Raw genomic sequence first — 1,139,468 nt, 5'->3', positions numbered from 1 at the left:
AGCTCACTCGGTATCTCCAGCTATGCAAAAGAGGGCCTGATTATGTCTCCTTTAAAGATTGCTGCTGGTTGTTGCCTGAACAGAGGAGTGGGTGCCTAGTCAGAAGAGAGAGATGGTTTCTTCCAGCAAGGCTTCCCTAGAACAGTTCAAATCTTTCTAGCATATTTCTTAGCCACAAAAAGTCTGGGACTTGTTTTGACTTTGTCCTTCCACTCTCCTGTGTGTGTTGAGACAAGTCCCCTAAACCTGTGGCTTTGAGTGCAACCCCCATACTTCTGCATCTTCCCCCTTTTCAACCCACCCACCCTTTGTGGATGGCGCCAGAGAAGCACACTGACGCTTTGTTTAAGAAGTGGGAGGAACTGGCAGTGTCAACACCTCAATGTCTTGCATTCAAATGTGTTAATCCTTTTATTTGCTCTGCATCCTTAGGCAAGTTGCCTAACCTTTCTGGGCTTAGGATCAACATATCCTGGTGGAGGGAGGGAATGGTTGCTTCATTTTCCTGAGTGTCTAGAAAGAGCAAGAGCAGATTCAGTTTAAGCACCGCAAAGAGGGGTCGTTAAAGTTTAGAGAGAATGATAGCTATGTCACTAGATCCAAGATTCACAGTGTTTCCCCACATCCTGTTTCCTATCCAGCCTTCCTTGATACCTGCCTTATAAAAGAAACAGAAAGCATAACCCTTAGGCATTCTGTACAGGGAAGATAGGCTTAAAAACAAAAATGACAGCATATGTGACAAGCACTACCCTGGCCTTATGGAAAAGCACTCCAGGTGCAGGTGAGTGAGTGACTGACTCCTCCTGGAGTGGGGTAGCTGGGCCCAGATGTGATTTGCACACTAGCTGAGCACAGTGGGCTGAGGGAAGGGAAGGATATGGAGGGGACGCCATGCATTAGGGGATAGTGTGCCATTCACCAAACTGGGGCATTCAGGAGGAGAAGCATGTTTGCCTTTTTTTTTTTTTTTTTTTTTTTTTTGAGATGGAGTGTCACTCTGTCGCCCAGGCTGGAGTTCAGCAGCGCAGTCTCAGCTCACTGCAACCTCCACCTCCTGGGTTTAAGCAATTCTCCTGCCTCAGCCTCCCATGTGGCTGGGACTACAGGTACGTGCCGCCACACCTGGCTAATTAGTTTTGTATTTTTAGCAGAGATGGGGTTTTGCCATGTTGGCCAGGCTGATCTCGAACTCCTGACCTCAGGAGATCTGCCTGCCTCGGCCTCCCAAAGTGCTAGGATTACAGGCGTGAGCCACCGCACCTGGCCTCCAATGCATTCTTGAGGGAAGTATGTGCCCAAAGGACAAGCAAGAATAATAACCATAATCTTTGTAATAATGATGATGATAACTACAATAGTAACCTACATTGACTGGGAACTTACTAAGTGCCAGGCACTTTCTTGGTGTTTTGATTTGTTGTTTAATCTTCATAACAAACCCATAAGGTGGATATTGTTGCCTTCATTTTACAGACAGGAAAACTGAAGTATCAAGGGAATGTGTAACAAGCTCATTATCACACACCACTATGTGCCCAAATCCTGACATGGTGCCCTGGCGGGCCAGGTGGGCCAGACTCCGTTTACTCCCAGCTAATGACCACAGCCTTACAAGCCACCATGGGCCAAACGGTCACTATGCCTGTCCTTCCCAAATTGGCTGTGATCTTCAGCAGCTCCAGTGGTGAGAAACAAGTCATCTAGTAAGAAAGAATCAAGGTCCACAGCTGAGCAGGCCCAGGCTGCAGGCCCTCGTCCGCCTCACCTGGCCAAAGGTGTGTGAGCCGCTAACAAGCACTGAGGCTGAGGAGGCAGCCGAGGGAGCAGGAGGCGGCCTCTCCCTCATCAGAACTGGCCTGGCTCCTCCCACCCCAATTTCGCTTATTTAGATCCCTCTTCCTACTTGATAAGGGCGTTTCATGTCTAGGCCAGGATCCTGACCCACTACTGAAGGGGGATGGAGAAAGGGTGAAGAGGTGGGAACAGAGAAGAGCCTCAACATCCCCCTGCCCCCGGCTACTGCTCTTTCTCCTGTTAACTCACCGGGTTCAATAGGCAAGCCTGGGAGCCTGACATCACCTCCACTTCCACCTCCCACCCCCAGGGAGGAGTCTTGCTGTGCGTGTGTGTGCGTGCATGTGTGTGTAGGGGTTGGGGAGGTCCCCACCACACCTTACCTCTGACTTTCCCTGAGCTCTGGCCCCAGATCAGTTCACAGATACGCTGGACACAGGGCTGAAAGTTAGGCAGCAACCAGGACAGCTGGATCCGGAATCCGGGAGAGGCCAGGCTGAGGCGCTTTCTGCCTCCAGGGCCTGAGAGGCGGGGCTCAGCCAGGGCTGGGGACTGCGTAGATCCACAGCAGCCAGGGTCTTGCCCACAGCCCAGCAGCTCCTCTGAAGCACTGGAATCCCTCTCACCCGCTCCCAGCTCAGGAAGTCCCTTAGGTAACTGAATATAAAGACCATCTTCTCCCTCTGCTTTTACCTCCCAGTTCGAGCAAATAGGAAGCTGTTGCTGCTGCTATTAGAAAAGTGATTTTTGTAGCGACTCTTGTTTACACAAAACTTTTGTCAAGCGTCCTAGAACCTTAACTTCTTTCAGCCTCATCGGTAAAGTGGGACTAATAGCTTAAATGGGATAATACATGCAAAAAGTTATCTTAGTCCCCTCAGGCTGCTATAACAAAACGCCAACCTTACGAACAACAGAAATGTATTTCTCAGGGTTCTGAAACTGGGAAGTCCAAGATCAAGGCGCTGGCAGATTCGACGTCTTGTGAAGGATCCCTTCTGGTTCATCACATGGTGGAAGGGGCAAGAGATCTCTCTGGGGTAACTTTTATAAAAGCACTAATCCCATTTATGAGGGCTCTGTCCTCGTGACCTAATCACCTCCCAAAGTCCCAACTTCTTAATACAATTACACTGGTGATTAGGTTTCCCAGATGAAATTGGGAAGGTCAACCAGGCACCGAGGCTCAAGCCTGTAATCCCAGCACTTTGGGAGGCCAAGGTGGGTGGATCACCTGAGGTCAGGAGTTCAAGTCCAGCCTGGCCAACATGGCGAAACCCCGTTTCTACTAAAGCTACAAAAAAAAAAAAAAAAAAAATTAGCTAGGCATGGTGGCACGCACCTGTAGTCCCAGCTACTCAGGAGGCTGAGGCAAGAGAATCGTTTGAACCTGGGAGGCAGAGGTTACAGTGAGCCAAGATCGCACCACTGCACTCCAGCCTGGGTGAGAGAGCAAGACTCCATCTCAAAAAAAAAAAAAAAAGAAAGAAAGAAACTGGGGAGTTCACAAACATTCAGACCATAGCAAAAGCCTAGCACAGAACATAACTCCACAACTGCCGGCACTCAACAGAGGCTGGTGTTTCTCCCTTCCTCCCCCACACCCTCCTCAGCACTGGGGCTCAGCACTGGGACTAGGAGAGGAGAAGGACCAAGCCACCTCTGGCGAAACAGGCCCCTGTGGCTGTGGCTGTGGCTGGACTGAGATTCTGTGGTCAGGTCTAGGCAAGGGACACCTCAGACCAAAACGCGGTTCTAGAAGGAAGATTTTCCAAAGCCAGGATGTTACACTTGGAAAAGAGAATGCCTCAGAGTGACTGAATACTGGTCTCCAATTCAAGGAGTACCTCACTACTTCTAAGAATGGGATGGGATTCATCCTAAGGAAGCCCCAGGGGTAGATAAGGGACACATAGAGGGCGCTATAGGGAGAGACTTTGAGTCAGGAAGAAAGAACTCTTCAGAGGTGAGTCCAGAGATGGCTGGGCTGGTTTGGCAGTGGTGAGTTCCCAGTCACTGGAGATGATCAGGCAGAGGCTGGGTGAGCTCAAGAGGATTTGGGACTGGAAGAGGGACTAGAGTAAATGACTTTCACCTTCCCTAATCTGGGGCTTCTGAGTCTATCAAAATAGGTGGCTACCAAGAGGTATGATTTGAGGACCCTTCACCCCAAATCTCTCTTTTGTCCATTACCGATGCCTGACATTCCCCAGTTATAGATTCATTGCTTTGGGTTAAGACAGTGTCTCTTGCAAAATGCCAGGCTCCCTGGTTGGTGTCACCCTGGTTTATCAGAGACCTGATCTTGGACTTTCCAGCTACCAGAACTGTGAGCCAAATACACAACTTTTCTTTATTTATCACCCAGGCTCAACTATTCTGATATAGCAGCAGAAAACGGACTAAGATAGATGTCAAATTTTATGTTGTATATATTTCATGATAAAAAATTACACCCTCCAGAATTGGGAGATTCAGAGAGGATCAGTGAGGGAGGCTACAGATTCTGTTTGCACAGACACAGCCTGCTGGCCTTTTGCCATGGATACCTGTGCACTGCCCACTCCCTGCCCCAGTGCCTGCAGTTGTGGCCGGGTCCCAGGCCCTATGTTCATGGGGGAAAAGGTGCTAGTAGGGCTTAAGGGAAGGAGCTCCAAGGCTTGCTGAGTGAGAGGCTCAAATATCCAGTAGCCCCACTTAGGACTGAACACCGGGGCATGGAGCTATAGAAAGCTAGTTGGAGTGATGGCTGAGTGAAGCAGTAAAGTTGCCGGGAGCCTGAGGGCAAACCAGGGGCAACAGGAAGGGGAGGAGTAGGAAGCTCACTAGGGACAACAATCCTGAAAATATCCTCCCATTAGAAAGGGGCTTCATTGTCCAAATGGGCATCCTGTGGTCAGTGGCAGCTACAGAGTTCTCGTGGAGCAGGACCCTAGAGTAAGCACTCTTTGGGTACTTAGACAATAGGATATTTGGTGCCCCCACCACTCCTGGAAAAAGCCCAGGCTTTGCTCCGTGACACAAGGAGGAAACAAACAGCAAGCAGACTGCTTCTGAGTCGGTAGAAGGAAGAACTTTCTAACACAGCTGCAAATGGATTGGGCTTCCTTGAAAGGTGATGAGTTTCCCACCCTAAAGGTTTTCCAAGATAAGCTGTCCTCTGCAGATTCAGAGCTCCATATGGGAGAGTGGGAGGGGATGCCCTGAAGAGGAGGTATTGTGTAAAGGAGTGGCCGCTGCTTTTCAAAGAAGCCACTAGTCCTCACAGGAGACTATCTGGCCCAGGACACTAGAAAATCCCCAACTGCCATTCTGGAGTTTCCTTCCATCCTGCTTGGCATGAGGGGCCAGGCAGCATAGCCCACTCCCTGACACTGCCTGGAGAAAGTGCCAGGTGGGGGCACAGAATGGCTTTCTGTTCCTTTGCCTTAAATGCTAGGGTGAAGACTGGCAGGAAGAAGGGCACAGAGAGACATGGCATGTCACCCTCTCCCTCTCAAAGGGCTACTTCAGAACCTAAGAGCTGGTGGCCCTGGACTGGGCTGGGCAGGAGTGGGAGGACTCTGGGCTCCCAGTATGTGGCAGGTATGAGGTCAGCCCACCTCACAGGCAGGATGTGTCCTGGCCCAGGTGACCTGGGCAGTTTTTGCAGCCTCTATCCTTGGGGCAGAAGAATGGACTCTCCAGAGACAGCTTCATTTATTTTTTATTTTTTACTTTTTTGAGACACAGTCTAGCTCGCTTGTCAGGCTGGAGTGCAGTGCAGTGGCACAATCTCGGCTCACTGCAACCTCCGCCTCCCGGGTTCAAGTGATTCTCCTGCCTCAGCCTCCCAAGCAGCTGGGACTATAGGTGCGTACCACCACACCCAGCTAATTTTTGTGTGTTTAGTAGAGATGGAGTTTCACCATGTTGGCCAGGATGGTCTTGATCTCTCTTTTTTTTTTTTTTTTTTTTTTTTTGAGACAGAGTCTGACTCTGTCGCCCAGGCTGGAGTGCAGTGGCGCGATCTCGGCTCACTGCAAGCTCTGCCTCCCGGGTTCATGCCATTCTCCTGCCTCAGCCTCCTGAGTAGCTGGGACTACAAGTAGCTGGGACTACAGGCACCTGCCAACACACCCGGCTAATTTTTTTTTTTTTAATTTTTAGTAGAGACGGGGTTTCATAGTGTTAGCCAGGATGATCTCGATCTCCTGACCTCGTGATCCGCCCGCCTCGGCCTCCCAAAGTGCCGGGATTACAGGCGTGAGTCACCGCACCCCGCCAGTCTTGGTCTCTTGACCTCGTGATCCGCCCACTCAGTCTCCCAAAGTGCTGGGATTACAGGGGTGAACCACCATGCATTCGTAAGAGGTTCTGGAGAGGACAGCACTCAGCCCCAAAGACTTGAGTGATCCCTCATGCTGGGATTGAAGGTGGGATTGGCAGGTTAGATGAGGGCATCTTTGGGGGCAGAGGGGTTTTCTGGCACTTTTTCACCCCACCTCGCTCCCTGTCCCATCTGGGGACTCATTTAGTCTACAGAACAATCACCAGCACTGCCAGTCAGCACTTCCCCAGGCAGGAAGGTCTGGGTACACTTGAAGGTCCCAAACCGGCTGCACATGAGAATCACCTCCAAGGCATGTTAAAAACACAGACTCTTAACTGTGAAGCTCCCTTGCTTCAAGGAGCATCTCAGTAAAAGCACAAAATCCTATAGCAAGTGAATATATCCAGGAACAAGAGCTGAGAGGAGAGAGTGCCGTCCCTGCTGGAGCTTTTGCCTGACAGGGTTAAGGATCGGGTGGCAGTGAGAGAAAGTCGTGCGTGCCTGGCTTCATAGGCATCCCACATTGAGCACTTACGGGCATGTGCGAACTGCCCGCAGCCTTGTGAGATAGCCAGCAAACCGTCTGATGATCTCTACAGTTGTCTGGGTCCCAAAAATGGCCCATGAGTCCCCACTGCAGGGTCCCCAGAGCCTGGCAGACAACCACACAGCAGCCAAGCTCCAGAGATGGCCTCAGGGGAGAATCTGACTTTCTGGGAGCACCTCCCCAGGCTCTGCTGGAACCTTTGCCTCCCCTTGCTTCAGCCGCTCCTTGGTGTCTGCGCCCGTCTGAATGTCTGTGGCTGGGTCACCGCCCAAGCTGATGAGTGTTTAGAAAACCCAACAGGGGCTGTTTTCTCCTGGTGACAGGCAGAGACAAGGGGGAGCTCAAGTGAGCTGTCACCTCAGAGGATGCGCAGACCTGCCTCCAGTCACACGTCACCTGATCCCCAGGTCAAAGGCAGAGGTCAAAAGGGGTCCAGGGAATCATCTGACAGCTCAAACCGGGGAACAATACCGAGCACCAGCAGAACTGTGTCCTGCCTGCAGATTCCCCACCGTGGGGAATGCAGGGGGCTGGAAGGAGCAGAAAGGTCCGGTCCCTAAACCTGGGACCTTTTCCTGAGGGCAGAATTGCTTTAATCCGCGAGTAGCTAAGCAAGGATGCCCCTCCATCAGACTCTGATTGACTGTAGATTCTTAGCCATGATAATCTGATTAGCAAACAGCTCATTTCTCTGCCAGGCCTTCCACCTTCCTCCACTCATGCAGTGCTCACATAACACTACTCATACAGTAATTCAAATAACAATGATGGCTGGGCACAGTGGCTCACACCTGTAATCTCAGCACTTTGGGAGGCCAAAGTGGGAGGATTGAGACCAGCCTGGACAACATAGTGAGACTCCCATCACTACAAAAAAATTTAAAAATTAGTTGGGTGTGTTGGCACATGCCTGTGGTCCCAGCTACTTGGGAGGCTGAAGCAGGAGGATTGCTTGAGCCCAGGAGGTGAAGACTGCAGTGAGTCGTGATCGCATCACTGCATTCCAGCTTGGGGACAGAGCAAGACACTGTCTCAAAAAAAAAAAAAAGTTATCACTTGCTGAGTTCTTCATATGTCCAAACCCTGTTAGCCCTGCACATGCATTCCTGTATGTTCATCATGGCAGCCCTCGGCCTTCCTGTACTGCGTTGACTTCTTGGACAACACTCTCTTGGTTTTCCTCCTGCGTCCCCGGTCACGCGTCAGCTTGTTTTGCTGGTTGTTCCTCGTCTCTCTTCTCCCCGGCCCATAACAGTCGGAGTGCCCAGGGCTCCGGCCTTGTTCCTTTTCTTTTCTCCTTCTCCACTCTCCCTTAGTGAGATTATCCCACTCTGTGGTCTTAAACATCATCTCTATAAAATCTGCCAACAACTCGAACCTGTCCACCTCTCCCGAACTCCTACTCATAGGTCCAACTGCGCACTCAACCTCTCTATCTGGATGTTTCACAGATGCTCAGACTCAACATGTCCAACCTGAAATCCTGATTGCTCCTGTTCCTACCCCAAACATGCCTCACTCTCACCCTCAGCTCTCCCAGTTTCTGCCAATGGCAGCTCCCACCTTCTACTTGCTCAGAACTTCCTAGGGTCCCCAGTTTCCTTGAGTGTGAGGCAATTCCCTGTGATGACCTGAAGGGCCTGGCGGGACCTGCACCCTGACCCAGCATGGTTTCTGTGCCTCGCGCTTCAAGTTACGCTGGCCCCCTTGCTGTTCCTCAAGCACAGCAGGCATATCTTCGGCCTTCACTGTAGCTGTTCTCTCTTCTTGGAACACATCCCTTCCAGATATTTCCTTGGATCACCTTCTTCAAGTTCTTCTCACATCTCACTTTCTAACAGAGGCCTAAACTGACAACTCCATTTCTTGCCACCGCTTTCCCCCACCCCACCTCTCCTGGTCCCCTTACCTGACCTCACTTTTTATTATTCCTTGTTACCTTCAAACACACTACATGTTTTACTTATTGATTTTGTTTCCTTTTCATGTTTCTCTTTAGAGATGAGGACACATCTTTTTTGGGTCCATCGATGTCACTCAAGTTTCTAGAACAATGCCCGATACATCACAGGTGCTTAATAAACAATGCTGAATTGACTCACATAAGCTGCTGAATCTCCTCCAGGCCAATTTGAAGAGCTTCAGAGGCTGCATATCAAACACACTAAACTGTTACCACGCTCACATTAAGTTTCCCGCTTAACAATTTCCTGTCTATAGAATCTTGACACATTTCATTTATGATTGGCTTTGATGTCTCAATCATTAGGCATATTTGGGAAATATGAGATCCTAACTTACAATCTGATTTCAAATATTTTACAAATATTAAATATTTATTTATTTATTAGTGACAGCATTTTGCTCGGTTGCCCAGGCTGTAGTGCAGTGAAGGGATCATGGTTCATTGCACTTGAAACTCCTGGGCTCAAGCAATCCTCCCACTTCCGCCTCCCGAGTAGCTGGGACAACAGGCAAACACAACTGCGCCCAGCTAATTTTTATCTTTATTTTTTGTAGAGATGCAAGGTCTCCCTATGTTGCCCAGGCAGGTCTGAAACTCCTGGCTTCAAGCAATCCTCCGACCTTGGCCTCCCAAAGCACTGAGATTACGGGTGTAAGCCATCACATCCAGCCCAAATATTAAATTAACAAACTTTGGGCATACTAATAAAATGTGTATCAAGGGGATTTTTATAGTTCTCATTTCATATTTGAACCCATAACGTATTTTCAAGATCTGAAATATTGTCATAGGCCCTGCGACTCTGGTGCCTACAGGAAAAAGTCTGATGATGTCAGTAGTGGAGTTGAAGAGTGGACAAAACCCACCTGCTAAGAGGACAGCCTTAAAACCTGGTTCCAGAGATGTCCTCAGTCTTGAATGACCTTCTGATTTTTAAACATTCACTCTCCAGTCTCCATGAGGCATGGCTGGGCAGCTTTCCTCAGGTTCCTGGAGGCCCAGCCTTATGATCAAGACTCTTCTTGCGTTCATGTCCATATGCATGCATCCTGTGAAACTTGCTTTCTGGGAAACCATGTGACTCTGTACTCTAAGAAGTCAAAAGAACCCCACCCATCCTCTCTCCAATCTCTAGGTCCTGTTTTCTTTGTCATTTCTGCATATGTGGTTGCTAGATGGATCCTAGTCTCCTTCATTACCTTCTTACCTGGGATCTCTTCAGTCACGAGTGTCTACAGTGGGCAGAGCATACAAGAAAAAGGGCTCTTGTACATAGCTAGTATAAGCCTCTGCAGAGTCACAGTTTAAAGAATCTTTGTTCAGTCTCCTGACTGTAAATAGCTGGGCATGCAAACAACATTAGCCTGTCTCATGAAGCCAGGACATGGCCTGCCCCCACCTTCACTGTATGTTGTCACTCCCTGTCCATGCTGCCTGCACTCACACTGAGTCCCAGGAATGCTGGTGGCCCATTAGTCCCCCATCTGTGTGGTGGCTTTTGGGTTTGCACTCTGAACTTGCACCTTCACATCTTCAGTTTCAGGGTAACCTGTACTTGCTCTGCAGCTGTCTTGGCCCTCTTAGGGATCCCTCTGGTTTCTGGCTCCTGTTAAAAACAACAACAACAACAACAACAACAACAACAACAACAAAAACCCTTTATTCAACACTTCCAGATTCACCAGGCTGTGGACAGACATGTCTCAGCAACCTTGCCAGCGCAACATTCCTACACCAGGATGTTCCTTCCCTCAGACCTCTAGGGAGTCTCATCCTGCCTTCTGTCTGCTCTTTTTCCCCACCCCTAGCCCTTGACATTGGGGCTACACATGGCATGTGGCATAAAAGGAACATGAGCCTGGGAGGTGCTGGTGTTACAGATTTAGTTTCCAATTCTGAATGTGCCACTCTCTATCTCAGTGACCTCAAGTATGTCATTTAGTGCATTATTTAACCTCTGTGACCCTCAGGTTTCCATTAGTCAAATGGGTTTTATAATAATATTTATATCTCAGAAGCTCTTTAAGAATTCACGTCAAGTACCTTGGATAGCGCCCGGTGCAGGGTAAGTACTCACTTAACCTTAGGCTTCCTCTGACTTTGCCTTTCTGCCCTCTAACATCTATAAGTGCTGTTTTTGAGGGAGGGGGTCTTGGCTTCAGTCTTAATTCATGCCGTCTTCCAACTTGGGCTCACATATGTCAGCATAGCCAATGTGCTGATTCTCCGTGTCTTCTGTCTTTCGCCAGGCCTTCTTAGAGTTCTGCCTAGTTCCTTAGTGCGATAATGTGTATGAGGACACCAGGGTGGGGGTTGACCTCCGCTATACCAGGGCTCTCTGTGACCCTGTCTGTGCTTGCTTCACAATTCTTCTGAAGTGCCCCCTTTGCTCTCCCCCAACTAGACACGCATTCTGTGGTCAAGAGAAAGAGAGGTGAGAGGCTGGGTCTTTTCATATAGTTTTTGACATTAATCCTGAGTCTTTCAGAAATGGCGAATTTAAAAAGCACTCCGCCTTGATAGGAATGAACACATCACATTTTTCTATTGATGTACTGGGTCTGCATTTGTACATCATCTAGGCAGCCCCCTAGATTTCTGCAGAGCCCATCACTTTGCTGGCTCCCCACCACCCTCACTGAGGCTCAAATGCTTGCAAAGAATGTTAGTCTCCAGGAGCGTCAGCAATGGCTCTGGCCTCTGAGTTGTCGGATGTCAGATTTCTTTCTGGAGATGATTATTTGTGATGTCATTTATCCTGTGTATGTGGCTCAAATTTTACAATCTATGTTACAATATATCCCTCTGTCCTCTGTCCTGACTACCAAGGCCAACTGAAGAAGATGGGCCCATCTCTGAAGACTGGAAGCTGCTCCTCCAGCTGGCTTGGGATATAGGTGGCCTTGTCTGCAAACAGAGAGAGGGATGAAATCAGTGGGTTCTTAGGCTTTTGCAGACCTTGACCTCCTGTGACAGACAAGAGCCTCTCTGCTGCTGCTACAGTTGTCACAGTGGAAACCTCTTCCCCAAAAGGCAAGTTGTCACCAGCCTGGCTGCCCACATGGGGGCCTGGGTGATGAATGTCTTGCAATTATTCTTCAGTTGATGCCAGAAACAATAAGTATATATCCCACACTCTAGGATTTGAGACCAGCTCCCAGGACCCCTCTTAGCACGGTGAGTCTTGGGGAATGCAGGCTCTGGGCTCATCTCTTACCACATGCCCTTCCCCCACCCCACCCCTATTTCCCTGCAGATGAACCAAATTAAACTGCACAGCCTCAAAGGCAGAGGTTGCCAAAAGACAGTCTGAGGGGAAATGTGAAGAAGCAATCCCCATTCTGCTTTAGGGCTGGGGACAAAAGGGTTCCTTCTTCCTTGAATACTGTTAATCACAGGCCTTTTGGGGGCCCCGCTGGAGGAGACATCCCATGGGCTGTCCTCTAAATCACATGAGATGACTCGTCTCCACCCACATCAGCTACCCTGCTTTCCACACTGTGGAAACTTCTCTGTTCTTCTCTGACAATTGAATGCCAAAATTTTTGAGGTTCTTTCCTGCCAATAAATTCTGTTTTGTTCCAGGGGAAATAGGAGTCTACCATAAATGCTTTATTTGTATGCAGTATTTATAGTGTTCGTCCACCTAAGTATGATCAGTGTTTTCCTTTTCACATCCAGCCAGCCATCCTGGGTCTTCTTGCAGGACGGACAGTCCGGAGGCACTGAAACAGGTGCAGGAGATAGAGAGGATGTCCCCTGGCACTAAGACAGATCGCATTTGACCCCACTGTTCTCTGTCAGTCGATGGGGAAGGCACATTTTAACAAGAGCGGGGATCCCTCTCAGGTTCTTTGAGGTGCCGCCACTCCTGCTCTACCGGCAAACCTAACACCTATTCAATATCATGCCCGTAAGGTATGAACACTGGGGACTAATCGAGAAGAGCAGTGAAGGGGAAACTGAGGCAAGGGCCAAGGCCAGGCCGGTGGGTATTGCTGCTTCCAAGGCAGCTGGGGAGGAGAGATCCCATTTCCTGAGCTAAGCTTGTTCCATTTCAGTTTGAACAGATGGAAATATAGTTCAATGTTTCAACATCATTTGCCTTTCTCGTGCTAAAATATTGATAAGTGCTGCCCGGGCTGATGCCCCCGCAGTTCCGAGCAGTAACTGGAGCATGATGTGTACTGAAGTGAGACATGGCAAAGCCTTTAACGAGTGTTTAAAATTCCTGGAATAATGCTCAACACTGGCTCGGCTCGTTCGGCTCCTGAAAACTGCCCCCCCTCCGGGCCGCCCTCTAATCGGCAGGAGGAGTGCGAGCACAGCCCGGCCCCCCTGCTGGTGGCAATTAGTGCGGCAGCTGCTCGTCTTCAGGACGGGAAACAATGCAGGGGGTGCCTGCATCTGCCCAGGCGGCTGAGCCAGGCAGGGAGGCTGGCGCACCGGGGAGGCGAGGACACAGGGAGCTGGCTCCTCCACCTGCAGGGGGCTGTCACATGGAACTCAGACCCCAGGGAGAGGGAACACTGGGTGGGGCCCTCCAGAAAGGCAGATGAGGGAAGGGCAAGAAAAGAGGGAAGAACGCCGGGCATGGTGGCTCACGCCTGTAATCCCAGGACTTTAGGAGGCCGCCATGGGTGGATCACCTGAGGTCAGGAGTTCGAGACCAGCCTGGCCAACATGGTGAAACTCTGTCTCTACTAAAAAAAAAAAAAAAAAAAAAAAATTAGCTGGGCATGGTGGTGTGTGCCTGTAATCCCAGCTACTCGGGAGGTTGAAGCAGGAGAATTGCTCAAACCCAGGAGGCAGAGGTTGCAGTGAGTCAAGATCATGTCACTGCACTCCAGCCTGGGTGACAGAGTGAGACTCCATCTCAAAAAAAAAGAAAGACAGAAGAGAAAATGGAGAAAAAGGGAAAAGAGGAAGATGAAGAGGGTAGGGACTCAAGAAGGAAGGGGAGAGGAGGAAGAGAGGAAGTAGCCAGGGAAGAGCTTGCCAAGCCCCGAAAAGAGAATCCAATGTGTGGCTGTAGAAAGGGAAAAAGAACCCTCAGGAGGGCCTCAGCCACTGGCATCCCAGTCCTAAGACACCTCTTTGCAAGTTGCAGCCAAGTTGCAGCCAAGACGAAGGCCCCCAGACCCAGAGCTGAGAGGAAACCTACAGTGTGGACCTGGGATGTCACTTCAAAGGTTTAGAACAATCCAGGCTTCCCAGGCAAGGCTCTCCCAGGATCACAGTATCCCCCGTGTGGCGATCAGGTGGTCTAATTGTAGAATGTTAAATTTCTCACATACTTTAAGGTGCTGGGTTTTTGGTTCACAATTTTTGAAAACTCTTGGCTGGGTGTGGTGGCTCATGCCTGTAATTCCAGCACTTTGAGAGGCTGAAGTGGGTGGATTACTTGAGGCCAGGAGTTCAAGACCAGCCTGGCCAACATGGTGAAACCCCATCTCTACTAAAAATACAAAAATTAGCCGGGCATGGTGGCGGGCACCTGTAGCCCCAGCTACTTGGGAGGCTGAGGCAGGAGGATCACTTTAACCCAGGAAGTGGAGGTTGCAGTGAGCTGAGATCATGCCACTGCACTCCAGCCTGGGTGACAGAAAGAGAATCCAACAACAACAACAAAAAAACCTCTTTATAGATCTTTGTAAGGTTGTTCAGAATAATGTTTTCCAGGAGGCCTACTTGAATCAACAAGATGATGTCAGCTCTTTTCAACAGTGACATGGTTAAGAGAGAAAGCAAGACTGTGAGAGAAAGCAAGGCTGTGCCCCAGAAAGCTGTGGGGTATCCCCATTGGAAGGAATTCCAGGCTGGTGAGTGTATGGGACTTAAGTCAGTAGAACTCAGAGCCACTAACTGAAAGTATAAGCATTATTATTATACATGATCATAGATTGATTAATATTTACAACAGGAAAGAAAAAATAGGGCCGGGCGCGGTGGCTCACGCCTGTAATCCCAGCACTTTGGGAGACCGAGGCAGGCAGATCATGAGGTCAGGAGATCGAGACCATTCTGGCTAACATGGTGAAACCCCGTCTCTACTAAAAATACAAAAAATTAGCCGGGCGTGGTGGTACGTGCCTGTAGTCCCAGCTACTCGGAGGCTGAGGCAGGGGAATGGCGTGAACCCAGGAGGCGGAGCTTGCAGTGAGCTGAGATGGTGCCACTGCACTCCAGCCTGGGCGACAAAGCGAGACTCCGTCTCAAAAAAAAAAAAAAAGAAAAAATAAGAAATCTCCAACGGGTTGGAAAGCAAGACCCAACAAACTCATTACTTATGCTCTTACCTCTGCCTTCCACAAAATAAAACTCAATGAAGTAATGTAAATATAACAATCCTATTTTCTGAGACAAAAAAAAAAGGGGGGGACATGTGATCTGACACACAGGAGGATATTTATGGAAGCAAACAAGGTGCAGTATAAAATGGAAGGAGTCAGGCCAGGAAGGTCTAGGATGTGAATACAGAGAGGCTGGGGCAGACCATGGGCCTCCAGAGGCCCGCCTGGGGCCGCTCTGATTGGACAAATCTGCATAGAGGAGGAACTGTCTGGGGCCAGGAAGTGCTATGGGGTCTGGGCGTCTGGGGAAGCTGGCAGCAGCCTCATCTTGTCCTTCATCCGCAAGTCAGGCCAGCTGGGTGGGGAATGCCTGGCCCAGTGGCACAATGATACTTCTATCTATACACATTAGTTCCAGGCATCTTTCCTCACCCCCATGATGTTTTAGCAGCTGGCCCCTGTCCAGCCACCCTAACAAGGCCAGCCCATCACCCAAACCATTTCTACGTGGGCTGTTTCTGGAACCAGCACAGTCCCTCTGGGCTGAGGCCTTGGCAATGGGTCTGCCCTCTGGGAAGGGGGCTCTGTCTGTGATTATTCTCCAAGTTCTTCTTCAGCATCTGTCCATTGAGTGATTGGGGCATCTGGTTTCCATGACCAGAGGTGGGGGTGGGAAGGAGGGGCTGTGGTTGTGGCCAAGGCGGAGACCCCCCCAGAGGCTGGCCATCTTCTCAAGAGTTTATCTGCAAGAGTTGAAGAGCCCTACCTTCAGGCAGCCAGCCTAAGCACTGCGGCCGGAGCTGGCGGGGAGGTCAGCACCTGTGAGAAGACAGACGGGATAGGGAGTCCTGGGGTGACCAGAGTGAAAGGAGTAGTAGCCAAGGACAAGGGCCAGACACCAGGGGCAGTCCACATTTCTAAACTTGGTGAAATGTTTCCAGCCCCACATCCAATCTGGTTATCACAACCAGTGCCAACTGTTATTACCACGAATTCAGAGAGGAGCAAGACCAGAGCTCAGATTGCTGGAATAACAGGACCAAGGTTACAAGGCCTGCGTTTCCCCCCAATGCACAGTGTTACCTTGAAGAATTTCCAACCCAGAGATGCCCCTGTTCCTACAAATCACCTGGGATCTTGTTAAAATGCATTTTTCTTTTTCTTTTTCTGAGATGGAGTCATCACACAGGCTGGAGTGCAGTGGTGCAATCTTGGCTCACTGCAGCCTCTGCTTCTCAAATTCAAGCAAATCTCCTGCCTCAGCCTCCCAAGTAGCTGGGACTAGAGGCCAGCACCACCACGCCTGTTAATTTTTGTATTTTTAGTAGAGACGAGGTTTCACCATGTTGGCCAGGCTGGTCTCAAACTCTAAAATGCATTTCTAAAGAGTCCCCAAGAGATACCAGCGCTTCCAGGACCCCTCCCTCACCCTTGCACTGAAGAATAAGGCCCTCAGGCAGTATTTTCCCATCCTTCCTGTTAAGAAGAATCACCTCCAGCACCTGGGGATTCCAACGCAATAAGGACTCAGAACCGTGACCGTTTGACGAGAGCCTCAGGTGCCCCTCATGTTCAGATAAGTTTGGGAAACACTGCCCCAGACGTGCGGGAGAGATGTGGCCCCCGCGGGGAAGCTTTAGCAGGGCCCCAGGGATGGAGACCTTTTTCACGGGCATCCCGGGTCTCCCAGGGGCCCTTCGCTCCCGCAGGAGAATACCTGCCTTGGCCCTGAGGGTGCTTCAGTGTTCAGCCTTGGCAGGCTTCTTTCCCTCTCTCTGCCTCCACCTTCTCATCTGCATTATGGGAACCAACATCCAAAGGCCAGGACAGATGGAAGGGGCCACCCAGAGAAAGGGGGCATTTGGAGAAGGGGTCTGCTGGAGCTGCTAGGGACAAGGCAGTGTCCATCCTGTGAGCAGGAGGGAGATGGATAAAAAGACAAGGCAGCAGGAAGGGGGAAGGAGGGGAAGCCAGAGTCGTGCTAGATGTAGAAAAGCGAAGATACCATACATTGCCCCTACCCCTTGGCATTAGAAAAAATGCAACCAAACAACCAAGGAGGAGACTAACGGGCAGGGATGAAAGGGGGACTCCAAGGTGAAGTCTGCAGAGCCCATCACTGTGGTCTTCTGTGCCACAGAGCAGCAGAGAATCAATGTCTGGGAGGCTTGGTGTGGGACTGGCAACCAGAGAGAATGGCCAGGAATCCTGAAATGAAACGAAGGCAAGGAGAAGGGGCTCATCTACCATGTGGCCAGATAGGAGGAGCCCATGGGCAGGAGACAGACCCCTGGCTTCCCACTCCCTAGCTCCACCCCCATCCCAGCCACCATCACCCCACTCCACAGCTGCCACCACCAGGCCTGCTTCCTCTCTAGAGGCAGTTGTTGAGCATGTGTCTATGTGGAGAACATGGGAAGGTCAAGTTGATCACATCAGTTATTCCTTTTTTTTTTTTTTTTAGATGGAGTCTCACTCTGTTGCCCAAGCTATAGTGTAGTGGCCCGATCTTGGCTCACTGCAACCTCTGCCTCCCAGGTTCAAGCAATTCTCCTGCCTCAGCCTCCTAAGTAGCTGGGATTACAGGTGCCGGCCACTACACATGGCTAACGTTTTGTATTTTTATTGGAGATGGGGTTTCACCGTGCTGGCCAGGCTGGTCTCAAATTCCTGACCTCAAGTGATCCACCCACCTCAGCCTCCCAAAGTGCTGGGATTACATGCATGAGCCATCGTGCCCGGCCTGTTTTTTAATTAAATGCTAGTTCCCTCCACAAAGTTTCCACTCAGAAAAACACCTGCTGCTTCCACAGAGAAATCTTCTAGGCAACTGTCACAACTCTCTTTTCTTTCTACTCAGGGTAGGCCTGTGTTTGCAGTCAGGCAACTGACTACATCAAGTACCAAGAGAGGGCGTGAGCCACCACACTCGGCCCAGTTGTTCCTCTTTACACTGAGATAAATAGACAAGAAGACTCATGTTCAAATGCTTGATGTTTAAAATCAAAAAGAAGCAGGGAGAGATGGAAGGGTTACTCTAAAGTTTGTCAAAATATGATGAGTACAGATAGCACCAGGGAATAACTTTCAGTACTAGGGTACAAATTGACCCCAAGTGAGAATGTTCTGTCTCAATTCCAAGTGCTTCATGGTGACATCATCACCAAGGCCGCCCTCCTTCCTCTGCAGCATGCAGTGTTCCTCCAGGGCACTGCCTGTTATTCTCCTGCCCTTGCCCGAGTGGTACTCCCCCCTTGTAAGTTCCCTGACTGCTTCCCTTTCAGCTGACCCCAGAGAGTCCTCCTGTTGCTCCAGGCAACAGACAGTCTGCTCAGGTTCTCTCCCATCCCCTCCTTTTAGGTGATTTCCATGGCTCTGGGTTCTGCATGCCCCATCAGGGTCATCTGTAGATTTCTGTAGGCATATTCTATGGAAGGCTGGTAATGCCTGTTTTTGTTGTTGTTGTTGTTGTTGTTTTGTTTGTTTTCTTTTCTTTTCTTTTTGAGATGGAGTCTCACTCTGTCACCTAGGCTGGCGTGCAGTGGCATGATCTCAGCTCACTGCAACCTCCGCCTCCTGGATTCAAGTGATTCTCCTCCCTCAACTTCCCAAGTAGCTGGGACTACAGGCACATGCCACCACATCCGGCTAACTTTTTTGTATTTTTAGGAGAGACAGGGTTTCACCATATTAGCCAGGATGGTCTGCATCTCCTGACCTCGTGATCCACCCACCTCGGCCTCCCAAAGTGCTGGGATTACAGACATGAGCCACTGCGCCCAGCACTGCCTAGTTTTTAAGCCTATGGTGCTTATTCATTCACTCACCCATCCATTCAACAGAGTCTGGCTTTGTGTTAGGTGCTGTGGGCAATACAAAGCTGCATTTAACACAGTCCCATCCCCAGTCTAACAGGAGAAATAACCCATGCACCGCAATCACAGTAAAGCCAGGCAGAATGTGGTCTGGGGCTCTCTGGTGGCCAGGATAGCTCCATGAGGGCATCATTTTCTGCACTGTAACTTCCCCCACCACCTGAGGTGCATCCTTCCTCCCGCTACCTGAAAACTCCCAGCTCCCTCTGGCCCATCTGCAGGGTCCCTGTTTCCTCTACTTCTGGACAGGTCATGATGATGCTGGTATCTCTGAGTCACTCTTCCCAGCTCAGCTTACTGTCCCCACCCTGTCTCTAAGCTGTTCTCCAGTGACTCAGGAGCCCAGATGTTCCTGAGGCGTGCAGTTCCAAACTCTCATCACTGCAGGTTTTTAGTGTTACAATACTTTAAATAAACATAGAAAACAATACAGCCGACCGGGCGCGGTGGCTCATGCCTGTAATCCCAGCATTTTAGGAGGCCAAGGCAGGCAGATCACTTGAGGTCACGAGTTCAAGACCAGCCTGGCCAACATGGTGAAACCCTGTTTCTACTAAAAATACAAAAATAAGCTGGGCGTGGTGACATGCACCTGTAGTCCCAGCTATTCAGGAGGCTGAGGCAGGAGAATCGCTTGAACCCAGGAGGCGGAGGTTGCAGTGAGCTGAGATGGAGCCACTGCACTCCAGCCTGGGCGATGGAAGGAGACTCCATCTCAAAAACAACAACAACAATACAGCCAAAGTTCTCACAAAGAGACAAGGGGGGAGTGTTGACACAGAAGGAAGAGCTGAACAGCTGCAGACGGAGGTGAGCCCCACTGGGAAGGGAGCAGCCTTCCCTGGAGGGACAAGGGAATATGTCACCATTCTGTTCGTCTGTGATGGAACTTTGGGAAAGGAGCACCACAGGGTTAGCCTAGATTATCCCACAGAGCTCAGGGCCCCCAGCCACTCCCTTCCAAGGGACCCACATTCTCCTCTCCAACACACACTACCAGGGCTCCAGTTCTCCACTGTCCTGGAAGGTGGAAAAGAGGAAAGCTTGGACTAGAACTCCTTACCCTACTGCAGGGGGACTTCGGGGGAGCAGGAGGACTAGCAAGGATCCTACAACCTCACAGGCCCTCAATTCCCTCAACTATAAAAATGAGGATGGAAATACTGATCTCCCAGGATGCTGCAAGGATAAAAAAAAAAAAAAAAAAAAAAAAAAGCTGGTGTAAGAACCTAGGGCACTGCTGGATGCCTAGGAAGCATTCAATCATAAATGTTCACTTTCTTCCTCCTTCGCAGCTGTCTCTCTCATGTAAAGTTTTCACATTTTAGGCACTTATCTGTGGCTTTCTGATAGAGATGGATTTCCCCCCAGGGCTTCCAGGGGATAGAGGGAGCATCTGGCTGCCCCTACCTGACTGACCTGGAGAGGTGGAGTTAGATGTTCCCTGGGTTTGGAGAAAGGGAGAATTCTGGCATCAAGGGGAGAGTCTGACTCTGGGAGAGAATGGCCATGAAAAAATGCCTGGAGCCAGGATCTTATCTACCTTCTCCAGCTTGTGTAGAAATCTAAGGGCTGGGCACGGTGGCTCATGTCTGTAATCCCAGCACTTTGGGAGGCCAAGGTAGGAGGACTGCTTGAGCCCAGGAGTTTGAGACCAGCTTGAGCAACATAGTGAATCCCCGTCTCTAAAATAATACAAAAATCAGCTGGGCGTGGTGGTGTGCTCCTTTTGTCTCAGCTACTCAGGAGGTTGAGGTGGGAGGACTGCTTGAGCCCTGGAGGGTGAGGCTACAGTGAGCTGTGATTATACAACTGCACTACAGTCCGGGTGACAGAGTGAGGCCCTGTCTCAAAAGAAAAAAAGAAATTTAAGACCCTAGGCCCTAAGGCCCTCCGGATGCCAGCAGCTTTGCTGGGCTGGCCCTGTGACCCTGTCCCATAGCCAACTTGACCTACTCTTTCTGCAAACTACCGATCATGGTTTATCTCATTACATTGTTTAAATTCCCACTCTCTCCTGACTTCCTCTCCCACCACGAACCTCTTTATCAAAAGACAATCCAGGCTCAATCCCAAAGGACCACAATCCCTTTCCAAAAACTTTGGGAAATTCATAGTTTTGGAGATTTTAGAAAGGTAGATATAATGGTCCGTATATTCTGTATTACATGATACCACCCAAGTGGGTCCAGAGCAGTACCTGTAATCCAACACATCAGCATTTCTGCAGTGAAACATCTGATATCTATGCCAAGCAGGATAAATAAAGACTATAAATAGCTTCATACTGTTTAGGTCAGGTTTGCTGCCAAATAGTTTTGGCAGCAAATATACCAAACAAACAAAAAACCCCAAAGCTTTTAGAATGATTGCATCTGTAGAGAAGAGAGTAGGGGTTAGTATTTATGCTGCCTAAGAGAGAAGCAGGCAAGCAAAACTGTAGCTGAGAAAAGGAAAAGAGCCTGTGATGGCTCCTCTTGCCCCCTCCCCACCACCACCACCTTCCTCTTTCCAGACCACCTGGCATTGGAACCCAGCCTCCTTTAGGCACCATGGTGGACTCTATAGAGCGATCGGCCCCCTAACTAGCTGTGTACTTAAGGACAGAGACTTAGCCAGAGTCTTGGTTTCCTTGTTTATTTAAATGGGAAAAGAAGCAATTCCAAATATTCCTTTCACGGCTGCCACTTGATACTCTTATCAATACATTCGCCCAAGCTGGCTGGCTATGCTGTCCAGAGCAAAGCAATGTCTTCACCATCAGACTGTGGAGCACCCCAGAAAACAGCTGTCCCTCTCAGCACCCCATGCTCTTTTGTACCCAAGTGTCTTTGGACACACACTTCCCAGTCCCTTGACTGTCCTTCCCTCCTCACTAGCCTGGAAAACTCATGCTTATCCATCAAGATCTGTTTCAAAGGCCCTCCTCGGGCTCCCACTTTGTCCATACTTCCATATGGCAGCTTCAATGATAATCTGGGTATTGTGTTTCTCTGCTTGCACTAAACTATAATCGCAGGGGCAGGGTCTAGGCTGCCATTGGCTGTCTCCAAGGTGTGGCAGCGTCAGGCACATGGAAGGCCTTCAGCAGACGGTTGTGGAGAGGAGAGGGCGCTAGTGTGGCATGGCTTCCCACGGACAGCCTATCACGGTGGAAGACAGCCCCATACGCCCTCTGTAGGAGATCTGGAGGCATCTATCTGCAAGACAGGAAGTTAATAGTGCAGAAGAAGGGAAATATTAGCATGAGACCTGTTGCAAGTCCAGGTGGACAGCTATGGGATCAAGTAGTAAAGCAAGAGAAAGGAGCTAGAAAGGTGACCCTAAATCCCACAGGCCAGGATGGAGGGTCCTACCCACACAAAATGGTGGACTTTGGCATAAGACAGGGCGCAGTCCATCGCAGACCTCAAGAGGAAAAGGAGGCTGTCCTGGTGGAAGAAGTGTTGTGAAAATCCGAGCAGAAAAGGACAGCGCGGCAGGGCAAGGCCCCCCAAACCACCCGCGTACACTGCAAACGCCCGCGGCGCGGAGGGTTCGCATGCTACGCACCACCGCCGCGAGGTGGCAGCAAAAACCCGCCAATGAGCCCAGAGCGCGCTGCCTTCCGCCTCCAACCTGCAGTGCTTTGCGCCTGGGTGCTCACAGCCAGCGCCGAGGGGCGTCCAGCCGCGGAACCGCTGGGTCCAAGGCTGAGCACTGCGGCCAGGCTTCGGGGTTCTCGGAGGCCGAAGAGGGGACTTCCCTGGGTCTCTGGCTCTTGAAAGCTCCCCAACCGGCGTCTGGCAACTTCTTGAGGGCATCATGGAATCTAGCTACCCGACCTGCAGCCTTCCTCTGCTCTCCCATCCCCGGGGGAAGTGATCCATTCTCCTGCCTCCCCGCTGGCCCGGCATGCGGGGTCGCGTCCTGGACTCTTGCTGGCGCAGAGCCCTTGTCTGTCTCAATCCTTCCTCACATACCTCCTTCTGCTCCTACCCACCGCTCCCGCCAGCACCCGAGAACGGGTCTGGAAGCTGAGGCTTCCTTCCCTGTCCTGCTCCCGAGTACCTGCCACACACGCTCCCACACACTCGGAGACAGTTGCGGGCGTGGAATCACCCAGAGGCTACGCACACAGACACGCACTGGTGGTCGCACCTACACCCCAAGCTCGCGACGAGCGGATGTGAAAGGCGGCCCAGGGGTGCAATGTGAAATGGAAGGATCGCAGGACTAGGGACCGAGCAACTTGAGTTTGACTTTGACTCATTCCATTTCCCTGGGTCTCTAAACCCTCGCATGTCCAATAACAAGATCGCCAAGCTGCCTGGGAGCCGTCGCCTCCTCTGCGTGGAAGCGCCGCGGCAGCCCGTAAAAGCCTCCCTGAATGTCCCAATAGTGCAAATGGAACATTCCCGCTCTGGGTTGGCTTCACCCCTGGAGCCCGAGGCAAAGAGGTCGCGCGAAAACGATGTGCAGGAGGCTGCGCGCATTGAAGTTTCGCAGAGCCTGCAGCGGCGCTCGGACGAATACTCAGGGTTTCGGAGGCGCGTGCGTCCTGGGTCCCTTGCACCACCTCTGACCCTCGGTACCCTTCTCAAGGGCCACGCTCCCACTCACCCAGTACGCTGCTCTCCTCGGGTCACCCCCGTTACTCCTGGAGGACTTGCGGCCTGGGACTCAAGCTTTCACCGTCCTCCCGCACTCCAGTGCCAGCTGTTATTGTGCAGTATAACAAAGGCCGAAATGGGTGGGTATGGGAGGAGACCTGGCCCTACAGGACTCCCATTCTGGTAGGGAATGGGTTTTGGAACAAAGTGCATGGGTTTTATTGGTTCGCGGCGTCCACCGACAGACCCCTCTAAGGAGCACGTGTGAGCATGTGAATTGTGAGCGCACGTGAAGCTGGAGGTCACGATGCTTCTGGAGGAATTGAGGTCAGAGAGTGGAATCTAGGGCCAAGTCACAGATCCATGAAAAGGGGACAAACACTGAAATCAGGTCATCGGAGGGCAGCCTGTAGGTCTGCAACTGGTCATCAAGTCCACCATTTCTCCTTGGAAATGCCTTTAACACGTTCTGGTGCCTTAGCTCAGTCCTGCCTATTGGAATAGTTTCCTAAGGGCTTTCCTGTCTACAGCCTCACTGCCCCCAGCTAAAGTCCTTCAGCAGGACGCTGGATATTCCCATTCAAGCTTTCATACAGTTTTTTGTTTGTTTGTTTGTTTGTCTGTTTTGAGACGGAATCTCCCTCTGTCTCCAGGCTGGAGTGCAGTGGAGCAATCTCAGCTCACTGCAACCCCTGCCTCCTGGGTTCAAGTGCTTCTTGTGCCTCAACCTCCCAAATAGCTGAGATTACAGGCATGCGCCACCAGCCCCAGCTAATTTTTGTATTTTTAGTAGAGACAGGGTTTCACCATGTTGGCCAGGATGGGCTCGATCTCCTGACCTCGTGATCCTCCCGCCTCGGCCTCCCAAAGTCCCGGGATTACAGGCGTGAGCCTCCGCACCCAACCACTTCCATACAGTTTTGTTTGACTCCCCAGTACCCTTGGGATCAAGGCCACACAACTTGCCTGATCTTGTAATTAATCCCTACTCCCTCTTCCCTCAGAATCAATTAGCAACCTCTCAAAAACTCATAGGCCGCATACTACGGTACTCTGGGGGCGGTGGAGCCATACTGCACTGCTCCCCACTGGACCTGACACCTCCTCCATGCCTTCCCGCCTGCCATTCCTGCCTAGAATCTCCTCCACTCAATCCCATTCATCCTTCTGGGTCAGTGCCATCTGCTCAGAGGAGCCCTCTCTATCCCCACCGCCAAAGTTGTAGTAATTAATTGCGAAGTTGCCACGCCACCGGGAAACACTGTGTGCAACTCCACGGGGTTGGTTTGTTTTTAAGTGGTGACCTCAACTGTCCCTCCCACTGGCTCATGAGAAACTTGAGGACAGGGCTAAATTGTGCTTGTCCCTCTCCTCTCCATTCTTCGAGAACTTAGTTGATATTTCTGCATCACGCCCACAAGCACTGGACAAGCCCCCAGGCTCATCTGTAGGTAGACGCGTCATCCGTACAAGGTAAACATTTCTCTTGCAGTGCATGAGAATCTGCACAACAATCTCACTGCACACTCAACAACGTTCACATGTATCCACACACTTCACATCCTCGATTCCCAGCCCACTGGGAAGCACTGGTGGTTTAAGCGGAGGCCTGTCCGCTGTGGGAGGGGAGGCCCCTGAAATCCCCGCTCTTTCTCCGGGCTTGGTAGGGGCACCTGCATGTAGCTGCTTGCTGAGCGCTTCTCTTGGGTCTGGTCCTCCTAGGCAGCGCGAAGGAGGCGCGTTCCTGCAAAGTCCTAGTGCTGGTGGTGGGAGCGATGGCGCGCCCAGAAGGGCAGAGTCTAGGGCCGCCCGCTCCCCACCCTATCCCACTCCCTTCTCCCGCTTTTGCCTCATCTTGCGCGCCCAGAGGGGCATCTCAGAAAAGTATTTCCCCGGCTATCGGGAGCGCACGGCGAGGAAGACAGAGAGGGTCATCGAGTGTGCAGGTGTAGCCGGGTGGAGGTGAAGGTTGGCTGTGTGACAGTGGCCAAATTATGGCCCTCTCTGAGCTTCCGTTTCACCTCCCGATATAAGCGGAGCCGCTTCAGCTCAGACACACAGGGGAAAGGCAGCGGTGGCCGGGGCTGAGTTCCGTGCGCCCGCACATGTACACGTGTCCGTCGGTCCTCTGTCCTTCCTCCCAGTCCAGGTTGGCGGGGCGGCGCCAGTGTGTCCTGGGCGAGGTAGGGGCAGGCAGCTGCACCTGTCCGGGGCTGCAGAGGGAGAGGCGCACACGCCGGGAATCAGCAGCGCGTCCAGTCGTTAAGGGGCCTTGCTAAGAAATTCTGTTGAAAGGTCGCAAATTAATTATGATGGTAAGTATCGCAAAATCCAACAAACTAAAGCCAGTGCGGGCCTGTAAGGGCTCCAGGCCGCCCCCAGCCACAGGCCGGGCCATTGCCTGAGGCAGCCCAGCCCCAGGGGGCCGGGTTCGGAGAAACACAGCGCGGCCGGAGGACCAGGGCATCAGGCTGGGAGAGGCCGGAGCTTCGGCCACAGCGCCTCCCAGCGGCTTGAAAGAAGAAAGACGGAGTCCGAGCCCGAGAGGTGGGGACAAAGGCCCAGGGAGAGAGCGCCGCGAAGGCCGGAGGGCGGAGCGGGGACCAAGGGGCGCGCGCCCCACCGGGCCGCGTCCACAGATCCTGGACCCCTGCCCCCGGGACCGCGTCCCCACGCCCCGCCGCGCTCCCTCTCGCATCTGAACCCTGCGTCGGTCCCTCGGACCTCCTGTTTCGGTTCCTGGGCCCCGCACACTCTTCCTGCATTCACCTTCAGGGATCCGAGAAGTCCCCAGGGAACTCGCCCCTCTTGCCAAGCCTCATCTTTTCAAAAAAGAGACAGAGAGAGAGAGAGAGAGAGAGAGACAGAGAGAGAGAGACAAAGAGAGAACAGCCAGTGCTTGACTGGTCTGTAGCTCCTTCAGCCATACAGCCATTTCCATCCTCAGGCAGAGAGGGGCTCCACCCTGACTGAGCCCGCCGTGAGCAGCCTGGCGGGGCTGGAGTGTAGGCAGAGCCTGGCACATGCGTGTGTGTGTGTGACTTGCTTGTGTCCTCCTTTCTTGCCAGCACATTCTGTAAAGTCCTCGACGTCTTGACGGGTTCGACTCCTGCAGGTTAAAGTCCTTTTCTTTTCCAAAAAGAGTATGTGTAGAAACCAGTTAGAGTCGTGGGTTCATTTGTAAAATGTGGGGAGTTGTTGCTAGGAGTGGAGATGTGCTTCTGTCCCTTACTGCATCCCTGTGCAGAAGGGGGTGGTTGCCTGTGCCCACTGTAGAAGGCAGAGGTGTGTGTGCGCGCGCGCAGAGCGGTGACTATGTGTGTCTTATGAATGGAATTGTATTGGGGGCATCTCTAAGAATGTGTAGTGTGAGGGGAGAAGCTGCCGCTGAGTCCAGGGAAGGGAGGCATGGGAAGGTGAGTGCTTTCTTGAGTGGGCCTCTTCTGTGCAGAGGAAGCTGCATGACCTCCCCAGCCCACAAGGGGAATGGGTGCTCTTGAGCCCCAAGCTGCTGTGCACCCCCAGTATTCGGCTAACTTCCCAAGTCCAGCCAGCCACAAGTCAATGTGCTCCCCTAGGCACTTTCTTGGAGAAGGAATTGCTCTCCTGCTGCAGTGGCACCCTCTCCCCAACCAGCCTTGACCCTCCCTCACCTAAGCCTGGGAAGCTGTTCCCCATCTTCCCTCAGACCCTTCCGGCTCCCGCCCCTTCCCTGTTCTCTCCTCTCCCCACTTTTTGTTTCAACTCCCCTCTCCTTTCTCTCTGCTTTTCCTTTTTGCCTTTATCCCCACTCTATAATTTATCTCCCTCTTCCTCACTCTCCCTTCTTGTTCTGCAAAACAGCATATCATGGGTATTTAGGGGTGGATTGTAACACAGAGGCCTCTGTTTACCTGCTCACTCCCAACAGCAGGAATGCTTCTGTCAAGATGCTTATCTAGTTCCCTACCTATCTTTGGGGCCCTAGCCTGGTGTGTGTGTGTGTGTGTGTGTGTGTGTGTGTGTGTGTGCGCGCGCGTGCGCGCGTGCACGTGTAATAAATGGGTGGTCTCTGAGTCCCTAGAGTCAAACTCTGTGGTTTGGAGGTTGGCATGCCTCTGGGTGACATATCTCATGTCTTTGGGTTGGCTCACAGGTATGTGTGTGTGCCCGAAGCTTTCCTCTGTCTGTCCTCTGTGTGTTTGTGGTGGTGACTGTGTAGTGGCTGTGTTCTCTGACTGGATTTATTGTTATTTGCTCCCTTTCTTGTGTGTAAACTTTTGGTGAGCCCCAGCACACTGTGTATGTACAACAGGCTGTGCACTAAATGTCTATTGGTGCTAATGCCATTTTATGCAGATGCGTATTTCTATTGTGTGAATCTGGGTAGCGCTGTAGGAGGGTGTGATTGTGAGCCTGGGCATTTTGTGCGTGCATCTTGCAGATTTGGAGTGCGTGAATCCTGGAGCGTGTGCCTGCAGGAGAGGCAGATGAAGGATTCTTGTGTTTGTATCTGAGGACCGGTGTAGAATCCATAAGGGGGAAATCAGAAAGGCAGGCCTTATGTTGTGTAGGGAAGCAGGTCTGTGGGTGCTGGGAAACTGCTCTGAGGGCAGATAGGTGCCTGAAGGAAGGGGCTCGGCTGTGTTTATGATGGCACCGCTGGGGGGTGAGGTGTGATATAACATGGAAGGCATGTTTATGTAGATGAGATGAATTGCACATACGTGTGTGTGTGTCTGTGTGTGTGTGTGTGTAGCCTCTGTCAGCCTGGCTGTGCCTGCCCCCTCCCGCCGAGCCCCGCCCGGCACAGTGGAGCTCAATCAGCCGCTGCATGAATACACTCGAATGGAAAGTTGTGCTCAGCTGACCGGAGAAATCGGAGCCGGACTAGTACTGCTCCCCTCCTCCATGGCTCCCTCTCGCCTGCCCCCGCCCTCCCTTGGGCCAGACGGCCACCGGGGCCCGCACACTGGGGCCAGGGAGCTTCGGCTCAGCTGGGGCCGGAAAGGGCCGGAGCTGTGGAAGCCGTGGGCGCCTCAGCGCGCCTACCGGGAGGTCGAGCGTCCTGGCGGGCCGGGCATCTCAGCCCCAGCGCTGGGGGGACGGAGAGGACAAGGGAAGGGCCCGGGAAAGCCCGAGGCACAGCCGGTGCTCCAGGTGACGGCCACACAAAGGCTTAGGCGGAATTGACAGGGCCACAGAGGCAGAGGAAGAAGAGAGGGAGAAGAGGCTGCTCCAAGAGGCCCAGTGCATCCAGTGCGCCACAGGCCTGGGACTGGGCTTCGAGCTCCGGGGGCCCGGGTGATGCGCTGGGTCGAGAATGTACCAGGCTGTCCCATTCTCCTTGCAGAAGAACCTGAGGGCCACTCCACCATCACAGCCCCCTCGGCAAGCCCAGGCACGGGCCTTCCCACTGCCTCACTGAACCATCTCCACGCCCAAAGTCTCAGGCACCCCCCAGGCTGGCCCTCCGTCTTCAACCCCATTCCCAGCCGGGACTGGCCAGACTCATGTGCCTCCAGCCCCACTATTGATCGGCATCTCCGCCCCGCGCCGTGGCAGCTTCCGGGTCATTTCATTTTAATCAGTTGTGTGTCTCGCCGGGGATAATCAACTGCACTGGCACTGGGCAGTCGATTCCGCAGGATTCAAGGAGGGCAAGAAGAGAGGCCAGGTGGGGGCTCAGGGCCAGGGCTGGGGGCAGGGACGGAAGAGAGCTGGGTGGGGGGACAGTGAGCAAGCCAGAAGGGGTAGACGGGCCTCTTCCCTCAGGCAGGCACTTCTAGGGGTCAAGGATTTTGATACAGATTTGCCCAGTTTCACACCCCATTCTGCCTGTTCAGGTTTCCAATGCAAATCCTGGATTGTCATTATTTTTCTTTGAGAAAACAGCCAAGTTAGCTATTATTCCTCAAGCCTCTCGAAACTTAGGGTAGGTGACTCAGGTACACAGGAGGCTTAAGCACGCAGGGAGGCTCCGAGCCAGAGCACTCCGCTGGGATGCCAGGCAGAAGTGTGCTGCCTGCAGGGTAGTAGGTGAGGACTCACTGGAAGGCCAGAAGCAGAGAAGCCAGCCTACTGGCTGCTGCATGGCCCAGACATAGGGGACAGATGGTTAGCACTTAGGCCTGCATATTGGGCCTGACCCAGGCTCACAAGACCTACCAGAGAGCACACACCAATGCACACATTCTCCTGGCCGAGGCACAACCGGCGACATTCCCAGGAGGTGGGGGCTGTGCACAGTGACTGAGATGGCTTTTCTGCAGGTGGAACTTCAGCCTGGCCTTGCCCTCAAGCTCTGAGTGGCCTGTAGGGTGTTGACCGCTTTGGCCAGGGCTTTGAGGGACCCAGAAAGAGACTAGGCCAGCAGCTGGTAAAAGGCAAGATCTGGCCAGAAAGGGGCCTCTATTCTCTCACTCCAATGTTTAAAGGAGCAGAGGCCAAATCAACCATAATATCCCCAGTAAATCAAACAGAATAAAGGATGAACTGGGATAGCCAAAGAGCCCAATGCCCCTCTGCCCTCCAGCTGATGAATACCCATTGAGATCCCTTGTGTCTTAAAGGGACAGGAAGGCCTGTTACAGGTGGGCAGCCTGGCAGTCATATCTAAGGAGAGCCTAGAACAAGGGAACCCACATATGTCTACACTAGAACCAAGACCCACAAGACACATGCCCAAGTACCCTGTAGGTGTACTGGAGCCCCCCAATATGCACTCCTTGCAGAAATAAGGACAGGGAAACTGCCTAAGCCATACACCAATACCTATGTTATGCAATATACATGAAAACATACTGGACACACACCAATGCACTGTACACACATTTATACCAAACATCACACACACATATCCTTTTGTATGCAGACCTTGACTGAGTGTTGAAAGCCCAGCATCCAGAATTGCACACATATACACACCCACAACACACACACATCTTTCCTGCAGGGAACCTATATGCAAGGTCAGAAAGCACAAAGCATAGAGTATTGGTATTCGTGCAGACCTGGATGGAAACACAGGAGATGAGAGTGTGATACATGATAGCAGGATAGACAGACAACAGGCTGCTGACACGCAGTAAGGCCCAGGCCCTCCAAACTAAAGGCTGCTGTGGAGTCTGATGGACAGTTTCCTGCAATGCAGAAGGAGTGGGCACAGGATGTCCCAAATCTGCTTTCTCTGCACTGTGTGTTGAGATAGGAACTCATCTTAACTTCCATGCTTGTCTCCTGTCCCTTGGACAAAGAGGCACCTGCTCCCTGATGTCCTCTATCTAGGCAGGCCCTTCCAGGAGTCACCCTCCAGCAGTGCCACTTCTTGCCTTTCATCCGTCAGTTCTGGTCAGTTGGCTGAGCAAGGTCCATCCAGACTCTCCCCACTGAGGCAGGCACTTCTTTGGGCTTCTAGGCCCAAGCTCTGTGTGAAGTATGTGACTGATTATCTAAAAGCAAAGGTGGGTGACAGAGCTCCTCATCCCAGAACAGAGGCTCAAGTTGGGTAGAATCCAGGCAGTCCTTTTCCCAAATTCCTACCACCTGAGTCAATATTGCCTGAAATGTGGCAGGACAAGGAACATTTTCCCAAGCAGTGAACACACACAGAGATTCTGACACCATGTGCCAGGCCACAGAACTTGGGAGCTCTGAAGGTCAGCTGGATGCTCTGGTTCTAAGTAGGGGCGCGCTCAGGAACCTTCCCTGTCTGCCAAATGCACGCCCCGGACATGCAAGGTCCCACTGGAACACTCAGGGCACCTCTGGGCCAGACAGCCTCTCTGCCCAGCCTGGCCCTCCTAAACCCCCTGGCGCTGCTGGGGATGGGGACAAAAGGAAATCGGAAGTCAAAATTAGTTTGGAAATGGATGCAAAATTCCAGGCACGTTTCCCCCCTAATCCTCCATGCTTTGGAAATTGGCCTTTCAAGTAAAGGCAAGTTTTCTGAAATTACCTCTTTTGCTCCTCCTTGGGTGCAGGCCACCCTGGCCCAGAGCGCCAGAGGCACGGCCAGCCAAGCCATCCCAGGGAATTGTGGGGGCCCTGCCCAGGGCTTGGAGGCCTGGGGCCAGTGGGAACATGGTTAGTAAGAGGTGGTGATTTTTTGGTTTTCATTTTAAAATGTAAACCAACTCTGAAATGTCTTAGGGGCTCAAGAGGTTCCAGCTGAACCCCAAAGATGGAAGGAAATTTCAGGGAGACAGAGAGTTGTAAGGCAAATCACACTGTCACATAGACACACACTCAGGAGGTAAGGAGGGGAGTCCATCCTGATTCCAGGCCCTAAACTCTCAAGAGGCCTCTTCCCTCACTCCTCCTGCCTTCCCCACTCAGGCCACTGTCCCCCGCCCCCATCTCACCCCCAAAAAAGACGACAAAACCTGTCAGCTCTACTCGGGATGGATGCTGGGGTTTGGCGACCTTGTATGTTTCTTCTTTTAAAAAACAAAGCAACAACAACTGAAAGACGCCCAGCACACCCCCAAAGACCCACAGGGTCTTGGCAGGCTACAATTCCGGCTGAATGCATACTGCGGTGAAGTGAGTCTGGCATCTCACTCTGAAGAAGCTGGCGGTAGCCTCCCGCTCCCAACCCTCGAACCCTCTTTGCTTTTTTGCTCAGGATCCAGCTTTGGCTCCTTTCCGGAGGGTCTGTTCTGATCTTCCCAATGCCCTCGGGGGAAGAAAAAAAAAAAAAAAAGGCTGAGATCCAGCCTTGAAATTCTGCCCCAGCTCAGGTGAGCAGCAGTGGAAGTGAAGGCCGAGCACCCCGCGGCTACGGGCCAGGGGCGGACAAAAACACCAGTCTCTGGGAGTGATAAGAAAATGGAGAATACTGTATTTGCTTTAGAAAGTTTTTACATATAGATAAACACGCAGTTTAAGATAACAGTAAAAGCGCCCTACAGGGAGTGAGAGATACCTCTGAAGCTGCTAAGAAATACTGGAAATAGCTTTTGCATAAGAATACTACAATCTCACTCTCCGCTTTTGCTAGCGATGGGGTCCCTCTTCCTAACCCAGGCCACCATGCCTCTTCTTGACTGCCAAGACGACACCAGGAGCACTGAGTGGGAGGAGAATCCCAAAAAGAAAAGAGACAGGTGAGCAGGGAGGAAGACAGAGAGAGGGACAAGAGAGAAAGAGAAAGGGAGAGGAGAAAAAAGCAATATCATATACAGGCAATTTCTACACATATATTACAAACTGGGAAAATGACCGATCATTAAGATATACATAATTCATATAAAATTTTGAAATAAAAATAAAAATCTGTTACAGTCATAACTATTCTTTTTCCACATTTATAACCAGTACCCACACAGGCAGTGACAGAGTGGAGAGAAAAAGGTGCTTACGAAGAAAATGATTGTCTGCTGAACAAAAAACAGAAGATTGCATTTTGTTTGACCAATACTTGGACTTAAAAACAGAGAGAGGAAGAGAAAGAAAGAGAGTGAGAGAAAAAAAGAGAGAGAGAGCAACAAAAGGCAAGAAACATTTGCTATTTCCCTCTCCAGGAGTTCTTCCCCCCCCCCTCTTTTTTTTTTTTAACAAATTCGGAACGGAGATGGCGATTTTTTTTTTCTTTTTGTCTGTTTTGCTTTTGTCCTCTTGTCCTCGTGGTGGTGATTGGTTTTTGTATAGTCGACTCTTTAAATCATTTTTAACTAGAGAGAATATTTTCCCAGATACAAATAAATCGTCATGCAGGTGGGGTGCCGGGTCCATGGGAACCGAAAGGAGAAGCCGTGCTTGTCCTAGAAAGTATACAATTGTCACCTCTTTTATGTTGTCTGCCCGCAACATCAGCGTTTGACTGTCTGTTGGCGTCGGGGTCCTTTGGGGTGGCCGTAGTGGTAGATGGTGGTTGGGGGTTGTTGATAGTTTGTGGTTAATTTGTTATTTTCTTGTTTTTTAATATATTTTTGGCTGGGGTGGGAGTGTGTGTGGACTTGTATGTGTGTATGGTTGGGTATCCTGATTTCGGTTTGTTCTGGGGATGGAGGAGGAGAAGGAAGAGGAGGAAGAGGAGGAGGGCTAGGAGGAGGAGGGGAAGGAGTGGGGGAGGAGGGGAAGGAGGGGGAGGAGGGCGGCCTTGGCTATCATACATCACATTCCGAGTCGCTGGAGGTTACCGAGAGGATGGAGGTGCCGGTGTCCGCGCGCTCCGTCAGGCTGGACACGCTGGTGGTCGGGCTGGCCGCCGTGGACGGCGACTCTGCCGAGCCGTGCGTGGGGCAGCCGGGCTCGGCCAGCGAGCGCATGCCGCTCGGTCCAATGGCCTGGTGCTGGAGCCTGCGGGAGAAAGAGAGCCGCGCCCGCCCTGACACAGAGGCCCGCCACCCGGCTCCCCCGCGCCGCCGCTCCCGACTCCGCTTTCGGGAGCGTCCTAAGTCTTCTCAGATAGAGACTGGCCTCGGAGGAGAGGCAGAACCCGAGCCCGGCCGTCTGGGGAGGCCTGGGTGCAAGCGGCAAAATACTGCAAGCCCTGGAGCAGCAGAAGTCGGAGGAGAGCCAGGCGCTTCTTCCCTCCGCAGTCCCTGGGGCTCTTCACACTGAGCCGGCTACCCCGCGACCGGTCGAGTTCCCTCAGTAACCCCGTCCCTGATCCCTCAAACACACACCCGGAGCTGCGGGTTCCTCACTGGCCGGCCTGTCTCCGGGTAGAACCGCATACTTTGCTCTCTGGATCCCAGCGCAGAGCGCAGGACCGAGGGTAGAGAAAATAGGAAAGCTGGCGGTGGAAAAGTGGGGAAAGAGCAGGGAGACAGCAAAGGGGCAAAAGAGAAGGCAAGAGAGGAGCACAGAGCAGTCTCCAGCTGCCCCTTTCCTCCACCGGGAACCTTCTGCCTGGACCTGGTGTCTGCAATTCTCTCCACAAGGAGGCCTTGGCTTGACCCTGGGCGCTCCCCTCATCAGACGAAAAGTGAGCTCCACAGCAGGGGTGAGAGGGCCATGGGCTCAGGTCCCGGCCGCCTAAACTCGAACACACCTCCAGAAACTCACACCCACCCCCCACCCACAGGCAGCTGTCAGCAGCTGGGGGTCCTGCTCCCTGAGGTGCACCAGGCCCTGGGCCTTCCTGGCTGGATAGAGACACAGGCTCCACATCAGGGCTTTCACCCAAGTTCCTCTCTTCCTTCTCCCTTCTCTCCCCACTCCTTTCCCCTATCCACTTCTTTCCCTCTGGTTCTTTTTCTCCTTCCCCCAGGCCCAACTCCTGTGATGTTGGTCAAGCCCTATACAATTTTGTGACTTCGTGGCCAACTTGCCAGCAACGAGGCTGCTCCTGCCCGCTTCCCAACTTAGAGGACCAAAGGCATTCTCCGTGGCTGGGGCAGGAGGGTGAGTACATGCACACGCGCGTGCACACACACATGCACACGCACACACACTAGGCCTCTCCGCTCCCAGCCTGGCTCTGCTGCTCCCGGTTAGGCAAAGTGCAGCGTTGCGGGAAACAGGCCCGCTGTGCAGTGGCCTCCGGCCTTTTCCCCTTGTGATAGGGACCCAGGTTAACTTTTCTCTCTCTGACGCTCCTGGATTTCTCTCGGGGTTTTGCAATGCACAGAAATAAGAACCAGATGGCAAGAAGTGCTTTCCTTCCCTCCCTGTCTCCAGGCTCCAGAGGATTGCCGAGCTGGCGACAGGGCTGAGGAGGCAGGCACGGGTGCAGCGCAGGGCTAAGGCTCCCAGGGGCCGGGATCAGGGGCTGCGGGCACTCGGGTCGCAAGCACACACTCTCCGCCCTGACGAAAGCCCCTCTTGGTCAAAGCAATCAATACACCCACTGCCCGCCCGCCCCCTCTTCCGCGCGCTCAGGACAAGCGGAAACTTTCTCCAACTGGCCAGGAGTCACGGCTTCCCTGACGCTCAGCGGCCGCTCCGCTAGCCCCTTCTCAACCCCTCTCCCCTTCCCAGGCCTTTGAGGCTGTAGCCAGGCCGCGGGCCCCGCCACTAACCTGTTCTTGGCCGCCGCGGCGCGGTCGCGCTGCCGCCGGTTCTTAAACCAGTTGCCTACTTGTGTGGGAGTGAGGCCGGTGGCCTGCGCCAGTTCGCGTTTCTTGCTGGGGTTGGGGTAGGGGTCCTGCAGGTACCACTCCCGCAGCAGGCTCCGAGTCCGCTCCTTGAAGCAATGCGTCTTCTGCTCGCCGTCCCAGATGGTGCGTGGCAGCGGGAACTTCTTGCGCACGCGGTACTTGTCCACCGGGCCGAGTGGGCGGCCGCGCAGCTTCTCGGCCTCCTGGTAGTGCGCCTCGAGCCACATGGCCTGCAGCTTGCCGTGAGACTCCTTGGTGAACTTGTGGTTCTCGAGGATGTGGTAGAGGTCTCGGAAGTTGCCCGTGTGGAAGGCGACCACGGCGCGCGCGCGCAGGATCGACTCGTGTTTGTTGATGGCCTCGCACGCCCCGGGGGCCACGGGCAACGACCAGAGGAAGCGGCCCAGCCGCTCGATGTCGCCCGTCTCCTCCAGCGTCTCACAGACGCTGGCCACCTGCTCCGGCGAGAAGTTGAGGGTGGGCAGCTGGAACATGGACAACTCTTCCGGGGGGGCCCTGGAGCCGCCGCCGCCGCCGCCTGCTCCGCCAGCACCGCCGCCTCCCGCACCGTTCCCTCCGCCGCTGCCGCCTCCCGCGCCGCCGCCGCCTCCCGCACCGTTCCCGCCGCCGCTACTCGCCAGAAGTATGGAGCGGTGGTGAGAATCGGCGAAGTTTGGCAACAAGAAGTGGGAGGAATAGAGGTCTAGGGGGGAGCGGAATACCATGGACTGACCTGAGAGGAGAGGAGAAAATTCAGGGAGAGGAAGAGAGAGGGGAGGAAGAGGAGGAGAGGGGCGATGAGGACCAGGAGGAGGGAGAGGAGAGGGGGGAGGAGAAGAAGGAAAGGAGGGGGGAGAAGGAGGAGGAGGAGGGGGAGGAGGAAGGGCGTAAAGGACACCCACACCCCACACACATCCACACACACACACACCCGCGCAGCCACATAGAGAGGGAGGAAGGAGAGCGGCCCGGTGCGCGCGCGCAGAGAGAGAACCCGAGACGGAGAGAGAGAGGGAGAGAGGAGAGGGAGAGCCAACCACCGCCGAGTCAAGATTCAGCGATTCCACCGCAATCGCCCTAATGACAACAGCCTCATAATATCTCCCCTAAATCCACAGTGAGTGCAGCATTGAAACATTTTGTTTCGCTTTTCTATTGGTCTGTGGCGTGTCGTTGTGGCGTTGCCACGGCAACCACTGCCAATCACTGTCAGCCCTGCCAATCAATACCGAGAACGTAAGGACGGTTTTACCACTTAGCCAGAGGGCGGGGGGAGGGGGAGAGCAGGGAAGGAGGGAGAAGGGGGGGATAAAGAGAATTTTTTTTATCTTTGCAACTCTTAATCTCGCTACTTCCCCCTCTCTCTCTTCTCTCTTCTTCCTCTCTCTCTTCTTTTCTCTATCGCTGTCTCTGAGCCGCCTTCTTCCCTTTTCCCCAAAGAAGTTGATCCAGAAATTCGAAAAGCCCTGGGCACAGAGTTGTTGAATGGGATGTGCAATTAGAGCGGGGATTTTGTTGGGAGGCAAGAGGGTCCCCCAGGCTCCACATAGGCCAGGTCGGCGGGCAAGGAAAGACGGCTGACCAGCCCAGCGGGCGCGGTTTGCACATGGTTTGCACGTCGGGTCGCCTCTTTCTGCCTATGTGAGCACTAATAGTGGCAAGGAAGAAAGGAGAGATGAGATCATGGGGCCCACCAAGCACCGACCTTGGCCCAGCGGGCCGTGGCGCCAGCCAGGGATCCCGGATTCCGAGGGTATCTGGCGCCGGGGAGCCTAAGCCCAGTTCCCAGGGTGCTGGAGGCCGCTCTTGCCTCCCCCATCGGTGCCCATGGACCACATTCACCTCAGCTCCCTCTTCATCAGTTAGACTTCTCTTTACTCCCTCCCCAGCCAAGGAGCCTCGATTTCCCCCACCACCCATTTTAAAATAATAGTCCAAACAGTACAGTTCTTTCCATCTTAGAAGCAACTCAACTCTTTGTTTCCTCCCAGAATTCAGCAGCCTCTGTGAGGAGTGGTGGAGGAACTGCGGGAGCCGAGAAGCCCAAGAGCCCTCTGGACCCTGAAAAGTCCCACAGATGCCCACTCCTCACCACACAACAGAAGGATCTCTGGTCCTGCCTGCCAGCCCCAGAGGGCACTCAAACTTTGGAGGCCAGCCACCCGGATGAAGTGAATAAGGCCTGAAATTGCTTGTTTGCTCGTATTGTAAAATAATAATAATTACCATTATTATTTTAAAACTGCCTAATTTCTCTAGGGAAAGTAGCATTGAAAGCCTAAAACACACCCCAAAAGGCCCATAGAACACAGAGGGCCCTCTCTGTCTCTGGCCACTACAGCCCCCAGGCCAGGCATGGGTATTTATTCTTAGGTATGTTGCTTTTAAGAAGATGTAATCAGCATCTTGAGCCGGGCCTCCCTTTGTGAGGCTTCTGTAACTATGGAAGTGTGATTTACGCAGATTTGTCGGGGTCAGAGACGTCTTTCCCTGAGCGCTGTGTATATTTAGACAGGACTCGGTTTGGTGTTAAAAAGTGTATATGTTGAATAGATTCACACACAGTAGCCAACAATGACCACATTGTCGGCCCGTGTACAACGCGTATTGAAACGCAGCGCCCAGACTTCAACTAATCTGCCCTCAATAAAGCTGAAATAATTATCCTAAGCTGCCTTTCCAGAAGAAAAATCATTGAGGAATTCAAAACTTTTTTTTTTTTTTTTTTTAAAAAAAGATCTTTTCTGCATTCCGATGCAGATCTGGGGGCAAGGCGCCGGGTCCACACCACTTTGGTGATCTCAATGAGGGAAGAGAGAAAGAGAGGTTGAGAGAGAATTTAAATGGGAAACCTAACGTGACTGGGGCTGCGAGTGTCCCAGCCCCTAAACTCCGAGCTGGAGCCCTGCTTAGGCCTTGACTCCCGCAGTGCCAGGCCTCTGAGGGCCGAGGGGAAGAGCAAGCCGGCAAGTGTAAGCCTCCTTGGAGGCTTCTGGCGGCAGGGAGGCCCTGGGACCGGCGAGGGGCCAATACTGGCTCACTTAGCCAGAGGCAGCCGTGGGGTAGCAGGTCTTAAACACGACGACTGGGGAGAAAAATATTCCTCCAAAGGGAAGACCTGCCAAGCCCCATTTCAGTGCTCTCTCCACTCCTGCCAAGCCCCATTTCAGTGCTCTCTCCACTCCACATATATTTCCTCCCCTCCCGGCCATGAGTCCTTCTCCAATGCAGCTGAGAAGCTCTGGGCGGTCGTTCACTGAGGGCCCAGAAAGAGCCCAAAGGTTGGGACTCAAAAACAGACACTTCATGTTTTCTTCCCGATCCCTTTCTCTCGTAGGGGAAGGATTATAGGCTGAAGGGTGGGAGGGGGAAGGGGCAGGAGGAGGAAGCGGGGGAGGAAGGAATGAAAAAGGGGAGGGGAGTGGGTATTGTGCCGCGTGTGGGGGGAGAATTCCTACGGGTGGGTTTCCGAATATTGTGTTCAACTTTTTGAAAGCAGCTCGTGACCCCGAAACTGCATCCCCCGGAGCCAGGGACCCAGGCGCCGGGCGGGCGGGTGAACCCGGTCAGTCCCCTCCCCGTCCCCGAAACCCCCGCCTCCGGGTGGGGGCGACCTGGCCTCTCCTGCCACTGCCGGGCCAGCCCCGGAGGGAGGCTGGGCAGGTGCTGCGGGCTCTGCGAAAGCGCTGAAATAAAAAACCATCGCCACTCAGGGAGAACTGAGGCAAGTGGGGCTGAGACTCTGGCGACACCCCCACTGCCCCCCCCAGCCTCTGCCCCAGAGCCTGCCGCCCCGCCGCACCCCGCCTGCTCGGGTGGTGACCGCGGCTCCGGAGCGCCAAGCAGGGCAGAGGGCTGCAGCTAGGCGTGTAGCTTTGTGCGCCGGGACCCGGTGGGGCGGGTGGCATCCCGCGCTGTCCGCGCCTCCCAGCAGAGCCGAGCTCGGCGCCGCCCACCGAGCCCACCTCGCGGTCCAGCCGCCGCCAGCGCCTCTCGACTCTGGCCTGAAGCACTACTCTCGCCGCCTGGAGCCGGTAAGTTGAGAGTCCGCAGAGCAAGGCAGGGAGGCGGGGCGGCTGGTCCCAGAGCGGAGGGCCGTACTGGCTCCTGGCCGGGCTGTGGGCGCAGGCTCCATAGGGTCTCAGTCGAGGGGTTCTGAGTGTGTGTTTGGGTGGGAAGCTGGGCTGTGGAGCGCCAGAGCTTCCCCTCCCAAATTCCCCGGCGCTGGGCACTGGGGAGTGGAGCAGAAGCAGAGGGACCTTGGGTTCCAGGGCCCACGCCGCCTTCCTCGCTGGTCTAGGAACCAAGCAACTTCCAGGGCAGTGCGAGGACTGGGAAGGCACCCTGGGGGACTGCTAAAGAAGGTGGCGTGTGGAGGGTGCCTGCACCCTGGGTCGCTCAGAGCGGAGAGTCTCGGGTGGATAGGTCAGCTTGCAGATCCCCTACGTCTCTTCTCTGCTCTCTGGCCACTCTGCGGGATCTGGGACTTGGCGCCCGTACAGGCCGGGTCACCTGTGCAGAACAAATTTGCTGCCATCATCCCCGCTTCAATCCTGGCCTCGGGGATCGAAAAGATCCCTTCAGGTGGGGCAGGGAGAAAAGATGTCTTTGGGGTTTAGAGAGTGTTCTCCTTGTACCCGGACCTACTGGCATTTATTTACAAATGTCAGCCGCAATCCCAGCACTGGGAAAGTCTGAACCACATCTGGAAAACGCCCGAGAGACCTCCCACTCTCTCCTTGTTTTGGGTTACAGGGAAAGCCAACGGGTCTGCAGGCCTCCGGGAGAGGAGGATCCGAAGGGTTGGGGCAGCTGCACCCACTTGGCCTTGCTTGGCTCTAAACAGTCGACCCAGGAGGCCGGGGGAAGGTTTGCCCTGTGGGGGCAACGCCCCTTCCGGCTCCCAGGATGTCGGGAGGCGGGGGCTGGCCGGGTGGCCCATAGTCTGGGCCTCCCCGCAAGCTGCAAACTGAGGCGCTTGGCGCGGGCTGCCTGGGAGGGCGCAGGGGAGCGCAGCACGCAGGCGGGGAGGCCGCGAAGCCCTTCAAGGACCCCGATTACTTTCCTTTGAAAAACAACAACAACAACTGCTCCCTCCCCGCACCCCCGCCCCCCGCCTTAGCCTCCGGGGACTGGCGCTCCAAGCAATTGTCGCCCCGGACAGTAAACACAGCTCAGTTGCCTCAACTTTCTCCATGCATAAAAGTTCCTGGCGTGCGGGGAAATTTGAATATTTGATCAGCCCCTTTGAGTGACCCTCATTAGTCCGGCGCCCTGCTAAGGCCGGGCATTGCAAGAAAGCTGCTGGGCTCGGCATTTGTACGCCTTGTTAGCGCAACTTAATGAAGCCGCCCCGACGGCTCAAAGGCGGCCTCAGGGGCCGGCGGCGCGCACCTCTCCGCACCCTGCTCCGCCTAATGAGTCCCGCCGCCCTCTAAAGGCCCTTCCACCACCGCCCCCCCCCCCCACATTCTCAAACGAGGGAAGTTTGGCTCTGTCTTGAACCACGGCACCTCCCACTGCCAGGCCCAGGAAGATGGGCACAAACCCAGCCTAGATGCCTGCAGTGACCCAGCCCCAAGAGAGAGGGGCGGGAGACTTGGGAGGTGAGAGCCGTACCGGTTGGGGGAAGTGCGGGGAGGGTGGCTGGTGGCGGGAGAGGCTTTTGCTGTCTAAGGATCCAGCCCAGGGAGTGCACTGTCAACCTCTCCCAAGAGGACCAATTGCAAATCAATCACTCCAGTTCCTTAAAGGTGCATCTGGACTAATGGGGTGGCTGAGGGTCAGCCTTCCATCCTCCTATCACCTCAAGTTTCCTTGGCTTCCACTACCTAGAGGCCACACACTTCTTCCCAAGGTTCCCCTTCTGAACAGCCAGACCTGGTGTGCCAGGACTTGGATTTGAGAAAGGGTGGGCAGCTCCCCTCCCTAACCCATCATTGCCTCCACCATTCACAGAGCCCAGTCACATGTTATGACAAGGGGCAGTAGGGAAGGCAGGGGACCACAGCCTGTCCTGCACTCCCCCTCAACAGAGGTATCCCTTCTTTGGCTTCTAGTGCCAGGGAGGCCTAGCAAAAAAAGTACTATAGGCAGGACCACCCTGCAAGTCTGGCCTGGCAGCCTGGCAGAGAGGCAGAGAGCCAGAGCTCTGGAAGCAAGGGAAACCAAAGCAGTCATCTACTTCACCTTTTCTTAGTGGGGCAGCTGACATGGCTGGCCCGTAAATTTAAGACACCCTCTTAGAAACTGTGCTTCAGTGCTCAGGAAGAGTAGCCTTCCTTCCCTTCCTGTCTCTCCTCTCCTCTGATGCCCTTTTCCCGGAGCAGTTGGAGGTCAAGGTCCTTCACTCCCTCCTTGCATACACAGCTCTTGGGCCCTTAAGGGTTACTTTTGGAGGGAATTAATGCTCTGGGCTTGGGAAGCAGGCTGCTCCAGATCCACATTCAGGACTTTCTGGACCCCATCCCCCAACACACAAACACAAACATGCCCAGGATCCTTCAGACATACAGTGGGCCTGGTCAGGTTGGTAACCTCAGGACCCCATGCCAGCGTGAGCATCTCTGGAGGTCGTGGGAAGGAGCCAAAAGGCCAGGTAGGCCCTGGGATACAGAGGGCCCTCCAAGGGCATCTCTTTTGCTCCTCTTCCTTTTTCTCTCCCTAGCTCCACTAGCATGCCCTGCCCCATTTCCCATCCCATAACCCCCTTACTTAACCCTAAACTGGCAATCTTTAGGCATCACCTCTGAGCTGGGCACAGGCGGTGCCCGGGCCTTGATCGACCCAGAGGGCTAAAGTAGGGGCGGGGAAGAGAGGGGTGGGCGCTGCTGGTGAGAAAGGGGACCTGAGGCGAGGGTAGAACTCAGCCCTGTGGCCTCGAGGCCAGGCCCACCGGCTGCTCAGGGGAGGAGGCAAGGGGAGGGGGCTGGGAGTCCGCAGGCATCGGTCGGGGCAGCAGGGACCTCAGGCGTCGGCGTGGGGGGCTAGATCCGGAGGAGAGGGGAGGGGAGGCGGGGGTCGGGGGATCGCGCAGGGCGGAGGAGGGGTGCAGCTCTTTAAGAGCCACACGGCTGGCAGGAGAGGCGCGCGGCCCGGTGCTGGTAGAGCACTGACCCCGAAGGGGATTTAGCGGGAAGAGAGTGGCCGGGCTCTGGGGGTTTTGTCCGAGGGGGCCGGGAGAGGCCGAGGCACAAGAATAAGGAGCGGCCGCGGCATGAAAGGCGGCGAGGAGCAGCAGAGCTGCTGCTCTTGACTTCTGAGCAGGGCTTAGAGAGCCTGCCCCGGCTTAAGCCGAGCTGCTGGTGCTGGCCCTGAGCGCCAAGTCCGCAAGCTCTGAGTCCCGAGCCTCCCAGCCGTGGAGCAGTGGGATGAGGGGGGCGTTGGGGGACAGGGTAAAGTCGATCTTGGTTGTACAGCCACCCGATCCTAGCGCGGAGCTGAGAGCCTGACGGCCGGTGAGAAAAAGAATTTTCTTTTTCCAACTCCGGCTTTTGGTTTTGTGTGTCCACCTTGCGCAACTCCGGAGCCTGCCGACCCCACATGGATTCTCAACAGGTGGCCGGGTAAGTCCGTTTAAAGAATTCTGGTTATAAGGTCAGCCCCACCCCGACCTTCTTCCTTTTCCCCTCCCTCTTTCCCCCTCGGCTGGGCCGGGTTCCCCGTGCTCCTCCCGCAGGCGAAGGCTGGGGTGGTGGTGGGGGAAGAGGCGCCCTTCCCCTGGGGGTCTCTGGGCTCCGAGTTGCAGCCCAGGAAGCTTGGCGGGCGGCCCCCAAGGAGTTCCACCCGGTACCCCCAAGTCCCGATCACTCTTAGCTCCTTGGTCTGGGCCCTGGCGCCCTGAGGGAGGGAGAAACAACGCGCCGCAGCACCTCAAAAGCCGAAGTCCCAGGAAGGGGGACAGGGGACCCGGTGGCCGGGCAGCCTTTGTGTGGGGGTTTACGGCGGAAACAGAATTATTCATCTTGTATGAGAGGCCTGGGATGCGGCCCGGGGGAGCCCGCGCCAGCCGTACAATAGCTGGCAGAAGAGCGCCTCAGCAGCCGGGGTAGGAGTGGGGTAGGGTGGGGTAGACCGGGGTGGGGGAGGGGAGGGCGAGAGAAGGGGGAGGGGAAGCAGAGAAAGGCAAAGGCGAGAAATCCAGGGCGTCCGAGTGAAAAGTCGGAAAATGTTTCCAGAGCGCGCCAGAAACAGGCGCGCTTGCTTGCGGGCGCATAGTCTGTCTCTCTCTCGCATACACACACAAACACACTCTTACATGCTCACGCTCATTCCACACAAGGAGCCCACGCACGCGGTTCCTAGTCGTGCAGGGTCGCATGCCCGGGCACCCAGAGTGAACGCAGAATAGAGCCGCCCTCCCACCCCTACTGACGGAGAGCCCTCCCGCCCAGCCACAGGCACCCCGATTGAGGAGCTAGGAGGGCCCCCGGGGCTGGGGCACAGGGAGGATCTTACCTGCAGAAAGGTAAGGGAAGCCGGGAGCACCGAGCAGCGGCGGATAAATATTCATTAGTAAGTCTCTCCTTTTAAGCCGCGCGGTGCGCTCTCTGGCTCCCAGCTCTCTTTCCCTCCCTCCCTCTGTCCTCTTCTGAGGCTCTCTCCCCCTCTCGCTCTGTCTTCCCCCCACCCCTTCCTGCGAAATGCCGGGTGGATCCCAGTATAGCTAACCTGTTGGGAAGCCTGAGTCGCGGGCAGCGCCTCCACAGCTGTTTGCTTTCGCTCTTGGGGCGCGCATTTCCCCATCCTCTCCCCTCTCTCCTTTTGCCCAGCCCCTCTCCCCCTCCTAAATTACTACATCATTAGCTTTACTGGGGGGGGCAGCTCAGCCAAACACAACTCCCTATAGCAGGGTGAAAAGCCGCTGCTCTCCGAGGCAGCACCAACTCCACCCCTACCCTAGCCTCACCCATCTCCTTGTCCCTACCTAGTTTTGTTTATTTTTTCTCTCTTTCCATCTTCACTTCCGTCCTGTACCGACCCAACTCCCTTACCATTCCTCCCTCCCTTGGCACTGCCAATACGGATCCCAGACGGGGTCGGGGCAGGGAGATGCCAAGTGGGTAGGCCCAATATGCCAAGGTCGGGACTCCACCCTGCCATGGACGTGGGGGTAGCTCTCCAGGTCCCCCTTTCCCACGTAGGCTTTCCACCCTGACCTTAAGTGGGCACGGCGTAGCTTAGGCTTTAGGATCAGAGCACCAGGGCGCACAGCAAGGGCCTCAGCGACCTGGGGCCTGGGTCCTCTGACCAGGTCTGGGAGACTGCATGGGGGAGGGGAGGTGGCCTCACTCTGTACGTACGAATGCTCATGAGAGACACAACCACCGACCATCGGACTGACATTCTCCCTTTCCAAACAAACTGACCTGAAGTTAGCAGTAAGTCCGCATCATTCTCACGAGAAAACACATCTACAAGATTCTAGAAATGCACAAGGAACCGCTTCCAGTCGCGCGCGAACACGTGCACACACACCACACCCCTCACCCCCACACACCCGTGGCCAGCGTTCCCGCTGGCCTCTGAAACCTGTAGGCGCGCGGCCCCGAAAGGCTAATTCTAGCGGAGGAATACATGGCAAAACCGCCCCCAGGAGAGCCCTGGCCACTCTTGTTGGCCCCCATTCTTCCAGATCCAGGCCCCTAGGATGCCCCAGGGACCCTGAGGGGTGGTGAGGTTCCAGGGTGCTTGGGGGTGGTCGGGGAAGCGCACTCTGGCAGCCCGCTGAGCGCTGCGTGTTGAGGTAGGGGCTGGAGGAGGGGCCAAGGGAGGCGGGCCCAGGCCAATTCCAAGTTACAAATACAGCTGCTCCTGGGAGGCCTAGGAGAGTTTTGCCGCAAAACGTGCATATCATTCGCCTCGAGACGCCATGACCTCCCCAGACAGAGCCCCAGGGGGCACTCGACCTCGAGGTGGCTTGGGTGATGGGGGCAATCGAGAGCAAGGAGGAGACCTCGAGACCTCCGCCCGCCCATTCAGCCCAGCCCAGCCACAGTCCACCGGGAGACGTCCTAGATGATGGTCCTATCCTTCCCAAAGGGTGGCAGGGCGCAGGATCGCGGAGGGTCTCCCTCCTTGTCCTGAAAGGTTAAGAAATTGGGCGGATGAAAGTATTTAAGAGGGGCCTAGAGCGCCCTGGGACCGAAAGCCGTATCAACCTCACACTCCACCCAAAGTCCCGCATTTGCACGTGTACACCTCCTCCTCCCCATGCAAACATGGGGTCGCGCACGTTTGAGCTCAGACTCAAGCTGAGTCACCTGACTATGCCTGGAACGTACAGGCAATTGTACCCGAATACACATCGGAGAATTAAAGGAACACTAATAGAGGAATTTGAGGAATAAAGAAGTGTCCACAGGCATAATTATTTGAATGAACGGGTGCACACCCAGTTGTCCAGATGCAGACAAAAACCACAGTGCCCGTGAGGAGTGACCCCAACCACAAGGGCAGATGTACAGGAAGCCGCGAACGGGGAGAGTTCGCAGAATGAGGACGCAGGCTGCAAGGCCAAGGGGGCTTCCTGCTAGAGGGACGTTGGCTCGGAGGGAGAAACTTTGTTGAGCCGACTGGGGGAAAGGTTTCAGGTCAAGTCCTGGCCACTAGAAAGAACCAAGGCCTTATCCACCCGGAGCCAACCTTTTAGCCTTCCTCTCAGCTCTGTTGGAGATACCCAGAAAAGGACAATCCAAGAAAGATTCATTTTGACCGAGATTGTTTTTATTGTTTATTTATTATTTTTGACCTAGGGGTTTGCATTCTGAAAAAGGATTTGGGTGGAGCGCATACAAGTTCTCACTCACTGCTGGGAGATTCATAATTCTTAATAGGAACATTTAGCTCTAACCATGCCCTGAGAAGCTGAAGGACCCTTATTTTGCCCCTTTCACTCTTCTTATCCTAAACTTGATCATTCACACGGATCCACACCCTCCTGCCCCCATCTCCACCCCAGTACCCTGTATGTCAAATACATTTGCAAAAGAACACACTTAAGAGTCAACCAAATTACATAGTTCATTTTAAATTTTTTTGTGTGATATATTGGGAAGTCCTCACCCCCTGCTGTCCGATCTCTGGCTGAGCACCCGTGTCCAGGGCAGAGGTGGGGGGTTGCAGAGAGGGGTTTCCAGAGTGGATCTTGGGCAAGGCCTGAGAAACTACTCTACATAGGCTTGTTTTTACTGTGAGCTCCCTTGGCCTAACCAGTTCTAGTGGCCACCTCCGGGTTTCCTGCAGCAGAGGCAGCCTCCCTGGGAGCAGGGGTGCCCTCACTTCCACTTCACCTCCCTTCTCAACTTTCTCTCTTTTGAGCACATCTTCTGAGCCTCCCTCTCTCATCTGAAAGTGGAATGTAAGTTCGAGAAGATTCATTTAGACAAAGAAGGTGGAAGAAAAGGACTTTCTGGCCCAGCAACTCGGATGACCACCCTCCAAGGGGCAGAGGAGGGTCCACTTTGTGAAGAAGAAATGAACCACCCGGAAAACACCACAAGAGGACATGTTTCTGCAGATGTAGTTGTCCTAGAAACAGAAGAGTATGGGGGTGTGAATTTCTTCTCTTTTGGGGGCAAACACTATGTCCTTCTCTTTTTCTAGATAGTTAATTCCTGGACATTTTAGCGAGTTTGTTCCTGTGGATATTTTGAACAATAAAGAGTGAAAATCACTTTGGAGTCACTTAAATCTTCGTTGGAAGGGCAGTTTCTTCCAGGGCCATTTTCTTTCACCAGATTTGTTTTTCCTTGTTCCCAAATTCCTTGTTTTAAAAATCAAAGTCCACCTGCTAACTCACCTGGGAAAGAGACTGACAGAAGGAAGAGAAACAAATAGACATCACTCTCAAACTCAAAGTGTAACTTTCATTCCCGGCAGCTGAAATTCAGAACACAAACTCGTTTACCTTTCAGTATTTCCCCCGTGTGGGTAATTTATCTAGAGTTTTCCCAACAATCACAACATCCTGAAGTTGGAAATGTTTGCTATTATTTTCAGCCTTACAAGGTTCTTCAAACTCTGCTTCTCTGGTTTTAAAAACTGTTTGCGTCCACATAGCTATGCCTGTTGCAACATTTATCACTCAAGCAGAAAAGCAACTCGTTTTCTCATAGCCCCAAATGCCCCGTGTACAGCCACTGGAGCGAGTTTATTTTTCTCTGTCTTTCCCAAATGCCCTTGTCACTTCTGCCAGGGCCACAAGGCTTGGGGCAAAACTTCGGAGGTTTGAGACCTCTTGAGCGTGGGTCGCTATTATTGTTAGTTTTTTTTGTTGGGAGAAATCGTGCTCAGTGATTGCGTGCGGTTCTCTCTGTCTACGCCGACTAGGGTTGCCTACGCCGACTAGGGTTGCCTGCGCCTTCCTCAGCACAAACTCCTAGATGAAGCTAACCATTTCCGCTGCCCGGGGCAAAGGGCTGAACCGTGTTGTCGGGTCTAGGGTTGGGGTGGGAAAGTGAGGAGGGTATGCGGGTAGGGGTGGGGGCAGTCATCATCTTCAACAATAAATTAAAATAACCTGATACTCCTTTAATCCCTTCCATCAACAGTGTCAACGCGCTATAGAGGCCGTCTCACCTCCAAAGGTATCTTCACTCCCGGAGGGCCCGGGCTCCCAGCCACAGTCCCACACTGGGCCCGCGCGCCGGATAGGAGGTGCTCCGACGGCAAAAATCCCATACATTTTTAACTACAGTGATTACTAAATTAATAGCAGGCACTAAGACAGATGTCAAAACGTCTTGAAAATGTTTATCTGTGAATAATTGAGAAGGTGGTGGGACGCATTATCTGATTGTGTAATGAAATATGTATGAGGAACAGCTGTTTGCAAGAGTCCCCTCCCGCCGCCGCCTCAACCAAGGCCCTTCTTTAGGAAGCAGGAGTCGCGGCGAAGTTGGTCGCCCACTTCCGTCCACTTGGGAGCCCTATTGGCCCTTCCCCGGCTGCTGGCAGAGTGGTGGCTCCAGCGCGCCCCAGAGTAGCCCGGTTTCCCGACGGACAATAACATGGAGTCCTCCTCAGTCTCGCTCTGTGGGCTCCGTGGCTGGGTGAGGCTCCACCGCCGGCCGCGCTGTCCCTCGCGCCTTCGGGGCGGGCCGTGGGCTCGGCCTGTGGGGACCGAGGGGAGCACAGGCCCGGGCGGCCGCGGAGGCCTGGCGTGCGCCCACCGAGCGGTGCGGCCTGCTCGGAGGCGAGGCCCGGGAGCCCCGCGGCTCAGCGGGACGGGCCTGGGGTCACCGAGGGGTGACGAGGCTCCCGAGAGGGCTTTGTTCGCGCTTTCGCCACACTGCGCACTTCCTTCCAGCCCCCTCGGCCCCCACCTCGAGCCTCCGCGCCCCGGCCCTGTTTGTTTTTTCAGCCCCGCGCCCTCCACTCCGACACGCAAACAGCCCTCGGGGCTGCGTCAGCGGCCCGAGGCCGTGGCCCAGGGCAGGCCTGAGTCCAAATGGGGCCAGCACGGCGAGCCCTGGCCCTGCAGGAAGCGGTGTGAGGGGAGAGGGAGCTCCAGGGCCTTCCTGGCGCGAGAGGGGCAGGCGAAGGCCGGCGGGAAGGTGGTCCAATAGGGCGCACGGCCTGGGCGGGCGGCGAAGGCCCGAGGCCTGGGCTCGGAAGGGTGCGGGCGGCCTGCGCGGCTGCCCATCCGCTGCCGCTGTCCCCAGCCCCAGCCGGACAGGGGAGGCGCGGCGGAGTGGGGGTGAGGAGGACGCCCGGAAGGGCCCCATCACCCCTGGGCCTTGAAGGCAGTGTCAGCCACATGGACAAATCCGGTGCCCCGTGCGGGTGTGCGGGTCCCCTCGCCGCCTTCCCTGCGCTTCATACCGCTCGGAGACTGCGTCCCGGGCGCGGCGCTCCCGAAGCTCCCAGCCGGGCCGTGGCGTGCCCGCGCCTTCCGCCTCCACGGCCTCTCAGCCCCTCATCTTCCCCAGTTCCGGGGACCCGTCCCTAGCCCCTGACGCCCGGGAAGCCTGGCTGCAAAACCTTCGGCCGCGTTGGCCCTTCCAGCGCCGCCGTCCTGACCGCTCTGGGGCCGGGGCTGGGAGCGGGAGCGGAGGAACCGAGTCCGGCTTGGCGGCGCCATGGCGCCCTGACACCCTGCGCCTTCCCGGTTTCCCTCGGCTGACTCAGTCGAGATGCGCTCGGGCGTTATGTCTCGAGCGTCGCCCTTTACCTAATCCCTTATGCTTTTATTCTAATCCTACACATTACAGTTAATCTGTAATGATACCGCTTCGGAGGAACCTGTTGCATACGAGGCTCGGCAATTTGTAACCTTGGAAACAGTTTTAAATAAAGATTATAAGAGTGATGTCAACTGTGTTTATTCTCCACGCGGGGGGTGGGTTGGGGGCAAGGCGGTGAGGACGGAGTTTCTGGAGAAGGGGGCGAGGCGCGAGGGGCAGGGCCGAGCGGCGGCCGGGGTCGGGGAAGCGGAGGAGCAGCCAGAGCTGGCTCTAAGTGACTCCAACCCGGCGCCTGGCATCTTTTGAGTTTTTCTTTTTGGGAAATCGCGTGGTCTTAAACCGCGAGGCATAGAGAGAGGGAAAAGGATTTGCAAAACTTGAGCTCCTGTGTATCCCAAATTAACATTCAGCTGGGCCCTGCGAGCCTGGATCGCTGAAGCTGCGGAGAGAGAAAGGGCGGCTTGCAGGACCCTTAGGCTGCGAGAAGGCAGAGTCGCCTCGGTCCGGTTGCTTTGCGCTTCCAGCTTCCTACTCTACTGAACGCACTGGCAACAGCAGCAACAACCAAAAATTGCCGGCACACCAAAAGCAAAATTAAACATAATTGCTTTTATTTATCTATTGCTTTTATATCATTAAAATATTTTTAGTTACATTGTATAAAATGGCATCCACTCTGATTATTACCTGCCATATCTGTTGATCTGCTCCTTGTGTATTCAGCATAGCAATATTAACAATTAAGAAAAAAGCACATCTTATATATTGTATCTGTCAAGATATGTTACAATTTCCATTAACAAAAAAACATTATTCTTGTTGAAGAAGCTATGAAGCATATCTTTCACAAGCACTTTATTAATAATCATAGTTGTCAGAAAGAATTAGATATGCATAGATTGTAGATGCAAAGGAAATATTAGATGCACAGAATAAAATATACAGTGGGATTCAGGCATAACTATTTCTCTTTTTTAAAGTAAATTTTACGGAGGTGAAAAAAAAACCTGTGCTATTAAGCTTACTTAAAAGATGGCTTTGTTGGTTTAATTATACTGTAGTTATTTTATAAATATGTTTCAAAGGAAGCTTGCCATATTGCATGTCAATGAGGACTGTAAAGAAAAGCGCACAAAAGCTAATGCATACCAAATACTAAATTTTAGTCATTAGCATTCCTATTTATTACAAACTAAAGGAACCTATTAACAGACAAGAATTTCTATTTAGCTAGCATTACAATGTTTGGCTATTAAAATAAAAAGGGCAAAGTATATATGTATTTTTCCCCCCTTGGAACTATATGTTCTTTTTTTCCCCCTAAAAGCTTACGGAAAGATTGGGAGATGTTTCTGATTGGGGAAACTCGATTCTCTGATGGGAATGGGCCAGAGGGCCCAGAACACCTCGCTTTAGTGGTGCAGCTTAATGCTATTCATTCGGAAGCTACAACCGTTCGGCGCTGGGACTCTGCAGCCTGCGGAGTGCTGTGTAGTGCCCACAGCCTGTGAGGGGCCCTTTGTCTTTAATTTGTGTCATGAGCATATGCAAATTATTAATTGTTTTTCCTCGAAGGGAGGGAGTGGGTAGTGATGGTAATACTGCTTTTGTTTGGATATTAAAATTTCCTTAAATGCTCCCAAGGCGGGGATACTTCTCCCAATGCGGATTCCCCTAGTAGAAAATCCCACCGCTACAGTGAACAGATGGGTATTAATTCTAGAAACATGCACATAGAGATTTGTATCATTTCAAAAACTTTCTTTGAACAAAGGTGGCATTGCTGCTCTCACATCAGAAGTAAATGAATATAGAAATTTATTTTTTCTGAATGTCAATTTAAGAGGGGAAAAAACTTTTCAGCTATCCTTACTTTTAGAAACTTTATATTTTGCTTCTTAAAATGAAAGCAGATTTTCCCCCCCTAATTGGGCAGGGCAACAATTTAAGGAACTGAAATGAAATATTTGAAATAAGAAAGGGTTACTATGAATTATGTTAAGTGAGTTTTGTGTATTTTTAAGGGAAAAAATAGAGCTTGTTAAACTCTGTGCATTTGCCAAGTGACTCAAAGCACAGGTTCTTCTGGCCTGACATTTGGCTCTGACAGGATGTATTCTGCCTGCTTGGGGGACTCTTTGCATTAAAAGATTGAAACTTTTAAAGATTCTTCCCTGAAAGGCCCACATGAAAATAATTGGCATCACAAGGAAGGAAGGGAATTTCTGAATCCCTGATTTAAAAATGAAAATCTCTTCATCACAAGTCATTAACATGTGCAGATCTCATGCAAAATCTTAGATTTCAATAGCAAAATTGGCTGTGTGGGGTTGGCGAGGCTAGGTATTCTTTCCCCTGTGACTACCTGGGCAGAAACAAGAGAGGGAAGATGTAATGATTCCTACACCAAACTCTTCCCACTGGGAAATAGTATAAGTTACTTTAGTAGGAAATAAGCCTGGATGCCTCAAGGCTGGCAACTGTAGAGCAAAATGTGAATGTTCTCCATTTCTCTCCCACTATATCTGGATGCGGTGTCAACTCCCAAATCTCTAAAGCATATTTGATACAGAGGTGGGGAAAATGGCTTTGCCAGCAAAGGCTGCATCTACACAATTGTTTGGATAATTCAGCTCCTATTCCTCCAAATTAACCAGTCTGATGTTTCCTGCATGGCACCCAGATTATCCAGATGGACCCATCCACTTCCTTCCCAACCCACGTCGTTGGTACGACCTTCATTGAATACTGAATCCAGACACTATCAGTAGCCAAGGAGGAGAAGGCTGCTTCCCATGTATTCACACCAAAGTGGTTTAGATCTCAGTGTGAGTGAGAGATAACCCAGTTTTCAGTGCCTTAAATCTCATTTTAAAGAGTAGATTAGGAAAGACTATCTCAGTGATGCAGAGATAAGATAGAGACCCTTTTTTCAAGGAACTAACACTTGTTGGGGAGAAAGATGTACCCAGTTCAGGACAGCACAGAACAATGCTGTTTTATGGGTGTCCTGGTTGGGCGCACAACCATGGGAGAAATCTTAGAAGGCTTCCTGGAAGAGATGGGGTTTGAGCTGAGCATAGAGAGTGTGATTCTAGATGGCAAAGAGTATGACTTCTAAACAAACTTGCTATCCAGGTAAAATATTATGTCAGGTCTGACATAAGGTAGGCATTTAAAAGTGCCTACTTGAATGAATGAATATGTTACGTGGAAGTCTGATAATAAATTCCTCTAAACATTTCTCCTTAGGATGGCCTGCCTGCAGCGTTAACCTGAAATTTGCTTATTAATCTCCCACTTTAATATATCTTTCCACTCTTTCAAGGACAGGGGAGCTCAGTTTGAGATGGGAATGTCTAGAGCCGATTAAATGATGCCCATTGCTACCATGCAGTGGGTGAAGTTTCTTGCTCAGAGGAGACTTTTCCATGGGCAAATGTTCCCTGAACTGATGTCCTGTTTACATTCTTGCAAGAATGAGGGGATTACTGCAATTCTAAGGAGTTTTGTATTTTAACAAATCTTCCTCTTGTGGTAGCAATTTAACATTTTGTTTGAAACATCCCACAATGCAAAATGGTTAAAGGGGGCTTGTTAGGTTTTTAAATAGAGCAGAGAAGAATCCACTGTAAACAGCTTCTGGATTAAAAACAAGGAAACCTGCTACTGCCACTAATTAGTGCGTAAAGTACCTCACCCAAACCAGCTTTGCTTTTTCTCACTGAAAGACAGAGACAATATTGGCTACCCTTGTCTATACGACAAGGTTTTTGTTTTTGTTCTTTAAAGACAAAACAATAGGAAGGTAGGATTTTACATAGCTCTAGCCTCCAGCAATTACAGGATTCGTGTGATATTAATCAATTATGAACAGTTTCTTTTCACCCCAGGGAACAGATGCTTATTAGCTTGAGCTTTAAGACACAAATTTTAAAATTACAGCAACTAAGAAAATAAAGAATACTGGCACAATGAGAAATCTGTACCCATATTGTCTGTTCTTTAGAACATGTTTTTATGCTTTAATAGCTTTTTGGGTCTGGGACATGCAATCCACACTGGGACACAGCAGAGATTTGCTCTTCAGAAAGTGCCTTAACTGAGTAAAGTGTTGCCAGGCTCTATTATGGGTCCTGCCTCAAGCAGAACATTGCACATCTCATTCTCCCTGGAGGATCTCTTCCACTTTTCCCTCACCTCCACCGCTGATCCAGAGATCTGACTTTCATCTTCTTCTCCTTTTTTCTCTCCTAAACATGCCACTGTTTCTTCCTAAACTAAACTTGTTGATGTGAAAGTCAACAAGTTGAGGGTAATTCAATTTCAATAATAAGCAGATGGCTTGTGAGTTCCTGAGACCCAAGTAAAGGCCCTTCCATGGGAAGCACCTAATTCGAAAGGAGGAAACACCAAGAATTAAGAACTCTGCAAGGAGTCTGACTGAAGAGGAGCTAGCTTCCAACCCCTCCTTCCTGCACCACCCCTCCGAGTTCATCTGAGGGAAGCTCACTTTCCCAAGAGCCCATCTTTTCCTGGTTGTAAATGTGTTCATTTCCAATATACACAGGCTAAACATATGGCAGAACAGTGTGAAGAGGGAAGTGTGTCCATTAGCACATTCAGGGACACAGTCTGAGATGTACATTCAACAAAGAGCTTCTTGTATCTGAGTCCTGTACCACAGCATTGCACCAATGAAAGCTGAACTGACCTCAGTTTGTGTGGGCAGTGTGCGTGCGTGCGTGCGTGCCTGTGTGTGGTATATTTCACAAGGCCAGACAAATTCAGGCTACTCTGTTAAAGTCTCTTGGTATAACGGAGGAAAAAAGTATTGGATGACCTCGTATGTGTTAAAGAGGAGGAGGAGCTCCCAGAGATTAGAAAATGAAGAGGAGCTGGAATTTTATTTTAATTAGTCTCACATTCCCTGGAGAGCTTTTCTGAGAATATGATCTTCTTTCCCATTTACTTTTCTGCAGCAAAGTCTGGAGACTCACCAAGCTGAGGAGGAAGAGGGGAACATCTCAACCCAAGCTGAATTCTGAAGAACACTGGCCCCCACCTTCCAGAAATCCTAAATCACATAGAGGGAAAGTTTCGGCCAGGTCACCAAGAATGAACTAGAAGCTGAGTCCATTACTCCAGTTTTCACATTAACCAGGAGACACATTGAAAATTATTTTCTTGAGTGAGAGACTGAAATTTTGGCTCAAGGGTGTTTCTGTTGGGTCTTCTCTTGATATGGCACGTGAGGACTGCATCCCAGGTCACATCTGCAGCCACTCCCAGATTACACTGCAAGGGAGGGTAGATTAGGAGTAGATAGGGAGTAGAGGGGTCTGCAGACACAGCGAAAGCAGCAAGCTGGTGTAGGAAAACCCAGAAAATATGTCTCAGAGACAGCCAGTGGCTGCACATACAAAAGGAAGGCACCTACCTGAAAGAGAAGGGGTTATGAAGTTCTGCCCAGAGTCACAGCGCTGACGTCCTCAGAAGGTCTCCAGCCCTCTGTAGCAATCTATAGTATGCGTCAGTATGGTTGAAAAAGCTGCTTCTATCAAGTTTAACAACTTTCTGGTGTAACTTCTGAGAGGGCTGATTGCTTATTCATGCGGAAGCAAGACGCCCAGTTCATTTTGCCCGTTTTTGCTACTCTTTGTTGGGTTTGGGAGGCTGTTACGGTAGCTGCAAATGGCTTCTCAAGTGACATTTGCTGACATTCAGTGAAGTACATTTATCAGTATTCGCCAGCTCACCTCTCTACACATGCAATCCATTTTGTTTTGTTCTTCATAGCAAACTCCTTTCCGACACCCATGCCCTGAAAATGATAAATGGCAAGGTGGCATATTTCTCAAGCTGCACTCAAATGTCACTGTGAAAAATCTTTAATGGACTAAGTGTAGCTTTTCACGTTACAACTTGTCAGGTACTGAGAAATTCTAGAGTTTCTCTTTAATCCACAAGTCTTTGGAACCACACATCTGCAAGCAGAGACTAATTATAAGCTGCACCAGTCAGACCTGGGCAAGCAGAAACCAAGGAGAAAACATCTGATATCAGCTAATTCTTTATTATTATCATCATCATCATCATCATTCCATTTTTGCTCCTTCCTTTCCTACTCAGATTGCTCATGAGGTATGAGCAATCTGTGACCAGGCCACCATGCAGGCCTATAATCTACTCATACACCCAGCTTTCTCCGTAATGGCTTTATTCTTTTCCTCCAAGGTTCAAAATCACCATGACTTCTCCCCCGCGGGGGGCAGTGGAGGGGGGAACTGACTCTGAATCATAAATCCTGACTCCCAAATATTGGCCATAACTGGGAAGGTAAGAGGTATCTCATATGTCTGGGTGGAAGAGTCTCCTTTCTCCCTGGTGATTCATTTTCAGAACACATGGCCATCTTTCCAATGGCTTTGAGTTTCACATCACCACTGGAAAGACCTGCCAGTTTCTTCCTGTGTGCCTGTCCACTGCCATGCTACTCACAGGATGTGGCTTATGGGCACTCACTCACCCTTCAACATGACTTGTTCACTCCAGTTCTCCCTTTCCAAATGTTCTCAATCTCCTGGTCCATGCCCCAAGGGGGATTCGGTTTGCCCACCAGCTATGTTCTGAATATTTGTTTCTTCCCCAAATTAATATGTTGAAACTTAATCACAAATGTGATGGTGTAAGAAGGTGGGGACTTTGGGACTTTATTAGGTCATGGAGGGGGAACCTCATAAAAGAGGCTGCCTTGCCCCCTCCATCATGTGAAGCACCATCTGTGAACCAGGAAATGGGCTCTCACCAGACACTGATCCTGCTGGTTCCTTGATCTCAGACTTTTCGGCATCCGGAACTGTGGGATACACATTGCTGTTGTTTATGAGCCACCCAGTTTAAGGTGTTTTGTTATAGCAGCCCAAATGGACTAGGCCACCACCATAGTCAGGGAAGAGCTGGCTGATTTGTGCGTGTCTGTGCTGTGTCCCAATGAAAGCACAATAATCAATGAACATTGATTCTGCAATCGATGTTTGAAGGTCAAAGGAGTTGGGAAAGGGGGTCTCCTGAAGCCAAAGAAAAGCATTGTACTCCCCAAAACTGTGCCAGCCAGGTTTACCTTTCACAAGATGCTGCAGATTGAGATGCGTTGGTTTTACTTCTGGCTCTTTAAGCCCCACTCAAGCTCTAATTTTGATATCTCCTTCAAGACACCTTAGTTTGGGCCCCTCCCAGGCTCCCTTCTGTTTTTGTTCTTTTTTTCTAACATCATCCTTGGCTTTTCTTCTCTTTTAGGTTTGACCTCCTGTCTCTTGGGTTGAGAAACCGTCCGCTCTGACTCCTGGCCTACTGTGACCCCTCCAAAGCCCTCTGTACAGGTCTTTGGTCACACAGAGACTCAACAATCTAATAATCTAAAATTGTAAATGCCACAATTTGTGTGTGTGTTTATTGTGTCTCAGTTTTGAGTTCTTTTTGAAATCTTTTAGTTATTCCAGAAGGGATATGATAAAGAAAAGAAATCAGTTATACTCCCAGTGGTCAGGCATGGTAGGGCAGAAAGAGTGTTGACATTCGCTACCCCTGCAAGGGCAGAGGGCAGAGGACCCCAGGTTAACTACCTAGAGATGAGACGGATCCTGGATTAACTCAGGCCCTGGGATACCTGCACCAATTGTTCTCAGCAGGTCGAGACATCACGGAAGAAGAGAAGACATGTCAACTCTCTACCATAGTGTCTTAGCCCTGGAGATACTATTGGAGAGTGACAAGAGGCAGCAAACAGGGTTCTATTCATAGTGGCCATGGTTTCCCCAAGCAGAGAACATATTCAACCAAAGGGACTTCAGTGAAGCTTTTCCTAATCTGTGCTCTGAAATGGCTAAGTAAAAGAGAGCTGTCTAGAGTGTATGAGAATGTCTTTAAAGGCAACCTTGCATTAACTATTGCATGCAGACTGTAATTATGGGCTAAAAATGAAGGCTGTTTTATTTGTTGGGTGAGACCCTTGCAGAGCACCCCTGCACATGTACACACACACTTTCTCTCTCTCACACACACACCACACACACACACAAAACCAACCCTATCCCAGGGAACCGAACAGTCACAGATCTCTCATGGAGTCCAACCCCTAATCCAGGTGTTGTGATCATCACGTGAGAGACAGCAGAATCTCCACCAATTTTGGAAAGAACTGCTCAAGTGTTTTTTAAAAGAAATAATGGAAAAAATTAAACAGCCAATTGAACAGCCAGTAATAAAAATAGGACACGGCTATCTCCTATATTTTGCCATTTATATCCAAAATAACTTATGGACATGCACAAAACATTCATGAAAATAAAAACATATTTGTTATAGCAGCCCAAATGGACTAGGCCGCCACCAGAGTCAGGGAAGAGCTGGCTGATTTGTGCGTGTCTGTGCTATGACCCAATGAAAGCACAATAATCAATGAACATTGATTCTGCAATCGATGTCTGAAGGTCAAAAATCACCCTGGACCCTGTACATTCTCACCTCCCTCCCTGCCAGCTATCTGGCTCACTGAAATCTTGACCTCCTGGGCTCAAGTGATCCTCCCTCCTCGGCCTCCTGACTAGCTGGGACCACAGGCACACGCCACCACGACTGGCTAATTTTTTTTATTGTCTGTGGAGGCATGGTCTCACTCTGTTGCCCAGGTTGGTCTCAAAGTCCTAGGCTCAAGCAGTCTGCCACGTGGGCCTCCCAAAGTGCTAGGATTACAGGCGTGAGCCACCGCACCCAGCCTCCATCATAATTTTATTGACAGAGCACATGGTTGTTTAACCCAGTAACAGGCTACATACTATACTTGATTAGGCAAACTATGGCTCATGGAACAAATTCATTCTCATGCTACCTGTTTTGTAAATAAAGTCTTATTGGATCAGAGCCATGGCCATTCATTTATACACATTATCCATAGCTGCTTTCCTGCTACAACCACAAAGCCGATCGACAGAGACCGTGTGGCCCATCAAGCCTGAAATGTTTGCTATCTGGCCCTTTACAGAGTTTGCTAATCCCTGTTTGAGATTATAGGGGATGTTTGAATGGTCCAGTAGAGATGACAAACTGATGATTCTAATGCTAGAGGGGCAAGGCGGGGACGGCAGGAACGAAATCCACCAGGAGGAAGCAGGCAACAGGTTTCAGAACACAAATGAAGGAATGGGTCTTCACGAGTGAGGACACTTCATCCACTGTAACAAGCAGTAAAGCAGAAAATGAGAACAAATGCAGGCAGGAAAAGGATGGCATTTCTACCTCCTACCTCCTTTTTTTTTTTTTTTTTTTAAGACTAAGTCTCACTCTTGTCACCCAGGCTGGAGTGCAATGATACCATCTCAGCTCACTGCAACCTCTGCTTCCCAGGTTCAAGCGATTCTTCTGCCTCAGCCTCCCGAATAGCTGGGATTCAGGCATGTGCCACCATACCCAGCTAATTTTTGTATTTTTAGTAGAGATGGGGCTTCACCGTGTTGGCCAGGCTGGTCTCGAACTCCTGACCTCGGGTGATACGCCCGCCTCGGCCTCCCAAAGTGCTAGGATTACAGACGTCAGCCACTGCACCCGGTTTCCTACCCATTGTTTCTATTAGCTTTATCTTAATGAAGTGTGAAACAAGCTAAAAGTTTGGGTGGGGAGTAATGGAGATTTAAGGACCAAGGGGAAATTGTAGAGAGTGGGGAAATGAGCGAATGAGGACATTTTGTTAGGATGCTTGGGCAGTGCTGTGGTCATGAATTTAATGCGCATGCAGTGAGCAGCACCGTGGTGTGACATTCTCCATCAATGTTTGTGGGCTCTGGTGCAAGCATAGAGTGAGTCAGAGGTTGGGTTTAATCATTGCTGGGGTTTTGCCAAGCAAGTACGATAAAGGGAGAGAGAGGTAGTGGACTTAAGTGGGCAAGGGGTGACTAATGATAATGGTGAGTCATGAAATCGAAGCTGGTGAGAAGGGTAATAACGAAAGAGGAAGGTGAAGGACAGTGGGAGAATGTGGTGGGGTCAATGAATGGATTGCAGGTCTCCCTAAGAACAAAGCATTTTTGGAGAATAAGAGAGCTCGAAAGATAGGAGCTCAGACAGTGAGGTGCCTGCTGTCCACATTCCAGAGGTGGGGCAGTTTCTGGTAATGGCATGGTCTGGGGGCAGGACTATGGGAGAGGAAGGCTGAGATAAGTGAGGGAGTCAAGGGGGCTAAGACACTGGGAGGCCACCCAGATTGTGACGGTCTATACCGTGGAGAGGAAGTGATTGAGGTCTAGGTCCTCAATAGCTAAGGACTCTGAAGGAGAGAGGAGATTGGTCTGGAGGTAGTAATGGGAACAAGACAGCCCCATCTCACCTCCAGACCCACTGGTTTAGGAGATGTGGGAGATAAAATAACCTCCACCTGACAGGGTGGCAAGTCCTCAGAGCAAATGGGCTTCAGTTATATGAGAAGAGGAGAAAAGCATGCAGGGAAGTTGCTGAAGCAGTAGGAGCTGTGTTGATTTCCAGTGTGCCTAAGTGGAAGGGTTTAGAGGGTTGGAAGACATGGGTAGAACCTAAGCCAGGTTAGGATGTACATAGCTGTGTTGGGTGAGATCTGGGAAAGGGACTGGGTGGCTTGAACTCCTGGGGTTGACCAGGTTGGTAAGGACATGTAGACATAATGGGATTCAGCTGGGAAAGTCTCGGCAGAGAGCAGGCTGGAAGGACTGGGGCTCCGAGACGACCCCAGTATCTACTGCAGCTCAAGGTGGTGTGCAGTCAGCACGAATTGGGGGTTGAGAGTCTTCTCTGAGTGTCTGCCAGCATAGGCAGCATGGAGGGATGAAGGAGCAGTAGGTGGGGGTCTTTATCAGTTCCCTGGCCCTTCCGCAGAGGGTAGGAGGGTCACGGTTGGGAGTTCTCACATAGGAATATGTGCTGATCATCCCTATCAACATCCACCCCGCTTCCATAAGAACACCTGGCCAGCTGCGCTCATTCATGCCTGTAATCCCAGCACTTTGGGGTGCTGAGGCGGGCGGATCACTTGAGGTCGGGAGTTTGAGACCAGCCTGACCAACATGGTGAAACCCCGTCTCAACTAAAAATACAAAATTAGCCGGGTGTGGTGACGCATGCCCGTAATCCCAGCTACTCGGGAGGCTGAGGCAGGAGAATCACTTGAACCCGGAAGGCGGCAATTGTGGTGAGCCGAGATCGCACCATTGCACTCCAGCCTGGGCAACAAGAATGAAACTCTATCTCAAAAAAAAAAAAAAAAAAAAAAAAAAGCCCACACACAAACCAGATCACCACAACAGATTCCTCCCTTGAACTTGATGACCCCCTCCAGTTTCCAGCCCATTTACCTGCTTCCCTTCATCATAAAACAATTCCAGAGAACTAAGGACGTCGTCACAGTCTGCGGCCTGTCCCCAACCCTCCCCTAAGATTGTTCTTCTCAAGGACATGCACATCTAGCCACACAGGCCTTTGTTTCTGAACACACTAAGTCCACCTCTGACTCCAGAGCTTTACCCAGGCCCTTCTCTCAGACGGAATGCTCTTCCCTCACATTCCAGAGCTGGCTCCTTCCTGTTCAGTTAGCTCAAATGGCACCTCCTTAGAGAGGCTCTCCCTGAGGAACACATCTAACTTGGCTCCTAAAGTTACTCTACTTCAGATCACCCAGCACTTCTTGCCTTTGGAAATTATGTTCTTCACTTATTTGTTAACTTGTTTATTTTTCATTTTCTTGATCTAGAATGTAAACCCAGGGATGCAGGAACCTCATCTGTCTTTTTCACCGTTAGCATCTAGAACATTGCCTTGCCCCAGTAGGTGCCCAATAATTTTCTGTTAGTAAAGTTATCCTTTACAATAGAACTCTTTAACTCAAGAACACATAAAGTAAGAATCTGTCTGCAACTAGAAATCTCTTTATCCCTCTACTGGGAGCCCCAAAGAGCATGATAAAAATACAAAATATGCAGGGCCCAGAGAAGAAGGTGTGGGTTAGTCAATCACAAGTTAGGAATTAACAGCTAGCACTAAGGTACGAAATCATCAGCTTAAATCTTCCAAGGGGGTGGAAATCGCAGCTTTTACTGGTGTCTACCACCTGTAAGTGAATGAGTTTATCAATTTCTTTCCTAAGGATAGGTCTCACGGAAGTGTGGCAATAACTATGAAGGCATTGAGTATCCAAAGAGTTTGCTATCAGCATTGGAAAGATCACCCTGCTCTTCTGTGGGGTCTACAGGCATGTAGACAATCAAAGATAAGGGACTTGGGTAGCTGTATGGCATGAGAGCCATTTGAACTTGAGGTTCAAAGAACATAAGCTCCTTTAGTGGTTGGATCCATGTGGATTGATACTTTCAGTTGCTTAGTTAGTTCATAGAATGTAACAGGATCAGGGACCCAGGAATTTTCTCAGAAGCCTGTTACTCATGCCCTGGGAGATCTCCCTTTTTGTTCAAAAACTCTTGAACACTGTTTGCCTTCCCCTTCTTCTCATTTCAGAAAGGGTCAGCAGGCCAGGGCTGGGGGACCGAGGCAGCCAGGGTTACTTCACCCAGATCCAGGCAACATGGCTCTACACGTCTGCAAATGCAATCTTTGAGGACCGACTCTCTCTCTCTCTCTCTCTCTCTCTCTCTCTCTGTCTGTCTCTATCTCCTCTCTCCCTCTCTCTCTGTCTGTCTCTATCTCCTCTCTCCCTCTCTCTCTCCTTCCCCCCACCCCCACTTCCATGGCTTCACAGGACCTAGTAACCGAACCTGAAGACCCACCTTCCTAGGACCCTCGCCTTAGAAATTTCTTTTTCGATGAATTGGATCTCACTTGAATTCTCCCCATTCACTCTCTGAGCTGAGCTTATTGGTCAGGGAATCTAAGACCCAGGCAGGGAGCCTGATTATGCCTCACACAATGACAGGATCTATGAAAGCAGCAGACACAATTCCTAGTGGGGCATGGGCTTGGTGAAACCACTGGTGAAGGGACAGTGAACCAGACTGGTCCATGGCTCGGGAGCAAGATCGTAGGGGTAGAGCTGCCATCCTCCAACAGGACAGGCCACAGACACAATGTTTCAAGCCTCTTACAAAGCAAGAACCAAGAAACAGTTCTTCCCCCATGCCTCCATCCTTCCCTGGGGCAAGAGAAAGCTCTGGTGGAGTGAGTTAGGATTCAGAGATGTTGTTTCTAGTTCTGGCTTGTTCATTCCCTTATTCATTTATTCAGCAAAGATTTACTGAGTGCTTACCACAAGCCAGGCCCTGTGCTGAACTTGAGGGATGCACAATGAGTGAAACAGGCACAGTTCCTGCTGTGACCAGAAGCATAGACTCTTGCCAGGCCCCAGTTTCCTCATTTGTAAAATGGAATGCTTGAACTAGATCAGTGGTTCTCAAATTTCAGCCTCCAGCAGAGCCACCTGAAGAGTTTGTTAAAACGCAGGTTGCTGGGCCCTACCGCCAGAGCTTCTGATTCAGTAGGCCTGAGAATATGCATTTCTGACAAGTTCCCAGGTGTGGCCGATGCTTCTGGCCCAGGAATACACTTTGAGAACTACTGACCTAGATGATCTCTCAGGCCCCTTTCGGCTGTGACAATTTGTGATGCAGACCGATGGGCAGTTGCTGGAGTAGCCCACGCAGAAAGGGATTGTGGGGATCCAGGGCTGGACGCGTAAAAGTCCTGTGAGTTTCCCAAGCTTAGGGGCAAATGGATCAGAGATAAACCCCAACAGAGCCACTAAAGCATTTGCCTCATTATTTTTTTAAAAATGATTAAAAAGTAATTCCCCAACATGAAAGTTCAATCAGATGCTGGAGAAATTACTTCAACTTTCCATAGGGGAAAAAAAAGGCTCCACTAAAAAGCTACCAGGGTATTGATGTCTATTAAATATTTGCTTTTCTCCCTAGCCCACACTAGACTGAGTAATTTGTATTTGGCAGAAACCAGCTGCAATTACATTAGTCAATCCAAAAGCCCAACTTGCTCATACAAAATGCAAACAAATTAGTTAAAATGGCCTAATTAGTGGACTGTAAAAATACAAACTGAGGCTGGCAGCCTGATGTGTATTAGACAAGGGTACTGTCTCCCCTCACAGGGAGGCCTGGAGCCGAGCGGGCCATGGGACCCAGCTCACACCTGACTGTGGGTCTTCGGACCTTTAATAGCCAGTGATGCAGCTGAACCCAGTGGTTTTGCCTTAGGTAACACTGTCTTCTCCTGGCCAAGTCATGGCCCTAGCTTTGGCCAAGTGGGTATAATGGAAAGAACATGGGGTTTGGATCCAGAACCTGAGCTTGAATCCCAGCCCTAGTTCACCAGCTACTGCTTTATTAAAGTTGCTTAACCCTCCTGAACCCCTTGTTTCCTTGGTAGATTGAAAATAATATAACCTGTCTTGGAAGGTGGTTGTAAGGATTAGCAATTATAGATGTATGTGCCTGGTACATAGCAGTTGTTCAGTTATTAGTTTAGGTCTGGTTTTCCTGTGCCTTAAAACACCAGAGTGACCTTATAAGTCAGGATTCTGACTCTGGTTAGGGGCACCAGAGGGCAATTCTGTAGAGATTGAGGGGGTCTGGGATACTGACTCTCAGAATGTTGACCAAAGTGAGTGCATTGTGTTCACAGCATATGTGGTGTGACTCACACAACTCATCTGTGCTGCATCCCAACGGGTTACAGGCTGCAGCCTTCTAGATACGTCGGTCACAGAATCAGAGAACTGGAAAGGACCGCAGACATCCCCCAGGCTGGGGTTTTGAGCCCTCGCCATGCATCAGAATCCACTGGGGAGCTTATAAAAAATACCAGAGCCAGGGCCCCTCACCCAGAGATTCTGATTCAACCAGCCCGGAAGGGGCCCAGGCAACAGTGCATTTGAATGTCTCTCAGGTGATTGTAAATGAAGTGGAATTTAGGAATTATTCCTCTGATCCAAACGCTTTATTTTTATGGAGAAAGGGGATAAACATAAACAACAACAACAAAACAAATCAGCAAAACAACTGCAACTCAGAGACTCAGAGGGATGTGAATTATTTCAGGTCACAAAGAATTACATTTTCCTAACTTCACTCCTTTTTCAAATTGTTGGATCAGACCATTGGGTCTGACAGGAAGGAATGTTTGCAGGACGCCAGGAGAGAGCTGGGGCTTTCTGCCAGGCTCCCAAAGGAGGCTAGGCTTTGGTGACAAACAGCATGATGGTTTTTGTTTGCTTTTTGTTTTCTGTCTTTTAATTTTGTTTTGAGATAGAGTCTCTCTTTGTTGCCCAGGCTGGAGTGCAGTGGCATGATCTCGGCTCACTGCAACCTCTGCCACCTCCCGGGTTCAATTGATTCTCATGTCTCAGCCTCCCAAGTAGCAGGGACTACAGGTGCACACCACCACGCACAGCTATTTTTTTTTTAATTTTTAGTAGAGACGGGGTTTTGCATGTTGCTCAGGCTAGTCTCGAACTCCTGAACTCAGGCAATCTGCCTGCTATGGCCTATCAAAGTGCTAAGATTACAGGCATGAGCCACCGAGCCTGGCCAGCATCCTGTATTTCATAAACCTTCCCAGCAAAGCACATTTCCAGCTCAATTATAGTTACAACATCAGCCAGACTGAGACTGGGAGTCCCAGGGAGTGTTCCAATTTGTTTCAAGATCACATGGTCAATGAGTGTCAGACACAAGATTTAGGAGCCCAGGGGAGTGGGTGTTAAACAAATAGCCTCCATCAACTCTGGCCACCAGACGTTGTGAATTACGTCAGGATGATTCCCATCCACTCGTGGATTCCCTCCAAAGGCAGACAGTAAAGTCACATCCTTCTTTAGAAAGGACCAGAGATAGATAGATGTTTTCTTGAGTGTAGTGAAAAGATGTTTAGTTTCCTTACGTGCAATCCTTATCTCAAAAAGGGAATTTCACCCTTTAGGAACTGTGCCTCATTTATATTTGTACCCTGCATTCAGGGAGTGTTCTGAATCATTCTGCCTCCACTCTCATGGGCCTCTGCTGGCTCCCGCAGAGCGGGACACCTGGACTCAGAGAGGCCAGGACACAGGCAGAATCTAAGGGCCCCTCACCCTGAGGGAAGAGCAAGAGAGTTCTACTTCTGCCCTCATTTTTCAAGTTCAGGTTCTCCTTATGTCCATCCTTGCCACTCCAGCTCCCAAAACCAAAATGTTTGGGAACATGAAAATACAGTGTCATCTCTTATTGTGTGGGCTTCCATCAGTTTATCACTACTTATGCTCCAACCCCTCTAAGTACTCTCAGACATAGTTATCTCAGATTGTGGCAAGGACTCAGGCTTTGCCCACCTCCTTGAGTCAGATCCTTAGCTCATTTCTAATATGATCATTTCAGGTTAGAATTTTCCTCCTAAGAACTGCCTTGGCTGTGTCTCACAATTTTTGTTTATCTTTCAGGATTTTCTAATTTTTCTTAGTGAGATTCTGTTGAAATAAAAATTAGTTTGTCTGGAAATGCATTGAAATATACTTCTTCTAAGTACAGACTTTCAGGTTGCCAAGTGTTTTCTTTAAGCACATTGAAGGTATTTTTTCCACTATCTTCTGGCTTCCATTGTTGCTGCTGGGAAGGCAGTCACTACTCTAATTATCATTCCTTTGAAAATAATACTTTTTCTCTCTGGCTACTTTTTGTTTGAGACAGAGTCTTGCTCTGTCGCCCAGGCTGGAGTGCAGTGGTGCAATCTCGGCTCACTGCAAACTCCGCCTCCTAGGTTCAAGCAATTCTCCTGTCTCAGCCTCCCAAGTAGCTGGGATTACAGGTGTGCACCACTACGGCCAGCTAATTTTTGTATTTTTAGTAGGGATTGGGTTTCACCATGTTGGCCAGGTTGGTCTGAAACTCTTGACCTGAGGTGATCTGCCCTCCTTGGCCTCCCAAAGTGCTGGGATTAAAGGCATGAGCCACTGCACCCAGCCTTCTCTGGCTGTGTTTCAGATTTTCTCTTTGTCTTTTATGTTCTGCAATTGCACTGTGATGTGTATGGGCATGTGCATGGCCCCTGAATTGAAGACATCAGCAGTAGGTTCAAATTGGTAGAAAAACCAGACGTGTACATCACACAGATAATTCAGATGAGGTTTGCTTATCTGTATGATACAGATGGGAGTCAGCATAGTGAGAGTACACAGCAGAGAAGGACAGAGGTGTAAGCTTCTGTGATGTGGTTGGGCTCTGGGTCCCCACCCAAATCTCAGGTTGAATTGTAATGCCGTGTTGGGAGAGGGACCTGGTAGGAGGTGATTGGGTCATGTCGGCAGATTTCCCCTATGCTGTTCTTATGATAGAGAATGAGTTCTCACAAGATCTGATGGTTTAAAAGTGTGTGGCACTTCCCCTGCCCCTCCTGCCGCCATGTGAAGACACTGCTTGCTTCCCCTTTGCCTTTCCACCATGACTGTAAGTTTCCTGAGGTCTCCCAGTCATGCTTCCTGTTAAACCTGTGGGACTGTGAGTCAATTAAACCTCTTTTCTTCATAAATTATGCAGTCTCAGGTAGTTCATTATAGCAGTGAGAATGGACTAATACCTTCTGGAACCAAATTTTCACAAAAGAGTACACTGTTGTGGATGACAATTTCTAAGTGAGCAAAGGTCATATTAGACTTTCTAGAAAACCATTTTCCCCTCCTAAGACCAATTTTGTGTAAAATCTTGGTGCTATACAATATGTAATATGACCACAAAGTTCAGTACAGTATAATATAGTCTTCTTGTGCATGAACACAATTCTTATTCATCATTCCCAGCTTGGTCTTAAACGTGATGTGAGACTAGAACAAGGTCAGAACCCAAATATCTCTGTAAGTCATACTAATTTGTAGAGCCTACTCTGCCATCTAATTTCATCTTTCATTTATCCTTCTTGGCATTTTGGAGGCTTTAGAATCTGTGAAAAATTCTTATTTTTAAAGCATTACCTCTGCCCTATTCTTCCTCTCCTCTCCTCTGTAATTTTCTTGAGATGCATGTAAGATACATTCACTGTATCCTACATGCTTCTTAACATTTCTTTCACATTTTCCCTCTCTTTGTCTTTGAGTGGCATTCTGGATTCTTTTTCAGCTCTATATTCTAGTTCATTATCCTTTCAGTTACGTCCAATCTTCTGTTGAAGCCATCTATTGAATTTTTAATTTCAATGATTATATATTTTTTATTGATGAAAGCTCCGTTTGATCATTTCCCAATCTCCTTGGGAATTTCTATAGACTATTCTTACACCTATCACTATTTTTTGTTTTGTCTTTCCCCGCTCCCCCTTTTTGTGGAGAATGGGGTCTCACTATATTGCCCAGGCAGGTCTCAAACTCCTGGGCTCAAGCTATCCTCCCACCTCTGCTTCCCTAAGAGCTGGGATTATAGGCATGAGCCACTGCGCCCAGCTCAATAGACTTTTCTTAGTCATAGTTTTAATCCTTTTATTTCTTTAAATTTATTTTAAACATATTATTTTATATTTATATCTGATACTTTCAATACCTGACATTATTGTGGATCCAGTTCTGCTGTCTGCTGGCTCTTGCTCATGGTGCTTTGCTTCCTTGAGTTCTTTAGGATATTTGACTATGAGTTCATATCTTTGAAATTTTATCTGTGGGAACTCTTTGAGATTTGGATTAAAGTTCCTTCAGAGAGATAGCACCTTATCTCCTAGGTACCTGGGCCTACTATTAACTTAGAGATTCACTTTCTCAAATTCTTAATTTGAGGCCTCTTGGACCCAGGGAGTATGAATTTGAGTGCAATCCCATGGAAGGGCTGGTTTATGGTTATAAACTGTCAGAATAATTGTCTTCCTCTATTTAGGGTGAAAGTCGGAGAGGCATGATTTTCTTTATAGTCCTTGTCATGAGAGTACAGTCTGGTTTATTTCTCCTCCATCTTTACACTGATAGTGCAATAACTTTGGATGTCAGCTTTATTTTTATCATTTTATTTTATTTTATTTATTTATTTTTTTGAGACAGGGTTTTGTTTTGTTTTGTTTTTTGAGATGGAGTTTTGCTCTTGTTGCCCAGGCTGGAGTGCAATGGCATGATCTCAGCTCACTGCAACCTCCACCTCCTGGGTTCAAGCGATTCTCCTGCCTCAGCCTCCCTAGTAGCTGGGATTACAGGCGTCTGCCACCACACCCAGCTAATTTTTTGTATTTTTAGTAGAGACGGGGTTTCACTATGTTGGCCAGGCTGGTCTCAAACTCCTGACCTCAGACAATCCACCTGCCTCAGCCTCCCAAAGTGCTAGGATTACAGGCCTGAGCCACTGTACCTGGCCGACAGGGTCTTGCCTCATCCCTCAGGCTAGAGTTCAGTGACACTAACATGGCTCACTGCAGCCTCAACCTCCCAGACTCAAGTGATCCTCCCACTTCAGCCTCCCAAGTAGCTGGAACTACAGGTGCATGCCACCAAGTCTGTCTAATTTTTGTATTTTTTGTAGAGAGGGTAGTCTCCCTATATTGCCCAGGCTGGTCTCAAACTCCTGAGCTCAAGCTATGCTCCCACCTTTGCCTCCCAAAGTGCTGGGATTATAGGTATGAGCCATCATACCTGGCCAGTGTCAGCTTTATGGATAGGGAATATCAGCTATACTCCCCACCTTGGGTATGTACTAGGCTTTTTTTCCTTTCCCTCTGACCTTGTGAACTTGTGAAAACTAAAAACTAAAGTTTACCTGGTTTGGCAAATATCCTCAAGACCAAGGTGAACTTTAGTGCTCCACTTATTTCTGTGGATTTTCACTTTCATCTAGCTTCTGGATTCTGAGTATTTCTTAGTCTCTTTCCAATTTTTTAGTACATTTAAAAATGTTCTTTCACCTACTATGTTTCTGACTCTGGGCAAACAATTGATCTCTCCAAACCTCAGTCTTCTCACCTATAAAACTGTCTATTTTGGAGGGTCGTTTGAGGATCAATTGAGATGCTCCACATGAAAGTTTTTAAAAATTATTATTTATTATTATTTATTTATTTTTGAGATGGAGTCTTTCTCTGTTGCCTAGGCTGGAGTGCAGTGGCGCGATCTTGGCTAACTGCAACCTCCAACTCCCGGGTTCAAGCAATTCTCCTGCCTCAGCCTCCTGAGTAGCTGGGATTACAAGCGCCTGCCACCACGCCTGGCTAATTTTTGTATTTTTAGTAGACACGGGGTTTCACCATGTTGGTCAGGCTGGTCTTGAACTCCTGACTTCATGATCCTCCCACCTCAGCCTCCCGAAGGAAAGATCTTTTAAACTAAAAAGTATAGCAGTATACCAATATTAGAGCATTTTGTGAAACTGTGTCATGTTAAAATATATTTTCTTCTTCATTAAGATGAGTGAAAAAAGCCAGCAAAGGCGATTTATAATTCAGGTCAATATTCAGCCATTCTCTCAACAAGGATTTGCCAAGCACCTTCTATGTGGCGCTTCCCTAGCCTGGGGTTACTTGGTTCAATTGTTTCCAGAGGTGTTGAATTGAAGACAAAATTATGGTTTAAACTTAAAAAAATAAATCTTGTGCTGTTTGCTTATACAGCCTTTTTCTTTCTTCTAAAGGATTGACATAAAACTAACGTATATTTTCTTCTTTCTTTCTTTTTTTTTTTTTTTTTTGAGACGGAGTCTTGCTCTGTCGCCCAGGTTGGAGTGCAGTGGTGCGATCTCGGCTCACTGCAAGCTCTGCCTCCTGAGTTCACGGCATTCTCCTGCCTCAGCCTCCCGAGTAGCTGGGACTACAGGTGCCTGCCACCACGCCCAGCTAATTTTGTTTTGTATTTTTTAGTAGAAACAGGTTTTCACTGTGTTAGCCAGGATGGCCTCGATCTCCTGACCTTGTGATCCACCCGCCTCCGCCTCCCAAAGTGCTGGGATTACAGACGTGAGCCACCGTGCCCGGCCTCTAACGTATATTTTATAGCACATCCTCATTTCCCTTGCTGGTTAAAAAAGCCTTAGTTCCTTTAGCATTTTTAAACAGCCTAGACTGACAGGAAACCTATGTTCTAATTCCCCTCTCCACTTGGATATCTGAGCTTGGGAAAGTCACACCCCTCAGCTCCAAAGACCACACATCCTATTTCTTTTTTTTTTTTTTTTTGAGACGGAGTCTTGCTCTGTGCCCCAGGCTGGAGTGCAGTGGCGCGATCTCGGCTCACTGCAAGCTCCGCCCCTCCGGGTTCACACCATTCTCCTGCCTCAGCCTCCCAAGTAGCTGGGACTACAGGCGCCCACCACTTCGCCCGGCTAATTTTCTTGTATTTTTAGTAGAGATGGGGTTTCACCGTGTTAGCCAGGATGGTCTCGATCTCCTGACCTCGTGATCCGCCCGTCTCGGCCTCCCAAAGTGCTGGGATTACAGGCTTGAGCCACCGCGCCCGGCCCACACATCCTATTTCTATAAAGCAGGAATACTAATCACAGGAGTATTGTGAGGGTCAGGTGAGGTAATGCAGATGAGAATAATGTGGAAATTTGGAAACTTTCTATAATTTGCGGGCAGGGAATTATTATTGCCCAGTATTAGAAATGATTTATTCTTGGCCAGGCATGGTGGCTCATGCCTGTAATCCAGGCACTTTGGGAGGCCGAGGTGGGTGGCTCATCTGAGGTCAGGAGTTCGAGACCAGCCTGGCCAACATAGTGAAACCCTGTCTCTACTAAAAATAAAAAAAAAATAAAAAAATTAGCCGGGCATGGTGGTGGGCACCTGTAATCCCAGCTACTCAGGAGGCTGAGGCAGGAGAATCAGTTGAATCCAGGAGGCGGAGGTTGCAGTGAGCCGAGATCGCGCCCCTGCACTCCAGCCTAGGCAAAAGAGCGAAACTCCGTCTCAAAAAGAAAAAGAAATGATTTATTCTCAACCTCTCCCCAACTCATGATATCCCAGGCCAGAAAAAAAAAGTGCAGGGATTATTCTCTTGGAAGCCACTGTCTGAGAATGCTCAAAACTGTGTGTCATCACAGGACACATCCCTGTCTGGCGGCAGGCTCTGGCTTCAGGGAAGAATCGCATTCCTGCCGTCTCTGGCTGCAGCAGCACCTGTGTCCTTGCACCTCCTTAGCTGGGCTGCCTGCCTGGCTGGGGCTTCAGCTCCCTGGAGAGGAGAGCAGCCCTCCCACGGCGCCGAGGAGACCTGCCCCTCTGTGCTGGGTGCAAAGTGCCAGGGCTGGCTGCTCTGCAAAGGGCTGAGGCATCAGGGGTCAGTGTCAGGACGTGCTGACTGCAGAGGACACAGTGACAGGCTGAGCTGGGGCAGTAATTAGACAGTGAGAGCTTCCTCCAGCAAGCTACAATCAATAGGTCCGCTTACCGAGGAAAAAAGATTAAAGTAAAGCAGATGGCGGAAGATAATAACATCTCCCACTTAACTTGCATTTTCACTTGTCAAAGTACTTTCACCACCATTTTCTCATTTGGTCCTCAGAACCTCTTTTCTCAGATCCTCTGCTGGGTCCGATTTTACAGGCAAGAAAGCTGAGGCACAGACTGGCTGCAGGCTTCCTCGCTGTAGCAGCTGGGATACACACTTCCCTTCTCTTTTCACTGACCCTCCTGTCATCGGCATCTCAGAGAGTATGAACATACTAAATAATTTAACAAATTTTCACTGGGCATCTACTATGTACCAGTTATTTGTGGATACAGCAGTGAATGAGACAAAGCCCTAATCTTGTAGTGGTTTCCTTTTCTTTTTTTCCTTTTCTTTTCTCTTCTTTCCTTCTTTCTTTCGTTGTTGTTGTTTTGTTTGTTTGTTTGCTTGTTTGTTTTTGAGACAGGGCCTCACTCTGTCACCCAGGTTGGAGTGCAGTGCTGCAGTCTCCAGCTCAGTGCAGCCTTGACCTCCTGGGCTCAAGCAATCCTCTCACCTCAGCCTCCTGAGTAGCTGGAATTACAGGCATGCACCACCACATCCGATTAATTTTTGTATTTTTTGTAAAGACGGAATTTCACCATGTTGCCCAGGCTGGTCTCAAACTCCTGAGCTCAAGTGATCCCCCAGCCTCTGCCTCCCAAAGTGCTAGGATTATGGATGTGAGCCACTATGCCCAGCCATGAGGTTCCATTTTCTTAGGAGAAGAAAACAATACCCAAGTAAATGGACAAGATAACTTCAGACAATAGTGTGTGCTCTGGAAACAATAAAACAGAATGATTTGATAGAAAGAAACCAGGAAGGCTCATTGAACCTGCAAACAGGTGAGCAGGTGATATCTGAGCTAAGCTAAGACCTGAATATCAAGAAATTGCTTGAATGTCAAGAAGAGGCAGAAGAATGAAGGAAGAGCTAGGTGCAAATGTAAAACGACAGCAAGTTAATAGTGCTGTAGGTCTTTCTGGTCTCCGGGGATTGAAAAAAAGGAGCTAAGGAAGAAGTTGTTCTCTTGTGAAGCACGGACATATTGTCCTGAAAAGCTAGAACTTATTTCTGGAGCTCTTTTCCCAGGCTACCACCTTTTCTTTACTCCTGGTTCAGTGTTCCCATCTATGAAATTGACACAATGGTTGTCAGTCACTGTTACAGACACTTTTTTTTTTTTTTTTTTGAGATGGAGTCTTGCTCTGTTGCGCAGGCTGGAGTGCAGCAGTGCAATCTCGGCTCACTGTAACCTCCGCCTCCTGGGTTCAAGTAATTCTCCTGTCTCAGCCTTCCCAATAGCTGGGACTACAGGCACCTGCCACCATGCCTGGCTAATTTTTGTATTTTTAGTAGAGATGGGGTTTCACCATGTTGGTTAGGACGGTCTCGAACTCCTGACCTCAGGTGATCTACCCGCCTCAGTCTCCCAAAGTGCTCAGATTACAGGCGTGAACCACCTTACCCAGCCTATAGACACTTTTGACTGTGGGCCCCCTGAGGAGTTGCAAAGTGCTAGAGATATGCTATCCAACCGTATCAGCAAGGGGTTACAGATTCTTTAGGCACTTAGTGAATATTAAATATTTCCTATTTTAAATGACACTACCAAGATAGCAAAAGGGTAAGCCAATCTAATCTGTTCACCTGGATTAAACTCAATTGTTCTAGTTGCTACATCAGCTTCCTAAGGTCTCCTTTCAAGGACACCACTATCTCAACTTAATATGGCACATTCCACTGTGCTGAGTACTTTTATAGCTCTTACTAGACATTTACTAGATTGTAAGACTCTTGAAGGCAGGCACAATTTCTTACTTATGTTTATTTACATACTAAAGATACAATGAATGTTTGTGGAATTAACATGTGAAAGACAGCTTTATCTCCATCACAACCCTTCTCCTCAAACTCTACTTCCAAGTGGGCACATTCATTCCTAGCATCCTAACATGTATCAGGTGAGGAAACTGAGGCACAGAGAATTTAACAGACTTACAGTCTCTACCCAGACTCATTTGATTTAATTGGGAAAGTCTCTTGGTACCTATATCCACAGCAGCAGCATAAGCATCAATCAAGTTTTCAGAAACAGACACAAAAGTAGACATTTCTCTCTGCTTAAAAAGTCTTAGTCAGGGATTTCCAGTCTTAGGATCTAAGTGGGATTTCCTAAAGAGAATTTACAGACCCCAGACCTCACAAGTTCTGCACAGGAAGAGACTGACAAGACTTTGGCCTTGCTTTGAGAGTTACCTGGGTTTGTCAAGGTCATCCAGGTAGCCAGGTAATTATTTTTAGGGCAGCCATCACCTACCTCCCCTTACAAAAGGTCCCCTGTGGCAGGGCCTCAGGGTTTCATGTCATTTGCATTCGGATTGCCCAAGATGTCAATCAGTTTTAGCCACATGCCAAGAAAGTTAGAAGCCTAAGACTTTTTACCTTTAAGGAGGAGAAAAGGGAGCAATAAAACCAGTCTAGTTATTTTAATGAGGCCTTAAAAATGCAGTCAGTAGATTCAGTTAGAAACACAGCACATTTTTGGCCAGACACAGTGGCTCACACCTGTAATCCCAGCACTTTGGAGGCTGAGGTGGGGATCGAAGGTCAGGAGGTCCGAGACCATCCCACAAGCTAACACAGTGAAAACCGTCTCTACTAAAATTAGGAAATTAGCCAGTGGTGGCCGAACACCTGTAGTCCCAGCTACCGAGGATGAAACAAACAAAGAGAATGGCGTGAACCCAGGAGGCGGAGCTTGCAGTGAGCCGAGATCGCGCCACCGCACTCCAGTCTGGGCGACAGAGCGAGACTCCATCTCAAAAAAAAAAAAAAAAAAAAAAAAAGAAGAAGAAGAAGAAGAAAAAGAAACGCAGCACATTTTTACATCATTCATTTTACCAAAACACAGACTTCCTTTGAAGCATCCAAGATAGCTCAGGCTGTTGAACAGACACACCCAAAGGGAGCCCAACCTTAAGAGCTCCTTGAAATCCCTTCTCCAGTGCACTGGTCCTCAACCCTGGGAACACATTGGAATCACCTGGAGAAATGTATAAAGCACTCCTGCCTAGGTCCCGCCTCCACAGAGCCTGATTCAGTTGTTCCAGGATCAGTACCAGACACCAAGATGATTTAAATCTTCACAGATGATTCTAAGGTGCAGCTGAGGTTGAGAGCAATGATTTCTAAAGCACTCTTCCAGGTGAGCAAGGGAGGAAGGCGCTGATATGACATGGAGGAGACAACATCATCTCTTTTTATCTTGCCCTATCTGTGCTGGGATAGTCACCTCTCAGGTGACCCCAATCTAGTTTGTTGTCCCAGTTTTAGCATGGAAAATCCTATGCCCCAGGAAACTTATCAGTCCCAGCCAAATAAGGAAGGTTGGTCACCCTATTATTGCCCACCCACATTGGCTCAGTTCTTCTGCATAATGGAAGGAGGGATGAGCTTCCAGGCATTTCAGGAGAGAGAACAGGAAGGAGCTAAGGGAGTGAAGAGACAAAACAGTGGAGGATGGGGCCTGTCGTCCCTCCATAGACAGTGTACAATTAATGACTCCCCTAATTTCATGGAAGTCCATTAATTCAAAAAACACTTGATATGAATAACTTTTTTCCCTTGGAAAACTCAACAGGTGAGTTTCATTCCAGGGTTGAAATAGTGTGGGATACCAGCACATCTCTTGAGGCTGAAAGGCCCTTGAGATGATAAGCTCCCCAAGAATTGGCAGATATCTTGTAAGAGGGCTTTGGAGTTGGTGGACCTGGTGTGGTTTGATGCCATTATTATCTTAGACCCTGGAGCAAGGCAGCTCCAGGTGACAGCTGAGCCCTACTGAGGAAGGAGAAAAGAGTCTGGAAGCAGAGAACCTAAGGCTGATTCATGCTGACTAGATATCAGAGGCTCCCCCCTTTTCAGCACCTTCTTTTTCTGCAGGGCTGTTGCTGCTGGCAGTTGCAACCCCTCCTTTTTCTGTGCAGCAGTTGAAAAATGAAAGTACTTCTGATTGGTCCCCTCCCACAACCAATCAAACTGGTTGTGGGCCAATGGGAAACCTCTAGAGGGTATTTAAATCCCAGAAAATTCTGTAACCAAAGCTCTTGAGCGGCTTGCTCCAGCCCTCTCCCACCCTGAGGAGTGCACTTTCCTTTAAAATAAATGTTTGCTTTCACTGTCTTGCTTTGTTTTGTGCGTTTTTGTCCAGTTCTTTGTTTAAAATGCCAAGAACCTGCACAACTACCCTCAGTCGGTAACATTACTGACATCCATCACACACTCAGCCTTTTATTGGACACCTGCTATTTGTCAGACTTTGTGCTCACCCTCATTTCCTAGGGGGATGAAGACTGTGGGGGTGGTGGAGAGTACAAAGTTACTGCAGAGAAGGTACTCTTAAGCGCTTCACTGGGGTAGGGGCAGGACTGGTGGTAGCTAGGTTTGCACAGATGCGACCTCTGGAGAAAGGAAACAGGCTTAGCTAGATTCACAGAGGGCAGGACACCATTTTATATCACATTATACATCATAAATCATGCCAGCTTGAAAAGTGGCTATTGGTCAGGAAATCTGACATAATTAAATGTGCAGAAATCACTTACAAAATGAACTCAAAGGCCCCCAAGCATCCCCAAAGTTGACGAGATTTGTGGTTGGAAGCAGTTTCATTCTCATTTATTTTTTACGTAAGCCTCCATTTCCACATTGCCCTTGCCATCCCCAAGGAGCCGAATTTGAGAAGTTCCTGATTGGCCTTTGGTGCTCTGATTTTTGAGAGGGAAGGAAAACACCCATTAAAAATGTTCGTTCCGGGCGGATGGTTGCTTCCAGCAGCCTCCGGTGCCAGAGTAATGAATCTAGAATCCCCATTCCTTGCCCAAATCTCAATGGCTAGTAATTAAATTTCCACTAACGGTTTGTTTTATCACCTCAGTTAGCTTGTTGACATATAATAGGTGCTGCTGAGAGCTACATCCAGTTAATGATTTTCTTTTACATATTGATATTAGCACCTGGAGTGGGAACATCTCCTCTTCAGAATATGATTACTATTTTGAAATCTTAAGCACAGGAGGAAAATCCGTTTCTATAAATTAAACAAGAAGTTCTGAGAACTTCTATCTTCAGTTCCCATCCAGACACTAATGCATCTCATTTACTTTGTGCTGTTCCCCTGAGTTATCTGTGTCACGCAGACGACTCTTCCATGTCACGTTAACTATCTATTGAAAAAAGCTCGAAGTGTGCTTGTAGCAGTACTCTGAGCCAGGATGCAAGGTGGGGAGCAGAACATGAAAAATTCATCACTGTTACATTTCAAGTTGCTTGGATATTTTAATTCGAAGAGGAAAGAACCCATGTCAGCCAAAGATGGAGCTATAATTAAACTGATATGGCGTTCACAATTGCCTCCAAACCCGTTCCAGTTGTCATTTGTTTCTTTTCGCCATCTTTAAACGACATGAAATCAATTATCTCCACAAACCAGTGGCAAGGATTGTATGCCAACCACTTACTCCTGACGTGAATAACTTATTCAAAATTCATTATTGATGTGAATAACTCTTCAGAAGGAAAGCCCGTCCTATTATCTGGGTGTGTGGACTCAGGAAGGCACAATCCTTGGTCTCTGTCTTGGATGCCCAGGGCAAGGGTCTTTCTGTCACAAATGCCCAGGCAGGGGAGCAGGGCAGTACAAAGCAGGCTTCACCCTCAGAGTGGCCACCCCTTAATGTGTGCAGCTTTACACACAGTGACAAACAGGTTCCCAGCATACCAGTGAGTGACAGCTATAGGGTAATGGGGGACAGACATCCTAGTCTGAAAATACCTCTTGTGCATCAAAGATGCCAGCCACCTGGAGCGGTGATAGGCACTGGTGTGTACAGGACCTGAAATGGAGTTGATGCGATGTCATTTTGGCTCTCTTATAATCTGGTTATCTCTTGCCAAGACTTCACGTCTGATTAGTCTACTTGGAAGGGACAGCGGACTTTATCAGCCTCACTTCCTGACACTTCCGTCAACTTCAGAAATGTGGTGAAGAAATTTAAGATGAGGTGTCACATCTTCCTATCAGATTCCTCTGTGAGCCACCTCTGAGTCAGGAGCCTTCTTTGGAAAATGTTAATAAAGGGGGAAATTGAAGTTTTAGCTGGCTTCACTCAGGCAGTGTGTTCTGCAGTTACATCTTCCTGAGGCAACATCTACCGGTTGGCGCTGGGCAGGCCCCCGTGAGTTCTCTTTGTTAGCCAGGATAGTAGGAGGTGACCACAGGCACTGCTGCTTTGCAGGTTGCCAGAAAGGAGAGGCCTGCTGGAGATGGACGAGGCTGCTCCCAAGGATACCTGGTCTGAGGATGGGGAAATCTTCCAACGAACTGTTGACAAGTCAATCCTCCCCAGCCATTGCCTCTTTACCTAGTCTGGTAATTTTGCTGTTTCCAGCTCCAGGGTCCCTGGCAAGCCCTGGACCACACAGGGTTTTCTAGGGGCCTAATTCTGCCAAGCTTCCTGGCAAAGGAAGGAGCCAGGCTCCTGTGCCAGTTCACACTCTCAAATCCACCCCTGAGTCCTCTAGCCCAGCAGCCATAACCGTCCCTGTAGCAGATCCATGACATTCTCCATCCTGAAGAAGGAAGATGAATGACAGCAGGATTTGCCCTTAGAAAAGTTATGAAGAGCATCCAAGAAATATGGCATAGAAATTTCTCAGCAAGAGTCTTCTCAAACTCACCCCGCGCCTACTCTGTAGGCGTTGAGTGCTTCTATGACCCCACATCCCTTTTATCAAGGACAAGATCATAAACTCATTGATAGTGGCCTATTAGGAACTCGATGTATGGTCTTTGAACCTAGAAAACTGGTTTTAGAAGAAGAACCTGTAGAGACCAGTGCTTAAGCCAGAGGAATGAGCCTCCAATGGTGGAATTGGTAGACATGGAAAGTTCTGACGTTTTGGACTCCGGTGAGATATTTGTCAGGTTCCCTTGGCTCATATTCTCTGAAGAGTGGTGTCTTAATTGGTAAAATGGGGATTGTAACATCAGGCTTGTGTTTTAACTTCTATCAGAATTACAGAATATGATGACTGATTGGGGACATGCAGATGAAACGCCACACAAATGATAAAGTGTATAAAATCGTGTCCCTATTGTCTGTAAGGGGATGCCGATTTTAGTAAACAAAGTCCAGACCTTCCGTGGATGTGGTCTAGGAAGGAAAATCTGCCAGCTGGTCTCACAACACTGATTTTCTCCCACTGAATTCCTTGTAGGCACTGAGGAATGTTTCTGTCCTTTGATGCTTGCTTCAGCAGAAACATTATGTTCACCTTTACTTCCTCTATCAGGCAGAGTTGAGTTACACGAGAAATTAGACATTTTATATATTTTAAGCCGAGTATGACACAAAGCACTTGCGAAACCATGAGAAGGGCTGCAGGAGCTGGCACTACCCTGGACTCCAGGATCAATTCCCAGAACACCATCACAGAACTGACCCACCAAGCTGCTGCTGCTTCTGCACATCAGGAAGGTGGAGGATCTGGCAGCCAGCACCAGAATCAGTGTAAGAACACGTCACCAAGGTGTGATCCAGGAATCAGGGAGAACCCTCCAACCCAGCTGCCTCTCACTCTCCTGCTAGTGCCAGGAAGACAGAAGATGCCCCTGCCACTTCATCTTCTGTGTCTCACGAGAGTGCACATAACTGGCAGAAAGGAATTGACACCCAGAACCCCAAGAGCAAAGAAATCTATTGTTTTTGGTTTTCCAGCTTCTCCAGTTTGTGAAGAAAGAAACAGGAATGGATGCTGTGCAATTCACCATATATCTTCTGTTCTACGCCTTAGCATATCTGAGTCAGGGAAGCACCCTAAAGACTTTAGTAAATTTGAAGAGGACAAAATGAAAATTACCACAGAAAGTGTAAGGAATTAAAACAGCCAACATAGCTTTCTTTTCTTTCTTTCTTTCTTTTTCTTTTTTTTTGGAGACGGATTCTCGCTCTGTTGCCAGGCTGGAGTGCAGTGGCGCAATCTTGGCTCACTGCAATCTATGTCTCCCAGGTTCAAGCGACTCTCCTGCCTCAGCCTCCCTGGTAGCTGGGACTATAGGTGCATGTCACCATGCCCAGCTAATTTTTATATTTTTAGTAGAGATGGGGTTTCACCATGTTGGCCAGGATGGTCTTGATCTCTTGACCTTGTGATCCACCTGCCTCAGCCTCCCAAAGTGCTAAACAGCCAACATAGCTTTCTCGTTCACATTTCCAAGTAAGGCCCATCTCTTCATTTTTCCATAGGATAGCTATGCTTCTTCCTTAGGTGTTGCCAGCCAGAAATGACCCATCCTTCAGGTGAAACCCAGAAGTAAGTGCATTGGAAGCTGGGGTATATCAGCTAGGATGCCTTTTGGTTGCAAGTGGAAAAAATAAGCCAATAGAACTAGCTTAAAAATGACTTGGATTTATTGTCTAATATAAAGCTCAGAGCGGGTGAGCTTTAGATTTTCTTTGATTTTTTTTTTTTTTTTTTTTTTTTTTTTTTTTTTTTTTTTTTTTTTTGAGACGGAGTCTCGCTCTGTCGCCCGGGCTGGAGTGCAGTGGCCGGATCTCAGCTCACTGCAAGCTCCGCCTCCCGGGTTCACGCCATTCTCCTGCCTCAGCCTCCCGAGTAGCTGGGACTACAGGCGCCCGCCACCTCGCCCGGCTAGTTTTTTGTATTTTTTAGTAGAGATGGGGTTTCACGGTGTTCGCCAGGATGGTCTCGATCTCCTGACCTCGTGATCCGCCGATCTCGGCCTCCCAAAGTGCTGGGATTACAGGCTTGAGCCACCGCGCCCGGCCTGATTTTCTTTGATTTTTATGTTTGCTTTTTGTTTGTTTGTTTGTTTTGAGACGAAATCTCACTCTGTCACCCAGGCTGGAGTGCAGTGGTGTGATCGCGGCTCACTACAACCTCTGCCTCCCAGGTTCAGGTGATTCTCCTAGCTCAGCCTCCCAAGTAGCTGGGATTATAGGCACCTGCCACCAACTCTGGCCAATTCTTTTTGTATTTTTAGTAGAGATGGGGTTCCTCCATGTTGGCCAGGCTGGTCTCAAACTCCTCACCTCAGGTGATCCACCACCTTGACCTCCCGAAGTGCTGGGATTACAGGTGTGAGCCACTGCACCCGGCCTAGATATTCTTTGATTAAGGCTTCAAACCCATTTCTCTGCATTTCTCTGGGCTTTATCCTTCTCTTTGTGTGGGTGTGGTATATGGGCTGGCTACCCTGATGGCCATAAGGTGTCTGCAGGAACAAGGAAGGCAATATACTCTTCATTCACTCCAGGGAAAAGAAAGGGTAGCTTTTACCACGCAAAGGTTCGGAATTTCTCTCTGATTGAATTACTTCCACTTCCTAACCAACCGTTGAGGTCTGACCTAGCCCTGCTGTCCTCGGAACTCCTTGTGCTGTGGATGGAGTCAACTTCACCCAATCGGTTTGTGTGTTACCCACCGGGGAGGGGTGGAATTTGGATGTGAATGCAACAATGACTGGGTTTAATCTTGCAGGCCTGGGAACCAAGCTGCACATGAACCGCACTTTGAGCCTAACATGAACAACTACAGACCTGTGCCTGGGCGTCAGGGGCAGGACTGCCATCTACTGTTCATGGATAAGGCTGGTTTTGGGAGACAGAGTCAAAAGTTAAGTTCATGGGGTTCCTAGACAGCTTGTGTCCTGGCCACCATTTGCCAGAAACACATATGACATCAGGACACAGGAGCACAGGTTTCAATTTATGTGCAGCACCCCAGTGTTGAACTTGAGATTCCTTCCTTTTTCACCCAGGATCACCTGCAAGAAACAGCACAGAGAAGGTCTGTGTTTGTAGCAAGGTAGACTGAGGTTAAATCTTAGATCTCTTAAGTGACACAGCCACTTAAGATTTGAATCCTTATTGATGTGTCTACCCTCATAATCTAATTATGAAATAACAAGTTTCCTAAGCCTCAGTTTCCTTATCTACCAAAGGGGATCACGGTACCTAGCTCATAAGATTGCTGTGAGAAATAAGCAAATAATGGTCACAGATGACCTGGAACAGTGTCTGGCATATTGGGTGTTTCTTAACCATCTCTCCTCCTCAACTCTCCAAGGGATCAAGATGGGTGCCAACCTGTTGACATTATTTGGCTGCCTTTAATGCACCAGTTACCCTCTGTTAGAAATACAGGACACCTGCTCTCATTTGGAGGAATATGGACACTGAGCAACTGGTAAATACTGAACACTATTATATCTGTGCCTAGTACTATTTAAGGTGCTGTAGGGATGGCAGAAGAATGAGAAATCATCGATCTTTGCTTTGAAGGAACTCAGCTTGGTTGGCATAATAAGATTTATGCCAGTGAGGCTCCAGGGAATCCTGTCTTTGGGTCTCCATGGCCTCCATAATCTTCTGGGTCAATGTCAAGGTTAGAATTGTATTGTCCTTGTAACTCTGCAGAAGATAGTCATATGTGAAGTTGGTAACAGTATACCCTTTGAATACTTCCTTTACTTTGGACAGAACTGTAAAGCTGGCCAAGTTTGATGGCATGGCTTTTGTCTAAGATCCATGCCCTCAGATCTCTGCCTCCAATGGGCTTCTCTTTCATCTCTTATCCTCCAGCCTAGTTCTCAGTGTGCTGCTACCTGGGAAAATTATTTGAGCATCAAATTATTGGACTAAACTATCAGAAGTTGCCGGGCACAGCGGCTCACGCCTGTGATCCCAGCACTTTGGGAGGCCAAGACGGGCGGATCATGAGGTCAGGAGATCATGTTAACCATCCTGGCTAACATGGTGAAACCTCGTCTCTACTAAAAATAGAAAAAATTAGCTGAGTGTGGTTGTGGATGCCCGTAGTCCTAGCTACTCAGGAGACTAAGACAGGAGAATGGCGTGAACCCGGGAGGTGGAGCTTGCAGTGAGCTGAGATCTATCACTGCACTCCAGCCTGGGCGACAGAGCGAGACACCATCTCAGAAAAAAATAAAATAAAATAAACTATCAGAAGTCAAACACTTAAGATGTTCTTTGCCTGTGATATTTGGTTGAAAGACTTGAATCCTTATTGATATATCTACCCTCATAGCCTTTGAGTTGAGAGACACTCTTGTACCTGTGACCCAGATCTAGCCAATAAAATGATAATGAGAATGGTGAAAATGTTACTAAAAATAATAGCTGACATGTATTGTATATTTGCTATATACCAGGCACTGTTCTAAGACCTTTATATATATTGGCCCTTTAATTCTCATAGCAACCTTAGAGATAGACACTATTATTTTGATGATTTTATGGGTACAGAGAACTTGCCCAGGTTCACACAGATAATAAGAACCTGGATATGAGTCTGACCTCAGAACTTCTGTCCTCTCCCCTGTCTCTACAAGATGTGGAGGGAAATCTACTGGGGCTTCTGTGAAAATATTTCCTCCCTGGCAAAAGAGCAGCACAAGGAGGAAACCTTTTTGCTCCCTTCCTTCCTTTCCTTGCATGTCTTGTTTTAAGAAGCAGTGGTAGCCATCTTGTAACCATGAGGCAACAACTTGAGGAAAAAAACCAAGATATTCAAGACAATGGAATAAAGGATGCCAAAAGCCTGGTCCCTGATATCACTACTGGGTTGTTAAAACAACCCCTGGACCACGAACCTCTGGACTTATTTTAAATAAACGATAAACATTGTTATCATTAAACTACTGCTAGATCTTCTGTTACTCGAAGTTGAAAGCTTACTAATGGATATGAAGGTCTCCCATGTTACACCTTAAAAACTCTCCATATGGGCCTCCACATCCCCTGTACCTTGCCAATAAAAATACCAACTGTGTTTGGTCATTAGGTTACCAACACCAGTAAAGGTCCATTATTTTAGCAAGCTAGGCAACAATAATATTATCTTCAGGAATAAGAGAACTTTCTTGCTAATGTTTTCTCTAAGCTTCTGAGTCGTTACCCAAGAGCACAAGGCCAGAAAGAATTCTAAAGAACTTTTGGCAAACAGGCTCTTCTTTAAATTTCAAGATTCTTATCTGAAGATTCACCCTCTTTGGTTGAAAATGGGAATATCCACCTGCTTTACACCCACATAGAGGACAATCTCAAATTCAGCACAGTTCAATGAAATCCAGCCAAACCCACACAATTCAATGCAACACAACGTAATACAATACAATGGACCCAACAATAAAAACTAGAGCAGGTGAATGCATATGTGTGTGTGTGTGCACAAATAAACCTTGTCATGGCTGCATGCTCCTTATTACCTAGGTGATTTTTTTTTCTTTTTGACGAAGTTTAACTCTTATCACCCAGGCTGGAGCGCAATGGCACGATTTCAGCTCACTGCAACCTCCAACTCCCAGGTTCAAGCAATTCTCCTGCGTCAGCCACCTGAGCAGCTGGGATTAGAGGTGTCTGCCACCATGCCCGGCTAATTCTTTTTTTTTTTTTAAGTAGAGATGGGGTTTCTCCATGTTGGCAGGGCTGGCCTTGAACTCCTAACCTCAGGTGATCCACCTGCCTCGGCCTCCCAAAGTGCTAGGATTACAGTGTGAGCCACTGAGCCTGGGCCCTAGGTGATTTTTATTATCAGAAGATGACCACCTTCCCCATGGTTTTTTCCCCCAAGGTACTAGAAAGAAATTGCAGCTAACAGAAGAAGGGCAAGTTCTCTCCCAGTGGGCCCTTCCCAGGCTGGAGTCCAGGATCCTCTCAGCCTGGATGTAACTCTATCATAAGCTGATCACTCATCTTTTTATATAGACATTTTTAAAACATTTGACTTTTTATAATATAACACATCATTCAACCCCCTTTTTTCCCATTAAGACTTTATTCTGGGAACGTCTCTTTGCTATTTTTAGGACCATTGATTTCTTTTTGATTCATTCTGCCTGCGTTATTCGTGATGTCCTCAGACAATACTTTCAGTCTGACTCTTCTATCGACACCTAGCAGAGGCATCCTGCCGATCAGTCAGCAGACACGGCAGGAGGGAGGGCGCTGGGAAGGAACCTCAGCTCCCCTGGCTCCTCCTCTTCTTCCCCTGCAGAAATAATCATGATAACAATAAAGACACCACTGCCCTGTATTTATATGGAACATTGTACTTTTCAAAGAGCAAGCACCTTTCAATGAGCAACACATAATATCTTTCAAAGAATGAGAACAGAACAGTGTGCCAGAGGAATAATTTTTGACTGGGGTAAGGAGACTGGGTAGCAATATATGCATCCTGGGCTTTCTTTCTTAACAGTTCAACATCTCTCTTGAGGAAGGGAAATCTATTCTGTTGATCACCTTATTTACTTCCAGCCCTGGTCCTTTTGATTATGCCAGTACTCTGTTTTCCTTGACCTCAGTGGAGATATTCACCCACCAACCCTCAACACAGCTGAGAGCCTAAAATTTTCTTAAGGCACCATACTCTTTTTTTTTTTTTTTTTTTTTTTTGAGACGGAGTCTCGCTCTGTCGCCCAGGCTGGAGTGCAGTGGCCGGATCTCAGCTCACTGCAAGCTCCGCCTCCCGGGTTCCCGCCATTCTCCTGCCTCAGCCTCCCGAGTAGCTGGGACTACAGGCGCCGCCACCTCGCCCGGCTAATTTTTTGTGTTTTTTTTTAGTAGAGACGGGGTTTCGCCGTGTTAGCCAGGATGGTCTCGATCTCCTGACCTTGTGATCCGCCCGTCTCGGCCTCCCAAAGTGCTGGGATTACAGGCTTGAGCCACCGCGCCCGGCGGCACCATACTCTTAAAGCAAGAAATTTCTGTCCTTACTTTCTAGATAACTTGGATTGTCATCAAATGCAGTGTGTTGAAACAATACTTGTTTTAGGCACTTTGGAAGAAGGTTTTTATTGGAAGGTAGCTGTGGTATAGTAGAAAAGGAGCAGGATTTGGTGCCAGGCAACCTGGGTTCAAATCTCAACTCTGCCACTTACCAGCTGTGTGACACTGTTAAGTGTTTGTAATGAAAATTAAATGACACAAATGTCTTTTGTAATTAAAATTAAATGACACAAATGTCTAAAGAAGTGCTTGGCAAATTGGAAAGTCACATATAAATGCATCTTGAGGTAGAGAGAGCTTGGGTATTTTAGGAGGCACTTTGGGCCTGAATCCCGGAGTGACAGATTACTAAGTGATATGATTTGGCTGTGTCCCCAACCAAATCTCATCTTGAATTGTAGTTCCCATACTCTCCCCTGTTGTGGCAGGGACCCAGTGGGAGATAATTGAATCATGGGGGTGGTTACCCTCACGCTTTTCTCATGACAGTGAGTGAGTTGTCATGAGAGCTAATAGTTTTATAAGAGTTTTTAATAATAGTTTTATAATAGTTTTCCCCCTTTGCTTGATACTTCTCTCTCCTGCTGTCATGTGAAGAAGGACATGTTTGCTTCCCCTTCTGCCATGATTGTAAGCTTCCTGAGGCTTCCCCAGCCATGCAGAACTGTGAGTCAATTAAACCTCTTTCCTTCATAAATTACCCAGTCTCGGTTATGTCCTTATGGCAGCATGAGAATGGACTAATACAGTAAATTAGTACCACAGAGAGTGGGATGTAGCTATAAAGATACCCAAAAATGTGGAAGCAACTTTGGAACTGGATAGCAGGCAGAGGTTGGAATAGTTTGGAGGGGTCAGAAGAAGAGAAGATGTGGGACAGTTTGGAACTTCCTAGAGACTTGTTGAATGGCTTTGACAAAATTGCTGATGGTGATATGGACAATGAAGTCCACACTGAAGTGGTCTCACATAGAGATGAGGAACTTGTTGGGAACTGGAATAAAGGTGACACTTGCTATACTTCAGCAAAAAGATACAGCATTTTGCCCCTGCCCTAGAGATCTGTGGAACTTTGAACTTGAGAAAGATGATATAGGGTATCTGGCAGAAGAAATTTCTAAGCAGCAAAGCATTCTGCCCTCAGAAAACTGCTTAGGACAGTGACCACATGACTTGAGTGCTATTAAAGGCTTTCAGTTTTATGCATTCACAAAATAGTTTGGAATTAGAACTTATGTTTAAAAGGAAAGTGGAGCATAAAAGTTGGAAAATTTTGCAGCCTGACAATGTGATAGAAAATAAAAACCCATTTTCTGAGGAGATATTCAAGCCAGCTATAGAAATTTGCATAAGTAATGAGGAGCCAAATGTTAATCACCAAGACTATGTGGAAAATGTCTCCAGGGCATGTCATAGACCTTCACGGCAGCCCCTCCCATCACAGGCATGGAGGCCTAGTAGGAAGGCCCAGCCATGACTAAAAGGAGCAACATATATATAGCTTAGGGTCAGTGTACAGTTCAGGCCATGGTTTCAGAGGGTGCAAGCTCCAAGCATTGGTGGAGTACACATGGTGTTGGGCCTGAGGATGCACAGAAGTCAAGAATTGAGGTTGGGGAACCTCTGCCTAGATTTTCAGAGGATGTACGGAAATGCCTGCATGTCCAGGCAGAAGTTTACTGCAGGGCAGAGCCCTCGTGGAGAACTTCTGCTAGGGCAGTACAGAAGGGAAATGTGGTGTTGGAGCCCCAATACAGTGGAACTGTGAGAAGACGGCCACCATCCTCCAGACCCCAGAATGGTAGATTCATTGACAGCTTGCACTGTGTGCCTGGAAAAGCCACAGACACTCAATGCCACCCCATGAAAGTAGCTGGGGCAGGGAGGGGGCTGTACCCCACAAAGCCACAGGGGTGGAGCTGCTCAAGGCCATGGGAGACCACCCCTTGCATCAGTGTGACCTGGATGTGAGACATGGAGTCAAAGGAGATCATTTTGAAACTTTAAGGTTTAATGGCTGCCCTATTGGATTTTGGACTTGCATGGGCCCTGTAGACCCCTTTGTTTTGGCCAATTTCTCCAATTTGGAATGGGTGTATTTACCCAATGCCTGTACCTCCATTGTATCTAGGAAGTAATTAACTTGCTTTTGATTTTACAGGCTCATAGGTGGAAGGGACTTGCCTTGTCTCAGATGAGACTTTGGACTTAGACTTTTGGGTTAATTCTGGAATGAGTTAAGACTTTGGGGGACTGTTGGGAAGGCATGATTGTATTTTGAAATGTGAGGACACGAGATTTAGGAGAGGCCAGGGACAGAATTGTATGGTTTGGCTGTGTCCTCACCCAAATCTCATCTCAAATTGTAGTTCCCATAATCCTCATGTGTCATGGGAGGGACCTGCTGGGAGGTAATTGAATCATGGAGCAGTTACTCCATGCTTTTCTCATGATAGTGAGTGAGCTCTCATGAGATCTGATGCCTCCACAGCCATGTGGAACTGTGAGTCAGTTAAACCCTCTTTCCTTTATAAATTACCCAGTCTCTAGTATGTCCTTATAGCAGTGTGAGAACAGACTAACACACTACCAGTTTGGCCCTTGGCAAGTTACTTAGCCTTTCTGAGACTGAGTTTCCACATTTACGAAAATGGAGCTACAAAACTGCAGGTAAGCAATGTGAGATACTTTACACAGTGACCATGCTTAGTAAAGGATGGTGCTTCCATTACTACTGTTACTCATCTCTCAAACTCTGGTCCAAATTCCCTCTTCTCACTAACAGAAGACAAAAATGACAATGACATGTCTATAATTAATAATTAAAGATTTTTCATATCAAGTCATGTTAGGTACTACAGACCAGATAATACAGGAGCATTAGGCTGTTCATGAGGCCTCTGCCCTTGGATACTACAGACCAGATAACACAGGGGCATTAGGCTGTTCATGAGGCCTCTACCCTTGAAAAATTGCTTAGGACAGTGACCAAAATGAGTTCACTAATAATAATAATAAAACATAAAAGAGGGCCTTGCTCCAGGGGGAAGAAGGTCAACCATTGCTTTCACCTTGCTCTCCACCTGCATCAACTTAGTGAGGGTTTATTCAGCTTTGATCTCCTTTTATCCACTCAGGATTTTGTGGGTCACATTCAAAAGTTGGTTTTAGCAGGCCAGTTAAATCTCAGTGTGAAAAATGACTTTCTGCCCTGATTTTTAAATGGCGCTGAGTCTGATACAGCACAGAGACTCAGAATTCTGAATGTGACTGTGTGAGGTAGACTACACATTTCCTGAGTATATGCTGGGCACTATTATGCCTATGAAAAATTGGTTGTGGTTTCAGATATATAGAATAGAATAGAAGAAACATGTGAAGTCTTTGAGCAGAATGGCTGCTCAGGTACTAGACTGTAAAACTTGTGGAATCCAAAGGTATTTGCCTTCACCTGGGAATATAGGTATTGCTTGAATTAAGTGGCCACAAAGGCCCATTTCAGGTTGATAAAGTTAACATTGAGTGAGTATACACTTGACATAAATGAGTTCTTATGTGAACAAGAAGACATGTATCAGAATATTTATAACAACTGTATTCATAGTGGCCTCAAATTGGAAACGATCCACATGTCCATCAACAGTAGAAAGGGTACATAAAAGTGATGTATTCACACAATGGAGTATTACACAGCAATGAAAAAGAACTACTGATATATCCAATGACACGTTGTTAAGTGAAAGAAAGCAGACACGAAAAGAGTACATACTGTACAATTCTATTTATGTGAAGCTCAAGAACAGAAAAAATGAATTCTTGGTGATAGAGGTCACCTTTTGGTGGTAAGGGGCAGTATCGATTGGAAGGGTACATGAGGGAAGCTTTTGTGGGACTGAATTATAAATATGATTGCCTTTCTGAAAAGTAATTTGGAAATGGAATAAGTTTAAAGTAGCCAAACAGTCCCTCTAGTTCTGTGGTTTCATATTTAAAGAAAGATTTCACTGTAGCCACATAAGCATAGGCTGTGAGAGAAGCCCAGTATTCTTATTAACATTCATTCAATCATTAGCCTCTAAAATTCTATGACATTTATTGGCAGATAGTTGTTGAAAGAACAAATGAATGAATGAATTCTTTTTAATTATTCATATAACTTTATGGTGAGACAAATAATTTGCTGACCAGCCACTACTTTGATTGATACTTGAGTCAATCAAAAAATTAGTGGTTCAGATTCAATAGTGAGATCCAGTCACAGTCTTCTCAGAAGCTAAGGTGTCTGGGAAGACCCAGAGGCCCAGGGCTAGACCATTCAAACATTCCAGGCCTTGGTTCCTGACTCCAGCTGAACTTACTCTGCTCTTTGGACTTGAGGCCTTTGAACTAAAGCGTGCCCTTGCAAGATTTCCCAGCTTCCTTGTTTGGACTGGAGAGGAATGAGAAACACCATTCTTATGGTATTTCAGGATCTTGTCTTCCTGTCCAGTCCTAAAGGAGGAAGTTCAGAGAGGGGCAAAGGTTCAATCCAGTCTCAATATTTACAGACCATCCGGCCACTCCCTTGTGCCCCAAGCACATCTCCCCTGAGAGTTCATTCCCTCCAACCACCTGAGCCCCCTTTGTAATGTTTTTCCATGGCAGTCAAGGCCTCTATCCCCCATCTACCCACTCCAAAAAAAGCTCCCCAAAATGATTTTTCTATCCTGGCTTGAAATTTTAGTATCTTTTTGAGAACAGATCATTATTACAATAACAAAAATCTTGGACATTGAGTGAATCCTGCTATTTTCAAACTCCTTTTGATCCTATGAACAACAGGCATTATTTCCTCCATTTACTAAAGTGCAAACCAAGTGGGGCTTGGAGAGGTTCTCTCAAGGTCTCATGGTAGTACCAGGGAGGTGCTGGGGAGGGAATCTGGGCGTTCTGATTGTGAGCCCGTTTCCCTCCTTCTCCTGGGCTGTCCTCTGTCTGACAGCCAGTTGACAGCTTCTGACCCTCACCTTCCACTTTGGAGGTGAAGACTTATCCTGAGAATGAGAAGGTCCAATGTCACCAGGGAGATGGAAGCTAAGAATGGGCTTCAGGACCTGTCAAGGGTCCAAAGTGTCCGCTGGTGCCTTTCCTGTATCCCCAGGGCCCATCATGGAACATGACACCAAAGGGTCCTCAAAAAAAGGTGCTGATGTGAGCTAACCTCTGGTGCTGCAAGCTTAGTGCTCCAGAGGCCTTAGCCAAAGCATGGCTAGGAGGTCAAACCATAAAGCAGGGAGGACTGACTAGAGGCCCTCCTGCCCACCTGGCATTTTCCAATAATTACAATTATTATTATTCATTGTGAGCTTACTATGTGCCAACAACTTTAGGATTTTGATATGGATTATCTCAATAATATAATGATTTTATGAAATAGGCAATTTTCATCAGAGTTTTATAGGAGGGAAAACCAAGGCTCAGATAAGTGACTTGACCAGCATTACTCAGGCAGTATGTGGGGGTGTCAGGATTCAAACTCAGGCATCTAAGTCCAGAGCCTCTAAGCAGGTCCCTCCAGACAGAGCTGGTCCCAAGGCCAAGGAGATTCTCAGTCCACTGGAACCTTCTGGTTGCCTATTCCCTGGGCTGATATGTCACCTTCATCAACAGATTTGCCTGCCTTAGGCATTTGGTAACTTTCCATCTATTCCTTTCACCTCTTCTCCTCATTTATTTAATTTTCTCATCCTTCCTGTTTCCCATATTTTAAAACGTGATCCCTCTCTTTTTCTTCCTTTCCTTCCTCTCTATCTCTAGCTTTCTTTTCTCACTTCTACAAATTGTTCCCCATCCTCCTCCTCCTCCCCACTACCTCATTTCTTTCCCCACCATCTTGTGAGGAAAGATCTTGAGATCTTTCTCTTGCAGCAACATTGGCACAATCTTAAGTTAGAATAGAGAATCATCCTGAGGAGGGCTTAGGGTGCCCCCAGAAGCCATCAGTTCTTTCTCCCATGCTGGATGAGTGAACCAACCCAGGAGACCACCCATTCATTCAACACATATTTACTGGACACTGCTCAGTGCCAGGCACTGGTCATACAATGATGAGTAGAAGCAGACGTTAACCAAACACTCACACTACAAATGGAAAAATACCATTGGGTTAGTACAATCAAGGAGAGAGAACTCTTCCAACAGGACAATAGTGGCCCCTGGGCTAGCCTGGAAGTAATACTAGCTAGGTATATCTTAAGGAGGGCCTACCACTGTGTCTGATTATTGTAGGTGACATTAATCAATGTCTCAACGTGTTTAATATTCACAATAGTCCCATGAAGTGGTGCTATTTTTGGTCCCATTGTACAGATAAGGAAACTGCTGCACAAAGAAGTGAAATGTTTTGCTCAAGTTCAGAAAGCTAGTGAGTAACAGGGTCAAAATTCAAGCCTTGACGGTGGACCCTGAGCCTGTGCTCTCAAAACCCAGGCTATGTTGCTGAGAAGGCAGGGAAGGCTTTCCTGAGCAGGTGACCATTGAGGTGAGATTTAAGGGTAAACAGAGCTGCATTCTCAATATATTGCTGTTCCCTCATGCCCAGTTAGTGATGTCCATAGGAGAAATCACTAACTGATTATGGCACCCCTTTTCTCCGATCGGGACTCAACTTCAGATACCTGAAGAAGAGTACTCCAAGAAGTCCCTCCTGAATGATCCAAATTGGTCCAAGATTTAAAACCTACTTGCCACCCTGGGATTTGCTCATCTGAAACCAACAGGCAACCTAAAACCACTTTGATATAGCTTTGAAGTCCCTTCTCTGTGACAATGAGGCAGCAACCATTGATCAGGCACTTACTGTATGGAGCAGTGTGGCTTTCCCAACATGACAGTGACTTGTCTAGACTGGGTCTTCGTTTTCTGGAAACAGAGTGACAGAGAAGGGCAGGAGAACTGGACGTTGTGTGAACTTCGACGGGGATTGCTTGGGGAATGAAAATCAGCTGTGGACCATGCATCACGCAGACGACTCACAGCCAAATAGAAATGATGCCAAGAACGGCAGTCATGGCCAGTCCTAAACATCAGCTTCCAGGCAGAGAATTCAAAACATCTGCTCAAGTGCTGACCTCCACACTGCATTCCTCATATTCCCGCCCTGCCCAGCTGTTTGTCGGCAGGCAGAGACCAGCTCCCTGTGAAAACCCAGAACACAGGGCAACATGAGATGGGGTGACGGTTGGGGGGAAGGAGGGCACAGTCACTGAAACAAGGCTCCTAAAATCACTTACACCTTAGACTAGTTCCTCCATTTTACTTAGGTCCCACCATTGTTTCAAGCATTCACACTATGGATTGTCTTTTCAAAAAATATACATGTAATGTGGTGATACTTGTATGAATAGATCAGTGTGATATAAGTGATATTTAGTAACCGATAATTACTACATGTTAGCCATCTGCTATTCCTGAGGGTTTCACCAGACCCTTTCATAAAAGCAAAATGATACTCCGCAGCCAAATTATATAACATTAACGGAATATTTTATATGCGAAATGCTGTATTTCTTTACTTTTCATTCAACCGAAAATGTACACAGTTAGTAACAAGCCATTTCAGCTGCATATTTATCGAAAACATTTCATAGGCAAAAAAAGTCAAGTGAGAAAAATAACAGTTCAGCCACATGAGGGCTAGGAAAACACATTAGAAAAGGGATCCTCATTACAATAATAAACGAGGGTCCAATTAAGGCTGCCACATGCAGGGCGGGTCCGTACTTGGCAGGGAAAGCCACGCTGAGAAGGTTTTGCCCTTGACTTGGAGAGTGTCCCCAGCACCCTCACCAGCATTCCCAGGCTGGGGGCTGCTACAGCTGCCTCTGCCACCAAGACAACAGCCACAACTCCAGCCATTTTTCAGTCTCACATTTTGGAAAGTGCTTCTTCTGTGTGAGCAGACGTCACTTTCCAGGCATGTTTGGGCTGCCACTTTATCGTGCAATAAGCCTAACTACCCCAGAACTTGCAGCAGGCAAGTAAGCAAGGAGCAGGGCAGAGGGATGCCCAGGCGCCGAGTTCCACAACACAGCCATCAAAGACACGTCTCAATATTCATGAACTCGGGCTTGGAGGCCCCAGGACTGGAAGCTTGGGGTGGGGACTCTGACTCCCAGTTGGTCTTGCAAAATGAGTGTGATGTGCACAGTCCAGGGTCAAAGGCAAGCGAAGAGAGCTGGGACAAAGGTATAGTGTCATGCTCAGACATTTATTTACCTTCTCTAAACTTCAGTTTCCTCATCTGTAAAATGGGAGCATCATCTTTACCTTATGAATTGTCTGAGAATGAAATAACGTTATATTTGCCAAGAGCTAAGCACAGTGGACAGTTCGTAAGAGTCACTTAATAAATCTTTGCTCTTCTTATTCTTAAGCTCATGGTCTAGTTGGGTAAATAAATGAAATATAACCACATGAAAGAGGAGTGAATAATCATGGAACAACATGGCAGCAAATGCAAAACAGTGAAGTGTGGATTAAATGCAAGACATTAAAACATTCATATGCAAGGAGGTTCACAGAGAGAAAGTGGGGCTGAGCAACCAACACTGCCTGGAAGAGGCAGGTTTCACGTAAGAATTTCTTTGTTTCAGATCCTAAAGGGTGCTGGTCATTTCCAGACACTGGCAAAGGTTGGGAAGCCTCTGGGGCAGATTTATTCCCTGTGGCTCCAACAGTCATGTCAACAGTGGAGACTATTTACGGTAACTTTGGCCCAATAGAATAGGCTTTCTCCCAGGGTGGATGATTGAGAAGGGCAGGAAATTCACAGAGGCACTGAATATCCCTGTGTCAGCAGTTTACTTCTAATCAATCTTCTCAGAATTGTTCTATCTTTGCTTGCCAGAGCTTCCAATATTTACCTCCTGACTTCTTAAAGGGGCCAGGGCCTTTAAAATACATATATGAACATTTAACAACTGCCCAACTAATAGAAAATCTATGTTAAACACTGTTACATGGCCATTTCCCATCTCCCATACATAGTCACAGAGAGAGGGTGATGGAGAGGAGGGTAGAAGGGAGAGGGAGAAGAAAAGAGAAGAGAGCCTGGGAATAGAGCAAGGAGGACACCAGGGAAGACCAGGATGGGCAAAAGAGATAGGCAAGGAAAGCAGTGGGGAGCGTGTTCAGCCGGAGCCTCCCTTGTGGAGGCAATCATGCTGCTGCAATGCTTGAGCAAGTGCGGGAGCCGTACCCCAGCTGAGTAGGGCCCCATTTCTGCCCCAACTGCCTCCCACCTTTTTATCTGGAGATCCAGTTCCCCAGCGTTCAGGTCCACATCGCTACCTCTAGCAGCCCATGCTTTTGGCCAGCCTGGGTTTGATGATGACTCACTAAGTACAGTTCAGATTCAAAGACAAATCTGTTGGCCTCTGAGCTCCTAAAAGGATCCATTTTGTTTGTAAGGCAAGTGAGGTACAAGAACACCCTATTCTCTGCAGTTTCATAATGTGGCCGGAAAGTTCAGTTTACATTCAAAGTGTTCAAATCCAATCTTATCATAACTATAGGAGCTATTTAAAGGAGCTCAGCTTTTTAGAATGAATAATTCATGTTAGTTCATCTGGTTTAGGAAGCTGGCATATTAGATTTTCTTAAAGTGGAATTTCTCTTATGTTGTGTTGATTGTTAATACGGTCAATTAAAATGAGTTCTTGGCAAAAGCTTGTATCACAGATTTCATAGTAAATGATGGAGCAGGGCTAGATCCAAACAGATGGGCTTGGTATTTATTGAGCATTTACTAAGTACTTATCCTATGCAGGAAGTCGCAGGGGATACAAAAGAAAACATATTCCACCTGGACTGCCTTCAGTGTCCTCATCTACAAAATGAGGTGTTGGATGAAATCATGCCTAACAAGACTGCTAGCCCTAGTGGTCTATGATTCCATAGTTGATCTATGCCCAAGGGGGCCTCAAAATCTTGCAGGAACAAAAGCAGAACACATACCTCTCAATGAAATAACAATGTCACAGAGACCTGAGGTCAGGGAGGGAGACACCATGGCGGTTGGAGAAGGTCGAAAATGCTTTTCTCCAGTCCGTGGGACATGGTGGGGCCTTCAAAGATGGAGAAAAATATCCAGAGAGGACCAGTGGAAGGCTGAGTCAAGGTGGACATGCTCGATGAGGGTTGGGGGCATGGTGAGGACAGCAGGACAGTGAGGCCAGCAGGTATTGGGGGAGGAGTGAGACGTCACATAGAGAGGCACCAAGCCAGGCTGAGGAGTGAGACTTTTAAAGGACAGCAAGGGAACTACGTAGGTTCCTATAGAAGGGGGAGACAAGATGGGTCCCAGCCTGGCAGCAGCATGGAGACAGGGCTGCCATGAGGAGGCGGCTTCCCCTTTGACAGACGGCACCCCTAGGAGGTTCCCACAATGCTGCTAAGGTCTTCTGTGTGGGACTTTCTCATGGGCTGAGTGACCTGAAGACCTTTTCCTTGAAAATTAATTCATTAAGCAAGCTTTGCATCTTTGAGTGCAGTGTTCTGGTAAGGTGTCACCTTGAAAGTATATAATGTTATGTCTAAGTTTTCCTGTTTGTTTGTCTGAATCTCTTTTTCCTTTTTTACCCCTCACATAGGGGCTCCGTCTTTGCTGCAGTAAACTGGTTTTGAACTTGCTTGTCAATACTAGCCCCTTAGCCTTGGGCAAATTACTTAATCTTCCTAAGTCTCAGTTTTCTTATCTGTAAAATGGGATAATAACACTACCTGTCTAACAGGGTTGTTGGATGATTGAATGAGGTGAACAGTCTAGCATATGTGAAGAGTCTAGCATAGTGCCTGGGATAGACAGAGCACTTACTACACATCCCAACAGGACTGCTAGTAAGTGACTAACACATTGGATTATCTCCTGCTTAAACCTTGTGTGTGCAAGGAAAGGAGGAAGGAATCTCAGAGGGGCAGCTGGAAAGGGCTTTGGAAGTGGAAACATGAGAGCAACTGGACTGAAGGATGAGTGTCCCAGGAAGATGGAGAAGGGGGCGGGTCTGGCACCCTCATTCATCTCTATTTAGTTGTTTTTGCACAACAACCACTTGAGAGGTGCGTGTCAGCAGCAGCTTCAAGACCCTGGAGAGCTTTGCAGACAAGCTTTGGGTTAAACTGACTTCCTGGAATGCTTAGGAGGAACTTCATTTCAAAAAACACATTTTGTACCTTTCTTGTTTTATTATTATCAACTGAGGCACAAAGTTGTTTATTGAACTGTCTGTTTTCTTCATGCTGTTCCCGAGAGGTGAGTGGGTCCAGAAAACACCAAGTTTCTGAAGATGTTCCCAAAGCAAAATGCCAAGAGGCCTCTTTAAAGAGCTAGCCTAATCTTCTATGATCAGCTGTCACAGATGCTCTTTGACTACGGATAGATTCCCAACCAAGGATATTCACACTGATATCTCTCTTCTCTGAGTTTCAATTAACAGCTTTGTTAACATAGCTATCATTTATTGAGCCTTTACTATGATCAAGTACATAGAGAGATTATTAAATCATCTCATAAAATACCTCACATCGGTCCAATGAAATAGATCCCATTATTATGTCCATTTTTGCAGATAAGGAAACAGACTCAGAGAGGTTAAGTAACTTGATCAAAGTCACACAGCAGTCAAGTGGCAGAGTTAGGACTAAAATTCAGGTTTGTCTGATTCTGATTCTGATTCTCATCCTTAATAACTACATCCTCCTGCCCCCTAGATAACGAGGCAATTGGGTACTGGGAATAAAAAAGGCATATAAGTCAGATGGATAAGGAAAGAATGGAAGAGTTTTTAATGGTACCTTGGGAAAGATAAAGGAAGATAAGGGGAACAAACACAGCTGCAGCAGCACACATCCTTAGCTTGTAAGGCAAGGGCAGGGGGCACAGGTGTCAAAGGAACTGGTGCCATGTGCTTTGGCAAGACGGTACCGTGAAGAGTCCACATTTGATAGTTCTGAATATTTAGGAGCCAAGTGGAGTTAAGAAATGCTTAAACACAGGGTACACCCCCCACTCCCTGCCTTTCCTGTTTCAAGGATCTGGATCCACTGGAGTCTTGGGGGAGGGAGAGGAACTCCCGCCTCAGGGGACTCAAGGCCCCAGAGATAGGAGGCAGCTGCCAAGGACTGGAGAGTCCTCAAATAGGAAAGCTCCGGACATTTGGAAGGAGGACAGATGCAGAAAATAAAACCCCTCCTAGGTGTGCATTATCTGCAACAAAGTCAAGTAAATTTACAAGCATATTATGGAAACTGCAGGAGAGGGAACTCATAGAAAGCTTCTAGTGAACAAGGAAATTGGAAATGGAAATTGGAATCTGCCAGTACAGTGCTGATGATTATTAATTTGAACTGTGTAAAATGTTATTGATAGTGTCTTTGTCACTGTCTTCTTTCTGCTTTATCTTAGTGATGACACAAATATTCCAAAGGCTTCCAAGGGTTCATTGTCAACCTCCTTGTCCCGATCCTATTTTTCCTATAACATCTTAAATTCCCTAAACCTCAGTCCTCCTCCATTGGAAGTTCTCTTCATGCCTGGAGAGAACCTATATGTGATGTGGTCCTGGCCGGCCACAACTGTGCTTTCCATCTCTGGAATCCCTACCAGGCTAAGGCTGGTCAAATCAACACGTGCTGTGTGCTGAACACTTCTCAGTTTTCCCTGCTCTGGTTGTGTGACAATTCTGCAACTCACATTGAAAGGCGGCAGGAGAAGGCAGTTGCTCCTGCTTTCTGCCAAGATGGGGTGCCGAGCAAAAGCCTGTCCCAGTGTGTGTGGGGGGGTCTAAAGCAAGCAAAAGCCTGTACCAGTGTGTGTGTGTGTGTGGGGGGGGGCGTCTAGAGGGTGGGGGAAGAGCCTGCTAGGATTTGCCTTAAATCTCTGCATTTTCCCTGGGTGGCAAGAGTTGGAGGTGGGGGTATAGGAAGCCCAACATGTCCAGGACAATGAAAATAAAGAGCAAGCATGCATATCCTGGACCAAGATGACCCCCTGCAAGATACAAAGATGGCTCAGGGCCTGCCTGGGAACAATTCCCTTGGTGTGAACCCCAAACTTGGGAGGAAAATTGAAGAGCAGAACAATTTCCATTCATGAAGAAAATGAGGAGGCCGAGTATCTTTTCAGTGAGTCAGCTGTAGGCAAAGGGATTTATTTATAATATTATTATTTGGTAGAAAAGAACTTACTATGGCCAAATGTAAAAAGTATTTTTTTTTTTTTGTGATAAGTTAAAGAGATTAAGAAAAATCGGGCCGATTTTGACAGAGAATGGTGTGTAAACGAGAGGTGTTATCAGTGAGAATCTGGCACCAGCTCCATTTTGTTATGGTGAAAAATATCAGTATTATTTACTAAGAAGATTAGGGTTGAATTGGAAGAGAGGCTGGTTGTTGTGTGCAGATGGAGATAAGATAAGGATTTTACCTTCTCTGCAAAGCCAAATGCAGCACACACAGCGCTGTTATCTTGGGGCTGGCAAGCAGGGGGATATTAAGATGTACGTTGTAATTACCAATGGCAGGAGCAAATTTCATAGCGACTATTTTAAACCCTAATAAAATGCCGGCCTTTAATTATACAGCTTTGAAATATTTTTTTCAGTTAATTGCAACCGGGGAAAATAAAATCAACCTCATATTTGAAACTGATTCTCACAGGGAAAGCCCTCGGCCTGGCGCTCCATCTGCCTCTGAGTGCGGCGCTGCTGAGCGAGGGGCTGCCTTGGTTCTGAGTGTGCAGGTTGTTTCATTGATCCTCTCCCTCCCTGCCCACCCCTAGTCTCGAGTGGGGAGAAGGAGTTAGAAACGGTGAAGCCTTTCCGGGTAGAATTCAATTTCCCCAGGAAGCCACATGCTCATCCCACTGGGAACGAAGCCTGATTTCTAGAAGCAGGAGGCAGGTGGGATGCGGAAGGGGAGAAAGGAGGGCTTGAGACCAGGGAGGGGTTTCTACTCTGCAGAGGAGAACCCAAGGGCTCTGGCCTGGGGAACATTCAATCCCACCACACCTCCCCACAGGGCACACTGAGACTGTCCATCTCTGCCCCAGCCACCATCCTGTCCATGCATCTCCTATCTCTCAGGCTCACAGATCCTTAGTCTCATGTCATTAACCTCTGCCTGTCCCCACATTAACAAAAGTAATAATAACAATAGCGGTGGTACCGGCAATAGTAATAGCTGCAACAGGCCAGGCACTGTCCTGAGCACTCAGTGTGCTTTGTCCCATGTAAATGTCATAGCAGCCCTCTGAGGCAGGTATGTACCTGGTTCAGAGTGTAACTTGCCTGGGGTCACGCCTGGGGTAAAGTAACTTGCCCAGGATCACACTCGGGGTTGCCACTCGGGTCTATCTCTTCATTACCAAGCATAAACTCACCTCTTCTTTACCTCCACTGTACCACAGCTCTTGCTCGGCGAGGGTCTCCTCAACTCCTTCCTCTGACGTCATTTCACGCCTGGCCTCTGTGCCACCGTCATCTTCTGAGTCCTCCTTCTACTCCACTCTCGTGCTGGCAAACATCAAGACCCTCTCTGTCACCTCCATAGTCTGGCCCCAACTACCTTTCCTCACTCATCATCCACTTCTTCCTCACAGGACCCTTCCGGTCCCAGAAGGTGGACCCGTGGCTCACCACACCCACTTATCTTCTTCCCGTCTGCAACCCCAGAAGGCCTCTTTCCACTCAGCTGTTAGTCCAAGCCCAGTTCAAACTGTGCTGTCTCCTGACTCCCCCACCTCCTGCAGGCCCTGTCTGTGCCCTGTCCTGTCCACCATCTGACCCTCTTTCCACACTTGCCTGCGGTGCCTTCTTTGGATAATTTAGAACATAACTAATAATAGAACTCCTGAGGGCAGAGCAGTGGAGCTTGTTGTATCCCCAGTGACATATCATTTGTGTGAGACTCCAATAACTTACCGAGTAATAATTGGTCAGTTGTCTTTTAACATATGTGTGTTTTATTTCACCTGGGGACTGCAAACTGCCTGATGGCAGGAACGACATGTGAATTCATTTTACAATCCCAGCCCAGACTGCCTGTGACGGGAAAGGGTCCGGATATATATCTTGGTCCAAGTGGTGGGAAAACTGCTAGCCAAGAAGCTGAGAGATTGCATCACCTTAACTGGTTTGTGTCACCTTATATCCCGTAACCCTAACCTCTTATGTAAAATGAGGCCAATAACCCCAACCCTGCAAAGTGTGGGATGTAGGGATTCAATGATAACAAGGGATCAGAAAGACTTCCGACTTGATGGTAAATAACTACCTCCTCCCAGGGGCTGCTGGATTCTAAAGTCTCTTTCGTTGGCTGGCACAGAAAAGAAAATCTCTCACCCTACACCACTGGCCCCTGAGCTCTGGCCACACAGTGAGCTGCAGGCAGGCAAGAGAGCACTACCTCAGGGGACCATGGTTGGGCTCTGAATGAATTGGGAGGGTTCTTCCAGAATCTTCCCTGGGGCTGGCAGGAGGCAGGGAGAGTGGAACACTGAACGTTTTCCCCACGGAAATGAAACAACTCAATCAGAGACTCCCCTACTTGGATCACTTTTATTCGGGGCATCAGGCCTTCATTTAATCTTTACAAGACCCTCAGAGGTGAGCAGTATTATTATCCCTTTTATACTGATGAGAAAACGGGCTTCGAGCAGTTAAGTAACTGTCAGCTGACTGTCGAAACCACTCACCCTAAAGCCGCGCTCTTTACCACTACGTCTTACAGCTTCGCGTGAGGCCAGCCTGCACAAAGTGTGTATTCACAAAGGAGATATTTGACTATGCAGATGAGTGCACACTGGCATGGTATATGGGTATCTTTGCAGTAATCCCACGTGTCTGTCCCACTCTGGCCATTTCCAGCCTTCCTGACGGTTAGCAATGACCAGGGCTTTGTGAGTCTCCAGCTATGAGGGGTTGGGACCCACTCAGCTGCAGTGCCTGGCAGTAGCCTTTTAGTCAAATATCAGGAGCCAGTCAGCACATGCTCATGGTCACAGAGCTCCGAGATTGTCATGGGTGGCTGCAGCTGGCCCTGGGGTTGCAGTCTTTGTGGGTGCTGGCTGGTGTTGGGGCTCTCACTGTCCCAGAAATGATTAATACCCTGATACTATCTTGATGGCTTTAGGAGACACCTCTCAGTGGACGGAGATGCTACTGGTTGATACAAAATGATATATTTTGTCAATCTATTTCATGGTGGCAGTAATTCAGACAAGCAAATATCTTTGCCTTCTACTGGAGATTTAGGCTGCATTTTAAAAATCGCAGAAAATGATGAAGGGAATTTTTCAGAGAATTTAATACATTAGTAACTAGGAGCTCAGAAAATGAAACACTTTCTAAATTTCTGATATTGAACAAATAGCTTTCCCTCCCTCCTGAACAACAATGATTCTCTACCCCTCTTCCAAAAGCCACGTAACCCGCGGTAACTACAGAAAGATAGAACACAGTTAGAGGAAGGTTTGACAATATGACGCAGTTTTCCTGATTTTTCACCCAGGAGCAGCTATTTATTGGTTTCCTTGAGCAATTACCCATTATTTTTGCAGCCTGTTTTGAAGGGATAGAATGCATCATTTTATGCCACAGACTAAAATTAATTTATAGAATGTGTTATGTCTTTGTTCCTCCCACATTTACAATGTTCTTAAGGTGCTTTGTCCCCAGCTAAGGTATATAATGACCAAAGCGGCTCTTTAAAAGGAAAACATCTGTTACTACTGTGGGCTTGCTTTCTTCATGCCATTTTTTTGTCATCCCTTGGCTGCACACGACAAGCTGAGGTCACTGGTAATAGTCATGTTTTAAGAGATTCCTGAAGCTTCTGATTTTGCAGCAAATACAGAATTCAACAAAGTCTGAGCTACCCATTTGCCAGCGGGAGGCTGTGGTTTGATAGAAATGGCCAGCAAGTAGCTGGTAGCTAGTAGATAAATGGGTCTGGGGACTCGCAGGGATTGGTGACAGGAAAACTGCGATTGGAGAATTAAGCTTGAGCATTTACTGTAAACCTTTGCAAAACATTATTTTTATCAAAGCTAAACAGTACGTAGTTTAAAAGTTAAAAAAAAATGTGATTCTAGAAGGATTTACCCAACTCCTTTTTCACATTTTCCAGAAGCCACCATTTCACATTTTTAGCAGCTTCTTCTATTATTTACTTCCATATAGCTAACTGACATATTTGTGCTATTATTTCTAGAATTTCCAATTTTAGACACTGTCTACTAGCTTCCTACTCAGGAAGATGAGGAGTTGGCTTTCTTACATCCCTCTGCCATCCCATTCACCTCTGCTCCCTCTCTACCGACACTCTCTCTGGCCTGGTGCTTACAACATAGTTGTATCCTAATTTCTCATAGAGTCAGTATTTATCATTTATATTGCTATGATTATGAAAATATCATTTCCTGTGGAGCTGTGTGTAGTCTATGATTATATTTCCTTTCTTTGTTTCCAGTAGAGTTAATAATTTTCTGCCTTTTGCTCAGTTTTCTAATATACTTAAATTAACACTGATTCATCCCTAAATGTTGTAAATCTTCTCTCAATATGTTCAAAATATTTTATCTATTTTATTTTTTTCCTAGAGACTTGCATCTCATAGCTCTCTCTGCTCCTGCTTCAATCTGGACAGGTTATTTCCTAGGCTATTGTACAGTTATTGTCCTGGGATTGTTCCTGGGATTATTCTGGTGATTCTGTCAGCTTTTCTCTTGTATTAGATACCCTGTTTTTTGGCAAACAATGTCTTTTTTTTTCTTTATTTTTTCAGAAGCATCATGGTAAAAACATATGTAAGATAAGGGGGAAGTGAATTTTTTTCTGAGCTCTCATATGAATGAAAATGTCATTATTCTACCTATATACTTGATTGATAGTTTGGCTAGGTATAGAATTCTAGGGTAGAAATCATTTTTCTCTAGCTTTTTAAAGCATTTCTCTATTTCTCAGGATTGCATACTAATTCTAAATATATGAAACCAGTAAACTCAATATATTCATCCAGGAAACTCATATCTGTGATTATCATAGTAGTAACCTACTGATAGATTTTAAGAACTAGAGAAAAGTTGAACAGTAGAGATCACCACTTAATAGGTGTAGACTGATTAAGATAATAGGAATGGTAGCACTAACTTACAATCTTCAAACTCCCATGTTTTATGAACTTCAATATCTCCTCCACTCTCCTGCCTAGAAGATCAAGTTCAGTCTCCGCTAAAGAGCCCTCTCAGTTCCCAACCTCCTCATGCCCTCCCAGCATGCCCACTCCAGTCCAGTTCAGCTAAGCTATTCTTATTATCCCTATTTAATTTTCCTCTCTACCCACCAGGAATTCTCTTCCCTAAAAGAGTCCTTCTTAAAGCAAATCCTACACATTTCGGAGGTGTATTTCAAAGCCCATCTTCTTCATAAGACCGGGGTACACTACTGTACCATACACTCTGGAGTGGCTCACTCAGCCTTCCCTCCAGCCTCCTTGTAGTTTGAGAGATTCAAAAGCTAAAATTGATTTATGAAATTTTCCTGCAAGTAGAGTTCTGGATTTGTTTTTGTTTTGAGACAGGATCTGACTCTTTTGCCCAAGCTGGAGTGCAGTGGTACCATCATGGCTCACTGCAGCCTTCGAATTCCTGGGTTCAGGTAATCCTCCCACCTCAGCCTCCACAGTAGCTGGCACTATAGGCGCGTATCTTCACGCCTGGCTAAGTTTTTGTATTTTCTTTTTTTTTTTTTTTGTAGAGATCGTGTTTCACTATGTTGCCCAGACTAGTCTCAAATTCCTGGGCTCAAGTAATCTGCCCATCTTGGCCTCCCGAAGTGTTGGGATTATAGGAGTGAGCCATTGTGCCTGGCCCGGCTCTGGATTTGAATTAGGTTCTGCCTAACTAGATACACTCACACAAGATTTGGAAATGAATTGGACCGACTTGGAATTTGGAACTGATGTATTCACCATAGTACCTGAAGAAAAAAAAGAAAAAGTGGATAAGGTTGAAAGTAGAAGAAAAGAGTTTCCCTCCAACCCATCAGGGAATAGGCTTGTCACCCTCAAGGCTGACTACTTGGGTGAACCAGGATCTGTCTATTTCATACAGTTACTCAATATATGTTTGCTGAATGAAGAATTACTGATCCCTAGAAAGCTACTCAAGGACTGAGGTACTTATGACTCCCACCCCTAAATTAAACCAAAAAAGAGAGGGAAAAAAGAAGTAAAAAAGATAAGGAAAAGAAAATAAGTTCCAAGTAAACTAAACTTGCCCTCAGGAGTTCAGAGTAATCATCTACAGTGGTGGCCAACGTGGCAGTGGCAGAAGTTGAGGGTGGATGGTTAACTAACCTGCACATCCCATCTATAGAATTCTCTGCCCAGTTCTGCCTGGCTGCAGGCCTTTTTGTTTTGTTCACTTTGGAGGAAAGTTTCTCTCCCCCAAAATTCCCTCACTTCCTCTGGTATCCAGTTCATTTTCCACTTGCAAGTGTGACGAGACTATCACTCTATAACAACAACACTTGTGTGTTCTCCCAAATTGAGCTCTGTGAAGTCCCTCATTGTTCTCCAGAGAACTCATGCATATCTGCCATTATGTCACTTCTGACACAGAGAAGAAAGGGAGGACTCCGTTGAGAGCAATTGACAAGGCAAAAACAACATATTCCCGAGTCAGACAAGTTAATTTTACAGCTTGTTCACAAGGAGTTCTTTGGAAGATGGCATAAATCTACATACCACCTCAATTCTATCTCTAAAGGGGCAACAAATAGATAGATAAAAATTTCAAAACTACGTGCAGCAGTTAATGAAATGACCAGGGACTACCAGTGTGCTCAGCAAGAATCACAGGGAACCAGAAGGGACCGATGAAAGCAGGAGAACCAGAAACAGAAGCAATAACTAAGTTACATTAAGACATACAACTGTGATTGAGCATCTACCAGGTGCCAGGTGATTTCAAGTACATTATCTCACTTCATCCATAAGCTGTGAGTTATATTACCAAGTCCACTTGGCAAAGGAGGAAACTGAGGGCCAGAGAAGTTAAGTAACTTGTCCAAAGTCACACAGCTAGTGCCCGAGCTAGAATTTTGACTCTAGGTACTTGATGCTGAGTCATGAGTTCAGTTTCAGTCTTTATCTGTGAATTTATGCAGGTCCCAGAATGCAAACAGATGGTGAGAACCAGGGAAGGAGTTAGGAGACGGACAATGTCTATTAATGGTTTTAAGATGAACATCAAGGGGAAAGGTAAATGGATGGGAATTACTTGTCCTAGGAAAGGGAGTGTCTTATGATTTGTGGCCATCTCTTTACTACGGGGACATAGATGGAAGTTAGACAAGCAGAAGTTCCCGGTAGCCTGGGAGAGTCCTTTGAATTTCTTAGGGGGGCTTGGATCCTAAAGAAGACATTCTCCAGTCTGGAATGATTTAGGGAGGCTTCCAGAAACTTAGAGGCAGAGGTGGTATCAGTTCCTCCACCCTGGATCACTCAGAGCTTCTCCATTGTAATCAGTTAGATACATTGGCTTTTCCCTTATGAAATAGAGTTTGAAAACCAGTATGGCACTGCACAGCCTTGAATCAAGTGTGTCATCGAAATTTCTGTTATTTATTCACATATTCATTCACTCAGTTGGTATGTTTTAAATTCCATTTAAGTACTCAATTCTGTTCTAAACCCTATAACTCATGAAAGAAAGAAGCCACTTACTCTATCTTGAAAAGCTTACTATCTTAGAGGAAAGACTAGAAACATCCATTACAGAACAACCTAGAACAGGAATGATCAAATGCCTAAAAGAATGATACAGGCAACTTAAATACTATTTTGTATTTATTTAAAAAGTAAATGAAATGGCTAAAATTACAAATTTTATGTTATATATGTTTTTCACACACACACACACACACACACACACACACAAAGTAAATGGAAACATTAAGTTCTTTCATTGAAACCAAGACAGCAATTTTTCATAGAGACCAAGCTGGCACCATCAGTCATCCTAAAACCGTCATAGACAAAAGACAATTTTAATTTGGAGTCCCACCATGCATCATATCCAGCATATTAAAATGCACTCACACTCACACTACACATGTGTGTTTTGTGTATGAAACATTTTTCACAAAACTTTTTTAATACTTTTAAACTTTTGCCTTTAAAATTAACTAAGAATAACTTGATTAAGTCATAATTGACAATTAATATGTCAATTATGTCTGGCAATATGGTGTCTACCCAGGAATTCTGGAAAGGGGCAAATCTATTTTATGAATAATTTTCAAATATAATATTTTATGAATAGTAAATTTAACAATGACATAAGAAATATGACATAGATATTTAATTTAGCAAATATTAATTTTGATTTTGTGGGTTTTCTTCTTTCTCTCTCTCTTTTTTTTTTTTTTTTAAGACAAGGTCTTACTCTGTCACCCAGGCTGGAGTGCAGTGGCATGATCACAGCTCACTGCAGACTCAACTTCCTGGGCTCAAGGGATCCTCAGCCTCAGCCTCCCAAGTAGCTGAGACAAAAGGTGGGTGCCCCCATGCCCAGCTAATATTTTTTACATTTTTTTGTAGAGATGTGGTTTCACTATATTGGCCAGGCTGGTCTTGAACTCCTGGGCTCAAATAATACTCCCACCTCAGCTTCCAAAAGTGCTGGGATTACAGGCATGAGCCACCACACACGGCTTTGGTGTTCTTTTAGAATCAAGAGCCAATAAGTATGTTGCATCTGATTGTTGAAAAGAAAACATGTAGACCCATCCGGATGCCCCTGGATAAAAATGACCTGGATTTGGTATAGAGAACAAAAATAAAAGGAATGCTCGCTGTCTCTCTCTCTCTCTCTCACACACACACACAGAGACAAAGACATACACTCATATAATACATATGCAATGTGAAGTGAAAGCTTCCTCTACTCATTTTTGATTCCTCCACTGAGAATCACACAAAAAGTTAGAAGCACAAAAAGTATGGTGGGTACTGGTTTGCTCCACCTCATGTTCTTGGAACTAAGTTTAGATGTAGCATCAGGGGGATGGATTTTGTGGCCACCGAGGAGATCGGGTGGTGCCCATTTGAGTGAGGATACTAATAAAAATGGACACGCTGTGCATTGCTTGGTCATTACCAACGAGCCTCCAGTTTCCAACAAGGAGATTGGGCTCTCTTCTCCCCACACTTATCCATCAACTCTCCATCAGTTTTGATCCCCACTGTAATGAAACTCGTATCTTCTAAACACAAAATGTTCGCTGTACCTCAATAGCGCCTGGCAGCTGAAATCTTTTCTTTTTAGAATATCCCACCTTTCTATCTTGGAATTTTGTCCAAGCTAAATGCCTCCTACTAACCTCTTCATACCTGCAGGAAGACAACGTGGCTACCACGTTGGCTACCAGGGCTACAGGGAGGATTGTCTCAAAATCCTCTCCATTTATCACAGAAAGGGAGGCGGGGAGAGGAAGAAAGTAGGCTATTGCCCTGAGGCTCAAGGCCACTGGATGGCCAATCTGTGCTAGGTTTGCAGGCCGGAAAGCAGGATGATATGAACTGATATATGAGAGAAATATAGGGTACAGTTTCTACCCTGAGGGGCTGTATTTTAGTTGGGGAGATACATGCAATGATCGGACACCACCGCCAAGGATAAGGAAGTCCTGGATTGTGTGAAAGCCACAGCAGTTCAGAGAGGAGAAGGAAAGAGACTCCGTGGAAATGATGGGAATCGAACCAGGCTGGGGCTTTCCCTGTCTCAGGCACACTGGAGGCTGTTTGCCTACCCTGTTGAATCTCTTGGCTTTCCCAAGTTTCTGTCTTATTACAGACTCTTTCCTCTCCTCCTCCTCCTAGAAATATTGGCAAGCTTCTTTAGTCATTTGTGTTTCTTTACATTATAGGCCAGAGGTATATCTTCTCTGATAGATAATGGCCCTCAGTTAAGACTAGCAAAAGCTATTTTGCTTGCTGTATTAGCGCCCTATTTTAGAATAATCCTATTCCCTTGATTCTTTAGTATTTACAATTTTTCTAAGTACCGATTATATTTTCTAAGTCAAAGTGGGGTAAAATTAGTGCATTGTATCCTGTTGTTGCCGCTTTCTGGAGTAGTCAGTCTTACATATTTGAACAATACCACCCTGGTGTAATTTTAAAAAGTAAGAGCTTGATTCTTTAAAAAACACTTAGCCGGGCAGTGTGAGCTCTCTCTGAGGATCCTCACATTAGGAGTGTTTTACATACATCACACAAAAGGAAAATGCGTTCTGAGGGGATCGGGGCTCCTCCGAGCTGAGAGCTGGACCTGATGAATTGTGGCAAATGGGCCTGTTTCTGCCAGCTGCACATTCTCAGCCAGGTGACGTCTGAGGCTGCCTGCCAGTAATGGCTTGTGGTTTGGGGAGCAAGAGGGAGGCCCTGGACATACTCACCAGCGGGGAACAGGAAAAAGTCAGGTCCAATCAGAAATAGTAACTCTCCTCAGTGTTCCCCAGCTAAGTAAGATGATGCATTTACCAGTCCCCATCCTAAAACTCACAAAATGAAGAAGTAGTGAGACGCTAGGGGAGTAGTGGCTTGAGGGGTTCTGATAGTTCAATAGAGGGAGAGGTGACTGTGAGCTGGAATAGTCCAGGTAGGCTTCCTTGAGGAGCGGGACTTCAGCCGGGCCTGAAAAGATAACCAGGATTTAGATAGGCAGAGCAGAGGGCACAACTTCTTGGCTGCCAGCTCCTTGCTTGTTGTGCCAGACTAATCACTTTGCTGAATTTTTGCCCATGGGTCATAGACTCTGTCCAACTTGCCCATAAAATACACAGCAAAGCATAGAGGATAATATAACAAATGCTCCATCATGCATTGCCATGGTGGTACATGTCACCCCAAACAGTAAAATATTTTGTATTTTTTCCATGTTAGATCTTTTTTAATAAGATGAATTTTTTCCATATAACATTGATTCTCCTATGTTCCTCTCCAGTTTCATCCTCCCCATAGGCAACTACTATAATGAATTTGGTTTGCATCCAGTTAATGTTTTCATAATTTGTGTGTGTGCATGTGTGTGTGTTTTTTATTGGCCTATGCCAAATTAATTTCCCTTTTCTTTTTATTAGGAAGTGGGTGCTGCAAGTATCAGACTCTAAAACGTGGAATTGGTTGAGTGGAGGTGGTAGGAAAGAGGAGGCTGGGAAGCTGGAGACCCTTGATTTGTAACAAGCGTCCCTCCTTTTTCCTTGGGACTTAGGCCACGTACCTATAGGGGCTGTAGTATTAGGAAAAAAATTCAGTATCATGGTATGTGTGTTGGCTACTGCTTACTGCTTTTGGTAAAGTCCTCCAGTATATAGATGGCCACAGGCATCCCTATAGCAGAGAAAAGAGGAAGACTCAGCAAGGGTCACAAAGCTCCCAGTCCTCTCCTGACACATTGGGTCTTGGCACTGAGGACTGTTTAGAATTGCCTTCAGACAATTAAGGCAGAGGCCAATAGATAGAAGGACAGGGGTTGGACATGGCTAGAAAAAGGTATTATCAGGACCAAAGATTGTGTCCAGACAAGATTTTGGCTTAAGATTATTGGCCCGTATAACTCCCTGAAGCAAAAACACAAGAAACCTGCTAAAAAACCTGTATTGCCAAAGAAATGCCAAGACTACTCACGGCAACCCATGACTGTTCAGCCTCTAAGGCAATCCCTAAGCTCCTGATCTGGCACCAAAAGTAATGTGTTCTTAAAACTGTGTGGCCCCAATAAAGAGTTACTCTCCCTAATGCCCATCTCAGATGTGGCCGTAAGGATAAAGAACAAGAGAGATTCTCCAAGGGAACAGAACTGAGGGCTGCCAGATTAGCTGACAAAGGATCTTACAACATTTACAGCACATGGAGCCCAGCAGACTATGATGATATATGCTGTGGGCCATGGATCAGTGATTACTGTGCATGTGCATGTGTGTCTACCTTTTCCCCTCCTTTTCTGATTGGGAGTTTTTATTCTATTTTGGGTATTTTGAACACGGATATCATTGGACCATAGTCACAACTGTTTGGAAGGTAGACAGAATTCAGATGCAACGTACTTTGCAAATGTTTTCCAATCTCCTCTCCCCTAGTACCATCTGGTCCCACCATATTGGGACTTGATGGACAAGAATTTACCCCACTCAGAGATCCTGGACCTGGATCTGGATGCTGTAACTGAAGGAGATTTTGAGTCATCTCTTTCTTGTGAGGGGGATGAATGTATATTATGTAGGTATGAGCATTTTTTATGCTAAATGTAAGGGTAGGCAAAGGGATAGACTGTAGTAGACATTATTTCTTGCCGTGAAGGACTAATCGATTGATACACAGCATCCATCCTCACCTCTTCCCACATGCCATCCTCTACTGCAAAGGCTAGAAAGTTAAAACTAAATTTCCAGGACTCTTTTGCAGTTAGGGTTCTGCATGAAAATTAAGTTCTACCAGTTATATGCACTTAACATGATATTTAGAAAATAATTCCAAAATAGCACCCATCTTCCAAGCTATTTTAGTCTTTTCTCCTGGCAAGCAAGATTGTAGAGATCCCAAGGTCCAGGATCCATTTTGTGTGTGTGTGTGTGTGTGTGTATGTGGTGGGGGTTGGCAGTACTGAAAGATATTTGCAAAGTTGGTGATAGCTGACAGTTGTGACTAGGACAATGTTTCTGGATACAAGCTTCCTGATTCCTGGATCATAGCTGTGGCTGTGTATTATTGAATCAAGAACTCTCCGGTGGCTGCCTGATGCCCTGCTTTCCTTTTTATGACAGAGGTAGTAGCAACTGGACTATGATGTTCTAGAAGTCATTAGAGGCTCAACCCATAGCCTGCTCCCTCAACCCTCCAGAGATTTCATAAGCATCTATTTCTCTGTGTTGAATATCTACAATAGATTTTGTTTCCTAATCCTTGGCCGATGCATCAAAATTTCCCCCTTCTTCTGTAAGGAGCCCCAATTTTGTTCTGCTGACCTTTTCCCCATTGCAACCCAATGATCTAAGCCAGTCCTGGTGATCCTGTTTCCCTTGTAATTGGTTTGGGAGCACAATTCTGGCCAATGGAGACGTCTAGAGGGGAAGTCTACTGGGTGATCTGGTTAAGAGATCTTTATGACAGAGATGTACAGCAAAGAAGTGCTCTTTTCTCTTTCATTGGATGTTGTTGTTGTGCATGTGGTGCCTGGGATTATGGTAGCCATATGGTGTACAAAAGAGGAGTTAGGCTGAGGAGAACACATTTTAAATTGCTGAATGAAAATATGGACAATCCTAAGTCCTTGGTAAGATGTTTAAACTGCTGGATTAAATACCTTGGAACTGTCCTACTTCTGGATCTCTTGTTATGTCAAGATAATAAATCTCTTCATCATTGAAGCCATCTTGAGCTGGGGATTCTTTTACTTGTATTTAAAAGATCCTAACTGACAGGATTTCCACAATGATTGTATGTTTTATTACATACATGTAAAGTCATAACCAGTATCGTATTAATTTATATTTTTTAAAATTTACTTAAATGAAAGTATATGGTTTGTAGTGTTCTGCAAGATTCTTTTTTCCTCTATATTTTTTTCTATCCATGTTGATACTTTTAAATACAGTCAGTGAATTTTGGCCCTATTATACATAGTTGTTTAACTCAACATAGTACAATTTATTTATTCCTTTTTCTACTAATGGACATTTGGATTGTTTCTGGTTTTTTGCTATTACAAACAATGTTGAAATGAACATTCTTATAACATCTTCTTGAACACATATGCTTGTGACATCTTGAATGCATGTGCGAGTGTTTTCTAGGGTTTTTGACTAGAGACAGATCTGCTGGGGCATAGGATATGCACTTTACACCTTTTGCTAGATATTGCCTAGTTGATCTCCAAAGTGGTTATGCCAATTTGCATTCCCACCAGCATTGTGCAAGACTTCTGTTTCCCAATATCCTTTCCAACAATCAGAATTTATTTTCTGCTAATCTTATGTGTGTGAAGTGATCTCTTATTGTGATTTTAATTAGCGCTGCTTTGATTCTAGTGAGACCGAGTGTTTTTAGGCTATCCAGGTTTCTTCTTACAGGAATCACGCATTTTCCTATTTGGTTGTTAGTAATGCTTCATTCTGAATGGTAATGTTTTGGTTGTTACATATGATGTAAATACCTTCTTCCGGTCTACCACTTGGCTATTAGTTTTGTTTATGGTGTCTTTTATTCCACAGAGCTTTCAATTTTGATGGTTTTTTTTGTAATTTTTCTTTCATGATTTATTTTATGATTTCTCCATGGTGTGTGTGTGTGTGTGTGTGTGTGTGTGTCTTTGAAAACAGTCACTCCTGTCTACCTTCATACCACCCTGAACGTTCGCACCAGATCTTGTCTGATAATAATCACTCCTTATTTGAGAATGATAAATGTATTTACCTATATTTTCTTCAAATAATTAAAAAATGTGTTCTATTTTATATTTTATTAATAAACTATTTTTTTAGATCAGCTTTAGGTCTATGGCAAAATTGAACAAAATGTAGGAAGTTTTCATATACTCCCTTGTCCCCCTACACCCACGACCTCATTTAGGATTAACATCCTGCACCAGAATGGTACATATATTACAATCACACCTACATTGACACACTATTATCACCCAACGTCCATAGACTACCTTAGGGTTCACTGTTGTTGTTGTGCATTCTATGGGTTATGACAAATGTGTGGCATGTACCCACCACTGTAGTTTCATATAGAATAGTTTCACTGCTCTAAAACTCCTCTATGCTCTGCCTGTTCATCCCTCCCTCCTCCTAACTCCTGAAAACCACTGATCTTTTTTAAAGTCTTCATAGTTTTGCCTTTTTTGGAATGTCATGTTATTGGAATCATACAGTGTGTAGCCTTTTCAAGCTGGCTTATTTCAGGTAGTAATATGCATTTAGTTTCTTCAATGTCTTTTCATGGCTTGATAGCTCATTTCTCATTTCTTTTTAGTGCTGAATAATATTTCATAGTCTGGACATATTACAATTTATCCATTCACTTGCTGAAGGACATCTTGATTGCTTCCAAGTTTTGATAGTTATGAATAAAGCTACTATAAACATCTACATGCAGGTTTTTGTGTGAATATAAGTTTTCAGTTCATTTGGGTAAACACCAAAAAGTATGATTGCTGGATTATATGCTAAGAGTATGTTAGTTATGTAAGACAGTCAAACTGTCTTCCAAAATGGCTGTACCATCTGGCATTTCCACCAGCAATGAATGAGAGTTCCCGTTGCTCCACATCCTCACCTGCATTTGGTGCTGTCAGTGTTTTGGATTTTGGCCATTCTAATAGGCGTGTAGTGGTATCTTGTTGCTGTTTGAATTTTTAATTCCCTAATGATGAATAATGCTGAATATCTTTTAATATACATAACATCTGTATCTCTTCTTTGCTGGGGTATCTGTTTAGGTATCTGTTCACTTTTTTAATTGGGTTGTTTATTTTCCTATTTTTGAGTTTTAATAGTTCTTAGTATATTTTGATTAATAGTTCTATATCAGATATATTTTGCAAATATTTTCTCCCATTCTGTGGCTTGTCTTCTCATTCTCTTGGCATTGCCTTTCACAGAGCAGAAGGTTTTAATTTTAATGAAGTTCATCTTATTTCTTTCATGGATTGTGCTTTTGGTGTTATATCTAAAAAGTCACCACCATACCCAAGGTCATATAGATTTTCTCTTATCTTCTAAAAGTTTTATAGTTTTGTATTTTACATTTAGGTCTGTGATTCATTTTGAGATAATTTTTGTGACACGTGTAAGGTCTGTGTCTAGATTCTTTAATATTATTATTATTATTATTATTATTATTTTATTTTGCCTGTGGATGTTCAGTTATTCCCGTATCATTGGTTGAAAAGACAGTCTTTTTTCCATTGTATTATCTTTGCTCTTTTGTCAAATATCAGTTGACTGTGTTCACATGGGTCTATTTCTGGGCTCTATTAGGTCCCATTAATCTATTAGTTTATTTTTTTTCACCACACTCTCTTGATTACTGTAGCTTTATAGTAAGCCCTGAAGTCAAGTAGTGTCAGTCCTCCAACTTTGTTCTTTTCCTTCAATATTGTGTTGCCTGTTCTAAGTCTTTTCCCTCTCTATATAAACTTCAGAATCAGTTTGTCAATATCCACAAAACGGATATTGCTGGGATTTTGATTGGGGTTGTGCTGAATCTATAGATCAAATTGGGAAAAACTGAAATTTTAACAATATTGAGTCTTCCTATCCATGATCATGGAATATCTCTCCCATGTATTCTGTTGTTCTTTGATTAGAGTTTTGTAGTTTTCATGATCGTATTTTTAAAACTCTCAAAAAACTAAGAATAGAGGAGAACTTTCTCAAGTTTATGAAGAACATGACCAAAAACCCTACAGTTAAAATCATACTTAATAGTGAGAAACTTGAAGCTTTCCTGCTAAGATCGGGAACAAAACAAGAATGTTCCCCTAATTAAATGGACCAATTCCTTAACACACACAGTCTGCCAAAAATGCACACAAGAGGACATAGACAATCTGAATAGGCCTATTTCTATTATATAAATTCAATCAATAACTAATAACCTTGCAAAACAGAAAGCATCATACCTACATGTGTTCACTGGTGAAATCTACCAAAAATATAAAGAATAAATTATACTTTATTCATATTTTATTAGATTTAGACATAAGTATGTCATTTTGAGGGATACTAATATAAATCATAATGCATTGTTAATTTCAAATCTCACTTGTTTATTGCTGGTGTATAGGAAAGTGATTGACTTTCATATATTAATTTTGCATCCTGAAACCTTGCTATCATCTCTTATTAGTTGTAGGAGTTTTTAAAAATTGATTCAGATTTTCTACACAGACAATCATACCATCTGTTTCCAATCTGTATACTTTCTATTTCCTTCCTTTTTGTCTTGTTGCATTAGCTAGAACTTCTAGTATAATGTTGAAAAGTAGTGGTGAGAGGCGACATCCTTGTCTTGTTCGTGATCTTAGCAGGAAAGCTTCAAGATTCTCACTATTAAGTATGATTTTAACTGTAGGGTTTTTGTACATGTTCTTCATAAACTTGAGAAAGTTCTCCTCTATTCTCAGTTTTCTGAGAGTTTTAAAAATCATTGGGTGTTGGATTTTTGTCAAATGCTTTTTCTGTATCTATTGATATGATCATGAGACTTTTCTTCTTTTATCTGCCAATGCGGTGAATTATATTAATTGATTTTTGAATGTTGAACCAGCCTTGCACACCTGGGATAAATCCCACTTGGTTGTGGCATATAATTCTTTTCATATGTCACTGGATTCAGTTTGCTAATATTTTATTCAGTATTTTTACATTTATGTTCATGAGAGATATTGGTCTGTAGTTTTCCCTTCTTATAATGTCTTTGACCCACAGAATAAGTTAGTAAGTACTCCCTCTGATTCTATCTTCTGGAAGTGATTGTAGAGAACTGGTATAATTTCTCCTTTAAATTTTTGGTAGAATTCACTAGTGAACACATGTGGGCATGATGCTTTCTGTTTTACAAGGTTATTAGGTATTGATTCAATTTATTTAATAGAAATAGGCCTATTCAGATTATCTATGTCCTCTTGTGTGCATTTTTGACAGACCATGTGTTTTAAGGAATTGGTCCATTTTATTATGTTATCAAATTTGTGGGCATAGAGTTGTTCATAATATTCCTTTATTATCCTTTCAATGTCCATGGGATCTACAGTGATGCCCCCTCTTTCATTTCTGATATGAATAATTCATGTTTTTTTTTTTCTTTATTTTTGGAGACAGGATCTCACTCTGTCATCCAGGCTGGAGTGCAGTGGCATCCTTCTATTTTTTTCTTACACAGGTATAGTCTTACCAGTTTCATTGATCTTTTTGAAGAAACAGCTTTTGGTTTTGTTTATTTTCTCTATTGATTTCCTGTTTCCAATTGTATAAATTTCTAATCTTATTATTATTATTTTGTTCTGCTCACTTTGCATTTAATTATTTTTCTAGTTTCCTAAGGGAGAAGTTTAGATCGTTGATTTCAGATCTTTCTTCTTTTCTAACACATGTTTTCAGTGCCATAAATTTCCCTCTATGCACTGCTTTCACTGCATCTCACAAACTTTGATAAGTTTTATTTTCATTTCTGTTTAGTTCAAATATTTTAAAATTTCTCTTGAGATTTCTTCTTTGACCCATATGTTGATTAGAAGTGTGCTATTTTTATTTCCAAGCATACGGTGAGTTTCCAGCTTTCTTTCTGTTATTGATTTCTAGTTGAATTCCATTGTGTTCTAACAGCAGACATTGTATGATTTCTATTACTTCAAATGGGTTAAGATGTGTTTTATCACCCAAAATGTGGTCTATCTGGGTAAATGTTCCAGGTGAACTTCAGAAGAATGTGTGTTCTGCTATTATTGGAAAAGTAATCAATAGATGTCAATTATATCCAGTTGATTGGTGGTGTTGAGTTCAATTATGTCCTTAATGATGATCTGATAGAGGAATTTTTTTTTTTTTTTTTTTTGAGACAGAGTCTCGCTCTGTCGCCCAGGCTGGAGTGCAGTGGCCGGATCTCAGCTCACTGCAAGCTCCGCCTCCTGGGTTTACACCATTCTCCTGCCTCAGCCTCCCGAGTAGCTGAGACTACAGGTGCCCGCCACCTCGCTCAGCTAGTTTTTTGTATTTTTTAGTAGAGACGGGGTTTCACCCGGTTAGCCAGGATGGTCTCGATCTCCTGACCTCGTGATCCGCCCGTCTCGGCCTCCCAAAGTGCTGGGATTACAGGCTTGAGCCACCGCGCCCGGCCAATTCTTTTCTCTTCTACAGTAAGGGGCTTTTTTACTTCTTTCAAGATTGTTTATCTTTGATTTTCTTAAGTTTGAATATGTCTTGCATTGCTATAAAGAAATACCTGAGACTGGGTAATTTATAAAGAAAAGAGGTTTAATTGGCTCATGGTTCTGCAGGCTTTACAGGAAGTATGGTACTGGCATCTGCTTGGCTTCTGGGGAGGCTTCAGGAAGTTTATAATCATGGTGGAAGGCAAAGGGAGAGCAGGCATCTCACATGGTAAGAATGGGAGCAAGAAAGAGATTGGGAAAGGAGGTGCTACACTTTACAACAACCAGATCTTGCAAGAACTCACTCACTTTCATGAGGACAGCACCAAGAGGATCATGGTAAATCATTCATGAGAAATCCCCCCCTCCTTGAGCCAATTACCTCCCACCAGGCCCCACCTCGAACATTGGGGATTACCATTCAACCTGAGATTTAGAGGGGACACATATCCAAACTATATGAAATGTGATATGCCTATGTGTAGTTTTTGGTTTTGTTTGTTGATTTGTTTGCATTTACTCTACTTGGTGTTCTCTGAGCTTCCTGAATCTGTGGTTTGATGTCTGACAGTAGTTGGAGAAACTCTCAATCATTATTGCTTGGAATATTGCTTCTGTTCCTTTCTCTCTTTCTCCTTCTTCTGAGATTCTCATCATGCATACATTACACCTTTTGTAGCTTTCCCACAGTTCTTGGATAGACTTTTCTGTTTTTATTCAGTCATTGTTCTCTGAACTTTTCAGTTTTGGGAGTTTCTATTGTTATATCATCAACTCTATCCAATCTAATAAGTCCACCAAAGGCTTTCTTCATTTCTGTTACAGTGTTTGGGATTGCTAGCATTTCTCTTTAATCTTTCTTAGAATTTCCATTTCTCTGCTTACATTATCCATCTGTCTTTGCATGTTGACTATTTTTTCCAGTAGAGCCCCTAACATAGTAATCATAAATTGTTATAATTCCTGGTCTGAAAAATACAGCATTGCTGCCATATCTGACTCTGATGCTTGTTAAGTCTCTTCAAGCGTGTTTTTGCCTTTTAATATGCCTGTAATTTTTTCTTGAAAGGCAGACAGGATGTATTGGGTAAAAAGAACATTAGTAAGCAGGCTTTTAGTAATGAAATGCTAAGGTGTTAGGGAAGAAAAAGTGTTTTATATGTGTATAATTAGGTCTCAGTCTTTTGGTGAGCCTATGTCCCTGGACTGCCAACTTCACTAGTGTTCCTCAGTACTCCCTACTTAGGTGGGACAGATAGCAGAAGGGGACTAGAGTTGTGTACTCTCCTCCCCTACGTGGAAGTCTAGAGGGAGCTAGAGTTGGGGATTTCTCTTGCACCATGTGAAAGGCTACAGTCACCTGGATTTGTGTATCTTCCTTTCCCAGCAGGTTAGGTTCTGTTAAAATAATTTCTCTTGAGGGCAGGTCTTGTTACAAAGAACAGAATATGCTGGCATGTTTCAAAATGATTCCTTTTCCTCTCCCCACTGCCAGAAGCACAAAGGGATTTTTTTCTGGTATTTACTTATGAGGACCTGGGAGAGCTCTTGCAAGCAAAACTCAATAGTGCGAGGCTTCCCCTGTGACCGGGGCCACCTGGAGTTTTTCTCTCTTAAGCTTGTCCACACTGAGCCTCCAGCAATTTGTCAATTACAATTAACGTGTTTCTATCCCTGTACTGGTTCCCTCAGAAGTTCCCACTCATAAATTTTGGCTCAAGTAAGTTGTGATTTTCTGTATCCACTTGTCTGTCTTTCCAATTTTGGGAGCAGTGGTTTCCCTGTGACATCACTTCTCTGACAGATCTAAAAAGATTTGTTGATATTTCATTAAGTTTTTACTTTATGTTAGGATAAAGTAAAGACTTCTAGGCTCTTTATATACTAGGCTATAAACTGGAAGTCTAGTTTTATTTTTAACAATTAGCTTTTTAATAAATCTAGAGCTTAATTTTGTGTCTAATGTAATAAAGATATAAAATTTTATTTTCTTTTTTATATGGTTAGCCAAGTGGTACACCACCAATTATTGAATAGTCTATTCTTTCCCCACTTACTGTTTAATGCTATCTCGTTAATAGATCAAGATCCTACACATACTTGAGTCTGTTTCTGAGCTTTCTATTCTACCCTATTGTTCTTTTCATCTACTCCTGTACAAACATCACACTGTCTTAATTACTATATTTTTGTAATAATAGTCCTAGGTTAATATGCTAGCAATCAATTTACTAAAAGCCAATTTTTCTCTTCTTAACAGCTTTATTGAGTTATACTTTACACACCATAAAATTCATCCATTGCATGTGTGCAATTCAATGATTTTAGTAAACTTATAGAGTTTTGCAATTGCTACAATTCAGTTTTAGAACACTTCCATCACCCCATAAAGTTCCTCCATGCCCTTTTGCAGTTAATCTCCACTCCTCTCACCCCTCCCCCAGCCCTAAGCAACAACTGATCTGCTTTTCATCTCTATAAATTGGCCTTTTTTAGACAAATCGTATAAATGGAATCGCACACTATGTGGTCTTCTGCATCTGTGAAAAGCCAGTTTTAAGTCACTCTATCTAATGTTCAATTTGCTAAAGTTATTAAATTTACTAACATATCAAAAATTTTAAAACACAGCCGTCTCGAATATATTAGAAGCATGACAATATTCTTAAGACCATATTCACAAATAGGTTATATATATTCTAACTTGCATTTTTCTTAGCAGCACTGAACAAATAATTTATCAAAGGTTGAGTTATGAAGAATATGTTTCAGAATATATCTAATGTAGTCTTGAATATATTTATGTATATATTCGATCATGTATATTGCTTATAAGAATATGTTAATAAAGACTATCTTATTATGAAGTCATTGGTTATACAGCCATGTGTTGCTTAATGATGAGGATAAGTTCTGAGAAATGAATCAGTCAATTTCATCCTTGTGCAAACCCATAGAGTGTACTTACCCAAACCTAGGTCGTATAGCCTACTACATACCTGGGCTATGGGGAATAGCAAACTGTTCCTAGGCTACAAACCAGTATAGCATGCTACTGCTCTGCATACTGTAAGCAGTTGTAACCCAATGCTAAGTATTTCTGTATCTAACATATCTAAACAATAAAAGATACAATAAAAATATGGTATTGTGATTTTATGTGGTCCATCATTGACTGAAATGTCATTATATGACACATTACTGTATTCACGAAGAATATATTTTGAAGTATACAGTCTTGAATAGATCCTTGACTGTCTACTATGTTGAATATATTCTTTCTTAGAATTTTAACTAAAGAATAACTAGAAGTCAATAATATTTCTTAAAACACATTTGTAGCTATACAGTACATCTTGTAAATTCCGTGAATCAGTCATTTGTGAAGTCAATTCATTGGCAAATTGACTTTTGGGAAATTGGCCTTTGTCAAACTGGCCATTCATTGAGTTGGCCATTTGACAAATTGGTGTTTGGCGAATTGGTCAACTTCATGATATGTCTTGATAGTTTATAGAGTGAATCCTTTATCTTTCCTCTTTTTCAGATTTATCTTGGTTACTTATGCCCTTATACTTTTATGTTTTGATCAGATTAAGTTCTGTAAAACATCTTTTTGAACTTTGAAATTACATTGAATATCAAGTATTGGCTAATAGGTTATTATTTGTGTCTAGAATTTTTGTATATTGGTGCTGTATCCAGCAGCCTTGCCAAATGCTCTGATTAGTTTTAAGAGTTTGGTTTTGGGATTTTGTTTTTGTGGGGAAAGGGGTCTTTATTCACATGGAAGGCTATATGTGATGCCTGGGAAAAGCTCTCAGTGTGGTCTGTGCTTCTGGGTGGCTTGGGCTCCAAACTCTGCTTTCCAGTTTGTCATGGGCTGTTAGCTGTACACACCCTGTGCTCTGCTGGATGCCGCCACCTTTTTTTTTTGGACATGGAGTCTCACTCTATCGCCCAGGCTGGAGTGCAGTAGCACGATCTTGGCTCACTGCAACCTCTGCCACCCAGGTTCAAGCGATTTTCCTGCCTCAGCCTCCTGAGTAGCTGGTATTACAGGCACATGCCACCATACTCGGATATGTTTTTGGATTTTCTATGTAGATAATTATGTTTTCTGCAAATAATAATTTTTTTCTTTCCTTCCTTCTATCTACTTTTTCCTTGTGTTATTGCGTACTCTAGGACCTCCAGTATAATCTTGTGTAAGAGGAGTAATAATGGGCATTCATGTCTTGCTCTTGACTTTAAAGAAAATCTTGCTAAAATTTAAACATTAATGGCCAGGCACAGTGGCTCATGCTTGTAATCTCAGCATTTTGGAAGGCCGAGGTGGGCAGATCACTTGAGGCCAGGAGTTCCAGACCATGCTGGCCAACATGATGAAAGCCTGTCTCTACTAAAAATACGAAAAATTAGCTGGGCATGTGTGGTGGTGGGCGCCTGTAATCCAAGCTGCTCGGGAGGCTGAGGCACGAGAATCTCTTGGGAGGTGGAGGGTGCAATGAGCCAAGATTGCACCACTATACTCCAGCCTGGGCAACAGAGTAAGACTTTGTTTCAAAAAAAAAAAAAAAAAATTAAGAAAGACATTATTGTAGATTTTTAGATCCTACTCTTTATCAAATTAAAAGAAGTCCCTTCTACTTCCAGTTGAATAAGCATTTTTCTTTCTTTTAGTTATGGAAGAGTAATGCATTTTATCAAATATTTTCTGCATCTACTGAGATGATCACATGTTTTTTCTCCTTTAATCTGATAAATGGTCAATTACATTGATTTATTTTCTGCTAATGAGTGATACTTTGATTTCTGGGAAGAATCCTACTTGGTCAGGACATGTTATTAGCTTTAAACAATTCTGAGTTTAATTTAATTCAGTGTTTTACATCTATGTTCATAAGTAACATTACCATATGATTTCTCTATTAACCTACTATCCTTGTCCAGGTTTAGCACCAAGGTGAAACTAACTTTATTCAATGAGTTAGCTTTTCCTAATTTTCTGTTTTCTTGTATAGTTTGTTTTGATAATGGACCTAGGTACTGCTTTAATTTATTTAACAGTGATTATGATTACAGGGCCCTGAAAATGATCAGTTTTTCCTAAGTCAGTTTTGATAATTTTTTTTTTTAAGATGGAGTCTTTGTCTGTCACCCAGGCCAAAGTGCAAGTGGCGCCATCTGGGCTCACTGCAACCTCCACCTCCTGGGTTCAAGCAATTCTCCTACTTCAGCTCCTGAGTAGCTGGGACTACAGGCAAGCACCACCATGCCTGGCTAATTTTTTTGTGTTTTTAATCGAGAGGGGGTTTTATCATGTTGGCCAGGCTAGTCGCGAACTCCTGACCTCAGATGACCCACCCACCTCAGCCTCCCAAAGTGCTGGGATTACAGGTGTAAGCCACCATGTTTAGCCCAGTTTCAATAATTTTTTATTTATCTAAGTTTTCAAATTTAATGGCATAAATTGCCAATAGATTATGATTTTAACATTTCCATTGCATCTGTAGTTATGTCCTCTTTTACCACCAAATATTATTATTTAAATACTCTATTTTCTGCTTAATCTATTCATCTGACAGAGGTATACTAAAATTTCCCACTGCAATTTTGGATTTATTTTTCATTGTAATTATGTCTGATTTTTTTTTACTTTATATATTTTGAGGTTTTTTTCTCTTTTATTGATATATAATAATTTACATATTTATGTGAGGCTATCTTATGCACATACAATTCTATGATAATCATATCCTTTTAAAATTTATTTTTTATTATACTTTAAGTTCTAGGGTACATGTGCACAACGTGCAGGTTTGTTACATATGTATACATGTGCCATGTTGGTGGGCTGCACCCATTAACTCGTCATTTACATTAGGTTTATCTCCTAATGCTACCCCTCTCCCCCACCCTACCCCATGACAGGCCCCGGTGTGTGATGTTCCCCTTTCTGTGTCCAAGTGTTCTCATTGTTCAGTTCCCACCTATGAGTGAGAACATGCGATGTTTGGTTTTCTGTTCTTGCGATAGTTTGCTGAGAATGATGGTTTCCACCTTCATCCATGTCCCTACAAAGGACACGGACCCATCCTTTTTTATGGCTGCGTAGTATTCCATGGTGTATATGTGCCACATTTTCTTAATCCGGTCTGTCATTGATGGACATTTGGGTTGGTTCCAAGTCTTTGCTATTGTGAATAGTGCTGCAATAAACATACATGTGCATGTGTCTTTATAGAAGCATCATTTATACTCCTTTGGGTATATACCCAGTAATGGGATGTCAGGGTCAAGTGGTATTTGTAGTTCTAGATCCTTGAGGAATCGCCACACTGTCTTCCACAATGGTTGACCTAGTTTACAGTCCCACCAACAGTGTAAAAGTGTTCCTATTTCTCCACATCCTCTCCAGGACCTGTTGTTTCCTGACTTTTTAATGATTACCATTCTAACTAGTGTGAGATGGTATCTCATTGTGGTTTTGATTTGCATTCTTCTGATGGCCAGTGATGATGAGCATTTTTTCATGTGTCTGTTGGCTGCATAAATGTCTTCTTTTGAGAAGTGTCTGTTCATATCCTTTGCCCACTTTTTGATGGGATTGTGTTTTTTTCCTTGTAAATTTGTTTGAGTTCTTTGTAGGTTCTGGATATTAGCCCTTTGTCAGATGAATAGATTGCAAAATTTTTCTCCCATTCTGTAGGCTGCCTGTTCACTCTGATGGTAGTTTCTTTTGCTGTACAGAAGCTCTTTAGTTTAATTAGATCCCATTTGTTAATTTTGGCTTTTGTTGCCATTGCTTTTGGTGTTTTAGACATGAAGCCCTTGCCCATGCCTATGTCCTGAATGGTATTGCCTAGGTTTTCTTCTAGGGCTTTTATGGTTTTAGGTCTAACATTTAAGTCTCTAATCCATCTTGAATTAATTTTCATATAAGGTGTACAGAAGGGATCCAGTTTCAGCTTTCTACATAAGGCTAGCCAGTTTTCCCAGCACCATTTATTAAATAGGGAATCCTTTCCCCATTTCTTGTTTTTGTCAGGTTTGTAAAAGATTAGATGGTTGTAAATGTGTGGTATTATTTCTGAGGGTTCTGTTCTGTTCCATTGGTCTACATCTCTGTTTTGGTACCAGTACCATGCTGTTTTGGTTACTGTAGCCTTGTAGTATAGTTTAAAGTCAGGTAGTGTGATGCCTCCAGCTTTGTTCTTTTGACTTAGGATTGTCTTGGCAATGTGGGCTCTTTTTTGGTTCTATATGAACTTTAAAGTAGTTTTTTCCAATTCTGTGAAGAAAGTCATTGGTAGCTTAATGGGGATGGCATTGAATCTATAAATTACCTTGGGCAGTATGGCCATTTTCATGATATTGATTCTTCCTATCCATGAGCATGGAATGTTCTTCCATTTGTTTGTGTCCTCTTTTATTTCATTGAGCAGTGGTTTGAAGAGGTCATTCACATCCCTTGTAAGTTGGATTCCTAGGTATTTTATTCTATTTGAAGCAGCTGTGAATGGGAGTTCACTCAGGATTTGGCTCTCTGTCTGTTATTGGTGTATAAGAATGCTTGTGATTTTTGCACATTGATTTTGTATCTTGAGACTTTGCTGAAGTTGCTTATCAGCTTAAGGAGATTTTGGGCTGAGACGATGGGGTTTCCTAAATATACAATCATGTCATCTGCAAACAGGGACAATTTGACTTCCTGTTTTCCTATTGAATACCCTTTATTTCTTTCTCCTGCCTGATTGCCCTGGCCAGAACTTGCAACACTGTGTTGAATAGGAGTGATGAGAGAGGGCATCCCTGTCTTGTGCCAGTTTTCAGACGGAATGCTTCCAGTTTTTGCCCATTCAGTATGATATTGGCTGTGGGTTTGTCATAAATAGCTCTTATTTTTTTGAGATACATTCCATCAATACCTAATTTATTAAGAGTTTTTAGCATGAAGGGCTGTTGAATTTTGTCAAAGGCCTTTTCTGCATCTGTTGAGATAACCATGTGGTTTTTGTCTTTGGTTCTGTTTATATGCTGGATTACGTTTATTGATTTGTGTATATTGAACCAGCCTTGCATCCCAGGGATGAAGCCCACTTGATCATGGTGGATAAGCTTTTTGATGTGCTGCTGGATTCGGTTTGCCAGTGTTTTATTGAGGATTTTTGCATTGATGTTCATCAGGGATATTGGTCTAAAATTCTCTTTTTTTATTGTGTCTCTGCCAGGCTTTGGTATCAGGATGATATTCGCCTCATAAAATGAGTTAGGGAGGATTCCCTCTTTTTCTATTGATTGGAATAGTTTCACAAGGAATGGTACCAGCTCCTCCTTGTACCTCTGGTAGAATTCAGCTGTGAATCCGTCTGGTCCTGGACTTTTCTTGGTTGGTAGGCTATTAATTATTGCCTCAATTTCAGAGCCTGCTATTGGCCTATTCAGGGATTCAACTTCTTCCTGGTTTAGTGTTGGGAGAGTGTATGTGTCCAGGAATTGATCCATTTCTTCTAGGTTTTCTAATTTATTTGCGTAGAGGTGTTTATAGTATTCTCTGATGGTAGTTTGTATTTCTGTGGGGTCAGTGGTGGTATCCTCGTTATCATTTTGTATTGCATCTATTTGATTCTTCTCTCTTTTCTTCTTTATTAGTCTTGCTAGCAGTCTATCAATTTTGTTGATCTTTTAAAAAACCAGCTCCTGGATTAATTGATTCTTGAAGGTTTTTTTGTGTCTCTATCTCCTTCAGTTCTGCTCTTAGTTATTTCTTGCCTTCTGCTAGGTTTTGAATGTGTTTGCTCTTGCTTCTCGAGTTCTTTTAATTGTGATGTTAGGGTGTCAATTTTAGATCTTTCCTGCTTTCTCTTGTGGCCATTTAGTGCTATAAATTTCCCTCTACACACTGCTTTGAATGTGTTCCAGAGATTCTAGTATGTTGTATCTTTGTTCTCATTGATTTCAAAGAACATCTTTATTTCTTCATTTTGTTATGTACCCAGCAGTCATTCAGGAGCAGGTTGTTCAGTTTCCATGTAGTTGAGCGGTTTTGAGTGAGTTTCTTAGTCCTGAGTTCTAGTTTGATTGCACTATGGTCTGAAAGACAGTTCGTTATAATTTCTGTTCTTTTACATTTGCTGAGGAGTGCTTTACTTCCAACTATGTGGTCAATTTTGGAATAAGTGCAATGTGGTGCTGAGAAGAGTGTATATTCTGTTGATTTGGGGTGGAGAGTTCTGTAGATGTCTACTGGGTCTGCTTGGTGCAGAGCTGAGTTCAATTCCTGGATATCCTTGTTAACTTTCTGTCTCGTTGATCTGTCTAATGTTGACAGTGAGGTGTTAAAGTCTCCTATTATTATTGTGTGGGAGTCTAAGTCTCTTTGTAAGTCTCTAAGGACTTGTTTTATGAATCTGGGTGCTCCTGTATTGGGTGCATATATATTTAGGATAGTTAGCTCTTCTTGTTGAATTGATCCCTTTGCCATTATGTAATGGCCTTCTTTGTCTTTTTTCATCTTTGTTGGTTTAAAGTCTGTTTTATCAGAGACTAGGATTGCAACTCCTGCCTTTTTTTGTTTTCCATTTGCTTGGTAGATCTTCCTCCATCCCTTTATTTTGAGCCTATGTGTGTCTCTGCATGTGACATGGGTCTCCTGAATACAGCACACTGATGGGTCTTGACTCTATCCAATTTGCCAGTCTGTGTCTTTTAATTGGAGTATTTAGCCCATGTACATTTAAAGTTAATATTGTTATGTGTGAATTTGATCCTGTCATTATGATGTTAACTGGTTATTTTGCTTATTAGTTGATGCAGTTTCTTCCTAGCATTGATGGTCTTTACATTTTGGCATATTTTTGCAGTGGCTGGTACCAGTTGTTCCTTTCCATGTTTAGTGCTTCCTTCAGGAGCTCTTGTAGGTCAGGCCTGGTGTTGACAAAATCTCTCAGCATTTGCTTGTCTGTAAAGGATTTTATTTCTCCTTCACTTATGAAATTTAGTTTGGCTGGATATGAAATTCTGGGTTGAAAATTCTTTTCTTTAAGAATGTTGAATATTGGCCACCACTCCCTTCTGGCTTGTAGAGTTTCTGCCAAGAGATCTGCTGTTAGTCTGATGGGCTTCCTTTTGTGTGTAACCTGACCTTTCTCTCTGGCTGCCCTTAACATTTTTTCCTTCATTTCAGCTTTGGTGAATCTGACAATTATGTGTCTTGGAGTTGCTCTTCTCGAGGAGTATCTTTGTGGCATTCTCTGTATTTCCTGAATTTGAATGTTGGCCTGCCTTGCTAGGTTGGGGAAGTTCTCCTGGATAATATCCTGCAGAGTGTTTTCCAACTTAGTTCCATTTTCCCCATCACTTTCAGGTACACCAATCAGACGTAGATTTGGTCTTTTCACATAGTCCCATACTTCTTGGAGGTTTTGTTCATTTCTTTTTCCTCTTTTTTCTCTAAACTTCTCTTCTCACTACATTTCATTCATTTGATCTTCAATCACTGATACCCTTTCTTCCAGTTGATCGAATCAGTTACTGAAACTTGTGCATTTGTCATGTAGTTCTCCTGCCATGGTTTTCAGCTCTATCAGGTCATTTAAGGACTTCTCTACATTGGTTATTCTAGTTAGCTATTCATCTAATCTTTTTTCAAGGTTTTTAGCTTCTTTGCAATGGGTTTGAACTTCCTCCTTTAGCTCGGAGAAGTTTGATCCTCTGAAGCCTTCTTCTCTCAACTCGTCAAAGTCATTCTCCATCCAGCTTTGTTCTGTTGCTGGTGAGGAGCTGCATTCCTTTGGAGGGGGAGAGGTGCCCTGATTTTTAGAATTTTCAGCTTTTCTGCTCTGTTTTTTCCCCATCTTTGTGGTTTTATTTACCTTTGGTCTTTGATGATGGTGATGTACAGATGGGGTTTTGGTGTGGATGTCCTTTCTGTTTGTTATTTTTCCTTCTAACAGTCAGGACCCTCTGCTGCAGGTCTGTTGGAGTTTGCTGGAGGTCCACTCCAGTCCCTGTTTGCTTGGGTATCAGCTGCAGAAGAGTGAATGTTGCTGAACAGCAAATGTTGCTGCCTGATCGTTCCTCTGGAAGCTTCGTCTCAGAGGGGTAACCGGCTGTGTCAGGTGTCAGTCTGCCCCTACTGGGGGGTGCCTCCTGGTTAGGCTACTCGGGATTCAGGGACCCACTTGAGGAGGCAATCTGTCTGTTCTCAGATCTCAGACTCTGTGCTGGGAGAACCACTAGTCTGTTCAAAGCTGTCAGACAGGGACATTTAAATCTGCAGAGGTTTCTGCGGCCTTTTGTTTGGCTATGCCCTGTCCCCGGAGGTGGAGTCTACAGAGGCAGGCAGGCCTCCTTGAGCTGTGGTGGGCTCCACCCAGTTCGAGCTTCCCAACCACTTTGTTTACCTACTCAAGCCTCAGCAATGGCGGGTGCCCGTCCCCCAGCCTCGCTGCTGCCTTGCAGTTAGATCTCAGACTGCTGTGCTAGCAAGGAGGGAGGCCCTGTGGGCGTGGGACCCTCTGAGCTAGGTGGGAGATACAATCTCCTAGTGTGCCATTTGCTAAGACCCTTGGAAAAGCTTAGTATTAGGGTGGGAGTGACCTGATTTTCCAGGTGCTGTGTGTCATGGTTTCCCTTGGCTAGGAAAGGGAATTCCCTTACCCCTTGCGCTTCCCAGGTGAGGTGATGCCTCGCCCTGCTTCAGCTCTAGCTCGGTGGTGGGCTGCACCCACTGTCCTGCACCCACTGTCCAACACGCTCCAGTGAGATGAACCCGGTACCTCAGTTGGAAATGCAGAAATCACCCATCTTCTGTGTCACTCACGCTGGGAGCTGCAGCCTGGGGCTGTTCCTATTTGGACATCTTGGAACCACCCCAATAATTGTATCTTATTTGTGAATTGTTCTTTCCATTAAGCAATGTCCCACTTCATCATATTTATGCTTCTCGCCTTAAATTATATTTTGTCTGACATGGTTATTTTGATTAGTATTTGTCTTGTATACCTTTTGCTGTCCATTTGGTTTTAATATTTCTATCATTTTGGTTTGGGTTGCACCTGCTAGCTAACACAGTTTTGGAGGCATTTGTCTTCTGCAGCAGCATTATTGGGGTCCCAGGGTCTGGTCACTTGTCTTCAGGGTACAGGGAATCCATTTGGCTGATGTAAACCAAAGGGGCAGCTTCCTGATCATGATGGCTTCAGATCATGTAAGAGGCAGCAGCTATCTTGGTGGCCCAATTTAGGGTGACTTTGGGGACTGTTTCTGAAAGCTCAACCTCGAGTCTATTTCTTTAGTGCAATGATTCTGTGAGCTATTTAATACCCTCCAAGAAAGTCCTTTCTATTGAACTTGCTACAGTGAATTCTGTTCCCTACAATGCCCTAACCAATAGACGAAGTTGTTTTTATGGCTATTTCCCTAGAATCAGGGTACATTATGTTTTTAGTTCCCTTTCTGTAAAAGTCCACTTAAAAATGTTTACCTATCTTTAGTATGGATCATCTTAAAGTTTATTCAGTGCTTTTAAAATTGTTTTTGAAAAGGTAATAGATGCACCTGTTAAGCATTCAAAAGGCACTAACGGGTACACAATGGAAAGTAGGTTTCCCTTCTTTCTATAGAAAGATCTCTGTCCTCAAGTAGCTCAGTTCCCCAGAAGCAAATTCTGCTATCAGTTGTGTGTCTGTCTTTCAGAGTTATTTTAAAGCATAGGTAAGCAAATATGTTTATCTTATTTTAGAAAATGAGTGATATAACACAATATACATAGTTCTGCACCGTCTTTTTGTGACAAAAGTTATTGGGGAAAATAATGCACACATAAAATGCAAAAAAACATATATGTAGAGCTTAGTTAATAACTAAAAAGTGTACACCTATGTAGCTAGCACCCAGATTAAGAAGCAGAACATTGTCAGCACTCCACAAGCTTCCTGTTTGCCCTTCCTTCTCATTGGTTCCCTCCTTGCAGATAGAGCTTTATCTTGACTTTTGTGATATTAATTTCCTTGCTTTTCTCTACAGTTTTGCCTCCTCTGAATGTATCTCTAAACAATAAAGTTTAGCCATACCTGTTTTAGAAGTTTATATTAATGGAATCATAGTTATGTACTCTTTGTGGTCTTATTTTTTAAATTTTTGCAGAATATTATATTCTTAGGATTCATTTATGTTGAATAGAATGCACTTCACTCTTTTTCACTTACAAATACAGTTTGGAGATTGTTTCACAGCCCTGCATGAAAGAACAATAATTTATTCAACCAATGTCAGGGATGAGCATTTAGGTTATTTCCCATTTTTGCTATTACAAATATACTTCAATAAATATTCTTAAATATACTTGTGCAAAGAAATCAATAGAATAAATTCCTAGATACTAAATTCCTGAGTCAAAGAGAATGTTCAATTTGTACTTTTTATAGACATTTCCAACTTGCTCTTCATAAGGATTATATTAATTTTTACTCCCATCAGCAGAGTTTCTATTTCCCTAAACTTTTTCCAATACATTTTCAATTTGTTTCCTATTTGATAAGTGAAAAATGGTAATTTGTGGTTGTTTCATTTCGTATCTCTTCTACTATGAGAGCCATTAGGCCTCTTTTCACTTTTAAAAATTATTTATATTTTATTTTTTGTTAGTTGGTCTTCTGCTCTCTGACTTATGGAAACTTTTCATATTAAGGTAATTAGTTGGTGGAACCTGGTGGCACATGCCTGTTATCCCAGCACTTTGAAAGGCCAAGGTGGGAGGATCACTTGAAGCCAGGAGTTCAAGACCAGCCTGGGCAACATAGCAAGGCCTCCATCTCTAAAAACAAATAACAATAAGAATAAAAAAGGTAATTTGTCCTTTGTTTAGAAGATATGAGTTGCAAATCTTTCTTTTCCAGCTTTCTGTTTGTTTTTGACACTATTTGTGGTGTTTCTTCCCATGCATAAACTTCAATTTTTATACAATTGCATTTATCAATTTTTTTCTTTTTATAGTGTCTGGGTCTCATGGCATACCTGAAGATGCTTTCCTCACTCCAGGGTCATTAAAAAACTTGCTCTTGCTTCCTTCTTGCTCCTTTAAATTTTATTTGTAAGATCTTTGACCTATCTGGATATCTGGATCTTTAAGTCTAAGATCTAAGACAGGAGTACAAATTAATTTTTATACATAGTTTCATTGATCTATGTGCCAGTACTTAACTGCTTTAATTTTGCAGTTTTATAATATATTTTAATATCTGTCTGGGCCACTTCCCCTCATCACTTTTATAATTTTTTTTTGGCTATTTTTACTTGATTATTTTTCCATGTGAAATTTAGTGTCTGCTTGTCTGGTAACTTTCCTTGCCCTAGCCAAAAAAAAAAAAAACCAAAAACAAAAAAAACAAAAACAAACAAAAACAAAACTCATTGGGATTTAGAGATTAATTTAGGGACTATTAACATCTTTATGATGTTGAATCTTTCCTTACAAGAATATGGGGTTTGTCTGTTCACATCTTTTTTGATTTATGTTGCCATTCATTAGCATTTTAAATGATCCAGCTCTTGAACCTTCCTTGGTTTATTCATAGTATCATTTCTTGCATTATCTCTAACTTTTATTTAGAAATGCCATAAATTTCTTTATAATTAACTTTATAACCAGCTATGTTACTGAATTGTAGCAGTTTTTTAGTTGATTGTCTTATTGGTTTAGTCCCTCTTGTAAAAAAAATAACATCATAAGTAAAACGAATGATAATTTCATTTATTTCTTGTCTCATTGTGCTGGACAGTTCTTCCGGGACAGTATTAACTAATGGCAATCAAAAAGACCATCCCTGACTTGTGTGTGTGTGTGTGTGTGTGTGTGTGTGTGTGTGTGTGTTAGTTACAGAGGTCTCACACTGTTGCCCAGGCTGGAGTGCAGTGGCACCATCTTGGCTCACTGCAATCTACATCTCCCAGGTTCAAGCGATTCTCCTGCCTCAGCCTTACAAGTAGCTAAGACTGCAGGTGTGCACCACCATTACCAGTTAATTTTTGTATTTTTAGTAGAGACGGGATTTCACCATGTTGACCAAGCTGGTCTTGAACTCCTGACCTCAAGTGATCTGCCCGCTTTGGCCTCCCAAAGTGCTGGGATTACAGGCATGACCTGTCACACCCGGCCTCTGATTTGTTTTTGACTTTAAAGGAGGTTGCTCCTACTGCTTCATCCAACCACTTGAGGTTTTGCTCCAGTAAGTTGGAGGAAACTGAGGCTAAGAGGAAAAGATGGTGGCAAAGTCCATGACCCTCATTAACACTCCATAACTTTGTCCCATTGGCCAGGCTGGGTTGCAGGCATGACTCTGCTTTGCTCTGTTGCCCATCTTAGCCCTTCCTCCAGACAGGGGCAGAGAGAATCCTGGGAGAGATGGAGACCAGGTGAGAGGAGCAGTGGATGGAGGACTTCAGAGAATCCGATGACTTCCTCTTAATGGCCAAAGTTGCCCATGGACAGTTCCAGCTGCAGAGGCACTGGCTATTACTCTTTCTTTAGTATCTCATCGGCTGTGTGTCTCCTTTCCACTCTAAGGCTTGGCTGGGAAGCTGCTTAGCTAACGGAGACAGGGAAGAATAAGAGGGGAAGGAACATTCACTTGCCTTTCCTTATAGTGCACTGTAAGTTGAATATTTTTGTTTCTTTGCTGTTAATAACATAACAACCTATTTATATTTATCATCACTTCTCCCACATTACAGAATCTCCAGCCCCTCCCCCAGGTCATCACGAGAACATTAGAGTAATACTCTTTCCTCTGTTAACCTTTCCTTCCAGGATAGTTTATTTTCGAGAGGAAACATTTGATAAAGCTCAGAGTAATTTTAAATACATGATTTGCCATGTTAACACTTGTCACTTATCATATGCACTTCAGTCTGACCTCCCTGCCATTCTGTTAACCTTCCGAGGCACCGTTAAAGCAAGCCATTTGCAGCTGCCCTGTGAAAACTCAGCATTTAAATTGCTTTTCCTCCCTTCCCCAAAGTTTTCATAACTATAAATAAATTTAATTACCATTCCAAGAAGTGTAAGCAAATCTTCTATTACATTTTTAATCTTTTATCTCCTTCTTGTCCCTCCACCAAATATACACTTTATCAGGCGGCCACCCTGCATCTAGTGGCACTTGCCCCTCTTGGCTTCCCTCCTACTCATAAAATCTGAGTTTGCTTTCCCTTCTGTGCAACTGAGTTTCCCAAGAGTTACAGCCCAACCCGGCACTCCAGAGCCTACTCTGCAGACAAGAGTGTTTCTGTGGAGGAGATAGGGAAAAATCAGCATGTAGGTCTCCTAAGATGCCTTTTTGTGCCTCCCTCCACTGGCGGCTAAATGTGGCACAAAGAAGGTGGTGTCCTCACCACATCAAAGTGCAGATTTCCTCCCATCACCATGGGGTTAGGTCCAAATGACGTCTTTTAAAGCCTTTGTTCTTTGCAAAGCACCTTTTTCTTTCTGATACAGGGCCTTGCTCTATCACCCAGGCTGGAGTGCAGTGGTGCAATCTCAGCTCACTGCAGCCTCGACCTTCTGGGCTCAAGCAATCCTCCTGCCTCAGCCTCCCAAGTAGCTGGGACCACAGGCATGCATCACCACACTGGGGTAATTTTTTTTTATTTTTAGTAGAGATGAGATCTCGTTATATTGCCCAGACTGGTCTCCAATTTCTAGATTCAAGTGATCCTCCCACCTCGGCCTCCCAAAGTGCTGGAATTACAGGTATGAGCCACTGCACCTGGTCTGCAAAGCACTTTCTAATGCATGAATTTGTTCTTGGCAAAATCCTCCTAATATAAGAAAGGCAGCCATTTTTTTAATCCTCTTGATGCAGATGGAGAAACTGAGACACATTTCTCTCTCTTTCTTCTCTCTCTCCCCCTCAACCCAACACACACACACCCCTCTCTCTACCTCTAGAATTGCTTCTTTAACTCCTACCCTCTACTCTTTAAGGCAATTTTCTTATCCTCTCCTCCTTCCTTAGTCACATCTGTAGCACCACTGTGACAACAGTGGGCTGTTTAGACCCTTTCCCAGAGCCGCTGGAGGCAAAGCAAGTGTGTCTGGGTCTACACCCCAGTCTCTGGAGCTTTCTGTGCCTGCTGATCCTCCCTTAGCTCACCCACCAGATTCTTGCTGCATCTCATCTCCTCAGACTCCCAGACAGGCGGGCAAGGGGCCAGGCTCACTCTGCTCTTTCCCATCCATGCACCCGCGTCCAACACCATGACTCCAGGACCTCCCTCCTTGATCCCACCCAGTCTTCTGTCCCCAGCACCAGCCACCTCTAGGCTTCTGGGACCTGAGACCCCTGGGCTGGTCCTTCCAGAATTGAATGGGGAACAGGAGGACGCTGGACATGTTGCTCAGATGGGAGCAGAAAGACTCAAGTAAGAAAGACTGAGAAGGCCCAGAATCTTCATTCCAGGCAGAGCAACAATGGATGACAGCAGAGGTGAGCAATTCCAGACCCTCCATATGCTAAAGGTAGGCTGGGTGTAGGACAAACTCATGCAGGCCATTCAGGGAAAGCTGCTAAAATGGCTGCCTGCTCATAGCAAAGAAGAAGAAAGGAGACAAAGGAGAAGAAGGGGGAAAAGGAGAAGGGTAAGAACGAGAACAGGAAGGAGAAGGAAGAAGAAGGAGAACAGGAAGGAGAAGGAAGAAGAAGGAGGAGAAGGGGAAGAAGAAGCCAAAGAAGAAGGGGAAGGGGAAGAAGAAGGAACAGGAGGAAGAAGGAAGAGGACGAGGAAAAAGGAGGAGGAGTAAAAAAAAGAAAGGGGAACTATGTGCCGGCCACCACCCACTTGGTTGTTTATATGTAATAACTCAGTTCTCCAGCAACCCTATGCCACAATAAATATTATTGTTCACATTTTACAGTTAGGAAAGCTGGCGTACAGAGAGGTAAGCACATTATCTGAGTTCACACAGCTAGTAAGTGGTAGAGTGAGGATGTAAGCCTAGGGGTTTGGGCTCCAGAGTCCATGCTCTTAGCCATTACACTTGAGAGTCAGTGATGGCAAGACCAAATTTAAACCTTGATTTGATGGGTTTATGACTTGTGATGCCTTCAGTTGCAAGTAACAGAAAACCCATCTCAAAGTGACTTACACGTCCTACAATATGGATGAAGCTGGAAGACGTGACGCTAAATGAAAGAAGCCAGTCAAAGGAACAAATACTGTAAGATTCCTTTTATCTGGGGTACCTAGAGTAGTCAAATTCACAGTGTGAGAAACTTGAATGGTGGTTGCCAGGAGCTGGTGCAAGGGGGAATAGGAAGTTAGTGTTTAATGGGTACATAATTACAGTTTTCGAAGGTGGAGGTTCTGAAGATGGATGGTGGTAACGGTTGTACAGCAATGTGAATGTACTTACTAAAGTACTGAACTATACACTTAAAAATGGTTTAAATAGTAAAATTTATGTTATGTGTCTATTTTACCATAATTTTTAAAAAACATGACTTACCAGGGAAATTTAAAATAATCACACCTCACGCAAGGTCCACAGGTAGTCCAACTGCATAGTTTATGCTTGGTGGCTACCTCATCGACAACTCGGGTCATTTCATCTTTCTGCTCTGCCTTTGCTGAGTGTATATCTTGCTCTACTTGTGATCATAGGATGGACACTGCATTTGTAGATATCACACCCAAACATGACACATTATAGAGGAAAAAGAGACCCTTTCCTCCTGGGGAAAGAGGATGCTATGATCTGAATTTTATTCCCCACCCCCACCCCCCCCCCAAATTCTTATGATGAAACCTAACCGCCTATGCCATGGCTTACACCTGTAATCCCAACACTTTGAGAGGATCACTTAAGACCATGAGTTCGAGACCAGCCTAGGCAACAGAGTGAGACCCTATCTCTAAAAAAAACTTTTAATTTTTTGAGAAGGAGTCTCACTCTATTGCCCATGTTGGAGTGTAGTTGGCATGACCTCGACTCATTACAACCTCTGCCTCCCGGGTTCAAGCGGCTCTCCTGCCTCAGCTTCCCAAGTAGCTGGAACTACAGGCACACACCACCATGCCCGGCTAATTTTTTAGTATTTTTAGTAGAGACAGGGTTTCAGCGTGTTGGCCAGGCTGCTCTCAAACTCCTGACCTCAGGTGATCTGCCAGCCTTGGCCTCCGAAAGTGCTGAGATTACAGGTGTGAGCCACTGCGCCCAGCCAAATTTTTTTTTTTTAATTTAGCCAGGCATGGTGGCATGCATCTGTATTTCCAGCTACTCAGAAGGCTGAAGCAGGAGGACTGGTTGAGCCTAGGAGTTTGAGGCTTCAGTGAGCTGTGATTGTGCCACTGCATTCCAGACTCCATCTCCAAAAAAAGAAGGAAAGAAAGAAACCTAACCCCCAACGTGATGGTATTAGGGGAGGCCTCGGGGAGGTGATTAGGTCATGGGGCCTCCTCATGAACAGAATTAGTGCTCTTTTGCCCTTCCACCATGTGAGGACACATAGAAGGCACCATCTATGAGGAATGGGCCAAATCTGCTGGTACCTTGGTCTTCAACTTCCCAGCCTCCAGAACTGTGAGCCATACATTTCTATTGTTAATAAGTTACCCAGTCTAAGGTATTTTTAAATAGCAGCTCAAATGGACTGAGACAGAGGTATTTCCTCAGGAAACAGGGAACATTTCCCAGAAGGCTTCCAGCATATCTATCCATGTTTTATTGACCATTTCATTACATCACCCACCCAGGCCCAGGGGACCATACGACTAGCTCGAACCAATCAAGATTTGCCCTTTGAGGCTAAGACCTGAGCCAACTTCCCCAGAAGCAGAAGGCCACACTGAGTCAGGCGGACACCTCAACCAAATCATCTCTGTTAGGGAGATGGAAGGTAGTAGAGAGGATGCTGAAAAGACCCCCAAGCATGTCTGCTATGACTTTGTAAGAGTAAATTCAATAGGGTCATTTACAAGTCAAGCTCACCATGGCAGGAGTACATTCAGCTATTTTAAGTTACTTTTCTAATATGTTACAACACAATCTCTTCTGTAGTCCATTTGGCAATATCGCCTTCTTATAACAGCTTTTAACTATAAAAGTAGCTGGGGTTGCCACTGCAGTTTTGATAATATGCCACCCAAATTCTTTTTCAGTGGTGAAAGTTTAGGGAAAGGGAAGAAAGAAGGAGGCACATGAAAGGGCAGGAGGACACGGATTAAAGGAGTAATTTGCTGCCCCCCGCCCCGCAAACACACACACACACACACACACACACACACACACACGCACACACACACGCACACAGACAGAAGAGCATAGTGGGCAAGAACCAGCCTTGGCTACAAAGCCAGAGGCTTGGTTACAAACCTGACTTGGAGAAAAGACAAGTTACTTGACTTTGAGCAATTGACTCAACATTTTTGAACTTTGATTTCTTTATCATAAAAAAAGAGGTGAAAGTAGCATCTACTGAATGACACATAAGGGGCTGAGTCATCCTGGACTCCTCCCTTTCCCTCCCCACTGCATCCTGTCAGCTGCCAAGCTCTCCCAGCCCATCTCTAACACACTGGGCCTCCGTCGCTGCCTTCCGTCATCGTCCTGCTCACCACCTGCAGTGGCACTAGCTGCAATTGCCCCCCCAACTGGCTTCTGGTCTCCAATCCTCAGTCCCTCCAATTCATTTGCCCTGCAACTCTCAAAGAACCCTTTTAGAAACATGCTTCTGACCATGCTGTCCTTCTGTTGCTGACAGAATTAAGCCAATGGTCCCACGACTGGGTCTGACTACCTCGCTGGCTTGCTGGTCACACACCTGCCTATTCGAACCCCCAACGGTTCTTGCACTTCCTAGGACATGCCTCCAACTCTTACCTGCACTCCTCCCTTCACCTCAAATGCTGTCCCTCTTGCACAACAGGCAAACACATTGTCCTTTTTAGTGGAGTTTAGATCCAACGGGATCCAATTGTAATCTTAGCTCTACTGCTCACCAGCTATGAGACCTGGAGCAAGTAGCTTTACCTCCCTGGAGCCTCAGCTTCCTGATTGGTCCAATGCTGCTTGCGGGATTGTTGTGAGAATCAGACAATACACAAGGAACGTGCCTAGGACAGTCCCCTGCTCCTAGCAAGTCCTCCAAAAAGATGGTTATTATTATCAGTTCAGGCATGCCAGCTCAAGTATCATCTCCTCTAGGGAAATTTTCCAAGCCCTGTGGCTAGAACAATCCTTTCTTCTTTTCTCCATGGACCCTTTGGATAGGCCTCTTCCACCATCTGACACATGTTTTTTACACTCATTTATGTTCAAGGCTTTCCTCCATCCTCACCCCTGTACATTCTAAGCTCCTGGGGCACTGGAAGCAGGTTTATTTATTTTTGAGTCCTCAGTACCTGCTCCAGGGTGTTTCAGAGGGCAAGTATTTACCTAAATGTGTGCATCCGGGGCCAGTCACCAAACCAGCAACAGCTTTCACGGAACATCCCCTTGTGCGCAGTCCCGTGCCAGGCTCTAGCATGAACTTTGTGGAAAGACCACAAAATCAGGGCTAGATATGGGGTAAAAGCCCATTAGGCACAACAACCCTGACTTCCAAGAGTCCGTGTCCCCTGGGCAGCCTCACTGGGTCCCCCCAACATGCCTGGGTGACCCCAATGTCCTCCCTCACCACCCACATCCACAGTTGGAGGGGGACTTATTTAAACACACACACAAACACCCAAATTGCTTTCCCCTCTCTCCTTTTCTCTGGTGAAAAGAAAGTAGCATTCCAGGGCCATTGTGTGTACGAGATATCTCCCAAGTCAATTTGTCAGTCTCATTTTCAGATGAGGCAAGTACTTAAACACATGACTAGGCCTACAGAAAGGTCTCTGGCAAGGTGGGGTGAGAGGATCCGGCCGCGGTGAGCCGGGGTCAGTTTGTTGCACAGGTTTCTGAAAATAGTCTTCGTGTCCAGAACTTTTTTTCTGAGCCTGTGAACAAGGCTAGCCTGAAAGTCTGGCCTACCTCCACACCTCCCCCCAAGCCCACTCCATTTTTATATTGCTCCAAGGTTAATAGCCATGTCGTGTGGGGTCATAGAAGACATCTGTGTCTCAGATAATATGCTTACGGTGATTACCACACATAATTGACTGACCTCCCCTCATTCTTTCCCTGCTGCAGGCCGCGGCTGATAGGATGAAGCAAGCCACAAGAGTTTATTTTCCATCAGACACCATTGTGCTGCTGAGCAAATATTTTAGCAAGCTTTGAATGAACCACCTTTTCTAGGTTTTCGGAGTTAAAATAGGAAGCCATGACCAACCTAAGAATATTAGATTTTAAATCAGCTTTGGGCCACCCTACTTTAGAGCACTCTTGTGGGCATCCCAGGGAACCAGGCTTGGGGCATGAACATCGCGGGATGTTCCCTTCAACTTCATCTTTCACTTTGCTTTGCAGGGGGTGGTGGGGGGTAGAAGGGATTTTTGATACTACTCATTGCAGCATCTGGGTGTTTACAAGGAGGGAATAATTAGCCCTTGGTGGCCAGGCAATACCCCCAAAGGGTAACTAGAGTCCAGGCTTTTACAGTCAGCTCATCCTGTCACGTCACTGGCCGCACGAGATCCAGATCCTAGCTCCTAGCTCCTACATCCACCTGCCCTCACAGGGCCACCTAGCCTTCATAAAGGACATACTGAGCTCCCAACAAATGGACCCCTCCTTCTGCAAAGACAACTAAGACTCCTGATCCCAGAGAGAATGGAAAAGTAGGAGACTGAGTTGAAAAATAATCCCCAAAGCAAACTTCAAAATGTTACATTAAGATTTTAAAACTTTTTAATAATGTTTTACCTTAGCTCTATTCCATCTATCTAGCAATTAATCCATCAGTCTTCACATAATACACACCTACAGGAAACGCGATTACACATCTCTGGGCTGGATTCCATTGTGAATTACTAATGTGTTAACACTAGGGAATTCCAAGCTCCCTTGACTTTCAGCATCCCCTCTCCCCATCCCATTCCTCCCAAATAAGCTCTTGTGTGTCACAGAGGACAAGCTGGGGTTTGGTGACTCTACCGGGGTTTTGGCCCAGCTGCAGAGAACTAACCAGGTTCCAACTCAGTGAGATTACCTCACCCAGGTCTAAAATCTCAATGCTGGCACTCTAAAACTCACATCAACATCCCAAACCTCTATAGTGCTACATCTCTGGAAGATTAGCTGCAAGGCCAAGTGTCAAGGAGAAAGTTTTCTGCTATAGTTTTCACATGAGTGCTGCTTCAGAGTCATTTTAGTTTGTGCAATAAACTAAATTGGGTTCTATTTGCCACTTAGAGAGATCCACCTAGAATTGTCAATTCACCAATGTTTCATGTAAGTCATCCATGTCTTCCGTTGCTGGGGGAGGGACCAAGGAAAAAGGGGTGGAGGGGAGGTTGCCACTGCTTAACAGAAAAATTATACATATTCTAAACATATGGGTGATCTTTAGAAAATCTCAGCATCACTTCATAATTATATACTACAAGTTTTAATTAACTAAAGCTCTGCAAATCATAATGCCTTATTAAAATGCAATTAATCCTTTGATTAAAAAACAAAAAGCACAAGTATTTACAACAAAAACACAAGTAGAATAATTACAAATATCATGTACCCATTTCTTTTATTTGGGTGTCACTTATGATGTTGCCTGCTCCCTTCATTAATTCAAACACACACATTATCTCGCATCCACAGCAGCGTGAGTGACAGTGGCCACCAAACACACAGCACTATATCCTATTGATTTCGGCAAATCCTGAACAATGCCATTTGCATGCTTGTTTCTGTAATAATAAAGATATGCCATTCAGAATTAAAGCCCGGCCAGGCTAGTGGCAACTAATTGTGTTGTATGTAATGAGTGCAATTTCAATTTGATATCACCCTCAGCTTTTCTTGCCGCACTCGCTAAGTACTTTCAAGTCTTTGTGGGGAAATAATTGATTTTTTTGTGCTGTGGGCACAAGAAAATTATTATGATCTTTTGAATAATGCCAAAGAAAAGACCATGAATGATTTAAATTGGTATATGAAGAAGGCTTTGCCGTGGACTACGGCTTGACTGACATCCTGCTAATGCAGTATCTAGATTAGCAGTTCTTAAGGAGGTAGCTAATATGAAACTGGTAAAACAGAAAAGGTCGCTACCAGCATTGGGTGGTGGTGGGGTACTGGTGGTGGGGATTGCTGCTTCATTTTATTTGTTATCCAGGGAGGATCAACAATCTGGGGATTTAAGGCATGACACGATTACATAATTGCCTGGCCCTCACCACCGAGGGTATGTTTCAACTGATAAATTACACATTTGAAATGGGCAGATAGGAGAGGGTTGAACCAGGATTGTTAGCACGGCTGCAGGCTGCAGCTCAACCGGGTAGACCCACTTGTGGTGGGCATATCCCTATGTCTGGAACATGAAAGTTAGTTAGCATCTCTTTTCCTGACATTCAACTCCAGGAAGAAATTGGGAGTAAGGGAGCTACTTTATTTATTCCTTAATCTTCCCATTAGGAACAACGGCTCAGTCCCACTGTGGGCACGGTTTGGGTCTTGCAGAAGAGCTAACGTCCCCTTTTCACCTGGGATGATAACAAAGAAGGAAATCTGAACCCAAGACAGGTTTCTTTTGTGCCCGTAAAACCCTGTGTCTACAAATCCAGCCAGGACAACTGGTCTCCCTCCTGTTCTACTTACCTTCCCACTCCCCGGCTGAGCCTTCCATGCCCAGTGTGGCAGCCTGAACTTTAAGGATGAGGACATAAACACCTTAGAAGGATGGATCACCAATTCAAAACACAATTCCACCTTAAAATGCATCCACCTTCCAAATCTCATTCTTCGGAGGAGGGAGTGTTGTTAATTTAGTTGGTCATAACTAAATAGTTTCTAATCTGGAGCAGGAGGCTGCTGGGAATATTGGACAGTTTAAAGGTTAATCACCATCGCCTGGTTACACAAGTGAGGCAGAACTAATTCCTCCAAAGGCAAATGGCTTGCAGTTTTATCAGCAGTGCAGATTAGAAGTGTTAATATACAGAACAGAATGGACGCTTAAGGGCCGGTTTTCCCCTTATCGGCAAACTTTGCAACAGAACTCAGCTCCTGCACAACCTCTGCACTTCTATAATAAGGCCCCTTATTTTGCCTCTCGAGCAGAACTATCAAACAATCCTGTCCAAACCACTGCCACCAAAATCAGGGTATTACAGACCACGGCTAATTGGAAGATCACTATAATGAAGGAAAAGATAAAATACTCTGGCTGTTGGCCTAAAATGTGGATCAACACAACATAGGAAGCTATCTTGCTATGTCACATTCTGAGAGATTTACATAAACAATAAACTCAATCCAACTGCCCCCCCCCACACCAAAATACATCTTTGTTTACAGTAAATGCAACCTAAAGCCAGACTCGTGCAGGCAGGAGAGGTTCTTTACATAAGCAATATGATTAGGCCAGCAGTTTTGCAACTGTGCAGGAGAGCAGGACTGTGTGTATTTCTTCTCTTGCAATCAGCAGGGAGAAAATGGTTTTTAATGTTCTCCACGCTTCCTATATCATAGATATTTAAATATTTGGACCACTCAATATGCTAAAACGCTTGCACCAGCCGCACAAATTGACTTCCATGTTTTTGCTAGGGCTGCAGGTGCCTTTCCAGGGGAGGAGAAAATGGAGGGCGTGGAAGAGAAGAGCTAAAAGGCTACCAGAGGCTGGCACCCAAGCGCCTCAGTGGGTATTCCTTTGGAGACTAGGGGGAGGAGGGCAGTCGCAGGTGGAGAGGGTAGTGTTTGAAGAGAGGAAATTAGAGACAACCAACCTCATCCAGCAGGGACTGAAATGTTTCTTTGGTGGGAAATCTGCTGTTATAACTACAACCAAACATTCCAAACACAAGAGGAAAAAGCATTTTAGGGGAATGCGCTCAAAGCAGGCCCGTCCAGGTGATGTATTCTGAGGTCAGATTTATTATATTTCCAAGATATACCAGGCAGCCTGATGAGCCCATCTCCCAAGCATTGTTCAGTGATTTTTTCACTGAAGGCTGCTGGTTCTCCCCAGAGCCCCAAATATCTGTTTTTCCTGAGCCCTGGGGTAGGTCAAAAGGTGGGCTCCTCATCATCCTCAGCAAACTATCACGGGAACAGAAAACCAAATACCGCATGTTCTTGCTCATAAGTGGGAGCTGAACAATGAGAACACATGGACACAGGGAGGGGAACGTCACACACCGGGGCCTGTCAGGTAAGGGGAAGGAGAGGGAGAGCATCAGGACAAATAGCTAATGCATGTGAGGCTTAAAACCTAGATGACGAGTTGAGAGGTGCGGCAAACCACCATTGCAAGCATGTACCTATGTAACAAACCTGCACATTCTGCACACGTATCCCGGAACTTCAAGTAAAATAAAAATTAAAAAAAAAAAAAAAAAGGTGGGCTCATATGAGGCAACAATAGGCCTCTGTCATTCTTTATCCAACCCCTCATTCTTTTATCGTGCAAACTCCTACAAGAAATAGCCATGTCTTTTGTTGGAATAGCCCACTGTACCTGAAAAAGTGTACCAATTAGAATACTTCACAATTTATACTAGTGGACGGATGCATTCCACCATGCCACATATATTTATTGACTGCTGTGGATGCCATGGAAGGCACAGGCTGCCTACAAGGCACTAGCGAGCTTTATGCAGGAAGGCTAAACCTGGCGCCTACGAGTTAGTATACCGTTGGAGATAAACAGCCACATAGGAATAGGGATAATGTGACACGGAAGTGTGGCTAAGTGTCACCTACCGAGCCAGGGCAAGAAGTGCTCCAGAAGTTCAGAGGAGGGCAAGGCCTGTGTGGCCAAAGTGGTCACTTTGAACTGGGCCTGAAATTTACCTGTGTGTTTGGTCATGTACTCAGCAGATAGTGATTGTGCTCCTACTATGTCTCTGGCAATATCCTAGACAATGGGCATGCAGAGATGAGCAGAGCAAGGCCCCGCAGCAAGGAGTTCATAGCCAGAGGTAAAAAGGACTGAGCCCAATTCAGCAGGCCCCTGGCACCCCCAGCTGTAATATGGGAAGCACTGGCTCATATTAGGAGTCAGCATTAAGGCCCATGACATCCAGCTCGCAGTGCTGACGCTGGAGGCCGGGAAGCCAGTATGTAGAGAAAGTACGACCTGGCCAACTGCTAGTTTAGCTCTAAAGACAAGCAGAGAGATGGAGCAGGAGCTGAAGGGAAAGTGGGGCCTAGGAAGGATTTTCATTTTTGTTTTTGAGACTGGCACCTCACTCTGTTGCCCAGGCTGGAGTCCAGTGGCCTGATCATGGTTCACTGCACCCTCGACCTCCCAGGCTCAGGCAATCCTCCCACCTCATCCCCCCGAGTAGCTGGGACTACAGGTGCACACCACCATGCCTGACTAATTTTTGTATTTTTTGTAGAGTTGGGGGTCTCCCTACGTTGCCCCGGCTGGTCTCAAACTCCTGGACTCAAGTGATTCTCCCGAGATTTCCAAAAATGGGTAAATTCATGGCATGTCTATGTGCTAATGAGACTCATTCAGACAAGAAAGAAAAAATGGTGGTGTGGGAACGAGAAGACACAATTACAGGAGCCGAGCACCCGATTCCATGATGAGGTGGAATCTAGCGCACACGGGAAGGTAGGGTGACCAGCTCGTCCCCATTTGTCCAGGACTTGCCCATTCTGAAAGTCCCACCTCCCAGACAGTCCCTCAGACCCAAGCAAACTGAGAGATTGGTCGCAGTACTGGAGGCTCAGCCTTAGAGTCCCGGGATGTAGGGATGGGGGAGGCCAAGCAGATGACGCAGATGTGGGTGGGTTGGCTGATTGGTGACAGGATGAAAGGTGGTTCCCTTCTGATGCTTCCACTTTTTTCAGTGAAATAAACAATATCATATTAGCAGAGACTAATGAGCAAGGGGAAAGGATCTAAGGTTTGAGGAGAGCAGAGAAGGTACGGGGCACTCGTTTGGAAGAAGGGAGAGGAACTCCCGTGGAGAAATGTGTGAGGACTTCTAGACAGTGCTGAGTGCCTACCTGAGACTAATGGTGAGGAGTTGAAAGTGAGGCCAGTCAGTGTGGCTGTGTGCTTTGCTCCAGCCAGATTCACGGGACCATGGAAGAGGGGATTGCATTTCTCCAGAGCAGACAACCCTTGGTGGAGAAACTGAGGCCCCACAGATAAGTAAATTTCAGAGCTGAAGCAAAACCTAGGGCCTTACCTCCCAATTCAGTGCTTTCTGTCTGTCTAGAATCAGTATCCAGGCCTCACTGGCACCTCGGCCAAAGGTATTTCCATGATCTTCAGAGGCCCAGCCTGGGTGAGCTGACAGGTTACTCTGAGCAGCAGGGAGGAGGTGACCAGGAGGTGACAGAGAAGGAATTCAGGGAACAGGAATGTCCAACTGGCAAGTGTCAACCACAAAGCAGAAGGACCTCAGGAACTTCTCCCTGTGGATAGGAACAGTGGTCTGCCAAGGAATTTCATCTCATGCGCCTATGAAAGCTTTCAAACATATAATTATGTAATTCACTTCCTCAAACTGGTGCAGGGACAATGAAATGGCAGCCTGCTCCATCTCCGCTGTGCCCCACAGCTTTCCTGGAATTCTTTTTCTGAACTCTCTAGCACAGGGTTGGCCATTTCTTGTACATCTTCTCAGCAAAAAGGGCCCAGAGACCCTAGGAACATCAAAAGAGGGACCTTAGACAAGAGAATTTTATGCTTTACCACAGGGAGCTGTGCAGCCACCGTTGAAAATGTGATCATTCAATCAACATTGATTGGCACTGTGCTGGGTGCTGTGGAAAATATAGGAAAAACCAAAGATCACAGCCCACCATGCCAAGGGTATGGACAGCTGAGGAGAATCGTGTGGATCTATTGAGAACAAAGCACTGGAGAGAGGCTGAAAGTCACCTTACCCAGGCTGGGTGAGTCATGGGCAAAAACCTAAGTAGCATCTTCACTTATCTACACTGTTGTCATGAGCCACAGCTGAATTCAGACGTCGATTTCAGTTTTTCTCAAACTGGGCTGGGTGAGTCATGGGCAAAAACCCAAGTAGCATCTTTACATATCTACGCCACTGTCATGAACCACTGGTGAATTCAGATATCGATTTCAGTTTTTCTCAACCCAAGGTTTCTGAAGAGGCCCATGACACTCTTAGTAATGAGTAATAGGAAAGTTATTTCAATTTTTTTTTTTTGGCACCACTGGAGTGCAGTGGTGCCATCTCAGCTTACTGCAGCCTCTATCTCCTGCACTCAAGCAATCCTCCCACCTCAGCCTCCTGAGAAGCTGAAACTACAGGTTCATGCCGCCACTCCAGACTAATTTTAGCTTTTTTTTTTTTTTTTTTTGGTAGAGATGGGGTTTCACCACATTGCTCGAGCTGGTCTCAAACTCCTGGGCTCAAGCGATCTGCCTGCCTCGACCTCCCAAAGTGTATTTCAATATTTTTTTTTTTTTTGAGATGGAGTCTCGCTGCGTTGCCCAGGCTGGAGTGCAGTGGCACAATCTCGGCTCACTGCAAGCTCCGCCTCCCGGCTTCACGCCATTCTCCTGCCTTAGCCTCCCAAGTAGCTGGGACTACAGGTGCCCGCCACCACGCCTGGATAATTTTTTTGTATTTTTAGTAGAGACGGGGTTTCACCATGTTAGCCAGGATGGTCTCGATCTCCTGACCTCGTGATCCGCCCGCCTCAGCCTCCCAAAGTGCTGGGATTACAGGCGTGAGCCACCGCGCCCCACCGTATTTCAATATTTTAAAAGCCAGGTAGAAATAATATATTTAAGCACCTTAAGAAGAGTAAATAGGCCGGGCGCGGTGGCTCAAGCCTGTAATCCCAGCACTTTGGGAGGCCGAGACGGGCGGATCACGAGGTCAGGAGATCGAGACCATCCTGGCTAACACGGTGAAACCCCGTCTCTACTAAAAATACAAAAAACTAGCCGGGCGAGGTGGCGGGTGCCTGTAGTCCCAGCTACTCGGGAGGCTGAGGCAGGAGAATGGCGTAAACACAGGAGGCGGAGCCTGCAGTGAGCTGAGATCCGGCCACTGCACTCCAGCCTGAGCGGCAGAGCGAGACTCTGTCTCAAAAAAAAAAAAAAAAGAAGAGTAAATAGCAAGCTTCTTTGCTTTTGGCTGGAATAGAGCAACTCCAAGTGGCATTTCTTGGTGGTCAGAAGCTTGATTGGCAGTTCTGTATCTCTAATAATAATGGAAAAGGAGTTACTAAAAATGCCACTTCTCTGGTGGACGACAGTATCTTTTAAAATATAGAGGTCAGGGGGTAAACTAATAAAAGGAGGGAGACAAAAAGTTAGGAAAGCAATGATCTGTACATATGGCTTTTTGTATAACTTATTTATTTGACCCAGCGTGACAACTAGCAGTGTTAGTAGCACGGTAATGAAGCAAATGACTTCTCAGTACTTTCATGTAAGTAAGTGCAATTGCATAATACATATATCTCTTTTTATTTCCAGCTGTGACATCTCCTTGATCCCTCCACCAATTCAGCCTGATCCTCCAAGGCCTAGAACTGTGAGTGCACATAAGCGCTCCTCTAACTGAAAGCGAATGGTGGCCTGTACTCACCTGTCTGCAATGATGAATGCTTCCAGGTCCTACCTGGTGTCGACTCCTCTCTTCTCAGCTGGATCCCTTCCTGCAAGCTCAGCGTCTGATAGGACCAAGTCTCATCAGCAGGTAAGCTCACTGAGAATCAGATACAGTTCCCACTACTATTAGCCCAGCACAGACTCTCGAAACTGGGCTTCCTCCCTGCCTGGATGATTCTTTCGTCAGATATTTATTGCGTGACTCTTAGGAGCCAGGTGCTGTGCTAGGCACTATGGCTACAAGAACTAATAATTAATAATGCTCTCTTCCCCAAAAGGACTCTGATTCTTTTGGGGAGGAACACGTTTGTAAGGAATTATACCACTAGCATGGTAAGTGTTCTAATGCTAATACAGAAACAGATAGTGAGGGAGAACCACTGACTCTCTGGATTTTCAGCAAAAGCTTCACTGAGGAGGTAGTGCTGGAGGCAAGGCTGGAAAATCAGTAGATGTTCACCAGCTCTCAGGGTATTAGGGGGCAGGGCAAGTTGTAGAAAGAGTGTGGGGAGGGAGGATTGGAAAAGATACTCAGAGAAGCAGCAATAACAGGTAGCAAGGCTCAGAAGCATAGGAGAGTACAAGAAATTGGCAGGAGTCCTCAATGTTCAGTTGGGCTGTCTAGTGGGGTCTTCTAGAGAAAATACATTTATTAGATGAACTGTTCAGGTGAGTTACTGCATTGTTGGCTGTGAATTCACTGTTAATGAGGCAACAATATATACTAAATAAGACATCTTGGAGCAAAACACACACAAAATAAGGTTATGTATAGACCTGTTGGTGAAAATGTGACCAGAGGCCTGCAGGAACCTAACCCTATATTTCTCCTGGGAGCAATGGTTTAGTGTTTGCTAATTCAGCATTGGAGGCAACTTCATAGAATATAGCTACTGCAAATAACGACAATAAACTAAAAGAGTATAAAGTATTTGTGGAGTGAGATAGAGGCCCCAGGCACTTTGCAGTTAGAGTTCAAGTCCTCCAAAGCTTGCAGGAAATGGCTTGGCATTAGCTACCACTTTAAATAAAGACACCAACTGTGTGGTGCCTTTAGAGACACTTACAAAGATGTTATTTATTTTTTTTTAAGAGATTTTTTTCCCCCTATAAGAGTCTTTAAAAGATAAGGCCCAAGCTCTTGGCCCCCGGTTCTGGTTATGGGATCCATTTGGGTGAATCCCTACCCAGTATGTCCAGAACTAGAACCCAGCTTTGACTTGACCAGTTCCCTTCTCCCTTCCTGCCCTTTCTTGTCTCTCAGCTCGGGACCCAGTTCTCTGACAATCTCTTTTCAGATGCCGATTGCTCATCTGTCCAGATTTCCATATGGAAACTGCCCCCGATTTTGTTTAGCCCCTGCAACTGGCTGTGTCCCTCCAGTGCCTGTTCCACTTGACAGAGAACGTCCAGTGGCAGATTCCAACTCTCTCAAGTTGCCCCATCCTGCTACAAGGCTAAGATCATAGTTTGAGTCAGAGCTCAATGGTTGTGAGAAACAGAAACTTAAAGAAACAGGGGATTACTAAAAGGATATGGAATCATGTTACAGAAATAGAAATAAAGACACACCTTTCAGAAACTGAAGCTGGTAATGGAGATGCCACAAGAAGCCAGAAAGATTTATTTCCCTCCTCCACCACCTCCTATGTCTCTCTCTGTCTCTTTGCATTTCTCTTTCCTTCTTTCCATCCTCTTTCTCCCTTCTCCTCGCTTCCCATTTTTCCTCATCTTTGAATTTTCTTGCCTGGTCTGCTTTATTCTCTTTGCAAACCATCTTGATCCACTTCCTCTGGCCACCGTCTGCCCTCCGATTTTGTCTTGCATGTGGCTTGGATTTTCCCTGGCATTAACTCCAACTTCCATTCTGTGAGGCTTTTCTCAAATGCCCACCACCAAATATTCTTAGTTTGTATATGCAAGCGAGAATCTGATTGACTGAACTCACCAACTTACATAAGCTTCTCTGAAATCAGGTGACCACCCCTGGTTCAATCAACTACAGCTGGAGGGGAGGGGAAAATAACCTAAGACGAGTCATGGCCATCTAAACCTGCCCCTGCTAAGGGACTATGAGCAGAACTTAGTTCCCAGAAAAGGAGGCCGGCCCTCCAAATATGTTGTCTATGGTTATTTCATAACTAAGGCCATTTTCTGAAATAGGAGGCAGTCCTCTGGTTGGTTATTAGGGATCTTTATTTAATCATCTGTGTCACTTATTGTCTAAAGGAGAGAGTGGGCAGGTCATTTACGAAACTTGACTTTGGAATTAGTTCTGTGTCCTGGGGACAAAATTTTTTTTTTTTTTTGGAGATAAGAGTCTGGCTCTGTTGCCCAGGCTAGAGTGCAGTGACATGATCTTGGCTCACTGCAAACTCTGCCTCCTGAGTTCAAGTGATACTTGTGCCTCAGCCTCCTGAGTAGCTGGGATTATAGACACATGCCAGCAAGCCTGACTTTTTTTTTTTTTTAAGTGTAGACGGGGTTTTGCCATGTTGGCCAGGCTGGTCTCGAGCTCTTGGTCTCAAGTTGCCCGCCTACCTTGGCCTCCCGAAGTGCTGGGATTACAGGTGTGAGCCACCACGCCTGGGCCCTCACTGTCTTTCATCAGCACCTCAGGAAGTGTGACAAGATTGGCAACCAAGGACTACTGTCTCCTGAGCAGGTTGAGGGCTTCCCAGGGAGTGGCTGCAGAGTCCCTGCTACACAGACAGGTCAACCTAGGGAGATGGAGAGACAAGGCCAAGCAGGTCTACAGGCAGGAAGAAGATATTGGGAAGGTCTCTCCAAGTCAAGGCAGGTCAATTAGAACAGCAGAGATTAGGGATGGTCTGGACACAAGGTGGGATGAATGAGGGTGTCTCAAGGCTGACCTTCAGTCCTTTTCTTTCCATCAGGTGTGGCATTGCTATTGAGAGAGGAAACTTCTCCCTCTCCTCCCCATGTTTCTGCCTTTGTCTGTATGGAAGACAGAACTTCTCTCAGCCCTCTTCCCCCATGGGGTGAGTATTGGGAAACCATTCATGTTCCCTTGTCTGGGATCTCTCCCTATAGGGGGAGGAAAGGCTGCCAGAGATGAACTGTCACTGTACATGAAAGGTTCTTGACCACTTTGCTCCTTCCTGTTTCACTCCCTGCCTTGCATCTGCCTGGCCATGGTGTTTGGGTAGCCCAGCTGGCTTATCTGCTCCACTTTGGAGGCATAGACGTGTTTACTGTCTCACCTTGCTCTTTTTTCTCTAGCAAGTGTGCTTCAAATTGGCCTTTCCTAGCACCACATCCTTGGGTTCTACGGAGAGAATAGGCAGAGGTTTGGGGAAAAGGAATAGCAGCTGCCACTTTGACGGGAAGTCTAAGGCCATGTTCTCCAGCCCTGCTTTTGTTAGAGCCCTGTTTTAGGGGAAGCCAGTATTGGCCCAGAGACTCTTTTTCTTTTCTTTCTTTCCTTTTTTTTTTTTTTTTTTTTTCTGAGATGAAGTCTTGCTCTGTCACCCAGGTTGACAATCTTGGCTCACTGTAACCTCCACCTCCTGGGTTCAAGTGATCCTTCTGCACGGGCCACCATGCCTGGCTAACTTTTATATTTTTGGTAGAGACAGGGTTTCACCACGTTGGCCAGGCTCGTCTCGAACTCCCGACGTCAAGTGATCTGCCCGCCTCAGCCTCCTACAGGCATGAGCCACCGCGCCTGGCCCCGCCCAGTGACTCTTAAAGCCACACTTTGCTTCACAATTGGTCACTAGTCCTTGGGCTACTTTTCGGTCTATCAGAACCTCAGAAAGGAGGCATTTACTCTAATATGCTTGGGAGGCCCAGCATCTAAAGATTCAATACATGTGGAAAGGAACTATACATTTGTTCACCAGTGATTTTATCCTGCACGACCCCTAAATTATCACAAGTGAAAAGGTGAGATGCCTTAGAGACTCCTGTCTTGGTTATTCCTTGGTGGATGAAAGAAAAGGTTAACAGAGGCACTGGGATCAAAATATTTTGTTGTTGTATGCAAAAACTTTCTTTGATGCTTGTCGGTTTCATCACAAGATTTTCTCTGCTGGAACATCAGACAAATTTAGTTTGTGCCATTTATTCTCTCTTTCCCTCCTGCTGTTCCCACATTTCCCCTACCCATGACCTGGGCAGCATGGTGAGAGCCTGGGAGGGCTTCCTGGCTTCCCCTGAAGGCAGGGGGACAAGTGATTCAGGACCTCTGCCCTGGTGGACTTTTTCCATCTCTAGAGGAAAGGGGAGGATGGCTCAGAGCCCCTGAGGATTTTCTGGAATTGGGTTGGTCCCTCTATCAGAGCTGCCTGCACTATGTAATGAGACTGTGTCTCCTGATGGTCTTTCGGGAAGGTAGATTGAGCCCTGCCTTGCTGTGCTCAACAATGAGGAACAGCAGAGCTAGGACCTGACCAGCAGTAGACCTAGGTTTTCCCCACCTTACCCTTTAAACACTGCACAAGTAAATATATACTTATTATATAGAATGGGCTTGCAAAAAGAAAAACAACCATCTGAAACCCTAGCATGTTGAATGACCACTGTCAGCAGGTCATAGGTATCCTTCAGACTGTTTTCGTGTATATGTGTGATATTTATTTGTTTAAAACAAGAGGAATTACATCATGCAATGCTGTTTTGTAATTGGCTGTTTAAAATCCAACACGTTGTAAATATGTGTCCGTGTTGACACATATACACTTTCGTGGATGTCGAGAGCTTTCCCAGTGTTCTGATGCTGTTATAATGAACAATACAAAAGCACCCTCGTACATTCACTTTCAAATGCTGTTTGATTATTTCCTGTGAATATATTTTTGGGAATGCAGTTGTTGGGGCAAAGCGTTGCATGTTTAAGGCTTTTGTCATATATTGCCATATTAACCCCCACCAGAGTTTACCAATTCATACTTTTGCAGCAGTGTAAGAAGGCCTGTATTCTCATACCAGAGGCAATGTTTCATCTCTGCTCCCATGTAACAGTGGTTGAAGAATCACACACATATAAGAAGAGGTGAGTGTGGACAGGGAATCGACTCCAGTCCTAGCAAGTCATGGCTCTCCTCTGGGCACGAGTCTATCTTGCCGAAGAATCAGATGTGTCCAATAACAAGTGAGTCCTCCTGCAACTTAGGCCCCATGACCGTGGGCCTCCCCCAGAGGCCTGGCCCCACTCTGAGGGTTTGGGATCCTACAATGATCAAGGTTGGTCTCACCCCGGTTGCACCCCTGTCTCCCTCCCTGACTCTTCTGGTCAAAGTCCCTGTCACCCTCTGGGGTGAGCCAAGGCTGGCCAGCCTGCAGCAAGAAGCAGTCGGAGAGAGAATTACTAACACCTGCATCTCAGCAGCTTCCCCAGAGAGCCAGGCGTTTTTAAACACCCTTGTGGCTCTCTCCTTGGGTCCCAGCTGGCTTCCGTGGCAGGTTTATTGGAAGTTTGGAGCTTCCTTGTCAGTAAGTCAGAAAAAAAATCTGTTAAATCACCCAGCAAGCCACAGAGCTAATCAGAGACCCCAGAACCTAGAGCAGACGGAACGAAGTGGAAAAGCAAATGGCCCCCACTGTTCCGTTGATCTGTTTCTCTCTTTATGCCGCTCTTTCTTATCTAGTGCCACAAAAAACACTGTCTCTGTCCAGCTTGCAAGGAGGATAGCTTTCCCGCCAATCTACATATTATTGTCCACACAGCCTTGAGCCTCCGCAGAGAAGGCAGTTGATTTATGGGAAATGGATTTTCAATCAGCCTCATTCCAGCCTTCTGAGGCTCTCCATCCACTCTCATTTGCTGCCTAATTCATTAATCTCCCCCCTCCACTTGCTTGATCCGATTATTCTTGGATATAATGTATTATTTTGCTCCTTTATGTACCACTGACTACTCATTTGATCATAGGTGCTCCTGTACCTTGTACCAGGAGATGTGAAGGGGCCGCCATGGAGCCTTCTCCACTCCTGGGGTCTTGCCTGACTCTCGGGGTTGCAGGGATGAAGCAGCAGAAAGAGAAACAACAGTGGTGGGGAGGCATACGGTCTCACCGGGGTAAGGAAGCATCTCGTTTTCTGGTTCTTTTTTCATTACAGAGAAGTTTTCAAGCTTCCCCCAGCCATATCTTCAGAAAGCGCTGTAACTGTTAGCAGTATCTGTGGGGTCTCTGTTCTTCGGTTAGGATCATGCCGTGGAAAATCCGCAGAGGGAAGCTGCTTTGTCTACAGAACATGCAGCAAACACTTCACTTAGGACACGATGACCAAGAACTTTTCCAGAAAACTGGGCCAGCATTCAACACAAGTGAAATGAGATTTGCTAAACTCCAGAGCTGGCAAGGACTTGAAGATTATTCTTGTCCAACTGTCTCATTTTATGTTTCCTCCCTCCCTTCCTCCCTCCCTCTTTTTTCCCTTTTTTTTTTTTTTTTTTTTTTTTTTTTTTGAGACAGGGTCTCACTCGGTCACCCAGGCTGAAGTGCAGTAATGTGATCTCCGCTCACTGCAACCTCTGCCTCCCAGGCTAAAGCGATCCTCCCACCTCAGCCTCCTGACCACAGACATGTGCCACCATGCCCAGCTAATTTTTGTATTTTTTGTAGAGATGGGTTTTCACTATGTTGCCCAGACTTGTCTCCAGCTCCTGAGCTCAAACGAGCTGCCCACCTCGGCCACCCAAAGTAGTGAGATTACAGGCGTGAGCCATGCAGTGAAAAGAATACTGGCCTTGGCCGGGCGCAGTGGCTCAAGCCTGTAATCCCAGCACTTTGGGAGGCCGAGACGGGTGGATCACGAGGTCAGGAGATCGAGACCATCCTGGCTAACACGGTGAAACCCCGTCTCTACTAAAAAATACAAAAAATTAGCCGGGTGAGGTGGCAGGCGCCTGTAGTCCCGGCTACTCGGGAGGCTGAGGCAGGAGAATGGCGTAAACCCAGGAGGCGGAGCCTGCAGTGAGCTGCGATCTGGCCACTGCACCCCAGCCTGGGCGACAGAGCCAGAATCCGTCTCAAAAAAAAAAAAAAAAAAAAAAAAGAATACTGGCCTTAAGGCCGGGCACAGTGGCTCATGCCTGTAATCTTAGCACTTTGGGAGGCTGAGGTCGACGGATCCTTTGAGGTCAGGAGTTCAAGACCAGCCTGGCCAACATGGTGAAACCCCGTGTCTACCAAAAATATAAAAAACTAGCTGGGTGTGGTGGCACACATCTGTAATCCCAGCTACTCAGGAGGCTGAGGCAGGAGAATTGCTTAAACCTGGGAGGCGGAGGTTGCAGTGAGCCAAGCTTGTGCCACTACTGCACTCCAGCCTGGGTGAAAAACCAAGACTCCGTCTCAAAAAAAAAAAAAAAAAAAAATTGGCCTTAGATTCAGAAACCGGGAGCTTGAGTACTGGCCATGTGAGTTTAGATGGGTCACTTGATCTCTAGCCTCAATTTCAGCATCTATAAAATAATGGTATTAAAACAGATGATCAACGACCCAAGCGAAAAGGGCAAAATCAAATTCTAGGAATGGACAGCATGATCATTTCCATTTTATAGGTGGGAAACTGAGTAATGTGGGTTGGCGGATGAGGTGCTGGGACCAGTCAATGTCGGTTCTCATATTGGTCCTGCTACCAATTGACCCAGGAACTCAGGCAAAACACACATCTTCCAGTCTGGTGCTGTCCTGAGCCTTCTCCCATCACAGCATATGGAGAGGGTCCCAACAGGGCCATCTCTGTGCTTCACTGGAGGTGCTACAGAATCCCAGCCACCACTGTTACTTCTCAGGCTACATAGAGCTGGCACCTGGACAATGGTTCAAATCTCCCGTTTCTCAGCCTTCAGCCTCCCCGTCTGAGATTCTCCAACGGCCCAGCAGTCTAGGATGCCAACCAGGGTTAGAGAAAGAATAAAATGGAAGGAAGCTACAAAGTTAGAAGAAACTTTTGGAATCTTAGAAGGGTGGAAGAGTTATTTCCAGAATTCACTAGAACGGCAGTTCTCAAAGTGTGGTTTGGAGACTCCTGGGTCGGGGTGGGGGCCTGAGATCAAAATTATTTTCATAATAATACTAAGATATTATTTGTTTTTTTCACTTTCATTCTCTCAGGAGTATACACGAGTGTTTTCCAGAAGCTATGCAATGTGCAGTATGACAAAAGACCGACTACAGAAGCAGGTAGAAGGATCCAGCTGTCTTCTATTAAGCCAGACACTGAAGAGATTTGCAAAAGTGCAAAACAATGCCAGTCTTCTCACTGATTTTTTTTTTTTTTTTTTTTTTTTTTTGCTGCGGAAAATGTAGTCATTTTTCATAAATATATGCTATTTGTGCTAACATGTAACAGGCTTATTTAGCTATTCTTAGTGTAGATAAATACATATTTTAAATATTCTCAGTTTTACTTTCTAATGCAGTAAATATCAACAGATATAGCCCATAAAAACAAAGTTCTTGATTTTATTTTATTGGGTTCTCAATAATTTTTAAGAGTGAAAAGGTGTCCTGAAACCTAAAAGTTTGAGAATCTTTTCATGGGAATATAATATTATTTGCTTGCCAGGAGTCAGTGCCCCTTCACCCTACCCGCCCATTTTTCATCTCTCTGTTATTCCTGGGTCCTGTGTTCGTGAATTTTGGGATTACTCTTAGCTCCAGATAATCCATAAAATGTGGCTCCCAGCGGCCCTCAGCACCGGCATGCTAATGCGGGCAAACCAGCTGTGTGCAGAAGGGAGCTTAGCGAGGGCCCCTGGGCATCCTCCCCGCAATGTCCGGCAGCCCTTTCCTTTTTTTTACGTTGAGGAGGCCCATGAGTCTCTCTTATCACCTCAGAAATTACTTGTCTCATTCCACACAACTTGGCCAATCCAGCAACCAGACCTTCTCAGCTCACAGACCCTTTTCCCAAAGAAAGAGCTGAGGGAAGTTTTCTTCAGGATTAGCTGAATCCCAATTTTCACTCTCCCTTGGAGATGGTGGGGAGAGTGGGAGAGAAGGAGGGAGGGAAAAGGGGATGCCCTTGTCAGAAAGCCTCCACTGGGCTAAGGGGCCTGGCGCTGCCAACCCCCACTCCACCTCCGCTCAATGACACAAACCCCAGAACCCCAGAGACCATCTGACCCAGGAAACTGTCTTAAGGGCCAGGCTGAAGCATGGTTTGTCTGAGCTGGTGTTGCCATGAAGAGGTGGAATGACATGCTGCCAGTATCAAATCAAGGAAAGCATTTCAAGGCCTGGAGGGTCGAGTCACAAAGGAATTGAGATTTGTCTGGAGGGCAGAAGGCAGAGGGAAGAACTCGATGGTAGAAATGCTACCACCCACATAAATAATAATAACAGTAAATGTTTATGATTAGCACAAGCCCACTCACGTACTTTCCACAACAACCTAGGGAAGCAAGTACATGATTATCTCCCCTTTACAGATAAGGATGCTGGGCCGGGCGCGGTGGCTCACGCCTGTAATCCCAGCACTTTGGGAGGCCGAGACGGGCGGATCACGAGGTCAGGAGATCGAGACCATCCTGGCTAACACGGTGAAACCCCGTCTCTACTAAAAAATACAAAAAACTAGCCGGGCGCGGTGGCAGGCGCCTGTAGTCCCAGCTACTCGGGAGGCTGAGGCAGGAGAATGGCGGGAACCCGGGAGGCGGAGCTTGCAGTGAGCTGAGATCCAGCCACAGCACTCCAGCCTGGGCGACAGAGCGAGACTCCGCCTCAAAAAAAAAAAAGGATGCTGAAGCTCAGCAAGTTGAAGTAATTTGCCACCTAGGAAGTGGCAGGGCTGGATTCTGGCTCCAGAACCCTGGCTCTGCAGAGCAGCTATTTAGAGAATAAGTGTTCCGGGCGGGCCAGGCCTCAATAGGCAGTTGTTTCTCTTTGTTAATTATTGCCACAGGGAAAGGAAATAGAGCAACTCTTCTGAAAGCCACATAAACCGATTGTCAAACGTCAGCTTCACACCTCATGCTGTCACAGTGGAGTTCATTTCCCAACCAGTGCACCCAGGGGACACACCAGGAAGAGTGGGGCATCTGGGCAAACATTCTCAAATTCTTTTTCGGCAGAATCGGTGGGGGTGGAGGTGGATATCTGGTTACGCCTGCCTTAAACATTTTTCAGGCTAGACTGTCCTGGAGTAGACCCCAGGTGCCTCCATCACCGTGTGTTTGTGGGATAGAGCCAACTCCACATGCTTCCCAAAGATAAACCTGGTAGAGCTGTGAGTCTCCCTGGGCTCCTCTTGAGAGGCGGTGGGATGGCAGTCTAGAGAGGCAGGTCCCCAGTCTCCTGAGCTTTCACAAGGGTGCAGCCAAGCCTGCTCCCAACTTGGCTGTCTTATCTTACAAGGGGAAGAAGATATTGGTTACCTCCCAGGTGCCTGCCAGGCAGCACAGCCCCCCAGCTTACCACTCCTCTGCCTCTGTGGCAGGCTCAGCCAAAAGGAGGGATATCTTGTTTGTATTTGCTTTAAGGATGCATGTCGTCTTTACTCTTTCAGGGGCTCAAAAGGCCACCCCCGGGCCAGGCTAGCTCAGAAGAGAGCTGGGGGGTCTGCCCTACAGCAGTCAGGCTTTAGAGATTGAGCCTTGCTGGATACCATTTAAATAAACTGGTCGGTGGCAAGGCTATCAAGGGGAGGCTGTTCATGATGTCACACAGCAGCAGAACCAAAGGTGGCCCTCACCTGAGCCTTTCTTACAAACAAGTTTAGGTGAAGAGCTACACAAACGCAGATTCCTAACGCACAGCCCCGTCCTCCATGCACACATACTCCTGAATGCCCAGGGGGTGGCTTCACACCCTCCTGTGTGGACATTCTAGAGCTGCCATTGCTTCTGGGGTTCTTAGTACCAGGATAGCTAGGCTCCCAACGCCTGGATCTGTTTCCACACTGAAGACACGCATGACCTGACCCTGGGAATTATATAACTGACCCGGTTCCTTCCTTTATATTGACTGTTCGACAGCTTAGAGACAGGGCCAGGCACAGTGGCTCATGCCTGTAATCCTAGCACTTTGGGAGACTGAAGCAGGCAGATCACTTGAGCCCAGGAGTTCAAGACTAGCCTGGGCAGCATGGCAAAACCCCGTCTGTACCAAAAATATAAAAAATTAGCCAGGCTCGGTGGCGTGTGACTGTAGTTCCAGCTACTCAGGAGGCCGAGGCAGGAGGATAGCTTGAGCCCAGGAGGTGGAGGTTGAAGTGAGCCGACACTGTGCCATGGCACTCAGCCTGGGCGACAGAGTGAGACTCTGTCTCAAAAAAGCAAACCAAACAAACAAAAAAACAGCTTAGAGACAAATGAGTGACTCCCTAGGGCAGATAAATACAGCTTTGAGATATTTGTTCAAATCTTTTTCTACTTCTTTCCCTTTGTTTTCAAACTGGAGAAACTTTTCAAATTCCAATATACAAAATAATACTATACTTGATCGCTGCCATACAAAATGGACAACTATTACTATTTGATTTGCTTCAAACCCATAAAACATTATGTGAATGCCATCTGTCTCCCTCTAAAACTATTCCACCACACCCCTACCACCCCGGCAGCAACACTATTAAGTTTGGTTCTAATATTTCCTTTTAAAGTAACAAACATTTCTATGTGCTTATAGAGATCTGTGGGTATATTTTTTCTATGAGTTGTATACGTGATCACACAGTGTGCATTATTTTGCAATGTGCTTTTTATTAATGTAACAATATGTTTTGTTTTGTTTCTTTCCCACTCTTTATACGTATACTCTGTTGTATTTTGTGGTTTCTTTTTTTTTTTTTTTTTTGAGACAGAGTGCCGCTTTTGTTGCCCAGGCTGGAGTGCAATGGCACGATCTCGGTTCACTGCAACCTCCACCTCTCCACCTCCCAAGTTCAAGCAATTCTCCTGCCTCAGCCTTCCAAGTAGCTGAGATTACAGACATGTGCCACCATGCCCGGCTAATTTTTGCATTTTTAGTAGAGCTGGGGGTTTTACTATGTTGGCCAGGCTGGTCTCAAACTCCTGACCTCAGGTGATCCACCCGCCTCAGCCTCCCAAAGTGCTGGGATTACAGGCGTAAGCCACCACGCTCGGCCCATGGTTTCTTATTAGCCATGCTGTATCCTTTTTGGAACAAGGCAGAGTTCAAAAGGAATTAATAAAATAATAGTTTTTGGACGTGATAGTTGTCATAAGAAAGATCTATTCATCTGCTATCCATCTTCACGAAAGCCTAAAATAAACAAACAAAAACAAGTCAATGTTGCAGCAGGAGAGACCTGAGCTACATTTCAGGAAGCCTCCCCTATAATGGATGGTTTGCTTCTATTTTACCTGGAGTCAAGGGAATGCATGAAGTCAACTGATTCATTAGATTTTAAATCAGAGAACAAATACTGGCCTGGAGCTGACAGACCAGCTATGAGGCTAAATACCAGGGAAGATAAAAGTGGTACAGCCTTCTGGGGACTCTACCATCTTGTTAGGGAGATAAGGCTGATCATGGGTAAGAGTGCAGAAGCAGGTGGGCAATGTGCTTGAGAGGTTAAGGGCACAAAGCCCAGTTGCCCAGGTTTGAATCTCTACTCTGCACTTCCCAGCTTTATGAGTTTACTTATGCTTTGTGGGCCTCTATTTCTTTATCCATAAAATGGGAATACAAGGTTATATGAAAATTAAATGTACAAATATATGTACTAAATTAAATGTACTAATACTAAAGCTCTGAATAGAGTGTCTTGCACTTGGTAAGCACTATGTGATGTGTCTTTTAAGTAAAAATAAGTGTTACTTGAATGGCAGATATCATAAGCTGGAATGATCTAGAAATAGCCTTGAGCTGGAGATGATTAGAAATGGCTTCACAGAGCAGGTGTCAGAGAGAGCATGATCAAAGGCCTACACAATTTGGATCTCTTGGCCCAGGAGAACTTCACTAACACTTGCCCAAAAAGTTATGTGTGGGGCACAGTGAGGAAACAAGTCAATCAAGACACAAAGAGAACTGCAGGATCTAAGATGAATGGGTGCAGGGAGTAGGGCTTGATACCAAGACCAAGAGTTCAGGATTTATCCTGTGAGAAACAGGGAGCCGATGAAGGTTCTGTGCTGCAGTGTCATGTCACAAGGAAATGTATCAATCAGGATAGGTTGGGGAGCAAACACTCCTCCCCCATTTCTCAGTACTAAACCAACAAAATTTATTTCTTGCTCAAGTTCCAGGTCCTCTGTCTGTTGGCTGAGCCTTTGCCCCATTTAGTTTCAGTCTGGGAAATCTATCTAGAACAGGGTTGTCCAATCTTTTGGCTTCCCTGAGTCACACTGGAAGAAGAAGAATTGTCTTGGGCCACACAAATACACTAACACTAACGATAGCTGATGAGCAGAAAGAAAAAAAATCGCCAAAAAAAAAAAAATCTCATAATGTGTTAAGAAAGTTTATGAATTTGTGTTGGGCTACATTCAAAGCTGGTCACAGGCGGCCAGCCAGTCGCGGGTTGGACAAGTTGGATCTAGAATATTGCTGTGCTGTTGTTGCAAAGGGACAACAAAAAGCATATGGCAAACCATGCGGGGAGCCCCTGGCTCTTAAAACTTCCGCCTGGAAGGGACATGCACTGCATTGGCCAAAGCACATCAGAGAGCCAAGCGGGCTGTCAGTGGGGCCGGGATGTATGTCTTCCCCAGGCAGGGGTGGCAAATATTTGTGAACAATAATGTAACCTTCCCTAGGGCGTTTTAGGACCCTGCCTAAGATTATCGCACAGCTTTCTGCTATGATATCCCCTCAGCCCAGTAACGTTGTTTATCACTCATTATTACAAATTTTTCTTTAGACCTTGACGCTTTAGAATTTGCCTTGAAATCAACATGGATCTCACCCCCACCTCAGGAAGTCTCCATTAGCTGATTAAAAGGAAAGGGTTCTTCTAAGACCTGTTTTTCTCCCCAAGCTTGAGAAATGAATATAATGTTTCTGTTTTTGAGTTACTCAGGCATCTTGGTGGAGGTGAGCCTCTGTGGTTCTCCAGTTTGCCTAGTTTTATAATTTTGTAGCCTGCTGCGATTTCTGGCCTATTGATTAATGGGTCTCTCTCTCTCTCCACCACCAGCGACCTTAATCTTTTCTTAATTGCTTTAATGGCTGTTCGGCTTCCCTCTCGTGCCTTCCCCCACAATGTTGTTGTTGCTAAGCTTTTGTGTCTTAACTTCATTCTCCAACGGAGGACTTTGCAGGCAAGTGAAAGGTGAATTCTCTCTTTGTTTACCCTCTTTTCCTTGTTTTTCTCTTTTGCTTTATTTCTTTTTCAGCTGTTTTCACATATCTTAGCCTGTGTGGGGGCATTGTCTGAGGTAATTGGGCAAAAACAGAAAAATAAACAAAAATATAATGAGGGGAGGTCAATGCCAAGGTCTCCCCTCAACCCCGCAAAGTGACCCCTGCACCTACTCCATCCGCATCCAGTCTGGTCACTGCGCCTCCCTCTCTCTCTCTCTCCCCTGCCCCTCCAAGGCCAGCAGCTCCTCCCCCAGACAGAGGGTGTCCAAGGTCTTCCTGGAAGCCAGACTGGGGTGGGCTGACTTTCACCTGACCTGGTTTGGGGCTGTCTCCTTCATTAGGAATAAATTCCCAGAGTTTCTTCAAATATGCTTTATTCGTTTCTTCCTTCATCGGTTTATTTACAAAGACTTACTGAATGCTACGGTGTGCTCAGCACTGTGCCAAGTACCATGAGAAAGAACAAATGAAGCCCAGGCCTTGAGCTGCAGTCACGCACAGGCCAAACTAGCAGAGGGGAAAGAGTACAGAACCCAGCAATGCATCAGGAGCTTTGAGAGCTTTGAATAACAAATATTGTGGGAGTTCTGAGGTGAGAGGCCACTGTGGGCTGAAGATCTGGGCAGACTTCCTAGAGGAGGTGGGCTTTTAAATAGGCCTTAAAAGATGGATAGAACAGACAAAGAAAACAAAAGAGAAGGCATTTCTGGAAGTGAGAGGCATGTGGGTGCTGGGGAGAGTAAGGGCTTAGGGGCAGGAACACTGACTCCCATCTGTCCTGGGCCTCACTGTCATGGCCCTCGAGGTGAGGTGTGGTGGGAGGAGGGCTTTGTATACACACCGTGCCCAGGGTCTGTGCACTAGCAGGAGCCCCGTTTCCCATTTGGTTCCCCACTCTTCTGAGAGGACAAGGATAATAGGAATGGTTGGTGGGTGCCATTTTGAAGCGGAGATGAGAGGAAAATACTCTCTTTCAACGAGGACTCAGAAAACAAAATTTCTGGAAGCTTCTTGGGTGGCTCCACAAAGTCTAAAAGGACCCATATGGAGCCCATGCCTCCACATGACCCTAGGCCATTGTCTTCATACCAGGCCTCTTGAGATGTCAAGGTTACATTTAGGCATCTTGTCATATTCTGTTTGCCAGGCATCTTACGTTGCCTTTTTTTTTCCCCCCCAAGACCAGAGTTTCACTCTTGTTACCCAGACTGAAGTGCAGTGGCACAATCTCAGCTCACTGCGACCTCCACCTCCTGGATTCAAGCAATTCTCCTGCTTCAGCCTCCTAAGTAGCTAGGATTACTGGTGCCCACCATCATGCCCAGCTAATTTTTGTATTTTTAGTAGAGATGGGGTTTCACCATGTTGGCCAGGCTGGTCTTGACCTCCTGACATCAGGTGATCCACTTGCCTCGGCTTTCCAAAGTGCTGGAATTACAGGCATGAGCCACCGCACCTGGCTGTTGCAGTGTCATCTGATGGACCCTATGGTGTCAGTGAACCCTGGGGGCAGTCCTGAGTCCTCTTCTGTACATGAATGGACAGAAGCCAGGAAACTGCTGAGGACTGGCTGAGTGAAACTGCCTGGCACCAGCAGGGCCTGTGGGGAACACTGGGTCCCAGGGACTCACTTCTACTCTTGTTTATAAACTCGCAGATGAGACACAAAGAGAAAGACCATTAATTGAATACTTATGTCAATAAATTAAGGGAGACATAAGGTGTGTGGTTATGAGTTTATCTCTGGGGTCTGACCGACTTGAGTTCAAATCCAACCTCTTGAAATCTGCCTCTTCCCAGCTGGGTGACTTTAAGAAGTTATTTAATCTCTTTTTTCCTAAAATGTCTCAGTGTATTGACAAAATATTTCAGAGAACTACATAACAAGTATTTATATATAATCTTTACATTTATATATGAGGTACTCACGTATTTTCCACCAGCATTAAAGACATAAACATTTCATTATATAGTTACTATCACCCTTTTTTGAAAGAAGAAATGAAAGGTTAACAATTAGCTAAAATAATCCTCTTCTCTTCCCCTTCCTTCCTCTCCAAAGGTAACCAGTTTCTTGAAGTTGGTGTTTATTATTCCAGTGCATTTTGAAAAACATTTACTGCATATGTGAGTATCTATAAAACCAGGGGTCCCCAACCCCCAGACCACAGACCAGTATCAGTCCATAGCCTGTTAGGAACTGGAGTGCACAGTTCATACATGAGTATCATACATACATACATGAGTATCATACATGAGTATCACACACATTATCAGTGTCAGCATTAAATTCTCATAGAAGTGTGAACCCTGTTGTGAACTGTGCATGCAAGGGATCTATGTTGTGCACTCCTTATGAGAATCTAATGCCTGATGATCTGTCACTGTCTCCCACCACCCCCAGATGGGACCATCTAGTTGCAGGAAAACAAGTTCAGGGCTCCCACCGATTCTACATCATGGCAAGTTGTATAATTGTTTCATTATATATTACAATGTAATAATAATAGAAATAAAGTGTGAAATAAATGTAATGTGCTTGTATCATCCCCCCACCCCCTGGTCCATGGAAAAACTGTCTTCCATGAAACCAATTCCTGGTGCCAAAAAGTTGGGGGAAACTCTGCATAAAAATATATGCTGCTTTCACAGGCTTAAAGTTTTATATAATGGGTACCATATTTTATAGATCCTTTTGAAAATTCCTTTTCTATTGGATTGTAGATCATTTCCTTGTTGATTTGTAGGGGTTCTTTTAAGCCTCAGTTTAAAAAGCCTCAGTTTAAAAGAGCAGCTTGGAATTCCAAGCTGCTCACAGCTAGGGTTGCCAAATTCAGCAAATGCCAATACAGGATACCCACTTAAATGCAAATTTTTGATAAACAATAATAATGTTCCGTGCAATATGTGGGACATACTTATACTAGAAACTCACTTGCTGTTGATCTGAGATTCAAGTGTAATGGCGCATCTTGTATTTAATCTGGCAAACCTACTCACAGGGCATCCCGGGCTAAGCTCAGGAAGAGACGAGCAGCAGCATCTGGAATGAGGCACCAGAGCAGATCCTTCCTAGTGCTTGGGATGTTGCAGCTCACACATCCTGGGTAGCAACGGCCTCCTTTCAGAGCAGCCTCCTCTCAACCTCCTGAGCGAACAAGCCAAACATGGCAGAAAAGAGAAGTGTCCGGGAATTGTAGGCAATGCCATGCACACAGCATCTGTACTGCCCCCACCAAGGCCTTGAGGGACAGATGGACAAATTGGGATAATGGAAAAGTTTGCCTTTGTAAAGTTTCACTTCCTATTTCTTCATCCTTCTCCCTTCTTCCAGCACGTGCTCTCCAAGCCAGGGTCCCTGAGAGTCCAGGCTGCTCTGGTCCTGCCAAAGTATTTGATAAACTAGTCCACAAGAGGTTGCAGTGACTCACTGTGGGGCTCCTCCTGGAGAGCCTGCAATGGAGAGGAAGAGCCCCAGGAAGGATGTGTTTCAGCCAAAGGCATAAAACTCAGATGGTAACATTGATGAGTGCTGGAGGGAAATTTGGGAACAGAAGGGCTCTTTTGGTACCCCCCTCCCCTCAAATATCAACTATGAACCACCTAGAGTCCACCTGCCCTATAAAGCCAGCCCTGACTGAATGAATCAATACATCAACACAATGATGTAGCATCAACTCAACACGCTGTTCCAGCCTGATTCAAACCCACTGGGGTTGTCCTGCTTCGGGCTGCTTCCTTCTGTCCTGGGGAGCTCTTGAGGGGCTGAAAAGCTTTCTTTGTACAGACATTGCCAGCCCCGAACACCTGAGAGGGTCCCTAGTCCCTCTTGTCCTCACTTCTGCTCTTCTCCTGTCCTTGAGTGGTTTCCCACACCGAGAGCAGACTCAGAGGCCAGCTCCCAGAGAAGGGGGCTCCAGACCAGCGTCTCCACATGCACCCCTGTCCTTGGCTTGCTGTGGATACCCCAGAAAGAGTGTCAGGCTGGCCACCCGACCCTCCCACATCTCAACAACCTCCATGTGCTGTTTCCATGACAACTGAAGGCATCGCTGTCCTTCCACACCTATAACACAAATCCCCACACACAATGTTTTGCCCCCACGCCCAGGATTCTTACTAAGACCCTCTTATGGTCCCATGGAGCATATGCACGCTCTACCTAACAGACCCCCTTTCTGTCAGCTTCTAAGAATTTTATTGCCAGGAATGGTGGCTCACACCTGTGATCCCAGCACTTAGGGAGGCCGAGGTGGGTGGATCACCTGAGGTTAGGAGTTTGAGACCAGCGTGGCCAACATGGTGAAACCCCATCTCTACTAATAAAAAATTAGCCAGGCATGGTGGCGCACACCTGCAATCCCAGCTACTCAGCAGGCTGAAGCAGAAGAATCACTGGAACCCGGGAGGCGGAGGTTGCAGTGAGCCAAGATCATGCCACTGCACTCCAGCCTGGGTGACAGAATGAGACTCCATCTCAAAAAAAAAAAAGAATTTTATTAATCCTCCCATGTTTACTCAAAGACATCCATGGAGGGCCTTCTCTTTGAAGATTATTTCTTTAAAAATGTGTGGTAAAAGTTAAAAATGTAACAGGGTGTAGGCAATTACAAAAATCCTGGGTAGTGTTGAAGCTGTGATAGGAACTTCAGAGATGTGAGGGAGAACTTGGCCCAAGAACCTGTATGTGGAGATGTGATCATTCTTCTAGTAAGAGTTAATGGGGAGGCAGATCTCCAAATATTTCATACACAGATTATGGCCAATTATCACATTATACAAGAGGCCAGCACACTGGCTCCCCTCTGGCCATCCCCACATCATCAGTGCACAAGTGGCAAGGAATAAGGGGACCCGGGAGAGAGGCCTGGGCTGAGGGGAATGAGGAGTGGAGACCTCAGGGAGGGATCTGCTCCCCTCCTCAGCCCCCTGCCTCCTCTCCAGTTCCACTCACAGTGGCATCCTGAGGGGCCACACCCCACCTCACACAGGTGGCCCCCCAGCCACAAACGTGGCTTGCTGACAGCCCCCCTCCATACCAGCCAGACCTTCTGTCCCATAGGTCACCAGCAAACCCACTCCTGATACTAATTTGGAATGAACATAACGTTCCACAAAGGGAAGAGAATGGAACAGTTGGGATTGTAAAACCTCATCATCTGATTTCTTAGACCTTTGCAAAACAATCACATTTTGTTGATCCGGTCAGAGAGGGTCCTGGCTGGGAAGGGACCCTGAAGTCCCGGAAGAGGACAGTGTTTGTCTTTTGGATTCAGGCTTCTGGAGGACTGAGACCTGGTCCATTCTTTGGCCCTTCCTGAGGGTTCAGAAGTCTCTCGATGGTTCCTGTGTGTCCACCAGGAGGCCCCTCCTGATGGGGCAAGGGCTGTGGGGCTTAACAGTCCCCAGAGACCCTACCCTGCCATCTCCCCTCTTACTGATCTTCCCTCTTCCTCTCTGCCCCTGCCTTGTTGACTGGGTAACCAGGGGGCAGCTCACATGTCAGGTCTTCTATGTAATCCTATAAGTGGTTGTAATCAGGGGGTGAAATCTCCATGGACCTCCTTTTTTGGTCTCTCATGATAGCAAAATTAGTTTTTTCAGTCATAGATTCTAAAACCAGCCCAGGGCTATTTTACCCCAGATGACTCTCCCCTCCAGAGATGGGATGGAATGGGGCATCGGGTGATGAGTTCCCCATGGGGTGCTCTGCTTCAGCCTCAGCCCTGCTGTTTGGGACATTTAGGGATTTTGTGACAAGTCCCATAGGGCAAGCTAATTTCTCTGGACTGCCTTGCCCCACATCAGCCAGGTCCCACCAGGTCCCCTCAAATGAGTGACAGCCCAAGTATAGCTGGGATTTTAAGTTATGAGGCAAATTCCATTTCCTGGTTCCAGAGGGGAGCAGAGCTCTCACAGAATAACTCAACCTTCACAGCACCACTGTACATTCTGGCCTTCCCCACCCCATGCATGGCTCTGGAAGGGCATTCTCCACCTTGTTCACTTTGGACCTATTCCAACTCTACTTTGGATGATACCTGTCTTGCTAAATATGCAAAATGCCAGACCCTCTTGCAGTTCCTGCCGTGCCCCCTCACCATGGCCAGATGACAATGGAAGACTATCCTCTACACTCGGAGCACAAGGGAAACTGAGGCCCTGGAAGTTCAATCCCTTAGCTCAATCCCTTAGCCCAGGAACTTCCTAAGATCAAGACACCAAGTTTGGATGTTAAATAACAGGGACATCCCCAGGTTGTGTGACCTCTCTGCCCTGTCCCCACCCCACCACTCTCTGGGTGGAACCCCAGACTTCTGAAAGTGCCTTTGAGTTGCAGAGCAGCTGCAGTGTCTGCTGGATCCATGCTCTTGGCCACTCCATTCACCTGGCTGCTGTTCACAACGCCCTGGGTGAGCCACCGCCACCTTCTTTCCACCACTCCCCCACCCCAAATGTGTGACTTTTCACTAGCCCAGCTGCTTCTAAGTCTGAAAAGCTAATGTTTAAAAAATAAAGTCCCCAAATCAGCAGACGCATAAGTAATTGCCTCCTGGCAATATTAAATTGGACGAGTTAGAAAAGCAGCAGGGAAGAGCGATCATTCACTACTTAGGAGGATACTCCCTGAGTAAACACCAATGCAAGAGTCTCATTTCCTCCCTTGGGTCGTCCTGACAACCCTTTCTGCCATCAACCTGAGTCTCAGCCCCTTAGATCCCCAACCCCCAAAGACACCAACCTGGTCAAAGCAACAGTGACTGTGCACCTCACCTGGATCCCTTCACTTCCTTCCTTCCTAGATGTCTGAGACACATCTGGTGAGAAGAACTGATCCCAGGGGTCTCAGGTGAACTTGAGAGGACCCTCAGGGAGATTAGGCGGCGTCTCCGGCCAGTGCCACAATTTGAAACAGGCTTATGGGGAAACCGAGTCAGGTTTCTAATTAAGTCTTGGTCAGGAAGTTCTGGATTATAGAACAGACAAGCCCAAAAGATCTGGCAGAAATTGGAGTGTAATAAATTCCACACATCAGAATAGTAGTGAGTGGAGGGGGACCCCTGTGTGCCAGCCTTCAGGGAATGTCCCAAATAGCCACAAGCAGGTACCTCCCCAGAGTGAATGGCTTGGGTGCCAGAATTAGCCAAAGCATGGCAGACACTAAGCAGAAACTGCAATTTCAAATGGGAATTAAATCACTGCAGGTGTAGAATTATTTTCCATTTAGGAGAAAATGCCCCCCCCCCACCATTTGCATTTTGTAAATTAAAAAGTAGTTAGCAATTCAGCTTTGGAAAGCCAGTTTCCTATTCCTCCTCAGCAGTTCTAAGGATTTTGGTGACGTGACAGTAAGTAATCAGTACCTAGTGATTAGGGCTGCCAGTATAGCAAATAAAAATACAGGATGCCCAGTTAAATTTGAATTTCAGGTAAACAATGAATACATTTTTTATATAAGCATGTATTATACTAAAGAAAATTATTCATCGGTTATCTGAAATTCAAGTTTAACGGGGAGTCCTGTATTCTCTCTGACAACCTTCCCACTGGTGGCGGAGGTCACTGCGGGTGCAGAGAGCAGCTCCACCTCTCTGTCTGGGGTGGAACAGAAAGGTGCCATGAAGCCTTCTGGGGCATTCCTCCCTCTTTTCGCCTCCCTCTCCATCAAGAACCCACTCATTCACTTATTCATTCAACTGACATTCATTGGGAGCCTATTATGTATCAGCCCTTGCACAGTATGGGAGAGACAAATAATCATGACACTGCCCCTGTCCTTGAGGTTGACAGCCTGGCAAGGGAGTCAAGACACGTTCATAATCATGGTGACTTAAGGGTCACTCTAGTACTGGGATAAAGCAATGAGGGAACACTATACGGTAGCATGCAGCCTTGGAAAGCTTATGGCAGCACAGTCACACAATTTTACTTTGAGGGAAAGTCCCCATCAATGTGTTCTGTGACTCTGATCAAGTCACTGAACCTCTCTGAGCCTCACTTTCTTCACCTGAGTAAAGGTGATGTTAATGACAGTACTTGTCAAACAGGCTTGTTCTGAGAAGCCAATGGACCAGCCAGCACTTGGTAAACCATAAGGTGCCATGTGAATGTGAACTATTGTTCACTCTCAAAATGATTATTGTTTGGAAGCTCCTCAAAAAGTTAAATATCGAATTACCATATGATGGAGCAATTCCAGTCCTAGGTATATATCCAAAAGAACAGAAAACAGGGATTCAAATTTGTATACCAATGTTAATAGTAGCATTACTCACAACAGCCAAAAGATGGAAACAACTCAAATGTCCAGCACATACGAATGAATACACAATATGTAGTACATACATACAAAGGAATATTATTCAGCCTTAAAAAAGAATGAAACTCTGACATATGCTATATGATAAACCTTGAAGACATTATACTAAGTGAAATACATGGCCAGATGTGGTGGCTTACACCTGTAATTCCAGCACTCAGGTAGGCCAAGGTGGAAGGAATGCTTGAGCCCAGGAGTTTGAGACGAGCCCAGGCAACATAGTGAGGCCCCATCTCTACAAAATATTTAAAAATTAGCTGGGCAGGATGGTGTGAGCCGGCAGTCTCAGCCACTCAGGAGGCTGAGGGGAGGATCACTTGAGCCTGGAAGGTCGAGGCTGCAGTGAGCCATTAGCACACCACTATACTCCAGCCTGTGCAATAGAGTGAGACCCTGTCTCAATTTGTTTTAAAAAAAGAATATGCTAGACACAAAAGGACAAATATTTTGATTCCACTTATATAAGATCCCTAGAATAGGCAAATGTATAGAGACAGAGAGCAGATTAGAGGGGACTAGGGGCTTGGGGGAGGGGATGTAAGTGTTTAATGGGTACAGGGTTTCCAAATGCTAAATTTTGTGTTACGTATTTTTACCGCAATTTCGGAAAAATGATTGTTATCCAGAGAAGGCTGGAAAGGTCAAGTAAGGTATCATGGAGGAGGTATGACTTGAGTAGGATTTGGCTGGGGAAGATAGAGGAAGAACTTTAAGCAGAATAGGCTAAGAGCAGGAAGGGCAGGGCTCCAGGAGCCTCATAGGCACAGTAGCTCCGCAGGAGATGCAAGGGAGCAAGGGATGTGTGGGCCTGAGGCTGAGCGGCTGCATGGCCACCTGCTGTGGAGCTGTCCTGCAGGCCAGGAAGAAAGTGCGGACGCTGCAGAGAGTAACATGGGGCTTGAGTGGGAAGTGGGTGGAGGGTGTCCCATCATGAAGCCACCACCCCAAGAGGCAATGGGCTGGGAGGGGAAGTGCAAATCACAGGAGGAAGTGAGTCCAGTAGAGTCAGAAGAGCAGCCCACCTGGGGGTGGGAGGGGGCGCTGCTTCAACCAAGGTGTGTAGGGAGTGTGGCCAACAGGAGAGGGAGGGAAGGCGCAGGAAGGCGCAATGTAGTGGAGACATCCTCCAAGTTCTGGAAGAGTCACAAGGGAAGGGTCCTTGGACAGAGTAACCCAGGCAGAATGGACTGCATCCAATCTAAGATGACGGTCACACCAAGCAGGGACCCTTCTAATTATTCCAAATCTCTTCCCACATCTCTTTCTGGATCTCTTCTTGTACTTCAAGGGAGATTGCTCCTGTGCCCAGCCATCCCCTGGGCCAGAAAGCAGAGATAATATCAGTTCCTTAAGGGCAAAGTTTCAGCTGGGTGGGGTGGCTCACGCCTGTAATCCCAGCACTTTGGGAGGCCAAGGCGGGTGGATCACCTGAGGTTGGGAGTTCAAGACCAGCCTGACCAACATGGAGAAACAACATCTCTACAAAAAAAAAAATACAAAATTAGCTGGGCATGGTGGTGCATGCCTGTAACCCCAGCTACTCACGTGGCTGAGGCAGGAGAATCGCTTGAACCTGGGAGGCGAAGGTTGCGTTGAGGCAGTATCACAGCACTGCACTCCAGCCTAAGCAACAAGAGCGAAACTCCATCTCAAAAAAAAAAAAAAAAAAAAAAAAAGGGCAAAGTTTCAGTGCCCTTTGCTCCTCACTCACACACCTACCCACCAACACACACACAGGAAATCTAGTTTTCCTCCGATTCAGGTCCATTTCAGCCAATTATAAATTCTGCAGATAGACTTCTTCCCATTTTGTAACCCTCAAACCTCTCAACCTCATTCCCAGAAAAGGGGTTGGTATTGGGCACCTTACATCCTTTTGCAAATTCAAACTTTGGTGTTCCTTTTTCCAAAAATATTTGCATTTCAGTCAACTCTACTGTTAAAAGATTTTGAATATAAGGGAGCAGGCTGGGGAGGATTTGAGAGCCAGGGTGGTCTTTCTGGCTCCCACGCAGCAGTCACTCCTCCTCTAACCTATAAGAGACACTCTCCTGATGAAAGGGTCACCTCTCCCCACTACTGGAAGGTTGTCACCTCTTCCTTAAGTTTGTGTCAGGCATTGGCTAAACAGCAAGGTTTCCGTTTAATAATAAAACATCTTAACATCAAACAGAAAATTCTCTGTAAATAGAGATCATTTAAGATGACAGTGGATTAACATTTTAATTAAACATGGCAATTCCAATCATTTTTATCATTATAGAAATACCCAACATTTTGACACATTTCAGGTATAAATTGATGGTTCCAGTCTGATGGCAAATTGATGTAATTTTTCAGGTGGTATTTGTAAGCTTTCAGTGGCAGCAAGAGATGGTATTCAACAGAGGTACAGATTCTAACATTCCCATTCAAAATACTAATTCTGAAGCCTCCGTGCCTCCATTCATAGTCATATACATTATGAGAAATTAATTTGATGTTTTATGATTTGCAAAACTCACACAAAAGGGTACTTTGTTTGTCTTGGTGGAATGTCCTACTTTGTTCTGTGGTTGAAAGGCATGGCAAGCAGACCTGGTGTGTGTATTTGTTTCAGCAATTACTGATTTATTGAGAACGGAGGATGTACTTAGCATCATACTATTGCTGATCCTCATAGGGGACCATGCAAAGCAGCTATTACTGTCCCTCCAGATGAAGAAATCGAGGCTGAGAGCAGATAAGTAATTTGCCAAAAAGTACCCAACTAGAAAGTGGCAGAACTAGGATTGGAATCCCCAAAACCAAGCTCTTTTCACTACTGCGCTTATTCCCCCAAATGAAGCTGCGCACAGTTTTTCCTGAAAGACGACTCAATTAATATTTGTCCATTTGTTACTTTCTTCCTATATTAGAGGCCAAAGAAGACCCTTCACTAACCGATCACACAGAGTTGTATCAACTAGCCTGAATGAGATGAGGTCTTTGTCATGTTTCCTTTGTGCCAACTCCCTTACCTCAGGACCAGCACCACTACCACTATCATCATCACCATCATCAAAATTCAGATTCTACTTGAAGGACAGATACTTTCAAGGAAAACATAAATGCTTGAACAGATACAGCATTTTTTTTTAACATTAAACAATTTCAATCTTTAAAAACTAGTTGTGGCTAAACACATTCTTGGGTTCATTACCTATATTACTATCCTTCTAGTGTGCTGAACCATTTGCCTTAGAGTCCCTGGAGAAACATGCATGGCTTTTCCAGCAAAGTTAAGTGACTTATATCCTCTTGGAGCCTCCTGCTACCCTCTTCCAGCCACATAAGCTGGAATTTGACAAAAAAACTACACAGAAAATTTCACTTTGAATAATAGACCTACCCAAACAAAGTCAATGCCCATCAAAGCAAACATACTGAACCAAGTCCAACTTACATATTATAAGTTTTGAAAACTCTGGAATGTGTCAGACAAAACAAAATCACTCTGAGAAATATAGTACAGTAAATATTCTCAACCCTTTGTAGGTAGTTTAATTATATTGGCTATTGTTGCTGAGAAATATTTAGCAATATTGTGATGTTTTAGAATGATAAGACTCTGTGGGGCTGAATAATATTTATTAATAAATTCAATAAATATTCCCAGACTAAAGTTGTTGATGCCTTTAGTACAACCTCTCATAGATTAAAAAAAAAAATTATTAAGGATATGATAGTCCTTTTTCATTTTTATAACCCCCACAGGGCTTAGCCTAGTGGCACTCTTGTAACAATTTGCTCAATAAATGTTTGTTGAATGAATATTAATATTTAATAACAATTCTACAAATACTTGTTGGTGATTCTGTAACCAAAATTATAACTAAACTACAGATACAACATTGTGAATGTACTAAATAACACTGACTTGTACACTTTGAAATGTTTAATTTGATGTTCTGTAAATTTCACCTCCATTTTTAAAAGAACTGCACAGACTAACAAATAGCAACCTTTCATTAAATTCAACAAGGTATATTTTCATTTTTTCATATCCACTGTAAAGTACAAAAGAGCCCATAAACATTTTTATGTTTTTTATTTAAAAAAAATTTAAAAACATAAAGTAGGAAGTTTTTTATTTAAAAACGAAAACCAGTATTTAATAGATAAAATTTAAAAGTTACAACAGAATTTCCAGAAATTGTGATGCAAATAACAGCCTGAAATATGTAAAGCACTCATGGCTTAGTGAGAGGTGTTTACAGGGCTTTGCAGACCCCTCCCTGGCTGCTCCAGTTTGTGCCCCTGCCACGTCTCCATCACATTGTAAAGGGAAGGAAGAGAAAGAAGTCTCTTCCCCATTTCCCGGGTTTCTTCCCCATCCAAGAAATGTTCCAAGTGCCAGGAGACAGACGTGCGGTCCCTCCACTCCCATCCTTTCACTAACTTTAATTACAGTTCCAGATTCAAGGTGGTATTTCTGAGGACGTCAAACTTGTAAATAATTTCCAAAACGAGACTTCCCTCCTTTTATGACAATGTGATGACAGGCTATTTTTTTAATGCAATAAAGAAAAAGCCTCTTAACAATCTCAATTCAGTAGGGTTGAAAACATAAATGTCGTTTCTTCCAGTTTAGAGAGCAATCTTTTCGTTTCCGATTATTGGCAAAACAGTTTTTCTTTTCCGTTAAAGGGCTGTTTATGGAGATAAATGTTTCCTTGCACACAAACATTCTGAGGATATTGTACAAGGTTTTCAAGCTTCATTTTTAGTCATTAAAGGCCAGTGATTACACACTTGTTCTCAAAAAGTTAATACATTCCGAGTAACCTGCAGCCTGGAATCTGGTCTGTATGAAATTTTCCTTTCTGCTTTCTGATAAATCACAATGTGACAGCCGAGGAGCCTGCCTCCCTCCTTAGGTCTTTAAAAGAAAATGCAAATCCTCATCTCTTCATTAACCCATCTTAGAAAATAACTCAGATGTTCCTAATTTCTCGTCTGATTTATCAGACTGGTCTCTGATAACTTTTGTAAGAAGTCTATTCAACATTCTCAAGGACAAAGGACGCTTTATAGAAATAAATAAAAAGAACTCCTGACATCAACACAAGAGGAGAAAAACATTGGTAAATGTTGCTTGCTTGCTTGAGAATTACTTCAAGTTCTACTCAAACCCACAGATACATACTACTGAAAATGTTTCATTCAAAAACTTCTCTGATATAATCTATGAAAATAACCAAAGGACTCTCCGCATCACTCTACAATATGGATGCCTGGTGGGCTAAAGGAAATCAACAATCTTTCCGTTCAGAGAAAATAACAGCAGCAACAAGTAGAGAGAGATCATAGAATCTGAATGAATCAAAATACGTTTATTCTTAACTCCAGAAACTCTTCTCACTATGTGATTGTATCTACATATATTTTTTAAAAACCTCTTCGAAATTAAGTCTTTTTTTTTTTTTTAACACATCAGCACTAACTAAATCTTAGGGTCTTCTCAGAATGTCTCCCCATGATCAGATGGCTTTAAAAAGAATTCTATTTACCAAAATCATTATGCCACTGTTTATTTTCCTCACAGGGGGCCTGGAGGAGGGGCAGGAGGGGAAAGAGAGGACAGCAGGTGAGTTTTTGTGTAAGAGGTGACCGTATCATGCAAATAAACAAGTGTATTTCTTTCGGGATATCTGTTATCAAAGACATCTCCAACCCTTAACTGTGTTTCTCAGTTCCTCACCAGAAATAGAAAAAATAAGTGGAGGCACCAGAGATGATGAACTAGTGACCCCACCAAAAGTAAATGTGGATCTTTCTCCTCCTGCCCAAGACACAGCAAAAGTAAGAGTGCTTGTGAAGAAATAATTTTCTTGAACACTGCACCGGGCACATTTTCAGCCACTTGGGCACAATCTGGGCACCTCTCTCTCCACCTTCTCCCTCCCTTGGGACAGATCGCAAGGACAGACCCCCATGCTCCCCAAAATTCCACCGTCCAGCCCATAATTTTTTGTGTGTGTTTGTTTTTCTAAAGTTCTCCGTATTTATAGGTCTCCAAGTTGGGAAGGGGCAGGGTGGAGCTTTTCCCAACAAAGCCAAACTCCAGTTTTCAATAACAAAGCAGGATGGATCTGTGCATGCGGGACAGGTAGGGCAGGGAGGGGGAATGATGTTTGGTTTATTTTTCTTAGAAGAATGAAATGGAAGATAGGCAGCCCAGATTCCCGAAGTCAGATTCTGAGGTCAGTAACACTGGGGAAGAAAGCATTTGAGAAGCTCCCTGATGGAAAATCAGGGTATCTCCCTCCTATCAGAGGGAGAAAAGAGAGCGTGAGGTCTTCTTTAAGGGCATCCAATGGGCGCTTCTGCACAACTATTTCCCGTCAGAAGGATTTAAAGACACCCCTCAGGTGGGAGAGCACTGTCTCCTCTCCTTAGCTAGAGGGGCGCTGGTCCTCTCCGGTGGCAGGGGAACAGTGCGTTGGAGAGAGAAGAAAGGCCAGTCTTCCCCAAGGGTCCACAGGACTGTATCTTTACTCGCTGGACTGTTTTGCCTTCTCTTCCACCTGGTTCCCGGCAGGGAGTCCTGGCCCTCCTTTGGGGGGGCCCGTTGACTAATGCAACAGTGAAAGCATAGGTCAGCCATCAGGCAAATAATAAACATATTTGCCTCGCACGTCTGTTAAGCCTGTTTAATGGGTTGTCCCTACATGTAAATGGGCTTCCTACCCCAGCCCCCATCACTCCACCTGTATCAACAACAATGCCTCCGCACAATTATCTTACCTTAATGAACTTAATCTTTAATTTCCCAGCTTGGCCCTGGTACTCAGCCTCCTAACAAAGGAAGTGGAACTGTTTGAGTCCCAGTGAGCCGCCTTCCTCCAACAGCTAGGGAAACTTTAGCCACGACAAGGATTTTTGCCCCTTGTGGAACTGTCAAAAGCAATAAATATTTTTCTTTTTATTCCATCATTAGACCCTCCTAAGAATGCCTCCCCATTGTCCACTGTAATTCCCAGAGCTCTCTGGGCAGGGGCGTTATTGTGGAAAATGAATCCTGAAGTGTTAACAATCCTGCCAAAGCAGCTACACTTTTTTTTTTTTTTTCCCTGAGGGCGTAACCGTTAGGAATGTGTCGCCTCACCATAGCCTGCTCGGCGAAAAGAGCACTTGTGTTTTTTAACACTGGTCTTTGAGAAGGATGCTCAAGTTAAAGCATTGTGGCCACTGTAAATAGATGCACTCAGCAGAATAGAGCTTCTTCATTCCTAATTAGGGAAGTAACTCTAGAAAGACAGAATGTCACTTGCTAGGCTGTGCATATTGTTGAGTTTGTGCTCGCCTCCACAATGTGAGGTAATTGGAGTTGTACCTTTTAGAAAGCTGCTAATTTCACATAGGAAGTGCTAACAAGACCTTTCTGGGCCATGTTTTCCTTCTTCCTTTTTAAGGAAGTTACAGACCTTCAGTAGTGGGAATGGCTGAGCCCTGGCCTGGCGGAGGAAACAGCAGTAATGAACCACTTCAGCCCGCAGTTAGAAAAAGAAGGCCTCATTTTGGAGTCCTGAGAATACTAGGCACAACAAAAGGTTCTGTTTAAGCTTGTTATCCAGGACATTCTTACAGGCTACACAGCTCTCCCTGCAATGACCCTCTTCAAACAAGTGCATCAAGTTTGAGCAAATAGAAACATGCAACTTTCAAGGTTTGGAGTTATAGTTTTCTTTACAAAGCCATTTATATAATGTAAGCTGCAATTAGCATGGGACAGAGCGAGGAGATTTAGGCTGGAAAGTTCTTTTAACAAAAGATAGAAATTAGTGGAATAAGTAACAGTTAAATATCAGCTTCAGATAACTAGCTGAACAGACCTTTTAAGTCATTTACTAATAAAAAAAATGATTTTGCCTCAGACCTTGTTCCAACCAAAGTGTGGTCTTTTAAATCACTGAACTGATTAATCTTACTAATTTTAAATTATCCAGCAAGAATGGATCGGAGCAAAAAAAAAGAAAAAAAAAGTCCACATATCCCCAAATGAAAAGCACTACAGCTTTTAAGCCTGACAATTTCATCAGAATGTCCATAGGAATTACATAAAAAATTCAGTCCGTAATGAAATAAATTGCTACTTACATTATGAAAAGTCTGCAAAAGCTTTTTATAGACTTGAAATGCAGAAGTTATATAAACTGCACAGTAAAAAGAATTAGAAATTGACCTTTACAGATCAAGGGCTAAAATTAACAGTCTTCAGGGGAAAAAAAATTCCCAGTTCACAATGGCTTTTAATGCCATTTTTTCCCCTACACTCATTTATCTAATAACCATGGCAAGGTTAGGATAAACAATGAACAGTATGTTTTCACATTTTCCACCTTTTGTGTCCTCCCTATGAATTTCTAAAACACTTAAGAGAATAGATACATAAACCTGTGACCTTCAAATGAGCTTTTTGATACTCTCAACATTTTGAATAAAAAGATCAGAAAATGGAGCCACTTTTACACAGTAATGAATTCCATTCTGTTGGGTAAACAAAGCTAAATTTTAAAACAGAGACCTGACATTTGTATAGCTCAAGAAGCTATTCTGTTCTTTTGGGGGTGGGCAGACGGAGGGAGGGGACATTGTACTTTATGTGGGCTAGATGACCAAATCTACAATCCACGTCAGGAACAGACAATCCATTTGGCTGCGTTCAACAGAGAGCCACCGTTTCCAAGACAAAGACAACAAAAATGCCCAATTTTTATGACAATTTCCCCCCACCCCATGAACAATTGATCCATCTCACACACACACACACACACACACACAAAAGTGTGTGTTGGGGGGGCGGAATTGGTGGCGGAGGCCCAGCCGCCATTATGGGGCTGACGCTTATTGACGGCAGCTACAAGGGCCTCCAAAAGTTACTCCAATTTCCGTCGAGCTTTTGTGCATCCGTTGTCCTGTCTGAAAGGCTCAGTTAGGTATTGTTGCAAAAAAAGTCTGCATCCACATTTGTTCCCCTCTAATTCATACTCGGCATTGTAAAGTTTTGCTATTCAGGGGCTGATTGGACAACAGCCCTGACAATGGCCCAGCGATTAGTCTCTCAGCATGGGCTGAGGTTGCGGGTATAAACCTAGGGATGGGGCTGGAATGCACTGGGGCATTCAGCTTCCTCTCGGGGCCTTCCTGAGAGGCCGCGCCTCCTTTGCTGCAGGTAATGCATTCCTTCAGAGCGGGGAAACCGAATCCCTGTAATTAGCGGGTCCAGGACGGGGCAACCGCCCCCTCCCCGCAAGGCGGCCCTCGGGGGCCCCCGAAGCTTTCTAAGGAGCTCAGCCCCTAAGACGCTGCAGCCTCGTCGAATTGAAAACTTTCTCGGGCGGCTCGGTGGGCCTGAAAATCAGCACACAGGGGAGGGGAGCCGGGAGGGCTGCGAGCCGCGCCGCTTAACCCTTGGTACGCCGCGGCGCCGCAGCAGGGCCTCCCCCGGCCCCGGCCCGCGAGCCTGCGGAGGGACCGCGCGGGCCCCGCCACCGCGGCTGAGCGAGTCGCTAAGTGTACAGATGTCAGTCTGGCGTTTTACATGTCAGTAACTTGAATTCATTTACATTTATTTTCCTATTGTTTTATATCACTTTATGACAATGTGCTGCATAATATAATTTAAATCTTTAATGTACAACTAATTCTCTACCATTAATTTGTCAACATGATTACTGGATACGCCACCCGGAAAAGCAGGCTGACTTGAAGTCTGTGTAAGACGTTCCTGTGTTGTTTCCTGAAGGTTTACAGAGGAAATGACAAAGACGTACCGAGCTGTTTTTCTTGGACTGTCTGTAATCTTAGGAAAACTACAATTTCAGTGGGAGTCCCACTTAACACTGAAATTCCAGACATCAGTTGGGAAGGAGACGCACACACAGCCCCCTTAGAGGAGAAATTAGGCAGCGCCCGTCCTCGCAGCAGTAGCCAAAGACGGGCGGTGGTCCAGCCCTTGGGCCCCGAGGGATCCCCCAGGACTGGGCCCCGGCGGCGCGGGCGCTCGCAGGGGGAAGAGGAGGAGAGTCGGCGCCGGGTCGCACCGACGGCTTTGGGGAAACTTACAAAGGAAAGGGCGGTGGCTGTGGGCAACGCGTTTCTGGGCCGCCCCGACTACGGGGTCCCCCTAACTGCCCCCAGACCTTGGCCTCGCTCTAGCGCCGGCGGCTAGAGCCCGTCTTGGAAACGCTGGTCCTTCCCTCCGCGCCCCAGGAGGACGGGCCCCCTGCAGCTCCAGCCAAGGGATCACGCCCAAGCGGCCGCACCGTCACAATTAAAAGGAAGCTGCAGTACCCCAAACCTTATTAAACATTCAAATAGAAAAATTAAGATATTCTGGGCAAAAGAAGTGTTTAGACAAAGGCTGTCTGCTTCAATTTCCCCGTTAAGCGGGGAGCGGGCTGCTCGGAGAGAGAGTGACGGTGGATTCCATAAATTAACTGAAAATCCCTCTTCTCCGGAGCCTAAGTTATCTCTCCTTTGCCTGCAGCTCTGATTTAGAATGGGAGCCGGCTTGTTTACCGGTTTAATTAATGCTCCTTTTCAAGCAGGGAGGAGGGGAAGGGAAATGAAGCGACTTGGTGATAAACAGGTGTAGCCGGGCCTAGAGCGGGGCTCACGAGGACCGCAGCCGCCTCCTCTGGCTTGACTGGGCCTGACCCGGCGGAAAAGGTAGATGGCCCAGTTGGAAGCGCAGTAGGTGAGCATTATTTTAACTGCGAGCCTGTGATTGAAATGGCTTAAAGGGACAATCAGCGCTTATGGGTTTTTTTTTTTTCTTCTTCGTCCAGAATGCATTCTGATTCTTTTACGTTGCTGAGCGGAGAAGAAACAGATCTTGGCGATATAGGGCACAGGCCTTTTTCCTTCTCTGTCGCCTCCTCTTCCTCAGCCTTCGCCTCCAAATGTAAGGGAAGAGCCATTTGAGGAGGGAACCTGGCTTCCGCGTCACGCTGGGGACCGGCTTTCTGCTCTGAAAAATCCCTGGGCGTTCTCTCTTTATTTACTTATTCCAGCTTTTAATTCCGGGAGCCTAATACCTGGGATTGGACTGTCCGCGGCCTACGTGTTTCTGTGACCTTACAGATAACAGGGAAGCTTGGATGGAAAGTGAAATTCAAGCGCCAGCTAATTTTAAAAACATAACGAAAAACTCATTCCCGAGGGGGGAAATGGCAGTTTCTGTAACACAAGCTGAAGATGTTTTTAAATTAATAACTAGCCCTGGTATTTGCTAAATGATGGCTGTATCAGAGGAAAAAAATTAGTCATTAAAAACAGCAGGTACCCAAGGTGAGAATATATGTTTCAGGACTGAAAGTCACCTGTCTGCGTTGCCTGCTGCCTTTCTGTGCGCCAGCATCTCCAAGGGCAGAAGTGAGGACACATGCTGGTCTGTCAGCCATACCGGCCTTTTGGAGAAAAGAGTTTTGTTGTTGTTTTTAAACTACCATTTATTGAACGCCTCCTTGATGCCTACTGTGTGTCACTGCTGATTCTTTCCGCTTCCCGACAGAGTGGTTGTGCCCGTCCACATTTCTCAGAGAGTTTAGACAGCTCTCATGATTTGCCCAAGGCCACAAAGCTTATCAAGTGCCAGCGCAGGGATGAGAACAGGGGTGTCTCTGAGCCCAGGGCCTTTTCCACTTTTTTTCCACCCTTTGTGATGTAACAGTGACCCTAGGTACCTACAATCTGTCGAAAAGGGGATTCCATGCTAGATAAAGACTGGTTAAATCCGTGGTTACAGGAGAGGAGCTCTTTTTGCCACGGATGAATTCTACCCACGTTCTGGTTCAGGTCTATGGGGACCCAACAGACAAGCGCAAAGCATCCTGCAGAACACTCAGAGATTTCTTTCTGGAGAGATCTCTAGACTGGAAATTAGGATCTTTCAGCATAAGGCTGGTTCAGCTGCCCATTAATGTGGGACCTCGAGCAAGTCACCTACTACATCTGACTGAAGGCTTCCTCCTCCCTGAGTGGGCACATTGCCTATCCTGCCTGCCTCATAGTGTGGGGTGAGACCAAAGTGAACGGAAGTGGTTCACATGCATCAGTCACTGTGAAGAGCTGCACAAATGTACAGTTTTATTGCTGACTTACCAGAATTATGAGGTCCTAATGTAAGATTATATGTGCATGTGTTTTGAAGGGAGTGACTTACTGTGTAAGTGGGAGGATTTTTCTTATTATTAAAGACAAAAGCCTTTAACTCTTGATTTCTAAACATGAAAACTCTGGCTACATTAACAATGGTGCTAAAAGTTCGAATGCAGGCTGGGTGCAGTGGCTTATGGTTGTCATCCCAGCACTTCAGGAGGTCGAGGCAGGTGGATCACCTGAGGTCAGGAGTTCGAGACCAGCCTGGCCAACACAGTGAAACCCCATCCCTACTAAAAATACAAAAATTAGCTGGGCGTGGTGGCAGGCGTCTATAATCCCAGCTACTCGGGAGACTGAAGCAGGAGAATCGCTAGAACCCGGGAGGAGGAGGTTGCAGTGAGCCGAGATCACACCACTGCACTCCAGCCTGGGTGACACAGCAGGACTCCCTCTCAAAAAAAAAAAGAAAAAAAAAACTTCGAATACATCCTAAAATCATAGAATTTTGATGGAAGAGACCATTCGTTATAATAATAATGATGTTAATGGTGGCTGTACGCCGGGCACTGCTCTACTGGATATGCACCAATTAGTTCTCACCATGCTATGCCATAGGTACTGTTATCATACCCATTTCACAGATGAGGAAACTGAGACAGAAGGCAATTTGGTCACATATGATGTTCTTGTCCCAAGCATAGGTTCCTCCCTGCCCTGCTGGGTCTCTCCCCAGAGGAAAGGACAGGAATTCCAGGAGTCAGAATCAAGGGGGCCTGCCCTGTGATTTGGTATCTAGGAATGAGCTAAGGCTCTTGGGTATGGGCTGGGGCTAGGCCTGTGGTTTCTATCTCTCTAGGGAGTTTCTAGTTAAAGGGTCTTCAGATTTGGGGCAAAATATCCCATCTGATTTTGGAAAAATATCTGAAGAACTGGAAGTAGGAAAAATATCTGGTATCGTATCTCTGACACCCTGGAAAGTGTGACCAACAGCAGATGCTCAACAGCTATATGTTGAATAAAGAAACAAAGCGGTGCCAGAAGTATTTATTATTGAGCGCTCAGGAAGGTAAACTATTTTGTAAGCCATGAAGGTATTTCCTGCCACCTAAACTCCTGAGAGAGGAGGGAGAACCTCTCTCCAAGTCAGGCCCTGCGTGTGCCTTTGTCTTCCTGTTTCCTCATCAGTAAAAACTTCCTAAATGCCCAACTGGAGTATTCCAGGGATCACGAGGGTAATTTGATGTAAATGTAAACCGTACATGCTAAGCAAGTCTACGGGACTGTTAGCTATAGAGAGAGCAAGGACTATTAAGTGAGGAATCTTATTATTGACAATTTTAAACACATACTAAAAGTATAAGAATGTATAGCCAATAATTTTAACACACAACCCCCTGCAACAAGACAGCAGTGGATTATACTAAATTAATTCTCAAATATTTAGGTGTAAGTATTTCAGAATATTTAAAGTCTCCTTTAAAAACACAACCATAGTTCATTACTTTAAAAAATTGACAGTAGTTTCTCAATCCCACCAATATTGAGGCAATGTTCAAATTTCCTCAGTTGGCTTAGAAATGAACTTTGGCAGATGGTGTTTCAATTCAGGATTCGAACAAGGTTAACATCTCCCACTGAGTTGATCAGGGAAGTGACTTTTCCCTACGGATTAGGCTCATCCTCTCAGCCCACCAGGCCTGGGAGACCTCTAGCCAGGGTTTGCTCAGACCCAGCCAAAGCAGTGGCTTCCCATCACCTCTTGACCATTGATTCATCACTTTGGAAGGGCTCTTAGACATCCACTGGCTGAGTAGCCTTTTGAAGGTTTAGAGACCCACAAAAAGTGGGTGCTTGTTGGGGTGCATTTGGGAGAAGTTCGGGGCAGGCAGACAGCTAATCCTTTGCTAAGGTGTTTGGTTTTTTGTTTTGTTTTTTTTTTGAGATGGAGTCTCACTCTGTCACCCAGGCTACAGTGCAGTGGCGTGATCTTGGCTCACTGCAACCTCTACATCCTGGCCTCAAGTGATTCTCCTGCCTTAGCCTCCCAAGTAGCTGGGATTACAGGTGAGCATCACCATGTGCGGCTAATTTTTTGTATTTTAGTAGAGACAGGGTTTCACCATGTTGTCCAGGGTGGTCTTGAACTCCTGAGCTCAGGCAATCCACCTGCCTGGACCTCCCAGAGTGCTGGGATTACAGGCATGAGCCACCACGCCCAGCCCTAAGGTGTGGTTTAAATCAGAGTCTTTAAAAGCAGGCACTGGAATTCCTCCCTCTTTTCCAAACTCTCCTCCTCTTCCTCTTCCTCTTAAGTCTCATCTTCATCACCAACCCTGTTCTGCTTTTCTCCTGCTCCCTCAGCTCAGCCCCTGTAGCACTTAGCAGTCATCACCTTTACCACCATTTCCCCCAATCATCTGACTTCAAGTAATAGAAGCCAACCTCCCTTAAAGAGTTAGCTGTTCTGTACACAATATATATCTTGCCTCTTCATCTAAATTTCAAGTTCCTAGACTCAGCCACCTCCCACAGCATCTGGCACATACTTGACCAAAGTACCTAAGTCTTGTGGATGCCTGACAGGCTTACAAATGGAATCCCTGCAAACTAATATTCTTTAAATACTTGCTTAAAATGTACTAAGTGGGGCAAGGCAAGGCTGATTTAATAAATATGACTCTTCCTATATATTTAAAATAAGGGATTGATTTCCTACATGCACTGAACATATCTGAAATTTTTTATTCTTATCAAAATAATGCAAACCTACAGTTACAGATCAAGTAGTATATACATACTTTTTTTTTTTTTGAGACGGAATTTTGCTCTTGTTGCCCAGGCTGGAGTGCAATGGCGCGATCTCGCCTCACCGCAACCTCCGCGACCCAAGTTCAAGCGATTCTCCTGCCTCAGCCTCCCTAGTAGCTGGGCTTACAGGCATGTGCCACCCTGCCCGGCTAATTTTGTATTTTTAGTAGAGATGGGGTTTCTCCATGTTGGTCAAGCTGGTCTCAAACTCCCGACCTCAGGTGATCCACCCTCCTTGCCCTTCCAAAGTGCTGGGATTACAGGCGTGAGCCACCATGCCCAGCCGGCATACTTTTGATTTTTAGTTCCTCTAGTGGATCTAGGGTTGCCAGACTTAGGACAAAAAAAAAAATACAGGATGCCCCGTCAAATTCAAATTTCACAAAACAATGAATAGATACGTCCCAAATACTGCATAATATTGTATTTTATCTGGCCTTAGGTGGATTTCCCCATATAACATATAGAGTTACACACATTATATTTGTGATATACTTTTATCTCTACTTCTTCATTTACCAATTTTTCAGGTATCTGTGGAATTCTGAGTGTGAATTTCAATGTTCAATATTTACATATTCCCTTCTTCTATGGTTTGCCTTTGTAACTTTAATCAAATATTTAAACCTATATTTATGGATCCATCAACTTTCCCCAGTGCCTCTTGACTATCTGCTTTGCAAGTTGAGGATATTATTACAAATATCCTCTCCTCTAACCTTTCTTTTCCTTTCTACATCCCACCTTCTGCCACTATAGTTGTACTTTCACATTATTAAGGTTGTTAAAGTTTCTGTTTTCTCCTGCCACACATCCTAGTTTTTTAAATTTTTTTTATTATACTTTAAGTTCTAGGGTATATGTGCACAATGTGCAGGTTTGTTACATAGGTATACATGTGCTATGTTGGTGTGCTGCACCCATTAACTCGTCATTTACATTAGGTATGTCTCCTAATACTATCTCTCCCCCATCCCCCACCCCACGACAGGCCCCAGTATGTGATGTTCCCCACCCTGTGTCCAAGTGTTTTCGTTCAATTCCCACCTGTGAGTGAGAACATGCGGTGTTTGGTTTCCTGTCCTTGTGATAGTTTGCTCAGAATGATGGATTCTAGCTTCATCCATGTCCCTACAAATGACATGAACTCATCCTTTTTTATGGCTGCATAGTATTCCATGGTGTATATACAGCACAATTTCTTTTTTTTTTTTTTTTTTTGAGACGGAGTCTCGCTCTGTCGCCCAGGCTGGAGTGCAGTGGTCAGATCTCAGCTCACTGCAAGCTCCGCCTCCCGGGTTCACACACCATTCTCCTGCCTCAGCCTCCCAAGTAGCTGGGACTACAGACGCCCGCCACCTCGCCTGGCTAGTTTTTTGTATTTTTTAGTAGAGACGGGGTTTCACGGTGTTAGCCAGGATGGTCTCGATCTCCTGACCTAGTGATCTGCCCGTCTCGGCCTCCCAAAGTGCTGGGATTACAGGCTTGAGCCACCGCGCCCGGCCGCACCACAATTTCTTAATCCAGTCTATCATTGATGGACATTTGGGTTGGTTCCAAATCTCTGCTATTGTGAATAGTGCCGCAATAAACATACGTGTGCATGTGTCTTTATAGCAACATGATTTATAATCCTTTAGGTAGATGCCCAGTAATGGGATGGCTGAGTCAAATGGTATTTCTAGTTCTAGATCCTTGAGGAATCGCCACACTGTCTTCCACAATGGTTGAACTAGTTTACAGTCCCACCAACAGTGTAAAAGTGTTCCTATTTCTCCACATCCTCTCCGGCACCTGTTGTTTCCTGACTTTTTAATGATCGTTATTCTAACTTGTGTGAGATAGTATCTCATCATGGTTTTGATTTGCATTTCTCTGATGGCCAGTGATGATGAGTATTTTTTCATGTGTCTGTTGACTGCATAAATGTCTTCTTTTGAGAAGTGTTGGTTCATATCCTTTGCCCACTTTTTGATGGGGTTGATTTTTTCTTGTAAATTTGTTTAAGTTCTTTGTAGATTCTGGATATTAGCCCTTTGTCAGATGCACACACCCTAGTTTTCTAAGCTTTGTCTAAAGGTTGAGTCTTAAAATGGGAAACTGATCACATTGGCTTCATTGTATTATTATGTAATTCTTACTTATTAATAGTAATGTTAGGATTATACTTCCTGCTCTTCAAATTCAGTGTCATGATCCCTGGACCTCTAAAAAGAGTGTATTTCCAGCACCAAGTCAAATGGATTCTTATTCCTTATACTTTGTCAATTGCTTCATATCATGTCTCCTAGTTTGCTTCATATTCAGAGCTTTTTTTTAACCCAATTTTTCTCCATAGGGTTTCCAGATGCCTTTATTCTTGCTTGCATTATTTGCTATTATGTTTGTTTTGTTTTCTTTTCTTTTCTTTTTTAGAGGCAGGGTCTTGCTATGTTGCCTAGGCTGAGCTTGAACTCCTGGGCTCAAACTATCATCCCACCTTAGCCTCCTGAGTAGCTGAGACTACAGGCACATGCCACCATGCTCGGCTCTGTGTTATTTTAAATCTGAATTTTAAATGAATTGTGTTCTCTAATCTACTGAGAATTGCCTTTCCCCTCTTCCTCTAAGTCTTCTGTGATCCCACTGCAGTATGGCTGGCTGCCCTCCAGGGTGCTGCACAGCTGTCCCCTTGAGACTCTTTATGGCTTTCCTAGGTTCAATCTCAGATTTTCGGTATTTTAGACATGAGGTCCTTGCCCATGCCTATGTCCTGAATGGTATTGCCTAGGTTTTCTTCTAGGGTTTTTATGGTTCTAGGTCTAACATTTAAGTCTTTAATCCATCTTGAATTAATTTTTGTATAAGGTGTAAGGATCCGTTTCAGCTTTCTACATATGGCTAGCCAGTTTTCCCGGCACCATTTGTTAAATAGGGAACTCTTTCCCCATTTCTTGTTTTTGTCAGGTTTGTCAAAGATCAGGTGGTTGTAGATGTGTGGCATTATTTCTGAGGGCTCTGTTCTGTTCCATTGGTCTATATGTCTGTTTTGGTACCAGTACTATGCTGTTTTAGTTACTGTGGCCTTGTAGTATAGTTTGAAGTCAGGTAGCGTGATGCCTCCAGCTTTGTTCTTTTGACTTAGGATTGTCTTGGCAATGCGGGCTCTTTTTTGGTTCCATATGAACTTTAAAGTAGTTTTTTCCAATTCTGTGAAGAAAGTCATTGGTAGCTTGATGGGGATGGCATTAAATCTATAAATTATCTTGGCTAGTATGGCCATTTTCACGATACTGATCTCAGATTTTCTTCTCTCTCCCATCTATGTCCTGCTTTTGCTGGAGTAACTTGCTCCTGTCTGTCTGAAAACTCTTCTGTTGTCCTCTACTTGGTGGATAGTTTGTGTATAGGATTCTAGACTGAAAACCATTTTCCCTCGGCACCCATTATCTTCCAGCATCTAGTGTTGCCGAGGAGAAGTCTGATGCCATTCTGACTGCTGCTCATTTGTAGGTGTTCTGCTCTTTTGCTTTGGAGACTTTTACAATCTATTATTTTTACTTCCTGTTTTGAAATTTTACCAGGATTATGTCTAGTTGTGGATCTTTTTCATAGGACTATTCTTATTCAGCCCTAGGAAATGTTCTTCTGTGCTTTGAGAATTCTCTCCCCTTTAATTACTTCTTTTTTTTCTTTCTAGAATGCCCTTTAGATTTTGGACTATTCCATATGTCTTTTATTATTTTCCCCCTTGTATTTTCCCATTTTGTTTTTCTGCTCTATGCTTTGTGATATTTCAACTTTTTAGTCCTTCTACTATTTTATTCCACCAGTTGCATTTTAAATTTCCAAGAGCTCATTTTGTTCTCAAGATCCCGTTTTTAGAATGTATTATCTTCCCAATTCTGTTTGAGAATTCTGAAGAAAATTTTGAGTAATCTATTCTTTAAGTTCTGTTTCCCCAGGAGTGATATTTTTCTTTCTTTTTTTTTTTTTTTTTTAAAGAGATAGGGTCTTGCTACATTGCCCAAGCTGTCCTCAAACTTCCAGGCTCAATTGATTCTCCTGCCTCAGCCTCCAGAATAGCTAAGACTACAGGTACATGCCACTGCACTGGGTAACAGCTTATTTTCATATATTTCATCATGCAAATGGTTCTCCTCATTTCTCCATATATGCCTCCTCAATCATCACAGTAAATCCAAATTTTAGAATATAAAAGCACTATAGATGGTGTGGATTTACTGTGCAATTGTGTACATACCTTCCCTGAATCTTTCTGAGGTTTCCTGGGTAAACTGGCTCCCATCCTCTCTGTTACCCCACCATAGGGCATTTTATGTGGCCGTCATCAGCTGTTTCCTCTAATAACATCTCCCATACACTTCACATATTCCAGAATCTGCTTATATCTCTTATCTGTGGGTGACCTCCTCCTCCTCTCCTTAGTATTATGGGTTTATGTCTTTTTGTAATTCTAAAACTATTTCAGCAAGATTTCTGGAAAGATGGGAGCCAAATGTGTGTACTGGGTTTCCATCTTGAACAATAAGGAGATTCAGAAAACTATTTTTTTGAACTTTTTTTTTTCATTTTTAATTGCTTCATCTTTCAGCAGCTTGGTGCCCAGGTCCAGGAGGTTCACCTGAGATTTAGGGTTTCCCCAGGAATTGTTTACAGATTCTTAGCATCCCGTGGCCATCTTACAAATGATACACATAAACTAGGAATACCTCCTGGGTTCAAGCGATTCTCCTTCCTCAGTCTCCCAAATAGATGGGATTACAGGCACACGCCACCATGCCCACCTAATTTTTGTATTTTTAGTTTTTCCCAGATTCCCTGCTTTTCCCACATTTCTTCTTGTGCAGGCTTGTGAGCCACACGAGTCAGAATGAAGGAGGCCAGCTTCCTTGTATAAAACTTATACACATCTTGTTGAGACACTCTACCATACTGGTGGGCTTCCCTTCACCCTGCATTCCCTTCTGCTCCCATCATCAGCCTGGCTTAGCCCTTCGGTACCCTTCAGATCTCTGCTGCTGTTCATTTCCTTAGAAAAGTTCTCCTTGTTCCCCTTGACTCAGTGAAGTCTCTCTATTGTATGGGGTCATGGATAATTATTCTTTCCTTTGCAGCACTTAGCTCAGTTTGTGGTCCTTGTGAAGCAAGATCATGTCTATTTTCTGTTTCACCTTAATGTCCTGAGTCTTTGAACACAGTGCCTGGCACATAGCAGGTACTTGATAAATAGCTTCTCAATGAAGAATGATCATTGATATGGTTTGGCTGTGTCCCCACCCAAATCTCATTTTGAATTGTAGCTCCCATAATTCCCATGTGTTATGGGAGGGACCCAGTGGGAGATAATTGAATCATGGGGGCGGTTTCCCCCATACTGTTCTCATGGTAGTTAATAAGTCTCATGAGATCTGATGGTTTTATAAGGGGTTTCACTTTTGCTTGGCTCCCATTCTCTCTTGCCACCGCCATGTAAGAAGTGCCTTTTGCCTTCCATATGATTGTGAGGCCTCCTCAGCCACATGGGACTGTGAGTCCATTACACCTCTTTTTCTTTATAAATTACCCAGTCTTGGGTATGTTTTCATTGGCAGTGTGAAGATGGACTAATACAATCACGAAGATGGCCACAGAGAAACATTCCTTCAGCTCATTATAATTTCAGAAATAACTCACACCTACCCCACCTACCCACCACCTTACAGGCCTGAAATTCAACAGGGCACAAACATCTGGGCCCTCAGCAGCTTTGACCAAGGGCTGGATCACAGACTTCCCAGGACTCTTTCCTGAAGCCTCAGCTACATCCATGATGAGCCCACAGGTCAGGGAGGCGGATTCTGGTGCAGCCCACAGGGCTGGCAGCTCATATGGCCTTCTGACCACCCAAGCCTTCTGCAGGGACTTTATTCAGGCAGAGTTGTGACTTGTCTCTGGACAAGGCCGGTGAAGCCTGGCAGGAAGGAAAACAACAGACTCCCCCAAGGGGCCAGGAGGTATTTTCTTAGCTGAGGCCACAGACCCCCAGGGGGGTGGGCCCAGAGGCTGCTCAGACAACCAATGGCGACATCCCTGGCTGAGAACAATAGAGCCCCACACCTCAGCTACCTTTTGGGCTCTGGCTTCCCAGTGGTGAAGCCTTATTAAATTTGGGATTACCATGTGTAAAGCACAGTCTGAATTTTGTTTGCTCTGCCATGTAACTTGCCTTTCTAAACACTCAGTCAGAGCTGCAGTTAATCTACTGACCATGGGCTTAACCGGCAGGTGGCCAGGAGGCCCCCACCAAATTCCTCCTGACCCTTTGTTACCTGGCTTGGAAGGGGGAGACTTCTTGTTTGGGAAGTGTTTCTCCTCCCCCCGAACATTTTCAGTATTAAGAGTCTTTTGTCACCATAAATCTGGAGCGGGGATTATGACGGGAAGGCTGTCACCCAGATTGTTTCCTCCAGAGGATAATGGGAAAAGTTTGCGGGCTGGCCTAATGAAACCTTTCTTCCAGGGACAATGCCATTTCCATTAAATTAAAGCTCAAGCCTTAACAATGCCCCAGAACAAACCCAATCTGAATATTTAATTTGGGATGGAAGGAGCTGGGTAAACACCTCACTCCCTTCAGCCCCTTTCTGGGGACCTCTTGCAGCAAACTCAAGGAAGAGTCCTGGGTCACTGATGTCAGGTTAGCCCAAGTCGCTGCCAGTATTAAAGGTGGAAAATTCCAAATCGTTAATATTCAATTGACAATAAAGAATGTTAGTCCTAACTGAAAAAAAGAAAAAAAATCTTGGAAGTGAATACTGATCAGATAAGCAATGAACTAAAATCTGTTTGTTCTGAGCCTTGCAAGCTACAAAGCCTTTAGGATGGGAGGGAGCTCTCTTCCTCAGCCCACTGCTCACGATGCACGGGCAGCCCAGAGGTCCTCTGAGAATTGTATGCTGCCTCACACCGCACCCAAATTCCTCCCTCTTTGCTTCTTCAAAGAGAATATCTAAAAGGAAGAAATGTCTAAATGTGCTTGATTTAAAAAAAATTACTGTAGTGACGTCAAGTGCACTGTAAGGGAACAGAATTTTTTGTATCTTCCTTCTCTACTTGGCAACCAGGCAGCCAGGCAACCGGCACCTGTGAGACAGAGTTCTGTGTGGGCTCCTCTGCATCAAGAGTCAGAATTACCCAGGAATAATTTATCTGCAGATTTTCTGTGCAGTTTTCTTGTCCCTACTCACAGCACATCAGCTAATTGTTGGGCTTCTTCTTGTCCCTTGCTTCCTGGTGAAGACCCATCTTTTGTTCTGTCCTCCCGAAGATGGAAATCAGTCCTAACATGTTGATGTGCTGGCCTATTTCCTTAACACTTCTATTTTCCTGAATTTTCGTAGTCTTTACATCTAGTGCAGATGATCAAAAGCAGCTTAATCACACTGTAAGGGGGTGAATCACTGACACATCTAATTTCTCTGTCAAAAATTTGGTTTCTACCTTGCCAATGAAGAATGGAAGGAAATATGGGAAAGGAATATCTTTTGGCACTGCTGTCCTGGAGATTCTAGAACCTTACCTTGGTCCTACTGTGCAGGCCGCAAGTGACCCCACGTGGGTGGGTGCAGCTGCTGGGGCAATGCCCATGTCACAGGAGAAATTCTAACCTGCTCCCAACACCTATTTCAGGGGCTGGCAATCAAGTCCCAAGGCAAAGGGGACATTTAAGGTGATTTTAGAGATGGCCACCAGGATCACCTAACCATTGGCTACTGCCTGGGGTCTTGGGAGGCCAGAGCCTAAAGTCCAGGGAAAGCTCCTTTTCAGGCAGGGTGTGGGTGTGGGGGTGTGTGTGTGCATGAGCACCATGTGTAAGGCAGGGAATGAAGGCTTGGCACGCCACTTTAGATGGTGGCTGACACCCAGATGTACCTGCATCTGGTGGGATAGACTGTCTCACATCTGCCCAAGACTGTCTCACATCTGCCCAACTCATACACATCACAGCCCCAGCTCTAAGGGCTCATTGCTCAGACAGTTTTCAACTCTTTGTTTGCTTTAACGGCGCTACCAGGCTGAGAACCAAGCATGGGTGATGCTGCCCTTCTTTTCCTTTGTATTTGAATTCACCTGGAAGCCTTCTTTTTAGGTGGGCCTTTCCTCTGGGCAAGAAGGTCACAGGCAGAGTGGCCAGGGTTCATCTGGGCAGAGGTGGTCAGGCAGCCAACTGGCCTCTCCTTGGGGAGGTCGCCTCGCCTCTCTGAGCTTCATTTTCCTGATTTAATACAGTTAGGTGCCAATGAATCTGAGCTCCTATTTCCCTTGGGGTCCTTCCAATCCTCAGCCAGCGTTTTCCGTCCTTTAAATAGTCCCACGATTATAAAAAATGTGACCTCCGAAGACAACTTTTAGAGTTGCGTTTAGCAGGCTTGTGACATTTCACCAACTCCAGAATGCAGCTCAGAAAAGAGTGTAGAGATGGAGCCGGAGATATGTCTTGAGTGGGCACGTGTCCAGCCTCCTCCCTCTGGCCTTCCCATCAGTCAGCCATGCTGTACGGACTGCTCACCAGGTGCCAGGTGCTGCCACACCTCAGCGAGTGAGGCACTGCCCCCGCCCACAGGGGCAGCACATCGGCCTGGGGCTCTCTAGATCCAGCAGAGAGCCCTAGGAAAGTCCCTCACTCCTGCATTCGGCTCGCACACCAAAGACAGACCTAGGACTCTGCTTCCACATATGCACCCACCAGCGCAGGAGCGTCATCACTGCAGGTCCCTGGATGGGTCACATCAGGTTAGCAGCCCCCAGGGCCCCCACCGTTCCCAAATGAAGTCCAGCCCTCTCACTCTCCTTTCTCACTCCCCAGCCCTCAGCTGGCTCTGTGGGTCCTCCTGTCCCTGCCACTACCTGTTAGAATGGCTGGAACAGCCTCTCACTGGGCCTTCTTCCTCACCCATTCTCCTCCCAGCAGCCAGAGTGAGCTTCTCAACGTAAGAATCAGGCTGGGCCATGTAAAAATGCAAACTCAGCTGGGCATGGTGGCAGGTGCCTATAATCTCAGCTACTCAGGAGGCTGAGGCAGGAGAATCACTTGAACCAAGAGGTGGAGGTTGCAATGAGCCAAGATCGCACCACTGCACTCCAGCCTGGGCAATAGAGTGAGACTCTGTCTCAAAAAAATAAACAGGCCAGGTGCGGTGGCTCACGCCTGTAACCCCAGCACTCTGGGAGGTCGAGGTGGGTGGATCACGAGGTCAGGAGTTCAAGACCAGCCTGGCCAAATGGTGAAACCCTGTCTCTACTAAAAATACAAAAATTAGCTGGGCGCAGTGGCGGGTGCCTGTAATCCCAGCTACTCGGAAGGCTGAGGCAGGAGAATCGCTTGAACCCAGGAGGCGGAGGTTGCAGTATGCCGAGATCATGCCACTGCACTCTAGCCTGGGTGACAGAGCAAGACTCCATCTCAAAAAATAAAATAAAAAGTAAACATAAGAATCAGACCATGCCACTCCCCTTCTTAGGATCTTCCAGTGGCTTCCCATTGAAATGAAGTCCAGCTTCCCCTCCGTGGCCTACAAGGTCCTACGCCACTGGGCCTGCACACTCCCTGGCAGATGCCTTGCTCTACTCCCTGTGTTTCTGCAGGTTTGCTCCTGCCTCAGGGCCTTTGCACTTGCCACTGCCTCTGCCTGGAATGCCCTTCCCCTCAATCTTGAAAGGTTGACTTCATTGTCATTTAGGTTTCAACTAAAATGCTGCTGCCTTAGAGAGAGCTTCCTTGACCTCGGATCCAAAGGAAGCCCAGTCACTTTCTAAAATATCACCTCGTTTTATTGTCCTTGCTGCCTCTATCCCAATTTGAACCAGTCTTATTTGTTTACATTTCTGTTGCCTTTCTCCCCCTACTAGAATGTTGGCTTCTTGAGAGCAGGAACTTTGTCCATCTTGTTCGCTGCTCTCTTCTGACTGTCTGATACCTCAGGCATTCAGGGAGTATCTGTGAGATGAGTGAATGGATTAATCTTTACCCCATTGAACCTCACCTTCCTGCCAAGTTGAACATTTCCTAAAATCTTCCCGTGAGCCTCAGCTCATGAGCTCCGTGCCCCTTTCTTTCCACTTCCACAACTTTCGAAGGCTAATACCAATTCTGCCTCCTCTCCCATAAGGTAGTTGCTCCTTCTGATCTCTAACAATCCTCGGCCAGTCCCCTCCTCTTCCATTGATCTGGCATGTTTGAGGACATGCTCTGTCTCCGCTAATAGATTATAAGCACCACATGGGCAGGGCCTTCCACCTGCTTTGTTCTCACATTCCTTTGTGCAGGAAGGACTTGCAGAAGGTATGTGCCAGGTTGAACGAAGGTATGTGCAGGTTTGAACCCTCCTGGGTTCAAGCAGTTCTCCTGCCTCAGCCCTCCCAAATAGCTGAGATTACAGGCATGTACCACCACGCCCAACTAATTTTGTATTTTTAGTAAAGACAGGGTTTCTCCATGTTGGTCAGGCTGGTCTGAACTCCCAACCTCAGATGATCCACCTGCCTCGGCCTCCCAAAGTGCTGGGATTACAGGTATGAGTCACACGCTCGGCCAGCAGTGGTTTTTTGACACTAGAATTCTCCCATTTCTGTTCCTTTGCCAGTTCTTAGGGTCCCTTTACTTCATCTGGGTTCCCAGTGTCCTCTGCTCCCCTCCCCCACAGTGAGGCCTATTCTCAGCTCGTGTGCACCATGACAGTATTACCTCTCCTGAGGAGAGCCTAGTTCACAGCAACCCCTCACTACAGCTAAGGGGCAGATGTTCTCTTGGTGGAATTTTCACATCAATGACACATTTTTCCCACTCAAGAGCTTTCCTGTGCTCCTGAAATCTTGACACATCAGCAAGTACTTGCTCTGCATCTCTCCAGCTCTGTGGGGTACCACGACCTGGACAGAGGCTGGCTCTGACCTCTGTGGGTCTTTCCTTGAAAAACCCCAAGAGCAGACATTTCCACTGCAGTGCTGGATGCCCAGAAAAACAATGCGAATCAAAGCGTAGGGTTTCCATCTATGGAAAGAGCAGAAATGGACTTCTTATCCTGTGGCCCCAACCTGTTTAGCCACTGCCACCTTCCTCTCCGAGAGTATAAGAGGATGTTAGAAAGGGCCTGTCTGGGGGGTCAAGAAGGCAATAGGATACGAAGACGCCCCACACTCCATGTTCCCAAGTGCTGTGAACTTGCAGCTCGCGCAGCAGGAAGTGGAAGCATGTGGAGGGTCCATCCCCTCTCCAGGGCCCATCCTCTCACGTCTCTGCCTATCCCAGGCCTTAAGGTGGGGCGGGGTGGGTTGGGCTGAGGCAGATCACAGGCAAAGGGACTTAAATTCCTACAGCATTAGGTGCAGACAAGGCTGACCAACCTTATCTTCACCGGAAACTTTATGAGGAACCGCCAGCAACTCCTGTTACTTTGGGGTCAAACACACACTTGGAAGTAGTTTGCGCCCCTTCCCCCATTGTCACTCACGTCGCCAGTCTAAGCTGCAATTTTCTCTCACCAAGACTATATGATAGGAGCCTCCTAATTGGACTCTCCACTTCTACCCCAATCTCCATCCAGCATTCAGAGTGACCTCTAAAAAATGTGCACCTCATTATGTCATTCTTATGACTATGAACCCTTCAATGGCTGCTCGGCCTCCAAATAAAATCCAAACTCACTAAATCCTGCACATTCTGGCCCTTGCCCATCTCAAGTCCCTCCGCATGGGGCCCCCACCACCCTGGCGGGCTTCCCATGCCTCAGAGGCAGCAGACTCAGCTCCCCCAGGGTCTCCACCGCCCACTCCATCTGTCTGGGCTCCTCCCCCCACCACCATCTCTTCACAGGACTGGCTCCTTCTCACCAGTTGAGACATTCCTCAGGGAGGCTTTCTCTGACCATCCTGTCTGAAGTAGGCTCCACTATTATTCTCTACCAATAGGACCTTACCTGTTTTTCATAAAATTTATCATGTAATTTACTAATGTAATAATTATTATGTTTTGAGATAGAGTCTCACTCTGTCGCTTAGGCTGGAGTACAGTGGCTTAATCTCGGCTCACTGCAATCTCTGCCTCCTGGGTTCAAGCGATTCTCCCAGTTCAGCCTTTGGAGTAGCTAGGACTATAGGAGTGCGCCACCACAGCCAGAACATTTTTTTACTTTTCATAAATACAGGGTTTTGCCATGTTGCCCAGGTTGGTCTCAAATGCCTGGGCTCAAGTGATCCACCTGTCTTGGCCTCCCAAAGTGCTGGGATTACAGGCGTGAGCCACCACACCTGGCTGATACTTTATTTTATAAATGCACTGGCACATTTATTTATTGCTTCAAATGTAAGCTATGTATGGGCGGTCATTCTGTCTTTCTCACTTGGCTCTAACATGTAATAGGGTTTTTCGTGTTCAGTATTAGGTTCCCCCCAGGATGCCTAGCACACAACAGATAGAGGCATACCTCAGAGATATTGTGAGCTTGAGTCCAGATCACCACAGTAAAGTCTATGTCACAATAAAGTGAGTCACATGGATGTTTTGGTTTCCCAGCACACACAAAACTTAACGTTTACACTATACTGTAGTCTCTTAAGTTTACAATAGTATTGTCTTCAAAATGTACATACTGTAATTAAAAATAGTTTCTTGCTAAAAAATGCTAACATTCATCTGAGCCTTCAGTGAGTCACAGTCTTTTTGCTGGTGGAGGGTCTTGCCTCGATGTTGATGGCTGCTGACTGATCAGGGTGGTGGTTGCTGAAGGTTGGGGAGGCTGTGGCAACTTCTTAAAATAAGACAATAAAGTTTGCTGTATCAGTTGACTCTTACTTTCAGGAAAGATTTCTCTGTAGCATGCAATGCTGTCTGATAGCATTTTACCCACGGTAAAACTTCTTTCAAAATTGGAGACAATCCTTTGAAACCCTGCCCCTGTTTTATCAACTCAGTTTATGTAATATTCTTCATTCTTTGTCATTATTCAACAGCATCTTCACCAGAAGTAGATTCCATCTCAAGAAATGACTTTTGTTCATCTCTAAGAAGCGACTCCTCATCCACTCAAGTTTCATCATGTGATTGTAGCAATTCAGTCACATCTTCATTCTAGTTTTCTTGCTATTTCCACTACATCTGCAGTGACTTCCTCCACTGAAGTCTTGCACCCCTCAAAGTCACCATAAATGCTAACATCAGTCTCTTCCAAATTCCTGTTAACGTTTATATTTTTATCTCCTCTCATGACTCAAAAATGTTCTTAATGGCATCTGGAATGATGAATCCTTTCCAAAAAGTTATCAATTGACTTTGCCCATATCCATGAGGAATCACTATCTATGGCAGCTATAGCCTTACTTAAGGTATTTCTGAAATAAGACTTGAAAGTCAAAATTACTCCTTGATCCATGGGCTACCAAATAGATGTTGTGTTAGCAGGCATGAAAACATTAATCTCCATCAGAGCCCTCAGGTGACCAGGTGCATTGTCAATGAACAGTAGTATTTTGAAAGGGATCTTCATTTTGAGCAGTAGGTCTCAACAGTGGGCTTAAAATATTTAGTAAACCATGCTATAAACAGATGTGCTGTCATCCAGGCTCTATTGTTCCATTGACAGAAAACAGGTGGAGTAGACATAATTCCTAAGGGCCATAGGGTTTACAGAATGGTAAATGAGCACTGGCTTCAGCTTAAAGTCACCAAAAGCTGCATTCACCCCTTAAAAAAAAGAGTCAGCTTGTCCTGTGAAGCCAGGCATTGGCTTCTTCTCTCTAGCTATGAAAATCCTAGATGGTATCTTCTTTCAATAGAAGGCTGTTTCATCTACATGGAAAATCTGTCATTTAGTGTAGCCACCTTCATCAGTGATCTTAGCTAGATCTTCTGGAAAACTTGCTGCAGCTTCTACATCAGAACTTGCTGCTTTACTTGCACTTTTATGTTCTGGAAATGACTTCTTTCCTTAAACCTCATGAACCAACCTCCACTAGCTTCAAACTTTTCTTCTGAAGATTCCACACCTCTCAGCCTTCACAGAACTGAAGAGAGTTGGGGCATTGCTCTGGATTAGGCTTTGGCTTAAGGGAATGTTGTGGCTGGTTTGATCTTCTATCCAGACCACTCAAACTTTCTCCCTATCAGCAATAAGGTTATTTTGCTTTCTTATCATTCCTGTGTTCACTGGAGTATCACTTTTAATTTCCTTCAAGAACTTTTCCTTTGCATTCACACCTTGGCTACCTGGTACAAGAGGCCTAGCTTACAGCCTGTCTCAGCATTTGGCATGTCTTCCTCATGAAGCTTAACCATTTCCAGCTTTGATTTAAAGTGAGAGACAGACATGTAACTCTTCCTTTCACTTGAACAGCTAAATGCCATTGCAGGGTTATTAACTGGCCTAATTTCAATATTGTTGTGTCTCAGAGAACAGGGAGGCCCCAGGAGAGGGAGGGAGACAGGGAACAGCCTTCCACTGGAGCAGTTAGAGTACCCAGAACATTTATTAAGTTCGCCATCTTATCTGGCTATAGTTTGTGGTGCCCCAAAACAATTACAATAGTATCATCAAAGATTACTGATCACAGATCACCGTAACAGATTTAACAGTGAAAAAGTAAATATTGTGAGAATTACAGAAATGTGAGAGACATTTACTGAGCACATGCTGTTGGAAAAATGGAGCCAATAGACTTGCTTAAATTGTCACAGACCTTCAATTTGCAAAAAAAGAAAAAAAATGCAATTGTCTCCTAAGTGTGATAAAATGAGGTATGTCTGTATTGATTAGGTCAGTGAATACAAATGGAGGAGTTTGGGCCCCCACTGTTCCTCCCTTCCCCCACAGTGGTACCTGAGGTAGCCCTGCAATGTTTAGCCTGGGACAGAGGAAGGTGAAACATTGGGATCCACCCCAGAACCTCATGGGAGAAAGACCCCTGTGATGTGTTACATATTCTCTAGGGCCAAGCTAATGTCTGACAACTCTCTGACAGTACCAGAGAATTCTAACTCCCTGAGGTGGCCAATATCTCTGGTCCTCATAATAGATTGTTTTTTAATCTCAAATACTTCAGAAGTTAGCATGAACTGGGAAATCAAATTATGTCGTTCAGCTCTCCTATGTTACAGAAGAGGAAACTGATGCCCAGGGAGATTAAGCAGCTTGCCTATAATCACCAGCTTGGTACTGGTAGAGTCCAGGCTGGACTAGGTATTCTGATTCAGGGTTCATTGTTCTTTCCCCTGTAGCCCACGTTCTCTGGTGTCCTCTCCCAATAGCCTGAGAGTGATGTGCTGCTGTAATAGGCTGAATTTCTGAAGGGTAAATGAGGCCTGAGGTACCTGCATCCTATTTTCGTGTTTTTGAAATGTCAGTCACTATGTAACTCACCACATTTTAGGCAAAACATTGTATCAGAAGTTACACTTAAGGCCACAGAAAAGTACCTCCAGAGAACAGATCTAGGACTGCATGAGTTATCAATTTCTCATCACTTAGTTAACAGACTGCCCCAAATGTCGTTGCTTAAAAACACCACCATTTTTAGCTCATGTTCTGTGAGTAGGCAATTTGGGCTGAGCTCCGCTGGGCAGTTCTTCTGCTGGCTCACCTGGCCCACTCACACAGCTGCAGCCAGAACTGCATCTCCCAGGGGCTGTTTGGTCCTGGTTTTCTGTTCACTCCCAGGAAAAGAGTTTAGCCTGCAATACTTTATCTGTTAGGACAAGTCTGAGACTACCAAGCGGGCCAACCCTTGCCATTCCTGGGAGAGCCACTGCCATTCAGTGGCTTATGGCTGAATAATGGGGGTGACTGGGCCACATGTCTCCACTGTCTAGCAGCACAGCCTGGGCTTTTTCACATGGTAGCTAGGTTCCAAAAGCATCAAGACAGGGCAAACTTCAATGCACAAGTGATTTCCAAACCTCCGCTTGTACTCATGTTTACTAATGTCTCCTTGGCCAAAGCAAGCCAAGTGAAGTTCAGAATCAAGGAGTGAAGAAAGATTCCATTTCTTGATGGGAGGAGCTGGAAAGCACTGTTGCTATTCCCCCACCCCCACCCCGCAAATCTACCATAAGGGTAAAGCTGGATAAATACCTACAGTATCATATTCATATTGAGATTACTATAACCACTGATGGTTTATCTTGTCTCTTGGGGGTGAGGGTGTGTGTGAGAGGACCCAGAAACAGCACCTGGCTGTGAGATGAGGGAAAGCCACTAACAGCTGGCAGAAATGCAAGCTGGAGACTCAAAACCTCTGTCACCCAGCCCAGAGCCAAGGTTCTCATCTTATGGGGCAGGAGGTGGGCCAACCAGGAGTACCCCTGGAGAGAGGAAAGATCTCTGGACACTCAGGAGCTGTGAGTGGCTTCATTCTCCTCCGAGCTGCTTCATACTTGGCATCATGAGATGCTGTTTGAGAGAGAGACAGGGAAAGCGAGAGATCCACTCAAAATGTAGGCTGGATCAGGGATGCGGCCTCTGCTCCTAAAAATAAAGCCTGTGGAGGAAAATGAAGGCTAATGTACCTGGAGGTGGAACCATAGGTCAGGTGGGCAAAGCTTTTAAATGTACTGCCTTCTGGGTTGGGAATAGCATGGTGACATTCCTTCAAGCTCAAGGAGAGCTTGGCCATCAGAAGGCAGACTGCAGATCAAGAAGTGATGGCCTGAGCTCACTTTCCGACCTAGTCTGACAGTCACATAGTGTTCAACTTCCACCTTTCTCACATTGGTAGGCTGCAAACCATCAAAAAATAGAATTTCATACACAAAGCTGAGTCCTTATTCTAGATTGCACAGGTGATGCCCAGACAACAAGCCAACATTTTCAGATCCCACCGCCCAGCTTTCACCGTGGACCTGGCCTGGGATGGTGCGGCCTCGATGCCCACCGGGAAGGCAGAGTGGCCCAGCGTGGGCGGCAGAGGTGAGGGAGGGAACGCTGCTCTGAGGCCTTTTTCTTGTAGCTCCAGACAAATTAAAAACCTCCTTACCGGCCATTCATTCTGAGGAGGCCTCTTCCTTCCTCCACAGGGGGGCTGCTGTGTTGGAAGCCGATCGGATTCAGGGAGGCTGGGCCTCCCGGAGCTCTCAAGGAGGGGGAGAGGCAAGAATGGAAAGAGAGAGGCCCTAACCCTGAAGAGATTGGCAGGCAGGGAGTGGGGGCAAAGTGCAGCCCAGGTCACTGGGAAAAAAGAAATCTCAAAGTAAGGGAGTGGGGGAAAGTTCCACTTTCAGCCTAATTATGAAAGAGGCCTGGGTAGAGAGGGGCGGGAGAGCCCAAAGAAGAGAGAAAAGGGAAGTGAGATGTTGCAGAGAGCAGAAAGATATTTTCAGGGCGCACAGGCTATTGAAGGAGCGCGGGCAGGGAAAGGTGCCGCCTCTTCAAACGTGGGTCTGTTATAACTGATTTTGAGACCTGGAAGCACGTTTGCCTGGGACTCCCAAAGAGGGAGGGCAAAATACCCTATTAAGGGTGGGACGAATTGATTTCCCAAAGAAGCACAGCACCATTTCCTCCAAATGCCCTCTGCAGTCCTCCTTAATCTGCCCTGGAGGCAGCAGGTGACCTCTGCACAGGCCCCTGGAGGCGCCTTTGTTCCGGGGCATTCTGCGGCCCGCCCCGCCCCCTCCCCTTGCACCTGGGCAGCAGCCTCAAAATGCACTTGTCCACCCTTGGCCGGCTCCCGTGGTGGGATGGCGGATGCCTTTGTATGTGAAAAGCCACGAGCCCTCCAACTCCTGTTTTCCTTTCGGCTTGACACATTCACTAATGTATTTCCTGTTCACTCCCAGGAAAAAAAGAGTTTAGCCTGCACTACTTTATCTGGTAAGACAAGTCTGTGACTGAGACTACCAAGCGGGCCGACCCTCGCTGTTCCCGGGAGAGCCGCTGCCATTCAGAAAGCTTGGCTCTGCCCTCGAATCCCCAAGTGTTCCCTGCCGGGTTCTAATCCAAGCCCTCTGAGGTTTGCTAATTTAATTGTGTAATGGTCCACACCTGAGACATTCCCTGAACTATCTTTAGGACACTACTTAGCCTAAAAGAAAGACAAATAAGAGTATTAAGACAGGGACTTAGACATTGAAAGCTTTTACCATCTCCAAAACATCTGAGTCAAGCAGAAGAAAACGGGGTGGGAGGATGGGGGGTGGCCTCCAAGTCAGAATAAGCAACAAGAAGTAATTAAAGTTCCTGCTAAGTGAGTCTGAAATATGTATTTAGCCCTTAATAACCCTGGGTTTTTAAAGAGCGATTCTCCAAACATCTATTATTCACATCAGTAGGACAGACGGTAAGCCACTGTAAGATTTATAGAAACTAAAAGACTTCCCATGCTAAAGGTTAATGAAAGTGTAATTTGAATCATGAAATCTTTATGTGTCGGCTCAATTTACACCGAGGGCTCATTAAGGATGCGTTTGGTACAGCGGGCGGCAGGTGACGTCACATGAGTATTTTAAATGGGCGGGGCCAGGCTGCTCTGCATGTAATCCTTTAAAAATATAACAGCCTCTCTCTTTCCTTCTCTGTCTCTCCAGCTGTAACAACTTCACCAACTGTCTGGGTTCCACCCCGAGGATTTCTCTGAGAGAACATGTTAGAGGGAATCAGGAAGCAGAAAAAAGGTCACAAATAAGCACCTCAGGAACAATGAAAGCTTTTCTCTATGCAGCAGTGGGAGAGTTGCTAGAAACTAGAAAGGTATTAATCAGAAGTGGCTATAAATCCTCTGGAGTTTTGCTCTTATAAAACTCCTCAGAGAAAGTCTTGAAGGAAATGCAGGTCAAAGCCCAAAAAAGCTCTTGATCAGAGATTGCTGGAGGAAAATCTTCCCAGACGCCGTTTAATAGGCAGCAATCACCCCAGGAGTGGGGAAGCCAAGTACGCTTGAAACATGGTTGCAATTCCTAATAGGTCTTGTCACACTTAAGGCACTGCAAGCTCCATCCAACGAACAGCTGAAGCTAGCTGGCGATTCATAAAGCCAACAGTTTAAAGTTTATTATGATGAAAGCACTTAATGACAGCCATCGCTAGGGGCCCATCATTTATAAAGCTGTGCTGAGTATTAGACATGTAGCATGACCACCAATTTTATGTCACAATTGCTACCATAAAATGACCTTTGGTGATTTTTGCTGCATGTGGTGGACAGCTCTTCCTTCACATTAGTGCTCTGTGGCTTTCTTTGCAGACTATTATGCTGTCTAAAGCTTATTTGGCACTGTCGTGAGCCTCAACCCTTGTTATTACCCCGAAGGCCTGTCTAAAAAAAAAAAAAAAAAACTCATGCTCTATTACGCCACTCCAATAATTTACAGTTCTTACCAGCCTTGGTTAGCATAATATTTTAATGCAAATATGCTTTACCATTGGATTTTATTTTAAGCACACACACACAAAATTTCCCATGCTTCTGGCTAGCAAAATATCCATTTTATGGGAGTTCACTGAAATCAGCCTCTTATTCCCTGGTCAGGTCTCATTGAATGAGCAGTTTCTTCTGGGTTAAAACATCACCAGAAAAAAAAAAAAAGTTACTTAAACTTCTGTTGAGAGAGATTTTTTTTTTAAGATCCTATATATGTTAAACCCACCTAAGGCAGAAACCCCAGTTCTTATTTCCCTGCATCCAGTCGCAATGCAAATTTACATTTGAGTAACATTATTTAATTAGGCTTTCATTTTTCCACCTTCTCTGTGTAGTTAGCAAATGTTTGAATACACGGCCACTTTGCTGCTCCAATGTAAACTGCTGCTAAGAAAGTGGTCTGTCCACGCTACACCACCTTTAAATTGTGTATATAATTTTATAAATGATATAAAATCTGCTTCTAGCCCTGAGGAAAAAAAAAAACCATAAGCATGGCACACTGCAATTTTGGAAGGATTTAAAATATGTGATTTCTGCTGGTACCTACTGTATTGGGTTTTATATAAAGCTTTTTTCAATAAGGTAAATTGTTACATGACAAACTCATCTTCCACCATTATCATCTGCTGTTTGTGTTTAACAACAGGAGTCCCGCTCTAACAAAACTGTTGTAATGGCTGTACAAATTACTCAGCTGAAAGCTTTTCACCAAACAAAACAGTATTAATCAGCAGTTCTTATGAAGGTGCTAATTAAAAACAATTTTCTTCCTCAGTTTGCAATACTAAAGCCATCTTCACTTGCACAGTTTCCAATATACAGCTACTGTATTTGCTCACACTTCAGGCCCTCTATTAACTATTGAATCTCCTATTAGCCATTTTATTACATTTCTGTTTACGAGCTTGTTGACATTTTAAAAGTCACGGTATGATCTGTTTTATCTATTAAAAAATGTATTAATTGAAAAGTCAGGGGGACAAAAAAGGCAAAATACAGACTCCAAATGCACAGACTTTCAGGGCAGAGAACACTGTGAGCATTTAGCCACGGCCTGGAAGGTAAGCTCTCTGGGTAAAATGAAATCTGAGAATTAAAAGTGGCATTTCAGGCTTAATGGTGTGATAAACACTAACAGGCTCCTTCCTAATTTGGAAATAGTCCACTCAGGAAAACATATTTACCCTGCCTAAAATCAGCCTGACTTTCAAATCCATTTTTTCTCTGTGGCATACACTCAACATAATTATGTTTCATACAGCCTGAACTCAGGGGATTTTGATCTGGGATGGGGATGTACCTGGAATCTGGGGGCTGGAGCCCACATCTCGGATCTAAATAGCTTAATGTTTCCTGTGAGTGTGTGTGTGTGTATATGTTTGTACATATACTTTGACTCTCTCCCCTATGTGGGCATTCTGCCCCACCCCCGCCGAGTCCAATGAAAGGTTCTTGCTGGACAATGTGAATGAATTGTCTGGCATAGATTCGAAACAAGTCAAATGCTGACTAAGCACAAAGACAAAAATCCATGGAAGCTGGGTTCCTATTAAAAAACAAAAACCACCTAACCCTCATGAGAAGGTATGTCCCACTTTGGTAGTGGAGAGATGGGAAAAAACACCACCACCTCCTGCCTCTGGTATTAAAACCAGGTTCTTCAGCTGTCAAAAGCAGTTAACTAGTTTAGGACAGACACCTGGCTGTTGAAATAGGGCTCCGGAGGGCAACTAATCCTTCCATTCACTCAGTTAACTGCTGGATCCCCCAATTTGATTCAACAGGTATGCAGTGGTAAATTCAGCCCATATGAAGCCAAAGGGAAAATCAGCAAGGGGCGGGCAGCTCTTCTCTGAAAACACCCGAGGAACTAGCCAGAAAAGCTTTTATGGCCCTGACAAGTTTTCTGCTGAATACTGAGCACCTAAATTACCCTTCCCTAATGGAACTTACATTTTCATGCTCAGTCAAAAAGCCAACAAAATACACAATTTATACAAAATAGCATCAACCTCTTAGGTAGTCTTTTCTAGCACTTTTATCCCAATTCACAGCATATGTCTTGCTATAAAGTAAAATGTATTTCTTATAACCAACTTGTATGTAGCTATTCATCTCACACATTAGAACTGACCATCGGCAATATTAGAAACATTTGTTCATCCAACCAAATCTACTTAGTATGACAAAGGAAAATCATGAGTTTTATCAGAAGATAAAGGTACACAAAGAAGAGAAATATCATTATTCTTAGGATTTCCTAAGCAGACAGGCTTCCTTTCGGAAACAAACACATGCATAATTATATAGGCAATTATGGAATGGGCCATTTCAATTGCAATTGACACAGAGAAATATAAAGTTCAAAAGAAATGTAAATGGATAAACTTTTAAAGCTGGTCTATTTCACTTTTCAATATCGGCATTCCATTAAACTTTGGGAAAATAAAAACTGTAAAATTATTCAATAATATAGAACATTTCTTACAAACTTTCAAAGAACCTGGTCTAGAGATATTTCCAGGTGAGGATCCCATGAAGAACAGATCTATGAAACCCTTTACATCGTATAGGAGATTCTCTAGGTTTCAATTACATAATAAGTGAATTTCCTTACTAGGTATCTCTTGGTAGCAACAGTTCAATTCTGAAACACTGTTCTCAGATATTAAAAAAAAATGCATTCCTAGTTTACTTTTTAAAATATAGTATCTCCCAGAGACATAAACACTGGATTTCTCCACCCACAACACACAAATGCAAACTGAATTCTTGCCAATTCGTGTATTTTCTTCAGAGAAAAAGAAAATATTCTCATAATCCTGCTGTTCCATATTTAAAAAGAAAAAAGAATAGACCATCTTAGGTGCTACTACAGGGATGCGTTTTCTTTGTCTGGCAGGTTTAGTTGCAGGTTTTACAGAGGAAATATTTTTGCTGTATTTTCACCAGTATAAATGGAATGGCTTGTGTTGCCTTTTCAAACATGCCAAATTCTAATTTTTAAACAAGAAAATATGAAGCCAGTGTGCAACCTATACAGTCGCCAAAGGAGAGCTGCCACTAGCTGAACTACTCAGCTAAATGGCTGGTTTGCATTGCCCTGGTCTTTATCTAGCACTGAGAATAGACTGCTGTTTTATCCAAAGAGGAATAAATTGCTGTTATTGTGATGTTAGCCCATCACTTGGCATTGCAATTCAAGTTTTTGTGAGAAAGAAATGTATGATCTAACTGCGACTTGACCTATGCCTTCTGAGATCCATCTAGGTGCTCTAATGGAGCAGAAAAAGTGGTGAATACAAGGACATGCAAACTGATGGTGAAAAATTTGTTTGATGATAGAAGTGAGCAGAGAAGACATTTGAGAGTCGCTGCTTTTACGACAGCTAAGTTTGTTTAACATGCAAAAGGATGGACCCCCAGTCTCTCACCTATCACTTTAATTGTATCACACTGAATACATGTTTTTGCCTCTTCTAAAGATATGAGGATATATAGCTAACCTACTAATGACATTACTGCTAAAGTGGGCACAGATGATTCCTTACAGATAAACATCTGAATTTCCACAAAAGGCATTAGAGCATCTCATGGATGCACTAGGCAAGGATAAGCTTGGGTTCCCTGCAGAAAAGTCATTCTCTCTTAATCCTAGGTAGCACCTATTAAATGTTTACCATACACTTGAATCACAGCATATAACAATATATACTTACTTTAAATAAGATAATTGTGTGATTGAGTTTTTTAAAAACTCCCCCTGGTTGCAATCTAGTTTATCAACCATTTATTCAAAATTTCTCTGGGAAGGACCTATTTTGAAAGAGGCCTGGAGAACAGCAGCAGTCAGATTTAAGCCCTGATAAAGGCTCACTTTTCATTCATAGTCAGAGCCTAAATGTGCTCTTCTTGTACCTAAACAGATAATAAGCACTCAGCACACTCCCCCTCCTTGACACAGCACACTGAGACTAATCACACATAATTGGGGAGGAGGAGCAGAGGGCTGGCCACGCTATTGTGTCCAGAGGACAAACGGTCAGTTTATGAGGCTTTGGGCTGATGTAGTCATTTCTTATACATCTATAGGGAAAAAAAAATACTGTTTAAAAGGAAAAAAAGGAGAGACAGGGATAGAGAATGGGATGGCAGATTTAATACAATTAATTGGAGGGAGATAAAACGATATGCTTTATTTTTTTAACCAGGAAAGAATCATGATATTTGCTGGGTTTACTGATTAAAAACTACCACCACCAAAACAGAACAAAGACCCCCCCAAAAAAAAAATTTAAGGAGGGATGGGTATTATCAAAAGAAATTATCTCTCAATTAGAGGGAAAAATAGGTTGTTCACCAGTCAAATTCAAGTCACAGATAGGCAGCTTATACATATTTAAAGACAAACAAAGGTTTAGGGCAGGAAGAGCAACAAGCAGAGTGTAAAAAGAGGCAGGGAGGGAGCTGGAGAGGGCAGCTGGGGAATAACGTGGGTGAGGACAGGTGGAGGCCATAGCCCACACGTGAAATGCGGCAAAGGGGGCAGGCAGGCGATTATACCCATTACAGATTGCTGTTTTTGTAAAAATATTCCCTGTGCACTTGATATTTTTCTTCGTCTTTGAGAAGCTTAATCTTCTATCCGTGTTTGGTTAAAAGAAGCAGAAGCGGGTAATGAAGGTTTTCTTCATATATGTCCGGGTTTTCCTTTTTCAACTGAAAACAATAATGGGAAGAAAAAAGGTCAGGGGACTCCAATTAGGGATCTTTACCAGTCATTATTCATGTTGAGTATCATGACTTTTACACCAAAATATATAGTTCTGGAAAAATAAATCACAGAAAAGCAACTCAAAGTTGTTCTCAGTGGCACTAGTGTCACAATTCTATACATTAATATGGGGATTGTTTTTGGTGGGGGTGGGTAGGGCGTTCTTTCATAAATACCCCAGCTGCATTTTGACCTCTATAAACTGTGAGGCACTTAACTGAAGGCAGAGCTGGGGCTCATTCATCGTCACCTGAGTGGTCATTTGACACAGAAGTTTCTGCTCTCTGTACCCTCTGCCTCTGACCAATGCCACACTGTTCAGGCAGGTGGGCATTTCACATCACTGCCTGGAGTCTGTGGCAACATCTGGGCACAGGCAAAGGCTTGTGGGGCCCAAGACACTGCAAAGGCTCTCCAGGTGCTTCTTAGGGGTTTTAACATTAATAATAAGTCACTCAAAAATTCTTTTCTCTGAGGAGAACATATTCCAACAATTAGACTAGTGACATTCCTGTCGATACTGCCAGGGAGGTTCTGAGGATCTTTCTGTGATTTTAAAATCCAGTCAGGTTTCTCACGTCTAAAGTACACTTTTTCTTCATTCAGCTGGAATCGTTTTAAAGTTATATTTACATTTATCCTAGCAACTAATCATCTGCTATTTATAAAGACAAAATTAATATTTTTGAAGTTGGAATTCATGAGCCAATTATTAACTCCTTTTTAGATTATAATAATAAAAAATATTTCTTTTAATTATACATGGAGCCAATTCCTTTATTGTTTAAATTAGTCAAACACCACCCACCCCACCCACCCTAAAGCAAAATGAATGGCCTCAACATCACACTCTCCCAGGGTGGTCCCTCTGGGGCATGTTAACTTGAATCTTTTCGAAGTGCACGTTCCTTCTGAATCATATTCCCAAACCGTGACATGGACAGACTGTCATTATTAAGGACAGGAGTCATGAGCCCACTTCCCCTTTTCCGCTGGGGAACGTAAAGCTAATTCAGCCTTTACTTTCTAATCCACTCTCCCAAGAACTGACGGGGCTACAGTCACTGAGGTGACTTCATTCTGTTTTCTTAGATGGAGTTTGTTCTTTGTACAGATGATTTGTTGTCTATTTAGAAAGATCCTTGTGGATTTTTGCTGCTACCAAAGTAGTGAGAGTGTTAAGCCTAAACACAGGTTCTCCAACCTTACTATTTAGTCTAATTTTAGAAAATGCCGAGAAAATGGCTTCACCAACTTCCCCGTCCATACCCACTGACCGGGACTTCCCAACTGTACATACCTTTGTTGCCAGTTGCCCTAGTGATAGAGGGAGCCCACTGAAGTATTTTATAGAGGGAAGAGAGGGCCAAGCTAGCTCAATTCTTTCCTCAGGGATTGGGGATAAGGGAAAGTTGATTACTCAGTGGCAGTCAGCTGACCTACTCACTCACAATGCACTAATATACAGAGACTCAAATGAGCTCTTTATAAAGTCCCTGAGGTAATATGTGGGATAAATAATTCTTCTGTAAATATGGGTTAGAAATCACTTTTAACTTGGATTCTGTGCTGACCTCTGGAGGCCAAAGCAGAGGCTTCGTTGCTGAAAGGGGCCAGGGGCCAGCCGCGTCTTGCCTGTGAGACCTTTCCACAATGGGGAAGAGCTGACAACCCTCAAAGGCAACACTATAACCCAGCCCCGGATCATTTTGGAATCAAGCAAGTCTGTTACGTGAGGGTACTTGAGCACACACAAAGCGCTTAGCCAATACTTGCTTCGACGGGGGAATGTTATGAGCTTTAAGAATAATTCCATTTACCCAGGCTGTACTTCCTTGCCCAATTAATAATTACAATTTTAACAAATATCAAAAGGCACCTTGAAAGAAAATGAACAAAAAGCAAATCATGAATAAAACAATTTTTCAATTTCATAGGTTAAAACAGGGTCTTTGAGGACTAAACTAAATTATATAGCTGCTATTAGCAGCATTATGCTTTACTTCATAATTGGATGTAACACGCTCAGCCTTACTACGGCGTGAACAGCAGCAGCAAGAGTGGAGTTCAGACTGTTTACCCTTTACAGTATCCACAATTATCAACAGCACACCACACAGATTATAAGCACCAGCCACTTGTAATGTGGCATTTTGAATAGATAAGGAGAAGTGCAATATGGCCGTGTTTTTAACACAATGTACTGACTTCACAGCCCAGCCCAAGCCTATTTTCAGAGCAATGTACAAAAATACAGAAAAACACTTCAGGGTGGTTTTGCGAAAGTTTAAAAAAAAAAAAACCATGGCATGTAAAATTATATTTCAAAGAACATTTGCATGAATGAGAGTATTTTTACCAACTAGTGTCAAGCCAGCTGTAATCTCGAAGTCACATCTCTACCTTACAAAACGATTTGCTATCTAACTATCCGAAAGGTTTTGAACCACACTATGAGGGCAATGAATTTCATTCTCAGCCCTGAGGAGACCAAAAGGCTGGGGAGGAGAGGGAAGTGTTTTATTTTTCTCCCCTTGCAAGGATGGACTGAAAAGCAATATTTTTAAAACATACTACACCTTTGGCTGCCTGGTTCCTGAGCACACTGGCTGCATGGTGTGGGCACAGTTTAACAAAAGCACTGGCAGAAAAGTGCAGAATGGCACCGTTTTGATTACAGGCTTGCTTTTTAACGGAAATAAAATTTCACAGTTAACAATGAGAGGTGAAAAGTTTAAGAGGCAAAGCTGTTCCTCCTGATCACTGACTGTTAATCAGCTTCATGGGTGGTTGCCTAAATCTGTAGATTTTTTTTTTTTTTTTTTTTACCTTGCACTACTGCCAAGTAACTAATTTTTTCCCCTGTTGTAAGAGGAGGAGTGAAAAACTCGGCTTCGAAGGCAGCTGTGTATGAGTGACGCGAGGCACTAATGCAGAGGGCAAAATTAAAATTCATGAATCTCTTCACGACCATTTGTGTAACAAGATTAAGACGGGACAGCGGAAAAGAGCGGCATTATCAGGCGTCTTACAGTCCTCCAGCTGGTTACGCTCTATTCCAACACAGTAGGGCTAAGAGGATAACACGCAGCCTGAAGGAAAACGCCGCTCCTCCATTGGGGAGCAGCGCGTCCCAGGGACGAGGGGGTTTTGGCCAGAGATGGAGAGGAAGAAAGCTGATTGCCGCTCAAGATGGAAAACTTTTAAGCCCTGGCTATTAGCACGCGGCCAACAAAAGCCGCCAGGGTGGAGGCTCCCGGCGGCCGCGTCCCGGAGCCCCGGGCGGGCGGGCAAGGCTGGAGGGGGCAGGGGTGCTGCCTTGGGCCTCCGCCTTCGCGCCCTGCTGCAGGGCACGGGGCTGGGCGAGGAGCAGCGACGCTGCCTGCTCCCTCCAGCGTGGCCCGCGGCTCACTGCTCCAGCCTCTGGGCGAGCTCCTTCTCCTGCAAAGGAGCACAACTGCACGTGCCAGCCCGGTCAGCACACAGTATCCCTGCTGTTGAAGCAGGCACAGGAGGGACCAGAGGCATTCTTTTGCTGGAAGCAGAATACCACACCAGCTGAAACAGCTCTCGTTATTAAAAATATATATATCTTGGGCGCCCGTTTATACCTTTTATCCAGGATATGCCACCTCTGCAGAATATTCTCCAAGGGTTCTACACTCTCCCCACCCCCAACAATGAAGAGAACTATTTCTTAGACCGATGTACCAATGTCAGCAAACTGTGAATTTGACTTTTCAGCAATTATGACCAGATGTATGTGCTTCGCTTAGCAGGGGTAGTGTACAACGTTGGAAATAAAAAGAGGAGGTGTGCTGGCCACCAGGCGCTAACACTCTAAAGTTCTAGACAAAGGAGAGATGGGCGTGCCTGGCATGTCCCAACACTTCTCAGATCTTTCAGGGAGGAGACAGAGGGTATCAGGCACAATGCTGGACATCTTTGCTGGTGGAGAAACCCACGCCTTTGCTCTCCTGAGCTGTCACTGGGAAACTAAAAGCATTTGTTGTTCTAGGGGGAAAGTGAATGGCACGACATTGAAGCAGCTGTCAGCTGATCCTTGTAGTTCCAGCCCGACCCTGGAGAGAAAGCCACATTATTCCTTTGGGTGGAGGAGTCCAGGGAGCCAGGAGGGACCCTTTTCCTACCAGGTAAAGCCCCACTTTTTTTAGGGGGAGGGGTTGAAAAGGGGAAAACATCATTCTAGGCCGCTAAGATCTGAATCACATACCGTTCTGTTTTTATTTTCTGATTGTGAGCAACGGGCCTGACTCCACCAGCGAGAGGACGTGATTTAACTCTTTCAGTTCACAAAGCACCATTTTTCCCCAGAGACTAAATGGAACCTTAAAGATTCAAATAAATAAGTTCATTTCCAGAAAGTGAGAATTTCTTTCTCTTGCTTGGAAGATCAGATTAATTTTGCATATATTTTTCCAAAAGCCAACACACTTCTACATTATATTATAGTCCTGGGCAATAAAGGATGCTGTTCACATTGTCCCAGGAGAAAATTAAGGTCAGGCCTTTATTTTTCTGCAGTTACAACTTGTGAAATCATGACAAGTTAAAGTCTCTTGCCAAGGTCAGACTAGCTCAGTGAAGGGAGATATCCGTAGGGCACAAAATTACTGAAATAATACATATTATACTAGTCACTGTGACATGTATTAGCAAACGTGAGAATCCTAAAAAGTTTTCAGTGAAATACTCGCCTCTCAGTGTCCTATATTGCTCTATACATATAAATAATAAAAAGGCTGATAACATTGCTTTATGTAAGCAGGCTTAGAAATCACTCTCAGATAAGTGCTTTTGACCTAAATCTTGTAGCGCCTCGATCTGACATATAACCCCACAACTGTGAAATTCTGTATGAGATTTAACAGTCTCAAACTGCCAACTGACCCAGCTATAAAGCAAACAGAGATAAAGATTTACAGTCCAACATGATACAATTAGACATTCACCTTCTATTTACTTCAGTGCGGCTAAGCATTTAACCTACTTAAAAGCTGAAGGTTTTTCATTAAAATATAAATGCATGTTTATCATTCATTCTATGTCACCTCCCCTTGCATCCTACAAATTAGTCTATTATGAATGAAAAGATTAGTTTGTTTCAGAGAAAGGAGTAAACAGGAACGGTTTCTGTAAAATCCTTCTAGACATGCAAAGATAAAAGATGGCTTTACCACACAAAATAATCAGATACAAATAGCTGTTCAGAAGCAACACACCTAAGGAGTACTTTAATCAAATATTTAGGTTACCTGCCAAAAAGACCATGATCTCTTCAAAATGCAATGCGGATTAAAGTGTTATCTAACACAAGCAGAAAACTAACCTTGGAGTGGAAGTTTGAAATGTGTTCATCATAATTTTCATGTCTTTGGATAGAGAAACCAGCTTTTTCAGCTAGATTGCAAAACTGGTTTAAAGTATTCCCTCGGCGTGGGGCAAATACCATTGCTTTCCCCTAGAACAGTAAAAAGGAAATTCACACATTTTAAAACTGGAAGGTAACCAAACATAACAGACATTGGTCAAAGCATTTAATGTACTGCCGTCAAGTAGAAAAACTCGATTGTTCTTGAGATGTCTACGCAGGATGGGCATTCACAATGAGAAAAATTTCCAGGAGAGATATATATCAAATAAGAAAAAAAAAAAAAATAGATTTCACATCCAAATGGCCAGTTGCTGTGTTTTATCTTTTTCAAATAATGCTTATAAAAAACAAAATGTGGTTGAAAGCTGGTGTTCCGAACAATATGCATTGTCTCAGGTCCGATGGGTTAAGCCATTGACTAGATTTTAGAATAACTGGTCCAGGGCAATGCCACTCACCTTGTGACTCCTTAGCACATGCCAACACTTCCCCAACACACTCCCGGGGCATGTGACAACAGATGCTTACATCTGCTAGTTTATTGTGCCCTGAAAATTCAGTACCAAGAAATCCTTCATAGAGACAAGTAACCATAATTTCTCTTGGAGAGTTTTCACATTTCAGTCCTGCCCCTAGCCTTTTCTGTGACCACGCTGTCAGAGAGAGGCTCCAGGATCTTGGTTTCCAACTTTATTGAATCCTTCATAATGGTCATCACTATAGCAAAGCAGTTCCTCATAGTATTCACATGATTGCTTTTCAAAGAAAGTGGTATAATGAGGGTAAACAGGCTTTTCTAAATAATCCACACAATCTTATGTGATTGTTGCAGTGGGGAGAATGGGAGGACCTGAATAAAGTATGTACTGGATTTCAGAAGACCATCTGACATGAAACTTCACAATGACCATTTGCTAACTATTGGACACACGTGGATTTTTCCTCCCTCTCAGATGTGTACAGAATGGCCAAACTTCAGAATATTCTTTCTTTTTCTTTTTTTGTAAATAAAGATGGCTATATGCTTCTGTTACGCTCAAGGTTACACTTCACCTCTGTGAAATGCCTCTTTAGGTTTTGAGGGAATCATGAAAATATATCTGAGTTTCTTATGAAAGGTGGTTTATCATTCACACCAGCCAGCCATTTCTTGAGCACCTGGTAGTCAGACACTGGGCATTCATATAAATATCCTCTTCTTTAGTCTTTAAGCCACCCTATGTTGTAGGTATAGTGTAGTCAGACACTGGGCTAGGCATTCATATAAACATCATCTCGTTTAGACTTTTTTTTTGGAGACAGAGTCCCACTCTGTCACCCAGGCTGGAGTGCAGTGGCGTGATCTTGGCTCACTGGAACCTCTGCCTCCTGGGTTCAAGTGATTCTCTTGCCTCAGCCTCCTGAGTAGCTGGAATTACAGGCACAGTCCACCACGCCTGGCTAATTTTTTTTTTTTTTTGTATTTTTAGTAGAGATGGGGTTTCGCCATGTTGGCCAGGCTGGTGTTGAACTCCTGACCTCAGGTGGTCTGCCCACCTCGGCCTCCCAAAGTGCTGGGATTACAGGTGTGAGCCACCACACCCAACCCTCCTTTAGTCTTTAAACCACCCTGTGTTGTAGGTATTATCAACTCTGTCAGTGAATGATCAGAAGCCCCAGCACCAATGCTCTCTCCACTAATTACATGTCTCCTTATTAGTAACAGTGATGACAATGATAATGATAGCTACCACTGTGCTAGGTGCTTCACAAGTCCTCCCTTTAATCCCCTCAACGATCTGCTCAACAACCCTGTACAGTAGACATTGCATTTTACAGATGACTTAACATGCAGTGAAGGGTTTGAAGAATATAAGGAGGAACTGTGGCAGAAAGGACTTTGGATTTAAGGGGAGTCTCCACCATTAAACAGCTGTGTCACCTCAGGACAATCTGAAAATCATCATAGAACTTTTGAGTTAGAGGGAACCTTGGAGATAATGTAGTCCAATCTCTCCATTTTGTAGATAAGAACCTTAACCCATCCTCGCTGATCCACTGAGTTTTCTCATCCATCAAATGGGAAGAACAAAGCCTGCCCTGCCATTTTCCCCCCAACAAATTGTGAGGATCAAATGCAGAATGTGAAAATAATCAGAAAGATTATACTGATGTAAGATTAGAAAGCTCTACACCACCTAACAGTGCTCTAAAAGTTCTATCAATCCTCTCTCCCTCTCCCCTTCACCCTCACTTACCTGTAAGAAAATATGCAGCTACACTGTCCTGGGCATCAAGTGTGTTTTTATACTGTGTTTACATCGGCCTGTATACACGCAGGCACATAATTATAGCAGCACCAATCATGCCACTACACTTAAGGTTCTGTCAGCTTTTACAATATTAATTGCTATTTTCAGGCAGTTTTCAAACTTAGCAGCAAAAATTCATTTTTATGTGAAACTAGATATAATACACGGTCTCAGCAGGACAGCAGAAGTCTCCATTAGAAAAAAAAAAACGACAACAACAGGGAATGCTGGTAGGTCATTTTAGTTATTTCTAAGAGCTGGTTGCCATTCTGGATTTTTGAATAATGGAAGCTGTTTTATTTAAAAGTCACCTGCAAAAAATTGTCTCACAGTAACACCTGAAGAGTCGGTTTTTAACAGCTATTGTCTAAGCTGCATATCATCATGTTCACAAGGCTACAGGGTTCTAGGTTGGGCTGATCCTTGCATTGACAAAGCAATGCATCTCCACATGCCTTGGTTGCTCACCCCATGAGCTGTAAGGGACAGCAGCTAAGCATGTGACAGCACTCTCTGCCTAAACATCTCTTTCTTCCTTCAGCTCTCAGTTTGCCTGTCCTTCCCTAACCACCGTGTCCAGAATGCAGCCCCTGTCCCATCACTCTCCAGTCCCTCGCTGGGCTTCATTTTTGTTCTTAGCACTTATCACCAGGGACACATACTGTACCCTTGTTTGTTATTGCCCTGTCTTCTCTGGCTGGAATGCATACTCCATGACAACAGGATCTTCTAATGTTTTATTCACTACATTTTCTCAGTGCCTAGCACATAGTAAGCACTCAGTCAATAGTTGATGAGACACTGAACTAAATCCAGAAGGTGAGTAATCTAAAAAATTTGAGATTTTGGGAATTCAAAAGCCATGTTCCATTGCTTATTCATTTGAAAAGATTTTCCCAAGAAGCTTTTACAGAGTCAGCTGCTATGATGGGGTTTTAGAGAGCAGCATTCTGTGCACAACACTGTACCCACGAGAAAGAGAAAGACTGGGCAGTAGTTTTAATCTCTAACTACTCGGGAGTTTGTTTTCTTTTTCAGTTCATTGAATACAGACACCTTTAAGATGTGGACTAATAGTTAGGATGGAAAATAGCCCATCATCCATTCATTCACTGAGCCGTGCCAGCATCTCCCCCTCCCCATAATGAATGGTTTTAGAAGACCCCAGTATCCCCAGGGGAGAGAACACGTCACAGGTGGAACAGTACAATCAGAGGAATATGCTTTACAATTTCAGCTGCACAAATCAAAACAAGAAAAGGAATATGGATTTCAAATTAGCCCATCACTTTAGAAAAATTATTTTCAATTTGCCAAAGCACAACTTTCTAAGCGTTCCATTGCAGAATTATTTTAAACTCAGAATGAATACTCAATTGAATGTAACACTTTGACTGATAAGCAGAAATTTCAGAGAATTCATTTATTCCTGGAGAGAAGAGGGAGAAGTTCCACTAAACAACAGTGATACTGTTTACCTTGTGAGCTCAGTTGTTGTTATTTTGCTAGACTAATCTATACTTATATATTAAAGGGATTGTACTTCTGGAAAAAAATCGGTATGCTGCAGATTTATTTTAAAAGGAATATGCTGTGCCAACAAAATGCATTAGGGGAGGGAGACCAAGGCAGAGGAAGCACTATTCTCACATTTAGTTTATTCCTTTTTCATTTCCAGGCAACCAAACTAATAATACCAATTCCATGTTTGAGCGTATGCTTAGTTTCTATTTCTTTGTTGTCGTTTATAAAGACGAGGTCTTGTTATGCTGCCCAAGGCTGCTCTTGAACTCTTGGTCTCAAGCGATCCTCCCACCTTGGTCTCCCAAAGTGTTGGGATTACAGATGTGAGCCACTGTGTCCAGCCTATTTTCTATTTCTTTACCTAGTTTCTGAAATTCTGCCTTCACTTGCTTCCTCTCGTGGCATCTCTCTCAGTCTCTCTCAGTCTCCTTTTGTAGCTTCTCTTCTCTGACCTGTCTTAATTGTCAGTGGTCCTCAGGACTCTGCCTACTTTTTCATCATGTTCCATCTAATTCTAGGCAATTGTACTGATGTCCATGGCTTCAGCTATCACCTATACACCAATAACTCCTAAGTCTGTAACTATAGCTTTCACCACTGCCCAGGGCTCACACCTACATTTTCAAGTGCCTACTACATCTCTGCATGTGGGTATTCTGAAAATACCTTTAATCTTTTTTGTCCAAAATAAAACTCAATATTCTTGACTGCTAACCCCTGCCCTTCCCAGGGCAGTACCCATCAAATGCAGCACACACATACACATACACTCAGATATGCAAGCTGAGTACCTCTTAGGTACCAAGCACTTCCGTATCTGTCACTTTCGAAATAAAGCTGGAAGCTTGGGAACCACGGCATTGCCCTTCGAGACCTCTCAGTGCCACATCCCCCTACCTGCATCACTGTCACTTACTTCACTTGCTGCAGGTGGTTCTCAAACTGTGTTCTGCATTGCTTCAGGGGTGGCCTGGAGGGATGAGGAAGACCAAGACAGAGGAAGTACCAGTCTCACATTTAGTTTAAAGCTGTATCATTTTTTTTTTTTTTTTTTTGAGACGGAGTCTCACGCTGTCGCCCAGGCTGGAGTGCAGTGGCGCGATCTCGGCTCACTGCAAGCTCCGCCTCCTGGGTAAAGCTGTATCATTTTTATCTGTTTTGTAATTGGGGTGCTGGCTAAAAAGTTTTGACCAAAGCATTCTGCCATTTAAACAGGGTTTGAAAACCTTGACTTAGGTCCCACCTTCTTGGGACGGCAGGCAAAGCCTCGCGTGACCTACCCCATAACTTTATCACAGCCTCATCTCCTGCCACTCCCTCATACGCATCTTGGGCTCTAGTCAGGCCAACCTCATCACAGCCCCCATCTGTTCCTTTATGTCTCCTGTGTGTTCAAACATGCACATGCTCCCCTGGGGTGGAGTGCCTCTCTCACCTCCAGTTCTTTGTCTGTCTGGTTAGTCTTCCTCATCCCTCAGCACCCAGGTTAGACTCCCTGCCCTTGTGATGCCTCTGCTGACTTCTCTGGCCTCCATACTGTGCCTCCTCCCCAGTTAGCCGCCTCTACTCCCTGCCCCCAAGGGTTGCCCACACCTCTGCTGTGCCAATCACACAACACCAGGTGATCGTCCCTTGCTTGTCTCTAGACTGTGAGCCCCTCCAGGGCAGGGTTAGGTCATATTTCAGTCTATCCTGGGGGCCTGGCACAGTGACTGGCATCTTAGAGGCACTCAATAAATGTTTGCTGAATGGAACTCTCAGGGAATATCCATTCGACGTCCTCTTCTCCATTTTCAGGTCTTCACTAACTCCTAAATGGATGATTCCAAGTGGATATTGATCCACACTGGACCTCTGAGGAACTTCATTGCTTTCAAGCTCTCCCTTACTCCAATCTACCCTTTATGCTATGGGCAGAGTGATCTTTCTAGAAGGTACACCTGACCACACCACTGCTCAAAAACTTTCAATGGCTCTCCATTGCCATACAGTAGAGGCTGGTCTCTTCATCACAGTATTCTTGGCCATTCATAACTCTTTTTTTTTTTTTTTTTTTTTTGAGATGGAGTCTCGTTCTGTCACCCAGGCTGGAGTGCAGTGGTGTGATCTCCGCTCACTGCAAGCTCTGCCTTCTGGGTTCACGCCGTTCTCCTGTCTCAGCCTCCCGAGTAGCTGGGACTACAGGCGCCTGCCACCACACCTGGCTAGTTTTTTTGTATTTTTTAGTAGAGACGGGGTTTCATCGTGTTAACCAGCATGGTCTCGATGGCCATTCATAACTCTTTAACTTCATCTTCCTGCCCTTCCCCAACCCTAACCGCAAAACCACAGACACTCTTACACTCCAGCCAGAGCAAACTTCTTGTTGATCCCAAAACACATCATGATTTTTCTTACTCCACAGACTCAAAGTGCCCTTCTTACTATTTAAGACCAAAGTCAGACACCACTGCCTCTAGGGAAACCTTCCTCAGGCAGTCACTCTTGGTGCTTTCTCCTGGTGCCTCTTTCCTGGCACCCACCATATTGTATCGTAATTCCTGGGAGTTCAGTGCTTCAGTAGAATGAGTATCTCTCATTCTATTGAAGGCGTAAATTTGAAAGATTCACAAAACAAATAAAAATAGCACCGGGCTGTATTTTACGGTGTCTGCTATAGTTCTACCTGTGTTTTTGTTACATCTCCACAACCAGACTGCAACGTCTTTGGGGGCAGAGATTCTACCTCATGTCTTGGTATTCTCTGCTAAGCACACAGTACTGTATATGCTGAACAGCATCTGGGTAGATATTAGAAAAGGACTTATCAGGGCTGGGCCCCTGCACTGAGGGTCTTAAAACCATCTGAGGACTCTCTATAAACTACAACCCTTGTGTCAAGGGCAATCCTACAACCGTAGGAGCTAACTTCTCACCAAGAACTAATGAGGAGTTGCTGGGTCTCTGACTCAGTAAGCAGATAAGAGCCCAAGTGTCTCAGCACCATTTCAGTTCACAGTCCTGATCCCATATATACAAGGCAACTTCCTGGAAACAAGCAAACAAAGAGGTTTGTATAGAGGTGGGCAGAGATGTTAGATTTTTTTTAAAAAAAGATGAGAAAGTCTCTCAGCAAAAAAAAGAACTTGGCTGGGCATAGTGGCTTATGCCTGTCATCCCAGCACTTTGGGAGGCCAAGGAGGACTGCTTGAGCCCAGGAGTTCAAGACCAGCCTGGGCAACATGATGAAAGCCCATCTCTAAAACAATACAAAAATTAGCCAGACATAGTGGTGCATGCCTGTAGTCCTAGCTATTTGAGAGGCTGAGGCAGGAGGATCACCTGAGTCTGGGAGTTCGTGGCTGCAGTAAGTGGTGATGGTGCCACTGTACTCCAGCCTGGGTGACCGAGTGAGACCCTGTCCCCCCACAAAAAATTGCTTTTCTAATATGAGAGTTTATGATTTACATTGATAGCACACCTTGGATATAGGCAGGACTCTGGGCATCTGGTGGTCGGTTAGGGCCAATTTCTGAAGAAGGTTAAGTGAATTCTACAGTGATATTTCTGAATTCTTGACAGTTGGTTAGCAGTGGTAACAAGCTGGATTACTGTCAATATTCTGTCCTCTGGCTCCGAGTAAACTCACCCTGTCTGGTTGGCTTGGCTCCCCTCCCTGTACCCAAAGCCATTTCAGAGGAATATTAGTAGATACCATTTGTTGGTTGTCATTTCTGGACGAAAGTTCAACTTGCAGGCTGCTGTGCCTATATTTTAAATTACAGTTGGGTCCTCTGATACTGGACACTGCTGTTGTCATGGACTTTTAAGGAATACAATGACAGTGAGTCACCCTATCAATCATCAGTAACAAGGAGCCACTCACCAGAGGGAAAAGTGGGTGGGGGGGATTGGGGATTGCTTCTTGGAATGGATAAAATGTGCTGATTTCATTCCTTTTTCACACCTATTCTATTGTTTTCATCTATTTGCTGGAGAGTCCCTTGTAGTGTTATGACAGGAGTTAACTATCTTTACAGTTTATTTAGACCAGCAGGTTGAGGAAAGCCTGCATTTCAGGTGGTAACAAACATTCCCTGCTAAAATTTTGGGCCTCCTGTAAAGACTTTTCAGGCACAGGTGGCTGTTTGGTTGAGGATCTAAGCTCAGCCTGGGATGTGACATCACCCCTGGGCCAAGCGAGGAGCCCACTCAGGTGGCTAAGCTCTCTCTGGGGACCTCTTTTCATTCAGAGCTCCAGTATAGAAAATGAAAGGCAGGGACACTCCCCCTCTCCATCTACTTTCTTTGCTTCTGGACCCTCTGACCCCAGACAACTGATTTGCTCAAGGTAGAAATCAACCATACTCCCCTAATTGGCAGAATTCATTTGTTCCCACAGCTTGACACTTGAACCTTCATTTTGCAGTTACTTCTGTCTTGCCAATGTAGAGTACTCTCCCCCACTCGGTGGGGACTCTCTGTAGTAAAGTGTCATCTTCGTCCAGGTAGACAATCCTCCCAGAACCAGTACAGGGCCTGCTACAGGTGTTCAGGATATATGTGCAGGGGAGACGCCGTGTGCCAATTATGTGCAGAAAGTTTCAAAGTCCAAGTCAAGAGAATCATGTCTTCCCCTCCCACCAGCATTTCTCCAGGAAAATGCTTGGAAAAAGGCCCCCATAAGGCTGGGCATGGTGGCTTATGCCTGTAATTCCAGCACTTTGGGAGGCCAAGGCGGGCAGATCACGAGGTCGGGAGTTCAAGACCAGCCTGATCAACATGGTGAAACCGTCTCTACCAAAAATATAAAAATTAGCTAGGTGTGGTGGCACATGTATGTAATCCCAGCTACTCAGGAGGCTGAGGCAGGAGAATCGCTTGAACCCGGGAGGCGGAGGTTGCAATGAGCCGAGACTGCACCACTGCACTCCAACCTGGGCAACAGAGCGAGACTCCATCTAAACAAACAAACAAAAAAAGGCCCCCATAGTCTGTATTTACCAAAGTAACCACAGCTAACCTCGAATAGATACTCTGAGCCAATCATGTGCATTACAGTGCATCGGCTTTTTCACTTCCCATTTTACAGATGAGAAACTGAGACTTCCAGACATTAATTCAGTCAATGGCAGAGACCAGATTTGGGCCTAAGCTTTCTGCCTCCACGGCCCATGTATACTTTGTCTCTGCGAGGAGAGTGTAGGATTTCAGAGCTGATAGAACTCTATGAGAGCACGGGTGAACTCCCTCATTTTCCCTCTTTGGGGAGAATGGAGCAAGAGGTGATTCCAGAGCCTGTTAGGGCCACACTGGGCCTGGAACTCAGGTGTCCCATCAACCAAGCCAGTGTCCCCCTGGATAACATCTCATGTGGATTAACCTTGATAAGTTTTACAGCAATAAAAGAGAAGCAGCTCCCCTTAAGGAGCACCTCCTGTAAGCCACACACAGACCAAGGATTTACATACGTAAATATTTCACACCAGCCCACAAGGTGGGCATTAGTCTTAACTCTTGACAGGTGAGGAAACTCAGGCTCAGAGAGGCAAGGTACTTAATGTAGACTTGGGATTTGTATGCAGATTTTTCTGACTCTTTCCACCCGCTACCCTAGACCTTCAGAAACCGGGGCCACACTATGAACTTGAAGCATTTGCTGAAAGTGCAGTGTTTGCATTTGCTGGAAGTGCACAGAGAACTTGCTGTATCTTGCACTGAATCATCAAGAATTCAGGGTCCACTATGTAGCCCCCCATGTTGTTTCTCTGTGGGCTTCTTGTGACACCTTCAGCCCCTGGGCCACAAAACCATGGAAGAGTTGTCTGGGCTCAAGAGAACACTAAAACCAGCTCTAATTGTAATGGAATAAAACCTTGACCATTTTCTTAGTCTTGGACTGTATACTCAGCAGCGGGAGGTCCTCCAGAAGCCAAACAGCCAGCCCTGAAAGCTAAGAAGAAAAGTCCAGTTGTCCTCTGGATAATCCCATGCTCCTAGCCTCCTAGCCCATCAGCACAGGATGTGGGACTGGGCTCTTCACTGGCAAGCCCACATGATCCTTCTGTGGTCCATCTGGGTGGAGTCTCAGGGAGGACAAGTGCTCACCTACCCAGACCTCTTGATGGGGATGAGGTTCCTGGGTGGTAATTTTGGTAAGTCCATGTGCCATCCACAACTGGGATTTCCCCTCTGGTGGTGGGCTCCTTACATTTTAGGCTAGAATACCTGGCAGCCTTGGGTATCAGCCATTCCAAGAGGGGCCTAAGTGAGGCCCCCCCACTGCCATTCTAATGCTACAGCTTAGTGTGAACCCCTCTGACTTGGCCTCATTGTTCCTCACATAGCAGGAATAAATGCCACCTCGCCTAGGGCCCTGCCCCAACCTTCTCTAGGATAAGGGTGAGTATCAGCTGTCCGTAGGAGGGCTGCTGTCCTTGCTCAGAGGGGGCTGCCGCGTGTGGCCACACTTCAGACAGAGGGAGTGTGTTCAGGGTTTATTAGAGGGTACAGAAGAGCTGCTGGATTCCAGTCCAATCTGCATTTAGATCTATTCATAGCTTAGGCACTTTTCTATTGTAAATCATGTGAATGATTTACAGTGGATCCTAGGTAAATCATGCAAATCTGCTGCAAAATGGAGTATTTGCCACAAATGGGCTTTGAAGGGGTATTGGTGATGAGTGAAGTACTGTTTGGGCAGTGTGAGATCCGGAGTCCTTGAAAGCATTATATTTATGTATGATACATTTTCATAGAGGCTTTCATATTCAAGAACCTTGAGCCATCCCTGAAAATCCTGGTCTTGCAAATGCCCACAAGAATCACCCGAGGCCAACAGGGGTCGGGGGGATGCAGACACCCAAAATTCCTTCTTTGGTCGTCAACTTGGGTGGCCATGCAGTGGCCATCAATAGCTTGGAACATGCCCCTTCCTTGCCTCAAGATCTGCTGCCCATTTCACAGGGGGAACTGAGGAAGCCAATTGAATTGGACTAACTATCACTTAGGAAGCTATGGCTACTCCTCCAATAGACCTATTTTAAGTTTCTGAGCTACATAGAGATAGAAAAATAAAAAGCAACAGTGTATGGCAAAGGATGATTATCAGATTGCTCTGGGAACCACTGAAGGTTATGATAAAGATATAAAAGAAAGGTTGAAAGGTATTGGTCTGTAAGTCTCACTGAGTCAGAAGACTAGAGCGGACCTTTAAAAAAAATACTTCAGAAACACACACACACTTCAGTGTTCTCAGATAAATATGCGTTCCTATCTTCGACTATATTAATACTGTTAACCTATTTTAAATTCCTATGGCACAGCAAGAGTCTTACATAGTTATAAGGTTTTTTTTTTTTTTTTTAAATGCATGAGCTTTAAACTCGTTTTCTTACTTTAAATAGATGTATATTAACTCTCCGTTTAGGCTGCAGGACCTCCCAGCTTAGTTTAACAGTCCAACAAAATAAGAGTGGATACAAACTCTGTAATTTACTCACAGGCATAAATGGATATATAAATGTAAAAATGTGCACAATCTTTTATGCCATGCTTGGTTTCATTGTGACCTAATGTTTATAATATGTAAATAATGGCTTCCTTTTAAAGCAAAGAACTATTAATATACAGACTCATCTGAAGTCCTTTTCTTTAATATAAACAGAAATAAAAAGAAAAAAGTATTCTTTTGCAATAAATAAATAACCAACGAGAAAGGTTGCCATTGAAGGAATTAAAAATGACAGAAGTCAACAGAAAACTTTCAATATCATACTTCAACTTTAATATGAAGATATTGTTATCAAAGGAAAAGACTCAAGAAATTCTTTGATAAAAATAATCTCACACTATCTTTGAAGCGGTTGCATTTATTTTACTACCCACTGTGTTTCTTATCAGAAGGCCAAGGGTACGAAGTTTCCTAGTTATGATTAGGAAAGAATCTAATAGATCAGAAGACCCAATTGAAGTTGGACATAATAAGTATTAAAGTATTACATGACATTAATCCTGCCATTCCATTACTCTCTCCATCTTTGTGCACAGACTAATTATTCTGTAGCCAGTGTTCAGGAGAAAATAGAAACATACTTACCCTGGGCTGGAGTAATCTCTTTATTGCATCAACAAGGCTGGCTCTGTACTGGTCCAGAAACAGGCTGACATTGAGAAGAGAGCAGAATCCAGATTAAACTGGGTTTTCAAGTCTAATGATACTAATGGAGATAAGTACAAGGCTAATTACACATGTTTACCCAACGCTAAAAAAGAGAAATTGTTTCCTACCATTCAAGGGTCTCACTGGAGGGGGTGGGAGGGGAGAAGATATTGTGGTCAGTGTTATCCAACTAAAGCCAAGTTGTCAACATGCAATGGGCCAGGATTCACACGTGATTGGGCCATGTGTTAATGTTACAGGGACAATTTCCAAACTGCTGTTGGGGATAGCCATCTGGTTGAGATGAAGCACTCTGGCCACTTCCTGTCATTAGAGCCTAGTCTCCCTTAGACCTGGGCCCTCTGCCCACCAAGGGTGCTGTGTGGCTGCCCTCAGACAACAAACCACTAGCCCTATGACACCCAAACCATGAAATATATCTCAGGAGGTAACAGAGTTTAGTGACTAGAAACAGCACTGAGGTTAGACTCAACCTCTGACTTAGGAGTGAACAGCTACAAAAACAAAGAATAAACTCAGACAATATATCACAGAGACCATGGCAAGTCTGGATTTTCCTCTCTGGGCCTCCACATTGATTTTTTGTTTTTTTATTTTCTTTCTTTCTTTTTTCTTTTTCTTTGAGACAGGATTTTGCACTGTCATCCAGTTACTGCAGCCTCGAATGCCAGGGCTCAAGCAATCCTCCCACCCCAGCCTCCCAAGTAGCTGGGACTACAGGTGTGCACCACCGTGCCCAGCTAGTTCTTTTTTTTTTTTTTTTTTTGGTAGAGACAGGGTCTCACTCTGTTGCCAGGGCTGGTCTTGAACTACTGGGCTCAAGCAATCTTCCTGCCTCAACCTCCCAAAGTGTGGGGAGTACAGGCACGTGCCACTGTACCCAACCCAGGTTAATGTTTTTATAATTCACTTTGATTTTTCATTTTCCATCCCTGATCTTTAGAGAATTTCTGTTCACGCAGATCTGCCTGTCACCCCTTTGCTTGGGTCAGTCTAACTTTGTCTTCACCAGTTATTATCTTGGAAGCTTGGGACACATTTTCCTTATCTGAAATTGCATGTCCCAGACCTTTGAGTTTGGGTTGCTTGGCAGTAGGTGGCAAGTTACTTAACTTGGCCATACCTGATGCTATGGTCGGAATGTTTCCCCCAAATTCATGTGCTGGAAACTTAATCCCCAATGCAACAGTATTGAGAGGTGGGGAGTTTGGCTCCTTTTTCCCCTTCTGCCTTCTGCCATGTGAGGACACTCGTTCCTCTTCTCCAGAGGATGCAGCATTCTGGGTGCCATCTTGGCAGAAGAGACCAGATGCTCACCAGACACCAAACCTGCCAGTGCCTTGATCTTGGATTTACCAGCCTTCAGAACTGTGAGAAGTACATTTCTATTCTTTGTCAATTACCCAATCTGTGGTATTCTGTTATAGCAGCAGAAAATGGACGAAGACAGCTGGATGTTTATTAAAACCAAGGAAAGGATTCTGTGGGTGGGGTTGGGGTGGGGACAGGTGAAAGCATTTAGTGCCGAAGGCACGCAGAACAGAGCCAGCTGTCAAACACCAGGGGAGTTGTCCAGCCTCTGTAGAAGGGCTCCCGGGCATTGCTAGAGCACTCTGTCAAGAGAAAGCAAAGCTGCTAGAGGCTGCCAATGATAGCTATTGATAGGGACTTCTTTTCTGAACCCCATGTTGGGATACATGATCTGATATTATGTGGGTACAAAAGTAATTGCGGTTTTTGTCATACCTTTAATGGCAAAAACCGCAATTACTTTTGCACCAACATAGTAACTATGAACTGAGGTCATAATAACCGAGCTTAGAAAGTACAGCTGAATCTTTGAAATCTGAACAGTACTGGAATATCCAGGATGCCGAAACCACGGGGCCCGAATTGTATATACAACACCGAAAAGCAGTGATACTGTTTGGATGCTTGTCCCCTCCAAATCTCGTGTTGAAATGTGATCCCCAATGTTGGAGGTGGGGCTAGTGGGAGGTATTGGGTCATGGGGGTGGATCCTTCATCCGTGTCTTGGTGAACTCCCCGTGGTAATGAGCTCACGTGAGATCTGGTTGGTTGAAAAAGCCTCTCCTGTTTCTCTCTGTTGCTCCTTCTCTCTCACCACGTGACTGCCTGCTTCCCCTGTGCCTTCTGCCATAAGGAAACTTCCTGAAGCAGAAGCAGATGCCAGCCATATGCTTCCTGTACAGGCTGCAGAACCATGAGCCAATTAAATCTCATTTCTTTATAAATTACCTAGCCTCAGGTGTACCTTTGTAGCAGTGCAAAATGGACTAATACAAGCAGTAAAGAGGTAAGGAAGAAGGGGGCACTATGCCTGTCCTTATGGAGGTTACCGTATAAAAGGGAGGTGAGCCAGGCACAAGGACATACGTTAAATACAAATGGCAGAAACACACACGTTTTAATAACAAAACAGTTAATACTCACTGAGCTGAGTACTAGGTAACAGATATCTTCTAAGGGCTTTTCATAGTTCATTTAATTCTCACATCAATCCTATGAGGTAGCTTTTACTGTTAGCATTATTATTATTATTGCCCACATTTTACAGCTAAGGAAACAGAGGCATAGAGAGGTTTGGAGTCACACAGCTACTAATCGGCAGGGCTGGGATTCACCTCTGTACCATATTGACTTCAGAGTCTGTGCTCTGAGCCACTGCTCGGTACCGCCTCTCACATCTAATTGTAATTACTCCTGAGCATGAAATAATGCACAGAAGAGAGCACTGACCAGTTTAGGCAAAAGGGGGAGGTCATCAGATGACTAGAGTTAGGCGGGATTGGTCAAGAAAGCCATCCCTGTTTACTTGCATCCATAGTGATCTCTCCTTTTTCCAAGCTCAGTACAAGGAGAGCATTTGGAAGTTCTCCCAGGTTCCTGCATTTCATTGTTGTCCTCTCATCCAGCTGCTGTGCTTCTTGAAGGCAGACAGCATCTGCGTTTCTTTCTTGTGTGTGTTTTTTTTTTTTTTTTTTTTTTTGAGACCGGGTCTCACTCTGTTGCCTAGGCTGGAGTGTGCAGTGCCGTGATCTCAACTCACTGCAATCTCCACCTCCTGGGTTCAAGCGATTCTCCTGCCTCAGCCTCCCAAGTAGCTGGGATTACAGACATGTGCCACCACCCCCAGCTAATTTTTGTTTTTTAGTAGAGACAGGATTTCACCATGTCGGCCAGGTTGGTCTCAAACTCCTGACCTCAGGTGATCCGCCGACCTTGGTCTTCCAAATTGTTGGGATTACAGGCGTGAGCCACCGCACCCGGCCTCATCTCTGCATTTCTTTTCCTCTCTCACAACATTTGGAAAAGAGCTGAGGACACAGTAGATGAAAAGGTTGATTCCTGGGGAAGAACAGCCGTGCTGTAGAGGTAGTCACTATGGTGACAGTGTACGGCTTGAGAAGTGTGTGAGACATACATCTCCAGCTTTAGAGCCATCAGTTCTAGGCTGTGTCTTTTGCAAAACAAGAAATAAATAAAGGGACTGTTTTCTACTTAATAAAAATGGACAATTATGTCTTTTTAAAAAGCAGGAACAGTAGGCCGGGCATGGTGGCTCACGCCTGTAATTCCGGCACTTTGGGAGACTGAGGTGGGCGGATCATCTGAGGTCAGGAGTTCAAGACCAGCCTGACCAACATAGTGAAATCCCGTCTCTACTAAAAATACAAAAATTAGCTGGGCATGGTGGCATGTGCCTGTAATCCCAGCTACTTGGGTGGCTGAGGCAGGAGAGTCGCTTGAACCTGGGAGGCGGAGGAGGAGGCTTCTGTGAGCCGAGATCGCACCACTGCACTCCAGCCTGGGCGACAGAGTGAGACTTTGTCTCAGAGAGACCAAAAAAAAAAAAAGCGGGGACAGCAAAACTACATTTGAAACCTCTGAACTCAGAACACCATTTCAAATGCATTTGTTTTGAAAGTAATATGGAAAACTGTTCCATTCACAACTTGAATTTCTTCTCTAACAGTGGGTCCCTTACCTTAAGCTAGAACACTCAGCAACTTTGTGCATCAGCCATCTCCATGAGGGGCCTGAGCAAGGCCCCCTACTCCCATTTCTAATGCTGCAGGGCAGTCCCCTCTGATTTGGCCTCCTGTCTCTTCACACAGCAGCAGTAAGTACTATCTACTCTAGGGCCCTGCATCATTCTTTTTAGCTAACGGTGAGTATCAGCTGTCAGTGGGAGGCCTGCTGTCCTCAATCAGAGGGGGCTGCTGTGTGGAGCTACACTTCAGACAAGGGAGGAGCTTGGTTCAGGGTTTTAAAGTTCTGGCTTTGATGTTACTGCCATGTGACTTTGGGCAGGTCACTTCATGTGAAGCCTGTTTCCTTGTCAGTAAGCACCCACCTATATGACTATGTGGACATGAAATTAGTAAGATATGTTAGTTGATAAATATTTGTTGAGCATCTACTATATACTAAGGGCAAATTTAGGCACTGGGGATTAGCTACGAATAAGACAAAGTTCCCATCCTCAAGGAGCTTCCATTCTGTCTTCATTTTGCTTTACTATTAATAGTTCCAGCACAGCATACACACAGAAGGTGCTCAATACATGGTTACTTGTGGACTGACTGGCAGATCATCACGGTCCTTGGAATCGAGGAGCTTATGTAGGGTGTTAGTTTCAATGTCCCTAAAGTGGGTGGCACATACTTCTTTGAACTGATATTGTCAAGGACGAATCCACTTTCAGGTAGGATGTTTCACCAGACTAGGTTTTCTTCCAATTTGATGATTTTCTCCTCTGAGGAGAGCAGCTTATAAGAAGTTTCCAAAAAGTCATTGCTTGAGTTTCTTTGGTTACCACAGGTTCCATGGAAGGTTCTTCTATGGAAGGCCGCTTTGAGCAATGGAAAAATAATCCTCAGATGGGCTAGAAACCATGTCCAGAATGGAACCTCATCCCATTCCATCCATCACTCAGGATGACCTGAGTATTACCCATGGAAAGACTTTACCTTTCCTAAAACTACATTCTTAAATCTTGGAGCACAGAATGTATGTAAATTAAGTGCGACAGAAATTTGCCATTAAGTCATATTAAACAGTGATTAATAACCATTAAGAATTAATGAGAAATGAATCAAACTATAAGTAAGTCTTTAAAATGTTCACTCTTCAGGACTCTCTATTTTATTCCTTAGTGAGGTAATAATATCTTGAGGTTGCTTTTTTTTTTTTTGAGATGTAGTCTCGCTTTGCCACCCAGGCTGGAGTGCAGTGGTGCGATCTCAGCTCACTGCAAACTCCACCTCCCCGGTTCTGTAGGAAATATCTCTGTAGGATTATGGCTGTAGGAAAATATCTCTGTAGGAAAATACCCAGGCCTACGGGAAACCTGGCTGGTTGGGACATGCAGCATTTAAGCAAAGGACCACACTCGGTTTATATCTGTGCATCCTAAAACTGGTAAGATTGTTAGAAAAAAATAAATAAACAGCACCTTAAGAATTTAGCTTCAAACATAACCTTATAAAGTGCTATTTCTCCTTAAAGTTGGTCAGGGTGACAAAGATGTTAACATCACAGCTTAACACACGGCACACATTCCAAACACAGTTATTTGAAAGGTAATGCTGTCTACTCCAAGTCTCCAGATCAAATGTCTCAAAATTAATTCTTTGTAGTTCCCTAATAGATCTTTATTCCAAGTAAGCTCACTTGCTACTTAGCTCTGATGCAGAATTTATAACACTTTGTAGAGTATGTCATCTGAGCAATTTCAATGTGTTTTAGTGTGAATGATATATAATCTCCTGAAAATTCACCCCTCAAATAAGTCCTAATGGGCTGAGAGAACAGCAGTAGCTTAAGTGGATCTATTAAAAAAGGCTGAGTGGGTCAGTGATGGGGACGGAGATACCATTTTAACTCTCCCTTTAGTTACTGATCAAAATACATTGGCAGTCTAGTTTGACCATGAAAGGGCGTGCACACACACACACAGACACACACATGCACACACAGACACACACACACAGACACACACATAGACACACACATGCACACACAGACACACATGCGTGTGCACACACACGTGCACATGCAGACACACACACACAGACACGCACACACATGCACACATGTGTGCACACACGCACACACAGACACACACAGACATGCACACACAGACACGCACACACACACCTCTATATAATTCACTTGTGGATCAACACTTGCTTTCTTCCATTGATCAGAATCACAGATTTTCCAACAAAGGAAAGGTGCCAGACCATTTTCGTCACCTCCCTTAGAATCAGAGTTGTATGCAGACTGCAGAGCATCTGTAATTCCTCTCATAGGGAAGTTAATTAGTGCAGAGAACAAGGAGACATTTTTCTCTGTCAATAGCCACAGAAAGGAAGACCCCTACGTAATTTTCAAGGTGAAATGTGCTGAGTTAAAGTCACTGTTTTAGGTTTAACTTCAGCAAAGGAATGACCCTTCAGTATTTACCAACTGATTTTTATGAGAGCTCAGAATGATGCCATATTCTAATTTTACTTGGCTCTACCCCTTTAGTTGAGCAATCGTGGGCGATTCATGTATTTTCTCTGGGACTGAGTCTTTTCGGGTGTCAGGTGAAAGGGCTGACTATATTTGGGCTAAATATATTTTCAGATGTAAACATCTGTGAGTTGTGATTTGGAGCTATCCATGATCACAGCATCTGAAAGAAAACAAATTCTAGAGCCTACAGTATTTCCATTTTGAGGGAAAAAAAATTTCACAAAATCGGCTTAAAAATCAATCATTTTTCATCATTTAGAGTAAAGTAAAAAGGACTGAAAAAAGAGAAACAATTTAGAGTGTATAGCAAGCGCGAAACTGCTGAGAGAGCAAGCGGGGTGGGTTGCTGCAGGCCAGTGTACTTTCCGCCATTTCTTTCCAAAGTCTCGGGCTGCAGGCACACAGATGTGCTGATCGCCCTGCATACCCAGCTCAATGGGCCGGTCAGGGTATGGGTGGCATTTCAGATATGCTTTCTAAGCCTTTTGAGAATTCAAATGCACAGAGTTATTTCTATTTTTGCAGAGCTACAATAAACTGGAGGGCCATCAACCACTGAATGAAAGCGTTCATTGGATAAAAAACATCTTACTTCCAGACCCTTAGATTATATTGTGATTGAACAGGAGTCTGGAAAGGCAGGCTTAAAATTAACAATCACTCACTATTCTAACTCAGCAAGGACCAGGCTGGACTGCATTCCAGCAGAAAGGAATCCTTATATTAAACTCAACATTAAACAAGTCAACTGAGGAACTTAATAGGCAGGTTTTTTTCTACACCTGTGGTTAAATATTCTAATATTTTGATGTTTGTCAACAGCATCCTTTTGCAGGTATGGCTGCACCTCAATTTTTCCTTCTGTTTATTTCAAAGTTGACATTTTACAAGTTATTTAGGAACTGTTGAACCATGAAACTATTTTTCATTGTCAAAAATGCTGAATGGTGAAATAATGACTAGCTTTCACAGTTTGCCTCTTTATTTTATAATCTAGTTGAGCTACTAAATTTAGTTGTGAACTAACAGACTGTCTCTTCTGGGAAATAAGTTATTTCCCCCACTGCCTACAGGTTTTTGAATGTTTGAATGTAAATATCTGAATATATGAATGATTTAAGAACATAAACATATCACCGTTTGTTGTAATCATGTGCATTTTACTTGAACCACAATGTGGGTTTGGAATAGGTTTGTGAATAGAGCTTGTTTTCATGTAAATGGGATCAAGCGGTACCACTGGTTAGCTATTCAGGGAATCAGACAATGCCACCCTTGCTGGAAATGCTTCAATAAGATTTTAATCCATGTACCTAATATTTGAACTCCGACTCTTGCTTCATATTCCTGTGGCCTAATCCAGATCTCATTGCTGACAATGACCAAAGGATGGTGTGAGACTTAATGTGATCTATTTATGTGTGGCACCTCTTTCTGACACTGAGGATTTCAGGTTTCGTCTTGGAGGTGGTGTCTAAAGAGAGCTTTCTTTTCTCTCCTGTGACATTCTTAAAAAAATGTAGCACGGTTTGCCTGCCTGCCTGCCTGCCTGCCCCTAGAAGCAGCATCCATGCAATAACTCTTACAGAGAAACACCACACCAACAGGACATAAAGAACTCGTGGAATCCTGTGCTTCACTGTACATGCACAACGTGCATATTAGAAATATTACTGTACTTTCTAAGTTTCTAAGCAACTTACCCATCCCCACAAATATGAAGAGAGACCATTACCAAAGCATTTCTTTTGGAAATACTATCAGCATCGCAGTGAGAGTAGCTTAATGTTTCACATTTACAAATGGGAAATTATAAACAGGCTGACATTCTGGCATTTACAACACCCAGAGGAAAAAAAAAAACAATTCATGCATGGAAAAGCCATTTATAAAATGAAGCCTGGTGTATTTAGTTCATTTGAAGCCATAAATTCTCACACAGCTACCAGATATGTATCTATGTGTGTGTGTATACATTTAATATTGTATTATGTTATGTGTGTGTAATGTAAGTCTTAAACTGAATATGCATTATGTATATCAGTGGACGTGACCCTGTTGTCGGCTAGGGAAAAAAGACTGTTTTTCAAACATGTTGTGTGGCTATTTTTAACCTGAGAACATTAATCAGAAAAGAGCTTAAATCTTACTTCCTCTGCTTTTCCCTCTGGTACAAATAGGATGACATGGTGATGACATGGTGAGAGTGTCCATAACACAAGGTATGACAAAGCCAGGCTGTTTTGATATTTGTGTAAGGGACAAATTTAACTCTAAATCTCTTGGCCAGACCTGCCTTCCCCATATAATCAGAGCCTATCCACGTGTGACCCTCTTCTAAAGCTTCAGGAAGACGCTGCCCCTTCCCTCTTGCCGCTGCTCTCTGATCTGACTTTCATGCTTAATCTGATCTAATCCTGCCAGCATTATCTTCATCTGTGCAATGAAACCTGGAGGATTCTTTCTCATATTTGGTGAGGAAAGGCATTTACTAAATTACTTGCTCGAATCATACCGTGAGGTTTTAGCTCCTTATTTTTGATAAGATGATGGCTGCAGCATTGAGGCACATTATCAATGATTAGTCAGAAATCTAGGTTTCTCCCATTTTTGGAACAAGATTTTCTGAAACTGGGTGCAAAAAGACTAAAAGGGCTCTGAAAAACTAGAAACTCTCAGCTAACAATAGAACAAAATATTTATTTTTCATGGAGAAGTATTTTTTTTTCCGAAGAAAAAAAGCAAACCTAATTCCAATGACTTTTGTAGAAAAGTTATCCATTGAAAATCTTAAAATAATAATAATAACGAAACCCACTTCCTGAAAATTTCATTCAACTCTCCTCTAGGGAAAGTCTTCTCTGAGTTCTGGATCTCATGATTGGCCCTATCAATGTAACAGAAGTTCTTCAGAATCTGAACTTAATGTGTTTTAAAATCTAAAGTGTCCTGATAAACATCATGATAAAACTACAAACAAGATCTTACCCTTAACAGGGAAAATACTTGTGAATTGTCAATGTTTCCCATAAGCTGAAATAATTATTATTCAAATTGCATGAAGAAATACATAAGATTAGTTCAAATAATTATTAAGGTCTGATGCCTATTTATCCTTTAACTTATGATCAGACTTTCATTAACAAATAAGTAGACTGGGCTAAAATAAAGGGCAAAATACCTAATGTAAATTATTTTTAAAATGCAGGCACCTGACAGAGATTGTCATGTTATTATTTGCATAAGAATAAAATGAAATTTTATAATTTTTGTTTTATGTATAATTAAATATTATAATTGAATACACTGAAAACATTAGATAGCAAACATATATTTTAAGAAGAGCTATTTCCCCAAAGATATTCCATAGATATGTTTATTTGCTAGAGAGTATGTGTGTGTACACACACATATATATTCCCTTATATCAATAGTCAGATCTCTCCTAAGAAGTAAGCTAATTGAGCTGTTTGTGTTGATAAACTCCTTTTTCTCCAGACTATTCCTCTCCGAGCCATAATTATTTGCAATTTGCCTAAGTCGTCCATTTACTGATACGTCAAGCATGAAACAGAGGCAATTCCAGAAAATGGAAATGCTTCTCAAAATCAATCTTTGGGAAATAATGTGGTAGAAGTTACTGTGTGATAGAAGACTACCTTATAACTGTCACATGGAGATGAATATTAATTTGTTGAGGTTAAGGTGGCTTTGTGCTTCATTTGTTGACTTTGCTTAGCCGTCAGCAAAGCAGCACAGCCCAATTACTCCAGCAAAGCTATTTTTTTCTAACAGGAGTTTTATGATTTTTATGTACTTACCAGTCAGCACACATAACAATGTCAAAATGTCCTTCCAGTTGAGAGACATCTGTCTCATTATCCCATCGTAAAACGCTTGAGGAGAAAAAGATTTTAAAAATTATACATAGGGTTTTTTTTTTTAACTTTTGATTTTGAGCTATTAACATTATTTTTTGTGGCACTTGAAATTATTTAAAAAAGGTATGATAAAAAATAGGATGTAACCGTCTTCTGTGTTTTATTTAGTATTGAAGTCTAGAAGAATTCTCTACTTAAATACAATAGTTAACCTTTTTGTTAGTTTTTATAGGTTTTTGTAGACAAACTAGAGAAAAATATGTTATCTTTACCATAGTCATTATAATGATTCTAGACCCTTAACATCAATGAGGTACATATTGAAACCAAAGTATTCCACATTTGACTGGAATACAAATTTATAAAAATAAATGATGTGAGACAGTTTATATCTATACTGCCTGGCATCTCAGTTGCTTTTCGTATTGATGAAATGAGCAATTTGGCAAGATGGAAGAAAAGAAGAGTCAAATTTCATTTGGTAGTTATTGGTTTTTAGGCATAGTGAAAAATTCACCCACACTGACACTTAGTCTTCCAAAGGGGATCAGGATTAAAACTTCACATTAATAACAATAATTAGTAACATGCATTTGAAAACTTTAGTATTTAATGCTTATGAGGCCAACCAGAGGTTTTTAGTTACTCTCAATTAATAACTGTGATGATTAGCATTTTACCATATTCAAGTTTTTTAATGATTCATCTTACCACAGCACCAAAACTGTGATTTACAGTACTATTTTTCAAAGTAAAATTCTGTTCCTATTTTCTATTTTGATTCTTTAGACCTAACCAGAGTGAACATGTCCTACCCTGCCCAGTTATATTTGCTTGTTTTGGTGGATTCATTTCTTCTACATCTTCCCTAGGTGAAAAGTCATGTGTCTGAATATAATAATAAGTCTTATACTAGGTAGCTCAAAAGATCTTTTCATATACAATACATTAATATACATTAATGCCAGTTAATTTCTCAAGGTAGAAAAGATTAAAGACATCACCACAAAAATACCTCCACAGGCTGGGCAGCAGTTGTTCATTGACTTGTCCAACTCGTTCTTACTGAGCCACTCCTCACTGTGTGTCAGGTCCTGTACTGTGCCATAGACCATGCCTTCACAGGGGCAGCCTGATGGGCCATATGGACACATAAACCCCCAATTCCTATGCTGTATCCTATGCATTGGTTGAGTATACAGACTTGGAGCATGGGAGGGCTTTCCAGAAGCTGTGGGTTACCTCAGTGTTCACAGGTTCAGTAATACCCAGATAAGCTTTATAAATTAACTTTAGTGTTGCTGTACTTGCTGAGGCCTACTGGATAGGCAAGAAATGAAGGAAATTAGGAAATCCCTAAGAGATCAATGCTTACTTTGTTTACGCATTTCTCAGAAACTCCATGCACCTGGGGAGAGCCAGAAGCAACCAACACCAACTTCTCTGGAAATGCTGAGGCTCCCAGTGTACCTGGGACTCAGGCTCAGTGAGAGCTGGGGCCTGCTCAGCCCTCATCAGAGCCCTGAGTCTTAGAGTCTAAGACTTGAACCATGAGCAAGATGGTTTAAAGTATACATCTATACTAGACGTTCTCAGATCAGAAAAGTAATGTATCCATCCATCACATGAATCTTGAAAAAAAAGATTAAAGTATTAAAATATTCATAATCTTACCATTCCACAAATGTCTCTTTAGAATTTGCTTTTAATACATACGCAATTACTAAAGCACAAGAGCAGACTGCAGGAAATCCTGCGGTGATGGTGGATGTTGTATTTCTGAGGTGCTTCAGCCCCTTGGTTCAACAAAGACAAACTGGAGAGATAGGGATCTAAGCAGCCACTGGGTATGGATTCCCACAGCGGCTGTAACAAGTCATGACTCTAAAATAAATTGAAATGCCCGGCTTGGTCACATGGACCGTAACACATTCCCAAAAGGCATTTTTCCCCAGTTCTCATGAGGCTTATGGCTGTGCTATAAGCATGTGACAGAGAGAGAGTGGTATTGTGGACAGAGTTCAGCTTTAGCACAACAGACAGACCTAGGTTCAAATCTTGGCTCCTCCCCTTAGTAGCTGTATGAGTTTGGGCAATTATGTAACCTTTCTGAGCTTGTTTTCTGATCTGTAAAATGGGGATAACACTAGCTCTCTCCTTGAACATTCTAAGAGCACCATTCATACAGTACCTGGAGTTGTATTGTTCATGTAACATATAATGAGAATGGTGCTTCCTGGAGCTGTGCAGTCAGGCAGCCTGCTATCTTGGAAGACTAGAGATGATAGGGAGTTCACTGTTCACTCCTCTCCTCCATGACCTTGTCCTCCACCTTTGGAGATACACTCCCATGCATGCTTGTGAGAGCATGTGCTTCCACTATGGGGAAGGACCAGACTTTGTATCTAATCTGTTGCAGACCAATGCTTTTGTAAAATATAGTCACAAAGAAATAGACAAATGAGATTAAAAACACAAAGGCATTCCCAATACAAGTCCACTGATCATATGCTTGGATGTCGCAGCAGTGTTTCTAAACATTTATTTTCAATTTCTGAACTTATCTCCTTGCAGATCAGTAACATACAGTTCACAGACTGGCACCAGTTCATGGCCTACTCATTGAGTAGCACTCCTCCAAACCTATCTTTACCAGTTACTGCAACTCTAGCCACTCTCCGACCAAGCCCTCCTATCTTTCACAGCTCATTCTTTCTAGAAGGTACTCTTTAGTGCCACTGGCCCACACTGATCCTATCACCATGTCACTGTCCCACTTCCCTATGTTTATCTTTCTTTCTTGTTCAGCTTAAATTCCATGGCCTATCATTGTAACTACTCCCTTGCATACACCCTCAACTTCCTCATCCCTCTCTTACTTCCTTATGTTTGTTAAATCCAGCTCTCTGCCTGGCCCATGACTGCACCTGTGCACCTGAATGTGGCTAGAGACAGTACACAAGCATCCTCACTGGCTTTGCTTTGAATTCATGACCATGAGCCTCAAGTGGACTCTTAATGACATCTGGCAGTTATACTTACATTTCCTTTGCCCATTTAGCCTCCCACTATCCTAGGTCATTATTTTGCACTTTCTACTCTCTCTTCAAAATTCTGACACTATTCCCCTCCTCCTCACTTTCAGATGATGACCCTGCTTCTTTCTTTACTGTCAAAATTGCAGCAATCAGGCTGGGCACGGTGGCTCATGCCTGTAATCCTAGCACTTTGGGAGGTGGAAGCAGGTGGATTGCTTAAGCCCAGGAGCTTGAGACTAGCCTGGGCAACATGGCGATACCCCCCCTCTGCTAAAAATACAAAAAATTACCTGGGTGTGGTGGCACACACCTGTGGTCTCAGCTACTCCGGAGGCTAAGGTGGGAGGATCATCTGAGCCCAGGAAGTCAAGGCTGCAGTGAGCCGTGATCTAGCTACTGCACTCCAGCCTGGGTGACAAAAATGAGACCCTTTCTCAAAAAAAAAAAAAAAAAAAAAAAAATGCGGCAATCAGTTAGGAACTTCCATAAACTCCTACCACCACACTTATGTTCCTAATAGCATCTGAACCTGCATACGCTGCCTTCCTGCCTATTTACCATAGATGAACTATCTGTACTCCTATCTACAGCCAGTACCTTCTCTTATGCCGCCTAGACCCAGCCCCTTTGATCTATTCTAGGACATGCTCTAGCATTTTCCTTTCCCTTTCCTATATCAGCTCTCTTCTTTCTCTGGATTATTTCCATCAGTATCCAAACATGGAGTTATTTCCCCCCTTGTAAAATATCCTCTCCTGGCAGTTACTGCACCATTTCTCTATTCCTCCTTTGCAACAAAACTCTTTGAGAAAATTGTTTGACACTCTCTTGCCAGTTCCTCTCCTCTCATTCTCTTAAAATTCACTCTAGCCAGGTTTTTGTCCCCACCGTTCCACCAAAAATGCTGCTGTCAAACTCACCAAAGATCCCCACATTGCTAAATTTAGGTCAGTTCTTAGTCTTTATCTTACTTGATCTATCAGCCTGAACCTCTCCCATGAACTCTAGATTCATATATCCAACTTCCTATTTTAATATTTCCACTTAGACATCTACTAGACATCTCAAACTTAACATGTCCAAATTTGAATTCCCAATCATTTTCCCCAAAACTCACTTCATTCAGTCTTTTAAAAATCTCGTTAATGGTAATTCCATCTTTCCAGTTGCTCAGGCCAAAAACCTTGAATATATCCTTGACTCTTCCTTTTATAGTCCACATTGAATACGCCACAAGTGCAGTTCATTCTACCTTTGAAATATATCAAAATCTAACCACTTCTCTCTATCTCTACTGCCCTCCCCAGTCTAAACTACTATCATCTTTCATCTGAATTATTGGATAGGCCCCTAATTGGTCTCCCTGCTTCCATCTGTCACCCAAAAATCTCTGCTCAAGAGACCAGCCAGAGTGATTCTTTTAAAACATGTATCAGATCATGAGCCTTTTCTCTCTTCACTCAGAGCAAAAGCCAAAGTCTTTACAATGACCTGAAAACCCTTATACAATTGGGCCTGGTTACTACTCTGTCCTCATCTCCTATTACTCTCCTCCTTGGTCTCTTTGCTGTAGTAACACTGGCCTCCTTATGCTTTGCTGAATACACTGGCATGGTTCTGTTCTAGGGTCTTGATACTGGCTGCTTGAGCAGCCAAAATGCTCTTTCTCCAGATACTCTAGAGCTACAGCTCATTCTGTCACGTCCTTCAGGTCTTTCTGTATATGTCTTACCTTCTCAGGGAGGCCTCCCCTGACCATCCTCTTTAAAACTGCAATCATTTATTTTCAGTCCAGCACTTCTAAAACCCCCTTATCTTGCTCTTTATTTTTCTATAGCAGCTATTACCCTTTAATGTGCTATATAACTAGATTATTGATTTTGTTTCTTCTCTCTTTCCCCACTAGAATATATGTGCCACAGGGATATAGATTTTTAAAATCTGTTTTGTACAGTGATGTATTTCCAGTGCCTAGAATAGTCCCTAGCACCTAATAGCTGCTCAGTAAATATGCCATATGGATGAATTGTGTGTGAGTGTACCTAGCACAGTGCCTGGCACGCAGAAGGCCCTCAAGAAATAGAGGTTTCTATTGTTAAATTGCTCTCTGAATAGAATGTGTGGATTAGCTAGACATGAAGGCCACTTAAAATGCTTTCCAAAGATTTCTGCTTCCAGCAAAGATGGCATAACAAGGCCCCATTTAGCTTTTTGTCTGAAACAACAACAGAAAACCTAGACAAAACATATAAAACAATAGTTTTCAAGACACTGAACATCAGCAACACAGGACAGTAATCCTTAAGAAGAGAGAAAGAAATGAAATGAGCCCTACCTTTACCCCAGCTTACTGCCTTGAGAGTTTCCAGGCCATAGCATAGAGGAGGGAAATGAGATAGAAGCAGGTGGACTGCCTGAGTTAAGAAGATAGGGCCAGGCATGGTGGCTCACGCCTGTAATCCCAGCACTTTGAGAGGCTGAGGTGGGTGGATCATGAGGTCAGGAGTTTGAGACCAGCCTAGCCAAGATGGTGAAACCCTGTCTCTACTAAAAATACAAAAATTAGCTGGGCACGATGGTGGGCACCTGTAATCCCAGCTACTTGGGAGGCTGAGGCAGGAGAATTGCTTGAATCTGGGAGGCAGAGGTTGTAGTGAGCCTAGATCACACCACTGCACTCCAGCCTGGGCAACAGAGCGAGACTCCATCTCAAGAAAAAAAAAAAAAAAAAAAAGAAGAAGATGGAACTGAGAGTCTAAGGAAACTAAGGTAGTCAGAGTTCCCAGGATAAAATACTGAATAGGAGAGCACTGGAGAGAGAGAGACAGAGAGAGAGAGAGCACTCTGGAGATCTGTGGATGGTCCCCCTAGAATATTCTGTGGATGACTGATTCATGCATGTGTGTGAAGAAACTATTTGAAGTTGGGAAAAGATCATGTCAAAAAATTGAGGGGGGCCGGGCGCGGTGGCTCAAGCCTGTAATCCCAGCACTTTGGGAGGCCGAGACGGGTGGATCACGAGGTCAGGAGATCGAGACCATCCTGGCTAACACGGTGAAACCCCGTCTCTACTAAAAATACAAAAAACTAGCCGGGCGAGGTGGCGGGCGCCTGTAGTCCCAGCTACTCCGGAGGCTGAGGCAGGAGAATGGCGGGAACCCGGGAGGCGGAGCTTGCAGTGAGCTGAGATCCGGCCACTGCACTCCAGCCCGGGCTACAGAACAAAACTCCGTCTCAAAAAAAAAAAAAAAAAAAAAAATTGAGGGGGAGTGAGTCAGTGCTCACACAGAGCCAGGAATAGTGCCTGTTCAACCAGCCAGATTAGAAAACCGCAGAATTTACAAGCATTGTATAGAGTCCTCAGAAGGGTCTTGTCTCAGTAGTAGGGAATAATTAGCCCTAGACTAAATGCTGCTCTGGTTCTGCCTAACAAATCTTAAAAGCAAGACCCAAACATATCAAACGATTTCAAAGTAACTTAACTGTATCCCAGAACAAAACTCAAAAACACACTTTGGGCGGTCAAGGTGGGAGGATTGCTTGAGGTCAGGAGTTCAAAAACAGCATGGGAAACATGGCAAGATCCCATCTCTACAAAATGTACAAAAATTAGATGAGCATGGTGGTGTATGCTTGTGTTCCCAGCTACCTGGGGGGCTGAGAAGGGAGGACCACTTGAGCCCAGGAAGTTGAAGCTGCAGTAAGGTGTGATTGTGCTACTCCACTCCAGCCTGCATGACTGAGTGAGACTCTGTCTCAAACACAGACAAACACAAAATCTCAAAAACATTTACAGAAATATAAAAACATTCAGATCCCAACAAAGTAAAATTCAAAATACCTGGTATACAATCCAAGATGGCCAGACATATAAAAAATTGAAATAATAAAAACCATAATGAGAAGACAAATCAAACAACGGAACTCAATTGAACACTGACAAAGATGTCAGAATTAGCAGACACAGGCATTACAATAGTTACCATAATAGTCTTTAATATATTCTAAGAATCAAGTAGAGACATGGGAGGTATCTTTTAAAGCCCCAAATCAAACTTCTAGAGATGAAAACTACAATGCCTGAGAAGAACAATACATTGGATAAGATTAACAGCAGATAAGACACTGCAGAGAAGACTAGTGAACTTGAAAACATAGCGATAGAAACTATCCAAAATGAAATATATGTAGGAAAAAAAAGGAATAAAAATAAAGAGTGAGCTATGGGACAAATTTAAGTGGTCAATACATGTGAAACTGGACTTCTCAAAAAATAGGAGAGAGGAGATAACAGAAAAAAATATTTGAAGAAATAATGGCTGAAAAATGTCCTAATTTAAGGAAAACTGTTAACTCAGAGATCAAGAAATTTCAACAAGCCCAAACACAAGAAACATGAAGAAAACTAGCAGGCACACAATAATAATCAAATTGCCCAAAAGTAGTGATAAAGAGAAAATCTGAAAAGCACCCAGAGGAAAAAGATGTTTTATATACAAATAAAGATAAGGATGACAGCATATTTTTTTTTGTGAGGAATATGCAAGTCAGAAGACAGTGGAGCAGCATCTTTAAAGTACTGCAAGGAATAAAAAACAATTGTTAACCTAGAATTGTATAGCCAGTGAAAATGTATTTCAAAACAAGGTGAAACAGATGTTTTCAGACATACAAAAAGCTGAAGGAATTAATCACCAGCAGACCTACATTGCAAGAAATGTTAAAGGAAATCCTTAAGGCAGAAGAAAAATGATATCAGATGGAAATGTACATGAAGGAATCAGAAATAGTAACTACATAGGTAAATATATATATGACTATTTCTTATTATTTAAACCTCTAAATATAATTGGTTAAACAAACAAGTATTGTGGGGTGATAATATATGTATAGATAAAAAGTAGGACAATAGTAGCATAAAGACTTACAGGAGAAAAATGGCAGTATACTACCGTAAGGTTTTATTTTGTTTTGTTTGAGACAGAGTCTCGCTCTGTTGCCCAGGCATGAGTGCAATAGCACGATCTCAGCTCACTGCAACCTCAGCCTCCCAGGTTGAAGCGATTCTCCTGTCTCAGCCTCCCGAGTAGCTGGAATTACAGGCACCAACCACCATACTTGGCTAATTTTTTTTTTTTTTTTTTTTTTTTTTTTTTTTTTTTTTAGTAGAGATGGGGTTTCATCATGATAGCCAGGCTGGTTTCAAACACTTGGCCTTAAGTGATCCACCCACCTTGGTCTCCCCAAGTGCTGGGATTATAGGCGTGAGCCACCATGCCCAGCCATAGGTTTTAATAATATACATGAAATGGTATATCATTTGAGGATAGTCTGTGATAAGTTAAAAATATATACTATAAAATCTAAAGTAACCACTAAAATAAAAAAACGAAGAGTTATAGCTAATAAGCGAACAAAGGAGATAAAATAAAATAAGAAAATCAACTCATTTAATCCAAAAGCAAGCAGAACAAGATGAAAAGGGGAACAAAGAATAGATGAAATACAAAACAAATAGTAAAATGACAGATTTAAATCTAACCCCATCAATAATTGTACTAAACAAAAACGGTCTGAACACTCCAATTAAAAGGCAGAGTGCGTCAGACTAGACAAAAAGCTAGATCCAAGTACACATGGCTTACAATAAATGCATTTTAAATATAAAAACGCAAATAGGTTAAAAGTAAAACGATGGACAAAGATATACCAAGCAACACTAGTCGAAAGAAACCTGGAGTGTCTGTATTAATATCAGACACAGTAGATTTCAGAGCAAAGAATGTACTAGGAATAAGGAAGATCACTTTACAATGTTAAAGGGTCAGTTCAAGAAGCAGACATAACAATTCTAAATATTCATGCATTGAATAACAGAGCTTCAAATTTATGAAGCTGAAATGGATAGAAGTACAACTGCAAAAAAACACAGACAAAACCAAATTATTGCCAGGGATTTCAATACTCCCCTCTCAGTAACTGATGGAACAAGTAGACAGAAAATAAGCAAACCTATAGATGACTTAAACAACACTATCAATAACTTGACTTAATTGATATTTATAGAATACACTCAACAATAGCAGAATAGATGTTCTTTTCAAGTAGACAATTTACCAATATATGCCTATTCTGGGTCATAGTGTAAGTCTCAATAAATTTAAAATGATTCTAGTCATACAAAAAATATGTTCCCTGGCTGGGCATGATGGCTCATGCCTGTAATCCAGCACTTTGGGAGGCTGAGGGGGGTGGAACACTTGTGGTCAGAAGTTTGAGACCAGCCTGGCCAATATGGTGAAACCCCCTCTACTAAAAATACAAAAATTAGCCTGGTATGGTGGCACGTGCTTGTAGTCCCAGCCACTCAGGAGGCTGGAGCAGGAGAATAGCTTGAACCCGGGAGGCGGAGGTTGCAGTGAACTGAGATCGCACCATTGCACTCCAGCCTGGGCATCGCAGCGAGACTCTATCTCAAAAAAAAAAAAAAAAAAAAAAAAAAAGAAATCAATAATCTCTGTAAAATTCTCAAATATTTGGAAAATAAATAATGTACTTCTAAATAACCTGGGGTTCAAAGAATAAATGAAAACATAAATTGACAATTATTTTGCATTGAATGAAAATACATCAAAATTTATGGGATGCCACTAACGCAGGAGATAAAAACTTAGAGGAAATTAATAGCACTAAATACCTTTATTAGGAAAGAAAGGTCTCAATTATTGAACTCAGTTTCTAGCTAAATATACAAGAAAAAGAACAGTAAGTTAAACTTAACCAGAAAAAAAGAAATAATAGAGATTAGAGCAGAAGTGAATAAAACAGAAAAAAATTAAAGAAAAATCAATGAAACCAAACACTGATTCTTTGAGATCAGTAAAATTGATAAACCTGTAGCCTGACTTATCAGGAAAAAAGGGAGAAGATATAAATCACCAATATCATTAATAAGAGACGTGCCATCACTACAGATTCCATAAATATTAAGAGGATAATATTTATGGAATACTAATACAACATATCCGAAGTTGTCCATAATATACATATGAACATATATATGGCAATGCATCATGATCAAGTGGGGTTTATCTTAAGAATATAAGAAGGTTGGTTTAACATTTGAAAATTGATCAGTATAATCTACTATATTAGCAAGCCAAAAAAGAAAAAACATATGATCATCTCAATAAAGGCAGAAAATGCTTCTGACAAAGTTTAATGTCTATTCCTGCTAAAAACTTTCAGTAACCTAAAAATAGAAAGGAAATTCTTTGGCCTGAAAAAAGTCATCTATGAAAAACCTATAGTTAACATGATACTTAATGGTGAAAGACCTGATGCTTTCTCCCTAACATCAGGCATAAGAAAAGTATGTTTTCTTTCATTCTTCAACACTGCACTGGAAATTACAGTCCCTTTTTGTATAAAGAGATATACAAAAATAAGCTTCTAGAACTAATAAGTGAGTTTAGTAGGATTGTGGGATACCAGATCAATGTAAAAGAATCAGTTGTACTTCTTCATAAAATCAATAAATAATTGGAAGTTGGAATTTCCAATTTTATACCACTCACAACAGCATTAAGAAACCATTCTGTTTATAATAGCATAAAAATATGAAACACTTAAGATAATTCTGACAATGGATGAGAGAAATTAAATAAGACCTAAGTAAATAGAGGCAATTTGGTGAGCAAAGGATGAAACGATGTTTTAACAATTGAATCTCCATTTTTTTAAACAGAACTTTAATCTATATCTCAGACCATATGCAAATATTGATGCAAAATGAGTCATAAACCTAAATGTAAGACCTAAAACTATAAAACTTGTAGATGAAAATGCAGGAGAAAATCTTTGTAACCTTGAGTTAGGCAAAGATTTCTCAGACACACACGAGAGTCATGATCCTTAAAAGAACAAATTGGTAAATTAGACTTTATTAAAATTAAAAACATTTGCACTTTGAAAGATCCTATGAGGAGAATGAAAAGACAAGCTATCAGCTGGGAGAAAATGGCAAATCATATACAGTATCTGATATAGGGCTTATATCCAGAACATATAAAGAACTCTCAGAGTATGTCAATGATAAGAAAAATAAGCAACCCATTTTTTTTTTTAAATGGGCAAAGCATTTGAACAGACACTTCACCAAAGAAGATATGTGAATGGCAAATAAGTACATGAAAATATATTCAACATCATTAGTCACTAGGGAAATTCAAATTAAAACTCCAAGCTGGGCATAGTCCTAGCTACACAACTATTTTTTAAACAAACTAAACAGAAAATGCTTTCTGAAAAAGAGCAGGGCACATATAAGTAGGACCCTTACCTATATAAGTTTTACCATCTAAGGCATAACATTCATGTGTGAAGACACGTAAAGGATGGTTCTACCAGACATCAAATCACGTCAACATGTTGCTTGTAATTATACTGACACCAAAGTAAAATTTATATTTTCTCCATTTTATTTCATCATAATATTAAAATCTTATTTCCATTCAAAGTTCATTACAAGGTGAAATACAATTTTGTAGGCAGAAATATTACACAATCAATAATCATTATAGAATTCTCCATGTTTTAGAAAAATCTTGGCTGGGCACTATGGCTCATGCCTGTAATCCCAGCACTTTGAGAGGCCAAGGTGGGAGGACTGCTTGAGGCTAAGAGTTTGAGACCAGCCTAAGCAACATAGCGAGACTCCTCTCTCTACAAAAAAATTAAAAAATTAGCCAGTTGTGGTGGTATGTACCTTTAATCCTAGCTACTCAGGAGTCTGAGACAGGTGGATCACTTGTGCCCAGGAATTTGAGGTTACAGTGAGCTATGATCTTGCCACTGTACTCCAGCCTGGATGACAAGGCAAGATTCTGTCTCTAATTTTAAAAATAAAGAAAAATTGTAACAGCTATGGACATGCCAAACCTGCGAAGTTTAACAGGTATAGTATAGCAGAAAGAATACATGGGCTTTGTAGCTAGATAGCTTTGAGTTCAAACACAAGCCAGTGAAGATGAGAGATGCTGAGTATCATTGCCCTCATCTGTAAAAAATAGACAGTAAGAGTTGCATCACAGGTCTCATTAAGAATTGAATGAGATGGAGTAAATGAAACCACATTATAGGTGCTCAAGAAATATTAGTTTCCCTTCCCTTATTCTTGCACTAACTTATATCATTTCATTCTGGCTTTGAGTTTGGGGTTTCAATCTGAAAAACAAAACCAAGTCAATTTCGGATAGGATGTTACCTGTGATGCAAAACTCACACTAAAAGAATTTCTCAAACAGATAGTCTCTGTTTCAAGTTTGTAATAAAAACTAATGTCAAATGGATTCACCCTAATTTGTATTTCATTGCAGTGATCACAGATAACTCTCCCTATAGAGATTTAAAGAATTTATTTTCTCATATTCTCATGTTTAGTATTCTTTGTTTACCTTTATATTTTCAGACTCTTGGTTGTAGGGGAGTGAGTCCTGTTTTTCGTTTGTTTGTTTGTTTTCTGAGACAGGGTCTCGCTTTGTCACCCAGGGTGGAGTGCAGTGGTGCAATCTCAGCTTACTGCAACCTCTGCCCCCTGGGTTCAAGCAATTCTCCTGCCTCAGCCTCCCTAGTAGCTGGAATTACAGGCATGTGCTACTACCATGCCCGGCTAATTTTTGTACTTTTAGTAGAGACGGGATTTTGCCATGTTGGCCAGCCTGGTCTCAAACTCCTGGCCTCAAGTGATCCGCCCGCCTCAGCCTCCCAAAGTGCTGGGATTACAGGCATGGGCCACCGTGCCCAGCTGAGTCCTGGTTTTAAACTCTGCTATTAAAAAGGTAGTTTCTTGTGTATTTGTGAAAGAAATGCACTGATAGAATTCTTGATCATGCTTGCTAAATGTAATGAACCTCGAAAACAAGCTATCTTACCAGCAGTAGGGAAGGCAGGCAGCCATGCTGTTTGCATGGATATTATAGGCATTCTTTACAGAGGATTCCAGTATCCTTTCCCAGTTTCTTTTTTTTTTTTTTTTGAGACGGAGTCTCGCTCTGTCACCCAGGCTGAGTGCAGTGGCCGGATCTCAGCTCACTGCAAGCTCCGCCTCCCGGGTTGACGTCATTCTCCTGCCTCAGCCTCCCGAGTAGCTGGGACTACAGGCGCCCGCCACCTCGCCCGGCTAGTTTTTTGTATTTTTTAGTAGAGACGGGGTTTCACCGTGTTAGCCAGGATGGTCTCAATCTCCTGACCTTGTGATCCGCCCGTCTCGGCCTCCCAAAGTGCTGGGATTACAGGCTTGAGCCACCGCGCCCGGCTCCCAGTTTCTTTTATGTCACTTCTCAAAGTCTATGTTGGCACAGCTCACTCTTGTAGAGGGTCATTTACAGTGTTTACCCAAACCAGTGAATCACTTCTCTTCTTTCAAATGATTTCCTATTTGCCACTCTCTCCTCTGCTTTTCCTTATCTTTTACAGAGTTTTAAACTTCCATATCGTAGAAGCCTCTCTAAGAACATGTTTTAAACACTTAGAGAAAAGGACACCATCTAAATCTGGAATTGAACACTCAGAATGAAAGGGGATATTGATCTGTTGACTTTCTAATTTGGGAGTCATTTATCTATAAATGTTATTGAAACCTCAGTGGATGCTGTGAGCAGCAGTACAACGAGGACATGTTCCTCGAGTAGCAAAATTATAATAGTCAAAAGGAACATACAATCGTATTCGGAAGACAAGACATTCAAATGAAACAAAAGAATTACAGATGGCCCTGTGTATTAGGGAGTAATCACTGTGGACTGGACAAGTTGGGGAAGGTATCCTGAAGAAGGTAGAACTGCATGTGATCTTACAGGCAGGATCTGGATGGGGAATGAAGAAGCAAGAGAACATATTAGACAAAGCCTAAAGAAGAAGCTAGGGTTTGGAGGCTGGAATGAACACATTCACACTTTAAGCTCCCCAAATATCCCAAGTCTTTGTTCTCAGCAGGTGACCTTACAGAAAGCCTGAGGCTATCTATCTGATACCATCTTTCTCCTCTTCTTCTTTTTCTCCTTTCCTCTTGTCTAAAAGGAAGTTGGGTCACTCTTCTCATTAAGGAGAGCTTCTCCATCTGTGTGCTGGATAAAACCACCCCTTCCTCTTCCCTAGTGGTTTTCAAACTGTGGCATACATCATAATTCTTAGACAGTCTGTTGAAATACAAATTCCTGAGCTTCAACCCCAGAGTTTCTGATTGAGTAGGTCTGGGGTGGGGCCTTGGAATATGCATTTCCAACAAGTATATAGCTGATGCTGACGGTGCTGGTTGGGGGCCACGCTTTGAGAAGCCCTGATCTAGATCCTTGCCTCATCAAACATCTCCCTTTCTTGTCTCCACTTCTTTCTTCTTTCTTGGCTGTACTGGCTTTGCCTGGTCACATGTTCAACTCTTCCACCCCAGCTTCCCCTTAGCACACACACAACTTCTCTCCCTTTGCCACCAACATTCTTATGGGAGTGGACGCTCCCATTAAGGTCATGTTCTTGTGATGTGACCTTTCTTCCGACAGTCATTGGACTGCTTTGCAATCTGCCTGACCTACCTTCAGTAATCTGCAGCAGCTGATCACACTCTCCTTAAAATGCTTTCTTGGATTTCTTCCATTAAGAAGTGGTATTGGCCGGGCGCGGTGGCTCACGCCTGTAATCCCAGCACTTTGGGAGGCCAAGGCAGGTGGATCATGAGGTCAGGAGATCGAGACCGTCCTGGCTAACACAGCAAAACCCCGTCTCTACTAAAAATACAAAAAATTAGCCGGGCGTGGTGGCGGGCACCTGTAGTCCCAGCTACTTGGGAGGCTGAGGCAGGAGACTGGCATGAACCCGGTAGGCGGAGCTTGCAGTGAGCCGAGATCACGCCACTGCATTCCAGCCTGGGTGACAGAGCAAGACTCTGTCTCAAAAAACAAAACAAAACAAAACAAGAAGTGGTATTATACCATACCACCCCAAGCCATCAACCTCGCTCTCCAGTCCCTTCTTAGTATCGCTTTCTGGCTCTTTTTACTGCTCCTGACACACAGACATTTTTTAAGATTCTGTCCTTGGCCATCTTCTCTTCTGACTTTCCAATTCCCATAGTTATGTTCTGATCACTTGCTTTTGATCTCCAAATCTTCTAGCACAATATTTTTCTGAGATTTGAACTTTTATTTCTAACCTCTAGTAGTTACCGTCACATATCTGTTCTACTGCCACCTCAAATGTAAATTTCCAAATGGCTATCTCTTACTCTGCCTCTATCTTACATTCTACATATAGTCACTTCTCTGGAATGACCCCATATTTGCTCACCATTTTCTACTCTCATTCAGGTCAGGGCTACCTCTTTTTCTCTCTCTGAAACTACTGAAATGGCTTTTTTAAAAAAACAAAAGACATGTTGTATTGTGATATAAGACACAGTAAACCACATGTAATAAATACATGCCTTAATTATTATCAGGCAAACACCCTTCTAACCACCACCCAGATTAAGAAATAGAAAATCCATACAAAAGATCAATGAAACCAAGAGTTGGTTCTCAAAAAAAAAAAAAAAAAAAAAAAATTGATAGACCCCCTAGCTATCTTAACAAAGAAAAATAAATAAAAGATTCAAATAAGCACAATCAGAAATGACAAAGGTGACATTACAACTGATCCCACAGAAATAGAAAAGATCTTCAGAGACTACTGTGGACAACCCTATGCATACAAATTAGAAAATCTAGAGGAAATGGATACATTCCTGGAAGCACACAGTCTCCCAAGATCGAATCAGGAAGAGATGGAAACCCTGAACAGACCAATATCAACTTCTGAAATTAAGTCAGTAATAACCTACAACCAAAAAAAGCCCTGGACCAGATGAACTCACAGCTGAATTCTACCAGACATGCAAAGAAGAACTGATACCAATCCTACTGAAACTATTCCAAAAAATTGAGGAGGAGGGGCTCCTCCCTAACTTATTCTATGAAGCCAGCATCAGCCTGATACCAATCTCTGGCGAAGACACAAAGATCAAAGGAAACTTCAGACCAATATCCCTCATGACCATAGACACAGAAATCCTCAACAAAATACTAGCAAATTGAATCTAGCAGCACATCAAAAAGTTAATACCCCATGATCGAGTAGGCTTTATTCCTGGGATGCAAGGCTGGTGCAACATACACAAAACAGCCGGGTGCACTGGGTCACACCTGTAATCGCAGCACTTTGGGAGGCCGAGGTAGGAGAATTTCTTGAGTCCATGAGTTCAAGACCAGCCTAGGCAGCAAAATTAGACCCTGTCTCTACAAAAAATTAAAAAAAAAAAAAAAAAAAAAAAAAAGCCTGGTGTGGTGGCACACACCTATAGTCCCATCCACTTGGGAGGCTGAGGAAGGAGGATTGCTTGACCCCAGGAGGTTGAGGCTGCTGTGAGCCATGGTCACACCACTGCACTCCAGCCTGGGTGACAGAGTGAAACCCTGTCTCTAAAAAACAAATGAATATATGTAAATCAATAAATGTGGTTCACCACATAAACAGAATCAAAAGCAAAAACCATATGACCATCTCAATAGATGCAGAAAAAGTTTTTCATAAACTCCAACATCCCTTCATGATAAAAAACCTCAACAGACCAAGCACAGAAGGAACATACCTCAAAATAATAAAAGCCATCTCTGACAAACCCACAGCCAACATCATCCTGAATGGGCAAAAGCTCAAACCATTTCCCTTGAGAACTGGAACAAGACAAGGATGCCCAGTCTCACCACTCCTATTCTGTACAGTACTAGAAGTCTTAAGCAGAACAATTAGCAAAGAAAAAGAAATAAAAGGTATCCAAATAAAAAGTCACACTATCTCTCTTTGCTGTTGATATGTTTCTATACTTAGAAAATCCTAAAGACTCTGCCAAAAGGCTCCTAGAATTGATAAATGACTTTAGTAAAGTTTCAGGATACAAAATCAATGTACAACAATCAGTAGCATTTCTTTACACAGTGTCCATGCTGAGAGTGAAATCAGGAACACAATCCCACTTAAATTAGCTACAAAGAAAATGAAATACTTAGGAATACAGCTAACCAAGGAGGTAAAAGATCTCTGGATCTTTTACAAAGATGACATTACAAAGGTCACCTTTTACAAAGGTGGCATTACAACTGATCCCACAGAAATAGAAAAGATCCTCAGAGACTACTATGAACAACCCTATGCATACAAATTAGAAAATCTAGAGGAAATGGATACATTCCTGGAAGCACACAGTCTCCCAAAATCGAATCAGGAAGAGATGGAAATGCTGATCTGAGAGCTGACTTTAAGTCAGGCCCTTTCCTTTCTTTGTAAGTGCATAACATCTAATAAAATAAGCAAGAAAATACAGTGAATGGAAGTGGCTTTACTGAATGGAAATCTGAACAACTTTATTTTTTATTTATTTATTTATTTTATTTATTTATTTTGAGATGGAGTCTTGCTCTGTCACCCAGGCTGGAGTGCAGTGGCGCCATCTCAGCTCACTGCAACCTCCACCTCCCAGGTTCAAGCAATTCTCCTGCCTCAGCCTCCCAAGTACCTGGGATTACAGGCGCCCGCCGCCACGCCCGGCTAATTTTTCTATTTTTAGTAGAGGCCAAAATGTTGGCCAGGCTGGTCTCGAACTCCTGACCTTGTGATCCACCCACCTCGGCCTCCCAAAGTGCTGGGATTACAGGCATGAGCTACCATGCCCGGCAAGAAAATCTGAACAACTTTAAATCTATGGAACACTGCAGAATTGAATGAGAAAATATCAGAGAGAACTCTAGTTTGGTGGTTCCCATGTGAGGGCTCCAGACCAGACATCAGAGTTACCTGTTAGAAATGCAAAACCCCAGGCCCGCCTCAGTCTCTCAGGGTGTGGGGCTCAAGAATGTGTGTCATAAGAAGCTATACAAATGATTCTGTGAACAAAGTTTGAGAACTGTTGTTACAGCGTATCACTTATATTTTTCTGGACTGACTTTAAAACTGATCCCAGCTCTGTGTTTTTGTTTGGAATTTAGCAGAAATGAACTTATTTCAGAGTCCAAAAGAGGGATAGTTTCCTAACATTCAGACCCCCTTCATGTTTGGGACCAGTATATTCTACACTGGTTAAAGAAGACTAGAAAGGGTTTCAAGACCTTGAAATGAAAGGTACTAATTATTTTACTAACTGTATTTTCCATTTCAAGTATCTCTGATCCTATGACAGCTGATTAACTTACACAGTTGCAAAACAAAGTGGCAACAAAATATTAGAATGAATGGACTAGAAATTACAATTATATACTGTCTCAGATGAAATCACAAAATTATTTATTGCTTTTTGGTGTTTTTATTTATTTTTCTTCCTTTTTTATGTTTCAAACTTACATACTTTCAAGTGCAGTGCATTTTTTAATGTAATTTTGTTCTTTCTTGCCACTATATCTCCAAATATCACATACAAAATAATGGGGTAAAAATTGTTCTGATCTAGAATTATGATCTAGTGTAGGGCAACCCACTAAGAGGTGGTTCAAAAGATAAGAAAAACTTCCAAATTATTTTAAATAGCTATCACGTCAATGCTATTTAAAATCGGACAAGTTTGCACAATAAAGAAAATTCTGGACCAATTTTACTGATGAATATCAATGCAAACAGCTCAGAAAACATCATATACTTTTTGGTAGAAAATTTAAAGTGGTTCAGCCACTTTGAAAAATAGTCTGGCAGGTCCTCAAAAGGTTAAATATAGAGTTACCATGTGACCATATAAACCCAAGAGAAATGAAACTTGTCACAAAAATGTGTACACAAATGTTCATAGCAGCATTATCCAGAATAGCAAAAAAAAAAAAAAAAAAAAAAAAAGAAAGAAAAAGAAAAAGGAAACATCTCAAATGTCCATCAGCTGATGAATGGATAAAGTGTGGTCTACCCATACAATGGAACAGTACTAAAAATGACAAATGTCCTGATACATGCTATACATGAATAACCTTAAAAACACTATTTTAAGTGATAGATTCCAGATGTGAAAGACCATATATTATACAGTTCCATTTATGTGAAATGTCCAGAATAAGCAAAAGCATAGCAACAGAACATAGATTAGTGGTTGCCTAACCCTGGAAGGGAGGAGGAGTGAGAAAGGGGGATGAGTATGAGGCCCTCCCCTCCCCTTCCCTCCCCTCTCCTCTCCTCTCTTTTTCTTTTCAATAGATGGGGTTTCACTATGTTACCCAGGCTGATCTCAAACTCCTGGGCTCAAGCAATTCTCCCACATTGGCAACCCAAAGTGCTAAGATTATAGGTGTGAGCCAGCACATCTGGCCAAGTATGAGCTTTCTTTTGGGGGTGATGAAAATACCCTAAAATGATTGTGATGCTTGCACAACTCTGTGAATATACTAAAAGCCATTTAATTATATATGCTTTCAGTGGGTGACTTGTATAGTAAGTGAATTATATCTCAATAAAGTTGTAATTTTTAAAAATCTCAGATAATTTGTTGTTAGAACACAGAAGCATATTAAAAGAAGAATTAAAATACTGTGACCAAGTAACTACTAGAAATGCAGAGATGTTTTAATATTAGGAAACCTGTTGATATAATTTGTCATAGTTATAAATAAAATAGGGAAAGCAATTTGAACATCTCCATAGATGCTGAAAAGATATCTGCTAAAGTTCCATATTTACTTATGATAACATCTCTTAAGAAATTTTAAGAAGATAAAAAATATCATATATATCTCAACTCAAAAGCTAATGCGTACTTAATGGGGTGAAAATTTAGTAGATTCCCAACAAAGTCAGACTCAAAGATGCCTATTATTTAATAATCATTGTGGAAATTTTTATCCAATAAAATTATACAAGAGACAGAAAAAGGAGGTATGAGAATTAGAAAGCAGATACAGTTGTCATCATTTGCAGATGATGTGATTGTTTGCTTAGAAAACTCAAGAGGATAAACCTGCAAAATATTCAAAACAATAACCCACTGAGGTGACTACACATTTACTATACGAAACCCCATAGTAAAACATAATGGAAGTAGAAAATATAATGGAAGAAAAAATCTTATTTGTAAGACCAATAAAAAATCTCTAAAAATAAACTTAAGAGACATAAAAATGCTGGTGAAACACCTTAAAAAACTTAAAAAGAGAACACCTGTTCTTGCATAGAAAGACTCCAAGTTTGTTAAATGTCGTCTTAGTAAATATGAAATATGAAAATATATTACAAAGTTATACTGACAAAAATTATGCAGTTTGGTAGGGTTGTACAAATAGATGCAATCCACTTCTGAAAATTTGTTGTATAGACACACTTGCAAATGTATAATTTATGTAAAGATGTGTCTCACTGCAGCATTGTTTATAATAGCAAAATATCAAAAACAAACTAATGTCCATTATTAAGGTAAAAACTAAATGATTGTTTAACAATGATTTATCATGTGACCATTCTCTAAAAAATTTTTTTAAGATGGCTCTATTTTTAAGTGAAGAACTCCTTTGAAAACAAAAATATTTTTATTGATACGTAACTTCTGTGATATACAATTCTGGGAAGGGAGAAGGATTTCTCTCTTAAAACCAGAAGACATTTTCACAGAGAATACAGTAGTCTGACTTGCATACCTAGCTATCAATACAGAACCTGGCCTATTTTTGGTAGTGAGATTTTGACCTTGGTAAAAAATAGAAGTGGCCAAATCCAAAGAATCAATACAATGTTATTCTAAAATAAAAGGCCTTAATTTTTAATTGACTGTACTTTAAGAGGGTCCCTAAAAAGACAGCATCCTCCTATTTTAAAATCTGGCTCATTTTAATACAAAAAGGATAACTCTATCAAAATAGCTGAAACTGGCTAATCTTATGGGAGTTGGTGTCTTCAGTGCAAAACACTAAATAGTAGGGATATGAGCCCATCTATAAACTTGTTAAGCAAATCAACAGTGTTATGTTAGTAACAGAAAGAACACATGATAATTTCATTTTGTCATAGCCAAGATAGCAACAGAAGGAAACAGGAGTGTGGCATCTCTAGAATTCTCAGCGGTCTTCAGGATTCTGTTACTATAATTCTAGCAAAATTCACTAACAGGTATATTTTATCAGAAAGTTTCTTAAAGAGAGCCCTCAGCTTCCTTATCTCAGTTACCTTCTACTAACCTTCCTCTTCAACCTGACAAAGAACAGATAAATGCCTACTCACACTGTCAGTTTGTCTACAGACATTACATGTGCATGCCTGAGAAGAGGCCAACACTGAAATGAAAGTCAGCTATCTGATGTAGAAACAGATGTCTGATTCTCTAGAGCTTGACTTTCCTCTACTAAAAATGGTTTGGTTCCATAAGCTTTATGGATTCATGTCTTTCAAAATATTCTCTAAATACCAATTTTAAAAGCTTTCATATACCAAGGATAAAGTGTACTAACTGCTTCAGGGAGTACAAAAACATACTAAGCAGAATTCTTGCCTTCAAGAAAACGATCTGTTTCCCTCCCTAGGACATAAACTCCAAGAAGGCATGGCCTTTTCCATCTTGTTTACCACTCCATCTCTAGCATCTATAATGGGACTTGGCAAACAGAAGGTGATCAAAATATTTGTCAACAAGTTGATAAACCAGTGAACATGGAAACAAAGCCAATATGCTTTGAACAATAAGAGACTATGCCATGTTCAACTGTATTCAATGTTCTAAGAGCAGCAGAAATTAAAAATATTAGGGTAGGCTGAGATAGTCTGAGAAGGCAGGGGGAAAATGGTAGTGGTGCCATCCTAGAAGGAAGGATTTAGATGGAGAAGAGGAGGGAAACAAGAATGGCAAAGACGAGAGATGGAGAGATCATATCTGTCAGAGGCAAGCGAGGGGGCCTGGGTGACCAAAAGAGGAGGTGGCAGCTAGATGAGATGTGGATACAAGGGCAGACTGCAGAAGGCCCAGGAAAATCAGCCACTGGATTCCACTTGGTCGGAACGTACCTTTCAAAAATCATTTTCCACATCCCCATTTTAACCTCTAAAGGAAACTGAGTCTCAGAGGAGGTATAAATCTTTAAAAAGCAATAGGGCAATGCGACCAAAAACCAATCTTGGGGGCCTACATAAAGGTCAAGTTTGGGTTATAAAAAAAGTCTTAACATAAGTTCCATAGTTTACTAAAATTCATGGTTTATCAAAGAATAATAAAGGTCATAAACCTGAATTCACTAGCAACTTTCACACAAAGATACATACACTGTTAAGTGAAACTTACTTTCATCATCACAGCAGGGTAAATTTAATATATTTTTTAGTAATTCTCAACTAATATTAACCAGAGAATGACGCTATTCACTAATTCTGGAAGAACTAGAAATACATAGACGTCAAAAGCTCCAAATGGTTCTTTGTTAAACAGTCACAATTTTGAAGACAGCTTTAGATAAACCCAACAATTGAGATACTGTAAATATCCTTGCTCTTTCATCAATCTCTAGCTATATTTAGTAGCATGGTTTCCTTTGTTCAAGAATTATTTTTGATAACTGCATATTTATATTCTCCAAAGCAGAGTACTTTGGGCATATTTGTTAAGTGAATGGACGGCTGCATGGATGGACAACAAATAAACCAAATAACTGTATTAAGCTGAAAAGTAATGAATGTAATGCTTCATATAAGTGGATCTTAGATTCAGCCAGGGCTAAGGCTTCCAGATTTTCACCAACACGTCTTTCACATTTAGCTACAATCAGACTATGATTAAAATAGATAGAGGGAGCAGGAAAGTTTGGTAGCTAAGAGAAGAGTTACCCTAGGCAAGGATGGTGGTGCTTATGAGAGCAGAGGTGGATTGACTGTGAAGCTAATGAAGGTTCAGCGTCAGGGCCTCTTGCAAGGGCCCTTCCAAGGCCCTTGGAGAAGCCCTAGTAATGTGTTCACATGGTCATATATTTCTGTAAAATTTATCAAAGTAAGGTATAATAGAATTCATTCTTCTTAAGTGGGCCCTCAAAGTAAGTTTCAGGCCCCATACAACCTGGGTCTGCCCCTGTGTAAGAGGTAGGAAGAGGTCAGTAGTAGGAGAAATGCTGATAGTTATGGAGAACATCATCGGAGTAGTGGGAACAGGAGCTTGGATGCCAATCAAATTTCTGGGCAGCTTTTTTTTTTTTTTTTTTTTTTAATATATATACCATTTCTTAGGCTCATAGTTCTCATATCATGACTTTCCTTTCAGCTTATACATCTTTGCAAATGAAGTCATAAGAGACATTCAGCTGTTACAAACTTCATGTCAAGCTTTGAAGTGCTTTTAATAGCAGAAATATTTGGCTCACGTGTGGGCTTTATAGCTATGGTAAATACCTCTTAGTTATCTGTCGCTGCTGTTATTCCACACCTCCAATGTGGAGGAGAAATTCTGCATATGCATTGAGGTACTAAAAAAGAGTATTGAACTCTATCTTAACGCTTTTGTGAATGGCTTCCTTTTATTTCTTCTCTCGTGGAACGAATACTTTCATCACATTGTACTGGTTATGGGTGGGAAGGCAGTGGATGGAGGGAGAATACTGACTATTACATCAGTGGCTGGCCGTTTCTCTTAGCTTCTTGACAGTTAAGTGATCAAGTTGCTCCTTAATATAAGATCAAGGCATTTCAAGGACTAACTCAATCTATCTATTCTCTAGAAAGTGCTTTGGTAGACTTTGAACAAAATGCTTGCAGGGTTCAAAAGAAAAGAAACTGACTGCAACTAGTATGAGATAAAGATGGGGGAAAAAACCCACCCTTATCTTGGAGGTTTCTATATGACTATTATTGTCACATAGTCTATATGTCCAGGTACATATCAGAACAATATATCTAGAAATAGCAGTTTTGAGAACAGAAAAATAGAAACAAAGGCCATGTATTAAGCATTTGGGATATGTCCTTTGTTGAACAATGACATTTTGCTTCTTTATGTAACTTAATTATTTTATGAAGAGATGACAGAAAATACTATTGCACTCCATAAGTTAAACACTTGACATTTTTATTCCTCAAAATGCAACATTTTAGAAGTCTAGATATGTTTATTAATTAGTGATTATTAACACCCAGTAAACAACATTATGTCTGGTAAAAACACAATCTCTCTTCACAGCATGAAGCTGAAATCTATTATTCCCTGATTCCATATGCTGAAATACACTCAGATGGTCACAAATGACCTTAAACATTAAATAAATGTAAATGAGGACAACACCGAAAATGCACTTTTGATTGATAACTAAAAGACCAGGTTGAAAATCATGTCCAAAAATGAAGTCCTCTCCAGAAGGATAAGGCCATCTGCACTGTGAAGGAAAGGCTGTCCTAACAACGGGGACCCCACAGGTAACGGCAGACCCTTTCTCTTTCTCTCAACCTACCCCAGGTTTTCTGGGAAACAGAAGTGATTTGTTCATTTATATGAGAAACACAGAATATGCTGTCCCCTGTGCCACCAGCCTACTCCCAACATTTTAAGCAGGATTTAAAAATACATATATGAATGGGGAAAGGATTCTCTATTTAATAAATGGTGCTGGGAAAATTGGCTAGCCATACGTAGAAAGCTGAAACTGGATCCTTTCCTTACTCCTTATACGAAAATTAATTCAAGATGGATTAGAGACTTAAATGTTAGACCTAATACCATAAAAACCCTAGAGGAAAACCTAGGTAGTACCATTCAGGACATAGGCATGGGCAAAGACTTCATGTCTAAAACACCAAAAGCAACGGCAGCAAAAGCCAAAATTGACAAATGGGATCTAATTAAACTAAAGAGCTTCTGCACAGCAAAAGAAACTACTATCAGAGTGAACAGGCAACCTACAGAATGGGAGAAAATTTTTGCAATCTACTCATCTGACAAAGGGCTAATATCCAGAACCTACAAAGAACTCAAACAAATTTACAAGAAAAAAACAAACAACCCCATCAAAAAGTGGGCAAAGGATATGAACAGACATTTCTCAAAAGAAGACATTCATACAGCCAACAGACACATGAAAAAATGCTCATCATCACTGGCCATCAGAAGAATGCAAATCAAAACCACAATGAGATACCATCTCACACCAGTTAGAATGGCAATCATTAAAAAGTCAGGAAACAACAGGTGCTGGAGAGGATGTGGAGAAATAGGAACACTTTTACACTGTTGGTGGGATTGTAAACTAGTTCAACCATTGTGGAAAACAGTATGGCGATTCCTCAAGGATCTAGAACTAGATGTACCATATGACCCAGCGATCCCATTACTGGGTATATACCCAAAGGATTATAAATCATGCTTCTATAAAGACACATGCACACGTATGTTTATTGCGGCACTATTCACAATAGCAAAGGCTTGGAATCAACCCAAATGTCCATCAGTGACAGACTGGATTAAGAAAATGTGGCACATATACACCATAGAATACTATGCAGTCATAAAAAAGGATGAGTTTGTGTCCTTTGTAGGGACGTGGATGCAGCTGGAAACCATCATTCTTAGCAAACTGTCACAAGAACAGAAAACCAAACACCGCATGTTCTCACTCATAGGTGGGAACTGAACAATGAAATCACTTGGACTCGGGAAGGGGAACATCACACACCGGGGCCTATCATGGGGAGGGGGGAGGGGGGAGGGATTGCATTGGGAGTTATACCTGATGTAAATGACGAGTTGATGGGTGCTGACGAGTTGATGGGTGCAGCACACCAACATGGCACAAGTATACATATGTAACAAACCTGCACGTTATGCACATGTACCCTAGAACTTAAAGTATAATAATAATAAAAATAAAAATAATAATAATAATAAATAAAAAAAATTAAAAAAATAAAAATACATATATGGACACTTCATTACATTCATCAATTAATATAAGAGAAAAAAATCATTGCTATTCCATAGCCTCACACCAACATGTGTCGTCACTTTGGTTTTTAAGCATTGTAGCTATTTTCGTTTCTGAGGCCAGCACACCCAGACCACTGGCCGCCAGGGCTGTACCGTGGGTGTGTCCAAGAGAAATAAGTCTGTAGGCCTTGTCTGTTAATGAATAGTTTATATACTAATAAAAAAAATCAAACTGGGAAGTTGGGGTGGGAAAGTGTCTTCACAATAGGGAAAATTCAAACTACCAAAGGATGACAGCTTCACAGTAATAAAGAAAACAATTAATTTAACATGGAGTTATTCTAATAAAGTCTGTGGTTAAATGAATGAGAAAAAATACACAAATACAGATATTTCATGTGAAAACTATGAAATGATTACTCGCTTCTCTAGATCCATTACCAACAGGGCAAAAATAAAATGTAGCATCATAGTACACACCATTGTTTTGGTTAAGAGCAAGCATTCCTCCTAGTTTGTATAAGAATTAACAGAACGTAAAAGGGAATGGACACCTAGACTATCTTAAAATCATGGAACAGAGCAGGGTTTCTCAATGTTGGCACTATTGACATTCTGGGCCAGATGTTTCTTTGTTGTATGGGGGCATCCTATGCAACATAGGATGTTCAGTGGAATCCCTGGTCTCTACCACTAGATGCCAGTAGCAACACTCCCCGCTCTCCTACCAAGTCATGACAACAAAAAAAATGTCTCCAGGGAATGCCAAAAGTCCCCTTGGGGACAAAACTGCTCCTAGGCTGAGACTCACTGGAAGAGAGCCATTTAAGGAGTTCCCAGGCCTGGCTTCTCCCAACCTCATACTGTCTAATCATAAATCATCCCCTACCCAGTGTTTAATATACTTATCTTGTTTTCTCATCTCTTAATTGGAGATAATGAGAGTGTTTGTCTGCCTCATAGTATTCTAGTGAGCATTAAATGAGATAATACTTGTAAAGTGCTTAAAACAGTGCCTGACACACAGTAAGTGCTCAATAAATGTTAGCTGTTATTATTTTTAATAACCATCCATAGTATCAAGAAAAACAATTTCAATCAGAGTTTTTTTTAATGCAGAAAGGTATCTTACCAGCTTGATATTTTCTGGGTCTTAAAAACACCAGCCTTCTGATTCCTTGTGATGATGTCTTGCACATCTACAGGACACAGTTAAGAAAATGTCTGCAGTGATCGTGAACTGACTGAAAAAAAAAAAAAAAAAAAAAAAAAGGTCCAGAAACTCTTATCTCGCTCTGTTGCCCAGGCTGGAGTGGCATGATCTCGGCTCACTGCACCCTTTACCTCCTGGGTTCAAGTGATCCTCCCACCTCAGCCTCCCTAGTAGCTGGAACTACAGGCATGAGCCACCACACCCAGCTACTTTTTCTATTTTTAGAGAGATGGGGCTTCACCATGTTGGCCAGGCTGGTCTCAAACTCCTCTCCTCAGGTAATCCACCTGTCTCAGCTTCCCAAAATACTGGGATTGCAAGCGTGAGCTACTGCGCCTGGCCGATCTTTTTATCATGCATGGGATGAGTACTGTGAAAGGAGAAGAGCTGCATGTGGGGTGGGAAGCAGGATGCTGACTTGCCACAGGCAAGCTCTTTCGCTTCCCTGGGCTGCATTTTATCACCTGAGATGGATCATCATGGCAAGCCCTAGAGTTATGAGTGCTGATGGGAAATGACTGTCCCATAGGTGCCATGTCCTACTTGCTTAAAAGGGCAAGGAGTCCAAAGGCAACCCTCTCTGTCAGCAGGGAGGGCAATGTCAGTCTCCCGAGACTTTCCAGTGTGAAGTATTTCCAATCTCCTAAATGCTACTAGGGAGGGGTGGAGAGGAGCAGCAGGATGAGACTTGGGAGGAAGTGAGTAGAAAAAGATGGAGAAAATCTTGGAGAATCTTTGAGAGAAAATGAATTACTGAAGAAAGTCAGTTCAGTGAAAAGTCCCCTGAAGAACTGTCTTTACAGACTTACGCTATGGCCTTTGGCATGGAAGGACTTGTGCAAAAGAGCCATATTTATGGAAGACATGTTTTCAGGAGCTGGTTCATTACATCACCCAGCGCCATATTTACAAGGGCCCATCGGAAAAAATTACCAGGTTTCAGCACCCGGAAAAGCTGGTCTGCAGATCAAGGGATGTTGCTTCCACTTCCCGGCATGATAACTCTTAGAGTTGATCCTCTCTTTCTCTTTGCTCCAGCACCTGTGCAACTCAGAGCCAAATGTGTGGCCTGACTCTAACAACCACAAGAGACCCTGTTGCATATACTTTCTCTACTGACCTCTATTCCTGGCTTCATCATATTTTCCTGGCTTTCCAATTTCCAACTGCCCTCACTTTCCTATTCATTTTATATGGTATATTCTATGTGTCACGGTAACAAGCCTCAAAATCCCTCTTTTGGAATAAGGCAGGTTTAAATAGTCAAGAAATAAAATAATTCCAGTGAAGGCTACAAGCTGAACTAAATTGGGCCCATGGGGAGGACACCAAGCAGACAAGCGATGTTCTCCTATTGCTCAGAAAAACAGGTTTCCTGCATGCTCAAAGCAAGCATTGACCAAGATCTCCCTGCAAAAACAGAGCCACAGGACTTTTTAACCCAAATCTCTGCTTGAACCACCAGGCACACCCATTTCTTCTCTGAGTGAATAAGCAGGTACTGTGATAGCTTTCTTCCCCCAGGGGTGGGTAGGAAAAATCAATTAGGTCTCCTAATGAAGGGCTTTGTTGAGGTTTACAAAAGTGCTATAATGCAGACTTTTTTTTTTCCTGGGTGAACTTTCCTGTATGCAAATTAAATACCGTTAAATTACATTCATTAAAAAAATAAAAGAGACTAATTTGCCTACTTGTTTTGATTAACTAAAATGACACATCGGCCTACAGTTCTGTCTATTTCAGGAAGAAAGTATTTCAGGAAAGTCTTCTAAATGAAATGTCTTGCAGAAAAGGACAGCTGACATCTTTATTCTGAGAAGAACAAAATTAGTAAAGAGTCAGCTGACAACTGTTTTTGATTAAGTTCCCCCACACTCTGGCCACACCCTCCTTAGAGTTTCCATGGCATCCAACTGCATGCCATAATGTGCCCGGTACACCTGTAGAGTCGTATGAGTACATGACTAATCTATCAAGCAAAACATATTATTTTGTTAGTGGAGGTAATACTTTTTATAAAATAGTCTCAGGGAAGTTAAATTATATAACTCAGAAAACCTATTAATAATTTTTAGTAAACATCTTAACACTATATACTTTTATACAATTTATAAACCTGTGACTCCAGGTGGTCAGGCTGAAGCAAACATATGTATTTATATTCTAAAAGCAATTTTTTAAATAAAAAAAAATCCACAGCAGTATTTAGGCTGCTTTATTTTTAGAACTGGAAGGAAATATGTTTTGTGGTTTAAGAGGTTTTTTTAAATATTAAAATGAGCATGAGAAGAAAAAATGTCAACAGTATTTTAAAATATTACCTTAAGAGATAAACTCAGATCTCCTGCTCCCCACCCTTTACTTTAGGTCAGATTTTGATGGTTCTTCTGGATGGCACTGTGTCCAATAATAGATTTTATCATTCTTCTGTGTCACCTCAGGGTAATAAAGGAAATCCAATCACATTGAGTCAATATGTCCAGGATAGTGTTCAACACAACGGGCCAAATCGTGTTCTCTGAACCGCACCCACCTGCTGGAGCACTTCAGTGGGAGGGACTGGGTGCAAAGAAAGCCTCAATGTGATTTCTGATTAAATGAATACAGAGTAGTTGCCTCCAATCCCCTTGTCTAGGCAACTGGACTTCCAGAGCTACAGGATATATGTTTGTGGCTAAAAGGAAACCGGAATTCTATCTCTAGGTTTTCTTCTCAAATAAAGCCCTGTTCAGAGGTAGGGCTCCATTTCAATTTTGTTTCAGTTGATTTTTATTCTTAAAAAATAGTTTTATATAATAGTAATTTAAACAAATTATATACATGTTATATGTATGTATCATATTGTTAAAAATATCAGCCTCCTCCTGCAATTAGCAATTATTTACCAGTAGTTATATATACATTTTGAGAGTTGTCATGTTCTTTAAGCAAGAAAATATTTTAAAAATAATAACACTGTGATTCATAAAGCACCACTTTCTTGGTTTATGGTATCTTTATTTTCGTTGGAATACCAAAATACCAAAAATGAGGGTAGGAAACTATGAGATTATAATATAAACCCTATTCATTTTGATCTCTCAAGGTTTTTCTTTTTAATGCTTAATGTGGCAATATTTGCTAATTTAAGGCTGCAAAATATTCTTAAATGTGCTTATTACTCACATGAATTGAGAAGATGCCATAGAGGTACTATAAACTCTGTTAGCAATGCCAATTGTTATGTTTATGGATGAGAGGCCTTTATTTCCAGAGCATGGTAAGAAAATGCAAGATGAGGTTCACCAAATCATTTTAGCTTTTGGTGACCCGGAATGGTTTAAGTGGAAAAAACATAAGCTTTGAAGTCAAATGAACCTGGCTTCTAGTGCTGGTTCTGATACTTGGTGGCTGTGTGTCCTTGGGTAAATTAATCTCTCTGAGCTCCATCTCTAAAACAGAAATAATGATACCTATTTGTTAGGCTTAATGGAGTATCACATATGATAGGCGTGGCACATAGTAGGTGCCCAATTCATGTCAATTCATTACCTTAGTGTATAATTTAGGCAAAAGCTTTGGTAGGATGAAGAGGCTGGTAAAGTAACTAACATGAGGTTTGGCAGTTACACTTTATTTTCTTTCCCTGCTGCTTAGAATTAATTACCTTAACCGGGCACAGTGGCTCACGCCTGTTGAGCCCAGAAGTTCAAGACTGCCTGAGACCCCATTCTCCACAAAAAGGAGAAAAAAGAAAAAAAAAGTTAGAATTAATTATGTGAACATTTATACTGTAGAATTTAAATAACCAGAGTTATCAAAGGACTTCTGCCCTTCATGTGTATAAATGTATTCTAGCCAAGGATAGGTACTAGACCTATCTTGTTCACTATTGTATCTTTAGCACCTGTAATGACATGCCATTAATATTGGTTGAATTAATTTTAATTTAATTCCAAAAATAGATATTTGTTGAGTTGCTACCCAATGTGAGGCACATAGAGTTTACTTATGACTCATCAGTAGATGGAAGTACAGCCGGCATTGGAAGAAGAAGCCTGGACACAGGAAGATGGCCCGGGATTTCCACGTTGTCAACCATCTATAGTACAGGCTGCACAGTCCACATGAAGCTTCACTCATTAGTTACTCAAGTCAGGGATTCTATTAAATAAAAATAATGTTAAACCAGGGTTGTCTCCTTTAAAAAGCACAGGAGATTTACCCATTTTTGGAGAATCCTAAGTGCAAGATCTGTGACCCACACTGTGCATACTATGGGGATAAGATGCTTACAGAGAAATGGGTCACCAAACATTGGAATCTTCTGCATAGAACTGCCAGATGTTTATTAAGGCAGGGCGCCTGTGCTGGGCACATCAGTGATTGTAGCCAGAGAGGGATGCTCACCTTCAGGAGTTCTACTTTTATTCATCATAATTTAGAAGAGGCTTAGTATCAATAATAGCTCAGTATGCCATGTGTTTCTCCTATTCCTAGGTCATTGTTATCACAAGCTACAAACCTTATGGAGTAATTATTATATGTGGGCTGTTGAAGATTTCTTTCTTGACACTAAGGGGGCATTACCAAAAAAAAAAAAAAAAAAAGAAAGAAAGAAAGAAAAAGAAAAGGAACACGTTTCACACTATTTTGGAATAAATTTCATAACTGGACAAACAAAATGATCCTGTTTCTAATTTATCCTTTGTTCTCTTGGGGTACAGAGAAAATGGAATCTGTAGGGAAGAGCAGCTCTCAGGTGTGGGGGCTTTGGGTTCATAGACCCAGCAATGCAGTTTAAGGAGACCAAGGAGACCTTAGGGAAAACTACCCATGAATCTAAGAAAATATTTGTGACTTAAAAAAGTCATTTTTACCTCAAGTCTTAATATCTTTCCAGACATCTCTGTTTCATAAATCTCAGATCAATATCTAGCTTTTCAGAATCAAGATGGAAAACTCAAGAAGACATAGGCAATCCATTTGATATATTTTAGGGAAATAATAAATAACCTCAAAACTGGTTGACATGCTTCTGTGATATAAAGATTCAGAACCAATCCATTCATTGCCTCACATACTAAAACAAATAGAAATAATATAAAATTAAAAGGAAATATCACGAAATGCTATTTTTAAGAGGTAAAAATCAGAATCTTAGAAGCTTAAGAGACTGAGAAGATTCAGTTGGATTCATTAAATACAGAAGCCAAGAACAACAAAAACAATTTTTAAAATGATAAGAATAACATACAGGCCAATACTCAGATGTGATATGCCATTGCCAGGTCGATTTTCAATTACATTTCACTGATGTATTCATTTGTTTCTTAATGTGCTCATCTTGCCCATTAAGAATAATTAGCAGCTTTACTAAGAGATTTTCTGGCTTCTGGCAATGTTTCTCCCCCTTTTTTTGTTGACATCCACTTTTACTTTTTAGAAAGTAATTTTTGAATAATATCCTACAACTGCTATATAATTTAGGCTTCCTAAAATTTTAAAGGAAAGATGTAAACAGTAATTTTTAAATAAGTTTGTTTCAATCTATATGCATCAATAGTATGTGATTCAGTGAATTAGTTATTCTTACAGAAAGTGGGCACGCAAATAGAAAAAAAAAATCATTCATATTAACCTCAGTCAGTGAAAGAGATGACAACGAATACCAATTGTATGCTCTGTTAGCAAATCAAGAATAGCATTAGTATTAAAAGCAGGAAAAACACATTGCCAATTTTAAGGCTTTATGCATGCTTTTTCTCTTAATTAAAAAAAATTAGATCTAGTTACAACAGAAAAAGGCACACAAACATAGTGTTCTATGTTCTAACAACTGCATGGTAAAAACTGAACTCCATCAGGAAAGTCCTAAGAGATGAAATAAAACACACTACCAATTTTGGTCTGCATCCTGAAAAGACCTACTTTATCTACTTTGTAAAGTTCTTCCCCTCCTGCCCTTTGGCACCCCGCTATATTAAACCCATTGTAAAACCCAGCACAATAAAGCAGTCTCAGGGCTGAGCTTCTGAGGACCAAATGTTAAAAATCCATTTTCTTGGGAGGGGGCTGTACCAGTCATTTCTTTGAAAGGCCGGCAGAATGAATACAGAATCTGAGATTTCCTCTCTGATTTCAAAAGCTGGCATGGCATCTTTGTTGTTTAAAGCAAAGGTGTGTTAATTAATGACATTAGCATTGCTTCCTTTCTTTGGAAGCTCTGTAGTTTAGCTCAATAATAATTTTAGAACAAATAGATTTACATACTGACTACAGATGTTTCCCATAGTTTGATAAAAGTTCTAATTGGTTTCTGATGCTATTAAATAAGACACCTGCTGACTTGAAAAAAACCTTAGGTTACTGGGCCCAAGCTGAAAGTTTCTGTGGCTAAAATAATCTTCTCTTGTCCAATAATCCTGCTCCCCCCACCCTCTAAAAATGCGCTGGGGCTGAGCTGGCATACCTGAGCTTCCTCTTGCTCTGTATTCCCTGACATAAGGAGGAGGAGCACAGTGAAATGATACATTGATACGTGCATGAAATAACTCAGAATAAAGCAGAGTGAATGAAACAACATCCGCTCATCTTCAGGAATATTTTGAAAAACTTGAGACAGTCTCAAGAGCGTGATTAAAATCCTGCATTTTAAAAAAGGAAGCACCTTTTGTGATCTCTTTCTCTTGTGTGAAAGGCCAAGATTGTGATTGGCTGTTTTTCCTTCCTGAATTTTTTTTAAGTCTGTCAGGCAATTAGCTGGGTGGGGCTCGGTAGAGCATACAAGTGTTACTGAACAATATTAGCTACTGTGCTTCTCGTACCTCCTTTCTCCTGTTTGAGCAGCTTGATGAAGCTGCTGCATATTTTCAAAAAATCATATGGCAGAAGTCGAAAAAGAAAATCCGAAATAGATTGTATGTAAGATGCCACAGAAATCAAAACTGCTTTGGCAGTTTAGGAGCTTAAAATTCAAATCAGTAGATTGTCTCCCTCATAATGTAAATGTAAGGCACACCAAAAAAAAAAAAAAAAAAAAAAAAAAATCCAAAGCAAACATATCTTCCACTTTTCCTCTCAGTTTCTAACGGCTGTTAACTGCCCCTGAACAAATCAGCTCGACTGCTAAAGTAGCCACAAATTATGCTTACTTTCTTAAAGTACAGTTCAATTTTCATGAACTCTGTGTACATATTAGCAAAGCATAATCTAATGGAGTTTGAACTGTAATAGCATAGCAGAAAAACAGAGATAGCATGTATAATCCTAAATAAAGTCCTAAATAAAAGGAAATAATGAAGAACTGACAGCTGTTTCCAGTGGGGGATATAGGTAACCCCTCAGCAATTAGAGCAGGCACAATATTACACAGTACATACAATATGAAGTGCATAAAGGTAATAACAAACATGAAGCTGGAAGTTAATATTTGCCAGCAATATCCAAATATAATAAATACCAAATAATTTATTTTACACTGGCAAATTCCAATGGAAATAAAAGAACAAGAATGCTTGGAAATTATGAAACAAATTTTCTTCTTGCCTCGGGAGGTCCACAAAACATAGGCCCCTTTAATGAGAGATGTCTATAAAAATCCATGGAAAGAAAAAAACCCACGGAGTCGTATGCAAGGAATTCATATATTTCTACTTTTTCTTAATTACTTATCATGTATGTGGGGGAGGAAGCTCTCTTTTAATACCCCATGCTGTCTTTCTTTATATCAATTGTTACTCAGCCGGGAAAAAGGAATGAGCACAACAAACCCGTTTTCTATCTGAATAAGGATACTTCTGATGGCCTTTTCATTCCCATCAGTTAACAGAACTTCTTTGACATCTGCAGAAATAGCAACCTGAAAAAAAAAAGGGAGCACAGCAAACAATGAGCAAATATGCTTGTCTGTGTGGAAGTGAAGACAGGAGTGACAAGCCTTCAGTATCATGCTTCCTCACCTATTTCTCTGTAACAATCTTCAATCTTTTTTCATTTTATGTCTGCATTATTTTAATCATTCAATCAAATCAGTCAATACTTTTATCATTCCATTTGCGGGAGCCTCTATCTTGCTATCATTCTGTTCGGTAATTGCATTGTGACAGCGGATGATGGTATTCTGAGAGGCTTTCATTTGTGGGCTTCTGTTTATCTAGTAGAGCCATCATACAAGGCTGTCACTCTGCCTTTCAGCTTGCTTCTGTCTGACTGCCTGATGCCCTTCATATAACTTTGCATTGCAGGCAGATGGCTTTGTGAGGGTAATTTTTTTGTGAGCTTTGACATGCTCGCACATTGGGCTGTAACCTCGACACATTGTATAAGAGCGACAGGTTTGTCAAATGCCAATCAGTGTAACAATATGCTTTTATTTGTAGAGACATAAAAACTTGTCTAATGCACTGTGCTGCTACATAATATCTCCTGAATACATGACTCAGAACCCAGAGAATGGGGAACGACGTTCCTGAATGGCCAATCTAATTCAAAAGAATCTAATTACTGAGCGCTCTGGATCATGTTTGTTGGTGTAATAATGCAGGCAAAACATTAGCAGCTATATCATGGTGCTCCAACTGTGATTCGCCGGGCTATTCCTGTATCTTAGCAAATGGGACTATAATCTGAAAAAAAAAAAAAAATGCTTTCGCTATGGCAAAGAAAGACTGTGCGAGGCCTGGAATGTCACAACAAGCAATATTGACTACACTGAGGTAAAATGTTTCTGCTCATCGAGGCAACCATAAAATCAATATGATCCGAAAGTAAGTCAATCTAGAAGGTCTCTCAAGACCCGGCAGCTTGACCGCAGCTGATGCTGTTGACGGTTCTCTGACCCAGCAGTTGGAGGCCCTGGAACATTTTTCCTTTTGTTCCTCCTTCTGAATGGGATTGGAATGGAGAAAAGACCTACCATGAGCCCAGCCAAGCATGTCATGCCACCCCCTAGCTCACACACAGCAAGGGCCCTGAAAGAGAGAAAAGAAATGGTAGAACCCATACAAATTAGATGAAAATGGTCAGAGAGAGATATATGTTACAAGAACAAATTGCCATCTGCAGTAAGAACGGCGCTACCAGGAAGTTGTAGAGACATGACTAGGCTACCTCATGTCGTTTTGCGTTTTAAAAATAATTATGAAATAGAAAAGTCACAAAGCAGGCAAATCAGTGGGGGTTCCCTCATTAGTGTTCACTGCAACATTACCACCGCTGAGCTGAAAAATCTGAGAAGGTTCCCTTTTTTTCCCTTGTCAATGGCGCTGTCTTTTAGAACTAAACTAGCTAGAGTAGCGAAAGATAATTGTTAGGAAAGGATAACACTGTTAATCCACATTCATTCCTTCAAAAACAGTTAGACAAGTAAATGAAGAATATATGTGAGTGTGTATATACCTATATTATAGACACACACAACACACACAAAATAAATAGATGCACTCCTGAATTTAAAAAAAAAATTCTAAAACAAACTGAAACATTTTGGAAAGCTGAACAATCTCCATAAAGAACAATTACACAAAGAGTATTTAGCAATTAACACTTAAATTACAATTGACCCCAACACAACACAGTGAATAAACAATGCAGGGACATAATATGGTTAAGCCAGCAAACCCAGGCTAAAGTAATGACTGGGCTCTGACTTCACAGCTCAAAAGTAGAGCAGCTCAGAGTTAAAGCTGACAGTCTAGGGGGGCACTCTGCACTTACCTTCCCCTTTGTGCCTAAATATCAGCCCTCAACGTGTGACATTCTCGCCCTGGCCCACTGCTCGCTGATTGGAGCTCCAGTCAAGCTTAAGCACAGCGAGATGAGCAAACGCCAGACTTCCAGGGCAGCTCTGCAGCCCACATTCAAAATTGCCCTGTTCTTATTTATAGGCTTAGACTCTTAGGACTGTTTCCTCTTCCCAGTTTGGGAAGTTTATTACCTCAAGAGGAGAAAAACAGCGAAATTAAAAGGGAGGGAGAGGTGGGAAGAGGGGGAAAGGGAGGAGAAGGAGCCAAGCAAGGACATTAATATTTCAAAACACACTTAATGAGTGTTTGGTTGTTCAAAGCAATTATAGACTGGTTGGTAAATATGGACCCACAGAGCTTAAAAAAATACATATTACTGACCCAATCTTGTAAGTACATACTGTTAAAACACACGCTATGATCACTAGTGACTTATCTGGAATAATAATGGGCTATTCAGGAAGTATATATTGAATGACTTCTATAAAATGATAATTAAAATGAAAAACCTATATTTTCTGGGTCTACCAAACATCTTCAGAATTTTCAAATGATTTTTTTTTTTTCCTGAATTCCATCCATGGGTTTGATCTGTAATGCACACTAACAGTTGAAAACACTTATTTCTGTAGCATGAATCCATAATGCTAATTTATAGTTCACAAATACATATTGTTAGATATATAAAAATACTTTTAAAGCCAGGGGTGGGATGGCATCTTTAAATAATAGCTGTGAGGTATTTATTTATCAGACATTCTGTAGTGACTTCCCTGGCAGAAGTTTAAAGAATGTCTTTGGTTGGTTTTTTTTTTTTTTTTTTTTTTGACCTTCACAATCAGTAAGGATTGATTGGAGCTTCACTTTTGTTTCCCCCAAATCAAAGTGAAATAAAATGCCTTGAGTGGAAATCAAAAGCCTTTGACATACAGCAAAAATCTTGCTGTGCAATATTAGTACCCAAGGCGATTCAGATTTCATTTGAGAAGCAACATGTGTTCACTGTGAACTTTTCCCCCTTTCTTTCTGTTTTCCTTTTTTCTTTTTCTTATTTTTTTCTAACAATTTAATTTGAAGAATGTAATCACGGCAATTTTTAATATGTTGATTCAATATCCGTGATGGGCTAAAAAATATCTTAAGTGCAGCTCTGTACCTGAATATATTACTGTGCTTGAGGCAGTAGTAAGCCAACACCTCTTCGGATGGCCAGATACCTAGAAAACACAAGAGGATAAACCTTTTCATTATAGAAGTTATTCTTTTAAGAAATGGCTTTTAAAAATAATGTTCAGTACAAGCTATTTCAACTTGAATCAAACAACATAGTTATTACAATAATGTCATGAGTGTCTTTTATTGTTGTTATTTTTATAGTGGTGAGATTTATAACTCTTTCCCCCAGGATAATAGAAAAATATCCTAAATAAATTATACTAAATTTTGATCACAAGACAGCCAAAACAGTAACAACCAAAATCACAAATATCAAAAGTTAAATTTTGATGGTACTTCACATAGATCTTCATCTTGTGCACATAAAATTAATTGGTATCAGTTGAAAACTTACTTATATATGCAGCCCATATTAGGCAAAAATAAATGGGACGATCACACACAGGAGCAAATAAAACCACTGAAGTCACTATATTTCTTTGTTTGATTCCATGCTAATATTTTTAAACATGCACAATTCTGTCTTTTTTTTTTTTTTTTTTTTTGAGACAGAGTCTTGCTCTATCATCAGGCTGGAGTGCAATGGCAAGATCTCGGCTCACTGTAACCTCTGCCTCCCGGATTCAAGCAATTCTCCTTCCTCAGCCTCCTGAGTAGCTGAGATTACGGGTGCACGCCACTAGACCCTGCTAATTTTTGTATTTTCAGTAGAGACTGGGTTTCACCATGTTGGTCAGGCTGGTCTCGAACTCCTGACCTCATGATCTGTCCACCTTGACCTCCCAAAGTGCTGGAATTACAGGTGTGAGCTACCACGCCTGGCCACAATTATGTCTTTCTTCAGTTAAATAAAATCAAACTGGAGTATAAGATTAAGAAATTTTAATTTCACCAACTTTGGTACATCTTTAAATTTAGCAATAATTCTACCTGCTAAATTGCATGGATGGACATTTTCTAAAATTAGCATCCATAAATCACTGATTTCAAATACTTAGTCTTCATGAATGGATATGAATTGCTTAAAGAGAAGACAAACGTGCTTGGAAATTATAGTTTCTAGTTGTTATCACAGGATGGTAGGATTATAAGTGTTTTTAATTTTTTTCTTTATGCCTTTTTGTATCTTCCAAAATTTTACAATGAGCATATATTACCCTTATACTTAGAATAAATTGTAACCTTATAAAAATTATGTTTTCCCCCAATTAATCAGACCCAAAGATCAGGCAGAGCACCAGGCATCTTGCACTTCCTGAGGCTGAGAGCACCATGCAGTCCTGGGCACAGGTAGCAAATGTTCTCTGACTCAGCACCAAGCACTCTGCTGATGGGTCTTAATGCAAGATTGAAACATCTAAAAAAGGCTTAATTCTTTCCCCCTAGATGATCCTCCAACTTTGAGGAGTAAGAAATCCAAACATTTCAGAGAAGAGGATGTCAAAGAAATGTTAAGTAAACTCCTAAGAAATTCAGGGGGTAAATATATAAACAGCAAAGAGGTGTCTCCATAGAGCATTTGTTGCGGGAAAGCCCAGTCAGGTGTACACACTACCTCAGCCTCTCTGGCATTTCTGGTAGGAATGACAGCTTGGGGGAGAAACAAGGAAAACCCCCAAGAAGTGTTTGGAGTCATATTTAGAAGGAAAGTCAGAGACGCAGTGGAGTGTGGCAGTTTAGATCACAGATATTTTGGAACCAGACTTATTGGGCTCCAGTGCCAGCTCTGCCATTCCCTTGTGGAGTGACCTTGGACAGGTTACTTAACCTCTCTATCCCTCACGCTCCTCATTTGTAAAATATCACTGCAGTACTGTCAACCTCACAGGATTGGCCTGAGAGTTAGATGAGTAAAATACATGCCTATGTTTAGAATGGTTCCTAACACATAATAACTCAAAGAAAAAGAAAGCTGTTGTTAATGTTATTCTCCAGCAAAGAGGGATGGAAGAGTGGAAGAGAGAATATGTGAATCCAAAATGGTTATCCCAATAACCAGAAAGATGGAAAACCATTTTGACCTGTTCCTATTATTGGAACCCCAAATCCTAATACCTGTCATATCTCCACATAAAAATAACTCTATAAAGACCAAAGTATAAATAAAAGTCTCTGAAGGAAGAGCATAAGACAATGCTCTACACCAAGTGAATATAATCACTACTATAGTGAATTTCTTTATGCGTTTAGCTTGAGGTTTAAAAAGAAATGATAGGGAAAGAGTATCTAACTAAAATTTAAGCCTTGATTAAGTACAAAAATGTAACTTCTAAAATGCAGTCTTTTGTAATAGTTTTATAATTGTCTCAAAAAATTATAGAGGCTGATTTTCAACAAAATTAAATACAAAGAACAAAGTAAAAAAAAATCATGTAAAATTTGACCACTAGGATATAATCACTGTTAACATTTTGGACATCATCTCAAAAGATCTTTCTAGGCAAACAGGTATTTTACACCAGTGGGATCTTTTCATGAAGATATTCAATAACCTGATTTTCCCTCATTCAATATGTGGTAGATAGCTTTACATGAAAATAAAAATATACTTTACCTGCATCATTATTTATAATGATTGCTTAGATATTCTATGTGTGCATCAGAATTCATTTAACCAGTTTTCTCTTGATAGATATTTAAGTTAGTTTCAAAGTTGTTGATATAATGAGATTATTGTGTTGGTGCAAAAGTAATTGTGGGTTTTGCCATTAACATCAACAGTAGAACAATATGACAATACATATTTTCCCAACATATGGTTTTCTCCTTAGGTCAAATACTAGGAAATGGGATATCTGGTCAGAGGTTACATATATTTCACATTTTAATATATCAAACTGACCTCCATAAAATGTGTACCAAGTTACACTCCTAATCAGAGTGTTTGTTTCCTCAAAGTCTTGCCCAGATAGGGTTTTTTTCAACATACTAATTTTTGCTAATCTAAGTTTTTAAAAGTTATCTCAGTGAAAATCAACACCTAAATGAGATACCACTTCACACCCACTAGGATGGCTACAATCTAATAGTCAGATTATAACAAATGTTGGGTTGGTGAGGTTGTGGAGAAATTGGAACCCTCATGTGCTGCTTGTGGGAATGTAAAATTATGTAGCCACTTTGGAAAATAGTCTAGCAGTTCCTTAAAAGGTTAAATGTAGATTATAATATGACCCAGCAATTCCACTGCTACGCAAGAGAAATCAAAATGTGTCCAACAAAAACTTGTACACAAATGCTCATAGCTGCATTGTTCTTAATAGCCCAAAAGTGGAAACAACCCAAATGTCCATCAACTGATGAATGGATAAATCAAATGTGGTACGTCCATACAATGGATTATTATTTGACAATAAAAGAAGAACTGATACATGCTACAACATAGATGGAACTTGAAAACATCATACAGGCAATACCCCATTTTATTGCAGCTTTCTTTATTCTGCTTTGCAGATGCCACATATCTACAGTTTTACAAATTGAAGGTTTGTGGCAGCCCTGCACTGAGCAAGTCCACTGGTGCCATTTTGCCAACAGCATGTGCTCAATTAGTGTCTCTGTGACAGATTTCAGTCATTCTCACAATATCTCAAAATTTTTCATTATTATTATATCTGTTATGGTGATCTGTGATCAATGACCTTTGATGTTACTATGGTAATTGCTTTGGGGCGGCATGAATTGCATCCATATAAGACAGCTAGCAAACTTAATCAATAAATCTTGTGTGTGTTCTGACTGCTCCACCAGTTGGCATTCCCTCATCTCTCTCCCTCTTCCCAGGCCTCCCTATTATTAGGCTAATTAATAAACCTACAATGGTCTCTAAGTGTTCAAGTGAAAGGAATAGTTGCATGTCTCTCACTTTAAATCAAAAGCTAGAAATGATTCCACTTAATGGAGAAGGCATGTTAAAAGCTGAGATAGGCTGAAAGCTAGGCCTCTTGCACTAAACAGACAAGTTGTGAATGTAAAAGAAAAGTTCTTGAAGGAAGTTAAAAGTGTTACTCCAGTGAACACATGAATGATAAGAAGGTGAAACAGCCTTACTGCTGATATGGAGAAAGTTTAAGTGGTCTGGATAGAAGATCAAACCAGCCACAACATTCCCTTAAGCCAAAGCCCAATCCAGGGCAAGGCCCTAATTCTTCAATTCTATGAAGGCTGAAGGTGAGGAATCTGCAGAAGAAAAGTTTGAAGGTAGTGGAGGTTGGTTCAAGATGTTTAAAGAAGCCATTTCTGTAACATAAAAGTGCAAGGCAAAGCAGTAAGTGCTGATGTAGAAGCTGTAGCAAGTTATCCAGAAGATGTAGCTAAGATCACTGATGAAGGTGACTACACTAAACAACAGATTTTCAATGCAGACAAACATTGGAAGCCTTCCATTGGAAGAAGATGCCATCTAGGACCTTGGTAGCTAGAGAGAATTCACTGTCTGGCTTCAAAGATCCAAAGGACAGGCTGACTCTCTTGTTAGGGGCTAGTGTGGCTGGTGACAAAGTTGATGCCAATGCTCATTCACCATTCTGAAAATCATAGCACCCTTAAGAATTATGCTAAATCTAACCAGGCTCAGTGGCAGGTGCCTATTGGGCTACTCAGGAGGGGAAGGAAGGAGGATTGCTTGAGTAAGCCCAGGAGTTCGAGGCTGTAGTGGGCTATGATTGGATATGTGAATAGCCACTGCACTCCACCCTGGACAACATAGTGAGACCCTGTCTCTTAAAAAAAAAAAAAAAGAAGAAGAGAAAAGGAATTATGCTAAATCTACTCTGCTTGTGCTCTATAAATAGAACAATAAAGCCTGGATGATAGTACATCTGTTTATAGCATGGTTTACTGAACATTCTAAGCTCACTGCTAAGACCTACTGCGCAGAAAAAAGCAATTTCCTTCAAAATATTATATACTGCTCACTGACAATGCACCTGGTCACCAAAGGGCTCTGATGGAGATATACAAGGAGATGAATGTTGTTTCCATGCCTGCTAACACAGCATCCATTCTGTAGTCCCTGGATCAAGGAGTAGTTTTGACTTTCAAATCTTTTTATTTCAGAAATACATTTCTTAAGGATATAGCTGCCAACTACAGTGATTCTTCTGATGCATCCAAGCAAAGTCCATTGAAAACCTTCTGGGAAAAAAAAAAAAAAAAGAAAACCTTCTGGAAAGGACTCACTATTCTAGATGCCATTAAGAACATTTGTGAGTCATGGGAGGAGGTCAAAATATCAGTGTTAACAGGAGTTGGAAGAAGTTGATTTCAGCATTCATGGATGATTTTGAGAGGTGGAAATAGCAAGAGAACTAGAATAAGAAATGGAGCCTGAAGACGTGACTGAATTGCTGCAATCTCATGATCAAACCTGAAAGGATGAAGAGTTCCTTCTTATGCATGGGTAAAGAAGGTAGTTTCTTGAGATGGAATCAATTCCTGGTGAAGATGCTGTGAACACTGTCGAAATTACAACAAAGGATTTAGAATATTACATAAACTGAATTGATAAAGCAGTGGCAGGGTTTGAGAGGATTGACTCCAACTTTGAAAGAAGTTCTACTGTGGGTAAAATGCTGTCAAATAGCATCGCATGCTACAGAGAAATCTTCCCTGAAAGGAAGAGTCAACCAATGTGACAAACTGCATTGTTGTCTTATTTTAAGAAATTGCCACAGCCACCCAACCTTCAGCAACCATCACCCTGATCAGTTCGTAGCCATCATCAAGGCGAGACCTCTACCAGCAAAAAGATTACAACTCACAGAAAGCTCAGATGATCATTAGTATTTTTTAGCAATAAAGTATTTTTAGTAAGGTATGTGCATTTTTTTAGACATAATGCTATTGCACACTTATTGCTACAGTATAGTGCAAACATAACTTTTATATGCACCAGGAAAGCAAAGAATTTGTGTGACTTACTTTATTGTGACATTCACTTAATTGCAGTGGTCTGGAACCAAACCCTCAGTATCTCCAAGGTATGCCTGTACCGAGTGAAAGAAACCAGTTACAAAGGACCACATGTTGTATGTTTTTATTTATATGAAATATTCAGAATAGGTATATTCATAAAGATGGCGTGTAGCATGGTAACTGCCTAGGTTAATGATGGTTAGGTGTAAATGGAGCATGACTGCCAATGGGTATAAGGTTTCTTTTGGAGGTGACAAAAATGTTCTAAAATTGTGGTGACAGTTGCACAACTCTGTGAATACACTAAATACCACTGGATGAATTGTATGGTATGTGAATTATATCTCAATAAAGCAGCTACTTTTTTTCTTTTTTTTTTTTTTTTTTTGAGACGGAGTCTCCCTCTGTCGCCCAGGCTGGAGTGCAGTGGCACGATCTCGGCTCACTGCAAGCTCTGCCTCCCGGGTTCACGCCATTCTCCTGCCTCAGCCTCCCAAGTAGCTGGGACTACAGGCGCCTGCCGCCACGCCCGGCTAATTTTTTGTATTTTTAGTAGAGATGGGTTTCACCATGTTAGCCAGGATGGTCTCGATCTCCTGACCTCATGATCTGCCCACCTCAGCCTCCCAAAGTGCTGGGATTACAAGCGTGAGCCACCGCGCCCGGCTAAGCTGCTACTTTTTAAAGTTTTCTCATTCTTGTTTGTGGGAATAAAATGGCCTTTCTAAAACATTTTCTTTTCAAATTAGTTATACAGACACATGGTTTAAAGAGCCATTGGGATCTGTTAGAATGGTTAAGACAAACAGTACCTAGCCCCTTTCCCCAGTATTTCTGCTTCCACAGAAACTATTACTTTCAACTTTTTTAGCTAACTCTTCTGGTAATTGTGTCTATATTTCCACATAATATGTTTGTATTGTAGCTTCTTGATTTTTCAGTTTCAGGCAATATCTATTGAATACCCACTGTGCAAAATTAGCATTTTTTTGCTTTTATCTCTATTCCTCTTCCCACATCACACATGTGTGCCCCTTATCTACCCCACATCACCTGCTTAATATTATATTTTAATATTACAATAATAGTTATAATGTTAAAATTTTGGTAAGATCACTCCCCAGTTGATTTTATTATGACTATGAAATATGAGCTATGTAGTAAACTATGATTGTTTTTTTCTTTCATGCACAAATTTTTGTTTTCTCTGGAGTTTATAAAGGTCTTTCCCCCTCTCATTTGCTAAGATTTGTATGCAACCTCAAACAAAACCTCAAATGCGTCCATTTCTCCTCTCGATACATTCATTCACAATGGGTGTTCTATCAACTTTATGAGGAAGTATCTCCTGGTATCTTCTGACCTGCCTTAGTTTGGACTGAATGCCCTTTATGCTTGGTACACAGCTGACAGCCTAATCTTCACTACCATCCCAAGCTCCTTTTGCCTTTCTCCTGGGTTCCATCTCTTGTTTCCTCTACCCATTGTCTTCCTCTTTCTTGGTTCATTCCCTCATTTTAGTGTAACACATCCTCCAGTAGTTTCTTGAAAAAGGGGGTATGAGAGGTGAATGTTTAAGAACTTGCATGATTCAGTGGGTAATTTCAATCCAGAAACTCCATGTTCTTCAGTCCTTGGGAAGTTTCTTACGAAGTATCATCGATTATTTTCTTATCTCCATATTTTCCTGTTCTGTTCTTCTAGAACTGTTATTATTTGGGTGTTGAATCTCCCGAACGCATCCTTTTATTTAAAAAAATCTTTTCTTTCTTGCTTTGCATCTCTTATTGTTTTCTACTTTCTTGGAAATGTCCTCAAGTTTATCTTCCAACCTTTTTATTGTTCTTCTAATTTATGCTATTGTTATTGATGGTCATTCTTTGAATATTTCTTTTATATAGCATCCTATTCCTGTTTCAGAAATGCAATGTCTTAATTATTTGAAAATATTAATTATAGTTTCTTTTAAGTTTTCTCATCTTTATAAAGTGTATTTTCTTCGTTGTTTTTTTCTGTTTCTTGTTTTTGGTATCTGTCACATTAAAAGCTTTCCTCAGGTATCTGGTAATTCTGGAAGTAAAGAAGGCTGAGTGTAGGTGAGTGGGGTGAGGGTGTGGGGCTCAGCATTCAGTCTGCATATGTTCCCTTAGTCACTCCACCTGGCTTTTCATATTCTCTGCTTTCAACTGTGCCGGGTGTCTCCCAACCCCCAAACCCCCAGTTTAACCCTCTCCAAAGAATAAACCTCCAGTTTTCTGTCAGAGGGGGAGTAGTTGCCCAGTGGCCTGAAATGGGGATATAACTGCTTCTTAAACAACTCTCAATCAATTCTCCTTAGTTTCATCCCCTTCAACTCCTTCTTTTAGAAGTACAGTTGCCCCTCAGTATTTGTGGGGGATTAGTTCCAGGACTCCCCCACTCCATACCAAAATCTGCAGATACTCAAGTCCCTTATATAACATGATGTAGTATTTGCATGCACATCCAATGTAAGTGCTATGTAAATATTTGCTATAACTTTTTTTTTTTTTAATTTTGGCCGGGCGCAGTGGCTCACGCTTGTAATCCCAGCACTTTGAGAGGTTGAGGCGGGCAGATCACTCAAGGTCAGAAGTTCAAGACCACCCTGGCCAACACAGTGAAACCCCATTTCTACTAAAAACACAAAAATTAGACAGGTGCGGTGGCTCATGCCTGTAATTCCAGTTACTCGGGAGGCTGAGACAGGAAAATCGCTTGAACCTGGGAGGTGGAGGTTGCAGTGAGCCGAGATCGTGCCACTCCACTCCAGCCTGGGTGACAGAGAAAGATCCTGTCTCAAAAAATAAAATAAAATAAAAACTTTTGTGTTACTTTTAGTATTCTTTTTTTTTTTTTTTCCAGAATATTATGGATCTCAGGTTGGCTGAATCCTCAGATGCGGAACCCATGGATATGAAGAAACGGCTACATCTGATTCCACCAATTTTTGAGCCTTTCAAGGCTTCAGAAGTTTAAATTGGGTTGATTCACAGCTTTTCCAACTGCTGGCTTTCTCATATCTGCTAAGTCAATGACTTCTCATGCATTTGCCTTCCAGCTTCTGAAATTTTATTGCTATTGCGTGTTGCCCCTTAAAACGGCCATTCTGTCATTCATGTGGGTTTATGCCTTAAAAACATCCCTATATAGAGGTTTAGTGAGGGTTCTTAAAGGAATGCATTGATCAGTCTCCAAGTTTACCTGAAACCCAGAAATGTATGGTCCTTTGAATATAGCTTTGTAGGACAGTTCTGGAATCCAAGACATATTCTTATCTCTTCCAGAGTACATTTTAGCATCAACGCTTTAAGCTCAGAGTGGTGGGATTTCATTACTCATTCTGGAAGAACAGTGAGTAGGGGGACTTCCTAGACTAGAGAGAAATTCATTGGAAAGGTGGTGAGAATAATTTTTAGAAGAAGGACGTACAAGATGAGAACACTAATGGTGAGATCCCAAGGTTCTTATGTTCCCTTAATAATATTATAGTACTATGGTTATTAACTGGGTGATGAAATAATCTGTACACTAGACCCCCATACATGCAGTTTTTCTATATAACAAACCTGCAATGGACCCCTGCACTTAAAAGTTTAAAAAATGGATTATAATGCTTTATCTGAAAATTATAGCACTTCTGCTACATTGTTGACATCACTCAATGAAGCGTTGCAGAATGCCCAAAGTGGCATTTATAGTAGCTAAAGTGTTAATCTAAAAAAAGCATCCCCAAACTTTTAAATTAATAGTTTATTCTAGAAAAGTATTCTGTAAATACATGCTATAAAAGTTGTTAAGAAGCATATCATTTCCTATTCTTTAGTGCTTTCTGTATAAATCAAATGAGTTTATTTCATAGGAGGAAAGGCCTCCTTCATCTTTTGGGCCTTCATAAAAGCACTGGCTAGGTAAGAGTTCTGTCTGGAAACGGAAGAGTACTACACTGTACTTGCATATCTATGGTCATTTTGTTTCATCACATTTTCTTTTGAACAAAGGCTTGCTTCCCTGCAGATGCTTCTGTCAGAACTGGGCCTGTTGAACTCATCAGACTCCAGAAAGCCTATAGCCAGTCAACACGAAAACAGGAAAAGTTAGCTGTCTGTGTAGCAAGAGTAAGGTGGAAAACTGGCAATGTGATCTACTTAATGTATGCAACCACTTTGTTGTTTTTATTGTTAGTGAAGTAGCAAGTTTAGAATTATTTTATTTTATTTTTGGAGACAGAATCTCACTCTGTCACCCAGGCTGGAGTAGAGTGGCGCCGTCATGGCTCACTGCAGCCTCGACTTCCTAGGCTCAGGTGATTCTCTCCTGAGTAGCTGGGACTACAGGTGTGCATCACCACACCCAGCTAATTTTTCTATATTTGGTAGAGATAGGGTTTCACTATGTTACTCAGGCTGGTCTCGAACTCCTGGGCTCAAGTGATCCTCCTGCCTCAGCCTCACAAAGTGCTGGGACTATGGCATGAGCCACCGCACCTGGCCTAGAATTATTTTAAATGTCAAGTTTCATAGTTAATGTGGAAACAAAACACAACTATGATTAATCTGAAGACTGAGCAAATCCTAAAATTCAGTAACCTGAGGATCCAGCTAAGCATGGGGCCTTCTAGATCAGTTCCATTTGTGAGCTTTTCACTTCTCCTAGCTTGTCCTGGAGGGCAGTCCTAAGGCTTTGATCAACAGCATCCTACAAGTAGCACCGCTGGCTCCCTTCTCCCCACGAACTGCTTGTACTTGTTGCATGATGACAACACACCCAGCTCTCACAGCAGACATACGGCTTTTCTGTGATCAGCTGATGCCCATCGAAGCAGCACCTTTCTCTAGCTCCCTCAAAGTAAGTGATCAAGCCTATCACACAGAAGTCAGGAAAAAAAAAAAAGGCCTCTCTCAAATCTGAGACTCAAGTGGAGAGGCCAACACACACTTAGCTAAGCCATCAAACCTCCTGGAAGAAGAAATGCACTGGTAGATGTTACTAAAAAGAAAAGCTGCTCATGTTGGAATGAGTATGGAAGCTTCCTGGGCTTGTTTCAGTGTTTGTACCCTGTCTCTTCTTTCAATCCAACTCATATTTGTCACTGATGTGTCAACCCAGTGCAGAAATACACAAGAGGACTACAGAACGCTCCACAAATATTTATTTGGCATCTACAGTGTTTCTGACCTTTGGATTAACAGGGATGGAGATAGCGTGGTCACTGCGGCTTCAGTCTAGTTTGAGACCCAGAGGGGGGAAGAGCCCAATAGAGAAGGAAGAGGAGGACAGAGTGGAAGAAGTGGTCCATAGAAGAGGAGCTCCATGAAACAAAGTTTTATGAAGAGGGATTAATTTTGTAGGAATGGAAATAAGGTCAGTGGAGCTCTAGAATAAATGAGAAAGGAAGAGAGTAATACAAGATAAGACCGGAGGAGGGGTGGTTAGGGGCCAGACCCCCTAGGCCCTGACGCCATGTTAAGAATTTTAAGTCACACCTTAGAATAAATGGTATGTTTTAAGCAGCATAGTGGTATGACCAGATTTATAATACAGTTTAGAAGATAATTCTGGCTACTCTAAGAAATTAGAGGAGGCAGGGAGAAGCTAGGCAGGAGGCTACTACTAATACCCAGATGAGAGCTGGTGGTGGCTTGGGTGATGGTTAGCAGAGATGAAGAAAAGTGGTAAGATTTGAGATATATTTAGAAGGTACACTGACAAGACTTACTAGTTAATTAGATGAAGGGGGTGGTAAGGGAGAGGGAAGTGTCAAGTATGACTTAGGTTTATGGCATGAATAAGTGGGCGGATGATGTACAGCAGACGCATATAGGATTTTCCTTCAATTTTATATGAAATGAAGAGGCTGAATTCATGGTGCAGAAAAACACTACCTAGGGATCTGGGGTCTGATTCTGGCTCTGCCACTAACAAACTGTGAGATGTTAGGAAATAATTTACCCTTTCTGAGCTTCAGTAACCTCATCTGCAAAATGATAGCGTTGGGTTAGATTATGTCTAGGGGGTCTTCAACTATAAAAAGCTACAGTAGAAAACCAGCTCTCGTCCTCCAGAGTTACAGTGCAGCTTGAATACTGGCTCTTATGGTTCTGTGATCTTGGGCAAGGTATTTAAACTTTTTAAGCCTCATTGATTCATGCAACATACAATTATCAAGGCAGCCAGGCCTGTTCTAGAAGCTGGGGATACAGCAGTGATTAAAACAAGGACTTTGCCTAAATAACTTTCATAGGGAAAATAGACACAAATAAGATAATTTCAGACAGTGATTAGTGCTGTGAAGGAAATAAAACATGTTAATGAAATAGGGAATAATTATGGGAGTGGGAGGTGGCTACTTTGGCCAGATTGTTGGGTAATGCCTCAGTTCTCTCATTTGTTAAGTACAAGCAATAAAGGTACCTTCTCATGGTGTGTTTTGGGGATTAAATGAGATAATGCATGTAAGACATTCAGAAGTGTGCCTAACATAGAGTAATTTTTTTTTTACTATTAAAAATAGAAATGATGCTGCTGCTATTACTATTATTATTGTGACAAGTTTCTATTCAGGGAATTTTATCAACCTGAATTACATTTTTATGGTACTTTGAGGGATATTATTATTCCTCACTGAAAACCCACAAAATCAAAACAAAAATGAACTTTGGATAAATGTGCCCTTGTTATGGGAGCTTTGAAAATCGATCCAAAACAATCATTACATGTGTATGAACAATACATGTTCTATACTTGTCCTCCCGCTTTGACCCATGAGCAGACTCACTCTGTACAATATATGATTAAATGTAGGCCTCCCTGTGTTTGTGGAGCCAGGTCACAAAGAACATCTGAATAGGAGAGAAGGTCTGAATATTCCAGAATGGTGGGCAGATGGAGGCCTGCCCTGTGACACTCTACCATTTATGGAACGTTGATGCTGCCCAGGGACTATGAGGCTGAGAAGGGAATCAAAGCACGGGGAGGTTTGGAAACCTCCCCAGTCATACAGATACTGGGTCACAGAGCTGGAATTTGAGCCCAGGCAATCTGATTCTAGACCTGTTATTCTTAACCTCTGGGCTCTGCTGTCTCTCACTAGATTACAAGAACAAGGGTCCAAATGAGTTGTTTTTCAATGTCGTTTCTTCCCCTGCTCCTGGAGAAGCCAACTGACCTGAGCTGAGAGAAAGGCAGATAAGGAGCATGTGGAAGCAGAAGAAATGAAGGGACATAAAAAATTACTCAAGTATTCCAACAATAAATTCTTCTAGGACTATAGGATGGCCTGTTTATTATGGGTATGATTTGATTTGATTTGATTAAAAATGCATTAAAATTTAAAATGTCCATTTAAATTCAGACTATTAATGTGACGGTTAGGAGGTAAAGAAACGATGGACAAGGTCCCAGCCGTGTCCTGACACTGAAGCAGGGAGGGGAAGACAGCCTTCAGGCAACATTCCCCAGGGGCCCTGGCTGTAGGACTGATGGTCAGGTTTCCAGCAGATGCTGGGAAAGCAGCTGAGTAACAGATGAGAAATGGAGACAGGACCAGAAGATATGGAAGCACCGCTGAGAAAAAGGAATGCACGGCAGCCATAGCCATCGCCGCAGTGGCTTAGAGGGTGAAGACATGAACTTGGAAGACACCTCTCACACTTATTATCTTTGTGACCTCAGCAAGTCATTTAACTTCTCCTTCCCCAATTCCTTATCTGAAAGTAATAATACTACCTACTCCATACTATAGACTAAGGATTAATCAGAATAGGAGCTAGTAAGTGCTCAGTTAGTGTTTGCTAGTATTTTTAAAATTATTATTATTATTATTATTATTGAGATGGAGTCTCACTTTGTTGCCCAGGCTGGAGTGCAGTGGGGCGATCTTGGCTCACTGCAACCTCTGCCTCCTGGGTTCAAGCGATTCTCGTGTCTCAGCCTCCCGAGTACCACACCCAGCTAATTTTTATATTTTTAGTAGAGACGGGTTTTTGCCATGTTAGTCAGGCATCAGGCTGGTCTCAAACTCCTGACCTCAGGTGATTCACCCGCCTCAGCCTCCCAAAGTGCTGAGATTACAGGCGTAAGCCACTGCGCCCTGCTATTATTATTGGCAGTGGCAGCATCACTTGTTGAACCCTTACTACTTGTCAAACACTGGGCTGTGTACTTTACATGGACGATCACATTTAATCCTTAAAACAACCCTATAAGATATGCATTATCCTTATGACCAGCTAAACGGCACAACGAAACACAGCATAAACAGAACAGTGAGCTGAAGCAGCACAGTCAGGGTTTAGGCCCACACACTCTAACTCTGGAGCCCAGTCTCTCATCACTACATTCTCTGCCCCAACCCTGATGGCTGGTCCTAGAATCAAGAGAACTAGTTGCTAGTTCTCATAGCTCTGTCAATAACTAATTTGGGGACTTTGGACAAATCATATTTGGGCTCTCACTTCAAGAATAAAAATGGAAGAGTTGAATTGATTTCTGAGGCCTCTTTCAACCCTAAATCCAATGACTAGAGATCATTATATGTGTACACTTCCAAATGAAAACTATAAAATTACAAGTGGGCTCTAGCCTGAGACATTTTAAAGAAATTAGATTGGTTAAAATATTTTATTTTCACTATAATCTCAAATTTAAACCTCTACCAGGAAATATTTTAGATGGGTTTCAAAATGGTCCTAGAAGTTAAATCTTCATTACATGTCTATTTCGATGGAATTAGAACTACATTTGTTAATGAAATCTCAGAGCTTCAGAAATTAACTGCTCTACATCTATATACACTAGATGTGAATGCTTATTTAAGCATATGAATAACAGAAAACATCTTCAAGTATGATTTTCCCTCTCCAATACTGAGCATAGCTCTCTGCTATATTGTTTTCCTCAGAAGAATTTCCTTCTCCTCAGTGTAACAAACTACATAAGGGCAGAAGAGATGTTCCTGAGGTCTCAAAGCACAGGTGGAAGAACATCTCCCGATATGAGCTATCTGGGCCTATGTGAGAACATGCTCCATCTCCATTGGTCAGAGAGGATGTCAGAAAGTGAGAAGAAATATGTCCAGGACAAGTGGACCCAGGAAATCAGACCAGAGAGTTCCTAGCAGGAGGGAAAACATGACATGGATTTCCCCAGAAACACCACATGTCCTTCCCACAGTGGAAAAACGAAAAAGAGAAGAAGAAGAAGAAAAAGGAAGACTTTCATGGTCAGTTTTATTCCTTTACTTGGGGGAAGCAATGCCTTCCCTCAAGGCCCTGCTGTGCTTGAGTGTCCTCAGGGTGAGATGATCAGGCCATCATTCTGATGAGATCACCCTTTTCCCTTTTAAAATTGTGCTGTTACAGGAGGCTGAGGCAGGAGAATCGCTTGAACCTGGGAGGCGGAGGTTGCAGTGAGCGGAGATCGCGCCACTGCACTCCAGCCTGGGCAACAGAGCGAGACTCTGTCTCTAAATAAATAAATAAATAAAATAGCACTGTGTCCCGTCTGAAAAGTCATGTAAGAGCAGCAGTGTGCCAAATGGATCGGAAGAAAGAAAGTATTAGGAATAACTGTTATTGTTCCCTGTCTTAGGTGTTAAGCCACGTCCTGAACACAGACACATATTTGTTACAGGGCATACCAAAATAGCAAAAGTGAGCTTCTTCCCTGGCATTACCTGTGATTCATGAATTTGATTTCTAAAGCATTTTCCTGCCTTGGAGTCCAGCTTTATCTCATTTGCAGGTAAACACTATGGTTAAATTCCAAACAAATGGAAAGCCACGTGTTCCATGTGGAATGCATGCTCTACACATTTATGCAAGCTTTCCTGGAGAGTTAATAGTATTTAGGAGGTGCATGTTCCAGGTGCAAGAACAGAACACATTTATTAAACAGTCCTGGTATCAGGCTTGTTAGGCGGCATAACTTATTTTAGCAATGTTGTTTGGAAGGTGCGCGTCCCAGCATATCACACTGCCTTTATTCCAAGTTCCCTCTCTTAGGTCTTGAAGAAAGAATCATTTCTGTGTGGGGAAGAGGGAAGGAGGAGAACTGCCTCCCCTTCTTACAGCAGGAATTGCCATTAGCAAGTTCCAAAAGATAAAACACTACTCAGCAAATTGACATGGTAAGTAGGGCAACATCTCATTGAGGTTCAGTCTAAACCTACTTTAAACAAACCTCACTTTGCCATGCCATCTGAAAGTAAATGTATGACATTCAGATTGCTAATATATATGTGTGTGTGTGTGTGTGTGTATACACATATATATGTATGAGAGCTGGCTGAGAATCTCAGCTGTGCAAAATGGCCAGGACTCTGTCCTTCCTGTATCTCCACTCATCATTATTCATTGGTATGAAGGAAACATGACAGTCTGCTCTCCAGAAATTTCTGCTGCTGCACTAACTTGGACAGCTCACTGCAACTAATGTGGAAATGTAGTGCTAAGCACGTCCCGGCTGTAAACACAGCGGTCTTGCTCTGTCGGGGCCATCTACAAATGTCTCCAACCAACTTGTATGATTGTCTTTAACACCTTTTTTTTTTTTTTTTTAAGAAATGAATTTGATTTCATTTTCCTTCCCCAGTTTTCAAATAGTCATTAAAAATTAAACAACACCGGGAAAAGCCTTTTGTGATTATAGCCTTCATTCTCCTGCAACAAACTGGATCTATAAATTTACGTACCATTGTAGATGTAAATTACAAAATTTATATTCAACTATATTAAAACATCTATTCCAAAAATGATTACCAGTTGTGAAAAGCAGACAGGCTTATCACTTGCTGTCAGTTGTTCATGTCTAGTTAAGCAATAATGTGCTAAAACTGCTCTTTTGTTTTGTGTAAGAATTTTGGCAATAGAAGAAATGAACACTCGGTTAATAAAAACTCAGGCTGCTTTTTGCTTTGATGGAGGAAGCAGCTGCCTGTTTTCATTTGCTGCAGAGCAGCAAAACCCATCAATATAATAAGCAGCTTAGATGCATCCATCCACAGCATCTGTAAGGATATAGGGCTATTCGCTCAAAACCAATCCCTGGTTTAATTTTAACAAAGATGTGTCTGACATATTTGAAAATGCATTATAATAGGTTTTGAAACATGAACAATTTCTCTTTTTTTTAAATACTTTTTACAGATTTGAAAGGTTAGTATATGTAGCTGAATGATAGCAATGATAAAAACCAGTCCAAACTGTGAGGCCACCCTAAAACAAGGGCAGTGAAGAGAGCAAATTGACTGGCAGCTATTTGGTTCCCTTTAAAGGAGAAATAATGCATTTGAATGTGATTTCATTCATTTATTCATCCAAACAAATATTTACTGAATCCTTACTATATATTGCACTGGGTGAGACACTAAGACCACAGCCCTTACTCTCAAGGAGTTCACTCTTTAAGGGAAAAGATGAACACAAAAAAAATCAGTAAAACAATATGGTAAGCACAGTGATACAGACACACATTTTTATATTTGTCTTTTATTGTAAAAACTCAAATGGGCATACAACAGTGGAAACTATTTAACATAAAAATTAAAAATCAAATACTGTCTCCTCTATTATACAGTCACACACTTCATTAGACATACATTTAAGAAAAGACGATCTGATAAAAAAATTGAATTATGTTTAAACACATGTCAAACTGTTTACTAGTGTAGCCAAGAAATATCATACATTGGAGAGAAAGTTTTAGGATTTTAAGTTTTGTTTGGACAGCCTCTAATTTTACAGTAACCATTAGACACTTTTACATGATCGGGAACACACCACACAGTAAGCGTAATAGAAAATACAAACTTTAAAGCAACTTACAATATGATACAGTACGTTTTGGCTAGTAAGCATGCTAAGGGATTATTTTATTTTAGTGCTGGGTACCAGTCCAAGAAGTCAGCTAATTTTAAGTTCTCCTCTCTTTCTGACTCAACATCGGAGAAGTGAGCATTTCAGCCTGATCAACTAGTGACCTGTCTGGTGGTATACATGAGCATAGGGTTACTCATCAGCTTCTCAGGATATCAAATTTAAATGAGCATTCATTTCCAGAAAGATTAAGAAAATGCTCCCATAAATGTAGCACTGAGGGCTCCCTTATTCAAACATGTTCACGGCAAAGCCCATATACATGGTTGGGTTTTTTTCTTTAAATAAGCTTTTTATTCTGGAATAATTTTAGGTTTACAGAAAAGTTGCAAAGATAGTAGAGAGTTCCTAGCATTTGCTCAGTTTCTCCCATTGTTAACATCTTACACCTCTCAAAACTAAGAAACTGACATTGGTTCATTACTATGAACTAAACGGTTTGTTTTTAATAGAAGAGTCACTATTCAGATGAGAGCTGATGAAGGTGTCTGTCAGAAAGTCATAATTCGAACTTAAAGGACAATACTATCGTCCATCATATATTGCCTTCCCTTAATTTTATTCCATCTTCTTAAGTTACTCTAAAGAAATTCATATCAGATTCAAGAGTTAAAACAGGACACAAAATATATATACCTCAGAGTTTAAAAAAAATCTGACCTCATCAAAAGAACTGTGTAGCCAGGTGAAGCCTTGGTTCCCCATTCCATTGTTGAACTGGGCAGAATATTATTTCTAAGTCATTATTCACATAGAAATCCTGATTGCCCCTATTCAATTAATACTTTCATATCACAGTGTGATATGGACCTTATAACCAATCTTGTGGCAGCATGAGTTAAGAACCACAAAGAAGTCAGAGGTCATTATTTCCCCCCATTTAGAGTGTTTATAAAGCATTCACTATGTTCCCTCTCCTCTCTGTGCCTGCTTTCTTCCCTTGTCTGCCGCACTGTTTTAATGGCTGAGCATAATGCTTCCAGAATCCTGTAGAGATTCATGGGCTTTGTACTGGTTAATGGCGGTCTCTCCAAGAGCAAGTTGGAAAAGACACCTGTGAGAAGATTCCCTCTAGCTACAACTGGTGGTCAAACCTTGGTGCCTGAAGTTTGGGTGAATACTCCCACTCCAGCCCCAATGTATTCCAAGCTGAAAGAACTCCCTCCCTTCACTTTGCCCATTGCTTTCTCTCTCCCTTGATTCCTTCAGTTTCCCCTCTGTCCATCTCATTCTCTCTCCTTCTTTTCACTTTCACCCCACCCCGCCCCCGTTTTAGTGCCCACTTTTTCTATTTGAAAGAATTCATAACAGAAGAGCAAACCTTTCTTTTAAAACGCAAAAATCAATCATACTTTGATAAAGAAAATTTGCTGATCCCACATTCAAGGTTTCATTAAAATACTTTGATCCCTTTCTTTATGTTGTTTTTGAACATAAACTGCTTGAGGACAGGGACCTCATTGTTTTCTTCTCAGGGGCATGTTTATACGACACACATGAAGTCATGCTGCATTCATGGAGAACAGCAACAAATTATTCTAAACCTAGAACTCACAGCAATAAAAAATGAATCCCTCTTCTTTTGCAAGATCTATTTGCTGAGCTTTATATGCTGTCTCTACTCCAGACCTGATTCTACCTATAAATGCAATCACAGGTCAATTCTTGTGTGGATAAGTTTCTAATTGCACTCAATCCACTTTCACTGGCTTTCTTATCTATATCCACAATCTGTAGACCTGGCAGGACAATTATCACCAGTAGACAGGATAGATCCTCTGGGGAGTAGGACTGCCCTGGGCCTGAAAGGTGCATGCTTACCAGTTTCCAGGCCAGCAACATGGAAGAATTCACATTCAATAGGCCATCTTTCTCTAAATCAATCCTTTTGCTTCATTCAGCAGAGCCCATGTCATGGGTGCTCATATCTGCGGCTTATCTGGGGATATCTACAAACATGCAGGTCTCTAATCACAGGAGCCTGGAATGAGTCCCAGAATGGTCACTTTAAGTGACTTATGAGAGAGAAATGATTCTGTCTGGCTTTTTTTTTTTTTGTCCCTTTCTCTTTGCTATGATAAAATTTGTAACCTTAACCCATATAGAAAATTGTTTTCTCTTAGAATCACAACTCCTCGAGAAAGGTTTTCAAAATACACTATTTAAACCGAACTATTGCTCTGAACTTGACACCACAATTATCTTTCTGTTGGGAAAAATACAAAAATTCTAGAGCTGTTATATTGTTATCAGCCCCTTCACACCAGGACACATGAGTGTTCTTAAGTTGAGATCAAAGTGCACGGGCTGAGTTGTTGAGAATGGAGAAGTCATCACGGTCTCTATGGACTCATGCTGGACTTCTCAGGACAGAAAACAGATTTCCTTCTCTCTCCAGCAGTAAAGGGTTCATGTTATTGTGAACTCCATCATTTCTCCTCCTTGGCCCCACCCTCAACAAATGATTGAAACAATGGCTTCAAACCCAGAACGTTGTATTTAGGCTAGAATATGTTTCTCATCTGTTTATGCTGCCCAGCAGCACTGAAGAGATTTTGGCTGAGCAAATACTATGGTGGAAGTCTACATTCATACCATTAGTGACATGAAAAACAATAACCTTTTGGAAGAATATGAAATCGTGTTTACTCATCAGGAGACTAATTCGTTACTATTTTTCATAGGTGCTTTAGAGACATTGCAATTTATGAAGTAAGGTCTAAATGATCCAGGTGCTTGCTTAGCACACAGAGGCTAGCTAGTTAATGGCCAAGTTTGGGCCAGAACCTCAGTCCCCTAATACCTCACTATGGTTCTCTTTTCAGAGTATGAGACTTGAACTATAGTGTGGGAAGGACATGATTTGAGTTTGCATCTTGTGGAGAGATTTTACCTTCCAGGTGGAAATCAGCGTTTGAAGAAATGAATCGTACTCATTCCAATTTCAACATATTCACAGATGCTTAGCAATTAAATATAAATCTTTTTTAAAAATTTCTATTTCTCAATAAACAGTTTTATAGAAACCGTGCCTCCTTTCCAAGTTCCAATACACTGGCTGGTGGAAGAGGCTACAGATACATTCAACCGCAGCTTACCTAATATCAGAATCTCTGAACCGAGGCCAGGAAGCAACATACAATATTTAGAAATAGTGACCCCCTTCTCTAGAATTATAATGATTGTGTGTCTTGCTTTATATAATTGGGCTTCTGTTTGTTTTCAGGAAATTTATCATCTACACGGTCATTAGTCTTACTTATTCAAATGTCTACATGTAATTTGTCTTGCAATTAAGAGTTTGTAGCAGATTTCAACAATTCTTTTGATCACCAGCATTCTAATCATAATAAAAGAGTAATTTTATTTTACATTGTTGTGTCTAGGGAGGGAGAATCATGTAATACATACAATTTTCACATACAACAGTGTTGAGAAATGTAATTTTCTGTGTATTCTCTTCTAAGAATATTTTCAACGTTTCTGGATTGTCTCTGCACTCAGGAACAGGATTGAAATCTCCACTTTGGTATTTATCTGAGGCTGTGATAGCTTGGTCGTCTGCCGCCAAATGCCAAGATAGGGGGAATCTCATCATCCAGAGACCAGCTGCATGATGGGCAGTTAATAGATATATCAAACCTTAGGATATATGCTAAGCTGAAGAGATGATTGGTTGGTTGATACACTGATTGATTAGCATAGGGAGAATGGGTTTCTTCTTGACAACCTAAGATTATGCTTCAGCTAAGCTCAAATTGCTTACACCTCTTCTATTGGGTTTAAAATTACAGTCCTGTCATCTAAAATCTCTCTTCAATGAAATTTTTACCATATATAAAAATTAAAGGGAAAAAGAAAGTAGGAGCACTGGATAAGAGTAAATGGAGTAGATACATTTCATGCTACTGTTGTTGATTCCACTAGGAAAAGTTGATATGTAAATCCCCTTGAAAAATGTTACACATTTCATAAACGATTACTGAATATTACACAATAATTCAGGGGAAAAAGTTCAGTGTATTTAAGTCAGTGAACACGTATTTTCAAACACATTACAGTTAGATCTCCTCTATGTAAAAAAGGGAATTAAAGGAAAGCCCTCTATTAATCAGGTTTACTCTCTAAGGCACATCGACCCCATCTTTGGACTTTTAATATTTTTAACTGCTGGCATGCCTTTCAGGGGCAGAGAAAAAAAGGGCAGACTTATTGAGACTGAGGATTAGCTTTGTATTTGAAGCTGCTTAACACAAGTAGTAACTTCTTTAATTAGCAGTAACAATTCTAAAGACAGTCACATGTACATCTTGAAATATTTTAATATTGTGCCCGTTTCCCACGCATGCAGAATCAGATATGCTTTAAAATGAAACAAAAACCAGATAACCAGATAAATGAAGGAAACATAACCCTGTTCTATCAAACTCTAAACTGATATTTAAGTGGTATTGAATAAAATCATCAAGACTTTGCACAAAGGGCCAACATTTAGGGCTCTACAAACATCTGATCGTCTTAGTTTACAACAAATTCATTAAACATAAGCTTGGTTTCTGATGTCCTGTTTAAAGATTCAATCTCATTGTATTCCAAATGATCAGAGACTGGCTAAAGAAAGGACCTTGCTCTTGCTTCTTCCTCCCCATTCCCCTCCCCCTCCAAAAAAAAAAAAAGCTGGTAAAAGCTTTAATTCAACACTTTAAGAACACCCCCTCCTCTGCCTGAGCAAATAAGGATTTGGTTGCCGAATCACACTGGATAAGTGGTTCATTGAGAATGTTAAAATCTGCATTAATAAATAGGACTGGGCTTCTCGGATTTTCCCCCTTCCTATCAGCTATGAGCGGTAGGGGATCAGCTGCGACTAAAATCCCCAGCTGAACAACCCACATACAACTCAGTGAGCAGACTTAAAACAAGGCCATTTATTGGTGACTGTTATGCAAACAAAGCGTCCAAGTCTTAGAAACAGATGTCAACTGAAGCATATGCTTACTGTAAACTGGAATTTGATTCTCTTTATAAAAATAGACATAAATGGGCCTTCAGAAAGTAGACTGCCTCTTGTTGTCTACCACTGCCTAACTTGATTCAGCCTAAAGCTTTTAAAGAGATGAATAGACTGATATGTGAGGGCAAAAGAATAAGAGTTTAAAAAAAATTAAATTGGAAATAAATGATAACATGTTGGAGCAGTTCCCAGAAGCAATTTTACAGATTTTTCTCTAAAAACACAAGACAGGAAGTTAAAAGCTCAGTGCAGGTCACCCATGGCATGTCGAGTTATCATTTCCTACCACTTAGGGTGGAAAAGAAACTGCACATTCGGGTGGCAAGTTTAGTAGCGCATACTTTTTACCCTCCTCTCTCTTTCTCTCTCCCTTACCTCTTCTCACATCTTGATGTCTTTTAAATGTCACTTATTTTACATGAGGCAGTTGGTGGAGACATGAGTCAACAGCAATCAGAACCATTATCCCCTGCAGCGAGTCCTGGTCTTAATGCATTGTGACACCTTTGCTGGCCAGCCACCGATTTACCTTTCTGCTTCTTAGGGAATTAAGTGGCATCATGTGAAAATGGTTGTGATATGAACAGCATGGGCATAACTGGTATTAAATTTACCTCTCAGCCTAAGTGAATTTTCCTCACATGTGACTAATCAAAATGAAAGCCTGTGGACCCAGGCTGCGCTGGCCAGCACTTCCCCACCCCTGGGACCAGGGCTATTTTGTTTTATCTCTTTGTACAAGCTGGCAGAAGTTTAAAGTGAAGGGGATAATCCAGTACTGGTGTCTTTATGAAATAACATCCTTACATGAAGAGGCTTTTAACTGTCTGTCGCTGTCCTCTCAAAAAAAGAGTGTGACAATCTCATTTTGCTGAGCACACTCCCATGAAAAGGGAAAATAATAGCCATGGCCGCCATGGCTAGCACTGACCTTACATGATCTATTATCCACTAAACACTTTAAAAGTCAGTTTTACATACACTGCGGGGGAAAATGAGGGAACTATCACAATCATTTTCACTTTAGTGAATTTGCCATCTATTTGAAGTCCGTCACTTGATATCCCAACACATCCAGCCAGTGTCACAGTATCATGCAAAAGAAAACACCACTGATTAAAAGATGCCAAGCACAGACACACTGGCACCCTGCTATTTCAGACATTTGCAAGGAGTAACAGTCGTGGAATGGCTTGGCGTGAACTTTCTTCAAACTTAAACATAAGAAAAAATACAATCACAAACGAAGTCCTTCAAATTTTTAGAAGTGCTTGACATTCCTTCAAAAATATGTTTTACTAACCACTTAGCAGAGATCAGTAGGTGCCAAAGGAAGTGCAGGCAGAGCAATTATCATCCTGCACAGTCAGCCTGATGCTTATTCACAGACAAGAGTGGCTTGCATTCTGCCATGAACCAACTGTGCATGTTGCTGATAATAGAGCAGAGGTATTGCTAAATTGGTACTGAAATAGCACACCTCGTTTACTTCCAGCAACTTATTTGTGGAAGGCAATGAAGGCTGGAATATTTTCTCATAACGACAAGAATACTCAACTCATTGTTAACATTAAAATTAGTTTTCTGACATGGCACAGGCTATGCATTTACTTTTCCTTAAATAGGAACTTTCGTGCCGAGGGTATAACATTAATGGCATTTCTTTCCCCTCGTGGAGAATGCACTGCTTCATTAATAAACCATCTAGAAGCCTGACTAGTAATCAAATTCTTGGTCACTTTACAGTTCTCCACTCAGAAGTTCAAAGACTGTTTCCCTTCTTTTTGGTAATGCATTTATTCTTGAACCCTTCACTCGGAGGCAAGTACTCAGAGTGGAGAAAAATGAGGGCAGAGATGCCTGAGAGGATGGCTGCAGTCCAATATCAAATATAATAATTGTCAAATTTTGAGCCACATTTATAAAATTTAATATCACTATGTTGAGGTGCTGGGCAGGGACAAAAGAGAATAGGCAAATAAATGGTCACAATATTCTTCAAGAATCGATTCACCCACAGCCCCCAGAACACTGGAGTTTGACTTTCTGAGTTAATACGTTCACCCTGAACTCCATGACCCAACTCTAACAGTCAGCTCAGAGGAAACTGGGATGGTTTATTCAAAAGAGTTTGGGGAATTTGATTCATAAGAGTAGAAAGAAGATTTTGTTAAGGTTCTTTTGGGACCAAACCAAGTTAACAACCAGTCTGCTACTGGGTTCCTGGGGACTTTCAACTCAATGTAGACAGAAGAGAACCAAAATTCTCAATTAGAATGGGAGAAAAATAGGATTTGGGCCAAGATAGTTAATTATGAATAAAGGAAAGTGAGTAGCAGAGTCTGCCATTTTCACAAAACATGTACATGGACTACCAGGGGCTCCTATTTACAGGACTCATAAGAGACAGACTGAGAAAAGATGAGAAGGAAGGCTATCAGGAGAAGAGAACACTCAGAAGACAATATGCAAACATTCACAATTACAGTCTTACTCATGAGATAAAAATACAACAAGCACAAAACATAACATGGCTTGTGAACTGCTAAGTTACCCATTGAGTAGTACTGTCCATTTTTTGCTGAGTAAAACCTGCTGTAGGAAAAAGAAATATGAATATCAAGCAATCGGTCTTTAGAATTTGATTATGCACTTCAGGAATGAGGCAGGAGTAATGAATTCAACCCAAGTGTTTGGAGAGATTGGTCATTTTAGATATGCCCGAACCATTAGCTTGAAGCTGGAGTGTGTACCAAGGGTGGTCATGCTGTTCACTGATGAGTAAGCAGCCTCAAGGTCTCAGGTAGACTCAGCAGCAATCTCAGTGAATACACACGTCAAGTTCAGAGAAGTACAGACATGGCTAGACCTGGATGTCTAACACAAGATGAAGAACTAGTGCCATCCCCATTTTCACTACCTATTTACTTAACATTTCAAAATGTTAACAGAAAGAATTAATCTGAAGTGCACCATCACAAGTCTACTTTTTTCATGCATTATAAAATTTTTTTCCAACCTACTTATAAAGATTGTTTGGGGTTTTATTGTTATTGTTTTTGTTGCTAATGGGTTTTCAGAAACACAGCAACCCAGCTAGGTAAGGAACACAGTTAGTTTAGGATCCATACATGGAATTCCTATCTCCAATGTGGCTGGATGTGGCCTGGCTACTCTGGACAGCTCCCCCGAGTACAGATTGCTGATGAGGAAGTTGGGATTTAATTGCTTGCATGCCCTTACTCCACGAACTGAAGGCAATCTTCTACCCAGATGTCCCTTCTGCTGAAAAATGTATAAGTTTGCCTGTCTTCTTGCAAAATAACACGGGGGACAGGGAAGAGATGTTTGGTGACTCCACTTATCCCAGTTAAAACTCCTGACACACTCAAAGTTAGGAATAAGCTCATGCTGCCTCTCCATTAATCCCTCCAACTGCTCTTAATCATGGAAATGCTATTCCACTGACTTTATAGCTGTCCTTTAAAAAATGAGGTTGGGCTCAATAAATTTTGCAGGTCACAATTGTTGTTTATAAAACAATATTGATAAAGCAGTTCAGGAGATGACAATTCCCTTCAAGATGGTTGAAACACAAATATAAAGGGTCAACACAGTCACTGTCCTCTGATTCGTACACAGAATCAAGGGCATTATAATATAAAACATAATGCTAAAACACAGTGGTTTGTTTCCGGCAGAGAATTCTGAGAGAGAGAGAAAAAATTCTCATGAAGGAAGAAGGCTAGTGAATTAGAAGAAGGAAGACAGAATTTTTTTAAAAAGAAGAAAGAATTAACATTTACTTAGCATCTACTAAATGCTGGGCACTGTGCTGAACTATTCATACATAATATTTCATTTAATGATCAATATACCTTGTTCATTAGGTTCTCTCCCTCAGATGAGGAAGCTGAGGCTCAGTGAGGTCAGGTGACTAGCCAAACACTTTCTGTCCTCTCCATGCCAGCGAGTGGCTGGGCTGGGACTTAAACCCAGCCCAAGCTCTTAGACCCAAGAGACTGTAGGACCGCTTCTGCAGGCACAGCAAGGCTGGAATGGGCATGAAGATGATTAGGGAGACCCAACTGACAGGACTGACTTTAGGATTTATGGAATTTGGGAGATGTGGAGAAAGAGGCTCAAGGATGACTTAGAGGTTTAGGGTCCAGATGACTGGGAAATTTGTGGTGCCATTAACAACAATAGGGGTGTGAGAAAGTCAAGCCTATTTTGAGGATCAGATGATGATGCACTTGGGTTTTATACATAGTGAGTTGAAAGCAACAGGGGAATATTCTTGTTGGATCTACTGGAAATAGGGAACTAGATTCAGTACCAAGGATATATTTGAGATATATATTTAAGAAACACCCACATGGATGGAGATTAAAATTAAAAATATGGGAGCAGATCAGCAAAGAGAGGGAAGAGAGAGAGGGGGAGAGGGGAAGAGGAAATAAGACTAAGGATAGAATTTAGAAGAATGCTTCCCCATAAGGAAAAGCTGTGCAATCTCAATGAGTTTACTGCACTAGTCTGAGCCACAGTTTCACCATTTATATGGGGATGATTGTAAGTTGAGTGGATAAACAAAATGTGGTATGTGTATGCAATGGAATATTATTCCACCTTAAAAAGGAAAGAAATTCTGGCACATGTTACAACATGGATGAACTTTGGGGGACATCATGCTAAATAAAACAAGCTAGCCACAAAAAGACAAATACTGTACAATTTTACTTATTTGCGGTACCTGGAGTGGTCAAATTCACAAAGAAAGAAAGTAGAATGGCGGTGGCCAGGGACTGGAGGAGGGAAGAATGGAGAGCTATTGTTTCATGGAGACAGAGTTTCAGTTTGGGAAAATGAAAAGAGATCTGGAAATTGATGGTGGTAATGGTTGCACAATGATGTGAATGTACTTAATACCATTGAACTGTACACTTAAAATGATGCGTATGGTAAATTTTACATTATGTGTATTTTACCACAATTAAAAATAATTTTCAAAATGGAGATAAGAATATCTATATCCTAGGGTTGATGTGAGAATAAAAGATGTTTGAAAACTTGGCACAATATCTGACATATAATTTGTCTTGCATATCAATAAATATTAGTTTTTTTTCCTCTCTTACCAGAAAGGAAGAAGGAGAAGAAAGAAGGAGAACAGGGCGGGTGAGAAGAGTAATAAGAGAAGGAAGAAGAAAACCAGAAAGGTAAAATGTCATGGAAGTCACAAAAGGGCATAGTTCTACCAAAGGGGCAGGTCAACCATGTGAAAGATTGCAGAGATGGAGGCAAATAAAGATTCTGGAATCTGACAATTAAGAATTATTTATAGCTTCTGAAAGAGCTTCATTAGAGTGGAGAAACCAGGAGAAGTGTTTAAGGGAATAAATAGCAATCAGTCATCAAGTTGAGGAGGCAAGGAACACAGATTCCTTTTCCAAGAGGTTAAGGGATACAGAGGAGAAAGATGGGAGATAATTAAGGGAATGTAGAGTAAGGGAAGATTCTCCTACTATCATTTGCTGGCTTGCCTTTTTTTTTTTTTTCCTTAAGGTTGGTAAATCCTGAGCACGTGTGTAAACGGAAAAGAAATTCATGGAGAGGGAGAGGTAAAAGATGTAATAAATAGAAGAGAGAGAAAAGGATCAAGACCACAGGGAGAGGATTTAGCTTAAGAAAGGGAGTCACACCTTATTCAGGATGGGAGACAGGAGGAGAAGATTGATAGTTTGTGTGTGTGTGTGTGTGTGTGTGTGTGTGTGTGTGTGTTTCCCTTGTGGGGAAGAAATCATTACATGCCAAGAATAAGAGGCTATTAGCAGGGTAGAGAAACAACAAAGCTGTATAATCAACTCTTAATTATCAGCATTTTGGTTTATCAGCTTCAAATCTTGCTTTCAAGCAACTTAGCACTTACTCAGCTTAATTACTTGCTTTGTTAGCATTTCAAACTCAATGTAATATAACTTTGTATGTGGCCTGCAGCCCAGCAGGGTAGCATTTTGACACCTGAACACTTAACCACTTCCGTTATTCTGGGAGAAGATTTACAGTAGGGCACTTTGGTTGAGGTTGGGGGCTTCGCAGCAGTCTGAGAGACAAGCAGTTAAGCTTTCCAGGTGTTACTGAGTGTTTTCATTGTGTGGAGGCATTACTTTGTTTGCAGTGATTTCTCAGATCAGATACATCTTTTTCTTCAATCGTTTATCTAACATTTTTCAAACCCCAGCTATGTGCCAGAGACTGTGCTCTAGGTTTTGGATACTAAGATGGTCCCTGCAGTCAAGATGCTGATAGTCTAGTGGAGGAGACCGATGGGTAAACAGATTGTTATAATACAAAGGAGAGCCGGCGCGGTGGCTCATGCCTGTAATCCAGCTCTCAGGGAGGCAGAGGCGGGAGGATAGCTTGAACCCAGGAGTTCGAGACCTGCCTGGGTAATATAGCGAGACCTTGTTCTCCACAAAAAGGAAGAAGAAAAAAAAAAAAGAAAAAAATAGTAATACAAAGGAGAAAGTTTATAGTATCAAAATACAAATGTAAATAACCAAGTAGAAATCACAGAGGGTTGCATACCCTTTTGGATTATCAACCTCTCCTTTTTACATCATTCAAACAATAATGAGTTGACTGTATTCTAGTTGACTCTTACATATAGTATGATGAAGTAATGAGGTATCCTGATAAATCCGGGACAGGAACGTCAAATTTAGTGAGCCCTGTCAGACAGTGAGTGATTCCACACAGACTTTCATTACAGGGAAAATTAAGCAAACTTCTTTTTTTCTTTAGGTAATTTTGGAGGTTTGGGTGATGAAAATAGCAAACATGATTCAAACTTTTCTTCATCGAGAAGGAGATTTGCTATGAAGAGCAGTTACTGGGTATGAACTGGTATGAAGTGAGGTGTCTGGAGCTCTGAGGGCTGGGTGTCCTAAAAGACTGTTCCGTTATGTTGGCCTGTTCCACCCTGAAGAAGTATTTAATTTTTCCCAATTTCTTTGTAACTTATGCTGTCACTTTCTCACATCAGTGTTGAAATCTTCACTTCTCTTTCCAATCATCTCCCTTCTTTGTCTTCCAGTCTTTATATTTTCTTCTTCCCCCTTTCCTTAATGCTGATTTTGCTTGGCTCCTTTATTTGTCATTTCCCCAGGTTTCTAGGTTTTGCAGCAAGTGCCTTGGTTTAGATAGCTACCGCCACCAAATAAGAACCTCTCTTCTCCTTTTGATAAGCAAGGTGGTCACGCTCGTCAGGGATAATGTTTAGGTCTTTGGGTGTATAGATTTCTTTCTCTCCTTCCTTCCTTCCTTCCTTCCTTTCTTCCTCCCTCCCTCCCTCCCTCCCTCCCTTTTCTTTCTCTCTTTCTTTCTCTCTTTCTCTCTCTTCCTTCCTTTCTTCCCTTCCTTTCTTCCTCCCTCCCTTCCTTCCTTCTCTCTCTCTTTCTTTCTTTCTTTCTTCTTTCCCTTTTTTTTTTTTTAAACAGGGTCTCATTCTGTCCCCCAGGCTGGAATGCAGTGGCATGCAATCATTGCTCACTGTAGCCTTGACCTCTGAAGCTCAAGTAATCCTCCCACCTCAGCCTCCCAAGTAGCTGGACCCACAGGTACATGCCATCATACCCAGCTAATTTTCTGAAATTTTTGTAGAGATGGGGTCTCCTTATATTGACCAGGGCGATTTCAAACTTCTGGCCTCCAGCAATCCTCCCGTCTCAGCCCCCCAAGATGCTGGGATTACAGGCATGAGCCATTTCACCCAGCCTATGTTTTAAAAACCATTCATTGCCCCAAAGTTTCTTCCTTTGCCCATAGTGCCAATTAAAAAAAAATCAAACAAAATCATATATATGGAGGAATTCTGTCATTTACCAAAAAATACACAATTAAGATCATTACTCCTTATTTCAGTGCTATTCCAGTGTCTAAAGTTGTAGTGAGAGAAAATTACAGATAACCAAGGCATTGACTTATTTTGATTAGTGGTTATGAAATGTCTATTTATAAGAACTGCTACCTAGGAAAATATAGCTACAAATAGAATTCATCTAATCCTCAAACTAATACAAAACATTGTTATTGCTTAGGCTTTTTTTTTTTTTTTGGATGATTAATAAGGTACTTGTACATCTTACAGTACTTCAGGGTAGTTGGTATTTATCTCAGCTAAGACAAAATTAGAAATGTACAAAAGTGCCTGGTACCCAGAGCTTGGTTGATATCTGGTAAATAAGCAACTCTGAGTTTCTGAAATTAGGAAGCAGACACAAAGCTCCTTACACTCCAGAGGCATAGTCTCCGGCTGTGTCATGGTGTTCCCTTTGAATGAATAGGTGCTCTGCTCATGTAGAAAGAGATTGAATTGGAGAAGGTCCCTAAATGCAACTAAAAAGGAGCAGTGGCCTAATGGTCCAAATGGTTGGGGTACAAATAGTCTTGTTCTACAAAAGTAAATTCAAGAAGGGCTCAGCAAATGTCAAACTAAAAGCAGCTGGAAAAAAAAAAACCCCACAAAATTATTTACTATTTTAGCCACAAAAACTAGAAAAGTGGCATTTCAAATTGAAATTGTAAAAAGCTCTGCCCACTCCACTTGTGAGTCCATTCAGTTTGGGCAGGTTGTTCTGAGAGTGGAATGCACTCTTCCCGAGTACGTCTGTATTGCTGCCATTCACCAGACCTCCTTGCTAGTCTGCAAGCAGCTATCTCCCCATTATACATCCAAAGAGTAATGAGGGTGAAAAGGACAGTCAGTGTAAGAGGAAATAATTGCAGCTTAAACTACTCTTACTCATTAAGAAGCAAGACTATTTGGGGAGTGAGGCGGGTGGGGAGGGTCAGGGAGAAGGGTATTGAGTTTTCATCATCCTGTCAGGGCAGGTCAAGTTTTAGCTCTAGCAATTTTGGCATGATTTTCTCTAATCGCATTACAGTTAAAAGTATATTAATCACAGTAACTACCACCATCCTATGGTGAGAGTAATACTTGCAGGAAGGGCAGGAAAAGAATCTGAAGTGTGTCCTGGGGTCTGCTTCCCTGTGTTTGGTGGGAACTGCCCTTTGTCTTGGAGAAATGTGATGGAGAATCAGTTTAAAAAAAAAATCATGAAAATATAGTGCCCTCTTTTAGCCAGAAACAAAGAGAAGTATATGATAAAAAAGTGATGCAGGAGAAGATTAAAAGGGCTTGGGGAGTTGAAATTTTAAAAGGCCCAAACCAGCTGACAATATTTCACACCAAAAAAAAAAAAAAAACAAACAAAAAACCCTGAAAATTCAAGTAAGGCATGAGATGTCTCTAAATCAGTGGTTCTCAACCAGAGGAGGTTTTTGTCCTCAAAGGACATTTGGGATGGCCACACGGGGTGAGGTGGAGTGCCACTGGCATGGTGAGTAGAGGCCACTGCTGCTGCTGAACACCCTCAGTGCACCGGGCAGGCCCAGACAACAAAGAATCATACACCCAGAAGGCCAACAGTGTCACTGCTGGGAAACCTGGCTCTAAATAAACTACAAGGAAGGCTTAAATATTGTAATTTAATTTTTACAGTGTATTCCTGTTACCCATCTGAGGCTTTATTATTAAGATGTTTGAGGTTGTTATTCATGTCCCAGAAAAATACATGGGTATCACAAATAGCAATGGGGATGTAGGGGACTAACTGACGACAGGAAAGGATGCAGATCTGAAGTGCAATTTTGAAGGAAAAAAGGGGGTAGGGTTTTGGGGAAGGAGACTAAGTACTGGAGCATGGCAGGACAATGAGTTTGATTCATGACTTAACGTTGTATCAGAATAACTTCAGCACACTTATACTCCTAAAGGAGACTACAAAGTCAGCTAATCAATACTACTAGGCCATTTTAAAAGCTACCTATTAACTTTGAACAAAAAGGTAGCATTTATTAATATTGCAAGCATTCCTTAGGCAGCTAGCTATCTGTACCCAGGACTGACAAGACCTGGTAAAAAGTCAATTAAGGTGACCCAGGGCCCAAAAATTGATAGGTCAAGAGCAGAAGAGGTGGATTATGTTTTAGGCAATAGAGTGTAATCTCTAAGGAACCATGCAGAGAGGATTGGCAAAGATGTTCAGAAGACAGACCTGGTCGAGGCAGGGTTTCTTAAAGTGTGGTCCTGGACCAGCAGCATAACCTAGGGACTTTCTAGAAATGCAAATTTTAAGGTTCCATCCCAGACCTACCAAGTCAGAAACTCTGGAGGTGTGGTCCAGCAATCTGTGTTCTTAAATTTTTATTATGTATTTATTTATTAGAGACAGGGTCTCACTGCTACCCAGGCTGCAGTGCAGTGGCATGATCATAGGATGATCATAGCATGATCATAGCTCACTGTAGCCTCGAACACTGGGGCTCAAGTGATCCTCCCACCTCAGCCTCCTGAGTGGCTAGGATCATAGGTATGCACCAGCATGCCCAGCTAATTATTATTATTATTATTATTTTTAGAGACAAGGTCTTGCTCTGCTGCCCAGTCTGGAATGCAGTAGTGCAATCACTGCACTCCAGTGATTTTTGTAGAAATGGGGGTCTCCCTATGTTGACCAGGCTGGTCTTGAACTCCTGGCATCCAGTGATGCTCCTGCCTCAGCCTCCAAAAGTATTGGGATTATAGGTGTGAGCCACCAGCCCCAGCCCCGTCTGTGTTTTAATGAGCTCTCCAGGAACCACATGGAATAGTCTGTGTAAGTCAACATGATCACATATAAGTAATTTCTTATAGTTCAAGAAATTTCTGTTCATTAAGGCACCATAACAACAGTAAACAGACAAGCTAAAAACTGGGAGAAGATAATTGTAACATATAACTGATCAAGGATTAGTATTCAGAATATATAAGAAATTCTTACAAATAAATAAGGAAAAGACAATTAGCCCAATAGAAAAATGGGCCAAAAATACAAATAGGCATTTCACAAGACAGAAAACATGTAAGTCTATAATTATTGAAAAGTAGCTGATTAGTAAATAGGGAAATACAGATTAAAACCATAATGAGCCAGGCGCAGTGACTCACACTTGTAATCCTGGCACTTTGGGAGGCTGAGGTGAGCAGATCACTTGAGCCCAGGAATTAGAGACCAGCCTGGGCAACATGGTGAAACCTCGCCTCTACAAAAAATGCAAAAATTAGCCAGATGTGGGGGAACACATCTGTAGTACAAGCTACTTGGGAGGCTGAGGTGGGAGGATCACCTAAGCCCAGGAGGTTGAGGCTGCAGTGAGCCAGGATTGTGCCACTTCACTCCAGCCTGGGTGACAGAGCGAGACCGTGTCTGAAGAAAAAGAAAACAAAACAAACAAAACGACAACAATAAAAACCCATAATGAGATGCCATTAATTAACTAACACACTAGCAAAATTTTAAAAAGTCAGATAGCACCAAGTTTTGACAAACATATGGTGGAATGGGAACTTTCATCCAGTGCTTATATTAGTATAAATTGATACAACACTTCAGAATAATTAGGTAACGTCAAGTAAAGGCAACCCACTAATTCCACTCCTCAGTATATGCCCTACAGAAATTATTGCACACATGTGCTAGGAGCCAAGTACGAGGATGTCCATAGTAGCTGTGTCTGTAATGGCAAAAAATCCAGAAGTGACCCAAGTGTCTATCAACAATACAATGGAAAAATAAACTGTAATATCATACAGTAGAATACCATATTGCAGTGAAAATGAATTATACACAATATGAATTTTTTAAAAATCTAAAGGTGAGCAACAGAAGCAAGTCATAGGAGAATATATAATAAGATTCCATATAGATAAGTCCAAAACATGCAAAACAAAAATGTAGTATTTAGGGATACATACATATATTGTAAAATTACTTAAAAAAAAAAAAAAAAAAGCAAGTGGGTGTCAGGCACAGTGGTTCATGCCTGTAATCCTAGCACTTTGGGAGGCCAAAGTGGGTGGACTGCCTGAACTCCGGAGTTCAAGACCAGCCTGGCCAACACGGTGAAACCCCGCCTCCACTAAAATACAAAAAAATTAGCCAGGTGTGGTGGCGGGCACCTGTAGTCCCAGCTACTTGGGAGGCTGAGGCACAAGAATTGCTTCAACCTGGGAGGCAGAGGTTGCAGTGAGCCAAGATCACACCACTGTACTCCATCCTGGGCAACAGAGCCAGACTCTGTCTCAAAAAAAAAAAAAAAAAGAAAGAAAGAAAGAAAGAAAGAAAGAAAGAAAAGACAAGCAAGTAAATGATGGCACAAATTCAAGAGATTGGTTACTTAAGCAGTGGAGGCAGGGGCACACTATTGGGAAAGGATGCACAAGGTGTTAAAAACATTGGTAATACTCTATGAATTATATATGCTGTCTTGTATGTGTATTTCAAAAAAGTGAAGAAAAATGAGAGTGAACTGGAGGTGAGGCAATAGAACACTATAGACAACTCGAGGTGCTTTGCTGTGAAAAAGAGCAGAGAAACAAGATAGCTAGAGGGCACTGTGGAGTCAAGAGGGGTCTTGTCTTTCCTTTTCTGAAGATGAGTGATATTGCCACATGATTTTATGGTGATAGGAGTCAATCAGCAGAGAGAGGAATTTGGTAATGAGGGAAAGAGAGAATAATTTTGGGAGCAAAATACTTAAGCTGGCGAGGAGAGCTGGGGTCTGAAGCATAAGCAGAATGCCTAGCCTTACAGAGGAGCAAGGGTGGTCCATTCATAAACTGTTACCAAAGGAAAGGAGGAGACACGACACAGACACAGGTGGACAGGTGGCTCTAGTGATGAGAAATGAAGTAGTTCTAGTGTAATTGCTTCTGTTTCCTCAATGCAATATCAGCCAGGTCATCAGCTGAGAATAATAGAAGAGGAGATATTGGAGGAGTTTGAAGAACAAATTTACCAGGGAAATGTAGCAAGATTTCTCAAATGCTGATTTGAGACCTGTGGTCATTATTCAAACCAAAGCCAGTCAGTGTGGTTGACTGCCACAGTCAGCTGCTCAGGGACAGGCTCAGAGTTTAATTAGAGTTAGACTGTTGAAGTGAGAGAGGAAGGGGCATAGAGGCTGAATGTCGAGGGTGAAATACCTAGTCATGGGCATGGAACATAAATAGGGAAGAAGAGAAATGAGAACCTGAGGCGGGCAGGGAGGAGGGAGTGATGGGCAATGAAAAACATACAGGGTGTTGGAGTGGAGGTCCAAAATTAAACACTGGTGGAGTGGAGCTATCCCAGTATCTGAGCTGTAGACAAAGAAGGTGGGGATCAGAGAATGGGACACTTGACCTGGAGATTTTAGAGGTGGTGTGGTTGTTGGTGACGACAAGATCTAGGGTAGGACTATGGGGGTAGGTAGCTAAGAGGGTGTGCAGGGAAAGAACTATGGAGATAAAGTGGAGGAATAATCAACTACAGACAGATGATCTACCTACGTGGATGTTGAAGACTTTGAGAATAATGACAAAGAGGAAGATAGTGAGCCAAGTTCTAAAATCTTCAGCAAATAAGAGGGAGTGTCTTAAACATTAGTGGATAATAGCAACTTGTGCTTTAAAGGGTCTACAGTTCTTGAGACAGGAGAAATGTGTGAAGGTAGCAATGTGGAGCCACAGTAGGAAGGATGTAAGAAACCTCTTCAGCTGCTGAGAGGGCTGAGGGGGAAGCAGGGTCCTCAGGAGAGAGCTGGATGGGGATATCATCTGCTGGTGATAGAGGTAAATACGGGGTGGATGGAATGAGTCAACACAGTCCTTTATGGGAAGATAGGAAATCAATCCATTTAGTTAGGAGACTTTAGCTAGGAGCTAAGGCCCCTTAGGGAACTGTTGGATCCTAAAGCTCCCAGCAATGGGTGGTCTGAATTGGAGGCTCTCTTTCCAAGAACACAAGCTGATGCAAAGGTCTCTGGGGTTTTGCCTCCCTGCAGCTAAAATGTCCATTTCAGAACATTTTATCAAATCCCTAGATGAGTATGGCTATATCTTTAGATTCAATATATGACCAGACTGCTGTACAAAGATTTAAGGTTTATAAGTACAGAAGGTTTGGGGGTAGGCAAATTGGTTACTTCTCCTTCTCTAAGGATTCTTAACAAATTAAGAACATGGCCGGGCGTGGTAGCTCACGCTTGTAATCACAGCACTTTGGGAAGCCGAGGTGGGCAGATCACGAAGTCAGGAGACCAAGGCCATCCTGGCCAACAGGGAGAAATCCCATCTTTACTAAAAATACAAAAATTAGCCGGGTATGGCAGTGCGCGCCTGTACTCCCAGCTACTCGGAGGCTGAGGCAGGAGAATCGCTTGAACCCAGGAGGTGGAGGCTCAGTGAGCCGAGATCATGCCACTGCACTCCAGCTTGGATGACAGAGCCAGACTCTGTCTCAAAAAAAAAAAAAAAAAAAAAAGATTCCAGGAGCCAAAAGGAAATCAAAATAGAAGTTCAGTTTTATTACTAAAAAATTTGGACTGGAGAATGTGGTGGCTTCTCCTTCCTGAACTTAGATCTTGGAGTCTATCTGTTCACCCTGTTTGCAGGAGGAGAAGTTAAGGACACCAGGCTGGGCTTCGGCTGCTTATCACATTCTGGGGGCCAAAGGGCTCAGGGAGGTCCCGGAATTTTTCATCAAGCTGTGAACAGATAGTGCAGTGGGAAAATGTTGATAAAGAAAAAGCAGAATTTAGTTATATTTCAGGTAAAGAACAATAGAAAGCCCCAAATTATTATAGTATTTATTTTTAAGAAAATCAATGACTTGATGAAACTGTCTGAAATTCTGCTCAGAACCACTACTTTCCATCTCCCTATTCAGGTCGAACAATTTTTTCCCTCACATTTCATTTTTTCCTTATCTATGCTTAAGTTATAAATGTAAATCTCTTAACCTCTTTCCAAAGATCAAACCTACATTTCCATCTGCCTGAGAAACAGCTCAATCTGGATGTATCTCTGAAGTTTCAATGCAAACAATTTAAAATCTATCTTCTCCTAAATTCACATGGCTTGCCTATTTCTTTCATTATCTCCATGTTTTTCCTAGTCCGCTTTAACTCTGAGTCAGTTTGACGGGTGAGTGATTTGGCCACCTTTAAAGGACAAAATAGAACCACTTCTTCTGCAGTAGGTATTACGGGTGTCTTCTCCCCAGCCCTGATGCCAGTGTTCTTACTCAGGTGCTCATATTGCAACAGTCTCCTGATTTGATGTATGGACCCCAAATCAAATTGCAGCTCTGATCCTTGACTAATTCGTTCACTCATTCAACAAACACTTATAGGGTATATAAATGTAAGACGATGTTAGGTACTGAAGAAGACGGAAAGATGAGTACAAGCCCCTTTTCACCTTTGGGATGCTTATAGGGCATATAAGAAATGTACCCAAATCACAGTAATACAATGAAGACAGGAGCATTGAGGGACAAATGCCTTAAAAGTCTGATCAACCATCCCGGAAGCTCAGAAGTGGTCCAGCTATCATTCCCTGATTCAAGGGCAATGACTTTCTAAATTAAAATCAAATTCCTTAATCTGAAACAAGGCCTCTACAATATGGCCTCAATGTATGGTTCTTGGCTGATCTTGAACCTCTCCCCTATACTATACTCTGGCCCAGGAGGTCTCAGCCCACGGCTGCACATTAAAACCTCTTTGAGGCCCAACATGGTGGATCACGCCTGTAATCCCAGCACTTCGGGAAGCTGAGGCAGGCGGATCACCTGAGGTCAGGAGTTCAAGACCAACATGGCCAACATGGTGAAACCCCGTCTCTACCAAAAATACAAAAATTAGCCAGGCATGGTGGTGGGTGCCTGTAATCCCAGCTACTCAGGAGGCTGAGGCAGGATAATTGCTTGAATCTGGGAGGTGGAGGTTGCAATGAGCCGAGATCGCGCCACTGCACTCCAGCCTGGGCGACAGAGCAAGACTCAGTCTCGAAACCAACCAACCAACCAACAAAAACCTCTTTAAGAATTTCTTCTTCTTCTTTTTTTTAACATCGACAATATTTAAGTCCCATCCTAGACCAACTATATCAGAATTCCTGGGGGGTAGTAATGAATAGCAGTATCTTTTAAAGGGCCTCCAGTATCTACTCTACAGCCAGAGCTGAGAGTCACTGTGACCCACACTGAACCACCTGCCAGTCTCTTGAGTTCTGAAGGCTATTTTCCATCCACTAGTTTCTGCTCATTTTCTGTCTGCTCTTTTTTTTTTTTTTTTGAAATCTCCTTTAAAACTCTTTCAGAAATTTACGACACAGTTCCAATGTCACCTGTTCTTAAAACTTTCTCTCCACTGAGGAGGCAATCTCATGTGAATACCAATATCACTTTGTGCCTGCCTCTTATTGTATTTGTCTTTACTTTTATCTTTACATTCTAGCTTAATTTATGTGTTTGTTTTATTTCCTCTATTAAATTATAAACACCTTAGGGTTGTATTAATATTCATAGCACCTTATATACAGAAAGTGCTTAGTAAATGTCATGTGAATAAATTAATGAAATAAAAGCTGAACCAATAATAGGACACTGATTACTGAACATGTCTATTACACATCTATTCTATGCCCAGCACTGAACTAGCTCCTGTGGGTGACACTAAGAAGAGACAATAGGATTCCACATAGAGGAGACAATAGGATTTCTAACATTTGTTAAATTTAACATTTGTTAAATTTCTAACATTTATTCCAAGCAATGTTAGATGCTACATTTTTGCTATTTCATTTAATCCTCTTAACAAACCTATAAGGCATCATTAACTTCATTTTATAGATCATAAAAGTATAGTCTTAGAGAGGTTATATATTTTATCCAAGTTTACATGGCAACTAAATCTATATTCAAACTTATGTCTAATTTCAGAACCCGAGTGCTTTCCACTCTGCTTTTAATAAACAGATTATCATGAAACAATTATCACCCAATTGTTTAATTGAGATTAACTACTTACAGACTGAAGAATTTAGAGAAATCAGAGTTCAGAGGCTTTGCTGCAATAATGACTTATGCAACCTTCCCTGGCCACCCTACTTAAACCGTACCTCTCCCATGACTCCTTATCTCCCTTGACTATTTTTTTTTCTCCTCAGACTTATTACCATCTCACTTACCATACATTTTATTTATCTTATTTATCTTCCCCCACAAGAATGTAAGCGTTATAAGGCAAGACTATTTGTGATTTGCTCACTGCTGTACTCCCAGCACCTAAGAACAATGTTACCACTTAGAAGGTGACCATTTGTTATATGAATGAATGGAAAGATTCATGAACAAGATGGTACATTGAGAAATAAATAGAGTTTAGGAGGCTGAAGAGGGTGAACAATAAAATGTTATAGGCAATTAAAACCCCATGAGAATAGGCATCGGGGCATAACTGACATGGGAGCCTCAGGGCAAAAGGACAATCTAACAGCCATGCCACATCTGCAGGAAGGAGAAGAAAGGCTAACTGAATGCAAAGCTTCTGAAAATGAACTTGAGTGGAGAGTAATGAACCTTTTAAAAGTTATTGTTCTCTGATGTCCACATTGAAATGTCCACAGTCAAGATGCTAAACAAGATTTCACAGAAGGGGAAGCTCAAAGATGAACAGATTGATTTATTTGTTTTTGTTTTGCTTGAAGATGGTAGTTGAATGTTTGCAAATCAATGATGTAGAAGCTATGGACAAAGGAGTGGGAAATCCCCACAGCTACTATCCAGTTTTTGAAGGATAAGAACATCTCTTCTCAGGTGGAGAAATTAGCAGGTATATGAATGAAATGCATGATCCTAGATTGGATTCTGGACCTGTCACTTCCAAAAACACTATAAAGGACCTTAGTGGGATAATTGGTGAGACTTGAGTATGCATCGTGGATTAGATCATGGTATCATACCAATGTTAAATTTCCTGATTTTATAATTATACTATGACTGTTTAAGAAAATGTACTTATTCTTGGTAAAAACAAACTGAAATATTTAAAAGGGCAGGATAATCTGCAATTTACTCTCAAATTATCCAGAAAAAAACTTATATGTAACTATTTATATGTGTATCTAATCTATATTTATTCATTTAGAGAATGATAAAGCAAATGACATATAGGAATCTTTCGAACTATTCTTGAAACCTTTCTGTAAATTTAAAATTACAGCAAAATAAAAAGTTAGGCCAGGAACAATAGCTCACACCTGTAATCCCAGCACTTTGGGAGGCTGAGGTAGGAAGATCGCTTGAGCCTAGGAGTTCAAGACCAGCCTGGGCAATATGGCAAAATCCCATCTCTACAAAAAATTTAAAATTTAACCTGGCATGGTGATGCATACCTGTCGTCCCAGCTACTCAGGATGCTGAGGTGAGATGATCACCTGAGCAGTGAGCTATGATGGCACCACTGCACTCCATCTTGGGTGACAGAGTGAGACTCCCATATCTAAAAAAATTAAATAAAATGTTATTTCCATTGACAAAAACAGAAAACAAAAAAGAACACCTTCTCGTGAAACTTCAATGGATTCAGTTTTGAATATGCATGTCCAATTGCACAAATGCAGGATGAGGAAAATATAGCTTAATAGTTTGATGTGACTAAGACACAATTTCCATTGACAGTAAACACAGTATAAGTCCCTGTGATACAACTGCCAAAGAAGCCAGATCTTCAGCTTCATTAGCAGACAACGGCGGTAAGGAAGTAGTTGGCCCCACTCTCCTCTATTATGGCCGTTCAACATCAGAAGCACTGAGTGTCATTCTAGCCATCATACTTTTAAGATGGACACTGAAAACTGGAGCAGGACAACAGGAGAGAGAACAAGGTTAGGAAAGGGACTGGCAACATTTTCATATGAAGAATAGAGCTGAGGCTGGAGATGAGAAGGCTCATGCAGATACAAGAGTAAAACATGAGAACTGTCTTCAAACATTTTAGGTACTAGTGTGGACAACAGTATCTGTTAGTCTCTGATTAAGTTGGGAAAAAAGCTTTCCCAATAATTGCATCTGTCCCAAATCATGAGGGTTGCATACAGTGATAGATATAGACTCATATGGGCAAGCTATTTTTTAGGTGAAGGCATAATCTAATCTTCCATGAAAAGTCTGATATGATATAAAGGAGATTTGCAGGGCCCAGCAAGGACTCATGTTGTCATTGGAGATAGTAGTTGATACTTCTTGACCTTGTCTGTTTTACCACCACCTGTCTGAAACCCAAAGAAATTTAGGTTTCTATTAAGACTACTTAATACCTCTGCCACTTCAAAATATCCTAAACCTAACTCTAATGCCACTGTTGGGCAAGTGATCCATTTTCTCCTGGGGAAGTGCTTGATAGTTTAAGACTGTTCTTTCATGGAAAGAGAAACAGAAAACACAAGTAATTAACGAAACTAGCAAAATCACACTGTAATGGAGATTCTATCACACTGAAAGTGGAGCTGCTATCCTTAGTCTTATAGCAATACCAAGGCTTAAAGGCTGCTCACCTGAGGTCAGGAGTTCAAGACCAGCCCAGTCAACATGGTGAAACCCTGTCTCTAACAAAATACAAAAATTAGCCGGGCATAATGACGAGTGCCTGTAATCCCAGCTGCTAGGGAGGCTGAGATGGGAGAATCACGTGAACCCGGGACACGGTGGTAGCAGTGAGCTGAGATCACGCCACTGCACTCCAGCCTCAGCGGGTGAGTGAGATTCCATCTCAAAAATAAATAAATAAATAAATGCTGCTCACAACCATTATTGTTATTACCTAAATAAAGAAAAATAAAATAGAGCAAAATAAAATGTGTTATTCTTCTGTACTAACTCATTCTGAACCTAATGCCACTCTGTAAATTAGGTAAGCCATCTACCTTTCATTGTGAACCATCTCACGGCAGGAATAAGAAATCAATTTGTTCTACTCTCATTATTGAATGGTATAAAGATGATATAACAAGCAACACACACAAATAAAAATAATGGTTTAATAAAGCTAGCTTTACCACTATAGATTGGAAGGGTAAAAAAGCTACGTTTTCTTATATACCACAAGTAAAAGGATCATCCCTGTTCAATACATATATTTTTTAAAAAACTATTCCCAAAAACATAACATTGATGCCATATATTGCTAGTACCTTTCAAAATACACTGGCCTGACCAGGTGTGGTGGCTCATGCCTGTAATCCAGCACTTTGGGAGGCCAAGATGGGAGGATCACTTGAAACCAGGAGTTCGAGACCAGCCTGGGCAACATAGTGAGACCCTGTCTCTACAAAATATACATAACATTTGCCAGGCATGGTAGTGTATGCCCATGGTTCCAGCTGCTCAGGAAGCTGAGGTGAGAGGATCACCTGAGCCTGGAGAGCTGAGTCTGCAGTGAGCCATGATTGTGCCACTGTACTCCAGCCTAGACATCAGCGTGAGACCCTGTCTCCAAACAAACAAACAGACAAACAAAATTAAAATATATTGGCCAGATCTTCAAGGAAAAAATCTAAACATTCCTGTCAACCATAGTTCGACCTTAATGTTTCTACAGACTTTGGAAGAAGGATTAAGAGGCATATTTTTTAAAACTTAGTAGCTCATTGAAACCACTAAAAATTAAAAATGTGAGCAAAATATTATTTCCATTTCTTATGTTGCAATATGTATTGGCTATCTTCTATAATACAGCAGCAGTTCTCAAAGTGTAGTCCAGACCCTAGACCATCCCCTTGACACTTCCAGGAGACCTATAAGGTCCAAGCTATGTTAACCATATTAATAACAACAATAATAATAATAATACATATTTGCCTTTTTCACTCTCATTCTCACATGAGGTCACATAACATATGTTATGGCAACAGACTAAATGCAGAAGCAGGTATGACAGTCCAGCTGTCTTCCACTGAGACAGACATTAAAGAGGCTTGTAAAAATAATGACTCTCTTCTATAAGAATGTCTTCCCTTTATTGTTGTTTTGGAAAATATAATTACTTTTCATAAAAATATGTTATTTATGTTAACATCTAATGAGTTTAATGTTATTTTGAATGAGTTTGTAAGTATTTTTAAAATTCTCGGTTTTAATTTCTAATACAATATATATTGATAGCTATAACTCATATAAACAAAAGTTTTTTGGGTCTTTGCACTTTTTAAAAGTGCAAAGAGGTGTCCAGGGATCAAAAAGCTTGAGAATTACCGTTCTATAATAATAGGATGAGAGACAGCAATGTGTGCTTTTCTTAAGATTTTTGCTAGAAAATAGAAATAAATAATTTATGTTGAAATAACTCTATAAATGAGTATTTTAGGTAAAATATCATCTTAGTGTTATTGTCATATTTCCCCAAGTAAGTGATACAGTAAAGATCTAATACTACCATGAACAGATAGTATAAATTAAGGGAAAAAAGTAACTTTGCCACCTACAGAAATAAATACTATAAAGTACCATAAAGAGAATGGAGCTTTATTCTTTCTTATTTTACTTATTTAATTTCCATCTAATTGTTTTTTTTTTTTTTTTTTTTTTTTGTAGAGATGGGGTTTCCTTATGTTGCCCAGGTTGGTCTCGAACTCCTGGGCTCAGAGGATCCTCCCACCTCAGCCTCCCAAAGTGCTGGGATTATAGGCATGACCCACTGAACTCTGCCCTCCACCACTTTTTCTTTCTTGAAACTGGGTCTTGTTCTGTTGCCCAGGCTGGAGTGTTATAATCATGGCTCATTGTTGCCTCAACCTCCTGGGCTCAAGCTATCCTTCCACTTCAGCCTCCCAAGTAGCTGGGCTTACAGGTGTGTAGCCACCAAACCCGGCTAATTCTTTTATTTTTTTATTTTGTAGAGATAAGGTCTTACTATCTTGCCCCAGCCGATCTTGAACTCCTGGACTCAAGCAATCCTCCTGCCTTGGCCTTGAAAATGTTGGGATTACAGGTGTGAGCCACTACGCTCAGCCTCACCTACGTTTTCTAAATGATTTGAGATAATCATTTGACCAAAAACACACACACACACACACACACACACACACACACACAAACGGTTTTATAATAAAACCACAGAATCACCAGGACCAACAGCTAACAACATGGGATGAAAGACCAAAATTTAGTAGTAAGGGGGAAATGGAGGAGGGAATGGAGTGAGGGCAAACTACAGTATTGAAACCCTACTTGAGGAAAGCCACAGCAATTAAGCTTGAGTACTTAGCTCCATGTTTGCTAGCAGTCCAAGTGAAGAGTAGAGCAGCATGAATGAAATGGCTCCCACTGGAAGGAAATAGACTAGCTTTTAGAAGGCATAATTCTTGGGGACCTGAACTCTGAAGACAATTAGAGTTACCTGTTACAAGACTCTCTTCATTAAGAGTGGTGACGAGAATAAATGCAATAGTAACCTTCTGGAAGGCATTTCACAAGTTATCTTATCTTATAATTGAGGAAATGGGGTCTGCCAGAGGGTAAATAGATTGTCTACGGTCATACAGCTGTAAGTATAAAAGCCAAGATGTGAACTGGAGTCTGTCTGACTCCAGAGTATGCATCTCAACCGCTTTGCTAATTCTGTCAAGGTCTTCACATGACATCATATTTTTGTAAAAAACTTCTTCAGAGGGTCAACATGCAACTGTGCAAAGAGTCAGCTCTACTCTACAGCCAACTAGCCCACTCCGTAGGGCGGTGGTGAGCCACTCTAGCACACCCCGTGCCCCCTTTTCATAACAACTATCTCGTATTTTTCTTTGCTCTCCTGAAATAAAATTCATAAGTAATATCAACTACCTACAAAGATATTTTTAGTGCCTTAAACGAACATTGTTCAGGAAAGTAATTGATAATAAATAATGTGTATCTTAATATACAAATTCTCAGCAGCACTAGAAGACATGGAAGCAGTTGCATGCTCACTCCTATATGTAGAATCACTCTGAATACAGTGATGACAACTACAGAATGACATCGGTGCTTTACACAGGAGGCTCAGTGACCACAAATGGCTTTGCTGTCAATTGACATGATTTTCTGGAATAGAAAAGTTCTGAACAAAACAAAATACCATCTTCCTTTGATTTAAAAGTATCTACATTTCTGGAAAATTCAGGACAGTAAATCTGTGTGAAAAATAATTTGAGGAGAGAGAGAGACCATTATTTTCTATAAAAACAGAGTATGGAGGAAAATGAGACATTTATATGAATTTTAAAACGAACACCTAAGATGTTAGATAAATGTTGAGTATGCCATACTATTTTGGACTCCAACTCTAAAGGGGTACAATCTCATTTTCCTTCTTTGGTTAGCAGAAATGCTTGAGAATCCATCATTGTCAGTTATTCTGTTACCAAAAGAAGCTTTTTTTTTTTTTTGTCCTAAAAATCTACAAAGTAGTAAGCATGTACCTGGCAAAGATGTAGTTTGAAAAACAGAACTGCCTTGCTTTTGCTGTTTTAGTGAAGTGGTAAGCTGCTTTCAGAAGTGGCCTCAGGAACACTTGTAGTCAGGACATAGTTGTTCAGAAAAAAGCTCCATGTTCATCTATTCGTGAACTTAAAGACTTAGTTTAATTCCAAACTTACATACCATAAAGTATGGAAGGCATGACCTGGGCCAGAAATATCTTGATGGTACACGTAACCAAATTTCTGATCTGCCAATCCTTTCATAGGGAGGGTGGAAGAGTCATTTTGGACTTTGGGTTCACAATATTCATGGGAATCCTCAGTGCTAAGACTTTTAAAGCCCTCTCCAATTGAGTCAGGTTAGACATTGACATATGTAAACACTGAAAATCAATTAACTTGTGCAACACTCTTCTGGTATTTCTTTAGTTCTTCAATATACCAGGAACACCTCAAATTGAAGAAGTTGTCTGAATCTTCTAAAATTCAACTCCGAGAGGTCCTGACCTCTCCACAGGATGGCCTTCATATGGCTCTCACACAAATTGGATTTCAAGTGGGGCTGCACTCTGACCAGCACATTAGAACAAATTAGCAACTGCCTGTATCCTCAGATATCTGAAGGATATTTGAAACAACCTGTTAAACACATTAATGTCACCCAGTCTGGATGTCAGAATGTCCCTGTCAAAAATCAATCATTTTAGTTTTGTGGTTCTTTCTGATAGTAGGTGCTTCTTGAGAGCACTTGTGGCCCTGGTGTATAAGGGGATGCTTATCTTCCTGCTTGCAGTGTCAGAAAAACATTTATCCAGTGTATTTGACAGCAATCACATTGTTCGAATATAAGTTTAAGTGTGCTACCTCATTTAAAATAGGAACTTTTTTTTCTGTCAGAAGGTCATCTCTGCCCATCTGACTCTTGCCATAAGTTTTTTTTTCTTATTTTGGGAGTAATAATGAGGGATTTGTTAGTGACCAATTAAAAAAAGGTGGGGGGGGGGGGACCTTTTCCAGAGGCCTTTAGTGTCATAATTAGAGGGCACAATGGGTTTCAGCGTGCTCAGTGAAACAGAGCGACTGTCATAGTGGAATGGAGAAGGGAGAAATAACTCACCTCGAATGTCAACAGCTATTTGTATTTATATAATGTGCTTCATTGCAGTCATGCAGCCATGGCCCAGAATTTACATTTATTATCCACACTCTTATAATTAAATTCTTTTTGAGAAAAGCTGTAATGTACCTGAGTTTACATTCCTTATCCACTCTTATTGCGAAGCCAGGGCCTTCTAAACATACTTTCAGAAGTACCATTATTTTTGTTCATCTTTTTTTTTTTTTAAAGAAAAATATAATTCCTTTTGAGAAAAGTTTCTCAGAGGATTTAAATGTACTGTCTTATGAATGAAGAAATGATTTGGTAAAACACACATTCACCTCTTCCATCACAGCCTTACATAAAGACAATTAAAATATTACCAATAAATAACATTCCCTTACTTTCTTCAAGCAAAAACTACTTGTAGATAACTTGAAATTATTTGGGGAATTATGCTTCTCCGATGCTTCAGAAAGAGCTCTTTTCACAAAACATAATCTTTACTCTTCTCATAGTGCTGCAATCTCTTTTTACTTATTAATAGATTATTTTCTCCGTAATACCACTTAAAAGAAACTAATGTTTTGCCTACCCTCCCCACTGCCCCACTTAAATCAACAAAACTGGAATGGAAAGCCTTCTGACCCATTTTTAATTTCATGTCTCTTTTAGTTAGCACAAAATATTGTACCAGAAGAGGCTGATGTTTGCTACATGGTAAATGAGGTCCTACTGGCTTCTCCAGATTCCAAGGCCATTAAATTGAATATAAAAAGATAAAGGTTATTGCAGACTTTATCATGAAAACCATAACGTCATCAAGTTGAACAAGCTCGGTAAGCATGGCCTCATTCCCCGCCTACCCTGTCTCCTTTCCTAATTGGGTAGCCCTGCTCTTACATCCTATTGCGTGCAAAACTGGAGAAGACTCTCTGCTCCTTGCTTTAAATGCTCTTCTAGAGTGGCCTTGCCTGAATACCCATATTCTCATTTGGGTATAGATAATGCAAGGCCTATTTAGGAGATAAGTTCAGATAGTTGAAAAGCACCTGTAATGAGTCACTTTCACTTAATTAAAAAGACAACACATTGTTTATATAATCAGCCTAGAAATGAGTAAAATGGGGAGGGGGAAGGGAGATTAGTGCATGGTCCAATGACATTTTGCCTCCAGCAAGAAACTGCCTCATGTCAACTAGCCAAACAAAGCACCCAGGCTTTGAAAATAATGAGGAAACTGATCAGCATAATTTATCATTATTATTACTAGAAGAATACCACCATTTAAAGCATTTAAATGTTTAAAAACCATCTAAAACAATGCATTTGGGAGCTTATCATTTATTAAATACAATTGTATTAATGCATAATAAAAATGTGTTTATTATTGCCATGAAGAGCCAAAATTAAGTACTAAGTCTCTAAAAGCCTGCATTTCAAAGTCTACATGAAAGTGATCTCTTTGACACCTAAAAATTCCTATTTTCCACTCTTAATACTGGGTATATTTTAAATTCAGCAATTGTACTCTTCAGAATGCATTCTAAGAATATCACTCAACACGTGAGTCAAGATGTATAATAAGAAAGTTCATCACAGCAGCATTTATAATAGCAAAAAATGGAAAATAACCTAAATATCCAAAAGCAAGGGGTTAGACAAATTATGGTACATGTACGTAACAGGATACTCTGCAACCATTACGAATGGTTCCTAGAAATATTTACTGACACTGAGAAATATTCCTAAGACATGAAAAAAGTCATTTTAAAATGGCGTGTAGGCCGGGCACAGTGGCTCACACCTGTAATCACAACACTTTGGGAGGCCGAAGCAGGCGGATCAGTCGAGGCCAGGAGTTCGAGACCAGTCTGGCCAACATGGCGAAACCCCGTTTCTACCAAAAATTGCAAAAAATTTGCCAGGCGTGGTGGCGCACATCTGTAGTCCCAGCTACTCAGGAGGCCGAGACACGAGAGTTGCTTGAACCCAGGAGGTGGAGGTTGCAGTGAGCCGAGAGAGTGCCAATGTACTCCAGCCTGGCTGACACAGCGAGACTCTGTTTCACAAAAAACCAAAAACTAAAAATGGTGTGTAGCATATGACCCCATGAATATGCGTAGAAAAAGGTCTGACGTTTACACAACTAATTCTTAACAGTTAATCTTTGGCTCCTAGGATTAAGAGTGGTTTTTTTCTTCTTTACGATTACCTATATTTTCTAATTTTTCTCTACCATGAATATGTATTATTTGAGTAATGTAAAAAACTTAAAGAAAATATAGAATTCAATTTTGCCTTCATGTAAAGGTTCATGAATTACAGAATTCTAAACCTAAATTCTATGTAAGTTACATAGAATTACATTCCCCCACAACCGGAATTGGAAATGTTATCTGATGTTTGAGATTCGCCTTGGAAATTTACATGAATCCTATTTGAAATGTTCAGGCTAAGATCATAAAATGTTCAATGGACATTTCATTGGTAAGTGACAGGGCACTAGCTTTCTCTGGTAATTTACAGCATCCACAAACAGGTATTTATAAGTTCATTGTAATTAATGGCTGAATTATTTATCCAGAGTCAATTAAAATACACGGCAAACTAAGAAATTTTTCATTCAAAGAAAGACTCTAATGGTTTTCATAAATGGGTTTGATTATACTGGAACTGAACAATACTCCTAGTCTTTAGGCTAAAATGTGACAGTTCTGGTTTCATCCTTTCACTCAACAAATATTAACTGATGCCTACTACGTGTCAGTTTTGTTCTAGGCACTCCATGAGATCTTTTCAATTCTTGTTTTAGATCAGTCATTAAAATGAATAAAAATAACTCCAAATTATTGCTATCATATCTATAATCCCAAAAGATTAATTTACTTAAAAGGGGGATACAATTTTTCATTAATCTTGGTTAGTCACCAGTCACTAATATAGACTCCTCCTCCTGGGAACCTAACCTAAGCCACTCCTTTTCTGCATACCTTCTGCATAACTCCATTTCTGTATAATCCTTGGATGACTGTAGTATAAGAGAAATGCGCTCTAAAGAGGTGAAGTCTAGTCCTAGCTCTGCTACAAATGCTCTGGGTGACCAAGGACAAGTTACTTTACTCCAACGAGATAAAACTATATCTAATGTTCCTTCCAATTCTAAAAGTCTGCGATTCTCTTTTGGTTGATTTTTACAGCAAATGGCACTTCAGCTTACTGCTCCTCTCTGTTGTGACTTTCTCATTCCGTATCTGTTTGAAATGACAATGAATAGTACTCAGCCAACACTTGTCCCATACCTGCCTTGTGAAGAGGAGCTCTCTGGGCCAGTTGAAGAGGATATTAAAAGCAGAGGAGATGTCCCTTGCTTTAAAGGAGCTCACTAGCTAGTGAAGTGATAATTAAAAAAAAAGACTCTTATGAAGCCAGGATCAACAAGCTCAAGACTGTATGTTAGAAACTAACCAGTGTGTCCTGGGAGGAATCAGAATATGCCAAGTGACCAGATTTGACCAGGATGTGCACAGAATAAGCTTAAAGGGAGGGCTGATAGAGGTAATAGAAAAGGTTTGGCAGAAATGGACTGAGGTATTTTGACTATTTTCCATGTTAATAAGAAGGGAAGCAGGCAACTGGCCAGATGGCAAAGGAGGAGAAGCATATGGCCTGGATAATCCACACTTTAGATGATCAGTCTGTGAATAACTGAGGGCAGGCTGCATTTCACTAGGGAGTCAGTAGATGTCAATTGTCCAGGACTGCTTTGCAGGGCTTCTCATTGTCTAGCCTTTATTTTGGAGACATGGATTAACTCCTTTCCATCATCACTCCCACTCCCACAGTCCTCTCACTAGACACCGCCTTTTCTCTTAAAGGATATGTTGATTGTTTCACATTAAACCTGTGTGCAAGAGCGTGTGTCTGTATGCACGTGCGTGCATGCGCTTGCTGCTTTGGAGAGGGAGAGGCAGTAGTGGTGAGATGCACTACCACCCAACCTTAATATTCAGATAGTAAATTCAGACCAGTGAATTCAAAGCCTAGTCAACCATAGAGGCATAATCAAGCCTTACCAGTGGAGAGCCCAGAGGGGTTGTCATCCCTGGTTACTTCTCACACCCCCGAAGAGAGTCAGCACCTGTGTTCCCTTGGGGATGCTGAGCAGTTCAGCAAGCCTAGGGAACATCCTAGGGGTGCCCCACCAGGAACAAGGAACAGGGCTAATGATCATGTTTTTACAGTTCTTATAAACTCTGCCTTCGAGAAGCGAGGGGAAGTCCTCTTTATAAGAACATAAGTAAAAGAGATTGCTAAAATAATATCAACTACATTGATCACCTACCATTAAATCCACACTATTAAGTCATAACTAGAAAGTCAGAAGAGATAATTTGCCATGGTGAAAGTAAAACAATTTCTCTCCAGCCTATGGGTAGAGTTATTTTCTTTATAAACATAGCTTTAAAATCTCAACCACAAAACCAAAACTAAAGTGAATGATGAGACAGGATTAAAATAATTACTTCACCAGTCAAAAACATCACCATTAATCATATAATGCACATATACTGTATTAAAAAGCTTTCTTCAAATGTCACTTTTTCACATTAGAATAATCCCACTACTTAGTACAAGACTTTTTTATGACAGAAAAACATCTGGTGTGATTTACAATACTACTGTGAGCTAAATTATTTTTTTTTCCCAGAAAGCTCATTAAATTCTTCTTTCCTTCTAATGGTTTCATTAACATGCAAAAAGTACAGGAGGATTTTAAACTCATTGTAAGTTGAATACATTTAAATATTTTTAAAATTATACGAAAGTTGGGAAAAGGATTCGTAATCATTCAACTTAACACAACTCCAGGCTCCCTAATACCTTCTACACACTTCCCTATCTCATTGTTGCTGACTTTTTCCATATGCATACTTTTAAATTTACCATAATTGTAATCATAGATGCCACTTTTTAAAAATACGCAACTTTATTTATTTAAGACAAAGTTTTACTCTGTCACCCAAGCTAGAGTGCCATTTTTTGTATCTTTAGTAGAAACAGCATTTCACCAAGTTGGCCAGGCTGGTCTTAAACTCCTGATCTCAGGTGATCCACCTGCCTCGGCCAAGCAAAGTGCTGGGATTACAGGCATGTGCCACGGTGCCTGGCTAAAAAACATGCAACTTTAAAACACAGGTATTTCTTCATTTTGCCACAGGCCATTACAAGACCTTTTGATGTCTGCATATTCCAACAAAAGGATGCATAAGTCAGTTGACTATTCTACTTTCAGATAACTAGATTGCTCCCAAGTTTTTACTTTATTACAAATGATTCTGCAATTAACAGCTTCATAAACACAGCTTTTTTCTTCTTTGGCCTATTTAGTTAGGGTAAGTTCCCAGAAACATTAATTGAATGAACATTTTATAGCTTTATTTTATAGCTCTGCATGTATTTGCAAAATGCTTTTCAGAAGGACTATATCCATTTATATCACCATCAGCAATATAATAATTTATCAGTCACACTGCACTTTTAAACTATTACTGAACATTTTCCCATATGCTTGCTTAACAAACGTGGTGTTTTTAGATTGGTCACATTCTTTGACCATCTAGCTGTTGGGGTCTTAACAGCTGTATGAATTGTTCATGTCTATTGTCTGAATTATTTGTCGTAATGTTCCCAGTCTGTCATTTCTCCACTGCTTTTTTTTTTTTTTTTTTCTTGTGCAATAAGTTTTATATCTTTATACAGTTAGGACTTAGGAATCTTTTATAATGTTTACTGATTCTTATAACAACACAAATATTCAAAACACCAATTCCTGTAATTCTATAAAATATTTAACTCTTTAACACATTTGTGCATTTTTTTTGGCATACAGTATAGTCTGGATTTTTAAACTTTCTTCTAAATTTGTAACCAGTTATTTGAAAATGGCTTATCAAGTAATCTTTTCTATTGCCACAGTTTTGTGGTTAAAATAATTGTTTCTCAAACTAGGAATAAAAATAAGGCTTTTAAAAGTTCATTACTAATCCTAGATATAAAGAAACGTCACTTGGAAATAGAGCATTTCTTGTTTACACACTAAGCACAAAGCAATGATATTATGGATTGATCTCCTTCCCTCCACCTAACCCACAATACCTCAAAATATGACCTTATTTGGAAACAGGGTCACTGCAGATATCATTAGTTAGGTTAAGATGAGGTGACACTGGAGTACAGTGGGCCCCTTGTCCAATATGACTGGCCATGTGAAGACAGAGAGACACCCAGGGAGAGTACCAGGTGACGACAAAGGTGGTGACTGCAGTGATGCAGCTGCAAGCCCAGGGACGCCAAAGATTGATGGCAGAAGCTACAAGGAGGCAGTGATGGACTCCTCTAGGGGTTTCAGATGGAGCATGGCTCTGCACCTTGATTTTGGACTTCTAGCCTCCAGAACTGTGAAAGAATCGTTTTGTGGTTTTAGGCAACGTAGTGTGTGGCACTTTGTTACAGAAACCCCAGGGAACTAAAACAAATGGCTACAACTATAAAAATAAGACCAAACCAGCTAGGAATGATGGAGAAGTTGTATTTCTTGCTCTGGCAGGAACTGTAGTTTTCTAGATTAATTTTCAGCCTCCCTCACAACTTATGGTGACTGGGTGACACCATTCTGTCTAATGAGACATAAGTGGAAGATTTGGGGGAAAGACTTTCCTTCCCAATAAAATTACAAAGCTTCACAGGGAGAAGGCCTTGGCTAAAGGTACAGTGACCCGCTTGATACTAAGAACGAAAGCCACAGGGTAAGGACACGAGAGCAGGAATGGGTGAGTTTGTGTCATCACATGTCTAACATATCTGAATAATTACTTGCTTGGTTTTCCATAAGTACAGTCAAATGTTGGGAAAAAGAGAAGCCCAAATTTACTGTCATTTCAGCTTTACAAACAGTCATGGAAAATCTCACAACCCACATCAAGCAGCGTCTGCATACATCCCATGACAGAGGATTTCTACTCAGCAGATGCCTGTCTTCCCTTCGAGCTCCAGTTCAGACGTTTCTTCCTCTAGGATGCTTTCTCTGGCTCCCTCAGACTGACCTCAGTATGTTTTTCTGCTTGCTCCATTAATATCATTTACAGACCTTTATCATTTTTAACCCAGATCACATCATATTGCAATTATCCAACTTCCTTCTCTTTCTGACTGGAGCAATCTGAGCACAGAGTCCCTGTTTTTTCATCTTGGTACTGCCAGTACCTAGGACTGAACCTGGAACTCAGTAGGTACTCAATAAATGGTGGCTGAATTAACAAAAGAATGAGAAAAGTCACTGAACCTCAAGGGCAGGAAAACTGAAAGGAAACAGGATCCAAGAGCAACAAGAGTGTACTAGGCTTTTAATTATCAAACCATTTTCCCCCTACTCACTGAAAGGAAAACCTGTTCAATATACCCCCGGTTAAAATGTCATCTCACTTACAACATGATTTAGTGGGTTTATGTGTATGTGTGATTTCTGTTTCATTAGTATTTACTGTGTGCTAGGCATCACACTATAAGTCTTATATTAATTATCTCATTTAATCCTCTCAATACCTTCTGAGGCAGTGGCAGCTCTAGATGACTTTTTATAAAGAAAGGGTTTACAGTAGTAATTTGATTAGAAGTGGATGACTATAGTACTTGTCTGGAAGCTGTGTTCACCTAGCTGGCCCATGTTTTTGTTTTTGTTTTTTACTTAGCTTGTATATTTATTTGGGGCTGGTCTAGGGGAGAAAGCTGATGGAGATCATAGAAGGGTTATGAAGCAACACTAACTCCACCTGGAAGATATCACTGCTTTCAAAGGTAGCATTAGTTTGATTACTCATTTCACAGATATAAAAGCTGAGACCTAGAAAGGTTAAGAAATATACCCAAGGTTAGTAAGTGATGGTGAAGGAGTTAAGACTCAGGCAGTCTGACTGAAAGCCCTGTGTATGGTCTTTATAAGGATTTTACATTTCTTATAGTTTAAGAAATGAGTTTATTACAACCATTGGTCCCATTTCAGCTGTTCAATATCTTTCAGAACAAATGTAATCTTTCTTCCAATGATGGCCCTTCAAATGTTTGAAGAATGACATCATGTTCTCCATGACATGCAAAACATCTTAAATGGTTCCTCATATGAGATTTTAAATTTTTGTACATTTTTTGAAAAATTAACAAATAATCATGCATTTATTGGGGAAAAAATTATTAAAAAGTGTGAGAATACAATGTGAAAGTCTGCCTACCACCAAACTCCAGTCCTCAATTTCTACTCTTCAGGAGTAAGTGTTGCTGACAATTAGGTGGGCCTTCCAGAGCCTTTTCTATGAAATCCAAATATAAAAATAAACAAATATACATAAATATTTCTTTTTTATATACGTGGTATTATACTATACATAATGTTCTCCAACAAGCTTTTTTCATTTCATAACACATCATTGGACACCCTTCCCTGTCAATACATATAAGATTGACCTCATTCTTTTTAACAATTTCATAGTGTAGATGTGCTAACTTTTACTTAACCATTTCTTCACTCAGGTTTTTAATCTCCACTTTTTGCTAATACAAAGAATGGTGTAGTGAACATCCTTATACAGGCAATCCTTGCTGTTCATGGTTTCAATATTCACAAATTTCAGTTATCACAGTTGTTCCCCCAGCAATGCAGTTCAAGTTTCAGTTACCACAGTATGTTAATATGAGTAACTGCATAAAGTACAAACTTCACTGCTTGGTCTCCACAAATTGCCACGTAAATAACACATGCACATCATGATCAGTGACCAATCACATCACTTCCTTCAAAGTCTGTTGGTGATTGTTCACTGCACATCTGTTATTCAGTCCATGCACAGACAGCAAAGAATGTAGTTGTGCTGTTCCCTGTCCCTCAGTGATAAACAAATGTGACACTTTATAAAAAGGGGTAACTGAAAAAGGAAAACTGACCAGCAAAAGGAAGGTACAACAAAGAAACTAAAAGTGATAACAGTAGAATTAAAATTTGAATTGAATGTCAATGGAGTTATTATAGTTGACCAAAGGAATGTTGACAATTGCTGCCACTGAGGAGACTCTAGCTAGCTATGTAGCTAGAGGAACTTAGTAAAGGCAAACTTACTAACATAAAAGAGGAAAGTGATTGTGAAAGAAAGGATGAAGAGGTCCCAGAGGAAGTAACACCAGTGAAAAACTTCGCATTAAAAGAGTTCTTGAAGATACAACATCAAAAGTGCAAAGGATAAAATGTTAGAAACTGATAGAAACTTAGACAAGAGTATGATAATTCATTAAGGCACAGAAAAGATGCTTCCTTTATATGGTAAGCTATATGATGAGACTCTAAAGGCAAGCATTGCTCAAACTACCCTTTTTTAATTTTTAGATTTTTTTGGTACTCTTTATGGATATATCATAGTTTTACATATTTTGGGGGTTCATGTGATATTTTGATATATGTATACAATATATAATGATCAAAACAGGGTAATTGGGATATTATCACCTCATTCATCTTTGTGTTAGGATCATCACCATTCTTCTCTTCTGGCTATTTTGAAATATATAATAAATTATTATCAACTGTAATTTCCCTACTGTACTCTCAAATACTAGCATTTATTCCATCTAATTATTTTTGTACTCATTAGCCAACTCGTCTTCACCCTTCTGCTTCTCCCTTCCCTTCCTGTTTAAACTGCTCTTGATAACTCTTTTGCAAAGAGATAAAATACTTTCATTTTCAATGTTTCTAATATTTTAAATTTCAGCGAACTAAATATTAGTTTTACTATTTTCCCCACTTTCCTATACATTTATAACCAATAGTAAGAAAGTTTTAAATGTTTTTGACAAAAATGTTTAAAGATCATAAAACAATCATAATTTTTCCCCTGATTATTAAGATTGCTTTGCACAGTTTCAATTGGCACTGTCATTTTTACAGTCCCACATTACCGTGGAAAATGAAGACAGTCTGTATTTACATTCATGGACATTTAATGTGAAAATTTCTGTTGGATAGATTCTTAGAAGTGGAATGTTAGGTCAAAGGGTGTGTGCATTTTAATTTTTTTTTTTTTTTTTTTTTGAGACGGAGTCTCACTCTGTAGCCCAGGCTGGAGTGCAGTGGCCGGATCTCAGCTCACTGCAAGCTCCCCCTCCCGGGTTCCCGCCATTCTCCTGCCTCAGCCTCCCGAGTAGCTGGGACTATAGGCGCCGCCACCTCGCCCGGCTAGTTTTTTGTATTTTTTAGTACAGACGGGGTTTCACCGTGTTAGCCAGGATGGTCTCGATCTCCTGACCTCGTGATCCGCCCGTCTTGGCCTCCCAAAGTGCCGGGATTACAGGCTTGAGCCACCGCGCCCGGCCGCATTTTTAATTTTGATAGGTACTGTCAGATTGTCCTCTAAGTAGTATTCTCATCCAGGGGTGCATTAGTCCATTCTCACACTGCTATAAAGAAATATCTGAGACTGGGTAATTTATAAAGAAAAGAGGCTTGGCTGGGTGTGGTGGCTCACACCCATAATCCCAGCACTTTGGGAGGCTGAGGTGGGTGGATCACTTGAGGTCAGGAGTTCAAGCCTAGACAACATGGTAAAACCCTGTCTCTACTAAAAATACAAAAATTAGCCAAGAGTGGTGGCGTGTGCCTGTAGTCCCAGCTACTCAGGAGGGTGAGGGAGAAGAATCGCTTGAACTCAGGAGGCAGAGGCTATAGTGAGCCAAGATAATGCCACTGCACTCCAGCCTGGGTGACAGAGTGAGACTCCATGTCAAAACCAAAAAAAAAAAAGAAAAAAGAAAAAAGAAAAAAGACAAGAGGCTTAATTGGCTCACAGTTCTGCAGGCCGTACAGGAAGTATAGTGGCTTCTGCTTCCAGGGAGGCCTCAGGAAGCTACTAATCATGGTGGAAGGCAGAGGGGAAGCAAGGGACTTCACATGGCTGGAACAGGAGGAAGAGAGAGAGAGTAGGGAGGTGCCACACACTTTTAAACAACCAGATCTCATGAGAACTCACTGTTGCAATGACAACACCAAAGAAGATGGTGTTAAACTATGAGAAACCACTTCCATGATCCAATCATCTCCCATCAGGCCCCATGCCGAACACTAGGGATTACAATTCTACATGAGATTTGAGAAGGCACACAGATCCAAACTATATAAACGGGGTATCATAGTCTCCTTTTGTCCATATCATTAAAAACTGTAGCTCAAGGAATTTAATATTGCTTGCCAAGTGACATGGAATTGAGTCCTTTTACTGCCCTAGTCAAGAAACTTTGAAAGTGGTTATCTATCTCTCTCTTAAGGTATGGCCCTCAGAAGTGAAGACCATACTCTTAAGAGCTAACCCAGGACAAAATAGCAAAGAAAGATTCTGAGATTAATACTTTGATTAATATAGCTACAATGCTGTTATCTTTTGACATGTTACCTCAAACCCTTCAATATTTTACCCATGCTGTTATAAAACCACATATTTATCTTCTACTAAAATAGTCAGCTCTAGGGGCCCTAGTTTTAGGCCTTACATTTATGGCTTTTAAAATTTAATCTTATTATGTTTAGTCCTTTGCTCCACTGTCTAATCTGGGATTCGGGTTCTGCCCACCAATGCGTTTTCTCATTATCTGTATGTTAGGTGAGAAGACCTATATATTTTTAAATCATCATTAATAAAATTTTAAATTAGAACAGGAGGGAAGATACAGTAAAACATAATGCAAGAATCCTCTCTTCAGTACTCCCAGGTACAGTAATTAGTTGATAATACAAAAATAACTAATAATGTAATATTCACTGTGGGTACCATTTCTCAACACTTAAAACGTATGCCAAGTATTGTGCTAATGGTTTTCAGGTTATGTATGATTTAATCTTTACAACAATTCTATGAAACAGATACTTTTACTATTTCTGTTTTACAAATGAGAAAACTAAAGCTCACAGATATTAAGTGACCTTCATTAAAATCCTACAACAGCCAGGCCCACTGGCTCACACCTGTAATCCCAGCACTTTGGGAAGCTGAAGAGGGGGAATTGTTTGAGGCCAGGCGTTCCAGACCAACTGGGCAACACAGCGAGACCTGGTCTCTAAAAAAAAAAAAAAAAAAAAATTAGCCGAACATGATGGTATGTGCCTACAGCCCTAGTTACAGGGAGGTTGAGGCAGAAAGATGAAAGATTGTTTCAGCCCAGGAGTTAGAAGTTACATTGAGCCTCTGCACTCCAGCCTGGATGACAGAATAAGACCCTGTCTCAATCAATCAATCAAATAAAAATCCTAGAGCAAGAAAGAGGTTGAATCTAGATTTGAACCGAGGTCTACTTTTGGGACTGCATCTTTGAGCCACAGTACTAAGCAGTTATGGATCTAATTCTCTTAGATAGAGACTAGACTCTCCATTAAGCTCTTGAGGCTTAAGCTTCATGGACCTTCACATGCATGGGCCCCTTCTAAGAGCCTGGAAGAGGCCATGAAGCTTAAGCTTTCCATAAGCTGTCAAAAATTGAGAAGACATTTGCCCATTTTTAGTGTTGAGGCACCTCTTCCAGTCTCAGTGATTTCGTAAAGATTTTATAAAAGATGAGTCATGTTAGATCAGTTATCACATTGCTGCCTGCACTTCCTCGTTCACTCAAAGGAATGCTTTCTACCCTCACCTCTGCATTAAACACTAAGATCATCAATGACCTCCCAAAGGCCAAATCTAATGGCTGTTTTTCAATCTTCTTTCTACTTTGAATTATTTGCAGCACCTGATGTTGTTCTATACACCTTGTAGGTTCAAATTCTCTCCTTTATTTCTGAGAGAATTTTCCTGCTTCTCCTCTTCACATGGTTGTTACCATGCTCTGTCTTCTTATTCTCTCTTCGCTCTTCTCTCTCTCTCTCTTTTCTGTCTTGGCCAGGTCGTCTCTTTGTGCTCTACTGGCTTCCAGCTGGGAAGTGTGCTTCCCAGGACCCCATCTTTCTCACTCTATATGTGTTCCCCGAATAAAGACATCCTTTCCAAAGATTTGACTATGATTTCTTTTTTTAAGTTTTTATGGGCATATAGGTGTATATATTTATGGAGTACATGAAATATTTTGATATAGGCATATAGTGTGCAATAATCACATCTGACTATGATTTCTGCATCAGTGAGGGCCAAAGCTTTATCTCTAGTCCAGAACAAAAGCTTCCAAGTGCTTATAAGACATCTCCACCAAAGTATCCTAAACTCCTCAAATTTAACTAGTCCAGAATGAATACATCTTGCCTTCATAGTCTCCCATATTCTCTTTATAAACAAATGGCATCACTATCCACCAAGCTGCTGTCATCTGTGACTCGCATCCCCTTCTAACCAGCCACCAAGCTCTAGTGGCTCCGTCTCTGAGACCCTCTCATCTCATTCCCTTTGCCCTGCCTCAGGTCAGGCCTCAGCCTCTGCTCTGGGCTGGGGAGACAGCCTCCTCACCAGACTCCTCCCTGCTAGGCTTCCTTGTCATTTGTCCTCCATATGTTCAATGGAGGGAGATTTCCAAGTCTGGATTTGATGAAGTAATTTCACTGTTTGAAAATCCATGGCATCCCAGGACCAAACATCACTTCTCAGACTTCTCTTCTGCTACTCCTCTCCCCAAACTGTATGCTTTAACTCCCACAGAACTGGCCCTTTCTAAGTCTGTTTTTGCCTGGAATGCCTTTCTAACTTTTCCCACCTACTCACCCCTTTAAACCCACAGCCTGAGTGTCACCTCTTTATAGTCTCTCCCAGTTTTCCCAGGCCAAGGAAACTGCGTCCTCCTTTGTGCTCACATGGCCTTTTGGATACTGCTCAGTTGTAGCACTTTTCACACTGTGAGTTCCTAAGGGGCTGGATTATGTGTTCCATCCCATGTGTGGTATCCAGTACAGTGTCCAGTGTTAAGTAGATGCTTAATAATATCCATGAAATTAATGAAAAAAAAGAAAAAAAAGACTATTGAGTTAGGCACTGTGTGAGATGGTACATATATATATCATTTAGCTTTAAACTCTAAACATTTTCAGTTAGTATTACTTTCTCCTTTTGATGGATAAGGAATGTCAGGCTCTCAGGGATTAAGTGCTCAAGGTCAGATTTTGCTTAAAAATGCGCTCTAAGACCCAAACTCAGGTCTATTTGACCCCAAAGCTCAGGTTTGTTCTATCAAGGCAAAAGCTGTGGTAATCCTCCTGAACCAAAATCCAATGGTGGATATCATTTACTTTCACAGTAAGAGCCATGAAGCAGTAATATGATATGTATAGATGAGCTATTCATTGCAATTAAGTATAAGAGAACTTGAGGAATACTTTTAAAATATACCATTGATAAGAAAAGTAAGCAGAAAAATATACTTTCCCTAATAGCCTTTTCATGTCACTTACCTTCCAACTGGAGGAGAGCACAGACCCATTGGCTCTCAGCCTTCTCTCATCTAAGACATTAACCATAGTTTACTAACCAGAGACAATGTGCTCTTTAAAAAGCACGAATATACCTTCCTGGAGAATCTAGTGTCTCTAAAGTCTTTGGCTTCTCACTAGGGAAACTTGGGGACCTGGTAGTGGTTTTCTTTAAAGAAATTTGAATAAAGTGTTTCCAAATTATAATCAACGTAAGATTATTGAGATTCATGGTTTTGGGGAAAAAAGATAGAAAGTTTCTTGTGGGAAGATGTTCTGGCTAGCTTAAAGAACAGGCTGGGCAAATGTTCACCTTAGTATAAAGTGCACAGATTGGTGAAGAGATTCTGACAGGACTTCGCACATCTAGGCAGAGAAGATTTGAAATAATCTACCAGGTTTTATTGCAGTCAGTACTAATTCAGCTTCAGAATCACTGGATGGAATTGTAAGAAGTTTGTTGAACTTTCTCTTTCCCTCAGGCTCATATTTTTCTACAACGTTATGAGACAGGTAAAGTCGCCCTCCTATTAAGGTGACCTTCAGAACCAGTATAGAATTCAGTATTGTTTTCGGAAAAAAAAAAAAAAAAAAAAAAAAAAAAGATTTCTAGCAATGCCTAACAGCCAACCTGAGTTGAAGTATTCTTCTGGTAGCTGGAATCCATATTCTCACACAAACTAGAAAGGCTAAACTGTTAATAGCTTCCCCTTGATTTGTTTTTTGCCTTGATGCCTCCAGAGATTTCATCATAATTTAGGCAGACTACTATATCACTATTAATGTTCACCAGCATGAAGCTCTCTGACTGTTCTACAATCAATTTTCTTTTCAGTCTAGTTCTCAATTTTTTTTAAGTAGAGAAATTATTAAACATGCAATGGGAACACATGTAGGATTATAATGGTCATAAGTGTTGCTATAATGTTTACAATGCTTTATAACAGAATAGTTCAACACTGAGCAAAGATAATTTTTTTTTTCTGGCCCTTCAGTAGGACACTGTCTTCCAATCACAGTCAGTCTTAATACCCTGTGGAAGAGAGTATTTGGGGTCCAACATTTTTCCGCTTTTTAAATGATTATCTTAGACTTAGACTTTGACCCCTCTTAGATTTTTTTTTTTTTTTTTTTTTTTGAGACGGAGTCTCGTTCTGTTACCCAGGCCAGAGTGCAGTGGTGTGATCTCAGCTCACTGCAGCCTCCGCCTCCTGGGTTTAAGCAATTTTTCTGCCTCAGCCTCCCGAGTAGCTTGGATTACAGGCACCCGCCACCATGACTAGCTGATTTTTGTATTTTTAGTAGAGACAAAAACACAGGGCTTCACCATGTTGGCCAGGCTGGTCTTGAACTCCTGACCTCAAGTGATCTGCCTGCCTCAGCCTCCCAAAGTGCTGGAATTGTAGGTGTGAGCCTTTGTGCCCGGTCTAGATTCTTTTTGCTAATGGATTTTAATAAGGACCTTTTGGTTTTGTTTGACACTACTTTTCATCCTGCCATTCTAAAACCTCTCCAAAACTTCCTAGAGCCCAGGGCTGTGCTACTTTCCCCTTCTCCTTGGGCTCACCCTCACACTAACCCTCGCCCTAGCCTCTCCACTGTGGTTTGTATGTGGCCTGAAAGTGCTGCCGGGTGGCATTCTGAGAAAAGGTGAAGCTAGAATAAATATGCCGTCTTAAAGCTTTCCATGTTATGTGATGCCACGAAGGCAGGACCAGGGGTAAAACTTCATGTTTACCTAATGGTTACATTATTCTCATTTCTTTTGCTTTTACCCCTGGCTTCCTACTCATCACAACCTTCCATCTTCCTTTCCCAGCCTTCTAGTTTCTCCCAAATCAAATCTGGACTAAGCTTGGGTTATCTGCTTGTACTCCTACTAGAACAGTGTAATGCTGGGATTGTACAAGATGTGAAAATAACATAGACATGAACCACTTTTATCGATGGGGAAAGAATGTTAGAATAAAGCAAGCTTTTTTACATCTTTCAATACAAGTCTGTTTGAGAGAACGACAGAACTCTTGCTTCTCCAACTCAGGGTGAGTTGGTAATTATATATTTCAGAAGAATACCACATACAATTAAAAAAATCATAAAAAACCACTAGCATAAAAATGTGACATGACATGAAGCTCAATATAAAGTTGTTCAATGCACATACAGTAATTGCACCAATTACATTTAAAATATTTATTTGCTTACCAAAACCCCCAAGATATAAAAGGCTAATTATAAAAAATGACACCAGTGAACAGTTTTTACCCAAGCTAACCAAAAACAGAATAATATTAACAGTGCAAAGAAATGAAAAGAAACTTCAGTTTACATTTTGAATTAAGATGTCAACGAAATAAAACAGCAAATTCATAAGCCTTGTTCACACACATGGCTTTAACATTTGAAGAAAATACAAAGAGCCTTTTCAGCTTTGATAATCACTTTTGACTCTTCGGAGTTGATTGAGAAAGGAAACTATGTCAAAACTTCCATATGTTAATACAGGTTAAATGCATAATTTGAAAACGTGATAATTTTTTAGAGAACACAGAAGCCAAGTGGTTACCATTGCATCTGAGTACTTTGATAAAACAACATATAGACTTACTTGTTGTAGGGTCCATTTTCATTTCTAAGCATGGCATAAAATGTTTTAAATGGGACAGTTCTTTTGGTACATTTTACACGAAATTTCTTTCATAGTTTTTTAGGCCTAAAATTAAACAATTATACAGGATGACACTAAGGGGGCAATTTACTGAAATGACTGACATTCTCCACTGACAGCTCAAGACTGGATTCAGATTCCTCGGCACTTGTACAATTTGATTTCTGTGAGCAATTAGATAATGGCACATAGACGATCATAGTCATGTTAGTTAAAAACATCTCTGCCTACATTTATGCTTTGACTTAAAATGAAGAAATATGAAGATATTGTCTTTTGTCATAAGGGGTAATCACTCTATGAGTGGATTGCTGCAACTCTCCTGCAATGGGCAGAGATATTTCATCAATACCACCATCTCAACAGTTTGCCGCTAAATCTAATTAGTCTATTTTATTATAATGTATTAATATCAATCATATCTACACACTATAAAAATGTTAATTGATCTCAGGCATCTTATCTTTTTTTATTATTATTATACTTTAAGTTCTAGGGTACATGTGCACAACGTGCAGGTTTGTTACATATATATACATGTACCATGTTGGCGTGCTGCACCCATTAACTCGTCATTTACATTAGGTATATCTCCTAATGCTATCCCTCCCCCTTCCCCCCACCCCACAACAGGCTCCGGTGTGTGATGTTCCCCTTCCTGTGTCCAAGTGTTCTCATTGTTCAATTCCCACCTATGAGTGAGAACATTAGCATCTTATCTTTCCAGGCTCATAGGGAAAAGATGTAACTAAAGTTGCAATGGTATTTAAATACAGAAACATTTCTGATTCACACCAGAAAAGCTGAAGGTCACTTTTAAATAGAATATTTAAATTTTTTCTGAGAAAAATACAGAATATTTCTACAATTTTTTCAAACACCCAAATTCTTTTGGAAATATTTTATTCTTTCCCAACAAGTAATAAGTAAGAATGAGTATGGCTTTTACTATTAAAATTTTTAAAACAATTTTACAGGTTAGTTATTTCCTCTAGCTAGAAAACTCATCTCATCTTTACCCATCTAGCTCCTACCTGTCTTTTAAGAGCTGTTCAAGCCCTTTTTCCTCCATCTAGACCTCTCTCACTTTTCCAACCTATGCCAATATTCCATTCATTTGGATAACTTCAATATAGTCCATTCATTATACTTGCATAGACTTATATATCTTTTCATATTATTTGTTAGTTGTTCCATACTGTTTCTTTAATGTTTTAATAAATTAATTTGAGTTCCCTCATCTCTCACCCTCTCCATGCGTTACACAGTGCTCCGGAATTTACTTGACTAATTGGAAAATCTTATTTTCATTAATGTTTCCAAAGGAATATTAAATAGCCAAACTCTTACAAATAAAATAGAAGAGCTTTCAATATACTCATAGAAAATAATTTAATTGGGAGTTTTTTTTAAAGTATAATGCATGCTAAACAAAAGTAATATAGTGAGACATGTCACTGACTGATATATTATAATACTGATTTATAGGGTTCTATGTATGTGTTTCCTGTCAGTCTGCCTCCCCCCTCCCCTATTTTACTGTCTTTGCTTCAGAGTGAGGATTAGGTGTTCTTAATTATCCATTAGGCTTACAACTATGCCATAAACACAGCGGACACTCAATATGAGCCTTTGCCTGAGAATCATCCATGGGTAATTGTATGTTCTATCTTTATTCAGACAAAGAAAAATTAACTGTTTCATACCCTGGAAGACGTCCTTTACCAAGCCCTCCCTGAGCCTCAGAGTGGCTGGATCCCAGGGGGGTGTCATTTCTTTTTATGCTCTGGGAAGGCTGGACCCAGGGGCACCCCCTCCCCACCCTCACAATTCTCTCCCCCAGAGTAGTTCAGACATGTTCACCGGGCTTGCCAACACCCCAGCCAGGGCACACCTTATCTCACAAGCAGGAGGATTTGTGTAGAGAGAAGGTTGGATACTACTCTTAAAGTCACACACATAATCACAGACACACAATCCAGAGAAGCAGAAGGAATGCTTCCTGACAACCAGTCTTCTTTTCAAATACCTGGACCGTGTTCACTCCCTAAATTACAATAAATGTGTATGGTAGACCTGTGCCCTTTTCAGCTGCAGGAAGTAGTGGAGATCAGGAAGATACTCAGCTTGACTCAACACAGCTGCCTATGGCACCAGTGCCACTAGGAAGCACTTGAGACACTTTCAGAGGGCACTTTATTTCTTTCTACCAGATGAGCCTCTATTTTCTCTGCACCCTTATCCTCTCTCCACCCATTCTTTGCTTATCTTTTAGGTTTGCTCCCATCTATGCCCCAGGCCTGCCTATACCATCCATGGCACTATTCAGACTGGCAATCAAGATAACTTTTAGCCAACAAAAGTAAATGTATCATTCTTTACAAATAGTTTCCACTAATTATTTTTATATAGGAGGAAAAAATATAAAATAGCATAATCATTACCATTTTACTATGTCTGTATGATAAAATACAAACAAATAAGGTAAGGGGTCTGGAAACAATCCAAGACTTTCAGAATAGTAAGCCAGAGAAGACTTTCACCCAAATTTCAGGATGTCAGGTGGCAAGATGAGTGAAGACAGCTCAGTAGGTGCTGGGAAATGTGATAGTTAATATCGGTGCAAGGATGGCATGTCTCTTCTAAAGTCCTGGTTCATGCTGGGGATCAGATAAAAATATATCACAGCTGGGTGCGGTGGCTCACGCCTATAATCCCAGCACTTTGGGAGGCTAAGCTGGGCAGATCACTTGAGCCTAGGAGTTCAAGACCAGCCTGGGCAACAAGGCGAAACCCCATTTCTACAAAAATACAAAAGTTATTTTGGTTTGGTGGTGTGCGCCTGTAGTCCCAGCTACTCAAGAGGCTGAGGTGGGAGGATTGCTTGAGCCCAGAAGATGGAGGTTACAGTGAGCCAAGTTTACACTACTACACTCCAGCCTGGGTGACAGAGTGAGACCCTGTCTCAAAATTATATATATATATATATATATATATATATATATAAAATATCATAAACATTCTGAACAATGGAACTTGGCTCTATAACAGCAACAACAAATGACTGTCACATGCATGTGTTTGAGTCTACTGCCTTAGGTCTGGGGTTGGGTTTTTGCAAGACTAGGACTGTGTTATCATCTTAGCTGGGAAAACTGCTGTTCCTAATACATAGAAGGCATGTTTGCCCAAGTCAGGGGCAGACTGAATGGGTGCATAAGACCATCTTTCTCTATAATTATTTGAAAGGAGCTTGAAAAGATGTACATTAGAAAAAGAACAGGCAACTATGGGTTATCTATGCTAGAATCTAGAAAAATTAGAAATGATGATAGAGGAACAACCACTGCCTTACTCTTGAATGTCATTTTACTGGGGGAAAAGTTACCATTTAAGAAGATATTTATATATTTATACCATTACCTGAAAGATTCTTTAGGCTTAGAAGATAATGTGTGGGATAAAAGGGGGGCAACATGGATTTATAAAAAATCACTCTCAGTGTATTTGAAGGAGATCAAAAGTGGTATGTTCACCAAGTCTGTAACATAAAAAGGAGGGAGGCACCACTTCATGATGCTGGAACCAAGTGGCCTTGGTCACTCTATGTCAATTTCTGCATAGCCCAGGAAGATCTTGGAACTCATAATTTCAAGAGGCAGCACTAGCTGGACATGTTCAGATGTTCAAAAAGGCTTTGGGAAAATCATGGCTGGTGGATTAACATTGAGATATTAAAGGAAGCTTGAGAATATCTCTAATCTTTTCAGTAGCAACATTACAGGGGGCATGCACTCCACACAGTACTTCTTGGTGATTTTGTTAGGGAAAGAAAGCTGGGTTGAATGATGACATTAGTAGTAGTAGTAATAGTAACAGCAAAGCACCAATAATAGTAATAGTAAAGTAGCAGTAGCAGCAACTAACTTTTACTAACAATTAGGCGGTGTGTGATGTGCTTCATTTATATTGTTAATTGATTTCATTCTCAGATCCTGTGATTCATGAGGAAACTGAGGACTACAGAGGTTAGGTAACTTGGCCAAACCATACAGCCAGAGAGTGGCAAAGCCAGGATATGAGGACAGGCAGCGTAACTCCAAAGCCCATGCTGTTAAATTATGTGCAACCCAGCGTGTATTCACAGACATTCCTATGTTTTGCACCTGGAGGTTATCCAGGCAGAAGAGCTCAGTCTCTCAAATACTCAAAATGGGGCGTTTCAAAATTACACTCTACATAAAAGGGGAACAAAATCATAGGCGATATTTCTTTGTGTTGTATTGTTAAAACCGGTATTTTTTAAGTATTAAGAACCACTGTTCATTTTTCTAATGATGCTTCTATTTAAAGCACTCCTTCTATTCCATTTAACCAAAAGTCATATTATTGATAGTCATCTTCATATTTGATGACACATCAATAGTAAAATAACTCAAATTGTCTGTTAATGTGAATATTCAGAACCCAGGTATTAAGTGCAAGGATATGTGTTCCACAAGAAAAGCTGTTTTCAAGCAGGAGGGAAATGAGTATTTGCTGGGTACTTGATAGATGCTTCCCGCCGGGCAAAAACCCAAGACTGCTATAAATTCACATGCATTCACTGGGTCAACCAAGTAGGGGTCAAGGGTAGCTGTTCCGACAATCCAAAACATAAACCAATCCCAAATATTTACAAATGCGTTATGTGCTTTTAAGTTACCTTGATGTCCTTATACAATTCATAAAATTAGCTTGTATTTCCAAAGCACCAAATCAACTTTTATTAAATAAGGCACCCTGAAAAATAGGTTGAATAGAATAAAAGAAACCAGGCTTGACATACTCCCCAAATGTCCTCAAAATATCCAATATCCAACCACAAAAGATAGGAGCTGGTGCTAAAAGTTGTTGCAATGACATGTATGTCATATATAAACCACCCACTGCTACCTCTCCACTTGTATAGTGCTTTCCCAATATCAGGCACTATGCTAAAGTGCTTTCACACCTAGCAAGTCACTGATTATAACTCACTACAACCTTAGGAAGTAGGTACCACAATTATCCCCATTTTAAAGATAAGGAAACTGAAGCACATAGATTAAGTAATTTGCCCAAATTTACTAGAAAGTGGCAGAGTTGCAATTGAATCCTATGCAGTCTGACTCCAGCATCTGTGCTCTTAACTGCTATGCTAAGCTGTCCATAAGCACTGAATATAACCCCTCAGGAAATCTGAAAGATGGCATTTGCTGTTTGTGCAACAGGCAAACCATAATCTGGTTATATTGATATAAGCTCATTGGAAGTTCAGATGAACACAATAAATTAATTCCTTGCCCACTGACTAGTCATTTCTGTCAGGTATCCTGACTTGAATTAAATTTGTTAATATTCCAAGCTAGCTTTGTCAATACACCCAAACTATTTCATTTTGATTGGAATAGTTCTTAAATACTAAAGAACTGGTCTTGGTTCATTTTCTTGTGTCTTGTTTTCTCCATGTCAAAAAGCCAAAGGAAATCAATGTAACTCAGGATGTAATGAAAAGATCAAACCTGCTGTGGCACAAACCATTTGGGGAGCTAACTTGGCAGTTCAGACAACCCAGAAATAATCTTCTTCCCCACTTGAAGGCTTAGTCTTGCCAGTGGCTACAAAAGTGTCAGTTCTACCCCTCTGCCAGTGAAGACAGCAAAACTGGCAGTCTAAGGCCTCTGTCACTGACCACACGTGCTGGAGCAGACAAAGGTCACGGAATGTCAGAGGCAATTAATCAGATGGTATCTGAAAGAGTGGTGCATGCCTCCTACTTGTCTATTTTTCTTCTGGACCCAACAATATTCCTCATGCGAGGACCCACACAGTTATAAACAGGTGGCAAAAATACCATGTAATTTTACTTATAAAAGAACACAAATCACAAATTATGTTGCACCCTACAATTTTAGAGTATTTCCTTTCCCTTGAGAGGCCTTGGCCCCATTTGAAAGACAATAGATACTCCGAGGAATTATTATAGAAGAAACACTGTTTTTGCTTTGGTTTCCCATTAGGAGAGTTCTCACGTAAAGCAGGTGGCAGGATTTTAGACTTCTTGGTAATTTTTTATGACACTCGAAGGTAACTTCAGTTTCTTTCCTTCTGTTTTTAACCTGCAATAATGCCTGCAACAAAGGGAAGGTAGCTTTCAGATTTTACAAGGGGGAATCTCTGTGTATTCTCTTCAGATCTTGGGGAAAAAACACCCTATTTCAAATAGAAACTGAGCAATATTAACTGATAGTCCAACTATCTTAACACTTCCCTGAATGTTGAATGAAACAAGAGAAATAGTTGCCAAAGACATGGTTTCTCCCTTCCAGAAGACGAAACCACAGTTGAAAAGAAAGCGTATGTAGTTTGATAGGCAAAACATAAATATCCATGTAAATTTAAGAACACTTTAATTTGGGGGTTTTTCTTCTTTCTTTCTCTCTCTCTTTTTTTTTTTTTTTTTTTTTTTTTGATGGAGTCTTGCTCGGTCGCCCAGGCTGGAGTGCAGTGGCATGATCTCAGCTCACTGCAAGCTCTTGCCTCCCGGGTTCAAGTGATTCTCCTGCCTCAGCCTCCCGAGTAGCTGGGACTACAGGCGCGTGCTACCATGTCCGGCTAATTTTTGTATTTGTAGTGGAGACGGGGTTTCACCATGTTGGCCAGGATGGTCTCAATCTCTTGACCTCGTGATCTGCCCGCCTCAACCTCCCCAAGTGCTGGGATTACAGGCGTAAGCCACCGGGCCCGCCTGGTGGCTTTTCAAATACCGAGGAAACTCTGCAAACACATGGGAAACTTACAATTATTTTAAACAATCACTGTCATACTGGGTTTGGGATTACTGATAGGCTTCTTAACAATGCAGTCACATCTGACATAGGAAGAGGTTCACCTTTTCTTTTTTTTTTTAATTCTTTTTTTTTTTGAGACGGAGTCTCGCTCTGTCACCCAGGCTGGAGTGCAGTGGCCGGATCTCGGCTCACAGCAAGCTCCGCCTCCCGGGTTCACGCCATTCTCCTGCCTCAGCCTCCCAAGTAGCTGGGACTACAGACGCCCGCCACCTCGCCCAGCTAGTTTTTTGTATTTTTTAGTAGAGACGGGGTTTCACCGTGTTAGCCAGGATGGTCTCGATCTCCTGACCTCGTGATCCGCCCGTCTTGGCCTCCCAAAGTGCTGGGATTACAGGCTTGAGCCACCGCGCCCGGCCGAGGTTCACCTTTTCTAATACAGCTTGTAGTAGAGAAGCCACTGGGTAGCCCAGAAAAAAAAATTAAAATTATACATATTTTTAAAATTTTAAAGGGAAATTTGCTATTTTAGGCTGAAGTTAATGGTGGCAGGGACGTGAAGTAAAGACTAGTTTCCTAGTAAAAATGTAGACTGATTAATTTCTTTAAAACTAAACTAACATTGGGGAAAAGTCTGACTTTAAAAAAAAAAGGATAATAAACTAAAAAGCATTCAGTGCAAAAAAATTCTTCTGACAGACTAATAAGAACTTTAATATGATAATCTGGTGTTTATCTGCACTTTGCTTGTGCAATTGCAGTTTTCTCGGCTATTATTCAAGAGCTGTAAAATGAAGAATACCTAATTGCCTCCTGTAGAAAAGCATTACTACTAAAATGACTTAAGCAAACATGTTCGAACTAACAAAGTATTCTAAAATAATCTGAACTGGAAAATGAATGAAAGCTAAATGACTGTCATTAACTATTCTACAGGTGCCTCTAGCCATGGCCCATTTTGGTTTTAGCCAACACCCACTAGCCTTAGGACAGCTTTCAACAGCAGTGTGTCAAATTGGTAACCCATTTTTTTTTTTTCCCTCTTACCTGCTACAATGGCTGTCAAGTTGGAGTACTGTTCTATCTACTGCCAAGTGAACTCAGAATGAGAATGTTCTTGGCTTGTGATGTGATGTTACCTCAGTTGTTTGAGAGAGGTGAGGTAAAGTGGGGCAAGAGAAAGGTGCATGTGCTACAAAGCAATTACAGTATTTAGGCAGGGAACAAAATCAAAGCTGGGGGGAAACCGACAAAAACAAACCGAACCCTCTCCTACCTAAGTTTTCTTGTCATAGTTTTCCAATTGGTAAAATGGTTTATGTATTGTTGCTCTTAAACTGCACAGAAAATGTATATATAAAGATACAGTTAATACATTCTCATATAATTTAGGAAGAACACTTCCCTTTATTCCATGAGAGAATATTTTTAAAACCATAAAAGAACTGTTGGAAGTTCAGAAATAAGTAATATACATGTTTCATTAGGAAGATGAATTTGGGGCACACTGACTACTTGCAAACCATCTTTCTTTCAGCCTTTTTGTGTCCCATTCCAGTCAGGTTCTCAGCTGCACCTAAGTTACCCTGGTAACCGCCTTAGTGTTTGCACAGAGACCTGCTGAGCTGAAGCAAGCCGCCTCTTCAGTCATTGAGGTTTTCCTTGGGGCTGATTCTTTACATGCATTCTCCAAACTCTTGCACATCTGGGTCCTAACTCTGGTAATTGTGTCTTCCTGATTTGGAAGTAACTGGTCCTAATTCTGTCTTCCCAGTTACTAGCCTTCTAAACAACCTGGCATCTCGTCTGCCTTATGTCTTCAGCTGCCCTACTGCAGCTTGCCTGCTACCCTGTACCACGGATTTCTGGAACCTCTAAAACTGCCCAGTTCTGCTCCCTTAGTCCAGCTTTTTGGATACTGTGCCCCACCTTTATTTCTCCACTTCTAGGTATAATATGGATGAATCAAAAAGTAATTTGCCAAAGTTTATTTAGGAAAAAAAAATTTCTGTCAGATTTATTACTTCCATTTAAGAAGCACTGCCTTATACAAATCAAGTTATTTGTTTTTTGTTTTTTTTTTTGAGACAGAGTCTCACTCTGTCACCCAGGCTGGAGTGCAGTGGCACCATCTCAGCTCACTGCAAGCTCCGCTTCCCGGGTTCACACCATTCTCCTGCCTCAGCCTCCTGAGTAGCTGGGACTACAGGCGCCTGCCACCATGCCCGGCTAATTTTTGGTTTTTTTTTAGTATAGATGGGGTTTCACCGTGATAACCAAGATGGTCTTGATTTCCTGACCTCGTGATCCACCCGCCTCGGCCTCCCAAAGTGCTGGGATTACAGGCATGAGCCACTGCACCCGGCCGGTTTTTTTTTTTTTTTTTTTTCCTTCATAAAAAAAGTATAGCATATCTATGAAAACTGAGACCTATCCCACTGAAATATCTATATAGGAAACCAGTTGGATTGTTTGCTGTGACTCATTTATTTATAAAGTGGTGGCTTACAAGTAACAAAGTCAGTTTCTCTGCAGGGAATACCAACTCCATACTGAAGAGTCTATTTTAAGTCACTTGGTTAGTTTAGTGTATTGTATCTTAATAACACAACTAATCAACAACACTAGGTTAGATTGCTAACCTCTTCTAAGGAGCACCCCGAGCTATAAAACTCTGGAACTGGAAGGAATCATGTGAGCCTAGCTTCTCCTATGCTTTTAAAAACATTATTCAGCACAACTAAAATAAAAGTCATATTCAGAATCTTTATGAATCAGAATTCTGATCAAATCCTTTTGCTGCATAAGAAGCTTGAATGCTTCCCATTTCCTACTAGTTTACAAAGTAAGGTGCGTGAACCCAGGATATGCAAGATGGCGCACAGAATGCAGGAAGAGAACACTAGCGTGTCTATTTACATTTAAATTATCCCATTTATATTTATTTTTTGTATATTTTACAGTGTATATATCAGTACAGTAGTATACATTATAGAGTTTATTAATAAATATATATATATGTTGGGGTAAATATGTGAAATTTGTATGGAGGCCAGTAGATTTCAGAACAATAACTAGCCCCTTAGGACAGTATTTAAGGTAGCTTACAATCTGCATTGAACTAGCCATTCCTGCCACCTTGTCCATAAATTCCATCCTTATCTAGGCATCTTATGCTCCATTCATACTAAACAGTAGACTGTATGCTCTATAAAGGCAGAAGTCATGAACATCTTACTCCCCCTTTGGATGCCCAACATTTAACACATTGCACAGCATCTAATATTTATTGTTTTATTTATTGTTTTTGAAACAGTGTCCCACTCTGTCATCCAAACTGGAATGTAGTGGTGCAAATATAGTTCACTGTAACCTCAAACTCCCAGGCTCAAGTGATCCTCCACCTTGGCCTCCAAAAGCGCTGGGATTATAGGCATGAGCCACCGCACCCAGCCCTACAGATACATTTATTAAATGAATGATTAAAGAAACTAGCTCTATAAACACACTGTGCTATTTTATAACTCTGTACCTTTCCATTTATTGCTCTAACTGGAATGGCTTTTTTTTTTATTTTTTATTTTTTGCCAGCCCTCAGCCTGGAGAACACCTATAACACCAGACTAATTGCTTCATAAATACCTCTACCCCACACCATATAGTTACTTATGACCTCATTTGAGCTCCCAAACACCTTTCTAACTATTTATATTACATGTTTGTCCTCCCTAATAGACCGTGAGCTTCCCTGAAGATAGAAAGAGTTATTCCTTTGTATCCCCAAATCCTGACATGGTACCTAGCACATCATAGGTACTCAATAAATCACTGCAGTATGATGTATAAGTAAATTTCTAAACAATAAACTATTATATTTAAAAGGCAATAAAATGCTTCTGCTTCTAGTGATGACTGAAAGCTGGTACTAGAGTTGACCTCCAACTATAAACAATTAGAAAATTGGACAAAATGTATGGAACCATTGTTTTCAGCTATTGGACAACAGGCAGCAAAGGACTGTGATCTCTGATAACAGGGAAACAAGTGAAGTGAGCCTTAAGATCACTCCAAGCAGAAAGTGGATGACTCATTAAGTTGATGAGGTAGAGATGAAATTAGGGGAGGCTGAGGTGGCTGAAATTTTCAGGGCACAATACCAGAGAATAGGGAGCTATGCATAAGTAGAGTTTCAGAAACTGGCACAGAGTCCTCCTTGAATCTTTGCCTGAGCACTAAGCTGTGTGTTGCAGTGTGAGACTCCATGAGGCTAGGCAGAAAAACAATAGTTTGTAAGATGTTCCAGTTCCTTCTAGCCATAGTGGAGAGATATTATTAAATAACAGCGGCATTCAGTGAAAACACCAAAAGGTAAGGTTTTAATAGTAGGGTTAAACTAGCATAAAGTAAAGGTCACACTAGACATGTCCCCCAAAAGCTTAAGAAAACCCCAAAAACCAAAACCAAAACTAAGCCTTGAAAGAACCAAACTGATCCGCAAGTAGCTTAACTGACTACCAAAACAAAAAATAAATTCAGACCCTCAACAATGTAATGTTCACAATATCCTGCATCCTCAAAAACTTACTAGACTTTTAAAGAAGAAAAAAAGTATGATAAAAGAAACTCAAGAAAATGTAACCATAGACGCGGACTCAGAAGTGACAAAGATGATGGATTTAGCAGAACAACAAGTATATAAAAGGATAATACAAACATATTCAAAGATTAAAGGAAAATAGAAACAAAATGAAAAGAGAAGTGAAAACCAAAAAGAAAGAAAACAAATGAACTCTTAGAGTAAAAAATATATAATAACTGAAATGAAAAGTTTGCTGGATAGGCTTAACATCAGATTAGTTAGTTCAGATGAAAATATTGGTAAGAGTGATAGAAACTAACCAAATTGAAAGAGAGAGAGAGAAAGGGGTAAAAAATGAAGAACAACAGAGTCTTGGTGACACATTAGATAACATCTGCCTAACATATACATAATTGATGCCCCATAGGAATGGGGAAAGAAATGGCACAGAAATATATTTAAAGGAATAAGCCCAAAACTTGGTGAAAATCAGAAAACTAAAGATACATAAGGCCAGCAAACCCAAAGCACAGTAAATACAAAGAAAATAACATTAAGGCACATCATAATCAAATTACTGAAAACCAGTGATAAAGAGAAAATTTTACAATCACCACTCCCCAAACACAGTACATTCAAAATAACAAAAATGAGTGTACTTTTGACTTCTCGTTAGAAATAATAGAAGCCAGGGGACAATGGAATGAAAATTTTCAAGTATTAAAGGAAAAAAACAAAGTAAATTCCTTATCCAGTTAATAAAATTGTACTTGTATTGGTCAGGGTTCTCTAGAGGGAAATAACTAATAGGCTAGATATATATAGAAAGGGGAGTTTATTAAGTATTAACTCACATGATCACAAGGTCCCACAATAGGCCACCTGCAAGCTGAGGAGTGAGGAGAGCCAGTCTGAGACCCAAAACTAAGGAACTTGGAGTCTGATGTTCGAGGGCAGGAAGCATTTGGCATAGGAGAAAGATGTAAGCTGGGAGGCTAGGCCAGTCTAGTCTTTTTGTTTTTTTTGCCTGCCTCATATTCTAGCCACACCGGCAGCTGAGTAGATTGTGCCCACCAGATTAAGGGGGGGGTCTGCCTTTCCCAGCCCACTAACTCAAATGTTAATCTCCTTTGACAACACCCTCAGAGACGCACCCAAGATCAACACTTTGCATCCTTCAATCCAACCAAATTGACACTCAGTATTAACCATCACTGTACTGTATTAGGAATTTTTGTTAGAGACGTAGAATTTTAGTTGCTCTTGTCACACACAAAAAAGTGACTATATGAAATTATAGACATGTTAATCTGTTTCACTATTGTCGCCACTTTACTATCTGTGTATCTATAACATCATGTTGTAAACCTCAAATACATACAATAAAATTTATTTTGAAAAATAAACTAACACCTCAAAAAATAAAAAATAATTTATCCAGAGAAAAGTGTTTAAAAAATGACATCAACTCAGTACTATGTTCATTGAAAAGATACTACAATGATAAAGGAAAAAATAAAACTTTTCCTGACAAACAAAAGATGATATTATGACTTGCACAGGGAGAAATAATTAAACAAGGTCTTCAAGTGAAAGGAAAATGATATTAATACTACATAGAAACTCAGGTATATATATAAATCAATGAAGAGCACTGAAAATGGTAAATACATGGGTAAATACAAACATTTTTCTTTTTTTAAGTTGCTTTCAAGGAAAATTAAAGAAAGAATAATGGCTGTGTATTGTGAGGTTTGTGACATCTGTAGAAGTAAAATGTATGATAACAGCATAAAGGAGAGGGTGGGGAAGTGGAAGTACATTCTTAAAGCTTCTAATATTATATGTGAAATGGTATCATATTATGTGAAGGTGAATATAAGTTAAAGTTATATAGTTTAAACCTTAGGGAACCCCTAAATTCTAAACAGAGAGTTATAGACACTAAGCCAAAAGTAGAGAAAACTGAAATAAAAAATAATACAAAAGAAGACAGGTAAGAGGGCCGGGCGCGGTGGCTCAAGCCTGTAATCCCAGCACTTTGGGAGGCCGAGACGGGCGGATCACGAGGTCAGGAGATCGAGACCATCCTGGCGAACACGGTGAAACCCCGTCTCTACTAAAAAATACAAAAAGCTAGCCGGGCGAGGTGGCGGGCGCCTGTAGTCCCAGCTACTCCGGAGGCTGAGGCAGGAGAATGGCGTGAACCCGGGAGGCGGAGCTTGCAGTGAGCTGAGATCCGGCCACTGCACTCCAGCCTGGGCAACACAGCGAGACTCCGTCTCAAAAAAAAAAAAAAAAAAAAAAAAACAGAAGACAGGTAAGAGGAAAAAAGAACAATGAACAAATAAGACAAATAGAAAACAAATAGCAAGATAGAAAACTTAAACATAACCATATCAATAATTCAATTCAATTCAATTAAGCAGTACAATTAAAAAGAAAAATTTGTCAGATGGGCTCAAAATCCAAGACCCAACTATACAACTGTCCACAAGAAATGCATACACGGCTGGGAGCAGTGGCTCATGACACTAATCACAATTTGGGAGGCTGAGGCAGGAGGATTGCTTGAACCCAGGAGGTCAAGACCAGCCTGAGCAACAAAGTGAGACCTCATCTCTACAAAAATAAAAAATAAAATAAAATTGTTAATTAGCCGGGCATGGTGTTGTGCACCTGTAGTCCCCGCTACCTGGGAGGTCAAGGTAGGAGGATCGCTTGGGCCAAGATTGTGGAGGTGGAGGTTGCAGTGAATCAAGATTAGGCCACTGCACTACAATCTGGGTGACAGAGTGACACCCTGTCTCAAAAACAAAACAAAACAAATCAAAAAAAGAAAGAAATGCATACACAATATGATGAGATAGGTAGGTAAAACATAAATGAGCGGGAAGAGATATGCCATGGGCACACTAATCATGAGGTTAGTGTAGCTGTGTTGATCAGACACAGTGGACTTCAAAGAATGAATATTACCAAAGATAAAGAGAGACGTTTCATAAAGACATAGGAGTCAAATCATCAAAAAGACAACATAACAATCATAAATATGTATGCAACAAATATGAGCTTCAAAATACATGAAGCAGAAGCTGACAGAAATAAACAGAAATATAGACACATACATATGTTATATAGATTTCACCACTCCTCTCTCAGTAATTGGTAGAGCAAGTAGACATAAAATGAGCAAGGAAGTAGAATATGACAATAACACTATTAACCAACTTGTTTTAACTGATATTTACAAAACAGTACCTCAAACAAGGGCAGAATATAAGTTTTTTTCAAGTGTACATGAAACATTTACCCAGATAAACCATATGATGGGCTATATAATGATTCTCCAACAACTTAAAGATTAAAATTATCCAGACTCTATTCTCTGACCAAACTAAAATTAAGTTGAAAATCAATAACAAAAAAGATGTCTTGAAAACTCTCAAATACTTGGCAGATAAACAACATACTGCTTTAAAAATGTATAGGTCAAAGAATAAATCATAAGAAACATTAAAAATATGTTGAACCAAATTAAAATATAGCATATCAAAATTCGTTGGATAAGTAGGGCTTACGGGGTCGATTTGCAGCTTTGAATGCTTACATTAAAAAAAAGATTTGACGGCTGGGCGCGGTGGCTCACGCCTGTAATCCCAGCACTTTGGGAGGCCAAGGCGGGCGGATCACGAGGTGAGGAGATCCAGACCATCCTGGCTAACACGGTGAAACCCCGTCTCTGCTAAAAATACAAAAAATTAGCCGGGCGTGGTGGCGGGCGCCTGTAGTCCCAGCCACTCGGGAGGCTGAGGCAGGAGAATGGTGTGAACCCGGGAGGTGGAGCTTGTAGGGAGCAGAGATCGCGTCACTGCACTCCAGCCTGGACAACAGAGGGAGACTCCGTTTCAAAAAAAAGGAAAAGAAAAAAGATTTGACTGAGGCAGGCGGATCACTTGAACCCAGGAGCTCAAGACCAGCCTGGACAACATAGTGAGACCTTGCATCTTAGAAAAACAGGTTTGGAATCAATGACCTAAGCTTTCACTTTCAGAAACTAGAAAAATTTACATTAAGCCCCAAATAATTAGCTTTTGGAAGCTAGAAAAATCTACATTAAACCCCAAGTAATTAGAAATAAGGAATTGAAAAAGATAAAAGAAAAGAAAGATATAGAAAACAAACAACAGAGAAAAACAATGAAATAAAAAGCCAGTTCTCTGAAGAAATTAATAAAATTGATAAACCTTAAGCTAGAAGCTAGACTGCTCAAGAAGAAAAAGAGAGATGAAACACAAATTAATGATGGGCACGGTGGCTCCTGCCTGTAATCTCAGCACTTTGGGACCCCAAAGTGGGAAGATTGCTTGAGCTCCAGAGTTTGAGACTAGCCTGGGTAACATACTGAGATGCCATCTCTACAAAAAAATATAAAAATTAGCCATACATGGTGGCATGTGTCTGTAGTCCCAGCTACTTGCACTGCTGGGAATGAAATAGGGAACACTGCTACAGTTCCTATAGACATTAAAAGAATAAAAAGGGGCTAGGCATGGTGGCTCATGTCTGTAATCCCAGCAATTTGGGAGGCCGAGAAGGTGGGTGGATCACCTGAGGTTGGGAGTTAAGAGACCAGCCTGGCCAATACAGTGAAACTCTGTCTCTGCTAAAAATACAAAAATTAGCCAGGTGTGGTGGCACGCACCTGTAGACCCAGCTACTCGGGAGGCTGAGGAATGAGAATCGCTTGAACCTAGGAGGCAGAGTTTGCAGCGAGCTGAGCCTGCACCACTGCACTCCAGCCTGGGTGACACAGTGAGACTCCATCTAAAAAAAAAAAGGATAAAAAGGGAACATTATAAATAAGTTTATGCTAATAAGTTTGAAAAATTGCATGAAATAGATAAATTCCTTGAAAGATATAAATTGTCAAAACTGACACAAGAAGAAGTCAAAAATCTGAAGAGGTCTATGTCTATTTAATTGAATCTGTCAATGAAATTTTTTTCCCAAACTCACTCCAGGTTCAGATGGCTTCACTGATTAATTCTATCAAGCACTTAGGGAAGAATTACTAGTAATCTTCTGTAAATTTTTCCAGAAAAGGTAAGAAGGGAGAACATTTGCCAATGTATTTTATGAGTCCAGCAATACTCTGATACCAAAACCAGACAAAAAGAAACTATAATTAAAAAAAAAAAAATTGTAACTAGTATGAACATAGATGACATCATCCTTAACAAAATAATATAATCCTAAACAAAATAGCAAATCAAATCCAGTAATATCTATAAAGGATAATACCCTTATGATAAAATAGTATTTAATCCCTATTCTGTAACATTGAATTAACATTAGAAAATATGTAATTTACCACATTAACAAAGTAAAGGAGAAAAGCTATACAATCATCTCAAAAGAGGCTGGAAAATAATTTCACAAAATTTAACATTCATTTATGAAAAAATTTCTCAACAAACCAGAAATAGAAGGACATTCTCTCATAAAGGACATTTACCAAAAAAAAAAAAAAAAAAAAAAAATCTATACTTAACATCTTAATTAATGATGAAACACTAAATCCCTATCCTAAGATCAGAAACAAGGCAAGGATATTCACTGTAAACACTTCTATTCAGTGCTGCACTGGACCTCCTAGCCAGTGCAATAGAGCAAGAAAAGGAAATCAAGACATACAGTCTAGAAAGGGTGAAGTAAAATTGTCTTTATTTATAGAGGACATGATCTCGCCTGAATGTTGTGTCCCCCCAAAATTCATATGTTAATCCTAACCCCCAAAATGATGAATTTAGGAGGTGTGGCCTTTGGGAGGTGATTAAGTAATGAGGGTGAAGCTCTCATGAATGGAATTAGTGCCCTTATAAAGAAGACCCCAAAGAGCTAGCTAGCACCTTCTATCATGTGAGGATACAGTTGAGAAGGAATGGGCCCTCATCAGACACCTAATCTGCTGGTGCCTTGAGGACCTCCCAGCTTCCAAAACTGAGAAATAAATTTCTGTTGTTTATAAGCTACGCAGTTTATGGTATTTTGACATAATAGCCCAAGTGGACTATATCACTGTTATACATAAAATATTCTATAAAATCCTTTAAAAAGCTATTAGAATTAATAAGTGAATTTAGCAATGTCACAGCATTAAAGGTTAGTATAAAAATCAATTGTATTTCTATATACTAGCACTAAACAATTGGAAAATGAAATAAAAATACAATACCATTCACAATAGCATTTAAAAAGTAAACAAAATAATAGGAATAATTATGCACATCGGAGTGGGTGTACAAGACCTGTTCACTGAAAACTACAAAACACTTCTAATAGAAATTAAAGAAGGCCTAAATAAATGGAATGAGATATCATTATTATGGCTCAAAAGACTCAATATTATTAAGATGTGAATTATCTTCTCTTTAAATTCATCTATGAATTCAATGCAATTCCAATTAAAATCACAACAGCCTTCTTCTTTTGATTTTTTAGAGGTTGCCAAGCTGATTCTAACATTTATATGAAATACGAAGGACCTAAAATATCCAAAACCAATGTGGAAAAAATAGAACAAAATTAGATGACTTACAGTACCTGATTTCAAGACTTGGAAATCTACAGTAATCAAAACAGTATGGTATTGGCATAAGGGTAGACATACAGATTAAGGGAATAGAAAAGAGATTCCAGTGAGAGATCTGGGCATTTATGATCAATTAATTTTCAACAATATGTAAAAGTAATTCAATGGGGGAAAAGATGGTCTTTTCACCAAATAATGCTAGAACAACTGGTAACAGTGTGGAAAAAAATGAACCTCGACATTTACCTCACACTATATTAAAAATAATATTCAAATATATCACATTCCTAAACATAAATGCTAAAGCTTTAAAATATCCAGACTAAAACATAGGAGAAAAATCTTCATGATGTTTGTGTGAGCAAAAAATTTTAGAACACAAAATGCACTAGCCATAAAAGAAAAAAAAGACAACTTATATTTTATAAAAACTAAATCTTCTGCTCTTAAAAAGACAGTATTAATAAAATAAAAAGACAAGCCAAAGACTGGAAAAAAAATCATTTATTAAATGTATCTGTACAGGTTATTTAAAGAATTATTGCAATTTAATAAAAAGAAGGCATCCAATTCAACTAAAAACTGTACAAAAGATTTGAACATGTCCCAAAAAATATATACAAATGGTCAATAAACACATGAAAAAAATTCAACATCAACATTCATTAGGGAAATGCAAATTAAAATCACAGTAAGATACTATTACATAGCCATTGGAATGGCTAAATTTAAAAAGACTAACCATATCAAGTGTTAGTAAGGATGTGAAGCAACTGAAACTCTCATACACTGCTAGGGGGATGTAAAATGGTACAATCACTTTAGAGAACAGTCTGGCAGTTTCTTACAAAGTCAAACATATACCATACATACCATAAAACCCAGTCATTCCATTCCTAGATATTTGCCCAAGAATAATGAAAATGTATATTCACAAAAAATCTTGTGCACAAATGTGCCTAACGGCTTTATTCACAATAGCTTCCAGCTTGAAACAACCCAACTCTTTATCAACAGTAGTTTTCATTTTTCTCCCATTCTGTAGGCTGCTTACTCTGTTGATGGTGTTTCTCTTGCTGTGCAGAAGCTCTTCAGTTTACTTAGGTCCCACTTGCCAATTTTTGTTTTATCAACAGTTGGGTTGAATGGATGAACAAATCCGTGGTGGTAAATTCATACAATGGAATACTACTCCAAAATTCAAAAAGACTAAACTACTAATAGAAAACAAAGAACATGAATGGATCTCAAAAATTAATGATTTGAGGGAAAAAAGGCATCCACAAAATATTACATACTGTATAATTCCATTTATATATAATTCTATAACAGTCTAAACTACAGTGACAATACATGGATCTGTAGTTTCCTGGGGGTGGAGTTGGGGATTGCCTGAAAAGGGACATGAGGGAACTTTTCAGTGTAATACAGCAGAAACACTAACTTGATTGGAGTAGTATTTACACCGGTATATACATTTGTTAAAACTCATTAAAATGCACACTTAATACTAATGGAACAGATTAAAGAACACAGAGATAAAGCCACACACCTACAACCATCTGATTTTCAACAAAGTTGACAAAAATAAGCAACGAGGAAAAGACTCCCTATTCAATAAATGGTGCTGGGGTAACAGGCTAATCATATATGCTGAAGAATGAAACTGGCCCCCTGGCTATCACCATATAAAAAAATTAACTCAAGATGGATTACAGACTTAAACACAAGACCTCAAGCTATAAAAATCTCAGAAGAAAAGCTAGGAAATACCCTCCTCTATATCAGCCTTGGCAAATAATTTATGGCTAAGTCCTCAAGAGCAATTGCACCAAAACCAAAAATTGGCAAATGGGACCTAAGTAAACTAAAAAGCTTCTGCACAGCAAGAGAAACACCATCAACAGAGTAAGCAGACAGCCTACAGAATGGAGAAAAATATCTGTAAGCTATATCAACAAAGGCCTCATACCTAGAATCTATAAGGAGCTTAATTCAACAAGAAAAAACAACCCCATTAAGAAGAAGGCGGGGGGGGGGGGGGGATTGCATTGGGAGTTATACCTCATGTAAATGACGAGTTGATGGGTGCTGATGAGTTGATGGGTGCAGCACAGCAACATGGCACAAGTATACATATGTAACAAACCTGCACGTTATGCACATGTACCCTAGAACTTAAAGTATAATAATAATAAAAAATAAAAAAAAAAAAAAAAAAGAAGGCGGCAAACGACATGACAGATGTTGGTGGGGGCTGCATAGAAAAGGGAATGCTTATACACTGTTGGTGGGAATGCAAATTAGTTCAACAATCATGGAAAGCAGTTTGGAGATTTCTGAAAGAACTGAAAATTGAACTACCATTTGACCCAGCGATCCCATTACTGGATATATCCTCAAAGGAAAATAATCATTCTACCAAAAAGACACATGTACTTCTATGTTCATTGCAGCACTATTCACAATAGCAAAGACATGGAATCAAACCAGCCCATCAACAATGGACTGGATAAAGAAAATATGGTACATATATACCATGGAATACTATGCAACCATAAAAAATAAATTATGTCCTTTGCAGCAATATGGATGTGGCTGGAGGCCATTATCCTAAGCAAATCAATGCAGGAACAGACAACCAAATACTGCATGTTCTCACTTATAAGTGGGAGCTAAACATTGAGCACACACAGATTCAAAGATGGGAACAACAGACATTGGGGAATAGAAGAGGAAGGAGGGAAGGAGGTTGACAGGGGTTGAAAAACTGCCTATTAGGTACTATGCTCACTTTCTGGGTGATGGGTTCAAGTGTACTTTAAACCTCAGCATCATGCAATATACCTTTGTAACAAACCTGCACATATACTCCCCAGAATCTCAAATTAAAAAGTAAATAAAAAGTAAAAAAATAAAATGGGTGCATTGATTATATGCAAATTGTACCTCTATGGAGTTGATTTTTTAAAGGCTAAAAAGACACTAGTGTGGAAGTCTTCCTCAAGATTTACCAACCTGTGAGGAATGAGAAACTAAGGCCATTTTGAAACCAAAATGAGTAACTTTGTAGTTGACCTTGTATTATTCCTTACCAAATACCTTTGGGTGCCTGGACATTGTTGACTCTCCTAGAGAATGATTTATGTAAATTAAACCACTATCAGCCTTATTGTTCAAGCCAATAATTTGTAAGTTATACTTGATTCTTATCTTTCCTTCAACATCCCTCACATCTAATCCATCACCATGTCCTACCTTTTACTTCCAAATTACATCTTGAATTCATCTGTGTCAATCCATTACTATTGCCAACCACCACAATCCAAATCTACTATCATCTCTCGTTTAGAATAATGCAGTAGTCTTTTATCAACTTTTCCCCATTTTACTCTTGTCCTAAAAATCTATTTTCCATGGAGCAAAAAGAATAATCTTCACAAGATATCAATTAGATCATGCTATTCCTTTGGTTAAAACTCCCCAGTAGCTTTCCATTGCACTAAGAATAAAATCCATACACTTTACTCTGCCCTACAAGGCCATATACGATCTGGACCCAGCTAATTTCCCCAACTTCATCTTGAACCATTCTCACCCTTCCTGCTACACTTCAGCCATAACTAGTTTCCTTTCATTTCCTCAAACATACTAAACAAATTCCTTCTTTCAGGGCCTTTGCATTTGTTTCCTCTGCCTAGAATATGTTCTCCCAGCTTTCCCCTTGACTGGTCTATTCTCATCCTTTAGACCTCAGTTCAAATGTCACTTCCTCAGAGAAGCCTGCCAGGTCATCCAATGTGAAGCAGCCTCCCCCATGCCTTTGTTGTATGCTACTTTTCACAATTAGAACACAGGTAGAGCCTTGGAAAGACCCTGAGTCAGGAACACCAGTGGAGTTTTGGAAATATAACTGTAACAACAACTGTTACATGGGTTGTGCTTTTTAACCTTTCAAGGTCTGTTCTAAGAACTTCACATATATTGCCACTTTATCTTCTTAGCAATCCTAAAGACAAGAACTGGAATAACTGTCATTTTACACATGAGGAAACTGAAGCACAAAGGAGTTGAATAACTTGCCCAATGACACATAGCTAAGAAGGGGTGGAGCCTGAATTCTAAACAGGCAATCTGGCACCAGAATCCATGGTATTAAACATTAACTTTTTTGGAAGAAAGAATATGTTTGTTTTGAAACAGAGGGTAGGAATTAAAGATAAATAAATATAGAAGAAGGAAGAAATTTGAAATAACTCACAACTATTGTCCTTTCTCACGGAATAGAAGTTCAAGTCATCTATGATGCCTGATGAAATTGGCTAGAGGCTAGGTTGAGGAATTAAAGAAAGAGGTATGGATTTGAAATAGTTCCTGTGGGGAATGGGTAAAATGACCACCAGGTGGTACAAAGGGGCCACCTGAGGCTGAAAACCATAAATGTGTAATGGTGCTATCAACAGTTACGCATTTTTCTTCAATAGCATTTGGCAGCCCAGACGCAGAGAAAACCAATTTTAGCTTTATATAGGGTTGACGATAGGATGAGTAAGCAAAAAAGAGGATCAAGGGGTGAAAGAATTAAAGGTAGTGATAAGAGTGTGGTTGAAATGCCCAACAATGGGGTCTTGGCTGGGCAAGATGAAAAGGAGTTTAAAAAAAAAAGTATCAAAGGACAATAGGATAACAGATTTGGGAGGAAAAATAGGTGTGTTTAGAAAAAAATCTATCAAAATCTTAACCACTGGTAATTCTGAATAACAATAAGTAACATCTGAATACTAATTCTACCTTAATTAGTCTTTTTAGATGTGTTAATGGTATTGTGGTTATGTTATCTTTTAGAGATAGACAATGAAATATTTATGGAAAAAATGATATGATTATCTTGGGTTTACTCCAAAACAATATAAAATAAGTACTGAATGGGATTTTCAATGGGCAAGATTGGCCATGGGTTGTTGCTTGTTGGGACTGGGTGATGATTACATGGGGTTCTGGCCAAATGTGGCTATCTTAAAAAGCATCTAGAAGAATCCACTGTGAAAACATGATTCTAATGTTGAAATATTTATTTCCTACATATCATCATTGCTATCCACAGCATTGTATAGGTATGAAACCATAGGGTCAGAATTCTAAATCCAATGTTAAGTGCACACACCAAGAATGCCCTGTTTATAAATCAAGCTCTTCAAAAAGGACATAACCATTGTAGGTTGCCAAGGAGTTAGCTATAATATTTCAAGTCTAGTTTAGCAAAAAGTACTCTCTAGTAGCCTGAAAGAATTTATACATGTAAAGTATTTTCATTTTCATGCCTTTTGAAGGATCAGCAATTGCCAAGTGATAGCACCAGCATGTAACTGTAGAAAATATAGAACTTTGTTACAAAACATGAATTATTTATATATACACACATATGTGTTTGCAGATGCATATATATACACATAATCAGCTAAAATTATTCTCACTTATAAAAATGTACAAGAGGAGGTGCAGTGAATTACACATTACTATAGATAAGTTATATACCAGGTAACCCTGCTAAATACCAAAAACTTTAAATTTGAGAATTTAAAATCTCAATTATTTATGTAATGTAGAAGTACACTCATAACAATTTCCTGATATTAGTAGATGTTAAGACTATTCAGTAATCTTTAAGTTCAAATGCAGACTTGAGTGTTTTCAATACCTCAAATAAGTATCCTGTAGAACTTTTTCAAGGCCAAAAATGAAGCTTCTCAAAGATATCCTGTTTCCATCATTTAAGGCAATCTTATGTGTATTTATACTACATCTGTGTTTCCATCCTTCTGTTTATATCCCTTCCATGAAAATCTGCCTCAGTCTTCTTGGACCAAAGGTCACAGAATAAAAACAATAGTGCCCTTCCTAATCCCCAGTGATTCCCAAACTATTTATGAGTAGATCTGAATTTACACTAGTCTGGGAGAAATGCATGATGTCAGAAAGGCTTTTTAAGTTTATCATAAATGAAGTTATCAATAATTACATGAAACATTGTCATCAATTATACATGAAATAGAATAAAAGGTAGTTGTACAAAATAACTGCTTAGGGAAGCAAAAAATAAAAAATAAAAAGTAGGTAGAAGCACTGAGAGGCTTACTGCTGAACTCTGCAGAAGGCGCCTTCAAATAAATATTTCAAACCTTCATATGAATATTTTAAGCATGACAACTACACATAAACACACAGCCAAAGTGCTCAAATCCACTCAAGAAAGACTATTAAGTCATCAACTTGCTCCTGACAGGATCCACTGAATATGGCAACAGTGAGAAGTCAGGAGACAGTTGGAATCATTTCAAGACTGCTAATTTAACTTGTCTTAAAACCAACCAATGCTCAACGTGTCATCATCAATGTCATCTCATCGCAGTCTGAAAAGCCTTCGACCTAAAGCAAAAAGGTCCCCAAGTGCCACCCTTCTTGTCTACTGGTTGAAAATCTAATTGGTTCTGCTGACAGGCTTGGGAATTGGTAGGAAGGCTGTTCAGTTAATCTCCAAGGGCCAGCAAAGAGCTCAGTATCCATCTCTGAGCTTTGCTCCCTGGCTGTCGTAAAATGACTCTGATGGCAGTGCAAGCTCTTATGCTTCAGCTGTCTTCTGACTTCTGTTAAGTCAAATTCAATAAAGTTTGTCACTCAATAATCTGAGAGCTACCCAACAAAACCTCTTTGATCAATAACAGCTTGCCTGCTTGCACTTGGGAAGGTGACCTATTAAAGATTAAAAACACACCTGCTGCTTGAAGCAGAGAACATCTTTTTTTACTTTTAAATGAAAATTCATCCATTAAAATTAGTTTAACTATTAGAAGTGTATATAAAGAAACAGGAAGGAGATGAAAAAATAGCTCAGATATGATGCTTTCTTGATGTCTGAATAAAGTTTGATAGTTGTATGCTTCTGCTATATTTGGCTCTTATATAAGCCATCTATATCCTATTTTTTTCATTTCAGTATCACACACTCATTTATTTGTTGCCTGTGAACAGACAAAGCATTGGTATTGTAATATTAATTCAATCTTCAACCAAAACAAAGTAATCTGTTGTCCAATGCCATGTACCTTCCTGCAGAAAGTCATGAATGCTCATTCAGAGAAAATGCACTGTATTCTTTAAAGCCACACTCTTCATTTAAGTGTTTTTCCTTGCTCACTCACATACACCAGGCAAGGCTGTGACCAGGCAGAACTCCACGTAACTTCAAAGTGAGGAAATAAAGCTCAGTGAGCCCATTGTGCAGTAAAAACTATTGGATAAAATTAGAGAAACATCTGTGCTTACATTCCCACATTCAAGCCTGCCATCTTGAAGATTAGAGCTTTTATAGTTTGAATTATCCCAAAATAATTTACAATTGAATCAATATCATCAAGATCTTGTGACTGTTTTTAAGAAAAAGATGATTGGATAACTCCTTTTCACTTGTTTCCAATAGCAGAGAACAGCATACATGGGGTCTCTTCCCTTACCTAAGGAGTGTGTGTTTAGGATGCATTTTGTTGGCAATTCAACAATAATACTTTTGAAATGTGTTATCATATTACAAAAGACACTATATAAATACAATGAGATTAAAAACTCCTGTAGCGCCACAATTACGGGTCAATATTAATAAAAGGTTCTGCTAGAATGTGACTTTGAGTTTCCTGATTATCAGCTGCTCTCACCACATAGCAGATGAATTTCCCTGTAGAGACAAATGTGTCCACCTCTGAATGTATGTATATCAGTCTCTTGTGTGGGTATTTTTCACAAAGTTTAAACATGTTTATTTTGTAAGGCACTAATTTTCTCCCATGACATTCATGGCACTATCACATAGGACACATGTGACAAGGAGATATGGATTACATCTCCAACAGCCCCTAATAATTTCATCATAGTCTCTTTGAACTCTGCAGCTTTTTCTCCTGATCTGAATTAATCACTTCTCCCCTTCATTGGCTATTATCTCCTCAGTTTTGTGCTTTTGGTTTTCTGGTTTCTATTTGAAATGTCTTCATCAAAGAAGCTGCATATAGAAACATGAGTTCATTTCTGCTTTCATTTGTTTTCTCCTGATTTGTGTGATATGTATAGATCAAGGTTTTTAACTCCTGTATGTAGCAACACATAAAGTTCAGAAAGGCCAACCTAATCTAATTAAGGTTTTCTGACTAAAATAAGGTAATTCCCCATGTCAGTTGAACCCTGGGATGAGGTGACTCATTTCAGAGGATATCTTAGTTTGTTCAAATATATAGTTATAATGAGGTTGAGCTGAGGACAAGAAACCTTACTGCTTGTGATCAAGAAATGATCACCTTTTCTGGTGAATAAAAAAAACGTTGTTAAAGGTTGTTCTATTAGTATATATATGGCTTGTAATAAAAAGCTTTTAACTCGTCTAAATCAAATGACAATTGTGAAAAAAAATGTGGGTTTTGGAATATTAAAATTAGAGACAACAAAAGAACAAAGTAGTCACTAGAGCTCTTCTTCCATGGGGAACAATTGCTTGGCAGATAAATGCAATTTTTAAAGGTCTAAAAGTTGGTATGTGACTAACTATCTTAGGATATGTTTGTAAAAATACATTGCCACAGGGAATGACAGGAGCAAACTTGTGTTTTTCAAACATCACTCAGCTGAATATGGAGATTGGGTTGGAAGTGCACAAGAATGAAAGCAGGGCACCAGCAGGGGGCTGCTGCACAGTTCAAGAGACAGAAGATGGCAGCTAGGACAGGATGGAGGCAGAGTGACAGTCAGATTTCAAGGACAATCCTCAGGACTTACGACTGGAGGTTGGGGGAGAAGAGGTGTCCAGGCTCTGGGTTTTTGAAGTGCACGGTTGGCTAGATGGAAGGTTTCCACCCTGATCTAGGGAAACTAGAGGGAGAGCAAGGGACACAGAATAGGCTGTAAATTCAGTTTTCGGCATTTGCTGAAAATATACTGGATGTTTTGGTGACATGGGATGAGTGCCTGCACGCCTGCTGTGCCCCTGCCTGGAGTCTTCCCTAACTGCACAGTTGGCACCTCTCATCTTTCAGATCCCACCAAAAGGCCTTTGAGAGGCCATCTCTGAATGGGTCCCCCCTATTATTCTCATTCTCAAGATCCTATTGTTACTTAAATTATAGGGTGTGGTTAAAAAAACACATTACAATACTTAAAAAATATTGACAAGAAATTAATCTGTATGGTATACCAACCCAAATCATGCCCAATGCTCCTCAAATGTAATATTCCCCAAACCACATTCATCATCTCACCTAAATGCCTCCAAAATTGTATCCTTCTCAGTGAATTGCATCATCATCTAGCCAGCTAACTAAGGCAGAAACCCGGGAATTACCTTGCGTCTCCATTCTCCTTTGGTTACCATATCCAAGCAGTCACCAAGTTCTAGTAATTTTTTTTCTTCTAAATCTCTCTCAATCTGTCTACTTTTCTTGATTCCCTTAGTCATAGCCATAATTCAGTTGCTAATCATCATTTATCTTGATTATTGCTCTTCCCCGACCCCAAATGGTTTCTCTGACTTTGGACTTACATCTTTCTAATTCATTCTCTATTTTACCAGCCAAATGCAAACTCCCTGATGTGAAAGTCATCGGGCGTGTTCATAGAATAGCAAGGAAACCAGGCAGGGCACAGTAATTCAACCTGTAATCCCAGTGCTTTGGGAGGCTGAGGTTGGGGGATCACTTGGGCCCAGAAGTTTGCCACCAGCCTGGGCAACATAGCAAGACCCTATCTCTAAAATAATTTTAAAAAATTAGCCAGGTGGGTGTGGTGGTGCACCTGTAGTCCCAACTACTCAGGTGGCTGAGATGGCAGGATTGCTTGAGCCCAGTTGAGCTATGATCTCACCACTGCACTCTAGCCTGGGCAACAGAGCAAGACCCTGTCTCAAAAAAAAAAAAAAAAAAAAAAAAAAAAAAAAGCAAGGAGACCAAATTGCTGGTTAGAGTGAATAGGGGTCAGTAGTAGCAGACTGGGTGGTGTATGGGACAGTAGTAGCAGACTGATGATGCAAAAGAAAAAGGAGCAAATTGCTGGTGTGTGTGAAGCATACTGAGACAAGACTCTGGAGGGGACACAGCTTTCCACCTGGAACATCTTTCACTCTAGAGTCACAGGACTTGCTACCTCTTTGTGGATTTCAGCATTTTATTCAAATGTCTCCTCACTGAGGCTTTTCTTTGACCTCCGTATTTAAAATTGCAACTCATTTCTCCCAACTCCAGCAGATTTCATCCCCTTCCTTGACTTGTTTTTCTCCAATGCACTTATCACCATCTGTTATACTCTATATAGGCTTCATGAAGGCAGAGATTTTGGTCTGTTTTGTTCTCTGGTATATCTCTAGCATCTTCCATGTTCCTGGAAAACAGGCACATTCAATAAATATGTGCCTTCAACAAATATGAAGAATGCAATGCAACTTTTCCCCAGTCACAGTATCATTACTGTTGGCTTACTTCTCTGTCATTCTCACCAGACAGGGAACTGTATTTCAGTCAGTTTTGTGTTCCTTGCACTTAACACAGTCCCTGGCACAGGGAAGACACTCAAGTTTCCATAAACCCATCTCTCTCTTTCGCTGTGAAACACTTACTGGTTCATGCTATCCTCTTTGCCCAAAATGCCTTTCTTCTGTTTTTCACTTTCAATAATTAGTCCAAATGCGACCTTTTAAAAGAAACTATAGGTGATTTTTTTCTAAGAATTATTTTAATTGAAAAGGAGAAATGGGAGAAAGAAAAGCATTATAGGTTTTCTGGAAACAAATTATGTATAGCCCCTTCTACATTTGTATTCATCTATTTTATAGGGCTTTTCATATTCTGCCTTGAGTTATGCTTATGATTTCTGCCCTTAATTAATATTTGTCTTATCACTCTTATGGAATCATAGGTTTTTAAGACTGTTAGACATCATGTAATTGAACCTCTTCATTCCATAGAGGATGGACGTGAAAAATCAAGGGGATCACATGACTAGTGACAAATCAGAACTCCATGTGCTTCCTCCAATACTCTTTAAGGAGTCAGACTGGCTGATACGGACTTAATCTCTCTATAACTAAGATTTCCCTCTGTAAAAGATAAAATAAACTCCTAAGGATATCATGAGGGTTAATGAGATGATATATGAAAAGTGCTTAGAACAATGCTGCTAGTAAGTGCTCAGTAAATGTCAGCCGTTGGTATAATTATTACTACTGATTCATCTGTGAGCTCCTTGAGAGCAGGCGATGTGACTTATTCACCTTTTTATTCCCTGATGAGTTAAGCACAGTGCTTTGCATATAGCCAAAGGTAATATTAAATATTAAATATTTTAACAACTGGCACAACACAGAGTCCTGACCAATCAGAATGACGTTGCCCTGGCACTAGATGAGGGTCCTGAAGCCCCACTGCTGTGCTGTTCATTTTCCTTTTATTTTCTGGGTCATAGGGAGATCTGGAGGTTTCTGGAGGAGAATCTAGGACTTCCAGAGAATGAGAGATGGGGTATGGCATTCAAGAAAGTGCTATCTCTCTACCAGTATAGAAATATTTCAATATTTTAACAACTGGTATCCTTGTTCTGCTGTATACCAGCTGACTGCTGCATATAGTAGACACTCAAATGCTAATTCCATACATAAAAAACAAACATAAGAGTTAAAATTTTCTGTCATTGACATTTCCATGTTATCAAAATAATGTGAAATACAGAAATCTTTTACTGCTTCCCAAAAGACTCATTGAAATCTCATGTAAATTTAAGAGAGTACCATAGATTCTTTATATTCTTATACCCATTCATCGTTTCCTTTCACCATTACCCATATTGCCAGACAATGTATCTGGAAGAAATGTGCATGCAGACAACAGAAATTGTAGACTGGCAAACACCTATTCAAGTCTAGAGAAAATCTTGACCTAGGCTTTAAAAGTCAGTGACATCAATGAGTGAGAGAGAAAAAGAGGAAGGAAAGCGGGGGATTGAAAAGTAAGCTTAACAATAATTAAAATAGTCTTACTAGTTATTAGTTCAATGAGTTTTTATATCACTTTTGAGTCCCTGTTACAATTTAATAAACATGTTACTTAATAAACTTTGCATTTTAAACTCCAGAATCAACCTTTCATCTGCGTTTGGCCAATGTTATAACTGATTTTTTGGTGGGCTGGTCCAAATCCAAGTAAGCCATTTTCTATTCATGGACCTTTTTTTTTTTTTTTTTTTTTTTTTTTTTTTTTTTTTTTATTATTATTATACTGTAAGTTGTAGGGTACATGTGCATAACGTGCAGGTTTGTTACATATGTATACTTGTGCCTTGTTGGTGTGCTGCACCCATCAACTCGACATTTACATCAGGTACAACTCCCAATGCAATCCCTCCCCCCTCCCCCCTCCCCATGATAGGCCCCAGTGTGTGATGTTCCCCTTCCCGAGTCCAAGTGATCTCATTGTTCAGTTCCCACCTATGAGTGAGAACATGCGGTGTTTGGTTTTCTGTTCTTGTGATAGTTTGCTAAGAATGATGGATTCCAGCTGCATCCATGTCCCTACAAAGGACACAAACTCATCCTTTTTTATGGCTGCATAGTATTCCATGGTGTATATGTGCCACATTTTCTTAATCCAATCTGTCACTGATGGACATTTGGGTTGATTCCACGTCTTTGCTATTGTGAATAGTGCTGCAATAAACATACGTGTGCATGTGTCTTTAGAGCAGCATAATTTATAATCCTTTGGGTATATACCCAGTAATGGGATGGCTGGGTCATATGGTACATCTAGTTCTAGATCCTTGAGGAATCGCCATACTGTTTTCCATAATGGTTGAACTAGTTTACAATCCCACCAACAGTGTAAAAGTGTTCCTATTTCTCCACATCCTCTCCAGCACCTGTTGTTTCCTGACTTTTTAATGATCGCCATTCTAACTGGTGTGAGATGGTATCTCATTGTGGTTTTGATTTGCATTTCTCTGATGGCCAGTGATGATGAGCATTTTTTCATGTGTTTGTTGGCTGTATGAATGTCTTCTTTTGAGAAATGTCTATTCATATCCTTTGCCCACTTTTTGATGGGGTTGTTTGTTTTTTTCTTGTAAATTTGTTTGAGTTCTTTGTAGGTTCTGGATATTAGCCCTTTGTCAGATGAGTAGATTGCAAAAATTTTCTCCCATTCTGTAGGTTGCCTGTTCACTCTGATGGTAGTTTCTTTTGCTGTGCAGAAGCTCTTTAGTTTAATGAGATCCCATTTGTCAATTTTGGCTTTTGCTGCCGTTGCTTTTGGTGTTTTAGACATGAAGTCTTTGCCCATGCCTATGTCCTGAATGGTACTACCTAGGTTTTCCTCTAGGATTTTTATGGTATTAGGTCTAACATTTAAGTCTCTAATCCATCTTGAATTAATTTTCGTATAAGGAGTAAGGAAAGGATCCAGTTTCAGCTTTCTACTTATGGCTAGCCAATTTTCCCAGCACCATTTATTAAATAGGGAATCCTTTCCCCATTTCTTGTTTCTCTCAGGTTTGTCAAAGATCAGATGGCTGTAGATGTGTGGTATTATTTCTGAGGACTCTGTTCTGTTCCATTGGTCTATATCTCTGTTTTGGTACCAGTACCATGCTGTTTTGGTTACTGTAGCCTTGTAGTATAGTTTGAAGTCAGGTAGCGTGATGCCTCCAGCTTTGTTCTTTTGACTTAGGATTGTCTTGGAGATGCGGGCTCTTTTTTGGTTCCATATGAACTTTAAAGCAGTTTTTTCCAATTCTGTGAAGAAACTCATTGGTAGCTTGATGGGGATGGCATTGAATCTATAAATTACCTTGGGCAGTATGGCCATTTTCACGATATTGATTCTTCCTATCCATGAGCATGGTATGTTCTTCCATTTGTTTGTGTCCTCTTTTATTTCAGTGAGCAGTGGTTTGTAGTTCTCCTTGAAGAGGTCCTTTACATCCCTTGTAAGTTGGATTCCTAGGTATTTGATTCTCTTTGAAGCAATTGTGAATGGAAGTTCATTCATGATTTGGCTCTCTGTTTGTCTGTTACTGGTGTATAAGAATGCTTGTGATTTTTGCACATTAATTTTGTATCCTGAGACTTTGCTGAAGTTGCTTATCAGCTTAAGGAGATTTTGGGCTGAGACAATGGGGTTTTCTAAATATACAATCATGTCATCTGCAAACAGGGACAATTTGACTTCTTCTTTTCCTAACTGAATACCCCTGATTTCTTTCTCTTGCCTGATTGCCCTAGCCAGAACCTCCAACACTATGTTGAATAGGAGTGGTGAGAGAGGGCATCCCTGTCTTGTGCCAGTTTTCAAAGGGAATTTTTCCAGTTTTTGCCCATTCAGTATGATATTGGCTGTGGGTTTGTCATAAATAGCTCTTATTATTTTGAGGTACGTTCCATCAATACCGAATTTATTGAGCGTTTTTAGCATGAAGGGCTGTTGAATTTTGTCAAAAGCCTTTTCTGCATCTATTGAGATAACCATGTGGTTCTTGTCTTTGGATCTGTTTATATGCTGGATTATGTTTATTGATTTGCGAATGTTGAACCAGCCTTGCATCCCAGGGATGAAGCCCACTTGATCATGGTGGATAAGCTTTTTGATGTGTTGCTGAATCCGGTTTGCCAGTATTTTATTGAGGATTTTTGCATCGATGTTCATCAGGGATATTGGTCTAAAATTCTCTTTTTTTGTTGTATCTCTGCCAGGCTTTGGTATCAGGATGATGTTGGCCTCATAAAATGAGTTAGGGAGGATTCCCTCTTTTTCTATTGATTGGAATAGTTTCAGAAGGAATGGTACCAACTCCTCCTTGTACCTCTGGTAGAATTCAGCTGTGAATCCATCTGGTCCTGGACTTTTTTTGGTTAGTAGGCTATTAATTGTTGCCTCAATTTCAGAGCCTGCTATTGGTCTATTCAGGGATTCAACTTCTTCCTGGTTTAGTCTTGGAAGAGTGTAAGTGTCCAGGAAATTATCCATTTCTTCTAGATTTTCCAGTTTATTTGCGTAGAGGTGTTTATAGTATTCTCTGATGGTAGTTTGTATTTCTGTGGGGTCGGTGGTGATATCCCCTTTATCATTTTTAATTGCGTCGATTTGATTCTTCTCTCTTTTCTTCTTTATTAGTCTTGCTAGTGGTCTGTCAATTTTGTTGATCTTTTCAAAAAACCAACTCCTGGATTCATTGATTTTTTGGAGGGTTTTTTGTGTCTCTATCTCCTTCAGTTCTGCTCTGATCTTAGTTATTTCTAGCCTTCTGCTAGCTTTCGAATGTGTTTGCTCTTGCTTCTCTAATTCTTTTAATTGCGATGTTAGAGTGTCAATTTTTGATCTTTCCTGCTTTCTCTTGTGGGCATTTAGTGCTATAAATTTCCCTCTACACACTGCTTTAAATGTGTCCCAGAGATTCTGGTATGTTGTATCTTTGTTCTCATTGGTTTCAAAGAACATCTTTATTTCTGCCTTCATTTCGTTATGTACCCAGTAGTCATTCAGGAGCAGGTTGTTCAGTTTCCATGTAGTTGAGCGGTTTTGATTGAGTTTCTTAGTCCTGAGTTCTAGTTTGATTGCACTGTGGTCTGAGAGACAGTTTGTAATAATTTCTGTTCTTGTACATTTGCTGAGGAGTGCTTTACTTCCAATTACGTGGTCAATTTTGGAATAAGTACGATGTGGTGCTGAGAAGAATGTATATTCTGTTGATTTGGGGTGGAGAGTTCTATAGATGTCTATTAGGTCTGCTTGCTGCAGAGATGAGTTCAATTCCTGGATATCCTTGTTCACTTTCTGTCTCGTTGATCTGTCTAATGTTGACAGTGGAGTGTTGAAGTCTCCCATTATTATTGTATGGGAGTCTAAGTCTCTTTGTACGTCTCTAAGGACTTGCTTTATGAATCTGGGTGCTCCTGTATTGGGTGCATATATATTTAGGATAGTTAGCTCTTCCTGTTGAATTGATCCCTTTACCATTATGTAATGGCCTTCTTTGTCTCTTTTGATTTTTGATGGTTTAAAGTCTGTTTTATCAGAGACTAGTATTGCAACCCCCGCTTTTTTTTGTTCTCCATTTGCTTGGTAAATCTTCCTCCATCCCTTTATTTTGAGCCTATGTATGTCTCTGCGTGTGAGATGGGTCTCCTGAATACAGCAGACTGATGGGTCTTGACTCTTTATCCAGTTTGCCAGTCTGTGTCTCTTAATTGGAGCATTTAGTCCATTTACATTTAAGGTTAAGATTGTTATGTGTGAACTTGATCCTGCCATTATGATATTAACTGGTTATTTTGCTCATTAGTTGATATAGTTTCTTCCTAGCCTCGATGGTCTTTACATTTTGGCATGTTTTTGAGATGGCTGGTACCGGTTGTTCCTTTCCATGTTTAGTACTTCCTTCAGGGTCTCTTGTAAGGCAGGCCTAGTGGTGACAAAATCTCTAAGCATTTGCTTATCTGTAAAGGATTTTATTTCTCCTTCACTTATGAAACTTAGTTTGGCTGGATATGAAATTCTGGGTTTAAAATTCTTTTCTTTAAGAATGTTGAATATTGGCCCCCACTCTCTTCTGGCTTGGAGAGTTTCTGCCGAGAGATCTGCTGTGAGTCTGATGGGCTTCCCTTTGTGGGTGACCCGACCTTTCTCTCTGGCTGCCCTTAAGATTTTTTCCTTCATTTCAACTTTGGTGAATCTGGCAATTATGTGTCTTGGAGTTGCTCTTCTCGAGGAGTATCTTTGTGGCGTTCTCTGTATTTCCTGGATTTGAATGTTGGCCTGCCCTACTAGGTTGGGGAAGTTCTCCTGGATGATATCCTGAAGAGTGTTTTCCAACTTGGTTCCATTTTCCCCCTCACTTTCAGGCACCCCAATCAGACGTAGATTTGGTCTTTTTACATAATCCCATACTTCTTGCAGGCTTTGTTCATTTCTTTTTCTTCTTTTTTCTTTTGGTTTCTCTTCTCGCTTCATTTCATTCATTTGATCCTCAATCGCTGATACTCTTTCTTCCAGTTGATCGAGTCGGTTACTGAAGCTTGTGCATTTGTCACGTATTTCTCGTGTCATGCTTTTCATCTCTTTCATTTCGTTTATGACCTTCTCTGCATTAATTAGTCTAGCCGTCAATTCTTCCACTTTTTTTTCAAGATTTTTAGTTTCTTTGCGCTGGGTACGTAATTCCTCCTTTAGCTCTGAGAAATTTGATGGACTGAAGCCTTCTTCTCTCATCTCGTCAAAGTCATTCTCCATCCAGCTTTGATCCGTTGCTGGCGATGAGCTGCGCTCCTTTGCCGGGGGAGATGTGCTCTTATTTTTTGAATTTCCAGCTTTTCTGCCCTGCTTTTTCCCCATCTTTGTGGTTTTATCTGCCTCTGGTCTTTGATGATGGTGATGTACTGATGGGGTTTTGGTGTAGGTGTCCTTCCTGTTTGATAGTTTTCCTTCTAACAGTCAGGACCCTCAGCTGTAGGTCTGTTGGAGATTGCTTGAGGTCCACTCCAGACCCTGTTTGCCTGGGTATCAGCAGCAGAGACTGCAGAAGATAGAATATTTCTGAACAGCAAGTGTACCTGTCTGATTCTTGCTTTGGAAGCTTCCTCTCAGGGGTGTACTCCACCCTGTGAAGTGTGGGGTGTCAGACTGCCCCTAGTGGGGGATGTCTCCCAGTTAGGCTACTCAGGGGTCAGGGACCCGCTTGAGCAGGGAGTCTGTCCCTTCTCAGATCTCAGCCTCCGTGTTGGGAGATCCACTGCTCTCTTCAAAGCTGTCAGACAGAGTCGTTTGGGTCTGCAGAGGTATCTGCTGCTTTGTTATTGTTTACTGTGCCCTGCCCCCAGAGGTGGAGTCTACAGAGACAGGCAGGTTTCCTTGAGCTGCTGTGAGCTCCACCCAGTTCGAGCTTCCCAGCAGCTTTGTTTACCTACTTAAGCCTGAGCAATGGCGGGCGCCCCTCCCCCAGCCTGGCTGCTGCCTTGCCGGTAGATCACAGACTGCTGTGATAGCAATGAGGGAGGCTCCGTGGGTGTGGGACCCTCCCAGCCAGGTGTGGGATATGTACTCCTGGTGTGCCTGTTTGCTCAAAGCGCAGTATTGGGGTGGGAGTTACCCGATTCTCCAGGTGTTGTGTGTCTCAGTTCCCCTGGCTAGGAAAAGGGATTCCCTTCCCCCTTGCGCTTCCCAGGTGAGGCAATGCCTCGCCCTGCTTCAGCTCTCGCTGGTCGGGCTGCAGCAGCTGACCAGTACCGATCTTCCGGCACTCCCCAGTGAGATGAACCCAGTACCTCAGTTGAAAATGCCGAAATCACCGGTCTTCTGTGTCGCTGGCGCTGGGAGTTGAAGACTGGAGCCGCTCCTATTCGGCCATCTTGCTCCGCCCCCCTCTATTCATGGACCTTTTAATGATAGGAACTAATAAAGCATTGTGCTGTATTTCCAAAGCTATATAACTACTAAATAAGTATTTAGTCCTAAGAGTAGGTAAATATCCATAACTGTAATATGATTCAGAGTGAGAGGAAATTACTACTACTAAAATTCCGTAATCACTACTTCCTCAAAGTTAACTCTCCTTTTTGCCATTTCAAAGTGCTGCATTTAGTCAATAAATACATCATTTCTGACAACTAAAGCTATGGTGATGAGTGTGATGCTATCTTTATTGATTGGCAGGGAGATACTGAAAATTTTCTGGAAACCTTTATTGGTAACACATGTTGACAGCTACTCCTCTTTAAGACAGCAATATATGCTGGTTATTCTATTTCCTGAGGGATTATTCCCATAAATTAACTTTCTCTTTTGTTTAATATTATCAGGTTTTGATCATTCTAATGATAACAGCTTCCTGTTAGGTTTAAAACACAATTCCAGTGCATAAAAATTAAGTAAAAGGCTTTTAAAATTACATATGGTAATTACATAGGACATCGCATACATAGTTTATTAGAAAGTTATCCAGATGATACAGTTTGGATGTTTCCCCACTGAAATCTCATGTTGAATCATAATCCACAATACTGGAGGTGGGACCTGGTGGGAGGTGTGTGAATCACGGGGAGCAGATCCCTCACAAATGGCGTGGACCATCTCCTTGGTGATAAGTGAGCTCTTGCTCTGAATTCACACAAGAGCTGGTCATTTAAAAGTGTGTGGCACCTCCCCCCACCTCATTTGCTCCTGCTTTCACTATGTGATGTGCCTGCTCTCCTTCACCTTCCACCATGACTGGAAGCTTCCTGAGGCCTCTCTAGGAGCCAAGCAGATACTGGCACCATGCTTCCTGTAAAGCCTGCACAATCGTGAGCCAATTAAACCTCTTTTCTTTAGAAATTACCCACTCTTAGGTATTTCTTTATAGAAGTACAAAAATGGCCTAATACACCATGCTTAAAGGGCTGAAGAAAATATTATTTAAACTCCCTTTTGTGGGTGCTCCAGAACATAAGTTCTTCAATTAAAACTGCTAGGAATGGTGTGACTTACTTTGTAATTTTTCATTTTTTCACTATTAATTGTAGTCAAAATTGTTCTATATTCTCCTTAAAGTATCTGAGTAGATACTCTTTTTTTTTTAGACGAAGTGTTGCTCTTGTCCCTCAGTTTGGAGTGCAATGGTGCGATCTTGGCTCACTGCAACCTCTGCCTCCTGGTTCAAGTGATTCTCCTGCCTCAGCCTCCCGAGTAGGGGGGATTACAGGTCCGTACCACCACACCCAGCTAATTTTTTGTATTTTAAGTAGAAATGGGGTTTCACCATGTTGGCCAGGCTGGTGTCAAACTCCTGACCTCAGGTGATCTGCCGGCCTCGGCCTCCCAAAGTGCTGGGATTACAGGCGTGAGCCATCGTGCCTGGCCCTGAGTAGAAACTCTTTAAATGGACTCAGCCTAATCATAAAATATGCCTTCAGGAGCAAATTGGGAATAAGAAAACCCAATCTCAGATACTATCCTGAGACTATTATCTTCCCTGGACCACTCCTGCTTTTGCTCTGATGAGCCCTTCTGTACCTACTTCTCTTTATTCTGCCCACTAATACTGTTTCTTGGGCCCAATTTGTTAAATGTCTAGAGCTTTAAGCCCTTCTGTTCTCACCACTTGAGGGAGATTAGAAAGTTTGGTTCTGTTTTATTCTTATATGTCAAAATTCTCAAAAATTGAGTAAATGGATCAGTTTTAAAGGGTCCATGAATCCCTGAAATATGTACAATATTCTGTACGTAAATATAAGTATTTTTCAGGAGAAGAGTTCTATCTTTCATCAATTCTCTACAGACTCAACACAAAAAGTTTAAGAACTCATATGTTTTTAACTTCACTTAAATAATGACACAGTTGGGGCTTACTGCTGATACTTATTTTTATTTTGAGATATTTCATTTATTTTTAGCAAATATGTTGCAAATGTAGCTTGTCAGTTTAACTGAAAGGTTACATTATTTTGGTCATACTGACAGTTTTTGTCCATTGAAACTTTAGATTTTGATAATATTCTAGTATGAATCACAAATATGGAAGAAACTTAGAGGTTTTGGACAGGGTCATCCATTTCACTCCACATGATAAAAGTGCCACCTCCCAAATAGGAGAGACCTCAGACTTCTTCAGAAACTCTCTATGGTCCTTATTCTTCCCTTTATTTTGCTTCCTTAAGACTTTATCATCCCAAATTCTAATGCTTAATCTAATCATATCTTTCATTTTTATTTAACTCTTTTAACCCTATATGCCTTTCTCTTCAACTATGAATAGACTATAAGCTCTCATGGAACCAAGAGACACTTTACACTTTTATTTCCTTTTTTCCTCAGAGACTTACACAATGCAATTAAATAGATGCTCAAGAAATCCCTTCTCAGTGAACACATTTCTATATTCAGAAATGTGGCCTCTTCCCTAATAATCTAGGAATATAATATAAATCTGCTTCCTTAGTGGGGAAAAAGAGTTCATTATGTTTTGTGACCTTTTTATTTTCTTAACAGTCAATGTCTTAGGCTAAGATGCCTTTGAAAGTCAACTAGGTGTATTACAACTTTATCCAGCAACTTTCTCATGAAAGTCTTAGACTGTTGACAGTGGTTTTCAACTGTTTTTCCACCCCAGCACATCTGAAAGATGTTTTATAATTCCATTAGTAGCAGTGGGTCACTCCAACAGTAATCATGAATTCAGCAGGAGGCATTAAGAGCCCTATGAGTGATTCCAATCCACCCTTCTGGAAATGAGCCATTTTTCCTCCATCCCTCCCTAGCAAGCAGAAAAACACTAAATTAGAAGTTATGAAGAGGAGAGAATGAGTTCATCAGAACAAAGTTCGTAATTTCAGAAATCAAATCCTATAAAATTACAATGGTCAAGAAGCACTTAGTAATGAAGAATTTATGACCACATTAGGAGTCAGTTTTGAAGACTTTTACTCACAGTGATTAAAATGGCCTTTGTATTCCCTGTAGCAGTTTATGCCACTCACATGTGGCATAACTTAATAAACTCAAATTTTTATTGATTAAACTCCTATTTTTTTCTGTTAAAAAGTGTTTTTTAAAAAAAACTGACAGAAAATTGTGTATATACACCTTATGGGATGGTTAGCTAATTAACAAATGGATTACCTCACATTGTTACCATTTTTGTGATAACAGCACTTAAATCCACTCTGCATTTTTCAAGAATACAATATATCATAATTAACTATGGTAACCACACTGTACAGTATGTCTCTTGAACTTATTCCTCCTAACTAACTGTAATTATGTGTTCTTTGACCAACATCTTCCCATTCTCCCTCCACATTAACCACCCCAGTCTCTGGCAATCCCCATTCTACTCTCTACTTCTGTGAGATCAACTTTCTTAGGATATGAGGGAGATCATACAGTATATGTCTTTAAATTAATCTCTCTGAGGTCTAGGAACAAGTGGAAAAGCAATCTTTTCATATGCAATCTTCTTTTAAAATACTGCAAATGTGATTGACTGGTATGGCAAGAAAAAGGTAGATTTTGGATTAGACTTGAATAGAGATTTAAATTACTTGAATAGAAAAATGAAGACATGTTGAGATTTACATTCAAAATAAAAATTGGAAAATAATCTTAAAATACTGAAACTAACAGCTTAGAGGCACCTATTAGCAATACCCACAAGGGAATATAATCAGGAAAATCCAAAATACGGGAATTTTAGAGGACAAATGACCCTGTTTTCTTAAAAAATGACTGGTAAGAAAATAAAAGAGGCAGGAGGAGGAAACCTAAGTTTAAGGATTCAGGAGAAATATCAGCCAAATACAATAGATTCTGATTGGATCTAAATTCAAACAAATTGTTGAAAAGAGAAAGAGAGAGAGAGAGATAATCAAGAGGGAGGAAAACTTAACTCTTTGAATATTTGATGGTATGAAGAAAATATATTTCATAATACATTATATAGTTTCAAATAGCTAGAAAGGGATACTAAATGTTCCCAACACAAGAAAACGATAAATGTTTGAGATGATGGATATGCTAATACCTGATCTGATTACTATACATTACAGATATTGAAATGTCAATAGGTACCCTGTAAATAAGTACAATTATTATTTGTCAATTTTTTAAAATAAAACTTAAAAGTACAAAAAAGGAAAATATATTTTAAATATCTGTTGGTATATAGTTTATGTATGAAAGTATTTAAGGATACAATGATACCCGGTATGTGATTTTACACAATCTAGTGGTGGGAGAAGGTTGGTGAATGGAGATATAAGTGGAATAACATCAGTCATGCTAATGGGTATATTGGGTGATGGGTACATTGCTCTCACTATACTATTTTCTTTACTTTTTTGAATCGTTTACATTTCATAATAAAAAGTTTTTAAAAATAAAGTGCTGAGCATATATAAGACTATAACTTGGAAAAAAGTAGAGGACAAAAAATCAGAATATATTCAAATTATAATTACATATGCACAAATACAGACTTCATTTAAAATGCCAATAAAGCACCTAATTGCATCAATTACACATTTCTGCACTCAAATCACTGTAACCAAGTGTTTACCTATTTTGATTTTCATTATGGTACATAAAACACCGTATTTCACTAAAAAAGGTGTCAATAATTCATAGTATTTCCTTGCCTACAGTATAGGTAGAATTGAAAATATCTTTTTTTGAGTAAATCACTGGAGCTTTTATGTTCACTACTAGAACCCATAGTATATGCAAATGTGATACATGCAAGAGCAATTTAGTGTTCAGTTAAATAATAAACACCGGTACGGATAATTTAAAAAATACTTTTTAGACATTCATATACCAACCTTCCTTCCCCAAATTAGCTTCCCAAAGAGAAAAACAGATTTCTCTACCATTTCCACTGTGATAAACATTTTAATGTTATTGGAGATGATAGAAAACATGAGGAAAATGTTCTTAAGAGTTAGAATGATCTCATCAGCATTACTGGGGCATTCTGAATGTAATCAAAGAGGTAAATGGGAATAAAAAATATTCTTTGACAGATGAGCCTGCCCTGTCATGGGAATTTGCAGCCTGTCTGCACAGAATGCATTTCCTATTGTAGCAAAATGTTCCTTCTGATCATAAAGGAACTGCTACCAAAATAACTTCTTGAAACCACAGAATAGTGCAGTAAGAGGTGCTACGTGACAGATCACAATGTTAATTATGAGCTACTAATACTGACAAAACAATTCAGACTCTATATAAGCAGCCTGAGCTTCAATGAAAGGTTCAGGATGGTCATGAAAATGGAAGGGGAGTAGGGAATCATTACTTAGAACCAGCTGCAGTAAACTTTTAAAGATAAACTATAGATAAACTGAACTCTCGCAGTAATCTTGGTGGGGGGGTGTCACATTAAGAAACTTGTAAGTCATTTATTCTACTTTTATAAAATAACTCAAATTCTGTAGCAGGCACTTTGTTTATATTCTGAAAGGGTAGAACATTGAATTGGATGACTTTTTAAATTTGGGGATTCAACTTCGCTAAGGTAAGAACATGATAAAAACAAACAACAAAAAACATCTATTATCACTACCATTTCAAAAATGATATTTCAATAATAAAAAGCTGGATATATTTAGTTTTCTAATAAGCTCACTATATCATCTTCTTTTTCCTCATTTCACTACTGATAGGCTAAAATGCTGTCAGAGACGCCTTGTCACAGGCTAGTACCAGTCTGTGGACCTGGTGTTTGAATGCCATTACTCCAGCCTCTTCCAACATTGATTGGGAATCATAAGGTCTAAAAGACCTTTGACTCTCTAAATGTTAGACTGACTAGGTTATTTATATGGAAAAAGATATTTTTCATTTTGAGAGGTAATTGTTTCAGCCAATCCATTTCTCTGAATGATCATATATTATCATTTAATTTCCTCACAAGCTGTTTTCTTTTCCAAACAAAATAGGTATTTTAGATACACAGTTTATGACAGCAATGGGGATCACTTTTGGTTAATACTTTAGTGGCTATTTTAGAAATCCAGTTTGGGGAAAGTAGTAGACAGCTGATTTTGTAAAAGAAATATGCTTGCAAACACAGCTACAAACACTCACAAAACACAAAAACATTTAACTGATGTTCCTGGAGTAGTTAATTTTGAACAATACTCATGAATTATTAGGTGCAGGCTCAGATTACTCAAATGGTTCATGAATTATATAGAATTCTTACTTTCTTTAATATGTTTCTGATTAAAAGGAAATTTTGCCTATAGATTATTATAATTCTATCAATAAAATTTGGAGCTTTTAAAATATTTTAAAGAACCTCTATGTATAAGTGGTTTTATTTCTTCTATGCCAACATAATAATTTCCTAGGAATCTCTACATGCAAGACTCTAATCTCTATTCCCTCAGAACTCACTCTCAAAGGAATTAGGACAAGCAAGATATGTGATCATCAACAAAGAAACCGAAATCTAAGGAGTTCTCAATCACTGCCCATGAGACTTTGACAAGTCATTCTCCTGTTCTGTGTCGTAGTTTCCTTGGGGTATTGAAATAAATGACCTCCAAGGCTGTTTCAGTTCTTTTTGATTCTTAAAAATAAAAAATGTTGTCCCCAAACACTTAGGAAATGGCACTTTTTCAATGATAGACAAACTCTGAGTTATTCTCATTACTTTACATATGTGTGATGATATGCCTGTGCATATATGAATGTGTATATGTGTAGACATATTATGCAGCATGATTCCATCTGCCGAAATCACCAATTTTGATAGTAAATAACTTGTTTACAAAACAAAACTCACCCTCACGAAAGACGTGCCACCACCAAGTATGTTCAAAAAAACTGTGCTACAGTTTGTAAAGGCCATAACAAAAACATACTTTGAGTAACAGCAGCAGAATTGGGCTAAGATAAAAAATGTGAAGAGGGCAACACTCATTTGTATGGAGAAGTGCCATTAGATAATAATAATTTCTCGACCTTGATTTCCCCTTAGTGAAATTCACTTTTATTTGTGGCTTCTTCATCCTCAAGAGTTTTTGTCTCCCTATTACACAAATAATTACGAAAAAGAAAAGGGAAATAAAGGAGAAGAGAACAGAATTACTACCACAAATTTTTGGAAGAGAGACAGAAGGTGAGAAGAAGTATATGAGGGTTTTGTAATTGCATGTCCTCAACTTTTTAGCTCAGTTCATCAGGGACTGATGGCACTCCATTTGGAACTAAGGCAAATTAACACATTGAAATGGGGAGAAAGAAATACTTGTTCAATGGTTAAAGACAGTGAGTCACAAATAGCTTATGTGTTCAGTTTTCTTTGTCTCTGAGACCACGGTGGGAATCAGATAATGGAAGTCAACAACTCTGTGTCATAAAATTTTCTGGAGGATTGACAATTACATTCAGCAAAAAAAGCAAAAACCTTTAGTATAGGCACCCTCAACAAAAAAGCAACCTGAACTTCTAAGCGCAGAGTGGAAATCAAGGAAGATAGACAGCCTGAAAGTTTACGGTGAAAAAATAGTAAATGTATACTAATGGTTCAGAATCTCATTGTAACTATTTTACTATGTGTATTTAGGGTGCCCAAATTGATATTTTACTTTAAAAAATGTAAAAAAAAATTAGATTGGCTTTCATAGGTTTGCTTATACCCATAACCCTCCCTTAACTATTTCCTCTAATATGTTGAAAATCTTCTTACTACATGGAGTTTTCAGATAAGGGTTTCTGAATTTGTTTGAGAAAATGGGTTGTTTCCCTTCTAGTCATACCTTGTATGATAAAGGATGGTCAGAAATTAAAAATAGTACTTTGGCAATCCTAGTTATGAACGCAGTAGGGAAATATTTAGCAGATAGTCTTGTGTTTATAGTAAACAAACAAGAAAGGTAATTTCTAGCCATACATACAAAATAAAACAGATTTAAAGTAAATGATTACTAAATCTGTATGCCTTTCCTTGTTCTAATTCTAAATTGTACCTCTAATTCAAGGGCCATATCAAGGCCTACCTCTTTAACAAAATCCCTCATATCTAGAGGACTTTAACTCAGAGCTTCTCTTAAATTCAGTGATAAACACTAAACAATTATTTACTGAATACTTATTAGATGTCAAGTAATTAATACAGCCTGTCCTGTGAGAAGAGGAGAAAGAGGTCAGCAATTTGACAACTGTACCAGGTCTTACAATTCGATTTGACTATCTTATTAGTGTTGGTGTTATCTACACAACTAGATTATAAATTCCTGAAGAACAGACAATATCTTGTATTGCTTTCTCTTGTATCCTTCTCAACACCTAGCCAAGAGATACTCAATATATTCATTAAAATGAATCCAGCCAGCATCTCAAAATATTCCTGACTTTGAGTGGAAAGAATGCAAATAGCATCTGGGGTAGGGGAAAACATTTTGATTAATTAAAGAGGGCAATTTGACTATGTGTATGTATACTTTTTTATTAAGTAACTCCAATTCCAGGAATTTATCAAGTGAGACCATCTTGCTCCATCCAGCCTTAGTGAAACAGCCAGATGACTATTATTGCATTAAAAACTCTAGTGAGACCAGCAGAAAAATCACTCAGCTGACCTTAGCCTATGTTGCTGACCCACAGAATCAAAAGCAAATAAAGTATTTGTTTGTTTTAAGCCACTAAATTTTGGGGTATTTTGCTGTGTGGCAATATATAGCTGATCCAGTTATATTAATAAATAAATATATTTAATAAATGTAAAAGAATCCTTTAAAATACAGGTTGGGGGTCCAGTTGGTGGCTCATGCCTGTAATCTCAGCACTTTGGGAGGCTGAGGTGGGTGGATCACTTGAGATCAGGAGTTCAAGACCAGCCTGGCCAACATGGTGAAACCCTGTCTCTAGTAAAAAAATACAAAATATCAGCCAGGTGTGGTGGCACATATCTGTAACCCCAGCTACTCGGGAGGTTGAGGCATGAGAATTGCTTGAAGCCAGGAGGCAGAGGCTGCAGTGAGCCAAGATCATGCTGCTGCACTCCAGCCTGGGTGACAAAGCAAGTCTCTGTCTCAAAAAACAAACATACATGTACATATATATATATATGTAGATATATGTATATATGTGTATATATATACATATGTGTATATATGTGTGTATATATATAGGCTCAGTACATAAGCATATACTGAAGTCTAATTAATGATGCTTAAATACTTGGGTGGGGGGAGTATATTAATGTCTACAACTTACTTGGCAATACATAAAAAATAATGGAGACATAGCTAGTTTGACTGGTATGTGATAAAAGAGGTGATATGATTTGGCTCTGTGTCCCCACCCAAATCTCATGTCGAATTATAATCCCCAGGTGTCAGGGGAGGGACCTGGTGGGAAGTGACTGGATCATGAAGGCAAATTTCCCTCATGCTATTCTCATGTTAGGGAGGGAGTTCTTCTGAGATCTGATAGTTTAAAGTATGGCACTTCCTCCCTTGTTCTCTCTCTCTCCTGCTCTGCCATAGTAAGATGCGCTTGCTTCCCCTTCACCTTCCACCATGATTGTAAGTTTCCTGAGGCCTCCCAGTCATGCTTCCTGTTAAGTCTGTGGAACTGTGAGTCAATTAAACCTCTTTTCTTCATAAATTACCCAGTCTCAGGTAGTTCTTTATAGCAGTGTGAGAACAGACTAATAGCAAGCATAATAAGATGTTAGTTGTAAAATCTAAATGGTGGATATATGTGTGTTTACCATAAAATTGTTTTAACACTTTTGTTGTTCTCTTAAAAAAATGTTGGAAAACAGGTTGAGTAAATTATGGTGCATTCACACTACAGAATACTAGGTAGTCATTAAAAATAATGAGTGAAGGAATGTTTATTAACAAAATTGGTTAATAAATTTTTCTAAAAGCAGGGACAGGCATGGTGGCTCACACTTGTAACACCAGCATTTTGGGAGGCTGAGGTGGGCAGATCACTTGAGCTCAGGAGTTCGAGACCAGCCTGGACAATATGGTGAAACCCCATCTCTATAAAAAACACAAAAATTATCCAGGTGTCAGGGTGTGCACCTGTAGTCCTAGCTACTAGAGAGGCTGAGGTGGAAGGATCACTTGAGCCTAGAAGGTGGAGGTTACAGTGAACTGAGATGGCACCACTACACTCCAGCCTGGGTGACAGAGTGAGACCCTGTCTCAAAAAATAAATAAATTTAAAAAATGTTAAAAAGCAAACTACAATATACTATATGCAATATGGTATCATTTTTGTAAAACACAACTTAAAACAGTACAGATATAGAGAAAAAAGAAACAAAGGACATAGGCTAAGCTATTACCTCTAGACATGGAATTACGATTACTTTTCCTTCTAGCTTTGTGTTTTCCAAACTGTCCTTCTTAATAGGAAAAATTAAAAAGTAATTAAGAGAATTGAGAGGAAATGTTTAATAGTAAGTTTAAATCCTCTGGTTTTAAAAATAACTTTAAAGAAAAACAAAGATATTCAATGCTTTAGAGCAAGAAAAAAATAAGATAATAAGTGGAATTTAGAGAATAGTAAGAAAGAGTTTATTTACATATATGGAATTATTTGATAACAAAAGTCACTACATGTTAGAAGAGAGGCTATAGCTTTCCTCTTTCCAGAAACATCGTATCTCCAAGAAAATAAATTATACTAGCGACCTCTTTAGGTTTCTTCCAATTTTATGACTTTTTAAAATTTTGTTATTATTTATTTATTAATTATTATTATTTTTTGAGACAGAGTTTCACTCTTGTTGCCCAGGCTGGAGTGCAATGGCATGATCTTGGCTCACTGCAACCTCCGCCTCCAGGGTTCAAGTGATTCTCCTGCCTCAGGTTCCCAAGTAGCTGGAATTACAGGCATGTGCCACCACGCCTGGCTACTTTTGTATTTTTAGTAGAGACGGGGTGTCTCCATGTTGGTCAGGCTGGTCTCAAACTCCTGACCTCAGGTGATCTGCCCACCTCGGCCTCCCAAAGTGCTGGGATTACAAGCGTGAGCCATGATATGACTTTTTTTTTTTTTTTTTTTAAGAGTAATGGCATACCTTTATATATATTAAGTATAACATCTGGCTATATTTTGGTACTTTTAAACTGATACCAGTTATATATTTCAATTAAAAAGTACCAAAATATAGCCAGATGTTATACTTAATTTGGAGATGAATATTATTCCCTGCCTAAATTTAGGATATGACAGAAACCTGGTAATTGGAAGAAGAAAAGACAATATCAAAGAAGGCTCATTGTCTTAACATACTCTAATGTACAGTTATCAAAATTGTTAGCCACATCTTACACAAATTCCCGAGTCTACTCAACATTCTACTATAATTACAGTAGTTTTAATCTCCATCTGATAGAAAAGAAAGGGAAAACATTTTCTAAAAGTCACCATAAAACTCTCTAAAGAAATTTTTAAAATTAATTTTGTTACCAAAAAACTATGGGGATGACAAATTAATTTCATCCAACAACCTAGGGACAGTGTGTGCAGACACATATGTGTGTGTGTCTATATCTGTGTATGTTAACTGAACAACCTTGCCCAAGTTGAAGCACCTAAATATGAAAGTGCAAAACATTTACAGAGAAAAGATTTCTGTCAAAAACTTGATCTTGGCCAGGCACTATGGCTTACATCTGTAATCCCAGCACTGGGGAGGCTGAGGTCGGAGGATGGCTTGAACCCAGGAGTTTGCGACCAGCCTTAGCAACATAGCAAAACCCTGTCTCTCTATCAAAAAGACAAAAATTAGCTGGGCGTGCTGGCGTGCTCCTGTAGTCCCAGCTACTAGGAAGGCTGAGGTGGGAGGATCACCTGGGCCCAGGAGTTCGAGGGTGTAGGGAGCTATGATGGTGCCACTGGACTCCAGACTGGGCAACAGAGTGACACCCTGTCTCAAAAAAAAAAAAAAAAAAAAAAATCTTGGTCTCATGATAGTGGTGGTGTGTAGTGGAATAATGAAGTTGAGGAGAATCTCTTTTATCATTTGTATTATGAGCAGAGTTTTAAACTCTGAATCTGAAAAAAAGATCAATATCTTTTCCCATTTCAATTCAATGATAAATGTAAATTTCAGAATGTAGAAATAACTAACAGCCTTTCTAAGAAAATTCTTCAGCTAACACGAGTTTTTATGAAGTAAAGATAGGTTAGAATGAGAACACTGGAAACTTTCCACAACTTTTATTCATTAACTACAAAATAAAGTATTTTAAAATCATTAGTTATTCAAAGTCCATAGAGTACCAAATTGTTTTGAAGAAAAAATCATAAAAAATCCCACATTGGAATGAATTGCTTCCTAGTTTCTTAAAGCAAGCAACAAGAGAAACATACAAGTTTTTTTGTTTTTTTTTTTTGTTTGTTTTTTTAACCTTGCTGAGGTGTCAACTCCGCTGTTAACATAAACTCTCAGAAATAGCCCAATCCAGGCTTGGTTATTAGACTAAACACGTTAGAAAGATTAGAAAACAATACCTAAAAATGTGTGTGGAATCTAAGCCCTAAGTTCCCATTTCTGAGACTCTTAATGATTATGTTTGAGGTTCTTTTTTTAAAAAACTATGGTGTCTTTTATTTAAGAAAAATTTACATAGATTGATCTTTAAATTTCAAAAAACGATTCTGACAAATTACTTTTCATTCTCACAGAAGATAATGGCCCTATTAAACAAAATAATAACAGGGCATGGATTAAATGGGCTCTAAAGGAACATGATATTGATGTACCTACATTTTTTCCAGCTCATTCATTGAAAGGATTAGCTGTAACCAGTGTAGTAGCTATAAAATGTTGACAGAGGTTGGTTCCTAAGAACTGCCAGATGGTCAGAAGAAAATATTGTACAATAGTGTTACTAGAGCCCTTCAGGCAAAGACAGATATAATCTAGTTTTGAAAGCTGCCAGGTATTATGAAGTGTTACTTTCCACTTATAAATAAACTACGAGTTATGGTCACAGTATTTGAGAAATGGAAAACAGAAATTTCTAACAAAGTTCTAAGGCTTCTCATACCTAGGCAATTCACACTAGCTTTAAATATTTTTCCCATTCCATCTTACATGTTAAAGCTAATTGTTTAGTAAATAACGATCAGGAACATACATGTGTCAAGATCCACAGAAAATATAGGATTTTACTCTCTACCTTGCTAACAGACTTATAATTGGTCAAAGTTTTAAAGATATACGAAATAGGTGAGCCCTACACAGACAAAAATGAATATATTTTTCTTAGGTAATCACAGCTTTTTACTGACACGTGCAATTACTCAATCTAATCATGCAATTCCAGTTAGCAACTTGTAAATATGAGGTTTGCTATATGTATTGAACACCTGTGATAGCGTATAGATTTTGAACTTCACATTGTGAAATCCATGACTTTATTTATTCCTTCTTTTCATTTTCTTGTATCTCCTCACAACCACCTCCCCACCCAGGGCCTTTAACAAGTAAGTTGCTAAGACAAGACCCAAAGGACTTCTGATTTTAAAGGTCCTAAGCTTGTTGCCAATCAGGTTCTTCTGAGCTAAGATTTCATTATAGGATATAAGTCTCACCTTATATCATTATATTTCTACTTTGTGCTAACATTCTGAGTAGGTTTCATAGATTAAAAGTGCTGTATGATTAAGTCATACTTGTCAGGCTGTTCATTAGTGACTCATTGAAGAGGACAATGCTAATTCCAGCAGGAAGTAATGGAATGTAAAAAAAAAAATGCACAGTGTATATATCTTAATGTTGAATAAACTCTTTCAACCAATTCCATGAGAAAACTGGAACTTCATTTTTTTCTCCCATATTCTTTCATAATCTACTTTTATAACTTGGTTTTTGTGACTAAAATCTAAATTTTCATTAAAAATTAACAGAAGGAAGGCAGAGGTTCTTAGGATTCATAGAACAAATTCAGGGGGTTCGGGAACTTGCAAGGAAAAAATATTCTTATTTTTACTAAACTAACCAAATTTAGCATTTCCTTATGTTACAAGTATAGGCTATGAACAGTAATATTTTCATGTAACATTATAATGTTTGCCATTGTTTATTTGGAAATGATATTTAGTAGCTCATTCCTAATGAAAAATTATAATAATTATTAGAGCTACAACTAGATCTTATTATTTTATGGCATTAATAAGGAAGCATAGGCTAGGTGCAGTGGCTTACACCTGTAATCCCAGCACTTTGGGAGGCCGAGGCGGGTGTATCAAAAGGTCAGGAGTTCAAGACCAGCCTGACCAACATGGTGAAACCCTGTATCTACTAAAAACACAAAAATTAGCCCAGCATGGTGGTGCATGCCTGTAATCCCAGCTACTCAGGAGGCTGAGGCAGGAGAATCGCTTGAACCTGGGAGGCGAAGTTTGCAGTGAGCCGAGATCATGCCACTGCACTCCAGCCAGGGTGAAGAATAAGACTCTGTCTCAAAACAAACAAACAAAAAATAATAAGGAAGCATATATGTTACCATACCACAATTGTATTTTAAACATATTTTGATAACTGTATTTCAACGTAATTGGTTTTTTCTATTTTATTTAACACACTTATAACATTATTTTGAGAAAGGATCCATAAGCAGAATCACAAGATACCAAAGGGGCTCGTGACACAGCAAGGGTTAAGAACCTCTGAGCTAAAGGGATTATAATATGCATACTTACACACCATCTACCACATAATATTATGTTTCCATTTTTACTGGAATGTAAAATAGGATTAACAAAGAGTTCAGAAAGTGACATGCTCCCTATGTAAGTTGGTATATCACTGGCTGATGCTATTATTGATTGTGGATTCACTGCAAATAATTGTGGACAGATTTCTTAAATGATTCTATATTTAGTAAACCAAAATGGAGGTATGGAGGTAGCTAAGGGAAATTCATTATTCACAAAATAATCCATCTGCCAAGGACGGGACGGAACTTAGTTATACAGAGAGTTAACTGGTCTATGTGGAAATTGGACCTGTGTAAAGACAGTCAAATCACAGTTCATCAAATCTTTCATGGCTACATCAACCCAACAACCAACATGCACTTAGGGGATTACCACTACTGACAACCCCAGACAGAAAGTTGTTCCCAAGAAGAGAACATGACGAACTTGAAACTACACTGCATAATCAACTTCTACGGTGACTTAATCAAAGGAAATTTTGCAATTATTGAAAAGGATTTTAATCATTCCAAAATTTAAAGCTAAGATCTAATTGGTAACATGGAACAACTCATTTTCCTTATAAAAAGATCATTTTTCTCTAAAAGTTTTGATTTCATGAAGGTTGAAGCAAATGTTCAATTTTCTGTTGGTAGTGAAAATAGAAAGGAATCTATTATATATGCATAATTTTAATGACTGAGTAAACCTTAGAATTTTTACAACCAGTAGTCTCCTGACAGAGTTTTTTGCATGAGATTTTCTTGGGGTGAGATTTCCACGGTTCACTGGTGTAGGTCTGTGATGATGCAAGCACAATTCAGAGTTGAAACTGAGAGACTGATCATGACCTCATTGTCTCTTGAGAAATGCCACTGCCCTGGCTGCTTGATGAATTGGACTGGACTTTAAGAGATCACATTTGATCAAATCAGTGGTTCTAAAATGTTTCTACTGCAGAATCAGATGGGGAGCTTGTTACAGATTTCTGGATTCATCCATAGACTGAATTTCAATAGGTCTCTGGTGGACTTAAGAATTTGTCTCTTTCTCTCTGTCTCTCTCTCTCTCTCTCTCTCTCTCCTTTTTTTTTTTTTTTTTTTGAGACAGAGTCTCGCTCTGTTACCCAGCCTGGAGTGTAGTGGCACATTTTCAGTTCATTGCAACTTCTGCCTCCAGGGTTTAAGCGATTCTCCCATCTCAGCCTCCCAAGTAGCTGGGACTACAGGCACATACCACCATGTCAGCTAATTTTTGTATTTTTTGGTAGAGACAGGTTTCACCATGTTGGCCAGGCTGGTCTTGAACTCCTGACCTGAAATGATCCACCCACCTTGGCCTCCCAACGTGCTGGGATTATAGGTGTGAGCCACTGCGTCCAGCCAAGAATTTGTCTTTTTCTTTCTTTTCTTTATTTTTAAAAATTATACCAGCTCTGGGGTACATGTGCAGAACATGCAGGTTTGTTACATAGGTATACACATGCCATGGTGGTTTGCTGCACCCATTAACCCATCATCCACATTAGGTATTTCTCCTCTCCCAGTCCCCCACTCCTCAACAGGCCCCAGTGTGTGATGCCCCCCACAATGTCCATGTGTTCTCATTGTTCAGCTGCCACTTATGAGTGAGAACATGTGGTGTTTGTTTTTCTGTTCTTGTGTTAGTTTGCTGAGAATGATGGTTTACAGCTTCATCCATGTCCTGCAAAGGACATGAACTCATCCTTTTTATGGCTGTATAGTATTCCATGGTGTATATGTGCCACATTTTCTTTATCCAGTCTATCATTCATGGGCATTTAGGTTGGTTCCGAGTCTTTGCTGTTGTGAACAGTGCCACAATAAACATACATGTGCATGTGTCTTTATAGTAGTTTTTTAAACTTTAAAGTAGCTTTTTCCAGTTCTGTGAAGAAAGTCAATGGCAGCTTGATGGGGATAGCATTGAATCTATAAACTACTTTAGGCAGTATGGCCATTTTTGCAATATTGATCCTTCCTATCCATGACATAGAATGTTTTTCCATTTGTTTGTGTCCTCTCTTATTTCCTTGAGCAGTGGTTTGTAGTTCTCCTTGAAGAGGTCCTTGTAAGTTGTATTCCTAGGTATTTTATTGTCTTTGTAGCAATTGCTGGGCACAGTGGCTCAAACCTGTAATCCCAGCACTTTGGATGCTGAGGCAGGCAGATCACCTGCGGTCGGGAGTTCATTTATAATCCTTTGGGTACATACCCAGTAATGGGACTGCTGGGTCAAATAGTATTTCTAGTTTCAGATCCTTGGGGAATTGCCACACTATCTTACACAATGGTTGAACTAATTTACACTCCCACCAACAGTGTAAGAGTGTTCCTATTTCTCCACATCCTCTCCAGCATATGTTGTTTCCTGACTTTTTAATGATCGCTATTCTAACTGGTGTGACATGGTATCTCATTGCAGTTTTGATTTGTGTTTCTCTAATGACCACTGATGATGAGCATTTTTTCATGTTTGTTGGCCGCATAAATGTTTTCTTTTGAGAAGTGTCTGTTCATATCCTTTGCCCACTTTTTGATGGGGTTGTTTTTTTCTTATAAATTTAAGTTCTTTGTAGATTCTGGATATTACCCCTTTGTCAGATGGATAGATTGCAAAAATTTTCTCCCATTCTGTAGGTTGCCTGTTCACTCTGATGATAGTTTATTTTGCTGTGCAGAAGTTCTTTCATTTAATTAGATCCCATTTGTCAATTTTGGCTTTTGTTGCCATTGCTTTTGGTGTTTTAGTCATGAAGTCTTTGCCCATGCCTATGTCCTGAATGGTATTGCCTAGGTTTTCTTCTAGGGTTTTTATGGTTTTAGGTCTTACATTTAAGTCTTTAATCCATCTTGAGTTAATTTTTGTATAAGGTATAAGGAAGGGATCCAGTCTCAGCTTCCTGCATATGGCTAGCCAGTTTTCCCAACACTATTTATTAAATAGGGAATCCTTTCCCCATTGCTTGTTTTTGTCAGGTTTGTCAAAGATCAGATGGTTGTAGATATGTGGTGTTATTTCTGAGGCCTCTGTTCTGTTCCATTGGTCTATATATCTGTTTTGGTACCAGTACCATGCTGTTTTGGTTACTGTAGCCTTGTAGTATAGTTTGAAGTCAGGTAGCATGATGCCTCCAGCTTTGTTCTTTTTGCTTAGGATTGTCTTGGCTATACGGGCTCTTTTTTGGTTCCATATGAAATTTAAAGTAGTTTTTTCCAATTCTGTGAAGAAGGTCAATGGTAGCTTGATGGGTATAGCATTGAATCTATAAATTACTTTGGGCAGTATGGCCATTTTCACAATACTGATTCTTCCTATCCATGAGCATGGAATGTTCTTCCATTTGTTTGTGTCCTCTCTTATTTCCTTGAGCAGTGGTTTGTAGTTCTCCTTGAAGAGGTCCTTCACGACCCTTGTAAGTTGTATTCCCAGGTATTTTATTCTCTTTGCAGGAAGTGCCGGGCACAGTGGCTCATGCCTGTAATCCCAGCACTTTGGGAGGCTGAAGCAGGCGGATCACCTGAGGTCGGGATTTCGAGACCAGCCTGACCAACACAGAGAAACTCCGTCTCTACTAAAAACACAAAATTAGCCGGGTGTGGTGGTACATGCCTATAATCCCAGCTACTCGGGAGGCTGAGGCAGGAGAATTGCTTGAACCCAGGAGGCAGAGGATGCGGTGAGCCGAGATAGCACCATTGCACTCCAGCCTGGGCAACAAGATCGAAACTTCATCTCAAAAAAAAGAATTTGTCCTTTTCAAAAGTTCCCCAGGGAGACTTCTGCTTTTAATCAAGATAGAGCAACAGGGACCAGATTTACTCCCTCACCGTCAACAACTACAAATCAAACATAATAAATTAAACTATAGTATTCAAGACAGTGGGCAGCAGGCATGAAGGACAGTTATCCCTGGAAGACAGAATACAAATAAGGTGTGTTAGCCCAACAATTGTCTCAAGTTTAAGAGAGATTCTGGGCTGTGGCACTGGGACAGGGAACCCAAGTGGAGCCCTGCAGAGTACCAGAGTTGAAAGTCTGGAAAAAACAATATGGCTAGAGTTCAAAGGACAGAGTATCAGAGAGTAGAGAGCTGCAAAGAGACAGAACCCAGCAGATCTGAAAAGTGCCTCCCTTTGAGTATTCATCAGAGTATTGATAAGCATATGTATCTGAGAAAACTACAGGAGGCCAGGGAAAGACCTATCAGAAAGGATTAGAGGAAATAGTATCCAGTGTTCACAAAGAACTGGAAATTGTGCATGTTTCTGCCAGTCTGACAAGAAAAACTTCTTAATTCATTGAACATTGAGTTGAGTACACAAAAGAGTTTTGCCTCAGTGGGGTGGAAAAATTTATCCTACATAAATATTGCTGGTCCCACCTAACAAATCTTAAAAGCAAGATCTGAAAGGATCAAGCTGTTTCCCAGTAACACATCTGCTTCTCAAAACTCAAGAATATTTATTATAAATACTTATCATTATAGTCAGAGATTTTAGCATGTTATAATTGATATAACAAGTATACAGAAACCAATAAGGACATAGAAGACTTGAATAACATTACCAACCAACTTAATTGATATTTATAGAACACACCACCCAACAGAGCTGAATACAGTATTCTGAAATGTCAATGGAAGCTTTACCAAGCTAGACCATATTCTAGGCCACAAAACAATACACTTAAAAAGATTTAAGCCATGCAAAATATGTTCTCTGATCACAAAGTACAGTAGTCCCCCCTTATCCTTGGAGGACACATGCCAAGGTCCTAGTGGATGCCTGAAATCGCAGATAGGACTGCACCCTATATATACTATGTTTTTTCCTATACTTATATACCTATGATAAAGTTTACTTTATAAATTAGGCATAGTAAGAGATTAACAATAGTAAAATAAAATAGAACAATTATAACAATATGCCAGCATCACTGCTCTTGCACTTTGGAGCCATTATTAAGTAAAATAAAGGTTACTTGAACCCAAGCACTGAGGACCGTTAATCTGATAACCAAGACAGCTATAGAAAAGATAAAAATGACCAATATAAGGAATAAGAAAGATGGTATCACTATAGATTCTAGAGATGGTAAAAAGATAATAAAGGAAAATTATAAATAACATTATGCCAATAAATTTGACACTTAGGTGAAATGGAAGGCACAAGTTCTTTTAAAGACACCAACTAACAAAGATTATTCAAGAAGAAATAACCTGAATATAGCAGTACTCATTAAAGAAAATGAATTTATAGTTTAAAAACTTTCCCACAAAGACAATTCTAGGCCTAGCTGGCTTCACTGGTGAATTCTACCAAATATTGAAGGAGAAATAACACCAATTCTTTCTCAAACTCTTTCAGAAAGTTGAAAAGGAAGAATATTTTCCGACTTACTTAATGAAGACAGCATTACTCCAATACAAAAACCAGACAAAGACATCAGAGAAAACTACAGACCAATATCCCGCACAGACAGATATTCTGTTACTGCTTCTATTAAACATTATACTAGAGGTTCCAGCCAATGCAGTATAGGAAGAAAAGAAATAAAAAGCATCTAGATGGGAAAGGAACATCATTATCAGCAGACTACATGACCATCCATGTGGAAAATTTGATGGAATGTACAGAAAACTGACTAGAACTAACAAGTATGTTGAGTGAGGCTGCAGGACACAAGGTCAATCAATACACAAATAGCAGTTGTATTTCTATGTACCAGCAACAAACTATTGGAAATTCAATTTTTTAAAAAATAAAATTTACAATAGCATTTAAAAATATACAATTCTTAGGGATAAATCTGACAAAAGATACGTAAAACCTGTACTTTGAAAATTGCAAAATATTGCTGAAAGAAGTTTAAAATTTAAATTAACAGCAAAATCTGCCATGTCCATGGACTAGAAGACTCAATATTGTTAAGATGTCACTTCTTCCCAAATTAAGCTATTGATTCAATGTAATTCTCATCAGAATCTGCTAAAGGACCTGTATTCAGATTAAATAACTCTCAAAATTCAATTATGAGAAAACAAATTATCAAATTTAAAAGTGGGCCCTGAATGACACTCCACCAAAGAAGATACATAGATGACAAACAAGCAATGAAAAGATGATCGTTTGGGAAGTTTAAATTGAAACCACATTGAGATTCTAATACATCTATTAGAATGACTAAAACAGAAAGGACTCACCAACCAAGTGTTGACAGACCTGTCCCACAATGCTGCTAGGAATGTAAAATAGAACCACCCCTCTGGAAAACAGTTTGGCAGTTTCTTTAAAAATTAAACATATGCCTATCATATGATCTAAGCATTTCTAGTCCTATGCATTTACTCTAGAAAAATAAGAGCAAATGTCTAAATAAAAGATTGTACATAAATGTCACAACAGCTTTATATATAATAACCCCAAGCTGGAAACAACCCAAATGTCCATCAGTGGATAAATGGATAAATATACTGCATATAAATCCACACAAGAGAATACTACTCAGCAATAAAAAAGGAATGGACGACTGAAACACACTACAATATGCATGAATCAAATATAAATAGTTATGCTGAGTGAAAGTATGCTCAAAATAGTTATGCTGAGTGAAAGAAGCCAGATGAAAAAGAATACAATTTGTTTGCTTCTATTTACATAAATTCTAGAAAATCAAAAAGAATTTATAGTGAGAGAAAGCAGGTAATATTTGCCTAGGGAAGGGTAGGAAGGACACACAAAAGAGCAGGGGGAAACTTTTGGGGGTGATAAATATGTTCATTATTTTGATTGTGGTAAGTTTCATGGGTGTATACATATGTTAAAACATTAAATTGTACACTTGAGATACGTGCAATGTATAGTGAATCAATTATACTTCAGTAAAACTGTGTTTCAAAAAATTCTATCCAAGTGATCCTGAAACCCTATCAGATTTTGGAACCCTCAAACTAAACCAAGCCTTTAACACCTATGCCACCTTGGGCAGAAGGCTGCCTATTCTGTTTCCAAACAGCTTTGAAGAAAAAGCATTTCAGGGCCGGGGGCAGTGTCCCACACCTATAATCCCAGCACTTTGGGAGGCTGAGGCTGGTGAATCACCTGAGGTCAGGAGTTCAACACCAGCCTGGCCAACACAGTGAAACCCTATCTCTACTAAAACAAAAAAGAAGAAAAGAAAAAGCATTTCAGAAACTCTTTGATGACATGTTTTGGTGCTTAATGACTTCAATAGTAAGAGTTCCTCCTTTACCTAACTAAAGTCTTGCTACATTTAAGCTTGTTTGCTCTATATTCTTCACTATGAAAATTAAAACAACAAAAAACAATTGCCCCATAAACTTATCATGACAAGCTGAGATACAGCTGGCTACACAATAAATGACTGTGAAATGAAATGATACCTCTGTACAATTTAAAGAGTGGTCTCTCTTCTCTAGTCTGAACTTTAAAGAAACATTTATTTATCTTCTTGTATATTTAGAATGTTTTTCTCTGGACCCTCTAGCTTCCCTGTAGTGTAAAATTAGAATAGTCTGAGAGTTGTAATTAAAATGGACTATTGCAGAATAATGACCTTTGGGCTCCATATGCTTGCAAATCATATTCCTCTTTACACACTCTAAAATTATGCATTGTTTATAAATAATAACACAGAATTGATCAGTAATATAATGGATTGAATTCCACTATGACTCCTAAGTCTCTTGTTGTCTTATTTATGGCCTAGCTGTTCCCATCTTGCATCTATCTTTGGTAAAGCTTAGGATCACTATAGCATGTTACTTGAACTTGATCGTACAGCCCTTCATAAAGTATACACTGTCACTTTTATGGTTTAAGATCACTTCATTTAATTTATAACAATCTTCCAGAGTACTCATATCAAGGTTTTCCTTTGCCAACATATGAGTTTATTTTCAATTATGTATCCATGACACAGAAACTCAGAATAACTCCAGCATTTGGATATGTATTTATGAAACAAGATTCATTGTTGACACTAAGCCCTTCATAATACTTTTCAAATATAACCCCTCAGAGAAGCAGTCCCCTTCCTGCAGGAATATGGTCTGGACTACACCACATCCTTTGAGTTAGTGCTAAAATGTCATGTGTGGCTGAATCCAAATCCTTTCCCAAGTTCAGATGAATTACATATCCTGCTTCCTAAATGTCTGTATAACCTGTCAATCTCTTGATGAAGGAAATTAAATTGATCTGGTACAATTTGCTCTTTGCAAAGCCAAGACAGTGACTACCCAGTGCTTCATGCTCTCCTATGTGGTGACTAATTGATTGTTCAATGATTTCATCTAGCGCAGAATCTTTAAAGGTATCAAAATTAACTTGACTGGGTTACAGGAGGTATAATGTATTCCTTTTTTAAAAAGCTGGGCACTAAAACTACTTTGGTTTAATCAACAAGCCTTTTTACAATTTTTTTTTTTTTTTTTTTTTTGAGACAGAGTCCCACTCTGTCGCCCAGGCTGGAGTGCAGTGGCGCGATCTCAGCTCACTGCAAGCTCCGCCTCCCGGGTTCACGCCATTCTCCTGCCTCAGCCTCCAGAGTAGCTGGGACTACAGGCGCCCACCACCTCGCCCGGCTAATTTTTTGTATTTTTAGTAGAGACGGGGTTTCACTGTGTTAGCTAGGATGGTCTCTATCTCCTGACCTCATGATCCGCCCGCCTCAGCCTCCCAAAGTGCTGGGATTACAGGCATGAGCCACTGCGCCCGGCCTACTTTTTTTTTTTTAATAATTTCATGCAGACACCCAATTTACCACTTTAGATCACTGGACCTCCAAGGAAGGAACTCCATCTTGCTTATCTTCCATTGCCTTGTAGAACTGAATACCATGCTTTATGTATAGCAGATATTCACAAATTTTTTTTTACTTGAATTTGAATTCCAAAAATAATTGTTGCATTCTGTAAGTAGCCCACAATACATATAATCAGATTAATTTCAGCGTTTTACATGTTAGTTCAGCATTCCACTCAACAACTTAGGAAGCACTTAATATTATCCATAAATTATCAATGAAATAGTTTTTTCAGGTAGGACATGTCTTTATAACAGACTCATTTGGGGATAAAAATTACTTCAATGTGGGCCAACAGTATTCATATGTGGTGAATATAAGGTAATATCCCAGGTCCTCTGGTACATTTTCACAGCTCACAAATCAAAATGTATCACTACTTTCATCTTACCTTATGAGCAATAGATTAAGGTTTATTTTTGTCGATCAGTAGATAAATGAATAAACTGTGGTATATCTATAAAATAAAATGCTAATCAGTAATAATAAGGAAAACACCAGTGATACACATAAGAACATGGATGAATGTCAGAAACATCAGGCCGAGTGAAAGAAGTCAGACACAAAGAGTACATACTATGTGATTTCATTTATCTGAAACTCTAGAAAAGAAATCTAGGAGCCTGGGGAAAATCATGAGTTGTACTCAGGGAAAGAGCACAAAGGAAGCTTTTTGGGGTCATGTAAACATCCTATATGTTGAATGAGGGGATGTGTCGGCATGTGTACAGTTATATATGTATATTCTTATACATATATATACACTCATCTCTACCTATATAATATATTCACTTATATATGGATATTTGTATACACTTGTCTAAATTCATTGAAATGTACACTTGCAATGTGTGCATTTTATTTTTTGTGTCCTTTCTTCCTTCCTTCTTTTTATCTTTCTTTCTTCTTTTCAGAGACAAGGTCTTGATCTGTTGCCCAGGATGTGGTGCAGTGGCTCAAACATAGCTCACTGAAGCCTTGAAATTCTGGGCTCAAGCCATCCTTCCCCCTCGCCCTCCCAAGTAGCTAGGACTACAGGCATGCGCCATCATACCCAGCTAATTTTTAATTTTTTGTAGAGACAGAATCTCCCTATGTTGCCTAAGCTGGCCTCAAACTCCCGGTCTTAAGAAACCCTCTTGTCTCAGCCTCCCAAAGTAATGGGATTACAGGGTGAGCCATGGCGCTCGGCCTCATTTTATTTTTAAATGTAAAAAATTGAGTTTTAAGTGTTGATTTTTAAAGGTCCCTGTCCTGGAGAAGCATAAACTTGATCTGATTTCTTACTGAAGAAACCTCTAACATTGTGAATTTTGTTTAAGCATATAATATTAAAGTAAAACCTGTATTAAAAATTATGCAATTGGTCACTTAATGCCTGTCTTACATCTTTCTAATCATGAGCTCTTTGAGAGCAGGGACTGTGTGTGTGTCTTGCTCATTGATTACTGTATCTGATGGCTCCCACCAAGCCTCACATCTAGTAGGCATCCAATAGATACTTGTTGAATGAATATCCAGTCCATTTTAATCAATAAAGTTCCTTCTATACACAAAGCATAGTAGTAAGCAATGCAGGAAATACTAAAATAGGTCAGATATGAAGAGCTAACCATATAATATGATCAGTACCCAAACAATGACTATTATGTATTATATGTATTTTAGCATTTTTTGTGGAGAGTGTCAGAACAATTCGAATTTCCAAAAAAGATCATCATTTTTGTTGAAATACTACGCTAATAGTATGTATTTCAGCAGCCAAAAGATAAAGGAAAGGAATATATACACACAAATTTAGGCTTCTCTCAAAAAGCTTAGAATGCTAGAAACTGGGAGTCACTTTCTTAGTTATTTGCCCAGATTAGGTAAGCAACATTAAGGGAGTACTCAAACAGCTGTGTTTTTTCATATTCACAGAGAGGAAAACTACTAAATATCTCAACTCTAAGCCACCTCTGCATGTAACTTTCATGTACTCCACCCATTATCTCCTCTAATATTTTGGGTAAGAGATCAGTCACTTAGTCTTTTAAAAGTAAGAACATCAAGTAGCTTACTAGGAGGAAAAAAAAATCATTGCCCAATCATGATTCAACAGCTGCAGAATTTAAGACCAAAGAGGAATGTGGTACTGCTGGACTTGCTTATTGGACTATCTGCTGTGAGTGTGCCTTTAAAATACAATGAGCAAGTAACCACTGACCTTCATAAAACAATGGTCCAGAAGTTGGCAGAAAGAATGAGATAGCTTACCAGGCACAACTGAGTGCATTTAGAAATGGAGAATTATGTTTAAGTATTGCTTCATCTATTTTATTATTTGGGAATTTGAATTATCAGCACCAAAACATTAATATCTTTATGGCATTGCACTGTTAGTGAGGTACATCCTTTTTATGCTCTTTTCTTTTCAGAGAGAAAGAGTAAAAACGCTACTGTGAACACTGTCAAGTTCACATATATGTATTTGTGAAGCAATCTGAATGTCAAAATAGACTAAAGACATTCTTTCTGTTCTTCCATGTAGTATCAGAAAGGCCCAGTTTAGGTATTAGGATGTGATGCCATCCTGTACTTACCTACGATGGATAGAATGATCCTAAAGTGCAAGGAAAATAGGACATGGTAACATAAATAACGTTTAAGGATTTTCTCATATAAACAAAACATTCTGTTAAAACCATCTAGTTTCTGTTTTTGTTTTTAAGATAGAGTCTTGCTTTGTCGCCCAGGCTAGAGTGCAGTGGCGCAATCTCAGCTCACTGCAACCTCCACCTCCTGGGTTCAAGCAACCTCTACCTCCCGGTTTCAAGCGATTCATCTGCCTCATCCTCCCAAGTAGCTGGGACTACTGATGCATGGCACCACGCCTGGCTAAGTTTTGTATTTTTAGTAGAGATGGGGTTTCACATATTGGCCAGGCTGATCTCGAACTCCTGACCTTGTGATCTGCCCGCCCTGGCCTCCCAAAGTGCTGGGATTACAGGCGTGAGCTACTACGCCCGGCCAAAACCATCTAGATTTTTTAAAAACAGCCACCAGCTATAAAACTTACATTACTCTTTAAAAAGATTTTGTCTGTAAAAATAATCTCATGTTACACCTTGGGCTTTGGATTGTTATAATTATTTAATAGTTCAAATAGTCTCAAAAATTACCCAATGCAATAATTTATTTAAGTAACATTGAGGTCTTTATTTTTCAATCCAGTTGGATGAAACCTTAGATCTCTCAGTACACACATATTTAATGGTCAGCCTGGATAACCTAATAAGACAGAGCAGTAGAATATAACAAACTTGACTTGTACTCAGAAGAAACAGATTTCATTCCAAGCTCTACTGCTCATTGACATGTGATCTTAGCCCGTTTGCTTAGCTTAATGTAGGCTTCAGTGTTCTTACCGGTAAAACAAAATATTAAGTGATTTGTCATAATCCTGAGCACATGATAAAGTGCTGTATACATAAAGGTTTCATTATTATCATCAGCTAGATACACATAGGCTTTTTATTATTACATTCTTATGGAAAGACAAATTCTGAAAAGGTAAAGTCTTTGAAAATTTCTCTTTTTGATCTCATCTGAAACATACTTGTACTGCCTAGTTTGCAGACTAGCTATATTCTGACATTTGTGTAGTCAACCACAACCACAGCAAGCAGGATGGCATTTATCTTTTATAATAATACAGAGTGCTCTGTCATAAAGTAGGGTCACTGAAATGAGTAATAATCCCACCAGCATCTAAGGTACAACCAGCAGGGTCCAGGTCAACAGCCAAGCAGCCGATAATTTGCCCAACAACACTGAATTTCATCTGCCCACAGCCTCTATCTACTGATTATACAATCAATACACCTCAGATGAGAAGAGCTAACAACTGACCGGGGCAGATCAATGCTAGCAAATAAGCGCTTCATGACAAAAAGTTTGATAATTACCATTCTGAAGCCGTGTAAATGTTGTTTCTATTGTAACGACATTCATGATGATACTGCTATGATTGCACTGTTATTATAGGTTTAATGTTAGGCAATCAAGCTACAGTGGTCTAGATATCAACAAACAGCATCAAAAGAAAACATCAAATTGTCCCTATTCTTTTGACACTGTAGCTGAGAAATTTTTCTATGTTAGTGGCCCTAAATGAACAATAATAAGTGACAATTTAGTGAAAAACACTATTTTCACATCTTACAAAGTCATGCAATATAGATTGATACAAGTATGATTATTTCTAGGACCACTTGAACCAGGGGATTAAAATAAATTCAGTCCTGTGACCATGGTTTTTCCTTCTTTCTTTTTTTTCCACATACATCATTTAAAGAGGATTTATGTAAATTTTCTCTGTACTCATAATTTTTCAAGCATTAGTGCAGTCATAAGTATAGGGCACCTTGGCTTGATTTAATTATTATCGTTTCTAATTCAGCACACTTTATTTTATTTTATTTTATTTTTGAGCCCTGATTGCTAGTTCATTCTCAATCATTAGCATTTAGAAGAACTAGTCATTACTGGTTTTCAATAGCTGCTTGGGTTCCTATAAGCACTTAGAGTCTTAAAACACAGAAATGGAAAACAGACATTTCAAAGGTAGAACAAATCATGACTCCTAGAGGTAGGGTACAAGAATCCCTGGGTGCGTGGGCACTGAAGCACACAAATTCTTAACTTTCCCATTTGCTTTTTAAAAACCACAAGGAATTGGGTCTAAAAAAAACTAGGACACCTCATTTCCGTAAGATGCTTGCTCATATAGAAAAGTGGGAACTGATTCCAAATGAAAGGCTTTCCAAAAGAAGGGCAGTCACTTTGGACCACAATAATCATTTCTACGAGGGTATGTCTGACTTGCGATTTGTGCGACATACACTTTTAATTGTCACGTCCATAAATACATCCCCTAGCTGCACCCAGACAGCAATAAAGTTACCTGTCTAAAACTTGGTCTCCACATCCCTGAATGGCCAAATCTCTCACTGTCTGGGGTAAATCAGCTGCCTTTCCACGTAGATAAGAGACACAGAGCCAGGGAGGGCAGCAATGCTGAAGAGTTTGTCAATAGCTCAAGAGAGAAAGGGCAAACCAAAAACCTTTTGTGGGCAGTAGTGCGAGCAAGATTTTCAGCATGCTCAGAGGTTGCTGTTAAACGTCTTTTTCAACAGCATTCTCTTTCTTTCCATGCAGCTTCCACCTCGCAATAGAGTCAAAGAATGTGATGTATATTAAAATGCTTTGCCTCTCAGATGGGGTTCATTTTTATTCAGGGACAATTTTGCTGACTGACAGGTAAGCGTTTGGTGCTGAAATTGGACCTGTAGAAGAGCTTTGCATTTCATTTGCTCCATTACACCAGTGCATGAATTACTGGGCTTCCACGTTGGCATCTTTCCATTACTTTTAAATATCTGACATGAGCAAAATGACTCATCTGACATTTCATGTAACAAATTTGTTCAAAAAATTAGAACATTATTATACTATTTTATATATGTGGGTACCACAACCTTCTGCCCTAATCTGACCAGAAATTTTAAGTGTATAAATGGTAGCTGATAGCAGTTTAAGAAAACACACTGCCAATGACAGTTATAAAATATCATGGCAAGAAATATGTCTGCTTTTCCTATTACCCACTGTCACTTCAACCTACTTCTTGAAATGTTAGCAAACTTCAGTCACAAATGGAGCTTTGTATTTTGGTTTCACTTCCACCACTGCGTAAATTTTGAGACATTATTTATTCCAATGCACAATGAATCAACTTTTCCACTTTTAATCAGTGCTAACAGAGCTGAGGAGCTAAGATGCCTGTACCAAATAGTCATTTGTAGTCATAATATTACTGTTTGCTGACCAGTACAAAATTATTTGGTCTTCAACTTCTTCTGACTCTCACTTTCCCTTTGATTGCTTTTTGTTGCTTTTTTATTTTTAAGCAACAACTTAAAAATAATACAGACCATGACTCACAACCTTAAGATATCTCTTCATTCCAAACCTAACACCACGTCCCATTACCCAATACCACATCCCATTACCCAATTTGCCTTGTAGAACTAGGAAAAGGTTTCAGTTCTTTGCTAAAGGCCAGTGTTATCCTAGACGGCTTTGCTCCAGGCAGATTAGGAAAGAAAGAATCCTCATCTTTATGACTCAGCCAGGAGTTTTTCCCACCTCTTCACTTAAAAATACCTCAGTAACACATTACAACCTGCCATCTGAGGCTGAAGATCGCAGATCTACACTCAAATAAGGGTTTTTCTAGGTGACAGTATAACATTTCATAAAGCAGCAGCATAATTATGTGACAGCAAAATTTAAAATATCATGTTCACTGTTAGTATGAATACATCAAATTAATACAGTATTATTTCCATATGAAATTATTAGCCTCATTATTATATAATGGTATTTTCTTTAATAAATGGTCTCATATTATAAATGTTAAAGTACTTTGTGTTATGGTGTATTCTTTTTAACAATGTTAATTTACCCTCAAGCATTATTCATATGCTGAATTTATATAACATGTAGGTAATGAGAGATCACCTCCAACCCCTCTGAGTTCTTATGTGGGCCCTTCAGCTGGATCTAGAAACCAAATTGACACAAGGCAGAATAACAAGAGAAAAGCATACACATTTTATTAGTTTTACATGTACATGGGGATCTTCACAAGAGAGTGAAGACTGAAGAAGTGGCCAAAGAAAGATGCTTTTATACTTTTTGGATGAAGAGTAATAAATTTAAGAAGAAATGATAGGACAAAGGCTATCTGTCTAGGGGCAATAAATTCCTAGGGGATCACTAGGAGATATATGGGGAGTGTAAAACTAATAGAAGATAAGGGTTACTTTGGGAAATATATTTATTTGGGTCCACTGCAGCCCCCAGTTCCCAGTCTCTGGTGATAAGAGCGATTTCCTGACTCTGGTAAAGGGAGGATCTCATCCAGAGGAATCCTCTCCCTCTCCGTCTCCCTCTCCGTCTCCCTCTCCGTCTCCCTCTCCGTCTCCTTCTCCCTCTCCCTCTCCCTCTCCCTCTCCCTCTGCCTCCCTCTCCCCCTCTTCCTCCCCCTCCCCTCTTTCTTTCTTTCTTTCTTTTTTTTTTTTTTTTTTGAGACAAGGTCTCACTCAGTCTCTCAGGCTGGAGTGTGGTGGTGTGATCATAGCTCACTGCAGCCTGGACCTCTCAGACTCGGATGATCCTCCCATCTCAGCCTCCCAGGTAGCTGCCACTATAGGCATGTACTACCACACCTAGCTAATTTCCATATTTTTTGTAGAGATGGGGTCTCATCATGTTGCCTAGGCTGGTCTCTAATGCCTAAACCCAAGCAATCTTCCTGCCTTGGCCTCCCAAAGTGCTGAGATTACAGGCATGAGCCACAGAAGAAGCTTGATGGCTTGCTGCATGCAGGTCAGCTACCCCTTTCTGAAACTACAGTTCTCCAGTGTTTTCAAAATAATTAATGTACCAGTTTGACATATTTTGGGATGGCAAGTCCTTCACTCCTTTGAAAGTTATAATTTAAAAATAAGACATTCAAAAAGTTGCATTACCTTTGTCATTATAACTTACCTGTATTTTAAAAGCATCTGGGAATTCATGGCATTTCCCTTGTACAACCAGCATCAAAGTGACTTTCCTATCCCGGGGAATTATTTAACCAGAATGCTTGCAGAAGATAGTGCAGATTTGAATAATACACACCTTTGAAGAAATGGCATTTCTTCTTTGGATAAATGGTCCAAGAAAGTAAATTTTTTAGAAATGAGCTACTTGAAAACAGTTCTAGTATCTAACACAGGTATTCTTTCCACAAAAAAAATGGAATGAATGAACGTTCCTTGCAGTATTTTTTTTGTTGTTGTTATGATTAGTGTTGAAGCCATGGGGCTATGTAATTGTCAATAATTATCTTTTGAGTTGCATTTTTAAAACGGTGCAAGTGAGGCTATTTCTGAGCAAATGGTAGCACTCTAGCCTCAACAGTGCACTTACTTTTATTTTTGACCTTTCTCTAACTAATCCTAACATGCCACTCCTCAGACCTGAATAATCTCATCAACCACTGTCCTCACCTGCTCCTGTGACTGCTGAATGCTATCAGCATAAGTCACAAAATCACATTGACTTTGACCACTGATCACATTCATGCTGGACCCTCATGTAATCCAAAAAGCTGCTTTTATTACAACAAATTATTCCCCACCATGAAGACTTGTACCTGCCCTCTCATTTTTAGCAGATGACTGCTTCCCAAGTTATTGAAATATATTGAGGCTACTGAACATTATGTCTCACAACTTCTATACTCTTTACTTCAGATTCCCTGTGTCTTTCTTTGCTTCTGATTTTTCTCCTTTCTCCTACCTGTGTTCTTTTTCTCTTTTTTCCTTTTTTTTTTTTTTTTCCTTTTTTTTAGACAGAGTTTTGCTCTTGCTGCCTAAGCTGGAGTGCAATGACGCAATCTCAGCTCACTGCAACCTCCGCTTCTCGGGTTCAAGTGATTCTCCTGCCTCAGCCTCCTGAGTAGCTGAGATTACAGGCGCGCACCACCATGCCTGGCTAATTTTTTGCATTTTTAGTAGAAATGGGGTTTCACCATGTTAGCCAAGCTGGTCTCGAACTCCTGACCTCAGGTGATCTGCCCACCTTGGCCTCCCAAAGTGCTGGGATTGCAGGTGTGAACCACCGTGCCCGGCCTCCCACCTGTGTTTTTGAACCCATGTGTTCTCAACTTCTCTGAGACCAATTTCACCACCTGTGCCCTCTCTATGTTCAGCATCTCCCAGATCAGGATATAATAAGTCACTAGGAAGCGGACTGCCTAGTGGCTACCTTAGAGTCTGACTCATACTTTACAAGCACTTAACAATTTTTTTAATTTTTTTGATACAGAGTCTCACTGTCACCGAGGCTGGAGTGTAGTGGCGCAATTACATGGCTGATTGCAGCCTTGACTTCCGAAGCTCAAGCAATCCTCCCACCTCAGTCTCCTGAATAGCTGGTACTAATGCCAAGCTAATTTTTGCATTATTGGTAGAGAGATGGGGTTTCGCCATGTTGCCAAGGCTGGTGTCAAACTCCTAGGCTCAAGAGATCCACCTGCCTCAGTCTCCCATAGTGCTGGGATTACAGGCGTGAGCCACTGCACCTGGCAACAAATATTTTCTGGGAAAATAAATGAATGATTGAATATTGAACAAGATCTCTAAGGGTTTCATGTTTGGTGAAGCCATAGGGAAAAAAAGAATAGCAATAAAAATCTTAGGAATATTTATAAGAATAACAACAACGGGCAAGATCCATATGAAGAAAAATATGTAATGTTACTGAAACATATAAAAGAATATCTAAATAAATGGAGAAGGGCTGGGTGCAGTGGCTCATGCCTGTAATCTCAGCATTTTGGGATACCGAGGTGGGAGGATCACTTGAGGTCAGGAGTTTGAGACCAGCCTGGCCAACATGACAAAACCCTATCTCTACTAAAAATACAAAAATTAGCCGAGAGTGGTGGTATGCGCCTGTAATTCCAGCTACTCAGGAGACTGAGGCAGGAGAATCACTTGAACGCAGGAGACGGAGGTTGCAGTGAGTTGAGATTGCACCACTGCACCTCAACCTGGGCAACAGAGTGAGTACCTCTGCCTCAAAAAACAAAATAAAATAAAAAATAAATAAAAGGAGAGACATGGCCAGGTGTGGTGGCTCACAATGTAATCCCAGCACTTTGGGAGGCCAAGGTGGGTGGATCATTCGAGGTCAGGAGTTTGAGACCAGTGTGGCCAACAGGGTAAAACCTTGTCTCTACTAAAACTACAAAACAAACAAACAAAAATAGCCGGCTAGCTGAGCATGGTGGCTCATGCCTGTAGTCCCAGCTACTTGGAAGGTTGAGGCAGGAGAAATGCTTGAAACTGGGAGACGGAGGTTGCTGTGAGCTGAGACCACACCACAGCACTCTAGCCTGGCAAACAGAGCTAGACTCTGTCTCAATAAATAAATTATTAATTAATAAGACATATCATTTTCCTAGATGGGAGCACTCTATGTGGTAATGATGTCATTTCATTATCAAATTACTCTATAAGTCAATGCAACCTCAGTCAAAAAAAAGTCATAGCTTGTTTTGACTTTTTTTTCCCCCGTATTCTTGATACTCTGGCATTGTGGAGTCTTCATCTTAGATTGTCCCTCTCAGGGCTAGCTAATTCCTACAGAAGACAAAGGATTTCTTTGCAAGTGCACCTCTGATACTTAAATCAACCAATCCAGAGCACACACGCCCAACCATCTCCTGTATCTAACTCTCACACACCAAGCCAATATTTCCGCTGCCCTAAATCTGCCAAGGGCTAGATATCAGATAACTAGGGGCCACAGCTATAACCCAGAGCCCACCAAAATTACTCAAACTCTCCAATCCTAAACTTACTCAACTTACCCACCCTGCCTCACCCATTCAATCCTGTGAAACCCCAATAAAGGCACTGGGCCATGCTCCCTGGTTCCGTCTCTTGCCCAATCTTGGTCTTCCCCATGTGGCTCTGAGTGGCATTGTGTAACAGCTGTTTCTAGGGATCTGTTAAGTCTAAACGTCTCCTTCATGATAATTATGTCCATGTCTTCATGACTTACCAAACCTGATTAAAACAAATCCTGGGTAAACTGTAATATACTACTATATTTCTAAAAATCCAATATGTAGATTCAAATGTTCATCTGGAAGAATAAATAAAAACATTCAAGAAAAAAATTTACATAGAATAATCAGAAGGGACCTGCCCTATCAGAAATCAAAACATAACTATAAAATAATTAAAGCAGAAACTGACAAATCAGTGAGACATAATAGAGTATTCAGAAATAGACATACTTACATACGTGGATACAGCATATGGTAAAGGTTGTATTTCAGAACAATGAAGAAAAAATAAACTATTTAATATATTTGGTTTGAACAAATGAATATCCATATAGAAAAAATAAATTTGGAATTTTACCTCACATCATATGCAAACCTAAATTCCAGATGAGATTATAGAACCAAATGTTTAAAAAAATTACAGGCGTATTTGAAGAAAATTTAAGAGAATATTTTTATAATCTCATGATGGAGATGGCCTCCCTAACAAAACACAAAAGCCAGAAGACTTAAAGGAAACTACAAAATGAAAAATACATATGACACCAAAAGCACAAGCAGCAAGAAAATTAAAAAATTAAACTTCATCCAAATTAAAAACTTTTGTCCATCAGAAGACACTATCAACAGAGTGAATGGAATCCACACAAAGAAATAATGAGTACTGATTAAAGTCATTACATAGGTAAATAAAAGATAATATACACTAAAAGAAAAAAACAGAGTGAAAAAGCAAGCTACAGGAAGGGAGAAAATATTTGCAAATCATATATCTAACAAGAGATTACTATTCGTAGTATTATAAAGAACTACAACTCAACAAAAAGGCCTGATTGAAAACTGGACAAAGAATTTGGATAGACATTTCTCCAGAGAAGATATACAGATGGCCAAGCAGCACATGAAAAGATTACTATTACTAATAACAGCACATGAAAAGATTACTATTACTAAGATATACAAATGGCCAAACAGCACATGAAAAGATTAACATTCCTAATCATTAGGAAAATGCAAATCCAAAACCACAAGAGATACAATTGGAACCCTTGTGCTCTGCTGGTGGGAATGTAAAAGATGTAGCCACTGTGGAAAACACTATGGTGGTTCCTAAAAATAATGAAACATAAAATTACTATATGATCTAACAATTCCACTTCCAGAGATAGACCCCCAAAAATTAAAGCAGAGACTCTAGTAGACATGTGTACACCTGTGTCCATAGCAGCATTACTCTTAACAGCCAATTCCACTTCCAGAGATAGACCCAAAAAAATTGAAGCAGCGACTCCAACAGACATGTGTACACCTGTGTCCACAGCAGCATTACTCCTAACAGCCAACAGATGGAAACAACCTAAATGTCCATCAGTTAATAAATGGACTGATAAAATATAGTATTAATGTATACACACAATAGAATAATATTCAGCCTCAAAAAGGAATGAAATTCTGACACGTTACAACACAGATGAATCTTGATGCCATTATTTTAAGTGAATTAAGTCATTCACTAAAGGACAAACCCTGTATGATTCCTCTTATATAAAATTCATAGAGCCTAGGCATGGCAGCTCACGCCTGTAATCCCAGCACTTTGGGAGGCCGAGATGGGAAGATTGCTTGAGCCCAGGAGTTTAAGACCAGCCTGGGCAACACAGGGAGAACCTGTCTCTACAAAAGAATTAAATTTTTTAAAAACGAAATTCACAGAGACAAAAGTAGAATGGTGGTTACCAGGGACTGGGAGAAGGGGAGATTGTGGAATTACTGCTTAATGGGTAGAGTCTCAGTCTGGGGAGATGAAAAAGTTCTAGAGATGGATGGTGGTGATGGTTGCACAATAATATAAATGTACTTGATGCCACTGAATTTTATACTTAAAATACATAAAACATTATATATGTTTTACCATGATAAAAAATATTTTAAAATAGTGGAGGATTTTTGGTAATAATTCATGAAGGTAGTTCACAAATGAGTGATGTGTCAGTGTTTGAATTTATTATTTCATATGTTAATATTATCTCAAGTATAAGCTCTGCAAGTAATAACTTTTGTTTTGTCTCATTTTTTAGTTTTTAATTTTTATTTTTTAGAGACAGGGTTTTACTACGTTGCCGCCAGGCTGGTCTCGAACTCCTTAGCTCATGTAATCCTCCTGCCTCAGTCTCCAGGGCACCCGGGACTACAAGCATAGGCCACCTCACTCAGCTTGTTTTTGTTTCTTTATACCCAAGACCAGATCAAAGAAGGCCTTAGCTGGCCGGGCGCGGTGGCTCAAGCCTGTAATCCCAGCACTTTGGGAGGCCGAGACGGGTGGATTACGAGGTCAGGAGATCGAGACCATCCTGGCTAACACGGTGAAACCCCGTCTCTACTAAAAAATACAAAAAACTAGCCGGGCGAGGTGGCGGGCGCCTGTAGTCCCAGCTACTCAGGAGGCTGAGGCAGGAGAATGGCGTAAGCCTGGGAGGCGGAGCTTGCAGTGAGCTGAGATCCGGCCACTGCACTCCAGCCTGGGCGACAGAGCGAGACTCCTTCTCAAAAAAAAAAAAAAAAAAAAAAAAAAAAAACAAAGAAGGCCTTAGAATAATACTATGTACATAATACTGGTCATGAATAACGTGCAAACAAGTGAAACCCACTACATATGTGGATTTATAAAATATTTGTTATTAAGTCTGAGAAATAAGAGAACATACAGGATTGCTATTTATCAATATTACATTTATTTAAAAAATTTATGATGTCCAGCTACTAACACTGTAAAGAGCAGACTAGATTTAAACGAAGAAGTTTCTAGTTTAATTCGCATAGATCATTTACTTGAACACGTATTAAAACCTTAATAAAACCTGTTTTCAAATATTACTACAATGGGACAAATTCTTTCCTTCTCTCAAGGAGACTCCTCTTTTAAGGAGACTCCTCTTTTACCTCACCCTTACAAATTCTTTATTCTTCTGTCTGGAAAACAAACAAAACAAAACCTTTAGTTAAAGACCACACCTTTGTAATTACTATACAAATCTTACCTTTTTATTCAAATTTTATCTCTTAAATTCCATTACATTGGTAAAAATGACTAGATTTAAAATATCAGCTCTAGTTTCCCCAAAACAAAAAGACTGCATTCAACATGGTTTGTTTCTTGATCCTAATAAAATCTCTTTTAACCTTGCCATGCTCTGAATCTAAGTTCTCATGAATTCAGATTATGTAACCTTTAAATCAAAATGTTTCTTGTCCTTTGGGTTTTCCTTTTTCCTTTATTCTGGTGTTTTTTGGTATCAATAAGTGCCTGTCTAAAAGAACAACAGCACTAAAATACAGTCGAGTGTCTTTTGAAGCTAAAATATGTAACAACACTCTGAAATACTACCAATCCCCCAATGATCTTCTTAAAACACGGTCCCCAAATTTGTGCTTTCATAACCTACATGTAGCCACAATATACAGTAACACAGAGTGCTTTCAAAACAGCCTATAACCTGTTTTTTATTGGTTTGCTTTTCATCTTTTAAAAAGTAAAATTATTCAAACAGAAAAACTATCTAAAAATTAGGCAATTTTGATCAAGTTTGAAGAAACAGAAGCAGATAAGAATAGCTAACTGCATTAGTAGTTTCTGTCCTACATTGTTTCTGTTTTGATTAGTATCAAAAATAATAAACACCAATTTAGTTCTGACTGCACAGAAGGAATACTTCCCCGTGTAAATGAATAGATATCTCTGTTATGATAAGATTCAGATAATAGTATTTTTGTAAAGTTCCTGGAATGTAATTGTTTGAAAGAAGATGATAAATCTATTCCTCTAACAGATTTAGTATTGCCACTGGGATTTCATCATAGTTCAGTCATAAATTAATTGCACAGTAGATTTATTCATCTATCATTCTCCCATAACAAGTCTGATCATGATTGCTTTGTATGTCTCCATTTGGCACACTGGGGTTTTATTCATTTAACAGGATTATTTATTAATCAGGCATTTATTGAAGAGAGTTTAAAGAAACTCAATGGGTCTGATACAAAGTGCATTAGATCTATCATTAGGATTATTTTTATTTCAGACATTCATTTAAATGGACCTCATTGTATTTGGGGGAAATATTACTTATAAGATGGATATTTTCTCTTAAATACATTTATCCTGGCTTTATGAAATACCTGATATGGGGATAATCTAGTTAAAAAGAAAAAAATTAACTATGTAGCATCTCTATGAATTTGGTATTTAGAGAAAAAAGGCTAAGTTAATATCCGATAAAGGAATAATCCTAGTTAAGAAATAAAATCCTCCTTGATCCAAATGGCAACTTAAAAAAAAGGCAACCAACAACTATAAAAACTCCTTACACAAATAAAATCTGCCAGTTGCTATAAAATCCACATCATCAGACTGATATGCCATTTTGCTTTATACTAGAAAAAAATTGTCATTGCAACAAAGAGCATTTTATTTGAGGACTAAATGAGTAATGACTGCACTTGAAGCTAATGCACAGAGGAAATTGAGGACAGAGGACTGGCGATGACTAGGGCCCAAGCTTCCCTTGATAACCACCCTTCCTGAGCATTCTAACTTCCATCTATCATGCCAGCTACTACCTCCACAAAGAGAGAAAGACAGGACACTGAGAAAAGAGAGGGAATGAGAGATAATAAGAGAGGCAGGGACAAAGGAAAATCATGGAATCTGAGAGCTGGAAGACATTTCACAGAACTACTGAAGGAGAATGACAATAGTAATAGTACACAGATTGGAAATGTAAGGTTATTAAACAAAAACTCATTTTTAAAACAAAAAAAAGGAAATGATTTTCAGAATCATTTGCAATGAATGTATTCCATTGGATTACATATGCAAATTTAGTGAAATAACCCCTAGAAAATAGCCATTCCTATAATATACTGTAAGAAGCCCATGATATTTGCATCTTGATTTATAGACCTTTACCATGTAAGCAGAAATATTGCAAGTAACTGAACTTAGAACTTTTGAAAATGAAAAACATTTATTTTGAAGAAGTGAGATGATATTATCACCAGTTATTAATAGTTTTCCTATTGAGTTGTCTCTAGGTACAATTGTTCCATGAATAAAAATCACAGGACAGCATGATTTTTATTCATGAGGCAGAGTCTCTCAGAGCACACACTTACGTTTGAGGCTCTACCTGTCTAGCATTAACCCGAACAATCCAGAAACTGAGAAGTGGTGGCCAGAGCCGTCAGGTGGAATTCTGACACTGCCCTAGAGACTGACATTTCAATCACTGCCATTGCATCTAAGTCAAGACTTGACCCTTGTAACTTGGAAATGTAGCTTGCATGCTCCCACTTCTCTTCCACTGCCATATCCCTTGTTCCTGTTCTCTGGTCTGGGCTTCTGCGCTCCTGCACTAGCTTCCACAGGGCCTCTCAGAGCCCACACCCTATTCTAACCCTAGTCTTTGTGCCCTCTGTAAGGAGGGGCTGCACATGTCACTTCCCCAGCTTTGTACCTTCAATGTCTTCCTATTGTTTTTAGAATAAAGTAAAAAACCCCTGCCATGTCCCATGAGGTGCTGCACAGTCTGACCCCTTCTCCTTCCTCTCCTGTTATGCTGACCTGCTTTAGCCAGGGTGGCCTTTTTAGACCTTCAGTTCCTCTAAAACCAATCTCCTTGCTACCTGTCAGGCTCCTGTGACATGTCCAATCCAGCCATCAGTCAGTGGCATATTAAAATGCTCTCCACAGGACCACAGAGCTGTGGGTGACCTCTGCATGGACATGATGTTTGCTGAGCAAGAATACTCGTATTTCTGCCCTAAGCTCAGAGCAACAGCTATCAACTGTGATCAAAAAATTATGTTCATTCAGGAGAGTCTGGAAACACCTTGCTGCTCTCCTATGGAAGTCCTTGTAATAGAGTAAGGGAAAATACACAACACATATACACTTTTGAGTAACAGTTTCCAGACAAATGCACTGGTGAAAGTAGGGTCCCATTTGGAGGAAGCTCAATTCAGGCTCAGCTTGTTTTGCTTGTTTTGCTCATTTCAGGACTTTTGCCTATGCTCTTCCCATTGTTTAGAACACTTTGCCCTACTTCTTCATCTCTCTCTCCAGTGCGTCCTTCAGATTTATGCTCAACTGTTACTTCCTCAGGATTGCATGTTTTGATCACCCACCCCCACCCCGGCCCCTGGCAAAGTTAGAGCTCCTTATTATAAGCTCTAAGAGCAACCCTTATCATAACTGCAAGTAAACAATTAACCTTGGTCCCCAGTACTACTTGTAAATAAGAGCAGGAATAGCATTTTCTCTCATTCACCAGTTTCCCCAGTGCTAAGTAAGCATTCGATAAATACCTGCTGAATGAGTGACTCTCGATCCAAAGAGAGCAGTTACTGTTAACTTTGAAATCAGCTTCTATGGCTGAGCTGTTGAAGACACATTGTTAATGCCTAGTTTGGCTCCCAAATTTTGGATTCTGCCAAAAGTTGTGCTAGCAGGATGTGACAGGGCAACAGACATAACTGCAGAAGAAACCTGACAAGGAAAAGCCTCTCTTTTTATCTTCTTTCAATTCTCATCCTTCCCATATCTGTCTCTGTCAAACGGCAGTCTTTTGCTTCCAGACAACAAGCTGAGCCCTGAACTGAGCTTCCTCCAAATGGGACCCTACTTTCATCAGTGCATTTGTATGAAAACTGTTACTCAAAAGTGTATGTGCTTTTCCCTTACTCTATTACAAAGGATTGACATGGGAGAGAAGCAAGATGTTTCAAGAGGCTCTTGAATGAACATAATTTTTCTATCATAGTTGATAGCTGTTGCTCTGTGCTTAGGGCAGAAATATGAGTATTCCTGCTCAGCAAAGATCATGTCCATGCAGAGGTCACCCACTGCTCTGTGGTCCTGTGGAGAGCATTTTAATCTGCCACTGACTGATGGCTGGATTGCATATGTGACATAAGCCCGACAGAGAGAGTGAATTAACGTTAATTAGGACAATCTGAGCATTATTTGGATAACCCAAGGCCGAACCAATACTACTGAAAGAACTGCAGAAAAATTACTGTTCCTCCATTACATCATGCCAGTAATTCCATACTGAGAATGCTAGATCTGACATTCTTTACAAACCTACACAGGAATCCCTTGGTCAACTGATAACTCTCATAAGCAGAACTTGCTTCTGAAATACTGGTTCCTATGGTAGCTATTCTTTTCCCCCAAGCTTCTGAATTGGGCTATACAATGACACCCGAATTCTGCTACTACTACTACTACAACTACTTTAACTTTTTAACCAGTTTAACCATAGACTCTCATCTCCCTGAGAAATATTTACAGATCAGAGCCCAACTCCCCAAAAACACATTAACAGTAATCCTTCTTATAAGCGTAAGAGACTGTGTCAACTGAAATGTTTTTACAGGTGTGTTTTCAGGTTATCTTAATTTTTTTTAATTAAAAGCTTCCTTTAACTTATTATTCTTACATAATTCCTCAAACGCATCCACTCATAAATGTCAAGCAGGGTTCGCAGCTTGTCAGTTGAGAGGCCTAGATTTGTTTCAATTCTGCCACAACTTCTTAACCTCCTTCCTATGGCTAATTTTTTTTTAAAAAATGATGTTAACATCATGTTTCGCTGCTGTGGCAAAGAGGGCTGCTAGATCCTTCCACCATCAACTAGAAGCCCCCACGGTGGCCTTATGGCTCATAGGCCTTTAGGACAGCCCCTGTGTGAGTCAAACAATAGTTCACATACGATCCAGCAGCCTGACTGAAAAGAAATTCCAAATTCTGCCCCAAAGGACTAATTGAACTTAGCAATTTGTTCTTTTTCATAAAAAAATACTTGTAGTACCTTTTTGTAATATAACAATAAGCTACCATGTGGATTTCTGCAGAATTCTGGAACAAAGCCAAAGCAACAATAGCTCTTTTTCTTTAGGAATAAGACCCATATGTCAAAATTTATCTAGAAACTCAATTTGGCTTGCTGCTTCATCATGCTAGGAGAATAACTACAAAATTATATTACTGTTCATTATGTCCAGGGGGATCCCAATTTATTACAATTCATGCCAGAGTAGTACAGTAGCCTTAGCAATGGCTCTTGCTGTATGGAGATGTGCCAGTCTTGTAATAGTTATGAGTAGATCATAATACTATACTTGGTTTTTGCAAATGTTTAATTGACATAAAATATTCAACAGCTGGTAGAGATAATTTGTAATCCTCAATTACTTTTCAGCACCATCTAATCTACCCCACAGATTTACAAGCCACGTACACATGCATGTGCGGTTACACAAACACGTGTTGTGGCACAACAAAACAATATTGGAGGGCAAGCGACACCTGTGTGAAAAGATCTGAAATAGCATCATCAACTTTAGAGCAGTCAGCCTTCCTACTTATTTTTAGGGTCAAAATAGTAATACCTGGGGCAAGACCAGTAATTGATCACTTGTGAATAAGACAATGGGGAAACCTTTTAAAACAGTGGTTTTGGCTCCACGAAGAATCACCCAGGGAGTTTTTTGTTTGTTTGTTTGTTTGTTTTTAATTCCAGACTCAGACCACTCTCCAGGTCACTTAGATCAGATTCTCTGAGTAGGTTCCAGGCATCATTTTTTTGTTTTGTTTTATTTTGTTTTGTAGCTCACATTGTGCACCTGTACCCTAGAACTTAAAGTATAATAATAATTTAAAAAAGAAACTAATGACTCTATACTCTCCCTTAATATTATCATCTTTACTGTTTTTCCCCACAAGACAGTGTCAGAAGCACAAATGGTAATATCTACATAATGCAAAACAGTAACACTATTAAAATAATATTGTCCAAGACAATCACACTGAAAATATTCATAGTATATTTTGAAGTAAACAAAAGTCAGGTTATAGAACTGTACAGGTAGTATAATCCATTTTTTAATAAAGAAACAAAAATTTTTATATACACCTATGGGAAATATATCCCAGAGATAAGAGTAGATACCTCTAAGTGGTGGGATTGTAGGATGATTTTTATAATAACAATTTAAAAATTAATTCAAAAAAAGTAAGCCCTGTAAGTTTTAATTTAATCTCTCAGCCTTATTTTTCTCTTCTATAAAATAGGAATAATACTAGTTATGGCACAGGATTGTTGGTTAGATCAAATAATGTAGTGTCTGTTAAAAAAGAAAAAACCTTTACATATTCTGAAATACATACTTAGTTATCATTTTCTCCATATCTTACCACAAATACCACCAGTACTGAGAGAGTAAGGTCCTCTTAAGCAGAGGAGGCGGATGGGAATATGGTATTAAGAGCATGGCTTTGGGCTGGGCACTGTGGCTCACGCCTGTAATCCCAGCACCTTGGAAGACACTGGCGGGCGGATTACTTGAGGTCAGGAGTTTGAGACCAGCCTGGCCAACATGCTGAAACCCTGTCTCTACTAAAAATACAAGAATTAGCTGAGTGTGGTGGTGGGCACCTGTAATCCTAGCTACTCGGGAGGCTGAGGCAGGAGAATTGCTTGAACCCAGGAGATGGAGGTTGCAGTGAACTGAGATTGTGTCATTGCACTCCAGCCTGGGTGACAGAGTGAGATTCCGTCTCAAAAAAAAAAAAAAAAAAAAAAAGAAGAAGAAAAGTATGGCTTTGAAGATACGGCTCACTAGCTATGTGACCTTAGGCAAGTTACCCAACCTCTCTAAGCCTTGGTTTCCTCATCTGTGAAACAGAAATAATAATACTTACCTCCCAGGGCTGTTGTGTGAATTAAATGAGTTAATACTTGTATTTGGCATATAATGAAAGCTCATAAAGTGTTAGCTATTATTGTTGTTAATGGTTATGCTTCTGTTGTAATAATAATTATAATATTAAGTAAATGGATTAGAAAAGGAAGAAGGGTAAATAGAGACTGTGGATAGTGCCAAAAAAATAGAATTTGTTTCTTGTAAAAACTGCCCTGGATCTGAAATTCTGATGTAGAACACAGAGTAGAATAAGAAGGGGGGCATGGATGTTAGCCCCTCTCACTGGCTCACCACATCAGAGGACTCTAATCAAAGACAGCAGCTGGGTGGCAAGTTACAAAGCCCTTGGCAGAATACCCCAATAAACCTCCTACCCAGTTTCCAAGCATCAGCTTGATCTTCTATTTTCATTTTGTACAAGTTCACCACCTGTCACAAGCAAGTCCACCACCACAGCTGCTTCACACCACCACCATCATTCTGAATGGAGGCTCACTTTTTTCTCCCTCTTATATTCTCCAGCACTGTCCAGGGCTCACTTCCCTACTTGGCCATCGCCTAGTGATTTCCTCAACTTTTCCCAACCCATCCATGTCCTCAAAGACTCTTACAGATAATTCCACCTCCTTGTCCATTCAGCAGTATCAGATCTACTTTATTTTCTCTATCAGAAATGAGTGAGGGGATCCAATGTGACCAGATCTTAAGGTCCCTCATCAATGTCGTAGGTACCACTTGCTCTAAATCCCATAATACTGCTTTCTGTCTATCTATAGCTTAAGCTGGCAGATCAAAAAACTCCTAATGAGAGATATCATTCACCTCCTGAAAAGGGAGCAGAACATGTTTGACAAAAAACTAGCTGAATTGATTGAGAGTAAATGGGAATATTAATAAAAGGGCCTACAGGTATGACTTAGAAGAATTATATTAGGAAATGTCACCAGGTCATCCCAAGTGAAAGCAACAAGGAAAAGAAAGTCACATGCTTATATATCAATTCATAGTGATGAATAGTAAGTAAACTGTATGTTAAAAACATATTTATCTATGTAAAAATCAAACACAAAGAAGGAAAGAAAAAGTGGAGATTAAGAAAGGAAAACAGTAATGGTAGTCTTGTGGAAGTATGTATACTACAAACCACCAGCTAGATGGAGAATTCAGATAATCTATTTCTAAGTCTAGATAAAAAAACCATCATTTTGGTAAGATATAGTAATGTTGAGGAGCTTCACCTCACCCGGTGTATGCTGTCAAGTTGGTAGGAACCTACAAAACACAGTGTCAGAAAGGCTAAATTCCAGAATGCTGAGGCATGCAAGAAGAAAGAAAAAAAATGATAAAGATTATAAGAAGGTTGTTTGGAATAAGAAGACAAACAAGAATGTTACAAAACCAGTGGTCAGGCCATATGACATAATAATAAAGGGTGACAGGAAGGCAGCAGTACTTATCAATTCCTGTTTTGCTTAGATTTAATTTTCTCTCTGGAAATGGTAGAACAAGAATCAAAAAGAAAGACCCAAAGACCCATCTAAGGTATAAGCTAGTAGGAAAACAGCATGAAGTCACTTCAAGTGAATTCAAGCTTAGACAAATTACACCCCAGGGTACTGAAAGAACTTGAGAGCAAGTGTGCAAAATCAATATTAGTAACTTTGAGAAATCCCAAAGAATGGGGGAGCTGCCAGGAAAATGGAGATGGGCATAGGCTTTGTTCAGATGATTTTTAAGGATAAAATTAAATTAGGTTAACTATTGTCCAAAGAGCTTAAATATACCACCTCAAACTATATAATATTAGATATTAATAAATGAGAGCATGCTTTTTTTCTTTTTAGACTGATCAATCAGGCTATCATTAGAAGGATGCCACCTGCTGGGCACGGTGGCTCCCGCCTATAATCCCAGCACTGTGGAAGGTCAAGGCAGGAGGATTGCTTGAGGCCAGAAGTTTGAGACCTGCCTGGGCAATATAGCAAGACACTGTCTCTAGAAAAAAAAAAAAAAAATTAAAAAATTAGCCGGGCATAGTGGTATGCCCCTGTGGTCCTAGCTACTTAGGCGGTTGAGTGGGAGGATTGCTTGAGCCCAGGAGTGAGCTATGATCATGCCACTGCACTCCAGTTTAAGCAATAAAGTGAGACCCTATCTCTAAAAGAAAATAAATAAATTTTAAAAAACAAGTATGTTAGAGTATCTCTTAGTTCCAAGAAGACATTTAGCTAAGCCTCAGATAGATTCTTATGGACAAAACTAAGAAAAACTGGCCAAGTCAGTTGATGGATGTCAGTTTTTCTTAACAGAAACTCAGTGTGTTGTGTTTAGCTCTAGCCTATTTAAATATTTTATTGACAACTTGAAAAGAGACTTCAAAGGCAAACTTACACATTTCCCAATAGCCAAAGCAAGAGGGCTAGTTAATAATACAGATGATGAATAAAGATTTGAATTGACTTTGATTGGCATAAAATGAGTTTAAAAACCAATATTATTCAAAGTCAACATAAAAATGAGTTTAAAAACCAATATTATTCAAAGTCAAATGAAATTGAGAAGGTCAAAACAGAGAAGCTTATTTATCTTAAACAAAAAATTAAGTCCCATGTACAAATTGGAGAAGACCTAGTTTGTTAGCAGTTCAAATAAAAAATGTGATTTTGAATAGTCATAAAGTACTTTATCATGAACCAATTATGTAAATTTAAATCATTAACTGTTTCAGGCATTGGGCTAGACTCTTTTCCCTCCTCCATAATTATCCTCCAGTAAGTAGATAGAGGGGTTAGCTCTACAGACATACTAGTCTGCTCAACTAGACCCCATGTAAGACACATCTTTCAAAAGGATAACAGATTTGGTAGAGAAGAGGGTAAAAAATCTGAAGACCACATCAAAAAAATAGGTTAGGTAAAACAGAAATTCTTAGTTTTAAGGAATAAAGATTTATAAAAGTCATGAGAGTTGTCATGAAATACTTGAAAGACTGTCATGAAAATAAGGTGGTGCTCTAGAGAGCAGAGCAAAGAACGTACACTGTCACCGAGAGGCACATATAGGCTCTTGATGAAGAACATGTCTTCACACCTGCAACAGTTTAACTGTGGACCACCTCAAAAGGAATGCACTTCCTGTTAGTGAAGATGCTCACAAGTCTGTGACAGATGCTCTCAGAGGAGTTCCTCAACTGGAGGGGAAGCTGCAATAGATGACTATACAGTCCCTTCCAACACCATCATTTCGTGATTCTGCAAATAGTGTGTCCTAATTAAAACAGCACCACCACTAAGTTGTGTCCCTAATCCAGTAGTGTTCAAGTTGGATCGCTTTTGCGGTTCTAAGCCTTTGAAGAATCATCTGCTGTAGAAACTGGGAATTAATTTTATTTTGGATTCTAGATAGATAGATAGATAGATAGATAGATAGATAGATAGATAAACAGATAGATAGACAGATAGATAATGTCTGTCTGTCTATCTATCTATACACACACACATTTTTCAAACTTTTATTTTAGGTTCAGGGGATATGTATTCAGGCTTGTTACATGAGTAATTCGGGTGTCACTAAGGTTTGGTGTACAAATAATCCCATCACCAAGGTAGTGAACACAGTACCCAATAGTTAGTTTTTGAACCCTCACTTCTCTTCCACATCCCACCCCAGGAGTCCCAAGTGTCTATTGTCCTCATCTTTGAGTCTGTGTGCACTCAATGTTTATCTCCCACTTATAAGTGAGAACATGTGATATTTGGTTTTCTGTTCTGGCATTAATTTGCTTAGGATATCCATGTTGCTGTAAAGGACATGATTTCCTTCTTTTTTATGCCTGTATAGTATTCCATGGGCATATGTACTACATTTTCCTTATCCAATCCACCTCTGAGAATTAATTAACTTGTCTCTCTGAACTCTATCTATTGAAGACAGACTTCTGCCTTAGGAAATATCTTTCGAGGCTACAACAGATGATAAAAGCATTCCCTGCATATTCCTATATATGTAAATTGGTCCACCCAAGGTCTAAACTTAGCAAGTACCACGGAAGCTGGGGCAATGCAATAGAGCTCTTAGAAAACTGACAATTATCCAGGCACAGTGGCTCACTCTTGTAATCTTAGAACTTTGGGAGGCCAAGGCAAGAGGCTCACTTGAGCTCAGGAGTTCAAGACCAGCCTGGGCAACATAGCAAGATGCCATCTCTACAAAAAATTTAAAAAATTAGCTGAGTGTGGTGGTGAGTACTCAGGAGGCTGAGGCAGAAGGATCACTTGAGCCTAGGAGTTTGAGGCTGCAGTGAGCTATAATGACATCACTGTATTCCAGCCTGGGCGACAGAGCAAGATCTCATCAAATGCATGAATGAATGAATGAACAAATGATGAATGAATAAATAAATAAAACTCACAATAGTATTGCAGTTGATCATCCCTGGGTGAAACTCATTTGTAAGTTTTTTTTTAATACCAATCAGGGTCCTGATAACAGATATTTCAAACTGACTGACATGTGGGGTGGGGAGGGGAGACCAACCTAAATTGATACAGAGCAGAGAGCAATGGTTAATTTTAAACTTCCTTCTTTGTCTATTCCTTATATTTTAAAAATAGCAACATGAAATTAGAAAAATGTAGAAAATAATACAAAGTGCCTTAAAAATAATTTCTCCACAAAAAGTGATCACCTCCTGGTAACAAGAAAATGGACAAGGACTCAGAAATATGGTGCTAACCATTCTTCTATTTATTTAGGAACTTTTTTTCTCAAGCTTTTCTAAAGAGATTATTACTGCTGTTACTGTTTCTATTCCACACATAGAAGAAGGGAGGAAGGAAAGAAGGGAAGGAGGGAGGAAAGAAGGAAGAAATAAGTTAATTGACTTGTTCAAGACATTCCCTCAGGTCAAGATGAGGAGCAACACCACCAGACCATTCCACTAATATTCCCCTTCCTCAAAAAAGGACTTCCCTCTCAACAAAGAAACCAACCAAAGGACTGCCCTTATAGTACCACAAAATTAACTACCTTCTCAAGCACTGCTTATTTTTGTTTCCTATTTGTTTCATGTGTTAAGTCTTATTTCCTCAAATAAGAGAATGTATTAACATTTTTAAATGGGGAAAAAAAAAAAAAAAAGCCAGAAACAAAAGTAGAAAATGTACCAGAGGTTTATCTTTCAGCTCCATCCTCCCACAGAGCTAGGAGTAAAATTAAAGTGATGGCAGAAAGAGGACACAGTTAGTACCAACATCATTTCTAGTGGACATTTCTCTGACAAATGATCCTTGGAAACCACATTATCATTAATTATGAATGAATCCTATGTCTAGAAAAGTTAATAAACAAGGCATTTCCTCAGTGAAAAGAGTTGAAGCAAACCACATAGGCGAAAGTAAAAAAGATGAAAGTTTTGCATGCTGTTGCATTCCAGCAGAGAGTGGGTAGTTCCTGTGCATTTTCTCCCTGAAATAAACTTACATCATCCTCACTTGTATCAATTTTTAATTTTTTTTTTTTTTTTTGTAGAAATGGGGTCTTATAGGCCGGGCGCGGTGGCTCAAGCCTGTAATCCCAGCACTTTGGGAGGCCGAGACGGGCGGATCACGAGGTCAGGAGATCGAGACCATCCTGGCTAACCCGGTGAAACCCCGTCTCTAGTAAAAATACAAAAAATTAGCCGGGCGTGGTGGCGGGCGCCTGTAGTCCCAGCTACTCGGGAGGCTGAGGCAGGAGAATGGCGTAAACCCGGGAGGCGGAGCTTGCAGTGAGCCGAGATCCGGCCACTGCACTCCAGTCTCGGCGACAGAGCAAGACTCCGTCTCAAAAAAAAAAAAAAAAGAAAAAGAAAAAAAGAAATGGGGTCTTATTATTTTGCCCAGGCTGGTCTCAAATTCCTGGGTTCAAGGGATCCTCCTGCTTCAGCCTCCCAAAGTGCTGGGATTATAGGCGTGAGCCACTGCGCCCAGCAGATTAGTCCTTTTAAAAAAAAATTTTTAAAACTGGCTGGGCACGGTGGCTCATGCCTGTAATCCCAACACTTTGGGAGGCTGAGGCAGGTGGATCACCAGAGGTCAGGAGTTCGAGAACAGCCTGGACAACATGGTGAAACCCTGTCTCTCTACTAAAAATACAAAAATTAGTCAGGTGTGGTGGCAGCTACCTGTAATCCCAGCTACTTGGGAGACTGAGGCAAGAGAATCACTTGAACCCGGGAGGTGGAGGTTGCAGTGAGCTGAGATGGCGCCACTGCACTCCAGCCTGGGTGACAGAGCAAGACTCTGTCTCAAAAAAAAAAAAAAAAAGAATAAAAATAAAAAATAAATTGTAGGTATTTTAAAATAGCCTTTCACTTTGCAATGAAGATTCTACCTATAACACAGACAGGTACAACTCTGCATTCCCCTTTCTGCTGACCCATGTCTTGATTTTCCTTTACAGACAAGCTATACTTCCGCTCCTCCCATTCACTCACCTCTTAGCCCACTGCAATCTGGCTGCCACTCCTTCTTCCCTGCTGGAAGCCTCTCTGGCCAAAATCAATAATGACCTCTTTGTTGCTAAATTCAATGGACACTTTTCTGTCCCCATCCTAACCAAAAGCTCTGCAGGATTTGACATGGTTGGCCACTCTCTTGCTCTTGAAAGTTTCTCCTCCTTTGGTTTCTATGACAACAACTTCTGATTTTCCTCCTCTCTGGGCATTCCCTTTCAGTCTGTTTCAGTCTATATACCCAGTCCTCAAATTAGTGATCACCAGGAATCTATCCTAAATTCTATTATATTCTTTCTTTATTCCTCTTCTTAATCTCACCCACTCTCATGGCTTCAACTCACATTCATTTGAAGACGACTTCCAGATCAATTTCTACAGATGAGAACACTCTCCTGATCCCCAGACCTTCTCAATAGCCAAAGGCCTATTGGGGAAGTTCTTCTAACTGTCCCACAGGCTCCACCCACTCAAAAATATCTAAATTGGAACCCACCCTCCCTCCCCATCCTCACCCTAATCCATTCTTCCTGTAGTCCCTGCTTCAGCAATATGTCAAACAAGCCAGAAACCGTGACTCACATCTGACTCCCACCTGTCCCTTGTCCCTTATCCCACACTTTCGACAGCTTTCAAATCAATTTCCTTCTTCTCTATCCCTACCACCAATACCCCTAGTTTAAGGTCTCAATCTTTTTTTTATCTGAACCACGTCAACAGCTTCTGACTGGCTACCCTGCTCCAATCTATCCTCCATGAAAATATTGTAAAAATATGAATCTGAATGAAAAATGTAAATTATTGCCATGCTTTCAGACAAGACTGTGTAATATGGTTTCTACTTACTTCTCCTGTTTATTCTCTTGCTGCTGCCCCCTTTCTACACTTTTCAACAGTTCCGAGATCCCTCTTGCCAAGGTCTTCCATATATGCAGTTTCCTCGAAACCATCCTATCTTCCCTAATCCCACCCCAACCAAAACTCCCTTCATCTGGTTATTTCTTATTCATCCATTCTGCCTTAAATATCTTATTTAACAGACCCTAGTGCAGTATTTATTGTGTTTTCATTTCATTTTATTTTGAGAGAGTCTCACTCTGTCACTCGGGCTGGAGTGCAGGGTACAATTATGGTTCACTGCAGCCTTGACCTCCTGGGCTCAAGCAATTCTCCCACCTCAGCCTCCCAAATAGCTGGGTCTACAGGTATATGCCACCACACCTGGGTAATTTTTTCATTTTTTATTTTGTAGAGACAAGTTCTAACTATGTTGCCAAGGCTGATCTTGACTTCCTGAGCTCAAGTGATCCTCCCAGCTCAGACTCCCAAGTAACTGGGACTATAGGCATGTACCACTATACTCAACCAATTTTTTAAATTTTTGTAGGAACAGGGTCGCACTATGTTGCCCAGGCTGGTCTTGAACTCCTGGTTTCACGCAATCCTTCTGTCTTGGCCTCCCGAACTATTGGGATTACAGGCATGAGCCACTGTGTCCTGCGAATATTTATTGTGTATCAAGTACTATTCTAAGGGCTGTATGAAACATGAAGCACAGAAAGGTCAAGTAATTTGTCCAAGACCACATAGTCAACAAGTGGCAAAGCCAGGATTTGAACCTAGGCAATCTGGGTTACTAGGAAGACTTTTGTGCTCACACACTATCCAGTACACACCTCTATCATAATGTTTAACTAACTACTGGATTTTCCTCCTCCCTTGTCTATCTCGCTCACAAAACAGTCAGCTTCTCGAAGGTACAAACTCTATCTTCATTGTCTTTGAATGTGTAATTCTTACCCCAGGGAACTGCAACTGAACATACAGACATTAAATGTCTACTGAATGCATTAATGAGTTAGCAAAAGGTCATAACGGATAAAGCAAACACTTCTAAAACTGTGTTCTCGAAAGAGACAAACAGGCAGCCACCTCCTAAGATTCTCCGTACTTCTTTATTTGCACGTCACTTAATATTAATGCCTACAACCTCTTTGTAAAATGTTCCGTTTTATAGAACCAGAATACTCAACAAAACAATAAAAGTAACCAATCCAAGCTACCTTATGAGAAGGATGTCATACATTTTAAATTCACCAAAATAGCTTCATTTGATAAATTATTCTTCTTATTTTAGTGGTAAAATTACAGTTAGAAATTCTACTAGAGCCATGACAATAATTAGAATAGAGAGAAAAAGAATACAACAGTTGAATATCTTCCCATCCAATGTTGATTAGACACAGAGAGGAAATGCCATTCTCAGAGCACATTTCTAATAACAACAAAAACATGGCCAAGTACAGTGTCTCACAACTGTAATTCTAGCACTTTGGGAGGCTGAGTTGGGTAGATGGCTTGAGGCCAGGAATTGAAGATCAGCCTGGCCAATATGGCAAACCCCCATCTCCATTAAAAATACAAAAATTAGCAGGGCATGGTGGTGCATGCCTATAGCCCCAGCTACTCAGGAGGCTTAGACACAAGAATCACTTGAATCCAGGAGGCGGAGGTTACAGTAAGCCAAGATTGCGCTACTGCACTCCAGCTTGGGTGACAGAGTGAGACTCTGTCTCAAAAAAAAAAAAAAAAAAAAGTGTCTCATTCTGAATGAAAAGATGTCATACATATCCTCTTAATGGATAAAACTATATATAACAGAGATTAAAAGCCAATTTAGAGCACTTGTATGAGAGAACAGAGTATAAAATGAAGAGGATTCATATGCTATCTACATATGTGAACTTCTGGGTCAACAGTGAACACAGCGCCAGTAGTACGGTATCGTATTGGTCAATTACAGGTACTTAAATAGTGTCTACTACTTGTTGAAGATGTTACAGGTTTTTCAACAAAACACTTTAATGTGCCATGAAACTTTAAATCATAGCACACATCTAGTACTTCATTTCTGTCACAAGGGAGCATTCTGACTTTGAACTCTTTGGCTAAGCCTCCTTTTGCCTTATGTATACTTTCACAGTACCCACTTACTTTCTTTCCAATTCTTCTATTCCCTTCCTCTAAAATATTTGTCTCTTTCTTTTAAAATTATTGCTGATTTGTCCAATGATTATCAGGGGAAAGGGTCCTGACTAAATGACATAAACTTATCCTGTCCCTAAGGCTGAATAAATAAAGTAAATAGCCCAATGGTAAGAGGCTAGCTTGGTGGTCAAACAGGCTGGTTTTCATATCTCAGCTCTACCATCAGATACCATGCAACTTTAGACAAATTACTTAAGCCTCTCTGTATCTCGGTTTCCTCATATGTAAAATGGAAACAATATTCGCAGAACAGTTGTAAGAATTAAATGAGATGAGGTATGTAAATTGCTTAGCATGGTTCCTGAAACATAAATGCTCAATAAATGGAAAATATGGAGGTGAGTGGTTACCTCAGGCCTCACACCAGATTCTGAGCACGGCCACAGTATTTTGTATTTTGTATGAAAGGACTCCATTTGCATACACTTCCAGGATTTTGGAGTTGTTACTGACTGTAAAGATCACCAAGTAAAATCTTCCATTTTAGAAATCATTTCTAGGATTTCTTAAATCCTCTATGTCAAGCACTAAATAGGTAAGTGACTTGGTTCGGTTTGCCTGTCTTGTTAATGAGAAAGCCACAGTTATAAAAAAAATTTTATCTTCTCAATTTTATTTAAAAGATTCAAAAGTAGTAATGAGTACAGTGAAAATATCATTGTATATCACTGTGAACACACATCCAAACTGTAGGTTAGTGTTCTCAGTTACAAACGGGAGCTAAATAATGCATACCTACGGGCATAGAGTGGAATAATAGGCACTGGAGACTCGGAGGGGAGGATGAGAGATGAGAAATCACCTAATGGGTAAGACAATGTACACTATTCAAGTGATGCTTACATTCAACACCCAGACTTCACTACTACACAATATATCCATGTAACAAAAGTGCACTTGTACTCCTTAAGTCTATTAAAAAATGAAAATTAAAAAAAAAACAACGTATGTTAGAAAACCATATTATACTTCACCCTGAGTAAGCTAAACTGGTTCTGGTATAATGCCAACAAAGGAAAGTTCTCCATAGGTATACAAAGTAGGTCATATATAGGCCTCAGTTTTCTCTTGTGTAAAATGAGAATAATAATTGTGTGATTCTCAGGACGATTACGAAGATGAAGTGAGGTGACATGTACAAAAGCACTTATTACAGTGCTTCACTCTGATGTCCCAAAGTTTACTGGGCTGATAATGATCTCTATTCTTCAGAGCAAATTCATCTATAGTGACATGAGTTTTCAACAAATCTTTTCCACTGCTGCCATTTAAAAAGCATTCTTTGGTTTAGAGCCCGGCCAGGGTGTTTTGAAGAAAGCATGGCCTCAATGCTAATGGACTGGCTGTGTTCCAGCATCTTTTTGTTGGGGACTCTCCCTTGCAACCAAATATTAAATACAGATCATAGGTGACCCTGATAAAACTACTCAAGAAGGCAAATTTGACATCTTTCTTTCTTATGCGTAAAACTCCAGGGAGTTTCAAGGCCTGTTGGTAATGGCCTATGGAACACAAAGGGCAACACGCACAATTCCCTTTAGAACTTCCAATCCTTCCAATCGTACGCATAAGCCATCTGCTTAGAGTCACCTGAACAATGAGAATTTAGAGTCTTCATGCTCAGGTTTCTGGAGTAAATTTATAAATACAATTAATGTGACATATAAGGCATGCCCACCCACTGCATGACACTGTGTAAAGCCCTATATCCAGTTCTTTGTCTCAGCAATCTGAGAGAATAAAGATCTTGCAGATGTGGGTTTCTGCCCCAATTAAACAGGACTGCATAATCTTGTGACTACATTATTGCCACATACTCTACCCTGAGCCCTAGAACACCACCTGGAATTATGTGGCTAAGTAGAATAGATGAGACTTTTTACAATAAAACACTGAAGAAGACGATTTTAAAAACAGTTGGTTTTCAGGTCTTGTAAGTTGTCATACGTTGTGTACAGAAGTTTAGGTAGATGAACATTCATGAATGAGTTGTTTAAAACTTTAGTCTCAAGCCCCATTCTTGGCAGTCTCTATGAAGATATACAGAGAATATACAGAACACCCACAGTTCCTTTGATAACTTGCAACAGTTCTCACTTTAAGTATTAAATGCCTCCTCAATCAATGTATGATACAACGTATCACTGGTTTAATCATCACAAAACAACTGGTAAAGAGGAACCTACAGAATTTGACTCATCCAGTCACTGCAAGCTTTTAGAGTATGCCTTTGGTTCAGAAAACAGTGGATAGATGGTCAATAGATCTTGGTAACTGACTTCTCTCATACCACATGAAATAGAAAAAAGATACAAGGAGCCTATAAATTCCCTGGGTTTGGTGTCTCCCTAAGAGCTCAGCTTAGTGATAACTTTATGGTAGACATTCTGTAATTGATTTAGTTCCTTTACTATCCATCCATCTTCATATAAGAAATATTCCATTTATGCATTTTATATGTAAATGTACTCTTATATGACTGTTAGTCTTTTGTTTTGTTTTGTTTTGTTTTTTTAAGACAGGGTCTCACTCTGTCCCCCAGGCTGGAGTGTCACTGCACCACCATAGGTCGCTGAATCCTCAATCTCTCAGGCTTAAGCCTCAGCCTCTAGAGTAGCTGGGACTACAGGCATGTGTCACCAGGCCTGCCTAAATTTTTAATGATTTGTAGAAACGGAGTCTCCCTGTGTTGCCCTGGCTGGTCTCAAACTCCTGGGCTCAAGCAATCCACCCACCTCGGCCTCCCAAAGTGATGGGATTAGAAATGTGAATCACCCTACCCGGCGGCTGTCAGTCTTAAAAACATATATGCTGATGTTCTTTGTGCTGGTATTGGCTCTTTAGCAGTGTATTTCTGTGAATATGACTACACACACATTCCTTTTCTCCATAGTTCCCTTCCCCATTCCCTGCCCACATTTTAATATGACCTTCAATTCAGGCAGGTCAGAATGAATCTATCCTGTTTCAAAAATCCTAGAATCTAGAGTCTATCAGAACTCTACACTGAATGACAGAAGAATGGATAAAGACGCTCTTCACATAACACCATGACTTTTAACACAACGAAGCTGGGTCTGGGACAAAAATGTATGACCAGAGTTGAAGAAGCCCCGAATGTCCTTGTTCTAGGATGTAAGTCCAAGAGGGAGCGGAGTTTACGGACATCATGTAGGACATAGGCTTACTTACTGAAGCCTGAGACTTTGGAGATCCCTAAGCCAATAAATAAGCAAAAGTATCATAATCTTCTGCCAAGAAGTATTTCTAAAATATATGAGCAGTTCAGGAGTTCGATGCTGCACTGAGTTATGATCACCACTGCACTCCAGCCTGAGCAACAGAGTGAGACCCTGTCTCTAAGAAAAAAAGAAAAAAAAATTTATATATACATTTTAGGTTGGTGCAAAAGTAATTGTGGTTTTTAGTTCAAGAGATTGTGGCAAGTGACTGGATGGGAAAAACTGAGTCTTCCTGCTGTGTGAGAGAGGTTCTTCTCTTCCCTTGGGGTGAATTATGTTTGCTACTCTGTACATTTTCAGGTCTTTGTTTTTTAGGATTATAAAACTATAATCATAGTAATCTGGCAGAGAATTCCCCTGGGGGTTGGGGAGGCGGATGCTTGAGTGATTAGTCACCAAAGAGAGCCCAAAGAAGTGGACAGAGCTGGAAAACTAGCGAAAGAGCCTTAGGCATTCACCAGCTTCAGAAGATTGCAATCATCTCTTCTGGCAAATGAATAGAGAACATTTTTCTCCAACAGAAAGAAGAGCTTAGCTGATGTACCAGAAAGAGACATAAGATTTGAAAATAGAAAAAGGGGACCATGTTTCCATCTGATCTCGGAGGAAACAAATGTGGAATAGGCAAGATGTAAACAAAGATGTATTAGTTTTCTATCGGTGCATAACAAATCACTACAAATTTAGCAGCTTAAACCATCACTCATTTATTAGTTCACAGTTCTTTTTTTTTTTTTATTTTTTTTTAATTTTTTTTATTTTTTTTATTTTTAATTTATTTATTATTATTATACTTTAAGTTGTAGGGTACATGTGCATAACGTGCAGGTTTGTTACATATGTATACTTGTGCCATGTTGGTCTGCTGCACCCATCAACTCGTCATTTACATCAGGTATAACTCCCATTGCAATCCCTCCCCCCTCCCCCCTCCCCATGATAGGCCCCGGTGTGTGATGTTCCCCTTCCTGAGTCCAAGTGATCTCATTGTTCAGTTCCCACCTATGAGTGAGAACATGCGGTGTTTGGTTTTCTGTTCTTGTGATAGTTTGCTAAGAATGATGGTTTCCAGCTGCATCCATGTCCCTACAAAGGACGCAAACTCATCCTTTTTTATGGCTGCATAGTATTCCATGGTGTATATGTGCCACATTTTCTTAATCCAATCTGTCACTGATGGACATTTGGGTTGATTCCAAGTCTTTGCTATTGTGAATAGTGCTGCAATAAACATACGTGTGCATGTGTCTTTATAGCAGCATAATTTATAATCCTTTGGGTATATCCCCAGTAATGGGATGGCTGGGTCATATGGTACATCTACTTCTAGATCCTTGAGGAATCGCCATACTGTTTTCCATAATGGTTGAACTAGTTTACAATCCCACCAACAGTGTAAAAGTGTTCCTATTTCTCCACATCCTCTCCAGCACCTGTTGTTTCCTGACTTTTTAATGATCGCCATTCTAACTGGTGTGAGATGGTATCTCATTGTGGTTTTGATTTGCATTTCTCTGATGGCCAGTGATGATGAGCATTTTTTCATATGTCTGTTGGCTGTATGAATGTCTTCTTTTGAGAAATGTCTGTTCATATCCTTTGCCCACTTTTTGATGGGGTTGTTTGTTTTTTTCTTGTAAATTTGTTTGAGTTCTTTGTAGGTTCTGGATATTAGCCCTTTGTCAGATGAGTAGATTGCAAAAATGTTCTCCCATTCTGTAGGTTGCCTGTTCACTCTGATGGTAGTTTCTTTTGCTGTGCAGAAGCTCTTTAGTTTAATGAGATCCCATTTGTCAATTTTGGCTTTTGCTGCCGTTGCTTTTGGTGTTTTAGACATGAAGTCTTTGCCCATGCCTATGTCCTGAATGGTACTACCTAGGTTTTCCTCTAGGATTTTTATGGTATTAGGTCTAACATTTAAGTCTCTAATCCATCTTGAATTAATTTTCGTATAAGGAGTAAGGAAGGGATCCAGTTTCAGCTTTCTACTTATGGCTAGCCAATTTTCCCAGCACCATTTATTAAATAGGGAATCCTTTCCCCATTTCTTGTTTCTCTCAGGTTTGTCAAAGATCAGATGGCTGTAGATGTGTGGTATTATTTCTGAGGACTCTGTTCTGTTCCATTGGTCTATATCTCTGTTTTGGTACCAGTACCATGCTGTTTTGGTTACTGTAGCCTTGTAGTATAGTTTGAAGTCAGGTAGTGTGATGCCTCCAGCTTTGTTCTTTTGACTTAGGATTGTCTTGGAGATGCGGGCTCTTTTTTGGTTCCATATGAACTTTAAAGCAGTTTTTTCCAATTCTGTGAAGAAACTCATTGGTAGCTTGATGGGGATGGCATTGAATCTATAAATTACCTTGGGCAGTATGGCCATTTTCACGATATTGATTCTTCCTATCCATGAGCATGGTATGTTCTTCCATTTGTTTGTGTCCTCTTTTATTTCACTGAGCAGTGGTTTGTAGTTCTCCTTGAAGAGGTCCTTTACATCCCTTGTAAGCTGGATTCCTAGGTATTTTATTCTCTTTGAAGCAATTGTGAATGGAAGTTCATTCATGATTTGGCTCTGTGTTTGTCTGTTATTGGTGTATAAGAATGCTTGTGATTTTTGCACATTAATTTTGTATCCTGAGACTTTGCTGAAGTTGCTTATCAGCTTAAGGAGATTTTGGGCTGAGACAATGGGGTTTTCTAAATATACAATCATGTCATCTGCAAACAGGGACAATTTGACTTCTTCTTTTCCTAACTGAATACCCCTGATTTCTTTCTCTTGCCTAATTGCCCTAGCCAGAACTTCCAACACTATGTTGAATAGGAGTGGTGAGAGAGGGCATCCCTGTCTTGTGCCAGTTTTCAAAGGGAATTTTTCCAGTTTTTGCCCATTCAGTATGATATTGGCTGTGGGTTTGTCATAAATAGCTCTTATGATTTTGAGGTACGTTCCATCAATACCGAATTTATTGAGCGTTTTTAGCATGAAGGGCTGTTGAATTTTGTCAAAAGCCTTTTCTGCATCTATTGAGATAACCATGTGGTTCTTGTCTTTGGTTCTGTTTATATGCTGGATTATGTTTATTGATTTGCGAATGTTGAACCAGCCTTGCATCCCAGGGATGAAGCCCACTTGATCATGGTGGATAAGCTTTTTGATGTGTTGTTGAATCCGGTTTGCCAGTATTTTATTGAGGATTTTTGCATCGATGTTCATCAGGGATATTGGTCTAAAATTCTCTTTTTTTGTTGTATCTCTGCCAGGCTTTGGTATCAGGATGATGTTGGCCTCATAAAATGAGTTAGGGAGGATTCCCTCTTTTTCTATTGATTGGAATAGTTTCAGAAGGAATGGTACCAACTCCTCCTTATACCTCTGGTAGAATTCAGCTGTGAATCCATCTGGTCCTGGACTTTTTTTGGTTGGTAGGCTATTAATTATTGCCTCAATTTCAGAGCCTACTATTGGTCTATTCAGGGATTCAACTTCTTCCTGGTTTAGTCTTGGAAGAGTGTAAGTGTCCAGGAAATTATCCATTTCTTCTAGGTTTTCCAGTTTATTTGCGTAGAGGTGTTTATAGTATTCTCTGATGGTAGTTTGTATTTCTGTGGGGTCGGTGGTGATATCCCCTTTATCATTTTTAATTGCGTCGATTTGATTCTTCTCTCTTTTCTTCTTTATTAGTCTTGCTAGTGGTCTGTCAATTTTGTTGATCTTTTCAAAAAACCAACTCCTGGATTCATTGATTTTTTGGAGGGTTTTTTGTGTCTCTATCTCCTTCAGTTCTGCTCTGATCTTAGTTATTTCTAGCCTTCTGCTAGCTTTCGAATGTGTTTGCTCTTGCTTCTCTAATTCTTTTAATTGCGATGTTAGAGTGTCAATTTTTGATCTTTCCTGCTTTCTCTTGTGGGCATTTAGTGCTATAAATTTCCCTCTACACACTGCTTTAAATGTGTCCCAGAGATTCTGGTATGTTGTATCTTTGTTCTCATTGGTTTCAAAGAACATCTTTATTTCTGCCTTCATTTCGTTATGTACCCAGTAGTCATTCAGGAGCAGGTTGTTCAGTTTCCATGTAGTTGAGCGGTTTTGATTGAGTTTCTTAGTCCTGAGTTCTAGTTTGATTGCACTGTGGTCTGAGAGACAGTTTGTTATAATTTCTGTTCTTGTACATTTGCTGAGGAGTGCTTTACTTCCAATTATATGGTCAATTTTGGAGTAAGTACGATGTGGTGCTGAGAAGAATGTATATTCTGTTGATTTGGGGTGGAGAGTTCTATAGATGTCTATTAGGTCTGCTTGCTGCAGAGATGAGTTCAATTCCTGGATATCCTTGTTAACTTTCTGTCTCGTTGATCTGTCTAATGTTGACAGTGGAGTGTTGAAGTCTCCCATTATTATTGTATGGGAGTCTAAGTCTCTTTGTAAGTCTCTAAGGACTTGCTTTATGAATCTGGGTGCTCCTGTATTGGGTGCATATATATTTAGGATAGTTAGCTCTTCCTGTTGAATTGATCCCTTGACCATTATGTAATGGCCTTCTTTGTCTCTTTTGATCTTTGATGGTTTAAAGTCTGTTTTATCAGAGACTAGGATTGCAACCCCTGCTTTTTTTTGTTCTCCATTTGCTTGGTAAATCTTCCTCCATCCCTTTATTTTGAGCCTATGTATGTCTCTGCGTGTGAGATGGGTCTCCTGAATACAGCAGACTGATGGGTCTTGACTCTTTATCCAGTTTGCCAGTCTGTGTCTTTTCATTGGAGCATTTAGTCCATTTACATTTAAGGTTAAGATTGTTATGTGTGAACTTGATCCTGCCATTATGATATTAACTGGTTATTTTGCTCGTTAGTTGATGCAGTTTCTTCCTAGCCTCGATGGTCCTTACATTTTGGCATGTTTTTGCAATGGCTGGTACCGGTTGTTCCTTTCCATGTTGAGTGCTTCCTTCAGGGTCTCTTGTAAGGCAGGCCTGGTGGTGACAAAATCTCTAAGCATTTGCTTATCTGTAAAGGATTTTATTTCTCCTTCACTTATGAAACTTAGTTTGGCTGGATATGAAATTCTGGGTTTAAAATTCTTTTCTTTAAGAATGTTGAATATTGGCCCCCACTCTCTTCTGGCTTGGAGAGTTTCTGCCGAGAGATCTGCTGTGAGTCTGATGGGCTTCCCTTTGTGGGTGACCCGACCTTTCTCTCTGGCTGCCCTTAAGATTTTTTCCTTCATTTCAACTTTGGTGAATCTGGCAATGATGTGTCTTGGAGTTGCTCTTCTCGAGGAGTATCTTTGTGGCGTTCTCTGTATTTCCTGAATTTGAATGTTGGCCTGCCCTACTAGGTTGGGGAAGTTCTCCTGGATGATATCCTGAAGAGTGTTTTCCAACTTGGTTCCATTTTCCCCCTCACTTTCAGGCACCCCAATCAGACGGAGATTTGGTCTTTTTACATAATCCCATACTTCTTGCAGGCTTTGTTCATTTCTTTTTCTTCTTTCTTCTTTTGGTTTCTCTTCTCGCTTCATTTCATTCATTTGATCCTCAATCGCTGATACTCTTTCTTCCAGTTGATCGAGTCGGTTACTGAAGCTTGTGCATTTGTCACGTATTTCTCGTGTCATGCTTTTCATCTCTTTCATTTCGTTTATGACCTTCTCTGCATTAATTAGTCTAGCCGTCAATTCTTCCACTTTTTTTTCAAGATTTTTAGTTTCTTTGCGCTGGGTACGTAATTCCTCCTTTAGCTCTAAGAAATTTGATGGACTGAAGCCTTCTTCTCTCATCTCGTCAAAGTCATTTTCCGTCCAGCTTTGATCCGTTGCTGGCGATGAGCTGCGCTCCTTTGCCGGGGGAGATGTGCTCTTATTTTTTGAATTTCCAGCTTTTCTGCCCTGCTTTTTCCCCATCTTTGTGGTTTTATCTGCCTCTGGTCTTTGATGATGGTGATGTACTGATGGGGTTTTGGTGTAGGTGTCCTTCCTGTTTGATAGTTTTCCTTCTAACAGTCAGGACCCTCAGCTGTAGGTCTGTTGGAGATTGCTTGAGGTCCACTCCAGACCCTGTTTGCCTGGGTATCAGCAGCAGAGGCTGCAGAAGATAGAATATTTCTGAACAGCAAGTGTACCTGTCTGATTCTTGCTTTGGAAGCTTCCTCTCAGGGGTGTACTCCACCCTGTGAGGTGTGGGGTGTCAGACTGCCCCTAGTGGGGTGTCTCCCAGTTAGGCTACTCAGGGGTCAGGGACCCACTTGAGCAGGCAGTCTGTCCGTTCTCAGGTCTCAACCTCCCTGTTGGGAGATCCACTGCTCTCTTCAAAGCTGTCAGACAGAGTCGTTTGCATCTGCAGAGGCTTCTGCTGCGTTTATTTTTTACTGTGCCCTGTCCCCAGAGGTGGAGTCTACAGAGACAGGCAGGTTTCCTTGAGCTGCTGTGAGCTCCACCCAGTTCGAGCTTCCCAGCAGCTTTGTTTACCTACTTAAGCCTCAGCAATGGCGGGCGCCCCTCCCCCAGCCTTGCTGCTGCCTTGCCGGTAGATCACAGACTGCTGTGCTAGCAATGAGGGAGGCTCCGTGGGCGTGGGACCCTCCCGGCCAGGTGTGGGATATGATCTCCTGGTGTGCCTGTTTGCTTAAAGCGCAATATTGGGGTGGGAGTTACCCGATTTTCCAGGTGTTGTGTGTCTCAGTTCCCCTGGCTAGGAAAAGGGATTCCCTTCCCCCTTGCGCTTCCCAGGTGAGGCAATGCCTCGCCCTGCTTCAGCTCTCGCTGGTCGGGCTGCAGCAGCTGACCAGCACCGATCGTCCGGCACTCCCCAGTGAGATGAACCCAGTACCTCAGTTGAAAATGCCGAAATCACGGGTCTTCTGTGTCGCTCGCGCTGGGAGTTGGAGACTGGAGCTGTTCCTATTCGGCCATCTTGCTCCGCCCCCCTAGTTCACAGTTCTGTAGATCAGAAGTCTGGTATGGCATGGCTGAGTTCTCTGCTCAGGGAATCACAAGGCTGAAATAAGAGTGGCAACCAGATTGAGTTCTCATCTGGAGGCTCCAAAAAAATTCTGCTTCCAAGCTCATTCTTGCTGGCAAAATTCAGCTTCTTGTAGTTGTAGAATCGAGGTCCCCATTTCCTCGCTGGCTGGCAACCAAGGGCCACTGTCAGCTAAAAAAATTCCTTGCTACATAGCTGCCTCCATCTTCAAGCCGGAAAATCCTTCTCCTGCTTCCAGTCTCTGACTTCCTGTCTCTGACCTCTAGACCCAGATTTAAAGGGGTTACATCATTAGGTCAGATCCACTCAGATAATGTTGCTGCTTTATGGTCAACTGATTTGGGACCTTAACTACATCTGCAAAATCTTTCCAAAGCAGTATCTAGATATTGTATGGCTAAATGCCTGGGACAAGGTATGTGTACAGGAGGGCCAGGAATCTTGGGGGCCATTTAGAATCCTGCCTACCACAGGAGACACCTGTTGTCAGGGCTTGTGGTTTCATGTGAGACCATGGCTTTCTAGCTTAGAAAGATAGACAAAGAACCAGTATAAACCAAAGCACTTACAGATAAGTGGGTCTTGGACAATGGCAGAGCTTTTAAGGTTCTGGGTTCACAGAGAAATATAGAAGGGGCATGTCTTTGTCTAACGTTCATCCTATGCCACCCAACAGAGTCAGGAAGGAGGCAGGAGGGGACTTCGAGCTGGTTGTCCCCATAAACGTTGCCAACACACAGAAAGCACATAGTAGGATGCTAAGGAAATACTTGTTGAATAAAAGAACTAAGCCCATCTGAAGGCAAGCATTAATTAACATTAGAATCACAAATCTGAACTCAGTATATTCTGTGCTTTTCTCTTTCTTCAGTTTCCCTAAATCTGCAGGAATATGTCCAGGGCCAAGTTTTCCCCACTCCTTTACCAGGATATTTAGAGTGATTAGTGTGCTTCTGGTGGCCTAGCAGCCAGTGGCAGACAGTACTGCAGGAGGGACAGTCAAGGACAGCTATCGTGATGATCCCTTTGCACTGCCACTTCAGCTCAAAACTTGCCCTCCCTTTTGCATTATAATTAACCAAATTTAGGCCATTAGAGACAAGGAAAGAGAGAAGGAGAAGTAATATTATTTGAACTTCTATGTGCCAGATATATTACATAAGTTCTTATTTAATTCTCACAATAACCCTATGAAATGGGTATTATTTCAAATGAGGAAACGATAGTACAGAGACGGCATTTGAACCTAGGTATTCCAGATTCCAAGACCCAAACATTGTACTAATCTTGTTCCACACATTGCTAACTTTTACACCTGTGATGATGATTTTTTTCACTGCCTTTTAAGTTTAGGTTCATCTTTCACCTATCATATCTTTCTTGTTTTTTAGAGATGAGGTCTTGCTCTGTTGCCCAGGCTAGAGTGCAGTGACTATTCACAGGCTTGATCATGGTGCACTCCAGCCTCAAGTTCCTGGTCTCAGGTGATCCTCCCGCCTCAGCCTCCGGAGTAGCCCCACAGGCATGCACCACCACGTCAGCATCATCTAACATTTTGTAGAGCCACTTCTCTTACTTGAACCCTGAATTCCCAGCTTGACCAATCCCTGCTGAGGTACTGTCTTTCCAACTACCAGCCTAGAACAGTTTTCACTCTTACTTCCGCTGAGCTTATTTCCAAGTGATTGCTAGAGGACCCAATAAGACCCAATAAGATAATGTTCTACTAGAGGTTTGTGTACCTGGACAATGTCCTCTGAATCCTAGCACATTCACATTTTCTTTGAGGATACAGAAAACAACAACAACAAAAAACGTGAGCTTGAGATTTTTCTGCTCAATCAAGTTCTTCTCAACCCTCAAGACCCCTCAACACATTTTGGACACATTTTGCAGAGCCAAGCAAGCCAACCCAAGGGATTTATACTCACTCACCCTTAGGGATTTATGGTCTACGTTGTAAAGTAAAAACCGTCACTAAAAAGGCAACTTTACTGAGGGAGAGATGAAACCAACACCAAGTCATATGTCATTTTGTGGTATGGTCAGTCTCTCAGTGTGCACTACACTGTATCAGCATTAGGGAAAATTAAGTGAGAAAAACATTACAACAGCCCAGGGACACTTCTACCTAAATTTTGTGATTACATTTTAAGTGCTCTCTGTCACAGATATCATAAACTGATTAAATCATTTCATGCCTGACCCCTACTGACTATGCTAAGTGAAAAGAGAGGGCTATTAATAACTACCCATTTCTGACAGCTGCCCAGGGGCAACGCAGCCTTTTGCAGCAGTGAAATGACTCCCCAGCTCACTTACTGAATGCTGAATATTGATTCATATTATGAGTGTTGTCAAACACAGAGTGCACTGCTGCAGATCCGTAGTGGCAGGTCATCAGGAATAGCATTAGCAAATGTCAGGTCAGGAATCAAAGGCCTGCTGGACTCTTTAGGGATGAGATTTATCGATTCCATAAAACGTGAAACAGATCAAGTACTTGTGATGATGGAAATGGTCGTGGCAGAATGAGGCTGAGCCTGCTCTGATGTAGACCTCAGGAGAGACACATCACACAAGTGACCACTGAAGAAAATGCTAAAAGTTGGAATGCCCAGGACAAGGCCAACAGCGGCTTTGGGCTAAGAAGGAGATTTTAGGGCTAAATGTCAGATCTTAGATGTGAAATTGGTCATAGGTGTAGGGGTATGAGCGCGCGTGTGTGTGTGTGTGTGTGTCCTAGCAGTCTAAGATAGCCAGATCCAAAAGAATATGATCAGATACTGATGAATGTTATAGACAAAATATAACTCTCTATATAAAAGATACAATTTGCTAATCTTACCTCTTGAATAAAATTTTTAAGAGAAATTTACTTATAGTTTATTTTTTCTATTCTTTAATCTTACTTAAAGTCTAAATTTCCCTCTGATAAGAGAAGGCAAAAAATATTAGAATCTTATAGCCTGCCGATCAAAGGATAACTCTAGTCCTGTTTTAAATGGGTTGATGATCCCTCCTTTTGAAGATACTTAAATTATATCTGGCTTCTGGATTTTCATCATTAGAATTAATATTTAATCAAAGGCTCCCACACTGTCACTCCATGCTTGTATTATTCTACAAGGTGTCCATTAAAACTGTGCCTTCATAATCCCCTTCTCCCCTCTGGTATCTTCATCTTGATACAGTTAGAAAAAAAAAGACCGAGTCTTTAAGTTAGAACACTGGATTCTTCTATTCCTTACTCTGCCACTTATCTTGTGACCTTAGACAAGTCACAACCTCCCTGTATCTCAGCTCCCTCACCAGCAAACAAAAATAAAAACAAACAAAAACTGCATGTGTATCAGCTCTGAGAAAGGTTTTATACAGAGGATCAATAATAGATCATAAGTTCCACGAGGAAGAGCAGGGTACACACATATTATGACTCATTTTGATGTTCTCAATGCCTAGTAAAGAGACAGGCCTCAGAGTAATAATTTACTTTTTAATTTAAATAAAAGATGGATATACTTGGGGACTGTAAAGGTTTACTAAATTTTATGTTTCTCTTATTATTACATGTTTATTTGCTAAGTGTAGTACTTGGTCTAGCATCACTGGGAATGTTTTGCTAATGGTGGTTTGCAGAAGCAATCCTTTCCTTTCACCTCGCCTAAGAGCAGGCCACGATGTTTTCTTTCATTTTGTCCCATACTGTGACAGAGCCTTGAGCTCTATATAAGGGAAAGCTAGCAGCTGCTAAGTTCTAATTCTGTTTATTATATTTGAATAGGTAAATGTAAGTTGGTTGTCATCTAAAGCTTGAAAGAGTTTCTGCTCTCTACGGAAAATTTGCTTTTTGGACCACTGTAGTATGTCCTCATTGATTAGTTTTTATCTAAAAAGTAAATTTCAGAAAATTAAACAAAATTATTCTTTAAAAAAATATTTATAATAACCTAGTCATCATTGGATTACATCAGATAATTCTACCTCCTAAATACAATTTTTAAAAGAAATGTACTTACAGTTTATTTTTTCTGTTCTTTACTCTTAAAGTCTTTCCTCCGATAAGAGAAGGCAAAAAAATATTACAGTCTTATAGCCTGCCCATCAAAGGATCACTCTAGTCTTGTTTTAAATGGGTTGATGAGAGAAAATGAACAGGTGCTACAGGTTACTTAGCTGATCTAAAATTAAAGATTGATATTTTTCCTCTTGTTCTATTAGCCGACCTTTAGTGACATGTTAGCACTGGATAATGGTTGCAGCAGTTTAAGCCTCATGCTGTGATTTTTAACAGAAAGCCTAGCTACAGCAGCAAACAATGACATCTCCCCAAAGCCAGTAACCTAATAAGGAAGCAGTTGCAGCCTTAGGCAGTTTGACTAAACAGCAAGAGAAATCTGACTTGCAATGTACTGACTCCACTTTAAAGACAATGGCCTGACTTAATTAACACTGTATTCGTTTGTAACTCAATCAATTGTAGAATTTCTGTCCTTTAACCATTGACTCTACCAGCTCAAAAAGAAAAAGAAAAAGAAGGCTCAAGCTGCTGGAAGTCTTGATTTGTATAAACAGGCATTTTTGAACCAGTGACAAAATAAATAACCCTTGGCATTAATTGCTAACTTTCCCAAATGTCCAGGTAATCACTGAAATAATCTTTGACACAGGAAAATAATTTCATTGACTATTTTAGGTATAAACATGGGATGTATTTAACATAATAACAAAATTTAAATGTTTTTCTCATACTCTTCTTTTGGGGAGCACTAAATTAAGAACATTAAGCCTACTCAAAAACATGTCTTTTTCAAATTATTTTTCCAACAGTAGCCTAGTAGATTTTTGTCCAGAAAGCATATGGAATCTCATAAACTTCATTTGACCTTTCTTACTCCCTGAGCTTTGGTTTAACCAATATTTGCTACCTTCTGAACATAAACTAAAATAAATGTTAACTCAACCAGGTTATCCTACATTAATTTTGATTTTCTAAATACATCAGTCAACAGACAATGAAAGTTAATTAGATAAGATGCTACTAAAATAGTATTCTGATTTTCACAAGTGAGGATACAATTTTCAAAGAAATAAAATACATGATTACTGCATTACATCAATTATGTTGCGTAAAAATTTGGTATTTTCAAACTTTATATCTTGTAAACCAACCACCTAGCTTTGCTGAAAATCCTTGCATTCTAAAAAATTACGCACCAAAAAATAATAATATGGCTTATGAGAAAAATAGGGTTGGGTTGAACCACTCAAAACTCTTTACCCAGAATATAAAGAAAAATAATAACAATCCTAATAAAAACATTAGCATAGTTAATCTCAGCTGTTGTTTACATTGAGCACCACAGTCAGTTCTTTGTAGCCTTAATCCTGGGGGCTCATTCTTCCTCCTTCTAGATATAGGTCCCACAGAGCATTTGATTCTAAAGAGACCATTTTATATTAAAATTAAAAGCATAACTAATCCAGAACATAGCTCTCTTTATTAATTCATTGTTTTAATATGGGGAAATGTCTTTGCATCCTCTTCATTTGTGCTGGTGGCTACACTTAAAACATGGCAGAAATCATACTGGAAGAAATAGAGGCTCTAAAAGGCACTAAATGAGCCACTATTTACACTAAAAGAAGGCACTTCTGTAGATTCTCAGCTTTTCTCTTAAGGTCTTCATTAAGTACTGAGATTTCTCCTTAATTGGGAGAAAGCTTGCCCCAATCACTTCAAAGCATTAATTTAAAAAGCAGGAAAATCAAATATAAATGAACATAATTTCCAGGTTATTCCTACTTTATTCCCCTAGTTAAAGACGCTAGTAAAAGATAATTTGCAACAAAGAAGCTATATGATACATAAACTCGGTTTTCTATTTTAATAAGTAAGTATAACTGTTAAAAGCTTAATAATAATGAGGAATGGAGGATGAAGGGAAGTAAAGTCTAAGCTCTCTAACCTGACACCCAGGATCTCCCGCCATCTGACCTAAATTAGTCTACGTTTCCAATTTTATCTCCCACACACAGCTCACCAGAGGAAGCCATGCTGGCATGATCTTTTATCTGGCCCCTGTCTTAAGTATCCCACCACTGCTATCCTGAGACCCCAGTTTCTCGGAATACTGTCCCTGCTTCTAGGCCTGACTGGTTCTGCCTCTTCCAGGAAACTTCCCCTCTCCCTCTTCCTTTTTCCTCTGACCTCTTTCTTATTTTGCAATTAACTCATTTAGATCTTTCTATATAACGCCTTGAACTGCCAGCCAAATTTCTTTATACATGTATAGAAATATATACATATATGGAGAGAGAGAGAGAGAGTGTGTGTGTGTGTGTGTGTGTGTGTGTCTTATCTCCTGAGTTACACTCTAAGCAACTTGAGTGGAAGTCTTTGCTGTCAGCATCTTCCATTTTTTTTGTTGCAACACCCAAATGCCTAGCAGTGTTTATGTATGGAAATAGTAAGTATTGGTTTGAGAATTTTCCAGTTGATTTTTGAGAGACCTATATGGAAAATATATATTTGTACAATGACAACTCTGTGCTTACTGAATACACTCCAAATGACTTGAAAGAAATTATGTGCCTACTTAAGCACCAAACAGTATCTGAAAATAATTTATGTTCACAGGGGAGGACTTAGATTTTTTTTGAGCTGACTGTATTGATAGAGACAAAGACATGGCTGGGTTTTTTTTGGTTTGTTTGTTTTTGAGACAGAGTTCCACTCTTCTTGCCCAGGCTGGAGTGCAATGGCACAATCTTGGCTCACCGCAACCTCCACCTTCCAGGTTCAAGTGATCCTCCTCCCTCGGCCTCCCAAGTAAGTGGGATTATAGGCATGCACCACCATGCCCAGCTTATTTTGTATTTTTAGTAGAGACCGGGTTTCTCCATGTTAGTCGGGCTGGTCTCGAACTCCCGACCTTGGGTGATGCGCCCGCCTCAGCCTCCCAAAGTGCTGAGATTACAGGTGTGAGCCACCATGACCGGCCAATATGGCTGTTGTTATAGCTTTTCTGAAGTAATAGTCTTAGTAAAAATATATATATATCCCTTTTTTTTTCTTTTTTTGAGACAGAGTTTCACTCTGCCACCCAAGCTGGTGTTCAATGGCACACTCATGGCTCACTGCAGCCTCAACCTCCTTGGGCTCTGGTGATCCTCTTACCTCAGCCTCCCGAGCAGCTGGGACTACAAGGATGCACCACTATGCCCAGCTAATTTCACCATGTTACCCAGGCTTTTATATATATGTATCCTTAAACAGTAAAAATTCAGTGAGGTAGCAGGATATAAAGTTATATTCAGAAACTGATAGCCTTCAAATACTGTACACACATAATAACCAGAAAATCTCCTCTTAATAGCAACAAAGAAAATGAAATATAGATAAGCATAACAAGAAGTGTGCAAAATCTAAGTGAGGAAAAATTTTAAAGACTCCTGAAAACCCCAAGAGTAGACTTGAACAAATGGAAAGATATCTCCTACTATAAGACAGAATGACTCAACAGCATAAAGATGTCTGTTCTCTCTAAGCTGATTTATAAATTCAATGCACTCTCAATAAAAATACCACTTTTTTTTTTTTAACAGAACTAAGTTGGTATTAAAGTTTGTATGAAAAAACAACATGCAAGGTTAGTCAGGAAAATATTGATAATGAAAACCTATGAGATGGGACTAGCCATACCAACATTAAAACATCAAGCTTCTATAACTAAAACACTGTGATACTGGCACACGAATAGACAGACTGACCAGTAGAATAGAATAAAAGGTACAAAGTACATATGGAAATTATATAATAAAATGGCATGTCAAATCATTGAGACAAAGATGAACTTTTTAGTAAATGATGCTAGGATAATTGCAGAGCCATTTGGAAAAAATGTAATTAGACACATATCTTACATCATGATAAGAATAAACTTCAAATGGATCACAGATTCACATATATAAACATAAATTTTTTTAGCTTTGTCCCCTGTGGGGGCCTAAAAGCAATTACATCTCAGTAACAATGAGTATATCTAGAACCCATATCTGAGTTTCTTTTTTGAGACAGGGTCTTGCTCTGTTGCCCAGGCTAGAGTGCAGTGGCGCAATCACAGCTCACTGAAAGCCTTGCCCTTCCAGGGTCCAGCATTCCTCCCACCTCAGCCTCCCAAGGAGCTGGGACTACAGGCATGTACCACCATGTCCGGCTAATTTTTGCGTTTTGTTTAGAGATGAGGTTTCACCATGTTGCCCATGCTTGTCTTGAATGCCTGAACTCAAGGGATCCGCACATCTCGGCCTCCCAGAGTGCTGGGGTTACAGGCATGAACCACTGGCCTGGCCTCGTATCTGAGTTTTTAAATAACACCTTCCACTAAAAAGAATCAGTGTTCCTTGGAGGACTTGCTGGTTCCATGGCTATGTCAGAGAAAGTACAAGATGATCCTGGAACACATTGTTGTATTAGAAAGTTTAAAAGTATACAAAGAATCGTTAGACAAAAGGACAAAGGGACCAGCTTGAAAGGGTTCTCACAGACAAAATCTGGGACAATTTGAACATCAGAATAAATAATGAAAGCAAAGATTTCAATCCACTGAGTAACACAAGAATCAATCGGTACTAAAACATATGTGCATACATATATATATATGTATATACATATATGAGAGGGAAAATGGGAAGCTTCTCCTTATAACAGAATGCCAATTAATGAACGTAGAAGGGACAATATGGCAACCATTATATTAATAATTGATTTGGGCATGATTATTTATCAATGTATGGTAAAACTGAAAGTTTAATGATGAACAGTATGCTTCAATAGTTTCAAAGTATTGCCTCATGATTGCTTATTAGTTATAAAAAGAAAAACAGTAACTGTACACTGGAAAACCTGGAAGTCATCCACCTTTGTGATCACCAGTTGATCATAGTCAAGATCACCAATAATGAGACAAATGTCATTCCCTGATATGACGTACCAATAAAGTGCATCATCACTTCTGGTAATATACTTGCCAAAAGTGCCTAACCTGAATATGATCATGAGAAAACAGAAGACAAATCCAGAATGAAGGACATTCAACAAAATAACTGGCCTTTATTCCTCAAAACTGTCAATGGCAAAAGAGACCAAAGAAAGACTGAAGAACTGTTCAAGGTTAAAGGAGACTAAATAGACACGACAAGCAAAGGAAAGGCATGATTGTGAACTGGACACTAGTGTAAGAAAAATAGCTATAAAGACTATCATTGAGGCAACTGATGAACTCTGAGTATGGTTTAAGGATTAGATCACAGTTTTGCACCAACATCAAATTTCCTGATTTTGATAACTGTACTGTGGTTACATAAGAGGATATTCTTGTTAGAAAATTCACACTGAAGTACTTATAAGTAAAGGGATATCATGTCAGCAACTTACTTGCAAATGGTTCAGAAAAACAATATAGACAGATAGATTAAAATATATTTAAAAGATATAAAGAGATACAGAGACTTTTTTGGGTTTTTTTTGTTTGTTTGTTTGTTTGAGATTTCTGGAGTGCAGTGGCACGATCTTGGCTCACTGCAAACCCCACCTCCTGGGTTCAAGTGCTTCTCCGGCCTCAGCCTCCTGAATAGCTGGGATTATAGGCATCCGCCACCATGCCCGGCTAAGTTTTTGCATTTTTAGTAGAGACGGGGTTTCGCCATGTTGGCCAGGCTGGTTTCAAACTCCTGAGCTCAGGCAATCCACCCACCTCGGCCTCCCAAAATGCTAGGATTACAGGCGTGAGCCACTGCGCCCCGTTGAGAAGTATTATACACTTACACACACACACACACACACAGACAGAGAGAGAGAGAGAGACAGAGAGGAAAAAAAGGGTAGATGCAAATAATTGGTATGCCAATTATTTGGTATAAATGAGGCAGATGTAATAATTGGTATTATTATAAAGGGCATACAAGTATAAGTAAATGGTATGCAACTTTTCCTTAGGTTGGAAGCTAAAAACAAATTTTTTAATGATTATTTGAATAGCTTTGGGGGTACAAGTGGTTTTTGGTTACATGGATGAATTCTATAGTGGTGAATTCTGACATTTTAGCGTACCCATCACCCAAGCAGTATATATTGTGGCCAATATGTAGTCTTTTATCTATCACCCCCACCCCAATTTCTCCTCCTGAGTCCCTGAAGTCCATTATATCACTCTGTATCTTCGCATTCTCATAGTTTAGTTCCCACTTATAAGTGAGAATAAACCATATTTGGTTTTCCATTCCTGATTAGTTCACTTAGAAAAATGGCCTCCAACTCAATCCAAGTTCCTGCAAAAAACATTATTTCATTCCTTTTTATGTCTGAGTAGTATGCCATGGTGTATATATAACCACATTTTCTTTTTTCTTTTTTCTTTTTTTTTTTGTTTTGTTTTGAGACGGAGTTTCGTTCTGTCACTCAGGCTGGAGTGCAGTGGCACAATCTCGGCTCACTGCAACCTCCACCTCCCGGGTTCAAGCAATTCTCTGCCTCAGCCTCCCAAGTAGCTGGGATTACAGGTGCCCACAACCACACCTGGCTAAGTTTTTGTATTTTTAGTAGAGACGAGGTTTTACCATCTTGGCCAGGCTGGTCTTGAACACCTGACCTCGTGATCCACCCACCTCGGTCTCCCAAAGTGCTGGGATTACAGGTGTGAGCCACTGCGCCCGGCCACATTTTCTTTATCTGCTCATGGATTGGTGGGCACTTAGATTGGTTCCATATCTTTGCAATTTTGAACTGTGCCACTATAAACATGTGTGCGCATGTGCCTTTTTCACATGATTTCTTTTCCCTTGGGTAGATACCCAGGGATTGAATGGTAGTTCTACTTTTAGTTCTTTAAGGAATCTCCATACTGTTTTCCATAGAGGTTGTACTAATTTACACAGCACAGTGGTTCATGCTTGTGATCCCAACACTTTGGGAGGCCGAGGCAGGACAATCACTGGAGTCCAGGAGTTCAAGAACAGCCAGGGCAACATTGTAAGACTCTGTTTCTACGAAATATAAAATATTGGCTGAGCGTGTTGGCACATGCCCGTAGTACCAGTTACTTGGGAGGCTGAGGTGGGAGGATCACTTGAGCCCAGGGGTCGAGACTGCACTGAGCCATAACTGCACCACTGCACTCAGCCTGAGTGAGAGAAATGAGATCCTGTCTCAGAAAGAAAGAAAGAAAAAAAGAGTTCCCTTTTCTCGCCATCCTCACCAGCATCTTGTTATTTTTTGTCTTTTTAATAACAGCCATTCTTTTTTTTTTTTTTTTTTTTGAGACGGAGTCTCGCTCTGTCGCCCAGGCTGGAGTGCAGTGGCATGATCTCAGCTCACTGCAACCCCCACCTCCTGGGTTCAAGCGATTCTCCTGCCTCATCCTCCTGAGTAGCTGGGATTACAGGCGCCCGCCACCACGCCCAGATAATTTTTGTATTTTTAGTAGAGACGGGGTTTCACTATGTTGGTCAAGCTGGTCTCAATCCCCTGACCTCGTGATCCACCTGCCTCGGCCTCCCAAAGTGTTGGGATTACAGGCATGAGCCACCGTGCTTACACATTTTTTCATATACCTACTGGCCATTTGTATGTCTTCTATTGATAAGTGTATATTCATGTCCCTTCTCACTTTTTAATGGAATTATTTGTTTGTTTGTCTTACTGTTGAGTTGTTTGAGTTCTTTGTATATTCTGGATATTAGTCCCTTGTCAGATAAATAGTTTGCAAATATTTTCTCCTATTCAGAAGGTTATGCCTTTACTCTGTTGATTGTTTCCTTTGCTGTGCAGAGGCTTTTTATTTTTTATTTTATTTTATTTTATTGTATTTTTTATTTTTTTTGAGACGGAGTCTCGTTGTGTCGCCCAGGCTGGAGTGCAGTGGCGCGATCTCAGCTCACTGCAAGCTCCGCCTCCCGGGTTCACGCCATTCTCCTGCCTCAGCCTCCCCAGTAGCTGGGACTACAGGTGCCCACCACCTCGACCGGCTAATTTTTTGTATTTTTTAGTAGAGACAGGGTTTCACTGGGTTAGCCAGGATGGTCTCGATCTCCTGACCTCATGATCCGCCCGTCTCGGCCTCCCAAAGTGCTGGGATTACAGGCGTGAGCCACCGTGCCTGGTGCAGAGGCTTTTTAGTTTAATATTGTCCCATTTGTACATATTTGTTTTTGTTGTCTATGCTTTGGAGGTCTTAGCCATAAAATCTTTGCCTAGACCAGCGTCCTAAACTGTTTCCCCTATGTTTTATTCTAATAGTTTCATAGTTTGGGATCTGATATTTAAATCCTTAATCCATCTGGAGTTGACTTTTTGCTACATGCAGAGAAATATGGGTCCAGTTTCATTCTTCTACATGTAAATATCCAGCTCTCCCAGCACCATTTATTGAGGACACTGTCCCCCAATGTATATTCTAGTTGCCTTTGTCAAAAATCGGTTGGCTGTAAATATGTGCATTTACTTCTGGGTTCTCTATTCTGTTCTATTGGTCTATATGTCAATTTTTATACTGATACTATGATGTTTTGGTTACTATATCCTTGTAATATACTTTAAAGTCAGGTAGTAGGATGACTCCAGCTTTGTTCTTTTTGCTCAGGATTGTTTTGCCTGTTCAGGCTCTTTTTTGATTCCATACAAATTTGGGGATTATTTTTTCTATTTCTGTGAAAAATAATGTTAGAGGCCAGGTGTGGTGGCTCACACCCGTAATCCTAGCACTTTGGGAGGCTGAGGCGGGTGGATCACTTGAGGTCAGGAGTATGAAACCAGCCTGGCCAACACGGTGAAACCCCATCTCCACTAAAAACAAAAAAAAAATTAGCTGGGCATGGTGGCAGGCACCTGTAATCCCAGCTACTTGGGAGGCTGAGGTAGGAGAATCGCTGGAACCCAGGAGGCAGAGGTTGCAATGAGCCAAGATCACACCATTGCACTCCAGCCTGGGGAACAGAGCGAGACTCCATCTTAAAAAAAAAAAAAAAAAAAAAAAAAAGTTGGTATTTTAATAGGGACTGCATTGAATCTATAGATTTCTTTGGGTAGTAAGGTCATTTTAACAATATTAATTCTTCTGACCCACAAACATGGAATATCTTTCCATTTGTTTGTGTTCTGTTCAATTTCTTTCATCAGTATTTTATGCTTTTTCTAATAGAGGTCTTTCACTTCCTTTGTTAAATTTATTTCTAGATATTTTATTTTCTTTGTAGCTACTGCAAATGGGATTGCTTATTTGATTTCTCTTTCAGCTAGTTCATTATTGGTGTATAGAAATGCTACTGATTTTGTATGTTGATTTTGTATCCTGCAACTTTACTGAATTTAACAGTTTAATGAGTCTTTTTGGCAGAGTGTTTGGTTTCTCTAAATATAGAATTATTTTTGTCTGCAAGGAACAATTTAACTTCCTCTTTTCCAATCTGGATGTTTTAAATTCTTCCTCTTGCCCGATTGTTCCTATGTTGAATAGGAGTGGTGAAAGTAGGCAACCTGTCTTATTCTAGTTCTTACAGGAAAGGATTTCAGCTTTGCCCCCACTCAGTATGATGTTACATGGGCTTGTCATATATGGTCTTTATTATGTTGATGCATGTTCCTTCCAGAGCTAATTTGTTGAGAGTTTTTATCATGAATGGGTATTGAATTTTATCTAATGCTTTTTCTGTGCCTATTGAAATGGTCATATGATTTTTGTCCTACATTCTGTTGGTGTGATGAATCATGTTTGTTGATTTGCATATATTGAGCAATCTTTGCATCCCTGGTTTAAATCCCACTTGATCATGGTGTATTATCATTTTGATGTGCTGTAGAATTCAGTTTGTTAGAATTTTGTTGAGAACCTTTGCATCTATGTTCATCAGGAATATTGGCCTGTAGTTTTTGTTGTTGTTGTTTTGTTCTTGACTGGTTTTGTTATCAGGGTAATGCTGGCCTCATAGAATGAGTCAGGGAGAATTTCCTCCTCTTGCATTTTTTGCAACAGTTTGAGAAGAATTGGTATGAGTCCTTCATTATACATTTGGTAGAATTCATCAGTGAAATCATTAATCCTAGGCTTTTCTTTGCTGGGAGACTTTTTATTACTGATTCAATCTCATTACTTGTTATTGGTCTATTCAGATTTTCTATTTCTTCCTGATTCAATCTTGGTAGGTTATATGCCCCAGAATTTATCCACTTCCTTAAGGTTTTAAAGTTTGTTTGAATATAGTTGTTCATGATAGTGTCTGATATCTTTGGTATTTCTGTGGTATCAGTTGTAATATCTCCTTTTCCATTTCTGATTTTATTTGGGTCTCTCTCTCTCTCTTGCTCTCTCTCTCTCTCTCTCTCTCTTTCTCTCTCTCTCTCTCTCCCCCCCCCTTTGGTTATAGCAGTTTTTGGTTATAGCCATTTATCAACTTTATATTTTTAAAAAGCCAACTTTTCATTTCACTGATCCTTTTTACTTTTTTTTTTTTTTTTGGTAATCTCTATATTATTTAGTTCTGATTTGATCTTTATTATTTCTTTCCTTTTAGTAATTTTAGGTTTGGTTTGTTCTTGCTCTTCAAGTTCCTTGAGGTGCATTGATAGATTATTTATTTGAAATCTTTCTACTTTTTGATGTAGGCATTGAATGCTATAAACTTCTCTTAGCACTGCTTTTGCTGTATTCTGAAGATTTCGTTATGCTGTGTTTCTATTTTCATTTAAGATATTTTTTGATTTTCGTGTTAATTTCTTCATTTAGTCAATGGTCTTTCAGGAGCATGTTGTTTAATTTCCATGTATTTGTATAGTTTTCAAATTATCGTTCATTTCTATTGATTTCTAGTTTAATTGTGATCTGAGAAGATACTGATATGACTGCTATTCTTAAAAATTTGTTGAGATCGGCCGGGCGCGGTGGCTCAAGCCTGTAATCCCAGCACTTTGGGAGGCCGAGACGGGTGGATCACGAGGTCAGGAGATCGAGACTATCCTGGCTAACACGGTGAAACCCCGGATCTACTAAAAACACACACAAAAAACTAGCCGGGCGTGGTGGCGGGCGCCTGTAGTCCCAGCTACTCAGGAGGCTGAGGCAGGAGAATGGCGTGAACCCGGGAGGCGGAACTTGCAGTGAGCCGAGATTGGGCCACTGCACTCCAGCCTGGGCGACAGAGTGAGACTCCGTCTAAAAAAAAAAAAAAAAAAAAAAAAAATTTGTTGAGATTTGTTTTCTGGCCTAACATATGTTTTGTTTCTGGCCTAACAAACAAAAAAAAATCTGTTATTATCACTATTTTTTAATGAGATTACTGGATTTGCCCCTCAGAAAAAAGATGCAGTTATCTGCCATCTTAAAGTTGTATTTCTAACACAAATATGTGATCTATCACTCTGTTTAAAAATCTTTAGGCCAGGAGTGGTGGCTCATGCCTGTAATCCCAGCACTTTGGGAGGTAGAAGTGGGTGAATCACCTGAGGTCAGGAGTTCAAGACCAGCCTGGCCAACATGGTGAAACCCCATCTCTACTAAAAATACAAAAATTAGCCAGGCGTGGTGGTGCACACTTGTAATCCCAGCTACTCAGGAGGCTGAGGCAGGAGAATCGCTTGAACCTGGGAGATGGAGGTTGTAGTGAACTGTGGTTATACCACTACACTACAGCCTGGGTGACAGAGCGAGACTGTCTCAAAAAAAAACAAAAAACAAAAAACACTTTAATGGCATACAGTTACCTTCAGGATAAAAGTAAAATTGTTTAACATGACTTTACGAAGTCCTCATAAATTTTTTCAGCTTCATTATTTCCATTTTGTGCCTCCCTTACAAATGTGCCTTACTGGTAAAGTCATTTCTGGCTTCCACATAAAAATAAATTTGCCCCTTTTTGCTTTCCCATTGGAAAGTATGCATCCTATTACAGCTATTACGCATTGTCATTGTTTATTTGCATGCCAGTTTTCTCCAGTATGCTTTAAAGTGTTTGAGGGGAAGCAAATTGTCATACTCATCTAATACACCAAATACAGAAGCTGACTATAGTAGGAACTCAATGTCTGTGACACAGGTCTAAATGTATTTCAAGTGCTATAGCATGCAAGCGGATATTCAAACTTTCCTTAACTTTTGAATTCATTCCAACTGCATAGTTCCCATAACTATTTTCTGTTTGCAAATCAACAGATCATCAGATTTATTCCCTTTTGAATTCACATGCCCATGTATTTTGTCAACATAATCCATATATGGTAATAGTGATTGTGATCTCCTAGACATTTGTACATTCTTTGATCAACAAAAAAAGTGACCGTTCCAGCATTTTTGTTGACACTTTAAAAGCCTCTCTCTACATTGTAAGTAGCATTTTAGTAACAACTAGATTAAAATGTTGATTAAAATGACACTATACCAGCAAGTAGCCGTATCCAGAAAATACGTGTACATACCTACATATACACATTCTGTACAGAGGTCTATAGGAGAGCACTACAAGGAATGGAATCAAGAGTCCTAATCCTCAATTACTAGGATATAATATTTGTTTTAATTTAGTTGCATAGTTCCTAAAATTGTCCTTTCCTGCCTTTTGTGTTGTAATGCTTAACCTCCTCTAGAAGAAGCCTCAGAATTATAACACTTTAAAACTGTGATAAGACAAAACATGCAAAAATTATTTCTTTTTAAATGTATTTTAAAATATTTGCCTTGGTTTTCTTAAAAGGAATCTGTATATAACCAAGGAAATACAAGTGTAATATCATGAGATTCAAAGGTGTATCAAAATTACCATAACATAGACAATCCTCAAGTAAAACAGATGCCGATTTGTACCACAGAGATTTGCAGTATTTTACTTAAAGGATGAAATGTTAACAAACAATAATCATAAAGTGGAAAGCCCCACGAAAAAAGGGATACATGACCAGAACAAAGTATTGGCTTCTATGACTAATAACGCTATTAGCCTCTGATAAAGCTATGAATATAATGTCAGCTGTCCTTCTCATTCAAATGAAATTTCTTGTACCCACATCAGCACAGCAGTGTTAGTTGTGGCTGTAAGCCAGGACATTTAAAGAACCTTAAAACAGCTGGATTTTACAAAAAAGTCCTTAAAATGGGATTGTACAGACTCAAATTATTCCACAGTATATTAAAGAGGGCAGTTTTTAAAAGAAAAACCACATAAAACATTGTGTAAGTAGAGCCATATATTTCCAGGATTTGAACTCTATGTGACCCTGGTGTATTAGACCCATTATTTAAAAGGCGACTTCTTAAGAATTGTGCTTAATTTTTAATCTTAAAAACCGGGTGGAACAAAAACTATTAAAATTCCTTGAAATAATCTTTAAAAGAATAGGTTTATTAACTACATAACAGTATAATCCAGGAAGGGAAGAATTATCCTCAGTTTGTCTTGTGACTAGAAAATGAGATTTTCACAAGCCATATATTTAAAAAATGAGCCTGTGTTCCTCATATTAATACATTTATATATATCAGGCTCCCAGCAAGTTCATATGAACCATGGGGAAGATCTTTGTCATCATATCTTGTTCCTTCTAAGGCTACTACACTATTAAATTATTAACAATAATTGTTTCTAAACCCCTAGATTTAGAAATATTACAAAATTTTCACAGGTTAATAAATAGTGGACATTTTTAATACTTTCTAAAATTAAAATTTCACAATGATATTTTAGAAAATCAGAATGTTAATAATTTCTTAAAATGCATCAGATATCCTCCCTTTTCTTTCTGCTAATATATAAGACAGGAGCATTGTGGAGGCACATCACCCAAAACCATAAAAAAAAAACTAAATAATTCATCAATAAAATAATTCATCAAATAAAATCAGAATGTTAATAATTTCTTAAAATGCATCAGATATCCTCCCTTTTCTTTCTGCTAATATATAAGACAGGAGCATTGTGGAGGCACATCACCCAAAACCATAAAAAAAACCTAAATAATTCATCAAATAAAATGTCTCTCGTTTTAGTAATAGTGATATTGCACATGCTTTGGCCCTTTAAGAACCTTAAAAGTACCCGATTGTGGAAAATGCACTGACTGAACATTGACAAAGTACAGTGCTGTTAGGATCACTCATATCAAACACATCAGTGATTTTCTGGATAAAATGCCAACAATGTAGCTAATCTTTTCAGTTAAACAATGCTTTTAGAAGTGCCTTAAGAGCTAAAATGAATATCTAAAAATTCTTTCAAATGCTATAAGGCCATTAGTAGACTAACACATTTGTCAACAATTTAATTAAATATTTTTAAGTCATCTCAAAGTCACATAGTGGTAGAGTTTTTTGTTTTCAAAGCATCACACTTGTTATTGATATGCTATATAACAGATAATACATTCAGAATTTTTCTTTGTTTATTAACAAGCCCTTGTAATTAACTTGCTTTTAAATCATAAGTATGATACTATTTTAATTTCCCTCACATTCACTACCCTATCATTTGAAATCACATTAAGCTGACTCTTAGAAGGCCACCTGGTGTAATACTATGACATTGAAGTGAGCTGTTCTAGTATGCAGGAAATACTGACAGTCTTCCATGCTAAAATCCATTTCTCTAACTGATGACAGAACTAGGGGAAATTAATTTTTGCTATTCATAAATACCTGACAGGTTTAATGTAAATGTTTTGAAAAAGACCTCAGCATATGCTGCACATACATTATATATGCGGCACTGCACTGGAATATTGTATTTGAAACCCATTTAATTTCTAGATCACTACTGCTGAAAGTGTTGAAATTTCTCAAATTACTCACAGATTGCAATTTTCTCCATATACATGTAAATAATAACAGAAGTCCCCATGAAACCTTTTAGTCATGGGAAAAATCAGCAATTTGACACTTAGGACAAATTTCTTTGATAGAAATACTATGAAAATGCAGGTAAATCTGACAAATCACTGAGCGTTAGCCCAGCTGGTCTCCTGTGGTCAGAGCTGAAGAATGTGTTCCAAGGAGATTGTGCTGGTTTTTAAGGTACAGAAGGGCTGCTGCAGAATGGCTGCCACCTCAGAAGCAACCCTAGCTCAAAGCACATGACTCAAGATTTCTTGTGTAAAGGTGAACATGTATTCATTCCTTAGAGTATCATAGACTGTCTTAGATATACACACTAACACATTTATTTCAGTGTATATGCATAAATAAACTCCTGTGAAAGTTCAACCCGCTTTACATGGTAGATATACTCCTGAATATTCATGTGTAACTACACAGGGAAGCTTTTCATTTTCATAAATTCTATCGGTGTTATAATAAAATCACCTTTAACTGATATAATTTTTAAATTTTATGTTGATTTTCAAGTTTGAGTATCAGTAGAATAATAACTGTATTTGATTGAAACACATCAAATAGGTTAAATCTGCGTTCATAATGATATTAAAGAAACAAACCAAACAAAACCTGATTGGTCTCCTTTGGAGGATGCTTGTGAACCCATTCATTCTTCTGAAAACTAGTAGTTAAAGGGAAAGAAATCAAGCATTTAATCTGCCTTTTCTATACGAACTATACCTCAGGTTATTGATAAAAAGTTTCTCTTTATAAAAATAGTCCAACTAATAAATGAAAAAAGATAAACACATTAGAATATCACCACTTTGCAAACCCCTAATGAAATAATGGCCACTAACATCATAAAACAGACAAACAGAAACTTAGTAGAAATTAAAATGCAGTGTACCATCAATGAAGTATTCTTACCAAAACAAAACAAAACAAAAAAACACCCCAGAATCAGATCAAGCTTCTTAAGTAAACTGCCAATTCACAGGAGAAAAATGCAAAATGCATTAAATACCACAGAGATACAATAAGCAAATCCTGAGTGCAAAAAACAAGATGAATAGTCCAGTTTCTTCAACAAATAAGAAGTAAGGCAGAAGAAGCAAACAAGGGAGGGAAGCTGTAGATTGAAAGAGACAAATGCAATGTGTGGATATTGTTTGGATGTGATTCAAACTGACAATAAAGAAAAAGTTATGAAGCACTGGGGGAATTTGAATAATGATTAGCTATTTGGTGATATTAAGGAATTAGTATTACAGTATGATAATGGTTTTCTATTAAAGTGTATCTTTTAAAATACACACAAATAAAATGGTATGTCTATAAATCATTTTGAAATAACGCAGTTAAGGGGGTGGCAACGAGTGGAAGGATAAATGAAAAGAGATTGGCCAAGTGTTGGTAACTGGGGAATGAGTAGCTATTTTTGTGCTCTCTACTATTTGTATATTTTTAAATTTTGCTAATATAAATAACTTATTTTTCATAAAACAATAACTAAGGAAATACTATTTTCTTGTTAAATTCTAAAATTTGTTGCCTGGCTCATTCTAAGTTAGGAAATGACCCTTTGTGGTAAGAAGGGGGAAACTACAAAAAAAGAAAAGAAAGTTTATATTTATGACAATCAACAAAAGAAAGCAAGAGACAAGTTCAGCTGAAGAGACTGAGAATTTTGACTACATCCTTCCCAACTGGTTTGCTGCACCAAATAATCTCTCAATACCTTTCCACGACGAATTTCTCTAATTCTGTAGTTTTTAAAAGAACTACAAGGAATGAAAAGGTGAAGCACAGAAGATTTTTAGGACACTGAAACTATTCTGTACGATACAATCACGGCAAATACATGTCATTTATATATTTGTCAAAACCCAGAATGTCAAAAGAGGAAGAGTAATCCCTAATGTAAACTATAGACTTTGGGTGATAATGTGACAAGGTAGGTTCATCAATTGTAACAAATGTAACAAACATTGAGTATATTGATAATGGGGGGGGCTGTACACATGTGGGAGGAGGGGGGCATGAGGATGCTTTGTACTTCGTGTTTAATTTTCCTGTGAACCTAACACTGTTCTAAAAAGTAAAGTATTTTTAAAAGGAAAAAAAGGAACTGTAAAACACTCATGAACATGTTGCACAAAATCAGAACACTGTGATTCTTACAGTGTGGCTGTAAGCTCTTAAAGCTCTATTATTGTGGCTTCTTAAAGCTCTATTATTGTCTCTGTGAGTAAATCTTTAAAATATTGTAGGATATTAAAGATTTGACATTAAACAAGAGTGGTAGCTCATGTCTGTAATCCCATTGAAAAGCCAAAGCTGGATGGCTTGAGCCCAGGAGTTCAAGACCAGCCTGGGAAACAGAGAGAGACCTCATCTCTACCTATATATAAATATAAATATATATATATATAGCCAGGCGTGGTGGCATTCACCAGTAGTACCAGCTACTACTAGGGAGGCTGAGATGGGAGGATCACTTGAGCCCAGGAGGTCAAGGCTGCAGTCAGCTGTGATCATACCACTGCACTCCAGCTTGGGTGACAGAGCAAGACCCTGTCTCAGAAAGAAAACAAAAACAAAAACTGGGGGTGGTTGTCAAGGAATAAGGGGGCTAGAGAAAATGGGCAGTGACTGCTAATGGGTATAGGTTTCTTTTTGGGTGATGAAAATGCTCTATAATTGGTTGTAAAATTGTTTTAAAACTGGTTGCACAACCTTAGGAACATACTAAAAACCACTAAATTATACACCTTAAAGGGATTAATTTGTATGGTATATGTATGAACTATATCTTACTAAAGTCCTTATAACAAAGAAAATATTTGGGGGCTTTTGTAATGGTTAATTTTATGCATCAACTAAGGGATTCCCAGATAGCTGATAAAATACTATTTTTGGGTGTGCCTGGGAATCCTCCAGAAGAGGTTGGCATTTGAATCAGTAGACTGTAAAAAAAATTGCCCTCACCAGTGTGGGTGGGCATCGTCCAATCAGTTGAGGGCCCAAATAGAGGGAAAAGACAGGGAATGGGTGAATTTGCTCTCTCTCTACCTGAGCTGGGGCATCCGTCCTCTTGCTCTCAAACAGGACTCCTGGTTCTTGGACCTTCGGACTCAGACCAGGACTTACAGACTTATACTGCTGGCCCCCTGGTTCTTGGTGCCTCGGGACTGGACTGGAACTACACGACCAGCTTTATGGGCCTCCAGCTTGTAGACAACCGATTGTGCCTTCTCCACCTGCATAACTGCCTGAGCCAAGCCTTCGTAATAAAACTCTTTCTGTATATCTGTCTATATATACTCTACTGGTTCTATTTCTCTGGAGAATCCTAATAGAAATTTTATATCTACATGTATAAAAACAGGAAACTACTTGTGAATGCTCTTAGCATTATACATCTTCTAGGCAAACTATTAATTTCATAAAATTATCCAGATTATATTCAATTTATTGGGACAAAATTTCACTTTGAAATCTTGGGGAAGAGGCATATTGCTTAAGAAATCTTGGGAAAGAGGCATATTGCTTAAGAGGCTTTCGGGTCTGATAGATCCAGATTTGAATCTTAGCTCAGCTACTTATTAGCTGTTGACCTCAGACAAATGAATTGTCTTCCAGCCTCAGTTTCTCCTCTATAAGCTAAGTACACTAATTCCCACCTAATAAGATGATGATAAGAACTGCATGATATATGATGGTATAAACCAACTTATACTCAAAAAACTAGAAATCATTAAAATTTATTCTGTGAAAATGTATAGTAATATTTTCAAAAGAAAAGAATATCTCAGCCCAGCACGGTGGCTCACACCTGTAATCCCAGCACTTTGGGAGGCCGAGGTGGGCAGATCAAGAGGTCAGGAGATCGAGACCATCCTGGCTAACATGGTGAAACCCTGTCTCTACTAAAAATACGAAAAATTATCTGAGTATGGTGGCACGCACCTGTAGTCCCAGCTACTCAGGAGGCCGAGGCAGGAGTATTGCTTGAACCCAGGAGGCAGAGTTTGCAGTGAGCCGAGACCACGCCACTGCACTCCAGCCTGGGCATCAGAGCAAGACTCCATCACACACACACACACACAAAAAAAGAATATCTCTTTAGTATTTTTAGGACAATTTTATAATAATTACTGTTGGATTTCAGTCATCAACAAGCTAAACATGAACAGTTCTAAAATAATAATCTAATTTACTATATATTGTGTGTCATCTAACCTATAACATTTATATAAATGCCTGACAAATTTCCAGTGTTACTACTACTATAACTACTAATGTGTGCTATCTTAATCTCGCTTACCCTTATATAAAATAAAAGGCTTTAAATGAATATTTAATGAAAATAATACAAAGGGATGATTAACAAGCAAAATTGGTTGTTTATGAACTTTGCACTTATGGAGAGGCTCTTAAACTGCTCAAAGTAAAAAGAAAAGATCTTAATATATCTATTGTATAGAGGCATAATCTCTATTGTATAGAAGGCAGGCAGAAAAAAAATCATTCAATGATTTAACCATTACAAAAACATTTGCTGGATTCCAAGTAGTGTGCCAAGGCCTGGTGGATTAATGATGAACAGGACATGGCCTTTGCCCATCAGGAGTCCCAGTTACTGTGACATACAGGTAAATACGCAAATAATTCCAACAGAATGAGATAAAGGCTAACAGGGGATATAAAAAGTATTTCTGGAGCATAAAGTAAGGCATAGCTAACTGCAAAACTAAGAAATCCTTCAGCACCATGGAGTGGTAATGATTAGGAAAAGGACAGAATTCTCAAGTCTACATGTCTAGTTCATTTATTCACCAAACATGTACAAGTGCTGGTGATACAGAGATAAACAAGTTAGACCTAATGCCCCCAAGGAGTTTCCAGTATAACATGGAAAGTAGGCGATGTAAATAATTACATTAATGTCTTAAAAGTGTTACAGTAGGACATAATGGGCGTTAATGAGAGTAGATGGCAGAAAAATCTCAAGACAATACATTTGCATTAACATTTTAAATTATTGTGGAGTAGTTTTTCTTTCTTTCTTTTTTTTTTTTTTTTTTTTTGAGATGGAGTCTCACTCTGTCACCCAGGCTGGAGTACAGTGGCGTGATCTTTGCTCACTGCAACCTCTGCCTTCTGGGTTTGAGTGATTCTCCTGCCTCAGCCTCCCAAGTAGATGGGATTAGAGGTGTGTACAACCATGCTCAAGTAGTTTTTTGTATTTATAGTAAAGATAGGGTTTCACCATATTGGCCAGCCTGGTCTCGAACTCCTAACCTTAAGTGATCCATTCACCTCAGCCTCCCAAAGTGCTGGGATTACAAGCATGAGCCACCACGCCTGGCCTATTGTGGATTTTTAACCTCGGCATCTTAGGGAGACCCCCACCTCTACAAAAAAAAAAAAAAAAAAAACTGTTTTAAAAATTAGACATGATAGTGTGCACCTGTGGTCCTAGTTTCTTGAGTCCAGAAGTTCAAGGCTGCAGTGAGCCATGATTGCACCACTGCACTCCAGTCTAGGTGACAGAGAGAGATCTTGTCTCAAAAATAAATAAATAATGTTAATTAACTATTTAATAAGTTATTGTGGATTTCTGTGAGTAAATCCACTAATTGTACTATCAGTTTAAAGTTTTAAATATTAAGATGATGACTGATTACTTACTTGCTATATAGACAGATCCTAGTTTACTCTTTACACTATAAATTGACATGGGCTTGAATAATGTAAAGCAAGCAAAGCATAACCCTCATGTAGTCTAAAACGAAGGTTTCTTTTTTTTTTTAGTATCCATGCTACTATAATCCTTCATTAGCATGCATGGTTGACAACTGACTCCATTAGGAGCTCAAGGAAGGTGTAGTATAAATTTATGTTTTTCTATACTTATAGAACACTCACAGATTCTTCTGGCCAATACACTTCCCTCAATTCTATTTACATTTTAAATGATCTCTACTGATACAGAAAGAATATCTGTGTGAAGTTAGCAGTTTCCTTCTCTCATTTGTACCAGAAATATTGTGTACTGGCTACCCTTGGGAAACTGGGGAGTCTAAACAGCTTCTCATACTTTATCTCCCTGGAAGTTAAAACAGCAGACTATATATTGTTTTATAATAATTTCCTTCAACTTTACTCCTTACTGATACAGTGCACTTACAGAATGAAAATACTCTCCAACATTCATTCTAGCTTTTTATTCTATTTATTTTCTCTACTGTAATCTTGTCCTATTGCCAAATTTTTCAGCTTGAGGTATGTTATAGATTTCAGATTGTCTTTAAAGCTAACCACAGCCGAAATGAAAACAGATGGTAAGGGATGTCCAGTGCACCCTGCTTGATGATGAAGATGAGGGAAGGGGAAGGAGGAAGAATGGCAGAGGAAACAAGGAGGAAGAAAAAAAAAGAAAGGAGGAGGAGAAGGAAAAGAGAAGAAAGAGGAAGAAGAGAAGAAAAATAAAAAGGAGAAGACCATTAGCAAAATGGAAAACAATAATAATAATGCACATTTGGGTAGAAATGTTCCCATTCTTAATAAAATAGTATCTCCAAGTATCCAAGGTTAGTCCTGGAAAAAGCAACTCCTGGTTATGGGATGGGGGGATTGGAGAGTAATGTTACTGGCTACAAAGATGGGCTATATTATCCTTGAATTTTACCACTCCTGTAGTGGTTTTAAAACATGAGCCCCTAATTTTTTTATATTCTATGTCCCTATCCCTTGAATCTAGGCAGACTTGTGACTGCTTTGACCAATAGAGTTCAGTGGAAGTAATGCTCTGTGACTTCTGAGGCTAGGTCAGAAAAGGTTATACAACTTGTATTTGATCTTCTTAGAATACTTGCTCTTTGGGCTGGGCGCAGTGGCTTACGCCTGTAATCCCAGCACTTTGGGAGGCCGAGGTGGGCGGATCATCTGAGGTCAGGAGTTTGAGACCAGCCTGGCCAACATGATGAAACCCCATCTCTACTAAAACTACAAAATTAGCCAGGCGTGGTGGTGCATGCCTGTAATTCCAGCTACTTGAGAGGCTGAGGCAGGAGAATCACTTGAACCTGGGAGGCTAAGGTTGCAGTGAGCTGAGATCACGCCACTGCACTCCAGCCTGGGTGACAGAGCGAGACTCCATCTCAAAAAAAAAAAAATGTTTGCTCTCTGGAGGCTCCTCTCTGAACCCAGCACAATCATGCAAGAAGTCCAAGCCCCAGAGAGGTCATATATAGGTACTCTAGTCTATAGTCCCAATTAAACCTTTAGGTCATCCTAGCTCAGTTATCAGACATGTGAGCAAAGAAATCATCTTAGAAGTGGGTCCCCTTGGCCAGGTGCGGTGGCTCATGCCTGTAATCCCAGCACTTTGGGAGGCCAAGGCGGGCAGATCACCTGAGGTCAGGAGTTCAAGACCAGCCTGGCCAACATGGTGAAACCCCTTCTCTACAAAAAATGCAAACAGTTAGCTGAGTGTGGTGGCAGGCACCTCTAATCCCAGTTACTCAGGAGGCTGAGTCAGGAGAATTGCTTGAATCCGGGAGGCAGAGATTGCAGTGAGCCGAGATTGTGCCATTGCACTATACCTTGGGCGACAGAGCGAGACTCCGTCTCAAAAAAAAAAAAAAAAAAAAAAAAAAGTTGTGACTTTACACAATTAATATTGGTAGGCTTTTATTTTTTTCATGCAGTGAAGCTAACCAGAACAAACTTCATTACTAAAAGTTTGGTGCTGTTCTAACAAAATCTAAAACACATGGCATTAGTTTTGGAACAGTACTCTAGACGCTAACACTGAAGCATAAATAAAAAATGTAACAAAGATGTTACTGGAACTTAGGAGAAAGAAGATCCTTGTGTGACAGCTTGAAATTTGGTAGTACTGTGGCCTGCGATAGTATGAAAAAAGGAAATGTACTTAATAAATTTGTGATCTAGCTAAGGAATTCTGCAGGTGGAACACTGGAAGTGCTACCTGGCTTATTCTTGCTGCCCATAATAAAATGTCAGAGGAGAAAGATGAACTGAAGAATGAACTATTCCATTTTAAACAAAATTTAGAGGTAATGTAAAGGATCCAGGACTTGCTGGGTTAAAAAACTAAATTTGCTTCTCATTCCCAGACTCTTCAGACAGGAAATACTTCTCAAATTAAGAAATGCCTTCAAGGTAAAAATAAAATCCCAGGTCCTATCAAGAAAGCATCTCAGAGTGTGGCTATAAAACCCTCGATGACCCCAGAATGATTTAAGGTAGTGCATTATAAACCCTTTCATACAGACAAAAGAACTTCTGAAGATCTTAAGGCCATGTGTAGAAGACCTCCTGTGATAACAATAGGGTTTCTAAGTATCTTAAGGGGATTGTCCCACAGCAGCCTTACAGGGAGCCCAAGAGAGAGAAGGGCATATTAGTGAGTGTGGTTTTTGTCGAATGTAATAGATTGTAACATACACAGTAAACCTACAAAATTTTTAAAGGAATTGTATCAGTTTAGACAGAAAGGGACAGATAGCATATAAAATAAAAAGAGGGGTCGGGCTTGGTGGCTCATGCCTGTAATCCCAGCACTTTGGGAGGCCAAGGCAGGCAGATCATGAGGTCAGGAGATCGAGAGCATCCTGGCTAATACAGTGAAACCCCGTCTCTACTAAAAAAATACAAAAACTTAGCCGGGCGTGGTGGCATGCACCTGTACTCTCAGCTACTTGGGAGGCTGAGAAAGGAGAACTGCTTGAACCTGGGAGGCGGAGGTTTCAGTGAGCCAAGATCGTGCCACTGTACTCCAGTCTGGTGAGAGAGTGAGACTCCAACAAAAAAAAAAAAAGAAAAAGAAAAAGAAAAGAGAGGTTGCATAACTGTGAATGTATTTAATACTACTGAACTGTACACTTAAAAATGGTTACATTGGTAAATTTTATGTTACACGTATTTTACCACAATTCTATCTTATTTTTATTTTTAGAGACAGAATCTTGCTGTATTGCCCAGGCTGGAGAGCAATGGTACAACCATAGCTCTCTGCAGCCTCAAATTCCTGAGCTCAAGGGATACTCCCATCTCAGTCAGCCCAGTAGCTGACATCATAACCTATCTTTATGGAAGGCTGAGAGCAAGGGCTCTGGAGGGAGATTATTACATTCAAACTGAGTGGCTCTGCCACTTACTAACTACATAATTCTAGGCAAGTTGCCTAACCTCGTTATGCCTCAGTGTTCTCAACTATAAAATTGGGATACTAGACCGGGCGTGATGGCTCAGGCCTGTAATCCCAGCACTTTGGGAGGCGGAGGCAGGCAGATCACGAGGTCAGGAGATTAAGACCATCCTGGTCAACATGGTGAAACCCCCTCTCTACTAAAAAATACAAACCATTGGCCAGGTGTGGTGGTGCACACCTGTAGTCCCCAGCTACTCAGGAGGCTGAGGCACTGGAATCGCTTGAACCCGGGAGGTAGAGGTTGCAGTGAGCCGAGATCGTGCCACTACACTCCAGCCTGGCAATAGAGCAAGACTCTGTCTACTAAAAAAAAAAAAAAAAAAAAAAAAAATTTGGGATAATAGTGCCTACAATATAAAGTCATTCAAAATAAAAGAGATAAAGTGTAAAATGCTGTTAAAAACAGTATTACCTGGAGCAGAGCATGTAATAAATGTAAATCCATACCATTTACCACAAGCCATATTCACCTACATTATGTCACTTTCAACTTCAGTGTCAACCTTGTGGAGGTAGGTTGTGCTGATATTATTCTCATGGTACCTGCTGAAGATACCAAGTTTACAGAGTGTATTAGTCTGTTCTCACTCTGCTATGAAGAAATGCCCAAGACTGGGTAATTTATAAAGAAAAGAGGTTTAATTGACTCACAGTTCCACATGGCTGGGGAAGCCTCAGGAAACTTACAGTCATGGCAGAAACCACCTCTTCACAGGGCGGCAGGAGAAAGAAAGAATGCAAGCAAGGGAAATGCCAGACACCTATAAACCATCAGATCTCATGAGACTCACTCATTATCACGAGAATAGCATGGGGGAACTGCCCCCATGATCCAATTACCTCCACCTGTCCCTACCTTGACACTTGGGAATTATGGGGATTACAATTCAAGGTGAAGATTTGGGTGGGGACACAAAGCCAAACCACATCGGAGAGATTAGGTGCATAATTCAGGATAATACAACTAATAACTAATAGAGTCAGTCTTTGAATTTATATTCTCTGACTCTAAATCCATTGCTTTTCCGTTGTATCGTGTTGCATTTGAAATAAGAGGAGAAGGTACAATGACCATCACTTAATAGGGAAAGAAATTACTTCTCTCAAAGCCTAAGTAATTCACTCATGACGATATAACCAGTTAACGACAGAGGGTTGATGAGTAGAAGTATTGCATAGTAATTTAAAATGCTTTGAGGGCTGGATGTAGTGGCTCACTCCTGTAATCCTAGCAACTTGCGAGGCCACGACAGGTGGATCGGGAGGCTGAGATAAGAGGATATCAATTGAGGGTAGTAGTTCTAGACTAGTCTAGAACTGGGAAACATAGTCTGGGCAACATAGCGAGACCCCATCTCAACTAAAATTTAAAAACTAGCTGGGAATGATGCTGTGCACCTGTTGTCTGAGCTACTCAGGAGGCTGAGGCAGAAGGATCACCTGAGCTGAAGAGTTCTCAGCTATGATCATACCACCATGTACAAAATTAAGATAGTACAACTGTCTCACTGGGTTGTTGGGACCAAATGAAATCATGCATGTTGAGTTTGAAGCACAGTGCCTGGCACATAGTAAAACTTTTTAGTAATGTACATCTCCGGTGTCCTATGTCACACTTTTTTGTTTTGTTTCGTTTTTAAACATACCATGCTGATTCAACCCTTTCCTTTCTGAAGTCTTTGTGATAGAAAGAAGTCACTCAAGGCTTATGTTTAATTATCTTTATGAAATTATCCTTAATTCTTCCTTTGCTACACCTTGTACTAAGGCAGAGAGGGAGAGGTACTTAATAAAAATAAACATAAAATATTTTCACTTATTGCATGGCCTTTCAGTTCACAGGGGAAAATCATAATGAAAATTATACAGGTTCAAAATTATGACCTGGAAACCTGTTTTGGGAAAAAAAAAAAAAATTTAAGTGATACATATAATGCTCTCTACAAACACATATCTCTGCTTCAAAATATGTTCCAATGGAAAAGTTTATGCCACTGTTTGTTTACTAACACATGTATAGAGGGAAAAAGTTCAATTTCCACCAGTAGAAGGAAGCAATCTATTTCACCATGAGTCTGGAACAGCTTTAACAAGTCTGAGATACACAATAGCAGCAATTTCAACTTTGCTAGCACTCTATCATGCTGAAGCATCTCATGGTGCTTTGTGATAGCTTTAAGAGTTCATCTATCCTAGAGGTTCAATAGTTAAAAATCAGTTCTGTATCACTTTCATTATATTTGGCCCAAAAACAGGTTAGTAAAGTAGTGGTACCTGTTTATTTTTTAGACATCGTTATAAAATAAGAATAGACAACAGGGAAAGAAGTATCATATGGGAGGTATATACTGGACTACCTTTCCTCCAAAAGCTGGAGCCTATCTTCCCCTTTTAATATTCAACCTTCAACACTTCAGCATTGTCTCTTCAGCATAACATGTTCTAAGACATTCTTCCCACTCACATGTGTCATGAATATGCACTCACTTGATTTCATCTGGGTACGTCTACCTAGCTAAGCCCCATCCATCAGAAATATACATCATCATCAGGTAGTTAAGGACACTTGTACTCTGGAGAATATAGAATATCATTTACCTTCATGACCTACAGGTTGGAGTGGGAGAGAAGTGGCTTTTCCACACAGGTTTTTTAGAAAACTCTGCAAAGGGAAGCAGCTTAAGGTAGGGATTTGGGGGTTTTTATAGAGGTAATTAGAGTAAACAATTGAGTTGACTAATTTTTCAAAAGTCTATTTTTATCTGTAAGAATACACAGTAGATTCATGCTTTCTATGTCACATTGGATTATTCCTCCTACTTTCACAGCAGCTGTTTTAGAAGTGACCTTTGGCAAACATTATGTGTTTTATTTTCAAAAATAACATTGCAGAAATCACATTAATGTACAACATATCTTGAAGGTGTACAGAAACCAATAAAGTCAGTAATATATAAAGAATAACGCAAATAGTTGCACCACATGGCAGGCAATGACCACCCATAATGGCTCCTTCCTTGATGATTCTCCATGACTAGAATGACCAGAGAGACAAGACTTGCATTTCTGGCTAATAATAATGCCAAAAAGTACAAAATGTTCTTGAAAAAAAAAAGTGTTTTTGTTTTCTTTTTCTATACTCCTACATTATCTCTCCTCCAAAATTGAGTAGCAGAGGAAGATCTGTAGCACTTCCTCAACTTCCCCACACTATCCCTACCCCCTAAGCCCCACAAAACACTGGCTGGCACCAGAACCAAGATGGGTAGGTAATTTGTTAAGTGAAAAGGAAAGCTAACTGGTTTCTCCAAGAAAAGCAAGATAAAAAAATTCAAGTGTATGGAGACGGCGTATTGAAAAATCACAGTGTAAAACATCATTCACTTTAGGAAACAAATTAATTAAACTGCTAAATGTCAAACAAGACCCCTTATTATTCATGTCAGTGAAATTTCAACTCAGTAATAGGTGTGATAGAGATGTCACCTAATTGTTGATGATCTTTCTAACTAAATTGTTCTCACACAGTAGCATCAGGGCCTTGAGAGATGAAATATTTATGGCTGTCAAAATCTTTCTCTTAGGGTTACCAATTTGGCCTGTAACTTGAGGATACTGCCGTTTTCCACTTTGTTCCCATTACACCTTTCAATACTTTCTGATTACTTGGAGATTGCAAAAAGGCTGGACAGTCCTCACTATAGGCTTCAAGTTAAAATAAGAAGCACCACTCCCTGTTGAGATAGTGACAGAGGTATTAGAGAGTTCTGTGCAAAAAGAAAACCATCTTTTTGACTTCGGTTTCTGTTCCTTCAGAATAAAATCCCATACTTACAATAGCACACCCCTTGAAAATTACAAGAGTCTGCTGAACAATTTAGCGAAGAAAAATTATTCTTGTATTTTACTCAACATATTGCATTAATTCTTAAGTTGCTCATAAAACATATTAATCAAAATTGAAGACTTCTTTCTAGACACAGATTGTTTCCAGACACAGTGTATCCTCTCTGATACATTTTTGCATTGTCTTCATTCAACAAAAAATTTTTGAAACAATTATTTTTGGTCACTTTAACAAATGCTTTTAGTTTTTAAAAGAATGTGGTTATAGTTCCTGGTTTTTTTAAAAGGAAATACTAATCAGAAACTTGATTAACAAACACTCATGCACATTTATAATATAATAATAATTTAATTCTCAAAATGATGATTCAAGCTCTTCAAAATCACAAGAAGACCAGACAGGGTGGCTCATGCCTGTAATCCCAACACTTTGGGAGGCTGAGACAGGTGGATCATTTGAGGTCAGGAGTTCGAAACCAACCTGACCAACATGGTGAAACCCCATCTCTACTAAAAGTACAAAAATTAGCTGGGCATGGTGGCACATGCCTGTAATCCCAGCTACTCAGAAGGCTGAGGCAGGAGAATCGCTCGAACCCAGGAAGCAGGGGTTGCAGTGAGCTGAGATTGTGCCGTGGTACCCCAGCCTGGGCGACAGAACGAGACTCCATCTCAAAAAAAAAGACAAAAAAATCACAAGAAGCTTCCTTAATTAGAAAGATTAAACTATATTTAAAATAATCTTATGTTTTTAAGTATTTTAAAAATAGTATTTAATAATACTTTTCTTGAAAGGTCATATAATTAAAATTAAACATATAGAGCTTTACTAAATATTCAAGGTAATGAGTTAATAGTATCTCTTTATAACTATCCCAAATACAATTATTTTGATATTTAGAGATGCAATCCTAAATATATTTAGAGAGGGACAAAATTTTTTAACCTTTGGGGAAAAAAGGAAGCTTCCTTTAGTTATATTCACTAGGCAGTAAAGACAAACCTCCCCTTCATCCATGTCCTCTGTCCCCTGAATCACACTATCTGGCTAAGACTCAAGCCCAGATCAAAAGAAACCAACAAAAATTAAACTAGAAAATGCATGCTAAAAATAATTTAACTTCATGGCTTCCCCCTGGCCTAACACTGTGGCATTTACTTCATTAAGTGTTTCTAAAAAACTCGCAGTGGGAAAGGTACTTAATTTATTTACTGCATGAGTCTAACGAGAACTGTGAAAGAAATTTTAAGTAAACTGGCATGGTTTGGAGCAGGATTACTGGAACATTTGATGTTTCATATGAGGCGCTCTTTTTTGCCCATCAGCCCCCCTGGTGCATTTCACCATAAGCAATGAAACAATTTTGTCTGGCTTCTAGTATATATTTCCTGACAGAACTTTGGTAATAATGAGAAGTTCTCAAAAAATAAAAATAAAAAAAAAATAGCAAAGAAACTTGCTTCTCCGTGACTCTCGTTCTTTAGACTTGTTCTTTCTCATAAATAGAAGCCACTGCTTGTGCTCTCCCAGTTCATGTATCCCAGCAATGTCTTGACAGTCTTAGACTACAAATAGGTAAAGGGACTAAAAACCAAGTAGCCACAGACTAAAGCTGGTATCTTTACTTTCTGCTTTCTCAGAGGAGTTGGACAAAGAAGAAAACAGAGCTAGCAACCCCTAACTTGTCTTTTCACCTCAACTTCCATTAGTTCCTCCCAGCTGTCTACTACAAATTTCAATATGTGCTGTAGCTTTAAACTCAGAATTTCTAAAACCAAAATGATAATCCTTCTACCCAAACCAGTTCCCCCTCCCAAATCACTGACTCACTCATTGGTGCCATGGTTACTCCCATTTTTCAAGGTCATATCTTTGATTCATGTAACAGAGTAAGTCCTCCAATTTCAGATTTTCCCTAGAAGTAAGATCTCTGTGACTGACGGGTGAAAGAATTGCCTATTCCATTGATCATTTACCTCCCCTAGTCCCATCTGTTCTAGGATATTCCACAGAGGTTACAGATACCCTTACCAGAGCCTGAAGAGCTACCTTTGCCAGATTGTAAGCATTTTGACCGAGTTTTACAAGTCCCTTTACACCCAAATCCAAAGTTCTACCTAACTCCTCCCAGTCTCACTGAAAAGCCTCTACTAGTGACCAGAGCCACTCTCCCAAAAAGCTTTCAGACACCAAAGCCAGCACTAATCTGGCAGTAGATCAAACCCTCCCTTACGGAAATTCATAACACAAATGAGGCTCCAGTTACTTCTAGGTAAAATCTTTGTAGATAATATTATGATGTTAATCCTAAAACTTTTGTCTTTCCCTAGCCACTGGCTTCTCCTACTCCTTAAAGTTAAAACATAGAGATTAAGACACAAAAGTATATCAGGTCAGCTTTATTTGCCTCTTGGCCTGATACAAATAAGTGAGTGATCTACACAGGATTACCCAACTTCTCAGAGGCTATGCAGTTCCCTTGCTTGTAAATATACCAAGTTGTCATTTGTCCCATCCCATAAGTCATAGCAGCCATATCCTATGATTTATGAGTATCCATCATATTCCTTTTATATATACTTAATTATCTTAAAATATTCAGGAAGGATATGGGGAAGAATCTAGGCATGAATATCATTGCTATAGCAACAACCGTTGCATATAATTGACCTTGCATTTTATCTTTCAAAAGTTTCTCCTATTAATGTAGTCATTCAAACCTACTTACTCTATCTACCATGTGTCAGGCCCTAGTCTAGGAGCTGGAAACAGAGCAGTGAACAAGACAGAAAAGGTCCCTGCTCTCATGGCATTTACAGTCTCAATAGTTCTTCCTTGGCCTTTCTTGTCATCTCAGCATCCTTTGTTTTGGAATTGGACATCCTTGATCAATCCGTGCGGCCTTCCCTCTTTTGCCTTCCTGCCTAGCACAAACTAGCCACTGTAAATCAATGTCTACCTGCTCCCAAAGCAAAGAAGCACTAGGCTTGGTTAGTTCTTTAAGAGTAAAAAGCTTGGGCAAACTTGAGACACTCTGGGCCCCCTATATCATGCCATACTAAAAATGCTTCATTCAATAGGCTCACCTCTCTGTCAGCCCCTGTATCTAGTCAGTCACCAAGGTCTGGCAGAAGGTATTTTTCCCACATTATCTGGCATAAACATTAAGTTTTATCTTACTCCTAAACACATTTGCCCTTCTTGGATATAGGTCCTAGCCCTGGACAATTAATTCAGATTCTTCACCTCCTCTAATGATGCTTTTCCTGCTGGCCTCTATATAACCATTCACCCTCTGATTTCTCTAAGCACTGAAGGATTTCCTTTCTTTTCTTTTCTTTTCTTTTTTTTTTTTTTTGAGACAGGGTCTTGCTCTGCCACCCAGGCTGGAGTATAGTGGCGCAATCTTGACTCACTGCAAACTCCACCTCCCAAGCCCAAGTGATTCTCCCGCCTCAGCCTCCCAAGTAGCTGAAACTACCATGCCCAACTAATTTTTACATTTTTTTTGTAGAGATGGGGTTTCATCATGTTGCCCAGGCTGCTCTTGAACTCCTGGGCTCAAGCGATCTCCCCACCTTGGCCTTCCAAAGTGCTGTGATTACACGTGTGAGCCACCGTTCCTGGCCAGGATTTTCTTAGTAATTTTTTCTCCTCTTTATTGGAAGTTGGGGGAAATGTCTGCCCAGATTTTACGGCACACTGCTCTACACTGTCAGAATAAGTCAACGTCCATAGTGATTGAAGATGTCCTTTCCAGTGCTCCTACCCAAGAAGGGAAAGAGAAGTAAGCTCTGTGGGCTATGATTAGAGGAAGGCGCATTTGGAACTGGCCTATGGTCCTGAGAGGAGCTCTCCTTGCTTGGGTACCAAGAACTTGAAACATCTTTCTTAAGTTTCATAGTCCAAACATGGGAAGGAGCTTATAATATTAAAGCATCTATAAACAGGATAATAAAAATTTAAAAACAACTAGGAATAGAGATAAAGTATATCAGACACTATCCTAGTCGATGCAATGGAATAGCAAATTTAGCTCTGACCTTACTAGCAGTCATATTGTACTGGAAACATAATTTGTTCATCTGTTAATTCATTAATTCAACAACAGTTATCGAATTACTACCATGTACTAGTCACACTCCTATGTTCCAGTCCCCCTCTCCTTTGGCCATTCTCTAATTCTGTGTGAAGAATAAGGTATTGGGTGGGTGGGGGTGGGTGCAGGAAGGGGCCTGTCAGTGGGGTAATTTGGCTGTCTGCAGTAGGCCACACACAAGAGCGGCCTGAGGGCATTTCTCCCTCTCCATGGCTTGGAAATTTCGATCAATAGCTAGCAGAGATGTGAAAATAAACACATACAGCAAATTAGCAAAGCTCTCATCAGAATGTTTTATTACCAAAGCTCTCATCAGAATGTTTTTTAATTCCATGAAAATGCATGACTGCTGGTGAATAAGATTAACACCAAATGTAATTAAACAGATTTTTTGTTTTTGTTTTCCTGAACTGGCCTCATACATACAGATGGGGGACAGCATACATCATATCATTCCAAGCTCTTCAGGAGATCCTAGGAATACTGACATTTACTTTATTTGCTTTGAGAATGGAAGTCGGTTTGCATTTATCTTAAGAAAAAACATTGAAAATATAAATCAAATAAAAATTTAATTTTAAGCAAGTATAATGAAGTCCATTGTGAGTTGATAATACACCACGTCTTTCAAAATTTCATACAGATTTAGGTATAGATATTTTGATGTTGTCTTTAACCAGTTGGCCTTCCAATAGAGAAGAAGTACTAGCTTTAATTTATTGTAGTTTAGAAACATCATACAGGAATTGAGAAAGTAAAAAAAGTAGGAGACTCTTGAAAGACTAGCAATAATGAAAGGGTAGGAAAAATTGTTCTTTAAATTTAGGTACATGTAGGTCAGAAGAAGAGGTATACTGTCAAAATGAGATAAATGAAAGTACAATTTTGTGCCATGTATAAAATACTTCCATAAAAGCTAGATAATAATAATAATGGCTGCCACTCATTGAACACTTACAACCCGCCAGGTGCTATGCTAAGTGCTTTATGTGTTTTCTTATTTCATCCCTACAGCAAACCTATGATTTATTAGCCTCAGTTTATAAAGAAAATGAGAAACAGAAAGGTGAACTTATTTGTCCAAAGTCAAAATGTTGGCTAAGGGGAGGAACCAGAAACTTTGTGCCCCTTTTTCATCTTGTGTACAAAATTACATAGACATGGTCAAGCATCAGATAATATTGTCCTGCAAAGCAGTGGCAGCCTGGAGTCTGAGTTCCTTGGGAAGTGGTAGCAGCGGTGACTACAAGTGCCATGGCTGACGTAAGGAAGATGCAATGGGAAGAACAATTTCACTGTGCACTCCTTCCTCCACCCACAAGCAGAGAAAGTTCTCAGAACATTTTCATTCATACCTTGCTGTTCTAAAGTCTGAAATTACAAGGAGCTACAAGAGGGACAGCCTCGGTAAGCGCAAAGTACAGTAATATTAAAAGATGGGGGTGGGGAGAGTAAGCAGGTTAGATAGATTGGGTTGCAGTATTACTAAATAGGGTGGTCAAGGAGGTCTCACTAACAAGGTCAAATTGGTGTAAACACTTGAAGTGAGGGACCCAACCAAAATATAAAATCTGAGGGAAGAACAGTCCAGGAGGAGGGAACAGCTGGAGGGAGCAAGAGATCCAGATGGTTTAAGGAGGCAGATCTCTCAGCCCTCAGTTGAAGTATCTTTTTACTTTCAGATAATTTACAAAAGTACAATGTAATGATTAAGAATGTAGGACATGAAATACTAGTCAGCCATAAAAAGAAATGAAATAGGTCGGGCATGGTGGCTCATATCTTTAATCCCAACACTTTGGGAGGCTGAGGCAGGCAGATTGCCTGAGACCAGGAGTTTGAGACCAGCCTGGCTAACATGGTGATACTCTGTCTTTAATAAAAATACAAAAATTAGCCAGGCGTGTTGGTACACACCTGTAGTCCCAGCTACTCGGGTGGCTGAGGCATAAGAATTGCTTGAACCTAGTAGGCGGAGGTTGCAGTGAGCCAAGATGGCGCCAAACTGCACCCCAGGCTGCGTGACGTAGTGAGACTCCGTCTCAGAAAAAAAAAAAAAGAAAAAGGAGTGAAATAATGTCCTTTGAAGCAACTTGGATGGAGCTAGAGGCCATTATTCTAAGTGAAGTAACTCAGGAATGGAAAACTAAACATCATATGTTGTCACTTAAAAGTGGGAGCTAAGCTATGGGGACGAAAAGGCATAAGATTGATATAATGGGCCAGGCACAGTGGTTCATGCCTGTAATCCCAGCACTTTGGAAGGCCAAGGCGGACAGATCACTTGAGGTCAGGAGCTCCAGACCAACTTGGCCAACAGGGTGAAACCCCGCGTCTACTAAAAATACAAAAATTAGGTGAGCATGGTGGCACGTGCCTGTAATCCCAGCTACTTGGGGGGCTGAGGCAGGAGAATCACTTGAACCCAAGAGGTGGAGTGTGCAGTGAGTCAAAATCGTGCCACTAAACTCCAGCCTGGGCAACAGAGTAAGACTCCATCTCAAAAAAAAATACAAAAAAAAAAGTGATAGAATGGACTCTGGGGACTCAAGGAGGAAGGTTGAGAGGGAGGTGAGGGATAAAAGACTACATATTGGATACAGTGTATATACTGTTCAGGTGATGGGTGCACTAAAATCTCAGAAATGACCACTAAAGAACTTATCCACGTGACAAAAAACCACCTGTACCCCAAAAAGTATTGAAATAAAGTTTTTTAAAAAGAATGTAGGCCATAGAATCAGTAGAATGTAAAATCTGAAAGGGAAAGTATAATGAGAAATGGGATAGTTGTATAGTCTCAAAGTATCTCCCAACAAGATATTTATTAATATTAATTAGAAAGGGGAAAATAGTAGTGTTGTAATGGAGGATCCTAGGATCCACCACTTCAGCCAAGTGATCAAGGTGAACATTACCAGTAATAGAGTCGTGTTAGAATCATGTAGCCCCAGTATGATTCACCGAGAAGGAGCACATCACTTCTGTAATATTCTAGTCGAAACTTTAAAATCTCAATGTAATCATGAGAAGACATCAGATGAACTCAAATTAACAGACATTCTACAAAATAATTGACTAGTACTCTTTAAAGTATCAAGGCCATGAAAGACAGAGAAAGACTAAGGAATTACCACAGATTTAAAGAGACTAAAATAAAATGACAGCTAAATGCAGTATGTGCTCTTGGATTGGATCATGGACCAGAAAAAAGATATTAATAGAAAAACTAAAATTCTGGTGAAATTTGAATAAGCTCTGTAGAGCAGTTAACAGTATCAATGTCAATTTTGAGATTTCAATAATTATTCTATGGTAATGTAAGATGTTAACATTCAGGGAAGCCGGAGAAAAGTATTTGAGAACTGTCGTAGTCCATTTTCTATTGCTATAACAGAATACCTGAGCCTGGGTAATTTGTAAAGAAAAAAGGTTTAGTTTGATTCACAGTTCTGGAGACTGGAAAGCCCAAGATTGGGTGGCCGCATCTGGTTGGTTTCTGGTGAAAGTCTTGTCCCACGTTGTAACATAGCACAGAAGCCAAAAAGGAAGTGGGCAAAACACAAAGGGTAGCCTCACTTTGTAACAACTTGCTCTCTTGGTACTAATTCAATTCCACAATAGCGACAACTCACTCACTCCCATGAGAATTAACCGAGTCCTGCAAGAGCAGCCTTAATCCCTCTTAACCACCTTAAGGCCCCACCTCCTAACACTGCCATACCAGGGACCCTATTTCCAACACATGAATTCTGGTGACATACTCAAACCACAGCAGGAATTATACTTATCTTAAAACTTTTATTTGGGAGGCCGAGGTGGGAAGATTGCTTGAGCTCAGGAGTTCAAGATCAGCCTGGGCAACATGGTGAAACCCCATCTCTACAAAAAACACAAAAAATTGGCCGGGCATGGTGGCGTGTGTTTGTAGTCCCAGCTACTTAGAAGGCTGAGGTGGGAAGATCACTTGAGTCCAGGAGGCGGAGGTTACAATGAGCCAAGATGACTGCACTCTAGCCTGGGTGACACAGAGAGACCCTGACTCAAAACAAAACAAAACAAAAAAACAAAAACAAAAACAACCTTTTTTTTTGGTAATAGTCTAAAATAACTAAAAGTTAAAAACAAAGAAAAATAATTAGGCTATTGGAGACAGTTCACTGAGCTGAAACCCTGGCTGAGCTGAAACCCTGGCTCAGTCCCTCATTAGCTCTTGTCACCTTTCTGTGCTTCAGCATTCTCACATTAAAGCTACAGGAATTTGAGACATACAATTTTTTTTTTTTTGAGATGGGGTCTTGGTCTGTCACCCAGCCTGGAGTATAGTGGCATGATCTTGACTCTCTGCAACCTTGACCTGTGAGGTTCAAGCAATTCTCCTGTCTCAGCCTCCTGAGTAGCTGGGACTACAAGTGCCTGCCACCATATCCGGCAAATTTTTGTATTTTTAGTAGAGACAGGGTTTCACCATATTGGTCAAGCTGGTCTCGAACTCGTGACCTCAGGTGATCCACCCACTCCTCCTGGAGTGCTGGGATTACAGGCGTGAGCCACCGCACCCGACCACATACAAGTTATATCATATTTTTTCCACTGCCTTTAACATAATAATATAGAAACTAAGAAGGATATTCTATCTAGATTACTTATATATATATATCATAGGATTATTTACCTAAAAGAAAAAAATCCCATAGAAAGTTATTCAATCTATTTAGGCCAAACTTTCATTTTACTACATGTCTTACATATACACATACATATTCCTTTGGGATAAGGTAAACAGCCACAGTACTGGAACCTCTAGGTGGATGTCTACAATGGTCTCTTATAGGATGTTCACAACCTTTGAGTGTGAGGGAAGGAAAGAAACATGCTTTCATTGTGCATGAAAGCTCAGAATTTTTAAGCACTGTAGTGGGGGACTCCCTTCCTGTGACTGGTTCTATACTATAGGTATACAGCCTACTTACTCCCTTGCTGTGACTGGCTATATGCAAACCAGATAAACCTAAGGTGCTGATGCCACAGGATCAATACCTAGATATTTGCTTTGCTATTCCCCACCAATGTGGCCATAGGTTTACATTTATGCAAATTAGGCCACTCTCATGTGTTGATGCGGAATAAGACACTGTGATTCTCCCTAGGATCTAGAATCAATCACAATCGATACACTACTTCACTCTATACCAGTGCCACTCAAAACAGGGTCTACCTATGCCAGTCCTTAAAGTCACTGTTACTCGTTCAAGACAAGGTAATGACATTAAAGTACTTAGAAACTTTTCACATTACTACAACGTTTTTATTTTATGAAAGTCTCAGGCCATAAGTGCTAAACATTTAAACACATGCATAAAAGTCTTTTACCACAGATAGTTTGAGAAACACTGTTCTGGAACGGTGCTACTCAAAGTTTGATGTCTAGGCTCACAATGAATTGTTTGTTGCCAGTTTGTGCTGAGGTAAGTTTCTTGCATCAGAATGCAGATCATTAAGCACATTGTTTAGTTCCCCTGACAATTTTTTCACAGCGTGACTTTCTTGATGAAGGAAGCAGTAAGTTGATTTAATTCTGGTACAAGCTGCTTAATTCCTCTCCGTCTAGTGCTTTGAGTAGCACTGCTCTACTTCATCAGTAAAATGGGGATAATGACAGGACCTATCACAAAGGGATGTTAAACATTAAACTTAATGTAACATGTAGGGTGCTTATAAACAGAACTAAATAAATGTGAATAATTATTACTTTTACTATTATCACAACAGGATTTCTAAAATGATGAGGAGATCACTGCAAATAGAAAATAGACAAGAAAAAATGAGAGGAAATCAGGGTCAGTATAAAAAAGGCATACTACATGGTACAGTACACCAATTAGAAGTAGGCCACGAATTTGGTTCAGTGCTTGTTTGCAGTCAATAAAAAGGAGAAAATGTGATGTGTTCCATGACGCATACTATCCATAAGATTTTTTTAAATAAGTGCTCCAAAGAAGTACAACCAATGCTGGTTCTGAGTGAAAGTCACTAAAGACTTAAGGTCTGCGTTTCAAAATTGAAATTAAACCTACTTTGCCTTTTCCCTCCAATTTGTAATGACAAAAAGAATTTACTGAAGCAAGGTAGAAGTTCTAACAGACTTGCTATAGAAGAAAATTTAGCCATTAATCTGTCATTTCAGTCAAAGCTAAGCTCATTAATAACTTCTATTCAGCTCCAAACTGCCTTCAATTTTTCTATTCCTTTCTGATAAGGACACACATATTCAAATTTAAAAAAAAAAAAAAAGATTGCACAAATTTTATGAATTTCAAAATGAACAGGTAAATAATATTGAAGATAAGAATATTCTTGTAGGCACTACCTTTCTAAATGCCTTGTGAGCTTTTCGAATTAAAACGTTTTAAAGAGTATGTTTGCCATTCTGTCACATAGTCATTTTTATAAACATTTCAAATTTGAAGATTTTTTGATCAGCATAAATTTGCAAGATAAAAATGATACCTTGATTATTTAAAGTAATATTAGCTAACACATTTTGAAATATGACAAAAAGCAAGAACGGTTTAAACAGAGTTAATTTTGAAAGAAAATTAGTCAGTAAAGCACACTTATTACAGAAATCCAATTTGGTATAAGGAGATGGATTTCTTGAACTATATTTATACCATGTGAAATATCTCATGTTATTATTCATTATTAGCACTAAAAATCTGGGTTTACCAGTATCTGTATTTATAGAGTCCCCCTACAGTGAGAAATGGTGTTTATTTCTGTCCGACCAGAGCATAATCAGGATTTTAACATATCAATCCCAAAAGATAAAGAATAAATTATACAGATATTGACTAAAACCAACCACTACTATCCCCAGATGTTTAAAAAAGTATAATCAGAAAGAAATATGAAAAATAACTTACATATTTAAATGAAAATCACTGAAAAACTGTCTCACATACAAGGAAGAGAATCACCCCTTTATCTTTATTTACAAAATCCTTAAGGCATGAGAAAAATTCTCGAATAGAAATAAATATATTGTGTAGAAGGGATGAGGTATACAAGTAGCCTTCAACTAATTCTCCTTGAATTTCAACTTTCCTTATTTCATTTTCTCACTTTTATACCCCTACCACTTAGCTTAGGAGCACTTACCATCTGCTCCTTCTTTCCTTGAAACAAACACAGATTCAAACTTCTAGTTTCACAGGGTGTGGTGGCTCACGCCTGTAATGCCAGCACTTTGGGAGGCCAAGGTAGAATGAGTTTTTTGAGCCCAGGAGTTCGAGACCAGCCTGAGCAACATGGTGAAATCCTGTCTCTATAAAAAATACAAAAATTAGCCAGGCATGGTGGTGCACAGCCACTTGGGAGGCTGAGCTGGGAAGATACTTGAACCCGGGAGAAGGAGGTTGCAGTGAGCCAAGGTCATACCTCTGTACTTCAGCCTGGGTGACAGAGTCAGACTCTGTCTCAAATAAATAAATAAATAAATAAAAGTGAATAAACTCCTTGTTTCTCCTCAATGTAACAGGAACAAGCTCACATTTTAAAAAGGAAGTACAGTTGACTCTTGGACAATAGGGATTTGAACTGCACGGGTCCACTTACACATGGATTTTCTTCCACCTCTACCACCCCTGAGACAGCAAAACCAACTCCTCCTATTCCACCTTCTCCACCTCAGCCTACTCAATGGTAAGATGATGAGGATGAAGACCTTTATGATAAAGAATAGAGCAACTGGACATCAGCAAAAAAGTGAATCTCCACCAAAAACTCGCACCTTATATAAAAAATTAACTCAAACTGGATCACAGACTTAATATAAAATGTAAAACTATAAAACTTTTAGATAAAAACAGAAGAAAAGTTTTCAGGACCTAGAGCTATGAAACTAGTTCTTAGAATTGATGCCAAAAGCACAACCCGCAAAGAAAAATAAATTGGACTTCATCAAAATTAAAAGCCTTTGCTCAGCAAAGGCCCTATTAAGCAGATGAAAAGAGTAGCTGCAGACTAAGAGAAAACATTTGCAAACTACTGCATATCCAACAAAAGAGTAGCATGCAGAATATATTTACAAATTCTCTAAACTCAATTATTTAAAAAAAAAAATTAGAAAGTGGGTGCTCTAGTTTCGATATGGTTTGTTTGACCCCTCCAAATCTCATGTTGAAATCTGATCCCCAATGTTGGAGGTGGGGCCTAATGCGAGGTGTTTAGTTCACAGGGATGGGTCATTCACAAATGGCTTGGTGACATCCTTGCAGTAATAAGTGAGTTCTTGGTCTATTAGATCCAGTGAGAGCTAGTTGTGAAGAAGAGCCTGGCACCTCTCCTCCCACCCCTCACCACATGACCTCTGTGCACACTGGCCCTGCTTTGCCTTCTGTCATGAGTGGAAGCAGCTGGGGGCCATCACCAGAAGCAGATGCTGGTGCCACACTTCTTGTACATGCTGTAAAACCATGAGCCAAATAAACCTCTTTTCTTTATAAATTACCCAGCCTCAGACATTCCTGCATAGCAATAAAAAATCAGACTAACACAATGGGCAAAACACATGAACAGGTATTTCTCAAAAAAGGATATACGGATGGAAAATAAACACATTAAGAGATCTTTGACACCATCAGTCATTAAGGAAATGCAAATTAAAACCATAATGAGATATCACCATACATCTATTAAAATGGCTAAAATAAACATAACAGCAACACCAAAGGCTGGCAAGGAGGCAGAGAAACTCAAAGGCCCCACCTCAATTCTGCCCTTGTAAGAGGTATAGGAAATTGAACAAACCCCTAGACACAAAAAATCAGAAATAAGCACACCATTGGCATCCATTAAACGGTTGTTGGCAGGGCGCGGTGGCTCAAGCCTGTAATCCCAGCACTTTGGGAGACCGAGATGGGTGGATCATGAGGTCAGGAGATCGAGACCATCCTGGCTAACACGGTGAAACCCCGTCTCTACTAAAAAAATACAAAAAACTAGCCGGGTGAGGTGGCGGGCGCCTGTAGTCCCAGCTACTCGGGAGGCTGAGGCAGGAGAATGGCGTAAACCCGAGAGGCGGAGCTTGCAGTGAGCTGAGATCCGGCCACTGCACTCCAGCCTGGGCGACACAGTGAGACTCCGTCTCAAAAAAACAAAAAAACCAAAAAAAACCAAAAAACAGTTGTTAAACAAACTACATTTGTCTAAAGCTAAATATTCACTTTTATGGAATCATAAGGTAAGCCTATTATGAGCTCTCAAAAAGCTCATTTTGAATAAAGAATTAAACATAAATTCAAAAATATCTATAAATACTTGAAATCTGAACTAATACAACATATGACCCTAAAGGGAGCACCCTAAGTTAAGTCTGGACTAAGTCCTAAGTCATTTGAGCAGTGTATCTTATCTTCTAGAATACTAGGGGAAGATAGGGAATTAAGGCAAGGGTGGGACTGGCCATAACACAGATGAGTTCTGGGTTGTGTTATGGTCTGAATGTTTGTGTCCCTCAAAATTGATATGTTGAAACCCTAAAACCTAATGTGATGGTATTTGAAGACAGGGCCTTCGGGAAGTAATAAAGCTTAGAGAAGGTCACGAAGATAGGGCCTTCATAATAGCATCCGTGCCCTTACAAAAAGAGGAGACAACACTCTCTCCCCCTTCCCCTTTCTTTCTCGCTCTCTCTCACCACCCCCTCTTCCCCTCTCTCCTTTCCTCTCTCTCTCTCTCTCTCTCTCTCTTGCCACAAGTAAATTCACCAAGGAAAAGCCACATAAGAACATAAGGAAAAGACAGCCCTTCTAAGACAAGCCAGGAGATGAACTCAGCAAGAACAGAATCTGGGGGCACCTTGATCTCAGATTTCCCAGCCTCCAGAAGGGTGAGAAATAGATTTCTGTTGTTTAAGCCAACCAGTCTAGGGTATTTTGTCATAGCAGCCTAAGCTCTATGACAAGTCTTGAAACTACAACTTCAAGGGTGCTTGAAACTACAAGTCTGTCCACTGGGTTTGGACAGACTTCATGTGAACAAATGAGGAAGCCTAGAAGCGATTTTTTTTTTCTCTTTTTCTCAGTTTGTTGCATGTATCATCTTTGGGCTGAGAATTCTGATAGGAATATTTTAAGATTTTCATCTCAAAGGTCCTCTTCCCTTTTATCTGTCCACCAAAGTTTAGTCTAAAACTTCTATGACATCTCAAGCCTGCTGTAATTTCTCTTTTCTCTCTGAAGACTGATACTGTTAACCTTTTCACATATCGTAGAACTTAAAATTAATCTGCCTTGCTGATAGTGTGTCATATGTGGTTATCTGATTTCCCAATAGACCATCAATATCTTAGGACAAGGCAATCTCTTTTATATGTTCTATCCTCTTTACTCTTACTTTCCCTCACACTCCTGCAAGCAATGATTTAGATATGCAAAGTTTCCAACAAAGGTAGGTCAGAAGTACTTCCATTGTTTGCTTTTGGGCCAAACCTGAACCACACAAGCAGGAGAGAGGTTAAATTTCTGGAAAAAAAAATTGGTTATTACACTAACAAAAGAAATATGGAATATGGGAAAGAGTTTTTTAAAATAATGAAATAAGCTTTTTTAAAATAGACTTTAGTTTTTTGTTTCCTTTTTTTGGTAAGAAAAATAACACAGAACAGAATAAAAATGCCCTCTTCATAATATAACAAGCAAGCATTTGGCTATAATATATGCTAATAAAACTGTGACAAAGAATTACACATAGCACAGGACAGATCAGTAGTCATCATCACAAAAACTAAAAATAATTAGATGAGTTAAAAATGTTTTCTATCCCCCAAATTACAGATCCTATTAATATATAATATTTTCCTTTAATTGGCTAAGAATAAGGAACTGTAATATATTTTATTATGGATCATAATTATTGAATAGTTTTACCTTCTCTCTTCTAAAATCAGCTTTCCTTAAGGGACAGTTGAAATCTCATATTATTAAATCTTGAAGGTGGATATGCATGCTGGGCTCTCAGTGTTCTTTTTCCTTTAAAATAAACACCTTTATGAACCAGCTTGAAATATTATCGAAACCCAGGTCCAACAATCAAGGTGGTATGTCTTGAAATGCTCTTCTCTAAAAAGCTAAGTTAAAATTCTAATTAAAATGGCAAACCAGATCAAGGCAAGACATTATCAAGCATTATCAATTTAATGGTGATTAGTAAATCAGATTAATTTCTGGAGAATGGACACAGTGGGACTGAAATGAAGCACTGGCCATTTTTAAAGAAAGTGAAAGGGTACAAGGGCATGGGAGGTAGGGAAGGCTTGAAGTGCAGAAAGGGAAAAGGAAAAAGAGCAGACCTGGAGTGACAGAGACAAGGATACTAATCAGTCACAGGGCACACAAGAGCACAGGGAAGGGGTTAGGGGAGAGATGAAACAATTCAAATCTAAGTTGGGAAACACTAATGATAAATGTGTATTTATTCGGTAATTTTTGTTTTTTTTTTAAGACAGAGTCTCAACTCTGTTGCCCAGGCTGAAGTATAGTGGTGCGATCTCGGCTCACTGCACCCTCCGCCCCCTGGGTTCAAGTAATTCTCCTGCCTCAGCCTCCTGAGTAGTTGGGATTACAGGCACCTGCCACCACGCCCAGCTAATATTTTGTATTTTTTGTAGAGACAGGTTTCACCATGTTGACCAGGCTGGGATTACACGTGTGAGCCACTGTGCCTGGCCTATTTGATCATTTTTGCCTGAGGCAAGACTTACATAGCCTTTACATTTTCTTTTTGTTGTTTTGCTTTTTTGTTTTTGTTGTATCATTTTCTTCTTGTTTCGCCTCCAACCCACCCCCCTACTCTATTGCCCAGGTTAGAATGCCGTGATGTAATTATAGCTCACTGCAACCTTCAACTCCAACTCCTGGGCTCAAGCGAAACTTCTACCTCAGCCTCCTGCTGGGACTAGAAGCACAAGCCACCATGCCCAGCTCCTTTACGTTTTCTAATGTTATGTCCTAATTCAAACATTCGAACTGCACCTATAAAAATATTCCCTGAGTAGACCCAGTGTTTCAATTTGTCCAAGTCCTTTATTAATTAATTTTTTATAGGACAAAAGATATACAAATTCATTTAACAGGTATACATGAGAGACTTCACAATGAAGACCCAACCTCCCAGTGAGTTAGGAGATAGGAGATAGGAAACTTAAATTCCACAAGTCTCTTTCTTCACTCCTGCTCCAAATTACAGCTCTATATTCTAGTAGAAACACGTAGCATTTAAAATAGACCCTTGCAAAATTGTGATGGGACATATCTCCATTGTTCCTTTATATTCTCTGGCACACACATAATGTACAGTCAACAACAGTTCCATCTCACCCAATGAAAGTGTTTAATAGCAAGAGTGTCAATGCTTTCTCAAAAGAAAGATACCACACATGGCTATAAATAAAGGTAAATAAAATACTGAATTAGTCTTGAATTGAAGGAAAAAACCAACCGTTGCAGAAAGAAAAAGAACACTGCCATATATTTGTATATAAAAATTAAGATTTGTCATAGGTATGTATATAAATTATTCACATTGGATATATAAATATATATTATGCAAACTGAAGTTAGTACTAAGTACAAATCTCCGGGAAAAAACAAACAAACAAATATATCAGATTTTTTTTAAAAAGCTAAGAAATTGCTAATAAAATATTCTCTCTATATCTTTGATCTTCAGTGAATTTGAGGCTGGGCATGGTGACTCATGCCTGTAATCCCAGCACTTTGGGAGGCCGAAGTGGGAGGATCATTTGAGGTTCAACACGGTAAAACCCCATCTCTACTAAAAATACAAAAATTAGCTGGGTGTGGTGGTGTGTGCCTATAATCCCAGTTACTCGGGAGGCTGAGGCAGGAGAATTGTTTGAAACCAAGAGGCAAAGGTTACAGTGAGTCAAAATTGTGCCACTGCACTCCAGCCTGGGCAACAGAGCCAGACTCCAAAAAAAAAAAAAAAAGAATCTGAGAAAAGGGCAAAATGTGGAAATGATGGAAAATTGAGTCAACTAATATGTGACAAAACAAAGTAATAAATTCATAGAATTTAACGTATATAATAACTTGGGTCAAATTTTTATGATCTAATCAATGTAAATATATAAATTCTCTTTATATTGCCTTATTTTAAAAAGTTGTTTTTTTCCTACAATAATCCAGGAAAAAATTAATCTCATAAACTGGATGACTACAACAAAAATCTTTGAAATAATTATAAATATCAAGGAATTTTAAATTATAGCACAAAAATGGTTTTCAAAGAATAATGTTTTTGAAGTCTGATAGTTCATACTTCAACATGTTTTGAATAAGACAAGCTCAAAAGAGTTCCAAAAAGGGAGGCTAATTCAAAATGTATCACAGATTTAACTGTATATTTATATTTATAGTCTGGTATGGAAAAACTTCAGTAGATAGTGTAAAATGTACTTAGATACTGTAAAATCCTAGTGAGAACTAGATTAATGATACTCTACAGACATGTAGGGACAGCTTTGAACTTATATTCTGTGGTTCTGTGCCTATATTTTAGTCAACAGTTTCGCAGGATATTGTCCTTTTCGTGTATTTTAATATTTTCATCAAGTGAATCTTGTATTTACTTCTTGAAGCTATTTAAAATGAAGAGTGAAATTTCATAAGTCTAGAATAGATAATAAATATGTACATGAAATTTAACTCAAGTATTGTTCCAGTACATAGTACAAAGCTTTTTATATTCAATTCAACCCAAGGTGTAAAGCCAATGTTATCTCTATGAATGAAACACGGAAAGACTAATCCTGAGTAAGAACTATGACCATTCAAAAGTATCACAAAACAGATTTTACTCAGTGCTATTGTGCCAAAAGCCTTTCATGTGAGACTCCTACAAAATTCTCGTGGTTCCACAACACAGAAATCATAAACAGTCACACTTCAGAACCTCATATTCACTCCACTGGAAGATCTGGGATACCCTGAGTAATATTAGAAGAATTTCATCAGTGCTCACCAGACTTGTCACAGGACAAGTACCAAAGAACGGTGAATTTCTGTTTTGTTGTAAGGACATGAGATAATAATGTGTGATCTCTATGATTCACAATAAGAATTTAAAAGATGTACAATAAAATTATAAAGACAAATTTCCGTTTTGTAAGAATTGTACTTATTTTTTAGTATGTCCTTCACACTAGAGAGCAATTACAAAGTATGATATGAATACACTAGAACTTGAGCCTGACTATATTCAAAGCTTCAATAAATTTTAAGTGATCAAACAACTGTACTGCCAAGAGACAAGAAACCATAGGTCTTTTACATGATCCTTCAAAGTAATAGACAGAAAAGAGGTCACTCTCCAAGGTCAGCATATGCACTGCTAGAAACATTCAAGTAAAGAACCTCAAATAAATGGCTGCAGACACTTCTGAAGACAGTCCTTGTTAGCATCATTCAAATAATACAAGTTTCTCCGTATATCTGCCTATTCTTGAGGATAAATGATTAGATGTATTATATTTTCTTACAGAAATCAATTCATTTTTTAAAAAAAGATTGAACATAGGTCACTCATTTCAGAACTGCAATTGGTCTTAAGTAACAAGGTCTCTTACAATAAAAGAGGTTTTGCAAATATCATCTGTATTTTTACCCTCATAAACATAGTGCCCACACTATGCCAACCCAAATGGGAGATATCTGATTATATACTTGAGAGAAATCCCTCCCCCATCCCCTGCCATTACCACAAAATTCAGGACTTGAAAGTGCTCAGGATAATTTGGTTATTTCCAACAATCAAAAGAGACCAATCTCATTTGGGAATATTGGCCAATAATTAAGGAGATATCAGTTGCCTTAGCAACAGATTCCTTCCCAAACAAGCACTGTTTTCATTCAGCAGCCTTTAGCCAAAAGGGGAATTAAATCACTGAAATCAACAATTCCTTTGTTTAGCAAACAGAACAGCTTTCCAGGTCTCAAGAAAACAGTCCCCTCGCAGTTGGTCCAGTATTGCCCAAGGTAGCAGTTGTTTAGTTGAATAAGCCAACCTCTTGAATTACAGGATTTTATCATCAAAACCACTGCTAACAGAACTGCTAGCTTTTGCCAAAGAAACATGACAAAAGAAAGAGCATCTCCTAAGTGATACTAATGAATATATTTAGCTACACACATCTTAACCTTACATAGAGAATGTACATGTGTGTTGATGTAGCTCCTCATATTTACTCTAGCAAAGGATTAGTCAACCTACTCTGTTAATAAAGAGCTTGTTTTACTTCAGTTTCTCAGTGTAAGAGCCCAATCTCATATTAGACAATTTAAAAAAATATTTGACATGGGTCAACACCAAAACTGAGAAACTGAATAGCTACATTTCTACATGTTCATATAACTGGCAAACTCTACAACATGAAGTCATATCACTGCATGAAAGCTATCTAGAGAGGTTAAGCATTGCTCATTTTCTAATAAATAGTAATGATAAATAAATAAAGGCTACGATGGGTCTCTCTCAATAGACACACACTTGAACTCTAAAGGGCTCCCCAGGGTAAAAATATAAAGGAAACAAGCATCAAACTCTTGCACAAAATGCTTATATCCTAACTACAGTCCATGATCACTGATGTCTTTATTTCAGACTATCTCCATAATGAATGACCTTACCCTTCCAGTCTTACTCTACCACAACATTCCACTTTACAGACCTACTCCCTAGCCCACACAGGTCCCCCCACTTCCCCGCTGGCCTGGGCTCCAGATTCCTCTTCTGGTAGGAAGACTTCACCCTGCCCCGATGCCCACCAGGTGTCTGAATTGCTCCCCATGTCGGGATCCAGCTCTGATGCCCACTTGGTCTTTGCCTTTCTCGCTCTTCTGCGGCTGCCTATAGCCCTTCATACAGTGTCTGTCTGTTTGTCTGTCTCTCTCTCTCTCTCTTTGCCTGGTTCCTTAATTTTTTTTTAATTACAGGGATAATACATGCTCCTCAAAATAAAATCAAATAATAAGGAGGCATAAAAATTTTAAAAAATTTAAGGTCCCTGGTTAGAGGTTTATTCCCCCAAAAGAACAGTTAATAATTTGGTATGTAACTTTCAGGTATATCTTTACTATATCTATACAAATATGTTTGCTTTTTTACAAAATGGGATTTTTTTTACTCTCTCTTTTGTCATGCCTACATAAAAAAAGTTTAGAAAAATGAAATATGAAAGAATGAATTTCCTGAATCCATCCCACTACACATACTGAACTGTACACATTCATTTTTATTTCTTATCCCAAGTACTTTCTTCCAACCCTGGCTAGTAAAAGAACAATGTACTTTTCCATTTATGAAAAATGAACACTGTCCAATCTATAGTATTTATTTTTCTGATAATAAAGAATAAACATACACAAAATATTTCTAGTGAAACAGTGATGTCTAGTTATCTTTCAACATTTCCAATATTAATTGAGGTAAAATACTCAATCAGCTAATAAAATTTTTGGAGATGTATGAAATCAGTTTCCTAATTTACTCTGGAGACTTTAAAACTATATTTGCCTTTAATTTTGTCACATTTTTAACAAAAGAATAATAACTAATATACTGTTGCTATGAATAATAAATGAGGGTATCCTCCCACTTCCAATTAAAAAACCCCTAAATGTCCAAGGTCTTTGACTAGCAGATTATTTCAGCCAAAGGTTGACATTTAACTTCTAAGTCCACTGTTACACTAAAAATGCAACAAACGATCCCAACAAAACACACTGCCAGCAGCTCTAAAGGTTTTTACCTACAAGTAAATCAGTGTATCAGAGTCCCCAGACGCCTACACATTAGACTTAAACACCCAGTAGAACTAAGCATTTCTATTACCATGGATTACCATTATTCATTTAAACTTCATTTTCCAAGCCCAAAACTGGAACACTACATTTGTGACTACACATTTATCATGACGAAGAGAGAGAATTCAAAGTCATATTCCCTTAGGAACGTAGAAGACGACCAGATATTAATTAACTCTACCTAAAAGGCTTGGTTATCTCATGTTCAGAACTGAAAAGCAAGGATATTCATCTCTCATCATCAGCTAATATTTACTGTGTGCCTGCAGGGCATATGTACAAGTCACCTACAAGGATGAGCTCTAAAAACTGTATTAGTCAAAAGTGGAAAATCCTTTTGTTACTCTATGAAACATACATTAAACGTGGCAATACTCTGCTGAGCTCTACTTACAAATACATAATAAATAGGGTGCCTGTGTTTCTTTGAATCGGTAGGAAGTGTTTACCTTTAACCTTCACTGCCTAGACAACAGCTGTTCTTCTCTTCAAGTATTGACAATATTGTGCAATAGTATCGGAAAAATATGACTGCTGAATATGCTTTATTGTTATAAGACAGTAAGGGATCAATTCATTTAAAAAGCCCTGATTTATTCCAGAGGAAAAGTACAATAATGCTGGTTAAATTAATAGTCAAATCTTTCGGTTGGTCAATATAAAGGATAGTGTAAAATTGTACTGAGGACTTTTACAACAGAAATCTGAAAAGCTTCAAACGCTTTGGCATTTTACAAATTATTAACTTGGGTATGGCCTAGTGCAACCATGGCCTTATTCTGAATGCAGGAGGGAAAAAACTAAATCCTCTGTATTTAAGGGTTATTCATTGTTCTTTACTTTGAGTTAGTAGGTATTAGATTTCATAAGAAAGTAAGAGATTCTGCCAAAGATATGTGATTATACATGGAAGAAACTGAATCACTAATAAAAATGAAACTGGATCTACTCAAAAGCAACCCAACAGAAGGAGAATAAAACTTTTAGCTGGTCCTGTTCACTGGTGGCTTTCTTTGTGGGCTCATAATGCGGAACAAGAAATGTACATCCCACTGCTGGAGCTACACTGTGACAGCTGCTAAAGAATGGAGCCTGACTAGAGATTTCAGCCTGGGTCCAAATCTCCCTTGCTCATGTAACTTGCCAACAACTAGCAGTAAGAATTGTTTCCAACTGACATCCTTGGCCACCAATAAAGGACAGTATTAACATTAACACTACAAAAGCTTTTAGAAACCCAAAGTTAGGTTATCAGAATTGTGATGACATTTTTAATAATATATTTTCATGATTTTTTTTCACATATTACAAAACTGCAATGAATTTTTTTAAATTTTAAAACTTCTAATCAGTCCTCAAAATAAATATCAGTTTTTGGTTGTGCACGGTGGCTCACATCTTTAATCCCAGCACTTTGGTAGACCAAGGCAGGCGGATTGCTTGAGGCCAGGAGTTCAAGACCAGCCTGGGCAACATAGCAAGATCCTCACCACTACCAAAAAAATTTTAAAAATTAGCTGGGCAGGTGGCATGCACCTGTAGTCCGGGCTACTCAGGAGGCTGAGGCAGGAGGATTGCTTAAGCTCAGGAGTTCAAGGCTACAGTGACCTATGATCACGCTACTACCATTCTAGCCTGGGTGACAGAGCAAGAACCTGTCTAAAAATAAAAATCAATTATTTCAGAAAGACTGCAGAGGCATTTATTTCTTTAAAAAAGTAGTGAGATTATTTTCAAACCTAAATATATTGCTCATTTTATTACATGGATGTGGACATAATTAGGGTCTATCCATCATCACTCTACACCTGATGTTCATTCAACAGATACTTCCTGAGCAAATACTGTATAAGATGGATGAGAAAACTAAGCCAAATAAGATACAGTACCTGCCTTGAAAGAGCTCACGGACTAGTGAGGATGTGCTAAGCATAGTGCTCTGATTACTTGAGCTTCACGGAGTGGCAGGCACCTAACCCAACAAGGACAGGTGGTGAGAGGTCAGAGAAAGCTTCCTGGGGATGTTTTTAATTTTTCCAATTTACTAATTATAAATTCTATCTAAACCTTACCTGTCATAATAAAGTCTCTCTTTCCTATGCTAATTGGTAGGTTTTAACTAACTCTAACCTGTGTTCTTTAAAAGAATCCACGTTCTCTTGGTAAAATTTAAGATCCTAAAGAAAAAGGGCTTTAGGCCGGGCGCGGTGGCTCAAGCCTGTAATCCCAGCACTTTGGGAGGCCGAGACGGGCGGATCACGAGGTCAGGAGATCGAGACCATCCTGGCTGACACGGTGAAACCCCGACTAAAAAATACAAAAAACTAGCCGGGCGAGGTGGCAGGCGCCTGTAGTCCCAGCTACTCGGGAGGCTGAGGCAGGAGAATGGCGTGAACCCGGGAGGCGGAGCTTGCAGTGAGCTGAGATCACGCCACTGCACTCCAGCCTGGGCAGCAGAGCGAGACTCCGTCTCAAAAAAAAAAAAAAAAAAAAAGAAAAAGGGCTTTAAAAAATACTTCCTCATTAATTTAAAAACAATCCAACACTTTGAATTGCATCTTAGCACTGAAAATGTTTCCATTTTTAGGTCTTAGTTTTTTATGTTATTAACATTTCACATTCTATATGACCATTATCCCTTAGCAACAGTTTTAAAATTTGGATCAAATTCTAGAGAATGAGAGTATCTCATTTTTGTACATAAACAGAGGGAAGAGGGGGAAAAAAGTGAGGTGGTCTTTCTCTTTTGCCCACCTAAAACATAAAAGAAATACATTAAAATACCACTCACAAAATTTCAAGAGGACACAATTCAAAGGATAATAATAAATGCAAGTCACCAAGAGTTGACATTTCCATGACCTAAGCTTGTTGTATGCGGTACCTCCCATTCATGTCTACTGACATCCAAGAGTAAACCCTAAGGGAGTTGTTTTGAGTGAGGGTTTCTGTATGTCTCTTTGAATAGGAATACAAAGTGACAGAAAAATAACTCAAAATTGCTATAAAATGAATGGTATTTCCAAATGCGCAGGCAAACAACATGCACTTTAATGTAACACATTTCTTCTTATTTGGCAGTAAGTTAAAACATATGTTGTTTGAAGTTTATATAAAATGGATGAAAAGGTGTTATTTGTGTTAAAAATGAAACCAAATTACTAAGTGGTTTAAAATCCATGGCTTTTATTATCCAAATGTAGCCAGTTAAAAGTAATGTCACTTGAAGAGTAAAAATAAATTAGGGTTAACAGTTACTGGTTTGCTTATTTTTTTGATGAAGGAAATAAACAAAGTAAAACCCTTCAAAAATATGCACTTAGTCATTACAATTTCATAATTTTCTTTAACACAATTCCAAAAAACAAACAACAAAGAAATTTTGTTACCCCTTAAAATCAAGTACAAATATTTTTTCCAAGGCTTTTTCTTCTATGAATTACCAAAGAAGGAGCTCTCAAAGCTTAGTCACACTTCAAAAAGGAAAAGTCAATGGCAACAGGCAAAAATCAGGTGGCCAAAAACGTCTTCATCAACTTGCCCCAGGAAAAAAACATCTCATGAAGAAGAATAAAAACAAAAAGCAAAATCATTATTATCAAATAATTTTTAAACCATCAATAGTTTGATTAGCACTTCATAAAGCAAATAAAAAGAACAGTACATCCTCTGGGGTTGTTTAGACTTGAGAGACAGAGAGAGACTGAATGATTTCTAATGGGCTGAAAGAGTAGAAGTCCAGAACTAAAACTTAAAAACAAAAAGTTTTGCTACTTTGTTTTCAGATATACAGTATACAGGCAGATATCTGTTTCTGAGGCCTCAGGTACCCGGCACAGGTGACTTTAGTTCTAAAGTCATAACTTATTTAGAATTCAAAGCAAATTCATGTTTTTTCCTGTTGACCAGTGTTTAATAGAGCAAAATATTAATGCCGGGTCCAGTGGCTCATGCCTGTAATCCTAGCACTTTGGAAGGCTGAGGTGGGTGGATCACGAGGTCAGGAGTTCGAGACCAGCCTGGCCAGCATGGTGAAACCTTGTCTCTACTAAAAAAAAATTACAAAAATTAGCTAGGCGTGGTGGTGCGTGCCTGTAATCCCAGCTACTCAGAAGGCTGAGGCAGGAGAATCGCTTGAACCCAGAAGGCAGAGGTTGTAGTGAGCTAAGATTGTGCCATTGCACTCCAGCCTGGGCGACAGGGTGAGACTCTGTCTCAAAAAGAAAAAAATAAAATAAAATAAGATACAATATGTCCCCAAAAGATCAGATAACTTATCTTTTTTGATAACTTAAAATCCAAGAAGCATATTCTGCTACAATAAATTCTTAAAGTAGGAACAAATGCCTTAGGAGAAAGCCTTTATCTTTAGAAAGAACTGTATCCCATTTTGAGTGACGATAAGTATTCAACAAAAAAATACTTTGTCATGGATTGTATCATCATCACTGATTGACACCAAAGATAAACCACGCAGTGAAGAAGGCCCAACCCATAAACCAATATCATCCGTGACACTGTGACACTGGGTCCAAGAAAGATTTGTCAAAGATGTCAACACAACAGTGTTTTGGCCCTATTAGTTCAGTTGGGCAAATGCACTCTCAGATGCAAATCACCTTACCTACACTGCTTACTTCCAATATGACTTTTTTAACTTTTAAAATATTTTTTACATTTTTTATTCTTACCTGGAAATAAGAATATGTGAGAAACCTGGAGTACCTCAGAAACTTTACAGCTTAATATTGTCCATGTCGGAAACAAGTATTGACCATCAAAAAATATGAAAATAAAACTATATAATTTACATTTATGGAAGCTGATAACAATTTTAAGAGGAAATAAACTATTAACCATAGACTAAATTTCATTTTCAAATATGATCTGCTTCTGGTAACATTTTAAATGTGAGAAGATACTGGTGAATATCCTCCTTTATTCTCACATGCTGGCATTCTACTAAAAAATAACTCAAATGTTTTATAAGGGACATAATTTCATTAATCCTCATATAGTCTCTGAGATTTATGTTTAACCCCTGCCTTTTTTTCTCTGTCCTTCAAATGAAGTGAACAATAAAATCATAACTAAGATCTAGATGAGTCTCACATCTGTAGTTCTCAAATTCCTAACCAGTGCATCACATTTCAAAAAGTTTATCAGCTGGAATCTGGATTTAAGGTAAATCAGTAATATTAGTGGAACTAAATCTAATTACTTAATTGATTAAAAAAGAAAGAAAGAATTCCCTGAATTTCATGCTCTACAAACTTTTCTTATAAATTTGTTGATAGCTTCAAAGAATGCTATATTCTTAACATACCTTTAAGGCAATTAGTTACCAATTAAAAAGGGCCTATTCTGGTTAAGGGGGTACAACAGGTAAAAGAACAGCAACAAGAAAAGTGTATGGTCTGGCCCCACAGCCATAAAGAAAATCAAAAAAAGGTCAGATATATAGTCACAAGAGATACCCTGACAGGGCTGAAAGTCAGGCATTCATCATAGTACAGTGTAAGTTAATATTTCTATATTATATAATTATCCTATGAATAGCTCAATTAAATTGCTTTTGTACAAAGAGTTACTTTATTAAATTAAAACATTTAAAATATTCCCAAAATTTTTTAACCCTGTTTTTGGCATTTTCTTCATTTTTTAAACATCCTGGAAGCCAATGGTGTACCAAAAGCAGGGCATGGTAGGAGTGGTCTACATGAATAGGAATAGGGAGAGGTATTTTACCACTGGCATTTAAAAAAACTTTTAGGCACATGGTGATAATTAAAAGCAGAACAACTTTCAATTTTATTACTTTTTTTAAAAAAATTATCTAACTCACTTCATTGCCCTAGAATGGACCACCTCTTCTATCCCCTCCATTGGCACAACTTTGCTGGAAATCTCAAAAACATAGAAATGGCTAAGAGTTTGTCACAATCTCTGGAATACTCTGCATTTACTTTTTTTTTTTTTTTTCCAGACAAGGTCTGGCTCTAGTGCTCAGGCTGCAGTGGAGTGGCATGATCTCGGCTAACTGCAACCTCTGTCTCCTGGGCTCAAGCCATCCTCCCACCTCCACCTCCCAAGTAGCTAAGACTACAGGCATGTCACCATGCCCAGCTAATATTTTTTGTATTTTTTGTAGAGACAAGGTTTCGCCATTTTGCCTAAGCTGGTCTCAAATTCTTGAGTTCAACTAATCCACCCACCTCGGAATCCCAAAGTGTTGTAATTACAGGTGAAAGCCACCTCACCTGGCCGCATTTGTTTATCATTCCTAAATGGCTTCATCCCTGTTTTCTTCTCTTCCTTTTTCTCCTCCTGTTTGTTAAATTTTAAGCCTTTTATAAAGAAAATAGTAAAGCTGAATTTAGATCTTATTGAATTATTTAGGCTGGAATGGAGAGAAATAAATACTGTTCATCTAGTATAATACTGCTCTCAGAACATAAGTTATAATATTCATGTACTTGAAATCCAGAATACTTCAAAATGAAGACAAATATGTGGAGATTTTAGTTTCTAGAAAAATGATAAGGCTGGGTGCGGTGGCTTACGCTTGTAACCCCAGCACCTTGGAAGGCCGAGGCAGTCGGATCACCTGAGGTCGGGAGTTCGAGACCAGCCTGACCAACATGAGGAAACCCCGTCTCTACTAAAAATACAAAATTAGCTGAGAGTGGTGGCGCATGCCTGTAATCCCAGCTACTCAGGAGGCTTAGGCAGGAGAATCACTTGAACCCAGGAGGTGGAGGTTGCGGTGAGCCAAGATCGCGCCATTGCACTCCAGTCTGGGCAACAAGAGCGAAACTCCATCTAAAAAAAAAAAAGAAAGAAAGAAAAGAGAAGAAAAAGAAAAATGACAAATGAGCTACTGAAAATTAAATAATTAAACACTTTGGAATGGTCTGATTCAAGAGTACCTAACTACTGTAAAAGTCTATACACATTTCTAACATATCTGTATGGAAAAGGATTTTTGCATTTGTCTGCATTAAAAATATATTAATACTATAACTGGATGTTGCATCTGGTATGCAGATCCAACAGTGAAACATTGCCCATTTGTGTGTGTGTGTGTGTGTGTGTGTGTATGTGAATCTAATATATATATTAGATTCAGGAAGTATATGTGCAAGTTTTTTACATGGGTATATTGCATAATACTGAGGTTTGGGCTTCAAGTGAACCCTTCACCCAAATAGTGAACATGGAACTCAATAAGTAGTTCTCCTTATATTAAATGCATATGGATAAAACATAAAAACGCTGCTCTCATTGAAAGTGTTTTTTAATTTCATTTTAAATTAGGTTTTTCTTGTTCTTTTTACAATAATCCAATGTTTCTAATATGTTACCATTATTTTTTCCATTCTGTTAAAGTTTTCAAAGCATAAGAATCACAACTGCTACTTCTCACAGCAATTAGTTTACAAGGCTTTATTTTTCTGTCAATTGTAATCCAAGTATTACAATATCCTATTATACCTCATTACTTCATTTTGGAGTTTTTCCATGACATCAGAATATAAAAAGTATTCTGGCCAGGCGCGGTGGCTCACACATGTAATCCCAGCACTTTGGAAGGCCAAGGCAGGTTGATCATCTGAGTTCAGGAGTTCGAGACCAGCCTGACCAACATGGCGAAACCCCGTCTTTACTAAAAATACAAAAATTAGCTGGGCATGGTGGCAAGTGCCTGTAATCCCAAATACTCGAGAGGCTGAGACCGGAGAATCGCTTGAACCTGGGAGGCAGAGATTGCAATGAGCCGAGATCGCGCCATTGCACTCTAGCCCGTGTGACCGAACAAGACTCTGTCTCAAAAAAAAAAAAAGTATTCCATGGACAAATAAATATGAAAACCATTAGACTAGAGGAAGAATAAAAAATGCCAAAAATTAAAAGTCCAGTGTTGGTGGCTCATGCCTGTAATCCCAGAACTTTGGGAGGCTGAGGCAGGAGGAGGATTGCTTGAGGCCAGAAGTTTGAAACCAGCCTGGACAACACAGCTAGACTCCATTTCTAAAACAATGTTTAAAATTTAGTAGGACATGGTGGTACATACCTGCAGTCCCAGCTCCTCAGGAGGGGGGACAAGGCTGCAGTGAGCTATGACTGTGCCAGTGTACTCCAGTCTGGGCAACAGAAAGGGACTCCATTTCATAAACACACACACACACACACACACACACACACACACACACACACACCCTAAGGCTTTTCTAATATTTAATAAGTATCCTTGTGCTTAAAAAAATTATGAGTTCATATTTTGTAACAATGCAACTGAACATCACTTTACAAATAAGTTTGGGTTTTTTGGGGTGGGTGTTTTTTTGGTTTGAGAGAGGATCTCACTTGTCACCCAGGCTGGAGTGCAGTGGCACAATCTTGGCTCACTGCAACCTTCACTTCCTGGGCTCAAGTGATCCTCCCACCTCAGCCTCCTGTGTAGCTGCGATCACAGGTGCACACCACCATGCCTGGCTCATTTCTGTATAGAAATAAGTTATTAATAACATACTCAAATTTTTTAAAGACAGAGTTTCCCTCTTGTTACTCAGGCTGGAGTGCAATGGCGCAATCTCAGCTCACTGCAACCTCCGCCTCCTGGGTTCAAGCGATTCTCCTGCCTCAGCCTCCCAAGTAGCTGGGATTATAGGCGCCACCACATTCAACTAATTTTTTTTTGTATTTTTAGTAGAGATGGGGTTTCACCATGTTGTTCAGGCTGGTCTCGAACTCCTGACCTCAGGTGATCCACCCACATTGGCCTCCCAAAGGGCTGGGATTACAGGCGTGAGCCACCGCACCCGGCCAACACACTCAAATATTACTGAATTATATACTGGCAAACTTACACATTTCATATCCCTAAAGATAGACAACTGATACATATGGAGACTTAATGCCATTGATATTGGTATGAGACACATACTTCATGCCATTCTTCCATAAGTCTAAAATATGTCTCATTTAATTACATAAGCCTCAATTTTAGAGTTATCTTACATACTACAGAAATCTTTACAAAGCTAGTATGAAAATGAGGCAGAAACTACCCCAAAGCCAAGTGTGCTATGATATAAAGAAAATACTAAAGAGCATTTTTGCAATCTGGCCTGTAGGCCATGAATATGAAAATCTACCTGCTTGAAGCAGAATTACTTCATTGAGGAAGATGTGGTGTCAAAGCCTTTGGAAAAGGTGACAACTCAAACTAGTGGAAAGTCACTTTATTGAGAACTGTGGGAATTTCTAAATTAGGGAACTTATGGGTCTTCTGACTATCCATTTGAATGCACAAAATGGTAACATTTGAGGATGTGCATCCATTTCACATATCCCGTCCCAGGACACAGGTTGTGTCTATGGTTGCCTTCACACAATGACCAGTACAAAAGGAAGAATTTCATTTGTCTTCACTCCAGTTGCCTGGCTTAGGCATTGTCACTAAATTAAACAGTTTATATTTGTAGTATGATACAGACATCTGTCCTTATGAATCCAGTGTCAAAACTTTATTTTTAAAAAACCTGTTAATTGGACGGGAAAGCATATTAGTGGTAGAAATACAAAATTCAAGTCTGACTTCTCTATTTGATTATAATTATCATGATAGTACATATTTCAACTTTATATAATAAATACGAAAAACTCAAACAAAACACTTGAGAAATCATTACCTATAATGACTTTGCTAGAAAGTTCTTTTTAAGCTGTAGATGGTTTAAGAGCAACTTCAAAATATCACTAAGCACTATCTTAACAGGAAAAAAAGCTGATTTTACAGTTTTATAAAGTAATTCAAGATGAGCACACTGTTACTCTGAGAAAAGTAGTTTGTTCTAAAATCGGGAATACCAGGCCTTTGTAAGTTTCTATTTTATCGTAAACTTTTTCTTTATTATTTTGACAACTTGTCCTCAAGTTTTAGTTTATTGTAAAATTTAACTACAATAACAAAAGGCTAGTGCCTACAAAAGGGTCCCAAATTCCTCATCCTACTATTCAGTGCTGATAAGAATTACATGTTCCAAAATGATCGAATCTATCTATAAAATAGTTAAACACATATTAAGCACATTCCATGTTATGAACGACTGACTTACAAACATTCATTCATGCACTTATTTTATTCAGTACTGGGCACAATGTTAGGCACTGGAATCTAAATTATAAACAATACAGACAATGTCTCTCAGGACAGACAACTTCACTCAGGAAGCTTACAGTTTCTTGGGAGTTACACCAAGGATTTGTGGGAACATAGGAGGAAAGCACTTGGCCCAAACTGATGGGCCTGAGAAGGCCTTTTGTAAGAAGTGGTATCTGTGCTGAGCAACATATCGTTCAATGGCTTTCAGCTCTCTGACTAAAGTTCCTTTAACAATATTCAGGTTCATAAACACTATCCTATGTAGGTAAGGAACCACAGTCCAAAGAACCTTGCAACATCGAGGCATTCTATGACCAACATCAGTACACACTATGAGTTTGTGGCTAAGTTAAAAATATTTTTCTCATCTGTGAACCACCTCTTTCAAATCAGAAAAAGCTTCCAGAGCTCCTTATCCACATCCCAGACTGCTTTTCCTCTGCTCTGTATTGGAAAGGCTAAAAAACAAACAAACAACAAGCAAAACACAGCTTCTGTTACCTCTCTTTTTTATTAAACTTGTTTACCGAAGTACAACGTACATACAGAAAAGTGAAAAAATAAGATCATGGCTGAAAGAATGATCACAAAGTGAACACACCCAGGCCAGACAAGGTGGCTCACACCTGTAATCCCAGCACTTTGGGAGGCCATGGTGGGCAGATCACTTGAGGCCAGGAGTTCAAGACCAGTCTGGCCAACATGGTGAAACTCCATCTCTACTAAAAAAATACAAAAATTAGCCAGGCGTGGTGGTGCGGGCATGTAATCCCAGCTACTCAGGAGGCTGAGGCATAAGAACTGCTGGAACCCAGGGGATAGAGGTTGCAGTGAGCCAAGACTGCACCACTGCACTCAAGCCTGGGCGACAGAGTGAGACTCCATCTCAAAAAATAAAAATGAAAACAGTGAACACACCCACATAGTCATCACCCAGTTTAAGAAATGGAATATTACTAGCACTCCTGAAGCTTCCCTTTTTCCCTTTCTCTCTTCCCCAGAGGTAAGCATTTCTAACACCACAGATTGGTTTTGCCATGGTTTGGACTTTATACAAATGGAATCATATAGTATAGTCATCTGCTGCATAAGGATGTTTTGGTAAGTGAAGGACCACATATATGGTGGTCCCTTCAGATTATCAGTTTTTTATTGTACCCTTCCTATGTTTAGATACATAAATACTTACCATTGTGTTAAAGTTGCCCACAGTATCCAGTACAGTAACACGCTGAACAGGTTTGTAGCCTCAGAGTGGTAGGCTATACCACATAGCCTACGTGTGCAGCAGGCTATACCATCTAGGTTTGAGTAAGTACACTCTATGATGTTCACACAACAAAATTGCCTAAGGACACATTTCTCAGAACGTATTGCCATTGTTAAGTGATGCATGACTATATGTATTATTTTGAGTCTGTCATCTTTTGCTCAACATTATTATTATTATTTTTTTTTTTTGAGACGGAGTCTCGCTCTGTCGCCCAGGCTGGAGTGCAGTGGCCGGATCTCAGCTCACTGCAAGCTCCGCCTCCCGGGTTTACGCCATTCTCCTGCCTCAGCCTCCCGACTAGCTGGGACTACAAGGCGCCCGCCACCTCGCCCGGCTAGTTTTTTGTATTTTTAGTAGAGACGGGGTTTCACCATGTTAGCCAGGATGGTCTCGATCTCCTGACCTTGTGATCCGCCCGTCTCGGCCTCCCAAAGTGCTGGGATTACAGGCTTGAGCCACCGCGCCCGGCCTTGCTCAACATTATGTTTGTGAGATTTGTACCGGATATTGTGTGTAGAAATAGTTGATTCATTTTCTTTGCTTTTAAAATATTCCATTATATGTATAAACCACAACTTATTTGTCTTTTCTAATGTTGATGGCCATTTGAGTTATGTCCAATGTTTAGCTATTATGAAAAATACTATGAACATTCTTGCATGTGTCTTTTGGTGCACACATTTCTGTAGGGTCTACTATACCTGAGAATGAAATTGCCAGGAAACAGGATGCATATACTTTCAGCTTTAAGATGTACTGTCAAGCAGTTTTCCAAAATGGTTTTTCCAATAGTAGTGTATATGAGTTTCAATTGCTCAACGATATTATCAATACTTGGTTTTGTCAGTCTTAGTTTTCACCATTCTGTTGGAAATATGTTGGTATCTTATTTTGGTTTCAATTTATATTTACCTGGTCACTATTTCGGTTTAGTGTCTTTTTCTGTTTATCGGCCATTTGGATATACTCTTTGTGAAGTGCCTGTTCATGTTTTTCACATTTGTGAAATTAGGTTCTTTTTTGTTGTTGTTGATTTGTAAGAATTTGTTATATATTCTGAAAATAAGTCCTTAGTTATATGCATTGCAAATACCTCTTCCTACTCTGTAACTTACATTTCTACTTTCAAATAGTATCCTTCAGTAATAGAAATTCCTAATTATAACATGGACCAATTTATCAATCTTTTCTGTACAGTTATTTTTTGTCCTATTTAAGATATCCTCACCTAACTCAGGATAAGGAAGATATTCTTATGCACTTTACCGCTTTACCTTCTATATTTAGATTTATAGTCTAAATAGAAATCTGAAATTGATATTTGTAAATGGTATGAGGTAGAGGACCACGATTTTTTTCCATGAAATTATCCAGTTGGATCAGAATATTTTATTAAAAATATCATCTATCTTCATTGTTTTTGCAGTGCTACCTATGTTATAAAATCAAGTTTCCACATATATGTGGGTATATTTTTGGACTCCATATCATTTTATTTGACTTTCATCAATCCTTACACCAATACCATGCTATCTTAATTACTGTAGCTTTATAATAAGCCTTGATATCTGGTAGTGTAAATCTTCCAACTTTCTTCCTTTCTTCTAGATGATTTTGATTATTATTGGTTCTTTACATTTTCATATAAATATTAAAATCGTTGATCAGTTTCTACAATTAAAAAAACAAAACCCATTGGCTCTATCCATCTATTTGTGTTTCTGCTCTGCTAATAGTATCTCTTCCGTCTCCCTGCCAATGGCTTCAGATCATTTTGGAGTATGTTTCTCCCCATTAGGACTTAGGCATTCGTTTCTGCAAGAAGGTATGAGGTACCAATATGAGGTAGTTCAGAGTAAAGGCTCATGGTAATGCTTTAAGAGCATGCCTGTGATTCTAAGAAACTTCTTCAGTTCCTTAGAGATTTTGCAAGAAAACATAATTTTTAAAGAGTCAATTATTCAGACTTCTCTAGAAATATATTTTTGTGATAATTGCCAGTATCATATACTTCTAAAATCTCAGGGGATATTCAGAAGTTCCATTCATACCACTTTTTAAAATCAACGGGAATCACAACATTGCTAGAATTTTACAACGCAAAAGGTCTTCAGGGGTTACTCCTTTTTAAATTATGCCCAGTTTTACCTGAAGATCAGTTTTCAGAATGAATAATTTCTCATATAATTATTTTTTTATATTGAGAACAGAAACAGCATTATTTTCCCTTAGACTTTGAGCTATATGATGGCCTTTGTACGTTCTTGTCCTCTAAATTCTTAATACTCAAATTACAAGCAAACTTTAGAAGTACAATGGTCTAAAATTAGAAGTCAAGGATTTAGGATACCAGTTTGGGTTATGCCATCAAGAATTTATGACTACTCATATACACTCTCTAAACAGAGGAGAGCAATTACACTGCCTATGTATAATATATTGCATTAACTAGATGACATCTTTAAGGCTAATAAAGTCCATTAGACTAAAATGAACTTCAGAACAGGTACTGTTGGATCCCTATACCTCAAAAATAGTAAAGTTTAATAATTGTGGTAACTAATGAGTAACTAATTTTGATCTCATCATTGTTTTTCTGAAAGCATGGAAGAAAAAAAAATGAGTTAAATGAGAAGTTGACTTTAAATGTTAAGGAAGCTAAATTTCACATTCAGCTTTATTCTCCCCACATGGACAGAGAGTGACATATCTATTTAGGTAAGAGAGTAAATAGGGTTGAATAGTCAGGCCTGAATGGGAAAACGTCAGTTGTAGGAGCCTTTACTGTATTTTTATATCGTGCAAAGCACATGTCTTGCCCACAACATGCATGCTATGTGTACTTGTTGATTCAATTTGAGAGCACTCAAAGCTACAGCATTGGCATCATAATTATTTATAATACAGATGGTGTCTTTATAAGAAATGTTGGCTTTAAGCAGAACCTCATTGTACATGCCCATGGCTCAGAAGTCCCCTCTTGCAGGTCATGAAACTAGATGCACACGAAGACAATGGATTCCATGAAGTGATAGAATAATTTCTGCCATATGCTGAAATTTCTGGAGTGTTTATGATACTAATTTACCTTTTCAATCATCATTCTCCCATCTACAAAAAGAAGCATATTCATTAATAATATCCAACATGGATTCTACAGAGTTTCAGGCCTGTGAAAAAAAGGGCCTCCTAGGGCGAATGATAAGGTCATTTCTAGGGCCCAGAAATCTGTAGATGGCCACTCAGAGAAAAAGGTGCTTATGGTCCCAGCATTTTATTACTCAAAATAGAACTATGTTTAATAATAATATTTTATTAAATGTTTAAAGTAAATCTATTTACCTAAATGTACAGAATTAGTGTTAACAAACTCTTATTTATCTAGTACCCAAGTAATCAGAAAGCCCAATCATTATCAAATTATTTTTCCTCATAAGCAAGACTCTAAAATAGCAATAGATGCTCACAATGATAATCATTCAAACTAAAGATTCCAACAGACCTCCTGAAGAATTTTTGGAAGTAATTGTTTTGGGTGTATGTTTAAAATTAAGTTTATTATATTCTAATGCTTACAAAACTAGTCATATGTACAATACGTACATATGGACACTAAGTTAAACAGAAAAATTCAATTAGTGAGAAATTCCATTTACTACTCATTACATAGAATCAGGCATTTATTGTATCTGCTGCTTTCTCAAATTCAGGCATATCAGTCACTGTGCTCCCTCTCCTGAAAGTCTTTCCCTATCAGTCTATTATGTAATTCTCTAAGCCCTAAAATTCCCCTCAAAATGCATGCGTTAATCATATCCTATCCTTTCAAACATGTCAACAGTTTCTGTGAACATCTTTTAGGTAATATTTTACTAATATTAAAATTTACTATTGTTAAATATGGGAAAGTTAAATGCATACTCAGTTTTAAATAGATCAACAGAATTTTTAATTTTAAGGAATTGAAATTTCAAAAATCCGGGTTTAAATGAGTCTAAGCTGTTGTTCAAACTTAACTATATATCTCATTTTTTCCCCATATGTATGATACCTAAAATAAGTTTTAGTTTATTTTTTAAACCTACATACACTGAATTTCTGAAAACTCCAAACTTTGATAGTATCTGATTCATCAAAAGCTTTGTCATTCATCGAAATGATTTTACTTATAAAACATAAATATCAGGCCGGGCGCGGTGGCTCAAGCCTGTAATCCCAGCACTTTGGGAGGCCGAGACGGGTGGATCACGAGATCAGGAGATCGAGACCATCCTGGCTAACACGGGGAAACCCCGTCTCTACTAAAAAATACAAAAAACTAGCCGGGCGAGGTGGCGGGCGCCTGTAGTCCCAGCTACTCGGGAGGCTGAGGCAGGAGAATGGCGTGAACCCGGGAGGTGGAGCTTGCATTGAGCTGAGATCCGGCCACTGCACTCCAGCCTGGGCGACAGAGCAAGACTCCGTCTCAAAAAATAAATAAATAAATAAATATCAACTTTATCATTAGGGAATATGTTGTTAAATAGCAATATGAATTCACTGAAGGACATATATCATTTTACTAAAATACTTTGTAAAAATTTACAAATTAGAGCGAAGTGATCATCCTTACATGTTCATAATTTACGTAAGAAAATATAAACTGAAATTAATTTTAACATAAGGTTCTGAAAGAGAATTGCAAATATAAAAATGGAATTTATTTTATAATATCTTGGTGTTCAAAATATTTTTAAAGAAAGGACAGACACAATGTTCACAGATGACCTGAAGAGCCTTGCCTTAAGTGATGATTTTTTCCTATTCAGCTAGCTATTATAAATATGCTAAAAACAATAGCAAGGACAAAAAAATTGCACATAATTAAACTGTCATTATGCCATCAAAAATAGATTTTATATAAACATATAATATTAGAAGTATTCAAAAATAACTTGATTTGTATTTTGTTCCTAGTAGTTCCTTTAAAAACAAATAATTTGTTCAGTAGCAGACAATGCACAAAATAATTACTAAGAGCATGTAAGGCTCCTAGCAAACTTTTTTGCTTATATAATTCTGTTTCCTTTTCATATCCACCAAATGGGAAATGGAATTATATGTGACACTAATAATTCTTTATGAAAAACATCATTCTGAACACACAATTGAATAAATGTATTCATATATACATACACACACACACGCATATATGGATGATAGAAGGTATAGGCATGTATCTCCTACTTACATGATCCAAATGTTCTGCAACCCTAAAACCTACATTTCCTTTATCTTCAATAAATATATATATGCATCTCTATGTATGACATGTATAATACATATAAATATGTTTTAATTTGAAATAATGTATTCATTTCATAGCTTTAGATTAGTTCCAAAAATATGGTTCAATAGAATTTACAAATGTACCTAATGGATACAAAGAGATCAGCTCCAAAAGAATAATAGTTTAACCTATTCCCATCAAAATATGCTAAGATACTCATACATTGCCATTAGTTTGTTACTTTGTTATCTTAAATGATAAAGAGAATCTAGTCTTTCTTGAATTTAAAACAAAGATAGTGTTCTCAGATTTTCATAATAATTTGAGGAAACGATCATAATAAAGTCTCTGGATAATTAATTTGAGCAGTAAGACCAGGGTTGCTGAATTTCTGAGGTAGGCTTTCTAGAGGTAGGCTTAACTCTATTTTGACTTGAACCAAAAAACTAGTTTTATTTAGCATTTTGCAACTCTGAATTAAACACAATAATTAGCAGGGAAAAATTTTTTAATGATCATTTGACCATTAAAACTGAATGAATTACAATTGTTATACCTAATATGGAGTTTATTCTGGATGGGCGGAGGGGGTGTGTGTGTGTGTGTGTGTGTGTGTGCGCGCGCAAGTGACCAACTGAAGTAACGGCGACTCTGCTGCTTGTCAGAGGCAAAAAGTGAGTTGCTCTAAGAGTACAGTACTTACATCCTCAGTTCGGTGTCGCCTAACAGAAACTACAGTATGATTCAAATCTCTTTTTTCTTAAAGAGAGTTACAAAACCTGTCTTTGATAGGTGCTACAATTTGGTTCAAAGCCTCCTAGAAGTTGAATGGCAATGTTAAAACCATTAACCACTCAGCTCCTGAATATGAAGAAAATTATGCTTGTATAGCAACTAGGATTTCCTTCTCAAGATTGCAGCAGCAGTCAAAATTAACAATGGATTATTCTTGTAATTGGGGTGGAAGGCTGGGGTGGGGGAGGAAAAGAAAAAAAAGTTTACATCATATCTTTCCCTGAGATTACCTAAAAATTTATACTTCATAATTTAACACCATAAAATTATGGCTGTCAATACTTGTTTGGGGACACAATTTCAAATACACAATGGAACTTAAAAGAAAGATAAGCTACTTAAATCTTAAAAGGGAAACTAAAAATTAATGGTAATTTTCTCATGTATCACATTTCAAAGAAGAGCCCTTACAGTATAAAGATCCCATGAGTTCATGACAGCTTTATTCTTAGACCCACAAATCGAGCCATTGTTATGCTCTGAAACTGCAGGAACTGCTGCCACCTATAGGATCTGAACAATAATGGCAGTGTTTTACTCAGCAGTACCCTCTATTGGAGACAGAAATGTGCTGAATGTGTAGGCACTTTTCTTAACAGCAGGTGGCCTCACTTTTGCTACAGATTTACCTCGAAGACGTTGGTTTAAAAGCTTTTTCATGTTTTGTAAAATAAACTCCAACTTCTGCCTGAATCTAAAGTTGCTAGGTGATTTGAGATAGGAAAAAAAGCCCCACAACCTTGAACTCCAAAAATTCACTTCCATAAACACAGTTTCACAAAGTCGTTCCCCAGTTGCTAATCTAATGTCACTTAGTGCTATGCCATACCAACCAAGACACAAAAGCAAGGTATTCTGCTGAGACTCCCTGCATAGGGGTGAAATTAAGGAAAGTTTTTATTGAGTATAGAATGTCAGTTACCATAATTAGTCCCATCTTTCTAGAATTTATTTCACTCTACAATATAAAGTAACTATGAAGATGCTAGTTTCTTGTGGCATTCTTAGGAATTAATATTAAGCAAGGTTACACATTTTTAAAGATTTACTGTTGAGGATTAGTAAACTCAAACCTTTAAGAATAGCAGTATGTACCAAAGATGTCAGCATAATTTTCTTAGAAAAGAAAAGCAATTAACTTTTATATCTTTTTATTGTAACCAGAAAATGACAGCTTCCCTTTGGTTTTATTCCATCTATACAAATTAATTAAAATAACTAATGCCTTTATTATTGTTAAAGATTTGAAAGCATTTAAAATGTTAACAAATAAAAGGTGTTATAACCAAGGGCAGAAGTAAAGGATTTCAGCATATTCAGAAGCCAAGGTAAAGCAGGCCTATAAACCAAAGAAAATCTTGTAACAGAAAATCACTCAGAGTCAAGTAGCCCTCGTATATGAAAATAAAAAATATTATCCACTATACTGCTATAGACATGCCATCAACTGATGATATTGCAAAGGCTAAACTCTAAACCTCTATCTGTAATCACAGCAAATGGTGGCAAGAAAAAATATATATAAACTTAGGACAAAACAAAGAAACAAAATAATACCAAATTCAAAGCCATGAAAAAGCAAATAAAATTATTATTGAAATGTTGACTATTCCAGAAATATTGGGTGAATATTTCAAAATGTAGCCAGCTATCCAGATATTTATCATGTTTCTTTAGAAAAAAATTAGGATTTGTTTTTAAGTATATTCAGACATTTGGTCACAAAATCACAGGTTCCTAGGAAATATTTAATATACATTGCTTTTAATTTTACACATTAAATCTAGGTACATATAGGTATTTTTAGGGCCACTGAAATAAATTGTCACTGCAGCCTTACATAGGCTGTTTGTCACTGAAATCTTAGAAGGGAATGTACATGGAGGAAGTACCATCCGTCCCTTTGTGTGAAGTAGCTTTGTTAATTCCATGAGTTCTCACACTACTGCCTTTCACCTGTGACCAGGCTTAGCCTATACCTGTACCATTGTGAATATGCTAATAGTCTGGAATTTAGGCCTATCACCTTCCTTTTTTTCTTTATATATCTTTACATGTCTGGCCTGGCACTATTTTCTTCAAATGACTATTCTTTGCTGCGAACAAAAGCTCTGATGGACTTTTCAATTCCTTTCATAGTTAAGAAATGGCAGCTAGGCAAAGTGGAGGAACAGAAAAAGCTAAATGTGCTCAATCAAAAATGTACTATAACCTTACAATTCTAGATAACTGGGCTTTATCTTAAATCTATACTTTTGAGATTTATAATCTTTTCCAGCTACCTATACAACTTATTTTTAAATTGTTTATTGAATCATTATAGTTTATGTTTTTCAGCTTTAAACTGTTTTATCAATTTCCAAACCAGGGTCAGGAAATATGGTTTAAAAATAGTTTTAATTTATAATAGGGCTTAGCAAATGTATTTGATACATAGTTGTATATAAATATCATTGTACTGAAAACATTACACCAGACTTATATAGTTCCACTGGTTCTCAGGGTGGGTACATGTGCACACCCCAATCCTGGGCTTCTCCAAAAGTTCTGGTAACATCATGGGTTTGCTTTACTATCAAGAGCATTTTATTAGATCAAATCTCTAAGCTCCTATTACCTCAATAATGAACTATAGCAAATTGAACTTTTATTGTGTGTTTTCTAAAAGATAGTGATTAAATACATAGGTAGGCAGATATAATTGTATGTGGTAATACAGTCCTACAGTGTTTTTCAAATTTTGTTTAAATAATTTTTTAAATTTTCCTAAATTCTCTATATCCTCATAGTAATGATGTCTCTGAGTCTATAACCCAGAACTACCTTTGATATAACTGTATAAAAGCTTTCCTTCATTACTTTAGTAATAAGCCATTTGGATAATAATAATAGCTGGGATATAGCACCCACCATGTGTCATGTACTAGGTGCTTTTTATTCAAAAGCATTGATCCTTAGACCAGTCCTTTGAGTTACTATCCCCATTTTACAGATGAGGAAATAGAAAGAGAGGGAAATTATGTGACTTGCCTAAGACCACCAGGTCTGTGGATTACAAATTAAGTGCTCTTTCTGTTAAAGCAACTGTAGATATAATTTAATTCAATTCCAGAAAAAAATATTGAGCAACTGCTACATGGAACGTACGACTCTAAGCATTTTTTTCACAAAATAATTTAGTTTATAAAATTAGGTAACTCAAAATCTTACAAATATATAAAGCTGTTTTTTTTTTTTTTTTTTTTTTTTTTTTTTTTTTTTTTTTGAGATGGAATCTGGTCCTGTCGCCCAGGCTGGGGTGCAGTGGCGCGATCTCGGCTCACTGCAAGCTCCGCCTCCCGGGTTCAAGTCATTCTCCTAACTCAGCCTCCCGAGTAGCTGGGACTACAGGCGCCCGCCACCACACCCGGCTTAGTTTTTGTATCTTTAGTAGAGACGGGGTTTCACCGTGTTAGCCAGGATGGTCTTGATCTCCTGACATTGTGATCCGCCCGCCTCTGCCTCCCAAAGTGCTGGGATTACAGGCATGAGCCACCGCGCCCAGTCGTAAAAAAACCTTTATACATTTTTAAGAACCCTAAAAACCTGAATGTGACAAGCTTTAATATTTCACTTATATTCTTGATATATGTTAATATCACACAATAAAATGAACACATTTCACAGCAAGAAAAGGACTCAGGAGTTAGAAAATTTAAATAGTTGATGCTACAAAATCACTATGTATCCCATTTTAAGAATATGTTGTAATATGCAAAACTGTAGAAGGACCCCATATTGATAATGAGTGAGATCTTTTGAATTTGCAATATTCTTTACCTTTAAGAAATTAATAATCTCCTACTTTTTTTTCCAACTACATGCTTTCACCACTTTAGTAGTGTCTTCATATTGAAAGCACTTGGAATAAACAGCTTAAAAACTGTAATTTTCTTTGTAGGTACAGTATTAAATTGCAGTATCAACTCAAGCACCAAAGAACTACAGTGCTACCCTGAGGACAAAAGGCATTTTAGATGTCGTAAATATATTATGAAGAAGTCTTTTCTTTAAATTGTCAGCAAGATAACCTCATTCTTTCCTTTTTAATAGTGATTTACTGTTGCTTCACACAAAAATCAAATGCAATGGTATTTATGGTACTATACATTATAAGAAACAAAAAGGTTTCAAAGGATATCCTAAAGCTTCAATTTTAAGGGACATAAGTAGGTGAGCAGATGGTTCTCAGAGAAGGCAGTCACAGGCTTTCCCCTTCAGAATATTCCTAAACAATGATGCATTTTGATTTGAAGGGTCCTGTTCGTAAGTCCATCATATGCTTCTAGTAAATCAAAACTGAAATGAGATCATGCATAAGATTTCTTTTTTAAATAAAATTTATCTTTAAAATAGTGAGGTATCCAACAGTCCTCTGCCTTTTGAAGGCCATCCTTGTAATATACACCATGTTGCTAGCTCTACTTTGGCCACACCAATTACTCCTTTCAAAAATTTCTAACTATAGGCCGGGCACAGTGCCTCATGCCTGGAATCCCAGCACTTTGGGAGCCAAGACGGGTGGATCACAAGGTCAAGAGATAAAGACCATCCTGGCCAACATGGTGAAACCCCATCTCTACTAAAAATACAAAAATTAGCTGGGTGTGGTAGCATGCACCTGTAATCCTAGCTACTTGGGAGGCTGAGGCAGGAGAATCACTTGGACCCAGGAGGCGGAGGTGCAGTGAGCCAAGATCACACCACTGCACTCCAACCTGGGTGACAGAGCAAGACTCATCTCAAAAAAAATTTCTACCTATATTCTTACTATTTAAAAACTTCAACTTTTCAAATAAGGTCCATTCCATATTCCTTTACTCAGAACAAGTCCAACCACTTACTAAAAGTTTCCATTTGTTTTTATTAAAGCCTAATTTATCTACTTTAAAATTTAAATCAGATATTAATAAAATTTATTAAATACTCAAGAGGATACCAAAGAAATAATAGAACATGGATATTAAACTAAGTCACATGCTATAGAAAGATTATATTTTGACACTTTTCAACTATATCATTTTCGTAAATATTAGAATCAAGTTTGTTCAAATAATAATACATTCTCGAGTTTCATCTATCACTATGTCTCAGGTCTTATCATTCCTGTGCCCGGACAGTCTTTCACACCGAATGTCATAAATATTACTCAGTTCTATATGCCAGGCACTGGATTAAAAAAAGTTATTCATTTGAGGAGCTTATATTTTAGCAGAGTAGAGAGAAAAATAGAAATAGAGAATTTCAATATACAGGGTTTCAATGTATTTACAGTGTTGTTAGTGCAATTAATAGAGAGATCACGCAAGAGTACAGAGAGAAGCATTTGGTCTGGCATAGTGAGGAAGGTCAGGAATAACATTTAACACAGTTGTTTGCTGAATTTGAGTCTGAAAGGAAGCAGTCACTGCCTTAGAGATTATAGGTCTAGTTGGGTTGATAGACATACAGGAATTAAATAGTAACAGAATGATTTTCATGTTGACTTCGTTATATTTCCTTTGAAAAAAGTTACTCCAGCATTTCGCTCTCCCTCTTTATTTCTCTCTCTCTCTCACACTACTTACCTCTCAATACTTACTACATTTTTTTTTTTTTTTTGAGACGGAGTCTCGCTCTGTCACCCAGGCTAGGGCGCAATGGCACCATCTCGGCTCACTGCAACCTCCACTTCCTGGGTTCAAACAATTCTCCTGCCTCAGCCTCCCGAGTAGCTGGGATTATAGACACCTGCCACCACGCCCAGCTAATTTTTTGTATTTTTAGTAGAGCTGGGGTTTCACCATGTTTGCCAGGCTAGTCATGAACTCCTGACCTCAAGTGATCCGCATGCCTCAGCCTCCCAAAGTGCTGGGATTACAGGTGTGAGCCACCATGCCCGACCCAATGCTTACTAAATTTCTATTAAGTTCGGAGGATATTTCACAATTCCAAAAAAGAACTGTGATGTTTATTATGATGCACATATATCATGTATATACACACAGGTATATGTGAATGGAGATTATGTTCCTTCTTCTTTGCCTTGTGCTGCAAATAGCCAAATAATCTCTGCTATAAATAATGTAATTACTGCTTAGTAGTATTCAATTTGGATGGTGCCTCATGGGTAATCTCTAAGTAGAACAACTGGTCCCAGTTTGCTGATTGAAAGGTTTGTAAAAGAAGGGCAGAGATAAATGACAGGTATCCCAGTAATAACCAAAGATCAGGCACAGAAGACAATGATTCTAGAAAGTCCACAAGTCTCTAGGTAGTTGAATTCTCGCTGCATAAACTGTTTTAACTTTTGTCAATTGGGTTTCTACCATACTTATTCTACATTAAATGTGGAGTTTACTTATTCCACATTAAACTGTAAATTCCCCAAGGAGAGAGGATTGTTTTTCTATTTTGTAACTTCAGGTATCTACTAAAAAATTCCACATAGAGTAAAGTCATGGATGGAAAGGGTTCATTGTCCAGAGTGGGTAATTATATATTAAACAGAATTTGTGTTTGTTAACTTACACCTTCCCAAGATAATTTATCTCTAAATTCATGCTTATAAAACATATACCATTTTATGGAATTATTTCTAAAATGTACTAAACATAGCACTGTTTTTTAAAAAAATTCCGGTACTCAATCTATCACAATGATCCTTCTCCAATAATGGGTTCATTTCTTTAGCTCTAATTTGTTAGTGGTTCGAGGTTTAATTTTTAAAACATAGATTGTTAACATTTTGGTACATAAAATGTAAACTCTACTAATGAGGTTCCAATTATTATAAACTACTTGATTTTTTAATGTGATACCTATCATTTTTCATAAAATGAAACACAAAGAAAATGCCCACAGAAAAACATATTTTGGCCAACAATAATCCATGTCTCTGGTTTTCTTTTTAGTAGTATTGATAGCAGGTCATAGCATCTGGCAGTTCAGCTACCATTTTACCAATGGAAACATTCCTTCCACCCCTCTCACCCAAACCCAGAAGGAATTGAAAGAAACATCATGGTAGAACTATCCATTTAGACATGTTGTAATGGAAGACAGCTGCTTCACTATCTTTCCTCTCTCCTGGTTTATTCCTCATGCTGGTAACTGAAATGGGCTGGCTGCATATCAATCTCAGGAGAAGTAGAAAGGAAATGCACATAGATTTAAATGCAGCTAGAAAAAAAATGCAACTTGATAGTTATATAAGAAGACATTAAATGTATCTAAATAAATATATTTCATTACTTGATTTGGACATTTAATCTCATCAACATGTAACTTATGTGTTGCTATCTGCAGAATAGAATTCTGTTCAAAACCACACTCCAGAATGCTATTTTCTCGGATGCATAATTTAGGAGAAGCAATTTCTCCTTTCCTATATCTGCCTGTCCTCTCTACCAACTGTGGGCTCCTAGGTGACAGGAACCAAGTCTTACTTTTTTGTATCCTCAGGTTCTTGCTTACATTGCATCATCCATAAATATTTGTTAAAATGAAAGGATATATGGAATATTTGTATTATGAGTATTTTTAGATAGTATATTTTAGTACAAACAGGATTTTGGGGACTGATGCAAAAGTTCAAACCTTAGACAAGTTATTAGATTGAGCCTCATGGCAACAGTAGTAATAGCTACCATTTATTAGGTGACTACTATGGTATGTACTTTATATACATTATCTCATTTATTCTTCACAATAAAAAATAATCATTCAAATAAACTTTCAAAGTAAATTTCATGCCCTGATTAAAAAAAAAAAAAAAAAAAGTCCATTTAATATCCTGGCTAACACAATGAAACCCCGTCTCTACTAAAAATACAAAAATAAATTAGCCAGGTGTGGTGGCAGGCACCTGTAGTCCCCAGCTACTCGGGGGGCTGAGGCAGGAGAATGGTGTGAACCCAGGAGGCGGAGCTTGCAGTGAGCCGAGATTGTGCCACGGCACTCCAGCCTGGGCAACAGAGCGAGACTCCATCTCAAAAAAAAAAAAAAAAAAAGAATTGCCCATTTAATTCTTTTAGGAAGAATCATAAATAATTCTTTTGAAAATATTTATACCAACCCCTTAAAGTACTATTTAAAATAGTACTTTAGGCCAGGCATGGTGGCTCATGCCTGTAATCCCAGCACTTTGGGAGCCCCAGGCAGGCGAATCACTTGAGGTCAGTAGTTCGAGACCAGCCTGGCCAACATGGAGAAACCCCATTTCTACTAAAAATACAAAAATTACCCAGGCGTAGTGGTACACATCTGTAATCTCAGCTACATAGAGGCTGAGGCACAAGAATTACTTGAACTAGGATGTGGAGGCTGCAGACTGTCTGGGCGACAGAGTGATACTCTGTACTTTACATCAAGAATCAGAGAAGAGTGATTTGACTCAACTCACACAGCTAGTAAATGCTTCAGCTATACATCTAACTACTTGACTTCAAAGTCATGTTCTTTCTTTTGTTAGTTTGTTGTTTTCTGAGATAGGGTCTTGCTCTGTTGCTTAGGCTAGAGTGCATTGGCACAATCACGGCTCTCTGCAGCCTCCACCTCCTTGACTCAAGCGATCCACCTACCTCAACCTCCCTAGTAACTGGGACCACAGGCACCCACCGCCACCACCAGCTGAATTTTGTATTTTTTTTTAGAGATGGGGTTTTGCTACGTTGCCTTGGCTGGTCTCAAACTCCTAGGCTCAAGTGATCCACTGTGCCTGACCATTACATAAAATTTTATAAAACAAGTTTTTAAAGTACCAAAAGCAAACAGCTAGAGAAGAAACATTAGAGCTGGGCACGGTGGCTCACACCTGTAATCCCAGCACTTTGGGAGGTCAAGGCAGGCAGACCACCTGAGGTCAGGAGTTCGAGACCAGCCTGGCCAACATGGTGAAACCCCGTCTCTACTAAAAATACAAAACTTAGTTAGGTGTGATGGCGGGCGCCTGTAATCCCAGCTACTCGGGAGGCTGACCCAGGAGAATCGCTTGAAATCAGAAGGCGGAGGTTGCAGCCAAGATTGTGCCATTGCACGCCAGCCTGGGTGAAAGAGTGAAACTCTGTCTCAAAAAAAAAAAAAAAAAAAGAGAGAAGAAACATTAACAATACATGAAAAACAAAAGATTTTATTCCTAATATTCAAAGAGCTCTCAAAATCCAAAAAGAAAAAGATAAACATAGCAGATAAACTGACAAAAGAACAATTAATTTATAATAGCAAAAAATGCAAGTGTACCACAAATACATGAAAAGTGGTTAATCTCATAAGTAATCAATAAATGTAAATAAGAACTCCATAAGGTATTACTTTTTGCCAACTGACAATTTCAAAAGAGAGCTAATACCCAAGGTTGTTGGAGAAGGAAAAAGCAGACATGCATATATATTAGCAATGACTTTGTCTGGACATCATTTTATTAATGTATAGCAAAATTCAATAATCAGTTTCTTAAATAAAGACAGTAAACATGCTTTTTTAGTAGAAAAACCAAAACCCCCTTGATAATCTACAACAAAGCTATAACAAGGTATCTCCATGAATGACAAAATACAAACAGGTGGGAAGAAACCACTGACACCTCCAAATTGCAAAATCCTTCCAAGGTATTCCTTGAGAAGCATGGAGGGTCCATTTGAGAACAGCAACTGAAAATGAGAGACACACTGCCCATTCCAACTCACAGGTGAGAGTATAAAGGGTCTGAAGCTGCCCTCACAAAGGACAAGTGGCTGGTAGTGGAAAGCAAATTGGGCAAGATGGGGCAATAGAGTTAAAGAAAAGAAACGACCCAGGTAAAAATGGGAGAGGAGAAAACCCAGGAAACTTCACAAAGTATGAGGCCGTATTTTTAAAAACAGAATTGAGAATTTTAGAACTTGAAAGTTACAAAAGCTATATTGACGCAACCCTCCTACCTAAATATTTAGAATAACTACTTTTACATTAAAATGAGCCGCAGGAAATATTACAGTTGAATCTCATGGAAAGTTCCTATTAGAGAGAAAAAAAAAGGATAAAAATAAAAATAATATCTATGGATAGATACAGAAAATATCTATATAGAAAATCTAACTTATTATGTACAAACAAGCTAGAAGAAATTAAGAAAGCAATAGAAGATATTTAAATACACAAATCAGAATTAGAAAACTCAGAAATAAGGTGATAAAATGCAAAAAAAAATTAGAAATGAAAGACTTTTTTTTTTCAAAAATGAAAACAAAACCAGAAGGAACATGAGAGCAAACAAATGTAACTGATAATACCTTAAAAGTAATAGAAAATGAAAAGGAGACAATCAAAGATAAAATAAAAACTGAAAAAGAGAGGAGACAGATGCATGGTGATGAGAGGTGTACAACATTTTGTATGTATTTAATACCACTGAATACTAAAAATGGTTAAGATGGTAAATTTTGTGATAGGTGCATTTTAACACAATAAAAAACTTGGAAAGAAAAGAAATTAAGAAAGCAATTATAAACATGAGATAAAGTAACATATATAGAAACACAAAGAAGATTTAACACACATATAGGAGGAACGTAAAAAGAAAAGTAATGGATTAAAACAAATGTGGAACTATCATCCAAGAAAATGTTTCTGAAATTTATAAACAAAGAAATATACTTAAAGCTACACATTGAAAGGGCACACACCAAACACACAATCTTTGGATATTCAGACAACATGACCAAATTATGTATAACAAAAAAAAATCAGGTTTAATAAGATTCAACAGCCAAATAGATTAAGACACTCAATGAAAAAATAAGCTAATTTTTAAAAAATTATTATTATATTTAACTGACACATAGTAATTGTACACGTTTATGGGTACAGCATGATATTTTGATATATGTGTACAATGTGTAATGATCAAATCAGGGCAATTAGCATAATCTATTACCTCAAACATATATCATTTCTTTGTTAACAATAGTCACTCTACAGTGCTATAGAACACTAGAACTGATTCCTTTCATCTAGCTTTAATATTGTATACATTAAACAACCTCTCCCAATACCTTCCTTCACCCTACTATTCCTAGTCTCCTATTCCCTTCCTCCCTGAGATCAACATTTTTAGCTTCCACACATGAGAGCATATATTTTCTTTATTTTCCTTTTTTTGTTGTTGTTGTTTTGTTTTGTTTTGTTTTGTTTTTTGTTTGTTTTGAGACAGGGTCTCACTCTGCCATCCACGCTGTAGTGCGATGAAGCAATCGTGGCTCACTGCAGCCTCAATCTCCCAGCTCAAGCAATTCTCCCACCTCAGACTCCTGAGTACCTAGGATTATAGGCATGCACTACCATACTCAAATAATTTTTGCAATTTTTGTAGAGACTGGGTCTTGCTTTGTTGCTCAGGTTGGTCTCAAACTCCTAGGTTCAAACAATCCTCTCTCCTCAGCCTCCCAAAGTGCTGCGATTACAGGCATAAGCCACCACACCTGGTCTCATATTTTCTTTATCTATCCATCTCTGGATGAACACAGATTGATTCCATATCTTGGCTATTATGAACAGAGCTGCAATAAACATGGGAGTGCAGACAGCTCTTCAACATATTGATTTCAATTACTTTGGATATATACCCAGTAGTGATACTGGTGAATCATATGACAGTTCCATTTTTAGTTTTCTGAGGAACCTCCATACTGTTTTCCATAATGGCCGTATTAATTTACATTCCCACCAGCAGTGTATGAGCTCCCCCTTCTCTGTATCCTCACCAGCATTTGTTATTTTTTGTCTTTTTGTTGACAGCCATTGTACCTCGGGTAAGAGATGATATATCATTGTGGTTTTGATTTGTACTTCCCTAATGACCAGTGATGTGGAACATTGTTTCATATACTTGTTGGACTTTACTATGACTTCTGTTGAAAAGTATCTATTCAGATTATAGCCTCATTTTTAAGTTAGATTATTTGCTTTTTTGCTGTTTAATTGTTGAGTTCCTTGTATATTCTGGATATTAAACTCTTGTTGGATAGTTTGCAAATATTTTCTCCCATTCTTCAGATTGTCTTTTCACTCTGTTGATTGTTTATTCTGTTGTGCAAAAGCTTTTTAGTTTTATATAATACTATTTGTCTATTTTTGCTTTTGTTGCCTATGTTTTTGAGGTCTTAGCCATAAAATCTTTGCCCAGACCAATGCCCTGAAGCATTTCTCCCATGCTTTCTTCTGGTAGTTCCATAGTTTTGGGTCTTATGAGTTCTTAATCCATCTTGAGATGATCTTTGTGCATGGTGAGAACTAGGAGTCTAGTTTCATTCTTCTGCATATGGATATCCAGTTTTCCCACCACTATTTATTGAAGAGACTGCCCTTCCACTCAACATATTTTTGTAATACCTTTGTCAAAAATCAGTTGGCTATAGATACACAAACGTATTTCTAGGCTCTGTATTCTATTGGTCTACATGTTTGTTTTCATGCCAGTACCATATTGTTTTGGTGACTATCACTTTGCAGTATATTTTGTTGTTGGTGGTGAGTTTTTGTTTGTTGATTTGGCTTTTTTTTTTCTTTTTTTTTCTTTTTCTTTTTGGAGACAGAGTTTTGCTCTTGTCACCCAGGCTGGAGTGCAGGGGTGTAATCACAGCTCACTACAACCTCTGGCTCCCATGTTCAAGGGATTCTCCTGTCTCACCCTCCCTAGTAGCTGGGATTACAGGCACCCACCACCACGCCTGGCTAATTTTTGTATTTTTAGTAGAGATGGGGTTTCACCATGTTGGCCAGGCTGGTCTCAAACTCCTGATCTCAGGTGGTCTGCCTGCCTTGGCCTCCCAAAGTGCTGGGATTACAGGCATGAGCCATCTGTTTGTTTTTGTTTTTGGAGACAGGGTCTTGCTCTGTTGCCCAGGCTGACTGCAGTGTTATGATCACAGCTCACTGCTGCAGCCTTGACCTCCCAGGCTCAAGCAATCCTCCCACCTCAGCCTCCTGAGTAGCTGAGACTATAGGTATGTGCCATGATGCCTGGCTAATTTTGCTTTTATTTTTTGTAAAGACAGGGTCTCACTATGTTTCCCAGGCTGATCTCAAACTCCTGGACTCAAGCAATCCTCCTCTATTGGCCTCCCAAGGTGCTGGGATTACAGGTGTGAGCCACTGTGACTGGCCTATTTTTATTTCTTAGTGATTCAGTCTTGGTAGGTTATATGTTTCTAGAAATTTGTCCATTTCTAGGTTATCAAATGTGTTGCTGTGTAATTGTTCATAGTAGTCTCTTGCAGTCCTTTTTAGTTCTGTGGCATCAGTTGTTTTGTCTGCTCTTTCGTTTCTGATTTTTGTTATTGGAGTCTCATCTTTTTTTTTTTTTTTTTTTTAAGTCTAGCTAATGGCTAGTCAATTTTGTTGATATTTTCTAAAAGCCATCTTAGTTTTGTTGATTTTTAAAAATCATTTTTTATTCTCTTTTTACTTATTTCTGTTCAAATCTTTATTATATCCTTCCTTCTACTAGCTTCGGAATTAGTTTGTTCTTTTTCTAGTTCCTTGAGTGTAAAGTTATTTTGTTGATCTGAGAGCTTTCTCCTCTTTTAATGAGTCTACCACTATCAACTTTCCTCTTAGTACTGCTTTTGCTGCATTCCATAAGTCTTAATATGTTGTTTTAGTTTTCATTTGTCTTCAGGTGTTTTCTAATTTCTCTGGTGATTTTATTTTTTTCACAGTGGTTGTTCAAGAGTGTGTTGATGCCGGGCGCGGTGGCTCAAGCCTGTAATCCCAGCACTTTGGGAGGCCGAGGCGGGCGGATCACGAGGTCAGGAGATCGAGACCATCCTGGCTAACATGGTGAAACCCCGTCTCTACTAAAAATACAAAAAACTAGCCGGGCGTGGTGGCGGGCGCCTGTAGTCCCAGCTACTCGGAGGCTGAGGCGGGAGAATGGCCTGAACCTGGGAGGCGGAGCTTGCAGTGAGCCGAGATCGCGCCACTGCACTCCAGCCTGGGTGACACAGCGCGAGACTCCGTCTCAAAAAAAAAAAAAAAAAAAAAAAAAAAAAAAAGAGTGTGTTGATTAATCACCACATATTTATGAATTTTCCAGTTTCCCTTTTGATGTTGATTTCTAGTTTCATTTTAGTGTGGTCAGAAAAAATACATAAAGTGATTTCAATCTTCTTAAATTTGTTAAGACCGCTTTTGATGGCCTAATGTGACTTACACTGGAAAATGTTCTATGTGTGCTTGGGAAAAATGTGTGTTATGCTGTTGTTGGGTGGAGTGTTCTGTATATCTTTAGGTCCAATTGAACTATAATGTTATTGAAGTCCTCCGTTTCCTTCTGATCTTTCGTCTAGTTGATCTATCCCTTATGAAAAGTGAAATATTTAAATATCCTACTGTTATTGTGTTACTATTTATTCCTTCAATTCTGTTAGTGGTTGCTTCATATATTTGGGTGCTCTGCTGTTAGATACATATATATTTATACTTGTTTTGACTTTCTGAAGAACTGACCCTTTTATCATTATATAATGTCCTTCTTTGTCTCTTGTGACAGTTTTTGACTTAAAGTTTATTTTGTCTAAGTAGGGCTAACCTGCTTTCTCCTTTGGCTGCTATTTGCATGGAGTATCTTTTTCCATCCTTTCACTTTCAGCCTATCTAAGTCTTCATATCTACAGTGAGTGCCTTATAAATAGCATTCATTCTTTTTTTTTTTTTTTTTTTTAAGATGGAGTCTTGCTCTGTCGCCCAGGCTGAAGTGCAGTGGCGCGATCTCGGCTCACTGCAAGCTCTGCCTCCCAGGTTCACGCCATTCTCCTGCCTCAACCTCCCGAGGAGCTGGGACTACACGACTCCTGCCACCGCACTCTGCTAATTTTTTGTATTTTTAGTAGAGACGGGGTTTCACCGTGTTAGCCAGGATGGTCTCGATCTCCTGACCTCGTGATCCACCCGCCTTGGCCTCCCAGAGTGCTGGGATTACAGACATGTGCCAGCACCCAGCTAATTTTTGTATTTTTAGTAGAGATGGGGTTTCACCATATTGGTCAGGCTGGTCTAGAACTCCCAACCTCAAGTGATCCACCTGCCTTGGCCTCCCAAAGTGCTGGGATTACAGGCATGATCTACCGTGCCCAGCCTGTTTCATTGATTTTTTTTAAGTGACATGCTTTTATTCTGTTCTTATTTTCTTTTGTGCATCTTCTTTAGGTATTTTCTTTGTAGTTACTATGAGGATTACATAAAACATAGTTATAATGATCTCTTTTAAACTGATAACTTAAATCACATATAAATATTTCATTCCTTTACATCTCTTCCCTCTATGTTACCAGTGTCACAAATTATATATTTTTACATATTTTATATTCATTAACATAGTTTTATAGTTAGCTATTTTCTGTGCTTTTATCTTTTAAATTGGAATTTAAAAGATAATCCAATTTAAAAGATAAATATCCAATTTTAAATTGGAATCACTTTGGAATTAAGTGATTTACACACTCCACAACAGATTATAGGATTCTGTATTTATCTATATATTTTCCTTCACTAGAAAGCTTTATATTTTCGTATGTTTTTGTGTTGCTGTCTAGCATCCTTTTGTTTCAACTTGAAGGATTCCTTTTAGCACTTCTTGTAAGGAAGGTCTAGTGGTGATAAATGATGAATTCCCTCACCTTTTGTTTATCCAAGAAGGTCTTTATTTCTCCTTCATCTTTAAATGATAATTTTGCCAGATATAATATTATTGGCAGTTTTTCTTCTTTCAGCACTTTTAGTATATCTTCCAACTCTTTCTGACCTGTTACATTTCTGATAGAAATCCACTGATAACTTATGGGAGCTCCCTTGTATGTGTCAAGTTGCTTTTCTCTTGCTGCTTTGAAGCTTCTGTCTTTGACATTCAACAGTTCATAATGTGTCTCAGTGTGGACCTCTTCTGATTCATCATATCTATAGTCTGTTGAGCTTTTTGTTTGAATGTCCATTTTCTTCCTCAGATTTTGGAAGTTTTTGACCATTATTTCTTCAAATAAGCTCTCTGTCCTATTCTCTCTTCTCCTTCTAGAACTCCCATAATGTACATAACGGTCAGCCAGATGGTATACCATAAGTCCCTTAGGCTTTCTTTACTTTTCTTCATTCTTGTGTTGTTGTTGTTACTCTGACTCGATAATTTCAAATGACTTGTCTTTGAGTTAGCTGATTCTTTCCTCTGTTTGATCAAGGCTCTAGCTGGTCTTCTACAGTGAACTTTCCTAATCAGTTGTTTTCTTCAGTTCCAGAATTTCTATTTTGTCCTTTTTTATAGTTTGCATATCTTTGTTCATATCCTCATTCTGTTCATGCTTTACCTGATTTCATTTAGCTGTCTATCTATATTCTCTTGTAACACATTGAGCTTTTTTAAGATTATTATAAATTCTTTTTCAGGTAACTAATAGATCTCTATTTCTTTGAAGTCAGTTAATGGAGATTTATTTTGTTTCTTTGACTGATTTCCCTGTTTCTTTGTGTGCCTTGTTATTTTTTGTCATGATTTTTGAATTTGAAAAACAGCCACCTCTCCCAATCTTTACATACTGTCTTTGTAAAGGTGAAGACCTTCACCAAACAGCATAGCCAGAGAATCTGACAGCCTCTCAATCCTTTTATGGGTATGTGTCTTCTCTCGTCCTCTGCATGTAAATTCCCAATTAGAGAAGTTTGTCAGTTTCTTTTTCAGTTTATAATTTCTTCCTCGGTCTTGTGCCTGTCTGTGGTACTTACAGAGTTATTGGTGCTGCAACAAGCTACTAAGCTCTCTTTTGTTCTCTGCAGACCCCAGGTATCCAAGGTATGCTGGTTCAGCTAGCACTCTGAGTCAGGCAAGACTGAAATCAACATTCTGGGGAGCCCAACTCCCACCCAAATCCTTACTTTTTCACCCCCTAAAAAGCTAGTGTATTGCATGTACATTTCACTTTTCTATTTCCTCTCAAGGCAGAAGCCTTGAGTTGGGCTTTTCCTCCCTATTATGAGCTACGCTGGCTTAAGAGAGAGGCTGACATCATTAAAATGAAACCACTTTTCTTATCTCTTTCAATAAAACTATTCATGGCTTTGATCCTGCCTAGGGTGCTGTGAATACACAACTGGCACCTGTAGTTATCCTAAACGTTTTTGCATCATATATTGTTGTAAGTCAGTGTCTTTGTGGGAAAACAAGGTCTAGGGCTTCCTATTCTTGCTGACATTACTGTAAGTCATTAAGTTTTGAAGTGGTATGTTATGCAAATCCAAACTGGAACAACTTAAAAGACTGCAAAGACATTAACGTAGGTATCAATGGCATTGATCAAGAATGCCTGTAAATACTACAATATTACAATAAGACTGATACTGTGGCCTTCTGGCAGAGAAGAAAAACTCTCCCTATGAAGTAGCTTTGAATAAATAAGTAAATAAAATCAAACTTGAATTGGCTCAAGCCTCTAGATTTAACTATCAATGTATAGGAAATACAGAAGATAGCAGTTCATGTTAAATGACAATATGGGATGCAATCAGCAAAACTCAGACTCTACAGGAAAATCTACAGAACAAATAGTTTCTTTAACAAAATGCAAGGAGAAAAAGCAAAAGGAGATAAAGAAGAAATCTTTACATTAAGAGACTTAAGAAGCATTTTTTTCTAAATAGCTGAGACCTAAGTTATATTTCTATTCATTCATGTAATGTTCCTCTTGCACACAGATACTCCCTAAGCAACTAACGCAAGAACTTCAGCACATTTTTGTATAATTTTAAACTGTCAGATTATACATGACCCACAAAATATAACATTTGACCCAGCAACAATTCATATAGATATATGAATATGTAGTCACTACAGTTTTGTTTGGGACTTCAAAAATAAAAGCAAAAAAGGAATTTAGATTTATTATTATAAGGCCAATTAAATAATCATAAATCCAAACAACAGAATAGGTCGTTAAAAACTATAATAATGTTCATTGACATGAAAAAATTTTTTCCAAGTTTCATTGTTGAGTGAAAAAAATGCAGGTTATCCAATTATATACATATTATAAACTCATTTATTTAAAATCTTGTGTAAGTCTCTATGTATAGAGTTATCTGAAAGGATGATTACCAAAATGTTAACTGAGAATTAATACCTTTAAGTGATAACATAAATTATTTTGAGTAATGAGAATATGATTTATTTTTACTTTATTATCCTTTGCTTTATTATTTGAATTTTCTACATGAGTTTTCCTGTGTCCTACATTTAGAAAAATTATTTTTCATTTTCATATTCTAAAAACAACCCATGTAGAGCAGAAACCCCCATTCATTCAATCATTTAATATCAGTTTGATACAGAATAATGTTATTGTCTTCTCCAAAGATACAAGGAGAAAGGAAACATAATTGGAAGTAGAAATATGTAAGCATTTGCTACTTGACATCACACGAAACAGTCTGTGAACCAAAGGTAGCAGGTATTATACAAGAACACAATATGAGCTCAATCTGATGTGATCCACCAAGAAATCCCATATACCTAGGGTAGATAGGCTATGGAACTGAGGTAGGTCAAGGAATTCTGGCCCTACCCTTACCCCATCATCCATAGGAATTGATCATATTATCATGCTAACTGGTGCTGTATTATACACATAAGGCGTACACTAATTTAGGGCACCAGCAAAACATATGTAGCAAAATAAATTTTTAAAAGAATTCATATGAAATATTACTTTCAATTTAAACATATAATAGTAGTCATTCACACTCACTTATTCAACAAATATTTATTGGCCACCTTCTATAGCTCAGATTCAGTGCTAAGTACAGAGTTAGAGGTGAACAAGACAGATGCATTCCTTTTCCTCTCAAACCTTGCATTCTAAAGTAGCAATACATTTTCAGCTAAACAAATTTCTTCAGGTTGCCACAGAGTAACAGCAATTAAGAACACTTACTCTGGAGCCAAACTGCCTAGGTTTCAATCCCACCTCACCCACTTACTAGCTATATAGCTTTGAGCAAGTTATTTAACATTTGTTGTCTCGATTTCCTCATCTGGGAATAATAGTACCTCCTGTAGAGGTTTTTTTAATGAGATATTTAATGAGTAAACTGCTTAGAAGAGAGCCAGCACATATTAAACACTCAGAAATCCACGCATATAGACTTTTGTTAGGTTTTTCACAGAGATGTCGGTCTGGATTACAACGAGGTATACACAAAAGCCCTTAATTTTTCTTCAACACAAATTTATTTATTATTTTCTTTATATTTAGAAATTTTTGAGACCATCTGGAAACCTGTGATTGAAAACAGCATATTTAATGTTTTAGTCTATTTGGCAAAAACATGGTCAGAGTAGAATCTCTCAGATGGAGAAGGCTCTACTTAACAACCTATCACTCAGGGCAGGCATGGTGGCTCATGCCTGTAATCCCAGTACTTTGGGAGGCTGAGGCAGGTGGATCACTCGAGGCCAGAAGTTCAAGACTAGCCTGGCCAACATGGCAAAACACCATTTTTACCAAAAATACAAAAATTAGCCAGGTGTGGTGGTACGTGCCTGTAATCTCAGCTACTCGGGAGGCTGAGGCAGAAGAACCGCATGAATCCGAGAAGTGGAGGTTGCCGTAAGCCGAGATCATGCCACTGTACACTCCAGCCTGGGTGACAGAGCAAGACTCTGTCTCAAAAAAAAAAAAAAAAAAAAGAATCACTCACTCACTAAAACTGTATTATGTCTTTGTTTACTTGTTTATTACCTCCCCTGTTAAGAAAAAAAAACTAAGCTCCAAGAGGACAACCACATCACCAGTGTCCAACGCAGTGCCTGAAATAAATGGGTGCTCAAGAAATGTTTTTAAATGAACAGAAAGTCCTCACAACACAAAAATATGAATTCAACAAAATTTGAACTAAATGTTTTTGATAAGTTTGCAAAGCCAATATCCTCAATTAAAAGCATAGAACTTTATAAATTATATATGAAAATAATCAGATCACTAAAAAGACACACAATTTTTTGAAACTTTGTTACATTTCATATCCCCAAGACACTTATTACCCAACCCGTGTAACTGTGCCTACAGTTTAATTCCAAAGAAATAACATAGAGAATCTTTCAATTATACTCTTTTATTTTGAAACAAGTTATTTACATTTTTATGAAAATTAGTTGCTATGATTCAAGACTAACAACAAAATGAAAGTAGCTATGGCTTTTTTTCCCTCTTATGTTAACTATAGGTGGGAAAATGAGAAGCTTTGATTATGCAAATTAAAGCAGAATCTATTATCTCCTTTCTGATCTATGTCCTGATCATGGAGGGTTTTTAAACAATGTTAGTTTCGCATATTAGGAATCACAGTCAGTTAACTATTGCTGCTAACTGATGGACTGTATTTGCCAACTCTATCAGTTTGACTCAGCTTCCAGAGCTTAATGGTCCTCCAGGCTAAAAGAGAAAGCTGATCTATCAGGCTTGCATTAGCATAGAATCACACTCAAAGCTTACTGATGTGTGCTCAGCATAACCACCATCCCCAGTACCCAGCTCAGTCCATTATTTTCATTTTATCACAAGTCATTTGTATGGTTGTCTGCCCCAGTTAAAGCTCCAGCAAGACTTAAACGAATTTGTGAGAAAGGAGACAAATGCCCCCTGAACTTTCGGCACTTTGCTATCAAGGCTTGCTAACATAAAATATACTAGTACTCTTAGGACCACTTAGTGAGTATATCAAGAATAGCCTATTGCGGGGGATATGAGGGAGTCACTTACTACTCTATTAGCCATCAAGGAGTGTGATGATTAAATGATTTTTTAACTGTAATTTTAAAGCACTGTTCTGATTTCTGCTGAAAGCTATTTATAAAAATAAATTTCATAACAGTTACATCTTTGCTGCTTAAATACCTTTCTCTTTTAAAATACAGAACACACACTAAAATAAATGTTCCAAATAATAATACATTTCATCACCTAGGGAAATGTTACATTTAATGGTAAGAAGAAAAACAACAATCTATAACAACCAGGCATTTAATGTGCACAAAACCCCATAGTAAGAAGGGATTTAATGTGTGTATAAACCCTGTAATGGGTTTGTATATAATCAGGCATTTGAGGTATACATAAAATCACTTTAATTGTAAATCTTTAAAATGAAAATAAAGTGCTTGTGTAGCTGTTTTGAATATACAATAACTATTGAAATTCTAAAGCTGGTCTTCAAAAGTATTTTCTATGAATTTACATAGTGCTTACACTATAATTCTGAGAGAATCTGAAAAGGGTACTATTCCTAAATCTTTTTTTTTTTTTTTTTTTTTACCCACTTAGAAATGTCTACAGAGGTATAGCAGCTGGCCCAGATCCCACAAAAAAGTTAGTGTACCTGAAACTCAGAAAGTTGGTGGTGCATTTTCAATTTGTTTATCTGTCACTTAAAACTTCAGAATGTGATATTTTTGCCTACTTGTCTTATTTTTATACTGAAAAAGTTAAAACCCAATCTGAGAGTCTTTCTATCCCAAGTAGTTTTCCTCTCTATGTACATAGTTATGTACGGCCTTTAGAAACCTCGTATTACTGCAACTAGAAGAAGAGGAAGAAGAAAAATAAACACTTTGTTAAATAATTTAATCTATCAAGTATTGCTATAGAAGTATTCATCTGCAATTGCCTTTCATCAATTTCTCTCATCTCCCTAGAGAGAGAATGGAAAGTTAACATTTGTAAACTGTTAAAACGCTACAGAAAAGCTGGTTTTTAGATTAAAAATAGATTCTGACACTTGCATCCTTACAAGATGAATGATTATATAAAAACGTCTTTCTAAATGCTGTTTTCAATTCTGAGAAGCACAGTAAGACTGAACAACACAAACCTCTGAAAGTAGACCTTTTCATCTTGGAGGTACTGGCAGAATGGCGAATAAAGAAGCTGACATTTATCGAGCACTACTTTGTTTCAGATAATATTCACTTACATGATCTCATTTAACCGTCTGAAATATACCACAGGTTTGGTTTGATTATTCTCTATTTACAGAGTCTCATGAGGTGACTCAGACATTTGCTAAAAGTCACAAAGCTGACAGGGTGCAGTGGCTCACGCTTGTAATCCCAGCACTTTGGGAGGCCGAGGCGGGCGGATCACTTGAGGTCAGGAGTTCAAGACAAGCTTAGCCAACATGGTGAAACCCTGTCTCTACCAAAAATACAAAAATTAGCCAGGCATGATGGCACATGCCTGTAATTCCAGCTACATGGGAGGCTGAGGTGGGAAGATGGCTTGAACCGGGGAGGGGGAGGTTGCAGTGAGCTGAGATTGCGCCACTGCACTCAAGCGCGAGCGACAGAGCGAGACGCTGGCTCAAAAAAAAAAAAAAAAAAGTCACAAAGCTGCAAAGTCCTCATGCTAGATCTGTGTCTCCAAACCCAGATTAATCTGATTCCAAAATGGGGGATGCCCTTTACACTAATGTGCAGGCTGTTCCATGCTTCCAAGAGAATCTGAGGGTTCACTATTCATTCGCAGGGGAATGGCTTATCCATCAGCAGCCACAGAGGAACTAGCTAATTCAACTTTGTAACATCTGGAATTTCTGTTGAGAATTTCCAAAAGAAGAAAACAAATATTGAGGGTTTCTAATCCATCTTTGCTTTCTCTTCTTACTTATTTCTAGTTTCAAAGACTCTTATACACTAGGCAATTTTAAGAAATATGACTTAAGGGCCGGGTGCGGTGGCTCATGCCTGTAATCCTGGCACTTTTGGGAGGCCAAGGCGGGCGAATCATTTGAGGGCAGGAGTTCGAGACCAGCCTGGCCAACATGGTGAAACCCCATCTCTACTAAAAATACAAAAATTAGCCAGGCATGGTGGCACGTGCCTGTAGTCCCAGCTACTCGGGAGGCTGAGGCAGGAGAATTGCTTGAATATGGGAGGTGGAGATTGCAGTGAGCTGAGATCATGCCACTGCACTCCAGCCTGGGTGACAGAGCAAGATTCTGTCTCAAAAAAAGAAAAAGGAAAGAAAAGAAAAGAAAAAGAAAGAAATATGACTTAAGACAAGTTGGCAAGTTGGTACTCTCAGAAGGAATTTATGATCTTTTGCCTTCCAGAAAGTGATGTTAACCAAAAAAAAAAGTCATCTCCATTTTTTAAGTATACAGAAATATATGCAACCATACATGTTTTTATTTGTATGCAGAAAATAACTCTAGAAGAATACAAAAGAAATTAGTCATTGCGGTTACTTCCAGAGAGGGAAATTGGGTTGATGAAGGACAGAGATGGGAAGAAGACTTTTCACAGTTTATACTCTTGAGGCCATTTTGAACTTTGAATCATATGAGCATACTACATATGCAAAATACATATACTGACATACAAATATAAATAAATCATATTCAACTATCTTTAAGATGAATGCTAACTAGTGTCACTGCAGCTACACTTAAAGCAATAACTGGCTTATGAATACTGTACTTCACTAAGTATTTTAAATAGAATTTATTGTAATGATATAGCAGAGAAGTTTGCTTGAATGAGTTAAGAGTTAGTATCCCAGGCCGGGCGTGGTGGCTCACGCCTGTAATCCCAGCACTTTGGGAGGCCGAGGCCGGCGGATCACAAGGTCAGGAGATCGAGACCATCGGGCTAACATGGTGAAACCCCATCTCTACTAAAAATACAAAAAAATTAGCTGGGCGTGGTGGCGGGCGCCTATAGTCCCAGCTACTTGGAAGGCTGAGGCAGCAGAAAGGCGTGAACCTGGGAGGCAGAGCTTGCAGTGACCCGAGATAGCGCTACTGCACTCCAGCCTGGGCCACAGAGGGAGACTCTGTCTCAAAAAAAAAAAAAAAAAAAAAAAAAAAAGAGTTAGTATCCCAGACACTAGCTTTGTAGAAAACATAACTGGGCTGGAGAAGAAGAAATCATAAAATAGGAAAATAGGATAGCTGATTAATGATCTCCCAGAAAAGAAGAAAAAGAAAAACATTTAGCATGAGGATTTCTGCTATGATTGTAATCAAGATCATGAAGACAAGGAGAGGTAGGCTGCCTTGGCCAAAATATCTTTTCTTATAAGTCCCATCTCCTCAGGCATATTTACCATTTAAACAAAAAAGGGAAAGTTACTGACGGTGATATCTTCATTTTCCCCTGGTTGCTTCCCCTAAAAGAGAAAGGATGACATGTATAGAAAAGGTAAACTTGGGGGCCGGGCGCGGTGGCTCAAGCCTGTAATCCCAGCACTTTGGGAGGCCGAAATGGGCGGATCACGAGGTCAGGAGATCGAGACCATCCTGGCTAACACAGTGAAACCCCATCTCTACTAAAAAATACAAAAAATTAGCCGGGCGAGGTGGCGGGCGCCTATAGTCCCAGCTACTCGGGAGGCTGAGGCAGGAGAATGGCGTGAACCCGGGAGGCGGAGCTTGCAGTGAGCTGAGATCCGGCCACTGCACTCCAGCCTGGGCGACAGAGCAAGACTCTGTCTCAAAAAAAAAAAAAAAAAAGAAAAGGTAAACTTGGCTGTAGTTAAAGCTTTTCATTCCAAGGTCTTTTTGTTCCTTCTTTCACAAGAATGTACATATTTATATAATAATTCTGAGAATTAGAGGGTAAGACGGCTAAAAGACCTAAATATTCTTCTATAACAAATAAAGACAGTCAAATGTCACCTGTAACCTATTCTTTACAATATATAGATTCTGTTATTTCTCTTAGGAAAGAACTAGGATGTTTACCAACCCTATAGTCAGACTACTTCTATTTATAACCTATAACTCTTTTGTTCTAATTTAAGTCCTTCATCTAGTGAAAATAATAAACACTTATTTTCATATTCACACACACATAAATAAATCCTTTCACTTAAGTTACATATTAAGTATCTAATATGTACTAGCAATATATTTGGATTTATGTTGACCTGACTTTTACTGAACAAATATTTGAATAACACAAGACACCATTTAGGTTACAAGACTGATAGCATATAGCATGTTCCCTATCCTCAAAGAGTTTACTAGTAGGGTAGAAGCTATGATTTCAATATATTATAAATCCCATCCCATGCTACTTAATATTTATGATTGATAAATATTAACCAAATGGAACTGAATTCTCAGTTAGACTTTCCTTTTTCAAAGTTAGGATTCCCGATAACTTTAACCTTCAATTAAGGACCAAGGTCTTTGACACACAGCATTCCAACTACAATGAATTCTGACACAACAATAGATTACACAAATTAAACTCTTTTTGCATTAAAAAATAGCTTTTGAAGAATTTTAAATGTTTAACCCATATGATCCTTATACTAACCCTGGGAGTTGATCTTTGTTACAAATAAAGAAACGATGGCACAAAGTGGTTAAATAACTTGGTCAAAGTTATACAGCTAGTGATAGGGCTTAAGTCCAGGCAGTCAAGCTCCAGACGGAATGTGTCTTAACCAGCAAACAATTTTGACTCTCAAGACACTAGTTTGAGAACTTTTCAATGGGTATGCTTCATTAGACCATATCCCATTAAATTCTTGCAGCTGCAATGAATGACAATTGGGTTGGAAACCTTCTCAATATCTTTCAAACCACTGCCATATCACATTTTCCTGAAGCCCTTACAGTGTATCATGGCAACGCAATTTCTTCTCTTCTTCCTGCACTGCTCAGACCTCAAAGTTCAAAGTACAAGCAGAAAGGAAAATGAAGTCACATAAAACAGAAAGCATCCACTGGAATTGCTGGTGAATTCTTTCATCTTGCCCATCTTCAGAAATAAGCCTCCTTCTAAAAAAAATCTATCTCTAGGCTTGGTTCTGAAATCCCCAGTTCTACTTTCACTTTTCACAGTTTCCTCCCCACAAATAACCAAATGCAACTAATTATTTTGTTAACCCAGTATGTGGGTACCATGAATTTCGTCTCAAGCTATTCTGAGATCAAGAAAGTTAAAATACCTTTCAAGGACTTATCCTAGCATCTCATGATGCCATAGAGAAGCAGAGCTAATGTGATGATGCCCTTCTGCCTCATACAACGTCCTCTATCCATGGGTAAATTAAGATTTCAAGAGGGTCACTTCACAACAAAATCAAGAGTTCAAAGACCAGGCTACAAACTGATGGCACTGTTGCTAGAAATAAGCTGGATTCTGTTAGATAAATAATATCCTCTCTAGGTTTAAATAAAATGTTTATAGAGGTGTACCAATTCTTTCATGTCAAGAAATTCTTTTGATTCACTAATACAACACAATTCTAAAGAGTACAATAGTGACCTAACATGAAAGCCTCTCCAAAAATGCTTGACTTCTACACAGATTAATTGCTATATTAGGTTTGGGCCATTATGCCTTCCAAGAGATAAGTAAAATAGAGAAACAGATCAGAAATGGAAAAAATCTATTGGCTATTAAATATGATTTGTTTTATTATCCTACTTTAAGGCATAGTTACTAAGCAAAGCTAACTCTTAAGTTCCCAGTGCCTGGAACCCAGAGGAGGTGCCCTGGAAGCATGAAGGGGTAATGAAGACCCATGAACAAAGCTTTCTGGCAATGCATTTGGAAGGGGATTTCTGATAATTTTAAAATTTTCACCACCGCTATATATTTAGTTCATTTTACTGGTAGGGTCAGAAACATTATTGGATATTGGGTATTCAGTTTACTTACTTTGTTCACCCAGATTTCATTGAGTAACGTATTTTTCAAGCCACATTTAACACAATGCACAATGTTGAACCTGAAGTCTCTATTTTAAAAGCCCTGGCAATTAGCTCAACTTAGAAAAAATAGCAATTAGAATTCTCAAACAATTTCTGCTGTAAACAGAAAAGAATGAAATAACTCACTCTGACTTACCCTATTTTTTTTATAGTATGAGTTAAAAATATATGTTTTATTTAAGAATTGCAGACGAAGCTTCTTCAACTTATTTCAGAGTTGTCAAAATCAGATGTTACCATCTCCTTATTCCTAGTAAAAGAATTTCTCTAAAATATAGTCAGGCAGACATTTTCCTTCCCTCCCTCAATGTTATTTTGTCTAATTCTTACTTCCATTAAGACAACACTGCCTCAAGCTTTATATCCATTTCCAAAGACTATCTTATTTCTTAAAAGCTACTTCTTTTAAACTCTGAAAGACTAAAAAGTAGCATTGAAAAACACCTCTTAGAGTTAATCTTATAGTCGTTTTATTAGACTATTTCACCCATGGCAGGAAAGAAAAATGAGAAATTTCATTTTAAACCTAGGTTCTAGAAATGATGTTTCAGTAATTCATTAAAATATTCATTAAAAGCTGATTACATACTCTTAACAGTAACATCTGCCCCTCTCTGCAAAATGGACAATAAAATTATCTTTTAATAAAAATGTTTGCCCTATAAACTACATGATACAAATTTGCTTAAACCAAACTGAATCCATTCTCTATACTAAAGATGACAAAAATTATCCCACTAGCTGAATTTCATTGCCAAGCTGTCAACTTGAATTTCTTCTGTTTAAAAATAGCTGTTCATTACATTCAGTAATGGGCTGTCAAAGCACTACAGCACTGAACCTGTATCATACACAGAAGCAATTGGGCAATGTACATTATTATGTTTAGATTACTTGCATTCTTTACAAGACCCCTGGGCTAATTTTAAATGAGATGGTTCACTTGAACTAAATCAAAACCTATTTTATTTTACCTTAGAGCTAATAGATATTTTCCATTTATGACTCACTAGTACAAACATTAATAGCAGGTAAAACAAAAAACTTATTGAACATGTATGTGAGTATAAGTAAACATGCACATATGTATGTTTATGGATTTGTATGTGGTTTTGCTCCCTATAGCCACATCTACTTTTAATACTAGATAATTGAATTACAACACAAGGCACACCAAATTAGACAATAGTGCCAATATGTGAGCAAGCACTGTTGTCTCCATGAATACATGATAAGTTGTTAACTGGAAGCATCATTCCTGCAGCATATAGTCTTTGATATTTTAGCATAGTAAATCAGTTAGACATCTTTTAAACTAGCTAATGTATAATAATTCATCATATGATTTAGCATGGGATACTGTGAACAACGATAAAAAGACACATAAAACCTGCAGCTGAACCATTCTTCCCCAGCATGATATCATAACCCCAAAGGCATCCAATAATGGCTGCAGGATATCAAAGGGATGGTAACTAAACTGATTACAGATGACTTGTAAATATATCTAATGAATGCAAGAACTAGGTTAATGATTTGTAAAATTTTTTCCACTAGTCTTTCATTAATAAAGAGAGGCTACTTGCAGAGTCATGTAAAAAGAGATTATAATACAAAGGTTAAAGATAAATTTTACTTAAAAATTATCTCTAGGTTTCTAACTTTGGAATATCAAAGATAAAATGACTTATAAACTCCTATTTCAACAAAATTAAACTCTGTAAGCCAAGGCTGCCATGAAAGATTTCAGGGAAGAAACAATAGTAATATTTTTTGTGTGTTTAATATCTATTTTTTAAAAAAGGAGGTGGGTGGGTGGAGAGCCCACATATATTTAAACATTATTTCTATGATTCAACAATATGTCAGGCACACATGTGGCAAGCAGTTGAATGAAAACAATAAGAAAAGCACCCCCAAAATGCAATGGTTGTTTTTATTTAAGGAAAAAATTATCTCTCAAGTATGAGATAATAGGTACTATGCCTAGTTAGAAGCTTAATAGGCATTATTTATTGATACTTTTCCCATTCCAAAGTCCACTGGAAAGCATATTCATTCTATGTTAAAGAATACACACCCACATTTTATTCCTAAAACTCTCCAAACACTTCATTTCATCATGGCTCCTTTAACAAAACGGAAAATTATTCTGGCTAAGAATCTACTTTTGATATAATTACCCTAATTCAGTTTAAATAATGCCTAAGTTAGCTTTGTAAACCACCAGCTAAAATATGAATGGTATATAGTATACATATTTAACAATTAAAAACCAGTTTTGTATTTTCTAACTCACTAAATGTGTGATATTATCAATATATGTTATATGGTATTTTCATTGTTAGATGAGTAAAAGAAAATTAAAATATCTAGGTTTTTTTTTTTTTTTTTCAAAAATGGAATAAGGTTTTTGGCTATGGGCTATTACAATCAAAATATAAAGCTTTTTTCTCTAAAATTTTATTATGAAAATTTCAAACACACAGCAAATGTGAGAGAAGCAAATTTTACAAGACCCATATACCTACCACCTAGATTCTATCCTTAACATTTTACCATGCTTCTTTTATCACATATCTATCCATGTAAAATAGAAAGTTTTGATAAAAAGGTAAATATATTTCACAAGAATAAATGAAACAAAGAATAGCAAAAAGAGGATAATACTTTACTGAATAAAGAACTTATAAGGATAGTAGTTACTGCTTTTGATTACAGCCAGACTCTCATAAATGATCATCTGCATTTTTTAAAACTTTATCACTTTCTGTTAATAGAGACAACTGAATCTAAATTAATTCTACAGTAGATTCTAACTACTATATCTTAATTTGAAAGGCAAGGTTAGGACAGTAAAGGTAGAAACACACCAGCCTCTTGGAAAGAACAGGTCCTCCAAAAAACAAAAACCTCTTCAGTTTGTTTTTGAATTACAAAAAAAGGATTAGGGCAATGATTTTTCTAATCATTAATGTATCAGAAATGAAAACTATTCAAATTCAACATCGTGTCTACTGTAATACATGTACATTATGAGAAACAACTATTCTACTTCAAACCTCTACAACAACAAAGGAATACCACCCATGGTATTTTCCTTAGGAACTAAATGTGTTTCTTTTGCTACAGTAAAATTATTTTTTAATTAACACACAAGATTCTGGCAGATTTAGGAAGTTTACATCCTTTGTGCTTTTCGCTCATTTTATTTACATGGGAAATTAGATTTAAAATTTGAGTTGCAAACAAGAATACCAGTTTAGCCTCTAACTTTCATTTTCTCAGATGAACACTTCCAAAGAATGTTCAGTACTGCTTCCTCAAATCCTTTGATTGGGTACTTCCTGCAAAACTTCAACAAGTCAGAGAGCACAGAGAGTTGGAAAACAATAGGCAAAGCACATTTTTAATGCTCAAATAATCTTTGATAAATTAAAGATTTAAGTGGGAGAATATCTCCAAATCTCAAAGCCCACTATTAAATCAATTTTTTAAAAGCATTACTAGAGCTATGACATTGTGATTTTTGTTTTATTGAAATATTTTTCACACCCAAAATTACTCTGGACTCCACACAGAAGTAGTGAATTGCACTTTTTATTCCTCTTTTTTCAAATACGAAAGAATATGCTAATTAAAAGTGAATAAGCTTTTCAAAATTTATTAACCAAAATTGAAATTAGCTTTAATTTGAATATTTGGTTTTGAAACTATATATGAAAATATATGGGTGAAAATGTACCTAAAAATATATTAGTGTCAACAAGATTCTCTTAATCACCATAAACTATGTTTAAGCAAGTTTAGAATGCTTCATAACCCCTTTTAAGGTTTGTATTTGTTGATGAACCAACAATGTTTGGCATAATTAACGCTAAGATCTTCAAAACTCAATGACTGAAAATAATTGCTTCTCTCTTTTCTTTCCTGAGTACTCTGAAGCTGAACTTAAAGATTTAGAGCTGACTGGACAAACATAAAGGATGTCAAAAACAGTGACCACTGACATGCCATTCAAGGCACATGGAAGAGAGCTCAGGCTTGAATGCCTCTAAACTGCTCATTGGTAAGATCAGCTATCAGTGAGATGCAGTGTAAGTCAGCATTATTCACTGAGCCTGCTATGACCTTAAAATCATTGCTCCTGGGGCATGTTCACCCACCATTTAGTTTATATGCTCACTGGAAATCCACTGCTCAGTAAAAGCATTGGTCCCTCATTCCACAGTGTTGATGAAGTGTGTGTGATGGCTTTCTCTTCACAACTTCACCCCTAAAGCTGACCCATCTCAGGCTGAAGCATTCAAGTCACTTGAGCATCCTGGGTTATCATGGATTTTGCTACTTAACTTAAAAACTACTATAGTTTAACTTATTTGATAAACACAAATGTTATAGAAATCATGAAAGGACATATGTAAAACAATGTAAAAAGCAGAACTGAATTTACCAGTCCTCCACAGCAGAAAAATTTCTAGTACTAATCCCCTCCAAAGATTTACTAAGGAACATAAAATATCAGAATCTCTTTTACTCATGAAAGTGTTATTTCATGTCAGATCCTTAATAGTGTTGAAAGAAGAAATTTCCTTGCTGTTTTTAAGCAAGTATTAATTACCATACATCTGCCAATGCTATTGTTTCTAAAACACTGAAGAAAGAAATTATTTTCTCCTTTTGGGCAGTGTAAAATCTAATGAGTAAAAAGAAGCACATTTGAAAAATAATTTTAAGATAATATGATATGACATGATAAAAGGTTGATCTAGAAATGAGAAAAAAGAGATCACCAAGATTTATTGAGATATAAACTACTGAGATACAAAAACCAAAAGGACAGCAGAAATTGGATAACTGGGAAGAAAATTGGTGGTGGGTTAAACAAGTAAAAATATCCTGACGATAACTAAACAATTAAACAAATTATCAGGGCTGAGGGTAAATCAGCACAGAGATGGTTAGTTGAAATAACATGTATGGGTTTATTTTCAAATAACCTGAGAATAGAGTTTGGGAATAAAACTGCCCCAATCTTTCCCCTTCAGGTTCTCACAAGGGGAGAAAATGTTCCCCCTACATGAAGGGGTCAACATTTAACTCATTTCTAACCTGCTTCTTGGAAAATGATCTGATTGAAGTTTTGTTTTGTTTTTAACAAGTTTATTAAGACATAATTCACATGCCATAAAGTTCACACATGCCATAAAGTTCACCCAGTTAAAGGGTACAACTCAATAGTTTTTTGTGTATTTACACAGGTGTGCAAACATCGCCGCAATCAATTTTTCAACATTTTCATCACCCCAAAAAGAAACTCCATTCCGTCCATACTCCCTAGTTTCCTGTACGAGGCAACTACTAATCTACCGTCTCTACAGATTTGCCTGTTCTAGACAGTTCATATAAATGGTATCTTAAAATAGTCTTTTGTGACTGGATGCTTACACTTAGCACAATGTTTTTGAGGTTCATCCAAGTTGTATCATTAATTCATTCATTTTTATTGCTGAAAAATATTCCATTGAATAAATATACAACATTTTGCTTATCCATTCACTGATTTATAGCAATACAAAATAATGCGTCAGAATAACAGTTGATAACTTATGCATATAAATAATCATTAGTGAAAAATCTGTTTATAGAGGTGAATTAGATGTCATATTAGTTACATGTATATTCTTAGTTGGGTAGACTTTATTTACAGAATTAGTAAGGTTAACTTACAAGATAGAATACATAATTACTAAACTCTAATAATAAGGCTTAAAAGCTCTGAAGACTTAGTAAAAATATTAAGAAAGCAATACTTAAATAGTTAAATATATGTATGTCCCATGACTCAGCAATCTTATACCTAGGTGTACAGCCCAAAGAAATTCTCGCACAGCACCATTTATTGTAGCACAGAATTGAACACCCTCTAGGAAAGTGGACAGGTAAAGTGTAGTGGATATTTATCATGCAATACTATAGACAGCTGACTCTTGAACAACACAGGTTTGAACTGTGCAGATACACTTATGTGTGGATTTTTTTCAACTAAAGGCAGATGGAAAATACAATATTCCCCAGATGCAAACCCATGCATAAGGAACAGTGGGTGGTGGGGTGTTTTTCATATAGGCAGTTTCTGCAGGGTCAACTTTCAGACGTAACTGTGTGTGGATTTTGGTATAGAACCGGTTAGTTCCCCACATGTACCAACAGACAACTATATTCACCAGATGCAACAAACTGGATGAATATGCAGCAACGTGAATAAATCTTGTAATAAATGTTAAGTGAAAAAAAAATCAAGAAACAGAATACAATCTCTAGCATAATACCACTTATAAATTTAAAATTAAAATACATATCCCAAACAATAGAATGCATTTTATAAGAACACATTAAAACAAATAGACAAATGAATTAAAAAATGAAGTGGCCAGACAGGGACCAATGATGATACTGTGCCATAAACTGGAAAATACAAGTTGCTCAACACTCTGTATCTAAGATCACAGATTTCTTGGGGGGAGTATTATTTTTCAAAAATATTTGCTGCCCCTATCTACAGAAGGATTATACTTTTATGCTCTACTGACAACAGGCTTCGCCATGTAAATTGTTCTGGCCAATAAGATGTGAAAACATTATTGTTTCAGAATTAGTACATGGGTTATCGTGCCATTTTTCTATCCACTACAAGTGTTCAAGAAGTTGCTTATTGATCCCAGGTTGCCGCTTGCAGACAACATGAAACACAGCCACAATAAACCCAAGATAAACATGCAACATGAAAGAAATGTTAGTGCTGTAAGCCACTGAGGTTGGGGGGGATGGGCTGTTTATTATTGCAACATAACCTATCCCACTATGACTGATATATTCACATACATCTACATGGCAATTAAATCTGTTTATCCAAAACTACCATATACACTAATGTTATAAATATTTGGAGAAGGGGTGTGATACAAAATACAGCTTTTACCTTTAGGGATATTATAAAAGAATTACATAAAATGAGGAGAATAAAAGGAATCAACTACTCTAGTGAAAAGCATACTCGACAATGAGTTATAAAATGTGAGTTTTAATCCTCCTCTCTCTATTTAATGGCCAAATGTCCTGTGCCAATCTCTTAACCACTAGGAATCTCAGTTTCCTTATCTGAACATTAACAAAGCAATATATAGATACATCATATCTCCACTAAATAAAACTCCAACTTTAAACAAAGATAAATTAAAATTGATTATTTACTCTTGTCTTAAATGGTCCAATGTACCAAAATTTTGTGTACATAAGCTTGTCAGGAATATGAGTTACATTAAATAAAGAATACCTGGGTAACCAAGTGTAGACTGCCTTCATAAATGCTAATGTGGAAAAGGAATAAGGAAAAGCCCAGATGTAAATCATACTATGTGTATGTATAACAACAAAAAAGGTAATGACACAGGTATGGCCAGATCTTGTGGGTATAATGAGGAATGACAGAAGATAAACTTTAGATAGAAAGACTGTGATGATACAAGGACTCAATGCTGGACTGAGATGCCTGCTTTGACACCACAGACCCTGTGGCAGCACAACAAGGTATACAGAGTGGTGGAAGACCGAGATGGAGGCCTCTGGGTTGGAAATTACATTGTTGAAGTGAATGAGAGTATAAGGGAAGAGGCTGGGCACGGTGGCTCATGCCTATAATCCCAGCACTTTGGGAGGCAGAGGCAGGTGGATCACTTGAGGCCAGGAGTTCAAGACCAGCCTGGCCAACATGGCAAAACCCTGTCTCTACTAAAAATACAAAAATTAGCTGGGCATGGTGGCATGTGCCTGTAATACCAGCTACTTGGGTGCATGAGGCATGAGAATTGCTTGAACCCAGGAGGCGGAGGCTGCAGTGGGCCAGGACTGCACCACTACACTCCAGCCTGGGTGACAGAGCGAGACTCTGTTTTAAAAAAAGAAAATGTGTGTGTGTGTATATGTGTGTGTGTGTGTGTGTGTGTATAGTGGAAAGACCAACTCTGGGAGGCTCTGAGAGTGAATCATCAATACAACTGAACCTGACACATAACTGGCATTCAATAAATATCTGTTGCCAGGTGCCAGGTACGGTGGCTCACACCTGTAATCCCAGCACTTTGGGAGGCCAAGGTGGGCGGATCACCTGAGGTCAAGAATTTGAGACCAGCCTGGCCAACACGGCAAAACTCGGTCTCTACTAAAAATACAAAAAATTAGCCAGGCATGGTGGCACACACCTGTAGTCCCAGAGGTTCTCCAGGGACCCCTTTATACTTGGTTGTCACATTCCCCCCTCTAAAGTACATCTAACTGACATTAGAATAAGGACAAAGATAAGGATGAAGACAGATCTTAACTGCTTCCTGCTGACAGAGGGTCTTGTTTTGGGGAAAACGGCAGTCAGAGGCCTATCTAAGCGCTCCTGACAGAAGGGGTCATTGTCCCAGACTTCAAGACTTCGGGGGCAAGACCATTTGGAGTTTGATGGTCTGAAGGTGAAAAGAGACAAACTGAGTTATTAGAAAACATGTATTTAAAACTAAACAAGAGGAGGGGGCTGAGAACAGCTCAAAAATCCTGAGGCCTTTTACCAGTTTGCATGGGGAGAGGAAGACCAAAAGCCCAACTGGTTAAAAAACTACCCTTTTGCCAACATGTTGGACTTCCCCTGAGCCCAATCCTAAGCCAACCAGTTTAAGGTTTGGGAAATTAACTCTTCCCACTTTGGAGGGTGCATCTTAGGGGAATGTCCCATAGTACGGAGACACAATTACCTCTCTGTGGAGAGAGAACCAAGGAGGAGAAAAGAAAAAAGAGGGCATTTTTCATGGGAGTCCCAGGGGTTCAGGATGCATTCGAAAGGGGTGAAAACTGAAGATGAATGGCTACTCATCTAGAAAAAGGGGAGCAGGCATCCCTGGTTCCCTTTTCTTCCTAGCAAAGACCCGGGGTATGTGAGAGAGAGAAGGAAGTGAGTCCTTTTTCCCTCTTACATCCTTGCTTCCCCGAGTGCTGGAAACCACAACAGGTGCCACTCATGGGTGCCAAAGCAGTTTGTACCCATGAGGCAGGGAGGGCCTACAGAATAGGAGTTATCTGCTCTCACCTATGTCTCTAGCCCTGCTACTGTCAGTAGCCTTGGAGTTCCCGACACCTCATCTATGCCATGGATATTAGCTTGACCTATAGCTATGAAATGGGAGGCTTGGCTTAATCGGCAGAAACTAGCCATGCTCACCTGCACTGTGCCTTTGAACCTCTATCACCATGTGCTCTGGATCCCTTAGATCCAGTTTTCTTTCCTAGGGCTTTGACCCGAAGCTTGGAATTGAATTTGGGGCAAAAATGTGTCTTGGAGGGTTGCATGGACTCCTTATCATAAGCCGAATGCTAAGGTGAAGCTGTGGAATTGAGTCCTCCTTGGATGTCTTGTGACATGCCCAGATAACTGGTAGCTATAGTTATGCTTGCTAAGATTTTGGTACATGGTGCTTGGCGTTGGTTAGCTCCCATGCTCCTACTTTCTCAAAAAGGAAATCTCTAGGTGATGGGCACCCTATTTATTCCCATCACCTGGCAGGATTTGCAGGATAATTGCTCTGAAAGAACTAGAATATTAATCCACGTGTATGTGTGTGTGTATAACCTGAACAGTAGCTTAACATCCACAATAAAATTTTGTAACAGATTACTGATTTATGGCTTATACACATTTAGAAAATAACGCAGGTTCCAAAGTAGACAAAAAGCATGTGTGAAGACCAAGTATGGGAAGTGTCAGAAGGCTCTTTCTTGCCCCTAACCTAACCATGGCCTTGACTTTTCAACATTTTTATTAGAGACTTAAAAACATAAAAGGTATGCCTATCAAAAGCTCATGTGACACATCTGGGAATGATACATATAATAACAGAATCAAAATTTTACATGATCTTGACAGCTTATAATACTGTCATTCACATATCCAACAATTCTAAGAAATTATTTCATGGATTTCACTTCTGTCTCCTTAAAAAATACTAAATTCCTCAAGGCGAAACTAAATTTAATGCTCTTTCAAAATCTCCTATGGTATCCAACATGGTGCTGGGAACATAGTAGGTATTTTATCAATATTTAAATAATTGAGTTGTATGTATCAAGTACAAGTGTAGAAAAGTTTAGAATACATCACTCACCTATGCAACACATCCTCTTACTTTTCCTTCAGGCCGTAACACTTATCTCCCTCAAAGACCTCTTCAAGATGGAATTTTTCCAGCACACCCTTCTTGTGATCTGCCTTAGACCCTTAAAAGACCGCTATAAATAAAATTTTACAAGACCTTTAAAGGCCTTTGCACTTTTTCTTTATTTTTGTTTCATTATTATGCCCAATTCTGCGCCATTAGACTTTAAGCCCACTAGGCAGCTTCAGTAGTGTTTTAAAGCTTTTGCCATACGTGTGAGGTGAGAACAGATGCACCCCCTTCGCAGAGCTGCACAACATAACATTTTCTTGTTACAATTCAGTATCATTGCAGCAAGATAAGCACACCCCATAGTCTAATTTAACAGACATGAAGAAGTCAAGCTCTATTGTTCAATGTCACAGCCAGCCAGCCCTGCATGATCAACCTTTATTCTTCTCTGGCTTCATTATGAGGATGATGCCTTTCAACTGTGGTGACTAAACCTGTTAAACTACAAAGCAAGAAATTTATAGAACCTTTAGAAGAGTAATACTGAACAGCTTAAATGTAAAACCTACAATTAAATTCCAAAACTAAGCACTTCACCCCCAAGAAAATGCTAAGTAGTTCTTCAGCAACATTCCTGATTTACATACCCCAAAGATGACAGGACTTATATATATATATGCTGCAGTGATATTAATAGTAATTTTTTTCAAGTAATATTCAATATAAAAAAACATGGTAATATTAACCCATGCACTACAAAACTAATAAATTTCCCTGTAGCATACCAGGGACAGGAACTGTGCTTTTTCATTTTCAAAAAGCCTCCTTTGTCAGATGAAAAGCCCCGAGAGTAAAATATTTCAGTATAGTTCAGTGTTAACAATGGATATGCCATTAGATTACCATACAAGTGAATAAAGCACCAAATGATACGAACATTTTTTCACACTTTAGATTTTGATGTGAAATGAGTCTAATTATTTATTCATAGACTTTTCCTCTAAGGAGTTCAAAGAACTATATTTTAAATCTTCAAACACGTATTTCCTAAGCTCTAAAATCTACCAGGTAGGACAGAAGAACGTGCAGAAAGGAAGAAGATAAAGAAAAGCAGCACAAAAGAAAAGGCTGGTTGGAAGAATTCAAGCACGTTTCAAACATGAGGTGGTATATTTTATTCATTCATTTATTCTCGCAGTCACTCATTTATTGAGCACCTATTACAAAGTCTAGGTCTGTGCTAGATGTTAAGGATATGAAAACAATCCCTCCTCCAGCAGCTCATCAGAGAGAGGGATGACAGAAAAATAAAGTGACAATTACAGCAGGTGCCTAGTGCTGTAACAGCAGGACAAACTAAGTACTTTGGGAGCACAAGGGATAGAACCACTGGCCTGAAGGAATTTGGAAATGCTTTAACAAGAAGGTAGCATTTCAATTGTATTTAGAAACATTAGTAGAAGTCTGTGAGAGAATTAAGAGGAGACCTTGAAGGCAGAGGTAACATTATATGGAAATGCAAGGAGTTATCAAAAGGTTTGACCTGAGAATGTAAGGGATATAATATGGCTTAGTAGCAAGAGATGATGTTTAGTGCCTAGAAATCACAGGTTTCAAGTCTGTTCTGTGAAGGACTACAAGGGTGCCATACTCAAAGAAAACTTGGCATTAGACTAACAAAGCAAAATGAGCAGACGTAAAATATGTATATGTATATGTACGTATAGAGAGAGATATATCATTTTTATGTATATAGTTTTGCTTCATACGTGTGTGTGTGTGTGTGTGTGTGTATATATACACACACACACAACTCCATAGGAAATGATAACCAATGCTCTTGGGCTTCTGACCTATGCTCCACTAGAGCCACTGATGTGTTTGCAAGGCAAATGAAAAAACTGAGTCATACATACTTCTCTTTCATTCACCTTATCTAAGCAGTTCTTTTTCTCTCAGACTGGAGTCTTGCTCGGGTAAAGATGAGTATTTGGGTCAGACTCTGCTGATGCTCTTTATTCCCAAGCTGCTACCAGCACATCTGTTTAGCAGCAAGGGAGCTACCTGCTTCTCAAGGGCCAATTTGAAGACCAACCCAATATCTTTTCTTTTCTTTTCTTTTTTTTTGAGACGTAGTCTCGCTCTGTCCCCCAGGCTGGAGTGCAGTGGCGCGATCTCAGCTCACTGCAAGCTCCGCCTCCCGGGTTCACGCCATTCTCCTGCCTCAGCCTCCTGAGTAGCTGGGACTACAGGCGCCCCCGCCACCACGCCCGGCTAATTTTTTTGTATTTTTAGTAGAGACGGGGTTTCACCGTGGTCACGATCTCCTGACCTTGTGATCCGCCCGCCTCAGCCTCCCAAAGTGCTGGGATTACAGGCGTGAGCCACCGCGCCCGGCCAATATCTTTTCTTATTTTTTTTTATTTTTTTTTGAGACGGAGTCTCGCTGTGTCTCCCAGGCTGGAGTGCAGTGGCCTGATCTCGGCTCACTGCAAGCTCCGCCTCCCGGGTTCACGCCATTCTCCCGCCTCAGCCTCCCAAGTAGCTGAGACTACAGGCGCCCGCCACCACGCCCGGCTAGTTTTTTGTATTTTTTTAGTAGAGACGGGGTTTCACCATGTTAGCCAGGATAGTCTCGATCTCCTGACCTCGTGATCCACCCGCCTCAGCCTCCCAAAGTGCTGGGATTACAGGCGTGAGCCACCGCGCCCGGCCAATATCTTTTCTTTAAAGTGCTACAGGGCAGCCTATTTTGCTCTCCATCAGCCTTGTATATAGCTGCATACTGCAGGTGCCGAAAGAAAATGAAAAGACAAAAAACATAGCTTAAACCTTAGAAGTCTAGATAAAAGAGGGTATTTTCCTTGCCATTATATTATTTCAAGTATAAAAGTTACCATGTCAAAATGCACAGAAAACTGTGGTTCCTTATAGAATAAACATAAAAAAGGCAAGAACGATTTAAAGCTGTAAGGCTCCAAATCACCTTCCACAGTACAACTAGTTATATAAGGAGAATACATACCTACAGAGTGATATGGCAGAAGACTAAGCACTTTCTAAATTTGAAATTATATCTATACATATCAATGAACTAATCTGAAAGATATTCAAAGGCACTATATTATTCACTCTGTATTGGGTTAAAAAAAAAAAAGAAGTATCAAGAGATAGTTAACCCTACCCTAAGATAGTGCAGTTTTTTATACAGTTAATCATCTACATCTATTGAGTGCACAAGATGAAATGCTTGGTACTATGCCGTGTGCCATGAGAGAAAGCAGATAGAGTCCTAGTTCTAAAGACTCCTCTATTTGCAAGCTTGATGACACAGGCTACGGATTAATTCTGAGTCATCACTGTGAACCTGTAACTCACTTATTATCCTAGATGTTATCACCCAGCAATACTGATTTAGGCAAATTATTAGTCATAATTTAAAGGTCAAAAAAACCTTCTAATCCTGAAAACTCATGATGCAGGGAAAGAATAACTATTTTCCAGCAAGTCAAATGAAAAGGCAAGAACTTCAAGTATCCAGACACCTCAAACTGAAAAAAAGACTTGCATATAAACATATATTGAGTCACAGGAAAAGTGTTCTGATATTTAACAGACACCAAATAAGTTAGGGGGAAAAAAATGTTAAGGAAGAGGAACCAAAGGAATATATTAAGGGGAAGAATATGATCTAACAGGTGAATTCCCTCAGGTGCTGGCCAGGTAAGCACAAAGTATGAACTTTCATTTCATGATGTGGAATTCAAATTAGTAGGGGTGGCAAGGCTAATTCAAAACAGGCCATTTTAAGAAAAGAGAAAATGTAAGCTAAGAAGATGGAGAATTCTGACTACACCAAGTAAAAGAGGGATTCTGTGAAAAATAATGCCAAGATATTCAAAATGGATAATTTTTTAAAAAGGGATAAAAGGTTCTATAATTACAATCAATACCGATAGCACAGAATTCTAAGAGTATGTGATACTTCTGTGGAAAATGAATGTCTTAGAAGGGAAGTAGCACTGTCTTAATACATTTTTCTGATAGAAATACTCTATATCATTCCTGTCCAATATAGTAGCCATATGTGGCTACTGAGCCCTTGAAATGTGCATTGAAATGTGAAATGGGGAGCTGAAATTTTGATTTAAATTAAATTTTATCATAATTCATTAAATTTAGAATTTAAAAAGCCACAGAGTTAGTGGCTACCATATTGGATAGTGCAGCTTAAGACTTCAAGTGTTTCTGTATCTTTTATAGGTAGAAGTGTGGGAAGAGCACATGCTATGAGGTAGGATCTGGTTTTCAAATGCCAGCATTGACATTTACTAGTATTTACTAGCATGGTGCCCTGGGGACAACCTGAATGTTGGGTTCTTCATTCAAAAAATAAAATAAGACTGTATTTTCTATTACTGCTATCAAGACCCACTCTTTGTGTGATTTCCCTGAGGTCCCAAGGTTACATAAAGAGCCCAAGTTGGCTTTCAGAACCTCAGGAAACTCAAGGAAATCATGGGCTGCACTAGAATCTTGAGACTAGAGGATGCAGCATCCCAAGTCCAGCTCAAATGAGTACATTTTTATAAGACCTGTATAAGTAAAAACCAACAACAACAACAAACAAAACCCTTTCCAATTCAATACTCTTTACCTCTAAGCACTCTCCTTTCTCATTCTGACCTGCGCCATAAGAAGCCATATCCCATGAGATGGAGGCACTGTCAGAAAAGATGAGGGGCTTGAGCCTGCCAATGAGACCTTTGTCTCCAAGTAGAAAATGTTTATCTTCAGGGGTTTCATTCAGTAACTCTGTTGTTGGCTCCTGACATTTCCTGACTTATAGCACTCACAAGCCCTGGAAAAGTTTTCAGATGGATGTAAGTCATCCCAGCACATTGGCATTTCTTGAATCTAGCATCAGCAGAAAGAATGTGAGGGGACGCAACAAAACCAACTCTACCAAAAAGTTTTTCTATAAAAAGGAAGCAAAAGAGGAGGTGGCTGGTAGGGAAGTGGAACAACAACTAGATTGGAAATGGGGTCAAGAGAGAATTATTTTTAAGAAGGGAAGTACTACATGTTTGTTTGCTGATGGAAATGACTCTACAGAGAAGGAGGAATTAAGGATGTAGGAGAGAGAGAGAGGATTAATTGTAGGATAGTCACTGGGGTGGTAAGAGAAGGATCTAGGCATACAAAAAAGAATGTAGTATAATAAACTGTGTCCCAATGAGAGTTCTTAATGTTTTAATAACAAGTGATGGTGGTTTCAATTTGGGTTCTAAAAGACAGCGAGAAAAAAAAGATGGTGGCTTCAAGAAAATGAAACCAACTGGCCAGGAAAGTATGGTTACTTTTCACTATAGCTGTTTCTTCTGTACCTGTCCCTTTGCTCAAGTCATCAGTTTAATGAAAACTGGTACAACAATTATAAAACAATGTATTGAGTAAAATGAGAGAAGGGTGCACAGGACACTATGCGGTTACCAAAAAAGGGCACCAACAAAGCTCAGGCAAGGGGTTAAGGGGATGCCGTGTCCATTTTCCCAGAAGGAGGGGCAGATGAAAGGAGACAGTCTTATGCAAGGGTGAGTTGAAACAAACAAACAAAAAAGCGCACCTGGTATTTCACAGGCTAAGGCAAGAGAATCACTTGAACCTGGGAGGCAAACGCTGCAGTGAGCCTTGATCATGCCACTGCACTCCTGCCTGTGCGACAGAGTGAGACTCTGTCTCAAAACAAAAACAAAAAACAAACAAAAAAAAGCACACCTGAGTAGTTCAGTGTCAAGAAGTATAAAGGTGGAAATGGTGAGAAATCAAACTGAAGACAGGCAGGGAGCATATCTTTAAGGAACGCTGTACTGTATTAAGAGTCTAACTTTATGTCACAGACTAGTGTTTCCTAAACTTAAGTAATATTATGTAAATGAATAGGAAAAAATTTATAATTGTTGAGGACTACTCTATTAACTCTTATTATTTTTGTAATTATAATTATTATGTACAAACACAAGTAAAACTTGCTCAAATTTATAGCTTTTATATAACCATGAAACCAAAACAAATTTACAAACTGAACACAAACGAAATTTCAAAACCAGTTAAATTCAAACTGAAGTCATCAATGTAATGTAATGAATAATGTTGTTTTACTGAAACGAATTCACTGATATTGAATTTAATAGTAGGAAGATGCAAGTCTACTGTTATATCGGAGAGAGAGTTTAGAGGAATGGTTAAGAGCATGAACACTGGAGCCGGCCTGCCTGAGTTCAAATCCCAGTTCCCCATCTTACTAGCTGAGTGACCTTGATCTAGTTAAGAAATTACTTAACCTCTTGGTGCCTTAGTTTCCTCATGGGGCTATAAGTACCTTCCTCAAAAAGTTCCTGCCAAGCTAATGTAAATTAATACATGTAAAGAGCTTAGAACAATTCAACAAGAAGCTGTCTATATTTTTTACTTTATTAAAAAACCAATAGAGGTGGCAGGAAAAAAAAACACACATTACTTGGTGGATCTCTGGAGGAGCTAACATGGAAAAGAAGACTCAGAGAAGGTAGTAGTTCTCTGAATCTGAATCCTGTTTGATCATACTTTTTTTTTTTGGTAGCAAGGTCTTGCTCTGTTGCCTGAGCCAGAGTACAGTGGCTCAATCATAGCTCACTGAAGTTTTAAACTCCTGGGCTCAAGCAATCCTCCCACCTCAACCTCCCAAGTAGCTGGGTCTACAAGTATGCACCACCACACCCAAGTAATTTTTGTAATTTTTGTAGAGACGGGGATTTCACCATGTTGCCCAGGCTGGACTCAAACTCCTGGGCACAAATAATCCACCCGCCTCGGCCTCCCATAGTGCTGGGATTACAGACGTAAGCTACCATGATCAGCCAATACTGACTTTTTCAAAAGAACACTATTAATGGCTTGAAGAAAAACAAAGAAACTAGAAAAACATGGACATAAAGGAATTAAATAAAAAACATTTTCAACTACTGGTTTGACGGCCCCGTGTCCCTTGCCATCCCCTATTCCCCAACAGAACAACTATCTGCCAGAAACCCTGCTTGGGGCCTCTTTAAGCAAAGGGATTGAAGCAGAAGTCTGATTCACTTTAGCCTGTCAAAAATACATTGTTAATGAATTAAGGAGTTGGAAAAAGAAACATTCATATGTATATAAACACTAATCTATCAGCAAAAATCTCAGATAACTGATACCTATTGTTATAAAATACTTTTTCTTAAGAAGGATAAAGAACCATTTTCTCAGCTATTCCTTTGTATTCTTCAATAAAATGTATACTGTTGGGGTTGGGGGAAGGAACCAACAGTGTGCAATATCAAAAATCTGTGGACAAAATAGTAAGCACTCAAATATCAAGGAGGTAAGATTTTTAAAAATAAAATTAAACACTCAGGTATGAAACTAAAATGGTATGTTATAAATTCTGTAACTGTCAAAATCCACTTGTAATAATACCTTTCATTTTATCTGTTATGAAATGAAGTGTTTCAAAAAGTTGGATCTTTCAGGTACCTAAAATATCATTATAAACACTAAAACTTTATTTTTATTTTTTTGATGAAAATCTAAGATGTAATACTTGCAAGCCTTCTTAAATAGGGCATAGAGAACCATAATTTATTCATTTTCTTAGTGTTTAAAAGTCACTATTATGGATATAAATTATTTTATTATTGACTATAATCACATAGTCCTGAGAGAATAGATAGCTATAGGGCTTACTGACACTGCCCTGAATCTGAGGTTGGCGAACTAAGGACTTTTGGTCAAATCTGGCCCTCAGAATGTTTTTGTATGGCTCTGGAGTTAAGAGTGGTTTTAAAGTTTGTAAAAAAAAAAAATTAAAAATAAGAATATTTGACAAAGACCCCGTGTGGCCCTCAAAACCTAAAATATTTACTATTTACAGAAAAAGTTTCTGAATCCCTGTCTGAAATGATCCCAGCCTAGCACACCTTGGAAATTGGTGTCCCCTTTCTTTATCTGCCCTATCTGAGGAGGCAGAGGCTCTGGAGTTTGGCCAGAGCAGGGGCTCACGCCTATAATCCCACCACTTTGGGAGGCTGAGGCGGGCAGATCATTTGAGGTCAGGAGTTCGAGACCAGCCTGGCCAACATGGTGAAACCCTGCCTCTACTAAAAACAAAAAAAAATTAGCCGGGCATGTTGGCACACATCTGTAGTCCCAACTACTCAGGAGGCTGAGGCACGAGAATCGCTTGAACCCGGAAGGTGGAGGTTGCAATGAGCTGAGATCGCACCACTGCCCTCCAGCCTGGGTGACAGAAGGAGACTGTCTCAAAAAAAAAAAAAAAAAAAAAAAGAATTGAGTTTGATTCCTAGATTAAGCACAAGCTATCTGTAATGCCCCTGGGTATCTACTTAACCTCACAGAGCCTTTGTTTAATCATTTGCAAAATGGGTATAAACATAACCAATTTCACAGGATTTCTAGGCAAAAGAATGAGGTACTATGGGAGACATTCAGTAAATGAAAACCATTATTATGTTGTGCTCCATTAGACAAAGACTACCTCCAAAAGGAAGATATACAACTTTGTAAACTATGAACTAAAAAAGCAGAATTCAAATAATTTTCAGTTTTCTTTAAAAGGTCCTTCTGCTATGTGAATGAAAACATCATGAACTTTCCTTAACCTTAAAATTAAACATTCTCACTTCTTAAGTAGTAAATTTGACTAAAAGCTAAAGACATACCAAATAATAGCCATGACAGTCAAGCAAGTTGTGAATTCAGAAACATAGTGATTAAGTCACTACTGGAAAGCCAGAATCTATTTTTGATTCACTCGGATCACCTTTATTTCATTATACATTTTATAACATCAAAGCAAAACATGGCATAATTTCAGGCACTGAATCATCATCAAACTGAGTTGTAATTAAGGATAAGAACATTAAGTTTTAGGTAATGCTGGCAATTGTAAGTAAGCAGTGCCTTTCTATTCTTCTGGAAAATGTCATTTAGGGGGTTTCAACAATTCTCCTAAATCTAGACTGTAAGTGCCATGCTTGAAATTTTTTTTTGGATGCATGCCCAACAATAAATGATCCACAATGATCTGAGGACAGCACTCCCACCCAAGAACTTAATCAGATTAATGATGTATTTGTTTTATAAAAATGAAGTACATTAAGCCTGAGAATACCTAATTTACATACTAAATGGTTGCTAGGGACCAAAAATACTAGTGGTTTTTATAAAATCGAGGTTACAAAATTGTCTATTGTCTTGAAATCTGTTAGTAAATAGCAGTGAAATGCAAAATAATAACCGAATGTTAATTAGTGGTATTTATGTATGTAAATTCATTAGATGGTACACAGTTGTTCATAAGAACCTAACGATGCTCATATTTGAAAACATACGTGCCCCAGAGACAATGATGCCATTATATGAAGTTGGAAATAACAGCAAACTTACTTATAATGTTTTCTAATTGACTTAACCTCAAATTGTGATTAACATGCTACTCTGATATTTTCATTTAGGGTCCTAGTTTAATATATGCAAACATAAACAGTAAATTAGCAGTCTAGGTTTCTGACCTTTTTTGTTGGAAACCTATTAGCAACCTTTATTTAAAAATGGGAGGAGAGCTTTCACAAAACAGCTGAATTTCACCAATCCTTAAATCAGAGGAATTTACAGCATCTCTGGATGTTTCTTCTGGATTTTTGCGCACACACACACACACACACACAACTACTTCATTCATTCAACATACTTGTGTTAATTGATCTTGGGGAGGCAATAATGAATAAGACGAAGTCACTACCTTGTTTGCTAAGGACATTGGCAAGTAAGCAGATAATTACCATACAATAGGACAATATTAGAATTAGGGTATAAATGGAGAGCTTAGGTCAGACTGCCAATGAAAGCTTTATTTTAGAATGAAATCAAACCTCAGTCCAAATGTCCTAAATGAGTTAATATTGAAAGACGAAGTTGTTAACTTTTAGAAGCAACAAATTCCTACAGAAGAGCAAACCTAATGCTAAGCCATCTGCTATTTGCAATACATTTACTAAAGTCAACAGACGGATGTACTCCCTGTGCTTCCGATAAACAGATGGTTTTTTGAAAGTTTAAAATATTGTATCAATGGAAACCTCAACCAACACCAGAAAAAAAAAAAAAAAAAAAAAAAACCCTCACAACCATACAGCAGCCCACAGTTGAATACTTGGTTTCTTTTCATTCAGCATACAAATAATGAAGATGGCACTGCAAACCCTAGACTACCATCCTTCTGTTACCATGAGAGCAGCAGCATCTTTTCTTTGTGAAACACGTGTGGAGACAAAGGAGGACTATTTAGTTGAACTGGTTAAACATCTTTTGTACCTGGAATGTTGATAATATATCTAGTTGGCAGGCAGAAGCAGCACAGCTTACAAACAGCTCACCTACTCCATTTGTTTACAAAACACACATTTATTTACAAACCACGGCACACAGACACACCACCAGACAGATGAATGCATTCGGTATGTAAAAGGGCATGGTGGGATCCCACTATAGCAAGATCTTTGATTCTAAAAGATTTCTCTTAACTTTAGGAAAAATAATACTTTTGAATAAAATATTGATACCTGAATTTTAAAAAAATTCTACTCAAAAGCACTTACTTGCATAAGCTATATGTAAGCATGTTTTCAAAAGTTAATCAAATATTAGTGGTTCATGCTATACCAAGTCATTCATATGACATTATCATGCTCAGTATAATTATTTTTTAATGAACAGTTTAGGGTCAGCATATACAACTTACTTTGCATGAAACAAAGGCAAAAATAAAACTTAAGACTGTTTTTTAATTTAGGCTAAGCACAAAGTATTACAAATTCCCATAATGTCAGACACTTCCATTTTTCTTATGAGAAACATTCTGGCTACAAAACATCTTTTCGTATACAAACTTATGAAAACCCTAAGATCACGAAACATATCACTGACAACTTGGATTTGAAAAAAAAATACTCTTAAAGCTTACAAACTCAGTAAAAGTTTCACGATATGTATTACTTACTATATTGATTAATCTTTCTTCATTTCTATTGCATCAGTCATGAATGTCCAGATCTTGGCTTACCTGAATCAATTACTTGCTTGGAATCAAATAATAGACATTCATATATAAAATATACCCTGGAAAAGGATATATACATATGTATTTCAAGTCCCCAACTGTATTTAATTACTCCCAACTATTTTAACTTGAACTAAAATTTGTAGAAAGATATAAATCAATAGATAGACCAGCACTAATGTAACATAACTACATAAGAAAATGAGCTGGGTGTTCAAATTCCTCTCTGCCAAAAGGACCACATTTGAGATAGAATACAAAAAATTTCTTTCTGAGCTTAATGATTACTATGTCATGTTTTAATATAGCTGATATTTACTGAGCATTTACCATGTGCCAACTAGTAAGCTCTTTTCATTATTTAACTCATTTAATTTTCACAATAGCCACAGAAAATTAATAATAACATCTTAGTAAAAGAATGAAACGCTACTTGGAAAGCACATGACTTTTTTTAAATTTACATGAAAAGTTAGCTCAAACATAGTCTCTATTAGCAACCAGAAGACCAGTTAGTTTAGGAAATCATCTATTACAAAGAAAGAGTTAACATGTTAAAATTTAAGGCAACTTTGTTATGTTAGCCTAAGTGAAGACTTAGCCCTGCCTCTATCTGAAGTATCAAACAAAGTTTCAGAGAGCCATAAAATAATACGCATCAATTAATCATCATCTGCTGAGTCAAACATTGGAAAATAATGTCAAGAAGTTACCCTGTAATTACTTCGTGGCTCCTTGAAAACCCATTTGACATAATCACTCTTTGACAGCTGCAAGAGGGAAAATGTTCTATTTCTTCTCCCACCAGTATTCTCTTCTGAGACCCAGGGGCATTGCTTTTCAGCACTTCCTGATCTGCCAAATGTTTATGAAGGAAGTGTGTGGGGTGCCTTCGTAATCAGTGCTCCAAGGCTGGTCAGGGGTTGAGAGTTTCCAATCAAAGCTGTGGATTCAGGCGAGTCACAGTCAGGGGATGGGCAATGGGCTTATTATTACCCGTGTGCAGGGAGGAAAATTACTCAAGTACAAGAGTATCTGGTTTTATCTAAAAGACCACTGGAACATTTCTCTCTCTTGCGTCTATGACATTACATCCATTTACAAAAGAAACCCTCAGTAACCACAACATTATAATATTTTAAACGTTCTTATTTCTCTGTATGTGGGGCAAGAGTTATTTTAAGCTGTGACTAAACCAGCCAAGAAGTTAAATCATCCTGGTCTTGCTGTCAAGAAAGCCTGTAATTTCCATCCAAGATTTTTGGACCCAGGACCACAGTTGGGTTTTCTGCCTATACCTGAGCTGGTAGGGGCTAAACAAAGCTTGCTCTGAAAGTGAAGCACAGCCTTTTTAACAGCTCATTTCCAGAATGTAAATTTGGTACTTGATTTCTTCTCTGAACACTTACCACTGAGCTAACATCTTAGGCTAGAGCTAACATCTTAGACTAGTTCCCCATTTCCCAACGGGAGTGTTTTCTAGTTGTCTATTACCACTTGGTTTTCATCAGGTGCATCCACCAGAAGAAAGGCCTAACCAGATAGCACAAGATGGTAGGCCTAAAACCCCAGTACCTCAACAATAGAATGTGGGAGGAGCCTAGAAAAAAAATGTCTGCAAAACAATCCTATTGTAGGAAACTGAAGCTTTATATTGCACTGAGAATACCTAGGTTCTTATCATGAATTTTTCATTTTTTCCATCAGAAGAGATATGAGTTAGGCCTGTGACACAGCAAGATTTAGAAAGTCTATTGCACTAATGAAAATGTCACTGATGTTACCTCTACAGTAAAAAAGGGAAAAATAAAGACCAGGGAAAGAAGAAAGCAATAAAGGAACTAACCAGGCAACACTATAATAAATGGCAGTTTCTGGAGGCCATTTTATCCCACTGACAGTAACAAAAAGGGAAAAAGTCATTTATACAATTTGGTACTTAAAATTGAATTGGGAAGTGCTAATAATATTTTCTTAATTTTCCTAAGTTTCTGAGTTATTCCTCAGAAGTTAATATGAAGATAATTTATCCCACTTCTCAAATTAAGATGAAAACTTGAAAGGGAAAAAAAGTATCGGTTTACCAAAAAATGTTATTTATAATATCTTCAGGTAGAAAATATATATATACTTAATGCAGAGGAAAAAAAAACTCTCATTAAAAATAATGGGTTAATTGTGCTGACTTATTTTAAATCAATATTATTCTCACTTTTATCCTGAACCAATGCCACCTGCATATTTGTAAGAGAATTATGTATGATTACAAAATACGAGTATTTCATAACTGAAATTTTAAAGTAACTTTAACAATGTGCTACAAAAATGATAATCTCACTTATTAAAGCTTTGTTTACAGTGTTGATAGCTCTTATAGTACTTTTGCAAATCTTTACTAATTTAACATTACAACTTCATATCTTTTCCTAATCTCAAGTAATTTACCTTACTTAATTCCTTGCTTCTGGATATGCTACGTTTGCCACCCAGTGAGTTTATTTCACTGGTCATTTACTTTTAACAGCAAAGCCAAAGTATTTGAAGGAAATAATCTCCCAGCAAATCCAACACAGGAAAAAAAGACTCTTATTTATCCAGCATTTTATGCCATGAATTGAAGCTTTATTGCAAAGAGTAAGCAATAAACAAAAACACCTCAGGGGCCTGGGAGGAGCAATGTAACCAATTACATTTAATTAAATCAAAGGATGGGAGCCCCAGGGTTGAATGAGCTGAAGAACAAATTTGCATTAACACCTAGCAGCCAAACAAGTAGCTCTGGGTCTAGTATGCAAGTACAATTGTTGCCATCTATTCTCTGCACTGAAGGGGGGCCATTAGCTAAATTCTTAGGCATTGTTTGTCCACTGATGAGAGGCTGCCTTCTCAACATTTCACTTCATCACACATGAAAATTGCCTACTAAAATAAACAGCTTCCTCTGAAAGCTCAGAAACAAACATTATTACCTGACTCAGTTTGCAATTTGGTGAAAACTCTTCAGGGCTGTTAAAGGAGACAAAAAGAAAATGAAAGGTGTGATTCCAGGCCCTAACTTTACATTTGATGGAGATCATATGTTTGAGCAGATTCTTTCGTAACATCAGAGACTACAAGGCAGGTTATTCTTTAGCTTCCACCAAGAGTACCACTGTTTTAGATAGAATACTTTGACTTAATCCAGCACCATGAGAATCTCAAACATTCATAGCTGAAAGCCCATTGAAAATATCAAGAAGCCATAATTCCCCCCAAAAATTCTCTCATCTTTATAGAGAGCTTCTCTATAAAGAGTCCTTGATGACTAATTATTTTTACTATTTAGAGATTTTTGTCTTAATACATATATATACACACATATATATAATCACTATCACAAGCTATTTAACAAGATCATATAATGAACCCTACATAATCGTGGGTAAATTAGCACCTAACTCTGATAGGTTTTATTCTTTTGTCTTATATGTTCTTCTTTTGGTCCCATTAAAGTAACACTCTCAAACAACAACAAAAACCTTGAAAGAGTCATTAGTAGCTCCATTATGGTAAATGAAAATGAAGTAAGTATGATAACACAGAGATCAGGAAAGAAGCAAAGAGATACAGGTCCAGCTAGGGCTATTTCAGATTGAACAAACGGAAACAGTAGTAGGAATGTAATATGTGTCAGGCCTCTGAGCCCAAGCCAAGCCATCACATCCCCTGTGACTTGCACGTAAAAGCCCAGATGGCCTGAAGTAACTGAAGAATCACAAAAGAAGTGAAAATGCCCTGCCCCGCCTTAACTGATGACATTCCACCACAAAAGAAGTGAAAATGGCCGGTCCTTGCCTTAAGCGATGACATTACCTTGTGAAAGTCCTTTTCCTGGCTCATCCTGGCTCAAAAAGTTCCCCACTGAGCACCTTGCGACCCCCACTCCTGCCCGCCAGAGAACAAACTCCTTTGACTGTAATTTTCCTTTACCTACCCAAATCCTATAAAACGGCCCCACCCTCATCTCTTTTGGAACTCAGCCCGCCTGCACCCAGGTGATTAAAAAGCTTTATTGCTCACACAAAGCCTGTTTGGTGGTCTCTTCACACAGACGCGCATGACAATATGTATTATCTAGAAATATTAGTTTGAATTAACAGTATAATTCTCCATCCATAAGACATATATATGTATATGTATATATGACTCAGGAGGTTTTATGTGTGTGTGTGTGTGTGTGTGTGTGTGTATGTATGTATGTATGGATATATATATGTATATATGTGTGTATATATTTATGTATGTATACATATGTGTGTGTATATATAAAAAACCTCCTGAGTCACCAAAGCAAACACATTCCACATTGCTTCAAAGTCAGCTTCATAGCTTGTAGGGTTGAGATGTCAGTTTGAGTCTAAGTGAGATCCTGGTATGTCTAGGCTGGTCAGATAAGAACCTGTTTCACTGGTGGGGCTCAAGCAGTCTTGTAAGAAGTGTTGGGCTCTTTGACATGAGCTTTAAGTTCAACATGATTGGAACAAAGATGATTACAACCTATATTTCAAATATATTTCTTAGATTCGAAGCACTCTTAAAGCCCCCATATGGATGGAGAAATGGCAGGAAAAGGCAAAATAACTTCTTGCTCTGTTCAAATGTGTTACTCCAACAGGCAGAGCACATTGCCTAGAAACAAATGCCTGCTGCCTGTGCTTTGAGATCCTTGAAAGTCTGTAACAGTTTTACAAATTCATGGAGTCATCATAAACTTACATTTGGAGTTGTAGCCAGTGGAATCTGAGTTATTATGGTTATGAAGCCTGAGAAAATTGAAGACATATATACATACATACATACATATAAAATATACATATATACAAACATACAAATATTCAAGAAAAACCTTGGACTATGTTAACTAAAAGAACTGCCAACATCTATAAACCCTATTGATATGGACAGGAGGCAGGGAAATACTGAGTAGAAAAGGGTGGGGTCCCTCAAGCCTGGACCCTCGGCCCTAAATGAGAACTTCACATCTCTGCTTTCCCACCCGAGTGTTGCCTTTTTGCCGCCCCCTACACTTCCTATCATGTGACCATAAAAACCACAACCTCCACTGGCAGAGGAGCAGAGCAGCACAACAAAGAAAGAAAGAAGACAAGACGTGTCTGAACGTCAAGAAGAGAAGAGGCAGCTGAACATCAGAGACTGGTCAGAGAGAAGTTGGGCTGGGAACGACCGAACTCTAGGGAAAAATTATCTTCGCACTCCATCCCATTTCCAGCTCTCCATCCTGCTAAGAGCCACTTCCACCACTCAATGAAATCTCCGCATTCACTATCCTTCAAGTCTGTGTGATCTGATTCTTCCTGGACACCAGACAAGAAACTGGGTACCAAGAGGGCAGGGTGTAAAAAGTTGTCACCCTGACCCTCCACTGAGCTGGTTAATGCTTAGCCAACTGCAGACGGCAAATGCTAAAAGAGCACTGTTTGTAACACACACCCTTGGGGGCTCCTGAGGTTGTGGGCAACCCCTAGAGGCTGCTGCAGGCCAGTACGAGGTTTGTTCCTGCCAGTGCCCAAAGGCATTCACCCCAGAGACTGCACCCCCCCACCTATGCGCTCCCTTTCCCACAAGGGATTTGGGTAAGGCAGCCTAGCAAATGAGCCACCCCTGTCGCAAGTCCCATGAGGGGGTCAAAGGAACTCTCCCATCTCACTATCACATTTTTACCAGGCAGGAAAATATATGGTCTGCTTTGGGCCACAAATTCATTATAATACAAATCTAGTATATTTTGTAGCAGCTGGTTTTTGGCCTCTTGGACTCCATGTTAATTTACATTTGAAGCCTAACAAAAAAATACATATACATATTTTATGATTCAGAGGATACTTGTGCTGGTTTGTGACATGAGTATACTGTAGGGTGCTAAGGTTTGGTATCTCATTGTGTTTTCGATGTGCATCCCTCTAGATTCACAAAGTTGAGAATTTCTTCATGTTTGGCCACTTGGATGTCTTCTTTTGAGAAGTATCTGTTCATGTCCTTTGCTCACCTTTTAATGGCATTTTTTTTTTCTTGCTGATTTGTTTAAATTCCTTATAGATTCTGGATACTAGTCTTTTGTCAAATGTGTAGCTTTCAAATATTTTCTCCCATTCTGTATGTTGTCTGTTACTCTGTTGATAGTTTCTTCTGCTGTGCAGAAGTTCTTTTGTCTAATTAGGAGCCAACTGTCAATTTTTTTGTTGCATTTGTGTTTGAGGACTTAGTCATAAATTATTTGCCTAGGCCAATGTCCAGAAGAGTATTTCCTAGGTTTTCTACTAGAATTTTTATAGTTCAAGATCTTACATTTAAATCTTTAATCCATCTTAAGTTAGTTTTGTATATGGTCAGAGGTAGATGTCATTTCATTCTTCTGCATATGGTTAACCAGTTTTCCCAGCACCATTTATTGAATAGGGTACCCTTCCCCCATTGTTGACATTGTGGAAGACCAGTTGGTTGTAGGTATGTGGCTTTATTTCAAGATTCTCTATCCTGTTCCATTGGTCTATGTGTCTATTTTTGTACCGGTTCCATGGTGTTTTGGTTACTGTAGCCCTGTAGTTTAGATTAAAATTGTGTAATGTGATGCGTCTGGTTTTGTTCTTTTTGCTCATGCTTGCTTTGGCTACTTGGGCTCATTTTTGGTTCCATATGAATTTTAGAATCGTTTTTCTAATACTGTGAAAAATGACATTGGTAATTTCATAGAAATGGCATTGAATCTGTAAATTGCTTTAGGCAGTATGGACATTTTAATGATATTGATTCTTCCAGTACATGAGCATGGAATGTTTTTCCATTTGTTTGTGTCATCTATGATTTCTTTCAGCATTGTTTTAAGTTCTCCTTATAGAGATCTTTCACCTCCTTGGTTAGAAGTATTCCTACGTGTGTGTATTGTAAATGGGACTGCATTTTTGATTTAGTTCTCAGCTTGAATGTTATTGGTGCATAGAAATGCTACAGATTTTTGTACATTGCTTTTGTATCCTGAGATCTTACTGAAGTCATTTATCAGGTCTAGGAGTCTTTGAGCAGAATCTTCAGGGTTTTCTAGGTACAGAATCACATGGTCAGTGGAGAGAGAGAATTTAACTTCATTTTTTCCCATCTACATGCCTTTTATTTCTTTCTCTTGCCTGATTGCTCTGGCGAGGACTTCCAGTACTATATTGAATAGGAGTGGTAAGAATGGGCATCCTTGTCTTCCTCCAGTTCTTAGACGGAATGCCCGAAACTTTTGCCATTACCAATTTTGTTGATTTACCTGCCTTTTCCAATTCTATTTTATAACAACACTGTTATTTTCAAAAATATTTAAACTATGTTTTAGTGATAGCATAATTTCCAATTATTTGTATAAAGTAAATTACTTGGTAAAGTGATTCTCATGGTATTTTTTTAAAGTCATAAACAAAGCTATTAAGTTTTCGGCTTAAAAGATACAATCCTGGCTGGGCACAGTGACTCACGCCTGTAATCCCAGCACTTTGGAAGCCTGAGGCAGGTGGATCACCTGAGGTCAGGAGTTCGAGACCAGCCTGACCAACGTGGTGAAATCACCTCTCTACTAAAAATACAAAAATTAACCAGGCATGGTGGCGCATGCATATAATCTCAGCTACTTGGGAGGCTGAGGCAGGAGAATGACTTAAACCCGGGAGGTGGAGGTTGCAGTGAGCCAAGATCATGCTATTGCACTCCAGCCTGGGCAACAAGAGTGAAACTCCGTCTCAGAAAAAAAAAAAAAGATACAATCCTATATAGAACCAGAAAGATAATACACTGGTCTCCCTGAAATAGTCTCCATGTTATACATACAGTTTTTGATTTAACAATTCTTTTGCCCTTTGAAAAATGTAACATCAATTACTCATTGTATGTTATAAAAAAGAAAAAAATAATTGAAGGATTAATCTTATAAACCTGGAATTTTCTTATAAATATATGAATGTAAAAATGAGTCATAGCCTTTTCTGTAATCAAAAGAGTTCATGTCAAATGTCATTTTTTTTATTGCTCTGTTAACTATCAGTCTATAATGACCTTGTCTTTATACTTCTAGGATAACTTGCAATTGCTATTTCTCTTCTTTTAATCATGATATTCTTCTAACAATGTAGTAAATCTCCACCAAAATGGTTGCTATAATAATGGTTAGTAGACACTACATAGTCATATCATTAATGTCTTCATAAGTAGATTTGAAATATTGTTGTCTTTTGGTAAGATAATGATACGATAATGTTTTATCCATTTAAAAACCTGACCATTAACTATTGTTAGATAGCTTTATCTTTTCATTATTCTTTATGTTTATTTTTAATTATTTTATTATTCTGATTCAGAATCTCTAAAGGAGCCCATGCAATTTGAAAATATGCAACATTTTATTCTTTAACTTTGAGTCACAATATTGAATGTGTTCTAATTATGAATATTACAGGAGGATATGAAATCTTACTATTTATCAAAAGGGGTGCATTCTTGTTTAATGTTCTAGATCATGTATATATATACACACACATATATGTATACATACATACATGTATATATATGTGTGTGTGTATATATATGTATCACAGTTTTTTTTACCCACTCATTGATTGTTGGGCATTTGGATTGGTTCCACATTTTTGCAATTGTGAATTGTGCTGCTATAAACATGTGTGTGCCAGTATCTTTTTCGTATAATGACTTCTTTTCCTCTGGGTAGATACCCAGTAGATTGCTGGATCAAATGGTAGTTCTACTTTTAGTTCCTTAAGGAATCTCCACACTGTTTCCATAGTGTTTGTACTAGTTTACATTCCTACCAGCTGTGTAGAAGTGTTGCCTCTTTACTGCATCCACGCCAACATCTTTTTTTTTTTTTTATTACGGCCATTGTTGGAGGAGTAAGGTGATATCACAATGCAGTACCACCATGTGGTTTCGATTTGCATTTCCCTAATCCTTAGTGATATTGAGCATTTTTTCATGTTTGTTGGCCATTTGTATATCTTCTTTTGAGAATTGTCTATTCATGTCCTTAGCCCACTTTTTGATGGGATTGTTACTCAAACAAGCTACAAAGTTCGCACATAAAGTGCAGTAGCAGTGAAGAGCAGAAACTGGAACACTGAAAGCACACATTTATATCTGATCTCCTCTCCCTCTAGAGGTTCCACTAAAGTGATAGTAGAGGAGTTAAAAGGTACAAATCAACACACCAAAGAAAAACAGGGAGTTTATGTGATAGTGCAAAAGACTGCCATACTCTGGAAGATGGAAAGCAGATGGAAGAGTGAAACAGGGAAGCAAGGTGAAAGAGCCCAAAAATGAAGAAGGAAGACAATGTATCCTAAGAATCCTAGAGAGTTTCTAGGCATGGATGTATCAGAAGTAAGGGAAGAGGAGTAAGATCAGGGCCAAAAACAGAGGGACTATTTTGTATCCCTATTAGTATTTTGGCATACAATCTCTGCCACAATATGTATAGACTACCTCTAGGAAGACTTAAAAAAAAAAATAAAGAAAACGGTATAGGGTTACCTCAGGAAGCTAGGCTACATGACATTGGGGGTGAAAACTTTTCACCGTACACTCTTTAATACTGTTTTAACTTTATTTTTATTTTTATTTTTATAGCATTCACACAGAAGGCAGAGAGAAAAATAAGAAACAAAGGATCAACCTAGGACTTGCAATATTGATTAATAGTAGTTCCAAAAGAGAGAACAGAGAAAAATGAAAATGAGAAAATGCCCAAGGGAGTAATACACAGAATTTCTCAGAGTGAAGGATATGGCTCTTCAGATTAAAAGCACTCAACCATACCCAGCAGAATTAACAACAGGAAATACATACCTAAGTATTTCACTGAGAAATTTCAGAAGACCATGAACAAAAAGAAATCCTAAAAATTTTCTATAAAACAAACAACAGACTTTTCATTAGCCATATTGAGTGCTAGAGCGAATATATAATGCCTTCAAGTTCTAAAGGGCAATTAGTTTCTAACTAATTTATATCCAATCAAATAAAGTATGAAGGTTGAATACTTCTTCAGATAAACAGGGATTTCAGAAAATTTTTCTTTCTTTCTTAAGAAGTTACTTGAGGATGTTTTTCCACAAAACAAGGGAGTACAAGGAGAAAGACACAGACCACAAGAAGAAAACTATGAGATTCAGCACAGAAAGATAAAAGGAAGTCCTAGTTACTATCCATGGTGTGGGCTTAAAGAAAAAACCTAGTCCAGGCTAGAACAGGAGGAAAATTTTTTTTAAATTTCATTAAAAAACTATAGTGCTGGAGTAAGGAAGGAGACCACTTCTCCCACTGTCTCCTGTTTCAAAACGGAAGCAAAAAGTTAATAAGAAGCAGAAATGAGATCAATAGCCAAACAGCTTGGTGCCAAAAACCAGGCCTGGCAGTTAAAGATCAACTCCTGACCTAACCGCTTGTGTTATCTATAGATTCCAGACATTGTATGAGGAAGCATTGTGAAATCTTCTGTTCTGTTCTGCTAGCCCCCATCACTGATGCATGTAGCCCTCAATCATGTAGCCCCCACTTGCACAATGTATCATGACCCTTCCACATGGACCCCTTAAAGTTGTAAGCCCATAAAAGGGACAGGAATCTTTACTTCCGGGAGCTTGGACCTTGAGACACGAGTCTACCTATGCTCCCAGCTGATTAAAGCCCATTCCTTCCTAAAACCAGTATCCAAGAGGTTTTGTCTGTGACTGGTCCTGCTACAGGAGGGCTTGAAAAAAATTAAGAAATACATATGGTACAGAAACGTTAGATAATATATAAGGTATAGAAGTGGTACAAGAAGGGAAATATAGCAAATAGTGTAAGAGGATGAGAAAAGAAAGCTGTATAAGACAGAAAATATAATTACAAAACACTACTTGGCTCTGTAATGAATGTAATTTGCATAGCTAAAATAATATACATGCTAATTATTCATAAAAACAAAAACAGCTATATATACACACATACATACATACATACCTATCTCAGGAATGTTGGCAGGTGGTCAATAAATTTTCTAAAATTGATGAATCAAGAAATACCATGATAAACATATTTTTAAAGAAATATGGAAATAACTGCTAGAAGACTACTTAGAGAAATTAAAAATGTTGGCCTCTAAGAAGCAGGACAGGTTAGAAAAGGAGACTGTTGATTTTCATTATAAAGCTTCAATATATTTTATTTTAATCGTATGTACATGTTACTTTGTTTTTAAAAACTGAGCCATTACTGTGTCCCAACTGTAGTGTTAAGTGCAGAAAACACCAAGACAAATTAAAACTTCCTGCTCTCCAGCAGTTCATAGTCCATGGGGAAGATGATATACAAAACAAAATTAGAATTCATTGTGATAACTAAGCTCATAGAATTATTAATAAGATGGCATCTCTGCAGCACAGGAAAACAGAAAGGAAGGAGACAGGGAACTGATGCTTGAAGTGCTATTTGAGTTAAAGGTCTTGGTCCAACGCGGTGGCTCATGCCTATAATCCCAGCATTTCGGGAGGCCAAGGCAGGCGGGTGGATCACTTGAGGTCAGGAGTTCGAGACCACTGTGGCCAACATGGTAAAACCCCATCTCTACTAAAAATACAAAAATTAGCCAGGAGTGGTGCATGCCTCTAATCCCAGCTACTCAGGAGGCTGAGGCAGGAGAATCACTTGAACCCAGGAGGTAGAGGGTGCAGCGAGCCGAGATTGCGCCATGGCACTCCTGCCTGGGTGACAGAGGGAGACCCTATCTCAAAATAAATAAATAAAATAAAATAAAATAGAGTCCTGAGGTCTGAATCTGTGTATATTATTACTGTTCACTCCTAGGATAATTCCATTGAAACCAGGATGATCAGTAGAATAAATATTATTCCTCTTGAGGAATTCCAAAATATAATTGTTTGTGATACTTTTATTACTGCTGCAGGTGGAAGATATAGAGTGAAGATGAGAAGGAAAGAAAAGCTGAGACTAAAGGTGTAATGGACATGTGGTAAACCATACCACATTGATTCTGAACAAGGAGCTCACTTTACAGTGATAAAAATAAAGCCATGGGCTGATAACCCAGGGAATTCACTAGTTCTATGTATCTCTTCATCAAAAAGCAGCTCACCTCTTAGAGAAGCTGAACTGGAAACTCCATTAGAATGTCAACTGGGAGACAAAACTTTGTGAGAGCAAAACACTGACCTACAAGATAAAATTTATACTCCATCTGGTTGCTGAGATGTTTGAAATCAAAAAAAAAGAAATTTATGCTCCAACTAATGACCAATATATATGGATAGTCCAATTCTGGACTTTGAATCTTGAGGGAGTAAGGCAAAATACAGATGCAGGTGATAAACTATTTACAGCAGCAACAGCAGAAGTAGCATTAAGAATCCAGTAGTGATAGCACTGATGTGTGTCTGAGAGGAGCATCCCTACAAGACTGATCCTGCAGGTTGATCCATGTAGAGGTTCCTGGCTGGGTCTCCCTCTTTATTTCCCAAGCCCCATTTTCTAGCCTTCCCCAGGTTCTGAGAATTGCCCAATATCCAGTAAATTTATTTCTACAAAAGTTAGTCAACATTAATGTGCTAGTCCATTCTTGCATTTCTATAAATATCTGAGACTGGGTAATTTATCAAGAAAAGAGGTTTAATTGGCTCACAGTTCTACAGGCTGTATAAGTATGGCACCAGCATCTGCTCAGCTTCTGGTGAGGCCTCAGGGAGCTTTTACTCATGAGAGAGTGCAAGGGAGGTACTACACACTTTTAAACAACCAGATTCTGCAAGTACTCACTATCACAAGGATGGCACCAAGCCATGAGGAATCCACCTCCATGGCCCAAACACCTCCCACCAGGTCCCACCTCCAACACTGGGGATTACATTTCAATGTGCAATTTGACAGGGACATATATCCAAACTATATCATGCAGTTTGATCTGTGTAGAGGTTCCTGGGCCTAGCCTGCCTTGGTTCCTCTTTATTTCCCAAGCCCCATTTTCCAGCCTTCACCATAGACTCTGAGAATTGCTTGATATCCAATGAATTTATTTCTACTCAAGTTATTCAACATCAGTTTCTATTACTTTGCAAGCAAAAACTCGACACAGAATGGAAATGATGAAAAGTCAGAGAGATTAAAAGACTCCTAAATCTTTAAAACATTCTTATCCATTGTTGTTCTAAAAACCATAATTGATTCATGCACTCTTAAGTTTTCTCTGTTTTTGATCTAGTAAGAAAAAGAGAATGCTTTCAAAACAAAGAAAATTAGGTATTTTACCTGGAACAATTAAGAAGTCTATAAGCCTGTTATGAATATTAAACAAACTTTAGTTATAAAAGCAAGATAATTTTTTCACCCATCTTTAACATCCTTGATCTATGTTTCAATTATTTTCTTCATTTTGTACTGTTATTGTGAGCAGCAATGTCATCTTTTAATGTGTTTCAGTGACACATTACTGAGAAAATTTGAAGATATGTTTATTAAAGGATAATTGTATTTATACATTTCTAAAAAGGAATTCTTAGCTGAGAGAGGATCTTTAGTTTATAACTTCAATTTTCATATTGAAGTTTTTTATCTTTAAAAGAGAAGTCCATGGATGTTCTTATCAAGCATGTAAATAAAATTTCTTCATATTGCCAAAAAAATTCCAAAGTATTTAACAAAAGACAAAAGTCTTTCTTCAAAACTTTCAAGAACACTGCTCACAAAGAAAGTAAATGAATAGGAGAATATTGTAAACCATGCTGAGGAGACATTAGTCAAGTCTCATAATGATTTTTTTTCTATTTTCTAAGGTTTTGAGATTCAATATTTTTCTGACATAAAATCTTTTCCCACAACATTAAAAGTCACTTCTCAATAAATATTTAATTTTAACCATTGCTACCCTAACAAATATTCAGAGGAAATATATAGCAGATATAAGCAAAGCTGAGAATCAATTTTCTTTGTAAATAAAGATTTAGCACTTCCTTTGTGATCCTCTTGACTACTGTGATGAACAATAGCAAAAAGCTCTGGAAGTGATTAACAAAGATAATGAGGTAATAGTTAATCCCTTAGACAATTAAAAAAAATTACCCAAGGGAAAAAAAAAAGTAAGCTTCTACTAGTGGAATATAGGCTATGAAATAAATGATACTCTATCTTGAATGACAGGCCTGGGTACAACCCTATCAACTAATATTTTTAAAAATATAATTAAATTATTTTAGCTCCAAATTAGCCACACTATCTTCTAGGGTTTAGTAACAATGCAGATATTATCTGGGAGGTGCCTCACTGCTCCCAGGTTTTATACACAGTTGACTCCTGGGCAGTTTTCACAAAAGGAAGAGCGAAAAATAGATATATACAGTTGACTCTTGAACAACACATGTTTGAACTGCACAGGTCCACATATACATGGATTTTCATCAATAAAAGTCAACTGTAGGTTTACTAATAGTCAAAAGTTATATGCAAATTTTTGATTAGGGAGGAGTCAGCACTCCTAACCCCTGTATTGTTCAAGAGTCAACTTTATTATTTATCTCTACATATATATTCCCTCTCTAGCAATGTAGAGAAAAGTATTGGTTGGATTCTAAGATTAAAGAAAGATAAAAACAATATGAAAGCAACAGTAAATATAAACTAGAAAACAGTCTGAGACTTGACCATATAATTATACAGAAATATACAAATTATACACAGATTAACATGTCATCTTTTTATTTCATATGCCTGGATGTGATCCTTAGAAATTTTTCAGATAGGAGCCAGAGATTTAAGCTATATCCTGTTATTAAACTCACATTACATTTATACAATTAATAAATCTTTACATATAATTATCTAAAATAATTGTGTAATTTCCTCTCCTGAGTATTCACCTAAACTTGGGCGAATTGGGATCTTGTATGAGTATTTTTCAGATGGCAAAAAGCTCTAAATACGAAAAAAGGAAACGATGGAATTACATCATCTATTGTGTCTAATGACTGTGAGATGACTCTTTGCACTTTAAAAAAGATATTACAAACCATAGAAGAAAAAAAAATTTTTTTAAAGAGGTGAGGTCTCACCATATTACCCAGGCTAGAGTGCAGTGGCTATTCACAGGTGTGATCACAGTGTACAACAGCTTTGAATTCTTGGGCTCAAGCGATCCTCCTACCTAAGCCTCTGCCTCTTGGAAAAATAACATTTTCAGCATGCGCCTGGGTCCTAGCTACTTGGGAGGCTGAGGCAGAAAGATTACTTGAGTCCAGAAGTTTAGGGTTACAGTGATGACTGCACCACTGCACTCCAGGCTGGGTAACAGAGCGAAACTGTCTCTTAACAACAACAGTGAGTTAAAATCAAGATGTATGCAAACTGCTATCTGTTCTGCAGGCCTAGAGGAGAATCTATTTCCTTGCCATTACAAGCTTCTAGAAGCTGCAAACATCCTTTGGCTCACTGCTCCCTTCTTTCCTCTTCCAGATGGGGGAATAGGAGGCCACCACTAGAACTGCTGAGTTCAAGAATACATACCTGAGATTTAGGGATCAGGAAGCTGCCTTCCACTTTCACCCATGAAACTAATGACCAAACACTGGAATGCTTTTGTAGAAACATTCAACATGTCCACCACTGTGCTTTCCAGCAGAAAGAGCTGGCCAAGACATTTCAAATCTCATCTAAGTGCATCTAAGTGGTACAACCTAATTCATATTTAGCTTAGCTGCAACAGAATCTGGAAAAGTAGTTTTAGTTTCCCTGCTTCTTCAGATCTCATAAATAGCACATACTTTAAATCAAGAGGGCTTTTTCTAATAATTTAGCTTGAAATATATTTCCTTGTTTTGATAACTGATTTCTAGCTACAGAAATCAGCAAATTAAAATGTTTAAAAGATTATTTAAAATATTATTTTTAAAATGCAATATTTAGGAATAAATTTAACAAAATATATACAAGACCTATAAAATGAAAAATACAAAACTTTACTAAGAGAAATTAAGGAATACCTACATAAAGAGAGAACCATATCACGTATATAGATTGGATGACCAAATATTGTTAAAAGGTCAATTATCCCCAAATTCATCCACAAATTTAGTGCTATCCAATCAAAATTGTAGTAGACTTCTTAGTAGACATTGACAAGTTTAGCCTAAAATTTGTATGGAAATGCAAGAACCTAGAATGGCCAAAACAACTTTGAAAAAACAAAAACGAATTCAGAGGACTTACATTATCCCATTTCCAGACTCACTATGAAGCTGTAATAATCATGACGATGTAATGCTGTTGGCATAAAAGATGGATCAATGAAACAGAGTTCAGACTCTAGAAAAGAACGATACATATTTGGGTAATGATTTTCAAAAAGGATGCAACAGTAAGTTAATGGAGAAATGACAGTGTTTTCAATCAATGGTACCAAAACAACCAAATACCCATGCGAAAAACAACAACAAAAGAACCCTAATTTCTACCTCATGCTATATGTATACATTAACTCAAAATGGACCACAGACTAAAAATGTAAAAGCAAGAACTATAAAACTTCCAGAAGAACACATAAAAAAAAATTCATATTTTTTTAGACAGGATACACAAAGGAGGAAATACTCTTACTACATGCCTGACAAAGGACTTGTATTCAGAGTATATAATGAGCTCTTACAATTTTTTTTTTTTTTTTTTTTTGAGACAGAGTTCCGCTGTTATCACCCAGGCTAGAGTGCAATGGCACGATCTCAGCTCACTGCAACTTCTGCCTCCCAGGTTCAATCGATTCTCCTGCCTCAGTCTCCAGAGTATTTGGGATTATAGGCACATGCCACCACGCCCAACTACTTTTTGTACTTTTAATAGAGACAAGGTTTCACCATGTTGGTCAGGCTGGTCTTGAATTCCTGACCTCAGGTTATCTACCCACCTGGGCCTCCCAAAGTGCTGGGATTACAGGCATGAGCCACCATGCCCGACCTACAACTCATTATTAAGAAGACAATCCGATTTTTAAAATGTGCAAAACATTTGACATACACTTCACAGATGAAGATATATGAATGACAAATAAGCACATGAAAAGATGTTCAACGTCATCGTCATCAGGAATATGCATAGAACCACAATGAGATATACTACACACCTAGCAGAATGGTTAAAGATAATTGACAGTACCAAGCATTAGCAAAAATGTGAAGCAACTGAAACTCTCATACATTATTAGTAGTAATGTAAAATAGTACAACCACTTGGGAAAACAGTTTGGTAATATCTTACAAAGTTAAATGTACACTTATACAATCTAGCAATTCTACTCCTAAGTATTTACCCAAGAGAAAGAAAAACACATGTCTATACACACACAAAAACTTGTATATGAATGTTCACAGTAGTTTTATGCAAAACAGCCAAAAACCGGAACAACCCAAATGTCCATCAATAGATGAACGCATAAATGAATTGTGGGCGTATTTATTTTTTATTTTTAGTTTTTATTTTTTGAGATGAAGTCTTCCTCTTTCACCCAGGCTGGAGTGCAATGGCACGATCTCAGCTCACTGCAACCTCTGCCTCCCAGGTTCAAGCAATTCTCCTGCCTCAGCCTCCTGAGTAACTGGGATTACAGGTGTGCACCACCAAGCCCAGCTAATTTATTTTGTATTTTTAGTAGTGACGGGGTTTCGCCATGTTGGTCAGGCTGGTCTTGAACTCCTGACCTTGTGATCCGCGTGCCTCAGCCTCCCAAAGTGTGAGCATATTTATACAATGCAATACTACTCAGGAATAAAAAGAAAACAAAGCTAGGCATGGTGATACATGTCTGTAATCCCAGCAACCCAGGAGGCTAAGGTAGGAGGACCACTTGAGTCCAGGATTTTGAGGTCTCAGTGAGCCGTGATCAGGCCGCTACACTCCAGCCTGGGCAACAGAGGGAGACCCTGTCTCTAAAAAAAGTGAAAAGAATAAAGAAAAGAACAACAGATACACACCACAACATGGATGAATCTCAAAAACATCATGCCAGCCAGGCACGGTGGCTCATGCCTGTAATCCCAACACTTTGGGAGGCCAAGGTAGGTGGATCACCTGAGGTTAGGAGTTCGAGACCAGCCTGGCCAACATAGCGAAACCCCGTCCCTACTAAAAATACAAAAATCACCTGGGTGTGGTGGTGGGCACCTGTAATCCCAGCTGCTTCGGAGGCTGACGCAGGGAGCATCACCTGAACCCAGGAGGCAGAGGTTGCAGTGAGCCAAGATCACACCATTGCACTCCAGCCTGGGTGACAGAGCAACACTCCATCTCAAAAAAGAAAAAAAAAATTATGCTAGTGAAACATGTTAGGGAAAAAAAGAAGAGAACATATAAGAATGCATTTATATGAAACACTAAGAGTCTAATCTAATCGAAGTGACAGAGAGTAGATCAGTGGTTACCCGAGAAGTAGTAATTGACTGGAAAAAAACAGAAGAAAACATCTGGGGTGACAGAAATGTTCCATAGGTTACATGAGTGTATAAAACTTTCAAAACTCATCAAAATGTACATCAGAATTGGTGCATTTTATTTCTGTAAATTATATCTCAATAAAGCTGATATTTTAACAAATTAAAGAGTACACTAAATCATACATTACTTTTAAATTTTTTCAATGATCTATACTTTACTTGTTCTGTTAAGATATTAAAATGCCTCTTTCTTCAAACACATGAGCACTCAAAAGATATCCATTAACATTGTTATGTAGACATGTACCTATTATTTTTTTCTTTAAATAAATGCCCTAAACTCAACTATACTTCATAAATTGATATTACTTGATGAAGCATTTAGTTAACTGAAACAATTATTCAGTATCTTAAAAGGATTTTGAATAATATTAGTTCACATTTAGATTGACATGAGAAGAATCAAACCTACAACCATTTACAAAACTATTATGTAGAGCTTAGCCAACATTAGTAGCAATTTCCCTTTAAAAACAATATTTGAATTTAAAACATAACAGAGTATTATGAATCACAGCATGATTTAGTGTGTAGGGGTTAGAAATGAAGTACTGAATATATGTATAAGGGGATGCAAAATACTTTGAAAAGGAATACTATGATTTCTAGCACACTTCCCACCCAGGGATTTCAATTTCCATTCTATGGCAGCCACTTGAAGAAATGTGGAATCATTGTTTTCATAAAATTGAAGACTTTAAACGTATAATTCCTTCTCTAAACTGTGATTTCATTATAGATTTCACTCATGTGCATATACACACACACAATTTGCTCTCTCTGTTTACATCAGAAATGTATACAAGTAATGCAAAGTGACCGACTTAAAGGCCAAGAAAAAGACTCAAAGAAATTATTGCCACTAATTTATTCTTGTGATTATCTTAATTTGTATCACTATCACCAGAGTCTGGAGACAGTGGAGATAACTAATTAACATAGGACCGGCAAGACTGATTTGTAACCACAAACTGTCAAAAAAAACATTTAACCTCTAGTCTGGCTGTCTTGCAAAGCAAACAAAATTATCCTCTGTAGTGAATTAAACTTGAGGCCTATAAAGAAGGAAAATTTAAAAACAAGTCATTTTCTTTAAGTACTCTTCCTAAATATCTCCTACCTACTTGATGAAATATTTTAGCAACTCAGTTGTACCAGGCCTAACACCAAGTGATCTGATAATCTGACACCTATCTAATAAGAACAATACCCAGGATTTTTTTTGTTGAAACAGAGGCTCACTCTGTCACTAGGCTGGAGTGCAGTGGTACCATCTTGGCTCACTGTAACCTCCGCCTCCTGGGTTCAAGTGATTCCCCTGCCTCAGCCTCCCGAGTAGCTAGGACTACAGGCACGCCACCACGCCCAGATAATTTTTGTATTTTTAGTAGAGACGGGGTTTTACCATGTTGCCCAGGATGGTCTCGATCTCTTGCCCTCATGATCCGCCCACCTCGGCCTCCCAGAGTGCTGGAATTACAGGCATGAGCCACCATGCCTGGCTAATTTTTTTTAAATTCAAACTTAGCTCCTCTAGCTGTATTAATCTAAATGCTAGACAGTGCAAGTGTGGCTTTGGAGACTTACAGACAGCCAGCTAGAGAACCACCAATGATGATATCCATCACGAGGAGTTTGGTGGCCAGCCTCCAAGATGGTCCTCAATGATCTTTGCATCTTCATATTTCCACACTGTGTAGTCCCCTCTCTCAGGGGATTAGGGTTGGTCTGTATGATCACCACATGGCTGCAGTGATGGTATGTCACTGCTGAAATTAGGTTATAAAAGACTATGACTCTCATCTTGGGTGTCCACTCTCTGTCTCTCTGATCTTGCATTCTAGTGGAAGCTGCCAAATTGCAAACCTCATGGAAGGCCCACAGGGTGAAAAACTGAAGCATCTAACCAACAGTTAGCAAGAAACTGAGGCCTGCCAACAACAATGTGAGTGACCCTGGAAAGATTTTCCAGTCCCAGTCAAGCACTGAGATAACTGCAACCTCAGCTGAGAGCTTAACTGCAACCTGATAAGATATCCTGGGCCAGAACCATAGGAATCATTCATACCCAAATTCCTGATCTTCAGGAACTTCGTTAGATAATAAATATTTGTTTTAAGCTGCTAAATTTGGGGCAATGTGCTATATAGCAATAAATAATACATGGAGATATTTTCTTTCCTTTGGAACAAACAGAAAATAGCCATTATATTCCCCTACAAGCAGTCACCTCTGGCTAACTACTCTAAAATAGAGTTGCCAGAGATATGAGGATGTGGGTCAGGTTTGGGAGAGGGTATCATTCAAGTTATCCTGCCAACATATAGTCAAAAGGCCTACCAACTGGCATACCAATACAATGCCATCCTGAGCCCGGCTATTAAATATCTTGTCTAGAAAGCTAAAATATTACTGTGAATCCTGTATTTAGTTCTCAATCAAGGATAAATCAGGCATGAAAATATATTTAATGAGGTCTAAAATTTATTAATTGTGCAACTCATGACCAAATATGAAATCAAGTCTTCTGGAACACTATGGTAGTTCCATATTTCTAACTATAACTCATTTTAAGCATCATCTTCATTTTGTCTGCTTTTTAAGTGAACAACACAGTAGATACGAGCCAAGTGCTATAATTTTCAATTCAACAAATGTATATATTTCCCATGGATCCATTTCTTAATTTATTATTATTATTATTATTTTGAGATGGAGTCTCACTCTGTCACCCAGGCTGAAGTGCAGTGACGCAATCTCGGCTCACTGCAACCTCTACCTCCCGAGTTCAAACGATTCTCCTGCCTCAGCCTCCCAAGAAGCTGGGATTACAGGCACATGCCACCCTGCCCAGCTAATTTTTGTATTTTCAGTAGAGACAGGGTTTCACTACGTTGTTCAGGCTGGTCTTGAACTCCTGACCTCATGATCCACCCACTTTGGCCTCCCAAAGTGCTGGGATTACAGACATGAGCCACCACGCACAGCCTCTTAATTTCTTAATACTACATGATGGTTATATTTAGATCAAAATGCTCTTCTCTAAATATCTACCTACTTCTTTCATTTGACCTTACATTTTTTTTTTTTTTTTTTTGAGACAGAGTCTCGCTTAGTCGCCCAGGCTGGAGTGCAGTGGCGCGATCTCGGCTCACTGCAAGCTCCGCCTCCCAGGTTCACGCCATTCTCCTGCCTCAGCCTCCCGAGTAGCTGGGACTACAGGCGCCCGCTGCCTCGCCCGGCTAATTTTTTGCATTTTTAGTAGAGACGGAGTTTCACCGTGTTAGCCAGGATGGTCTCGATCTCCTGACCTCGGGATCCGCCCGCCTCGGCCTCCCAAAGTGCTGGGATTACAGGCGTGAGCCACCACGCCCGGCCTGACCTTACATTTTGAGATGAGGAGAAAGCAAGCAGAGAAACAGTGTATGCTATGACTTTAATGTACAGGATCACTCAAGTGAAAAACAACAGAGACTATAGTGCCATTCAGCACTTGTAATCAGCCTCCAGAGAACTGTACAGAATGGATAACACCATTAGTTTACTATTTTTTTTATTTTATTTTATTTTATTTTATTTTATTTTATTTTATTTTATTTTATTTTGAGATGGACTCTCGCTCTGTTGCCCAGGCTGGAGTGTGGTGGCACAATCTCGGCTCCCTGCAACCTCTGCTTCCTGGGTTCAAGCCATTCTCCCGCCTCAGCCTCCCTAGTAGCTGGAATTACAGGCACATGCCACCATGCCTGGATAATTTTTGTATTTTTAGTAGAGACGGGGTTTCACCTTGTTGATCTGGCTGGTCTCAAACTCCTGACCTCAGGTAATCTGCCCACCTCAGCCTCCCAAAGTGCTGGGCTTACAGGCCTGAGTCACCGCGCCCGGCCTCTTTAATTTCTTTTTAAACTACATTCCAAATTGAATTTTTAGGATATTTTGTGGATGCTTCCTATTGCTCAAGTTAGTGCTTATTTACTTATTCAGTGTCAAAATAGTTTTAGAAGGCTTGTAAGTAATTCAATGCAATGTATTGATTCAAAAGATTCACCTGGCCAGGCGCAGTGGCTCACGCCTGTAATCCCAGCACTTTGGGAGGCTGAGATGGGTGGATCACCTGAGGTCAGGAATTCAAGACCAGCCTGGCCAATATGGCAAAACTCCGTCTCTACTAAAAATACAAAAAATTAGCTGGGCGTGGTGGCAGGCACCTGTAATCCCAGCCACTTGGGATGCCAAGGCAGGAGAATTGCTTGAACCTGGGAGGCAGAGCTTGCAGTGAGCCTGATGGTGCCATTGTACTTCAGTCTAGGCGACAGAGCCAGACTCAAAACAAAAAACAAACAAACAAAATTTAAATAAACATTATAATGGCCCAAAAACCATTTGTGTCAAAGATATGCTAGCCATTATTTTGGTTATTTGCTCGTTCATTTAACACATGTTTGAAGCCCCATTGTATGTACAGGAGTAGAGTAGGCATTGCAGGGGATGTACAGAACAAATGGACAGACTGTTTGTGGGTTATCACCAGCTATTGGAGTCAATCCACTGAAACATAACGCTCATGACAAGCAGTTCCATCTCCTTGTGGTTACTTTTATATGCTGTGTTTTCTCTGATAATGTCTTTATCCTTGAAGAGTCCTGGCAGAAGAATTATGGAGGATTCAGTGCAAATCTATACTGTCTTTAAAAAAAAAAAAAATTGAAAACAATGGTCATGTTAAGTCTTAATTGGCTACGTATCCAAAGCCAAAGTTTCTTGATGATGTTAATGATACTTTGGGCAATGAATCAACAATGAAAGAGAGGTTAAAGATTCAGCTGAAATTGAAGCACCTAGGATGACCATTTAAAAAAAAAATTAAAAAGATTACCTTGAATGATGATTTTAAAAAAACTAAGGCAACTGGTGGAAACCATTTAAAAAATAGTTTGATGAATGGAATTTTACAAAACTACTTGAGACAAAACTTGGGGAAAGGATACAATATATAAGAGAAAGGCAATAATGTTACATTGTCCAAGGCAATATTTATTTGCATATTCAATATACTAATGAATAAAATATGAAAAAAGTCTGGTACTCAGGATTTTTAAAAAAATTTTAACCCTTATTCAGAATCATGAGGCACTGACAGACTATTAAAATCTCTTTGAGAATCTGTAGATTACCTAATCCAAATGCATTCACTTCATAAATGAGGGAGCTAAAATCTAGAGATATCATACGACCGAGGTCGAATTTTCTAATACATGCAATTGAGTATAAATTATACATTTCCTTGGAGTCTAAAGTTCAGAAACTTTATAAACCAAATGTGACTCTTCTATAAGACCATGTCTTGTTTTTACCTTTGTATCCCCAGTGCTTAGCCTAGTACTTGCCACACAGTAGTTACTCAAATATGTAATGAGTAAACGAATGAATGCTCAGCTAGCCAGAATATTACTCACAGAAATACCTACCCAAACAAATCTGGATGCCCAGCAGTATAATGTACAAGGTTTTGTCTACGAAGACAGCAAATTATATTTGCTCAAACAAGGGAAGTATTTTAAAAAACTAAATCCAATTTTCAACTTTTAGAAATTCTACAAGTAGGAACCAATGGGTATGACAGTGACTAGGCCATTTCTGTTAACACTCAAGATGGGTATTCAAAAGATTACATTTCCTTTACTAAGGTACATAACCCCAATAGGAACATCTTAACCAAAAGCTATTTATTACTTTAGAACTATCAATTATTTTTAAAAATTAATTTCATACATAATGATACATTTCATTTTAAACAGTAATTGCTTCATTTTCAGAGCAGGGGTGGGGAGCTAAAATTCACCAATCCTTAAACATAATTTGTTTGTTTTTAATCTCTTAAAACTCTTTAATCTCTCGGTATATTGCTATCCCATTAGTATCAGACAATTACTCTTTGCCTCAGCAATCCTTCACTTGTTAACGAAGTTATTTCTCCAAATTACTATACCTGTCTTTTAGCATATTAAAGAACAGGCAACTGACACATTGCTTTGAATTAATTAGAGTATGTTCCCTTTAGGTGAAATGACAGTCATCAGAGTCTACACTGGGCTTTGAATAGACTTGGAATTTCAGGGTTGATTGTAGCTCTCAATTTTAAGATCTTACACATTTTACATTGGCATGAAAGTATGCTGATAAATCACAAAAAGAGTCTTGTAAAATATACTGATACCTGACTCGTATTTACTAATCTACTGAACTGATGACATTTCCATTTATGGTTTATGCTCAGCTAATTACTTAAGTTTATCAGGATACACATATTACTACTGGATTACTTGTTTCTTACATTCTGCTTCTTTGGTAGTACATGGTAAGAAACTGCTGAAAAATACTCCCTACCAGTTTCAGACTTTTGTACAGAAATACAAAAACCATGCTACATAAAGAAAACGTACTAAAAACTATACACAGCTCTCAGCTCTTCTCTATACTTCCACAGCAGTTATTTCCTACGTTTATTAAAACATATCAAATTCATCAAATTATTCATCTATTTCATTAAACTCTAAACCATTTGAGAACAAGGACCAGACAATATTTCTCTTTATACCCCAGGACCTAACAGATTGTCTAGCATGGTAAATATTGGTTAACTGAATTACTGAATGAACAAATGACCCAGTCCTTACATACATCTCCATCAGATTGCTTCTTTGCATTTTGACAACAATTAAAAAAACAGTGACTTTCCATATGAATTATTTTATTAAAATCTCTATAAATTACAGAGTATTCCACAATTAAAGATAAAGTGTTTTCTATTACCATATTAAGACATAATGTATGATCTCACATTTTTACAACAATGACAAGTCTTCTATGTTTTTTTAATATTTAGCCATCAAACGTGCCACTATAATAGTTGCTAGCCTTACTATAAAATGGCTTTAAGATATGCTTTGGGGCCTAAAAAGTATATAAAAACTTGACAGAATTCCAAATTTACTTATTTGAGATAACACAATAACATCTACTTTTAGAATCAACCAAGATTCATGTGAAATTTCAAGAGGAAATGAAAAACCAGTCAATATCTAATTTGTAAATAACATAACCCCACATGATATGAAAGTATAAATGTTTCTGAGCCTGAAGAACATAACAAATGTCATGGTAGATATTACCAGTCAGTCATGATTGTCTCTAGGAGTCTAAATGTCTACTAACTATTAAGATAATACATATCTGCAAGAATGCTGGATTCATAATAAAGGACTGACTAGATACTTCGTTAAATTTTGGCTAGTTGTCTTTATGTAGCAAAATATATATAGAGAGATATATGTATCTTGGCTGAAATAACAACTAAAAAAATACAGAAGCAGGCTGGGTGTGGTGGCTCATGCCTGTAATCCTGATACTTCGGGAGGCCAAGGCAGGCAAATCGCTTGAACTCAGGAATTCAAGACCAGCCTGGGCAATGTGGCAAAACCCTGTCTCTATAAAGAATGTAAATATTAGACAGGTGTGGTGGTGTGCACCTATAGTCCCAACTACTCAGAAGGCTGAGGTGGGAGAATTGCTTGAGCCCAGAAAGTTGAGGCTGTAGTGAGCCATGATCATGCCACTATATTCTGACCTGGGTGACAAAGCGAGACCCTGTCTCAAAAATAATTAATTAATTAATTAAATTTAATACAGGAGCTTTTTGATTGGATGTTTCTGAATACTAGCTTTCCTTACGAGATCTCTGAGTCTTGGGAGGCAGAGTAATAAAACAAAATGAGTTCAGACTTTGAAGTTAGACTAACCTTGGTCAAAGTCATGCTCTAATTTAAACTAGCTGAGTGGCTTTGAGCAACTCACTTAACCCTTCTGAGATACAGTTTCTTCATCTGTGGAAGTAAATAAATAAATAGGAAATAATAATTTATGTATTGCAGGCCTTTAATAAAAGAGGTCAATGCCTAGAAAAAAACAAACACAATGAAAAACAAGAAAACTTTCTACAAACTAGAGCTACTATTATCATTTTACTATCATTGTCATTATTTTTACTTAAAATGGCCAGGCACGGTGGCTCACGCCTGTAATCCCAGAACTTTGGGAGGCCGAGGCGGGTGGATCACAAGTTTAGTAGATCAAGACCATCCTGGCCAACACAGTGAAATCCCATCTTTATTAAAAATACACAAATTAGCTGGGTGTGGTGGTGTGCACCTGTAGTCCCAGCTACTTGGGAGGCAGAGGCAGGAGAATCGCTTGAATCTGGGAGGTGGAGGTTGCAGTGAACCGAGATCATGCCACTGCACTCCAGCCTGGGGACAGAGTGAGACTCCATCTCAAAAAAAAAAAAAAAAAGACATGTTCTACTGTCATCCTCTGCCTCCAAACCAACGACCAGGCCTCAATTAAATTTCCCTGATCATTCCCAGCATACTGGGAAACCTATTAGTACAACTTGCTGTTACAGTTGAGCCATATGCTTCTGAAGTCCCAACTTCTAGTAAAGCACAGCAAGAGACAATGACTGACTAACTGAATGAATGAATGACATTTTGAGGTATAGAATAACTGATTTAAGAAAAAATACTTTCACATCAAATTGCAGCTGCCTATCATTGTTTTATCTTAATCTACCCAACATGCCCTAATGTCTTCAGTCAGTCCATCTAAGTCCTAATCCTTTTAGCCATGGCTCAATCTATCCCTTCTGCATTAAGTATTACCTAATTAACAAACATCTGTATAGTACCAAATGAAGTACACTACATGTTTCACTGCTACACCTGATAGTAGTATCATTTCCATTTTACTGCAGAGGTTCATAAGGTAAACTTGGCCAAGGCAATCTCCACCTCATCCTTACCCTGCCCTGACACTAGGCAAAAGACACCTGCTGCTGTAAAAGGGGAGAAAACCTACTCATGCCAATGATCCTGCACTAATACAAAGCAAAAGTGTATTACCATCTGGGAAGAAGCACGAACATTGAAAAAGTCTAACCCTTGAGACTCAGGTGCACAGGGTGTGGCCAAGAATGAGCCCTCCAGGCCCTACTACAAGCCTTGAACCAACTTAACAGTCTACTTCTAGAGAGGCTCAGGAGCACAGAGAGCTGTCATATGCAGTGCCAAGCCTGCTGAAAGCTGTGAAGGGAGCAAAATTATTGAGAAAAACTCTCTAAGACTCCAGGCTCTAAACTAAGCACAAGGTAATGATAGCCCACCAGAACAACTGAAGATAACTACAGCAACAACAAAACCAAACTCAGTTTCACTACTGACTAAATTGACTTAATATCCTACACTAATGACCTAACAGAAGAGGCATGCCCACTTTTGGGCATGAATCTTATTACCTTAGTCCCTGCTGTCCTTTTATATACAATGTCTGGAATCCAATTAAAAAGCACAAGAGATTGTTCCAGTTAAGTAGACAGAAATTATAAGGAATAGCATAGGTATAAAAAAATAATTTGGCTGGGCACAGTGGCTCACGCCTATAATCCCAGCACTTTGGGAAGATGTGGTGTGGTGGGCAGATTGCTTGAGCCCAGGAGTTCTAGACCAGCCTGGCTGGGCAACATGGAAAAACTTGGTTTCTACAAAAAAATACAAAAAACAAGCTGGGTGTGGTAGTGCGCTTCCATAGTCCCAGCTACTTGGGAGGCTGAGGGATCCAGGAAGTTGCAGATGCAGTAGGCCATGATGGTGCCACTGCATTCCAGCCTGGGCAACAGAGTGAGACCTTGTCTCAAAAATAATAATAATTCAATGTTAATAAACATTTTACAATTAATCTCCCCAGAAAACTTACCATTAAAACAACAACAACAAAAAAGATAAACAAAACAAATGTGCTAAACACACACACACAAAGACACTGGGGTGGTATTAAAGAGAAACTCAAAGGTGACAATTCTAAAATAAAATATGTAGGTTGAAACTATCTGTAAGTATCTGAATAGGAATATCTCTTATAATAAATCAAACTTATTATAACTCTAAACTCATCATTTACTAGGGCACAATTTAAACAATAGCTGTTACATAAATTTCCCTTTTAAAAAATGGTAATTGTTTTTAAAAAACAGACTTAAGGCAAAATGACAAAGACACTTGGTTAGGAACATTTGGAGCAAAGCTCTAATTGAAAGCAGAGAATATAATTAGAGGCATACTAAAACACAAAATGAAATGCCCAACTGTCAGGTGAAACATGAATTCTATTACCTGCCTAGTATCTTTCCAATACATTTCTTTTTGTCTAAGTTGGCCAGACTCAGTTTCTGTTGCTCACAACCAAAGAACACTAACTGATATAACTAGATGCCCCTGGTTCCAAGTTAAATATGGTCTGTTGAAAATGGGGCATCTTTAACTATGAAATTGATTGGTTCAGTTACCACAACAAAAAAGGCTTAAAGTTTAGGCAAAAATTTTAGGACAATACTGAATTAATATATAAAAAGCCAAAGTCTTCTTTCTAATTATTACCCAGCAATTTCTGTTAGAAGTTTGGGAACAAAATCAGAGTTCAATATATATTTCATAGGCATGAGCTATCAATTCCTTCTTTCCAAAGGCAAATTATGATCTAATTCATCATTTGGTTTCTTATGCATATCACTTTCTGTGTCTCCTTACAGCTTTAAAAATGAGTTATTATTATCTTGGATGAGTTGATATTCATTTTCTAAATATTCTATTTTTACATTTTTTTAAAATCTTCATTACATTTTCCCCAAAAGTAACACATACTTGAAACAAATTAAGTACAAAGATTAATAGAGATAGAGTTAATTTTTCTTCTACCCCATTCCTTCAAGTTCCAATTTCCTAAAATAACTAACTTTGATAAATTGGTATATATGTCTTCACAGCTTTTTGCACATTCATTGAGTTTCTTTTTATTAAAATGAAATTACATTTTATGCATTACTCAACACCTAAAAATACATCTTGGACATCCCTCCAGAATACAGCATATAACTCAATCCATTCTTTTTGATTGCTATATAATAATCCATTATATGGACACACCATAATTTTTCCAACAATTCCATTAGTAATGGAAGTATAGCTGTCAGACTGTTCCCAAGTTATTTTCCTTTCCAATCCAAATAGTGCTATATTTAACATCCTTGCTCATATGTCTTTACGAGCTAGAGGACTGATACCTAAAAGTGGGATTATTGGGTCAAAAGAAATGAAAAATGATACTTAACCTCTTTTAAACCTTGTATTTAGATAGATTTTAATATGCACAAAAACACAGAGAATAGAAACTAATTAGCTCCCATTTATCTATCGTTCATTTTTTACAATTGCCAAATTTCAATGCTCCCTTTTCCCCTTGTCTAAGAAATTTAAACACTACACGTTTTAGTATTTCTATCTCCATGAAAGACTCTAAAAGTTTATCAAAATCCTTTCTGGAGCACTCGTTATATAGTAACCACCAGCATTTATATTCTCTTTAATATTATACATAACTTTTTTTAAAAAAAAGACACTCTTAATATTCACTTTCTGCTCCCACTAAGCTCTTTGCAATGGAGAAACAGCAGAATCAAAGCATCTAAGACAGTAGAAAAAGAAACTAGGAAAGATCATCCTAAAAGCATAAAAAGACCTTGAGAAGGAACAATATCAGGCAGGCACACAGGTATATTAAGTGACAGAGGCAACAAAGAGAAAGAAAAGAGAAACATTAAGTAGATTTTTAAAAGCTAGCATTAGCTGGTAGGAAAAGTACTTAAGGGATTGCTGGTGGTCTGAGTGGGAAATTTAAGCAAAGAAATAGCAATTCATGAGGAATAGGGCATGCTATTTGAATGTATTTTTGAACTAGTTGCTTAAAATATATTGCACTGATCAAAAGACTAGATGAATGGCAACTTAGTGCTCTCCTAGCAAAAGATATCTGGAGGGGAAAATATCGCCAATACGTAACATTTTAAAAATAACATTTATGTCTTTTAAAAGATGAGTAACATCCCTACTAAAGAAGAACAATGCAAAATGCATACATATGTACACATACATGCAAAAGTGACACTAATATGAGCATGTTCTTGGAGGGGGGAAAAAAGCCATGTAATGAAATTTTAAATGCATTGTAAATTATTTTGTACGGTGAATATTTTCTAAAATAATCATATCCTAATTTATTTACTTAAAGTGTGGTTTCCTTTTTTAAATAATAAGTTCACTAATCCACAAAGCATATATTGAGTATTCATTATATGCCAGGCACTGTAAAAACAAAACATCACTCCTGCCTTCTGGAAGCTTACAGTCTAGTAAGTGATTTAGACATAGTTATAACACAATGTGATATGTTTTAATGGTATATTAAATTAAAAAGTCTACAGGTAAACATAGAAAGGACCGATGAACTGTAGCTTAGGAGAGTCAGGAAAAGCTTTATAGGTGACATTTGAGTTGAATCTTGAAGGCTGAAGAATTCAGAAATGAGGGAAGAAAGAATTTCTAACATTTATGCAAAGCCTTGGTGATTTATCTGAATACATGTAAACTGGAAATGCTGTTCTAGTGTAGATTTGACAAGAACCATATGTAGTCTAATTAAATGAAGTATTAAAAATTTTATTACCTTATTTTTAAGTGGTTATAGCATTTATGTGAAATTAATGTACATGAGTGCACATACGTGTATATGCGTTAAAGATGGTAACTAAAGATGTTAGAGTGAATCTACATATCAGCTTCCCCCTCTTCCTGATATCCCACCTAAAATAAAAGTAAGTACGTTTAAAAACAAAATGAAGGTTCATAAAGGCACAAAAAGCTGAATCTTAAATCAGCAGTCGTGAGAAGCTAAGAAGCAACCGGAGTTACAGGTCTATGAATAGGGATAAGGATGGACTAAACACAGAAGAATTTGTCGAAAATCTACTTACAAAACAATTAGATCTTGAAATCTCATCTCTTATTCCAAAGATATGTGCAACCATCTCTGCTCCATCCTGTCAGATGTCTTCGGGTCTAGTCTCTCCAGACTGGAGGGCATTTGTGCAGCTCAAGGAGGTTGGTGGTAGGGAAGGTAAAATACTTTTTAATTGGGGGTTGAGTAACTGATTGGGGGGTTGAGTAACTGCGGACTCTTCTTCCTATCCATCTTCCAAAATGCTAGCTGCTAAGGTATACATACTTTCCAAAGCAGCAAGCTCAAAAGTGTTTTCTCTGATAAACTGGCCAGCTCAAGGGAAACACCATATGGACATCCAGGGTTCCCCAAGAAACAGCCTAATCGATCATCCCACAGAGGAAACTGTAATATCAGTGTCCCTTCCAGCCAGTTTTATAGTACACAACTCTTTTTTTTTTTTTTTTTTTTTTTTTTTGAGACGGAGTCTCACTCTGTCACCCAGGCTGGAGTGCAGTGACCGGATCTCAGCTCACTGCAAGCTCCGCCTCCCGGGTTCACGCCATTCTCCTGCCTCAGCCTCCTGAGTAGCTGGGACTACAGGCGCCCGCCACCTCGCCCGGCTAGTTTTTTGTAGTTTTTAGTAGAGACGGGTTTTCACCGTGTTAGCCAGGATGGTCTCGATCTCCTGACCTCGTGATCCACCCGTCTCGGCCTCCCAAAGTGCTGGGATTACAGGCTTGAGCCACCGCGCCCGGCCAGTACACAACTCTTAAGGATCACCAGAAATGTAATGAAAGCCTCTGCTGTAACAGAGACCAAAGAAAAGAAACAGACAAAGCGATTTAAAGGAAACAAAGACTATAAAGACAGGAAAAAAAAAAAAAAAAAAAAAACTTTCAGTAATATCTTCAAAAAATGCAAGAAAGGCAATTAAGAAATGTGAAAAGAATGCTATGGGGGAAAAATCTAAGAAAAGAGAAAAAGAACTTTTGGACATTAAAAAGCATAAAAATAGAAATAAAAAACTCAACAGAAAGGTTAAAAGACAGTAAAGAAAAAGTAAAAAAAAAAAAATGCAAAAGATGAAAAGATAATTAGAGAACTGTCCAGGATGTATAACATTCAAAAATGGAAGTTACTGAAACAGAGAAAACAGAGGGAAGAAAGTCATTAAAAGAATAATTCAAAAAAATTTTCCAGACTGAAAAATATGACTTTCTAAATTGAAAGTGCCCAAGAAATGTCCAACACAATGTTTGAAAATAGAGCCACACAAAGATACTTCATCATAAAATATTGAAATAATGGGAATAACAGAAGATTCAATCAAAGGGAATTAACAAGTTTCATAAAAAAGATAAGTTAGAATAGCATTGGATTACTCAAATGCAACACTAGAAGCTACGACACATTACTGTAAAACTTTGAAGGGGAAATTGTTTTAAATTCTATCATTTTATATACAACCAAAGTAACACAAGTTCTCAAAAAATTACTTCCCCTTACTTTCTCAGGAAGCTATTGGAGTTTATAATCCTCCAAAACAACAGAGTAAACAAAAAGGAAGCCATGGAATTTAGAACAAGATACAAAACAAAAGCAATGAAATGAATACTCAAGATGATAGTGAAGGAAGATGTCAAGATGTTTGTTGCAGGTGTAGAGGCCAAACTGGAAGAGGTCAGAAGGCTTCAGAAAAGACTCCAAGAACAAGAAATTGATCTACATATAGATAATTTTAACTGAAAATATATTCAACCTTAAAAATGTACAAATAAAATCATGTCCTGAGACAATATGTTCATGCCATTACATTCACATTTAATGTAGTTAGTCAAGCCATTTTTTTTGCCAAAATTCTAAAAATTGTTAGCAGGGTAAATTATTCATTGGTGAAGCAATGTAGCTATTTGAAATTTTTTTTTTTTTTTTTTTAAGACGGAGTCTCTCTTTGTCATCCAGTCTGGAGTACAGTGCAATCTTAGCTCATTGCAACCTCCGGCTCCTGGGTTCAAGAGATTCTCCTGCCTCAGCCTCTCAAGTAGCTGAGACTACAGGCACCCGCCACCATGCCTGGCTAATTTTTATATTTTTAGTAGAGATGGAGTTTCACCATGTTGGCCAGGCTGGTCTTGAACTCCTGACCTCAGGTGATCCACCCACTTAGGCTTCCCAAAGTGCTGAGATTACAGGCGTGAGCCACTGCGCCCAGTCTTTGCATTATTTTTAAAACATGTTTGCTGGTAAGACTTCAGATATAGTTCACAGAAATCATCCAAGTACCTGGATGCATCAGATACTGAGATATTTATCCAAATTTAACATGCAGTAGTTTCTTCAACATGTGTAGAAAGAATGTTTTATTCCTTTGTACTTCAAAGTTGATAAATCATTTGGGAATTGAAAATGCAGGACAGCACATAATAGGAACTTAATAAACACTTGTTGAGATTGCTCTTTCTGTTCCAATCTATAAATAAACCAGAACCAAATGAAGATCAAGTTAACGATGTATTTTATATACATACATATATATACACACATATAAGTGTACATGCACATACACACATATACTCACAAATATTTAAAACTTCTCCAGTAGCTCTACTTTCAATTTCAATTTTTAAATGCTTTTCACAATTTTAACTCAAATGAGTATGTTTCAAAAATATGCTTTCTTGAAGGTACTGGCTGTTGAAAAATATTTAAAATAGTGTTAGCTTATTTTTTATTAAATAAAATAATATAAATATTTGTTAACAGCTGTTGCCATTCAAGGACAGTATGGGAAAAAAAAAATTTCCCAAAGATTAATGATTAACCTGTTGAATTTTTAAAAAAGGTTTATCACCAAAAAAATTTTTAAGTATTTCATTTAAATAGCTTTGATAAACAAAATGACTAATGAGAACTGGCTCATCTTAAGTAGATAACTAAATATACAAAGTTTAACATCTTAAATGTTTTCAAATATACAATATGCATCAGGAGTTGCAAATTTGAATGTCCTTGGGTAGAGTGGTGAGTGCCAAGGCAAAATAAAGACGCTGCTCATTCCAGATAATGATTACCATGTAAGCTTAGACTCAGGCCACTAGATCATTTTTTTTTTCTCTAAAAGAAACTGAAAAATCGATGTTTTTATGTGAATATTTCTGATTTTTAAATCCTGGTTCTGATTTTTAAAAATTATTGTATTACCTAAATAAAATATGTATGTGTTCTAAACTCAGTTTCTATTAGTTTATAGGGCTTGTCTTATATGTCCTCTAAAATTGAAACTTAGATTTACCTCTCCGTTATAGAGAATATATTAATATATCAAATATAAATACACTTGTGTAGAATGAACAGATTTGTTTGGGTATGACTTGGGATTCAAATGAATCAATGCATACTTACTGAATACCACTCGGGTCAGGCTTTGTGAAAGGTACTATGCTGGGATAAAGAGGTATAAATGAATATAAATAATTAAGCTTCGAATCTTTCTCTTTCCTTGTCTTCTAAACATACACATATAATTTATCATCCAAATCAGAGCACTTTTGGTAGTGAAAGTAGGCATTGTTAATAATTATGATAAGAACAACTGCAACCATGCCAGGCAAACAAGGCTGTATAGTCACCCTAACTAAAAGAACTTGGTCTGTTTCTGTCTCTTCTTCCTCCAGTTTGCCTACCCCAGGCTCACCTCCTGCAAGAAAAATTCTACCTTGACAGACTTCTTCCTCAGTTCTATCATGACAAAATCAGAAGGAAAGGGGATAAAATGGATGACAAGAATTTTCTTATGATGGATACAAGAGTTAGAATTGTTTTCTTAGTATTTTTTTTCCTTGATTATTTTGTATTTAAGAGGAGTAGAACCAGCAGCAATGTGAGATGGCAGTAGATGAGAGAGGGAAAAAGGAAATGGTAACAAATCTGTGGGAAATAAAAGAAAGATCAAAGAGGGCAATAAGAATCAATGACCCCTCCCCCAACAAATTTCTTGTTATACTAATTTCTCTGTTAAAGAAATTCAGAGGATAGGCACAAGCAGAGAAGAACTTGTGGTTTTCATCCCACACATATCATTTCTTACTTGTATCTAATGGCAGTCCAGTCAATCCCCACTAAATTCTGATTAAGTCGCCAAATATTAAAATAAAAACAAAGTCCAGGATTAACCAAAATATCATTTGTCTGTGTTTGACTATCACACAATTAAAAACAATACTTTTTTGTAGAAAGTCAACCAGAAATTAAGTGATACAGAAGTCTGATCTTCAACACCCTGGAAGGACAAAGGCTTAAGACAAACTATAAATTTACCATTCACAGCAAAGACTACACCTGATCCAGCATACTAGGACAAGCATTTTGTGAGCATGTGGCATATCTATAATTTCATAAAACATGCACCTTTTCAATCTCATACACACAGAATGATTGGAAAGTTCTCCTTATTCCTTCCTGCAAACTGTTCCCACCTCCCAGAATATAATGAAAATATTCAGACTCAGGGCTGAGTGGAGAGTAAAAGTTCAGAGAAGAGAATATGTTTTTAACATGGAGTATATGCACACAAACACTAAATTCATTCAATCATCAAATATTTTGTTCTTATCAAGCATTGACAAAAGTAGTGCAATATACGCAGTTCATATAAATGTCCAAATATAACAATTCTCCGTGGAAAGACTATCCACAATCCAAACAACTTGGTTAAAATCAAGAATATCCTTTTAGTTGAGCTCTTTGTGTGATTTACGTATATGTAAGCACTTTTAAAATATACAGCCATAAGTTTGAGACGTACCTTAGAGAAGGGGCTATGTTAAAACATCATTGTTATTACTATTGTATTACCGTTACAAAAATCAGCACTTCTAAAAAAAAAAAAAAAAAAAAGAAAAGAAAAAAGAAAGAAACTGAAGTAAAACAAAGCCCGCATTTGGTTTAAGACTATTAAAAGAAAACGCATTCTTTCTCCCCAAATCCCTACTCCATTAGATTGTCAACTACCTTGCAGAAACCCTGGAGAGCCCATTTTTCCTTGACCTTTAATCAGTCTCCTCTGAGACACAATCTGCTGCACGGAATTCCATTTGCCAAAGTTATTTTCTGGCCCTTCAAGTTACCACTTTCAGTTTCAATTCCCATCACAAACTTTTAAATTTCATTTCTCTCCATTTTGGAGAAATGTAGCCTTTAAGAAATAAAGTAGAATAGTTAAATTCCTGTGCCACCACCTACTAAATCTTTAAGCAAATTACCTTGTTCTGGATATCAGTTTCCTCACCCCTTGGAAAGTCATTAAGATTATTAAACGGGACAGTACTTACAAAGTTCCTGACAAATACTGCAAAGGATGCAAAAGTAATGGTAGCTATTTAAAAGACAGACAAAGGAAAACTACTCAGTATTTTTGCTTAGGGGAAAAATAAAAAGACTTTGTTGGCATATTTTGTGCTAAAACTTGGAATACCTATATTAGGAACATCCCTTTAGATATTTAAAGGAGGGAGAAACTAGCAGGTTTATGACAAAGACATGGACTACCTCTCTATTTTATTGCACTGATTAAGGCATATGAATCTACGAAGGATTATAGCGTTTATTTCAGTCAGTTCCCACGATAGCAACAAGTTCTATTGTCAAAGAACCATTCCAATTCTGCGGTTTCTGATTTCAAATAGAAATTTTTAAAATACATTAAAAAGAGACTTCTTGTTCCTTCTCTGATAATTGATAACAAATGTGTAGGGCTCTGTTTACGAATCAGGGGCATGCTTACCCAATTTTGAGCCAAAAGAAAAAACTGTCCTGACAAGCGTGGAACTAAGAAGTTGGAGACACACGGCTAGGGAAACTACCATCTAGCAACCAAAGCCAACCTCCAGAAATTCTAACACAGACTAAGAATCAAAGACTACATGTACATTATGATGCTAAAGAGGGACTAAGAATCCAGTGCTGTGCTGCATAACATCCGCGCTCCACTGGCTTTCAGGTCCACTATAATCCCAGGGCTGCTGACCATTACCCATGCGTTCTAACCACATAATGCATTGATGACCTTATGTATTTATTTTCTAACACAACTTTTAAATGTTCTAGGCCCAAAGCTCAATATTCTGCCACTGACTGACTTTAACCTCTTTGTACTTTCCCAACCTAAAAAAGGGCTAAAATGATTTGATCCCTGATTATCTCATACGTGTAATGGGGGACTAATAACATTAACATCTAACCTGCTGTGAGCTCCTTCAAGAGAAGCATTATTTTAAAACAAAATATTGTATACTTTTTCTTTTCTTTTTTTGAGATGGAGTCTCGCTCTGTCACCCAGGCTGAAGGGCAGTGGCACAATCTCGGCTCACTGCAACCTCCGCCTCCTGGGTTCAAGCGATTCTCCTGCCTCAGCCACCCGAGTAGCTGGGACTACAGGCACATGACACCACGCCCAGCTAATTTTTGTTATTTTTAGTAGGAATGGAGTTTCACCATGTCGGCCAGGATGGTCTCGATCTCCTGACCTTGTGATCCGCCCACCTTGGCCTCCCAAAGTGCTGGGATTGCAGGCGTAAGCCACTGTGCCCAGTCAATATTGTATACTTTTTCACTGGTAAAATGAATTGCTCCTTTTTTTCACAATGCTGTCCTAAGCAATTTGAGATTTTATCATAGCTTTCAGTCAAAAAAAAAAAAAAAAAAATACTCAGTTTGGAAATTAAAGAGTAGTTTTTCAAATGAAAATAGCATTATTTTTTTCCAGTTATAAAAGGAATATACGCCAATCCCTCCCAGGTTCAAGCGATTCTCTCTGCCTCAGCCTTCCCAGTAGCTGGGATTACAGGCACCTGCCACCACGGCCGGCTAATTTTTGTAATTTTTAGTAGAGACGGGGTTTCGCCATGGTTTTTTGTTTGTTTGTTTTTTGACACATTGTAATTTGCAATTCCAGCTACTCAGGAGGCCGAGGCAGGAGAATTGCTTGAACCTGGGAGGCAATTGCTTGAACCCGGGAGGCAGAGGTTGCAGTGAGCTGAGATCATGCCACTGCACTCCAGCCTGGGCAACACGGCGAGACAATGTGTCAAAAAACAAACAAACAAAAAACCATGGCGAAACCCTGTCTCTACTAAAAATTACAAAAATTAGCCGGGCGTGGTGGCAGGTGCCTGTAATCCCAGCTACTGGGAAGGCTGAGGCAGAGAGAATCACTTGAACCTGGGAGGGATTGGCGTGTATTCCTTTTATAACTGGAAAAAAATAATGCTATTTTCATTTGAAAAACTACTCTTTAACTTCCAAACTGAGTACAAAGCCTGGCTAATTTTTGCATTTTTCGTAGAGACGGGGTTTCACTATGTTGGCCAGGCTGGTCTCGAACTCCTGGCCTCAAGTGATCCACCCACCTTGGCTTCCCAAAGTTCTGGGGTTACAGGTGTGAGCCACTGCGCCCCTCCTGGTTTCATTTTTTTTTTCTTTTTTTAGAAGGGGAATTATTCATTGAAAGATAAGGATATTTAAAATTATGAAAGATACAATCAGACTGCCTCTGGAAAAGCAGAATTATTTTTACCTCCTCCCCACCAATAGTGTATGAGAATACCCAGTTCCCTACAATGTACTGGTTACTGCTTAACTTCTTTCATCTTCGCCAACCTGATAAGCAAAAATTATCTCACTTTTAAAATTCACTCCCTCAATTCCTAGTAAAAAACCACTTGATGTACTTATAGAACATTGCTATTTCTTTTGTGAAATACCTCTTCTTAATTTTTTGGCTATGTTTTTCTCTATCTTACAGGTTTTCAGATTGTCTTTTTGTTATGGATTTGTGAGAGCTCTTTACAAAATAAAGAAAATACATCTTCATGTGAATATATGTCATAAATAATAATTGCCAGTGTGTAATTTGTATTTCAACTTTTTTGATGTTGCTTTTTGAATAAATGGGCTTTAAATCTTAATTTAGTCAATCTATTAATCTTTACATTCATGGTGTTTAACTCACACCTAGAAGGACCTTCTTGATTTCAATAGATTAAAATTATTCATCTGAAATATCTAAGAGTGTTATGACTTTTAATTAAATACTTAACCCATATTAAATTTATTTTGGCATATAGTATATAGGAGGGAGTCAGCTTTATTAGTTTCCTAAATTCCTAGGCAATGGTCCCAATACTATTTATTGAAGAATCCATCCTTTCCTCTCTTACTGAAATTGTATCTTCATCATATGTTAAGTCACATATATTTAGGTCTTTGTGAACCCTTTATTCTAAAACATTGATTTATATGTGTATTTCTGCAATAATGCCACGCTATTTTAATTATGTAGCTTTACACTGTTTTCACATAACAAAATAATGTACGATATTAAAGCAGAATGGCACACATCAAAAACATCTTCTATCTTGTATTATTTTCCGATAACAAAGGTACTGAAACTCAAGAATGAGACAGATGATATTATTACTAACCATAAAAAATACAAATATTATTTACAGTTTACTTTGTACTTTCACATTATCTAATATTATGTTCACCTCACTATAAAGTAGTTATTGCTTCCTATTCAATTTTACATAAGGGATTAAGACTTGTACAAAGACTTGTCTACAATTACATAGCTAATAACCAGCAGAGCTAAAACCTGAACTTTATACCCCATGTACCTTCCATAACCACTCTACATTAAAAACAGAGCAATGACCCATAAAAACCCAACTTTTTAGGCCGGGCGCGGTGGCTCAAGCCTGTAATCCCAGCACTTTGGGAGGCCGAGGCGGGTGGATCACGAGGTCAGGAGATCGAGACCATCCTGGCTAACATGGTGAAACCCCGTCTCTACTAAAAATACAAAAAAAAACTAGCCGGGCGTGGTGGCGGGCGCCTGTAGTCCCAGCTACTCGGAGGCTGAGGCAGGAGAATGGCCTGAACCTGGGAGGCGGAGCTTGCAGTGAGCCGAGATCGCGCCACTGCACTCCAGCCTGGGTGACACAGCGCGAGACTCCGTCTCAAAAAAAAAAAAAAAAAACCCAACTTTTTCATTTTTTAATCAAACTACTTTACTGTGTACATGTACATATCTGTATATAAATATAGATATACAATGCATATATGTATATGTAGATATATAATGCATATGTGTACACATATACTACATATATGCATTATATATCTACTTATACATATATACATATATATGCACTACATATATAGACATCTTTATTTGAATAAGAATAACATTCGAAAATCCAAGCTGACACTCTTGAAGCTTTGATAATTTCACCAACATTCCAAACCCTAACTTTATAACCTAACAACAATGAAACAGAAAAACTAAAAATTTAGACCATATTTCCAAATAAACTATTACCTTTGGCTTCCTAAATACAAGTAAAAAGTGAAAACATACAATTTTTTTTCCTCTAGAAAAACCAGAAAGATAAATATTTGATTTTCTTTTTTTACAGAAAAAGTCTTGCTATATTGCCCAGGCTTGCCTCAAATTCTTGGGCTCAAGCAATCATCCAGCCTTAGCCTTCTGAGTAGCTGGGACTACCCGAACATACTACCACACCTGGCTTTTATTTTAATGAGTCTCTCTTTCAATAATAACTGATACTACCCCAAAAGAGATCAGTTTTAGATACATCACAAACAGACAAACAGATCCTGCTATCAGACGACTAGGAAGCAAAGTCTATAGCTGTGTGCATTAAAAATCCTGGTCAGGCCAGGCACAGTTGCTCATGCCTGTAATCCCAGCAGTTTGGGAGGCTGTGGTGGGTAAATCACCTGAGGTCAGGAGTTGGAGGCCAGCCTGGCCAACATGGTGAAACTCCGTCTCTACGAAAAATACAAAAATTAGCTGGACATGGTGGCAGGCGCCTGTAATCCCCACTACTTGGGAGGCTGAGGCAGGAAAATCACTTGAACCTAGGAGGCAGAGGTTGCAGTAAGCCGCGAATGCACCATTGCACTCCAGCCTGGGGGACAAGAGTGAAATTTCATTTCAAAAAAAAAAAAAAATCCGGTCAGTCTTAGAATTCACTGGGGAAAAAAAAAATCATCATTGTCACATGTGGAGTAATATATGGCAGAGGGTCTACAAATTCCTCCAGGAGATAAAGCGACACCAACTACCACAGGGTCCTGCCATGGAGCTCAACCAGGAAAAAAAATTTTTTTCAAAGAATAGTAGAGAAATTTTACCAATACATCCCCCAGACTTAAGCTGCAACATTTGCCAGGAATCCTGTTTCACAATGATAATTATTGAAATGATCTAACTACTGACCTCCTATACTTTACAGGATTATATACATTATATTGTACATAGTTTATAATAAATTATATGAAGTACTAACACTTCTGTTCATACTACTAAATGAAGGATGTGCTAAAAATGTTCAAATGAATCTATTACAGACCCAAGCATAAGATGAGATGTTATAAACAACAAATAGTTATATTAGATACTATGATATCCAAATTTGGATCAAGTAAGCACTGTGGAGAATTACATTTGTAAAAATTCCTTTCAGTAGTGGAAAGAAATGACTTTGGAGAAAAGGAAAATGATTTTGGAAGAGACAGCATGGTGCAGCTTCTTTGACCAGAGGTCAGAGGACTAGCTAGAAAGGAGCCCGTGCCCACAGAAAAAGCAGAAGCAAGAAATTTGCTACAATGCTTATAGAGCACTCCCTTGTTATCCAAGGTATCCGAGCGACATATCAAAGGAAACACAGAAGCAGCCAGTACCTCATCTGAGGTGAAATATGTCATCCTATACTTTTCCCTAGGTAGCCTGCCAGCATGTCTTTCCAGGCACAATGAATCAATAGTAGATACAACCTCCTGACCAAGAAGTTTTGATATCTCAAAAGAAAGTAGGTTCTCAAGTAGTAGAAACCAAAGAATGAAATATACATACCTATTCCTAGTTAAAGGTAAGCACTTTCAAAATGGTTTGTTTTCCACCATAGTAAATATAAACACATAAAAAGAAGGTTGGGGTTGTATATCACACAGCAATAAATCAATACGCAGAAGTGATTCATTCTGTACGAGATTCCTCTTAATTTCTTCCCACAATATTCAAAGAAATTCAGGCAATGAAAAGTTACCTCAAAAATATAAAACACTTTGCAATTCATACATTTACAATCACAAAACTTCTAAACAAAAAAAGTAAGTACAAAAAAATTATCTTTTCTAATAGGAAATAAGCTATCTAGAGGTTTCATTTATTTTCCAAAATTAAAGAGATTTTTCCATGTCTTTTCACTTAGAGCATAAACCAATTCAGAAGGTAAGACTGATATTTTCATCTTTGAAAATTTACAATGAATACAACCATTCCCTGATTTTCAAAATGAATTTAAAATTGAAATTAATGGTTCTACTAAACCATGACCATACCGTTTTTACTTTATCTACACATATCAGGTTTTTGTGACTAGAAAATGTTTTAATTAAGCTGTTTTTTCTATTACTAGGAAGCATTATTAACCTAGAAACAAATTCCTAAAATAAATAGATAATTCCATCTATTGGTTCTCTCATCTATTAGAAACTTTTTTCCTCATTCTAATTGTCCTTTAATGTACTACCATGGTGGTGATTTCCAAACTGATACTCTTGTATGGAACTTTAGCTCTCTATCAAAAGTACTTCTTTATTTAAAGCTAGAAGTAGAAAAATTAAACTGTTATTTTAAAAAATTAAACTAAAAAATCAGCCAGGAAAAATCTATTTTTTTGTATTTTTGAATTACTGAATAGATTAGATTAGAAATAAATCAAATAGAAATATTTAGACACATCTTCATATGTCGACATGGTAAAAGCTTAGGGTTATTATTTGAGATATTTATCCTAATTATATTGGGCTATGACAAAGAATTATGATTGTGGCGCCCTCTGCTGGGTTTTCTAGTCACAAACCCAATATCACTATTGGCATAAGAAAATCAAATTTTTGAGGCATGAAGCGAAAAATTACTTTTGCAGTCCATGGTTACTTTATGTCCAAGATTATATAAAATAATCAATATTTACTTTATTGGAACAGGACTTTACCAATTTATCATTAAATGAAACATATAGATTTTTCCATTAAAATAAAAAGAGTAAACATAAAAAGTACACAAACCAACATATTTTAATAGGTCTTATTTTTGTCACCACTTCTATCACTTAACAATATATTCAGGTTTTTAAGACAATATTTATAATGAGGCATTTTAATAAACAGCTATTTTGCTAATTTTATCTAATTTTTCTGCCTTGTTAGTTCAATTAAAATAGTATAAAACAGAATAACCCTAATAATATTATCTTCTTTATTAGAAAAAAAACAAAAGAGGTTATATAGGTACTCATCGCCACTAATAATTAATAGCTTCCATTTATTGAATATCAACTCTGAGCCATGCGGTATGTTACGTACTTTCTTTATAATATAGCCAGTCCTAAAAGATGAAAACAGTTGAGGTTCATAGAGATGACACAAATTGCTTAAGATGAATTTCAGAGCCAAAAGTCAAATGCAGGTGGGTATCATTCCAAAGTCTTAAACCTTTCTACCAAACAACAGACAACAATAAAAAAAACACCCTTAATATGCAACCTTTCCGTTTGTTCATGCAACAACAACACGGGGTATGGAACAAGTTGACGGGAAAAAATGTTAGAGAAGGATAAGACAGTTATTCATGCCTAAAATAATAATCGATGCCTTTAGGAAATTATTTTTATTTTACATAATGCTGCCAGCTAGGGGCCCTATTTCATACTGAGTCAACTGGGAACAATACTTGACTTTTACATTACTGAATCAGAAATTCCACATTTAACATTCTAGAATCATTTTCTGAAATTACATACGTGTAAGGCTGACTTAATGATATTTAACATTACCCCAGAACTAAAAGAGTATGTATCCTCAACCATCATTGATATGCTTTGCCCAGTCCTTGCCTAGACCTAATAAAAATGTGAGATATGCCTAAGTGGGAAAGAATTCACTAAATGCCAACATGGAGAAACTAAAAGGCATTCTGGTTCAAGTTGGTGTTTGGAAAATTAAAAAAAGAAAGAAAATTTTTAAAAAGGCACATCTGTCACTATCCATGAAAAAGAAACCTATATTATTTTAGGTATTTAGGATAATTTAAGGACATTTATAGATTCCTTAGTGAATCACAAGCATTTTTCTATAAAATCAAAAGCTTATCATAATGTGGACATAAGAACAAAAGTACTTTTGAGTATTGCTGAACATAATTCTACGCAAATCTATTCATTTGATAAAGCTGCATTGTTAAGCCAAAGACACTACCTAAATTCAGACAATAGTTAACTTTTCCGAAATTTTCTTTGAGAAAAAGAGTATAAGTACTATTTTCACATTTAAAATGGTCATATTTCATTGACAATTCACTATCTTAAGAGAAATGTCCTATACAAAAAACATAAAAAGTCCATAGCTCTTATGATGGTATTCTGTTTAACTCAGTGACATAAAGGTATTCTTGGCTGATTTCTTTCATCACATGAAATTAATTACAAGAATTATAAGAAATATTTAAGTGATTTTCTCAGTGGACAAATCTATCACCACTTAATCAGAAGCTTGGATGAAAAGGCAATATATTCTATAATATTGTAATACTGCGTCAAACAAAAGCACTCTGGTATTAATGTATAGTAGCATCAAGAAAAATATGTTCTGGGTTTATTCTACAGCGAAAGTAAACAAGCAAGAAATGGCAAAGAAAGCACCCAAAACAAAGCAAAGAAAGAAGAAACAGCCCCACTATTGAATTCACTGAGGTCAAAATGTAAACAAAAATAAAAGGGACAGTACTTCAGTGTCCAGTGTCCTTTCTGACCTACATTTTCTCTCTCTCTGTCTCTCTCTCTCTCTCTCACACACACACACACACACCTGCAAAGTGTAAAAACTGCAGTATCCCATTTTGTCGGTGTACCTTATAAAAGACATATTTTTCAGCTGAAGACAGTAAAACTTTCTATTTTATATATATGCATACATTTAGTGAGCATAAAAAATATTAGTGAGAAGAAAACATCAACTATAAATTCACTTTGTAAAACACTAAATATATTTATATAGAGTGAATGTGTAACTTACAAACATTTCCTGTATTGTCAAAGCTGGTAAGGACATCTTCAACATTCAAGGATCCACTATTATGCCTAGAAAGAAGTAAAGCGTTTGCTTTAATGATTCTGAAAAGTTAACATTTTTAGTTTTCAAAAAAGCTGAGACTGAGACTGTATATTATGATACATCCAACAGCAATAAATTATTCCATGCTATATTTTAAGAATATTTTCTGCCCACTAGAGGGAGAAGGAAAAGAAAAACAGTATGGTCCTCAGAATATTTAACATAAAGACTTTTTAAATGATAAATCTACATCTTAAAGTACTAACAAATAATATTTACTTGTTGTGTTTTCATTATATAAAGGGAAGTTCTTAACCTTTTTAAAGCCAAAAAACCCACACAGTATAGAGAATCTTCAAGTTGAAAAATCATCACCTTCCAGAACCACACTCAACAATACATAAATTTACTCTATAACAGCACAAAAAATTCAGAACTTCAGTCACAAAGAACTAGCCAATCTTCAGGTCTGCTGTTCCATCTACAGGCAGTTATGAATGTCAGTGAGCAAAGTTTTTGTATCTTTTGCCCACTAATCTGAATTCTAACACCTTTAATTCTAATCCCTCTTCACTTAACTCTTAAATATTTGACTTGACATTGATATTTGATTAATACCTATGAAAAATACTCTTTGTTATATACAAATAGAATCAATTGTGCAATAGGTCATAGAGTCTGAGTTTCTCAGGGAAAAAACAAATTAGTGCTAATCTATCTACAATCCTCTACATTCTCTCCCAGCTGGAGTTCTTTAGAATGTTATAAAAGTTTATAATAACCATTGATAATTCATAAACATTTACTTCAACATTCACTTTGTCATTTACAATTTGTCATAAATGATATATAGAATTATGGACTGAAGTGTGCCTCCTACTTCCCCCAAATTCTTATGCTGAAGCCCTAACCCTGGCACCTCAAAAGGTGACTATATTTAGAGATAGGACTTTTAAAGGTAATTTAGTTAAAATAGGGTCATTAGGGTGGGCCCTAAAGCAACGTGACTGGTTTCTTTATAAGAAGAGGGGGTATTGGGAATTTCACCCCCATCCGCCACAACAGCAGCTACAGCAAGACCCAACCAAGGAGTGTCTGAGCTCACACATGCCTAGCCCTGCCCCTACCTGATGGTCCTTCCCTACCTACCCTGATAGCTGAAGGCAAAGGGCCTTCTTGGGAGGTCTAGGGCCCCACCCACCGCCAGTTCCTCTCCATACTACTACAGTTTGATGTTCTCTGGAAAGCACCACCTCCCAGCAGGAGGCCAACCGGCACAAAAATAGAGCATTAACCACCAAAGCTAAGAACCCTCACAGACTCCATTGTACTCCCCTGCCCCGCCACCTCCACCAGAACAGGTGCTGATATTCATAGCTAAGAGACCCATAGACAGTTCACATCACAAGACTCTGTGCAGACAACCCCCAGTACCAGCTCAGGGCCAGGTAGACTCACTGGGTAGCTTGAACCCAGGAGAGACAACAATCACAGCAGTTCTGCTCATAGGAAGGAAGCCACATCCAGAGGAAAAAGGGGAGAAGAGTACTACATCAAGGGAACACCCAGTGGGACAAAAGAATCTGAACAACAGCCTTCAGCCCTAGACCTTCTCTCTGACGGAGCCTACCCAAATGAGAAGGAACCAGAAAAACAATCCCGTTAATGTGACTAAACAAGGCTCATTAATACCCCCAAAAAATCACACTAGTTCACCAGCAATGGATCCAGACCAAGAAGAAATCCCTGATTTACCTGAAAAAGAATTCAGGAAGTTAGTTATTAAACTAATCAGGAAGGCACCAGAGAAAGGCAAAGCCCAATGCAAGCAAATCCAAAAGAAAAATATAAGAAGTGAAGGGAGAAATATTCAAGGAAATAGATAGCATAAAGAAAAAACAGTCAAAACATCAGGAAACCTCAGACACACTTTTAGAAATGTGAAATGCTCTGGAAAGTCTCAGCAATAGAATTGAATAAGTAGAAGAAAGAAATTCCGAGCTCAAAAACAAGATCTCAGAATTAACCCAATCCAACAAAGACAAACAGAAAAAGAATAAGAAAATATGAACAAAGCCTTCAAGAAGTCTAGGATTATGTTAAACGACCAAACTGAAGAATAATCGGTGTTCCTGAGGAAGAAGCTTGGAAAACATATTTGGGGGAATAATCAAGGAAAATTTCCCCAGGCTTGCTAAAGACCTAGACATTCAACTACAAGAAGCTCAAGCTCTGGGAAATTCATCACAAAAGGATCATCACCTAGGCACATTGCCATCAGATTATCCAAAGTTAAGATGGAGGAAAGAATCTTAAGAGCTCTGAGACAAAAGCACCAGGTAACCTATAAAGAAAACCCTATCAGATCAACAGCAGATTTATCAGCAGAAACCCTACAATGCGGAAGGGACTGGGGCCCTATCTTCAGCCTCCTCAAACAAAACAATTACCAGCCAAGAATTTTGTATCCAGTGAAACTAGGCATCATATATGTAGGTATCATATATGAAGGAAATTGCAGCCTTTTTTAGACAAACAAATATTGAGAGAATTTGCCATTACCAACCCACCACCACAAGAACTGCTAAAAAGAGCTCTAAATCTTGAAACAAATCCTGGAAACACATCAAAGTAGAACCTCTTTAAAGCATAAATCACATAGGACCTATAAAACAAAAATACAAGTGAAAAAGCAAAAACAAAAGAAACCAAAGTACTCAGGCAACTACGAGTACAATGAATGCAAGGGTATCTCACATTTCACTACTAACAATGAATGTAAACTGCCTAAATGCTCCACTTAAAAGACGCAGAACCACAAAATAGATAAGAACTCACCAACGAACTATCTGCTGCCTTCAGGAGACTCATCTAACACATAAGGACTCATACTTAACTTAAAGGGGTGGAAAAAGGCATTTCATGCAAATGGATACCAAAAACTAGCAGGGGTAGCTATTCTTACATCAGACAAAATAAACCTTAAAGCAACAGCAGTTAAAAGAGACAAAGAAGGATATTATATAATGGTAAAAGGCCTTGTCCAACAGGAAAATATCACAATCCTAAACATATATATACCTAACACTGGAGCTCACAAATTTATAAAACAATTACTAATGCCAAAGAAATGAGATAGACAGCAACACAATAATAGTAGGGGACTTCAATACTCCAGTGATAGCACTAGACAGGTCATCAAGACAGAAAGTCAACAAAGAAACAATAGATTTAAACTATACCTTGGAACAAATGGGCTTAACAGATATATACAGAACATTTCGTGCAACGACTGCAGAATAAACATTTTATGCAACAGCACATGGAACTTTCTCCAAGACAGACCATACGATAGGCCATAAAACGAGCCTCAATACATTTAAGAAAACTGGAATTATATCAAACTTTCTCTCAGACTACAGTGGAATAAAACTGGAAATCAACTCCAAAAGGGACCTTCAAAACCATGCAAATAGATGAAAATTAAATAACCTGCTCCTAAATGAGCACTGGGTCAAAAATGAAATCAAGACGAAAATTAAATTATTCAAACTGAATAACAATAATGACAAAACCTATCAAAATCTCTGGGATACAGCAAAGGTGATGCTAAGAGGAAAGTTCATAGCCCTAAACGCCTACATCAAAAAGACTGAAAGAGCACAAACTGACATTCTAAGGTCACACCTCAAGGAACTAGAGAAACAAGAATAAACCAAACCCAAACACAGCAGAAGAAAGAAAATAACCAAGATCAGAGCAGAACTAAATGAAATTGAAACAACAACTACAAAATACAAAAGACAAATGAAACAAAAAGCTGGTTCTTTGAAAAGATAAATAAAATTGATAGACCATTAGCAAGATTAACCAAGAAAAAAAGAAAGAAAATCCAAATAACCTCACTAGGAAACAGGAGATATTGCAACTGACACCACTGAAATAGAAAAGATTATTCAAGGCTACTACATTTATGCACACAAAGTAGAAAACCTAGAAAAGACTGATAAATTCCTAGAAAAATATAACTCTCCTAGCTTAAATCAGGAAAAATTAGATACCCTGAGGCACCCAGCTAGCCCAGTCAGTAAAGCATGAGAATTAGATACCCTGAACAGACCAATAACAAGCAGCGAGATTGAAATGGTAATTTTTAAATTACCAATAAAAAAAAAGTCCAGGACCAGATGCATTCACAGCAGAATTCTACCAGACATTCAAAGAAGAATTGGTACCAATCCTTTTGACACGATTCCACAAGATAAAGAAAGAAGAAACCCTCCCTAATTCATTCTATGAAGCCAGCATCACTCTAATACCAAAACCAGGGACAGACATAACCAAAAAAGAAAACTACAGACTGATATCCTTGATGAACACAAATGTTAAAATCCTTAACAAAATACCAGTTAACCGAATCCAATAACATATCAAAAAGATAATCCACCATGATCAAGTGGGTTTCACACCAGGAATGCAGGGATGCCTTAACATATGTAAGTCAATAAATGTGATATACCACATAGACAGAATTAAAAACAAAAATCACATGATCATCTCAATAGATGCAGAAAAAGCATTCGACAAAATCCAGCATCCCTTTATGATTAAAACTCTCAGCAAAATTGGCATACAAGGGACATTCCTTAATGTAATAAAAGCCATCTATGACAAACCCACAGCCAATATAATACTGAATGGGGAAAAGCTGAAAGCAGTCCCTCTGAGAACAGGAACAAGATAAGGATGCCCACTTTTACCACTCCTCTTCAACATAAGTCCTAGCCAGAGTGATCACAAGAGAAAGAAATAAAGGGCATCCAAATCAGTAAAGAGGAAGTCAAATTGTCACTGTTTGCTGATGATATGATCATTTACCTTGAAAACCCTAAAGACTCCTCCAGTAAGCTCCTAGAACTGATACAAGAATTCAGCAAAGTTTCCAAATACAAGATTAACGTACACAAATCAGTAGTTCTTCTATACACCAACAGCGACCAAGTGGAGAATCAAATAAAGAACTCAACCCTTTTTACAATAGCTGCAAAAAAATAAAAATAAAATACTTAGGAATATACCTAACCAAGGAGTCAAAAGACCCCTATGAGGAAAACTACAAAACACAGCTGAAAGAAATCACAGATGACACAAAAAATTGGAAACACAACCCATGTTCATGGATGGGTAGAATCAGTATGGTGAAAATGACCATACTGCCAAAAGCAATGTACAAATTCAATTCAATCCCCATCAAAATACCACCATCATTCTTCACAGAATTAGAAAAAACAATTCTAAAATTTATATGGAACCAAAAAAGAGCCTGCAGAGCCAAAGCAAGACTAAGCAAAAAGAACAAATCTGGAGGCATCACACTACCTGATTTCAAACTATACTATAAAGCCATAGTCACTAAAACTGTGTGGTACTGGTATAAAAATAAGCACATAGACCACTGGAACAGAATAGAGAACCCAGAAATAAATCCAAACACTTGCAGTCAATTGATCTTTGACAAAGTAAACAAAACATAAAGTAGGGGAAAGGACACCATTTTCAACAAATGGTGCTGGGATAATTGGCTAGCCATATGCAGAGAATGAAACTGGATCCTCATCTCACCTTATACAAAATCAACTTAGGATGGATTGAGGACCTAAATCTAAGACCTGAAACTATAAAAATTCTAGAAGATAACATTGGAAAAACCCTTCCAGACATTGTCTTAGGCAAGGATTTCATGACCAAGAACCCAAAAGCAACTGCAAAAACCAAACCAAAACAAAACAAACAAACAAAACAAAGACAAAGAGCTGAGACCTAATTAAACTAAGGAGCTTTTGCACAGCAAAAGCAACAGTCAGCAGAGTAAACAGACAACCCAGAGAGTGGAAGAAAATCTTCACAATCTAAACATCTGACAAAGGCCCAATATTCAGAATCTACAACAAACTCAAACAGATCAGTAAGAAAAAAACAAACAATCCCATCAAAAAGTGGACTAAGGACATGAATAGACAATTCTCAAAAGAAGATAGACAAATGGCCAACAAATATATGAAAAAATGCTCAACATCACTAGTGATCAGGGAAAAGCAAATCAAAAGCACAATGCGATACCACCTTACTCCTGCAAGAATGGCCATAATCAAAAAGTCAAAAAACAATAGATACTGGTGTGGATGCTGTGATCAGGGAACACCTCTACATTGCTGGTGGGAATGTAAACTGGTACAACCACTATGGAAAGAGTGTGGAGATTCCTTAAAGAAGTAAAAGTAGAACTACCATTTGATCCAGCAATCCCACTACTGGGTATCTACCCAGAGGAAAATAAGTCATTATTCGAAAAAGACACTTGCATGTTTATAGCAGCACAATTCACAATTGCAAAATCATGGAACCATCCCAAATGTCCATCAATCAACGAGTGGATAAAGAAACTGCGGTATATACATATACAATGGAATACTACAAAGAGGAATGAATTAGGAGCATTTGCAGTGACCTGGATGGGATTGGAGACTATTATTCTAAATGAAGTAACTCAGGAATGGAAAACCAAACATCATATATTCTCACTGGTATACGGGAACTAAGCTATGAGGATGCAGAGGCATAAGAATGATACAATGGACTTTGGGGACTTGCAGGGAAGAGTGGGAGGGGGGCAAGGGATAAACAAATATGGTACACTGTATACTGCTCGGCTGATGGGTGAACCAAAATCTCACAAAACACCACAAAAGAACTTATTCATGTAACCAAATACCACCTGAATCCCAATAATTTATGGAAAAAAATTAAAATTAAAATTAAAAATTTTTAAAAGGGGTCAGGTGTGGTGGCGCATGCCTGTAATCCCAGCACTTTGGGAGGCCGAGGCAGCCGGATCACGAAGTCAGGAGTTTGAAACCAGCTTGGCCAATATGGTGAAACCCCATCTCTAATAAAAATACAAAAATTAGCTGGGTGTGGTGGCGTGCGCCTGTAGTCCCAGCCTCTCAGAAGGCTGAGGCAGGAGAATTGCTTAAACCTGGGAGGTAAAGGATCGAGTGAGCCGAGATCGCACCACTGCACTCCAGCCTGGGCAACAGAGGGAGATTCTGTCTCAAAAAGTAAAAATAAGGCCGGGCGCGGTGGCTCAAGCCTGTAATCCCAGCACTTTGGGAGGCCGAGACGGGCGGATCACGAGGTCAGGAGATCGAGACCATCCTGGCTAACACAGTGAAACCCCGTCTCTACTAAAAATACAAAAACTTAGCCGGGCGAGGTGGCGGGCGCCTGTAGTCCCAGCTACTCGGGAGGCTGAGGCAGGAGAATGGCGTAAACCCGGGAGGTGGAGCTTGCAGTGAGCTGAGATCCGGCCACTGCACTCCAGCCTGGGTGACAGAGCGAGACTCCGTCTCAAAAAAAAAAAAAACACAAAAACAAAAAAAAAAAAGTAAAAATAAAATAAAACAAAATAAATTATCAACTGAAAAAAAAGAGGAGGTAGGACACAGAGAGACAACAGGGTCATGCACGCACAGAGGAATGGCCTCTGAAAAGGCAGTGTGAGGGCGGCCATCTGCAAGCCAAGGGAAGAGGCCTCAGAAGAAACCAAACCTGCCAACACCTTGATCTCAGACTTCTAGCTCCCAAAGCTGCAAGAAACTACATTTCTGTTGTTTAAGCCCCCTAGTATGTGGTGTTTTGTTTTGGCAGCCCAGCAAACTAAAACATAGTAAGAGAATACGTGTATATTGTATTACCCTTTCCATAAAAATAGAGCTTTTCTTTATTTCTGCCATAGAGGCCCAGTTCTTTGACAGGGTGATTAAATGAGATGAAAAAAGTTATTTGCAATCTGACTGACCAAATAAGCACTAGGCCCCAAAGTATTGTAATCTAAAAAAACAAGGTCACCAATCACAAATAAAACAATCATAATAACTTAATAATTCTTTGTCTTCTCTGGGCCTATAAGATTCTACATATAGATGAGGTTATTTACACTAATATGGAAAACTACAGTAAATACTGAGATAAGATGAAAAGGAGCAAAATATTTAACCTCCAAAATGCAAGATGACTCACATCTATAATCCCAGCACTTTAGGAGGTCAAGGCGGGTAGAATCACCTAACGTCAGGAGTTCGAGACCAGCCTGGCCAACATGGTGAAACTCCATCTCTACTAAAAATACAAAAATTAGCCAGGTGTAGTGGCAGGCACCTGTAATCCCAGCTATTCAGGGGGCTGAGGCAGGAGAATCGCTTGGACCTGGGAGGCAGAGGTTGCTATGAGCCGAGATGGTGCCATTGTACTGCAGCCTGGGTGACAAGTGAGAAACTCTATCTCAAAAAAAAAAAAAAAAAAGTAAGATGAAACTATTAAAATTATCAACAATACAGTATAGAAATAAAAAAAAAAAGTTTTAATACAAAAGCAATATGTGGTTCCTTCAAGAAAAAAAACTGCTCATAATCCTAACATGGAGAGATAACATTAGAATTTTGGTATGCAGCCTTCAAATCTTATTCTATGTTCACATATTCCTTTTATTAAAGAACTGAAAGCACTCGTCCATATTGTTTTGCAATTTGTTATTCACCAATTATAAACAGTTTTATTATGTTACGTATTATAAACAGTTTCCCACATCGTTAAGTAATATCCCATAACATGATTTTTTTTTTTTTTTTGAGACGGAGTCTCGCTCTGTAGCCCAGGCTGGAGTGCAGTGGCCGGATCTCAGCTCACTGCAAGCTCCGCCTCCCGGGTTCACGCCATTCTCCGGCCTCAGCCTCCCGAGTAGCTGGGACTACAGGCGCCCGCCACCTCGCCCGGCTAGTTTTTTGTATTTCTTAGTAGAGATGGGGTTTCACTGTGTTAGCCAGGATGGTCTCGATCTCCTGACCTCGTGATCCACCCATCTCGGCCTCCCAAAGTGCTGGGATTACAGGCTTGAGCCACCGCGCCCGGCCTCCATAACATGATTTTAATGGCTCCAAGTTCAATGGATGTCTGCACCATAATTTATTGAACCAGAACTTTATGTTAGATTTTAAGATTGTGCCCAATTTTGTGCTATTGTGCACATTGCTGCAGTGAACATTCTTGTGGAAAACATCAAATCTATTTCTGATTGTTTACTTAAGATAAATTGCTAAAAGGGGAATTGTTTATGGCCTAATTTTAATAAGAATATTCTCTTCCTCTTGCATCTCTCTTTCTCTCTCTCTCTCTCAAATATCAGGATGAAATAAATATTTGTAATTAAATCTGAAACAAGTATAAATAACATGCACATATTTTGTAATAATAGTAAATTTTTTTATATTTCTAAAAAACAAACTGAGATAATAGAAGTGAAGTACATGTTTTAAAAGTTAAAAACACTATTCATAATAAAAAATTTGATTTCCAGACTTATCACTGAAGCAAAACTTGTCATTCTTGAAAGCATTATTTCTTTTTTGAGACGGAGTCTCGCACTGTCGCCTGGGGTGGAGTGCAATGGCGCGATCTTAGTTCACTGCAACCTCTGCCTCCCCGGTTCAAGTGATTCTCCTGCCTCAGCCTCCCAAGTAGCTAGGATTACAGGTGTCTGCCACCACACCTGGCTAATTTTTGTATTTTTAGTAGAGACGGGGTTTCACTATGTTGGCCAGGCTAGTCTCAAACTCCTGACCTCGTGATCCACCCGCCTCAGCCTCCCAAAGTGCTGGGATTACAGGCGTGAGCCACTGCTCCCGGCCAAAAGCATTATTTCTCAAAGCAAAGAAACAGAAAGTTTACCCTATGACCTTTTTAAGGGGGTAGGCAGTGGAGAAACAGTAAACCTCATCCTATACCTCTAAGATACTTATAAAAATAAAATCAATTATCCATGAAATTATCAGGGTTTAAAAACCCTAGAAGATGGCATCTTATGAAAGAATAATGTTAATAATCACTATTTTCAAAACTATAAGAAGTTAGTTCTCCTTATATGAAAACTGCTATCAATGTAGTATGACAAAGATTCAGTTTGGTTACTTCAAGTTCCCTTTCATTTGTTCCAAACTTAAGGACTGTTCTTTTTCACGGAGTCATCTATTTTATTCAAGCATCAACTCTATAAGCTCTTGTCTAGTCTTAGTTTTTCAGCTATTTACCTAGGTCCTGTCTGATCTCTGTGGTTCCATAGTAATGCCTATGACGAAAGAAACTTCTCAAACTTAAATCCTTAAAAACTTCAGTCTTAGCATTATACTTGTAATTAATGTTATGTAACAATGACAATTTTTTGCCAACATATTCAGAGTATAAAAAGTTCACTCTATCTTTGTCCTAAACTTCAAAGCTTTATCCCAAACCATTACCAATGGCCAGATTCTTCTCCCCAGGGCCTAACAATTTTTTTCACAAGCACTTAAAGCTATCCTAGAATTGAGGAACTTTGAGTTTCTTCCTAAAAATGGCCTGCTGAGTAGGGACTGAGGAACAAGTCACTGGGGCAGATAATTATTTGAAGAGGGAAAAAGAAAAGCTGCTAGAGGAAAAGTCTGAAGCCTAAATGTGTCAAGAGGGTGAAACTAGAGGTTAAAAGCAAGCCATGGCTAAATATGACATTAAAATTATAGGTAACAAATGAAAAAATAGATATGTTAGACTTCATCAAAATTAAAAATTTTGTGCATCCAAAGATACTACATATCAAGAAAGTGAAAAGAAAATGCACAGGCTAGGAGAAAACATTTGCAAATATCACATGTATGATAGGGTCTAATATCCAGAATATATAAAAATAACTCGGACAATAAAAAGAGACAGCTCAACTAAAAACAGATAAAGACAGGAGTGCAAAAGTCCCATTGGAAAGAAAATAAAAAATTAAAAAGGAAAAAAAAAAAGCAAAGAACTTGAATAGGCATTTCTCAAAAAAAAAAATACAAATGGCCAATGAGCACATGAAAAGATGTTCAACATCATTAGACAATAGAGAAATGCATATCAAAACCACAGAGAGATATCACTTCATATCCACTATGAGGGTTATAATTTTTTAAAAAGAGAAGAAAAATTAACAAGTGCTTCACTGATAAGCATAGGGAGAAACTAAAACACTCATACACTCCTAGAATATAAAATCGTACAGCGCTATGAAAAATAGTTGGCTATTCCTCAAAAAGTTAAACATAGAGTTACCATATGACCCAGCAATTCCACTCCTAGGTACATACCCAAGAGAATTAAAAGCATATGTTCACACAAAAACTTGTACATGCATATTCATAGTGTTATTACTCATAATAGCCAAAAAGTAGAAACAATCCAAATGTTCATCAACTGATGAAAAAATAAACAAAATACATTAGCCATACAGTGGGATATTAGCCATAAAAAAGGAATGAGGCACTGATATGTGGTATAATATGGCTGAATCTTAAATTTAAAAATATTATGCTCAGTGAAAGCAGACAGACATAAAGGGCCACATATTGTAGGATTCCATTTACGTAAAGTGTCCAGAACAGATGATACATAGAGTCAGAAAGTCAATTACTGTTGCCAGGGACTAGGGGAAGGAGGAGAATGAGGAGTTATAGCCAATGTATATGGGGTTTCTTTTCAGGGTAATGAAAAAGTTCTGGAATAGTGATGAAGGCCGTACAACATTGTAAATATACTTAAAACCACTGAATTTCATACTTTAAAATGATGAAAATAGTAAATTTTGTTATGTAAATTGTATTGTGAGTAAAAGAAAATTGATCCAAAAATACAAAGTAAGCCAGAGAGTAGAATGCATCCTAAAAGGCTGCAGAAGAACAAAGAGGAGAGGTTTTCAGAAGGTTTGAAAAACTTAATTCTAGGCTGGGTACAGCGGCTTATGCCTGTAATCCCAGCACTTTGGGAGGCCGAGGCAGGTGGATCACAAGGTCAAGAGATTGAGATCATCCTGGCCAATATGGTGAAACCCCGTCTCTACTAAAAATACAAAAATTAGCTGGGCATGGTGGCATGCACCTGTAGTCCCAGCTACTCAGGAGGCTGAGGCAAGAAAATCACTTGAAACCGGGAGGCGGAGGTTGCAGTGAGCCAAGATCATGCCACTGCACTCCAGCCTGGTGACAGAGTGAGACTCTGTCTCAAAATAAACAAACAAACAAACAAATAAACTTAATTCTAGATGCTTTGGAGTTCTTTCAAAAATAAGTGGTTAAAAAATAAAAATTTTAGGCCGGGCGCGGTGGCTCAAGCCTGTAATCCCAGCACTTTGGGAGGCCGAGACGGGCGGATCACGAGGTCAGGAGATCGAGACCATCCTGGCTAACCCGGTGAAACCCCGTCTCTACTAAAAAATACAAAAAACTAGCCGGGCGACGTGGCGGGCGCCTGTAGTCCCAGCTACTCGGGAGGCTGAGGCAGGAGAATGGCCTAAACCCGGGAGGCGGAGCTTGCAGTGAGCTGAGATCCGGCCACTGCACTCCAGCCTGGGCGGCAGAGCGAGACTCCGTCTCAAAAAAAAAAAAAAAAAATAAAAATAAAAAAAAAATAAAAATAAAAATTTTAAAAATAAATAGCTAAAGAGATGTTTTCCAGTCTTATATCTATGAGTTGTAGGAAATTAGTAGATGGTTTCTACATGTACTATATTGGAATTTGGAAAATGTTTAAGGGAACATTTCAATGTACTGAAACAGTATATTTATATGTAAGCACACTACGTAAAAAAATTGTGATGAGATTTAAAACAAATTAGAAAACTAAGTTATAGTAGCCCATATCTATGATTTAAGATCCGTAAAAATGTGACACAATGGAATTCACAGTTTTCTGGAAAGTATGGATCATATTTTACAGGTCCTAAAAAACGCTGTTTTATTACTAATGCTCAGCTCTGTTGTTAATATCACTACTAACATTAAAACTATGCTTTTAAATATAGATGCAGTATTCATATTTGGCTCAGATGCCAGCCTTGCCAAGCTCTATATAGGCACCTAGGTTATACCACACATACAAAAATAATATGCCATACATCTAATTCATAAGCAAACCATCTAATCACTAGTTTTTATTTACTGAACATTCACAAGCTACGTAACTAAAATAATGAGGTGAGGGTTTGGTCTTTTTCTTTCCCTAGAAATGGAAGGTATGATCTCGGTGTAGTGCATTTGTTATAATAGAAAGATGCAACACAGTCAAAGACAAAGTCATTCTTGACTTTTTGCCCATTCTAAGTTCCCAGGACAAGCCAAAAGTCAAGAGTTCTAGCCTTCTAATTCAGCAATTACCATAGCAACAGCAGTCTTATTCAAACAAAGGAGGACAGTACAGGCCTCTCAGCTTTTTCTATACCTAAGACATGCATACACTTATAAATGAATAAGTCAGGCACTTATATGGTTCCATATATAATGGAAGTAATTTAAAGCTTCCAGAATATGCAAACTCCTGCTGTGCTGAAATTAAGTTGGAATACGGGAGATAGGAACAATTTGTGTCTACACAGCAAGCTTTATACAATAGATTACAGTTTATGAGACAGGGAAAAGGAAATTTTAATTAAAGAATTTTAGTATAAACATTTCCTGGTATCTCTTCGTTTATAAACTTGCATCCATCTAATAACAAGAGCCTCTTCTACAAAGTTCTAAGAAATAAAGTACCAAATGCCAAGCATAGTGGCTCATGCCTGTAATCCCACCACTTTGGGAGGTCAGGGCAGGCAGATCCCTTGACCCCAGCAGTTTGAGACCAGCCTGGGCAACACAGCAAAACTCCATCTCTACAAAATATACAAAACTTAGCTGGGCATGGTGGCATGTAACTGTAGTCCTAGCTACTTGGGAGACTAAGGCAGGAGGATTGCTTGAGCCTGGGAGGTCAAGAGTTCAGTGAGCTATGATCATGCCACTGCACACCAGCCTGGGCAATACAGTGAGACCATCTCAAAAAAGAGAAAGAAAGAAAGAACCAGAAAGGCAAGAATATTTTGTCAGTAAACAAAATCCAGGAGTCATACCATGGATTTTCATTTTAAAACTCTCAACATTTAATTTGAAACAAAGAGTCGACCATCCACAGGTAGACAAAGACGACAACAAACCTTGGGAATTTTGTAACCTAACTTTTACATTGTTCAAACCTTAGCTTCAGATGAAAAGTCACTAAGGGAAAATTATTCCTTCATTTTAAGTATCATTATATAAGGCTGACAGAAAATAATGGTCAAAGTTTTTATTAAGGCCACTGCTTATATAAACAAGATACAAGTAGGTATTTTGAATTCACAAATACCTAGGTATTAACCCTCTTGGGGGTATTCATTTCAACTCTAATAAAACTTTAAGGAGACAAATTAATGGGTAGCAATAGTTTAAGACAGACAAAACTAATAAGTATTGATAACAAGTACTGATCACCCTGTGTGTTCTCTCTGTTAAGCTGTGGCAGGTGATCTCAGGCGGTAAGAACTGAGAAAGTGAAAATGGGGTTTACAATTACGGTAACATCCCCAGTGTCTTTTTTGTTTGTTTGTTTGTTTGTTTTGAGACAGTCTCACTCTGTCACCCAGGCTGGAGTTCAGTGGCACAATCTCATCTGACTGCAACCTCCACTCCCAAGTTCAAGCAATTCTCATGTGTTAGCCACCGAGTAACTGGGATTATAATGAACAACCATGCCTAGCTAATTTTTTTTTGTATTTTTAGTAGAGACAGGGTTTCAGCAGGTTGGCCAGGCTGGTCTCGAACTCCTAGGCTCAAGTGATCCACCCTTCTCAGCCTCCCAAAAGTGCTGAAACTACAGGCATGAGCCACTGTGCCCAGCCCGACATCTCTAATGCTTATCCCCTTAGTAGAACCTGGAGTAGGCTGGGCATGGTGGCTCACACTTGTAATTCCAGCACTTTGGGAAGTCAAGGCAGGTGGATCACTTGATTTCAGGAGTTCAAAACCAGCCTGGCCAAGATGGTAAAACCTTATCTCTACTAAAAATACAAAAAAATTGGCCAGGTGTGGTGGCACACGCCTGTAATCCCAGCTACTCCGGAGGCTGAGGTGGGAAGATTGATTGAGCCCGGGAGGTTGAGGCTGCTGTGAGCTGTGATTGTGCCATTGTACTCCAGCCTGGGTGACACAGGAACACTCTGCCTCAAAAAAAAAAAAAAAAAGAAATCAAATAAAAGTAAAGAAAATGCCAAATAAAAGATACAAACTTACAGATTTTTGGGTATATCTGTACATTCATTATAAGATTCTAATTAGGATGCCCCAACTGCTTTGCTTTTTTTTTTTTTTTTTTGAGATGGAGTCTTTCTCTGTCACCCAGGCTGGAGTGCAGTGGCACGATCTCGGCTCACTACAAGCTCTGCCTCCCAGGTTCACACCGTTCTCCTGCCTCAGCCTCCTGAGTAGCTGGGACTACAGGCTACCAATTTTTTTTTTTTTTGTATTTTTGTATTTTTTATTATTTGTATTATTTGTATTTAATTTTTGTATTTTTTTGTAAAGGTGGGGTTTTGCCATGTTGCCCAGGCTGGTCTTGAACTCCTAGGGTCAAGTGATCCACCCGCCTTGGCCTCCTAAAGTGCCGGGATTACAGGCATGAGCTACTGTACCCACTCGGCATTTTCAGTAAAATAATATTATAAAACCAGATTCTAATTGTTCTTTCCTGCCCATCCTAGTCAATTTTTATCCAAATCCAAAATTTTTAGCTATTATATCTTTTAAAACTTAGATATTCTAAACTAAAATAGCTCGAGAAACATATACTATAAATAGACATCCTTTGTGAAAATTTTTTTCTTAAAATTATTCCTAGCCTCACCTAAACCTTATTCAGTCACATTTCCACTTAAAATGTTTTTTGCTCTTCTTACAGTTACTGTAAATGTGCTCCTCCCTCCCTTTCAAAATGTGAAATCCTGTCAGAAAAGGCAGATTTTATAAAATCAAACACCTACAGTAATATTGCAACATGCTAGAATATAGCTGTGAGACAAAATTAATTCAGTAAAATGGTATCTCGTTACTGCAGTCTGCAACTCTCTTGTCTCTTTCCTAATGATTTTTAAAGTCAGAACAGTCCATATGCTTCTTATAATATCAGTGTTTTCACTTGAATTTTCTCCTTTAGTCTTAAGACTGATTCTATTCTGTAAGTAATAAAAATAAATAAATGGAAAAAAATACCAAAGCTTGATTTTTCAGATTACTACTTGAAGGGTAGTTTGGAAAAATTCTGTTTTCACTTTCAGCCTTCTTTGCCTCAAAACAAACACGGCTTTTTGTCATAAACATATGCTATGACAGAATGTTTAAATGAGCCCTTTGATTTGCAACCACCTTATCTTCAAATGACACTATATTCGTGAGGATTTTTTTCTTTAGTCTGACAATACAGCAAGACCCAGTTAAAACAGTAGGATTCCTAAAACAAGTTGTAAAACCTAAGTTCTGATAAAGATTGTCTGTAAACTCAATAGAATAAATAATGAGATTCTTATTAGATTGTTTTTCTCATCCAAGAGAAATCTAGTTTTTACAAATCTTAACTAGAATAATGGTTACCTTATGGAGATACTGTATTCAGGACAGAAGATGCTTGTATATTGGACCCATGCACCAACCTCCTTTTCAGTTTCCCTTTCTTTGACTTCTGTTACTGAAAACAGATTAAATGATTCAAATCTTCTTACAGATACATGTCGCAGGCAATCATCCAGGTGTTTTTGCTTCAGAACCTTTGAAATAAAACCAAATATTGCAGTCATGTTATATAAACACATAGTAAGTTAAGTGTTCAAAATGTTCAAAATTTAAGTGGTAAGGGGACTTTCCCTTCCAATAATGACAGATTAGATAATTCACATATATCTCCTACTGAAGATAACTATAAAAGATGAACAAAATATTTTAAAACATTACTTCAAGACATCACAGAGCAAAGATAGTGAAGATTCACAAATCTGATATATATATATATTTTTTTTTTTTTTTTGAGACAGGATCCTACTTTGTCACCCAGCCTCACTGTCACCCAGCCTGTCACCCAGCTAGGTTCAGGCGATCCTCCTACCTCAGGCTCCCTAGCAGCTGGAACTACAAGTATGCACCACCACGACTGGCTAATTTTTTACATTTTTTGTAGAGATGGGGTCTCCCTATATTACCCAGGCTGAATTCAAACTCCTGGGCTCAAGTGATCTCCAACCCTGGCCTCTCAAAGTGCTGGGATTACAGGTGTGAGCCACAGCACCTCGCCCGCAGTCTGATATCTTTAAAAGGAGAAAACCTACAAAGGTTACTCTGACTTTTGCAACCACTTTTCTCCTGGGGATATTTGTCAATTCCAAAAGAAAGAATCGAGAAGATTAGTTGCATCTTTAATAGCCTATGGAGCTAGGAGAGAAAAATTGAATTTCAAAACTTACCTAGGAATGGGGAGATATATTGAGTATGCAAGGTATGTATGTTTTAGCCTAATGAATAATTTTGCTGGTGTTGCTGAAAGACAGATTTTAAAGTGTGGGAGATATAACCCAATAATAACGTTTGGATTTTATTTGGATCCTATTCTAAAATAATCAAATTATAAAGAAAAATTATGACAAAATGAGAAAAATTTGAAAACTGATCAGTTCTTTCATGACATCAATTAATTATTTTGGGTTGATGTGGTATTGTGATTTTTTAATGTCATTTTTGTAAGTTCATAATGAAACATCTGAAGAAAAAAATGACATGTGAGATTTGCTTCAAAATAATGGTGTGGGGGGCAATGGGAGAAGTGAGATTAAACACCATTGTTCATGAGTTAAAATTGCTGAAGCTTATCAGTACCTGAATGATTATTATATTCTTCTCTCTAGTTTTATACATGTTTGACATTTCCCATGATAGAAAAATCTTAGATATAAAATAACTTCTGACTCATAAGCAAACAAAAATAAATAAAAAGATATTTAAAAAGCCAAATATATTTGGAAACTAGGCAATGTACTTATAAATAACCTATGAACCAGAAAAATAACACACAATAAAAATTATAGGCCAGGTGCAGTGGCTCATGCCTGTAATCCCAACACTTTGGAAGACTGAGGCAGGAGGACTGCTTGAGGCCAGGAGTTCCAGACCAGCCTGAGCAACATGACAACACCCCATATCTACAAAAAATAAAAATAGGCTGGGCACAGTGGCTCATGCCTGTAATCCCAGCACTTTGGGGAGGCCGAGGCGGGTAGATCACCAGAGGTCAGAAGATTGAGACCAGCCTGGCCAACATGGTGAAACCTTATCCTTACTAAAAATACAAAAATTAGCCAGGCGTGGTGGTGCGGGCCTGTAATCCCAGCTAACAGGGAGGCTGAGGCAGAAGAATCGCTTGAACCCAGGAGGCGGAGGTTGCAGTAAGCCAAGATTGCACCATTGCACTCCAGCCTGGGTGACAACAGCGAGACTCTGTCTCAAAAAAATTTAAAAATAAAAATAATTATGCAGGATGTGGTGGTGTGTGCCTGTAGTCCTAACTACTCAGGAGGCTGAGGCAAGAGGATTGCTTGAGCTTAGGAGTCTGAAGCTGCAGTGAGCAATGATCAAGCCATTGCACTCCAAACTGGGTGACAGAGTGAGGCTCTATCTCTGAAAAAAAACAAAGAAAATTATAAAGTAATTTTGAATTGAATAATAGAAATACATTTCAAAACATATAACATGCAGCTAAATCCAGGCTTATAGAAAAAAATATGGAAAGGTCAAAAGTTAATAAGCATTCATTGCAAAAATTTGAAAAATAAGCAAATTAGATCCCTGAAAGAGTACAAGTTAATGAAATAGAAAACAAACATAGGAGAGAGAATCAATAACACCAAAGGTTGTTTCTTTGAAAAGATTGATAAAATTGATAAATCCTTAATAAGACTAATAAGAAAAAAAGGAAGAAGTATCAATGTGATATAGGGAGATTACTATAATATAAATCCTGTAGACGTTAAAAAACAATAATGAAGGGATATTTGTGAAAACTAACTTGAAAATTTAGATGAAATGGACAAATTTCTAGAAAAACACAACTAATAAAACTGACACAAGAAGAAATGGAAAATCCCAATTGTTTAAACTATTTCAAAAACTGAATTCATACATATAAAACTTACCACAAAGAATAATCCAGGCCCAGATTGCTCACAAGAAAATTATATGAAATGTCTGAGTAAGAATTAATGTAAGTCTTACCACATTCTTCATTAAATACTCAAACAACACTATGGGATAGATACCCATTACGTGAGAGAAAAAACTAGAACACAGGGCAGTTACGTAATTTGCCCAACATCGGAGAGTTCACAAGAGGCAAACCTAAAGTTAAAATACAAGCTGCCTGACTACAGACCCTATACTCTTAATACCTCTGCTTGTACAGAATATGATAAACTGGCATCACCTATCCATTCCAGCTTCCAAGATACCTTTCTATTTTATAGAGCTGGAAAGTTAGAAACTGTATTTCCCGGAATCCTTAGCAGCCAGAGTTTCAGGTGTGATTTTGGTTTAACTATTCAGATGCACTAACATGAGATTTGAAAGGAGGAAAGATGGTGTTAACTATAATTCACCAACTTGTGCTGGTTAGAATAGTTGTAAAGATACTTGGTTTTTCTGAAGCAGCTTTAACAGAGGTCCCAGTGTTGACTCTAATTTAATGGAGAGTGAGAGGAAGCACAAGTGGCATCACCTCTCCTGGTACAGATCTAGAAGCAAGGTATGCTTCTAGAATCTATAGTCATGGCACAGCAGCTTCCTGTTCATCAACCTGAAGCTTCCTGAGATAGCTTCAGGTTCTTCATTGTGGTAGAGGCAGTATTTCTCTCGGCTGGCCAATTTCAGCTTTATACTGTGCTGGGACTCGGCTGTTCTGGGATTCATTCTTAGACTGTTTCTCCAATGATTTTGTAAGCACTTAATTCACTATGCTAAACCCCCTTCTGCTTAAAGTAGCTAGAGTGGTTTGTATTTTCTAAAAAGGAACCCTTATTCCAACAATGCATAATTCTTATGTGTAGAAGGGCAAACTGAGATCAAAACAATTGAGAAAATATGTCAGTATGAATATATCTCATAAGAAAAATATGTTTAAATTTTATATACAATGTAGAAGTTTTAGAAGGTTAGTTTTGTTTTGTTTTTTTCTTTGAGACGGAGTCTCGCTGTTGCCCAGGCTGGAGTGCAGTGGCTGGATCTCAGCTCACTGCAAGCTCCGCCTCCCGGGTTCATGCCATTCTCCTGCCTCAGCCTCCCGAGTAGCTGGGACTACAGGCGCCCACCACCTCGCCCAGTTAGTTTTTTATATTTTTAGTAGAGACGGGGTTTCACCATGTTAGCCAGGATGGTCTCGATCTCCTGACCTCGTGATCCGCCCGTCTCGGCCTCCCAAAGTGCTGGGACTACAGGCTTGAGCCACCACGCCCAGCCAGAAGGTTAGTTTTTTAAATGGAGGATCAGAAAAGGTAGCCTGTCTTTGAAGGTTTTATTTATTTTTAATTGTTTAAAAGCCTTAATCAAACGCAGGGTCCTAGCCAGGCATGGTGGCTCATGCTTATAATCCCAGCACTTTCAGAGGCAAAGGTGGGTAGATCGCTGGAGGCCAGGAGCTCAATACCAGCCTGGCCAACATGGTGAAACCCCATCTCTATTAAAAATGCAAGAATTAGGCAGTGCACGGCATGCACCTGTAATCCCAGGTTCTTGGGAGGCTGAGGCACGAGAATTGCTTGAGCCTGGGAGGCAGAAGGCACAGGAGGCATGAGAATTGTTTGAGCCAGATTGTACTACTGTACTCCAGCCTGGGCAACAGAGCAAGATTCTGTTTAAAAATAATAATAATAATAATAATACAGGGTCTTATTATTGTCTGTCAACTATGGGCAACAGGAAGAAAAACAAACTACTCAACAGAGTTTACTCTTAGGAAAAAACAAAGTATTAAATTTTTAAAAATATAAAATGTAGGCCGGGCGCGGTGGCTCAAGCCTGTAATCCCAGCACTTTGGGAGGCCGAGGCGGGTGGATCACGAGGTCAGGAGATCGAGACCATCCTGGCTAACATGGTGAAACCCCGTCTCTACTAAAAATACAAAAAACTAGCCGGGCGTGGTGGCGGGCGCCTGTAGTCCCAGCTACTCGGAGGCTGAGGCAGGAGAATGGCGTGAACCTGGGAGGCGGAGCTTGCAGTGAGCCGAGATCGCGCCACTGCACTGCAGCCTGGGTGACACAGCGCGAGACTCCGTCTCAAAAAAAAAAAATATATATATAAAATGTAGATATTATAAATTGTCTTCAATCTTGCCCAATTAAACTCCAAACAGTAAATACCTTTTTATAGTCTAAATTACTCTGATGTCAAGGTAAAGGCACCAAGGTACTCTGATGTCAAGGTAATGGCACCATAAACCACTAATGTAAAAAATAATTTAAGTTACCACATGTATAATACTGGAAGGGGCTTTCATAGTTTAGTATGATCTGCATGATCTATATGATCTACAATATGACAACAAGCTAATATTCAATGAAAGTAACAGGCAACATATTTAGAACAAATAAGACATTTATATAATCCATGTTAGGTAAAAGTAATTACAATAGGAGATCAAGTCAAATTACTTTTGATGTTTCTTTAAAAAGAAGATACAGTTATTTTAAGGCCATCAATAATATTTGTAGTTTTATGAACTGAGAGGATACTCAAATCTCCCATCAAGTTAACCTTAAGGTAGATTATAACCTTATCATCTACCACTTTTAGAAGACCTCCTTCAAATACCCATGTTATATAATTAAATAATATTCAAATGAAATTATCTGGGGTGAAGGAATTAGTCAAGGCATTTTCTCATTCTCCTAAGTAAGTCAATAAGCCATTTAGTCAAATATCAATGCTATGCCAAGTAAGTTCATGTCAAAAGATTAAGTATCAGAAGAAAAAAAAAAAAAGACATCAAGTCCTAAGGTCCCTAAACCCATTAGGTAAACAACGTATGAAACTGAACACAATGGAAGTCGAAGACCCATTTATTAACCTGAAATGTTTGTTTACTTCAGAACTAACTAAACTGATCATAACTATACGGAAACACTTATGAAGACCAGATGTACCAGTGGGATAGAGGAGTAAGGCTAAACACAAAAGTACTGGTTGAAAAACTTTTAGAAGAGTAGCTAGATGCCCTGATTACATCATCAACACCAGGCAACTACACTTCTCCACAATGGAACTTTGATAGGTACATTTCTAGAGAAGATGAGTGACAGTTCTGATCTTAAACATCAAGTACAGCTTAAAGTAGTATAACAGGCTCTTCATTCTGATCAATATCCTTTTCCTTCACTTAGCTTCTAGATAATAGGCAGTGAGTCATATCTGCCAGAGAGATTGCAATATAGAATGAGTACACCTTATTCAAAATGGAACCAGAAGTATTTTGGATTTTGAATTTGTTCAGATATTGGATTTGTTTGGATTTGGGAATATTTGCAAAACATAAAGAGAAGGCTTGGGATGGGACCCAAGTCTAAACATGAAATTCATTTATTTTTCATATATACCTTATACACATGGCCTGAAGGCAATTTTATATAATTTTTAAAATAATTTTATGCACAAAACAAAGTTTTGATTGTATTTTAATTGCAACTCGTCACATGAAGTCAAACATGGAATTTTCCATTCGTGGCAACATGTCAGCTCTCAAAAAGTTTCAGATATTGGAGCATTTAAGATCTTGAATTTTTGGATTAGGGATGCCTAACCTGGTTTCCTTTCTGGGATACTGGAACAAGAAAAAAAGACCTGTAGATACTGACATTTGGGATCCCCCCAACAAAAATGGCCAATTCCAGTTACCCTACAGTTAGGAGAACAGTAAACAGAACTCTGAATCCCTATATTTATATATGAATCTATGCTCAGGGATGCAAGTAAAAACCAGAAAACCTTATCCTTTATATGCAGAAGCTATATTGTTTCCCATTTTTAAGACACAGCAACAGGCCAGGCATGGTGGTCACACCTGTAATCCCAGCACTTTGGGAGGCTGAGGTGGGCAGAATGCTTAAGCTCAGGAGTTCGAGACCAGCCTGGGCAACATGGCAAAACCCCATCCCTGCTAAAAAAGAAATACAAAAATTAGCCAGGCGTGGTGGTGTGCACCTGTAGTCCCAGCTACTCGGAAGACTAAGGCACAAGAATCGTTTGAACCCAGGACATGGAAGTTGCAGTGAGCTAGGATCACACCACTGCACTTCAGCCTGGGTGATGGAGTGAGACTCTGTCTCAAATAATAATAATAATAATAGCTACTATTTATGGTGAGTCTATGACATGGCAGATTCCAAGCTAAGCATTTTACAAATATTATGTCAAATACTCAAAACAACCCTCCAAAGTATGTGTTATTGCTCCCATTAAGTGAAGAGAAAACTGAGGTTAGAAAAGTAAAAAGTTGTCCAAATTCCGACAACTTACAGAAGACTTACATCACACCCATTACCAAAAGGATTTAAGATGGCTTAAAAAGATGAACAATACAAGATACCATTTGTGAAAAGTGGATGAGAAAGAAAAAAAGAAAGCAAAAGTAAGGATATAAAACAAAGTCAAGAATAAAGGTGAAACAAAAATACATTCCATAACAATCTAAATACTTGATACAGATCAGTGAAGAGCGCACAGCAAGTGGTAGACCTAGGACTGGATCAAGATTTAGATGCATCTGATGCCAGTGTCAAGTTGTATGCTTGCCAAGTTAACTGTGCTTCTTCACAAACCTTTTTATTCTACTTGTTCTTCAAAATAACAAATTAAATTTGTCATCAATGAAATATTTAACTTGTCATTAAATAAATTAAATTTGTCATCAATTAAATATTTAACTTGTCATTAATTAAATATTACAAAACTAATAACATAGAGCTAAAAGGGAGTTGTCGCTACCCTAAAAGCCAAGTTGAATGTTTTAGAAAGATAAAGGTAAGTTGCTTAAAAGTTTACTATCAATTTAGGTATTGGAAGCCAACTACAAACATTTGAAGAATTATAAATATCTAGAAAGATTTGACACTCAGAAAATAACTTCACTTGGAATATGTATTGTTATTACAATTCACCTCTTAACCAACTTTTTCAATTAGCCAATCCAGGTAAAAGCATCCTGCTTTAATATAAATTGTACTGTGAAATATTCCATAATCAGATTCTTCAGCCAGGTAGTCACACCTCTAGGCAAGATTTTTCATTCGGTAGGTGGTTTGTAAATACACGTGTAACAGTCATTGCTACTCTTCCATCTGCCCTACATCACCTCCTTTTAGGAACTGCCCTTCCCTCACTCTATGTAATTCTTGTGAGGTTGTTACACCTTACCTGCCACAGGGTGGGTTGATGACCCAGGTTAGCCAAAGTGCCCCATTCTGGACATAGCAATTGGTCCAACCTTGGCCTATCAGAGTCCTTTGGAAGAAATGATTTGGATGTGGGGGAAAAGAGTTATTTCTTCCGGATTACTAGCTGGATGGATATGAAAGTCTGGAGTTGCCAGTGGCCATCTTTGTCAACATGTAATGAGACTCAACAAAGAGGAAAATAGAACAACATCCATAACCTCTACTGATATTGATTAATAAACTTCCAGACCTCATCTAATTTAAGTACTCGCTTGACTCAAATTTTGGCAATTTATCAGGTAACCTGGAACCAAATGATGCACTAGGTCAACCAGGTTTTCTCTCAAAACCTGTGTTTTGTTAATTACAAAACACAGAAAATACTGAACAGTTAACATAAAGTAAAAGGCCATGAGACAGCACTGGAGCTCTATAGGGTAATGGAAAGACAGAATTGTAAAGGAAAAAACAAGCAGACAGAGCAGATGTTCTGCAGATGTCCCACGAGAGAGAAAAGGAGTCACATATCTCTAGCACTGCTTAGATCCCTTATAGTTTTCCAGTACTAGATGCATATAAGATAGGAATGGTTCATTCATTTGAAATACATTTACTAAGAGCTTGTAAATGTTTAATATATGTGATGGATTAAATTATAATAGAAAAAGATTCACTTCCTCTTTGTCACCTCCAAGGAAGGAGTTGTATTTCCCTGCCCCTTGACTTTGGCCAATAGGAAGTAAACACATGATGTGAGCAGGGGTTTAAAATGTGTTTCTGTGGTTGGGCTTGCTCTTATACCTCTGCTATCACCATGAGGACTTTAGCCCACTAGTCCAAAGATTAGAGACATATGGACCACATGTGCATCATAGAGATACCCAGGTGACTACAGCCTATGTCAGTCAGCTCCCAGGTGGTCCCCACATGCACCAACAAAACAAATATTAACTGCTGTATGCCACTGTGATGTTGTGGTTCTTACTGAGCAATAACTTACTGATAAAATACACTAAGGACTAGGTGCTATGCGCCATTTAAAGACTGACCTTACTCTCAGGCTTTCCACAGACACTTAACAACATCTACTAAAAACCAATTAACCAGGTCCTGTGCTAGATGCAGAGGATATAAACTAATAAAACATCACCTTTTCCCAGGGAGAATGCCCGTTCTAGTAATAAAGAGAGACCCTGATCACATGATCATAAAATAATATAAGGGGCTCACTAGTAGAGTGGGCTGAGGGTTTAACTTAGCCCAGAGGCATTAGGGGTGGCTTCACAGAAGAGTAGTTTGAAATGGAAGTGTGAAGAATGAACAATCATTCACCAAGTAGAGAAGATAAAAAGACTCCAAGCAGGCAGATGTATACCAAAAGTTTCAATGTCAGAACGTGTGGGGAGGTCACGTAACAGCCACAGCTGAAACTTGTCACTGTTCTCATTTAGACCGCAATTTATAATGAACGTAAATGCTGTAGCTTTTACTACACTAAGAATCACTGAAAGCCAGGCATCATGGCATACCCCTGTAATCCCAACTACTCAGGAAGATGAGGTGGGAGGATTGCTTGAGCCCAGGAGTTACCTGCCTGGGCAACAAGTAAGACCCTAGCTCATTTATTAAAAAAAAAAAAAAAAAAAAAGAAGTCGGGGGGGTGGTGAGCCGGCAGGCACAGTGGCTCAGGCCTGTAATCCCAGCACTTTGGGAGGCAAGGCAGGTGAATCACCTGAAGTCAAGAGTTCGAGACCAGCCTGGCCAAAATGGCGAAACTCTGTCTCTACTAAAAATACAAAAATTAGCCGGGTGTGATGGTGAGCGCCTGTAATCCCAGTTACTCGGGAGGCTGAGTAAGGGAGAATTGCTTGAACCAGGGAGGCAGAGGCTGCAGTGAGTCAACATTGCACCACTGCACTCCCGCCTGGATGACATAGTAAGACTCTGTATCAAAACAAAACAAAACAAAACAAAAAAAACGGGAGGGGGCCGGGCACTGTGGCTCATGCCTATAATCCCAGCACTTTGGGAAGCCGAGGTGGGTGGATCACCTAAGGTCGGGAGTTCGAGACCAGCCTGACCAACATGGAGAAACCCCGTCTCTACTTAAAAAAAAAAAAAAAAAAAAGCCAGGTGTGGTGGTGCATGCCTGTAATCCCAGCTGCTAGGGAGACTGAAGGAGAATCATTTGAACCCGGGAGGCGGAGGTTGCAGTGAGCCGAGATGGCAGCCATTGCACTCCAGCCTGTGCAACAAGAGCGAAACTCCATCTCAAAAAAAAAAGCGGGGGGCGGGGGTGCGAGGAGGAGGGTTGAGTCCAAGATCTCATTTCAGTGGTCACTATTAAAAAAAAAAAAAAAAAAATCAGATGTTTACTTTATTATAGGTACTTCCTATGATGATCTGTGAGGACATGCATTTTCTTATCCTGTAATACCATTTGTAACAATAGCAAAACCAGATCATTACCGGTCTGGAAAGACTGTCAATGCATCAGCAAATAAATTTTAATTAACTCTGATGATCTACTTAACTCATAACTCCAAAAGCACTAAAAGACCACTGTATGAAAAGGTGACTCAAGGCAACTGCAAACAAAGTGACCCTCAAAATACTAAAAGCACAATCTCAAGTAAAGTGGCAATAGCTGGGAAACTCTTCCAAACACAACTGTCAGAAATGGAAAAATGTCCTCCTGAGTAAAGCTTTAGGCAGAAAACTTCAGGCAGAGGCATAACACTGGTATGTAAAAACAATAACCAGACTTAAATTAACTTCAAGAAGTGAGCGAAGAATGTGAGTGATCATAAATCAGAACTTCTGTCAAGCTTGCACGAGAGAAGTTCTAAGTAACAGCAGAAACTTTGAAGTACCAGAAGATACCATCATTCAACAAACGAACACACTTTGACTAAACCACTTTGGACACGGAGAATCTCGCTGATCACTTCAAACTACAAGATAATCATTGAACTTTGAGACCTCGGTGGGAGAGGAGGTCAGCTCTTCCTACTCCTTGCACGCTCCGCTGTACGGAAGATGCCAAGGGAACGCGTGCCGCGTCTCAGTCCCGGCACAGTCAACCACGCTGGGCAAAAGACGGGGCCAGAGGGTGCAGAAGAACATCAGTAACTAGAACCAGTCTGGGAGTTAAGCTAGAAGAAACCTGGGGAAGGAAGCAAAACAGAAGCAGGAAAAGAGCAGTGGGGAGCGGCGGGCGCACCAGAGACTGGCGAGAAGGGGAAAAGTCCCCCAGACGCACAAAAATGTATAGAAGGGGTTCCTCTACTTCGATCAGAGTTTCCCAGGAGCTCAGCCTTGGCTGTCTTCCTCCTCATCCAACCCCACCTATTCCTCCTCTTGGATGGGACACTTAGGTGAAGCGAGGGGGAGCTTCGCAGGTGGCTCCCGGCAAACTGAGAAGGGACTCCCAGAACTGCCAAGAGGAAAGAGCTGCGAACGGTCGCTCCCCCGGTACGTGAGAGGGGAGTGACCAGAGGCAAAGGTGAGGCGAGCAGGTTCTCCCCTACCTGCCGCAGGAGCTTCCACCGGGCGGCTCCCAGGGGCGCCGAGACTACGGGCCCCCGAGTGGTGCAGCCAACTGCCGGACCGCCGCCCGCTGCTCTCGCAGTCTCACCGGCCCCAGCGTCCGCGACTCGCGACTCCATCTCACTGGAGCCTTCCATACCCGGAGGTGCCGCCACCGCAGCTCGTCCCCTGCCAGGACCTGCCAACTTCTTCCCTATCAGGACCTGTGACGCCCGCCCCCCCCCGCAACGACCCAGGCATGCGCGCCCTCCCCGAATTCCGCATTTCCGGTACTCGCATCTCCTTGGCAACCAGGGCCGCGCTGTCACGTCATTGCACCATTTTGCTGGTAGCCATCTTGAGTGAGGGCGGACCAGAGGGTTAGAGAAATGTGGCAGGGCTACTGGAACGCTGTTCCTCATTGTCTTAGTCTTCTCTGCTTCATCTCGAGCTCAGAAGACTAGCAAAGAACAAAGAGTCTTATATATTTTGAGACTAAAGAACCCAGGAACGCCAGAAGAATCCTTGACCACAACAAAGATGGCGAAATCTGCCTGTTGCTCGTGGTAGACTGAGGTTACGTAGCTCGGCGTGCTGCAAACCAGCTCTAGGCGGCTCTGGGTAGGTTGTCGTTCTGTGGGCTGCGGAACGCAGACTTCGGCTGGACGTTCCTGCGGTGACATCTGCTCCTCTCTGAGAGCTTCAGGTTCTCCGGCCTGCCTTCACTGGTTTGTGTCCAGAGCCGGACTGATTCTCTCAATTTGCGTATGTATGGGGAGTGTACTGGTCTCTTCCCTTCTCCCCTTCCTCCCCACACCCAGCCACCCACCCCTCAGTCCCCAGGTCCTCGCTTTTTGACTCATGGCCCAGCACTGCGTGCGTGTCACCTGGTCCCTCTCCCTGTTGCATTCAGATCGCCTCATCCCTGGGGTGGAGAGTTGCATGGGGAAAACGAATAGGTTCTCCCGAGAACACCCGTTTATCTACCCCACCCCCATCCTAGCCTTGCATACTGTCTTCTCCTTGAGGATGAAGGATGGATAAAGGCTGTGGGGACGTGGTGATGTAGGACCTTTGCAGGCCCTTGTTATTCGGGTCTTTTTTCCCCTTTTTTTACTAGTGTCGGCTAGTAAACTAGTGTTGCTTCTCTACCCCCAATCACCCATTATTTTGCTGCGACATGGAAAGGGATTAAAGGGGGCGGGGGCGTCGTAGCGCATCTGATCTATGGTAAATTTGACGCAGCCTTCTACCTTTGATACCAGGGGGTATTTTGTGAATGACGTTCAGCTGTGTGCAATAGACCTAGATTATTCCTGACGTAAATCACAGCAACTGCCATTTATTGAGTGGTCACTACGTGCCAGGCACTGTATGGTCTTAACATTAAACTGCCTCATTTTGTTTTTACAACAACAACCCTAGAAGGTAAATGGTGTCATTTCATTTTTGCAGATAAGGAAACTGAGGCCCAGAGACACAGTTAAGTGTTGGAGCTAAGACCTCAACCCAGGTCTCTCTGACTCTTAACTACTTATTAGCTCTCAAGGTTAATAAAAGCTACCTCCTGACAAACCAGAGATGGCCTCACATTTTATTTGTGCATCTTGCAGGGTTTTTTTGTTGTTTTAGTTAAAGCACTAAATACCTTTTTAACGTTAAAATCCATAGTTGAGTTTTCCAATTTTTGGAACCAAAACAAATTGGAATTTTTGCTATATAGCTTACTGTCCAAGTGACCTGGAACGGTTGCTTAGAACCTCCCACAGCCACAGTTTGGCAACTTGTAAAATGTGCATTGTAGTATCTAATTTATCAAGTCCATATAAAATTTAAATTAGACAAGATAAAAGCACCTGGCACTTAGTTAACACTCAACAATAATTAATCTTCCCTCCCCCACCTTTATTAAATAATTAGGCTTTTCCAGTTTATCTTCCACATACATACCAAAGATATGTTCATAATTATGTAAGACCAAAGGCTTTTTACCTTTTACAGCCCTGAGTTCCTGAGATATCCCATTAAGTCTGTGTACTTATTTGCAAATTTTTGTTTTGTTTCTTGTTTTGTTTTTTTGTTTTAGTTTGCCCCTATGTGTGCCAGAATCAGTGCTGCATAGTTTGAGCCTGATAGGATTAATTTTACAAATGAGACATTTAAGTCACATCTGCCAAGAAGTATGATTTGAATGAAACTTTAACTTACACACGTTTTTAGATTTAGTTAGCCTAAGTTATCAGCTGTCTGAAGTTACTCATAACCTAAGCGGGGCATGGCCCTGAAAAGGAGCAATGAGAACTGCTGATCTTAGATACTCTGAGAACCCACTACTCTGTAATCATACCTATAAAATCATTCGTGTGCTGGCAGCCCCCAAAGGAGCATAAACCAGGGACTTTGGTATCATGCAGCAGAAGACCAAATTATTTCTCCAAGCTTTGAAGTATAGTATTCCTCACCTTGGAAAATGCATGCAGAAACAGCATTTGAATCACTATAACTTCGCTGATCATTATTACAATAGAATAAAATTGAAAAAATATCACCTAACCAAGTGTCTTCAGAATAAACCCAAGATATCAGAGTTAGCAAGAAACATCCCAAGTCGGAGCTTCTCATGTAAGGTATGGACTGTTTAAGTTAACCTATTTGTAGGTCCTTAAGATTAATTTTAGTTTAAAAATAAAGAATGGGTAGAACATCGGAGCTACTAATTTTCTCAGTAATTCTAACTTGATTTTTCAAATTTTCAAGTCTCAGTTGTCTCTAGTCAAATGTAAGTATAAACGAGGATATCCATCAAGGCAGGCAGATCACCTGAGGTCAGGAGTTCGAGACCAACCTGGCCAAATAGTAAAACCCTGTCTCTACTAAAAATACAAAAATTAATCGGGCGTCATGGCACCCACCTGTAATCCCAGCTAGTTGGGAGGCTGAGGCAGGAGAATCTCTTGAACCAGGGAGGCAGTGGTTGCGGTGAGCTGAGATCACACCACAGCACTCCAGCCTGGGTGACGGAGACTCTGTCTCAAAAAAAAAAAAGGAGTGTATACATATATTTGTAGGGCTCTAATGTAATATATAAAAATGTAGGTTTATATAAAATGATTCACCTCAGGACTTCCTTAGTATGCCTGCCAGTGCATTTCAAAGTATAATTCAGCCTTCTAAAATTTCAAGAACACTAAATTATAGCTCTTAATAAAATCTCATGATATGCCCATTGTTTTATGAATCACGAATCAGTACACTTCAGTAAAGGCCATGAATTGTGTTTTATTTCTCTGTAAAAAAATGAAAACCAGTCTTGCGTTTTTGACCACTTGAGTCCTTCAGGAAGACACTGTCGGAGTGTTGTACTTCTGCCAGACCCCAAGCTGTGGGCGTGAACTCAACCTTGAGGACCCGATTGCCCTTATATAGAGAGTGACCACGTATCCACTTATGCCTGGGACAGCTCCAGCCTACACCTGTTGTCCCTGTGTAATTATTAATAGTGTCCCCTTTTCTCTCAAATATGTCCTGATTAGGATGGTAAATTATATGGTCATCCTACTTACTTGAGATTAAATTATCTAATTGTGCTGCTGCTGCTTTGACTTCCCTCTCCTACCTTTTACTTCTTGTGTTCCTTAGGTTCCTTAATGATATTTGGGGGTGGTGTTCTTGCAATAATTTCACATATTTATGATTTTAATATATTTTTTATTTTTTTATTTTAATTTCTGGTTTTGTCGCATACTGATTCTTCTTTTAGTCTGTTTTGACTTCCTCCTTTCTTTGGATAAAGTATATGTATAACAAAATTTTTCCACTTGATCCATTTTAAAGTATGCAATTCAGTGGCTTAGCATAATGCTTTCAAAGTTCATCTGTGTTGTATGCCTGTATCATAACTTCATTTCTTTTTATAGTTGAATAATACTCCTTTGTATGTATAAACCACATTTTGTTTATCCATTCTTCTATTGATGGACACTTGGGCAGATTCTTCTCATTTTAGAAACTTTTTAATCTAATTTTACTCAGTTTTTCTAGTTTTTGTTCAATTTTTGCACTTATCTTAGCTGATACCTATTTGGGTGTTGTGTGTGTGTCTCTTTTGCTTTTAACTTTTTATATGTTAGCCCTCTAGTCTTCCTAGACTTTTACCCTTTATGTTTTAGTCTTTGAAATTCTTTTCCTTTTCATAGTGTCTTGCCTTAGTTTAGCACTTTCTTAATTACTCATTTAGAAATTCTTTATATCTTCCTTTTATTTCATTTTTGTGGTTTTTGTACATCTTTCCTACTTTAGAAAGAAAATTTTTAATTTCACCTATTGAACTAAATTTTGGTCCTTTAGGTTATTTTATTTTGCATTGTGTTTAGAACATTTTGTCATGTTGTACTTTGTCTTAACTCTTAGTGTATAAATAGTAGGCAGGAATTACCATCAGAGTAACAGCTGTGATGTTAGCTCACGTTCTAAATGGAAGGTTGACTATTTTTTCCCTCCATTTGTCCCTGAAGCAACTTTTCAGTTCTCTTTTATAGATTCCCACTACCTGGAAACTTTAACCTGACTCAGTGACTCCAAGTATTCATAGTTCTTTTAGTAGTTCCTTTACCTGAGACAGTGATCCTGCTTTCGCATGTCATGTATCAACCATTCCCTCTATGAGAAATGATGTAATATAAAAGCCATGGTCTTCATCTTTTTTGATGACTGAGACCTGGGGAAGCTTTATAAATGTCCCTGCAGCTGTGAAAACACCTGTAGACAAGAATGCACATTTCCTTCTTTCAGCAAGCATTCACTGAGTTCCAACTCTATCCGCTTTTATAGGGTGCAATAAAGTAGAAAAAGTAGTTAATGCTTTTATGTAAATTAAAATATATCTGTTTAAAGAGCTATTACCTAATATAAGTTAAGGAACAGAAAGTAGCATGTGTAATGGGAATGCTAGAAGGCAAAAGATCTAGCCATGATTGGTGTGACTGTGAACTAATCAGGACTCTTAATCTTCTTGACTGAAAAAAATAGGGAGTTCTGATCAGGCATAGTGGCTCACACCAGTAATACCAGAACACTGGGAGGCCAAGGTGAGCAGATTGTCCGAGCTCAGGAATTTGAGACCAGCCTTGGCAACATGGCAAAACCCATCTCTACCAAAAAGACTAAAAATTAGCTGGGCATGGTGGCTCACGCCTGTAATCCCAGCTACTTGGAAGGCTGAGGTGGGAGGATTGATTGAGCCTTGGAGGTTGAGTCTGCAGTGAGGTTGAGGCACAGTAAGATTGTGCCACTGCATTTTAGCCTGGGTGACACAGGGATACCCTGTCTCCAAAAAAAAAAAAAAAAAGCAAGTTTCAACTTGTCATTCTCTGGAAAGTCTTCCAGGTGCTAAAATTTCATGATTCTATACCTCTGTCTTATTACCTTAGCAACAAATTATTGCCTATAAGTTTGGGGACTCTTCAGTATCAACTGCTGCAGTCTAACTGTATATCAGAAATCCTGGGGAGCTTTTTTAGAAATGCGGATTCCTGGATCTCACCTCACATCTGCATAATGAAAATCTCTATGGTTGAGGCCTACAGATCTGTTTTTTGTTTGTTTGTTTGAGACGGAGTCTTGCTTTGTCGCCCAGGCTGGAGTGCAATGGCTTGATCTCAGCTCACTGCAACCTCCGCCTCCTGGATTCAGGCAATTCTCCTGCCTCAGCTTCCAAGTAGCTGGGATTACAGGCGTCCACCACCATGCCCGGCTAAATTTTTTTTTGTATTTTTTAGTAGAGATGGGGTTTCACCATGTTGGTCAGGCTGGTCTCGAACTCCTGACTTCAGGTGATCCACCCACCTTGGCCTCCCAAAATGCTGGGATTACAGGCATGAGCCACCATGCCCGGCCCCAGATCTGTTTTTTTGAAGTTAGTAATTCTGGAACTCACAGCTTGATTGACAGTGGACCTGTATTTAGAAACTGGAAATGTTTGATGATCAAGTGTTGCTGATCTAAACCTTACTGAATTCATTCAGTTCTACAGTTCTTATTGGCAAGTACCTCAGCTTTCCATTTTACATTAGCCAGATGGCAAGATGAACTTACTCCATTATACTTACAAGCCAGCTAGTGATATTCAAAGACTAGCATCCATCCAGATATCACATTTCTTTATCTTCCACATCATCCTGCTCTGCTCTGCCTACGAAAATAATTCCCAAAATCTTTAATGGTGATAATTTGAACAAGATACGAAAAAGAAATTGAATAATTAAAGAGAGAAGACTAAATCCTTTGGTCAAACATGTCATTTGCCTATTTCTATAATAGAGATTAGCAGCTTCTGCAATAGTCTCATATATATACATACATATATACACACACACATATATATACACACACATATATATACATGGTATCTTGTTTTTTTCTTAAATGAGTTTCCTCAGGTTGAAAAGCTCTTAAATAGATTGGTTGACAGTTGGCTTCTTCACTATGATCTGTGACTTGTAAGAACCACTGGTTATAACTAGTAAGTTCAAAACATTGTCAGGAAAGGAGGAGGAAAGAAAAATTTTAAAAGAAAACTCAGGAATGCCAGAAAGAAAAATAAATGGTAGTCTCATTAATTTTTCATAATAATTCATTTCATAATAATTCATAATAATTCAGAGTGGGACTACCTTACAGGTACAACTTCATTATTAGTTACTTCTTCACATTCTATTTATTCTTTAACCTGCTTGGGTCTGGCTTCCACTCCTTCCTTAAAACTTTTGTCAGTGTCACCCCAAGGTGTTACATATTTTAACCCAGTGGTTGTTTTTCTTTCATCCTCTTGAATAAGCTCTCTCAGCCAATTGGACATATTTGACCATTTCCTCCTTGGAAGACTCTTCTCCTTGGGCTTTATGACTCCACCTTTTTCTGACTTTTCTCTTACCTTAGAAGCTTATTCTCCTCAGTCTGCTTTTCAAACTTTTCCTCCATTTGACCTCTAAATTTGGAGGTTTCTCAGCACTTGGTCCTGGTCCTTTTTCTCTCTTTAATTTCTTCCTAAATAATCTTATCCATGGCCATGGATTGAAGGGACATAGCAGCTACTGTCATCATCCCAGAATCCCCTCTGAGCTACACAGTATTTTGCTGCTTACCTAACAATCTCCAGGTGGATGTTTCACTGACTTCTCAAACAAACTATCTACAATTGAACTTTACTTCTCCAGCCCCGATTCAGCTCTTCTTTATTTCATTGCTATTTACTCATTTGTTCAAGCTAGAACACTGCTGTCCTGCCATCATGTCCATTAACAGTGTATCCCTAACTAGCTTTGTGATCTTTGCCATGTCTCCATACCACCAAGTCTACTACTTTAATCAATTTGTCTCATCCAAACAATTCATAATCAGTAAATCACTAATTTGGTGGTCTAGTTATAACCTAATGTTTATACACCCCAAATTATGTATACCATCATGTCATCATGTTTAACATATTTTCAGAAACATGTATTAACCAAAATATATATTGAACCTGTCCATATTTCTCCATCTCTACCATCATCACTCTAGCTATCTTTTACTTGGATCACTGGTAAAGACTCCTAACCAGGCTCTTGGCTTTCCCTCGTGTTCCTTTCCAACCCATTTTCCATATCATCAGAAAAATGATCTTAAAATATAAATTAAATCATGTCACTTCCCAAATTAAAACTTTCCAAAACTTATTACGGAAACTTTTATTACAGAAACTTAAAATCCAGTCTCCTAATCATGTCTCCTAAGGCCATGCACAATCTCACCCCTCTCTCATTTCATGCCAAATTGCCCCCATTTACTTTGGGTAGGCCTCAATGGTCATCTCCCAGATAGAAGAACATGACTCTTTCCCATCTATCTTAGGACCTTTGTGTACTATTCCTTAATCCTATTCACCACTACTTGATTAGTTCCTTCTCCTATTTTAGGTCTTGATTAAATGTTATCCGCTGAGAAGTTACTTTGGTTACTATGGTCAGAATTGCCCTTCTTAGGAGGTAACATTTAATCAAGATCTAAAGTAAGAGAAGGAATTAGGCAGAGGGAGCAGCATGTGTAAAAGCTCAGAATTGAGGAGGACATCACTACAATTAGAAGAGCCAAAATGGTCAAAGATGGCCAGGCACGGTGGCTCATACCTGTAATCCCAGCACTTTGGGAGGCTGAGGCAGGTGGATCATTTGAGGTCAGGAATTCCGGACCAGCTTGGCCAACACGGTGAAACCATTTTAGCGAAACCATGGACTTATTTCACAGTCATGTATGTAACCTTACTGATATTCAGATCTTGTATCTTCTAAAAATACAAAAATTAGCCAGGCTTGGTAGTGTGCACCTATAACTCCAGCTACACAGGAGGCTGAGGCAGGAGAGGCTGAGGAAGGAGAATCACTTGAACCCAGGAGGCAGTGATTGCAGTGAGCCAAGATCGCACCACTGCACTCCAGCCTGGGCGACAGAGTGAGACTCTGTCTCAAGAAAACAAACAAAACAAAATGGTCAAAGATGAGCCAAAAGAGGCAAACTGGGCGGGATCATGTATAGGTAGTTTTGTATATCTTGCAAAAAGTTTGAGCTGGATCCTTTTAAACAATAGTATGTTATTGAAAAATGTCGGCACAATCAGATTTGCATTTTAGAAGAATCACTCTGACAGAATAGAGAATAAATTGGAAGTAGGAAGCCTTGTCGGAAACTCAGATGAGTGAAGATGAGAGTCTTTACAGGGTGATTGCTTTTTTTTTTTTGGAGACAGTGTCTCACTCTGTCACCCAGTCTGTAGTGCACTGGCACAGCCTCAGCTCACTGCAACCTCCCAGGCTCAAGTGATTCTCGTGCCTTAGCCTCCTGAGCAGCTGGGATTATAGGCATGTGCCACCACACCCAGCTAATTTTTTTATATTTTTAGTAGAGATAGGGTTTTGCCATGTTGGCTAGGCTGGTCTGGAACCCCAGCCTCAAGTGATGCACCTACCTCAGCTCTCGAAGTGCTGGGATTACAGGCGTGAGCCACCGCACCTGGCCCTGATTACATTTTATTTGAGACATCTTAATGGAAGACTAGAAGAACTTGAGTGATAATTCCTCATCTCTTTGGATTCTAAAATCCAAAAGCCTCTTAGAAAACAAACGATTTTTTTAACTGATTGGAGGATATTGAGAATGGGCAAAACCTGACCTAAACTGACGCAAAGCTATTATGATCTTTATTTATCCCAATCAGTAGATATTTAGCTCTAAAATGTTACTGCATTTGATTACAGAGTGTTGTTCCCCTGTAAACTGAGATAAGGTACCCAGTTAACATTCCAAAAATCTCAAAATTCTAAAATACATCTGGTTTATCTTTATGTTTCAGATGGACTTATTTCACAGTCATGTATGTAACCTTACTGATATTCAGATCTTAAGGATGAAGAAGGCCAGGCGTGGTGTCTCACGCCTATAATCCTAGCACTTTGGGAGGCTGAGGCGGGTAGATCACCTGAGGTCAGGAGTTCGAGACCAGCCTGACCAACATGGCGGAACCCCATTGCTACTGAAAATACAAAAAAATTTAGCCAGGCCTGGTGGCACACACCTGTAATCCCAGCTACTCAGGAGGCTGAGGAAGGAGAATCACTTGAACCGGGGGGTTGGAGATTGCAGTGATCCAAGATGGTGCCGCTGCACTCCAGTCTGGTGCAGTGGGAGCGAGACTACATCTCAAAAAAAAAAAAAAAAAGATGAAGAAGTAGAAAGGATAAATGTAACTCACTAGTAAAGTGGAGATTTTAGTAGCAGTTGGATATTTGAGTCTGGAATTTGGGGAGAGTTGTTACATATGGATAGAAGTTGAAGCCATAGGAGTCATATCGCTATATTTACCTCTCTGCTATTACTACATCATTTTAAACTTTTTCTGTCTCTCCATTATTTTGGGAGGTCCTTAAAGACAAGAATTTTATAATACACATCTTGCCAGCACATAACATAATGACTGCCACATCGTAGATAAGCAATAAGTGTTTATAGAATGAATTAATAATTAATGAATTTTTTTTTTCATATAACCATAAATTTTATTGCTAGAAAACATATCCCAGAAATCATCCCATCTGAGCTCTTTCTTTAGGCCTTTGATACTTTTTTTTTTTTTTTTTAAAGGCAGGGCCTCACTCTGTTGCTCAGGCTGGAGTGCAGAGGCACAAACTTGACTCACTGCAGCCTCAACCTCCTGGGCTCATGCTCTCTTACTGCCTTACCTCCCAAGCAACTGAGACCACAACCATGCCCAGCTAATTTTTTTATTTATTTTTATTTTTATTTTTTGGTGGAGACAGGGTCTCACTTTGTTTTGTGAGCTGGTCTCAAACTCCTAGGCTCAGGTAATCCTCCTGCCTCAGCCTCCCAGAGTGCTGGGATTACATGCGTGAGCCACCATGCCCAGCCCTATGACCCATTATGAGTTCATTTTGTTTACAGTGTAACGGATTGGGGTACAACTTTATTATTTTGCTTGTGGATATCCATTGTCTGAGCAACATTTGTTGAAAAGACTGTTCTTTTTCCATTGAATTGTCTTGGTATCCTTTCTGAAAATCAACTGACCATAAATTCGATGGTTTATTTCTGGACTCTAACTTTTATCTCATTTTTCTATATGTCTGTCCTTAGGCCAGTATTACACATTTAATTACTATAGCTTTGTAATAAGTTTATTTATTTATTTATTTATTCTTGAGACAGAGTCTCGCTCTGTTGCCCAGGTTGGAGTGCAGTGGTACCTTCTCAGGTCACTGCAACCTCTGCCTCCCAGATTCAAGCAATTCTCCTGCCAAGGTCCCCTGAGTAGTTGGGATTACAGCTGCCTACCACCATGCCCAGCTAATTTTTTCTATTTTTAGTAGACACGGGGTTTCACCATGTTGACCAGGCTGGTCTCAAACTCCTGACCTCAGGGTAATCTGCCCAACTTGGCCTGCCAAAGTGCTGGGATTATAGGCATGAGCCCCTGCGCCCAGCCTATAATAAGTTTTAAAATCAGGAAGTATGTGAATTCTTTCTAAACAAATGAAGAAACTAAAGCCACAGAGTCTAAAGTTAAGTAAGAAAACTAGTAGAGTCAGAAGTAGATGTAAGGTAGCCTAATTCACAGTACTTTTCTTTTTTAATATCTTGTAGTACAAGTAGAGCATTCCTAATCCAAAATCCGAAATGCTCTAAAATCCAAAACTTTTTTTTTTTTAAATAGAGACAGAGTCTTGCTGTGTTGCCCGGGTTGGTCTCAAGCTCCTGGGCTCAAGCAGTCCTCCTGCCTCAGCTTCCATAAGTACTGGGATTACAGGCGTGAGCTGCCACTCTTGGCCAGTGAGCATCTTTTCTTATGTTTATTGATCCTGTTGGGTTTTCTTCTTGAATGCCTATTCTTTTCTTTTGATCATTTTTTTTTTTTATTATACTTTAGTTCTAGATTTTTATGTGCTGTGGTTTGTATATGTGTATTGCCATGTTGATGTGCTGCACCAGCTAACCATTGTTTGCATGCGACCTGTCTCATGCTTCATCCTGCCGTCCCCCATCCCACAACAACAGGCTGGTGTGTGATGTTCCCCTTCCTGTGTCCAAGTGTTCATTGATTTCGCTTCCCACCTATAGTGAGAACATGCGGTGTTTGGATTTTTCTATTCTTGTGATAGTTTGCTGGAATGATGGTTTCCAACTGCATCCGTGTCCCTACAAAGGTCATGAACTCCTCATCCTTTTTATGGCTGTGTAGTATTCTATGGTGTATATATTGCGTTAATCAGTCTGTCATTGATGGACATTTGGGTTGGTTACAAGTCTTTGCTATTGTGAATAGTGCTGCAGTAAACATGTGTGCGTAATGTTGTCTTTATAGCAGCATGATTTCATCTTGGGTATATACCAAGTAGCAGGATGAAAGCTAGGTCAAATGGTATTTCTAGTTCTAAGATCCTTGAGAATAAAAGCCACTGTCTTCCACAATGGTTGAACTAGTTTATAGTTTCACCCGACATTGGTGTAAAGTGTTCCTCTTCTCCCACATCCTCTCCAGCACCTGTTGTTTCTGATTTTTAATGATGCGCGAATTCTAATTGGTGTGAGATGGTATCTCATTGTGGTTTTGATTTGCATTTCCTCTGATACGGCTTGGTGTTGATGAGCATTTTTTCCTTGTCTGTTAGCTGCATAAATGTAAAGGAAGTGTCTATTCATATCCTTTGCCCACTTTTTGATGGGGTTGTTTTTCTTGTAAATTTGGCAGGTTATTTGGGTTCTGGATATTAGCCCTTTTGTCAGATGAGTAGATTGCAAAATTTTCTCCCATTCTGTAGGTGCCTGTGCTCTGATGGTAGTTTCTTTTGCTGTGCAGAAGCTCTTTAGTTTAATTAGATCCCGATTTTGTCAATTTTGGCTTTTGTTGCCATTGCTTTTTGGTGTTTTAGGCGAGTCCTTGCCCATGCCTATGTCCTGAATGGTATTACCTATAGGTTTTCTTCTAGGGTTTTTATAGTTTAGGTCTAACATTTAAATCTCTAATCCATCTTGAATTAATTTTTTGTATGAGGTATGAGGAAGAGATCAGACAGCTTTCTACACCTTAGCTAGCCAGTTTTCCCAGCACCATTTATTAAATAGGGAATCCTTTCCCCATTTCTTGTTTTTGTCAGGTTTGTCAAAGATCAGAAGGTTGTAGATGTGTGGTGTTATTTCTGAGGGCTCTGTTCCATTGGTATATATCTCTGTTTTGGTACCAGTACCATGCTGTTTTGGTTACTGTAGCCTTATAGTATAGTTTGAAGTCAGGTAGTGTGATGCCTCCAGCTTTGTTCTTTTGACTTAGGATTGTCTTGGCAATGCGGGCTCTTTTTCGGTTCGATATGAACTTCAAAGTAGTTTTTTCCAATTCTGTGAAGAAAGTCATTGGTAGCTTAATGGGGATGGCATTGATTCTATAAATTACCTTGGGCAGTATGGCCATTTTCAGTATATGAATTCTTCTTATCCATGAGCATGGAATGTTCTTCCGTTTGTTTGTGTCCTCTTTTATTTCACTGAGCAGTGGTTTGTAGTTCTCCTTGAAGAGGTCCTTCACATCCCTTGTAAGTTGGATTCCTAGGTATTTTATTCTATTTGAAGTAATTGTGAATGGGAGTTCACTCATGATTTGGCTCTCTGTTATTGGTGTATAAGAATGCTTGTGATTTTTGCACACTGATTTTGTATCCTGAGACTTCGCTGAAGTTGCTTATCAGCTTAAGGAGATTTTGGGCTGAGACGATGGAGTTTTCTAAATATACAATCATGTCATCTGCAAACCGGGACAATTTGACTTCCTCTTTTCCTAATTGAATATCCTTTATTTCTTTCTCCTGCCTGATTGCCCTGGCCAGAACTTCCAACACGATGTTGAGTAGGAGTGGTGAGAAAGGGCATCCCTGTCTTGTGCCAGTTTTCAGACGGAATGCTTCCAGTTTTTGCCCATTCAGTATGATATTGGCTGTGGGTTTGTCATAAGTAGCTCTTAGTATTTTGAGATACGTTCTATCAATACCGAATTTATTGAGAGTTTTTAACATGAAGGGCTGTTGAATTTTGTCAAAGGCCTTTTCTGCGTCTATTGAGATAATCACGTGGTTTTTGTCTTTGGTTCTGTTTATACGCTGGATTACGTTTATCAATTTGCGTATGTTGAACTAGTCTTGCATCCCGTGGATAAAGCCCACTTGATCATGGTGGATAAGCTTTTTGATGTGCTGCTGGATTCGGTTTGCCAGTATTTTATTGAGGATTTTTGCATCGATGTTCATCAGGGATATTGGTCTAAAATTCTCTTTTTTTGTTGTGTCTCTGCCAGGCTTTGGTATCAGGATTATGTTGGCCTCATAAAATGAGTTAGGGAGGATTCCCTCTTTTTCTATTGATTGAAATAGTTTCAGAAGGAATGGTACCAGCACCTCTTTGTACCTCTGGTAGAATTTGACTGTGAATCCATCTGGCCCTGGACTTTTTTTGGTTGGTAGGCTATTAATTATTGCCTCAATTTCAGAGCCTGTTATTGGTCTATTCAGGGATTCAACTTCTTCGTGGTTTAGTCTTGGAAGGGTGTATGTGTCCAGGAATTGATCCATTTCTTCTAGGTTTTCTAGTTTATTTGCATAGAGGTGTTTATAGTATTCTCTGATGGTAGTTTGTATTTCTGTGGGGTCGGTGGTGATATCCCCTTTATCATTTTGTATTGCGTCTATTTGATTCTTCTCTCTTTTCTTCTTTATTAGTTTTGCTAGCGGTCTATCAATTTTGTTGATCTTTTCAAAAAACCAGCTCCTGGATTCATTGATTTTTTTGAAGGGGTTTTTTTGTGTCTCTGACTTCAGTTCTGCTCTGATCTTAGTTATTTCTTGCCTTCTGCTGGCTTTTAAATGTGTTTGCTCTTGCTTCTCGAGTTCTTTTAATTGTGATATTAGGGTGTCAATTTTAGATCTTTCCTGCTTTCTCTTGTGGACATTTAGTGCTATAAATTTCCCTCTACACACTGCTTTAAATGTGTCCCAGAGATTCTGGTATGTTGTATCTTTGTTCTCATTGGTTTCAAAGAACATATTTATTTCTGCCTTCATTTCGTTATGTACCCAGTAGTCATTTAGGAGTAGGTTGTTCAGTTTCCATGTAGTTGAGCGGTTTTGAGTGAGTTTCTCTTAATCCTGAGTTCTAGTTTGATTGCACTTTGAGAGACAGTTTGTTATAATTTCTGTTCTTTTACCTTCGCTGAGGAGTGCTTTACTTCCAACTATGTGGTCAATTTTGGAATAAGTGCAATGTGGTGCTGAGAAAAATGTATATTCTGTTGGTTTGGGGTGGAGAGTTCTGTAGATGTCTATTAGGTCCACTTGGTGCAGAGCAGAGTTCAATTCCTGAATATCCTTGTTAACTTTCTGTCTCGTTGATCTGTCTAATGTTAAGAGTGGGGTGTTAAAGTCTCCCATTATTATTGTGTGAGAGTCTAAGTCTCTTTGTAAGTCTCTAAGGACTTGCTTTATGAATCTGGGTGCTCCTGTATTGGGTGCATATATATTTAGAATAGTTAGCTCTTCTTGTTGAATTGATCCCTTTACCATTATGTAATGGCCTTCTTTGTCTCTTTTGGTCTTTGTTGGTTTAAAGTCTGTTTTATCAGACTAGGATTGCAACCCCTGCCTTTTTTGTTTTCCATTTGCTTGGTAGATCTTCCTCCATCCCTTTATTTTGAGCCTATGTATGTCTCTGCATGTGAGATGGGTCTTCTGAATACAGCAAACTGATGGGTCTTGACTCTTTATCCAGTTTGCCAGTTTGTGTCTTTTAATTGGAGCATTTGGCCCATTTACATTTAAAGTTAATATTGTTATGTGTAAATTTGATCCTGTCATTATGATGTTAGTTGGTTATTTTGCTCGTTAGTTGATGCAGTTTCTTCCTAGCATCAATGGTCTTTGCATTTTGGCATGTTTTTGCAGTGGCTGGTACCGGTTGTTCCTTCCCATGTTTAGTGCTTCCTTCAGGATCTCTTGTAAGGCAGGCCTGGTGGTGACAAAATCTCAGCATTTGCTTGTTTGTAAAGGATTTTATTTCTCCTTCACTTATGAAACTTAGTTTGGCTGGATATGAAATTCTGGGTTGAAAATTCTTTTCTTTGCTGGGTGCGGTGGCTCACGCCTGTAATCCCAGCACTTTGGGAGGCCGAGGCGGGTGGATCACGAGGTCAGGAGATCAAGACCATCCTGGCATGCACGGTGAAACCCCGTCTCTATTAAAAATACAAAAAATTAGCCAGGCGTGGTGGCGGGTGCCTGTAGTCCCAGCTACTCGGGAGGCTGAGGCAGAAGAATGGCATGAACCCGGAAGGCAGAGCTTGCAGTGAACCGAGATCGCGCCACTGCACTCCAGCCTGGGCAACAGAGCGAGACTCTGTCTCAAAAAAAAAAAAAGAAAATTATTTTCTTTAAGAATGTTGAATATTGGCCCCCACTCTCTTCTGGCTTGTAGAGTTTCTGCCGAGAGATCCGCTGTTAGTCTGATGGGCTTCCCTTTGTGGGTAACCTGACCTTTCTCTCTGGCTGCCCTTACATATTTTCCTTGATTTCAACTTTGGTGTATCTGACAATTATGTGTCTTGGAGTTGCTCTTCTTGAGGAATATCTTTGTGATGTTCTCTGTATTTCCTGAATTTGAATGTTCAGTGGCCTGCCTTGCTAGGTTAGGGAAGTTCTCCTGGATAATATCCTGCAGAGTGTTTTCCAACTTGGTTCCATTCTCCCTGTCACTTTCAGGTAAACCAATCAGACGTAGATTTGGTCTTTTCACATAGTCCCATATTTCTTAGAGGCTTTATTAATTTCTTTTTACTCTTCTCTTCTCGCTTCATTTCATTCATTTGATCTTCAATCACTGATACCCTTTCTTTCAGTTGATTGAATCGGTTACTGAAGCTTGTGCATTTGTCACGTAGTTCTTGTGCCATGGTTTTCAGCTCTATCAGGTCATTTAAGGACTTCTCTACATTGGTTATTCTAATTAGCCATTCATCTAATCTTTTTTGAAGGTTTTTAGCTTCTTTGCGATGGGTTCAAACTTCCTTCTTTAGCTCGGAGAAGTTTGATCGTCTGAAGCCTTCTCTCAACTCATTAAAGTCATTCTCTGTCCAGCTTTGTTCCATTGCTGGCGAGGATCTACATTCCTTTGGAGGGGGAGAGGCACTCTGATTTTTAGAATTTTCAGCTTTTCTGCTGTTTTTTCCCCATCTTTGTGGTTTTATCTACCTTTGGGCTTTGATGATGGTGACGTACAGATGGGGTTTTGGTGTGGATGTCCTTTCTGTTTGTTAGTTTTACTTTCCAACAGTCAGGACCCTCAGCTGCAGGTCTGTTGGAGTTTGCTGGAGGTCCACTGCAGACCCTGTTTGCCTGGGTATCAGCAGCAGAGACTGCAGAAGAGTGAATATTGATGAACAGCAATTTTTGCTGCCTGATCCCTCCTCTGGAAGCTTCGTCTCAGAGGGGAACCCGGCCGTGTGAGGTGTCAGTCTGCCCCTACTGGAGGGTGCCTCCCACTTAGGCTACTCAGGGGTCAGGGACCCCATTGAGGAGGCAGTCTGTCTGTTCTTAGATCTCAAACTCCATGCTGGGAGAACCAATGCTCTCTTCAAAGCTGTCAGACAGGGACATTTAAATCTGCAGAGGTTTCTGCTGCCTTTTGTTTGACTCTGCTCTGTCCCCAGAGGTGGAGTCTACAGAGGCAGGCAGGCCTCCTTGAGCTGCGGTGGGCTCCACCCAGTTCGAGGTTCCGGGCCACTTTGTTTACCTACTCAAGCCTCAGCAATGGCGGGCACCCCTCCCGCAGCCTCAATGCCGCCTTGCTGTTAGATCTCAGACTACTGTGCTAGCAATGGGGGAGGCCCCCGTGGGCATGGGACCCTCCAAGCCAGGCACGGGAAATAATCTCCTGGTGTGCCGTTTGCTGAGACCCTTGGAACAGCGCAATATTAGGGTGGGAGTGACCCAATTTTCCAGGTGCTGTGTGTCATGGTTTCCCTTGGCCCGGGTGAGGTGATGCCTCGTCCTGCTTTGGCTCTCGCTTGGTGGGCTGCACCCACTGTCCTGCACCCACTGTCTGACACGCCCCAGTGAGATGAACCCAGTACCTCACTTGAAAATGCAGAAATCACCCATCTTCTGTCCACACTCTGGGAGCTGTAGCCTGGAGCCGTTCCTATTCAGCCATCTTCGAACCGCACCCCTTTTGACCTTCTTTTAATTGTTTATCCTTTTCTTACTGATTCATAAGATTTCGTTACACGTCCTTTGTCTTTCACATGTGCTGTAGATATCTTCTCCATGTTTGTCCTATTAATATTTCTTTTCACTTTATGATGTCTTTTGTTTTTTTCATTTTATGTTTTGTGCTGTCTGAATTTTATTCAACTCAGCAAATATTTGTTGAACACCTACTATGCACCATTCTAGGCATTGGAGATATAACACTGAATAAAATAAACAAAAATCCCTGCTTTCGTGAAGCCTACCGTTCTACTTGAGAAAGGAAGAGAGAAAGAGTAAAGAATTAAATGAACAAGGTTAGGTACAATGGGTCATACCTGTAATACACTTTGGGAGGCTGAGGTGGGCTCATTGCTTGAGCCCAGGAGTTCAAGAACAGCCTGGGCAACATGGCAAAACCCTGTCTCTACAAAAAATGCAAAAATTAGCTGGGCATGGTAGCACCTGTAGTCCTAGCCAGCTACTTGAGAGGCTGAGGTCAAGGATTGATTGCTTGAGCCCAGGAGGCAGAGGTTGCAATGAGCCCAGATCACAGCACTCCAACTGAGGTGACACAGCGAGACCTCATCTCTCAAAAAAATAAAAAGTATTACATGAATGAAATACAAAATATGTCAGAAGTGATAGGTATGGTGAAGAAGGAAAAAAAAAAGACAGGGAAGATATGAATAGGCAGTGTGGGGATAGGGAGGGGTGTTATTTTAGTAAAATGGTTAGGAAAGGGCTAACTTAGAAGATGACTTTTGAGCAATAGCTTTAAGGAGATATTTGGGCATAGGGCCTAAGTTCTAAGAAACTGATATGGGAGCAAGCTTGGTATGTTCAAGAAACATCAAGTATGGATTAACTGGAATAAGTGGGCTTGGCGTGTAGTAGTAGATTAGATCAGCAATGTAATGGGACAAGATTCTTTAGGACTTTGTAGACCATTGTAAGAATTTTTGCTTTTCCTCTTGAGCAAGATGGGAAACCATTGGAGGGTTTTGAGTGGAGTAACGTAATCTGACTTTAGGCTCACATAAGCACCTTTGTTGAAAATAGACTGGGAGGCAAGTGCAGAAGCAGAGAAAACTTTGGGCTTTTGCAGTAATCCAAGGGAGAAATGATGACGGTACTAGCCGAGTAGTCCAGTCCAAGTGTGAGAAGTGGTCAGATTCTAGATATATGTTGAAAGTAGAATTGACAGGGTTTAGCAGACCACTTGTTTGTGGCAAGAGAAAAAGACAAAGCCAACTCTAATGCTTTTAAGCCTGAGTAACTGGGAGGACAGATTTGTCGTTTATGTAAATTGGAAAGATTGCCTGGAGAACAGGGTTTTTGTTGTTGTTGTTTGTTTGTTTGTTTTTTAATAGGGCAAGGGATATATGGGGAGATTTAAAGTTCAGATTTGGACATTTTTTGGCATATCAGACATCTGAGTAGAAATGTTGGGTAGTCAGTTGGATATACAAGTTCAACTTGTTCAGAGTTGTTCAGGCTACAGCTGTAAATTTGAGAGTCCTCAGGATATAAATAGTATTTAAGGTCATGACTGGATGAGATCACCAAGGGAATTAGTGCAGACTGCAAAGAAGAGAAGCGCTTAGTGCAGGAACTGAGCCCTGCCAGTGTTAAAAAGCCAGGGAGATGCCAGGCCCGGTGGCTCACGCCTGTAATCCCAGCACTTCAGGAGGCCGAGACAGGTGGATCACCTGAGGTCAGGAGTTTTAAACCAGCCTGGCCAACATGGTGAAACCCCATCTCTACTAAAAATACAAAAAAAAAAAAAAAAAATTAGCCGGCATGGTGGCAAGTGCCTGTAATCCCAGCTACTCGGGAGGCTGAGGCAGGAGAATCGCTTGAACCCGGGAGGCGGAGGTTGCAGTGAACCGAAATTGCGCCATTGCACTCCAGCCTGGGCAATAAGAGCAAAACTCCTGTCTCAAAAAAAAAAAAAAAAAAGCCAGGGAGTTGAGAAGGAACCAGCTAAAGATACCGAGAAGGAAGGGCTAGTGAAATAAGAGGAAAACAAGGAGAATGAGGTGTCCTGGAAGCCGAGTAAAGAAAAGTGTTTTTAAGAGGAGGAAGTGATCAATTGTATCATAATGCTAATAGGTCAAGTAATATGAATACTGAAAATTAACTTTTGCACTTTGCAATGTGGTGGCCATTCAGTGACCTTGACAGGAGCAGTCAGTGGCATAAGAAGGGCAAAAGTCTGGGCTCTAGAGAAGGGGATAAGGAGAAGAATTGGAGGCAGAAGATGAAAGGAACAAGTTTCCTTCATTTAACAGTTGCTTTTAAAAAACAAAATGAGTTAACAGCAAATACAATTAGTTATTTTACATGAATATAATTAAAATTTTGGAAATCTCGTTGCTGTTTCATGGTTGCTAAATACCATGTATGCTAATATGAATTGATTTCAGGCATTTTGATTACAGATTTAGTATATTTCTGTGTAAGATAACTGACAGAAACTATTAAGTCAGGGAAGTTCCTCTCAATTCCTAATTTAAGGTTTTATCATTTTTTTAAAGCATGGTGATTATTTTTTATTTTTTCCCTGCATTTATTGAAAATGGCTCTAAGGGCCGGGCGCGGTGGCTCAAGCCTGTAATCCCAGCACTTTGGGAGGCCGAGACGGGCGGATCACGAGGTCAGGAGATCGAGACCATCCTGGTTAGCACGGTGAAACCCCGTCTCTACTAAAAAATACAAAAAACTAGCCGGGCGAGGTGGCAGGCGCCTGTAGTCCCAGCTACTCGGGAGGCTGAGGCAGGAGAATGGCGTAAACCCGGGAGGCGGAGCTTGCAGTGAGCTGAGATCCGGCCACTGCACTCCCGCCTGGGCGACAGAGCGAGACTCCGTCTCAAAAAAAAAAAAAAAAAAAAAAAAAAAGAAAATGGCTCTAAGATTTATCTCCTTTATTTGTGTTAGATTACATTGATAGATTTTTTTCTGATGTTGGACCATCCTTTCATTCTTAAGAAAAAAATCCTTCTTGGTCACATAAAGTTTAATAAGTTTTACTATTACTGTTTTTATTTGTGCTTTTTAAAATTAATTGATTTTATTTTAGAATAAGATTGATTTTTTAATTGTCTCATATCATCATTGTCTAATTTTGATGTCAAGGTTATATTAGCGTAATAAAATGAGTAGTTTTACTTCTTTTACTATTTTCTTAAATAGTTGACATATGAAAAGATTAGCTGTTTCTTGAAGATCCAAGAAAGCTACCTTTCTGCATCTGCGCTTGGTGTCTCTTTCAAGAAGGGGACACTTAATTACCATTTAATTTCTTTAAGAGTTAGTGACTATCAGTTTTGCACTGTTTTTAATAGGTTTCTAAAAGAACCAACTTTTAATTTGATTATCTTTGTTATCAATTTAATTTCAAAAATTATTTTTCTTTCCTTTCTTCTACTTCCTTAAGATTTACTCTTTTTCTGTTTTTCCTAAATTGATGCATTCTGTTTTTCAATTGCTGTGGATTTCTGTTTTTTCAATGTATTATTTGTTTATTATTTATTATTCTTTTTGATGCTCAAATTGTCCAAAATGTGGCCAATAGAAACTCCTTCAGTTGACACTTGTATTCTTTTGACATGTCTCCATTAAACTTTGAGCACTCCTTATTTTCTGGCATAAGATTTCCCAAACCTACCATGTATTTTCTCCCTGCCCTAGCCTTAGAATTAGCCATATTACTAATGGCTAATTAGTCTTTACTGAAGGGCTGTCCATTGTCTTTCTACTTCACCATTTTTCTGTCTTTAGAGTTCAGCATCTTTGCCAAGATAAAGTTAACACATAACATTCTCCTATTTTATAACAGCTTTCATTGTTAAAATGATTTAGTGGTGGGCCACTTGGGAAGTGGGAAGGAGTGCTTCTTTTTACCAGTAATGGAGTGATAGTCTACCAGTAACCTTCTTAAAATCTGAAGGTAAAGCCATACTTACCTCAGCTCCATTGGGGGGTAGTACATGCCTTTGAAACAACTGGACTGCTTAAAGTATTAAGATACCTGGCTAAAATGGATGGCTTTAGCTGTGTACCCTAATGATATGGCTAGCTGAAATTGAAGTGAAAGCTTAAAACACTTAGCAGGTGTCCTTGGGACAGAACAAAAACCAAAAGTAACTTAGAGTACTTAATGAATATTATATAAAATATCAGTTTCCATGGAAGTAATTCCTTTGGAAGAGTTACGTAGAAAGCTGTTGAGTTCTGCTTGAATTTCATTAAGGCAGTCAAAAATCCTATTGCTCTCAGAGTTATTTTGGTTCAGGTAAGCTCAGTTTATTTGGATTTATGACAGAAAAAATGTTAATCAGGAATGTAAAGTTAAGAAGATGGGTTTTGGAGCCCGCTCTGTTGCTTTTGGCTCTGTGTTGGCTATGGCTGTCAGTAAGAATGAGTATTTAAAAGTGACAGAACCCAGCTCCATGACCTAGAATGTGCTAAAAGCTACAGGGTAGTAAAGAGATAATCCTGACTCTACTTCAAAAGTTTTAATGGAGATTACAGAACAGACAATCCCGCATCTAGAAATGCAAAGGCAGCTCCTATTGCTATTTTACAGTTTCAGGATAGATTTCTAGTCATTTTCTGACTTATGATGGTGATATCAGGGGATTATTGATATAGATATCATGTCTCACCACTTTAAAGATCAACCATAGATTTTGTAGAAATGCTTTAAAAAATGAATGAAAAATAAAAATATAAGCTTCCAATATTTAATCTTTGAATAATTACTCAAAAAATTAACTGTATAGAATGAGGTGGCACACACCTATAGTCCCATCTACTTGGGAGGCTGAGGCAGGAAGATTGCTTGAGCCCAGGAGTTTGAGTCCAGCCTGGGCAACATAGTGAGACCGTGTCTCTTAAAAAAAATTCAGAATATTATATGATTGTAAGTAGAGGCTAAATGATTGAGACTATCATAACAACCATTATTGCTAATTTTAATCTAATTCAAATAATAATGTATCCCAAAAAAATCTAAAAGGAAAACCTTTGTGAAAATGATTATTTTCCATTTAATTTATTTTGGTGATTTTTCTGTTATATTCTTGTGTTTAATTTTAGATTGTACACTCTTTGTAATATAAACTATATTTGTAGCTTACATTCTCTACAATGTTGGTAAAGTATCTTGGACATATTTATGCAATAAATACTTTCCAGCTGTTGGAGGTCTTTACCAAAGACTTAAGTCCCCTGTCTGTACAAATCACTGTACAATTGTCATCTTTGGCAGAGAGCTGAAGTAAAAAATCTTGGCCAGAATTCTTTTGCTTAAACAAGGCAAATCATTGGAGTGTTGAGTTATTGAACAGTTTTTAAATTTGAAAACTGAGGTTTTGCTTTATCCAAGTTGTAATGATTTATATGATATTTATGTGCTTACCAGAACTCAAATAAAGCTCTTAGCTTATTAGTCACTCTTGATAAGACACAGTGAATGCTTATTTAGCTTTCATCTATATCTCCACTCATGTTCATTAATTTTGTATTATTTTTCCTGGTTCTTCCTTTCATAAAGTGAACATACTATTTTTCCTTAAAAAAACTGTAAAAGGAGCTCTGTTTCATTAGGCATTAATTCCTCTTTTTTTTTTTTTTTTTTTTTTTTTTTGAGACAGGGTCTCACTCTGCATGCTGGAGTGCAATGGCATGATCACGCCTCACTGCAGCCTCGACCTCCCGGGCTCAGGTGATCCCTCCTCCCACCTCAGCTTCCCAAGTAGCTGGGACTACAGGCATGTGCCATCACACCTGGCTAAATTTTTTTTGTATTTTTTACAGAGATGGGGTCTCACCATGTTGCCCAGGCTGGTCTTGAATTCCTGGGCTCAAGTGATCCATTCTCCTTGGCCTCCCAAAGTGCTGGGGTTACAGGCGTGAGCCACTGTGCCTTGCCAGTTCACTTTTTGATTTGATAAAGAGTTCTGTTTTGGGGGTTAGTTATTCGCACAAGAAAAGAAAATTATATCCCTTGGTTCTCAGACCCATTTAAATTTTAAAAATTTAAAAAGTAAAAAATTATAGTTAATGAAGTAGGAAACTATTTCTTACCACTCTGGCTGTGAATAAACTAATAGTGAACATTTACTAGTAATGATAATGTCTTCCACTTCTTTGATATTTCCCTTCCTTTAGTAGGTACTTCAGTACTTGTAAAACTCCAAATATTTTGTTATCTACCTGACTTTCCTATTAAACGTGTAAAAGTTCATGGAATTTTATTTTCTCCTTAGTTGTGTATAAATTTTCCCCATAGTATTTCTGAACATTTTTCTGAGCTTCTTAGTATTCCTGCTGCTTAAAGACTTACTCATCTAAAATAATCGTATAACCATCAAATGTCTATCTTATTCCTTTGTTTACTTTTTTTAATGAAAAAGAGATCTTTTTATTGATGAGCCTAGGAAAGAACATTTAAAATCTGTGAAATGCATACTATTTAATCTTATTTATTTTTTGTACAATATTAGGTCTATACCATAGACCTTATCTTTAAAAAGCAAAAGTTTTTTCCCCTAGTTTGAAATATTTTGATCATAACAAAACTTTTTCCAGGATCTTCAGCCTGTTAAACAAGAAAACGAAAAACCCCTTCCAGAAAACATGGATGCATTTGAAAAAGTGAGAACAAAGTTAGAAACACAGCCACAAGAAGAATATGAAATCATCAATGTGGAAGTAAGATAACTCATGTCTTTAAAAAAAATTTTTGATATTACCAATCGATGCAAATGAGATACCTTGTGGTTTAGAGACATAATCTACATCAAGATTATACTACTTTCGGCCTTTAAAATGTGCTGAAAAAACTTAAAAAGCAAAGACTTCACAGATTGTGATCACACAATGTGATCCTTCACATCTTTCAATAAATGTAATGATCGAAACTAAGATGAATTTTCAACTGTAATATATTAATTCTGGTTTTTGCAAACAATCAGTTCTGATTGAAAAAAAAAAAAATTAAGAGACAGGGTCTCACCATGTTGCCCAAGCTGAGCTTGAACTCCTAGGCTCAAGGAACCCTCCCACCTCGGCCTCCCAAAGTGCTGAGATTATAGGTGTGAGCTGCCATGCCCAACACTGATTTAAGAATTTTTTAATGATTCTAAGGAGAAGTTCAAATGAAACTAGTTCATACTTTGTTATTATTTGAAAATTACTTGATTGTTTTGTCTAAATTTTTTAATAAAAGGAATTCACTTTAGTATAATACCATGAAAGCCAAGTATCTGTTTAACCATTTTATGGTTATCACAATCACAAATATTCAATCAAAATGAATTGAGGGCCGGCGCGCAGTGGCTTACTCCTGTAATCCGAGCACTTCGGGAGGTCAAGGTGGGCAGATCACCTGAGGTCAGGAGTTCAAGACTAGCCTAGCCAACATGGTGAAACCCCATCTCTACTAAAAATACAAAACTTAGCTGGGCATGGTGGCAGGTGCCCGTAGTCCTAGTCACTCGGGAGGCTGAGGCAGGAGAATCACTTGAACTCAGGATGCAGAGGTTGCAGTGAGCTGAGATTGCACCACTGCACTCCAGCCTGGGCGACAGAGCAAGACTCTGTCTCAAAAAAAAATAAAAAAAGAAAGAAAGAAATGAATTGAATTTTCAATAAGATTGGAAAATAGAACCATAATAGGTGAAAATCACATACATAATAGAATAGAAATAGTAGGTTAAGAATAAGGAACTCCAGGTTCAAATTATGCCGCTAACAGATAATAAATGTGTTGTAAGCCACTGAAATCATATCAACCAATCAATTACATTTAATATGTAGGCATTAGACAAGAACACTCTTTAAATTTTGGTAATATTCATTCTCTCAATTTCAAATTGTATTTGTCACCCTACAGCAGATGAAATAGTTTGTGTTAAATCAAGACTGTGTATAGTTGTTGGTGACAGCATATTTTAAAGGAAAGAGTCTCAGAAAGTTATTGACTGGGTTTTCAGGCTAGTCTGAGCCACAGTTTCCTCATCTGCATCATTTTGGATTATCTTAAAGATGCCACTTGATTTCTGTTAATTGACCCCCACTGTACAGGTATCAGATGTTTCTAAAATATAGCAGAAGTGGTTTGTACAATTGTGAGAACTAATAGATTTTGTTATACCTTTTCTTTATTGCCTCTTGTTTATCTATTAAAAACCCCGCTAGTGGTCATGAACATATGAAAACCGTATCTTATCAACTATATTGTAAAAATGGTCAATTTTATATTTCATATGTATTTATTCACATACTTCAACAGGTCTGTTTTTGTAAGAGGCCTCATTTCATCTTCAGCTTGAATAGTCAGACCATGAAAAGGTTAATTAAATTGGTTTTAAGTAAATTGCGTGTTTCTTTTATCATCAGGTTAAACATGGTGGTTTTGTTTATTACCAAGAAGGTTGTTGCTTGGTTCGTTCCAAAGATGAAGAAGGTACACCACAGTTTTTCTTTTTACATGCTCTAATTTTCAGATTTCATATTTTTATAGGAAATTTATTAGTTTCTCAAAGATAGAGAAAAGATTTTTTTAAAGATTATTTCTGAATTTATTTAAATGACTAGTTTTTAATCTCTGGGTTTGTGTAAGATACAGACTCAGAAGCTTTGGCAGGGAGAATGGAGACGGCATCTAGCATTTTTTGAGTATCTGCTGTGTCTTAGGTACTATGCTAGGCACTTGACATATATTATTGATTGTCATTTATATTCACTTACTTTCTAGATTCTGTATGGTCTGTAAATACTAAACTAGACTATAACAATATCAAATAATGTCTCATAGGTTGATGCACGGAATAATATTGAATAGCATAAGGTAATATTAAATAACTTATTGTCAGTTTATGTGCAAGTTAAGCTGCCATTGTTGAAAGAAGCTAGGATATGACCTCTTACAGAATGGGAATTCTAATTTAAAACATTAAAATACAGTTTTAATTTTTTAAAGTACATCCTGTGAAAGTATCACTTTCATATTTTTCTTTATGCAGCAGACAATGATAATTATGAAGTTTTATTCAATTTGGAGGAACTTAAGTTAGACCAGCCCTTCATTGATTGTATCAGAGTTGCTCCAGATGAAAAATATGTGGCTGCCAAGATAAGAACTGAGGATTCTGAAGCATCTACCTGTGTAATTATAAAGCTCAGCGATCAGCCTGTAATGGAAGCTTCTTTCCCAAATGTGTCCAGTTTTGGTAAGCCACCAACCAAATAGTTCTCTGTTGAAAGGCGACAGTAACACTTTTGAAACATTTTTTTTGGCCCATGTGAGTGAGGGAGAAGGTGAATGCCTGATCCACATATCCCTGTGCACTATACATCTTCCTATGTACCTCTTATTCAGGAAACCTTGCCTTATTTAACTATATATCTAGATGGGTAATTTTGAAATACTCGTGTTTTTGAAAGAGTTATAATTAGAGTCCATGTCGTACAATACATTTTGATTTATCAGTAATTCTTTGCCAAATTATTATCTAGAATAAATTTTTACACGTAAGTCGCATCTTAATATTTTATTCAACTTTAAGCTTGAATATATTTTTTCAATTTCATGTTATTTTATAGAACTGTTAATAGCAAATTGCCCAAAGTCACTGCCCAAAGAACTTGGTATGTGTTAAACTAACCTATTTATCAATGGAAGCTGTGACATTTTTAGTAATAGAACTAACTTTAAATTTAGCATCTAGTGGTACATATGTTACATTTTGTCCTCTCTTTTCATATTCTGCCATCATTTTCTCCATTGTTTAAATTTTATTGCAGTGAATTGAAATTATACCCTAACTATTGAATTCTAAGACATATATTGTGTACATTTTAACTTGTGAAATCACGGTGCATATTATACAATGATTTACAATCACTGTCAGCCAGGTGGCAGTCATGATGTAATTGTGTGCAAACTTCTGTTGACAGCTTCTGGTGGGATCAAGAATCAGCGTAAAATTGTGTTTGGTAGTTGGAGATATCCTGTGGCTTGAAAGCAGACAGAGAAGGTGGTTTACACATGAGAGAAAGATGCAGTATTTCTTCAGACTTACAGTTTCAAGTTGTAGATTGAAAGGGAATTCACCTCCTAAAAGCAAATGTGACTTTATCAATGTATTTGCTAAATATTGAGCATTTAGCTCTTATTTAGAAACTTGAGTACCCTGAGACTGATAACTACTTGAAACCTTGGAATGGTGTAGTAGTGATTTATTCTCAGGAAAGCTCTCTGGCTTATATACAGCACAGATTAGATACTGTCAAATATTTAGATTTCCAGGGATAAACTTGTACATGTTCTCATTGGCATTCAGAATTAGAATGTGCTGTGCCTTTTTTTTTTTAAATGGTATGCAGGTGATTATGTATAATTCTCTCATTATTTTCTTTCAGAATGGGTAAAGGATGAGGAAGATGAAGATGTTTTATTCTACACCTTCCAGAGGAACCTTCGCTGTCATGACGTATATCGAGCCACTTTTGGTGATAACAAACGTAATGAACGTTTTTACACAGAAAAAGACCCAAGGTACTAAAGTAATATAATTAAATCTTTTTCTCCAGAACATTTCTCCAGTTATTTAAAGTACTGACCTTGGTTGACTTAAAATGTTTATTTTGGTTGGAACCAGGAATAATAAGGCTAAAACGATCATTCTTTTATTAGTTGTTTGTATTCAAAATTGGAGTCTGGTAATATTCAAAATCAGAGTAAATACAAATATGTCACCACCATTTTATTAAAAACTGAAATTGATTTTGTGAATTACAACATAGTTCATTCATGTAAATTCATGACGACCTAGAACTGCTAGATTGTGAACAGACTGAGTCTATTTCACCTTTGCATGTTAATTGATAAGCATATTAATTGATAAGGGTGCCAGGTTTGTATAGTGCTATTTAGTCAGTGTCTATTGCTTAAATAAATGGTATACTTAGATAGGCATCTCTCTTTCAAACTAAAACTTTACCCTTGTTCCTGATGATTGTTGAGTACCTTTTAACCATTAAATTCTTAGTAATATATAGAAGAATTTAAAGTATGTGTTGTTACTAAATTATAAATTAAAATTCAAAAATGTATTATTGGCCGGGCGCGGTGGCTCAAGCCTGTAATCCCAGCACTTTGGGAGGCCGAGACGGGCGGATCACGAGGTCAGGAGATCGAGACCATCCTGGCTAACACGGTGAAACCCCGTCTCTACTAAAAAATACAAAAACCTAGCCGGGCGAGGTGGCGGGCGCCTGTAGTCCCAGCTACTCGGGAGGCTGAGGCAGGAGAATGGCGTGAACCCGGGAGGCGGAGCTTGCAGTGAGCCGAGATCTGGCCACTGCACTCCAGCCTGGGCGACAGAGCGAGACTCCATCTCAAAAAAAAAAAAAAATGTATTATTGTGCTAGGTGAAAAAATTGAATATATGTTATGGTTTCAATTGGATATCAAGGAAAAAAGATGCATTTTTTAGAAGATTGAAAGGAAATATACCCAAAGCACTAACAATGGTTTTTTTTCTACTTTTCTTTTTGTAATAAGCATTATTATTTTTATAATCATAGAGAAAATGCATTTTAAATTTAAAAATAAGTATCAATAGAAATAATTGGAAAAAAGATTAACATCTAGTTCTTTACATTTCTTATATTTTTTTAGACACATTTTACCCTAGAGCCACTTGTGTTCTCACTTCCTGTAACCACATATCTACCAACTATTTGATCACATAGTGATCAAATATATATAAACAAAAATATATAAAAACAGCAAAGAAAGTGTTGAAAATAAAGAGCAAAGTAGGGTAGGGGGCTTGCCCTACAATTATATATTAAAGCATATAAAGCAATAACAGTAAAAATAATAAAAATTTATAGACAAATAATAGAGCCTAGAATAAATAACTCTAAAACAGATCTTAGTATATATGAAAATTTATAGGATAAAAGGCATCACAAACTAATGAAAAACGAATGGGTGTTATTTTATAATGCAGTGGGAAATACTACTTGGAAAAAAATAATTTTCATCATTGCATATGTCAGCATACATTCCTAAGGGATTTAAAGAATCCATTGAGAAAAATAATTTTTTTAATTAGATGAAAATATAAGCTTTTTACTCACCTTGGTTGGAATATTTTTGAAACATAAAATCAATATAAGAAATTACAAAGGGTAGTAGCAGTCTCGATTACCTAAAATATTAAACTCCAGTCAAAAACTACAGAAACTATTGTAAATCGTTAAAATCTAGGTAACAAAATGGAGGAAAGTGTTTTCAACAAAAAGACAAGTTTATATTCTTAATTTTTATTTTTTTTTTTTTTTTTTTTTGAAATGGAGTCTTGTTCTGTTGCCCAGACTGGAGTGCAGTGTTGCGATCTCAGCTCACTGCAACCTCTGCCTCCCAGGTTCAAGCCATTCTCCTGCCTCAGCCTACCAGGTAGCTGGGATTACAGGCACCTGCCACCATACCTGGCTAACTTTTGTATTTTTTGTAGAGATGGGGTTTCACCATGTTGGCCAGAGTGGTCTTGAACTCCTGATCTCAGGTGATCTGCCTGCTTTGGCCTCCCAAAGTGCTGGGATTACAGGTGTGAGCCACTGCACCCAGCCAATATTCTTAATTTATAAAGAACTATTTACATATTCATAATTTAAGCTACATTCCAAGTTTAAAATAGATACAGACATTTCACAAAAGACATACGACTGACAAATAAACATGGTAATGTGATCCAATACAGAAGAAATTTTACCAAACTATAAGCAGCTGTTATTTGAGGACACTGGGATTCTATTTTTCAGTAGTTTCAGTATAAATTACTTTTATAATAAGGAAAACTATAAATATAACATTTAAAGCCACCCAGTACGTTAGTATAGTGCTTCTAGGATATTATTTGATTATATTCATCAAGTCATAAAAATACACTTAATTATTAAATTAGTATTTCCATTTCTAAAAATTTGTCCTGGGAAAATAATTTTGAAGATCATGGAAGGGGAAAATATCTTCATGAATATGTTCCTTGTTATATTGTTTATTATAATGAAATATTAAAATCTAAATTTTTAAGAATTATCACATATATTAGGTAGCCATTAAACCTGTTATAATATTAGGTAGCCATTAAAAATAGTAATCACAAAGACTTTCAACTCATGTAGCGAGAAAATTGATATATGAAATAAGAAATACAGAATCAAAAATTGTATCTATATTATAATTACATCTATTTAAAGACATGCATGAAATATAAATATACCTTAGAAGGAAAAATATAAAAAAGTAAAATAGCTATGTTAATGTTTTAAATGTGTTACATTAGTAAGATTGTGAGGGGTTTTCTTCCTATTCTATTTTGTTGTGAAAACTGGGAGAAAGGGAAAAAAAAATCCAAGATGCATACAGAGAAAGAAGAAAATAAAAATAACTCCGTGTCTCTTTTATTCCCTATTTGTGTCTCCTATAGAAATTTTATCTCCTCAGCAAAAGCTGTATTATCTACTCATGTGATTGAGATATGATGTCTGTAGTTTACCTTGAAATGCATCCAAATAAAGATGGATTAATAGATGCATAGATATGTGATAAAGTAAATATAGCAAAGTGTTAGCAATGATGGAATTGAGATGGTTTTTTCAACTTTTCTGTATTTTTGAAAAACATTCATGATAAAATGTTAGAAGTAAATGATTTTGAATGCCCTTTAGGAGAAAATGAGAAAAATAATAGCTAACTATTAAAGTTACAAGTGATATTCACTAAGGAATTATTTTTATTTCCTATCTGCATTGTAAGTCAACATGTATACCGACCACCTCTGAGATACTGTCCTTAACAAGGTAGCATGCATCTGAAATAAACTGTGATCTCATGTTTCTCTCTCTCTCTCTAGCTACTTTGTTTTCCTTTATCTTACAAAAGATAGTCGTTTCCTCACCATAAATATTATGAACAAGACTACTTCTGAAGTGTGGTTGATAGATGGCCTGAGCCCTTGGGACCCACCAGTGCTTATTCAGAAGCGAATACATGGGGTCCTTTACTATGTTGAACACAGAGATGATGAATTATACATTCTCACTAATGTTGGAGAGCCTACAGAATTTAAGGTAATCCTAGATGCTCCTTGTTCCCATTTGGGCTGTTAAGAAGTATCACACTTTGATCAACAACATTTCTTGCTCCCAGAGCTCATTGTTTTATAAATTGATGCCACCTTCCCATGTATAACCAATCCCACTTCTTTTCCCTTAGAGCTAATGCTTCTGCATATTTTCATTGTGCCTAAAAAGTTAGTAAATAAAACATATTCTGTCCTGAGTTTATGTTATCAAAATCAAACTTAGTAGCTTAAAAGAGCAAACTTATAAACTCGTGATTTTATGAGTTGGCAATTTGGATTGATCTCAGCTAGGCAGTTCTTCTGCTGGTATCAGCTAAGCTCACTGATGTATCTGTAGTCAATCAGCTAGCTGTCAATGCCCTCACTCAAATGTCCAGTGGTTGGCTAAGCACTGGGTCATACTGTCTTGCCACCCAGCAGGCTAGTCAGGACTCATTCATATGGTGATGGTCACATTTTATCCCTGATGTAGAGTTAGTTCCTTCAGCTCTTCATAAAATAGTGAGGACTAGTATGGTCTAGTTCTCAGTGATTTCATCTCTGGATGCTGTAGCCTTCATGTTTTCTTACCTGTATGTCTTCTAACTTTGTTCCATGTAGCTAATGAGAACAGCAGCTGATACCCCTGCAATTATGAATTGGGATTTATTTTTTACAATGAAGAGAAATACAAAAGTGATAGACTTGGACATGTTTAAGGATCACTGTGTTCTATTTCTGAAGCACAGCAATCTCCTTTATGTTAATGTGATTGGTCTGGCTGATGATTCAGTTCGGTCTCTAAAGGTATGTTTAATTTTCAGAAGTTAATACTATTAATCAATATATATATGCAGTTTAGTTTAACAGAACATCACATTTTGAATAGTGGCAGCAGTGTTCTTTTTCTTAAAAGGAATTTAATTTAAATGGAATTTAGCAAACTCACTGTTGGGTTTAGGAGGGTTATCTTAGAATTACTTAGAGGATCTTGCTTTTTATGCAGTTTTACTTAAAACAGTGTCTTATGGCATGGACTTCAGAAGTAGAGTTAAGTGCTAATATTTCTCTTTCTGTATTTCTCTATGCCTCATATATCTCTACAACTTTAGGTATAGCAATAACTCAGGCCAAACTTGGTAACTAGTGCCTAAAAACTGACTGCTGCTCCCCCGTCCCACATCCCCAAAGGGACAGTAGTGGTACCCACTGTGTTTTTAGCCACTACATGCTTGTGTCTGCATCATCTTCTCTCTGCCAGTTTTCTTATCCACGGGGAATGCAGCAAGCAAACTTTGGTTTCTTTCAATGTAGGAGTAGCAGTGATCGCTACAGCAGCACAGAAGGGTAATAGTGGCAAGACTGCTTGGCAAGCTGACTAGTTGATACTGCTTGTGGCTACCAGGAAAGATAACCTGCCTTCACAAGTGAACTTCCTAAAATTGGTGAATGACAACCTTATTGCCTAGTTTTAAAGCAGCATTAACATGTGAGTTAAGGTAGTAGGCACTGAAGGGAAGAGGATGGCTTCCATTTTGTTTGATATGAAAAGAGTTATTGAGCCAGTTGATGAGCAAACAGCATAGACCACTTATATGTCCCTAACTCCAGTATTGTTAAAACTCCTGTCAAAATGCAATTTCAGTCAATTCAGTGGCTTTTTATTGAACTTTTATGTGCACAATACTGTATTGGGCATTATAGAGTCGAAAGCTGTTAAAGTAGAATATCCTAGCCTTAAGGAGGATATAGTTAATAAGATTAGACTAGTACACAAAGGTCAAGTATATCATGGATTTAAATAAGTAATATCAAAAACATAAAATGTGCTGTGGGGCTCAAACTAGAGAAAGAAGGCCCAGGCAAGCTTTTGGTAAAGTTGGTTGAATGTGAAGTAAACCAAAGAGGAGAGATAGGATTTTGACAGGTGGAGAGGGGATGGTATTCCAAGATGAGAAAGCCATCAAATGAAGCGCTATGCTCTGACATTCAGAAAATGTTTGGGGAACTGTTAATTGTTCTGTTTTGTTAAAGCGCTATACATTTCTAGGGGATGAAGCCATGATTTGACCTTTTCGTGAGTGTCAATTTGAGGAATTTATTAATAAATTATGAAAGGTAACATTTGAAGTTTTTGAGCAAGGGAATGGTTTGAGGAGTGACAGCCATATTAGGATACACTAAACGAAAAAGAAGTAAGCGGCAGGAAGCTAGTTTTGAGATTGTTTTATTAGTATAAATAAGATATAACAAGGACCTGAAACAACTGAAATTCTCCAGCTACTCCCTAAAATCAGAAGATCAAATGTAATGTCCAGTCTCTTAGGACACTATGTAAGTATCCTAAAACCAAAATGGTATTTCCTTATTGTCTTCATCTGCTGGAGTGCAAAGTATTTCTTTTCATTTGCTAATTTTTAAAATTTTAATATTATTATTTTAGATAATATTTCTTTTTTTTTAACTTTTATTTTACTTTCAGGGGTACATGTGCAGGTTGGTTTAATAGATAAATTGTGTGTCACAGGGGTTTAATATACCTATAATTTTGTCACTCAGGTAATAAGCATAGTACACAATAGGTAGTTTTTCAGTCCTCACCCTCCTTTAACCCTCACGTAGGCCCCAGTGTCTGTTACTCTCTTCTTTGTGTCTATATGGACTCAAATGTTTCGCTCCCACTTTTAAGTGAGAACATGTGGTGTTTGATTTTCTGTTCCTCTGTTGGCTTGCTTAGGATAATGGCCTCTAGCTTCATCCATGTTGCTGCAAAGAACATTATCTCTTTCTTTTTTACGGCTGTGTAGTATTCTGTGGTGTATCTGTACCACATTTTCTGTATGCAGTCTATCACTGATGGACATTTAGGTTGATTCCATGTCTTTGCTATTGTGATGAACATAATGTGTGCTGTGTCTTTAAGGTAGAGCGATTTGTATTCCTTTGGTTATATACCCAATAATGGGACTGCTGAGTCAAATCATAGTTCTGTTTTACATTCTTTGAGAAATTCCCAAACTGCTTTCCACAGTGGCTGAACTTACATTTCCACTAGCAGTGTATAAGCTTTCCCTTTTTTCTACAGCCTCACCAGCATCTGTTATATTTTAACTTTGTAACTACAGTCATGCTAACTGATGTGAGATGGTATCTCATTGTGGTTTTGATTTGCATTCCTCTAATGATTAGTGATGTTGAGCATATTGTTTTCGTATGCTTGTTGGCTGCATGTATGTCTTCTTTTAAAAATGTCTGTTCATGTCCTTTGCCCACTTTTTTATGGTGGTGGGGTTTTTTTCTGTTTTTGTCTGTTTTGCTTGTTAATTTAAGTTCCTTATAAATTCTGGATACTAGACCTTTGTCAGATGCATAATTTGTGAATATTTCCTCCCATTCTGTAGGTTGTCTGTTTACTCTGTTGATAGTTTATTTTGCTGTACAGGAGCTCTTTAGTTTCCATTTGCCAATTTTTGGTTTTGTTGCAATTGCTTTGGCATCTTTGTCATAAAATCTTAGCCCTTGTCTAGAATTATATTTCCTAGGTTTTCTTCAAGGGTTTTTATAGTCTTAGATTTTACATTTAAGTCTTTAATTCATCTTGAGTTGATTTTTATATATGATGTAAGGAAGGGATCCAGTTTTCCATCTTCTGCCTATGGCTAACCATTTATATGTTAACTGGTGCTAAATTTAGACATTTTCAGTTGGGAAACTGGTGGAGCATCTATTCTTATTTCAATCTGTATGAATAGGAATGGGAGAGGATATATAATTTCTAGCAATGCACTTGTTACAACAAAATTCTATGTCAGGAAAGTTAGAAATGTCATGTGGAGTTTGCTATATGATTTGACTTCTAAGTAAATAATGACCTTTTATATTTTTTGTATTCTTATTTTAAAGATATGCACCAGTTTCCATGGTTTTAAATTCCGTTAGAACAAACATTATGCCTTTAATTTATTCTGTATCTTCTATCTCTTCATTTTCTGACCCTTCCCAAATGATAGTACCTATTATGCCTTGTATAATGTTCTAGTCATCATCAAGTGGAATTAAATATTACTTGATCTTTCTGGTTAGTACCTGGTATATAATAAAGAGAATTTTATAGATCAGACCGTTTTTATGAACCTGGATAATATTAATTAATATCCACAGATAGTGCCATACACAAAAGACAAAATATTTAACCAAAGTGTGAGTACATTATAAAATATTTCTATATGTAATGTCTTTGCCTAGTGGGCACTTGACTAAAAGATCTTTTAAAATTCAATCTCAGCCTGTAATCCCAGCACTTCGGGAGACCAAGGCAGGCGGATCACCTGAGGTCAGGAGTTCAGGACCACCCTGGCCAACATGGCAAAACCTTGTCTCTACTAAAAATACAAAAAATACTAAAAATACAAAAACTAGCCAGGCATGGTGGCAGGCGCCTATAGTCCCAGCTATTCTGGAGGCTGAGGCAGGAGAGTTGCTTGAACCCGGAAAGTGGAGGCTGCAGTGAGCCGAGATCACGCCACTGCATTCCAGCCTGGGTGCAAGAGCAAGACTCCGTCTCTAAATAATAAATAAATTCTGTCTTAGCAATAGAAATGTAAAACCCTTCACATACTCGCCTCCTATCCTTGATCATCATGCCATCAGTATTTTCTGGAAGTATTTTTTTTTTTTGGTCACAAAAAGAAGTTATGATATTTAATTGAGGCCAGTTGGGACGTTTTTTGCTGTATGCTAACATCAGTTTTATTTAGAGGAGGAGTCTGCATACTCAGGCCACTTTTCTTTTGGCATGTATGTCTTAATCATTCTTTTGATGAAATAACTATAGTTTGCTGTTAGAATGCTAAAACTGAACCTGTTTCTGTCAGGTATCTAAGGAATGTCTCCCTTTCTCCTGGCCTACATACTCTCTGGTGCTGTCCATTAATATACACAGATACACTGCAGGCCTATCTCAATAGGAAACTAACTTAAGATATCCTTGAGTTAGTTAATACTTATATCTGCATTAGCTGGATGAACTTTTAAAAGTCCATAGCCATGAAACAGTTTTTATTATGATTAAAACATTAACGTTGGTCCCATTAGTTTTAGAAAAACACCAAAAATACTTTTTGGTTTACTGGAACCACTTGGTCTAAAGCTAAGACAGCTTACTACATGGGTCACATAGAGACTGTCCTGAAGTCTCACCAAAGGGCAGAAAAACTTGAGCTTCCATGGGCTAAGGAACCTTGTATCCTCACTCTGAGGCCTGGTTATGAGGTTTGTTTCCCTCTCAAGTCTCAGTTTGCTTGCTTATAACTGCTACCAGATTTCTCAATTTTTGTTTACATTTTACTCTCCAGTTATGGCTTAAATTTAAATAGACAAGTTATCCTTTAAAACAACCCTCAATGTGAGAAGCATACATTAGGAACTTTTAGAGATTGCAACTAATGTGTTTCATGAAAATAGATTTTTTTTTTCTATTAAGAAGAAATTTGCTTAGAGAACGTAAACTCTGGCTGTAGTTGCTGCAGGTGGAATGGTATCCTCTTTATGCACAAATCCCCGGCTGCCCTTTTTCAATAGTGCCCACCAGTGATGTTTCTGTGCCTCTGATTTTCTAAGGAATTTGCTCTTTCTACAATTACTCAGGAAAAGAAAGGCAATTTTCTTTTAATATTCTGCCTCTCGGTACCATTTCTAACACTCTGTCAACCTGCTTACCAGAGTTCTTTAAAAGGTGTAAGAGGGATGTTAGTGGAAGGCTTGAAGCTGGACCCTGCTGCTCTAAGAGAATAAATTTTGATTCCTTTCCTTTTTTCTTAAAGTTAAGAACTTTGAGTATAATAGCTGTGAGTCTCTCAGAGTGGATGTGCCAGAAAAGGTTTTGTTCTGCACAATGGTTAGCCTAGGAGCTAAAAGTTAGAAACAAATTGCAAATGCCTTAATGCTGTTGAGCCCGTTTATAGCCCTGAAATAATAACTGTCATCACTGTGGCTATCCAGGCAGCAGGGTAAAAACTGGTGGGTAAATTACGAAAAACACACTCATGTGAGGGATTTCACGTTCTTTGAGAATGGAGATCTTGGCAGTGTCGGTAGGTTCTGGAATTACTATTTGATTTGCTCTTATTCTTCCATTTTACTATTTTATTATCCAAGCTTATACCCCAAAATAAACTTTTATGTTAAAGCCAATTTCATGTAAAGCTAGAATCATGATAAATCATTTTCCTACAGTTTGTCTTATTTTATTGGTCATTAATGTACAGTTTTGTTTTTTATTTGACATATACTTTGTTGTGATAAAGTAATCCTTGAATGAGGCATCATGTGGTAACAAAAAGTAAACTACATATCCACATCATCTTGTTTGGAGAAGACTTAGAAATTTAATTAATGATACTTGGTGGCCTAAATAAAGAATAAAAATAGCTGTTTTATTTCTTTAGCTCCCTCCTTGGGCCTGTGGATTCATAATGGATACAAATTCTGACCCAAAGAACTGCCCCTTTCAACTCTGCTCTCCAATACGTCCCCCAAAATATTACACGTACAAGTTTGCAGAAGGCAAACTGTTTGAGGAAACTGGGCATGAAGACCCAATCACAAAGACTAGTCGTGTTTTACGCCTAGAAGCCAAAAGCAAGGTAGGTCTTGTAATCTTCATTTTCAGCTCCCATTTACCGAAAGCATACTGTTTGCCAGATGCCATGCAATTGTTGGAGTTACATTAGCACGGTTTCCTAACGTAGATTTCTTAGACCATAGTTAATACTCAAATGACTTTAGGGGTATGTGAATTTTTTTTTAACGTTAATACTCATGTTTGTTTTAACATGGATTAGAAAATTTATAGCATGTCAAGCTTTTTATTTTACATGTTGTTTATGTCTGATTTTTTAAAGTTGATTTTAAGAAAAAATTAATAGTCAGACTTGGTATGTAGTTATGGTAAAAATTGTGAAGATGGCTAGAGTAAACTAGACTGATACAGTCCCTGCCCTCATGGAGCTTACATCTAGCAGGAAAGATGACATGTTTAAAAAGTCATTAATAACGTACTGACTGCTGCAAAGGAAGACATACTGAGTGCAGTGGGAGCATAGAGCAAAGGGATTTTACCTAGTCTAGAGAGATCAGGGAAGTTTTCTCCAAGGAAGTTATGTCTCAGGTAAGACCACTAGGATGGTTAAGAGTAAACTAGAAAGGAGACAGGGGATTCCATTTTGTACAGAGGCCCTGAATTTGGGGAGAAATTATAAAATTCAAGAAGTGTAGGACTGGCCAGGTGCAGTGGCTCATGCCTGTAATCCCAATGCTTTTGGGAGGTGGATCACAAGGTCAGGAGATCAAGACCAGCCTGGCCAACATAGTGAAACCCCATCTCTACTAAAAATACAAAAAATTAGCTGGGCGTGGTGGCAGGTGCCTGTAATCTCAGCTACTCGGGAGGCTGAGGCAGGAGAATCCATTGAACCCAGGAGGCGAAGGTTGCAGTGAGTCAAGACCTTGCCACTGCACTCCAGCCTGGGCAACAGAGCGAGACTCCATCTCAAAACAAAAAAAGAAGTGTAGGGCTAGGCATAGTGGCTCAAACTTGTAATCCCCACACTTTGGGGAGCCAAGCTGGGAGGATCACTTGAGCCCAGAAGTTAGAGACCAACCTGGGCAATATAGTGAGACATCTCTACAAAAACCAAAAATATTAGCCAGGCATGGTGGCATATGCTTGTAGTCCCTGCTTCTTGGGAAGCTGATGTGGGAGGATTGCTTGAGCCCAGGAGATTGAGGCTGCAGTGAGCTGTGATTACGCCATTGCATTCCAGCCTAAGTGACAGAGTAAGATCCTGTCTCAGAAAAAATCAAATATAAAGGAGGCCATTATGGTCAAAATCAAGTAAAAGAGGGAAGATTGGCAGGGTGAGGAGTAGAGAGAGAAGAGACATAGAAAAGGAAATAACAAATATCCATATTCCAGGTATACTCAATATATAGAATTTACAAATTTGTGCAAGTAGGGAACAAATTAATATATAAACTATAGCCTTGAATTTAAGGAGTCATCAGACTTTAGCATATCATATATCAGATAATTTCACGTGTGCTGACACAATGAATTACAACACAAGCCTTTTATTCTTAGGAATTTTTTTCTTTAATTCATTTGTTTTTCTCTGAAAATCTTTAAATATTAATATTTTTATATTACAAAAGTAATACATGCTTGTTGAAACATGCAAAAATACAGAACAAATAAATCTTAAATGACTGCTTCTCAGTACCATTTGCTTGCTGCACCTCTTAGAAATAATCATTATGGCCGGGCGCAGTGGCTCACGCCTGTAATCCCTGCACTTTGGGAGACTGAGGCGGGTGGATCACGAGGTCGGTAGATCAAGACCATCCTGGCTAACACGGTGAAACCCCGTCTCTATTAAAAATACAAAAAATTAACTGGGCATGGTGGCGGACGCCTGTAGTCCCAGCTACTCGGGAGGCTGAGGCAGGAGAATGGCATGAACCCGGGAGGCAGAGCTTGCAGTGAACCGAGATTGCGCCACGGCACTTCAGCTCTGGGTGACAGAGCGAGACTCTGTCTCAAAAAAAAAAAAAGAAATAATCATTGTTAGCCACTTAGTGTATTATCTTTTACATAAGGTTTTGTTTGGTTTTACAAACATGGAATTATACTAGTCTATCAAAATGTTGTAACTATTGGACCCAAAATGGAAAGAACAGTTAAGCGCCATGTTCTTGGAGAGCCAAGAGGGGAGAAGAGAAGCAGCTGCTGAATGGAAGCTGCTGTACCTTTCCACAGGCATTTTAGTACTGCTGGCAAACCCAGATCCAGCCCATCACAGGACTAGCTACTATTTTACCTCTTCCTTTCAAAAGTTTTCAACAAGCAAGTTTTTCTGATTGTATAATTGAAGTTGGGAAAGAGGTGAGGGGCAAAAAGACCCATATTGTTTTATAGAAATTAATCTACATCAAGTTTTATAAAAGTGAATCTTACTAAAAGTGAAAGTTAACAATGTCATAACAACGTGGGTATTTTAAAGAAGAATGAGAGGAGGATTTCCTCCTTATTTGATAATATTTTGATGTCTCCAGTTATTGCCCCAAAGTGAAGTTTTCAAAATGAGAATGAAAATACGGAGAGTGGCTTGGTTATATTATTTATTTTCTTTATGTAAACTAGTGCTATTTCATTAGTTTAAGCAGAGTGAAAACCAATTTATCTTTTTTCTGTGGAAGGTAGATCTTTTGTCTGTTCAGAGACTGCCTAGTTTCAATCAACTGGAATTGATGAGTTTGAGCTAATTGGAGGATGCTTACATAGCCTACAAGTAACTTAGTACCTCCACAAATAATTTAACTTACTTTAACCCTACAAAGAATTTTACCTAAAAATTTTAAAAGCACTTTAAATTTTTTTTATTTATTTTATTTTTATTTTTATTTTATTTATTTATTTTTTTAAGACAGAGTCTTGCTTTGTCGCCCAGGCTGGAGTGCAGTGGCATGATGTCTGCTCACTGCAAGCTCCGCCCCCCTGGGTTCATGCCATTCTCCTGCCTCAGCCTCCCGAGTAGCTGGGACTACAGGCTCCCACCACCACACCCAGTTAATTTTTTTGTATTTTTCGTAGAGACGGGGTTTCACAATGTTTGCCAGGATGGTCTCGATCTCCTGACCTAGTGATCTGCCCGCCTCGGCCTCCCAAAGTGCTGGGATTTACAGGCGTGAGCCACCACGCCTGGCCTAATTTTTTTTAAATAAAGTTAAATGGGCCTTTGAAGAGGATTGTGGTAGTTATCAGTAACGTCAGTAAGATTTCAAGTCTTAATGGTTGAGAATTCTGACTACAGAGGATAAAAAATTGAGTATCTACAAATATGCTGACTAAAGTCAGATACTCAAAAGTGAGAAATGTCAATATCTAGCTCTAGGCATAGGAAAAATGCTATACTAGGAATTCTAACCTTAGTAAGTATTTTGGTTTCATCTGAAAATTTAAAATTAGAGTTATAGTGGGTGGTGAAGAACTCTTTAAAATTACATTATTGTCATGAAAAGCTGCATTTAATAAAATGTTTTCAGGCCAATCTTGCTGCTCTTTTCTGGTTAATACTATAGGACAGCAAGGTAGCTGAAACCAAAAGCCATGATGTATTTTTAGAGACCGTCATTCTTTTTCTTAAACAAATTTGTGCTCAATATCAATAGGTAGCACATAAGTGGGGACACTGCACCTCAGTGAATTTTAAATTGAGATAAAATGTTATTATAAAAGACTCTTCTTTACATACATAGTACTTCTTCATTTCTAGGATGGAAAATTAGTGCCAATGACTGTTTTCCACAAAACTGACTCTGAGGACTTGCAGAAGAAACCTCTCTTGATACATGTATATGGAGCTTATGGAATGGATTTGAAAATGAATTTCAGGCCTGAGAGGCGGGTCCTGGTGGATGATGGATGGATATTAGCATACTGCCATGTTCGGTGAGTCAGTATATTTTACCTGGCATGTAAGTGCTAGACCATTGTGACAGATGTCAAGAACAGCAATGTATCAGGGAACAAAAGCTTATTTAATATTTTCATTTTTATTACTCAATTTGTGTATTCCTAAACCAGTGCTGGTAAAACTTGATTCTGTAACAGATTAGTTGATCCAAAAAGCAAAAGGATAGGTTGTTAGGATTTTTGCATAGATGTACCAGACTCTATACTTACTTAGTAACATTATTATTTCCATTCAGTTCTCCTGAATTTAGGTTTAAGTAGCCTCTAAATCTGAACTGTTTTCCATTTAACTTCCATTTTATTTCAGCTGTTTTCAAGACACAAATATTATTTTGTATTTCTGCTTAAAATTCTCCACCTCCCCATTTCTAGAACAAAGTCCAGATTCCCCAGTATAATACTCCTAATGGTCTGACTGATCTCTGTACTGGCATTTATCATCATATCCTTTTGTTTTTTGAGACAGAGTTTTGTTTTGTCACCCAGGATGGAGTGCAGTGGCACAATCTCAGCTCACTGCAACCTCTGCCTCCCGTTCAAGCGATTCTCATGCCTCAGGCTCCTGAGTAGCTGGAACTACAGGCACACACCACCACACCGTCTGACTTTTTTTTTTTTTTTTTTTTTGAGATGGAGTCTCGCTCTGTCGCCCAGGCTGGAGTGCAGTGGCGTGATCTTGGCTCACTGCAACCTCTGCCTCCAGCGTTCAAGTGATTCTCCTGCCTCAGCCTCCCGAGTAGCTGGGATTACAGGTGCCTGCCACAACTCCCAACTAATTTTTGTATTTTTAGTAGAGACAGGGTTTCACCATGTTGACCAGACTGGTCCCGAACTCCTGACCTCAAGTGATCCACCCGCCTCAGCCTCCCAAAGTACTGGGATTACAGTCATGAGCCACCGCACCAGCCTCATTTTTTTGTATTTTAGTAGAGACAGGGTTTTACCATGTTGCCCAGGCTGGTCTCGAACTCCTGAGCTCAGGCAGTCCGCCCACCTTGGCCTTCCAAAGTCATGTCCTTTCATTTTATTTATTTTGTCTTTTTTTTTTTTTGAGACGGAGTCTCACTCTGTCTCCCAGGCTGGAGTGCAGTGGCACGATCTCCGCTCACTGCAACCTCTGCCTCCCAGGTTCAAGTAATTCTCCTGCCTCAGCCTCGCAAGTAGTTGGGATTATAGGCACACACCATCACACCCAGCTAATTTTTTGTATTTTTAGGAGAGACGGGGGTTTCACCATGTTGGTCGGTCTGGTCTCAAACTCCTGACCTCAAGTGATCTGCCCATCTCAGCCTCCCAACGTGCTGGGATTACAGGCATGAGGCACTGTGCCCGGCCCCCGAAGTCATGTCTTTTAAATGACATGCTCTGTCACCTCCTTGCCCTTACACACGCTGTGTCGTATCTGTGTCTTAATGCCTTTTCTTTGCCTTCTGGAAACTCAAATTTTTCCTTCACAACTCAGTTTAGGTATCATCTCCATAAAAGCATTTGTGTTCCTGACTCGTATATGTACCCCTCACCTGGTAGATGGATATTCTTTCCTCTGCTCCTATAATACCTTAAATACACTTGTGTTACAGCAGTGACCACATTGCTGGGGAAGTCATTGTTTTCTTACCCCACAAAATTACTATCTTCTCCAGGGTAGGGGATTTTTGTTTGTTTCTACTTTTATGGTCTGTACTTAATCCCTAATAAACGGGCAGGCACTCAAAACCTATTTGTTGAATCAATTCTGGATTGCCTATATCAGGAGTTGGCAAACCTTTTTCTCTAAAGAGCTACATAGTCACATTTTAGGCATTGTAGGCCACATACAGTTTCTGTTGCACATTCCTTGTTTTCACCCAACCTTTAAAAAACAAAACCCAGTCTTAGCTCCAGGGCCACACAAAAACAGGCCTCCGGGTATAGTTTACTGACCCCAGCCTACATCATTAACGTTTTTTTTCCTCTAAAACTTTTTTGCCCTTCAATTTCAGGGGTGGTGGTGAGTTAGGCCTCCAGTGGCACGCTGATGGCCGCCTAACTAAAAAACTCAATGGCCTTGCTGACTTAGAGGCTTGCATTAAGACGCTTCATGGCCAAGGCTTTTCTCAGCCAAGTCTAACAACCCTGACTGCTTTCAGTGCTGGAGGGGTGCTTGCGGGAGCATTGTGTAATTCTAATCCAGAGCTGCTGAGAGCAGTGACTTTGGAGGTGAGTACGCTCTGTCTCTACTGTTTATGGAATGGGGGAGGTGTGAAGCCATAGGCTACTCTAAGAAAAAAATTTTTGTCCTGGCGCAGTGGTTCATGCCTGTAATTCCAGCACTTTGGGAAGCTGAGGTAGGCAGATTGCTTTCCAGGAGTTCAAGACCAGCCTAGGCAACATGGTGAGACCCTGTCTCTGCAAGAAATAAAATAAATTAAAAAAAAAAAAAAAAAACACCACTACCCAGGCTTGGTGGCAGCGCATACGTGTAGTATGTGGGAGGCTACTTAGGAGGCTGAGGTAAGAGGATGGCTTGAGAGGTTGAGGCTGCAGTGAACCACTGTACTCAAGCCTGGGCAACAGAATAAGACTCTGTGTCAAAAAAAGGAAAGAAAAACATTTCTGTTACAGTTTTACCATAGCATAGGAGTATAATAAAGCTTTTAAGTTTTAAACTCTGAATTATAGCTTGAGGAGAACTTCTGAAGTTATTTTAATCCAACTATTAACCCTTATTCTTCTCTGACAGTGTTCTTTATTATTTTTAAGGATTTCCACTGAAAGATAATTAATGACTATTTCCATTGCTCATTTGTATTTGTAAGCACCTTTAGAATTGGTGAAAAAGCACTGAAGCATATGAGTCCCAGTTGAGAAAGCCAGGCAGAGCATGCTGTGACTCTGGAAGGCACTGAGTCCTTTGGCTCCTGGTCACCTTGACAGGCTACTGCCTATCAACATTTCAGTCCTAGATTTATAGGCTCTTTATTTTTAGATAGTCCATTCTTAATGGTCGTTTGGGCATAGTTTTTCTGTATTTTAATTGAAATATCTTACCGTGTTCTGAAAATGATTATCTTTTCCCAGTGTCAAAAATTATGAAGTAACATTAGAGCAGTTGGTTTCACTGCTATCATTCTCCTACTTCCTGGTTAGATGCTCTGAAAAATATCTCCTACTTCCTGGTTAGATACTCCCGTGACTGAGATGGGAAAGAGTAAATTATTTTCAAGATTTTTTATTTTGAGTTTGGGGAGTTTATACTGTGGGCTTGTAAATAAGTGTTAAATAGTAGTAGTCATCTGTAAGTCTATTTTTTAAAAACAGAAAAATGTGGAGAAAAAAACCTGTGCACAAATATAATAATGACAGAATTATTTATAGTTTAAAGAAAAAGCAACTAGCTTTTGACTTTTAGAAATTTAAAGGGAAATAATGAGAAGGATATTTATCCTAGGTTGCTTATTATAGTAAAGAATAGGAGACAACCTTTTATACATGTATAAGTCAAAATTCTTAATTATAAGCACCAAAAATCAACCCTGACTACTTTAAGCAGAAAAGGGATTAAAGGGCATTAGGGAAATGTAGGTATGTTCAGACCAGTATTAGAGGCTACACAGCCAGAGGCATAGAATTGGCCCAATGAAACTATCACTGCCACCTCTGCCAAGCACAAATCACCTCACACTACCAGTGCAACTTCTAGAGCTGGATATAGCTGTGGCACTTTTGCCAGAATAAATTATCTGTGATCACTGCTTCTTTGAATCACTGACTTCCCATGCAGAGTGTAGAGCACATGTGTCTGGTTGGTAGACCCAACCAGAGTCACACATGGGTCACACAGCTACTCCCAAGCTGCAGGGAAAAATGGGAAAGAGAATGTCTAGCACTTAATATCTCTACAGTGAGAGGTAGGCTGTAGCTGACAAGGTCAGAGGTTTTTCAAATGCAAAATTCAGGTGGTAGGCAGCCAAAAAGAATTACAGATGACTCACTATACTTGGTTAATGTTAATATGAGGGAAAGCTAAAAGCATGTTAACAGAAGAAAACAAAGCTAAGTGAAAAATACAGCCTTCATTTTTGTTGTTTTTGTGGGGTTTTTTTTTTTTTTTTTAGTCAGAGTTTTACTCTTTCACCCAGGCTGGAATGCAGTGGCGCATGAACACAGCTCACACAGCTCACACATCCTCCCACCTCAGCCTCCTGAGTGTCTGGGACTATAGGCATGTACCACCATGCCCTGCTAATTTTTGTGGTTTGTTGTTGTAGAGATGGGGTTTTACCATGTTGCCAGGCTAGTTTCAAACTCCTGGGCTCAAGTGATTTGCTCACCTCAGCCTCCCAACGTGCTGGGATTACAGGCATGAGCCACCATGTGCGACCCAGCCTTCGTTTTATTAAATGTTGTAACACTAATTATAAGCCAATGGGTTGTTTTTCTTTCACCTGGGTATTTTCCAGAGTTTTTTACTTAGCGTTTTTTACTTTTAATATAAAATGTCCTACTGGTGAAAAAGACTTTATTCCTTGTTTGTTTTTTTTCATTTAAAAGTTTTTAATTATGGTAAAATAACATAAAATTTACCATCTCGACCATTTTTAAGTGAATAGTTCAGTAGTGGTAAGTGCATTCATATGCTTATGCAATCAATCTCCAGAACTCGTTTTTCATCTTACAAAACTGAAACCCTGTACTGATTAAACAGCTCTCCATTTGCTTCTTCCCACAACCTCTTGTCTCTGTGAATTTGACTACTCAACACCTCACATAGGTGGAATCATACAAAATATACCTTTTTGTGACTGGTTTATTTCACTTAGATTATATCCTTGAGGTTCATCCATATTGTAGCATGTATCAGAATTTTATTCCTTTTTAAGGCTGAATAATATTCCATGTAATATTGTGTGTGTATACCACATTTTGCTTATTCATTCTTCGGTTAATGGACACTTGAGTTGCCTCCACCTTTTGGCTGTTGTGAATATGCTGCTGTGAACATAGGTATAGAGATCTCTTCAAGACCCTGCTTTCCGTTTTGGGGATTCTATGCCAGGAGTGGAATTGCTGGATCATATGGTAATCTTAAGCTTAACTTTTTGATGAACCACCATACTGTTTTCCGTAGCAGCTGCCCCATTTTACATTCCAACCACCAGTGTATCAGGTTTCTCCACATTATTGCCAGGACTTTTTTTTTTAATGACTAACCATCCTAATTGGTATGAGACAGTAGCATGTATTGCTTTTATATAAGTGAATAAAAGGTACTAAGCTAAAAATAAATGTTGTGAAATTAGAAGATAAACCATTTCTTGTTATATAAGTATCATTTAAGGAGTCTGAAGACTTTAAAAGTAGGTTATAAATTACAGGCCCTGGTTAAGGACTGAGTATTCTAGCTCCTGGGAATCTACATGGCTTCTTATTTTCTCTCATATCAGTGTGTATATTCGTAAAATATAATGTTTTTCTGAAACTCACTTACCAACCTCTTACTTGAAGTGTAAGTTTCTTTGCCTTTTTTTTAGGCACCTTTCTTGGATGTTCTCAACACCATGATGGACACTACACTTCCTCTGACATTAGAAGAATTAGAAGAATGGGGGAATCCTTCATCTGATGAAAAACACAAGAACTACATAAAACGTTACTGTCCCTATCAAAATATTAAACCTCAGGTAGTGAAAGACAATTGTGTTAGACTATCCTGAATTTACATAGAAGATAATAAAAAAAAATAACATCCCAGCTGAAGCAAAAATAGTAGGAGCTTTAGAGATGTTTCTACTTTTGATGCCCAGATATCTTCAGCACCATCTCTGCTCATGCTCCATGTTTAATACCTCAGGGGAATAGACTTATCATCATGCCTTAATTACTAAATTAGCTAAGGTCCTTTAGTCAAGAAAAGGCTATTCCAGATAACAAGTAGTCTACTACTGTAATACTGAGGCGCTCTCAAGATAGCAAGTGAGAAAAAGCATAGAGCACTTAGAGGGAAAAATTGGAGGTAATTATTTTTCATGGTCTCTATAGTGGAAAGGGACCATAAGAAATAATGTAAACTCTTTGTGCGTGTATTTTCTTTCAGCATTATCCTTCAGTTCACATAACGGCGTATGAAAACGATGAACGTGTACCTCTGAAAGGAATTGTAAGCTATACTGAGAAACTCAAGGAAGCCATCTCGGAGCATGCTAAGGACACAGGTGAAGGTAGGAGACCCCCTAGAAGCAGGGATCATGGTCAGACTACTACCCACAGCACACTGGCTCAGAGGAATATAATTCAGGCTGCAGCCAAATCATCTGCCCAGGATTTAGGGCAAACAATTATTTTCCTATGTTGACTCCCAGCTTAAAGTGTATGTAACTACATAACTATACGTACACTGCCTCCCCTCTTTTTCAAAGGACAGTATTAAAATAGGCAGGACACAAAGAAAAAAGGAAATTTAAGAATCAAATATAACTTGGAGATGTACTGACATACAATTATTAATTTATTTAACAATATTTATTGAGCCATTATTCTTGGGAATCTCTAAAAGACAGATTCTGAGATTTTTGTTTTGGGCCATCAGTGCCCGAACTATTTAGCTGCTTGAATTTCCTCTAGATAGCTGTTTCAGCTTTATGAGATAAGACTCTCTCTTTTTTGCCTTGAAACTACATGCCAAGTCAGTCTCCCTGTATTCATCTCCATTTGTCCCTCCCATCCATTGCTGTAGTTGGTGTTTTCAGGGCATAAGACTCTCAGATTCCACAGGGCGGGTTGATCTCCTGGGTTTCAACCTTCTCCATGTGGCACCATATGGTCTGTTCCATATGGCCTCTTCCTGCTTTCCCTGTGTCAGAAGTTTGTCTTCTGCTGCTTGTCCCCTCCCATCTTTTTGTTGATGATGATGGTTTTTGCTTTTTATTCCTTTACTATTATTTGAACCGAGTACTCAAAGAAATGGGGAGAAATGGGTCTCAATCTAAGATCCCAAAGAAGATCCCGTACAGTCTTCTAATTGTTCTACATGTTAACTCTTTCAGGCTATCAGGCCCCTAATATTATTCTAGATATTCAGCCTGGAGGCAATCATGTAATTGAGGATTCTCACAAAAAGGTATGTTATCAAGGCCCTCTTAGTGGACAGATTCCTGAACTAGATATATGTTGTTTTCAAGTTTTCAGTGGTTGCAGCAGGGTTTATGACAAAGCTACTTCACAAATGTCCTATCTCTGGGTGAGACCCAGGAGGGGAGGGAGGGACACTGTGTCAATCAATGTCATTCAAGAGAAATGTCTCTCTCCTGTACTTGATAAGTGAGCTCTGTTAAAGAAAATAATCTTAATTGTTGGATGCCTTCTGCCTCTGCCCCAAATGAAAGTATTCTTGCCATAAATTGCTGACTTCGGGGTTAGGTAAAGATGGATAAAGAGAAGCTTAAACAGTGGCATTTTACTACAAAGGCCTTCTATTTTATTTTTTTTAATGTGTTTCTTTTAGATTACAGCCCAAATTAAATTCCTGTACGAGGAACTTGGACTTGACAGCACCAGTGTTTTCGAGGATCTTAAGAAATACCTGAAATTCTGAAACACTACATTCAACTGGGAATTGGATATTGAAGTATTTCATAGTCTTGGAGGTAGCAAAAAAAAAAAAATTAATAACTTGAGATTTTTAGGTTATTAATTTTTTAAAATGTGCTTCTCCATCTAAATTTTGCTTAGTCTACATCTTACTTGCTTACACTGTTCTCTCCACTGATGCACATGCCCATTAACCTAGGAAAGTAGTTTTTAAATCATGCTCCTTAGAAGGACATGGAGTAGAGGGAAGGGAAGGATTGGTGATAGCAGAACTCTAGGCCTCCCTTCCAGTCAGAACAGTTGAGCAGTTTACTCATCAGTGTCCTGCCTCTTTGCTAGCAAATGCTTTTAGACACTGTGGCAGTGAGTCATCCTCTAATTTCTATGATTGCATTTTAAGGGAAAAGATAAAATTCTTCCCCTTAAAATTCGTTAAAGTTTTTGAATAATCTGGGGTCCTAATGTGTTCTGGTCATCCCTGATTGATGCTATCTCAATAAAGTTATAAGCTCCTATAAGCGATAATTTACTTTTAAACTTTTTTTTCAAAACATTTGAGAACCTTTCTTAAAGCAGTTACGTTCAAGCTACAGAAATATCAAAGAATGATTGTTCACCAAGCAGCATGCTGTACATGAAGCTATTACAAATGCTTACAATCCCAAAGAAACGCCAGTGTCTTCATCTCTTCATAAAGGTGCCTAACACGAGGTATACAGTATGTTCAATACACTGGAATAGCATGCTCGATTGGAAACAAAGCATCTGTCTCTGAAAGCTGTTTGGCGATGAAGGAGATTCTTTGTGTTGTGTTCAAGGATGAGTCCCTCTCCCTTGTCCAGAAAAATACCACTTGTATCAACTTCACTGCCTTTGTTGGCAGAATTGGTACTTAACCTTATTCTCACTGTAGCGGGAAGGCCTGAAATCATATTCTGTAGATTTAACAGTGTTGATTCTCCAAAATTCAGAACCACGATAAAGATTCTGTCTATGCCATCCAGCTCTCTTGTGTACACAACATAGTGGCTGTCATTTCTCAAATGGCAAAACCAGCCCCTGTTGAGGAGTAGCTCGTTGGCATGAAGTAGACTTAAGTCTTGATATAACTTCAAAGCCGATCTGGACTGAGTCTTTTGGACCTATTTTTTAAAAAAAGTATTTACATAAGTGTTTGATTCTAAGAATTGTTTGTAAGCATTTTTAATATATTTTAAGGAGTTGTTTACCCAAAACGCTTGCTTCAATTTTGCCCCTTATAATTGCCAAATTGTAAGCATCAATAAGTAGGTAAGAACAATTTATATAAAAACTAATAGAAATGACAAATTCAGAGTTTCAGCTTGTCTGGGAGTCAATAAGTATGCACAGTGCTCTGCTACAGTGCTCTGCTACATCGTAGAGTTTCTGTAGAGACCAAATTTGACTCCACTTTAGGAATCCCAAAACAAATGTCCACGTCTAAGATGATGAATATTTAACTTGTGTAAAGTCACTCTGTGCTGCATTGTAACTGCCAGATGGCCAGAAGGAAAGCAACAGTGGACTTCTGAGGAATTGGGGTTTGTTCCCCTTTGTAGAATAATGTATAGATTGCTGTTGTGCGAAGATCACGTAACTTTAGCAGGCATGTATTTCTTGCACAGCTAATAGAAGAGAAAGTTGAAAAAAGGATGCAAAATAAAAAGCTGCCTTAGGTGAAAGTTAGAAATTGTAGATTTTTTTTTTTTTTTTTTTTTACCATAATAGTATGTGTTCATTAAAGATGATTTGGGTTTATTTTACAGCTATATAAAACATACCTAATTTGATGATGTACTTCTAACATTTCATGCATTTATTTTATTGCCTACATAATATAGCCTCCATAAACATTGACAAATGACAATATTCTGTTGAATGGTTGTACCATACTTAACCACACCCTTTCAATTTGACATTTGTGTTTCTAATATTTTCTATTTTTATTCCCCTACCCCCATTTTTGTATTATTTAAGATAGATTATCAGAAAGACAGTCAAAGAGTACGGGCACTTGATACACAATGCCAAATTATTCATAAGAGCTGTTGCCAAATCAGTGATAATGTTCATTTAATTGTATTCTTGCCACCATGTTTACTGGGGTGGTAGTTGTTATTGTGGTTGTTATTGTTCTTTAGGGGTGGGTTCCCAATATGTGGTCTTTAAATAATTATCTAATAATGGGTGTTTGAAAAAAAAGTTTATTCTGTTTGTCAGGTACAAAGATATTTATGATACATGTATATGACTTGTCAAAGTTAACATTTTCTCTAGCCTTAGGTAATGCATGAAAGCACATGTTTCAGTGCCACTCACATAAGAAGTGCCCAATAAGTGTTAGCTATTGTTGTCTACTTGAGTTATTACTTTCTAGAAGTATGTTGAAGTCTTTTTCTGTAATTGTGGATTTGTCTATTTTGCATTTGAGTATTTTCTATATTTTGAAGCTGTTAGATGCGTATTCATGATTTTTAGTGGAATGTTTTATCAATTTTTGAAAATTGCCTTTGTCTCATATAATGCTTTTCATATTGAACTATATTTTGTCTGCTATTAAATATTTCCAAGCCTGACTTTTGTAATTTTATTTTTTATTCAATTACAAGAAGAATACATACTATAAAAAGGTTTTCTTCAACACCTTTCCATAGCTTCACAGTTCCCCTTGGAGACAGGCACTATAACTATATGTTCTTTTGTTTTTATGTATCATATGAAATGATACATTCTGTATCTATGCAAATATGTTTACATATTTTTCTTTACACAATTGGTGACATGTTGCCATTCTATACTTTATTGAATACATGTTAGAAATGGTCTCATATCAATGTATATAGAGCTCTCATTTTTAAAAGCTGCATACTGGGCCCATAGTTGATGGAACTGGTTTTCTGTTGATAAAATATTTAAATCATTTCTCACATCTTCTATTCAAAACAAGTGTTGCAGGCTGGGCGAGGTAGCTCAGGCCATAATCCTAGCGCTTTGGGAGGCCAAGGCAGGCAGATCACCTGAGGTCAGGAGTTCAAGACCAGCCTGGCCAACATGGTGAAACACCATCTCTACTAAAAAATACAAAAATTAGCTAGGCATAATGATGTACACCTGTAATCCCAGCTACTCGGGAGGCTGCGGCAGGAGAATCGCTTGAACCTGGGAGGTGGAGGCTGCAGTGAGCCAAGGTCACGCCACTGCATTCAAGCATGGGTGACAGAGCAAGACTCTGTCTCAAAAAAAAATTGTTATAGTTGAGATCCTTTGAATATTTATTGTGCACATGTTCACATATTTCTAAATATAAGTATGTAGGAATGGAATTATTAGGTCAAAAGATAACCATTTTTTGTGTTCATAACTAGCTGGGTTGCAAGCTTTCTATTTGCTTGCTATATCTTCATTTTAATTCTTTGTGTTTTGTGTTAGTGTCTCTTGTGTCTGTGTTATGAGTGGTTTTATCTTTCAATAGGCTAATTTAACCCATTCATATTTGTAATTATTGTATAATTAGACATAATTCTGAAGCCCTATTTTATTTGTATTTATATTGTTTGGGTTTTTTTCTATTAAGCTTTTTATTGGATTGACTATATAATTTTCTTCTAGTGTTTTGAAAATTTGAAAATTTTTATATTTTATGTGTAGTGTTCCTTGAAAATAATTCTTCGAAAATTATTTTTATGTCTGTCCTAATTTTACCATTAAAATTATAACCACTTTAAAATAATTTTTCTCAACATCTAGAACAATGCTGGCCAATAGAACTTTCTGTAAGGCTGGAAATGTTCTATATCAGTAGCTATGGCAGCTACTGAGCACTTGAAGTGTTAGTATGACATGGAACGGATTTTTTTTTTTTTTTTTTTTTTTTTTTACAAAATCTCCCTCTGTTGCCCAGGCTGGAGTGCAGTGGCATGATCATGGCTCACTGCAGCCTCAACATCCTGGCCTCAAGTGATCCTCCCACCTCAGCCTCCTGAGTAGTTGGGACTACAGGTGTGTGTCATGATGCCCAGGTAATTTTTTTTTTAAGAGATGGGTTCTTACTATGTTGCCCAGGCTGGTCTCAAACTCCTAGGATCAAGTGATCCTCCCACCTTGGCCTCCCAAAGTGCTGGGATTATAGGCGTGAGCCACTATACCCAGCAGGAACTAAATGTTTAATTTTCTTTAATGTAATAGTCACAGTGGTTAATGGCTTCTGAACAGCTCAAATCTAGTTACTTTTTCCTGTGCAAAGCAGACACTGCTCTCTTACTTGCTTGCTCCTGTGTGCCCTCTCCCACCCATACACCCTCCCTGCTAATATTTCCCATATAGAATCAAATCACTAAGATTTTTGTTCCAGAATACCTTGTTTTATATTATGTATCAAAAATTATTTAAATCAAGTTATATTATTTCCTTTTCCTTTAATACATTGTATCTCTGTTTTGGATTTGTTATGTTTTGTTCGATAGTCCCTTGACTGTTCTTTCAGAAAGTGGCCATGCATGGTAAAATATGGGTCCTTGCTTTTCAATCTCTGTTTTGCTCTCTTACATGCTAGTTTGAATGGATATCGAGTATCTAGGTTTAGAATTCAGTTTCCATTACAACTTTGAAGATAGAGTTCTAATGTGCTGTAGTATCCAATTGAGAAGTCTGATGCTAGTCCAATTCTCAACCCTTTTCTCAGGCAATCTAGTTTCAGGTTTGGTTTCTTTCTGAGTAGTTTTGGAGTTTTCTCTATCCTAGCTGTTGTAAAAGATAAAGTCTTCCTTTCTCTCTGGGTTATGTGTTTTATTTCTTTGTATGTTTCCTCCAGTCTGTTCTCCTGTGCAATTGTTGCTGCATGTTGGAATTCTGTATCTATCTTCCATGTATCCCAATTTTTTCTTATGTTCTTATTTCTTTGCCTTTTTCAGTGCATTCTGGACAAGCCTCTGGATCAATTTTTCAGCACACTAATTAGCCCTTATGTTCTTTTTAATTTCATTGACAGTCTTCTACACTTCTGAGATACCTAATCACTTCTTTAAAGAATGTCAAGGAGCTCCATTAAACAACAATCTACTGGGGGTATTTATACTTATATTTAAGTTTCATGTTTGCGATATTTTCTCTGCTTTCTACAGTGTTCTGTCAGGAATGGTGTCTCCCTTTCATGGTCTTGGTTTTTCTCAGATACTGTGTGATTCTTGATCTGTTTGCTTTTGTGTTTTGACTTTCCTTGTTTGCCTGTCTTTGGTTTCCTGCCTCTCATAATGAGAAGCCAAATTGGATGTGGGTCTGACTTGTCTTTGGGACATTGGGTTCTTTTCCTACTTGAAGGTGATAAGCTTGCTAGATTCCCACCTTTTTTCTCCTGGCCTCTGTGACTCTGAGCTGAGTAGTAAAAGCTCTCCTTTCTGAGAGCATTCCACAGTGAATTCTCGCCAGGGGACAGCGCTAGAGTTAGGTCTTATTTTCCTTCTTTTCTTTCTTGATGCACTTGTAGAAGTTTCAGGCTTTGTTCTACTCATTCTCTCATACATGTGATCACCAAACAGTTCGGGATTTTTTTTTCCTTAGGGAAATTATGCCACGGCCAATTGCAGGAGTTCAGGAAATTCCTACAGTGCTCTCCATTAGAACTGTTTTTCTCCTGTGTGTTTTAGACTCCCCCTTCTATTCTTTTTTTGTTTTGTTTTGAGACAGTCTTACTCTGTCACCCAGGCTGGAGTACAGTGGGGTAATCACAGCTCACCGCAACCTTGACCTCTTGGGCTCAGCCTCCTATCTGGGATGACAGGCACATGTCACCAGGCACAGCTAATTTCCCTTTTTTTTTTTTTTTTGGCAGGGGTGGGGGAAGGTAGAAACAAGATCTGACTATATTGCCTAAGCTGGTCTCAAACTCCTGTGCTCAGGCATTCCTCTGGCCTTGGCCTCCCAAAATGCTGGGATTACAGGTGTCAGCCATGGTGCCCAGCCCTAATTTTATTTTATATATTTTAGAAATTACGTAAATTTTCTGTTCCTTTCCAGGGTCATTTGGATGTATTTTTATTAAAATGGCATTGTCTGGGATTTATGACTTAGTATCTCTCATCACTCATGATCATTTTTTTTTTTTTTTTTTTTTTTTTTTTGAGACGGAGTCTTGCTCTGTCACCCAGGCTGGAGTGCTGTGGCCGGATCTCAGCTCACTGCAAGCTCCGCCTCCCGGGTTCCCGCCATTCTCCTGCCTCAGCCTCCGGAGTAGCTGGGACTACAGGCGCCCGCCACCTCGCCCGGCTAGTTTTTTTGTATTTTTTAGTAGAGACGGGGTTTCACCGTGTTCGCCAGGATGGTCTCGATCTCCTGACCTCGTGATCCACCCGTCTCGGCCTCCCAAAGTGCTGGGATTACAGGCTTGAGCCACCGCGCCCGGCCACTCATGATCATTTTTAAAGACTTTGTTAATCTGATAGAAAAAAGTGCCATTGTTGGCTGGGCGCGGTGGCTCATGCCTGTAATCCCAACACTTTAGGAGTCCGAGGTGGGTGGATCACCTGAGGTCAGGAGTTTGAAACCAGCCTGCCCAACATGGTGAAACACTGTCTCTACTAAAAATACAAAAATTAGCCATACATGGTGGTGGACGCCTGTAATCCCAGCTACTTGGGAGGCCAAGGTCGGAGAATCACTTGAACCCAGGAGGTGGAGGTTGCAGTGAGCCAAGACCACGCCATTGCACTCTAGCCTGGGCAACAAGAGTGAAACTCCATCTCAAAGAAATAAAAAGAAAAAATTTCAGTTTTAATTTACATTTTCTCCAACTTTGCTGGTATGGATTTTTATATGTAGGATTTCCTACATACTGTATTCAGATTGGCTATGGGAATATTTTAGACATAATGAAAATCAAGAGGCATTCAACCCAAAACACAAATGTTAAATATATTTTGTGTGTCTTCAAGACCTACAGCTATATAAAACAAAGCTTATACTGTCCAGGAATTCTCAGTGGTGTTTGTAGCAGGGAGCTGTGGGAGCAGGAGGGTTTGTGTGGCTTTCTATATCTGAATATCCTGGGGAGTTTCCTCAGATTACTCAGTAGACTGGGATGGGGCATGGTGTGTGTGTGTGCGTGCAGCAGGGGGGTGGGGGTTGTGCTATGCATTTCTTAGCGTTTCTTAAGCATCTCCATGTGGCATCTATAATTTCATTTCCCCTAAATTGATTTAGTTTGTTTTCCAGTGAAGTTTTGGCTACTGAATGATATTAGTGCTTGATCACTATGGGAACAGAAAAAAGGGCAAAAGCCAAAGTGGTATTAGTATGCCAGAGCAACCACTTCAAGGATCATGTATGGCTTCTGTTTCTTCAGAACAGTAGTGTGGATTTGAGCCTTGCTCTGGATTGATGATCTCCTTCCTGCCTGTGTGGCTGCCTATCCACCCACACGCCTCTCTCACCACCTTTTGAGGGGAAGAGAAGAGGAAGGGTAGCTGGGCTAACTAAAAAACTTCTATAAAATTTCCTTCATAGCTCAAAGGCCTTAGTAAAGGTCATTCTAATGAAGACTTGTATATTCTGTATGATACTTCACTTCACTTGGTAGATTTCTACCAGTTTGTATTTTCACAAAGGCATGATTTACAAACTCCTTACAAATTAAAAACTACAAGGGAAGTCTGTGATTGATGTAAAGAGTATCTGTGAAGGTTTAGACACATTCAGGGTGAGTGTGTACTTTCAGTAGAAACCCACTTCTTGTTTCTAAAATCAACATAAAATTTTCACTCATACTTACATCAACATTCACAGTGTGGTAATCTGAATTGGTGGGTAACCAGGTGTGACTAGCTTCAGAAAAACCAGCATTTGAACTGTTGTCCCACTGCATTGGTGACTTTGAGAGGAGGGTATTCTATATCAAAAGACCAGAAAGGGAAAACAGTGGTTTGGTTATTAAAAGAAATGTACTTTGGTCCTGATTTACTTCATAATTATTTAATTCCCTATAGTTCTTAGCTAGTGTCTGTACTCATTAGCATTTGTGATGAAAAGGCCTTAACAATAGGTACATAAACCAGTTCCACACTTTTAACTGGAAAGTACCTAATAGCATTTTGAGTTTGAATAGTCAATACTAATTTAACATTTTGAGTTTGAATAGACAATACAAATTGAACTTTAATACATGCTTGAAATCTTTGCTGCTTTTTCCTAAAAATCAGTAATAGAGGATTTCAAAGTGTGCTATTACCAATATACATGACTTCTATGGTACAGTGATGGTGAATTTAAGAACACTGCCATGTACAAGTGAGTGTGAATTCTATTCTGCTCATTTATTCAGCCTGGTTACTGCTCATGAGTGCACACACACAAATGTAGGAGCTAATAGAAAAAAAAAGCTTCACCTTAATCAAATATTAGGGAAATTGGATCTCATACAATTGAAGGCTAACCAGGCAAATTAAAGTTGCAAGACAGTCATCTACACAGCAACACAATTCTGAAATCTATAGCTACAAAATAAAAAATGCTTGACTTTGAGGCTGTGCACTGCACATGATAACAGAAAAGAAAGGGTCTTTGTGCTATGGTCACCCAAGACCAAACAGGACAAATGAGAACTAAAGAAATAAGTGTTCCTAACTCCACATTTCAAGTAGAGGGAAATGAATAATATTCTAAACTAAACCACTGGTTCTCCAATTTTAGTGTGCCTCTCAACACAGTATTCCCGGCAAATAAATAAATTAATTAATTAATTTTAATGTGCCTGTCAGGTAGAAAACATCTTTAAAATGCCCTACCCAAGAAATTTAGTTGTGTGGCTCCAAAAGCATTTTTAAAATAAGCTCTCAAACCACCAAGAAAGCTGAGAATTCCTACTAACAGTAAGAAAGAAAAGCAAAGTAACCATGATTTTCAACAATGGAATAGAGAGATAGTAAGTTCTCTGATTTGGCAAAAAATAAAAAATGAATACTTGGTTTTATAGCTGTGATGAATAGTCAAGTTGTATTCAACTTACAGTATCATAGCTTTCATTGAGATTTATGGCTACAATATTTCCCATTCCAATTTCTTCTCCATAGTAAGTTATAGGAGTTCCAGGCAGTGTGAAAAGAAGCATGTTCATCACGTTGACATACTCATTCCCCAAACGAGAAGTCAGCCGGGAACTGTCTGGTCCACCAATCTGAAAGGCAGATATTTTTAAGAACACAGCTCTATAACACAGTTTTCTGAAAGATTTACCCTATTTCACAGAAAGTTCACCAGGTAACAAAACAAAGTAGATGTGGTACCTTGTTACTAGCAAGCCTGAACTTGAGTCCTAGGCCTGCTATTTGCCGTGTAACTGACCAATTTATTATCTTGGCCACTGATGAGCAAGAAAAGAGTGGTAAGAATTTACAATGATATTGCAAATAAAACTCAGAGGGTACATACATAGTCATATTTTCTCATATCTGGATAAGAGAATATTGACAGGAAAGGAAACAAAACTGTTGCAGAGAGCAAGACAATGGAACAAGGTGAAAGGACAGGCATGAGAGACTTCTGATGTGTCCTCTTTTAAAAAATTGTTTTGACTTATGAACTATTCAGACAAAATTTTTAAAGTAAATCAACTTTTGGAAAAAATTTACATAGTCCAAGATGAAATGTTATAAAGTGTTTTCTATTTGTAAATATATTTCCATGTTAAATGTTCTAGCCCTTATTTAAATAAGAGTTTAAGAATTTATTTAAATCACCTGACAACTCTCCATAACCCACAACTCAAACCCTCACGTGCATAGGCTGAGCATGGCACTTTACTTTTTAAAAAGTACTTTCACACCTATATTTCCCTCCTTCACACAACAGTGCAAGTACTATCTCCATTTTACAAATGAGGAAACAAGCTCTGAGAAATTGCATCATTTATTCAAGTAGTAGTATGAGACAGAACTAGCGTTTGAACTTGAGTCTTAGGATAAGACTTAATTGCTACAATTCAAGAAATAGGAGGTTGCTTTTTTTTTTTTTAACTTCCTAGGATGTATGAAAATGATCTTTATAATTATGTTTTTATAGACCATTGTGAAGTATTTTTCGATATTTATGGCCAGAAAATTAGGTCAATTTTTGCCTCCATCTTTTTATTCTTTTCTCTATCATGAGATCTTTTGACAAGAAACCCTTTGATTTCTCAAGCCTTCTGGACATAGAGCACAACAAACACTGGGAAAGGAAGAATGTGATTTCCAGAATTGTCATACTACTTAAAATGTCCAGTTTTTAACAACAACAACAAATATACAAAACAGGGAAAGAAAACAGGAAAATATGGCTCTTATAATGGTGGGGGGAGTCAATAGCAAATGTTGCTTAGGAAGACCAAACATTGTACTTAGTAGACAAAGACTTTAAACCAGCTAATATTTTGATATTCAAAGAAAAGAGCTGTGCCTAAAGAATTTAAAGTATATGAACAGTTATCAAATAGATAATAAAGAGAAATTATGAAAAAATAAAAATTTTAGAGTTAAGTACAATAGCTAAAGTGAGATATTTACTAGAGGGACTTGACAAATTTGAACTAGCAAAGGAATCAGAAAACTTGAAGACAGGTCAATTGAGAGTATCTGGCCTGAGAACCAGAAAGTAAAAATAGAGAAGAATGAGGCCAGGTACTGTGGCTGCCACCTGTAATCCCAGTGCTTTGGGATGCCAAGGCAGGAGGATTGCTTGAGCCCAGGAGTTCTAGACCAGCCTGGGCAACATGGTGAGACCCCATGTCTACAAAAAATTAAAAATTTAGCCAGGCATGGTGACATGCACCTGTAGTCTCAGCTACTCAAGAAGCTGAGATGGGAAAATTGTTTGAGTACAGGACGTCAGGGTTGCAGTGAGCCATGTTTACACCACTGCACTCCAGCCTGGGCGACAGAGCAAAACCCTATCTCAGAAAAAAGAGCAAACTCTCAGAAACCTGTGGGATACTATCATGCATACCAGCATATGCAAAGTGGGAGTCTCAAAAGGAGAGAAGGGAGAGAAATGGTCAGAAACAATATTTGAAAAAATAGCCAACAACTTCCCAAATTTGATTTTTTAAAAAATTGTGTATCTAAGAACCTCAGTGAACTCCAAGTAGGACAAAATTTTTAAAAACCCACACTTAGACACTATCAGTCAAACGGTTGAAAGACACAATCTTTAAAGGAGCAAAGAAAATTGGTACATCACATGTAAGGAATCTCAATAAGATTAGCAACTGACTTAACAGAAACCATAGAGGCCAGAGGGCAATGGGATGATATATTCGAACTGATGAAAGAAAGAAATGTAAACCAAGATTTCTATATCCAGCAAAACTGTTATTCAGTAATGAGAAAATGAGATACCACTTCATATGTACTATGATGAGCATAATTTTTAAAAACAAGACAGAAAAGTGTCAGGGAGGATGAAAAGAAATTGGAACCTTCATGCATTGCTGATGGGAATGTAAAATGGAGAAGTCACTATGGAAAAGTTTGGTAGTTCCTCAAAATCAGAGAAGTATTATATGATCCAAGGCTGGGCACAGTGGTTCACATCTGTAATCCTAACACTTTGAGAGGCCAAGGTGGGAGGATCACTTGAGCTCAGGAGTTCAAGACCAGCCTGGACAACATGGCGAAACCCCATCTCCACAAAAAATACAAAAATTAGCCAGAGATGGTGGCATGCACCTATAGTCCCAGCTACTTGGTGGGAGCTGAGGCAGGAGGATTGCTTGAGCCCAGGAAGTCAAGGCTGCCGTGAGCTATGTTCACACCATTGTATTCCAGCCTGGGTGACAAAGTGAGACCCTGCCTCCAAAAAAAAAGGCTGGGTGCGGTGGCTTATGCCTGTAATCCCAGCACTTTGGGAGGCCAAGGCAGCAAATCACTTGAGGCCAGGAGTTCCAGACCAGCCTGGCCAACATGTCAAAACCCCATTTCTACTAAAAATACAAAAATTAGCCAGTCATGGTGGCACACGCCTGTAATCTGAGCTACACAGGAGGCTGAGGCATAAGAATTACTTGAACCCAGAGGTGGAGTTTGCAGTGAGCCAAGATCATACCACTGCACTCCAACCTGGGTGATAGTGAGACTCTATCTCAAAAAACAAAACAAAAACAAGAAAGAAGTATTATGTGATCCAGCAATTCCACTCCATGGTATAGATCCAAAAGAATTGAAATCTGGGGCTTAAACAGATACTTGTACACCATTGGTTTGTAACATTATTCTAGTAGCCAAAAGAAGGCAAAACCACAAATGTCACCAACAGATGAATAGAAAACATGTGTTACATAGGTACCATGGAATGTTATTCAGTCATAAGGAGTAAGATGTGATACATGCTATTGTGTGTATGAAGGGAACTTGGAAACATTAAGCTAAGTGAAATGAGGCAGACACAAAAGGACAAATATTGTTATGATTCCACTTATATGAGGTACCTAGAATAAGCAAATTTATAGAGGCTGAAAATAGAATGGAGGATATCGGGTTAGTGGTGGGAGTGAGGAATTAATGTTTAGTGGGTACAGATTTTCTGTTTGGGATGGTGATGGTTGTACAACATTTTGAATGTATTTAATGCATTGAATTACACACTTTTGAATGTTTAAAATTATGTTTTATGCATATTTTGCCATAATTTTAAAACAACAAATTCCTCAGGAGGCCGGGCACAGTGGCTCACACCTGTAATCCCAGCACTTTGGGAGGCCGAGGTGGGCGGATCATGAGGTCAGGAGACTGAGACCATCCTGGCTAACATGATGAAACCCCGTCTCTACTAAAAATACAAAAAGTTAGCGGGGCGTGGTTGCGGGTACCTGTAGTCCCAGCTACTCAGGAGGCTGAGACAGGAGAATGGCGTGAACCCGGGAGACGGAGCTTGCAGTGAGCCAGGATCACGCCACTGCACTCCAGCCTGGGCGACAGAGCAAGACTGCCTCAAAAAAATAATAATAATTCCTCAGGAATTCACAATAAACTATTAGAAATGAAAAACAAGTTCAGCAATGTTGTAGGATACAAGATCAATATACACAAATCTATTGTATTTCTTTTTTTTTTTTTTTTTTTTGAGACGGAGTCTCGCTCTGTCGCCCGGGCTGGAGTGCAGTGGCCGGATCTCAGCTCACTGCAAGCTCCGCCTCCCGGGTTCACGCCATTCTCCTGCCTCAGCCTCCCAAGTAACTGGGACTACAGGCGCCCGCCATCTCACCCGGCTAGTTTTTTGTATTTTTTAGTAGAGACGGGGTTTCACCGTGTTCGCCAGGATGGTCTCGATCTCCTGACCTCGTGATCCACCCGTCTCGGCCTCCCAAAGTGCTGGGATTACAGGCTTGAGCCACCGCGCCCGGCCAAATCTATTGTACTTCTATACACTAATAATGAAGAATCCAAAAATGAAATTAAGAAAACAATTCAGTTTACAATAATATCAAAAGAACAAAATACTTACGAATAAATTGAACAAAAGGTGTAAGACTTATACAATGAAAAATACAAAACATCATCGAAAGACCTAAATAAGATACATCTGTGTTGATGGATTAGAAGACTTAATATTGTTAAGATGGCATGACTGCCAAAAATGATAAACAGATTCAATGCAATCCCTATCAAAATCCCAGTTGGCTTTTTAAATCCCAGTTGGCTATTCTAAAATTTATATGGAAATCCTAAAATTTACATGGAAATATAAGGTACCCAGAACAGCTAAAACAATCTTGAAAAATAACAAAGTTGGAGGACCCATACTTGTCTATGTTAAAACTTACTAAGCTACACCAATCAACTCAGGGTGTTCAGGCATAGAAACAGACATATAGATGAGCAGAACTGAGGTCTGGAAATCTAATCAACTGATTTTGTTTTTTTGTTTTGTTTTATATATATATGTGTGTGTGTGTGTGTGTGTGTGTGTGTATATATATATATATATTTTTTTTTTTTTTTTTTTTTTTTGAGACTGAGTCTCGCTCTGCCGCCCAGGCTGGAGTGCAGTGGCGCCATCTCGGCTCACTGCAAGCTCCGCCTCCCGGGTTCACGCCATTCTCCTGCCTCAGCCTCAGTAGCTGCCACTACAGGCGCCCGCCACCGCGCCCGGCTAATTTTTTATATTTTTAGTAGAGACAGGGTTTCACTGTGTTAGCCAAGATGGTCTCGATCTCCTGACCTCGTGATCCACCCGCCTCAGCCTCCCAAAATGCTGGGATTACAGGCGTGAGCCACCGCGCGCGGCCTTGTTTTATATTTAGAGACGGGTTCTCCCTCTGTCACCCAGGTTGGAGTTCAGTAGTGTGATGATCATGGCTCACTGCAACCTTGAACTCCTGGGCTCAACTCCCACCTCAGCCTCCCAAAGTGCTGGGATTTCAGGTGTGAGCCACCATGCCCAGCCTACAATCAGTTGAGTTTTCAACAAAGATTCCATGATAATCCAATGAAGGAAAGAATAGCCTTTTTAGCATGTGGTGCTGGGATAGATGGACAAGGCAATGGTTTCTAATATAACACTAAAAGTATGAGTAACAACAACAAAACAATTGGACTTCATAAAAATTAAAAACTTTTATGCTTTTTGAGGGACGCTATCAAGAAAGTGTCATGAAAGCCCACAGAATGGGAGAAAATACTTGCAAATCACCTATCCAGTATATATCAGGAATTCTTACAACTAAACAGTAAAAAGACAACCAAATGTAATTATAGGCAAATAATTTGGATAGACATTTCTCCAAATAGGACATACAAATGTCCAATAAGCACATGAAAATACCCTCAAAATTAGCCATCAAGGAAATGCAAAAAAAAAAATTACAATGAGATAACAACTTGACACTCAGCAGGAAGGCCATCATCACAAGGCTTGATGAGATGTAGAAAAATCGGAACCCTCGCAACATTGCTGGTGGGAATGTAAAATTGTGTAGCTACTTTGGAAAACAGTTTGGCAGTTCCTCAAATAGTTAAATGTAGACTTACCATATGCCCAGTGGAACAGTTCCACTCCCGGATATATACCAGAGAGAACTGAAAACATGCTTTTATAAAAACTTGTACACAAATGTCCATAGCATCACTATTCATAAGAGTCCAAAAGTGAAAACAAATGTATGTCAATTCATGAATGGATAAACAAAATGTGCTTTATGGAAGTTATTATTCAGCCATAAAAAGGAACGATGTACTGATACGTACTGCAACACGTTAAGTGAAAGAAGCTAGACACAAAAGGCCCATATTGTATAACTTCATTTACATGAAATGCCCTGAGTAGGCAAATCCATAGACACGGAAGGTAGGTGAGTGGTTGCCAGAGACTGAGGACAGAGAGGGAGGGGCCATGCGGAGTGATTACTAATGGGATATGTGGTTTCTTTTGGGGGTGATGAAAATGCTCTGGAATGAGATGTTGGTGATAGTTGCATAATTCTGTGAATATACCAAAAATCCACTTAATTATATACTTTAAAAACGGTACATTTTGGCTGGGCTCGGTAGCTTACACCTGTAATCCCAGCATTTGGAAGGCCGAGATGGGTGGATCACCTGAGGTCAGGAGTTTGAGACCAGCCTGGTCAACATGATGAAACCCTGTGTCTCTACTAAAAATACAAAAAAATAGCTGGGCATGGTGGCATGCACCTGTAACCCCGGCTACTCTGGAGGCTGAGGCAGGAGAATTACTTGAACCCAGGAGGCAGAGGCTGCAGTGAGCCGGGATCGCACCACTGCACTCCAGCCTGGGTAACAAGAGCAAAACTCCATCTCAGAAAAAAAAAAAAAAAATGGTAATTTTTATGGTATGTGAATTGTATCTCAACAAAGTTGTTATTTTAAAATTGTAGTATAGTTTTAATACTTAAATTAAAGCTTTTACCATGGCTAAATGTGAGCCTCTTTCCCCTCACCGGACGGAGAAAGGCTCTGGCAATGGAAACACACATTCCTGCCAATTAAAGCATCAGAAAAGATTGAAATAAGCTTAATCATGGTTCACAGATTCTGCCAGTGTTTTTCTGCCTAGGCTGCATTTTCTCCTTTATCCTTTCAGGTTTTCATCAGGCTGTGTAAGATAGCTGGCAGGATCTGTGCATAAAGTATCAAAATCATACCACTTTTCAGGGCTCAGATCAAACCTACAAGTTTTGTGGGGGTACCACAGAAGATACTGACTAGTGTAAGGCAACTCGCTATACAAGAGCAACTCTCTGTGTATATGAGAGAAGGCACACCTTTGGTAAATCGCTGAACTGCATAAGAATAACAACACCAGCAACAAACAAACCCTGAGCCTGAGCACGTCAGTGTGAGGTGGGCACCGTATTAGGATGCTGGGAACCTGCCTCTGCCCTTAACCAGTGCACAGTCTAGTGGGGAAAGCAGACATCATGGAAGTGTGTGGACTTTAAGGAAAGGGAATGAAGGGGTGCTACAGTATACAGTAGGTAGACCTGACACCTCATTTGGGGGCTCCAGAAGGCTTCCTGTGTTGACACTTACCTGAGACCTAAAGGATGAGACCACAGAAACAGCCTAAGGTGGTAGAGATACAGAGAGATGGAAGATTATCGAGACTAAAAAGGTGTTTTAGAATTTACATTTATAATATATTAAAGAAAGGAAGGGCGAGGAGTGGTGGCTCATGCCTGTAATCCCAGCACTTTGGGAGGCTGAGATGGGTGGATCACGAGGTCAGGAGTTCAAGACCAGCCTGAGCAACATGGTGAAACCGTCTCTACTAAAAATAAAAAAATTAGCTGTGCATGGTAGTGTGCACCTGTAATCCCAGCTACTCAGGAGGCTGAGGCAGGAAAATTGCTTGAACCTGGGAGGCGGAGCTTGCAGTGAGTCAAGATCCCGCCACTGCACTCCAACCTGGGCAACAGAGGGAGACTCCGTCTCAAAAAAAAAAAAAAAAAAGAAAGAAAGAAAGGAGGGTTGTCTTTTATATGAGAGAAAGAAACTTCCATTTTGTTTCAACCACTGTTACCGTGGGACTTTGAAGCAGCAGGGCTTACATCTGTAATACTACAAACATCTTACAGAGGGGCCTAATGTTGATCTCTAACTCAAACCCAAAGACAGAAAGATCAGATCAGGAAAAGCAACCCGGACAGGTGTGGAAGTGACAATATTGGTTTGTTACCCCAGCTATGTATCACTGTATCTTTTGTTCTTTACTGAAGTAATATATTGCCAGTCTTGAAAAATGTTAGTGCCGGGCATGGTGGCTCATGCCTGTATTCCCAGCACTTTGGGAGACCAAGGTGGGCAGATCACCTGAGGTCAGGAGTTTAAGACGAGCCTGGCCAACATGGTAAAACCCCACCTCTACTAAAAATACAAAAACAAAAATAATTAGCCAGGCATGGTGGCATGCGCCTGTAGTCCCAGCTACTCAGGAGGGTGAAGTGGGAGGACTGCTTGAGGCTCAGAGGTTGAGGCTGCAGTGAGCCATGATTGCACCATTGCACTCCAGCCTGGGTGCAGAGTGAGACCCTGTCTCAAAAAAAAACAAAAATTGTTCTGAAGAGTCTAATGCGGAAGGGGGAGAAATTCTTCCTCTGAGAATCTCTGTAATTTAAATGCTTTTTGCAGTGCATTCTACCCCACAAATTGGTGTTTTGTCACAGTTTTATGTTGCCCTGAATTGCACTGTACCTCTTTCCACACCTGAAATCCTCTTTCTTCCCATTGACATCATAAACTCTGGGATATGTGGGGAGAAATTATTTTTTGATATCCAGCCCCAAAAAGCCTAGCAGTGTTCTGAGCATAGACAAGCACTCCTTCAATATCCATTCCATTCAGTGGGCAGTGTCTCTCCCTTAACAAAAAGAACCTGGCAGAGGCTGGGACAGGCCTGGCCACTGAACAATCATGAAATAAGACAGAGGTGATGGTCACTTAGAGACAAAGGTCCATTGTATTTTAGAGGTAACTAGACAGCAAAGGCAACAGCAGCACATTATGTACTGTGCTGGCATGAGGACTTACCATCCAATTAGGCCATTTTCCTTCTGGCATGTTTTCCATCCAGGATGTGATAACCTCATACACACTGTTCCCAGAAACAGTGTCTAGCATGGTGAGGTAATTATTGAAGGGAAAGTCGGCTTCTTGGATAAATGGCAATCCATAGTACATCACGGTTCTGTCAATAGTTTCTGCATAGGCTTCAGTCCCCATGAACCTGTAAGAGTTGACAAGGTTCGGTGTCATCAGGGCCTATCAGAAGACTGGGAAGGCACTCCACAGCTGCTTATCTTGCATGTACAAGATGTAGGGGCTGAATGCACACCATTAACCATATAGGACTAGCACCTTCTAGAAAGCATAATCAAGCTGTCACCAAATGTTAGACTGGATTAAGAAAATGTGGCACATATACACCATGGAATACTATGCAGCCATAAAAAAGGATAAGTTCATGTCCTTTGCAGGGACATGGATGAAGCTGGAAACCATCATTCTGAGCAAACTATCACAAGGACAGAAAATAAAATGCTGCATGTTCTCACTCATAGGTGGGAGTTGAATAACGAGAACACATGGACGCAGGGCGGGGAATATCACACACCGAGGCCTGTCAGTGGGTGGGGGGGGCTAAGGGAAGGATAGCATTAGGAGAAATACCTAATGTAAATGACAAGTTGATGGATGCAGGAAACCAACATGGCACATGTATACCTCTGTAACAAACCTGCACGTTGTGCACATGTATCCTAGAACTTAAATAATAAAAAATGCAAGGCAGAAAAATCCCCCCCGCTCAAAAAATGAAACACATTTGACTGCCAGGCATGGTGGCTCACGCCTGTAATCCCAACACTTTGGGAGGCCGAGGCAGGTGGATCACTTGAGGTCAGGAGTTTGAGACAAGCCTGGCCAACATGAAGAAACCTTGTCTCTACCAAAAATACAAAAATTAGGTGTGGTGTGGTGGTATGCGCCTGTAATCCCAGCTACTCGGAAGGCTGAGGCAGGAGAATCACTTGAATTTGGGGGGTGAAGGTTGCAGTGAGCCAAGGTCGTGCCACCACACTCCAGCCTGGGCAACAGAATGAGACTCCGTCTTAAAAAAAAAAAGAAAAGAAAAGAAAAATTTGGATCTCAAGTCTATATTGGTTTTTTGAGACAGAGTTTCACTCTCATTGCCCAGACTAGAGTGCAATGCCGTGATCTCGACTCACTGCAACCTCCACCTCCCCCTGGGTTCCAGCGATTCTCCTGCCTCAGCCTCCCGAATAGCTGGGATTACAGGCGCCCGCCACCAAGCCCAGCTAATTTTTTTGTGTTTTTAGTAGACACGGGCTTTCACCATGTTGGCCAGGCTGATCTCAAACTCCTGACCTCAGATCATCCGCCTGCCTCAGCCTCCCAAAGTGCTGCAATTATAGGCATGAGCCACCACGCCCAGTCTGTTCTTTTCTTTCTAAACATAGAAAATCCTAGGAGAAATAATCTCCTAGAATCAAAAATCAGTAACATCCTGACACTAAAACTCATTGACATCCATGAAGACTTTCTTTAGCAATTCTCATCACTCCATTTAGAATCTGAAGTTTATGTCTGCAAATAAGGTGAGGTATTTTCTCCAAAAGAACTTCCCCTTGTATTTGAGTCCCTATAAAGTCTTTCCTTATTATTGGTGTGCACTCTCAATTGCTGAAAGCAAAACACTGTTAGATGAAGACCCATTCACCTGAAATGCTGGCTTTAGCTATGTGAGGCAGCATATTTATGGATAAGTACATGGTCTCTGGAGCCCAACTGCTTCAGTTCAAATCCCATAGTTGCCACTCCTACCTGTGGACATTACCTGCATGCTCAGAGCCTCAGTTTCCTTATCTATAAAATGGAGACAGTAATCGGAGTACCTACTTTAAGGAGATGAATTTAATTTAATTCCTATTGATTCTGTTGGGTGATCTATATAAACTTAATGATGGGTAATTTTATTGAGTATTTATTATGATCCAGGCACTACTTTAAGTACTTTATATACATTATCTAATTTAATCTCACAACGGCCTTATAGAGGTTACTGCTATCACTTTTTTATTGATGAGAAAACTTGAGACTTATGTTAATTAACTGGCCCTAGATCACACAGCTACAGAGCAGGACTCCTTCAGGCCTACCTGATTCCAAAGCTGTGGTCCTGGTACTTTAGCTGAAACATATGGATTCATACTGTACAAGGAAACTACATATCCAATAACAACGATAAAAATAATACTATAGAGAAGGAGCTGGTATTTTTTTTTTCTTGAGATGGAGTCTTGCTCTGTTGCCCAGGCTGGAATACAATGGCATGATCTCAGCTCACTGCAACCTCTACCTCCCGTGTTCAAGCAATTCTCCTGCCTCAGCCTCCCGAGTAGCTGGGATTACAGGCATGCGCCACCATGGCTGGCTAATTACTGTAGTTTTAGTAGAGGAATGTTGCCCAGGCTGGTCTCAAACACCGTCAGGTGATCCGCCAGCCTCGACCCCCTCCAGTGCTGGGATTACAGGCATACACCACTGCACCCAGCTGGAGCTGGTTCTGTTTATTTATTTATTTTTTTTATTTTTTATTTTTTTGAGATGGAGTCTCGGTCTGTTGCCCAGGCTGGAGTGCAGTGGCACAATCTTGACTCACTGCAACCTCTGCCTCCCGGGTTCAAGTGATTTTCCTGCCTCAGCCTCCCAAGTAGCTGGTATTATAGGCGCCCATCACCAGGCCCAGCTAATTTTTGTATTTTTAGTAGAGACAGGGTTTCACCACGTTGGCCAGGATGGTCTCGAACTCCTGACCTCATGATCCGCCTGCCTTGACCTCCCACAGTGCTGGGTTTACAGGCATGAGCCACTGTGCCCAGCCTGGAGCTGGTTTTTAAAAAAGAAAAAAACAATGGTTCATGGTTAACATTTAGCTAATATAATCTCTTTTTAATTAACCTAATTTTCACAAAACTCCTGTGAAGTAGTAGTGTGATCGATCTGCATCATTTAACAAAAGAGGAAACTGAAAGTCAGCAAAGTAAGCAAACAGGAAAGGAATATGGCAGGCCCTGGTATAACCAAACTGTAATCAATTATAATTATGCAGGCTTGTTACATTATTACTTGAACCTCCAAATACACTTGGTTGTGAGGGATACACTGCAGATCACACACTAAGCCTGGGAAGAATGAGAGCATGTGCCGTGGTCACCTGTATCTGCCGGGCTCCGTGCTATATTGGTCCATGGTCTGCCGGAAGCTGCGGACGATGTCATGCATTCCCACCTGCGTGGTGGTGAAGTCATGGTACAGCTCCGAGTATTGTGTGACCGTGTCCTTTGAAAACCAGGACGACATGGTTATCATTTCATACATCGCATGCCCACAGCTGGCTCTATGTGAATGTAGACAACCTCTTCAAAGGGCTCAAGCCAAGCGAGACACACACTCAAACATGGTTTTGTGGATGGAGAAGAATACTTCATTTGATGCTCAAGTTGTTAACTTTATAAATCTACTAAGCAATAGTTCTCTAATAAACTGTCACCCATTTTAGCAAATAAATTTTACCAAGCAAAACATTGATTACAAAGTCCTCCTCAACATGTAATTGTCAAAATGTTTCAGACACTTTTAAAGACAAAGAAAATGATCTTAGTGGTTATAGAGCTCATTATTATACTTTATCTGCTCACAAAAATATTAACATCATGCACTTAAATTTGTTTCTTTGCCACCACTATCCTTTCTCCTTACTGTTACACTTTTCTCAGGGTTTCAGTAAACTTTTCCTGATTTCTATATCTTTGTAGGATTTCTAAGTCAATGTCTCATTTTTATATCTTTCTGGGATGACAATAATCTCCTAGAATCAAAACAAAAGATAACATCTCATACAAGCCAAGGCCTCCTCACTTGAACTTATGTCAGATGACAAAATTGCAGGAGTAAATGTCCTCTATTTTGTGGCCCTTGGTAGAGGCCACACTGTCCATGTCTTCAGAACCCTTGTCACTGAAGGACGCCAAAGGATCCCTCGCTCTGGAGGGAACCAGTGGAAAAAAAACACCTCGTGCATATGCATTTGAAACTCTTGCGCATTTCCTAAAGAAATGAATCGAGGTGCTTGCTAGACACAGGACAAAACTCATCTTTGTAATTGGTATCTCAGGCTGAGAAAGAAAACACTCATGATGACATTTTCAGAAAAGGCAAAAGAAAAACGTTTAAAATAAAACTTTACCGGGATTTGGGTCTTATTTACTTGGATCTCATCTCTCAGATGCTTTGCTTCTAGGAGAAATTTAACAGCATCAAAGCTAAAACCATCAACACCCTTTGTGAGCCAGAACCGTAAAATTTCCTAAAGATGAAGAAGCAAAATGCTTGGTTACATTAACTACACTTTATTATCACAATGTTTCATAAAAGTTTTGACTGTTAATGACTTGGCATCATAAAATAGATATCTACATATAGAACAAGCACAGTATTCACGTATTCACATAGCCTATTTTTTATGTATTTAGCATAACTGCCTTACTATAATGTACTCTCAAGTAACTGCATTTAGTGACTCCCACACCTCCTTCATATTGGAATTCAGAATTACAATTAGTTACATTTGTAATGGATGTTATGAGGATGTTTCCAAAGCTTAGAGAATCCACTAGAAATGAAAGAATGAAACCATAATAAAAGATAGGACTCAGGATAAACTGGGAAAGTTTCTTATCTCCCTCATGCCCAACTCCTTAAGTGTCACTGCAAACTTAAAAGAAAATAACACATTGTTCAATAGTTAAATATTTCACTCCTTACTAGGAAGGGGAATGAGAGGTGAAGTCCTTAGGTATTAAAGGATCTCCTGCTAAGAGTAATATGGAAGGAACACAAAACAAAATAGAATCAACCATCAACCGAGTAAACAACTAAGAGTAGTGATGATCCTGTGGTAAAACTCAGATACAAGTGTTGTCTCGAAGACACTCAGATAATAAAAGATGAAATAGGCCAGGTGCGGTGGCTCACACCTGTAATCCCAGCGCTCTGGGAGGCTGAGGCAGGCGGATCACCTGAGGTCAGGAGTTTGAGACCAGGCTGGCCAACATGATGAAACACCATCTCTACTACAAATACAAAAATTAGCCAGGCGTGGTGGCGGATGCCCGTAATCCCAGCTACTCGGGAGGCTGAGGCAGGGGAATCACTTGAACCCGGGAGGCAGAAGTTGTGGTGAGCCGAGATCGGGCCATTGCACTCCAGCCTGAACAACAAGGGCAAAACTCCTTCTTAAAAAAGATGAAACGTACATTATTCCACTGGCTTTAATTTCACAGAAAATTGATCCCAAGCAAAAATAGTTAAACCTGAAAATCCAGGTTCTCATACATTGCATTTTATTCTATGGTGACAGAATTTCTTCCTAAGGTATGTGCTGGAAATCCAATTATTGTATGAATGCCCCTGGCTCTCTCTCCTCTCCTGCCCTACTCTCCCAACACACCTTGCTAGAGAGAAGGTAGTCATTGCCTGCTCAGCCTCTCCCATGCCTCACCTGCTTCTGAGCACATCACCGTGGCCTGCCTGGTTCCCAGGCATTTTTAATGCTGAAGCCAAAGATTAGAGAGATGAAGACTGGTGCAAATAAGTGGTTAGGTCGGGTGCGGTGGCTCATGCCTATGATCCCAGCACTTTGGGAGGCTGAGGTGAGTGGATCACTTGAGGCCAGGAGTTTGAGACCAGCCTGGCCAACATGGTAAAACCCCGTCTCTACTAAAAACACAAAAATGAGTCTGGCGTGGAGGCATGCACCTGTAGTCCCAGCTACTCGGGAGGCTGAACATGAGAATTGCTTGAACCTGAAAGTCGGAGGTTGCAGTGAGCCGAGATCATGCCACTGCACTCCAGCCTGGGTGGCAGAAGGAGATCCTGTTTCAAAAAAAAAAAAAGGGCAGTGGCGGAGGTAGGGGGTGGACAGTGTGGCCAGAGGAGCGTAAGTGAGTAGAAGAAGGTAAAGAGAACTAGCTCATCATGCTCAGCTTTGTAGCTAACAGGAAAGATCTGGGATTTGTGTGAGGGTGATGGGAAATCTCTGGAGGGATTTTTAAGCAGAAAAGCCTGTGGGCTGACTTACATTTTTTAAAGATCTGATGTGTGAAGAATCAACTGTATAGTATGGCATTTCCTCAAAAGGTTAAACATCAAGTTACCATAAGACCCAGCAATTTCACACATAGGTATATACCCAAGAGAAATGAAAACTTATGTCCACGCAAAAACTTGTTCACAAATATTCATAGCAGCATTATTCATCATAACCAGAAAGTGGAAGCCACCCCAATGGTCTGTCCATATGATGAATATTTGGCCTTGGAAAGCAGCGATGTGCTGACACATGCTACAACATGGATGAACCTTGAAAAGATTTTTCTAGCCAGGTGTGATGGCTCACACCTGTAATCTCAGCAATTTAGGAGGCTAAGGTGGGAGGATTGCTTGAGCCCAGGAGTTCTAGACCAGCTGGGCAACATGACAAAACCCTGTCTCTACAAAAAATGAAAAATTAGCTGGGTGTGGTGGTACACATCTGTAGGCCTCTGACACAGCACCTGGTACTTAGTGAACCAATTGTAGCGTGAAAGAATGACGTATTGAGCCTGAATAACCAAACATTACAGAAGTACAGCATGTTCCCTGGCTTCAGGTCTACAGAATCGTTGGGGACATGTGGGACAAGGGATGGTCACCTAATAATGCAGGTCCTCATGAGCGGAGATACCTCTGCCTACAGGGCTGCAAGAGCTTCAAGACATTTCAAAATAATGTGGGTGGGCACAACAGGAGAAGGAAGAGCTAGAGCTTGAACTTGACCTAGATGACCTGGTAGGATTTCAACGGAGGGTGGGAATGGGACAACATGAGCCAAGCATGGAGGCAGAGGCTGGCCTGGCCTGTACTGGGACAGGTGGGAAGACCAGGTGACCTTGAAAAGCAGAGGGCCTGAGCCTCAGCTACCCGCCTCAACCACCCAGCCAGCCCCTCCCAGCAAGGCCTGCTCTAGCACCTGCTCACAAGCTCTGCAAAGGAACAGTGGCTCTCCCTACTTTTCTCCTGGCTCATCTCTTGTTGTATGGAAGGTTTCACAGGAATGTATATATCACTTTAGAGCAGAACCATCAGTAAAGTACTAGAGTTAAACAACCAATTTTCATCTGTGGAGGGGAACAGAGCCACAGATCCCAAATGACAACTATCCTACAGTTCACTCGTGTATTAGAGTTTGTTCTCATGCTGCTAATAGAGACATACCTAAGACTGGGTAATTTGTAAAGTAAAGCTGTTTAATTGACTCACAGTTTCACAGGGCTGGGGAGGCCTCACAATCATGGCAGAAGGCGAAGGAGGAGCAAAGTCACATCTTACATGACAGCAGGCAGGAGAGTTTGTGCAGGAGAACTCCCATTTATAAAACCATCAGAACTCACTATCACGAGAACAGGACGGAGGAAACCACACCCATGATTCAATTATCTCCACCTGCTCCCTCCCATGACACCTGGGGATTATGAGAATTCCAATTCAAGATGAGACTCGGGTGAGGACACAGCCAAACCATATCAACTTGTTTTGACTTGAAGCATTTCTTCTAGCTGCATGTGAATGTGGAGGTTTCGTCAAGGGTCTCAACAGCTAAATGCAAGGGTTAATACTGCTCACGTCAATTCACTTTAAGCTGAGATTTTGAACAGTGAAGCTCGAATCAATTTTTTATACCTAAGAGCAGGTTCTGGGGCGAATAACTCTTATCATGGGCACAGGTGACCCAAATAACCTCCAGTAATCTCTACCCAGTGGAATTTTTCTCTGGGGCATAAAAAGCAAATTTGTTCTTACTAGTGCCTTTCTCTTTTACCAAATTCATCCATTCAGTAAATATTTGAGCTCCTACTATATACCAGGCACTTAGGCAAGCCCTGGAACTACAACCACAAGCAAAATACAACAGACACAGCCCTAGGTCTCCCGGATTATTTTAGAATTCCAGCTAGACAAATAGCAACACAAAAATATTTAAATCACAGCTGAGATAAAGAAGAGAAACATGGTAATACAAGAGGGTAAAACAGCAATTCGCCCTGGGGAGGGTTTGCAACTGGCAAGCAGGAAGTGGCAGCCATTCATCAGAGAATGGGCTAGAGAAGTCTTGGGGCAAAGCAAGGCACCTCATTTCTAGAACAGATTTTCAGTGGCTTCAGGAGTGACCTTATTATGAAGCTAACCAAACTTAAGCTTCAAGACCTCTCATTTTCACCCATCTAACTCCCCTTCTTTGCTCATTCTAAATAAATGCCAACTTTTCTGTACTTAATTTTGTGCTCTATTTTAAAAGGCCCTAAATTACTATGAGCTTCAGACCCCACGCAACCCGGGTCCACCCCCAGGTGGTGCTGTTCTTTTAAAGTGTGAACATTGGTTGGGGCAGAGCACGAACAACTGAAGGCATCCAAGCAGCCTCTGACAAAAATGTGGGAAAACATGAAGCACCATTCTGTGTAAACATCAAGCTTTTGGGCACTGATTTCCTAAAATAAAGCCAGTCCTTTTCTTTACAGAGTCCAGATCTCAGCATTGTGAAATATTGACCTGACATTAAACATGAGAAACTTGTACCCCACAGATGGTTTATGGTCCTGGCATAATCGAAAATATTATAATTGTTTAATGAGACAAAACAGTAAAAGCTTGATGGACATTTTCTGAAAGTCATTTTAAATGCTGATAATTCAGATTATCACCAAGATAATCCAAAGTTTGCTCTTGAAAAATATTTGCTTCATGCTATTTATTCTCTCAACCAGGAGAGAAAAGAGAGCTTCAGATTTTAATTGTTAACCCTGTTTACTCCAGTGAAGGTCTCCCAGGGTTCCAGATGCAAAAATGGGCACAGAGCCTGAGTCGGCCAGGTCTAGTGACCCACATAGGTGCCGTGGACTCTGGGAACTGGACTGTACACTACGTCCTTGACTCCTGTCTGACTCCCATGACATCACACACTCCTGATTTTTCCGCTGGGAACCTTTTAACTCTTCTCTTTAAATAACTCACTGCTCTGAGTGAAAAGAAAGCAAGTCAACATTAAGGAAGCAAGTTAACATATCCAAATGCACCGAACCTCAAGCCAAGTCTTTCCTTTTCAGATGGCTGACATTTGGGGGCCCGTTTACCTTAAAAGCCATGTTTGGGAAAAGCCCTGTCTACTCTTACATGTGATGATAGAGAAGACATCCTCTTTGGCCAGGCATGGTGGCTCATGCCTGTAATCCTAGCACTTTCAGAGACCGAGGTGGGAGCATCACTTGAGCTCAAGAGTTCAAGACCAGCCTGGGCAACGAAGTGAGACCCTGTCTCTACTTAAAAACAAAACAAAACAAAACAAAAAAAACAAACAGAAGACATCCTCTTGAAAATGTCCTCAATCCCAGGTTGTCCATCTCAAGAAGGAATGAGAAAGGGTATTTCAGAGTACAGGGGAAACTATTCCTCTACTTAGAGACAAGAGAAAGAAAACTGACCCTACTCATGTTCAGAAACCTTGGAAAAATTCTTTGCTAACTCCTCCAGAAGCAGGAAGTAGAGGAAAGATCAAGGACTTCAGAATCTGACCCTCTGGGTACAACCCAGCTCTCTTGCTGTCCAGCTGCATGACACAGGGCATCTGCAAGACCGGCTAAGGCTCAGTGTCTCCATCAATAACACAGTATGGAGGGTTTCTGTATGGAGTAAATAAGGTATTGCTGCCAGAGTCAATTGACTTTTCAGTCTTCTTTTTTTTTTTGAGATGGAGTCTCACTGTCACCCAGGCTGGAGTACAGTGGTGTGATCTCAGCTCGGCAAACTTTGCCTCCCGGGTTCAAGCAATTCTCCTGCCTCAGCCTCCTGAGTAGCTGGGATTACAGGTGCCTGTCACTACGTCTGGCTAATTTTTATATTTTTAGTAGAGACAGAGTTTCACCATCTTGCCCAGGCTCGTCTCGAACTCCTGACCTCAAGTAATCCACCCACCTCGGCCTCCCAAAGTGCTGAGAGTACAGGCATGAGCCACCATGCCTGGACCCCTTTCAGTCTTTATGTTACCCAGTCTCTCTGCATCATTTGGCACTGTTGACCAATCTCGTCTTGTAGAAACACTCAGATACCTTAGCTCTGTGACACCCTGCCCCTTGCTTTGCCTCCCTTCTCTGTCTCTTCTGCCGTTCTTTGATGTCAGTGCTCCTTGGGGCTCGATCTGACACCCTCTGGACATTTCACTTCACAATAGTATTTATTTACTTACCAATTTACTGACTATTTAACAAGTACTGTATACAGTAAAAAACACGGCATCCTAAGTGCTTTACAAAGGTTAAACCATTTAATCTTCACGTAACCCCATTAGGTACATACCATTATTGGTCCCCCTTTACCAATGAGGAAACTGCGGCTCAGGAAGATGATGTGCCTTTGACAAGGTCATGGTTGGTAAGTGGTGGCAGCAGAATTGCAACTGTAGGGCGCTCTGACTTATTTGCTAGGCTGGCTTCCTTTGTTTTTTCTTTTAATGGGAAGCTCTACCAACACCTGGCCCTCATTCGCATGTGAGCAATTTGCTTCAGCTAAGTTGCAGTTGACCCTCTTGCTCACCTTACCCAGCCTACTTCTCTCACCAAACACCTGCCTGAGCTCTGTAGACATCAGCCATGTTAACAAGTCCCAAAGTTTTACCTCTAGACCAGACTTTTCCCTGAGCTCCGTGTCCTCATATCTTTTTTTTTCCCCCCAAGACAATGTCTTGCTCTGTCGCCCAGGCTGGAGTGCAGTGGCATGATCTCGGCTCACTGCAACCTCTGCCTCATGGGTTCAAGCGATTCTCCTGCCTCAGCCTCCCGAGTAGCTGGGATTACAGGAGCCCACCACCATGCCCAACTAATTTTTGTATTTTTAGTAGAGATGGGGTTTCACCATGTTGGCCAGGTTGGTCTTGAACTCCTGACCACGTGGTCCACCCACCTCAGCCTCCCAAAGTGCTGGGATTGCAGGTGTGAGCCACCGTGCCCAGCCCCATGTCCTTATATCTCACCGTCCACTGAACACTTGGATGTCTCACAGGCAGCTCCAACTCTCCATACCGAAGATACTTCCCTCTCTCTTCCTGTGTCTCTTGTCCCAGAAAATGGTCCTGTCACCCACCCCATACTCAAATCTGAAACCTGGGATTCACACGGGACTCCTCTCAGAGTTCTGATGATTTCTCAGGACCTCTATGCCTCCATCACTGGCCTAAAGCCACCAGAGTTTCTTTCCCGATTACTGCACCATCCTCCTCCCTGGCCCCAAAGCCTCAAAACCTGCCCTACTCAAACCCCTTCTCCAAAACCAGACTGATTTCTCAAAATGAAAAAACAACAACAACAAAAACATGTTCATACCTGAGACCTTTTAAACCCATATCCTTACCAGGGCATTCAGTGGTGCTCCTGACCTGGACCCTGGTGACCTCTCTAGTCTCATCGGGTCACTCCCTGCTCTATATATCACATCCCAGTGATATTGGACAACTCCCAGCACCTCTAATGTGTTATAATCCATGCTTTCCTCTGCTGGAAACACTCCCACCCATGCCTCTTCACTTGGCTCATGCCTGTTCCTCAGGTATTTCACCTCCTCTGCAAAATGTGTCCAGGTCAGACGCTTGCCCTGTGTATGCCTACCTCCTACTGTCATGACCGCTTGGCACATTTTATTGTAATTGCCTGTTTAATTGTCCACCTCCCAGTCCAGAATATAAGCCCCAGGATGGCCACAAGAGGTATCTATCTTACCAGCCCCTACACCCTTAGCACGTGGTCAAGACACACAATACCTATTGTTAAATGAGTGAATTATTATAATAATGTGCCTGGCATAGAGGAGGTGCAATAAATGGCACAAGTATTATTATCAAGCATAGAGCTAGATAATCAAGCAGGTAGTGAGTGAATTGTGTTTTGAATTGAGCTGCTGCCTCCAGCAGTATCATGCTTAGTAGGGAAAGAACAGAGCCTACACCTATGCTCTGGGTTCCTTCTTCAGCTGGGTCTCCCTAGCAGTCCCTACCCTGGGGCTCAGCATTCCCATATAGCAGGTCTAGGATCACTCCAAACCCCAGACATGAGGCCAGGCCATCTGGAGTCTCTTCCTTGCCATGCTGCTAACCTGCTGGGTTACTTCACCTCTCTGTGCCTCAGTTTCCTCATTTGTCAAATAAGAAATGTGGAGGACCAGTAAAAACCAAAGTGATTGGAAAAGTATAAAATAGTATACAAATATACAGCCCTGATACCTCAGAGAAGGTTTTCTGACTTCTTCAGGTAAAGCACTCAAGCCCTAAGAGGTTCAGAGCAGAGCCAAGTCCCCTGATGGCCAGTGCAAAGGGGAGGAGAAAGAGACGGAGAGCAGAGGGTGCTCTCCACTGTAATTTCCCCACATGCCAGCCTCCCACTGTGCAGATAAAGCAAAATCTGATAGGAGCGGGGAGGAAGTGGGCTCAGGCTCCAGAAGTACAAGTTGGTATGCAGGTAAGTCATTCCGAATGCCTCCTCCACACAAACCCTCTAAGCTGCAAATTATTAACCTGCTTAACTCTACTGCAGAAACAAGCGCTGCTGGGGGTAAGGTGGGGAGGAGGGTGACAGAAGTCTCCTTCATGCCAAAGGTCCCTTTCCGGGAGCAAAGAGGCTTTCCTCTCAGTTTCTCAGCATTTCTTATTTACTTCTAACAGTAAATCTTCTAAACCAGTCTTGCAAATAAAGTCTAATCTCTCAACCGGAGGCAGTAATGATTCATCACATGAGGGATTTCAGCCAGAGGACCAGTAAATAAGGATCCTATCCACACACTCCAAGTCTTGGGTATCTGGAAGAGCACAGCTGGGTTAGTCAAAAAAATAATTAATGTATTGGCTGGCACATTTTGGCAGAATTTATCACACTTGTCTAAACATCCCCAGACAATTCATCACTGTTGCCACAAGGAGACTGGAAAAATCCACTGCCTGATAAACCAACTGTAAAACAGCTGGTTTACACTCACATTTATCAATTTATAACTGAAAACCTCCTTGAAAAAACTGTGCAGAAAAAGCGAAGCATGGAGAAGGAAACACATACATTGCCTACACATACAAAGCAGGTGTAGGATTGTGGTTAAGAGCATGAACTCAAGTCCCAGTGTCTGGATTTCAATCCTGCACCATGACTCCCAAGGATGGTGACTTTACCTATCTAAGCCTCAATTTTCTCCTCTGTAAAATGATCACAAAACCTTGTAAATTAGGCTTATTCTGAGCATTAATCTGTCCAGGTACAGCACTTAGCACATAGAATGTGTGGGGAGAGCGTGAGGCGTGGGGGGTATGCAAAGGAGTTTGGGTGATGAAGAAGAGGAGAGTCCACAGGCTACCAGAGAAGTTTAAAACTAACCCCTAGTTAGTCTGCTGACCATGTTTACACCCCACAACCCCATGGAGACAAGGTGCCCTCACTCATGGTGCATACTTCTGGAACAGATTCCAAAACAATTCATACAAATTCTGGAATCACCAAACATATATAGTTTAAAAAAAAAAAAGGCTTAAAACTAAGTAGTCTGTAGAAATACATTTAACAAAAGAAGTACAAGACATGTACTCTGAGAACTACAAAACATTGTTGAAAGAAATAAAAGAACATGTAAATAAATGGAAAGACATCTCACATTCATGGATTGGAAGGCTTAATCTAAGATGGCTATATTCAATGTGATCCCTATCAAAACCCCAGCAGCCTTATTTGCAAAAATTGTCAAGCTGACTCAAAAATTTGTATGGAAATCCAAAGGACTTGGAATAGTCAAACAATATGGAAAAAGAACAAAGTTGTAGGACTCACACTTCGAGATTTCAAAACTTAGTACAAAGCGCTAGTAATTCAGACAGTGTGTGGTACTGACATAAGGACAGACAGATAGATGAATAGAACAGAATTGAGAGTCCAGAAATAAACTCATGCATTTATGGTCAATTTATTTTCAACAAAAGTTGCCAGACAATTCAGTAGGGAAAGAATAGTATTTTTAAACATATATTGCTGGAATAACTGAATAGCCACACGCAAAAAAAAAAAAAAAAAAAAGAAGTTGGACTCCTTACCTTCACACCCTACATAAAAATTAATTAAAAAATGGATCATAGACAACCTAAAATGTAAGAGCTAAAGCTACGAAACTGAGAAGAAAACATAGGAGTAAATCTGCATGATCTTGGATTAAGCAACGGTTATTAGATACGACACTAAAGGCACAAGCAACAAAAGAAAAAATAAATAAATTGGGCCAGGCGTGGTGGCTTATGCCTGTCATCCCTGCACTTTGGGAGGCCAAGGCGGGTAGATCACCTGAGGTCAACATGATAAAACCCCTGTCTCTACTAAAAACACAAAAAATTAGCTGGGCGTGTTGGCACATGCCTATAATGCCAGCTACTCAGGAGGCTGAAGCAGGAGAATCGCTTTAACCCAGGAGGCAGAGGTTGCAGAGAGCCGAGATTGCACCACTGCACTCCAGCCTGGGTAACAAGAGCATAACTCTGTCTCAAAAAACAAATAAATAAATAGGACATCATCAAAATTAAAAACTCTTGTGCTTCAAAAAGCACCATCAAGAAAGTAAAAAGACAACCAACAGAATGGGAAAAATTATTTGTAAATCATGTATCAAGAATACATAAAGAGGCCAGGTGCAGTGGCTCATGCCTATAATCCCAGCACTTTGGGAAGCTGAGGCAGGAGGACTGCTTGAGACCACAAGTTCAAGACCAGCCTGGCCAACACGGTGAAACCCCGTCTCTACTAAAAATACAAAAATTAACCAGGTATGGTGATATGCACCTGTAATCTCAGCTACTTGGGTGGCTGAGGCAAGAGAGTTACTTGAACCCAGGAGGTGGAGGTTGCAGTGAGCCGAGATCACACCACTGCACTCCAGCCTGGGTAACAGAGTGAGACCCTGTCTCAAAAAAAAAAAAAAAAAAGAAATATGTAAAGAACTTTTACAACCCAATAATAAAAAGACAACCCTATTTAACAATGGGCAAAGGGCCAGGTGCGGTGGCTCACACCTGTAATCCCAGCACTGTGGGAGGTCAAGGAGGGAGGATTGCTCCATACCGGGAGTTCGAGACCAGCCTGGCCAACATAGAGAAACTCCATCTCTACAAAAAATACAAAAATTAACTGGGCATGGTGGCACGTGCCTATAGTCCCAGGTACTCAGGAAGCTGAGGTGCAAGAATCACTTGAGCCTGGGAGACTAGGGTTGCAGTGAGCCAAGACTGCACCATTGCACTGCAGCCTGGGTGACAGAGCGAAACTCTATCTAAAATAAAATAAAATAATAATGGGCAAAGGATTTGAAAAGACAATACTACAATGCAGATATACAAATGAACAACAAGCACATGAAAAGATGATCAACGTCTTTAGGCATTTGGCAAATACAACCAGTGAGATGCCGCTTCATACCCACCAGGGTGACTGTAATAAAAAACGCATGCAGTCACAAGTGTTGGTGAGAATGTGGAGAAATTAGAGCCTGTACGCGTGGTTAGTGGAAATGTAAAATGGTGCAGCTGCTTTGAAAAACAACTTGGCAGTTTCTCAAATAAACATAGATATAGATACCTACCAGGGATGCACAGATACAGCATGATTCCGTTGTATAAAGTGTCCAGAATAGGCAAAACCTATCTAACTGAGGCTTAGGTGGGTAAAAAGACAGAAAGTAGATTTGTGGTTTCCAGGGGGTGGGGGAAGAAAGGGAGGAGGCCATAAGGAGTGACTGCTGATGGATATGGGGTTTCTTTTTGAGAAGATAATAGTGTTCTGAAATTAGGCCGGGCACAGTGGCTCATACCTGTAATCCCAGCACTTTGGGAAGCAGAGACGGGTGGATCATCTGAGGCCAGGAGTTTGAGGCCAGCCTGGCCAACATGGCAAAACCCTGTCTCTACAAAAATACAAAAATTAGCTGGTCATGGTGGTACATGCCTGTAGTCCCAGCTACTCGGGAGGCTGAGGCAGGAGAATCGCTTGAACCTAGCAGGCACAAGTTGCAGTGAGCCAAGATTGTGCCACTATACTCCAGCCTGGGTGACAGAGTGAGACTGTCTCAAAAAAAAAAAAAAAAAAAAAAAAGGTGATGAAATTGGTAGTGATGGTTGCACAACTCTGTGAATATACTAAAACCACTAAATTACACACTCAAAAGGGGTGAATGTTATGGTATTTGAATTATATCTCAATTAAACTGTTATTTCAAAATAAAACTAAACTAAACCAAGGGTTCTAGGTGCCCCTAGTGACTCCAACATGACAGCTTACATCCACTCTATCTGGCTGATGTGGCGAGCTGTGGAAAGGCACCCACTGCTCCCTGTTCTGTTCAGGTCTCCTCCCCGCCTACTTGGCTCAGAGGACTCCCCTACTCACCTAAGTTTCTGGCCACTGTAGCCATAGGAGCATCAAGAACAAGAACAAGAACATAGCTGTTACGTTTTGTGAATTGTATTGTGAGAACTGATCAGCCCCCACTGCTTACTTCAGCGCCCTAACCCATTTCACTCCAGGATACTGGTAGGGTTGCCAGATAAAATACAAGACACTCAATTACATTTCAATTTCAGGTAATCAATGAATAATTTTTTGGTAGCAGTATGTCTCAAATGTTGCATCATTCATTTAAAATTTAACTGGATATCCTGTATTTTTATTTGCTAAATTTGGCAACCCTACACTCTGGTTTCCATGCCATCCCTGAAACACACGAACTACACTCTCACCTCGGGACCTTTGCATTGGTTCTTTCTGCCTGAAATTCTCTTCCCCCAGATAGTCTCGTGGTTCCCTTCCCACTTCAAGTTTTTGTCCAAACAGCATCTCATCATAAGAAGGTGTCTCCTACACACCTTATACAGAAGAGCCACTTTTACCTGGCACTCCGATGCCCCTTCCCCTTGGCATTCACCACCACCTGACATTTACATATATATATATATGTGGCTAATTGCCTGTTTCCCCTCAGTACATTGGAGACTCCTTGAGGGTAAGGCTTCTTTTATTCACTGCTGCATTCCTAGTGCTTAGGACAGGGCCTGGCATGGAGAAGGCAATATGTTAATATTTACTGAATGAGTACAGAAGTGTTGTGCATGGGTTATCCCATCTATTCTTCCAAAGAGCCCTATGAAACAAATACTGCCACCAACTGTGTTTCATAGATGAGACAGCTAAGACATGAAAGTCAAATAACTCATCAAGAGGCCCATTGCAGATGCAGGAGCCAGACCCCAAATGACCCACCTCCCTGCACCAGCTCACTGTCACAGGCACTGCACAGCTCACTGTCACAGACACCGCACAGCTTACTGTCACAGGTGGCGGGGCAACTTGGAGCTCGGGTGGCAGGTGTTTCTGACTCCTTCCATTTAGGGTACTCTCTCTGGGTTAGATGAAGGAAGGAGCCACAAACACGTCTGAGAGTCTACATTTGCACCAGACAGCTGAATCCTGGATTTAATTAAGGCTTGATTTTTGCCTACACAATTTTTGTGGAATATAAAGTGTTTCAAATAACTATAGAGTATTTCAAATAACTAAAGGCTTGATTTGCCTACACAATTACTGTGCAATATAAAGTGTTTTAATAACTACCTAAACTTCCATTAATGGAGAAGTCTGTGTGGGTATCTATACTCACTTTTATTTCTTCTTGAACATCAGGATTGCGGAAATTTAAATCAGGTTGCTCTTTCATAAACTGGTGAAAATAACACTGGTTTCGCACTTCATCAAAGTGCCAACTGGAGTTTCCATATACACTTAACTGGCAAACAAAGAAAACAGCACATCAGTTACACGTAATGGTATTGCCAGCAAATAAAGATCACTGTCCTCCCTGATCCTTTGCAGGCAGAGTATGTAAATCCTGAGAGTTTTCCTCTATGGACAGTAGCAGGTTAAAGTAACCCCTCCAAATACTCCCCACCCCGTTGGCCTAATGCCGAACAAACAGAGTTGCAATGTATTTTTATAGTAGAGGCTGTTTGTAACAACTGCAACAGCAAACCAGCGCTCTCAAATCCAAGACAAGGTCAACTTAAGGAACAGACATTAATAATGTATTTTCTTGAATCTTCTGTACAGGGTCTGAACTCTTGTTTGTGAAGAGAAGCAAATGCTAGTCAATTTGGAAGAAAGACACGTTCCACTCGTCTTGGAGCTTGAGTCCAGATAGACTGAATATTTAAATTGTATCCCCAGAAAAGTATTAGAATCCTTCACTTAAAATCTCTACCAGTCTCCAAGAATAAAAAGCAACTTCAAGTGTTGGTACTCAGCAATAGTTGACTCTGTCACTGGTCTCCTCTGTCTGGAAATGCTCACATGTATGGCCCTAAGGCGTGACTCTCCCAGCTGCCCTCCCACATCTCTGACCACTCCTTAAGTCAACGAGGTGCGCCCTTGAATGTGAGAGCTTCATGGGGCTCTGTCCTAGGCCTTTTGTCCATTGCATGTTAAAGAAAACATCTGGAAAACATTTAAAAACTGAGAGGTTTCACATAAATCTTTTTGAGTTGGAAGACGTAGTTATGCTGGGTCCACATGTCCATGGCAACAACAGGCAGATGCTGAGTAGCAGCTGCTGCCTTTCAAGGACATGCGCCCCTTCCAATTCAACACACAGCCCGCCTGGACACAACCAGGGCAAGAGATTTTTAGTGTACATGATCAATAAAAGATCAGTATCCAGAATACAAAAAGAACTGAAGAAAGCAATTTCAAAGGGATAAATAATCCAAAAGAAAGTAGGGGAAAGAAACCATAAACAGGTGCTTCGCAGAAATAGACACCCAAGTGAATAAATGTAGGAAAAGATGTTCAACATCATTAGGAATTAGATAATTACTGTATTAAGAATTAGACACATCATCATTAGTAATTAAATAAATATAAAATTAAGATCTCAATGCCATATTGTTTTAAGTCGGGGCTGGGCATGGTAGCTCATGCCAGTAATCACAGCATTTTGAGAGGCTGAAGCGGGAGGACTGCTTGAGGCCAGAAGTTCAAGACCAGCTTGGGCAACATAGTGAGACCCCATATTTACAAAAAAATAAAAAAACTCAGCCAGGCATGATGGTGCGTGCCTGTGGTCCAGCTACTAAGGAGGCTGCGGCAGTGAGGAATGCTTGAGCCCGGGAGCTCGAGGCTGCCATAAGCTATGATTGAGCCACTACGCTCCAGCCTGGGCAACAGAGTGAGACCCTGACACAAAATAATGATAATAATAATTTTTTTTTTTTTTTTTTTTTTTTTTTTTTTTTTTTTTTTTTTGAGACTGAGTCTGGCTCTGTCGCCCAGGCTGGAGTGCAGTGGCCGGATCTCAGCTCACTGCAAGCTCCGCCTCCCGGGTTTACGCCATTCTCCTGCCTCAGCCTCCCGAGATGCTGGGACCACAGGCGCCCGCCACTTCGCCTGGCTAGTTTTTTGTATTTTTTAGTAGAGATGGGGTTTCACCGTGTTAGCCAGGATAGTCTCGATCTCCTGACCTCATGATCCGCCCGTCTCGGCCTCCCAAAGTGCTGGGATTACAGGCTTGAGCCACCGCGCCCGGCCAATAATAATTTTTAAATAAATATTACAAAGTTGGGCAATACCAGGAATTAATGAGAACATGTATTTTTTTAATACTTCTGTGGGGGATATAAATTGGCTTCAACCATTTTGATAATTAATTTGACACTATCCTGTAGAGCTGAGCATGCAACATCCTGCACAGCAATTTTACTCCTAGTTATTTACCTTAAAGAAGCCTTTGGTTGGGCGCGGTGGCTCACGCCTGTAATCCTAGCACTTTGGGAGGCCGAGGTGGGCAGATCACAAGGTCAGGAGTTCAAGACCTGCCTGGACAATATGGCGAAACCCTATCTCTACTAAAGATACAAAAATTAGGCGGGCGTGGTGAAGGGTGCCTGTAGTCCCAGATACTTGGGAGGCTGAGGCAGGAGAATCGCTTGAACTGGGGAGGCAGAGGTTGCAGTGAGCCAAGATCACGCCACTGCACTCCAGCCTGGGTGACAGAGCAAGACTCCATCTCAAAAAAAGAAAAAAGAAGACCTTGCACATGTACCCCAAGATAGATTAATGGGAGTGTTTATAGTAACATCGTTCATTAAAAAAAAAAACCCAAAAAAAAACCGGAAGTAGCCCAACTTCCCATCAACGGAAGAGTGGGTAAGTAAACCATGGATTGTTCACACAGTGAAATATACAACAATGAAAATATATGAGCTACCTGAAGCTACATGAATAAATTGTGAAAAAGTTAGTTACAGAAGACTATACCTAGCTTGATACTTTTCATGAAGTTCAAAATAGAAGAAACTAAAAAATAATTTTTTTAGAGTCGAAGTCTTTATACTACAAGGTTTTTATCCATCATATACATATACGTATTTTTGAACATATTAACTATTACATTAGAAAATGCAACCCTGACTATAGTGAACAACTAACAAAGCAATGGAAAAACTAGATACAAAAAAGGCAGCTGTGACCATTCTATAAGCAAGAAGTGATATGGTTTGAGCATAGCAGCAATTTTTAAAAGCAGACTGTGGAGCTGGAATGACTAGATCCCATCCTTAGCCCTGTCATTTATTAGCTGAATAACCTCAGTCTGCCTATCTGCAAAACAGGAATTACACCTGACTCATAGGATTATAGAGTGGATTAACTAAATTAATGAATATAAAACACTTAGCACAGAGCCTGGCACAGAGTAAGTATTTTGTAAATGTTTGCTAATGTCATTGCAATTTCAACAAGTCAGTGAACTGGAGGAAAAGATTAAAGAGGTGAAACTGCCAGGGCTTGCTGACAGCCTGTTCCTCGGGCTGCATGGTGGTACCGTTCACTGAACCTGGAGACGAAAGGTAGGGAGAAGATCACACATCACAAAGTCGGCCTGGAAATGTGTCAATTCTGAGTGTCCTTGGGTCACCTAAAAGTTGATGTTTAAATATTTATGGAGAAGGTCCAGAAGAGAGAAGGAGGACTAAAGGAGGAAGGGATGATCCAGAATAAAGGCAGGAGAGAACACAAACCCGAGCAAGGGGAAGCTCTGGCCTGGGACAGAAGCAGAGCTGCCAGATGAAGTGCAGGATGCCCAGTCACATCTGAATTCAGATCAATAACACATATTGTTGAGTATAAGCATGACTCATGCGGCCAGGCACAGTGGCTTACACCTGTAATCCTGGCCGTTTGGGAGACCGAAGCAGGAGGATCACTTGAGCCCAACAGTTCAAGACCAGCCTGGACAACATAGTGAAGCCCTCTCTTTACAAAAAAATAAAATACTAGCTGGGCATGGTGGCACACACCTGTGGTCCCAGCTACTTGGGAGGCAGAGCTGGGAGGACTGCTGAAGCCCAGGAGGCAAAGACTGCAGTGAGCCATGATCAAGCCACTGCACTCCAGCCTGGGAGACAGAGCAAGACCCTGTCTCTGAAAAACAAAAATAAAAAAGAAGGTACGGTCCACACTAAAAACCTATTTATGCACTGCTTATCCAAAATTCAGATTTAACTGGGCATTCTGAATTTGTATTTGCTAAATCTGGTCACCCCAGAAAGGAGGGATCTGGCCTCTGTTGTAAAACGAGTGAGTAGGAAGAGGTTGGGAATAGGGCAGGCAGGCTTGATGGCCTCTGTTTTCTCTGCGAAGTCGAGTTTGCTGCCGAGAGTGATTGGGGCAGAGGCAGATACGATGTTTGAAAAGAGGGAGGGAAGGAAAGTTGATCAGTTGGAATTAGCAAAATTCCCAAGAAGATTGGATGGCTCAGTTCAGATGGGGACAATGAAAGTGTGATGTCTCCAGAGACTCAACTACCAGGGTTTAGGCAAAAAGAAAGTAGATAATTGGGTTCATTCATGGCTAGGGTTTTGTCAGAGGAGACAAAAAGTCAGAAAGGCAAAGGGGGCGGGGCGCAGTGGCTCACACCTGTAATCCCAGCACTTTGGGAGGCTGAGGTGGGTGGATCACCTAAGGTCAGGAGTTCAAGACCAGACTGGCCAACATGGTGAAACCCCACCTCTACTAAAAATACAAAAATTAGCCAAGTATGGTGACATGCACCTGTAATCATAGCTACTAGTGAGGCTGAGGCAGGAGAATTGCTTAAACCCAGGGGGCGGAGGTTGCAGTGAGCTGAGATCGTGCCATTGCACTCCAGCCTGGGGGACAAGAGCAAAACTCCATCTCAAGAAAAAATAAATAAATAAGCAAAGGGGTATGGATAGTAGAAACATGGTTATCGAACTAATGGGACATGGAATCGAAGTTGGATGAGGTAGGAAGTGAAGGAAGGGTGGAAGGAGAGAATATAGGTTTGAATTTGCTAGAACACATCACCTCTATGATGAAATCAGAAACCTAAATAATAATTGGAGGCCTGGGTAAATAATAACTGGAAGCCTTATTTCTATTTCTTTCAGAAACTTCCCCCTTCCCATAAACTATATTCATTAATTTTTTCCTCAAAAGGGTTTTACTAAACCAGTTCAATCACTGCATATCTGCCTTTTACCACTTTGTAAATCAGACAGGTTGATACTTACCCAGTTGTTGGGTGGAACAGTTGTGCCATTTTCATGGGTACAGTCATGCCAGATATAATAATCAGTATATTTTCCTGTCCGTGTCCGACTCAATTGAAACCAAGTATGTTTATCACTGGTGTGGTTTGGTATGAAATCAATGATTAATTTTAAACCTAATGAGTAAAAAACATTTCAAATGCTAGGAAAAGTTGTATTAGAATAACATATGACAGGCCAGGCACAGCAGTGGCTCACGCCTGTAACCCTAATACATTGGGAGGCTAAGGTGAGAGGATTGCTTGAGCCCAGGAGGTGGAGGCTGAAGTGAGCCATGATTGCACCACTGCACTCCAGCCTGGCAGACAGAGCAAGACCCTGTCTGGAAAAAAAAAAAAAAGAGGGGAGGGGCAGAAAGGAGATAGGGAAGGAAAAAGGAAAGGGAAAGGAGAAAGGAAAAAAGGAAAGGGAAGGGAAGGGAAGGAAGAAAGAGAAAGAGAAGGAAGGAAGGAAGGAAGGAAGGAAGGAAGGAAGGAAGGAAGGAAGGAAGGAAGGAAGGGGGAGGGAGGGAGGGAAAGAAATAGTACACGACAGTTAAAGGGAAGAAATGCTTTAAGTAAACATTTGAAAAAGTGCTTCTCTCAACCCTCACCCCCATCCTGCCCACTTTCCATTCAACTTACCTTTATCATGTATGGCTGCAACCAGATTCTCAAAATCTTCCATCGTTCCAAAAATGGAATCGACTTGCCGGAAATCTTCAACACCATATCTGAAATCTTTAAGGGACGACTTATAAAATGAAGTAATCCAAACAGTTTTTACATTTAAAGCTGTGATGTAGTCCAGTTTATCTTGAATACCTGAAGAAAAAAGTCAAAGTCATGAACAAATCCTACTTTGTTTTAGTTAAAGGACAAAAAATATAACAAATATGCCTAAGATGGAAATATTTACATGAAGGCAAAAATACATAGAATTTTGTTGAATTTGAGTATAATTCAAATAGGAAGATCTAGCTCTACAAAAAAAAACATCATCAAATTAGGCCGAGTGTTGTGGTTCACACCTATAATCCCAGCACTTTGGGAGGCCAAGGAGAGAGGATACCTAAGGTCAGGAGTTCAAGACCAGCCTGGCCAACATGGCAAAACCCTGTCTCTACTAAAAATACAAAAATTAGCTGGGCGTGGTGGCACACGCCTGTGATCCCAGCTACCTGGGAGGCTGAGGCAGGAGGATCGCTTGAACCCAGGAGGCGGAGGCTACAAGGACCCAAGATCATGTCGCTGCACTCCAGCCTGGGTGACAGAGCAAGACCCTTTCTCAAAAAGAAAAAAAAAGAAAAAGAAAATCAAATTTGTTACCTAGCAGTAATCGATGACATTTAACATAGCATTAACAAAAATCTGTGACTTACTCATTATTTTATATTTAAAACCAAGACTATGGTATTGTTCATTTATTCTACACATGGTTTTTGAGCAGCTAATCTATGCCAGCTGCTGGGCTAAGTGTCAAGGAACAGAGCAGAGTAACACATGGCCCCATCAGTCACGTGGTCTACACTGCGCTGTTCTAACAGCCAGGTGCCACATGTGGCTACTTAGCATGGGCAGTGTGGCTGGTTGGAATTGAGATGTGCTATAAGGGAACAACATGTATTGGATTTTGAAGATCCTGTACAAAAAGAAAGAATGTAAAAATCTCATTCATATTTTTATACTGGGCTGGGCATGGTGGCGCATGCCTGTCATCCCAGCACTTTGGGAGGCCATGGTGGGCAGATTGCTTGAGCTCAGGTATTCGAGACCAGTCTGGGTAACATGATAAAACCTCGTCTTCAAATAAAAAAAATAATACAAATATGTATATATTTTTATACTGATTATGTGTTGAAATGATACATTGGATTAAACAGAACATATTAAAATCAATTTCACCTGCTTCTTTTTTCCTTTTTTTAATGTGGCTACTACAGAATTTACAATTTCTTACGTGACTCCCATTGTGTTTCTTTTGGGCGGTGTTGGTCTTGGAAGTGTCTGCAGGCAGGGGTGGCATGACGACGAGACTGGAGAAGAGCTAAGGAAGAGCTGCAGAAAGTGCTTTAAGGGCATCAGGGCATTAGCCCCTGGCCCCCAGGGGCAGAGGAAGCTGATGACCCCTGAGGGTAAGGACAGACAAGGCCCAGGATGGTGCGGGCAAGAGGGATCAGAGTGAAGGGCTTCCAGGCATAGCAAAGGAAAGGAGGGAGCAAGCATAGACAGGGCATGTCTAAAAAAGGGTGAGAAGCCTGGACACAGTGGCTCATGCCTGTAATTCCAACACTTAGGGAGGCTGAGACAGGTGGATCACTTGAGGTCAAGAGTTCAAGACCAGCCTGACCAACATGGTGAAACCCCATCCCAACTAAAAAATACAAAAATTAGCTGGGGACGGTGGTGCATGCCTGTAATCCTAGCTACCTGGGAGGCTGAGGCAGGAGAATTGCTTGAACGTGGGAGGCAGAGGTTGCAGTGAGGTGAGATTATGCCACTGCACTCCAGCCTGGGTGACAGAGTGAGATTCCATCTCAAATAATAATAATAATAATAAATATAAATAAATAAGTAAATACATCAATTAATTTTAAAAGGTGATAAATGTTGTCAGCGCCCGGGGTCTGAGAAGGAGTGTAACCGCAACACGGAAGGTAAGTCTGTGCCAGTATTTGAGGAGTCTTTGTTTCCACTCTCAGACTGCCTTTGAACTTGCCACATTTGGACTGTTTCCCTTATTCACTTATATAGGAAGCCAGGAATTTATACAGAAGAGAATTTTAGGCTTAGCTGAGAAGACATGTGGAAATGAAACTTTGTATTTGGAACTTCGTAGGATAATGAGCAGATAATGTGTTTTCTCCTTCTAGTTCAGAGTCCTAAATGCATATTCAGCAACTTGAGTCTAGTATTCAATCTCCAGTAACTTTCTGTATAATCCTGATGTGGCTTCCTAGAATCAAACTGTCAAAGGCCACACAGCAGGCTGAAGGTCACTAATTCCAAAGCACAGTCATTCCACACCTAGGATCTGGGCTCTTCCCCTATAACAGGCTGCTTTTTTTTTTTTGAAACGGAGTCTTGCTCTGTCACTCAGACTGGAGTGCAATGGTGCAATCTCTGCTCACTGCAACCTCTGCCTCCCGGGTTCACGCCATTCTCCTGCCTCAGTCTCCCGAGTAGCTGGGACTCAACAGGCAACAAAAGAGTTTTGATCTAAGCCAGCACAGCAACACAATATATCTTATGATGAGGCACAAAGGAACATGAGGATGAAAACAAAGTGGCTAGAGAGAGAAAGTAAACAAGGGATCCCACCCCACACTTCAGGGGGAGAGAGGGCAATCAGTAAAACCAGACTCAAAACTGGAATGGGATCTTCATCATAACAACAACGAAATCCTCTCAACCTCAAAGACAAATGCCTATGGATTGCAGGAAGTAAAACATTTCTCCAAGAACAGGTATTGGAAATGGCAAACGTCAGAGCTGATTAGAAACCACCGTGTTTATAGGAATGTTGGACCTATCTAGAAGGAGATTATTAGGAAGGCAGGGCCAGGAAGTGGTAAGCGTATCTCTGGATTTAGGGCTTTAGGTCTATTCAGTCAGAACATTGCTTTTGCTGTGTGCAAAAGGCAGCAGGTAATAGGTCATGTGTCGGGGAAAGGGAGTCACTCAAGGCAGGATTAAAGGATGCTAGAAACACATCCAAAGCCAAAGAGTCTGGGGTGGGGAGCCCATGGTCTGATTAGGGAGGCTAAAGAAAGAGTAATGAAGGCAATGGGTTTGAGCTGCACCGTGAAGGATGGATACACTCTTCTTCAATGAGTGACAATGCAGGACAATTTTTCAAAAGAGAATGATACAGCCGGATGCGGTGACTCACGCCTGTAATTCCAGAACTTTGGGAGGCTGAGGCAGGCAAATCACCTGAGGTCAGGAGTTCGAGACCAGCCTGACCAACATGGAGAACCCTCGTCTCTATTAAAAATACAAAATTAGCCAGGCATGGTGGTGCATGCCTGTAATCCCAGCTACTCAGGAGGCTGAGCCAGGAGTATTGCTTGAACCCAGGAGACGGAGGTTGCAGTGAGCTGAGATCATGCTATTGCACTCCAGCCTGGGCAACAAGAGTGAAACTCCTGTCTACTAGTGATTAAGGAAAGTTGCAGGTTTCAAGAGTTCATTTGTAACATTTTAAAGATACATTAAGCCCATTTCTACTTTCCACATTCATATCATCCTGTTTTGTTTTCTTCAAACCAATTATCATTGTAAAACATTAGTTTGTTAGTTTCCTAATTTGTTTCGTATTGTTGCCTTGAACTAGAGTGACCATACTAACCAATTTGCTCAGAAGTTCCCAGTGTATGCCTGCCATCTGGCATAATTTTACCCTTAGGTATGTTCTGGTTTGAGCAATGTATTGTAAGGATGTTTTACATATAACCCCCACCAAGAAATTATTAACTTAGCTTTTTTAAAAAATAATTTTTCACTTTTTTTTTTTTTTTTGGAGATAGGGTCTCCCTATGTTGCCTAAGCTGGCTGGCTGAAAGGTCCTAGACTCAAGCAATCCTCCCACCTCAGCCTGCCAAGTAGCTGCAACTACAGTCATGTACCACTACCCCTGGTTAATTCTTTACTTCAGTTTCATACTAATATGGACATGGTTTTAAACAATCCTTAATTCAAGTAATGCATACTGCTACACCTTTTCTCCTTTCCTTCCCTTTTTTAGAATTTAAATTTTAAGACTCAGCCTATATTTTTACAGATATAACTTGATTTTTTAAAAAAATATTATTTATGCTCTATTCACTAATAAACTCCCAGCCACACAGCCAAACTAGCCACATCGTATACTGGGAAAGCAATTCCCAACTGCCACCCTGACATATTCAACTATAAAGTTCCCAGAAACAGGACATAGATTTTAGAAGGAAGGCTGCTCTATGTAATAAGTCAGAATTGATGACTGAACAACTATATGTACTTAGTGGGCAATAAATTAAACAACTCATTTGGCTCAAAGGCCTTCAGCAAATAGCCTTTCGGCTAGTAAAAGAACTGCTGGGTTCTGCTGAGTGATTTTCTAAGAATATCATAAACAAGGAGCAACTTGGCATGACCATTCATAATGGAATGTGCTTACTGAACAACCCAGGCATAATTTGGTTCCGAGGAACGAAAGAACCATAAACCCATCTTTCCTGGCACCCACCCTGAACAATCTCTGGGCATGTACCTTTCAGATCTCCGTTCCCATCCTTGTTACTGTCCTTGAAAGACCTCGGGTAGATCTGGTACATGGGCCCCTCCTGCCACCAGTCTAGGCACTTTGGAGAGAGGACAATGATGGCTACGGTGGCCGCGATGAGCACCAGGACAGAAGCCACGGCGAGCCAGAAGAGGATCTCCCGGGGTATGCGGTAGCGGGCCTGGCCAGAGAACTGGAACAGAACCTCCTTGGGCATCCCCGCGTAGGGCTGGACGCCCTTGAAGTCCGGCTCCTGGGAGCCAAGGATGCTCGTGGTGCTGTGCTGCAGGTTGTCTTCTGAGCTACCTGTATCTGGGGTCTGCTCCAGAATGTCTTCATTATGGACAAACCCGTTGTTTGTCTGGCATCCCTTCATATTCATCCCGATGGAGTCTCTCTTGCTTTTATCTTCAGCCATGTCTCACTGACTTATGCCTTCAGAGTGCCTTACTCCAGTAAGGGAGGTAGAAGAGTGGCTTGCTGAATGCTTGGTCTTGTTAATGAACTTTGTGTGGTTTATAAATAAACCTGGCTGGACAAAGTCCAGCCAAGGAAGAAAGGGTAAAAGTACAGAGGTTTAAAAAAAAAAAAATCTCAGGACGGGCGTGGTGGTTCACGCCTGTAATCCCAGCACTTTGGGAGGCTGAGGCGGGCAGATCACCCGAGGGCAGGAGCTGGAGACTAGCCTGGCCAACATGGCCAAACCCCGGATCTACTAAAGGTACAAAACAGCCGGGCATGGTGGTGCATGCCTGTAATCCCAGCTACTCAGGAGGCTGAGGCAGGAGAATTGCTTGAACCCGGGAGGTGGAGGTTGCGGTGAGTGGAGATCATGCCATTGCACTCCAGCCTGGGCAACAAGAGTGAAACTCGGTCTCAAAAAAAAAAAAAAAAAAAAAGGCTGGGCATGGCGGCGCTTGCTGTAATTCCAGCTACTTGGGAGGCTGAGGCAGGAGAATCACTTGAATCCAAGAGGCAGAGGTTGCAGTGAGCTGAGATAGCACCACTGCACTCCAGCTTGGGTGATGGGAGTGAGACTCTGTCTCCAATAAATAAATAAAGGACTGAAATTCTGACACATGCTGCAACATAGATGAACTTTGAGGACATTATGCTAAGTGAAATAAGCCAGACACAAAAGAACAAGCATGATTTCACCTAGATGAGGTATCTAGAGTAGTCGGATTCATAGCAACAGAAAATAGAAAGGGGGTTACTGGAGGTTGGAGGAAGGGGATAATGGGGAGTTACTGTTCATTGAGCAGAGAATTTCAGTTTGGGATGATGAAAAGTACTCTGGAGATGGATGGTGGTGATGGTTGCATAACAGTATAAATGTACTTAATGCCACTGAAATGTTATATATGTTTTACCACAACTTTTTTTTTAAAGCTTAAATCTTTCTCTATTTAGCCAGGCATAAGAAAAATGACTTTGGGGGGAAATTATTTTTCTTATACGTGGTTAAATAGAGGAAGTGGGAAGATAGCTTGAGCCCAGGAGTTGGAGACCAGCCTGGACAATATAGTAAGACCTCATCTCTACCAAAAAAAAAAAAAAAAAAAAAAACATTTAAAATTAGCTGAGCATGGTGGTGCACCCATGTAGTCCCAGTTACTCAGGAGGCAGGCTGATGTAGGAGAATCACTTGAGTACAGGAGGCAGAGGTTGCAGTGATCTGAGATCACGCCACTGTACTCCAGCCTGGGTGACAGAGCAAGATTCTGTCTCAACAACAACAAAATTGAATGTCATGATTTAAGATGTCCCTTTCATCAGGAGCACATACAGCTCTATGAATCATTTGATCTGATAATGAGATTTTTTTTCTTTTAAATGATTATAGTTATCTGGGGCCCTAATCTTAGTGCTTCTTTTGTGGAGTGGCTTAGAAGCACTATATAGTATAGAGGTATAGAGGAAGGAGCTACTTAATCTTGGACAAATTATATTTAAAAATGAGTAAATCCCAATACTTGGCTCATTGAATGCACTCAGTGATACCTCTCATTATTTTTAATTATGCCCACTGAATATTTTTTATTTTTTGAGAAGGAGTTTCACTCTTATTGCCCAGGCTGGAGTGCAATGGCCTGATCTCAGCTCACCCGCAACCTCTGCCTCCCAGGTTCAACCAATTCTCCTGCCTCAGCCTGCTGTGTAGCTGGAATTACAGGTGCCCGCCAACATGCCCAGCTAATTTTTTGTATTTTTAGTAGAGACAGGTTTCACTAAGTTGGCCAGACTGCTCTGGAACTCCTGACCGCAGGTGATCAACCTGCCTCGGCCTCCCAAAGTGCTGGGATTATAGGCGTGGGTCACCGCACCTGGCACCAAATCATTTTCTAACAAAGAGCAGCCAGTAAAGTCAAGCTGCAGACATAGACAAGCAAACTGGGAGCTTGCACAGGTGGATGCCACAGGAAAGAACTACCTGGGCCTAGACATGTTCAAAATGGCGGCTCCATCTCCCCTTCTCTGCCAGCCACGTGTACAGTAAGGAGCAGACAAGATGGCCTCAGCAGAGGGGAGAGTTCATTTGCATAATAGGATTAGGGTGGGGCCACCAGCCTTCCATGTGTGCTATGTAAATGTCACACCTGACCCAAAAAACCTGTGAGCCCTACCTAAATCTGACATGGCCTCCTCAAGCTGGACTATCAAATCTGGCATGTCCACCACCAGCTGACCTTTTCCTCTTGGAAGTCCCTTCTTTCTCACTAAAGAGAGAGCTATTTTCCTTTCTCTTTCTCCTTCTTTTGCTATTAAACATCTGCTCCTGGCCAGGCACGGTGGCTCAGGCCTAGTAATCCCAGCACTTTAGGAGGCCAAGGGATCACCTGAGGTCAGGAGTTGGGGACAAGCCTGACCAACATGAAGAAACCCCGTCTCTACTTAAAAATACAAAATTAGCTGGGCGGGGAGGGTTGTGCCTGTAATCCCAGCTATTCAGGAGGCTAAGGCAGGATTGCTTGAGCCCAGGAGGTCAAGACTGCAGTGAGCTGTGATCACCCTACTGCACTCCAGCCTAGGTGACAGAGTGAGTGAGGCTCAAAACAAAAAAAGAATATACACCATACTTTGTAAGTGGGCATGTGAGATTTTTTTCGTTTGTTTTTGGCTATTATAAATAAAACTGCTACAAGCAATCACGTACAACTCTTTCTAAGAATATAGCTTCCTTTTCTCTTAGGAACCAACTAGCAGTGAAATAGCTGGATAATATGGTAAGTGTATAGTTAATTTTTAAGAAACTGCCAAACTGTTTTGGTAAGTAGTTGTATTGAGGCAGGAGAATAGGGTTTGAAGGCAGGGAACGTAAGGCTGTTTCACTCAGCGTTCCTAGAACTAAACTGAAAGGAAAACCCTAATTTTCCATGCCTAAATCACAAAAACCAGAGGCTACTCCCTTTACAAATCCCCCACCTTTTCTGCCAGGCATGGGAAATTGACTGTCAGCAACCAATCAGACTGATTGCGGGTGAAGTCTTCCTTTGCAACTTTGTAACTTCACTCCAGCCTCTGAATGGTTGCTGTCCACAACCAATCAGACTGATTGTGGGCCGAGTCTTCGTTTGCATAGAAGTGTAACTTTGTAACTTCACCCTAGCCTCTGATTGGTTGCTTTCTGCAACCAATCATATGTTTGCACAGGAGTGTAACTTTTGTAACCACGTCATCCTCTGGTTGGCTGCTTTCTGCAACCTAACAGACTGATTGTGGGCTACCACTTCATTTACCTGAGGTGAGCATGAAGTGGCCAATGGGAAACTTCTAGAGGGTATTTGGACCAGGGAAGATTCTGTATCGGGGCCCTTGAGCCGCTGCTCGGCCTGCCCCCACGCTATGGAGTGTACTTTCGTTTTCAATAAATCCCTGATTTCGGTTTTTTTTTTTTTTTTTTTTTTTTTTTACACCAGTTATCAAATGATCCTTTATTGAAATATTTTCCTTTGTGCTTAACTGACTGGGCATTCCACAGCACCACTGTTGATGTCATCTATGATGTCATGAGGGTGGCGCCATCAACATTACAACCCACAGAGTGGGCAGGCCCCAGGATCTCTTTAATGGTTCCAGAGAGTTCTCTGGCTAAGGATCGGTGCCGCATCTGACGAGCAATGTTGACGATCTCATCAAAAGTGATATTCCCACTGTGTTTAATGTTTTTCTGTTTCTTTCTGTCTCTTGGTGGTTCCTTGAGGGCTTTGATGATCAGGGCAGAGGCAGAAGGTATCACCTCAATCTGGGCCTGTCTGTCCTGAATGGTGAGTTTCACTGTAATCCTCAGGCCCTTTGTCACCTGTTGCCTTGGCAATGTCATCACCAACTTTTTTTGGAGACAGACCCAGGGGGCCGATCTTGGGGGCCAGGGCAGAAGTGGCACCGACTTCACCTCCAGTACACGACTTTGATCTCGTTGGGGTCGAACTTCGGCGGCATGGTGGAGGCGGCTGGTGTCGGATGAACCCGGATTCGGGACGACGAAGAAAGTTACATTTTGGCCTCCTCCGAGCCGAAAGGCGAGACAGCTGCTTTCGTTCTTTTGTTGCTTCATTCTTTCTTTGCTGGGCGTTTTGTCCAATTCTTTGTTCAAAACGCCAAGAATCTGGACAATTTGCAGCCATGACCCTCTACCGGTGACAGTATCATTTTGTGTCGCCTTCATTGGCCTATGAGAGTGTGAATTCTTCCACATTCTGGCCAGCACATGGTCTGTTGTCTGTTTAATTTCAGTGATTCTAGTTAGTAGGTAGTGATGTCTCATTATGGTTTTAATTTGTACTTCTCTAAAGACTAATGGTGTTGAGCATCTTTTCATGTGCTTATTTGCCATCCATATGTCTTCCTTGGTGGACCTGATGCTGGCAGCCAGCTGGGTGGGGAGTGGGGCTGGGGGCGTCTCTGTTCTCAATACCTGTATTGCTTCAATGTAGTCTCCATGTTGGCTACTGTGGGCGTCTTCATAGCATGCTGGCTTGGTACCAAATGTTAAGTGTCCCAGTTGAGACAGCAGGCAAGGCAGAAACGATATCCTTTTTGTGACCTAGCCTCAGAACTTACATAGCTTGTTTTTGACTGTACTTTATGTGCCAAGCCCAGAGACAGTGTGTGAAGGGACTAAGAAGTTACAAGGCAAAGGGCATAGATACAGGAGGCTACAAATTGGACTATTCATGCAATTATCTGTTGTGTATTTTTTATTGTAGTAGAAACACATAAAATTTATCATCTTAATCATTTTTAAGTATACAGTTCAGAGTGTTAAGTATATTCACATTGCTGTGAAACCAATCTCCAGAACTTTTTCATCTTGCAATCTGAAACTGTATATATCCTTTAAACAACGCCCCCTTGCCTCCCCTCAGCCCAGGGTAACCAACATTCTACTTTGTTTCTATGAATTGACCATTGTAGATATATAAGTGCAATCCTATAGCATTTGTCTTTTTGTGATTGGCTTATTTCACTTAGCACAATGTCTTCAAGGTTCATATATGTAGCATGTGACAGGATTTCTTTCCTTTTTATTTTTTTTAATAAACAAGATCTTGCTCTGTTGCCCAGGCTGGAGGGCAGTGGCACAATCATAGCTCACTGTAGCTTTGAACTCCTGGGCTCAAGCGATCCTCCTGCCTCAGCCTCCTAAGTAGCTGGGACTACAGGCATGCACCACCACATCCAGCTAATTTTTATTTTTGGTAGAGATGGGGGTCTCACTATATTGCCCAGGCTGGTCTCAAACTCCTGGCCTCAGGCAATCCTCCTGCCTTGGCCTCCCAAAGTGCTAGGATCACAGGCATGAGCCACTGTGTCTGGCCTTTCCTTTTCAAGGCTGGATAATATTCCATTGTATGTATATACTACATTTTGTTTATCCATTCATCAGTCAAACACTTGGTTTGCTTCCATCTTTTGGCAATTGTGAATAACACTGCTATGAACATGAGTGTGCAAATATTTCTTTGAGACCCTGCTTTCAATTCTTTTGGATATATATTCAAAAGTGAGATTGCTGTGCCATATGGTAGTTCTATTTTTAATTTTTTGAGGACTGTTCATACTGTTTTCTATAGCAGTTACCCCATTTTACAATCCCACTAACAGTGCATGGGGGCTTCAACTTTGCAACATCCTCATCAACACTTGTTATTTTCTGTTTTGTTTTGTTTTGTATTTTGATAGTAGCCATCCCAATGAGTGTGAGGTGATGGCTCAATGTGGTTTTGACTTGCATTTCTCTAATGAAACTGGTGATGTTGAGCATCTTTTCATGTGTCCTCATTGGCTATTTGGATATCATCTTTGGAGAAATGTCTGTTCAAGTCCTTTGCCCATCTTTTTATCAGGCTATTGGATATTTTGTTGCTGAGTTGTAAAAATGCTTTCATTTATATTTCCAAGAGGCACTGGTACAGCCTGAGCTGAAAGCTTCAGCCTAATGACAAGCAAGTGTTTCTGTGTATCTCAGACCCAAGTTTGTGACAATCACAGTTAGGGGATTTCAGTGGCCATTTCAACTTCTTCCTGGTGGCCAACCCTCCAGGCTTGACAAATCAACACAAAACACACCCAAACAGAAAAGCATAATCTGATCCTTACATGACGTCATTGGCCAACAATGTAAGTGAATTCACGGTGTAATGGGCTGGTTTATAAAGGATCTTACCCATAGGGTGTCTCAGCTCTTTACTGCTTAAACATTTAGTTCTCAAAAAGAATCCAGAATCACAAAAGAAACAATGACACATTATATCTGGTCTTTAACAAAGTTCTATTGAAAAAATCACCCAACAGCTAAATGCCACATTTAATGCCCTGTGACAAATATTTCTAATTCAGACACATGAGCTGTTCTGGAAAACTTCTAATTAGGAGCATGGATAGACATTGTACTGCCACGAATAGTCTCACTGCAAATTCAAAGAGCATAAATTACACAGTCACATGTTACTTTCAAAATGCTGCCAGTCATCTGAGAACACTGTGTGTTAGAACTTCATCGGGACACAAACATTATTCTCTGCCATCTTACAGCTGGGGAAATGTGGTTCTTGGATGCGGAGTGAATTCCTCAATTCCCAGGCCAGTCCAGTATCCCTGGGAGAGGCCGTATGACTCTCTGACCTTTAATGGTCACTCTCATGGCAAGGCCTGACAAAAGGCCAGCAAAGACTCAGCATGGCTATGGGTGCTGGGTCAGGGACTCTGAGTTCACATATCAGAGAAACGCATGCCAATATAGGTTGGAAAGACACAAAATGTGTCATACCTTTAGGAATTTGCTTTACCTACATCTAGGCTTGTGTGTAAAACCATTCTGAATGTGTGTCTTTAAAATAAAACCCACTGACCCTACACAATCTGTCAGACTATTAACCTCAAAACACTCATTTCATACTTCTAAAGCTATCAATGGCTTCTCATTATAAAGAGAACAAATGCCAATATCTTAGCTTAGAAGTCTAAGCTACAGTTTATGCTCAAAATATATTTCCAATCTTATTGCTTTCTTAGTATTTCCAAATCAGGCTCTGTGCTCCAGCCGGTCTGTGCTGCTGAGGGGTCCCTCACTACAGAACGTGAGCACCTCATTCTGGACATTTTCTCCCTCCTGTCTTTGAGGCCCAGCTCCAGCCTCCATCCCCCTACCACCAACATCAGTCCAGCAGACACTGATCCAGCCCAGTCTGAGTCATATATTTGTACAATCATCCTTATAATAGTAGCTTTTTTCTTTCTTTCTTTCTTTTTTGAGACAGGGTCTCACTCTGTCACCCAGGCTGGAGAGCAGTGGCATGATCTCGGCTCACTGCAACCTCTGCCTCCGGGTTCAAGCAATTCTCCTGCCTCGGCCTCTGAGTAGCTGGGACTACAGGCGCACACCACCACGCCCAGTTAATTTTTTTGTAGTTTTAGTAGAGACGGGGTTTCACCATATTGCCTAGGCTGGTGTCAAACTCCTGACCTCAGGTGATCTGCCTGCCTAGGCCTCCCAAAGTGCTGGGATTACAGGCGTAAGCCACTGCGACTGGCATGGTAACTGTTTTTTTTGTTTGTTTGTTTGTTTTTTTGAGACGGAGTCTCTCTCTGTCACCCAGGCTGGAGTGCAATGGCACAATCTTGGCTCACTGCAACCTCCGCCTCCCGGGTTCGAGCGATTCTTCTGCCTCAGCCTCCTGAGTAGCTGCAACTAAAGGCGCCAGCCACCATGCTCGGCTAATTTTTGTATTTTCAGTAGAGATGGGGTTTCACCATATTGGCCAGGCTGGTCTTGAACTCCTGATCTCATGATCTGCCCGCCTTGGCCTCCCTAAGTGCTGGGATTACAGGTGTGAGCCACTGCGCCCAGCGGTAGCTATTTTAATATATGATTTTGTTCTGTCTTCCCACCCTAGGCACTGTGAGTTGTACCTGTTGCCACAGTGAATAGTTCAGAGCTTTGCCCATGGTCACAGAATCTGGTTGAGGAAAGGATCTTGAGGTTCCAGGTTCTTCTCAAAGGACTTCTCAAACTGTAATGTGCATATGATTTTCCTGGAGATTTTGTTAAAACACAGGTTTTGATTCAGTAGATTTTGGGTGGAGCCTGGGATTCTGCATTTCTGACCACCTCCCAGGTGACATCAGTGCTGTGGTCCCTAGACTGCACTTGCATGAGGTTGCAAACATAAAAACCTGCAGGATTGGGATGGCACACTCACATGAATGAAGCAGGCAGGGTGAGATGCAGTAGAAAATGGTGGGGATGATGGCAAACTAGAGGCTCATGCCATGCCCACAGGGCCACAGCCACTGTGCTCCAGCAACATGTGGGCTCAAGATGGCCAGATCTAATTTTTCTAGGGAAGCTGCAAATCTGTATTAACAAGTAAAATTCCACACATTTTAAATGTTGCCAATTCACTCAAATCCACGTTTGATTTAAAGGACCTTTTGTGTGATGGAATAATACTCCGAGTCTTTGCTCTTCTGAGGTTATAACTGTCTCTCTATACCAGGGTTTATTTATACAACAGCATTCTTCAAACAGCAACAAAAAAAATTAATTACAAAAAAAATCTGTGGCTTTATCAATAGTCAACCTGCTAGTTTGTGTGTTCTTTTTTTTTTTTTTTTTTTTGAGACAGTGTCTCACTGGAATGCAACGACATGATCTTAGCTCACTGCAACCCATGCCTCCCGGGTTCAAGCGATTCTCCTGCCTCAGCCTCCCGAGTAGTTGGGATTACAGGTGCCCACCACCATGCCCGGCTAATTTTTGTATTTTTTAGTAGAGACGGGATTTCACCATGTTGGTCAGGCTGGTCTCGAACTCCTGATCTCAGGTGAGCCACCCGCCTCAGCCTCCCAAAGTGCTGGGATTACAGGCGTGAGCCACCACGCCCAGCCAGTTTGTGCATTCAATTAGAACAATGGTTCCCAAATTTTGGGATTTCATAGGCAAGGAAAATTCCCAAAAAAGTCCAACAATATTTTAGAAGCCAAAGTAGGGTGCCTACATCTTATTTTGCTCAATAAAGATATTTACAAATAATTTGGCTGGGTGTGATGGCTCACACCTGTAATCCCAGCACTTTGGGAGCCTGAGGCGGGTGGATCAGTTGAGGTCAGTAGTTCGAGACCAGCCTGGCCAACATGGTGAAACCCTGACTCTATTAAAAAATACAAAAATTGGCCAGGCATGGTGGCTCACACCTCCCAGCAATTTGGGAGGCCAAGGCAGGTAGATCACTTGAGGTCGGGAGTTCAAGACCAGTCTGACCAACATGGAGAAACTCCATCTCTACTAAAAATATAAAATTAGCTGGGCATGGTGGCACATGCCTGTAATCCAAGCTACTTGGGAGGCTGAGGCAGGAGAATCACTTGAACCTAGGAGGCAGAGGTCGTGGTGAGTTGAGATCGTGCCATTGCACTCTCCAGCCTGGGCAACAAGAGCGAAACTCTGTCTCAAAAATAATAATAATAATAATAATTTAAATACACACACACACACACACACAAATTAGCTGGGCGCAGTGGCTCACACTTGTAATCCCAGCACTTTGGGAGGCCAAGGCGGGCAGATCACCTGAGGTCAGGAGTTCAAGACCAGCCTGGTCAACATGGTGAAACCCCATTTCTACTAAAAATACAAAAACTAGTCAGGCATGGTAGCAGGTGCTTGTTGTCCCAGACACTTGGGAGGCTGAGGCAGGAGAATCACTTAAGCCCGGGAGGCAGAGGTTGCAGTGAGCCGAGATTGCTCCACTGCACTCCAGCCTGGGTGACAAGAGTGAAACTCTATCTCAAAAAAAAAATTAGCCAGGTGTGGTACCATACATCTATAATCTCAGCTACTTGCAGCTACTTGGGAGACTGAGGCAAGAGAATCGCTTGAACCTGGGAGGTGGAGGTTGCAGTGAGCTGAGATCATGCCACTGCACTCCAGCCTGGGCAACAGAGCGAGAGTCCGTCTCAAAAAAAAAAAAAAAAAAAAAAAAGGCTGGGCATGGTGGCTCATGCCTGTAATCCCAGCACTTTGGGAGACCAAAGCGGGAGGATCACAAGGTCAGGAGTTCGAGACCAGCCTGGCCAACATGGTGAAACACCATCTCTACCAAAAATACAAAAATTACCTGGACGTGGTGGCACACGCCTGTAGTCCCAGCTACTTGGGAGGCTGAGGCATGAGAATCACTTGAACCCGGGAAGCAGAGGTGCAGTGAGCCGACATCGTGCCAATGCACTCCAGCCTGGGCGACAAAAGCAAGACTCCATCTCTAAAATAATAATAATAATAAATAAATAAGGGTGAGAAATGTTGGCGCACAGGGTCTGAGAAAGAGTACAGCTGCAACACAGAAGGTAAGTTTGTGCCAATATTTGAGGAGTCTTTTTTTCCACTCTCAGACTGCTTTTGAACTTGCTAAATTTGGACTTTTTCCCCTGTTCTCTTATATAGGAATCTAGGAATTTATATAGAAGAGAATTCTAGGCCTGGCTTAGAAGACATGTGAAAATGAAATTTTGTATTTGGAACACTGTAAGCTAATAGGCAGCCTGGGTGACAGAGCGAGACTCTGTCTCAAAAAAACAATAACAATAAAAATAAAATAAAATAAAAATAATATCTCATCTCCTCCCAGTATCTTATTTTGTGAAGGACATTATAAAACATGCAGAAAAAAATATAATCTTACATCAAAGGATAGCTCTTTTAAGTAGAATAAATGGTAGCTTTATGGAAAATCTACATTTTCTTTTTTTCTTTTTTTTAAGAAAGACTCTGGCTCTGTCTCCCAGGCCGGGAGTGGCTCAGTCTTGGCTCACTGCAACCTCTACCTCCTGGACTCAACCCATCAGTCTCCCCAGTAGCTGGGACTACAGGAGCACACCACCATGCCTGGCTAATTTTTGTATTTTTGTAGAGATGGGATTTCGCCATGTTGGCCAGGCTGGTCTTGAACTCCAGAGGTCAAGGAATCCACCCACCTCCCAGAGTGCTGGGATTTCAGGCGTGAGTCACCACACACGGCAGGCCTTACTTTTCTAATTGTATGATGGACATGTGCAAACTTTGACCCAAGTTCTGGTTTTGGGGAACCATTGATTATCAGAGCCATCCTATTGACAGGTAAGAAAAAGTGGGACCAGAAAGATTCCATGACCTGCTCGGAGTCTCATGCTTTCAGGGCATAGCCTAGTGCTCCCTGTGCTCTCGCTGATGGAGTTATAATTTCATGATAATTCATCTTCACTCAGCATGTTGAAATAGGAAAGTACAGGTTTTGAGCCAGATTGACATGGGTATGAATCTCAGATCAGCAACTTCCGAGCTTTGTAGTCTTAGATAAGTTACTCAGTCTCTTTATTTTTTTTCATCTGTTACTTACTTTATTTTTATTTATTTTTATTTTTTGAGATGGATTTTTGCTCTTGTTGCCCAGGATGGTGTGCAATGGCCTGGTCTCAGCTCACTGCAACCTCTGCCTCCTGGGTTCAAGTGATTCTCCTATCACAGCCTCCCAAGTAGCTGGGATTACAGGTGCACGCCACCACGCCTGGCTTAGTTTTGTATTTTTAGTAGAGATGGGGTTTCACCATGTTGGCCAGGCTGGTCTCAAACTCCTGACCTCAGGTGATTCACCTGCCTTGGTCTCCCAAAGCACTGGGATTACAGGCATTAGCCACCATGTCTGGCCTGTTACACTTATTTTATAAGGTTGTTATGAAGATTAAATAAAATACCACATAAAACTACCTCCCAGTGGTAACGGGCTCCTCTTGTAAAAATTGGTCAGCTCCCTCACTAGCAAAGAGTGTTGCATAGCAAGGCCTATATCATGGATAAAAGTTGTCATTGTTAAAATAAGTATGATAATAAAATTACAGTTAGTATTAAGGTCTATATCTCAGGACAATGGGGTCTACTCACTACATTTACAGAACTAAAGGGAACATCTCAAATTGTTCTTTACAAGATAAGAATGATCTCCTTGGAAGTAATTTCCCTTTCCCTTTTCCTTTCCCTTTCCTCCTTTCCTTTCCTGTTACCTTTGCTTTCCTTCTCTCTTTTCCTTTCTTTTTTTAACAGGATCTTGCTCTGTCGCCCAGGCTGGAGTGCAGTGGTGCAATCTTGGCTCACTGCAACCTCTGCCTCCTAGACTCAAGTGATCATCCAACTAGGGTACTCCACCATGCTTGGCTAATTGTTTTGGTTTTTTGTTGTTGTTGTTTGTTGGTTGGTTGATTTTGTAGAGACGGGTCTCCCTATATTGCCTAGGCCAGTCTTGAACTCTTGGGCTCAAGAGATCCTCACGCCTTGGGCTTCCAAAGTGCTGGGATTACAGGTGTGAGCACCTAGTGGAAGTAATTTTTCTATCCTCACTTATCCCAAAAAGCAGCTAGAAAATTCTCTCACTAAATAAGAAATAAATACTAGTTTTACTCGATAGTAAACACTGAGTAAGAGGAGACTAGAACAACAAAACATTATATATTCACCATAATATCTTTTTTGTTTCTCTTTCCTTCTTTCCATCCTTTAAAATATATTTGTTTAATATAACTGATATGACTGTGAGGACAAAGACTCTTAGTTCTTCTAAGTTCTATTTATTTTATTTTATTTTTTGAGATGGAGTCTCGTTTTATCGCCCAGGCTGGAGTGCAGTGGCACAATCTCAGCTCACTGCAACCTCTGCCTCCTGGGTTCAAGTGATTCTCCTGCCTCAACCTCCCAAGTAGCTGGGATTACAGGAGCACACTACCATGCCCAGCTAATTGTTTTTATTTATTATTATTATTATTATTATTTTCTTTTTTTGAGATGGAGTCTCGCTCTGTCTCCTAGGTTGAAGTGCAGTGGCATGATCTTGCTCACTGCAACCTCCGTCTTCTGGGTTCAAATGATTCTCCTGCCTCCGCCTCCTGAGTAGCTGTGACTACAGGTGCGTGCCACCATGCCCGGCTAATTTTTTTGTATTTTTAGTAGAGAGGGGGTTTCACCATGTTAGCCAGGATGGTCTCGATCTCCTAACCTTGTTATCCGCCTGCCTCAGCCACCCAAAATACTGGGATTACAGGCGTAAGCCACTGCGCCCGGTCCCAAGTTCAATTTAATAATAGTGCCTTTGCTTAAATCATGATTGTTCAGAAGTTCTTAATAATTCTGCTTTAAGTCAAGGGAAATGATCTTAGTACAAGGGAACACGGCAAATTGCATAAATTCTAGTCATAGATGGTATCTGTGTCCTTATCTACTCCTTACAGCCAAGAATAAAAAATTGCAGAGCTAAATCTTCAATAGGAGTCAATCTGATTTGTTGGAATGTTTTAACAAGAATAATTGTCACCTTATATTACTTGCTAAATATAAAAAAGTATAATCTTTTAGAAAGACAAAGTAAAAGTAAAACCTACTCTGAATTTTACATTTGTAGCTAAAGTATACTTCAATTAGCAACCAAAGTGGTTAATCTGTGAAACATTTCTAAACTATATTAGATAAATTTATATTTTCTATAAATCAGAGATTTTTGCATGCCAGTTAATCATGCAGAGTCCCAGAAGATGCAGACCCTAATTTTCGGATATGGGGACTTCCTGATGGATATTTCACTATTCAGTATTGGTTCTCTTCATAAAAGCACCCTATGTTATTTCATTGTATAAACAGTCTATCATAACAAGTTGCACATTTGTTTTCAGTGATGTTTACAATCTACAGCTGGGGTCAACAAACGTCAGCAACTGTCAAATCCAGCTCCAAGCCTGTTTTTGCATATAAAGTTTTATTGGAACACAAGCACTTTAATTTGTTGATGTGTTGTCTATGGCTACTTGTCATAACAGCAGAGTTGAGAGACAGAGACCACATGGCTTTCAAAGTCTAAAATATTCACTCTCTGGCCCTTTACAAAGTTTGTTGACTCTGATCCATAGAATAAAGAACAATAACCATATACGTTACAGGATCATTACTAACAATGTTACTATTTTCAGAGCCTTAAAGGATGCCATCCTAAGCCTATAGCATCCCTTTTTACCAGAAAGGTAATCATCTTTGCTTAAAAGGTAGAAGCCTGCTTTCCTAAAGCTTGAAGTGGCATCAAAATAGAAGTGGAAATTAAAATGGAGGCACTCTACACCTTGTAAGTAGCAAATGAAAGTGTGCATGGCTTTGGCAACATTTACTGTATTATTCTGTTCTCATGCTGCTGATAAAGACATATCCAAGACCGGGAAGAAAAAGAGGTTTAATTGGACTTACAGTTCCACATGGCTGGGGAGGCCTCAGAATCATGGCAGGAGGCGAAAAGCACTTCTTCCATGGTGGCAGCAAGAGAAAAATGAGCAAGAAGCAAAAGCGGAAATCCCTGATAAACCCATCAGTTCTCCTGAGGCTTATTCACTATCACGAGAATAGCATGGGAAAGACCGGCCCCCATGATTCAATTACCTCCCCCTGGGTCCCTCCCGCAACACCTGGGATTTCTGGGAGATACAATTCAAGATTTGGTGGGAACACAGCCGAACCACATCAGTTGCATTAGTGAGAATGCCATGCAAAAGGGACTGTTCTAAAAGGTTACAAAACTGTGATCTTGAGAAGCAAAAAAACAAAAAACAAAAAGAGAACAAGCATCTTCTATAGTTGGATTTCAATAAAGCTTTAGTAACTTTTACAACATTCCAAAGTAAGATTCTATTAATAGGTCTTCCTGATTGTTGGGTGAGGGTATTAGATAGGATTATAAAATAAAGAAGCTGACCGGGCGCAGTGGCTCATGCCTGTAATCTCAGCACTTTGGGAGGCCGAGATGGCTGACTATTTAAGGTCAGGAGTTGGAGACCAGCCTGACCAACATGGTGAAACCCCATCTCTACTAAAAATACAAAAAAATTAGCTGGGCATGGTGGCAGATGCCTGGAGTCCCAGCTACTCGGATGGCTGAGGCAGGAGAATTGCTTGAACCTGGGAGGTGGAGGTTGCAGTGAGCCAAGATTGTGCCACTGCACTCCAGCCTGGGTGACAGAGCGAGACTCTGTCTCAAAAAATAACATAATAAAATAAAATAAAATAAAATAAAATCAGGCTTGATCAATTTCATATGACATAATTCAACCTATATGAATGGATTACTTGGCAAAGTATTTTATACTAGCTTTCCTCCTTACTCCATTACCACCATCACCCCAGCAGTTGTTCAGGAAAATCATTAAATGATTAAGTCAGATAATATTTACATTCATATACACACACACACACACACACATATGTATATAAGTACTAAGTAAATACATAGATAAATAATAAATCTCTTGTGCTACTTACCCTAAGGAGGTCACTTAGAGGTGCTCATGTGAAAAGTAACTCAGGGCATAAAATTTGGAGTATTCTTCTCGTGTGGGTTTCATCTCAAGTTCATATTATTTGGCTTTCGTTTTGTTTTGTTTTGTTTTTGAGGTGGAGTCTCACTCTGTTGCCCAGGCTGCAGTACAGTGGCACAATCTCGGCTCATTGCAACCTCTGCCTCCCAGGTTCAAGCCATTCTCCTGCCTCAGCCTCCCAAGTAGCTGGGACTTCAGGTACCCACCACTATGCCTGGTTAATTTTTGTATTTTTTAAAGTAGATACAGGGTTTCTCCATGTTGGTCAGGCTGGTCTCCAACTCCTGACCTCAAATGATCTGCCCACTGTGGCCTCCCAAAGTGCTAGGATTACAGGCGTGAGCCACCCCACCCAGCAGGAAATTCAGCTTTGTCAGAAGTGAGACTTGAACCCATAACTCCAGGGGAGACTGCGACCTGAATGCAGCGCCTTAGACAGCTCGGCCATCCTGACTGCTTTGGTGTATTTTGAAATAAAAATTACCAAATATAAAGCAGATTTGAATTTTACAATAAATACCAATAAATCCAACATCTACCTTAACATCTTCCTCCTCCTCCTCCTCCTCTTCCTCTTCTTTGATAATGAGGCATACAATGCATACTCACCATTTTTCGGCATATAATTTGATGAGTTTTGATAAATGTAACCACCACCACAATCATGATATAAAATGGTGCCATCACCCCCAACCAAAGATTCCTCATGTCCTTCCCCTAAATCCAGCCCCTGTCAACAATTGTCCTGCTTTCTGTCACTCTAATTTTGCCTCTTCTAGAATTTCGGATCATTGGATTCAAATAGTATGTAGTCTTTTTTGTCTGTCGTCTTTCATTTAGTATGATGCTTTTGAGATTCACCCATGTTGTTGAATTAATTATTGTAGTTATTGATTCCATTTTGTTGCTAAATAGCATTCCTTGTTATAGATGTGGTTTATTCATTCACCTGTTGATGGATTTTTGGTGTGTTTCTAATTTTGGACTATTATGAATAATAGGTCTCGTGAACATTTATGTACAGATGGGTTTTTGTATGGACATATGTTTTATTATTTATTTGTTTTTATTTATTTATTTATTTTTGAGATGGAGTCTTGCTGTGTTGCCCAGGATGGAGTACAGTGATGTGATCTTGGCTCACTGCAACCTCTGCCTACCAGGTTCAGGCGATTCTCCTGCCTCAGCCTTCCGAGTAGCTGGGATTATAGGTGTGCACCACCACACTCAGCTAATTTTTTGTATTTTTAGTAGAGACCAGGTTTCAACCGTGTTGGTCAGGCTCGTCTTGAACTCCTGACCTTGTGATCTGCCCTCCTTAGCCTCTCAAAGTGCTGGAATTATAGGCATGAGTCACCAACCCAGCTATTTATTTATTTTTTGAGACAGAGTCTCTCGCTCTGTCACCCAGGCTGGAGTGCAGTGGCACAATCTCGGCTCACCACAACCTCCGCCTCCTAGGTCCAAGCCATTCTTCTGCCTCAGCCTCCCAAGTAGCTGGGATTACAGGTGCCCACCACCACACCTGCCTAATTTTTGTAATTTTAGTAGAGACAGGGTTTCACCATGTTGGCCAGGCTGGACTCGAACTCATGACCTCAAATGATCTGCCCGCCTCGGCCTCCCAAAGTGCTGGGATCGCAGGCATGAGCCACCGTGCCTCTCTGTGTTTTTATTTCTTTTGGGTAAATGCTGAGGAATAGAATTACTGGGTCATAAGGCCAGTATATAGTATAATGTTTAACTTCACAAGAAACCTCCTTACTGTTTCCTAAAATGCTTGGACTTTTTTACCTTCCCACGAACAATGCGTGAAAGCTCCATTTGCTCCACGTTCTTGCTGACAATAGGCAATGCCAGTTTTTGTAACTTTAGGCATTCCAGTGAGCAAAATTATAATTTGTGCTTCCTTAAAACCAATAACTTTGAACATTAGCATTTATTTGCCATTTGTATATCTTCCTTAGTGAAATGCCCATTCAATTTTGCAGTATTTTTTATCTATTTCTGCTTTTTGTTACTGAGTTGTAAAAGTTGTTTATTCTAAGTATGAGTCCTTTATTAGATATGTGTTGCCTAAGGCTTGCCTTTTAATTTTCTCGACAGTTTCTCTTGAAGAGTGTAAGTTTCTAATTTTTCTTAAATCAAATTCACCAGTAATTTCTTTTATGGTACTTATTCTTATGTTTTCTGTATTTTATCTGAGTGTTGTCTAACTCAAGGTCACAAAGATTTTCTCTGCTGTTATCATCTAGAAATTTTAGTTTTAGCTCTTATCATTAAGTCTGTGATTAATTGCTAGTTAATTCTTGTGTGGCATGAGATAAGAAGGTCAAGGTTGATTTTGCTGTTACTGTTGTAGTTGCATATGGCTATGCATTTGTTCCAAAACCATTTGTTAAAAAGACTTTTCAGCTGGGCGTGGTAGCTCACACCTGTAATCCCAGCACTCCGGGAGGCCGAGGTGGGCAGATCACTTGAGCCCAGGCAACATAGGGAAAATGCATCTCTACAAAAAATACAAAAGTTAACCACTGTGGTGGTGCATGCCTGTAGTCCCAGCTACCTGGGAGACTGAAGTGGGAAGATGGCTTGAACTCCAGAGGTCCAGCCTGCAGTGAGCCAAGATCGCATCATTGCACTCCAGCCTGGGCAACAGAGCAAGACTCTGTCTCAAAAATTAAAAAATAAAGAACTTTCCTTTCTGCTATCGAATTCCCATGTCATTTTTGTTAAAACTCAAGTGACCATATATGTACAGGTCTATTTCAAGATTCTCTATTGTGTTCCCTGGATATATAGATCCTGACACCAAAGCCACATTATCTTAATTGCCACAACTTTATAGGAATTCTTGTAATCCAGTAATATGAATCCACCAATTTAATCCCTTTATCGAAGTTGTTTTGGCTACTCAAGGTCACTTGCATTAGTTAAGATTTAAAATAAATTTTACAATCAGCTTGTCAAACTCTACCCCAAAAAAAATGGCTACTAGAATTTTCATTAGATTTTATTTAATCTATAAATTGGCCAGGCGTGGTGGCTCATGTAATCCCAGCACTTTGGGAGGCCAAGGCGGGCAGATCACTTGAGGCCAAGAGTTTGAGACCAGCCTGGCAATCATGGCGAAACCCTGTCTCTACTAAAAACACAAAATTAGCCGGGGGTGGTGGCAGGTGCCTGTAACCCCAGCTACTTGGGAGACTGAGGCAGGAGAATTGCTTGAACCCAGGAGGCAGAAGTTGCAGTGAGCTGAGGTCATGCCATTGCACTCCAGCCTGGGTGACAGAGTGAGACTCTCTCAAGAATTTTATTTTATCTATAAATCAATTTGTAGATAATTGACATATTAACAATATTAATCTTACATCCAAGAACATGGTATCTCTCTTCATTTATCTAGGTCTTCTTTAATTTCTCTCAAAATGGCTTGTAGTTTCCCAGGTTCAGGTCTTGCACATATTTTGTTAAATTTATCTTTAATATTTCATGGGTGTTGTTTTGTTTTGTTTTGAGATGGGGTCTTGCTGTCACCCAGGCTGGAGTGCAGTGTGCGATCTCGGCTCACTGCAACCTCTGCCTCCTGGGTTCAAGCAATTCTCCTGCCTCAGCCTCCCGAGTAGCTGGGATTACAGGCGCACAACCACTCCCAGCTAATTTCTGTATTTTTAGCAGAGACGGGGATTCACCATGTTAGCCAGGCTGGTCTTGAACTCCTCACCTCATGATCCACCTGCCTTGGCCTCCCACAGTGCTGGTATTACAGGCCTGAGCCACCGTGTCTGGCCAAGTCTTCTATATCCTTATCCATTTTTTGTCCACTTGTTCTATCAATTATTGAGAGAGAAGTGTTGAGACCTCCAATTATAAATGTGAATTTGTCCAGTTCTCTTCTTAGTTCTATCAGCTTTTGCCTTGTGTATTTTGAAACTGTTATTAGATACATACATGTTTATATTTATAATCCTTTTGATTAATTGAGGCTTTTTTTTTTTGAGATGGAGTCTCACTCTATCGCCCGGGCTGGAGTGCAGTAGTGCAATCTTGGCTCACGGCAGCCTCTGCCTCCCAGGTTCAAGTGATTCTCCTGCCTCAGCCTCCTGAGTAGCTGGGACTACAGGTGTGTACCACCATGCCCGGCTAACTTTTTGTATTTTTAGTAGAGATGGTGTTTCACCATGTTGGCCAGGCTGATCTTGAACTCCTGACCTTAGGTGAACCGCCTGCCTCAGCCTCCCAAGGTGCTGGGGTTACAGGTGTTAGCCACTGTGCCCAGCCAATTAATTGAGCCTTTTATCATTATGATATGTCTCTCTTTCCCCCTGGTATCAGTCATTGTCCTAATATCTACTTCATCTGATATTAATATAGCTACCTAGCTTTATTTTTTCTTGTGATATATGTAATATTTACCATTAGTAACATTTAGTACTTTAACAATGTTGTGTACCTGCCACCACTATCTAGTTCCAGAATCTTCTCATAACACCAAAAAGAAACCCCCTACCCTTTTAGCAGGCACTCCCCTTCCCCACTCCCCTTTCCCCTGGCAAGCAGTAATTCACTTTCTATCTTTATGGATTTGCCTTTTCTGGACACTGCATAAAATTTGAATCATACAGAATTCTGCCTTTTGTGTCTGACTCATTTCACTTATAACGTTTTCAAGGTTTATCCATGTTGTAGCACATATTGGTACTTTATTCCTTTTTATGTATGAATAATATTCCATTGTGTGTGTGTGTGTATATATGTGTGTGTGTGTGTATATATATATATATGCTGCATTTTGTTTACCCCTTCATCAGTAAATGAAAATTTGTATTATTTCCACTTTTTGGTTATTGCGAATAGCCAAAATGTTTTCTACAATTTTGGGTAAGCGTGCAGGACTGCAACTGCTGGGCCATATGGTAATTCTATGATTAACTTATTGAGAACCGCCACATTGTTTTCTGCTGTGGCTGCACAATTTTCCATCCCTATCAGCACTGTGCAAGGGTTCCAATTTTTCCACATCCTCCTGCTGCGGTTTGGATGTTAGTCCCCTCAAGCTTCATGTTGAAATTTCATTCCCAGTGCTGGCGGTGGGGCCTAATGGGAGGTGTTTCTGGTCATAGGGGCGGATCCCTCATGAATGTCTTGCTGCCTTTCTTGCAGTAATGAATGGGCTCTTGCTCTGTTAGTTCCCGCAACAGCTGCTTGTTAAAAAAAACTTGGGGTCAGGCGTGGTGACTCATGCCTGTAATCCCAGCACTTTGGGAGGCCAAGGCGGGAGGATCACTTGAGCCCAGGAGTTTGAGACTAGCCTGAGCAACATAGGGAGACCCCATCTCTAAAAAAAAAAAAATTGTTTTTTACTTAGTTGGGCCTGGTGGTGTGCAGCTGTGGTCCTAGATACTTAGGAGGCTCAGGCAGGAGGATCACTTGAGCCCAGGAGGTCAAGGCTGCAGTGAGCTGTGATCATGCCACTGCACTCCAGCCTGCGTGACAGAGCAAGACCTTGTCCTTTGTCTCAAACACAAAAACAAACAAACTAGGCATCTCCCCCCTCTCTCTTGCTTCCATGTGATCTCTGCACACGTCAGCTCAGCTTTACCTTCCACCATGAGCAGAAGCAGTCTGAAGCCCTCACCAGAAGCAGATACTGGCACTGTGCTGCTTGTACAGCCTGCAGAAACATGAGATAAATAAGCCTCTTTTCTTTATAAATTACCCAGCCTCAAGTATTCCTGTAAAGCAACACAAATGGACTAAGACATCCTCCAACACTTTCCCCACTTCAATTATAGCCTTTCTTGTAGGTGTGAAGTGATATCTCAGTGTGGTTTTGATTTGCATTGTCCTAATGACTAATGATGTTGGGCATCCCTATATGTGCATGTTGGCCATTTACTATCTTCTTTGGAAAGATGTCTATTCAAACTTTTAACTGGGTTTTGCCCATTTTTGAATGGTGCTGTTTTGTCTTTTTGTTGAGTTGTAAGCATTAATTATATATTCTGATATTAGACCCTTATCAGATATATGATTTGCAAATATTTTCTCTCATTACGTAGATTCTTTCACTTTCTTCATGGTGTCCTTTGTTGCACTAAAGTATTTAATTTTGATGAAGCTCAATTGATCTATATTTCTTTAGTTTCATGTGTTTTGATGTCCTGTCTTTCACTGCCAAATTCTTGATCATAAAGATTTGCCCCTATGTTTTTTTGTAAGAATTTTATGGTTTTAGCTCTCATATTTAAGTTGATGCATTTTGAGTTAATTTTTGTATATGATGTGAACAGGAATCCAATTTCATTCTTCTGCATGTGTATATCCAGTTGTCCCAGCACCATTTATTGAACAGAGTATTGTTTCCCCATTGGATGGCCCTTTCGCCCTAGGTGAAAATCAATTTACCATAGATGTATGGGTTTATTTATGGACTCTCAATTCTATTCCATTGATCTATATGCTTTTTTTTTTTTTTTTTCAGACGGAGTCTTCCTTTGTCTCCCAGGCTTGAGTGCAATGGCATGATCTCAGCTCACTGAAACCTCTGCCTCCTGGGTACAAGTGATTCTTCTGCCTCGGTCTCCCAAGTACCTGGGACTGCAGGCACACACCACCAAGCGCAGCTAATTTTCGTATTTTTAGTAGAAACAGGGTTTCACCATGTTGGCCAGGCTGGTCTCGAACTCCTGATCTCGTGATCCACCCACCTTGGCCTCCCAAAGTGCTGGGATTACAGGCGTGAGCCACCACGCCTAGCCTATATGCCTATTTTTTTTTTTTTTTTTTGAGACAGAGTCTCGCTTAGTCGCCCAGGCTGGAGTGCAGTGGCGCGATCTCGGCTCACTGCAAGCTCCGCCTCCCGGGTTCACGCCATTCTCCTGCCTCAGCCTCCCGAGTAGCTGGGACTACAGGCGCCCGCCGCCTCGCCCGGCTAATTTTTTGCATTTTTAGTAGAGACGGGGTTTCACCATGTTAGCCAGGATGGTCTCGATCTCCTGACCTCGTGATCCGCCCGCCTCGGCCTCCCAAAGTGCTGGGATTACAGGCGTGAGCCACCGCGCCCGGCCCTATATGCCTATTTTTATATCAGTATCACATTGTTTTGATTACTGTTAGCTTTGTAAGTTTTTGAAATTAGTAAGCATGAGTCCTTCAATTTTGGTCTCCTCTAGCTTTCTTTTGATTAGTACTTTTTATGGTACATTTTCTCCTATCCTTTTACTTTATCTGTGTCTTTATTTTTAAAGAAGTTTTCTTGTAGGTAATATATAGTTGAACTTTCCATAAATGATTATATTATCTAACTGGATAACCTCTGTCCCCCCCCCCCTTTTTTTTTTTTTTTTTTTTAAAGAGATTGGGTCTTGCTATGTCAGCCAGGCTGGAATGCAGTGGTTATTCACTGGCACAATCATAGCACACTGTAGCCTTGAACTGCCAGCCTCAAGCAATCCTCCCATCTCAGCCTCTGAGTAGCTGGGACCGCAGGACATGCCACTGCATCAGGTGATAATCTCTGCCTTTTACAGAAGTGTTTAGACCATTTACATTTGGTCTAATCATGGATATGGTTGGGTTTAATCATAGATATGGTTGGGTTTATGCCCACTATGAATCTATTTGTTTTTCATTTGTTGTACCTGCTCTTTATTTTTTCCTTTTTCTGCTTTCTTTTGAATTGATTTGTATGATTTAATTTTATCTTCATTAAATGCCATATAGCCATACCTCTTTATTTTTTAATCAGTTGCTCTGAATTTTACAGTATACACTTTTGTCTTATCACATTCCACCTTTAAATAATATTATACAACTTCATGTATTGTGTAAGAATCTCATACCTCCATTTCCTCTTTCCTATCTTTTGTCATACATTTTACTTATAAATATGCTATACAACCTACATTATTTTTGTTTGAACAAAGAATTTTCTTTTAAATAATCAAAAATGAGAAAAATTATAAAGTTTTTGAATTTTCTAAGCTTTTGTTTAGCTGAAAGAGTCTTTGTCCAAATAACATTGGAAAGTTATTTTTGATGGGTAAAGAATTCTATGCTGGCAGATTATTCAGGGCTTTAAAGATGTCTCTTCAGTGTCTTCAGGTTTGCAAAGCTTCCAATGAGAAATATACTGTCATTCTTTCCTTTGTTCTCTATACATAATTTGTCTTTCACTGTCTTTTAAGGGACTTTCTTTATCACTGGTTTTTAGCAATTTGATTATGATGTGATGTGGTGTTTTTTCTTCCTATTTGTCCAGCTATGGTTCTTTGGACTTCTCATATCTGAGGGTTTATAGTTCTCAGCTTTGACAAAATTTTAGGCCTTATTTTTTCACCATCTTTTCTTCTGATGCTTCAGCTGCATATATGTTAAACCACTTGATATTTTCTCACTGGTTGCTAATGTTTTCTTCTTTTGTTTTGTTTTTCCTATCATTTTTCTCTGTGCTTCATTTTGGATAATTATTGCTATTTCTTCAAGCTCACCAATCTTTTGTTCTGTAGTATCTAATCTAATGTTAATTCATTCCAATAGATTTTTATTTCAGATATTATATTTTTCTTCTCTAGAATTTCTAATGCTTTATTTAAAAAAATTTTCTGCAACTCTCCTCCTCATGCTTATATTTTCCTCTGTCTTCTTGAACAAAAGGACCATATTTAATAGTAGCCATGTTAACTTACCTGTTGATACTTCCATCATCTTTGCCATTTCTCAGTCTCTATTGGCTAGCTTATCTCTTGCTTATAGGTCATATTTTTTCTGCTTCTCTGCATGCCTGGTTGTTTTTTATTGGATGCCAGAAATGGAGACTTTTACATTGGTAGTTGCTGGGTTTTGTTGTATTCCTTTAAATAGTGTTAGATTTGGTTCTGGTTCACAGTGGTTTGAACTTTTTGAGACTTGACTTTAAGAATTGCTAGGATGGGTCTGCCGGGCATGATGGCTCATGCCTGTAATCCTAGCACTTTGGGAGGCCGAGGCAGGCAGATCACCTGAGGTCAGGAGTTCGAGACCAGCCTGGCCAACATGGTGAAACCCTGTCTCCACTAAAAATACAAAAATTAATGGGGTGTGGTGGTACACGCCTGTAATTCCAGCTACTTGGGAGGCTGAGACAGGAGAATCACTTGAACTCAGGACGCGGAGGTTGCAATGAGCCGAGATCACACCACTGCACTCCAGCATTAGTGACACAGCAAGACTCCGTCTCAAAAAAAAAGAAAAGAAAAAAGGAATTGTTAGGATGAATCCAGAGATACACTTAGTCTAGGGCTAACTTCATTCCATTAGTAAGTCCACGCACTTCTAAGGATTTTTCTCAATGCCGCTTGTCTTATGAAGTTGTTTCACTCTGGCTTATGAGAACACAAACTCCTCCTAGACCTGTGTATACTTTATTCATTGTTCTGCCTACTCCTTTCAAATACAGACACACCTTGGAGATGTGGGTTCAGTTCCGGACCATCACAATAAAGTGAGTATCACAATAAAGTGAGCCACACAAACATTTTGGTTTCCCAGTGCATATAAAAGTTATGTTTGCACTACGCTGTAGTCTATTATGTGTGCAATAGCATTATGTCTAAAAAAGTACATCTTATTTAAAAATGCTGTTTGCTAAAATATTTTAATAATCATCTCAGCCCTCAGTGAATCCTAAGCTTTTTGCTGGTGGAGGGTCTTGCCTTGACGTTGACAGCTGCTGGGTGATCAGGGCGGGAGTTGCTGAAGGTTAGGGTGGCTGTGGCAACCTCTTAAACTAAGACAACAATGAGGTTTGCTATATCATTGGACTCTTCCTTTCATGAAAGAGTTCTCTGTAGCATTCAATGCTGTTTGGTAGTGTGTCTGGGATTGGTGGGTTCTTGGTCTCACTGACTTCAAGAACGAAGCTGCAGACCCTCAGGGTGAGTGTTACGGTTCTTAAAGATGGCATCTCTGGAATTTGTTCCTTCTGATGTTCGGATGTGTTAAGAGTTTCTTCTTTCTGGTGGGTTCGTGGTCTCACTGGCTTCAGGAATGAAGCTGCAGACCTTCACGGTGAGTATTACAGCTCACAAAGGCAACATCAGACCCAAAGAGTGTGCAGCAGCAAGATTTATTGCAAAGAGCAAAAGAATAAAGCTTCCCCTGTGTGGAAAGGAACCACAGCCCCTTGCTGCTGACTGGGGCAGCCTGCTTTTATTCCCTCATCTGACCCCACCCACATCCTGCTGATTGGTCCATTTTACAGAGAGTTGATTGGTCCGTTTTGACAGAGTGCTGATTCGTGCATTTACAATCCTTTAGCTAGACACAGAGTGCTAGACAAAAAAGTTCTCCAAGTCCCCACTAGGTTAGCTAGATACAGAGTACTGATTGGTGTATTTACAAACCTTGAGCTAGACACAGAGTACTGATTGGTGTATTTACAAACCCTGAGCTAGACACAGTGCTGATTGGTGTGTTTACAATCCCTGAGCTAGATAGAAAAGTTCTCCAAGTCCCCACTTGGTTAGCTAGATACAGAGTACTGGTTGGTGTATTTATAAACCTTGAGCTAGACACAGAGTACTGATTGCTGTATTTACAAACCCTGAGCTAGACACAGAGTGCTGACTGGTACGTTCACGATCCCTTAGCCAGACATAAAGATTCTCCAAGTTCCCACTAGACTCAGGAGCCCAGCTGGCTTCACCTAGTGGATCCCGCACTTGGGCTGCAGGCAGGGCTGCAGGCGGAGCTGCCCACCAGTCCCAAGGAGCACCTGCACTCCTCAGCCCTTGGGCAGTCCATGGGACTGCCAGGAAACGGGGGGCCACGTGGGAGCCCACTGCGGAGGGGCGACTCAGACATGGCGGGCTGCAGGTCCCAAGTCCTGCCCTACGGGGAGGCAGCTGAGGCCCAGCAAGAATTCCAGTGCGGAGCTGGCGGGCCGGCACTGCTGGGGGACCCAGCACACCCTCCACAGCTGCTGGCCTGGTTGCTAAGCCCCTCACTGCCCGGGGCCCACGGTGCCAGCCAACCGCTCTGAGTGTGGGGCCTGCCGAGCCCACGCCCACCCGGAACTCCCGCTGGCCTGCCAGAACCACCTGCAGCCCCAGTTCCTGCTGTGCCTCTCCCTCCACACCTCCCTGCAAGCAGAGGGAGCCGACTCTGGCCTAGGCCAGCCCAGAGAGGGGCTCCCACAGTGCCATGGTGGGCTGAAGGACCCCTCAGGTGCCGCCAGAGTGGACGCCAAAGCCGAGGCTGCACCGAGAGCGAGGGCTGCTAGCATGTTGTCACCTCTCAGTAGCATTTTACCCAAAGTAAAATGTTCAAAATTGAAATGGGTCCTCTCAAACCCTGCCACTGCTTTGTCAACTAAGTTTATGGAATATTCTAAATCCTTTGCTGTCATTTCAACAGTGTTCACAGCATCTTCACCAGGAGTAGATTCCATCTCAAGAAACCACTTTCTTTGCTCATTCATAAGACTTGCTTGATGCAGGGTCTGTGGAGTGCAATAAAGTGAAGTTTGAAACAAGGTCTGCCTGTAGTTGTTTCAGACCTTGGGTGGGATTTCCTCTCACCCGTATAGGATCTCAGTACTCAGCCACACTTTAAGGAGGCCGGGCATGGTGGCTCATGCCTATAATCCCAGCACTTTGGGAGGCCAAGGCAGAAGAATTGCTTGAGCTCAGGAGTTTGAGACCAGCCTGGCCAACATGGTGAAACCCAAATACACAAAATTAGCCAGGCATGGTAGCTGTAATCCCAGCTACTCAGGAGGCTGAGGCAGGAGAATTGCTTGAACCTGAGAGGCAGAGGTTGCAGTGAGCTGAGACTGTGCCATTGCACTTGAGCCTGGTGACAAGAACAAAACTCCATCTCAAAAAAAAAAAGTAAAAACTTGAAGGAAACCTCTGCAGGTTTCTAGGGTCCTTTCTCTCCATGCAGCTCACTGCTCTCCAGCTGAAATATAGCACTGTGGGCTCTCTAAACTCAGATTTCCCTTTGCTAACTCAGTAAGACTACCCAGTTCTGTCTGGGTTCCCATACTCTGTGCTATGGCCTGGAAACTGCTTCTAGACAGGAAGCTGGTGAAACCAAAGGGCACACTTCATTTTTTAACCCTCTACCAGAAATCTCATTTTCATATTGCCTATAGCCCAGTGTCTATAAGCCTTTGTTTCACGTATTTTGCCTGGTTTTCTTTTTCTTTTTTTCTTTTTTTTTTTGAGATGGAGTCTCGCTCTGTCGCCCAGGCTGGAGTACAGTGGTGTGATCTCGGCTCACTGCAACCTCTGCCTCCCGGGTTCACACCATTCTCCTGCCTCAGCCTCCCAAGTAACTGGGACTACAGGCGCCCCCACCACGCCTGGCTAATTTTTTTGTATTTTTTTAGTAGAGATGGGTTTCACCATGTTAGTCAGGATGGTCTCCACCTCCTGACCTCGTGATCTGCCTGCCTCGGCCTCCCAAAGTGCTGGGATTACAGGCGTGAGCCACTGCACCCGGCCTTTGCCTGCCTTCACATTATTTGCATAATGTGAAAGACTCAATCCAGTTCCTGTTTCTCCATTTTGAGCAGTCTGGATGTCTCATAACGTTTTATCACAGACCTATCCATCTATGCATCCCTCTGTCCACCCAGCCCTCTTATTTCTTTATGCATTTCAAGATAAATTTCAGTAATAGTGCATTCCCCCTAAATACTTCAACAAGCATATGATTAAAATTCATTTATAAATTTTATCCTTTGAGATAAAATTTATATACAATGAAATGAATACATCTTAAGTGAACATGTGCTACATTTTGACAAATGCGTCTACCTGTATAGCCCAAGCCTCTTATCACCATACAGAACATTCCAGTCATCCCAGAAAATTCCCTCATGCCCCTTCCCAGTCAACCTCCAGCTCCCCTGCCCAACTGAGACAGCCACCATGCTGATTCTTTTTCGTCATAGTTCTGTCTCTTCTAGAAAGTCATGTAGTCATAGTCATATGCTGTATACTCTTTGTGTAAAGCTCCTTTTATTCAGCTTAATGTTGTGGGATCCATGCCGCTGCATAGAGTGATAGTTCTTTTCTTTCTATTGTTGAGTAGCATTCCATTTTGTGATGATACTGCAGTGATCTATTCTCCTACTGATGGATAGCTGGGCTGTCCTCCTTTTGACACTGTTAGGAATAGGGCTGCTCAGAACATTCCTGTACAAGTCTTTTTGTGGACATATGTTGATTTCTTTCCTTTTTTTTTTTTTTTTTTGGAGACAAGAGTCTCGCTCTGTTACCCAGGCTGGAGTTCAATGGCGTGATCTCGGCTCACTACAACCTCCATCTGCTGGATTCAAGCGATTCTTCTGCCTCAGCCTCCCACGTAGCTGGGATTACAGGTGCCCACCACCACACCTGGCTAATTTTTTTTATTTTCAGTAGAGATGGGGTTGGTTTTGCCATGTTGGCCAGGCTGGTCTCAAACTCCTAACCTCAGGTGATCCACCACCTTGGCCTCCCAAAGTGCTGGCATTACAGCCGTGAGCCACCGTGCCTGGCCTATTTACTTTGTTGAGACAGGGTCACACTCTGTTGCCCAGGCTGGAAAGCAGTAATCATGGCTCACTGCAGCTTCGACCTCCTGGGCTCAGGTGATCCTCCCACCTCAGAGTCTCTGGGACCACAGGCATGTGTCACCACGCTTGGCTCATTTTTTGTATTTTTAGTAAAGATGGGGTTTTGTCATGTTGCCCAGGTTGGTCCCAAATTCCTGGGTTCAAGTGATCTGCCTGCCTTGGCCTTCCAAAATGCTGGGATTACAGGTGTGAGCTACTGCACTAGGCAGGACATATGTTTTTATTTCTCTTAGGTAAATATCTAGGCATGAAAATGATGGGACAATTGCAGGTGTATGTTTTGTTTCATAAGAAATACCATTTGACCCAGCAATCCTATTACTAGGTATATACCCAAAGGATTGTAAATCATGCTGCTATAAAGACACATGCACGTGTATGTTTATTGTGGCACTATTCACAATAGCAAAGACTTGGAACCTGCCCAAATGTCTATCAATGAAAGACTGGATGAAGAAAATGTGGCACATATACACCATGGAATACTACGCAGCCATAAAAAAGGATGAGTTCATGTCCTTTGAAGGGACATGGATGAAGCTGAAAACCATCATTCTAAGCAAACCGTCACAAGGACAGAAAGCCAAACACCGGATGTTCTCACTCACAGGTGGGAGTTGAACAACGAGAACACTTGGACACAGGGCGGGGAACATCACACACTGGGGCATGTTGAGGGGTAGGGGGAAGGGGGAGGCATAGCATTGGGAGAAATACCTAATGTAAATAATGAGTTGATGGGTGCAGCAAACCAACATGGTACATCATGTATACCTATGTAACAAACCTGCACATTGTGCACATGTACCCTAGAACTTAAAGTATAATTAAAAAAAAAAAAAAGAAAGAAACCTCAGAACTTTTCCCAACATGATTGTGTCATTATGCTTCCACCAATAATGCCAACAGTTCTGGTTGTTACACACCTTTGCCAACATATGGTATCATCAGTCTTTTTAATCTTAGTAATTCTGGTGCGTGTGTGGAGGTATCTCATTTTTGAAGCTTGTGTTTGAATCATTTGTTTTCTCTGTCCACAGTGCCTTAATATGTATGCCGCATCTCTCTGAAGTGGTGGACCCTGTTTACCTGCTCTGAAGAAGGGCTGTGATGCAGCTACCTACCAGGGATCCAGTTTCTCAACCCCACACTTTGCACCTACAGCTAAGTGTGGCCATGTTCTCATCAATGAAGTGCAAATACAAACAAAGTGCACCACCTTCAGGTTGAGGCTTTGAAGAAGCTGGGGTCCCCTTCCCTTGCTCTCTTTCCCCTTGTGCTGGTGGGATATACATAACAATAAGGCCCTGGGTGATAGGTAGCCACCAGATGCAAAATGCCTCAAACCTGAGTCACCACACAGAAGAGAAGAAGCCTCTGACCTGGAACACCTAGCCTGGTCTATAGATGAACAAGAAATAAACTTCTATTATGTTTGAACATTACAGATTTGGTTCCGTTATAGCAATTTAGCTTACCCTGACTAAACTGGTGCCTGTCTCTTGGAAGGTGTACCCTCCTTCCCTGAAAGTGACTTTTTCATACATGTAATCTATATTTTAATTTATATTCTCCAAAGCATATCCACATCTATTCAACTGTTTCCATGTTTTCTACTAACAGAAACCTCATATAAATAAATATATATGAAGGTTTATTGCATTATCCAAGGTTCTTTAAAATAAAATTTTATTGAAGTATAGCATATATACAGAAATGAGCACAAAAATATACACTATCTATATACACATTATACGTAATACGTATATCTGTAGAAATTTACAATGCTATTTACATCTGGGGCATTCCCTTCCTTTCCACTATTTCTCATTTGCTATTTTTTCAGCCCTGGTGACTGAGGAAGTCAAGAGAATAAGAGGTAGAAGGACATACTGAGTGTGTCACAGGCCCTTCCAAAAAGGCTGAACTCCAGCCTAGGAAACTAAAGCTGGTCCTTTAAGATTTCTCAGATGCTGCTTAATTCCTGTGCCACAGTCCTATGGCTTTTGCCATTTGTTTTTTTTTTTTTTTTTTTTTAATTAAAGAAAGAGGATATATATCAGGTAGGGGAGAATGTAGGGTGCAGAGCTACCTCGTCTCCTCTCCCAGAGGAATTCAAGGCTCCAGGGCTGCTGCTGGCCCATGTGGCATCTTTGGTAAATTGGAAAAACCACTTCCAAAAAAAGCACTTTTTTTTGCAAGTCATGTTACTTCCACCTGTCAGGTATTTGTTGCAATATAACTATACTAGTTTTATTAGAATTAGAACACTTTCCTGCTACTTGCTGGAGAGTGGTTGCATCTAAGTCCACATGTCTGTGATATGAATGGTGTCTGTGGGTGAGGCACTGTTCTACCTTGATCAACCTACACTGCTACAGTTGGCCTTCAGGTTGCAGAGCAACTTGTAGTGTTGATTTTTTTTTAATGCATCGGGGATATTTTAAAAAATATTTTAATTGAAGTATAACATACAGAATAAAAAGGCAGAGGCACCTAAAAATAATAAAACAACAATAAAAACAAAACCAAGAAATCAGCCGTTACACAGGAAGAATTATAACAAGCTCAGAGTTTTTAAAATGCATAAATAATGCAAGCAATACCACAAGCAGAAACCAACACCAGAAATTTGCAAGGACCTAGAGGAATAGGTCAAAGTGAAACCTCCACATAAGTTGGGTTATATGCAAGGGACTTCTGCGAAGAATGTAAAATCCTATTATATCCTTGTAGATAAACTGGAGAAATATGAGCAGATAAGTTGATCAGCACATTGCTGAAATTCTTACCTAATGGGTATTGAGTAAAAGATTGGTCAATTTGCATCCTACTGAAGAGAAGTTTCTGAGGCCTCCCACAGGGCCTCAGTACTTGGACCTGTTTCATTCAGTATGGGAGGTTTATGTATGAAATTTTTGAGTAACTGGAAAGAAGATAGCTAAATATCTTAGATATTTAGATATCTTAGATAAATCCACAACCAACTCAAAAGGTTAATGAATTTTACCCAAGAAAACTTAATAGGAACAAATAAACGTCCTGCAAAATAGGTTAACCAAAACACCAACCACAAGTATGGAATGGAAAAAGATTGCTTACAGGCAGTAAAAATAAGCTTGAAGGACTCAAACAGTAACATGCAGTTACTGTTGCCAGAAAATCTAGTTCAATATTTGGGTGTTAAATAGAAGAACAGAAAAGTATTAATGAGAATAAAGGATGAGACAGTTCTGCTACACATAAATGCTCAGTTCTGGGTTGCATACTTTAAGAATGATCAAGAAAATGAGAGCACATTGGGAGAAAAGGGTCCTGGATGGTGAAGACAGTTGGAGTTAGGATATATAATGGTAATCAATGAAATAATGGGAGACAGAAAAAAGAATATGCTGGGAGTCATCCTAATAGCTGTGGTTAAATTTTGGCCCTATCAACTGAAAATCATCAAAAAGGTCAGAATCTAATTTAAACAGAGATTATTCAAGCGCAGAGTTTGAGGACAGCCCACCCAGGAGCACCAGCTCCAAAGGAATGGAGTCAGCGTGCTGAAGGTTCCATTTACGTAGGCAGAGACAGGAGTTTTTGGCAGGATTGCAACATTTTTCTTACAAGGTTGGCACATAGTTACAGCAATTTGGTTACAGGCAGTGTTTCTCTTGGGAAAGGTACACTGAACACCTTTTACAGAGGGTGTTTCTGTCATCTGGGTTTTCTGTCATCTGGTCTAAGAGAAGCAGGACAACAAAGGAGAAGTTAATCTATAACAAAGGTCATTAATTAAGAAGGCAGGTGGTTTTTGTACCTGATGTAGTTTTATTCTCTCTAGTCATTGTACAGAACAGGAAGAATAATCAGGGAAATAAAAAGTTGTTACCATATGTGACTCAGATCAGCTACATCTCTCTCAAGGCTCAGTGTTTTTTGTGGGTTCCAGGAGCTTTTAAATATTTATTTTCATAGCCCCAAGGGCTAATAAGACAGCTGAGTAGAAGAAGCAGAGTTGCAATAGGACAGGCAGAGCTGATCAAAGATGGAAATGAACTCATTCCTGACACTCAGACCAGAGGCTGCTGAAAGATCATCTGGCATTCAGCGTTTTCTCAACTTTGAGATTTTATAACTATATCGTTAAAGATCTGCCCAGCTATAAAATTTATTACTCTATCTTTGAAACACACACACACGATAAATCTTCAGAACTACTATGTTAAAACTTTTGGGGACACAAAACCACAAATCATTCAAAGAGTTTGCTTTATTGGCTGTTCTCAAATGGGCAAGCAGCTGTGTGTGTGTTGTTTTTTTGGTGTGAAAGCAGATTAGAAAATGTAGTTTATTTTGGCATATTTTTTCTAGTGTTAAAACAATCAGCATGGATACGTAAATTGTTGATGGTGAAAGACATTTCATTAGTTTAGTATTGTACACTATTACACCGCTATAGGAAACATTCTGTCTCAACTGCCAGATTCATGTGTCCCACCCTAAAAAAGCCAAAAGCCCCCAAAATAAATAGTATGTATATGTATATATATACACACATAGCTACACACACACACACACATATATATCTCAATTTGCTATACATTTCTAAATATAGATATTAGAAGTCACTAAAGCCAAAAAAAAAGGTCTAATATAGAAGAGCTCTTCAGATTTGTATTCACGTAGAACAAGCCAGTTCCTTTCATATTAACTATACACACCACCTCCTTTTGGAAGAGATCTGGGAATGGTAAAAACCAGTCGGAAGATGGTCTTAACCATTTAGAAATCCAGTAACTTCTGATTTAAATGATGCTTTTAGGAGAAGGAAAACAATGCCAGATTAAAGCCTGCCTTTAACCATAAGAGTCCCTGGAATCAAACCAAAAGTGCTGCCAAGAAGCCACAGGTGTTTATCACATGGACAGGAAAAAATATGATTTTGAAGGGCACAGTGACAGTTCTTCTCTGTCTCCACTAATGGGTTATAAGATTAAAGGTTAACAACAGTACAAATACTATAATTATATAATGCTGGGTTTATTTTTCGTTCGGGTTTACAAAGAAACCTTTTTGTCCATGTGCTTCTGGGTGCTTGGAAGGTCTGCCAGCCACTGCCTTTCTTGTCACCAGAGCTCTCAGCAGGTTTACAAATGGATGTGCCCAAGACTGCCATCTGGTGGAAATGATAGAAATTGAAATAATTTTTTTTTTCTTGCATGATTGGGGGTGGTAAGTAAATAAAACTAGTTGTCTAAGAAGGTATACATTTAAAATATACTGGGGAGGGGCGTTCATTCATCACAGCAATGAGAAATATAAAATAACAAGGAATTAATTTAAGAAAGGTGTAGACCATACGGAGAAAACTACAAAACTGTACTGGGGACATTAAAAACACTTGTATAAATAGAAAGATGTAGCATCTTCCTGGTGGAACTCACCTTGGCTAAAGATACCAATGACCCCTACATTAATCTACACATATAACAATTCAATCAACACATTAATGAGATTTTTATTTGGCAGGGAAATCTTGGCCAAATTATTGAAAAAATCATCTGGAAGAATAAACACATTCAATTTTTGTAAAAGTAGAATAATAAGGGGCATTTTCCCTATCAGATAATAAAAAATGTATAATAAAACTATGATAATTGAGATGACATTGTACTGACACACAACACAAAACGATAAAATAGAATGCTTATAAAAATACAAGCATATACATGAATATATAATAAAGGACAACTTCAAATAATGAGAAAAGATTGGCTTATGTAATAGCTGGTATAAGGGGATAATGGAAAAATCTATAGGAAAATGTTATATTAGATTTTTACCTCAGAAATAAGTTCCAGTTGTATTAAAGTACAAATATTCAAAACGCCAATGTCTTAAAAGAAAATATATGTAAATATTTACTTAGGATATAAAAAATTGTCTTTGTATGCAACTGAAGGTTGATGAAACTGTTAAATAAAATTCTGAAAATTCTGAATGTAAAAGTATGACACTTCTTGAAACATATCAAATTTAACACAAAAGGTCTTTGTAGTTTACTGTACGTAAATTTTCAATTCTTTTAATGTAAAATAAAATAAACCCTATTTGATTTAAAAAGGTATATGAAGGGTAAAAGGGAATATTTTTGACCAAGAAGAGCTCTCTTACACTCTTCAGCTCTGAGCATCTTAACCCTCTCTAGTACCGCATCAATCATAGAGAGTAGAAAGTCCTTATTCTGCTTGTAGGAAAAGCTGGCATCAAAACAAAAAGTTATTGTGTAAGAAAAATCTCAGAAGTTGCATGATGTGATTTTTTTGAGGGGGGAAACCCTATGAGGTTGAGATTGTGGCTTTTTCAAAAATTAGGTCATTTCAGTATGGCTAGATGTCCTTTGGTCTTAGTCCAATCTGTGAATATCTTTCTTTAAAAACAACAACAACAAACCATAAACAATATTACAGTATTGAAAGGCAAATGGTGAACTCGGGAAAATAATTCATGACATATGTAACAGAATAATGGTTAAAATCCTACATATATAAAGAGCTCTCACAAATCAAGAAAAATTAAAAATGTGTAAACAGAGTATCTTTCATAGGTTAAGAAAAAATGCTGCCAATTAACATGTGTGAACAGGCTTATAATAAAAGAATAACCAAATATGAGAAAAACATTTTCACTCACTAGTAATCAAGTAAGTGGGGATTAAATCAAGAAAATGTAGGTTATAATATTTTACCCAGCAGCTTGGCAATGTGCAACATTGGTGAGAAAGTGAAAAACATGGGTACTCTTGTATACTATTAAGACTGTAAATGTGTATGTACCCTCTTCTTGAAAGGCAATTTAGGACACTGAATTTTGTTTTTGTATTTTATTTAACTCAAGATTTTATGAAAAATTCAAACATACAGAAAATTAGAGAAAATAATACAATTTTACCTATTGCCCAGATTTAACATTTTGACATCTTTACCTTTTTTAAGGAGAAAATAAAAACCTCGCTTTTCCCAATGCCTTTAAAAAAGTAATCACTGTTCTAAAGTTAATGTGTATTATTTTCATGTGTCTTTTATATGTACATATTACATATCCATAAATTGTATCTATCATATTTCATAAACTCTAAGATTCCATTATTTTATGTACCATTCTTTTTTTTTTTTTTTTTTTGAGGCGTAGTCTCACTCTGTCACCCAGGATGGAGTGCAGTGGCGTGATCTCGGCTCACTGCAAGCTCCGCCTCCCGGGTTCACGCCATTCTCCAGCCTCAGCCTCCCGAGTAGCTAGGACTACAGGCGCCCGCCACCTCACCCGGCTAGTTTTTTGTATTTTTAGTAGAGACGGGGTTTCCCTGTGATAGCCAGGATGGTCTCGATCTCTTGACCTCGTGATCCGCCCGTCTCGGCCTCCCAAAGTGCTGGGACCACAGGCGCGAGCCACCGCGCCTGGCCCCATTCTTTTATATGTTAAGAAAAAATGCTGCCAATTAAACTATGAAATAATGTTTGGTTAACATTTAAGATTATTTTCTCATACTTATAACAGGGTTTTAGGATAGATCTTTTTTTAATCTCACATATGCTGTTATTTCTGTGTTACATACCAAATCATAATATAATCATTTGAAGACATTTTGAGACAGGGTCTTGCTCTGTCCCACCCAAGCTGGAGTGCAGTGGCGTGATCTCAGCTCACTGAAACCTCTGCCTCCTGGATTCAAGCGATTCTCCTGCCTCAGCCTCCCAGGTAGCCGGGATTACAGGTGCACACCACCACGCCCGGCTAATTTTTGTATTTTTAGTAGAGACGGGGTTTCGCCATGCTGGCCAGGCTGGTCTTGAACTCTTGACCTCAAGTGATCTGTCCACATTACCCTCCCATAGTGCTGGGATTACAAGTGTGAGCCACCACGCCTGACCTTGAGGACATTTTAAACAGCACTTAAATATAATACATGTATTCCCGACACAGTACAAAACCCAATTGTGAATTGAGATAGACCAAGCTGGTGCAACTATGTCATGATGGCTGCCTTAGTCAATGACAATTGTTAAGATGCCATTGATTTAAGACGCTTCCTGGCCGGGCACGGTGGCTCACACCTGTAATCCCAGCACTTTGGGAGGCCTAGGCGGGCAGATCACCTGAGGTCGGGAGTTGGAGACCAGCCTGGCCAACATGGAGAAAACCCGTCTCTACTGAAAATACAAAATTAGCCGGGCGTGCTGACGCATTCCTGTAATCCCAGCTACTTGGGAGGCTGAGGCAGGAGAATCGCTTGAACCTGGGAGGCAGAGGTTGCAGTGAGCCGAGATCGCGCCATTGCACTGCAGCCTGGGTGACAAGAGTGAAACTCCCTCTCAAAATAAATAAATAAATGAAAAATAAAAAATAAAGATGCTTCCCAATTTCAAAGACATTAAAATATGAAGTGTGTTTTGGAATTAATTTTGGAGACAAATTTACTTACAAGACATCCCCTTATAACTTGCTTTGTTTCTCTCAGCGTCATGTTTTCAAAGTATTAAAAGACAGCTCACTGCCTAAGGAAGCCAACAGCAACTGGCTGCTGCTGGAGCTTGGGACTCTCTTATCTTAGCGCTCCCTCCATTTTACTGAGCCACCCCTGAAAATGCTGTTTTATGCTAAAGGGTACTAGTAGGCTAAGGAGTTATTCCTTCTTGGTAACATCTGCCTTAAATCAGGAAAATGGTCTTTTCAAAGGCCCGGGAATTCACATATCATCTGGGACTAGGGTGAAGCACTTGCTTTGGGGACAAAATTTAAGGAATGGCAAGTAATCGAGATAAATATTTTACTTTTTTTAATTTTAGATATTTTAATGCAACATTAAAAAAATCAAAACTAATGCAAAATGATGAACATAATATAAAATTTTTAAATAAGACAATCTACGCTCTTCTGAAAAAAAGAATCACTACAGAGTTTTCCATTTGCCTTAGGCTCCCACATGGCTTGGCATGGTAGTTACTAACCCTGTTTTATAGGGGGAGGAAAGGGAGTGATAGATTAAAATGAGTGAGCAACGTGGTCCCATAGTACAATTAAAAATGTAAATGTACAACAGAAACACACAAAATGATTATAGGTAGGGTGAACAATTTTCAATATTACATCCCCAAATGGATGCAAGCTCTTAATATTAGTATGTGGATTATTATTTGTATTTTATTAGAAGGAACTAGATTTAGGCCAGCTGCGGTGGCTCATGTCTGTGCCCCCAGTACTTTGGGAGGCCGAGGCAGGAGGATTGCTTGAGGACAGGAGTTCAATGCTGCAGTGTGCTATGATGCCACTGCACTCCAGCCTGGGCAACAGAGAACTTGTCTTGAAAATAAAAAATAAAAGGAACTAAATTTAAATATGGTGAAGACAATGTATACCTGCCAGATGTTAGCACTTATGAGGCTATAGTAATCAAAATGATGTGATATTTCCACAGGGTTAGACAAAAAAACAATAGAGCAGAAGAAACTACAAATGGACCACACATATTTGGGGAATGGGAATTTGACAGGGGTGGCATGGTGTTGGCACAATTAGTTAGCTGGATGGGAAAAAAAAGATTCCTTAGTTCATACACTATGTAACAAGAAATTCAAGAATGATTAAAAACTTAACCAAGCATATGTGCTTGGGAGGTAGAAGACTTCTAAAATGGCTGGAAGGTAACATTACAGATCCTTCTGTAGTTCACAAGCATGATGATTGGGTTTTCACACTTATGTGTGAGATGTGCCTCCCCTCAGCCTTGTTACATTATCCACGTGACATGAAAATGAAAATGTATAAATTTAAAAAATTAGAGACTATATGAACTTGGGATGAGGATGATTTCCTAAACAAGAAAAACACACAGCAAAAAAAAAAAAAAAAAAAAAAAGACAAATAGCAAGACTACATAAACAAAGAAAAACAAACAAAACAGTCTGAGAGGTTTTGCAGCTCACATAACAAAGGATTAGTATCTAGACTATATAGAAACAGACAAATAAATTAGAAAAAGACAAGCCCAATGGAAAAATGGACAAAAGGTGTGAACATTCAATTCAGAAAAGAGGAAACTCAAATGGCCAATATATATAGAAAAGATGTTCTTCTCACATGTAATCAGAAATGCAAATTATATAATAATATTTCATACTTATCCAATTGGAATTTTTTCTTTTTTTTGCATTAGAGACAGGGTCTCATTCTGTTACCCAAGCTGGCATGCAGTGGCGCATTTGTAGCTCACTGCAGACTTGAACTCCTGGGCTTAAGGGATCCTCCTGCTTCAGCATCCAAATAGCTAGGACTACAGGTGCACGCCACCCAAATTTTCTGTTGGTTTTCCTCCTTTCTCTCTCCTCTCCCTCTTCCTCCTCTCCCCTCCTTTTTTCAGTTAGGAATTTTAGTGACATAATTTCAGTTTACATTAAGGTTTCTGATCATACATGTAAAATATATTATTACAACCATTTAAAATATGTTTTAAAGTTATTGGATTTAATTAACTCCTGGAGTATAGGATCTTTAGGAGCCTACAGAACTTTCATGAAGACTTCACATTTTAAAATTACTTACAGTCAGAAGTAAACTAGAACTCTTAAGAATGTTTATGTATAGTTCAAGCTCCCCCTAAATTTTTTTTTTGTTTGTTTGTTTTTTGTTTTTTTTGTTTTTTTGAGACGGAGTCTCGCTCTGTCGCCAGGCTGGAGTGATTTTCCTGTCTCAGCCTCCTGAGTAGCTGGGCCTACAGGCACCCGCCACCACGCTCAGCTAATTTTTCTAATTTTAGTAGAGACGGAGTTTCACCAGGTTGGCCAGGCCGGTCTCTAACTCCTGACCTCAGGTGATCCACCCGCCTCGGCCTCCCAAAGTGCTGGGATTAAAGGCGTGAGGCACTGCGCCCGGCAGAACCCAGTAACTTTCAAGAGTATACTTCAGCCGGGCGCGGTGGCTCAAGCCTGTAATCCCAGCACTTTGGGAGGCCAAGACGGGCGGATCACGAGGTCAGGAGATCTAGACCATCCTGGCTAACACGGTGAAACCCCGTCTCTACTAAAAAATACAGAAAAAGTAGCTGGGCGAGGTGGCGGGCGCCTGTAGCCCCAGCTACTCGGGAGGCTGAGGTAGGAGAATGGCGTGAACCCAGGAGGTGGAGCTTGCAGTGAGCTGAGATTCGGCCACTGCACTCCAGCCTGGGCGACAGAGCCAGACTCCGTCTCAAAAAAAAAAAAAAAAAAAGAGTATACTTCAGTAGAACCAAAGTGCCATATCAATTATAAGCAGTCTTAAGTACAATTTTAATAGCAAATATTAAATATTTTAAATAAGCTTTATACTGTATCAATTTATTATGATTATTCATAGGCAAAATCTCATGACAATAAACCCCATGGTGCTCTATATCATGTTACTGTGGAATTTTGTTAAGATAAATTGCATTTCGGGCTGGGCACGGTGGCTCACGCCTGTAATCCCAGCACTTTGGGAGGCCAAGGTGGGCAGATCACCTGAGGTCAGGAGTTCGACCAGGCTGGCCAACAGGGTGAAATCCCATCTCTACTAAAAATACAAAAAAATTAGCTGGGCATGGTGGCAGACACCTGTAATCCCAACTACTCATGAGGCTGAGGCAGAAGAATTGCTTGAACCCAGGAGGTGGAGGTTGCAGTGAGCCGAGATTGTGCCATTGCACTCCAGCCTGGGCAACAAACGTGAAACCCCATCTCAAATAATAAATAATAAATTGCATTTCATAACTTCAAGACTTGGGAATGAAGCAAAACCACCTCTTCATAATCACTGCCCAAAAAAGTAAGTGTAAACGACTCAGGAGAGGGAAAGAAGGTATCAGACCCACTATTAGAATAACTCTTGGGTGGTACTGGTCCTCTTCATCTCAAATGCAAAACTATTTTCATGATAGGTGAATGTTACATGGAAAGAATACATTTGTTGTACAGATTTATTCATTAAAAACACACTGTTGCCAATATTATAGACTAGGCTTATTAATTAAGAAAAAGAAGTAAAGTCCAATCTTTCATTCTACCCTTACATAAAAGGTCTGGCTCTTTTGTGTCCCACTGGAGTTGTGGATACTTATGAGATAACAGAAATACTAACTTCCTAACACTAAGTGCCCCTCACCTCCGAATTAGAAGAGCATATCTACCAGTTATATCTGAGCACAAAACAGTATGCTAGTTAGAGGTGTTTGCAGGCAAAATAAAACGGAAACAGAAAATAAGGGGGAGAAAATACCACAGCCAGAAAAGCCAGCAGGAAGTGAGAAATGGCGGTGATGCTGCCTGAAAAGCAATGTATTCTCTATTAGTAGCTACACTTATTACTTCTAGACCATAATGTAACATACACAAATCATCAAAACAATGGGCAAACACAAACACTTGTTTAGCATTTTCTTTAGGGTTCACAAAATAACTCCCAAAGTTGAATAGAAAAAAACTTAAAAGCAATTTAGCATAAAAACAAGAGTGCAAACTGTTATAATGCCCATTATGAACTAAAAGCAAGTAACTTCATTTAAGTGCATTTTCTAATACAGAATTTAAAAAGTAACTTCAGAATTGCTTTGAAATTAAATCATCGCTTGAATTCATCTTAACAATTATGTCAGCATTTGACTATTTTACATATACAATGGATTTTTTGCACAACTAGGAATTTTCTAATATGTGAAAAACATCACAATTTGCTATTTTTCACTAAATACTGTTTAGCTTCTCAAAACGTGTTCCACAAGAAATTTTATCACGTTTTCCCTTAATACTTATACCAGATGAACTTCAAAACACAAATGAAGACAATTTGGAAGAGGAAATGTCAGTGTGAGATGTCATTTAAAAAATATAACCTTAAATTCAAGACAAGGAAGAATAATATTTGGCCAGCAAAAGATATTTGATGGACATGTTCAGGTTAATTTCAAGTATTGAAGTTGGATAAAGACTCGGGCACCATATATTGCTCTGGTTTGTGCATTTTCCAAGGTTTCGGAAAATATATCAGGCAGTTTGACAAGTAAACTAATGAGGCTGTAATTCCTGACTCAAATGTAAGGCTAATATGATTATAGGAACATTTTTTTCCCCAACTAACACTATTTCTCCTGTTATTAAAAACCATTTTAAAGCCTAGATAGAATGACAACTGGCAAGGCAGTGCCATTATTTTCATATAGGGAGACCAGTTCATTATAACTTTTTTTGAGACGGGTTCTCCCTCTGTCGCCCAGGCTGGAGTGCAGTGGCGCGATCTTGGCTCACTGCAACCTCCACTTCCCAGGTTCAAGCGATTCTCCTGCCTCCAGCTCCCGACTAGCTGGGACTACAGGCACGCAGCACCACACCAAGCTACTTTTTGTATTATTATTATTTTTTTTTAAGTAGAGACAGGTTTCACCATTTTAGCCAGGCTGATTTTGAACTGTTGACCTCAAGTGATCTGCCCGCCTTGGCCTGCCAAAGTGCTGGGATTACAGGTGTGAGCCACTGCGCCCGGCCTTCATTACAATTTTTTTCAGTGACAATGCAACTCTCAATGGATTTCTACTTTAGCATTAAGAAATATGACTCTTGGTGGTAAATTCTATTCAGGTTAATAAACTAACGGTGAAGCAGCTTGGAAGCATTTGTTGCTTAGATTGTTTATTCCTTCACAATGTTATTTTAAAATTTAAGATAATTTTTTCAATATAAAAGGGACATATATTTAAAATTCGAGATGGAGTCTTGCTGTTGCCCAGGCTGCTGTGCAGTGGCTGGATCACAGCTCACTGCAGCCTTGAACTCCTGAATTCAAGCAATCCTCCTGCCTCAGTTTCCCAAGTAGCTGGGACTATAGGCATGTGACACCATGCTGAGTACTTAAAATCTGTGTGTGTGTAGAAACCAGGTCTTGCTGTATTGCCCAGGTGGGTCTCAAACTCCTGGCCTCAAGCATTCCTCCTGCTTTAGCCTCTGGGATTACAGGCACAAGCTACCACAACATTCAGCTAAGCGGTCTTTTCTCTTCTGAGACGGAGTTTCGCTCTTGTTGCCCAGGCTGGAGTGCAATGGCACGATCTCATCTCACTGCAACCTCCGTCACCTGGGTTCAAGCAATTCTTCTGCCTCAGCCTCCCAAGTAGCTGGGATTATAGGCATGCACCACCACGCCTGGCTCATTTTGTATTTTTAGTAGAGACAGGGTTTCTCCATGTTGGTCAGGCTGGTCTCAAACTCCCGAGCTCAGGTATCTGCCTGCCTCAGCCTCCCAAACTGCTGGGATTACAAACATGAGCCACCATGCCCACCCTTAACAAAAAACTTTAATCACTGCAGAATAATGGATTCGTATTTAGAAGAACTGCATAATTCAGTGAACCAGTATTTTCCAAATGACCAATTCATGATGTGACAAAATCATGTATAGCCAGAAGGTCCATTCAAAATGCAAGACAGACCCAGTGGATTTTAACATAACAAACTAAGAAAAGTCCTCTAATAAACTTTCCGATTTCACATTGCAACCAACCTTCAAGAAACTATCGGTTGTCAAGTTTTGATATCTACAATTATCTGAAGTTACTAAAATACTCCTGTTTTCCAACTACCTATCTGTGTGAGGCCAGGTTTCTTCATATACTTCAACCATAGGGCCGCACCACACTGTAGCAGACTGAATGCAGAAGCACAAACAAGAATTCAGCCCAATATTAAAGGCTCACAAAAATGAAAACTGGTCCTTCTTTTTACACTGCATTTTTGTATCTTAACTTATAAGACAATTATTTTTCATAAAATAGTTTATGTTAACATGTAATCATTTTATTTAACAAATTAAAACAGTATGTATAATTTCTCAGTTTTAATTTCTAATATAGTAAATATCAATAGTACCCACAAAAGCAAAAGTTCATTGGAATATACAATTTGTAAGAGTATAAATGGGTCCTGAGACCAAAATACTTGAGAATACCCAGGCTAGGAAATTCAGATGAGTAAACACTGAACATCGGTTTTTCTTTTACTAACTCATACATTATTTCTATTTCAAGCACCAGTAACCCCCAATGAAAAAGATTTTATTTTTTTATTTTTTATTGTTTTTGAGACGGAGTCTCGCCCTGTCCCCAGGCTGGAGTGCAGTGGCGCGATCGTGGCTCACTGCAACCTCTGCCTCCTGGGTTCAAGCAATTCTCCTGCCTCAGCCTCCCGAGTAGCTGGGATTACAGGCACGCACCATCACGCCCAGCTAATTTTTCTATTTTTAGTGGACACGGGGTTTCACCATGTTGGCCAGGACGGTCTCGATCTCTTGACCTTGTGATCCACCCGCCTTGGCCTCCCAAAGTGCTACGATTACAGGCGAGAGTCAACGCACCTGGCCAAAGGCAAGTTTTTCAAAAAGGAGTATAAATATTTCTGGAGTAGAGAAGGGGTTAATATTGTCCTGTACAGTTTGGATAATTCCTATTTGGAATTAAATTTTCACAAGTATGCCAACCACATAAGAAGTTTAAAATAACATTAAAAACTGAATCATACCAAATAGTAACATGTCACACTGTTTTTATCAATTCTTTATTTAGGTAACAAGTTGGTTATGTTCACTGCATTGTATGAAACATCACAATATCATACTGGAAAGTACTATCAGTACAGGGTTGGATCAGAGTGGACAGTTTGAACAATAAACCATTTTGCATTCTTCATTCCCTATCTTTTAACAACCCCCCAAACCCAGTAAAGGGACAAACAGCTTTTCACATCATCATGTAAAGCACTTTAACTTACAAGGCTAAAATCTAAAGAATAAATAAAATATATTGTGGCAATAATTCCTTTTAAACCAAAAATCAGGTGCACAATAAATCAAATGATCAGGAAAGCTGTCTGTATTTAAACGTGTGGCTCTCCAGAAACAGCTTCAGGAAAATGTTACAGAAAATACCATGAATTCCATTTCACACAGGACCAGATGATGACTCATTTTAACTATACACAAGGGCAATTACATTCTGCTGAAACACAATTTAAACATATAGGAAAATGTTTACAAAGCATCCACAACATGTAAACCATCTACAAATGGATACATTCATTACTTCTCCTAACCCAGTAACTTCTTTCAGATAAATACTTTACTCTTCATATTCAGCATTAATTGAATTTAATACATGCAAAACTCAGAAGAATTCAAGGTTACTGTAAAAATAGAATTAAACTAATAAATCTTCAAGTACCTTATGTGACAGCCACTCTGTACCGTGCCCAATGTTATAAAATGAAAGGTTACTGAACCCATGAAAATATCTCTGTAATATTTCCTTAGATCTAAAATAGATAATTTTAAATGTATTTATAGTAATTTCAATGTGATATTCTGAGCTTTTAAAATAACATAAATGATTAAAAATACCAAATTACACAAAACTCGTATCTTAAAAGCTGAAAAAATTAAAACTATAGAAACCCACATGTAAAACAAAAATCACAATTTACATTATAAAGACAAATCTCATCTTTAAAAAATTTCCAACAGTGAAATGTCAAAGCAAATTATAAATAGCCATAAATTAATCCATTTGGTTTCAAAAGATTTTCTAGGGAGAGGTGAAGGATGCAGTAGATACATGCATAAAATTTGTAAGGGTTTATAATATTATTCCCAAATACACTTTATCTTGAAGCAAGGCAACATTACAATTTGGACATTATTGGAGAACCCAGTTTGGTAATACAGGTAAAATTGGAAAAAAATTAAATAACAATCAATAATAAATACATATCCTATAGAAATTGCTCAAATGAAATTCCAAGCCACAGAGCTGCAAAAGGCTTCCAACTTGGTGAACTGAAAAAAGGAACATATCATACAATTCTTTACTCTTACATGCTTACATGTTGTGTGTTTTGTTTAAAGAAAAAAACATAATGTATTTTCAGAGTATAGCTAACTATATTTCCCATGCACCTCAGGCACATTGTTGATTTGTGGTGAAATAACTCCACTGGTTTCTAGGGCCAAAAGTTCAATACAGATGTAATGAGTATGCCTGAGGTTGGCAAAAAATACTGTAGTACAGGCAATGCTACAAGTGGCAACTGTCAGAAAACACAAATATGAACAAATGATGGGAAATGCTAATGATTTTCTGCTCATATCACAAAACGTTGGGAATCCGCAAGAATATTTTCCCCTTGTATTGAAGAAAATTGTGATTAAAAGTTTTTTCCCCCAATTTTCAGAATCAAAAGCATTTTAGAAGGTTTTTAAGGCTACCATGGGTCTTCTAGATCTCCAGCACCCTACAGGAAGAGAAAAGGAAGAATATTATTATTTACCTATACCACTTCCAGACTGGATTGAATTTCAAAAGAAAACAAAATTGATGAACAAGTTACCTTCCTTTCTTTGTCTGAAAAGGGTACTTTTACAGAGAGATGTTGTGTATTGTATATTGTGTGTGTACACGTGTATCTAATATAGATAGATAACTGGGTTGGGTTATTTTCCTCCCCTCTCCATCAAATGCCTTCCTTTCTCAAAGCACTTAAGAATATTCTGGCATTGGAAAAATACATCAAAACATCAGCTATAACATCCAAAGATTCCAAAGTTTCAATTTATGGTAACTTAAAGCAACTTCAGACACATGATATAAATATAAACGTAAAGAAGAAAAGTTAATGTTCTACAGTCATAAAAAATTTTTTAAAATATTTCCCCCATGTGACTAATCTATAATTTAAAAATCCCTTTAAACAAAAACTCTCACCTGCCACTATTTTAAAAACAGCCCATAATTATTCCATTTATTAAGAACTAATAAAAATTTGTAACAAAATGGACAATTCTGCAATCTTTAAAATGCTCACTGTGGCAATTTTCTCACATGTCTATGTGTGCCCATAATCTCCAAAGATTAATATTTTGTACCACAAAAGACGGATAAGAAAAAGAATAGATTTAAGTATGTAACACATATATTTTAACATTAAACTTCTTTCCTTTTAATTAATGAAAAAAGGTAAGCCAAAAGTGTTCTAAATGTTATATAAATACAAATGAATTTCTAATGGGTATTCTTCCAATATACCAAACTTGGTTGTTTTTAAAAAATTAATTCAAAAATAAGTACAACATGCATAGATTATTCCACATCACATGCTTTATTTGGACTTAAACACTTATAATTTCATTCTAAACACTTGGTTGACATACATTTTGATGTGTGTAGTTAGGCTATACAGAATATACAAACCAAAGCTGTATGAATAATACATAGGTTTTTCAAAAGTTATGTTTCATAAAGAATACAGAGAAAGGAAAAATAGCCACACATCCAGTATCTCACAACTTCTAAAAATAAAACTACAGAGATGTAAAATATAAACAAATCAAACAACACACAAATTATTATCCTTGAAAGAAAAATTACAGGCCAGCATCAGCCATTCTTTGAAGAACTAAAATTATTAAAGAAAACATAAATTTATTACAAAGCTAACTATGAGTGTACTAATAGGTAAAATAATATGAAGCAGTATAATTCTACATTAACAAGTTTTTCCATAATATAGTGTAATCTCTCTAATCAAAATTTCTAATCCTATCTAGTATTAACTACTGACTGTAATTCATAATTGGTATCCTAATTTCTGGCATACAATGTGAAATAACATATAATTTCATTAATATAAATAGTCAATTTTACACTATCTCATAAAGGTGTATGCAAAGGCCTTTTTAAAAAACAAGGCTATCTGAATATAATAAAACTAGTTTTCCAAGATTCAAATAACAAAACGGTTATATAAATGCATACATTACACTTCCTAAGTTAAAAACCATCAAAGATCACAAAAATATTACCAAAAAGAAAAGTCATATTTTTTCACCACTCATCTTTGTCCCTGCATCTTCATTAGAGCTGTCTAATTCAGCAAGACCACTTTCTGATTCAGTATGGCTTTCCTGCATTGTCACTGGGTTTCCAGCATCACTGTTCGAAGAAGTAGCTGTGGCAGCTGGTTCAGCAGGGCTTTCTTCTCCCTCTACTTTAGCTAGCCTGTAACTAGTCAGCATCTCCTCCAGAAGTTGTCGGTAGTTTCCCCTATGATTAATTCTCATTTGCCTGAGAGCTTCCACCAATTTTCCCTGTGATCCACTTTCCTCTGCTTCCTCGGAGGCCTTTTTTTAAGATTCAAGACCCCAGTGTCAGTAGACAAACTAGGATATCACATGTATTTCATAACACATTACAGCAAAATACTAATTTCTCTACTGAAAAGTAATATAGTCTAAGCATGAGAACATTTTATTAAATATAGATTCTTACCTGTATCAATAAAAACTTCCAATTACAATATCTCAAGTCATTTTAAGCAAATTACCATTAACTAGTTTATGTCTTATTTCACAGTCATTTAAAATTTAATCTGAAATTTACTCAGCTTTCATAATTCAACAGCAACACAAGCATTTCCTAAAACTGACTTACTTAAAAAAAAAAACAATAATTGGCTATACGATTTAGTACAAAAGAAAATTAATGTTTAAAGCAGTAGGAAAAGGACAGAAAAGCAAGCCATCAGAACAATTTCTTCATCATTTCTGCTAAATGATAAGTAGGAAATACAAAACATAAAACTATATAGATTTAAACAGATCTTTGAAAAACTTTAGAGTTTTCACGGATAAAAATTGTATTTACTTTTTGCCCTTATTTTGATAAAAACATCTCTAGATAAAAATAAATTAAGTATTTTAAGTATGAATAATAAACTACTCAATCCTTTCATATTTTAGTAAATGTTGGAAAATCTACAGGTTTCTACAATAGTAATTACTTTAATACTGTACAGAACAAGCTCTAATTATCCAAGCTGATCACAGTTAAGCTGACAGACTAAAATCAAGATACCCTTACATTATGTGCCTCTTGATATGATGCATTATACAGTCATGTCCTGTATTCGTGCCAAAAAATGTTTAGAATGTATCTAATAATGCTAATTCCCAGTTTACAGGGAAAAAGTGAATAGAGGATCAAGTTATAGCACAACATGAGAAAACAATCATATGAATTCAGAATGCAGAACGTACTATGAAAAACTGGCTCAGGCTCTTCAAAGTCAGTGTCAAGGGGAAAAAAACAGCTGAGGGGCTTGATGATTAAAGACTTGTTTAATGTGCTTGACTGATAAACTTGATTAGACTGGGATTCAAAATAACAATTACAATAGTCATTCTGGGGACAACTAGGGAAATTTAAACTTGATATTCGATATTATAAAATTTATTATTTTATACACCTACAATGTACCCACAAAAATTACAAATAAATTTAAAAAAATTAATTTTCTTAGGTATAATAATGGTATTATGGTTATATAGAAAAACGTCTTCATTCTTTTTTTGTGAGATGGAGTTTCACTCTTGTTGCCCAGGCTGGAGGGCAATGGCGTGATCTTGGCTCACCGCAACCTCCACCTTGCAGATTTAAGTGATTCTCCTGCCTCAGCCTCCCGAGTAGCTGGGATTACAGGCATGTGCCACCACGCCCAGCTAATTTTGTATTTTTAGTAGAGATGGGGTTTCTCCATATTGGTCAGGCTGGTCTTGAACTCCTGACCTCAGGTGATCCGCCTGCCTTGGCCTCCCAAAGTGGTGGGATTACAGGTGTGAGCTACTGCGCCTGGTTGAAACATGTCTTCATTCTTAAGAGCTGCATGCTTAAATGTTTACAGGTAAAATATGATGTCTGCAATTTGCTCTCAAAGCGTTCAGTCAAAAAAAGAAAAAAAACAGTAGATACAGAAAGAAAAACAAAGCAACTATGGCAAAATGTTAAGTTGTTGAATCTAGATAGACAATGTATAGCTGTTCCAACATATCATATCCCCTTTTTGAATACATTTGGAAGTTTTCATCTTAAAATAAAATACAAAATAGGTTATTGATGCAGTTGATCTGACACAAACTCTTAACCTTCTTTAGAGACACTATACTACACTTTTGGAACAAAGATAACACTAATAAAGCCATATAATAAATGGCAATGTTTTATTAGAAAAATGAGAGCAAATGAATGTTATTTTTTAAAAAATTGTCCCCATTGGCCAGGAGCAGTGACTCATGTCCGCAATTTCACCACTTTGGGAGACAGGGGTAGGAGGATTGCTTGAGGTCAGGAGTTCTAGGCCAGCCTGGGCAACACAGTGAGACCCTATCTCTACAAAAAATGTTTAAAAGGAGCACGCCCATAGTCCCAGCTACTCTGGGAACTGAGGTGAGAGGTTGAGCTAAGTCGAGGAGGTTGAAGCTTCAGTGACCCATGATCATGCCACTGAACTCCAGTCTGGATGACAGAGTGAGACCCTCTTAAAAAAGAACAAAAAAACAAATGAGTGCTTGTTAGGCTGAGGTGGGTGGATCATGACGTCAGGAGTTCAAGACCAGCCTGGCCAAGATGGTGAAACCCTGCCTCTACTAAAAATACAAAAAATTAGCAGCATGCGGTGGCAGGTTCCTGTAATACCAGCTACTCGGGAGGCTGAGGTAGGAGAATCGCTTGAATTCGGAGGGTGGAGGTTGCAGTGAGCCAAGATCACACCACTGCACTCCAGCCTGGGCGACAGAATGAGACTATCTCAACAACAACAACAACAACAACAACAACAAAGTGCTTGTTTTCTTGCCTCAGACATGTGGCGGGGTGGGGAGGGGGGAACGGGGCGGGGAAGTGTCCTCATGGCAAAAAATGAGATGATACTGGGCCGGGCACGGTAGCTCATGCCTGTAATCACAGCACTTTGGGAGGCTGAGGTGGGTGGATCACCTGAGGTCAGGAGTTTGAGACCAGCCTCGCTAACATGGTGAAACCCCATCTCTACTAAAAATACAAAAATTAGCTAGGCATGGTATGTGCACCCATAATCTCAGCCACTCGGGAGGGTGAGGCAGGAGAATCACTTGAACTCGGGAGGTGGAGGAGGTTGCGGTGAGCCAAGATCACACCCACTGCACTCCAGTCTAGGCATCTCCCAAAAAAAAAAGAGATGATACTGTGTATCGCCCATGTTTTTTGGGTACATATACGTCTGTGTATCTGTTCATGTTAGCATATGTAAAAATACCTGAAAAGAAAGGAAATACAGCAATACAATGATAATGGGCAGGGAGTTCAGACACTTTATTTTCTTTGAATTTTCCAATTTTGCACAACAAGCATATTAGCTGTCTTTTAATTTGCAAAATTTATTATGTGGACTTAAAACATGTTTCCCTAAATAAAGTTTCTCAGCCAGGGCTGGTGGCTCATGCCTGTAATCCCAGGACTTTGGGAGGCCAAGGTGAAAGGATCACTTGAGCCCAGGAGTTTGAGATTAGCCTGGGCAACATACGCAGACCCCGTCTCTACAAAACAAAAATTTTAAAAATTAGGTGTGGCAACACACACCTCTGGTCCCAGCTACTTGGGAAGCTAAGGTGGGAGGATCACTTGAGCCCAGGAGGTTGAGATTACAGTGAGCCATGTTCATGCCTCTACACTCCAGCCTGGGCAATGGAGGAAGACTCTGTCATTCATTCATTCATTCATTAATAAATAAATAAATAAATACAAAGTTTCCCATTTCAATCTATTCAGGAAGCGTTGAGATGGAACAATGTGATAAGTATAATGATAAACCTGTCAGTCTTTAAGAGGAAATGTTCTACTTTATGGTATATCACAAAGACTTTTTAATGCAGGGCCTACAACCCTCTCCCCCAGAAAACCCCCAAACCAAAAAAAAAAAAAAGAAAAAAACAAAGGATAAAAACCTACCATTTTATTTTTAAAAAATTATAGGACATTAAAACAAAATCTGCTTCAAAGACTTACACATAGAAGTGATTATCAACCCTTGTTCCACATTGGAATTACTTGTGGAGCTTTTAAAATTGCATACACGTCAGAGTTCTATTTCAAAATACACAGATTCAGTGGATTTGGGTTGTTCTTTTAAAGCCTGACAGGCAATTCGGATATACAGCCAGGGTTGAAAATCACTGATATAGACTAAATGGCATAACTCTATTTGGAGGTGGACTTATTAATAAGGTTGGATGAAAGGTTGTTCTATTTGTCGTATTTGGGTCAGTTTTGGCAAGTTCAACACATAAAGTACCTCTCACTTTCCAACTGACACTTTCATTATTAATCACCTGTATTTCTGTGAATTGCCATAGCAGTGATAGTTTGGGAAGGGAAGTTGCTTTTTAAAAGACATACTAGGTCGGGCACGGTGGCTGACCTGAGGTCTGTAATCCCAGCACTTTGGGAGGCCGAGGCGGGCAGACCACGAGGTCAGGAGATCGAGACCATCCTTGTTAAACACGGTGAAACCCTGTCTCTACTAAAAATCAAAAAATTAGCCGGACGTGGTGGCAGGCACCTGTCGTCCCAGCTACTTGGGAGGCTGAGGCAGGAGAACGGCGTGAACCCAGGAGGTGCGTAGCTTGCAGTGAGCTGAGATCGTGCCACTGCACTCCAGCCTGGGTGACAGAGTGAGACTCCAACTCAAAAAAAAAAGGCATACTAAAACTAAACCATGGCCAGGCATGGTGCCTCATACCTGTAATCCCAGTACTTTTGGAGGCCGAGGCAGGTGGATCACTTTAGTTCAGGAGTTCGAGACTAGCCTGATCAACATGGTGAAACCCGTCTCAACTAAAAATACAAAAATTAGCTATGCATGGTGGTGCATGCCTGCAGTCCCAGCTACTTGGGAGGGTGAGGCAGGAGAATTGCTTGAACCTAGAAGGCAGAGGTTGCAGTGAGCCGAGATTGCACCACTGTACTTCAGCCTAGGTGACAGGGTGAGACTTGGTCTCTAAAAATGAAAAATAAAAAAATTAAAAGCAAAAGAAAACCAAATCAATAAATCAAGTAGAGATGGATTTGCAATGGCTGACATTACAGAATCACTAAATTGAGAAGAACTTTAGCTAATGACCACACTTAAAAGTCATTTTATCTTATGGCAAATTGCACTTTCTCATCACTCTGGATAGACAATAGAGGACTGAAATCTCTTCCCCAGCCATTACATTTGATTTTTCCAAACACTGTTACATAACTCTCTCATGGGCTTTCATTAATATTAGAAGAGAAACCTATTATCTAGGTTCCTGCACTTTCTCTATCTGAACTCATACAATTGATATAGCACACCTATTTTTACACATCTATTATAGCTATTAACTCTACCTTGCAACGGTTCACAAGACTCTCCACTTAGACTGCAAACTCTTTGAGAGTAAAGACAATTTCATATTCCATTCTATGTCCTCCTATCATCTAGGGAAGGAAAAATAATATTTGTGCTAAGAACTTTACATACATAATCTTACTGAATCCTCACAGGTACCCTACAAAGTAAGAACTCCAGTTATTTTTATAAGTGAGGAAACTAAGGCTCAGAGAGATTTAAGTTATTTGTCAGAGTGACAATCTTAGTAAGTGGCAGAGCTCTGATTTGTGCACAGGTATAATTAAGATCAATGTCTATCTTTATGCTCTGTTGAATACACTATGGCGAGTAACATTTTTTGCATATGAAGTACCTCATATAGGTAAGACTCTTACTAAAGAAATATTGGTGAATTATAGAACACCACAGGTTATTTCATATTGAAGTTTATATTTCCTTAATATAGTAAAACTAATAATACCATAGAACTCTAGTTATATTGATTAAACTATCATATCAGATGGGATGTTTACAATTCTGTAAAGTAAATTGAAGGCAATTACTGAAATGAGAATTTAGGACATCTCCCATCCACCCTAGGTTTTAAGGTTTTACTATCAGCTAGACTAACACAGCTTAAAAATCAAATCTCTCATAATGAAAATACTAACTCACACCAAATAAGACATAGAAATTAGATAAATCAAGCAGAGTGTAGTAATAAGAGGGGGAAGGAAGGTAATCTAAGCACATTTAAAAAAATAAAGTTTAACCAGCTAATAGTTATTTGCAGCAATTATTTATCTCTTGAAACACAGCTCTCATAACTAAAATTCTTTTTTTTGATACAGAGTCTTGCCCTGTCGCCCAGCCTGGAGTGCAGTGGCGCGATTTTGGCTCACTACAAGCTCCGCCTCCTGGGTTCACGTCATTCTCCTGCCTCAGCCTCCCGAGTAGCTGGGACTACAGGTGCCCGCCACCACACCTGGCTAATTTTTTGTATTTTTAGTAGAGGCAGGGTTTCACCGTGTTAGCCAGGATGGTCTCGATCTCCTGACCTCGTGATCTGCCTGCCTCGGCCTCCCGAAGTGTTGGGATTATAGGCGTGAGCCACTGCACCCAGCCCATAACCAAAATTCTTAAAATGACTACTTATAACAGTAGAGAAAAAGTAAACACTAGTAAAAATATTTCTTGTGGAGTCCTATGCGCTGCTTGTCAGACAAAAAAATTTTAAAACTAAAAATTCTCGAATATGACAAAATGTGATACAATTGATAACGAATGAAGATTCTAATAAATTAGATGTTACTTGAAGAATCATGTCAAATTTAATGAATAATTTTAGACAGTGTCGGTCAAGACCACACAGCTAAGTGTTATATCAATCATACCCTAAAAACATAGTGACTAATGTTAGTGCATTTTCAAACAGTATAGGTCTTCTCTATGGCAATGCTTTGACAAGTGAATAAAAAGTAAACATGAAAAAACTAATATTCACCTAGTTCTAAAAACTGTGATATAAAAATGTAAAAGCAGTTATGGGTATTGCATTTATCTGTTTGAAGTAAAACAGAAAAATGCATGCAAAATTTAATAATGTAAAAACAATACAGAGATTCTTTTGGGCTCAAAAAGAGACTAATCTGTCCTATTTTTTTCTTCCCTTCTCTAAGATCAAAATGCCTTAAACCATTTTTGGATTAAGATAAATATGTGTATTTAAATGAAAAATAACTGACAAGGAATTGGGCTTGACTGCTTCAACAACTTTATAAAATATTTACCATTAAAAACAGATTATCTTGTGGTTGGGTGCAGTGGCTCATGTCTGTAATCCCAGAACTTTGGGAGGCTGAGGTAGGAAGGTAACTTGAGCTCAGGAGTTCAAGACTAGCCCTGGCAATGAAGCGAGACCCTGTCCCTACAAAAAATACAAAAAATTAGCCGAGTGTGGTGCTGTGTGCCTGTAATCCCAGCTACTCTGGAGGCTGAGCTGGGAGGATCGCTTGAGCCTGGGAGGTTGAGGCTGCAGTGAGCCATGATGGTGCCATAGCACTCCAGCTTGGGACAAAGAACGAGACCCTGTCTCAATCAATAAAACGGAGTATCTTAAGACTATTAAACATATTTACGAAAGAATGGGAAATGATTTTTCCTGGATGGTAGACAAAGGTGGGGTACAGACATACATAATCTCTAACTACCTTAAAAAGGCCACATGGAATAATGTAAAGAGAACAGGTTTTGGAGTCAGCCTAATTCAAATTCTGGCTGCATGATTTATTTAGCTTTGTGACCTGTGCAAGCTACCTCATCTCTGTAAGTCTCATCTGTAAAAGAAAGGTACTGAGAAGATGACCTATGACTCTGTGTGTGTATAAATAAGGGGCTTGGCACAAGTAGGAGCTGGGTAAATACAGGTCACCCCCCTGTGCAACTTTACCCTTGGAAAATTACCAACTTATGCAACTACTTGATCAGTGGCATACTAATTCAAAAGCATTATGAGTCTTTTTCAAGGGAAGAACGTTTTGCATGAAAATATAAAACGCTATAAATACAGACTTTCATACCAATTAGTAACCTCAAATTAATTTTTAAATATATGACTTAAGGACAGCCTTAAGCAAATTACTAGAAATGAATAAATACAAATATTTCCTATTCAAAAAATATTTACTGAGCTTTCACAGTATGCCAGGATTGTTGTAAGTGCTTGGACTACAGACATAAATGAATCAGATAAAGTCCCAGATCTCACAAAATTTATATTCTAGTTATAAAACACAAACTAGCATTTTAGAAAAAGGGAAGGAGTGTGACCCCAGAGTCCTGTCTAATATAAACACAACTTGCAGCAAAATGTAGTTTTGCTTTTGCTGGAGATTTTCCAAAAGATTTCTGGGGATTCGTGCATCCCTAGACTAAGAATCCCTGCTAGACTCTTTGTTACAAATTTGCATTTTAAAAGTTGGGAAAATACCACAATATTGCTTGCGGTAAGAAGATGGAACACATTCTTAAAAGTTAGTTTAGTATGGAACACAGACTAAAAAACAAATTTAGTAAACAAGAAGTTTCCCCTAAATAGTAACCTTTCTGAATATATATTAAAATTACTTAATTTCTGACTTTACTTTCTGAAAAATATTTATTTAAAAGATTTGTCTTAATTATAAGAAAAATGAATGAATCCCTATTTCTAGTGGTACTACTTATAATCATTTACAACAGAACAATTCTCTCCGATATAAAGCAGACATTTCAGGAGCCTAAAAAAACCCTCCGATTTAACTCTGGCTAGAATTCTTTGTTTAAATATCTAAACAAAAATAATTTTTGTTACTTAAAAAACACTTAATTTTTATAATACCTTCCAACTTTCTCCTCTTCTGTAATTCTACCATACTTTCATCTTTCTGACCCCGCAAGTTAATATCCAGCTTCTGGCGACATCATCCACACTGTTAAGAAGCATTTATGGAGCACCTCTGTGGCTAGCTTTTTGCTACAGTGGGTCAAGTTAAGAGCTGAGAATGTAATCACATGTCTGTATTTTCTTCATTCCTTCTCCTTCTGCGGTATTTTTCAGCACATTTCTGCTACTTGCAATTATAGTTCAACATTTTTCTAAGTTAGTGATTATTGTGAAAGGCATATAATATTTCCCCATTTAGAATTCTAGGCTGCAAAGTCAGTTTTCATAGTAAACAAGGGAAGTTCCTTTAATCCATATATCTATGTAATGATAATAAGTTTACAGTTACCATTTGGTCTCTGTAATTATTTCACAACTACCTGACTGCCTGCATCTCTTTAATACGGTAAATGTTTCTAACAGATTAAAATACCACAGATTTTTCTTGAATCTATCATTCTTATGCTCCAAACATAAGGTGGTTCATTACCCTAAAATGATGTTCAAAAGGCTGGTCTCTTAGCAAATACCTCTGCAACCTAAATTCTTATTTTTCACCACAGCAGTTCTCTGCTTTAGCCAAAAAAGATGTCCTTTCTTTTGAAGACAGCTTATACTTTGTCCATGCCTCTCCAGTCCACTTGAAAGATCATCATCCTCATGTCATTTCTACCATTCAAATCATTCTTCAAATCCTATCTTTTCTCTAAGCTGACTTTCCCCCTACTTAGCTGAACTTTCACAGCAATCACTGTCCAATTCACACGGCAATGGTCACATTCTGGATTTTGTCATTTATTTGTTACTAAGCTATGTGAAATATTTTGATCATTTAAGGTGTGTTTATAACTACAGTGTAAGCTGCACTGAGCACACAAGTGGGGTCACGTCTTATGTTTTCTAGTCTTCTCCCTCTGTGAATCCACTATATGACATACTGTCAGTATTTGATCTGCTGATATTAACAGAACATTTATGTATGAAGGTAATTAAGTACATATATCCCTTTTCTATAGCCAAATAACAATCTATTTAAGGTAAGGTTTATATATTGAGCATTTCCTCCTAGTTTCATAGTTCCGTTGCCTATTTACTCCCTGTTTATGTAGCTGCTATGTGTAATCATTTTTTCTTTTTAAAAAATTTAGGTTACCCTTGGTATATGTTAAACAGAAAACCTTGTTTGGAGTAAAAACAGACTATTTTCTTGAGGGACCCCAAAATCCAGCAAGGTATATATATATGTTTTTTAAGATTACACATGAGGGTTGTACTTTGAAACATCTGAGGAAATGGGAGTACTTCTACGGCTAATAATGAATCAATAACTGTCTTCTGAGGGCTTATTTCCTCTAATTAAGGTAGTAGATGCCCTGTAGAATCTATAATGTAGCTGAAAAGGAAAGATTCTCTTCTCTCAACCTTCCAAATTACCACCATCCTTTTAGTCATGTCAACATCCTATACTCATTTCTTTGAGGGTTCTCTGATGGATCACATAAAATATTTGTATTTTTAAATTAATTTTCACAGCTTTGGGTCAATTCTTTTTTTTTTTTTTTTTTTGAGACGGAGTTTTGCTCTTGTTGCCCAGGCTGGAGTGCAATGGAATGATCGCAGCTCACCACAACCTCCGCCTCCCGGGTTCAAGCAATTCTCCCGCCTCAGACTCCCAAGTAGCTGGGATTACAGGCATGCGCCACCATGCCCGGCTAATTTTGTATGTTCAGTAGAGACAGGGTTTCTCCATGTTGGTCAGGCTGATCTCAAACTCCTGACCTCAGGTGATCCGCCCGCCTCGGCCTCCCAAAGTGCTGGGATTACAGGCGTGAGCCACCATGCCCGGCCTTGGGTACAATTCTTAATACTTTGAGGTACCTGCCACAAAAAAAGACTCAGAATTACTGCACTAGACCAAGATATAAATTATAATTAGCAATATATGGCATCACTTTTATATGACTCACTAAAATTATATTAATTGTTAAATTTTCCTTTTTGCCAGGATACTTTTACTGTTAAGGAAAAGAAACTATATTATATTACTATGCAATAATGAATCCTAGCAAATAATACAACTGAGATGATATATGATTTCTAGCCAATGGATACTGTCTCTCTCAATCTGCCAAGAGGAGCTGGAGACTGGAGGGGGGCTCTAGCTCCCAATCAGTTTCGTTTCTAAGTTTGGCTCCCTTAAAGCTTTGAGGCATATATATTAAAAATTAAGTAATTTATTTTTAGACATAAAAACTTGAAAACCCAAGAGAAAAATACTTATTTGAACTCACTTGGATTAAAAAAAAAAAAAAAGACACTTCTGTCTCATGGTAATAGTACTAAAACAAAATAAAACAATATAGAGGAGCAGCTGGCAGCTCGCTGACATTTTGAAGGAAAGCAAAATAAAAGGTAAGGGCATAGAGTCTTGCTCTGATGAAGTACAGCAAGGCACAACAGAAACGGTTATCTCAGCTCAACGCTCATATACCCATAACACAACAATAATATTAGAAAAAAACTATCCTCGGGTATTCCAAGTGGGTATACAGGGGTACTGAAAGGTCTGGTCATAAAATAGTAACTCACTCACTATCGCTAACTTCTGGTGATGGCAGCAGCCTGCTGGAGGAGAAATTGAGATATTTAAAAGAGCATTCTTGCCTCAAAATTAAGGTTTAAAGGAGAAGAAGGAAAAGCAGACACATAGAGAATAAAGACAGCGCAAATAAAAAAGGTCATTTGATGCCCAGAAAGTGACAACAAAGCTATCTACAAAACAAAATTTTATCTCTACCTTCAATACATTTTCTTAAACTTTAACTGACACCTTAAAATGAAAAGCAGTAGTACTTTACTACAGACTATAATTTATTATAGACTTCATTAATGTAAATGTACTCATATTTAGTATTTATATTATGAAATTACTTCAAATGCTTATGAAATAAAATAAAACTTACCCCATCACTTTCTCTATGTGGATTCAGTCTACTATAAACAGCTTCAATTACATTGCGCCTAAAAAAAAATCATGCTTTAGTTTTATTAAATTACATAGAATTTTAAGCTTGTGAATATCTCAATATTTCATCCTGACTACACTAAAAAAGTAACTGCTACACTCTATACTTGTCAAGAACATACTTTCTACACTTTACTCTCAGAATCTGATTTTGCACAATCCATTTATACTCATTAGCAAGGAAAGAAGGACCTTCATACTCAAAGAGTATGACAGATTTTTTTAAAAATCGTTTTTGGATGAAGTTTTAAGAGTTCTTCTCTAGCATAAGAAACACTAACCCATTTCACCTCTAGATAATTGATGTACTTCTGATTTAAGTTTCCTTACCCCAAATTATTTAATTACTAATTATAAATGAACTCAAAATTAGCTCTTTTTGTTCTACTTACTTGCCAGCAAGACCTCCCCCAGGAGGCAAATTTGGGATATTTTCTGCAGACAAGATGCGCATGACATGGGCAAGATCAGGCATTCCTTCCTCGCCAGACTTCTCCATAATCTCTGTAGGTTTTTAAAAAAAGTTCCTAAATTAATGTGATAAGCCAGTACTCACCAAGAAGTGAAACAAGAATACTATTTGGTAGTACCTATTTTAAAATACATTAAAAAAAATTACCATCAGCACACAAAAAATTTTTTAAAAGTAATACAAGAAGCTACTTTTTTTTTTTTTTTTTTTTTTTTTTTGAGACCGAGTCTCGCTCTGTCGCCCAGGCAGGAGTGCAGTGGCGGGATCTCAGCTCACTGCAAGCTCCGCCTCCCAGGTTTACGCCATTCTCCTGCCTCAGCCTCCCGGGTAGCTGGGACTACAGGCGCCCGCCACCTCGCCCGGCTAGTTTTTTGTATTTTTTAGTAGAGACGGGGTTTCACCGTGTTAGCCAGGATGGTCTCGATCTCCTGACCTCGTGATCCGCCCGTCTCGGCCTCCCAAAGTGCTGGGATTACAGGCTTGAGCCACCGCGCCCGGCCTAGAAGCTACTTATTGACTGAAACATTGTCATGCAGGGAAAAAAAGGAAAACACAGTTATTTGCACATATATGTTCATTCCAGCATTATTCATAAAAGCAAAAACTGGAACAAACTAAATGTTTAGCAACAAGAGGACAGTTAAAAAAAACTTTGGTGTAGCCATTGAGTGAAATGGTCTATAATCACTAAAAATTACGTAATAGGTGTCTCGATGAATACAGAAACAGCTATACGGAAAAATACTTCTGATCTAATATCAAAAATAATATAAAAGTTATGAATGCCATTACTAAAGGATAACAAAAGTTTAGCTGGATAAGAATTGTAAGAAAAAGGGGAGAAATTAAAAATCATTTTTGCAGGTTGTTACTTACCTGAAATAGTTACATTCTACATCATTTTTTTTTTTTTTTTTTTGAGACAGACTTTCACTCTTGTTGCCCGGGTTGGAGTGCAATGGTGCGATCTTGGCTCACCGCAACCTCCGCCTCCTGGGTTCAAGCGATTCTCCTGCCTCAGTCTCCCAAGTAGCTGGGATTACAGGCCATGTGCCACCACGCCTGGCTAATTTTGTATTTTTAGTAGAGACAGGGTTTCTCCACGTTGGTCAGGCTGGTCTCAAACTCCCAACCTCAAGTGATCCGCCCGCCTCGGCCTCCCAAAGTGCTGGGATTACAGGCGTGAGCCACCGCACCCAGCCCAGGCCTTACTTTTAAAACAAAAAAAGGCAGTGTCTTCAGCAGCCCTTGAGATACAAAATCCAAACTGTTTTACCATGCCTCACAAGACCCTTACATTGACTTTAACATTTCCTACCGAGTAGCCAGGATTACAGGCAGGTCTAAGTTTTCTACCTTAAGTCTGTGTCTTATAGTATAAGGCTTCTCAACATCAACAGCACTGACATTTTACACCAGACAATTTTTTTGTTGTGGAGGCTGTCCTGTGCGCTGTGGAATATCAAGCAGCATCCCTGGCCTCCATTCACTAGACGCCAATGGCACCCCCTCAGCTATGACACCAAAAATGTCTCCAGGCATTTTCACACTCCTCTACTCTAGTCCAATTTACCACTACCATGTATTAACGCTTAATTTCTAATTGGTATTTTGCCTTCTCTTGTCCCCTTTATACAATCTCTTCTCCATACAGCAACTAAGAGAGATCATTTGGAAAAAAAAGAACAAATCACTCTTGTACTCAAAATCTTCCAATGAATTCCCACCACAAGTCAAATAAAGTCCAAAGTCCTCACTTTGGTCTACAGAACCCTACATGATATGCCTCCTACAAACCTCTTAATCTTCCTCTAGTTTTCTACTGGCTCATTCTAACCCAGCTACACTCACTAAGAACATTCCCTCCTAGTCTTTGCTGTTCTCATTGCCTGGAATGTTCTTCCCTCAGATATTCTCTCTCCATGCAGGTCTCTGCTCAAATGTCCTTCCTCACAGAGACATTCCTAACCAATGTTCCTTGCTGCTTTCTGCTTACTCTATTTCTCTATTAAAAAAATAGGTTTTTACTAGAATACAAATTCCATGAGATTTCTTTTTCTGCTATATCCTCAGTGACACGTGTTCAATAAACACTGAGTAAATCTATATGTAGAAAGCAATCATTAAATATACAATTCATCAATTTAGGTGAACTATTTCCTGTTTATTTTAGTATTATTCCTTTCCTACCTGACCAGTCATCACTAAAAGCATATACACAGATTTACCAAGTTACCACAAAATTTAAAGTCATATTACATGATTTAAAACCTCAGAAGAAACACAATGCTCCTGAAGAACACTGCTTTATAAATAAAAAGTTACTTTTTTTTTTTTTTTAAAGACATGTTCTTCCTCTGTGGCCCAGGCTGGAGTGCAGTGGTGCCATCACAGCTCACTGTAACACCAAACTTCTAGAACTCAAGGGATCCTCCTGTTTCAGTCTTCCAGCAGCTGGAACTACAGGTGTACACCAACATGCCCAGCTATTTTTTAAAACATTTTTGTAGGTCTATGATGACCAGGCTGGTCTTGAACTCCTAGTCTCAAGCAATCCTTCTGTCTCGGCATCCCAAGGATTATAGGTGTAGCTACTGTGAAGTTACATTTTAAGTACCAACTTAATTTGTAGTGGCTGCCGAGCTAACAATTTTGTTTCCTGATTAATAATAACTATTTGCTACAGGCCCTAGAGATCATATAACATATTTGTTATCTCTCCTATATAATATATACTTTGGAAAGTTACAAACTATGCAAAAGAAAATTAATATTATTAACTCATGTTAAACTGAATTGACCACACCTTTAAGAAATTAAAATGTGGCTATTACAGAAGTTAAGAGTTCATACAAGTTACAGTTTGCTGAGAACTTACATGCTAGGCACCATAATAGGTGCTTAATAAACAAAATTCTCATTTATTTTGACAAAAACTCTTTCCTTGGACCAAACCTTCAGCAAGACTCTTGAGTTCTTTCTGACTAAGAGACCTTTGGGCTCCCTCTCTGTGCTTGTAGAAACCAGGCTGACTGAGAATCCTGCTCAGTCAGTTTACTGAAAACCCCCACATACTTGGTATATGACCACTCTGGATATTTCAGCCTGGCCTGCCATCCTATCAAGTCAGTTTAGCCAGAAACCCCTTCCTTATGTTGATGCTTTCTCTTAGTAATAATTTTTCACCTACTGACACTCCCTTCCAGCACTCAGCTCCTTTGTTATAAATTCCACTTATCTTTATGGAACGCCAAGTTGAGTTTAATTGCTTTCTGTCACTGCAAGATTCTATCATAGTGGTCCCTATATCTACTGCCATGGCCCCCCTGAAAAAAATATCTGCCTTACCATCTTTGACAATTGTCATCAATAAGCTTTTTCTGCAACAATCTATTAAAAAAAAAACTCTATGGGGCCAGGTGTGGTGGCTCAAGCCTGTAATCCCAGCACTTTGGGTGGCCAAGGTGGGTGGATCACAAGGTCACGAAATCGAGACCATCCTGGCTCACACGGTGAAACCCCGTCTCTACTAAAAATACAAAAAGAAATTAGCCGGGTGTGGTGGCGGGCACCTGTAGTCCCAGCTACTTAGGAGGCTGAGGCAGGAGAATGGTGTGAACTCGGGAGGTGAAGCTTACAGTGAGCCGAGATCGCACCACTGCATTCCAGCCTGGGGGACACAGCGAGACTATGTATCAAAAACAAACAAACAAAAAAGAACCCTCTATGGTTGGTGTTTTTATCTTTAGTTTCCAATAACGTAACTGGAGCCTTGAGGGGTTAAGCAAGTTGGATAAGATCACATAACAGGCAGCTGACCAAACTTGAGAGTTCTTCCTAAAATAAAAACTACCCGGTTTCTTTATGAATGAGGAAGAAGGAAACTAAGAGAATTCCTCCCATCTTCTGATAAACTATAGTCAGCAATCTACAACCCCAATGTACTACAATTTATCATTAAACATTAACTCCTATAAAAATAGCTCCTCTTAATAATATTATCGGCCGGGCGCGGTGGCTCAAGCCTGTAATCCCAGCACTTTGGGAGGCCGAGACGGGTGGATCACGAGGTCAGGAGATCGAGACCATCCTGGCTAACACAGTGAAACCCTGTCTCTACTAAAAAATGCAAAAAACTAGCCGGGCGAGGTGGCGGGCGCCTGTAGTCCCAGCTACTCAGGAGGCTGAGGCAGGAGAATGGCATGAACCTGGGAGGCGGAGCTTGCAGTGAGCTGAGATCCGGCCACTGCACTCCAGCCTGGGCAACAGAGCCAGACTCCATCTCAAAAAAAAAAAAAAAAAAATATTATCAATAGGAATATGACCGTATCTGACATAATCTTCAATGTGTTCTTACATGTTTCTCACGTTTCCATCACCCTCAAAGCAGGACTCACTGAGACTCAAAAGCACTGAGACCTAAAAACAAGATTCATTTAGGGCTGAGGAAATTGTAGGCCCACAAAAAACTTTAAGCACATTGTTTAGGGTGCATAGCTAGATAGTTGTAGAGACAGAAAAGCTAAATCCCCATTCTCCAAATTTGCAAAAGACTCTCCTTGGTTTTATACTTTTAATTGTAATTATATAATAGAAATCACAGATCTTCACAGTTCAAAACTCTCACCAATTACTGTGGCCTATTATATACAAAATGACTCACAACAGGCCAAATTCAACAAGCCCATTACACCATCATCGTAAGTTATATGATTCAAATGTATTTTCTCCCCAAAAAGAAAAAAAAAAATCAAAACATAAAAGTGTTAGGAGAAAATACAGGTAACTACATAACCTTGAGTGGAAGAGCTTGGTATGATATCAAAGTTCTCCCGCAAAGAAAAGAAAAAAGACTGACAATCTAACTTTATAAAAAGTAATTTCATATCTTAAAAACAGCATATATAAAATCAAAAGGTTATATTAAGATTATGATACTTAGCTTCTCAGGGTTGAAAGTAAAAAAGAAAAGGGCCTTAAGACTGAAAAATACATTCTCAATTTATCAGGGTAACCACTAAATTTTTTTTTTAACTAAATGGAATTTTTTTTTTTTTTTTTTTTTTTGAGACAGAGTCTTGCTCTGTCGCCCAGCCTGGAGTGTGCAGTAGCACGATCTCGGCTCACTGCAAGCCCCACCTCCCAGGTTCATGCCATTCTCCTGCCTCAGCCTCCCAAGTAGCTGGGACTACAGGCACCCGCCACCACACCCGGCTAATTTCTTTTTGTATTTTTAGTAGAGACGGGGTTTCACCGTGTTAGCCAGGATGGTCTCGATCTCCTGACCTCGTGATCTGCCCTCCTTGGCCTCCCAAAGTGCTGGGATTACAGGCGTGAACCACTGTGCCCAGCCTACTAAATAGAATTTTTTAAAGAATGTGTAACTAATAAGCAAATCCTAGGATGAACTGGAATACATCTAAAAGAAGGCAAGAATGGAGGATTAAAAAAAAAAAATAGATGAAACAAGAAAGACAGCAGATTTAAACTCAAACATACCAGCAATTACATTAAAGATAAACAGACTAGCTTCTCCCTTCTCTCGTTTCTGAATAATTTTGTCCAACACCATTAGATTTGCTTAGTTAAGCAAAACAAATCTTTCAGGGAGTGGAGGAGGAAATAGTGGCCACAAATTGGTCCAGAATGGGATATTCATGGCTAACCACAGTAAGCATAGCTTTAGGATGGCTACAGGGATGGGCAATGTGGAGTGAGGAAGGCATACGCATGAAGGTTAGCCGTGATAGAAGAGAGTTATAAATATGAAAAGGGAGAAAACTACAATAAACCCTGTAATACTGTACAGTTGCGGGCAGGACAAAAAGATGCTGCAACAAGTTTTAAGAGGCTCTCATTGGCTGAAACAGTTTATAATACAATGAATAGAACAGGAATTTGTGAGTCTGTGCTCATATAAATAAACAGGTAGAAAAGAAAATTTTTCCTTGCAGTAAAAAGCTAACACATATAAAAAGAATGACTGAGCCAGGCACGGTGGTTCATGCCTGTAATGCCAGCACTTTCGGAGGCCAAGGTGGGCGGATCACCTGGGCGGATCACCTGAGGTCGGGAAGTTTGAGATCAGCCTGACCAGCATGGAGAAATCCCATCTCTATTAAAAATACAAAACTGGCCAGGCATCGTGGCACGTGCCTGTAATCCCAGCTACTCAGGAGGGTGAGGCAGGAGAGTCACTTGAACCTGGGAGGCGGAGGTTGCGGTGAGCTGAGATCACGCCATTGCACTCCACAGCCTGGGCAACAACAGCGAAACTCCATCTCAAAAAAAAAAAAAAGAACGACTAAATCAGAAAATCACCAGTTGGCTATCATTCTTCAGGCAAAAATCACAAATGGATGCTAAAACTATCTGCTGAAATCTTAATGAGAATAGGTTATTAACAATCTCAAAGTGTATCCCCATAGAATACTTATGAGTAAATATAACATATTTATTAAATACTTATTAGGTATAACATAATTATTAAGTAACCTGAAACACAACAACCCAAGAAAGTCACAAAAGATGTTAACATTATAAATCAACATCGCATGCCTCCCTGATTGTGATGCACTGAGAACAATCTACAGTCACTTCCACGGTATTCCTGCCAATGTATAACCTAAATCTTATCAAGAGGAAACATCAGCCAACCCAAGCTGCACATTCCACAAACTTGTCATCTTAAAAAATGTAAAGGTCCATAGAAATAAAAAAAAGACTATAGAACTTTTTCCACTGAGGGAGAGACTAAAGAGGCATGATAGCTAAATGCAACACACATGCTCTAGACTGCACCTGGACCTACATATGACATTACTGGGATAATCAGGGAAATTTAAATGAGATCTGTGGATTACATATTAATATTGTATCAACATTAATTCCTTAATTTTTCCTCTCCAGAGACAGAGTCTCGCTCTGTCATCCAGGTTAGAGTGCAGTGGCATGATCTCGGCTCACTGCAACCTCCGCTTTCCAGGTTCAAGCAGTTCTCCCACCTCAGCCTCCCGAGTAGCTGGGATTACAGGCACCCATTACTAGGCCTGACTAATTTTTGTATTTTTAGTACAGATGGGATTTCACCATGTTGGCCAGGCTGGTCTCGAACTCCTGACCTCCTGATCCGCCCACCTTGGCCTCCCAAAGTGCTGGGATTACAGGTGTAAGCCACCGTGCCAGGCCAATTTCCTAATTTTTATGGATGTACTACAGTTATGTAGTGTTATGTAATCTTCGTTTTATTAAGGAGTACTGATATATCACATTTGCAACTTTCAATTGATTTGGCTCAGGAAAAAGGTAGTAACATGGCGGGGACAGGGGAGTAAGAGGAGAGAGGGGGGAGAGGGAAGGAAGGAGGGAGAGAGAAAATGAGAATGTTACAGAAAGTATATATAGAGATGCGCCAAACGTGGTATTACATAAACAAATGAGGAATCTAGGTAAAGAATACTACATGTACATGGGAGCTCCTGTAATACTTTTGCAACTTTTCTGTATGTTTAAAATTATTAGGCTGGGTGTGGTGGCTCCCACGCCTGTAATCCCAGCAGTTTGGTAGGCCGATGTGGGAGGATCGCTTGAGTCCAGGAATTTGAGACCACCCTGGGAAACACAGTGAGCCTCATCTCTACAAAAAATAAAGAAAACTAGCCAGCTGTGGTGGCACATGCCTGTAGTTCCAGCTACTTGGGAGAGGCTGAGGTGAGAGGATCACTTGAGCCCAGGGAGTTGAGGCTGCAGTGAGCCGAGATCACGCCACTGTACTCCAGCCTAAGCAACAAAAAGAGCAAGACCCTGTCTCAAAAAAAAAAAAAAATTATTGCCAAATGAAGTTTAAAAAAATATGTAAAATAATCTTTTGAAACACTAATCTTAACTCTATCAATAAAAGGGAAAGGATACCGTAATGAATTCCAATGATAATTAAACCAGGAAGGGAGAATTAGTATTAGTGGAATTAGAGTACTTGGTTTTCATGATATTGTTAAGGGAAATTTCAATGGATTCTCCACTTACTAGTAGAAATGTATGCAGGGAAAGAAGGAAGAAAAAAAAAAAACCAGCAAGCTCTAACCAACTACCTTCAAATTATGTTTCTCTTTGGTAGTGAAACAGACATATTTGTCTTCTCCCTGTCAATAAATCTCCACACATTGGTCCAAGATAGTAAATTTTAGACAGATGTGTTTTTTCAAGGACTTCTTTTGAAATACTTCTTTGTCCTATGTAATTTTTTTGGGGGGGAGACGGAGTCTCGCTCTGTCGTCCAGGCTGGAGTGCAGTGGTATGATCTCAGCTCACTGCAACCTCCACCTCCCAGATTCAAGCAATTCTCCTGCCTGAGCCTCCTGAGTAGCTGGGACTACAGGTGCGTGCCACCATTTCCGGCTAATTTTTTGTATTTTAGTAGAGACAGGGTTTCACCATGTTAGCCAGGATGGTGTCGATCTAACCTTGTGATCTGCCCGCCTCAGCCCTCAGCCTCCCAAAGTGCTGGGATTACAGGTGTGAGCCACCACGCCTGGCCAGGAAATTTTAAAATAATCATTTGATAAACAAAAATAATACTTTCCCTCTCTAAATTTTTTTTTTTTTTTCTTGAGATAGAGTCTTGCTGTGTTACCCAGGTGACAAAAGTGCTAGGATTACAGGCATGAGCTACCATGTCTGGCCTGTCTGTATTTTTAAAAAGCATCTGTCTTACCTTCAACCCGTGATTCCAAGTGCTTATCCAACTCTGAATCTTTTTTCACCGCTTCATCTGAGACCTTGGGAGCATTTGAAAAGCAAACTAGTACAATACTCATGTTATCTCGACTTCCCTGTATATTAAAGAAAAAAAAAGAAAAAAATTGTATTTCTACAGTCTATCAACTATCATTTACTTCAAAATACTTTAAGCAATTATAGTTTATTTAATCATCCAGAACGTTTATGTTCAACACATTTTTATTCCAATGAACTACTGAAAACACAACTTGAAGAAACAAGGTGTCTATATATGGGTAGATCTGTAAGTATTTTTGTATTTTTAATTCTGGTGAACTATTCTTCCCATCACCATTCCAGTCTGAGAAATGAAGATATCTTCAATACAAATTAAATCTTCTAAACTATTTCCCACTCAAAACTGTCTATTCCCAAACTGGCTTAAGTCCACAATGGATCCTCCCAAACACATATGCAAATGTTTTCCAGCTTAGCTTTTAAACTGCATCAGAGCAATGCTATGACTCTGTGAATTTAACATAGCTGAAATTTGTTATCCAGTGGAATACCCAAAATGCTAAACTGAACAATTATTATTATTTTTTGAGACAAAGTTTCACTCTTGTTGCCCAGGCTAGAGCCCAATGGCACGATCTCGGCTCACTGCAACCTCTGCCTCCCGGGTTCAAGCGATTCTCCTGCCTCAGCCTCCTGAGTAGCTGGGATTACAGGCAACCACCACCATGCCCGGCTAATTTTTTTATATTTAGTAGAGATGGTGTTTCACCATGTTGACCAGGCTGGTCTTGAACTTCTGACCTCAGGTGATCCACCCACCTCAGGCTCCCAAAGTGCTGGGATTCATAGCCGTGAGTCACCACGCCCAGCCCCACAACTATTAATACAAGAAACAATTCAAAGGGCACAGCAACAGTGGACTGTAACTGGACAACTGAGATCCAACTGTAGTCATATAATAACTTTTAAAGAAAAGACATCAGATTGTTGTATAGTCGCAAATAGTTTCAGAGTCTTTACAAAGTGGCTAAAATAGCTAATTTAAGGACATATTTTATTTCTCCCTTTTAACCACACCCTCACAAATTACCTGTGTTAAAAAGGAAGCACAGGCCGGGCAGGGTGGCTCACGTCTGTAATCCCAGCAATTTGGGAGGCTGAGGCGGGTGGATCACAAGGTCAGGGATTCAAGACCAGCCTGATTAACATGGTGAAACCCTGTCTCTACTAAAAATACAAAAATTATCCAGGCGTGGTGGCACGCGCCTGTAATCCCAGCTATTCAGGAGGCTGAGGCAGGAGAATCACTTGAACCCGGGAGGTGGAGGTTGCAATGAGCTGAGATTGTGCCCCTGTACTCCAGCCTGGGGGACAGAGTGAGTCTCCGTCTCAAAAAAAAAAAAAAAAAAAGCAAAAAGCAAAAAACCAGGCACTGTGGCTCATGGCTGTAATCTCAGCACTTTGGGAGGCCTTGGGGAGCAGACCATTTGAACCCAAGAGTTCCAGACTAGCCTGGGCATAATGGCAAAACCTTATCTCTACAGAAAATACAAAAATTGAGCTTGGTGGCGCACACCTGTAGTCCCAGGTCCCAGCTACTCAGGAGGCTGAGGTGGAAGGATCACTTAAGCCTGGGAGGTGGAGACTGCAGTGAGCCGTGATGACACCACTACACTTTAGCCTGGGCAACAGAGCAAGACTCTGTCTCAAAAAATAAAAAAAAGAAAGCAAGCACATACTACTCTAGTACCATAAGATTGTGTGCAATAAATTAAAACTATCTTCTCATTACTTTTTCTAAAGGTATATTACTTTAACTGAGTTTCTAAGAGCAGGAACAGATGAAACTCTTCTTAGAACAATGAATTTTTTTTAAAAAACTTTTTCTGTTCACTCTAAAAAACTAAGTCAATGGAGGTGGTAGGCTATTTTGTCTGACAGTGGAGTTTGCCAATTTCCCAACTCAAGTGAAAGAAACCAAGACCACACCTATTCTAGTCTTTTCAGTTATTATGGTCAGAATCTAGGCAGGCATGGCTTGGTTCAGACTTGTGCCTTTCAGAACCTACATGACACAGCCCAAAAGACAGGTGGCCTTGAATAACTTCTGCCTTCACCTCCTAATTCAATGGGAGTAGAGTCTGAAGGCAGTGAAGGTTGGGTCTTCAGAAGACTTCAAAATAAATTAACTTGCCACAGATTGTTGTGCTTTGGAAGAAGGAACCAACATGAGTATATTTCATTAGATTACCGGTTATCTGGAAAACCAAGAATTTCCAAATTGGCCAAATTAATCTCATTCCTTAATGAAACCCACCAAAACTTTTATATTAGAAATACTGTATGTATTTGGTTATATGAATATACTTGTATAAATGTCATAAGGGCAGGTCAAGCAAAAATTTTTAATTAAAAATCATTTTAAAGTACACCATGGATATTCAAGAATCAAACAGCTGGACATGGTGGCTGCCTGTAATCCCAGCAGTTTGGGAGGCAGAGGCAGGAGGATCATTTGAAGCCAGGAGTTTGAGACTAGCCCGGGCAACATAGTGAGACACCCATTTCTAAAACAAAACAACAACAAAAAAGAATCAAGCATAATTACATTTTATAAAGCAATTTTATGAATAAACAGAATTAATGCCTTGCACTTTTAGAAATCTAATTTCTTTAACCCTTTTTAGTTTTGGTAACAACAATGTGAGCATTCTTGAACATTTCCTTATCTAATTTCCATTAGATTTTTGTAAGTTATAAAATACAGATACTTCTGGAAAATTAATTGAAAGAGAGTTCCAATAAGTTTATGGCTCTCCAAAGATATTTAAGGGAAATAATTTATATTTACACCTCGGGCATGTGTGATTTCAATGATGTTGCTTCTTAGCCACCTTGCCTGGCTTACTTCTATTTCTATGGTAAAGATGGCTTTCCCCTAAACACCAAGTATGAATATGTTTCAGTAGCTGTTATACAGCAACAGAAAAGGTCCTTTCCTTTGTGCCACTCTGTTTTTTAGAGACAAATCATCCTTGTATAACCAGTATAAAGTTTTCACTAAGTTCATAAATAAAACATGGTTTTTTTTTCTTCTAAATCCAGTTTGGATAACTAAAGAAATTAGCTCTGCATATAAAAATTGATTATTTCATTACATGTTCTTTTTACTTTTTACAACAGCACAGCGGTTAACACGCTCAATAATTACAGTACTAGATCAAAGAAGTCAGTGCCCCTGCCATAAATAAGGGCACCTAAACTTAAACAGAAAATAATCTGATATAGTTTTTTGTTTGTTTTTGTTTTTTGAGACAGAGTCTCACTCTGTCGCCCAGGCTGGAGTGCAATGGCTGATCTCAGTTCAAGCAATTCTCCTGAGTTTAGAACTAAACCATTATTGAGGGGATTACATTTTCTGTTATATAAATTATTACAGAATGATATTGCCTTTGGAAAATAATAATTCCCTCAATTTTATCCAACTATGAGGTACTATCTCATGTTTTAAAATAAATAGGCTTCTGGTAGATGGTATATAAATGAAATTTTGGAAAATCAAATAATATTTTAAAAGAACAATTTAAAAGAATACTGACTTCTATGATTTAAGAAAAACAAAGCAGATGACAAAGTAACAAGCATAGCATGATTTTTTTCAGTAAAATAGAAAAAAAGAAAATCCTATTTTATGTTTATACATTTCTATCAATAATCACAGAGAACCATTTGGAAAGATATACAGCAAACCATAAGCAGTGGTTCCCTAAGGGGGATGAGACTGGAAAGCAGAAACATCAAGGGGAATCACTTTACTTCAAACATCTTTGTATTTGTTACAAAAAAATATTTAGTCTCAATGTTTCCCTTGGGGAAAAATTTTTCAGACCATGAAAACCGAGACAGACACACACACACAGACATACACATACACACACACATACACACACACACACTTCTTTATCAGACCCTTCTGGGAAATATTGCTAACAAAAATACTAAACTTGAGTCAGAAAACTAGTCTCAGCCTCAATACTCATCAAGTATATGACTTATGGATATCTTTTAATATCAAACAACCTCCATTTCCTTACTTGCAAATTGAAAAATAAAAACTTTTATTTTGTTCACCTCAGAAAGTTACTATGAGGATTAATAAGCACATATAATTTACAAGTTATGAAAAGCTATGCAAGTAGCAGTTACATATTCTATATAACCCGAAATCAGTTGGCAGTAAACACCATAAATGCCAGCATTGGAAATGAGGGCTGCTTTCTTAGCTACCATTCTCCCCCCGAGTTAAATACCTAATTTAAATAGGATAATACCTGACCAAGCCAACACTTACAGCTTAATATTAATTGGCAACCCTGAAAAATGCTTATCTTTTTTTTTTTTTTTTGAGATGGAGTGTCCCTCTGTCGCCCAGGCTGGAGTGCAGTGGTGTGATCTCGGCTCACTGCAAGCTCCACCTCCCGGGTTCACGCCATTCTCTGCCTCAGCCTCCCAAGTAGCTGGGACTACAGGCGCCCACCACCACCCCCGGACAATTTTTTCTTTTTTTTTTTTTTTTTGAGCCGGAGTCTTGCTCTGTCACCCAGGCTGGAGTGCAGTGGCGCAATCTCAGCTCACTGCAAGCTCCGCGTCCTGGGTTTACGCCATTCTCCTGCCTCAGCCTCCCGAGTAGCTGGGACTACAGGCGCCCGCCACCTCGCCCGGCTAGTTTTTTTGTATTTTTTAGTAGAGACGGGGTTTCACCGTGTTAGCCAGGATGGTCTCGATCTTCTGACCTCGTGATCCGCCCGTCTCGGCCTCCCAAAGTGCTGGGATTACAGGCTTGAGCCACCGCGCCTGGCCCCGGACAATTTTTTCTATTTTTTAGTAGAGACAGGATTTCACCGTGTTAACCAGGATGGCCTCTATCTCCTGACCTCACGATCCTGACTACCTCATATGGTTGTGAAAATTACATGAGTTAAAATGTGTAAAATATTTAGAACAGCGTTTGGCTTACAGAAAGCAACAATTTACTAATACTATCATGATGATGATTATGATAACCTCCCACGATTTAATGAGTTAAGATGAAAGTACTTATAAATTATGAAGGTATGACAAGTGATGGAAATGTTAGAAAGAACTAAGACTTCATTTAAATCTCTTATCAGGGAAACATCTACTTATTAATGTTTCCGCTCCTCTTAAAGCAGGTAACTACTGAGCAATCACTAAGTGCTTTCCATGAATTTTTAACTTACAGTTTTTCTGAATAAATTCAAAGTAATTATATTTGATCTTATTGCTAACCCTTGCTTTTACAATACAAATAAATGGAAAGACAAAATTATGAAGTTAAACAGAAATGAAGGTTGTCATAAGTAACTTTCAATAGTTCAAAAACAATTTTAAGTCTGTTTTGTTTCAACTCAAACCTCCAAACTGATTTCAATTTGAATGCAGCTCCATTAGAAGGAACTATGATGGTCAGCTTCCATTAACACTGAATGAATCATGGGCCCCAACCTCTTGTCTGTTATTATCATTCCTCATTTCTGAGATTCTAGGATGCCATCTAGAATCTTTTAACACCATCAACATGAACATTTAATCACTCTAAATTGATAAAAGCTATCAAGTGAAGATATACCACCAGAAATATTTAAACCTCATTCAAAAGGGTTGAGTCAAAATTCTCAAAAACTAGCATCCTTTCAATGGATAAGAGTTAATCTACTAATACAAACTTCTTTCCTTAGTCCAAATTACAGACCTAATAGATTTTTTGGCTATTCCCTCACAACCACATTCTTTCAATAAAATACTGTGCAGTCAAGAAAAATTATACAGATCAATACTTATAGGCATGGAGATCTCTCTACAATATATTGTTGGAAAAGGCAGGCTGTAGAATAACAAGTATAATCACCTCGGTTTTATAAAAATACACACACTCACAGGCAGGCAGAAAAGACTGGAAAGATATACACCGCAGCAATCAAAGTAGCTGACTTAGGTGGATGGCAAAATTTTGAGTGTTTGTTTATATTTTTTGTATCATCTGGATTTTTTTCCCAATAATAAGTATAGACTTTTTATATATATATAATTGGGGAAAACGCTGTTTTCATCAGTTAGTCAGGCAACAAACATACGCCTATGCTTGTCTCAAAAATCTGCAGGTCAGAATCGCTTCATTTAGATTTCAAAGACAAATATATTAATTTTAGACCCACTTACTATTTGATCACCAACAACCATCGATACTTCTTTACTTAACTCATCCAGAAGAAAAAAGATACAGTGTGTTAAAAATAAAAATCAGAGGAGCTAGAGGTACCATCATTAAAATTCTTTCAGAAAAAGGCTGTCCACTGACAAGAACAGCTTTTAAATTTTTTGTTTTTGAAACTGTCTCTTTCCATTCTATTAAAAATAAATCGGTATTTAACCAAAATCTGGGCATTTCCAGAGACCCAGAGATCCTTTCTGAAAAACTGTCTGGTTATGCCCATACCTTCCACAGTAAATTTTGGAGTAGGGAGATAGAATGGTTCTAATCTAGACAGAATAAATAAGTCAAATCCTTTATTTATTTCATATAACTAAAGGTCAGTTTTATCTTGATATCTTTTGTTAGAGAATACTTACTCCAGACACTCTGGCCAGATAACTCAAATTTTAATTGAATTATATATAGATGCTGTCAAAAACCCACTTGAAACAACTGAGTATTTTACAGACATTCAAAGGACTGCCAATTATCTATTACTCTGGACTTTTTTTCTATTACTGTATCAAGCAAATGATTCATAGAAAATTACAAATCTAAATAAACTTCAGTGTTCCACAGGAATTATTCACAAGATTACATTTTATATGAGCCTTCGGTTTTTAATCAGAAATAATACAAACATCTATATGAAAAGAATTTTGTCTTCTACAAAAGATAGTATCCATCAAGTCATGTACTACTTAGAGAGCCACATGTAAATCCTTTTTAGATTGTACTGCCAGGTAAGAGCTGCTTTTAGAAGACAATGAGAAATATACAACCCATATTTTAATTTCAGTTTTTGTCTTCACCGCTAGAAGACTCAGAACTAAATTTTATATAGGCTAGGCATCTAGTACATCTGCCAATATTTTACATGGCTCTTGATCTTTTAGTAATATCTAGTACAGAATTCTACTATATACATATTTTATCAAGCTGCTTCATAATCAGGCGTAAGATGGTTACTGCCAATGTCAAGAAACAGTCACAATTCTGTGTAAATGCTTCTGCTACAGCAGCAAGCCATAAAGTACTTAAATGACAACAAATGCCTCAAATTTATCAAGCTTAATTTTCAAATTAGAAGGTTGGGACAGACAGGGATGGCAAAGAAAACAATGGTTTCATTTCTGGTAAAGACAGTATTTCAAAACATACAGCTAAAATTTTAAGTTTGCTTAACTTTACCTACCGTACCTTTTCAAAATTAACGTTATTTTAATGACAAAAAAATTTACATACCTTATGTAAACAAGTGTCCACTACCCAATTGCACACATTTTCCAGGTCATCAGATACCTCAAGCCTAGATTTAACAAATTCACAGAGTTCCTCATTACTCATAACATCCCAGATCCCATCACAAGCCAAGATGATAAATTCATCCTCTTCTGCTCTTAAAATTTCATAAACCTCAGGCTCTGGAGAAACAAGTTGTTCTGTCGGGCCCTTGCCATCAACACACTTGTAATCATAGTCCCCCAGAGCACGAGACACTGCTAATGAACCATTAACACGCTGTATCATCACGCTGCCTCCTGCATTTTGGATTCGCTCCTTTTCCCTTGGATTGCAAGGTTTGTGATCCTGGGTAGAAAAGCAGACTTGTCCATTCCTATACAGAACAGCACGTGAATCACCACAGTTGATAAAGTAGATATGCTTAGGTGAAATCATAACTCCCACTGCAGTTGAACCACTCCTGTCCATCCCATTTCTGAGGTCTGAAAAGTTACGCATGTATTCATCAATTTTCAAAAATCCAGTTCTGATACCATTCTTAACATTTTCCACTGAAAGCTCAAGAGCAGATCCTGATTTTCCAGCTGCCCTAAAGTCTTCGTTAGTAGTGATGTGTTCTAATAAATGTGTTGAGCAGTAATTTGCCACTCGGGATCCAGCATGACCATCATAAACTGCAAAAAATGACCAGTCTTCCAAGCCGTGAGGAATACCTACAACAGCTGTGTGTGCATCTTCCATTTCCACTCTCCATCCTTGCATGCTGCTCAGGCCATAACGTAAACCATTCCCAGCACCATGAGCATTATGTTTTTCAGTTTTGGGTTTATCCAAAAATGCACCCATGTTTAGCAATAAATCTGGAAAAAAAATGCAGGTGTTAAATGTTTAAATTTGACAGAAAGTGTATCTACAATATTCCCTCTATAGTCTAGTAACTCCTATCTCGATTTTTTTTAGTATTATTCTAATTTACAGGAACAACAGCAAAAGCCCAACAAATTTCCTCCCCTACATCCTACAGAACAGTGGTTTCTCAGCCCTAGCACATAAGAATAATCAGACTAATTAAATCAGAAACCCTAGGGACGGGACACAGGTATCATCCTTTAAAAGCCTCTCTGGTGACTTGTATGTGCAGCCACGTTGAGACCGCTGTTCTAGGAGAAAGGAAAAACAAGAAATAAAACTTTGTTAATAATTTTCTTCTGATTTAATTTACAAGGTGAGTCCAGGGTTCGACATGTAAGTTTATAGAACACTGGACAATGAGAATATTCAAAACAGTGAGTCATCTTGTTCAATAAATCAAGGTAAAAAGATATGCTAATATATTTTAGAAGACGTTCAAAAGCAAGTATTGAAATCAAGATTTCTCCTCCCAGTGAACCTGAAGACAACCTCAAAATTCAATTAAAACATAAAAATCTCCATTCTACACACATTTGGTTTTACCACTTTTACTATGTATCTACAAAACTGAAAACTGTATCATTACTTGGATTCTGTTAAAAACATACCTTTAACATGGTGCTAAAAAATGACTTCACATTGCTGAACTTATAATCCATTAAGTAGCTACCCAGTGTTGACTGACAAAGACTTAAAATCTTCAGAACTGGAAAGTACTACTATGCATCACCCTCTCCCCACCTACCCAACTTTACTATTTTATTGAATAAAGCTTTCTCAATTTCAAATGACTTAGAGTAATGGTTCCCAAAAGTATGCAAAAAAATTATCTGGTATGTTTTCTACATACAATGCTGACCCTACACTCTAACTAGGTGACCTTGGGCAAATTTCTTAGTCACCTGTACCTATACCTCATAGGGATGCTGTGAAGAATGAGTCAATGTAAAGTGCTTAAAACAGCACTTAAAACACAATAAACACCATAAAATGTTTGCTCTTATGGCTGCTCAAAATGCAGACTCCATAGCCCTATTCCCACACCTAAGGATTATTTTCAATAGATCTTAGATGGAATCATCAAAAAAGCATGCTGGTGATTTAAGGTTTTGAGAGACACTGGTCTACATCAATTTACCTCCATCCAGGTCTAGGTATCTTTGTGAGATTTTTTCCAGGTATGATCATTACTGAATTTTAAAATAAAAGTACATATCCCCATTTTTAAAAATCTGATGAACCACTCAATGTATATATGTAAATATTTATAAGTTATATATCAGTTTTATAATTTTCCTGGGTTATATATAATACTGTATTAATAAATTACAAATGTATTTATTGAAAAGGAGTCCTGAAGGGGTAAGATTAAAATCATGTAAAAATTATTTTTCATTCTATCAGCAGAATGTCGCATTTTGTACTGAGAGCAATGTAACAGAATATGCTTGATTACTTTTGAACGTGCTGGTTTAATTCTCTGTGATACAAAGATTTTAAAGCCTAGTTCTAAGTACATTTTTATATGCTTGCTTGTATAGGCTATTTCATCTGAAAAGACAACTTTAAAAGATACTTAAATGAAAATGAAACAGAATTGTTGGCTGTATTTATTAAGTCACTTTTCTTTCTTTTTTTCTTTTTTTCTTGGTGGGGGTGGAGTCTCGCTCTGCCGAGTGATGTCATCTCACTGCAACCTCTGCCTCTCAGGTTCACAAGCAATTCTCCTGCTTCAGCCACCCAAGTGGCTGGGACTACAGGCAAATGCCACCATACCCAGTTTTTTTTTTTTTTTTTTTTTTTTTTTTTTCTGTTCTATAGTTCTACAGGCCCATGCCCCCCCACCCCCCTCTCTTTTTTTTTTTTTTTTTTTTTGAGATGGAATCTCGCTCTATCACCCAGGCTGGAGTGCAGTGGTGAGATCTTGGCTCCCTGCGACCTCCACCTCCCGGGTTCCAGTGATTCTCCTGCCTCAGCCTCCCAAGTAGCTGGGACTATAGGCATCCGCTGCCACGCCCAGCTGATTTTTGTATTTTCAGTAGAGATGGGGTTTCACCATATTGGCCAGGCTGGTCTCAAACTCCTGACCTTGTGATCCACCTGCCTCAGTGCCGGGATTACAGGCGTGAGCCACCGCGCCTGGCCAAATTCATTTTTGTATTTTTTAATAGAGAAGGGGTTTCATCATGTTGCCCAGGCTGGTCTCAAACCCCTGACCCCCAGTGATCTGCCTGCCTCAGCCTCCCAAAGTGCTGGGATTACAGGCGTGAGCCATTGTGCCCAGCCTTAAATCACTTTTCAATCCCATCTATCAATTATGGAAAAAAGTTTTGTTGCAGTTTTCATCTTTCCTGATGCTTCTGCAATTAAGGTACTGCTCTTTTTTACACTTTAACAAGCAGGTTCAAAATCCACAAGAACTCTTCATTCAGAAGTTTTTTTAAAAGTTTAGAAATTTCAATTTCCAAATTTGTTTTTCATCTGGGGAGGGATAGCATTAGGAGAAATACCTAATGTAGGTGACGGGTTGATGGGTGCAGCAAACCACCATGGCATGTGTATACCTATGTAACAAAACTGCACATTCTGTACATGTACCCTAGAACTTAAAAAAATTTTTTTTAAATAAAATAAAGGAGAGAAGGAAGGTGGGGTCTTCAATAGAAAGCTATTAGGGTCTCTAAGAATGGGAGGGAGCCTGGAAGGCCAACTGGAAAACCATCAGGAAACAAAAGAGCCCCTGAGGCTAGGCTGCAAAACCGAATGAAGGTTACACCAACAATGGCTTTGCTTACCTACTGCTCATCTTTGTAAAGACTCCTACATTTGGTTTTCTCTCTGAAAGTCACTTGCTCAAGATGCAGAGTCCTGGGAAGTGCTGGGAACGGGCACTTAATTGACTAAGCATATGTCACCAGCACACCTTCTGGCTGAATCACTAATTCCATTATTTTGCAAATTGGTAATTTTTTTTTTAAAGTTCCACATTGATCTCATTTTAAATCTGGGGTTGTCCCATAATGATTTTATTTTTTAAATATTATAAACTATCACACATGTAAGAGTTTAATGTGTTTATATAGTTAAGGAGTAATAAAACAAACATGCATCCAACCACACTGTTTAAGAACTAGAACATTATAAAGCCTACTACTTAGCCTCTCTCCAATCATACCCCTCTCTGTCCCAAGGTGGTCAAAATCCTGAATTTTGTAATTAGTATCCCTTGTAGTTTAACTATATTAATGTGTGGTTGTTCTGTTTTATAGATTTGGCACTTTTCAATGATACAAAGTGCAGTATGTACTATTATGTTAATATTTATTTTTCCTGGGCAACATTGTATTTCTGAGATTCATCTACATTGATGCAGAGTTGTAGCTCATTCACTGTATTCCCTTGTACGTGCATATCATCCATTCTACTATCAATTAACATTCAAGATATTTCTCATTTTTTCTTTAATGTACAATGCTCTTTTGAACAACCTTGGTGCAAACGTATGAGTGTTCCCAGACAATATAATGCAAATTTGACAGTGTAATAAAGATTATCTTTTTTCCACCAACAAAAATCATGAAATCATTAAATCATTTCCAAACATTTATTTCACAAATGCCCTCTACTATACTACTTTCTTTAAAACAATTACTTGCTTAGTAAGTAATCTTGAGTGTAAAGATTAAGAGAGAGAATGTGTTGGTGGGGGTTGTCGTGTGTATATGTAATGGGGGTAAGTGAAAGAACCTACTTCTCACCTTCCAAAATGGGAGATCAATAGATAATTCCCAGAATTGAAAAATCAAAAAGCAGTACCAGAAGCACATTATTTAGAGATACGAAGATAAATTCCAAAAGAATCAGATGTTAAGGGTTCAAAATAGGCCGGGCGCGGTGGCTCACGCCTGTAATCCCAGCACTTTGGGAGGCCGAGGCAGGCAGATCATGAGGTCAGGAGATTGAGACCATCCTGGATAACACGGTGAAAACCCGTCTCTACTAAAAATACAAAAACAAAATTAGCCGGGAGTAGTGACAGGCGCCTGTAGTCCCAGCTACTTGGGAGGCTGAGGCGGCAGAATGGCATGAACCCGGGAGGCGGAGCTTGCAGTGAGCCAAGGTCGCACCACTGAACTCCAACTTGGGCAACAGAGTGAGACTCCATATCAAAAAAAAAAAAAAAAGAGTTCAAAATGGTTGTTTCAGAAGAAAGTTCTCCAAGAAGAAGAGTGCAGAAACCACCAAGTCTTGTAGAATCATTTAGTTAAATTATGAAAATGTATATTTTTAGTTTAAAAAAAAAAACTAAATTTTTAAAAAGCATAAAGTAAAACAATATACCAGTAACTCCAATTTGGTTATATTAATGTATGCAATTATCACATGTCCCCTGAAAATATACACATCTAACATTTATCAATAAAAATAAACAAAACAGTCCTATAAATAAGCAAACAGCAAACATGACACAAAAATGAACCAAAAAAAAAAAAAACCCTCACAAATGCATCTTAAATTATGCCCAACCTTACATTAATAAGAGAAATGAAAATTAAGACAATACCAAAATATCACTTTTCATGTATCAGACTGACAAAGATCAAAGGCTTGGTAATCATTCTCCTGGTGATGTTATATAGAAACATACTAACATTGCTGATAACAACAAACTGGCAGAATCTCAGTGGAAAGCTAAATTAATTTAATAAAAATCTATCAAAATTACATTTGCACATATCACTTAACAAAATTCTAAAAATGTGCCCACAGGTTTACTCCTGTCTGTACAAACTAACTATTCACTGCAGTGCTGTTAGCAAAAGTAAACATATAAAACAATATTTGTATTACTCACTTGGGAACTGATTAATAGGATGTTATGATACCTATTTAACATAAAACATCATATGCTACAATTTGTAGAATATATATATATACACACCCACACACACTTGTTTATTTATATGTGTGTACATATTTGTATTCATTCTCTGGAATTAATCCACAACTAGAAATCTTGAAGAAAAGAAGGCTATAAGAGACAGGAGTGAAAGAGATACCTTCCATTATATACAATTTTGTACCTTTCCATTTTAAACTGTGAATGTAAGATCATTTAATGAATATTATTTCAACTAGGAAAATTGCTTCAGTGAATCTTTTTTTAGCAATCAGAAGCTACAATCTATAAAAATCTAAAGAATTATATCTAAATCATATATCAATATATCAATGCCCCAATTTTTTTTTTTTCTGCAAACAAATCAAAGAAACGATCACTCACACTGGAACAGTGAATGAGCCATTAAGACTAAGCATATACATCCTGTTTTTAAAAATGAATATCATTTCCTTGAAGTAAATTCATTGGTGAACTCTACTTAAAAACATAATAAATAAAATACATGAATTCTACACTCAAGGCAGAGTAAGAACTGGGATGCAATGGCCTCTGTTAAGTCAGCATCAAACTTTAATAAAGCATATAAAAGAGATGTATATTATCACAGTAACTGAGGGAAAAGTTCCTTTCTGGAAAAAATGTAGAACAAGACTAAATATTTAATGCTGCTAAAGCATCAAATTCTTCCTAACTGAATTGCAATTCTGTAAGAGATGAAGTGAACAAATTTCTTGTGATAAATTTTATAACTTTATAGAAATAGGATTAATGCCACTTCCCTAGACAACAATATAAATGCTACAGTTTGAAGTATAATAGCAAAAAATCCAACATGTCTACTAATTGAAGACATTTCTTCAATCTAAGACACTGCAGTATGAGCATACTTCAAAGAGCCTTGATACAAATGTGTTATTGGAGATTCTTATGTAGCAACATACAGTTACAGGAAAACACAAAACAAGGGTTCCTTATGGGTAACATGTAGACTCAAGATTACCCTTGCCAAAACTCTAGAAACAATAAAAGCTAACATTTACAGTCTCTTTACTGTAACCAGGCACTGGAACCTACATTAACTTCATGTGTATCAATTCATTTGCAACAATATTCAAAGGTTTATTACTGTCCTCATGTTATAGATGAAGGCACTGAGTCACAGAAAGGCTAAGCAACTTGTCTGAGTAGGTAGCAGAGCTGTTCTAACGCAGGCTGTCTGGCTCCGGAGGTGATGCACTTAACCACCACCAACACACACAAGGGTAAACATTAAAAGTATGCCAGACTTTTTCCTCCAGAGTTGAGACAAATCTCTGTTTCTTCACTTGAACAAATATATATGTATTTATAGGTAAGAGCTTTGATTCTGCTTTCTTTTACATACACTATGTATTTCATTAGCAAATTCTATCAATTTTACCTCCAAATATAGCCCTAATTGGTCCACATCTCTCAATCAGTAGCTGCATCATTTCAGTCAAAGTTGTTATGATCTACTACAATAACCTCTTTAACTTTAGCCTCTCTATTCATTCTCTAGAGTGACCTTTCTTAAGCATAATGGAATCATGTCTCCGGACATCCCAATGAATTTAGAAGAAAATTCAAACTTAGTACATCTATCTCTCTATGATCTGACCCCTGCTTAGTTCTTCAACCTTACTTCCTGTAACTCTTCAGTTACCATTTACTGTTCTCTAGCCACAGTGGCCTTCTATTCCCCCAATATACCGAACTTGTTTCCCATATCTAGACCCTTAGATTTGCTCTATTCTTCCTAGAATCACTCTCATCCCTCCACCTCCAGAGCTGCATGGCTAGCTCCTTCCTGACATTTAGATCTCAGCCCCAATGTCAACTCAGAGAAACCTTCCAGACTATTCTCCCAACACCATCACATCTCATTTTCCTGTTTTTATTTTGCTCATAACTTGATGAAATTGTTTTTCATCAAATGCTTTGCTTTTATACCCTGATCAGAATGTAGGCTCTATGAGAAGAAGAAGGGCATCTGTCTTGTTCATTATCATATTAACAAAATTACCATGGCACTTAGTAGGCACTCCATAAATATTTGTGGAATAAACAAATAAATGAACAAATGAGCATCAAATGAAATATCCATTTTACTATAAAAAAATACACATTCACTACCACTCACATTGCAGAGGCCCACTAGAAGATGAGTAAACCAAGGTTACCAACTCAAGCTCATTAAAGCTGGAAAATATAAACACTTCAGTCTAAATTAATATAAGCTCCCTGAACTGCCAAACATATAAAGCACCATATTCAGTTCTGAGAATCACATTTTAACTGACATTTGACAAAGAAAATATATCCTAAAGCAGAACAATGAGAAGAGCATAAAGTTCAAAAAACACATTCTATAAATAAGGTTTGAAGACGCTGGGACTGCTTAGAATAGAGGTGGTATTAAGTCCTAACAGGGCTGATAGTGAACGCTGAATTCTTCTAAAAGAAGAAAATGACTTATTCATTTGTTCCAGAAGGCAGATCTAGAACAATGGATAAAAGGCATATTTGCTACATTAAGCAAAAGGCATAAAATATGCTACATTAAAAATGAGTTATCTAGTTAACGTTAAAGATGTGTTTTAAGAAGATTATTTATTAGGGATACTGAAAGAAGGGGTATAATCAAGCCCAAAACTGGAGTATAGTTGTTCTTCAATCACTCAACATCTTAAAACTTACATGCTGATTCTCCACCTGACCTCACGAAGGATTAAAAAAAAAAAAATGGCCAGATGTGGTGGCTCATGCCTGTAATCCCAGCACTTTGGGAGGCTGAAGTGTGAGGACCACTTGAATCCAGGTATTCAAGACCCACCTGGGCAACGTAGGAAGACTCTGTCTCTACAAAAAAAAAAATATTTAATTTTAGCTAGGCATGGTGGCGTGGGCCTGTAGTCCCAGCTGTTTGGGAGGCTGAGGTGGGAGGAACTCTTGGGCCCAGGAGATCAAGGCTGCAGTGAGCCGTGATTGCACCACTGCACACAGCCTGGACCACAGAGCAAGACCTTGTCTCAAAAAAAAAAAAAAAAAAAAAAGCAAAACCCATGATACCTCTATATCAAAGCATATCTATTGTTTATAAATACATGGAAACCAAGATGCATCACCTTGGTATCTACTGCATCATAAAAGCAACAGTGCCCTTTACAAGCTAAAGTTAGAACAGAGCTGAAAAAAAGAACAAATGAACAAAGAGAGGATGGATAAGGAGTACAAAATAGAAATTTCAATCCCCCACTAAAATGATGGATTATCGTTAATACTACTTACAAAAAATACATTGTATTTGGTAACACAAAGCAGTTATTAATAACACAAAGAAAAACAAAAATATTTGTACTCTTATTTTAAAATATAAAATCTGCACACAGAAAATATACAAAAACCAAAATGGTTGCTGTGAGACTGAGGATGTTATGGAAGTTTACACACTCAATAATATTATCTTTAATTTGCTCTGTGTCAATAATTGTTAAAGTTGATTGATAGGTACACAGAGGTTCAGTATATATTATTTCCACCTTTATGTATGTCTGACATTTTCCATAACAATTTTTTTTTATGGAGTCTCGCTTTGTCACCCACGCTGGAATGCAGTGGCACAATCTCCGCTCACTGTAACCTCCACCTCCTGGGTTGATGTCATTCATTCTCCTGCCTCAGCCTCCTCAGTAGCTGGGATTACAGGAACTTGCCACCACACCCGGCTAATTTTTTGTATTTTTAGTAGAGACGGGGTTTCACTATGTTGGCCAGACTGGTCTTGATCTCCTGACCTTGTGATCTGCCCACCTCGGCCTCCCAAAGTGCTGGGATTACAGGTGTGAGCCACCATGCCTGGCCAGGACCATTTCTTCCTAGTAGCCATATATGGAATACTTGTGATTGTAAAGAAATTTTAAACTGCAAAATACATAGTGAAAAAACTGCTTAAACTAATTCAATCTCCCTTTATTCCCCAGTAATTACAAATGCTGACACTACCTGCACTTTTACCAGCCGTATGACCAAAAGTAAGAATCTTCAACAGTCTTAAGAGCATGATGGGGCAGACTGCAGAGAGGTCTGGTCCGAAACCAAGCCCCTGCGGAGACAACCAGGGAAGTAATCTGAGAGAGTTAATGGCCCTCGTACCTCTTATTATTTCATTTTTGCACCAGAGGCACATTATGTTACGCTTTTATCTTATTTGAGGGACTAAGGAATAAGCAAATACTTCTGTAGTGCTTGTTCTGTGGTAGGCTCTGTCTTAAATGCTTCACAAACATTAACTTATTTAAATTCTACTCTTTAGAAAAACAAATATCAAAAAAGCAAACAATTCTCAGGGAGACTTTTAATAAAAAATCTTTAGGCTGGGCGTGGTGGCTCACGCCTGTAATCCCAGCACTTTGGGAGGCTGAGGCGGGCGGATTACTTGAGGCAAGGAGTTTAAGGCCAGCCTGGTCAATATGGTGAAACCCCGTCCCTACTAAAAATACAAAAATTGGCCAGGCATGGTGGTGGGTGCCTGTGATCCCAGCTACTCGGGAGGCTGAGACAGGAGAATTGCTTGAACCTGGGAGGTAGAGGTTGTGGTGAGCCAGGATCATGCCATTGCAGTCCAGCCTGGGCAACAGAGCGAGACTCCATCTCAAAAACAAACAAACAAGAAATCATAAAACTTCAAAAAAAGACAACCAAATATTTCAAAATTCTCCTCCTTACTGCAGTTGGCACACTTTTTTAGAGGGGGTACATGGACATTGGCAAGCCTTGCTTAAGAACAGCACAATCTGTCATTCCCATCTGCTTCCTATCAAAGAAAATGAGGTGGTGTTAGGGATGCTTCAGGCTCATGGATAAAATTTTTCCCAAAGGTTTCTGAAGGCTAGTATGTTGCTCTTTTGACTAGAAAAGTAACATAAATAGCAATAACAATGCCTCATTTTTTAATGAGTTCTATATGTCAGGCACTACACTAAGATACTGATATACACTGTATCATTTAATTCTAAAAACAACCTGGTAAGGTTAGAACTATTTATATTCTCATTTTACCATCGAGAAAACTGGGATACCTAGGGTATCCAGACAACACAACTAAGTGGCAAATCAGAAATCTAACCTATTAAGACTAGCCTAGACCTTGCATTCTCAAACTCTGGGCTTCAGTGGCTAATGTATTACAAGCTTTTTTCTTCCTTTTAAAAAATAAATAATAGTTATATAAATGTTCAGGGGCTCAAAAGGCAACGCAGTGTCATATCCCTGATTGGATATTGACACAGATAAACAGAATTACTAGAAAAACTGGTGAAATCCCAAGACTAGAGTTTAGTTTAACAGAATAGTAATGTTAAGTCTTTTTATTTTTGATAAATGCACTACAGTAAATGTAAAAAGTTAACATTAGTGGCCAGGTGTGGTAGCTCATACCTGTAATCTCAACACTTTGGGAGGCCAAGGTAGGAGGATCACTTGGGCCCAGGAGTTCGAGATCAGCCTGAGCAACATAATAAGACCCCATTTCTACAAAAAATTAAAAACTTAGCCAGACATGGTGGCCCAGGAGGCTGGGATGGGAGAACTCCTGAGCCTGGGAGGTTGAGGCTGCAGTGAGCCCTGATTACACCACTGCACTCCAGTGGTATGACAGGTGACAGAGCAAGACCCTGTCTCAGAAAAAAAGTTAACGTAGAAACTGGGTGGGGAGTAGATGGGGAAGTCTCTGTACTACCTTTGCAAACTTTTCTGTAAATCTGAAATTATTTCAACATTAAAAGTTTATTTAAAAAATGAAAACTAAAAGGTAAGCTTCAGTTAAGTCATTCCACGTACAGTGCTGGATGAAGCAAGGTAGGCTGGCTATGGAAAATTTCTCCACCTGTGATTTTGCCAATCATGCTAGGTGGCTTAGAAATGTATCCTAAAAATACCAAGATTATATAATAATTGGAAATTCTGATCCAGTGATTCTATTTCTGAGATGTTATAACTACTCTTGGTCTATGACAGATCGTTTTCTTTTTTAATGGATAAATAATCTGAACAACAAAATAACGTAATACTGGATTATAACCCATACTACAAATATTCATGAGTCTTTGCTGATAAAAATAAAGGATTGAATATGTAAATGAATGGGGATACCAGATAAATCTTTAATGCAGAAGAATGCCAAATAATTTATGTAGATCTTCCACCTTCAAAGAGGTCAAGCACAACTTCCCACCCCCTAAGCGTAGACTGGGCAGTTACCTTCTTTTCAAAAAGTACAAAATAAAAACGAGGGAGAGAATAACTCTACAGTGGAGAAACCTGACAAACACTACCTCAGCCAGGTAATCAAACTTGACATTAACGGTTCATATTCTTGGTATAACCTAATGAGAAAGGCACTTTACCTCAGTGGTCTTCCTCCAAAACAAAATCCATAATAACCCCAGTCAAATCATAAGAAAAGCATTAGAGAAACTCCAATAGAAGGCTATCCTACAAAATATCTCACCAGTACTCCTCAAAATCGTCAAGGTGACAAAAAACAACGAAAGCCTGAGAAACTGCCACAGTCAACAGGAGCCTAAGGAGACATGATGACTAAATGTAACGTGGTACATCCTTAATGGGATCTTGGATAGAAAAAGGATATTAGGTAAAAACTAAGAAAATGCAAATAAATGATGAGCTTTAGTTAACAATGTATCAATATTGGCTCACTAATTGTAAGGGCTCAAGTGGGCAGTTCTCACTTCGGTTTTCTCATATTATTGCATACAAATATTGGCTGGGGAGAAGGTCACCTGAAAGCTCACTTAACATGATTGGCAGTTGATGAGGGATGCTGGCTAGGAATTTAGCTGAGACTGTCCCAAGGATTATCTGTATGTGGCCTCTCCAGTATGAGGATCTCAACACTGTCAGGCTTCTTACATGTCACCTGGTTTCCCAGGCAGAGCTACATGGCGTTTTCTGTCCCACCATCAGAAGTCACTTCTGCTGCATTACTGGTTACAATCAAGTCACTAAGTTCTGTTCAAATTGAAGATAAAGGAACGTAGACCCCATCTCTCAAAGGAGAAGATTACTAAATAACTTGCAGACATGTATTTTATATTTTTAGAGATAGGATCTTGCTCTGTCACCCAGGTTGGAGTGCAGTGGTACAATCATAGCTCACTGCAGCCTTGAACTCCTGGCTTCCAGCAATCCTCCCACCTCAAAAGTGCTGGAATTACAAGTGTGAGTCACCACACCTGGCCTGTTTGGTAGTTTTAATACACGTCTGGGCTGGGCATGGTGGCTCATGCCTGGAATCCAAGCACTTTGGGATGCCTAAGTGGGAGAATCGCTGGAGGCCAGGAGTTTGAGACCACCTGGACAACATAGCAAGACCCTATCTCTACCAAAAAAAATGGGGAAAAAATTAGCCTAGCATGGTGGTGTACGCCTGCAGCATCAGCTACTTGGGAGGCTGAGGCAGGAGGATCACTTGAGCTCAAGAGATTGAGGCTGTAGTGAACTATGACCATGCCACTGTACTTTAGCCTGAGTGACAAAGTGACACCCTGTCTCTTGAAAAAAAATAAGAAAGGCCAGGTGGGGTGGCTCACGCCTGTAATCCCAGCACTTTGGGAGGCCGAGGCAGGCATATCACCTGAAGTCAGGAGTTTGAGATTAGCCTGGCCAACATGGTGAAACCTTGTCTCTACTAAAAATACAAAAATTACCCCAGGTGTGGTGGCAGGCGCCTGTCATCCCAGCTACTCAGGAGGCTGAGGCAGGAAGATCACTTGAACCCGAGAGGTGAAGATTGCAGTGACTACGCCACTGCACTCCAGCCTGGGTGACAGAGTAAAACCCTGTCTCCAAAAAAAAAAAAAAGCAAAAGACTGGAGGTTTATCTTGCAAAGGATGAACTACAGAGACTTCTGGGTTTAGAGACAGCAGATTTAGCTGAGGGCCAGAGTAAGAAGCCTTATAGAAAACCAGTGATTTAAACTATAAATTTGCATAATGAATGCTGATATGCTCAGCCTTCTTTACCAACTCCCAAAAATCAAAGAAATCACAAGCAGGCAACAGCTCTATTGCTCTCTGAGGAAATTCAATAGTCCCAGAGAAAGCACCCACACATTACTTACACACAGGAATACTCCATAAAATGCTTAGTCTCCACAATCATCCTACAGTGAGGCCTATCAAATGACATCCCTGTCAAGGCTGTCAGGGCTACACTTAAATATGAAGAGCTATGCAAAGATTACCAGATACTGAAAGGAAACATACAACATGAAAAGCAAAATAAATCAAACAAAGAAAAAGGAACCCGAACGAAAAAATCATGCAGGGACTAGGGTAAAAAAATCTTCAAGAGAAATAAGAGAGTATTGTATTCACGAACCAAAAAGATACTAAAAACAAACAAATGAACAAACAAACCAGGCTGGGTGATGCAGTGGTTCATGCCTGCAACCCCAGCGCTTTGGGAGTTCAAGGTAGGAGGATTGCTTGAGGCCAGTAGCTCAAGACCACCCTGGGCAACAAAGTGAGACTCTGTCTCTGTAAAAAAAATTTTTTTAGCCCAGGCACAGTGGCTCAAACCTGTAATCCCAGCACTTTGGGAGGCCGAGGCGGGTGGATCACCTGAGGTCAGGAGTTCGAGACCAACCTGGCCAACATAGTAAAACCCCATCTCTACTAAAAATACAAAAATTAGCCGGGCATGGTGGCACATGCCTGTAATCCCAGCTACTGGGGGGCTGAGGCAGGAGGATCACGTGAACCTGAGAGGCAGAAACTGCAGTGAGCTGAGATCATGTCACTGCACTCCAGCCTGTGCAACAGAGCAAGACTCTGTCTCTCAAAAAAAAAAAAAAAAAAATTTAATTAACTGGGTTCAGTAGCAAGCACATGTAGTCCTAGCTACTAGGGAAGCTGAGGCGGGAAGATTGCTTTAGCCCAGGAGTTCAAGACTGTAGTGATAGACCACTGTACTTCAGCCTGCATGACAGAGTGAGAACATGTCTCTAAAAAGAAAAAAAATTCAAAATAAAAAAATTCAGAGGAAAGAAAAGTGCTTTTTAAAATTAAAATGGCATACAAATGGCCAATAGATATGTGAAAAAATGCTCAACCTCACTAATCATCAGGGAAACGCAAATTAAAGGCACAATGACATATCATCTCACACCTGTCAGAATAGCTATTAGGAAGATAAAGATAACAGGTATTGGTAAGGATGTGGAGAAAAGAGAACCCTTGTACACTGATGGTGGGCATGTAAATTATTACAGTCATTCTGGACAACTATCTATTCCTCAAAAAACTAAAACCAGAATTACTGTATGATCCAGCAATCCCACTTCTGGGTAACCCTAAGGAACTGAATTCAGTATGTGGAAGAAGTATCTGCACTCCTGTGTTCACTGTGGCATTATTTACCAAAACCAAGTTACGCAATCAACCTAAGTGTCCATCAATGAATGAATGGATAAAGAAAATGTGGTGTATATATACACAATGGAATACTGTTCAGTCTTAAAAAAGAAGGAAATTCTGTCATTTACAACAACATGGATGAACCTGGAGGATATTATGCTAAGTAAAATAAGCCAGGAATAGAAAAACAAATATTGTATATTCTTACTTGCACGTGACATCTAAAACAATCAAACTCACAGAAGCAGAGAGTAGAATGGTAGTTACCAGAGGCTGGGAGGGTGGTGCAAAATGAGGAGATATTGGTCAAAGGATAAAAAGTTGTGGTTAGACAGGTGGAATAAATAATAATTATTTAAGGTGACAGGTATGTTCATTAGCTTGACTTAATCATTTTACACTGCATACATATGTTATAACATCATTCTGTACCTAATAAATATGTAAGATTATAATGTCAAGTTAAATAAAACATTTTAAAAATAAAAATGACAGGCCAGGCACGGTGACTCACGCCTGTAATCCCAGTACTTTGGGAGGCCCAGGCAGGTAGCTCGCCTGAGGTCAGGAGTTTGAGACCAGCCTGGCCAACATGGAGAAACCCCATCTCTACTAAAAACACAAAAATTAGCCAGGCATGGTTGTGGGCTGTAATCCCAGCTATTGGGAGGCTGAGGCAGGAGAATCGCTTGAACCCGGGAGATGGAGGTTGCAGTGAGCCGAGATCATGTCATTGCACCCCAGCCTGGGCGACAGAGCGAGACTCCATCTCAATAAAACAAAACAAAACAAAATTAAATTAAATTAAATTAAATTAAAATAAAAATGACAAAATTTTCAATAAAAGGTCAGAAAATCAAACTGAAAAAAAAAAAAAAATCCAAAGTAAAATCCCCCAGACCCTTCCCCCTCACAAAAACCAAATGGACTCAAAGTCGTAAAGAATAAAACTAAGAAAGCTGCAGGATCAGTCCTGAAACTAATAGCTATTACAGAAAGAACAAGAAAAGGAAAGAGAACTAAACACCCTAAGTGTCAAGATTCAAAGGGGAATCAACCTCATATACACACAGAGACACAAAAAGCAACTGAAATGTCAAAACACTGGTGATAAGATAAAACCTAAAATTTCTCAGAGGGAACAAAGGGGAAAAAATAAGTCAAACATAAAGAATTAGGAACCAGAACAGCATGAGAAATCTCCAGAGTGATATTTGGTAGAATAAAAATGCATATAATTTCCTGGAGAATTGTTGGTTATAGAGTATCCACCTAGAGAAATTTTCACATATATACAAGCAGAAGCATACAATGATGCTGACACAATGTAATTCTCTACAGAATTTAAAAGTATGGATTACATTAACTTGTATCCTCATGAGTAAATCAAAACAAAAGTAGCTGGAAAATGATACATACAGCGTGATGTCATTATGCAAAATTATAAAATTTACAAAGCAATAGATTAGTTCACATACATGAATATGTGGCAAAAGTATTTAAAAACATGCTTGAGTAGTACAAACACTAAAACTACTAAGACCAACTTGACAGTACTTACTTCTAGGGAAATAGTGAAGTGGTAATATTTAAAGTTGGTTAACATTTCTCTGTGAGATCAATTTGAAGCAAACAGCAAAATGTTAATATCTGTTAAATCTTACGTGATGAGAACATGGATCCTTATGTTAAGAATCAAAAATGTTCATGCTGCAAGACTATTCAAAAAAGCTGCAACACTGATATAACAGTTCATGTCTCAGTAAAATCTTATTTCAATACAACAATTGTATACAATTTCTTTTATTATTAAATGGTCATTAAATGCCCATTTCCTTGACAAATATTATAGTAAAACTTAGTCAACAAAAATATGGGTACTTGCTCTGTTCAATTTATGGAGTGTGAAAATGCTATGTAAACACATATGTAGAACAGAAACTGTTTAGCCAAAATAAATGTCACTTCTGCTTTAACAGACGCCTGGTCTAACACTTACAAATAAAAGATCAACTCATTTAAATGTATCTGCCTACTAAATTTTTTGAGAGTTCTTTAAAATTACTTTCAAAAGAAATGGGAAAAAAAATGCCTTAAAAAGTGAGAACAACCAAAAGGGTGAAAAGCTTCAAAAAGTGATATAGGAAAAAAAGACATGAAAGTTTCAATATTTTCTCAAAATCAAATATACTTGGCCAGGCACAGTGGCTCACACCTGTAATCCCAACACTTTGGAAGGCTGAGACGAGCAGATCACCTGATGTCAGGAGTTCAAGACCAGACTGGCCAACATGGTAAAACTCCATCTCTACTAAAAATACACAAAAAAATTAGCTGGATGTGGTAGCGGGCACCTATAGTCCCGGCTACACAAGAGGCTGAGGCAGGCGAATCGCCTGAACCTGGGGGCAGAGGTTGCAGTGAGCTGAGATTGGGCCACTGCACTCCAGCCTGAGCAACAGAGCAAGATGGTCTCCAAAAAAAAAAAAAAAAATCAAATATACTTAAATTTCTCTACTCGTATCAAACAATAATCTATACACAAATGCCTAATGGTAGCCTAATCTTTTGTGAAATATTTTTGTAATGAAAATATTCACATTCATACACTATAATTCATATAATAAAAGGGTTTCCAGTTCAAGACAGGTGGAACAAAGTCATTTATCTCTAATCCCTCCCAATACGCCATCAAAATGTTAGCAAAGAAAAAAATTTTAAAAAGGTGTAAAACATGAAGCAATGAAAGATTAAGAGCAGGAAATGGGGGCAAGAGGTATGCCATCAATTGGTAGAGGTATCAAAAGCCTTTGGAAACAATAAAGCAGATAGAAGCAGTGATTAATAAAAAAACAATGGGCAGGGTACGGTGGCTCACGCCTGTAATCCCAGAACTTTGGGAGGCCGAGGCAGGTGGATAAACTGAGGTCAGGAGTTCAAGACCAGCCTGGCCGACATGGCGAAACTCCATCTCTACTAAACATACAAAAAATTAGCCAGGCGTGGTGGCAGGCACCTTGTAATGCCAGCTATTTGAGAGGCTGAGGCAGGATAATTGCTTGAACCTGGCAGACGGAGGTTCCAGTGAGCCAAGATTGCGCCATTGTACTCCGGCCTGGTAACAAAGACTCTCGAAAATAAATAAATAAATAAAAATAAAAAAGAATGGAAGGACCAGCAGCTTAGCAAGTTAGAACTGCAGAGGGAATCCTAGACAGGTTGAGAACTCAGACACAGTACGTTCACAGATGTAGGAAAATAGGATCATGCCTGCAAGTAAGAATGAGGGTGAAACTAAGTTATAGAGAACCATCAACCCCAGTCTTCCCTCAAACAGACAAAAAGCAGAAGTGTTCTGTCTTTTCTCAAGAAACTTAACATGAATTCTCTATTCATATTTAAGAATAAGTATAAACAGCTAAGGATAATGAGGCATGTGAAGAAAGAAAGGGGGAGGGGGGAGGGAGGGGGGAGGGGGAGGGAGGGAGGGGGGGAGGAGGGAGGGAGGGAGGGGGGAAGGAAGGAAGGAAGGCAGGAAGGCAGGCAGGCAGGCAGGCAGGCAGGCAGGCAGGCAGGCAGGCAGGCAGGCAAACTGGGCATAGTGGCTCATGCCTGTAATCCTAGCACTTTGGAAGGCTGAGGCAGGAGGATCACTTCAGGCCAGGAGTTGAAGACCAGCCTAGGGAACATAGCAAGGTCCCGTCTCTAGGACAAATCAAAAAATTAACCAGTCATGTTGGCACGTGCCTGTGATCCCAGCCAATTCAGGAGGCTGAGATGGGTGGACTGCTTGAGCCTGGGAGGTTGAGGCTGCAGTGAAACATGATCGTACTGTTGCACTCCAGCCTGAGCAACAAAGCAAGACCCTGTCGAGGGGAGGGCAGGGGAGGGGAGGGGAGGGGAGGGGAGGGGAATGGGAATGGAAAGGAAAGGAAAGGAAAGGAAAAAGGAAAGGAAAAAGGAAAGGAAAAAGGAAAGGAAAGGAAAGGAAAGGAAAGGAAAGGAAAGGAAAGGAGCAGCACTAAAGGCATTATAAACAGTGGGAGAAGAGAAGGAAAAAACTACTTAAAAAAAAAAGATTTTTTCTTTTAAATCAGAAATCAGAATCCTCAGATTGAAAAAGATACTTCATCTTGCTTCCATAGAGTAACAGGATGTTAACAAATGGAACATAGTACAAAAAAACAGCCTTTCAGATTTAAACATGACTGCCTCAATCCATCCCCCTTCTTAAAAACAAACAAAACCCAAAAATTCTTGATGGTTTTTCGAAGTTAAAGTAAGCCAAAGCAATCTCCTGGACTGTATATCAAATTTAAAAATTTAAAGGTAAAGGCCGGGCGTGGCGGCTCACACCTGTAATCCTAGCACTTTGGGAGGCCCAGGCAGGTGGATCACAAGGTCAGGAGATCGAGACCATCCTGGCTAACATGGTGAAACCCTGTCTCTACTAAAAATACAAAAAATTAGCCAGGTGTGGTGGCACACGCCTGTAGTCCCAGCCACTAGGGAGGCTGAGGCAGGAGGATGGCGTGAACCTGGGAGGCGGAACTTGCAGTGAGTGCGCCACTGCATTCCAGCCTGGGTAACAGAGCGAGACTCCATTTCAAAAAAAAAAAAAAATTTAAAGGTGAACATCACAGAGGTTCAATCCAGGAAATGCAATGCTGGACCAAACAAATATTCCAGAAATAGAGAAGAAACGAAATTATCAAAGAAACAATAAAACAAAAATAATTTTTCAGAGCTGAGGGACGATACAAATACTCAGACTCAAAGCCTACTGCTTGGCAGAGAGGCAGAGTAGGGGAGAGATCCCATGTTTAGACAGATCATTATGGACTTTCAGATGGCCAAGAATTAAAAAAAACTTAAAAGCTTTTGGAAGCAGTATGGCGCTTCTTCAAAAAATTATAAATAAAACAACCATATGATCCAGCAAGCCACTTCTGTGTATGTATCCAAAAATATTGAGTGGGATCTCAAAGAGGCATTTCTATTTGTACATTCATGATCATAGTACCCATATTATGCATAATAGCCAAGAGGTAGAAGCAACCCAAATGTTCCATGACAAATGAATGGATAAACAAAATGTAGTATATACATAGAATGAATTATTATTCAGCCTTAAAAAAAAGTGAAGGAAATCCTGTCACATGCTACAACATGGACAACAGGTCAGTCACAAAAAGACAAATACTACATGATTCCACTTATATAGGGTATCTAAAACAGTCAAATTCATAGAAACAGAAAGTAGAGTGATAGTTACCACGGACTGGGGGTAGAAGGGGAAACGGGAAGCTGTTGTTTAATGGGAATAGAGTTTCAGTTTTGCAAGATGAAAAAGTTCTGGATATCTGTTGCATAATAATGTGAATATACTTAATACTACTGAACTGTATGCTTATTTTTCTTTTTTGCAGCAACCATGGCCTGATAGGAACTGTACACTTAAAAACGGTTAAGATGGTAATGTTATTTTATGTGCTTTTTGTACTACAATTACATTTTATTTAAGCTTTTGGGGGTAAAAGTAGTTAGAAAGTCATCTACAGGCCGGGCGCGGTGGCTCAAGCCTGTAATCCCAGCACTTTGGGAGGCCGAGACGGGCGGATCACGAGGTCAGGAGATCGAGACCATCCTGGCTAACACAGTGAAACCCCGTCTCTACTAAAAAATACAAAAAAAATAGCCGGGCGAGGTGGCGGGCGCCTGTAGTCCCAGCTATAGGGAGGCTGAGGGAGGAGAATGGCGTAAACCTGGGAGGCGGAGCTTGCAGTGAGCTGAGATCCGGCCACTGCACTCCAGCCTGGGCGACAGTGCGAGACTCCCTCTCAAAAAAAAAAAAAAAAAGAAAGTCATTTACAAAAAAGAAGAATCCAAATAGCACGAGACTTCTCATCAACAAAACTAGACCGCAGAAAATTTCTTTGACGTTCCAGAGCAGAAAATCAAATGATAATGTCTAAATGCAAAATCATTAATAGTTGTATAAACCTTTTAGTTAAAAATCAGGCCAGGCGCCATGGCTCACGCCTGTAATCCCAGCACTTTGAGAGGCTGAGGCGGGTGAATTGCCTGAGTCCAGGAGTTCGAGACCAGCCTGGGCAACACAGTGAGACCCTGTCTCTATTTTAAAAACTTCAAAAATTAACCGGGCATGGTGGTGTGTGCCTGTAGCCCCAGCTACCTGGGAGGCTGAGGTGGGAGGATTGCTTGAGCCCAGGAGGTGGAGGCTGCAGTAAGCCAAGATGATATGACTGCATTCCAGCCTGGATGACAGAGTGAGACTGTTTCAAAAGAAAAAAAGCTTGTACACATGAAATACTTAAAATAATATGCTTCTATCTTCAAAATTTAACTGATGCCACATATATTCCAAAGGGTTACCAAGAAATATTTCTATGATATAGCCAAGTACTCTTCACTTCCAGCCTGTTCCTAGACAATGTGTAGATTAATGGCTTTCATTATTATAAAACATTGCTAAAATAAATGATAGTAGTAATAAAATCTAACAATCAGCTTATGTTCAAAGAGATGTTTGAAAAGTCACATACTACTAACAACATTCCAGGACCTTACAGAACATACTCATTCACAAACACCTGCATCAAATACTAAACACTGCTTGAATGAGAAGCGAAAGAAAAACAACTACACCCCATCAGTAAACTCACAGAAACAGAACATGTAGCTTGCATCCTTTCTTCCAATTCTCAGTATTTTCAGAATTAAATTATTTAAGTCCTCTCCTCTTCCAAATCAATTCTGAAGAACTGTACTATCAGTGACATTCGCTTAGAATTTTCAAAATATAACTGATATTCAAAAGGGCTTGAATAATTGTTTAAGAGATATTTTACAGTTTTCATTAAAATTGCTGAATAACATTGGCATTGACCACACCCAGGTCCAATGGCAAGGAGATGTTACTGATAAAAATAGGCTAGTCTAATAATTCTCCAAAAGCTGGAAACTACAGCTCTACATTAGAGCAAGATTATGAAAACAAATTTATTCAGTAAATCAGATTCTCTGAAATTATAATTGAGAGACCCCAGATACAAGAATAATTTAGATTTTCTTGTCCTAAATTAAAAGCTCAGCTAGAAATTTCAAACTCAGGACAACAATATAACTTATCCCTCTCCAAGCCTTTCAATAAGAAAAATATAGTTCATAAAATGGAAATAGCTTTGTTGACAGTGGTATTTTGCTTTAGTCACAAATTTAATCTGAGAAAAAAATCTATCACACTGAATATGTACAGTGTGCTCTAAAAACCAAACTACATGCAGACCCATGAAAAGTATATATTCAGGCTATATCAAAAACAGAAAATTACCACTTAATCAACTTTAAAGTAGCAGTTCTCAACATAGGGCAAGATATCATACAAGAAGAATTAATTTAGCATCACTTGTCATGCTTTTTCAAATTCTACAAGACACAACTATAAGCAGGAACTTAGATGAATCTCATTAACAATGTTGAAAGAAACTAGAAATCAAAGAGTATACAATGTATGATTCCATTTAAATGAAATGTAAAAACAGGCAAAACTAATATAACAGGTTAGAAGCCAGGTAAGCATACAATGCATACAATAATTAGGATTACTATAAAACCCAATAATATTAAAGTCGTTATCAAAATATTTTTAAAAACCTGACGTAGTAATACATGTCTTCTTCACTAACACAATAATAATATCTAGTGGCAGGTCTAATAAATGTCATAATTCTGAAGTAGTGGTGAGTTTAGTAATATTTTAAGATACTTGCAACAACTATAATATGATATAGAAACATCTGACTTCTAAAGAAGACATGTAAAAAAGTATTGCTATACTACATTGATAATTGAAGAAAACGTTAAATTTCAATTAGAGATTAGTGAAAATAAAAACACGATCCTCCTGAATTTTATTGATAGATCTCTATGTGAGTCTGTGGGCTCCAGCTTAAGAATCCCTGATTTAGTCTGTGCCAATAGCAACTTAGGGGAGAAGAAGGGAGGCATGATCTATCAAGTAGTCAGTTTTGAACATGTTCAGTTAGAGATGCCTATTACATGTCCAGTGGAGATACTGCAGGCAGGTGGATCTAGAAATAAAGCATTCAGGAGTGGGTTCAAGAATGAAGAAGGCAGGCATAATCTATCAAGTAGTCAGTTTTGAACATGTTCAGTTAGAGATGCCTATTACATGTCCAGTGGAGATACTGCAGGCAGGTGGATCTAGAAATAGATGTTCAGGAGTGGGATCAAGAATGAAGACATAAATTTGGGGGCATTTATATGGTAAAGTCTCCACTTAAACCCCTTGAGAACAGAGTAAATATAATTTAAAAAGAGAAGACACTAAAGAACTAAGTTCTTGAGCACTCCAACATTTAAAGGTCAAGAGATGAAAAAAAATGCAGTAAAAGTTACTGAGAATCAGTAACCAGAGTTGTGGGAGGAAAACCAACAGTGTGGTACCCCTGACAACAAATATGCCCTTACAGAGGAGGAAGTGATCAGCTGTGTCAAATGCTGCTATTCAGTCAATGTCCTATTAAAAAGAACAACCGCTGGATACCTATTAGAGCAGCAGACATTTTCTATGTGCTAGGAATTGTTTCAATGTATTTACAGGCATGAACTCATTTAATCCTCACAATAATCCTATGAGGAAAGTACTATTATAATCACTACATTACAAATGAGGAAACATACAATGAGGTTAAGAACTTGCCAAAGACACACAACTATCAAGTGGTAAAACTAAGATACTAACCCATGCAGTCCAATTCCAAAGCCAAATCTCATCTTCAGGCTCACAATTGGGTCAAAAAGCTCTCTGGCTAATTCTCCCCCTTCCTCCTGGGGCTCACTGGTATGTCCTTCAATATACTTAAGTAATAAAGAAGCTGAAGCTTTGGGCTTTACTGGGTGGTGATGAGGCAGCAGGCCTTTTGGATTCCTCTGGTTTTAGGTCATTCAGGCCTACTCAACAACTTACGTAAACCTTATCCCAGTATCCAGCTGTACTTGATTCTGGAGACCGACTCTCCCACCGGTTAAATACCTATTATTCCATCTTACTTATCCTACTCTATCCAGATATTTGTTTCCAAAACCACATGGGAAGAATATTCAAGGCAAAATGTGTATATTCCTCATCTAAATGGCCTGATTTCATCGAATATCACCTGGCGAGTAATACAACACGGTAGTTAAGAACATGCACATGGACAGTCTAAGATGGCAGTGGTGGTAGCAGCAGAAGTTTTTAATGTCCTCACACAGACAAGGCAATCCAACAACAAAGGTATTATCTCCCCATAAGCTACAAATTGTTGTAAGACCCAAGTGGTATTAGCATTTGTGCAAAAGGAAGCAAGAGGAAAACAGGCTTTGAAGATCCTGAGATGAGAGAAACTCCAACATCACAAATAGCTACTCACTGAAAAGTGTGACAGGACAATCTAGTAACAGCTAAAACTGAAAAGGAATTCTGCAAGACCCAACTGCTGAGGTCATGCAAAGGGACCAATATACAATAAGATCTGATAGTGCTGGAGCAATCTAGAGCCTACAAACTCTGAAATAAACGCTCCCTTGTTAGACAAAGCTCTACACTAAAGAAAAACTGCTAAGAAGAAAATCTAAAAATTCCACACACCCCCTACCTTCCTAAAAGTTCAGGAAAATATCACAGTCCAATTCTATACAAAGTAATTATAAGAAAGAAAAAAAAAAAAGAATACGAAAACTAAAGTCCCTAGAGTCAAAGAAAGCACACTAGGAAAAAAGTGCCTATTAAAGAAAGGAAATCTGTAACCTAATATTTCAAAACAAACTAAAGAGAAAAGTAAAACAAGAAAAGCAAATCACAATTAGAAAACTTAAATATCAAGTCATCAAGAACAAAGTAATTATAACAAATTACTAGTATTGGCCGGGCGTGGTGGCTCACTCCTGTAATCCCAGCACTCTGGGAAGCCAAGGCAGGTGGATCACCTAAGGTGGGGAGTTTGAGACCAGCCTGACCAACATGTAGAAACCCCATCTCTACTAAAAATACAAAAAAGTTAGCCGGGCATGGTGGTGCATGCCTGTAATCCCAGCTACTCAGGAGGCTGAGGCAGGAGAATCACTTGAACCCGGGAGGCGGAGGTGGCGATGAGCCAAGATCACGCCATTGTACTCCAGCCTGGGCTACAAGAGTGAAACTCTGTCTCAAAAAAAATACATAAATAAAAATTAAAAAAAAAAAAAAGAAACTACTAGCATTTCCCGTATGTATAGAGTATCATGCATAGAGAATGTTTCTCACGATATACAGCCATTTCAGTACCCAAAACACCAATATTCCTGACAAAACAGCTCAAACACTGATGTCCTGTGTGGTAGAATTAGCCAACTATCAGTCCTAAGAAGAGGCTTCTCGGGCCGGGCGCAGTGGCTCAAGCCTGTAATCCTAGCACTTTGGGAGGCCGAGATGGGCAGATCACGAGGTCAGGAGATCGAGACCATCCTGGCTAACACAGTGAAACCCCGTCTCTACTTAAAAATACAAAAAATTAGCCGGGCGAGTTGGCGGGCGACTGTAGTCCCAGCTACTCGGGAGGCTGAGGCAGGAGAATGGCGTAAACCCGGGAGGCGGAGCTTGCAGTGAGCTGAGATCTGGCCACAGCACTCCAGCCTGGGTGACAGAGCGAGACTCCGTCTCAAAAAAAAAAAAAAAAAAAAGAAGAGGCTTCTCAAAATAAGGTACTTTGTGGCACTTCAAACTATTGGTAACTCCTCCATTCTGGAAACTCTTAACACTTGGGTTGACTTTCAAAACACTCTCAAATCACTTGCCTTTATTCTTTTTTCTGTAGCCTCTGAAAGAGGGAAGTGGGGTCCCAAAATAATATTTAACCTTCAACCCAAAACACAGTATCTGCCCTCTGATGCAATCTCATGGCTTAGGCTATGTATACACTGACTCCTCAGATGAATTTTAGTCTAGATTTTAAACATAAAGCTTAGCTGTGCTACCTCTCTCTTCAAATACAACATAATCAAAAACTTCAACTGTGCACCCAAGCCACCTTCATATGCCTACCTATCTATTTGTATTGGTAAGAGCATTCCTCTAGTATTAATCCAGGACAGAAGCCATAAATCTTTTGATATATATTCAACCACCACTAAATCACTATGTTCCATCAATCTTGTTTTTCAGTGTCTCTCTTATTCTATCACCCTAAGTTTCAGCATCATCACATAATGCGTTGATTATCTAACTTATTCCTAGTGGATTTCCCTGACTTCAATCTCATTTTCCTCTAATCCACCTACAGATTATCATGTTTTTCCCTAAAACACACCTTAAATGTCCCTAAAAGACGTAGTGGCTTTTTACACCCTTATCAAGAACCTTCTCTAATCTGTCATGCCTAGGCTCTACACAGCCCAACTTCATCATGGTCACTCCCACCTCACAGTCAGTTTTTCCTACTTTATTTTATTTAGCTAGCCAAATCCTTCAAGGTGCCTATGAAATATTTCCTATCATGGGTATGGTGGCTCATGGCTGTAATCCCAGCACTTTTGGAGGCCAAAATGGAAAGATCGCTTAAGCACAGGAGTCGGAGGCCAACCAGCTTGGGTAACATAGTGAGACTCTGTCTATACAAACAATTTAAAAATTAGCCAGGTATGGTGGCACACACCTGTGGTCCTGGCTGCTTGGGAGGCTGGGGTGGGACAACTGCTTAAGCCTGGGAGATCGAGGCTGCAGTGAGCTGTGATCTGCACTCCAGCCCGGGCAAAAGAGCAAGTCCCTGTCTCCAGAACAAAACAAAACAAAACACTTCCTTCTCCTTCATGTCATCCCAAATCTTCCTACCACCATCTCACCACTCCTATAAAATCATTTGGATTCCTTTTAACATTTTTGCCCTTCTTAACTCCTTTCCTACCCTAACTTGTGACCTTGGCATCTAGTAGGTACTAAATAAAATATGTGTTAACTTAAAAGACACTTCTTAGCCAGGCATGGTGTCCCATGCCTGTAGTCCTAGCTCCTCAGGAAGCTGAGGCAGAAGGATAGCTTGAGACCAGAAGTTTGAGGCTGCAGTGAGATATGATCACCCCCCTGGTACTCTAGCCTGGGCAACAGAGTGAGACACAATCTCAAAAAAAAAAAAAAAGAGTAATTTAAAAAGATCCTTCTTCAAGAAAGAATGTCCTAGTCAGCTATTTCAACATTCCCAGAAATATTAAATTGGCAGAAACCTAAAAATCTACTGGAATGCTGATTAACCTCTATTATCCACTATAACATTTATTAAGTACAAGCAGTCCTTGATTTCCAGCAATTTTACTTTTGCTGATTCATTTAAAGCACCTAGCCAATTACACCTACTTACTATGGACAAAGGACACACTAATGAATTTATATTACTTGGTGTGTTTCCTGATGATGGGCATAGAGTATCCCCAACTCCCAAAGTCAGTCTAGCCCTGTAGCCCTTTTTGAGAACATCTTTGGCTCTAGATCAGATCTATTCAGCCAACTCTTCCTAAAGGTCTTCAAATGTAGGGCTGAGGAAAGAAAGATGAAGATTAAGCAAAACAGAGGGAGAAATATAGGAAGGAAAAGAAATATATACAAAGGATTGTTTGCCTTAAGTATTAAGCAATTGCCCTGTCCCTACCCCTATTGTTACCATTCAAGTACCATCCTTCCAAGCATTCATGTCAATCCAAATACATATTTTGGGTAATATTTTAGAGTTGACTTGAAGTTAAAGTCTTTTTCTTTTGGTGGCAGGGATGAGGACGAAGTTTTGCTCTTGTTGCCCAGGCTGGGGTGCAATGGTGTGATCTCAGCTCACTGCAACCTCTGCCTCCCAGGTTCAAGCAATTATCCTGCCTCAGCCTCCTGAGTAGTTGGGGTTACAGGCTCCCGCCACCACACCTGGCTAATTTTTGTATATTTAGTAGAGACGGGGGTTTCACCATGTTGACTAGGTTGGTCTTGAACTTCTGACCTCAGGTGATCCACCCACCTCAGCCTCCCAAAGTGCTGGGATTACAGGCATAAGCCACCACGCCCGGCCAGGTTAGTTTTTAATTAGCTCCATCATTTTATAGACACATTATCTAACATCTAAATCTAATATCTAATATCTAAAAACTCTTAAACACAATTAATAAAATAAACACCTGCATTCTAATGGCAAAGTAATTCCATATTTATGCCTGTAAGATTTTACTTTGTCATTAGGAAAACTAATAAGAAGATGCGAAATTAAAGTCAAAATAAAACACTATTTCTCTCTCCTTAGATTAAAAAAAGAGAGAGAGACTCTCAATACCAAATGCAGACAAGAATACAGAGCTTTGCTGTTTGGTATAGTAGCCACTAACCACTCAGGGCTAGTAAGAATTTTAAATGAGGCTAATGCAAACAGAGATTTGCTGTAAGTGTAAAATACACAATGGATTTTAAATATTTAATGTATTAGTAGTTTTCACACTGCTGATAAAGACATACCCAAGACTGGGCAATTTACAAAAGAAAGAGAGGTTTAAGGGACTTTCAGTTCCACATGGCCAGGGAGGCCTCAGGATCACTGCTGAAGGCAAGGAGGAGCAGGTCACATCTTACATAGATAGCAGCAGGCAAAGAGAGAGCGCTTGTGTAGGGAAGCTCCCCATTATAAAACCATCAGATCTCATGAGACTTATTATCATGAGAACAGCACAGGAAAGACTTGTCCCCATGATTCAATTACCTCCCACGGGGTCCCTCTCACAACACCTGGGAATTCAAGATGAGACTTGGGTGTAGACACAGCCAAATCACATCATTTAATATTTATTAAAAGAATTCAAAATAGCTAATTAACTTCACTGTTTACAAACTGAATCATTTTGGAACTACTGGATTAAATAAAATACATTACTAAAATTAACTTTGCCTGTTTCTTTTTTACAATGTGTACTAGAGGCCGGGCGTGGTGGCTCAAGCCTGTAATCCCAGCACTTTGGGAGGCCGAGATGGGCGGATCACGAGGTCAGGAGATCGAGACCATCCTGGCTAACACGGTGAAACCCCGTCTCTACTAAGAAATACAAAAAATAGCCGGGCGAGGTGGCAGCGCCTGTAGTCCCAGCTACTCGGGAGGCTGAGGCTGGAGAATGGCGTGAACCCGGGAGGCGGAGCTTGCAGTGAGCTGAGATCCGGCCACTGCACTCCAGCCTGGGCGACAGCGCGAGACTCTGTCTCAAAAAAAAAAAAAAAAAAAAAAAAAAAAACAATGTGTACTAGAAAAATTTAAATTACATTATATTTATATAGGACAGCACTGAATTAAAACAACAGAAACTTTTGGCTGGGCACGGTGGCTCATGCCTGTAATCCCAACACTTTGAGAAGCCAAGGTGGGCGGTTCATGAGGTCAGGAGTTCAAGACCAGCCTGACCAACATAGTGAAACCCCATCTCTACTAAAAATACAAAACTTAGCCGGGTGTGGTGGCGCACGCCTGTAATCCTAGCTACTTAGGAGGCTGAGGCGAGGCTGAGGCAGGAGAAACGCTTGAACTTGGGAGGTGGAGGTTGCAGTGAGCCGAAATCATGCCACTGCACTCCAGCCTGGGTGACACAGCAAGACTCAAAAAAAAAACAAAAACCAAAAAAACGAAAACCAAAAAAAACAGGCCAGGCGCAGTGACTCACACCTGTAATCCCAGCACTTTGGGAGGCCACGGTGGGAGGATCAACTGAGGTCAGGAGTTCAAGACCACCTTGGCCAATATGGTGAAACCCCATCTCTACTAAAAATACAAAAAAATTAGTTGGGCGTGGCAGCAGGTGCCTGTAATCCCAGCTACTTCAGGAGGCTGAGACAGGAGTATAGCTTGAACCCAGGAAGTAGAGGTTGCAATGAGCCAAGATTGCGCCATTGCACTCCAGCCTGGGTGACAAGAGCAAAACTCTGTCTCCAAAAAAAAAAAAAAAAATATATATATATATATGTATATGTCTATATATATATATAGACACCACTGGCAGGAGTATAAATTGGTATAGCAACATTGGAGAGAATTTTGGAAATATCTAGTTAGGGCTATAAGGATGGCCTACAGTTTAGCAATTTTACTCCCTAGAGAAATTCTCGCATGTATATATGGCATGTAAATAGTTTTAGACCATTGATTAAAATTACAAAAATAATCCAAATGTCCTTCCAAAAAGACTAGACAAAATGTGTTCTAGCTGCATGTGGTGGCTCACACCTGTAATCATAATGCTTTAGGAGGACAAAGGAGGTGGATCACTTGAGCTCAGGAATTAGAAGCCAGCCTGGGCAACATGGTGAAACCTCATCTCTACAAAAAAACACAAAAATTAGCCAGATGTGGTGGTGTATACCTGTAGTTCCAGGTATTTGGGAGCCTGAGGTGGGAGGATCATTTGAGCCTGGGAGGTCAAGGCTGCAGTGAGCCAAGATTGAGCCACTGCACTCTAACCTGAGCAATAGAGCCAGACCTTGTCTTATTAAAAATAAAAAAAAAGAACTGTTCTAATCATACAATGGAATACTATGCAATATATATGCAATACTATGGAAAAAAGGGACTAGAACAAAAAAAGAACTGCAAAAATACTAAGTGACAAGAACAAATTGTAAAAAAAAAAAACAAAAACATTTTGTATATGATCATGTACATAAGCCTCTTAAAACAGTACTATATGCTATTTAGAAATAGACACATGTAGGCCAGGCACGGTGGCTCACACCTGTAATCCCAGCACTTTGGGAGGCCAAGGCGGGCGGATCATGAGGTCAGGAGTTCGAGACCGGCCTGGCCAACACGGTGAAACCCCATCTCTACTAAAATACAAAAATTAGCTGGGCGTGGTGCCATGTGCCTGTAATCTCAGCCACTCGAGAGGCTGAGGCAGGAGAATTGCTTAAAACCTGAAGGCAGAGGTTACAGTGAGCTGAGATCATGCCACTGTACTCCAGCCTGGGCAACAAGAGGAACTCCATCTCAAAAAAAAAAAAAAGAAACAGATACATGTATGAAGATCGTATCTATGAGGCAGGCATGAAATTTAGGATAGTGGCAGAGAAAGAAGATGGAATTCAGGAAGATTACAAAAGAGCTTCAACTACCTAAACTAAGCTGGGTGGTGGGTACTTCATTGTTCAATATTTTTAACTCTATGTCTGAAATATTTCCAAACTTTTAACAGAAGATTTTACATACCATGTGTAGCACTAACTGTGTATACTTTATGGTTTGGGGGACATAATGAAACAGTAACTGCACAATTTTAACCATGATAAAAGCAGTTATCCCTTGAATAACATCAGAGTACAGGAGATGTAGCAAACACCAAAAATATAAACACCAAATATATAAATACCAATTGTATACCACTACAATGAGAAAAAGGGAACAAAACATACATCCTAGATCATGAGTCAACAAACTTTCTCTTTTAAGGTCAAAAGGGTAAATATTTTTGGGTTTGCAAGGCCATATGGTTTCTCTCTCAAGTACTCAACTCTGCTTTAGTAATGGGAAAGCTGCCATAGACAAATGAACATGGCTATCTTCCAATAAAACTTTACAAAAAGAAGCAGCAGGCCAAATTGGGCTGAGAGGTTACAGTTTGATGACACCTGTCTAGATCCACCTTTAAAAAAGGTATCAGTAAGTCTATTAAGTGAAAGTCTGAAAGGGAAATGGATTTGCATAGTAATGGTATATGCCACGATCATCTGATAATTACAAAAGAGAAAATGTTCCTTCTCCACAAAGACATCTAGCACTTACCACCACCCTTAACCCAGTGATCAAACTTAGCACCACTACTACTGTTAAATTCAGGCATTGGTCAGGCATGGTAGCTCATGCCTATAATCCCAACACTTTGGTAGGCCAAGGCGCATGAATCACGAAGTCAGGAGTTGAAGACCAGTCTGGCCAAGATGGTGAAACCCCATCTCTACTAAAAAACTACAAAAATTATCCAGGTGTGGTGGTTGGTGCCTGTAATCCCAGTTACTCGCAAGGCTGAGGCAGGACAATAGATTGAACATGGGCGGCAGAGGCTGCAGTGAGCCGAGATTGCGCCACTGCACTCCAGCCTGGGCGACAGAATGAGACTCCGTCTCAAAAACAAACAAACAAAAAACCAAACAAAAAAGTCAGGCAGTTTGTGCTTCTGATGCAATATAACATAAAGCAGCATCACCTATAACCTATCCTGGCCAAAATGGTTAACCTAAACTTAACAGTCATTAGATCTAACTTAATAGTTTAAGAAGACACAGAAATAAGTTTTAAACAAAATCTCAAAGAAATAATCAGATGAATTCTGAATATAGGACATTTTACAAGACAATTGGTGCCCTCAAAAAGAGAAAATCATTTGAGTGTTTAAATTTGTAAGAGAACAGAGGCTCAATAACAAACATGATATAATGTACAATCTTCAAAGACCTTGGTTTGTGGGGGGAAAGCTACATAAGACTTTTTTTTTACCCAACTGGGGAAGTCTGAATATGGATTGTGGATCAGATGGATTGGGGAATTAATTTTGTCAGGTAAGATAATTTTGCAGGTATAGAGGAAAATCATTTTTTGGAGATTCATACTTACGTATTTAGGAGTAAAGTGACATGACATCTCTGTAATTTCTAAATGGCTCGTATGGCAATGTTATGGATTGAATCTGCGTCCACCCCTCCCCCACAATTTATATGTTAAAATCCTAACCCCCAATGTGATATGAAGTGGGTCCTTTGGAAGGTAATTCGGTCATCAGGTTGGAGCCTTCATGAATACTATTAGTGCCCTTATAAAAAGGACTCCAAAGAGCTCTCTAGCTCTGCCTACCATGTAAGCACACAAAATGGAAATGTGCAGACCAGAAAGACAGCCCTCATCAAACACCAGATCTGCCAGCACCTTCATTTTAGAACTTGCCAGCTTTCAGAACTGTAAGAAACACATTTGTGTTTTTTATAGGCTACCCAGTCTATGGTATTCTTTTACAGCAGCCTGAACTAAGACAGGCAAAAATACAAAATACTGTTGAATTTAGGTGATTGGTATATAGACACTCAGGGTACTACTATAATGTTTTGCAGCATTAAAATTTTTCATATTAAAAAGCAAAAAATCCAGTATGAAATGATTTATAATTTATTAAATTTGTTACTCTCCCCCCAAATATTAAAGTGGTCCTAAGTTTCCCCCAGAGTCCTCAAGGTTAAATATCAAAATCTACCCAAAATAAATTCTCCAAAAGTTCAAGACCCTGATGTTTTTCCTTTTAAGCATGTGATTTCTAAAAGTGAGGACAAGGCAAAAATCACAAGATACTTTGAATTATCATTGTTCTCCAAAGCGACTAATGCCTATAGATAATATTTATTAAACAAAAATGAATAGAAGGAAATTTGTGTTTATTTATTTATTTATTTTATTTTGAGACAGTGTGTCGTCACTCTGTTGCCCAGGCTGGAATGCAGTAGCACGATCTCGGCTCACTACAACCTCCGCCTGTTCATACATTCAACAACCATCCTTTTCCCTCTCCCTACCCACGAATCCAGGAATCCCCAACCCCCAGGCCATAGACCAGTACCCTCCATGAACTGTTAGGAACCGGGCTGCACAGCAGGAGGTGAGCAGTAGGCAAGCAAGTGAAGCTACTGCTGCTCTCCATGGCTGGCATTATTGCCTGAGCTCCACCTCCTGTCACATCAGCGGCAGCATTAGATTCTTACAGGAGTGCAAACCCTACTGTGAACTGTGCACGCAAGGGGTCTAGGTTGTGCGCTCCTTATAAGAATCTAATGCCTGATGATCAGTAATTGTCTCCTATTACCCTCAGATAGGACCATCGAGTCGCTGGAAAACAAGGTCGGGGCTCCCAGTGATTCCACATTATGAAAAACTGTGTAATTATTTCATTATATATTACATTGTAATAATAATAGAAATAAAGTGCACAACAAATGTAACGTGCTTGAATCATCCTGAAACCCTCACATCATCTGTGGAAAAAATTGTCTTCCATGAAACCGGTCCCTGGTACCAAAAAGGCTGGGGACCTCTGCACTACTCCTTTCCTCTCCCTAGAAGATGCTGTTTAGCTTATTTACTCATTTATTCAGCTAATATTTGTAGAACACAATATAGATACACGGATAGATCAGCATACAAAATAACACAGTTATTGCCCTTACGTGGTTCATGCTCTGGTAGAAAATGAGAATCTTAGAACAGGACTCTTGATTTTAGAGTCAAAAGAACCTCAAGATATCACATGGTCCAGGCCTCTCCCTTAACCCTGATAAAAATGTTAAGATTGAAGGTTAAGGCTACTAAATCCTAGAAAGAGTAAGTACACATGCCACAGAACCATTAAAAGCTTGAGTAGGAACCACAAACAGGGTCTTTTGCTTCCAAGTTTCAGTACTCTTTCAACTTACCATATATCATTTAGTAGTATAATAGTAGTAGTATTAATAGTAGTAATAGCAATCGAAAGCATTCAATAAAGGTTACCCGTTATAATGTGCCAGTCTCTATGCTAAAAGCTTTACATAGATTATCCCAACCCAACAATCTTATGAACACTCTCAGTTTAGAAATGAGAAAACTGAAGTTTAGAAACATTAAGTAACCTACCCGTGGTGGAGCAGGGATTCAAATCCAAGAATATGACGTTGGAGTCAATGTTCCCAACCACTATCCTCCTTTTTCCAGAAATATAACGACACTAAGTATAAAGGCTTCCTACACTTTATACACTTATAAACAGTGCTAAGCATCCTACAGCATTACCTGCAAGCACACAGTAGCAACAATTCAGAAATATTTCTCTAAATCTGTTGAGAAGATACCTTATCCACATTTGAGAAACAATAATACCATTATCATTACCATATGGACAGCCTCTCTAGCCGTCCATCTTTCAAATACACAACTGAAACTACTGCTGTCTAGCATCTCCCGAACTTTCTTTAGCCAAAGTATCTGACAAGCAACTAAATATCAAACTTATTTTTACCTTGAGATTGTTTTCAATCCTCTTAAAAACATAGGTTCAATGTGATTCCAGACGTTCTCTATAATTATCACTACTCCTTTATATTCAAATATGCCTTATACTTGACTCCATAATTTGGCAATATAAACCTGAACAAAGACAAAAAGACCCAGCTACATGAACTGCCCTCTGTAGGGTGGTCATAAGGTCTGAAAACACAGATTTTTTTGCGACGGAGTCTTGCTCTGTTGCCAGGCTGGAGTGCAGTGGTGCAATCTTGGCTCACTGCAACCTCTGCCTCCTGGGTTCAAACAATTCTGCCTCCGCCTCCCAAGTAGCTGGGACTACAGGTGCAAACCACCATGCCCAGCTAATTTTTGTATTTTTAGTAGAGACGGGGTTTCACCATGTTGGCCAGGATGGTCTCGAACTCCTGACTTCATGATCTGCCTGCCTCGGCCTCTCAAAGTGCTGGGATTACAGGGGTGAGCCACTGCCCCGGCCATAGATATTATTTTCATATTCTGTAACACAACATCAATATACAATTACTGTATAGCCACCTGTGTATACAAACTTGGTGGCCACCCTGTACTTAAAAATCAAGTAAGCAAAGACATAGGCAGAAAAAGTAACTCAAAGCAAAAGCAAACTGAAGAGTAAGTAACCTAAACTTAAATATAATCACTGGGAAGAAGATTCAAGATGTAGAGTAAGAATAATAAGGCAAGTCAACATCATCACTAATCTTTCCAAACATGCCCTTACTAACTAGAGTTTGAGTTTATTAAAAAGGAGGGTGGGAGGGGCATAACTGAAAATGACTACATATATTACATATTAAGCTAAAAGTTATTTCACTGCCGGGCGCAGTGGCTCACGCCTGTAATTCTGACACTTTGGGAGGCTGAGGCGAGCGGATCACCTAAAGTCGGGAGTTCGAGACCAGCCTGATCAATATGGAGAAACCCTGTCTCTACTAAAAATATAAAAAATTAGCCAGGCATGGTGGCACATGCCTATAGTCCCAGCTACTCGGGAGGCTGACGTAAGAGAATTGCTTGAACCCAGGAAGCAGAGATTGTGGTGCACCAAGATTGTGCCATTGCACTCCAGCCTGGGTAACAAGAGCAAAACTCTGTCTCAAAAAAAAAAAAAGTTATTTCACTTTCACATTGCAATTCAAAATACTCCAGAACAGCTGAATAGAAATAAACTCAATTTCCTTAAGTTTAGGACCAGCAACCACCAAAGATTTAATAAAATGTTAGATTATATAAACAAAACCAGTTACAAGAGATAATTTTTTAAAATTCAAGTAAGGTTGTTTTTGGTTATTTTTAAATCTAAGATAGATGGCCAAATGTTGAACAACTTAATGAATCTGTTCTGAATTATAGTATTAAATTTAATATATTCTAAAAATTCAAGTTCTCTTGCACATCAGCATTTTGATAAAGTAACAGAGTTACAAAAATACATTAAAAATGAAACTAGGCTGGGGACAGTGGCTCATGCCTATAATCCCAGCACTTTGGAAGACTGAGGTGGGCAGATTACCTGAGGTCAGGAGTTCAAGACCAGCTTGGCCAACATGGTGAAACCCTGTCTCTACGAAAAATACAAAATTAGCTGGGCATGGTGCCACAGGCCTGTAACCCCAGCTACTTGGGAGTCTGAGGCAGGAGAATCGCTTGAACCGGGAGGTGGAGGCTGCAGTGAGCCGAGATTGCACCACTGCACTCCAGCCTGGGCAACAGAGCAATACTTCGTCTCAAAAAATAAATAAATACATAATAAAAATACACATACATGCACACACACAAATACACTAGTAATCTGAAGGCGTATTTGGGCATAATAAATGAGGAACCTCAAGTCATAAATAGAACATTCATTTTTATATTGAGGCACTGACATAAATGCAAGTTGATTTGCTTTAAAATTAAAAAAATCAATTTTGATTCACTTTAGCAATGAAGATCAAATGAAACTGACTCATAAATGAAAGCAGAAGACCACCAAGCATTAAAATAAGAACAAAAAGATGAAAGATCTTTTATGCTTAAGTTTGCAATGTTTGTATAAACTCAAGAGGCCTCTTTACCAAACTGGTTCAAAAGGAAACCAATAGAAAGAACAGAAAGCAAAAATTAAGCACCTGATTCACGCATCTAAGTGCAATGCGACAATCTCATATGCAGAAAAAGCAAAAGCACAACGTTAAGTAATACAACAAAGCTATGGAAGGAGAAGCAGTGATAAATATACAGACCAAGTTGAGCACAATAAACCAAGAGACAAATTGGCTCCATTAGCCATGTTTGCTAAGAGCACAAAAGTATCCATTAAAATCAGTGACAATATTACCAGGCCCTATTGGTCAGTCACTAATCCTTCAGTTATACTCACATAAGAACAGAAAGTTTTTTAAACACAAATGACAGCATACATTTTATAGGTACATCCCAATTATTTAAATCAGACTTAAAAAATCCTGTTCACCCTCCTCCTATTGTTCCACCTTTACTCCCATCCTCCTTTCCAGGAACTCATCTATCCAAGGTTGTACAGTAAATGGAAACACCTGAAGCCCCCAGATTTCCCTCACGTCTGTCTAATGCAGGGATCTCTTTTTCTCTCTTTGGGTCATCTTTTAATCTTAAACCAATGTCTTTCTCTAAGGTACAACACTATTTCCCCTTTCCTCTTTTCAGTCTAGTTTTTATCCAATTACAGAAAACCTCTTCCTTTCCTTTTGTTAAAAATAGTAAAGCTGTAATCACAGCTTTTAAGTTCAGTGTAGAAAACACACACACCCCAAATTCTCCACTCAAGTTTTTAAGCCAGCCACATAAGGAGTTCAGCTGTAATGTAAACTGGGAGTTGTTGGTTAACAGAATGCAAGATCGTCAAGGACAAGGATTTGGGATTTTGTCTGTTTTGTTCAGATACTAGCATGAAATGGTCCCTTTGCACGCAGAAGGCACTCAGTGAATATAAGAATTGGCTGGAGGGCTACAGACTAAATACTATTAGACTATTCTGAATTCTTTACTTCTCAGTGGGTTGGTAGCTCCGAGTAAATAAAAGCAGAAAGACTCCCAAACCTAAATGAAATCTCCTATATAGTCTAACATTTGTAGTGCTTTGAATTAATTATGTCCCCCCTGCTCTTTCTTGTTTTTTCTTGAGACAGAGTCTCACTCTGTGGCCCAGGTTGGAATGCAGTGGTGTGATTTCGGCTCACTGCAACCTCCACCTCCTTGGTTCAAGTGATTCTCCTGTCTCAGCCTCTTGAGTAGCTGGGATTACAGGCACATGCCGCCACATCGGCTAATTTTTTTGTATTTTAGTAGACACGGGGTTTCACCGTGTTGCCCAGGCTGGTCTTGAACTCCTAAGCTCAGGCAATCTGCCCACCTCGACCTCCCAAAGTGCTATGATTACAGGCGTGAGCCACTGCGCCCAGCCATGTCCTCTTTTTAAGGGACTAAGAAGGGCCACCTGTCTTCAACAGATAATGCCATTTCCCCATCTCACAGATAAATGCTTTAGTCAGAACAAGGGAAAAGAAAAACACTGCCCAAATAGGTTAAACACCCATACTGACACTCCTAGATTCTACTACTCATAAGAGCATCTATTAACTATCCCTTTTCAATGCGAGGAGTGCTCTTAATACCTATACATCAAGAAAATAAAATGTAATTAGATTTAAAAATCAGTGACATTACTCTCAAGCTTAAAAGCGCTTCGCAAGCCTTCAAACTCTTACAAATTACATATTCTTTATCAAATCCACTTCCTCTCAGGCAAACAACACTTACTCATTTATTTTCTTGTGTATTATACGTTTGAATCTACCTGATAACATAACCGCATTTTAAAAGTTTTCTATAAAAGACAAGGTTTTTTCCTATTTCTAGCACACAAATGTACTTTTCATTCACAAGAGATTCTGAAGTGAAGGACATTCTACGTAGACAATACTCGCAGCAATCCTAGAGACAGGCCTTATCCTCCCTGTATCACTACCAGAAATTGGTACCATCTCTAAGAGAAAGACAAGTTCCTTAATAGTCAATAGATGGCTTCCAAAGTTTGTCTGTCTCCTCTGAGATCGGATTTAACTGGATCTTCTTTTGTTCACAAGGATGCAAAACAATTTTCCAAGAAGTGTTATGTTTCTAAACTTCAAGATTTTTAATTTTCAAGAAATGAATCAATTTAAAGCTAAAAAATACAATCTTTATGATACTTCAACATTCTCCAAGAGAAAACTTTGAATCCATTTTACATTTAGCAACTTAATATTAAACTATGTGATAAATCAAAAGTTTTAAATTAGTAAAATATGTTTTAAATGTTATAAACCACGTCAAATGTATAATATATGAACTAACAAATTAAAATACTACAATTGATTAAGCTACAAGGTTCTTGTGGTTAAACAAGTTATTACAAAGAGTATTATTATTATTTTTGTTTTGAGACAGGGTCTCACTCTGTCGCCCAGGCTGGAGTGCAGTGGCATGATCTTGGCTTACTGCAACCTCCACCTCTTGGGTACAAGCAATTCTCCACCACAGCCTCCGGGGTAGCTGGGACTACAGGCATGTGCCACCACACCCAGCTAATTTTTCTATTTTTTGGTAGAGACACAGTTTCACCATGTTGGCCAGGCTAGTCTCGAACTCCTGACCTCAAGTGATTCACCAACCTCGGGCTCCCAAAGTAGTGGGATTACAGGGATGAGCCACTGTGCCCGGCCATGAAGAGTATTACTTAAAAAGGTGTATGTTAGGCCAAGCAATAACAAGATATTGTAGATGTGATCACAAGTTAGTTATAGTAAAACAAAAAGAAAAAATATACTTAAGCACTCTTTTGTGTCATGATTTACCATAATTCAGTAAAGTGTTTATGGTTGTTATTAAAGTTAGCCTGAAGGGGAGAAATAAAGCACCCTGTAATTTGAATGAAAACTACAAAGTGTGAGATCTTGAGGGGCAAAAAAGAAATGAAAAAAGAAAACAAAAAAGAAAAAAAGTATGTAAGTTATCGTACAGTATTTATGTTTCCTAGGATGTTATATGCTACTAAAAACTAACTCTCAAAATCTTTAAATACTCTGAAAAATAAGTACACTATATAGATTACGCTTTTGGAAAATTTCATAACATCATCAATAATTTAGTAAAGGGTTCTTTTCATCATAACGCTCATTCAACTATCTGGTCTAACAGTCTTTTTTGGCCAGCCAGTACATCTGGCTAATTTCTGTATTTGTAGTAGGGACTGGGTTTTACCACGTTGGTCAGGCCAGGCTAGTCTCAAGAGATCTGCCCGCCTTGGCCTCCCAAAGTACTGGGATTACGGGCGTGAGTCACCGCACCTGGCCACACTTGTTAGTCTTCTACGTAGTCTTTAAGAAAAGGAATATAGATGGAAATGTTCCAAAGTGTCAATCATCTTAAATCAAATGGACACAAAGAGATTAAATCACATCAGAATTTTTTTAAAAATAGAGGCATGGTCTTACTCTGTCATCCAGGCTAGAGTAAACTGGTGCAATCACACCTCGCTGCAGCTTTGACCTCCCTGGCTCAAGTGATCCTCCCACCTCAGCCTCCCAAGTAGCTAACTACAGGTGCACACCACCACGCCCAGCTAACTTTATTTTTTGTAGAGACAGGGTCTTGCTATGTCGCCCAGGCTGATCTCAAACAATCCATCTGCCTCAGCCTCCCAAAACGTTGGGAGAGGAGTGAGCCACTGTGCCTGGCCTAGAAACATTTTACTTGCAAAGATTCTAAAATGGCTAATCAAAGATAATAGCATACTTAAATTAGTCCAAAAGATGAAAGCCCATTTTTTAACTCAATGTTTTGATGTAAGTAAGCATCACCAACAAAAACAAAGAAAAAATACAGATTATGAAGCTCACGTATCTTTTTCTTCACCTGTTTTTGTTAGATCAGCCACTAGAAGCTAAAAAGTTGTCATTCTGCAAATTTTATGACAGCCAAAACAAACTACAAAAATTAAATATTTCCCAAAACCATTTTACCATCAATGTTTAAGTATAGGATAGTGAAATGTCAGTACTCTTAACCATCAATTCTGCTAATATAATATATAAGATACATTTTACAATAAAACTTCAAAGCTGCTCATATAAATAGCAGTATTCCATTTCATTCCAATTCTGAAATTAGTTCAGTAAGGGAAAAACAAAAAGAATCAGGTACAATGTGAAGAATAACTGAAAATCCAGGAATATCATACTCCCAAAAATTATCTTACCATTAATCATGATTTCACATTTTATGCTATTACTTGAATAAATTTTGCTATTATAATTTTGGATTAAAAAACTTTTGTTATTCTGATGCCATTGGTTATTTGTTTGCTGACTAATTTTTATTAAAATCAGTGAATTGTGAAAGGCATATTTCACAGAAAATATAAAATACTACATGCTGCATTTTTTAAAAGTGAGAGTTAGAATTATACTACTTAACTACTTTCTATGCTAAGTAATGTCGCAAAATACTTTAAAATAGTTACACACAAAAATATTCATGAAATATAGCCTTTTTTTCTTTTTTTTGAGACAGAGTCTTACTCTGTCACCCAGGCTAGACTGCAGTGGCACGATCTCGGCTCACTGCAACCTCCACCTCCTGAGTTCAAGTGATTCTCCTGCCTCAGCCTCCTGAGTAGATAGGATTACAAGCATGCGCCACCACACCCGGCTAAGTTTTGTATTTTCAGTAGAGATGGGGTTTTACCATGTTGGCCAGGCTGGTCACGAACTCCAGACCTCAAGTGATCCACCCGCCTCAGCCTCCCAAAGTGCTGGGATTACAGGCGTGAGCCACCGCACCTGGCCTATATAGCCTCTTTTTAATAAATCACCACAATCACTAAGTGATACTGTGGCCAATTCTACTATTCCAAGACTGCCAAGACATAATCAGCATCGTATTTTAATTCAAAAGATTCCATAAAAAAATGTTTGTTATAGCAAAGATAACTTTCAACAAGAGCCACTTTTTCTGACCTTGTCAACCTGTGAATCAGCTGTTCTTAGAAGCACAGTTACTTGGACACTACACCATTCCTTCAGATGATGTAATCTTAAGGAATTTAGTAATTAGGTGAATTACTAACATAAAACAGTATTTACTGACATGACTAAACTGAAAGGCCTTTCACCTATTCCTAGAGTCTTCACAGAAATCAGACACCCAGTGTAAGAAAACAGTGTTGAAAGCTCTGCTGGTCACATCAAAGAGAATAATCACTTCAACAAATCCAGAGGATATCTTAAAAAGTATGAAATCTTAAAGCATGAAAGCTCAAATAAAACTACTACTGCGTACTAATACACAGCAACAAAAAGAACCACTGCAGAAACTGTTATAAGACTTTATGAGAGCAAAAACAAATGAAGAGGCGAAAACACAACAACCATTAAGAAAAAAAAAAAAAGACAAAGAAGGCATTGAGAGAAGCAGCACAAAATAAAGATTATCCCTGAAAGAAAATCTGTTGACTAAAATATTCTGTTCTAAATACTTAATTTTAAAATTTCGATTAGAACAACACACTGTCCATTTGGCAGACCTACAAAAACATTTCCTTAAAAAATTACCATTACTTCAGCTATATTTTTAACAGGCCTGTTCACTTGGAAAAGACTATCATAATAATTAGAATAACTTGTCTCACTATTTACTTAGAAATGCTCTATTTAAAAGTAGGCCAACAATAGGAACTTTGCTATTGCACAACAGAGAAAGTAAATGAAATAACATCTATTAACATTCAGTGTCCATAGCATGTTTCTCCACCTCCTAGAACATACTGTGACTTACACTGTCTACCCTGAACAATTTACCACTTCTTCATCCATGCAGTAGCTCAAATAAAGACAGTTCCTGTGTTAATCCCACAATAAGCCTCAGTAATTCTCACATCACCGTCGTTGTAAACGTTTGTTAACAGAAAAAGAATGTTTTTCCTAAAATAGCTACATAACACTAAGACTACTCAAATTCCTAAATAATCCTTTTACAACATGCCTGCCAACTTTATTTTGATACATTAAACATGTGGAGCCTATTTTAAAAGCTCTTTAACTGTGACTTTATCAAAACAGCTTCCTAGTTATTAATGTCTCTTTTTAAAAAAAGTTTTTAGAAGAAATTGAATATTGATGAATTTGGGCTGCTATCAAATGCCTAGGAAGCACTTTTTTTGCCAGATAAGATGGGCAAACGTCCTAGATCTGCTAAATCTGACATGAGAGGTCATGCAATTTTTAAAAAATGAAGAAATAACTATTTCCAACACTCACTGAGTCCTTCATTTAAAAAATCATTTTAGGTGTCATTTTCACACTTTACGTTTAATAATACAATTTTTTTTAAGGCTGTTAGGCTTAAACTATAAAAAAAACTGATCTATGGCTTGTCAGTCTATACACTTAATGGGGCTCCGGTAGATTTGGGATACTGAAAATTAGTGGCAGTTTCAATTAATAACTTCGCTGTTAGGAATGACATCTGAAAAGGATGGTGCTAGGGAAGGCAGACAAGAGATGCCGGGGGTACGATGAGAAGAGAAACACAATTTAAAGCCACTAAGGAGGGAAGGCGAGGGTAGAACGCATAGACAGCAGAGAAAGACGATTTAACAAGGAAGTGAAGTGGAGCGCAGAGTAGGGCAGAAGCTGATGAGGAAATGAAAGGGAAAAGATAGTGTTTTCAAAGAGGGCATGCACCAGGAAGAGAACAGCCAAGGCTTGGGGTAGCCCCAGCGCTTTCGTGTGAAAGAGATGCTTGAAGACTGAAGCGGAGGGAAGAGGGAATCAGTTGGCGTCCAGGCGTTCGAGCAAACTCCCATTCTCTCCCCGCGCCTCTCCCAGTCCTCAGCTGAGCGGAGGCGGCGGCCGGGGAAGGGGCCTACCCGAGAGCCAGGCACGGCGTTCCCCCGCCTAGGCTCCGCGGGGAAAGCAGCGAGGATTCGGAAGGACAGAGGCCCCGGCCGCGGCTCGGCGGCACCGCGAAAACCTGCCCAGGGCTCGGGGCCTCGGCGGCCCGGCCAGTCAGCCGCTTCCCCTCCGGCGGGGCGTCGGGCGGCCTTACCTGAGGCAAGGGAGGGAGAAGATGTCTAGGGCGCCTCGCTGGCGCCCGCCGCGGTACTCAACCCAAGTTTCCAACGGAGGCGCGACCCTGACTCAGCCGCCGCTTGCCCTTCGGGATCTCGACCACCGACCGCCTCCGCCGCCTCCGGGGCTGTTTACACCGCCCGGCCCCTCACGCCGCCGCCGCCGCCGCTGCTGCCTTCTCTCCACCCCAGCGCCGTTGCCGACTCGGCCGCCGCCACCTCCTCCGCCGCAGCCTCGTCTCTCTGGAGCATCTTCCAACCACCTAACCCTGAGAATCAGAGACTCCAGCCGCGCCGGGAGGAAACTCCCCCGCAACTGCTAGGGGAACGAGGCAGTCAGAGCACTGGCGGCTTTTCCGCCATTGAGCAGAAGCCGCTCGGCTCCTTCTGCAACCCCCTCCCCGCACCCTAGTCCTTCCCCGCCCCTCAGGGAGCCCCGCCTCCAGCTCCCACCCACTGGGATGCCGCGCGCCCTGTCGCGGCCTCTGGTTTGCTGGGAGTCTTGTCAATTACCGCTCCCCCTCCCAGTGCTGCTCCCTCGGCACCTCCGTACTTAGTGTACCCCGCCCACCCGGCCCCGCCTCTGAGTTTCTAATTTCCCATTGGACATCAGTGGCTACTTTCAATTGGCAAGGTCAGCTGTCCATCAAACACCGCCCACTAAGTGAGACCCAACCCTTTATTACCATTTACTTTATTCAGCCCCGCCTCCGCTAGGTCCTACCTCCCAAACGTCAGGGACCAGCCCCCGCTACCAGCCATAAGTAGAGCCCGCCGTCAATCAAATAACGCCCACCTGCGCTCCTCCTAGCAAAGCCCCGGCCCCAGCGATTGCCTTCTCTTATTGGTCCAAATCGTGGTCCGAACCCCCAGTCACTGGCTTTCTTTGCGGGTCAGTCACTGAGCCAATTTCCAAGTCCGTCACACCGGCTTTTTTTCAAATGAACGCGGAAAAGGCGGGGAGGTATCTGAAAAGCGATTGGTTCGTCTTAGAAAACGGTCAAACCCAGAGAGTCTGTACGGATCCTTTCCGTTCTGTGAGGACCGTGCCCCCTTGTATTTGACCTCTAAGCCTTGCGTAAATCAAGCGCCATAAGGGACCAACGAGCAGTCCAGCTATAGGTGTGGACGCTTGGTCCCACCCAGAATTGCAAGGGCTTGGCTACTGATTGGCTAAGAAAGTCCTCCTAGGCCCCTATTGGAGGAAATAAACGCCTCTCTTCGGCGTAGACGGGAAGGGATGGCTCAGACGAGGACAAGAAGTGGGCAGGGGAGAGGCAGTTGTTTTGCTTCAGCCGCGGGTGGGGCGCACGCGGGAGTGGGAAACTGGGAAGGCCGGGCTCTGGGGAGGTATTGCGGGGAGGAGAAAGGCCCGGATGTTCCCTAACAATGAAATCATCGCCGACCTATCAGAGCCGCCAAGCTGGGATACCTGCCTGACCTGTCCCCCGGAGGGAGAAGAGGGGGCGGGAAATTGGGGTGTCGGAAGAGCCTGGAAAGCAACGTGAGAAAGTGGGACAGGTGTTCCCTTTAGGAGGATTCTGTGCTATTAGAGATTATTTTTACACTAGCCCTTGACATTTCCGTATTTTGTTTCACAGTCAACATTGATTTTTAAAACTCCCGGCCTAGTCTCTTCACATGGACTCGTTCATTTCGCAGTTATTGAGCACCTGCTGTTTGCCAGGTACTGTATGTAGAGCTGGAGATGCAAAAATAAATTAGGCAATCACAGTACAAGATGATAGGTACTATAATTGAAACATGCACAAGGGCTGGTGATGACATAAAGGGTCTTCCTTGCGGATAGGTTTACCAAGAAAGGCTTCACAAAGTCACAGGATGAGTCAAGAATGAATGATACGGGTTTGACAGGCCGATGGGGAAAGTGGACATGACTCCTCCAGGTATCAAATTAGACGATGCTGCCACGTTAATTCTCCAAACGAGAAACAGAAGTGTAATAGAGGTATTGTAATACCTTAGGATACATAATCCGAATGTCCTAAAAGAACTTAAACCTAATTCCTACTTTGGTGTAAATTGGTTTGGGCAGACAATTTAAGCTTAGACCCAACAGAGTGCTATTCAGGTTAGGGGCTGTCAATGTTTTACGGAAAAGGGCAAATTTAGTAATAGGACAATTGTCCAGGTCGTCGTAAGGACAGCAGAAACAAAGACTTAATTGCAATTCGGGTTTTTTTGTTTTGTTTTGTTTTTTGAGCAAGCACATTTTACTTTTTAATGAGACAAATCTGAAAAGCAAACGCGTTCCAAAAAGCTTGTAATTCGGTAAGAAAGATTTTAAAAAACCAAAAAAAGTATCTTCTTTTCACCCCAGATCTTATTAACTGTGTTCTCCTCTTCGAGAACATGCATCGTCAATTACGTCATCGTGAAGCAGTGTGGATCATTTCTGCAATTAAGGCTATGGCCCGCTGGCTGGCTTGCACAGGTCAAATTAACAGAAAGCAATGCTTTTTAAGAGACGCCGCCTAGAACCTTCTCAGTAATCTGCTTGTGAAAACGACATCGGATCGGGAGTTGTTATGATGAATATTACATGCTCGGGCTATTAGCACCCCAATAACTGGTCTAAAGGCTTTTCCTTTTCCATCAGAGTAGTACTCGACATTTCCTTAAGTTCTGTTTTTGATATGAGCAGTTCCTTTCTAATGTCCTCATACAGACCTTTCAAGTCTCTCCAACCGAGTTTGAAAGGATCGGTGATCTGTATATTTCTCACCACTGTGTGTTTTACTGTCCGGGGTTGTGTGATAACACCGTGATATACTATATACATTTGGACAGGCAGATGTTAAATGCCTCACAAGACTGAAATAGGGTATCTGAGACAAAACAAATTCCTACCGCCTGTGAGCCGGCTCGTGGCCCCGGAGGCCCTGCAAGGCTCAAGGAACCAGGCCCGCGTCGCCGGCCTCCAGGAGCAGCCGCTCGCCCACTGCCACCGGCGCTAGGCCATGGTCGGAGTCTGAAAGTGGCGGCAGGGCGGCGGCTCTGCCTCTGCAAGTCAGGTTTTTAAAACCTACTCATCAAGTTTGTGTGAGAATGGTGTTTCTTACAGCATAGTGACACATACTACACGACACATACTATATTGTAGCCCACTTTCACTATGTTCTGTCAATAGGAGCTGTATTCGCCATCATGGGGGGTTTTATTCATTGATTCCCCTTATTTTCAGGCTATACTCTAGACCAAAGCTCACTTTGCCATTATATTTGTAGGTGTAAATTTAACTTTCTTCCCACAACACTTTCTTGGCCTATCCAGAATACCCCGACGCTATTCTGATTATCCTGATGCCTATACCACATGAAATCTTCTATCATCTATAGGCTCCTTCATCTCCCTAGTAGTGGTAATATTAATAATCTATATAACCTGAGAAGCCTTTGCCTCAAAATGTAAAGTCTTATTAATTGAGCAGCCTTCTACTAACCTGGAGTGACTGCATGGTTGCCCTCTGCCCTACCACACATTTGAAGAACCAACCTATATTAAACTAGATGAAAAAGGAAGGAATCGAACCTCCTAAAACTGGTTTCAAGCCAACCCTATAACCTGTATAACTTTTTCAATGAGATATTAGAAAAATTATTTCATAGCTTTGTCAAAGCTAAGTCATAGGTTAAACCCTATATATCTTATATGGCTCACCCAGTTCAACTAGGTCTACAAGATGCCACATCCCCTATTATAGAGGAATTAATCGCTTTTCATGATCACACTTTTATAATCGTATCCTTAATCAGCTTTCTAGTCTTATATGTCCTATCCTCAACCCTCACAACAAAACTAACCAACACCAATATTACAGACGCTCAAGAAATAGAAACCATTTGAACTGGTCTTGCTCGCGATCATTTTAGTCTTTTTTTTTGAGACGGAGTCTCGCGCTGTGTCACCCAGGCTGGAGTGCAGTGGCGCGATCTCGGCTCACTGCAAGCTCCGCCTCCCAGGTTCACGCCATTCTCCCGCCTCAGCCTCCGAGTAGCTGGGACTACAGGCGCCCGCCACCACGCCCGGCTAGTTTTTTGTATTTTTTGTAGAGACGGGGTTTCACCATGTTAGCCAGGATGGTCTCGATCTCCTGACCTCGTGATCCACCTGCCTCGGCCTCCCAAAGTGCTGGGATTACAGGCTTGAGCCACCGCGCCCGGCCCATTTTAGTCTTAATTGCTCTCCTATCCCTGCGCATCCTATATCTAACGGATGAGATCAACAACCCTTCTTTTACTATAAAATCAATTGGACACAAATGATACTGAACCTACGAATCATCTGGGATTCTGGGATGGAGATTCCCAGGTCCACTCATGCCTACAAATCAGAGACTCTGGGGACAAGGGTCAGAAAGGTGAATTTTAAAATAGCTCCCTAGATGATTTTTTTTTTTTTTTTTTTTTTTTTTTTGAGACAGAGTCTCACTCTGATGTCCAGGCTGGAGTGCAGTGGTGCAATCTCGGTTCACTGCAACCTCCGCCTTCCAGTTTCAAGCGATTCTCCTGCCTCAGCCTCCTGAGTAGATGGGATTACAGGCGCCAACCACCACGCCTGGCTAATTTTTGTATTTTTAGTAGAGACAGGGTTTCACCATGTTGGCCAGGCTGGTCACGAACTCCTGACTTCAAGTGATCCGCCCGCCTCAGCCTTTCAAAGTGCTGGGATTACAGGCGTGAGCCACCGCGCCCAGCCTGCAGATGATTTTTATGAGAATCAATGTTTGAGACCCTCTGGCACAGGATAATGGAGGCAGATGTAAAGTAAATTCATTTCCTCACTTTTGCATGTTGGGAGAACATATATATGTCTCACTTTTCCACTGTCCCCTTTATTATCAGCGTGAGATCATACAGTCAGCAGGAAGTATTACTGAAGTGACTTATAAAAAATTTTTTCTCCGGCCGGGTGCGGTGGCTGAAGCCTGTAATCCCAGCACTTTGGGAGGCTGAGACGGGCGGATCACGAGGTCAGGAGATCGAGGCCATCCTGGCTAACATGGTGAAACCCCGTCTCTACTAAAAAATACAAAAAACTAGCCGGGCGAGGTGGCGGGCGCCTGTAGTCTCAGCTACTCGGGAGGCTAAAGCAGGAGAATGGCGTGAACCCGGGAGGCGGAGCTTGCAGTGAGCTGAGATCCAGCCACTGCACTCCACCCTGGGGGACAGAGCGAGACCCAGTCTCAAAAAAAAAAAAATTTTTTTTCTTAAATCACACTTCATTGCCTGACACCCCTTATGTAAGCAGAAGGGAGTCTGAGACTTCAGCTTCTAAAATGGGAACCATGCTAAGGATAAAAAAGTGAAGACACTTAGGGACCCTTGTCCTGTGAATACAAGCAACCACAGAAAGGCATGAGAACAGTTTCTTGGCTTGCTTGACTTCCTTCTCACTTTCCCTTGGTTGACCCAAAAACAAATACAAAGCTCAGCCATTTAGGTGGGCTGATAATTCCGTATCATTCACACTTTCAATCACTAAGATTAAAAAAAAAAAGTATGGAGACACCCCAAAACAGATACGAAGGTTAACTTTGTTGTATGCTTTATTTGCTTAAAACACCAAACCATTAAAGAAAACCCAACAAGATTTACAACTTTGAAAACTGGTGTTGGCCGGGCGCCGTGGCTCACGCCTGTAATCCCAGCACTTTGAGAGGCCGAGGCGGGCGGATCACGAGGTCAAGACATCGAGACCATCCTGGCTAACACGGTGAAACTCCGTCTCTACTAAAAATACAAAAAATTAGCAGGGTGCGGTGGTGGGAGTCCTGTGGTCCCAGCTACTCGGGAGGCTGAGGCAGGAGAATGGCGTGAACCCAGGAGGTGGAGCTTGCAGTGAGCTGAGATGGCGCCACTGCACTCCAGCCTGGGTGACAGAGCAAGACTCCGTCTCAAAAAAAAAAAAGAAAACTGGTGTTTACCATCATAAACATAATGTGTCATAAACCCTGAGTACCATCATAATGTGCTCTGCTACTAACTAGCTGTGTGACTTGAGCTGGTAACGAAGCTCTCTGAGCCTTGGTTTGTTCTGCAAAATGGGAATCGTAACATCTTTCTCCAGAGCCACATGAAGAGCTTTAGAATCTCTTATTAATGCTAATCTCTCCCCAATATATAGCTTTAAATAAAAACAATATTAAATGTAATGTAGAAAAAGTTGGGTGAGGAAATCACATGATCACCTTTAGCTGCAAGGGAGGCCAAAAAATTAGGGAACTGCGAGGTCACAAGTTGCTTAGGGCAGAGATTCCCAGTCTTTACCAAGCATCACAGTCTCTCTTGATGTCATTTACACTCACCACTCTTTTGAAATTATTATAATTATTATACTTATCACTAGATCTTGTTATTTCATGCATTAATAAAGAAGCATAGGCTGGGCATGGTGGCTCACGCCTGTAATCCCAGTACTTTGGGAGGCTGAGGTGTGTATATCATGAGGTCAGGAGTTTGAGACAGCCTGGCCAACATAGTAAAACCCCATCTCTACTAAAAATACAAAAATTAGCCAGGTGTGGTGGCATGTGCCTCTAGTCCCAGCTGCTCAGGAGGCTGAGGCAGGAGAATCACCTAAACCTGGGAGGCGGAGGTTGCAGTGAGCTGAGACCATGCCATTGCACTCCAGCCTGGGTGACAGAGTGAGACTCCATCTCAAAAAAAAAAAGCATATCACAAATGTACTTAATAGTTTGATAACTGTCTTTAATTATAATTGGTTTTCCTTTGTAATCTTAATGAGCTTTATGTATTTTTAAATGTTATTCTGAGAAGAAATCTACAGGATTCACCAAAGGGACCCTTTGCTTAAAAAAAGGCATGGAGGAGGTAGTACCCCTGCTATGGACCATAACCTCCAATTCAGCAAGGGCATCGTTTCTTTTGTTGTAAATCATACACAATAGATGCTTGATAAGTATTTCTTGAATTGCATTTGGAGGATCTCAAGTAGTTTGCTGGACATTTTTCCTTTTCTCAGTGCTAGGACCTCAAGCCTGAGCCTGTCCTCCAACCCTACTTCCTCCTTAGAGAGGAAGTTGATCAAGCTATCACCATCTTACATGCAATCCACACAGACTAGGAGGTCAAAACTGGCTTCCTCAGAACCAGAGCCTCCTTTGTGTTTTTTGTTTTTTGTTTTTTTGAGACGGAGTCCCGCTCTGTCACCCAGGCTGGAGTACAGTGGCGCGATCTCGGCTCACTGCAAGCTCCGCCTCCCGGGTTTACGCCATTCTCCTGCCTCAGCCTCCCGAGTAGCTGGGACTACAGGCACCCGCCACCTTGCCCAGCTAGTTTCTCATATTTTTTTAGTAAAGACGGGGTTTCACCGTGTTAGCCAGGATGGTCTCGATCTCCTGACCTCGTGATCCGCCCGTCTCAGCCTCCCAAAGTGCTGGGATTACAGGCTTGAGCCACCGTGCCCGGCCTCCTTTGTGTTTTAAAGTGAGTGTCATACACATGAGATGATTGAGATTATGATTATAACACAGTGGGTGGTATCAGGAAAACTATTCACATGGAGCCCAACTATAAATGCTGCAACACTACTAAATGTTTAAATATGCTTGGCTGTGGAAAACTCTAATAACAGCCATTTGTGTAAGCAGCTTAGCATTTATGCCCAAATTCATTTACATTATTCATTCACTTTGTTATGTTTTATTTTCTTTTAACAATAAACTATACTTTTCTGCCAACTCTTCATCTTTTGCTTTATCATAGCATTGCCATTTGCTCATGCAATATGGTGGTTTGCTCATGCTTCAAAAACCTAAAGGCAACATTGCGCTACTTTTCCCTTATGTTCCTTCCACATCTGCAGCAATTCTTCCTGTTTACTTGTCTGAAAGCTCTTTTTCTCCTGCTAGTGAAACTGGGCTCCAGTGCTGATCTTAAGAATCTCAGCAGATTCAGACTGGAGCAGACATCAAGGAGATGAACATAGGAGTAAAATCACAAATCAGTTACTCAACAAGCATGCAGGGATATAGTTGTAGGAAACCCGCAAATGGAAAATTCTTGGTGAAAGAGTCATGCAAGACTTCAGTGCAATTAGTTTAAAAGGTTTCTTATTGGGCCGGGGTGGCTCACGCCTGTAATCCCAGCACTTTGGGAGGCCAAGGCGGGTGGATCACCTGAGGTCAGGAGTTTGAGACCAGCCTGGCCAACATAGTGAAACCCCATCTCTACTAAATATACAAAAGATTAGCTGGGTGTGGTGGCAGGTGCCTATAATCCCAGCTACTCAGGAGGCTGAAGCAGGAGAATCACTTGAACCTAGGAGGTGGAGGTTGCAGTAAGCCGAGATCACACCACTGCGCTCCAGCCTTGGTGATAGAGCAAGACTCTGTCTCAAAAAAATAAATAAATAAATAAAAATAAAAAAGGTTTAGTATTAAGGCCCATATTTAATGTCCTTTACGTAGAGGCCTAATTCTGGCAAGTAAACAGAGATCCTCGCAATTATAACTGGTCTGGAGGCGGGTATCTTATCAGGACCTGGGCACAGGAAGATTGGAGATCAGGGTTGAAAAGTTCAGGCTCTGAGGCCAGTTAGAGATGGTTACAGGAGAGGATGCAAGAGACTCCCAGCTGAGTTACCAGAACCAACCAGCAGTAAAAACGGCTGGAAAATGAGCCAGTAAGAGGGCACAGTAGGGCTTCTTATCTTCCCCTGCCTGGGACCAGAACTTGTCCCAAAATATGGGGGTAGATACAAACCTTATACAAGGGTTAAATTACAAGTCTACTGAGAGGTTAGGAACCAAGGACAGGGGGCTCCTTCATATTGAGAGAGAGTTTGCAAAGTCTCTGGGATTGAATTTGTTTTTTTCAAACCGTTTTATTCCAAATTTCAGACACACACAAAACTAGAGACAGTAGTGTTATATAATATGCCCTGTGTACTGATCACATAGCTTAAACAATTATGAACATTTTGTTTTTTTGCTTCAACCATCCCTCCCACCAATGTTTTTAAGGTTCAGTTTTTAGCCTGCTGATTTTGATATCATCTTCCTTGGAAATGTGTCCCATTCTCATGACTTCAACTACTGCCTCAATGCATCTGAGCCCCAAATGTGGAGCACCAGCTCCATCCTCTTGATGTGTCCTCAGCTACCTACTGGATTTGTCCATTTCAACATCCCATGGCATTTCTCTCCTGTTGGTTGCCTTCCTGGCAGCCTCCCTAACTCGATCTTATATTCTGCTATAGAGCCTCACTTAACTGAGGTATGCTTTGGGGGAAACTGAGTTTCTCCCCAGCCCCAGAGATTAATCTTAATCTGTCTAAGCTATCTATGATAATATCATTCCCCCTTTTGGATGATTGGTTTAGGAATGTGCATGTGAGGCAAGTCAGGCTAATGACACTTGATAGGAAATATGCTGGAAGTGGAGGATCCTGGATAGTTCCTCATAGTCCTCATAAGAATGAGGACTATGAGAAAAGATACCCACTCTTCCTTTCTTGGACCCAGATTCCTGCCGTGTATCTCAGTTAAGCCACTCACTACCTAGTGACTCTGGGCAAATTATTTAATATCCCTGTACCTTGGTTTCCTCATCTGTAAAATGGGATAATAGAACCAACTCATAGGGTTGCTGTAAGGACCAAAATAATTAATATATGTAAAGTACTTAGAGCAGTCTTTTGCTTATCAAAAGTACTATGCAAATTTTAGTCATATTATTATTATTTTGTAAGGATATGATGCTTGGAGCTATGACAGTCATCTTGTGACCATGAAGGGACCAAACTAGAGGACAAAGAGCAAAGGACCTTAACCATTGATGATATTGTCAAGCTATTGGATTAAACAACCTTGGAACCACTCTACTCTTGAATTTCTCATTAAGTGTGATAATTTTCCTTATTACATGTGCCTCTTTTGGTTGAATTTTCTTTTCTTTCTTTTTTTTTTTTTTGAAACAGGGTCTCCCTGTGTTGCCCAGGCTGGAGTGCAGTAGCACGATCTCCAATCACTGCAACCTCCGCCTCCTGGGTTCAAGCAATTCTCCTGCCTCAGCCTCCCAAGTAGCTGGGACCATGCCTAGCTAATTTTTGTATTATCAGTAGAGATGAGTTTCACCATGTTGGCCAGGCTGGTCTTGAACTCCTGACCTCAAGTGATCAGCCTACCTCAGCCTCCCAAAGTGCTGGGATTACAGGTGTGAGCCACTTGCCTGGTGTTTTTGGTTGAATTTTCTGTTACTTTCAACCAAAAGCATCCTGATTGATATACCCCAAACCAAATTTTTTCTTCCCAAAGCTCACTCGAGTTTATTACCTCTGTCAAGACATAACAGTTTCCCCATTCAGTCTCCTATATAATTCCCCATATCTAGCCAGTTTTGTCAATGTTTCCTTCCAACTTTTTCATTCTCTCCACTAACACAATTACTGTTAGTGGCAAAACCAAAAAAAAAAAGTAGTCCAGCTAGGCTGGGTGCAGTGGCTCAATGCCTGTAATCCTACTTTTGGGAGGCCATGGGTAGATCATGAGGTCAAGAGATCAAGACCATCCCACAACATGCTGAAAACCCCATCCTTACAGTGGCCCCTCCTATACAAAAAATTAGCTACGGTGGCAAAATGGCCAGTAGTCCCAGCTACTCAGGAGGCTGGGAGGCAGGAAGGCAGCCCGGCCTCCTGAACCCCGGGAGGCTGAGGTTGCAGGAGCTGAGATCATACCCACTACACTCCAGCCTCCATGAGAGTGAGACTTCAGGTCCAAAAAAAAAAATTTGTCCTTTTATGCCCTGAAATAGCCCTCATTATCTTTAAAGGAAAGATAAAATAAGACATTAAAGATTAAAAAGAATAGGCTGGGCGCGGTGGCTCATGCCCAGCATCCTGCACTTTGGGGAGGCTTTCGGAGGAGGGCGATCACTTAGGTCGTGAGATCGAGACCATCCTGACCACCACACGCCCTGTGAAACCCTGGGTCTCTACTAAAAAATACAAAAATTAGCCGTGGGCTGTGTATGGCCAGGAACTCCAGCTCACGGAGGCTGAGGCAGGAGAATGGCGAACCCGGAGGTGGAGCTGGTGAGTGGAGATTAAGTGCCACCCAGACTCCAGCCCTGGGGGTGATGGTGAGCAAGACTGGCCTCAAAAAAAAAAAAAAAAAAAAAAAAGATTAAAAGAATACTTGTTGGCCAGGCAGTGACTCAATGCCTCATGTAATCCCTGCAGCACTTTGGGGAGTCCAAGGTGGGTGACACCGGAGGTCAGGAGTTCAAGATCAGCCCTGCCAACATGGTGAAAACCCCATCTTTACTAAAAAATACAAAACTTAGCTAGGGATGGTAGCGGGCACCTGTAATCCCCGCTACTGGGGAGGCTGAAGCAGGAGAATCGCTTGAACCTGGGAGGCTGAGGTTGCAGTGAGCTGAGATTGTGCCATTGCACCCCAGCCTGGGCGACAAGAGTGAAACTCCATCTCAAAAAAAAAAGAAAGAAAAAGAATAATTCTTTTCAGGCTGGGCATAGTGGCTCATGCCTGTAATCCTAGTCCTTTGGGAGGCCAAGGATGGGGGATCATTTGAGGCCAGGAGTTCGAGACCAGCAGCCTGGGCCACACATAACAAGACCCAGTCTCTACAAAATATTTAAAAATTAGCCAACTATGATGATGTGCACCTGTGGTCACAGCCACTCTGGAGACTGAGGCAGCAGGATTGCTTGAGTCTGGTTACAGTGAGCTATGATTGCACCACTGCACTCTAGTCTAAATCACAAAGCGTAATCCTGATTCAAAAAAAAAAAAAAAAAATTCTGGCCGGGCATGGTGGCTCATGTCTATAATCCCAGCACTTAGAGAGGCCAAGGCAGGAGGATCACCTCAGGTCAGGGGTTTGAAACCAGCCTGGTCAACGTGGCAAAACCCCGTCTCCACTAAAACTACAAAAAAGTAGCTGGGCATGGTGGTGCGCACCTGTAATCCCAGCTACTCATGAGGCCAAGGCATGAGAATCACTTGAACCTGGGAGGCGGAGGTTGCAGTGAGCAGATATCGCCCCACTACACTCCAGCCTGGGCAACAGAGCAAGAGTCTGTCTCAAAAAACAAACAAACAAAAAAACCCAATAAACTGAGTATAATTTTCAAACTCTATCATAGTTGTCTCTACCCACGAAGGACAACTATTTTGGTGATTTTGTCAATACCAAATTCATACAATTTATAGCAAATGACCAAATAAAGGTCATTGTTCATAATTGTATAGGTCAATTCTATAATTATAATAATTTCATAAGTCATAAAACAATATTTATATTTTTGTTACTTTCTCCTGGTCATATTTCTTTGTGTGCTTTAGAAGATTATATACAAGGCCGGGCGCGGTGGCTCAAGCCTGTAATCCCAGCACTTTGGGAGGCCGAGACGGGCAGATCACGAGGTCAGGAGATCGAGACCATCCTGGCTAACACGATGAAACCCCGTCTCTACTAAAAAATACAAAAAAAAAAAAAAAAAAAAATTGCCGGGCGAGGTGGCGGGCGCCTGTAGTCCCGGCTACTCAGGAGGCTGAGGCAGGAGAATGGCGTAAACCCGGGAGACGGAGCTTGCAGTGAGCTGAGATCCGGCCACTGCATTCCAGCCTGGGCGACAGAGCGAGACTCCGTCTCAGAAAAAAAAAAAAAAAGAAACAAAATTATACACAACCACTGAAACAATTTTTTTTTTTTACAATAACTTTGCAGTGTTACTTTTATTTACTTACTGTGGGGTGATTATATTATAAAGTTAAGCACTTTTGTGAATTTCAGTTACTACATGAATATGCACATGTTTGTTCATATTTGGGCAACTGTATTATGGTTTGTTTGCTATTAATCACCATCATTCAGGACAATATAGAATAACCAACATAAGGCATTAGACATGATTGCTAATGTTTATTGCAAAATACTTTCTCAATGGTGACAAATAGCTGAATGGCCCCAGGAAACCTAATCTCTATATCAAGCAGAAGTGAGTGAAAGTATATTGGATAGAAAATGCTATAAGATTATAGAGAAGAACAACTTCAATTAAAGCAATGTGTCTCATAATTTCCCAACCCTTCAACAGAACTCAACACCAACTGGAAGCTGGTAATCAGACATAAGAGAAATATTTTAAAGCACATTTCCTACCAATTAACAACCTGAACCACCTTCTTCAATCCTGCTAGTTTGCTCACTATAGTCCCCTCTCTCCCTCCTCTATCATCTTTGCTGATCACAACAGATTACAGGATCTCCTCTCTATTTCCTGAGCTACAGTAGTAATGTTTTTATGCTGTGCAATTTTATACTTAATTATATACTGTTTTGTGCTAGTCTCTAATTGTATTAGGTATGTTACGTAGTCTCTTCTCAACTAGACTGTAGTGTCAGAGGCTAGGACCATGTATCATATTTCGGCTATGGCTTTTTATGCTAAACATGGTAGGTACCCATTCATATCTTTTGATTATTTATAGGAAAATCCAGAAAGAGCAATTGCTTTTGTACAACTATGGCTAGAGCTCAAAGCAAATGACTTCATTTCTGTGTGGGGTAGAAAGGACTCTCACTAGGCCGGGCACAGTGGCTCACGCCTGTAATCCCAGCACTTTGGGAGGCAAAGGCAGGTGGATTGCCTGAGGTCAGGAGTTCAAGACCTGTCTGGCCAACATGGTGAACCCCCGTCTCTGCTAAAAATACAAAAAAATTAGCCGAACATGGTGGCATGCACCTGTAATCCCAGCTACTCCGGAGGCTGAGGCAGAGGAATTGCTTGAACCAGGGAGGTGGAGGTTGCAGTGAGCCGAGATAGCACCACTGTACACCAGCCCAGGCGATAGAACGAGACTCCATCTAAAAAATAAAGAAAGGACTCTCACTAGGCATTGATGTTTTCAAATTCATTCAGATCCTCTGGTTACAGTGAGCGTAAATCTACTTAAGTTGGTTTAGCTACATAGGCATCTATAATAAGAAGACAGGAGGATTTCATAGAACCCAACTACAGGTTAGTGATTAAGACTGCATGGCTCTGCAGCTGGGAACTGGGAGGTCAGAAACCAGTCTCTTTTTCTAAAAGCTGACATAGTCTCTCTTCTCTCCATTTCTCTGTCCAGCTGCTTCTGCCTCACGCATAGATGGAGGCTGGTTTCTCTCCTCTGTATGTGTATCAGCATGGCTACTCCAGCATCCACTTTCTACCTTACCCAAGACCCATGGGTAACTGACTCAGCCTTCACATCCCATTTCCAAATTTCTGGCAGACAAAATATAATTGGCCTATAATGGGTTACATATTAATCCCTGGCCCAATCAGCTGTCACCTGGATAGCAAGGCCTATGCCATCTGATAGGCTTTAAGAGTTGTGGAAACAACCCTCAAAGTACAGAAAAGACACAGAAGGCAGGCAACTTGATCGATGCAACTACTACAGTTAAAATCTGGAGAAAAAACTTTTGTGGGTATATTTCCAGATCATAACCCGCTTCCTCTGAGAATTGTACCCACTGCCCAGTGGGATGGGTCTGCAACAGACATATTGGTACTAAATGACACTGTAGGTCTGGTCATTTGACCAGACCACAGTGGTCACTCTTCCTAAGTCAGGCCAAACTGGTTTTTTTTTTCTCCTGAGAAATTTAATTTGAGACCAAGAAAATGTCCATCAGGCTAAGCTGGTCTTTTGAGAGGAAATGCTGTCAACTCAGAGAGCTTTCAGGCCACCTTTCCCCATTCTGTGCCCAGGGAAGGAGAGAGAGCCAGTTAGTTATGAGAGAAGAATAAAGCAGAGACTTAAAGGAGCAGGGCTGAGAGAAAGGAGCCAGCTCTGCCTGGATTCTTCAAGGCTGAGAGTTTCTGATTCCAGAAGCTCAACTACTTTACACCCTTGAGTTTTGTGAGACATCTCCATATTCTTTTTTGCTTAAATTAGCTTGAGTTGGTTTCCGTTATTTGCAACCAAAATAGTTGTAACTGAAACATCCAGATTAAAAGTAAGAAAAAGGCTTCCTGCACTTGTCCATTGAGACAAGTCAGTTGTATCGCGATGCCACTATTTCACGGCCATGAAAAGCTTCTAAATTTATCTGTAGACTCATGTATCTGCATGGCTATACAGTACATCCGTTGGTGACTCATGAGGATTAAATAGTATGAGAGGCCTTTGTTACCTGATTCTTAGATGGGTGTTAGATTAGTTCTTTTCTTTTTAAAAATGCAGCTGTGAGGGCTGAGTGTGGTGGCTCGTGCCTGTAATCCCAGCCCTTTGGAAAGCCAATGCAACAGGATAGCTTGAGCCCAGAAGTTCGAGACCAGCCTAGGCAAGATTGGGAGACCCTATCTCTAAAAAAATAAAAAATTAGTCAGATATGGTGGTGCACACTTACAGTCCCAGCTACTCGGAAGGCTGAGGTGGGAGGATCACTTAAGCTCAGGAGGTGGAAGTTGCAGTAAGCCGTGATAGTGCCACTGCACTCCAGCCTAGGTGACACAGAGAGATTCTGTCTCAAAAAAAAAAAAAAAAAAAAAGGCTGTGCTTGGGATAGATGATTTCTTGAGAGAACAAATTGTGAAGGAAAAATGGCCTTGAATTTTTTGTCATTTAATGTATGTATTATCATATGTGATGTTTGTTATAGGTTTTTTTTGGCTTGCCTACTCATAAACAAATATTTTAGTTTTCAAAGCGCATTTGTACACATTCTCTCATTTGACCTTCACAATAGTCCTCTAACAAAGTATTGTGATATCATTCCTATTTCATAAGTGAAGAAAACTGAGGCTCAGCGACGTCAACTATGATCAAGTGATCAGTGACACTGATCAAGTTTAATGTCATTAATCTAGCAAGGATACAACACAGAATCAAAACCAGTGTTGTTTCTGTACTCATATTTCATCTTTGTCTTCTTATAGCAGCGGTTCTGGTTTTTGTTTTCCCTTTAAAAACTGTTTTTTTTCTATTGAAGTATAAAATGGATACCAAAAAGTGCACAAATCATAAGTGTATAAAGCTCAATGAATTATCACAAAGTGTACATACCATGTAACCACTAACAAGGCATGAAATTGGACATGACCGGCACCCCAGAACTCCCCTTCTGCCCCCTCCCAATAACTATTCTCTCCTTCTTCCCCAAAGGAAATCACCTTCTTGATTTTTAATACCATAGATTTGCCTGTTTACAAACTTTATTTATTTATTTTTTTTTTTGAGACGGAGTCTCGCTCTGTCGCCCAGGCTGGAGTGCAGTGGCCGGATCTCAGCTCACTGCAAGCTCCACCTCCTGGGTTTACGCCATTCTCCTGCCTCAGCCTCCCGAGTAGCTGGGACTACAGGCGCCCGCCACCTCGCCCAGCTAAGTTTTTGTATTTTTTAGTAGAGACGGGGTTTCACCGTGTCAGCCAGGATGGTCTCGATCTCCTGACCTCGTGATCCGCCCGTCTCGGCCTCCCAAAGTGCTGGGATTACAGGCTTGAGCCACCGCGCCCGGCCAGCCTGTTTACAAACTTTATATAAACGGAATCATGCATACAGAGAAGAGTAGCATGGTCCCTGCGCAAGGATGACATGCACATTTATGAAACATTCATTAAAAAGATAAAAAATAAATAAATATATTAAAAAATGAAATAATGCATTATGGATACTTTGTGTTCAACTTCTTTTATTCATGTGAGATTTGCTTGCATTTAAGTGGGTAACAGTACATTAATTTCTATTCCATCCATCTATAAATACTTGGACTGTTTCCAGTTTGGGGCTATAATGAATGATACTGCTATGATCGTTCATGAATATGTCTTTTAGTACACCACATATATGCCCTATTAAGTAAATACCTAGGAATGAAATTGCTAAGTCAAAAGTTCAGACTTAATAGCTACTCCTGACAGTTTTCCAATGTGGTTGGATGAATTTATACTTCCACTCCACTGATATAGAAAAATTTCAGCTGCTCCATATTCTCATCAACACTTGGTGTTTTCTGCTTTTAACTTTAGCCATCCTAATGAGTGCATAATGGTATATCTCAATATAATTTAAGTTTGCTTTTCCCTGATTTCTCATGAGTTTGAGCACATTTTTATGTTCATTGGTCATTTGACTTCTCTTTTGTGAAGAACCTGTTCAAGATTTTGCCCATTTTTCTATTGGTTTGTAGGAATTCTTTATGTATTCTGAACATAAGCTCTTTGTAATATGCATTGTAAATATCTTCTCCTCCTCTGTGGTTTGCATTTTTAGCTTTGAATTTTTGACTTCAAAGAAATGGAAACATCTTATTTGCATTTTTCTACTTCTTTTAAAAACATAATGATTTTGATTATTTGGGATAAAATCCAATGGAACCATATGCTCAAATGGCATTTCTCTCTCTGTTTTAGTCAGGCCTCAAAAGCTGAGACCAATCCATTGGGGACTAGTACTCCCACAGTCACTCTGGACCTGTGAAGATCATAAACACATTTATGGCTTTCATGAACCCATCATTGACCTTGAAAGTATGAGGAGGTTGAGGTAGAAAGAGCAAGAGTGAGGATTTCTTTAGAAAGTGCTTTCTCGGCCGGGCGCGGTGGCTCAAGCCTGTAATCCCAGCACTTAGGTGAGGCTGAGATGGGCGGATCACGAGGTCAGGAGATCGAGACCATCCTGGCTAACACGTTGAAACCCCATCTCTATAGCCGGGCGACGTGGCGGGCGCCTGTAGTCCCAGCTACTCGGGAGGCTGAGGCGTAAACCCGGGAGGTGGAGCTTGCAGTGAGCTGAGATCCGGCCACTGCACTCCAGCCCGGGCGACAGAGCCAGACTCCGTCTCAGAAAGTGCTTTCTCCTCCCCTGACTTTCACATGTGGTCAGGGAGAAAGGTGCCTCCTCTCCTCACCTCAAGCCAAAGGAAAGGTGCCTCAAGGAGACCTCCCAGCATTTGTCCCTTGGAGTTTTAGGAAGAAAGACTTGGGTCTGATCCTTGCCAAAGGTTCACCTGTTTGCAAGGTCACATTGGGTGTAAACTGGACTTTCTTTTCTGAGACAGAGTCTCGCTGTTACCCAGCCTGGAGTGCAGTGGTGTGATCTCAGCTCACTGCAACCTCTGCCTCCAGGGTTGAAGCGATTCTTCCGCCTTAGCTTCCTGAGTAATGGAGACTACAGGCACCTGCTACCACACCCAACTAATTTTTGTATTTTTAGTAGAGACGGGGTTTCACCATGTCGGCCAGGCTGGTAGACTTTCATTTACAGAGGGTAAAGGAAAATATTCCCAGGGAACAAAGTGGAATTCACAAAAAGTGCTGGATGTCTCTGTTTTTTGTTGTTGTTTTTGAGACAGTCTCACTCTGTCACCCAGGCTGGAGTGCAGTGGTCCAAGCTCTGCTCACTGCAACCTCCACCTCCCAGATTAAGCAATTCTCCTGTCTCAGTCTCCGGAGTAGCTGGGATTACAGGCATGTGCCACCATGCCTGGCTAATTTTTGTATTTTTAGTAAAGATAGGGTTTCACCACGTTGGCCAGGCTGGTCTCAAACTACTTATCTCAAATGATTCACCTGCCTCTGCCTCCCAAAGTGCTGGGATTACAGGTGTGAGCCACCACACCCAACCTCAGTTTGTTGTCTATTGCTACAACAGAATACCACATTGAGTGATTTATAAAGAAAAAAGATTTATTTGGCTCACGGTTCTGGAGGCTGGGAAGTCCGAGGTGGAGAGGCCACATCTGGGGAGGGTCTTGCCGTTTTATCCCCTGGCAGAAGGTGAAAGGGTAAGAGAGTTCGCGAGACAGAGAAAGGGAGTCAAACGCCTGTGATAACAGACCCACTCTTATGATCTTCATTAATCAACTCATAAGGACTAACGCCTGTTGAAGTTCCCACCTTTCAACACTGTTACACTGGCAATTAAATTTCAACATGAGTACCTGAAACTGGGTAATTGGAAAAAAATGTTTCAACATGAGTTTTGGAGGAGACACTTAAACCATAGCACTCCCCCTGGCCCCTCAAACTTCGTGTCGTTCTCATATACAAAACACTTTCATTCTATCACCGAAGTCCCAAAAGTCTTAAGTAATTTCAGCATCAACTCAAAATTCCAAAGTATAGAGTCTCATCTAAATTAGATATGAATGAAAGCCAGGTGTGGTGGCTTACACCTGTAATCATAGCACTTTGGGAGGATGAGGCAAGTGCATTACTTGAGCTCAGGAGCGCGAGACCAACCTGGGCAACATGGTGAAACTCTGTCTCTACAAAAAATACAAAAATTAGCTGGGTGTGGTGGCATGCACCTGTAGTCCCAGCTATGCAGGAGCTGAGGCAGGACAATTGCTTGAGCACGGGAGGTGGAGGTTGCAGTGAGCTGAGATCATGTCATTGCACTCCAGCCTGGGTGACAGAAGTGAAACCCTGTCTCAATAAATAAATAAATAAAATGAAATAAATTAGATATAAATGAGACTCAAGGCACAATCCATTCTGAGGCAAATTCCCTCCAGCTGTGAGCCTGGGAAATCACAACATTATCTTTTTCCAAAATACAATGGTGCGACACGCATAAAATATACATTCCCATTCCAGGGAGAAGAAATAGACAAAAAAGGAGGGTTAACTGATCTTAAGCAAGTCCAAAACCCAACAGAATAAAACAACATTAAGTCTTAAAGAATAATTTCCTTTGACTCCATGTCCCACATTCTGGACACACTGATGTGTGGGTTGGCCCCGAAGACCTCAGGCAGCCCCACCCCTGTGGCTTTTGTGGGCTCAGTCCACTCAGCAGGTCTCACAGGTTGAAGTCTTGTGCTCATGACTCTCTCAGCCTGGCATTGTACATTTGTAGCTCTACAGTTCTGGGGCCTCAGTGGTGGTCCTGCTCCCACAGCTTCACTAGGCATTACCCTAGTGGGGACTCTGCAGTGGCTCAGCCCCATGACAAGTCCCTGCCTGGACCTACAGACTGTCCATGACATCCTTTGGAATCTAGGTGGAGGAAGTTATGCCCTTATAACTCTTGTATTCTGTGCATCTGTTGAATTAGCAGCATGTGGATGGTGTCAAGGCTTACCAGTTATAGACTCTGAAGCAGTGGGTGGAGCCACACCTGAGCCCACTTGAGCCATAGCTGGGGCAGCTGAGAAAGGCTATTGGGATCAGAGACCTGTGGCAGCCCTGGGAAGGAGCTTGTGGGAGGTGTCCCAGGCCTATCCCCTGAAACCTCCTACAGCTCTAGGCCTGTGATATAAGGGGCAGCCTTGTAGCTCTCTGAGATGCCTTCAGGGTATTTTTCCCATTGGTTTGATAACTAGCACCTGGCTCCCTTCTATCTACTGTAGGCTCTTTAGCAAACGGTTGCCTGGCCACAGCATTGGTTTGCTCTCCTAAAAAAAATGCCTTTTCACTCTCTACATGACCAGCCTGCAAGTCTTCCAAATTTTTCTATTCTGCTTCACTTTTAATTATAAATTTCTGACTGGGCACGGTGGCTCACACCCGTAATCCCAGCAATTTGGGAGGCTGAGGCGAACGGATCACTTGAGGTCAGGAGTTTGAGACCAGCCTGGCCAACATGGCGAAACCCCATCTCTACTAAAACTACAAAATTTAGCTGGATGTGGTGGCATGTGCCTGTAATCCCAGCTGCTTGGGAGGCTGAGGCAGGAGAATCACCTGAACCTGGGAGGCAGAGGTTGCAGTGAGCTGAGATTATGCCGCTGCACTCCAGCCTGGGTGACAGAGAGAGACTCCATCTACAAAAACAAAAAATTATAAATTTAAGTTCATGTCTTTCCTCTTGCATCTCACTATATGTGACTAAAAGTAGACACATAGCAGCCCAGATGCTTTGCTGTTCAGATATTTTTTCCTGCCAGATATCCTAGTTCATTGCTCTTAAGATCTGCATTCCATAAAGTTCTAGCACATGGACATAATTTTGCCCAATTTTTGCAACTGCATAACAAGCATGGCCTTTACTTCAGTTTCCATCACCTTCTTCCCCATTTCCATCTGAGACCTCATCAAAATGGCCTTTAACATTCATGTTTCTACCAACGTTCTGATCACAGCCATCGATTAATCTCTAAGATGTTTCCCTACAGCTCTTCTCCTGAGTCCTCATCAGAATCTCCCGTTATGCTCCATTCACAGCAATCCAGACTTTTTCTAGCCTGTTCCTCCAAATTCTTCAAACCTCTATCCATCACCCAGTTCCAAAGACACTTTCAAATTTTCAAGTATTTGTTATAGCAACAGCTCCACTTCTTGGTACCAATTTTTGTAATCTCTTTTCCACAGCTATAACAGAATACCACAGATTGGGTAATGTATCAGGAAAAGAGATTTATTTGACTCATGGTTCTAGAGGCTGGGAAGTCCAAGACTGAGGGGCTGCGTCTGGTCAAGGCCTTCTTGCTGCATTGTCCCTTGTCAGAAGGTGGAAGAGCAAGAGAGTGCAAGAGACAGAGAGAAAAGGGAGACTGCATGCCTATAATAACTAATCCACTCCTGTGATAATGGCATTAGTCCATGACCTAATCTGGATTAAAGGCAATTAAATTTCAACATGAATGTTGGAAGGGACATTCAAACCATTGTACCTGGGATGATCTGAAGAGGAATCTTGCCTCCTCGCTCCTCAAGGAGTGAAGGAACCACCAGAAGCCCAAATTGAGGAAGTCATCAAAAGCTGACAGCCAGAGAAGTGTTGTCTGCATCAGGGAACTGCAGTCAGGGTAGGTGGAGAGAGAGGGGTGACCTGGGAGAGACAGTCAGCTTTGGGCATTCTCCATTCCCAGAGGCCACTGATGCTGGAGGACACTGTACCAGGTATAGAAGACTGTTTGCCTTTTCCCCTAATCCTCTTTCCCCACTGGTACAGGGTGAAGAGGTCAGAAACAGCAGTTAGCAAGTTCAGGAGGCAGTATGGGAAGAGAGGAGTGGCTGACAAGGCTGCCTCCCCTACCTCTGGCTCTGATGTTTGAGGCAGCCCTGAGCTGGAGAAGCAGAAAAGATTTAGCTTTGAACACATTTGGAATCTTGAAACTGCCCTCTACAAAACTGGAGTTTTGTGATTATAAGCCTGGACTAGACTCTTCTACAAATTCTCTTCTCAGCTGTTTCTATTCTGAAGCTTAATCCATCTATTGAGTTTTTAATTTCAATGATTAAAATTTTCATCTCTAGAAATTCTCTTTGGGTCTTTATCATATTGGCTTAACTATTTTTATAGTCTTTTTTTCCTTGCTCATATTTTGAAATCACCCTTTTATTTCTTTAAATATATAAAACAATAATTTGATGTTGGATCTGACAATTGTAATATCTGAAGTCTTTGCAGATTCGATTTTGTGTTTAGTTTTTTTTGTTTTTAGTTGTGGTTTTTTGTTGTTGTTGTTGTTGTTGTTGTTTTGAGATGGAGTTTCGCTCTTGTTGCCCAGGATGGAGTGCAATGGTGTGATCTCGGCTCACTGCAATCTCCGCCCCACAGGTTCAAGAGATTCTCCTGCCTCAGCCTCCCAAGTAGCTGGGATTACAGGTACCCGCCACTATGCCCGGCTAATTTTTGTACTTTTAGTAGAGATGGGGTTTCACCATGTTGGCCAGGCTGGTCTCCAACCCCAGACCTCAGGCGATCCACCCGTCTTGGCCTCCCAAAGTGCTGGGATTACAGGCATGGGCCACCTAGCCCAGCCAATTTTGCTGTTTAGTTTTGGCTATTTCTTGCATTGAGTGCCTTATTTCCTTATGTCATTAGATCTTTCACTGTGAGCTGAATCACTGGCCTTAGGATTTTTTTTTTTTTTTTCTTTGAGATGGAGTCTCATCTGTTGCCCAGGCTGGAGTGCAGTGGCGCAATCTCGGCTCACTGCAAGCTCCACCTCCCGAGCTCATGCCATTCTCCTGCCTCGGCCTCCCGAGTAGCTGGGAATACAGGCGCCCACCACCATGCCCGGCTAATTTTTAAAATATTTTTATTAGAGATGGGGTTTCACCGTGTTAGCCAGGATGGTCTCGATCTCCTGACCTCGTGATCTGCCTACCTTGGCGTCCCAAAGTGTTGGGATCACAGGCGTGAGCCACCGCACCTGGCCTGCCTTAGCATTTTATTGGCAGGATTTCTTTGAGGTCCAGGTTGAAATTGCAATCCTCTTGCCTATTGACTGAAGGAACTACCCAGCCTGGGACCACTTCAAGTTATATGACTCTATTAGTCTGTTTTCACATTGCTATACGACTGTGAGTCAATTAAACCTCTTTTCTTTATAAATTACCCAGTCTCAGACCTGAGAATATGGCAGACCTGAGACTGTGTAATTTATAAAGAGGTTTAGTTGACTCTTAGTTCCACATGGCTGGGGACGCCTCAGGAAACTTACAATCATGGCAGGAGGGGAAGCAAGGCACATCTTACATGGTGGCAGGAGGTGGTGGGGGCAGGGGTGGGGAGTGCCACACTTTTAAACCATCAGATCTCATGAGAACTTACTATCATAAGAACAGCATGGGGGAAATCTGCCACCATGATCCGATTACCTCCCACCAGCTCCCTCCCCTGACACATAGATATTATAATTTGAGATGAGATTTAGGTAGGGACACAGAGCCAAACCATATAAATGATCATTTTAGGTTTTCAAACCTCACAGGGAGCATGCCATTGTACTAAAAATCCACTTAGAGGCCAGTCCGTGGTAGCAAATGCCCAGGGGGGAATTTTTCTATCTTGTTCTCCTTACCCAGAGTCAAGTTCAAGATAGGCAAGATTGTTTGCTGTTCACTTTTTTCTTTTTTTTTGAGACGGAGTTTTGCTCTTGTTGCCCAGACTGGAGTACAATGGCATGATCTCAGTTCACTGCAACCTCTGCCTCCTGGGTTCAAGCGATTCTCCTGCCTCAACCTCCTGAGTAGCTAAGATGACATGCACCCACCACCATGCCTGGCTAACTTTTGTATTTTATTAGAGACAGCGTTTCACCATATTGGTCAGGCTGGTCTCGAACTCCTGGCCTCAGGTGATCCACCCACCTCAGCCTCCCAAAGTGCTGCGATTACAGGCATGAGCCACTGCACCCAGCCTGCTGTTCACTTCTAAGTGATAAGTCTATTTCTCTCTGGGATTTGGAGCAGGGAGGTCTCAGCTTTATGGGGATCCTGTAGTAGACTCTCTACTTGGGTAGGCCCTAGGTATTATCTTCTGTCCCCGAACTCTGTGCAGCCGTCAGGGTAGAAGCTCAAGGTCTCCAGAGTTCTTCAGAAACCTTAGGACTAAGCCATCTTTGGTGCTCGCTTTACCTCTTAGGATTCCTGTTTTCACTTTAATTTAGGCCTCAGTAGGTTTCCTTGTAACACGGCAGTCAGGAAGACCTTTAAGATATTTAAGTATTGCTTTTTGTTCATTTGTTCCAGGAAAAACCCCAAGTGGGGATTTATGAAACCTTTTACAGCCTTTGACTACTCACCAAACCTGTGTCACTTTTCTCCTGGGCACACATACTTCTGGAAATCTGAAGTAGACCCCTTCATGTTTGAAAGAGACCCAATGACTTTTGTTATCTTGGAGTAACTGGGTATAATGGCTTAGTTTTCACATGGACAGGGTCTTTAAAATGTGATGACGAGGCTGGGCCCGGTGGCTCACAACTGTAATCCCAACACTTTGGGAGGCCAAGGTGAGTGAATCATCTGAAGTAAGGAGTTGGCGACCAGCCTGGCCAACACAGTGAAACCCATCTCTACCAAAAATACAAAAATTAGCTGGGCATGGTGGCAGGTGCCTGTAATCCCAGTTACTTGGGAGGCTGAGGCAGGAGAATCACTTGAACCCGGGAGGAGGAGGTTGCAGTTAGCCGAGACCACACCATTGCACTCCATCCTGGGCAACAAAAGCAAAACTCTGTCTCGAAAAAATGTATATATATATGATGACGAATAGGATTACTTTCATAATGACACATGCTGAGCTCAGCTTCTTCTAAAATTTGATCTCGTACTCTTCACAATTCAGTGACTACCTATAGATGCCTTAAACATTTCTAAAGAAACATTACAAAAGTGGTGATAATGCTTCTAAATTATTGAAGTTATCTTGCAGAGGAGTGAGTTGAGGCCACAATGAAATGCAGCATTCATCAACATATATTCAAGTAAAAGGTTGTAGCACTCCTCAACATATATTCAATAAATATGTTCAATACAAGCGAAAGTTTGCAGCAGTGAGGCCAAAGAAGTCAAAGACAGCAAAAAACATCTGCCTGGGGATGTTGGGTGACTGCAACTTCTCTGGCATCTGCAGTCCCTTACAGCAATGCAGACTGGGTAGTTTATAAACAGAAATGTATTGCTCACAGTTCTAGAGGCTGGGAAGTCCAAGATCAAGGTGCCAGCAAATTTGGTGTCTAATACGGGCTGCTCTCTGCTTCAAAATTGGTGCCTTCATGGTGGGGTGCAGTGGCTCACATCTGTAATTCCAGCACTTTGGGAAGCCAAGGCAGGTGGATCACTCAAGGTCAGGAGGTCAAGACCAGCCTGGCCAACATGGCAGAAACCCTGTCTCTACTAAAAGTACAAAAATTAGCTGGCCATTGTGGCATATGCTTGTAATCCCAGCTACTCAGGAGGTTGAGGCAAGAGAATCGCTTGAACCCGGGAGGCAGAGGTTATAGTGAGCCGAGATTGCACCACACGCCACCGCACTCCAGCCTGGGTGACAGAGGGAGACTCCATCTCAAAAAAAAAAAAAAAAAGATGGTGCCTTCTTGCTGTGTCTTCACATGATGTAAGGGAGAGACACGCTTCCATTCACGAGGATAGAGCCCTCATTACCTCATCACCTTCTCCTAAAAGCTTCGCCTTGTAATATTATCACATTGGTGATTAAATTCCAACATATGAATTTTGGGGTGACACTTACATTTATACCATAGCACAAGGTCACCCTGAAATTCTAGCAAAATTACCTAATGTGGCTGTAAAACTTGCCTCAATGAAAGCAAGCCAAGTCACCTGGGTCCAGCAATTAGGTTTTGGATATGTTTTATGCAGTCACTAGTTCCCTCTTGCTGTACTGTCCACAGGATGATGGTAATGACTAAGCATCATAAATGTGTAGCCTAGTCTCATTGCATCTAGGTAGCAATGACCAGTCTGTGGGCATTTGTAATTTGTTTACTTATTTATTTATTTTTTGAGGCCCAGTTTTGCTCTTGTTGCCCAGGCTGGAGTGCAATGGCATGATCTCTGCTCACTGTAACCTCCGCCTCCTGGGTTCAAGTGATTCTCTTGCCTTAGCCTCCCTAGTAGCTGGGATTACAGGCATGCACCACCACCCCTGGCTAATTTTGTATTTTCAGTAGAGACAAGGTTTCTCCATGTTGGTTAGGCTGGTCTTGAACTCCTGACCTCAGGTGATCCACCTGCCTCGGCTTCCCGAAGTCCTGGAATTACAGGCGTGAGCCGCCGCACCTGACTGCATTTGTAATTATTTAACTAGGAGGCCAAGGAGGCACAGAGCTAAGCAAACCTGGCCAGTGCCCACCAGGTAGCCATACTGATAAAAAATGTTAAAGAAAATAATTATATATATATCTCTCTCTCTCCAGAATAAATGTAGCAGTCCCATGTAGATGGGATGGGCCTTTATGCAGTTAATCACAGTTACAGTCTAAAAGCAGTATTTTGACCCCAGAAACTCTGAAGATAATGTTGCCCTTTACCCTAGGTTTCCCTAAAGCAGTGAGGTAGGAATGCTTTCTCACATTGTAGTGCTCAGGATACTTGGTGGAAAATTCTGGCTAACTCAAGCAAAACTAAATTAGTGGAAGAATATAGGGTAGATTTTGTACCTAAGAGAATGCTAGTGAACCATATTCAATAAACTGGCAAGAACTACGGAAAGCTAGGCTACATGAGAATTACAAGCCCGCCACATAGACTACTTATGCCATCTTAAAGTATGATCTCAAGGCCAGGCATGATGGTTCATGCCTGTAATCCCAACACTTTGGGAAGCCAAGGTGGATGGATCACTTGAACTCAGGGGTTTGAGACCAGCCTGGGCAACGTGGTGAAACCCTGTCTCTACCAAAAATACAAAAAATTAGCCAAGCATGGTGGTGTGTGCCTGTGGTACCAACTACTCAGAAAGCTGAGGTGGGAGGATTGCTTGAGCCCAGGAGGTGGAGGTTGCAGTGACCCGAGATCGCACCACTCCACTCCAGCCTGGGTGACAGAGTGAGAACCTGTCTCAAAAAAAAAAAAAAAAAAAAAAAAAGATCTCATGGATTACTTCCTCCCGTTACCCCCTCTTTATTGAGTTATAATTGACAAACCCATAGGCTACTTATTAACTAAAAAGGGGAAAAGCTACTTTTACAAAGGAAGGAACTGGTAGACCCTACATTAACTAAGTGGTCAAACTTAATATCACTTAATAATGAGACAAACTGGCCGGGCGCGGTGGCTCAAGCCTGTAATCCCAGCACTTTGGGAGGCCGAGACGGGCGGATCACGAGGTCAGGAGATCGAGACCATCCTGGCTAACACGGTGAAACCCCGTCTCTACTAAAAATACAAAAAACTAGCCGGGCGAGGTGGCGGGCGCCTGTAGTCCCAGCTACTCGGGAGGCTGAGGCAGGAGAATGGCACAAACCCGGGAGGCGAAGCTTGCAGTGAGCTGAGATCCGGCCACTGCACTCCAGCCCGGGCTACAGAGCAAAGACTCCGTCTCAAAAAAAAAAAAAAAAAAAAAAAAAAAAAAAAAAAAAAAAACTTTAAAAAAAAAATAATGAGACAAACTAATATTATGTTTCTCCTGACGTGACGCAATGGATGGACACCACAATACCTGTGTAGTATATTTGTGAAAGTGTTTAACTTGAAATGAATCAGAGGGAAACAACTGGGCACATCCAGATTGTGGGACATTCTACAAGACAATTTGTTTGTAATCTTCCAAAATATTAATGCAATGAAAAACAAAAACAAAAAAAGAGAGAGGACTTTTCTAAATTAAGGGAGACTAGAAAAACAGAAACCTTGATTAAATCCTAGTTTGGGGAAAAACTGTCTTAAAAGGCACAGTGGCTGGTGCCTACAATCCTAGCACTTTGGGAGGCCAAGGTGGGCAGATCACTTGAGGTCAGGAGTTCAAGACCAGCCTGGTCAATATAGTGAAACCCCATCTCTACTAAAAATACAAAATTTAGCCTGACCTGGTGGCACGCACCTGTAATCCCAGCTACTCGGGAGGCTGAGGCAGGAGAATCATTTGAACCTAGGAGGCTGAGGTTGTGGTGAGCAAAGATCACACCACTGCACTCCAGCCTGGGCAACAGAGTGAGATTCTGTCTCAAAAAATATAAATAAAAATAAATAAATAAATAAATAAATAAATGGTATCTGGGAACAATTTAACATTTTTGAATATGTATTAGATAATACTACTTTATCAATGTGCAATTTTTTGTGTGAGATAATAATATTGTGGTTATATAGTAAAATGTTCTCATTCTTAGGAGGTATATACTTGGTGCTTAGGGGTAAAGTTTCATGATGTCTTTATCTTTAACTTACTTTCAAGGGATTTAACAAAAAAAATACGTATAGAGGCAGATAGATAAGTAAATGCTATAAAAGTTAATGATAGGTGAGTCTAGGTGAATGGTATATCAGTACTCATTGTACTATTGTTTTCAACTTTTTATAGATTTGGCATTTTTCAAAATAAAAAATTTGTAAGGCCAGGTGCAGTGGCTTATACCTGTAATCCCAGCACTTTGGGATGCCGAGGTGGGAGGATCACTTGAGACCAGGAGTTCAAGAGTTTGAGACAAGTCTGAGCAATGTAGCAAGATCTCGTCTCCACAAAAGTGAAAAAATAAAGCTATCTGGGTGTGGTGGTGCACACCTGGAGTCCCAGCTACTAGGTAGGCTGAGGCAGGAGGGTCCCTTGAGGCCAGAAGTTCATGGTTACAGTGAGCTACGATTGTACCACTGCACTCCAGCCTGGGTGACCTAAAAAAAGAAGAGAGAAAACAAAACAAAAAACACTTTGGAAAATTTGTTAAAATCTGTCATGCTTCTGAATTGTGCGTTGGAATTTACACTGAAGATACAAGCAATAAATTACACAGTGATGGGAAACTACCACATTAAATGTTTATGTCATTCTCTTACAAAGTTTGTGATTTTTTTTTTGTAGGTGTGGTATTATTCAATCAAAAGCTTTTAAAAACAGAGAGAGAGACTGAAAACTCCCAAATGTCACATAGCTTACAGGCGGCAGCGCTGAGATGGAAACTCTCATGCTCACCCTCCCGTCCTTTATGGACAGGAAAAAAGCCTCCGGCTTGTTATGCTCTGAAATCAAATAACCCACTTCCCAATTTTGCAGAGGGTCGACCTTAAAAATAATTTTGAAACAATTCTTAAATACTAAAGATAGTCACAGAATAAAAGGAAAAGAATGCTTTAAAAACACTGCTCCATTGAACCAAGCTTAAAAATATGTTTGAGATTTATAAGAGGATTTGAGGATTGAATAAAACCATGATTTAAAAACAAGAGAACAAGAGGCTCTTTGATATGGATTTAACAAGAGTTTAGGAACAGTTAGGAAAGACTCACTTCCAGGTAGTCTAATTAGTATGAAAAATTTGTGCAGAAAAATTAATCACTGAAGCGAAGAATTATTCTGAAAAGCAATATGATTTTATAAAAGTCACTGCCTTACACTGACTGACAGATCTTTGCATTTCTCCCCCAGCGTTTCACAAGTCTGTTCTCAGACCTCTTCTTCTCTTTGCTCTTTCTCAGCCTCTCATATGCTCCCCTTTCCTTGTCCAATAACTCAATGCCAGTGTCTCCTAAAATCTGTATCTCTGGTATTAAGCTTTTGCTAGGCTTTGCAAGTACATTTTCAACTGCCTCTGTATCTGCGCTAGGGTATCTAGTTGCCATCTTAAAGTCAAATCAAATTCGTCATCCTCCCTTAAGATTTTATTTTTTATTTTTTTAAATTTTTTTAGATGGACTCTCGCCTTGTCACCCAGGGTGGAGTGCAGTGGCACCATCTCAGCTCGCTGCAACCTCCGCCTTCCGAGCAGCTGGGAGAATGGGCACATGCCACCACGCCCAGATAATTTTTGTATTTTTAGTAGAGATATGGTTTTGCCACGTTGGCCAGGCTGGTCTCAAACCCCTGACCTCAAGTGATCTGCCTGCCTTGGCCTCTCAATGTTCTGGGATTACAGGCATGAGCCACCATATCTGGCCCCCCCTTAAGATTTGATTCCCCTTCTGATTTCTCTGTTTCTGTTCCTGACACCATCATCTTCTCAGTTATCAGCTCTAACCGTTGGAATTTTTTTTAATCTTGCCTTCTCCTCTGCCCTATATATATTCAAAATTCTGTGTGTTCTACTTCCATGGTGCCATGCAGGTTTGCTCCTTTCTTTCACTTCCTGTTATCTACTCTAATTACCTCTAACCCAGGGTTTTCCCAAGTAGGGTGCAATAGACACTTTGGACAAGATCATTCTTTATTGTGACAAGCTGTTCCATGCATTGTAGGATGTTTAACAACATCTTTGACCTCTACCCACTGATAATTGCACCCCCCTCAGTTGTGAAAATCAAATATATCCCCAGACCTTGCCAAATGTCCCCTGAGGAAAAAAATCTTCATCCCCAGTTGAGAGCTACTGCTCTAACCAAATAATTGCCATAGCCTTCTATTAGAAAGATCTTCCTATTGTTGGGGTCCCACCACCAATTCATTCCAGACCCTTCTACTGGTTTAGTCTTCTTAATGTTTAGTTCTGATCCTATTATTTCCCTTTAGTGGTTCTCTCCCGTCTACATAGTAATCCACAAATTCCTTTTATGCTTTTCTACTACATGGCCTTAACCTATACCTCAGTCATATTTCCCACTGCTACTCTCTACATTCCTTGTTCCAGCTTTGTGACCTCTGAAACTTTGCCTATGATATTTATTTATTCCTTATTTATTCATTTGGCAAATATTTATTGAACACTTATTAAGTATTAGGTACTATGTTGGGCATTGAAGCTATTAAGTGAGATACAGCTCCTGCCTTCAAGGAGCTTAACACCGAGTGGTAGAAGATTAACTGTGGTCTTGCCACCAGTTGTTATGGCCTGTCTAGCATCCCCATCTACTTTTCTATTTTGGAAAATACTTTCCATAAGATTCATCTAGGACTGACCTTCCCAAACTCCCTCTTCCCACCATTAAAGGGCTGAACACATAATCCAGGCCTGATCAGTCAAGGACACCATCTTTCTCTGGCTACAGTGATTGGTTCAGGGGTGGGAATGTGACCCAAGCCAGGCCAATCACAATGCAAACCTTGAACTTTTCTGCTGTGCACTAGGGTTACCAAGCTGTTAGAACATGTCTTAGTTGGGTGCAGTGGCTCACACTTGTAATCCCAATACTTTAGGAGGCCATGGCAGAAGGATCACTTGAGGTCAGGAGTTCAAGATCAGCCCGGGCACCACAGTGAGACCTCAACTCTACAGAAAAAAAAAAAAAAAAAAAAAAAAAAAAAGAGCGAGAGAGAACATGTCTTGGACATTTGGTGGCAATAGTCCCTGTCACATGGAGAGAGAGCCTGTCCTAGGGATAGACAGATGTAGTGTATTCTACTGTAATTTTTCGAGCCCTTGGAGCCAGTTATTCCTGAGGTAAATCAAAAATTACCCCCTGTAATTATGAGTTACTTAAGCCCAAAATTCCTTTCTAAGCAACCCTGCGCTCTCCAGGGGTTTTTTGTCTCAGTGAATGTCACTGCTCTCCATACAACTGGCAAACTAGACACTGAGGAGTTATCCTGAACACTTGCTTCTTCCTCACTCCCATCTCCAGTCCATCACCAGGTCTTTTTTTTTTTTTTAAGATGGAGTCTCATTTTGTCACCTAGGCTGGAGTGCAGTGGCAAAATCTTGGCTCACTGCAACCTCTGCCTCCCGGGCTCAAGCGATTCTTCTGCCTCAGCCTCCTGAGTAGCTGGGATTACAGGCATGCACCACCATGCCCAGCTAATTTTTGTATTTTTAGTAGAGAGGGGGTTTTACCACGTTGCCCAGGCTGGTCTTGAACTCCTGACCTCAGGTGATCCACCCGCCTCAGCCTCCCAAAGTGCTGGGAGTGCAGATGTGAGCCAACGCGCCTGGCCTCATCACCAAGTCTTATCAAAATCCCTCAACCATCCAGTTCTTTCATCACCTGCTAGTGAACCGCTAATCCAAAATCTTCTCATGTATCTTTTGGGAGACTCCAACACACTGATATATCTTCATCATCTCTGGACTCTATCCAATCTCCTTTTCCACCAAAGCTAGAGTAATATTTTTGAAATGCAAATCTGATCAAATTATTACCTCCTCCCTTATTACTTTCCCATTCTTCCTATTGTCCATCCTCATTTTGTGCCTCCCTCCCTTTCGTTCTCTATGCTCCAGCTGCATAGGCTTCTTATAGCCATTTTTTCTCTCTCCAAGCTCCCTCCTAAACAACAGCGTCTTTGCATACACTAAGTCCTCTGCCAGGAATATTCTTCCCCTTTCATTTTACTAATTAACATGTATGTATCTTTTAAAAATCAGCTCAAGCATCGCTTCCTCAGAGCTTCCATCCTTTGACTAAATAAAATCCAAAATTCTTACTATGTTCTATGAATTAATTGGGATGAATTAATCAGGACTTACTTTGCAGATAATTTGACGTTACTAGTAAATGGTAATACATGAAATGGAACATAATCTAGGGAATGAAGTGCTTGCAAAAATATTGGAAGGGATTGTATGCAGATTCTAGGCTGTGCCTCCAAGAAGGAGTCTGCTATGGTCTAAATGTTGGTGTCCCCTCAATATTCATATGTTGGAACTTAATACCCGATGTGATAGTAATAAGATATGGGGCTTTTGGGGAGTGATTAAGTCATGAGGGTTCCCCCTGATAAATTAGATTTAGTGCTCTTATAAAAAGAGACTCGAGAAAGTTTTCTTGCCCATTCCGTCATGCGAGGGCACAGTGTTCATCTCTTCTGCCATGTGAGGACACCACAACAAAGTGCGATCCTTGAAGCACATTAAAAAAGGAAGTCACATGAGCAATGGTATAGATATTACAAATCTCTACCTTCACCACCTTCCTGGTACTTTCATCTCTACCTTCTATAATCCCACTCTTTCCCTCTTCTTCACAGTTCTCGGTGAGAAAACTACAAGGGTAAGATCAAGAGTGGGAATTCACAAAGAGTGCCCCAAATAGGTCCAAGAGGGGAGAGTTGGGAAACCTGAGTTGAGTGCAAGGAAAAGCGAAGACCAGAAGTAGGTTGCAAAGTTATAGTGAGCACAGATCCAAAGTCGGGGAAGTAACAGTTCCAGAAACAGAGCTAAAGGGCAGATAACACATGAATGATGTTCTATATAAAGAATCCTACAGGCCAGGTGCGGTGGCTCACACCTGCAGTCCCAGCACTTTGGGAGACCAAGGCGGGTGGATTACCTGAGGTCAGGAGTTCAAGACCAGGTCTGGTGGCGGGCACCTGTAATCCCAGCTACTCAGGAGGCTGAGGCAGGAGAATTGCTTGAACCCAGGAGGTGGAGGTTGCAGTGAGCCGAGGTAGAGACGCTGCACTCCAGCCTGGGTGACAGAATGAGACTCTGTCTCAAAAACAAACAAACAAAAAAAACCTACAAATCATTAAGAAACCCAAACAATACAAAAAATTCTAAATCATGAATAATCAAAGAAATGAAAATTTAAAAAAATTAGGAGATACTATTGGTTTTTCCAATTGGCAACAATGAAAATAAATAAGATTGAGCAATGGCAATAAGGGAAACCACTCTGTTCAAACACAATTTGTGGGTGTGTAAAGTTGACAGATGGTTTCAAATGCTCGGCCTTGGAAACTAAAATAAGGAAATGCTCCTCCAAAGACATACAGTAGCATGGTTTAAAATAGCTAAAGACTGGAAATAACCTTAATATCTGTTAATACTGAATGGTTAAATAAAGCAAAGTACATTTGTCTTATTGGATACCATATAGCCATAAAGAATGAAATTTATCTATATTGAAGCTGTCCTTACAGGGTTAACAAGGATTCTGGACAGAAATATAGTTATAATTAAGCATTAATGAGGCTGCAAGTTGGCCCACTTCTTTGTAAAAGTCATGTAGCACTAGATACTGATGATTTGGATCCCCATTGCTCCTATAGATAAGATGTCTGATGTTGGAATCATAAGGCTTTTGTTTGAAAACTGCTTAGAGTTGGGTACAGTGGCTCATGCCTGTAATCCCAGCACTTTGGGAGGCCACGGCGGGCGGATCACTTGAGGCCAGGAGTTCAAGAGCAGCCTGGACAACATGGCAAAACCCCATCTCTACTAAAAATACACAAAGTTGCCAGGCGTGGTGGCATACGCCTGTAGTCCCATCTACTCAGGAGGCTGAGGCATGAGAATCACTTGAACCTGTAAGACAGAGATTGCAGTGAGCTGAGATTGCACCACTGCACTCCAGCCTAAGAGACAGAGATTCAAAAAAAAAAAAAAAAAAAGAACTACATAGAATGTGTTCCAGATTCTGAATTCCAGTGGAACAGCTGATGTCAACCAGTTTGAAGACCCCCATAAAGAAACTAAATCAGCATGAGAATACAGTTTCTTCTTTTCCCTGTTCCATGACTTTACCCTGCATTCTTCAACCAATCAATGATGTCCACAGTTTGGCCCATTTCAAAACCCTTAAGATCCCTAGCTCCAAACTCCTTGGGGAGATGGATTTGAGGTTTCCTCCTGTCTCCTTGTTTGGTGGCCCTATGAGGAAACTGTTTCCTCTGCTGCAACCTGGTGTCTCAGTGTATTGACTTGCCACGCATTGGGCAATGAACCTATTACAGTCACAATATCATCTCACATGGAAATACATCAATGATCTATTGCTAGGTCTTTAAAGCAAATTGCTATGTGTAGTATGATCCAGGTGGGGTGGGGAACTGGACTTACATGTTTAGAAGGATGCACATCAAACTGTTAATAGTTACCTCTAGAACCTGGCGTTAAAAAAAGACCTGTTTTAAGAATAAAGTACAAAAGGGGAAAAACTATAAAAACTTGTTTCTATTTTTAATTAGATCTCTGTGAGAGATTTGTTACTCAGATGCAACAATTACTCCTTTTTCTAACACTAGTGCTCAGTGTTAAAAATTAAAATTAAAAAATAATAAAATGAATTTTAAACACTTTCTTAAGAATAAAAAATGTCATTTTGAGAATCATCAAGTTATACTGCAATAATTAATATGAATTCCCTTGTCAGAATTTAAACAACAGCTAACATGGTTTTGAGTGCTTACTGTATGCCAGGCACTGCATTAAGCATACGCTGTTTCACCCAACTTTTACAACCACCCTATAGAGTGAGCACTATTCATAATTCAACATTTTAGAGATGAGAAAACTACGGCTAAAAAGAGCTGATGAGAAAATTTAGACTAGGGACAGTTCAGTGTAACATCTAATTGATTGGTACACAATTACATTGTTGGTGAATCACAGCCAGAATTTGAAGGCAAAGGTTTTAATTCCAGAGTCCATACTCTTAACCACCCATGCTGCACTGATTCTCTATTACTTAGAGAAAACAGAGAGGATTAATGTCATGATTGAAACTACCTGGCATCAATATCACAGCTGCCAGAAAAACTCAGCTCATCCTGTGTGGAGAGAAATACAATTAAAAACAAAATCTCCCAATCCAGAAAACCTCTCCATAAAGGGAGAAGAGAAAGAAAATGAAGGCCGGGCGCAGTGGCTCACGCCTGTAATCCCAGCACTTTGGGAGGCCGAGGCGGGCGGATCACGAGGTCAGGAGATCGAGACCATCCTGGCTCACACGGTGAAACGCCGTCTCTACTAAAAATACAAAAAATAAGCCAGGCGTAGTAGTCCCAGCTACTCAGGAGGCTGAGGCAGGAGAAGGCATGAACCTGGGAGGTGGAGCTTGCAGTGAGCTGAGATCACGCCACTGCACTGCAGTCTGGGAGACTGAGCAAGACTCCATCTCAAAAAAAAAAAAAAAAAAGAGAGAGAAAGAAAATGATTTTGTTATTGAATAAACATTAAACCAGAATGTGATGCACAATACAGGAAACCTGCTAAAGGGTTTGCAAAGTTAGAAAGGAATTTGACTCTTTCTATAGCTAAGTGGATGCAAACTGTCTTAGTCTGTTCTCTGCTGCAGTAACAGAATACCAGAGACTGGATAATTGGAAAGCAAAGACATTTCTTTCTCACAATTCTGGAGGCCAGAAAGTCCAAGAACATGGTACTGGGATCTGGCAAGGGCCTTTGTGCTGCATTATCTCACCAGGGAAGGTAGAAGGGCAAGCAAGGAGGAGAGACAGAGAGGGAATGGGAGCCAAACTTTATCCTTTCATTAGGAACACACTCCTGCAATAATGGCATCAATCAATTAATGAAGGCAGAGCCCACATGATCCAACCACCTCTTAAAGGTCTCTCCTCCTAATACTGTCACAATGGCAATTAAATTTCAACATGAGTTTTGGAGGAAACATTCGAACCACAGCCCAAACCATGCAAAATGTTAGATAGGTTTTGCAATTTGGAATCAGGTGACAATGTAGGCAGGTCCATCATTTCCTACAAAACTGAAAGATGGGGGTGGCATCAGGTGGAGAGTTATCTTCTTAAATGATAACATTTCAAAGCGATGACTCCAAGTCCTTGAGGAAACATTCCTGAGTTGTGAGACTGGCCAGTGGCTTATTTAGCCATTAAAATAATTTACATACTTTTGACAAGGACAGATAAATAAACTCCAAAAGAAAAGGAAGAAGTAAGAGAAAATACTCTTCCCTTATTTTTCTACTGAAGGAAATTTCGTATTTGCTCTTACACTTCATCTAGCATTAAAGATCAGTCAATATTCTCAGACTTACTTCATTTGCTATTTTTCCCCCTGTATTTATTTATGTCTAATTTTATGTTGCTTTGTAAATTTTTGCAAGTCATTTTCTTGGACTGATATAAACTCTATTTATATAAACTTGTAATTCCTTTGCCAAGAAGAAGGACTTAGAAAATCTTATGAAAAGATTACAGCTTTCAGCTCCAAGAACTTAGGAACAAAATGTGAAGTTGTTGGAGTTCAATCCATTGACAACCAAACGAGTCAGGCAAGAGAAAGGGTCTGGGGTCCAAAGATAACACATAAGTCTGCCCTTTTGGAGGTTATGAGCAATTCTGTCCCAAAAAATTTGTGAGCAGAGAATATATTTAAGTTTACCTTAATAGTAGTTCCCAGGCAAGTTAGATAGATAAACCTTTAAATAAAGTTTAGAAAATTACCTACTCAACTATTTTTTTACACTCAGCTCATGGGGCCCAGGACACAACAGTCTAACAAATGTAGAATATGCCACCCCAAAATATGTCTCTTTAGCATACTGATTATTTTGAGAAACTGTAGACATAGGAGTACCTCTGAAAAGTTATCCTTTTGTAAGAGAAATTTACATCTGTAAAGGAAATCTCCATTTGTAAGACTGTCTCCTTCTCTGCACCAGGAAGAAAAGGATGACTAAATCATAAGAGGCTCTTGAACAATGGAGAAGGCATGGGTTTAAATCTGCATAATAAGTACTACCTTTATTTAAGGTGCTTTTCCCCGGCCATCTCATTTTTCCCTTCTTTCTTAGTTTCAGAAAAAGACGATATTTAAGCCTGAAGTTTAAACTTTCTTTGAGATTCACGCTGAAGATGTATTAATTTCTCAGGGTTTTGTGCCACATTCTGCCCCCTGCTCCCACCATGTGTCCATGAGACATGCATGTTAATAAACTTCTGTTTGATTTTCTCTTGTTAGTCTGTCTTTTGTTACAGGGACTCCCCGTTAATAATTATGAAAGGTAGAAAGAAAATTATTTCTATTTCTATGGCTCACACCTGTAATCCCAGCACTTTGGGAGGCTGAGGCACGAGGATTGCTTGAGGCCAGAAGTTCAAGACTAGCCTGGAACATAGGGAGATGCCACCTCTACAAACAATAAAAACAAAAAAATTAGCCAAACGTGGTGGTGCTTGCCTGTACTTGTGAGGCTGAGACAGGAGGATCATTTGGGTTCAGGAGTTCGAGGTTGCAGTGAGGTACGATCATACCACTGCACTCCAGCCTGGGTGACAGAGCAGAGTCCTGTTTTTTGTTTTTTGTTTTTTGTTTTCAGTCATTTACAAAACTAACTGATATACAATGCAAGAAGTAAAATTAGGAGGCTGAAGGAAATAAAAATATTTTACCCCCAAATATATTTTGAAATGGCTGCTGCCAAGTCATCCAACTAAGGTGGCCCTCGGAAACTATTTTTCACTGGGAAAATGTGCATCTCTAGAGAATCTCCATTATTGCATCCAGGCCCTCCTTTCTAGGCCTTTCCCAGATCTAGGAGAGATTAACTGAGAATCTGACACCTTTCAAAATCTGAAAAAAAAAAAAAAAGATTTACCATCTATTCTCTCTAAGGGCTGCTACCTAGGAGGCTTCATCTTTATAGCGAGACCAACTTTACTAGTCAAGCCTTTTCCTTTCACCTTCCCATTACCTATCTTGCCACTAAAATCTGTTTTTGGCCACACTCTGAGTCCATATTCTTTCTATAACTCGAAGATGGTATATGAGCTTCTGTACCTCACTAGGGGGTTGGGTCTTCACTGGGAAGGCTCCCACGTATATACATGTTAAATAAATTTGTGTGCTTTTTCTCCTGTTAATCAATCGGTCTCATGTTGTTGGCAGTGGCAAATCCATATAGGTCTGCAGCAACCTCAGTTCTTGCCTCCTCAGAAGAAATAATTCGTCTGAAGGGCATAAGGCAAAGTGAGAGACTGAGGCAAGTTTTAGAGCAGGAGTGAAAGTTTATTAAAAAGTTTTAGAGCAGGAACAAAAGGAGTTAAGTACACTTGGAAGAGGGCCAAGCAGGTGACTTGAGAGATTCAGCTGAGCTATTTGATTTTTTTTTTTTTTTTTTTTTGAGATAGAGTCTTGCTCTGTTGCCTAGGCTGGACTGCAGTGGCACCATCTCGGCTCACTGTAACCTCTGCCTCCTGGGTTCAAGCGATTCCCCTGCTTTGGCTTCCCTAGCAGCTGGGATTACAGGTGCCTGCTACCACGTGTAGTTAATTTTTGTATTTTTAGTAGAGATGGGGTTTCACCATGTTGGACAGGCTGGTCTCGAACTCCTGACCTCAAGTGATCCACTTGCCTTGGCCTCCCAAAGTGCTGGAATTACAGGCATGAACCACCACACCTGGCTGCTTTTTGACCTCTGTGACTTCGGTTTTATACATCATTATGCTTCCGAGGTCTTACATCTCTTTTCCCCTTATTCTTCCCTTGGGGTGGGTTGTCTGCACGTGCAGTGTGTTTACTGAAATTGCATGCATGCTCATTTGAAGCATCTTTCCCTTAGCAGGCAAGTGTTCCTGGAGGAATGTCACATAGTAGTTAAACTCCACCATTTTGCCTCAGTGCGCATGCTTGAGCCCACTTGCCCAGCTCCTGAGGTCTTATCGGGGAGTTGCTGATCACCAGTTTCAGGTATTTTCTATCTATTGGGAGACTGCCTTTCCCTGGGACTGGCTGCAACCAATTATTATTTCAGAGAGACAGCTTAACAACCACCTGACCATCACCTGATGGTCACCTGACATTCCTGGGTAGGGGGTCTGGGAGGCTCTCTACTGCCCTACTCCTGTCTGCCTAATTACCTACTTAACAATGTCTGTTCTTTTTCTTTTTCTTTTTTTTCATTTTTCAATGAAACTTTAGGGGGCTAAGATCTAGGACAGAGACTTGAGATAGTGAGTAAGAATAACCCTATAAGTTAACCTTAGAGTCTGATTTTAGATTGCAGTTTTAGGGGTCTCCTTTGAACAATCTTAAGAGTTAAAATGCAAATATTACTAGCAGAGAACTCACTTTAAGTCCTTATCAATTAAGTCTTCCATAACTTCTTGCTGTCAATTAATAATATTAGCAGAGAAGAAAGGTCTCCATGTGACAGGGAGTGGGAGGAAATTACAGTAAATTCAATTCTGGAGGAAAAACAGCCGTACTAAAGGAATATAGACTGCCTGCCAACGATAGGTTTCAGTTACCTCTGTTTTATTGAAGGCCCAACCTAAGAGAGGATGGACTAAACCAGATGATGTTTCCAAAGTTAGCTCAAGGCCAAATTTTTGTGAGAATGAAGCTGATTTTCTGCCCCTCTCAGAACCCCGTGTTGATTTTATCCCTCCCTTCAAAGCCTCTAGAGCCCTCAGACTGCTCCTCCTAGGCCTGCTATCCTGGCTGACTCAAGACGATGCTCCATTGTAGGACTATGCAAGACCTGCATTCTCCTACTTCTCATCTTCATACTTTTTTTTTCCCTCACATCACAACTTACCTGCCTATTTACTCAGGGATCTGATAAATCAGGAGCTAAAGGAAGCATCACATTTTTATCTTCAGCATCTGACATAGGATGGCTGTACAAAGGTGATTTTTTTTTTTTTTTTTTTGAGATGGAGTCTTGCTCTGTTGCCCAGGCTGTAGTGTAAGGGCACAATCTTGGCTCACTGCAAGCTCTCCCTCCTCGGTTCAAGTGATTCTCCTGCCTCAGTCTCTCAAGTAGTTGGGATTACAGGCGCATGCCACCAGGCCTGCCTAATTTTTGTATTTTTAGTAGAGACAGGGTTTCATCATGTTGGCCAGGCTGATCTTGAACTCCTGACCTCAAGTGATCCTCCTGCCTCAGCCTCCCAAAGTGCTGGGATTACAGGTGTGAGCCACAGCACCTGGTCCAAAGGTGATTTTTAAGTGAATGCTGGTCTCGAACTCCTGGCTTCAAGCAATCCTCTTGCCTTGGCTTCCTGAAGTGCTGGAATTACAGGCATGAGCCACCATACTTGGCCCAGTGTTTCCCTATTGATAGTTAATAATTTGGAGGGATATATTTTGGAGGGAGGATGGGTCTTCTATTCCTCTTGTCTCCTTTTAGGAGAACTTCCATTTGTGCATAAGACTATCTGATTGGGACTAGAGATAACTTTTCCTGGTCACTGCCTGAGTGTGGATATAGAAGTAGAAAAAAATTTTCCTCTGAACTCTTCGGTTCCTTACTTGGAATATGCAAATTAAACTGACAAAAGCAGATCAACAGTAGAAAAGGCCTGCAAATTTTATTTTATGTGCAAGGGGATTCACAGCAAAGAAGTGAAAACCCACACAGGTGATTAGACCTGGGGGCTTATATACCATTTTAACAAAGGGCAATAAATTGTGGACAAGTGACTAGATGAAGAAAAAGGACATTTGGGTTATAGAGAGGTAAACTGTGGGAAGGTGACTAGGAAATGTGTGGTAGATAAGGGTTGTTCAGTAAGGTTTGTTATGCAGATTCAAGTTGTCCCTGGTGATAAGAGTTGTCTCTGGAGTCATTCTCCTCTCCCTTATATGGGAGAGTGGGACACTTTTACAAATGAAAATTTAATGCCCTGCTTTTAGGCAGATGGGGGAAGGGCAAAGAGCTTCTCCTGTTTCTGCTGTGTCTCAATTGTGTTGAACTCAAGTAGTCCTTACGCCAAAGTGGCATATTGAGGTGGCATATTCTGATTCCCTTCGTTGGTATTTAAAAAAAAAGAGAGAGATATGAAAGCCCCCTTTCCCTACCAAAGTTTCCCACACAGCAGTAGAATCAGGTAGGAAGTTTCATGAAATAATAAAGCAAGCATTGCTCTAGAAATCAGAGCACAGTCAAGTTCTCTCTGTAACCTGATTCCAACTTTCACTTTTAATTTAGCCATAATGTTACTGTAAATTTATTAAAAGAAGCTTAAATTATTATTTTGACTATGTGTTTCCTTATACTTAACCAAAATGCTACCCATAACACTCTTAGTAAAAGGAATTTAAGTAGATAGGTTGAATATACCCTTACGTACACTTAACCAGAATTTGACCCGTAATACTCAGTGTCGTTGTGTCTCACAAAATGTCCTAGATATACTGTGATCTTATTTCTAATAGCTAAATAAGCTAATCCCCATAAAGCCACATGAGTACTCCACTGTAATGTAGTACAAGGAAGAATTAGGATGTTCTCAGTAGGCAACTGCAATAAGCTACATGCTGAGTCACTGAGCTGATCTATTTTTAATCCAATGAGCAAAACTTCTATTTGGTCTGACCTTATCTGAATGATATCTTGTAAAAACTATACCATTCCAAAAAATTAAGAAGATGTTCATTTTCATGACTCTCTGACAAAATAATTATGCTGCTTATTCAGTTAGACATAAATCTTTTATTTTAACTAGATATTGAATAGGTATTACCTTAATAAAGGCAGACAGGCAGCCAGGTTGTAAAAACAAAACAAAATGGACAAAAGCTTAGTAAAAAGAACTTTCTATTTTTCTTTGAGAATTTATTTACATAGTAATAATAATGGTAATGTATTGCTCATGGCACAAATTATATGCTTGTTTTACATATAGTTCTCTATCTGTACAGAAAAACAAAACTGCCGGGCGCGGTGGCTCAAGCCTGTAATCCCAGCACTTTGGGAGGCCGAGACGGGCGGATCACGAGGTCAGGAGATTGAGACCATCCTGGCTAACAAGGTGAAACCCCGTCTCTACTAAAAAATACAAAAAAATTAGCCGGGCACGGTGGCGGGCGCCTGTAGTCCCAGCTACTCGGGAGGCTGAGGCAGGAGAATGGCCTGAACCCGGGAGGCGGAGCTTGCAGTGAGCTAAGATCCGGCCACTGCACTCCAGCCTGGGCGACAGAGCAAGACTCCATCTCAAAAAAAAAAAAAAAAAAAAAACAAGAAAAAAAAAAAGAAAAACAAAACTAAGATCATCACATGACACTGCTTTTGATAGTGTCAAATTAGGTGAACAAATACTTTTGTTGTTGATGGAAAATGTTCCATCAAAATTGTTAAACTCCTGATGGTATAACCAGGAAAAAACAAAAAACAAAAAACAAAAAACCCACCAGTATCTGTAAGCCCACTATCAAATAGGAAAAACAAAATCTTGTAATTGGTAATTGGGTAGCATTTGTTAGTGATTTCCTTTTTAATTTCCACAGGAAAAGAAATAATTTGATGCTAATTGTTTAAAGAGGTTGAGAGAGGTGCTGATGTCTGGTGTTAGTTAATTGTCTCTTGATAAGAAAATCATACACATGATACTTTTAGATCAGGGACAAAGTCTCATTGTAAAATTGTGCAGGATAAGAGGACTTCAGTTTATCAAGTCTAAGAATTTTTGACTTGGAATCACTAATTGATATTTTTTAGATGAATTTCCTTTAAAGACTTCAGCAAAGTAACATAGTTATTATATGTCTTCCAGGCAACAGACACATCTTCCTAGCAACAGCCTTTGAAGTATGGTTCTGGAGACCATTTCCACTTTCGGGTCATGCCTATCAGCAAGATCTTTTTCCCACTAATTTTCTTTCTTTCTTTCTTTTTCTTTTTCTTTTCTTTCTTTCTTTTTTTTTTTTTTTTTTTTTTTTTGAGATGGAGTTCCACTCTTTTGCCCAGGCTGGAGTTCAGTGATGCGATCTCAGCTCACTGCAACTTCTGCCTCCTGGGTTCAAGCGATTTTCCTGCCTCAGCCTCCCAAGTAGCTGAGATTACAGGCGTGCCACCACGCCAGGATAATTTTTGTATTTTTAGTAGAGATGGCCATGCTTGTCTCGAACTCCTGACCTCAGGTGATCCACCTGCCTCGGCCTCCCAAAGTGCTGGGATTATAGGCATGAGCCACCATGCCCAGACCTCCCACAAATTTTCTAGAGTCAGGACTATCCTTAAAACTGTGGGCAATAATTTCTCAGAAAGTTAGAGGGTCCTAAGGTAGTTAAGTCTAACAATGGGAAATTCCACCTTTGGGGTGTCTTTCATCTTCCAAAATTCACAATGCATATATGTGTATATAAAATACAAAATATTAGAATACAACATTAGAAACTGGACATTGAAAATGACATTCATCTTTCATTGTAGATATTGGAAGTTGCCTACCCCCATCTACTCTTCTTTTCCTCCTTCCTAATGGAAACTCAACTTGTTCAGATTGGCAGAGTACCCAGTTAAAAATATTTACCTCCCTGGTAACCTTTGCAGCTAGCAGTGGCCATGCAACCCAGTTCCAGGAGATAAAATGTAAGTTGATGTCTATTGCATGGAGTTTCAGAGAAGCTACATTTTCCTGATTCAAAGAGAGTTCCAGAGAATCTATTATTTTCTGGGATCAGAAAACCTGGCTTACTTCTATTGTTCTTCCCATTTTTCTTTTGCCATTCATCCCACCTAAAACACGAATTTGATATGTGGAGGTAGAGCATCCATCTTGCAACAATGAGGGTAAAATCACGAAGAAAGGACAGTAGGATAGAATGAAAAAAGTCTGCAGACATCCTTGAACAGCTGCACCAGCCATGCCTGCTTCCAGGATTGCCAGATAAAATGCATGTTGCCCAGTTAAACTTGTATGTGCAACACACTTATACTAAAAAATTATTTGTTGTTTACCTGAAATTCAAATTTAACTGGGTTCACTGCTTTCTATTTCCTAAAGCTGGCTACCCTGTCTGCCTCTAGACATCTTGTTATTTGAAAACACTAAAACCTTATTTGGTTAGGATTACCAGTGTCATCAAATTTATTTATTTATTTATTTATTTATTTATTTATTTATTTATTTGAGACGGAGTTTCACTCTTGTTGCCCAGGCTGGAGTGCAATGGCACAATCTCGGCTCACTGCAACCTCCGCCTCCAGGTTCAAGTGATTCTCCTGCCTCAGCCTCCCGAGTAGCTGGGATTATAGGCATGTGCCACCACGCCCGGCCAATTTTGTATTTTTAGTAAAGTCAGGGTTTCTCCATGTTGGTCAGACTTGTCTCGAACTCCCAACCTCAGGTGATCCACCCGCCTCGGCCTCCCAAAGTGCTGGGATTACAGGCATTAGCCACCGCACCCGGCCCGTCAAATTTATAATAGATGCAGCTGAAGTCAATCTCTCACTGATACATTTTTTGTTTTGTTTTTCTATTTGGTTGTTTTTTTTTTTTTTTGAAACGGAGTCTTGCTCTGTCGCCCAAGCTGGAGTGGAATGGCACTATCTTGGCTCACTGCAACCTCTACCTCCTGGGTTCAAGCAATTCTCTGCCTCAGCCTCCCAAGTAGCTGGGATTACAGGCACCCGCCACCATGCCCAGCTAATATTTTTTTGTATTTTTAGTAGAGACAGGGTTTCACCATCTTGACCAGGCTGGTCTTGAACTCCTGATCTCAAGTGATCTGCCCACCTCAGCCTCCCAAAGTGCTGTGATTACAGGCGTGAGCCATCACTCCTGGCCTCTCTTTGTTTTTTTCAGACGAGGTCTCACTCTGTCGCCCAGGCTGGAGTGCAGTGGCATGATCATGGCTCAATGCAGCCTTGACCTCTTCGACTCAAGCAATCCTCACACTTCAGCCTCCTGAGTAGCTGGGACTACAGTCATATGCCATGGCACCAGGCTAATTTTTGTAGACAGATCTTCACCATGTTGCCCAGATTGGTCTTGAACTCTGGACTCAAGCTAACTGCCTGCCATGGCCTCCCAAAATACCTGGATTACAGGCTTGAGCCATTGAGCCCAGCTACTGTTATTTTTGAGACGGAGTCTCCGGTTCCCAGGTTCAAGCACTTCTCCTGTCTCAGCCTCCTGAGGAGTAGCTGGGACAACAGGTGCCCACCACCACGCCCGGCTAATTTTGTTGTTTAATAAAGACAGGGTTTTACCACGTTGGTCCGGCTTGTCTCGAACTCCTGACCTCAGATGATCCACCTGCCTTGGCCTCCCAAAGTGCTGGGATTACAGGCGTGGTGGCTCAGAGCACCCAGCTGCTGATACACTTTTTAGAAAGAATTATTTGTTTTAAATTAATTTAGACTTTTCCTTAAAGTCATGGCTTTTAGATAAGCTATTTGGAATTATAAGCTATGTACATCTCCTTACTTAGAAAATGCAATCCAGATATATCTTTGAATGACTGGGTAATTGTTCTACCAGCAGCTGGCTCTTGAAACTTAATAGCATTAGTAAATAGAATTCAAATTTGCTTGTCCATATGGTTCACCAATAAGGGCACAAAGATTTAAGGCAGTAATCTAAACACCAGAAAGCTATACACATGAAGTATTAATAAATTAGTAAATTCAAAGGCAAATATTATTGATGGAATAATTGATATAGTTCTAGATTTACTTATATTCTTTTACATTATTTATAATATCAAATGACTAAATCGTTGAAGGCAAATTGATGAGTTCAACTGAATTACTAACTAATGTGCTTATCGTTAGGCAGAAGAAAGTTTGAAGCATAAAGAAATGGAAAATAGCACGGTTTTTGCCCTCAGAGTTAGAATCTTTGAAGAAGATAAAACTTGTACTACAAGTCAAATAAAGATGAAACGTTGAGGAATAATACAAAAGATAAATTTTAGTTAAAATGGAATATACTTGAATACCAAAATATATGATGCATACGATGGACTCTGTTAGGACAGGAAAAGTTATCGGAAATTTCACGGAGGAGGAGCAATTTGTGATGGGTCTTGAGATTTTCCTGATTCATGTCTGAGATATCTATATAGCATCTCTGATGTAGGGTCAAGGCTCCACTTGAGAAACACATGCTACGGGGATGGCATTACCTCATCTGAATGCTGTCCCCTGAAGTTATGCAAGGCAGAGCCCTGTCAATCATTCTCTATCATACCAGGGCTTGGAAGTCCAGGTTCTGATCTGCCTAAAAGCAGTTTATGGAATGTAATAAATAAAAAGCAGCAATAAACCTGTCATTTTCATGAGTATCCCAGCTGCATACTCTGTTTTCTTAGTCTCCAGTTTTAAATAGTTCCCCAACTTTCATGTACCAGCTACAGGTTTAAGCTCTCTCCTGTTCCTATTTAAAGCACGTTGCTCATGTAAAATAAGTCTCCTCATTCATAAAATGAGGATGGTAATAAACCTTGTCCTACTTTCCTAAAAATAGTTTCCTATCTGCAAAATGGGGCTAATAATACCTGCCCTATTGATTTCACAACGCTGTTTTGAGCGTCAGATGTGATTGTGTAAAAGTAAGTTGAAACTCAAAGTATGATACATCAGAGGTATTACCATGGTTCTGATTAGCATTGCAACCCAAGCATTTGTGAGAAAAGCACTATTGCTGTCCTTCATATTTTTGAACATGAGTGGGTCTGATACTTACCAGCCCAGTGGATGTACCAAAATATTTGTGCTGTATTTTGTCTACTGTTTTTATGGACAGCTATTTTAAAATGATTTGAGAAAAGCCTATGCCACTGGTGTGACAACATTTATAAGACCACCCATAAGTGGTTGAGTGTTGAAAGTGAGAAGGTGACATTCATTTCCCCCTCTCTTATTCTGCTCAGCTTTTCTGTAGTTTCCTATGTCTTTCCACAAAGAGTGACATTGTTTAGAGCAGAATTGTAGATAGAGTACTTATAGATACTTTCTTTTCACCTCTTACGCTGACTCCAGTTTGAATGCATTTGGTAAGATCATTGTCATTTTCACCGTAGGAGTGAAAGGGCATTGTATTACCATTCTGGGGGAGGAAATGTACTGTACTACAGGAATTAGAAACCTGCGTTCTTGGCTGAACACAGTGACTCACGCCTGTAATCCCAGCACTTTGGGAGGCCAACGTGGGTGGGTCACCTGAGGTCAGGAGTTCAAGACCAGCCTGGCCAACATGGCAAAACCTTGTCTCTACTAAAACTACAAAAATTAGCTGGACATGGTGACACATGCGTGTAGTCCCAGCTACTCAGCAGGCTAAGTCAGGAGAATCACTTTAACTCAGGAGGTGTGGTTGCAGTGAGCCAAGATTGCACCACTGCACTCCAGCTTGGGCGAAAGAGCAAGACTACGTCTCAAAAAAAAATAATAAAGTTGGGTACTTTTCCCAGGTTTTTGTGACTTTGGGTCAGTCCCCTCATCTCTCTGGGGATCAATCTTCCCATCTATAAAACGATTTCTCGCCAGGCGCGGTGGCTCACGCCTGTAATCCCAGCACTTTGGGAGGCCAAGGTGGGTAGATCATGAGGTCAGGAGTTTGAGACCAGCCTAGCCAACATGGTGAAACCCCATCTCTACTAAAAATACAACAATTAGCTGGGCGTGGTGGTATGCACATGTAGTCCCAGCTATTTGGGAGGCTGAGGCAGGAGAATTGCTTGAACCTGGGAGGCAGAGGTTGCAGTGAGCCGAGATAGCGCCACTGCACTCCAGCCTAGCAACAGAGCGAGAGTCCGTCTCAAAAAAAAAAAAAAAATTTCTCTAAAAAAAAAATTTATCGCTAATTTTTTCTATACTGTAATTAGTTTTAACAGCTTTATTGAGATATGAGTCACATTCTATACAATTAGCCCATTTAAAGTATACAATGCAATGGTTTTTTTTTTTTTTTTTTGATGTGTACAACCGTCTTTTAGATGGTTTAGAACATTTCAATCACCTCAAGAAGAAACCACATATCCCTTTAGCTAACACATTCTCCCGCATGCCCCATGCCACCCTACTCAGAAGTAATCACTAATCTACTTTCTGTCCCTACCGATTTCCCTATTTTGGGCTTTTATATGAGTCGAACCATATTAGTATGTGGTCCATGACCAGCTTCTTTCAGGCAGGGTAATGTTTTCAAGGTTCATCCATGTTGTAGCATATATTAGTACTTCATTCCTTTTTGTGGCTAAATAATAGTTCATTGAATGGATATACCAAATTTTGTTCATTCATTTGTCTGTTGATGAACATTTTGGTTATTTTTACATTTTTGTTATTATGAATAATGCTACCATAAACATTTGTATACAGGTTTTTATGTGGACATACGTCTTCCTTTCTTTTGGGTATGTACCTGGGTATGGAATTGCTGGATCATATGGTAACTCTATTTTTATTTTATTTTATTTTTGAGATGGAGTCTTGGTCTGTTGCCCAGGCTGGAGTGCAGTGGCACAACTTGGCTCACTGCAACCTCTGCCTCAGGTTCAAGTGATTCTCCTGCCTCAGGCTCCTGAGTAGCTGAGATTACAAGCATGTGCCACCACGTCTGGCTAATTTTTGTATTTTTAGTAGAGATGGGGTTTCACCATATTGGCTGGTCTCAAACTCCTGGTCTCAAGTAATCCTCCCGCCTCAGCCTCTCAAAATGCTGGGATTACAGATGTGAGCCACTGCAACCAGCCAGTAACTCTATGTTTAATGTTTACGGAACTGCCAAATTGCTTTCCAAAGTAGCTAGACTATTATGTATTCAGTGTATGAGGATTATAATTTCACCACATCTTCACCAATACTTATTATTATCTGACTTTATAATTTCTAGCCATCGTAGTGGGTAGGAAGTGGTATCTTATTGTGGTTTTGATTTGTACTTCCCTCATGATTAGTGATGTTGAGCATCTTTTCATATGTTTATTGACCATTCATATATCTTCTTTGGAGAAATGTCCATTCAGATCCTTTCTCATTAATATAATTATTTTTTAGAGAACAAGTAACAAGAGAGAGAAAACCATTTCAATAATAGATCTTCTAATCTTAAAAACAAAAAGAATTAACTAATCTAAATTTAAACTCTCTAAACTTTTACAATCTGCCTCAGACTTCCAGGTAGCTGGGATTATAGGCACCGCCACCACACCCAACTACTTTTTGTATTTTTAGTAGAGACATGGTTTTGCCATGTTGGCCAGGCTGGTCTAGAACTCCTGACCTCAGTTGATCCACCTGCTTCAGTCTCCCAAAGTGCTGGGATGACAGGTATGAGACACCGTGCCCAGCCTAAAGTCTCTAAACTTTTGAATCTAAGTTTGCTTTCTAAGCACATCCACTAGAAAAGCTAAATGAGTACTAAATCCTTTTTTTTTCTTATGTCTGTGATTTTATGGTGTTTATCCTATTAAAAGGGCATGTGTAATGAACAGTGACCTACCCCAGTGTTCTATTTCAGATATTAAAGTCTTTGTGAGGAAATACAATTATTTTCTAGCATGACAGTTCTAAAAATATGGTATGCATCCCCCTCGAGGCCACCAAAACACATTCAGGAAATCCATGAAGTCAAAACTATTCTTTATACTAAAACATTATTTGCCTTTTTCATTGTGTTGATATTAACATTGATGGTACCAAACCAATGGTGGGTAAAACTGCTGGTGCCTTAGCACCAATGAAGGCAGTTGTCCCAAACTGTAATAACAGTCATTACATTGTTTATTGCCAAGCACTAGTAGCAAATAAATACAATTAATTAAATTTAAAATACAAATTTTACTTAAGAATGTACTTGGGGGGCTGAGCACTATGGCTCATGCCAGTAACCCCAGCACTTTGGGAGGCCGAGGCGGGTGGATCACCTGAGGTCAGGAGTTTGAGAGGAGCCTGGCCGACACGGCGAAATCCCGTCTCTACTAAAATTACAAAAATTAGCCGTGCATAGTGGTGGGCGCCTGTAATCCCAGCTACTCAGGAGGCTGAAGCAGGAGAATGACTTCAACCTGGGAGGCGGAGGTTGCAGTGAGCTGAGATCTCACCACTGTACTCCAGCCTGGGTAACAGACCGAGGCTCCGTCTCTAAAAAAAAAAAAAAAAGTACTTGGGGAAGCAGTAAAATTCTCGATTTTATTAAACCTTGGTCCTAAAATACATGTCTTTTTAATGTGTTGGGTGACAAAATGGGAAGCACACATCAAGCCCTCATGCTGCATACTGAACTAGGGACATATCTTGAGGAAAAGCACCTGTGGTTAGAGGCGCAAGGTGAACTAACTGTTTTTTAATGGAACACCATTTTGATTTAAAACCATGACGGATGGACAAATTACAGTTATTCATGCTTGGGTATTTGGCAGATATTTTTCAAAAATGAACAAAGTGGGCCTGTCACTTCAAGGAAAACAATTGACAGTATTTCCAAATTTACCAGTGATGGAATTGGAGCTTTCAAGTAAAAAATCTGAATTTTAGAAAACTTGTGTTTGCTACTGTGAACTTGACAGCTTCACAGTATTTAAAGACCTTTCCAATGAGATTGGTGGTGATATTAATGAATATGATTTTTTCTGGGTTTTGTATAGTGAGATGTGTCAACATTGGGAAGATCTGTATAACTCAATAAACCAATATTTTCTGAGTGAACAATGTGTGATATTATACAGTCATGCAGTGGTGAAATACTTATTCCAAAGCATAATAGGTAAGTTGATTTTTTTTTTTTTGAGATGGAGTCTCATTTTGTCATTTAGGCTGTAGTGCAGTGGCATGATCTCGGCTGACTGCAACCTCTGCCTCCTGAGTTCAAGTGATTCTCCTGTCTCAGTCTCCCAAGTAGCCAGGACGAGAGGCATGCACAACCACGCCCAGATAATTTTTGTATTTTTAGTGGAGACAGGGTTTCACCATGTTGGCCAGGCTGGTCTCAAACTCCTGACCTCAGGTGATCCACCCTCCTTGGCCTCCCAAAGCACTGGGATTACAGGTGTGAGCCACTGCACCTGGCTGCTTTATTAGTATTTTAAATGAGTAAATAAACATTGTTAAATTCTCAGTTTTAATTTCTAAGTTCCTCCTTAGTAGCTTAGTATAGATAGAAAACACCATGGTCCTGATTTTTTTTTTCCTCAGTAACACACCTGAGGAAAATACCATAAACCCCTCAGTAATGGTGGTTTGGTCCTATAAGGCAAGGATAGCATCTCTATTGTACCCGCAGTACACAATACAGAGCTTGGCACATAGTAGTTACTCAACAAATACTTTGCTGAATTGAATTGGTTGCAATTAAAGCACTGATCCTCAGCTCATACTATGTTTACTCATGTTTTGAAATATATCATTTCTTAGGGCAAGAATTTTAACTGGTTTCCAAACCAAAGAGTCACTTTTCAAAGGCATCAAAGAGGAAACGTGACTTAAGCACTGCATGCAAGACATAGGGGAAAAAACGCAAATCACAAAATCTAACCAGAAAATTCATAGATTCAAAACGTTGCTTGGAATTAGCAAAGGCTGTATGTACATGCAGCTCCAGAAAGACTGCCTAGGTTCAAATTCTGGCTTCACCATTCACCATCTGTGTACTCTTGGCCAAGTCTTTAACCCATCTGTGCCTACTGTCCTCATCTGTAAAACAGATAATAATAGCATCCACTTTGTAGGGTTATTTTAAGGCTATAATGAGTTAATGTTAATACATATAATTCACTTAGAGTTTAATGTACTATATTAGAATGGTATATTTTTAACAGGCTTGGCACTGAATTAAGTTCTCAATAAATTTTCTCTGTACTCTATAAAATGGAGGAAATTCATTATATATATGATAAAGTATTCATAGTGAATAAAAGTCTTTTATATCTTTTTTTTAAAGAGATGGTGTCTTGCTGTGTTGCCCAGGCTTAAGTGTAGTGGCCCAAACATAATCACTTCTGCTCACAGTCTACCGGGAAGGACTAGTGACATGGCCCTAAACTGATAAGGAGGCTGGGAAGTATTGGGAAACATGAAATACTGGGTGAACAACTACTAGTTTATCTTAGGATCTGGTTAAATAAGTATAGCTCTCCAATCATCCAGATTGTCTCTTAATAAAAATAGTAACAGATCTATTTATCCCTTTATGGAAAGCAAGACTTTATTAACATTTAATTTAAAATGAATGGGAATTATTTTTATTGTTTCAAAAGAATACATGCTGATTTCTTTCCTTGTTTTACTTTTAACCCTTCTGATGTTTCTTTTATGATTTTTCTTTTATAATTGGGCATGTATTACTTTATACTTCTGTTACAATATAATTTCTAATAAAAATAAACCCTTGACCACCCTGAGGGAGAACATTAGAAAAAACTGAAAAACTTACTAGTTGAATTCATATTTATTTCAGAACACTTCTGTTGTTATTGTTGTTAGAGACTCAGTCTCATTATGTCGCCCAGGCTGGTCTCAAACTCCTAGCCTTAAGCAGTCTTCCTGCCCTGACCCCGTAAAATCCTGGGATTATAGGCGTGAGCCACCATACTTGGCTCAGAACTCTTTTTGTATCTAATTCAAACTCTTCAGACTACCCCTCGAGATCCTTCCTCAATAATCACCCCACCTCTCCCACTACCCACACACACACACACACACACGCACACATACATACACACACACACACGCACACACCCTTCTTTAGCCTATTATCTTACTTCTCTGAAAATAAGGCTTTTTTTGCTCTCACTGAAACAATTTTTTATGTAAAACAAATTAATACATATTTATTGGAACACCATGCCATTTGTTTTTTAACCACTTGCTAAATTGTTATTAGTAATAATGTTCCAGGATTTCTGAAACAGTCCTGATTTTAAATGCTGCAGTTTTCTTATTAGCAGATCATAGATAGTCACCTTAGCTTTCACCCATAACTCTCTGGCTAGGGAAAGCTTCTTCTCTTGAATAATTTAAGTCTATTTCATCTACTAATGAAAAATTGAAAACAACATCCATTTCTAGTAGTAAGGACACAGCTAAGCAAGCTATAAAATACTGACTTTATGTGGCTGGTGAAAATGCCAGTAAGTAGACTCTACTGACACATAGAAATAGATATAACAACTATATTATGCAGGATGTATTGACTGCTTACTATGCACATGGTGCTAAGCAGTTTTTATACCCATTACCTTATTTAATTCAGGCCATAATCTTATGAAATAGGTAAAATTATTATGCCTAGTTTACAGATTAAAGAAACTGGGGTTCAGATAAGTGACTTGCCTGAGTTCTTTTTTTTTTTTTTTTGGAGACAGAGTCTCACTCTGTTGCCCAGGCTGGAGTGCAGTTGTGCAATCTCAGCTCAATGCAACCTCTGCTTCCCAGGTTCAAGCAATTCTCCTGCCTAAGCCTCCTGAGTAGCTGGTATTACAGGTGCCCGCCATCACACCTGACTTACTTTTGTATTTTTAGTAGAGATGGGGTTTCACCATTCGGCCAGGCTAGTATCGAACTCCTGGCCTCAAGCAATCCACCCGCTTCAGCCTCCCAAAGTGCTGAGATTACAAGCATGAGCCACCGCCCAACCCAGATAAGTAACATGCCAGAGGTCAAACAGCGAGAATGCAATACTGAACCCAAGACTGGCTGACTCAAGAGTCATGCTCTCAACCACTTTGCTGTGATCAACTCCAGATATAGGAAATGACGTCAAGTTTTTAGAACTACAAGATAACAAAAGCACTGAGATGTATACAATGACTACTACTAATTGAGCTGAAATGTATATCCACTAAAAAAATGGAAAATATAATTTTTAATTAAAAACTGGGGGGAGTAGAAAAATATGAAACTAGAAAAAAAAACTACCCATTTTTCTATTATCTTAAGCCAACAAATTAATACTTTGGTATATTTCCTTCCTATATGTCTTCTATGTATTTTTGCACACACAATGTTGTCTCCTGCATTGTTTTTTTTTTTTTTTTTTTTTGAGACGGAGTCTCGCTCTGTCGCCCAGGCTGGAGTGCAGTGGCCGGATCTCAGCTCACTGCAAGCTCCGCCTCCCGGGTTTACGCCATTCTCCTGCCTCAGCCTCCCGAGTAGCTGGGACTACAGGCGCCCGCCACCTTGCCCGGCTAGTTTTTTGTATTTTTTTTTTTAGTAGAGACGGGGTTTCACCCCAGGATGGTCTCGATCTCCTGACCTCGTGATCCGCCCGTCTCGGCCTCCCAAAGTGCTGGGATTACAGGCTTGAGCCACCGCGCCCGGCCGTCTCCTGCATTGTTTTAACTCATCATTATGACATAAGCTTTTCTGCATTAAAAACTAAAAAAAAAGGGCCAGGCACAGTGGCTCATGCCTGTAATCTCAATGCTCTGGAAGGCCAAGGTGGGAGGACTGCTTGAGGCCAGGAGTTTGAGACCAGACTGGAAAGGCAGCTTGAAGTTTTGTACATACCTGTTAGTTTGTATTAGGATTAACTTCAGCTATGAGTGATGGAAAGCCCCCAAACAGTGGTTTATTTGTCTCTCAAATAAAAATAGGCAATATATGTCTAATATGATGGTGTCATGAGACCATCAGGAACCAAGCTCCTTGAGTTTTGCTGCTTCTCAATCCTCAACACATAGCTTCTACATTACGGCCCCAATGAGTTTTCTTACTCTAATTATCAAGTCCATCATCTATCAACAAAAAGAAGAAAATGGGGCCGGGAGAGGTGGCTCACACCTGTAATCCCAGCACTTTGGGAGGCTGAGGCAGGCGGCTCACTTGAGGTCAGGAGTTCGTGACAAGCCTGGACAACATGGTGAAACCCTGTGTCCACTAAAAATACAAAAATGAGCTGGGCATGGTGGCGTGTGCCTGTAATCCCAGCTACTCGGGAGGCTGAAGCAGGAGAATCGCTTGAACCAGGAGGCAGAGGTTGCAGTGAGCTGAGATTGAGCCACTGCACTCCAGCCTGGGTGACAGAGTGAGACTCAGTCATAAATAAATAAATAAATAAATAAATAAATAAATAAATAAATAAGAAAATGGAAGAACAGCATTCTGCTCTCTAAGGATGCTTCCTGGAATTTCCTTACATTATATTCATACTGCTTTAGCCAAAAGTAAGACATATGGTCACCTATAACTGTAACCTTTTTATTCCAGGTGGCCATGTACTTGGCTTAAAGTTAGGGATTCCATGCCGGGGCGGTGGCTCACGCCTGTAATCCCAGCACTTTGGGAGGCCGAGGCAGGCGGATCACAAGGTCAGGGGATCGAGACCACAGTGAAACCCCGTCTCTACTAAAAACACAAAAAATTAGCCGGGCGCGGTGGCAGGCGCCTGTAGTCCCAGCTACTCGGGAGGCTGAGGCAGGAGAATGGCAGGAACCCGGGAGGCGGAGCTTGCAGTGAGCTGAGATCCGGCTACTGCACTCCAGCCTGGGCGACAGAGCAAGACTCCATCTCAAAAAAAATAATAAATAAATAAAATAAAATAAAGTTAGGGATGCCACGACTGTAGAAGAAGGAGAGAAAGGATTCTAGAGGACAACTGCCAGTCTCCTTGTAGCTGAGACTTTTTTGTGTATAAAAATTAATAAAATTGGTTTATTAATTTGTTTATAATGCTCAATACCTTATAAGCTCTTTCAAAATACTATCTCTTGAATTAGAAAGTATATAATCTTTCGATTTTTTCCCATTACTCTTCCATCTCCAATATCTAACAAAACACTTAACAAACAACAGTAACAATTTAATTTCCTTTTTTACTGTAAAGAAAAGAGAATGATTTTTTTTTCACTACCTGCTATTGTCTCACACACTGCATTTTGTTCCATACTATTTTCCCTCTATGACTGCATATTATCATTCCTTCTGTGCATGTGTAGAAAGGCTTCTCTGACTCACATAATGAGGAAACAGACTCAGAGAAATTTAACTTGCTAAAAGTCACACAGCTAGTGCTTGGCAGAGCTGAGACTGAAATCCAGGACTGTCTAACTCCCAGATCCATCTGTCTTTCCTATAGCACAGTACATCAGAGCTCAGGGCATCCCAGGAAAAAATGAAAAATTCAGAGAAACAGGTATTTTTATCTACAAAAGTATAATCTACCAGTGATCACTATTGGAATTATTGATGCTATGAGTTACAATCAATGACTGTCTACTAGAAAAAAGCAAAATTCCCTGAGTTTAAGAAACTCTTAATTTTTTTCCTCTTGTATCAAAGTATGTGAAGATACTGAAGATACTAAGATCTGAAAATTGTACACTTATTTATTCACACATTTACAAATACTTACTAGGAACCACAACATCCACAGAACTCTGGACAGAGAGGAAAGAAACAGTCCCCACTTATAAGCATCTCATCTGGTGGTAAAAGAATCATCACCAACAATAACAAATAGCAATACTCTGTGATAAGGGTAATACAGAAGCTAGTTCCTTAGACAGCCTAGCAGAGTCAGGGAAGGCTTCCCGAGGTGACTCTTTTTGTTTTGTTTCTTTGTTTTTTTTTGAGACGGAGTTACACTCTTGTTGCCCAGGCTGGAATGTAATGGCACGATCTCGGCTCACCACAACCTCTACCTCCCGAGTTCAAGCGATTATCCTGCCTCAGCCTCCTGAGTAGATGGGATTACAGGCATGCGCCTTCACATCCAGCTAATTTTTTGTATTTTTGGTAGAGATGGGGTTTCTCCACGTTGGTCAGGCTGGTCTCGAAATCCCGACCTTGGGTGATCCGCCTGCCTCAGCCTCCCAAAGTGCTGGGATTACAGGCATGAGCCATTGTGCCCGGCCTCCCGAGGTGACTCTTAGGGAGGATTCAGACTATTCTAGAATCACAGTCCAAAGTCAGCCAGGCAAAGAAAGGTATTGGAGACCAGTGATAGCTTTTCCTCACCTATCACAAAATTCATGGCTGAGGCCCCTATAACAAGACAGATTAACAAGAGAAAAGCACACACATTTATTTAATATAAACTTATGTGACACAGAAGCCTTCAGAAATGAAGACCCAAAGAAACAGGAAAAATTGTATTTTTATGGACAGTGGTACAGAAATATGATCAGAGGACAGAAGGTATGAGCCAATGGCAATGCACTGTGGGGAGGTAAGCGAGGCCTGTTTGCTCAGAGTCTTCTTGGCATCTCTGTGTGTCTTCCAGAGTAAGGATAGTCTTCTCTTCTGGGTATAGGGATGGGCCTACTACAGAATATCTGGAATGAGGTTTTATGACCTATTTTCAGGGAAGGTCAGCTGGGTTTTATGGCCCACATCAGGCAAGAAGGGGCAGAGGGAATTCTTTCTAGTTTCTATGGCCTGCTTCTGCTGTTTGGTTAAATGACAAGGTGCCATATTTTGAGGAGGCATATTTTCAGTCCCATCAAAGGCAAGAGGAAGACAGAATGTGAAGCACTGAAGAAGTAGCTACTAGCAGCTATTCTGTTTTCATGTTGCTAAGAATCAATTCAGAGGTGATTCTTGTTAACCAGAAAGATTTCTGGATCCTACTTTCATGGTTTCAGATTCTACAGGCCTCAGACAGGGCCCAGTGATCTGTAATTTTATGTATTTACTTAACGTTTTCGTTTTTTTTCTCTCTCTCTTTTTTTTTTGAGACAGACTCTCGCTCTGTTGCCCAGGCTGGAGTGCAGTGGTGCGATCTCAGCTCACTGCCAGCTCTGCCGCCCGGGTTCACACCATTTTCCTGACTCAGCCTCCCGAGTAGCTGGGACTACAGGTGCCAGCCACTACGCCTGGCTAATTTTCTTTTTTTGTATTTATTAGTAGAGAAGGGGTTTCACAGTGTTAGTGAGGATGGTCTCAATCTCCTGACTGTGTGATCTGCCTGCCTCGGCCTCCCAAAGTGGTGGGATTACAGGCATGAGCCACCGCTCCTGGCTACTTAATGTTTTTGGAGACAGGGCCTTCCTCTGTCACCCAGGCTGGAGTATGATGGTGCAATCACGGCTCACTCCAGTCTTGACCTGCTGGGCTTAAATGATCTTCTGCCTCAGCCTCCTGAGTAGCTAGACCACAGGTGCATGCCACCCACCTGACTAATTTTTTAATTTTTTTGTAAAGGTGAAGTCTCATTATGTTGCTCAGGTTGGTCTTGAACTCCTGAGCTCAAGAGATCCACTGGCCTCGGCCTCCCAAAGTGCTGGGAGTACAGGCATGAGCCACTGCTGTAATTTTAATAAGTGGCCATTCTTTTGGGGATGGTCCAAAGCTATACTTTGAGAAATACTGAAGCAAAAGAAGCGGGAGAAGACAGGAGATAAGGCTGGCGAAGCAGGCAAAGACATGGTCTGTCTAGCTTATGAGTTTAAAGTATACCCTGATGGAAATGATATGGAGGATTTTAAGTAAACAGTGAGAGGTATGACTAGGTTGATGTTTTAGAAAAATCATTTCAGCTCAAGTTTGCAGGGAAGAAAGGCCAGGAGACAGGAGACCTTAACTAAGGGAGGGGGATGAAGATGGAGACATGAGAATGATTTTGAAAGATATTTTGAGAGGCTGGGTGCGGTGGCTTACACCTGTAATCCCAACACTTTGGGAGGCCGAGGCGGGTGGACCACCTAAGGTGGGGAGTTTGAGACCAGCCTGACTAACATGGAGAAACCCTGTATCTACTAAAAATACAAAATTAGCTGGGCGTGGTGGTGTGTGCCTGTAATCCCAGCTACTCGGGAGGTAGAGGCAGGAGAATCGCTTAAACACGGGAGGTGGAGATGGAGGCTGTGGTGAGCCAAGATTGTGCCATCGCACTCCAGCCTGGGCAACAAGAGTGAAACTCCATCTCAAAAAAATAATAATAAAATAAAAATAAAAAAGAAAGAAAGATATTTTGGAGGTAGAATATCCTGGATTTGTTCAATACGTACTTGAATATGGCAGTGGTGGAAGGGACTGAGTAGGGCTTTAAGATACTTTCTGAATTACTGCAAAATAGGAAAAGGGGTGAATAGATTAGTCTAAAAGTAGAACACTTGAGGCTGAGGATCCAGCAAAAATATTGCTGGCAAATTTTAAAATATTTTTTTAACCGAAAAAAGAAAAAGAAAACCACATTTGATTTTGTTCCTAAACTTACCGGGTCCAGTCACCATTGAATGCCATGACAGTTTCCTAAAATCAGGCTTTTTTTTTTTTTTTTTTTTTTGAGATGGAGTCTCACTCCAGCGGGAGTGCAGTGGCACGGTCTCGGCTCACTGGAGCCTCCACCTCCCGGGTTCCAGTGTTTCTCTTGCCTCAGCCTCCCGGGTAGCTGCGATTACAGGCACACCCTACCATTCCCAGCTAATTTTTGTATATTAGTAGAGACGGGGTTTCACCATGTTAGCCAGGCTGGTCTCAAACTCCTGCCTCAGGTGATCTGCCCGCCTGGGCCTCCCACAGTGCTAGGATTACAAGCATGAGCCACCGCGCCTGGCCAGGCATTCTAACTTCAGGTTAAACACTGGTCCTTGGCCAGGTGCAGTGGCTCACACCTGTAATCCCAGCACTTTGGGAGGCTGAGGCAGGCAGATCACCTGAGGTCAGGAGTTCTAGACCAGCCTGGCCAACATGGCGAAATCCCATCTCTACTACAAATACAAACATTAGCTGGGTGTGGTGGCACACACCTGTAATTCCAGCTACTTGGGAGGCTGAGGCAGGAGAATCGCTTGAACCCAGGAGCTGGAGGTTGCAGTGAGCTGAGATTGCACCACTGCACTCCAGCCTGGGTGACAGAGTGAGACCCTGTCTCCAAAAAAAAAAAGACAAAAAACACACACACACCCCCACTGGTTCCAAGCAAAATCTGTTTCAGGGATTATCTGATCACTCCCTCACTCCCTTTATCACTGCAGTGTGCCTCAAAAGGGCTAATTCTTCCTTTGCTACCCATGGGGGAAGGAAGAAGAAATGAATTATCTGTTCCAAGCAGGCCCTCACACTCCTTGCAGTACTATGTGAGTGTATTGCCAATCTTTTTTTTTTTTTTTTCTGAGATGGAGTCTCGCTCTGTCGCCCAGGCTGGAGTGCAGTGGCGCGATCTCGGCTCATTGCAAGCTCCGCCTCCCGAGTTCACGCCATTCTCCTGCCTCAGCCTCCCGAGTAGCTGGGACTACAGGCGCCCGCCACTATGCCAGGCTAATTTTTTGTAGTTTTTATTAGAGAAGGGGTTTCACTGTGTTAGCCAGGATGGTCTCCATCTCCTGACCTCGTGATCGCCCGCCTCGGCCTCCCAGAGTGCTGGGATTACAGGCGTGACCCACGGCGCCTGGCCGCATTGCCAATCCTTTACAGAATCACTCTACCAGTTTATAACATGAGGACATTAAAAAAATTAAAATTATTTGCATTAGTGGCTCATGCATAAAAAGTACATGGATGAAATCCACTTATAATAGATGTGCATTAAATAGATGTGAAATAAGGAGCTTCTTGGAAATAAATGATATTGCATCTAGAGGCTGGTAGGACTGTTTTCAGGTGATTACCTAAGAAAAAAACATTGGAATTTGTAAGCCAGGCTTTAACACCCTGCCATGATCACAGCTTCAGCAGCAAACAGGAACAGGGTGAAACCATGGTTATGGAGTAATAACTGGCACTAAGAATAAAACAGACTCATAACTGGAAGAGGGTCTCAATTATATCTTTATGAGTCAAACCAGTCATTCTGGTTTGCCCATTATGTAGCAATAGCACCCTGGTCAGGCTAGCACTCACAGATCTTTAACATTTATCTTAGCAACTGAATATTGTCTCAGGTTCTTATTTATTGAGAGAAATCAATAGCCATTTGCTCATCCTCAAGAACATTTCATTTGTGTTCTTTGATAGAAAATTCTTGAAAATCTGGCTTGCATACCACCTCCTCCTATAATCTTAAACTCTTAGAAGCACAAATTGCAAAGACTTGATTCTCGCCATCAAGGAGCTCATCGTCTGGGGGGATAAAACAAGTTAGGTACACAAAGTACCAGGTAATATGTGATATCTGATTCCAGAATGATAAACAGCTAAGTCCTATAAAAGTGGAGGGGAGAAATGGATCGCTCTGGGGTGATCAGGAAGGATTTCACGGAAGATTAAAACTGGGTCTTGAATTGTACAATCTCTGCACATATATATATACACACACATACACACACACACACACACACATATATACATATATATATATATTTTTTTCTTTTTTTTAACAAGGTCTGGCTCTGTCACCTAGGCTGGAGTGCAGTGGCGTGATCTTGGCTCACTGTAACCTTCACCTACCAGACTCAAGCGATTCTCTCACCTCAGCCTCCTGAGCAGCTGAGATTACAGGCATGTGCCACCAGGCCTGGTTAATTTTTGTATTTTTTGTAGAGAATGGAGTTTCACCATGTTGCCCATGCTGGTCTCAAGTGATCAGCCCACCTCAGCTTCCCAAAGTGCTGGGATAACAGGCGTGAGCCACCACACTCTGCTTAAATTTGTTTTTTGTTGTTGTTGTTGTTTGTTTTTTGAGACAGAGTCTCTCTCTGTCGCCCAGGCTGGAGTGCAATGGCACAATCTCAGCTCACTGTAGCCTCTGCCTCTTGGGTTCAAGTGATTTTCTTTCCTCAGGCTCCCCAGTAGCTGGGATTACAAGCGCCCATCACCACGCCTGGCTAATTTTTGTATTTTTAGTAGAGATAGGGTTTCACCATGTTGGCCAGGCTGGTCTTGAACTTCTGGCCTCAATCAAGTGATGCCCCTGCCTTGAACTTCCAAAGTGCTGAGATTATAGGTGTGAGCCACCACATCCGGCCATCTGCTTGAATCTCATTCAGATATCTATGTGTATTAGTTTTCTATTGCTATGTAACAAATTGCCACATGCTTAGCTGCTCAAAGCAACATTTATTTATTAGCTCATAGTTCTGTGGGTCAGAAGTCTGGAGGGGCTCAGCTGGGCTCTCTGCTCAGAGTCTCACAAGGCTGAAATCAAAGTGTTGGCCAGACTGCGCTCTTATGTGAAAGCTTTCAGAAAGAATCTTCCAACTCCATTCAGGTTGTTGGTAGCATCTAGTTCCTTGCAACTGAGGTCTTGTTTCCTTGGTGGCTGTCACTCAGAGGCCACTTGCTGCTTCTAAAGGCCATCCACATTCTTTTTCATGTGGTCTGCTCTATCTTCAAAGTCAGGGATAGTCCAATAAGTTCTTTTCATGCCTTATCGATCTCTCTGACATCATCTTTTGCTCTCAGCCAGAGATAACTCCCTGCTTCCATATCTTAAAGTCAGCTAACTTGGGACTGTAATTTTACCTGCAAAATTGCTTCATAGCATTGCCTAGATTTGTGCTTGGTTGAAGAGGCAGGGCATAGGAATCTTAGTGGCTACCTTTAAAATTCTGCCTACTACATAGATTCTATGAATCTATCTTAAGGTGCTTGTCAATGTTTATCAATTAAATAACAATTATTTATTGGCCTTTTACTAAGTACATCACATCAGTCACAGTTATACTAAATGGAATCTTCTTTTTTTTTTTTTTTTTTTTTTTGAGATGGAGTCTCCCTCTGTCGCCCAGGCTGGACTGCTGGACTGCAGTGGTGCAATCGTCATTCACTGCAACCTCCACATCCCAGGTTCAAGCAATTCTCCTGCCCCAATCTCCCAAGTAGCTGGGATTATAGGCACGCACCTCCACACCTGACTGATTTTTGTATTTTTAGTAGAGACAGGGTTTCATCATGTTGGTCAGGCTGGTCTTGAACTCCTGGCCTCATGATCCGCCCTCCTCGGCCTCCCAAAATGCTGGGATTACAGGCGTGAGCCACCGTGCCCAGCCAGAATTTTATTTTTCATCTGAAAGTTGTTTCAGGTGCTTCAAACCTGAAATCTACCCCAGGCTAAAGAAACTTATTTAAGTAAAATCTTTTTTTTCTTCTTTTCTTTTCTTTTTTTTTTTTTTCTTTTTTGAGATGGAGTCTCACTCTGTTGCCCAGGCTGGACTGCAGTGGTGCAATCTCAGCTCACTGCAACCTCCGCCTCCCGAGTTCAAGCTGTTCTCCTGCCTCAGCCTCCCGCGTAGCTGGGATTAAAGGCACGTGTCACCCTGCCTAGCTAGTTTTTGTTATTTTAGTAGAGACGCGATTACACCATGTGGCCAGGCTGGTCTCGAATGCCTGACTTCAAGTAATCTGCCCACCTTGGCCTCCCAAAGTGCTGGGATAACAGGCATGAGCCACCATGCCCAGCAAACATTTTCAATAAATGATTAAATATAACATATTTAAATTGATGTTTCAAAATGTTTCAATGAAGACAGTAACGGAATGTCATCATTCTGTTTTTAAGCTACACATACTACTTTTTGCCTCATCTTCACCTAGAAAATAGAAAGTTAACTTCTGTTCTCCCACCCTCATCTCATTCATGGAAAATCTCCATCATAATGAGTCACTGTTACCAATTTCCGCATTCATGATGATGATGTCCCCTCTGCCCTGCATATGCTTTGTTCTCATTTGCTTCTGAAACTTTGATATATGTAAAGACTTCATACCCCTGTTAGGCCATTCTTGTGTTACCATAAAGGAATACTGAGACTGGATAATTAATAAAAGAGGTTTAATTGGCTCACAATTCTGCAGGCTGTATAAGCATGGCACCAACATCTGCTTGGTTTCTGGTGAGGATCTCAGGAAGATTCTGATCATGGCGGAAGGTGAAGGGGGGAAGTGACGTCTCACATGGTGAGAGTGGTGACAACAGAGAGTTGAGGGGGGTGGTGCCACACACTTTTTAAACAACGAGGTATCTCGTTAACTCAGAGTAAGAGCTCACTTATCACCAAGGGGATGGTGCTAAACCATTCATGAGGGAGCTGCCCCTGTGATCCAATCACCTCTCACCAGGCCCCACCTCCAATATTGGGGATCACATCTCAACATGAGATTTGAAGGGGACAAACATCCAATCTATATCACCATCCATTATACCTATCAACATTCTACGCATAGCTCAAGGCTTTGCACAAATCTTCCTTTCACCATGCCTTCTGACCTACATTTGTTTCTGAACAACCCCTTTGGCAATCAGTAATATCACTGAGTTATGCCACTTGTATTTCAGTCTTAATTGTGAGGGTATGTATATAAATATATATATTTATGTCAGTGTTTTTTAAAACTATTACCCCAAAATATTTAGTGTAGAAAAGGCATTGAAAAATATTTGTTTATGTTTTTAAATTGCTCTAATTAGAAAAATCTGACAGCTTCCCATGACTTCCTGCTGTAAACCCTATCTTACTATCAGATTCTCGAATTAAATAAAATGAACCAGGGTTTTAACTATCGAACAATATATAATCACCTGGTTGTTGCTCATTTATGGATGGGCTTCTATCTGAAGCTTTTAAGAAGGGTATTTCTGGTCAGGTATTGATATTACCAAGCAAATAATAATAAAATATTCTGGAGCGGAGAGGCATTTTAATTGGTGACTTAACTTAGATTTTCTGTGTCTATTCATTTTATCCATTTTCTTTCTCTCAGTTTTTGTGAGGAAGACCACAGCTGCTCACCAAGATCTTCCTCGTCCATGGCAATAGAGTTATGACTGGAAGCAGTTGCCCAACCTGGAACTAACTTTTCCAGCAGTCCTTGCAGCCATCTGTGGCCATGTGATTAATTTTTGCCAATAAAATACAAGGGGAAATACGGTGCACCAGTCCCTAGCGTAGCCCTTTAGGAAAGTGTCCACACCTTCCTTCCCCACCCCACTTCCTTTAACTGGACCAAAGAAATTTCAAGACCTTAGGAAAGCTGAATCTCAGATGGAGGAGCTTGCAGTCATGATTTTCCATGTGGACAACCGTTGCTGCTGACTTGGAATATTCACCCTGCTTTATGTGTGATAAACTTCTACTGGGTTTGAACCATTGTACTTTAGAGTCCGTTAGCTTCAGCAATGTAGTCTCTCATAACCAGTAAAGTTCATTTTCGTATTCTTGCAAGCATCCCATAGATATGCGGTGTAGCTACCACAGCATACACTTATTTAGAAGCCATCCAAAGGGGCTAAGATCTAATTGATCACTGAGGAAGATAACCCCCAGCTCTGACTCTGAGGAATAGCTGTTTTCATCTCTGTGAGAAAAAATAATTAGAAGAAACTATTTTTAGTAATTGAAAGCAGAATTTTTTTTTTTTTTTTTTTAGACAGAGTCTCGCTCAGTCGCCCAGGCTGTAGTGCAGTGGCACGATCTCGGCTCACTGCAAGCTCTGCCTCCAGGGTTCACGCCATTCTCCTGCCTCAGCCTCCCGAGTAGCTGGGACTACAGGCACCCGCCACTACGCCCTGCTAATTTTTTTTGTATTTTTAGTAGAGACGGGGTTTCACCATGTTGGCCAGGATTATCTTGATCTCCTGACCTCGTGATCCGCCTGTCTTGGCCTCCCAAAGTGCTGGGATGACAGGCATGAGCCACCGCGCCTGGCCGAAAGCAGAAATTCTAGTGAGCAATCGCCCTAAGACAATGTGGTTTGGGTTTATCAGTTTGTGACTTGTAGTCAAGCGTCTTGCTATCTTGCCCATCTCTGCCTCATCAGAGAAAGCAGAAAGAAACTAAATTCTGTTCTACCTAAGGCCAAAACAAGGCTACTCACCCACGTGCATCTCCTCTCCTTTTGAATTCTCTCAGGTGTTCTGTCTTCCAGGAAGCGTTTCCTAACCACCACCTTCTCCCCACCAATGGCTGGATGAGATGTTCCTTCTCTAAGTACCTCTAAGATTCTTAGTAGATCTCTATCATTGGTTTTACTGCACAACCCCGCAGCCTCATGGCCAACCCCACACCCATTTGTGAGCTCAGGGACAGTGTTTTGTTTTTTGTTTGTTGTTTGTTTGAGATGGAGTTTCACTCTTGTTGCCCAGGCAATAGAGTACAATGGCTCAACCTTGGCTCACTGCAACCTCTGCCTCCTGGATTCAAGTGATTCTCCTGCCTCAGCCTCCTGAGTAGCTGGGATTACAGGTGCCCGCCACTATGCCCCACTAATTTTTGGTATTTTTAATAGAGATAAGGTTTCACCATGTTGGCCAGGCTGGTCTCAAACTCCTGACTTCAGGTGATCCGCCCACCTCAGCCTCCCGAAGTGCTGGGATTACAAGTGTGAGCCACTGCGCCCAGCCAAGGACACTGTTTTATTCACCTTGTGGTCCCTCTGCCTACCACAGTGCCTGGCATACAGGAGACGGTTTATAAATGGTGGTGGAATGAATGGATGAACATAAGGGCCTCATGAAATTGTCAGAGGTGTTTGAACCAGAGCAACTGCATCTTGAGTAGGGGCTGAGTAAAATGAGGCTGAGACCTACTGGCTGCAATCCCAGATGGTTAAGGCATTCTAAGTCACAGGATGAGATATGAAGTCAGCGCAAGATACAGGTCATAAAGACCTTGCTGATAGGCTGGGCGCGGTGGCTCACGCCTGTAATCTCAGCACTTTGGGAGGCCTGGGTGGGTGGATCACCCGAGGCCAGGAGTTCAAGACCAGCCTGACCAACATGATGAAATCCCGTCTCTACTAAAAATACTAAAAGTTAGCAAGTTGTGGTGGCCTGCGCCTGTAATCCCACTTACTCGGGAGGCTGAGGCAGGAGAATGGCTTGAACTTGGGAGGCGGAGGTTGTAGTGAGCCGAGATCGCGCCATTGCACTCCAGCCTGGGCAACAAGAGTGAGACTCTGTCTCAAAAAAAAAAAAAAAAAAAGACCTTTCTGATAAAACAGGTTACAGTAAAGAAACTGGCTAAAGTAAAGCCCACCAAAACCAAGACGGCCACAGAGTGACCTCTGGTCGTCTTCACTGCAATACTCCTACCAGTGCCATTACAGTTTACAAATGCCATGGCGACATCAGGAAGTTACCCTGTAAGGTCTGAAAAGGGGAGGCATACATAATCCACCCCTTGGTTAGCATGTAATCAAGAAATAACCATAAAAATGGGCAACCAGCAGCCCTCAGGGCTGCTCTGCCTGTGGAGTAGCCATTCTTTAATTCCTCTACTTTCTTAATAAACGTGCTTTCACTTTGTGGACTCGCCCTGAATTCTTTCTTGTGCGAGATCCAAGGACCCTCTATTGGGGTCTGGACCTGGACCTTTTTCCTGTAACTAAATGGTATTTTTCTGTTATTCTCATAGGACACAACTTCCATAATAGTCATCGCTGCCATCATTTCCAAGCGTCCTCAAAATCGTTTTTTCTTTTTCTTTTTTTTTTTAACTATAATTAAATCAAGTTTTTAGAAATTTAAAGTCTGTTTCCCTAAAAATACAGGAACTTTGTGTGATAAAACTTGAGACATATGACAATTTGTGAATACCAACTGGAATATTCAACCAACAATGGTCAGTTTTGTCTTTTTTCCTTAACTTATACTTCATTCTTTCCAACTATTTTAAAGCTAAATCTTTTTTTTTTTAAGTTTTTAAAATAAGTCACAGGCAAATCATGAAGAGTTGGGTTTATTTCGACAGTAAATTTGAAACTCTTGCCTTAAGCAAGAGTACTACAGTAATTATACCAGGAATAGACAATTTCCTAGACTGTCAAATATATAAAAGTTCCTTTTGCACTTTCTTCAACACTGATCAACAAGCAGATTCAGTCCACATTTGCTTTGATCTATCTATTGAGTTAACCCAAGCTTCTTCTTCAGAGACTCTGGCATCTCCGGTGGAGGAGGGCGAGGGAGCCTGAAGTAGACCTTCACGGAATCATAGATAAACCACTGTAGTGCAGTCAGGGTACCAATCATGATGATACGGGCAAACAGTCCCTTCCATACACCTTTAAATCCAAGTCTCTTGAGGACCTGAGAAGCACTGCTACCTTTTTCTTTATTCAACACAGATACCACAGAATCAGCAGGGTGAGAAACAATTGCACAAAAGACTCCAGCTATGTAACCTGCTACAAATGTTACAACCAGCTGCTCTGGCTTTGAACATTCACTGCGGGGCTTAGGAACCACAAACTTGTACAGTGCTTCAACAGTACGTTCAAAGCAGGCGAACTTCATCATGGTGTATGGTATTTGTCTCATCCAGAGAGGAGCAACCCCCTTGTAGAATGCTTTTAGGCCTTCTTCCTTATACATTTTGGGAGCTGCATCCCTCAAAGTGTTGGCATAACCTGGCTGGGTTTGAATTCGAACCTTAGCAGCTTCCATAGGAGCCAGGGCAATGTCAGCAAAGAATTCAGCACTGGCAGAGGCAGCCAAATATAGTGACGTGCGCCAGAGATAAGTATTCTCCTCTCCAAGCATGTTGCTATACAAGACTTTAAAGACTTCATAAAAGCCAAACTTGCAGAGTCCCTGCATGGAGTAGCCAATGAAAGTCGGAGCCCATCCTTTAGCCAAACCACGAACACCATCCTCTTTAAGTGTAACTGAGAATCCATTAAATATGCCCTTGTACTTTTGGGGGTCCACCTGCATACGGCATTTCACTAAATCCAGGGGAACGACAGCAGTGTGTGTCAGACCACAACTTAAGACCCCACCAAAGCCACACAGTGCATAATACTTCGCGGAGCCAAATTCACAACTGTACTCTTCCACGGCGGCGGCTGCCAGGTTGCGAGGGCGGCGGGGCTGGCCAGTGGGCGCGGGTGGGTTGCTGCGGAGGTCCCCGAGGCCATCGTGCACCAGCTGCAGATGTGGCGTGTTGAAGGGGTTCGCCCGCGCCAGGTGCGCCACGGACGAGAACATTCCCTAAGATGGCGATCACCCAACCACTCCCTTGGAAAGGTTACCGCTCACAGAGGCCGAACAAAATCGTTTTTTCTTATTCCCGTTAGCATGCCTCATTTTCTTGCGGTTGAGACTTACACTGCCTTTACTTAGATCAGCCAGACCTATTTGCTCTCTTAAGATATTTTTGGCCGGGCGCAGTGGCTCAAGCCTGTAATCCCAGCACTTTGGGAGGCCGAGACGGGCAGATCACGAGGTCAGGAGATCGAGACCATCCTGGTTAACACGGTGAAACCCTGTCTCTACTAAAAAATACAAAAAACTAGCCGGGCGAGGTGGCGGGCACCTGTAGTCCCAGCTACTCGGGAGGTTGAGGCAGGAGAATGGCGTAAACCTGGGAGGCGGAGCTTGCAGTGAGCTGAGATCTGGCCACTGCACTCCAGCCTCTGGGCGACAGAGCGAGACTCCGTCTCCAAAAAAAAAAAAGATATTTCTTTCTGGGCTGGGCGCGGTGGCTCACACCTGTAATCCCAGCACTTTGGGAGGCCAAGGCCAGCGGATCACGAGGTCAGGAGTTCGAGACCAGCCTGGCCAACATGGTGAAACCCTGTCTCTACTAAAAATACAAAGATTAACTGGGCATGGTGGCGCATGCCTGTAATCCCAGCTACTCAGGAGGTTGAGGCAGGAGAACTGCTTGAACCAGGACCCAGGAGGCAGAGGTTGCGGTGAGCTGAGATCACGCCATTGCACTCTAGCCTGGGCAAGAGTGAAACTCTGTCTCAAAAAGGAAAAAAAAGAGAGAGAGAGAGAGATTTCTTTCTAAAAGTCCCTCTTGATTGTTAATTTTTAATATTCTCAACCCTTTACTGCACTGGGCACAGTGTGTCAACAGATAGGGCTGAGTAATGGAGAGACTCCTGGATCAGAAGTCAGGAAACCTTGAGCCTCTTTTTCTCTTTAAAGGTTTCAGTAAAATGCCACAAAAAAGGCCACTGTACAACAATAGTGTGAATTAGAAAAGAATAAGCTATAGAACCATTCTTCAGACAAAATGCTGCTTACAAATAACACTGCATTCTAAAACAGATCAAAGAAGAGCTTGATGTGGGGCCTCTGAGAAGCAGAATTTCAAAACCACAAGCCTAGATCATCTCAAAGGTCCCTTTCACCCATAAAAGCCTGTGGTTGTATGTAAATTAATTGCCCTGCATTTTAAAAAATCTGTAAATGATGTGATCTTTGGTACATTCAAATTTGTCTAATAAGGAATGGTACTAGTGTTAGCTGTGATTCTAGTAAAATTATCTTCTGTTGACATACCATTTTACAGGGTCATTTACAGAGGCAGTGTGGTATTGTGGTTACTAGCATGGACTTTGGAGTAAGACACAAACTGATTCAATCCTGACACTTCCACAAACTGACTGTGTGACTCGAGAAAGTTACTGAGTCTCAGCCTCAGTTTCCTCACTGTAAATGTGGAAGAGAATGCCTGCATTACTGACTGTTGGGAGGATGACATGGGATAATGTACATAGAGCATTCAGCATGATGTCTACATGTGCCACATTTTCCGTAAAGATTAACTGTCATGGCCTGGTGCAGTGGTTCATGCCTGTAATCCCAGCACTTTGGGAGGCCAAGGTGGGAGGATCACTTGAGCTCAGGAGTTGGAGATCAGCCTGGCCAATATGGTGAGTCTCTCTCTCTCGCGCGCGCTCGCTCTCTCTCTCTCTCTCTCTATATATATATATATATATATTTTTTTTTTTTTTGAGACAGAGTCTTACTCTGTCACCCAGGCTGGAGTGCAGTGGTGTCTGGTTCACTGCAGCCTCTGCCTCCCGGGTTCAAACGATTCTCCTGCCTCAGCCTCCCAAGTAGCTGGGACCACAGGTTCATACCACCATGCCCGGCTAATTTTTGTATTTTTAGTAGAGACCGGGTTTCACCATGTTGACAAGGCTGGTCTCAAACTCCTGACCTCAAGTGATCCACCTGCCTCAGCCTCTCAAAGCGCTGGGATTACAGGTGTGAGCCACTGTGCCAGGCCTGTTGTTAAAAAAGTGAAAAAAATGTTAGCTATAATGAATTTCACAATCATTATTTCATGTAATCCTCACAATACAAGCGTTGCTATTGTTCTTTACAGGAAATATTGAGTCTCAAAGAAATGAAATGACTTATCAAAGTTTAGCCAGTGAGGGCAGACTGATGTTCTTTCCACCGTCCCATTCAGAGTTTAAGTGAGAGAAAGAACGATGAGGCACTCAGGGACGGGACAATGAAAGGGGAGAGTCCAGGTTGGGAGGCAATGGGGCAAAACCTGAAGACCACACAGGGATGACCCCAGACGAGATAGGCATGGGGAGGAGGATTGCGGAGATCAATTTTACTGACTTGTAATAGTGTGTGAGACTGAAACACTCTCCAAACATGGTACAAGCCAGGATGTCATGGTGACCCCTCCATCCACATGATTCCCCATTCCACAGCAGAGACAGGGCTTCTCCTGCACTGCCGGCTTAGGCTTCTGCCCATAGAAGATGCTCATCGAACATTTGCTAAGTGGTCAGGGTAATGAGGCTTCTCTTTTAATTTTCTCCCCTCTCACAATTTGGAAGACTTTTCCTTGTCCTTAAAATCATGAGGACTAAAGGACTTTGCTTCTTCCTTCCTCAAAACAAAGGGAAGAATCATCCCTGAAGATTCAATTTGGTACAAAGTAACTGATCGATCCTGACAGTTACTCCATTTACTGTACTTTAAACAGCAGCTCCGGCCTCCTCTCCTCCCTCCTCCTCTTTATCCCAACACTGAAGTCATGGTGCCTAATTTAGGCCACCGTCATAATTTCTACCCACAGCAAGTTGATATCATCCCCAGCAAACACAGCCCCGGAGTACTTCTGAAACAAAGAGTCAGAGACCCAGGAAAGAAAATCAAGGAATATATTCATTTCTCCCTCTATTTCCTGCCCAGGCACTTGCTTATTGTCCTAATGTATTGCAGAGCCTACTCTTTCATGAGAATATCTGTAGTTCAGAAGCACAGTGCAATGACACAGACTGAAACCTTCTTATTTCTACAGTATGTTTCAATCTATATCTTTAAAGTACGAGAGGACACACAGATGTTGGTCTCGTTCCCTTTAGTAGATTATTCCATGTATTGGAGTTGTTATCATGTAGAGAAAATTACAAAACAAAGAACGAGAAAGGTTCAATAATCACAGAACGGCCTGTCCTCATTACTTGTGTGAACCCCCCACTGTATCACAGGGACAGCATGTTAAATCAATAGAGACTCGAGCTGTTAATTTCCAGAAAGGAAGAGATGATTGAACTATAAAATAGTCTACGTCACTTCTCTGCCCACAGGGAACAGAAGTCCTTTCACTTTCGGGTCTTTTTACAATTAGGTAAGTTCCAGGAAGATTATGAACCAAATGACAAAATTTCTAAGGTTTTTGTTTGTTTGTTTGTTTGTTTTTGGCGTAGAGGTGGAATGCTTTGTTGACACAAACCTATAGTTCTTGTATAGAAGAGTTTTTAGTGTAAGGTGGTAGAGGAACGGGTGTTTATATAGGTGTACATTGGTGAGGGGTATTGAGGGTAGGGGGCTGGGGAGATGGAAACACACATAGAAGTTAGAAACAAGTAGCCCTCACACCTTGTGTTACTTTTTATTTCATGTGCTCTCCTGCTCAGGGCTTTGCCTCTCCACTGACAGCTGATGGGAGGGGATGCCACTTGTACTTCTTCTTTTTTTTTTTTTTTCTTTGATACACATCTCACTCTGTTGCCCAGGCAGAGTGCAGTGGTACAGTTGCAGCCTCGACCCCTCAGGCCCAAGCAATCCGCACACCTCAGCCTCCCAAGTAGCTGGGACCACATGTGTGTGCCATCACATCTAATTTCTAAAAAAATTTTGTAAAGATGGGGTCTTGCTATGTTGCCCGGGCTGGTCTTGAACTCCTGGGCTCAGGTGATCCTCCTGCCTTGGCCTTCCAAACTGCTAAGAGTGCAGGCGTGAGCCACCATGTCCAGCCCACTTGTACTTCTTATTTATTTATTTATTTTTGAGACGGAGTCTCAGTCTGTAGCCCAGGCTGGAGTGCAATGGCATGATCTCGGCTCACTGCAACTTCCGCCTCCTGGGTTCAAGCAATTCTCTGTCTCAGCCCCCCAAGTAGCTGGGATTACAGGCGCCCACCACCACGCCTGGCTAATTTTTGTATTTTTAGTAGAGATGGGGCTTCACTCTCTTGGTCAGGCTGTTCTTGAACTCCTGACCTTGTGATCCACCTGCCTCAGCCTCCCAGAGTGCTGGGCTTATAGGCATGAGCCACTGCGCCCGGCCCACTTGTACTTCTTACTGATTTGTGGCCATCCTTTTCATCTTTCCTAGGCTGGGATTGAGAAAGAGACTGCTGGAATTGCATAGACCCATGATCAATGCTGTTTGATCGTGTTTGCATGTTTGCATGATCAAACATTTGCAGGGTCTAGTGAGAACCAAGGTGGTTGAATAAAGGACAGCTTTACTGTGTGATGCCACTTCTTAGTGGGTCTGTTCCTTGTGAACTATAATACATGTATCTTCTGGATTAGTTTTGAAAAGAACAGATATACAGATTGTAGAAACCCACAGAGCAGAGAAGTAGGCATTTCTCAAATAAATGTCAGTTGATTCTAATTTTCTAATGAAACTTTGTTCTCATTCTGTTTTATGACCTCTTCAAACTAAAAGTTCACTGCATCTGGCTGGGGATTCATTTCGTATCTTAAAAAAATTCTTTAAATTCTTAGAATGGCCTGGAGTTCTAAACTGCTATCTCTGAGCTATTCCCCAGGAGAAGTAAAAGCAGCTCCCTGTTAGCCGCCCCCTCTACCACTGGAATAAGTACGAAGGAAGAGAAGGTGTTTCTCCACCCTCATCACCTCCCAAAGACTTCCTACCTCCCAAAGAGCGACTGGTCTCTGGGGAGGGGCTGCGAAGGCAGGCTGGGATTCTGAGATCAGAAAGAATGTGTGTTCATCCCAGCCTCGTTGTTTCTTCCCTGTCTTCCTCTGCTCCCTTACACTTGATCTAGCTAAGCTAGTCCTCACCAGGGCAGGTAAGCGAGTAGCAGCCACCTTCCACCCTCGATCCTCTCAGTTATCATCCGTGAAAACAGCCTAGAGGCCCAGGGGCAGACCCAGTGACCACATAGCCTTTCAGATGTGGTGCTTCCTTCTCCAATCTGTACAAGGCTGCCTTCCCTCTAGAGTGATGATTCTTAGCCTTCAAAGCACCTGAGTTCTCTGAAAAGCTTGTGAAAATGCCCAATCCTGGGCCTACCTCAGAGCACATGAAACCAAACCTCTGGAGATGGGGATCAGGCAAGGGTGTTTGCCAAAGTTTCAAGACTGAGGGTGAGAATGTGCTTCCTAATACCCAATGCTGGCTTAAGACACTTGGCAAGTCTGCCTCTATGAGCTGGGCCATGAAACTTCAGTAAGGGCCCAGTCAGATGCTGCCACGCAATCTCACTGAGGCCTCCTGTGTTCACTTTTGTCTTCCCCGTCTTGTTCTTCATCAGTCTTGGTTGCTGCCTGGCTCCTGCTCAGTTAGCATTTCCTCCCTAGACAAAGGCTCTGACCTCAACTCCACCCAGCTCTGCTGTCTCTCCGCCTTGCTGGCCAAGGCCACGGTGACCCACATAAGCCTCTCTCGTGACTGACCACAAGCCCATAAGCCTATTTGGAGCTTCTCCTCCTGCACTTTTTCATCCAACAATATTGAGCATCTACGATGTGTCAGGCTCAATGCCAAGTGCTTTGTGTTATTACCACATTTAATCCTCACAACTGCTTAGGAGGAAGTGTTATTATTTCACAGTTAATGAGACACAGATCCTGAGATGACACTCATGCCCAGGGTGTGTTAACCTACATTTGGTTTTCAAACACAGATCTGGTTGATTCCGAAGGCCATCGTCTCCCCATTGCAGAACTGCTCCTCAACTAAAAAAAAAAAAAAAACCTGGTTTCTACCTCAAAGTGTTCCCAGTCTAGTCAGGGAGATAGACACAGGCATGAGGTCAGAGGGAGACTGAGCAGGTAAGGGAGCACACAGGAGGTGCTCTATCCAGAGAAGCGTGCCTAGGGAAGATAATCCTTTGCATGGAATCCCGCAAGATGAGTAAAAGTTGCCCAGATGAAGACAATGAGAACCCCAGGTGCACAGCTGTGGAGCCTTCAAGGCTCTTTAGGGACCTACTAGACAATGACATGGCTGGACAATGACGTGGAGGGTGTAGGAAGGGACAAGAGGTGAAGATGGACAGGCAAGAAGGACAGGTCATGAGCATTTAAGTCATGCTACATTTTGCACTTTAATATTTAATTTATTAATAAATAAAAATTTAATTAATTAATAATTAATTAATTAATATGTTTTGCGCTTTATCCTGGGGACAATGGGTAACAGTAAAGGAGTTTCAGCAAAAGAGACATCAAATTGGAATTGTATTAAGGAGGAAGGACTGGCAAAGGACATGCACCACTAGAGGCAGGGAGAACAGTTAAGAGGTTGTAGTGCAAATTCTAGTGAGAGGTAATGGTGACTGGAATGAAGACATTAGTACTGAAATAGGAGAGAGGCAAGGGAAGTAGGAGCAATTTAGGAGTCCAATGCAACTGAAATTAACCAAAGACTAAATATAGTGTGTGAGAAGAAGGAAGAGACAAGAATAATCCTTCTTAAAGAGTAGAGTGGTGGCTCAGCTGTCCCAGCAGCACAGGGAGGCTGAGGCGGGCCGAGATCAGGATCAGGAGTTGAGACCAGCCCACAACCAACATGAAGTGAAACCAAATCTCTATAAAATTTTAGGGTCATGAGGCAGGTGGGGTGCCAGTGTCCTTCTCAGGAGGCTAAAGAGGCGGGAGGTGGCAGACCTGGAGGCGGGGTTTAAAATTCCAGGAGCCAAGATGTGGGACTGCCTCCAGCTTAGGTGACAGGAGAAAGAACTCCATCTCAAAAAAAAAAAAAAAAGGTAAAGGGGTATGGGAAGGGACGGAATGGTGGCTCCATGTCCTCATCCCAGCACTTTGGGAGAGCCAGAATAGAGTAGGGATCTGAGGGTCGATTGGACATCCTGAAACAGCAGGGGTGAAACATTCTCTAAAAAATAAAAAAAAGAGTGCTTCGAGTGTGCTTGAAGGAGCACCTGTAGTCCCAGCTACTCGGAGGCTGAGGCAGGAGAATAGAAGGGGCCAGGGAGGGCTTTTGGTGGCGGATGCCACTGCACTCCAGCCTGGGTGACAGAGCAAAGACTCCGTCTCAAAAAAAAAAAAAAAAAAAAAAATAAGAGTATAGGAAGAGGCGCAGATTGGAAAAAAACGAGTGAGTTTCTTTGGACATGTAAGTGAAAGGCCCAGTGGGCAGCTAGATATGAAGGTCTGAAGTCCAGGAAGAGGCCTAGACTGGAGATGTAAAAAAGGCAGTTATCCTGGAGGTCAGCGACTTCAATGATGTAGTGAGGTACTCAGGCAGAGTAGGCAGGATGAGGAGCACTGCATCTGTAATGACTGCCCCAAGGGGCCCCACTTTCCCTACAGAGCTTGCAGGCTATTTTGATCCCCTGCTTACTTATTCAGGGCCCTGATACCCTGCCTTGTTCTTGCCAGTTTCTTTTCCTTAAAGAAAACATATTTCAGCCAGGCGTGGTGGCTCACACCTGTAATCCTAGCACTTTGGGAGGCCAAGGCAGGCGGATCACTTGAAGTCAGGAGTTCGAGAGCCGCCTGGTGAACATGGTGAAACCCCGTCTCTACTAAAAATACAAAAATTAGGTGGGTGTGGTGACCAGCGCCTGTAATCCCAGCTACTCGGGAGGCTGAGGCAGGAGAATAGCTTGAACCTGGGAGGCAGAGGTTGCAGTGAGCCTAGATCACACTACTGCACTCTAGCCTGGGCAACAGAACGAGACTCTGTCTCAAAAACTAAAAACAAAAAACATATTTCTCTCTGTGCCCTCATCCACTTGCCGGTATACTCCATGAGTGTTCAGATCTTCCACAACCACAACTCTGCTGCATCTAATTCCTGCCTTATTGCTGCTGCCTGGAATCTCTCCCTGCTATACACCACCATCCAAATAGGACCCTCTAATATCACTGTTTGTCCAAGCTTTCTTTGCCCTTTGGGTACCACATCTTGAATACACCAAGTTCTATTGGAGGCCAGTCTGTGGGATTGGGTTCGTTCCTTCCAGCCCAAGTCCTATACCATAAGTGGGCAGGATTCTCCCTGTTTACTCTCATTCCCGTTTGTCACAGAGTTGTGGCCTGATTCAGCATGCCTGACTTCACAGCCCACAGAACAGGATGGCAGGCCCCATGCGGATGTTAAGGCTGAGGCTGAAACTGATGAAGCCTTGGGGTGGGTGGAAGCCTTCTCTGTCTACCCAGCTGCTTGGAGCAGGGGAAGAAGGAACATAGCAGAGGCTGACAGAATGGAAAAGTAGAACACCAGAATTTGCTCCTAAGGGAGACTGGCTGTGGAATACCTTAAATTAGAAGGCTTAGAAGATGTGTTAGGGATCCCTGTTGCCTTGGTTGGCTTTGGGTGTGGTTCTTTCAAACAGAGGATGATTGGTGGAGTTTTTCCAGCCCTATAATTCTGCTTGTGATGAGGTAGAATTAAAGCTGAAATGTGAGTTCATAAATTGCCTAGCTAGTGAATAATAGAGTTTAAATCTCCTCAAAAAAAAGTTAAACATGAAATCACATTAAAATTCATAGCCATCTGCCTACAATGATCTAATTTGAAAATAAAGCGCAATTAATTTTTAATCCTAGGTCAGCTTTCCCCAGGCCACCTGTCCCTCTCCTCATCACCTCCCCCATCAGACAGTCAGTGTGTGCTCAGAGAACGCGACACCGTTTTAAATATTAACCTGAGCCACACAGCCTTAGGAAGATAAATCCACACATACGCCTTCTCTTCTTCCTCTCCTTATTACTAGTAGAGTTGCTCATATATTTCTAAATGCAGCTCTGGCCAAAAATAAATTCTGTAAACTAGGAATGTGGGGTGTATCTGCCCCCACAACAATCCCTTTGTTCTGTGTTGAGAAGTAAGCAGAGACACAGAAGTAGAAAGCCAGGGTCGTCGCTGAGGAAAAGATAGTGTTACTGAGCGTCAGAGTGTGTATGAGCCTGTCGTTCTGTTAGAAGCAAGGGTGACTGAGTTTGGGGGAAGACCTGGATGCTATAAAATTTTATAAGGTAGACTGGTTGACTTCCTCCCTCAACTACTTGATTTTGGATGGGAAGAAATTCCAAAAGAACGGGTACAGGAATAGACACAGACTTGGCAGACTAAGGCCAGTTATCACCAGGAAGCTGCCATGATCAGGCATTCTCCAAGAGTGGGCAGATCAGAGCTAAATCAGCTAAGTCAGGAAGCTGCCATCCGTACCATGAGAGGCCAGCATACTTCAGGAGAGGAGCTCCTCTGATGGAGATATTCTGCTGAATGAGGCCTTTTCTCTGGATGAATTGAACCATGCCTATTTTTAGTGAGGTTCCATCTCCCCAGTATTGGAGTTCTCATCTTCTGTGACAGATCCTCTCACACTTGAGGCCAGGAATACCAGCTTGGGGTTCAGATATTGGCAACAGCATAGATCATAATAGAGCAGACTATAGGAATAGGGCAATAAATCCTGAGGATGTGATAGACCATTCTCATTGAAAACAGAAGCCAGAAGAGGGTTGCTACTTCTTTAATGCTATTTTTTTTTTTTTTTTTTTGAGACAGGGTCTCCTGTTGTCATCCACGCTGGAATGCAGTGTCTCAGTCATGGCTCACCACAGCCTCAACTTCCTGGACTCAAGTGATCCTCCCATCTCAGCCTCCTGAGTAGCTGGGACTACAGGCATGCACCACCACACCCGGCTAATTTTTGTATTTTTTGTAAAGACGGGGTTTTGCCATGTTGCCCAGGTTGGTCTCGAACTCCTGGCCTCAAGCAATCCATCTGCCTCAGCCTCCCAAAGTGCAGGGATTATAGGCATGAGCCACCATGCCCGGCAGAGGTAGGTTTTTAAATGGCAATGAAAACCTCTGATTGAAGAATGACCCATTTCAGGAAAATAAAGCTAATATGGCAAATGGGCTGTGCCTCTAGGTTAGTCTATTTTTAGTGATTCATGAGGGAGATGACATTCAGGGGCCAAAACCTTAAAATGTTAGCTAAATGTCAGCTAGGTAAAGAGAAATTAGGTGACAAGTACAATTTTTTTTTTTTTTTTTTTTTTTTTTTGTTTGAGACCACATTTTACTCTGTCACCCAGGCTACAGTGCAATGGCAAGATCGCAGCTCACTGCAGCCTCAACCTCCCAGGCTGAGACAATCCTCCTTACTCAGCCTCCTAAGTACCTGGAACCACAGGAATGTGCTACTATGTCCAGCTAATTTTTAAAATTATTTGAAGAGACAGGGTCTCCCTATGTTGCCCAGGCTGGTCTTGAACTCCTGACCTTAAGTGATCCTCCTGCCTCAGCCTCCCAAAGTGCTGGGATTACAGGCATGAGTCACTGCACCCAGCCAGTACAATACTTTTGATCAAAGTGACTGCAAAGGAAGAAATTTAAAGTAGTCACCAATGAAAACACAAGGCAATTATTAACTTCAGGAAAAACAAAATGCAACAAAGAAATTTAATCATAATACACTACAATGCTCCACTTTTTTTACATGTGTATGATAATGTAAACACACAGTGAATTAACCAAAAATTATAATATAATTATGTAGGGAGAATTAGGGAGAGAAAACAGAAGAGATGGCTGAAAAGAGTGCTAAATTCTCATTTACCATAATAGGAAAACCATACATGTAAATTATCTAATCAAAAGAGAATAGTACATGCATATTATTTAACATATGGCAATGTGTAAATGCCTGAAGAAACAAGACTGGGGAGAGGGAGAAATAATAAAAAAGGAAACAGCTGAATTTCACTAATCTTTTAATACTATTGAACTTTTAAAATTAAATTTATGTATTTATTAAAACAATTTTTAAGTAAAACAGAAAGTCTTTACAGTTAAGAATGTGTAGAAAAGCAAAATAACTTCAAGTTCTAAATACAATGGATAATATAGGAATATAGGAATAGAAATTTTAAGGTCTAAAAATTTCTTGGTTGATGTAGGCACAATTTGATAACAGCTGAGTTTAATTGCAAGAGTATTTATTTGTACCTAGGCCTTGCGTGCTTTTAAACCTTCTTGTTGCTTATATATTGTATTTATAATAGAGATTAATAAAAACTTCCTTAATAAAGAGGTATTTTGGGGACAGAAATATACTGGGTGGATCATGTTCTCTATACCTACTTTTAAAATTGTCCAGACAGGAAGAATGCCTAATCAGTGGGCCTGTGCATCCATAAACAGACATCATTGTCATTCATCAAGTACAGGCTACCTGAAGAGCAAGCATATTGAGTAGGAAGAATTAATCATCTCCCATAAGACTCAAGACTGTGATAGTCATGTATTCAACCCACTTCTTTATTCTTAGCTCTCTTTTAGAAATGCTAAATGTAAAGAAGTCTACCCAAATATATCTGTTGGTGGCATGTAACACCATTTAAGCAAAGATGCTGTCACCTTAATGTATGACTAAAGCTGAGTAGAAAACTCTCACCCTGTAACACAGGGTTTTTCAACCTTGGCACTATCAACATTTTGGGTCAGACAGTTCTTTATTGTGAAGGCCTAAACTATGCACTCGGGGGATGTTTAGCACCATCCCTCTCCTTTAGATGCCAATAGTATTCCCCCACCTCCCCAGTTGTGACAACCCAAACTGTCTTCAGACATTGACAAATGTCCCTGACAAGGGGTAAAGGGAGGAGGGGTACAAAAATTTTCCCCAGTTGAGAACCACTCCTTAACACATTATTTTTTCTAGACCCAAATGATGCTTAAAATTAGTGAATTCTCTCTTGGAAGAGCTACCTTATATCTGGAATTCTCCTAGTTCATCAAAGATTTAGGCTTAGTCTATATTATTAACTCTGCAGCAAAGAACATCTAAACAATGATTAAAATTTATTATACCACTCTGCATCTGATAACTGAGACATGTTAAGTGAGAAGGTTCTCCCTAAAGTATAATTAGGCAATGTAAATTACCTAAGTATTTTAAAATCTGGAATAAAATTGAAAATGAAAAGAATCCTATCATGACATCCTGACATGCTGGTTAGATGTTTCTCCAGGGAGGGGAGTCTTGGTCCCAACATCTTCGTAAACTCCACCTCAACTGTGCTTGCTTTAGCTTTTAAGAAACCCTAGGCTGGGTGCGGTGGCTCAAGCCTGTAATCCCAGCACTTTGGGAGGCCAAGACGGGCAGATCACAAGGTCAGGAGATCAAGACCATCCTGGCTAACACAGTAAAACCCTGTCTCTACTAAAAAAATACAAAAAACTAGCTGGGCGTGGTGGCGGACGCCTGTAGTCCCAGCTACTCAGGAGGCGGAGGCAGGAGAATGGTATGAACCCGGGAGGTGGAGCTTGCAGTGAGCTGAGATCCAGCCACTGCACTCCAGCCTGGGTGACAGTGACACTGTGCCGCAAAAAAAAAAAAAAAAAAAAAGAAACCCTAGGGCCGAACTCATAAAGGGATTGAGTTGACCAAAGACACTTCAGTGAAGATCCCCTGGCCAGAGTGAGGAGGACTAGGTCTGGGACATAAATAGCTACTTCATCATCAAAGCCTCCTGCCCAAGAGAAGGCTTTCATGAGAACTCAGCTCATTGTGTGAAAATTCAGATGACTGAACTATAATTAGCTCTATTAGTCAACGTTTTAATTCATAGGATTCTGGCTTTGATGTGTTCCTTTCTCACAGAATCAAAGCTAATAATTCTGGAATCATAACTGGGAGCTGAGTGCCAGCTTGAAACACTGGGAGCTCCTCACCTCCTTAGCAAGCCATGCTTCCAAAACTGCAGCTGCCTGGCCATAAATACTTATGAACTTGGCCCAGGCACCTCAGCCTTGTCCTTTAGCTCCTTGCTTCGTAGGAAATTTCTGGGAGCCTCCTCTCTGTGAGTCAAAATCCAGTATTTAGATTCTAAATTTGCAGTGGTTGACATTAAACTATTATATCTGTACCTCCAAAGCCTGAGAACATAATAGGTGCTCAATAAATTTGGGGGTGGTGATGTTGTAGACAAATGATGGAGCAGATCATTGGTTAAATGATGTCTTAGTCCATTTTCTGTTGCTATAGTGGAATACCACAGACTGTATAATTTATAAATAAAGAGGTGTGCTTTGGCTCATGTTTCTGGAGGCTGGAAAGTCCAAGACAGGGTGACCGCATGTGATCAGTTTCTGGTAAGGGCCTTGTGCTGCATCATAACATGACAGAGAAGCAGCAGAAGTGGGCACAGAAGAAATTGGCAACACACAAGGGGCAGCCTCACTTTATAACAACACACTTTCATAGTAACAAACCCAGTCCTGTGATAATCAGAACTCACTCGCTCCTTCAAGAATTAACTCAGTCCTGTGAGAATGGCATTAATCCCTCTTTACAACCTAATCATCTCTTAAGGCCCCACATTCCAACACTTCCCCATCAAGGACCAAATTTCCAGCACTTGAATTCTGGAGGACACACTCAAACCCTAGCATTTTGTATCCAATAATCATGCTCCCTGTTTCAGCAATAAAACCTGATAGAAACAATCAATTGCAGTAATCATATTCTTCTTTATCAAACATAACTAAATGAGGTAATTCTGGCTAATGAGATAAGATGGAAAGTTTGCTGGGGAGATTCCCAGAAGGATTTCCTTGCTTAAAAAGGTAGACATAGAAAGAGACAGCCCTGGGCGGGTTGCAGTGGTGCGGTGGCTCATGCCTGTAATCCCGGCACTTTGGGAGGCTGAGGTGGGTGGATCACCTGAGGTCAGGAGTTCGAGACCAGCCCGACCAACATGGAGACCAGAGACCAACATGGTCTCTACCAAAATTACAAAATTAGGCCGGGCGCGGTGGCTCAAACCTGTAATCCTAGCACTTTGGGAGGCCGAGACGGGCAGATCACGAGGTCAGCAGATCGAGACCATCCTAGCTAACACAGTGAAACCCCGTCTCTACTAAAAAATACAAAAAAACTAGCCGGGCAAGGTGGCGGGCGCCTGTAGTCCCAGCTACTCAGGAGGCTGAGGCAGGAGAATGGCGTACACCTGGGAGGTGGAGCTTGCAGTGAGCTGAGATCCAGCCACTGCAGTCCAGCCTGGGCAACAGAGCGAGACTCTGTCTCAGAAAAAAAAAAAAAAAAACAAAATTAGCCGAGTGTGGTGGTGCAAGCCTGTAATCCCAGCTACTCAGGAGGCTGAGGCAGGAGAATTACTTGAACCAAGGAGGTTGAAGGTTGCGGTGAGCTGAGATCACACCATTGCACTCTAGCCTGGGCAACAAGAGCAAAATTCTGTCAAAAAAGAAAGAAGGAAAGAAGGAAGGAAGGAAGGAAGGAAGGAAGGAAGGAAGGAAGGAAGGAAAAGAAAGAGAGAAAGAAAGGGAGACAGCCGTCTTCTGCTTTTCAGTGTGTGTTTCCATGTGACTCCTAGAACTGTGCCCATTATCTTGAAACCACAAGAAGACTACCTGGGGACAGTGTAGACATGTTGAGGATGTAGAGCAGAGAGACAAAAGAACGTGTGGGATCCATGATATTGTTAAGCTATGGATCAGCCAACCCTGAAGCTACCTCTGGATTTCTTACTAAATAAATACTGTGCTCCTTATTGTTAAGCTATTCTCAGTTGGATTTTTTGTTTCTTATAGCTGAAAGCATCCTAATTGACAAAATTAGTTAACCACATCTTTTTGTATAGGAGGGATTTAGGTGAAAGGCCAGCTTAGTGGGAACCTTATTGTAACAGATACTGTTTACTGAGCACCAATCATGCACCAGGACCATATAAACATTGACTTTAATCCTCACAATAACTCCCTGAGGTGATTTTTATTATTTGCTATTTACAGATGAGGAAACTGAGACTCTAAAAGCATAGGCAAATTTATATGTTACCCAGCTATTATGTGCTGCAACACAGATTCAAACCCAGATCTAGTCTGCCTCCATGTTTTTCTCTACATTCTGCCTATTCTTAGCTTCCACACAATGGAAGAAATGAGGACAAGCATACTGAGGAAGACTAGTTGGAGCCGAGCATGGCGGCTTATGCCTGTAATCCCAGCACTTTGGGAGGCCAAGGTGGGCGGATCACACGGTCAGGAGATCGAGACCATCCTGGCTAACATGGTGAAACCCCATCTCTACTAAAAATAAAAAAATTAGCCGGGCATGGTGGCGTGTGCCTGTAGTCCCAGCTACTCAGAAGGCTGAGGCAGGAGAATGGCGTGAACTCAGGAGGCAGAGGTTGCAGTGAGCCGAGATCACTCCAGCCTGGGCGACAGAGTGAGACTCCATCTCAAAAAAAAAAAAAAGACTAGTTGGTTTGATGGTATGGCATAGAAGGAGCAAAAAGGAGAAATCCCATCTCCTGAAACTGCCTGGATGGGTAATGAAGCCATTGTCCTCATCCAAAGCAGCCATTATCAGAGGTCCTGGATGCTGCTTCTAAGCAAGAAGGAGGAATAGGAAACACCCTTGGACGTTTTGATACGGGGGCTCTGGATTGGTCCTGCAAACCCTGCCATGGCATTTGGAATTGGTAAAGGCTAAACTCCGACACTGGCTTCTCTCAAGCATTTCTCACTGAGGGAAATCCTGTCCCTCATATTCATAATACAGTCTCTGCAGACAAGCTGAAAAAGAGCTGTTTCCTGTGTTTGCCTCTCCCTTCCCCATCATCTCCCCAGATACTTTCCCCCAAAACACACAAACGTGCTGCCCAGTAAAGACAGAGAATGGTGGTACTAAGCTTTTGGGACTGAGCTCTGGTCCTATTCTAATCCTGGCTTGCTTAAGACAGGACTGATTCTCATAAAAACTTGGAAGGTGGTATAGACTGAATGTTATTATTTTCTGGAGACCCTGCAGGACACGGGTAGGAAAGTGCAGAGGTTTCTTCAGTTCCTAGCAAGCACTGCCTCTAGCAAGCACTGCCTCTCCTTATTGGCCTTGACTAAGGAAATGAATAAATCCCATACCCTCCAGCTTCCATTTTCTTCTCTTGTAAAACAACCATGGCAGTTGACCATAAAAACCCAGAGACAACTGCCATAAACTCCCAGAGCTGCTGGTTGAGACAGATTAGAGACCATTCCGGCACCATCTCCAGTGTTTATCCTGGGCTTACCACCTCTTCCTTCTCCAATTCTTATCAGTCTCATGCATCTAATGGTCACCCAAAGATGGAAGTTTCTTCACATTTCCCGAGACACTGTGAAGACCTGATCAATGAATGAATCTCTGCACAACAGACACCCCAAGAGCTCCTTGGCATAACACTGAGAAACCTGGAACAGTGGGAGGATATCTAGGCCTACATGGAAGCCAAAGATGTGTTCACACACACACACACACACACACATACACACACACACACACACACAGAGAGAGAGAGAGAGAGAGAGAGAGAGAGAAATAGAGAGACAGAGCACATCCTGAAGCCTTCACATGAGAGGGTGTCTTGACTCACCTGTGACTGGTCCTGTACCCATGAGGAATGCTGCCCACTTAGCGGGGAGGCCTCTGGGCTGCTGCTTTACTGACTTTCTATTTATATCAGGCCAGACCTGGGCAGGAAACAGATGGCACACTCAAATTGGGTAATTTGAGGAGAGTTGAATAAAGGGGCTATTTACAAAGGTGCGGGCAGGATGTAGGGAAACCACAGGGGTAGTGCAATAAGTAACAGCTTCTTGGCCACCCCAGGCCTCAAGGGGTCAAGGGTGGTGCAGTCACCAGAACCTGTAGAGTACGCCCTGCATATTCAGGGGCACCTGGCAAGAGCTGTGACGACGCATCAAAGGATGCAGCCAGCCCAGAGGTGATCCTCCAGAGCTCCCACACCTTTTCCTCCCTCTGATCTCCTGCCTAGGATACCCACTGGCTAAACCCAACTAGAAGCCAAAGAGTAACTAAGCCCATTGATACAGTGAGTGGCATAGGGCAGAGCGGAAAAGAATCAAGAGTGGATTTAGAAAGGCAAACCGAAGTATCCAGCATACTAACCTAACTAACACTAACTAATGTAACTAACACTAATAGTGCTAATACATAACACTATTTAGAGTGGGGAGGAAGACTGGAGCTCTGGAGTGACTCTGACCCGTTCTTGCCATGTGACTCTGGACAAGTTACTTAACCTCTCTGTGCATCAGTGTCCTCATCTGTAAAGTGGGCCTAACAACACCAACCTCAGGACTGTAGTGAGGATTAATGTTTCGTTTATCTCATTTAGAGATAACATAGAGGCCGAGTGCAGTGGCTCATGCCTGTAATCCCAGCACTTTGGGAAGCTGAAGCAGGTAGATCATCAGAGGTCAGGGGTTCGAGACCAACTTGGCCAACACGGTGACACCCCGTCTCTACCCAGAATACAAAAATTAGCCGGCCGTGCTGGCAGACTCCTGTAATCCCAGCTACTGGGGAGGCAGAGGCAGGAGAATCACTTGAACCCAGAAGGTGGAGGTTGCAGTGAGCCAAGACCATGCCATTGCACTCCAGCCTGAAATACAGAGCAAGATTCTGTCTCAAAAAAAAAAAAAAATTAAAACTTAAAAATTAAAAGAGAGATAACGTAGGTGAAGCAGTTAGCATATAGTAGGCACTCGATGAATACTGAATCCTTTCCCATCTTCCTTCTCTCCTTCCTTTCCTTCCTGTCTTCTTTCATCCTCTTCCTTCCTCACCTCTCTCAGGTAAATGTGTCGGGATAGGGTCCTACACTTCGTATATGACACTATTTTATGCACTTGATCATGTTGCTTGATTGATGGTTGAAAGGCCCTTTCCTTCCTTGGAGGCTTCGTAACATCCTGGAAGTAATCCGCCCAGTCTTGGAGCCTACAGCAGTTACGGTGGTTTACAAAGTTCTTGCTGGGGTGGTTGACATGGTCCTATCTCTTTTCATGGGTGGTGACAAGGTTACTAGAGTATTTGCTTTATGCATTTGGAAGCTGTATATTTGTTTTATGCTGTTGTCTGTATTTGTTTTATATTTAACAATTTAAGAGCTTTAGAAATATTTTCAAAATTTCATATAACCATGAAAAATAAAAACTTTTATTGTCTGCTTTCTCCCTGTTTGCTGTTCCCTGTGGTTAGGATGGACCTGAATTATCAGCAGGTTCTCGACAAAAGGCCTTTGAAAAGATGATATTATTGGTGACGAGGGGACCTGGAGGCACTTACTTCTTCCTAGTCACATATTTCTTCCTATTCCCAGAGGCAATAAACTCCGGCTGGGTCTAAATGCTTTTCCTGAACGTACGCCTGGGACAGCTATAGGGGATGCTCCACACCCCTGTACTTTTCTTGCATGGTTCTGTGATGCTTCTTGACTTTTGCCAAAATCCCTGCCCTTCAATGTCCAGTTTGATCTCCGAACAAGTGGCTTCCTCTCTTCTTTTTCAGCCTCTCTCAGCCCTCCTTAAAGGTCCGAGTTCCTGTAATGTCAAACTCCTGTTCTCTGCCAAGCAGCTCTCCCACTGTTTCCAGATTCTGTCCTCAACACTACTTTTAAGCAGATGCCACAGCAGAGTGGAGAAATGCTTTTCGAAGCCATTCACTTGGCATTCTCCCTTTCTATTGCAATGTAATGTCTCTCTCCATCTTTCTTTCATCCTGTGCTTTACCAAGGGAACGAAAAGTTCCCCATGCTTATACACTCATCAAGACTCAAAGTTCCACAGTGGCAGGAATGGTATCTTTCCATGTTTTCATAAGCTATATTGCCTGTGTGAGTAGTTGACACAGAATAGGAGCTCCAGAAATGGTTGTTGAATTGAACTGAATCGAATTTTCCTTCTCTTCTTGCCTGCATGAAAACCATCTATCTCTTCAGCCTCGCCTGATCACTCCAGCGGACTGCAAACTAGGAAGGGCACTTTTGCCCTCTCTGGGAGTTGGTTTTCACATGGCAGCTGTAGCAGCACGTAAAAAGGTGGGATGGCATCTTGGCTAATACGGTGAAACCCCGTCTCTACTAAAAAATACAAAAAATTAGCCGGGCATGATGGCGGGCACCTGTAGTCCCAGCTACTCGTGAGGCTGAGGCGGGAGAATGGCGTGAACCCGGGAGGCGGAGCTTGCAGTGAGCCCAGATCACGCCACGGCACTCCAGCCTGGGCAACAGAGCTAGACTCCATCTCAAAAATCTCAAAAAAAAAAAAAAAAGATGGGATGGGGGATGGGAGGTAGAGAGGAAGGAGCAGGCACTTTAAAAACTTTTAAGGCTTATTTGTTTTTAACATTATAGCTTTTCTCTTTCTTCTCCTTATCATAAGATGTTTCTACTCTCTTGTAAAGGATCTCATAGCTGACCCTTTTTGCTTGTATTTGCTTATTTTGCCTCTGGAACAGTCAGAGACAAACTCCCAGCTCCTTCCATTCCCCACCCACCAAAACTGGCGTTGGAAGAGCAGGCGTCCCGGTGCTTTTGACGTTTTTACTTTTGCTAAAACTAGGCAGGGCCTGGAGATGAGAGACTGAGCTCGGCCATTTAGCCGCTGTGTGCCTCACCTTTCCTCATCCGCAGCTGGGTAGCTGGGAGTGACCCGTAAGAAATAGTGTGTGCTTGCTGCTGTTGGGATGAAAAGTTCCAGTGTGCGAAACGTGTGATTTATGGCTCTGAGGCATTCAGATCTAATTCCTGGGTGAGAGCATCCAAAGCAGGGGCCTCCTAGCCCCTAAACTACAAGGTGTCTTCCCACCATGAATCAGGACACAATTAGGCCAAATCAGCTGCTTTCATTTTCCCTCCAAGTTCCAAAGTCCAAAGGCTTTCCTGCTGACTACAGTGGTTACTTTATAAGGGGAAGGGGAAGTAAAAAGGCAGATTCCCTCTGGAGGCTCTCTGCTGGCTCTAAGGATGCCTCCCCAAATACCATTGTAATATCTACCCTTCCTTCTCTCCCCAGCTAATGCCACCCTCATTCAGGCTCCAAAACTCAAGTGACGCTAAAAAGCATGGAGCCACTGGAAGCACTCTCATCTCCTAAAGATGAAACTGCAAGTGTTTGCAAATAAATACTCCCCGCAGCAAAATGTATCAAGAAGGACATCATACTTGTCCGAACGCCCACTAGGAAGACCTTTTGCCAAAACGAATGGGAAATCATTGGCCTCATTGACATCCTGTGATCTTAGATCTAAAAATGACCCGGAGCCGGGTAAACAAGGTGACGTCAGCGGACTGGGCCGGGAACGGCTCTCTACTGCCACCTCGAGGACAGTGTCCTCAATGGCGCGGCGGCTCCGGGCCCAGGAAAGCGGACCTGGGACCGCTGGAAGGAAATCGGGGGCGGAGGGGAACTGGTGGGCGCTGGGAAGGCGCGGAGAAGGGAAGAAACCCACTGAGGGGCAAGAAGCTCCTCGGTGATCTCAGCTAGAGGAAAACGAGGGCTAAGTAATCTGGGCCATTGGGCGTTACTGCGCTGTCCCGGCTGGCTTCTGAATCCTGGGAGCATTCTTTTTTATAAAAGGAGTCAGACACCGTGAACTCTCGCCAGAAAAACTTCTGGCTAAAAGTGAGTGGGTACACAATTCCCAAGGCTGGGCACCCTTAATGAAAGCAGTTCCCAGATTTCCAGTCCTGGAAGGAGAAGCAGTGGAATAGCTAGGCTAATCGCAGAGGGCTACCGGATTTGGGGTTTTGCTTCGGGCTTCGCTGGGACTGGGGCGGAGGAGGGAGTGCAGGGGTGGAATGGCCCTAATTTACTTTCCCGTCAGGCTAACGCGAGGAGGCGGCTGCGGAGCTTTCTGCAGGACACAAGCAGCATGCTGGGAGATGCCCCACAAATGCGCTGGGCCCGGGGTCGGGGAAGGTCAACTGCGCATTATTGCTTTTCCCCTGCAGATGATCCACAAAAGGAAAATGAGTTGGTTTTTAACTGGATGAAAACAAACACAAACTCACTTTACTTTTGGATCCTTTTTGCTGCGTTACAAACCACCTCAAAGTGCTGAGAACCAGGTAGAAGAATGGAGGAGGAAGGGTTCTCCTGGCAGAGAGAGCGGCAGGTATGAAAGCCTTCTTCTTGCAGGGGACAGGGCGGTGAAAGAAGGCGAGTGGTGCTGGAGCGCGGGGAAAGCGGAAGAGCACACTTCCCAGGGGCAAGTAGGGCCTTGTGAGTCACAGGAGAATTCCTTCTTCATTCTAAAAATAATGGGCTTGGGCAGCCAAAGGTGGGAGGATTGCTTGAGCCCAGGAGTTCAAGACTAGCCTGGGCCACGTATTGAGACCCCGTGTCTACTAAAATAAATAAATAAACACTCTTTTTTTTTTTTTTGAGACAGTTTCACTCTGTTGCCCAGGCTGGAGTGCAGTGGCAGGATCTCTGCTCACTGCAACCTCTGTCACTGGGGTTCAAGTGATTCTCCTGCCTCAGCCTCCGGAGTATCGGGGATTACAAGCGTCTGCCAGCATGCCCGGCTAATTTTTGTATTTTTGGTAGAGACGGGGTTTGTCATCTTGGCCAGGCTGGTCTCAAACTCTCGACCTCAAGTGATCTGCCCACCTCGGCCTCCCAAAGTGCTGGGATGGCGGGCGTGAGCCACCACGCCTGGCCTAATTTTTGTGTTTTTAGTAGAGATGGGGTTTCACTATATTGGCCAGGCTGGTCTTGAACTCCTGACCTCAGGTGATCCACCCGCCTCGGCCTCCTAAAGTGCTGAGATTACAGGCGTGAGCTACTGCGCCCAGCCAACTATTTAAGGACTGTATTGGTGAGAAGGTTTTTTAGCTACATATAACAGAAGACCCAACTAGAAGTGACTTAAACATAAGGATATTTATTATCTCATATAACAAAAAACAAAAGACAAGTGCTTCCAGAGTAGTTTGGGGTGGTCAATATTGTAATGAAGGATCCTTTTATCTTCACTATCCTTAGCCTATTGGACTTGTCCTTAGGTTTGTTACCTTATGGCCACAAAGTAACTGCTTCAGTCCCGGTATCACATATAGACATGACTCCATCTAGCCAAAGAAAGTTAAATTTTTTTCCCTTGCAACTTTTTACAAAGGAGGAAAGCCTTTCCCAGAAATCCCCAAACAGGCTTGCCCTCAGGCCCTGTTAATGAAAAAAATTATTTAATGATACTTGTTAAAGCACAGTAAGGAAGACTTTACTCAGGACCATTGCCATACGTGTAGGGACCACTGAAATGGGATTTTCCAGTGCAAGTGAGATTGAGCTCAACTCTGACAGCAACAGCAAGTGGGGTCGTAGTGAGGGTGCAGAGGATGGAAAATTACTAAGAGAAAACATAAGTTGGGCACAGTGGCTATTACCTGTAATCCCAGCACTTTGAGAGCCTGAGATGGGAGGCTTGAGGCCAGGAGTTCAAGACTGGCCTGGGCAAGGTAGCAAGACTTCATCTATACATAAACTAAAAAAAGTAGCTGGGTATGGTGGTGCATGCCTGTAGCCCCAGCTGCTCAGGAGGCTGAGGTGACATGATCGCTTGAGCCGAGAAGTTCAAGGTTACAGTAAACTAGGATCACGTCACTGCACTCCTGCCTGGGCAACAGTGAGACCCTGAAAAAGGAAAGGAAGGCAAGGAAGGAAGGAAGAAAGGGAGGAAGGGAGGAAGGAAGGAAGGAAGAGAAAAGAGAGAGAGAAAGAAGGAAAGAAAGAAAAGAAAGAAGGAAAGAAAAGAAAGAGAAAGAAGGAAAGAAAGAAAGACGAAAGAAAAGAAAGAAAGAAAGAAAGAAAGAAAGAAAGAAAGAAAGAAAGAAAGAAAGAAAGAAAGAAAGAAAGAAAGAAAGAAAGAAAGAAAGAAAGAAAGAAAGAAGGAAAGAAAGAGAAGAAAGGAAAAGAAAAGAGAGAGGAAGGAAGGGAGGGAGGGAGGGAAGGACGGAGGGAGAAAGGCATCCAGGTGGGTTAAGGGAAATTCTGACTAAACTGACCTGACAGGATTCTTGTTGAAGGCAGCCGACGGTTATCAGTTATCATCTGGAAGATGATGGAGAATGAGGAACTCAGTCAGATATTAAAGGCGATCAGACATCGGGCAGGGGATATTCTTGCCAAATTGGCTTAGCAGGGTTTTTGCTAAAACTGGATTTTACAAGGAAGTACACAGATGGGCCTAGGAGAAAGTTCAGAAGCCTGACTAGAGTTTGGCCAAGCAAAGAGTTTATGTCAGCCTCACTGGCCACAATTAGGTTATGTGCCTAAGGCCTAGTTGGAGGAACAAGGGAACCTGTTTTATGGAAGGAGGTTTCTGCTAGCAAGGAGGGAGGCAGAGGGAAATGGTCTTTTGGAGAGGCAGCAAAAAGTGTGCACTATGAGGTTGTAGGTTGATATCATCAGACATGCAGTCTGAAATTGTTTCTCTGGCGGCCAATTTCCGCACATTGCACATGCTAGCACCTCTACTGGTGCTAGGATAGCTGCCGCTGTCCTTTTCTGATGAGTTCCTACACACCATCCTTCAGGTCTCAGGTTAAGAATCATTTCTTCCTGGAAGCCACCTCTTACTCCTTCCACACTGGGTTAACTATTCTTTTGTTATATTTTTTCCTACTTCTTTTTCCACTTTTGAGACAGAGTATAGCTCTGTCGCCCAGGCTGGAGTGCAGTGGTGCGATCTTGGCTCACTGCAATCTCTGCTTCCTGAGTTCAAGTGATTCTCCTGCCTCAGCCTCCCAAGTAGCTGGGATTACAGGCACATGTATTTTTAGTAGAGACCAGCCTGTATGTTGGCCAGGCTGGTCTCGAACTCCTGACTTCAAGCGTTCTGCCTGTCTCGGCCTCCCAAAATGCTAGAATTACAAGAGTGAGCCACCGCACCCATCCCTAACTTTTTTTTAAAGAGTCTCTCTGTGGTGCCCAGGTTAAAGTGTAGTGGCTATTCATATGGGTGATCACAGCACATTGCAGTCTCAAATTCCTGGCCTCAGTGTTACTGACTCAGCCCCCTGACTTTGGCTCTTCTTGCACTGTGTTTCCATACCATCCTACAGGTCCCTTATCAAAGCTGGAATCATGATTTATGACAATCACTTGTTTAAACCCTAAGCTAACTAGAAGCATCAAGAGTACGAAAGCCAGACCCCGCCTGTCTTGCTCACCATTATCTCTTCGCATGTGGTCTAGTTCCTGGCATGTAGTATATGCTGGATAAATATTTAGATAAATGAATAAGCAAACATTTAATAAAAGCAGTTGAAGGCCTTTCAATCTCACAGGTTTCTGACACTCTTACCCTTTGTACCAGAAATGCCCAAGGCCTCTGGGACAGCAGTGGGCCAAAAATCTCAGGACTCACATTGCTGTCCTTGGCAAGGGGGCACATCAAACCCCACAGAAGACTGCTGGAAGTGACAGCTCAGTTGTGAACTCATCCAGACTGAAATTTAAGCGGTGGGTCATTGTCTCCTCCCTGGAGACACTGGCTTCTTGTGGGAGAATTGCACAGTGGGGCTGGCACGGATCATTGTGCAGTATTGGATGGCTCCAGCGTGAGTGCAGTGTTGCCTAATAAACTCTTCTAATTTCCTTTTTTTTTTTTTTTCTTTTCTTTTTGAGATGGACTCTGGCTCTGTCACCCAGGCTGGAGTGTCGTGGCAGGATCTCGGCTCACTGCAACCTCTACCTCCTAGGTTCCAGCGAGTCTCCTGCCTTAGCCTCCCGAGTAGCTGGGATTACAGGTGCCCGCCACCACACCTGGCTAGTTTTTGTATTTTTAGTAGAGACGGGGTTTCACCATGTTGTCCAGGCTGGTCTCAAACTTCTGACCTCAGGTGATCCACCCGCCTCAGCCTCCCAAAGTGCTGGGATTACAGACGTGAGCCATCGCGCCCAGTCCACTTTTAATTTCCTTTTGATTCACTTTGATCACTAGTTCATTCTGTGGCCTCCACTGATTATATTATGTGTTCAAAGACACAATACCCTCCATGTCCAACCTACTTTGTGACATTCTGTTTATTTCAGAACGGGGTTTACTCAAAATGCCCTGTGCCAGAGAGGCAGGAGTCGCCTCTGCAGGTATCATATGTGGAATGAGAACAGGGAGAGCGTCTTTGAGGAGGCAGTATGACGTGTTGAGAAAAGCACTAGATTCAAGAATCTGGAAAGGTTTCTAGTCCTGATTGCCAGCATTTGAGTCTGGGAAGGTCAGCAGGCACCAACAACCAAATTCCTTTAAAGTCTTACCAAGTAGTGTGGACTTTGTCCTGTGCCTTGGGGCATGACAGGATCAAATCAGAGTTTGTGTTTTTGTTATTGAGACAGGGTCTCGCTCTGCTGCCCAAGTAGTGCAGTGGCATGATCTCAGTAGCCTCATACTCTTGGGCTCAAGCGATCCTCCCACCTCAGCCTCCCAGGTAGCTGGGATTACAAATATGTGCCACCATGCCCGGCTAATGTTTTTATTTTTTGTAGAGATGGGATTTCACCATGTTGCCTAGGCTGGTCTTGAACTCTTGGGTTCAAGCCATCTGCCTGCCTCGGCCTCCCAAAGTGCTCAGATTACAGGGGTGAGCCACCACGCCCACCAAATCACCGTTTTTGAAAGACCTTTTTGGCAATAGTGTGGAGGGTTTATTGAAGGGGAAAAATTGGATTGGAAGTGACAGGATGAGTTAGGATATAGTCCAGGTGAAAGGTGATGGGGCATAGACCAGCACTGAAGCACTGGAGATGAGAAAGAGAGTGAATAAAGACCTTTTAGAAGGAGAGCTGGCTTGGGCATAGTGGCATATGCCTGTAATTTTAAGTGCTTTAGGAGGCAGAGGTGCTTGAGCACAGGAGGTCGAGGCTGTAGTGAGCCATAATTGCGCCACTGCATTTCAGCCTGGACAACATAATGAGAATCTGTCTCTGAAAAGAAAAAAAGCCAAGCGGGGTGGCGTGTGCCTGTAATCCCAGCTACTTGGCAGGTTGAGGCAGGAGAATCTCTTGAACCCTGGAGGCAGAGGTTGCAGTGAGCTGAGATCGCGCCACTGCACTCCAGCCTGGGTGACAGAGTCTCTTTTTCAGGGGAAAAAAAAAAAAACAGCAGCGGCAGAACTGACAGAAAGGACTTAGAAACAATTAAATGCGAGGAGAAGGGGAAAGAAAGGGAAAGAGAAAGTCAAACGCATCTAGGGTCCAGGGTGCATCACACAAATAGGAATAATGTTGTTTCACAAAAGCTTTGTTACCCCTGCATACATGTATGTACGTATGGGTTGGCAGGCATTATAAAATGTATTTCTTGGCCAGGTGCAATGGCTCACGCCTGTAATCCCAACACTTTGGGAGGCCAAGGCAGGCAGATCACGAGGTCAGGAATTCTACACCATTCTGACCAATATGGTGAAACCCTGTCTCTAATAAAAATACAAAAATTAGCTGGGCGTGGTGGTGTGTGCCTGTAGTCCCAGCTACTCGGGAGGCTGAGGCAGAAGAATCACTTGAATCCAGGAGGCAGAGGTTGCTGTGAGCTGAGATTGCACCACTGCACTCCAGCCTGGGCCACAGAGTGAGACTCTGTCTCAAAAAAATAAAACAAAACAAAAAAAACCCACGACAACAACAAAAACTGTATTTCTTTCCAGGGCTGGTAAAAAAAAAAAAGATAAATTACACAAAATGGACTATATCGGTGTTTCCCAAACTTCAGTCATTTGCATACCTCATTCACAATTGTGGCCATATTCAAATAACACCTGCACCATTAATTACTTAGTATTGTTCTTTATTTTGTCATTTGTTTGTTTGAGGTAGGGTCTTGCACTGTTGCCCAGGCTGGAGTGCAGTGATATGATCTGAACTCACTACAGCCTGGGCTCAAATGATCCTCCCACCTCAGCCTGCAGAGTAGTTGGGACTAGAGGTGCATGGCACCACACCCAGCTCACTTTTTTTTTGTTTTATTTTGTAGAGCTGGGGTCTCCCTCTGTTGCCCAAGCTGGTCGCAAACTCCTGGGCTTAAATGATCCTCCCGCTTTGGCCTCCCAAGGTGCTGAGGTTACAGGCATGAGCCACCTTGCCTGGCCTGGTATTGTTCTTTAAATGAAGTCACTTTTTTTTTTTTTTTTTGGCGACAAAGTCTCTATTTGTCACCCAGGCTGGAGTGCAGTGGCGCGATCTCGGCTCACTGCAACCTCCGCCTCCCAGGTTCAAGTGATTCTCCTGCCTCAGCCTCTAGAGCAGCTGGGATTACAGGTATGTGCCACCACACCTGGCTAATTTTTGTATTTTTAGTAGAGACAGGATTTCATGATGTTGGCTAGGCTGGTCTTGAGCTCCTGACCTCAAGTGATCTGCCCACCTCAGTCTCCCAGAGTGCTGGGATTAGAGGTGTGAGCCACCACGCCTGGCCTAAATAGTCACTTTTTAACCTAAATACTTACTGCAGGCTCATCCTCTATTTAAAAAAAAAAAAAAGAAAAGAAAGAGAGGAAGGAAGGAAGGAAGGCAGGAAGGAAGAAAACAAAACACAAAAACCCATATATATGAAATAATGATTTTGATGTTCCAGTTATGGTTTCATACACATTGAAGTAAATACAAGGCCATTAAAAAAAAAAGTATCTGGGTGCTACCTAAAATAATTATTTCCCATGCCCTCAGTTGTGTGCAAGTCAGACTTGGGGAACCCCTGATGTGGGTGATAGTGACAGCCACTAGGATGACACATCCTTTGCTTCCTTTGCCTTCCTCTTGACTTCCATTCAGATTGTATCAGTGTTCAACCCTGGACTCCCAACCAGGTCTTTGCATTCATTGTCAGCAAAGCCTTGCCCTGCAGGTAGTGACCTTTAGCAGAGCTGGGCTAGAGGCTGTTATTCAAACAAATGGTGGCTGACCTGGAATGTCTTTTTAACTCAGCGTCCCACATCCCAGCCTCTGAAGCTGCTACACCAACGGCCCAGGCCAAATGAGCTCACATCTCACGTGTTCTGCAACCAAGAGTGCAAAGAGGGCCTTGGGACTCTCCATTTTCTTTCCTGGTGTTGTCCCTGATGCTTTCCAAGGGCGACACAGGGAAGTCTGAATGTGGGGGTTGCAACTAGATCTGCTTTTCCTCACATTTGATGTGTAAAGATCCTGTAGACTGTTTCAATGTGAAGTTGAATTAGTTCTGCACCAACTGGTGAGGTGACATGAGGCACATCACCAAACATCTCTGAGCCTCAGTTTCCTCCTGGGTAAAGCAGTGGGTTAGGCTGCTCATCACAAGTGTTTCTGGCTCTCACATCTTACTGTGCTGAATAGTTTGTGGCCCATTGTACTTCCGCAAACTCCTTATTCAAGCCCCTTGCCCATTTATTTTTAGGATTTTTTTTTCTTTTTACACCCGTCCCCACCTATTTTTAGGATTGTTTGTTCTTTATTTTAATTTTTTGAGACGAAGTCTTGCTCTATTGCCTGGGCTGGGGTGCAGTGGCTGGATCTTGGCCTACTACAATCTCCATCTCCCAGATTCAAGCAATTCTTTTGCCTCAGTCTCCCGAGTAGCTGGGACTACAAGCACCTGCCACCATATCTGGCTAATTTTTTTTTTTTTTTTTTTTTTTTTGAGATGGAGTCTCACTCTGTCACCTAGGCTACAGTGGCACCATCTCTGCTCACTGCAAGCTCCGCCTCCCAGGTTCATGCCATTCTCCTGCCTCAGCCTCCTGAGTAGCTGGGACTACAGGCGCCCGCCACCATACTTGGCTAATTTTTTGTATTTTTAGTAGAGACAGGGTTTCACTGTGTTAGCCAGAATGGTCTTGATCTCCTGACCTTGTGATGCACCCGCATTGGCTTCTCAAAGTGCTAGGATTACAGGCGTGAGCCACCACGCCCGGCCCTGCATCTGGCTAACTTTTTGTATTTTTAGTAGAGACAGGGTTTCACTATGTTGGCCAGGCTGGTCTTGAACTGCTGACCTCAAGTGATCTGCCCACCTCGGCCTCCCAAAGTGCTGGGATTACAGGCGTGTGCCACTGCGCCCAGCCAGGATTGTTTGTTCTTACATGTAAAAGTTATTGTGGTCATTATACATAAATATTTTATGTATATTGTATCATATCCCTCTGTCACAAATATTGCAATATTTTCTCCAGCATTGATGCAACCTTGTTTACGTATTTTGTTGTGAAGACATTTCCACTTAAAGAAAGAAAAGCCCCAATTGACAGTCTTCCTTGAGGATTTTGGCTTAAAAGAACGTCCTTACTCTAAAACTATAAAAATATGTACTCAGTTTACCTTCTAGAATTCATTATTTTATTTTTAAATCATATATTGTTTGAAATGTATTTTATGAGGATCAAGATAGAGATTTCACCTTCATTTTCTTTTTCAGATGGGTACCCCATTTAATGAATAATCTGGTTTTTTTACGCAGATTTGGAATACATCATCTTTACAAAACATTCTTGAAAAAGTACCCTGTTATGCAGTTATAGCAGTAAAAGCTATTGACAATTAAACTGTGGCACATTTTAAACTGTTGTACTAATGGAATTATTATTTTTATGTATTTATATCTTAAAAACATAGTAACAGTATTTACCCCCAGCCCCACTATAACCATTTTAAGCATTCAAAAATTTACCATAAGTGGGGACTATAATGACTGTCAATGTATAAAAGCTTCAGAAAGAGCAGACTTTCCTTTTCTTTTGTTTTTTTTTTTTTTTCTGAGGCGGAGTCTCGCTCTGTCGCCCAGGCTGGAGTGCAGTGGCCGGATCTCAGCTCACTGCAAGCTCCGCCTCCTGGGTTTAGGCCATTCTCCTGCCTCAGCCTCCCGAGTAGCTGGGACTACAGGCGCCCGCCACCTCGCCCGGCTAGTTTTTTGTATTTTTAGTAGAGACGGGGTTTCACCGTGTTAGCCAGGATGGTCTTGATCTCCTGACCTCGTGATCCGCCCGTCTCGGCCTCCCAAAGTGCTGGGATTACAGGCTTGAGCCACCGCGCCCGGCCCAGACTTTCCTTTTCTATCACAGTAATTAGTAGCAATAATCATAGCAATTAGTGGCAGGAAAATATAAACCACAATTTTAAAGAACTCAGTTTCTGTGATTTTGAGGCCAGTAGGACGAGGATATAGGGAAGTTACTCCTGAGACAAGGTCCCTGTGCAAAATTAGGAAGGTAGAGACATTTTGTCCCCAGGTTGCCCACTCCTTACTCCGAGGACCCACTGTTTTCTGTGCCTCACTCCACCTGTTACAATCTACTTTCAGATCCTCATTCACACTGAGGTGTTGATGACTGGTTGCTGTCCAACACAGCCATTCTCATTAGAGTGTGAGGTATGTGGAAATTAACTTGTTACTAGTAATAAAGTGCTGAAGTTTGAAATAATGTACTTTTTAATAAATCTGAGTTAACTCACTGTTTCTCCTGAAGTGAATTCACCTGACTCTTATTTGTTTGTTTCCTTTGTAAGAGAAAACAGGTGTGCTGGTAATTTTCCGTAACCTCTTTGTTACAGCCTATAGGGATATAATCATACAGCATTAAAGCCGGGGCCTTCTTCAAATTGCCTTGTGAGTGAGTTGAGCTTATATGGTTGTTTTTGTTTTCTTTTTAATGTTACCCAAAAATACATTTTTAATAAGCTTACCAAATCTATAGTGGAAGTGAGGAAGAATGAGACTGGAAACATGTTTTTTAGTAAAACTATAAAGAGTATAATTAATTCAAAATTAAGACAGTACATTTCAAAGGTTCTAACTATAAAAAATGATAAATATTTGAGGTGATGGATATGGTAATTAGCTTGGTTTACATATTCCACATTGTATTCATAAATCATAATATCACTTTGAACCCCATAGAGATATACAATTATAAATTGTTAATTTGCAATAAAAATATATAAATAAATAGAATTATGATTAATAAAAACAGACAAAGCAATGACACAAGTGAAATGTAACTAGTATTATTAACACTGAGTACTCAATAAATATTTGTTGAATGAATGACTAAATGACTATTTAAAACTTATTGGCTGGGCACACTGGCTCACATCTGCAGTCTCAACACTTTGGGAGGCTGAGGCGGTAGGATTGCCTGAGCCCAGGAGGTTGAGGCTGCAGTGAGCTATGATGGAACCACTGCACTCCAGCCTGCGTGACAGAGCGAGACCCTGTCTCAAAAATATATATAATAGTGTTTGCCTTATTTCTTTGCCCACTCCCTTGGAGCTATTTTGTTTGTTAAACAAAACTGTATTCTCTGATAGGAGTAAGTCTCTTCTACAATTTTCATCCAAAGTGAGAGACAAAAAAATTGAGAATTGAGATACTAAGCTGAGGTTTCCAATGTCTACCTGCCTACACACACACACACACACACATATACACACACAAGTTCAGAGCCTCAAGCTAGAGGAAGGAGACACTTAGAGTAAAATTCAAGTAACAGCCAACAGGTTGAACCTCTGAAACCACACCTTATGGGCAGCCCCTCCATCTCTTGTCCTCTTGTAACATTAGCCTTGTTGAGCTGCTATGTGTCTGCATTCTGTGTGTCATTTCTTTTCTTTTTTTTTTTTTAGACGGAGTCTTAATCTGTTGCCCAGACCGCAACCTCCACCTCGCAGGTTCAAGCAATTCAAGCAATTCTCCTGCCTTAGCCTCCTGAGTAGCTGGGATTATAGGTGTGCACCATCATGCCCAACTAATTTTTATATTTTTGGTAGAGATAAGGTTTCATCCTATTGGCCAGGCTGGTCTCAAACTCCTGACGTCAAGTGATCCACCTGTCTCGACCTCCCAAAGTGCTAGGATTATAGGCATGAGCCACTGCGTCCAGCCCTTTTTTTTTTTTTTTTTTTTCCTGAAACAGGGTCTTGCTCTGTCACCCAGGCTGGAGTGCAGTGGTGCAATTGCAGCTCACTGCAGCCTCTGCCTTCCAGGTTCAAGTGATTCTCGTGCCTCAGCCTCCTGAGTAGCTGGAATTACAGGCATGCGCCACCACACCCAGCTAATTTTTGTGTTTTAGTAGAGACAGGGTTTCGCCAGGTTGGCCAAGCTGGTCTCAAATTCCTAGCCTCAAGTGATCCACCTGCCTCAGCCTCCCAAAGGGCTGGGATTACAGGTGTGAGCCACTGTGGCCGGCCTCCATGTGTCATTTCTAATTGCTGGAAAGAGAGTAAGAGTTGGCGCTGTTATGGGGAGCCACTGAATGGACCTGCGGCTTTTACCATTTGAGTGGAATACAGACAATTCCTCCCTCCCCAGCCTGCTCACCCTGGTCCTTCTCCTTCTGTCAAAGGAGAGGATAATTGAGGTCTCCCTGGCTTGCAAGAAACATCAGGTATTCATCTCAGGGGCCCTTTCAAGGATCTCATTGATTTGGTATTTCAGTTTCTACTCCCCAAACACAGTTTTTCCACCAACAAAAGGTTTTCAGTCCTTTAAATTCATCTAAGGACATAAACTATGCAGACCAGTCAGGACAGAAGCCATGTGAGCCACAAACAACAAAGCACAAATTGCCTCCAGTGGGCATAGAGTTTCAGTGACTTCATGTTGGCTAAATATAGGCGAACACATGGTGTGTTGTGAGTGCCAGGGAGAGCCATGATGCAATTACCCCCTCCCCTTGATGGAATAGAGAGGGCCAGGGTCAGAGGGAAGAATGGGATTACCTAATAAATGGTCACTTGTCACGGTCCCCAACTCCACTCCCGTCCAAGGGTTGTACACACACACACCCCCCCCCAATACATGACAAAGCAAACATTATTACACAGCTTTAGAACAACATATTTATCTTCTGATTGTGGTTAAAAATAAATTGCTTTAATATTAAATTTAATTGTTTCGATTTTCTTTTTACTCTTTATTACATAAAAAATTCATATTCCCTATAGAAAATTCAGAAACCAGAATAACTATTAATTTTTGTCGAACAGTTAACATATGGCAGCTATTCCCTGTAGTAGGGCCTTTACATGAGTGACTCATTTAATCCTCACAGAACTATCTGAGTTAGATTCAGTCATTACCCCTGTTTGACAACTAAAAAAAAAAAAAACAAGGGTTGCGGATTAAGTAACCAGCTCAAGGTCACCTAGTTAGAAAAGTGAAGACTGGGAATTAAACTCCAGTTTGTCTGATTCCAAATTTCATGCACTTAAACTCTAGACCACGAGATATGATCAGTTGACTAAAAGAAAAAACAACAAAAAGCACTCTAGGCCCGGCGCAGTGGCTCATGCCTGTAATCCCAGTGCTTTGGAAGGCGGAGGCGGGTGGATCATTTGAGGTCAGGAGTTCAAGACCTGCCTGGCCAACAGGGCGAAACCCTATCTCTACTAAAAATACAAAAGTTAGCCAGGCATGGTGGCATGCGCCTGTAATCCCAGCTACTCAGGAGGCTGAGGCAGAATTGCTTGAACCTGGGAGGCGGAGGTTGGGGTGAGCCGAGATCGTGCCATTGCTCTCTAGTCTGGGTGACAGAGTGAGACCTTGTCTCAAAAAAACAAAACAAAACAAAAAACAACTCTCTAAACCAGTGCTGTTCAATAGAAATATACTGTGTAAGCCACATATATAATTTTAAATTTTCTTTTCTTTTTTTTTTTTTTTGAGACTGAGTCTGTCTGCCAGGCTGGAGTGCAATGGCGCAGTCTTGGCTCACTGCAAGCTCCGCCTCCCGGGTTCACGCCATTTTCCTGCCTCAGCCTCCCGAGTAGCTGGGACTACAGGCGCCCGCCACCACGCCCGGCTAATTTTTTGTATTTTCAGTAGAGATGGGGTTTCACCCTGTTCGCCAGGATGGTCTCGATCTCCTGACCTCATAATCTGCCCGCCTTGGCCTCCTTAAGTGCTGGCATTACAGGCGTGAGCCACCATGCCCGGCCCTAATGTAAAATTTTCTAATAGCCACATTAAAAGCGGAAAAAGAAATAAATAGGATTAATTTTGATACTGGTTCATTTAGCCCAATACATCCAAAATATTATTATTTCAACATTTAACCAATATAAAAAATAACTAGGCCGGGCGCGGTGGCTCAAGCCTGTAATCCCAGCACTTTGGGAGGCCGAGACGGGCAGATCACGAGGTCAGGAGATCGAGACCATCCTGGCTAACCTGGTGAAACCCCGTCTCTACTAAAAAATACAAAAAACTAGCCGGGCGAGGTGGCGGGCGCTTGTAGTCCCAGCTACTCGGGAGGCTGAGGCTGGAGAATGGCGTGAACCTGGGAGGCGGAGCTTGCAGTGAGCTGAGATCTGGCCACTGCACTCCAGCCTGGGCGGCAGAGTGAGAGTCTGTCTCAAAAAAAAAAAAAACTAATTAGATATTTCACATTTTGCTTTTCAGACCAAGTCTTAAAAACCCAGTGTGTACTTCACAGATATAGCATATCATCAAGGGCCCAGTAAACCCATGTCACTAGTGGCTAGTCATATTGGACAACACAGAGATTTCCATCATGGCAGACAGCTCCATTGGACATTGCTGCTCTAGGTTATACTGAGAGTCAAAGAGAACAAAAGTCACCAATATACCCATTTATTTCAATGTATTGTGCCCTCCTGTTTTCTGTGCATGTATATACACACATAAATATGTTTTCATACAGATGAAGGTCACACTATTAGCATAGTGGGTTTTTTGTTTTCTCAGGCCCCACATAATCATCATGGCCAGCTATAAATATAGTTTTGTGTGAGTAGGTGTGTGTGTGTGTGTGTGTGTGTGCGCGCGTGCGTTTTGAGATAGAGTCTCAACCTGTTGCAAAGGCTGGAGTGCAGTGGCGAAATCTAGGCTCATTACAACTTCTGCCTCCCAAGTTCAAGCGATTCTCCTGCCTCAGCCTCCGGTGTAGCTAGAATTACAGGCATGTGCCACCACATCTGGCTTTTTGTATTTTTAGTAGAGATGGGGTTTCACCAGGCTGGTCTCAAACTCTGACCTCAGGTGGTCCACCCACCTTGGCCTCCCAGTATTGGGATTACAGACATGAGCCACTACACCTGGCCTAGCATATTGTTTTTTAAGTTTAAAAAAAACTTCTTTAGAGTTGGGGTCTTGCTGTGTTGCCCAGACTAGAGCGTAGTGGCTATTCATAGGCACAATCATAGGGCACTACAGCCTCAAACTTCTGGGCTCAAATGGTCCTGTCTCAGGCCCCACAGAATCATCATGCCCAGCTATAAATATAGTTTTTTGCTTGTTTGTTTTTGTTTTTGTTGTTTTGAGATGGGGTCTTGCTCTGTTGCCCAGGCTGGAGTGCAGCAGTGTGATCTCGGCTCACTGAAAACTCTGTCTCCCGGGCTCAAGTGATTCTCCTGCCTCAGACTCCCGAGTAGCTGGGATTACAGGCACACGCCACCATGCCCAGCTAATTTTTGTATTTTTAGTAGAGATGAGGTTCTGCCATGTTGGCCAGGCTGGTCTCAGACTCCTGACCTCAGGTGATCTACCTGCCTCCGTCTCTTAAAGTGCTGGGATTACAGGCGTGAGCCACTGCGCCCAACCATATAAATATAATTTTAATATTTTTTTCCTCTTACAAACCCTCCAGTGGCTTTGGCTCCCTGTGTGTATGTGAGGCACCTTTGAGGTGCTGAAATAGCATGGGTTTTGGAGTAAAAAGACTCTAGCACTTGACATCTGTGTGACATTGGACAAGCTATTTTCTGACCCTCGGTTATCTCATGTGAGGATGAAGCAAGATGATGTTTGCAAAAAGTGCCTTATAAATGAAAGCTCTTCCCCGCTCCCTTTATTTTTAGTTGGCATGCAATAATTGTACATATTAGTGGGATACAGAGTGATATTTTGATACATGTATACAATGTATAATGATCAAATCAGGGTAATTGGCATGCCCATCATCTCAAATATTTATCATCTTTTGTGTTGTGAACATTCAGAATCCTCTATTCTAGCTTTTTGAAGATACACAATAAATTATATTCACTCTACAGTGCTGAAGAACGCTAGAACTCATTCCTCCTAACTAGCTGTAATTTTGTATCTTGTAACCAACCTCTCTGCATCCTTCCTTTCTCTCTACCCTTCCTAACTTCTAATACCACAATCTCCTCTCTACTTTCATGAACTCAAAAAAGTTTTTTTAGCTTCCACATGTGAGTGGGAACATGCAGTATTCATCTTTCTGTGTCTGCCTTGTTTCATTTAACATAATGTCCCCCAGGCTCATCCATGTTGCTGTGAATGCCAGGATTTCATTCTTTTTTTAAGGCTGAATAGTATTCCACTGTGTATATATACCACATTTTCTTTATCCGTTCATCTGTTGATGGTCATTTGATTCCATATCATAGCTATTGTGAGGTTTTTTTTTTTTTTTTTTTTTTTTTTGAGTCTGACTCCAGGCTGGAGTACAATGGCGTGATCTCGGCTCACTGCAACCTCACCTCCCAGGTTCAAGTTCTCGTACCTCCGCCTTCCCAGTAGCTGGGATTATAGGCATGCACCACCACACCAGGCTAATTTTTGTATTTTTAGCAGAGACAGGGTTTTACCATGTTGACCAGGCTGACCTCAAGTGAGCCACCCACCTTGGCCTCCCAAAGTGTTGGGATTACAGGCATAAGCCACTGTCCCAACCTATCATAGCTATTGTGAATGTTCTGCAATAAACATGAGGTTTCAGGTATCCCTTTGATATACTGGTTTTCTTTCCTTTGTATAAATACCCAGTAGTAGGATTGACGGATCATATGGTAGCTCTATTTTTAGTCGTTGTTTTTTTATTTTTAAGAAACCACCATATTCTTTTCCATATGGATGTACTAATTTACATTCCCACCAAGAGTATATAAGAGTTCCCTTTTCTTCATATCCTTGCCAGTATTTGTTGCTGTTTGTTTGATAATAGCCATTCTATTAGAAGAAAACATAGGGGATACGCTTCAGGAGATTGGTCTAGGCAAAGCTTTGAGCTAAGACTTCAAAAGCACAAGCAACAAAAACAAAAGCAGCCAAATGGGACTATATTAAATGGCAAAGCTTCTGCATAGTAAAGGAAGCAATCAACAAAGTACAGAGACAACCTGTAGAGTAGGGCAAAATGATTCATCTGACAAGTGGCTAATATCTAGAATACACAAAGAACTCAAACAACTCAACAGTAAAAAAACCCAAATAATCTGATTTAAAAATAGGCAAAGAAACTGAAATGGACGTTTCTTAAAAAACATGTAAATGGGCAACAAACATATGAAAAAATGCTCACTATTACTAATCATCAGGAAATGCAAATTGAAGCCTCTTTTAAGAAGTACAGCTGGTTCTTATAACACGGGCGACATACTCTCTTTTTTTGAGACAAAGTCTCACTCTGTCACCCAGATTGGAATGCAGTGGTGCGATCTCGGCTCAGTGAAACCTTCGCCTCCCAGGTTCAAGTGATTCTCCTGCCTCAGCCTCCTGAGTAACTGGAACTATAGGCATGCGCCACCATGCCAGGCTAAGTTTTGTATTTTTAGTAGAGACAGGTTTTTGCCATGTTGGTCAGTCTGGTCTCAAACTCCTGGCCTCAAGTGATCCACCTGCCTCAGCCTCCCAAAGTGCTGGGATTACAGGTGTGAGTTACCACACCCGGCCCTGTTTTCATTCCTCTTGGGTATATAACTAGGAGTGGAATTGCCGGACCAAATGCAAATTCTATGTTTAAATTTTTGATGAGCTGTTAGACTGTTTTCCAAAGTGATGGCACCATTTATTTCTATCAGCAGTATATGAAGGTTTCAATATTTTCACTTCCTCACCAATGCCTGTTATTATTTGACCAGTTAAGTTTTGTGTTTTTAGTAGAGACAGCGTTTTGCCACGTTGGCTAGGCTGGTCTTGAACTTCTGACCTCAGGTGATCCACCCGCCTCAGCCAAAGTGCTGGAATTATAGGCATGAGCCACTGCAACTGGCCAATATACTCTTATGTATCTAGTATGAGTGTGTGTGTGTGTGTATACTAAGAGATCAGACTAAAGAGATTTCAATCAATGGTCAGGCCAAAGTATCCAGGTCTGCACTCCTAATCCAGGAAGAGCTTTTGTTGGTCATTGCTAACCATGCATTTTTCCAGTGTAAGTAAACTTTCTCTTACTCTTTCTCTCCCTTTTTTGCAGATAAAATTTGAGAGGTTTTTCTCTTCTAGGCCTGGTGAGAGTTGCTGTATGAGGACAAAGTCTGATTTCAGGAAGAGTCGACCTCTCCTCTGCCTTTGACATCTTGCTTCCCTAGATGAAGAAAGCTCCACAGCGGGTCAGGGGAAGTATAGGGTAGACCCAGAATGATAAGTTTTTTGGTTTATTATTATTATTGTTTTATTTTTTGTTGTTCATTTGTTTTGAGACGGAGTCTCACTGTATTTCCCAGGCTGGAGTGCAGTGGTGCGATCTTGGCTCACTGTAAGCTCTGCCTCCCGGGTTCACGCCATTTTCCTGCCTCAGCCTCCCAAGTAGCTGGGACTACAGGCGCCCACCACCATGCCCGGCTAATTTTTTTGTATTTTTAGTAGAGACAGGGTTTCACCGTGTTAGGCAGGATGGTCTCAAACTCCTGACCTTGTGATCCACCCGCCTCAGCCTCCCAAAGTGCTGGGATTACAGGCGTGAGCCACCGTGCCCGGCCTATTATTATTATTGTTAATAGAGATGGGGGTCTCACTATGTTGCCCAGGCTGTTCTCGAACTCCTGGGCTCAAGCCATTGCCTGCCTCTGCCTCCCAAAGTGCTGGGATTATAGGTGTAAGCCACCACACCTGGACAAGAAGTCTTTAGGAGCAGCTGCAAGACGCTGTGGCTTCTTGCCCTTCCTAAGCCAGGAGCATGCTTTAACTGTAGGGACGAACAAACAAACAAACAGACAAAAAACACCAATCACAGTTCTCCATCTCTACAGATAGACAGCAGCACACATCCTCCCAACAAGAAGGAATCTGTGAAAATCTGGCTTTTCATTTGGCAGAGTAAAACAGATTGTTAGAACAACAAGGCACTGCTGATTTTATATAGATATACTTAAGTGGACAAACTACTGCCGTGGAGGCAGATTCCCAGCCAAATTACCAAACAGAAGTTAAACATGAGCTTAGACAATAAGAAAATCTTGAGATGAAGGCTTGACGTCACCAGGTGTTTCCATTACCTCTCTCTTCCCTGAACTCTGTTCTGCACAAGGCACCATTCTCCACATTCTCTCATTTCCGTGGAAAAGGGCACAATTCCTCCACCCCCACACACATACCCCTCTGCCCATGTCTTCTGTTAATCTTGAATGAAAAAAGTCTATGTTCTGAAGCATATCCCCTATGTTTTCTTTTAATAGAACTGGTTAGTATCAAAAAATCAAACAATGAACAATAGAAACAGCTGGAACTTGTCCTCAGATTCACCCTCCACTTAAAGTGTATTCCATCTTCCTTCAGAAACAGCCTCTCTGGGCAATTCCATGTGTTAACAAATATCCACTTGACACTTGCCATTGAGAAGCTTGAGCCCTCAGGTACTGTACTCTGAGCTGTAGACACAAGGATAAGACTCAGTCGCTGCCTATTAAATTCAGTGTATTTCATTTTGAATTTAATTCCAAAAATAGCCATTGATATCTAGTCTACAACGATGCCGATAATGTCCTAGGTTTTGACTACACCAAAAAAAAAAAGTTTTTAAAAAAGGAAGACAGGCTGGGTGTGGTGGCTCATGCCTGTAATCCCCAAACTTTGGGAGGCCAAGGCAGGCGGATCACCTGAGGTCAGGAGTTCGAGACCAGCCTGGCCAACATGGTGAAACCCCGTCTCTACAAAAAAATACAAAAATTAGCCAGGCATGGTGTAGCGCTCCTGTAATCCCAGCTACTCAGGAGGCCAAGGCACAAGAATCACTTGAACCCGGGAGGTAGAGGTTGCAGTGAGCCGAGACTATGCTACTGTACTCCAGCCTGGGCAATACAGCAAGATTCAGTCTCAAAAAAAAAAAAAAAAAAGTAAGTGAATTCTTTCTCACACTGGGGAGTTCTCAGGTTTGTTGAGTGGCAGACAGACGGAAGTAAATGATGGCTATAATGCAGTATCGTGGTGGTTTGTGCTGTGTCAACTTGGTTAAACTGGTGTTCCCAGGGTCTCCTTCTCTGTATGGTTCTGGGTTAAAGTTGGGCGAAATAACTTGCATGAGATTTGGAAGAGTAGTCATTTCTCTGAGAGTCATTTGATGGTAAGATGAGATGACCAACAGACACAAGGTACCCAGCAGTTTCCAGCTTGTTCTCACTCTCCCTCTCTCTGTGATCAGCCTGGCCCCAATGACCAACATGGCCCCTCCCCAACACCAAATTCTTGGTTGTGAATTGACAAAGAGGGTAGCTACCTAGAGGCAACAGCTTCCCATGGATGCCTCTACCTCGGTGACTAGATATAGTTGGCTCTTTGGATGGACAGGTGGGTGACTCTTTCTCTGATTCTCTAACTTCCTCTTCTGGATCTTCACTTCCCCAGCTCTTTTGGAAATTCGAATTCTTTACTCTATGGAATTAACTCTCTTATCCCATAGCAGTTACAGTGACTCTGTTGCTCCCCTGCCTAAGTTTGCCAAGGTAAGGACAAGGTACATGAGAAGAACAGCAGAGTCATTCAGGAGACAACAAAACTAGAAAAAGAAGGTGAGGATTTGAAGGATGGGTAGGATTCATAATCTAAGGGTAAGTACAGATGCAGGCATCTTCAGAGCAAATGATCTTAGTGTGTTAGGATTTGTAACAGATCTTTACAAAGTATTATAGAATCATGGTAGAGGGAGCAGTGAATCCTATAGGCAGTTTAGGGAAATAAAAAAAAAGAGGGAGGTAAAAAAAAAAAAAACAAAAAACCGTGCTAGGGCCCGGTGTGGTTGGCGTAGGATGCCTGTAATCCTAGTGTTTTGGGAGGCCAACGCTGGAGGGTTGCTTGAGTCCAGGAGTTTGAGACCAACCTGGGCAACATAGCAAGACTTCATCTCTACAAAAAATTTAAAGAAAAATTAGCCAAGGCCAGGCACGGTAGATCACGCCTGTAATCCCAGCACTTTGGGAGGCCAAGGTGGGCGGATCACCTGAGGTCAGGAGTTTAAGACCAGCCTGGCCAACATGGCAAAACTCTGCCTCTACTAAAAATAAAAAAATTAGCCAGGTGTGGTGGCACACACCTGTAATCTCAGATACTTGGGAGGCTGATGCAGGAGAATTTCTTGAACCCGGGAGACAGAGGTTGCAGTGAGCTGAGATCATGCCACTACACTCCAGCCTGAGCAACAGAGTTAGACCTTGTCTCAAAAAAAAAAAAAAAAAAAAAGAGAAGAAAAAAGAAAATTTAGCCAGGCGTGGTGGCGCATGCCTGTAGTCTTAGCTATTTAGGATGCTGAGGAGGAAGGATCACTCAAACCCAGGAGTTCGAGGGTGCAGTGAGCTATGATTCGGCCTGGGTGACGGAGAAAGACTTTGTCTCCAAAAAAACTGTCTGGGCACCATGGCTCATGCCTATAATCCCAGCACTTTGGGAAGCTGAGGTGAGCAGATAGTTTGAGCCCAGGAGTTTGAGACCAGCCTGGGCAACATGGTGAAACCCCATCTCTACAAAAAATATAAAGATTAGTCCAGCATGGTGGCACACACCTGTAGTCCCAGCTACTCGGGAGACTGAGGTGAGAGGATCAACTGAGCCTGGGAGATCAAGGCTGTAGTGAGCTGTGATAGCACCACTGTACTCCAACCTGGGCAACAGAGCCAGACCTTGTCTCAAAAAACAAACAAATAAACAAATGTCCCCCAAAACAAACAAACTGTGCTGGGTCTTGAAGCAGGAGAAGGGGGAGAAAGGCATTCCAGACCAACTGAACAGCAGATCCAAAGGGCTGATATCTCTGGAAATGGTAGGTGGGAAGAGACAGGGTATGCTTAGCAGTTTAAACTTTATTCTATAGGCAATTTGCTACTCAGCCTTTTGGCTAAAATCAAGTGTAGTTTTCTACATGCAATTGGAGTGCCATCAATGGTTTAAACAGGGAAGCGTCATGATCAAACCTGTGTTTCCTTAAGATAACTTTGGAAGTAATTGTTTAGGATAAGGCTTGAGGGAAACAGGGAACTGGGAGGGATGAAATTTACATATTAGAATTCAGCTGGGGGGAAAAATTAGCTTCTTCATCTTTTTTTTTTTTTTTTTATAGAAACGGAGTCTTGCTCTGTTGCCCAGGCTGGAGTGTAGTGGCGCGATCTTGGCTTACTGCAAGCTCCACCTCCCAGGTTCACGCCATTCTCCTGCCTCAGCCTCCTAAGCAGCTGGGACTACAGGCACTCGCCACCACAGCCAGCTAATTTTTTGTATTTTTTTTTTTAGTAGAGACGGGGTTTCACTGTGGTCTCAATCTCCTGACCTCATGATCCACCCGCCTTCGCCTCCCAAAGCGCTGGAATTACAGGTATGAGCCACTGTGCCTGGCCTTTTTTTTTTTTTTTTTTTCAAACAGGGTCTTGCTCTGTTGCCCAGGCTGAAGTGCAGTGGTACAATCATAGCTCACTGCAGCCTTGAACTCCTGAGCTCAAGGAATCCTCTCCCCTCAGCCTCCCTAGTAGCTGGGATTACAGGCACACACCACCACATCTGGCTAATTCTTTAGTTTCTTTTAGAAACAAAGTCTCTCTGCATTGCCTAGGCTAGTCTGAAACTCCTGGCTTCAAGGGATCCTCCCAGCTCAGTCTCCCAAAATGCTGGGATTACAGGTGGGGGACACTGCACCAGGCCTGCTTCTTTATTCCTTGTAAGTTACTTTATCTTTCTCTCAAGACTCCATTCCTCAGGCCAGGTGCAGTGGCTCACGCCTGTAATCCCAGCACTTTAGGAGGCCAAGCCGGGCAGATCACTTGAGGTCAGGAGTTTGAGACCAGCCTGACCAACATGGAGAAACCCCGTCTCTACTAAAAATACAAAAAAATTAGCTGGGCATGGTGGTGCATGCCTGTAATCTGAGCTACTCAGGAGGCTGAGGCAGGAGAATCGCTTGAACCCAGGGGGCAGAGGTTGCGTTGAACCGAGATCGCACCATCATACTCCAACCTGGGCAACAAGAGCGAAAACTCAAAAAGACCCCCCATTTCTCTAATGGTTAGGGTGAGATGATGACTTAAACTTCCCAGTTGAGGCTAATTCTGGCCGGGTGCGGTGGCTCACACCTGTAATCCCAGGACTTTGGGAGGCTGAGGTGAGTGGATCACCTGAGGTCAGGAGTTCAAGACCAGTCTGGCCAACATGGTGAAACCCCATCTCTACTAAAAATACAAAAATCAGCCAGGTGTGGTGGCACACACCTGTAATCCCAGCTACTTGGGAGGCTGAGGCAGAAGAATTACTTGAACCCGGGAGGTGGAGGTTGCAGTGAGCTGAGATCGCACCACTGCACTCCAGCCTTGCTGATAGAGTGAGACTCCATCTCCAAAAATAAATAAATAAATAAGCTAATTCCATTGCATCTAGCTTTAAAAAAATGGCGGGATTGAGGGTTGTTAACTCAGTTTTTGCTGAGAAATTATAGTCTTTCAAACGTAAATTGCTCAGTCTTCCAATCACCCCCTAAAATCTCTCTAGAGAAGGCTTCCCTTCCTCCCTCCCAAGATAGTAGCTGGGAACAGTAAGGCCCTACAGAGCCTCATGGCCTTGTGGGCAGGGCTGCTGCTGCACATGTGCCCTCCAGCTGAGCTGCCTTCTCCCCTTCTCCTACTTATCTCTGGGCATTGTCTTTGGTTCTCTGCCTCTGCTGCTGAGGCATCATGGGTGGCATGAAGCACAGTGTGTTCCCTTCGCTTGGGAAATGCACAGCCCTATTACCCCCGGAGCGCTGCCCCCTCCTCCATAGTGATTTGGCTCCACCTCTGCCCATGCTGGTTCTGCAGATCTTCTGAAGTCAGGCTGCAACTCCCAACCAGTCACCAGCTTGGACTCCTCTACAGGTGACTCTGTACCTCTCTCTCCAAGATGACCCTCATAGAAGAGACTGCAGTGCACCACCTAGATCTGCCAGGAATGTTGGGTGCAGACGGCGTACAGCTGAGTTCTTTCTTAGGTATACCCCTCCTGGGCAGGGGATGGGGAATGCATCTAATGAGTGGTGAAATAGGGATACAAGGATTCAGCTCCCTTGCCTCAATTCGGAACTATTAATTAATTAATTAATTTGAAATGGAGTTTCACTCTGTCATCCAGGCTGGAGTACAGTGCTGCAATCTTGTTTCACTGCAACCTCTGCCTCCTGGGTTCAAACGATTCTCCTGCCTCAGCCTCCCAAGTAGCTGGGATTACAGGCACATGTCACCATGCTGGGCTAATTTTTTGTATTTTTTAGTGGAAATGGGGTTTTGCCCTGTTGGTTAGACTGGTCTTGCACTCTTGACCTCAAGTGATCCACCCACCTTGGCTTTTCAAAGTGCTGGGATTACAGGCATGAGCTGCCGCACCTGGCCATTTTAGAGCAGTTCTAAAAGACTATCCCAGCTTCAGAACTCCCCACGGGATCAATGGAGGCCTTTATTAACAGTGCCAGAGCTCAGTTTCTCTCTCTGCTTAGTCCTTACTCCCTTACAGTTATAGTTGCCAAGAACAGCTCCCTGTAACCTCCCTAGGTTGCCACCTAAAGCCCTCATGTCTCCCTCAGGGAAGTGTTTGAAAATTCACTGAAAACCAACTGACTAAAGGCAGATTCATTGCAGAAAAGGCATAAAAACATTAACATGAACGGGAGGAAATTACAGAATGATCACCCAAAAAACAGTGCGGTTCAGCAGCTCCCCTTTTTTCATAAGGGAGGGGGGAGATGGGAATTGTAGACAATTCTTTGAAGGGGTAGTAAACCATTAGCCAGAACGAATGGCGCTGGGAGGCCACCAGTACAGAAAGGTAAGGAACAGAGGTTGCTCCACAGGAACAAAGGTTGTCTTATACAACTAAAGGCCCCCGCCCCCGGTAATCTCTTGGAGCTACCCTCAGAAGAAGAGGAAAACTCAGCCTTGGCATGGTGATGACTTGAGTCTCTTCTCTCATGGTTGACCATTCCTAGTTAGTTGATGAGCTGGCTAGGGAGGGAGTCTTAAGACAATTGCAGGCCGGGTGCGGTGGCTCACGCCTGTAATCCCAGCACTTTCGGAGGCCGAGGCGGGTGGATCATGAGGTCAGGAGATCCAGACCATCCTGGCTAACACAGTGAAACCCAGTCTTTACTAACAAATACAAAAAAAATTAGCCGGGCGTGGTGGCGGGCGCCTGTAGTCCCAGCTACTCGGGAGGCTGAGGCAGGAGAATGGCGTGAACCTGGGAAGTGGAGCTTGCAGTGAGCCGAGATGGTGCCACTGCACTCCAGCCTGGGAGACAGAGCGAGACTACGTCTCAAAAAAAAAAAAAGACAATTGCATTTAAGCTTTCTTAGAAGTCAGATAAGCGAATTCCAGAGAGGGTCCAACCCTTCTAGTGCTTCTTCGGGAAAGAGGACTGGAGTGACAGGGAGGTTGGGGGAAAGAACAGAGAGAGACTGGTTCTAAGGCTTATTTCTGAGGTGAGGAGCGCCTCTACCTGGCCCCTGCACCGTCTGGGAAGTGAGGAGTGCCTCGCCCGGCCGCCCCACCCACCCTCTGGGAAGTGAGGAGCGCGTCTGCCCAGCGGCCACCCTGTCTAGGAAGTGAGGAGTGCCTCTGCCCGGCCGCTGTGCAACCCTCCAAGTGTGAAGTGGCAGCTCTGTGTGTAATCTTTCTGTCCTCCCCAAGTTTGCATTTTTGACATTAAAGTTTACTTTTAAGTGAAGAGGAGGAGGAAGAAGAAGAAGAAGAGGAGGAAGAAGAAGAAAAAGAGGAAGAGGGAGGGGGAGGGAGAGAGGGAGGGGGAGGGGGGAGGGAGGGAGGAGGAGGAGGAGGAGAAGGAGAAGAGAAGGAGAAGGAGAAGGAGGAGAAGAAGGAGAAGGAGAGGAAGAAGAGGAAGAGGAAGAAGAGGAAGAAGAGGACGAAGAAGAAGAAGAATCCACCTAGGGAAAAGAACATGTTTCTGCTTTCAAATGTGCTTGTTATAAACTTTGCCCCAGGAGGCAAAGTGAAATTATAGCCAAGCCTACCTGTCAGTGAGCTGCATTGTGATAGAAAACGTCAAACAACTCTTTTCTACTTTGGATTTTGATTCACAGTAAAACTTTCCACTAGAAATCAATATTGACTTCTTATCACCTGCAGGTCAATATACCTTGGTGTCACCTCCCCTTTCTCTACTCCTTTCACTCTTAGAGACTTGGAGGGCTCAGAAGACAGGAAGATGTAGAAAAGTTTGGAACTTCCTAAAGACCTGATGAATGGCTTTGACCAAAATGCTGATAGTGATAAGGACGATGAAGTCCAAGCTGAGGTAGTCTCAGATGGAGATGAGGAACTTTTTGGGAACTGGAACTGGAGTAAAGGTAACTTTTGCTATGCAATGAGACTGGTGGAATTTTGCCTCGGCCTTAGAGATCTGTGGAACTTTGAACTTGAGAGAGATGATTTAGGGTATCTGGTGGAAGAAATTCCTAAGCGGCAAAGTACTCAAGAGGAGGCAAAGCATAAAAGTTTGGAAAATTTGCAGGCTGCCAATACAATAGAAACAAAAACCCCATTTTCTGGGGAGAAATTCAAGCCAGCTGCAGGAATTTGCATAAGTAACAAGGTGCCAAATGTTAATCACCAAGACAATGGAGAAAATGTCTCCAGAGCCTGCTAGAGACCTTCACAGCAGCCTCTCCCATCACAGGCCCAAAGACCTAGGAGGAAAAAAATGGTTTCTTAGGCCAGGCCCAGGGACCCCCTGCTGTGTGTTAGCCTAGGGACTTGATGCCCTGCATCTCAGCCACTTCAGCTGTAGCTAAAAGGGGCCAAGGTACAGCTCAGGCCATGGCTTCAGAGTGGAAGCCTCAAGCCTTGGCCACTTCCATGTGGTGTCGAGGCTGTTGGTGCACAGAAGTCAAGAATTGAGGTTTGGGAACCTTCGCCTAGATTTCAGAGGATGTATGAAAATGCCTGGATGTCCAGGCAGAAGTTTGCTGCAGGGGCAGAGCCCTCATGGAGAACCTCTGCTAGGGCAGTGAGGAAGGGAAATGTAGAGTTGGAGCCCCCACACAAAGTCCCCACTGGGGCACTGCCTAGTGGAGCTGTGAGAAAAGGACCACCATCCTCCAGACCCCAGAATGTTAGCTCTACCAACAGCTTGCACCATGCACCTGGAAAAGTCACAGACACTCAACACCAGCCTGTGAAAGTAGCCAGGAGTGGGGATGTACACTGCAAAGCCACAGGGGTGGAACTGCCCAAGGCCATGGGAGCCCACCTCCTGCATCAGCATGGCCTGGATGTAAGACATGGAGTCAAAGGAGATTATTTTGCAACTTTAAGGTTTAATGCCTGCCCTATTGGATTTCGGACTTGCATGGGGCCAGTATCCCCTTTGTTTTGGCCAATTTCTCCCATTTGGATTGGGTGCATTTATCCAATGCCTGTACCCCCATTGTATCCAGGAAGTAACTAATTTGCTTTTGATTTTACAGGCTCATAGGCAGAAGGGACTTGCCTTGTCTCAGATGAGACTTTGGACTTGGACTTTTGGGTTGATGCTGGAATGAACTAAGAATTTTTTTTTTTTTTTTTGTTGAGACAGTCTCACTCTGTCACCCAGGCTGGAGTGCAGTGGTGCAATTTCGGCTCACTGCAACCTCCACCTCCCAGGTTCAAGCAATTCCCCTGCCTCAGCCTCCCAAGTAGCTGAGATTTCAGGCAACTGCCACCATACCTGTATAATTTTTGTATTTTTAGTAGAGATGGGGTTTCACCATGTTGGTCAGGCTGGTCTCAAACTCCTGACCTCAGGTGATCTGCCCACCTCAGCCTCCCAAAGTTCTGGGATTACAGGTGTGAGCCACTGTGCCCTGCCTAGAAGAAGTTAAGACTCTGTGGGACTGTTGGGAAGGCATGATTGTGTTTTGAAATATGATGACAGGAGATTTTGGAGGGGCCAGGGGCAGAATGATATGGTTTGGCTGTGTCCCCACTCAAATCTCACCTTGAATTGTAGTTCCCATAATCCCCGTGTGTCATGGGAGGGACCCGGTGGGAGGTAATTGAATCATGGGGGTGGTTACTCCCATGCTGTTCTTGTGATAGTGAATGAGTTCTCATGAGATCTGATGGTTTTATAAGCATCTGGCATTTCCCCTACGTGCTTGCACTTATTCTCTCTCCTGCAGCCCTGTGAAGAGGTGCCTTCCACCATGATTGTAAGTTTCTTGAGGCCAGCCATGTAGAACTGTGAGTCAATTAAACTTCTTTCCTCTATAAATTACCCAATCTTGGGTATTTCTTCATAGCAGCATGAGAACGGACTAATACACCTCCTCAAGTCTTGTCTCCTCCAGGAAACTTTCTGGAAGACAGCACCCAAAGCCCTGCTTGTCTCAGCCATCCATTTGTTGAGCCTCAACACTGCCATGTGGTGCCATGTGCATTTACAGTGGAGATGTCTGAACTCCTGAGCTGGACAACACACTTCTGGGTCTTGATTTGTCTTTGTACTTCTTGGCACCACTTACTGCACACTATGCCTGGTGCATGAGTGATCTGCTCTCAGCACTTGTTAAGCATTGTGCCATGTGTATGAAACTAGGCCAGGTGTTGTGTGCGAGGAGGTAAGTAGAATCTAGTCCCTGGCCTTGAGAGGCTCTCAGCCTCAGGTGCAGACAGTCCTGTGATAAGAGCAGTACAGGCTGTGATGTGGGAGCTGAGATGGAGAAGTCCTGCCCCCTGCTTGGGAGGATTTATGGAGACATGAGGCATTTGCCTGGGTCTGGAAGAGTGAGAGCTGTGGTATCTCTTAATCTCTGCTTCCTCCTTCTGTCCAGAAAATACTTGAAGGCCAAAGCAGGCAAAAGAAATTTCAGGAGATCCAGGTAGAAATAGCAACCAGACTGATTCAGAACAGGAAAAACACCCTCTATATGAAACTTTGCTGAGATTGAGCAAGTCTGCTGAAGTCTCTGCTCTGTGCCCTGGCCTTCTCTGCTGTCTGCAAGGGCTGAAGGCAGAGAGTGGTTGTTTTCCATAGGGTTCTCAATGATGCTGCCATTGTGTCTGGCACCAGAACAAGAAGGCTGCTTCCTAGAGAAAGGTAGCAGTGCCTGCAATCAGATAAGATCCATCACTCTGAAACCTTCCAAACACTGCAGATTGCATGGCGGCTGGTGGCTTCCTGCAACTGCAGCTTCAAGCTAGTAGTATGGGAGCTGCCTGATCTTATCATCATCCCAGGTCACCTTCAGACCTCCTTAGATTATTCTCAAGGTGAGGAGAGGGTGATAAAACCCCAAACATTCTGCTTCTAATGTCACCTTTGCCACCAGTATCACCTAGGGGACTATAAAAGAACTATTCTTTTTTAATTATTCATTATCATTATTCACAAATTTAAAAATCCAGACAAATAAAAAGAAAAAACCGTAAATATCTAACAAATGAAGATCTGTTAAATAAATTATAATGTGCCCATGCAATGAGACATTTAGCAGCCATTTAAAATGACAGTATGTAAGGCTGGGCACAATGGCTCACACCTGTAATCCCAGCGCTTTGGGAGGCTAAGGCAGGTGGATCACTTGAGGTCAAAAGTTTCAGACCAGCCTGGGCAATGTAGTGAAACCCCATCTCTACTAAAAATACAAAAATTAGCCGAGCGTGGTGGCAGGCACCTATAATCTCAACTACTTGGGAGGCCGAGGCAGGAGAATCATTTGAAGCCGGAAGGTGGAGGTTGCAGTGAGCCAAGATTGCACCACTGCACTCTAGGCTGGGCAACAGAAGGAGACTCCATCTCAAAAATAAATAATAAATAAACAAACAAATAAAATAAACTGACAGTGTATGGTTCACCCCTGTAATCCCAGCACTTTGAGAGGCCAAGGTAGGAGGATCACTTGGGCCCAGGAGTTCAGGATCAGCCTGTTTCTACAAAAACTAAAAATTAAAAAAATAACTGGGCATAGTGGTGCATGCCTGTAGCTCAAGCTACTCAGGAGGCTGAGCTGGGAGGATCGCTTGAGCCTGGGAAGTCAAGACTTCAGCGAGCCGTGTTTGGGCCACTGCACTCCAGGTTCATCAACAGAGCGAGACCCTGTCTTAAAATAATAAAATAAAATAAATTAAATATAATGTATATTTGTACTGACATGAAAAGATATTTGACATATTAATAAGTGAAGAAAATAAGTTATAGCTTGTAGATGTATATGTACATGTGAATAGCTATATACACAGAAAACAAAGAAAGGTGGGAAAAAGCCTGGGAAACTATCTGTCAGAATGTTAAATGTTGGTTATTTCCAGGTTGTATCCTCATGGATTTTTTTTTTTTTTTTTTGAGACAGAGTCTTGCTCTGTTGCCCAGGCAGAGTGCAGTGGTGTGAGCTCAGCTCACTGCAACCTCCACCTCAGCCTTCCGAGTAGCTGGGATTACAGGCACCTGCCACCATGCCCAGCTAATTTTTGTACTTTTGGTAGAGACGGAGTTTAACCATGTTGGCCAGGCTAGTCTTGAACTCTTAACCTCATGGGATTCGCCCGCCTAAGCTTCCCAGAGTGCTGGGACTGCAGGCACTCATGGATAATTTTTATTTTTTATCTACATTCTTAATGTGTATACAATGGGCAATCAATGAGTGATCATAAAAGGCCTGTCTGAATGAGCCTCTAGGATGATTTTGAAAGTGAATGGCCTGACCCTGGAGACTCATCACCTCCTTCTTACCTTGAGAATAACCTGACCAGCCCAAAGGTGATCTGTAATAGGTGGTAAGATCATGCCAGGTCACATGTGGCTGGAAGTTGGAGTGGTAGAAAGCTGCCAATTGCAGTAAAATCTGCTGTGCTTCGGAGGTTTTTTGTTGTTTTTGTTTTTGTTTTGAGACAAGAGCTTGCTCTTTCAGGCTGGAGTGCAGTGATGTGATCACAGCTCACTGCAGCCTTAACCTTATGGGCTCAATTCATCCTCCCACTCAGCCTCCCCAATAACTGGGTCCACAGGCATGCACCACTATGCCCGGCTAATTTTTGTATTTTTATAGAGATGGAGTTTTGTCATGTTGCACATGCTGGTCTTGAACTCCTAGGCTCAAGTTATCTACCCACTTCAGCCTCCCAGAGTTCTTGGCCAAGGAAGTTTTTTGGGTAACAAGGAATAGTTCTGACTGTAGACGTTGCTAATTTTCTCCTTTCCGCCCTAGTTTCCAGAGTCAATGGTGACTCCATCAGGTGACTTTACCTGGGACCAACTGCTGTGTCCTCAGCTCTTTCAAACAGCAGCGATGGTCTAGGTCAGCTCAGATAACTCCCCACCAAGCACCGGTTTCATTTACTCTCCTTCCGCAGCCAAGTCTCAACTCAATCAGGAGTGAGCCTCGGTTGAGAGCGGATCACTTTACTCACTATTATTTCATTGCCTGCATTTACCTCTGGCCCAAGAGTCCAGCTCACTTTCCCATAGTAAATTATTTATATTCAAAAGCTCAGAAAAAATCCTTGATCTCCCAATTCCTCCAGAGTCTTGCCTCCAACATTTTAACTCTTTCCCTCTGTTGTCTTGCTGGATATCTTCGTTAGCTCTGGGATCTTCCCACTACATTTAGACCTGGATTTGAGGGAAGTGGGGAACTGAGTAAAGTAGAGCAGTTCCTGAAGAACCAGACCCTCAGCCTGTTTAGCAGGATCAGGGCTCCTCTCTCTGGACAGGATTGGAGTGGCCTCTGTAGTCATGCTGCATCGCTCCAGCAAGAGGATAGGGGAGCTTTCCCACTCAGACCTTTTCTCGTACTTCATTCCAGCATGCACACCCATGCACACACATACACAAAGGAATTCACACATCTGGAAATGACATGTGCACAGTCACGCGTGCATGCTCCATATACACACCCCAACACATATGTAGACACACACCAACAGGAGCTCTCTGAGGCACCCATACATATAAGTATATAGACATAGGCATCATATGCATATAAGTATATAGACACAGTATATAAATATATAACACACAGGCAGTATACAGACATTCAAACATTGTTATTAACATAAGATATGCACAGACATACCTGTACATTCTAACATACACAGACGTCAATCCTCGTATTTAATCACACAGACATAAGCATACATGAGTCTACTTAGTGCAGGCAAAGAAGACAGTGACAAGTGATCTGTCCCCAGCAGAGACCACTGCTACCCACGCTGACACTGGGATTGCTTTGTTTCCTAGGAAGTTTTTGCAGGAAGTTGCCTGTGCCTTTGACAAAGAGTTCATCCCTCCTCTGTCTCCCACTCCCCAGCCAGCTTTCTCCTCCCTGTCCCCCTTGTGGCCCCATTCTTTCATCCATAGCTGTGCCTGGCCAAGAAGAATGCTAATCACCATGACAGGAACTGTTTCCACCTGTTTACATCCCTGCTTGCCTCCCTCTGATGCCATTTTAGACTCTGCCAAGCAGCCGAGGAGGCCTGCTGTGCGGGCCAGCTTGAGAGAGGGAAAGGAATGAGCGAGAGGACAGTTGGAGTGTGAAAAGGACCCGTCGCTAAGTGACTCCCCATTCCAACAGCCACACACAAGATGCACATAATTGCTTTTAGCACAGTGGGATGGATAGAGATACAAAAGGTCAAATCAAGGATTTGTCCCATAATATCTTTGCTAAGCAGCAGCGTCAGACATTGGAAAAGCATATTCATGAATTGAGTTGCCAGAGTATGGGGCAGGCTTTTCAGAGGCGGCTGTGTGTTCCCTCTTTGAGGTGTGCCTGCCGTGGTGATTGGATTCACATGGAGCAAGTGACTTCTCAATGCTCAACAAAGCTCTGCCTGTGAATTGGACTAAATAGACTATTTGGCAGGCAGCTGAGATAACTATGCTAAGTGAATTTCATAGTTGCTCCCACTCCCCTTAAGCTCAAGCCTACTGGAAAATGCAGGATCAAGGCCAGACTCCTGAGACGGTCATTTAAGGGCCTCCACCATCTGACCCAAATCTATCTTGCTAGGCATTTCCCAACATGAAGGTCAGATATCCACCCCACTAGGCACTGTGCTGGTCTCTGAGCACTTTAGGAGGCTGAGGCAGGCCTGGCCAACAGGATGAAACCACATCTCTACTAAAAATACAAAAATTAGCTGGGTGTGATGGCACACGCCTATAATCCCAGCTACACAGAAGGCTGAGGCAGGAGAATCACTTGAACCCGGGAGGCGGAGGTTATAGTGAGCCGAGATGGTACCACTGCACTCCAGCCTGGGCGACAGAGTGAAACTCCTCAAAAAAAAAAAAAAAAAAAAAAGATGGGAAAAGGAAGAGAGGGACTAAGAACTATCACATTCCATTACATGGTGACCATTGGTGACCTTAGGCAGCATGGTTTTTGTGAACTTGTAGAGGCAAAAGCTTGCATTGAAGTAGTTTCAGTAGGAATAGTGAACTTTTGAGAAACTTTGCAATACAGAGAAACAGATGAATGAGATAAAGTAGTAGGATTAAAAAAGGATTTTTAAAAAATGGGGTATAAAAACTGTCTTCAAAACACATTTGTTCACAATATGTCAGGGTTGTACCAAAATTAAGTCTACTCTTGAACTTTCAGTGGTTGAAGGAATCTCCACCCCTAGTTTCTCTGAAAAGCAGGCCAGCTTATGCCTTCTTTTAATCCCAGTCTTGTGGCTTTGTCCACATCGAACTTTCTCCTTCCCCAACATCCTGGCCAATTTATCATTCTTCCTTCCAGATTTCTCTTATTAACCTGTGAAGGAAGGGAGACGTTTTTTCAGGAGAACTGTATATTCTCTAGCAAACAGAACTGGCAAATCAGTTCTTCCTAGCAAGTTAAAAAGATATAACAAGTAATTTTTAGACATCTAATGTTCTCCATAGGAAAAAAAAATACCCAGCATATGAACTGCAGAGATGCATTTTCAGTTTTCAGAAAATACACTGTGTGTCGGGCACATAATTTCATTAGCCTATTGTGTGGGGTGAGCTATTGTGAGGGATCTGTCATGTCTCTGTCATTTCCAACCGCCATTGGGGTTTAATCACATTAAGGGTTATTTGCAACTATGGTTTCCCATTTCAAATCACATTAGGCTAAAATTAGGCCTATAACTTATACTTTGGGATCCGAATCTGCAACATTTTCCATCTGCATATCATACTGGTTAAGTCGCTTCTGAGTGTTGAAAATAAAAAATGAAATAAAAATATCAAGAGTTAGAACTTGAGGCCGGGGGCGGTGGCTCACGCCTGTAATCCCAACACTTTGGGAGGCTGAGGAGGGTGGATCACTTGAGGTCAGGAGTTCAAGACCAGCTTGGCCAGCGTGGCGAAACCGTGTCTCTACTAAAAATACAAAAATTAGCCAGGCGTGGTGGTGCATGCCTGTAGTCTCAGCTACTCAGGAGGCTGAAGCATGAGAATTGCTTAAGTCTGGGAGGCAGAGGTAAGCTGAGATTGTGCTACTGCACTCCAGCCTGGGCGACAGAGTGAGGCTCCATCTCAAAAAATAAAAAATAAAATAAAATAATTAGAACTTGAGAACAACTGACATTGTGATTTTCCTGAAGGTTGTCTCCAGTGGGAAAATAACTGGAAGGGCTACTCCTCTTTCATCAGAGGTGTGGGTGGAATCTTGTTAATGTCATCCCAATGTCTGTGAAAAGGTTAATTGTCCCCCTCAAGGCAATGTGTTTTTTGAATGGCAATTTGGGACTGGCTCTTGACTTTTGCATAGTCCCTACCAGTTAGAGTTGCACAGGTTGTAAATAATGCCTCCTGGAGTGATGCAGTGCACAACCTACACAACTATATGCTGCAGCCAGGCTTCAAGGCAAAAGAGAGCGTACATAAAATGACAGTGCAAATACTTGGTGTTTTTTCCCCAACGGTGGCCTTGCCTTTACTGCCACTGAGTCCCTCTCCACTCTACTCTACTGAAAAAGGCTGAGGGCACTCAATGTGCAACCCCCATCAACCCATTCAAAAATATTCTGTGGGTGATATTGACTGCTGCATTTGCAACCGTGATGCACAAAGGAAACCACAATCCAACCTTGAGATCTATGTGCCCAGCAAAATGGCTCCCATGTCCCTGAACAGAGATCACTGGAACGTCATTGTACTCAGAGCACTCACATACTGCACACCTCCAGCTAAGGCTGAACTGCACCACCAGCTCCCACTGCTTCAGCAGTACCACAGCACTCACACATTCTGGAACGCCTCTTTCTCCACTCCTCTTCTCCTCTGCCATCTCCTTCTCTGCCCTCTGCACACAATGCTGGCTCCACCATGGAAAGACCGCAGTTCCTTGAGGTCCCTGAGGTGCCTCTGTGTCCCTCAGAGGGAATCATCTACAAAGTCACAGCCTTTCTCTTGTGAATATCAGTTACATCTTACCAAAGACCCTTTCCTTTCCAGAGAGGAATGAGGAAGAAAGAAAATCTCATTCTATCTCACTCTAACCTGGAAAGTTCTTTACTCTTGATCCGAATCTGACTTCTAGTTTTGCCATGGCTCTCCTACATTCAGCCTTCACCTGCTACAGCTCATTGTTATGGTTCTCTTCCGTATTTTCTTCTACAGGCTGGATTTCCCTAGTTTCTCCTCTGTGTTCTCGTATGACCTAGTTTCTGAACTCCTCACCACCATAGTCAGCCCATCCCTCATCTCCCACATTGATATCCCTTATAAAACCCAAGGCGCAGAAGTGAACATTCACCCAGATGCAGTTACATGGGAGCAGATTCCATCTATTTTCATGGGCATGTTACAATTTTAGTTGGCATAAAGTAGTTATGGGGATTATAATGTGCTTCAAGGACTGGCCTTTTGAAAATAGACTGGATTTAAGCTTTTACTCTATGGGACATGGTGTTGGGTTTTTGTCGTCATTGTTGTTTGTTTTGAGACAGGCTCTCACTCTGTTGCCCAGGCTGGAGTGCAGTGGCACGATCATGGCTCACTGCAGCCTTGCCCTCTCTGGCTCAGTTGATTCTCCCACCTCAGCCTTCCAAGTTGCTGGAACTACAGGCAATCACCACCACACCTGGCTAATTTTTTGTATTTTTTTTGTTTTTTTAGAGATGAGGTTTTGCCATGTTGCCAGGCTGGTCTCAAACTCCTAGGCTCAAGTGATCCTCCCACCTTGGCCTCCCAAAGTGCTGGGATTACAAGTGTGAGCCACAGTGCCTGACCTCTATCAGACATGTTTTTAAATGACCTACATTTATTTCACATATTCAGGAAAACCTATTGGACAATATGATCGGTCCTGTGTGACCTTCGGTAGGTCCTTTCCCCATTGTGGGTCTCAACAACTGATATGGTTTGGCTATGTCCCCACCCAAGTCTCATCTTGAATTGTAGCTCCCATAATTCCCACACCTTGTGGGAGGGACACAGTGGGAGATAATTGAATCATGGGGCCAGTTTCCCCCATACTGTGCTCATGGTAATAAATAAGTCTCACAAGATCAGATGATTTTATAAGGAATTTTCCCCTTTTGCTTGGTTCTCATTCTCTCTTGTCTGCCGCCATGTAAGATGTGCCTTGCATCTTCCACCGTGATTGTGAGGCCTCCCAGCCACATGGAACTGTGAGTCCAGTAAACATCTTTTTCTCTATAAATTACCTAGTCTTGGGTATGTCTTTATCAGCAGCGTGAAAATGGACAACTTTATCAAGAAAATGTGGGTGTTATTTTGATGATCTCTAAGCTTTTCGCGATTTGTTCTTTTTCCTTAGGGACCCAAGTGTTACTAAAACTAAAGTGGAATCTCCCAACTCTGCTACCCATGCACACATGGTTGGAGCTGCAAGACCAGGTTTTCCTTCATCCCTTACCCTGAGTGAGTAATATGGTGAGAAGGAGGGAAAGGGCATGGGGCGTGGGAGTGTGGTCACTTCTCTAAATCCAGGACCAAGAGACCAAGGGCACTGAGAGGCAGACAAGGTCCATTCTTTGTTTCCTCATCTGAGCCAGGCTATGTTGGAAATTGGGGACAGAGGAGAGAGGATGGACAAAGGGGACATCTAAATTGTATCCCCTGTCCCTGATTTCCTTCTTGCAGGTCTGTGCCAGGTGGGGGACAGTCTGTGGATGATGGTCTCACCTCTACATGTGCTCGTGTTGGGGAAGTTCTCTCTTTTTCCCCATGATATCTTACTGTGACATTTACGGGAGGAGAGAGATGGTCTCTGGAAGCATAGGGAAAGGGAGGGTCTGACTGTGCCCCAGAAATGTCTTTGTGGCTACATGTCCAGGAGAGCAGAGTCTTCCTCCCCCTTCACTCTCAGTGTGCTCCAGAATTTCCACCTTAGGCCAGGTACAGTGGGTCACGCCTGTAATCCCAGCACTTTGGGAGGCCGAGCTGGGTAGATCAACTGAGGTCAGGAGTTAAAGACCAGCCTGAGCAACATGGTGAAACTCTGTCTCTACCAAAAAAAAATTAAAAATACAAAAATTAGCTGGGTGTGGTAGCGGGCACCTGTAATCCCAGATACTAGGGAGGCTGAGGCAGAAGAATCACTTGAACCTGGGAGGCAGAGGTTGCAGTGAGCCAAGATTGCGCCATTACACTCCAACCTGGGCAACAGAGCGAGACCCTGTCTGGAAAAAAAAAAAAAAAAAAAATTTCCACCTTAAAGAGAGTCAATTACTTTTAGTCAGTTCTCAAAAGACCAAATCCTACCACTTAAATGTGACCCAGGTAGGAGAAAGACATTGCCTTGTTGTTCACAGCTTTCCCCTGGCTCATCTCTGACCCCAAGGTGCTCTGTGTTCACTGGGCTGATTTTGCTTCAAAGTTTCAGCTTCTCTTTGTCACTTCCTCAGCCAGCCCTGTGCCCTCCCTCTTTCCATCCCGTCTCCTCAGTCCCCAGGTTGTGTAGCCTTTACACAATCTTCTCTAGTTTAATCTCCAACAAGCAGCCTCTTTTGCTCCTTTCTCTCTCTGACTAACCTAATTTATCTCGATGTGTCAACCTTTGGGCCACTGAGGCTGTGCTGACCTCTTTGGGGAGCTTGACTTTTGTCCTACTTGGTAACCCCCTCCCCTGGGAGCCATACCAACCTATTCTTCATCACATTTGAGCCTGGTTTTCTTAAAAAAAAAAAAAAAAACAACCTAGTCAGGCAGTCAGCCCACGCCGACTAAAGCTGTGAACATCTCTCCTTTCTTAAGATGTCTTTCTCCCTCCTCTCTGCCTGTCTGGCAAGAGCCAGGAGCCAGAGGTGGGGGTGGAAATCTCAGTCACCATCACATCAGCTGGAAAATAGTTCTATAGATGCTGGACATGCTGACGAAAGGGCAAAGTATTCTGTATCATAGCATTTTTATTATATTATAATCATGTATCCTTCTATTATAATCAGGTATTATGTATAATCATGTAGCATGTCATATTTGTATTAGTTTGCTAGGACTGCCCTAACAACACACCACAGTCTTTGGGGAGGGGAGTGCTTAAGCAACAGATACTTATTTGCTCACAGTTCTGGAGGCTGGAAGTCCAACGTTGAGGTGTCAGTAGGTTTGGTTTCTTCCGAGACCTCCACTCATGGCTTGCAAGTGCCGACCCAATTGCTGTGTCCTCACTTGGTCTTTCCTCTGTGTGTGTGATTCTGTGGTATCTTTTAGTGTCCCAATTTCCTCTTATAAGGACATCAGTCAGACTGGATTAGGACACATTCTAATGGCCTTACTTAACTAAAGGCCCTGTCTCCAAATACAATCACATTCTGAGATATTGGGAGTACCTCAAATTTCCCAGTAAAAAATTTGTAGGGGACACAGTTCAGCTCATAACAATATTATTCCCTGATTCCATCATTGACTTACACTGAAGTCAGAGCCAAAAAGATCCATCTCAAATTGCAGTGTGTGGGATTTCAGCTAGATGTAAGAAAGGTTCAGGCACTCCCAAATGGAGATCCTGGGAGTGGAATCTCAACTGGGAGAGGGGAAGGAGGGTAAAGATGAAAGCAGACATCCTAGAAAACACAATACATTTCCATTCAGTTGGTACCCTTTCTAAAATTAGGAGGCTAAGCCAGATGATTTCTGGATCCCACATTAATTTATTCAATCAATCATTCATTTAGCAGACATTCATTGAGCCTCACCATGCGGCAGGCACAGGAATCCAGAAGCAAGTCCTTGAAGGTTCTTGCCCTTTAAGAGAACTTGTACTTACTGGTAAACCCTGGGTAGGGTGGGAGGAAGGTAGGCAGGGGCAGCCAAAATAAGAAGGGTGAAGAATGCTCTGAGGCTTGAACGTTAATGAAACCACAGACCTCAAGCCCAGTGGTCAGCCCAGGCTTGTACATTTCTTTCATGGCACTCAGCAATGCCCACACCCAGAGTAGGACCTTCTTTTTTTTTTTTTTTTAAACAGAGTCTCACTCTGTTACCGAGGCTGGAGTGCAGTGGCATGATCTCAGCTCACTGCAACCTCTGCCTCCCAGGTTCAAGTGATTCTCCTGCCTCAGCCTCCCGAGTAGCTAGGACTACAGGTGCACACCACCACACCCTGCTATATATATATTTTTTTGTATTTTTACTAGAGGCAGTGTTTCACCATGTTGGCCAGGCTGGTCTAGAACTCCTGACTTCAGGTGATCTGCCCGCCTTGGCCTCCCAAAGTGCTGGAATTACAGGCATGAGCCACCACAACCCGCTGGACCATCTATTTGATAACAGGCTGCATAAAGCGTAACCTCAAGTTTCGGACATCCTGAAAGACCTTGAACTTTGGGCCAGCCCAAGAAAGCTGGAGACATTTCTCAGCCCCATACGGGGACAGGCAGGTGGGAGGAGGGTGTGGCTGGCAGCCCAGTGGAGTCACCCTAGACACAAGCCATAAGGTTTGGGATCAAGTGGGCCCTGACCCTGATCCCACTGCAGCTGCAGGAGACAGGCAGGTGTTCCCCGTTCTCACATCAGACACCTCTGGGGCCTCCTACTGAGAACCGGTCACACCCTCCCTGGGGAGCCCACTGGAGGCCCTTGGGAACTTCTCAGGAGTGTGTGGCTACTGCCAGCAGACGCTGGGCTGCCAGGGCTGGCTGCTTCCCTCTAGAAGGAGCCAGAAGTTTCCATCTAGAAGGTGAGCCTGCCATCTAGCGTCCCAGCCTGGGCCACGCAGGGACAAAGGAGCTTTCCTTGCACGGTCGTGTTGGCCACGCTCAGCCTACAACATATTTAACTGCTGCCCACCTCCTCCCCACCATCGTGAGGTGAGAGCAAACCACCCTGATTTCAGGGTGCAGTTTATTTTTAGAAACAGCTGAAAATCGTTCTACGCCAAATGGTTTTTGGTGGGAACTCAAAGAGTTTCCCCTGTGGCTTATAACCATCTAAAGGCAGGTGACTAGTCTCAAGTGTATATATATATATATCGCACCACTGCACTCCAGCCTGGGTGACAGAGGGAGACTGTCTCAAAAACAAACAAACAAACAAATGAATTCAGTAGCACTGAATATTAATGCATGGCTATATAGAGGAAAGGGCTTTAGAAATGAAAACAAAACTCTCAAAAATCATTCTAGTATTCCTGGAACATCTGTATTTACTTGAGGATAAAGTTTAAGGTTATCTCAAAAAAAAAAAAATCAAAAGAAAAAAAAAGATGATAGTATTTGGCTTTCTTGTCCTTCATTCATCTCACACCACACATTCCTCCTAGGAGTGCCCATCGAAACTAAAGCCTCACTCAGTGCCTACGTACTAAATCACTCCCAATTCCTTGTCTCTAGCTCATGCCTTCTCCTAAGCTGCAGACTGGTATATCCAACTGCCTACTGGACATTTCTTCTCGGATGTTTTATTGTAGTTAGGGTACAGGCTAAGTTTATTTCTAAAATTCAGAGGTAGGTGGCCCAGGGCAAGTTAGATGACACTGCTATCCTCAACGTGTGCTTCTCATCCCTAGGCCCAAGGTGGCTGCATTAGTTCTGATTTGTCTTTCAACCAGTGGAAAGGAGAAAAAGGTCAAAGGAGCTTGTGCCTAATTCTTCTAAGGGCAAAGCATACATTGCTTTTTCTTGCATCCCATTGGCCAGAGTTTGGTCACACTGCCACACTTTCTGTAAGGGAGGCTGGGAAGTAGTCTTTAGCTGAGTGGCCATGTGCAGTTAAAACCATCATTATAGAAAAAGGGCAGGAAGGTATTGAGGGATAATGGGATGTCTACTAGATCCCTCAGATACCACAAACTCAATATAAATAAAAGTAAAATGATCTTCTCGGCCCCCTCTCCCACAACTGTGCCTCTTGCCATCCCCAGTTTGACAAATGACCCACCATTTACCAGTCACCAAAGTAGGGTTGCCAGAGTAAATAAAGGATTCCTAGTTAAATTTGAATTTCAGATAAACGAGGAATAATGTCTTAGTATCGTTATGTCCCAAATATTGCATATACTTTCATGTGCTAAATCTAGCAATCCTAAGGCAAGCCAGGGACCTTGGAGCCATCTGGATTCCTCCTTTTTTCCCCTTTTCAATTGCCTTCCAAGTTCTACTGACTCTTTTCTGTAATATTTCTCAATTTGTCCCCTTCCCTCCATCACTGCTTCTGGCCATCATCCTCTCTCTCAGATTCCTGGAGTTGCCTCCTGCCTGGCCTTCCTGTTTCCAGCCTTGCCTCTTTAACAGCACGCTTCACAAAGCAGGTAAATGGGCCTTCCTAACAGGCAAATCTGATCACGTCACTTCTCTGCTTTACCTCCTTCCATTGCTCCACGTGGCTTTCAGAATAAACCTCAAATGTATTAGCCAGGTTGCTAAAGCCTTTGATCATTTGACATCTCTCTGTCTCCCATTCTAGCCCCATCTCTCTGAGGCTGTATTGCATACCCATCGCCCATGCCCCTGCCATGTCAAGCCTCTGAGAGTCCTGTAAGGGCACCATACTCCATCCTTTTTATTTTATTTTATTTTATTTTATTTTATTTATTTTTAGAAACAAGGTCTCACTGTGTTCCCTAGATTGGTCTTGAACTCCTGGGCTCAAATGATCCTCCTGCCTCAGCCTCCTGAGTAGCTGGGATTACAGCTGTGAGCTATCATACCTGGCTTCTATCCCTTTTCATATTATGTCTTTTCTATACAGTAAGGGCTTCTCATTCCTGTCGCCATCCCCACAGCCACCCTACCCTTCTCCTTTGCTTGGCAAAATCCCACCCATTCTGAAAAACCCAGCTTAGATGTCACCTCCTCAGCCAGGTGTGGTGGCTCATGCCTGTAATCCCAGCACTTTGGGAGGCTAAGGGGGTGGATCACTTGAGGTCAGGAGTTCGAGACCAGCCTGGCCTACATGGTGAAACCACATCTCTACTAAAAATACGAAAATTAGCTGGGCGTGGTGGTATGGGCCTGTAATCTCAGCTACGCAGGAGGCTAAGGCAGGAGAATCGCCTGAACCCAGGAAGCGGAGGTTGCAGTGAGCCAAGATTGTGCCATTATACTCTAGCCTGGGAGACAGAGTGAGACTCCATCTTAAAAAAAAAAAAAAAAAAAAAACACATAAAAGATGCCATCTCCTCCAAGAAGCCTTCCTAACTTACCAACCTGAGCACATAGTTTTGTTCCCACAGTCATTGACGCTTTATTGTTCAGTTGACTAACCTGTATGTTTTCCCCAACTACATTTTAAGTTCTTTCAGGGCAAGGACTATGTCTTATTTATCTTGATACACTCAGCAACTGATACAGTAATCTGCACTAGTAAACAATTAATAAATGTTTATTGGGCGAATGATGATTCTTTAGCTTAAAATGTTCATACTCTCGAGCTGAACATTGCTGACCCAGCATGTCTTCATTCGGGGCTTCTCTACCTTTCCCGATGTGAACCTTTCTGCACGAGTCTTAAGCCTGCTCTATCTTTATCCCCATTGAAATTCTGGGCTTTGATTTCCGTGGCTCAATCATGATTTAAAAAAAAAAAAAAGCTTCTTGTCCACTCCATTACGCCCCCACATAACGGATGCTGAAATAAAGAAATGACACCTTACCAAACAAGGCCCTAGCCTGTCCCCATCCCAAGCTGAGTTTCAGATCATGATTCCAGCTGACGTTGGGCAGCTGTTAGATGAGAGTTTTTCGCCTGCCCTCCCAACCCCCATGGCTTGCCCCCAGCCCTCCTTCATCCCCTGGGGAATGACGTCTCTTTTTTTTGTTTTGGGCCACAGCAGTATTTAGCAGGAGCAGGCAGCCATGCCCTGTTTGAGCTGTGATCTAACACCAGCTGACAGGTGGGTTTCGGGGGTGTCTCTGGGGCCATGGCCTGTTTAGTGGATTTACCACTCTAAACTCAATTACAGGAGACTTTCACGCTCCACAGGCAACTCCGGTCCCTTTTTGATAAAAACCCCAGTGAGTAAATAAGTCATGATGGTGATAGGGGCCTGCCATTTAATATTCATTGAAGTACACATGTTTGGAAATTGGAAGCAGAGTTTAATCCATTTTCATATTTATATCAACATACAGCTTTAAAAAGGATCTCTCTTTTTCTCCAGCAATCTCATCAATTTCTCGTTTGGAAAGATAAAGGTCAAATGGGCACATATTTTAGTTTTTAAATATTAGAAAGATCTGAAGTTTTAATTATTAAAGTTTGAGTTTTAGATCTGTTGATTTTCAATGAAGAACTAATTCCCTCATTTTATCTGAACCAGGAGAAGTAGGTAACAAGTAAATCAAAGTCACTGCTGTTTCTTGCAGCTGCATTTTTGTGTTTAACTTTGCAACAGGAGCTCAGCAAAAAGGAGAAGTCAAAGATGATGGGGACCTCACCTCCAAGATCTCAGAATTTCGGGGAATGTTTCATAGCCATCCAAAGTAATGCAAAAGCACTCCTTCTGAAAAAAGGTAACATTCACAATATTACAAATGTTCATGCTCACTAGTAAAAGTTCCAGGACTGTTCATTGAGGGAGGCAGAACCCTGGAGGGAAAGAGTTAACACGGCGAAGCGTTTGGGGAATTGTTGTGTTGTCTCTCCCCAACTCGCCACTTTTTTTTTTTTTTTTTTTTTTTAATGTGGATGAATGTTTAAGTATGGTCCTGCGGTTGAAGGCATCTCTTTTAATAATGCAACACCCAGCTTCCTGAGGGGACAGCAGTTGATTTGGAAACGGAATATGGTGCACTCTAAATTCCCGTCCCTGTGGAAGGCTGACTAACTGATAAGTGCCATGAGCTAGCACGGGGACTCATTCTGTCAAATCAACTTGCTGGAAAGGCCCCATACGGAATATTCTCCAGTCTCCAGGAGCTAATGTGAGCAGACACTTGTGACATTAGACAGTACAGCAGGCCTGGCATGAAGAAAAAGTTCACCGTCCACCGACAAGGTGGTCTTTTAGATGACAAGGATAAAGAAACCAGTGCAAATTTGTTAATGTAACAACTTGGAAAAGTATGCTTAAAAAAAAAAAAAAAGCCACTCTATGGGGAGAAAAGATCCAAAGAAAAAGGCAACAATAGTACTTGAAAGCTTTCTTGGGGTGTTCTGTCCCTTTTGGAGCTCTGTCTTTCCTCCTGGTCCTCCTTCTAGGCTGGGGTACCTTCTGTTAAATGAGTGAGTCCCAAACTCTGTCATCCCTCACGGTATTATTCCACCTGAAACCGATAAAGTAAAAGAAAAGGAAGAAAAGGAAAAGGAGTGAAGAGAAAAGAAAGGACGATTCTAGTGCCTTTTGCCTTCCTGTAGAAAATTGTATCTTTCCTAATTCTGATGGGTGATCACCTGATTGTTTCTAAGTAAGAATTTTTATCTGTCTGATCTTGGTCCATTTGGCCTGGAGGAAAAGTGAAGTGATTATTACCCAGGAAAAGATACGGTGATAAGAGGATGTTACCTCTGCTTCAAAATATATCTACAAAAATATAAGCAGACATCTATAGCTGGAACAAATGGAAAGTATTTAAGAATTACACAACACTATAGGGGGAGAATGTCGTTATTAAGATCAAACGGACAAATTGGATGGTTTTGAGTATCCGATTCAGAGAAGTGGTCTTGCCTGTTTTTTTTCACCTTTAGTTGAGTCCATGTGATCAGATGGTAATTTGGTGTAGCGTATTTATCCCAGATTTAAAGTAGGAAAAAACACAGCATACCTTTGCGTATAACTGACTATTTCTCAGCTCTTCCATGGAAGCTGAGGAAGCATAGGCTTTAGAGAGAGGCAACCTCGGTTCAGGTCCTGGCTCTGCCACTTACTAGTTGGTGATCTTGGGAAGGCTGCTTAATAAAAATACCTACCTCATGAGATTATTTTTAAAATATCTGCCTCATTAAGAATATTATAACATGAGTTAATACGTATGAAGTTCTGAGAGCAGTCTGGGGTATACTTAGTGCTAAATAAATTTCGCCATGATTTTTATTTAAATGAATCTAATGAGTTCCCATAAGTTCTTAATTATTATAACTAAAAATAAGGGTTTTGTGGTCAAATAAGTTGAGGAATCAGGTTTAACACCTTTTTTTTTTTTTGAGACGGAGTCTCGCTCTGTTGCCAGGCTGGAGTGCAGTGGCACGATCTTGGCTTACCGCAACTTCCGCCTCCCAGGTTCAAGCGATTCTCCTGCCTCAGCCTCCCAAGCAGCTGGGACTACAGGCGCCCGCCACCGTGTCTGGCTAACTTTTGTGTTTTAGTAGAGACAGAGTTTCACCATGTCAGCCAGGATGGTCTCGATCTCTTTACCTTGTGACCCACCCGCCTCAGCCTCCCGAAGTGCTGGGATTACAGGCATGAGCCACCGCACCCAGCCGACACAATTTGTTTTAATCACAGTATTTCTCAGAGCCTTTACTATGCAAATGTGTATTACAAATATCTGAGGAAGAATTGACCTTCTGATGTTTCACCATGTAATCCTTTTTCACAGACAGTGCTGATGCCCAAGTGAGGGAACAATGGGTTTCCCAACCTCCGGCCCTGAAACTAAAGAAAATGTTAGGCTGGGTGTGGTGGCTCACGCCTGTAATCCCAGTACTTTGGGAGGCCGAGGCAGGAGGATTGCTTGAGTTCAGGAGTTCAAGACCAGCCTGGGCAACACAGGGAGACCTCATCTTTACAAAAAATTTGAAAATTAGCCAGGCATGGTGGTGCACGCCTATAATCCCAGCTACTTGGGAGACTGGGGTGGGGGGATCTTTTGAGCCTGGGAGAATGAGGCTACAGTGAGTTGTGGTTGTGCCACTACACTTCAGGCTAGCCAACAGAGCAAGACTCTGTTTCAAAAAAAAAAAGAAAAGAAAAGAAAATTTTGAGTCATAGTATTTGAAACACTAGCACAATAAATGAAAAAATGGTCATTGGTTACTCTATAGACCTCATAGGTCTCAGTTAGACCCTGTTTAAAACTGCATTTTGTTAAGTGGGACTGGCAGGAGGCAAAATAGTGTATGGTTAAAACAGACCCTGGAGTCAGACAGATCTGGGTTTGAATCTGTCAAAGCACGTTACTAAATATCTCTAAGCCTCGGAATCCTCAGCTGTCAAAGGATTTGGGGAAGAGTGATACTTACCTCGTTGGCTTGCCATATGAGTTAAGTGAGGTTACGCCTGATTTTGTCGATCATTACTAGACTCATGTAATCACAACAGCAGGGCTAAAATCTGTCAACGAATAATGAATTACTTCTGTTCTCAACCACTCTGCTCATTCAGAGCCCTTGGTGCGCCTCCAAGGTTGCAGCTGAAAAAGCGGGAACAGAAGTCAGCATCTGTGGGTTGTAGAGCATGCTTTGTGCTTGATCAGGTAATTTACTGATGAACATACATGACCAATTTACAAAGATTACCACATCTCTTTGTGCCCAGTTTTCCTGAAAACAACAAACAAAAACAATAACAGCACACCTTTCCTACTGGTCTCAGGGTAACTGTTATCTGAAATGCTCATGTACATAAGATTGTCTTGCACTATGAAGGCCTATCACTTTTTCAAAAACAATTTATTGAATGCTTACTGTACTCTAGGAAGTATACTAGGTCTTACATGTAATACCTCATTTTAATTCTCACTATGAGGTGGGCATTATTATACCTATTTTAGAGATAAGGAAACCAAGGCTCAGGAAGGATAGGTCCTGCTAATTTCCAGCAAGCTCTCATAATTAATAAGTGGTAGTGATGAGAATAAAATTCAGATCTGATCCCAAGCCTCTTAGAACCACTGTGCTTTAAAAAATAATAATATTGGCCGGACACGGTGGCTCACTCCTGTAATCCCAGCACTTTGGAAGGCCGAGGCGGGTGGATCATGAGGTCAGGAGATCGAGACCACCCTGGCTAACACGGTGAAACCCCATCTCTACTAATAATACAAAAAATTAGCCGGGCGTTGTGGCGGGCGCCTGTAGTCCCAGCTACCCGGGAGGCTGAGGCAGGAGAATGGCGTGAACCTGGGAGGTGGAGCTTACAGTGAGCTGAGATCGGGCCTCTGCACTCCAGCCTGGGTGACAGAGGGAGACTCCATCTCAATAAAAATAAAAAATAAAAAATAAAAATAATAGTAATGTTAAAACACATTTTAAGTTTGAAATTAGTATTGGCCATATATAATTCATCTCTCTCTCAGGTTCTCCAACCTTTTTGCTGTTCTAAAAACCCTTAACTTGGGCAGTAGCCACCAGTTAAATGAATGAGAATGAAGCATTAGGTAGAAAATAAAATGGTCAACACAGGATCCAGTCTCTTAGTTGGATGATTATTTATGGACACTGGCTAGTTGATTGACTTTCCCTGTGACCTAGATATATTTGCTCTGAGTATTACTATGACTAGCATATATTTGAAGACACCAACTGGAGACAGTTTAGTCACCTGTATTAATTGATCTATACCTCCTGATGTCCCTGAATAGCAAATTGACGGAACAGCAGGCAGCTTCAGGGACTGAAGCTGGTAGAGCAAGGTCTCTGTCAGAGAGGAAGAAAATCTATATTAATGATATGCTATAAAACACTTTTTGTTAGTTACATATATTCCTTTACTTTCATTTCCCAAGAATAGCTCAGCTGTCAAAGCATTTCCAAGATTTCCATAGATTCGGCAAATACTGTGCGATCGAATTATTGCTCTGAGAGAAGATACAATTAAAACACATTAATCATTGTAACAAAAGATCCTTATTGAGGCTGACAAAGATGGTGAAATCTGATGAATAATTAGTCTGGTTAATCTTTTAAAAGTGAATTAAACTGCTAACAAGTTAAATCACTGTGATTTTCAAAATAAGCCTCCAGGGTGAGCAGAGATGGGGAATTATTACCATCATTGTAAAAAGATATTTTCTTCCTCTCTCTCATCTCTGGGCTTACACTGGAGACCCTGTGGTTAGAAAAGTGGGACCCTGACAATCAGCTGGGAGAATGGTCACGGTGTGAGGGTGTGTTCTCTGCTTTTCCCCCCAGTGATTTCTCAATATTTTGAAAAGAGTCGTACAGTGACTGGAAAAGGAACTAGACATGACCTTTCAATCTGACCCAGAACTAATGTGGCACCCACTTACCAGCCATTCTCAATAACCCAGCCATTAAGTGGACCCATCATGTGGTTCTGATGTCTTGCCACTGTAAACCAATCAACCGTAACAATGAGGTCAGTCTTGTATAATTTCTGCTTATTTTTACCCTTCTCTTCAGTGAGATGGTTTATTCTTCTGGACAACACCTCTCCTCTTAGCATAGGAATGAAAATCAGCTTTGATTCTGAAATAAAATGAGATGGGCAAATATGAACTGATAAATGATGGGAAATGGATGGAAAGGGCCAACAGTCATTTGGGCTAAAGTCTTAACTCTGGCCGATCCTCTACAATTTTTGCCAGTTGTAGTGAATGCTGTAATGCATGGTCCAGATTCCCCTCCAGGAATTAAGGTCTTTTTCCCCCAACCACTGGGAGTGCTACTGGAACTTGGCCCTCAGCTGTTAGTCCCCTAGGAAGATTGTGCTTGAGTGAACAAAATTGCCTCTCCTAAGGTCACACTTCCTGCCAGGATTTTTTTTTTTTTATCAGTGTGGGGTATTAAGATCAGCCCAAGCTGGGACAACTCTGAAAGGTCATCCTAGTGTTTAAAGAGCTTCCCATGACATCAACTGAGGCCTTTGTTGGGATGGCATTACAACTCGACTTCTTCTACCCAATCCCAGTTTCTTCTCCTTCTTTCTGTAAATGCTGATCATGAGAGCACTCCTTAATCAACCAACTCACTGCGAAACTTCATCTCAAAATCTGACTCCTGGCAGCCTCATCCTATGACAGGAGAAGTCACGCTTTTGAGGTGGAGGTCTCTGACGGCTACTGGTCCCACAGAAACAAGTGGGAAAAGTGGGTCCACCAGGCTGTCAACTCAGCTAGCGGAAAAACTGTCTGCTGCATGTCCTAGCTCCGAATTGCTCCCACAGCAAGTGCATGCCTGTCAACAGACGCCATAAGATTATCAAGAATATTTAAAAGAGACTGGGCACAGTGACTCACGCCTATAATCCCAACACTTTGGGTGGTCAAGGCAGGCTGATCACTTGAGGTCAGGAGTTTGAGACCAGTCTGGCCAACATGATGAAACCCCATCTCTACTAAAAATACAAAAATTAGCCAGACGTGATGGTGTATGCCTGTAGTCCCAACTACTCAGGAGTCTGGGGCATGAGAATCCTTTGAAGCTGGGAGGTGGAGGTTGCAGTCAACCAAGAACACGCCAATGCACTCCAGCCTGGGTGACAGAGCAATACTCCTTCTCAAATAAAATAAAATAAAATAAATATGCCAGGTGCAGTGGCTCATACCTGTAATCCTAGCACTTTGGGAGGCCGAGGCAGACAGAGCACAAGGTCAGGAGATGGAGACCATCCTGGCTAACACGGTGAAGCCCCGTCTCTACTAAAAATACAAAAATTAGCTGGGCATGGTGGTGGGCGCCTGTAATCCCAGTTACTTGGGAGCCTGAGGCAGGAGAATTGCTTGAACCCGGGCGGCAGAAGTTGCAGTGAGCTGAGATCGCCACTGCACTCCAGCCTGGGCGAAAGAGTGAGACTCCATCTCAAAAAAATAAAAATAAATAAATAAAAATAGGTAAAAGAGTCTGAGGGTGGGAGGAGAGAAAGAGAGAAACTATCACAGACAAAAGACTTATAGCTTTAAAAATTTGTTTTTGAGTTAGTCTTACCTACTTGTCCTTGGCATTTGAAGTCAACTAGACTTTAAGCAAGTTGTTTATTTTAGGTTAGCTACTTAATTTTTCTGTGGTGGCTTCGTCATCTGTAAAGCAGAAAGGCACAATCAGCCTCACCAGTTTGTCGTGGGTTCAGACATCAGTTGCCTAGTAGTTCCAAACCTGGCCTTTTGGTAGGCACTTGTTAAGAATTTATTTATTGCCGGGCGCGGTGGCTCACGCCTGTAATCCCAGCACTTTGGGAGGCCGAGGCGGGCGGATCACAAGGTCAGGAGATCGAGACCACGGTGAAACCCTGTCTCTACTAAAAATACAAAAAAAAAAAATTAGCCGGGCGCGGTTGTGGGCGCCTGTAGTCCCAGCTACTCGGGAGGCTGAGGCAGGAGAATGGCGTGAACCCGGGAGGCGGAGCTTGCAGTGAGCCGAGATCGCGCCACTGCACTCCAGCCTGGGCGACAGAGCGAGACTCCGTCTCAAAAAAAAAAAAAAAAAAAGAATTTATTTATCTTTTATATCCTCCATTCTCCTCATCCCATTTTCCAGATTCCAGGAGAATCACTGCTTTTCTTTTTTGTTGTTGTTTTTTGATTGCCTCCATCTATCCCAATGTTTTTCTGCAGATTCTGTTTCAGGCTGAGGGTATCTGAGGGTGTTTGGCCACCCATCTTCAGACTAAAAGGTCTGTCTCTAGATGGCTGGTCTCATCGATTCAGTCCTATACATTTAGTTCTGGAGCAGGTGCACTTCATTGTAATCTCCCTGGGAACTGAGATAACTCAGCAATGTCCAAGTGTGATTACTTTCATTTTAAATCTAGGCTCTGCTCTTGGTTTCATGTGCAGAAGTCATTTCTCCCAACTACACTGTAAGTTCTGTGAGGGCAGTTAGCATATGATCTCTTGCAAACCATAGGATCTAGCCTGGAGGAAGAATTTTTTGCCGAATTACTTGGGGTTGTGACAAAGAAACGAAGAGAATATGTCATATTCCTAAAAATTAATATTTCCTGGGATCTTCCCAATCACTATGTGGCAATTTCCAAGCCACTTTAGGTTTTTTTGTTATTGTTGTTTGTTTGTTTTTTGAGACAGAGTCTTGCTCTGTTGCCCAGGCTGGAGTACAGTGAGGCAATCTCGGCTCACTGCAACCTCTGCCTCCTGGGTGATTCTTATGATCTGGGAAGTTTGGCAAACACCGGAGTGGACCCGGTTATGGATCAAAATAGAAAGGACCATGCCACTGGAGACTGGATCCTGACGTTTCTTGAGGGTCATCGGAATGTGTATTTCTCACAAATTCTTGAAGCCAAGGAACTAATTCTAAACTTATATCTCAGACCTATATCCTACTAATTCTCCCTATCCCTTCTCTCTGCTTTCTTTTTCTATCACCATCTGACATCCTATTTGCTTATTTGTCAATAAAGATAGGAATTTTGTTTTGTTTACTGCTGTGTCATTATCAAGACTGTGGGTGGTATATAGTATAGTAAATGCAAAAAAAAATAGTTGTCATACTAATTAATGTTTCTCCAGTTGGGAAATGGCTTCTGATATCCTGGCTGTGTTACCCACTGCCTACTTCTACTTAAACGCTTCATGGGAACTTTAAACTTATGTCCAAGATTGAACTCATCATTTCTCCCACCTCAGCCCAAACCGTGTCTTCTTTCAGTGTTCCAGGGCTTGGAAAACAAACTCACCAATCACCTGTTGCTCAGGTTGGAGTCATCCTTGGGTCCCCCGAATCTATATACTGCCAGCCACTAAGGCTTTTTCATTCTACCCGTCATTCAGCTCTCAAATCTGTCCTCATTTCTGCAGCATCTTAGTTCAACTCATCATTATCTCTTGCCTGGATGATGATGATGATGATGATGATGACGATTTGAGATGAAGTCTCGCTCTGTCGCCCAGGCTGGAGTGCAATGGCGTGATCTTGGTTCACTGTAACCTCCATCTCCCATGTTCAAGCAATTCTCCTGTCTCAGCCTCCCGAGTAGCAGGGATTACAAGTGCCACGATGCCCACCTCATTTTTTTGTATTTTTAGTAGAGACGGGGTTTCACCATGTTGGCCAGGCTGGTCTCGAACTCCTGACCTCAGGTGATCTGCCCACCTCAGCCTCCCAAAGTGCTGGGATTACAGGCATGAGCCACCACACCTGGCTGCCTGGATTATTGCAGAAAAGATTCCTCTAGTCTTAACCTCCTCCCCAGTCCATTTTCCTTAGAGAGGGATTTTTCTAAAATATTAATCTAATAATCTTCACAAACCTTCTGATGGTTCCATATTATTTTTAGATGTAGTTTAATTGACTTAATTTGACAGACTAGGCCCTTCATGACCAATTTCTGTCATCTACTTCCCCATCTCCTTGACCTCTTGATCCGACAAAAGAAACTATTCATTTTTCTTTTTTTAAATTTTTTTTAATTTTTTATTATACTTTAAGTTCTAGGGTACATGTGCACAACGTGCAGGTTTGTTACATATGTATACGTGTGCCATGTTGGTGTGCTGCACCCATTAACTCTTCATTTACATTAGGTATATCTCCTAATGCTATCCCTCCCCCCTCCCCCCACCCCACAACAGGCCCCGATGTGTGATGTTCCCCTTCCTGTGTCCAAGTGTTCTCATTGTTCAATTCCCACCTATGAGTGAGAACATGTGGTGTTTGGTTTTCTGTTCTTGCGATAGTTTGCTGAGAATGATGGTTTCCAGCTGCATCCATGTCCCTACAAAGGACATGAACTCATCCTTTTTTGTGGCTGCATAGAATTCCATGGTGTATATGTGCCACATTTTCTTAATCCATTTTTCAAACAGACCAGCAGTGGTGAACCAAGAGTGGAATGGTGAGAGCAGTCTGCCTGGGTGAGGGCAGAAATGGGATGCACTGTTTCACAGAACATCCACTTCAGACATGGTCACTGTGCCACACAGAGCACCATATATCCCACTCTTCAGCTTCTTTATCAATTACAGCTTTGGTCTCTAGTCTCTCCCACTATAAGACTTATTAAAATGTCAAATCATAGAATTGCATCCACTTTCTAATGGCACCCAATCCAGAGTAAACCCCTGCTTCCTTAGACCCTCCTGCAAATTACCCAACCGAAGCCCAGATCCAAACCAAATAGGTTTTTTCTAATATCCTATTTCTGAGACATCTCATGGGTCCTCATGGTATGTGTCCTCCCTCTATGCAACAAATAATAAACCCAACTTGTTCAATTACAGATTAGCTGATGATGCGCGCCTGTAGTCTCAGCCTCTCACGTAGCTGGAACTTTAGGCGCGCACCATCATGCCCAGCTAATTTGTGTCGTTTGTCATTTTTGGCTGAAGGGAATTGATAAAACACAAACAACAGATCTTTTATAAGCCTTAAGTACTAAGCAATTGCTGCAATTACTGTTAATTTTAATTATATATATATATTTTATATATATACAAAACTTTCAAATTAGCCCAATTTTATTACTTACCTCTTAATAATCATTGCAGTCTTTGTAAAAGGTACTTTGGAGGCAGGGCACGGTGGCTCATGCCTGTAATCCCAGCACTTTGGGAGGCCGAGGCGGGAGGATCACGAGGTCAGGAGATCGAGACCATCCTGGCTAACACTGTGAAACCCTGTCTCTACTAAAAATACAAAAAAATTAGCCTGGCGTGGTGGCACGCGCCTGTAGTCCCAGCTACTCAGGAGGCTGAGGCAAGAGAATGGCGTGAACCCGGGAGGCAGAGCTTGCAGTGAGCTGAGATCGGGCCACTGCACTCCAGCCTGGGTGACAGAGCGAGAGTCCCTATCAAAACAAAACAAAACAAAACAAAAACCAAAAAAACAAAAAAGGTACTTTGGAACACTCAAGTACACAGTCAAGTCACATGTATATGAGCTCAGCTATATGTATTTGTCTCAAGAGTAAGTTTATAACCATTTGGAATCATTCTTGCTCTCAAGTCTTCAGCTCCTGGCATACTACATATTTCTGGAAATATGTATCTTACTACATATTCTAGTGGAAGGAGAAATTGTCCACATGTACAAAGTACCAACCTCTCTTGCCAGTAGACTTGAAATAACAATAACAGCACAGTGATTGTCAAGTCTAAGAAACACAATTTTGAACACAAAAGCTCCAAATGGAAATGTTCAGAAGTGTCTAGAGTCAGAGGGGAAAAGACTGAAAAGTATTGCACCTTGTGGAATTTATCATGAAGTGGAATTTTATTTTATTTTATTTTATTATTATTATTATTTTTTGAGACGGAGTCTAGTTCTGTCACCCAGGCTGGAGTGCAGTGGTGTGATCTCGGCTCACTGCAAGCTCCACCTCCCGGGTTCACGCCATTCTCCTGGCCCAGCCTCCCGAGTAGCTGGGACTACAGGCGCCCACCACCGCGCCCGGCTAATTTTTTGTATTTTTAGTAGAGACGGGGTTTCACTGTGATCTCGATCTCCTGACCTCGTGATCCGCCCTCCTCGGCCTCCCAAAGTGCTGGGATTACAGGCGTGAGCCACCGCACCCGGCATGAAGTGGAATTTTAATGAATCTCTACCCTATTTGCATTTTTGTTGCTTCATGCGAAAGAAACTTTTCAAAATTAAAATGAATAAAAACGTTCTTTGATCAACTATGAGTGAAGATGGGTTGAAAAATCTAGCTATACTGATTGTTGGATGGGAATATGCAAATAAAACCAGTTTTGATACAGTTACTGATAAATTTGCAGAAGTTAAATCTCAAAAACAGAAATTATATTATTATTATTCAGCTACAGAACGATATGTAGGTACAAGTTTTTCCCCTTCAAAAAATATATTATGAATTTTAAACATCGTTTTATTACTCTTTTCCTTTTTGTGTCATAGTATCTATTTTATTTTATTTATTTAAATTTTACAGGCCAGGTGTGGTGGCTCACGCTTATAATACCAGCACTTTGGGAGGCCAAAGCAGGTGGATCGTTTGAGTCCAGGAGTTTGAGACCAGCCTGGGCAACATGGCAAAACCCCGTCTCTATAAATAAATAAATAAATAAAATTTACAGGCATCATTATATATATATGATATTATATAAAAGAAATTTTTCACTATTTTCATATTTTCTAGGCATTATTTTCTTTCTTTTATCTTATGATTGTTGCCAAATAATTTTGTTGAATAGAGAAGGGGGCATTTAAAAAAGAAACTGCTCTGAATACCCAACTCACTAAGTACACCCCACAGAACAGACTTTCTCAGCCTCAGGACCTCAGCCTCAATTTTTTCCCCCCATTTCTTGCCAAGTAATCTCCACTCATCCTCAGGCCTTAGCTAAGATGATATTTCTTCTGGGAAAACACCTTTAAACCTTTTCTAGTCAGAGCCCCTGTTACATTTCCCTTTGGGCCTATCCTTCCTTTTTCGTATCGTCAATGTTTGTTCAATTGTTTATTACCATGGCTAGCTTGTGAGCAGCATAAGGAAAGGGTCTGTATCTTGCTTACTCAATAAATGTTTGTTGAGTGCACCGAATAATGAATCCCCTCCCATGACATCCGAGGAAACAAAGCAAGTAAGTAATTGGCCTTAGCTATACAGTTAGTCTTTGAATAAAATTCCCAAAGCAAGAAGCCTCTAAATATAGAAATTCCCACAGCAGGCTTGTGTTGTAAGAATCAATAGAGCCAACTTTTTTTTTTTTTTTTTTTTTTTTTGAGACAGAGTTTCCCTCTGTCACCCAGGCTGGAGTATAGTGGTACAATCTCAGTTCACTGCAGCCACTGCCTCCCGATTCAAGCGATTTTCCTGCCTCAGCCTCCTGGGTAGTTGGGATTACAGGCACCTGCCACCACATCCAGCTAGTTTCTGTATTTTTAGTAGAGACGGTGTTTCACCATGTTGACCAACCCGATCTTAAACTCTTGACCTCAAGTGATCTGCCTGCCTCGGCCTTCCAAAGTGCTGGGATTACAGACAGGAGCCAACACGCCCGGCCAATAGAGCCAATGTTATCTTCCCTCTATTCTTTCCCTTTCCTTCCTTCCTTTCTTCCTTCGTCTTTCTCTCTTTCTCTCTTTATCTCTTTATCTTTTCCTTCCTTCCTTCCTCTTTCTTTGTTTCTTTCTCTTTCTTTCTTTTCTTTCTTTCCTTCTTTATTTTTCTTTCTTTATATCTCTCTCTTTCCTTCCTTCCTTCCTTCCTTCCTTCCTTCTTTCCTTCCTTCCTTCCTTCCCTTCCCTTCTCTTCCTTTTTCTTTCTTTCTTTCTTTGTTTCTTTCTTTCTTCCTTCCTTCCTTTCTTCCTTTCTTCCTTCCTTTCTTTCTTCTTTCTTTCCTTTTTTCTTCTGTCACCCAGGCTGTAGTGCTGAGAGGTGCTCATGGCTCACTGCAGCCTCCACCTCCTAGGCTCAAGCAATCCTTCCACCTCAGCCTCCCTAGTAGCTGAGTCTATAGGTGCGTGCCACCACCCCTGACTAACTTTTGTATTTTTTGTAGAGAGAAGGTTTCGCCATGTTGCCCAGGCTGGCCTTGAGCTGCTGAGCTCAAGCAATCTGTTGCCGCAACCTCCCACAGTGCTGGGATTACAGGTCCGAGCCACCGCAACTGGCCAGTCTATTCTTTCAATCCCTGCCTCTCTCTACCCTCTGATACCACAGAGGTATCCCAGGAAAGTCAACGTAAAGATAAAGGTGAAAATCCCCTAGAGATACCTAAAAACAAATTGAATACCAGAAGGGAATAGGGATTGGGGAAAAAGAGAAGATGAGGTACAGGAAATGTCCTTGACCCTAAACTAGGCCTATGAGGAGCAAGCACTTCCCTCCTTACTCCCTGACCCTGCTGGGGACAAAGTTCTCAGAATTAGGAGGAGTGAAGGGATAATAAACTTCGGTCTTCAAAGGCCCCCCACCACCGAAAAAAAAGCCTAGAGGAAAGAAAAGACTGACTCCTGGAGTAAGGATCAGAGAGCATCCAGTTTTCCTGAGGGTCCACTGCTAACCCAGGTCAGCGGGTATCAAAAGAGAAGAGCTCAGGCCTCCTGTCCAGGAAATGTCTGGCGGTCTCTTGTCTTTAGCACTTTAACATGCGAATTCAGCTGGGCGTGGTGGCTTACACCTGTAATCCTGGCACTTTGGAAGGCCGAGGTGGGAGGATTGCTTGGGCCCAGGAGTTCGAGATCAGCCTGGGCAACATAGTAAGACTCCTGTGTCTACAAAAAAAAAAAAAAAAAAAAAAAAAAAAACAGAAAAAGAAAAAACTAGCCAAGCATAGTGGCATGCACCTGTAGTCCCAGCTACTTGAGAGACTGAGGTGGTAGGATTGCTTAAGCCCAGGAGTTTGAGACCAGCCCGGATAACATTGTGAGACCCCCATCTCTACAAAAAAAAAAAAAAAATTAAAAAATTAACCAGGCATGGTGGTGTGCGCCTGTAGTCCCAGACACTCAAGAGGCTGAGGTGGGAGGAGGCTTGAGTCCAGGAGGTCAAGGCTGCAATGAGCTGTGATAGTTCCACTGCACTCTGGCCTGGGTGACAGAGTGAGACCCTGTTTCGAAAAAGAATACAAAACAAACCCAAAAATGAACAAAACAAAACAAAACAAAAAACAAACCCATGAGGACGCAGGGTGAGAAACACATGTGGCTCACGTTGCTGAGAGGCCTTGAGTCACTTGGGTTCAAGGATGACATCCAACCCACAGGATGCCTCACAGGGGATCCTGAGCAGTCCCACAGCCTTGACCACCAAAGTTGCCCCCAGAAGGTGTGGGTGATTGGGTTGGCTTCCCTGGCAAAAAAACACAGCATTCCATGTGGAATTGCAGTAGTGATTAAAATATACATTTTGAGGCAGAAAAGGATTCCTACATTATAGCAGAACTGAGAACTTGCATGTCAGGCTAGAGCCTGATACAAATTTAAAAATGAGTAACTAACCCTTCCGGAGAGGAGCTTAGAATGGAAACACTGACGGGATATAATTATGATCTGGATTTTGATCACTACATTCTATTGAAGACACCTCCAGTATACAGTAGTTATGTAAAATACCTGTACACTGTTGTCAAGTGGCATTTTAGAAAAGCATTAGGGTAAAGTTAATTTTAAGAGCCTCAAAAACCACAGTAATGATTAAATGAGGAAGCCAACGCTGCATTCTTTTTGCTACAAAGGAATTCAAGAGAGGCGGAAAGACGGGGGTGACTGGTGGCAATCCACTCAGGTCCTGTCTTTTTCCTTCACTTCTAAGAAGTTCTCAGCTTTCACAGTCTATGTTGAAGGTCTAACTGGACAACTGGTATGCACATGGAGCTTGATACACAGAACTTTCCCAACAGACATACAACATAACTCACAATTACTGCTCTTGAAGAGTTAACAATCTAGTGCTAGAGTAACTCAAATGCACAAAGTACCAATATGCAAAGCTATGTATTACTGGTGCCTTAAAACTCCTGATTTAGTGGAAGGATTAGTAAAAGTATATGAAAACAAAAGGCTTAAAAGATGAGTAAAACCCTTATGAAGAGACAAAGGTGTGGTGTATTTAGACCATGCCAGTCAAAGGGGCCAAAGAGAAAGAACTATGGCCAGGCAAGGTGGTTCATGCCTGTAATCCCAGCACTTTGGGAGGCTGAGGTGGGTGGATCACCTGAGGTCAGGAGTTCAAGACCAGCCTGGCCAACATGGTGAAACCCCATCTCTACTAAAAACACAAAAAATTAGTTGGGCAAGGTGGTGGGCACCTGTAATCCCAGATACTCAAGAGGCTAAGGCAGGAGAATTGCTTGAACCCAAGAGACGCAGGTTGCAGTGAGCCAAGATCTCGCCATTGCACTCCAGCCTGGGCAACAAGAGCAAAACTCTATCTAAAAAAATAAAAAAATAAAAATAAATAAAAAGAAAGAAAGAAAGAAAGAGAGAAAAAAGAAAGAACTATGGCATGGAGGCCCATAAGGTCTGATTGGGGCAAAGCTCTAGCGGAAAGTAGTAGAACCTTCTGATGGGTATGAGGCTAGCCTGGAGACAAAGACTGGAACAATAGCCCGTGAATGCCATGCTAAAGACTTAAAACAGTAAGACTGCATTATCCACTGAGGGTTTATTATCAGAAGGTGGTCCTATCATAGTTGTGTTAATATCTTCAACAACAGCAGAACTGGTAATGCCTTCAGTGACAGAATTGTCCACCCCGCCCTAAGTTTTAAGGAGATGTGCTGCAGATGCCTTTTTGTAGCTTGTAAATCACTTTACACTCCTCTTTCAAATCATTTTTATTTTTTTCTGATATAGGATCTCACTTTGTCACCCAGGCTATAGTGCAGTGGCACAATCTTGGCTCACTGCAACTTCCACCTCCTGGGCTCAGGCTATCCTCCCGCCTCAGCCCCTCAACTAGCTGGGTCTACAGGCGTGCACCAACATGCTCAGCTAATTTTTGTATTTTTTGTAGAGACAGGGTTTTGTCATGTTGCCCAGGCTGGTCTCGACCTCCTGAGCTCAAGTAATCTGCCTGCCTCAGCCTGCTAAAGTGCTGGAATTACAGGAGTGAGCCACTGCACCTGGCCTCAAATCCTTTTATTTTACACAATTCAAGGAAGAATACCATTCTACTCCAGCTCCAGCCCTGAGATGTTCTTTAGGCTCAACCTCAAGCTAGGCCTGGTCGAGAAGTTTGCAAATGAGACTTAAGAAACCAAAACAAAAAAGAAAAAAGGTTGGACCTGGTGGCTCATGCCTGTAATCCCAATACTTTGGGAGGTCAAGGCGGGTGGATCACAAGGTCAGGAGTTCGAGACCAGCCTGGCCAATATGGTGAAACTCCATCTCTACTAAAAATACGAAAATTATTCAGGCATGGTGGGGGGCGCCTGTAATCCCAGCTACTCAGGAGGCTGAGGCAGGAGAAACATTTGAACCCAGGGGGCGAAGGTTGTAGTGAACCAAGATTTCATCACTGCACTCTAGCCTGGGTGACAAAGTGAGACTCCATCTCTAAAAAAACAAACAAACAAACAAAAAATAGGCCACCTAACCTCTGCAGTTTTGTTTTGTTTTGTTTTTGTCCTTTTCCATCTTGGGCCTCAGCTAAAGGCAAGCTGGGGGCCTCAAACCAGGGAGAATTGTCTGATCTCAGGATGCTCAACATCACGGCCAATTTGTTTCCATGCATTGGTATTCAGGGAAGGCTGTGTTTGGGGGGGGCAAAAGTGCCAATTTAAAATCTCCCTATTTCCTTCCTCCAGGGTCCTTAGTCTTTGCAAAATGAATTTGTTTCAATTTGCTGAAAGCTTTCAGTTGCACGTGTACACACACTAGCATGTTCACCAAATCCTCAGTCAGCACACGTGGAGTTCTCCTTTCCTTGGTGGGAATCCAAAGAAAGGGAAGCCTGGGAAAAAGATTAGTCTTTGAAATTCACTGAAAGATTCCATTCCACTGCTTTTATGTGAAAGACCTACTACCTTACAGAAGTCTAAATTCCTCTGCCTGCAGATGCAGCTTATCGCTACTGCATCGCTGTCCAAGGTGCTGACACATCACCATCAGCTAAGTAGACACAGTTGTTTCTCTTAACTCTGGGACCCTGGTGATAATGGGTTGAAGGTTCTGTTGAGCACTTATGTAAAAATGGTCATAGTTGTGTATATTTTATATTCTATCTGAAAAATAACTTTACTATATTGCAGAACAAAACAAAATTATGATATATGTATTCCAATGTATGTAAAAGATTCACATACACTGAGAATTCTATCATGTTCAGTTAATTATAAAACTTTCCCCTCTGAAAGGCATATGTTCTATCCACCCTAGCCAGTTTGGGAAGCTATAGCAAAGTACTATAAACTGGGTAGCTTATAAACAACATGAATGTATTTTTCACAGTTCTAAGGTGAGGTTGACAGCATGGTTGGCTTCTGGTGAGGACCTTCTTCTGGGTTGTGTACTGCCAACTTCCCACAATACCCTCACATGGTGGAGAGGGGCAAGCTAGCTCTCTGGACTCTCTCTCTCTCTCTCTCTCTTTTTTTTTTTTTTTTTTTTTTGATAGAGCTCCCCTGTCATCCAGACTGGAGTGCAGTGGCATGATCTCAGCTCACTGCAACCTCTGCCTCCTGGGCTCAAGGGATCCTCCCACCTCAGCCTCTGGAGTAGCTGGGAAAATAGGCACATGCCACAACACCTGGCTAATTTTTTGTATTTTTAGTAGGGATGAGGTCTCGCCATGTTGACCAGGCTTGTCTTGAACTTCTGAACTCAGGTGATCCGCCTGCCTCAGCCTTCCAAAGTGCGGGGATTACAGTCATTAAACCACCACGCCCAGCCCTCTGGCCTCTTCTCATAAGAGTATAGATCTCGGGGGCCGGGCGCGGTGGCTCAAGCCTGTAATCCCAGCACTTTGGGAGGCCGAGACGGGCGGATCACGAGGTCAGGAGATCGAGACCATCCTGGCTAACACGGTGAAACCCCGTCTCTACTAAAAAAAATACAAAAAAACTAGTCGGGCGAGGTGGCGGGCGCCTGTAGTCCCAGCTACTCGGGAGGCTGAGGCAGGAGAATGGCGTAAACCCGGGAGGCGGAGCTTGCAGTGAGCTGAGATCCGGCCACTGCACTCCAGCCTGTGCGACAGAGCGAGACTCCGTCTCCAAAAAAAAAAAAGAAAAAAAAGTATAGATCTCGGCCGGGGGCAGTGGCTCAAGCCTGTAATCCCAGCACTTTGGGAGGCCGAGATGGGCTGATCACAAGGTCAGGAGATCGAGACCATCCTGGCTAACAAGGTGAAACCCCATCTCTACTAAAAAAATACAAAAAAACTAGCCAGGTGAGGTGGTGGCCGCCTGTAGTCCCAGCTACTCAGGAGGCTGAGGCAGGAGAATGGCGTAAACCCAGGAGGCGGAACTTGCAGTGAGCCGAGATCCGGCCACTGCACTCCAGCCTGGGCGACAGAGCGAGACTCCATCTCAAAAAAAAAAAAAAAAAAAAAAAAAAAAAAGAGTATAGATCTCATTCTTTTGGGCTCCACCCTCATGACCTAGTCACCTCACAAAGGCCCCACCTCTAAGTACTGTCACATTGGGAATTAAATTTCAACATACGAATTGGCAAATTACACAGTCATTCAGTTGATTGCACTACCTTCCACCATATCTCTACTTAAAACTGCCTGGCTTTGAAAGTGCTCTGCAATCTGATCCTAATACCTGCATATCCTTATCTGCAACTGCTTTCAGCACACACCCTCAGCAGCAGTGACAGCAATGACCTCTTCACTCTTCCCATTCCACTGTAATTCCCCTCTACTTCTTGGCTCCTTCTGATTCCCAGCCTGTAATTCCCCTCCCCTGCTATGACTTTCCTCCCTCTTCATACAAGCCCTGCCAGATTTTGAGGCCCAGCCCCTACCCTGCCTCCTCCATGAAACCTTCCTTGGAAATCCAGACATGTTGTGTCTTCCTCTTTTCCAATTTTCTTCAGACTTTATCAATGGCATTTGGCACATTTGGCAAAATTTTATTGGACTATAGCACATTTGGAAGGGAATCTCAACTTAAATTTTGTACTAATGTAGTATAATGGAAAGCGTGGGGTGTTTTTGTATCAGGCTATTCTAGATTTCAGTCCTAGCTCCTCCATTTCCCCTTACTCTAGCTTACCTTTGAGTGAGTTAATTTGTCACAGCTTCCTTTCTTCTGTAACCATGAAGAATAATGTTTGCCCAATATGTAATGAAATTATATATATATATAATTATTTAGCACACAACAGACTCTTAATAAATGTGTTTTTGCTATCTTCCTCTTCCGCATTGTAGCCTCTATACCACCTAGCACAATGTTGAACACATACACAGTCAATGTGGCTTTACTGAAATACAAAATTCAGCTTGTCTGCTCAACTTTTCTGTGCGATTCACCTGTAGGAAAAACATCTCTGATCAAACACATTTAGGACAGAGAAGTGTCCATAAAGCCTGAGAGAGCAAACATAAGATAGACCAGTTGGAGAAGATGCTGAAATACTTGGCTCTCATAATGGTTTTGTTCTTAGTCAAGGTCTGGTGAGTGAAAAATACTGTGAGGCCATTCATGGGCATGGTCACTGACAAAGGATACATGTGGTTGTGGAAACCTGACCCCTACATAATCTGTGCTCAAAATGCTTTAAAATTCAAAATGTAATGTTGGAAGAAATTTCCACTCTTCATAGCATGCCAAATTTTGACATTTTTCTCCCGGACATTTTTTATTTTCCATTATCAAAAAGGGCAGAATTTCTTCTGAAAAAGAGAAGAAAAAGAAGATACATAGAATATCAGTTTTTAAGTGTTATTTTTGTTCTTTAAAAAGCTTCTCATTGACTTTAAAAGAAAGCTTTTTTCCTTCAGAGATTTATTTTGATAGAATTAGCTGAGCCTTGTCAGGGAGAACAAAATTTTTATGAGCCTACCATACCAGTAAAATGCCAAATTATATGCTGTAAGGTTTTTGTTTTATTATATCTGGGTCCAGTCAAAAAGAAAAAAGATTTTGAATCCAGAACTATTAGCATTTAGAGACAAAAGAGAGCCTTCAATGCAGCTGTTCCCCAGGAGCTTGTTTTCCCAAGTCCTGCAGGCCCCATCACTCAGGTGGGAAGATGCTGTACTTCCCTCCACATTCTCTCCTGGGGATCCAAGGAGTTTACAAACAGGATCAATTACCTCAGCAACCTCTTTCAAGAGCTTGTAGGTCAGCTTTATGGTGAGCACCAGGACATAAGCCCAGCCCCCAATCCTGAAAGAAAAAAGTGAAATTTTCCTGAGAGGATTAAGTCAGTATCCTGGTCACGAACGGGTAGTATAATGCAATGGAAAGAGTTTAGACTTTAAAATCGTGAACACAAGCCTGGGCGCAGTGGCTCATGCCTGCAATTCCAGCACTTTGGGAGGCTGAGGTGGGTGGATTTCTTGAGTCCAGGAGTTCAAAACCAGGCTGAGCAACACGGCGAGATTCCCGTCTCTACAAAAAAAGACTGAAAAATTAGCTGCGTACAGTGGTGCATGCATGTAGTCCCAGCTACTAGGGAGGCTGAGGTGGGAGGATCACTTAAGCCTAAGAGGCAGAGGTTGCAGTGAGCTGAGATCGTGCCATTGCACTCCAGCCTGGGTGACAGAGTGAGACCCTGTCTCAATAAAATAAAATAAAATAAAATAAAATAAAATAAAATAAAATAAAATAAAATAAAATCACAAACACATAGATGTGAATTCCAGCTCTACCACTGTCTGTCTAGCTCTGCTACTTTGGACAAATTACCTAACTTCTCTGAGCCTCAGTTTCCTCATTTGCAAAGAGGAGATAGTAATGTCTACACTGAAAACTCATGGTTAGGATTAAAAATTATGTATGTAAAATGCCTAGTATAGTGGCTTGCATGTAGTTGAAGCTCAACAAATAGTATGCTGTTATTATAAATGAAAACTGATACTATGTCATCTGATAGACAAACTTTAAGTGTTGGAGACACCACAGGAAGGCTACAGTGAGTAAGAAGAAGTGGCAACAGCTAGCAAGTTGATGAGAATGGAGAAATGAACAGGAAGCACATCACGTGGCATCTCATGCAACCTAGGTGAGGACTTTTTGTTCCAAGTGTGATGGAAAAGCCATAAAGAGTTTTGACCAGAGGAGTAAAATAATTAAATTTATGTAATTAAAATATTACTTTGGGCCAGGAACAGTGGCTCATGCCTGTAATCCCAGCACTTTGGGAGGCCGAGGGGAGTGGATCACCTGAGATCAGGAGTTTGAGACCAGCCTGGCCAATATGGTTAAACTCCATCTCTACTAAAAATACAAAAAAAATTAGCTGTGCATGGTGGCGAGTCCCTGTAATCCCAGCTGCTCTGGAGGCTGAGGCAGGAGAATCACTTGAATCTGGGAGGACAAGGTTGCAGTGAGCCAAGATGATGCCATTGCACTCTAGCCTGGGCAACAAGAGCAAAACTCCATCTCAAAATAAACAAAACACAAGACTTTGGTTGCCATATGGAAAACGGACTGTAGGTGAGCAGTTAGGGGCTATTCCAGTAGTCCAGGTAAGAGCTGACAGTGGTGGGAGATGATGATCAGATGGTGAGAAGTGTTTTGGAATGGAATGGTGTCTTTATGGTAGAGTTGACAGACTGAAGAATAGGATGCACTAGGTGTGAGGGAGGGAGGAAAGAGATGATTTTTAGGTTTTTGCTTGGGGCAAGTGGGAGAAGGAAAGAGCCATGTATGTGGCCGGGTGCAGTGGCTCACGCCTGTAATCCCAGCACTTTGGGAGGCCAAGGCGGGTGGATCACTTGAGGTCAGGAGTTTGAGACCAGCCTGGCCAACATAGTGAAACTCTGTCTCCACTAAATACAAAAAATTAGCCGGGCATGATGGCGGGTGCCTGTAATCCCAGCTACTCTGGAGGCTGAGGCAGGAGAATCGCTTGAACCCAGGAGGCAGAGGTTGCAGTGAGCTGAGATCGTGCCATTGCACTCCAGCCTGGGCAACACAGAGGACACTCTGTCTCCCACCACCCACCCCCTAAAAAAAGACTGAGTGGAAGCAGAGGATAAACCAGTATAGAAAACTCTTTTCAGAACTTTCATTGTAAAGAGGGAAAAAGAGTTTCTAGAGGAAGAAGTAGAGTCTAAAGAGTTTTAAAATTTTATTTTTTTTAGAGGTGGGATCTTGCTGAGTTGTCCAGGCTAAAGTGCGGTGTGTGACCATAGCACACTATAACCTTGAACTCATGGGCTCAAGTGATCCTTCTGCCTTGACCTGTCTCCTGAGTAGTTAGGACTACAGGTGTGCAACTGCACCTAGCTAAAGAGGTTTTTTAAAGATAGAAAATGAGAATGCATGCTGATGGAGATCATTTAACAATGAGGAGGAATGAATTGTGCAGGAGAAAGAGAATTTCAGAAGCAAAGTATGTCCTTCAGTAGGCAAGAGGAGGAGGTGAGATCTGAATGTAAATGAGAGGGGCGCTGGCCTTCAACACAATGCATTATAAGAGGAAAGAAGGCCAAGTTTATGGGCACAGATGCAAGGGGCTGGTAGGATAATTGTCTTGCATCTTCCAGAACAGGGTCTGGGCCAAGGGATATTACTGGAGAGTACCCTATATTTGGGGGCAGGGGACAATTCTAATAGTGTGAGATTTCACAGTACAATAAAGAGAAAGTTTTATTTTTCTTCTGGTTCCCTTCCCATCGACCCCTCCTATAGTCTCTGTGGCTTTTCTAACCAGTCTCCAGCATGGACACTGCATGCTAATGAGACAATACTTGGTCCAGTCTCAGGCACTCATTTCTGAATAATTAATCTGGCACTTTACCAGCACTTACAAGCCTTGGTTTTTCTGATGATTAAATAAAAGGCCAAGGCTCTTCACAATTGCCAGCTAGCTCTTCGGCTTGGTTTGGCTTCATGTCATATTAACACACTGGGGAGTCTGGAAAGATCTGACAGGAGAAGAGCACTCTCTCCGCTTTCGGTCCCCCACCAAACCACAGCTCAGACAGCAGGAGGTTTAGCTCAGTCGTGCCAGGAAGATGGAGGAAGAAAGGATGTCCTGGCAATTCCTGCCCCTCACACCCATTTTCAGTGTCACCTGGACCCTCTGGCTTTCCTGAGTCCCTTCCAACTATTCAAGCACCTTGTTTTTGTTTGACTTCTGGCAATCCCACATATTTCTCCTCTAGTATTATATTTTTCCTGAATGTGATCAACATCAGCTTAACTTCCCCAGACTGCATGACTCAAACCCTAAATACAAAACAAAAAAGTCTCCTTTCCCCTGAGAATTTAAAAACAACAACAGGCTAGGCGCTGTGGCTTATGCCTGTAATCCCAGCATTTTGGGAGGCCGAGGTGGGCAGCTAACTTGAGGTAAGGAGCTCGAGACCAGCCTGGCCAACATGGTGAAACTACCTCTACTATTAATAAGAATACAAAAATTAGGCAGGCGTGGTGGTGCGTACCTGTAATCCCAGCTACTTGGGAGGCTGAGGCATGAGAATCACTTGAACCCGGGAGGCAGAGGTTGCAGAGAGCCAAGATCACATCACTCTAGCCTGGGTGACAGAATGAGACTGTCTGAAAACAACAACAGGTTTCTCTCAGCTCATATTTTTAAATGTCCAACAAAAGCCCCACCTTTTAAGTAAGCATCAAGGCTTCTTTAAGGATGACTTTGAAAGATGGAAGAGAAATATTGGTCAGTAACTAGTTTTTGTGAAGTTCTGCCAGCGCTGCGGAACTTCCAGAATTCACAAGGGGCATCAAAAGCACTGAGATGGCAGAGATTGTTGTGGCAGAAGCAACTGGAAAATGTCCTGAGACTGAAACACAGACAGATTAACATCACCCTGGTGGATACTAATGACTTGCACTTTGAAATGCCAGAGGCTCACACTGCCAGTTAAGACAAGGAAAAAACACATTCCGAGTCTCCAAAGACCTTAGATCCTTCCAAATTCTGCGGGCAAATGCAGCTGTCATGAATTTCTGCAGCAGGGCTGGGCAGCCCCTTCGTACTGCTAGGGGAATCATTGCCAGAGTTGTGATGGGCAGCATAGTCGGTAAAGCTGAATAAAACAATCACTGGAAACCTCCCAGAGGTGAAGTTAGAAATGATTCAATTTATAATTCAATGCAATCAAGCCTACAGCAGTTACAAATACCAGACTTATTTTAGAGGTACTAGGTAGACCATTCTTTTCTCTGAACATTCACAAGCTCAACAAATGGGTTTCCAAACAACTTTTACGATTTACCATCAACAGATAATTAGAATGTCTTTTCAATCACTGGCATTTGGATAAAGTAATTTTGTCCCAGCATGTGCATTTCTAGGAAGCAAACAAAAGTCAAAGAGCAAAGAGCTTGTTGGAAGCTTTCTCAAAAGAAAAATCTTTCAAGAACTGCTTTCAGCTGCAGGAAGGGAACGTTCTTGCACCAATTTGATTGGTAAAATTAATGTGAATTTTGGTTAATGCAGATCAACAAAAGGATATCTGATGTGACTAAAGGAAGAAAGTATCTAGCTAAACATCTAAAATTGCAAAAAGGTAGGAACTGATCACATGTAATATAAATCTCATTATTTTAGGCCCCAATGAATCTAAAATTTACAGATTTCTTTCTTCCCTTTTTTTTTCTTTTCTTTTCTTTTCTTTTCTTTTTTTTCTTTTTTTGAGACAGAGTTTTGCTCTTATTGCCCAGGCTGGAGTGCAATGGCGCTATCTCAGCTCACCACAACCTCTACCTCCTGGGTTCAAACGATTCTCCTGCCTCAGCCTCCCAAGTAGCTGGGATTACAGGCGACCACCATCATGCCTGGCTGATTTTGTATTTTTAGTGGTGACGGGGTTTCTCCATGTTGGTCAGGCTGGTCTCAAACTCCCTCCACCTGAGGTCATGACCTCAGGTGATCCACCTGCCTTGGCCTCCCAAAGTGTTGGGATTACAGGTGTGAGCCACCATGCCCAGTCAACTTACAGATTTCTGAAGCCAATTGAGCACTTCCAAATCTGGCCAACACCTAACAGTGTACTGCATGGGGTGTTATAAGCAAGGGGAGAAGTAAAACTGGACCTGTGTTCTCAGGAAGCTCTGATATAGTTGAGAAGGCGGGACTAACTGAATAAAAGGGGGACTAATAAAATATTACACGAACGACCCCAAATGAACCCAAATGTGTCTTCTACTGGCCTACCTGCAGTTGTCACCATTAGTGCTGTGCCTTTGCATTAAGGCCATTATTTCCAAACGGTACTTGGTAGCGATTAAACCCATTGGCTTTGGAACCAGCCTGCCGAGGTTTCAAACCCGGCTCAGCCACTTAAGCTGTGTGATCTTGAGCAACCTATCCTTTCTGTACTTCAGTTTCCTCATGTGTAAAAAGTGGTTGGTAATAGAATTCGGGTTATAAAACTCTCATGAGTTAATTTGCATAATATGCTCAATCAATTTGTAATTCAGTGGGCAACAGAATCACCTGGGGAGTTCATATCATATATATGTTATATATGTTACAGGATCTGTGGAAGTTGAAGAAACTAAGGCCTCTAGAGCAACTAATTATATCTGGGGAGACAGTGGTAGTGTGTAGTGTAGAATGTAATTGAGACATTATTTATTTATTTATTTATTTATTTATTTATTTATTTATTTATTTATTTTCTGAGATAGAGTCTTGCTTCATTGCCCAGGCCAGTGTTCAGTGTCATAATCTCGGCCCAACTGCAACCTCCGCCTCCTGGGTTCAAGTAATCCTCTCACTTCAGCCTCCCAAGTGGCTGGAATTACAAGCATGTATCACCACACCTGGCTAATTTTTGTATTTTTAGTAGACAAGGGGTCTCACCATGTTGGCCAGGCTGGTCTCGAACTCCTGTGATCTGCCTCAAGGGATCTGCCGGCCTCGGCTGAAGGCAGAATAACTTTGAAGGGTCTTCTGAGATCCAAAGTTCTCTGTAGGATCTGAGGGAGGCCTCAGTTGCAACTGCATCGTAATTTGATCTCTCTCTCTGCCCAATCTGGTTTCCCTCATCCCTCAAATATGATTCCCTACAGCACTCTCCAATAGACCTCCTGGGCCCAAATTTGAGTCTTAGACTCTGTTTCCCTGTGAACCCAAACTATAAACTGGTAATATAATAATGGACCCGTCACTTGATTCAGAGATGAACCTTAGAGGATGATGCTTTACGAATGGAGAAATTGTTGCTTTTATCAGGTAATGGGTACAGAAAATGAGGATTTGGGAGCAACCTGAATTTTAAGGCTTCCCCCTGTTTTTCTGACCCCTCTTGGAACCCAGTAATCTCCTCTTGTGATGCCCACTTCCTTGACTTTGTTCACACTAAATGCAAGCTCAAGCACAGAATTCAGCCTTGGTAATTCTCCAAGGCCTAGCTTATCTGTCAGTGGTCTGAGATTGAGGCAACTGGAGAGAGGACTGCTCAACAAAGCTGTTGCCATTCTCCTGATTTAGCGTGGAGTGAAGTTTGTTCCCATCCTCCAGAATGCTAATGAAGGCCAAAAACAAACAAACAAACAAACAAACAAACACTACTATCCTGATATTTTTCTCTAAAAAATTTCCTGAAACTCTAGTGTTAGTAAGCACATTGTACCACTCTATTTCTTCCTACCAATTTTTAATTAGTCAGGGCTCTTTCAGGTGCAAATAGCAGAAAGCCTACTCAAGTTAGGTGAATGAATTAACAGAAAATTATTAACTCATTTTACTGGGGAATCCAAGAATGGAATTCAGGTCCTGCTATATCTAGGGGAACAAAGTAGGTCATCAGAATGTTCTCTCTTTTTTTCTCTCTCCCTCTCTTACCTGTATCCTTCTGTATGTTGACCTTTTTATCTTCCATTGAAAATGGGTTCTTGGCTGGGTGTGAAGGCTCACACCTGTAATCCCAGCACTTTGGGAAGCCAACATGGGCATATCACTTGATCCCAGGAGTTCAAGACCAGCCTGGGCAGCGTGGCAAGACTCCGTTTCTACAAAAAAATATAAAAAATAGGCCGGGTGCAGTGGCTCATGCCTGTAATCCCTGCACTTTGGGAGGCCAAGGTGGGTGGATCACCTGAGGTCAGGAGTTTGAGACCAGCCTGGCCAACATGGTGAAACCCCATCTCTACTAAAAATACAAATATTAGCCAAGCATGGTGTTGCATGCCTGTAATTCCAGCTACTCCGGAGGCTGAGGCAGAGGTTGCAATGAGCCGAGATCGCACCATTGCACTCCAGCCTGGGCGACAAGAGTGAAACTCCATCTAAAAAAAAAAAAAAAAATTACTTTGGTGGCTGAGGTAGGAGGATCACTTGAACCCGGGAGGTTGAGGCTGCAGTGAGCCATGATGGTGCCACTGCGCTCAGCCTGGGCAACACAGTGAGACCCTGTCTCAAAAAAAACAAAACAAAAAACAGAAAATGGGCTGTCTTCACATGGCGAAGAGGCTGTCTGCAGGCAGGTCTTCACTTCCTTCAAGCTCCATGACCTAAAAAACCAAAACACGCTCCCTACTAGCTCCTTTAGTTCAAGGGAAAAACGTCGTTCGGGGTAGATTGGGTCTCATCTCTAGGATTGTTACAGAACCATCACTGTGACCAGGGTGATATACTAGTCAGGCCTGGTCATGTGTCCATCTCTGGGCTCAGAGGTAGGATCTATTAGAAAGAGAAAGAAAAGCAAGATGGGAAGCCAAGAACAAGAGCCACATCAGTGTCTTGCAACTTAATGAAATGGAAAATCCATACTTCTTTTTTTTTTTTGGAAACAGAGTTTTGCTCTTGTTGCCCAGGCTGGAGTGCAATGGCATGATCTTGATCTTGGCTCACTGCAAGCTCTGCCTCCCAGGTTCAAGTAATTCTCGTGCCTCAGCCTCCCAAGTAGCTGGGACTACAGGTGCCCACCACCAAGCCCGGCTAATTTTTGTATTTTTAGTAGAGAGGGGATTTCGCCATGTTGGCCAGGCTAGTCTTGAACTCCTGTCCTCAGGTGATCCGCCTGCCTCGGCCTCCCAAAGTGCTGGGATTACAGTCATGAGTCACTGCACCCAGCCGGAAAATCCATAATGTACTAGCCCAAGTAAACTCTATTAGTCCTCCCTCTCCCAATTAAACTGAAATGATCGGAAGGCAAGTTGCATAAAAGTGTTCAATGTAAATCATTTTTCAGACCTCAGAGAGACACAAGCTAAAACAGAAATTCCACATTATTCACCGCTCAAAGAAAATTAAATACATTTTCTAGTTCCTTAAAAACAAAACAAGACATACAGAAACCATCCATTAACGAGGAAATTTAAGAGATCCATGTTACATTTTAGGTATTAACAATGATTGTTCAACAAACATGTCCTAAAGTTTATTTTCAGTAATGTAAGAATTATATCCATTTTATGTCTTAAAGGGACTCAGTTGTATAGTACATTGAAATGCCAATTATGTTTGACTACTATTCTATATTGATTTATCCAGACACTATCTGCCCTGTGGGAAACACATAAACTTTTCAGCCTTCACACATGGTAACACTGGGAAAATATCAGCAACAACTCCTTGTTGCCAGCGTTAGTTACTTTCTTACAGTAAATGACCCTGCATCTGTCTTGCTGGTTTGTAAGCTTCTGAAAGAATCACTGTTTGACAGAAGCGTTGCTGAGGGGTGTAACAATGGCAAATTGGACCTCCACTTGTAGTGAGAATCTTGAAGCTGTATGCAAAGGTCTGAGCAGGATAATTTTTGAATAATTGGGAATTACATACATGAATACATTTGGATATGAAAAATGTAGTCACAGATGGGAGAAGCCCTTGATTCATCAGACAAGTTGCCTTAAGAGAAAACATAATCACAGCTAAACATTAAATCTGCTGCTTAAAATACGTTAAGTCTTTTGAGCAAAACAGGCTTTTAAACTTAAGGCAATCGCTTAGTTCTTTGCTCACACTATTTTGAATGTACTTGTGTCAAAATCGGAATAGATTCCAAAAAGGCTGACAAACAGTTATGAAGAATCAGTTTTATTTTCTGATTCTTTGTGAGTCATAAAAAATTATTAGGAGGCAAGAAAGAAATTGATCTAAGAGAAACAAGGGTAATGCCATCTGCCTTGTAAACTTCCGATTTAGGGTGCTGAGTACTATACTTTGGGCCCAGAATTTCAAAGTTAAATGTTTCTTTCTTTTTAAACTTTGGTCTTAAATGCAAATCTTTTTCTTAGATTGTAAGAGCTACAACCTTGGAGATTTAATATTTTATGTAAAATGGTTTAGCAACAACTGCAAGTTTTGATGTTTGAGCTACTATTTGTTGGAGAAGTCAATTAATCATGTTCCCATGAACAGGTCTCCAGTTCTCAGGGTACAGTCTGGTACATTTGTTTAGCTGGTGCTTTTGTCTACTTTGCATTTGTATTGGCTATTTGAATGCGATGTTTTTCAAACTCCAAGTCATGCTGTATTAGTGAGAAGTGAAATCAAAATATAACCAGCATTTAAATTATTTTTCTTCGTGAACATATTTAAACACACACAAAATAGAATAGGCTGGGTGCGGTGGCTCACGCCTGTAATCCCAGCACTTTGGGAGGCCAAGGCAGGCCGATCACAAGGTCAGGAGTTTGAGACCAGCCTGACCAACACGGTGAAACATTGTCTCTACTAAAAATACAAAAATTAGCTGGGCAAGGTGGCACACGCCTGTAATCCCAGCTACTCAGGAGGCTGAGGCAGGAGAATTGCTGCTTGAACTCAGGAGGCAGAGGTTGCAGTTAGCTGAGATTGTACCACGACACGACACTCCAGCCTGGGTGACAGAGTGAGACTCTGTCTAAAAAAAAAAAAGAAAGAAAGAAAAGAAAATTAGCAATAATTCTTAGTATTGTACAATATACAATCCATAATCAAATTTCGAGTGTCTCAAAAAATGTCTTCTAATAGCTGGCTTAAATTAAGATAAATCAACATTCAAAAAATAAAGTAGACCAGGCATCAATGGCTCATGCCTGTAATTCCAGCACTTTGGGAGGCCAAGACAGGTGGATGACCTGAAGTCAGGAGTTTGAGACTGACATGGACAACATGGTGAAATCCCATCTCTACTAAAAATACAAAATTAGCCAGGCATGGTGGTGGGTGCCTGTAATCCCAACTACTTGGGAGGCTGAGGCAGGAGAATCACATTTGTGTGGAGGTTGCAGTGAGCCGAGATTGCACCATTGCACTCCAGCCTGGGCAACAAGAGCGAAACTCTCTCTCAAAAAAAACCCAAAAAACAAACAAACAAACAAACAAATAAAATAGAAGAAAATAGATTAGTAAATATCCAAGGGCATCACATGCGGTGATGCAGTAGGACTAATTACTATTTCATGAAAATCAGTCCCTAAGGAGAAACTGGAGAAGAACCCAAATTTATCAGGTTAGACTTGAATATGAAAAGGAGCAACAACAAAACAACAAAAATAGCTACTTTATTTTTTAGAGCTTCCAATGTGTCTGGTAAGGTAAATACCTCATTTATTTTATCTGATGTTCCCAAAAAATCCTGGAAGGAAGGTGTAAATATCAACAGTTTTACACATAAGAAAACCAAGCATTTAAGTATTTTTGCAAAGTCTAGTTTCTAAGCTGTTCTTCATAGTAAGATTCTTTTCAGGGGCTATTTCATTCACTGGGACAGGGATCTCCGGTTTCTAAACAACATCTGAATCCATTTTATAGTTCAGAAGAAGCTGAGGGAGCCTGCTTCTGGAGTATGTCTAAATAAATCTGAGAAGAGTCTGGGAAGTATTAACTAAAAGACAAGCAAACTACACTTTCTCTCTTATATACACACACACAAACACATACACGTGTGCATACACCTTGCATGCATTAACAACTCTTCATCCTTCAGACCTCATCCTAAAGATCCCTTTTCTAAGAAGCCTTTCTGACCCCCTAGGTGAGGCATACTCTAATGGAAACATGCCTTTCCTTCAAAACCTCTATCTATGTAAAATTCATTTAGGGTAATTATTTGACTAATATCTGCCTTGCCCTCTGGCATATAAGCTCCATAACTGTAAGGACCATTCCTGCTTTTGCCCACCCTATTTTTTTGTAGCATTTAACCCACTGCCTGGCAGGTTGTAGGTGCTCATTAAATAGTGAATAAATGAATGACTAGAAAAATTTCATTAGTAGTTGCTCCATACTTCAGGAGGAAGCTTGATATAGCAACACAGGGAATGTTGGTTGGGGATTAATGATTTCAGGGCTAGAAGCAATTAGAAAAGAACATTCATTCATTCACTACCTTTACAAGCCTTGGTAACATGTCTGTACCCATGTACCTTGTCTTCCCTTCCATGACAATGACTGGACTGTCTGCATTCTTAACTGTAGCAAACCCATCACTTTTGAACTGAATTCCATCCTCTGTTGCCTACTCAATTTATTCTCTCTCTCTCTTTCCCTCTCTCAGGCATTATGAATTCTTCACTTTCTACTGCTCTGTGCAGTATAACTTTCTACGATGATGGGAATGTGCTCTATGTGTGCCATCCAATATGGCAGCTACTAGCTACTTGTGGCTCTTCAGTTCTTGAAATGTAGCTAATCTGACTGAGGAACTGAATTTTTAAATTTTTATTTAATTTTGATTAATTTAAATAGGCACATGTGGATTATTCTCATTAGTATCAAACATGCTGTTATTTCTTCCATTAAAAAAAAAAAAAAAAGCAGCCGGGCATGGTGGCTCACGCCTGTAATCCCAGCACTTTGGGAGGCGGAGGCGGGCGGATCACCTGAGGTTGGGAGTTCGAGACCAGCCTGACCAACATGGAGAAACCCCGTCTCCACTAAAAATACAAAATTGGCTGGGCGTGGTGGCACATGCCTATAATCCCAGCTACTAGGGAGGCTGAGGCAGGAGAATCGCTTGAACCTGGGAGGCGGAGGTTGCGGTGAGCCGTGATCGCGCCATTGCACTCCAGCCTGGGCAAACAAGAGTGAAACTCCACCTAAAAAAAAAAGCAGACAGAATCTTCCTTGACTTTACACCCCCTTCTAGATACCACCCCAAAACTCTACAAAAGGTTTGTCTGTACTTTGTTTCCACTTCCCCTTCTTCTTAAACTCACTTCAATTTTTTGACTCAACACATTGCCAAAATGGCTCTTCTTGGCATCACCAGGGACTGCTGAGATGCCAAATCCTATGGCAGGGCATGGTGGCTCATGCCTGTAATCCCAGCACTTTGGGAGGCCAAGGTGGGCAGATCGCCTGAGGTCGGGATTCCAGACCAGCCTGGCCAACATGGTGAAACCCTGTCTCTGCTGAAAATACAAAAATTAGCCGGGTATAGTGATGCGTGTTTGTAGTTCTGGCTACTTGGGAGGCTGAGGCAGGAGAATCACTTGAACCTAGGAGGCATAAGTTGCAACAAGCCGAGATCACGCCACTGCAACTCTAGCCTGGTCGACAGAGCAAGACTCAGTCTCAACAAACAAAGAAGAAATAAATTCTATGGTCAATGTTGCATGCTCATTGTATTGGAACTAACAGTAGCATCGTAGGTGATTGATAATTCCTTCCCTGAAGGACTTCTCTCTTTCAGGTATTTGTGACCTCACTGGACTGAGTTCTCCTGCCTCTCTGGCTCCTCTTTCTCAGTTTACTTTGCTAGATTTTCATCTATACATCCTCTAAAGATTGAAATGACACAAGCCTCAGTCCTTGGACTCCCTCTCTTGTCTATCTGCATTTTCTTCCTAGATGCTTTCATCCATTTCTGTGGCTTCAAATATTAGGAAGAAGCTGCAGATTCCCAAACGTATCTCTAGCTCTGACTCTTCCCCTGAACTGACTTGTATGACATGTAGCTAACCCCTATTCAAATTTGACACTTGGATGTCTAGCAGGCACAAGCTAATATTCCAGGAAATCGTTTTTGATTTCACTTTTTAAATCTGCTTCTCTCTGTTTTCCCCCTTTTAAATTAGAGTCATATCCATCTTTCTAGTTGTTTAGGCCAAAACCTTTGGAGCCGTTCTTGACTTACAATCCCCTTGGTTCTACTATTTAAATAGAGTAAGAACCTGACCCTTTCTCATCATTTCACCTGCTACCCTACCCTCTAATGCAAGCCACCACCATCTCTAGTCTGGATTAGCCTTCTCTTTGGTCTATTTTTATTTATCCCCATTCCCCTAAAACCTCCTTTCCAAACAGCAGTTAGAGTGACCCTTTCAAAATGCAAATGGGTGGCTGGGTGTGGTGGCTCACGCCTATAATCCCAGCACTTTGGGAGGCCGAGGTGGGTGAATCACTTGAGGTCAGGAGTTACAGACCAGCTTGGCTAACATGGTGAAACCCCATCTGTACTAAAACTACATAATTAGCTGAGTGCAGTGGTGCATGCCTCTAATCCCAGTTACTTGGGAGGCGAAGACACCAGAATCACTTGGACCCAGGGAAGCAGAGATTGCAGTGAGCCTAGATTGTGCCACTGCACTTAAAAAAAAAAAACGGGTGTGGTGGCATGCACCTGTAGTCCCATATACTTGGGAGGCCAGGGTAGGAGGATTGCTTGAGCCCAGGAGTTCAAGGCTGTAATTTGTCATAATCGCTCCTGTGAATAGACACTGCACACTAGCTTGGGCAACAGAGCAAGACTCCATCTCTTTAAAAGCAACACACCAAACTATCCAATGGTTTCTCATCTCATTCTAAGTAAAAGTCAGTCTTCAGTCTAAGTAAAAGTCAGTATTCATGGCCAGCTACCACACCTGCCTGATATGGCCTCCAACTACCTCTCCCACCTCCAGGCCCCTCTCCACCCTCTGCTCCTTCCTCTACGCCTACCCCCTGCTCCTTTCTTTCATCCACACGGTCCTCCTTAGAGTTCTCTGAATAGGGTACACCTATTATTGCCTCCAGGTTTTGGTGTTTGCCTTATTTAAGCCTGGACCACTCTTTTTTTCTTTTTTTTTTCTCCTTCCAGAAAATTCTCCTGGCTTCGTTGTTTCCTTCCTTCAGATTTCTGTTCAACTTTTTTCCTATTTAAAATACCAACTCTCCAGGCATGGTAGCTGATGCCTGTAATCCCAGCACTTTGGGAGACCAGGCGGGCAGATTGCTTGAGGCCATGAGTTCAAGTCTAGCCTGGGCATCATGGTAAAAACCCATCTCTACTAAAAATACAAAAATTATCCAGGGTTTGGGCCTGTAATCCCGGCTACTCAGGAGGCTGAGGTGGGAGGATTGCTTGAGCCAAGAGGTCGAGGCTGCAGTGACCCAAGATCGCACCACTGCACTCCAGCCTGGGTGACAGAGCAAAACACTGTCTCAAAAAAAAAAAAAAAGCAACTCTCCCCATGACACCCTCAATCTCTTTACCCTGGCGTATTTTGCATCACAGTTCTTTTCTGTCTTCCCAAATTAAACTTTAAAGAGCTTTATTAGAATCTAGGATTGTTTTGTTCTCTGCTGTATCCCCAAAATTTCAAATAGTGTATGGCACTGGATATGTGTTCAATAAATACGTGTTGAATAGGTGAATAACTTATACTCCCAATGCTCAGTAATATAACCCAGAGTCAATCATTTCACCTTATTTCTTTTGGGGACTTGGAGGGGATGTCTTCGTTCCCTCATCTCTCAAAGGAGGGGTGAGCTAGGTCATCTCAAAATAGACATTTATTTGACACATATTTAATGCGACCTATTGTGTATCTGGCACTGGGTAGGTGTGTGGCCTACAGTAAGAGATCACAGTCCCTACTGATAAGGAGTTCATGGTCCAGTGGGATAAACAGTCACATGGGAAATGACCGTGGGAGGGCTTCCAGAGGAAATACCCGCGCATTCGCCTGGTGATAGGTAGGGGACAAGCAGGTGGAGAGGGAGTGGGAGGCTGTTCTCAGTTTCCCACGTGTACACAGGGAACCGATTGAGTCTGTAAGCCCTGTGAAGGCAGCAGCGACGTGGATTTTTTGTTTTGGACAGAGTCCCGCTGTGTCACCCAGGCTGGAAAATCGCGCCATCTTGGCTCACTGCAACCTCCACTTCCCGGATTCAAGCAATTCTCCTGCCTCAGCCTCCCGACTAGCTGAGATTACAGCTACTTTTCTTTTTTTTTTTGTATTTTTAGTAGAGAAGGGGTTTCACCATGTTGGCCAGGCTGGTCTCGAACTCTTCCAAAGGTGATCCACCCGCCTTGGCCTTCCAAAGTGATGGGATTACAGGCGTGAGCCACTGTGCCCGGCCCAGCGATGGGTTTAACTTGCCTGTTTTCTCCCCAGATTTGGCTGGAGACTTAATTGCATTGTTCTTCTACTTCTCACATGTATATGTGCATTTACTGAAGGGAGAGGCGCAGTAGGCGTGGAGGGTTTGGGAAGACAGTTCAATTCCAGCTTTAACACTATAGGACTTTTGGTAGAATTCATTTATTTCCTAAAGCGAGGCCCCGCATACGCGCTTAAGGTGGTGACCCGCGCGTTCCTTTACGCTGTTCCCAGACCCTAATAATCCAAATCCTATCATGTTGAACCTGGGAGGCAAACGGCAAGGTGAAAAGTCCTCCACGGTTTCTCTGGCCCGCGTTTCTGAGAGTGAAGGGCCGTTCGTATTGGAGATCGCGTCAGCGCTGAAAGTTGGCTGCAACGTCTGCACTCGGGGGCGGGGAAACCGTCTCATCCTGGGATCTTCATAGTCGGCTGTTCTCGAGAGTTCTCGGTGTTTTTACTAGTTGGCCTCCCGCAAGCCTCTGCGCCAACTTGGGAGGAGTTGACCCCTTGCGGCTCTACGAACAGAGGAGTGCGGGGGTGCAGCGAATGAACACGATGCCCAGATCGGAGACGGAAGACGGAAAAGAAATGCTTCGATAATGAAACAAGCAACATCGTTTATATGAGTATCACATTGACTCCCCTCTTCTCAGAGAAGTGCGGATTTCCATCTTCCAACCTAAAACGATCCCTGGCTCCCCCCACATTTGGCGCGCCCTGCAGTTGGTCTCTGCCGCGCCAGGCGACCCTGAGGTCACGTGCTCCTCCTGTCCTTCTGGTGGAACGTGCTTCCAGCTGCGGGGACGTTCGAGCCATGGCAGCCCTGCTGAGATCCTCGTGTTGGCTGCTGCGTGCCGGGGCGGCCCCGCGCCTCCCGCTCTCCCTGCGCCTCCTCACTGGCGGCCCGGGCCGGCCGCATGCCGCCTCCTATCTGCCTGCCGCTCGCGCCGGGCCCGTGGCCGGGTGAGTGCCCAGGCCCTTCTTCCAGTTAGGCTGCGGCGCGAGGGCCCCCCGGGGTCGTGGGCGCCGTCAGGGACCGGGTCCCGCCAGTGCTCGCCACCCTCCTCGCCGCCCCAGGACCGAGCCTCCCCGTGCCCCGCACCACGCTCCCTACCTGGGGTTTTCGGGTGACAGGGTTAAGCGCCTTCAGAAGGTCACGGATGCGGGCATGGCTTGCTTCCGGCTTGAATCCTGCCCTCGCCACTTCAGCCTGGGTCTTACTGTCCTCGGGGTACCCACGGTCAACGAAGACGAGGGGGGGGCTTTGAAAACTGCTTTGGAGAGTCGGGTGGTGGTCTCCTCCTTACACTCGGCTAGCTTGGGTGGTGTCCCACGTGGGGTCACTGTTGGTAATCAGTAACCACCTAGCATTTAGATACTGAGAACTTTAGCTTTTTGCGTGGGAGGGGGCGGCGGGGAATGGGTTGGGAGTTTGGGTGAGCCACGGATGGCCTAAAGCTGGATGCTGGATTATGATTAGTCTGGGCTTTTGCCTGCGTTCTCTTGAATGGGGTTTTCCTTCAGCATTTAGGAAGGTGTTGTACGAGTTGGTAACTGTCATGGCAGGATTTGTAAATGTCTTTGTTATTTATTTATTTATTTATTTATTTCGAGATCAGTAGCCCAGGTGGGAGTGCAATGGCGCGGTCTTGGCTCGCTGCAACCTCCGCTTCCAAGGTTCAGGCGATTCTCCTGCCTCAGCCTCCCGAGTAGCTGGTATTACAGGTGTGCGCCACCATGCTAGGCTAATTTTTGTACTTTTAGTAAAGACTGGGTTTCACCATGTTGGCCATGCTAGTCCCGAACTCCAGACCTTAAGCGATCCTCCTGCCTCGGCCTCCCAAAGTGCTGGGATTACAGGTGTGAGCCACCGCTCCTGGCCTATAAGTGTCTTTGAATGAATGAGCACATGCAAGGCTCTCTGTTGGAATCTGGGGATGCAAAGGCAAGTTAAACTCTCAGTGGGTGTCAGATGTGCGACTAAATGCTCTCAGGGTTTGAGATTTATCAGAGATAGGTTTGGTATAGACTTTTGTAGTGGAGGGGATAAAAAAAGTTGATGGAAGTGTTCATTTGGTTATTAATAGTATTCTGACCACCAGAGAAGGGGAGATAGGTTGCTGAGCTTTTAGCTTTGGAGAAAAAATGATTTTGAGAGACTGATGCTTATAAATTAAGGTACTTTGAGAGCTTGCATGAGGACTGAGAGCCAGGGATCTGCAGTAGGCTGGGCCCAGACTGCAGCCTACTCCAGTTTTATCTGCATTTTATCCTCAATTTATCTGCATTATGCCATTAGACAAGTTACTTAACATCTCCAGGCCTCAGTTACCTTAGCTATAAGATGGGAGTAGTAATGGTGTTAGGAATATTTCAGAATTATCTGTATTTAGCACTTAGTATAGGGCCTGATGCATAGTAAGTGCTTTGTTGGTTACTACAGTAGTCATAACTACTACTTAGGTTGTTATGTGGACCTTCATGGACCAGCCTGAACACCTAATCTCGCCGTAAAATTACGTGGAGAAAATAATTTATGATTTCTTAACAACTTATAGTCTTTGGAATGTAACCTACTTGTAATTGGAGCCTGCCTGTGTTTTCATATTAGACTTGAGCAGTTAACTTTCTGAAATCATGCCTCTGAGTGCAGAACTACATGCATCTCTTGGCTTTCAGAGTTTCTTTTGAGAAAGTTGTGCCCATTACTCTTATTATTGTAGTCCTCAGCATTTCTGTAAGGTCAGGGGAAGGTCCACATTTTCTTTTATCTTCACTGTTGCATTTGAGGAGAACTGAATAAAGAGAACACAGTTTAGTAGAAAGGGTGGTCTAGGTGTTCATCAGACCTGGGTTCTGTTTACTTACTGCATAATCTCAGACATCTTACTAACCTCTCAGTTCCTCAGTTTCATTATCTGTAAAGGCCTTTCCCACTTATCTTTGTAAAGTTGCTTTCTTGTCATTCAGATCTCAAATGTCTCTTCAGAGAAGCCTTACCTCAACACTCAATCCAAAACATGCCAGTCCTATTTTAGATTTATTCGTGGCACACCTCACTTGTCTTATATCATTACTTATTTCTCTGTGTTTTTTTTTTTTTCCTTAGTAGAAGGTAAGCTGCATGAGAGCAGGACTTTGTCTTGTTCACCACTGTGTGTTCAGGTGATAACGGGCAATAAAGGTAATTGTTCCCTCTTTTTCCTGAACTCTGGGGACTGTATATAGTCTCCTACCCCACAGCCTGTAAGCATGCCCAGATCTTGCCCACCTGAAACACAGAACCTTTCCTGGAACTCTATTTACTCTAGAAGCTTCTCAGTCTCTTCCATGTCCATAATTCTCTGTCTCTGATTTCCTCACTTTTCATTCCCTTTCCTACTCACTGCAGTCACACCACTGTCAGACTATTATTATCTTGTTTATTGATTTTTTAATTGTATTTTTGAAAAATTATTTCAAAAGTGCCTTGAGGAACAGTTGCAAAAATTATTCCTCAAAGTACCTCGAGGAATAGTTGCAAAACCTGGGTGGTGGGAACAGTAAACTAAAAATCACCCTTAATTTTTGTCAACCAGAGAGCCATTAGTTGATAGTTATCCTTTTACTGACTTGTGTATGTGTAAGATGTATGTTTATTTAACTTTTTCAGAGGACCTCTTTTAATTACCAAATCCACTTTTGAGGCCTTAACCTCACATATTACTCTTCCATTTTCCCCTTCATGAGACCCTTTTCTCAGTATTGATGACACCGTTTTTCTAGATTCTCTTCTCTTTAGGATTTGTCTCATTTGCTTCATTCCTCTTTCTTCTGTTCACCTATTAAATGCTGATGTTCTTGGTAGTTTTACCCGTGGTCCTTCTATGTTTTCTCAGTGTTTTCATTCTCTTTTGTGACCTTTTTCATTTTTCAGGGCGTTACTTACCTATCTGATGATGTTTCTCTCACATATGGACCGTCTACTAGATGCATCCACCTGCTTGAACTATAGGTACTTCAAAGCCAACACAGCTCAAATTGGACTCCTCCTTCTCACATCTATTCCTCTTGCGTTCCCTGTTTTCATGAATGTTGCTGTTTCTACCTGCCTTCCAGAAAGATCCTGGATATCTATATGTTTGTTTTCTCATTCATCTCTTACTCCCTTCACCCCCCATTTATTGATTGCACAAATGATTAAGCCCTGTTAGATCTGCTTCATTTGGAATGCATCCCTTTTCCTCCAACCCCATCATCATTCCCTAGTCTCCCTGATAATTTGATCATGTCATATTCCTACTTACACTTAAGCATTGTGGTGACTCCCATTGGGTCCAGAATGAGATCCAGACTCTTTAGCACAGGTGCTTTATGAGCTGGAGTTGCCTCTGGAGCATCATCTCTTGTGAGTTCCTTACCATGGCATCCTGTGTTCTAGCCATACCAGACTACTACTTTGAAGTGCTCTACAGCAGGGCTTCTCAAACTCTAGTAAGCATGATTGCCTGGGGCTCTTAAAATGCAGATTCTGATTTTGTAGGTCTAGTGCTTGTCTGTGGATCTACAAAGCTTTGATGGGCCATGTTGTATATTTCCTTGCCTTTGAGTGTGATGTTGACTCTTGGAATGTGTTTCCCCTTCCTCCTTAGACAGGTGTCCCCCATCTCTGTTGAACTTTAACTTGACTGCTTCTCCCATTTGACTGCTCCTTTCTTATGCCTCCTCTTAGACCCTGTATCATGAAAGCACCCATTAACACTATGACATGTGCACTCACCAACACTCTGAAGCTGGCTGTAAGTTCCTTGAAGGCAGATACAGCTGGCTGTAAGTTCCTTGAAGGCAGATACTGTGTCTTACTCCTTTTGCTTTCTCTGGTGTTTTAACTTTGTGGCATGTAGTAGGTGTCAAATGTTTGTTGAGTAAATCAATGAAAATCTTAAGACATTGAAGAAGGAAGATGGTAAACTGGAGGAGATTGAAGGGATATTTAACCGATCCATGCAGTGCAGTGTGTCTACACAAATTCACCCTGAGCTTGATTTCCAGGAATGTCCTATCTGAGGACAAATGAGTATTAGCAGTGAAATTTTTAGACATTCATTAGTAATCCGTTTTCAAAATTGTAACACCAAGAAGTATACCCTGTATGTGGTCTTACTCTTCATTTTCCCATTTCAGTACATCTATTTGAAAGTACATCTATTTCTTATAAACCAGCTCTTACTCTGTTCTCTTGTGAGGAGATAAATACTCTTGCTTTCTCACATACATTTTCCTTGCATTTCTGGATCAGAGCTGCTTATATATTTGCGTGACAGTTTTTAGCATAATACGTATGTACTTCAGAGGAAAGATAAGCTTTGAGCTAAATCTGTTTGGAAGTAGATCTAGACTAATGATTGGCCTAAAAGTGAAAATCATATATTGTTCTTTGGTGGGATGGCATGATTTTTATTTCTAAAGTTGGAAGAAAACTTTTAGAAAACTCTCATTTTAGAAAAATCTTCTGCAAATATTAAGAATCTGATGGGTCCATGCTATTGTTCACGTCTTTAATCCCAGCACTTTGGGAGGCGGAGGCGGGTGGATCACTTGAGGTCAGGAGTTTGAGACCAGCCTGGCCAACATGGTGAAACCCCGTCTCTTACTAAAAATATAAAAACAAAATTAGCTGAGCGTCATGGTGGCGGGCGCCTGTAGTCCCAGCTACTGAGACTGAGGTGGGAGAATAGCATGAATCTGGGAGGCGGAGCTTGCAGGGAGCCGAGATCGGGGCAGGCGACAGAGTGAGACCCTTGTCTCAAAAAAAAAAAAAAAATGTATCTCAATAAAAGTTAGCCAGGCGTGGTGGCCCATGCCTGTAATCCCAGCTACTTGGGACGCTGAGGCAGGAGAATTGCTTGAACCCAGGAGGCAGAGGTTGTGGTGAGCCAAGATCGCGCCATTACACTCCAGCCTGGTCTACAGAGTGAGACTCCATCTCAGTTTAAAAAAAAAAAGAACCTGATGGGTCCTTTGGGGTTGTGAAATCTGTAAGATTCAGCCTCTGCTCTGTGAGTATAGATTTATCAATCACAGGGCTGGACAGGCACATGTACAACTATTAGACGTGCTGTCCATAAGATAAGAATATAATATTGTGGTATTTCAGAGAGAGGAGCAGTCCCATTTGTTTTATGGCAGGGGGACATTGAGTTTTAGAGGACACATGGTAGTGAATATTCAGAATGGTCCAAAGTTAGAGAAGAGCATGAAGAGACTTGGAGACCATTTATCCCGTGTAGCTGTGTGGGTGTGGTGGAAGTTGATACCGCAAAGGCCAGTTGATTTCTTCAGACTACCAAGATTGCTTAGAAGGTAGGTTATTTGATGACTGGAAGTCATTGGAGGATTTTAAGTACAGATTTTGACAAAGTTTATGTAGATTATAGGAGAAATGGAACGTAGGGATAGAACAACACTGGTATTGCAAATTAGGAGTAATAGGACTTCAATGAGGTAGTGCAGAACTGAAGAAAAGATCCTTTTCTTGAGAGAAAGATAACAGAAGATTGGTGAGAGTTAGCAGAATTAAGAAAAGTAGATTTGGGGATTAGGGTAAACAATGGTACCTTTAGAGTAGACGTTTATTAACTTTTTTTTTTTTTCCCCCAAGACGGAGTCTTGCTCTGCTAACCCAGGCTGGAGTGTAATGGGGCCATCTCGGCTCACTGCAACCCCTGCCTCCCAGGTTCAAGCCATTCTCCCACCTCAACCTCCCAAGTAGCTGGGACATCAGGCATGTGCCACCATGTCCGGCTAATTTTTGTATTTTTTTTAGTAGAGATGGGATTTTGCCATGTTGGCCAGGCTGGTCTCGAAATCCTGACCTCAGGTAATCCACCCACCTTGGCCTCCCAAAGTGCTGGGATTGCAGGCGTGAGCCACCGCACCTGGCCTGATGTTTATTATTTTCAAAGTGTGTTTGTAAACATAACCATCATACAAACATTTCAATTTTCGTGGATTATTACAAATTAGGAAACGGTTAGAAGGATAATTTATTCAAGACCTCAAGTTGGGATTCAACTCCAGATACCATGATTCACATTTCTGAAACATTTTACATATGTTGTAACATAATGTTACAAGTCTTTTACATATGTTACATTTTTGATCTTGTCATTTTCCTGTTTACAGTTAAGTGCCATGGTAGTTTTCATTGGGTGCAGAATGAGGTCCAGACTGTTGTGTTTTAGATGGTGAAGGGATTACTTATGGACAAAAACATTTTTTAAAAGACAATACATGACATATTATAAACTTGGGATTTAAAGACTTTCACAGGTAAGTAAACATGGAAGATCTCAGAACGTATCTGGAAGGGATCTTCAAAAGAGTGTCTTTCTCCATGTCACATCATTGGTCCCAATCTGGTTAACTGACTTTGCATCACTTCCTCCATAGGTGAGACAAAGGAAGCATCCCGTTTGACTGGAGGATCCTGGAAGATGGAAGGGAAATCTGGCTAGGTGGAAAGGAGTGGATTGGTATTTCAGGCCAGGAGGTGGTTATCAAGTGTAGAAGGGTGGCCCGTAGCTTTTTTAGTCTAAAATTCTATGATTTGCCATGAAGCATAAAACTGGGGTAGCTAAATTTGTCAAAACTTTTTGGAGAATTGAATTCTTAGACGGAGAAAGTTCTTTGGGACTTAGCTTTATAAAAGATTTTTTAGGCCAGGCCCAGTAATTTCCGCATTTTCAGAGTCTGAGGCAGGAGGATCACTTGAAGCCAGGAGTTTGAGACCAGCTGGGGCAACATAGTGAGACCCCTATCTTTAGAAAAAAAGAAAGTAGTCAGCTGTGGTGGCATGCACTTGTAGTCCTAGCTATTTGGGAGCTGAGGCTGAGGTGGGAGGATTGCTTGAGGCCAGGAGTTCAAAGCTGCAGTGAGCCATAATTGCACCACTGCACTTCAGCCTGGACAACAGAATGAGACCTGTCTCAAAAAAAAAAAAAAAAAAAAAAAAAAAAAGGAAAGCTATTTTAAAAACCCAGAGGCATTTGACCAGGCATGGTGGCTCACGCCTGTAATCCCAGCACTTTGGGAGGCCAAGGTGAGCGAATCACGAGGTCAGGAGATTGAGACCATCCTGGCTAACACGGTGAAACGCTGTTTCCACTAAAAAAAAATTAAAAAATTAGCTGGGCATGGTGGCGGGCGCCTGTAGTTCCGGCTACTTGGGAGGCCGAGGCAGGAGAATGGTGTGAACCCGGGAGGTGGAGCTTGCAGTGAGCTGAGATCATAACTGCACCACTCACTCCAGCCTAGGCAACAGAGCGAGACTGTCTGAAAACAAAAACAAAAACAAAAAAAACTCAGAGGCATTTATTGAGCACCTTGTATAATAAGACAGCTATTATTTATTGAGCAGTAGAGTTTTTTTTTTTTTTTTGAGACGGAGTTTTGCTCTTGTTTCCCAAGCTGGAGTGCAATGGCATGATCTCAGCTCACTGCAACCTCTGCCTCCCAGGTTCAAGAGATTCTCCTGCCTTAGCCTCCCGAGTAGCTGGGATTATAGGCATGCGCCACCAGGCCTGGCTACGTTTGTATTTTTAGTAGAGACAGGGTTTCTCCATGTTGGTTAGGCTGGTTGAACTCCTGACCTCAGGTGATCCGCCCGCTTTGGCTTCCCAAAGTGCTGGGATTACAGGTGTGAGCCTCTGCACCCAGCTTTTTTTTTTTTTTTTTTTTTTTGAGACAGTGTCTCTCTGTCTCCCAGGCTGGAGTGCAGTGGCGCGATCTTGGCTCACTTGCAACCTCTGCCTCCTGGGTACAATCATTTCTCCCACCTCAGCCTTCCAAGTTGCTGGGATTACAGGCGCCTGCCACCATGCTAGACTAATTTTTGTATTTTTAGTAGAGATGAGGTTTCACCATGTTGGCCAGTCTGGTCTCAAGATCTCAAGTGATCTGCCTGCCTCGGCCTCCCAAAGTACTGGGATTACGGGCTTGAACTACTGCGCCTGGCCCCTTGTCTCTTTTTTTTTTTTTTTTTTTGAGACTGAGTCTGGCTCTGTCGCCCAGGCTGGAGTGCAGTGGCCGGATCTCAGCACACTGCAAGCTCCGCCTCCCGGGTTTACGCCATTCTCCTGCCTCAGCCTCCGGAGTAGCTGGGACCACAGGCGCCCGCCACCTAGCCCGGCTAGTTTTTTAGTAGAGACGGGGTTTCACCGTGTTAGCCAGGATGGTCTCGATCTCCTGACCTTGTGATCCGCCCGTCTCAGCCTCCCAAAGTGCTGGGATTACAGGCTTGAGCCACCGCGCCCGGCCCCTTGTCTCTTAATAGCATTTACCACAATTGGTATTTTTTTAAAGTCTAATTTATTAGATTTGTTACTAGATAAGATTCTAGCCAGTGCCTTATACATAGAAAGCGCTCAATAAAAAGAAAGCGCTCAATAAATATTTTTTGAATTAATAAATGGAAGAGCAGAATTGATGTGATAAGAACAATGACAGGATGTTTGAAAAAAGATGGTTTTGAGTATGGTTGATCTGGCAGTTGTATGAAGAGGCTGAAGCCTGAGAAACTAAAGATTTGTTGCAGAAATCCATGTGTTCTGAGTTCAACAAGAGCCTCAGACATCTAAGCACTCAATAGATGGGATGTAAAGGCTGAGTTTGCCCAATAAAATAATTAGTCTAAGATTTTGAGTTTGAGGGAACAATTTATTAGTGGAATAGTTGGTTGCAGTGGAGAAATTTGAAGGGAATATCAACCATTTTTAAAAGGAGGCATTATCTTTTTGAATTTTGGCTACATTAACACTCAGGAGGCTCTAGCAGTATATAAAAAGAATTATGTACCTTGATCAAGTGGGATTTATTCCAAGTGTGCAACACTGGTTCAGCATTTGAAAATCAATCCACATGATCCAGCGTATCAACAGGCTAAAGAAAACCCAAGTGGAATAGTTAAATTAGGGATTGGTGAAAACGTAAGAGATGAATTTGAGCTCCCCATATTTCCGCATTATAGTGCAACAAAGTAAGTTGAGAGAGCAACTCTATGAAAGCTAGTTTTGTACTTTACAAGTATGTCATAAAATCCAAATCCCTTATTTATCTGCCACTGGAGACTTTCCATTATCTAGTCTCATTCACTGTCTAGGTTTGATTTTTTACCACTTTCTGGTGTGAACACCCCATTGCAGCCAGATTAGTTTCTTTGATGCCCTTTTGCCACATTGAGTTCATTTCAGAATGAGACCGTCTGAGTGCTAACCCTGGCCCTATCATTAGTTTTAACTGTGATGACTTTGGGCAAGTTGCTTCAGTTTTTTCATTTGTAAATTATAATTTTCTCATACCCAGCACAAATTAAGCACATGGTAAACATTAGCTATTAATAATGCCTCTTCTATCTTCTACCTGTATCTCCCTTTAAACTCTTCATAGCTCTAAAGTGACACTAAACTGATTCATAATATCAGTGAAGAAGAAAAAAAGGGGAGAGAAGAGTTTTAAGAACGTGTATGGCCTGGGCATGATGGCTCATGCCTGTAATCCCAGCACTTTGGGAGGCCAAGGTGGGCAGATTGCTTGAGGCCAGGAGTTTGAGACCAGCCTGGCCAACATGGTAAAACCCCGTCTCTATGAAAAATATAAAAATTAGCTGGGCATGGTGGTGTGTGCCTGTAATCCCAGCTACTCAGGGGGCTGAGGCAGGAGAATCGATTGAATCCTGAGGCAGAGGTTGCAGTGACCTGAGATAGCACCACTGTACTCCAGCCTGGGGGACAGAGCAAGACTCCATCTCAAAATAAAATAAAATAAGTAAAAATTGGCAGAAAATACTTCACCAGAAAAGACATATAGATGGCAAATAAGCATATGAAAAGATGTTCAACAGCTTATGTCACAGAGAAATATAAATTAAAACGACAATGAGATACCACTATCAGAATGGCAACAATCCAGCAAAACATCGAAAACCCCAAATACTGGCAAGGATGTAGGACAACAGGAACTCTCATTTATTGCTAGTAGGAAAGCAAAATGGTATAGCTATTTTGGAAGATAGTTTGGTAGTTTCTTACAAAGCTAAATGTAGAGGTATTTACCCAAATGAGTTCAAAATTTATGTCCATACCAAAACCTTCACACAAATGCTTATAGCAGCTTTATTCATAATTGTCAAAAAATTGGAAGCAACCAGGATGTCCTTCAGTAGGCAAATGGGTAAACAAATTATATGTATCTGTACAAAAGAGCATTATTCAACAATGAAAAGAAGTGCGCCGTCATGCCATGAAAAGACATGGAGGAACCTTAAATGTTTGTTGCTAGGTGAAAGAAGCCAATCTGAAAAGGCAGCATGCTGTATGATATAACCATATGACATTCTAGAAAAGGCAAAACTGGAGACAGGTAAAAATCAGTGGTTGCCAGGGGTTTGGAAAGAGGGTGGAAGGAATGAATAGAGAGCACGGGGCATTTTTAAGGCGGTGAAATTATTTCGTGTGATACTGTGAAGGTATCATGTCATATGTTTGTCAAAACATGTATGCACACAGTGAACTCTAATGTAAATTATAGACCTTGGTTGATGGATAATATATCAACATTGGTTCATCATTTGTAACAAGTTTACCACACTAAAGCAAAATGTTACTAGGGGAAACATGAGGGAGAAGAAAGTATATGGGAACTCTTCTTTCTGTACAATTTTTCTGTAAACCTAAAAACACTCTAAAAAGTTGGGTTTTTTCTAGTCAGTCTCTGCTTATCAAAAAATGGTGTTTTTTTGTTTTTTTGTTTATTTTTTAAATGGTACAGGCTTAAAAGTAGGGGGGAGGGTCCCACAGAAGCCTGCTTAGTAGGATAATCTGGTCCGTTTTATATATATATATATATATATATTTTTTTATATTTTAAATGGACACTCAACTGTGAGATAGTTTCTATTAAAGAGCTAAAAAAAAAAACCCACCTTAATTTTTTTAAAAAAAGCTGAGATATAACTTTAAATGGCAGATTTTACAAGAAAACATTTATGGGTAATTTGAATATTAGTGGTAGGAGCTGGAGTCTGTGAAGGGAACCCGAGACATTTAAGAAGTGGAAAGGAGCCAGTATGATACTTGGATGAGATGATCCAATGATTTCCCCTTACGTGGTTATGTCAATTTTGGTCCTTAGCATTTGGAGGCATTGTGCTCCAGCTCGTGCAAGCCTGGTGGGTGTGATCTTCTTGCAGGGCCCACCTTCACCCCTGGACTTGTTCTGTTCTTTCTTTTCTGTCACGACATACCCATTGCTCCAGGCTGTGAAACTCTTGTTTCCAGGATGTATTAGAGTACATTTAAAAATCAGTTCTGGACCATATAACTGAAGAGTCAAGACTTTGGTTAAATATGTAATCCTTCCTCTACCCCAGTTTATTTTATAACAGATTCATGTTTCTACTTAACTAAAAAGCCAAACACGCTTCTGTGAAGGAGTCTCGGCTGCAGTAAAGACATGTGTATGAGAAAAATTTGCCTAGAATGTTCAGAACAATGTGCTGGTTTATAAACATCTGTTTTCTTCCTGAAATTTGAGTTTGTCTCCTCTTAAATTTAAAAAATATCCTGTAGCGGAAGTTTTATTTTTGCTCTTTAACAGTTTATCAGATTCACGTTGTGTAAAAAACTTTGGCAAATAGATGTCACAATTTTGAAATTTCTATTAATCAGCTTTTGTTGTTGAATAATATTATTGCAAACTCCTCCAAACTGTCACGTCCTGGGTAATTGAAAAATAATGTCACTTTGTGCTTGCCGAACATTAAGAAGGGGATAGTTTAGTAACAACTGATATAGCAACCAAATGCCTTTTGGAAGTAAGGGATACATATTTTAAGAGTATATCTTCTGTGGTTTGTAGGTTAAAATTCAGCTCATTTAACAAACTTGAGTCTATTAGCCATCTACAATGTGCTGATCATTGGTCTTACAAAAATAAGACATTGTCTTATTTAGTCAGTATCCTGATTTTTTCCATTATTTTCCACCTAGATGGTGGAATCACTAATGTTTAGAGTCATGATTTCTCCCAGATCACAGTGGTAGAATTTCTAGTCTAGTATCAATTACAGCCTCGTTTTATATAACCTTGAGGTGAAACTTCTAGTATAGCTGCCTTTAATAAAACATCACATACTTGATATTCAATTTGTGACTGGTTTTTTCAGATTAATAACATAGGACAGAAATGTAAGTTTTATTTTTAAAGTCACCGTTGTGATGAAAATGTGTATATCTGAAAAATGTGATTATATTATACTTAGTTATTATATACTTAGTGTGTAATGTATTTAGTGGCTGCTGTAACTAAGATATTGGCAACAAATATGTAAACCACTGAGAATTAGAAATCACTTGTTAAAAGTGATGTTTAAATACAGAGAAAGCATTTTTAAATTCAACTCAGATTGATAAGTTTTCCTTCACACATAAGAATTATTTTTTATCTGATACTTTTAAATCAGGTACAGCTTATATTTTTACCTAGAATAGCCTAGAGAAGAAAATATATGGGAACTCTACCTAATGCACAGTTTTTCTATAAACCTAAAAATACTCTAAAAAATTGTGTTTTTTTTGTTCCTAGTCAGTTTCTATAAAAAAAATGTGTTTATTTAAAAAAAACGGTACAGCATAGAATCCCTCAGATTTCATGTTAGAGAGCATTTGACTTGCATATTTGACTCCATTACTAAAATAGTGAATGGTTTAAAGATTGCTTGCTCTTTATAAACACATAATGTACAATTCTGACCATACCTAATTTGTAATCATTTTCTTTCCCTTCTGGCTTCCTTAAAATTAACGATGTTTGACGCTTTATTTATTTTTGGTGGCAGTTGTTTTAAATAATTAGGAAAGAATACAGCTAACGTTTTGACAGTTGCACAGCAAATAAGAATTAAGAGTATTATCACTCTAAAGTGTTTCAACTTTATTTAGACAGATTAGAAATTATTTGGGCCTAAATTATCCTTTAAAAAAAAAAAAAGAAACTGCCTTGTTTTATCCTGGACATTGGTCTTCTTTTAAATTCATAGTAAGCTTATACCTAGAAAACAAAGGTAGTTGTAAAAATTTTGGATATATATTAGATTTCATCTTATTTACAGAGGTGAGAAGAGCTTTGCAGCATAAACTGCTTCGTCTTTCATTACCTTGTTTTGGTTAAAAGAGATTTAAAAAACACTTAAAACACACCATATTTCCATCTGATTTTAAATGATTCCATGTTCAAAATTACCAAAATGCTCTCAATTATTCAGGAGATTTACTGTGCATATAATTTATGTATGTGTGTATATGATTTTATCTAAAGCAAAAGCTAAAACTTTCTTTCCTATTAGTTCATACCTTTATTTTTGGTATTGTACTGTGATTTTAGGTGTTTAATAACTAATTAAAAAATTTGTGTAAGTTTTGTTCAAAAAATGACCTAAATAGATAGCAACTGACTATTATTAATTACGTTTCATTTTTTAGAGGACTACTGAGCCCAGCCAGGCTGTATGTCATTGCTGCTGAAAAAAAGGATATTCAAGAGGAGTCCACTTTTTCTTCTAGAAGGATTGCCAATCACTTTGATTGGGCTCTGATGAGACTAGATAATTCTGTTCGAAGAACTGGCCGCATTCCAAAGATGCTTCTACAAAAAGTCTTTGATGACACCTGCCGCTCAGGTATGTCAAAATTTCCTGTTCATAAAGTTGACCTTGGGCTGGACACAGTGGCTCAGGCCTGTAATACCAGCACTTTGGGAGGTAGGTAGATCTCTTGAGGCCAAGAGTTCGACACCCGCCTGGTCAACATGGCAAAACCCCATCTCTACTAAAGGTACAAAAATTAGCCAGGTATGGTGGCGCGTGCCTGTAGTCCCAGCTACTTGGGAGGCTGAGGCAGGAGAATCGCCTGAACCCAGAAGGCAGAGGTTGTAGTTAGCTAAGATCGCACCACTGCACTCCAGCCTGGGTGACAGAGAGAGACATCTGTCTTTAAAACAAAAAAAGTCTTAAATATTAGGTTGGTGCACAAGTAATTGCAGTTTTTGCCATTAAACATAATGACTGCAATTACTTTTGCATCAACCTAAATAATACTTGTTTGAGGGTAAGCTCATTACAGAGTAGCTTATTTGATACTTTAATTTTCTTTGTTATATTCTGTTGATTGTCATTTATGTTATGATTGTGATTTCTATCTTGTCAGCTCATCTGGGCAAAGTTTGGAGTAACTAAAACATTTTAAAATTTTTGTTTGTTTGTTTTTTGAGATGGGGTATACGCTCTGTCGCCCATTCTGGAGTACAGTGGTACAATCTCGGCTCACTGCAACTTCTGCCTCCCGGGTTCAAGCAACTCTCCTGCCTCAGCCTCCCAAGTAGCTGGGACTACCAGCGCATGCCACTACGCCCAGCTAATTTTTGTATTTTTTAATAGGGACGGGGTTTCACCATGTTGGCCAGGCTGGTCTCACACTCCTGATCTCGTGATCTACCTGCCTTGGCCTCCCAAAGTGCTGGGATTACAGGCATGGGCCACCATGCCTGGTCTAGATATTTATTCCAAATCAGAAAATAAAAATTGCCTTTTTGCTTTTCCTAGTTTATGGAGTCACTTTTAGTAGTAAGTTTCTTGGAAGATACTAGTTTTTCTTACCTTCCATTGTAGAGTGTCAGGTTTCTGTAAGATGATCACATATGACAGATTTCCATTATTTTCCTTGCATTTTCAATTAGCTACTAAAAATCTGTTTGGGTCACTAATGCCTGATGCAAGCTATAGGTCCTTCACTCCCTGTCCCCGACCCCCAAAAACCTCATGCAAACATATGCATAATTTTGCATGCAGTTTAAGAGGATTCAGTAGCTTCTTAAAGCCTATTCATGGGTTTCAGACACACTTAGAAGCGTAGATATAGAATCTGATGGTGAGAGATACCAAAGAAGTATCAATTATTACTATTGTTACGTACATTTAAGGAACCTGTGTCACATTCTCTCTCTAACTTATTTATTTATCCATCACTACAATAAATTTTGGAACATTTTCATCACCCCAAAAAGAAATTCGCCAACTCCTCATCCCTTCCAGCCCTAGGCAACCACTAGTTATTTTCTGTCCCTGTAGGTTTGCACTACTCTAGATATTTTGTATGAGTGGAATCACACTAAGTGGTTTATTTTTGCTTTGTTTTAAAGTCAGCTTTCAGAGATATGTAGATAAAGCTTACAGATGTAGGGAGAGGGAAGCTTATATTGTAGCTGATTATGAACCTAACTTTTCTATTCATGGATGATAATTACACTGCTTTACAGTATTTTCTTTCTTTTTTTCTTTTTTGTAATGGAGTCTTGCTCTTATTGCCCAGGCTGGAGTGCAATGACTCAGTCTCGGCTCAATGCAGCCTCTGCCTCACGGGTTCAAGAGTTCTCCTGCCTCCGCCTCCCGAGTAGCTAGGATTACAGGCATGTGCCATCTCGGCCAGTTAATTTTATGTTTCTAGTAGAGATGGGGTTTCTCCATGTTCATCAGGCTGGTCTCAAACTCCCGACTTCAGGTGATCTGCCCGCCTCAGCCTCCCAAAGTGCTGGGATTTGCGCCTGGCCCTTTATACTATTTTCATAAGATACTGAGAAGTTTAGCCTTTGAATTGTAGCAAGCACTGCCTATAAATTAGATTCTTTGTATTTTTGTGTTTGATACAGTCTTGCAGATTATATAGATTTTATAACTTAGATTTCTTAAGAAAGCAGACTAATATTAAAAGTTTGACTTGTAACTTAGTAACATTGTACATTAGGATAGGATTTTTCTAATTTATGGACACTCTCAATTTGAGCCAGGAGATTTTTGAATGCTTATAGATTTCTGTGTAAATTTTGGTATTTATCTATATGATATTGCTACTATGTTAAATGTTATCCATTAACCTTTTTTCCACAGGTGGCCCAGGTAGTAGTCATGCCTTGCTCCTAGTACGTAGCTGTGGTTCTCTATTGCCTGAACTAAAGCCTGAAGAGAGAACAGAATTTGCTCATAGGATATGGGACAAACTTCAGAAATTAGGTATGATTGTTTAAATATCATATATGATTTAAACATATATGATGTGTATAAACATATATGATGTGTATAAAAGGTGTAGATATTTTTTATTTTTGCAAAAAATTGTTTATTTACATAAATGGTATAATTCAGTTTTATGGAAGGGCTACTTGATTCATAATTTTTTGGTAATATTTATTTGGTGAGGTATAGTGACATCTAGGGGCATTAACAATAAATAATTTTTCATAACAAGTGTTACAAGTATGGTAAGTTAAAAAATAAAAAGAACAAAATAGCCGGTTTGTCTGTCAAAGTTACAAATGCACATAGCATTTTACCAAGCATTTCCTTTTGTTTGAATTTAGATACAGATATACTCATAGATGCAAAAGGATATTCTTCATTGTAGCTTGTTTGTAGTAGTAAGAAATTGGAACTGATTCAAATATTCCTCTCTAGGGGATTAGGTAAATAAATTGTGGAGTACCCATAAAATAGATTACTGTGTAACTGTTTTAAGAAATGAAGAAGCTCTTTATATACCAATGGGGGTGTTCTCCAGAGTATAAATAAAAATTAAGGTGTAGACCAGAATGTATAGAATGATAGTATTTTGAAGAAAAATGTTTATACATGTGCATGTGTATATAGTATTAAAATATTTCTGGAAGGATGATGAACACTGGATACAGGTTTTACTCTACCTTTTTATACCTTTTCAATTTTAAGTCATGTAATGTAGTACATATTCAAAAAATAATTTGAAAAAAGATCGTTTAATAAAATTTAATGTTCATTCCTGATTTTAAAAAATCTTAACATATAGAAGGATGCTTCTTTAATGTGTTAAAAATCTAAAACCAACAACAATCATGTATAATGCAATGAAATAAGATGTGAAACAGTACAAGAAATTATCATTTTTAGATGATGTGATTGTTTAATCTGTAAAATCCCAGAAAATCAACTCACAGTAATTAACTGACTTACTAAATGTTTAAGAATCCATACCTCTTCTAGTTATAAAAGAAAATGGATACAACAATCCAAGAAAGTATGGCCACAAATAAATAAAATATTTACAACTGTCCTTCAAAAAGTGTGTAGGACCTATGTGAAAAAACTATAGGATAAAGACAGATTCTTCCTTCACAGTTTTGAATACATCTAGAATACATTTTGATAAGTTGATTTTTTTTAAGTTAAAAAATATATAAATAAATGTTGAATTTCAGAATGGAAAAGGATTTTATAAGTATAAAAGGAGCAGAAAAGTAAAGCTAAAGTATTCAATCTCTAAAAATTAGAAATTTCTGTATGTCAGTAAGTCATTGAACTAGGAGAAATGTATGCAGAAAAGGTTACATTCTAAAATAGAAAAAAGCATTACACAGCAGTAATAATATTGATACCTCCATAGAAAGATTGACAATGTGTTATTATTTTAAAATTATTTACAAATAGGTCTCTCCTATATAAGTGTATGCTTTATGAGGATTAAATCCTTAGCTTCTTTATTTTCCTGCTTTGCCAGTAGCATGATGCTTTGTGTATAATGGCATTTGATACATACTTGTTGAATTAATATTGCCAGAAACCTTGTACTTCGCAAGTTTGACTCTTGTTTACAGATTTATAAAGATACAAGAGATATTTTAGTTTAAGTAACTTGTCCAAAATTACAGAATGAGCTGTTGACAGATCTAAGCTATCTGTAAGATGGGGGTGATAGTAGTGTCTCAAAGTTGTTGTGAAGTTTAAGTGAGCCACTGTATGTAGAACACTTAGCATAGTGCCTGAAACATAGTAAGTATGAACGAAACGTATCTGTTAAGATAAAAATGTGTATTAATTTAATGGAACAGGTCTCTGCTGCCTGAAATCTCATAATCTGACCCCTAAATACTGACCGTAGGCCTGTATGGTCACAGGCAGTAGAATAAAGATGTGAAATTTAATTCATGAAAATATAGTGAGTCATGTTACCACAAAATTGATATAAGGACTGTGATGTCATGACTGAGTAGAGTAAGGATGTGTGGTAACATTATTTGATGTGGCCCTAAATAGTAGGGATACAAAGAAAACAAAGGGCATTGGAATACCGATCATTAACAAGAGCAGACCATGGATCATGTTCATTAGCTGAAAATGGAATGCACCCTTCAAATGAAGGCTTTGAGTGGCAGAATTGCCAGCACAGTCCTACTGTGTGAAAGAACTGAAGTTACAATCCATTCATCACAGTGTGTCTGTAATGTGAGGACTGCTTTATATAGAAAAATCTTTTTTTTTTGTTTTTTTTGAGACGGAGTCTCGCTCTGTTGCCCAGGTTGGAGTGCAGTGGCCAGATCTCAGCTCACTACAAGCTCCGCCTCCCGGGTTTACGCCATTCTCCTGCCTCAGCCTCCCGAGTAGCTGGGACTACAGGCGCCCGCCACCTCGCCCGGCTGGTTTTTTGTACTTTTTAGTAGAGACGGGGTTTCACCGGGTTAGCCAGGATGGTCTCGATCTCCTGACCTTGTGATTCGCCCGTCTCGGCCTCCCAAAGTGCTGGGATTACAGGCTTGAGCCACTGCGCCCGGCCAGAAAAATGTTATAGTCACTTTTAAATATAGGGGTGTTGTCAGCGTTTTCTAACAGGAAGATAATTTTGTACTTCTTAAGTAAGAGGCCTTTTAATATCTGAATAGGTAGTTACTTGTGACTATACAATAATTCAGTAATTACTGTCTTACATGCTTAGTTTGCTCTGTGTGACAGAGTATCTGTGTAGATAGGTCTGAGTGCAAAGATGGATGAGTGAAATGCTGAAGTGATAGTTTTACTCTTTTTGTTTGTTAAATTTAGTTCCACTTTAAAGCATAGGATTTTCAATGCTTTTCTAAACATTGATTTTAAATTTCATTTGTAGGTGCTGTGTATGACGTGAGTCACTATAATGCTTTACTTAAAGTCTATCTTCAAAATGAATATAAATTCTCACCAACTGATTTCCTGGCAAAAATGGAGGAAGCGAACATTCAACCAAATCGAGTAAGTAGTTGCTATTGTGAATATATATTTTTACATCCACCATTTTTTTTCTTTACTCAGAAAAAAAAGTATATGTAAAATTAACTGGCCCATTTTCATTGACAGGTGACATACCAGAGATTGATTGCTTCTTACTGTAATATGGGAGATATTGAAGGTGCCAGGTATGGATCTGTATGAACATATTTAAGTGAACAAATTTGTACATTTTGTAACTCTAAATGTCTGTTCACTCTTTGTTTTAAAGCTTCTTCCTAATGAAGGAAATTGTTTCAGAACTGTTTTAATCTAGCAAATCTGGTAATCTGACTTACATAAAATATAAAATTATCGCATAAGAGAGAAAAGATAAGTAAAAGTTGCTGTTTTAATTAAAAATTTGATTTACTAGAGAGAGGTATAAAGTTGTTGAGCTATAAAGCTTTTTTTTTTTTTTTTTTAAATATTTCCTAAGGGAAATGTTCTTAGCTATTTAAACTGTATTCATTTATAAAACTGGGAATAGTCTCTTTAGTCCACTGACTAATGGAAAATCAGTTGCACCATTTCTCTGCTTATATAAAATTTATTACTACTTATGAATGGAAGGTTTGGAAAATAAGGGATAAATTGGAATACATAATTTCATTTTTATCTAAATGAATCTTACAAAACTATGCTTTTACAAAGGTAATTAGTAGTGTAAGACAAATCAGATTTTTAAAAATCTAGTATTTGTATCAAGAGTACTTCAAGACTATTGATACTTTAAAGAGTGGGGTTTTGTGGAAAGGGGATCAAAGGGATCAGTTCTTTCTTGGTGGTTTCTAAAACAAGTGTGTGTTACTATTATATTTTAAAAACAAAAGTAACTCAAGGCCTAACCTAATTCTATACATGTTGTAAAGAGTTTTCTTGATAAATACTTCCAATGAGTATCTTCGTTTTTCCTTTGCAGCAAGATTCTTGGATTTATGAAAACTAAGGATCTCCCAGTTACAGAGGCAGTATTCAGTGCCCTTGTGACAGGGCATGCCAGAGCTGGGTAATGTTTAACCTAAGGTTTTGATTCTTAAGTGATAGATGGCTGAGATGCTAAAGTGGTCATTTTACTCCTTTTTTGTTTGTTAAGTGGGGTTTAAATTAGATAAAATTATTGTAGACAGTTCCTAAAATATGTTTGTGTACTCCTAAAATATGTTTGTCTACCCCTTCAAAAAAAATCTGTAGTATATGAGGTAGAGCATACTAATATTTTTATAACGTGCTTTTACATTTATTCCACAAATCTTTTATTTGAATTTTTAGAAATTGGGCTATAGGCCGGGCGCGGTGGCTCACACCTGTAATCCCAGCACTTTGGGGAGGCTGAGGTGGGCAGATCACCTGATGTCAGGAGTTCAAGACCAGTCTGGCCAACATGGTGAAACCTGGTCTCTACAAAAATATAAAAATTAGCTGGGCATGATGGCAGGTGCCTGTGATCCCAGCTACTCGGGATTCTGAGGCAGGAGAATTGTTTGAACCCAGGAGGCAGAGATTGCAGTGGGCCGAGATCGCGCCATTGCACTCCAGCCTGGGAGACAGAGCAAGACTCCATCTCAAAAAAAAAAGAAAAGAAAAGAAAAAAGAAACTGGGCTTGATCTGAAGTAATTGCTCTGGAAAATATTTTTATTTTTGAAGAGTAGTTTACTAAACGTTATTCTTACCTTGTAAGTTAAGTCTGAGTCATAACCTACATAATGTAAGAGGGTATATGTTATTTAATGTCTGCGTAATTATTATTTTTCTTAATGAGGGATCAGATGTTTATGATCTTTATTTCAGAAACATATATCCAGTTTAATATACATTTGTTTTCTGACATCATAATTCCAAATGATACTTAGCATTTTTGATTTTAATAAGCGTATGTTTTAGTTTGAATAACTATATTACATTTGGCAAGAGCATAGTAATCTGTTTTTTGGATTAACTTGTAGTGATATGGAGAATGCAGAAAACATTCTCACAGTGATGAGAGAGGCTGGAATTGAGCCTGGTCCAGACACATACCTCGCATTATTGAATGCATATGCTGAGAAGGGCGACATTGACCATGTTAAGCAGGTATGACTTATGTCTAAATAAACATACTTTAAAATCATTTGTAAAAACTTGTGTTATGTTTTATATGAGGTAGCAAAGTGTAGTTTATACCTGTTTTTTTTTTTTTTTTTTTTTTTTGAGATGGAGTCTCGCTCTGTCGCCCAGGCTGGAGTGCAGTGGCCGGATCTCAGCTCACTGCAAGCTCTGCCTCCCGGGTTTACGCCATTCTCCTGCCTCAGCTTCCCTAGTAGCTGGGACTACAGGTGCCCGCCACCTCACCTGGCTAGTTTTTTGTATTTTTTAGTAGAGACGGGGTTTCACCGGGTTAGCCAGGATGGTCTCGATCTCCTGACCTCGTGATCCGCCCATCTCGGCCTCCCAAAGTGCTGGGATTACAGGGTTGAGCCACCGCGCCCGGCCAATACCTGTTTTCAAAGATGTAGTATTTATGGAGAATTATTATAGTTCAGTATCTTGGTGCTGATAATATAACAGTTACTGTTGAAGTAGAGTATTTCCTTTTTATTTATTTTTATTATTATTTTTTTTTGAGACGGAGTCTTGCTCTGTCGCCCAGGCTGGAGTGCAGTGGCGCAATCTCGGCTCACTGCAAGCTCCGCCTCACAGGTTCACGCCATTCTCCTGCCTCAGCCTCTCCGAGTAGCTGGGACTCCAGGCACCCGCCACCAGGCCTGGCCAATTTTTTGTATTTTTAGTAGAGACGGAGTTTCACCGTGGTCTCCATCTCCTGACTTCGTGATCCACCCTCCTCGGCCTTCCAAAGTGCTGGGATTACAAGCGTGAACCACCACACCCGGCCGAGTATTTCCTATGTTTTAAAAGAAGTCCTAAAACTTTAGGTGGTGTTTTTCCCTACCGTTTTGAATCTGGATATTTTAATTTATTTAAGTTTAATACTTAAATAAAAACACTCTAACTTGGTCTTCTAATTTCTGGAACTCTCTATAGACTCTGGAGAAGGTGGAGAAGTCCGAGCTTCACCTTATGGACCGTGATTTATTCCAAATTATTTTTAGCTTCAGTAAAGCTGGGTATCCTCAGTATGTCTCAGAAATTTTGGAAAAAGTTACATGTGAAAGAAGATATATTCCAGGTAGTTTTTAAAAAATCCATTTACATGATTTTTATAAAAATCTGAATTGCTGTTCTTATATGATGGAAAGTACATTTTCTAACAGTGGGCATTGTGGGAGTTGAACATAGAACTCTTAAAGTCAGTTAAATAAGCCCAAAAACATGAGTTAATGAATACATGGGGATGATTTGATTTGCAAGTGTTTTATTGTTATTTAGGCAGATATATGCTATTGATGTTTGCAATTCTTGTTTTGTCTTTAGTATCGGAACATTGGTTGCAGTGTAAAAATATTGTTCAGTTTACTAACAAAAGATGTCTTTGTTTTCTTCCCAGATGCAATGAACCTCATTTTACTTTTAGTCACTGAAAAATTGGAAGATGTAGCTTTGCAAATTTTACTATCATGCCCTATATCAAAGGAAGATGGCATAAGTGACTTTGGCAGTTTCTTTTTACGACACTGTGTGACTATGAATACGGTATTCTGTCCACTTTTACTTTGTAGACAATATAATTGGCAGTGAAATAAGATTCTTTAAAATATAGGAATATTTATGAGATTAGACTAGTTGTGAACATTATAACAACCTTGTTCTTGTGTTGCAAGATTTTTGGGTAGAAAGAGGATGCGGGATTTAAACTGCTCATCTCAGAAGTGATAGAATATTTGCAGCAGTTCAAACGGTAAGATGTTTGCCAATCCAGCTAATGTGGTGACTTTTTTCCCACAGCCTGTGGAGAAGCTAACAGACTACTGTAAGAAGTTAAAGGAAATCCAGATGCACTCCTTTCCTCTGCAGTTCACCCTCCATTGTGCTTTACTTGCCAAAAAAACTGGTACTACATTCTTAAAGTTAAAGCCAACGTAAGGAAGTTTTGCTGAGGTAGCTTTGTGATATTTTATGATATCTCTTTCAGATTTGGCAAAAGCCCTAATGAAGGCTGTGAAGGAGGAAGGTTTTCCTATCAGAACTCACTATTTCTGGCCGTTGCTAGTTGGACATCAGAAGGAAAAAAATGTTCAAGGTTAGATTGTGCTTTTTACTGGTTTGTAATGGTTCCCAGTATGACAGTTTGCATGCACATCTAATTGGATTCTTTGGAAAAGCATACTTATTCCTGAGTATTATGAGAAAATGGAATTGTTTTAAGTCGCCATGAAGTATTATGTTTAAGCATTTAAAAAAACAAAACAGGATGGATTTCTTTCATCCGAATTTCATTAATTTCATTTCTTATTTCATCTCTGATCCTGATATTCAAACTTAACGAATGTAGTTCTAAACAGTTCATTATTTTTAAGTTCTTAAAAAAACTCTTTAGTTCTTGATTTTATATATAGTGTTTGAAATCAGATTGTCTACCTTTAATGAAGATAAAGTTGTATATACAATCAGGTTCATGAAAACAAAAAGTGTGGCCATTTTCTTTGTGGGCCAATCTATTTTTAACTGAGCTTAGTTAGAATAATAGGAAAGGCAGGAAAACTTTTATTGTAAAATGAGTACTCATGACCTGACAGCCTGCTGATTGAAGGACAAAAATGTTCAATCTTTCAGGTTCTTAAGTACGTTTAAGCATTTATCATACTTTTCCCTTGTACACATGGGATGACTATAGGATATGAATAAGAATTGAACAAATATTAAATTTTAGAGTACAGTATCTAATTCTTTGGTTTGCATTACTGGTAATTCAGAAAGAATCGTCTCATAAAAAGATGCTTTTAACAGAAGTACTTTCCCCTTGGGGAAACAAAAAATGGTCTTTTTCATTTTATCTCTAAGTATAATGTGCTTTGGAATGAGATGCAGAATTGTTAGTGTGACATTGGGTGACAAACAAAATGCACAAACAACAAAAAAAGTGCTTTTAGCAGACTTTCATATTGCAATTTTATTTTAAATATACAGCCGTCTTCTGGTTTAAAGGAAATAGTGAAACAAGTATTCCCTAATTGTTTCTGGCTATAAAAGTCTCTAAATCCTTTTTAGAAAAATCTCTGTGAAAACAATATGCTAGTTTGATTAACTCTTTGTATATCCTCCAGTCTGAAAGCTCCAAAAGGTAACCTATCACCCGGTGTTTTGGAACTACAGAAAGTTTACATCATTCCATCAAACTCTTTAGGCATGTTGGTATTGTCCACCTTTACACAAGTGTGAAAATTCTTTTGGTACCAGTTGAAATGTTTGTTCATCAGGTTAATCTCCTTTTGCAACCATGTCACAGTTGAATTGGTTACTACATTTTTACTACTTAGTAAACATAAAAGAGCTAGGTAGTTTCTTTCTATGCTTGTAGCAGTTGAAATAGAAAATGGGCTTTATCTCAAATCCGTCTTTTCTTAGAATCTCAGAATTTAGATTTTAAAGGTGTGCCGTATTGAAAGCTCACGTTACATGAAGGAAGGAACTGAGGGCCACATAGACATTCAGTGACAGATCTTAGCTTCCATATCTAGCTGTCTTTAGGCTGGGATTAGAACAGAGGATTTCTGTCCTTCTTTTAAAATATCCTTTTTTATACTATAACCCTTCCATATTCAATTTTTGTAAGTTTTATACTGTTTATTTTCTAAAAATTCTTAGCTACTGTTTAAAAATTAGTTGGTAGTTTTTACACAAAGAACGTTGCTAAAAGAGATAGTGAATTTTTTAATTGATGGTTTTGTCTGAAAAAATATAAAAGTTTATGCTTTTATATTCTGTGTGTTCTGAGAGTGCAAGAGGTTGTCAGTTTTATAATTTTTAAAAACAGTATGTAACAATATATTCTCCTTTGTAGAAGGTCCTGAAAGAGAGTAAAGTATATATTCTGCAGTCTACTTTTATGTAACAGGGAAATGGCTGTATGTATTCTTTATAGTTTCTTTAGTGTAAGGTAAGAAAGTAACATTCTTATTAGTGCAATGAACTTGTTCTTTGTCCAGTGAAGATCATATATAAAATGGTAGAAATCAAAGAAGAAAGTGACTGCAGTGATGGAGGCTGTGCCATGTTTCCTAAGGAATAAATAAAACTCTTCAGAAAATCAAAGAAAGATATTTGGGGATCAGATAAAGTGGAACCAAGAGTTTTCAACAATAGGATAATCAAGTTTTTTTTTTTAAAAAAACATATATATATATTTTTTCTTTCTTCCTTCCTTTTTTTTTTCCTGTGACATAGCCTCAGGAGGTCCTGAGGGCATGTGCCCTGTATAATCAAGTTTCTGTTGAATTTTTCTGGCTGCAGATTTAGCCATCACCAACCTCCAAGAAAGATATTTATAATTACTTCCACATGGCTTATCTTACTAGCATTTATCTCTGTGGCACAAGTGAAAAGTTATCACTTAGAATAATGCATCTCTAGCCAGTTGGCCTGACTTTCAGGAAATAACCTAGAATGAATTTGGATCTATATCCCTGGGTGTATTTAGAAAACATAAAAATAAGAATGTGAAAGGAGTAAAATACATAAAGAAGGGCTGATCAGAAAGCCCAAATGCCAGTTGAGTGAAGTGGCTGAATAGAAGGAACTTATTTTTGAGACAGAGTTTCACTCTTGTTGCCCAGGCTGGAGTACAGTGGCACTACCTTGGCTCACTGCAGCCTCCGCCTCCCAGGTTCAAGCGATTCTCCTGCCTCAGCCTCCCGAGTAGCTGGGATTGCAGGCATGCACCACCGCACCCAGCTAATTTTTTGTGTTTTTAGTAAAGATGTGGTTTCACCATGTTGGCCAGGCTGGTCCCCAACTCCTGACCTCATGTGATCCACCCGCCTTGGCCTCCCAAAATGCTGGGATTATAGGCGTGAGCCACCACTCTTGGCGGAACTTACTTTTCAAAGAGGAAGCAATTGCCTCCTAATAAAGTGAATGCCTTGGGTAGAGTGTAAAATCCTGTAGAGTGAAACAGTCACAGTCGGTGAAAGTTATACAGTCAAATCATGTATCATTCCTGATAGTTTGTGAGCTGTTATAATTCTCACAGAACTTTTTAAATGGAGACTTTCCTCTAGATTGATAAACTGTCTCATGGCTGTATTGAAATATTTTTACTAGATTATTTAGTCTTAGTTTAGATTTTGTAAGTTCACAGAGGTTTGGAATCTGTAAGTTAATATAAGATTATTTTAATCTTCGTATTTTGAAAAGAAATGTGAGTTGTACTTTATTAGAATTTATTCAGATAGATCAGTCACTGTTTTCCTTCTTATTGGTAAGTGCTTCTCTCCTCCCATCTGACTATGGTTACTGAACAGAATATCTTTCTTTGTCTGCTCCCTCAGGCTGCCTGAGGGAGTGATTGAACTTACCTGAGCAGAAGGTGTGATCCCTGGTTTTCTCGAGCGTGCTTTAGTTTCAGTTAGAAAGATATGTAAGTTAAAAAGTGCCAGCAACATAGATAATCTAAATGAGCAAAATGTGCTCCTCCTCCTGATAAATGTTATTGGAAAAATGAAGAATTAAGAGAATGAAACATGTTTGAGGCTTAGAAGATGGGGTGAAGGGTTTCGTATAAGAATAAGAATCTTGTAGCTGCAGTCAATTTGGTGGCCAGTTTTCAAACATTGGAAAATCTATCATTCGAGAAACTTTTCAGTATTATGTATTATTACAGTATTTTGATACAGCTAAAAAAAATTAAGTCATTATTGCTACTATTAACATTTATTTAGGCTGGGTGTGGTGGCTTACGCCTGTAATCCCAGCACTTTGGGAGGCTGAGGTAGGGGGATCATTTGAGCCCAGGATTTTGAGACCAGCCTTGGCAACGTGGCAAAATCCTGTCTCTATAAAAAGTAGAAAAATTAGCCGAGCGAGGCGGTATACTCCTGTAGTCCTAGCTGCTTGGGAGGTTGGAGTGGGAGGATTGCTAGAGCTTAGGAGGTCGGGGCTTCATTGAGCCTTGATCGCTGCCACTGCAGTCTAGCCTGGGTGACAGAGTGAGACGCTGTCTCAAAAAACAACAAAACAAAAACAAAAACAAAAACACCCCTCACACACAGTTATTTAGTAGTTTTAGGATTCCGCACATATTTTTTCCTTTAATTTTAGTGACCACCCTGAGAGTTAAGTGGGCCGCTTTATTAACATCATTCCTGTATTGCCAGCAAGGAGCCACTGAAAATCATTCTTTTTGGTGGCAGAACAAGGACTTGATCCCAGTTCCTTCTGATTCCAGGAAAAACATGTAGGCTTTAGCATTTTTTGTAGTATAACAAGCACCTGCCAGCAATTCAGAGACTTGGTTTCTTATTCAAGTTCTGCTTGTGATCTTGGAGAAATTACCTTATACTTTTGTTAGAAGATTCATTGGCTTTCTTTCCCCCACTTTAAAAAATTGACACAAACTGTATATATTCAGGGTATACAATGTAATGATTTTATGTACAGGTACATCCTGTCCTGATTACCATAGTCAAGTTAATTAACAACCATAAACATATAACACCCATAGTTAACCATTTATGTGTGTGCCTGTTGTGTTCATGAGTGTGGTGAAGACACTTAAAATCTGTTCTTTTACCAATTTCAAGTAAACAATACAGTATTAATAACAGTAGCCACCATGCTGTACATTAGATCCTCGAACTTACTCATCTCATTAGCAGAAAGTTCGTGCCCTTTGACCAGTCTCTCTCTCACCCTAGTCCCTGGCAACTGCTGTCCTACTTTCTGTTTCTGTGAGTTTTTGACTGTTTTTGTTCCACATATGAGTGAGACAGTATTGTCTTTCTGGTTCTAGCTTATTTCAGTTGATGAGTTGATTTCTAAAGGCATTTCAGCTTTCTTTATATAGAGAGGCACACGCACATCCTGATTTTGAAACCTTGGAGTTTGACATACTGATCTAAGCTAAGTGGTAATATTGAAATTCTTTTTTTCCAGAATGTTATAGTTCTGTTGTCCTCAATCTTGCCCTAAGAATTTAGACCACAAGAACTTCTTCCATGCCTATGAATAATATTTCAGTTCTTAGAACTTCCATCCATTCAATAGGCATAGACTCTTTTTTTTTTTTTTTTTTTTTTTTGAGCCGGAGTCTCGCTCTGTTGCCCAGGCTGGAGTGCAGTGGTGCAAGCTCCGCCTCCCGGATTCACGCCATTCTCCTGTCTCAGCCTCCCGAGTAGCTGGGACTATAGGCGCCTGCCACCACACCTGGCTAATTTTTTATGTTTTTAGTAGAGACGGGGTTTCACCTTGTTAGCCAGGATGGTCTTGATCTCCTGACCTTATGATCTGCCCGCCTTGGCCTCCCAAAGTACTGGGATTACAGGCGTGAGCCACCGCGCCCGGTCTGGCATAGACTTTTATAGGTCAGAAAATTATTCGTTAAGTGCCTTGACACATATTGCCTTGCATAGTCCATGGATGGTAGTTAGAAAGATTTAGCAAAGCAATATGTGTAAAAGTGTCTAGAAGCACAGTTCCTGGCATATTTCCATTTCTAGTGTGTAAGCTATGAAATTATGGCTCAGACATGTGCTGCGACTTGCTTAGATTTACATTGCCATTAAGTACCAGCACCAAGGGGGAGAGTTGGGTCTTTAAAGTCCAGAGCCTTTTTTTTTGTCACTTCACCAGAGTATCTCACTCTGGTGAATTATTACTGGTCAGAAAGAACACTGAGGACATTAGATTAACACAAATCTGTTACTAGGAATTCAGAAGCAACTTAGCTATGTCCTCATGTCAAGTGCTTAGTAATCTTTTCATATAAAGAAGAGCACAATGGAATTTGCCATCTTTTATGGTAGTTACTAAGGTTGTTAGTAATGATACCCAGTGAATTATTAGAGGAATAGTTTAAATTTCACTTACAAGTATTGTTAGGCCTCTGTGTGCAGTGTGGACCAACTGTGTATGCATGTTCTCTTATATTTCAGTAAGCACATGCTTTGTTTAGGGATTTTTAAAAACGTTGTTGTTGTTGTTTAAAAAACGTTGTTGTTAGGCCGGGCGCGGTGGCTCAAGCCTGTAATCCCAGCACTTTGGGAGGCCGAGACGGGCGGATCATGAGGTCAGGAGATCGAGACCATCCTGGTTAATATGGTGAAACCCCGTCTCTACTAAAAAGTACAAAAAAAAAACTAGCCGGGCAAGGTGGCGGGCGCCTGTAGTCCCAGCTACTTGGGAGGCTGAGGCAGGAGAATGGCGTGAACCCGGGAGGCAGAGCTTGTAGTGAGCTGAGATCTGGCCACTGCACTCCAGCCTGGGCGATAGAGCGAAACTCCGTCTCAAAAAAAAAAAAAAAAAAAAAACGTTGTTGTTGTTTAAAAAACGTTGTTGTTGTTGTTGTTGTTGTTATTATTATTATTATTATTGAGACCGAGTCTTACTCTGTTGCCCAGGCTGGAGTGTAGTGGCGTGATACTGGCTCACTGTAACGTTTGCCTCCCAGGTTCAAGCAATACTCCTGCCTCAGCCTCCCCAGTAGCTGGGATTATAGGTGCCTGCCACCACGCCTGGCTAATTAAAAGCGTTATTTTTACATCCTGAAAAATACATTTAAATCTCTAAGATTTGAAGATATTAGGTTATTTATTTATTCTTCCCAGCCAACTTTACTGAGGTATGAATGATGAATAATTGTGTAGCTAAATCTTTATCTGTCTATCTTTCTATCAACAATCATCTATCTATCAATCAGTCATCTGTCTATCTGATAAACAACATGACTTTTTGGAGACAGTGTCTCACACTGTCAGCCTTGACCTCCCAGGCTCGAGATTTTCCCACCTCAGCCTCAGTGGGACCACAGGCACATATTACCAGGCCTGGCTAGTTCAAAAAATTTTTTTTGGTAGAAACAGGGGTCTCCCTGTGTTGCCTAGGCTGGTCTCAAATTCCTGGGCTCAAGCAGTCCTCCCGCCTTGGCTTCCCAAAGTGCTGAGATTACAAGCATGAGCCACCTCACCTGGCTACATTTTGATACATGTGCACATTGTGAAATCATTACCATAGTCAAGCTAACATATCCATCACCTCAGCTGCTTACATAGGCTCTGTTGCCCAGGCTGGAGTGCAGTGGTGTGATCTCGGCTCACTGCAACCTCCGCCCCCTGGGTTCAAGCAGTTCTCCTGCTTCAGCCTCTCTAGTAGCTGGGATTACAGGCGTGTGCCACCACACCCAGCTAATTTGTGTATTTTTAGTAGAGATGGGGTTTCGCCATGTTGGCCAGGCTGATCTCGAACTCCTGACCTCAGGTGATCCACCTGCCTTGGGCTCCCAAAGTGCTGGGATTACAGGTGTGAGCCACTGCGCCCAGCCCTTCTCTTTCTCTTTTTTTTTTTTTTTTGTTGTTGAGCTAGTTATCTTTTTAAAAATTTTGTATTGGCTGAGTGTGTTGGCTCATGCCTGCAATCCTAGCACTTTTGGAGGCAGAGGCAGGCAGATCACAAGGTCAGGAGTTTAAGACCAGCCTGGCCAACATAGTGAAACCTCGTTTCTAGTAAAAATACAAAAATTACTTGGCGTGGTGGCATGCGCCTGTAGTCCCAGCTACTCAGGAGGCTGAGGCAGAAGAATTGTTTGAACCCGGGAGGTGGAGGTTGCTGTGAGTTGAGATCGCACCGTTGCACTCCAGCTTGGGCAATAAGAGCGAAACTCTGTCTCAAAAAAAAATATATTGTGGCAAGAACACTTGAGATCTACTCTCTCAGCGAAAATCAAGTATTCAGTACGTTGTGTCCAGAACTTACTTACCATATAACTGAAAATTTATACCTATTGACCACCATACCTTTTCACTCACCCCCCAGTCCCATAACAGTTCAACTTTTTTTTTAAAATAGATTCCGTAGAGGCCAGGCGCTGTGGCTCACGCCTGTAATCCCAGCACTTTGGGAGGCCAAGGCAGGCGGATCACCTGAGGTCAGGAGATCGAGACCATCCTGGCCAACATGGTGAAATCCCATCTCTATTAAAAATACAAAAATTAGTCAGGTGTGGTGGTGGGCGCCTGTAATCCCAGCTACTTGGGAGGCTGAGGCTGGATAATTGCTAGAACCCGGGAGTCGGAGGTTGCAGTGAGCTGAGATCGTGCCACTGTACTCCAGCCTGGTGACAGGGGGAGACTCCATCTCAAAAAAAAAAAAAAAAAAAAAAAAAAAAAAAAAAAAAGAGGCACGCAGTGGCTACCATAATCCCAGCATTTGGGAAGCCGAGGCAGTGAGGATCACGGTGTCAGAGATCAAGACCATCCTGGCTAACATGGCGGAAACCCCGGCTCTACTGGAAAAATACAAAATGAGCTGGGCATGGTGGCGGCTTCGTAGTCCCAGCTACTCGGGAGTCTGAGGCAGGAGAATGGCGTGAACCCGGGAGGTGGAGCTTGCAGTCAGCGGACATTGGGCCACTGCTCTTCAGCCTGGGCGACAGTGTGAGTTTCTGTCTCAAAAATAAATAAATAAATAAAGATTCCATATATAAGTGAGATCACATAGTATTTGTCTTTCTGTGTCTGGCTTATTTCACTTAGCATGTATTTCAAGTTCGTTCATGTTGTAAATGACAGGATTTTCTTTGTTTTTAAGGCTGAATAATCTTCCATTCTCTATGTGTATATATGCCACATTTTCTTTATCTGTTGACAGCATGTTTCTACATCTTGGGTACTGTGAATAATGCTGGAATGAACAAATGTTTCTTTGAGATAATGATTTTATTTCCTTTGGACATATGCTCAGAAGTGGGATTGTTGGTAATTCTACTTTTAAGTTTTTCTGGACTCTCCATACTCTCCCACCAGCAGTAGACCAGGGTTCCCTTTCTGTATATCCTCACCACTGTGTAATCGCTTTTGACTCTTTGATAGTAGCCATTCTGACAGGTATAAGGTGATATTTCATTGTGGCTTAAATTTGCATTTCCCTGATGATTAGTAATGTTGAGCATCTTTTCATAAGACTGTTGGCCGTTTTTATGTCTTTGGAAAAATGTGTGTTCAGATCCTTTGCCCATCTGTTAATTGAATTATTTGGGTTGTTTTTTTTTTTTTTTTTGCTATTGAATTGTTTGAGTTCCTTATTATGTATTTTAGATATTAGCCCCTTATCAGATACATGGTTTGCGAATATTTTCTCTCATTCCATAGGTCACCTTTTCATTTTATTGTTTCCTTTACCGTGCAGAAGCTTTTTAGTTACATGTGGTTCCACTTCACTGTTTTTGTTTTTGTTGTCTGCGCTTTGGTCTCAAATCCAAAAAGTCATTGTCAAGACCAGTGTTTTCTTCTAGGAGTTTTGTGGTTTCAAGTTTAAGTCTTTAATCTATTTTGAGTTGATTTTTGTGTGTTGTATAAGATAAGGGTCCAGGCCGGGTGTAGTGGCTCATGCCTGTAATCCCAACACTTTGGGAGGCCGAGGCGGGCGGATCACGAATTCAGGAGTTCAAGACCAGCCTGACCAACATGGTGAAACCCCATCTCTAGGATCATGAGGTCAGGAGTTCCAGACCAGCCTGACCAAGATGATGAAACCCCATCTCTACTAGAAATACAAAAACTAGCTGGGCGTGGTGACGTGTGCCTATAATCCCAGCTACTCTGGAGGCTGAGGCAGGACAACTGCTTGAACCCAGGAGGCGGAGGTTATAGTGAGCTGAGATCACACCACTGCACTCCAGCTTGACCGAGCAATATTCTGTCTCAAAAAAAAGACAGGATCTTGCTATGTTGCCCAGGCTGGACTTGAACTCCTGGGCTCAAGCAGTCCTGCAACAGCCTCCTGAATAGCCAAAACTGTAGGTGTGCACCACTGCCTGCAGCTCCAACACCATTTATTGGTGCCTGTGTCAAAATTAGTTGATTATATGTGCGTGGGTTTATTTTTAGATTCTTTGTTCTATTGCATTGGTCTATTTGTTTGTTTTTAGGCCAGTATTAGGTAATTTTATATATGATGAACTGTTTAAAGTTAAAATATTCTGATTCATAACCTAAATTTAAAAAAAATTATACCTAGGTTTTTTTTTTTTCATAAGCTAAATTTTATCTAAAAGAAATGTGCAGGTATTTATAATGTAGTTAGACTTGCCTGTGTCTTTCTGTACTTAGTGGGAATTTACTGTCAATTATTTGTACTAGAGTTAATCGTGTAACAAATTTGATAGAAATGTAATTTTTCTTTAGGTCTCTAGTAGGCCAGAAATAGGGACTTTTAGGGGGAGTTTTAATAATGTGAAAGTAATGAAGCCGAAGATAAGTAAGTTTTTAAAAGGAAAAATAAGAATGTTCTTTCTTTTTATTAAACTGTAGCCTCTGTCAAATTAGGTGATACTTGAGTAATCTGACAGTTGTCTAGAATTAACCAGATCTATTTGAAACTCGCTGTAGCTCTGAAAACATGAAATGACTTAATTTGTAAGAAGTTATTAAAAGAGATTTTTGTGAGTGGGAAATGGGGGAAACAACTTATTAGATTTTTAAGTTAGTTTTAAATACAGTTAGACAATAATTCATTAGAATAAATTGCTATTTTTCATTCTTACATTGTAAAATATGAAATCAAGTTAGTAATAATTAGGGAACTTTTTACGTAAGTACTTAATTGAAGACATGTTTTGAAACCACTCACTTCTCTTTGCAGCATTTATTCTGGCCAAGTTTTTTTTGTACAAGTCCATCATTGCTCTATAATAGCAATGTTGTATTATAATCACTTTTGGGGTGCCGGAAACGTTGGACACATTGGTTAATTGTTTTATGTTTCTTTATGCTTATAATTTCAAGGATACTTTCTTGAAATTCACTGTTTCACAGAGGGGGATGAAGAAAGGAGGAGTTAATTTTTTTATCATTATATCTCACAGTTCTGTTGCTTTTCTGCCTTTTAGACAAACGAATTGCTGAGTAATTTTCTTACATTATGATTCAGAAAATAATTGAACTGAACTTACTGATCTTTTGTAACTTTGTTCTAAGTTCTTCATCTCTGTGCTTCTACATTTTATGTGTTAGGTATAATTGAAGTCCTGAAAGTAATGCAAGAATTGGGAGTACCTCCTGATCAGGAAACATATATAGGTTACGTGATTCCATGCTTCAATAGTATAAAGTCAGCACGTGCCATTTTGCAGGTGAGTACAAGTGTGGTTTTAATTTAATAATTGAAGAGAGTGTCTTTCCTCCTTAATGTTTAGTAGTCACACACAAAAATGTCATTGAACTGAGGACTCAAAATGGTCAAATCTGTGTACAATTTTTTTTTTTGAGGCGGAGTTTCCCTCTTGTTGCCCAGGCGGGAGTGCAATGGCACAATCTGGGCTCACTGCAACCTCTGCCTCCTGGGTTCAAGCAATTCTTCTGCCTCAGCCTCCCGAGTAGCTGGGATTACAGGATGTGCCACCATGCCTGGCTAATTTTCTATTTTTGGTAGAGACAGGGTTTCTTCATGTTGGTCAGGCTGGACTCGAACTCCTGACTTCAGGTGATCCGCTTGCCTCGGCCTCTCCAAGTGCTGGGATTATAGGTGTGAGCCACCGCGCCCGGCCCTGCATACAATTTTCTTTTTTTTTTTTTTTGAGACGGAGTCTCGCTCTGTCGCCCAGGCTGGAGTGCAGTGGCTGGATCTCAGCTCACTGCAAGCTCCGCCTCCCGGGTTTACGCCATTCTCCTGCCTCAGCCTCCCGAGTAGCTGGGACTACAGGCGCCCGCCACTTCGCCTGGCTAGTTTTTTGTATTTTTTAGTAGAGAGAGGGTTTCACCGTGTTAGCCAGGATGGTCTCGATCTCCTGACCTTGTGATCCGCCCGTCTCGGCCTCCCAAAGTGCTGGGATTACAGGCTTGAGCCACCGCGCCCGGCCCTGCATACAATTTTCTAAAGCTTTGTAAAAAATATTAATTGGTATAACATTTATAGCGTCAAAACTCAAAAAGACAAAGCAGCCTTTTTCTTGTGTATTAAAAAGACAATATGCCAGATTGGGAAAAATTAAAACAATATTAACTCCTGATCCCGCCCTGAAATGCACCTGAAATTTTCATTTATAAATTAGATTTTATTTTATTTTATTAAAGAAGCAGGGGTTTCAGTACGTTATCCAGGCTGGTCTTGAACTCTGGACTTAAGCAATCATCCTGTCTCAGCCTCCTGAGTAGCTGGGATCATAGGCACATGTTACTGTACCCTGCTTCAGTTTTCACTTTTTGAATATTATTTTTCACTTCCCTGTTAATTTTCATAAAGTGTGCACTAATAGTATATATACTAGTCTCTCTCTCTCTCTGTCTTTTTTTTTTTTTTTTTTTTTTTTAAACTCCAAACCTTTGTTTTCCTACCAAATACTTCTGGTCCCTACCAGAGTAGGCAAGCTGTTGATAAAGAGGCACATGAAGATGTTGATTGGGACAGTGCATTGGATTAGCAAAGGCTGCATTTTCCACTTTCAAAACAGAATGCTTAGCGCTGAATATATGAGTTACAAAAACAAAACAAAAAGTGCTTTGCAATTAGGAACAAGATGGCAGAGCACCTAATACTTAATAAGGAACATGTTGTTTAAAAGAGGTTTCTTATACAGTCATTCATATAATACCTTGATTTTTCTAATAATGTTAGAGTGTTTCTTTCGTTAAAATAATTATATAATTACAGTCTTCTGAAGTGTTAGGGTTTATATCTTCAGTGTCTTCACCTCTTTCCCTAGGTTCTTAGTGGGGTATGTTGAGCCTGTACTATACATACTTTACTGTTAAAAATTTTTTTTAAGTAACTTTCCCACATATTCTTACTTTTTCAGATGTTCTCTTTGCAGAAATATAGCCCCCAGATCCAGTGTCTTCTTGGTTACTGCTTTGGCTTTCTCATTAGTGACTTAGGGAACAGCAGATCTAATTTGGAAACTTATCCCAAATTTGGTTACATTTCATTCTCATCTTAACTGTCTTACCTTCATTGCTGGAATTTCAGTAGTATTGAGTGTTTGGGGCTTGAAAACAACTACTCTGTTAAGTGCTTAATAGAACCCACAGTATTGATCTGCTTTTTTTTCTTTTTTCCTTTTTTCTTTTTTTTTTTTTTTGAGGCAGAGTCTCGCTCTGTCGCCCAGGCTAGAGTGCAGTGGTGCAATCTGGGCTCACTGCAACCTCCTCTGCCTACCGGGTTCAAGTGATTCTTCTGCCTCAGCCTCCCAAGTAGCTGGGATTACAAGCACCCACCACCACACCCGGCTAATTTTTGTATTTTTAGTAGAGATGGGATTTCACCATGTTGGCCGGGCTGGTCTCAAACTCCTAATCTTAGGTGATCAGCCTGCCTAGGCCTCCCAAAGTGCTGGCATTACAGGTGTGAGCCACTGCGCCCGGCCTGATAATGCCTTTTGTCTTCAGCTGTACATTAAAATGTACATTTTTTCATCAGTTTTCAGAAATTACATAATAAATGTTTGTTGATAAATTAGAGAATACGAGTAAGTGGTAGGGCTGTACAATCTGTCCATAGTTCCTTGAGATAGTCATTGCTAAGCATGTATATTCTTTCAGATGTATAATAGGCTGGAGAAATCTCTTCTAGCAAAAAAGTATACTGTTCATATTATCAAGCAACTCTTATTATACTGTTCCTATTACCCACCTAACTTGACAGAGGCTACAGTTTAATAAAAAGAAAGAATATTCTTATTTTCCTTTTAAAAAAAAACTTCTCTTTGGCTTCATTACTTTCAAACTCCCCCTAAAAGTCTCTGTTTCTGGCCTACTGGAGACCTGAAGGAAAATTACATTTCTCTCATATTTGTGTCATGATGAAGTCTTTTTCGTTGGACACCTTTTCATAACAGTATTTAATTCCACAAAATGTATTTTATGTTTGCTGTTTCATTGTATGGGTATGCCATAATTTATTTTTTATCATTGCTTATTGCTGATTAGGTGGTTTTTTAAATATACTATAATAAAATGATTCAATAAATGTATTTGAGCTCAATTTTGACTCATATATTTAAATTGTTAAACAAGTGATGTTGGGACAAGTGATGAGCCTCTCTGAGTTAAATTAAATTAAATTTGATCCTGGCCAAACTGTATGCCCTAGAATATTTTAGGTTAATCCATTGAATTTTTGTTTTGTCTTGAATGGGAGAATTGTTCTAGTATCCTCAGTAGTAAACTTATCCCAGAAGTAAGGCCCTCTAAAGGCATCAAATCATCTGTATTTGAAGATGAGCATTTAATTTGGAATGTTGGAATGTCATCTTTAAATTTTTGCTAAAATTCAATTTCTGAGCTTATGTATTTTTCTAGAAAATCAGAGAATGTGGTGAGTCAAAGAATCAGGAAAACAGGAACTTTGGCGTATCAAAATATTGTTAGCTGAGATGTATTCTCATTGATATATGCTTTATCTCCAGGAAAATGGATGTCTGTCTAATAGTGATACGTTTTCTCAAGCTGAATTGAGAAGCGAAGCAATAAATGGGAACTTAGACTTTGTATTATCATTTTGTAAGTATACAACATTAGCAGTAAACTTGATAGATTTAGTTACTATTGAGGGCATGCAGGGTGGTTCATGCAATGAAAGCAAGGAAGGTTTTATATGTTTTATTAAAGCCAGACTGATAAAACGGTTTATGAGCTGAACTTGTGGATAATTTGTAAGTAATATTAATGTTGTAAGGACATTGAATATTTTATGTAATATGGTGTTAGACTGAAGGCTGGACTGGAGACCCTGAAGATGTGGATATTCTTTATAATTTGGCCACCGATTATGTGATTTAGAAGAAGTCTTCTAACCTCTCTGCTTCACTTTTTAGGGTAGTACTACCCAACTTGGGGGAGTTGTGAAAATCAAATGTGATATTGTTTCTGAAGTGTTTTTTAAACTAACATCTATTACAAAGACTTCTAGTCTTCATTAACAAAAACACAGCAAATGTTTACTAAACATTTTTAAATGCTAGGGTGCTTTATAATGCTTATCACATGTTAATAAAATTATCTCCATTGATAGATAACTAAAGGCGTAGAGAAGTTAAATGATTTGCCCAAGGTTAGTGATTGGAACCAGAAGTAAGATGTTCAGACTTTAACTTTGTTCTTTTCACCATACTGCACTTTATTTTATTTTATTTATTTGTGAGACACAGTCTCACTCTGTCACTTAGGCTGGAATGTAGTGGCGCAAACTCGGCTCACTGCATCCTCCGCCTCCTGGGTTCAAGTGATTCTCCTGCCTCAGCCTCCCAAGTAGCTGGGATTATAGGCACGTGCCACCATGCCCAGCTAATTTTTTGTATTTTTAGTAGAGACAGGGTTTCACCTTGTTGGGTAGGCTGGTCTCGAACTCCTGATCACAAGTGATCCACCTTCCTCAGCCTCCCAAAGTGCTGGGATTACAGGTGTGAGCCACTGTGCCTGACCTGCATTTTATTTTTAATTAATAAATAAGATGTTCTTAAGAGACCTTATTTTTTAACATGTCCATGGTGTTGCTTGACAGTTTTTCAGATCTTCTGAAAAATATGTCATTTACAAACAAAACACAGACATACATTAACTTTTAGTTCCCTAAAATGTTAACAGTTAAGCTCTCATTAATGTTATATTCAAATTGTATAGGTGGAAGCTTTATACAAACCGGGTTATTGGTATGTATTACTTGTGAATGTCACTTAAAATATTTGTTGTAATACTGTAAGGGAAAGACAAAGTGTCCAGTATGAAAAATGGTGACTGTTGTAGTTATTTGAGTCAAATACTGAGTATTGTTGCTGGCTGCTATCTGAGTGTATTGATTTTGCCTTCCACTCTGTATAATACATAGATTTTCCATACTGACAAGAAAGGAATCTGGGCTCACGAGGTGGATCCACGAGAGCTGCCTTTTCCTTTTATCATATCATCCATTCCACTTCGTTGTCAACCTCTTGATTTTTCAGGCTTGTTTGTTGCTAAGGAAACTAGATGCTTTTTGTCAGCAGCCTTCCAGCTGAGATGTTTCTAGTCACCTTTTTAATGAATAAAAACTTGACAGTATTCTGTAGAATACTATTTTGAATAGTATAAAAATGAATTTTCAAGAGGTTGTTTATTAGATTTGAAAAAGAAAAATGCCAAGAAGTTTGCCAAGTATTTGAGCTTTTCCTGTCAGTGCCTTCCCCTCCAGCTTTGATTTCCAAGTCTTTGAAGAGCTGTTCGTTCTATAATTGCTGGTATGTGCTTTAGGCAGCTCTTAGGAATGCACTACTGGTTACTACCTCACAGGAAATGTCAGGTAGTAGAGAAGAGTAAATGGATTATCTTGATTACATTTTGTAGTAGTAGAGAACGTTTTCCCACTTGTGTTTGTAGGCATGGAAGATTAATTTGATCATATAAAATTCAAAGTTGCTAAGAGGCATGTGGTTGTGTTCCCTTTAAAATTCCTTGAGTGACTCAGTGCAGGTCATTTTAAAAATGACTTAGATTTTCAAATGCTGTAAAAGCACTGAGAAACTTAGGCTCCTTGTTCAAGGAATATAGCAGCTGATACAAAACAATTCTCCTTACGTGTGCGGGTTAATTTGTTACTTTTGGGGAGATGAACACTGAAAATGGACCTTGACTTTTCCCATGGGATTTTTCTTTAGTGAAACCAGGTATCTTAACCTTCATTTAAACTGTATTTATTGTCTTCAGAATTTACTTCTACTATGAACTCCTCTCTAATCCCATCCTTTTTGTACTATTCAATAGCCACATTACCGTTATAGTGAAAAGATTAACTCAATTACTTATATATAACATGGTTCCATTTTAATACAATTGCAGGGAAAAATAAATTCAGGGAATGCCTACTGTGATCTCATCCCTTGCTAGTTTGGCAAGGGTTATGTGAAGAGTCAGTGTAAGGTGTGATTCTTACACAATGGCAAATCAGGCTTATAATGTTGGCATTGAAACATACAAGGTTGTAGACTGTTTAATGTCAAAATGAGTAGTAGAGCAAACAAATACTCAGAAAAGTGAAAGATCAATATAAGTCAATTACATAACAGACATGTGGCCTGTTTTATTATTACTTTAGGTGGTTACTCTTGTGTGAGTGCAGGTCCTTGATCATAGTGAAAAATGAAATGAGAAAGTATGAATGGTTCAACAGAACCCAACACCTCTCTGAGAAAAGAATTTTTCCTCTCATCTACTATCTTTAAAGAACAAAAGTCCTGTAGGGTATTACAGTCTCTCTATGGTGCCACCATGTCCAACAACATATAGCCTCAGTATGTGTACCAGGCTGACTCTGAGTCTGCTGGTATATTAGTAATTGCCATTTATAGGAAAGGATATTTATAAATTGATTAGTTGTATATATTCATGAAATTTAAAAATACATTAAAAGGGTAGCTTATATTGCAGATATATATTACTGCATTGTTTAATTTTGTTTGAAAACATTTTTTATTTTTTAAATACAATTTCCAAAATGAAAACTAAAAGGTTTTCAATTTGATAATGCAAGGTTTTTTAATTTGTTTGGTCTGAGATTTAATGATGGTCATTTTCTTTTGCAGTGGAATCAAATACATTGCCCCTCTCGCTGCAGTCTATAAGAAGTAGCCTACTGCTAGGCTTTAGGAGGTAAGCCTTGCCTGAATATGGACTGAATTCTCCTGTCCTTTTGACTTACTGCATGTGGAAAAATACAGCTATTCTTATCTTTCAGTGTACATTCAGTTTACCTGAAATAACCTTTGCCTATTTAATTTTTCCTTTTAAGTCATTGAATTAAATTTAGGCAGCTCTGTATCATCTTTTCCAAGAAATGCACACAGGTTTGGTAAAGATCCTGTTTCCAGGAAGAAAGTCCTGTTTCAAAATGGCAAGTTGGAGTTACAGACAAATTTGCATATGTATGTTCAGCTTATTGTTTGAGCATTTAATTACAAGGTGACTTTTATTCAGTAAAGTATCATTCTCCCCTTCTGTGTGCTCAGAGAATGTTAATGACCTTGCCCTTCCAATTTTGTTATTTTGAAAATAGATAAACATAAAGAAAAACTGAAAGAATAGTGAAAGGAAATACTCCCGTACTACCCTTTTTTATCTGATTTATTTTTTTGAGACAGAGTCTTGCTCTGTCGCCCAGGCTGTGATGCAGTGGTGTGATCCCAGCTCACTGCAACCTCCGCCTCCTGGGTTCAGGTGATTCTCCCGCCTCAGCCTCCTGAGTAGCTGGGACTACAGGTGCCCACCACCATGCCCAGCTGAGATTTGTATTTTTAGTAGAGGTGGGGTTTCACCATGTTGGCCAGGCTGGTCTCAAACTCCTCACCTCAGGTGATTCACCTGCCTTGGCCTCCCAAAGTGCTGGGATTATAGGCATGAGCCACCGTGCCCATCCTCCGTGTTACCCTTTGTGTAGATTTGCCAGTTGTTAATATTTTGCCATGTTTACTTTCTCTCATACCCTCTTTCTCTACACAGAAAGTACCTACACACACACACACGTTTTTTTCTTTTTGGCTGAACCACTTGAAGTTGTAGACATTATGACACTGGATCTTTCAGTATATTTCTCTTAAGAATAAAGTCATCTTGGCCAGGCGCGGCGGCTCAAGCCTGTAATCCCAGCACTTTGGGAGGCCGAGATGGGCGGATCACGAGGTCAGGAGATTGAGACCATCCTGGCTAACATGGTGAAACCCCGTCTCTACTAAAAAATACAAAAAACTAGCCGGGCGAGGTGGCGGACGCCTGTAGTCCCAGCTACTCGGGAGGCCGAGGCAGGAGACTGTCGTAAACCCAGGAGGCAGAGCTTGCAGTGAGCTGAGATCACGCCACTGCACTCCAGCCTGGGCGACAGAGCGAGACTCTGTCTCAAAAAAAAAAAAGAATAAAGTCATCTCTAAAATCACAACATCAGTATCACTCTTTAAAAATTAACAATACTGTACCACGATCTGATATATGTAGTCCATGTTCAGATTTTCCCACTTTAACAAGTTTCCTTTATAGATATTTCACTTTTTGACTGAGGAGTCAATTAAATTGATGCATTGGATTTGATTGCTGCATATCTTTATTATCTTAATTCAGAACAATTTCCTTACCTTTTTTTGTTTGTTTTTTTAATAACTCTGGCTTTTTTTTTTTTTTTTTTTGAAGAGCCTAGGCTGGAATGTCTCTTCCACATTTTGTATTTTTCTGATTTTTGTTTTTCCCCATGATGAGACTCAGATTAAGCATTTTTAGCAAGAATACTCCATAGGTGATGGGCACATCTTATATTGTATCACATCAATAGATATAAAGGCAGGTGTGCAATAATGATGCCATCACCTAAGTTCGATCACTTGGTTAAGATGGTGATTCCCACATCTCTCTTGCAGAGGCACCTCATCCAGTTTGTAATTACTAAGAATACTATGGGGTGATAATTTGAGACTGTGTCTACCCTGTTTTTCCATTACTTTTCCGTCCTTGGTTTTAGCAGCCATGGGTAATCCTTGTTGAATTAGTTATTGGTAGTTAACACAAGGATGAGTTTCTTTTTTTGAGATAAGGTCTTGCTCTGTCCCCAAGGTTGGAGTGCAGTGGTGCAATCACAACCTACTGCAGCATTTACCTCCCGGGCTCAAGCGATCCTCACATCTTACCCTCCCAAGCAGCTGGGACTATGGGTGCATGCCAACATGCCTGGCTGAGTTTTAAAATTTTTTTGTGGTGATGGGATCTCACTATGTTTCCCAGGCTGTTCTGTTGAGAGAAGCAATATAGCACAGTGATTCATAGTTTTCTTTTCTTTTCTTTTCTTTTTTTTTTTTTTTTTGAGACAGAATCTTGCTCTGTCACCCAGGCTGCAGTGCAGTGGTATGAACATGGCTCATTGCAGCCTCCATCTCCTCAGCTCAAGTAATCCTCCTGCTTCAGGCTCCCATTTAGCCAAGACTACAAGTGTGCACTACCACGCCCAGCTAATTTTAAAATTTTTTTGTGGAGATGGATTCTCACCATGTTGCCCAGGCTGGTCTTGAACTTCTGGCCTCAGGTGGTGATCCCACCTCTGCCTTCCAAAGTGCTGGGATTACAGGTGTGAGCCACTGCACCTGCCGCCCAAATCTTTTTTGATTCATTGATCCCTTTGAGAATTTGTTGAAAGCTATGGCTCAATTTTCCCCGCAAAAGATGCATATTATAAAATTATGACTATAATTTAATGGAGTTCATGAAGTACTTTCCCTCTCCCTATAAAAACCCTTATCGTGGAAGCCAAATAAGAGCCTGGAGTGTATCCTTCCATGCTTTTCTCTGTATAGAAGCAGAAACTTGTAAGAGGTGTTTGAAGTTTGGTTTTGTTTAAACAAAAGTAATGCATCATACTTTACATACTACTCCTTATCTTTATTTTGCACTTAACAATACTTCATGAACACCTCTTGGTCTACTGATATAAATCTAAGTGTTTATTAATATCTGGAGAGGATTCCATGGTATGGCTATACCATAAATTTTCAATCACTCCTTTATTAATGGACTCAGATTGCTTCTAATTTTTGCCACTACCAAAACAACGTGGTACATTAAATATTATGTCCATATATATGTGTGTTTGTGCACATGCATGCATGTGTGTGTATATGTATTATATATACATTAGTTTTTTCCCCCTCAATGGCTAGAATGTGAAAAAGAGACAACTGTTTTCAAGAGTGTATGTATTCTTTATTTTAATAGCTACTACCATACTACTTTCCAGAAAAAGTTGTATTAGCTCATACTTAGATTAGCAATTCACACTTCTACCAGCAATATATGAGAGTACCCACTTCCTGCAAACATACAGGTATTAGACATTATAATGCTTTTTAATTTTGGCCTAGCTGATGGATGAGAAATGACATCTCAATGTATAATATTCAATTTGCATCTTCCTAACTATTAAGCAGGGTTAGAACATACTTATTGGCCATTTGGATTTCTTCTATGAAATGCCTATTTAAATTCTTTGCCAGTTTTCTACTAGGTCATACAGTTTTTCTTGTCAATTTATAAGGTGTTGCATTTGAGGGATATTTATCTATACACTATCTCATGTGAAATACATGATTTTTTTTTAACCTTATTGCAGAGATGAGAGAGAAATGTAAGGATAAGATTTTGGATAGTTACTGGAAAGAGTCAAAGGAGTTTGTAGTCAGTGTTGCAAGCTGCAGAGATGGAGGAGAGATAGCCCTATAGAAAGAGGGTGTTCAGTTTGGTATTTGGAAAAGTTATTGAGTTTTTTTTTTTTCCAAAATGGAGATGAGGTCTCTCTATGTTGCCCGGAGTGCTGTCAAACTCCTGGGCTCAAGCGAACCTGCAGTGTTGGCCTCCCAAAGTACTGAGATTACAGGAATGAACCACTGGCCTGACCATTATTGAGTATGTTTAAGAGAAGAGTTTTGATACTATTGTAGTGGAAGAAGCCCAGCTAGAAGCTCTGAGAATCTTGGTGTCTTTTTTTTGTTTTTAGTGATTGGGTAATGTATACTATAACTGAATTTATCTATGCTTTCAGATTATTTATATTTTTATTTGAAAAGATACATTGAAAATACTGGAAAGGTTACCTTATCTTTAAATCACACCAGGCTAGGTGCTTTGCTTCTCCCCTGACTTACATCCTTTTTGGTCCTTTCCCTATTTGTTAGCATCTAAAATTTTTAATTGATTCCTGGGTTTAAAAATAGCCACAGATTGATCATGTTTTTGACTTTCCACTTTAGAGTTAGATAAAATGTTAAAATATGTTTAACAAAGGGGACATTACCCAGGAGCCTCCCGTGTTTGCACAGTTACAAATCCATCTTTATTCTTGACATAGTAAAAATAAGTTTAAGCGGATTCCTTCCAGGAACATATTTCAACATGTAGGTCCTAAAACTGTATACTGTTGGTTAATTTTTCTTACTGTAGATAAAGAAAAATTTTTAGGTTGTGGTAACTTGGCATTTTTCATAAGAATATGTGCATAATTCAGAGCACTTGTGTGACTACAGGTGATTTCTTTCTTTTTCTTCTACTCCGAAAACTACTAAAAATTCAAAATGTAATTGATGTAATTGCAATTCATTATATTGGCATTAATGTAGCCAGTGTATTTTTTTGTTTGATGTCAAATTAACTAGTATATTTAAAAATTCCTTTGTTAGTATAGTTATTGAAACAGTCGCCTGTTGTGCTCCTGAGGGTCCCACTGTACTCTAGCAACTTTAGAATTGGCTGAGTGACTAGGAGAAAACTTACTGGCATTGATTTACATTGCCCGTAGAGCCAGGGTTAACTACCTACAACTCCTACAATGATTAGCTTGTAAGAGATTCACCAAAAGTGAATCTCTTGCCAAAAATAATTGCTAAAAATAATCATTCAGAGTTAATCCAAAATCTAAAAAGTTAAAGAACATTATAATTAGATACCATAGTCACTTTAGCTAAACCTAAAGGAAATTTAGATATATATTTCATTGTTAGAATTCACATTTTGAGACTGGGGGTGCGGCTCATACCTGTATAATCCCAGCACTTTGGGATGCTGAGGCTGGAGAATCAGCTTGAACCCAGCAGTTCAAGACCAGCCTGGCTCTTTGATTTTAACCCTTTCTGCCCTCACATGTGTAAGCTGAACTTCCTGGGTTGCCGCCGGCATGCAGCGTGATTATTTTTCTTGCCTAACACCATATTCTTTTTTTTTTTTTTTTTTTTGAAAATTTTTAGTTTATTAATCTGCTCGTGAAAAATCCAAAATGGACACAGGTAGCCTTTTACTGCAGCACCTTTACTCTTTCGGCTGTGATCTAATCTCCAGCTCACTGTTTGCCAGCACCAACATTGGCCTTTGCAGTCCCCCTGACTTTTCTTCATTCTGTTCTTGCGTTCCTTTCGTTGCTTTCTTGAGGTCTTTTGCTTCTCATACAGGCCATGTCTTGCAAGTCTTATGTTTGGGTTCATTTTTCTTTGCATAATCCAAGGAGTCATAAATCATGCCAAAGCCAGTTGTCTTGCCACCGCCAAAATGAGTTCTGAATCCAAATAACAAAGATGACATCCGGTGTGGTCTTGTACATTTTGGCTAGTTTTTCCCAAATTTCTGTCTTAGGCACTGTTGCCTTCCCGGGGTGAAGGACATCAATGACCATTTGTTTCCTCTGAAGTAGTCGGTTGGTCATGAACTTTCTAATGCAGATAGTTACGGTGTCGTTCATGATAGTGTCCTGGAGGAAAGAAGGTTGAATATATCTGATTTTGCTCTGCCTTAAATGTTATATGAAATAAAATATTTTGTGGGTTTTTTAAAAAAACCACAGTTTAGTAGGAAATGGAAATTGAATGCATGTATGGTAGTATGAGCGCTCAGAGATAACACAGAAATGTTATACAAAGAGAAGAAAGTTGGGGGAAGGGATGGGAGGAATGTACATACATACATTAGGCAAATGGAAGAGAGGCTGTGTTTAATAAAGTTAAAGCTGGTTAAGATCACAGGCTTTTAGATATAACTCATTTAAGTCCAGGTTCTACATTTCATTTATATTTTACATGCTATGGGATCATGGCAAGCTAACTAACATTTCAGTGTCCCTGTTTTTTAGTATGTACAGTAGAAAGAAGAGTATCTAAATGGCTGTACTGCTTTGTCAATACTTTGAAATTGTCTTTTTTTAGTAGGCCCTATCTGTGTCTTTTTTTTTTTTTTTTTTTTTGAGACGGAGTCTTACTCTGTCGCCCAGGCTGGAGTGCAGTGGCCGGATCTTGGCTCACTGTAAGCTCCGCCTCCCGGGTTTATGCCATTCTCCTGCCTCAGCCTCCCAAGTAGCTGGGACTACAGGCGCCCGCCACCTCGCCCGGGTCGTTTTTTGTATTTTTTAGTAGAGACGGGGTTTCACCGTGTTAGCCAGGATAGTCTTGATCTCCTGACCTCGTGATCCTCCCGCCTTGGCCTCCCAGAGTGCTGGGATTACAGGCGTGAGCCACCGCGCCTGGCCTCCTATCTGTGTCTTTAAAGGAGAATTTAAAAGTTTTGAAAATAGTATTCTCATTTAGAAACCATTTGGGGGCTATTCATAGTGCTGTATGAAATTTACAAAAGTACTGTTAGAGTTGTCCGGAGTTTGTAGACTCCTCTGTCTGTAATAGCAGTAGAATGTTACTATTCTTCATGATTTGGCAATATTTTTCTTTAAAATTCTGTTATCCTGCTAGAAAAATCTCACTTGAAAGCTGAAATTGGATCTCAACAGACATATAGGGTTAACCTTTTCTCCAAACTTGTTCTTCAAACAGGAAGAAAAGTGTAAATGGAATTAGGTGTAGAGAAAACAATGTCTTTTCTTAAATGCCGCTTCCTGACAAACTTCATTTGGTTGTGGGCAGAAGAGAAGACAAGAGTTTGTCTTTCCATTGTTTGTATTAGACAATGGAGACATTGAAATGTTAATTAACTTGCCAGGATCACATGGTATGTAAAAGATCAATAAAATGTAGAACCCTGACTTAAATGAGTTCTACCTAAAATGTGTTAGTTTATCAAATAGCAAATGCCAAAGCTCATAGCCAAACTGCCTGGGTTCAAAATTACTTCATTATTTTATTCCTTTGGAGAACCTGGAAATTTAATTTTTTCTTTTTTATTATGAACTGTATATACATTCAGAGGCATATCTAAAACTTAAATGTACCATATAAAAAAGATAAATCAAATAAATGGTACCCACCTCTGAGACCAGGACATAGAATGTCAGTGGGATCCTAGAAGCCTCTTGTGTGCTCCTTCTCAATCCCATGATGCCTTCCCCTGCTGTTGAGGTGCCTGCTGTTGAGGCTTGTGTATATCATTCCCTTGCTTCCCTAAATAATCAGGCCACTTTTATCTAACCCCCAAGCAATATATAATTTAGTTTTGAAAGACTGATTAACAAACAGAAATCTGGTAATAAGAAGCAACACTGCCAGGAAATATAGACTGAATAGTCTCTGGGTTAGGGTCTGGCTTCAGTTTTCCTAAAAGTTTACAAAAGACCCTTCTAGGGAAGTCAGTGGGGAAGGTCATGTGTGAGTGAGTCCTGAGAAAGAGGATGAATTTACCACATTTGAGAAGTCTATGGCTAAATACCAGGCATCTGGCAGAAGTATCTACAGATACGTAAATGTGTTCTGCACCTAAACTCACTTCCTCAAACTTTCAGGAATGTGTCAGAGTAGAACACTTTTGTGGGTGAAATGAATGTTCTCAGTCTGTCCAAGCAGCAGGGCGTGAAAGGCCGAGGAAGTATTGTATCATTACATGGTCAAAACAATACAGATAATGTAGATCCATTGTTACCTTAGGTTAGAAAAGAGATATAGTGACAGAGACCTTGGTGGTGAGGGTCCACACTCTGGACTGGTTAGTTGCTTTCCTTCACTGGGTTCTCACTACATTTTCATCCAGGAGATTCTCTTTTGTTCTTTTCTTCCAAGTTGAATCTTTTTGCTTTCTGTATCTGATACTTTTCCTTTTTCTTAGTTTAGTCTTTTTATAGAGGACAACCTTCTCGAGTAGCTTCTCGAGAAAAGCATATGGAAGGTAAATTTTTTTGAGACCTTGAATACCTGTATTCTAGCCTCAGATAGGATTGATAGTTTGCCTACGTATAGAATTCTGAGTTGGAAATAATTTTTGTTTATAATTTTGAAGGTATTGCTCCATGTTTTCTTTACAGTGTTACTGTTGAAAGATTTAAGCCATTCTGATTCCTGACCCTTTATATGTAACTTCTTTTTATAGAACACCCTCTGAAAGTTTGTAGAATCTTTCCATTACCTCTATTGTTTTGACATTTGACAATTAAGCAACTTATTTATCTCTGGAAATTTGTATATCTTCATTTTATCATTAGTATTCTGGAATTTCTAGAATGATTTTTGGAAATTTCTAGAATCTTCTGGAACTTGAGAAGAATCTCTTGACCACTAGTGTTATGACGTTTCACTATAGAGCAACCTTATGTATGAGTTTATTTGTTTTGTTTTGTTTTTCGTATTTTGTCAATTGTGCTGCATGCTCAGTGGCTCCTTTTAATTTGGCCATTTATATCCCTCAGCTCTGGAAAATTTTAGTTTTAGAAATAATTTTTTCTCTCTTTCTGAAACTCTTAGACTGGTGCTTTCTTTTTTTCTCCTACTTTGCTTTTCTTGGTTCTTAGGTTCCACTTTCTGTGATATTTCTTCAACCTTATCTTTTGCCTTTTCTGTTGAATTTTTTGTTTCTGCTATCCCTTTTTTATTTCCAAAATCTCTTTTGCATTCTCAAAGTGTTTCTTTTGTAAAATAACATATTACTGTCTCATAGATATCAAGTCTTTATCTCTCATAGGCCTTTTTTTTTCTTTTTGAGACAAGGTCTGGCTTTATCACCTAGGCTAGAGTGCAGTGGTGCGATCTTGGCTCACTGCAACCTCTGCTTCCCAAGTTCAAGCGATTCTCCTGCCTCAGCCTCCCAAGTAGCTTTGACTACAGGTGTGTGCCATCACGCCTGGCTAATTTTTGTATCTTTTGCAGAGATGGAGTTGCTCCATGTTAACCAGGCTGGTCTTGAACTTGTGAGCTCAAGCTATCTGGCTGCCTCAGCCTTGCAAAGTGCTTGGATTATAGGTGTGAGCCACCCCGCACCTGGCCTCTCATAGGAAATATAGTTTGTTTGGTTTTTTTTGAGACAGAGTCTCGCTCTGTTGCCCAGGCTGGAGTGCAGTGGCGCAATCTCGGCTCACTGTAAGCTCCGCCTCCCGAGTTCACACCATTCTCCTGCCTCAGCCTTCCAAGTAGCTGGGACTACAGGCGCCCGCCACCACACCCGGCTAATTTTTTGTATTTTTAGTAGAGACGGGGTTTCACATGTTAGTCAGGATGGTCTCGATCTCCTGACCTCATGATCCACCCGCCTCGGCCTCCCAAAGTGTTGGGATTACAGGCGTGAGCCACTGTGCCCAGCCAGTAATAGTGTTTTGCAAGGCTTCCTTCTTCGTGCTTATTGTCTACTGTCTTCAGGTTTGTGTGTGTGTATACTGTTTTCCTTTTTTCCCCCCTAAATATCTGGGAATCCTTAAAAGTAGGAAATGCAAAAAGCCATCCGAAGCTCTGAGTTTGTTAGTGGGGTGTGTTGACTTGGTGCCTTGTTCTAGGGATAGCTGAGTGGCTGTTGAGATTGTCATTGTATCTTTGTGTCTTTCCTCATAGGATGGGGCATTCCCCAATGAAACGTCTTCCAGGACACCGCATGAGGGAGAGTACTAGAGACTCCTGTGTTTATCGTGTAGAATGTATAGTTACTTAATTCTTAGTTCTCCAGGGATTGACTGTTTTACCCTCCAGAGAAGAATCCTGCAGATGTCTGCTGCTGCTGTTGGAGGGAGGGTTGTAGCCTCCTAGCTGAGGGAGAGGATCTAAGGGACCTTCTGAGTGTAGTTTCCTTTCTTCTACCTTGGTAATGGAGATTCTATTGTATAAGTTTGGTTCTAGATTTCTTCACTGATGTCTTGAGATTTGACATTCTCTTTACTACTAAATTGGTTACCACTTCTCTGTCTGTAATATTTATTTCTAGTTACATGTACTTCCCAGTTATTTTATGTGTCATTGAAAAAAATCTTTTTATTGCAGTAGGGTATTGGAAAGGAGCAAATTTAGATGGAAATTGTTAGTCTCGCATCCACAGCTTACTCAGAAAATGCCTGCATAAGTTTTAAAACTACTTTGCTCCTCAGTTTCTTCATCTTTATAATGGTTCTGATAATTGCGCTTAAAGTGAAGATGTTATGACCATTAAAGAAGTCAAAGTGCTTAGAAAACTGTTTAATGCATTTGTGAGTGCCCAGAAAATATTAGTTCTTATTAGTGTGTGCCAAGGGCTACGAATGCTACATAATGGACCGTTCAAATATGAATGGGAAACTTCCTACCCCAGCGTTGTTCACAGTATGAAAATAAGAAAGCAACTGTAAACTAGTCTTCATAACTGTGAATGTTTATAGAAGGTACTCTGTCTTCTGCCAGGGTTGGGGAAGGGATGAATCAGGGCAGGAGCTGGAGAGAAATTGCTGAGATGCATGTTGAATTTATAGAGGGGAAGGGAAGGGTTTTTCAGGCAGAGACATTGAGGCTGAAAGAGCAGTGGTTCTGGGGAAGTGTAAGTAGATTGGTAGTAGCTTAAGAAACTATGAAATAATTAGGAGAAATAAAGCCAAAATGGTAGCCCAGGGGTCTTTGTGAGTAGTCTCATTCTAAATTAGGATATTTGGACCTTGAGTCACATGGCTTCGAGCCATTGAAAGGTTTACATGATGAAGTTAAGATTGACATATATTCAAAGGGGATAATACAGGTAAAGCTGTATAGGGAGACAGGAAACATTAGGAGATCATTCACACTTTATGGGATCCTTTGAGGGAACTGTGGAATTTCCAGTTGAAGGTACTTTACATCGCCTTACCAAATTTGTTTCCTCTTCTGGGAAACAAAGAACTTAAATACCTATATGCAGGATTGTCTTTAAGATAAAAAATATAATGCACTTAGGACCTCGTACAAAGTCTGGGTCACTTGTAAGGGGCACGTAGGGAAGGACAGTTCCTGAAAGAGATTGAGTAGCATCTAGCAGATAATGGCTAACAACACCACAAATTCCAAAACTTAGTCAAAGAGGACCAAAAAGATGTTAGTTGAATTTTGAATTAAAATCATTGGTAATTTTAGCATGAGTAGTTTCAGTGGAATTTGGGGCCAGAAGTCAGATTGCATTGGATTGGTAACTGGTAACTGGTAACTATTCCTTACAATAACCTAGTTTTGAAGGATTCTGTATATTTTTGTTTTGGTTTCAAACCTGTGCCATTCACCATGAATCAGCTTCACATTCAAGGTAGTACTTTTAGACATTTTCAGTTGTTCTAGGTATATGTGAAATTTTGAAAGTTTATCTCCATGCCTTCCTTAGATACTTCATGCCAAGTTTGAGGGAACTTAATATTCTAACTGTTTTTTTTTTTTGAGATGGAGTTTCGCTCTTGTTGCCCAGGCTGGAGTGCAATGGCGCGATCTCGGCTCACAGCAATTTCCGCCTCCCGAGTTCAAGCAATTCTCCTGCCTTAGCCTCCTGAGTAGCTGGGATTACTGGCATGCACCACCACGCCTGGCTAATTTTGTATTTTTAGTAGAGATGGGGTTTCTCCATGTTGGTCAGGCTGGTCTTGAACTCTCGACCTCAGGTGATCCACCCGCCTCAGCCTCCCAAAGTGCTGGGATTACAGGTGTGAGTCACCACGCCCAGCCTTAACTATTTTTTATTTGACAGTAAGTTGATACTTTGATAAAAATATATGGTTAAAGTAACTAAAAAAAAAAAAGAAAAAAAAAGAGGAAGCCCAGCTTATAATGCTGAGAGTTAAAATAGAAGTGCAAAATTTAGACTGGACATGATATGTGTTTATTTTTATTTATTTATTTTTTTTTGAGACGGAGTCTTGCTCTGTGCCCCAGGCTGGAGTGCAGTGGCGCGATCTCGGCTCACTGCAAGCTCCGCCCCCCCGGGTTCACGGCATTCTCCTGCCTCAGCCTCCCGAGTAGCTGGGACTACAGGCGCCCGCCACCTCGCCCGGCTAATTTTCTTGTATTTTTAGTAGAGACGGTGTTTCACCGTGTTAGCCAGGATGGTCTTGATCTCCTGACCTCGTGATCCGCCCGTCTCGGCCTCCCAAAGTGCTGGGATTACAGGCTTGAGCCACTGCGCCCGGCCGCTATGTGTTTATTTTTTTGAAGTACAGCTCCCATGTACCCATCCCCCAGCTTTAGCAGCCAAGATTTTGGCAGTCCTGTTTTACCATTCCCCTTCTCTCTCTTTCTTTCCTGGACTATTAAAACTAACTATGGATCTTTGTCATCTACCCATAAATACTTTAGTATATATCTCAGAACTTATTTTAAATAAAACAATATAACCACCATAATATACCTGACAAAATTAATCCTAGTTGAGAAGCAGAATTCATCAAATGCCCAAATGGGTCCAGGATATAGCAAAGGAACCATTCCAAGTTTTACCACTTAATATTATGCTCTTTGGCACATTAGCCTCACTTTCTTGCCAACTCTGATTTTTCCCTACTTTCCTTGTCCTGTTTTTCAAATGTGGTAGGCTACTGGCAGGTTAAAATTCCTTGGAATTAAAGCTCTTTGTAGCCTAACGGAAAAAGATAGCTAATTTTTATCTTATTTTACTGTATTTTATTCTTTATAGCTTCAAGTTATCCCCTGCTGGAAGACCACATGAGTGTTACTCTGTCTTCTCACAGAATTATATTTAAAGGCACATTAGTTTTGGCCACCCGGTCCAGGTGTTGGGATTTCTCCATTATGTAGTTACTATTTTTTTCATTACAAGTAACAAGCAATCTGTGGGCAGTCACTTTGAGACTCACTCTGTCGCCCAGGCTGGAATGCAGTGGCGGGATCTCGGCTCACTGCAACCTCCGCCTCCCAGGTTCAGGCATTTCTCCTGCCTCAGCCTCCCGAGTAGCCTGGATTAGGGGCATCCACCAACACGCCCGGCTAATTATTGTATTTTTAGTAGAGACGGGGTTTCACCATGTTGGCCAGGCTGGTCTCAAACTCCTGACCTCAGATGATCTGCCTGCCTTGGCCTCCCAAAGTGCTGGGATTGCAGGTCTGAGCCACCAGGCCTGGCCTATTTTGAATATTTGAAATGGGTGAGTGTCAGCCTTTCTATATTACCTTGTCCTGAAAATTCATCCTGATACAGCAAACATTTATTTACTTATTAATTTTAATACTTTGATCTGTACATATTACAAGTATGCATTTTAACTTAATGTTTTTTAAACCTGGGCTTATTTTCAATCCTTTGCTGCCCTCTGCAGGTCTATGAATATAAATCTTTGGAGCAAGGTAAGTCCCCCTCATATTGAAATCATAAGGTGTTTTTAACATTACAAGCCAATACCATAGGTTATGTAATAATTTTTATCATGAAACCTATATTTGGTTTTCTTTTAAAATTTTGCTGACAGAGTTAATGTTGAAAAATAATTGTTATATGTGTCTTTTAGTGTTTGTGAATTCAACTGATAAGAATCCAATGGGAGGAGGGAGAGGATCAGGAAGAACAGCTAATGAATGCTGGGCATAATACCTGGGTGATGGGATGATCTGTGCAGCAAACCACCGTGGCACACACTTACCTATGTAACAAACCTGCACATCCTGCACATGTACCCCTGAACTTAACATAAAAGTTGGAAATTAAAAAAAAAAAAAGAATCCATGAGAATAGACACTTTAATCTTTAGACCCCTTTTGTTTTAGTCTCATTAAGAGGAATGGAAATTGTTATTAAATATCTAAAAAATGTAAGTCATTTAGCAGTTCAGGATATTTTGCTTTGTATTTCAGTAAAACGTAATACAAAATGAGGAAACCAGTGCAGTGTCAATAAGACCAAAACAATATAATGAGGAATAATATTGGTCAATAATTCCTATAAGCTCTTTTCTGTTTATAACAATTCATGCAAAGTGATGTTTACATATCAATTTATAAATCAGTTTAGAGTCTTTCTTTGTGGCATTTCACAAAACATTGCAGTTTTCCTTCAACATGGATTTGTTTTTGTTTTTAAAAGACAAACCTGTTATATAAAACAAAACAATCTCCTTGGCGGGTGGGGGTGGTTTTGAATTACTATGATATAGAATAATACCTTACTGGGGAGAGGTTTTATTATTTCAAGAATTCAATTTCAGATTATATTTGTTTTTGTTTGCTTCTCTTGCTGCAATGCACGATTTTTCTGTCTTACCAGATAACAGAATTGTTGTACAAGGATGGACGTTATTGCCCGGAGCCTCCAGGACCAACGGGTAGTGTTTCAATTTCGATGATTGTAACTTATCCACAAATCCATTCTTCTGTGTAATGATGGGTTAGGAGGATTACAGCAGTAAACACTTTATTTTTAAAAGTGAAATTTGAAAACATTTGGTTATAAGTCTTTATATTGATTACAACATTTTAAGATCTGAAGTGTTTGGTTTTGTTACAATTATTTTTTCTAAAGATGGAGTTGGGAGGCTTTTTCTTTTCAGATATTGGGGAAATGTTTCTTCTAACACCTATGGAAATAGGCTTAAAAATCAGTGATTCTTAGCATTTATGTGCTTTTAATATTTTGCAGGTGTAGTTAATTTTAAACATAAAATGTAGGGAAGGTTCTTGTGGATTTCCACTTAAATACAATTTATTGTCCCAAATACATTGTTTTGACATTTAATGATTTTCATTTTTCACATAATGAAGTTTAGAATATATAGTTTTCTGTAAGATGGTACCCTTCTTGAAAGTTTACATTTCTATCCTAGGTATTATTATAACATGGCCCTATACATTTTATGCTTGAATGCAAAGGAAAATTACTGTTGTTACAAAACATCTTTGTTAATCTTGGTTTTTGATTGGCTAATAGGCAGCTCTCCACAGGATTACTGTATCTGCTTATTAAAATTCTTTAACTTTCTATACTCAACATTTAATAATCCTTTCTAATTTTATGTGCTTCCCTAAATATTGTCCACAAACAAAATAGTATAGAAATGTGTACAAGACATTTATTTATTCTTATTACTTGTGATTTGGACAGGAAAGGGGTAAGGCCTTGGGCAGAACCACTTCTGTCACAGAGTGGTGGAAAAAAAATAGATTGAAGTAAGATTCAGTACTGAAAAGCTGTCACTCGGTCTGAAAATAATTAATATTCCTTTCACTCACCAGTTAGATATGTGCTCCCAAACCACATAATCTCTATGCCTCAGTGATCATTGTTGCCATTTCAGAGCCTCTCATCAGGGTGACATCTCACACCAAAATGATTTCTTATAAATTAATCTTGATAACATGACAGTCTCGGTAATTTTAGTGGAATGCTTTCTCTTGTTTTTTTCCACAGAAGCTGTTGGCTATTTTCTTTATAACTTGATTGACAGCATGAGTGACTCAGAGGTACAGGCCAAGGAGGAGCGTTTGAGACAATACTTCCATCAGCTGAAGGAGATGGTACCATTTCATTTTTTGCTATATAATGCCTGTCCTGCCTGACATGTATCTATTAGATTTGAAATTGCTGCTTTTAAGTACAACCAGACCACTTCTCAATGACATGCAAGAGTTGGAGACTTAAATTATGTCTGAGATAATTTCTGTTAGACAAATTTCAGTTTAGTTGTCTAAAACTCAGGTTTTTCCCCCCCTCCCTTCCCTTCTCACAGAATGTAAAAATTCCTGAAAATATCTGCAGAGGCATTCGTAATCTACTGGATAGCTACCATGTTCCTGAATTGATTAAGGTGTGTGAAATAGCAATCAACTGGATAAAATGCTTAATTTATATATAACAGCATGTTAAAATTTTATTTAAATATGATGCTTTTGGCCAGAAAAAAAATTTATTTCAATGACAGCCATTAAAACAAAGCTTTTCATTGATTGTTCATAAATACTATTTATATATTCATAAATATATTTAAAACATTAATTACATTAATAAAGTATGAAAAGAATGTCTAAAATTTTGGAAAGATGAAAAATAGTAATATGAGGTATGACTTACAAAATTTAGTTTTGATGTTTGCTGATGTGTTTTTACGTGTGTTTTCTAATTCTGTGCTAATTTGAATTTCAATTTTAGGATGCTTATATGTTGGTTGACAGTGAGAATTTAGACTCTCAAAAAGTAAGTAGGATTTTGACTAGGTACTACATGCTATAGTAACCATATTTAATGAGTATTCCGGATTGTGTACTTTTAAAACCAGTCATTGCTAACATTTTTACCATCTTGTATACCTCTGAGAAGTTGGTAAAACCTGTTTCCCATCTCAGAAAAATCAACATATTTAAGAAATTTGCATATAATCTCAGGAGATTTGTAAACCTCTGGAGTCCATCCATGGATCCCCAATTCATATTCCTGATAGCATTTATGACATTTAGGAAAGTAGAAAGGAAAGTCAGTTTAAAGGGAAGAGTGACAAAAGGGATAGATTTCCTTTTTCAGGAAATTTTTCTTTTCTTTTTTCTTTTCTGTAGACCGTGCAACTTAGTTCATCTGAATTGGAGTCTAGACTTGAAACATTAAAAGCTGAAGATCAACCTATAAGAGATGTCCTAAAGCACCTCATATTAACGCTTTGTTCCCAAGAGGTAACATTTGTTTTAATACTTAAATGTTGTTAAGGCAAAAAATTATTGATACATAACAATAAGAAAAACCAAATATAATATTTATGATTTTTACGATTGATCATTATATGTCAGGCTTGTAAAGAATGCAATTAAATGAAAGGTTAACTAATTTCAGCTACACCTTGAATGGCATGTTTTCGGGTTGCTGTAGTTTGTTTACGATAATCTGCAAAGTGAATGATAGTAACAGCCGTGATAGGTTTATCATACATGCCAAATGTCCTTTCAAGCCATGGCTCCGGTCTCTTATATCTAGATTGTCAAGCAACTGATACACGCAGTAGTCATTTGCAAGTCAAATATTACTAGGTTGTTAATGCAGGGATTGAAATTCCATTTTCCTGCTGGAAAAAAGCTCTTTCTGAGATAAAGGGTCCCTTGCCTTTTTTCAGCAGGCGTCCAGCTGTACTTGGTGTTCATTTTAGTGTATGTCTGCAATTTGTGGGATATCACTAGACTGTTTGTCAGTTTCTAGTTCAATATAATTGAGCCATAAGCTTGTAGTTTTAGGAAAAAATATCATGGCTAACTTTATGATTATAACCTGCTACTGTTAAATTGTAAAATATTTCTTCACATTACTTGGATACTAAAGTAAACTGAGAAACTTCTCAATGATACATAATTCTGCATCCTGAAATTAGACTGCGATTAGGGTTTGATTTAGGAATTACTTAATCTGGAAGTCTTTTTAAAATAATACCATACACAAAGCCTAAAACATCACATTTGGCATAAACAGTGGCCATTTTATATTACAGATAACACATCTTTTAACCCTTACATGTATAAGACTTGCCCACTTTTTAGAGGTGAATAAAAATACCAAGGGGCAGAGTCAGGTTGTTAACATGAAACCATTTATTTTTAAAGTACTATTAACTTTTTCTAAACTCTGAACATTAAAGCTAAAAATGTGACATTTTTACCTTCACACTGATTTCTTCTTTTTCACTTCTATGCTGTATTTTAGAATATGCAAAAAGCCCTTGAATTGAAAGCAAAATATGAATCAGACATGGTTATCAGTGGTTATGCAGCTTTAATAAATTTATGCTGTCGACATGATAATGCAGAAGATGCCTTGAACTTGAAAGAAGAATTGTGAGTACCCTGGCACCGAAACAAGTTGTCAACATTTATTCTGCTCTACAGACCTTGATAGATTATCTAGATGGAATATTACTCTATTATATACTGTCATTTAAAAAAATTCTTTTGTTGTCAGTGTTTTTGAAATTTCATATTATAAGGCTCTTTAATTAATTGTAGCTTATGTTCCGCAAGGTGTCTTTGTTTAAGTATGATAAGACATTCTAGTCCTTAGAACCAACGGTTTTTTTCCATTGATTATATATCTCCATATCACAACAGTGGTGATGGTGACTGTTTTATGAGGCTTGATAACACTTCCCTTTCTATATTGTAGTGTAAATAAAATTCTCTCCATTTCTCAGGTATCTTCGGTTTCCAATCCTGTTAGATTTTTCAAGTAAAAATGTCTTTTTGGGTATTTCAGTATTCGTGATGAAGGTTAGAATCACTTAAAGCATAAGCATCCTTTGCAGATGGAGTGATGCAATATATATATATAGTGTTGGACTTTTACTTCACTAGTCACTTTGAATATAATTTCGTGTGAACTTGTATATGACTTCAAAAAGAAATCCTAACTGAAGCGTAGAGGCCGACATTAGTTCAGGTCTTCTGATGCGCTTTTGTAAAGTGATTAAATGGATGTTGCTGTTCTTTTAGCAGTTAGTTGACTTTTAAAATAACATAAATGTGGCTTTAATTTTTAGCGACCGCTTAGATTCATCTGCTCTCCTTGACACCAGCAAGTATGTAGGCCTTGTAAGAGTATTGGCAAAGCGTGGCAGGCTCCAAGGTAAGCCTCAGCACATAAAGGAAATATGTGATGCGAGTATCTTGCCACTGGAATAACACGTGAATTGATATTAATGGATATCATGTCCTGCAAAGTGCTTGAACACTTTGCATACAAATTTGCATGTGAATCCAACCAGAGCTGCATGGACAGTGTAGGCCATTAGTTTTAATGGATTGGCAAGCTTGTCATTTACATTTGCACAGCTCAGTGCTTTTTGCATTTCTGCAGCTAGTTTTTATTAGCATTGCTGTTTGGATTGAGTTTGAAGATCATGACTTATGGCACAATTTGCTTATATGCCTGCACTAATGGCTTTGTTTTTGCTTAAGAAGGTCTGAAGCCTGAACATAAAACCTATAAATGTAACCTAATATATGCTTCTGAATTTTGCAGTAGTCTTTGCCTTACTTTTTAATAACATTAACAAAATATATACTTTAAAGTTTTTATTTTAATTAAGGTTTTTTAATTAATGGTTCATGGAAAAAGCTTAGCTGATTACACAGCTGATTTGCATACTCAGATTTTCTCATTGTTGAGATAATGTTAAGCCTAATAAAATTAATTACACTTGATAATACATTCATACTATTTGCTTGTTTCTTAACTTTCTGATTTGACTTTATTTTGAAACTTCCTTTTTAGCCTTCCTCTTTTCCTTAGATTTTCAGAAAAGGTTGTTTTAATTTTATTATAGGGAAAAATGTATGGAGAAAATCGTTTATTAGAACATTGAGTTTTTTCCTAGGACACCTTTCTAACTCTATAAGGATTAGCCTATTTTTTTTTAAATCACTTTTTGTAAAGTGGTCAAAACATTTTGTCTGTGTAATAATTAAGAACAACATTATAAAAATGCACTTATTCCATATCCTATAATGTTTGTTTCTGCCTTCCTAATGAAGCTTAATGAATCTAATGTATTAACATGCAGTCTTTTGGAAAGCTTTCATTGGCTCTGCTTGGCTAATTAGTATCGACATAGCAAACAGGCCCTATCGGTATCAGACCATTAGTCTGGCTGTATATACAGTGTAAACACATCTTTATTATCTGGCCTCCTGACAAGCCATCTGCTGAAGAAACAATGGTGTGATTTAGCAGATGTTAGCTCTGAACGATAAAAGCATCCATTTAGGAGGATCTTACAGCTATAGGGCAGACCGTACAGGGTTATGTGGTACAGAGTGGGGACACAGTCCCTATCTATAATTTGTAGTCAAAGTTGCAGGGAAATGATAAAACCATGCTATTGTGGATTTATAATTGTAGTCTCGTTTAGAAATGCAAGTAGTAATTAACTTGAAATCGGCATTATACACTAGAATTTACATTCCTGCTGGGCTTGAAATGCTGTTTTAATAGCAGTTTGTTTTCCCTACATGAAATTACCTAAGGGTCTTTTGTGTTACTTCATTGTAGATGCTATTAACATTCTGAAGGAGATGAAAAAGAAGGATGTTCCTATCAAAGATTCAACAGTCTTGTCCTTTTTCCACATCCTAAATGGCGCAGCTTTAAGAGGTGAAATTGAAACAGTAAAACAGTTGCATGAAGCCATCGTGACTCTAGGGTTAGCAAAACCATCCACCAACATAAGTTTCCCATTGGTCACTGTATACCTGGAAAAGTAAGTTAATTTAATTTTGAATTTTAAATGTTGGCATTAAAAGAATGAGTCTAATAATTTTCGGATTATACTTTGTAAATACTCTCATGATGGGGATTCCTTGGAGGTCATTTGCCACAGAGTAAGAGGACTAATATGAACTCGGTGACATTTAAAATCACTGTGGTCCTGTGGCTTTATGTATCAATGGGATGGTCCCTGGTGCTTTTTTGTAGGAGCATATGATTACTTGAAATTGAATCTAGTTTTTCCCAGTTTTCAGCCTGATAATTGTTATTAATAAATAAAAGAAAAAAGGATCTTCTGAGGCTTTTGAGTATGTGTCTTGACTGTTAGTTATTCAGGTAATAAGTGTAGAAGCATCTTCAGTGCTCCTTTTCTTCACAGGGTATTTTAAATACATATACCATTGCAGTTATTTCTGGCTTTGATAAATGTTGTAGGAGATGAATTTTGCTGATAGGGCAAGGTTTACTGAGTTTGGTAATTTTTCCATTTGAAATGCTCTTGTTGGTGCTCAGTTTAAGGCATTATTTGCAATGTAAATCATACAATCAGTCTATTTTGTAATGAATAAAACATTTTAATAAGATGACTAAGCATAACTTACCTTTTTCTTTTGTATTTGTTTTTGTTTTCTGTTTTGCTTTTTTAAATTTCCTAGATCATCTTTGTCAGCTTTTTCATAGCTTAATATAGTTTGTAATCTGCATTACATGGAGACTGCACTGGCAAAGTAGTATTAGAAAACCCTAGGCAAACAAAAATAGAAGATAATAATTAAATTAAAATAAAATAAAAGATATATGTATCTGAAAGTAGTAAAACTCCGAAAACGAAAATATACTAATTTAGATTTCTTGAGTTCAGTGAACCGGGGAGAGCCAAATTTGACTGAAACACAAAAATATCTCACTGTCGACGTAGTGTGGACGTTGTCCTGTCGATGCCAGGAGAAAAATCAAATATGTATTTTAACGGTTCTCATGTTTTCCCCAAATTTCTGGTAGTTTTTCTTTCTTTATTAGAGAGTATAATTAATTGAATATAATCAATGATTTAGTGTTGAATTTTAAATGTATAATAAAAACCATCTCTTTTAACTAAGTTTCTGTTAAGAAATGTGTGTATACATGCATGCACACATGAAATCATTCCTTTGCCATCCAATCAAAAACAATTATCATGTTAGATGATTGGCCAAATCTTAACCTCCACAGTCTCAGCATTACATCCTGTTAAAGAAATAGTGATTCAAATAATGACTGTGTTACTGAGTTATCATATTCACAGCCAACTTTATATAGAAATCCTATAATTAATATGCTTCCTATTAGAATTTTTTTCGATTGCTTAAAAGACCCATTTCTGCAAATTGCATGTGCAACTCTACAGAAGGATTTGAAAGAAATGGGCCCAGTGCCCAGAAGAATTAGACCCTCCTACACTACCGGGCAAAAATAAAATAATTAACAATGAAAATGAGGCCATCGTAGAAAAGTATCTTACAAATAAAAATACTTTGAAGACAGAGGAGACGTGAAAGCTTTCCAAAAGAGGTCTGCAGATGGGGCTCATGAACCAAGGAGAGCTTACCATGGGAAAATGGAAACGGTGTGGAATTCAGATGTTAACCTAGAGCATCCTCTGTGCTTCTGATTATATCCTGAAGTCAGATATTTCTGTGTCTCAATCAAATTTGGCTCTCCCTGCTAATTGAGCTAAAGAAATCTAAATTAGTGTCTTTCCGTTTTTGGTGTTTTACTACTTTCAGATACGTATATCTTCTATTTTTGTTTTATTTTAATTATTCTATTTTTATTCGCCTAGTTTTTTTTTTTTAAACTACTTTGCCAATGCAGTCTCCATGATGAGGTCTTTCAGTTTCATCTATCTTAATAAAAAGGGCTATTGACTCTTTCAGAGTCAGGACAATAATAAAAAAAGATAAAGGAAATTTTATATTTATAAAATTGCAGAAAACAGCAGAAACATTCATAGTCAGGGGAAATGCTAGAGTAAAACCCTGACTTTGAAACTTTTTCTCAATTGTGTTTTCTCCAGCTGATGGAAGATAGCTAATTAATTCAGAATCATGACAAGTGCTAGGATTAACCACACTAGCCTGCTAAAAAGTCCACGTGTATTTGATTTGATTAAATGTGCATAATCAGGCCAGCGCGGTGGCTCACGCCTGTAATCCCAGCACTTTGGGAGGCCGGGGCGGGCGGATCACAAGGTCAGGAGATCGAGACCACGGTGAAACCCCATCTCTACTAAAAATACAAAAAATTAGCCGGGCGCCGTGGCAGGCGCCTGTAGTCCCAGCTACTTGGGAGGCTGAGGCAGGAGAATGGCAGGAACCCGGGAGGCGGAGCTTGCAGTGAGCTGAGATCCGGCCACTGCACTCCAGCCAGGGGGACAGAGCGAGACTCCGTCTCAAAAAAAAAAAAAAAAAAGGTACATAATCTTCACTAATATCATGTAATTGACCTCAGCAGATATGAGCTCATCTAGCAAATGAGCTTTTTTTTTTTCAAACTTGTGATAAAATTATAAAAAACATTTTTAAACATCATCATAAATCTTCACCCTTTCATTCAAAGGCAAGCATCTTTTGGGCGTGTCACTGCAAAAGACTCTAAAGAGAATATTACTTTCGTGTTGTAATTCTGGAGCAAATCCATGAGACTGAGTTCCTTAGAAAGATAATCTCTTTAAGATTCAGTGGATCTTAATTCTGAACTGACTTTTCCAGCACTGGACAAAACACAGGAGAAATTAATACTGTGTTAGTTTGTGTTACTTAGACAACGTAAAAATGCTTTATGGGTATGGAAAAAATACATTTTGTTTTTATTCATTTGCCAAGGGAATTCCAAAACAATAACAGATTTGGAAAATTATAAAGAAGTTGGTAAACTAACCTGTTTTTGTATTATCAAAATGAAAATACTTGCATTGAATGGAAAAAAAATTTGCAGTTGAACAAAATTTTTGTGTTTCATTTACATTACATTACATTACAGTCTCTAAGCCACGTATTTTACATGTAGTCCAAATGAATATTACTTCAAACATTTTCTTTTGTAAGTATTTTGTCTTAAAATGTATTTCTTTTATTGAAATCATGCCTGATTCATGGAGATGACAGCAATCTGTCACATTAAGGGAGTAAGAAAATGCTTTAAAATAGGTTAAAAGAGTTTTTTATTAGTCTTCATGTTATGGTCAAGGAAATGAAATTAATAAAGTCTGGGCCATCAGATTTTAAAGCATAAAAATTTGTATGATGCAGTTTCAGATTCACTTGTTTTATACCTGATCCATTTTGGTTTCATTGCATGCATTAAAAAATAACTGAAGCTGTTGAACTGGATTATGTTAGTGCAAATGATCAAAGCAGCTTTAATTTCTGCTTTCCATTAAGGATTTTTTTGTGCTGGTTGGTGTTATAATCTGTATATGTACATATGCATTTCATTTAAGTGTATCATGAACTTCATTTATGCTGTCCTCCCAGAACTCTTGCTAAATTAATCTTGAGTTCTTCATAAAGGTCACAATTTCTCTAAGATGAACTTGTAACAATGTTTTTGGAACTCACTGGCAACACTTTAATATGATACATAAATGGGAAATAGGCTTTTTTAAATGTTGATGATTCTGTTATACACGCTCCCCTTCAATTTTAGCATGTTCATTTGTACTGGATACTTTTATTATTTATAGGAATGCTTGCCTTCTAGAGTAGAACTCCTTATGTGCTGAAAGGAAATTAAGGAGGTTTGGCTCTTTTACTCCATTATTGCAATTAAGAATTTAGCATCATCAGTGCCAAAGGACAAAAAGTGGTTCGTTTGCCCTAGGGGAACAGGACAGTGATAAGATGATTTTTCGTCAAGGATCATTGGGTCGTAATTAAGTTACATTCATGGCTATTGCTTTTTGAAGGATGATTGGTAAATGACAGGCTTCATGTGCTTAGTACGGACAGTGTGCAGTAGGGTTTTTTCTCCCTCTGTCAGAAAATCCTGTTGAGCCTGATAATGTAAATGTGGCATTTTATTCTGAACAAAAGAGCAGGGAAATGAGCTATCTTGTCTAATCATTCAGTTGTTTAACACCGACTTCCAGTTTAGACTCAATTGGCTGGAAAGCACTTGACATGTGAAGTTAGTGCTGTTCGGAACGCATGTTTGAGTAAATTTTAAAGTAAGTGACAGCTAAATTGTACCTAGGGAAATTACAAAGCCTTCAACACAGTTAATTTTTTGGGGAGGATTAGTTGTAATTGCAACACCAGTCTCCTTGAAGATTCCTCATTTATAGATGATGAACAGAAAAAAAAACATTTAGCTCTTTCAAGTGCTGGTTCTCTCAACAGAATAATTTTTGTGAAGATGATGGCTTCTCTTGAATTGGTGTCTTCCTATATTGAACATCTGCTTAGGATTTGTAAGAGAGTTTGTTTTTAAGGAGTTCAGTTTGGTTTTTGTTTGTTTTTTCTTTTTTAAACTTTTTTCTCCCCCCACAGCCCCTCTTTTCTGTAGTGATTTCAGATTTGAGAGCATTTCAGTAAGGAAGGCCCTTTACATAAATTGCCACTTCACTAACAATGTATAAGGTTAAAGTACTTTATTCCAATAAAAAAGAAATCAGTATTTGTCATCTTTCTTTTGTTGTTTAAGTATACTCTCTGGAATTAGAAAGTTACTTAGTATAAGTTGCGAGACTAAGTTTAAAGCTACTGGTAGATGAATAGATAGTTGTCACTCGTGGTTGTGTTAACAATTCCAGATTGTATGAAACACATTTATGATTTTACAGGTATATGTATTGAGGAATGTATATGAGTTAGGAGTACGTGTTTCTTGGTATCTCAAAGTGGATAGTTTTATGATTGGTGGATGTCCCATAGAAATGTCTGTCCAGCAAACTTACATGCTACGTGGTGTTTGTTTTTCTGTCAGTGACGTTATAGCATACTTCAGTTTCAGAATGAGGACTCAAACAAGTGCTACTATCAGATTTGCCATCTGAGCTTCAAGCTTATTTTTCTGGATGTTTGTCCATGTAATAATAAGAAATTGTAGTTTATAGTAGTTCTGTGTAGTCATGTTCCCTTAAGAACTGAATTCTAGATTCTAGAATGAATTTTGATACAGGCCAAGTGAGTCCATTCAAGCTAATGAATTTAACGCTATTTTAAGTTTCCAAATTTCTTGCTGGACCCAGCTTATCTCATATATATGTTCTTAAAATTTAGAATTACAGAATCTTTTCCTCAATTTTACCTTTATTTCATAGACTCACAGAATTTTTGTAAAGCTTATATTTTTAATTTGCACCAAACAAAATACTGCTTTTTAAAATGATTGCTTTTTATTAGTGTATGTAATTTTATGCATGAAAATTATGTAATCTACTGAAATTTTGGGGAAGTTGTCTTGATTTTTTTTTTTTAAAGGGATAATAGTATGCTATAGATTTGATTTTTCTTTTAGTGTCATTTGTGAAAGCATTGACAATTTTTATTAGGAATGAGGCTTTAAATATTTGTAAAGCTTTAGGAATTATGCATATATGCTGATACAAGCATGGGCTCAAAGTTTCGAATGTAAAATTAATGTGTCAACATTAATTTCTTCAAAGGATTATTGTTATTTCTTAATAGGATTTTTAAATCATTTCTAGCGCTCAACGAAATTCACAGATCACTTTGGGTCACAGAAGCTAGAAGTATACTAATTGGTAATGTGTTGTCCCACATTTTGGCTGTAAAGCAGTTTTTACCTTTCTCCTTTTGATATTGTGCTTCCCTTACGGATTTCATCCTGCCTAATAAAAGTGGTATTTTCACCTGACGATTTTCTCTGCTTGTGCAAAACACTTTAGATGAACCTAATAAGCACAGAGTCATAGAACCTATTAGAACTAAGAGGGAACCCAAATGTCCTTGAGTTCAGCTGTTGTGATAACCTGCTTTTCATCACCACTTCTAGAAATGTATCACATTGCTACAGCTGAGTAGCATAAGTACTCTTATCAGTTGGGATGGAAATCCCAAAGTCCTGTGACTACACAGCTATCTTCATAGCAATGCAAATTTTAGGTGCTTTAAACCACATTTTTCATTTCCATCATCACCTAAGTTTTCAAGCTTTAATATGAAAGATTAATAGTGACATAAATTATGTGGGGAATGTAAATTTTTATCTTTTAAAATGACATGATCCAACCACAAGTCAGGATTAGATAACAGGGACTGAAGAACTGGCTAGTCATTAACTTAATTTTTATCTCCAGTACACTTTGTATGAGGTATTTCATTATAAATTTCTAATTCATTTTGTTGGCATCCTAAGAGCAGTAATGTTGGTACTTAAAATTACAAGTATATGACTTATTTCCATTTTGCTATTCTTGTCTTTTCTGTTGTTGTTCTGAACATGTATAATCTTCAGAAGCATATATTTGGAGACCAAAGACTATTAACATGTCGCTTTGATTGACAGAACAATTATTCATTCATTTATTGATAGCTTTGACCTAATGTAGGGGGAAATACAATTGAGACAATACTATTCTAGTTTGGGAATTGATCTGGAAAAGCAAATCATGCCGCTTAAAAAAAAATTGTATGTGTTAGCTTTGCTCTTAAAAATGTTTTAGTAGTTTTTCGTTAAGCAGAATTATAGAAGGGCAATAACTGAACCTGTGTCTGAAGTAAGGGAAAATACTGATTATATAAAGCTTTATATCATATGTGGTAGCTACTGTACCATTTCTCTTGTATGACAGTAATCTAGCCTGCAACATCTACTTGCGGTTTTGAAATTAACCTGTAATTTAGTCTTCACCCCAAATGACAAAAATTCAAATGACTCTGTAGGGTGCCAGAAGATGCACTGTAAACAGGGCTTAGTAAGGGGATAAGGTAAGAGTTTCATCAGGATAGGCTCGTTTTTCACTGTGTCAGTATTATTGCAACAAAATTAACATTTCTTCGTTGTCTTTTACTTTTTTAGTGTGGCTTAAAATCAAATCTAGGTAAAATAGTAATTCAATTTAGGGCAGCGTAACATTTGTATAAGGGACAAAAACATGAAGGCTTTAACGGAAAGTATAAAAGGACTTTCTGATTTTGAAAACTGTTTTGTGTATGAGACATTTATATTCTCTACAAAGATTTTCACTAATTGTCACTAGTTGTACTTGGAGCCATGTCTCTAACCATGCCTCTTTTTAAAATACCTTTCATACTCTCTTTTCATAAATCTTTAATTTCTTATTCTAAATTGCACCACTTTATTAGATTATTCAGATACCAGTACTTTTAATAAAGCATATTGTGTAATTAGATGTACTGAACTGACAATGGGAAGTCCAACTACTTGCTTGCTCTGTTTACCTGTTAGCCTTAATCAAATCAGCTGGTCTCTAGATGCCCCAATTTCTTTATTTCTCTGAAAGTAAAAGGGGGTGGCAAGTAGAATTGGATCATATAATCTCTATAATTTTTCCAAAGGATTTTTTTTTTTTGGAAACAGTTTCACTCTTGTTGCGCTGGAGTGCAGTGGCATGATCTCAGCTAACTGCAACTTCCACCTCCTGGGTTCAAGGGATTCTCCTGCCTCAGCCCCCGGAGTAGCTGGGATTACAGGCATGCGCCTTCACGCCCGGCTAATTTTGTATTTTTAGTAGAGACGGGGTTTCTTCATGTTGGTTAGTCTGGTCTCACACTCCCGACCTCAGGTGATCCGCCCTCCTCGGCCTCCCAAAGTGCTGGGATTACAGGCGTGAGCCACCATACCCGGTCTTGCAAGATCTTAAATATTTCTCATACTGACATTGTCCTTTTTTGTTTGTTTGTTTGTTTGTTTTTTTGAGACGGAGTCTCGCTCTGTCGCCCAGGCTGGAGTGTAGTGGCCGGATCTCAGCTCACTGCAAGCTCCGCCTCCCGGGTTTACGTCATTCTCCTGCCTCAGCCTCCCGAGTAGCTGGGACTACAGGCGCCCGCCACCTCGCCCGGCTAGTTTTTTTTTTTTTTTTTGTATTCTTTAGTAGAGACGGGGTTTCACCGTGTTAGCCAGGATGATCTCGATCTCCTGACCTCGTGATCCGCCCAACTCGGCCTCCCAAAGTGCTGGGATTACAGGCGTGAGCCACCGCGCCCGGCCGATGTTGTCCTTTTAAAGGGGGGAAGAATACTTTTAAAGGACCCACAAGAATATAGTACCACACTGTTTAAGGAACTGATTTCGCCGGGTGCGGTGGCTCAGCCTGACTCACCTCAGGTGATCCACCAGCCTCAGCCTCCCAAACTGCTGGGATTACAGCCGAGAGCCACCGTGCCTGACTAGAAATAATACATTCTTACAGCACTTACTACATAAAGTCAGAATTTATAATAAAATCAGAGAATGCCTTTATCTATTTGGACTTTTTTAAAAAGTACCGTTTAACACATGAAATAATAAAAGATGAAGCAGAGTAAATAGTGGACTGCTGATGATGTATGTATTCAGAACATTTACTTATATAGAGAAATTGTTTCTTTTTTTCCCCTCATTTTAGCTTTGTGGTTCTCTACCTTAAGTAAAGCTCAGTTGTTTACATATTAACTGGTCATTAAACACCTCTCTAAAGTATTACTGAGAGACTAAGCTGAATTAGATTTATTTTATTCGTTAATTTTTTTGCTTCTAAGGGATGACCCGTCTACCGCTCTTGATGTCGCCATTGACTGCTGTGAAAAGTATAAAATATTACCAAGGATGCATGATATCTTGTGTAAACTGATAGAGAAAGGCGAGACTGATCTAATTCAGAAAGGTTAGTCACTTTCTAATATCTTAATGTAGTTGGATTTTTTTCCCTTCTTGCTTATTTAATCTTAGTGTATTGTTAAGAGAAACTTCAGCAGAAGGCCAGCACATTCAGATAAACTTTCTTTATACTTGTGAAATCTAAAAGAAAAATATCGGGTAGATTTCCAATATTACACATGTTCTTGATTTTAGTAACTGTTCATTTTGAAAAAATGTCTGTTATTTTTGTGTTCTACTTCTTGGTGATCTGCCTTTATGAAGATTTTTTTACCCTTATCCTTACTAGTTCTCTTTGAAGCTACTCTGTTAGGTACTTAATTAGTCAATATAGCTATAATCTTTAAGTTATTCTTAATATTTGTTTTTTAAAACAAATTTTTCTTGTATTTGTCTGGAACTTCATATGATACTGTTTTTTCTGGTGTTTTTTTTTTTTCTCCTAATATGTATATTTTTTTCTCTCCTCCCTAGCAATGGACTTTGTGAGCCAAGAACAAGGTGAAATGATTATGCTGTATGATCTCTTCTTTGCCTTCCTACAAACAGGAAATTACAAAGAGGCCAAGAAGATCATTGAGGTGTGATTTTAACTACAGTATTCTAATTGTAGAGCTATTTAGACTCTTAATTAGAATACATTTAAAAATTTTAACCTTTAATTACACTTGTTCTGATTCATGTTAATAGAATTCAATCCCAATAATGTGGGGGGAGGGGGATCTCGGCCAGCTTCTTTTTTGTATATAATTACAGTTCAGAAAAGGCAGTCTGGTTGTATATTAAATTTGTTTCCTCACTTTGTTAAATTCACTATTATATATCAAAATGATATTTGCATATTAAATCTTGGATTGTGGAACAATTAAATTAAACTGGCATTCCGGGGTGTAAAGTTGCTAATCCTCTTTGCCAAAGAATTCTTTGTTCTTAAAAGCAGTGGAATTTAATTTGCTGCAGACCATGCTCAGATTTATTTGTAATGCTTGTCTACAAGTTAATCAGCCAAACAAGTGCTGTCTGCAACTGTTTGGCATTTAATTTAAATTTTCTTCTTCTTCTTTTTTTTTTTTTCCACTATGGTAAGCAGCTTATGGGAAATGGTAGGTGACAAACCTGGCCTATTTAGGATTAGTATATTTTATCTAGGCTTTACTAAATTTTGCTTGGTGGACTTGATAAGTCAAGGGCTAACTATAAAAGTCTGTCCAAATTGTGATTAATTTCACTATTAAACAATTCTGTGTCCACTAAGAAAACAAAACATTTCACAGAAGATGGACCCATTGCCTTAAGAAAAATTATTTCATGTGATTGAAACTGTTAACTTATAAATACATCAATAATCATGGGTTTTCTCAGATTATACTTTGCTTTTAGTCAGTGTTGTTTTCCAAAAATAAACAGGGGACAGGATGCAACAGTGGTGTTTGACCTCCTTATTTTTGTATATTGATGACTGCTTATCATGAAACTGAAAATGCAGGCACACAACCCAGAAAACTGTATTTTTTTCCTCCTGATGTTTTTTGAAGAGAATGGTGTAGTATAGAAAAGGAGGACTGTGAAATCAATTCAGAACTTTCTTCTCTTTTCATTTTATGACTCGGTCTGCCCACTTTTCAGCGGACAGTGGGGCGTGCTGTCGTGCTATGTTGGACAGGCGCTTCTGTAGTTTAAGTGGTTCATTTGCATTTTCTAGAAAATGGTATAATTTCTTCCACATTCACTTCTGAAAGTACAGTGAATCCAAACCTGAGAAGAGCTGTCTGGCTATTGAGTTCTGCTGCCCTATATGTACAGTGTCAGTATTAGCAGGTCACTGATCAGAGCAGAAATGAAGCTCAGCTTTGAGAGGTTCTACAGGAGGAAAGCATGTGCCTGTCTTTGTGTAGTAAGATGTGACAGAGTCAGAGGCAGAAGAGTGATTTCTTGTTTTGCCATCTACCTGCTTATGTGATAACGGACAAGTTACTAAACCTTTCTAAGCTTCCTCATGTATAAAAGAGAACATAATATCTGTCTTTAAGATTCAATCACATAATGTAGGTAAAGCAGCTTGCATGTTTCCTGGATTATGGTAAGTGATCAATAATAATAATTCCCTTTGCCCCTTAAAGGTAAGGATTGTGTTGTCTTCTTTACCTCACGTAATTCAAAATACGATGTTCAGCATAAGGTACATGTTTGTCACATGAATAGGCAAGAGAAGACTGCCTCTTAATTACTTAGAGCTTTGCCAGAGTACAACCACATTTAGGAATGGCTGTCTGCTGGTGACAGAATTTTTATAGTAGGTGTGTACAAAATTTTTTAAAGGGTAAAGAATAGCTTTACAGAAAGAATACTACAAGTCATGAGCAACATTTTTATAATTCCCAAAAAAAGCAGTAGTGTCTTATCATTGGGTAGATTCACTATGGTTGAATTTCCAGACTTGCTTTGTATTTGAAGCATTGTGGAAATAATTAGATAAACCAGTCATAGGCAAGGTTCAGTGTGTAGTAAATATGACCTGTTTTTTTGTCTGTTTTTAAAATGAGTTGGCATACGTGTATCATGTGTTATGTGTAATATATTTGACAATCTCCAGTCTTCTTTGTTTTTTTTTTTTGAGACAGGGTCTTGCTTTGTTACCCAGGCTGTGTAGTACAGTGGTGGCTTAGCTTACTGCAGCCTTGACCTCCTGGGCACAAGCCATCCTCAGAAAGACCTAGTCTGAAAAAAGTCCTTTCTATAACATTTCATCTTACAGCAATTACTACATTTTGTAGATTCTCTTATTAAAGGTCTAGCTCTTCAACTGGAATGAAGGGAAGGGAGAAAGACTGAGAAGGAAAGGAAGGAGGGAAGGGGAAACTGGTCCAACTCGGAAGCCGTGCAAATGCTATCAATCACCTTCGCTAAAGAGCTTCATTCTGGAGGTTTCAGATGAAGAAATCTGCCAATACCACCTTTAAGGGTTCATGATAGGAGATACTGTATCAGATCTAAGAGCTCCGTTTATCTTGTACCTATGTTAATTCACCCTATTTTCTGTTAACTCAGGTCTCTATCCGTCATTTACATAGCATTTGAGATGACTGAGTAAAGTGTCTTAAAAATCCACCACCATTACCCTAATTTTGAGTGTAGCAGTGTTTGGGGTGAGAATTAAAAGATGAATTGTGCGTTTCCACTTAGAGTAGAGACAAAAGCATTCCAAGCAGAAGGAACTGCCTGGGCCAGGACCCTGAGGCAGCAAAGAGGTTCCTCCCTTTATCCTTCTGCCTCTTAGAACTCTTATTAGATAACACTAATAAAATGACATCTGGAGTGTCTGGTACATTATCAGACATTTAATAAATGTTAGTTTGATTCCCTTCCTTCTCTATGCCATTCTTTCCTGTGTAGAAGTCAATCTTTTTATCTCTTCTGCAGATACATCCGCTGTAGGCTGTCTCAAGAACTCTTGGGAATCAAACCCAAGGGAAGAGGTTAGAGTAAGAAATGCTAAGTTTAAAGCAGAATTTTTTTCTCATCTTTGTGTTGGTTCTGAGAACCTAGCAGTGCCTGGCACATGACAGGCACTCAGTAAGTGATTGCAGAACTGCTCAAAGGGGTAAGGGTTAAATTCAATAATACATTTCTTGATAGAAAACCTTTAATATGGTTACATTTCATACGTTATTTAACTTTTTTGCTTGTATATATAATCTCTGCCTGGTCTTGAAAAAAAAAAATGAGTAACCCGAAAAGTGATACTTGATATGGTCTGCAACACTTTCTTCCTGGGAGGTAAATGAAGTACCTGAAAAGATCATAGACTAAAAGAATGAAGTCATTTTTCTGTTTGTTTGTTTACAGAGAAATACCTTATTTTACCATAATTTCTAGCAATAGGACTATTGGACTAGCACTCAGGAACCCTGAGTTTTAGTTCTGGCTCTGCTATAGGAACCATAAAGGAGATCCCATCCATAAAGTCATAACAACATTGCTGTCTTTATGTATCAGGGGCTTTCATAATGGTAATGACATTTGACCCACTTTTGAGAAATGATCCTAAATGAGCCTAAATGATCTGAAAACCAAAGTAGGTAAAGATTATAAATTATGATTATTACCTGTAACAGTGAAAGTTTTTCTCAAAGGAGAAAGGGCGCAAATGAACTTCAGTTTGTTTATGAAATGGAATGATGTGGCCGTTAAAAATAATGCTTACAAGATTTTGGATTTTCGAATTTGGAATGTGCAACTAGTAAATAATACAGATAATCCAAAAGTCAGAAAAATCTGAAATCTGAAACGCTTCTGGTCACAAGCATTTTGGATAAGGGATACTCAACGTATAGTAGTTACGGAATTTGAAACCAGGCCCTGAGTTTCTGTTTTCTGTTGGTTCCCCTGTACCTTCCTACCTCCATGATCTCATGACCCCTCAATATCTGAACTGTCAAAAACAACTTACCCTTTCTCCAGAATTCCTCTTTCTTGACTTTTCCCTCTCTCCTTATCTGCTGTTTTGCCTTTCCATCACACTGCAGCCAGAGTAAATTTTGATCTCTTCTCAGTGGGGGGAAAAACTCTTTTGATGACTTTTAAGACCAAAAGTTTGGATTCCAGTGATCTCCCAGTCTTTGTTACTAATTCAGGACTTTTTATCCCATTTGCCTTCCTTAATAAGCCAGGGTGAATCCTATACACAGATGATGGATTTTAGAGCTAGGGGTTTTTTTTCATTTGTTTGTTTTTGTTTTTTTGTCTTGTCCCCCAAAATTTCAAGATATGTCAGTTCTCATGTAAATGTATACCCCCTTCTTTCGTGAGTTAGTTTTGTGTCTCCTATAACACCTGGTCAGGTGGATAATTTTTAGTTCATATTTTCCCCCTTATTATACATGGTCTTCAAGTCTATCTTGGAAAATTTTAGAGAAAAGGACAAATGCTAAAAGATTTAATAAGTACCATGAGACCTTTCTTGCTCCCTGTTCTGTGCTATCTATGGGGATAAATATAGTTGATCCTTGAACAACATAGGTTTGGATTGTGTAGGTCCACTTACGTGTAGGCTTTTTTTCAGTAACTATATTGGAAAAGTTTTTGGAGATTTGAAAAAACTCGCAGATGAACTGCATAGCCTAGAAATACTGAAAAAAATTAAGAAAAAGGTATATCATGAATGCTTAAAATATAGCCGGATTCTAGTCTATCTTATCATTTGCTACCACAAAACATATACAAATCTATTATTAAAAGTTAACATTTATCAAAACTTACACACACATAGACTATACATGCTGCCATTCACAGCTGAGAGAAATGCAAACAAAAGTAACAAAGTACTAGTCATAAGTACATTAAATTCACTGTAGTACATATTGTATTACTGTAATTATTTTGAATAACACCATGACATCCATACACAGTATCACTAGTGATGCTGGAAGTGCTTCTAAGAAGTAAAGTTGTGACATTTCAAGAAAAGGTTGAATTGCTTGATATGTACTGTAGATTGAGGTTTGCAGCTCTGGTTGCCTGCCATTTCAGATAGAAATTCATCTTGTAAAAAGATGTCATAAACTTACAATATCAAAAAATACAATACTGTAAATGTATTTTCTCTTTCTTACGATTTTCTTAACATTTTCTTGCTGTAGCTTACTTGATTGTAAGGATATAGTATATAATACATGTAACATACAAAATATGCATTAATCAATTATTTGTTATTGGTAAGACTTCAGTCACCTGTAGACTATTAGTAGTTCAGTCTTTGGGAAGTCAAAAGTTATATGTGGGTTTTTGACTGCACAGATGGTCAAACTCTAACCCCTATATTGTTCACGGTTCAGTTGTACTTGAACGGTACTTAGGTTGGGGTGGGGATGTTGTTTTTTTTTAAGAGATGGGGGTCACACTATGTTACCCAGACTGGAGTGCATTGGCTATTCACAGGTGCAGTCATAACACACTGCAGCCTTGAACTTCTGGCCTCAAGCAGTTCTCCTGTTTCAGCCTCCCGAGTAGCTGGGACTATAGGTGCATGCCACCTTCTCCAGCATGTTCTTGTCTTTGTCCCTTCTTTAAAGCCCTTGTGGACATGGTTTTTCCTCCTACTGTGTTAACTAGGGGACATGAGGCTAGAGCGGGCGGTTTTTGTTGTTGCTTTCATTTGACATCTCCAGCAGTAGTGGCAAGAAAAATCAGAACAGGTGAAAATTTCTATTTGAGTTAAATTCAGGATAATCTTCCTTGAGACAGAGTTTGAAATGCAGTAGAAAAACTTTCATTTCTTTTTACTTAACAGGTAATAATTATTGGATATCTGTTTTTACTAGTATACATAGAAGTTTATGATAAGCTTTTATGGTAAATTTACATCAGAGTGTTGCAATGAAATTAAAGTAATGACAATTATTTTTGGCTTTGGATTACTTTTTCCCCCTATACAATTAAACTTAGTGAATTGCAACTGTAGAAAGTTGTGGTTTGAAGCACAGTAGTTCAGGTGGAAACAAACATGCAATTGTTTCTATAAAACTAATTATTTTATCCTCACTATTCATTAGATAGATTGTATATAGCAACACAGAAAGAACTAAAGATGAGTTTAATTAACATTAACTGTTTTTTGATGTTATATTTAACATCCCAATTAGAATTCTATTCTTCTCCATGGTTTTATTACATTTTCTATTTCTGCTTTCAACTTGCAGCGTTCCGATGTTAAGAGATAAGCCAGAAATCTTGACTATTACAGCAGCCTAGGAGATTTAGTTAATCTGACCTAGATGTTCTTTTGATGATTGAGATTTATATTTGAAGTTCTCAATTTCAAAATGAAACATGGGAAGATCTGCCATATAAATCGGCTGTCTTGCCAAAGACAGGCAGATTAATCAGCCACAAACCGAAAGAGTATGTCATAAAAGTTGTGCTGTTTAGATTGTTGGCATTTGGATCAGCAATAATACTGAAAGTTGTGAGTGAGTGTAGTCCTTGCATATTGCCATGTTCTAAAGAGGATTATTTCTTAATTTTTCAAGGGCTTTTAGTATATATTGACATTGCTTTCATTTTCAGTATTACGCATGTGAAACGAAATAAATAACGTAAGAAAAATCCTTGAGAAGAAATTGTGCCTGAATATAGACATTAATAGTATTTGAGACTATATTTCAATGACTAATTTATTCATCAGTGATTTCTTTTATCCCAAAAAGTGGATACAAGAAATGAGAACAAGTTATCCAACTTCTAGTCTACCAGTTTTTCTGTCATCCCACCAAAGCTGCAAGATGTTAGTTTCCACTTCAGTACTTAAATTAACATTGTACAATGTTATTTTTTTAAATTAAAAATAATGAGGACTTATAAATAAGAGATTAGATTCAAGGGATACCTGGTTTGATCAACAGAAGTGAGTGGAGAAAGCAGTAAAGGTACCTCCTCTAGACTGTAACAGCCAGGGCTAATGAGTATGTAGTTTTCTTATAATGCTGTGATTGAAATGTAGTGTTTAATGGTGAAGCCCTCTTACAGATGATGAAAATACTGTAGAGTGACAAATCCTTGGAATTATGTTGAAATGCTTTGTATTTTATTCCAGTATCCAAAATTGTAAAATAAGTGCTTTGAGGCCAGACTTACTGACCAAACAATAGTAATTTCGAATTGAGGATGTAACATATGTCTCAATTGTTTAAATAAACTAAGACTATAAACCAATTTTAAAGTACTTAGCTTGTTTTGCTGTCTAAACATTTAGTTTTAGGTGCCAGGCAAAAGTCATTAGAGTACTTTTATCACTGAATTTTGCAAAGCATTTTCTTTTAAAAACGAAAGCCAATGGTTTATTATTGTGACAATTGTTATTTTGTGTAACATTGATAATTTTTGTCTCCTGAGTCTATTGGAATATTTAAAGTAAGTGTGTGTGTGTGTGTGTTCAAGAGAGAGAGTGTAAATGAGAAAGAGCACATGTGGTCAGGCGTGGTGACCCATGCCTATAATCCCAGCACTTTGGGAGGCTGAGATGGGCAGATCACTTGAGGCCAGGAGTTTGAGACCAGCCTGGCGAACATAGTGCATCCCCGTCTCTACCAAAAATATAAAAATTAGCCAGGTGTGGTGGCACACACCTGTAATCCTAACTACTTGGGAGGCTGAGGCAGGAGAATTGCTTAAACCCGTGAGGTGGAGGTTGCAGTGAGCCGAGATCATGCCACTGCACTCCATCCTGGGCAATAGAGTGGGACTCTGTCTCAAAAAATAAAAAAATAAAGAGCACATGCATGTGAATGTTGACACACCCATGTTTTATTTGACATTTTCTAGTTTAATTTATTGCTTATTTTTGAACTAAAGAAAGTATAACCATTTTAATAATTAAAGATTTATGAAATGAACATTGACCTGCAATGCAGCATTTGGAAATAATTGGTATCTTCTAGGCACAGGTTAAATATAGGCTGTGTTTTATGCTCTGTTCTAATCTTACTTAAAGGTCTATAATAACTATAGGGTTAATTTTAGTTTTGTATTAGTTATAGTATAAATTTAGTATATACATTGTATACTAGTATATATAGTTTAGTATATATGTTTGGCAGCAAATTCATAAGAAAAGAAACTGTCTTTGAGGAAAAAAATAATTTTCAGCCGAAGCCTTACCTTGGGTGCTATGTGATTATTTTATTTTACAGACTCCAGGGATTAGAGCTCGATCTACAAAGCTTCAGTGGTTTTGTGACAAATGTATTGCAAATAATCAGGTTTGTATTTGATTTTGATGTCTCAGTCACCTAAAACTCTGAGTAAAAGGCAAGGGTCCTCTGTGTCACGTGAACGTTTGGGGATTTCGAGAGACGGGGCATTGTGGAAGCAGTGTTTATCTTGGTTGTCTGCCAGATAAGCAATGGCTTATTTATTATTCCTGAGGTGTAGTAGAAACCCTAAATTGTTAACCTGGGCCCTGAAGATTTTATCTTTAACTAGTTGGTTGGAGCAGGCTGACCTTGTGTCCTTGGCACTAATGCACTAAGCCTTCATTAGTCCTTAGTGGCAGGAGGAGTTGCTTCCCAGAGCTCTGGAATTTCTGCTTGCCCTCCTCTGGTGCAGGTACCTGTTTGCATCATGCCAAATAAAAGCCCCAGGGCAAGAGGAGTGTAAAATTTGGAGGGAGAAGTATTTTGTTAGTGTACGATATTCTCATTGAGTTCTCCCACCCAGATCTTTGAATTAGTTATTCATGTTGTGTTCTTGACTCCAAATTTTTTTAAAATCATGGTAAAATAAATATAATGTAAGATTTATCGTTTAACCCTGTGTAAGTATACAGTTCAGTGGCATTAAGTTCATTCACATTGTTGTGCTCAGCCCATTAACTTTTGAAATGAAGTTAAACTGCCCTTTGGTAAAGCTAATTTGAAAGATTATTCCACTGCTGTTTGTTAACTATAAAATATATAGCAAGGTAGATCTATCTCTTAATCTTACTTTTAAGGTTGAAACTCTGGAAAAATTAGTGGAGCTGACACAGAAGCTATTTGAATGTGATAGAGACCAGATGTACTACAATCTGCTAAAACTGTATAGTAAGTGATTTAACTATTTTTCATGTTTTCATTTATTCTGTTGAAGGCAGTGGCAGGAAAGGAGTGTTTGGTTTTGAGGGAGCTCCAGGGATTGTCAGAAGGCAGTTTTCATTCAACAGCCTCAAAATAAATTGAATTTTATCACAGAATGTTATATTGTAGCACTAGGCACTGTATATCTTCATAATTTCTGACATTCTTACTGCAATAATGAGAAAGTACGAAAACCTTCATCAGAACCACAGAATTTAATAGGACTTTTTGAGGTAAGAATGATCTTTCTGTTCTTTTTATTTAAACCTTCAGGTAAATTTATTGGTCACTTTTATAAATAGGTAACCACCAAAACATTGATGTATGTAGATATTTTTTTTCTTTTTGCAAGAAGATGCATATCTTGCATATCTATATACAAACTCATTGTTAAACAGTTTTTAAAATGTCGTATATTTTTGACTCAGTTATATATTACAAACATTTTTCTATATTTAATCACCTACAAATAACTAATATACTACATAGATGTACTAAAATTTATTCAGCCCATCTCCTGTTACTGGGTTTGTGAATAGATTTCCATTTTCCATTTCTAAAACAACACTACATTATTCATTTTTGTGCCTTAATCTTCATTCACATCCTTAACTCTTTTCTGAGGCTAAAAGCTTAGTATTTGTATTTGACATTTCAGAAACTTTTGATCTCTCTTTTCCGACAATGCTCTAGTACTTTTATACCAGCGTACACATTTGGAGCTTTACAGTTTCTTTTAGGATATTTCAGTGGAGAGGAATAACACTTAGAGCAGCCAGTGACCTTTCCCTATTTGATTCATGGATATTTATCTAGATTTATTGTTCTTCTTTTGTCTTGGCAAATTTCCCTTCACCAAACAAATAAGGGGATTTATTTGTCTTTTCAGACTTGTGTTTATTACCATTGAAAGCTTTCTTTTACATCTTGATGATGTAAATGAAATTAAACTTGCTAAAAAATTTATATTCCGATTTTTGGTTTTATTGAAATACACACTTCACAGTGTAATTCTTAAGACTTTGGCTTGAGCGATGATCAAATTTTTGCACAGAATGCTGAGGTTGGTATTGAATGTATAGAATTAAAAACCTGTATTTTAGGCAGTTGGTCCTCAAATTGCAAATTATAATCTGTATTTGAGCACTAACATTCCACTCTACCTACTTTTTCTTCCTTTTAAAGAACAGTTTCATGATGAAATTCTAATGTGCCAAGCTCAAAAGAAACACTGACTGTATGTCTGAATGTGTCTTATTATTTCAAGTAGTCCTCATAGAAGACTATATAAACTTTGATTCAGGAAAAAAAAAAAAAAAAAAATCTATGAAGCCCTTACTGTGTGCTAGACATTGTGGTAGGCACTGCAGATGTAAAGGTGTAGTGCTCTGCTGAAAGGGTCAGCCCCATCACCAAGTCTTAACACCGCAGCGGGTAAGAACAAGTGTAAGTATGTGGTAGTCTAGGGCCACACAGACTTCTTCCTATTCAGAAGAACTTTCACTATTAGTTTTGTTTTGTTTTTTGTTTTTGAGACAGGGTCACCCCAGCTAGAGTACAGTGGTGTGATCAGAGCTCACTGCAGCCTCAACCTCCTGGGCTCAAGAAATCCTCCCACTTCAGCCTCTCAAGTAGCTGGGACTACAGGCATGTGCCACCACACTCTGCTAAAAAAATTTTTTTTTTCTTTTACTTTTTGTGGAGACGGGGTCCCACTGCGTTGCCCAGGATGGTCTTGAACTCCTGAGCTCAAGCAATCTTCCTGCCTCAGCCTTCCAAAGTGCTGGGATTACAGGCGTGAGCCACTGTGCCCGGCCTCTTTTTTTTTTTTTTTTTTAAGAAACAATAAAAATATACAACGTTTAGCTTCATCTTAAAATTTCCATTAGGGATATATGGTCTTTGAGGTTTAATACTATTTTCTTGTCCTTAATTTCCTCTATCTGTCCTGTTGGACACCTGTCTCCAATTCTTGTGTTGCATTTGAGCCAGTAGTTTGAGAAGGTTGGCAGAGTGTGGTTAGCTTCTTAGGAGGCTGGAAGCCAGTGGAATCCTATAGAGAAGTATACATACTTTTTAACCACATTTGTATACCTACCTTCTGCCATGTTATAAATAGATAATCTGATTATAATAGGCCTAATCCTTTCCTTTCTGAAGAAGTTGCAAGCTATCCCCTTCTGCATTTTGCCTTCAGACTTGTGCCACTATTTAAATATTGTTACATGGACTCAGTTGCTTTGAAATGGAACGTATGATATGAATTGGTAGTAAATGTGGACTCATACTTTTTAAAAATCCATATTTTGCATTGTGGATTTCTTTCTTAGGATGCAATTTGAGCCCTTGAAAGAGATTGAATTAGTAGTTTTTTTTGGATATTTGTTGAAAAGCAACTTTCCTTTGTTTATTTTAAAACAGTACTTTGTACACACTTAATTTTGTGGTAAATTATACTACAGAAACAGGCACAAAATACAGATATGTAGCCCAGCCAACACCCATGGAACTGCGTTGCATAAGTCTTACATACATTTAAATACAAGCTTTTATTAACATAAAAGTGCTTGCATTTTCTGTGTACTCAATATAATATGATCTGTTACAAAATTTTGTCATTATTCAAACTCCATTTCTATCCTTTCCAATATATTTTGAGCTTTCATTGTGACAGTCTTGCAAAATTAGCTTCTAGAAACTATAACAAACATTAATTACATGAATGAAATGACTTCCTCACTTGCTTAAGGAATTTTCTATTACTTCTATATGACATTTTCCTATGTTCTGAACACTTCTTTACAGATAGAAAGTAGAAATTAGTTTCTTTGTATAGTAGTCTAGCCAAGAGTCAAGCTGCCTTACATTTGTAAGTTTGCAATATAATTCTTTGACTCTATTTAAAAAGTCTGTATAACCTCAGCATTTATTCTATCTCAATAATGATTTATATATTATTTTTTCAAGTAAGTATAGCCATTTACATTTTTTTTTGTATTGTGTGGCCTTTTCCTCCTCCATTATTACACAAGTGAAATGAACATATTCTGATTGCTAAAGATTCAAACAATATAATACTATACTAGGTAACTCTGAAAACGTCATTGTGTCCACCGCTGCCCCCTAACCTCTTATCTCAGACGTAACTTTGTCAATTGGCCATCCTTTCCATGTCTTCTCTGTACACTGCCCTCTCTCTACCTTTATATCCATATATTTTTTATGTATGTACCTATTATTTTGATTCTTTTATATCCTGTTTTGATTGTTTTATACTCTACTTGTTTCATGTTCTACATTTCTACACTGTATTCTGTGGCTTTTGTTTTACTTAACAATATGAAATAAATTCACAAGAAAAATACTTGCTTTTTCTCCCTTTTAAAATACGAATCTTGACTGCTGGTATCCTTAAAACCTCTGAAGTTGATGAATGTTTTTTTAATGAATTTATGGGTTCTTCAAATGTATTTGTGTTTTATTTTAGTCCTTATTTGTTTAGTGTTCACATTATCTCGTCTTTGGCCATTGGGAACCCCTTCACATTGGCTCCTGTGTTGGATTCTATGTTGCCTGACACACCCCATTAGTCTTTGTTAGTGCCTTGTTTTCAGGCATAACAAGACAATCCAGGCTTATGTTACATCATTCCTGTCCTAGACTGTAATCCTTATTTTATAGGGGAATGATACTTAGGTCCCATAATCAGGTAATTGACATGGGGAATATGGAAATTGCCCCATCATATCATTGTGTAAAAACCATCAGCCTTATGATTAAAACCCTGAAGTAGAGATCTCTTAGTTTAATACCATAGAGAACACGTGTGAAAAGTGCCACCTGGTATACCCTGGTTCCATAGCCATAAAATGTTGCCCCACAACTGTGTCTATTCTTGTAAAATTCACTAATATTGTCAGAAATCTTTGGTCTTATAACGTAAGGGTTCTCAGAGGTCATTTAGAACAGTCTGCCCTCTTGTTCTTTCAGGAGGGAACTGTGAGTTCCAGGAAAGTGATGTGATTATAGAGGCAGAGTGTCCATTCCTTGGTCTTAGCTCAAGTTTGTGGCTGTTAGATTATTTGAATAACATTATTGTCTCAGTAGCATTTTAAACACACAAAGGATATTATGAAAAAAAGGCATAGCCTTTCTGCACATTTGTGAGAGTTTACACACAGCTGCAGATTTTGACACACTGATTTGCTTGACTACTTCAAATCTTTGTTTTGTATTTTGTGATCCAGATACAATTCCAGGAAATTTTTTCCCTCTGAAAAGTATTTACTGAGTTGTTTCATGCTATATTATACTAATTCTCATCTGTATTTTGAAATATTTTCTTAAGTTGCTAGTCTTTTTGTTGTTGTTTGTTTTTTGAGACAGGGTCTCACTCTGTCACCCAGGCTGGAGTACAGTAGCACAATCTTGGCTCACTGCAACCTCCACCTCCCAAGTTCAAGCGATTCTCCTGCCTCAGCCACCCCAGTAGTTGGGATTATAGGCATGCACCACCACACGTGGCTAATTTGTGTATTTTTAGTAGAGATGGGGTTTCACCTTGGCCAGGCTGGTCTTGAACTCCTGGCCTCAACTAATCTGCCCACCTCAGCTTCCCAAAGTGCTGGCATTACAGACATGAGCCACTGTGCCTGCTCACTAGTCTATTTTAACAGGTGCATCTCTGTAATATCCTTGTCCTCCCAAAGTAGAAGCTTTTTATATAGTTTTGTGCTATTTTTAAACAAAGAAAATAATGTTCCCAGAATTCTTACAGCCTAAAGGCACAGAGCTGTAGATTATCCACCCCCCTTTTTATTGTTCAGAATAATTAAGTCCCCTTTTAAAGGTCCTTAGCAGTACTGTGTCTAGCTGTTGGAAACCTTCCCTATCTTCCCACAGTCCACAAGGACCTTTTGGCAGTCAACAGAAGTGCTCCACTTTTTTTCCTTCTACGGAATAAAGATTCAGAGACTTGGATTTTTTTTTTTTTAAATCAAATAAGTTTTATACTTTCACATACTTGAAATACTTCAATTTTATATTACACAACATTTTAATGAAGAAAAAGCGTAATTAGCTAATGAGAGTCTTGTTTTGAAAATTGGTTGTAAATGTAAGGCTTTTATATTACTTGGGTTAATTTTATCAGTATATGTATAAAATCACTCTGTACTTTACATTAATTTCTGCCATCTGGGCCTCCTTGCAGTGTAGTCTGTGTGAAAGTTTAGGCTGCAGCTGGGCACGGTGGCTCACACCAATAATCCCAGCACTTTGGGAGGCCAAGGCAGGTGAATTGCTTGAGATCAGGAGTTCAAGACCATCCTGGCCAACATGGTGAAACCCTGTCTCTACTAAAAATACAAAAATTAGCGGGGCATGGTGGCACACACCTGTAGTCCCAGCTACTTGGGAGGGTGAGGCAGGAGAATCGCTTGAACCCTGGAGGCGGAGGTTGCAGTGAGCTGAGATCAGGCCACTGCACTCCAGCCTGGGCAACAGAACAAGACTCCATCTCAAAAAAAAAAAAAAGACAGTTTAGGCTTCAGTCTGTGTGACCCAGGGGAATTTCTCTACTCATTATTTAAAGGTTTTTTTTTTTTTTTTAATTGCTAATTTCCCTTGAAGAATGAGTATGCTTTGTTTTTTGTTCTTTAAATTTTTTACTTTTAGGAGTCATTAGTTATCAAAAAACTTAACTTTTTGGTTTTGGGGAGAATAATCTAGGAAAATCCTACGTGTTTTAGTATTTTTCCTCTAAAATGCTGAGGAACAAATGTATTCATGTTGCCTGAAACATTTGTGCTCTAAAACAAACCCTTCCTTCCTAGAGCTGGACCCCACACAATCCAGATATTTCTTATACATACTGGCAAATTAAAAAAAAAAAGACATCTAAAGCAGGTTTTCTGTGCATTTAATAATTGTATTGCACTTGGTGTCATGTGACATTTTTCATATCTTGCCCCAGTTTTTCACAAGCAGAAATTAATTTATTATATTAAATGACTTGATCTTTCTTTTTCCAACCATGAGAATTTCTAAAAACAAAGTTTTTATTCTGGAGTTTTTGCTATTTGTAAGGACTAGATTACCACATGAAAGGAAATGGACTTTTCAATACGAAGGGATCTGCCTATTTCCTTCCCAGCCGACTTCCTGTCCCCTTGTAATAGTCTGATGACATTATCAGTTGAGATAAGAAATCTAAGGAGATTCCACGTATCTCACATGGTCATAGAAACTCTTCGTGTCGACAGAAGAAACATAGACTATTCTCTCTATTCAACTAAGTGAAAAGGTTTGTCACTTGTAAAGAGAATTACACACTTTCAGTCATTTTAGTACACACTACAGCTGTGTACTATACGGCAGCAGCCCCCAACCTTTTTGGTACCAGGGACTGGTTTCATGGAAGACAGTTTTTCCACAGACCAGGTTGTGGTGGGGGACGGGGATGGTTTGGGGATAAAACTGTTCCACCTCACATCATCAGGCATTAGTTAGATTCTCATAAGGAGCGCACAACCTAGATCCCTTACATGCGCAATTCACAATAGGGTTTGTGCTCCTATGAGAATGTAGTGCTGCCGCTGATCTTACAGGAGGTGGAGCTCTCGGGGCAATGTTTGCTCGCCCGCCCACTGCACACCTTCTGCTGTGTAGCCCGGTTCTGTAGCCTTTGCAAAGATCATGGATGTATGTATACCGTATGTACCGCATATGAGCGCGTATATATGTATACTGCATATGGTACACATATATATACATACGGTATGTATGTATATATGGTGCCATATGCAGAGTGTGTGTGTATATATATCTCTCCATGATCTTTGCAAAGGCTAAAGGTCATAGTTGAATTGTTACCTGTTTCTGATTTTGATTTCAGCAGTAGGCACTTTCTCAGTAACATTAAAAAGACAAATTTTTTATCAACATGATTGAAAGTGTTTAATAAAGTATGATGGGGGCTTCTTGTTACTGCTTTTTGATAGGTAGGGTATTTTTGGTTTGTAATTCAGAAGTACAGAGAAAAGTTCCCTTCTTGACTTTGGGTCACAGTCACATTTGGTTCCTTTCCCTAAAGGGCAGCATTTGGAATAATGCTTTCTTCAACATCAAATAAGAAAAGTTCTAAATATTTTTGTGAATTCTCTTTAGTATATTTATTGATTAATTTCTGCTTAATCAAATTCTACAGAAATGAATGGTGACTGGCAAAGAGCTGATGCTGTCTGGAATAAAATCCAGGAAGAAAATATTATTCCTCGTCAGAAGACATTAAGATTATTAGCGGAAATCCTTAGAGATGGTAACCAGGAAGTTCCATTTGAGGTACCTGAGGTAATTGTTTTTGGCATAATCATAACAGATTTTGTTAGTATAATTAGGTTATAGATTAGCCTACTTTTATACTGAAAAGATCACCAGTTTTTATTTAACAGAATAATTTTGTTTTAAAGTTGTATGAAGATGAAAAACATTCCCTGAATTCTTCATTGGATTCTTCATCAGACTCAACCACAGAACTTGGTTTCCAGAAAGATATATTGAATGCCTGCCAATGGAAGCAAAGCAAAGGCAAGCACATATGGGAATGGCAGTGTGGGAGCGGGGGGGTCTTCTAATAGCAGTGTGGGAAGTGCTGTAGGTTAGAGATAGGACTTAAATTTTATATATTTCTTGTCCCCTTCCATACTATAACAAAAACATTTTGGGGCAAGTGGGAAAATGTAACTGTTGACTGAGTGGTAGATAATATTAAGGAATTACTCATTATTTTTTTTTGAGACAAGTCTCACTCTGTCGCCCAGGCTGGAATGCAGTGACATGATCTCAACTCACTGCAAGCTCCACCTCCTGGATTCACGCCCCCTGAGTAGCTGGGACTACAGGTGTCCACCACCACACCCGGCTAATTTTTTGTATTTTTAGTAGAGACAGGGCTTCACCGTGTTAGCCAGGATGGTCTCGATCTCCTGACCTCGTGATCCGCCTGCCCGGGCCTCCTAAAGTTCTGGAATTACAGGCGTGAGCCACTGTACCCAGCCGGAATTACTTATTTTTATTAGATGTGATAATGATATTATGATTTACTTATAGGAAAATGTTCTGAAATTTTGAGATCCACATGAGTTATTGAAGGATGAAAAAAGTCAAGATTTCTATAATTTATTTTAAAATGCTTAAGCTATAAAAAACAAAGCAGGCTGGCCATGGTGGCTCACACCTGTAATCCCAGCACTTTGGGAGGCTGAGGTGGGCAGATCACAAGGTCAAGAGATCGAGACCATCCTGGCCAACATGGTGAAACCCCATCTCTACTAGAAATACAAAAATTAGCCGGGCGTGTTGGTGCATGCCTGTAGTCCCAGCTACTTGGGAGGCTGAGGCAGGAGAATCGCCTGAACCTGGGAGACAGAGGTTGCAGTGAGCCAAGATTGTACCACTGCACTCTAGCCTAGCAACAGAGTGAGACTCCGTCTCAAGAAAACAAACAAACAAAAAAAAAGCAAATCTGATAAAACGTTAATTGTTAGATATAAGTGATGGATATATGGAAGGTGAGATTCATTATACTATTCTTTTTTTTTTTTTTTTTTTCTGGAGACAGGTCTCACTCTGTCACCCAGGCTGGAGTGCAGTGGTTTGCAATCATGGTTCATTGCAGCCCCCACCTCCTGGGCTCAAGCAGTTCTCCTGCCTCAGCTTCCCAAGTAGCTGGGACCATAGGCACACACCACCACACTCAGCCAATTTTTGTAGTGACGAGGTCTTGCTATGTTGCCCAGGCTGGTCTTAAACTCCTAAGCTCAAGTGGTCCTCTCACCTCGGCCTCACAAAGTGCTGGGATTACTGGTGTGAGCCACCACCCCCAACCTGTACTATTCTTCGTACTTTTCTGTACATTTGAAATTTTTCATAATAAATGCCATTATTGGCATACATTTTTATTAAAAATATTTTTTTGAAAATAGCATTGTGGCAAATATTATAACTTGAAAACAAAAAATGATTAAGGGACTAATTACTATACTAGTGTGTATTGACGTGATCCAGCAGTATCTCGAGGTTAGAGGTCTGCTTCTTGATTTTCTTCCCTTTCTCTAGTATTAAGTTTTCCTGAAGATATCTTCACCTCTCTTAATGCCTACTTTAAATTTTGTTTGACCATCTTTAACCCTCTGATAGGAGCTTGCAAGTTGAATTTTATGTTTTCACTTAGACTTCTTATACTGTTCCAGAAGCATATATTACTCTTATTTTCTTTACTTTTATTAATTTCTTTTCATTCTAGCTTTCCATAGAATGATTCCTTCAGTTTTAGGGTGGATTTCAAGGATGGTTTATGATAGTTTACCATTAAGGAAATAAATACAACAGAATTCTTTTTTTAAATTTTAGTATTGATAGTTTTGAGGTTTGTTTATTAGAAAGGAACCAATGTAGACATTTATGGAACTTCTTCATTTCCTAACTTAACTAGAAGGCTTGGCTAGGCTTACAGGCTTGGGAGGCCAACGTGGGCAGATCACTTGAGCCCAGGAGTTTGAGACCTGCCTATGCAACTTGGTGGTATCCCATCTCTCCAGAAAATACACAGATTAGCCTGGCTTGGTGGCACAGGCCTATAGTCCCGGCTACTCAGGAGGTTGAAGCTGCATTGAGCCATGATTGCACCTAGGTGATTGAGTGAGACCCTATCAGGAAAAAAAAAAAAAATTGTGGCAGTGATGTAAAATGTATGAAGTAAAAATAAGCTAAGTTCTTATGCCTCCTCAGTTACCTCTGTAGTATAACTTTTTATTCATTCTGAGTCATTTTCTTTTCTTTTTGAGACGGAGTCTTGCTCTGTCACCCAGGCTGGAGAGCAGTGGTGCATCCTCGGCTCACTGCAACCTCCACCTCCCGGGTTCAAATGATTCTCCTGTCTCAGCCTCCCAAGTAGCTGGGACTACAGGTGTGCACCAGTCTATTCAGTCTGTATATGTTTCAGTACATGCTATGCATCTTTGAAAGTGAAGTATAAGATTAAGCTTGATCAATACTATGTAAATGTTCTGGTGAAGTGTTTTTGGTTTTTTTTTTTTTTTTTTTGTGAAACAGAGTCTCACTCTGTTGCCCAGGCTGGAGTGCAGTGGCACAACCTCTGCCTTCCAGGCTCAAGTGATTCTCCTGCCTCAGCCTCTCAAGTAGCTGGGATTATAGGCACCCACCACTATGTCCGGCTTTTTTTTTTCTTTTGTATTTTTAGTGGAGATGGGGATTCACCATATTGGCCAGGCTAGTCTCAAACTCCTTACCTCAAGTGATCCGCCCGCCTAGCCTCCCAGAGTGCTGGGATTATAGGTGTGAGCCACCACCAAGCCCGTCCTCTGGTGAAGCTTTGATTTGACCAAAATGAATAGTTAGTGAAAACAAATTTAAGTAGTTAAATACAATGTAGTTAAATACAAAGTAGTTAAATACAATGCAGTGCATATTATAAATGTAGAGCTACCTCTATTCTGGAATTTTCATTTATCTAATTGGTTTCATCCTGTTAATTCTTTTTTTGGGGGGGGGGGGGCGGGGGGTAGAATGTTGGTCTGTCACCCAGGATAGAGTGCAGTAGTGCAATCTCAGCTCACTGCAACCTCTGTCTCCTGGGTTCAAGCAATTCTTCAGCCTCAGCCTCCCAAGTAGCTGGGATTACAGGTGCCCCCCAGCAAATTTTTGTATTTTTGGTATATACCAGGTTTCACCATGTTGTCCAGGCTGGTCTCGAACTCCTTACCTCAAGTGATCCTCCTACCTTGGCCTCCCGAAGTGCCGGGATTACAGGTGTGAACCACTGTGCCCGGCCATAATCTCAGGATTCGAATGTTTAGTGAAATGTGAATGCTTTGAAAATTGAATGATTACATTAACACTTTTCTGGTAGTTCAGTCTACTTAAAGGCGTCTCATGATTGTCACATCAGAAACAAACGTATGGTGAATGGGTTTGGTATAGTAAAATGCTAATTAAAAAAAAAAACTAATAGGGACTAATATACTCAACCACACCAAGTTAATGTGAAGACCACAATTTTAGAAAACAACAAGAGTTTCCAAATAAGTGAAATATTATGTGTGATTGTTAGGAAGTTGACAATAATTATATTGCATCTTAAGTTTTTAGCCCCCTAAAAAGCATTGGGTATTGAATGGCAGATTTTATTGCAGTCATCTTATTGTGTGTCGTGGTTTAAATATTTTATTTAGCAGAGCTGTTCTGTGACTTTAATAAGTAAATAAAACTTTCTTAAATTTGTGATGCATTGATACTGGTACTCGAATGAAGATATGTCATTTTCTCCCATTTCAGAAAAGTGAAATACACCGAATAGACTAGGTATCTGATGGAAATGATACTGGAGTTTCTTCTTGCATATTAGCATGTTTTTATTTTCTGTTTTTTGCCAGTGTCCTGGAATATACAGTTGTTCGCAACCATAGAAATCTAGTGTAAGGCACTTGGAAATTTAATGACTAACAGGGACTGTTCTATGGAAGACTTACTTGAAATGTGATAAACTTGTGCCATTGTTACTTTCACTTGCCCAAACTGTTCTCCTTAGTTAAGATGCAAATATAAATGTTGTCATATTTTTTTTCTCCAAATTTAGCTTAAAGGGATAAATATTTCTTTTGACAGTGCCACTTAAGTTTAATTAAGGGGCTAATGCACACATCCCCTAACTCATACATAGAAGCATGGCAATTTTTGCATGTTCAGAAACTTCTAAAGTAGCTTAAAATGTTCTTCTGAACATTAAATAATATCATGTTCCGTCTTAATTAGAAGTTTTATATTTCCTTACATTGAGCCCTATATTCGTAGAACTATCACGTAGGCCATACGTGATAGTTCAGTTATGCCCCATCTTTATTGTGATTTGTTTATACACAGAAGGGAGTAGATTGTAGTTTCAGTTGGCTGTTTATAGCCAGGCAATTTTATTTCAGAAAAGTAAGTGACTGAAAAGTGTAGTTACTTCTCTTTTGGTAACATCTTTTCATTCACTGACAGTTATTGTGAACAAGTGAAATAAAACTGTTAATCAGTCAAACAAATGTTGCTTAGTTTACTTGTTAGATATCTGTATATTTGAAAATTGTATGTTTTTGTATAAGTCCTGTCGTAGCCAAATAATGTGATCTCCTAATTTTAGAATTATAGGCTATATTCTCTTTAGTGCTATTGTGTTGAAATGTTAACCATTGTAACCACCCACTTATAGATTAAAGATTGCTTTAAAATGAATCTTTTGCTCCCCTCAATCTAAATTATACCTCTGGTTTATTTGGACTTTAACACACATTTTGCGATTTATTTTGAAACTAGTATCATCTTTTCATAAATTCAGAAGAGCTGTTTCTCATTTTTATTAGAAGGAAAATAATTTATCAACTTAAGAAAGCTCGTATGAGAAATCATTTTAAGAGGAAACCCCTTCAGGCACCATCCATTCGGATTAAGTTGTAATTTCCAAAACTGTAGCTTTGTCTTTAAAATACTTGAAGAATTACGTCAGTGTGTCTCTCTATAGAGTGGCAACAGTGGGTTGGTATTAAAAAGCAGAAATATTTGGATTTAGGTCTTTGTTTCAGTATTTTTTCCATCCTTTTGGCATTTCAGAATAATGTCATCTCATTTATTTTTTGTCTGTTTTCTCTCATAGAGGCATATGGTATTTTCCTGAAAGCAAAACAGCAAAACGTTGTATTTAATGCTGAAACCTATAGTGATCTCATTAAATTACTGCTGTCAAAAGGGTATTTTACACAAGCAGTGGAAGTGAAAGCATTGTAAGTATTAGTCCATTTATTAAACCTCTTGTTTAAAAAAGAATATTGGCTACCATTAGCCAATAATAATAATAATGTGCTGTGTAGTGCAATTGCTTGATTGGCCTCAGCTACCCATAAAAATCATATGAAATGGTTAACTAATTTTATCAGGGTTTTTTCACCTTAAAAAAAAAAAAAAACCATTACTGGCCATACACAATGTAGTACATTTTGCTTAATGTTCCATCACGATTCATTTAAGATATCCATGCACAGAAAAGTAATTTTATTATATTCTGTTTCTTGTTCAGCAACTAAATCCCTGTACCTTTTGTGGGGGGAGTAGCCTGAGAAAACAAAGACACCATGGACTTTGAACTTAGACAAAGATTTGAATCTTACTTGAAAGTTCTGTGACCTTGGGAAAATTACCTGCCATCTCTGATCATTAGTTTTCTTCTGTATGATGAGTGTATGATAATATTACTTAATACTAAAGATTTCTTCTAGGTGTTGAAGAAGGTAGTGTGAAGTAGAAAAAACATAGGTACTGAACACATTTTATTTGTGTTTCCCCCTCCTTTCGTGTTTTTTAATTAAAAAGAAAAATAATCTGACTGGGCGAGGTGGCTCATGCCCGTAATCCCACAAGTTCGGGAGGCCGAGGTGGGTGGATCACCTGAGGTCAGGAGTTTGAGACCAGCCTGACCAACATGGTGCAACCCCGTGTCTACTAAAAATACAAAAATTAGCTGGGCATGGTGGCGTTTGCCTGTAATCCCAGCTACTCAAGAGGCTGGGACAGGAATATCACTTGAACCCAGGAGGTGGAGGCTGCAGTGAGCTGAGATTGCGCCACTGCACTCCAGCCTGGGTGACAAAAGGGAGACCCTGTCTCAAAAAAGAAAAGAAGAAAAGAAAAGGAATAATCCGAAAAAATTTTTAAGTCCACAACACTTTTAGAATATTAGAATCCTAAGGAGAAAATGGATGCCTGCCATCCTTTCACATCACAAGAAAACCTGGCAGTGTCCTAGTGTTGCTAAAGTTATGCATCATAGGCTGTAGTTACTGTCTGTGTTTTAGTATTGAAAAACGTGTTCTATATGACTGTACTTGTCTGTGTGTATGTGTGGTCTTGAATCATCATTTGTATGTCTTGATACAAGACAGTTGCACTAGGACTGTCGGGTTTTCAATGTACTCTGTGTGTCATTTGTGTGTTTTCTCAATTCCTAATCAAATTATATCTATATCTCTAGAACACTCAATATACCCTTAATTAGTGACTTGGAAAATTTGACATTGAGCAGTATCCTGTCATAGGTCAAGGGTGTGGATCACCTAAAATTACTTTCCTCAGAAAATTATGAAACTCTCCATGCCAACCCTCTCCATGATAATGAAGGAGAGCTAGAAAAAAGAGAAACATTTTGTGTTGAGAATTAAGTATGATTAAGTGATGAGATAGAAGCAAAGACAGAAAACTTAAAAAAGTTAGATTTTGAGTTTGGTCATGAAGACCTCTGAAATACTTTCTAAAAGTACAGGTTTTAATTTTTTTTTCTTTTTCTTTTTCATTTTCATTGGGTTTGTTCTAGAACAGTGATCCTTATTCTGGTAGCATAAAAAGATTTCCTCACAGCTCACCACAAAGACTCTGATTCAGCCAATTTGGTGTGGGGTCTGAGAATGTACATTTTACTCCATACCCCAGGTGATTGAAGAATCATGTCTTAAACATTTTGATCGCGTATGATTAATAACAAATTGTACTTGATATATCACATGTAACTATATTATAAAACATACTCAAAATAGAAAATCTTCATAAGATGAAATTTTTAAAAAGAGATTTAAGCCCAGGCACGTTGGCTCATGCCTGTAATCCCAGCACTTTGGGAGGCTAAGGCTGAAGGATCACTTGAGGTCAGGAGTTCGAGACCAGCCCGGGCCAACATGGTAAAACCCTGTCTCTACTAAGAATATAAAAATTAGCCTGGTGTGGTGGCGGGCGCCTGTAATCCGAGCCACTTGGGAAGCTGAGGCAGGAGAATCGTTTGAACCTGGGTGGCAGAGGTTGCAGTGAACCCAAGATTGCGCCACTGCACTCCAGCCTAGGCAACAGAGCGAGACTCTGTCTCAAAAAAAAAAAAAAGTAAAAGAGAGAGAGATGTAAAGGTTTTCTTGCCTCACCCTAGAGTGTTCATACAGTGTACATGCCGCTCATTGAAGACCACTGGTCTAGAGTAGTTTCAAAACGGCAGTTGCAGCCAATTAGTGGGTCATGACATCTATTAAGTGGGACAGAACCAACATTGTATTAATGAAATAGTATAGACTATTTCAGAGTACTTCTGTAGTAAAGATATTATTTCATGAAAAGTTGCTTTCAGTTATGCGTGTGTGTGTGTGTATCTGTGGATTGGGTTGTCATGTAAAACGTCATTTCTTACTATAGTCCTCCCATAGATCTTGATCTACCAAGGTTGAAACCGCTGACCTGGAAGATAGTTGTAAGCATGACTTCTATTTGCCTTAAATTTACAACCTGTAAAATATAGGTTTATCTTTTTTTTTTCCCTTTAAGTTCTAGGATACATGTGCACAACATGCAGGTTTGTTACATATGTATACATGAGCCATGTTGGCGTGCTGCACCCATTAACTTGTCATTTACATTAGGTATATCTCTTAATGCTATCCCTCCCCCCTCCCCACAATAGGACCCGGTGTGTGATGTTCCCCTTCCTGTGTTTAAGTGATCTCATTGTTCAATTCCCACCTATGAGTGAAAACATGTGGTATTTGGTTTTCTGTTCTTGCGATAGTTTGCTGAGAATGATGGTTTTCAGCTGCATCCATGTCCCTACAAATGACACGAACTCATCCTTTTTTATGGCTGCATAGTATTCCATGGTGTATATGTGCCACATTTTCTTAATCCAGTCTGTCACTGATGGACATTTGGGTTGATTCCAAGTCTTTGCTATTGTGAATAGTGCCGCAATAAACATACATGTGCATGTGTCTCTATAGTAGCATGACTTATAATCCTTTGGGTATATCCCCAGTAATGGGATGGCTGGGTCAAATGATATTTCTAGTTCTAGATCCTTGAGGAATTGCCACACTGTTTTCCACAATGGTTGAACTAGTTTACAGTCCCACCAACAGTGTAAAAGTGTTACTATTTCTCCACATCCTCTCCAGCACCTGTTGTTTCCTGATTTTTTAATGATTGCCAAGGTTTATCTTCTTCCCTTCTTCTCTAGATCTTCATGAAGCCTTCTTGAGGTATGATTGACATGTAAAAAGATATATATTTAATGTATCTATCTCAGTGAGTTAGGGGATAAGTGTACACCCTTGGAACCATTTCCCACTTCAGGGTCACAAACATATCCTTCCCCTTCCAGAGTTTCTTCCCACCCTCAATATTATTATTATTTATTGGGTTTTGTGTGTGAGAGAACACACTTGTGATCTTTCCTCTTAGCAATTTTCAGTATAAATACAATATTGTTAGCTGTTGGCACTAAGCTGTATAGAGCTCTAGAACTTAACTTATCTTCCATAACTGAAACTGTACTTTAACCATTATCTCATTTCCCTTCCTCCCAGTCCTTGGCATCCGCCATCATGCTCTGCTTCTTAGTTTGATATACAAGTGAGACTTTTCTTTTAGCTGTGTTATCTACCAGGGTTATTTGGGAGTTGCCTTCCCCCATGCATCTGTATGCACCCAAGAGAACCCAAGATCCAAAGCCTGAAGTCAGTCTGGGCTTTGGATGCATGTCCTCTCCCTTGAACCAATAAAATGTTATATCTGACTATGTAGAATTGTTTCATGGCTTAAATTGTTGAGTACTTTAAAAAATAATGCTGGACTGAAAATTCAGAAGTGAAAGTTCAAGTTACTAATTATCCAACTATGTTACTTGAGGTATTTCAAGAGATATTTTGTGGATTCAGTTCCTGTTTATTGCCAACTAGGTCCTCTCTTCCCATTCCCATTCTGTGTCAGTGATCAGAGTGAAAAACAATTGTTGCTTTTTTATAGGCAACTTTATTATAATATGGTGGCCAAATGAGCTACTGTAGCAAATGGCAGTACCGCTCTAGTATTATTCGGGCAGTCTTACTCTGGATCCATAGCTATCTGTTGTTACAGTTTTCTATGTAATGTCACTTGGTCAACCTTAAGAGCCATGGTTTTGGTGGAGCATGGTGGCTCAGTGGCTAACGGGTATAATCCCAGCGCTTTGGGAGATCAAGGCAGGTGGATCAGTTGAGGTCAGGATTTCGAGACCAGCCTGGCCAACTTGGTGAAACCCTGTCTCTACTAAAAATAGGAACAATTAGTGAGGCGTGGTGGCGCATGCCTGTAATCCCAGTTACTCAGGAGGCTGAGGCAGGAAAACGACTTGAACCCAGGAGGCAGAGGTTGCAGTTAGCCAAGATTGTGCCACTGCATTCCAGCCTGAGTGACAGAGGAAAAAAAAAAAAGCCATAGTGTCATTTTTATTTTGCCTTTGTTGTCATCTAATATGTTACAGATATACTTGACGTCTAATAAGATTTCAACTTTATTTACAAAGTCATTTAACCTTCCCAATAAGCCATGAAACCTCAAAAGTAATAGTAACTGCTGCCTTTTAAAAATGTTCAATAAACCAACTTTCTTTCATTTTTTAGTTTCCTCATGGTTCAAAATAATTTATCTGTAGTAAATGCTTTCAAGGGAGGGAAACCACTTATTCAAAGAGCAGTAGGGGATATAAACTTGTTTTATATCTCTGCTAACATTAAAACATATTCTTAGGGACTTTAGGAATCATGTAACAACAACCCTACTTTATCTTTTGAGAGTAGAACTTGATTTTCTCTCATTCCTCTTGGCTTCCTGTATCATTCTGTTTGGAAATAATGCTGTGTCTGTCACTGATGATTTTTATTGAATTGGCCAGTTTTTGTTATCCTAAATAATATAATCACCAACTAATGTCCTTTGTGCATGTTATGTAAGCACAGTCATTGCTTACACGAAAGCTCACTTCTCATGCCTATATTACATGTATTATACCATATTTACTTTAAAATGTTACCTAAAATCCATTAAAACCATAAGGCAACAAAAGTCTTAAATTTGAAATGCTGTCGTTTCAGAGCAATAAATTCTCTGAAATGTCCAATGTGAAAGTTTCCCTATAATACTGTCTTCTTTGGTTAAGATAGTTTAATTTTTGCAGTTGATTGTAAATTGAAAGAGGGGTACTCTTTTTCCCCTATAATTTTTTTCCCTTCATTTTGACAGTTCTAAAAATAAAATGTCTGGAATTCTCTGCTATCCAGTTCAGTAACCACTAGTCCTATGTGACTGCTTAAATTTAAATTAGTTAAAATATAATTAAGATTTCTGTTTCTTCATCAGAGTAGCCATGTGGCTAGTGGCTAACTGTGTTGGACAACACAAGTGAAGAGTATTCCCATCATCACAGAAGGTTTGATTTGACAACTCTGGACTCGATTTTTTCGAGTTTTAATTTTGAAAGATCAAAATTAGGAGTCAAAAGTTAATGTCTTTTATTATATCGTATAAATGATTCCAATGCAAAGATCTCTACCCGCAACTTTTTAAAACTTTTCTCTTTTTGCCACTTTGGAATCTGTTTTGGTTGTAATTGATCAGTTTCTACATATGTAGGATACATTACTATAGAATAGATCTGGGGTTTCTTCTGATATTTATCTCCACTTTCATATTTGTAATGAGCAGGCAACTTGAGACAGGAAGAGATTATTGAAAAAGAACGTTATAGGCTTTGAGGTTTTTGAAAGGTTTGTAGTTCATACTTAGTGTCAGTTAAAAGAGAAGTTTCGTTACCTTGTGGTTTTAATGGATTGTAGGTGAATATTTTTAAGTTAATATGGTATAATACATGTAATAATATTAGAAGTGAGCTTTTAATAGTGTCTAATTTTTATTTAATCATGCTAAAGATTGAGAAAGTAAATCCTTTGTGCAATTCGTAGTCTCATGCATGAGTTGTTGACTTAAGAGCTTTGACAGATGGGACAAAGGAGAAAAGTCAAACTGAGCAATGGGTGCTTTGGTGGGATTAAGAGGATTGGTCAGAGGAATAAGAAAATCCCGTGTCCAGGGACTGTAGGGGGTGGACCTTAGAGGCTGAAAGTGACTGAGAGGATGGGCATGTCATAGTGTCTCTGGGGGATTTTCTTGGGATTGATGAGAATAATTTAGCAGTGACCCCGCTTTCGTTGCAATCTGCCCAGCTTATATGTCCATGTTGGCAGGGCATGCTGTTGTTGGCAGCAAGGTCATCACTGAGCTCGATAAGGCAAATGGCAGCAATTGCTTTTGTTCCTTTTGACCTGTTTAGATTTTCTAATCCAGAGATGAACTCTGGGAGCATTAAGGATGCTGAAATTTCATCGCAGGAGATGCACAAACAGTGTAGCAAACAGAAATCTTCAGCTAGGTTTTGGGGTTTCCTGTTTGCTTTTGTTGTTTCATTTTGCTTTTTTTAATCCTGTAGGTTTTATTGAAAAGTCAAGTGATTTTTTGCTCTTGAGTTTTAAAAGTTGGTGTTTCATTTCAAACTTAAGGCTAGGGCAAGATGGTTGTGTGAAATTTTTAATTTTAAAGTACCAATAGTTTGAGTTCTGTAGTATGTTCGGCTTCAAAAACTGTATGAATCTAGATGGCAGAAATTTGAAAATTAATTGACCAAATGATACAGTGTTAGTAATCTGCTTTAGTTTATATTTAAAATGTACGGTGCTGAAAATAAATCTTCATTTTTGTTTCTGGAAGAAGAGTTTTACATTTTATAATTACTGTGAATGTAGAAAAAAAAAGTATCCAGCTTAGGATACGGCAGAACAATGCGGGGCACGCAGTTATTTTAGTCATCTAATATGTCAGCATTCAAGAATCTGAACCGATTGTTTAAAAAAAATCTTGTACTTTGTTTCTTTTGTTGCTCATTTCCAACTTTGTCATCTGTCAGAATGCAAAAAAAAATTATCCTTCTATAACCATTGACAGGATAACACAAAAGCTGTCTCCAGGTCGATATTTTGCAGCAATATTTTTAACATACGAACAGTAGTTTTTATAATTTCACCTTGGTGCTCAACCATTTATTATCGTATCAGAAGCATGTCAGTAATTCCTTTCTAAATGTCTGCTTCTTTTAGCGCGGAGACCCACATCAAGGGCTTCACACTGAACGATGCTGCCAACAGCCTCCTCATCATAACGCAAGTTAGGCGGGATTATTTGAAAGGTATGTCACAATGCTTGACCTTTACGTCACATTAATGCCTCTGCAGATTTTTCTTGTAACGCCCTTCGAATACTTGGATAAAGGAGTCCATTTAGCAAATTACCTGCTTATCAAGAGCCTTTTGTGGTAGCTGAGAGACGTAAATTACTGTACATGCATTTATAATACAGCTTGAATATGAATGTACTTGTCATTTGACCACTTAGTCCAGTTTCCATTCCATTTAACACAAGATGGGTTTTCTTAAGATGAATCACAGCTCTTCAGACATGCAAAATTTGTGTTCCAGAACGAGAGAAAGTACAGGCTTTCAAGTGCGTTAAAATTCACAGCACAAGTCATTTTGCTTTGGAAATTAACATACTTTAGAGCATCTGAAACAATTCCCAGCAGTTGTTTCTTGCATATTGTGTTGGTTGTGTGTGAGATAGCAAATGAGTTAAATTGAGTGTTAAATGTGTGGGATTGTGCACCAAATGATTATAATATTGATTTTTAAAACTTAATCTAATACTTTTTAAATAGTTCATAACACAAACAGCAATAAAATACAGTGTTTGTTTGAAGTTTAGGTTTTCAAATTAATGTTAAGAGAATGAAAGATGTGGACATGACTTTGGGGAGGATTAGGGTGGGGGCCATTGGTTTGGTAGAGGCTGTTTAAGAGTTTTCAAGGGGATGAAATTGGATATGGAGGTCTTACGAATGATCTCCCAAGGGGGACTATGATGAATCTCTTAAATTTAGGTAAGTAACTTTCCACTTCAAGATTTACATTTGAATTTGAATGAATACAGTGATACTGCAGTTTTGCCAATACAACAAAACCCACTTAGGAGATCTCTAAGGAAGGTTGAAAAAGCTCTGGAAGTGTAACCTCATTGTTTCCTCTCTCTGTAATAATGGTGTTATTCCTCATTGCATGTTTTGGTTTTGTTTTGTTTTAGGGTTTTGTTTTGGTTTTTGGTTTTTTGGTTTTTTTGGGTTTTTTTGAGATAGGGTCTCATTCTGTTGCCCAGACTAGAGTACAGTGGTGGGATGGCTCACTGCAACCTCCGCCTCCTGGGTTCAAGCGATTCTCCCACCTCAGCCTCCTGAGTAGCTGGGATTACAGGCGCCTGCCACCATGCCCAACTAATTTTTGTATTTTCAGTAGAGACGGGGTTTCACCATGTTGGCCAGGCTGGTCTTGAACTCCGGACCTCAAATGATTCTCCCGCCTTGGCCTCCCAAAGTGCTGGGATTACAGGCATGAGCCACCGTGCCCGTCCTGCATGTTTATCACATAATTTCACATCCTTGAGAGGAACTTGTTGTTTAATTGTGCAACTTTAATGTTGCTTATAATACCTAAATGTACTGGTCTTTAGCTATCTTCCTAATTGATTAGTACTGAATATGTAAGTGAATAGAAAACACTTTTTGTGCCCAGACTTTTGTGGCTAGGCGCAGTGGCTCACACCTGTAATCCCAGCATTTTGGGAGGCCGTGGCAGGAGGATTGCTTGAGTCCAGGAGTTCAAGACCAGCCTGGGCAATGTAGCGAGACCTGGTCTCTACAAAAAATTTTTAAATAGCCAGGCATGGTGGCATGCGCCTGTAGTTCCAGCTACTTAGGAGGCAGAGGTGGGAGAATCGTTTAAGCCCAGGAGGTTGAGGCTGCCATGACCCATGATGGTGCCACTGCACTCAGCCTGGGCAAGAGCGAAATCCTTCCCCTGGCCCCCCAAAAAATGACTTTATGTCCTGTTAGTATTTTATGTAATAAAATGATAAACAATTTTAAAACAATGAAAAGTTAAACTTGCTCGCCATATAAATAAGCTCATTGTCTTAAATAGCTTTTGTTTCTGTAGACATGGAGATAAGAACAAAACACTTTTCTGATTTCAGAGATTCATTTTTCAGCTGAATCTGACCCAGATTTCTTCAGCTTGATTGGTACCCTTTATTTTTATGTTAGGTGCCCTGTGTAAGCTACAGGAAAGGACATGGTATCATTTATCATCTACTCTTCTGAGCTGTTCAGCTCAACTGGAGGTTGCCTGAGAGCAGGAGCCTCGAACCCACTGTTGCGGCACTACCTCTTCCACCCCCACCCCACCCCCCTTCCTGAGCATATCACCACAAACCTGTTGTTGGAGTAAAATGATCATCAGTGAGGACAGGAGTGGTGTTTGCACTTATTTTGCTCCATGGCTGATGAGAGCTCTTAATTTTTAAAAGTCCCCTTCTGTTCTTCTGCCTTTCTCTGTTTTAGGTTTCTTTTTCTCAACCCCATCTAAAATAGGAAGAAAAAATAAAGCCGATTAAATTTTACTGTTGGTGAATATTAATAGCTGATACGTGGCACTTGTACAGTGTAATCAGTATCACTAGTGAGTGTGTAAATGTTGGAATTAGGTGACAGTGGGAAAGGACCTGGGGTGAGGGATGTGGATGGGTATCATTTTTGGTGTCCCTGAAGTCATTAACTGTACAGAAGGCAAGCCTTATATGAGAATAGGATTTAGGTCACAAGGTCCTGTGCTATCTTTGGACAGACATGAAATGGTCTGTTCTCCCCACCCTTCTGCTCTCTGGTGCACACATGCACTCGTAGATGGAAGCTCTGGGATCGTTGGAATCTTCGAGTCTTGTTTAAAAATATGACCTTACCTTGGGCAAACTAATCTCTGTGCCCAGGTGTCTCATCTGTAAAATTGGTACTTGTCTCGGAAGGGTAGTTGTGAGAGTAGCGGTTTAAACTGCTGTGCCTGGTATGTAGTAAATGCTCAATAAGTTTGAGTTACTGTCGTCACCATCATTAATCTTATTTTTGAGGCCGGGCGCGGTGGCTCACGCCTGTAATCCCCGCACTTTGGGAGGCCGAGACAGGCGGATCACGAGGTCAGGAGATCGAGATCATCCTGGCTGACATGGTGAAACCCCGTCTCTACTAAAAATACAAAAAATGAGCCGGGCGTGGTGGCGGCGCCTGTAGTCCCAGCTACTGGGGAGGCTGAGGCAGGAGAATGGCGTGAACCCGGGAGGCGGAGCTTGCAGTGAGCCGAGATCCGGCCACTGCACTCCAGCCTGGGCGACAGAGCGAGACTCCGTCTCAAAAAAAAAAAAAAAAAAAAAAAAATCTTATTTTTGTTATTACTGTTTTAACGTGCTGTGGGAAGATCCTCCCTAGCTGACAATATTCTTGGTTAATAAGACTATTATTATTTCTGTGTATGACCACCCAGTAACAAAATTTTATCAAGCCTATTATAAACTATATTTTTAAAATAGTATAAAAACCTTTTTTGTTTCCTATATGTGCATGTGTATTTTTAAATTTTTATTGACTATGCTTTTTAAACTTTTTCTTTTTTCCCATTTTAGAATGAGTGGTTTAGATTGTATATTTCAAATAATTATAAATTGTTTATTCATTAATGAACACTAAATTCATCATGTCTTTCCACTGTATTTTTAGTAGACTTTAATTAATACCCTTTCCCCATTTTTCTGTAAAGCTAAGCTGTTCTTATTTGGAGAGTCTTAGTTTTGTCTAAGTTACATTGCTTTAGTTGCTGTAAAGCTATAAGTTTTCTTTGATAATGGTAGGGGTAATTGTTATGCTGTTCCTCAGTCTACCACTTTATTTCATATCATGATTTTGCTACAGTTTTATGAGTCAGTTAGCTAGAAGGCTATTCCATAGTTATTTACAATCAAGTACTTGAAAGTGTAATACTTCAAAAAAACATACAAACAAAACTCCATTGATTATACAGATGCTGCTCAACTTACCGATGGGGCTAAGTCCGGATAAACTCATCCTAAGTTGACAATGCATTAACTACCCCAGAAACCCATCGTAAGTCAGGGACTATCTGTATTCATGGTAATCAATAGGCTTTTTTTTTTTTTTTTTTTTAATTTAGTGCAAGAAAATAATCACAGGGCATCTAATCATAAAATAAATTTGTTGGTGTGAAAGTTGAATGTTTCAGTTTGGAACATTGATCCTAGAGGGAGATACTGTTTTTGAGAAAGAATTGTTGGGATATTGAGTTTCGATGATCATTTAATCTTTGAGTTAATAAAATCTGGACAAGTATGAACATGGATAGAAGTCACACATTTTTGGAAACTCTAATTTTTAGAAACTCTTATTTATATTCATTTGAACTTATCAACTTTAGTCACTAAATGTTATCCCTAAATGGAACTCATATTGTCGGTAACATTTATATTTTCTCTGTGCCTGAAAGAAGAAATTTCTCAGGCCTCAAATATCTTATGTAGTCAAGTACATAATTTTGGGGGGTATCTCATGAAGTATTAATATTTTCTGTAATCTAAATTATTCATAGCTTTTTGTATATGGCCATTTGGTGCTCATATTTAAAAGCTGGTTTTCAAAATGCATTAAAGTCAGCACAGGTCATATAAGAAAAGCCGTGTCTCCTGCTCTTGTATTTTAGAGGCTCTAACAACGCTGAAAACAGCATTGGATCAGCAGCAGATCCCTTCGGAGATAGCAGTGACCCGCCTCATCCAGGCATTGGCCATGAAGGGTGATGTTGAAAACATAGAAGTAGTTCAGAAGATGGTAAATGGACTCGAAGACTCCATTGGACTTTCAAAAATGGTTTTCATCAATAACACTGCTTTGGCACAAATAAAGAAGTGAGTATTTGCAAGCCTTCTTTTCCTTCATTGGCCACTAGAATGGGCATTACCTGAGATACCACCTTTTAAAAACTTTTAGACATGTGGAAACCGTATCAACTGCAGAGGAAATGTTGATGTTGGTTGCTGATTAGGGAGTAATTATATGTTGAAAAATATGTTTTTTCTTTACCTTAAATCTTAGAACAAACAGCATTTACCAAATTCATAAATCTTGCTCCACAGTTGATAACCTTTCTCATTCCTGTGTATATATGTCAGACCTCTTGTCGAAACACTTTGTTCAGAAATGAAAAATGAACTCATTTGTTTGTCAGTAATATTTGACAGGAACACTAGTAGAATATTGTGAAGGAGAGGGCCCTGCAAGCTTGTTAAAAATGTGCATTTCTGTATTCATATTCCTTACCCACCCTGTGAACACACACCCCCCCCCCCACAAAAAGGGAGGTATTTAGAGCTGATTTTCTTACCACTGTCTCTAAATTCCTTTTGAGAATTACCCCTATAGAAGTAAATAAGGACTTGATTTTTAATAAGCCCCCTAGCAAAGTACTTTATGGAATTTGATACTCTTAATATGTTTTTAGAAAAAATGTTCTTTAGTAATCTTGCATACATTTAATGGGACATGATATTAAAATGTAATGTTTGTTTTTGTAGGGTTTTTTTTGTTTGTTCTTTCTTCGAGCAGAGAAACAGTTGTGTTTTGTTTTGACCTTTTCAAACTATTTCCCCAAATACAACTTTCCTTTAATAAGAAAATGTGATTGTTTTAAATCAGAAGATTGAGGAGATTACTCATCTAAGAACTGGGTGAATTTTAAAGTTTTACCATATAAACACAGTTTTATATGATTTGGAGAACATATTCACTATTAAGTAATTCTTTAAAACTTATAAGAAAAATATATTATAACAGAGTATTCATTTTTAGAGAATTCTTATGTTTAATATAATTTCAACACAATATTGACTGATTGGATTTAGTATGCCATAACAGTAAGGTATCCATTATAGATTACCTTAACCAAAAAGATAGTCAGAGATAATTTTTACCGTAACTTGCTAAATAAGACCATGTAACTGATTTTTTTCAAAGTGTGAAGATACTTTTTCCTGAGGTTTTTAGTATAAATTGAGTATTTTCCAAATGTATCATACCTGACAAAAAGAAATTGAGGCGACTGTAAGTTAGAGACATGCATATATGCCTTTTGAAACATCATCAGTATCTTTAAGAACCCTGGGATGTTAAATATGATTTTTATGCAGTAGTGACCAGTTGTAGATCATAAAGCCAAAATTATAGCATTTATACAAGTTTTCATTTTATATCCAAAGAGTGGCAAAAATATTTAAGATACAGAATTTTTTAAGTTATCTTCATTAATTCTCCTGTATATAGTTGTTTGATCTTGTCTGTAGAGCATTGTTAAAACAAGCAACTATTTCAACTGCTGTGAAATAAGATAAGCAACCACAGTAGCATGAACCAGCTAGTGATTGTTTTTGCTACTTAAATGTGATTGGGTTTCAGTTGCAGTGTTTTTATTTGATTACTTGTAAATGTATTTCATTTTTTTCCTAAAGTATTAGCATGAGTGGATATAAAAGTAAGTTCTTATACTAAACTGTCTGCAATATTAATATAAAAGCAAATTTTAAAATAATTTATTTTGCTTTTTTCTAACAGCAATAACATAGATGTCGCAATAGAAAACATTGAAAATATGCTTACTTCAGAGAATCCAGGCATTGAACCCCAATACTTTGGCTTGGCATACTTATTCAGAAAAGTAATAGAGGAGCAGTTGGAACCAGCAGTTGAAAAGAGTAAGTTAGTTGTTTATGCTGAAGAACACAAAAGCACATTTTCTCTCTAGTGAGACTAGACCAAATTTCTTTGGTAGGTGAGTTATACCACTGTTCTAATGATTTTTCTTACCTGTCATTTTTCCAGTAAGCATCATGGCAGAGAGATTGGCCAATCAGTTTGCAATTTATAAACCTGTCACTGATTTTTTCCTTCAACTTGTGGACGCAGGCAAGGTGGACGATGCCAGAGCTCTCCTACAGGTAATGAGCAGTGGGGCTCGAGGCTTGCAAGAAGTAAACTGAGAAATTCCTAGACATAGGTGTGTGGTGGAATACTGGAAATTCAGTGTGGTGCGCAGCTAGCCTGTTTAAATTCAGTGTGAATCAAGGTTGCAGGACAAGGACTGGATGGTAGGTTTTAGGTTAGTTGTTTTTAAAGATCCCAGATCAAACCAGAAATGTCCTTAGAATTAAGGTTGGAAGGGAGTAGGGTGGGGAGTAGGTAGGGGCAATGAGTTTTGCTGAAATAATTAAAGGCAAATGTTTCTGTGCAGATAGGTAATGCAAAACAACAATTTCTTTGATTTTCTACTTTAATTTCTCAAATGCTCTAGATACTGTGCATCACCATGGCAACACAGTTTGCAAACAAAAAGTAGGAAATGTTTGCTTTTCAAGTACAGCTTCTCACTTGAATACTCAAACATTCTCGGTGCCTTATTCAAGGTTTATTAAGAGTTGAATATGTTTTCTATTCACTTGTGTGTCACAGACACATTAAATGACAAATGCAGGTCTCTGTGGCCCGCACTCTCAGTTAAATTAGCAATCTTCAGCGAAGGAGACAACTGCATTCATGCCATTTTAACAGCACTAAATATAAAGCTACGCCAAGTGCCGACAGAACGGTGGGTGATCGGAGCTGCCACTGGCAATGTACACAAACAGGCACCGCCGGGGAGCCCCTTCCCAGCAGGTGGCAGTCAAACAGTCACCGTGATCCCGCCAGCGGCTGTGTTTGTGTAGACTCCCTGTGTCAAATTGAGGCCTGGGACCAATTTCTGATCGTAAATAGTATTATATTCCCTTACATTTTTACCAGCTGCGGAAGATGTTAAGTAGTAGATAGGGAAGGTAAAACTGTACCCATGTGCTTGACCTCCAGTTTTGATCCTTAAAGTTCATCTAGTTTGACAGTAGAATCCAAGCCACTTTTAAAAGGAATTCTTGAAAAACTGGGTCTCTGTTAACAGTTTTATAACGGATGAATTAGCACTGCTTCTCAGACTCTTACTTTTGTTGCTGGAGAAGAGAAATTCCAGTTCACTGGGAATTTTCTTGCTTTGTTTGGCTTGTTTACTTTTTTTTCCCTTTTTTTTTTTTTTTTTTTTTTTAATTTTAAGGAAAAGGCAGTTTATGATAGGGATTTCAGGACTTTTAAAATTGTTTTATTTTGCTATCTTCCGTGGTTTTTTTTTTTTTTTTTTTTTTTTTTGAGACTGAGTCTGGCTCTGTCGCCCAGGCTGGAGTGCAGTGGCCGGATCTCAGCTCACTGCAAGCTCCGCCTCCCGGGTTCACGCCATTCTCCTGCCTCAGCCTCCCGAGTAGCTGGGACCACAGGCGCCCGCCACTTCGCTCGGCTAGTTTTTTGTATTTTTTAGTAGAGACGGGGTTTCACCGTGTTAGCCAGGATGGTCTCGATCTCCTGACCTCGTGATCCGCCCGTCTCGGCCTCCCAAAGTGCTGGGATTACAGGCTTGAGCCACCGCGCCCGGCTCTTCCGTGGTTTAAAAAAAAAAAAAAAAAGATACTCATGCTTTATCTTCATACGTACATATCTAAGTACCTACTAGGGGTGTAATAAGCATATACATATCTAATTTTACACATGATGGTATGCAATCAGTTTTAACACATCCTTTTGATAGTTCTTTAGAAAGTGGCACTTGGTACTTCATCTACCAGCTTGTTCTCTGCCATAATCAAGGTTTTTCTTGAAGAGCACGATTGACAGCTGCCTAGGTGGGAGGCAGCAGGGATGGTACCTACTCCCTCAGAAAGAACTGCGTTATGTGCAGTGACCTCACTGAAGGGCTCTTGGTGGTAGCTGAGTGTTGATGCCACAGCAGAGTCTTTTCATTTACCATCTCATCACTAGACTGGGGTTTCAGATGATAAACCCTTCACCCATCCTTTACCTGCTTGTCAAACAGTAAGAGATTATTCTTGCCGTAGTGAAGAATACTTTATTCACAGATGTCAAAAACATCAGTGCATAATGTAAATGTTCTGTGTGTCCCTAAAAAGTTTTTTATACCATTAGTTTTAGTATTGACAGTGTTTTAAAGCTTTGAAAGAGCAGTGTTCTTTTAGAAACTTAAAAGAATGACATCTGTGATGAGTGTAAACTAAAATATTGTCTTGCCATATTTGATTTTACTATAGCATCTAAGATTGGATAGACACTTGATTTATCTGGTCTGTCATATAAACTTTTTTTTGAGTTTAACTTTGGTCTCTTTCTCAAGCGGTGGCTGTCTGTTGCAATGAAAGCCTTTTATAAAATAGAGAGATTGAAATCAGTCCTTTTGTATGCATAAGTGTAGGTAATTATACTTTAAAGAGAACTTGCTTTGTACATTTTAATTTTTATAAAGAAACGAGCAGTTATCTCCCTGACACCTTATTAAATGTATAATTAACCTTATGATCCCTAGCTCACTTGTGAATGCTTGGCAGTATAATTGGAGAGGAATAGTGTTTCTTTTTTTCCTCTTTCTTTCCAGTCCTAAACCTTATTCTGTGGTTGTTGAAGCATTAGTTTAATTTTTCCCTTTTCTTTTTAAACAAACTTTATACTTGCAATGCCAAGGACAGCATTTAGCAAAGCTTGGCATAGCTTACACTTGTTTTCTTTTTTCTTGCCTTAAAAAATAATAGTCGACTATTAGGCCTTCCTATTGGTAATAATACACTACTGTATTATTGTGAACTTTCTTAATTGGAAATATTCAGTTTGATCCGCTTGTTTATCAGAAACCTTCACTTACTGAATAATGTTTTAATTTTTAGAGATGTGGTGCAATTGCTGAACAAACCTCGATTTTGTTGGTGTTCTTCCTTAGGAATTCTGGGAAACGAGGAAAGGTACTCTGCTTTACTTGCTAACAAATCAACGATACTGCACGTGCCTTGCTCAGAAGTATTGAATTTAACATAAAAGCCTATTGGTTCAGGACCTTATTTGAGAATACTGTAGAGATTCAAGACTTTTCTTGTCTTTACTTACTTACTTTTAGAGGATGTTGATAGAGTCAGTTTTGTCATCTTTTAGATGTAACTAGAAATGTAAAACAAGTTCATGCAGGAATTTTCCACTTACATAGTTATGCATTGAGAGCTCCAAGAAAAGGCCCTTAAAAATGCAAGATTAGGCCAGGCATGGTGGCTCACACCTGTAATCCCAGCACTTTGGGAGGCCGAGGTGGGTGGATCACTTGAGGTCAGGAGTTTGAGACCAGCCTGGCGAAACCTTGTCTTTACTTTAAAAAAAAAAAAAAAAAAAGGATTAAAATTACATTGCTTAGGTCACCTTGGGATAGTTAACAATGCAGAAGCACTGCCAAGGGAAATGTATACTCCAGAGTGTCTCCCAGCACGTGGCTACTTTTGAGCATTTATCAGGTATAAACCATCAGGTAAATGAGCCACTTGGCTTTCAAATTGATATGGAGCCACAAATATTCTAATTTGTACAGTTACTTTTTTTTTTACACTGTATAAGGAAGGGGTGGGTGAGTGTGTAACAGAACCAAGTCCTTTTGAAAAATTTATTATTATTTTAAAAAGTTTCTGTGGGTACATAGTAGGTATATTAAATTCTATTGATGTTTAACAGTAAGTATAAAATTAAATTTCTCTTAGATCTCATTTTACCTCTTGTACCCCAGAAACTACATTCTTAGTTTATTTGGGTTCTTTATGAAGTTTCAAACCACATGCCGACTGTGATGCTTGTTTTATTTGAAACATTTAGGCTGTGTCCATTTTGGGAGATCTACGTTTTCCTTAATTTCTACACACTTCCCCTAAATATACCTACACTTTTTAAAAATTTGCTTCATTGCTTCTGTGACTCATGTATTTATTTACTATAAACAACTTTTAGAAAGTATTTAATTGCCCTTTCTTTCCTGTCAGAGGCTACGTTTTTATATTTGTGATTAAAAAGTACAAGGAATCTGAAAAGCACTTGTCAGTCCACATTTGGGATTGTGCCAAGTCCCTGTTCCCTTGTCCAGGAGATGGGACGGGAAATGCACAGCAACGTATCTGCTTAGAACATTCCACCCAGGAGAGTTTAAAATAGAAGAAGCCCTGGGAGGATGCAGGTCCAGGTGTGGACTGAATAAACATGCTATAAAAAGGAGTTAGGATTTTTAAGATGCCTGTTAACAGTGTTCCATTGTTTGACAGTAAAATAGTTAAGCCAGATTTTGCTCCTCTTGGTGAGATAGGAAGAAGGCATAAATGTTTATATGTCCATCATGGATTTATCCGGTGATGTTGGAGTAGGGTGGGAAATACTCAGCAGATATTCATTAGGGCATAGCAGTTCTGTATTCACTTGCTACGGGAAATAAAACCATAGCTGAGTCTGCTTATTCCCTGGAAGAAATAAGTAAAAATTTCAGAGAGATCCTGGAAATGCTCTTTTTTTGTATGTCAAGTGGGTAAAACTTCAGAATGTTTTAACTGAATTCTTTACAATTTCATCAACCAGTTGTGGCACCTAAAGATAGGGTTATCTCTCTACCCTTGGGAATCTTATAACTTCTTGGTATGGTATGGTCACCACTTGACAAAAGAAGCAATGTTTTTCATATTCTAGGAAAATATTTGTAGAAATGTAAGTGGAATTGCATTAACTGTGAAAAATGCTGGTTTGTTTTAGCTGTAGATTATTGAGTCAGTATCAAATGCTAATATACAAGGGACAATAGTCCATTAAATTGAATAGGCAGTTCTGTTATAATTATTGTGAAAAATTTTAATATAGGGTTGATTTGTCAGTGTTCTATTTCACTGTTAATTTGAGGTTTTGGTAATATTACCTTTATTTAATTTCCTAGGCATCAACTCTGAAATCTCTGTTAGAATTGATTCCTGAATTAAACGAAAAGGAAGAAGCATATAGTTCCCTCATGAAAAGCTATGGTAATATAAGTTTAATTTGACTATATTATTGGATTATTTAAATGGCTTTATTATTTAAGTGACTATATTATGTAAATGACTTGTAGTATAGTCAACTAAGTCAGTCTTCAGCTCAAAGGCAGTAATCCTAAATATCAGATAATTATGATATAAATAACTCAGTGCTGGAATATGTTTTAAAACCATATATTAAGAAAAATATGAAATTATGCATATAACTTTAACATTTAAAAGTATTACTGAACGTCTTCCGAGCAGTCCAGGTATATTGAGTAGAATCCCAGTCTCCTGGAAAGACCTAGAAATCCTCTTGGACTTATATATCAGAAACTAGTTCAGTCTCCCCAAGGGCCTGCCACCTGAAACAAGCAGAAATTTGAGACTCACTTAACCGGCCTTCTTGCTCCTTCAGTACCCTCTCTGCTTGCCTGCTACTCCTTTGAAATGATAGACCCTTGATTAAAAAGTAGCCCAAGGTTTTTACGTCCCAGTTCAAATTCTGGTCTTTTAACCAGTTTGTTCCCTGATTGCCAGACAATCACATATGAAAGGAAACTAGTCTGAAGTTTCCTCAGTCATCAAAATAAATGTTAGCGTTTCTCAATCATGATCGCCTCTCCATCTGTTGCCCACTGATTTGCTCACTGGAGGCATGGGGTAAATAATTGCTTCATTGATTTTATCTATGGGAGGACAACAGACTCAGGAGTCAGAATTAGTAAGTCAGTTCTCTTTTTCTATACTTCTGAGGAGAACATTCTGTATTTCAAAATAGAGATATAGTCATAAAATTTCTCAGATTTCCAGTAACTAACCACAGGCATACCTGGAAGATATGGTTCCAGACCACCACATTAAAGCAAAAATATAATGAACAAAGTGAGTTACATGAATTTTTTGGTTTCCCAGTGCATATAAAAGTTACATTTACACGATAGTGTAGTGTATTAAGTGTGCAATAGCGTTATGTTTTTTAAAAATACATACCTTAATTTAAAATACTTTATTGCTAAAAATAGTTAACAATCATCTGAGCCTTCAGTGAGTCGTAATCTTGCTGGTAGAAGGTCTCGCCTCAATGCTGATGGCTGAAGGTTGAGGTGTCTTAAAATAAGACAACAATAAAGTTTGCCACATCAACTGACTTTATCTTTCATGAAAGATTTCTCTGTACTATGCGATGTTGTTTGTTAGCATTTATCTGCAGTTGAACATCTTTTCAAAATTGGAGTCAGTCTTCTCAAACCATACAATTGCTTTATTAACTAAATGTATGCGATACTCTAAATCCTTTGTTGTCATCTAAACAGTGTTCACGGCATCTTCACCAAGAGTCGATTCCTTCTCAAGAAACCACTTTCTTTGCTCATCCGTAGGAAACAGCTTCTCATCATGTTAAGTTTGATCATGAAATTGCAGCAGTTCAGTCACATCTTCAGGCTCCACTTCTCCTTCTAGTTGTCTTGCTATTTCCACCACATCTGCAGTGATTTCCTCCACAGAGATCTTGAGACCCTCGAAGGGGTTCATCCACGAGGGTTGGAGTCAGCTTCTCCCAAACTCCTGTTAACAAATGTTCTTTTTTTTTTTTTTTTTTTTTTTTTGAGACAGAGTCTCGTGCTGTGTCACCCAGGCTGGAGTGCAGTGGCGCGATCTCGGCTCACTGCAAGCTCCGCCTCCCAGGTTCACGCCATTCTCCTGCCTCAGCCTCCGAGTAGCTGGGACTACAGGCGCCCGCCACCACGCCCGGCTAGTTTTTTGTATTTTTAGTAGAGACGGGGTTTCACCGTGTTAGCCAGGATGGTCTCGATCTCCTGACCTCGTGATCCGCCCGCCTCGGCCTCCCAAAGTGCTGGGATTACAGGCTTGAGCCACCGCGCCCGGCCCAACAAATGTTCTTAATGGCATCTAGAATGGTGAACCTTTCCCAGAGGGTTTTCAGTTTACTTTGCCCAGATCCATCAGAAGAATCACTGTCTGTGTCAGCTATAGCCTTATGAAACATGTTTGTTTTTGTTTTAAATTTATTTTTAAAACATGGAGTGCTTTACACATTTGCATGCCATCTTTGTGCGGGGGCCATGCTAATCTTCTCTGTATCATTCCAATTTTAGTGCATGTGTTGCCGAAGTGAGCCCAAAATGTGTAAGACTTGAAAGTCTAGATTACTCCTTGATCTATGGGCTGCAGAATGGATGTTGTATGAGGGCACCTGAGAACATTAATCTCCCTGTATATCTCCTTCAGAGCTCTTGGGTGACCAGGTGCATTATCACTGAGCAGTAATATTTTGAAAGGAATCTTTTTTTTCCTGAGCAGTAGGTCTCTACAGCAGGCTTTAAATACTCAGTAAACCATGTATAAACATCAGTGCTGTCCTCCAGGCTTTGTTGTTCCATTTATAGAACACAGACAGAATAAATTTAGCATAATTCTTAAGGGCCCTAGGATTTGGGAATGGTAAGTGAGCACTGGCTTCAACTTAAAGTCACCAGCTGCATTAGCCATTGAAAATAGAGTCAACCTGTCCTTCAAAAGCCAAGCATTGGCTTTTCCTCTCTAGTTATGAAAGTCTTAGATGACATCTTCTAATATGACTGTTTTATCTACATTGAGTATCTGTCGTTCAGTGTAGCCGCCTTCATCAGTGGTCTTAGCTAGATTTTCTGGATAACCTGCTGTAGCTTCTGCATCAGCATTTGCTGCTTCACCTTGGACTTTTATGTCATAGAGATGGCTTCTCTCCTTAAACCTCAAGAACCAGCCTCTGCTAGCTTCAGACTTTCCTTTTATAACTTCTTCACCTCTCTCAGCCTTCATAGAATTGAAGAGTGTTAGGGCCTTGCACTGGATTAGGCTTGGGCTTTTAAGGGAATGTTGAGGCTGGTTTGATCTTATATCCAGACCAATAAAACTTTCTCCATTTCAGCAGTAAGGCTGTGTCAGTTTCTTATCATTTGTGTGTTCAGTGGAGTAGCACTTTTAATTTCCTTCAAGGACTTTTCCTTTGCATTCACAACTGGCTGTTCCACGCAAGAAGCCTCGCTTTCAGCCTATCTCGGCTTTTGACATGCCTTCCTCAGTAAGCTAAGCTTAATCATTTCTCACTTTTGATTTAAAATGAGAGATGTGTGACTCTTCCTTTCACTTGAACACTTAGAGGCTATTAGAGAGTTTTTAATTGGCCTAATTTCAATATTGTTGTGTCTCAGAGAATAGGGAGGCCTGAGGAGAGGAAGACGGCAGAACTGCTAGTCCACATCACAGTCAGAACACATTTCTCACGTTTGCCGTCTTCGTGTGCATGGTTCCATAGCACCCCCCAAACAATTACAGTAGCAACATCAAAGATCACTGGTCACAGATCACCATAACAGATATAACAATAAGTTTGAAATATTCCAAGAATTACCAGAGTGTGACACGGAGACACAAAGCAAGCACATACTGTTGGAAAAATGGCATGAATAGACTTGCTCAAGGCAGGGTTACCACAAACCTTCAATTTGTAAATAATGCAACATCTGTAAAGTGCATTAAAGCCAAGGTATGCCTGTAATGTAAAATCGTGTCAAATGCCTAAAACTATATGTGTTACTACTAAATGAGGTAATCCATCTTGGGAGGAAGGTAGAAAAATCAGGAAGTAAAGAAAGGCAAGATGCTGGAATTTTCAGAGCAGCTTCCTAGAAGATAGAGCTTGAGCCCTTGATAGTAGTAGGGAAAGGGTTCAGCTCCTTAGGGAGGGGAATAAAGGATTTACACAAGAAGTTGACTTCATGGAAACAGCAAAGATGTGTTCCAACTCCTCTAAGAGCTGATGAGTCATTCACCCTCATTCCACTCTGGGAGACTCTGATTGCTGAACTTCTAATATCCACGTTAGGGGTTCCCCTGGTGCTGCTGGAGTTGCGATTGACAATATCAGAGTCAGCGTAGGGCAGGGGTTTATTTGGTGGTTAGATGCTAACAATCTAATGCAAAATTAAAGAGTTGAATTACCAGCAGTAATTGTTAGCAGAGACCTTACGATCTCGATGGTAAACTAAAAAATTTCCACAAGTCAGCCACAAGTAGACAGCCAGCCAAATTTGGCTCCTAAGTTATTTTATCATTCACTTGTGTGAAACTAGTGTAACTTGTTAATGTCTTCTTACAAGTTTTTTTTTTTTTTTTTTTTTTTGAGATGGAGTCTTGATCTGTCACCCAGGCTGGGGTGCAGTGGCACGATCTCGGCTCACTGCAAGCTCCGCCTCCCAGCTTCACGCCATTCTCCTGCCTCAGCCTCCCGAGTAACTGGGACTACAGGTGCCCGCCACCATGCCCAGCTAATTTTTTGTATTTTTAGTAGAGATGGGGTTTCACCGTGTTAGCCAGGATGGTCTTGATCTCCTGACCTCGTGATCTGCCCACCTTGGCCTCCCAAAGTGCTGGGATTACAGGCGTGAGCCACCGCGCCCGGCCTATAGGGTTTTTTTGTGTGTATCACTGTAGCTAACTATATTCTCCATATTTACTTCACAATAGAAAAATGAAAAACTTTTTTGGTGTTGAGCTGATGATCTTGATGTAGATTTCTCCATAATTGACATGTCCCTCTCCACAACAGTTCCTGGATTATCTTGATTTCAAAGTGGTTTTAAGCCAAAGGGGATTGAATGGTAGGTGTGTGTATTATTTTATAACTGAGAACTTCAGTTTGTGGTCACTTGAACTATCATAGGTCTTCAAAATAATAACCTAAGTGAATGGTACCATTAATATTATTCTAAAGGCCTTTAAATGTAGCCATATTTGTCATTTTCTTCTCCTTCAAAGTGAGTGATGCTGAATGAGGGATGTAGAGAAGTAGTGAGGGAGATGGTAGATTCTGAGCATGGCTTCTTACTGAAGGTAGTTAAGTGTTCATTTGCCATGGGATGAAGGGATCCAGCCATCCCTGAGTGGCTAAGTGTTTTGGTGAAAAGAGTAAGATAGGTTGTCTTTATCTCTGATTAATATAGTTTTTTCTTTGTCAGTCTCAGAGAAAGATGTCACATCTGCTAAAGCACTGTATGAACATTTGACTGCAAAGAATACAAAATTGGATGATCTGTTTCTCAAGCGTTACGCAGTTTTGCTGAAGAATGCTGGAGAGTCTGTCCCTTTCACTGAACCCCCTGTGAGTATTTCTTAATTAAAGGGAAAAAATACCTCTACAGATTTATGTACGCTTCATAACAATGTATAAGAAAATAAGTTGAAGACTTAATTACATGAGGATTAGATCTCTGTGAAGAACCCTCAGGGGATGGCTTGAGGGACTGAGCAGTGTGCCTTGGCTGCAGCAGTGGGAGAACATAGCTCTCTGGGGCCACAATTTAAAATACAAGGTCTGTCTCAGACCTTCAGCTATAGGCATGGATTTACCAAATGTCCTTGGGGCAGTTCTATCATTTCAACTTGAAATAGGATTTAATGGCCTGTAGTTCAACAGCCAAGCATATTATGTCACTGGTAATTACTTGTTCATTTACATAAGTTGGTTTTTATTTCTTCATGTAGGAAAGTTTTTTTTTTTTTTTTGGAAACGGAGTCTCGCTCTGTCGCCCAGGCTGGAGTGCAATGGCGCGATCTCGGCTCACTGCAAGCTCCACCTCCCGGGTTCAAGCGATTCTCCTGCCTCAGCCTCCCGAGTAGCTGGGATTACAGGGACCCGCCACCATGCCTGGCAAATTTTTATATTTTTAGTAGAGATGGGGTTTCACCATGTTGACCATGCTGGTCTTGAACTGCTGACCTTATGATCCACCCAGCTCGGCCTCCCAAAGTGCTGAGATTACAGGCGTGAGCCACTGCACCCGGCCTGTTTTCTTTAATAAGGGAAATCACATATGCACAATTCCTTTTTGTTGCATCATTGAACTGAAAGTCACTACACCATGTTTATTTCGAACACCTCAGCCTTCCATACCCAGGTGTAAATACCTCCATATGTGCACGTACACACATGCTTGCACATACACACGTACCCTAACTCCTGCTAACTTTGACTCTGAACCCAAGGCCCTCGAACTTGTGATTTAATGAAACAAGAAGGTGTGCTGAAGCTTGAGGGGCAGCATCTTCCATGGGCCTGGCCGTCTTAGCTACCAGTTGGTAGTGTTTATGATTTTTTAAGTTTTGTACCATCACCTCTTGCTGGTAGCTTTATCTCTAACTTCCCTCTTTTTTTCTCCTTAACAGGAAAGCTTTGAATTTTATGTACAGCAGGTAAAAGAATTGAGGGAAAATTCTTCCTGAAAAAGCAGGCGATACTTTGTTTTGTATGTATTTGTGATTCTGTGTCTACATGTTATTTTGAAGTATATTTGAAGGGAAAAATAAATGAAAATTTTCTTTATGTGTGACACATGTTCAAAATCTTATTGACCATAACTGTGTGCTTGGTTATTGGACATTTTTGGAGTTTTTTTCCTCTGGCATAAATTGATAGCATTTTCCTCAGTGCTGCTGCTGTGGGAAGCCATACTTTTTCAAGATTCTTCCCCTAATTGGCTCTTTGGTTTCCCTGCTCTGTTTATTTCATTAAAATGTTATTCCTTTATTTAAGACTCACTTATTAGTCTGCTGTTTCTCTGAAAAATTTTAGAGCTAAGTATAGTGATCGTGAACTTTCTATTGCATAATATTCTGCAATATAACAATTCCTTACATGTGTGAAGTCCTGCATAACTTTCAAATTTCATTAAATGTTGGCACTAGGAGTCATCAGATCTAGCCTTCATCATTTTCCAGTGAGAAGCAGAGCCCAAAGGGCCTGTCTTTTGTGCTTGTTCAGGGGGCTGTCTGTCATGCCTGGAGGCTCTTCGGCGTACTTCCCCCTCTTTCCCTTCTGCCACCGTGGCTCCCAAGCACCTCTGTTCATAGAACGTCTCTGAAATTGAGTCTTGGTCATGACTTATCCCAAAGTAGAGCGATGTGTTTCCTCTCATTTTAGTTTCAGCACTTTGTCAGCACAAGCTCTGCCCTAGGCTTGTTACTTTATACTCATATCCTGAAAAGATGTGGCTTCATCTATGAAGGGGCAAAATATTGGTTTGTGTTTAATTTTTTGAAATAAAAGTTATCCCTGTATTGACTCTCATGCCTGTTAATATCTACACTGTAAATAGTGACTTCAAAAAAAATTCTAAGATAGGTAGTCAAGAGAGTTTGCCATTATAAAACATGTCTTAATATGGAATATCGACCTAACTGGAGATGAGGTAATTAATTACCAAAATGTTGAAAATGTTTTGAGAACTCTTCCGATTTTGGGGTATTCCTTGTTCATTTGAATTTGGTGAGTCCCTGCTGTTCAGTTTCAATGCCAACTTGGGTCACACTGTTCACATCAGGGGAGACCTTGCCTTGGGGACATAGGCAGGCTGCTTGCAACTTGTGCTGTTGACCTTCTGTCTTGTGGGACTCTCTCTCCTGCATCTGCTACCTGCCCACAGATGGTGTGAGAGGGAGGGTTGATGGCAGGAAGCCAGAAAGTAAATGTCGTCATGGTATTAGCCAGGCTTTTACTTCAACTCTTTTTATGGCCTTAGATTTAAGGAAGCAGGGGGCGTGGCCAATGTTGAGTCTTGGCCCAGTGGACATAGTGCCTTGAGCACACTGCCCAGGTGCAGGACCTGCACATGTTACAGGTTTGCCAAGTGTCTTTTTTTTTTTTTTTTTTTCTTTTTTGAGATAGAGTCTTGCTCTGTTGCTCAAGCCAAAGTGCAGTGGTGCAATCTCAGCTCACTGCAACCTCCGCCTCCCGAGTTCAAGTGATTCTCGTGCCTCAGCCTCCCAAGTAGCTGGGATTACAGGCGTGCGCCACCATACTCAGCTAATTTTTGTATAGTAAAGATGGAGTTTCACCATGTTGGCCAGGTTGGTCTCGAACTCCTGGCCTCAAGTGATCCTCCCCCTGCCC

The 1,139,468-nt window shown here is 40.7% G+C and overlaps 7 protein-coding genes, 3 long non-coding RNA genes, 1 other non-coding gene and 4 pseudogenes across 33 annotated transcripts; 7 read left to right on the top strand and 8 right to left on the bottom strand.

Annotated features, from left to right (window-relative positions):
* Positions 1–32,174: 32,174 nt before the first annotated feature.
* On the bottom strand, positions 32,175–36,533 carry SIX3 (SIX homeobox 3). Its single transcript, XM_021924803.2, has 2 exons — positions 35,331–36,533; positions 32,175–33,663 (listed from the first exon to the last, which is right to left on the bottom strand). The coding sequence occupies exons 1-2, from the start codon at positions 36,131–36,133 to the stop codon at positions 33,471–33,473; spliced, it is 996 nt and encodes a 331-aa protein (XP_021780495.1). The 5' UTR covers positions 36,134–36,533; the 3' UTR covers positions 32,175–33,470.
* Positions 36,534–42,465: 5,932 nt separating this feature from the next.
* On the top strand, positions 42,466–57,030 carry LOC108581619 (annotated as a pseudogene). The gene is made up of 2 exons (XR_001894069.3): positions 42,466–42,973; positions 54,577–57,030. The product of XR_001894069.3 is annotated as an uncharacterized LOC108581619 (transcript).
* Positions 57,031–209,581: 152,551 nt separating this feature from the next.
* On the bottom strand, positions 209,582–633,201 carry CAMKMT (calmodulin-lysine N-methyltransferase). Of its 4 annotated transcripts, XM_021924800.2 has the most exons (11): positions 632,936–633,201; positions 621,537–621,709; positions 604,945–605,009; positions 276,052–276,112; positions 274,067–274,121; positions 272,947–273,010; positions 265,090–265,156; positions 237,924–237,998; positions 227,473–227,536; positions 215,536–215,667; positions 209,582–210,130 (listed from the first exon to the last, which is right to left on the bottom strand). In XM_021924800.2, exons 1-11 carry the CDS (start codon positions 633,089–633,091, stop codon positions 210,053–210,055), a joined length of 990 nt encoding a protein of 329 aa, XP_021780492.1. In that variant the 5' UTR covers positions 633,092–633,201; the 3' UTR covers positions 209,582–210,052. The 4 variants fall into 4 exon arrangements, with proteins under 4 accessions (XP_021780492.1, XP_021780493.1, XP_017802969.1 ...); XM_021924801.2 differs by lacking the exon at positions 215,536–215,667; XM_021924802.2 differs by lacking the exons at positions 209,582–210,130; positions 215,536–215,667 and adding an exon at positions 221,553–222,422.
* A 264-nt stretch (positions 633,202–633,465) lies between these two features.
* Positions 633,466–685,605, top strand: PREPL (prolyl endopeptidase like). 15 transcript variants are annotated; one of them, XM_009184119.2, is made up of 15 exons: positions 633,472–633,698; positions 635,307–635,560; positions 657,356–657,478; positions 659,168–659,234; positions 659,797–660,000; positions 661,193–661,328; positions 664,699–664,915; positions 665,530–665,715; positions 671,355–671,552; positions 675,240–675,415; positions 677,422–677,638; positions 680,953–681,102; positions 681,516–681,639; positions 682,465–682,538; positions 682,923–685,605. In XM_009184119.2, exons 2-15 carry the CDS (start codon positions 635,342–635,344, stop codon positions 683,010–683,012), a joined length of 2,181 nt encoding a protein of 726 aa, XP_009182383.1. In that variant the 5' UTR covers positions 633,472–633,698; positions 635,307–635,341; the 3' UTR covers positions 683,013–685,605. The 15 variants fall into 15 exon arrangements, with proteins under 15 accessions (XP_009182381.1, XP_021780491.1, XP_009182379.1 ...); XM_031655129.1 differs by having other exon boundaries at positions 633,473–633,661; positions 659,794–660,000; XM_009184118.2 differs by having other exon boundaries at positions 633,473–633,698; positions 659,794–660,000.
* Positions 681,906–729,552, bottom strand: SLC3A1 (solute carrier family 3 member 1). Its single transcript, XM_003908584.4, has 10 exons — positions 729,035–729,552; positions 724,426–724,605; positions 723,764–723,918; positions 718,840–718,965; positions 705,275–705,394; positions 704,243–704,367; positions 701,038–701,233; positions 692,025–692,192; positions 690,792–690,908; positions 681,906–684,150 (listed from the first exon to the last, which is right to left on the bottom strand). The coding sequence occupies exons 1-10, from the start codon at positions 729,462–729,464 to the stop codon at positions 683,710–683,712; spliced, it is 2,058 nt and encodes a 685-aa protein (XP_003908633.1). The 5' UTR covers positions 729,465–729,552; the 3' UTR covers positions 681,906–683,709.
* A 3,417-nt stretch (positions 729,553–732,969) lies between these two features.
* LOC101017184 lies at positions 732,970–733,771 on the bottom strand (annotated as a pseudogene).
* Positions 733,772–759,100: 25,329 nt separating this feature from the next.
* LOC108581618 lies at positions 759,101–760,191 on the top strand. The gene is made up of 2 exons (XR_001894068.2): positions 759,101–759,144; positions 759,575–760,191. It is a non-coding gene; the product is annotated as an uncharacterized LOC108581618 (long non-coding RNA).
* A 3,309-nt stretch (positions 760,192–763,500) lies between these two features.
* PPM1B (protein phosphatase, Mg2+/Mn2+ dependent 1B) lies at positions 763,501–850,885 on the bottom strand. Of its 5 annotated transcripts, none has more exons than XM_003908576.4 (6): positions 850,473–850,885; positions 805,968–806,827; positions 798,426–798,543; positions 789,633–789,744; positions 789,179–789,236; positions 774,102–775,858 (listed from the first exon to the last, which is right to left on the bottom strand). In XM_003908576.4, exons 2-6 carry the CDS (start codon positions 806,811–806,813, stop codon positions 775,829–775,831), a joined length of 1,164 nt encoding a protein of 387 aa, XP_003908625.1. In that variant the 5' UTR covers positions 806,814–806,827; positions 850,473–850,885; the 3' UTR covers positions 774,102–775,828. The 5 variants fall into 5 exon arrangements, with proteins under 5 accessions (XP_017802964.1, XP_003908625.1, XP_003908623.1 ...); XM_003908574.4 differs by lacking the exon at positions 774,102–775,858 and adding an exon at positions 776,700–777,743; XM_017947477.2 differs by lacking the exons at positions 774,102–775,858; positions 850,473–850,885 and adding exons at positions 777,635–777,743; positions 782,809–782,898.
* On the top strand, positions 768,236–768,328 carry LOC116270449 (annotated as a pseudogene).
* Positions 850,886–851,372: 487 nt separating the features above from the next.
* Positions 851,373–853,711, top strand: LOC103876902. Its single transcript, XR_636339.4, has 4 exons — positions 851,373–851,458; positions 852,096–852,181; positions 852,305–852,401; positions 852,836–853,711. It is a non-coding gene; the product is annotated as an uncharacterized LOC103876902 (long non-coding RNA).
* A 13,307-nt stretch (positions 853,712–867,018) lies between these two features.
* On the top strand, positions 867,019–867,118 carry LOC116270400 (annotated as a pseudogene).
* Positions 867,119–915,649: 48,531 nt separating this feature from the next.
* On the bottom strand, positions 915,650–917,143 carry LOC108581617. The gene is made up of 2 exons (XR_001894067.3): positions 916,843–917,143; positions 915,650–916,323 (listed from the first exon to the last, which is right to left on the bottom strand). It is a non-coding gene; the product is annotated as an uncharacterized LOC108581617 (long non-coding RNA).
* A 1,545-nt stretch (positions 917,144–918,688) lies between these two features.
* Positions 918,689–920,011, bottom strand: LOC101012188 (phosphate carrier protein, mitochondrial). The gene has a single exon (XM_003908573.3). It carries the CDS (start codon positions 919,952–919,954, stop codon positions 918,869–918,871), a length of 1,086 nt encoding a protein of 361 aa, XP_003908622.1. The 5' UTR covers positions 919,955–920,011; the 3' UTR covers positions 918,689–918,868.
* Positions 920,012–1,019,351: 99,340 nt separating this feature from the next.
* LRPPRC (leucine rich pentatricopeptide repeat containing) lies at positions 1,019,352–1,138,641 on the top strand. Its single transcript, XM_003908571.4, has 38 exons — positions 1,019,352–1,020,166; positions 1,033,720–1,033,916; positions 1,036,179–1,036,301; positions 1,039,198–1,039,319; positions 1,039,425–1,039,483; positions 1,040,257–1,040,343; positions 1,041,282–1,041,408; positions 1,042,357–1,042,501; positions 1,042,820–1,042,965; positions 1,043,218–1,043,323; positions 1,043,405–1,043,512; positions 1,054,434–1,054,552; positions 1,057,823–1,057,916; positions 1,060,970–1,061,036; positions 1,074,346–1,074,373; positions 1,075,287–1,075,344; positions 1,076,427–1,076,533; positions 1,076,746–1,076,823; positions 1,077,165–1,077,209; positions 1,077,566–1,077,679; positions 1,078,695–1,078,825; positions 1,079,524–1,079,609; positions 1,081,035–1,081,242; positions 1,089,956–1,090,080; positions 1,090,548–1,090,654; positions 1,098,761–1,098,829; positions 1,099,561–1,099,651; positions 1,106,892–1,107,034; positions 1,107,154–1,107,271; positions 1,112,397–1,112,523; positions 1,119,730–1,119,818; positions 1,124,278–1,124,482; positions 1,126,182–1,126,321; positions 1,126,449–1,126,564; positions 1,129,376–1,129,450; positions 1,131,436–1,131,520; positions 1,136,539–1,136,681; positions 1,137,746–1,138,641. Exons 1-38 carry the CDS (start codon positions 1,019,826–1,019,828, stop codon positions 1,137,800–1,137,802), a joined length of 4,386 nt encoding a protein of 1,461 aa, XP_003908620.3. The 5' UTR covers positions 1,019,352–1,019,825; the 3' UTR covers positions 1,137,803–1,138,641.
* On the bottom strand, positions 1,133,552–1,133,658 carry LOC116270497. The gene has a single exon (XR_004178524.1). It is a non-coding gene; the product is annotated as a U6 spliceosomal RNA (small nuclear RNA).
* Positions 1,138,642–1,139,468: the final 827 nt, after the last annotated feature.

This window comes from Papio anubis, chromosome 14 (genome assembly GCF_008728515.1).
Source record: "Papio anubis isolate 15944 chromosome 14, Panubis1.0, whole genome shotgun sequence".
NCBI lineage: Eukaryota > Metazoa > Chordata > Mammalia > Primates > Cercopithecidae > Papio > Papio anubis.
The sequence above is the reverse complement of the archived record's forward strand: the minus strand, read 5'-3'. Positions and strand labels throughout refer to the sequence as shown.

Bases quoted from the DNA above. Each gene is read 5' to 3' on its own strand.
- SIX3 (XM_021924803.2), bottom strand. From the start codon at position 36,133: ATGGTATTCCGCTCCCCCCTAGACCTCTATTCCTCCCACTTCTTGTTG. The intron at 33,664-35,330 runs GTTAGTGGCGGG...TTTCTCCCGCAG, and splicing joins GCCGCGGCGGCCAAGAACAG to GCTCCAGCACCAGGCCATTG.
- CAMKMT (XM_021924800.2), bottom strand. From the start codon at position 633,091: ATGGAAGGCTCCAGTGAGATGGAGTCGCGAGTCGCGGACGCTGGGGCC. The intron at 276,113-604,944 runs GTAAGTTACACA...TGTGTTTTCTAG, and splicing joins TGACAATACAGGAAATGTTT to GTATCTGGCCATCCGAAGAG. The intron at 237,999-265,089 runs GTAAGATACCTT...TTTCTCCTCAAG, and splicing joins ACCCAGAAAATATCAAGCTG to CGTTTTACGATGGGATAATG.
- PREPL (XM_021924799.2), top strand. From the start codon at position 635,342: ATGCAGCAGAAGACCAAATTATTTCTCCAAGCTTTGAAGTATAGTATT. The intron at 657,479-659,167 runs GTAAGATAACTC...TTTTATCATCAG, and splicing joins ATGAAATCATCAATGTGGAA to GTTAAACATGGTGGTTTTGT. The intron at 665,716-671,354 runs GTATGTTTAATT...TTATTTCTTTAG, and splicing joins ATTCAGTTCGGTCTCTAAAG to CTCCCTCCTTGGGCCTGTGG.
- SLC3A1 (XM_003908584.4), bottom strand. From the start codon at position 729,464: ATGGCTGAAGATAAAAGCAAGAGAGACTCCATCGGGATGAATATGAAG. The intron at 723,919-724,425 runs GTAAGTTGAATG...TTTACTCATTAG, and splicing joins TGCAGCCATACATGATAAAG to GTTTAAAATTAATCATTGAT. The intron at 684,151-690,791 runs GTAAGTATGAGT...TTTAAAAAATAG, and splicing joins ACCACACTGTGAATGTTGAT to GTCCAAAAGACTCAGTCCAG.
- PPM1B (XM_003908574.4), bottom strand. From the start codon at position 806,813: ATGGGTGCATTTTTGGATAAACCCAAAACTGAAAAACATAATGCTCAT. The intron at 798,544-805,967 runs GTATGTAAATTT...TTTAATATACAG, and splicing joins TGGACACTTGTTTACATAAG to GGAAGTCGAGATAACATGAG. The intron at 777,744-789,178 runs GTAAGTTTTATT...TCTTAAAAAAAG, and splicing joins CACATAGAGAAAGTGATGGG to GCCTCCGAGGAAGCAGAGGA.
- LOC101012188 (XM_003908573.3), bottom strand. From the start codon at position 919,954: ATGTTCTCGTCCGTGGCGCACCTGGCGCGGGCGAACCCCTTCAACACG.
- LRPPRC (XM_003908571.4), top strand. From the start codon at position 1,019,826: ATGAGTATCACATTGACTCCCCTCTTCTCAGAGAAGTGCGGATTTCCA. The intron at 1,119,819-1,124,277 runs GTATGTCACAAT...CTTGTATTTTAG, and splicing joins TAGGCGGGATTATTTGAAAG to AGGCTCTAACAACGCTGAAA. The intron at 1,129,451-1,131,435 runs GTACTCTGCTTT...TTAATTTCCTAG, and splicing joins ATTCTGGGAAACGAGGAAAG to GCATCAACTCTGAAATCTCT.